Source organism: Ambystoma mexicanum, chromosome 2p (genome assembly GCF_040938575.1).
Source record: "Ambystoma mexicanum isolate Mex_15411 chromosome 2p, UKY_AmexF1_1, whole genome shotgun sequence".
Lineage (NCBI taxonomy): Eukaryota > Metazoa > Chordata > Amphibia > Caudata > Ambystomatidae > Ambystoma > Ambystoma mexicanum.
In genome coordinates, this window is record NC_090923.1 from 45555490 (window position 1) to 46708922 (window position 1153433).

A 1153433-nucleotide genomic window follows, 5' to 3' on the forward strand; every position below is an offset into this window, starting at 1 on the left:
GTGGGGTACAGATCTACCCCTGTGTGGATGAAGAGCCCCAGGCCATGGTCAGAGACACCAATATGGACAGCCTGGACTACAGCACCAAGAAGCCATGTTGCTGACGTTGATAGAAACACCACGACATAGCAGCGTTAGACATGAAGCACACATGCCATCGGCACCACGGGACATAAACACACACTCAAATACATGAAGAACACAAGCGTACCGTTCTACAGTTAGAGGACAGACACATATACATACTGTCATTGCTTTTACTATTTTTGCCATTAGCCAAATACAGCTACGCAGAATCGCAAGGCACAAGAGATACTGAGCAAAAGCTTGAAGATGCTTAAATGCAAATAACGCTATGGAACTGCAGGAGCACATATGGGACCTGACAGAGCCAAGTGTGACTAACCTTGTGAGAATATGGTTTAGCATGGCCACTGTAGAAACCGCGTTATAAGGTTTAGGAAAATTACAGCATGCCTCGGGCCTCTGAGCAAAAGATGAGCTGAGCTGATTCAGGCTGGACAGAGAGCAAGACGTGTTAGACAGGACCCGCAGCCAAGATCAAGAGATACAGATGACTTTCCGATCCCCAGACGACAAAGGGAACAGCTGCAGAAAATACTATTAAATCCTCATAATGCAGAGCAGCACAGGTCAAATTCGTAGTCTTTAAACACGTGACGGCCGAAACAGACACTGGGCAGTGATCGGTGGTGGGAAAGGAGAGCCTGTCTCAGGCAGACAGGCACACACTGCAACAAGTATGCAACAGGAGGCAACAAGTGTTGCGCCGAACGGGAGAATATTCTCTTATGGCAAACGTGGTGCACACAAGTTACAATACAGACACATAATCATTCTCATCACCTTTAAGAGGTACACAGTGGGCTGAGAACCTTATGGGTCCCAGGCCTTGGTACGTCAGCTCTAGTCAATCACAGTTTAGTACCCTAGGGGTGGGTTGCAATGGGCAATAACCCATGATAAGTCCATGACACTGCAATAATGTTATAGCTAGTGAACTATGGATGGAACAGGCCAGGAACCTGACATGCAAGGGCCAGTAGAATAACATCTATAGTGTCCAGTATAGGTTGTAGAGTGCTCAGTACCCAATCAACTGGCCCAATAGGTTTTCTGGAGAAGGGTCTCTGTTGTGATGAAGTGCTGATGCCATTTAAGGGTAAAACAGGCCTTTCAGTCGAGGAAGAAAGAGATGTGCATGGATAATTCTCTGTTCCTGTGCTGATCCCTGTTGGTGTTGTCTGTAATAAACTGCAGTTTGAACTTGCCATTGACTTAGTCCTCCTTGTATTCTCGGGCGGGGGTGGAGTTGGTCCCTCCAAGTCCGTGAACTTCCAGTATCCCTCTGACATACCTGGGAGTTCCTCCCAACACTACTTTCTTCAGTGCACCCCTTACTCTTCCCCAGTCTTCATCAAGGCACCCCTTGCCTCTTCTCCAGCCTTCTTCAGGGCACCCCTTGCCTTTTTTCCAGTCTTCCTCAGGGTGCCCCTTAACTCTTCTCTAGTCTTCTTCAGTGCACCCCTTACCTCTTCCCCAGTCTTCTTCAAGGTGCCCCTTGCCTCTTCTCTATCCAGTCTTATTCAGTGCATTCCTTGCCTCTTCTCTATCCACTCTTCTTCAGTGCACTCATTGACTCTTCGCTAACCAGTCTTCTTCAGTGCACTCCTTCCCTCTTATCTATCCAGTTTCCTGCAGTTCACCACTTACCTCTTCTCCAGTATTTTTCAGGGTACCCCTTGCCACTTCTCGAGTTTTCTTCAGTGCACCCCTTGCCTCCTCGCTAACCATTCTTCTTCAGTGCACTATTTGCCTCTTCTCTAGTCAGTCTTATTCAGAGCACTCCTTGCCTCTTCTTTATCCACTCTTCTTCAGTGCACACTGCTTGCCTCTTCACTATTCAGTCTTCTTCAGTGCACACCGTACCTCTTCTACAGTCTTCTTCAGTGCACCCCTTGCCTCTACTCTGTCCACTCTTCTTCAGTGCATTCCTTGCCTAGTCTCTATCTAGTCTTCTTCAGCACAATTGTTACCTCTTCTCCAGTCTTCTTCAGTGAACCCCTTGCCTCTTCCCTATCCACTCTTCTTTAGTGCACTCATTGCCTCCTCTCTATCCACTCTTCTTCAGTGCACTCCTTCCCTCTTCTCTTACCCCTTGATCAGTCTTCCTCAGTGAACTCCTTGCCTCTTCTCTATCCAGTCTTCTTCAGTCCACTCCTTCGATCTTCTCTAGCCAGTCTTCTTCAATGCACCTCTTACCTCTTCTCCAGTCTTCTTCAGTGCACCCCTTGCCTCTTCTCCATCCACTCTTCTTCAGCGCATTCCTTGCCTCTTCTCTATCCAGTCTTCTTCAGTGCACTCCTTCCCTCTTCTCTATCCAGTCTTCTTCAGTACACCACTTAGCTCTTTTCCAGTCTTCTTCAGTGCACCCCTTACCTCTTTTCCAGGCTTCTTCAGTGCATTCCTTGCCTCTTCTCTATCCACTCTTCTTCAGTGCACTCCTTGCCTCATCTCGATCCAGTCTTCTTCAGTGCACTCCTTTCATCTTCTCTATTCAGTCTTCTTCAGTACACCACTTACCTCTTCTCCGGTCTTCTCCGGTGCACCCCTTAACTCTCTCCAGTCTTCTTCAATGCACCCCTTGCCTTTTCTCTATCCACTCTTCTTCAGTGTCTTCCTTGCCACTTCTCTATCCGGGCTTCTTCAGTGCCCTCCTTCCCTCTTCTCTATCCAGTCTTCTTCTTCAGTGCACTCCTGGCCTCTTCTCTATCCAGTCCTATTTAGTGCACTCCTTCCTTCTTCTCTATCCAGTCTTCTTCAGTGCAGCCTTACCTCTTCTGCAGTCTTCCTCAGTGCACAACTTGGTTCATCGCTCATCTTCTTCAGTGCACCCCTTGCCTCTTCTCTATCCCATCTTCTTCAGTCCACACTACTTGCCTCTTCACTATCCAGTCTTCTTCAGTGCTCTCTTCGCCTCTTCTCTATCCACTCTTCTTCAGTACACACCTTGCCTCTTCTTTATCCAGTCTTCTTCAGTACACTCCTTGCCTCCTCTCTATCAGTCTTCTTCAGTGCACTCCTTCCCTATTCTATCTATCCAGTCTTCTTCAGAGCACTCCTTGACTCTTCTCTATCCAGTCTTCTTCAGTGCACTCCTTTCCTCTTCTCTATCCAGTCTTATTTAGTGAACTCCATGACTGTTCTCTATCCAGTCTACTTCAGTGCACTCCGTCCCTCTTCAGTATCCAGTCTTCTTCAGTGCACTCCTTCCCTCATCTATCTATCCAGTCTTCTTCAGTGCACTCCTTGACTCTTCTCTATCCAGTCTTATTCAGTGCACTCCTTCCCTCTTCTCTATCGAGTTTTTTTCAGTGCACTCCTTGTCTTTTCTCTATATGGTCTTCTTCCGTGCCCTCCTTCCTTCTTCTCTATCCAGTCTTCTTCAGTGCACCCTTACCTCTTCTCAAGTCTTCTTCAGTGCAACCCTGCTTCTTCTCCCGTCTTCTTCCGTGCACCCCTTGCCTCTTTTGTATCTACTCTTTTTCAGTGCACATTCCTTCCCTCTTTTCTATCCAGTCTTCTTCTCTATCCAGTCTTCTTCAGTGCACTCCTTGCCTCTTTTCGATCCAGTCTTCTTTAGTGCACTCCTTCCCTCTTCTCTATCCAGTCTTTTTCAGTGCTCCCCTTACCTCTTTTCTAGTTTTCTTTAGTGCACCCTCTGCCTCTTCTCTATCCACTCTTTGTCAATGCATTCCTTGCCCCTTATCTATCCACTCTTCTTCAATGCATTCTTTGCCCTTTCTCTATCCATTCTTCCTCAGTGCATTTCTATAAAGGCTAGCGGAACAGACAGGCAGGAAATTCTGCACCCAATAAAAGAAATAGTGTCAGAATCGGAGGATTTAAATTCTCGTCTCACCTGTTTGGTCTTTGTTGTCTTCTTCTTTGTAGGTGATTTCTCCTTCTTCTTTGTAATCTGTGTTTCGGGGAAAAAGGGGTGAGTCTCCCCTGATGCCACCCTGCTAGCTCAGGAGCCAAACAACTAGCACCAGAGCCTACTGCACAAGCCAAGGTAGCTCGCAAGGATGGTTCCAAGTGTTCTTTTGCAGGTACCAAATCCAGGGAAAAATAGTCAAGGAGTGATTCTACCATTTGGCAGCCAGGAAGGAACAGAACGGTAAGTTGTACTCGCAGAATCCGCTGAGATGAAGTGGACAACAGCCATGCAGCCAGGAGGGCGACTAAGTGGAGGAGCACAGTCCAAGAAACAGCACGCTGCAAGAGACAGCAGAGTTAGGAAGCACAGGACAGTAAGCGGCAACAGTCAGGAAGCACAGGTAAGGTGAGCGGCAACGGAACCCAAGGGAAGCAAAGCCAGGAGACACAAGGAGAGGCGGCTGCATGACCCGGGGGCAATGCAACCAGGAAGGAACGGAAGGATAGAACAAAAGGTAGCGCTGGGCACGGCTGACCTGAACCGAGCGTTGAGACACACCGACACATGGACTGAGCAGCGCTTATCTGATGATGCCGTAACAAAGCCCAAGTGTCTAGACGCAACCTTCTAGACGGCGGCGGCCATGTTGGAAGTAAAGATGGACAACGCAAAGCGACTTCGGACCTTCCAAGCAGTCCAAAAGGGACGGATACGTTGAATCTTGGCAAAAAGTCAAGGTAAATGGCAAAGGCCTGTTTTATTAACAATGCAGATGAAACAGGAACAACAAAAGCATGCAAGTCTCTAAGCTCTCCCAGCCATCTACAATGCAAAACAGTAGGTGATAAGACAAAAATACATCACACCAAACGTTATACTCTGATCCAGGTTACAAAAACCTACAAGGTCTGGGGATTGGTTAGGGGAGTTGTCTATATGGAGGATACATTGGGATTATTATTTTCATTGGTCAGGACTTTCAGATGGGCACACCTTGGACCAACTCTAAATTGATGCAAGTAAAAAAGACATCAGGCCTCATGACCGGTCGCACAGTAACCGTGCTGTTGCTACCGGCGGGTTGCCGCTGGACTAGTAAATATGTACTGGTGCCTGACTGCATGATTGCAACCCCGGCGGCCTGGAAAGTCAGGTGCCGGTAAAATGTAAGTCCCCATTACCACAGAGTCCCAAAGGATTCTATAGGAGTGGGGACAATGAAGCACTGGCACCGTTGCTAATAGAGCCGGTGCTTCCGTGACTGGTCGGCCTACCATGGCCGCTGTGCCCGACAGGGTCAGACCTGTTGAACATGGCAGCCCCGGTAGGCAAACCTGTAATATGCTAGTCCAGAAACAACGGTGCCGGTAAGCTTACTGGAGCCCTTGTTTCCAGACCACCAGGGTCATAATGAGGTCCATCATCTTGGTAATAGGTAATTGTCTAATGCAACAAGTACATGGCAGCATCATTTTAAGAGCTGTGATTGGTTGGCTTTTGTCTTGCCAACCTTGGACATTTGGCAGGTCATCCACACATGAGCAAAAATACTGGTGGGAGGAGTGATATCAAGGAACTGCTTCTTTTACTTGTATAAGATACCATCCCTGATTTCCTAGGCCACACGCCAGGGTATCTAGCGATCAGCCTTGTTTGGCACCTCTTCTTCTGGGAATCGATAGGGCATTGAGGCCGGTGCCTATATGTCTGGAAACCATAAATGGAAACAGTTCTTCAATCATAGGTCACGTGTGAGGAGACCGCATTTTAATTGATTCTGCTTGGCTTTTATTAGGATTTTAGATCTTTTTAATATGGGCGCCATTCTCTCTCTGGCCACTGGAGACTTGTTCAAGCTATTCTTCTTTCAGTATTAAGCTTCTAAATAATGGGTAGTTGGCAATGAAAGGCTGTGTATTTGTTTACCTTGGCTAAAAAGAATATGCTTAACGCATATAATATGCTTGAAATATTATGTTCTGTTTTCTTCAGAGCTATCCAACCTTCCCTTTTCGCAGCAACCTTAAAGCTACTGTCTGCCCAGCACAAGTCTGTATTTTAGTTAATTTCAGCAAGTTAATTCTTCCTGCAGCATCGAGGCTTCTTCGAGGCTTCTCATTAACTCTAATGTGGTTTCACTGTACACTTTCTCCAAAGTGGCCACTCGTTACTGTTGAATTTCTACGTTTAGCAAGCTTTATATGTACTACGATTATCATGCGTTTCAGGGTATATATTGATTATGTTTTGTTACTAGTGTCTTATGTTGCAGGTTGAATTTGTCATGTCTAAATACAAGTTTGACCTAGTGTCTGCATTTCTTCATTTCAAGTGCATCTTCATGTGTCATTTTAGCAGTGACGTCCTTTGCTCGTGTCATCTTCAGTTACAGCTGCCCATATCTTCTTGAGCTTACAGATTCATCTCTTCTTTGATTGTTCCAGAATAAGGTTGGTAGGGTTGTCTTAGTGAAAAGCAGAATACGGCATGCAGAGTTGTGGTTTGAACACAAACGACGTGGTACTGAGAATGGGAGGCGTTTGTGGTGCTTTCCCAAGTAGTGTTTGTAGTTGTGAAGACTGAGAAGAGACGTGGAAGGTGTTGGAACTAGAGGAAAGTATTGTTGACATGAGATGTGAAGATGTGAAGGAAGTATGGACGTAGGGTGTTTTGATGGTTTGTTAAGGTCTGGTAAGTATCGGCAGTCAAGAGCATGACATACCAAATTGGGAGACACTCCCCTTATGCATTTATGTAAGTCTTTGCCTTAGATATAAAAACATAAATACATAAGTACCACTCTTAGGGAGTTCGGGGCAAAGTAGGCAAAATGTTCATGCCCTGACCCCAAGGGGGCACCCTCTCAAAATCAATGCTGCAACACATGATGACATATTTACATGCTGCGTATAAAGGAAAGAAATTGAAAAAGCGATTAGCTACTCTAGAGTTATGGTAGATGTTTGGGGACGAGACAGAGGATTTGCCCTTGAGGGAGTGGATGCTTAATCAGCATGAAGGGAAGAACACAATGCCCTCACCTCCTCCTCCTCCCCTTAGCATCGATTCAGCAGACGAAGGGCAGGGATTTTACCCATTGGCAGAATTTAAAGCAGTAGCAGGATATACTAACCTTGAATATGCGCCCCCGCTTAGAGTAGTGAAGATGCAATAAATGGAGGTAAATGAAATAAACAAAAGCTATGGTCCATGCACCATGAGTTAATGAGCACTGCGAGCTGCAGCTGAAGTTAACAGAGGCTGAGGAAGACATCCAAAGACAGAAAGGCAGGTAGAGCAATAAGCAGGAGACAGCAGTTGCTTCGAACACGTGGGAGGGAGGACAGATATTGCTTAATTGGACAGAAGGAACATGGACGTTGCTAAGAACAGAGAAAGCAAAGTTAAGGAAAGACTGGAAAAGGAAAAAATCAGGATGAAAAGGCACAACAGAGAAGGAAGCAGGAGAAGGAAGAGAGAGAATGGGACAGAATAATTGAGGTAGAGAAGGAAAAAGAAAGGAAATGTGAAGCAGATAGAAAGAAAGGAAGCGAAAGGAGGAAAAGAAAAGAGAGCTAGAGGAAAGAGAAAAGGAGCGAGAGCAAAGAAAGGGAAAACGTGAGAAAACAAAAGGAAGAAAGGGAAAAGCAAAGAAAATCAAAGGAAAGGGAGGGAGAAAGAGAGAGGGTGTTAGAGCAAGAGATGGAACGGAGCCAAGAGAGATGGCAAAAAGACACTGGGAAGATTGTCAGGGAATGCATGCTTCGAGAGAAGGAGAAATGTGAGGAACCAGAGCAGCAGAGAGAAATGAGTTTAGAAAGACGTATTGAAGAAATAGATGACAGAATCAAAAACTGTACACTCCCAGGCAAAGATGAGGGAGTAGCAATATTAAGGAGGATTGGTAAATTGCACAGAAGTAGGAGGGACAGTGCTGTAGTTCGCAAGATAAAGAGGAGTGTAGTAGGGTCCCCACAAAGCAGAGAAGAGAGCCTATGGGAAAACAATGAAGGGATTGCACGGAATATCCCCTTAAAAGACTAGATTTTGAGGACAGAGAAGACGAAGGAAGTGATGAAAGTTGGGGAACGATGCTTTCAGACAAAGTCATATATTGTGTCAGGGGTTACCTGAGCCAGTGCAAAGACAATTGAAAAAGTAAGTGGGAATGGAAGCGAAACCATGGCCAGAAATCCATTTGACTATAGTACACCATTGCAGATTATTGCGAGAGGAAGTCAGAAAGAAACTTGAGGAAAGAAAGCTGGAGGGAGCAAAGTTAGTTCAGAAAAAGTTGTCGAAGTTTTCAGTGGAAGGAACTGTGTTGAGGAGTGAGGTTGTACAAGACAAACAGCATGCACAGCCATTGGCTGGCGGGCATTTTGCAGGAAGGGTAGAATACAACCATTGGCCATGAGGAAGAGGGGGGTGCCTAGAGGAAGAGGGGTTGGAGTTCAAACTCCACAAGGAGGAGGGTTTATTGGGGGACAGCCTAGATTAGGAGGACAACCTCAGTGTGGGACATGTGAAAGAATGGGGCACATCTCCCAGCATGCAGAAGCAGGGGTGGGATGCAACAGAATTGGCAAGATGCAAGAGGGAGATGACATACCCTCCATCATACAGTGCAGAGCAACCTGAATATTATGCCCAACATCACACATAGTATCGGACATGCGCTGTAAACAGGTGCAACAAGCATCATTGCATGAACAACATTCACGGATGTAAGCACAGCAAACCTCCATTCAGACACAGCAAGCACCGATTCAACCACAAGTACCAGTACAGCAGAATACAATGGCAACTTGGAACGCAAGTGAATGCTCACAGACTCCTACACCCAGAATAGGGAGTGTGACTGTGGTGGGAGGAAACCCTTTTACTGGGACAGGAATTAATTTATTCCCACAATAGGACAGCCACAGACTGACGTGATGTGTTCAATCCTATCCATTACACCAGACTCACAAGAGTAACCACAGGCTGGGGTGACCACAGGGGACAAGACATTGTCCTTCCTTGTAGATACAGGGGTGACTAGGTCCTGTGTTAGGGAAAGGAGTATCAAATGTCAGGCATTGCCATGAATGCACAGGGTTTTTCTGAGGCAACAAATTTGGTTCCTTTTACTGATGACGTGCCTATCACTATAGGAGATCATGACCTTTCCATGCCACTAGTATACTCTCTCAAGACACCAGTTAATATAATGGGAAGGGATATGATGAGCAAGCTTAATATGACCACATCTTTCACTGACCAGGGGATAGAGTGGTACACTCCAGGGATTCACTATGTAAACGCACAAGAATTTATCTCTGCATTTTCCGTCCAGAGAGCACAGCGGGGCGTGCCAATTAACACAGAAGTATTTCTTTAAGGGTTTCACCTTTTGCTAGCATAGCTTCCAGGGATAAAGGGTCAAATACTGTGACTACCTGCAGAATTTGTATTTAGATCAGACGTACCTCTGGCTGAGGAGGAAGGACAGGTGTTTTCAGTAGAACTAGAAGCAGTCCAAGTGAGAGAAGAGAGGATGATTATTCACTGGATTGGTGATGAAAGGGAAGCATGGCAAGCAGTGATGGCTCTTGACGAAGGACGCAGACTGATGATTTGACAGATGAGGAACTGTTTACAGACAATGTCTCTGATGATGAGGTAATGTTTTTCATAAGAAGGTCAGGATACCTTGTCTTGGTCCACAAATAGTTTTTTTTAATTTTTTTGTAGTTTTATATTGTGTGACCATTATCATAGCACATGTAGTGCTAGTAGCATGTGAGAAGAGCCAACACGTGTTTCACCCGAAATCTTTGTCAAGGCAGAGTAGGCAAATGGTGGAGGCCCTTGCATAAAGGGGTGGATGGCCACAGTATGGTCTGGAATTCTGGTCCTGTGTAGGGGAGGCTGGGTAGCCACTGGGGATCCGAGGCTGAGTAGAGAGGCTTCGCGGTGGCTGTTCTGACCTTCAAATCTAAGGAGCCCTATCCAGGATGCTAACGTAATCCAGCACCATTACCAACAAGGTTTGCCCACCCACTTGTGCATACTCTACCTTTAGGAATTTCAGAGCTTTTTCCCAAGCAATCCATGTACCAGGCTGCAGGATTCAAATAATCGCCCAACCAGATCAAACAATAGCGCAGGGGTCTGCCGTTTCTCCAAGCTCTCAACCCATCCTTTAAATGTTTTTCAGAAGCCTCACATATTGGGTTAAAATTGAGAACAGGGAAGTGCCATAGAGAATGACAATGATAACAAAAAAAAACATAATCTTTTCGAGAAGATTTGGCACAGGTACCAAGTATTTTGTAGAAAAGCAATTCATATGATGTTGCCCTACTGAAAGGAGTAGGTGCAGTTAAAATAAAACCAAAGCCACGGCCTATTTTGCACTGAGTAAAACAATATCCAATGTCAAAGGAAGCAGATGAAGGCATTTATGACACAATCTCTGCTCTAGTGCAACAGGGCATATTAGTGCCCTCAGTACCCCTTTGTAACACAGCGGTATACCCAGTAAAAAAAGCAGCAGTGGGGTTGTGGAGATGTATTGAGTAACTATGCTCCATAAACAATATTGTGGAAACAGAATTCCCATTGGTCCCGAACCCAGCCACAATATTGTGTTATGTTCCATCCACAGCCAAATATTTACAGTGACCAATCTAAAGAATGCTTTCTTTTCAATCCCCTTTCATGGAGAGTCACAAGTCTTGATGTCATTCTCATATAGAAATCAGAAGTGGAAACACACTTGTTTACCCCAAAGGAACTGTGAATCTTCATCAATATTCAACAGGTCCTTCAGAAGGGCTTCGGCAACGTACACCTCGACAGTGTAGTTGTCCAATACGTAGATGACATGGGGCCTCATTACGAGTATGGAGGTAGCCATGGTGCTATTAGCGCCATGGCTGCCCCAAACCGGGCTCCAATACCGGGTTCCTGCAATGAGGAATTACCGGGTCATTCCGACATTGGAGGACCCGGTAATTCCTCCTTGCAGGAACCCATCCCCATTCCCATTGAGCCCCCATAGGGCTCAATGGGAATGGGGAGGGAGGTAATAATGGGCACATTACGTATGGTCCGTTATTAGCTCCCTCTTCCCCTCGCGGGACCCGCAAAGGACGTCTGGTTTCACCAGACGTCTGTTCCGGGTTCGCAAAGGGAACCTCGTAATAGGTGCTCCCGTAATGAAGGGTGCCAGTCCCGTACTGGCACCCTTCATTACGGGAGCGCCACCCTTACAATGAGGCCCATGGTGTGCAGCGAAAACAAAGTGCAGAGCAGAAAAGACTCAATACAATTGATGACAGTCTTGGCCGAGAAGGGGTACAAAGAAGACAAAGAGAAATTACAATATTGGCAGGAAAAGGTATTGTACATAGGGCAGTTCATATCCAGAGGGAGGAAAAGTGACCCCTGAGAGGGCAGACGCAATCATAAAAACAGTCAAACCAAGAACATTGATGGAGATGCAACAATGACTGGGCCTTTGCAATTACTGCAGGTCATGGGTCTTTGATTACAATACAAGAGGTCAGACCACCTCTTAAAAGGACTCAAGATAGCTCAGAAATATCACTTTGACATAGACAGGACAGGTGAAATTACAGAAGTATTTGATGAATTTAAATAGGCAATATGCACAGCACTCGTTCTAGGTAATCCCGACTACAGTGCATAGTTTTTCCTATTCTCTCATTCAAATCCATTAAAAAAGCAGCAGATCTGACAGGAACGTAGTAATGTTTTCATTCAGAATGTATTTATTTATTTATTGGACATTTGTATGGCACCTATACACAAGTGCTTCCAGGTGCCACAAGACAAGGTGGGTATTTGGGGGGAACAAATTGTTTCTAAATCCACCACCATATAATCGGAGCAGCTCTCTGCAACGCTTAACCCTTTCACCCCTCCCTCTCGTCATACAGCTTAGAGAAGTGTGCCTCCCATATTTCAGCTTGCATAGTTGAATTTGAAGGGGACGTTGGAGCTCTGGTGTCCTCACAAGACTCCAAAATGAGCATGCATCTTTAGACATAATTGTTGCAAGCATGGCCTCAGTATCCACAATATTTAAATTGAAACGATAATCCTTTAGCCAATTCTTATAATTGAGCTTTAAGGCCTTGGTTTCTACTTTGGAGCTGATGGCATCCTTATTTACATGTCTTAATGCTTTCCGTAGGCAGCACTTCCTATCTGCAAGCCTTTTATCATATCTATGTCTGTGAGCACGCTTCCTTTTTGTAGATCGATGGGTCAGAGCTTCCAGAAACATACAAGTTCTCTAATATTTCTACATATCATAGACAATAGGGTTTAGAAGCCACTCCTTATCAGCTCCCTCAATTGGCAATGAGCGTTCATTAAAATGCATTGACAACCGCGGTTGCCATGTAAGAGCATTACTTCTTGGATGAACGTCTACAAGTACATTCACATTATCAGGAACAATTTCGACAACCTTCAAGTCCAAGGACAACGCAAACAAACAGTGGTCACGTGTGCTCATTGCAATCACCTCAAAGCTGGGGCAAAGCCAGCTTAAGTCATTTGAAATTAACAAATAGGACCTCATTAACAGTTGGGCTGTATCCCGGCTTTAATACAGCCCAACTGTAATAGCCCTAGCACCGACTGGTCCGGCGGTATTACCACCGGATCACGGTTTGGGTGTTAATGGTAAATCCCTATTTCCCGTTGGGTCCATTGGATTTAATGGGGCGTTTTCAGCGCTAATTATGCAGGCTAATATAGCCGGCGGTAATACAGCCGAAAACAGGGGATTTTCCCCTCCGAAGAAAGGCTTGGCGTAAAACGGCCCATTTAACGCCCAACTCGTGATAGGGCCAGGCCTTAAATGCAACGGTAATACCATTACCACCACATTTAAGGGCTACAGCCCAACTCATGATGAGGCCCTGTCTAATGCGGACTTCAAACCCCCATTTCGCAACGTAACATAGGGAGACTTGTTTCCCATGATGCTACCGTTTACCAAAGTTAAATCCCAATCCTTCATCTCCTCCCTTATAAGTTTACGTTTTCTTGTGCAAGAGATGAGTCTTTTGATCTATCAACCTCTAATAATGGGAGTCTAGACATTCATTGTTAAAATCACCAAGGATAACGGCACTGCATAAAGTTTCCCCCAAAGCTTCTGGTATTGGGTTGGATAAACTCTCTAAAAATTGCACTATATTTGTAGTTTTGGGATTCAAATATAAGATAAACACAAGGCATAAAACCTCTCCAGCATCCGTTCCATTATGCTTCTCTAATTTTACCCACTAAATATCTCCTCTATTGGTTTCTATATGGGTCTTTAATAGGCCCAACACTTTCTTGAGTGCACACAGTAACCCCCAAAGGGCGCCCACGTGGACCCTATAACACATTTACAGTGCAGATGGAAAAACCATCCACACACGCAAGACCTGTTAAGCAGGTCTCCTGTAGAGAAATAAAAGAATAAGACTGTAAAGTTTCAAAATGTTAAATAATCAACCAGCAGTGACCTGTAGGCTCTAATGACATCGCAGTCTTGTACTTGTTCTCCTGTATTAATAAGCGGTACAGGAATGTAAAAGGTAATGTGCTAACAGTGCCAGCACTTATAGAACACGATTAGTGAGCTCTGTCTCAACATATTTCCTATAAAGGAAAAGTGTATATTAAGTATTTTGGTGTGAAAAGAGGGCTGTCATCTGGCTGCATTACTCTTGACCCACAGGGATGAGAAACAATTGGGGCAAGACCCTCTTTTTTGTGAGGGGGCCTGACTCTTGAGGGTTAAACAGGAGTAGCAAAAGGAAGGTTAGAGTCAAAGGCTACCCTAGTCATGGGCGTGAAAGGGGAGGTCACCTAACTGTTGGCCATGGAGCTAGAGATTAGCTAAAAGGTCAAAGTCATGTCAGAAGCTGTTTCTGCCAGCTGTGCAAGAAGCGCATGCTACGCCACGTCTTACCTTACTTAGCATTCACCGAGGGGGCCATGGATATAATTTCTCTGATACTATCTAAACAAATATATACAAACAACCTCTCTCTCTTACTCCCATATTACCCAATGAAGAAACTTCAAAGAGTTAAAAATGCAGCGGCAAGTCTATTTCTCAGAATGAAGCACATATTATGCCAGTACCATACTCTCCACTGGCTACACATCAAAAAAAGAGTTAATTTCAAAACCGTGTGCGTCACCTATCGTTCATACCACAGAGGGGCCTTCCTCCTTCAGACCTAAGTTTCAACATTACACTCCTTCCAGAGCACTTAGGTCCAGCAATGCTGTAATAGTTCCCAACTTCAACAAGAAACAGTTTTTATCTGCCCTCAAAACTGTGGAACACCCTACCCAAACCTCTCAGCCTGAAAGTGAACCATCTGACGTTCAGGAAATAGCTAAAGACCTGGCTTTTCAACCAACCCAAAACTGTGCACCTAAAACTTGGACTAATTTATGACAAGCAATTTTCAAAACTCTTGGCACTACCATCCGTGGGAAACAAATCAGATTCATGGAACCCCTGCTATGTGACACTGGTCCACACCTTATTCTCAGTGAAATCTCCAACCAAGAGCCAGGAAGCAACAACACCTTCACTCCCCCAACATCATACCTTTCTGCCCGCTTCATCTCTCAAGTAACTACTCACTAATCAAATCTTGCATCCTTCCAACTCCCGCACTCCTGCAGACGACCACCAGGGCTTTCAGACCCTATCCATCTTCTACCAACAACAATGCTGTCAATTTTTGCACTTCACAATCCGAGGGCAGGCCCTGTGGCTAACCTGCGTAGTCAGTACCAATATAGAGATTTTCCGATCAGCGCACAGGTAACTGGTACATGCGACCTGCAATTATCAACACCAAAGATTTCTGCACCTGTGTCCCTGTTATTTGACTAACATATTCTGCCTTCCTTTCTTATAGGGCCATGTACAGCGATTCCAAAATGATTGGCAGACGGGCGCTATATATGAGCACTTTACATTACATCACTGGCTCTAGCGTTTTTACACTCAGTAGTTATTTTGCATGGAGAGAGAGAGAGAGAGAGAGAGAGAGAGAGAGAGAGAGAGAGAGAGAGAGAGAGAGAGAGAGAGAGAGAGAGAGACTGGAAGAACCAGGAGAGGGAAGATTCCTATATATGTAGTTCTTCAGAGATTCTCGTGGAACTGCATGCATAGGTTCGGTTCTGAAATAGTTCTTTCAGCATTTTATCTTTACATAATCGGTAAAGTTGGGTGATAGTAAACGCTGTTATATCCACTGCATTAAAGACAACCAAGAAATGTTCAACCTTCGTCCTGGCCGTGGGAGTTTGCAAAGGAAGATACTCCAGGGCATTTAATATTTAACCCTTGGTTTATGTTCAGGTGTGTATGGTGCAGGCACACCATGTAGTGGGTACATCACTACCCTCCAGGAGGCCTCTACCACAGATTTCACTCAACCATTGTTTATATTCTGCCACACGTGCCTTCTGGCTGACTAGGGTTCCTATCACGTGCCTTCTGGCTGACTAGGGTTCCTATCACGTGCCTTCTGGCTGACTAGGGTTCCTATCAGGTGCCTTCTGGCTGACTAGGGTTCCTATCACGTGCCTTCTGGCTGACTAGGGTTCCTATCAGGTGCCTTCTGGCTGACTAGGGTTCCTATCACGTGCCTTCTGGCTGACTAGGGTTCCTATCACGTGCCTTCCGGCTGACTAGGGTTCCTATCACGTGCCTTCCGGCTGACTAGGATTCCTATCACGTGCCTTCTGGCTGACTAGGGTTCCTATCACGTGCCTTCTGGCTGACTAGGGTTCCTATCAGGTGCCTTCTGGCTGACTAGGGTTCCTATCACGTGCCTTGTGGCTGATTAGGGTTCTGATTTTACAACTCTTTTTTATTAGTGGTAACAAAAAGGGCAACAGCACCATTGCACAGTTCATTTCACAGATACAACAGGACTGAATTGGTTCAATGCAGTTTAACAAAACAATATTATGGTGACAGGTCATCATCAGTAATCATATTTCACAGGTAAACTCTAAACGGGCCCCAAATGTCTTTGGGTCTGCACGTCGAAGGTTGGGTCAAAACAAACTGCTCCTCTGACTCATTGACATGTGTCAATTCTTGTAGGAATTGTTTCATGCTGGGTGGTAGAGCGCTTTTCCATTTCAATAAAATACATTTTTTGGCTACCGCACATGAAATGTTGAATAGTCTCCTGATTTTTTCAGAGTGCTTGTCTATGTCCCCAAACAGATATTTCTGGGGGGTCAAATCGGGGGGAACCTGAGTTATTTCTTCCAACATTCCTGCTACTGCCCTCCAGAACCCCCCAACCACCGGACAATCCCAGTACATTTGGAAGGAACCGGCCTGAGGAGCATTGCATTTAGGACAGGCATCCGAGGCATCCGGTGCGAAACTAGCGATCCTGGCTGGCGTGTAATGTTATCTATTCAGAATTTTAAATTGGATCAACCTCAGGCCAGAGTTAAGTGAGATCTTCTTAGTTCGTGAACAGTATCTGTCCCATTTCTTCTCTTCAATGGGAGCTTGTAAGTCTGTTTCCCACCGCTCCCTTATCTGATTCGCTGTGGGGGTGTGGGTCTGGACTTCAGTGTATAGCCTAGAGATTCCCAAGCCATTTTTAGCTGTCACTAGTTGTATACATGGATGTGGTGGAGGTTCGTTCGGGAAGAGAGGCCACCTTTTTTGAAATGCAGATCTCAAACGGTAATATTGCAGCATTTTCAGTGCCCTCAGCAACAGACCCAGGTCTGAAAAAATGCCATTGACAAACATGTCACCAAGCTTCATTTCACAGTTAGGGTCCCAGGATTCCTGTATGCTCGTGTCATATGTATGAGGAATTCCCAGAAAGTTCCACAGAGGTATCTCAGGGTAATAGGGGGCCTCAAGTCTAAGCCTTTTGTATATAGCTTCCCATGCCCTGACTGTGCAGCTAACTGGATTGTATTCACACTTGTCTCTATAGTGTGGATCAAAAATGACTGATTGTATGTTTGTCGGATGTGTAGTGTATTCTTCTGTCCATGCATGGGGTGTGCTGTACTCGTCATTGTACCAATATTTAGCAAATTGAGCCTGGGCCACATAATAGTAAAGCTCGAAATCATGGGCTGATATACCTCCCGAAGAATAGGGTTCTGTCATTTTTTCACAACTTATCCTCGCTGTCTTACCGTTCCAGAGAAATGTTACCACCATGGATCTGAGTTTGGCGAAGAAGGCTCTGCCAGGCCATATAAGGATGTTGACAAACAGATAAAGAAGTTTAGGTAGTATAACCATTTTAAGAATAGCGACTCGACCGGCTAAAGAGATCGGGAGTTGCCCCTACATCTGGAGCTTGGCCGTTAGAGTCTGCAGGGCGCTTTTTTGGTTATCTGAATATAATGTAAGCTTATTCCTGGAGACGAGAATTCCCAGGTATCTGATACGGTCTTCAGACCATTTGAGTCCATCTGTCAGTGTGGGGCACTGGGTGGCCGGTGTAAGCGGAAATATGTCCGATTTGGCCTTGTTTATCGTGTACCCAGAGTAATCTGCAAACTCCTGCATCTCTGCCATAATGGGTGTTATATTGAGTTCAGGTTCCTTGACATATAATAAAGTGTCATCCGCATAGAGCGATATTAGCTGGGTAGATCCCTTCATTTTGATCCCCCTAGCCGCATGTCTGAGACGGACCGCGGCTGCCATTGGCTCAATTGTTAATGCGAACAGTAAGGGTGAAAATGGGCAACCCTGTCTGGTTCCCCTCCCCAACAGGAACATCGTGGAAATGGCTCTATTGGTCAGGACACGAGCTCCAGGCTCTGTGTACAATAATTTCACATATCTTATGAAGTTGGGCCCAACCCAAACGCCTCCAGAACCACAAGTAGATAGACCCATGAGACAGAATCAAACGCTTTTTCAGCGTCAAGGGATATGGCCACTGCGCTCCTCGCAGGATGTATTTGTGCCATTATGCCAAAAAGTCTTCGGAGGTTCAGGGCCGTAGATCGTGCAGGGATAAACCGTTCTGATGAGGATGTACTAGGGTAGGGACTGCTGGCAGATGCCGATTCGCCAGGACCTTTGCAAATATTTTAGCATCTGTATTTATGAGTGACATGGGCCTGTAGGACAAAACGGCCTGTGGTGGTCGCCTAGGCTTATGGAGTACGGTTATAATAGCTTCTCTCATAGTTGGGGGTAATCTGCCGCACTCAAGTGCCTCCCCCCACACCTGCAGCAGTATCGGAACAAGCTCCTCGTGAAATTCTTTGTAGAATTCAGCTCCCAACCCGTCTGACCCTGGTGCCCTGCCCGAAGCCAATGCTTTGACCGCTTGTACAATCTCTTCTGCAGTCACCGGTTGATCTAGCGCTAGGCGTTCTTCATCGGGGAATTTAGGGAGGGAGAGAGCCTCAAGGTATATCTTAATTTCTGTGAGTGTTTTTTATCTTTATTTGAATATAATTCCTTGTAGAATTCCATAAACTACCCATTAATGTCTTCATCTCTGAGCAGTACCCTCCCCTGTACAGTGCGTATAATTGTGATCTGTGTGGTTTGTCTATCGTGCTTGAGTAAGTGCTTGAGTAAGTTGGAAAGTGTTCTGCCAGCCTTGTTACCCTCCCCGTATCTGCGCGGACGTATAGGGGCCACCACGTATCGGACCTCCCTTGTTGCAAGCTTATCAAATTCTTGATAGTGTATATTGGCTAATACTACTTTGTCTTGCTTGTTCGTGTATGTTTTCTCCAGAACATCTAGTTTGCTTTCGATAGTTGACAACTCGGTTCTCACAGCCTTCAGCATACCCATAGTTTTGGACATCAACACACCCCTTATCCAGACCTTGAAGGATTCCCACACCGTTGAGTATTTGTCAACTGATCCCACATTGTTGGATAGAAACTCTGTGATCTCAGCGTGGAGTGCTTCTACTGTTCCCGGGTCCCCCAACATTCCACCCGGCATCCTCCACCTCCTAGCAGGGCATGGGGCATTCCAGAACACTAGTTCCAACATCACTGGGGAATTATCTGACAATGTTCGAGGAAGGATTTCGCACTCCCCCACCACAGCCATCAAAGACATGGAAACAAACCAATAATCAATCCCAGACTCCGAGTCATGTACAGAGGAATAAAACGTATATCTCCTGCAATCAGGGTGAGTTTCACACCAGCAAAAGTTGTGACAAAACATGTCTCAAATTTAAAACTGCCCTACTTGGGGTTCTAACCACCTTCGAGGATCTATCAAGAACCTGGTCCAAGGCCAGATTGAAGTCTCCCCCCTCATAACACATTCGGAACATCAAGTGACATAATTATCTGGTAAACATCCATGTAAAACGCAGGGTCATCAATGTTAGGCCCGTACGTGTTGACCAGGAGTATTTGTCGAGTAGCCACCTCCCCCCAAACTATGACATATCTGCCCAGAGGATCAGCCTTGTGACCACCCACCCTGAACCCAAGACCTGGATGAATAAGGGTGATCATCCCCCTGGACTGGGATGAATAGTCAGTGTAAAACCTCAAGGGACCCCACCTGGGCAATACATGGGCGTTGTTCATTCCTACCGCATGGGTTTCTTGTAGCATCAGGATTTGGGGATTATGCCTGGAAACATAGTTGGAAATCTTCTTGACATTAACCTGATTATTTAATCCCCGCACATTCCACGTCAGGAGTTTAACCTTAAGCCCAGGTTCTGAAATGGAGCATTAGCCATTGTCAAACTCAACAGGTTTACAGTAATCATGCAACTCAATCGGTGCCAGCCTCGATGCCACCATAATTTTACTTTTCAACCAACAAGTCCCCTCCAACCACTTTACACATGAACATGGCTCCGTAGAGTGGCACCAACTCCCCAACAAGATGCCACCATAAGTCAATACAAGAGCTGAATTCACCAAACCCCTCACCCTGTGACACCCCCCCACCCTCATCATCACCCCCAACTTGACGATGTGTCCAACAAAACTCATGGAATATTCCGCGGGTGGCCATGTTGCTTCACATGGCCGCCGATCAGGTCCAACAACTCCACCAACTAAATTGCCTGGTACAGCTTGATCCGATACTTATCTTGAGTATAGCCTTAGAAAGGGTTGACAGTCAAGTGTTTCTTAGTCTGCAGGTCTGGGTCTGTTCTTTTGTGTCGGTCTGCCCCCTCTAGGAGGAAGGGGTATGGACGTTTCAATATATTGCGTGGCTTCGGCCGGAGACTCAAAGAAATGGGCCCTTCCCACGTGCTGAATCCTCATTTTTGCCGGGAAAATCAAAGCATTTGGGATCTGGCGTTCTCTTAGGAGCCTCTTGACTGGCTCGTAGGATCTTCTGCTTGCCTGCACCCCTGAGGAGAAATCTGGGTAAATGTGAATGCGACTTTCCTCATATTGGAGGGTGCCCGCCTCTCTTGCCTTACGTAGGATTGTATCTCTGTCCCTGTAATTGAAGAGTCGTGCGATTACAGTACGTGGTGGTGCGCCTGGTTTGGGTGATGGGGCCAATGTACGGTGTGCTCGTTCCACCAAAAAAATTTCAGAGAATGTCTGCGGTCCAAACAGGGTTTTAAGCAGTATCTCGAGTTGTTTCTCCATTAAGCCTTTGCCAAAAGATTCCGCTACGCCCACCACGCGGATATTGTTTCTCCTGGAGCGCGACTCTAAGTCCTCGCATTTGTTCTGTAGTTTCGCCATGTTTTCTTTGATTTGGGTGATGTCACGGCTATGATGTGAGATAGTGTCTTCATTAGTGCTTATCCGGCTTTCGGTTTCTGTTATACGCAAACTTTCTTTCTCCACACTAGCCTTTAAGAAGCGGATAGTGGACACTATGTCATCTAATTTCGTGTTGACTGACCGAAAACCATTCTGCACTATTGTGGTTAAGTTGTCTAAATTCTCACTAGACTCAGTAGTGGGGCCTCGTTAGCGGCAGTGTGGGCGTCAGCCGACGTAGCCAGACTCTGACTGCCCGTGTAAGCGTCCATTGGGCCTTTCTTCTGTTTCCCCGGAGTTTTGACACTTTTTCCTGACTTCTGTGGGTTGCCCATGATACTGTCGGAATTGTGTTCTGAAGCGGTGCAGTATATTGTTAGCCACGTGTACCACCAGGATTCGCCGGTCCAACAGGACGGCAGACAAAGTATATTGGCTCAGTGAGGATTATCGCCAGGTCTTCCCCCGGAAAATAATGTGTCCTTTTTCGGCCACTCATCCGCCGCCCAGCCGTGCCTCCTTAACACACGTTCTCATCACCGGGCCTCTTCACGGTCCTGAATCGCAGGCCCGCCACACGCCTCACCCAGGGTTGTAATGCAGGTTCCGAAAGAGGCTTTTTTGGAGTTCAGCGGCCGCGGGCCGCCACAAACCGGGGCCGGACTGGAACGCAAGTCGGTTCGTCTGACTGAACCACCCGTGCCACAGCCAAACCAGAGACTGCAGCGTGTTACCAGCAGGGCGTAGGGAGTTCAGGCTCCTCCCACCAGGGGCCTCGGTCCTTCAGCCGCTCAGCAGCACTCACGTGGATCTCCCTGGAGCTCGGCGCAGGATATATTCAGCCACGTGTGTCGGCCGCTCTGCCTGGGGCTGTATCTCTGGCGATCCTGGCCTCTGATTCACAGGAGTTCGACAGACCCACCACGGATGGCTGGGCTACCTTCCCAGAATGTATTCTGGAGCTTGGCGCAGGATATATTCAGCCGCGTGTGTCCGCCGCTCTGCCTGGGGCTGTATCTCTGGCGTTCCTGGCCTCTGATTCACAGGAGTTTGACTGACCCACCACGGATGGCTGGGCTACCTTCCCAGAACGTTTAGGATGTGCAGGCAATATTATAACGGATGATATGGTGCAGGATGTCTTAGTGGAGCGGGAGCTCTGGAATCAGGCAGCCATTTCCGTCGTGCGCAACAGCGTCCCCCCCGGGTTCTGACTTTAAACCACCACTTAAATCTCACCACTGTTTCCGGCTGACTAGGGTTCCTATCACGTGCCTTCCGGCTGACTAGGGTTCCTATCACATGCCTTCCGGCTGACTAGGGTTCCTATCACATGCCTTCCGGCTGACTAGGGTTCCTATCACGTGCCTTCCGGCTGACTAGGGTTCCTATCACGTGCCTTCCGGCTGACTAGGGTTCCTATCACGTGCCTTCCGGCTGACTAGGGTTCCTATCACCTGCCTTCCGGCTGACTAGGGTTCCTATCACGTGCCTTCCGGCTGACTAGGGTTCCTATCACGTGCCTTCCGGCTGACTAGGCTTCACGTGCCTTCCGGCTGACTAGGGTTCCTATTTTAGACCGCCACTCTTTATATTTTGCCACACTTTCATTTTTTCACAGAATATTCCAAAGGGAGGTTTGTCACTCTGAGTCTCCCCAATGCTGTATTTTGCTGACACTCGTGTGTTGCACCCCATGGAATGGGCTTGAGTCCCACGGGGGTCATTCCAGCTGAACTCATAGTCGCACATACTTGACATGAACACAATTTGACTATACCATACCCTATACATAAGTCACCCTCGGGCCGAGCGACACCACCCATAGAATACAGCTGAATCCCACTCAAGATTCGGTCCAGCTGGTCACGTAGCCTGACTCCTTTTGACTCGCTTGACAGTTTGGCACAGCACCCATTCCACACCTGTTAATACAGGCTGTTGTTAGGGACCTAGCCATTCCCTACCTACCTTTGATCAGGCTATAAATGCACACACACATCTTATCACTCCTCTCCTTACTTCTCAAATCAGACTACAGTCTTTCAAAGGGCGTTCATCCTCACAGTGCTTCGAGGCCATTGAAATGGCAATGGGTGCTATACAAATTCATAATAACATAACTGTGTAAACCAAATCACAATAAAAAAATGGTCATAACCTGATGTCACACTTCCAAGCAAAGATGGAATCCCTCAGTCCAAAACTTCATTTCCAGAATACTCCCACCAGGACCCAAAAAATGCAACACTCTAATTGGTTAGTCTTTCTGAGTTCCTGCCCTTCACTGTCTCCAAAACCAAAAAAAGTCTTGCTCCACAGAGATGTGCAATTGTAAAGTAGAACATCTCCTGACCTCCTCCGTGATCTGGTATGCGATCAGGATTCCCCCAGAGCCCTCAAGTACACCGCAAAGTTCCAGAGAGCAGCATCAGTCAATGCCCGGGGTCGCTGACAGTCTACTACCCGTTCAGGGTTGCAGTCACATGAATCGCTGCTGGGTAGCCCCCGGGCCATTGCTCTAAGGAGCCATGCCGCTCTTAGTTCTACTGCCCCCTGCAAGTGGTGCAGGTCCTAGCCCCTGAGACCATTCTGAAGCATGGGTAGGACCTTTGACCAGAACTTCTTCATTGTGATACAAATTCATGATCTCACCAAGGTGATTCTTTTCTCCTCTTAGGCTCCTCAAGTAGATCTTTCCCGGATCAAAGGTTATCCATATTGTAGCCGGATTTAGAGTTCATCGTTATGTAAAATCTGCCGGTTTTCTGCTGGCAGAAAATCCTTTCTATTAAGTTTGCATTAGACCGACTTATCACCAGTTTTCCACAACGCTTGCATTGTAGAAATAAGGTGAGAGTCTTGTGTGACACCTGTAATCGCCAGAAGGGCGGCAGCAGAGGGGCGTCTGTGTTTTAGACAGGAAAGCTGGCGGACAATCCGTCGGTCCCCATTAGAGTGCACAATGACCGGGGGATCTAATGGCAGGTTTCCACCGGTGGAAGGTCTTCACAGGCAGAAAAGCAGTGGACTTTACATTAAGCGGAACTCTAAATCGGCCCTGTTATTGAGCCGGTGCTAGTAGCAGCCCTATCCTGATATTTCTCCTGCAACGGCTGGGCCTGAGACAGAAACCCTATATAAAATCTGCCACATGCATCGCACCATCCTCCTGAGTCTTTCTGACCATATCCCACTTGGCCCTGAAAACGGGCCAGTGGTGGGGGTCCGTGAGTGAAAACATCGATTTCAGGGGTCTCTGCTTACCTCAAAAGGCATGCTATTAGTTTAGGGATTCCCAAAACTACCACTGCTATGTTTTCAGAAGCTCCCTTTGACCTCCTCTCGGGAGGATAGCTCAGGGGCAACGTGCTCACCTTGGAAGCAAGACGATGCGGAGCAGCACAGGTTCGATCCCCGGATCCGTGCTTAGAAACCTCCGGGTTTTAAGTGTGCTATAAATAACCAATCATCATGACCACCTCCACCCTGACCATACGAAGGGCAATGAAGTTCGCCCTGTTTTGTGACACGTGTGGTTCATGGACCACTGAGTTCCTCTTGGACCATCGTGCCGGCCTCCACACCGTCCATCCTGTTCACTTTTGCACTTGGCAGCCTTCACCCAGTAGCACGTGGGCATCACACATCTCTAAATTAATAAATAGACACCTGTCTTTGCTGATGTCCGAGGACACTCCACCTTCGGACTAGTTACTAATGTGGGCTTTACAAGCTGCCTAATGTCCTGAGCTCTCAATACCCACCCTCACTTTGCTTCGGGGCGTTAAATCCGACTTTGGGCGTTAACAGCTGTCGTTGCCTGGAGAAACGAACCATAGGACTATATTACCTACTCATGATCTGTATGTTTTGAATGTTAGTGTTTTAAACCTGTGGTCATGTCTGTTGCAAATGAATTTGTTGTATGCTGTGTCCATATTCTGTAAAGCGCTGTGATGTTTTTGAGTGCGGAAAAGCTTGCATTGTAGAAATAAGGGTAGAATCTGGTGTTAAACCAGTAACTGCCAGAAGGGCGGCAGCAGAGAGGCGTCTATGTTTTAGAGTGGTCTCCATGACAGAGGAACCTCATTCAGCTAGTATTCACGAGGCAGTAAGGAGACAAAGTGTGTGTCCAGGCAGGTCCAGGCCGAGACATGGGCAGTCTATGCCATTGCAAAGGGCGCCGCAGCCACGGGTGCCCCTCAGGCACCAGCCTCCATGTGCAGACGGAATAAAACGGGGCCCATTGGAAAAGGCTGAATCAAGACTAGGTGTCATCTAGGGGTGTCATCTAGGGGTGTCATCTAGGGGTGTCATCTAGGGGTGTCATCTGCGCCGCTTTAAAATAAAGCTCATTTCTCTTCCTCTCCCAGCGAGGCTGCACCGATACCTCCCAACCCCTGGGAACACCCAAGACAAATGCCCCCCCCCCCCCCGCCGCCTCACGAGACACTGCACAGGACGGCCTGACAGGGCCTCAGGAATAATTACAACTCTTTTTGTTTTGGAGGAGCTTTTAAAGTGGAAGCCAGTGTCATGGTATTTCACACCATTCTGCCATCTAGTGGTAAGAGCAACTGGGGTAATACCAGCCCGTTTCGGAATGCCCCTTCATAACAGAGAACTAACATTATCTTTAAAATGCCAACTCTAATGTAGTGCCTTGGAGTGAAACAGCAAGTAGTGTGATACATGCTTAATGGACAGTCTAAAATACAATGCATAGAATGGCAACGATAGTGCTGAAAACAGCAAAGGTATTCTCAAAGCACTTTAGAGGCATGTATTAGCATTGTATAGAAAAGTAGCTGCATAGCAAGAGAGATTTAGTAGTAGTGCAACAAACAGTGAGTAACATTCATTCATGTAAACATTAACCATCTAATATGGAAAAGCGCTAAGCAGCTTGATAGTTTGTTCATAGCATGCATACATGCATGTACATATGCTTACATATGTACATTTGAGCAAGCCAGTATATTAACCCCATATGCGTACATATAGCAAATAGCTATAATGAAATCGAATCCACTTCATTTTGTGTGTTAGTGCAATAAACAACATTTTGCTTAAGAGCTAAGACAAAACAACTCGTGACGTTGGTCCCTGAACTAGGGACATTTATGGTCTGTGGATAATTCAACTTGAAGCCTTAGAGATAACCCGGCAGGACGCTGACACTTGATAATTGGGGATTGAGCTAAGGGGAGGTACTGACCATATTGTTTGCCTACTCCATACATCATACAATTGAACAGGGAGGCACTTCTGAATTAGATTCCGAAGCAAGGGATTTGCCCACCAAGTTCCGGCATTTATGGTGCAGTGGATTTCCAAGTGAGGGACCATATATATATATATTTCTTACCCACACACCAGGGCGGGCAGGGGTGCTCTTGCGGATGCCCTACCAGGCGTGCAGGGGATGTGAGCTCTGAAGTTGCACCTTAAAAGCATTCTGGGCCTCATTAGACGGTAGGCGGTGGACCAAGGTGCTATTAGCACCTTGGTCCATGCCGGTAAAATACCGGCACCGCCTTGGAGGAAAGGGGAATTACCGCCCTATTCCAAGGTTGGCGGGGCAGTAATTCCCCCTTCCCCCATTGCCCTTCGCCATTCCCATTTTTGCCCCATAGGGCATAATGGGAATGGGGAAGGTGCTAATTACGGCACTGCAAATTGCGGTACCGTAATTAGTTCCCTGGTCCCTTTGCGGGTTGGTTTTTAACAGCTGCAAAAAGCAGGCGTTAAAGTTCCAACCCGCAAAGGGACCTCGTAGTAAGGCGGTAAGGGTTAACGGTCACCGGTACCATTACCGGTGACCGTTAACCCTTACCGCCTTCCGTGTAATGAGGCCCTATGTGATTTCCTCTAAGAGCAATGGGTTTAGGCTTGATGGAAAGTGTGCAATCTGATCTTTGCTCCTTTGATGCTGTGTTTGGTGCTCTGTATTGAATATTGTCATATATTTTGAGATGCAAATGATTGATTTATTGATTTAAGATTTTGGGTTAATTTGGAAAAGTAGACTAGTACCTTTACACAATATTGCTTTAGTGAATTAAGCATTGTGATTAGACTTCAGAAGTGTTGTGCCTTGCCTTAAAGAAATAAAGGAAGGTGAACACACAGGGATATGTGAATTAAGCGCCATGATGAGAGTTTTGTTGTTAATTGATTTTCATAAAGAAAAGTGACTTGCTACCTACCAAACAAATGTGCTTGAATCTTATGTTGAACCAGTGAGATGTACTGAGGGACAATGAAAATAACAAATGTGTTTGACCCGTGTGTTGAAATAGCGAGATGGACTGACGGATTATGAATGTAAATAAAACACTTATTTTATATACAACGCTGGCGGCACTTGACGCTGAGAAATAGTGGTACAGCGAAGAAGCTTATCAACAGCATTGCGTTAAGTACTGCATTTTACCTCTCTCCGAAGTCTTTCTGTTTTGTCAAATCTATCTATACCTATGTGTGCATTCAGGAAGTGGCACAAGAGTTTGAGTTTGAGTTTGAGTTTATTATTTATAGCGCGCGCCAGACCCGAGGGTAACCGGGCGCGTTGTTCAAGGATACTTTAAACTTTACAGGTTACATATGATTACAAATAGTGATTATACATAGTAGAAATTACATAATGCAGGCCAAGGTGTATACATGTAACATAATATAAACAGGAAATATGCAGTAGGGAGAAAGAGGATATATAATTATGTACATAGTCCATTACCATTGTTCTACAAACGTACTATCGGTCATTTTCTTTGATCCAATTGATACAGTTGGATCTGAAGAGAGCGTAGGATTGGGGGGATCTCAGGCCGGGTGGGAGGGAGTTCCAAAGCTGGGCAGCTTTGACCGGGAAGCTGTTTCCTCCGGCCGTATTTAGTTTGAATGGGGGTATCATTAACTGGTTAGAGTATGCTTCTCTGGTGGGTCTAGTGGAGATTTTTCTGTTGAATCTAGCGGCTAGGTATTTAGGTGCTAGATGGTTGATGCTTTTGAAGGTTAGAGAAGCTGTCTTAAGTTTGATTTTGTCCGCTGTGGAGAGCCAGTTAGATTGTCTTCTAGCTTCTGAGATATGCTCCCTTTTTGGAATTCCTAAGGCAGCCCTAAGGGCATTGTTTTGTAGTGTTTGAATCTTTTGCACCGTGTGTTTGTTGGCTCCTATATATAGAGCGTTACAATAGTCCAATTTCGACAGCACTAATGCTCGGGCAAGGGTTAGGCAGTTGGCAGTGGATAGGTATGGTTTTGCGGCTCTGATCAGCTTGCAGGTATATGCGGTGCTGGATGCCATTGCGCTCACCTGTTTGGTTAGGGAGAGGTGGGAATCAAGGTAGAACCCTAGTGTTTTTACCACTTTTGCCACCTTGATAGTGTTGCCGTCTATGACGAAGGATGAGTATTCTTCTTTTAGTCTTTTGATGTTTTGTGTGTTCCCCAGTATGATGAGTTCAGTTTTGTCATCATTCAGGCATAGCCCGTGGGTGGCCATCCATGCCTGAATGATGAGATAGATCTTGTTCACCAAGGCCAAATCTTGTTCATAATCCCCTGAGAGTGGTATGAGAATCTGAGTGTCATCCGCATAGTTAGTGTAGGTGACACCCAGATTATCTAGATCATCGAACAAGGGCTTCGTGAAGATATTGTACATAGTGGGGGAGACACAAGAACCTTGTGGGACTCCACATGTGATGGATACTGGGTCTGCAGCAGCAGAAGTAGAGAAGACTCTCATAGTTCTACCGGATAGGAAAGATTTGATCCATGCGATGGCATGCGTGGAGAAGTGGGCAGCTGTTTCTAGGTGGGTGCATAGCACATCATGATCCACTAGGTCGAAGGCTGCGGAGAGGTCCAGCAAGAGGAGTAAGGCCATCTTTCCGGAGTCTCTCAGCTCATCGACCTGAGTTTTAAGATCGATAAGTGCGGTTTCAGTTCCATGCTGAGGTCTAAAACCTGATTGTCTTGTGCCTAGAAGGTGGTGCAGCTCCAGGTGTTTTTGGATCTGCAGGTAGGCTACCCTGTCTAGGATTTTTAACAGGAACGGTACCGTTGTGATAGGCCTGTAGTTAGTCGGGATGGATGGGTCCAATGTTTGTTTTTTTAGAAGGGGGAGGACCCAAGATTGCTTGAGGTTATCTGGAATAGTGCCTGAAGTAAAGGAGGCATTAATAAGCTTAGAAATGAATGGTGAGAGGTCTCTGGCCATGTCTTTTATTAGTTGGGCTGGGCATAGGTCACCTCGGCAATTGGATGGCTTGAGTGAAAGTATTATCTTTTCGGTTTCAAGTATGGTTACTTTCGAGAAGTTAAATATATGGTTTAGTTTAGTGCTAGTTGGTGGTTTGCCTCTTAAGTTAGTTGAGGGTGGAATATTCTGTTTCTTTATCTCAATTTTTGTTTGGAGTGTGGCAATTTTGTCATTTAGTGCTTTTTGGATGTTCGAGCACCATATTTTATTTTTATCACAGTTATCCTGGACAGGAATAGGGTTTTCTAGTTCCTTTAGTATAAGGAATAGTTCCTTCGTACCAGATTTGGCCTGCAGTATTCTGTTGTTGAAGTTCTCTCTTTTTGCTTTCTTTATTTCATTTTTATAAATCTTGGAGGCATTGATGAGTGTAATTTTATTTGTCTCTGTTGGGACTAGTCGCCAAGCAGATTCACATTTACGTTTTTCAAGTCTTAGAGATTTGAGGTGAGGAGTAAACCAGGTGTTTAGGTGGGCTTTGGGCTTACTCTTTCTGAGTTTCAGTGGGGCAATAGTATCTAGAGCTGTAGCCATAGAAGAGTTGAATTCATTTACTAGTGATGAGGTGTCCGATGAGTCAGGTAGAGAGTTTAGTCTAGGGAGGATGAGTGGTAGCAGTTTTTCTGTAGTTATAAGTTTTTTGTTTCTGGTTGGCAGGGGGGGAGCCAGAGCAATTTCAGTAGGTATGGTCAAGTTAACATTTAGGAGGAAGGTTATCAGTGCATGATCTGTCCAAATTTGTGGTTTGATGTCGACAATCGTAGTATTGCAGTTATAGTCAGCAACCCAGTCAAGTATACGGCCTTTTTCATGTGTGGGTTGTAGGATTTTTTGGGAGAAGCCTAGTTCTGAGATGATATTAGTGACATTAGTTGCTTGCAGGTCTTTAGGGTCGTTGTAGCCTAGGTTTAGGTCTCCCAGAAGGATAACTTGGGATGAAGTTTTTAGGTTGTTTGAGAGGATCGTGGAGATGTCCTCCTCGAACGTGCCAATAGGGCCAGGTGGTCTGTAGATAAGGTGGATATTAATAGAATGAGAGGGAGATGCGAGGAGTTTAGCAGTTAATGATTCGCAGGAGTTAGTCGTTGAACTTGATTCAATTTTTAGGGTGAGATTATTTTTAGCAATAATGGCTAGGCCACCTCCTCGAGAGTTGACTCTATCTTCTCTAAGTATGGTGTAATTATGTGGTAGGGCAAGCATTATGGCAGGTCCTGCAGCTTGGTGCAGCCAAGTTTCTGTTATGGCGAGGATGTCATAGTCTCCTATTTGAATGAGATCAGCAATTTCGGTCGCGTGTGCTATTAGTGACCTGGCATTAATAAGGGCGCACTTCAGTTGGAGGTTCGACTTTGCTATGGCCTGGGTGGCATTGCTTTTCTTTTTAGGTAGGCTATTGTTAGCATTGGTCTGCTTATTTGGGCGGTTATTGCGATGGGGGTCAGTTTTTATAGGAGGAGTGTTTCGGAAGTTGGTGTTACTTCTGTTGCAAGAGGTGTTGAGTCTAGCTAGTGGTTCGTAAATTTTAGGTAATCTAGAGCGTAGTTTTGCGTTTCTACTTGCAGTGTCACAGGGGAGGTATGTTAGCAGTTGGTGGGTAATAAGTGAATGTGAAGGTTGATGGCTGGGCTCTAGTGGGGGAGTTAAGAGTCCTTCGTCCACGGGCGGTATGCCCTGTGGTGTGGGCCTCGGTTGCTGGTTTATTTTTGGCATTGTGGTCCAAAAGGCTGACAGGTAAATAAAAGTTAGTATCATTCTAACTTAGTTTTAGGCACGAACAGTTGGTTTGCGGGAGTCAGGTACCTCTAGGTTGGACAGCGCAATCCTATGTAGGCTAAGTGCAATCGGGGACAGGCTAAATGCAGTTATAGGCAAGCTAAATGCAATCAGGGACAGGCTAAATGCGATTATAGGCAGGCTAAATGCAGTTATAGGCAAGCTAAATGCAATCAGGGACAGGCTAAATGCAATCAGGGACAGGCTAAATGCGATTATAGGCAGGCTAAATGCAGTTATAGGCAAGCTAAATGCAATCAGGGACAGGCTAAATGCAATCAGGGACAGGCTAAATGCGATTATAGGCAGGCTAAATGCAGTTATAGGCAAGCTAAATGCAATCAGGGACAGGCTAAATGCAATCAGGGACAGGCTAAATGCAATCAGGGACAGGCTAAATGCAATCAGGGACAGGCTAAATGCAGTTATAAGCAGGCTAAATGCAATCAGGGACAGGCTAAATGCAATCAGGGACAGGCTAAATGCAATCAGGGACAGGCTAAATGCAATCAGGGACAGGCTAAATGCAGTTATAGGCAGGCTAAATGCAATCAGGGACAGGCTAAATGCAGTTATAGGCAGGCTAAATGCAATCAGGGACAGGCTAAATGCGATTATAGGCAGGCTAAATGCAGTTATAGGCAAGCTAAATGCAATCAGGGACAGGCTAAATGCAATCAGGGACAGGCTAAATGCAATCAGGGACAGGCTAAATGCAATCAGGGACAGGCTAAATGCAGTTATAAGCAGGCTAAATGCAATCAGGGACAGGCTAAATGCAATCAGGGACAGGCTAAATGCAATCAGGGACAGGCTAAATGCAATCAGGGACAGGCTAAATGCAGTTATAGGCAGGCTAAATGCAATCAGGGACAGGCTAAATGCAGTTATAGGCAGGCTAAATGCAATCAGGGACAGGCTAAATGCAGTTATAGGCAGGCTAAATGCAATCAGGGACAGGCTAAATGCAGTTATAGGCAGGCTAAATGCAATCAGGGACAGGCTAAATGCAGTTATCGGCAGGCTAAATGCAAGTCTGGGTGCAGGGTGGCTCTGGGCTAGTCAGGGCAATCATATGTAGTCCAAATACGATTATAGATCGGCAAGAGCAGTCAAAGGATAGGCTGTCAATAGGAGTAAATGTACCTTTGTGGAGAGAGCCATGGGGTCTGGCAGACGGCAGCCACGGCACCGAACAGGCACAAAACAGGTGTCGTGGAAGTATTGCAGAACGCATGAGGAAACTGTCAGGTCTGAAGAGGGTGCAAATTGTTGTGACAGTGTGGAGGGATGAGACCCAAGCCTTGAGGCCCACAAATTAAAAATGTAATAAGTGCAGCAAGAACACAAAATCAGCTCTGAACTGGTTGAGTGGGAGAGGTCCTCTGTGGTCAGTCCCGGGGTTGGAAGCTTCCTCTGTCACATTAGAAGAACGCTAGACCTTGATCCGAGCTGAGCTGAGAATGCTAGACCTTGCTCTGAGCTGAACTGAGAACGCTAGACCTTGATCCGAGCTGAGCTGAGAACGTTAGACCTTGCTCCGAGCTGAGCTGAGAACGCTAGACCTTGCTCTGAGCTGAGCTGAGAACGTTAGACCTTGTTCCGAGCTGAGCTGAGAACGCTAGACCTTGCTCTGAGCTGAGAACTCTAGACCTTGCTCCCAGCTGAGCTGAGAACGTTAGACCTTGCTCTGAGCTGAAAACGCTAGACCTTGCTCTGAGCTGAGCTGAGAACGTTAAACCTTGCTCCGAGCTGAGCTGAGAACGCTAGACCTTGCTCCGAGCTGAACTGAGAACGCTAGACCTTGCTCCGAGCTGAGCTGAGAACGCTAGACCTTGCTCTGAGCTGAGCTGAGAACGTTAGACCTTGTTCCGAGCTGAGCTGAGAATGCTAGACCTTGCTCTGAGCTGAGCTGAGAACTCTAGACCTTGCTCTGAGCTGAGCTGAGAACGCTAGACCTTGCTCCGAGCTGAACTGAGAACGCTAGACGTTGCTCCGAGCTGAGCTGAGAACGTTAGACCTTGCTCCAAGCTGAGCTGAGAACGCTAGACCTTGCTCTGAGCTGAGCTGAGAACACTAGACCTTGCTCCGAGCTGAGCTGAGAACGTTAGACCTTGCTCCAAGCTGAGCTGAGAACGCTAGACCTTGCTATGAACTGAGCTGAGAACGCTAGGCCTTGCTCCAAGCTGAGCTGAGAACGCTGGACCTTGCTCCGAGCTGAGCTGAGAACGCTAGACCTTGCTCCGAGCTGAACTGAGAGGAAAGGAAGGGTTCTTTGTAGCCGGGAGTGATCGCTTACCGACAGCGACACCAGTTAGATGTGACGGTTCATTTAAGTCACAATTGTTTTGTTCACAACGTACTTAACCTTCTAGTGATAGACTACAAAAGCAGCCATTGTTATTATGAACGCACGCACTAAGCACCAACTAGATGCCCACATGAGTCTTCTTTAAGATGTCACACAAAGCAAGTTTTAAACTATTTCCTTTATTTTCACATGTTTTTACTTGACATATGAAAAAGCGTTTTTGTTTTGTTGAAGGTCACATTTTCCTTGCATCATATATGTTACATCTCAGTGTCAAACAATTCTCCCATTATAGGCCTCATTACAAGGTGCCGGTTCCAGAAATAAAGTGCTGTTAATAACATGTACCAGCACTTTTCCGGACAGGCCAACTATACATTTTCTGGTATGCTGGGGGCTTTATCTCCAGCTAAGAGCCTGAGCTATATCCGCCACCCTGCTGGCAAAAAACTGCTGGTACTACCGGCCCGGTGATACCGGTGCCGGTTACACTGGTAAATCCCCCCATGGGGTACTCCATGAAATGGGGATTAACCGGTCTTTCCTTCTCCTGGAATCTGCCGGTAATTCCAGCAGAGAAAGTGACGGACACGGTAGTACAGTTTGCTGGTATCCCGCCGGTAATGCCGGCAAACATATAATCAGGGCCTTCTTGGTTATAATCTTTAAGTCTTCAAAGTGCAGTTACACATTCTACACGTCATATGTTTAGGTTTTCACGGAACTGCATTGTGGTATTTGTAGTTTTCTATTTAAGAGTGGATGAAAGAAGGGCTACAAAAGTACTCTTTTTGCTTGACACATTTCTATATGCATTTATATATTTGTTTGAGTGCTTTATTGTGATTTGTAAAATTGTGAAGGCTTCTTAACAAAATAGAGCATTGTTAAAACCCGGTGGGGCGAAGAAAGGAGGAGAGGGCAAGTCAGTCACGATGATTGCAATACGAAATAAAACACCATTAAAATAAAAGCAATCATGACATTTCTACCAAAACAACACTTTACTTCAAGCCGCAAAGCACAGGCACATTTTTATTTTGCTGCCTTCCCTGCGCAGTTGTTGTTTTCTAACCAAAGTTGCAAAAAGTACTTTTGGAAACAAACTGACTACCAACTAAAAAATATGTGTTCAAATGCCTGAGTTATGGAGTGTTCTCATACTCCGGCTTCGTCATATATCCAAAGTGTGCGCGCTTCCGTCAGAATCATTTTGTTACAGTCCATTTTCATTAAAGTGATGGTTCATGATGGCACCTCCATAACGGGCCATGGGTTCACCACTGAGAGAGCAAATCATGGAGACATGGTCTCCCTTCGCAATGTGCAGTTCCTCAGAACGCATGCACTCTCGGCCATACATGGTCAGGTCACGCGCAGTCGTCATGCAAGGCTGGGGTATTTTCTTCCTCAGCCTCGCATGGCCTATTAGGCCACCAGGCTGAGGAATGATGCATGCACTGGCGGCCATGCATGGTCAGGTTATGCAGAGTCGTCACGCAAGGCTGGGGTATTTTCTTCCTCAGCCTTGCGTGGCCTATTAGGCCACCAGGCTGAGGAATGACGCATGCACTGTCGGCCATGCATGGTCAGGTCACGCGCAGTCGTCATGCAAGGCTGGGGTATTTTCTTCCTCATCCTCGCATGGCCTATTAGGCCACCAGGCTGAGGAATGACGCATGCACTGTCTTCCATACATGGTCAGGTCACGCGCAGTCGTCATGCAAGGCTGGGGTATTTTCTTCCTCAGCCTCGCATGGCCTATTAGGCCACCAGGCTGAGGAATGACGCATGCACTGTCTTCCATACATGGTCAGGTCACGCGCAGTCGTCATGCAAGGCTGGGGTATTTTCTTCCTCAGCCTCGCATGGCCTATTCGGCCACCAGGCTGAGGAATGACGCATGCACTGTCGGCCATGCATGGTCAGGTCACGCGCAGTCGTCATACAAGGCTGGGGTATTTTCTTCCTCAGCCTTGCATGGCCTATTAGGCCACCAGGCTGAGGAATGACGCATGCACTGTCTTCCATACATGGTCAGGTCACGCGCAGTCGGCATGCAAGGCTGGGGTATTTTCTTCCTCAGCCTTGCATGGCCTATTAGGCCACCAGGCTGAGGAATGACGCATGCACTGTCTTCCATACATGGTCAGGTCACGCACAGTCGGCATGCAAGGCTGGGGTATTTTCTTCCTCAGCCTCGCATGGCCTATTAGGCCACCAGGCTGAGGAATGACGCATGCACTGGCGGCCATGCATGGTCAGGTCACGCGCAGTCGTCATACAAGGCTGGGGTATTTTCTTCCTCAGCCTCGCATGGCCTATTAGGCCACCAGGCTGAGGAATGACGCATGCACTGGCGGCCATGCATGGTCAGGTTATGCAGAGTCGTCATACAAGGCTGGGGTATTTTCTTCCTCAGCCTTGCGTGGCCTATTAGGCCACCAGGCTGAGGAATGACGCATGCACTGTCTTCCATACATGGTGAGGTCACGCGCAGTCGGCATGCAAGGCTGGGGTATTTTCTTCCTCAGCCTTGCATGGCCTATTAGGCCACCAGGCTGAGGAATGACGCATGCACTGTCTTCCATACATGGTCAGGTCACGCACAGTCGGCATGCAAGGCTGGGGTATTTTCTTCCTCAGCCTCGCATGGCCTATTAGGCCACCAGGCTGAGGAATGATGCATGCACTGGCGGCCATGCATGGTCAGGTTATGCAGAGTCGTCACGCAAGGCTGGGGTATTTTCTTCCTCAGCCTTGCGTGGCCTATTAGGCCACCAGGCTGAGGAATGACGCATGCACTGTCGGCCATGCATGGTCAGGTCACGCGCAGTCGTCATACAAGGCTGGGGTATTTTCTTCCTCAGCCTTGCGTGGCCTATTAGGCCACCAGGCTGAGGAATGACGCATGCACTGTCTTCTATACATGGTCAGGTCACGCGCAGTCGGCATGCAAGGCTGGGGTATTTTCTTCCTCAGCCTTGCATGGCCTATTAGGCCACCAGGCTGAGGAATGACGCATGCACTGTCTTCCATACATGGTCAGGTCACGCACAGTCGGCATGCAAGGCTGGGGTATTTTCTTCCTCAGCCTCGCATGGCCTATTAGGCCACCAGGCTGAGGAATGACGCATGCACTGGCGGCCATGCATGGTCAGGTCACGCGCAGTCGTCATACAAGGCTGGGGTATTTTCTTCCTCAGCCTCGCATGGCCTATTAGGCCACCAGGCTGAGGAATGACGCATGCACTGGCGGCCATGCATGGTCAGGTCACGCGCAGTCGTCATACAAGGCTGGGGTATTTTCTTCCTCAGCCACTGGGTTGAGGAAACGCACAGCCGTATATGAGTAGGGGTGCACCTATATCTCCCCACACAGACCTCGGCCTGGGGTATTAGTTGCCTGCACTCCAGCTCCATCATGCATGTACAGGAATGAGGAGGGTACTCATGCTTCCTAGCACCAATCTCCATGGTGCATGAGAGCCGGGGGGCCTGAAGCAGATGAGGAGGAGGCGTAAAGTTCTGAGCTGGTGAGAAATATTTTTGTATGCGTGTTTGCGAGGGTATGTATGTATGTGTGCGTGCATGCAAGGGGTTGTCTGTCGCGCGTCAGTGCACGTGTGAACGAGAACGCTGTGTGAATGTTGTGTATGGTGTGAATGAGAATGCAGTGTGAAGTTCCATGTGGATGTGTGTGAATGAGACAGAAGTTGAATGTGCACGTGACGTGACTGCGTGTGTGAATGGGTATGAATGTATGTGTGTGTGTGGGCCCTAGGAGAAAGGCTGGGGTGGTATTCAGGCAGCCAATGTGGACATTTCCTTACAGTGCCAAGGCATGTTTTACTGGCATTATATGTGCAAAGTTATCTTGAGGAATGGTCTTATGGATGGGATGGGATGGGGAGGGAGGACTAGATTGGAGCAGCCAGTGTGGGAATTTATTTACAGTGCCAAGGCATGTTTTACTGGCATTATATGTGCAAAGTTATCTTGAGGAATGGTCTTATGGATGGGATGGGATGGGTTGGGGAGGGAGGACTAGATTGGAGCAGCCAGTGTGGGAATTTATTTACAGTGTCATGGCATGTTTTACTGCCATTACATGGGCAAAGCTAACTTGATTAATGTTCAGAATACTGGCCTAGGCGATACGTGTTCTTATGTGGGCATACTGGCCTTCATTGGGGCAGCCAGAATGCCCATGTTCTTTACAGTGCCATGGAATGTGTACTGCCATTATGGACAAAGTCAACAGGAGTATGCTCTTAAGTGGGGATAGTGACATGTATTAGTAGAGGTAGCATGGACATGTTTACTTATATTATTATCACAAGCGCTATGGGCAAAGCAACCATGAGTATGTTCATATGTGGGAATGCTGGCATATACTGGAGCAGCCAGGAAGCATGGCCAAATATAGGCATGGCCAGCATGAAAATGATTTTTTACAATGTAAGCATGCTAGCATTTATGGTAGGCAAAGGCAGCAGGACAATGCATTAGGAAATGCTCTGGTGCACCGTCGGTGACTAGGCGTCTATTAGATCTTTTCACTGGTGCACCGTTGCAGACTAGGCGTCTATTAGATCTTTTCACTGGTGCACCGTTGCAGACTAGGCGTCTATTAGATCTTTTCACCAGTGCACTGTTGGTGACTAGGTGTCTATTAGATCTTTTAACTAGTGCACCGTTGGTGACTAGGCGTCTATTAGATCTTCTATTAGATCTTTTCACGGGTGCACCGTTGCTGACTAGGTGTCTATTAGATCTTTTCACCGGTGCACTGTTGGTGACTAGCCATCTATTGGATCTTTTCACTGGTGTACCATTGGTGACTAGGCGTCTATAAGATCTTTTCACTGGTGCACCGTTGGTGACTAGGAGTCTATTAGATCTTTTCACTGGTGCACCGTTTCAGACTAGGCGTCTATTAGATCTTTTCACCAGTGCACTGTTGGTGACTAGGTGTCTATTAGATCTTTTCACTAGTGCACCGTTGGTGACTAGGTGTCTATTAGATCTTCTATTCGATCTTTTCATTGGTGCACCATTGCTGACTAGGCGTCTATTAGATCTTTTCACCGGTGCACTGTTGGTGACTAGCCATCTGTTGGATCTTTTCACTGGTGTACCATTGGTGACTATGCGTCTATAAGATCTTTTCACCGGTGCACCGTCTTTTCACCGGTGCACCGTTGGTGACTAGGAGTCTATTAGATCTTTTCACCTGTGCACCGTTGGTGACCAGCCATCTATTAAATCTTTTCACTGGTGCACAATGTGTGACTAGGCATCTATTAGATTGTTTCACTGGTGCACGGTTCGTGACTAGGGCTCTATTAGATCTTCTATTAGATCTTTTCACTGGTGCACCATTGCTGACTAGGCGTCTATTAGATCTTTTCACCAGTGCACCGTTGGTGACAAGGCATCTATTGAATCTTTTCACCAGTGCACTGTTGGTGACTAGGCGTCTATTAGATCTTTTCACTGGTGCACCGTTGCTGACTAGGCGTCTATTAGATCTTTTCACCAGTGCACCGTTGGTGACAAGGCATCTATTAAATCTTTTCACCAGTGCACCGTTGCTGACTAGGCGTCTATTAGATCTTTTCACCAGTGCACCATTGGTGACTAGGCGTCTATTAAATCTTTTCACCAGTGCACTGTTGGTGACTAGGCGTCTATTAGATCTTTTCACCAGTGCACTGTTGGTGACTAGGCATCTATTAAATCTTTTCACCAGTGCACTGTTGGTGACTAGGCGTCTATTAGATCTTTTCATGTGATACTCTACAAAACCAATTCTAAACTGTGCAGCTTTTAATCCAATTTTTATCTGTAAGTGTGCTGTAAATTGCACAATTTTAAGCCATTATTTGAAGGATGTTCACGGGTGCGAGCGGTGGGGAGAAATCCCCGAACCCCGCTTGGTTGCTTCAGACTCCCTCACTATGTTCATTCACTCACACACACACTCATAGGAAATGTTTACAGCCCTCCATTCAAATTATTCACCAGCTGCCACTACTTGTTTATAAAATTCAAAGTCCCTAGAAGTGAATTAGTTCACAGTGTCCACTACTCACAGGAAGCCTAAAACATTTGTGTATAGGCGCGTTACAAATGCCATATCATATTGTATCATGATATTGCCACATACTAGACATCACAAACTTTATTTGGGTCCTGACTTACTTCTGGCAACTCTTTTCATGTAACTTCATGAATTTAAGGTTCCATCTGTGATGTCATTTTCAGTGATGTCACGGATGTCATTACATAATCAAATTACGGAGTAGGCACGGATCTTTTGCCTTCCAGGGACCCGCAAATCTTAGCTCCAACCCTGGGGCTACGGGAGGTAAAGACTGGACACGTTTAGTAAATGTGCGATTGAAGCATTCTCCGTCCATCGTGCACACCTCTGGATGAACAGGAAGGCTTTCTGGAAGAATAAGCTCTTAACGGCCCCGAGTGCAAAGAAAGAGACCTGGAATCAGATTACAGACACTTTGCACCGGTGCAGGTGCAATTTTGTGCACAGTATTAGCGTAAGGGCAAACGTTGCCCGATTGGAAAAATATTTGATCCATAGTAGAAAACCGTACACCATTACATGAGCAATTTTGCATGGTATTAGCACTAGGGCAAAGTTTTCCCTGGTGCAAAAAAGCATTGAAGGTATATGTATTTTGCATTAGCAACGTATTCCCCTAGTGCTGACACCATGCCAAATTGCTCTCGCCATGGTCCAAAGGGTTTCTAATGTGGGCTAAATGTTTTTTTTTATTTTTATATTTTATTTTCAGTATTTGTTTTTGGTTTACAAAACCTTTACAAATATGTTTTCACAGTTTTACATCCCAAGTTACACATAGCATCAACCGTAATACACAAGCCATCTTTGCAAAAAGTATACATATCCATGTAGAATTAGCTAGTAAGCAAGAATCCACAGATATGCAAAATCTGCGGTGTGCAAAATCTGCAATGTGTCAAATCTGCAATGTGCAAAATCTGCAATGTGCTAAATCAATCGTTGACATCAACATCAATGTCAACCATAGGGTACATTAATAGCAATGTGCAAAATAAGCAATATACATCTAATTCTTTAGCAACATCATCAATTACAACCACAAGGTACAATATTAGCAATGTGCAAAATAAGCAAGGTATGTTATCACAATATTCCTTAGCAGCTCTTTTTTATTTTTCTGTAATTGAGTTCACATATATAAATCAGTATACAGTCGACCCAGTATCACATGGTTATGACTTCAATTCATGTTCTAAAAACACTTATTAAAAACATAAAATCATATGCTACTTATACTAAAAGATAATATATTTAATCACAAGTTTCTAAAAGCTCAATTTCTTTTCCAATTACCTTCAGGAATGTAGCAATGTAAAGATAAGCACATTCCCTCAACCCAACATTAAGCGACTCCATAATGATTCAGTACAACCCTCAAAATTAATATTAACAAACTTCATTAAACATTTTGACCTAGCATCATATTCACATTTCAAAATCAAATGTTTTGGTGTCTGATTTTGCTCTTCACAATTGGGAAATCTGCAAGCCATTGATATAGGGCAGTGTTTTTTGTGGGAACCCCACATTCAGGCCCGTTCCAATGTGTACATTTGGTTTAATTTAAACCTCATAAAATACATATGTGCAATCTTACATGGAAAAATTGTCAAATAAGAACAGCAACCAACACGCTTTCTTGGAAATTTGGCATATTCATAGTAGGAACTGAATTTAGATAATTCACTAATGGTTTTAATCCAGTTTTGTTCAAACTGCTTTTTTTTTTTTTACATATCCAGGGCGTGCTATTAGGTCCCACCGATCTACTCCTAGTTCATCTAAGATTGTCTGCATCTTTCTATTATAGGTCACAAGCGAGCTGGAACTACACCCCTTGATCATTACATTAAGATCACAATACAGTGAGTTCTCAGCGGGGGAAAGAATTCTAGAATAATTAGATAGGTCTCTCCAGGCTTTTCGCCAGGATAGCAAGAGCCTGTTTTAATGCAGAATTTAGCATGCGCCCTTGTATCACATCTAACTGAGTATTCAAGTTAATAGTACAAATATCAATAGCATATAAAATTACAGGTTCCACCTTCAAAGACATAAAATCAAATTAGGGTATCACAGAGAATTTACAATATTTGGCATATATAAGTTTCCTCTGACTAGCTAACGGTCTAATCATTAAGTTGATGTATTCTATCTAAGATTTAATGGATGACACCTTACTCGGCCCGTAGGAGTGAGATTGAATAAAATGATACCGTCCGCAAAAGCAATCCAATTAATCCTTAGCGAACACCACCTTGCAGCAAACATGTTAGTCCCTTTCCAGATCTCATCCATATCACAGAGATAGATATTAAATAAAATTGCTGCAAAATTGCAGCCTTGTTTCAAACCCAAATAAGAATTGATAGGTTCAGTGACCGCTCCCCCTTTTGTAGTTCTTATTTTATAGGATGTATTGGAATGGAATTTCATAATCCAGTATATAAGATGGTCTGGAATTCTTAAGGACTCCATTTTATTCCATAATGTATTTCGTACAACCGTCTCAAAAGCAGAAGTCATGTCTATGGATGCTAGGTATATAGTGCTAAGTTTATTGTTTTTAGTACCAGCTAATAAGTGCGCCGTTATTGTAGCATTTAGAGTAGTTGACATCGATTTTCTAAATCCAACTTGATATTTTGAATACACTTGGTGTGTACCAAGAAATACTTCAAGATCAGCAATTATAAGAATGGAAACCTTTTTAGCAGCAACATCCCTAAGGTAAATAGGCCTATAGTTTTCTGGTTTCGCAGGATGACCTTTCTTAAAGATTGGAATGAGAATCAAGGTCAACCAATTATCAGGAAGAGCCCCTGATCTTAACATGTAATTGAATATGATTTTTAGAATTCCTGCCCAGAAATGACTGTCTGCTTTACAAACACATGAGGGAATGTGATCGGGGCCAGGAGTTCTAGAGTTTGACAGTTTATTTATCGCCCATTCAATGTCAGAAGTAGACCACTTGAATTGATTTGCAGCTGTTTTAGAAACACTATTTAACCAATGTGTGCAAATCTCGTAGGCAAATGATATTTTGAGCTAATAAATTCTCTCCAAGTTTCAGCCTGGATGGTACTTGCTGTAACAGGTATATTCCCTCTTTCACCTATTTTTGATAAAAGACCACATCATTTTTGTATTATGGCTGCATATGAATTTAATCATATCGCAGTTTTCCGTGCGTACACAGTTAAATGGATCCCGTTAACTTTAAATTTGTAACGCTGTATAATAAATTTTTTAAGATACAGCTTTTGTTGACACTTGTTCATTATATAACCTACGTATTTCTTTATTCCTCTGTCATTTCAACATTTTAATTTCATAGTTGAAGAAATGTTTCTCCACACACTCACCAGGTTTCTGAATTTTAACTAAGTAAACTAAGGCATTAACAACAGAAGATGAAATAATGTGATCCATATGTGGGGGAGTGAATGTCTTAGAAAATAATATAGCCTTTAGAGAATTAGTGTTGGCTAATTGTTTCAACAAGACACTTGCATAATTTTGGGTTCCATCTAAGGGAGCATGCGTCCAGTTTAGTCTCGAGCACGGTCAAAGATTCTTCTACTTTTAGGCTATTGTACGTTATCAATAAATATGTGTGAATTGGCACATGGTCACTGTATTCAATTGGATTTATAATGGCTGGCTCCATGAGAGATAACAAAGAACTGGATACACAAAAATAGTCAATGAAGGAGCTTGATGAACCACGTGTCCAAGTGAAGTCTATTGAATTTACAACATATTTGACAATTGACATATCCCAATCATTAAAATAAGAATTCCACAATTTACCTCTACTACATGGACCTTTTGTTACCTTATTACAGGGGTGCAAACTTTCAATATCACCAATATAACACAATGAGTTAAAATCACCCCCAATAATAGTTTCCATGTTTGAATAATTCATATATATATATTTTCAAAGCACATGTCCAAGTCATCCAATATGACAGAGATCATATATTGAGCGGGTTCCAATATAGCAATATCAGCAGTATAGATATATTAACACTGGAATTTAGAGTTAGAAGTACTGCTAATAGGTGATTAGAAGAGTGAACCTTCTTCAAAACATAATTCAATGAATTCTTAATTCCAATAGCAAGGCCTCCAAAGGGATGACCTTCGAGTCCTTTTTCAGCAAATGAACAGAAAGTACAGTAATCGGGAGGATCTAAATCATCTTGTTTCATAGTCTCTTGGATAAATAAAATATCCGGTAAGTGAATTGAACTAAAGGAGGACAACCAACACTCTTATAACCACAGGAATTCCATGAATGTAAAGCAAGTTTACAAATATTCTATGTGTTGCTAGAACCTAATTTGGAAGCAAAGATAGTTTTAAGCAATGGTTCAATCCATGACATCTCATTGTTATTTCTTCTATAGCAAGTAGTTGTGATATAAAATTATTTTCATCTTGAGAACCACAGGGGATGTTCACATCAGAGCATGATACAGCTTTTTCTTTCTTGGCTTCGTAATATAAGAACTCTGCAGCATTATTGACATTATTAAATGTATGTAATGTGAAACCCAATTTGAATACTTCTTGCCTGAATGACCATATAAGTTTTAATACTTGCTCAGAATATAAATGACAAGTCATTTGGTAGTTGTTGTGGGATGCAAGGGCTATTTTATCAAAATCATTGGTGGTGAGTATTCTCAATTGAGGTATTGAATATAGTAGACTTAATAGGTAGCTGTGATTAATTTGGGATTTCCCCACAATATCAGCTCTACCCTCCAAACCAATCATATTAATACTCTTTTCCTCAAGATTTGCTTCATGGTGTTTGTCAGTATTGGACATAATTTGCATATCAGATTTAATTTCAATTTGTTTGAGGGAGTGCTCCTCTTTATTCCCAACCATAGTATTAACCACACCAGCATCAGACGTCATTTCCAAATGACTACTGCCTGAGCTGTTAGACACTTGCACAATTTCACCACCTAGACCATCTTTTGGTGTAGAATGTAACAATTTGGAGACAGTTTCCAAAGTCAAATAGCCACATTTCATTACTTGTTCCAGATCTTCCAAATTATATTGTTTAAATGCAATATTATCATTACCAGTAGGAGGCATATGTACATTGCTCGTATACTGCAAGCTACGTTCCATATGTCTAGCATTATCCTCATTAGTACTAGCTTGCATAGCTGTACTTATTTCACAAAATGTACATGACCCCATACGAACAACCAAATTATTGGGTGGACTATTTATACGATTTTCCTCTATCATAGGCTAAGCACACATTTCAGAATAAAGTTCTTTTTGCTCAATTTGATTACTATCATTACCTAAATGAGATTGTAATGACTTAATATCAATCTCTCTAAAAGAGTCAGACATATTGAACGTGGTGGAAGTAGTGGTACATCTTCTACCATCGCTAGGAAAATAAGTTGCAAGCGTTCTTTGAGCTTTTGCATCTTCATTCAGTATAGTTGATTATTTTTTTCAGTGATTATGGCCTTACTTAGTCCCATACAATTATTCAAAGACACTTGTTTACACTTTGGCCTTTGTAGTTCTTCACCTACATGGGATTGTTTTTCCAAATTAACCACGCTAAGTTTACTGTTATTTACATTAGAGTTGAGATGTATTTGGCTCTCTTTGGATAATTGTTTCCGGTCGATATTATCCTCATCCACACTTGTACTAGTATGTGGTTCAACTGAATTCTCGTTTACTGTTTCAGGTGGAATGATTTTTTTTTGTTTTTTTCATTGGCAGATCGCCTCTTTTTTTCAGCACGCTTAATAGATTGTTGTTGTTGCTTATGACAATGCAGAGACAGAAATAATAGTTTATCTGCCCTTAATTCATCAGAGGAAATCATTTGGTATTCCATTTCGATAATATTAGTCAACGCCGTGGGACTTTTGGGTGACTCATCAACTGTAACATTAGAGTTGGTCGCGATTAGATTTTTGACAATATTAAATTCATTGCTAAGGTGTTGCACTGCCGCATTAGTTAGCCTTAACTCATTCATGAAATCACTGATAATACTGTTTGAGGTAGACTTAGTTAAATTATCATCACCACAATAGATTTCGTCAAAGTCATGATTACATTGGATGCCCTGCTCATGCTTGATTATAACCTTTGGTTCCTGAAGCACAGTAGAAGAATTCCTACATGATTCCTTTGCCACAATAAATCCTTCCAATTTACGCAGTTTAGTTTTAATTTCCATTATAGTATATTTAACGTCACGCAACGTCGTGACTCTTGTCAAGAAGGTCAAGGATCCTAATTATGACGGGGAAAGTGTCCGGGTCTTGATTGTCCGGAGTGGTCATGGGCAGAGGATTTGCATCACTATTGTGCGAGATGCTGTCACTACTCGCACCATACTAATTTTTAAATGCTTCATTATCAGGTGGTAAGGGCAAGATAGACCTAGAAGTGCCATCATCATACGCGATGTTCATACTGATCGATGTGGCTTCCATTTGTAGAGGACTAGGTTTATTGTTTTTCCGGGGTAACAACGGGGTCAGAAGACCTATTGATTGTCTGATTTTCTTATTTAAATCTACCATGTGCTTAAGTTGAAACTCACCATTTAGTGAAGAGTTTGAAGTACAACTAGAAATGGGTTTATTGATGTCCTGACTACCTAGATACTCAAGAGGAGGACTAGATGGAATACTTAGCGTGGCTTCCTTTTCACTCTGTGAAGGTAAACCATTGACATTACAAAGTAGATGAACATCACTATTTAGCTTCACAGTGTCGGATTTAGCACAATTGACCAACCCTTTAATTTGGTCTAAGTCCCCTTGTGTCCCGGAAAGTGGCATGGTTTGAGTTAAGGCATCCATGCCGTTGTCTTGATGAGAAGACACCAATAACAGCTCTTCTGTACCTGACAGGCCACCTCTGTCACCCTGTCCTGTAACGGCAATTGTATACTCTTTGACAATTCTGTTGACCACTGTGATTATATGTCATGCATGTAACGTTCGACTAAGATATGCGCCTGGTTGCCCTTGGGCCTGCTCTGCACTATATAAATAAAACAAATACAAATACAAGGTAGGTTGACTTCTTTGACAGCCGCATCATCAACATTGTACACTACATGCCGCGCACTGGGGGTAGAGGCTACATTAGGCGTAACGTCCATTGTTACTCCCTTCCCACTTCTTAAACCGCTGGCCATAACGTTAGGAACGAACTAGAGTTCTAGTAATAAATAATCATTCTAGTGGTTTAAAGAGACATCCAGGGAATAATGTACGTACCTTTTAGAAAATGAGTTCTCTGCCCACACCCCCACTCACCCAAACACCTCAACACCTACACTTGGTCACACTTGATGCGCGCCCAGATGCGCGTGCACAGGTGGTTATGTTGCTTTCTGGGAAGTTTGTGGGAGGGGCATTAAGTCACTAGAATCTAAGAGAAAAAAAAGAAAACACACTCAGTACGTATGAAAACGTTAATGATGGACGTAGGATTAGGAACGTGAGATTGGGCCAGCCCACATAACATTGACCGCCCACAGACCAGCCCACTTCTCAGAGCATGTCCACCAATAACCAATCCCTCGAACAGTGCCCAAGTGAGTTCATGCAATTACTTTGGCCAACGTAGTCCGTTGTGCAGCATTTCGCTGTGATGTAAATGAGAAATGTCCTCTTGTCCTTAAGAGTTTCAGTAATACCGAGGCGGCGTTCAGGGGGAAACAGATCCAGCGATGTAGCATGTCTCCTCGCCGCCTCAACACCTACACTTGGTCACACTTGACAGATCCAGCGATGTAGCATGTCTCCTCGCCGCCTCAACACCTACACTTGGTCACACTTGACAGATCCAGCGATGTAGCATGTCTCTTCGCCGCCTCAACACCTACACTTGGTCACACTTGACAGATCCAGCGATGTAGCATGTCTCCTCGCTGCCTCAACACCTACACTTGGTCACACTTGACAGATCCAGCGATGTAGCATGTCTCCTCGCCGCCTCAACACCTACACTTGGTCACACTTGACAGATCCAGCGATATAGCATGTCTCCTCGCCGCCTCAACACCTACACTTGGTCACACTTGACAGATCCAGCGATGTAGCATGTCTCCTCGCCGCCTCAACACCTACACTTGGTCACACTTGACAGATCCAGCGATGTAGCATGTCTCCTCGCCACCTCAACACCTACACTTGGTCACACTTGACAGATCCAGCGATGTAGCATGTCTCCTCGCCGCCTCAACACCTACACTTGGTCACACTTGATGAAAATGTTTTTTGCACGAGGCTAAATATGGTGCAGGAATACAGTTGCACCGGTGCAAGGTTTTTGTAATATGGCCTCCCCTTGCCCATGGCCACTAACCCTCTCCCCCAGTCCCTCAACCATGGTAAAGGGTTCAGTGGACTTGTGACCTTGAAAGATGCTCTCTTCTGGGGACGTGACCTTTCGCAAGCAGGGATGTGATTTAGGGGCTGCCAGGGGTCGCAACTGCGACCTTGAGGTCTCCCTTGCTACCCCTGTGGTCTCCCTTCCTAGGCCTAAACAAATTAAATACAAATGTAAGCTCCTGGGCTGTGGCCAGTGCATTTGTGGCTCTTTGCTTCTGGAGTGACCAGTTTTCTTGTTCAGGCCTCTTAAAAAAAAAAATACAAGGGTTCCTCAAGTCTAACACTTTCAGCAGTGACCCTAAATAAGAAAGAATAATGTGTCTTTCTGGAATTCAATACACAAATTTCTTGACTCATTAAAGGTTTATTTCAGGCACACTTCAGGGGATGAGTCACTGATTTAATCTGTTCTTAAACACCTCAACTCAGCCTTTCATCCTTTGGAGGTTGATAAATGAGTACCAGCACAGGTTGTGTGATATTGTATGTATATTTGTTCTATATAAAGCGCTTTAGCGTACGTGCTATATAATAACACATCATTATCATTTGGCCTTGGACGTCTGCTTGCATTCACAGTAATTTGGTGATATGGGACTATACGCACTTATATGAACGATACATATGGGGATCCATTCTTGTATGAAATGTGTGATGCCACTTCCTGTTTTGTCAAGTGGTGAAAGGTAATGTTCCATGCTTCCCGTGATATCACTTTGTGGTGGGGTCAAATGACATCACTTCCTGTGATGTCATCAGAGGTGAAGGGCCATGTGATATCACTTTCGCTACCCCTGGCATTTTGATGAAATGACGTCCCTGTTCACCGGGAGGATTTTGGTAACACCAACAGTCCCTAATCCATTCTTCTCCCCGTGAAATAGATCGCACACTTTTTAGAAAGCCATATTAGCAATCTAGGGCTGCAGCTTTAATAACAAGAGCAGTAAAAAGGTAGCTTTCATGACCATTTCATCGTTTCCCCCTCATCGCCCATAAAGTCTGGCATTACAGCCCCATAACTCTCCCGGGGTTCGTGGTTGCTGGCATAATACTGTGCAGCTTCACGGTCCCCAGCCCACTGAGACGGTCATAAACCGGAAATAAAAGAAGGATATATGGCAGCATGAGCAGGTGCCGGAGGTTCAGTGCCACTCACGGTCCCGAGCCTCGCTGAGACGGTCATAAACCGGAAGTAAAAGATGGATATATCGCAGCGTTAGCAGGGGCCGCTGCTTCGGCGCCTTGTACACAAGCAAACCGGTCTATATGGACACAGAGAGGCTGCCACCCAGAATGCGGCCTCCGATAGGCTGGCAGTGTTGGGTATCCACTCATGTCAATGAATTTCAAATACAGAATAACTGTTTTAACAAACCTACAATACCGAAAAATACTGAATTCTTTATTAAACATATTTATTGGATGGGGTAAGGGATTAAAATGGGCGGGGAGGAGTTTGGGGTGGGGTTGTAAGCATGGGGAAATGGGGAGCTTGGGGGGAATTTAGGTTCGTTAAAAAGGTTTTCATTATTTCCTTTTTCGTTAAGATCACATGGAACCCAGTGTTGCCTCTGAAGGCACCGACGGTCTAGTTTACAGCGAGAGCCACTGGCCTGAGTGGACATCCAGCGCGTTTCCCAATAGGCCAGTCCACCACTCATGATCATGATGATCCCACAGAGCTCTTGCGCCCCTTGGCCCAGTGGCTGCAGAGGTGGCACCTTCTTCATAGAAGATTGAAGTCAAGAGGCAGCTTGACCCTGGAATCCTTCTCAGTCCCAGGTTCTGGTGTCACCTCACCAACTTCACTCACGTATGTCGCTGCCATCTCTACTGTGCAGCTGGACTAACCTCGCTTCACCGTAAGCGCCGTCGACGACGTGTCCTCGTTGCCACCTCCAATGTTCTGGCGGCGGCTCCTGGCATGGCACGGGGACAGCCCCACTCAGTTGGTCTTGCGACGACTGCCTTTAAGTCTTCAGAAGGGTTGGTGGCTGCCTTGTAGAACTCAATAAACCCCAAATGTTCTCCTGTTCTCTCAATATGGCTGGTATTTTATTTTTAGTGGAGGTGCATAAATATTTCACCCAAATTAGTAAAGAGAGGGAGCTGAAGCCAAGCTTAGCCAGTTTGCAGGTCTTCTTGATGGGGTTCACCCCCAAGAAATGTTTTAACTAATGGGTTGAAATGATACTTTTACATTAAACATCTTTTTAGAAAATGTGTGTAAAAAGTCATGCAATTTATAATCATTGAGGAGGGAAACAAATGAAAAGACATCTAGAGATGCTCTCAATGTATGCTAGCACTGCCCTTGTAAAACACTTTAAGGATCCCTCTGCCCATAATTCATGCCCGCGTGGCCACTTCAAAGAACCTTGACAGTGCCTATACCCACAGTATATGCCATCATTGCCACTGTAAAAAACACTTTACAAGTCACAATTGTAAATATGATGAGTTGTCCAAAATGTATGCCAGGATTTCCACTACGAGAACACATTTTCATTCTGACAGTTCCCAATATATGGAAGTATTTTCACTGTAAACCATTCAAGAGGGCTCTGCCTAATAAATGTGAGTATTGCCACTATAAGAACACACTACAATGCTGGTGGTGGACAATATATGGCAACACTCTGCTGTATGAACATTTTCATGCTGGGTGCGCCAGGTGAAACATTTTTGATCCTGGATGTGCAGTGTGCCCACTTTTCCAAGCAGTCCACTGTGAAATCCATTTATGCTGCCTGTGTGACTCACTTCCACCAACGAAAACGTACGTCACACACACACAGACACACACAGACACACACACACAAACTCAGGCTCTCTCTCTACGTACATCTCCTCTCTCTCTCTCTCTCTCTCTCACACACACACACACACACACACACACACATAAACACAATCACACATTTGTGTAAGTCTCAAAAGCCTATTCCACACACGGACAAATAAATAAACACCTGCATTGCCTCCACGGCATGCATTTATTCATTTTGTATATTTATTTCTTATAACGCACCGCAGCAACAAGCATCAGGGCGCACATCAAGCAACTAACTGTGCGCATAATACAAATACACACTCAAGTACCTTTCCATACGGTGTAGGTGTCTCTTCTTGGCATGAAATGCAACGCGCCAAGGTGCGTGAGAGAAAGGTGGTATTGCTGAGGTTGATGGAGAGTCCAAGAGACTTAGAGAGAGGTCAAGGCAAGCAAATTGGTGCAACCAGCCCTAGTTTCAGGCAGGCAGAGGGCATTTAAAAAGGTTACGGCAGGGCAACCCGAGCCCCCTATCCTGCATTGCATGTTGTGAAATGTGTGGCTACTTCTGACATGTGCATGCTAACTTCAGAGCCAGTCTGAGTCTGAGGTGTCGGTAGGGCACTGCTTGCTTGCAGTAGATATTCTCTGCAAGGAAGCAGGGGGTGCACACCAAGACATTTGGTAGAGGCTGAAGGGCGGGGTGCCACCCACCCTACCCTCAGTCCCACCACTGTGTTTATGGTATGATGGCATTGGATAGAAAGTGCTGGTATGGGTCATGGGTCACTCGTCTTTCTATATACATATTCCTTTATGATATGACCCAGTGCCCCCCCAACCTTTTGTGGGGTTACTCATATGCCAGGCCTCTATGACAACATACACTGTCACTCTTTACCTTCTTGCCACGGCGATAGCACAGAAGGTTGCAGAGACCTGATGATTGAAAACCCCTAAAATGACTGGGGGGCAGGGGAACCCACTGCCTGGCTTGCATCACGCTGGGGGAGGTGCGCGGGGGGGGGGCTTGGTACCAGTGCTTGGAGGGTCTTGGTGAGGCGAGGGAAAAGTGTGTCACTCCCGCTGGGTCTGCGTCTCTTGGCAGGGATCAGTCATTTGATGCCACTAGATCACCTCACCAAGAAACGTAGATCCCTCTTAGAGCTTTCTTCCCCAGCAAGGGACCCAATGAAGTCCTCCTACACCTTTAAGAGTCTTAAGGAGGGCCAGGTTAAGGCAGTCCCCCTTTTAATGCTTTGAAAGGCCACACACCTGCAAACTTACCAAAAGCATGCAGACTACTTATTGAATATGAAAATGGTGCTAAAACACGAGCCAAGCAGCTCGCCCTGATACACTGTGTATACAGTTCAAATTCAAGATGGCCGCCAGGGTTGATACAGGTTTAGGCTGGTACCCGTTAGCATCAGTCTTGCCTAGAGGAAGCTAGACGTTACAGCGAATTCCAACCCTTGGTCCAGGCACAGGCCCAGACACTAAATCAATTAAAGCCCTACCCAGGAGAAAGGAGGATCTTCTGGAACAAAAATGAAATCCAAAAGGCCAAAAAGAAATACTTCGACAATCACCAAAGCCCCAACACCCAAAAAATCATAAAATGAGAAACCCCCCCGGCTGCAACAGTACACCGATACCCTTGCTGAAACTATGCAACAACCTTGCAGGCCACTTCAAAAACAAAATCGGCACCATCCAACAGATCCTAAAAGCAGACCAAGCAATCACAGCACGCAACCCACCCACTCATCTGAGGACCGTCCAAACAAACTCTATAGCTTCCCCCAAATATCAGCGGAGACATTCGTCAAACTGGTAAACAATAGCAACAAAGCAGGCTCCCCCATGTGCCCCTGCCCCCCAGACATACGCATATCAATCCTGTGCTTCTGTACCAGATAGAAGAGCATTTGCTAAAAATGACACCGGATGCCATGTGTGCAGGCTTTGCAATTCATGGTATCCCACATCTGGTGCTAATATTGCCCTTATATTTTGGCTCACGCTGTTTCTCATTAATAATGTCATTCCACAGGGTGTGTATTCTCTGCGATACTATAATAATAAGGTATTTTTAATCCTGCCTATTCTACATTTTGTATATTTTAACACTGGTTTTCAGCAATATATATATATATATATATATATATATATGATGGTCATTGACTGACATTTTAAACAATCTTGCAATATTTCTTAATTAGTTTCCCAGAAATGAAGCTGAAATACTTCACCTTTCAGCTTGTTTCATTACTGTTTGTTAATTAATCTGTGTGTTGAAAGATATCCCAAACCCATTTATTTTGCAAATTAAACTAAAAGCAAGCCTATAAACTGCTTAGGGCTTGCTTTTGTATCGCTGTAAAGCACTGGAGTAATTTTGTTAACTTGTGTCCTGTAGCCTATTAGCAATGGCCGGAAGCAGATCAAGATATATTATTAATTTGCACCGCGTCAGCTTGTGGTCGTAATGACTTCTTCAGCCACGAGTCTCCAGGCAGTGTCACCAGCCGGGACTAATTCAGGTCCCATGTGTGTCTAATCTCTTGTTTTACGTTACTCAAAAAGCGCAGCTTTTTAAATCCATTTTCTAAGGCCGACCGCCGTTTATGGCTATGCCGCTGTCGCTCATGAGGATCAGAGTGTGGTAGCCACCAATCTACCGGATTTCCGCATGAACAGCCGGGCGATACACATGAGCTCGATCACAAAAGACTCCCCTGGATCCATAGTGAGCCTGTGGGTGGTTTATAGTCTTTCCATTGAAAACTTTCCAACGAATGTGTTTGGGTGGAAACCTAACCATTGAAAATATTTGCATCAAATGCATTTTTAATTTTTATTTGGAGGGGTCCCCCACCTAACACCCCGTTTTTTACCCTTAAAAACCCATCCCAACGGAAATGAACCCTTTACCCCACACATATATGCATTCGATGCATATTTTTTCGATGGATAGGTTTCGATGGAAAAGGTTTCGTTGGAAACCTTTTTGATGGAAAGACTGAATACCCCTGTGGACATGTTCTTATATGTCTTCGTGAGAGACGCTTCCTGAGAAGGGCAGCCCTTACCCTAGTCTATGAATCACTGTCTTGTTTGACTCTACTGAGGAGCGCTAGTTGGGATGAAGGGGTTGGTGGTCCCGGAAGGTTTGATTAGGTGATCTGTGCCCCCTTTCCAACATGTGAGCTGGGGGGTTCAGGGAATTTGCCACAACATCATGATGCGCAGGCGTAGGTGGCTAAACATGTCCTGGCTTCCTGGGAAAGAAAGAAAGAAACCAGCTCACAGACTCTACCAATGTTTTTAGAGCAGTTGTGGTCTACAGTGCCTTCTCCTCTGTATGTTCTGCCTTAGCTGGCTAAGGGTTAAGTATGAACTTTCCTTGCAAACATAAAGGGAAGTGGCAGGACTATGTTCTTGTTGCTTCTTGAAGAGTCTGGCGGAAGACATTTGCAATAACACAGATGGCCGAAGATCTAACTATGATTGTAGATGCTAGATTCAAGCTAAACAACCTCACCATCAAAATCTACCGAGGTTTCGGGTGAGGAAGCCCTTAGAACAACCATTCCCAATTGATATTTAGATGTGATATTGAACTGCAGTGAAATCTTTGGGCTGAGTGAGATTTCCTTTTCCCCAAATACATTTGATAAAAGGAGATCTAGTCAGTCTGAGATACAGTTTGCAAGAAAATTGACATTTGGCTGACAACTTGCCCGTTGCCTTGCCACCTAGAGGAGGGTGTAAACCTGGAAACAGTGGAGCACCCACAACTGGGTTAAGTGGTTCCTGGACCCAACAAGGCACTTAAAAGGGCTAAACAGACAGAGCACTTAGCCAAAAACAGTTTTACAGAATTGACAAAAATCATCTGGAAACTGTGTTTCCATTTGCGCGGCGCTCTTCTCTGCCAAGGAGGAAGGTGCATGGGAAGATCTCTACTCTACTGATAGTCCCGACAATTCCGATTATTGCTGGAGGCAATCGTGAGAAATTGCAATGCTGCAGGGATTAGAAATAAGGACGATTTCAGAGAGGATTTATCACGAGAAAGTTGACGGGATCGACAGGGGCAGTGGATGGACAGAAGGCTGAAATATTCAAGTGGGCTTTTTTTGAACAGTTAAAACCCCTGAATAGAAAATACACACTTATTGATGACATCCTTGGAGAATTTGGCTATTGTTTAGCCAGGAATGGAAAATGCAAATGTATTCATCTTGGAAGACGGACGCAACTCCTGTTTACCAAGCCACCATAGACTTGAGCAATTGAAATTACTGGGTATGCCAGATAATCTTCTATCTATTCTTATCCACCTACACCGCCACTCTCGAGTCCAGATTAGGTTAAACATGGATGGTTTACTGTCCTGCCCAGTGGAAATCTTGAATGGTTTAAGACAGGTTTTTTTTTCCCCAACGCATTTTAATCTCTATGTCTCCGATGTGGGTAACTGTTTAGAGAAAAGCTCCTTTATCCCCCCAAAAATTGGTGCTATCGCTATAGCCTGGATAGCCTATAAGGATGACTACCTCCTAATAGATCAGTCTCCGAAAGGCCTACACCGTATGATTATGGCCTTTCATACGTACACAGCCGCAAACCATCTCACTATTAATTCAAGTAAAACCGTTATTGTGACTCTCTCAAACAAACAAGGAAAAAAAATCAGTAAGGAGAAATCGTGGTTTCTGAATAATGAAAAGCTGCAGGTTCAGTCAGCAATGATGTACTTGGGCTTCCCGGTTTTTAATAAAAACAATCAATATATGTATCGAGAGCATCTTCAGTTGAAAGGGTCACCCTTAATAGCACAATTGAAAAAAATAGACAATACATTTGGGAAATTCTCAATCAGTCCCCTGCTCTGTTACTTTAAGTTAAAAGTGACCCCGAAAATGGTTTATGGGGTGGAAATCTTTCCGGATGCTGCAACTGTCGAAATTTCAAAAATAGAGTCTAAAATGCCAAAGGCAACTATGTACTGGCTTCCTAAAACCATTCCTATTGGAGCTTTGCACTACGAGTTGGGACTGCTAACGTGGAACTTCTGGGTACTGTGGCGTAAGATATCCCTTTATAGAAGACAAATCCATGACTCTGGGGACAATCTATATAGAATTCTGGGACGAGGTCTTAATAGTGGTAAATCCGGACTTGACCATCTGTTAAAATTGGAGGTTCTATGCAACAAAACTTTGTGGAAGCTGGGTGTTGGTACCGAGACCCTGATTGATAACCGATTGCATGTTAAAAAATGATTACAATGTGCAGATTGGTCTAACGCCATTGCTAAGGTAGCTAATTCCAAGTTGTACTCTCATCTAGTCACCCACCAGAAGGCGGTCGGCGTCTCAGAACCATACCTGTTAAAATATCCGAGTCAGGCCATCCGTAATGAGATTATGAGATTTTGCTCTAATGTTTGTCCTACAGGTGAAATTTTAGAAATTCGGTCTGGAAATAGACAGAGAGAAGCAACTAAATTTGAGTTTTTTTGTAGGTTCTACCATCATCCGAAAGAAAAAGAAACATTATGCCATTTTTTGTTAGAGTGTAAGTCTTTAATGGCAGATCGAATCAAATATTTTGCCAAACTCTATTGAGTGGGGTCTCTCTTACAGGTTATGGTGGCAAATGTTGCACGGATCTGGGATATCATTAAAGATTGCAATTGTCCGATTTCTGAAAAATATCTGGATTATCTTGTAATGATGCGGATTCTGTGGATTAGTAATAACAATTTAATGCTTTTTTTTCCCCTGTTTTTAAACTCCTGTAACTACGGACATCTTTGATATTGAGGAAATTACCTCTTTTTCTGTATTATATCTGAAATGACCTCTTTTTCTGCATTATATCTGTTTGTGGTTTCATTGATTTTATGTTGGATTTCACTATCTCAAATTTTGTAAAGGTTTGTATTCAAACCAAAAACAATAACAAACAAATAAAAAAATAAAAATCTTTTTCTGCTGAAAGAAAATACAGTGGGGGAGTTTAACCTCGGAAGATTTCCTAAATAGCAAAAATGGACAGGCCAGTGATATCCCTGGCAAAGGGTAGCTGGGAAAGGACAGATGTCAGTTTTGAATCTGTTACCAGCCTAGCAAGGACATGGACCAAAGTACAGCATTGACCAATACATTTATATGGTTGAAAGCTTATTGAAACAAAAATGTGGTCTCGATGTTGGATAACTTTGGTGCTTTCAACCTTGTGATTGGAACCTGGATTTATTGGTCCAAGATTTGGTAACCCCGAATCGATGTTCCCAGTAAAGTGTAGTCGTCACAAGGTGGCGGACTTCCAATTTCATTTAAGTTGTCCCCAACTCAGATCCCTGAATCAACGTGTATCACTGATACATTGGCCACTGTGACCTGGCTTGTATTTATTTTAATGTATTGTTTGGTTACTTCTGGCCTTTTTTATTGAAACACCTTATTCATTTTCCAGGCTGAGCCCTCCAAAACTCCCTCCTCTCCTCAGGCTAGAAACAGGTTTCCTATCATTTCGATGAGTTCTAACGACCCACCCTATACGACGATAGTCCTTGGTGATGCTGAGCTCTAACAACCCACCCTATGCGACTAAATAGTTCTTGGTGATGCTGAGCTCGAATGACCCACCCTATAGGATGATAGTCCTTGGTGATGCTCAGCTCTAATGACCCACCATATAGGATGATAGTCCTTGCTGATGCTGAGCTCTAACGACCCACCCTATAGGACGATAGTTCTTGGTGATGCTGACCTCTAATGACCCACCCTATAGGACGATAGTCCATGGTGATGCTGAGCTCTAACGACCCACCATATATGACGATAGTCCTTGGTGATGCTGAGCTTTAACGACCCACCCTATAGGATAATAGTCCTTTGTGATGCTGAGCTCTAATGACCCACCCTATAGGATGATAGTCCTTGGTGATGATGAGCTCTAACCACCCACCCTATAGGATGATAGGTCTTGGTGATGCTGAGCTCTAACGACCCACCCTATAGGACGATGGTCCTTGGTGATGCTGAGCTCTAATGACCCACCCTATAGGATGATAGTCCTTGGTGATGCTGAGCTCTAACGACCCATCCTATAGGATGATAGTCCTTGGTGATGCTGAGCTCTAACAACCCACCCTATAGGATGATAGTTCTTGGTGATGCTGAGCTCTAACGACCCACCCTATAAGACGATAGTCCTTGGTGATGCTGAGCTCTAATGACCCACCCTGAGCTCTAAAGATAGTCCTTGGTGATTTTAATCCCGGGACATCCTGCAGTTCTTTGATGTAGTTGGCACACGACTAACCACGAGATCAGTTGAATAGCACCGGAACGACGATTTGAGAGGCCACCTTGTGTCATCTGCCTTTCTCCCTTGATCTCTGCCTGCTTATGGGTGTGTGATGACAGAGTCAGTGATGTCATGTGCAGAGTGAATAAGCAGAATAGTACCAACCGGCTTGGGAAGGTTACAACAGTTATCTAGGGGTGGAGTACTTAGCGCTTACTCCACAATGTATATACTTTCACAGTAACTGCCAGGGGGGGTGGCAACCTACCAGCCAATGAGGAGGCTCAGAATGGGGTCTTTACCACACCGGGAAAGACCCCGCCACGAGCCTCCTCAGAGCCTCAGGCCGCCTTCTTCCCTCGCCGGGAATGAAGATAAGTGCACTGCCTTGTCCCCTGCCCTTCCCCCATACCCTCATCCCTCTTATCTACATATCCTTTCCCCACCCTACCCCAACCCACTTACCTGCGATGCTCGGTCCCTCACTGGTGCCAGGAAAAGTACTGTTCCTGGCACATCTCCGCCGTGGTAATTGCCAGGGACGTCATTTCAGCAAAATGCCAGGGGTCGCGGAAGTGACATCACATGACCTTTGACCCCCGATGACATCACAGAAAGTGACGTCATTTGACCCCAACCCAAAGTGATATTGCAGGAGCGATGGAACACGACATTCACCCATTGACAAAACAGGAAGTGGCATCACACAGCATTGTACACTACAAAAAATATGGTCAACATATCACTATAATGTGATGTACATTTCATAGAATGGCTCGCCATATGTATCATAAAGATCAGTGTGTATAGGCCCATATTACCAAATTACTGTGAATGCAAGCAGACGTCCATGACCAAATGATAATGATGTGTTATTATATAGCACTTAGGCTTAAGCGATTTATATAGAAAAAATATACACCCAATATCACCCAACGAGTGCTGGTACTCATTTATCGGCTTCAGAAGGATGGAAGGCTGAGTTGAGGTGTTAAAGAACAGAGTAAATCAGTGACTCACCCCATGAAGTGTGCCTGAAATAACCCTTTAATGAGTCTAGCAATTATTGTATAGAATTCCAGAAAGACACATTATTTGGTATCCTAGTCTTTCTTATTTAGGGTCAGTGCTGAAAGTGTTAGACTTGTGGCCCTCCTGTTCTTATTTTTCTTCTTTTTTTTAAGAGTCCTGAACAAGAAAGCCAGCCACTCCAGAAGTAAAGAGCCACATGGTGCTGGCTGCAGCCCAGAAGCTTGCATTACAAAAGAAATACATTTATTTTAATTTTATTTTTTTTGGAGGTCGCAAGGGAGACCACAGAGGTCGCAAGGGAGGCCTCAGAGGTCACAGTTGCGACCTCTGCCGACCCCTAAATGACGTCCCTGGTAATTTCTACCATGGAAAGTGAGAAGTGTACTTCCTTATCCCTTATCCATGGTGGCCATGTTTTTTGCATTATTTTTCTTGATTTGAGAAACAGTTTACATGCCATTTCTCAACTCGAGAAAAATAAACTATTAGTTCCCCGGTACAACTTGCTGGGGTACATATTTATTTATTTATTTATTTATGTTTACATTTATAAAGCGTGCTAAGCCCTGAGGCATCAAGTCGATGTTACACAACCAGTTACTCACATGACAGTATAGGCATTAATTTACATTCTGTCTTAGAGGTTTTATTCCCGTTTCACATTACCCCCAAGATGGAGGAAGCACTTGGTAATCAATATTAGGTAAACATCAAAGTTTTTAGCGCTTTCTAGAAAATCCAATAAGACGGTTCGGCCTGCAAGGAAGACGGGAGGAGGTTCCAATGTTTCGAAGCAATGGCCGGGAAGCTGGTGCCTCCAGCCTTAGCACGTTTAAATTTGGGCTGGGTGATGCAGTGGGCATAAGCTGCCCTAGTCGGTCTGGAAGAGGATGCTTTTGTGGTTTTCTGGGATAAGTAAGAAGGGGCATCATCGGACAAGCATCTATGCGTGATGGAAAGAGTGCTAATGAGAATCGGCTCATGAATCTGGAGCCAGTGGGCTTTATTTTTTGCTGCAGTGATCTGTCCAGCTTCAGGGATATTCAGTGCAGCTCTAAGGGCGTTGTTCTGAATAACCTGCATTTTCCGAACGTTGATATCAGTAGTGGATATGAAAAGGACATTACAATAGTCAAGCCTACACCCTATAGTGAGCCGGGCTATTGTCAGGCAGCTATCAGAGGAGAGCAAAGGTCTGGAAGTGTTGATTAATTTAGCCGGGTAGGCGGAAGAGGGGGCCATGGCGCTCACTTGCTGTGAGAGCGATAGTGTTGCATCAAAATACACACCAAGCTTTGAGACTGGTGTTGGCATCCTGTCAATGTTAAAAGACAAGTATTGGGGGTCTAGCCTCTTGATTACAGATGATGGGCATAAACAGTGTCTGGCAATAAAACCCTTGGAGGGGTGCATTACCAGTCTGGTAATGTCCCAGGGCTTACATCAACACACTCGACTCACTCAGTCTTGTAACTGATGCCCTAGGGCATTACCAGACTGCTAATGCCCCCCGCCCCCTCCTCGGGTTCTATTGCTTAAATAAAATATCTTATCTGGACTCCTGCCTGCAGATTGTTCTTTCACTGGCGATGAGTTGTTGTTCAGGAGATGGACCCTGCAGGACGCATTGACCTCTGAAGAAGTCCCACCACTCATGGAAGCAGTAGCTGGCAAGGTGTGGCAGAAGAGAAAGAGCCAACGTGAAGAGGTTCTTGTCACTGCTGGGTTGTAGAGGCACCACATTGTCTGTGCATGAATCCCTGCATCAGCTGTGCAGTGAGTGTAATAGAAGGTTGCTGGTAACAAGCTCTAAATGTATGTTGCCCTGCTGGTACAGCACCTGATCACCTTTACCTGCCAGTATGAGTCAAACCCGAAGGTTTGGGAAGGGGAAATGTGGGAACTGTAAGCTGGGTCTTTTGTCCCATTAGTTACTTTGCAGGTCATCAAAGAGGCTTAGGAGGCGTGGGTGATTGGTTGATTGGAGGGGCATATAAGCTTCGTGATAGGTGTGGCCCAATTACTTTCTTAGTAGGGCCTATAAGAAGTGTGGAAGACACAAAGGACTTGACGGAGGATCTGGGGCACCGCATGTGCACATGAAGTTAGGAGAACCTTGGTGAGGGGGAGCCTGTTTAGCACCATAAGCTGCTTGTCACGGTGGTGGTCAATAGGGGGAGCACAGAGTGTAGACAACAGCACCACAGCACTTCATTCAGGACAAGATTTAGTGGCCGTATGATGATGTCACCCATGGAGTTCTCTATGAGAGCACCCCCAGAAATTGGGATGTGCGCCTAAGAGCTGTCTGGCTTCCTCCCAGCTCCATCTGCCCAAGGGAATAAAGAGATGGAACTTGGTCACCCAGAATTTTTAAGTGCGATTTCAGGGTTACTTCAAGGCAGGTCCTGATGAAAGCTCACGCTGATGCAGTAGGTGAGCTGACGGACATGGAGGTGGTGGCCCAAGGAGAGCTCACCAGACTGCTACCAGGGTGATCTTATCAGACGGAGCGGTGAACCTGAGTACTGGAACCTCATGATAAGACAGTGGAGAGTAGTACCAGATAAGGAGACATGTCTTCCGTGTCCATGAGATTGGTGCAGGGGCTGGTCAGAATGTGGGCAACAAAGGGTCAGAGACGGCTAGAGACAAGTCACTCACTGACACCAGGCTGGGAAGGTTCGTAGGCTGTGGCAATACTTTGCATTCAGAATAGTACAGTCTCAAAATGGCCTCCCAGAGTCCTACTCTCCTTAATTAGCTGTTTCATCAAGAACTGCTGGGATGAAATGATGGGCAGCGCTGGATGTCAATGACAGTCTTCCAGTGCTGTACTGTAAGCAGCACATAAGGAAGGAAGAAAGAAGTTCTCCTCTGCCTTCTCGACACTGTCAGTCTCACAAAGCATATGAAAGACCCAACACATGAGAAAGGTGACATCCTCATCCTATTTGTCAGTGCTCTGCCTTCCCTCCACTACAGCTCTGCTCTCCCGCTTGACTGGTCTGACCACCTGGCCGTGCCTTTCAACATCCTGCCCACCACTCCACTCAAGCACTACCAGCAGAAATCCATCAGTTAAACTTTCAGGTTCTTCAAGAACTTCCTGGTAGCACGATAGACTTTGCCAACCTCCACCTCACATTGGCTGAACACCCCCAACCGAACTGCGACTCTCTACTGGAATCACTCAATGCCTACTTCTCAGTGTCCATCAACCGATACATGCCTCTGAAACAATGCACTTGCAAACCGAAACTGTCAGCACCTTGGTACATGCAAGAACTCAACCTCAGAAAAAGAGTCATCAGGAACCAAGAGAAAGCCTGCTGCTGCTCCAGGACTGTATCTGACCTGACGCACCTCAAGGAACTCTGAGCAACCCGCCAACAACTCATCAACACAGCCAAGGCCTCCTACTATCAGAACACCATAGCAGAAGATGACAACAAAAGTCGAGCGCTCTTCAAAGCAGTCAAGAACTGCGTTAACCTACTAGCCGGTCCTGCCATACCACACTCTATTGAAAATTCCACCACCAACACCTTCTTCATCAATAAAATCAGCAAGATTCACCAGCACATAGTCACCAGCTCTACATCCACAGACCCACCTCATGTCCCTCCTCACAAAATCTCCACACCCTGGACAACATTAAAAACACTCTCGACAGAAGACCTGGTAGAAATCCTGACCACCCTCAAAGCCACATCGTATACAGATGACATCCTCCCAGCATCCATGCTCAAGACCCTCCCCACAGTGGCTCTCCTTCCCTACTTGCAGATCCTCAACAGCTCCCTAACTCAAGGCACCTTCCCATCAGCCCTAAAGAGAGGAGAAATCCTCCCTCTACTAAAGAAACCCACTCAGGGTCCTGACAACCAAGGTAACTATTGGCCCATCACCCATCTTCCCTTCTTAGGTAAGATCATCAAGAAAGTGGTAGCTGCGCAACTGCAGCACCACATCAACACCAACTATCTCCTCCAACCCTACCATTCCAGGTTCAAACCCAGATGCAGCACAGAGACGGCAACCATACCGGTGGTCGACAATGCCCTCAACATCCATGACGATGGCCACCCCTGCCTTCTGGTTCTACTCAACCTCTCTGCCACTTTTGACACAGTAGACCACAAGGCCCTCACGGAGAACCTACATCGGAGCATGGGGATGAGCAACCTTGTCCTATGCTGGTTCAAGTCCTACCTCGCCAACCGCCAGCAGTTTGTTCAGATGGACTCCTCTAGATCACCAATGCTACTCATCAGCTGTGGAGTCCCGCAGGGTTCTATCCTCTCCCCGGTCTTCTTAAATCTATACATGGAGCCACTGGGGGTCCTCCTAGCCACACACAGCATCTACATCCACCAATATGCCAATGACACACAGCTATACCTCAAGATCGACTCCATCAAGGACATCCATAGGCTCAAAACCTGCCTCTTGCTGGTCCAGTCTTGGATGTCCGGTGCATAATCCACCCCTCTATGACCAAATTCCTACTTCTCACACACAACACTGAACACTCAGATATTTAGACCTGGCTATCAACCATGAACCCTGAGGTTCCCCCGAGCTCACCTCTTGCACCAAGTCCCTCGGGGTCCACATCGACAAACACCTCTCCTTCAAGACACACATAGCTAATAAAATGCAGAAATGTGGGTATCAGCTCTCCCTCCTGCGGCAAGTCAAGTCCTTTCTAACTCTGGACAGCTTTAGATCCAGCGTTCAAACACTGGTCCTACCCCACCTGGCTGGAGCAATGCCCTCTCTGAAGGCCTCCTGTCGTCCTCCCTTGTCCCCCTGAGAAGTGTCCTACATGTGGCGTACGACTCACTAAGAATCTATGCAGATACAAGTCAATCACCCCGGCCCTCATCAACCTTCACTGGCTCCCATTGAGCGTACAAATCACCTTCAAGTCTTGCTGCATCATCTATAAGGAAGTTGCCCTCAAGTCACCCAGCTACCTTGCAGAGAAACTCAGCATTTCTTGTGGACAGCACACCACCAGGTGGCAGGACATGTGCAGACTTGAAATCCGCTGCTGCAAAAAGGAAAGGACCAGAAAACAAGCCTTCTTTGCTTATGCCCCAAGACTATGGAACCCCCTTCCCATCAGTATCAGACGCACCCCTACGCTCCTACAGTTCAGAAAAGAACTCCAGACCCACCTCTTCAAGGAGTCTCTCTTCCTCAACACCAAGGCCATAATGTCCCCCACTGTGCCACCTGACTTGCGAGACACTGTCTGCCCCTCTCCTCCACGCCATTCGGTACAGCTCTATCCCTTCTCTATGCCCCTCTGTATCCCAGTCCCAGCAGTATATCAGTTCTGCTGTTACCTCCGTAAAGCGCTCTGTTGTGTATCTGTATTGTTGTATACCTCTGAAAAAAGTGCTGCGTTGCTTCTCAAAGCCAAGACCTCGCTCAATAAATACAATAATAATAAATACAATAATAATAATAATAATAATAATAATAATAATAATAATAATAATAATAATAATAATAAATAAAGGCTAGCTGCGGCATTCATTGGAAACCCCAGTGGGTGGCTGTGGTAATAGTTCTGTGACCTCATTTTTAGTAATGTTCAGTAGGTTGCTACGGTTCCTGTGAGAACTGAGGTTTGCAAGTTAAAAATCAATATAATAGTTGCTAGCAAGCAGCGAGGGTATTGTCATAGTCTGGCACGTGTGGAATGTTGTTCTACTTCGTAGATCAACATTCCAGGTGTGTCAGTTGATTGGTTGCCGAGGCATGCCGCCTGTTTTTGTTTTGGGGTCCAGAATTAAATTGTGATAACTTCACCGTGTCCTGGATTTTATCACTGGCGACAAGGGTATTCTGGACCCCGCCCCATACGTGCAGGGGTCAGCGTCTCCCAGCGAATCCAGGCCCTGTTATCCACCTTTCATCCGCAGCCCCGTCGGCACATTGCTAGTGCCCGCTGTGGGAAGGCATTCATCTATCGGCTGGAATTGGAGTGGGTGGCGCTGCAATGCTTGTCTCGCTTACCGGCTGCACTGTCCAATAGTGTACAGGTATCTGGAGAAGTAGTCTTCCTACAATTGACAAGGATGAGTGGAAGGTGGAAAGCGAGAAGGATGTTGAGTTATGTCGGATTAAGGAGGGTCTGCTCAAGGGCTGGGATGCTGTCAGAGGTAGGGCAGAAGGGAAGGGTTATGGCCAGGTGTTGGATGAGCTAGCCGTTGGGCCATGGGGCATGTCGAGGGGCGAGAGATTAATCCCGCCTGTGAGTGTAAGGAGTAAATTGATGGCATTGGCACACAAGGGTCACTTAGGTCGCTCACTAACGAAGATGAGGTTGAGGGAGGAATACTGGTGGCATCTATGGATCGGGAGGTTGAAATTATGGTTAAGGACTGTGGCGCATGTGCACTTAGTGATAAGAGCAAGGTTGTGCATCCCCAGCCAATTTATCCAGTGGAGGGGCCCAGAGAAGTCTGGTCGAAGGTGGCTCTGGACATTATGGGTCTGTTTGAGTGTTTACAACCCGAGTGTAGATTTCTGCCGGTGTTAGTTGATTATACTTCCCGGTGGGTAGAAGTAGCAGCTTTTGGCAGAGTGACGACAGAGTGTGTCATTGCTTTTCTTAGGAAAATATTTGGCAGGGAGGGTGTGCCTGCCAGCATAGTGACAGACAATGGTGTTCAATTTGTTTCCAAACTAATGAGGGAATTTTCTGGGGCAGTTTGGTGTGGAGCAGCATCTCACTGCGCTGTACAACCCTAGCACCAATGGACTGGTAGAAAGGGTTAATGGTGTAATTAAGAGTGGCATCCAACTTGCCCTTGCTAATGGTCTGGACTGGGAAGATGTGGTTGCGGAATATTTGACTGCGTATCGTAGGACTCCATCTGTTGCTACAGGGAAGACACCTTTTGAGTTAATGTGAGGAAGGAAGGCGGGGGTCGATATTAAGGTCTATGGCATTGGACGGAGGCGGCCCATGTCACATTGATCTTAGTAGTGTGCAGCAGAGGGTGTTTACGTGTCAGGAAGCTGTAGGGATGAGTCAGAACAGTAAAAGGTAGTTACTCGTGAATGTGGGCAATGTGGTTCGGGTTAAGAATCCCAGGTTTGTGCCAAAGGGTAGGAGTGTATTCTTGCCCCCCCCTGAGAGTTGTGAAGTGTGGGGAGTGGCATGTACAATTGGAGGATGGTTCTAAAGGTGGAGTAAAAAACGCATTGTGGTGTTGGATGGTGGCAAAGATGGTGTGTTAATGGGTAATCATCTGGATTATGGCTTGGATGGTGCAGCTCTGGATTTTCATCCAGAGTTGCAGGGAGTTCACGAGAGTGCTCCTGTGGAGAATGTGGTGCAGTCAAGAGATGTGGTTTCCGCTGATCCTAGTGCAGAAGGGGGAGATGGCAATGGGTCGCTCAGTGATGTAGCACATGCTAGTAATGGATTGCTTAACTATGTAGTTCATTGTGGTTCAGGTCGTCCTGTTAGGAGGTGTGGTCCTCCTATCAGGTTTAGAGACTATGGGGGTCATTACGAGGTTGGAGGTAGCCATGGTGCTATTAGTGCCATGTCTACCCCCTTACTGCATACCAGGTCCGGGTTCCCTGAATGGGGAATTACCGGGCCATTCCAACCTTGGAGGACCTGGCATTTCCCCATTCAGGGAACCCATCCCCTTTCCCCTTCGAGCCCCCATAGGGTTCAATGGGAATGGGGACCATGCTAACAACAGGCCTGTTAATAATGGGGCCGTTGTATGCATGCTGGTCCTTTAGCGGCTCCCACTAAGGGAGCCTGGTAAAACCAGCCGTCCTTAACGGGACCCGCTAAAGAACCGGGTAATGCGGCGGTAAGGGGTTAACGGTGCTGTTAACCCCTTACCACCAACCTTGTAAATACCCCTTATGTGTGTTAATGTTATAATTATTCTGTTATTTTCCATCTTCTCATCAAGTTTAGATGGGACACATTACGAGTTTGGAGGCAGCCATGCCCTTTACAAGGGCATGGCTGCCTCCAAACTCGGGTCCGGGTTCCTTGAATGAGGAATTACCGGGCCATTCCAACCTTGGAGGACCCGGTAATTCCACATTCAAAAAACCCATCCCCATTCCCATTTGAGCCCCCATAAGGCTCAATGGGAATGGGGAGGGAGCTAATAACGGGCCCGTTATTAACAGGCCCGTTATTAGCTCCCTGTTCCCCTTGCGGGACCCGCAAAGGACGTCTGGTCTGACTAGACGTTCAGAGCGGGTCCCACGAGGGAACCTCGTAATAGGGCAGAATGGGTTTACCGACACCATTACCAGCACCGTTAAACCCATTGCGCCCACCTCGTAATGAGGCCCTGAGTGTGCTAATGTTATAATGCATTGTTTTATTTTCCTATCTCTATAATTTCAGTTGCTTTACAAAGTTATGGCATGTTTTTTTGGGGTGTTAAGGGGGAAAGATGTGTCTAGTCTGGCACGCGTGGAATGTTGTTCTACTTCGTAGATCAACATTCCAGGCGTGTCAGTTGATTGGTTGCCGAGGCCTGCCGGCTGCTTTTGTTTCAGAGTCCAGAATAAAATTGTAATAACTTCACTGTGACCTGGATTTTATCAGGTATTTATAGTGTATCAGTTGGGGTTCGACAATCACGGGGTGTTAAGCTTCCGTTTTTCATTATAAATCTTAATAGAGCACGTTTAGAAAGTGTGTTAGATTTTCACGTTCATTTTGAATGTAACTTCACCTATAAATCACCGTCGGCCCGGCGCTTTTCTCTTCATAGAGGACATGTGAGTGCAAAGGTTTTCAAGAAGTGAGCAAGGCCTTCCTCTATTTTGTTTCCTTTCTGGCAGCATTCGGGTAAGAGGGTGGTAAATTATCTATAATATATGGCAGCCTGCAATACCCATTTAGAAGTCTGTAAATAATGTTCTTATTACCGGCCTATTGTGACATCTCTCTGGACCAGCAATACAAAATGGGCAGTGCAACTGCTCTGTAATCAGTTATTACACTTAAGTTGTGATGTCAGAAGGCCCGCTGTCTGAGCCAGCACAGAACCGAATGCCAGCTGCCACTGCTGCCCTTGATTTAAGCCATGGCAGGATTTACACATTTCATTCATGTACAATCACCTCCTGTGACATTTACAGCCATTCACTGGTAAGGAGCTGTGTATCGTAGTATGTTTACAGTGTGCACTGCTGGAGTTTCACACATGGAAGCAGGATTTCGGCATGCTATTCCATATTTTATTTTTATAATTTCTTTATTTATACATTTTAACATAAAGCACAACTCATTCATAATAAAATACATTGAGCAATGCAAAGTCATCATGATAGCCTACATGACAATTATTTCTCTTAACAAGCCATAAATACATCACAGCAATATAAGAAGATGACAATTCATCACTAATAAACATCCCTAAATGAAAAAAGAAATTCATAGACACAAGTAGACAAAACACACCCCAAACACACACACCCACCAACCAAGCCTCTACCAAGTCCCCGCTCACAAACCAACCCAGAGGCACCCCCCAATGTTATAAATCGTTAATGAGCCCCCCTCATTTCCCAGTAAAAGACCTCTCAATTTTGTTTCAGAAGCATAAACTTCTCATAATTGGAGAAGACCTATAAGTCGGCCAACCAGTCCTCCACCCTCAGCTTTTTTCTCGTCTTCCATAGTCTTAAGACCTGCTTTGCCGCTGTTACAAAGGCTTATTTTGTTCCAACACTGAAATCTCTGGGAAATCCCATATCTCCCACTAGTCGATAGCAAAATAATCTGAGGAGGCGACCTAGGAAAGGTCATATTTAAAATCACATCCAATCTGTCCAACACTTCCCCCCAACAATCACTGACAATCGCACAACATGTGCAACAATGTAACCCTCTTCCTACCACAAAACCCCAACAAGAATCATTGTTCAACGAACTCAATCTGTATATCCGCACAGGGGTCCAATATCATCATCCTAATAGTCTCTGTTGGATGAGTCATACGTTCATTTTTGACCTAACACCCACTCTAAACATATAGTCCCACTCCCTGATAGAAATAGCCTGTTCCAACTCTCAGTTTCTCCCAGGATTTAACATATGAGGGGTTCATAGGTATCATTTTAAGGAAAGTGGAGAACATACGCGGTAGTGAGTCAAATGAACCACAAGTCGCCGGACTAGCTTTCATCGTGCATCCAGAATATCTCCTGAACTCTCTCTTTCCAAGGTGAAACTTATGACAAAGAAATGTAATAGACACTATTTGCCCCTCATTCAAGACATCACTTATCTTCAGTATTCCTCTTTCGAGCCAACTACACCAACATAAAGTTTTGTTCCCAATTTTGAGCACAGGGTTGTGCCATAACGAGCCATCATACTGTAGCCATAGATGTTGACCATTAACAATCAACCCCGAGGCAAGAACCATCCGAGTGCATCTATTGAAGACAATTTAGTACCAAAACTTGGTATTTTCCCCATGGAATACAGATTACCCAATACATACAGAGAGAACTTATCTCTCTCTATAGTCATCCAAAGTGGTGTTGATGCCTCCTCTTCCGGAAAGTAGTAAGCCAATATCTTAAGTAAGAAACATTTATGGTAATTATCAAGATCAGGGTATCCAAAACCACCCTCTCGATTACTAGGCACCAGTATGTACCCTGGATTCTTTTGTCTCTTCCCACTGCCCCACAGAAAATTCGGGAATATCCGATCAACCCTCTACAGTAACATTTTAGGACATTTCAATGGGAGAGACTGAATGACATAGAGCTCCTTCGGCAAGAGCGTCATCTTAATGGCGTCAACCTTAGTGTAAATATTCAGGGTCAACCTTCCCCACTTCCACACATCATTCAGCAATACCTCTATTGTTTAGTCACATTAAATTCAGCGATCTTCTTCAAATCACGTATTAGGTAGATCCCCAGACACTTAACACAGGAATCATCCCACTTACAATTCCACGATGCAACATCCCCCTGCGGGCAGGACACAGCAAACGGAAAAACCTCTGTCTTCTCCCAATTAATTATGTGACCCGATAGATGCCCCATCTCCTCAAACATATTTTTCAATAATACCCTACCCACATTTGGATTAGTCAGGATCACAGTCATATCATCTGCGAATGACAAAACCTTTATCTCTTTACCGCCTATTCGTAGACCACGGATACCCTGCTCCTGCCTAATATAAGCAAGTCATGGTTCCAAAGCCAGGTTGAAAAGAAAAAGCGACAGAGGACACCCTTGTCTTGTACCCCTTGTTGGCAGAAAAGAGTCTGAAAGCTCACCTTTCACTCAGATCCTCACAGTTACAGCGGAATGCAAGCAACAGACTATCCTCATAAAACCTGCGCTTAACCCTATCTTAAGTAATATATACTTAAGAAACTCCCAAATGACCCTATCAAAAGCCTTCTCAGCACCCATGCAAACCAATACAGTATCTGCAAGCTCACTTCCCCGAAAACCCAAAATATCCACACGCGTCCTGATATTGTCATAACCAAACCTTTGTCTCATAAACCCAACTTGTGATAGATCTACGAGATTCTCCATAAATCTAACCAGTGTATTAGTCAAAATTCTGCTAAAGTTTAACATCAACATTAAGCAGGGAAATCGGTCAATAATTGCCACATTTTCTGCCGCCCCCACCCAGCTTGGGAATCAGAGTAACTTCTGCCTTTCTCATGAAGGGGCATAAGACCCTATTTAGCAATGAGTAGTTATATAGCTCACACAACAATGGAGCCAACTGTACCCTCAAACACCTATAGAATTCCACCGGCAAACCGTCCATCCCTGGAGATTTACCAATATTAAGTTGATCTGCAGCCGCCAAGATGTCAGCAACATCAACCTCGGCATCTGAAGCATTCCTACCCTCTGCGGCCAAAGCCAGAAATTCAATGTTATCAAAAAACTAATTCAAGTCCAATATCGATGGAAAAACATCCTCAGTGTACAATGCTTCATAAAAGGACCTAAACATTCACATACTTCTGCTTTTTTCACTACTGTAATATCAGAGGTCGAAGTGTAGGAAAAGAAGTAGTGGAACTATCTTCCCTGCTGACCTAACCCCACTCCTCATAAACCCATCGCCATGCCCCGTCCCACGCTCAATACAATCCCCCAAACAAACATGCACCTGCTGTTTAGGGGAACTTTCTGTGCAGTGCACTGAAGGGCATGTTTCAACATCTTCCTACACTTTCATTTTAAATTGAAACCATTCCGGAATGGTTGGTTTTTAAAATAAAAGTATAGGAATGGTAAAAACGAATTAAAAAAAGTGGAGAAGCACCGCTCCCAATCGCTCCCGCCCACTTCGACCACTGTGTAATATCAAGCGTGTTCTCCATGCCCTGAACATAAGACCACACAGTCCTACCTTTCAGCTTATTAGCCAGCAGTCTGACACTCCTGTCACCATGCTCTTCTCTGCTTGTATAACAACTTTGCATTTCAAAGCATCGTTTACCCTATTCATTTCAATTTGTTCTCAATATCCCTGGTCGACTCAAACCTTTGTGGTAAGTGCCTAATGTGATTAATCAGTGATGATTCCTCCCAGAAACCTGGTCTGGGATCCTTCTTATGTGGTAATGGAAAGGCAGACGCCCCCTGATCCCGACCAAGGGGGTGTTGCACTGCAGAGGTATCACATTGGGGGGACAGAACAGGAAGACTGGGAAACCCCCTTTTTAATTTTCCCCATAATCCTACACTTTTGATGGCTGTTTGCCAAACAGCAGAAGTTAAAGGAAGTAACTTTGTTTTCAGGAACTACATGTCCCGTAATCTCACAAGTACTGGGACAAGGAAGAGGGCTGAAGAGGCATGCTGTAGCAATAGTCAGTCAATTATGCCTAACACCCGACACCTGATGGAACCTGGGAGGCATATAAGGTCCACTCAGGTGCAGGCAATCAGAAGGAGCTGGGACTGTGACTGGAGGGCTTGCTGTGGCAGAAGAAGCAGAAAGAAGAAGGCATGAAGCTGGAAAACCAAGCAGAAGTAGGAGAACCCATGGGTCTCAAGAGAGAGAGGGGCTCCTTAAATGAGGGGCTGAGCCGGGGACACCTTTAATGAGGAAGGGTCTGGGTCCCTGTGAAGCCAGAAGCAGTAGACGTTATGGCAGGGGTTGCTGAAGTTTTGTGACCTACAGAACAAGGATTACAGATTCTGATGAGTGAAACCTGACACTCTGATGCTTTGCCTGACCACTGCCGGCAACAGTATCCAGTTTCCTATGCACTTGTGTATAGTCAGAAGTTAGCTGAAGTTGTTCGTTGAAGATTTAATAAGGGAACAATGGAAAAGTAGTGCTTGCACGTCTTGGGTAATTCCTTTCACTCGCGTGAAGAGCAAACGCAAGTGAAAGGCCATTGTTAAACCCTTAAAGACTAAACCTTATGAAGCGGTTGCGTGTCTCTCATTATGAAGAGTAAATGTTGCAAAGGCCATTGCTGAATATTTAACATTGAGAAGACCATTGTTAAAACGTTTAACCTTTGAAAACGACATATACAAGTGGTTGTGTGTGTCTAATTGTGCTTTTGAAAGGAAGACTGAACATCTATCCTTTACTTTCATGCTGGCATCCATTTTTCTCATCTCGATGAGGCTTGGTGACTACATTCCCATCTGTGCTCTTGCTCTAAATTGTAAATAAGTCATTTTTTATTAATTGTGATCTCTTTGGGCATCCACTACACTGCGGCCTGTTTCCCTATCCTCTTCCTGTTTCCTCCTCCTTCCCCACCGCCCCAACCCTTACCGAGTCCCCTGATTGGGTGTGCTGCCTTGTGGAACACCATTGAGGGGTGTAGCTCGAGCCGGTGCTCGGGGCAGCTCTTTTCCCATCTGGATGAGGCTTAGTGAGTAAATTCCCATCTGTGCTCCTGCTCTAAATTGTAAAAGAAAGTCAAATCTGAGAGTATTTGCTTTTCTGTTTGAAAATTAGGCTTTTTCCCCTCTATCTAATAAAGTCAAATCTGCCTTTTTTTGTATTTGCTTTTGTGTTTGAAAATTAGGCTAATTCCTTTGATCGCGCTACCAAGAATCTCTCCCCTCTAGCCAGGAAACTTGCTACTAAGTGTGTTGCTTTTTGTGTTGTTTGCTGAAACCTCAGTTTTTCCCATGTCCTGGACCATTGATCTTTGATTGTTGCTCTGCTTTGTGTTGCAGTTCGGTCTCGTGCACTGAATTTTCTCCCTCTCTACCTCTCTCCACCCTCCTTCTCTCCGTGTCTACCCTCTGCGTTGCTTTCAATCCCCCCCATCTTCTCTAACTGCGACTCTATCACCTATCATATCTCTCTTTCGCAGTCTGGAAGGAAAAAGTTCAAGAAGGATCTCATGGTCTTCAACCCTGGCCTGCCCATGGCTGACACCTATGTCAATGCTTCTTCCTGGCAAACTGTAACTGACATCCTCTTTGTCATTCTATCTCTAGACATCTGGAACCCCATATGGTCTCAGTGTTCTCCCCGTTCTCTTCCTCTCCCATTAATGGTGGCACCCATTGGGAAGTACTCTTGGCATACTTCCTTTCCTCTAGGGCCATAATTAATGTCTAGCTGAATGGCACTGTCATGGTCCAGGTCTCTCAGCCCAACCTCCTCCTTCTTGATAAGTGATTCCATCCCTCATCAACATTCTCCATTCTCTTGCCACTCCTCCTTCTGCCTCCCGTCTGGCCCCTCTGCCACCACCGTCAGGTATACCACTTTCCAGTACCCTTCCTAGGAAGACCTTCCAAAGTGTAAACCAGCTTCACTTAGCTACCCTCAACTCTCGCTCTGCTGTCAAACACTCCTCTGACATCTCAACCTCAACATCCTCGCTCTCACCGAGACGTGGTTCATGGCCAGCTCTATCACAAATTTTTCCACTTTCCTCACAGGTGGCTACAAGATCCTCTCTATGCCCAGGCCTAACTGGTCCGGGGGCGGAGTGGCCCTGATCTTCCCTGAATGGGTCCCTGCCACTATCATACCCACTCAGGCCTACTCCTCCTTTGAATACCTCACCTGCAGGCTTGGTGTCTATACTATCCACTCGCTGACTCTGGCCACCATCTACAGGACCCCTGGCCCACTCCCTCTTCCTCTCAGAGTGATCTGACCTCTCCTCTTCTCTCCTGGGCTCCACCTCAAAGCTTATACTCCATTGAAACTTCAATATTCACCTTGACTACCCTGATGCATACTCTGGACTCTTCTGCAACATCTGTGACACTCTTTCCCACTCCATTCTTCCCTCCGGGCCAACACACTCAGCCGGACACACCTTGAATGGTCTCCTCTCTGTTGAAATCCCCATCTCCAACCCTCTCACTACTCCTCTCTCCTGGTTGGATCACACTCTCTTGTCCTCCAGCCTGGTCCTCCTGGGTCCCCTGACTAAGTCCCCGCCTGCACTACCAATCTCCTTCTCCGTCATTCCACCTATGAAGCAAGTGTCAGTTGTTGCTTTTGCCGCCACCTTCATTCCCCCCAACCCCTTCCTCTGACTCTCACTCTGACTCAGCCCTTACTCACCTTCAACTCTCTCTCTCCAAAACTCTTAACCTCCTTGGCCCTGTCTTGAGGATCCGCATGAAGCTTGCCTTCAAGTGCAACTCCTGGTATGACTCTGACCTGGCCTCTCTGAAATGCAGTTGCAGAGTTGCTGAGCGGAAGTGGCAGGCTTCGAGCACATCCTCTGATAAACTGGCCTGCCGCCTGCTCCAAAGGCAATACAGACTCGGCATCTGCTCGAAGAAGAGGGCCTATATCCAAGCCCACATCTATGGGCCCACTAACAACATGGCTGAACTTTTCAAAATATGCAAGGAATTCACCAATCCTACTGCAGTTTCATTTCTCCTCTGCCTTCCTTGTCCCACTGCACTGCACTGGCCTCTCACATCATCTCTAAAACTCAGGTCATCCTGTCCTCACTCTTCTCTACACTACTCCTTTCTCCATCATCCACTCGCAGACCTCACTTGACCTCCCTTTCATCCTACTCTCCTCTTTCTCTCCCATATCACCTGATGAGGTTACTAGACAAGTACACACAATGAAAGTCTAATTCAAACTGGTGCTCCCCTGCTCCTCTAGAACTATCAAGGACAACATTGTCTCCCTTGCTCCAGCCTTGGCTGATTCCTGCAATCACTCCTTTGCCACTGGATCCTTACCCTCACTCCTCAAGCACTCCCTTGTGCACCCTCTCCTCAATAAGCCTTCTGCCGACCCTTCCTCTCTGGCTAACTACAGCCCTATCTCCATTACGCCCTTCCAGGGTAAATTCTTGGTGAAGCTGGCCATCTCCAAGCTTATCCACCACATTGAATCTGTTGGTGGTCTCCATGACCACCAGTCTGGCTTCAGAGTTCACAGAGGCATGGAAACTGCACTCCTGAACACCTGTGAAGATTTGCTCTCTAATCTCAATTCCAACTCTCCTTCCATTCTCATCCTTCTTTTTATTTACTCTTCCTTTGAAACAGTCAATCATTCCACCATTATAAAGGGGCTCTGTGATACCCTTGGCATCACAGCCCTGGTGCTGGCCGGGTTGACCTCCTTCCTCTCTGACAGGCCTTCCCAGGTTCAACTGGGCCCTTTTCTCTCCTCCATCTCTCTCCTCCATCTCACTCTCCACCTGCGGTGTCCCTCAGGGCTCTATCCTCTCGTCCTGGATTTTCAACATCTACCTGGTCCCTCTTGCCCATTTGAGATCCATCTTCTCTCTTAAACGCCAGTGTTATGCTGATGACACACACCTCTCTTTCAAGCGTCCCTCCTTTGCCTCCTCATCATCCTCTGCAATTCCTGACAGCCTGTTTGCTATTCAGGCATGGTGCCCTGCTAGTGATCTCTGCCTTAATTGATCCTTCTCATCGGAACCCCTGCTCTCTGGTTCCCTCCCACACTCTGGCCACCTTCCATGGGCAACCCACCCGCCTGTGAGGCATAACACCTTGGTGTCATCTTCAACTCCTCCCTCTCCTTCTCTCCTCACATCATGGACCCCGCCAGGAAGGGCCACTTTCAGCTGCACCTCCTCAGGGGCATTCTCCCTTTCTTCGCCTTCCCCTAGAAACTCAATGGGCCTCATTGCAAGTCCGGCGGTAACCCTGACTTCCCTGTGCCACCGGGAGATTCCAAGTCCAGTGGCCCGGGAAGTAGGGCGCCGTAAAATGTAAGACCCCATTCCATGGAGTCCAACAGGACTATGGGAGTGGGGATTTGGAAGCACCGGCACCATGGCTGCTGCACCCGGCAGCGTCAGACCTGTTGGGCCCAGTGGCCATCGCAGGCCTACATGTAGTTAGCCGGTCTGGAAACAAGGGTGCCAGTGAGATTTCCGGCACCCTATATTCCAGACCGGCAAACTTATAATCAGGCCCAATGTCTCCAGAGTTCTGATCCTCTCCAGGCTGGACTACTGCAACAGCCTCTTCCTCAACCTGCCCACTTCCTTCCTTTCATCCCTTCAGAATAGGACTGAAAGACTTATCCTTGGCCCCAAGCCCAGGGACCACATCTCTCCAGCCCTAAAATCTCACCCCTGGCCCCCGGTTGCTGCGAGGATCAAGTTCAAGGCCCTCTGCATCATCCATAAGGTTTTCTGGGGCCTGGGATCCTGCTACATCCAACTCCACCTAAATACCTTCCTGCTAGAGCCCTTCGGGTCTTCTAGCTCCAACTCTCTGCAGATTATGCGCTTCTCCAAGCAGAGAGTGGGGGTAGATATCTCTCCTTCACAAGTGCATCCTTCTGGAATGGATTCCCTGCCCATCTCAGAGTTGAGCCGGATCTCCTTAAATTCTGGAAGCTTCTCAAGACCTTCCTTTTCTCTTCCTCCTTCCCTTTCCCCCTCCTTTTGCTAATACTGCGATCTGTGGCTTGACTGGCTGCCTGTTTCCTTCAGATCCTTACAGGGCACCAGGCCCTCCTTGCCCAGTTACCCCTCCCCCTCCACTTGGTCTCCTGTGAGGCCCCCACACCTGTACTTGCCTTTCCTGCCCTCCTCCCCCTGCACTAGCCTGGATGTGCCTGCCCTCCTTGAGCCCTTCCAGCCCCCTATCTCGCAATTAGCAAATGGAGCTTCCTTTCCCTGCACTCTCTGCTTCCCCTGGCCCTGTCCACCTGGCCAACCCTGGCACTTGCCTATCCCACGGGTCTTCCACCCTGATCAGCACTTTCCCCCCACCCCTCTCCACTGAACTTCTTGCTACCCACTTGCACGATCTGAATGTCACAAGGCCTAGCAGAACCGTTTTTGTTTTTGTTTTCCTTGCCCCCCTGAATTGTCTTGTTGCGCCAAGAAACACATTGTATATAGGCGCATTATAAACACCCAATAAATAAAATAAATATACAAGAAGTTAAGCAGTTATAAGTGTATCTATAATTGAAGAGAAGAGCATGCATTGCCCAATCCAAGAGTCTCCCCAAACTAAGAGTGAAAACCGGCTTTCTCAGAGCCAAAACACAATCTAACTATTTTTGTGAACCCAATAATAGTTCAACATGGCCTAAGATACAAGTGTGCAAGCATTACCTGAAGTCAAGAGAGTGGCACTAAGGCTTCTGGGTAATTACCTGGGCTAACAGTTGTTAGAGAGGTGCAGGCAAAGTTGGGTAAAGGAAACTGGCAGCTTGTAAAGATTATTTGAAGTTTACACATATTCAGAGGAAGAGTGCCTTGTCTACTGGAAGGTGTTGAAGTACTTGAAAGTGAATCTTCTCAAAACTGTCTTAAAGTAAAAATTACTGAAGCTGTAGTAGTCGTCCAAAGTACTGAAGCTGTAGTGGTATATCTGGTTATCAGTAGATGCAACATTTCAGTGCCGTAAACAAAGTGGAGTTCTATGAAGCAAAGGAGACCATTCTCATGGTCACCTGGAGTAGAGGTGAAGTTGTTGAAGTGGAAGCAGCAGCACTGTGAAGTCATCCTGACAAATATACCCATTGTAAATCCTAATCCTGTAACTAATGGCAAACTAACTGTTAACAAAAAACGATGTTTAACTGACAGTTGTAGAAGTTGCATTTCTTGTGAACTGTGGCAAGTCTTCTTAGATTACTAGAAGTGGTGACAAAACATTGTGGCTGGGATTAACGTAGGTGCTTTTCTGAGGAAGTGGAAAGTCTGTATTTCATGAAGGAGAAAAGATTTGGTATTGTTGGAACTTTGGTTAACAAAACTATACTGTGACATTTGAAATATCAAGAACTGATTTGAGACTGTCCTACCTACCAGGATGTCCTTGTTTGTTTCTTTGGTTGAACATTAGCAGAATTCACTTTGAATCCAGACGAAGGGAACCCACCCAGGTTATTGTAAGGTCATTAAGAAACTGTGAATGTTATTTATGTGTTTCCCTCTAGTTTTGTTTAGGCAGGGAAATCCTCAGCAGAGTAGGGACAGTGAGGCAGTTCACTTCATTTCTTGCTAAAATAAAATAGCATATTTTGATCAATCATCAAATAGTTGTTCGCCTCGCATTGCTGACCCCTCACACTAATCTCACCCTCCAAAAATGTCATTCTTCCAAACCCGACTTCCTAGAACGAGAAGTCCAATTAATAGCTCCCGTGTATCGTTGCTTTAGAGCGAACCCTGACCATTAAGATATCCGCTGAGCCCCAATTCTTCACAAAAGAGACCTCAATGAACTTTCTTAGTTTATCAGGAACCTCCTGATCCCTCAAAACCAAAGTTCCACCATTTCTACCTCTGCATTAAAGATACAGAGGCACACTGGAACCCTTGTGGGCTTGTTACCAGTGGATGTGTTTCCTTTATTTTATCTGAAATATTCATAGTATTGTTGGATAGGAAGTACTCCAGGAATGGAATATTTTGGCATACTTTGTGGGGATGACATTATTGCCATACATATCGACCTATTTTATATATCTCATAGCATTATTACCCTTAAGGGTTTTTATAGTTTTACCACCTACCTTTACCTCCTTCATAGGCTGCTCAGGAGCTCTGTGGTGTCTCCTGCAGTGGTTACGGTTGGACGGGTGCTTTTGAGCTTCAGTGCCTGAGTGGATGTGGCAGAGGATGCAACCGTATGTCTAAGTGTGATGGGCACCTACTTACAGAGATGGAAGCAGTGCACTCCTGAGATAGCCTCAAGAGCTCTGTGGTGACTCCTGCGGTGGTTACGGTTGGACGGGTGCTTTTGAGCTTCATGTCTGAGTGGGTGTGGCAGAGGATGCAGCTGCATGTCTAAGTGTGATGGGCACCTACTTACAGAGATGGAAGCAGTGCACTCCTGAGATAGCCTCAAGAGCTCTGTGGTGACATCTGTGGTGGTGACGGTTGGACGGGTGCTTTTGAGCTTCAGTGCCTGAGTGGATGTGGCAGAGGATGCAACCGTATGTCTAAGTGTGAGCGGCTCCTGCTTACAGAGATGTAAGCGGTACGCTCCTGAGATGGCATTGGGAGCTCTGTGGTGGTGACGGTTGCATGGGTGCTTTTGAGCTTCAGTGCCTGAGTGGATGTGGCAGAAGATGCTGTCGTATGTCTAAGTGTGATGGGCACCTACTTACAGAGATGGAAGCAGTGCACTCCTGAGATAGCCTCAGGAGCTCTGTGGTGTCTCATGCAGTGGTTACGGTTGGACGGGTGCTTTTGAGCTTCAGTGCCTGAGTGGGTGTGGTAGAGGATGCAGCTGCATGTCTTAGTGTGAGTGGCTCCTGCTTACAGAGATGTAAGCGGTACGCTCCTGAGATGGCATTGGGAGCTCTGTGGTGGTGACGGTTGCATGGGTGCTTTTGAGCTTCGGTGCCTGAGTGGATATGGCAGAAGATGCTGTCGTATGTCTAAGTGTGAGTGGCTCCTGTTTACAGAGATGGAAGCGGTGCGCTCCTGAGATGACCTCAAGAGCTCTGTGGTGACATCTGTGGTGGTGACGGTTGGACGGGTGCGTTTGAGCTTGCACTTGCTGTGGTGGAGCCTACGCTGGTGGTTTCAGTGTGCGTACAGAAAGTAGAAACGCTCCTTGAGCACGGGCCGTGCTCCAGCTGTTGAAGGGGTTGCGTCTGCCATGAACAGTGTGTCCCCGCCAGGTTCCTTGTTCTGTGTGTGGTGTTCAATGGGAAAGAAGGGAGATGTAAAGCACCTGGCTCTCTGCTCCGGTCTCTGCCTGCCTGTGGGCTCCTGACGTCAGATTTGTTGATGTCACATGAAGAGTACATGTCCCATTCTTATCTGCAGTGAAGTATTATTTACCACACGCATGTAGTAGCCGTGAAATGGGAGTCAAGCTAAGTCGTTTTTATTAAAGTATTTGCTACATGAGGTAAGAACATGAACCAAAGGTGTTCCACCCCCCTCACCCCTCCCCCCACCCCATGTAGCTGGTGTAACAGTCGCAGGTAGGTAACAAACTGCAATACACTCTGCACGTGACATCACCTGCTCATGCAGAGATAGGGGGAGAAAGACAGGTGCCACACACCTCAGTGCTTGTCTGGGGGCTGCCTTGAGTCCATCATCATGGCATCGAAGGTCCATCTGCCCATGACCCTTCCTCTGCCTCACTCCTCCCCCTCTTCACAAAGTGTTCCCAGCAGCTGCAAAGGTTTGAGCATTATATGGAAAGCAAATGTCCCCTCCAGGCCAATGGCACGTGCAGGCCGCCTCGCTCATTTAATGGAACGTGGGACGGAGCCATGAAGGGAGACTGCGGGATTCTGGGACCAGGAACTACTGCTTGCTACACAATGTGACCCATCAGGGGTCAAGCCCTAAAAAAAAGTGGGGGGGCTCATTAAAATACCAATTGAATGTGGCATCACCCGAAATTAGCATATGAAGGTGGCCTCTGAAAAAAGTGGGGAGACTCTGTCCACTCGCATGTAGCCTCGACTTGAGCCATGCGACCCATGGAGTGTGTATATAGGTTCTACCCCAGAATCTCTTCAGCCTCCCATCACCATCCAACCATTTCCCCAACCACCTAATCAGGGACGATTCCCACTTGTGACCCCTCCCAGATGTGTTACAGTAGCATTAAGTAAGGGTCCCCTACTGCAGAACATCAGAGGGGAGGGGGGGCGAGTGCCTGGACAGAGCTACAGCGCGCTGTAACATGTGTAGGAAGTGAGGAAAGACTGAGTGTGTGTGTGTGTGGCGAGCTTGTTGAATAATGTAGACTGGGTCGGGGATTTAAGAAAGGATCCTCCGCACGTGAAGCCACTCAGGGGATCCCAAAATAAAAATAAATAAAATCGGATCCCCAGAGCCAGAGCTGTGACAGAGACCAGGACATAAAGAAAGGGCTAGAGTAAGGGACCCTCACGCGCGGGCACGCGAATGTTCCTTTTCCTTTAGTATCAAAATGGAAATAAAGACAGTTGGAGCACGAGCGGAGCGCTGGCTGACAGTTGAACCCTTCAACAGGGTTAGAGGCGCTCCGCTCTGCACCCTGACACTGCCGCCGCCCGGGCCTTTATGCTGGCGCTCCCCTGAGTAGCTGAGCCACCTCCCATGTGGCTATCAAATCACCGCCGGCCTCGGGCACATTAAGAAGATGGTGTTCCCCACAGTAGAGGAGCGCCCAATGCCTTCAGCCCCACTGGGATAAGTTTAGGTGACGGTACCACCCCCTATTCAGGTGGCTCACCTGGACTCTCCAGGCTACACATAACAGATGTGGCCCAGGGCAAGAAGTGCTGCGGGGGTAACGCCACGTTGCCATCTGAGTGCTGGGCTGGAGCTGACATATGCAGCCCAGCCCATGTAAAGGCTTTGGGCACCTCACACACTGTTGCAGTTATCAGATGCCAGGATCATCATAAGAGAGTGTGACGTCAGAGAGGAACATCAAATAATGGCAAACCTTGGGACAGCCCTGGCCAGGCTGTCTTGCAAGTAAGGTTTATATATATATGTTTTTTTTATACAGTGCACCGTATTAACTTTGTACATATTTTTTAAAAGACTCTTATGTTTTGTATTTATTTAAATGACTCTTTTATATTGTTTTATTTAGTTATGCAGCTAGTAGGAGTAATTTAGGTTGTATATAGAGGGAGTCATTACGAGGTTGGAGGTAGCCATGGTGCTATTAGCGCCATGAATAGCCCCTTACCGCATACCGGGTCCGGGTTCCCTGAATGGGGAATTACCGGGCCATTCCAACCTTGGAGGACCCGGTATTTACCCATTCAGGGAACCCATTCCCATTCAAGCCCCCATAGAGCTCAATGGGAATGGGAAGGGAGCTAATAACGGGCCCGTTGTTAGCATGCTGGTCCTTTAGCGGCCCCCACTAAGGGGGCCTGGTAAAACCAGCCACCCTTAGCGGGACCCGCTAAAGGACCTCGTAATGCGGCGGTAAAGGGTTAACGGCACTGGCACCTTGACCAGCGCCATTAACCCCTTATAACCCCCAGTGTCTTGTGTTTGCCCCCTTTATGTACAAAACAACTCACAAAACCCTGCTGGTCTACTGAAAGAGATAACCTTGTGCTTTCTCCTTAGGGGTATTTGAGAATTCTTCCCTAACTTCCTGCCCTTTCCTTCCCTCATCATATCCCCATCGAGGCTCACCAGGGTGATCTCGAACCCAGGAGAGTGAGGTTTGGAGACAAGTTAGAGGCCTGTCAGGGGAAAAGTTAAGTTATAAACTATATATGCTGTGCCCGCCTACACCAGTCTCCCAAAAAGGTGTGTAACTCAGATCACCCCTCTACACATAGGTCAAGAGTTCAACCCCTATACTAGTTTAACCCCTGCATGTCCACCCAGGACAGCATCCTGCAAGTCACTCAGAGTCACAGAGATTGTACAGTGTCCCAACACACTTCTTTCACAATATTACTGTTGGCATGGGTCAAGGGCCCTCATTAGGACCCTGGCGGAGTGGGTTTCCGCCAGCGCTAATCGCGGCGGACCCGTCCGCCGTACTACGAGTTCCCTTAGCGCCATGGAGGTTTTCTCCGCCTGGTTTTACCGGGCGGAGAAAACCATGGCGCTAAGGGACCTCGTTGTTAATTACGCCGCCGTACTTTACGGCGGCGTAATTAACTCCTTCCCCACTCCCATTATACCCTATGGGGCAAGAATGGGAATGGGGAAGGGTAAAATGGGGATTGGGGATTTACCGCTCCGCCAAGGTCGGCATGGGGTGGTAAATCCGCCAACCCCCATGGCGCTATCGGCGGCTTTCCGCCATGCTCCGCGGTGCATTTAGCACCGCGGATTCCGCCAGGGTCGTAATGAGGGCCAAGGTCTTTGAGCCAGCTTTGGGTGTGACCTTGATCTTTGCTTGATATCCACCTTTGTTATGACCTTGATCTATGTCTTTGACATGGATGAGGTGACAGTCTCACAGTAACTAACTGTGCAATACTTGATGGGCCTCTTTGACCAATCATTTTCTTTGTGTGTATAGCTGGTGGGTAGCCCCCCCTCCCCACTCTCCGCCCTCAGGTACTTTCATGTATGAATCTCCTCCTATCTTGGTTTTGAAAGAATAAAGTGATTTCTGTAAGTGGGCTTGTGTCCTTGCAACTCCCCTACCTGTCTTCATTCTCGCTGCTTTAGGGATTTTGGGTGTGCCTCCGGCAGCCCTCTCACTTGAACTGGTCCTTTCAACCAGGCTTCTCCTGAACTCTGACTCCCGTTTTCAATCCTGGATTCTTGTTGACCAATTTGGCTTGGCCAACAATGGTTTTGCTCACCTAGTTCTCCTCTTTGTCTTTCCATCAGCACTTGGCTATGCTGGCTTGGCCATCACAGGTTCTACTCTCCTGGTTCTCCTCCTTGTCTTTCCATCAGCACTTGGCCTTGCTGGCTTGGCCATCATAGGTTCTACTCTCCTGGTTCTCCTCCTTGTTTTTCCATCAGCACTTGGCCTTGCTGGCTTGGCCATCATAGGTTCTACTCTCCTGGTCCTCCTCCTTGTCTTTCCATCAGCACTTCACTTTGCTGGCTTGGCCATCATAGGTTCTACTCTCCTGGTTCTCCTCCTTTTCTTTCCATCAGCACTTGGCTTTGCTGCATTGGCCAACGCAGGTTCTGCTCTTCCAGTTCTCCTTATCTTTCTCTCAGCACTTGGCCATGCTGACTTTGACATCACTGTTTCTGCTCTCGCTGACTTTTCAGAGGTTCTGCCCTCATGGGGCCACTCCTCGAATTTCTAACACCACTTGGCCTTACTAGCTTGGCCAACAGGGGTTCTGCTATTTTGATTATCCTCTATTTCTTTCCCTCACCACTGTGCTCACCATTTGATCCTTCTGGCTTGGTCACCAAACTCTCTACTCCCCTGGTCCTCCTATTTCTCTTCCTCTCACCATTTGATCCTTCTGGCTTGGTCAACACCGGTTTTGCTCCCCTGGTTCCCCTCCTTCTCGTTCTCTCACCATTTGATACTTCTGGGTTGGTCAACACGGGTTCTGTTCCCCTAGTTCCCCTCCTTCTCACCATTTGATACTTCTGGCTTGGTCAACACAGGTTCTGCTCCCCTGGTTCCCCTACTTCTGTTTCTCTCACCATTTGATCCTTCTGGCTTGGTCAACACAGGTTCTGCTCCCCTGGTTCCCCTACTTCTGTTTCTCTCACCATCTGATATTCTGGCTTGGTCAACACAGGTTCTGCTCCCATGGTTCTCCTCCTTCTCTTTCTCTCAGCATTTGATCCTTCGGCTTGGTCGACACAGACTCTGGTCCCCTGGTTCTCCTCCTTCTCTTTCTCTCAGCATTTGATCCTTCTGGATTGGTCAACACAGGTTCTGGTCCCCTGGTTTTTCTCCTTCTCTTTCTATCACCATTTGATCCTTCTGACTTGCTCAGCACAGTTTCCTCCGCCTTCATCTATTGGTGAAAAGCAGAAGACTGCATTACAGCGGGAAGAAGGAAAGAAACAGAGTACGCCTGACGTGGGTTAACAGGATTTGAGAAACGAACCTCAAAGCCTGAGTTACTGGGAGTAGGCATGTGGGTTGGCTGGCGGCCATGTTGAACTGGCCAGGTTGAAAGAAGGTGCACAATGCCCTTAAGTCCTCAGCCTGCGGAAAACTAATCACAGATGCAGAACCCATGGTATTGATCAAATGAGGAGCAGAAACACATTTTCCAATTAAATGATCATGCAGTCATTTTGTCTGAGGCAGTCGAGCCCCTCAGTGTACAAGAAGGCAAAAGTAATCCAGTGGGTAGCTATGACAGGGTTTTAGAGATTTAGTAGAAAGCTGCTTGGAGCCTAATGAGATCGACACCCCAGAAGCTGGCGGGGGCAGAAACTGCTACTTGATTGGCCCACTGGGGCCCAGATCCTGATGAGAGTTTGGCGACCCCTAGAGTTGCAGAATAAGAGACAGGGAATTCTATAAACTGGCTAGAAGCCCATCGAGAGCTCGTACACTGGCAGCTGCGGTTACAATTACTGCAGCCTGGAAAGGGCCAAGGTGCGAGGGGAGAGAACCCACCCCAAAGAGTTCCATAGCGCAAAAGTTGTATGTCACAGAGTATTGCGCTTATATAGGAAGCTCCAGGGCAAATGGTAGTTGGGTGCCTACGAACTTTTACTGGTGAGCGAGCATTATCTCTCGCTTTTCTGGAGTCCATGCTTGAGGTTCTGACACTCTCCCATGGGGGAATGGCTGCAAGTTTCCATCCACCGGAGCAAGTCCGTGCAAACCTAAGGTCTTGCCACATTGGGGAGTATTGGCATCTTAAGCACAGACTCCATGAAAGTGACAGATCAGCAGCAACCAAATACCACAGCCAAGAAAGAGGCATTTGGTTGCACTCTAAAAGTCTTAGAGGCTGTGAGTGAACTGATGGATGTGATTCAGGACATGGAACCCTAGAACCTTCTTGGATTGGAAATTGGACAATGGATCCATGACACTGGGTCTTTTGACAAGACCATTGGACCAGATTTGGTGATCCCACCATCATGACTATGATGAACGTAGTTTTTCATACATTATGTTTTAAATAGTATGACGCTCGCCAAATTCAGAATTTTGTTCATTATGACCCTGATCCTTGGTTTACAAGTAGGAGAGGAGTGTACCCAGGGTCAAAAGGGCAGGACTTTCACCTAGGAAATCCAGATCAGGAGCAACACATTTGACTTGGAAGCAAGACAAGGCGGCGCAAGACAGGTTTGAATCCCGATCCCGTTCTTAGAAACCTCTTGTTGGTATTAAGCGCATTATAAAACAACAATTATAATTATAATAACAGACACATACTTGGCCTGGTAATGCAGGAGATGTGTTTTGAAATGTACCTATTTCTTTTTTGTATGCGTTTGCTCTAGGAGGTTGCAGTTTGTGAGGTTTTCGCTAATGTTTTCTGAAGTTAACTGAATTTTCTAAGTCAACTTCAGTTCCAAAATATTTACTTTGGATCTTCTCTATTTCTTGGAGTTCTTTGGTTGTTCCATGTCAGATGTCAATTAAATTTTGGAGTTCTAGAGCAGGACGTTTTGCATAGTACAGTCTATTCACAAGATTTCGTATAGCGAAATGATGTATTGCTAGCGTTCCTCTCCATGTCACAGTCACCAGCGAGATAGGGAGTTAGTGGCAACACTGATCATTAGAACCACTTCTCAGTATTAAAAAGTGTTGATGCTCCAGTTCTCAACCTCAAACAATCTAAAAAACTGAAAGAACCAAACACATCGTGGAGTAATAGTTTACATAACACAGGTAGCACCTAGGGTGCAGTCTCTATTATCTTAGCAGTTTCAGAATAACAATCAGTAACATCGTTCTGATGAGAACTCCTCTTACGCCTTGCGTCAGCAGTAGCTAGTGCTATTTTTTTAATTGTTTTATTTATTGAACATTTGTATAGTCCCTATACAGCAGAAGGTGTTTCAAGGCACCACAAGTCAAAAAAGTAGGGGGATGGGTGAAGAGGAGAAAACAAACAATAATGGCCCTACTAGGCCTTGTGACATTCCGATCGTGCAAGTGCAGTAAGAAGTGCAGGGGGGGGACAGGGTGGAAGAGGGAGGGGGAAGATGGGGAAGTGCATGCAGGAGGGAACCGCAGGTGCTTGGCGAGAGCTAGTGGCAGCCCAGGAGGGCAAGTGCCAGGGGAACCAGGGGTAAGGGTGAACTAGTGCATGGAAGGGGGTACCAGACTTGGTGGCTGGTCAGGGAAGGGTGCCAGAGGGCAAGTGCTGGTTATAGGGGTACTGGAGTGGGCAGTCCTGACATGCCATTTATAAGGCTAGAGTAAACATATGCAGCATCTTGATATTCCATAATCAGTGTAGATGTCTTGTGTAGCTATGTCTTCCCACCTGATTCATCTAAAGAGGCTCCAAATTGTCTCCATTTCCAATTATTCATGGCTGGAATCATGTTGCCTTTTCAATTGCCCCACCACTGCAGTGAAAACCACATGATGTGTAAATCACCATTGTTGAAATCATCACTCTTTTCACATCATGAAATGCATCTTTGGTGCCCGTGTAGGGCAGCAGGGTTTGAGAATACAGGTGTGACAGTCATGGTGATCAGAAAGTCACATTGCATTTAGGCTGTTCAACTAAACTAAGGGACGTGCCTGAGTTCCTATTTTAATTGTCTTTCCGAAACTTTGATGTGTTTCTGCAAAGGGCTGCAGTCTAACAATTTGATGGTGTAGTTACGCATGTATGTAACCTAGCTGGGAAGCTACTAAGCACTAGGTATAGGAAATGTACCCAGGGGGTTACAAGCAGGGTGCAGGCTAAGCAGGGGACCTGGGATGGGTAAGGGGAGCATGGAGTGGGGAGTCAGGAGTGGTGGAAGTAGGATTGCGTGATCAGCAATTGGCAAGATGTTCTTTGAAGAGCAGGCCTTCAAAGCCACAATTAATGGTGTGCTTCACAAATGAGTCTGTATATGTGCATATTGAGGGAAATCCGGATTGCTATGTTTATCCACAACTAAAACAAGAACTCTATACCCCTTCCGGGATAGTGTACCTTGCATAGAATAATAGGGGTAAGGGTAATTACAGCCTGCTGTGATGAGCAAAAAGCTGATTAACAATTAAATGAACACTTATTTTATGTATATTTATTTATTTATTTTGTCAGTTGTATAGCGCACATAACTCATAGGCATCTAGGATTCATTATTGAATGCTAAATTATTAAAATCCATAGACAAGGAGTACACAACATGGGAACAATAATAAATCATCAATGGATGTAAAAAAGGTGACAATTTAAGCAAAAAGTCTAGTGCATATACAGTAGTAAGACAGATGGTACATAAGACATATATGAGTTATATTCTGGGTTGCCGTAATTTGGTCTTGTGCTATCATTACTTAAACACATTTATTGTCTAAGCTATTTGGCCTATGCATTAATCTCAACATGTGGCAACTGGCCGTAGCCATAAGCACTGGACAGTGGCCATGGTACGATTATGTTGTAGTGGGAACAGCACCAGGCTGCAGGCCAGGTCCAATGGCCATTGTGGTTAGGTTGGTGGAGTCTGGGCATGGCCAGGAGGAGCCTGGGGCATGCCAGCAGTTGGAGTCCGGGACATTGCCGCAGGTGGAGTCGGGGCATAGCTGCAGGTGGAGTCTGGGGCGTGGCCGGTATAATAAAGTGAGTACCAGTGATGTGGTTGGCAATGACGATTTATTTAAGCATTATCTGTAGAAGCGCGGTACCTCCTCCTTCTCCTTACTCCTACAGACTTCTGACCTATGAGATTCCAACATTCTCAAACACCTCCTTTCTTCACACATCTCCACATGAAGTGGTGAACACAACTCTTGCAAGAAAATTGACAAAGACACAAAGACTATCTACAAATATAATACCAATGGACAGGAGCTGTGTTTTTCTACTTGATAAACTATGTTAACCTTACAGTGATGCAAACAGGAAATAATTGATGAGATACACACACCTGATCACTAGTTACCAACAACCCTGTCTTTATTCCACACTTCGCCTCCTTCTATCCCAACAACCCTGTCTTTTTTCCACACTTAGCCTCCTTCTAGCCCTACTGCATTGCCTAAATCTTGGACTATTTTCCTTTTAGAGAATTTGGACTCGCCTTTTATTACCCTCCTGGTCAATTTATGTTTGACTTTGTTGCCAGCTGGAAACATTAGCTTCTTGCAGCTATGCCTTCTGTCATACCTCTCTTTCGCCACCAACCATCTTCCTGAACCTCTCCCTAATAGTTTCAATCTTTGGTGTTAATATTGTTGACTACCCCATCCATCCTGAAAACAAAGATGTGTTGTGTTTCCTACCTTCCAAAATTTCAAAAGGCGATACTCCTGTCATAGTATGAGGGGAGATCCTATACTGAAATACTTTCTGCATCAAATCTCTGACCCAATCTCCACCTGCCATGAGCAACATGCCTGTGCCATCCATGATGGTCCTGTTAAACCTCTCAACACGCCCTTTGGTTTTGGGATGATGCAACAAGGTTTTGTCCTGCTTGACACCATAATCACTCAAAAACCTCTGAAATTCTTTTGACGCCATTTGGGGATCATTGCCACTTGCATACTTGATCATTAACTGATCCCGTAAGTGTTCTACATGACAGTGCACAAACTCACACTTTAAGACGACAACTCTCAATGCTGACACAAATTCTTCTATCACCTCCCCCTCTTTAGTTCTCTCATGGACAAATGGTATCTCGCTAAAAACGTATTTTCCTTCACCTCAAAATTCTTGTCTAATATGGCTAAACTAATCTCAAATGCATTCCAAGTCCCTTTTTTAACACGCTCAATACCGGAGACCAGTCTCTAAGCGCGGGACCGGGATTCGAACCGGCTTTGCTCAGCATTCTATTGCTTCCAAGGCGTTGCCCCTGAGCCATTCTCCGGAAAAGGTTTGTCAGTTTCTAACACACCCTTTCTCTTTTTTGCCTCTCTATTTATTCTTCAATTTGTGTGTGTGTGTGTCCTTTGTATAATATAAATGACACTCTGAATTGGCGTGTTACTCCTACCCTTTATTTCATTTGTTTTCTGCCAGCACACTGATTCCCAGGGTGATAACCTGGGTATCACCGGTCAGGCCCTGGCTTGGCTGACTTCTTTCCTCTCTGACCGACCCTCTCAGGTCCAACTTGGGTCCTTCCTCTCTGCTATCTTTTTCTCTACCTCTGGTGTCCCTGAGGGGTTTAACCTCTTTCCCTGGCTGTTCAACCAATACCTGGCACTTCTCGCCCACCGCATCGCCGCTTTGTGCCCCAACTTTCAGTGTTATGCAGACGACACTCAACTCATTTTCAGGCTACCCTCTGCCTCCTTCTCCCTGTCTCTCATCACTGAATGACTGTCTGCTATACAGGAGTGGTGTGCCGCAAATGACCTCTGCCTTAACGCCAGTAAGACTGAGATTCTCCTCATCGGCACACACACTCCCTCCTTTCCTGTCTCTCTCTGGCCAGCCTCTCTCACCCCTCTTCCTCCTGCGAGGCTAAGAACCTCGGGGTCATCTTCGACTCCACAGTCTCCTTCTCTCCTCAGATCTCTGACATCTCTAAGAAGTCACACTACCAGCTGCACCTCCTCAGAGGTATTCTCCCTTTCCTCTCCTTCCCCCAGAAGCTCACTGTCTCCAGAGCTCTGGTTCTCTCTAGGCTGGACTACTGCAACAGCCTATTTCTAAATCGACCTGCCTCTACTCTCCGCCCTCTGCAACTCATCCAGAAGAGGACTTTCAGACTTGTCCTAGGCCTCAAGCCCAGGGATTGTATCTCACCAGGACTGAAATCACTGCACTGGCTCGAAGATTAAGTTCAAAACCCTCTGCATTGTACAAAAGGCCTTCTGGGGCCTGGGGCCTCAATACCTTCAACTCTCTCTTCCTAAATATCTTCCTTCTCGAGCCCTTCGCTCCTCCGCCTCCAACCCCCTCAGGGTCAATCGCTTCTCCAAGCAAAAAGTTGGTGGTAGATCTCTTTCCTCAGCTGGTTCCTCCCTCTGGAACAGCCTCCCTGCCACCCTGAAACTTGAGGAGAACCATCTCCGGTTCCGGGAAACACCTCAAAACCTTTCTCTTTGCTTCTGCTTTTTCTCTTCCTTTCCCCTACTGACCTCCTGACTGAAACTGTACTGGTTACCTGGCCACTCTCTGATCTCTGGCCCAGGTCACCTCCCCCGCCAGTCGCACACCTGCACTGCCGTCCTGAAAATACTGCACTTGGGGACTGTTTTCTGTATCCCTACAGTCCCACTACCAGCACTTGATACCTGATGCCTGTACTTACTCTTGCACTTGCCAGCGGCTGGCCTCACCTTTACTATTGTTATTTATTCGCTTATCCCATGTACTGCACTGTTCCCCTCCCCTTTTTGCGCACTTTCCCCCTTCCCCCTTCCCATGCACTTGCACGATCTGAATGTCACCTGGCCTAGTAGGATTGTTGTCTGTCTTCCCTCTGTTCCCCCTCCCTTGCCTCGTTGCGCCTTGAAATACTTGTGTATAGGCGCGTTATAAATGCCATATCATATCATCATATAGCCATCTAAAAATACATTAAGAAAGGCAATGGCTGCAGCATGGACCATAGAAATGCAGTAATCTTAATATGGTAGACTTGGCCAGTCCCATAATAAATCTAAGTCTATCAAAACCTTGCGTAATGTTAGTCTTGGAGGCAAACGCTCAGTATGTAAGAATTACTAGATACATGTGTGGTGTGGCGGGTCAGAAGATGGACATGTACTGTGATCTGCCTTTTCAGTATAGGTTTATTAAATTAAAAAGCAAAAGCTCCTACATTTCCCTCTACTAAGAGTGTTCCCTACCTAACCAAACTAACTAAGGTGCTCGTCAGTCATTACTGATAGTCCATTAATATCAGTCCTCTCTCCAAAATGTACTACACTCTGACCCTACCACTATTAGAGCAGCATAAGGCACGGGAGAATGACTCCCTTCTCCTGGGAGCTAGTTCTTCACCATGTCCTGTTTAGTATTGGGTCCTTAAGTAGTTCTTGGGGACTACTTTTATGATGTCCCACAGCTCTGTCACTGGATCTTGACAAGTTTCACATATCCTTTCTCTTTGACTATTCCTTTTCTCCTTTACGCATTTCTCTAGTCTTATTACTTGGTTCTTTATTCTTTTCTCTTATTTCAGACTTAAAGTCTTACATTTACAATGTCCGTCCTTTTTCTTGATTCAGTTCAATGGGAATACTCCTGCAAAATGTTCCACTCTCTTTACTTAGCCTTGATATTCTGTCTTAACTGGGATGAGTATGAGTGTTCAAATAATGATTATCACTCTCCTCATCTGGTTCTAATCTTTCATCTTGACTGGGACGAGTATGAGTGTTCAAATAATGATTATCACTCTCTTCATCTGGTCCTAATCTTTCATCTTGACTGGGACGAGTATGAGTGTTCAAATAATGATTATCACTCTCTTCATCTGGTCCTAATCTTTCATCTTGACTGGGACGAGTATGAGTGTTCAAATAATGGTTCTCGCTCTCTTCATCTGGTCCTAATCTTTCATCTTGACTGGAACGAGTATGAGTGTTCAAATAATGATTATCACTCTCTTCATCTGGTCCTAATCTTTCATCTTGACTGGAAGGAGTATGAGTGTTCAAATAATGGTTCTCGCACTCTTCATCTGGTCCTAATCTTTCATCTTGACTAGGATGAGTATGAGTGTTCAAATAATGGTTCTCGCTCTCTTTATATGGTCCTAATCTTTCATCTTGACTAGGATAAGTATGAGTATTCAAATAATGATTCTCGCTCTCTTCATCTGGTCCTAATCTTTCATCTTGACTAGGATGAGTATGAGTGTTCAAATAATGATTCTCGCTCTCTTCATCTGGTCCTAATCTTTCATCTTGACTGGGATGAGTATGAGTGTTCAAATATTGATTCTCGCTCTATTCATCTGGACCTAAACTTTCATCTTGACTGGGATGAGTATGAGTGTTCAAATAATGATTCTCGCTCTCTTCATCTGGTCCTAATATTTCATCTTTCCTAGGATGAGTATGAGTGTTCAAATAATGATTCTCACTCTCTTCGTTTGGACCTAAACGTTCATCTTGATTGGGATGAGTATGAGTGTTCAAATAATGATTCTCGCTCTCTTCATCTGGCCCTAATCGTTCATCTTGACTAGGATGAGTATGAGTGTTCAAATAATGATTCTCGCTTTCTTTATCTGGTCCTAATCTGTCAACTTTAGTAGGATGCGTATGAGTGTTCAAATAATGATTCTCGCTCTCTTCATCTGGTCCTAATCTTTCATCTTTACTAGGATGAGTATGAGTGTTCAAATAATGATTCTCGCTCTCTTCATTTGGTCCTAATCTTTCATCTTTACTAGGATGAGTATGAGTGTTCAAATAATGATTCTCGCTCTCTTCATCTGGTCCTAATCTTTCATCTTGACTGGGATGAGTATGAATGTTACAGTAATAATTCTCATTATTTTCATGTACTTTTGACACTTTATCTTTACTGGGATGAGTATGAGCATTCCAGTATTGCTCCTTATGCTCTTGACACACTCTCAGTATTGTATCTTGACTGGGACGAGAATGAGCATTCCAATAATAACTCTCTTTCTTCTCATGCACTTCCTATATCTTATGTGTACTGGCACACTTATGAATGTTCTAATCATTATCTTCGGTTCCCCTCTTGGATCTCGTGTTTTCCCCATTACCTGAGCTCTTCAGGGATATCATCGCTCTGTGGAACATCCTTGCCAGACCCTTCTAGTCAGCTGTCAAGTTGGTTCCTTGGTTTGTCTGTAGTTTCTCGTGCAGGCTCTCTGTCGTTTCGTCTCTCAGTTCGCTTCCCTCTCTCGCTCTGCGAAAGTGGTGTCGGCGTAGTTAATGGAACGACTAGTCCACCATGGCTTATTCGTGGTCAATCCGCCACTTGTTGCTCATTCCAGGTAGGTACGCCTTTGGTCCCTCTCAACACTTCTCTTCACCTGTTCATTGCCAGGCTTTCACTGTTGTACCTGGGCTTTATGTCTTCATTGGATGCTGCAAGTCCAATCTTCGGTCCTTTTCTCTTTGTGAGCAGATTTGAAACATGCAGGAGATGTCTCTGTGTAGGTCTCTGCCTCCTCCTCTTATTATGTTACAGTGGACTTCCTCCAGTTTAGCATTGAAGTCCTTCCTTTTTGTGACTCATGTTCATTATTCTTCCACTGGTTTTCTTCGTCTCAGTATGTGTCACGTTTTCCTTTAAATGGTACCATTATAGTGTTTGGATGTAAATAACAACTTCTAAGGGATTCTTCTTCCCTTTCTTCACAAGATGTTCTGGAAGGAGTTTTAGTGGGATGTGGTTTAGGGAGTTCGTCCCCAAAACAGGAGCTCTGGTCCGCACTGGGGGGAGTCTCTCAGATGAGGACCTGCTTCCCTCTACCCCTAGAGAGAGTAGTGCGTAGCAGGCTCACCTCCTTAGCCTCACAGGGAGAGGCTCCTTCCTGGGGAGAAGTGACAGAAACCTATGATTCGTCTCAGTGGATATAGAGAGTCTATTCAGAGCACCAATGCCTACAAATCTGATGTCCAGGCAGGTAACATCTGGTAAGGGGGAACCAAAGACCATAAGCATAGAATGAAATTTGAGTCTGTCATTATGCATACAAAATATACAAATTGTATTATTTGTTGGGACCTACTTATTGTTTGATGTTCATGCACCCTAAGCTCAGGCCAAACCCCAAGAAAACAAACTTAAGACCATTCCGAAAAGTTAAGGCCTACAAATATAGAACTTTCAAAGTATGTTTGTCATGTTTTAAATGCAGTAACTCCAGGTCAAATCCTCTGCATAAACTGCTCACTGTCACTAAACAAGAAGAGTGTACCAGGATGTGGGGTGTCATCAGTGATGTCGTTGATGATGACATTAGTGATGTCATCTTTAATGTCCTGTGTTTTAGACTGAGCAGTGCATGGCGGGAGCATGAGTTATAGTTGCATAACTTACCATAGCTGGCAAATTTCTTTGGTTTTTCAATTTTGTGCTGCAATCATGACGTCCCTTGTTCACTGAATTCCAAAGATTTTTATTAGAGAACCTTAACCATAATGTCCCTTTAACAAAGCTATTTACAGATATATGGCAATATAGCAATATTAATATTAATTTATATATACATGTATACATATATATATATATATATATATATATATATATACACACACACACACACACACACACACACACACAAACAAAACCGTTGTCAATATTATTGTGACATTAAGACATGTTGCTAACAGAAGGCTTTGTGGATATTTGTTTTCCCTAATCTTTTCTTACTGCTCCCCCAAATCCATTTCCAAGAGCTCTAACAATTGAAAAGTTCATCCATTAATAAATGAGGGCCAGTTACAGATATTCTGAAATGCTCACTGTACAAATTGACATATCACACGCCTTACTAGAAGGTCTGATGACCAATATTGAAAGTGCTTATTCTTTATTGCATAAATGTAGGAAACAGACTCAAAATGAACACAACCTAAGATAGGACACAGGGTAAATTGGGAAACAAATAACAAAGATTGGAATTAAGCTACAGAAATCGTACACGATAAGACGCCAAAATTACCATTGCTTGAACATTCACGATAAAGAAATGTGGACAATGAGAAAAACGAAGCGCCTGAGTGGACAGCATAGTTTCTGGAGGCGAACTAAACTCAGGGAGTGCTTCTGGAAAAAATGTGTACACTTCTCAGACACAAAACAATAATTTATTGTTACTGTTATCTTAATTTCCATTAACATTCGCAGGTAGCTGTGATTGTATGAAATTTCTTTTTTAATCCAGTACATACAAAACTACAAAGCAAATGGTTACTAGTGTGAGCTCGTAAAGATTATTTTTTTTATAAACGATGAGCTGTACATGCAATTTTCTTTTCAGAGCTGCGGTGGCTGCAAACATAGCACTTCTTCTAAAGCTGCAGAGTATTCTGATTTTGATTAAGGAACATACAGCGAAAAACTATGTTTAGGCTAAATTAGAAAAGAAAAACTTCAAACAGAATGTTATGATAAGTATAAGGCTGGTTGCTTCATAAATTTGATGTTGAAAGAAATATTAAAGGGGACAGGGTAGTAAGTCTTGCAAAAAAATCTGCACTCCGGTAAATATTGATAAATAGCAAAGTACAATATAGAAAGTACACAACAGCAATACAATATTACAAAATACAGTTTCATAAAAAATAGTTTTTATATTGGCAGTTAGGTTTGTTTTGTTTTTCGATTTTTGTAACGAAAACATGTATTTTTTCTATGAATATAGTTTAAACAAATTGTTTTTTGTAACTATGATTAACAAGCTTCCCAGTATGTTTGCAAAAGTTTAAAAAAGTGACAATCAAAATTTTATTAAACGCTTTGCTTACTAATATTGCCTTCTAATGATATCACAGGCAATTTTATCTCCTCCTGAAAGGTGATTTTGACACCCAACGCTGTGCCCAAGATTGAAAAGCTCAGTCGTTGAACACTATACTTTAAAAAACATTTTATATGTACAAAACTTGCCACATTTAACGAGGCAGGAATTTCTACCTCGATGGTAGTGTTATTTACACAGGGCCAAAACACAGATGATTCTACGTAGTCTCGTTGTGCACGCGCGCATTGGTGCTGGCCTCTATACGTCATGTCGAATGACGGTTGGCTCGACAACAAGAATTATGCAGAGCTTCACTTCAAAGACACATTTTGAACTCACACAGTAGTTACGGATAACAATGAATTGTACACTCTGGTTCCATCAGGCGATTTGGCGCCATGGGTTAACAGTTCCTGGATGGTCATCCAGTTGTCGAATATTTTTTTATTTCGTTTCTTCATCATTTTTTTGTGGCTGAGGTCAATAATGTTCACCTCCTTTCTCTCATCTGAGCTTTGCTGCTCTTTGAGACAGTCCAACCTACTCTGCATCATGAACTCCCGCCTCCGCTTCTGCTCAGAAGCCTTGCGCACATGCTGCTTACGTTCTTCTTTGCTCCAGTAGCGGCCCATCTTGAGCTCACTGATGGCGTCATCATCGGTGGTCATGCCGCTGCGCTCTTCCTTGATCTTAATGGCCCGCTCCCTTAGTAGCCTATCCCGGACGGGCCTCTTTGTGATGTAGCGCGTGCCATCGCTTCGAACCTTGACTTTCCATTCCATTTGTTGCTCGGCGTGGCTGGAGGCAGTGAGGTCTTTGCACATGCTGACCAGACTCATCTGGCTTTGTGCGTACTCAACGGCGGACTTCTGTTGGATCAGTTGCATGTAGCTCTGATAGTGCTGAGCATGAGCAGGGATGTGGGCATGCTTGTAGGGTGATGAGTGGCCAGAGGGCTTTTGTGAAGTGGCTTGATTTTTACCAGCCTCCCCGCTCGCCTTTTCTTTACCCTCAGTCTTGCTCCAATCACCATCCTTGGTAGGGGTGTGATTTCGTGCAGGACTTGACTCGCGGCTCTTTGTAACAGGCAGCAAGCTCTTCTGTGAAATGGCGAAGGCCGCCACACTCCCACCTGCCCCCTCATTACTTTGAAAGTTGATGCCATCTACTGTCCTGCGGAGGCAATTGTCTGGAGAAAGCTCTAGAGTGAGGGGTGTGCTCCGACAGCTTTCGCCAGTGTTGTAAGCACTCGAGCTATCCTTGTCCGATTTTTCAGGCAGCTCAGTAATGTCTGAAAGCTCATGGCGACGAACATCAATGCTTGTGTTGTAGTTTCGAAATCCGCTGTTGTGCAGCATCCAGGAATCTCTGTACTGCTCTTTCAGCTGTTGCATCTTATGTGCTCTTACAATATTAAGACATTCCATTTCTATGCTTTGTAGCTCTTCGTTTAACATCTCCAGCTCCCGGTCAACACTTTCCTGGTCATTTTTACTCATTTCCATGGCACTGCTTTGACTATACAGGCTACCTTGGCTGGCACACTTGACCTGACATTTCAGCTCCAACAGCTCTCGAAATCTCTCACACTCATCATCGGGTATCCCTAGAAAGTCAGCATCAGTGAAGTCGGCCGAGATGAAGGACTCATTGCTAAACTGCATGTCACCGCTCCCAAGAGTGTCCTGACTATACATGAGTTTCTTTTGGCTCTCCAGGGTGTTCAATGAGAGGTTGTGATCATCCGCTACATTCTCCTGCTCAGAACTTTCATCGTTCCTTGTGCTCTCATCCGTACGCCCCACTCCGCTGTCTTTCTCGTGCTGGTTGGATAAAGTAGTGGCTGTGTCTGTCGTTCCTCCATCTTCTTCCAGTTTCTTCTAAAAAGTAAAGAAAATATTGAAAAGTAGTAAGACAGAGCATCTTCAACATTGTTGATGTGCACGTATGATTATTAAAAATGATGTACCATATTATTTAATATATTGTTAAGGGACATATTTGGAGGATATTGCATTTAAGCAATAGAACCCAAGGAGGGGGGCATTACCAGTCATGTAATGCCCCTGGGGCGATAGTTAGAAGCCCAAGCAAATGCTTCAGAGTGTACCCGCAAGCTGACATAGTGGAGGAAAGTTACCAAGAAGGATGTAGTTTGTCGAGCTGTCGTAATGCAGCTATGAACAGAATGGATGAGTGTTAAAAAAAAGTCCAATGACAGCAAAGAAATGTCATAAAGAAGATGTAAGAACCTATGCTGAAAGGATATGAAAATACTTAAGAATGACATTCTAACTGAAACACTAAGAGAAACATGTACAGTAATTATGAACACAAAGAAGAATAAAGTTACTTCTTGATCAATAACTGTAAATACATGGAAAAGGTAGAAAGTACATATAGAAGCTTGCTTACGAGAGATATATTTTCAATGTTTTGGACGACCATCAGAAGAAGAGGGATGACGTCTTATGTCAATCAACCCAACTACCTCAAAATACAAGCCCAAGATATTAAAGTGAAACGAGGATGAAGCAGCTACTTTCCCTTGCCAGATAGAGGAGTACATTGGCTTGGAACCAAGGAGCCTATTTCGAGAGATGGAGGAAAAGCACAAAGGGAGTCTAACAAGCAGACCATGCACAGGACATATTTCCGAAAGATTAGGAGGAACAAGAACATTTACTGCTGCCAAATATTGAATAATTAAAAGGGCATTAAGTCAATATGGGATAGAGTGAGAAAGTCTCTAAAGGCCAAGAGGAGAAACTGAACCCAGCATAATTGAATCAAATGGTGTTTACTGCACTGCCGACATGGACAGATTCATGGTCTCATAACATGTGACAAAGAGCTCACAAACAAGGGTTTTCATTAAGTCTGAAGCTAAGATAATGGAGTGCCTAAACTCCCTCAAATGTTCCAAGACAGTGCAGACTGGCAAGATAAGCCTTCAAAAAGAAGACACTGGCATGAGGCCTACCGATGAGAGTAGGTAGACTAACTGGGAAAACAAGGGGAGAGCTGGCATATCTCCCAGCACCTGGGTTTGGTTTCTATGTACGTGCTGCTAGTGAGCCGAATGTCCAAGGTTGGATTTGGGTTGCTAATCAATCAGAAAAGCCTGCCATGCACTTTTACATACAATGTTGCAAAGTATTATTCCGCTACCATGTTCTCTGCTATGACGAGTGCCTTACACCACGTGATAGAAGTAACTCAGGATGTGTCTCACAGACAAGAAACCACCAATGAGGGATTAACATGCACACTATCTATACGTAGACATGTTCCCCTAATCCAATCCCACCCCTCGGTAGGATTTACAGTTTGCCACGTAGGATGACGTCATAGATGACGCATCTAGCATTATATTAACTGAGTATAATCAAGAAGACATTGTGATCCAGCATGAATCGATTTGATGAGTGTTTATTCGCCCGACTTTACTTCTTTGAGATCAAAGCAGTATTTTACCATCTCCTTTGAGTCTGTCTGGGTATTTGGTCTGATATATTCTATTGGTAATTCCATCTAGCACACAGACGCTTCAAGGTGCTAGAGCGCAAGCCTTTCAGTTCTCCTGCAAGTGAGGGCCGCATCTCCTTGGCAAGAACTGAGGAAGATCGTTCACAGCTAAAAGCAAGACAGAATCTCAGTACGGTCAAAAGCGCTTCGAAAGAAGGGTTCAGCTGAGATGAAACAAGGCTGAAACCTGGATGAGAGAAAAGCTGCTCCTATTTGGTGCAGACATCGGAACCTTAGAACACGTGTGTTAGATATGATCATTTGTCCTGTGGGCAGTCTGTTAAACTGAAATAGATAGGTGTTGATATGGGAATCTCACCATAAATTTGCAACCAAACGACCCGCTGAATTCTGAATAACCTAAGGGTTTCCCATAAGACACTCCAGTAATCCAGGATAACGTGAGTTGGCATAGCTGAGCTCCGACGGGCCCAAGGCAGAGGCTGCAGTACATTTTTCTGTACAGTAAGAAATGGAAAAATGTGTCTCAAGAAATGAAGTTGATTGAAACAAGACACCACCACCTGATTAATCTGAGGGACAAGTCTCACATGCCTGTCAAACCTAATGCCCATATATTTTACAATAGCCATTGGCATATGAGTACCCATTGAAGGCCTCCCAACACCACAATCTGTTTTTCGAATTGTGAGTCACATACTACATTTATATCAGAATTCTGTGATGCCATTTTAGAGCCCAGATCCGTAGCTAGCCTTTTCTCTCCACTCTTAAAAATGGACAAAGCAGTGGCTGGTAAGAAAGGCCAAAGAACTATACTAGAGGTAGCTCCTTTCAACCTTACAGGTGGCCACCTTGGGCTCAATAAGGCACCGAAGAGCCTGCTGAGCTGGATCTATTGGCCCTGCGTGCGCATAGAAAGCGAATATTTTTGTGCCTGCTGCCTTAAATGTCAGAAGACCCCACTGGATGATGTACCCATGGCAACAATGCAACCACTTCCACCGGATCTGCACGCACATAGTCAGACGACTGGAACAGTCAAGATCAGGCAAGAGATATATCCTTTTTGTGTTCGGCTGTGCGCCCGATATCCGGAAGCCTTCCCAAAGCAAAGAGAAGCAACTCCAGAGTGGTAATAGTAAGGATACTCAGTGCATTTGTTTGCCAGAGTAGGTTTTCCTGCTGAAATTCTGACAGACCAGGGAGCAGCTTCATGTCAAAGTTGTCAATGACTCCGAACAATCTATTGGGCGAGTGGCATGGACCTTATGTGTTTACCAAAGTGGGCTCTCCATGGGCATACAAGGTACAGCAGGTGGATTGCAGGAAAACCTTGCAGTTGTATCACATCAGCAAACTGAAAGCCTAGAGGGGAAAATAGCAATCCCCAGTTACTAGACCTATATGCTAACAACACCAGAAAGTAACCTCTGAAAACGGAAGTAGGGGGAGTGACCATTCCCATTGGGGTAACTGCATCTGAGTATCAAGAGTTGGCCCAGTGGGTTGGAAGTTATGCAGATGACTTCTCGTCCAAATTCAGAACAGTAGAAAGATTTGTCCACAAAATCCGTAAACGGCCAGGATGAGTGATTTGTTTAAAACCATACAAGGCTGCCAGGAGTCCAAAATCAAATAATAAAAGAAGTACTAAAGAAAATGCTTGATGTAATGGATATTGAAGAATCGCATTGTGAATGTTCCTCCCCAATTGAGGAACCAAAGCCAAAATGGCCTACCATGAATTTGCATATCTGGGTGACATTGTGGTGCAGGGCTCAAAGTGGGCAGAACATCTATGACACCTAACTCCGGTGTGCAACCAATTGCAGAAGGTAAACCCGCAAGTTGTCATCTCGCCAGGACTTCAGTTAAATACCAGTTTTTTCAAGTGGGTAGTGGTTGAGTGTTGCCCCAAGAAGTCAAAATCACAACTCTCCTGCAAGTCAAGAGACCCGTCATTAAAAAGGACCTATGAGCCTTGCTAGGCCTTGCCAGCTATTACCGCTTCATCCTTCACTTCCAGGAAATAGCCAGACCCCTCACCAACAAACTAAAAAGGGGATATAACAGAGCTGGAGGCCCTCACCATAAAAAACGCTGTATGCAGCTTGCGGTACTACCTCACGGGATGGACATTTTAATGAATCACTGATCATGCTCCGCTGGTTGGGATGGCCCAGAGTAAAGATACTAATACTGAGTCCTAAGATGTTTCCTGGCCCTACAGCCATTCTCATTCCCTGTAGAGCATCGGGCAAGGACAAAACAAGCCAATGTGGATTTTTATCGAGATATCCACAAGGAGATGGGGAAGAGGACGAAAACCTAGACGAATGAGTGGAGGTGTTTAAGAAAGTAATCTTGCCTTATCAAGAGGGGACCTCTCAGGCAGGGGTACAAGGCCTACCAGGGAGAGATACAGTGCTACACCTGAGGGTAATGGTGGCAGCAGAGTGGGCCATCATTCCTGTCGTCCCTTCATGCTAGCATGTTCACTTGCAGACCCCTATATCGAGCCTTGTCTCATGTATTAGATACTCGCCAATATCATTCTGTTTCCCTTAGAGTGCCTGCATCTGAGGTCCAGAACGCAGCCCCAGCAGAAAAGAAATCAGCACCATCATCTGGACAGGGTGTGTTAGTGAGAGAGGGAGAGAGAGAGAGAGAGAGAAAAGGATAAAGAGAGAGAGAGGGAAAGAGAGAGAGAGAGAGAGAGAGAGAGAGAGAGATATACAACCTCTGAAGAATGCTGAAGACACCAGCACTGTGCAACTGAGAAAGAGAGATGCCACGGTCCTGCGTAGTAGCCCTCAGGCCTTGGGGAGAGTGGAACCATACATAAGCATTCATGTAAATAAATACATATGTGATCCACCTGAGGGGGTCACGAAAGACCCATGGACCACCATTGAACTAAAAGATATTAAAACCCCCTCCCTTGATAACTTTACCGGTGGACCCCACCGAATGGGGGCCCAAAACATGAACTGAAACATTAGACTGCCTACACCGCACTCTTTGATGCATGGCAAACCCGTATGGAGAAAGTGGGCAAGGCTTAGCCCCCTTTTCACCATTGCCCCTCACACATACACGTCTCTGGTCAGAAAGACAGCGCCAGTGAAAAGTGACAAATCCTCGAAAGGAGAGGAGAACTCAAGCAGGGGATAGGGAAAAAGAAGTGTGTTTTTTTTGGGTGAGGTCAGAGGTGGAAACCACGAAGAGACCAGCAGGAGGAAGGTGGGAGTGGTGGCTTGTGGAGGAAATTGTTGTAGCAGGTGAGATGCTGACTGAAAGTGGGTATGAAGTATTAATAATAATTCTTTAATGTGATACAGGTTGAAAATTAATTCAAACTTTACACATATTACAAATGTGCACATATAAAATGAAATCATGAAATCATGAAATCAAGAATAAAACAATAAATCATCAGCATATATAAAAATAGTAATAAAAAAGAATTAAACATTTCCCTTTGGGATTCATGTGAAATATTTATTTTCTCATGATACTAAACAATTAGCAGCACAAATAATACATCATCATCTTAACCCGAAACCACTTAAGTCTTAAACAAAAAATAAATAAGAGGAATGAGTGATGCAAGGCCTCTTCCTAAACCAAATGATCTAATCTTTTCTTGCCTTCCCCTGTACTGAGAGAATTCAAATCAAAGTGCCAGGCTTGATTCAATTTGCTGCCAGACGTTAAACAAAGCAATGAGTAAGTGCATGTTGCGGGTGTTGGTACAATAGAGCCAAAAGGCAGTTTCACAAATGCTAAGAGGATCATGCACAAATTCACCCAAATAGTGCAAGATTATCTCCTTAAGAGTCTGACGTTGCGTTAGAAGGTGTCTGGCTGTCTCTAGACATTCTGGGGATTTACATAAACGGCATACACGTTCTTTAATTGGGATATTCTCCCTGGGACCCACATTACACATGGTTGGCAATTGTTCCAATCTGAACAGAATAATAAAACGCCTAAGCCTTCTAGTGGGACAGAGATGGAAATAGGGTTGAGGTTTCATGAAATCATACAATCTGTATTTCACAAAATGGAAGCTCTTAAGGCTGCTCAAATGAGAAAAGTTTTCCAACCAATCCCAGAGGTCCACTTTTTTCCGAGTGCATTTAGTATTTTCTTGGTAACAATTCCCCCTCTGTGAGTCCAGCCAATATCTATAAAGAATTTTGTCATGGCTTTCTGTAAAGGTGAGGTGGTGTGTTTTTTAATCACCTCCTGGTGGATCACAGTCAATAGGGGATTAGCAAAGCCGCCAATCATCTTAAGATATAACCCTGCTCTCCTTTTTAATACCATCGCTTTCAGGGATGGCAGGCCCAATTCGAGTCTAATCAGGGCCATCGGGACACCCGGTGATAACCCCAGAATACGTCGCCAGAGCATGCCCTCCATCACTTGTAGCCATGCCAGATCGAATGAGAGCAAAGACTCAAGGCCATAGATAATCATGGGGGCAAGCACTTGAGTGTATAAATGGCGAGTCCCCCAGAGAGTGAAACCACCCTGCTTACTAGTGAAGGAAGAAATGAATGCAGTGACTTGCGTTGCCCTATTAATGCGTCCCTGTCTACACAGAGGGTAATCGCCAAGGGGCTCTATTTTAACTCCTAAATAACGATATGATGGAGCATAAAGTATGTATTTATTGTGTACCATCAATTTCACTCGAGATGCTCTTTTCCTAGTAAATCTAAGCACCTGTGTCTTCTCTAGATTAATTGTCAGTCCATTTATCCTGGCCTAGTTCCATAGTGTAGATGCAGAACGCCTAAGTCCCCCTATGGTATTATCAAAAACAACCAGTTTATCCGCATATGCGAGTACAGCACAGAGAGCTTCACCGATTTTAGGAGGGCAGTTGTCAGCCTCTGCCTGCACTTCAGGGATATCGTACACATACAGGTTGTAAATGAGGGGTGCTGTAACACAGCCCTGCTTTACCCCCCTGTTCTGGGTCACCTTTCTCGTCATATTGCCTTCGTGATTTAGTCTAAGGCATACAGAAGTGTTTTGGTGTAGCAGCCTTAGGTAGTATAAGAGGCCTGACGGGCATCCCAATTTTTCGAGCTTGTTCCAAAGTCTAGCTCGAGGGATGGAATCAAAGGCAGCCTTGAAGTCTATATAAAGGGCATAGAGCGGGGGCTGCCCCTTACTAAGTGCCCGTGTTCGTAGGATATCCATGACCAAAAGATTATGCGAGGTGGAAAAATCCCGCCTGAAGCCACATTGGAATTTGCTGAGTATTTTATTCTTATCTACCCATTTCTGCATCTCACTAAGAAGTAACGATGCAACATGTTTGCCTGTAATATCCAACATGGATAAAAGCCTATAGTTGGAGGGGTCAGTCCGGCAACCCTTTTTAAAGACCGGAATCAGAATAGCTGTTTGCCATGTTCTAGGCATAATCCCCTGTGCTAAAATCTTATTGAACAGTAGGGAAAACAAGTCTGCCCAGAATACTGGGTGATTCTTGATCACTACATTAGCCAGCCCGTTAGGGCCGGGGGCTCTGGAAGACTTAAGGGCAATTATTTTATTCAAAATTGCCTCCACTGAAACGTCAAAAGGCGGATGTATAGGGGCCTTCTGTGCAAAACTATGAGCAGGTTCCTCTTCCCCTGAGTTACGGCCCAATAGGAATTGTACCCAAGCCTCCTCACCGATGGGGTTGACTAAGGAGCTTTTTTACCTTGTCTCTGTTCTCATTCAGGAGTAACCAAATACAACGAGAATTTCTAGAGCAGATTGTCTGTATGAGCCTTTGGTTTCTATTATTATAGATTGTTGGAGCAGGTGAGATGCTGACTGGAAGTGGTTGTGAAGTATTAGTATGAGCTTTGTATCACAAGTGAATAGAAAGGGTAGTGAGAGGTCTGAATATGAATTGAATAGTGCAGAGTGAAAGGAGGGTGTTTGAGGAGTGGAAGGAGGAGAGTGGTAGTGGCACGAAGAGAGTAGTAGTGGTGGGATAGTAGTAGTGTGCAAGAGGGCAGTAGTAGTGGAAGGAGGGGAGTAGTAGTGGGAGGAGGAGAGTAGCAATGTGGGAGAGGGGAGTAGTAGTGGGAGGAGGAGAGTAGTAGTGGGAGGAGGGGAGTAGTAGTGGGAGGAGGAGACTAGCAGTGTGGGAGAGGGGAGTAGTAGTGCGAGGAGGAGAGTAGCAGTGTGGGAGAGGGGAGTTGTGATGGGAGGAGGGGATTAGCAGAGGGAGGAGGGGAGTATTAGTGGGAGGAGGGGAGTAGTAGTGGGAGGAGGGGAGTAGCAGTGTGGGGGAGGGGAATAGTAGTGGGAGTAGGGGAGTAGTAGTGGGAGAAGGGGAGTAGTAGTGGGATGAGGGGAGTAGTAGTGGGAGGAGGGGAGTAGTAGTGGGAGGAGGGGAGTAGTAGTGGGAGGAGGAGAGTAGCAGTGTGTGGGAGGGGAATAGAAGTGGGAGGAGGGGAGTAGTAGTGGGAGGAGGAGAGTAGTAGTGGGAGGAGCGGAGTAGTAGTGGGAGGAGGAGAGTAGCAGTGTGGGAGAGGGGAGTAGTAGTGGAAGGAGGGGAGTAGTAGTGGGAGGAGGAGAGCAGCAATGTGGGAGAGGGGAGTAGTAGTGGAAGGAGGGGAGTAGTAGTGGAAGGAGGGGAGTAGCAATGTGGGAGAGGGGAGTAGAAGTGGGAGGAGGAGAGTAGTAGTGGGAGGAGGGGAGTAGTAGTGGGAGGAGGCAAGTAGCAGTGTGGGAGAGGGGAGTAGTAGTGGAAGGAGGGGAGAAGTAATGGGAGGAGGAGAGTAGCAATGTGGGAGAGGGGAGTAGTAGTGGAAGGAGGGGAGTAGTAGTGGGAGGAGGAGAGTAGCAATGTGGGAGAGGGGAGTAGTAGTGGAAGGAGGGGAGTAGTAGTGGGAGGAGGAGAGTAGCAGTGTGGGAGAGGGGAATTGTGGTGGGAGGAGGGGAGTAGTAGAGGGAGGAGGGGAGAAGTAGTGGTAGGAGGAGAGTAGTAGTGGGAGGAGGGGAGTAGTAGTGGGAGGAGGAGAGTAGTAGTGGGAGGAGGGGAGTAGTAGTGGGAGGAGGAGAGTAGCAGTGTGGGAGAGGGGAATTGTGGTGGGAGGAGGGGAGTAGTAGAGGGAGGAGGGGAGAAGTAGTGGTAGGAGGAGAGTAGTAGTGGGAGGAGGGGAGTAGTAGTGGGAGGATGAGAGTAGTAGTGGGAGGAGGGGAGTAGTAGTGGGAGGAGGAGAGTAGCAGTGTGAGAGGGGAGTAGTAGTGGGAGGAGGAGAGTAGCAGTGTGGGAGAGGAGAGTAGTAGTGGGAGGAGGAGAGTAGTAGTGGGAGGAGGGGAGTAGTAGTGGGAGGATGAGAGTAGCAGTGTGGGAGAGGGGAGTAGTATTGGGAGGAGGAGAGTAGTAGTGGGATGAGAGGAGTAGTAGTGTGGGGAGGGGAGTAGTAGTGGGAGGAGGAGAGTAGCAGTGTGGGAGAGGGGAGTAGTAGTGGGAGGAGGAGAGTAGCAGTGTGGGAGAGGGGAGTAGTAGTGGGAGGAGGAGAGTAGCAGTGTGAAAGAGGGGAGTAGTAGTGGGAGGAGGAGAGTAGTCGTGGAATGAGGTGAGTAGTAGTGGGAGGAGGAGAGTAGCAGTGTGGGAGAGGGGAGTAGTAGTGGGAGGAGGAGAGTAGTAGTGGGATGAGGGGAGTAGTAGTGGGAGGAGGAGAGTAGCAGTGTGGGAGAGGAGAGTAGTAGTGAGAGGAGGAGAGTAGTAGTGGGAAGAGGGGAGTAGTAGTGGGAGGAGGGGAGTAGCAGTGTGGGAGAGGGGGGTAGTAGTGGGAGGAGGAGAGTAGTAGTGGGAGGAGGAGAGTAGTAGTATGGAGAGAGGAAATTGAAGCGAATCCGAGGAGTGGGAGGAGAAGTAATACCAAAGGGAGGAGGAAAGATCAGGTAGAGTGAAATATTAACATGATATCCACTACCCAGTCGAGCAGTGACTAGGGAGTGGTCAGAGTAGACAGGAAGAGGCGAAAGTGGATGTTGAAGGATAGGCTGAGCCCACTAGATCACTAAGCATTGGCGAGAGTAGAGAGAGTTAGGAACTCCTAGAGGGAGCTAAGACCTCTGGCCTATAGGGGACCATTCATAGCATAAAACAGTGTTTAGACCCTAGGGGTCAACCGGGTTTATGGGCGTCTGGGTCAGGGAGGTGGGTTATAACAAGATGAGAGAAAGAGGGGCGGCTCTAGACCCCACAAAGAAAAAATACAATCCCTCAAACTGTCTCTAAGACTCAAAGTGATTTCTGTGCCATCTGTGACACTGGGGAAGAGGTGCATTGTGGGGTATGCAATCACTTTTCTCTTTCTTTCTCCCTTTCTCACTCCCTCTGTCTCTTTCCCTTCTAGTGCCATCTTGGTGGCTCTGTTCGCTCTATATCGGGCTCTATGTCATTCCATTGCCAGGGTTTTTTTCGCTGAGTTTTTTGCCGCCGATTATTTGCAGAAAAAACTCATCAAATGGGTTTTCTTTTTATTTGGGGAGTCCCCCAAACTCCACTTCCCAGTTTGTACTACCTTTTCCCCACCCTCTGCCCCTTATATCCGTTTTGAGAGTTGAGGGGATGTGTAGCATGAAGCCAGAGACTAAGTGAGATTTCTAGTTTCAGCAACAAGGAGGTCAGTCTATATGCAGACTTGAAGGGCTGGGCATTTACACATGTCCTTCATGTCATTCATATTTCATTCACCTCATTGCAAGTGTCTAGTAGATCCCAGTTATACATTCATCCTCCTAAATTCCTGTCCAATCAGATTCTCATTACCTTCTGAAGCATGCTTGCAGTAAATTGCATTGCCTGGTGGTGCTGTTCCTCCAGCATGTCCATGTGTAGGTCATCCAGAAATTCATTCCTGTCATCATCCATCCATCCTTCATCCAACTGTGGAAAGTAAAAGGACGGAAACAGGACATTGATGAAATGGGCATAAACTCTGGAGTCAACACAAAACCTAGTCTGACTGCAATTCTATGTGACCACACACACAGGTGCAAACTCAGTCTATGGTTATGACAAGCAGAGAAAGTTAAAGCTAATCTGTATTCGTATATTGTTATTTTTTAAATACCCTCTCAAGAAATATTTAATCTAAAAAAAGAAGCACAATACACCTTAATGTTATATGCCCGATTCTTAGAAATGTGTATGTAGCCAAATTCATGTAGGTGACCACTGCATTTCTTGGGGGCTGTGTGCTTACGATGCTTTACATGGGACCCTTCAATATGCTATAGTTAGGCGTGCAGGGACGTCATTTAACCAAAATGCCAGGGATAGCGGAAGTGACATGACACGATCCTTGACCCCAGACGACATCACAGGAAGTGATGTCATTTGACCCCACCCCAAAGTGATATCACGGGAAGCGATGGAACACGACCTTTCACCCTTTGACAAAACAGGAAGTGGCATCACATAGCATTGTACACTACGTAAAATATGGTTATGATATCACTATAATGTGATGTACATTTCATACAAGAATGGATCGCCATATGTATCGTTAAGAACAGTGTTTATAGCCCATATTACTAAATTACTGTGAATTCATGCAGACGTCCATGACCAAATGATTATGATGTGTTATTATATAGCACTTACGCTTAAGCACTTTATAAAGAAAAAATATACACCCCATATTTCCCAACCTGTGTTGGTACTCATTTATTGACCACAGAAGGATGAAAGGCTGAGTTTAGGTGTTTAAGAACAGTCTAAATTAGTGACTCACCCTCAAAGTGTGCCTGAAATAAACCTTTAATGAGTCTAGCAATTATTGTATAGAAATCCAGAAAGAAACATCATTTGGTATTCCTATTCTTTCTTATTTAGGGTCAGTGCTGAAAGTGTTAGCCTTGTGGCACTCATGCTCTAATTTTTCTTCTTTTTTTTAAGGGGCCTGAACAAGAAAGCCAGCCACTCCAGAAGTAAAGAGCCACACGGTGTTGGCCACAGCTCAGGACCTTGCATTACAAAAAACAAAAAAACCAAAAAAATCCCTTTTTTTTCGTTTTTCTTTTTTAGAGGTCACAAGGGAGACCACAGAGGTAGCAGTTGCGACCTCTGGCGACTCCCAAATTGTCAAACTAGAAATTATATCGTGCCTCCTATTGCTATGAATATATGTATATTGGCCTACGCCAAGCTGCTAACAAGCTGCTTATAAACTACATGTGAATAAACTCGCATTGCGAGGTCCTGACCTTAGAAACCATGTAAACTGTCATTTTGGGTCAAGCCGCCATTTTAGGTTTTCTTGCTCTATAAAGTCACCATGTGAGCTAAAATGGTAGCCTATGTTATTCAGAACAGAACTTGATTGTCATGACCTCTGTACAGCTAATGTATAACTTGGCTGCAGGCCACTTGTTAGGGTCATGAGCTGAGACCTTGTCCTTCTGCTGACCTGTGTGCAATGGATTACCTGTATCACCGAAACTGATCTATAATTGAATGAGAACACCTGCTTAACTATATTGTATAAATTAAGTCCTGCATTGTAATGTTAGGCCTAGAGCATACATTATTACCATTTCTTCTTGTTAATGTATAAACCTAAGATGAACTAGATTTGACCTGGCAAGGGACCCTAGAGCAGTAACTTATTTATGGAATGGTTAACCTGCAGAAAGGCTGGACAACAGGCTGGAGAAATGTATAAAAGCCTGACTGTTTCAATGAATATTTGCACTCACTGAGCACACCGAACCACGCCGGAGTTTGCTGTGTTGTACTGAGGGTCGATAGCTATCTGAATTTTGTTCTGTTCTTTTGTAACTGGATTCAGTATAAAATAAAGTACTTTGTATGTTCCTTTGTAACCTGTGTTTGGTGTGTTTCCTTTTTGGTTACCCTGCCTCATATTATTTCCTTATTTTCACAGTTGGCGCCCGGAATAGGGACCCTCAAGATTGATGCCGGATTATTGAAGGTTGACGCACGCTATCGGACCGGGATCGGACGGTGTGACATAACGGGCCCGACTGAACGAGACGCGACACCTCAACAGCGCTGCACGATCCGTTCCCTGGACGATAGCCGTGTGGTCTGAGACGGCATCTTGACGAGGGTCAATTTTTTGAGGAAGGCAGATTTGCCGAAATCACCATACACAAGGTAAAATTTGTTAGGTAAATCCTTTGTAAACCGATCGGTCCTCCTTAGGTTTGGTCAGGTGAGTCGTTACCCGACTCTTAATTCAACCCTGACAATTTGAATTTGGCACATTGTATCTGCAGACACAATTATTGACCAGGTAACACCGAGTATTTGAGAAATGCCTGGGAAATTGTCTAGCTGCTTTAGGGCATTATTCCGCAGCGATAGACAATCTTTGGAATTTAGCCGTCCGGCACCACAGGAGGGGTCACCGGCATGTACTATGTACTGTAAGCATGGCATTGGAAGTGTAGTATTTAATAGAATTTGGCACAGACAAACCAGACATGCCTCCGAACTTCAGTGGCCAGTCAATGGTAGTTTTGAGATCCCTCGTATTGAATATTTAGAGTCAGTCTTGTTAAAAAAAGAAGGCCAGACCTGCAGCATTTGATGTTTTGCAAAATTGGAAAAGAGAAGCGTTGCAGCAGCTTAAAAGTAGGGAAAAACATGTGCGCCGTCATAAAACAAATGCTGACAAGGCGTTGTTATATGATCAGGACAAACAGTCTGAGTCGGTTAGGAATATGGACAGGGCTTTCTCACTCGGTATTCAGAAAATCTATCCTTCTAAAGATCTTCATGTTTCGGATGAGTTTATCGACAAATTGTTAAATGAACGAAGGCCTGGTGCCTCTGCACCACCTCCGTATGTTCCTCTTCCTCCTGCTGTACCTCTTCCTGCTGTTATTCCTGCTCTTCCTGCTCAACCTGTTGTTCCTATTCCTCCGTTGTTGTTCCTCCACCTGCTCCTTTGCCTCTTCCCATTGCACCAGTAATAGTACCTCCATTGAATTTGCCTGCACCCTCACTCCCAAGTAGTTCTGTACCGCTTGTAGTTGATCAGGGTGCGGGGTCGAGGATTGTTACTCGTAATACTGTTCCTACAGAAAAGAAACAGGATTTGTTTGCATGGGCTAAGCATTGTATGGAGAGAGATGATCGAGCTAATGTTCTTGCCACACTTTCTAATATGGATAATTTTCCTGAGAAAAATGTTTTCATTGAAGGTTTAGGGATTCATTTATGTGTAATGTGGGGTAAATTAAATAATGCAGACCTACCACAAGGGTTGAGGGACCTGAATACTTTAGCGTTTTCAAGAGACACTGTGGAGAAGGTACATGAGCATGTTGAGAGGATATTTGAGTATAGAAAGGAGTTGGAAAGGTTACGGAATGAGGATGACGAAGAAGAAAGTATGTATGTACAGAACTGATTTCTTCCGTGTCGTAAATCGACATCTAAGGAGGCGCGAATTTGTACAAAAGATGCGATTAGATGGATTTCAGACATATCGATAACTCCAGTTGAGGTATATGACACATACAGTCAATACACGCTAGAAATGCAGAGGAAAGTGATACAGGTAATGGTAGAGTACCTGCAGGATGAATGTTTAAAGAGAAAGGTTAGTTGTCCCACAGAGTTATTGAGCATTTATAAGAGAGCTTTTTCACTTGACACTTCTTCAACTGCTTTAGCGCTCAACTTAGCTCTGTTGCTTAGTAAGCGTTCGGAGTTGCCTACATCTCAGTTGCCTATGAGAGAGGTTTCTCCGACATTTGTCCCAAAGGTTGAGATTCCTGCTAATGCTGCAGCAGGTACACCTGCTGTGGACATTCCTGCACATTATGTATCGCAGTTTGTTCACGTCCCGGTTTCACGACAGGAAGTGAATACTATTAGACAAACTATTCCTGACATTAGGAAAAATCCGACAGGGTTCTATAAAGAGATAGAGTCCCTTTTGCAGTCCTTAGTGTTTACCCTAGGCGACATTGATTTGCTATTCCCTGTACTCCTGCCTGTAGATTTGTGGAAACAAGTTAGAACTATAGACGATGTACCAGGGTTGGGAGATACATGGGCTAACATAGTTAGGCTTGATGGGGAAAGGCCAGCTGGTGAGAGACCACCTCAGGTGATACTAACTTTGCCTGACAGAATCATTGCAAAACTGAAAACTATAATCCCCGAAAAGAGAATTATTTGGGACAAGCTTACGGCCTGTGTCCAAGGAAAATCTGAGGGTGCTACCGAGTTCTTTAATCGGTTCGAACAGGTACAAGACTTAGGCACAGAGTCTGGGAAAAGATTATTTGTGGACAAATTTGTACGTGGATTGCTGCCTGACATCCAGTCACAAATTATGTCTTCTGAGAGCGCTTGGCAGGCGAAATCCCAATCAGAAGTACTGCACATGGCTCAGTACTACGAGAACCGTGTCCATAATGAAAAAGATAGAGTCGAGAAGAGAAAAGGTGATTTGAAGACTAAAGTATTGTTACAGCAAATTGTTAGAGGCCCCAGAGGGGGTAGTTCGCAGATTAGAGGTCAGTATGTTCCACAAGGGAATGTGCCCTTGGGTCCTGTGAATATTAACCAGTATGCCTATTGTCGCCAGGAGGGTCATTGGCGTGCACAATGCCCCGTCCTTCGACAGAGGTCGAATAACACATTTGGAAATATGGGTAGACGATCCAGAGGTCGCCCGGGTGTAGGGGGCCCTGGTAGAGGCCAGTTTTCGCAGGATCCCCAACAACCTTTTTCACAGGATAATCAGACTTCGAGTGTGGATACTAGAAACATATCTGATCATCCTTCTGCTGCATATCTATCTGAAGAGCTTCCTTTTGATGATATTTTGTTTCGTTAGGATTGCCCGAAGCAGGGTTTGGTACCTACACCTATTCCCGTTAATCAGAAAGGTCCCTACGTTGAAATGGTAGTGGGAAATAGGAAACATCAATTTTTGATAGACACTGGAGCACAGAAGTGCTCCATTGATCATTCACGGGTTCCAAATATTCCACTGTCAGGGCAAACCAATGTTTCTGTAGGGTTTTCTGGCACACCAGTTGTTTGTCCGGTTTCTTCACCGGTACCTATTTCTTTGGGTCCCTTTACGGACCACTGTCCATTTTTCTTGACTTCGAATTGTGGAGAGAATTTGCTAGGGTTGAATCTGTTGAAGGAATTAAATGCGGTAATTCATTGTTCTTCTGATGGAGTGCGTTTGACGATTTCACCACAGCAATGTTCTGTTTCGCAATTCTTGACTAGACCTTTGCCGCCAGAATTCAGTAATGTACCAGAGTGTTTGTGGGCAGTTGATGACAATGATGTCGGTGTTTTGCAGATTGAGCCTGTTAAAATAGTTTTGAAACATGGAATTAAGCTGCCCCGTATTCCACAGTATAAGATCTCAGTTGAAGGCGAGCGAGCTTTGAAGAGCATTGTTTCCGATTTTGTGCATCGTGGGGTGATTGAGGAGATTGCAGGAAGTTTGTGCAATAGTCCGATTTTACCCGTGTACAAAAAAGGTGATAATGCAATTCCATTTCGTTTTATAATTGATTTACGTGCCATTAATATGGTCGTCGCTCCGCAATTTCCAATTGTGCCTGATGTGCCGACAATATTAACCATGATTCCAGCTACAGCTACTCACTTCAGTGTTGTGGACCTAAAGAATGCTTTCTTCAGTATTCCTATACATGAGGATAGTAGATACTTGTTCGCGTTCACCTTAGGGGGACGCTCATTCACATTTACTCGTGCACCTCAAGGTTATACTGAGAGTCCTAGAATTTATAGTAGGGCTTTGAAAGAGCAGCTTGATACCCTTGGATTTCCCCCTACTTGTACGTTGCTTCAATATGTTGATGATTTGCTTTTAGCCGCTGACTCTGAGAGCTCTTGTAAAGAGGGCACTGTGTTGTTGCTCATCCATCTAGCTAAGCATGGTCACAAAGCTTCGCTCAAAAAGTTTCAATATTGTTGCCAGGAGGTTGCCTATTTAGGCTATCTCCTGTCAAAGGAGGGAAGAAGATTGACACCTGAAAGAATAAAACACATTTCTGGCATGTCTGTCCCAAATACACAAAAGGAAGTTAGAGCCTTGATAGGTTTGGCTTCTTACTGTAGGTTATGGATCCCAAACGTCTCACTAGTGATAAAACCGATGTTGGCCTTGACGAAGAAGGGTATTTCTTCGCCATTGCCATGGAATACGGAGCATCAACATTCATTCGAGTTGCTCAAGACTGCATTATGTTCGGCGCCAGTTTTGGGCACACCAAACTATGAGAAGGCCTTTGTGTTGTTTGTGCATGAATGTGATGGATGTGCTTTGGCTGTATTAACGCAGGGACATGGAGGGAAGAATAGGCCATGCGGTTACTACTCTTCCGCCCTTGATCCTGTTGCATGCGCTTTGCCAAGATGTTTGCGCGCTGTCGCTGCTGCTGCTGCGTCTGTAAAACAGAGTGAGGGAATGGTCCTAGGCCATGATTTAACCCTGATGGTGCCTCACTCTGTAGATATTCTATTGAACAAAACCCAAATGCAACACCTCACTTCCGCACGACTGACAAGATATGAATGAATCTTGTTTGCTCCCCACATTCAAATTAGGAGGTGTTGCGTTCTTAATCCGGCTGAACTCCTACCTTTCCCGCAAAATACTGTTTGCGGTGACGAAGAGTCACATGACTGCCTGTATACTACTGAACAAGATACAAAAGGCAGAGTTGATTTGAGGGACACTCCTTTGGATAACCCACAAGGGGAGCTGTTTTGTGATGGCTCCTGCTTCAAACTACTGGATGGTACATCCACAGCTGCTTATGCAGTCACTACATTGAGTACGGTTGTGGAGACCAAGAGAATTACGCATAACTCTGCGCAGGCCGCAGAGATTATAGCATTGACTCGAGCTTGTGAGCTTTCCGAAGGGCTAACAGTAAACATATATACTGATAGCCAGTATGTCTTTGGGGTGGCTCACAACTTTGGGAGAATTTGGTCAGAGAGAGGGTTTTTAACTTCGCATGGCACCAAGATCCAACATGGCTCCCTGATAGTACAATTGCTTTCAGCGCTTGCGCTCCCTAGTCAGTTAGCAATCATTAAGTGCGCAGCACATCGCAAGATTATAGATGATGTAGGGAAAGGGAATGCTTTCGCTGATCAAATAGCTAGACAAACTGCCTCTGATCTCTTCACGGAGATGTATGTTTCAAGGGAGACTGTAGATGCCTATGCAATGGATGAGGGTGTTGGGTCTGTACGGGATATCCAGGCCGATGCCACATTAGAAGAATCCAAGAGGTGGGCTGAGGGCTTGGGGAAACTCGATGATGATGGGTGTTGGGTGGACATGGTTGAAGGGAAATGGTTGCTTCCTAATGCCTATATAGTAATGATGGTTACCATGGCACACGGTCCCACACATGTGTGCGCTCAACAGATCACGAGAATGTTAGAGAAAGTCTGAGTAAATGATAAGATTTCAAAAATTGCCCAGCATTATGTCCAAAATTGCATGATTTGCCTACAACACAATGTGGGAAAGAGGAAAGCAACTCCGAGACGTAGCTTTGAGCTTCCTTCTGTCCCGTTTGAAGTGATTCACTTTGACTTTATTGAAATGGAGCGATGTAACAATCTAAAATATGTCCTTGTGGTCATTTGCACCTTTAGTAAGTGGGTCGAGGCTTTCCCTGTTAAAGACGCTACAGCCATGACCACTGCAAAGACCACGTTAAAGGAATTCTTCCCACGGTTCGGTTTGCCGAGAGTTATCTGGTCGGATAATGGTCCGCATTTTATCGCTGCTGTAATTCTACAGATATGTACGGCATTGCAAATTGACAAACGATTCCATTCGGCCAGACATGCTCAGAGCGCCGGATTAGTGGAAAGACACAATGGTATCATAAAAAACAAGCTCGCTAAGACATGTGCCGGCACCAAATTAAAATGGCCGGACGCCTTACCGATCGTGTTACTAGCCATGCGTACAACCCCTCAAACTAAGACTGGGCTCTCTCCATTTGAGGTGGTAATGGGGAGACCTGCTAATATTTGGGGTTTGCCTAAAAGCTGCGCATTGCGCGATGTAGAAAATGTACTTCTCTCCGACTACTGTAACCAGTTAACTAAAAACCTGTATTTCATTTATCACCAGGTGTTTTCAGCTTTACCTGTACGGTTCACGGGCCCAGGACACGATATACAGCCTTGGAAGTTGGGTCCTAGTGAAGGACTACGAAAGGTCTTCCTGTCTCGCTCCTCGTTGGAAGGGACCCTACCAGGTGCTGTTGGTCACTCGGACAGCAGTGCGGGTGGCTGGAAAGAAACACTGGATCCATGCGACGCATGTCAAGAAACTTCCTCACCCGACGCCACACGTTACAGAAGAAGCAGAACCCCTCGCTGATGCTACAGTCCCTGATCTTGGAGTAGCAAACAGCGCTGTGAGTGCGTCAGAGAATTTCTCTGAGCCCGTGGAGCTTGGGGAACAGTCCATTTCGTCTCCGCACTCTTTTGAAAAATCACTTCCGGAAAATACTGTTTCAAGCTCTGCGACTTCCGTCGCCTCCGATACGTCGCTTCCCTCAGGAAGTGACGACACCTTATTTTCGGACCAAACAATCTTGGGTACCACCAGGTACAACCTTTGACGAAGAAAATAGAACTACGGCACGGGTTTTTCCGTGCATTTGAGAAAGAGAAGTGATCGAAAGTTTTCCTTTGTATAAGAAAGTTTCTGTTGAACAAAAGGGAAAAAAAGGGATTCTGCTGGCTAGGGTTGGGAAGGACTAAGAAAACGCGCGACCGTAGCGTCGCCAGCAACGAACATTGGGGTCGTCGATTGAGGAACTACAATGCCTGCCACCTCCACTGCTGCTCCCCGCACTGGACTTGTGAATAAGGGGGTGACCAACTTGGACAATGAACAATGTGCCTGGGCCCCGAAAACGTACTGCTGTGTTTTGATAACGATAATTGTTATTTTTGCAATTACTGCTGTAGGACTTTGGTACTTTGAAGAAATCTATCCTCTAAAACCTTTACTACCGACCGAGATTGTACCGACTGCTTTGACTCCCTCTGTACACCTTCACACTCTGTCCCCTAGAGACTCCCAACATAGACAAAAGTATCATAATAACACTCTAATGATAGTAATGAATGCAACGCATGCCATTTTTAATAAGAGTAATTGTTGGATTTGCACTCATTTACCGCAACATGGGAACAAGGGACTGGGATGGTATATTCACCCTTTACCTTTGACAACTGCTTGTTATGCTTCACTTAGAGCACTGTTCTTTGGCCGATGGAACCATAGCATCTCGGGGAACTTTGATGGCACTAATTTGAATAGTTTTGAGAAACGTGTTCTGACTCCCCTGGAATGCTCGCTTTTCGCAAATAGGAGTAAGCTCAAAATTGCTTCTATTAGGCCTTCTGATAGACTGTCTCGTCCTTTCCAATCTTTGATTTCCTTTAAAATGGCTCTGATAGGCAATAAGGATGCCGTGCCTCCTTCTTATACTGTTAACCATAGCCCCGATTCAGTTTCTTTCTGCATACAGAGGAATGGCACCAAGTCAATGGGAGATTTTAAAGGTTGTGCCAACGTTGCAAATTTGACTGGGGAAGACAGACCTTTGTATGTAGGCGAACCAATATATTTTGTTTGCGTAATGTAGCATTTCCATGGTTGCCCAGGGATTGGCAGGGAACTTGTTATCTAGGAATCCTGTTACCTGGGGTGTTTATAGCAAGTACTGTAGAGGTTTCGAAGGCTCATCCACGGCGGGACGAGAATGGCGAAACTCCAGCACAGGTTTTAGGAGATGTAGCGAAATCATTCCTTCCATTCTTTGGGCAGATAGCGAATTCTGAGGATATCAGGAAACTAGCGAGAATACTGGAGAGAACCATTAACCGGACCACAGATATACTCTATAATATGACTTTAGAGCAGAAAGCGATCAGATTGGTAGTGCTTCAGAACCGGATGGCATTAGATGTCATTCTGGCTGAACGTGGTGGAGTATGTAAACTAGTGGGGTCCGCTTGCTGTGTTTTCGTACCGGATTCCTCCCCAACTATTTTTAAAGCAATACAGAATCTGCACATTCTTAGTTCAGAAGTGCATGTTCCCAAGGGAAATTGGGATCTTAGCGCTTGGTTCTGGGACTTCTTGCGGTCTTGGGGTTGGAAAGTGCTTTCAGTCTTGCTGATTATTTTGGGAATTCTACTATTTCTTTGTTGTTGTATCCAATGTCTACCAAGTATATGTTCAATGCTAGGGGGATGTTGCGCTCAGGCGATAGGTACAATAGGACATAAAGTGTATGCCCCGGATAAAACCTCTAAGGAGTATGTACTGAAAGAGATCTTAGTAAAAGATCTAATGGCGATAGATATTTCTGACAGCTATTCAGGGTGTATGGACGATGACACATGGAGTTATTTGCAGGGAGATCAGAAGTAGTTTAGCACTTGGCATAAGGCAAAAGGAGGGTTTGTCAAACTAGAAATTATATCGTGCCTCCTATTGCTATGAATATATGTATATTGGCCTACACCAAGCTGCTAACAAGCTGATTATAAACTACATGTGAATAAACTCGCATTGCAAGGTCCTGACCTTAGAAACCATGTAAACTGTCATTTTGGGTCAAGCCGCCATTTTAGGTTTTCTTGCTCTATAAAGTCACCATGTGAGCTAAAATGGTAGCCTATGTTATTCAGAACAGAACTTGATTGTCATGACCTCTGTACAGCTAATGTATAACTTGCCTGCAGGCCACTTGTTAGGATCATGAGCTGAGACCTTGTCCTTCTGCTGACCTGTGTGCAATGGATTACCTGTATCACCAAAACTGATCTATAATTGAATGAGAACACCTGCTTAACTATATTGTATAAATTAAGTCCCGCATTGTAATGTTAGGCCTAGAGCATACATTATTACCATTTCTTCTTGTTAATGTATACACCAAAGATGAACTAGATTTGACCTGGCAAGGGACCCTAGAGCAGTAACTTATTTATGGAATGGTTAACCTGCAGAAAGGCTCGACAACAGGCCGGAGAAATGTATAAAAGCCTGACTGTTTCAATGAATATTTGCACTCACTGAGCACACCGAACCACGCCGGAGTTCGCTGTGTTGTACTGAGGGTCGATGGCTATCTGAATTTTGTTCTGTTCTTTTGTAACTGGATTCAGTATAAAATAAAGTACTTTGTATGTTCCTTTGTAACCTGTGTTTGGTGTGTTTCCTTTTTGGTTACCCTGCCTCATATTATTTCCTTGTTTTCACAAAATGGCGTCTATGCAGGTGTGTGTGTTCCCAAGACACAAATGCACTATGTACTTGCAACCTCTACGTGGGCACCTGGCATGCAATTATACATAACAGACCTTAAATTGTCCGGCATCGGGAAATGTACACACAATACAAATGCATTTCTATCCCTGCAAAGGGGATAGAAATGCACGTGAAACAACAGTGGTTCAGGCAACTGCTGACTTGATTTTAACACCTTGCAGAGAAGGCCCTGTCATGGTCTGTCTATCCGCTGGTGGAGTGCGTTACTTTTACTTTCATGGAAACATGCATCATGTTCAGGGTGTGATGGGGGCATAAAATTGTCTCGGGCGCCAACAAAAAAAAGTGGTCCACAGTTGCAAATTGCAATTCATTCCTTTTGTGATGCTGTTTGAATAGTACCCAAAGGGGAGGTTTTTGATAAAATGTGATGCACATTGTACTTTTTAAAGAATATTTATTCAGCAACACTGGTCAAAACTATTAGCCGCATAGTGAGTAACTCATCAAACTGGCCCACATTGGCAACAAAACTGGCCCACCTGCCCCTTTCTGACTGTGCCTGTTAACACAGAGCTTCCTGTCGGGACGTCACGCTGCAGTGGAATATTGTGGGTAACTCCCATTTGCTACTGGTGGGGCTTGTGACAACACAACCAATGAAACGCTACGAGTAATTTCCTGGTTCACTACCTCATATTTCTGTAAATAATGGCAGCCAATTAAGTACTGTGCCGAGCTCTGGAAATGCAACGAAAACCCAAAACTATACAGGCAGTGAATTAAGTGTCGCCACTGAAAGCAACGGTCAGGGCCGGCCTTAAGGGCAGCAGCGCCCTGGGCGAATTGGCGCCACCCCCTCGCCCACAGCGCCCCCTGGTTAACAGGGGGCAGGGCGGAAGGGGGCGGGGCAAGGAGGGGCCTCTTTCTTTTTTTTTTTTAACCTCGCTTTGGCGAGGAGGTTAAATAGGGCGCGTTAGCACCCCATTGCCATTGAATGAGCCCGCCGCTGCTGGTTCATTCAATGGCAATGAGGCGCCTGCCACACCTTCTGCCACCACGCCAGCTCGGGGAGCCCTTGAAAGACTCCCCGGAGCTGGCGTGTTGTGGGGCTAATGGTGCCTTTTCTTGTGAAAAGTGCCCGCGGCAGAGGAGCGCATTTAAATGCACCCCCCTGCCGCGGGCACAATTTACAGTAAAAGGCCACCTGCTGCGCCTTCTCCCACAACGCCAGCTCGGCAGAGCCCTTTAAAGACTCCTCCGAGCTGGCGTGGTGGGGGCAAAAGGCACCCTGGGGGCGTGACGCCCCAGGCAGTCGCCCGGCTCGCCCCCCCGTAAGGCCGGCTCTGGCAACGGTTGATATTAGCATGAAGTCAACGCTCTCATGTGGACACCAGCCAGACCCATTGTGTGTTTACAGTCTTATCTGCAGGGGTGGAAATGGACATTGTTTTCTGTGGGATCCCTCCAGCGACCAGGGAAGGGTTGGTCCTCTTGCCACCGCTGTCGCGGGTGGGATGCAAGAGTACATGACATACATGTGAACAAGCGTCATCACTGCTTCTTCAAATCACTGCCGATAGCTGTGCCTCATGACCTGTCACTTCTCAGGCTCCCCCATGTGCACCTGCACGTAAACACACACACAGACACCTGTGCACGCATGCCTTTACACACACACACATATGTAGATTCCCTCACCATGCACCGTCAGACTCATTCATAGATACAAACTGTTCACGGTGTGCTCGAGGGTCACGTGTGTGTTGGCCACACTCCCAGAGGCAGCACTCCAAAAATGTGCATAATTTGCATAGCTCCGCCTACCTCGCTAAAAGGACAAAATGCGCCGTGAACCCACCAAATTGAGGGACAATTGTATTCGAATCAAGAAGAGTTCCCTTGTGTTTACCTTTTTATAATATTGTTTTGTAACATAGATAATAACTGCGTTTGCTCCAATAGAGGAGGCCCTTCCTTAGTTGCCTCTGATTTGTGCTTAGTTTGACAGACAAGCATTTCACCTAATTAGCATCACTGCATTGTACTTTTGAGTTAACCCTTGTTAGGCATTCAGAAGTTATGCGATTGCACTGAAGAGCCTTGTGATCTTGGGCAAAACACTTCTGAGAATGTGGGCTCACCAGTGATTTTCTTGGGAAAATTAAACATCAGTAATACATATATGCCGTGATGGGGCTCACACCTGTACCTGCAACTCACCCAATTGCATTTTTTCCAACCCAGCCCCACCAATAACTTGTGTGTCTGAACCCAAAGCACTTGAATCCTTTTTTTTCTCTGAATTGTGGCAGCAAGGCTATGCCCGTCTGGGCTGGGAAATCTGGTAACTTCAGGAGGTCAGAGTATGTCAAAGCTCTGTCACTGGCAGAAGCAGACCTCAGTAAAGGCATTGTACAGAGATGAACGGCTCGCTAAGCATGTAAATGGGTCATCTCTCTAGTAAGTGATGACCTTGTTCCACAGCCTGCCCTGCTCGCGGGTTTCCTGACTCCCTCGGGGCCTTGAGGTGTTGGTCTTGTATTGCGTTCCAAACTCGTGAGTGAGTCTCAGGTCAGATGACAGCTCTGCTCACACACTTGTGAACTTCCACATCTCTCACCCTTTCACATGCTCGCAGTCATTCGCACCTCTCACCCTCACACACACATGCAGTCACTCACACCCTCACACACACACACACACACACACATGCAGTCACTCCCACACACACACACACACACACACACACACACTCTTACACCTCAGACCCTATCAGACCCACTCGCAATCACTTGCACCTCTCACCCTCACACAGGCACTCACTTGCAGTCAATCGCACCCCTCAAACACACTCGTATACACTCACACCTCAGACCCTAACACACACACTCGCAGATACTTGCACCTGTCACTCTCACACACGCACGCACACAATTAAAGTCACTCACACCCTCACACACACACACACACTCTTACACCTCAGACCCTATCAGACACACTCGCAATCACTTGCACCTCTCACCCTCACACACGCACTCACTTGCAGTCAATCGCACCCCTCAAACACACTCGTATACACTCACACCTCAGACCCTGACACACACACTCGCAGACACTTGCACCTGTCACTCTCACACACGCACGCACACTTGCAAGCACTCGCACCTCTCACCCTTAGGCATACATAGATGCAGTCATGCGCAATTTCTCACGAACTGGCCTGTCAGCACAGTCCCTCTGCAACTACTTACATGAGGTGCTTGAACCAGGGCGCCATTCTGCGTCTGTGGGCCTAATTCACAGAGCGTTTTCCAATGGGGTTCTGCCATTATAAAAAGCTTCTGTGAATATGTTTACTGTACAAAGTGGGTGAAGGCGCAACTCAGAGGTGGTCATATCCCACCCCCTTTTGTGAATCGCTCGCAGCTTTTGTGCACAAGTGAAGGGATGATGTGCGAGCGGGAAAAACGTTTCGTGAAACAGGCCAACTGATTCTAAGAAACGCAATATTGCTGTGTGGGAGGGGCTTAGTGGGTGCGTTCAGTCTCAGTGCGTGGATCTGGGCTCTGCCACTGCAAGAACACTGCGGGTGCAGTGTTCACTGGCAGCTGGGACAAGGGATTTTGGATTTTTCCAGATCCGAGTAGGCAGAGACTTTTTCTTCCCGATTATGGTAAATCCGGCCGAATGCTTGCCGTGCTTAGCAGCAAATGATGTGCTCCTACATTCAAAGCAATTAAATATTGGTGCATTGTCTCAAACAATTAGAGATTAGCCTGATTAAATTACAATATAAACACATCCCCTTAAACCATATATATATATTCAATGAAAAAAACTTTGTTAAAGGGATGTTATGGTTACAAGTAAAATCGAAAAACCTCAGAAATTCTCCAGTTATGATAAGCTAAGCAACCACTGCCGCCAAAATGAGGTAAGTAGGAGGGTTGGTGGGTGACATTTTTTTTAAAGGACGGAGGGTGGGGTAGATGGGGTGGTGCCTGTAATATGGGATACATTACTCACCGTAATCGTATTTCTGATGCTTGTATCTGCTTAGATTCACATGCTGTGCATAGGCCGACATCTAGTGGAAGCTGCGGAGTATTACAGTTTGTTTTTCGAAAGTCGAAAATGGGCGTCGACACAGGCGTGCCAGTAATACTATCCCTAGTGTGACGTCCACTGTACCCAAGATCCCTCACGCGTGTAGGATCCTCAGATTGTATTTTTTCTGACATGAGGAAGCATGAGGAGTAGCGTGAGTACAGATAATCCAAGCAGATAGACAGAAAAGGTAAGACTACAAGCAATCATGCGCCTTCTCTCGGAGGGGAGGAAGGGTGGGTCGCATGTGAATCTAAGCAGATACAAGCATCAGAAATACGATTACGGTGAGTAATGTATCCCTTCTGAGGCTTGTGGAATCTGCTTAGATCACATGCTGTGCATAGATTAGCGAGCAGTACCAGAAGAAGGAGGTGGGATGTGAGAAGGGTCATGAGCAAACAGGTGTCTTAGAACCGCTTGTCCCACTTGTGTATCTGTCTTGGAATGAGTGTCAATGCAGTAATGCTGAGTAAAAGTGTGAATAGAGCTCCAAGTAGCCGCTTTGCAAATGGTGTCGAGGGGAACATTTGCAATGAAAGCCAGAGTGGCACCAATGCCTCTAGTAGAGTGGGCCCTTGGCGTAAAAGGCAGAGTCTTGTCAGAAAGAGAGTAACACAGCTGTATACAGTTGATAATCCACTTCGAGATAGCGCCCTTAGAGACGCGATCCCCCTCTCTGCCTGTAGCTACGGAGACAAACAGTTGATCTGTTTTCCTTAGCGGTCTGGTTTTATTTACATAGTATAGGACCGCCCTACGCACATCTAGGGTGTGTAGTTTCACCTCAGCCGAGCTTTGCGGGTTCTGGAAGAAAGCCGGAAGCTCGATGGACTGGTTTACATGGAACTTGGATATGAATTTAGGTGAGAACCTAGGGTGTGTGCGTAAAACCAGTTTGTCCTTGTGGATAGTAAAGAAAGGATCCTGCACTGACAGAGCCTGAATTTCACTGACCCTTCTTATGGAGGTAATGGCTACTAAGAAGGCCGTTTTATAAGTCAGGTGTTTGAGACTACTTTTATGCATGGGTTCGAATGGGGGTCCCATGAGCTTAGCTAGCACCACGTTGAGGTCCCATCCTGGCGGTGGGTTCGAAATAGGAGGGTGAAGTCTCTTTACTCCTTCCATGAAGGCTTTAACCACTGGTACTTTCCACCACGAGACCTTGTTATGGGATGTGGTGTAAGCCGAGAGGGCTGCCAGGTGTACTTTCAGCGAGTTAAAAACCAACCCTGCATCCAGCAGGTGGAGCATGTATGTCACAACGTTGGAAGGAGTGCAATCAACCGGGTTGATTTGTTTATTCTGGCACCAGATAACGAATCTTTTCCACTTATCAAAGTAACAGTGCCTTGTATTTGGTTTCCTGGACTCCTTTAGAATGTCCATACACCTCTGTGGTAATTTGAGATGTCCAAACTCTATGACTTCAGGAGCCATGCTGCTAGGTTCATAGAGTTGGGTTCCTGATGCACTGTTTGACCCTGTTGCTGGGACAGTAGGTTGTACCAGGCTGGGAGTCTGATGGGTTCGCACACCGCCATCCTGCGTAGGTGTGGAAACCATGGTTGTCTCGCCCACATGGGAGCAACTAGGATGAGCGTCATAGATTCCTTGTTCATCTTGTACACCACCTTCCTGATGAGAGGAGTTGGTGGAAAAGCGTACGCAAACATCCCTGACCAGTTCATCCACAGGGCATTCCCTTGGGAGTCCGGCTGGGGGAACCTGGATGCAAATCCTGGGCATTGTTTGTTTTCGCTTGTGGCGAATAGGTCTATAGTGGGGAAACCCCACTGAGAAAAGAGATCTTCTACTACGTCTCTGTGAAGGACCCATTCGTGTTCTTCCGGGAGGGAGTTTCTGCTTAGAGCATCCGCTAGGGAATTGAGCTCCCCTGGAACATGTTGCGATGACAGGAAGATGTTCCGTCTGAGTGCCCATATCCATATTTTCTGGGCAAGCTTGGACAGATTTGGCGAACGAGTCCCCCCTTGCTTGTTCAGATAGAACATGGCTGTCGTGCTGTCCGTCCTGATCTGCACCGACAAGTTCAGTAGATGGGGCTCGAACGCCCTTAGCGCTCGGAATACTGCCAGAAGCTCTAGCAGATTGATGTGGTTCTTGGCTACTGAGTGAGACCAGAGACCCTGAGCTGTGTGGTGGAGATGGTGAGCTCCCCACCCAGTCAGGCATGCATCTGTAGTCACCACGGCTTGTACTTCGGGATCGTAAAAGGGTTTCCCCTTTGCGAGATTCTCTCTTGTCCACCAGTGTAGGCTCTGTACGAGTGTTGGCGAAACGACCACTAGATCGTCCCAATGACCACTTGCCTGAGACCACTGTTTCGCCAACCATTCCTGCATGGGACGCATGCGCAGACGCGCGTGGGGGACCAGGTAAATGCATGACGCCATCATGCCCAGTAACCGCATAGCTTTGCGTACTGTTATCTGTTGACCTGACTGATAATGCGGAATTTGCAGAAGTATATTCCGAATTCTCTCTTCCGAAGGGAAGGTCAATCCTTTCTGAGTATCTAGGAAGCTCCTAGAAACTGTTTTGAGGTGCTTGGCACCAGACTTGACTTTTTCTCGTTGATGGAGAAGCCTAATTCGTGGAGGAGGTCGATAGTCCTCTGAATGTTTGACCTGCAAATTCCTGGGGTTTCCCCCGTTATGAGCCAGTCGTCCAGATAAGGGTACACCGGGATTGCTTCCCTGCGTAGGTGTGCAGCCGCCACCGCCAGTACCTTGGTGAATACCCTTGGTGCTGAAGCTATCCCGAAGGGCAGTACCTTGAATTGGTAGTGGCGACTGTCCACCTTGAAGCGCAAGTACTTTTTGTGCGCTGGGAGCATGGAAATATGAAAATAAGCATCTTTCATATCCAAGGTTGCCATGTAATCCCCCTTTTTTAGGAGGGGGATTACCTCTTGTAGCGTGGTCATACGGAATTTTTGGGGCTTGACATATTTGTTGGCAGGCCGTAAGTCCAATACTGGGCGCATTGTCAAATCTTTCTTTGGCACAAGGAAGTAAGTTGAATAGATACCCTTGTTTACCTGGTGTCCTGGGACGAGTTCTATCGCGTCCTTTTCTAGCAGAATGGCGATCTCCTCGAGAAGGATCCTTTGATGCTCTAGGGAGTGCACTCTTTGTCGTGGAGGATGATTCCGGGGACGCTGCAGTAGTTCTATACAATATCCTGCGGATACTGTTGACAGCACCCATCTGTCTGAGGTGATCCCTTCCCAAGCCTGGGTGAAGGTGGAAATGCGTCCCCCTACTGGGGTTGCGTGGCAAGGGACCCTGAACTGAGCGTCACTGTTTTGGTGGAGGCGTGCCCCCGCCCTTGTTGGGGCTGCCTCTGCCTCTTCCACGACCTCTCTTGTTACCCCTGCCGTAACTCTGGGTAGACTGCTGGTTGTTATTCCATTGTGTACCTTGTCCCTGGGCATAGTTGCCTCTTTGTGAATTTTGGCCGCGTGGGCGACGAAAATTATTGTTCCCCCTCTGGTTAGGGGGTTTGTTGGTAAGCTGGCCAAGGGATTTGAGAGTCTCATATTCATCTTTGGCATTTTTAAGTGCGTCTTCGACCGCTTTCCCAAACAATAGGTCGGGTTCCACTGGCTTGTCTATTAAAGAAGCCTGGGTTTCTGTCTTGAATCCCGACTGCCGTAACCACGCATGTCTCTTGATAACAGTACCTTCTGCTATCAATCTCCCTGCGTTGTCAGCGGCGTCGAAAGTTGCTTTTAAAATGCAACCAGACACGGCTCTCCCCTCTGCCGAGATCCGAGCCAGCTGGCCCTTTAACGGTTCTGGAGCAGAGGCAATGAGCGCCGCGACTTCTTCCCATTGATGGCAATTGTAACTAGCCAACAGGGTGGTGGAATTCGCAATCCTTGCTTGGTAGGCGGACGTTGAGGCTACCTTTCTGCCAAACCCGTAAAGTTTTTTGCTCTCCTTGTCGGGAGGAGCTTCTGATGAAGATAAGGGCGTGCCAGCCCTCTTTCTAGTGTTGGTCACCACTAGGGAATCTGGTTTAAGATGTCCCTTTATATACAGAGGGTCAGACTGGGCTGGCCGGAAAATCTTTTCAATTCTGGGGTTGACAGCTCTGGTGAGGTTAGGATTCACCAGGGAAGGATCTATTCTTCGTTGGATGGATTTGAGGATAGGGATGGTCTGAGCGACCGGTCTTCTCTCTTCTACAAACTCCTCCGCGAAGTCCCTTTCCTCCTGTACACCGTGGGTGTCGATGTGGAAGTGTTCCGCTGCTCGAGCGAGAACCTCGTTAAGGAGGGGCTGGTTATCAACTGGAGAGTCAGTAACTGGGGCTTCGCTTTGTACTGGGGAATCTACTCTGTAAATTTCCTGCTCATCTTCTCCCTCCTCCAGGTCCTCATCCTCTGCATAGTAATCTGTCCCGGTTTGTTCTTCCATAAATGCAAACTCCTGGTCCTCTTCAGGGAAAACTTGTCCCTGATAACTGGGGAGTGGAGTAGAATATGGAGTGGAGTAAGGCTGAACCTTGAAGGGTTCAGGTCTTTCGACCCGGGGCTCTTTACTTAGCGGGATAGGATCGGAGGAGTCTGAGGGTGTGGCCCCTTGAGGGTTATATGAAAGAAAGTGTTCTGGGTTCTTATCATAAAAATCAGCCAAGGAAGACATCCTAGACATAACCCTGTCTATGTCTTCACTGGACCATTCCCTGGAACAGGGTATTACTTTAGCAGGTGATTTATTTTCAAGGGTAGACTTGTGTTTGCTTGTCTGCTTAGGCTTTACAGGGGTGGAAGGCTGTGCTTTCCGCTGTTTCCCCCCTTCTCCGTGCGTGGAAAAATGTTTTCCCTGTCCCTTGGGGGCCCCAGAGACTTTCGACGCCTGGCGTCGAGGGTCTGGAGAGGTATCTGTGTGCTTCGGGCGTGGGGCCTCACTGATGTTAACCGCGGTCTCGGTATCTTGGAGCGCGGCCTGGGGGTGGAAGTTGTCTTCGTCTCCCGACGATCGAACTTCCGTTAGTGTGTGTAGCGAGGCACTCTTGGCAAGAGTGGATGATTGCCTTGCGTCGTGAGGCGATCTCGATCGAGAGCGCCCAGAGGACACCGAGTCGGACCGTTCTTTTTGTGCCTCTTTCCGGGAAGTCGACGTCGTCGAGGTCCGGTTGGTCTTAGTGTGTTTAGTGTGTGTTAGGTGTGTAGCGCTTGCGTCGCCGGGGGTCTTCCCCATAGCCGCCTTGCCGGACGACCTTCCGAGGTCGGGGACCTGCGCTCGTCGGCTGTCTTTCGACGCCGTAATGCCCTCGCCGTCCGAAAGTACGGCGTCGCTGCCATCGCTGAAGGCGCCCTCCGCTGCCATGGCCTCCTGCCTGGCGTGGTGGGCCCAACGCTTTGTCGAACGGTCCTTAAGTGTCTTAGGTTTAAACCTACTACACGCTCTGCAGTTCGCTTCGGGGTGATCCCTCGGCAAGCAGAGATTGCACGTGGCGTGCCTGTCGACCCAAGGGTATTTGCGATTGCACTTGGGGCAGAATTGAAAAGGGGTACCCTCCATACGCACCTTAAGGCAGCGGGCTGCTAAGTGTAGGAATATATATAAATGTAACTATATATCAAGAGTGAAGAGTATGTACCACCCCCCACTCTCCCTACTTGTAAGGGCCGAGGCCAGCGGCCTACTAGGCCCGGGCCGAGGCCAGCGGCCTACCGAGGCCCAGATCCGTCGTGCAGCAGTCGACGGTCGATGACTTCTCCAGCCGTCGTCGAGGTTGAGGGTCGACGTTGGGGTGGGGAAGGGAATGAATAAGAATTAAAATTATAATAACAGCAAAAGTATGGCTAAGGCCAGGGAACTCCGCAAGATGCTTCCGACCAGTATGGCGGAAAAAAACAATCTGAGGATCCTACACGCGTGAGGGATCTTGGGTACAGTGGACGTCACACTAGGGATAGTATTACTGGCACGCCTGTGTCGACGCCCATTTTCGACTTTCGAAAAACAAACTGTAATACTCCGCAGCTTCCACTAGATGTCGGCCTATGCACAGCATGTGATCTAAGCAGATTCCACAAGCCTCAGAAATAAATATATATATATATGTATTACATGCAGTGGCATCACTAGGAGGTAGCCTGGGAAGGCCCGTGCCCCCCCTCTGAAATCCTGGGCCCCCCTTGTGCCCTCCCTACCTAAAGCAAGCAGTGACCGTGTTCTCTGTTCGTGGTGTTATTTGTGACACTCACTTAGGCAAATGTCTGCAGATCACACGGCAAATACTCTCCTTTTGACTCAAAGCTAGCAGTGATCTTGGTATGCATTCTGGCATTGGTATGAACATGAGCACGAGCCGCTTCTCAGGTGTTCCTGCCCGGCTTCTGCACAGCGACCTCCATAGTGTGCAGGGCAGCTTGCAGCCCCTCCCTTCAGAATGTAGTGCACAAAACTGCTAATGATGGGCCATTAGTCACTTTGTGCCTGCATTCTGATGGGAGGGGAGGTACAGTGGGGTGTGGGTAGTTGGTGTGCACAAAAGCCTCTCTGCAGGAGTGCTTGTGACATCACACATTACCTTTCATAGGTGGCCCTCACACTTTTGTCTGTGGCCCCCTCTGTGCCCCTCCTAAATTTCATTCCTGGCGACGCCACTGATTACAGGGCCTGTAATGGTTATGGTTAAGTTGCTCAACTCATAGAAAGAACACTTTTTGGGTGGCTTATAACTTTGCCGACCCTGGACGAATCCTCACCAGACTTTGCAGAAGAAGTATGTGGCCCCATTAGAATGATTTTGTAAAGTTTAGTGTGGTTTCTTCCAGGGGGGGCAAAGTTGCCAGGGGGGGCCCAAAATGTGTGGAAATCCTCATAGACGCAATGGAAAACATTGTTTGCTCGTGCCTACAGACCAAACCGCTGGATAATCAAGAGTAGCTCTGCTAGCGCCCGATCTCCAGGTGTCATTCCCGGCTGATCGTCCTCAAACCTACCATTCAACATTACCAAGTTCCAGTCTTGGAGGAAGTCCATCCATAGCGTACCTTGCTTATTCGGTACTGATTGCCTCATTGCACTCATTGGAAATACATCATCTGATGTGGCGTTGGTGGACCAATCAATGCAGTTTGTTTTCAATCCACACCACCAATGATAACATCCTTTCCTGTGGAGTCATAATCCATCTTAGTTCTTTCCATCTCCTTTCCATCTGGAGGGTCGTGCACATCCACAAGCAATAGCCTTCCTATTTCCCCATCTGTTTGCTGTACAGCTGTGGCCAAAATGTTTTTATTACTCGCGATATCAATGTGCGTGGTCATTGAATGATTGCATGTTCCTACCACCAATCCCCCTCCCCCACTGGTGAGCTGATAAATGGGTGGGGTCCATGTAGAGCCATCCCACGTTTGTTTGGAAGTTTAGAGAAGGAACTAATCCTGCCAAAGTTGTGACTGTGCTCCACCAGAGCAGCACTTAGAAGATTGAACAGTGGGCGCTATCTATTTGGGAAATGAGATGGAGCCTTTGACGGAGAACCTCAATGCACCCCCAAGACTTTGGGGCATGCCATCTGATGCCAAGGTCTGTGCACGCACCTCTTCACACAGAGCTCTGCCAGCCTACCTAAATAAAGACAGCATGAGGTTTTGTGTCACGTGATCATTCATGAAAATGTGTATTCTCACTCCTAGCGCCTGTGTGTTGAAAACATGCAGAGGGAAATGACCTCTTCCACTCCAGACATTGCTCCCCCTTTATTGAGCACCATAACATTAGAAAGTGTTCGATGTCGGCCTGACTCCATGGCCTTACCAAACCATTACTTGATGACGTGTGGAGAGTACAGATGTCAAAGGTCAGAATGTTTAAAGAATGGGTAGACGTACCTATAGAAACAACTTCCGACATCATGTCACCCAATTGCAAAGTGTTCAAGTGATATCCTAGGTTCCATGTAATAATGTCCATGTAATAATGTCCATGTAATAATGTCCCTGCAAAAAAAGCGCAGTTTCTCCAGAGACATTATTCCATTGCACATGCGGTCGACTCTCCTGCAACCCCCAATTTTTTTCATTTTTACAAGGGGTGCAGGGGACATCCTCGCAACCTGTCCACATACATAATGTCACCATATATAATGTGGTCAATGACTTTTCCCGTCGACAATATGTATGGGGACACTTATTACCTGATACCGGATCTATCTTACAGTTTTATGAACTCCAGTAATTCATTTAACCTTGAATTTACCCCAAGACTTAATGATATAAAAACCTATGACAGTCACCTGTAGCTCAGGTCTTGCGACGAGCAGCGACACCGTCTTGCAATCTTCACTCGTCAGAAGCGCCACGGCCTCTTCCCGGTTCTGCACCTCGATGCCGTTAATCTGGAAAGGGAACCGTGCAGGGTGAGAAGCCGAGGGAGAAGAAGACATCAGAGAACACACAGCCTGCTGCTCCCACCAATCCAGTACATGCACATACCCTCAAGGCTGCCATTGGCTCATCAAAGATGCCAATCATAGCGTCACATGACCTTCATTCTGGCCACGTGGTAAAAATGCACCTTATTCCAAATACCCATACGATGCCGTGAGGTAGCCCACCAGAGGGTCATCTGGATACCCACCTGTGATGGCATCATGGCAAACGCATTCTATCCCTCGAGGGCAGGACCAGTTGCCAGTCCTTTCCAGGGTATGCCCCCTTCCCACATCCAGTAGAAGACCCAGAGAACTAAATGCGAGGCTCCTCAGGACTTGGCTCCCCAGAAAATACCCCCTCTTTCTCAGCGAATGCCTGCCCCCCGACAACCCAGCAAATGCAAGAGGAGCTGCACCTTATCAAGATACCCCCTAACTCTGATCACCTGAGGCATGGGGCTGTGGCAACCCAGTACCCTTCTGATGTGAGTCCAGTGGCTACCTCCCTCTATAGATCTCCCGACCTTGTATTTTAATTAGTGCTTCGAAGACCTCCAAGACATTTTCCACACTATAAAAAACCCTCACTGTGTAAATTGTGACAATATCATGTTCAGCAACACATAGAAAAGACTCAGGCTCATGGGCCAGACTATTAATATGGCCTAGTGGGACTCAACATAGAAACAGGCTCCAGGGGCCAGACTATAAATATGGCCAAGTGGGACTCAACATAGAAACAGGCTCCGTGGGCCAGACTAAAAATATGGCCAAGTGGGACTCAACATAGAAACAGGCTCCGGGTGCCAGACTATAAATATGGCCAAGTGGGACTCAACATAGAAACAGGCTCCGGGGGCCAGACTATAAATATGGCCAAGTGGGACTCAACATAGAAACAGGCTCCGGGGGCCAGACTATAAATATGGCCTAGTTAGTGGCAATCAACATAGAAACAGGCTCTAGGGGCCAGACTATATATATGGCCAAGTTGGACTCAACACAGAAACAGGCTCCAGGGGCCAGACTATAAATATGGCCAAGTGGGACTCAACATAGAAACAGGCTTCAAGGGCCAGACTATAAATATGGTCAAGTGGGACTCAACATAGAAACTGGCTCCAGGGGCCAGACTATAAATATGGTCAAGTGAGACTCAACATAGAAACAGGCTCCAGGAGCCTGACTATAAATATGGCCTAGTGGGGCTCAACGTAGAAACAGGCTCCAGGGGCCAGACTATAAATATGGCCAAGTGGGACTCAACATAGAAACAGGCTCAAGGGGACAGACTATAAATATGGCCAAGTGGGACTAAACATAGAAACAGGCTCTTGGGCCCAGACTATAAATATGGTCAAGTAGGGCTCAACATAGAAACAGGCTGCAGGGGGCCAGACTATAAATATGGCCAAGTGGCACTCAACATAGAAACAGGCTTCAAGGGCCAGACTATAAATATGGTCAAGTGGGACTCAACGTAGAAACAGGCTCCAGGAGCCTGACTATAAATATGGCCTAGTGGGACTCAACGTAGAAACAGGCTCCAGGGGCCAGACTATAAATATGGCCAAGTGGGACTCAACATAGAAACAGGCTCAAGGGGACAGACTATAAATATGGCCAAGTGGGACTAAACATAGAAACAGGCTCTTGGGGCCAGACTATAAATATGGTCAAGTAGGGCTCAACATAGAAACAGGCTGCAGGGGGCCAGACTATAAATATGGCCAAGTGGCACTCAACATAGAAACAGGCTCCAGGGGACAGACTATACATATGCCCAAGTGGCACTCAACATAGAAACAGGGTCCAGGGGACAGACTAAAAATATGGCCAAGTGGGACTCAACATAGAAACAGGTTCCAGGGGACAGACTATACATATGGCCAAGTGGGACGCAACATAGAAACAGGCTCCAGGGGCCAGACTACAAATATGGCCTAGTGGGACTCAACATAGAAACCGGCTCCAGAGGCCAAACTATAAATATTGGCCAAGTCGGACTCAACATAGAAACAGGCTGCAGGGGCCAGACTATAAATATGGCCTAGTGGGTAAAGTCTTAAAAATAACCAAACAACTCACCTGTATAATGCGGTCTCCTTCGCGGATGCGGCCGTCCTTGGCAGCGATGCTGTTTGGGTCGATCTATTAGAAGATAAAAAAAGATGCAAGGATGCTCATTACATGTGTTTAGTGTATATGATGGCGCATGAGGGCCCTGCGTGGGCCCCTTGACCACGCACATAGCCTTGGTAGGACCCTGTTCCCCTTGTTCCCCTGAGACAGTTGGAGTCATTCATTTGTCCGTAATCATTACAGCAGCTCGAAGCCCCTCCTCGTCCTTGTCTGGATGGCCCCAAAGCTGAGGGCCTTTACTTTTCGTAATGCCCTGTCTTGCTGGGAGAGCTCATTTAATCTTGCATTTGGGTTAATTACTTGCCTCGATGCAGGTGAGACCATAACCAAGCTCTCCAGAAGTGGACTGGCCTCCAGGGAATTCGCGAGCCAGTGTATTGAAGGGGTGAAAGGCCAGAGCATCAGTCAGCCACATGTCTGGGGACCTCTGACATTGGCTCGCCAACCCAACAAATGGGCGAGTGCAGCAGCCATCCCTACCAGCTCGCTAGTCTACGTTCCGCACCACTTCCCACTTCCTTTCCCATTCTGTGATATTGCAACTTGCCACGGGTGAATTCTGAGCGTCGACTAAGCAAGAGCTCTCAGACAGGTCGAGGCTGGATTTGTATAAACCCAAAAGATGACCCTAACAAGTTTACCGCTGGTAAACCCATCACAGGTCAACTTTCCATGTACTTCTGGCTTCAGCTTTTTTTTTTTGGTTTTACTAAAGCTGCCCCAGTTTGTGCCGTATTACCACAATATATAGAAGTGTAATTATGGGGTCTGTAGAACAGGTCATGTGATGATCAGAAATCACACAAATGCAGATCTGTTTCTTAGTATCACATGATTGTCAAGGAAATGTTTCTCAGTGCCTTCCGACCCGCCCTGATGAAAGCTGACTTTTTACAGGCAACCGAAACATGTTCAGACATAATGCGAAAATGCTGCCATGTAGGCAGTGACAACGATGATTGTTGTCCAGTCGTCAACTCTGGGAAAATAATCATGAGAGCAGATTGCATTTACTGTCACTTGTGACTTTCCTTCTGCTGCATGTAATGTCTGTATTATGATATACATTATTGCTAAGGTGCATGTGAAAGTTGACAAAAAATGGATTTCAAAATTGTTGCACATTTTTGATAGAAATAAGGAATGACTGTTACTCAAAAGAAGACTAGAACTGAAATCACATTTAGTCGAACTCTATGTGTAGGTTTTGCAATATGTTATAAAACAAATTACTATCTGAGAGAAGGCTATCATTCAAAGATAGACGGTCTGGTATGCTCCTATTGTACTCTTTCAAAATACCCCTGTGGCAATCGGGAAGGGGACTAAGAGTACCAATAAGGGTTCCTGGCTGCTTAGGATAAAACCAAAGAGCATTATTGGAACAAAAGAATATATTACGAGTCCAGCGGTAACCGTGCCGGTGCTACCGGTTGGTTGTTGCTGGACTTGTAAAATGTTACCGGCGCCTCACTTCCTGGTGCCACCGGTAGATTACAAGTCCGGCAGCTCGGAGAAATCAGGCGCCGGTAAAATACCAATTCCGATCGAGTTCGATAGGACTCTATGGGAGAGGGGACTTGGAAGCGCCAGCACTGTTATTAACAGTGCTGGCGCTTCTGTGAAGGGTCTGCCTACCGAGGCCGCTGTGCCTGGCAGGGTCAGACCTGTCGGACGCAGCGGCCACGGCAGCCAAACACGCAGTTTGTCAGTCTGGAAACAAGGCTGCTGGTGAGCTTACCGGCACCCTTATTTCCGGACCGGCAAACTTGTAATGAGGGTTGAATGTTAGAGTCACTGGGCGTAGCCCTCGTTTTATTTTTTACAACACTCATCCTAATATTGAATAACCATGAACCATGTATGGTTCTGTGAAGGGTCTGCCTACCGAGGCCGCTGTGCCTGGCAGGGTCAGACCTGTCGGACGCAGCGGCCACGGCAGCCAAACACGCAGTTTGTCAGTCTGGAAACAAGGCTGCTGGTGAGCTTACCGGCACCCTTATTTCCGGACCGGCAAACTTGTAATGAGGGTTGAATGTTAGAGTCACTGGGCGTAGCCCTCGTTTTATTTTTTACAACACTCATCCTAATATTGAATAACCATGAACCATGTATGTTCATTCAGACAGACTCGGGATTTGGATTTGGGGATAAAATGGCTGAAACATTGGTCACCCCTTTGGGAGGATTCTTGCTTCCGGAGACCCCTGCTCAGTTTAGGAACATCACAGAATGTTGGAATAGGGGTGCCTGGGTCTTGGGGTCATAATGTAAGTGCAGGTTACTGCTGTGTGCATACTTAGTCCCCAATGTGAAGACCGTTCTGAATAGGATATTATCAGTGCAAAAGCAACTTAATTCTTCATAATTGCCCCAGTTTGTTTGAAGGGATGTGGTGGTGTTGAAATGCTAAGGGGGGGGGGGGCCTGGTTAATGTGTGTTTTGACTCGATGGCATGGACACATTACCCACTCTGCAACAGGCACACAACACTGAATGCACAGAGAATTCCCTTTCAACCCTAACTTTAAAGCATTGATGAACACCATGCTGCCAATTATCATCAGATAATTGCATATATGTATATTATTTCTATAGATCTGTTTAGATTGTTATCTGTAATGATTTATATGTACCCTGTGCCTCACTTTGTAACTAAGCTTTTAAGTATTCATGTCTTCTGTTCTCTGTTGCGCGCGCCCGGCTACCTTTGGGTTTGGTGCGCCATAAAAATTAATAAACAAACAAACAAACAAACAAACAATTGACTACTGCCCAGGCTAGAGGTCCACCGCCAAAGTCATTTAACAAGAGTGGAAGTTAATTATGCTCAATGAACATGGTTGGTGGGAACAGCCACCCCCCCATCCCCATTGCTGCCTTCAGTGTAAAAAAAGCTACATTAAAAAAAGAAATTCCAGCTAATCTACCAGCTGTGTTGTTGATTTTGGTTTGCATGCAGTGAGTGATGTGCAACATCTTAAGGAGAACCTTGAAGTGAGCTCAACAAAGGAATCCAAGACTGTTAGAGGAAGCTTCTGGTTGGCTGGTGGAGCATTACTCCATCACATTACTCAGAGTGGCAGGCATCGGGCCTTAATCTGCAGTTAGAGCCCTCGTTCTAAGTATTCTGGTTGGTTACTCAGTGGGGTTGAAGCTTGTATGAGATTCATAGATAGAGGTACCTCGCTGATGTAGATGCCGGTGTCGTCCTCGTCATCCGTCCGGTAGCACACGGTGAGCCCCAGCTTCTCCTGGCTATTCAGCCGGTACAGGTCCACTTGCTGTAAACAGAATCAGAAAATAGACATCAGGAGTTTGTCTCAAGCACCAGCAACAGTTCCCTCAAGAGCTGCAAGAGAGGAGGTGACCAGGCATTAATACCAGGGCCATTAGTGATCCTGGGCCAATATCAAAACAGACATTTTATTGAGCCTGCGGAAGAGACATTGCCACCTCTACACACCCTGGCAGGCCGGTAAATGTTATATTAGCCAGAAAATAGATAGATGGCTATCATTCATAAGGCCGATCTCATATCTGGTGAAAAGTATTCATCAGGGGATGTCCTTTGCAATGTATTTATGTTGCTTCCAACACTTTGTGCTGTGGGTGACTGACACATAAAATACTCGTAGCAGTATAAAAAGCACTAACAAGGATAAAGAAAGGGTTTTGGAATTCCTAATGAATTGGAATTGTGGAAATAACTCTACATTTTGGAAGAAGTATCATGCATAACTAGCAGGTATTTCGTTGACTATAAATACGGCGGTCTGTGTGTTACACAGACGATCACTATGATGAAATCATGTTCTGTGTTATGGTGTTTATAAATGCAAAAACAGCATTAATAGTCAATCCAGTGATATGGCTTTTTTTCTTTTGTTCCTTTTTAGTGCCTTTTTTACTGCTAATAGTATTTTATGTGAGAATCACCCACAGCACAAAGTGTTGGAAACAACAAATAAATTGCAAAGGACATCCCCTGATGAATGTTCTACCAACTAGGTGCGATGAGCAGAAACATGTTGGGATCTTGAAATGAGGACACATGATTTGGATTGAGTTATCATTTTTGTAAAATTGTGTCTGAGGAATTGTTTAGTGTTGATCTATTGTCATTGATATGTGAATTTGGTGTATAGAGATATGCGGTGCTTTGTGTTATGTTGGGTGTCTAGGTTTTTACAGTTGTTATGTGTCATATTAACAAAATAAATAGATTTTGAATGATTGTGAGGTTTACTGGATCCATTTTTTCAGGACTTACAGTGGGAGAAGTGAGGGTGCTTTCACAAGATATGAGATAGAAGTTATGAATGAGGCCCTTCTATCTCTTTTCTTACTTACATAATTAGGTCTGCACCAGACCGAAGACTTAGGGCCTCATTACACAGACGGCGGTAAGGGTTAACGGTCACTGTTAATGGTAACGGTGACCGTTAACCCTTACCGCCGTACTACGAGGTCCCTTTGCGGGTTGGGGAAATTAACGCCTGCTTTTTTGCAGGCGTTAAAACCCAACCCGCAAAGGGACCAGGGAGCTAATTACGGTACCGCAAATTTGCGGTACCGTAATTAGCACCTTTCCCATTCCCATTATGCCCTATGGGGCAAAAATGGGAATGGGGAAGGGCAATGGTGGAAGGGGGAATTACCGCCCCACCATCCTTGGAGTAGGGCGGTAATTCCCCTTTCCGCCAAGGCGGTGCCGGTAATTTACCGGCGTGGACCAAGGTGCTAATAGCACCTTGGTCCACCGCCTACCGTTTAATGAGGCCCTTAGACTGACCTTGTGTGGGGTCAATGTGTGGAGCACTGGTACATCACCTATATTGGGTACAGGCCGGTAAATGTTAACACACCATTAAAAAATGTGATCTTAATTTTGACCTGCAGCGATGGAGAGCACTACAGTTTGTTTTTTTTTAGCAAAATGTATTAAGCCTTTTGTTCACAACTTTTGGGGACCCAGACAACAGGTATCCAGTGCAGCACACTTCCATGCCACTATACAGCCTGAAGAATTGTGTAGCAGTAAATCGACTGACAAACTGAAACATGTCTGCATGGTGGAATGCAGGCCCGCTTGCTCAGGTGCTGCATAGAGACATATCATTAAAAGGCTCCAAATGCACATTCAGCTGAAGAGGTCAGACACGTCTCACTGCTTCATTTATTTTAGAAGCCACCTTCAGCGTCATTTGGATGTGTGAAGAGGCAGGGAGTCTACCAGGGGTAACTCTGGAAGACTCGTAGCACTGGAGCACAGGCAGTGTGACATGCAACTGACCCTCTCCCAGCACTACCGGCCTTTCAGCGGAAACCTTCCGATGTATCGACAGGCCAGTCCAGCACTGGTCCGTGCCACTCTAGCAGTACCACCATGGGGGGGAAGGAGGGGCATGTACCCTGGCACCGATATGACACACATAAATGCTAGTAATGAATAAGTACCATAAAGTAATTTTTGATTGCGTCTAGGCCGATAATGCTTCCCCTACTGGCTACATTTATTTAACAACTAACATCAAAGATAAGCAAATTCTGTTCATTCATTTAAATCAACTACTTCCAGGAACACTCTTGGAAATTGCGGATGAAGTCAGGGATTTCCGCACTGAAAATCTTCTACATTTTGGATGAATATTGATCCTGTAATTTGCCAGGAAGCAGCATTTTCCAGCATTTTCCACACACAATCCTGCTAGGTCACAGGGCTCTGCAATCTGCGGCTCTCCAGATGCTGTGGACTACAACTCCCAAGATCCCCCCCACTATTCACTATGCTCAGTGGGACTGATGGCAGTGCCAGGACGATGGAGAACGCGCCCAGAGGGAGCAGGCCAGAGCCCTGGAGCAGCCTTTTCCGTGGAGCAGCCCATGTTATGCAGCCCTAGTGATGGAGCAGCCCTAGAGATGGAGCTGCCCTAGTGATGGAACAGCCCTAGAGATGGAACAGCCCTAGAGATGGAGCTGCCCTAGTGATGGAGCTGCCCTAGTGATGGAACAGCCCTAGAGATGGAGCAGCCCTAGTGATGGAGCAGCCCTAGTGATGGAGCAGCCCTAGTGATGGAGCTGCCCTAGTGATGGAACAGCCCTAGAGATGGAGCAGCCCTAGTGATGGAGCTGCCCTAGTGATGGAGCTGCCCTCGTGATGCAGCTGCCCTCGTGATGGAGCAACCGTAATGAGGGAGCAGCCCTAGTGACGGAGCAGCCCTAGTGATGGAGCTGCCCTAGTGATGGAGCAGCCCTAGTGATGGAACAGCCCTAGTGACGGGGCAGCCCTAGTTATGGAGCAGCCCTAGTGATGGAACAGCCCTAGTGATGGAGCTGCCCTCATGATGGAGCAGCCCTAGTGATGGAGCTGCCCTAGTGATGGAGCAGCCCTAGTTATGGAGCAGCCCTAGTGATGGAACAGCCCTAGTGATGGAGCTGCCCTCATGATGGAGCAGCCCTAGTGATGGAGCTGCCCTAGTGATGGAGCAGCCCTAGTTATGGAGCAGCCCTTGTGATGTTGCAGCCCTAGTGATGGAGCTGCCCTAGTGATGGAGCAGCCCTAGTTATGGAGCAGCCCTAGTGATGGAGCTGCCCTAGTGATGGAGCAGCCCTAGTTATGGAGCAGCCCTTGTGATGTTGCAGCCCTAGTGATGGAGCTGCCCTAGTTATGGAGCAGCCCTAGCTTCTATTGCAGTTTTTTAACATTTTAGTGATTGCACAACCAGTTGTACGCTGTATGGCTTTTAACCCATTTTTTAACAAAACGTGCTGCAAAATGCGCACTTTTAACCATTATTTTAAATATTATCTGGGGGGTGGGGGGAGCCCTGAACCCCGCTTGGTGCATTCGGGACCCCTACTAAGCTCGGCCTCATTAGCAGGACATATTTCCATGACGAGGACCCCGTGGGACACACCGTGGGGGGTGCAGATCCAGAATACTGCCAGAGAAGCACATCCCAGCGTAGACACGACCTTGCTGTTGGGTAATTACAGACCCGGACGTGACGTCACTCCTCGCGCTGTCAGCCACGCGGCTTCCCTTCCCCTCATCCATTCCCTGCCCACTTGAGACTGAAGCTCCCTCCGCGGGGCTGGCACCGGAGCAAAGCAACGGGGTCTGAATAATTCATGGGCTCTCCAACCTAACAGCTGGCGCCAGCGGCTGGCTCCCTTACAAGGTGTCAACATGTGCCATGTGTGTAATAACACAGTGCAAATGTCACTGCTGGGGGTTTGACGGCTTTGATCGATATTATCAGCTGGGGAGCAAAGTGGGGGGTCTTCCAGGCGAATAGATAACCCCTGGGACTGCTGTGCCCCGTGTGCTCTGTACAAACCCTGTGTATTAAATTTAAGAAATAACAGGTATTTGCAGACCAGCTGGGAGAGGCGAAGAGAACAGCACTGCACGGGGCCTGGCAACCTTCTATCAGGGGACCCCCTCCCCAGAATAAAGTAGGCAGACCTACAGGTTAGCTTTGGGGGGGTGGGGGGGCATAAGAGTCAGCCATGTGATTTAAAGCCAGACAGAGGGCGCGGGAGATTGGAGGAGGTGCAACAGCGGCACGAGACGCCGTCTCCACTGCCTGCTAGGTGGCACATACAGTGTGAGCGCAAAGACAGAGACAGAGACTAAGGACCTTGTTCTGGACAAGGCGATTCAGAGGTCTATCGGACTGGTCCCTTGTTCTAGCTGCCCCATGGAAGGACATTCAACTATATGAGGCAGGTGTTCAAATGTGTTCTTAAAAACTGGCTGAGGAGGAGCAGGTGAGCGACTTGGTAATGGGGTGGGGGTGGGGATTTCAGTATAGAGTATTGCAAAATCGACCCGGAGGCTCTTGGGTGTCCGAAAAGGGCCCTGGCCTGGCAGCGGGTCGGCAACGCAATAAAGAGGCAACACGTACCTCACCTGACGCCTGTTAGACCACGCCCCTCGCAGGAGCCCCAGCTCGATTTTGAAAAAGAGCCGTGGCCTAACAGGCAGCAGTCACGTCTGGTAAGTGTTGCTGACCCCCTGCCAGGCACCCCTTGCATCGCTCATCACCTTCTCACCCGGGGTGCCAGTATGATGATCCCTGCATGCATAATGCTAGGGGTGTCAGGTGGGTGGGAGGGGTCAGCGGCACAATGAAAGGAAGGCTTATTTTCTAAAAGCCTGAAGCTTTTGCATATACGCCTTGGTTTCTAGCTCGTTGGTGGGCTGGGGTTCGCATGGGCCTTGAGGAGCCCTGGTAGGTCTCAGGCACAATTTTCACAGCCTGCCGTGGCTCTGCCCTGGCTAGCCCCGGCCTACTTAAAGCCTCGGTCTAGAGTCAAATGCAAGGCCACAGGTTTACAATATACCAGTGAAGAGGGTCATAAACACGTCGCCGCAGGTGAGCAAGGAGATGACGGAGGCGGCTAATTCGGTTGTAGGCACTCGCCCAAAGAATGTCTTTTCCTAGACCGTCTTAATCGTTTTAATCACACGTGGGACGCCACAGATTAAGGGAACAGTGCTTCGTGTGTTGGCATCCCAGGTGGAGGCGGTACTTGAAGGTGGCAGAGCCATGTTGGAGGGTGTACAGGGTGTCAGATGTATATTGTGTTGAGGAGGGGCGTGCACGGTAGAGAGGCGGGTGCCATGTCTTCCGCGGGCTTCTCCTGGCAGCAGAGATCATGGATTCTTGAAGGGTTAGTTTGCTATCAAAGAAGGCACCGAGGATATTTCTGCATGAAGAAAATGCGTGCCTACCTTTGCCATGTCTTGGCACTATGAATAACAGGTGAGCTTCACTATTATCCAGCTTCACAGCGCTCGCTTCAATGCGCTTGAAAGAATGAATAGCTGAGTCCCTGCTGAGTCACGTGCAGGCGCAGGGTCTATCTGACCCATTTCGAGAGTGTACTTGTTTTCGTTCGTTCTGAACACTCTGCTGGTGTCACGCATGTGCGCCTGGGCTGCAAGTATGAAAGTGTTTTTTAAACTGCGAAATTGTTCCTTTTAATTTGCGCACTTTTACGTTGCCGAAAGCAACGCGAGCAGTCATTTCACGCCGTATTAAAGAAAGAAAAACGAAAGGCCTGAAGTTTGCAAGAAGAGATACAATAAATAATTAAAGCGCTGGTCTCTGACATGAGTGCTGCGTGCATTGCACAAGTTCCAAATGCGGGCTGGCTTAGCCTTCCAGTCTAGTGAGCTCCAGAACTCGGGTAAATATAAGAATGGGGTCATGACACCTTTTACTCCAGCGCTTATAAGCTGTCTCTGGAATGAGGGACTATAAGGACTCAACATTACTGAGATAGGAAGCAAGTCCTGTGGTCATATCGTATACCCCACAGGGGTCAATATGCATCGCCACATCTCATTAAATGACATCATGTTAGTGGCTGGAGGTCGTATACCCTTGAATAAACCTTAACATCCATCCAGTGCTACCGATCCCCCCAAGCCCGGGTTATAATTGAAAGGACAGCGTCCGATTATTGCTGCACTGAAGTTTCAAATGAAGCACGCTCATCGCAGCTCCCATGACGCACCGCAGCAAACACAGCCCGCCACATAATTAAGAAATCTGAGCCGCACGTCAAAAAGTGACGAATCACCAGGGAAATCAAAAAAGGAAATATTCCACGAAAACCAGTTTTGAGAAAAAAACTGCTTTTAATTACCTGAAAAGCGCCACTGAGCAGGTGTTCATTACTGCACCTTTGGTGGCAATTAACAGCCAGGTGGCCCCTGGGGGGTGGGCCGCTGCTGTGTCCAGACGGAGCTGGAGGACAGCCACAAACAGTGAGCATTGTGTATGTGTCTTGAAATAGCTGTCTGGGACATTCTCTCTCACCATAGGTATGGTATGGTTTATTTATATAGCGCCTATACACAGGCAAGTATTTCAAAGCACTCAAGTGGGAGTGTGGGTTATTCTGTATTTTGGAATACCACTGCCCCAGGGCTACTTGTAATGGGTTATTTATAACGCGCTTAATAACCAGAGGTATCCAAGCACGGACCCGGGGATCGAACCTGCGTTGCTCCGTGTCGTCTTGTTTCCAAGGAGAGTACGTTGCTCCTGAGCTACCCTCCCAAGACGAGCACATTGCTCTTGAGCTATCCTCCCTTGCACATTTTCCTGCTACGACAAGTAAACACAATACAGAAATGGGGTCATTGCGAGTTTGACAGAGCCAGGCTGTTTTAGGCCTTCTTGGCTATGTGTTTCTGGAAGGACATGCTGCTGTCAATGGTGAAACCTTAGGATTTTGCTGAGTATGAGAGTTGTGGATCAAAATACTTCTAGGCACACATCATTGAGCCATAGTTGGACGAGTTGTTGTTTAGCAAGGAGAGCGATGCAGATGAATTTGGTCTTGGAGGGGTTAAGTTTGGGGTAAGCAGTCGACATCCAGGATTGGATGAAGGGTTGGTAATCACGGAGGGGGGAGTGTTGTCCTGTGGGCTTTTTACTCTCATGTAATACTAAGTCCGCGTATTAGTGGATGGAGATATTGTGATCTTTGTGGAGTGTGCCCAGAAGCACTGTTTTAAGGTTGAAAAGGATTGGCGAGAGGATTGTGCCTCAGGGGTCTTCGTAGGAAAAATCGGAGTTGGAATGCAACATGCTCATCTGAACGAACTAGCGTCTGCCCGAGAGTTAGGGGGTGAATCAGTTGAGGACTGTGCCAGAGAATATGATTGTCTGTCAAGGAGGATGATGTTGTCGACCGTGTTGAATGCAGCCAAGAAGTCAAGGAGGACGAGGAAGCATGAGTGACACTTATCCATGATTTGGAGGGATTCATCCATCGCCTGGATGGAGGCTGCCTCGATCCTACATTTTTAGAGAAACCCCAACTGATAGTCATTTGGAAGTTGTCGTTTTTCAATTCTGGCAAGTAGTTGTCTAGCAACTTCTTTTTCCAAAATGTTGCCGATATACGGGACGTTCGTAATGGGCCAGTCGTTGTTCATGTCATTTGGGTCAAGGGTTGGTTTTTTCAAAAGAGGTCATATGAGACCAGTCTAAACGGTGTTCGGGAATGACCCTTTGTTGAGGGAGGTATTAATGTTGGCAGTTAGTGTGTTGAACGCCGGGCCTACGAAGTGTTTAATGATGTAGGGTGGGATGATGTCAGAGTACGAGCTAAGTTTGAGTGGGGTGAGTGTTTTTAGGAAGTCTGCAGGATATAGAGGAGAGAATCTGGTTTCGGGGGGCAGCCCACATGCTGGGGTGGGTTGGGGATAATGCAGTGGGAGGTTGGTTCGATGATGTGTGCGATTTTGTCAATAAAGAAGTTGTTGATTCCATTGCATTTTTGCTGAGTTGCTGCATCTCAGGTTCCGATGTGGGTTTTTTACAATGCTCTCCTACTTCGAAGAGGACTTTGCTCCTGTTAGCGGCTGCCGCAATGGCGGTGGACTAGTAAGCAGCTTTGGCCTCGATAATTAGAATCCCACGGTTGGCGTAAAGAGATCTGCGGTTGGTGACATCCCCAGGTTTACCGTTCTTACGCCACTGTTTCTCTAGGAATCTGATTGAGCGTTTGTTGGAGGCGAGCTCAGAGGTGAACCCCGGGGCAGATGACTTGGTCTCAGCGCGCCCTGTTTTTAGGGGGGCATGAGTGTCCACCAGTTTCCTTGCAGAGTTATTGAACAATTCTAGCAGGACTGAAGCATTCACTGTAGTGGGGAAGTCTGCAAAGTCCGCTTCTCGCTAACTGACTGGGAAGGTTTTGAATGAGGTGGGTACAGTACAACACTACTTTAATCAATCTTTTAATTCATCATATCTTCCCGTACTGTGTACACTATTAGCCCCGCACTGCGGAGTGAATTCATAGCAATATGCACTAAGCAAGCACAGGACACATGACTTTTCTTTAACAAAGCGCTCTGCGCAATGAGCGCTTATGAGAGAGGCACTTAATAAACTTGTGCCTGAGCAATGACGAATTCAGAGCATTTTGTGAAAAAGTGTATTAAAGATTCCTGCATCAGATTTTTGTACTCGATAAGTCTGTAATTTGAAAATGGTCCCAGTAGAGGAAGATTTCCGCAGAGGATTCAGGATATGTACCAAGCAATATACCTTGAACGTTGCCAGGCTACTATGCAATTCTATGCAAAAAGGACAAGCATACTCGTCCTTGGCACTTAAGGGGTTAAAGACAAGGAGAGGGGAAAGAAAGAGGACAAAACAACAATCTTGCTAGGCCTTGTGTTATTCAGATCACGCAAGTGCTAGGAAGAGGGAGGGGAGAAGTACCAGGGGTCGGGGGAGGGAGAAGTGCAGGTAACTCAGTAAGTGCAGCCAGCGGGTGGCTCATAAGTGCAGAGAGAAGGGACTGTAGGGTTGCAGATACAGACCCTTAGGTGCTAGTGGGCCCCAGAGGCAGTGCAAGGGCAACTGGACATGCAGGAGCCTGGGCCCGAGTTCAGAGGGTGACCAGGTGACCAGTGTGCGGAGGAGTCGGGTGCATCAATAGGGGGAGGAAGAGAGAAAGCGGAAGCGAAAAGGAAGATCTTGAGTTGCGTCCGGAACCGGAGGTGGTTCTGCTCAAGTTTGAGAGAAACAGGGAGGCTGTTCCAGAGGGAGGTCCCAGCCGAGCAAAAAGATCTGCCCCCCACTCTCTTCTTGGAGAAGCGTCTGACCCTCAGAGAGTTGGAGGTAGATGAGCAGAGTGCTCGAGAAAGAAGATGTTTAGGAAGAGAAAGTTGGATGTAGTGCAATCCCAGGCCCGCGAATGCCTTGTGGACGATGCAGAAGGTCTTGAATTTGATCCTTACAGCCACAGGGAGCCAGTGGAGTGATTTCAGAGCTGGAGAGATACAATCACTGGGCTTGAGGCCAATGAGGAGTCTTGCATTCCTGTTCTGGATAAGTTGTAAAGGTCGAAGAGTAGAGACAGGAAGATTTAGAAAAAGGATGTTGCAAAAGTCCAGCCTAGAGAGTACAAGAGCTCTGGAGACAGTGAGCTTCTGGAGACAGTGAGCTTCTGGAGACAGTGAGCTTCTGGAGACAGTGAGCTTCTGGAGACAGTGAGCTTCTGGGGGAAAGTGAGAGAAGGAAGAATACCGCTGAGGAGAAGCAACTGATATTGTGACCATTCAGTTTTCAACACAGAAGAGGGCAGGCTTCCACCTTGTCCCAACCAACACAACCCTACTGGACTCTTGCCTGAGATTGAGGGGTCTTTCTGCATTTATGTACAGTACAGTATACATGCAAGGGGCGTATAGCACTTGCCTGCCGCGACTTGTCCTGGTGGATCTGCCCCCCACTTGCACTTACACTGATGTGAAAGTCCCAAGACCTGTGAATGCTGTGTCCCACTTTTCTCTTGTCCCCCTCCTCCCTCTTTGTGCACCACAAAGCATTATCCTATGATGACTGGTCTATGTAGCAGTTGTGTGGAAGTGCTGCTCACCCTGCTGCTACGATGTACGAATTTCTGAAATCAGTCAGGAAGGAAGACTCGGGAGGTGCTCTGGGCAGAGGAGTTAGGAGAAGAAATTGATGATGTCTGTTGCCAGCACTGCTGTGAGAATACCCGATTGGTAAGTCTGGATTAGGGTCTTAGAGCATTGCAAACAAAACTGCTCTTTAGGTCCTACTGGACACCAGTCAGGTTGTTTAAGAGAGGACTCATGGACAATGAACTCTGTTTGGAAGTGCAAGGGTGCTAGAGGCTCCCTCAGTCATCTGATATGGTTTTGTCCTAATTCTGGGAGTACATCTGTGAGAGATTGGGTCTGGTCTGGTTTTGAGTTGTACGATTCCCTTCTCTGCCACCTTGCTGATTCTAGGGGACCTGTCAATGATTAATGATATCTCTTTTGGGCAGGCGACTTGGATACTCCGTGCCAGTATGATCGCTAAGAGGATGATACTGAGATCATGGAAGTCGAACTGCTCCTTTAACATTGATGAATGGGTGGATGAATTTTGACTGTTTCAACTTATAAGAAGGCAATTTACAAGAATCCGGATGATATTGACAAATTCTGGAACACTTGGAACAGGTTCATGGAGGTCTACGGTTGAATTTCATTTTATGTACACAATGTGATGTCTCTGTAGCTAGGAAATGTACTTTATGTTCAATATTTCGTTGATTTTGCATTGATGGTTCCTTTGGCCAACCATTTGCTTTCTGGTTCTCTTTTCTTTCTTGGTTTTTGTCTTTATTTCATTTACCCTTTTATTTCCTTTCTTGTCTATTTCTTTGATTTGCAGAATTGGTTTTTATATGCTCTGTTGATTGTTTGCTTAGATCGTGTAATTCTGTGCTCATTTATGTTGGCTGTATATTGTAGTCTTGGAATAAACATTTAAATTCAATAAATACATAAATAATACCCCACCTATCAGTATAATAGATTAATGACACAACATAAAAAAGGCAAAGGACAAGCTTCAGAGTCAACAATCAAAGGGAAGTCATTGAGCACAGTCCAGCTTTGGATAATGCCTTTGGCTTTGCTCACTGGCAACACGTGGGTGAATGCTAAGTTTAATGTAATGCCCAAGTTCTCCCACTCCAAAGTTTAAGACACTAAGAGCTCTTGAAATATACTGAGGGGAATATAAATCCATTGGGGGCGGCGCAGAGGCTGAGCATTCCAAAAGCCCCATTCTCATGGATCTGACCTACGCGATACCTACAGCCAGTGCTGGAAATGGACAGAATGCGCATGAGGAACTCCCCCCAACCCTCCCTGGCGGAGTTGAGGTGGAGGTTTGGGCGGATAGCTAGTGGTGTGGGCGGGCCTGGGGCCATGTTGTCAGTGTTGTGGGCGGGACTCGTGTCTACACGGAACGGTGCTCCGGCAAGCCAGTTTTTCCAGAGCACAGCTCCATCTTGTTCCATCCCAATTCCTCCCCTTCATACAGTACGTGATTCACGTCCCAACCCCGTCGTTTTGCTTGTATCTACCAGACTGTAAGTACAGGAAGGATACCATGGGAGGGTGCAACCTGTCTGCGCGTGACGCATCGCATCAGACCAGCGGAGAAAAAAATCGCTAATTACTAAACATTTTTTATATTGTTGCCCTCGAAAAATCTCCAGGCTGTAAATAGAATAGTTTTTGTCTGCACTTATTGTTATATTTGTTTGATAGTGCACATCATGTCCAGCATTATAATAATATAATTCTGTTTTTTCTAAACTAGTGGGTACCACGTCTAGAGTTTATTTCTGGGCTCTTAATTAGTGGGATCCATGTCCAACATGTATTTTCTTTTTTCTTTTATCTTAAAAAATTCCCATCATTTGTTTATGTTTTTGACTAAATATTGAGAATCATGCCCAGCATTTATTTCTGACACATGCCCAGCCATTGTTCATAAATTGCCGACCAATCATTTCTGTTTTTTTTAGTTCTGGCTATTAGGTGGCGCAAAAGCACCAACTATAAGCCAGACTATTGCATTGGAATAATACAGTTAGGAGTGAAGGGTATACGGGAGGGATACACAGCTTTTAGGTGTTGTTTGGTTAGTCGGCCACCCTTTGACTGCCCATGGCCATGCAAATCCCTGTGGCCATTCCCACCCAGTACCAACCACTTCTGGGTCAAAACACATCCTCAGAGGATCTCTTTTTTGGGGTTGCTTTATCAAGCAGTAACTTCAAATGCTGTGCTCAAAGTGCCTGCCGTTGTTATTTCAAAGCAGCGTTCTTGCCGTGATTGGAGCTGTAAATGTTCTACTGCTGCAATAAAAATGTCTTAACCAAGTGAGCCTTCAATCACTTGATTTCATAAACACAGTGCGTCTCCTTCACTGAAGTTTTGTAAAAACAAGCATTGGTAAAGCAAACAGTTTCAGCACGTGTATAGGCATTTGCCAGGCCCTGCTATTATATACCCAGGTACTCCAGCCAGTTTGCTGCTACCATTAATGGCCAGTTAGTACTGTTATGGGAGTGCTTGGCAATGGCCTCTCCCATGGCTACACAAAAGCATAATTTAAGCCTAAAGTTGATGCTGCTCATTGATATGTTCAAGAGCCACATTTTGTGCAGGCGTTTTGATTCTGGAATGTTCTCCTCTCCTCACCTGAAAACAATGACTATTGGGGACAGTAGCGTAGAGCAGTATGCAGCACTGAGTAATCTGCCAGTGAGAGGCCACATGGTCGCAAGTTGCGGAGCCATTATTTCCTATTGTTATTGCTAAGATTAACATTGCATTTGATTACGACATTCTACATGATGTTTTCTTAAACTGGTGTCAACCAGAAATAGATCTATTTGCAACACAGCTCAAATGCACAATGCCCAGACTACGTGCCCAGGCACACCCAAACAGTATCCAAGTGGAACGCTCTGTGGATGAACTGGTATTTGCTTACGCTTTTCCCCCCAACACCACTTCTCACCAAGAGCATCCACAAGATGCATGAGGTACGAGTCAATCTCATTCTGAAAGCACCAATGTGGGCTTGTCAACCTTGGTACTCACACCTGCTCACAATGCCCCTTTGATCAGTAGTGAAATTCCTGTGCTCATACAACATGCTGTCCGAACACCAGCAGAGAGTATATCGTCCGTGCCCTCAAACTGTGAACCTTCCAGCCTGGCTCCTGAGGTCCTAGAATTTGGTCATCTAAACTTACCACAAAGATGCATGGACATCCCCAAGGAGGCACGCAAACCTAATACGAGACATTGCTACTACAATAAGTGGAAACAGTTTGTTATCTATGCAAATCCGAGACATGTATCACGTAACACGCCACAAACAACACAGCCTGGTCTGTCGCTGGACTTTCGGGTTCACTGAGTACCAATCATCATATCTATGATGCACTCGTCGGTGCGATTGAACAGAAGTGGATGTAACTGCACTCTGAGAAGGTGTCACACAAAAAGCAAGTGCAGACTCAACAAGACACATGGACGACCATAGACCTGCAATCGCGTAGCCCAGTCAAGAGGTGGAATCGGGCATCTCAACACCGATGACATGACACCACCTAGCAGGAAAGGCACGCTCAAGATTGGTAATCAGACTAACTCCACACTAGACCGAGAATGTCTCTCAGATAACCAAGGCTCAGATCTCTAAAAATAGATCTGATTACCTTGGCAGGCACTGGATGTAAATTCAGGAACAGTGGTCTCCCACCAATCCACACTGAAACCAATATGCTAAATGTCTCCTCTACACTTCAAACAATAGAATGCTGGTATACCCCCAATCAATTCAGCGTAGCTGCGTACATACCTACCTACCTCCATGAACACCTCAACAGTCTTCAGAACGCAGCTATAACCCATATAAAAACGATCTAGCGGCATACATAAAATCACACACAAGCTCCAACACGGCCAGAACACAGACACCAAGGTCAATTGGCTTTGCTGCATACATTCTACTGATAGCACGCAACCACTGCACCATGCCAAGTATTAGAATGCAGCCGCACACCATGTAAACCGGACTGGCTGCACACATGAGTGCACCCAAGTATTGTTTACTGCCCTACTCGCTCCACTGTACTACGGTCCCTGAGGGCGTTAAACCCACAGTGCTTTGAGATCATGCCAATGGTATAAAAGGTGCTATATAAATGCCCCATAACATAACATAATATAACACACACACACAAACATTTGAAGAACCTTGTGGCCAAAAAATGCTGCTTTACATCAAAAATCGATAATTTCTCAAGGCATGTAGAAATACATTAAGTTCAAAGACTGCCAATCAATGTCAGCTACAGGGACCATCTATCCCAGTTTGACAGCACAAAAGAATCTTGCCCAACAAGATGCAGGTCAGGTAAGGAGGTTTGCTGGTGTGAACATGCAGAGGAACATGTTGAAAGTTGAGCTTCAAGGTCACTCAATGTTGTGTTTCGACTGCAGCAGCTGCAAGTTTAAGTTTGGTGCCTTGGCTGAAGTTGTTATTTTCAACCGAAACCTTTTTTAAACCTTCGAGAGATTTCTCACGAGCAAAACAGCCAATACATGCAACACAACATCTGAACACGATTCCAGGGGTTCGGGAAAGTGTTGAGATAAATCTGTACTGGTTGAAACAAATTTATCTCCAAATCACAAACTCTCAACATTTGAAGAAGAGTTTGAGATTCATATAACTGTTGAAAGGACTCTGTGCTGGATGAAGCAAACTAATTTCCAAATCTCCAAATCTGAAGAAAAGTGATAAGATTCACATAACTGTTGAAGGGAATCTGTACTGGATGAAGCAAACTCATCTAAAAATCTCCACATCTGAAGCACAGTAGGAAGAGTCACGTGACTGTTGAAAGAAATTTGTACTGGATGAAGCAAACTCATCTCCAAATCGCAAACTCTCGCCATATGAAGAAGAGTTTGGAGATTCACGTAACGTTTGCAAGGAATCTTTACGGGATGAAGGAAATTCATCTCCAAATCGCAAATTCTCAATATCTGAAGAAGAGTTTGACATATAACTGTTGCAAGGAACCTGTACTGGATGAAGCAAACTAATCTCGTGATCTCAAAATCTGAAGAAGAATGCAAAGAGTCACATAACTGGTGAAAGGAATCTGTACGGGATTAAGCAAACTAATCTCTAATGCCCCAAATCTCAACATCTGAAGAATAGTGCAGAGGTTTGCGTACCGGTTGAAAGAACTCTGTAAGAGATTAAGCAAACTAATCTCCAATGTTAGGGATCGCAACGTCTGAAGAAGAGTGCAGAGATTCACGTAACAGTTGAAATAAATCTGTACAGGATTAAGCAAACTAATCTCCAAAACTCAATAACTCAACATCTGAAGAAGAGTGCAGATATTCACATAATAGTTGAAATAAATCTGTACAGTATTAAGCAAACTAATCTCCAAAACTCAATAACTCGACATCTGAAGAAGAGTGCAGAGATTCACTTAATAGTTGAAATAAATCTGTACAGTATTAAGCAAACTAATCTCCAAAACTCAATAACTCGACATCTGAAGAAGAGTGCAGAGATTCACGTAACGGTTGAAAGAAATCTGTACGGGATTAAGCAAACTAATCTCCAATGCTCCAAATCACAACAACTTTATTTATTTAATGGATATTTTTAATGCACCTATAAAGCAAATGGTGTTTCAAGGTGCCACGAGACAAAAGGTTGGAGAGGGACAGGGGTGAAGAATAACAAAAACCAGTCCTACTAGCCCTTGTGTCATTTGATCATGGAAGTATAGTAACAAGAATTGCAGGGGTGGGAATGCGGGTGGAAGAGCCGGTCAGAGCGGACTGCGTTAATGCTAAAATGGGAAGGGAAGAGTAGAGAGCACGCAAATGCTCAGAGGGAGATGGAAGGGGGGACAAGGCCCCTGGGCTAGGCGAGTGCTATAGGGAGGCCAAGTGGACAAGTGACAGAGGAAAGCAGGGAGTGCAGGGAATCGGGGTCCACATTTTAAGTGCAAGGATGGGGCTGGATCGGGCTCAGTAGGGGTGTAGACCCCGCCAGACTCGTACAAGGGGACGGATCCCGGTAGGGCAAGTGCCGGTTTGGGGGGGCAGGACAGAATGAAGTGCTGGGGTAGACTGGGCGTGGAAGGCCAGGTGCTCTGTATGACTCAGAAGGAACCAGGCAGGCAGTCAAAATGCGGCAGAGGAGGGCATTAGCATGAGAGGGGGAGAGGGAAGGAAGACGAGAAAAGGAGGGTCTTGAGAAGCTTCTGGAATTTGAGGAGATCCGACTCAAGTCTGAGAGAGGCAGGGACATCATTCCAGAGGGAGGCCCCAGTGGAAGAGAGATCTACCCTACGCTCCACCGACAACCAATGAAGGGAATGCAGGACTGCAACACTACACTATCAGTAGTAGCCGGGCTGCCGCGATCTCAGTAGATTTCTGAAACATTCATCCAGCCCGGTCTCACGGATCCCAAACACACCTGATAAGAGAATGCATTTTAAGAATGACAATGGGCCGCCAGGCTGGAGCACATGGACTCTGGGAGACGGAGCAAAAATAGAACAGGTTTCGACGTGAGGAACTGCTGCGTCTGCTCTTTGTGGACTGGTCATGATGTGTTCCCGAAAGCTGAAGCACTGTTGCATCTCCGTATGTGTGGGATTTATAAAGTGCAAGCCCAGCTGGGAAGCGACTGAGTGCAGTACAAACAGGAGCCTGCCCAGGGGGTTACAAGCGGGTGCAGGGGCAGCACAGGAGCTGGGACGAGTAGGGAGGAATTATGGGGAAGGGGGAAATAGCGCTGAGTGGAGTGATCAGCAATTGGCTAAGTGTCCTTTGAAGGGGTATCCAGAGGGATCACCACAATAGGGTTTCGTGTCCTTCCTGAGTGCAGGATCGAGGGGGTTACGCTTCCTTTATCTCTGCAGTTATGAATCCCACTGACCACATTTCATTAATGGATGGCTACAATAACTTTCAGCAAGTCTACATACACTTACTGTATTTTCAAAGCACTCAAAACCTCCTACAACATTTCAGAAGGATGAAATGTTAAATTGGACTTGTTGGGATCTAAGCCTGTCGCTCAATTTTAACATAAACGTCTCGGCATCAGGTGCATGAAACCACTGAGATGCCTTGCCAGCTTGCACCATAACACACTGCATAACAAGTCAACTGCTTATTTAACATACCAACATTTACCATAGGTAACGTTCAGTTCAATGTTCAGTGTAAGTGGGTGCCGGTATCGCTCAGGGCACAGAGCAGTTCTCCCCCTGCTCTCTCCAGTAAACCCGCCCTGTCCCGAAGCTCTCCTTAGACTCAACATATGCGTGTGTTAGTTGATTTGTAAGGGCTAGGCCAGTTCATTGTTCTGTGGTTTAAATTTAAACACCTGTTAAGGGGAGGTTAGGTTCAGATGAACTTGCCAACGTTTCGATGGGACTTTACGATGGCGGCCTTGATACTCGGCAGACCATCAACCAGATGCCAGAGAGTTGGGTCCCACTGTCACATTAAAGACAGTAGCCACAGAAAAACACTTCATTGGGATGGCCATTTTGGATTTGGGCAGGTAAGTGTTTCAAAGGATTTTACTCCGTTTCCACCCTCGCGCAGCGGAGGTATGGCTATTGAGCTTGGAACGCTTCATAAATGACATAACTTGTCATATAACATAAAATGTTACATGACATGTACATCAAGTGGTGCCCTCTGAACCAAGCGGCAGGCATTTACAGGCAAGAGCAGGTGCTCCGTGAACTAACAAGGAAAATACACAGGCAGAGAAACCAAGGAAGGGCACATATTACTGGCTGGCTTTACTTTGAACCCACAATTCCAAAGCCATGGTATGAATGTAATATTAAAAGGGCCAATGAGACACAAAGCTTCCAACCTTTGCAAGACTGAGGATTCCTGCAACTTTTACTTAATAATCAAGGATTTGTTGGTAGAGTCTGTGCTCACCTCTAACTCCAGCTCATCCCTGTCAATGTCTGCCGGAAGCCCTTCCATGAAGTCCGCTGGGTCATAATATCCATGAGCCGAGGAATGCCTACAAAATGGGAAAAAGGCATTTTATAGATGACATTGTGAGTTATAATGCAGAAGAACCTTTTCTAAAGTCTTTTACTCTAAGCAAAGATTATAATGCAGTAGAAAAGTAGACCCTTCACCCCCACACAGAGGTGGACTGACACATGGGGAATGGACATATCACCCAATACGCTGATAAGTCCGAACGGCCAGTTACACCTGGAAAGATCTAGCCATATGCCAACCTCACAAGCCAAATGACATGATACACAATATGCCAACGGCATTTTACACTAGTCCTCCAAAATATCAACATATGGCAAGACATGTGTATGTCACAAGGAGTTGTAGCTCAATGGTGCGGCATAATGGGGGTCTAGGCACTCTGAGGGCACAATCACTATGATGGATCTTGTGTGGTTTACGAGGAATAGGGAGGTCTTGGATGTGTGTATTTTGCCCTCAAATGCATGCTGCCTTGAAATGTATTTACAAATGTGACTACTTATATGTACACCACCACAGTGCATTTATACACCACCACAGTGCATTTATACACCAACACAGTGCATTTACACCACCACAGTGCATTTATACACCAACACAGTGCATTTACACCAACACAGTGCATTTATACACCACCACAGTGCATTTACACCAACACAATGCATTTATACACCACCACAGTGCAGTTATACACCACCACAGTGCATTTATACCCCACCACAGTGCAGTTATACACCACCACAGTGCATTTATACACCACCACAGTGCAGTTATACACCACCACAGTGCAGTTATACACCACCACAGTGCATTTATACACCACCACAGTGCAGTTATACACCACCAAAGTGCATTTAGAGGGTTCATCCCAGTACCCAGTTAGCCTTCCGCTTTATCGATGCCATCTATACCTAATCTGCCCCTTGTTTTTTCTTTGTTACTGAAGTACTTTTTTAGGTTTTAATTGAGTTTTTCTCCTTTTCGGTTTGTTTTTTATTTGGATCTTTGATCATATGTGGATCATATGTGATCATTATTATTCATGATCATTTATGATCCGGCGTGCACATGGAGCACAGACATTTTCATCCTTTCCTCTTTTCCATTTTCCGACCCCACAACTTCTGCCCAGATAAAATTGATGACGTTCGACCTTGGCTGTATACTATGGTCTCCATAAGAGGGGTCAAAGCCAAGAGTATTTTATTTTTCACAGGGTCATGGACCTACATGAGCCATGGACCAAGCTGAGCTGCGCTCATGTGTAAAGATGACACGGCTAGCCACAGCCATGATGAGAGGGATGACGTGGGAAGAAATGCGATTGGCTGGCACACATGCAGGAGTCCAGAAGGCAGTTTGTGTTATGTCAGCCTCTGTCCAGCGCACAGGTAACCCTACTTACCGGCTCAACATCACCATTGAAGGCCGGCTTTAATGCCTGAGACAAGTGTGGTGGGAAGACCGGGTGGTCTGGAACACTTAGGTCAGCCGAGCCGAAACGTGCCTGTCCCATAAGATACTGTGAAGCGATGCCGGCTCGCTGTATATTACCCATGCCAAACCCTGCGGTTTCTGTGCTCGGTGGCCGCCATGTTTGAACAGGAATACTACGGTGGTTCTGCAGCTGAATAGAAATCACGCACGTGTAGAGCTCTGCCGCCTGTTTCCCTACTTGGATTATTTGGTGAAATACTGAACGATGCAACACAAGGAAGGCGTTTTTCCTGTTTCATTTTCCACATGCATTAAACGTGTCTTCTAGGCATCGGTACGAGTGAAATGTACCCGTGGCTCGGACGGCTTGCGGAACCGCTTACTTGCAGGAAACCGCTCTGCTGCTTTTCAGAAATCCCTTATAAAAACGTGCAGATGTGGATGGCCGCCCCCTCGGAAATGCATTTTGGAATCCCGCTGCTGCGTGGGCACCATGTGATTTTTAATAATGACTGCAGAAGGCAGTGATGCCGGTTGGAGCTCTGGCCCCTTCCTAGGCGAGAGCTGCGATGAGGATTGGCCTTCATCACTGTCCAAAACTAAAAGTTAGTGCTCAGTGCAGCGCTTGGTGAAACCTGCACCTAAAGAGTGGGGCGTGCGGTTTGTCCCAGGAACCTATTTTGCCTTTTACTCGGCTCCCTTTGAACAAGATCTGGCAAGTTTTCACCTTCCACCCCCAACTCTGGATATTGTGTAGATCAAATATGTAGGAAGCTTCAGCCCTCGTTTAGTTCCTTCCTACACAATTTATGCGGCAGTAAGTACATTCTTGAAAAGTTGCGCCGTATTCAACATGTGTTCACCTCAAGAGTGGACATGAATCGTATCCACAAGCGCCAGTGTTACTCCTGTAAGAGGGCCAGCTTAGATGGAGAATTCTACCCTATAAGGGCCCGTCCCACTTCCCATCGAGAGCAGCACGAGCAATCCTTCTGCTTCCCTTCCCATCAAGAGCGGCATAAGCGTTCCTTCCACTTCACTTCCCATCGAGAGCAGCACGAGCAATCCTTCTGCTTCCCTTCCCCTCGAGAGCAGCACGAGCAATCCTTCCACTTCAGTTCCCATCGAGAGCGGCACAAGCAATCCTTCCACTTCACTTCCCATCGAGAGCAGCACTAGCAATCCTTCCACTTAACTTCCCATCGAGAGCAGCACTAGCAATCCTTCCACTTAACTTCCCATCGAGAGCGGCACAAGCAATCCTTCCACTTCACTTCCCATCGAGAGCAGCACTAGCAATCCTTCCACTTAACTTCCCATCGAGAGCAGCACTAGCAATCCTTCCACTTAACTTCCCATCGAGAGCGGCACAAGCAATCCTTCCACTTCACTTCCCGTCGAGAGTGGCACGAGCATTCCTTCGACTTCACTTCCCATCGAGAGCGGCACAAGCAATCCTTCTGCTTCACCTCCCATTGAGAGCACCACATGCAATCCTTCCGCTTCACTTGCCATAGAGAGCGGCACAAGCAATCCTTCCGCTTCACTTCCCATCGAGAGCAGCACAAACAATCCTTCTGCTTCAGTTCCTATCGAGAGCAGCACTAGCAATCGTTCCTCTTCAGTTCCCATCGAGAGTGGCACAAGCAATTCTTAAGCTTATCTTCCCATCGAGCGTGGCAAGAGCAATTCTTCCATATCACTGCCCATCGAGAGCAGCACAAGCAATCATTCTGCTTCACTTCCCATCGAGAGCAGCACGAACAATCCTTCTGCTTCATTTCCCTTCGAGAGCAGCACTAGCAATCCTTCCACTTCACTTCCCATTGAGAGCGACACGAGCAATCCTTCTTCACTTCCCATTGAGAGCGACACGAGCAATCCTTCTTCACTTCCCATTGAGAGCAGCAAGAGCAATCCTTCCACTTCAATCCCATCAAGAGTGGCACAAGCATTCCTTCTGCTTCACTTCCCATCTAGAGCTGCACGAGCAATCCTTTCCGCTTCACTTCCCATCGAGAGTGGCACGAGCATTCCTTCTACTTCACTTCCCATCGAGAGCAGCACGAGCAATCCTTCTGCTTCACTTCCCATCGAGAGCGGCACAAGCAATCCTTCCGCTTCAATTGCCACTGAGAATGGCACAATCAATTCTTCTGCTTCACTTCCCATCGAGAGAGGCAAGAGCAATTCTCCCATTTCACTTCCCATCGCGAGCGGCACAAGCAATCCTTCCACTTAACTTCCCATCGAGAGCGGCACAAGCAATCCTTCCACTTAACTTCCCATCAAGAGCGGAACAAGCAATCCTTCCGCTTCAAGTCCCACTGAGAACGGCACAAGCAATTCTTCCTCTTAACTTCCCATCAAGAGTGGCATGAGCATTCCTTCCACTTTACTTCCCATCGAGAGTGGCACGAGAAATCTTTCCACTTCCCTTCCCATCAAGATCAGCACGAGCATTCCTTCTGCTTACCTTCCCATCGAGAGCAGCACTAGCAATCCTTCTGATTCACTTCCCATCGAGAGCGGCATGAGCAATCCTTCCACTTACCTTCCCATTGAGAACAGCACGAGCAATCCTTCCAATTCACTTCCCATCGAGAGCAGCACAAGCAATCCTTCTTATTCACTTCCCATCCAGAGCGGCATGAGCATTCCTTCCACTTTACTTCCCATCGAGAGTGGCACGAGAAATCCTTCTGCTTCGCTTTCCATCGAGAGCGGTACAAGCAATCCTTCTGCTTAACTTCCCATGGAGAGCAGCACTAGCAATCCTTCTAATTCACATCCCATCGAGAGTGGCACGAGCAATCCTTCCACTTCACTTCACTTTGAGAGCGTCATAAACATTCCTTCCACTTCCCTTCCCATTGAGAACGACACGAGTAATCCTTCTGCTTCACTTCCCATTGAGAGCACCACATGCAATCCTTCCGCTTCACTTGCCATCGAGAGCGGCACAAGCAATCCTTCCGCTTCACTTCCCATCGAGAGTGGCAAGAGCAATCCTTCCACTTAACTTCCCATCGAGAGCGGCACAAGCAATCCTTCCACTTCAATTCCCACTGAGAACGGCACAAGCAATTCTTCCGCTTCACTTCCCATCGAGAGTGGCAAGAGCAATTCTCCCATTTCACTTCCCATCGAGAGCGGCACAAGCAATCCTTCCACTTAACTTCCCATCAAGAGCGGCACAAGCAATCCTTCTGCGTCACTTCCCACTGAGAGCAGCACTAGCAATCCTTCTGATTCACTTCCCATTGAGAGCAGCACGAGCAATCCTTCCACTTCACTTCCCATCCAGAGCGGCATGAGCATTCCTTCCACTTTACTTCCCATCGAGAGTTGCAAGAGAAATCCTACTGCTTCGCTTTCCATCGAGAGCGGTACAAGCAATCCTTCTGCTTCACTTCCCATGGAGAGCAGCACTAGCAATCCTTCCACTTCACTTCCCATCGAGAGTGGCACGAGCAATCTTTCCACTTCACTTCCCATCGAGAGTCGCACGAGCATTCCTTCCACTTCACTTCCCATCGAGAGCGGCACAAGCAATCCTTCTGCTTCACCTCCCATTGAGAGCACCACATGCAATCCTTCCGCTTCACTTGCCATTGAGAGCGGCACAAGCAATCATTCTGCTTCACTTCCCATCGAGTGCAGCATAAGCAATCCTTCCGCTTCACTTCTCATCGAGAATGACAAAAACAATTCTTAAGCTTATCTTCCCATCGAGCTTGGCAAGAGCAATTCTTCCATATCACTGCCCATCGAGAGCAGCACAAGCAATCCTTCAGCTTCACTTCCCATCGAGAGCAGCACAAACAATCCTTCTGCTTCAGTTCCTATCGAGAGCAGCACTAGCAATCGTTCCTCTTCAGTTCCCATCGAGAGTGGCACAAGTAATTCTTATGTTTATCTTCCCATCGAGTGTGGCAAGAGCAATTCTTCCATATCACTTGCCATCGAGAGCAGCACAAGCAATCCTTCCGCTTCACTTCCCATCGAGAGCGGCAAAAGGAATCCTTCCACCTCACTTCCCATCGAGAGCTGCACAAGCAATCCTTCCACTTCACTTCCCATTGAGAGCGACACGAGCAATCCTTCTTCTCTTCCCATTGAGAGCAGCAAGAGCAATCCTTCCACTTCAATCCCATCAAGAGTGGCACAAGCAATCCTTCTGCTTCACCTCCCATCAAGAGCAGCACGAGCAATCCTTCTGCTTCACTTCCCATCGAGCGCAGCATGAGCAATCCTTCTGCTTCCCTTCCCATCGAGAGCAGCACTAGCAATCCTTCCGATTCATTTCCCATCGAGAGTGGCACGAGCATTCCTTCCACTTCACTTCCCATCGAGAGCAGCACGAGCAATCCTTCTGCTTCACTTCCCATCGAGAGCGGCAAAAACAATCCTTCTGCTTCACTTCTCTTCAAGAGCGGCGTAAACATTCCTTCCACTTCCCTTCCCATTGAGAGCAGCAAGAGCAATCCTTCCACTTCACTTCTCATTGAGAGCAGCAAGAGCAATCCTTCCGCTTCAATCCCATCGAGAGCAGGACGAGCAATCCTTCCGCTTCACTTCCCATCAAGAGCTGCACAAGCAATCCTTCCACTTCACTTCCCATCGAGAGCAGCACGAGCAATCCTTCCAGCTTGAGGAGAACCATCTCCGGTTCCGGAAGCACCTCAAAACCTTCCTCTTCGCCAAAACCCTCTGCATTGTCCACAAGGCCTTCTGGGGCCTGGGACCTAAATACCTCCAACTCTCTCTTCCTAAATATCTTCCTTCACGAGCCCTTCGCTCATCCGTCTCCAACTCCCTCATGGTCAGCCGCTTCTCGAAGCAACGAGCTGGGGGTAGATCTCTCTCCGCAGCTGGGGCCTCCCTCTGGAACAGCCTTCCTGCCTCCCTGAAACTTGAGGAGAACCATCTCCGGTTCCGGAAGCACCTCAAAACCTTCCTCTTCGCTTCTGCCTTCTCTCTCCCTCTCCCCTGCTAATCCTGCTTAACTCCCCACTGAATTCAGCACTAAACCTGCATCTGGGCCACTCTCAGCAACCTCGGTCCAGGGCCCAGCCACTCTCCACTTGCACTGCCTCCCCGGCTCCCCCTGCACTGTGGGACTGTCACTGTATCCCTACAGCCCCTTTCCCAGCACTTGCTCTGCACTTACCTCGCACTTGCCACCAGCTGGCCCTTTCTATTTATTATTTATTATTATTTTCTACGCTACTTACCTTGTACTGCACTTCCCCCCCACCTCCTCCCCCCTGCACTTCCTCCTTTCCCCTTACCTCTGCACTTGCGCGATCTGAATGACACCTGGCCTAGTAGGATCGTTTGTCTGTTTTCCCCTTGTTTCCCTCCCTCCCTGCCTCGTCGCGCCTTGAAACACTTGTGTATAGGCGCGTTACAAATACCATATCATATCATATCATATCATATCACTTAACTTCCCATCGAGAGTGGCACGAGAAATCCTTCCACTTCACTTCCCATTGAGAGCGACATGAGCAATCCTTCCACTTCACTTCCCATCAAGAGCTGCACAAGCAATCCTTCCACTTCACTTCCCATTGAGAGCGACATGAGCAATCCTTCCGCTTCACTTCCCATCGAGAGCTGCACGAGCAATCCTTTCTGCTTCACTTCCCATCGAGAGCAGCATGAGCAATCCTTCCGCTTCACTTCCCATCGAGAGCAGGACGAGCAATCCTTCCGCTTCACTTCCCATCGAGAGCGGCACGAGCAACCCTTCCGCTTCACTTCCCATCGAGAGCGGCACGAGCAACCCTTCCGCTTCACTTCCCATCGAGAGCGGCACGAGCAACCCTTCCGCTTCACTTCCCATCGAGAGCGGCACGAGCAACCCTTCCGCTTCACTTCCCATCGAGAGCGGCACGAGCAACCCTTCCGCTTCACTTCCCATCGAGAGCAGCACGAGCAACCCTTCCGCTTCAGTTCCCATCGAGAGCGGCACGAGCAACCCTTCCGCTTCACTTCCCATCGAGAGCGGGACCAGATACAACATGTCCCAGAAACCTTCCTGGGTGGGAGGCAGCCCGCTTCCGCTCCGAGGATTGGGCCGCTCCCTACCTGAGAGCGTGTGAAGCCCCCACGCCAAGGCCTGGAAGGAGCTAAAGGCTATCCCTCCGCAAGCGTTCAAATGGCCGTCTTCACCAAGAGCGCCACCTACACGTGTCCATTGGCTGCAACCAAAACATGTATGTAGCCTTGAACAATCACATAACCTTCCTTCGCAATATATTCCAACCGAAAGCACTTTCAATAGTGAAAAGGAAAAACGCTCGCCGTGAAGCAGCACAATGACCCCATATACCGGGGCGGTACATGCAGAAGGCGCATTGGTGCATTGGTGCAGTGTCGCTTCCGTGTACACAAGGTGGCACGGTTTCATGCAGGTCAGTCCCGCATCATGACTCCCCAGAGAAGTACATTGGGGCACAACACAGCACTAAAGTGCAAATTAGGGAAAAACTGGGGGCGGGGGGAATGGGGCTCGACTGCGCATTGAGGGCTAAAATGGGGCTACCGTCGGTACTGAGGGGCAACATGAAATAGAAGCCGAAAGTGAGGGGATAACTGCGGCAGAACTTGACACTGGGGAACAAAATTAGGGACAAATACCCTCAAGAGAAAATGGAGATGAATGGGGCACTGAGGGGCAGAACTGGGCACTGAGTAGCAGAACTCCATACTGTGGGTCAAATGGGGCAAAAGTCTGCACTGAATTGAGAGAGACTTTGGCACTGCCAGCAAAGAGGGCAGAGCTCGCCACTGAGAGGCAAATGGGGACAGACGTGTGACAGGCACAGCGACACAGGGCAAAAATGAGCAACAACAAGCGTCGAAATGTGTTTTACAGTGGCAATGCTGTCATATTGTTAAGTCAGGCTTCAATGGTTTTGCTGGCAACACAAATACTGAAATAGTGAGGGAGGGGTTGTGCTGGCCTGTACTGTTTAGAAAGACTCCAGCATTTTCTGTGAACACAGTCAGCCAGGGGTGTTGCTAGGTCTGGAAAAGATCCGGGGATACGCTACTTTTGGGACTGTCGGGACTGGGGGCTAGCTAGCCATTTTGGTTGTATCCCCTGAGCTTCTCTATGGGGCTACACGCAAAAGACCCAGGGTTTCAGCCCCCTCAGCCCCACCCTAGCAACGCCCCTGCAGCCAGCAGGAAGCTTTGTGGAGAAAGGCTCCTGGGTACTGTTAGGGACCTTGCATCCATCAGACTGTTTCATGCATTCTCCCACAGAAATGATTGCCAATCCATCAGCCATTATCTGAAATGTTAGTTGTAAAATGCACCCGTTCCAACCCATTGTTTTAAAAACAATCTAAGGTGAGACCCCCTGCAGAACCTCCTTTGTAGGTGCAGGTCACCAGCTGCCCATGCCAACACACCATCTAAACTGAAAAAAGGCTATTCATTAACCCCTTAACTGCCAGGCTATTATGCAAGTCGATGCAAAAAGGAGGAGCATGGTATCTAGACTATCCATCAAAATTAGATTCATCAAATTAATATCCAACACATTATATTAATTGAAAGCCATTTCCATCGAAATACATTTGTTGGATTCTGTTGGATTTCGATTAGGGATAGGGTTAGGGTTAGGGGGGTGCCCTTGGGGGTTGGGAGGGGTTGGGGGAAACCCCCCAAAAATAATAAACACTGAATCATTACATGAAGCTGGCCAGTGCCGAAATACTTTGAAGATTTCAGCACTTGACAGCTCCATGTGATGTTTTAACATGAAAAATAAAAGCATCAAAATGCTATCTTTTACATTTAAAAGTACATATCCATCGAAACTTGTCCATTCTTATATTTGATGGACAAGTTTCGATGGATAGGCACTTTTAAAGGTAAAAGATAGCCATTCGACACATTTACATTTGGTGCTTTTACTTCGATGGATTTCATTTTCAATGCATTTTTTTTTTCGTTGAAAAGACTATAACCCGACGAGCATACTCGTCCTTGACACTTACCTCACGACTCAGACTTGAGGTACAGGCATTCTAGCTCATCGCTCAACCACTCGAATAAAACAAACTTGTAGTGCAAAGTTTTACAGTAGAAATGGTCACCGTGCTTAATTTTTAAACAAATAAGTGCTGCGGCTCAAATATTTTCTAAGACGCCCATGAAACATTAGGATGGGCAGCTCCCCCACTCACTGTTGGCACCACCCACAGCAGCTCCCTATGCTGTTAACATATATGGTGTTAAAGCTGCAACTCCCACTGGCTTAGTGTGGTTGATGGGTCTACTCAATAGTGTAGATGTGTAATTTACAAATGCCAATCAACATACAAATAAAAGAGCATACTTGTGTTTTGACATGAGACAAATGTTTGTGTGGTCGTGTTTTGACATGAGACAAATGTTTGTGTGTCTTTAAACACAATCATTTACATTTTGCTCTGATTCTATAGGTGTTTATCATGTGACTGGCAGTCAAAATAATAAAGTTGCCAAAACACCACCTCATAATCCAACTGTGTCTGAGACAATAAGTGCCAGAGTTCTGAAATAAGTGCCAGGGCTGAGCCCTGGCACCTCCCCCCCCCCCACACTCCCAAATTAAGCACTGGAAATGGAAAACAAGGGTGTGATAACATGTGTGTGATAAGAAGGGCGTGATAACATGGCGCTCCTCAGTGATTCTGGAATCTAACAGTCTGCCCCTGGATCCAGGATTGATCATCAGTGGTCAGCACTCACTCTTCCGGAAGGAGGTAGGGATCCAACGTCGGCGGAAGCGGGGAACGGATCTTGCTTAGAGACATGATGTGCTCAAACGTGATGTCCGTCTGCGTCGCCATGTCCACCAGCTGCGAGTCCGGGGACGGGCTGAACATTTTGCTCCGCGGCGTGCGGCGCAGAACTTGCACCACAATGGGTTCTTTGGCAGTTTTGAAGGCCTCCACGGCTTGGTCATGCGTGGCTCTGGATAAGTCTTTGCCATTAACCTGTAGAAGGAGACAAAAACACGACGTTAACATCATGCCCACACTTACATAAAATACACACTACTAAGCATATTCTGAAATAACACTGACAGTCCCAATACAGCACAGTTTCATGTTACTACTTGACAGACCTTGCGCTAAATGATCCCAGGAGGGTGTGTTTTGTGTAGAGAGGTATGGGTAAGGTGTGTGACTTGCCATTGCCATTATCATGGTATGGCCAGTCAATGAGAGGGTAAATAACCAAACAACACTCACCAGCTGTGTGTTACACTTCACATCCCATCTCCCACCTCTCTGTACTCGAAAGCAATAGTTTTGGCTCAAAAATAGGGCTTAAGCACTGCTTAATAGCCAAAACTATAAACAGACGCACTGTTCGGCAAGGCCCCTCAACGCACAAAACTTTTAACGCCGTTGACGCATAGAAAGCATGGTTAATATACAATAAGACGCTGTGTGCGTTTTACATTTTGTGTCACATTTCCTCCGTAGTTTTCACATGGTATTGGTTCAGGGCGCTTCTGTCCAGGAAATCAAATGCACAGCAAGATCAGAAACAACCCTCCTATGCATTGTGCATCCACGTGTGCCTGTTTCAAGTATCTGCAAGGGAAGGCCCTCCATTTCTAGGCATTTCAAAGCACATCCTGTTTGTGAATTGGGATGCAGTTCTGAAAAGCATGAACACGCCCCCTTCCCTTTCACCATCTGATATGCAGACAGGCTGATGTCCTGTGGGAATCCGGCTAAACAGTTTCGGCTGAAATGAACAGGATATGCCCCCAGTGGTGGAAGTGTCTGGAAAGAAGTAGTGGAACTATGTTGCCCGGCTGGCCTGCCCCCACAGCCCACACTTGCCATAACCTGGGAGAAGAGGCCTGATAAGAGGTGATCTGGTCAGTCAGGCCATTCCGAAGGGCGGGTGGGCTGGGGCAGAGTCACACGTCTGGCACCGTGAGAACCGCAGAATATTCTTCGGTCTTCTTTGGAATAAATCTAAAAGTCTAAAGAATTCATGTACAAACTGTCCAGAGTAAATGACTTCTGGGACAAAAACATGGACGTGAATATTTAGTTGCGGGAGCCTGAGGCCTGACATTTTCTCCTTTAAATCTGAGACATAAACTGGAGGCAGGACAGTCACTCAGATTTGAAAAAGAGCCAATCCGGGCGCAGTGGCTGGAAGGGGCGAGGAATTGGGCAGCATCTAAAAGAGCCAATCCAGGCGCAGTGGCTGGAAGGGGCGGGAATTGGGCAGCATCTAAAAGAGCCAATCCAGGCGCAGTGGCTGGAAGAGGCGGGGAATTGGGCAGCATCTAAAAGAGCCAATCCGGGCGCAGTGGCTGGAAGGGGCGAGGATTTGGGCAGCATCTAAAAGAGCCAATCCAGGCGCAGTTGATGGAAGGGGGGGAACTGGGGGGCAGCGAAAGATCCACAGATAGTCCCAACTCCAATTTCTTGGGAAGGCTGTGGCTCTTTCCAGCCTTAAAAACGTTAAAACGGGGCTTCAACGAAACATGGATAAGTGGCTTAGCGCTTAGAGGCCGGGCTATACCCTTCCTCGTGGAGCAGCGGCACGCACCCAGTGGTGAAACGGGCTGGTGGAATGGCTTCCCACCCCACATCAAGAGGGGTTGTGCATGCCACCAGCTGCTTCCCTGAAGGCTGTGCGTGCATCAGCGGAAAGGAAGGGAGAGGCCTGTGCATGCTCCGGCCCTCCCTGTGGCCCTCATATATGCAGCATGGTCCCCTAAAAAGGGTACTGCAGATGCCGGAATCATCCACGCAGAAGGCATGGTACACCAGGGTGAGTAAGGGAGAGCGGTCTAGGGGGTGATGAGGGGAAAGCTGCGGCTGGATGGGGGTGAATCGCCTTCGCTTGGCGAGAAGACCTGAATGGGGTGCTTTCCCCCCTAGGAGCCAGTACTCTATGGCTGGGCCCTTATCAGAGCATTGTGCGCCGGCACCGGAGTTGTCTGGCACTAACCAATTAAATATATTAATTTATCTTTTATAACACACTTAATACCAGAGACCAGTCTCTAAACGCGGGACTGGGATTCGAACCTGTGTTGCTTCCAAGACATGGGGGGGGGCTTGGCGGGAAGATGTAACAATTACAAGGGAAACACTGTTTATGTAAAAGGCATAAGATAAAAGCGCTATGTAAGTAACAAGTTGATATTATTATGCAGGACCCTGCCACTAGAGGGCAGTGTTTCCCAGAGTACTTCAAGGAACGTTGCACTTATGAATTGCAGGTCAAATAGCTGCCAATACTGAAGCAAATTCAATTATTATTTAGAAATGCTGATGCCCCCTCGCCCGGCTGTAACCAGCCGCCTTTAAATACGATGAGCTCCAAGACAATAAGGGCCAAACTGGCCCCACTGAGCCAAGGCTTTTTAAAATGTTTGTTGTTAGAGTTTTTCATTAAAACAAAGAAAATATGGAAACAGTGATAACTAATTGAACATGTATCATAATTTTCAAGAAGTGACAAATCGTTGCCTGCAACACATGTGGCGTGCACCGAAAGACAATGACCTGCAATGCACCAGTGCATTAACAGCGTCATAACCTTGGAGACTAGCACATTGTTTTAAAGGTGAGATTCTCACATATACTGTTTGCATGAATAATACCTGGAACTGTACTTCCCTGCACGGGTGTATAGAAAACACCCTTCCTTGCCTTTTGAACAATATAGAAAACATCGTATTGCCGCCATTGGCCTAGATAAAAGAGCACCCCAACCCCCCCCCCCCCCCATGGCCAAGTAGAATTTAAACTTCCCACCCATGGGTCAGATACAGGCCTGGAACACATGGCTGGTTCCTCAATGCTGCCCTACACAGACACAGCCTAGGAGCTTTCCCCTCCCCCCCCCCCCCCAGGTCCCTTGCTGCTCGCCACACCTTCGCCTTCTGCACCTTGCCTGAGCGGAAGTAATACCAGCGCCCACCCAAACATGGTGAGTACACACTACACGCGGGGGCACGGGGGCCAGAGAAGAGAAACCAGCGTCAAGTTTCCAGGAAAAGAGAACAGATTCTGTTTGAGAATTGTTAGTGGCCTTGTGTGCGCCCACTATGGGTGGCTGTGCTGCGCGAGGCTCTGTTAGAAGACATGAGGGGTGGTGCGGTCATCAGTGGGAGAGGCCGAATGCCCACAGTCATCCTGGGGGACCCCAGTTTATGTCCACTGTGGCCATTGGCATAATGCATAAAGAGATGGGCGCCTGTAAAATGGAACGAGGGTCTCCTAGTCTTCACCCTACCCAAGGGGAAGCAAAGGACTTCGGCCAGGAATACGGAGGACACCCCTGTCCCACGCCACGGGCATTGCGGGAGTGGCCATTCTGCCCTGCCAGTGGCTTGATGGCTAGAAGCAGGATGTGGTGGGACTAAGCACGCCACCGCAATATTGCCTGTGCGCGACCTGTCACTCAGCCTCTGGCAATGCCTCTCTGTGACAGCCCACGCCCGGCCAGAACAGGTGTTTGCTGCACGCACGCACGTACGCACGCACACCAAGGCACATGTGAGAGAGAGAGTTCACCTGCGGTCCCTGTCACAGTGGACATGATGGAGTGCAAGAGTATTTCTGAACATACCTGCAGCATTTCAGGAGCAACCGTAAACTCCCCAGAGGGCATAAGAGCCGAGCTTCAGAATTCAACAACAGCAGCAGCGCAGCACACTGGTGCTCGCGTGAGTCAGAGCGGCAGAGCCGGGTGGCGTCTCAGGCAGGACGGGTGCACGATTGAGGGTGGTCGGGGTCTCCACATCTCACCCATGTACTAGCCGCTAACCGGAATCCCCACTCAGGACATAATAGCCCAAAGGGGGGCCCAGCGTCCCAATGGAACCCAAGAATGCTTGTGTTTTTAGTGATTTTTAACATATAGCGCTGTTTACAAGATATTCCAGTTTCAGAGCACTTGGAAACTGTGAATAGCCATAAACTAGGTACAAATACCCCAACATAGAAACCAAACTCAGATTAAACAGCACCAGGAAGGTAATTGAACCACAGCATGTGCCTTGAGGCTTGTGACTTCATAAGCACGAGGACTGCACATGTCCTCTCGCGAGAGTATAGGACACAGTTTGGGAGCCAGGAGAAAACTATTCAAGCTCCAGCGCAAACAGAGGGCAGGAATTAGGGAAATACACGGACCTATCGTGGATGCAGGACACAGGCGGACAGCCTCACAGGATGTATTCCTGCTCAAGCATGGATACAGACGACAGACTGGACGCCTCAAGGAAGGCACACATTACATAACATCGAATAGGTCGAGGACACACATTAGAAGCTGCCAGGTGTACACTGACATTAGAAGAGAGCCAGGGAAACACCCCGGCATATTATGGCGATGCAGGGAAACACCACGGCATATTATGGCAAAGCAGGGAAACACCCTGGCATATTATGGCGATGCAGGGAAACACCCCGGCATATTATGGCGAAGCAGGGAAACACCCCGGTATATTATGGCGATGCAGGAAACACCCCGGCATATTATGGCGATGCAGGGAAACACCCTGGCATATTATGGCGAAGCAGGGAAACACCCCGGTATATTATGGCGATGCAGGGAAACACCATGGCATATGTTGGAGATGCAGGGAAACACCCCATTATATTATGGCGATTCAGGGAAACACCCCGGCATATTATGACGATGCAGGGAAACACCCCGGTATATTATGGCGATGCAGGGAAACACCATGGCATATGTTGGAGATGCAGGGAAACACCCTGGCATATTATGGCGATTCAGGGAAATACCCCGGCATATTATGACGATGCAGGTGTGCGTTTGGTTCTCTTCATTGAAATGCATTTCGTGAGAGGCCTTCCGTTATTATGCTTTTACACAGCGCCTAATCACCACCATATTAGCTTTGCAGCGCCCAGGCTTGCTCGAGGATTGGTGCATTCTTCACCCACCTGAGCACCTGAAATGGACCAGTACCAATTTTTCTCTCTGGCAATGGCCTACCAATATAAAAAGGAACCAATGGGAAGGGTGCATTCACTCACCAAGTGAACCAATGGGTAGCGTGCATTCACTCACCAGGGCTTAGCCAGTTGGTAAGGCAGCTGAGAGGCTTGAGCTCCTGCTGCAGTGGAGTTTGCTCATGTCAGGGCACACATTTAAAGCCCACAGAGTCTGCTCAGAAGTTGATCTTTGCAAAGTGGGTAAAATAAATAGCATTGCGCTGGGAGAGGAGAGGGTCTGGTGATTATGGATAATATATCAATATGAGAGAATAATACTGTGACATCTCAGGAGACTAGGATCAAAAATGTAATACTGTACCACCCCAGCAGATTAGGATCAACAATGTAATACTGTGAAACCTCAGGAGACTAGGATCAGCAATGTAATACTGTGACACCTCAGGAGACTAGAATCAACAATGTAATACTGTGACACCTCAGGAGACTATAATCAGCAATGTAATACTGTGACACCTCAGGAGACTAGAATCAGCAATCTAATACTGTGCCATCTCAGCAGACTAGGATCAACAATGTAATGCTGTGCCACCTCAGCAGACTAGGATCAACAATGTAATACTGTGACACCTCAGAAGACTAGAATCAACAATGTAATACTGTGCCATCTCAGCAGACTAGGATCAACAATGTAATGCTGTGCCACCTCAGCAGACTAGGATCAACAATGTAATACTGTGACACCTCAGGAGACTAGAATCAACAATGTAATGCTGTGCCATCTCAGCCGACTAGAATCAACAATGTACTACTGTGCCATCTCAGCAGTCTAGGCTCAACAATGTAATGCTGTGCCATCTCAGCCGACTAGAATCAACAATGTAATACTGTGACACCTCAGGAGACTAGGATCAACAAAGTAATACTGTGCCATCTCAGCAGATTAGGATCAACAATGTAATACTGTGCCACCTCAGCAGACTAGGATCAACAATGTAATACTGTGACACCTCAGGAGACTAGAATCAACAATGTAATGCTGTGCCATCTCAGCAGACTAGGATCAACAATGTAATGCTGTGCCACCTCAGCAGACTAGGATCAACAATGTAATACTGTGACACCTCAGGAGACTAGAATCAACAATGTAATGCTGTGCCATCTCAGCCGACTAGAATCAACAATGTACTACTGTGCCATCTCAGCAGTCTAGGCTCAACAATGTAATGCTGTGCCATCTCAGCCGACTAGAATCAACAATGTAATACTGTGACACCTCAGGAGACTAGAATCAACAATGTAATGCTGTGCCATCTCAGCAGACTAGGATCAACAATGTAATGCGGTGACACCTCAGGAGACTAGAATCAACAAAGTAATGCTGTGCCATCTCAGCCGACTAGAATCAACAATGTAATACTGTGCCATCTCAGCAGATTAGGATCAACAATGTAATACTGTGCCATCTCAGCAGATTAGGATCAACAATGTAATACTTTGACACCTCAGGAGACTAGGATCAACAATGTAATACTTTGACATCTCAGGAGACTAGGATCAACAATGTAATACTGTGATACCTCAGGAGACTAGGATCAACAATGTAATACTGTGATAGCATTTCTGACTGGTCTTTCTGATTGGTTCCCCATGCTGTCTGTCATATATAACAGGTCAATGGCATTGGAGACTGGCCGAATGGAGGGAGTAAAGGTTGCATGGAAAGTAGTTTCTAAGTTCTTTAACTTGTTTACAACATGGCGGGTACTTCACGCAAGTCCGTTTCATCTCTGCAAGCAGTCGAGCCATTTGCGCGAGACCCCATGCAAAGTGTGGGAGGGGCCTACGCAATGAAGCAAACAGGGGCGGCAAATGTACATTCCCCATTACCCATGCAGAATGAGGAAGAACAAGGCGTTACGTGAGCGTGTCGGGGGACAACCTGCACGAGGAAATCGTGTGCCCAGCACTGCGCAAAACCAAGTTAATTCATGGATCTGACCGTGCAACGCCACATCGGGGAACTCAGCAAATAAAACGCAAATTGCGGAGTGCAGTTATTGGTTAAAGGGGACCCTATGTGGTGTTGTTGGGGTGCTGCCTTGGTTGCCGGGAGATGGCACGCAGTATTGCTGGAGTGAGTGACTTCACGCACGAGGAGTGCGTACAGGTTGTGTGTGGCTATATCTGCTTTGCGTGGGGGCGTGGCATGGGCGTACCAGCACTACTTGTACCTAGGATTACTTTGCAGATCAAATTCCATGAATACACGGATCACGCATACCATGCTTTTGCGTTCAGGTACACACAAAGTGGTATTACGTGCAGAGGACTGTACAGGGTCTATGCTCATTTTCTATAAATCGGTCCCAAAGACCATAATACTGTGACAGATAATGTAACAGACTAAGAACAACACTGTGCATTGTGATCATAATACAGCAAAGCACATAATACTATGACAAACAATGTAATGTATTATAATGCAAGTGTCTTGTAGAGTGTCTGTATGCCGTTATTGGTGGCCTTGCTGCGCTTAATGTAAACATCTAAAAATGATACAGCACTGTGAGCATAATACAGCAGACACAGAACATTGTAATGTGACATATAATAAAGCAGACTAATCGCATAATACTGTGCCATCTATTGATACCAAAACAGACCAAAAATGTAATAATATGCAATACCAGGAAAATGAAACAGTCCAGGACAACATATAACTGTGCTAGCTTTGGATATGGCAAAACTATGCCAAGTTAATACTATGCCTCGGGGATGATATTGTACACTGTGAGCATACTATATCAGACAAAAAACATAATACTGTGACGGACAATGTGACAGTCAAAGAGCACAAAGCGGTGTCATCTCAGGATACTAAGACAGACCAGAAATGTAATACTGTCCTATCTGAATATAATTATTCAGACTAGGACCATATTACAGTGCCAACATTTGCCATGGCGAAAGAATTCCAACATAATACTGTGTCATAGAGGTCCATATAGCATATAAAGAACAATTCTCTAGGAGCATTATATAGCAAGCAAATAGCATAATGCTGTGACAGACATTGTAACAGACTAAGAGCACAATGGTGCACGGTGAGCAGAATATACCGGTCAAATAACATAACACTGTGACAGTTACTGTATCAGACTAGGAAGGTAATACTGTGCCGCCTCGAGATAACTTATGGGGCTGAGATCCATTGTCTTTATTGACACACAACAGCCTGCATTCTGTGTGCTAAGGATTGTAAGAAGGGAGACAGTGAATTAAGTCATTCCAGACAGCAGACTCTGGGCCAGACCAAGGATACAATTAACTCAGCTAACTGCACTGATTACTTTTAAAGCACATGCTAAACTCTGGGGTCAAGTGATTATGTTGCTTCAGATTAGACAATAATCCTGCAAATAAATCCCATTAGGCCACTGCCTGCTGTGAACTAGAGCAGGAGGAATCTGCTGATTCCCTGGCGGAGTGATCTATAGCCATATCAGGGCGTTCCAGAGAGGCAGGAGATCGTGAGAGGCCAAGGGACCCAGTATGTGACCTGCGGTCGACTGGTCTATACGCATAACGGGGGCGTTCCAGAGAGGCAGGAGGCTGTAAGAGGCCAAAGGACCCAGTATGTGACATGCGGTCGACTAGTCTATACGCATAACGGGGGCGTTCCAGATAGGCAGGAGGCTGTGAGAGGCCAAAGGACCCAGTATGTGACATGGGGTCGACTGGTCTATACGCATAAAGGGGGCGTTCCAGAGAGGCAGGAGGCTGTGATAGGCCAAAGGACCCAGTATGTGACATGGGGTCGACTGGTCTATACGCATAACGGGGGCGTTCCAGAGAGGCAGGTGGCCGTAAGAGGCCAAGGGACCTAGTATGTGACATGGGGTAGACTGGTCTATATGCATATAAGGAGAGTTGTAGTGATGCAGGTGCCAGTGAGAGGCCAAGCGGCCCAGTATGTGACCAGGGGTCGACTGGTCTATACGCATAACGGGGGCGTTCCAGAGAGGCAGGAGGCTGTGAGAGGCCAAGGGGCCGAGTATGTGACCAGCGGTCGACTGGACTATATGCATATTGGGAGTGTTCCAGAGAGGCAGGAGGCCGTGAGAGGCCAAGGGGCCCAGTATGTGACCTGGGGTAGACTGGTCTATACGCATAACGGGGGCGTTCCAGAGAGGCAGGTGGCTGTGAGAGGCCAAGGGGCCGAGTATGTGACCAGGGGTGGACTGGACTATATGCATATTGGGAGTGTTCCAGAGAGGCAGGAGGCCGTGAGAGGCCAAGGGGCCCAGTATGTGACCTGGGGTAGACTGGTCTGCTTCGGATGTCAGCAGGGTTTCAGTCAAGCTGGGTCCTGTGAGTGGCCAGTAGTCCTGGTATGGAACCTGGGCTGAACTTTTCGGTTCCGCTATCAGCTTTCTTTGAGAGACAGGCCACGGCCCATGAGAAGCCATTATGTCTACAATGTGGCCGCAGCAGACTTTTCAAAATGAACAACTGCATTACACACCAGTGTCAAAGCGGGCGGTAAAAGGCAATGCTGCCGTCGCAGACGCTTTCTGGGTGTCCACTACTTGCCCCGCCCCTTCTAGACCACGCCCCCTCAGACACCGCCCCCAACTCCTCCCCACCATGGCTCTTGTGTTGTGGATCCCCCACCCAGAGGCGGATCTAACGGTCGCCAGGCAGACAAATGGCGACGGGCCCCTGTGCCAGGCCACGCCCCTTCCACACAGCACAGGGCCCTTTCTGTTGAGAAGTCACTCCAGTCCAGCTGATAATGAGCACCTGGACCCAAGCCTGCGAGGCACTCACCCACTTCCAGATGAGGGCCGCCATCTCCCTAGTGCAAATAAAAGCACTCTTATTGGAAAGACTTCTGGCGCAGCGGGAGACCCTGCTGAAGTGGCGGGTCCCCTGTGCCCCTCTCATGCCATCTCTGGATAACCAGCGGGCATGCTGCAATCCCATTGCACGTCCGCATTCCCCACCAGCCCACGTTACACAGGAGGCCTAAATGCCGGTGCAGGGCACAGGCGAAGGTCACACGCCGCACAGTTTCCGCAGAAGTGGCTAATCCAAATCTTGGCCTCAGTCCGTAGCAGTTGTTCCCATGGTTGGGACATCACTTTGTGTAATTGTATACAAGTAGTTGCATCACAGAGACACAAAAAAACAGCGAATGCGATGTTGTAAACACATGCCATACTGACACGTTAAAAAATACACTAAGACCCACACACAGCTCCTGGTAACTATAATGTGCATGTCGTGTGTGGCTTTTTGTTGTAAATTGGCCCCTACGGGTATACAGTGCAGTCCTCCTTTCGATTTCACCTCCCAACAATTTCACGGGGACAGTTGCATCTTTTTACTCTTGTTACAATTCAAATTCCAATGTCATTTAAACGAGATTCATTTAAAAAAAAAAAAAAAAATGTTAGTTTGGTGGGAATATTTCACCAGTCAAGCGCTGGCCTCTGACGTGGCTCCAGCCTGCACTGCAGGGCTGTCACCAGTGGCGTCGCCAGGAATCACATTTAGGAGGGGCACAGAGGGGGCCAAAGACAAAAGTAGGGGGAGAACATGGTCACTGCTCGTCTTAGGTAGGGGGGGCACATGGGGGGGTACAGGGTTTCACGGGGGGGGGCTGCCCCCCCCCCCGGCTCCCCCCTAGCGATGCCACTGGCTGTTATAGCCTTTCATCCTTCGGAGGTTGATACATAGGCCAAGTGTACCTGTCATTACAGTGTTATATATGAGAATCCATCTTTGTTATTAGCTGAAGGCGGGGCACGTATTTATCAACAGGCGGTGGTGGAAGCTGTTTATGTGGCTTTAAAAAGGCACACGCATCGACGGACGATCTTTGCATTGAAAGCGGTGCATTGTTGCCATGAAGAGGTAAATAGGGGTGATGCAGGGGAGTATCCAGCATTGCAAGAGTGGGGGGCCAGCCACTAAGAAAGTCCTGCTACTTTATCCCCCAAATGCAGGACGTGCAATTCCAGAAAGTCTCATTCGCGCCCCCAAACTGCCCACCCTTGCCCCAATCTACTATGACAGATGGCAATTTAACACACAAGAAAAAAACTGCAGATTCATTACAGATGCAGGAAACTCATATGTTAGATCTCTGTCGAAGCCCTCTGAGGCAAAGTACATGCAAACCTCCGAATCTGCATATGGATTGCGCCAACAGATGTGACTTCACAGAAACCCATTGCAAGGAGCATCATCAGACTGTGTTACTTGGAGGCACCACACAAGTGACTTTACAATAAGTTGCCATAAGTGAGCCAAGTGGCAAATAACTTTATTATAAATGGAGCAACTCTATAGTCATCAGGCTTCTTTTAATTAACAGCATGATATATTAACATAAGGTCTGAAGCGAATCAATTACAGAGCTGCAGATAAGACAGTGTGATTAAATGATTTGCCCAGGATCACACACTTTGGTTAAATGGTGAAACCGGGACGTGGACATTTTAAGCAACTGCACCTCTTCCCAGGTTTAGTTGATGTAGATATTTATTAGGATTTTGCTTTGCATTTCATGTGCTTACATAACATTAGGTTTTTATCAGGCTTGCGCAGTGTTGGGCTAGGGAAACCAGTTGAACTCCTCCTAAAGAAATATTCTGTCTTCAGCCAGGAGCTACTGGGCAACCTGGTCTTATTCCAGACCTACTATTTTGAAGTTCAAAAACATGTAAAAACTAGGAATGCATGCCCCACGAGCACAGTGCTAAACTATCTGCAGTTTATAGTCTCCTCTCCTCTGGAAGATGTCTTACCAGAGATATCCATGCTGTGCAGGATATTTTTGATCCTACCAATAGGCATGGCAAACGCAGAGAGGAGCAAGGCGTGTGAAAAACTACATGCGCTCTACCATGTCACAGATGCGTCTAAGTGACTTGACGCTTCTGGCAATTGAACAATATACTGTGTATAATTTAGATTTATCAAAACTGATAGAAGCACTTGCAAAGGCACGAAGAGGCAGCGTATTCCTCTCAAATGTGGGGACCTTTGGTTGGCTCTGACAATTCATTTACTTCTAGCATTCCACTTTATTTTTTTATTTACGCGTTGGCCATTATTTTATGAAGCTTAGCTGGCAATTGTGTATTTACTTCCCTTATTGCACAAGAATGTCTATAAAGGAATTGTTTTTTTTTTGGTTGCACAATACTGAATGTATTGTACTGCAAAATGTGTACTTATTAAAGACATATTTGCACAAGGATTTGGATTTTTGTGAAAAATGTCAGAGTTGTAAACAAACATTGGATCCAACTAGGCTTCTTAGAGCCGTTTTTCTAGGAAATTGTGTGCTCTTGAAAAGCTTAAAGTAATTCTCCTTCGCCCTTAGCCTTGAAACATGTTCATTTCCAATTCATTAGCTTCAGGGTTGATCCTCCAATATTACCACTGATAGCAAAGCCTGCTGGGGAGGCAGCCCAGCTGTCTCCAGTTAGTGAGACCCCTCGACACAGGTAACTGTAATAAAGACAACTTAATAAAAAATAGCTTTTATCCCTAAAGTTTGACCCCAATTAAACCTGTCCACCCAAAGCTCTGCCACCATGACCCACCCACCTAGGGCCCTGTGTCAGGTGCTGCCCACGGGGCTCTTGGCCTTAAATCTGCCACTGCTGCCCCACCACAATTTTTTCCATTTCCACCACTGCCTAGAGACGAAGATTTATGTTCAAGGATGTTTTTGCTGGCGACAGCGGCAGAGAATAATGTCGGCGCCCATTAAGCACAGACCATGATTTGGGGCAGGGCGCAGAGTGGAAATTGTGCTAAACGAGGCCCCCCAACTCCATGGAAGAGGGCTGCAAAATGGCAGGGGTGCTCCCAAACTCCCCAAGAGGTTAAGTGCATGGGCCGCACTCTATAGCAAGGTCAGAGCTTTAGTGATATATATAAATATATAAATCTTATTACCAATTTTGTTTTGTGATGGATGTCTGCTCTGCCGAATAATGAAAAGTACCGGCCACGGTCCGCGCAGGGGCCCGCCTGGCCCTCGGCGCTGGGGTTTTGGGTGGGGAGCAGGTGGCGGTATTTCATGGCTCTGATGAATGGAACCGGGTGTGACACCGCTCGAGCCCTCCTGAAGAGTAATGCGCGTGACCCGCGTGCCCAGACACTGTGCTTGGCCTGCGCGCACAATGAATGCTTCCTCTGGTCCTGGGACTTTCATCACAACCTTCACAGCCAATGAAACAAGCTTACACATGATGCAGACGCTGCCAACGTTAACAGCAGAAATCCCTAAATATATAAATTATACGAGTTCCCGTCTCAGAGCACAACGGCGTCCTTCCTCAGGGGCAATAATTTCACGAGGGGGTACCTGCCCTCCTGTTGCAAATACATTTAAAAGGATACTTTAGGAATCAGTTCTTTACACTTGTGTTCAGTCTGTTGTTTCTAAGAGCTCCCAATATTGGCAGTTAAGTCAACTGAGCCCCGCGAAACTACAGTCATTTGCCAAAGGTCACACAATGCGGTCAGTTGCTGATATTAAAACCCTGGTCTCCTGAGTGAAGAGCAGTCACTAGACCGTAGCTCCTTCCCCAGCTGCGTGCCTGTTTTAAAGAAGTACATGCAAAGCCAATAGACATAGTCATTGTGCAGGCATTGATTTGAGCCAAGATACCCATGGCTGAATGCTGCGCTTTGCACATACTGGTAGCATAACATGACTGTTTGCCAGCTATTAACATCATATGTCACGGTACCTGCATCATGTGACAGTTATTGTTATCCTATGTTACCTATTGCAAGCAAAATCCCATGTACTCAACCCCTTGTCAAATGTTGCCGGTCCAGTGCCAAAACACTCACACCGTTGCCAGGGATTGCCATCAAATGACCATGTACTCACACAATAGGCAAGGAATTGAAAAGCGGGAGTAGAAGGTTAAACAGAAAGTCTGTAGAGCTTCTGCGCGCTTCATCCCGTTATCCGTTGATGGCCCATCTTGCTCGCTGCATGCAGCCGGGAGCATGTACTCCACAGACACACTACTTTGCATCCCAAAGGATACACATAGCACGGAATGTGTTGGACTGCAGCGCCTGATCCGGGTGACCTCCTACTCTGTCTTTCAACCACAAGATAACAGTGATCACATCACCAATTAGCCAATTAGCCAAAACCTAAAAGCCCCCTCTTGCCTGCCGAAACAGTTAGAGCACCTTGTACACTTTTGTGACTGACCTGCCCATCTACACACCTAGAAGTTAGTACTCAAGGAGCACAATTTAAACCCTTGCAGTAAATAATATCTATCACTGCTCCAAATAGTGTTGTCCAGGAAATTGATCACATATACATACACGTTATTTATTTATTTTTACATTTGTATAGCGCTCTAAACCCTGCGGCATCAGGGCGCCTTTCGTGACCAGTTACATGCAGAAACAATAGAATATACTTGGCGTATCACAGAACAGAAATAACAAAATCAGGATCGTTGCAACATGGCACAAGTGTTTAGGCAAATAGAAAGGTTTTTAGAGCTTTGCACCCCTTAATGAACTTTTAACCTTCCCAGCCTCCACCGTGGCTCAGGCCTCACTTTGAAGTCTACCCTCTTTACCTCAGAGAGGATGGTATGACTGCCTGGCAGGGCAGAAGTAAATGTGGTGGCTACCACTCTCTCTGTTACAGCACATGGGAAAAAGGGGTAAGGGCCTCCGGAAACCCAGCTGCGTTACCTCATTGCAACCTCAGCGATCGCAGCGGGCCACATTGTGCTAGGTGGGGGCCGGGTGGGGCCCCGCAGAGGCTGACTCGTTATGTGAGTGACAGGGGTGACAGAACAAACAGTTCCACTGTGTTTTGTTGGAAAAAACACAATGCCGTGTGATGCAACTCTCCATACTGAAGACTTCGTTTCCTTAAATTTGCAATGAGGAGAGCATTTGGATCACCTGTCCAGGCTGTTGCATTTTTCTAAACTAAGATGGAACTGTTACTGGCAACTACGCCAATAAGTCATTAAAATAACTCTGAAGCTGCTTGCCCAGTCTACCACGGCACACTGCCAGACTCCACCAACCCCTTTCAGCACTGCTCTTGGATTCATGAAGTACAACTCTATGGTAGGGTAACCAGATTGTTTAAATAAAAAAAAAACGGTCGGGCTACCGACATAGAAGTAGGACTACAGTGTTGGTGGCCATAGACACAAAAGAAGGACTAAACACACACATAGGACTCCAATGAAACTGTAGTCCTACTTCTATGTCGGCTGTCTTTTTCGCACAAAGTACACGTGTATTGAAAGCTCACCTCTCTCATTGGAGGAGAGAAGCCATGGCGGAAGGGGGAGGGCGTGAAACGCAAGTGAAACAGAAGCATAACGAGCCATGCTCGGCCCGCTTTCGGGAATTTTTTGTTACCGTCAAAAACCGGGACAATAGCCAGCCATCCCCAAATCCCAGGACAGGGTTTCAAAACTTAAAAAGTTTAGGGACGCTGGGACTAAGGGGAAAATACCAGGATAGTCCCAGCAAAACCGGGACGTCTGGTCACCCTACCCTACAGGGAAGCAACAGAGAGCTGTACAAAGGGGACACGCCCAGGAAGTCACAGGTAGGGTGCAGGTTTATCAGAGGTAGCTGTGATGGGGTGGGGCATGTTTTCCAGAGGAGGAGGGTTATGGTTCGGTGGAATAATCAGTGATTGTCAAGTGAAGAGGTGGGTCTTCAGGTCCTTTCTTAAGTACAGGATGCAGAAAAGGTAGTGGCCTGGAACAAGATGGAGCTTATCTTGCTTGAGAGCCGTTCCGTGTAAACCTGAGGCCCAAACCCCAACAAGTTGAGGAAACTCTCTTCCACTGACAGCCACATGAGTCTGCAAGTTGTCGTTTGGTCACAAGGACAGCTCAAAATCAAAATGCCCCAAAGCTCTATATGTGCGTCATGTTTTGCACTCATTTTACTGTCTGGGTGATTATTCTGACAGAGGAAATTAGCACCACACCAAGTGTGCATTGCATGCGCAGAAGAAAGGCACATTTGAATTACTATCACACTGTACTCCAGTGACCATTGCATAGAAGGCCACAACGATCTATGTACAAAACTATGTTCAGCAGATTATAAGGTAAGGCCTTTCAGGATCAACTCAACAATAAGTCTCTCAGAGAGGGATCACTTCTGCCCATCTCATGGTCGGGGGAGCAGCTCCCCTCTGCGGAGAATCCTTCCCACATCTCATGGTCCTCGGCAACTTCCACTCCGTCACAACCATAGCTTTGCAACCGAAGACCAATGAAAGATCTGCGTACACCCAACCAGTGGTCATTGCCAGTGGTCATTGCAGTAGATAACCACACAGCTCGTCGGTTGGAAGTATGCGTATGGAGAACCCCAATCTGGACTCCGACTGAGCTGCATATCGGTAGCATCCAGGCTGCAGTCCGTCTGCATCATGCACGGTGGTGGAGCCCTCCTCTTCATGGTACTCGACCTCCCGGCAGCATTTGGCACCGTAAACCATGAAACACCAATCCTCGTCATGGCACACGCGTGGACCTTGGGGCAAGCATCGTGGAGGACTCTTTCCATTCCTGTAAGGCCGCGATTCAAGTCCAGAGATCACCGTCATCACCTGTGCCTGTGGAGACCTAAAGGGTGGCACGCGACCCACCATGCTATCACCCTGCACATGGGGCGTAGGGGAAACAAGCGGTCGGTGACCGGTCTTCAGACTGTTGTAGAGGCACTAACTCTATCCAAATCGGGTGTGACAAATGTGCCGCTTATATTTTGCTAAGTGCACACTTGCACACCGCAAAGTCTGAAAACACACACACACAAGTCAGAGTGCAGAAATTTAGCACTGGTGCAAGTGCACCATATTAGTGCAAAAAACATTGTGGCTATTTTCAAAAACATTTGCAGGGTGACAAGTGGCATTTTTCATGGTATAAGCACTAGGGAAAACATTTCCCTACGGCAATACATTTTACCCATTGTTCTCAGCCCTTTTCCTACGAGAACAGTTGAAAGTAGAATAGGTAACTACACAAAAGAGGCCCTGGGTGCAGAGGCCTGCCGGGAAATCTCCAGAGTTCCCCATAAACCAGCCCCCCCCCTGGACAAGGTGCAGAGACCTACCTGGACATCTCCATAGTCCCTATAGGCCAGTCCACCCCTGGCCAGGGTGCAGAGGCCTGCCGGGAAATCTCCAGAGTTCCCCATAGGCCAATCCACACCTGCCCAGGGTGCTGCCTGCTGGGAAATCTCCAGAGTCCCTATGGGCCAGTCCACCCCTGGCCAGGGTTCAGCTGCCTACCAGGAAATCTCCAGAGTTCCCTATAGGCCAGTCCGCCCCTGGCTAGGGTGTAGAGGCCTATCGGGAAATCTCCAGAGTTGCCCATAGGCCAGTCCACCCCTGGCCAGGGTGCAGAGGCCTGCCGGGAAATCTCCAGAGTTCCCTATAGGAGAGTACACTCCTGACCATGGTGCAGAGACTTACCAGGAAATCTCCAGAGTTCCCTATAGGCCAGTCCACCCCTGGCCAGATGCAGAGGCCTACCGGGAAATCTCCAGAGTCCCTATGGGCCAGTCCACCCCTGTCCATGGTACAGAGGCCTACCGGGAAATCTCCAGAGTACCCTATAGGCCAGTCCACCCATTGCCAGGGTGCAGAGACCTGCTGGGAAATCTCCAGAGTTCCCTATAGGCCAGTACACCCCTGGCCAGGGTGCAGAGACTTACCGGGAAATCTCCAGAGTTCCCCATAGGCCAGTCCACACCTACCCAGGGTGCAAAGGCCTGCTGGGAAATCTCCAGAGTCCCTATGGGCCAGTCCACCCCAGGCCAGGGTGCAGAGGCCTACCAGGAAATCTCCAGAGTTCCCCATGGTCCAGTCCACACCTGCCCAGGGTGCAGAGGCATGCCGGGAAATCTCCAGAGTTCCCCTTAGGCCATCTCAGCCCTGGCCTATGAAGTGAAAGGCCTAAAATGAAAATGGTTGAAGCCTCACTGCCTGGCCCACTGGTGCGGCTCCATATAGATAGACATAACCCTCCCACTTGCACGATGTCGAACTGCACCTACATCCACCACCAAAATATTGCACGTGCACGCCTAAATGCTGCTACCACCAATTCCTGCTGTGGTAGTCTTCAGTATTGCTCAGGGCTTCGCCACAGATCAGGACTTGGTTGGCACTCAGCTAAAGGTTTCAATAAATAAAGCACTATATTGCAATGGATTGTAGCGGCTAGACTAGAATGGGGTGGGCCTGATGAATGAAGGCGCTAGGCAGAGCAGCAGTTTTGCCATCACCCAGTGCATGTATTTTAACCCTTTAGCTTCCAAATCATAGCAGTATAGACTCAGCTTGTGGGAATCTGGACTCGTAGATCTGCTGCACCCCAAAGTGAGCATCACACATTGGTTTCTGTGGGTGCAGGTGCACAAACGAAGCCCAGAACTCAAGTCAGGGAAAGACGGGGGGTGGATAACTCAGAAGAGAATAGAACCACAAACAGGCTACACAGCAAACAACATCACAGACGAACACAAAGCACACAAAGCACTCCCAATGTAGACACAATGCGCATGTTTCTGGTTCTGCCTCATTCGGATTACAGGGCCCTTTTTCCTGCCTAGACATAGCGCTGCTTGGGCGACAGGGGACTTTCACGCTCTCTGGGGCTGAATGCGGATCTCTTGTTTGCAGAAAGCCAGGCCTGACATTTGTGGCTTGGGGGCACCCACACAAGGCTCTTTCATCGGAGGCCCTGTTTATGGTCTGGTGGACTCGTTACTGGGGAATTCTTGAGAAGGTTGCGTGGCGAGAGAGTAGGCGGGCGCATACGGGTGTTTCATAGAAAGTCGACCAGTCGAAGACCTTCTTCCAGGCGCCTCGGGCCTCTTTGGGATTCTGAGAGGTTTGGAGTCGAGGTTAAGTCTGTTTGTATCCTCGGCTAATCCCCCCTTTATACCCGGGGCAAGGACGTGCCACCTTTTTAGGCGAGAAAACGGCAGAATGGTCTAGTGTGGTGATGGTTTGTTCCCATGGCTGAGTGTCTGGCTTCAACAAGCGCCAAGACTACCGTGGAGGTTTCCCAGCGAGGACACACTGCCTCCATTTTTTGACATGTTCATTATGAGCGCAGATGGGCAAGTCTATCCCAAACCGATGAGTCTTTGTACAGGCCGGAGACTATGAAAAGCTGACAGGGCTGGGATGGAGTCAGTGACTTGTCTGGCTGGAGAATTCCATGTAGCGCTTTATTCACATATGGTAGTCGAATGACGAAAGGACAAAGACGCAAAACCAACAGAAAACACGAGAATAGGCAACGAACATGCCACTGGGCCATGAATGCTGCAAGCTCTGTCACATGCACACATGAGACCAACTCCTGCCAATGCTTACACCCACCCAGGACGATTAAGCTCTTAACATAACATCCAATATGGCGTTCTGGACAGGTAGTTGCCTGGGTAAAGGAATGGTAGAGACGCACCCATGCCAGGCTTGTGCAGGGCTTAAAGTGGGCCGGAGCTAGCTGGGCCTGAGCCCCGGCAGTCTCCCAAAACATTGATCGAGCTGGGGCTCTGCCGGGGGCTCACATTACCAGAGTCAGCCACACCATAAAATGTGCGCTGGATTTGAACCCGCACACTGCCGATGACTAGCCAGCGCCACGTTGCACTGGGCTATTGCTTCGGTGGCGGATTTTGTTTGATTCATTCATCCATGGACTGCTTGACACAGAAAGCCCGTAATGCAGCTTTATGTGTATACAGCAGAATGCTTGAAACAAAATGCATTGAGCAGCACCAATGAAAACAGCACAGTGCAATTCGACGCGGGCTTAGGGCTTGGGTGAACCCCAAGCGCAAGACAACAACAAAAAAGTAACCCGACAACTTTTCTTTTTTATTGTGGTGTGCTGGGGATACTTCATGCCACACCAATAATTTAGGCAAAACCCCCTCGTTGCAGCCAACCCCCTCTCAATTTATCACCCCACTTCAAGCACCTGGCTTGTGGCACAACAATGGCCAACTAGGTGGGTGGTGTGAATAGGCCTAAAAGAGGGAAGAGCTTAAACGGAGGGAGGGGCGTGGGGGTTCAAAAGAAGCAGGGCATTCGTTCTTTGTGTGTATTTATTAGGTATGATGTTTACACAGCCACTTCTCTCATTTTATTGACCTACAACGCCGAGTTGGTCATGCCCATTCTTGAATATCTGAACATTCTGTAATCTCTACAGCAGGAACATTGCTCGCTGAGCTATTATAGTTTCACGCCCTGCCTGCAGAATGCTGTGACACAGAAGGAGTCTAGACCGGAATGACGTGGAGAGGAAGGAGCAGCAAGGAGACGGTTGGAGAAAGAACAGAGGAAGCAGGGCTCCCAATCCTACATGTCCACACTTCCCTATATTCCCAAATAAACAATCATATTCAATGATTGTACTGATATGCTGCCGACACTATAAAGTAGCGGGTTTACCAGTGAGGCCGGTGACCACGGAGGCAGTTTGGCGAGCCCTGCATTTTTGGTGAGCTGTAGCCGAAGTTTATGGTAATTTGAAAGAGGGTCATCCACCCCACAAGGTGAGAGCAGCACAGTGATAAGAGGCTGCACAGCTGTTTTCGGCAAACATTTCCAAAACGAAATTGATTAAAGAAAAGGACCCATCAACGTGCAGGTCTTTCACATTACGGGCGGCCATTTTGTATGGACAGGCACCGCAGATTGGATCTACATTGTCCGTAGGGCCTCCTCCTAGTCCCAGTACATATATATTTAAACATGAAATGTTATTTTTTCTCCTTTTTATTCTTCCGTATTGGACATTCTATTGAGCACTGTTGCTAGTAATACTGGATCAAATTTAGAGTTGAACATTTTTTAGAGCAGTGCTATTACTTTATTGGGGGTAAACTCAGCACAGCTACCCAACGAGGTGCAGGAGACATGGCTATGCACAGTGTGCCCCCACCGGCAATGTTTCTGCCGGAAGTTGGTGAATCCATTTTACCGTAGAAAAGATGGCTTAACGCATTCAAACATGATGCCGATGTAGCGTGTGGCACAAATTATAGCATAGACAGAAAACAATCTTTATTTCTACATTGCCTGGGAACAGCAGGCCAGGATAAAGTTGAAAATCTGCCTGATATGACGGCTGATGAAAGTGGGGATATGAATGAATATGAAAAGTGTGGGAAGAAGATGAGCAAACACTATGAAAAAAACTAAGCACTTTTCTAGAATGAGACACATTTGGAAAAGGATACAAGAAGAGCGAGAAAGTGCAGGACAGTACATTACGGCTCTGCAGAAGCTAGCGAGGAGGTGCAGATCCAATCAACAGCTAGACGAAAGAATGAGGGGTCGATTAATTTTGGAATGCAGTAGCAGTAAAGTACAAGATACATTATAGGCAGAGGATGATCCACCGCTGGAGACTGTTCTTCGCATGGCTAAGGAGGTTGAACACAAAGAGAAATGTGTGAAGACTTTAGAATGCAGAGTGAAGGAAATTACATTGAAGTCTGTCTTGGATAGTACACCTCTACCATCCAGTTGGGAATCAATCATCAATCAACCTCAGGCCTTCGCCATCCCCTACACTGGTTAGCAGTGGAGGACCGCATAAAATTTAAGATGGGGTGTCTGATGTACAAATGCATGAATGGCCTGCACAAGCTATCTAAGGAATAAACTGAAATTGTATCATCCGGCTCAGGCACTAAGGTCAGAAGATGAACACCTGTTGATTATTCCAAGATCCAAATGTGTCTCCAGGGGAGACATTTGCTTTTCAGTTGCTGGACCAAGATTGTGGTACAGCCTTCTGTAGAATTTAAGAAGTGCTACCTCCCTTCTGAGTTTTAGTGCTGGCCTAAAGACTTATCTCTTCAAATAATGACCTTTTGTCCTCGTTCTTCTACATTCCAAAAGCACAAATGTTCACATCACTAAAACGTTCAACTGGTCTTTGTTCCATCTGCACCAGGATTCGATTTAGTTTATTATACTCGCGTTTACAAATGTTTCAAATTAATATACAATCAATGGCAATTGTAGGCAATCAGAGTGTGAGAAGGAGGTGGAACAGTGATAACAGGGAGTCCTGGTATAACAGTGAAAACAGAGATACAACAAATAGGGACAACAGGAGGGGCCTTGCCATGGAATTTCAATGAGAGCCAGGCAGAAAAAGGTTAAAGGGGGCAGGCTACTTCAAGAACATGCTACAGATGTGATAGCCCCTACCATTGGGCCAACAGTCCGATTTTCCACCCACTTAGATTAATGTGCAGAATTTGGAATGGAAGGGGCCATCTAGCTAGGTGCTCTAGAAACAAGAATACCTTCACAAACTGGATTGGAAATGAAAACCGTGATGAGGAAGGTGAGGAGTGAGATTCAGCTGTAGGGAGTGAGGAAGGGGATGTGGACCACGCAAAAACAGCCATTCATGATAGTGGTATAACCGTTGTAATGATGGTTGTTTCAGGAGCTAAATATACACTCATTCTGGAGGTGGAATGGAGAAGATTTTGATCTGAGTACTTAGATGAAGTGGACATCAATCCAAGAGCTTATGGTGGAGCATAAATTGACCTAATTGTCTGGTTCAAAGCATAATTGGGCTTCATAGGAAGATAGGCCATATATATGTGTCAATGAAAGGGGCATCTCCACTCATAAGATGAGCACACGAGACGTTGCTGAAAGTAAAACTGGATTGGAATGCGGTGGAGTCCGTGTTTATGGTTGAGACCTCAGAAAAGAGTTCCCAGAAAATACAAAGTGAAGTATTCAAAGATGAGATAGGTTATTTAAAGGGATTGATGCATCGCATAATGCGTAACTAGGGTTGCAAACCAGTAGCACAGAAACTGCACAGTATTCCATTGTCCATGAGGGATGAGTTGAAATTGGAGATGAGGAAACTGGAGGAACAGGGGATCATATAGAGTATTGATGCATCTGAATGGTGTCACTCCTAGTTGTGATAAGGAAGAGATCAGGAAAAGTTTGAATTTGTGTTGACCTAAGAGAACGCAACAACTGTGTGATCCCAGAAAGGCATCCTCTACTCACCTTTCAAGAATTGATTTCAACAATGGTTCCATGAAGGGATTTTCGACAATTGACCTTACGTCAGAATACCATCAAGTTAATTTACATAAGGAATCCAGCCATCTTAATACATTTAAAACTCCTAAAGGGTTGTTTCAATATCGCAGGTTGCCGTTTGGTCTTATATCGACACTTTCAGTGTTTTCAGAAAATTATGTACAGAATATTTGACGGAGAAGAGGTTGTTATCTTCTTCCAAGACAACGCTTTAGTGTATGCTTAGAACAAAGAGGAACATGATAGAAGACTGGAAAAAGGAGATTGTGCGATGTGGGCATGACTCTCATTGAGGGGAAGTGAAAAATCAACAACAAAGAAATTAAATATATCGGGCATGTGATATACAAGCCAAGGAGGGATCTGATTGATACAATAGAACATATGGTCACACCGAATTTCAAAGAGCAGGTCAACATTTTTTCAGGTATGGCAGAACACTATTCAAAGTTCATTTGCGGATTTGCTGATCACACTGTCACCTTGAGGGGAATGATGAAGATGAACAAGAAACTTGAGTGGGACAAAACCTGCAAGACCAAATTTCAATACAAAAATAGAGTGAGAGCAGCTGCGCCAGCTTTACAAAACTGCAAGAGGGGCAGCGGAACAGTGATTACAATGGATGCAAGTAATGTTGGATTGGGAGCAGTTTTAATGCAAATTGAAGAAGCAAAGGAACATGTGATAGTATTTGCATCACGATTGTTGAAGGGTCCAGAGAAGGCATATGCGACCATAGAGAAAGACGCTTTGGCTATCAGATGGCTGCAGACACATTCAGGAGCTTTGTCTGGGGGAACAGATTTGAGATGCACACTGATCATTAGCCGTTGGTTGAAGTATTTTCTACCAAGGGTCTGAACAAAGTATCAGGTAGAATAAGAAGATGGGTGTCCTGATCACAAGAATTCGATTTTACAGTCAAATACATTCCTGGATTAAAGAATTATGCAGTATATTATCTGTCTCGGATGACAACAAATGTAGAGACCAAGTGTGATGATGAAGAGCAGGGTGTAATTTGTGAAGTATCGGAACCATGAATTTCAAAGCAGGAATGGTGCTGGTGAAAGTTACTAAAATGAGTCACATCATCAAGGATTTAATGGAAGAAGGATTAAATAAAGATAAAGTACAAAGATTAGGAATTGGTGCTTTCTGGAACATATGAAATGAACTGTCTGTTCAAAATGGTGTTCTTATGAAGGGAGATAATCTGGTGCCACCAGAAGGAATACGGGAGAAGGTGATACATCTTGTACATGAAGACCATCAAGGAATAGTGAAGACTAAGCACAGAATAAGGAACAGCTGTTGGGGGCCAGTGTGTGGCACCCAAATTGAAGGGACAGTATCCTTTGCAGTAACTGTGACAAAGTGTGTGAGTGAGAAATGTCCAATGGCTCTCACGGACATACCGGGGAGGCCATGGGAGAAAATGGCGATTGATGTGATTGGACCTATATGGAGTGGTGGCTGTCAGACATATTGCATTGTAGTTATAGATGTGCTGACTAGATGGGCGGAATTGATAATGACTCTGCTTGTTACCACTGGAAGAGTGATTGAGATTTTGGAGGAGTTGTGTGGCCGTGAGGGTTATCTTGATGTAATTCCTACAGACAATGGTTCTCAGTTCAAGTTGAGGCAAATGGGAGAATACCTTAAGGGTGGGCCATTGTTCACACGATTAGTCCCATATATCATCTACAAACAAATGGAGTTGTCGAGAGATATAAATATAATAGAATCTTGGGACTGAAACTCTTCTGCACAAACCACTCCCTAATAGATGTCACCAGGATCAGTGATTTCCTCGTCGGAAAAAGTAGACTCCGAATCTCCACCCTCCCCTAGCTCCTCACCTTCGTCCTCCTTCCTGGAACCCTTCCTCTCCTTTCTTCTGGAACTCTCCTTTTTTTGTGGAGATAAGGACGACCACGGAAGGAAGCCACCGTGCCACCAGATGAGCTGACCAAGGGTCCCCCCCCGGGAGCATCAAGAGGGGAAAAAGCCCAAAGGCACAAAAAACCCCTGAGAGACCTCGGTGTCAACTGGAGAGGTGCGCAGGCGGGACACTCTTGAGGCAAATGCAGGACAAGGAGAATCAATCCAAGGAGAGATGGCGGTTAAGACCCTGGAGGGGTGAAGTCCAGAGAGGCAACTATGACCCAGTACACAGGGTAACAGGCAACCAGCAAGTAGAACGTGAAGACTAATACAATCCAATAGGTAGGCCGGGATCTGGTACACGTGTGAGCAGTAACAGAGAAAAGAAAACCCACGAGAAGCAGGAAGCAGATTCTAACGTGGGCGAAGGCAGAAAAAGGGGGAGGACAGGGAGAAAAAGTGGGAAGAGCGGGAAGGAAGCTAAGAAGAACGGGGAAAGAGAGAGAGGCAGATGGACTAGCACAAGAAAAGAAAACACGGAAGAAAATAGAAGGGGCAAGGAGAACGGAAAGGCAGAGCGCTCACACGAAAAGAAGGTAAGCGTAGAAGAAACAGAACAAAGCAGGGACAAGGGAAAAGGCACTGAAGCAGAGTCGGAGGGCTGGAAGGGAAACAAATAACACAGGGAGCGATAGCAACTAGCGGAGAAACCGGAAGCGTTGCGACGCATCCGCAACCCGGAAGAGGTGGAATAAATACTCCGGGCCGCGCCTACGTGCAAGAACTAGACCGGTGAATTGAAAGATAGTGACGGGCAGGCAGCCACGGCGCGACGGGAAGACGATAATCTCCCGCACCGCCAGCGGCTCCACAAGCGCCACCCGCCTCGTGGCATGACAATAGAATAGTTTATTGATCAGAAAGCAAATGCTGAATAAATTAGTGTGATGTTGCTGCATGGACCAAAGACAACATTCTCTAAGTCCCCTATGAAACTGCTGCAGGAAACAAGCCATCGTCCGAGTCTGTCCAATGCGCACATCACTCATAACCTCGGCTGGGAATGATTTAGCACATTTGACATAACTAGTGATACATCAATCTCAGTATTTAATACAATGTCATGGTATTCTCGGCCTTGCCAACACGTGTTTCGACCTTAAAGAACATAGGTCTTCATCAGGGCTAGGCTCACAATTAGTTGTGCACAAAATGAGTTGTGCACAACGTACACTGCAACTGATCTCCTCTTTCAAAGTAAGTATTGATAGTCTTCTCAGATAGGATCCTAATGCACAACCTCTTAACTGGAGCTCAATTTTAGAAAGTGTACGGCATTCCTAAGGCTGTTTTAATATTCCGATCCTCAGATTCCTATATATTGCTCCTAATAGCACAACACGAGCATCGTCTGCTAAGCGCTTAGTATACTACTGCAGTTTGGTATGAGGAGTGTGGGAGCAGGGGTGGAAGCAGGAGAGCCGCAGTGTGAGGCCCTGAGAGTCAGGCCACAGTGGGCAGTGCGGGGGCCGGATGGCAGCAGGATGGCAGTATTGTGAGGCCATCAGAGACAGGCCACTGGCAGTGTGGGAGCAGGGGTGGAAGTAGGAGTGCAGCAGTGTGAGGCCCTGATCGTCATGCCACAACTGCCAGTGTGGGGGCAGGGATGGAATAACCCAGTGGGGGTCCAGAGGGGGCGTGGTGATGGGGTGCACGAAAAAAAGTGCATTTGTGGAGTGGGATGCAGGTGGACCTCCTGACTTTTTAAATTGATTGGGTAACCCGAAAACATGACTGGTGTGGTGAGAATGCCAACCTTCAGGGTCATAAAGACAATATAAACGTAAAAGGCGATTTGTCATTCAGTAGCGCCAAAACGTAGAACAAAATTACTAAAAATAAATGTTATTCCAAAGTACATGATTGTAAATCACATACCAATAACGTGGGTATGGGCGTGCATCTTATCACGTTCTGCAGTAATGATATCCAAACATCAGGTGTGTCTCTGATCTTGACACTTGTTTAGACAGAGGTTCAGGCAATTAGATGGAAGTCCTGTTTTGGATTGTAGGGCCTCCTTTCAGTGCATAGTTAGAAGGTTGGACACTTCTAAATTGTATATCAAAATGTTTTTTGAGATGTTTTATATAGTTGTGATTATTTGTGTGTGATTTACAATTTCCTACTTTGGAATAACCTTTAACCTTTATTTTTAGTAATTTTGTTGAACGTTGTGGCACTACTGAATGTCAAATTAGCTTTTGCGTATATGTGGACCTCCTGACTGAAGGCGGGAAGGCCAAAAAAGCCTGCGGGGGGGCTGGCACATGCGGCTTCAATTGCTTGACGAAATCTCTGCTGACGTTCAAGTCCCAGTCATCTATGCTATGTAAGCGCAGCCTTCAGCCACCCACAACTAAGCCGGCCCTGCTCATGAGTTCCATGCCTCCTAAAGTGAGTGCATGTCTTTGGTAAATGCTGTTGTGTCCTGTTGGTGACCCGGCATCAGGTCTTAACCTGCAGAAGCGATTATAAAAGGCGTGGCTTTTTAGCCAATTTTTAACAAAGAGTGTGTTGCGAAGTGCAACACGTTTAATCCCTCTCCCGCCCTAGACACAGCATGTGTGTGTTCGGGTTTCCTGGCCTGCCCGTTAATGGGGGGCAAATGCCTTTAGAAATGCCGGAGTGAGCTTGCAAATTCGTTGCTTTCGATGGTGAGAGCTTTTGTTTCAATGCACACTTTCAGGCCCTTCTTTTGAGGACACATTTAAATCTACCTTTTATTTTGCCAGTGAGATGTTACAAGAAGACACCACAGCGCTGGCGTTTGTGTTATTAGTTCCTAAATGTCAAATGTTAAAGGTATTTGTACCGCGCACCGTCACCAACGGAGTTGGTCCCCAGGCGCTCTGGCGGATCTACAAACGAGAAGGCGGGGTGGGTTAGTAAGGTGAAGAGGGAGTAGGATAGTGAGAGGAGTGGTGTTCTGTTGGCAGCTTCAACTCGGTATACCCCTGGTGCTGACTTTTGGTGCGGGTATTGCATCGGTGCCAGTCCGCGTGTGCATTTGCTTTGGTTTATGTGTTGTTGCAGTGTTGTGAAGTGCGTGCGGCTTATTGTGCGAGAGATGGTTGTTGAGTGAGATGAGTATGTGAGTATGCAGAGTTTGAGCTTATATTGGTTAGTGGGTTACCTGACCTTTAGCATGCTAACATGCACAGTTCTGTCCAAGTGTGGCACTTGCTGACCCTCACAATCCTATCTAGATGCGACGCAGGCCAATGTTCACAATTCTAAGTGTGGCATATGCTAGTCTTTAGGTTTCACCTAGGTGCGGGCATGCTAACATTCAGGTTTCACCTAGTTGTGTAATGTTTTTATGTCTGAGGTGTCAGGGGGGGTGCTTGGCCCACAAACTCATGTTTCAGTTGATGCATAAGCACCAGAGCCCCCGAATACTCAAGCAATATGAAAGCACTCCATTCTTAAATGCTGCCTGGCACCAACATTCCAAGTGGCATTGTGAGCAGCGGGCCAGGGCCTGCAGGAAGCAGTTGGTGGTGGCCGCATGCATGTGAGTGCTCTCCCTCGACAGCTAATTATGTTATGTTAACTTAAAGGTATTTGTACCGCGCACCGTCACCAATGGAGTTGGTCCCAAGGTGCTCTGGCGGATCTGCAAACGAGAAGGTGGGGTGGGTTAGTGGGTGAAGAGGGAGTAGGATAGTGAGAGGAGTGGTGTCCTGTTGGCGGCTTCAATTAGGTAAAGATGTGTGTTGAGCTTTGAGGCGAGTATCGGATCGGAGTCAGGCCTTCTGTGCTGTTGGTGCGGCTTATGTGTTGTTTGTTGACAACACATAAGCCGCACCAACGGCTTATGTGTTGTCAGGTGTGGTGAGGTGTGGTGAAGTGTGTGGGTCTTGCTGTGTGAGAGGTGGTTGTGTAGGTTGCTGTATCAGTTAGGTATGCAGAGTTTGAGATTTTTATCTGGTTAGTGGGTTATATGTCTCGGAATTGACCTTCGCAGTTTGGCATTTGCCTATAGTTAAGTAGCCCGTGTGGTGGGGCAGGGGCCCAGGTCTCATAATACACTACGTTTCACCATGCAATGGACGAAGATGGAGGCTATCCTTGAGTTGAGAGTCTTGTAAAGCGGGGCAAAGGCCCCGGTTCCGCAATAAGTGGGTTTCCGCTTATGATTGGGCATAGACGGAGGCTACAGTAGGCTAACCTTCACATTCCTATCCAGCTGCGACGCAGGCCAGCATTCCCAACTCTATCCAGGTGCGGCACATGCCAATATCCACAAGTCTATCCAGCTGCGATGCAGGTCAGTGTTCCCAACTCTATCCAGGTGCGGCACATGCCAATATACACAAGCCTATCCAGATTTCATGTAGGCCAGCGTTCCGAACTCTATCCAGGTGCAGCCCATGCCAATATCCACAAGTCTATCCAGATGCGATGCAGGCTAGCTTTCACAACTCTATCCAGGTACGGCACATGCCAATATCCACAAGTCTATCTATCCAGATGCACGCAGGCCAGTGTTCCCAACTCTATCCAGGTGCAGCACGTGCCAATATACACAAGTCTACCCAGATGCGACGCAGGTCAGTGTTCCCAACTCTATCCAGGAGCGGCATATGCCAATATCCACAAGGCTATCCAGATTCCACGCAGGCCAGCGTTCCCAACTCAATCCAGGTGCGGCACATGCCAATATCCACAAGTCTATCCAAATGCGACGCAGGTCAGCGTTCCCAACTCTATCCAGGTGTGGCACATGCCAATATCCACAAGTGTACCCAGATGCCACGCAGGCCAGCATTCCCAACTCTATCCAGGTGTGGCACACACCAATATCCACAAGTCTATCCAGATGCCACGCAGGCCAGCATTACCAACTCTATCCAGGTGCGGCACACACCAATATCCACAAGTCTATCCAGATGTGACGCAGGCCGGCGTTCCCAACTCTATCCAGATGCGGCACGTGCCAATATCCACAAGTCTATCCAGATGCAACGCAAGCCGAAGTTCCCAACTCTATCCAGGTGCAGCTCATGCCAATATCCACAATTCTATCCAGATGCCACGCAGGCCAGCGTTCCGAAATCTATCCAGGTGCGGCACATGCCAATATCCACAAGTCTATCCACAAGTCTATCCAGATGCGACGCAGGCCAGCGTTCTCAACTCTATCCAGGTGCGGCATGTGCCAATAACCACAAGTCTATCCAGATGCCACGCAGACCAGTATTCCCAACTCTATCCAGGTGCGGCACATGCCAATATCCACAAGTCTATCCAGAAGCGACGCAGGTCAGCGTTCCCAACTCTATCCAGGTGCGGCACATGCCAATATCCACAAGTGTATCCAGATGCCACGCAGGCCAGCATTCCCAACTCTATCCAGGTGCGGCACACACCAATATCCACAAGTCTATCCAGATGCGACGCAGGTCAGCGTTCCCAACTCTATCCAGGTGCGGCACATGCCAATATCCACAAGTCTATCCAGCTGCATAACAGGCCAGCGTTCCCAACTCTATCCAGGTGCGGCAGATTCCAATATCCACAAGTCTATCCAGCTGCGACGCAGGTCAGTGTTCCCAACTCTATCCAGGTGCAGCACATGCCAATATACACAACCCTATCCAGATTTCACGTAGGTCCAGCGTTCTGAACTCTATCCAGATGCGGCCCATGCCAATATCCACAAGTCTATCCAGATGCGATGCAGGTTAGATTTCACAACTCTATCCAGGTACGGCACATGCCAATATCCACAAGTCTATCCAGATGCACGCAGGCCAGCGTTCCCAACTCTATCCAGGTGCGGCACATGCCAATATCCACAAGTCTATCCAGATGCGTCGCAAGCTAGTTTTCACAACTCTATCCAGGTATGGCACATGCCAATATCCACAAGTCTATCCAGATGCACGCAGGCCAGCGTTCCCAACTCTATCCAGGTGCAGCACATGCCAATATCCACAAGTCTATCCACAAGTCTATCCAGATGCGACGCAAGCTAGCTTTCACAACTCTATCCAGGTGCGGCACATGCCAATATCCACAAGTCTATCCAGATGCGTCGCAAGCTAGCTTTCACAACTCTATCCAGGTATGGCACATGCCAATATCCACAAGTCTATCCAGATGCACGCAGGCCAGCGTTCCCAACTCGATCCAGGTGCAGCACATGCCAATATCCACAAGTCTATCCAGATGCACGCAGGCCAGCGTTCCCAACTCTATCCAGGTGCGGCACATGCCAATATCCACAAGTCTATCCAGATGCGTCGCAAGCTAGCTTTCACAACTCTATCCAGATGCGGCACGTGCCAATATCCACCAGTCTATCCAGATGCAACGCAGGCCGGCGTTCCCAACTCTATCCAGGTGCGGCTCATGCCAATATCCACAAGTCTATCCAGATGCCACGCAGGCCTGCATTCCCAGCTCTATCCAGGTGCGGCACATGCCAATATCCACAAGTCTATCCACAAGTCTATCCAGATGCGACGCATGCCAGCGTACTCAACTCTATCCAGGTGCGGCATGTGCCAATAACCTCTTAACTCTGCCACAGGCCCATATGGCGCCCGCCACATCTGACATGTGATGGGGGACGCAGCCTGCACTCTGCCTTTGTTCCATATGTGATGAGCTGCCCTGAATGAGCACTCCCTGTGCGTCCCCCAGGGGGCGCCCTCCACCTGACGCACCCAATTAAGCAGAAGCAGTCTATCCAGATGCCACGCAGACCAGCGTTCCCAACTCTATCCAGGTGCGGCACATGCCAATATCCACAAGTCTATCCAGATGCCACGCTGGCCAGCATTCCCAACTCTATCCAGGTGCGGCACACACCAATATCCACAAGTCTATCCAGATGCCACGCAGGCCAGCATTCCCAACTCTATCCAGGTGCGGCACACACCAATATCCACAAGTCTATCCAGATGCCACGCAGGCCAGCGTTCCCAACTCTATCCAGGTGCGGCACATGCCAATATCCACAAGTCTATCCACAAGTCTATCCAGATGCGACGCAGGCCAGCGTTCCCAACTCTATCCAGGTGCGGCACATGCCAATATCCACAAGTCTATGCAGATGCGATACAGGCCAATGTGACATGCCAATTATGACATGTTGCCTTTCCTAATATATGTGTACAGGACGCCCCTACAGCAGGTGCCACACTCTGTCATTGTTCCGCGTGCCTTTCATCGCGCCAGCCATGTCTGACATGTGATGAAGACACGGCCTGCACTCTGCCACAGGCCCATATGGCGCCCGCCACATCTGACATGTGACGGGGGACGCAGCCTGCACTCTGCCACAGGCCCATATGGCGCCCGCCACCATCTGACATGTGACGGGGGACGCAGCCTGCACTCTGCCACAGGCCCATATGGCGCCCGCCACCATCTGACATGTGATGGGGGACGCAGCCTGCACTCTGCCTTTGTTCCATATGTGATGAGCTGCCCTGAATGAGCACTCCCTGTGCGTCCCCTAGGGGGCGCCCTCCACCTGACGCACCCAATTAAGCAGAAGCAGACAAACCATCAGAATAAGTCCTGTCTAGGGAAATATGGCATTCCTATGAATAAACACATCAATGGATGCAGAGGAAAGGGTTGCACCAGGCGATGGTGGGCAGGTGTATTGTGATGCACCAATTGAGCACAAAATAAGTGTTTGCCCCATGGTCACCTTGTGGTCTGCCACAGCCACCCCACACCCACACGCACGCACGCGCGCGACGAGGCAAGGAACACAGTCTGCCCTTTCGTCTTTGGCACGGTGGCAGAATGAACTAAAATGGGTGACGCGTGCAGCACGGGTTACAGAGCAGCAGGACACGGGCTCGGCCACCACCATCACCGATCACACGGCTACATCCACCGCCTTATCACAGAGCTACGCAATGCTTCATGAAGAACAGTCCCATTCCTACATAATCTCAAAAAAGCCACAATGCTTCCTCTATTGAAAGAATACAGAATGCTGATCGCTCTGGCCCCACGCATGTGTAGCCAAAACCACAGTGAGAACGCTCTCTTCTAGACATCATCGGACTGGGCCATAACATTAATTGTCCCTCATTACGAGGTTGGTGGTAGTCAAGGTGCTATTTGCGCCATGACTACCACCAATAATGGTACCGTGTCCGGATTGGAGAGATGGGGAGTTACCAGTCCAGTCCCACCTTGGTGGGACCGGTAAATCCCCATTCACCAAACCATTCCCCATTCCCATTTGAGCCCCCATAGGGCTCAGTGGGAATGGGGAAGGCGCTAATAACGGTACCGCAAATTGCGGTACCGTTATTGGCTCTGATTTCCCTTAAAGGGTCCCGTCCATAACGCCTGGTCAGACCAGGCGTTAAAGGAGGGACCCTCTAAGGGAACTCGTAGTAGGGCGGTAAGGGATTACCGGCAGCGGTCTCCTTACCAGTGCCCGGTATCCCATACCGCCCTACTCGTAATGAGGCGATTGTCTTGGGCACCAATAAAAAAGTGGCCCACCGTTGCAAATGGCAACTCATTCCTTTTGTGATAGAGGGTTAGAATAGTACCCACGGAGAGAGTGAAAGGCGCTTGGAGCACAAGGAGAGAGTGAAAGGCGCTTGGGGTATATGGGGCACAAGGAGAGAGTGAAAGGCGCTTAGGTCACAAGGAGAGAGTGAAATTGCACTTGGGGCACAAGAAGAGAGTGAAAAGTGCTTGGGGTAGATGGGGCACAAGGAGAGAGTGAAATGCGTTTGGGGCACAAGGAGAGAGTGATAGGCGCGTAGAGCACAAGGAGTGAGTGAAAGGCGCGTAGAGTACATAGGCCATGTAAATAGCTTGGGGTGTGGGGAGAGACAGTGAAAGGAGCTTAGGTCACATGGACAGAGAGTGTGAGAAGTTTGGTGCCAGAGACCAACAGTGCCTGGAGCTGAAGGCCAGTAGGAAGGCGCTTGGCCAGCATGACCAGAAAGTGGGAAGATCTCGCGTTATCTGACAGGCAAGGTGAGGAGCATGGGGTACACGGGCAGGCCATGAGGAACATGCACAGACTGTGCAACGTTCGTGTGCTACATGACAGGCACAGTGAGGCGCGTGGGACTCTTGTACATAGGTAGAGCGCAAGACGCTTGCTATGCCATGAAATTAAGTCTCCTTGTCCCAAAATTCCTGACCACCAAATCTGGTGTGCCTAGAGGCGATTGAGCTCAGTGTGTGTGCGCTATATGAACAGTTATCGTAGCCACTCTCCCTTCAAGCTGTACAGCGAGGTGACACCACCAGCCGGTTGTAGCATCGGGCGAAAATGAACAGAAATCACGAGTTGCACGAGCAGTGCGGTCATTCTAGAAGAACCAAGGACAGGCAGCGCCACGAGAGGAACACGTCCCATGCAGCGCTGGAGAGCGCATCACAGCTGCTCGAGACACGAGGACGACTTTACTTTCCACTTTCTGGTAACCCTCCGATTAGGGAAGTCCGGGAGGCCCAGACAGGCGCCAGCACCGTTTAACGGGCAGCTTCCCCCAGATTACGGGTCTTTTTATTTTTTGGGCGGAACTAATTCAGATTTGACACCCAGGCCTCTCGTGCCCCCTCCATCCCCATTTCTTTCGCAGAACAAAGCCTCTGGCGTGAGCACCTTGCTCACCCTTCACACGGGCGCTTTGATGCACGCGTGCTCGGCCCACTGCACTCACCCAGGTCAGGTTTCTGAGCTGTCACTCAGCCGCCATTAGCGCCCACCACAGTGCACGGTTCTTACTTAATCACGTCTTGCCTTTTAGAATTCTGGGATCAAAGGGACGCCCCAAATGAGTAGTCCCGCCCTTAAGTCACGCGAGGTATTCATGTGGGTTAAAAGGTATCAAGGCAGTTTCTAGCCAACTTGGTGCCGCGGGCGAAACACTTGATGCGCCCCCTTGACCGGCACATGACACTCCCAAGCTACAACTCTGTGTCACGTGACAAAACCCTCTTCAATATCAATAAATTGTTGCTAAACAAATGAAGCCGGTTTCATTACATTGTAATTCAAGTACTTTACAGAGGACATCTGATGTGAAAGCACAGCTGTTGCTGCCCAAGTAAATGGTTTTCCTGTCATCTGCTCTTGGGGAAGGCCTGGCCTGAATGCAATTTCAAACTGTCCGTACTTCCACACTGTGGTGTGACCAGCGTTCCAGGGTCTGGGGGCCACTGCCCACTGGCCCCGTGTTGCAGGTGTTCTGTTCGTTACACCTGACTTGCATTTCTCAAGGAGTGACGCTAGACCAACCATGTGAGTACTTTTCTGAGAGAAGTCTATCATTCCACGGTGGACAGTCTGGTACACTCCTATTGCACTCTTTCAAAATACCCTTCTCAGAGAGGGAAAGGGGACAAACAGCACCAATGAGGCTATTCAGACAGCATGCCATGGTGCTGCAGTATTTTTCTGACAGCACGCCACTGTGCTGTGGTGCTATTCTGACAGCACAACACTGTGCTGTGGTGCTATTCTGACAGCACGACACTGTGCTGCAATGTTATTCTGACAGTATGCCACTGTGCTGCAATGTTAGTCTGACAGTATGCCACTGTGCTACAGTGGTATTCTGACAGCATACCACTGTGCTGTGGTGCTATTCTGACAGCAGGCCACTGTGCTGTGATGCTATTCTGACAGCACGCCACTGTGTTGCAATGTTATTCTGACAGTATGCCACAGTGCTACAGTGGTATTCTGACAGCGTGCCACTGTGCTGTGGTGCTATTCTGATAGCACACCAATGTGCTGCAATATTTCTCTGACAGCACGCCGCTGAGCTGTGATGTTATTTTGACAGCACACCACTGTGCTGCAGTGATATTCGGACAGCATGCCACTGTGCTGTTGTGCTAATCTGACAGCATGCCACTGTGCTGTGGTGCTATTCTGACAGCACGACGCTGTGCTGCAATGTTATTCTGACAGTATGCCACTGTGCTGCAATGTTATTCTGACAGTATGCCACTGTGCTACAGTGGTATTCTGACAGCATACCACTGTGCTGTGGTGCTATTCTGACAGAAGGCCACTGTGCTGTGGTGCTATTCAGACAGCACGCCACTGTGTTGCAATGTTATTCTGACAGTATGCCACGGTGCTACAGTGGTATTCTGATAGCGTGCCACTGTGCTGTGGTGCTATTCTGACAGCACGCCAATGTGCTGCAGTATTTCTCTGATAGCACGCCGCTGAGCTGTGATGTTATTTTGACAGCACACCACTGTGCTGCAGTGGTATTCGGACAGCATGCCACTGTGCTGTTGTGCTAATCTGACAGCATGCCACTGTGCTGTGGTGCTATTCTGACAGCACGACACTGTGCTGCAATGTTATTCTGACAGTATGCCACTGTGCTGCAATGTTATTCTGACAGTATGCCACTGTGCTACAGTGGTATTCTGACAGCATACCACTGTGCTGTGGTGCTATTCTGACAGCAGGCCACTGCGCTGTGGTGCTATTCTGACAGCACGCCACTGTGTTGCAATGTTATTCTGACAGTATGCCACAGTGCTACAGTGGTATTCTGACAGCATGCCACTGTGCTGTGCTGCTATTCTGACTGCATGCCACTGTGCTGTGGTGCTGTTCTGACAGCGCGCCACTGTGCTGCAATGTTATTCTGACAGTATGCCACTGTGATACAGTGGTATTCTGACAGCATACCACTGTGCTGTGGTGCTATTCTGACAGCACACCACTGTGCTGCAGTGGTATTCAGACAGCATGCCACTGTGCTGTTGTGCTAATCTGACAGCATGCCCCTGTGCTGTGGTGCTATTCTGACAGCACGACACTGTGCTGCAATGTTATTCTGACAGTATGCCACTGTGCTACAGTGGTATTCTGATAGCATGGCACTGTCCTGTGGTGCTATTCTGACAGCACGCCACTGTGCTGCGATGTTATTCTGACAGTATGCCACTGTGCTACAGTGATATTCTGACAGCATACCACTGTGCTGTGGTGCTATTCTGACAGCACACCGCTGTGCTGTGGTGCTATTGTGACAGCACACCACTGTGTTGCATTGTTATTCTGACAGTATTCCACTGTGCTACAGTGGTATTCTGACAGCATGCCACTGTGCTGTGGCGCTATTCTGACAGCATGCCACTGTGCTGTGGTGCTGTTCTGACAGCACTCCACTGTGCTGCAATGTTATTCTGACAGTATGCACTGTGCTACAGTGGTATTCTGACAGCATACCACTGTGCTGTGGTGCTATTCTGACAGCACACCACTGTGCTGTGGTGCTATTTTGACAACACGCCACTGTGCTGCAGTATATCTCTGACAGCACGCCGCTGAGCTGTGATGTTATTTTGACAGCACTCTACTGAGCTGCAGTGGTATCTGACAGCATGCCACTGCGCTGTTGCGCTATTCTGACAGCATGCCACTGTGCTGCAGTATTTTTCTGTTAGCATGCCACTGTGCTGTGATGTTATTCTGACAGCATGCCACTGTGCTTGATGCTAGTCTGACAGTATGCCACTGTGCTGCAGCAGTATTCTGACAGTATGCCACTGTGCTGCAGTGGTATTCTGACAGCATGCCACTGTGCTGTGGTGCTATTCTGACAGAATGCCACTGTGCTGCAGTATTTTTCGGACAGCACGCCACGGTGCTGTGATGTTATTGTGACAGCATGCCACTGTGCTGTGGTGCTATTCTGACAGTATGCCACTGTGCTGCCCTGCTAGTCTGACAGCATGCCACTGTGCTGCATTAGTATGACGACAGCATGCCACTATGCTGTGGTGCTATTCTAACAGCATGCCACTGTGCTGTGGTGCTATTCTGACAGCATGCCACTGTGCTGCAGTGGTATTCTGACAGCATGCCACTGTGCTGTGGTGCTATTCTGACATCATGCCACTGTGCTGCAGTTTTTTTCTGACAGCACGCCACTGTGCTGTGATATTATTGTGACAGCATGCCACTGTGCTGTGGTGCTATTCTGACAGTATGCCACTGTGCTGCCGTGCTAGTCTGACAGCATGTCACTGTGCTGCTGTGCTAGTCTGACAGCATGCCACTGTGCTGTGGTGCTATTCTGACAGTATGCCACTGTGCTGCCGTGCTAGTCTGACAGCATGCCACTGTGCTGCATTAGTATGACGACAGCATGCCACTGTGCTGTGGTGCTATTCTGACAGCATGCCACTGTGTTGCAGTATTTTTCTGACAGCATGCCACTATGCTGTGATATTATTCTGAAAGCATGCCGCTGTGCTGCGGTGCTAGTCTGACAGTATGCCACTGTGCTGCAGTGGTATTCTGACAGCATGCTACTGTGCTGCGGTGCTAGTGTGACATGGCGGTTGGGTGCTGCCAAAGCTTGCCTTTCTGCTGTGTACTGGGTTTGACTGACTCGTATCGATGTGTGGGATATCTTGACTGCCCTACAGGGATGTTACGAGGGTTTTCTATAGGCTGGCATCTTTGAAAGGCCGGTAGTAGGTCTGAGGCCGAGTCAGTCCTCTCAGCCCCGCGCCACCCTTTCAGAGGCGCCGTCTGAGGAGAGAGTCCTTGCTTCTGCCGTGGGACAGTACACCCGGCCGCGGTGTGTGTTGCGGAGAGCGTGACAGGGGATGCAGACTCACTCCCCTGATAGAAATCTACCAAAGAATGCAAAATAGTGTGCGAGGCATCACGCACCCTGTGTGCACGCACTTGCAACTCCAAGTGGGAGGTATAACAACTCACCGTATTCAGGGGGGCAGGGGGTTTGGTGGGTCTGCTGGCTGAAATCTGGAGCCTACACAATCATTCAAGAGCCACTTTAAAGGGGGGGAGGGGTGTGTGTGTGTGTGTGTGCGCGTGCGCGTGCGCGTGCGTGTGTGTGTGTGAGAGAGAGAGAGAGAGAGAGAGAGCGAGCGAGAGCGAGAGAGAGAGAGAGAGGCGCCTCACATCCTCGGTGCACGCACAGGTAACCCGAGGGGGATGAAGTGTAGTTGGGGAGCAGGAGGGTCGTCTGATGAGGGGCCTGCAGTGGCAAAGGTGTGCTGCGTAATAGTAGGGGTGTGGTGAAAGTACAGTGGGATAACAGCACATCTGTGTGTGGTGGCTGATTGGATTCTGCCCCCCCCCCCCCACCCTCCTGCAGAAGCAATCAAACAGCAAAAGTTGGCGCAGAAGAGTTATGCAGCGGTCACTGTTTGAATGAGGGTCTCTCGCACTGGTCCCCAGGACAACCGCCAGCATTAGGTTTTCAGGGTAACCACTATGCAAATAAGACCCACTCACACCCACAGAATCCGAATGTGTTTTGCTCAGATATCCGGAATACATGGAGTGGATTTTGATCTCGAGGACTGGACTTGGCGACCGCACAATGCAACCCAGTGCTGAACGAGTGCTATGTATCACACATAGCACTCATGCACCCATGCGCGGATGACTTGCCACCAGCTGGCCCTTGTTATTTATCCTGTATGCTGTATGCTTATAACCCTGTACTGCACTTTCCCCTCTCCCTTCCCCCATGCACTTTTCCCTTCCCCTCTACCCCTGCACTTGCGCGATCTGAATGACACCTGGCCTAGTAGGATCGTTGTCTGTCTTCCCCTTGTTCCCCCCTCCCCTGCCTGGTCGCGCCTTGAAACACCTGTGTATAGGCGCGTTATAAATAAAATATATCATATCATATCATGACTGTCTACCACAGCCAGTTAGCGGCCTTGCAAGGAAGTCTGTGCTGGAATGGGGGCCTGGACCCCAACACTAACCGCCTCTCACGCAGCGTCCGGCACTCTGGATGCTTAGGCACCTCCGGCCCAGCCAGAATAGTCATGACGAGGGACCCCTGCGGACTCCCGATCTAGGTAACATTGAGATAAAATGGTTGCCTCCGACCCCCGCAGGTCGCCCCCCCCATGCTGGACCCTGGACTGGTGAGAGGCCCCTTCTGCAATCAGCAGCCACGACCTGGAAGTAGGGAGCATACCAAGGGGTTCGTGTTTTGCTAGTGACACCCCCCAGCGCTTCCCCGACCCTTGGCACTATTTCCCATTTCGGGAGCATAGCGTTCACTACGGAATTAAGCTAGCGCCTGGGCACTGGGCATCACCTCGTAGTCAGGATCTACCCCTCAGAACCAGGAGCTAGAACATGGCGTGCCGGAACTCGAACCTGTATGTGACATACAAAGGAACTCTGTATCCATCACATACAATGCATGATGCTTTACATGTCTTCTACATGTGTGTAATTCTTCTTTATGGACATTCCCAAACACAGAAGGTTAGGTCACATGGGTGTGTTTGTTTGGCATCAGTTGGCCTGAGGAGCTGAAAGCTTCTCCTGGGAGCTGTCAATGCCCAACTAACCAGGCTCCCCAGGGCTGGAAGCAGGAGTCACGCGGCCTTATGGGGGGCGCAGAGGACGGCCTTATGGGGGGAGCAGAGGTCGGCCTTATGGGAGGAGCAGAGGGCGGCCTTATGGGGGAGCAAGAGCCATGCGGCCTAATGGGGGGAGCAGAGGGAAGCCTAATGGGGGGAGCAGAGGACAGCCTAATGGGGGGGGGGCAGTGGCGGCCTTATGGGGGGAACAGAGGGCGGCCTAATGGGGGGGAGCAGAGGACGGCCTTATGGGGGGAGCAGAGGGTGGCCTTATGGGGGGAGCAAAGGGTGGCCTTATGGGGGGAGCAGAGGTCGGCCTTATGGGGCCGAGCAGAGGCGGCCTTATGGGGGGGGAGCAGAGGACGGCCTTATGGGGGGAGCAGAGGACGGCCTTATGGGGGGGTGCAGAGAGCGGCCTTATGGGAGGGGGCAGAGGGCGGCCTTATGGGGGGGTGCAGAGAGCGGCCTTATGGGAGGGGGCAGAGGGCGGCCTTATGGGGGGGCAGTGGCGGCCTTATGGGGGGAGCAGAGGACGGCCTTATGGGAGGGGGCAGAGGACGGCCTTATGGGGGGAGCAGAGGACGGCCTTATGGGGGGAGCAGAGGACGGCCTTATGGGGGAGCAGAGGACGGCCTTATGGGGGAGCAGAGGACGGCCTTATGGGAGGGGGCAGAGGTCGGCCTTATGGGGGGAGCAGAGGGTGGCCTTATGGGGGGAGCAGGAGCCATGCGGCATTATGGGGGGGGCAGTGGCGGCCTTATGGGGGGTGCAGAGGGCGGCCTAATGCGGGGGGGCAGAGGACGGCCTTATGGGGGAGTAGAGGACGGCCTTATGGGGGGAGCAGAGGGCGGCCTTATGGGGGGAGCAGAGGACGGCCTTATGGGGGGGTGCAGAGAGCGGCCTTATGGGAGGGGGCAGAGGGCGGCCTTATGGGGGGGTGCAGAGAGCGGCCTTATGGGAGGGGGCAGAGGGCGGCCTTATGGGGGGGCAGTGGCGGCCTTATGGGGGGAGCAGAGGACGGCCTTATGGGAGGGGGCAGAGGACGGCCTTATGGGGGGAGCAGAGGACGGCCTTATGGGGGGAGCAGAGGACGGCCTTATAGGGGAGCAGAGGACGGCCTTATGGGGGAGCAGAGGACGGCCTTATGGGAGGGGGCAGAGGTCGGCCTTATGGGGGGAGCAGAGGGTGGCCTTATGGGGGGAGCAGGAGCCATGCGGCATTATGGGGGGGCAGTGGCGGCCTTATGGGGGGTGCAGAGGGCGGCCTAATGCGGGGGGGCAGAGGACGGCCTTATGGGGGAGTAGAGGACGGCCTTATGGGGGGAGCAGAGGGCGGCCTTATGGGAGGGGGCAGAGGGCGGCCTTATGGGAGGAGCAGGGAACGGCCTTCAATGTGTCACTGTTTTCCTATTTTTTGCTGGGACTATTTGCTTTTTTTTAGGGAGCACAAGTGCCCGGTACGGCACTTACCCGGACGGTTGTGTGCTGTTCATACACCTGACTGAGATGTTTCCAGGGGTCAAGTCCTAACACTTAAAGTGGGGGGGACTCATTAACAAACTGAATGGGGTGTGACGTTGCCAGAAATTAGCATGTCAAGGTGAAATATGCACATTTCATTAAATTGGCTTTGCATAAGCACCCAAATTGCACAGGACGAATGGCATTTGCCTTTCATAAAATCAACACACACACAAAACCAAGAGAGGATATTTCCTTCTAACAGTGTTTTTGGAAACGTTAAAAGGTGAGCATGTTGTAAACTCAAAGAACCAATACCAATGCTTTCCCTGGGACTTGCAGCGCTGGGATGGGAGAGTTCACCTCTAGTTGTTTTTGTTATTTTTCATCAGGTTACATAGTGCAGTGGTGAAGTGTCTGGCCGGCAAACCTGCGGACCGAAATTCAAACAGGACATTCAAAGTTCTTCTGAAAAAAGTGGGTGGACTCCGTCCCCCAGCGTGTACCCTCGACTTGAGCCCTGGGACTCATGTTTCAGTCTGTCCTGCTCCACCAATTCCAAGTTCTGGTTACAAAGAGGGGAAATCAGAAAACACAAGAGGGGGTGAGATCATGACTGGGGGGTGGGGGTGGGAAGGGAGGCACTAGCCGAGAGAGAGACACAAAGAACGAGACACACATAGAAAGTGAGTCAAGTAAAGGACTAAGCACATAGAGATCAACACAAGGAGAGGTGACTAGAAGTGGCCCCCGGAGCGCAGACAGGGCCACTCGAGGGGTCCCCGCCGGGACTGAGGCCTGGTTAGATTGGTGGGATCTGCGACTGGTTTTTCCATGTAAAGCCCCGGCGAACGCAACGCTCAGAAGGATCCTGCAGAGAGGGATCAGGAGAGCGCACTTTCCACTGGGGAATCTACTTGATTCCATAGCCTTATATGGGGGGCCGGAGGGGTGACACCACCCCTCAGAGCCTCCAGAGGAGAATTAAGGGGTGTGTGCATCTCCAAAACCTTAGTGAACTCCAGATGAGCCTGGAAGGGGTGTTGGGGCACGTGTGGACTGAGAACCAAAAGAGGCCCTGGGAATAATGTTCAAAGAGCCCCCATATTACACATGTTCAGCAAGCCCAACCCTTTTCCTAAGGGAACATTTGGAAATACCATACAAAAGAGGACCAGGGCGCAGAGGCCTACCAGGAAATCTCCATAGTGCTGGGGTAGCAGCGTCAGCGCTTGCTCCTCAGGAGGCAGCCGAGCCACTGGCGAGAGAGTCACCCTATTACCATCCTGTAGAAGTAGGGGTACGTGGGCTACACAGCACTCAGCTAGAGCAGCGTCAGCGCTAGCTCCCCAGGAGGCAGCCTAGCCACTGGCGAGAGAGTCACCCTATTACCATCCTGTAGAAGTAGGGGTACGTGGGCTAGACAGCACTCAGCTAGAGCAGCGTCAGCGCTTGCTCCCCGGGAGGCAGCCTAGCCACTGGCGAGAGAGTCACCCTATTACCATCCTGTAGAAGTGGGGGTACGTGGGCTACACAGCACTCAGCTAGAGCAGCGTCAGCGCTTGCTTCCCAGGAGGCAGCCTAGCCACTGGCGAGAGAGTCACCCTATTACCATCCTGTAGAAGTAGGGGTACGTGGGCTACACAGCACTCAGCTAGAGCAGCGTCAGCGCTAGGTCCCCAGGAGGCAGCCTAGTCACTGGCGAGAGAGTCACCCTATTACCATCCTGTAGAAGTGGGGGTACGTGGGCTAGAGAGCACTGCAACTAGAGCAGCGTCAGCGCTTGCTCCCCAGGAGGCAGCCTAGCCACTGGCGAGAGAGTCACCCTATTACCATCCTGTAGAAGTGGGGGTATGTGGGCTAGAGAGCACTCAGCTAGAGCAGCGTCAGCGCTTGCTCCCCAGGAGGCAGCCTAGCCACTGGCGAGAGTGTCACCCTATTACCATCCTGTAGAAGTGGGGGTATGTGGGCTAAAGAGCACTCAGCTAGAGCAGCGTCAGCGCTTGCTCCCCAGGAGGCAGCCTAGCCAATGGCGAGAGAGTCACCCTATTACCATCCTGTAGAAGTGGGGGTACATGGGCTACACAGCACTCAGCTAGAGCAGCGTCAGCGCTTGCTCCCCAGGAGGCAGCCTAGCCACTGGCGAGAGAGTCACCCTATTACCATCCTGTAGAAGTAGGGGTACATGGGCTAGACAGCACTCAGCTAGAGCAGCGTCAGCGCTTGCTCCCCAGGAGGCAGCCTAGCCACTGGCGAGAGAGTCACCCTATTACCATCCTGTAGAAGTAGGGGTACGTGGGCTACACAGCACTCAGCTAGAGCAGCGTCAGCGCTAGGTCCCCAGGAGGCAGCCTAGTCACTGGCGAGAGAGTCACCCTATTACCATCCTGTAGAAGTGGGGGTACGTGGGCTAGAGAGCACTGCAGCTAGAGCAGCGTCAGCGCTTGCTCCCCAGGAGGCAGCCTAGCCACTGGCGAGAGAGTCACCCTATTACCATCCTGTAGAAGTGGGGGTACGTGGGCTAGAGAGCACTCAGCTAGAGCAGCGTCAGCGCTTGCTCCCCAGGAGGCAGCCTAGCCACTGGCGAGAGAGTCACCCTATTACCATCCTGTAGAAGTGGGGGTACATGGGCTACACAGCACTCAGCTAGAGCAGCGTCAGCGCTTGCTCCCCAGGAGGCAGCCTAGCCACTGGCGAGAGAGTCACCCTATTACCATCCTGTAGAAGTAGGGGTATGTGGGCTACACAGCACTCAGCTAGAGCAGCGTCAGCGCTAGATCCCCAGGAGGCAGCCTAGCCACTGGCGAGAGAGTCACCCTATTACCATCCTGTAGAAGTAGCGGTACGTGGGCTAGACAGCACTCAGCTAGAGCAGCGTCAGCGCTTGCTCCCCAGGAGGCAGCCTAGCCACTGGCGAGAGAGTCACCCTATTACCATCCTGTAGAAGTAGGGATACGTGGGCTAGACAGCACTCAGCTAGAGCAGCGTCAGCGCTTGATCCCCAGGAGGCAGCCTAGCCACTGGCGAGAGAGTCACCCTATTACCATCCTGTAGAAGTAGGGGTACGTGGCAACACAGCACTCAGCTAGAGCAGCGTCAGCGCTAGCTCCCCAGGAGGCAGCCTAGCCACTGGCGAGAGAGTCACCCTATTACCATCCTGTAGAAGTGGGGGTACGTGGGCTAGAGAGCACTGCAGCTAGAGCAGCATCAGCGCTTGCTCCCCAGGAGGCAGCCTAGCCACTGGCGAGAGAGTCACCCTATTACCATCCTGTAGAAGTGGGGGTACGTGGGCTAGAGAGCACTCAGCTAGAGCAGCGTCAGCGCTTGCTCCCCAGGAGGCAGCCTAGCCACTGGCGAGAGAGTCACCCTATTACCATCCTGTAGAAGTAGGGGTATGTGGGCTACACAGCACTCAGCTAGAGCAGCGTCAGCGCTTGCTCCCCAGGAGGCAGCCTAGCCACTGGCGAGAGAGTCACCCTATTACCATCCTGTAGAAGTGGGGGTACGTGGGCTAGAGAGCACTGCAGCTAGAGCAGCGTCAGCGCTTGCTCCCCAGGAGGCAGCCTAGCCACTGGCGAGAGTGTCACCCTATTACCATCCTGTAGAAGTGGGGGTATGTGGGCTAGAGAGCACTCAGCTAGAGCAGCGTCAGCGCTTGCTCCCCAGGAGGCAGCCTAGCCAATGGCGAGAGAGTCACCCTATTACCATCCTGTAGAAGTGGGGGTACATGGGCTACACAGCACTCAGCTAGAGCAGCGTCAGCGCTTGCTCCCCAGGAGGCAGCCTAGCCACTGGCGAGAGAGTCACCCTATTACCATCCTGTAGAAGTAGGGGTATGTGGGCTACACAGCACTCAGCTAGAGCAGCGTCAGCGCTAGATCCCCAGGAGGCAGCCTAGCCACTGGCGAGAGAGTCACCCTATTACCATCCTGTAGAAGTAGCGGTACGTGGGCTAGACAGCACTCAGCTAGAGCAGCGTCAGCGCTTGCTCCCCAGGAGGCAGCCTAGCCACTGGCGAGAGAGTCACCCTATTACCATCCTGTAGAAGTAGGGATACGTGGGCTAGACAGCACTCAGCTAGAGCAGCGTCAGCGCTTGATCCCCAGGAGGCAGCCTAGCCACTGGCGAGAGAGTCACCCTATTACCATCCTGTAGAAGTAGGGGTACGTGGCAACACAGCACTCAGCTAGAGCAGCGTCAGCGCTAGCTCCCCAGGAGGCAGCCTAGCCACTGGCGAGAGAGTCACCCTATTACCATCCTGTAGAAGTGGGGGTACGTGGGCTAGAGAGCACTCAGCTAGAGCAGCGTCAGCGCTTGCTCCCCAGGAGGCAGCCTAGCCACTGGCGAGAGTGTCACCCTATTACCATCCTGTAGAAGTGGGGGTACTTGGGCTAGAGAGCACTCAGCTAGAGCAGCGTCAGCGCTTGCTCCCCAGGAGGCAGCCTAGCCAATGGCGAGAGAGTCACCCTATTACCATCCTGTAGAAGTGGGGGTACATGGGCTACACAGCACTCAGCTAGAGCAGCGTCAGCGCTTGCTCCCCAGGAGGCAGCCTAGCCACTGGCGAGAGAGTCACCCTATTACCATCCTGTAGAAGTGGGGGTACGTGGGCTTTGAGAGCACTGCAGCTAGAGCAGCGTCAGCGCTTGCTCCCCAGGAGGCAGCCTAGCCACTGGCGAGAGAGTCACCCTATTACCATCCTGTAGAAGTAGGGGTACGTGGGCTACACAGCACTCAGCTAGAGCAGCGTCAGCGCTAGCTCCCCAGGAGGCAGCCTAGCCACTGGCGAGAGAGTCACCCTATTACCATCCTGTAGAAGTAGGGGTACATGGGCTAGACAGCACTCAGCTAGAGCAGCGTTAGCGCTTGCTCCCCAGGAGGCAGCCTAGCCACTGGCGAGAGAGTCACCCTATTACCATCCTGTAGAAGTAGGGGTACGTGGGCTAGACAGCACTCAGCTAGGGCAGCGTCAGCGCTTGCTCCCCAGGAGGCAGCCTAGCCACTGGCGAGAGAGTCACCCTATTACCATCCTGTAGAAGTAGGGGTACGTGGGCTACACAGCACTCAGCTAGAGCAGCGTCAGCGCTTGCTCCCCAGGAGGCACCCTAGCCACTGGCGAGAGAGTCACCCTATTACCATCCTGTAGAAGTAGGGGTACGTGGGCTACACAGCACTCAGCTAGAGCAGCATCAGCGCTAGCTCCCCAGGAGGCAGCCTAGCCACTGGCGAGAGGGTCACCCTATTACCATCCTGTAGAAGTGGGGGTACGTGGGCTAGAGAGCACTCAGCTAGAGCAGCGTCAGCGCTTGCTCCCCAGGAGGCAGCCTAGCCACTGGCGAGAGTGTCACCCTATTACCATCCTGTAGAAGTGGGGGTACGTGGGCTAGAGAGCACTCAGCTAGAGCAGCGTCAGCGCTTGCTCCCCAGGAGGCAGCCCAGCCAATGGCGAGAGAGTCACCCTATTACCATCCTGTAGAAGTGGGGGTACGTGGGCTACACAGCACTCAGCTAGAGCAGCGTCAGCGCTTGCTCCCCAGGAGGCAGCCTAGCCACTGGCGAGAGAGTCACCCTATTACCATCCTGTAGAAGTAGGGGTACGTGGGCTACACAGCACTCAGCTAGAGCAGCGTCAGCGCTTGCTCCCCAGGAGGCACCCTAGCCACTGGCGAGAGAGTCACCCTATTACCATCCTGTAGAAGTAGGGGTACGTGGGCTACACAGCACTCAGCTAGAGCAGCATCAGCGCTAGCTCCCCAGGAGGCAGCCTAGCCACTGGCGAGAGAGTCACCCTATTACCATCCTGTAGAAGTGGGGGTACGTGGGCTAGAGAGCACTCAGCTAGAGCAGCGTCAGCGCTTGCTCCCCAGGAGGCAGCCTAGCCACTGGCGAGAGTGTCACCCTATTACCATCCTGTAGAAGTGGGGGTACGTGGGCTAGAGAGCACTCAGCTAGAGCAGCGTCAGCGCAGCGTCAGCGCTTGCTCCCCAGGAGGCAGCCTAGCCAATGGCGAGAGAGTCACCCTATTACCATCCTGTAGAAGTGGGGGTACGTGGGCTACACAGCACTCAGCTAGAGCAGCGTCAGCGCTTGCTCCCCAGGAGGCATCCTAGCCACTGGCGAGAGAGTCACCCTATTACCATCCTGTAGAAGTGGGGGTACGTGGGCTAGAGAGCACTGCAGCTAGAGCAGCATCAGCGCTTGCTCCCCAGGAGGCAGCCTAGCCACTGGTGAGAGAGTCACCCTATTACCATCCTGTAGAAGTAGGGGTACGTGGGCTACACAGCACTCAGCTAGAGCAGCGTCAGCGCTTGCTCCCCAGGAGGCAGCCTAGCCACTGGCGAGAGAGTCACCCTATTACCATCCTGTAGAAGTGGGGGTACGTGGGCCAGAGAGCACTCAGCTAGAGCAGCGTCAGCGCTAGCTCCCATGCCTAGCCACTGGCGAGAGAGTCACCCTATTATCATCCTGTAGAAGTGGGGGTACATGGGCTAGAGAGCACTGCAGCTAGAGCAGCGTTAGCGCTTGCTCCCCAGGAGGCAGACTAGCCACTGGCGAGAGAGTCACCCTATTACCATCCTGTAGAAGTAGGGGTACGTGGGCTACACAGCACTCAGCTAGAGCAGCGTCAGCGCTTGCTCCCCAGGAGGCAGCCTAGCCACTGGCGAGAGAGTCACCCTATTACCATCCTGTAGAAGTGGGGGTACGTGGGCCAGAGAGCACTCAGCTAGAGCAGCGTCAGCGCTAGCTCCCATGCCTAGCCACTGGCGAGAGAGTCACCCTATTATCATCCTGTAGAAGTGGGGGTACATGGGATAGAGAGCACTGCAGCTAGAGCAGCGTTAGCGCTTGCTCCCCAGGAGGCAGCCTAGCCACTGGCGAGAGAGTGACCCTATTACCATCCTGTAGAAGTGGGGGTACGTAGGCCAGAGAGCACTCAGCTAGAGCAGCGTCAGCGCTAGCTCCCCAGGAGGCAGCCTAGCCACTGGCGAGAGAGTCACCCTATTATCATCCTGTAGAAGTGGGGGTACGTGGGCTAGAGAGCACTCAGCTAGAGCAGCGTCAGCGCTTGCTCCACAGGAGGCAGCCTAGCCACTGGCGAGAGAGTCACCCTATTACCATCCTGTAGAAGTGGGGGTACGTGGGCTAGAGAGCACTCAGCTAGAGCAGCGTCAGCCCTAGCTCCCCAGGAGGCAGCCTAGCCACTGGCGAAAGAGTCACCCTATTACCATCCTGTAGAAGTGGGGGTACGTGGGCTAGAGAGCACTCAGCTAGAGCAGCGTCAGCGCTTGCTCCCCAGGAGGCAGCCCAGCCACTGGCGAGAGAGTCACCCTATTACCATCCTGTAGAAGTAGGGGTACGTGGGCTACACAGCACTCAGCTAGAGCAGCGTCAGCGCTAGCTCCCCAGGAGGCAGCCTAGCCACTGGCGAGAGAGTCACCCTATCACCATCCTGTAGAAGTGGGGGTACGTGGGCTAGAGAGCACTCAGCTAGAGCAGCGTCAGCGCTTGCTCCCCAGGAGGCAGCCTAGCCACTGGCGAGAGTGTCACCCTATTACCATCCTGTAGAAGTGGGGGTACGTGGGCTAGACAGCACTCAGCTAGAGCAGCGTCAGCGCTTGCTCCCCAGGAGGCAGCCTAGCCAATGGCGAGAGAGTCACCCTATTACCATCCTGTAGAAGTGGGGGTACGTGGGCTACACAGCACTCAGCTAGAGCAGCGTCAGCGCTTGCTCCCCAGGAGGCAGCCTAGCCACTGGCGAGAGAGTCACCCTATTACCATCCTGTAGAAGTGGGGGTACGTGGGCTAGAGAGCACTGCAGCTAGAGCAGCATCAGCGCTTGCTCCCCAGGAGGCAGCCTAGCCACTGGCGAGAGAGTCACCCTATTACCATCCTGTAGAAGTAGGGGTACGTGGGCTACACAGCACTCAGCTAGAGCAGCGTCAGCGCTTGCTCCCCAGGAGGCAGCCTAGCCACTGGCGAGAGAGTCACCCTATTACCATCCTGTAGAAGTAGGGGTACGTGGGCTACACAGCACTCAGCTAGAGCAGCGTCAGCGCTTGCTCCCCAGGAGGCAGCCTAGCCACTGGCGAGAGAGTGACCCTATTACCATCCTGTAGAAGTGGGGGTACGTAGGCCAGAGAGCACTCAGCTAGAGCAGCGTCAGCGCTAGCTCCCCAGGAGGCAGCCTAGCCACTGGCGAGAGAGTCACCCTATTATCATCCTGTAGAAGTGGGGGTACGTGGGCTAGAGAGCACTCAGCTAGAGCAGCGTCAGCGCTTGCTCCACAGGAGGCAGCCTAGCCACTGGCGAGAGAGTCACCCTATTATCATCCTGTAGAAGTGGGGGTACGTGGGCTAGAGAGCACTCAGCTAGAGCAGCGTCAGCGCTTGCTCCCCAGGAGGCAGCCTAGCCACTGGCGAGAGAGTCACCCTATTACCATCCTGTAGAAGTGGGGGTACGTGGGCTAGAGAGCACTGCAGCTAGAGCAGCATCAGTGCTTGCTCCCCAGGAGGCAGCCTAGCCACTGGCGAGAGAGTCACCCTATTACCATCCTGTAGAAGTAGGGGTACGTGGGCTACACAGCACTCAGCTAGAGCAGCGTCAGCGCTTGCTCCCCAGGAGGCAGCCTAGCCACTGGCGAGAGAGTCACCCTATTACCATCCTGTAGAAGTGGGGGTACGTGGGCCAGAGAGCACTCAGCTAGAGCAGCGTCAGCGCTAGCTCCCATGCCTAGCCACTGGCGAGAGAGTCACCCTATTATCATCCTGTAGAAGTGGGGGTACATGGGCTAGAGAGCACTGCAGCTAGAGCAGCGTTAGCGCTTGCTCCCCAGGAGGCAGTCTAGCCACTGGCGAGAGAGTCACCCTATTACCATCCTGTAGAAGTAGGGGTACGTGGGCTACACAGCACTCAGCTAGAGCAGCGTCAGCGCTTGCTCCCCAGGAGGCAGCCTAGCCACTGGCGAGAGAGTGACCCTATTACCATCCTGTAGAAGTGGGGGTACGTAGGCCAGAGAGCACTCAGCTAGAGCAGCGTCAGCGCTAGCTCCCCAGGAGGCAGCCTAGCCACTGGCGAGAGAGTCACCCTATTATCATCCTGTAGAAGTGGGGGTACGTGGGCTAGAGAGCACTCAGCTAGAGCAGCGTCAGCGCTTGCTCCACAGGAGGCAGCCTAGCCACTGGCGAGAGAGTCACCCTATTACCATCCTGTAGAAGTGGGGGTACGTGGGCTAGAGAGCACTCAGCTAGAGCAGCGTCAGCGCTAGCTCCCCAAGAGGCAGCCTAGCCACTGGCGAAAGAGTCACCCTATTACCATCCTGTAGAAGTGGGGGTACGTGGGCTAGAGAGCACTCAGCTAGAGCAGCGTCAGCGCTTGCTCCCCAGGAGGCAGCCTAGCCACTGGCGAGAGTGTCACCCTATTACCATCCTGTAGAAGTGGGGGTACGTGGGCTAGACAGCACTCAGCTAGAGCAGCGTCAGCGCTTGCTCCCCAGGAGGCAGCCTAGCCAATGGCGAGAGAGTCACCCTATTACCATCCTGTAGAAGTGGGGGTACACGGGCTACACAGCACTCAGCTAGAGCAGCGTCAGCGCTTGCTCCCCAGGAGGCAGCCTAGCCACTGGCGAGAGAGTCACCCTATTACCATCCTGTAGAAGTGGGGGTACGTGGGCTAGAGAGCACTGCAGCTAGAGCAGCATCAGCGCTTGCTCCCCAGGAGGCAGCCTAGCCACTGGCGAGAGAGTCACCCTATTACCATCCTGTAGAAGTAGGGGTACGTGGGCTACACAGCACTCAGCTAGAGCAGCGTCAGCGCTTGCTCCCCAGGAGGCAGCCTAGCCACTGGCGAGAGAGTCACCCTATTACCATCCTGTAGAAGTGGGGGTACGTGGGCCAGAGAGCACTCAGCTAGAGCAGCGTCAGCGCTAGCTCCCCAGGAGGCAGCCTAGCCACTGGCGAGAGAGTCACCCTATTATCATCCTGTAGAAGTGGGGGTACATGGGCTAGAGAGCACTGCAGCTAGAGCAGCGTTAGCGCTTGCTCCCCAGGAGGCAGTCTAGCCACTGGCGAGAGAGTCACCCTATTACCATCCTGTAGAAGTAGGGGTACGTGGGCTACACAGCACTCAGCTAGAGCAGCATCAGCGCTTGCTCCCCAGGATGCAGCCTAGCCACTGGCGAGAGAGTCACCCTATTACCATCCTGTAGAAGTGGGGGTACGTGGGCTAGAGAGCACTCAGCTAGAGCAGCGTCAGCGCTAGCTCCCCAGGAGGCAGCCTAGCCACTGGCGAAAGAGTCACCCTATTACCATCCTGTAGAAGTGGGGGTACGTGGGCTAGAGAGCACTCAGCTAGAGCAGCGTCAGCGCTTGCTCCCCAGGAGGCAGCCCAGCCACTGGCGAGAGAGTCACCCTATTACCATCCTGTAGAAGTAGGGGTACGTGGGCTACACAGCACTCAGCTAGAGCAGCATCAGCGCTAGCTCCCCAGGAGGCAGCCTAGCCACTGGCGAGAGAGTCACCCTATCACCATCCTGTAGAAGTGGGGGTACGTGGGCTAGAGAGCACTCAGCTAGAGCAGCGTCAGCGCTTGCTCCCCAGGAGGCAGTCTAGCCACTGGCGAGAGAGTCACCCTATTACCAACCTATAGAAGTGGGGGTACGTGGGCTAGACAGCACTCAGCGAGAGCAGCGTCAGCGCTTACTCCCCAGGAGGCAGCCTAGCCACTGGCGAGAGAGTCACCCTATTACCATCCTGTAGAAGTGGGGGTACGTGGGCTAGAAAGCACTCAGCTAGAGCAGCGTCAGCGCTTGCTCCCCAGAAGGCAGCCTAGCCAAAGGTGAGAGAGTCACCCTATTACCATCCTGTAGAAGTGGGGGTACGTGGGCTACACAGGACTCAGCTAGAGCAGCGTCAGCACTTGCTCCCCAGGAGGCAGCCTAGCCACTGGCGAGAGAGTCACCCTATTACCATCCTGTAGAAGTGGGGGTACGTGGGCTAGAGCGCACTGCAGCTAGAGCAGCGTCAGCGCTTGCTCCCCAGGAGGGAGCCTAGCCACTGGCGAGAGAGTCACCCTATTACCATCCTGTAGAAGTAGGGGTACGTGAGCTACACCGCACTCAGCTAGAGCAGCGTCAGCGCTTGCTCCCCAGGAGGCAGCCTAGCCACTGGCGAGAGAGTCACCCTATTACCTTCCTGTAGAAGTGGGGGTATGCGGGCCAGAGAGCACTCAGCTAGAGCAGCATCAGCGCTAGCTCCCCAGGAGGCAGCCTAGCCACTGGTGAGAGAGTCTCCCTATTACCATCCTGTAGAAGTGGGGGTACGTGGGCTAGAGAGCACTCAGCTAGAGCAGCGTCAGCGCTAGCTCCCCAGGAGGCAGCCCAGCCACTGGCGAAAGAGTCACCCTATTACCATCCTGTAGAAGTGGCGGTGCGTGGGCTAGAGAGCACTGCAGCTAGAGGAGGGTCAGTGCTTGCTCCCCAGGAGGCAGCCTAGCCACTGGCGAGAGAGTCACCCTATTACCACCCTGTAGAAGTGGGGGTACGTGGGCTAGAGAGCACTCAGCTAGAGCAGCGTCAGCGCTTGCTCCCCAGGAGGCAGCCTAGCCACTGGCGAGAGAGTCACCCTATTACCATCCTGTAGAAGTGGGGGTGCGTGGGCTAGAGAGCACTCAGCTAGAGCAGCGTCAGCGCTTGCTCCTCAGGAGGCAGCCTAGCCACTGGCGAAAGAGTCACCCTATTACCATCCTGTAGAAGTGGGGGTACGTGGCCTAGAGAGCACTCAGCTAGAGCAGCGTAAGTGCTTGCTCCTCAGGAGCAGCCTAGCCAATGGTGAGAGAGTCACCCTATTACCATCCTGTAGAAGTGGGGGTACGTGGGCTACACAGCACTCAGCTAGAGCAGCGTCAGCGCTTGCTCCTCAGGAGGCAGCCTGGCCACTGGCGAGAGAGTCAACCTATTACCATCCTGTAGAAGTGGGGGTGCGTGGGCTAGAGAGCACTCAGCTAGAGCAGCGTCAGCGCTAGCTCCCCAGGAGGCAGCCTAGCCACTGGCGAGAGAGTCACCCTATTACCATCCTGTAGAAGTGGGGGTACGTGGGCTACACAGCACTCAGCTAGAGCAGCGTCAGCGCTTGCTCCCCAGGAGGCAGCCTAGCCACTGGCGAGAGAGTCACCCTATTACCATCCTGTAGAAGTGGCGTTGCGTGGGCTAGAGAGCACTGCAGCTAGAGCAGCGTCAGCGCTTGCTCCTCAGGAGGCAGCCTAGCCACTGGCGAGAGAGTCGCCCTATTACCATCCTGTAGAAGTGGGGGTACGTGGGCTACACAGCACTCAGCTAGAGCAGCGTCAGCGCTTGCTCCCCAGGAGGCAGCCTAGCCACTGGCGAGAGAGTCACCCTATTACCATCCTGTAGAAGTGGCAGTGTGTGGGCTAGAGAGCACTGCAGCTAGGGCAGCGTCAGCGCTTGCTCCTCAGGAGGCAGCCTAGCCACTGGCGAGAGAGTCGCCCTATTACCATCCTGTAGATGCGGGGGTACGTGGGCTACACAGCACTCAGCTAGAGCAGCGTCAGCGCTTGCTCCCCAGGAGGCAGCCTAGCCACTGGCGAGAGAGTCACCCTATTACCATCCTGTAGAAGTGGCGGTGCGTGGGCTAGAGAGCACTGCAGCTAGAGCAGCGTCAGCGCTTGCTCCCCAGGAGGCAGCTTAGCCACTGGCGAGAGAGTCGCCCTATTACCATCCTGTAGAAGTGGGGGTACGTGGGCTACACAGCACTCAGCTAGAGCAGCGTCAGCGCTTGCTCCCCAGGAGGCAGCCTAGCCACTGGCGAGAGAGTCACCCTATTACCATCCTGTAGAAGTGGCGGTGTGTGGGCTAGAGAGCACTCAGCTAGAGCAGCGTCAGCGCTTGCTCCCCAGGAGGCAGCCTAGCCACTGGCGAGAGAGTCACCCGATTACCATCCTGTAGAAGTGGGGGTGCGTGGGCTAGAGAGCACTCAGCTAGAGCAGCGTCAGCTCCAGCTCCCCAGGAGGCAGCCTAGCCACTGGCGAGAGAGTCACCCTATTACCATCCTGTAGAAGTGGGGGTACGTGGGCTAGAGAGCACTGCTGCTAGAGCAGCGTCAGCGCTTGCTCCCCAGGAGGCAGCCTAGCCACTGGCGAGAGAGTCACCCTATTACCATCCTGTAGAAGTAGGGGTACATGGGCTAGACAGCACTCAGCTAGAGCAGCGTCAGCGCTTGCTCCCCAGGAGGCAGCCTAGCCACTGGCGAGAGAGTCACCCTATTACCATCCTGTAGAAGTAGGGGTACGTGGGCTAGACAGCACTCAGCTAGGGCAGCGTCAGCGCTTGCTCCCCAGGAGGCAGCCTAGCCACTGGCGAGAGAGTCACCCTATTACCATCCTGTAGAAGTAGGGGTACGTGGGCTACACAGCACTCAGCTAGAGCAGCGTCAGCGCTTGCTCCCCAGGAGGCACCCTAGCCACTGGCGAGAGAGTCACCCTATTACCATCCTGTAGAAGTAGGGGTACGTGGGCTACACAGCACTCAGCTAGAGCAGCATCAGCGCTAGCTCCCCAGGAGGCAGCCTAGCCACTGGCGAGAGGGTCACCCTATTACCATCCTGTAGAAGTGGGGGTACGTGGGCTAGAGAGCACTCAGCTAGAGCAGCGTCAGCGCTTGCTCCCCAGGAGGCAGCCTAGCCACTGGCGAGAGTGTCACCCTATTACCATCCTGTAGAAGTGGGGGTACGTGGGCTAGAGAGCACTCAGCTAGAGCAGCGTCAGCGCTTGCTCCCCAGGAGGCAGCCTAGCCAATGGCGAGAGAGTCACCCTATTACCATCCTGTAGAAGTGGGGGTACGTGGGCTACACAGCACTCAGCTAGAGCAGCGTCAGCGCTTGCTCCCCAGGAGGCAGCCTAGCCACTGGCGAGAGAGTCACCCTATTACCATCCTGTAGAAGTAGGGGTACGTGGGCTACACAGCACTCAGCTAGAGCAGCGTCAGCGCTTGCTCCCCAGGAGGCACCCTAGCCACTGGCGAGAGAGTCACCCTATTACCATCCTGTAGAAGTAGGGGTACGTGGGCTACACAGCACTCAGCTAGAGCAGCATCAGCGCTAGCTCCCCAGGAGGCAGCCTAGCCACTGGCGAGAGAGTCACCCTATTACCATCCTGTAGAAGTGGGGGTACGTGGGCTAGAGAGCACTCAGCTAGAGCAGCGTCAGCGCTTGCTCCCCAGGAGGCAGCCTAGCCACTGGCGAGAGTGTCACCCTATTACCATCCTGTAGAAGTGGGGGTACGTGGGCTAGAGAGCACTCAGCTAGAGCAGCGTCAGCGCTTGCTCCCCAGGAGGCAGCCTAGCCAATGGCGAGAGAGTCACCCTATTACCATCCTGTAGAAGTGGGGGTACGTGGGCTACACAGCACTCAGCTAGAGCAGCGTCAGCGCTTGCTCCCCAGGAGGCATCCTAGCCACTGGCGAGAGAGTCACCCTATTACCATCCTGTAGAAGTGGGGGTACGTGGGCTAGAGAGCACTGCAGCTAGAGCAGCATCAGCGCTTGCTCCCCAGGAGGCAGCCTAGCCACTGGTGAGAGAGTCACCCTATTACCATCCTGTAGAAGTAGGGGTACGTGGGCTACACAGCACTCAGCTAGAGCAGCGTCAGCGCTTGCTCCCCAGGAGGCAGCCTAGCCACTGGCGAGAGAGTCACCCTATTACCATCCTGTAGAAGTGGGGGTACGTGGGCCAGAGAGCACTCAGCTAGAGCAGCGTCAGCGCTAGCTCCCATGCCTAGCCACTGGCGAGAGAGTCACCCTATTATCATCCTGTAGAAGTGGGGGTACATGGGCTAGAGAGCACTGCAGCTAGAGCAGCGTTAGCGCTTGCTCCCCAGGAGGCAGACTAGCCACTGGCGAGAGAGTCACCCTATTACCATCCTGTAGAAGTAGGGGTACGTGGGCTACACAGCACTCAGCTAGAGCAGCGTCAGCGCTTGCTCCCCAGGAGGCAGCCTAGCCACTGGCGAGAGAGTCACCCTATTACCATCCTGTAGAAGTGGGAGTACGTGGGCCAGAGAGCACTCAGCTAGAGCAGCGTCAGCGCTAGCTCCCATGCCTAGCCACTGGCGAGAGAGTCACCCTATTATCATCCTGTAGAAGTGGGGGTACATGGGCTAGAGAGCACTGCAGCTAGAGCAGCGTTAGCGCTTGCTCCCCAGGAGGCAGCCTAGCCACTGGCGAGAGAGTGACCCTATTACCATCCTGTAGAAGTGGGGGTACGTAGGCCAGAGAGCACTCAGCTAGAGCAGCGTCAGCGCTAGCTCCCCAGGAGGCAGCCTAGCCACTGGCGAGAGAGTCACCCTATTATCATCCTGTAGAAGTGGGGGTACGTGGGCTAGAGAGCACTCAGCTAGAGCAGCGTCAGCGCTTGCTCCACAGGAGGCAGCCTAGCCACTGGCGAGAGAGTCACCCTATTACCATCCTGTAGAAGTGGGGGTACGTGGGCTAGAGAGCACTCAGCTAGAGCAGCGTCAGCCCTAGCTCCCCAGGAGGCAGCCTAGCCACTGGCGAAAGAGTCACCCTATTACCATCCTGTAGAAGTGGGGGTACGTGGGCTAGAGAGCACTCAGCTAGAGCAGCGTCAGCGCTTGCTCCCCAGGAGGCAGCCCAGCCACTGGCGAGAGAGTCACCCTATTACCATCCTGTAGAAGTAGGGGTACGTGGGCTACACAGCACTCAGCTAGAGCAGCGTCAGCGCTAGCTCCCCAGGAGGCAGCCTAGCCACTGGCGAGAGAGTCACCCTATCACCATCCTGTAGAAGTGGGGGTACGTGGGCTAGAGAGCACTCAGCTAGAGCAGCGTCAGCGCTTGCTCCCCAGGAGGCAGCCTAGCCACTGGCGAGAGTGTCACCCTATTACCATCCTGTAGAAGTGGGGGTACGTGGGCTAGACAGCACTCAGCTAGAGCAGCGTCAGCGCTTGCTCCCCAGGAGGCAGCCTAGCCAATGGCGAGAGAGTCACCCTATTACCATCCTGTAGAAGTGGGGGTACGTGGGCTACACAGCACTCAGCTAGAGCAGCGTCAGCGCTTGCTCCCCAGGAGGCAGCCTAGCCACTGGCGAGAGAGTCACCCTATTACCATCCTGTAGAAGTGGGGGTACGTGGGCTAGAGAGCACTGCAGCTAGAGCAGCATCAGCGCTTGCTCCCCAGGAGGCAGCCTAGCCACTGGCGAGAGAGTCACCCTATTACCATCCTGTAGAAGTAGGGGTACGTGGGCTACACAGCACTCAGCTAGAGCAGCGTCAGCGCTTGCTCCCCAGGAGGCAGCCTAGCCACTGGCGAGAGAGTCACCCTATTACCATCCTGTAGAAGTAGGGGTACGTGGGCTACACAGCACTCAGCTAGAGCAGCGTCAGCGCTTGCTCCCCAGGAGGCAGCCTAGCCACTGGCGAGAGAGTGACCCTATTACCATCCTGTAGAAGTGGGGGTACGTAGGCCAGAGAGCACTCAGCTAGAGCAGCGTCAGCGCTAGCTCCCCAGGAGGCAGCCTAGCCACTGGCGAGAGAGTCACCCTATTATCATCCTGTAGAAGTGGGGGTACGTGGGCTAGAGAGCACTCAGCTAGAGCAGCGTCAGCGCTTGCTCCACAGGAGGCAGCCTAGCCACTGGCGAGAGAGTCACCCTATTATCATCCTGTAGAAGTGGGGGTACGTGGGCTAGAGAGCACTCAGCTAGAGCAGCGTCAGCGCTTGCTCCCCAGGAGGCAGCCTAGCCACTGGCGAGAGAGTCACCCTATTACCATCCTGTAGAAGTGGGGGTACGTGGGCTAGAGAGCACTGCAGCTAGAGCAGCATCAGTGCTTGCTCCCCAGGAGGCAGCCTAGCCACTGGCGAGAGAGTCACCCTATTACCATCCTGTAGAAGTAGGGGTACGTGGGCTACACAGCACTCAGCTAGAGCAGCGTCAGCGCTTGCTCCCCAGGAGGCAGCCTAGCCACTGGCGAGAGAGTCACCCTATTACCATCCTGTAGAAGTGGGGGTACGTGGGCCAGAGAGCACTCAGCTAGAGCAGCGTCAGCGCTAGCTCCCATGCCTAGCCACTGGCGAGAGAGTCACCCTATTATCATCCTGTAGAAGTGGGGGTACATGGGCTAGAGAGCACTGCAGCTAGAGCAGCGTTAGCGCTTGCTCCCCAGGAGGCAGTCTAGCCACTGGCGAGAGAGTCACCCTATTACCATCCTGTAGAAGTAGGGGTACGTGGGCTACACAGCACTCAGCTAGAGCAGCGTCAGCGCTTGCTCCCCAGGAGGCAGCCTAGCCACTGGCGAGAGAGTGACCCTATTACCATCCTGTAGAAGTGGGGGTACGTAGGCCAGAGAGCACTCAGCTAGAGCAGCGTCAGCGCTAGCTCCCCAGGAGGCAGCCTAGCCACTGGCGAGAGAGTCACCCTATTATCATCCTGTAGAAGTGGGGGTACGTGGGCTAGAGAGCACTCAGCTAGAGCAGCGTCAGCGCTTGCTCCACAGGAGGCAGCCTAGCCACTGGCGAGAGAGTCACCCTATTACCATCCTGTAGAAGTGGGGGTACGTGGGCTAGAGAGCACTCAGCTAGAGCAGCGTCAGCGCTAGCTCCCCAGGAGGCAGCCTAGCCACTGGCGAAAGAGTCACCCTATTACCATCCTGTAGAAGTGGGGGTACGTGGGCTAGAGAGCACTCAGCTAGAGCAGCGTCAGCGCTTGCTCCCCAGGAGGCAGCCTAGCCACTGGCGAGAGTGTCACCCTATTACCATCCTGTAGAAGTGGGGGTACGTGGGCTAGACAGCACTCAGCTAGAGCAGCGTCAGCGCTTGCTCCCCAGGAGGCAGCCTAGCCAATGGCGAGAGAGTCACCCTATTACCATCCTGTAGAAGTGGGGGTACACGGGCTACACAGCACTCAGCTAGAGCAGCGTCAGCGCTTGCTCCCCAGGAGGCAGCCTAGCCACTGGCGAGAGAGTCACCCTATTACCATCCTGTAGAAGTGGGGGTACGTGGGCTAGAGAGCACTGCAGCTAGAGCAGCATCAGCGCTTGCTCCCCAGGAGGCAGCCTAGCCACTGGCGAGAGAGTCACCCTATTACCATCCTGTAGAAGTAGGGGTACGTGGGCTACACAGCACTCAGCTAGAGCAGCGTCAGCGCTTGCTCCCCAGGAGGCAGCCTAGCCACTGGCGAGAGAGTCACCCTATTACCATCCTGTAGAAGTGGGGGTACGTGGGCCAGAGAGCACTCAGCTAGAGCAGCGTCAGCGCTAGCTCCCCAGGAGGCAGCCTAGCCACTGGCGAGAGAGTCACCCTATTATCATCCTGTAGAAGTGGGGGTACATGGGCTAGAGAGCACTGCAGCTAGAGCAGCGTTAGCGCTTGCTCTACAGGAGGCAGTCTAGCCACTGGCGAGAGAGTCACCCTATTACCATCCTGTAGAAGTAGGGGTACGTGGGCTACACAGCACTCAGCTAGAGCAGCGTCAGCGCTTGCTCCCCAGGATGCAGCCTAGCCACTGGCGAGAGAGTCACCCTATTACCATCCTGTAGAAGTGGGGGTACGTGGGCTAGAGAGCACTCAGCTAGAGCAGCGTCAGCGCTAGCTCCCCAGGAGGCAGCCTAGCCACTGGCGAAAGAGTCACCCTATTACCATCCTGTAGAAGTGGGGGTACGTGGGCTAGAGAGCACTCAGCTAGAGCAGCGTCAGCGCTTGCTCCCCAGGAGGCAGCCCAGCCACTGGCGAGAGAGTCACCCTATTACCATCCTGTAGAAGTAGGGGTACGTGGGCTACACAGCACTCAGCTAGAGCAGCATCAGCGCTAGCTCCCCAGGAGGCAGCCTAGCCACTGGCGAGAGAGTCACCCTATCACCATCCTGTAGAAGTGGGGGTACGTGGGCTAGAGAGCACTCAGCTAGAGCAGCGTCAGCGCTTGCTCCCCAGGAGGCAGTCTAGCCACTGGCGAGAGAGTCACCCTATTACCAACCTATAGAAGTGGGGGTACGTGGGCTAGACAGCACTCAGCGAGAGCAGCGTCAGCGCTTACTCCCCAGGAGGCAGCCTAGCCACTGGCGAGAGAGTCACCCTATTACCATCCTGTAGAAGTGGGGGTACGTGGGCTAGAAAGCACTCAGCTAGAGCAGCGTCAGCGCTTGCTCCCCAGAAGGCAGCCTAGCCAAAGGTGAGAGAGTCACCCTATTACCATCCTGTAGAAGTGGGGGTACGTGGGCTACACAGGACTCAGCTAGAGCAGCGTCAGCACTTGCTCCCCAGGAGGCAGCCTAGCCACTGGCGAGAGAGTCACCCTATTACCATCCTGTAGAAGTGGGGGTACGTGGGCTAGAGCGCACTGCAGCTAGAGCAGCGTCAGCGCTTGCTCCCCAGGAGGGAGCCTAGCCACTGGCGAGAGAGTCACCCTATTACCATCCTGTAGAAGTAGGGGTACGTGAGCTACACCGCACTCAGCTAGAGCAGCGTCAGCGCTTGCTCCCCAGGAGGCAGCCTAGCCACTGGCGAGAGAGTCACCCTATTACCTTCCTGTAGAAGTGGGGGTATGCGGGCCAGAGAGCACTCAGCTAGAGCAGCATCAGCGCTAGCTCCCCAGGAGGCAGCCTAGCCACTGGTGAGAGAGTCTCCCTATTACCATCCTGTAGAAGTGGGGGTACGTGGGCTAGAGAGCACTCAGCTAGAGCAGCGTCAGCGCTAGCTCCCCAGGAGGCAGCCCAGCCACTGGCGAAAGAGTCACCCTATTACCATCCTGTAGAAGTGGCGGTGCGTGGGCTAGAGAGCACTGCAGCTAGAGGAGGGTCAGTGCTTGCTCCCCAGGAGGCAGCCTAGCCACTGGCGAGAGAGTCACCCTATTACCATCCTGTAGAAGTGGGGGTACGTGGGCTAGAGAGCACTCAGCTAGAGCAGCGTCAGCGCTTGCTCCCCAGGAGGCAGCCTAGCCACTGGCGAGAGAGTCACCCTATTACCATCCTGTAGAAGTGGGGGTGCGTGGGCTAGAGAGCACTCAGCTAGAGCAGCGTCAGCGCTTGCTCCTCAGGAGGCAGCCTAGCCACTGGCGAAAGAGTCACCCTATTACCATCCTGTAGAAGTGGGGGTACGTGGCCTAGAGAGCACTCAGCTAGAGCAGCGTAAGTGCTTGCTCCTCAGGAGCAGCCTAGCCAATGGTGAGAGAGTCACCCTATTACCATCCTGTAGAAGTGGGGGTACGTGGGCTACACAGCACTCAGCTAGAGCAGCGTCAGCGCTTGCTCCTCAGGAGGCAGCCTGGCCACTGGCGAGAGAGTCAACCTATTACCATCCTGTAGAAGTGGGGGTGCGTGGGCTAGAGAGCACTCAGCTAGAGCAGCGTCAGCGCTAGCTCCCCAGGAGGCAGCCTAGCCACTGGCGAGAGAGTCACCCTATTACCATCCTGTAGAAGTGGGGGTACGTGGGCTACACAGCACTCAGCTAGAGCAGCGTCAGCGCTTGCTCCCCAGGAGGCAGCCTAGCCACTGGCGAGAGAGTCACCCTATTACCATCCTGTAGAAGTGGCGTTGCGTGGGCTAGAGAGCACTGCAGCTAGAGCAGCGTCAGCGCTTGCTCCTCAGGAGGCAGCCTAGCCACTGGCGAGAGAGTCGCCCTATTACCATCCTGTAGAAGTGGGGGTACGTGGGCTACACAGCACTCAGCTAGAGCAGCGTCAGCGCTTGCTCCCCAGGAGGCAGCCTAGCCACTGGCGAGAGAGTCACCCTATTACCATCCTGTAGAAGTGGCAGTGTGTGGGCTAGAGAGCACTGCAGCTAGAGCAGCGTCAGCGCTTGCTCCTCAGGAGGCAGCCTAGCCACTGGCGAGAGAGTCGCCCTATTACCATCCTGTAGATGCGGGGGTACGTGGGCTACACAGCACTCAGCTAGAGCAGCGTCAGCGCTTGCTCCCCAGGAGGCAGCCTAGCCACTGGCGAGAGAGTCACCCTATTACCATCCTGTAGAAGTGGCGGTGCGTGGGCTAGAGAGCACTGCAGCTAGAGCAGCGTCAGCGCTTGCTCCCCAGGAGGCAGCTTAGCCACTGGCGAGAGAGTCGCCCTATTACCATCCTGTAGAAGTGGGGGTACGTGGGCTACACAGCACTCAGCTAGAGCAGCGTCAGCGCTTGCTCCCCAGGAGGCAGCCTAGCCACTGGCGAGAGAGTCACCCTATTACCATCCTGTAGAAGTGGCGGTGTGTGGGCTAGAGAGCACTCAGCTAGAGCAGCGTCAGCGCTTGCTCCCCAGGAGGCAGCCTAGCCACTGGCGAGAGAGTCACCCGATTACCATCCTGTAGAAGTGGGGGTGCGTGGGCTAGAGAGCACTCAGCTAGAGCAGCGTCAGCTCCAGCTCCCCAGGAGGCAGCCTAGCCACTGGCGAGAGAGTCACCCTATTACCATCCTGTAGAAGTGGGGGTACGTGGGCTAGAGAGCACTGCTGCTAGAGCAGCGTCAGCGCTTGCTCCCCAGGAGGCAGCCTAGCCACTGGCGAGAGAGTCACCCTATTACCATCCTGTAGAAGTGGGGGTGCGTGGGCTAGAGAGCACTGAGCTAGAGCAGCGTCAGCGCTTGCTCCCCAGGAGGCAGCCTAGCCAATGGCGAGAGAGTCACCCTATTACCATCCTGTAGAAGTGGGGGTACATGGGCTACACAGCACTCAGCTAGAGCAGCATCAGCGCTTGCTCCCCAGGAGGCAGCCTAGCCACTGGCGAGAGAGTCACCCTATTACCATCCTGTAGAAGTGGCGGTGCGTGGGCTAGAGAGCACTGCAGTTAGAGCAGCGTCAGCGCTTGCTCCCCAGGAGGCAGCCTAGCCACTGGCGAGAGAGTCACCCTATTACCATCCTGTAGAAGTGGGGGTACGTGGGCTAGAGAGCACTCAGCTAGAGCAGCGTCAGCGCTAGCTCCCCAGGAGGCAGCCCAGCCACTGGCGAAAGAGTCACCCTATTACCATCCTGTAGAAGTGGCGGTGCGTGGGCTAGAGAGCACTCAGCTAGAGCAGCGTCAGTGCTTGCTCCTCAGGAGGCAGCCTAGCCAATGGCGAGAGTCACCCTATTACCATCCTGTAGAAGTGGGGGTACGTGGGCTACACAGCACTCGGCTAGAGCAGCGTCAGCGCTTGCTCCTCAGGAGGCAGCCTAGCCACTGGTGAGAGAGTCAACCTATTACCATCCTGTAGAAGTGGGGGTGCGTGGGCTAGAGAGCACTCCGCTAGAGCAGCGTCAGCGCTAGCTCCCCAGGAGGCAGCCTAGCCACTGGCGAGAGAGTCACCCTATTACCATCCTGTAGAAGTGGGGGTACGTGGGCTACACAGCACTCAGCTAGAGCAGCGTCAGCGCTTGCTCCCCAGGAGGCAGCCTAGCCACTGGCGAGAGAGTCACCCGATTACCATCCTTTAGAAGTGGGGGTGCGTGGGCTAGAGAGCACTCAGCTAGAGCAGCGTCAGCTCCAGCTCCCCAGGAGGCAGCCTAGCCACTGGCGAGAGAGTCACCCTATTACCATCCTGTAGAAGTGGGGGTACGTGGGCTAGAGAGCACTGCTGCTAGAGCAGCGTCAGCGCTTGCTCCCCAGGAGGCAGCCTAGCCACTGGCGAGAGAGTCACCCTATTACCATCCTGTAGAAGTGGGGGTGCGTGGGCTAGAGAGCACTCAGCTAGAGCAGCGTCAGCGCTTGCTCCCCAGGAGGCAGCCTAGCCAATGGCGAGAGAGTCACCCTATTACCATCCTGTAGAAGTGGGGGTACATGGGCTACACAGCACTCAGCTAGAGCAGCATCAGCGCTTGCTCCCCAGGAGGCAGCCTAGCCACTGGCGAGAGTGTCACCCTATTACCATCCTGTAGAAGTGGGGGTACGTGGGCTAGAGAGCACTCAGCTAGAGCAGCGTCAGCGCTTGCTCCCCAGGAGGCAGCCTAGCCACTGGCGAGAGAGTCACCCTATTACCATCCTGTAGAAGTGGGGGTACGTGGGCTAGAGAGCACTCAGCTAGAGCAGCGTCAGCGCTTGCTCCCCAGGAGGCAGCCTAGCCCTGGCGAGAGAGTCACCCTATTATCATCCTGTAGAAGTGGGGGTACGTGGGCTAGAGAGCACTCAGCTAGAGCAGCGTCAGCGCTTGCTCCCCAGGAGGCAGCCCAGCCACTGGCGAGAGAGTCACCCTATTACCATCCAGTAGAAGTGGGGGTACGTGGGCTACACAGCACTCAGCTAGAGCAGCGTCAGCGCTTGCTCCTCAGGAGGCAGCCTAGCCACTGGCGAGAGAGTCACCCTATCACCATCCTGTAGAAGTGGGGGTACGTGGGCTAGAGAGCACTCAGCTAGAGCAGCGTCAGCGCTTGCTCCCCAGGAGGCAGCCTAGCCACTGGCGAGAGAGTCACCCTATTACCATCCTGTAGAAGTGGGGGTACGTGGGCTAGAGAGCACTCAGCTAGAGCAGCGTCAGCGCTTGCTCCCCAGGAGGCAGCCTAGCCACTGGCGAGAGAGTCACCCTATTACCATCCTGTAGAAGTGGGGGTGCGTGGGCTAGAGAGCACTCAGCTAGAGCAGCGTCAGCGCTTGCTCCCCAGGAGGCAGCCTAGCCAATGGCGAGAGAGTCACCCTATTACCATCCTGTAGAAGTGGGGGTACATGGGCTACACAGCACTCAGCTAGAGCAGCATCAGCGCTTGCTCCCCAGGAGGCAGCCTAGCCACTGGCGAGAGAGTCACCCTATTACCATCCTGTAGAAGTGGCGGTGCGTGGGCTAGAGAGCACTCAGCTAGAGCAGCGTCAGCGCTAGCTCCCCAGGAGGCAGCCTAGCCACTGGCGAGAGAGTCACCCTATTACCATCCTGTAGAAGTGGCGGTGCGTGGGCTAGAGAGCACTCAGCTAGAGCAGCGTCAGCGCTAGCTCCCCAGGAGGCAGCCTAGCCACTGGCGAGAGAGTCACCCTATTACCATCCTGTAGAAGTGGGGGTACGTGGGCTAGAGAGCACTCAGCTAGAGCAGCGTCAGCGTTTGCTCCCCAGGAGGCAGCCTAGCCACTGGCGAGAGAGTCACCCTATTACCATCCTGTAGAAGTGGGGGTGCGTGGGCTAGAGAGCACTCAGCTAGAGCAGCGTCAGCGCTTGCTCCCCAGGAGGCAGCCTAGCCAATGGCGAGAGAGTCACCCTATTACCATCCTGTAGAAGTGGGGGTACATGGGCTACACAGCACTCAGCTAGAGCAGCATCAGCGCTTGCTCCCCAGGAGGCAGCCTAGCCACTGGCGAGAGAGTCACCCTATTACCATCCTGTAGAAGTAGGGGTACGTGGGCTACACAGCACTCAGCTAGAGCAGCGTCAGCGCTTGCTCCCCAGGAGGCAGCCTAGCCACTGGCGAGAGAGTCACCCTATTACCATCCTGTAGAAGTGGCGGTGCGTGGGCTAGAGAGCACTCAGCTAGAGCAGCGTCAGCGCTAGCTCCCCAGGAGGCAGCCTAGCCACTGGCGAGAGAGTCACCCTATTACCATCCTGTAGAAGTGGGGGTACGTGGGCTAGAGAGCACTCAGCTAGAGCAGCGTCAGCGCTAGCTCCCCAGGAGGCAGCCTAGCCACTGGCGAGAGAGTCACCCTATTACCATCCTGTAGAAGTGGGGGTACGTGGGCTAGAGAGCACTCAGCTAGAGCAGCGTCAGCGCTTGCTCCCCAGGAGGCAGCCTAGCCCTGGCGAGAGAGTCACCCTATTATCATCCTGTAGAAGTGGGGGTACGTGGGCTAGAGAGCACTCAGCTAGAGCAGCGTCAGCGCTTGCTCCCCAGGAGGCAGCCTAGCCAATGGCGAGAGAGTCACCCTATTACCATCCTGTAGAAGTGGCGGTGCGTGGGCTAGAGAGCACTCAGCTAGAGCAGCGTCAGCGCTTGCTCCCCAGGAGGCAGCCTAGCCACTGGCGAGAGAGTCACCCTATTACCATCCTGTAGAAGTAGGGGTACGTGGGCTAGAGAGCACTCAGCTAGAGCAGCGTCAGCGCTTGCTCCCCAGGAGGCAGCCTAGCCACTGGCGAGAGAGTCACCCTATCACCATCCTGTAGAAGTGGGGGTACGTGGGCTAGAGAGCACTCAGCTAGAGCAGGGTCAGTGCTTGCTCCCCAGGAGGCAGCCTAGCCCTGGCGAGAGAGTCACCCTATTACCATCCTGTAGAAGTAGGGGTACGTGGGCTAGACAGCACTCAGCTAGAGCAGGGTCAGCGCTTGCTCCCCAGGAGGCAGCCTAGCCACTGGCGAGAGAGTCACCCTATTACCATCCTGTAGAAGTGGGGGTACGTGGGCTAGAGAGCACTCAGCTAGAGCAGCGTCAGCGCTAGCTCCCCAGGAGGCAGCCCAGCCACTGGCGAGAGAGTCACCCTATTACCATCCAGTAGAAGTGGGGGTACGTGGCCTAGAGAGCACTCAGCTAGAGCAGCGTCAGCGCTTGCTTCCCAGGAGGCAGCCTAGCCACTGGCGAGAGAGTCACCCTATTACCATCCTGTAGAAGTAGGGGTACGTGGGCTAGACAGCACTCAGCTAGAGCAGCGTCAGCGCTTGCTCCTCAGGAGGCAGCCTAGCCACTGGCGAGAGAGTCACCCTATTACCATCCTGTAGAAGTGGGGGTACGTGGGCTAGAGAGCACTCAGCTAGAGCAGCGTCAGCGCTTGCTCCCCAGGAGGCAGCCTAGCCACTGGCGAGAGAGTCACCCTATTACCATCCTGTAGAAGTGGGGGTACGTGGGCTACCCAGCACTCAGCTAGAGCAGCGTCAGCGCTTGCTCCCCAGGAGGCAGCCTAGCCAATGGCGAGAGAGTCACCCTATTACCATCCTGTAGAAGTGGGGGTACGTGGGCTAGACAGCACTCAGCTAGAGCAGCGTCAGCGCTTGCTCCCCAGGAGGCAGCCTAGCCAATGGCGAGAGAGTCACCCTATTACCATCCTGTAGAAGTGGGGGTACGTGGGCTAGAGAGCACTCAGCTAGAGCAGCGTCAGCGCTTGCTCCCCAGGAGGCAGCCTAGCCACTGGCGAGAGAGTCACCCTATTACCATCCTGTAGAAGTAGGGGTACGTGGGCTACACAGCACTCAGCTAGAGCAGCGTCAGCGCTTGCTCCCCAGGAGGCAGCCTAGCCACTGGCGAGAGAGTCACCCTATTACCATCCTGTAGAAGTGGCGGTGTGTGGGCTAGAGAGCACTCAGCTAGAGCAGCGTCAGCGCTTGCTCCCCAGGAGGCAGCCTAGCCACTGGCGAGAGAGTCACCCGATTACCATCCTGTAGAAGTGGCGGTGTGTGGGCTAGAGAGCACTCAGCTAGAGCAGCGTCAGCGCTTGCTCCCCAGGAGGCAGCCTAGCCACTGGCGAGAGAGTCACCCGATTACCATCCTGTAGAAGTGGGGGTGCGTGGGCTAGAGAGCACTCAGCTAGAGCAGCGTCAGCTCCAGCTCCCCAGGAGGCAGCCTAGCCACTGGCGAGAGAGTCACCCTATTACCATCCTGTAGAAGTGGGGGTACGTGGGCTAGAGAGCACTGCTGCTAGAGCAGCGTCAGCGCTTGCTCCCCAGGAGGCAGCCTAGCCACTGGCGAGAGAGTCACCCTATTACCATCCTGTAGAAGTGGGGGTACGTGGGCTAGAGAGCACTCAGCTAGAGCAGCGTCAGCGCTTGCTTCCCAGGAGGCAGCCTAGCCACTGGCGAGAGAGTCACCCTATTACCATCCTGTAGAAGTGGGGGTACGTGGGCTAGAGAGCACTGCAGCTAGAGCAGCATCAGCGCTTGCTCCCCAGGAGGCAGCCTAGCCACTGGCGAGAGTGTCACCCTATTACCATCCTGTAGAAGTGGGGGTATGTGGGCTAAAGAGCACTCAGCTAGAGCAGCGTCAGCGCTAGCTCCCCAGGAGGCAGCCTAGCCACTGGCGAGAGAGTCACCCTATTACCATCCTGTAGAAGTAGGGGTACGTGGGCTACACAGCACTCAGCTAGAGCAGCGTCAGCGCTTGCTCCCCAGGAGGCAGCCTAGCCACTGGCGAGAGAGTCACCCTATTACCATCCTGTAGAAGTAGGGGTACGTGGCAACACAGCACTCAGCTAGAGCAGCGTCAGCGCTTGCTCCCCAGGAGGCAGTCTAGCCACTGGCGAGAGAGTCACCCTATTACCATCCAGTACGTGGGCTAGAGAGCACTGCAGCACTCTCCACCTCTTCAGCTTTCTCCGCCTTCACTCTCGCATTCCTTCTCGCCGTCAGTGCTTTGAAGCAGCACAAGGGCACTGCACAGCACTGTGTAAAAAAACAACACAACGAAGCCATTTCTTTTAACAATTCCAAGAGCAAGACATGATTAAATACTGCGGCCCTTTTGGGAGCAGAAGTGGGGATGAAATGTGGACCCAACTGTGCCAGGATTCAAACCCAGAACAAAATGAGTGGATTCCGGACAAGTCAAAGCACGATATCGCCCTTGTCTAGAGACATGCGCAGGCCGTGGAACTAATTTGGGGTTGTCCCGTGTATGTACAGGGGTGTCTTCTATGTCCACTTGGAAGTGGAACTGAGTGCTGTGTACATATGGTGCTATAGGAGAGCATTTTAATCCGCCCGGAAGTACCTCGGGTGTGGGAGGAGGTGGGGCGGGGGGAATTCATTGTACGTTTGAAATATTAAAGTCTACCCACTTCACTTTGAATGTGACGTTGTTGATTAGAGACAGACATCTATACAATCACAGACACATTTTGCCCTTGTCAGGACCAGACAATGTGATGTTGTTGACATGATGGAAGCCTGTTGACGTTTAAAGGTGGGTAACAGCAGACTCTGTGAGTGGTATGGGAAAGCCTCGCCTTTGTAGTGTGTATGGAATGGCTTCTATCCAAGGATTCGAAGAGGCCACGGAACCATCTACACCCAAAGCACAACATGTGATATGCACAGCACGCAGTGTGCTTCATGGTGTATTGCCATGGTGTGTTACCATTGAGGGGAGGTGGGGTTGCAATGGCGCGCTTCATTCTGCGCACAGCGCCGAGCGGGGCACGTGTGCCCGGCGCCTGAGCCGCTAATGAAGACCCGGCCTTCGGATTATCCGTGGATCAGGAAGGGATCAAGGCAGCACCTGGGGTGGCTGGTCCTCGCTGCGCTAATCCAGGCTGAATCGCTGTGTGTCGTGTCTGGAAGCGTCACGGCAGCTCACAGCGCTATCATAACTCCTGCTCCAGAAGGAAGCGGGCCGCCGGCTCCCGGGGAACCAGGCTGAAGGCTCTGAAAGAGCTGGTTAATCAGACGTGTGACTGACCGCACCCCAGCCCTCCTCCTGTTTCGCAGTTCAGAGTCATCTGGCAGCCGTGTAGCCGCAGCCACGGATGTCGGTACTTCCGAAGTGCTGACACCTGCAGCCAGCCCGTGTAACTGCAGAGCTTCGGCTACACAGCTGTCCGAGGTGTCGGCATGGTTGGAGCTAGTCGGGTTGGCCCTCAGAGGCACCCGACTTGGAAGCCCTTTCTGGAGACTGCCAGGGCTTGGCACTGGCTGACACCGGCCCACTTCAAGCCCTGTCTATCCCTACCTGCCTTTCCGAGACAACAGCCATATTCAATGTACAGGTAACATCAGGTACGGTCCAATCAGAAAGGCACTACACGTGCTTATGCAAACATACCTTTAGGGAGGCCAGAAGAAACAACTCACCAATTACACTCACTAAAAGCTGCACAGTGATATGACAAGTTACAGCAAGTGTTCCACGTCATCCATGTTACATATATTACCCCATGGGATAAATCCCGATTGGGTAAAAATACGGTATGGGAAAATACCGTAGGCGGTAATTAACAGCAAATAACCGCAAATTACAAACTTGAATCATGTTTATAAATATATGGCAATACTCCTAATAATGACCTCCACCCAAAAGGATGCCATCACTGCCAGCTGAAGGCTGTAAATTGCATGTGCAGCCAATCACCTCGAAGGATGCAGGCGTGGAAGCACACCACAGTCCAAAATGCGGTGTGTGGGGGAAATGGTCCTAAAGGTGGGGAGGAGACCGGAGGAAAAGAGGAGGGCTCCCACCATTCAGCGTGCCAGACCCGGCACACGCACCGACTAATGACCAACACAGCACCCTGCATTGGATGCACAGATCCACCACCACACCCACAGTTGTGTTGACCTAGGGTGTCACTGAAAGAAGCCTCAAGATTGGTCCTGCCACACCACCTCTCCTTAAGGAGGTCTTGGTGTCCACCTCTGCTTAAGGCGGTCTTGATGTCCACCTCTCCTTAAGGCGGTCTTGGTGACCACCTCTCCTTAAGGCGGTCTTGGTGTCCACCTCTCCTTAAGGCGGTCTTGGACAGCATTCTTCGCACTCTACACCCGTTATGTCTGTCCAAATAAAAGATATCAGAGCCTACGAAATACAGTTATTCATGCGACCCTTTGAGTTTCATTTGTTGAACGAGTGACGAGTGATAAAGGGTGCAAGCGAAAGCAGGATGAACGTTAAGTTACCTGTTAAGAAGAACGCATGGCGCCATTAAAGACGCATCAAGTTACGCATTGCAAGCCGCCCGCTGCGTCCATGATGTGACCGTGGCATGGCTTGTGCCCCAGTAAATGCATCACTCATTGGCAGGCCTGAAACCCAGACAGCATGGAAGGTTGGCGACACTGCGGGTGGAGGGTTACGGCCTGAGCTTAACGGAAGGGTACACACAAACAATGCGCGCATCACACACGCCGCCGCGCCAGGATCCATTGCGAGCCGCTTCCCCGCCATGAGCACTGCCCAAGAAATCAGGCTGCTGGCTGCTTGCAAAATTACTTTCATTAAGCAAACATCCAGTCATTACTCGCGCCTATGGGGCAGTCGTTGAATTGTTTTCTATAGTTTACAGCCATCAAAGGGAAGCGTTGAAGTTCGACAAAGCGTTTCCTGTTCACCTGAGGACATGTTTTGCGTTATTTCAGAAAGCTCACACGCACAGACGCCAATTTCTCCTGGTTCTACACACATCAACAGATGAACACACATTCTATCCTATCCCCTTCTCCCTCACTAAACAACCCTACCCACTTTTCTTACAGAGCCACGTGAGCGCCTGCAGACCATGAAAATGGCAGCGGTGGGCGGTATAAATCAACATAGCATAACATTGCATGTCCCCCGTTCCCTGACGTCCCCCCCCCTGTTACTGTACCCTTTACACGCTCTTTCTTCCAGCAGACCAAGGCTAAAATGTCCTGGGCGGGGACACAACAGGCCGCTTTATGGAGAAGGAGGAGCGATTTGAAACTACTGCAGTGGTGATTCAGCACAATACAAAAGCATATTCACATAACATACCATAACATATGAGATGTCACGTTTCTGCGTTTTTTTCATGTGCAATAATATCCTTCAACAGGTGTATAAGAAACCCCACAATTCTATACGTCATGGTTTCAAGACCAACAGCATAACTGTTGAACCCATATGCAGCAGACATAACTATGTTGTTTTGCGGGCTGGCGTCATGCCTCCCGGCCCTTGACCCCTGCCCCTTGAAAGATTTACCACAGCAATTTGGTCAAGTGTTGGCAATAAAAGGCCGTAGGATTTTATTGATGCAAATCATGGTTATTGGTAAATAAACAATATACGTAATCATAATGACTCATCCTTTTGGGCACCGGGTCCAGCGATGATGCCCTCTGGCCCGTGCTGCCTTTCTTGTCCCACGACTTGTTGTGGCCACCGTACGGTGTCCTGGGTTTCCTCGATCTTCTTCTCCTCTTTTTCTGTGGTGGGTGGGTTTTGAGGCAAAGAAAAGGGAAATGGGAAGACACTGAGTTAACCGTGAACTTCCCAGGTATTGTCTGAGTCCCCGTGCAGGGTCGACAAACAGTTTGTGCTTTAGGAGCTGCACACAGCTCATTATATAGGCCCCAAGAGGTCCTTATTCTTTGTACTGCATGGGGGGCTGAGCGCCAACCCCCACAGGTCAGCCTCTGCTGACTAAATGCCTAGGCATCCAGGGTCTCCAGGCTGCACTGCACCCATATATCCTCCTGGAAGGGTGAGGTATTTATTACCTCACCCCTCCTGCCTTTCATGTGCCAGACTCTGCAGCTGCCTCCCTTATCTAAAAGACAGAGAGGGGCACTGACCTTGGAGGAAGGCTGTGCCCCTCTCTAGGGCCATGCTGCCATGTAACAACAGTTACATGGCCTCGCCTTGGGCGGCCCTGCGGCATTGCCCATAACATGTGTACACTTTGGGGTAGGTAGTGCTGGTCATTGGGCCGGCTCTCGGCGGATCCGAGATCCTGCGCCAGATGTGTAGCGGGATCTCGGGATCCGTCCAGAGTCAGCCGTGCAAGCCCATGAACCGCGCTGGAATACTTAAAAAACAAAAAAAGCACTCGCAACGGCAGCATTGCCTTTTACCGCGGCTTTGGCACTGGTGTGTAATGCACGGTGCAAGCATTGTGCAATACACACCAGTGCCAAAACGCGTGCTTTTTTTAAAAAAAAGTATTCCAGTATTCCTGGATGTCCACAACGCCCCCTCTAGACCACGCGCCCTCGGAAACCGCCCACCACCCCAACTCCCCCACCCCGGCCATTGTGTTGTTGGATCCCCCACCACCATTTTTCCATTTCCACCACTGGTGGTACGGTGACGTAAAGAAGACATATGCCCTCAAATTGCACCCCACTGCCATGCCCATACATGGGCGTGGTCTACACTCTGTGGCATACAGCGTGCCTTCATGCATTACTTTTAACTTTCTCTAATATCCTCACGCCCCCTGCTGGAAAAACAACAGCTCACATCTGCTTTAGTTATTATTAAATTCACAAAACCTTCCTTTTATTTAGTTGTTTGTGCTTTTGGATCATAGAGGAGGACGTGCATGGGGGATGCTACGCGTTGCTTGATTCCATGAAAACGTGCGCACGTAATTTTACTGTAAGAAATGCTGTTGTCAAAACGTTCTCCCTGCCTCCCTAGTTATTTGAACGTGCAGGGCACAGATCAAAGTGTAATATGTAGTTTCCAGTCTTGTAGGCGACTCAGCCTTTCAACCTTCTGAGGTGGATGAAATAAGTGCCATGGAGTTCAGTAGTGATAACACACTCGACAACAATGCGGTTGAATTTTGGCAGACACAGCAGCCACGACCACGTTGTTCTACACGTGCAATGCAAAATGCAAAGGAAATGTCCTCTGGGAACGAGGGGAGGGGGTGAAGGGGTGAGAGGGTTCAGAATGAGGCAACCAGGGGGCGGTTGACGATCATCTCACGCTACACAGCAGGGCATCTAGAAAACACCTGCACCTGAGAGAGGGATTCAGAATCTATAGCAACTCAGACCTTGGCCTCTCGGCTGGGACTCTCAACAGGGGAGCCGATGCTGTGTGCACGAGAGGTGTGGTTAACATGCACACACCACGCACTCACAACGATCATCTGGGTCAATGTTAAACCGCAGGGCCCAAAATGAGAAATGCTGACTGGGAGAAAGCAACGTAGACTTCATTAGACCATCTTTGGGGAATTGTTAAAGGTTAGGGGGGGACATCAGATCACAGGGGTGTGTAGCACCTGACCAATCACTCTGCATGCGGAGGGTGCCCTCCAGACCCCACTTGATGAAAGTCCTCAAAGCGCTACATAACCGATGGCGTAGCAAGAGACATGGTACAGTTATGTTATGTTGCATAAGTTACATCTATGGTGCCTAGAGGGATAGTGGCGTGTCTAGCAAAACAAGGGTAGTGCTTAGAGTTACAGCATAGTGTCTAGAGTAAAATGATAGTGCATAGAGTAAAGTAAGCTTTCTAGAGCAATATTATAGTGTCTATCATTGTAGCATAATGCCTAGATTACAGTTACAGTGACTGGAGTCATATTATAGTGCTTGGAGTAAAGCTATAGTGCTAGGAATGATGACATGGTGTCTAGAGCAGTTATAGTGCCTAGAGACATTATTCAGTCTTTGAGTTATGCTGAGCGAGTTTGTTGTGTCTAGCAAAACAAGTATAGTGCTTAGAGTTACAGCATAGTGTCTAGAGTAAAATGATAGTGCCTAGAGCAAAGTAAGCTTTCTAGAGCAATATTATAGTGTCTGTCGTTGTAGCATAATGCCTAGAGTACAGTTACAGTGCCTGGAGTCATAGTATAGTGCTTGGAGTAAAGCTATAGTGCTAGGAATGATGACATGGTGACTAGAGCAGTTATAGTGCCTAGAGACATTATTCAGTCTTTGAGTTATGCTGAGCGAGTGTGTTGTGTCTAGCAAAACAAGTGTAGTGCTTAGAGTTACAGCATAGTGTCTAGAGTAAAATGATAGTGCCTAGAGTAAAGTAAACTTTCTAGAGCAATATTATAGTGTCTATCGTTGTAGCATAATGCCTAGAGTACAGTTACACTGCCTGGAGGCATAGTATAGTGCTTGGAGTAAAGCTATAGTGCTAGGAATGATGGCATGGTGTCTAGAGCAGTTATAGTGCCTAGAGACACTATTCAGTCTTTTAGTTATGCGGAGGTGCCTGAGCAAAAAGTATAGCTGGGTGTCAAGCGCCTACCTAAATCTCAGCCTGGCAAACTGGCAGACGGACAGGAAGCTGGGCGGATTCATACCTCAACTCTCTCCCAAAAGCCAGTCCAAGTCCAGAACTGGAAGTTTTCACAAGTTTCAATTCAAAACCTATTGGTAACTATCTGCATTTTATCCATTTTTCCACCGAAGGTGGTGCTGTATACTCCACCATTTTAAACCATTATGCAAGACATTTACTCGAGTGGCAGTGTGGGGGAGGGGTGGGGATGCCAGTAGGCCCCTCGCTCCCTGAGGTCGGGGCTCCCCCACTACATTCGCTCGCTCTGACATTTTTTTGTAGGAAATATTTTTGCCCCTCAATTAGAAAAAGTCACCAGGCAGCCCCCACGAAACAGCCGTCTCTTCCAGGCACCCGGCATCCGCGGTAGCACCCCCACAATCCCCGTGGGGCCCTCTCTCCGCCTCAGGTAGGCCAGGCAAAGAAGACCGTCTGCTGGAAGGCACCGTCAGCCTTGTTCGGCTGGCACCCCAAGAAGAACCCCCCAGAACATGTGTGTACCTCTGGAAATCGCACTCTACACACAGAATTGCTTCTGCATCTAGAGTTCCTGAAACTTCAGAGATGGCCTTCCACTACTGCCCCCCCCCCCCGGCCCCCGAGTCGCCCCGTCTTTAAGTAGCTGAACCCAACCCCTCCAGTTCCCACCTCTCTTCCCCTCCCGCTTCTGAACTTCATCCTTGCATAAAGCCCTCTTTGGGACGGGTTATTTAGGCTCCCCCCTCGGAATCACTCCCAGGAGAAACAGATATAAGGAAGTCTGGTGTGGGGGTGGGGGGGGCAGGGAGGGGAATGCACCTGCACCCAGACCAGTGCATGCAGACAGCTCTCTAGAGTGTCCGGCTAGGAGGGGTGCCTTCTGCGACCCCATATGCCTTATCCTCTACCCCCACGTATCCCTCCCCGCCCCCCCTTCGTCACATTTTAGCCCCTCCTTTCGCGGGGTGCTCCACGGCCCACACACCCGCTGCGACCATTTCTTCTAAAGCAGACACCCCGCTGCTTTCCATGAAATTGCCGCTTAAAACCGCCGAGGTACAGCGCTCTCTGCGAGACACGCACGTGACATCCCTCGCTCTAATACACAAAGAGAGGGAGCCCGCATGTCATCTCCCAGGATTATTACTGTAGCGCCTAGAAGTGGGATGAATCGAGCATCAGGCACTGGGTAAAACAAACGGATATTGCATGTTCTATTACTGTTATAATTGGGGTTGAGTTTGGTAATAAAATTTAGCGCCAAGACACTTGAGTTCGCAGCGCCTGTTATGCACGTGGTCAACATTCGGTATTCGTAGTTGAGGAAACTGTATTTGGCTACGGCATTTCCCCCATGTCCCCTCCCGCCCCCGATCTCTAGGGGTGGCAGCCCCCATTCAAGAGCTGCTTCTTCATAAGTGCACTCGTCTTTTCGCCTGGATAACACGGTGCCCCATCCCCCACACTACTTTGTTATTCCTAAAAATATCGGGGTTCGTCCGTTGCTTATGAATTCATCTATTCTGGAGTGTACCACTGCCCCTATTCTCGGTAGCCGGGGTCCGCACTGCTCGGAACTTTTCCCGGGGCCAGTTTCCACCTTTTGGAAAGTGCCCCGGCCCCCGAAACGTAGAGGAAGCTGTAACCCCACACCGGACAAGTTGCAGGTTCCCGCCCTTCTCGCAGACTGCTAAAGGGGGTCTCTAAAAGTCACAGCCTCTCACGACTGTGGACCTATGATAGACAGGCTGGCACGTAGCTCGGTCGGTCAGTGCACCTACAGCTATGCATGGGAAATGTGTACTGTCCAGTCTCAGGAACTGAGCTCAGCGGCCCCAGCTGCGGCAATGTGTGTTCTGAGGGCGAAGTGCCGGGATCCAGCCAGCAGCACAGGTTTCCCTCTCCCGTGACAGGAACGGTCAGTCGCGTGGCTCTGTGTAAATTATTTGGACCAATGGGCGAACGCCCGCGGGGCATCACTGGCGTGCACATCTCCGCCAGACGCGTAATAAGATATGGGGAAAACATTGGCCAAACTGTGTGATCCTGTGCACACAGCACATCAACCCGTGTCTCGGGTCCATTCCCCGTTAAAACGTGCAGGGCCTGGAAGAGATTCAACAATTCACCTGCTGAAACAGAGACACCGAGGCATTGGGATTGTGGCTCCACCCCCTTCGGTCACACCTGGACACACATCACAAATCAGAACGCATCAACGATGTGTGAACAGTGTGAGCGATGGCGTTGCAAGTGTTCTGGACACAGCACAGGAGCTCACAAACCGGCACAAACATTTAAAGCTCACAGGGGGGCACCACGTTCCTGGGGTTTGCATGCTGCAGTTTCTTAATGCACCTTGAATTTGGGTTCAAATAGATAATGACCTGCAGGGCGGGGTGATGAGAGACAGCGCTTCATAAGCTGAGCAATTACTCGAAGCACTGCTTCTGAACTTGTCGCTCTACAGCCTGGATGTTCGGACTGCGCTACCCTCGCCCGCACCTGTGTCCAGAGTGCGCATGATGCCATGCATAAGAATGCAGTGCCCACAGCCTTACCTGGCACACCTCGTACAACAGCTTATACCGCTCCTCTCGCTTCTGCAGGGTGCACAGGCGGCACCCCATCTTCAGGGGTTCTCCGCCGCTCGGGGGCAGAGGGCACGGCTCTCAGCCAGCAGGTATGCCAGCACATGCCCCTCCCAGAGCCAGGGCGAGCCCGCACAACCCAGAGTCGCCAATATCGTCCGACTGGGTCTTCTCGGGCGGTAGAGCAGGGTCTCTCTCTCCTGATGCCAGCCAATATCACGCGCTGGGCGTCTGTGCCAACATCACCCAGCTAACATCTGCCGATATCGCCCGTCACCCGCTGGGACGTCTCCCCTGGTACAGCTCGCCCAGGTACAGTGCGTCTTCCGTGCCCACATCTGTGGCTATCACTCACTGTGGCACCTCTGGTGATATGCCCCAGCTACAGTGCGTCCACTTTGCCCGCTGTGGGCATCACGCTTGTGGTGTCTCCGGTGATATCACCCAGCTACAGCAGGTCTTCCGTGCCGACACCTGTGGATATATCACTCGCTGAGACGTCTCGGGTGATGTCGCTGAATATGCGTTCTTTGTCGTATTGTCCTGCAAGGGTTTCCGTCGATAACACACGCTCTGTCTTCCTTGTTGATATATCCCTCGGGCTATCGCCGCTCGATATACTTCTCTCGATATCGCCCATTTAGGTCGTCTTAAGTCGATACCGCCCGCGGTATTTGCGCTGTCGGTGTTCAGCACTGTGTGGCAGCTAGTTCGTCTCAAGGCGATGCAGCCACGCGGGGGTCCTCGGCCGTCTCTTCTCTTCTCGCTGTCTCCAGCTCCTGACCGTCTCTGGAGCTCCTCCGCGAGCGCGACACTCCCCCTAGTGCCTCTGCCGAGCTCTGCCCCGCTCTAGTGCGCTCGCTATATACCAGGGCTCGCGCCTAGCAAGCAGCCCTGCCCTCATTGGATAGTCAGAGCCCGAGACGATAGGTACCAAGGCGATAATCCATAACAGCGGCACGTGCTCCAGGAGTGGGGGGTCTGGGGGCAGAATGAGACGCTGCCCCTATGCCCAGGGTATTAGTGAACTGGTGCGCCCCCCACACCGTCTCTCTGGGGGAGTATCTGTTGGTTGGGGGAGGGCCGGGGCTGTACAAGGGGCGCGACAGTCAAAAGCCGTAGCGTACTCAAATCTAGACGATGTATCCTACAAGGCAGTCACCGAAGGTTAAATGCAACGGGTCGTGTCTAAAATGCAAGATTAGCAGCGCCAAGTGAATCGTGTATTTTTGCTTTACTAAGTGGCGCTATGATTATACAGCTTGAGTCACAACAACGAAAGTGTGCATGGCTGGGTGAGACCTATCAAGTTATGTTCCATTAATAAGTTCACAGCCCGCTGAGCTATTTTAGCGCTTCCTTCACCAGTTCCCCGCCGACAGGTTCTCAGCGCTAGACAAGCTCATGCATTTATTGAACGCAAAGAGGAAATACAGTGATTCTCGGCGCCACCAGGTTGAGATTGTCAATTACAACAGAACCCACTCCTTCACAAGTCACGCAGACCTCCGATCAATGTCTGGGGGCTCCCGGTGTACAGTGGGGGCTGGGATGAAGTGCACACCAGCAAGAGTAACCGTCGCCCCTTCCCTGCAACACGCCATAATACCCCCTAGTCCATGGACCCCCGTATAACCACAATCCTGTGGTGAAATGTGGCGCTGTTAGAGGTGTTTAACTGCTCGCCATGTGAAACTCTCTCTGTTTAAGCAAGTAAGGTAGCTCAGTGGGTTAGCGAGAACTGGCCAAGGAAAACTGCACACAACTTGCAGGTCATCACACATTCGAACCCCAGCTTCGACGACTCAGCCTTTCATCTCCCATTAGTCGATAGAGCCAGCCCCATCCCCAGTACGTGTTATGGAGGCGCCTTGAAGTTACAAACCCGTGCCAGGAAGCTCTACATAACACAATAGTTGAGCGATGGCCGCCACCTCTTTTACATGTATTTCCCAGTCACCGCCTTGACAGGGAATGTCGGGTCTGCATGCACATTGCCAAGATTTTGTAGCAATGACCCCAATCTGTTAGTGTGGAACTTTTTAAAATAAATAAATACATAATAATGACTTGTTAAGTCATTTATCTTGTTATGTGTGTAATTCTGCGCTCATTTTCATGTTTAAATGTATTATACCTGTTTCTTTTTGATATACTATGTGTAAGCGCTTGCAAGTTAGAAGGGCGATGGGTTTAGAAAATGGCCCCGCGCATGGCCCCCGCGCTTAGCCCCCGCGCATGGCCCCGCGCATGGCCCCCGCGCTTAGCCTAGTAATCCAGCGCTACAAGCAAGGACCCTGACATTACTGTGACTACCTCTGCTCCCGCCGTCACTAACTCAACACCAGTTGACCTGCCATTCGAACATCTAAGTTGTCTGTTAACGCCAATGTTCCCCCGGCTGCCATGATAACGATTTTCACACTGACTCTGCCCCCCCACGTGTCCATATCTTCGGATACTGCCTCAAGTCCTGATCACACTTTTAATACTAGGCATTCTGACCACCCTGTTACCACGTGTCTTCTTAATCCTCGCTCCGCCTGCCTACATGACACCGACCTTTGTGACTTTATCTTCACACATAAACCGGACATGTGTGCAATTTCTGAAACATGGTTTCACGAAACCTACCAGATATCTGCCGACAATACTACGCCTGAAGGATATAACATGTACAGGCCCGGCTGTATTGGCCGCAGCGGAAGCGTGTGGATAAAAAAAAACACCTTGTCTCCCATTTGATCCCTACTCCATCTTTTGAAGGCTGTGAACACCTGTGCGTTAAACTCAAAGTGAATCATAAGTGGCCATCATTCTCTTATACCGACCTCCTCAGGCTCTACCTCTGTTTCAGGGCCAATTCCTTGCTCTTCTAAATGACCTCCCAATGCCAATTTCCCTGTTAATTGTGTTGGGCGATTTCAACCTATCGGCCAATGAACACTCAGTTAGCAAAGCTCTATCCTTACTCTCCGCTCTTGAAACCATTGGCTTCTCCCAACTCATAAAAACTAAAACCCATGAAAGTGGCCACACTCTTGATTGGATTCTGTCTCGCAACTTACCTTGTAGTCACTCTTACACCGAGATTCGTCCTTGAACTGATCATTCATTTCAAGGCCTCGTACCTGCAGCCCCACTTACACTTACCAGGAATCCGTGGATTGAGGTCAAACGTAGGAATCTCAGGAACAGTCTTCCAGTAGGATTTAGGACCCTTCTAGCAAAGAATCTTGACTCCATAGAAACACCTGCGACTGCTTCTGACCCAGCTGGCCACCTCTCCAACGCTATTAAGACTACTATGGATACTCAGGCTCCCGGAAGAATGAAGAAAATCAAAACTGAAACTATAAAAAAATCTTGGTTCTCTGACAACATTATTAATGCTAGGAAGATGAAACAAGCATTAGAACGGGAATGGAGGAAAAATCCTGAACATTTCACATTGGGAAAATATCTTTAAAAAGACGCTGAATTCTATAAGAACATCATTATTGAAGCAAAAGCTAAAACACTTTAATTCACAAATTAATAAAGCCAACTCATCCCCCAATAAATTTAAAATTCATAAGGAATTCGAGAATTACACCTCTCCCATCTCTTCCATCACGTAGGATTTCACCTGGTGGCAATTTATTCAAGGTGAGCTTATTGCTAAAACTACTAGCCACCAAGTGAATATTTCTAAGCAATTGAATCATCTTACCTCTAATGCTAAATATTTCACTATAAAATCTAACATCCCTGATGCCCCTGGTTCATCTGTTCCTACATTTGAATTGCAACACTGTACTGAAGGAGAAAGTCATGATATTATTATGAGCCTTAAATCAACCACCTGCTCTGGGGACTACTGTCCTACTGATATCCTGAAAGATTCCCTAACAGTGACCATCCCACGGATCACCAAGCTTATCAATTCATCCATCAGTGAAGGTATTGTGCCGACCTCACCGAAGAACGCTTGTATTACTCCGCTGCTCTAAAATACCTCTTTAGACCCTTCCATAGCCAAAAACGATTGCCCTATAACCTGTCTTCCATACCTATTAAACATTCTTGACAGAGTTGCTGATCTTCAACTTCAAAACTTTGCAAAAGGTAAGATACACTTTGGGGCACTCATCAGTTTGGCTTCAGGGCTTGGCACGGGACTGAGACAGCAATGTTGGACCTTAAATCCAACATCTCAAAGATCTTAGAGTGGAGCCATCCTGTCTTGCTTATGTTATTGGACCTCTCCGCGGCCTTTGATCTTATCGATCACAATCTCCTTCATGAAATGCTGCTTATTATTGCTTACTTCTCAGGTAAAAAAGCTGGCTGGATTTGTTCCTTTTTGAGCTCTAGAACCTGAAGAGTTGCTTTCAAGGAGGCCAAAGCCACTTCTATTCTTTCTATGTGTGGAGTACCTCAGGGCTCCAATATGCTAACTACACTGATGACACCCAGGTCATGAAGAAGATCAAGTAGTGGTCTGATATATACGTTAATTTATCAGGTACCTACGCCACCGATCGCAATAAGGTGAAACGCACTTACAATGAAATTCAAACTTGGATGGCCTATAATTCTTTAGCTTTCAACTCTGAGAAAATTGAGCTTCTCATTGTGGACACACCCCCACGGCCGACGAATATTGACCCCTGCTATTCCCATTATTCTATCTCGGTAATAGCATTCCAGTCAATAAATCAGTTAAAACTCTTGGGGTAATTTTGGACTCTGAACTATCCATGAAACAGCAGTTCTCTAGTGTGCGCTTATCTTGTGGATACATTACCAAGTTATAGAATCAAATCAAGCCATACCTATGCGTTAAAAATAGGTCTCTTCTGGCCACTGCACTAATTAACTTGCGGCTTGATTATTGTAACAGTCTGCTTATCAAAACTTCGCAATCTAAACTCTCCCGTCTGCAAACTACGCAAAATGGGGCCGTTAGGGTTATATACGGCCTGGCCAAGAATGATCATGTATCTACATACAGAAAAAAAGTTACACTGGCTTCCGGTTGGACAGAGAATTAGACACAAGATACTCTCCCCGACCTATAAATGTCAGAACACTGCCACTCCTCTCTACTTGGAGAGAAGAAATTCTTGTATTCAACCCATCAGAGTTCGATGCTCTAATAACTCTCTCTCTTTATAGTAGCCCCGCTTTCATCTGAAAAGGTTCGGAGGTACCTCTTTTGAGGTGTGTGCTCCTCAGGAATGGAATATCCTCCCTAATGTTTATAAACTATCCCCCTCGCTTCCGGTCTTCAAAAAGGCCATCAAAACACTAATTTTTAATTCTGCTGATTAACTTCTACTCTCTCTCACTCTGCTCATCTTGTCACTTGTGACCGATCCGTCCTCTTGTTTATTTGACGCTCTGCGGCCCATGGGCATGTAGCGCTTTGAAGAATTATAAATAAATAAATAAATAAATGTATTTGTGTCTATGGTTTAGTGAATACGATTTGCTATTAGCCATCTATTCACAATAATCACCACTGTATGGTCAGTCAATATAATTTATGAATTGGTACTCGATTCAATTACAAAGGCGAACTCATCCGGAGCAGTGGGTCCCAATACACTCAGTAATTACATTTTGAAAGTGACTCCTGGGCAATTGGCCAATATTTTGGTGATTATTTTCTCCCAATCGGTCTCCTCTGGTGTATCACCTACATCCTGGTAGACTTCCTATGTCCTTCACATTTATAAGAGAGGAGATCGCAGTGATCCGGTTAAGTACAGGCTCATTATGATCATGGACGCTGACGAGAAGATCTTGGCGTCCATTTATAAGAGAGGCGATCGCAGTGATCAGGTTAACTACAGGCTCATTATGATCATGGACGCTGACGAGAACATCTTGGCGTCCATTTATAAGAGAGGAGATCGCCGTGATCCGGTTAACTGCAGGCTCATTATGATCATGGACGCTGACGAGAAGATCTTGGCATCCATTTATAAGAGAGGAGATCGCAGTGATCCGGTTAACTGCAGGCTCATTATGATCATGGACGCTGACGAGAAGATCTTGGCATCCACTTTACTAGATTATCCTGAGGCACGGTCAGTGGAGACCGGTAGATTAAAGAAGCCTCAGGTAGGCTTGCGAAAACATCAAGGAACCTCAATGAGTGGCTTCATCGTCAGACTCCTGCAGGATCTGGCCTGGGGGACAACATATGACTACACGTGTGTGGCCTCCATTGAACTTTCTGCAGCATTTGATTAAGTAAATAGAAATGTATTATGGCACACATTGCCGAAAAGGGGGATTCCTGATTGTGTATTGGGGTTGCTTGTTTAAATGCACAATAACTCTAATATGCAGGTAATGTTGGTTAATCAAGGTGTCTTGTTCATAACAATATTTACTAACAAAGATTAAGGCAGGGGTGCATTTTGCTTCCCAGCCTTTTTAATCTGTATATGCCGGACATGGAGGAGGAGTTCTCTTCAGCTGCTTTTGCTTCCCTGAAGATATCAACATTTAAATATTTTTGGATGGCTTAGGCTGGTGACATTATGTTATATGATTGTACACAGCGTGGCCTCCAAAAATTGATTTCTGCATTTGCGCATTATGTCAAAAAAAAACCTGTCTTAACCGCCAAATCCTGTTAAAATGAAGATTTTGGAATTGACCTCTTTAGTAAGTCGGCGAGTAATTTCTGTTTAGAAACAATGATACATTCCATGTTACAGAGAGTCTTATTTGCTTGGGATTCCCAATTTTTAACAAACCATGTCAATTGCGAGCAATGGAATTTTAAAAGAACACGGCAGAATGTTTGGATCTCAGATGAAGGGAATAGACACAAATCCGGTAAATACTCAATGCAACCGTTGTTACTTCTTTATAATGGTAAAATGATGGCTAAACTGCTGTACGGTATTGCGGTTATGCAGTTCCATATGTGTGAGAGAGTAGAATATTTGTAGACTCTGATTTAGAGGAAAGCATTGAGCTTTCCCAATTGTGTTCCGATGGCCATTATTAGATACAAATTAGGTCTACAATCCCTTATGACCAGAGCGAAATGGAAATACTTATATTTGATGTTTACATATCCCCTTCTAGCCCCAGAGAATTCCCGGTACAGTGATATGGAGCAATTGATTGGGGACAGGAAGGGCCAAACACACTGTTACATTATGTAAGAGTGTGCACAGATGTCTAAGGAATTTGGGGTTTGCATTTGAATATTTACCGAGTAAACTAATGATGATTATAAGTGCCCTCTCCACTTATGACGCGAGACAGACAATTGAGAAGAGGCACGGTTATAGCTTGTTTTTGCATTTCCAATATGAGCTTAGAATGGTACTAGACCTTCATACTTGAATTTGTTTCCCCAACAAGAAAGGTAGAGGGGTTTTATGAGCTTTCGTCTTGATACATTGCCCGCACGGGAAGTGTTAGTAAGGAGAAACATCGTGTCCAACAATTTGGTTTCTGTCAGGTTTTGTAAAGATATAAACAACGTGAAAACACAAAAACATACAGTTATATTTTGCCCTGCTTTTCAATGTAAACGAATGTTAAATGTGAGATGTTTTCTATATAGATCTGATTTTATTGATTGTGAAGCTCTCTGGACCTATTCACTGAGTGCTCATGCAAACTCAGTGGTCATTTCGGTGTTGAACTTTATGAATTCCATCCAACTAAATTGCGATGGTTCTTGAAGTGTAACTCTCGTGAGCTGCTGCCATCTCTTATTGCAGATGTGTGAAAGTGTGTTTGTGTGTTTTTTCAGTGTACCATTTGTTATTTTAAATGGAAAATTGATTGTGAATTTCTGTTTTTTTTCCCCTGTTTATCCTTCTTAATATTGTATTGTTATGAAATCTGAAAGTGTTGGGAATTCTAATCTTGATGAAATATTGTACAGGTTTTGTTTAACCATATGCAATAAAAAAGAGGATTTCTTAAGTCATTTATCTTGATATATGTGTAATTCTGTGCGTATTTTCATGTTTAATATTTATTTATTTGCATCTATGTTTCAGTGAATACGCTTTGTTATTAGCCATCTAATCACAATAATCACCCATGTCCTCCAGACTCTACAGGGTGGTAACAGCTGTGAGGAGTGTCACTAACGAGGGCTCCGGGTCCGTTACCACCTGATATGATATGATATGATATATTTTATTTATAACGCGCCTATACCCAAGTGTTTCAAGGCGGGACGAGGCAAGGGAGGGGGAACAGTAGGGACAAGACAACGATCTTACTAGGCCAAGTGACATTGAGATCGCGCAAGTGCAGGGGAAAGGGAAGGGGAAAAGTGCCCGGGGAAAGGGAAGAACTCAGTAGACGGGTTTGCTAACCAGGGCATTGATTGAATTTTTTAATAAAAAAAAATAGGCCGTGGAAACCGTGCAACGTGACTGTGGAGTGAACAAAAAACAACACAGTGAATATGGCCGCAGTGGAAATGGAAGGCGGGTGTAGTGGCCACTACTTTCAGGGTGACGTCATCATTTTGTCATATGTGGAATGCTAGTAGTGCCTTCAGGAATAAGGTTCCACCTGAGTTTCAGCGGGAGAGTGAAGTGACTGGCCTGGGTGGGGTGAAGCCTACCCAATAAAGGGGACTTATCCAACGCACTCGTGTCATTGCGTCCTTGTAACGGACGGCATCGGGGCGTTCTCCAGCGCCATGCAAACACGAAAGGTGAGTATAGGGAAGAGGATGAGGGCAGAGGGAACAGAGGACAGGGCTGCAGGAGTAGGGAAGAGAAGATGGCCACTGGGTGTGGGCAGCACAGAGATGATGGAGAACACAGGCTTTGACCAAGAGATTCAGCTCAATTTCGCACCTTCCTGAGTGGTCTTCCCACCTGCACAGGGTACTGGTAGAGGATTGCATTATATCATAATACACTAGGGTCTCCACTATAGCTTTACAGCCCGTCCACATGCAGTCCAATGGGTGGTAACGGCCGGAAAGGTGACGTTAACAATTGAGCAAAGCAAGGGCATTAATGTGGGCCAAGGGCCATTGCGGCTTGATATAGCCCACAAGGGAACGCTATAGATCTATTCATAAACTGGGACCGGGTGCAGGAATTGTGGCAGCCTGAGGATACTAATGTGCAGAGGTGTGGGTGGTTCAGGAGGCGGCCAAAAATAGTTGGAGGTGTGGCAGCCATGTGTTACTGGCATGAGGGAGGAACTCGCAGATGCAAGTGGAAGGAGGCGGGCTGTTGGGCGAGTCTCGGGAGGTGAGAGGTGGGCACGGGAGCAGAATGTTGATGGTAGAAGATGGTGGCTGGAGCAGGAGCATGAGGACTGTTTGTGACGTGGCAGAAACTCCAAGCATTATCAGGTGTTCCAGATTAAAGTTTAGCCAATCAGCGACTATGTAACGGTGTGAAATGAAATTCCAAACAGCCATGTGAGGAAGTGAACTTCTTTACTAAGTTCCAGGTGACAAGGTTTATACAACAGGTAAGTCCAAGGGTAAGTAGGAAGATAAAGGAGAGACATCCGCCGCCTCCCCTCTCACAGTCTACTTCACTCCACATTCCACAGGCAGAACCTTCTACAGGCATTCTATCAAGCAAGCATCCAAGCAGGGCCAAGGCAGGTTAACACAAGCCATAACGAGTCTGCTAGGTCATTCCCCAGGGCACTACCATCCTTAAATTATTCAGTCTGAATGTTCGATTGTGTGATGCCACCAAGCATGTGGGGGCTACTACTCATCTCTCGCATGTGTGACGTCATAATGCACAGGCAGCCCCTGCACCCTTTTCTTTCTTCATTCAGTTCCCTGGCTCTTCTTGCCACTCAGTCTTCATCCCATTGATTGGCCCCCATGTCACATGGCACCAAACGTGTGAAGTGAGGTCTGAAGTGGGATTACAAAGTCTCCAGCATGACACTTAAATGTCTATTGCCTGTTCTTCACAACGCTGAGACGACCCTCGCTTCCTGGAGACCCCTTGCGTGCTCAGTGCTGGAGACACTAACATCTGTCTCGAGGCAGGGAAAGGTACTGGGAACACATTCCACTGGATAACTCTTCTCTTGGACTTGAGACACGCCCAAGAAAGGAGTCAACCAACTTGGCTCTGAATTAAGGCCCAGAGGAGAGATTGTAGCCCAGCCAGGTCTTAATTTGTGGGGAGTTTGCCGGAGCTGAGCCATGGCACTTATTTTTGAGCCCCGGCACTTATTGTCTCAGACGCACTTTAATTATGAAGTGCTGATAGTCAGTGCATCCATCAACCACAATGAGCTGCTGCGAGCTGTAGTGTAACACCTAATATGTCAACACTGTGGGGATCAGCTATGGGTGGTGGCAGCAGTGATGGGGACTGCCCACCCGCAGTGTCACAGGAGGGCTAGAAAGTATGTGGGCCCTGGCAATTATTATTTTTTTTCAAATTAAGCACTGATGCGCAGCTCTCCCAGACAGCACTATTGTTTTTGACGGTTGGTGTGGCGCGACAGCCTTCTGGGTCGGCAGCGGCACCACCGCCTGAAGTTGTCCGTCTCTCTTCTCTTAATACAGATATATTAGCACTTTTTCACTGCTCACGTCCATAAATCCAAGTGGTGCTGCGCCATGCCTCACCGCGCCGATACCACTTTAGTTTGGCTTCGAGGAGGTGGGAGACTCCATGATCAGTGATGGAGAGGTGGCAGGTGCAGTGCTGTAGCAGCATTGAGGGAAGGGTGGAGGGCGGTGCCCAACATGTCATAACTGGTGTGCCGGGACGGCAGGCAGGGTTAGCCAGTAACCCAGGTGGCGCATAGGCTCTTACCAAGGGACATGTCAAGACCCCAGGGCTTCAGAGTGTGTGCAGTTCAATGTCAGGTCGGCCCCTAGGGCCACACTAAATACGAGAGACTGTAAAGAAAACCTTTTTCCAGGCTGGGACTGTCCTATAGGGCGATGCTCGAAGTGCAGGACCAACACACTAGTGTGGGCAGTTATTTCCCATCAAAGTGAGCCAGTTTGTCGGCCAAAGCAGGCAAGTTTGTGTTACTTCACTGTTCAGCTAGTAGATTTAGATAGGCAATAGTGGGAGGAGGAGAGGCGGGCTGCACAGGGGTCCGCACATCGCGGTCTGCTTCCCGCCCACCTCTCGGCACGCTGCTATGATGCAGGTTGTGAGGCCTGAAAAGGCAGGGCACGCAGAGGGCGGGAAGGGCGGTTGCGGGCCGGCCTCCTTTTCGTGGCCTTGACGGGCTGGGGAGCCAGCGGCAGGAAAACTGTCATTTAACAGCAGCCTGAGGAGGGGGAAAGCACTGGCTTCTGCCTCCTCGGTGTACCCGCCTCCCGTCCAGCTCCCCCCCCACCCCCCTCCGCACCACAGCGCAGCCATCGGATTTCGTTTTAGGGACAGAGTACACCTGTCGGACCAGGGTACCGAACATTTGTGCAAGAACATTTTGGCTTTCACTCTCACTGCATGGGAGAGGGGAGTGCCCCAGACTGGGGGGTCTGGGTCCCTGTGGCAGGTAGTGGAGGACCATATGGAAAGTGATTTCCCCTTAGCGGGACCCTGGTGCCTGGGATAGGCCAGGGGTAAGGGCTGGCTGCCTCTCACTTGGGGGGTTTCGAGCTGGATGGGACTCCCAGGGGCGGGACCAAGAGGCAGTCAGTATAGGTGCGTAGTAAGGGGGCCTCCTGCTACCGCCCCCGCAGGGTCGAGGTCCTCACTAACATGCACCGCCCAAAGGGTGGAATGAAGGCACCTGTCATTAATGAACATATTTTGCTCGTGTTATTTTCGGATTGTAATGTTGACGGGTCACATTTAAAGGATCAATCTTGTATACTGTATGCAAATAAATGTGACTATATAACTCCAAAGAATTGTGTCAAGTGTTACCTCTGCCTTTGTGCGCTGCACCTGCTTAGGCCACAGCTGACTTTTTTGACAGACTTACACACTTATTCAAAAGTGAGGGAGGATATGTATGTAAGGAATCAAAACTTGCACAGGAACGACAGATGTGTGCTATTGTGTGACTTGAGAAGCAAAATAACAAAGCCACGTCTTTCATGGATGGCATATCATACGTAAAGAGGACATTGAGGGAGGATTTGTGGTGGCCCGACAGGGGCCACCACAAAAAGGACAACACTTCTGTCCAGAAAGAGTCTGGACAGAAGTGTTGAGTATGTGCTTGCTGTCAGGGGAGTTGCTAGGTCTGGAAAAGACCAGGGGCTATAGCCCCCTTAGCCCCCCCCCTAGCAACGCCCCTGCTTGCTGTGACAAAGTATCACAAAGTCGGCGCTGCCTTTGATACCTGTTCACTTCCTTGAGCGCCTGTTGCCTAAACTTCCCATGGACATTTCTAGGCCATCTGTTATTTTTACCGAAGAGGGCCCGAACATTCTGCCTGTCATTCCCCAGCATCCCAGAATGGATGTATGTGGCCTGTATGCCTAATGTCAGTGTTTGTTTTGGAAGGTTTTCCATCGACAATTTTATTTGATAATGGAGGTGAGCTTGTTGCTAATGAGACGTGTGAGTATCGTATAAAACATTCACACACCTCCCTTTATCACCCTCAGAGGAATAGTTTATGTGAACGGTTAAACAGAGTGATAACATGTCAAATGTTAAATTTGCTGTTACTGATATGTGGGCTTGGCCCTAAACCCTGCAGTGTGTGTCGAGTCCTACCATGTTACCTCACATTGCACTATGGGGGATGGTGGGGTCTTTGGATTGCATAGATGAAGATTAGCTTGTAAGGAGCTAGTTTTGGATGGCTTACAGTAGGGTCAGAGGTTTCGTTTATCATCATGTGACAAGTGAAGGCATTTGTGTGTAGGAGACAGCAGGCGATGAAAACTTACATCGACTCTCAACGTGGTTCAAGGGTGCCTAGTTAGGCTGTTGAAGTCAAGCTTCCACAAAAGTGGGGAAAGCCATGTCAAAATGTTATGAGCCAATTAGAATAAATAGCGTTAGAGGCTATAATGTGCGTTTGGCCTACAGATCTCGATGCATTGTACCAAAATCACTATTATTTTCCAGTCAATAATTGAATTTCTCTTTCCAGTTTTAATTGTGCTATTGTTAAGGGGGGACATATGTTGCATCATGTAAGTGTTTGTGGCGCCTGTCACAGCGCGCGCGCTGATCTTAGAATGTCGGCGATTGCAGGGATTGCCGGTGACGGTTGGTGTTCTGTAGCGGCATTCTGAGTCGGACAGTGCTGTGACCCGGAGTGGAGAATTGTCAGCACTTTTACATTCTGCCTTACCTCACGTACTCCACTTAAGCAATAAGACCCGAGCTGGGTTGGCATTACTGATTCAGGTAATGCCCGGGGCCCATAGTTAAAGTCCAGAGCGAAGCAAGGGCCTTAACGCAGGCTGCGGGATATTCCCCGAATCAGTAATGCCCTCATCACAGGGCTTATTGCTATTAGTATCCTGGCCCGTTAGACTATGTACTATTAGTGTTTTATTTTTCAGGTGCGAAAGGGCTTCTGCATTTCGCAAATGAAAACAAATCATTTAAAAAAAGTCCGCCATGAACGGGGTGAAGGGAATATACGTAGTTCCTTCTCCCTTTCCATGGGGCCATTTAAAAAGGAAAAAAATGAGTAAACAAAGAAGATGGCCGCCATGGAACAGCGAGCAGGGACTACACGTAGTTCCTTCTCCCTTTCCATGGTGGTCAGAACGCGACTGCGACCGGCCAATCAGTTCACTTGTTGCAAAGTGATTGTCCCTCGCCGGGGTACTAATTCTCAAGAGGGCTGCTGTACTTCAAGGTGATAGTACTGGCATTCTCATTAGGGCTGCTTTACTTGTAATGCAAGGGTACTGTCTTATATCGTGGGCTGCTATACTATCAACACGACAGTACCAGCACTTCACAGCAGAGCTGATACACTCTGTTGGGGCAGTCCTGGACCTTTTTGGGGGAGCTGGAGGGTTTGTTCTGCTCTACTATTAATAGGACAGGACCAGCACTTCACAGCAGAGCTGATACACTCTGTTGGGGCAGTCCTGGACCTTTTTGGGGGAGCTGGAGGGTTTGTTCTGCTCTACTATTAATAGGACAGGACCAGCACTTCACAGCAGAGCTGATACACTCTGTTGGGGCAGTCCTGGACCTTTTTGGGGGAGCTGGAGGGTTTGTTCTGCTCTACTATTAATAGGACAGGACCAGCACTTCACAGCAGAGCTGATACACTCTGATGGGGTAGTCCTGGAATAGTTTTTTGGGGGGGGTTGTGCTCTATTATTAATAGGACAGGACCAGCACTTCACAGCAGAGCTGATACACTCTGTTGGGGCAGTCCTGGACCTTTTTGGGGGAGCTGGAGGGTTTGTTCTGCTCTACTATTAATAGGACAGGACCAGCACTTCACAGCAGAGCTGATACACTCTGTTGGGGCAGTCCTGGACCTTTTTGGGGGAGCTGGAGGGTTTGTTCTGCTCTACTATTAATAGGACAGGACCAGCACTTCACAGCAAAGCTGATACACTCTGTTGGGGCAGTCCTGGACCTTTTTGGAGGAGCTGGAGGGTTTGTTCTGCTCTACTATTAATAGGACAGGACCAGCACTTCACAGCAGAGCTGATACACTCTGATGGGGTAGTCCTGGAATAGTTTTTTGGGGGGGGTTGTGCTCTATTATTAATAGGACAGGACCAGCACTTCACAGCAGAGCTGATACACTCTGTTGGGGCAGTCCTGGACCTTTTTGGGGGAGCTGGAGGGTTTGTTCTGCTCTACTATTAATAGGACAGGACCAGCACTTCACAGCAAAGCTGATACACTCTGTTGGGGCAGTCCTGGACCTTTTTGGGGGAGCTGGAGGGTTTGTTCTGCTCTACTATTAATAGGACAGGACCAGCACTTCACAGCAAAGCTGATATGCTGAGTACTGTCACACTATCGAGGGCTGCCATTCTTTTGATGGGGGAAGTACCAGTCCTTGACAGCACAGCAGTGGTACTTTTGATGGGGTAGTACTGACACTTATCGTGGGCTGCTGTTCTATCAGACGTCCCCAGCAGATCTGCTATACTTTTAATGGCACTGTACTGTTATTTTTAGAAGGCTGCTGGCCTTCTATTGAAACAGTATTTCTCTGCAGTGTTGCTATATCATTGACACTGCCACTTTTTGCAGGCTGCTATACTAGCAGGGGGAACCCCCAGACCAGCTGTTTTTAGTAAAGCTGCTATACTTTTAATGGGGTAATAACATCATGCTTCCGTGTAAGGACCCTTGCCCTTGCAGGTGACATGCTCGGTCAATTCAGGGCTGTCAAGTCCAATGTGTTCACTGCTGCGTGAAAAAGAGAAGCGCGCATTAACAGGACACCGCCTGACGCCCCGCACTGCATTGACAGTCCGCACCGTGACAGCCTGGCTGGGAGCCCCCGTGGCGAGAGTGACTCAGCAATTAGACGCTGCCACTCAAAATATTGAAACTGTCACTCACACAAGCCAGACCTGCCAATCAAACATTGTAAATGTACCAGCAGTTTTGCCGGCTTTCATACACGCGTCTCAGGGCGCTCAGGCGCTGGGCACTCTTGCTCAGACAGTGACATGGCCAGGGGTGTTGCTAGGTCTGTAAAAGATCAGGGGCTACGCTAATGTCGGAACTGTAGGGACTGGGGGCTAGCTACACTTTTGGTTGTAGTCCCTGAGATTCTATCCAGGGCTACAACCAAAAGACCAGGGGCTATAGCCCCCTTAGCCACCCCCTAGCAACGCCTCTGGACATGGCGCCGGGTTCGCATCAACGGGTCTATGCATAGTCATGCAGTGCCACTGTGAGCTGAACCACCTCTAAGCGCTGAGGGCACTTTGGGACGTGTAAGGACCAGTCCCGAGACTCCGCTCAGTCAGTGCTCAGCCTCTCTTATGAGACTGCCAAAAGAAATGGTAACTGGCTAGCAAACGCGATGGTGGTGCAGCGGTGGGTATAGCACTAGAATGCTGGTGGGGCATGGCACACAGCGGGTCACAGGAGGGCCGCGCCCACGATGGCAGCGCTTGCGGCAGCTGCTCCACCTTGCGCATTATTCAGGGGAGTAACTTTGTTGAGGGGGGGCCTGACATCTAAAGGAAAGGAGCCCCTGCCAAATGGGTGGGACAGAATGGTGCCACGAAAGTTGGGGGTGGGCACACACCCTTGTCCCCCTTAAAATGACGCCTGTGGCATTCACGCTGCGCACCCCACCATGAGAACGCGAACCCCAACGCTCCGTGTGGTACATTTTGAATGTATGCAAATGTTTCCTCATGAATATTAATCTGGGACATAACCAAATAGAAGGGGCTACTGCTCTCAAACATCACATGATCACATGATCAATGTGTCGCTATATAGGACATGGCATTTGGAAATGGGCTAATTTCACTTAGTATACTGGTTTTCAGCTTCGTCCGATGTGGATAGGACTATTTGCTATGTTTCGTTTGCACGCTTTTATACTGCGCCAAATCACCCTCCTAGGAGTTTCAGAGCACCTAGGAGTGTGCGTGGAGTGGCAGGCTGTGGCCTGCCAGGGGTCTGCTGCAGGGAGGGGAAGAGAGGAGGGTGCATGCTGCAATCACTGGGAGGAAGGGGTGCCTCAGGAGAGCAATGCTTCGTGATAGCGTGAGTGCGTGCCATAGGGGGACCATGGTTCTGGAAAAGGGAGGGGGAGGATATGCGCTGAATTCTTCTCATGATTGGGTTGTGTTTCCAAGGCAGATTTGAAGAATTAGAAATTAGGACACTATGTAATGTTGAACTTGTGGGGCTCCAATGGGTGCTCTGCCAAGCCTGGAATTTAGGTGGCTTATTTGTACGGGTACCTCTGTATGTTGTACGCCGGGTCAAACTCCAGAATACCGTAGTCAAGGCTAGATGTGAATATTGCTGGCACCAGAGGGTAAGGGAAAAAGGGAGAAACGGAGGGGGGGAAAAGGACAACACAACATGTAGCGTTTGGAGTGGCCAGAAGCAGGGACAGAACTTGGCAGGTTTGTTGGAATTCTGAAGTGCATGGCCCTGCCCACCTCTCCCCCCACAGAATGACTCTGGAAGAAAACACTAAGGGAGTTTTCTTCAAAGGATGACAGGACCAGCTACACTCTTCAGGTCCCTGCCGGGCACACTGGAGAGACAAAACCAAGCTTAGCCGCTTATCCTCAAAATAGTTTCAAATGAAACATCTTCCCTCCATGGCTACATTGGCTGCCGTTTACTTCGATAATAAACCGTCTGCTATATCAGCACTTAGAAGCAGGAGGAATCTGGCAAGAAGCACTATATAAAACATGTCACATCATCCTTTGACTGATTCAAATTCTTCTTAATTGGCCAGCATGCTCACACTTTTACCAATTACAATCAGGAAATGGCTATAGGCGCCCAAGGCAAGAATTTAACATGCATTAGCGTGCACGTGTGTGTGCCTTGAATGCTTTCTTTCTGTAAAGCGAGGTGTGCATTTACCAAGGAAATCAGAGGCGAGGAGAGTTTGGGAACTCGGCGGCTTTTCATTGCTTGGGAACACGCTCATGATTTGGGAGAACAGCTTAGAGGACTCCGACAAAAGCTGAGAAACACAGCCACTGAATAATGTGCACAGAATATAAAGCGCATCCGCCATGCACTGCGCCTATATATGTAGACTTCCAGGGCTCTAGGAAGCCCCTGGAAGCAGGCAGCACCCACTTGACCTCTCGTGACCTCTGGCTGTCTGAGGGCAGACATGTCACTCTCAGAGTAGTGACGTATTTCAGTGGCTCCAGTGTTTTGGGATTTTGATGAATAGGGAAGCAAACTCAATTGTGGACTTGCATGAACTTTTAACCTTCCTTAGAGGGGTAAGAGAATTGCTTAAGTAAGAGCTATGGGACGGAATCTAATTGCAACAGTTGCTGGCAAACCCGCATCGCCCCCTTAATCGCCCTAAACGCCAAACCTATCACTTTAGCGGCTCCAGTCGCAACACGTCGCTATCAATTCGCCGGCCAATGGTGATATGGCGATTTCCTAATGCACCAATAATTGAATCCTTGCCCTTCAGAGAGCAAATGATTGGGCCTGAAATAGGACGAGTAGAAGACCCCAGCTGCCTCGTCGATGAGGGCGCAATCATCTCCAGATGTCAGACAGCGATCGACGCTACAGCACATTTGGAGGAAAAGAAGATGGCATCCAACCTTCGCCACTAGTTGCCTTGCTCAACGAATGCGGCGAACATCTCCAGATGTCAGACAGCGATCAACGCTACAGCACAATTGGAGGAAAAGAAGATGGCGTCCAACCTTCGCCACCAGTTGCCTCGTTCGACGAGGGCGGCGATCATCTCCAGATGTCAGACAGCGATCAACGCTACAGCACAATTGGAGGAAAAGAAGATGGCGTCCAACCTTCGCCACTAGTTGCCTTGCTCAACGAGGGTGGCGATCATCTCCAGATGTCAGACAGCAATCGACGCTACAGCACAAATGGAGGCAAAGAAGATGGCATCCAACCTTCGCCACAAGTTGCCTTGCTCAACGAAGGCGGCGAACATCTCCAGATGTCAGGCAGCAATCGACGCTACAGCACAAATGGAGGAAAAGAAGATGGCGTCCAACCTTCGCCAAGTATACCTACACCCAAGTGGAGACGATTTTCAGGACCAGCGGTATCCACACTAATTCTGAAGACCAAACTGCGATGCATGTAGTTGGATCACGCTTGATCACAAGGATTAACATGTTTATACTCAAGACACAAACCTTTGGCAAATGATAATCGTAGCATTCTCATAGGCCATTAACTAAACGTCACTCAATAAAATAATCAGATCGTTCGTGCTTTGTGCACTTTGCACTGATTGTCATAGAGAGAAAATATCTCCATTGAGCCACTGGTCACAACAATGAAGAACAATGCAGACGACACCAGACCATTCGCCAGTTCGGCCTACATCCTGCACAGGAAGTGCGATAGATGCTGCTGGAAGCATGGCATTGAGGCTGCCCTACACATTGGCACTTCACCAGTTCCGCCGAGCTCCTGGACAGAAAGTGCGTTGGATGTTTCTGGAAGCATGGCATTGAGGCCGCCATACACACTGGCACTTCACCAGTTCCGCTGAGCTCCTGCACAGGAAGTGTGATGGATGCTGTTGGAGGCGTGGCATTGATATCACCATACACACTGGCACTTCACCTGTTCTGCCTAGCTTCTGGACAGGAAGTGTGATGGATGCTGCTGGAAGCCTGGCATTGAGGCCGCCGTACTCACAGGCACTTCACCAGTTCTGCCTAGCTCCTGGACAGGAAGTGTGATGGATGCTGCTGGAAGCATGGCATTGAGGCCACCATACACACTGGCACTTCACCAGTTCCGCCCAGCTCCTGCACAGGAAGTGCGATGGATGCTGTTGGAGGCGTGGCATTGATATCACCATACACACTGGCACTTCACCTGTTCTGCCTAGCTCCTGGACAGGAAGTGCGATGGATGCTGATGGAAGCATGGCATTGAGGCCACCCTACACACTGGCACTTCACCAGTTTCGTCTAGCTCCTGGACAGGAAGTGCGATGGATGCTGCTGGAAGCATGGCAAGGCCACCTGTACACACTGGCACTTCACCTGTTCTGCCTAGCTCCTGGACAGGAAGTGTGAAGGATGCTGCTAGAAGCATGGCATTGAGGCCACCATACACACTGGCACTTCACCAGTTCCGCCTAGCTCCTGGACAGGTAGTGTGATGGATGCTGCTGGAAGCATGGCATTGAGGCCGCCATACACACTGGCACATCACCAGTTCTGCCTAGGTCCTGGACAGGGAGTGTGATGGATGCTGCTGGACGCATGCCAAGGCCGCTGTACACACTGGCACTTCACCAGTTCTGCGTAGCTCCTGGACAGGAAGTACAATGGATGCTGCTGGAAACTTGCCAGTGTGGCCACCCTACATAGTGGCACTTCACCTGCTCTGCCTAGCTCCTGGACCGGAAGTGCAATGGATGCTGCTGGAAGCATGGCAATGAGGCCGCCGTACACTCAGGCACTTCACCAGTTCTGCCTAGCTCCTGGACAGGAAGTGCAATGGATGCTGCTGTAAGCCTGGCATTGAGGCCGCCGTACACAGTGGCACTTTACCTGTTCCGCCTAGCTCCTGGACAGGAAGTGTGATGGATGCTGCTGGAAGCATGCCAAGGCCACCTGTACACACTGGCACTTCACCTGTTCTGCCTAGCTCCTGGACAGGAAGTGCGATGGATGCTGCTAGAAGCATGGCATTGAGGCCGCCATACACACTGGCACTTCACCATTTCCGCCTAGCTCCTGGATAGGTAGTGTGATATATACTGCTGGAAGCATGCCAAGTACGCTGTACACACTGCCACTTCACTAGTTCCGCCTAACTCCTGGACAGGAAGTGCAATGGATGCTGCTGGAAGCATGGCACTGTGGACACCATACACACTGGCACTTCACCAGTTCTGCCTAGCTGCTGGACAGGGAGTGCGATGGATGCTGATGGAAACTTGCCAGTGAGGCTGCCGTACCCACTGGCACTTCACCTGTTCTGGCTAGCTACTGGACAGGAAGTTTGACAGATGCTGTTGGAATCATGGCATTGAGGCTGCCATACACACTGGCACTTCGCCTGTTCTGCCTAGCTCCTGGACAGGAAGTGCAATGGATGCTGATGGAAACATGCCAGTGAGGCCGCCGTACCCACTGGCACTTCACCTGTTCTGGTTAGCTACTGGACAGGAAGTGTGATAGATGCTGCTGGAAGCATGGCATTGAGACTGCCATACACACTGGCACTTCACCAGTTCTGCCTAGGTCCTGGACAGGAAGTGCGACGGATGCTGCTGGATGCATGCCAAGGCCGCTGTACACACTTGCACTTCACCAGTTCTGCGTAGCTCCTGGACCGGAAGTGCAATGGATGCTGCTGGGGAAGCATGGCATTGAGGCCACCATACACACTGGCGCTTCACCAGTTCCGCCCAGCTCCTGCGCAGGAAGTGCGATGGATGCTGTTGGAGGCGTGGCATTGATGTCGCCATACACACTATCACTTCACCTGTTCTGCCTAGCTCCTGGACAGGAAGTGTGATAGATGCTGCTGGAAGCCTGGCATTGAGGCCGCCGTACTCACAGGCACTTCACCAGTTCTGCCTAGCTCCTGGACAGGAAGTGTGATGGATGCTGCTGGAAGCATGGCATTGAGGCCACCATACACACTGGCACTTCACCAGTTCCGCCCAGCTCCTGCACAGGAAGTGCGATGGATGCTGTTGGAGGCGTGGCATTGATGTCGCCATACACACTGTCACTTCACCTGTTCTGCCTAGCTCCTGGACAGGAAGTGCGATGGATGCTGCTGGAAGCCTGGCATTGAGGCCGCCGTACTCACAGGCACTTCACCAGTTCTGCCTAGCTCCTGGACAGGAAGTGTGATGGATGCTGCTGGAAGCATGGCATTGAGGCCACCATACACACTGGCACTTCACCAGTTCCGCCCAGCTCCTGCACAGGAAGTGCGATGGATGCTGTTGGAGGCGTGGCATTGATGTCGCCATACACACTGTCACTTCACCTGTTCTGCCTAGCTCCTGGACAGGAAGTGCGATGGATGCTGCTGGAAGCCTGGCATTGAGGCCGCCGTACTCACAGGCACTTCACCAGTTCTGCCTAGCTCCTGGACAGGAAGTGTGATGGATGCTGCTGGAAGCATGGCATTGAGGCCACCATACACACTGGCACTTCACCAGTTCCGCCCAGCTCCTGCACAGGAAGTGCGATGGATGCTGTTGGAGGCGTGGCATTGATGTCGCCATACACACTGTCACTTCACCTGTTCTGCCTAGCTCCTGGACAGGTAGTGTGATGGATGCTGCTGGAAGCATGCCAAGTACGCTGTACACACTGCCACTTCACTAGTTCCGCCTAACTCCTGGACAGGAAGTGCGTTGGATGCTGCTGGAAGCTTGGCATTGAGGCCGCCATACACACAGGCACTTCACCAGTTCTGTCTAGCTCCTGTACAGGTAGTGTGATGGATTCTGCTGGAAGAATTCCAAGTACGCTGAACACACTGCCACTTCACTAGTTGTGCCTAGCTCCAGGACAGGGAGTGCGATGGATGCTGCTGGAAGCATGGCACTGTGGACACCATACACACATGCACTTCTCCAGTTCCGTCTAGCTCCTGGACAGGTAGTGTGATGGATTCTGCTGGAAGAATTCCAAGTACGCTGTACACACTGCCACTTCACTAGTTCTGCTTAACTCCTGGACAGGAAGTGCGATGGATGCTGCTGGAAGCATGGCACTGTGGACACCATACACACTGGCACTTCACCAGTTCTGCCTAGCTCCAGGACAGGGAGTGCGATGGATGCTGATGGAAACTTGCCAGTGAGGCCGCCGTACCCACTGGCACTTCACCTGTTCTGGCTAGCTTCTGGAAAGGAAGTCTGATAGATGCTGCTGGAATCATGGCATTGAGGCCGCCATACACACTGGCACTTCACCTGTCTGCCTAGTTCCTGGACTGCAAGTGCAATGGATGCTGATGGAAACATGCCAGTGAGGCCGCCGTGCACCCTGGCACTTCACTAGTTCTGCCTAGCTCCTGGACAGAAAGTGCATTGGATGCTGATGGAAACATGCCAGTGAGGCCGCCGTGTACCCTGGCACTTCACCAGTTCCCCCTGGCTCCTGGACAGGAGGTCATGGATGCTGCTGGAAACATGCCAGTGAGGCCGCTGTGCACAATGGCACTTCACCAGTTCCGCCTAGCTCCTGGACAGGAGGTCATGGATGCTGCTGGAAACATGCCAGTGAGGCCACCGTACACACTGGCACTTCACCAGTTCCCCATAGCTCCTGGACAGGAAGTGCGATGGATGCTGCTGGTATTGTGCCAATGAGCCTGCCGTGCACACTGCCACTTCTGCGTACTGGGATTACTTAAGAAATACAGGGTAATACAATGGTAAAAAGTGACTTTACAAGTATCCAGCAGAAAGGGAAAGACCCCCTGGACCCCATCATGACTGCTGGAGTAAGCTGGCAGATGATGGCATGGTTTTAGGCTGGTCATTTGGTCTGGAGTGACGGGAATAAGGACCGAAGTGACCTTCAGTCCATGTAGTAGCCCGGCCGCCAGTCACTCAAAGTATTATGGCCCTCATGGAAGGGGGCTACTGCACCTCCAGCCCACCACAACATGCACACAATGTCAAAATAGTAACGCCATGTTCTGGTCCACAGAAGGGGGGACAAGGTTGTTGCTTTTCTGCGATTGTCTGGATTGTGTATGTCTGCACACATTGCATGGGTAGGGCTTGCATAGACACACATACCACAAACTGAGCACGCGTGCAAGCATTTCTAATAGAGAATATGCGTACATATGCTCCACATAGAGAACATGCATGCACACGTGCCACAATGATAGCATACACACATAATATTCTATTAGTCGCATTGTATTTGTGTTATTATATTCTGTTACTGTGTCGCATTGTAGTGCTCCACTGTTGCTTGCCAGCTAAGTTCGCACACATAAAACCCAACACATATATACTTACACGCATGCATATTCCACAACGGGAGCATTTCGCTCCGCAAGCCAAACAGAACACACACATGCAAAAGATGCACAGAGAGCATGGACAAACATGCTCCACAAAGACACAAAGAGCACCCATATATGCACATTCCCCACAGAGAGCAGATACGGACATACCCTACAGAGGGCAGGTATGCACATTCCCCACAGAGCCCACATATGCACATCCCCTACAGAGAGCAGATATGCACATTCCCTAGAGAGGGCAGGTATGCACATTCCCCACAGAGCCCACATATGCACCTTCCCTACAGAGAGCAGATATGCACATTCCCTACAGAGGGCAGGTATGCACATTCCCTACAGAGAGCAGATATGCACCTTCCCTACAGAGAGCAGATATGCACATTCCCTACAGAGGGCAGGTATGGACATTCCCTACAGAGCCCACATATGCAAATTCCCTACAGAGAGCAGATATGCACATTCCCCACAGAGAGCAGATACGGACATACCCTACAGAGGGCAGATATGCGCAATCCCCACAGAGGGCAGATATTCACATTCCCCACCGAGAGCAGATATGCACATTCCCCACATAGAGCAGATATGCACATTCCCTTCTGAGATCAGATATTCACATTCCCCACCGAGAGCAGATATGCACATTCCCCACAGAGCCCACATATGCACATTCTCTATAGAGAGCAGATATGCGCAATCCCCACAGAGGGCAGATATTCACATTCCCCACCAAGAGCAGATATGCACATTCCCTACAGAGAGCAGGTATGCACATTCCCCACAGAGAGCAGATATGCACATTCCCTACAGAGAGCAGGTATGCACATTCCCCACAGAGAGCAGATATGCACCTTCCCTACAGAGGGCAGGTATGCACATTCCCCACCAAGAGAAGATATGCACATTCCCTTTGAGGGCAGGTATGCACATTCCCTACAGAGAGCAGATATGCACCTTCCCTACAGAGAGCGGATATGCACCTTCCCTACAGAGAGCAGATATTCACATTCCCTACAGAGGGCAGGTATGCACATTCCCCACAGAGCCCACATATGCACATTCTCTATAGAGAGCAGATATGTACCTTCCCTACAGAGAGCAGATATGCACATTCCCTACAGAGAGCAGATATGCACCTTCCCTACAGAGAGCAGATATGTACATTCCCTACAGAGAGCAGATATGCACCTTCCCTACAGAGAGCAGATATGCACCTTCCATACAGAGAGCAGATATGCACATTCCCTACAGAGAGCAGATATGCACATTCCCTACAGAGGGCAGGTATGCACATTCCCCACAGAGCCCACATATGCACATTCTCTATAGTGAGCAGATATGCACATTCCCTACAGAGAGCAGATTTGCAAATTCCCTACAGAGGGCAGGTATGCACATTCCCCACAGAGCCCACATATGCACATTCCCTACAGAGGGCAGGCATGCACATTCCCCACAGAGCCCACATATGCACAATCTCTATAGAGAGCAGATATGCACATTCCCTACAGAGAGCAGATATGGACATTCCCTACAGAAGGCAGGTATGCACATTCCCCACAGAGTCCACATATGCACATTCCCTACAGAGGGCAGGTATGCACATTCCCCACAGAGCCCACATATGCACATTCCCTACAGGGAGCAGGTATGCACATGCCCCATAGAGCCCACATATGCACCTTCCCTACAGAGAGCAGATATGCACATTCCCTACAGAGGACAGGTATGCACATTCCCCACAGAGCCCACTTATGCCCCTTCCCTACAGAGAGCAGATATGCACCTTCCCTACAGAGAGCAGATATGCACATTCCCTACAGAGAGCAGATATGCACCTTCCCTACAGAGGGCAGGTATGCACATTCCCCACAGAGTCCACATATGCACATTCCCTACATGGAGCAGGTATGCACATTCCCTACAGAGGGCAGGTATGCACATTCCCCATAGAGCCCACATATGCACAATATGCACATTCCCTACATGGAGCAGGTATGCACATTCCCTACAGAGGGCAGGTATGCACATTCCCCATAGAGCCCACATATGCACCTTCCCTACAGAGAGCAGATATGCACATTCTCTACAGAGGACAGGTATGCACATTCCCCACAGAGCCCACATATGCCCCTTCCCTACAGAGAGCAGATATGCACCTTCCCTACAGAGAACAGATATGCACATTCCCTACAGAGAGCAGATATGCACATTCCCTACAGAGAGCAGATATGCACCTTCCCTACAGAGGGCAGGTATGCACATTCCCCACAGAGCCCACATATGCACATTCTCTATAGAGAGCAGATATGCACTTTCCCTACAGAGAGCAGATAGGCACTTTCCCTACACAGAGCAGGTATGCACATTCCTCACCAAGAGCAGAAATTCACATTCCCCAGAGAGTCCATGTTGTACATTGTCCGCCAAGAGCATATATGCACAATCTCCATAGAGGGCAGTTATGCACATTACCGACAGAGAGCAGATGTGCACATTTACCACAGAGCCCATATATGCACATTCTCTATAGAGAGCATATATACACAATCTCCAAAGAGGGCAGATATGCACATTTCCCACAGAGACCAGATATGCACATATTTGCCACATAGTCCATGTCGCACATTCCCCGCCGTGAGCAGATATGCAAAATCCCCAAAGAGGGCAGATACGCACAATCCCCAAAGAGGGCGGTTATGCACATTACCCACCAAGAGCAGATATGAGCATTCCCCCAGAGTGCCCATATATGCACATTCCCCACAGAGAGCAGATACGCACATACCTTACAGAGGGCAGGTATGCACTTTCCCCACAGAGAGCAGATCTGCACGTTTACCACAGATCCCACATATGCACTTTCTCTATAGAGAGCAGATATGCACAATCCCCACAGAGGGAAGATATTCACATTACCCACCGAGAGCAGATATGCACATTCCCCACAGAGAGCAGATAGGCACTTTCCCTACAGAGAGCAGGTATGCACATTCCCCACCAAGAGCAGGTATGCACATTCCCCACCGAGAGCAGATATGCCCTTTCCCTACAGAGAGCAGGTATGCACATTCCCCACAGAGAGCAGATATGCACATTCCCCACAGAGAGCAGATGAGCACTTTCCCTACAGAGAGCAGGTATGCACATTCCCCACCAAGAGCAGATATGCACATTCCACACAGAGAGCAGATGGGCACTTTCCCTATTCCCTACAGAGGGCAGGTATGCACATTCCCCACAGAGAGCAGATGGGCACTTTCCCTACAGAGAGCAGATGGGCACTTTCCCTACAGAGGGCAGGTATGCGCATTCCCTACAGAGAGCAGATGGGCACTTTCCCTACAGAGGGCAGGTATGCACATTCCCCACAAAGAGCAGGTGGGCACTTTCCCCACAGAGGGCAGGTATGCACATTCCCTACAGAGAGCAGATGGGCACTTTCCCTACAGAGAGCAGATGGGCACTTTCCCTACAGAGGGCAGGTATGCACATTCCCCACAGAGAGCAGATATGCACCTTCCCTACAGAGGGCAGGTATGCACATTCCCTACAGAGAGCAGATGGGCACTTTCCCTACAGAGAGCAGATGGGCACTTTCCCCACAGAGGGCAGGTATGCACATTCCCCACCGAGAGCAGATGGGCACTTTCCCTACAGAGAGCAGATGGGCACTTTCCCCACAGAGGGCAGGTATGCACATTCCACACAGAGAGCAGACGGGCACTTTCCCTACAGAGGGCAGGTATGCACATTCCCCACAGAGAGCAGATATGCACCTTCCCTACAGAGGGCAGGTATGCACATTCCCCACCGAGAGCAGATATGCACTTTCCCTACAGAGAGCAGATGGGCACTTTCCCTACAGAGAGCAGATGGGCACTTTCCCCACAGAGGGCAGGTATGCACATTCCCCACAGAGAGCAGATGGGCACTTTCCCCACAGAGGGCAGGTATGCACATTCCCTACAGAGAGCAGATATGAACATTCCCCAAAAAGTCCATGTTGTACATTGTCCGTCGAGAGCATATGCACAATTTCCAAAGAGGGCAGATATGCATATTACCCACAGAGAGCATATATGGACATTTACCACTGAGTCCATGTCACACATTTTCTGCCGAGAGCAGATATGCACAATTCCCAAAGAGGGCAGATATGCACATAACCCAGAGAGAGCAGATATGTTCACTCACCACCGTGAGCACAGATATGCAGACATTATGAATTACTTCCGTTTGTTGCACGGATGCAGGCGTCTGATGTATGTCTTTTATTTCAGTTGTACGGGTTTCAATTATTTTTTAGGAAACAAATGCCTGTTTTGTTCCTCGGGTGCGTCACGGAAAGTGATCTTCTGAATAGCGGATAACGTGTATGCAGTGCCATGCATGATACAAGGGGGCAAGGGCTGGCACGGGGGCAATCTTCATGTGAAACCGACATGGAGTCGCAGGCTGTGAATGCAAGCTGTGGACCCGAGCGATGCTCCCACAGTCGCTCTGTTTGTATTGTGTGTGTTCTCCAGACAAGATAACACTTATCGAGCCGTGGCCTTCCCTGGTACGATGATGCTTCAGAGGGTCAGTGTCACACTTCTGAGTAATGCAGTGTATTACTTCGCCTGGAACACAATCTTTTCAAAGAAGATGAGCATCAGTTCTCAATAGTCTGGGGGCCAACACAAGGCTCTAGTACCCTTGGAATGCTTGGCAGGGCTACTGGCAGAATAATGCTTCATTTCGGAGGCGGCGCGGCGCGCGCGCGCACTCCAAAATCTAATAAGCTTTATTGCGACACGACTGGCATTTTAAGCGAAGAGCACAAGTTCAATGGGCCCAAGTCGGACATCATGATACCACAAAGTGCCTCGAGGTCTCTGCATTGTGGCATGAAAGTGCAGTGGCCTTTGATATCGGAAGCGCCAGCTGCGCCCCTGTTAAGGACTGGCGGGTAATGAAAAAAGAATGATATTTCATTAAATCCATGCTTTGTTGTATATGTATTACACTTTAATAGTGTTACTGGCACATTTAAAAGGGTTTCAGATCCCTTTGGGTGCAGGGACTGGATATGTAAAGGGATGTTTACAAAGGCAAGATCCATAATGCCAACAGCAACCACAAGTAGCGTCATCTTCATCCTCATCAAAAGAAACAGCCCCACTCTCTTGAGAAAGACACGTCTTGGCTTTGATGTCCTTTCCTCATGTGGAGCACTAACTTTCAAACCAATCAGATCACGACTGACTGCAGAGTCCCTCTGATAATGCATGCATCACCAGTCTCCACATTCTGGCAATATGTGGGCATAGCTTGTCTCCATAATAATAATAATAACACATTCTCCATTCTCCATGTCTGTAAATATCACCAAAGTCTTCATTGCCCAAGTAAGTCCTCGTCGTTACTCTGCACATTGCCCTGCTGTATAGAAATGCCCAGAATGCACAATGTCAGAAAGCCATTATTACCAGTTTCCTTCATGGCCAGTATGGAAGTATTGTTAGTAGCACATTGGTCAGCAAACAGTAATGACCACTTTGCACTAGACCTGTATGGATGGGTTAACCTGTTCGCACATTGAACCAGTATCCAGCCATCGCCAATATCTACATTGCCCCCATCAAGCAGATGAAAATAGTTTTCACATTGTCCCAAAATGTGGATATAGCCAGTCTCCACATTCTTCAAGTGTGTAAATATCACCAAACTCTACATTGCCCAAGTAAGTTCTCATCGTTACACTCGACATTGCCCGGCTGTATAGAAATGCCTGGTTTCCACAATTCCAGAAAGCCATTATTACCAGTTTCATCATGACCAGTATGGATGCATTGCTGGGAGCACATTGGCCAGTAAGCAGAAATGACCACTTTGCATTAGGCCTGTATGGATGGGTTAACCTGTTCGCACATTGAACCAGTATCCAGCCATCGCCAATATCTACATTGCCCCCATCAAGCAGATGAAAATAGTTTTCACATTGTCCCAAAATGTGGATATAGCCAGTCTCCACATTCTTCAAGTGTGTAAATATCACCAAACTCTACATTGCCCAAGTAAGTTCTCATCGTTACACTCGACATTGCCCGGCTGTATAGAAATGCCTGGTTTCCACAATTCCAGAAAGCCATTATTACCAGTTTCATCATGACCAGTATGGATGCATTGCTGGGAGCACATTGGCCAGTAAGCAGAAATGGCCACTTTGCACTAGGCCTGTGTAGATGCTCTTGCCTGTTCGCACCTTGAACCAGTATGCAGCCATTGCCAGTATCTGCATTGCCCCCAGGAAGCATAGTTTCCGTATTGTGGGACACCGCATATGCCGCCAGCCTCCACACAGCCCCGCAATGCTTCAACATGAAGAGCACTAAACGGAATCCTATTAGTAGCGGGGTGCCCTCCTCTGCTCGCTTAGTGCTCCCCATCTTTGGGGGGCAACGCTTTGATACGACGTTCCGAGGTAACATGTTGAGAACGCTGGCACGCCAGCTCCAGTGGTGATTGCCAACAGGGCCTCTGATCCGCTAATCCGCACACGTGTTGCCTTTGAATGCACGGGAACAGTCTGCGCCTTGGCGGGGATAGGAAGACGTGGTCGTTAATTAGGGCTCGCAATGAACAACTCTGGGTCACACTAACAAGTGGAACGGAAGGTAATGATGTGAAATGACATGTCAGGGTGGCATGGACTACAGGAGACAGGAGGTGCGACGCAGCCGAGGGACCCGCGCGACCTGCCATCGTCCAATTAACCAACGGGCCCTTTGAGCTCTGGAGTCCGCGGACCGTGGCTTGTTAATATTCAGGGCCGCGCTTTGAAAGGCCTGAACTCGTCCCAGTGCTTAGAGTTAAACATTGCAGTCCCCGAGGCCTCCCGGCAATGCAATGATATGGAAATCTGGACAGGCCACCATGGGCTCTGTAATCCCCCAGTCCGCTAAGGCCCCCCAAGGACCAGCACTGACTCCAGAATTACAATGCAAGAACCCCCAATGACATCCACCTGTAATGTGTGTATGGATGCCATGTGCCTGGGCAATGCCACAGAAAGGTACCAGTCGTGACATGCGCCGCAAAGAGTAAACACCAATTTTATTCATTGTCATTGGCACTTCTGTTGAACATAAACGGATAGAAATTGCACTTTGATTTCTTGGTTACATGAAAGCGCCTACTTCTTCCTCCTAGGTAGCAGAGTACCAATATGGGTAACTTTTTTATATAGCGCTTGTCGCCCCACTCTTTTGGTTTCAGCACTGTAATTAACATTTATCATCTGTCAACAGTTCCATGTTGCTCGTTTTTTGCGAACTTGGAAAAATTAAAGGTTTGTCCCTCGACCACAGCGCCATCTGTTGAAATGTTATGAATTAAACTTTTTAATATACACTCTGCAGCGACTTCAAAGTTCTCAAGGGGCAAACAGGGGCTCCCACCGGGCTGAGCGGCGCCACCACAGTGGTCGACGCCAACGGGCGCTGCAGATGCCATGACGACAGGCCTCTAGCAGGGCATTTGCCATCTCATACCTGCTGGATGTGTTTTCCTTCATTCAGTAGAATGCTGCACATGAATATTGTTACAGGCTGAATGTCTCGAGCAGTCTAGCAAATGAAACCAAAGCAATTGAACACATATGAAAGAGCAGCACAGTGCGATGTGACACTGGGTTGCACCGGGAGGGCTTGGGTTTGAATCCCAAGCAAGAACAATACATGTAAAAAAAAAATCCCAAAAATGTGGAAAGACACTTTTCTTTTATTGTCCTGTGATGGGGCACTTCCGGCCACGCCCATGATTTAGGTCACACCCCTTCATTACAGCCCTACCCATCCCCCTCGATTTCTCATCCCACTTAAAGCATTGGACACTCCACACCAGGCATTATTACCGTACACCGGGCGTTAATACCGTTCTACTGCCCAGACTGCAGTGTTATTCTATGCAACAAGGCCCTCCACACATGTATTCCCAGGATGCCTCGCTCACTACACGGGATGAAGCCAGCCCTACAGATGAAAGACTGAGGCCCTGCCCTCCACTTCCGCGTCTGAGATCATGCCCCAACCCCATAAAAAATAATACATTAGGGCTGCTTTGCGAGGCTCAAAAGTACAGCAAGCCGTTTCAAGGCACATTCGCGTGATGGGGGAGAAAGGATGGCGTTACAATGGACCAGTGCAGGTAAGGGGAGAACAGATGACCAAGGCTTGAAGGTTAAATAAGGCGCCACAATTCTGAGTTAACAACAGGAGGTTAGTGATACATAGGAAGATGTAGACGAACAGCTGCACCTGCTGAGAAGACCAGGCCAACAATGAGCCAAGTACTGGTCCTAACCAGTGACCCCCTCAGCCCCAGACACACACACAAATAGGCCTGTGCATCCCACCTGCTCATGACCCCACCCTGCATGTCGACAGCACCGCCTGCCTCCCAACCTCCCCTCTGCGATTACAGGCCCTACCTCCTAGAAGGAGACACCTCAGACACACATGTGTAGTCCACCTGGTAATGACTCCAACATGGAGCCCAGCTGCACTGCCCCCTCCAGGCCCTTGTGAAAGCCCTTATGCTACGGGGAAGCCGCGCAGCGCCAAAGTACCTTGCCACAGAATCTGACATTGTCCTCAACAGTCGCCACGCCGCACTTCACAGCTGTGACACGCTTATCCATGTGGACGCCGGGCAGACCCCGCTTCATTGGGAATTCACATGAAATCACGGCATTAAGACACAAAATCACCAACGTGGGCACCCCCAACCTATCGCTTCCTCAACACAGCCAAATGTAAGACCCTCCTCATCCACACAACGGGTTTAACGGCACAGTCCTGTCTCGGGGGTGAGAAGTTCCTCCGTCTCTCAACCTAATTGGGAGCGCCTTATTGGGCATTAATGAGTCTTCCTAGCGCCGGGAACCAAAGGTGAGTTGCTCGAGTGCGGGATTGCTCTGGTTGGAGTTGAGTGCAGGAGGGGGAGGCCTTGGGGTTCGTCCTGGTCCGAGGGGCGCGTCGATGTCCTGTAGATTGCAAGTTAGATTGTTATATGACTGAGTGCTCCGACTAGAAAAGTGATCCCTGCTTCCGGTGAGATGGCCACCTTCTGGTGAATGAATTCAGTGGAGACCCTGGTTGGCGAGACTCCGGCCTGGTCAACAGCTTGTCCTCATCGTAGGATAAGTTACCTGCCAGCACCTCCTATTTCATCCTAGCATTTGCCGGATACCAGCCAGGCGTGTGGCCAGGTCTGGAAAAGATCTGGGGCTACGCTAATGTCGGGACTGTCGGGACTCGGGGCTGGCTAGCCTTTTAGTTGTAGCCCCTGAGCGTCTATCTGGGGGTACATCGAAAAGACACATAGCCCTCTAAGCCCACCCTAACAATGCTACTACCAGCCCACCAAGTGCATCGAACAGAAACCGCCCAAAAAAAAAGCCACACAACATTTTAGAAGTCCAGAGGAACACCTCAACAAACTCTGAAACATCAGCGAGTCCTTCTATATGGAAACAATAATGCCCTTTTAACCGCATAGAAAAGAGTAACAGTGGCCCGCTAAATAGGTTCTCCAGTAGAACACACTGCCTCTTTTGAAGCGCGCTGGCGCAAACAGAATGTTTAACAAGCGGCATCAGATGGGGTCTTTCCTGCCTCTTTCACATGCCCTCAACTTGTTCCTTTGCATAATGTATAAGACAGCTGCCAAACATTAAAGTATTCCTGCCCTGCATCCGACATGTACACTCTGGTAAATGGCAGACGTATCGTATGTAGACATGGCATTTGAGAATAGTCAGAAAAGAAAAGGACCAAATATTTATAAAATACTGCCTACGATATTAAAATAAAATACATGACTTGGGTTGAAAAGCCAGAGAGAGCTTGTGTTTCAAATCTCCGTCACGAAAGGTCTGCCACAAAATGAACCCAGTAACTGGTAGATTAAAGAAAAAAAGACTTATTTATAGTTTAACAATCAATACACTAAAATTATGTACATTAAAGTAAATTGCAATATTGATAACATGATTTTTTGTATTTGTCATATACTCTAAAATAAACAACACAGTTTTGTTTTAACAAGGGCATTCGTATGAATACGGATTTAATTGTTTTACTGATGGATGTAGATTGTTGTGTTAGGTTTGAATAAACCAATACTCAATGAATTAAAACAAATAATAATTATGCTAGTAACAACATAGCCATTAAAGGCATCACATTACAAACGTGTACATAGATTTAAATCCGATGCACATGATTATATTAAACTAAATGTTTCTTCTTAGTTCATTATATACAATCATACGATTGACATACAAAATACTTCATTTAAATGTTTGTGCAGGGTTTCCAACAATCTGATTAATACCATAGTCAGGGATGTTTGCGTCCCTTAATCCTCACTCAATGCAATGTTTGGAGTATATACACTATTACTCAAATAGTAGTCTTCTGCATTCCAGTGTGGCTGGACAGTAGATGACAAGATGTGTAAGTGTTTCATATTGTGCGACATTCTTACATTTGATATAATTGCACCGTTTACCTAAGCGAAAAAGTGCGTTCTAAGTTGAACATTGTGCATGTGTGACTTTGACCTTCTCTGAAACACCTCACAGTTCTACTTTTTGTTCGTTAGCCTGTTTTCCATTTCTTCTTATAAGTGTCCAACAGCAGCAGGACAGGGTTCAGGCTGGGTCCTGAATGCCACATGTCCTCTAAAGGAATGCTTCATGTGTTTAGTGTATGAACACTTCCTGGAGTAGCCTTCTCCATTAATAGCCCCGGATGAGCACTGCGCAGGGCAGAGTTTAGTAGCTTCTGTGGTGGGGTCTCCATGGAATATGTGCTGTTCCTGGCAATAGGTTTGGCAAAAATCCCAGACTACACCACAATAATACAAAAATCAACAACACAAAGAATCGCATTAGTGCACCTTGCATTGCTTTGCCAAAGCTTGTTGTTTCAACTGCAAGCAAGGGTAGAACAGTGCGTATTTTGTGCTTTATAATAAAGTACACACGTTCTGCAGTTTTTGAGACATGACACTGATTTCCAACATGTTTATGATGCCAACCTAGTACTAAATATACAAGAGCTAACATACACAGTGTTGGCAGTTAAGGAAGAGGTCAGGCTAATATAACCTGTGGCGGGGTATTTCAGGCCAACAAGGCCAGTCTAAGCCAAGATCCAGATAAGATGATTAGGATAGGCAGGGGTCATGATATCATGGTCACTGTAGTCTTGGTAACCACAAAGAGGAGTTGTAGGGCGGTTCCCTCCTGTTTATGCCAATCGTTTGTAACACTCAAAACAACAGAAGGTAAAGTTATTGTAAGTTATTCCTATAGCTAGATCCCTAGCCAACAAATAAATCTCCCTATCTGTGAATAATCTCAGGCCATTAAGTAGGGTCCCTAGTTAGTGCTGTTGGGCCGACTACAAAAGGTGTCGAGATCTTCTCCCTGTACTCTCTAAAAACACTTTCCTGGTGTCTAGTATGTGCACACAGGTTGGAGGTCGATTCTTGAATTTTAATATGTCGCCCCCAATTTGTGTGTCTTATCGTTAAAAAACAACGAGTGCTAATCCCAGAATATCTGGTTGAATAGCCAGATAACAATGGGGAAAGAATTTTCGTTAAAAGCTGTGTGGAAAGTGAAGATATTAATTCTTCATAACTCCCAAAGGTTCAGATTTGGACCGCAAATTGTGTGGATAACAAATTAAGTTTCCTTGAAACAATCCCTTTGTTTTCCTTTAGAAAGGGAGTGTGGGTCTGGGTTATCCTCCAGGCCTATTGTCTGGTCAACCGGTTTCAGCGGGATTCTTGAGTTGCCGCTTTCTTCAGGACGAATACTTCCAGTTGAGGTATCCTAAACAGTGTCTTCACCACTGTTAGATGGTAGAGGGTGTCCAAGGTTTTGATAGGGTAATTACTTCCTAGTCCTGTATGGACAACAAAACAAGAAAAATTGGGGACTATAATCAGTCTCATGTACCAACAGTTTCTACTTTAAAAAGAGAGAATTCTAAGGTACTTCTATCAGTACCACCTCTATATGGGGAATCATACCTCTGTGTTGTAATTCAAGGGTAGCGGCTTGATTTTTCGGTGGTGTCCAATTTATAGCCAAGATGCTGGCAAGGTAGGTCTTATTTCGTCCTTTTTTTCGTCCTTGGATCAGGCTTACAGGGTCAGTCTAAGCGAAGATCAAGCGAAGATGATTAGGATAAGCCAGGGTCATGCTAACATGAACACTGTAGTTTGGGGTCAGTCTTACATGGCCAGTGTAAGCAGGGATCAAGATAAGATGATTAGGATAGGCAGGGGTCATGCTAACATTGCAGGTGTAAGCAGGGATCAAGATAAGATGATTAGGAAAGTTAGGGGTCATGATATCATGGTCACTGTAGTCTTGGGTTAGGCTTACAGGGTCAGTGTAAGCAGGGATCAAGATAAGATGATTAGGATAGGCAGGGTCATGCTAACATGAACACAGTAGGTTGGGTCAGGCTTACATGGCCAGTATAAGAAAAGATCAAGCGAAGATGATTAGGATAGTAAGGGGTCATGCTAACATGAACACTGTAAGTTGGGGTCAGGCTTACGGGCCCAGTATAAGCAAAGATCAAGCGAAGATGATTAGAATAGGCAGGGGTCATGCTAACATGAACACTGTAAGTTGGGGTCATGCTTACATGGCATTGTAAGCAGGGAACAAGATAAGATGATTAGGATAGGCAGGGGTCATGCTAACATGACCATTGCATGCAGAGGTCGGGCACCTGTTGTCAGCGTTAGCAGAGGTTTCAAAAGGCCAATTAAGACAGAGATCAGGCTCATATACCAATATAGGAGGAGTTCATGGCTACATGATCAGTGCAGGCAGACTTCAGAGTAACATGTCCAGTTTTGGCAGAGGTCAGAGTAACATGATCAGTGCAGGTAGAGGTCAGAGTAACATGGTCAGTGCAGGCATAGGTCAGAGTAACATGGTCAGTGCAGGCAGAGGTCAGAGTAACATGGTCAGTTTTGGCACAGGCAAGTCTAACATGGCTATTTAGATAGTGTGCAGGTAAGGATGGTGAGTGCAGGCAGGGGCCAGGATAACTGGACAAGTACAGGTCTATGTCAGGTGAATATGGTCACTGCAGCATGTGTGAGGCTGACATTACCAGTGTGGAGACACAGCTCAGGCTGATGTGGCCAGTATAAAAGCAGAGGTCAGGTTAGTATGGAGAGCGCCGGAAGTGGTCTGGGTAACATGTAGGCAGACGTTAGGCTACCATGGTCACTGCAGGCAGAAGAGAGTAAGTAACGTGACCGGTGAAAGGTAATGTGAAGATAACATGGCCAACAAAAGGAGAGGTCAGACTAACAAGCCAAGTGCAGACAGAGGCTTGGGAAGTATGACCAGTAAATAGATATGTCAGACCCACCTGGCCATCGCAGGCAGATGCCAGGCGGACTTCATCACTGTAGTCAGATAATAGGCTAACATGTCAGTGTAGACACAGGTGAAGCTAATTTACCCAGTTTTGCCAGAGGCCAGTCTAATATGACAGGTGAAGGGATATGACATGCTATGGAATCTCAGGCTAACATGAGCAGTGTAGACAGAGGTCGGCTAACAGGGCTGGTGCATGGAGAGTCCAGGCTAACACACCAGATGCTGTCAGGCGTCAGTTTAGCATGGCCTGCTAAAACAGAGGCCTGGCTAATATTTTCAGCGGAAGGGCAAGGCAAGGCTAACATGACGGGTGCAGGCAGAGTTCAGGATAACATAGCCAGTGGAGACAAAGGTCATATAACATGCTAGTATAGACAGCGGTCAAGTTAATATGACCAAAGCAGATATTAGACATGACTAAAGTTGCCAGAGCTCAGTCTGACATGGCTAGGGAAGACAGAGGTCAGGCTAAGGTGACTGGTGCAGGATAGTGGAGACTAGCATGGCCAGGGATGGCAGAGGAAAGTATAACCTGGAGAGTAAAGACAGCTGGCATGCAAATATTGGGAGTGTGGGCAGAGGTTAGGGTAATAAGACCAGTGAAGGGATAGCTCAGGCTGGCATGACCAGAGGTCAGGGTAGTATAACTGGTGTAGTCAGGGGTCAGGCAAAGTGGCAGTGGAGGCAGATGGCAGGCTAACATGGCCAGTATGAAGACATGGATCAGGCTAACATGTTGATATAGAGACGAGGGTGAGCCTAACATGTCCAGAATTGAGACAGATGCCAGGCTAACCTAATCAGAGCAGGCAGAGGTCCGGATAATATGCCAAACATGCTGTCCTCTCTAGGGGCTTTACCAATGCAACAGTAGATATTAATGTGTTTGGCCTTTACTGCATCTGCCTGCAAGGGTGGGTAGCCGCTGTTGAGGTTCGTCATTGGTGGCGCCATTACTGGATCTGCCTGCAAGGGTGGGTAGCCGCTGTTGAGGTTCGTCATTGGTGGCGCCATTACTGGATCTGCCTGCAAGGGTGGGTAGCCGCTGTTGAGGTTCGTCATTGGTGGCGCCATTACTGGATCTGCCTGCAATGGTGGGCAGCGGCTGTTGAGGTTCGTCATTGTTGGCGCCATTACTGGATCTGCCTGCAAGGGTGGGTAGCCGCTGTTGAGGTTCGTCATTGGTGGCGCCATTACTGGATCTGCCTGCAATGGTGGGCAGCGGCTGTTGAGGTTCGTCATTGGTGGCGCCATTACTGGATCTGCCTGCAAGGGTGGGTAGCCGCTGTTGAGGTTCGTCATTGGTGGCGCCATTACTGGATCTGCCTGCAATGCTGGGCAGCGGCTGTTGAGTTTCTTTCGTCATTGGTGGCGCCATTATTGGATAGCGTTTAACAGTGTCATTCTTTGTAATGGTCACCGGCCACTAATAGATTGTGCTGTTACTTGCTCTGGAAGGCACCAGAGGAGCTCTCCTGCAACACATACTCTAATGTAGCCCTGGGGGTCAAACCATCCTTCACTGTGAGGAGGCTGTTGAGGGCACTTGCACGGGGCATGTGGGGTGGGCCACTGGAGTGGATGCCCATAGTACCTCCGCTGCAGAGATATTGCATACCATCTGCCATGGGGGGAGGAGGGTTGGCATAAAGGGATGGCTATTGACCCAATTGTAGGGTTGTAGGAGGGGAAAGAAATGAACTTACGATGGTTCACCAGACTCGTCCCTTTTCCAATTCGATTGCAGTAGATTTAACTCGCTCCATAAACAGATTTATGTTTAGTTTGTGTATATTTTCCATGCACAAAGAACAGGTGAAGTATACTAGATTGCTATAAAAGCGGCATGTCTCCCATCAATTATACATTTGGCAATGCTGATTGTTGGTGGGAAGCCGAGCCATCACAAACCCGTCTGGGAGCTTCTTGACAGTGAATCAAAGTTTAGTTTGATATGGTAGATTTATCTGATATGGTGGACCCTCCTTTGCTCACCTCACCCCTGTTTACCGTAGCACTCTCAAGAAGGGGATCGTTATCTATACACCACAGGAACTCTTGCTGTTCTATATGTTCATTTAAGCCTTAGGGTGTTATTAAGCTTATTGTGTAGATCCATGTTAAGGGATATAGTTTGTTTGAATTCCAAAACTGTAGCTGTGTAGTGTTTGAGCATGTTGCTGTTCAACCTTGATATTCCTGGTGGAGTTCCATGTAAAATAATAATCCTCTGGAATGGTTAGCAGAGCGTCCAATGCTGGCAGGGTCTGACTCTTATGTAACACACGTAAAGACGCTAAGGTCGAGGTTAGCTTCCAAGTTGAGTGCACTTGCACATAAACTGCATGGCGGGAATGCAGCGCTATTTTGATTCACCACGTGCTAGCTTCAGTGCTACTAATTGTTCAGGTTACCTTCACATGCACCGGGGCTTTTTTTCAGGCGCTCACATGTTGCCTTTTTTACCGTACACATGTCTGAGTTTTCCCTCAGTATTTTTGTAAGCCCACTTGCACCTAATACAGTCATCCATGAGGTGGAGTAAGTAAAAACTGTGAATCAATACTTCTACGATAGCAGCGATAGCTAAATCCTCATTTATCCCACCCTCTTCAATAAGCAGCATGGCAACCCGTCGGTGACAAAAGAGCAGGCCTCTAGTTTGTTGGTTTATTGGCCAGCTAGTTATTGTCTATGCTGGCCACTGTGACCTCCTGCCTCAATCAGGTTGAATGTTAGAAAATGCTCTCCAATTAAATCCTAACAAAACAGAGGTCATTTTGTTAGGACCAAAACACAAGTTTATCGGATCAACAAAAACATGCCTCCCGCCGCTATTATTCAATGTGCTTATGTCTTTCGTTACTAAAGTACAACATTTGGTCTTTTATTGGTCACATGATTTGATCTTGGATTCCCAATAAACTCTTTAGCAAAATCCTCTTTTCTAATATTACTCCTATTGTTGACATATTTCACACTGGCTCCCAGGAAGAGCAAGGATTAAGTTTAAGCTTTGATGTCTTTTTTTTAAATGCGTGCATGGTCTGATACCCCCACCCCCAACCTGGAAAAGAAAATTATCCCTTTACTTCCGGCAACCAAAGTTTCCTAGGCTTTCATCTTTGCAAGGTCGATGAATTTAGTACCACGCAGTGGGTAATGATATCAACAGTTATTACAGCGCTTTGATGACCTCGGGCGAGCTAGCGCTATATGAAAACTGGTATTATTATTATTATTATTATACTATCCGGGAACTCTCAATAATCCAGGAATTTAACAATGGTGTAATGTTACTATGTAGCCAACACATAGTAATGCAATTGGCGCGTGACATCAAATAATTAACACGTTAAAAATGACACGTGACATTGTTGTTATTGTTATTGTTAGGCCAACTTATAAAGTGCGCGTCGCCCGAAGGCATCATGGCGCTGGAGAGGAGGAAGGAGCCCCCAAAAAACATAACCATCAACTAAGTCACCATCATAATTAGAACAGATGCGTTTTTAAAGCCTTCCTAAAGGCCAAATGGTTGAGAGTATTTTTCAATTCGGCGGGCAGCTTGTTTCACAGCTGTGGTGCTACGATGGAGAAGGAACATCCACCAACCCGTGCCCGGCGACATTGTGGAACTCAAAGCAGGCAAGCAGACTCGGATCTCAAAGAGCGCCTGGGGAGGTTGCGGGAACATTTAGTACAAACATATTCTTCCCCTGTCCATGCAAAGCGCAGCGCACAATGCAGAGTGCCTTGAATTCAATGCGCTGAGCCACCGATGACCAGTGCAGAGGATGCAAAACCGGAGAGATATGGGCACCATAAGGCCATCCAGTCGCCACCTGCTAAGTTCGGAAGGCGCTGCAGATGATGGATCACGCCTTTGGGTTGTGCAAGATAAAGAGAGTTACAATGGTCCAGCCGACTAGATGTCATTGCAGCTACAACCCATGGCCGCAAGGAAGGTGGTAAGAGATGGAGGACTTGTCTTGGGATTTTTAAGTGAAGAAACCCAGTCTGAAAGACGGATGATATCGGAGCCTCCATTGACAAGGTGGCGGCGGTCATGATAATTCCCAAATTCTTTACCTTCACCGTAGGGACAGGAAGAGAACCTAGAGAAGAGGGCCAAAAAGTTGAGATCCAGAGTGAAGGGTTGGGAGGAAAACCCACCACCAGCCCCTCTGTTTTGTCACCGTCAACTTTAGCCTTTTTTGGTCCATCGACTCTCCCATGGCAGTCAGGCACTGATGGAGGCACGACGACACCTCAGTCTGATCAAGATCAAGTCGGATCAGTATCTGGGTGTCGTCGGCATAAGAATAGCACCTGACGCCGAAGGAGCGGAAAAGGTACCCTAGGGCCCAGATGTAGATATTAGAGAGAATAGGTGACAAAGCCGAACCCTGCGGGACACGGCAAGTGAGACAGACAGACTTTGAAACAAAGGGGAGAGCAGAAGGGACTGATGACTGAGATCTATCTTTAAGAAAAGAAGAAAACCAGGCTAGAACTTGACCTGAGATACCGACTTGGGCCAGACGGGATAGCAGGGTGAGATGGTCAGCCATGTCAAAGGCCGCTGACAGATTTAATAATATCAGGGCTCCACACCCCCTGCATCAACCAGCCTGGCCATGTCGTCCTGCATCAACCAGCCTGGCCATGTCGTCCTGCATCAACCAGCCTGGTCATGTCGTCCTGCATCAACCAGCCTGGCCGTGTCGTCCTGGACAGAGTCCAGCACGCTCTCAGTCCCCCTGCCTGGATGAAAACCAGACTGGGCTGGGTCAAGACAGTTTGATTGTTCAAGAACAGCTGACAGAAGAGGGGAGAGCAGTGATTCCAAACGTTTCATAGACGCAGGGAGAAGAGAAATAGGCTGGAAATTAGAGGGTAGAGAAGGATCCAGCCTGAGTTTTTTTCAAGAGGGGAATTACCGTAGCAATCAAATAATTAACGCGTGTTGGCTGCATAGTAAGCCAACACAAAGTATTGCACTTGGCGCGCGCGACATCAAGTAACGCGTAATTGGCGCGTGACATCCAATAATTAACGTGTGTTGGCTGCATAGTAACATCACAATAATTATAGACAGTTGAAATAGTAACGGGACTTCACTTTGAGTGCTTTTTCTGGTTTATTTTAGTGTAGTGCTGCAAACGGTGTGTGAGAGCATCCGTCCTAAAGGGGGCAGCGTCAAGGCGTATTACGCCTTGCAGCGCCATGACATCATTATTCAGCATAATGGCGCAATATGCGCTGTCTTGGGGATTATTTAAACCGGAGGAGACAGTTTATAGCACGGAACAGGCTTAAATATCACAAACACACACACACACAGGGGAGGCCCCGCTCGCCTTCATTATCTGCCTCGTATCGGAGGCCTGCAGTGCGCTGTGCGATATCCCAGACTGCGTGACATGACAGTTCAGTTCAGGTCTGGCCCCAGCGGAGGGACATCACGCCTGAGACAGCCAGACTGAAGGCAGCCGCGTGACATCAAGGCGGAATAATGCATGCGACGCTTCGCAATAATGATCTCACGCGGGCCAATCACAGAGTAGTCTTTATCCGAGCGATATCGCCCCGCGGGAGAGACTAAAGCGCGTCTTTCATTTTCATTCTTTAAGAAAATACATATTTGTGTTCAGCACGCATTTAGGCTTTGATAGTCTAGGTAGTGAACGGTTGGTACACATGACCACCAGCGGTAAGTAGCAATTGCATTCCGTGGTACCCTACCACACACTGAAGCGGAAAACACTGTCCGGCTGCAAAATCCGCCCTGCCGCAATACCGCTGGAGGTGAAAATACCACAATGGTGGGCATTGCATGCCAAATTATGATCTTTTCTGAGCTGGTTTTAAAACAAGCGTCAGCACAGGGACGACGTTATGTGTAATCCCTAAACACTGAGGGGGCGAAGGAAGGCTGGTATGAGAAGTGGGGGTCATGTCTGCTCTCCAGAAATGTAAACATGTTCCAGCTGGAGCTACTTATCAGTAATTAATAACTCCACAATAAATGCAGTACACATTTTCGTTATGCTTACAGTATTTTTACCTTTTTGGTAATATTCCCAGAAGAGGACAGGGTACTGGCATTGCCAATCCCTGTTTTAACAGGGATTCAGCGCCAAAGACAGATACAAGGGCAAACACAATGCTTATAAAGCACTTCTTTAACATATATTTATTACACCAGGAACTGATTTACTGCTGACATTTAACTATTAACTTTCAGAAGACTACTTAGAAATAACATTTCCAACTCTTTAAAAGGTGCAGAGCGAACTCAGAGAGACTGCGGGAGAAGAAGGTGGGTGTGGTGGTGAGGGGCAGGTCAGAGAGGCTGCGGGAGAAGAAGGTGGGTTTGGTGGTGAGGGGCAGGCCAGAGAGACGGGGAGAAGAAGGTGGGTTAGGTGGAGAGGGGCAGGCCAGAGAGACTGGGGGAGACGGAGGTGGGTTAGGTGGTGAGGGGCAGGCCAGAGAGACTGTGGGAGAAGGAGGTGGGTAGGTGGTGAGGGGCAGGCCAGAGAGACTGAGGGAGAAGAAGGTGGGTTAGGTGGTGAGGGGCAGGTCAGAGAGACTGTGGGATAAGAAGGTGGGTTAGGTAGCGAGGGGCAGGCCAGAGAGACTGGGGGAGAAGGAGGTGGGTAGGTGGTGAGGGGCAGGTCAGAGAGACTGTGCGAGAAGAACGTGGGTTAGGTGGTGAGGGGCAGGTCAGAGAGACTGTGGGAGAAGAAGGTGGGTTAGGTGGTGAGGGGCAGGCCAGAGAGACTGCGGGAGAAAAAGGTGGGTTAGGTAGCGAGGGGCAGGCCAGAGAGACTGGGGGAGACGGAGGTGAGTTAGGTGGTGAGGGGCAGGCCAGAGAGACTGGGAGAGAAGGAGGTGGGTTAGGTGGTGATGGGCAGGCCAGAGAGACTGGGGGAGAAGGAGGTGGGTTAGGTGGTGAGGGGCAGGCAGAGAGACTGGGGGAGAAGGAGGTGGGTTAGGTGGAGGGGGCAGGTCAGAGAGACTGGGGGAGAAGGAGGTGGGTTAGGTGGAGAGGGGCAGGTCAGAGAGACGGGGAGAATACGGTGGGATAGGTGGTGAGGGGCAGGTCACAGAGACTGTGGGAGAAGAAGGTGGGTTAGGTGCTGAGGGGCAGGCCAGAGAGAATGTGGGAGAAGAAGGTGGGTTAGGTGGTGAGGGGCAGGTCAGAGAAACTGTGGGAGAAGAAGGTGGGTTAGGTGGTGAGGGGCAGGCCAGAGAAACTGTGGGAGAAGAAGGTGGGTTAGGTAGCGAGGGGCAGGTCAGAAAGACTGCGGCAGAAGAAGGTGGGTTAGGTGGTGAGGGGCAGGTCAGAGAGATGGGGAGAAGACGGTGGGTCAGGTGGTGAGGGGCAGGTCAGAGAGACTGGGGGAGAAGGAGGTGGGTAGGTGGTGAGGGGCAGGTCAGAGAGACTGTGGGAGAAGGAGGTGGGTTAGATGGTGAGAGGCAGGCCAGATAGACTGTGGGAGAAGAATGTGGGTAGGTGGTGGGGGTCAGTCAGAGAGACTGTGGGAGAAGAAGGTGGGTAGGTGGTGAGGAGCAGGTCAGAGAGACAGGGGAGAAGAACGTGGGTTAGGTAGTGAGGGGCAGGCCAGAGAGACTGGGGGAGAAGGCGGTTGTTTAGGTAGCGAGGGGCAGGTCAGAGAGACTGCGCGAGAAGAAGGTGGGTTAGGTGGTGAGGGGTAGGTCAGGGAGACAGGGAGAAGACGGTGGGTTAGGTGGTGAGGGGCAGGTCAGGGAGAGGGGAGAAGACGGTGGGTTAGGTGGTGAGGGGCAGGTCAGAGAGACTGCGGGAGAAGAAGGTGGGTTTGGTGGTGAGGGGCAGGTCAGAGAGACTGTGGGAGAAGAATGTGGGTAGGTGGTGAGGGGCAGGTTAGAGAGACTGTGGGAGAAGAAGGTGGGTTAGGTGGAGAGGGGCAGATCAGAGAGACTGCGGGAGAAGAAGGTGGGTTAGGTGGTGAGGGGCAGGCCAGAGAGACTGGGGAGAATGAGGTGAGTTAGGTGGTGAGGGGCAGGTCAGAGAGACTGTGGGAGAGGAATGTGGGTAGGTGGTGAGGGGCAGGTCAGAGAGACTGTGGGAGAAGAAGGTGGGTATGTGGAGAGAGGCAGGCCAGAGAGACTGGGGGTGAAGCAGGTGGGTAGGTGGAGAGGGGCAGGTCAGAGAGACTGTGGGAGAAGAAGGTGGGTTAGTTAGCGAGGGGCAGGTCAGAAAGACTGCGGGAGAAGAAGGTGGGTTAGGTAGTGAGGGGCAGGCCAGAGAGACGGGGAGAAGAAGGTGGGTAGGTGGTGAGGGGCAGGTCAGAGAGACTGCGGGAGAAGAAGGTGGGTTAGGTGGAGAGGGGCAGGTCAGAGAGACTGGGGGAGAAGGAGGTGGGTTAGGTGGAGATTGGCAGGTCAGAGAGACTGTGGGAGAAGGAGGTGGGTAGGTGGAGAGGGGCAGGTCAGAGAGACTGCGGGAGAAGAAGGTGGGTTAGGTGGAGAGGGGCAGGTCAGAGAGACTGCGGGAGAAGAAGGTGGATTAGGTGGAGAGGGTCAGGTCAGAGAGACTGCGGGAGAAGAAGGTGGGTTTGGTGGAGAGGGGCAGGTCAGAGAGACTGCAGGAGAAGAAGGTGGGTGTGGTGGTGAGGGGCAGGTCAGAGAGACTGCGGGAGAAGAAGGTGGGTTTGGTGTGAGGGGCAAGTCAGAGAGACTGCGGGAGAAGAAGGTGGGTTTAGTGGAGAGGGGCAGGTCAGACAGACTGCGGGAGAAGAAGGTGGGTTTGATGGAGAGGGGCAGGTCAGAGAGACTGTGGGAGAAGAAGGCGGGTTAGGTGGTGAGGGGCAGGTCAGAGGGACTGGGGGAGACGAAGGCGGATTTGGTGGAGAGGGGCAGGTCAGAGAGACTGCGGGAGAAGAAGGTGGGTTTGGTGGTGAGGGGCAGGTCAGAGAGACTGCGGGAGAAGAAGGTGGGTTTGGTGGTGAGGGGCAGGTCAGAGAGACTGCAGGAGAAGGAGGTGGGTTTGGTGGTGAGGGGCAGGTCAGAGAGACTGCGGGAGAAGAAGGTGGGTTAGGTGGTGAGGGGCAGGTCAGAGAGAATGTGGGAGAAGAAGGTGGGTAGGTGGTGAGGGGCAGGTCAGAGAGACTGCAGGAGAAGAAGGTGGGTAGGTGGTGAGGGGCAGGTCAGAGAGACTGCGGGAGAAGAAGGTGGGTTACGTGGAGAGGGGCAAGTCAGAGAGACTGCAGGAGAAGAAGGTGGGTTAGGTGGAGAGGGGCAGGTCAGAGAGACTGTGGGAGAAGAAGGTGGGTAGGTGGTGAGTGGCAGGTCAGAGAGACTGCGGGAGAAGAAGGTGGGTAGGTGGTGAGGGGCAGGTCAGAGAGACTGTGGGAGAAGGAGGTGGGTTAGGTGGAGAGGGGCAGGTCAGGGAGACTGCGGGAGAAGAAGGTGGGTTAGGTGGTGAGGGGCTGGTCAGAGAAACTGTGGGAGAAGAAGGTGGGTTAGGTGGTGAGAGGCAGGCCAGAGAGACTGGGGGAGAAGGAGGTGGGTAGGTGGTGAGGGGCAGGTCAGAGAGACTGCGGGAGAAGAAGGTGGGTTAGGTGGTGAGGGGTAGGTCAGAGAGACTGGGGGAGAAGGAGGTGGGTTAGGTGGTGAGGGGCAGGCCAGAGAATCTGCGGGAGAAGAAGGTGGGTTAGGTAGCGAGGGGCAGGTCAGAAAGACTGCGGCAGAAGAAGGTGGGTTAGGTGGTGAGGGGCAGGTCAGAGAGATGGGGAGAAGACGGTGGGTCAGGTGGTGAGGGGCAGGTCAGAGAGACTGGGGGAGAAGGAGGTGGGTAGGTGGTGAGGGGCAGGTCAGAGAGACTGTGGGAGAAGGAGGTGGGTTAGATGGTGAGGGGCAGGCCAGATAGACTGTGGGAGAAGAATGTGGGTAGGTGGTGGGGGGCAGTGAGAGAGACTGTGGGAGAAGAAGGTGGGTAGGTGGTGAGGAGCAGGTCAGAGAGACAGGGGAGAAGAACGTGGGTTAGGTAGTGAGGGGCAGGCCAGAGAGACTGGGGGAGAAGGCGGTTGTTTAGGTAGCGAGGGGCAGGTCAGAGAGACTGCGCGAGAAGAAGGTGGGTTAGGTGGTGAGGGGCAGGTCAGGGAGACGGGGAGAAGACGGTGGGTTAGGTGGTGAGGGGCAGGTCAGGGAGAGGGGAGAAGACGGTGGGTTAGGTGGTGAGGGGCAGGTCAGAGAGACTGCGGGAGAAGAAGGTGGGTTTGGTGGTGAGGGGCAGGTCAGAGAGACTGGGAGAAGAATGTGGGTAGGTGGTGAGGGGCAGGTTAGAGAGACTGTGGGAGAAGAAGGTGGGTTAGGTGGAGAGGGGCAGATCAGAGAGACTGTGGGAGAAGAAGGTGGGTTAGGTGGTGAGGGGCAGGCCAGAGAGACTGGGGGAGAATGAGGTGAGTTAGGTGGTGAGGGGCAGGTCAGAGAGACTGTGGGAGAGGAATGTGGGTAGGTGGTGAGGGGCAGGTCAGAGAGACTGTGGGAGAAGAAGGTGGGTATGTGGAGAGAGGCAGGCCAGAGAGACTGGGGGTGAAGCAGGTGGGTAGGTGGAGAGGGGCAGGTCAGAGAGACTGTGGGAGAAGAAGGTGGGTTAGTTAGCGAGGGGCAGGTCAGAAAGACTGCGGGAGAAGAAGGTGGGTTAGGTAGTGAGGGGCAGGCCAGAGAGACGGGGAGAAGAAGGTGGGTAGGTGGTGAGGGGCAGGTCAGAGAGACTGCGGGAGAAGAAGGTGGGTTAGGTGGAGAGGGGCAGGTCAGAGAGACTGGGGGAGAAGGAGGTGGGTTAGGTGGAGATTGGCAGGTCAGAGAGACTGTGGGAGAAGGAGGTGGGTAGGTGGAGAGGGGCAGGTCAGAGAGACTGCGGGAGAAGAAGGCGGGTTAGGTGGAGAGGGGCAGGTCAGAGAGACTGCGGGAGAAGAAGGTGGATTAGGTGGAGAGGGTCAGGTCAGAGAGACTGCGGGAGAAGAAGGTGGGTTTGGTGGAGAGGGGCAGGTCAGAGAGACTGCAGGAGAAGAAGGTGGGTGTGGTGGTGAGGGGCAGGTCAGAGAGACTGCGGGAGAAGAAGGTGGGTTTGGTGTGAGGGGCAAGTCAGAGAGACTGCGGGAGAAGAAGGTGGGTTTAGTGGAGAGGGGCAGGTCAGACAGACTGCGGGAGAAGAAGGTGGGTTTGATGGAGAGGGGCAGGTCAGAGAGACTGTGGGAGAAGAAGGCGGGTTAGGTGGTGAGGGGCAGGTCAGAGGGACTGGGGGAGACGAAGGCGGATTTGGTGGAGAGGGGCAGGTCAGAGAGACTGCGGGAGAAGAAGGTGGGTTTGGTGGTGAGGGGCAGGTCAGAGAGACTGCGGGAGAAGAAGGTGGGTTTGGTGGTGAGGGGCAGGTCAGAGAGACTGCAGGAGAAGGAGGTGGGTTTGGTGGTGAGGGGCAGGTCAGAGAGACTGCAGGAGACGAAGGTGGGTTAGGTGGTGAGGGGCAGGTCAGAGAGAATGTGGGAGAAGAAGGTGGGTAGGTGGTGAGGGGCAGGTCAGAGAGACTGCAGGAGAAGAAGGTGGGTAGGTGGTGAGGGGCAGGTCAGAGAGACTGCGGGAGAAGAAGGTGGGTTACGTGGAGAGGGGCAAGTCAGAGAGACTGCAGGAGAAGAAGGTGGGTTAGGTGGAGAGGGGCAGGTCAGAGAGACTGTGGGAGAAGAAGGTGGGTAGGTGGTGAGTGGCAGGTCAGAGAGACTGCGGGAGAAGAAGGTGGGTAGGTGGTGAGGGGCAGGTCAGAGAGACTGTGGGAGAAGGAGGTGGGTTAGGTGGAGAGGGGCAGGTCAGAGAGACTGCGGGAGAAGAAGGTGGGTTAGGTGGTGAGGGGCTGGTCAGAGAAACTGTGGGAGAAGGAGGTGGGTAGGTGGTGAGGGACAGGTCAGAGAGACTGCGGGAGAAGAAGGTGGGTTAGGTGGTGAGGGGTAGGTCAGAGAGACTGGGGGAGAAGGAGGTGGGTTAGGTGGTGAGGGGCAGGTCAAAGAGACTGTGGGAGAAGAAATGGGTTAGGTGGTGAGGGGCAGGTCAGAGAGACTGTGGGAGAAGAAGGTGGGTTAGGTGCTGAGGGGCAGGCCAGAGAGACTGCGGGAGAAGAAGGTGGGTTAGGTAGCGAGGGGCAGGTCAGAGAGACTGCGGGAGAAGAAGGTGGGTTAGGTGGTGAGGGGCAGGTCAGAGAGATGGGGAGAAGACGGTGGGTTAGGTGGTGAGGGGCAGGCCAGAGAGACTGCGGGAGAAGGAGGTGGGTTAGGTAGCGAGGGGCAGGTCAGAGAGACTGTGGGAGAAGGAGGTGGGTTAGATGGTGAGGGGCAGGCCAGATAGACTCTGGGAGAAGAATGTGGGTAGGTGGTGGGGGCAGGTCAGAGAGACTGTGGGAGAAGAAGGTGGGTAGGTGGTGAGGAGCAGGTCAGAGAGACTGTTGGAGAAGAATGTGGGTAGGTGGTGAGGGGCAGGTCAGAGAGACTGTGGGAGAAGAAGGTGGGTAGATGGAGAGAGGCAGGCCAGAGAGACTGGGGGAGAAGCAGGTCGGTAGGTGGAGAGGGGCAGGTCAGAGAGACTGTGGGAGAAGAAGGTGGGTTAGGTAGCGAGGGGCAGGTCAGAAAGACTGCGGGAGATGAAGGTGGGTTAGGTAGTGAGGGGCAGGCCAGAGAGACGGGGAGAAGAAGGTGGGTAGGTGGTGAGGGGCAGGTCAGAGAGAGTGCGGGAGAAGAAGGTGGGTTAGGTGGAGAGGGGCAGGTCAGAGAGACTGCAGGAGAAGAAGGTGGGTTAGGTGGAGAGGGGCAGGTCAGAGAGACTGTGGGAGAAGAAGGTGGGTAGGTGGTGAGGAGCAGGTCAGAGAGACAGGGGAGAAGAACGTGGGTTAGGTAGTGAAGGGCATGCCAGAGAGACTGGGGGAGAAGGCGGTTGTTTAGGTAGCGAGGGGCAGGTCAGAGAGACTGCGCGAGAAGAAGGTGGGTTAGGTGGTGAGGGGCAGGTCAGGGAGATGGGTAGAAGATGGTGGGTTTGGTGGTGAGGGGCAAGTCAGGGAGACGGGGAGAAGACGGTGGGTTAGGTGGTGAGGGGCAGGTCAGAGAGACTGCGGGAGAAGAAGGTGGGTTTGGTGGTGAGGGGCAGGTCAGAGAGACTGTGGGAGAAGAATGTGGGTAGGTGGTGAGGGACAGGTTAGAGAGACTGTGGGAGAAGAAGGTGGGTTAGGTGGAGAGGGGCAGGTCAGAGAGACTGCGGGAGAAGAAGGTGGGTTAGGTGGTGAGGGGCAGGCCAGAGAGACTGGGGGAGAATGAGGTGAGTTAGGTGGTGAGGGGCAGGTCAGAGACACTGTGGAAGAAGAATGTGGATAGGTGGTGAGGGGCAGGTCAGAGAGACTGTGGGAGAAGAAGGTGGGTAGGTGGAGAGAGGCAGGCAAGAGAGACTGGGGGAGAAGCAGGTGGGTAGGTGGAGAGGGGCAGGTCAGAGAGACTGTGGGAGAAGAAGGTGGGTTAGGTAGCAAGGGGCAGGTCAGAAAGACTGCGGGAGATGAAGGTGGGTTAGGTAGTGAGGGGCAGGACAGAGAGACGGGGAGAAGAAGGTGGTTAGGTGGTGAGGGGCAGGTCAGAGAGACTGCGGGAGAAGAAGGTGGGTAGGTGGTGAGGGGCAGGTCAGAGAGACTGCGGGAGAAGAAGGTGGGTTAGGTGGAGAGGGGCAGGTCAGAGAGACTGCAGGAGAAAAAGGTGGGTAGGTGGTGAGGGGCAGGTCAGAGAGACTGTGGGAGAAGGAGGTGGGTTAGGTGGAGAGGGGCAGGTCAGAGAGACTGCGGGAGAAGAAGGTGGGTTAGGTGGAGAGGGGCAGGTCAGAGAGACTGTGGGAGAAGAAGGTGGGTTGGGTGGTGAGGGGCAGATCAGAGAGACGGGGAGAAGACGGTGGGTTAGGTGGTGAGGGGCAGGTCATAGAGACGTGGAGAAGAAGGTGGGTAGGTGGTGAGAGGCAGGCCAGAGAGACTGTGGGAGAAGGAGGTGGGTAGGTAGTGAGGGGCAGGTCAGAGAGACTGTGGGAGAAGAAGGTGGGTTAGGTGGTGAGGGGTAGGTCAGAGAGACTGGGGGAGAAGGAGGTGGGTTAGGTGGTGAGGGGCAGGTCAGAGAGACTGTGGGAGAAGAAGGTGGGTTAGGTGGTGAGGGGCAGGTCAGAGAGACTGTGGGAGAAGAAGGTGGGTTAGGTGGTGAGGGGCAGGCCAGAGAGACCGCGGGAGAAGAAGGTGGGTTAGGTAGCGAAAGGCAGGTCAGAGAGACTGCGGGAGAAGAAGGTGGGTTAGGTGGTGAGGGGCAGGTCAGAGAGATGGGGAGAAGACGGTGGGTTAGGTGGTGAGGGGCAGGTCAGAGAGACTGGGGGAGAAGGAGGTGGGTAGGTGGTGAGGGGCAGGTCAGAGACACTGTGGGAGAAGGAGGTGGGTTAGATGGTGAGGGGCAGGCCAGATAGACTGTGGGAGAAGAATGTGGGTAGGTGGTGGGGGGCAGGTCAGAGAGACTGTGGGAGAAGAAGATGGGTAGGTGGTGAGGAGCAGGTCAGAGAGACAGGGGAGAAGAACGTGGGTTAGGTAGTGAGGGGCAGGCCAGAGAGACTGGGGGAGAAGGCGGTTGGTTAGGTAGCGAGGGGCAGGTCAGAGAGACTGCGTAAGAAGAAGGTGGGTTAGGTGGTGAGGGGCAGGTCAGGGAGACGGGGAGAAGACGGTGGGTTAGGTGGTGAGGGGCAGGTCAGGGAGACGGGGAGAAGACGGTCGGTTAGGTGGTGAGGGGCAGGTCAGAGAGACTGCAGGAGAAGAAGATGGGTTTGGTGGTGAGGGGCAGGTCAGAGAGACTGTCGGAGAAGAATGTGGGTAGGTGGTGAGGGGCAGGTTAGAGAGACTGTGGGAGAAGAAGATGGGTTAGGTGGAGAGGGGCAGGTCAGAGAGATTGCGGGAGAAGAAGGTGGGTTAGGTGGTGAGGGGCAGGCCAGAGAGACTGGGGGAGAATGAGGTAAGTTAGGTGGTGAGGGGCAGGTCAGAGAGACTGTGGGAGAAGAATGTGGGTAGGTGGTGAGCGGCAGGTCAGAGAGACTGTGGGAGAAGAAGGTGGGTAGGTGGAGAGAGGCAGGCCAGAGAGACTGGGGGAGAAGCAAGTTGGTAGGTGGAGAGGGGCAGGTCAGAGAGACTGTGGGAGAAGAAGGTGGGTTAGGTAGCGAGGGGCAGGTCAGAAAGACTGCGGGAGAAGAAGGTGGGTTAGGTAGTGAGGAGCAGGCCAGAGAGACGGGGAGAAGATGGTGGGTTAGGTGGTGAGGGGCAGGCTAGAGAGACTGCGGGAGAAGAAGGTGGGTTTGGTGGTGAGGGGCAGGTCAGAGAGACTGTGGGAGAAGAATGTGGGTAGGTGGTGAGGGGCAGGTTAGAGAGACTGTGGGAGAAGAAGGTGGATTAGGTGGAGAGGGGCAGGTAAGAGAGACTGCGGGAGAAGAAGGTGGGTTAGGTGGTGATGGCCAGACCAGAGAGACTGGGGGAGAATGAGGTGAGTTAGGTGGTGAGGGGCAGGTCAGAGAGACTGTGGGAGAAGAATGTGGGTAGGTGGTGAGGGGCAGGTCAGAGAGACTGTGGGAGAAGAAGGTGGGTAGATGGAGAGAGGCAGGCCAGAGAGACTGGGGGAGAAGCAGGTGGGTTAGGTAGCGAGGGGCAGGTCAGAAAGACTGCGGGAGATGAAGGTGGGTTAGGTTGTGAGGGGCAGGCCAGAGAGACGGGGAGAAGAAGGTGGGTAGGTGGTGAGGGGCAGGTCAGAGAGACTGCGGGAGAAGAAGGTGGGTTAGGTGGAGAGGGGCAGGTCAGATAGACTGCAGAGAAGAAGGTGGGTTAGGTGGAGAGGGGCAGGCCAGAGAGACTGGGGGAGAAGGTGGTTGTTTAGGTAGCGAGGGGCAGGTCAGAGAGACTGCGCGAGAAGAAGGTGGGTTAGGTGGTGAGGGGCAGGTCAGGGAGACGGGGAGAAGACGGTGGGTTAGGTGGTGAGGGGCAGGTCAGAGAGACTGTGGGAGAAGAAGGTGGGTTTGGTGGTGAGGGGCAGGTCAGAGAGACTGTGGCAGAAGAATGTGGGTAGGTGGTGAGGGGCACGTTAGAGAGACTGTGGGAGAAGAAGGTGGGTTAGGTGGAGAGGGGCAGGTCAGAGAGACTGCGGGAGAAGAAGGTGGGTTAGGTGGTGAGGGGTAGGCCAGAGAGACTGGGGGAGAATGAGGTGAGTTAGGTGGTGAGGGGCAGGTCAGAGACACTGTGGGAGAAGAATGTGGGTAGGTGGTGAGGTGCAGGTCAGAGAGACTGTGGGAGAAGAAGGTGGGTAGGTGGAGGGAGGGAGACCAGAGAGACTGGGGGAGAAGCAGGTGGGTAGGTGGAGAGGGGCAGGTCAGAGAGACTGTGGGAAAAGAAGGTGGGTTAGGTAGCAAGGGGCAGGTCAGAAAGACTGCGGGAGATGAAGGTGGGTTAGGTAGTGAGGGGCAGGACAGAGAGACGGGGAGAAGAAGGTGATTAGGTGGTGAGGGGCAGGTCAGAGAGACTGCGGGAGAAGAAGGTGAGTAGGTGGTGAGGGGCAGGTCAGAGAGACTGCGGGAGAAGAAGGTGGGTTAGGTGGAAAGGGGCAGGTCAGAGAGACTGCAGGAGAAAAAGGTGGGTAGGTGGTGAGGGGCAGGTCAGAGAGACTGTGGGAGAAGGAGATGGGTTAGGTGGAGAGGGGCAGGTCAGAGAGACTACGGGAGAAGAAGGTGGGTTAGGTGGAGAGGGGCAGGTCAGAAAGACTGTGGGTGAAGAAGGTGGGTTAGGTGGTGAGGGGCAGGTCAGAGAGACGGGGAGAAGACGGTGGGTTAGGTGGTGAGGGAAAGGTCATAGAGACGTGGAGAAGAAGGTGGGTAGGTGGTGGGAGGCAGGCCAGAGAGACTGGGGGAGAAGGAGGTGGGTAGGTGGTGAGGGGCAGGTCAGAGAGACTGTGGGAGAAGAAAGTGGGTTAGGTGGTGAGGGGTAGGTCAGAGAGACTGGGGGAGAAGGAGGTGGGTTAGGTGGTGGGGGGCAGGTCAGAGAGACTGTTGGAGAAGAAGGTGCGTTAGGTGGTGAGGGGCAGGTCAGAGAGACTGTGGGAGAAGAAGGTGGGTTAGGTGGTGAGGGGCAGGCCAGAGAGACCGTGGGAGAAGAAGGTGGGTTAGGTAGCGAGGGGCAGGTCAGAGAGACTGCGGGAGAAGAAGGTGGGTTAGGTGGTGAGGGGCAGGTCAGAGAGATGGGGAGAAGACGGTGGGTTAGGTGGTGAGGGGCAGGTCAGAGAGACTGGGGGAGAAGGAGGTGGGTAGGAGGTGAGGGGCAGGTCAGAGACACTGTGGGAGTAGGAGGTGGGTTAGATGGTGAGGGGCAGGCCAGATAGACTGTGGGAGAAGAATGTGGGTAGGTGGTGGGGGGCAGGTCAGAGAGACTGTGGGAGAAGAAGGTGGGTAGGTGGTGAGGAGCAGGTCAGAGAGACAGGGGAGAAGAACGTGGGTTAGTTAGTGAGGGGCAGGCCAGAGAGACTGGGGGAGAAGGCGGTTGGTTAGGTAGCGAGGGGCAGGTCAGAGAGACTGCGCGAGAAGAAGGTGGGTTAGGTGGTGAGGGGCAGGTCAGGGAGACGGGGAGAAGACGGTGGGTTAGGTGGTGAGGGGCAGGTCAGGGAGACGGGGAGAAGACGGTCGGTTAGGTGGTGAGGGGCAGGTCAGAGAGACTGCAGGAGAAGAAGATGGGTTTGGTGGTGAGGGGCAGGTCAGAGAGACTGTCGGAGAAGAATGTGGGTAGGTGGTGAGGGGCAGGTTAGAGAGACTGTGGGAGAAGAAGATGGGTTAGGTGGAGAGGGGCAGGTCAGAGAGACTGCGGGAGAAGAAGGTGGGTTAGGTGGTGAGGGGCAGGCCAGAGAGACTGGGGGAGAATGAGGTGAGTTAGGTGGTGAGGGGCAGGTCAGAGACACTGTGGAAGAAGAATGTGGATAGGTGGTGAGGGGCAGGTCAGAGAGACTGTGGGAGAAGAAGGTGGGTAGGTGGAGAGAGGCAGGCAAGAAAGACTGGGGGAGAAGCAGGTGGGTAGGTGGAGAGGGGCAGGTCAGAGAGACTGTGGGAGAAGAAGGTGGGTTAGGTAGCAAGGGGCAGGTCAGAAAGACTGCGGGAGATGAAGGTGGGTTAGGTAGTGAGGGGCAGGACAGAGAGACGGGGAGAAGAAGGTGGTTAGGTGGTGAGGGGCAGGTCAGAGAGACTGCGGGAGAAGAAGGTGGGTAGGTGGTGAGGGGCAGGTCAGAGAGACTGCGGGAGAAGAAGGTGGGTTAGGTGGAGAGGGGCAGGTCAGAGAGACTGCAGGAGAAAAAGGTGGGTAGGTGGTGAGGGGCAGGTCAGAGAGACTGTGGGAGAAGGAGGTGGGTTAGGTGGAGAGGGGCAGGTCAGAGAGACTGCGGGAGAAGAAGGTGGGTTAGGTGGAGAGGGGCAGGTCAGAGAGACTGTGGGAGAAGAAGGTGGGTTGGGTGGTGAGGGGCAGATCAGAGAGACGGGGAGAAGACGGTGGGTTAGGTGGTGAGGGGCAGGTCATAGAGACGTGGAGAAGAAGGTGGGTAGGTGGTGAGAGGCAGGCCAGAGAGACTGTGGGAGAAGGAGGTGGGTAGGTAGTGAGGGGCAGGTCAGAGAGACTGTGGGAGAAGAAGGTGGGTTAGGTGGTGAGGGGTAGGTCAGAGAGACTGGGGGAGAAGGAGGTGGGTTAGGTGGTGAGGGGCAGGTCAGAGAGACTGTGGGAGAAGAAGGTGGGTTAGGTGGTGAGGGGCAGGTCAGAGAGACTGTGGGAGAAGAAGGTGGGTTAGGTGGTGAGGGGCAGGCCAGAGAGACCGCGGGAGAAGAAGGTGGGTTAGGTAGCGAAAGGCAGGTCAGAGAGACTGCGGGAGAAGAAGGTGGGTTAGGTGGTGAGGGGCAGGTCAGAGAGATGGGGAGAAGACGGTGGGTTAGGTGGTGAGGGGCAGGTCAGAGAGACTGGGGGAGAAGGAGGTGGGTAGGTGGTGAGGGGCAGGTCAGAGACACTGTGGGAGAAGGAGGTGGGTTAGATGGTGAGGGGCAGGCCAGATAGACTGTGGGAGAAGAATGTGGGTAGGTGGTGGGGGGCAGGTCAGAGAGACTGTGGGAGAAGAAGATGGGTAGGTGGTGAGGAGCAGGTCAGAGAGACAGGGGAGAAGAACGTGGGTTAGGTAGTGAGGGGCAGGCCAGAGAGACTAGGGGAGAAGGCGGTTGGTTAGGTAGCGAGGGGCAGGTCAGAGAGACTGCGTAAGAAGAAGGTGGGTTAGGTGGTGAGGGGCAGGTCAGGGAGACGGGGAGAAGACGGTGGGTTAGGTGGTGAGGGGCAGGTCAGGGAGACGGGGAGAAGACGGTCGGTTAGGTGGTGAGGGGCAGGTCAGAGAGACTGCAGGAGAAGAATGTGGGTAGGTGGTGAGGGGCAGGTTAGAGAGACTGTGGGAGAAGAAGATGGGTTAGGTGGAGAGGGGCAGGTCAGAGAGATTGCGGGAGAAGAAGGTGGGTTAGGTGGTGAGGGGCAGGCCAGAGAGACTGGGGGAGAATGAGGTAAGTTAGGTGGTGAGGGGCAGGTCAGAGAGACTGTGGGAGAAGAATGTGGGTAGGTGGTGAGCGGCAGGTCAGAGAGACTGTGGGAGAAGAAGGTGGGTAGGTGGAGAGAGGCAGGCCAGAGAGACTGGGGGAGAAGCAAGTTGGTAGGTGGAGAGGGGCAGGTCAGAGAGACTGTGGGAGAAGAAGGTGGGTTAGGTAGCGAGGGGCAGGTCAGAAAGACTGCGGGAGAAGAAGGTGGGTTAGGTAGTGAGGAGCAGGCCAGAGAGACGGGGAGAAGATGGTGGGTTAGGTGGTGAGGGGCAGGCTAGAGAGACTGCGGGAGAAGAAGGTGGGTTTGGTGGTGAGGGGCAGGTCAGAGAGACTGTGGGAGAAGAATGTGGGTAGGTGGTGAGGGGCAGGTTAGAGAGACTGTGGGAGAAGAAGGTGGATTAGGTGGAGAGGGGCAGGTAAGAGAGACTGCGGGAGAAGAAGGTGGGTTAGGTGGTGATGGCCAGACCAGAGAGACTGGGGGAGAATGAGGTGAGTTAGGTGGTGAGGGGCAGGTCAGAGAGACTGTGGGAGAAGAATGTGGGTAGGTGGTGAGGGGCAGGTCAGAGAGACTGTGGGAGAAGAAGGTGGGTAGATGGAGAGAGGCAGGCCAGAGAGACTGGGGGAGAAGCAGGTGGGTTAGGTAGCGAGGGGCAGGTCAGAAAGACTGCGGGAGATGAAGGTGGGTTAGGTTGTGAGGGGCAGGCCAGAGAGACGGGGAGAAGAAGGTGGGTAGGTGGTGAGGGGCAGGTCAGAGAGACTGCGGGAGAAGAAGGTGGGTTAGGTGGAGAGGGGCAGGTCAGATAGACTGCAGAGAAGAAGGTGGGTTAGGTGGAGAGGGGCAGGCCAGAGAGACTGGGGGAGAAGGTGGTTGTTTAGGTAGCGAGGGGCAGGTCAGAGAGACTGCGCGAGAAGAAGGTGGGTTAGGTGGTGAGGGGCAGGTCAGGGAGACGGGGAGAAGACGGTGGGTTAGGTGGTGAGGGGCAGGTCAGAGAGACTGTGGGAGAAGAAGGTGGGTTTGGTGGTGAGGGGCAGGTCAGAGAGACTGTGGCAGAAGAATGTGGGTAGGTGGTGAGGGGCACGTTAGAGAGACTGTGGGAGAAGAAGGTGAGTTAGGTGGAGAGGGGCAGGTCAGAGAGACTGCGGGAGAAGAAGGTGGGTTAGGTGGTGAGGGGTAGGCCAGAGAGACTGGGGGAGAATGAGGTGAGTTAGGTGGTGAGGGGCAGGTCAGAGACACTGTGGGAGAAGAATGTGGGTAGGTGGTGAGGTGCAGGTCAGAGAGACTGTGGGAGAAGAAGGTGGGTTAGGTAGCAAGGGGCAGGTCAGAAAGACTGCGGGAGATGAAGGTGGGTTAGGTAGTGAGGGGCAGGACAGAGAGACGGGGAGAAGAAGGTGATTAGGTGGTGAGGGGCAGGTCAGAGAGACTGCGGGAGAAGAAGGTGGGTAGGTGGTGAGGGGCAGGTCAGAGAGACTGCGGGAGAAGAAGGTGGGTTAGGTGGAAAGGGGCAGGTCAGAGAGACTGCAGGAGAAAAAGGTGGGTAGGTGGTGAGGGGCAGGTCAGAGAGACTGTGGGAGAAGGAGATGGGTTAGGTGGAGAGGGGCAGGTCAGAGAGACTGCGGGAGAAGAAGGTGGGTTAGGTGGAGAGGGGCAGGTCAGAAAGACTGTGGGTGAAGAAGGTGGGTTAGGTGGTGAGGGGCAGGTCAGAGAGACGGGGAGAAGACGGTGGGTTAGGTGGTGAGGGAAAGGTCATAGAGACGTGGAGAAGAAGGTGGGTAGGTGGTGGGAGGCAGGCCAGAGAGACTGGGGGAGAAGGAGGTGGGTAGGTGGTGAGGGGCAGGTCAGAGAGACTGTGGGAGAAGAAAGTGGGTTAGGTGGTGAGGGGTAGGTCAGAGAGACTGGGGGAGAAGGAGGTGGGTTAGGTGGTGGGGGGCAGGTCAGAGAGACTGTTGGAGAAGAAGGTGGGTTAGGTGGTGAGGGGCAGGTCAGAGAGACTGTGGGAGAAGAAGGTGGGTTAGGTGGTGAGGGGCAGGCCAGAGAGACCGTGGGAGAAGAAGGTGGGTTAGGTAGCGAGGGGCAGGTCAGAGAGACTGCGGGAGAAGAAGGTGGGTTAGGTGGTGAGGGGCAGGTCAGAGAGATGGGGAGAAGACGGTGGGTTAGGTGGTGAGGGGCAGGTCAGAGAGACTGGGGGAGAAGGAGGTGGGTAGGAGGTGAGGGGCAGGTCAGAGACACTGTGGGAGTAGGAGGTGGGTTAGATGGTGAGGGGCAGGCCAGATAGACTGTGGGAGAAGAATGTGGGTAGGTGGTGGGGGGCAGGTCAGAGAGACTGTGGGAGAAGAAGGTGGGTAGGTGGTGAGGAGCAGGTCAGAGAGACAGGGGAGAAGAACGTGGGTTAGGTAGTGAGGGGCAGGCCAGAGAGACTGGGGGAGAAGGCGGTTGGTTAGGTAGCGAGGGGCAGGTCAGAGAGACTGCGCGAGAAGAAGGTGGGTTAGGTGGTGAGGGGCAGGTCAGGGAGACGGGGAGAAGACGGTGGGTTAGGTGGTGAGGGGCAGGTCAGGGAGACGGGGAGAAGACGGTCGGTTAGGTGGTGAGGGGCAGGTCAGAGAGACTGCAGGAGAAGAAGATGGGTTTGGTGGTGAGGGGCAGGTCAGAGAGACTGTCGGAGAAGAACGTGGGTAGGTGGTGAGGGGCAGGTTAGAGAGACTGTGGGAGAAGAAGATGGGTTAGGTGGAGAGGGGCAGGTCAGAGAGACTGCGGGAGAAGAAGGTGGGTTAGGTGGTGAGGGGCAGGCCAGAGAGACTGGGGGAGAATGAGGTGAGTTAGGTGGTAAGGGGCAGGTCAGAGAGACTGTGGGAGAAGAATGTGGGTAGGTGGTGAGGGGCAGGTCAGAGAGACTGTGGGAGAAGAAGGTGGGTAGGTGGAGAGAGGCAGGCCAGAGAGACTGGGGGAGAAGCAGGTGGGTAGGTGGAGAGGGGCAGGTCAGAGAGACTGTGGGAGAAGAAGGTGGGTTAGGTAGCGAGGGGCAGGTCAGAAAGACTGCGGGAGAAGAAGGTGGGTTAGGTAGTGAGGGGCAGGCCAGAGAGACGGGGAGAAGATGGTGGGTTAGGTGGTGAGGGGCAGGCCAGAGAGACTGCGGGAGAAGGAGGTGGGTTAGGTAGCGAGGAGCAGGTCACAGAGACTGCGGGAGAAGAAGGTGGGTTAGGTAGTGAGGGGCAGGCCAGAGAGACTGAGGGAGAAGGAGGTGGGTTAGGTGGTGAGGGGCAGGCCAGAGAGACTGTGGGAGAAGAAGGTGGGTAGGTGGTGAGGGGCAGGTCAGAGAGACTGTGGGAGAAGAAGGTGGGTTAGGTAGTGAGGGGCAGGCCAGAGAGACTGGGGGAGAAGGAGGTGGGTAGGTGGTGAGGGGCATGTCAGAGAGACGGGGACAAGACGGTGGGTTAGGTGGTGAGGGGCAGGTCAGAGAGACTGTGGGAGAAGAAGGTGGGTTAGGTGGTGAGGGGCAGGCCAGAGAGACTGGGGGAGAATGGGGTGAGTTAGGTGGTGAGGGGCAGGTCAGAAAGACTGTGGGAGAAGAATGTGGGTAGGTGGTGAGGGGCACGTCAGAGAGAATGTGGGAGAAGAAGGTGGGTTTGTTGGTGAGGGGCAGGTCAGAGAGAATGTGGGAGAAGAAGGTGGTTAGGTAGTGAGGGGCAGGCCAGAGAGCCTGGGGGAGAAGAAGGTGGGTTAGGTGGTGAGGGGCAGGCCAGAGAGACTGTGGGAGAAGAAGGTGGGTAGGTGGTGAAGGGCAGGTCAGAGAGACTGTGGGAGACAAAGGTGGGTTAGATAGTGAGGGGCAGGCCAGAGAGACTGTGGGAGAAGAAGGTGGGTTAGGAAGCGTCGGGCAGGTCAGAGAGACTGTGCGAGAAGAAGGTGAGTTAGGTAGTGAGAGGCAGGCCAGAGAGACTGTGGGAGATTGAAGGTGGGTTAGATGGTGAGGGGCAGGCCAGATAGACTGTGGGAGAAGAATGTGGGTAGGTGGTGGGGGGCAGGTCAGAGAGACTGTGGGAGAAGAAGGTGGGTAGGTGGTGAGGAGCAGGTCAGAGAGACAGGGGAGAAGAACGTGGGTTAGGTAGTGAGGGGCAGGCCAGAGAGACTGGGGGAGAAGTAGGTGGGTTAGGTAGCGAGGGGTAGGCCAGAGAGACTGGGGGAGAAGGAGGTGGGTAGGTGGTGAGGGGCAGGTCAGAGAGACTGTGCGAGAAGAACGTGGGTTAGCTGGTGAGGGGCAGGCCAGAGAGACTGGGGGAGAAGGAGGTGGGTTAGGTAGCGAGGGGCAGGTCAGAGAGACTGGGGGAGAAGGAGGTGGGTAGGTGGTGAGGGGCAGGTCAGAGAGACTGTGGGAGAAGAAGGTGGGTTAGGTGGTGAGAGGCAGGTCAGAGAGACTGTAGGAGAAGAAGGTGGGTTTGGTGGAGAGGGGCAGGCCAGAGAGACAGGGAGAAGACGGTGGGTTAGGTGGTGAGGGGCAGGTTAGAGAGACTCGACGAGAAGGAGGTGGGTTTGGTGGTGAGGGGCAGGTCAGAGAGAATGTGGGAGAAGAAGGTGGTTAGGTAGTGAGGGGCAGGCCAGAGAGACTGGGGGAGAAGAAGGTGGGTTAGGTGGTGAGGGGCAGGCCAGAGAGACTGTGGGAGAAGAAGGTGGGTAGGTGGTGAGGGGCAGGCCAGAGAGACTGGGTGAGAAGGAGGTGGGTTAGGTGGTGAGGGGCAGGCCAGAGAGACTGGGGGAGAAGGAGGTGGGTTAGGTGGTGAGGGGCAGGTCAGAGAGACTGCGGGAGAAGAAGGTGGGTTAGGTAGCGAGGGCTAGGCTAGAGAGACTGGGGGAGAAGGAGGTGGGTTAGGTAGCGAGGGGTAGGCCAGAGAGACTGGGGGAGAAGGAGGTGGGTATGTGGTGAGGGGCAGGTCAGAGAGACTGTGCGAGAAGAACGTGGGTTAGGTGGTGAGGGGCAGGCCAGAGAGACTGGGGGAGAAGGAGGTGGGTTAGGTAGCGAGGGGCAGGTCAGAGAGACTGGGGGAGAAGGAGGTGGGTAGGTGGTGAGGGGCAGGTCAGAGAGACTGTGGGAGAAGAAGGTGGGTTAGGTGGTGAGAGGCAGGTCAGAGAGACTGTAGGAGAAGAAGGTGGGTTTGGTGGAGAGGAGCAGGCCAGAGAGACAGGGAGTAGACGGTGGGTTAGGTGGTGAGGGGCAGGTTAGAGAGACTCGAGGAGAAGGAGGTGGGTTAGGTGGAGAGGGGCAGGTCAGAGTGACTGCGGGAGAAGAGGGTGGGTAGGTGGTGAGGAGCAGGTCAGAGAGACAGGGGAGAAGAACATGGGTTAGGTAGTGAGGGGCAGGCCAGAGAGACTGGGGGAGAAGGCGGTTGGTTAGGTAGCGAGGGGCAGGTCAGAGAGACTGCACGAGAAGGAGGTGGGTTAGATGGTGAGGGGCAGGTCAGGGAGATGGGGAGAAATTTGTGGGTTAGGTGGTGAGGGGCAGGTCAGGGAGGCGGGGAGAAGACGGTGGGTTAGGTGGTGAGGGGCAGGTCAGAGAGACTGCTGGAGAAGAAAATGGGTTTGGTGGTGAGGGGCAGGTCAGAGAGACTGTGGGAGAAGAAGATGGGTTAGGTGGAGATGGGCAGGTCAGAGAGACTGCAGGAGAAGAAGGTGGGTTAGGTGGTGAGGGGCAGGCCAGAGAGACTGGGGGAGAATGAGGTGAGTTAGGTGGTGAGGGGCAGGTCAGAGAGACTGTGGGAGAAGAATGTGGGTAGGTGGTGAGGGGCAGGTCAGAGAGACTGTGGGAGAAGAAGGTGGGTAGGTGGAGAGAGGCAGGCCAGAGAGACTGGGGGAGAAGCAGGCGGGTAGGTGGAGAGGGGCAGGTCAGAGAGACGGTGGGAGAAGAAGGTGGGTTAGGTAGCGAGGGGCAGGTCAGAAAGACTGCGGGAGAAGAGGGTGGGTTAGGTAGTGAGGGGCAGGCCAGAGAGACGGGGAGAAGACGGTGGGTTAGGTGGTGAGGGGCAGGCCAGAGAGACTGGGGGAGAAGGAGGTGGGTTAGGTAGCGAGGAGCAGGTCACAGAGACTGCGTGAGAAGAAGGTGGGTTAGGTAGTGAGGGGCAGGCCAGAGAGACTGGGGGAGAAGGAGGTGGGTTAGGTGGTGAGGGGCAGGCCAGAGAGACTGCGGGAGAAGAAGGTGGGTAGGTGGTGAGGGGCACGTCAGAGAGACTGTGGGAGAAGAAGGTGGGTTAGGTAGTGAGGGGCAGGCCAGAGAGACTCGGGGAGAAGGAGGTGGGTAGGTGGTGAGGGGCGTGTCAGAGAGACGGGGACAAGACGGTGGGTTAGGTGGTGAGGGGCAGGTCAGAGAGACTGTGGGAGAAGAAGGTGCGTTAGGTGGTGAGGGGCAGGCCAGAGAGACTGGGGGAGAATGAGGTGAGTTAGGTGGTGACGGGCAGGTCAGAAAGACTGTGGGAGAAGAATGTGGGTAGGTGGTGAGGGGCAGGTCAGAGAGACTGTGGGAGAAGAAGGTGGGTTTGGTGGTGAGGGGCAGGTCAGAGAGAATGTAGGAGAAGAAGGTGGGTTAGGTAGTGAGGGGCAGGCCACAGAGACTGGGGGAGAAGAAGTTGGGTTAGGTGGTGAGGGGCAGGCCAGAGAGACTGTGGGAGAAGAAGGTGGGTAGGTGGTGAGGGGCAGGTCAGAGAGACTGTGGGAGACGAAGGTGGGTTAGGTAGTGAGGGGAAGGCCAGAGAGACTGTGGGAGAAGAAGGTGGGTTAGGTAGTGAGGGCAGGTCAGAGAGACTGTGGGAGAAGAAGGTGGGTTAGGTAGTGAGAGGCAGGCCAGAGAGACTGTGGGAGAAGAAGGTGGGTTAGGTAGTGAGGGGCAGGCCAGAAAAACTGCTGGAGAAGAAGGTGGGTTAGGTAGCGAGGACGAGGGTTATCTGGCAACCATAAGGACAGGATTCCTCATAGCATGCAGGGGCGGTGGAGGGGGGCGGTGATGCCCAGGGTTATCTGGCAAGCAGAAGGGCCGGATTCCACCTAGCATGACAGGGGTGAGGACCAGGATTATCTGGCAGGCATAAGGACAAGATTACACATAGCACTCAGGGGGGTGAGGACGAGGGTTATCTGGCAACCATAAGGACAGGATTTCTCATAGCATGCAGGGGCGGTGGAGGGGGGGGGGGTGATGCCCAGGGTTATCTGGCAGGTATAAGGACAAGATTACACATAGCATGTAGGGGGGTGAGGATCAGTTGTATCTGGCAAGCATAAGGGCTGGATTCCCCATAATTTACGGGGGTGAGGATCAGGGTAAACTGACTAGCATGAGGGCAGGATTCCCCATAACATGCCAGGGGGCGAGGAACAGGGTGATCACGCAGACACAGGGGCAGGCGTGTCCATACCATCCAGAGCAGTGCGGCGAGGACCAGGGCAATTTGGCAGCGATCCGGCAGCATTTCCAATATTATTCGCGGTGCGAGGCAGTTTGGAAAACCGCATAAACTAGGTGAATGAGGAATAAGGAAATACCGGACACAACCCACGTTCTTAAGTTTTAGAGTACAGCTTAGGAGAAATGGTAGAGTACAGCTTAGGAGAAATGGTAGAGTACAGCTTAGGAGAAATGGTAGAGTACAGCTTAGGAGAAATGGTAGAGTACAGCTAAGGAGAAATGGCGAATGAGGAGGGACACAAAGCTGGAAGGTGTTGTTTGACTATTTGCCCAACCACTGACTGCCCATGGCCATTCCCCCCCAGTTCCTGCCCCTGCCCGCCCCCAAACACCTCATCACGGGAACTCTTTTAGCTTGCTTTGCTCAGACCCTACCATCAAACTTCCCTCTTGAAGTGCGTGGGAATGTTTATTGAAAACAGACTCGTGAGAGTTCATGATTTAATTGGCGCAATAGATGTGCTACTGGTATCATAAAAATGTCTTAATCGTGTCTGCCTTCAGCCACTCCATTTATAAGCACTCTGCTTGCCCTCCACTGAAGGCCTGTTCAAAACAAGCATTGGAAAAGCCAACAGTTTTGACTTGTGCATACGTTTTAGGCATTTGCGAGGTACTGCTATTAAATACCCAGGTATCTGCACGATGTTCCACCTGCTACCATCAATGGCCAGTTAATACCAATGTGGCAATGCCTGGCATGTGTCTTTCCCATGCCTACACAAAAGCCCTAACTGCTGGCATTGCCAATGCTTGTTTTCATTTGGAAGGTTGGGGAAGGGATGTCGGCTTGGGCCATGTGATGGCGTCCTAGAGCCGATACCCCCTCCCTGTCCCCCCCCCCCACCTCTTTCTGGCAGTCAGTCATCTTTAGTGCTCCCAACAGTGCACGCAGGAACCTTCATCACACCGCCATTCTCCGAGGCCTCACTAGTAAATGTGATCACGTGAGCTTGGAATGAGCCGCCCGTTCTCTGTCGGATCTTTGATCTTTTTTGTAAATGGGTGTCTGCTTCGAAGCTCCTTTTAATGAATATTAATAGCTGCTACGGCGGAGGGTTGGGGGGGGGGGCGGGCACTCACAGGTGCATTTGTCAAGCGGATGATTCTTAAAGAGGGAGCCGTTGCACCTGGGCTTTACTTATGTCGCCGCTGGCCTGACATAGCCATGGCAAATAAGCAGGGGGGCGTCGCCTAATACTCGCGACCCCCTAATATGACACATCCCTAACGCATTATTTGCCTTTACTTACGAGTTATTGCGCCAGTGCTGTAATATGACCAAAATCACAGTGTTCGCAGCAGTGAAATCCCATGCACTTTGACCCCGATGGCGTCACAAGAAGGGAGACCACGGGACCCGAGGGTTGCACCGACACGCGGCCTCTTGCACAGTTTAAAACACTACTGCGGTCGCGAGCGTTGGATAACAGACAAAAGGAACCATGCGCTAAAACTGGAGGGAACAAAGCACGTGGTAAACTTCAGCAGCCAAACTGCTTAAAATGCAGACGTCTTAAAGAAGCAAGATATGGGTACAAAAGCCAACACTACATGCAACCCCAGTATTTCACATCATTACTGGGCAAAATATACCTCATCAAATAAAATACACGATCCTGAAAAAAGAGCGAGCATGCATCGATATATTAACTCAAACCATAACAAAGGCAATTTATAATCTGTAAATGTTCCCAGAAATACGTGGGTCCTCCCTTTCGTATTAAAGTTGCACACTCTCTGCATCCGTCCTTGAATGCAACATCCCAGGGCGGGGATTTAAGCCGCTGGCATCACGTTCACGACGCCTTTGTTTACACCGCACCTGTAATGGCGGCATTATTGAAGCCTTGTTTGAGGGTAAAGTGGCCGAGATGTACAATGGTTTAATGAGGGTTTTTACATGTTCAAGCTGCTATGGCGCCGCGCGGCGTTTCATTTGGCCTCGCTTTCTGCCTTCATCTCTCAGGCCGCGGAAAAGGCCGTTTGGAGCTGCCTTGGAAACGCCGAGGTCTGGGCATACATTACAAGGCGCCTCACAGCGGGACCCGGGGTAATTGGCGCTTCTATTTTGCCTCCTAGAGAATAATTTGGCAACGAAAAATTGATGTTCACATGAATTTGAGGAACGGGTCATCGTTTACCCCATTCTAAGAAAATGACAGCGCAGAAGTAAATTGGAGAGGAGACAGATAAATTGGCAATTACGAATCCAGAAGTGGTGTAGGGAGGGTGGGGGTGGAGGGGGAAATGTAATACATCGCCCCTATTTCCTTCTATATTAGGCCTCAGTTTCATGTTCAGGGACTTCAAGTTTTCAGTTCACAAAAGTGGAAAGCATTGAGTTTAAGGACTGGCCATTCCCCCTCGTTGAGGCAATGAGTCAAAGGACATGTCTTTTCCCCTCATTGATGCATTTAGTATAAGAAAAGAGCATTGCCCCTCATCAATGTATTGAGTCGGATAATTACGGGCCTTTACCCCTCTTCAATGCACTCATTATAATGAAAGACCATTCCCCCTCATTGAGGCAATGAGTCAAATGACAGGTCATTGCCCCTCATTGATGCATTGAGTATAAGAAGAGCCCACTGCCCCTCATCACTGCACTGAGCGGGATATGGACAGGTTTTTGCCCCTCATCAATGCACTCAGTATACGGACACGCCATTCCTGGTCAATGATGAAAGGAACCGAAGGACAGGTCATTTCCCCCCATCAATGCATTCAGTCGAAGGACAAGCCTTTCCCCCTCATTGATGCAATGAGTTGAACGACGGGTCATTTCCCCTCATCGATGCATTGAGTATAAGAAAAGACCATTCACCTTCATCAATGTTTTGAGTATAAGGAGAGACCATTGTCCTTCATCGATGTTTTTAGTATAATAACCAACCCTTTCCCCTCATTAATGCGCTGACTATTAGGACAGGCCATTCCACCTCATTGATGCAATGAGCCGAAGCACAGGTGCTTTCCCTATCAATATTTTGAGTTAAAAAGAGACCATTGTCCCTCACTAATATAATAAGTATAAGAGATTATCATTGAGCCTCGTCGATGTAAGAAGTATTAGAACCGACGATCGCCCCTCATCAATGCCCTGAGGATAAGGACAGGGCTTTGCACCTCATCAATGTGTTGAGCCGAAGGACAGGCCTTTGCCCCTCATCAATGTATTGAGCCGAAGGACAGGCCATTGTCCCTCATCGATGCACTGAGTATAAGAAGAGGTAATTCCCCCTCATCAATGCACTCAGTATAAGGACATGCCACTGTCTCTCATCAATGTATTGAGTCGAAGGACAGGCCATTGTCCCTCATCGATGCATTGACTAGAAGAAGAACCCATTGCTCCTCATTGCTGCACTGCGTGGGATAAGGACAGGCCATTGTCCCTCATCAATGTATTGAGTCGAACAACAGGCACTGAGTATAAAGGAATGACATTGCTGCGCATCAATTCTTTGCCTTTGTAAGACATGTCAGATCACACTCATTGCGCACCACCGTCCATTACTGTGGCAAAGCAGAAGACTCACAACACACGTCCAAACAGGTTCTCAGACCATGGTCCCACCCTCCAATGATGGCTATGGTCGAATGGCACCAGGGTCAAGGCAGTCGTTTGCCGATGTGGCCCCTACCAAGGACTTGAGGTTTGAAACACCTGGTGATTGCAAAGCTGCCGCCCGGTGGTCCCGCTGTTGGTGCTATCAAGCTCTGGATAGGCCTGACATTAGACCTACAACAAAAACAGGACCTCCAGAAATCGGGGTACTGAATATGCAGCTTTCTGAAGAACCTGTCCATGCACCCGAGACTTCCACCAAGAAGACGTGGCAGAAGCATCGAAGAGTGGCCTGAGTGCCATCGGGCAGTGACAATTTGTGGTATGCCGTAGCAGCATGCGCGAGCCGTCGGTGCATCAGTCAATTCATTAAGGTGATCAGTGGATCCGTTCATAACTTGCGCCGCTTCTCCTCAGAATCCAAAGACACATCATACACGAGGGATCCCATTATTTCCGTAGAATAATTATTTATGCTAGGAAGTGAAGCCTGGGTAGAGAGGGAGTGGAACCCAGAATCCCAATCTGCTAGGATCGGCAGGGCATGAGTGGCACCGTTCCTCTTCCACCCTCCGGTTATTTCGGACCTGGCTCCACCAATCCCGTTAAGGTGACGACAGGGAAGCGGGGCAGAGTTTCACAGAAAGAAACCTCAACCACCAACACATTGGCGTTTCTGGTTTCAGACTGCAGGCGTCAGGTCAGGTGGCACTGCGCGTACAGAGCAGCGAGTTGGAAGGACCTTTAACTATTGGGGGTGAGACAGAGAGCCTTGCTCTCAATGGGGTGCCCCCCTAGCAGTCAGTGTGATGCTATTAATGCCAGGGAGATCTGGTCTCAACTCTTGACACCCAAGCTGGGGGTGGCAGCCTGGCTTTGGACCCGCTGCAGCAGAGCTGTGTCTGGTCACCCCACAGAGGACCAGTGGAGGACGGCCACAACAGGATCCCCCTCGGCCCCTCCCTATCTCATCCCTGCAACCCGCAAGTGCCACAGGGGGTCCTTGCTAGCATAACTTATCCCGGCAGTTCTTCTGAAACTTCAGACTGGTGGCAGTGCAATTAGAATTAACGCAAATATTGCGCAGGTGAAAAGACTGCGTTCTGTCCAAACAAGTGTTTAAAGAGAGCAAAGAGTCGTCGGTATTGGCTGGTAGTCTGCGGGCTATACAGGCTGTTAAAGCCTGGAAATCCAAGTTAAGCTGACGACGAGAGGGTGGTTAACGACAGCACAGGGTCTAAACTGCCCGTGCAGCTGGTAGCTGCCGGTTACAAGGCTGTAAGGAGCTGGGGCGAGTACTTACCCCTCCGTGCTTTAAATAGAAGAAAAGCAGTCCAGGTAGGTACTCAAAAAAGTGACGAAGCCAGACATTCCGACACTGCGCTTTTGACTCCGGCCGCTTCGGCGCTACATCTTGGGCACAGGTCCCTTTTAGGCACGCCTTGTTAATTGGAAGCAATACCCAGTGAGATTAAATTATGTGCCAAGGAGCCACACTTTGATAAAGCAGTGTATCTGAGATCCTTTCACAAAAAATGTCAGTTTGTTGTTATGCATTGTGTCAAAAAAGTTTGAAGGTCTATGTTAAATGAGACTTTCTGTTTTTGCGTATCAAACCAGCAGCTATCAGAGCTGTAAACTAAGCTTGAGAAGGGGAATTTTATTATCACTCGCTGCCAGGTGGGTAACTGGAGCTGTGCGCGAGATCTCAGTCGAAAACGTTCCATTTATTGCGTATTCATTTATTTAATTGTTCATTTATAACACGCTTTATACCAGCGAGTGGTTTCTAAGCACAGGATCAGGATTTAAACCTGTGTTGTGCCGCACTGTCTTGCGTCCGAGACAAACGCGTTGCCCCTGAGCGATGTTTCCTCCATCACAACTCCAATGATTTAAACATTTAGATATTAGGATAGGCGCTGGTAATAACAAAGAAACATCTTTAAAACGTAATCTCCCAGTCTTTGCAAATCAATCCCTCCTCCATCAAGTAACAGGTGAAAGAAACCCAGTTAGCGTAACAGTGTTCCGCGTCTGGTGTGCTAAGAGCCCACTAGCTGCAGGATTGTGCTTCCTTTTGTTCTGCAGGGTGGGCCCCGAAGGAGACATTACGGGCCCTGCGGGTGGTGGGGAGAGGAGGAGGGAGAGGGCACTGCTCTCCCCAGAGATGGTTGCAGAATCTTAGTTCTGTAAGTTGCGATAAAGTGAAATGAAAATCTTTCATTTGCACCTCGCAGCATAGTCGAGTACCGGTACTCTTGTTCAGGCGTTGAGAAGTGCAGGTACTGAGGGCCGGGTAGGACCGGCCCACTTAGCACTGTTAGCACGAAGATGTCTATGAACGGTTCTATGTCACTAACCCGCCCGCTGAAGGCTGCACCGAAAAAAGACCTTCGGTGCGGCCTTCAATGGGCAGATTTCTGCCTGAAACTGTGGTTTTCACCCCCCCCCCGAGCCCTCCTCCCCTCCCACCACAACATGATCTATAGGGGGGGTCTAACACTCCAAAATCATGTAAAATAATTCCCCAACATGCTCCCTCACCCCCCACTCTTGAGCACAGCATCCCACAGAAATCCTGCATTCCACCCCCCTTAACCCGATTGAGATCGCCCCATCCCCTGCTCACTCTCCCACACACCTCGTGACCCCCCACACCTACTTGTCCGAAGCCCACTCTCCTTGGAGGTGACTTCCTGGTTCTGCCTGATGTGTCACACATTACAGGGGCTGGCTTTGGTGGCGCTCTCTGTAATTGGGTCTTTTTGACCTCACACTCTTTGAACACACTCAAAGAAGGAACAATGAAGAAATCCATTAGACATGGCGATCTCAGACACACAAAGGGACCTTCTTCAAAGAGCACAAGGCCCCTTTCTATGTCCATCGTTGGGGTGGCGACTAGCAGAGAAAAGGATGAGCTAAGCCATAACGCCACTGAGGAAGGGCTGTGCAGAGAACAGGTAAGTAGCAACCCAGGTTCGATCCCCGGGTCCGCGCTTAGATACCAGTGAGTATTAAGTGCGTTATAAATAACCCATTACAATAGAAGCGATCCGCCGTCAGGTTGTGTGGACCTGCAGTTACTGAACTCATTCTAAACAATATGATTGGACAAGACACGCCTCCCACCGCTAATATGCACGACATTATTAAACGTGTACTTTTTAACCTTGCGTTATTTGCACTTTGTGCTGTTTTAGAGTGCAGAGATCTACAAGAAAACATCTTTCACATCATATAATGATAAACATGAGGTGCCCATGAAAGAGGTCGCGTGAAGGAGTACCACTAGTGCCAACAAATCCACTCTCACGCGACCCGGGAGCGGGGGAGGGGGTGGTAGGGCCTGCAGGATACGGCTGTGATTCTGCGTCCAGGCCCCAGCTCTTCATTTGGCTGGTAGGTTTGGAGGTTCATTTTGGCTCTTCTCAAAGACTGACCGAGCCCCAAATAAGATGTTGCGATGCTATTTTTCTCTCAATACATTACACACGCGTTACTCAGTTCGGTGGCCTGGCTGGCTTCCACAGGGCGATCGGTGTTGACCCCAATATTGAAGTTTGTATTATGCTGGATTCTTTTTCTCACGTGACACCGTTTTTCTCTTGTCTGTCTAATTGGCCTCAGGTGCAATGGGTTATGGGGCATCTCCGTCGCTTTCTTAGCTAGCTCCGAATTCCACTCCTGTATGCCACCTCACCGGGGCCAGCCAATCTTTGCCAGTGGGTTTTCAAGGCTGTGATAGCCTCTTTCAGCTGACTGCTAGCAATATCCCTGATGCTCCCCCACATTTATAGTGGAGGATGTGCCCACAGCCTCCTGCCTCATCAGTGCCCATGCAGGTTAGGCTGTTGCTGCTGGGCAGCTACTAAGTGGCAGCTTCATGGGCAAGATGATGTTATGCACTGACCGCATGATGGAATCACCTGTCAACATAGGTTGGAAGTAAATCTACAGATCAATCGGGACCAAATTCCAGCAGAAGTGGCTCGAGAGGCTTAGGTCACTGCGATGGGATGGCAGATAGAGGAATGGATATGTTGAGGGATGAGGGGATGAAAAATGAAGAGATGGACAACCAGAAGGACAGATAGACATGCACGAGGGTGGATGGATAGACAGACGGCTGATGAAGTAAATGTCCCAGAGAAGGATCTGCCCCCTATCTCATCTTTGCCCTTTGTCTCAGTGAAGAACACTGACATGACTGCTGTGTCGGAGCATTGGAGCCTCTGGAAAGAGACTCTCATATCGGAGCTGAATAATTGTAACACCTCTGAGGACTTCGACGCGTGGCTCGTGTCTTTAGATATTTCCGCAGAAAAATATCATGCGTTTTTCTTCTTCAAAAACGCGCGTGCAGCCAATGTTCCATCTACAGCTGTGTCGTCCAATATTCAAGTGTCCTGCTCCTCTCAAACTGATCGGCTGTTAGCAGATAATACTCTGTCCATGAGTATGTGGCCACGGTTAAAGTAACCAGCTCTACTCAGACAGATCCTCTTTATTAAGAAGTCAGTAATTCTGCTCACCCGACGAGGGCTCCATGTACTGGTGTCGGGGTTGACCTGTCTCTCCTTCCTAAAGATGCATGATCCTCCATTTCTCCTTTAGTGAATAAATCACCACAGAATCCGAGCATAGTTCTGCCGGAACCCTCCATTGCACCTGTGCCAGCATGTTTCGCTGGATATCAGGAGTTGCAGAAGCCAAAATGGACAAACCTAAGGTCTGCGCGCCTTAGGAAATCTAATATGCCATCTCTGGAGAATGAATAAATTGGCTACGTGCAAGGACGGGGCCTGGCGTAGTGTGTTCTTCTGATTTGAAACTCTTGCGCAGAATTGACTTGGCCAACTAGTGTTCCCAAGGGAATAGTGGCTGTATTTTGGTGGGATGTGGTGCTGGTACCCATGTATTTAAAACATTGTAAATATTTGCCTATGGGCTCTACGAATCTTTTGTTTTTCTACCTTTTAGCAGTAATTTGATGTGCCTTGTTCTAATGGTCTCTTAATTTCTACTTTTTATGATTTGTAATGTGCTATTTTAAATCCCTCCCCAAATGTCTTTTAATTTACATATCCCCCTGAGGTTCTTCTTTCTGGTTTGTTCCTATGTATTTATTGTGTTATTTATTCTCTTATGTTGTTTGTACGTTTTTGTTTTTGTGTAGCGCTCTGAGGCCTATGGGTTAGTAGCACTTTATAAGAATAAAATCAAAATTAAATCAAATCATAGGATAGAGAGATAGATTGAAAAATGGATAGTTAGATCGGGAGATAGACAGACGGACATGAAGGCAGACAGACACACAGATAGCCGCAAAAAATCAGGACAGCCAGTAATAGGTTAAGCCCACCTGATCCCTATTTCTTGACATGCCCGGTGTGCCCCCCACCCCTTACTTCAGGTTTACCGCTGTGGGGTCACCCGTTCCCTCCTGAGAACACATCTTGGCATGTCCAGAAGGGGCAGGGCAATGAGCACATGAAGGAGAGCCAATAAACAGATACCAAACCAGTGGCAGATTTTAGCAAAGGGCACAGGTGGCAAAATTGACAGAGGGCCCTGAGTAGGCAGCACCTAGGGTGGGAGGAGTAATTGCCATCACAAGGACAACATCAATGGACCTTAGGGGCTGTTGTTTCATCTATTGTTATGTTGTTCTATGTTAGGTTATGTTGGACACAGTGCACCGCTACCACCTGAGGGCAGTCTCCAGGCGCCCCCATGGCTCTGCAAGAGAAGAGCGTGGGTGTGTTACTGAGGACAGGATGATAGGATAGGATCAGAACCAGGAGGAACTGGCGTCTGGGTGCCTTGTCTTGCGTGTGGGAGTTGGTTCGATTTGTGAAGCCCCGCTCATTCTAACCATATGGTTAGGACTCCCTGCCTCGGATTTGTGCTAGTGGCTGTGTCTGGTGTATGGGTCACATGAGGTTAGAGTGGGGTGGCGGTCGTGCACACTGGCTAGTTCTGTCCATAAGGGGTCCAGAGTCACGGATGACTGTTAGGTGTTTTATTGTATTGTGTTTGTCTGCATGTGTGTAGTGCGTATGTATTGTAAGCTGTTAACAACACTAATCACCTCCCTTTGTACATGGTCTGCTTGCTGAGCTAGTTGAAAGGATGAGATATCAGTGGGAGGCGAGCAATGGCTACACATGAGCTGGAAATGCACACAATGCGCAAATGCGCAACGCCAATCGCATCCGGGGGAAATGCCAAAGGGGGCCAGAAACATACCGGAAAGATGGAAAGGCCAAGTGAGTGGCTTCATTGCGACCTAAGCCAGGGGGCGATGCTGCAGAAAAGGTCAGAGTCTACAGGGGGAAGGGGCTGACTCATCCTCTTATCCTTAAGAGATGACATGTATGTACATATAGAGACTCACACACCGCCAAGCTAACTAGGAAGCGCTGAAGCGCAGTAGGGCAGGTGGACACAGTAACAGGACACAGTAAAAGTTAAGTTTGAAGAATATAGGTTCATGAACGGGGTACACACATAATAGAAGCACCTAATATTTAATTCTACTGGCGTTAACAGTTGCTTTCTTGTGTTAGGGTTCTTTTACATCACTAGGATCTGTGCTACACCTGGAGCCCATGAAAACGCTTGCATGTGCATGGACCGCAGGCCCTCTGATGCATCTGGAAGAGAGTGGGTGGGCTTGGAAAGTTTGGAGGGCAAAGCAAGATTGCAGTGCGTTGTGTTGAGATTGTGGATCGGAAGCGCCATGACACTGGTATGCTTGTTTGCTTTCTAGGTGTGACGTGTAGGAATTGTGACAAGATGGGAGGCCGTGTGCTTATAATGTGTGCATGTGCGGGTCAGGGGCGCAGCACGTTGGTTGTAGTTAGAGGTGTACGTCCGCAATGTTCAAAGTTAGGGAAGAGAGTTTTTATTTTTTGTGTTTTATTATTAAAAGTCCCGTGGGAGTGGCTGGTTTGCGTATGTGCGGAGTAAGGCAGAGAGCCATTGAGGGTTAGTTAAAATGTGGGGAGTGTTCTTGGGGTTTCAGTATTGCTTTCAAATGTGGTCTTGCTGTTGGTTGTGTTTTCGTGAGAGGTGTTTGGCTTTTGTGGTTGTTTGTTTATTTAGCATTTGTAGAGTGCGCCGAACCCGTAGGTAAGTTGTGTGATTATTTCCTGCGTTGAGGTTCAGCTATAATGGGAGACAGGGAAGGTGTCCTCTTGCGGTTACATGTGAGGGGTCTCGCCTCACGCCGCCAGAACCTGCTGCAACCACATTGAATGGGCTGAGCCAAGACGTAAGCATCTTACAGCTTCTCGTTTATGAATGCAGCTTGTTGTTGCTTCCCTCAGACTCTCTGGTTCATGGAATTATTTGCGTGTATAACGGCGATTGGCGTTTGACAAATGGGGGTTTGTGGGCAGAATGGCGCACAGACCCCAATTTTACATGCAACGAATTCCATTAATCAGGGGTCTGGGGTTTCGCTTCATATGTATAAATATTTTTTAAACGAAGCGTGCAAAAATAAACACACCCAAGTATGTTGCGGGAACATCGCCACAGTGCAGATTTTCACAAGAATTAGGATGTTAGAAAACACATCGATTAAACAGAACCGACGCTTTATACGGCTATGGACAAAAAATAGGACCCCCAGGGACTGATTTAATTAGATGTGGCGGTTCAGCTAAAGTGTGAGATCTGGGCGTTTTAAAGCAGCACTAAAGCTGCGTGTGACAGCCGATATTAAACGCTCCCCGACCCATTACAAGCAATGCCATAAACGGCCTATTAAGTGCAGCGCGGAGGCACACACCGCACAGCGGCGGCGTTATCCGTCTTTCTTCTGAAATTCTGTATTGATTCAGGCCCCATTACCGCGCAAAGAACAGCTTTAAACAATACAGTAACAACAGGCACCCCACGCACGTCATTTGGGACACCGCACAGCAGGGCGTAAGGGGCTCGTTTCACGCAGAAACAGGGTGAAAGGTCACATTATGCTGTGACCTTTGCTTCATTTTTGAGAGACAATATGCCAACATCTCAGCTTAAAGGCTATATATATATATATATATATATTTATTTACATATATATATACACACATATACCCACACACACGATATATATTGTTTTCCTTGGACAGTTCACAGAGGGAACCAAAAAACAATAAACAGTTTCCCACTGTAATTTTTGATCTCGTCAATGAAATCCCACCAAATTTGGCAGGACATTTTTTGGGCCACATGCAAACATCCCCGCCGAATTGTGTGAAGGTCCATGGACAAAAACAAGGTTGAACAAGCATTGGCAATGCCAACAGTTTGGGCTTTTGTGTAGGCATGAGAAAGTCACTTGTCAGGCACGGCCGTAGTGGTATTAACTGGCCATTGATGAAGCAGGAGCACAAGGGTGCGAGTACCTGGGCATCTAATATCAGTGCCTGGAAAGTACTCTCGGAAGACTGCGTTGAAAACCACTGGCAGGCACTTCAAAGACAACGTTTGATGGTAGGGCTTGAATGAAGTGAACGCAAAGAGTTCTCGTGAGGAGGTGTTCTGGGCAGGAGTGGCAGTTACTGGGAAGGAAAGGCCATCGGGATTAACATGGCCCTGGGAAGTCATGGGGTGGGTACATAACCACACAATACCTACAGGCTGTGTGTCCCTTCTCATATGTAATTGTTTCGGCTATTAGCCCAAACTAAAAATAGGTGTTTTAATGCTTTGGTAGTTCTATAGACCACAAAAAAACATGTCAGGATCTTGAAATCGTACACATTGTGTTTTTTTATGGTTTTCAGTGCACATACAGTGCCTCCTGATTCTCCACGTGTTTTTCATTGGGAAAGTCCCATTGAAAAGTGCATTGTGAATCGGGCCTGCCGAAAGGTTTCAAAAATAAAATCAGCCAACCTCTAGATATGAACCTTTTAAAACCCCCAAAAGGTATCTATAATTCTGATGTGCAAAGTAGGTCATCCTTTTGTGCACGTTGGTAGAAGCTCATAGCACGAGCACAAGGAAAACACACAGAGCATACATGTGACCACAATAGGCACAGAGAACTACAGACAACATGGACAGATCCTGCCTGAGTAAAATGGCATAATACAAGTGAGCACAATTAGTACCGACAACACACATGGCATAACACACAGACAATGTTAGTGGAATGACAATGTATACAGATCCCAAGTAAAAGCACAAACACACATAATACTCAATATGCACATACATGTGGAATGCATGTAACCACGGAAGAGGCACTTGGAAAACAGTCCTAATGTATAGATAATAAGCACAGAACAAACACACAGAAACACACAGACGTAACACGCAACATGCACATACATGTGGAATGTGTGTAATCATGGATGAGACACTTGGAAAACAGTCCTAGTGTATAGGGAATAAGCACACACAAACACATACATGTAACACACAATATGAACCTACATGTGGAATGCGTGTGACCATGGAAGAGACACTTGGAAAACAGTCCTAATGTATAGATAACAAGCACAGAAGAAACACACAGAAACACACACACACGTAACACGCAATATGCGCATACATGTGGAATGTGTGTAACCATGGATGAGAGACTTGGAAAACAGTCCTAATGTACAGACAATAAGCACGGAACAAGCACACACAATTACACACATGTAACAAACAATATGCACATACAAGTGTAATGCATGTAGCCATGGACGAGCCACTTGGAATACAGTCCTAATGTACAGAGAATAAGCTTGGAACAAGCACACTCTATTTCTCTGGAACACACAAATACACAGTATGTTAATTTCCCTTCCCTCTCTCTTCTCTCTCTCTCTCTCTCTCTCTGTGCACTTGCATGTTCTTAATGCTCACAAGGCCTAGTAGGACCTCCCCTTTCCTGTTTATCTTTGTTCCCATGTTCCCTCCCCTTTGCCCTGTGGCTGCTTTGAAACACAATGTCTTGATGTATAAGCACATTACAAATGCACAGTAAATAAATAAATAAAAAGGCTCAGGAAAATTAACGAATCAACCTCCTGGAAACAAGGTCCATCACACTACCCCACAGCCTATCACTACTTCACAATCACACTACCCCACAGCCTATCACTACTTCACAACACTCTGCTTAAACACCACACCATAGACACTGCTATTCCCTAGATAGGGGCCTGATCACTGGGGTTCACCAGCTCGTGTCGCTGTTGATGTTGTTAGTGCCTTGATGCCTCCTCTGAGGAGACGAATACCACTTTACAAATCCTCTACCATACCAAGCCAAATATTAGGAAGCTTAGACCAAAGTGATAGTTAATGTGAGTCTTGTAATGATGTTTATTGTTCTATGCAATAATTTCCCAGCTTGAATTCGTAATCGTTTCCTCACTGTGGGAAGATGAAAGGCTGAGACACCATGATCCACGCCTGCGACTCCACACCTCTCACAGCTCCTAGAGATGGTGCAGTGAAGAGCAGCGCTATCCGAAGCTCTGCGTGGGGTGTCACTGAAGACGCAGCATCAGCCGCGGATGCTTGCAGTCTTTGAGGTTTCCTGGTGGGGGCACTGTTTAGAGCATGAAGTCACAGCTTGCACATCATTCTGCTGCCAGTCGATGCTGTATGAAACATCAGGGCTCTGCAACCTTCGGCTCTCCGGGCGTCTTGAACTACAACTCCCATCAGCCCTAGCCAGAATAGTCAATGGTGAGAGATCATGGGCGTTCCAGTCCAAACCATCTGGAGAGCGGCAAGTTGCAGCGCAGATCCCTTCTAGAGGTCGTAGGAGCAGCAAGGCTCCATATAAGATTACGCCAAAAGTAGGCCTTAAACCAACACCATCCTCACACTGAGGTGGCTTTGCCTACCTGCATCCCACTGAAAGTGCTCGTGCAGGATCCAACCCGGGAAGTGGAGCAGGTGCACAACGAGGAGACAAGATGGAGCTAAATAAAGTGCATGCACTTTACCATTCTGCATGCACTTGATGACAGAATTTAAACACAGTATTAATTCTAAAAGTTAATAGAAGGCCACCCGAACCTTTAAAAGGATGTGGTGAGGGAAAAGACAATGCTTTGAATTAACGTTTTGCTCGTCTTCACCTCTCCGTGGCTCTTAGACTGGTGCTGTTCTACGGCACTCTCTTATAGTGATTGAAGTTATACTGCAGTGATATATTCGTTGTCAATTAATACCCTGCCCGGGTGCACCAGCCAATCAGATTGCTCAAAATGCGTGACGCATCTGCTGATACAAGACCACGTTCCGAGTTACCTGATGGCTGATCTCTTCCTTGCGCCTCCCAATCACCACCTGCTCTAGGAAAATAAATAAATAACCTACGTACATGCATGTTATTCCTAGTCCCTCGTTCCGAGCTGGCCTTTTGCCATTGACATAGAAAAGGGACTTTTCTTTTTTATTTGTAAAGAGGATAAGTTGTGTTCCTATTTTTTTATCTTTTATTATTTGGTTCAATTGATTTACAATTTTTATCAAGAAAAAAAAACAATCCCTTGTTGTTCTCTTATTAATTAATAGGCACGGAATTCCGATCAGTCTCGTCCTAATGTCCTCATCACCCGTCCTACCTTTGGTTTCCCACTTCATTGTTGATTATTTCCTTGGCTCGCTTCCTGCTATTGAGGTAGAGTGTTTTCTCAAGTTCTGTTCACACTCTCAATGCATAGTCCTCAGAGCACAGAGAGTTTTCACAAATTAATGACCCCATCAGCACCCCAGATGCTTTTTCCGGGTGCTATCGGCAATAACACTTGATGGCAGGCTCTCTGGCCATTAATAATACCACAACCCCCATGTATGGCCCTTGCTTCACTTGAATACATTCACACATGTCTGCGCGTGTGTTTAGTATACCGGCCTTTCTTTAAACAGGGGCCAGAATATCTGCAGGATACATTCTCCCCCTATTTCCCCGACAGATCTTTGCGATCAGGCGATGCCAAGCTAGTGGCTGTCTCAAGGATACGTAGGGCTCAAGTAGGTGGGCGGGCGTTCTCTTATGCAACCAGTAGACTCTGGAATGAGCCACCTGCTGGCCTTAGAGCCGTAGCAAAGCATCTTGAATTCAGGAACGCTCTGAAAACATGGTTGTTCTCGGGTCCCTGTTATGGCCCTTACGTCTCTGTGGTCCTCGCGCCAAGATGCCTTCGGGTGATAGTGCACGTAAAAAATTGCCTTAACATAACATAACACGTCGTTACTGCCCCGTACATCCTGCTGCCCCGAGCCTTACCGCCCAAATGTGGAGGGATTCAGACGCATGCTTTTTTGGGGTTCAGAATTTCAGGGATCTGCACAAAGGTAAGCATCCCCATGGTTTCAGACGGTCTTACAAGTTTCAAATAACTTAATCAACACAGTTCAGAGCAATACTGCAGAGACGCCGACGGTCAGCTGTATATTATTACATGACAGAAGACGTAATAACTCTAGGTTATCCATTTACTCTCCGGAAGATGAGCAATTTGATTACAGGCCAGTAGGTTTCGGTTGCAGGTAACAGAAAAGATCCATTAACCGAGGTTCAAGGAAAAGAGCTGCCTGGCAGTGGCCATGTCTGAGGGTGCCAGCAATCTTGGGAAGAGAGCTGCTTGGCAGTGGCCATGGCCGAGAGTGCCAGCAAGCTTGGCAAGAGAGTTCTTGGCAGTGGCCATGACTGAGAGTGCCAGCAATCTTGTGAAGAGAGCTGCCTGGCAGTGGCCATGGCCGAGAGTGCCAGCAAGCTTGGGAAGAGAGTTCTTGGAATTGGTCATGACTGAGAGTGCCAGCAATCTTGGGAAGAGAGCTGCCTGGCAGTGGACATGACTGAGAGTGCCAGCCATCTTGGGAAGAGAGTGCCAGCAATCTTGGGAAGAGAGCTGCCTGGCAGTGGCCATGACGGAGAGTACCAGCAATCTTGGGAAGAGAGCTGCCTGACGTTGGCCATGACTGAGAGCGCCAGCAATCTTGGGAAGAGAGCTCCTGGCAGTAGCCATGACTGAGAGTGCCAGCAATCTTGGGAAGAGAGCTGCCTGGCAGTGGCCATGGCCGAGAGTGCCAGCAAGCTTGGGAAGAGAGCTGCCTGGCAGTGGTCATCACTGAGATTGGCAGAAATATTGGCAAGTGAGCTGCCTGGCAGTGGCCATGAGTGAGAGTGCCAGCAATCTTGGGAAGAGAGCTCCTGGCAGTAGCCATGACTGAGAGTGCCAGCAATCTTGGGAAGAGAGCTGCCTGGCAGTGGCCATGACTGAGAGTGCCAGCAATCTTGGGAAGAGAGCTGCCTGGCAGTGGCCATGGCCGAGTGTGCCAGCAAGCTTGGGAAGAGAGCTGCCTGGCAGTGGTCATCACTGAGATTGGTAGAAATATTGGCAAGTGAGCTGCCTGGCAGTGGCCATGAGTGAGAGTGCCAGCAATCTTGGGAAGAGAATTGCCTGGCAGTGGCCATGACTGAGAGTGCCAGCAGTCTTGGAAAGAGAGCTGCCTGGCAGTGGCCATGACTGAGAGTGCCAGCAATCTTGGAAAGAGAGCTGCCTGGCAGTGGACATGACGGAGAGCGCCAGCAATCTTGGGAAGAGAGCTCCTGGCAGTAGCCATGACTGAGAGTGGCAGCAATCTTGGGACGAGAGCTCCTGGCAGTGACCATGGCTGAGAGTGCCAGCTATCTTGGGAAGATAGTTCCTGGCAGTGGCCATGACTGAGAGTGCCATGACTGAGAGTGCCAGCAAACTTGGGAAGAGAGTTTCTGGCAGTGGCCATGACTGAGAGCGGCAGCAATCTTGGGAAGAGAGCTCCTGGCAGTGGCCATGACTGAGAGTGCCAGCAATCTTGGGAAGATAGCTGCCTAGCAGTGGACAGGACTGAGAGTGCCAGCAATCTTGGGAAGAGAGCTGTCTGGCAGTGGCCATGAATGGGAGTGCCAGAAATCTTGGGAAGAAAGTTCCTGGCAGTGGCCATGACTGAGAGTGCCATGACTGAGAGTGCCAGCAATCTTGGGAAGAGAGTTCCTGGCAGTGGCCATGACTGAGAGTGTTCCTGGCAGTGGTCATGATTGAGAGTGCCAGCAATCTTGGGAAGAGAGCTACCTGGCAGTGGCCATGACTGAGAGTGCCAGCAATCTTGGGAAGAGAGCTGCCTGGCAGTGGCCATGACTGAGAGTGCCATGACTGAGAGTGCCAGCAATCTTGGGAAGAGAGTTTCTGGCAGTGGCCATGACTGAGAGTGTTTCTGGCAGTGGCCATGACTGAGAGTGCCCGCAATCTTGGGAAGAGAGCTGCCTGGCACTGGCCATGGCTGAGAGTGCCAGCAATCTTGGGAAGAGAGCTGTCTGGCAGTGGTCATCACTGAGAGTGGCAGAAATATTGGCAAGTGAGCTGCCTGGCAGTGGCCATGAGTAAGAGTGCAAGCAATCTTGGGAAGAGACTTGCCTGGCAGTGGCCACGACTGAGAGTGCCAGCAGTCTTGGAAAAAGAGCTGCCTGGCAGTGGCCATGACTGAGAGCGCCAGCAATCTTGGGAAGAGAGCTCCTGGCAATGGCCATGACTGAGAGCGCCAGCAATCTTGGGAAGAGAGCTCCTGGCAGTGGCCATGGCTGAGAGTGCTAGCAATCTTGGGAAGAGAGCTCCTGGCAGTAGCCATGACTGAGAGTGCCAGCAATCTTGGGAAGAGAGTTCCTGGCAGTGGCCATGACTGAGAGCGCCAGAAATCTTGGGAAGTGAGCTGCCTGGCATTGGCCATGACTAAGAGTGCCATGACTGAGAGTGCCAGCAACCTTGGGAAGAGAGTTCCTGGCAGTGGCCATGACTGAGAGTGTTCCTGGCAGTGGCCATGACTGAGAGTGCCAGCAATCTTGGGAAGAGAGCTGCCTGGCAGTGGCCTTGACTGAGAGTGCCAGCAATCTTGGGAAGAGAGTTGCCTGGCAGTGGCTATGACTGCGGGTGCCAACAATCTGGGAAAGAGAGCTTCCTGGCAGTGGACATGACGGAGAGCGCCAGCAATCTTGGGTAGAAAGCTCCTGGCAGTAGCCATGACTGAGAGTGCCAGCAATCTTGGGAAGAGAGTTGCCTGGCAGTGGCTATGACTGCGGGTGCCAGCAATCTGGGAAAGAGAGCTTCCTGGCAGTGGACATGATGGAGAGCGCCAGCAATCTTGGGAAGAAAGCTCCTGGCAGTAGCTATGACTGAGAGTGGCAGAAATATTGGCAAGTGACCTGCCTGGCAGTGGCCATGAGTGAGAGTGCCAGCAATCTTGGAAAGAGAATTGCCTGGCAGTGGCCATGACTGAGAGTGCCAGCAGTCTTGGAAAGAGAGCTGCCTGGCAGTGGCCATGACAGAGAGTGCCAGCAATCTTGGAAAGAGAGCTGCCTGGCAGTGGACATGACGGAGAGCGCAAGCAACCTTGGGAAGAGAGCTCCTTGCAGTAGCCATGACTGAGAGTGCCAGCAATCTTGGGAAGTGAGCTCCTGGCAGTGGCCATGGCTGAGAGTGCCACCAATCCTGGGAAGATAGTTCCTGGCAGTGGCCATGACTGAGAGTGCCATGACTAAGAGTGCCAGAAAACTTGGGAAGAGAGTTTCTGTCAGTGGCCATGACTGAGAGCGGCAGCAATCTTGGGAAGAGAGCTCCTGGCAGTGGCCATGACTGAGAGTGCAGCAATCGTGGGAAGATAGCTGCCTAGCAGTGAACAGGACTGAGAGTGCCAGCAATCTTGGGAAGAGAGCTGTCTGGCAGTGGCCATGACTGGGAGTGCCAGAAATCTTGGGAAGAAAGTTCCTGGCAGTGGCCATGACTGAGAGTGCCATGACTGAGAGTGCCAGCAATCTTGGGAAGAGAGTTCCTGGCAGTGGCCATGACTGAGAGTGTTCCTGGCAGTGGTCATGACTGAGAGTGCCAGTAATCTTGGGAAGAGAGCTACCTGGCAGTGGCCATGACTGAGAGTGCCATGACTGAGAGTGCCAGCAATCTTGGGAAGAGAGTTTCTGGCAGTGGCCATGACTGAAGTGTTCCTGGCAGTGGCCATGACTGAGAGTGCCCGCAATCTTGGGAAGAGAGCTGCCTGGCAGTGGCCATGACTGAGAGTGCCAGCAATCTTGGGAAGAGAGCTGCCTGGCAGTGGCCATGACTGAGAGTGCCAGCAATCTTGGGAAGAGCTGCCTGGCAGTGGTCATCACTGAGAGTGGCAGAAATATTGGCAAGTGCGCTGCCTGGCAGTGGCCATGAGTGAGAGTGCAAGCAATCTTGGGAAGAGAGTTGCCTGGCAGTGGCCATGACTGAGAGTGCCAGCAGTCTTGGAAAGAGAGCTGCCTGGCAGTGGCCATGACTGAGAGCGCCAGCAATCTTGGCAATAGAGCTCCTGGCAGTGGCCATGACTGAGAGCGCCAGCAATCTTGGGAAGAGAGCTCCTGGCAGTGGCCATGGCTGAGAGTGCCAGCAATCATGGGAAGAAGAGAGCTCCTCGCAGTGGCCATGACTGAGAGTGCCAGCAATCTTGGGAAGAGAGTTCCTGGCAGTGGCCATGACTGAGAGTGCCAGAAATCTTGGGAAGAGAGCTGCCTGGCATTGGCCATGACTAAGAGTGCCATGACTGAGAGTGCCAGCAAACTTGGGAAGAGAGCTCCTGGCAGTAGCCATGACTGAGAGTGTTCCTGGCAGTGGCCATGACTGAGAGTGCCAGCAATCTTGGGAAGAGAGCTGCCTGGCAGTGACCATGACTGAGAGTGCCAGCAATCTTGAGAAGAGAGTTGCCTGGCAGTGGCTATGACTGCGGGTGCCAGCAATCTTCGGAAGAGAGCTGCCTGGCAGTGGCCATAACTGAGAGTGCCAGGAAGCTTGGGAAGAGAGCTGCCTGTCAGTGGCCATGACTGTGAGTGCCAGCAATTTTGGGAAGAGAGCTGCCTGGCAGTGGCCATGACTAAGAGTGCCAGCAATTTTGGGAAGAGAGCTGCCTGGCAGTGGCCATGACTGAGAGCGCCAGCAATCTTGGGAAGAGAGTTGCCTGGCAGTGGCCATGACTGAGAGCGCCAGAAATCTTGGGAAGAGAGCATCCTGGCAGTGGCCATGACTGAGAGCACCAGCAATCTTGGGAAGAGAGCTGCCTGGCGATGGCCATGACTGAGAGTGCCAGCAATTTTGGGAAGAGAGCTGCCTGGCAGTGGCCATGACTGAGAGCGCCAGCAATCTTGGGAAGAGAGCATCCTGGCAGTGGCCATGACTGAGAGCACCAGCAATCTTGGCAAGAGAGCTGCCTGGCAGTGGCCATGACTGAGAGTGCGTGCGATCTTGGCAAGAGAGCTGCCTGGCAGCGGCCATGGCTGAGAGCGCTAGCAAGCTTGGGAAGAGAGCTGCCTGGCAGTGGCCATGACCGAGAGTGCCAGTAATCTCGGGAAGAGAGCTGCCTGGCAGTGGCCATGACCGAGAGTGGCAACAATCTAGGGAATAGAACTTCCCGGCAGTGGGCATGACGGAGAGTGCCAGCAATCGTGGGAATAGAGGGGCCTGACAGTGGCCATGACAGAGACTGCCAGCAAATTTGGGAAGAGAGTTCCTTGCAGTGGCCATGACTGAGAGCGCCAGAAATCTTGGAAGAGAGCTGCCTTGCAGTGGCCATGACTAAGAGTGCCATGACTGAGAGTGCCAGCAATCTTGGGAAGAGAGCTCCTGGCAGTGGCCATGACTGAGAGTGCCAGCAAATTTGGGAAGAGAGTTCCTGGCAGTGGCCATGACTGAGAGCGCCAGAAATCTTGGGAAGAGAGCTGCCTGGCAGTGGCCATGACTAAGAGTGCCATGACTGAGAGTGCCAGCAATCTTGGGAAGAGAGTTGCCTTGCAGTGGCTATGACTGCGGGTGCCAGCAATCTTCGGAAGAGAGCTGCGTGGCAGTGGCCATGACTGAGAGTGCCAGGAAGCTTGGGAAGAGAGCTGCCTGTCAGTGGCCATGACTGTGAGTGCCAGCAATCATGGGAAGAGAGCTGCCTGGCAGTGGCCATGACTGAGAGTGCTAGCAATCTTGGGAAGAGAGCTCCTGGCAGTGGTCATGACTGAGAGTGCCAGCAATCTTGAGAAGAGAGCTGCCTGGCAGTGGCCGTGACTGAGAGCGCCAGCAATCTTGGGAAGAGAGTTGCCTGGCAGTGGCCATGACTGACAGCGCCAGAAATCTTGGGAAGAGAGCATCCTGGCAGTGGCCATGACTGAGAGCACCAGCAATCTTGGGAAGAGAGCTGCCTGGCGTTGGCCATGACTGAGTGCGCCAGCAATCTTGGCAAGAGAGCTGCCTGGCAGTGGCCATGACTGAGAGTGCCAGCGATCTTGGCAAGAGAGCTGCCTGGCAGTGGCCATGGCTGAGAGCGCTAGCAAGCTTGGGAAGAGAGCTGCCTGGCAGTGGCCATGACCGAGAGTGCCAGCAATCTCGGGAAGAGAGCTGCCTGGCAGTGGCCATGACCGAGAGTGGCAACAATCTAGGGAATAGAGCTGCCTGGCAGTGGGCATGACGGAGAGTTCCAGCAATCTTGGGAAGAGAGTTGCCTGGCAGTGGCTATGATTGCGGGTGCCAGCAATCTTCGGAAGAGAGCTGCCTGTCAGTGGCCATGACTGTGAGTGCTAGCAATCTGGGGAAGAGAGCTGCCTGGCAGTGGCCATGACTGAGAGTGCCAGCAATCTTGGGAAGAGAGCTCCTGGCAGTGGCCATGACTGAGAGTGCCAGCAATCTTGGGAAGAGAGCTGCCTGGCAGTGACCATGACTGAGAGTGCCAGGAAGCTTGGGACGAGAGCTGCCTGTCAGTGGCCATGACTGTGAGTGCCAGCAACCTTGGGAAGAGAGCTCCTGGCAGTGGCCATGACTGAGAGCGCCAGCAATCTTGGGAAGAGAGTTGCCTGGCAGTGGCCATGACCGAGAGTGCCAGCAATCTTGGAAACAGAGGTGCATGGCAGTGTCCAGGACCGAGAGTGCCAGCAATCTTGGTAACAGAGGTGCATGGCAGTGCCCAGGACTGCGAGTGCCAACAAGCTTTGGGAACACAGAGATTCCTGGCAGTGCACAGGAGCGGAAGTGCCAGCAATCGTGTGGCTATGCCATGCGCAACATGCAAGTGGACTTGGTCGTGTCTGAGTTTATTCCCAGTGTATGGACTACATCAGTAGCGTTTGTCTTCTTTCCGGAACCCCTCCTCTTTAGTATATATGGTATTTATTAACTTTTTTTAACCAAGGGATTCTGGGCAGTGCCATTTTTTTCTGGTGTTATATGTAGAGCTGCTGACACCTGGACTACAGTTTCATGGCGCTATGTAACCCATGTTAACTATCAATGAATGTCTCAACGAAGACTGCTCCATTGCGGCGATTAAACATTACCATCACAGTGAGAGGCCAGTGGGGATAAACACAGTTAGAATGTAACCACACAACCACAGGTAATATTATACTTACTCATTGACAAAACCTAGCACCTCATATTGTGTATGCGTGCACTTGTACACACTGCCCACGCTACCCACAGAGCGTGTGTGTTTACACACTACAGAAGCATGAACCTGTTCTTTTTCTGAATGGAAATGTTATGATGAAGTGGTTTTACACTCTAATTGGATAACAGCTTATTATTTGTCCACTAATATCTGTTAGTTCCAGTTTAGATTGCCTAGTACACAAAATGGCGGCCTCCTGCGTGAAATAACAACCTCATAACCAGACGCGCGTTACTGATGGTTTAATATAGCCTGGGCCGCAGATTCGATTGCGTCCGCCCGCAGCGGAACCTTGGCCTGGGAGCCTTTGAGCAATTACTATAAACCGCACAGTCACAGCTTCGAAACTGCTGCCATTTGATTGCGGAAGAGCTGCGGCTCGGCCACAAAAACTGACAGGCGGGCCCGCAATTATCATTTATCAACTGCGCATGGACCCGGGGCTACGTATTCCATCAAGCGTCCATTGATTTAAGGCGCAGGTGGGTTTTAATAAAATGGCGCTCGGTCACGCCGGAATCAAGTGCTGTGTGTAAGTGACGCATAGATGCAGAATCATGTTGGTTAAGGGCGTGAATCGTCTTTAAAAGGACTTGGTAATTACAATGGTGGATGCAAAGACGCTCTGCCCGGCCTGGCCCAGTATGGGCCCCGTCAGCTGCCGAAAAGATGCTATGATTGGAAATGAACAGTGAGAGGCCTGATGAAGGCAATTTTTCAAGGTTTTATGACTGAGGCGCCCCATCTCCTATATATCAGATTTTATTGTATTTTTGTATTAGGGTATCCTTGGACTGCTTTATCTCGGGACTGCTGCACTTCATAAGTACATACTACTAAGGCCTGACAGCCCATACTATGTTTGCCAACAGATATTCACGAATATGGATGTGGTGGACGAAACAGCGCCGACTGATATTCACTGCCACATGTTTGCAAAGATGCCCCAAGCTCAGGGTTGCACAATCCAAAATATTCTTGTGTATTAATGGGACTGAAGTCATGCCATGGTGTTTAGGAGGCAAATCAGGGACAACTGGGGCAATGGATTTATTTATTTATTTTACATTTATTTCAGCGCTCCAAACCCTGAGGCTAAAGCCTGGATAGATAATGTTGGTGCCCGCCGCAATCTTAGGATGGCATTGGTGACTGCCATTCTTAGCAGCGGCATGCCAGCCTGCAAGGACCCCTACTCCATATTACCTCATGATCAGCCAAAGGTTTAGGGAGCAGGGCATTGGCAAGGCCACAATGTGGGGTGGGAGGAGAGTGGGGTACTGCAGGGCAAGACATCAAAATTGAGGTTGGGGGTGTAGGGTGGGGGCTGGAAGGGGCTCCATCTACTGTGCCCTCTTGGGTCTGATTCAGAAAGCATTTTGCAATGGGATTGTGCCATTATAAAACCTTTTGCAGATCAGGCCCTTTGCCATTTAATGCAGTCCATCTCTCCAAGACAGAGTGACACACAGCAGAGGGATCTCTTTCAGCACACAGTGGGCGCTGCCACACACCTTGTAAAATGTGGGGGAGGGCTGTGCTGGGTCCCAATAGCCCGGCCCCATCTATTTTGTTTATATGGGGACAGGGCAGCCCAGAAGCTGCTTGTATTTAAAAAAGCAATTTGTCAGAGGCTAAGTGCCCGGGGCGCAGAATGGCGGCTCACTTCCAGCCATTTTAAGCAGACCTGTGGGACCTGCCCATTGGCCAGCAGCCGAAACCCCTTCTGTAGCCCCGAATAGCGCAGCCCCTTTTAATTGACTGACCTCAAGAGGCAAAAGCACTTTAAGCCGCCATGCCCTCGGTCTGAAGCGCCTAATGACCTCCCCCTGCCCCTAAGCGCATATGGACGAGACAATGCGGGCTCTACTTGGGGAGCAGAGAAGCCGATAACTCGATTATCGTGGCACCCCGGCAGCATTTATCGAAGCCCCGGGCCCGGAGCGTGCACGCTCACCCCCAGCCCCCAGTGGGCCGGCACTGGGGGACGGGGAGTAATCGCGTTAGCAGCGATTACATACGCATCGGGTCCTCCTGCCATTATTAAACCTTCCGTCTTCATTAGAGAGGAAGAAGAGTCAAAACACGACGAGCCGAGATGCGACCAGTCTGCGCGCCGAGAATTCCAAATATGACACGCAGCGCACATACATGTCAACATATATGCACACAGACCTATATATCAGGGGCATAACTTCACGATGCAAGATACTAGACACCCAGCCTTAAAAACAGCCAGAGCTACATTGGCACGATAGCCCTGATTCATGGTATTAATTGCATGGTGCAGAGTGCCTTTTCACTGGTGCAAAGTGACGTTGCACTGCCTACAAACACCCTGATTCATGAAACAGTGCAAAGTGTCTTTTTGCCCTGCAAAGTTCACTTTGCACAGCAAAAAGACACTTTGCACTGTTCTTTGCACGGCAAAAAGACACGTTGCACTGTTCCTTGAATCGGGGTGTTTGTTGGCAGTGCAGAGTGACTTTGCACCGTGCAAATAAGCCCGATATCACTAGCCAATGGCTCGCTAGGAGTGCCAAGGTTGAACCCTGAATATGGCTTTTTATGTGTATATATATATATGAAAATACCCTGTGCATATATTTATATGTGCATGGAAATAGCTTGCTATATAGTGAGACACACACACGCTCACATATACCAACACACACACACACAAACACACATCTGGAGATTCGACGGTAGATGTATGATGCCGCCCCCAACACAATCGCCAGATCTGTCTGTGTTTGGTCCAGGTGGAAGGACATGGTTTCTTGCTTCATAAATGTTTCTTCATGTTTCTTCATTGTGTCAAAATTGTCAACTTTTAATGGTGCCCGATTCCAGTTTATAAACCTATTCAATGTATGGTGCGGCTTAAACGTACCCGACGCACACAAACTCTCGAATGCACTCAGTTGCACCTTTATAGCTAAAGAGGTTCCATAAAGGTTTGTCCTGGTGCTATTACGGAATGGTGTTAGCACTAGGGCAAACTTTCCCTAGTGAAAAAATGCATTGAAAGCCTATGTTTTTTTGCACTAGGGCAATTTTTGCCCTTGTGTTAATATCGTGCAACTTTGCTGTGATCGGGCCCCTGGAGGCCCGAGGGAGCATATAGACCCCTGCTTTAGACCTCAGCCTATACAGTATGTTCACTATCGTCTTCTTCAGGCTCGACACACTTGACCACATGCCCCCATTACAGTAAATATTTCAGATATGTCTGCTGTACGATACAAAGCGCTATCTTTTTGAGGTTAGATTCATCAACTTTTGACTCTCCATGGATAAGAGCTACATTCCAGGCACTGGAGGTGTGGTCGCAGAGCTAAGTTTGCTGACATAGAAATCTGGAAAGCCAGGTTCTGATCCCAGCTTCGACACGTGACCAAAAGAGTGTGTGATTCTGGGTAAACCACTTTAACTCCCATGGATTACAATAAAGTGTTAGTAACGCGTTCCGTGTGCAGTTCCTGGAGGTAAACGAGCAAAGAGAGGTGGTTAACGAGGGCACCGGGAGGTTGACCCCCAGCATAGCCGGTGGAACGTGTTACTAACGCTAATAGCACCCCGAGTCACCAAAGCGGTAACCAAGGTTTCTAAAAAAAAAAAGAGTTTTCATTCATTGAACCGGACGCCGCATGCATCCCAGTCAATAAATTAAGATACTTTTCCAAGATGGCCACCATAGTTGTGGAAGGCGGAGCTCCATACAGGGCCCCTCTTCCATTTCCATGGCAGTGGTAAAAGTGAAATGAAGGGAAGCGGTTGCGCTGCAACAACAAAATGGCGATTCGTGGCAAAGGGAAAGTGGGCTGAGATGGTAGGTTTCAGCCTGCAATCCGTGGAAACCTGATTGGATGTACCCCCCACCCTGGGTACTAATTGTCAATATGTAATGTGTGCTACCGCGTCAACAAATACAGCTGAACATATGTTTAATTACCTGCAATCATTGTAAGTGCAAGGAAACAGTCAAACCCATACAATTACCCGCTAAATAAAATACATCATTTGCTTACAGTTTGGAGAGGGGGTAAAGTCTTACGTACTTGCATCAGACCCAAAACAATTCTCAAATGCATCACCTCTCAGCAAATGGAGAGAGCTGTGCAGCACACAGGACCAGGAAGTCATTATTCACTAAAGGTTAAGATAGTGTGGTATTAGCACTCCATGGCCTGAGCATGAACACCACCACTTTTTAGTTTAAGCGTAATTTGTCTCGGGGGGATAGCTCAGCAGCAACGTGCTCGCCTTGGAAGCAAAATGACACGAAGCAACATGGGTTCGATTCCCGGGTCCGTGATTAGAAACCTCTGGTTATTAAGCGCGTTATAAATAACGCATCAGATCATTTGTAAGTGATCCTGTGGCCCTGCCACTGGGTGGCGGTGGAGTGTAGGAATATCAAACGCGCAGGAGGTGCATGAACAAAGACAGGCGTGCACCAGAAGAAAAATGGCGGCAATCTGGGCAATAACGCCGCCCAATGACACAGCGAGTGAACTGGCACATACAGATTGCACGCGCTCTGCGACTGCTCATCCGTACTACGCCACAAGCAAGAGTTTATCCGAGAGACCTTTGGCTGCCGTTCTGTAAATGGTCCTATTTATTTCGTTCCTGGCTACTAATGTATTTGTTGATCTGTACTACAAAACCCCAAGGCCGCGTTTCCAATTTAGTGGCTGTTTCTACCCAGAGGGCGGCTGCACCAACCCATTACAGAAGCCAACGTCTCCAGAATGAGTGTGGGTGTGACACCCCCAGCCCCTTTCATTTGAAATATATGTTGAACACACATTTAACAGGATTGCTTTGTAGGTACAGAATAATCATGCATTGTATAGGCCTGCGGTTACCTCATTGGCATAAAGCGCTAATACACACATTGAAAAACACATTAAGAAAATGCCCTCTCGGTTGCTTCCCATGCCAACATAGGACACGTTTGGCTGCAAGCATGGGCATGGCAGTGAAAAGCTGGCAATTCTGATTTTACAGGTCATTTTAAAAGGCTGCTGAGATTACATTTCACGAATTCAATCATTGGCTTGTTTTAATTACGCTTTTTTACAAGGAAAATGAATTTCGAAATACGACGGTTAAGGCTGATTTATAATGGCAGCAGCAAATGTCAAAGACAATCACTTAAAAATGTAAAAACCAGGCAGTGGAGGTTTAAAATATTTATAACACTTTTAAAAACGAGAGTTACCCTCTTCTGTTATATCCTGACACTGCCTGCTGTACCAATGGGCACGGTAATGTGCTCTGCCAAAGGGACACTGTACCATGCCTTGCGCCAAAGAACCCTGGGCCTGATTCATGTAATTTTTTGCGCGGTTCAAAGTGACTTTGCATTGCTGACACAAACCCAGATTCATGGAACTGCGCAAAGTGTACTTTTGCTGTGCAAACTCTGTGAAAAGTCATTATGTACTGTAAAAGTTACTTTTTACTGATTGTGCACGGACTTTGCAAAACAAAAGCACCCTTTGCGCAGTTCCATGAATCTGGGATTGTGTCGGCAGTGCAAAGTCACTTTAAACCGTTCGAAAAATTCCATGAATCGTGCCCTTTATATCGTGCATGCTGTGCCAAAGAGAGTGGAACTTTGCGCTATGCCAAAGCATGCTGTCATGCATGCTGTGCCAAAGGGTACTCTTATGCGCTATGCCAATGTGCACTGTACTGGGTGCAGTGCCGAAGGCATGAGGTCTGGTGCTTGTGCCAGAGGCCAACGTGTTAGGTGCTGTGCTGGACTGAACTATTCGGCGTGCAGTGCCAACGGGCTGCCTCGACTGTAGGGCCATTGTTGGAACTGCAGTGCTGCTTCAGGAGGCCATTTTGCCACCGTTGCTCCTATTTGGCACACTACTGCTGTTATTCTCTTACTGCCGCCTCGGTTTGCTATAGTTGACGCATGCGCCAAAGAGGTCAAAGGTAGACGCAAAGCAGGAACAACTTTAGAAAGCATTTGATCATATTAAAACCGGACGGGCAGAGCTTTACCGAGCCAGATAATTCCCCCAGACCAGTTAAAAGCCTGAGCGAAGCAAGAGCTTCAATGTTAGCCCCAGGTGTATTAACTGCCCTAGTAATGACCCCACCACTAATTGTTTGTTTTTCCAAGTTGAGAAACAGCGTGTTTGCTATATCTCATCTTGAAAAAACTACAAAACAAGATGGCCACCATAGATCAGGTAGAATGAAACTACAGATAGTCCTTTCTCCTTTTCCAGAGTGTCCGTTTCCGCGTCTGGGATGTGCCAACAAGGGAAAAGGGAGTGCCAGGTAAGTGGGGCAGAGGTGGGGGGCAGTTAAATATGTTGAACAGGGCTGGGAGGTGAGGGGGCAGGGACGTGGGCGAACCCAAGGGCCCACTTACCTCGGTACTGAAGGGAATAGATGGTGGCCTCCAGCCCTGAGGAGGCTTGGAGCAGGGGTTTTACAATGTGGTAAAACCTCCGTTCTGATCCTCCTGATTGGCTGGGATTGGCTGGGAGGCCGCCAACCCTCAAACCCCCCCGCCCCCGCGCTCTGTACTAATTATTAATAACACAATGTGGCATTTTTGTTAGCACAAAGTACCACAGAGGACAACACCATGAACCTTGATCCTGAGACCACCTCAAAAAGTGTGCAGGTGGGCAATCGGTGTGCCCTTCCACACCGCCATGAGAGGTTCTGGGTAACAGAGGGTGAAGATTGAAGATTGAAGGTTGTGATTATCCAAATGTCCCCCTTTCTTGCTCCTGCATGCCCAGTGATTCAATGCTTGTTGCCCCCCCCCAGGACAACTTCAGCTGCCACCCCGAGGCAGGACCCTCCCGCAGGAGCACATTTAATTGTGCAGCAGGAGACACATTCCAAAATGAATTCATTTGTCTGTGTCTGGAATCACCTGAACCAACAACATCCTGAAGATGCCACAGGTCCCCTTGCCCCTGTGTGGTGTAGTGTTTGTTGTGGTACTGTGCAGCGCTAGGCGTCTCAATTGTGTTAATAGTGTTGAGAGTGCTATGCTGCCCTTCGTAAGGCAGGTGCCATTATTAGTATAATTATGGCATTTATGGAGTGCAGACCTAGTTCAGAGAAGCAACGGAGCGCTTTACAGAGGTAACAACAGAACAGATATACAGCTGAAAGGTAGGATGCAGAGGGGCACTGAGGAGGGGTGCAGCTGTACAGGGTGGCGGGACCTGGTGGCCAGGGGTGTTGCTAGGTTTGGAAAAGATCTGGGGCTACGCTAATGTTGGGACTCGGGGCTAGCTAGCCTTTTGATTGTAGCCCCTGAGCTTCTATCCAGGGTTAGAACCGAAAGACCCGCAGCAATAACCCCTCAGCCGCCCCTGCCAGCAAAGCCTCTGCTAGCGAGTCAGGTGGCGTGGGGGCGACGCAATGGCCTACGTGATGAGGAGCATTGTGTTGGTTGTTCCGCGGCCATCACTGTTGGGAATTCCATTTCAGGCATGGTTTGGCCTAATTGGACTATATCAGTGAGGTGCGGCTTGTGACTCCAGGCCCGGCAGGCTAAGGACCCACATATGGGCATACCCGTCAAACTCGTTGTGGATTTATGCAAAACTGACGAGTGATAGATGAACGTTTTTTAATCAATCTTAGCCCCTGGTATTGCTCTGGGCAACCCTCTAAACCATCTTCTTTTCAGCCTGTCAAGCCATTAGGAAAGGGGGTGCACCATATGCAAATCATGTCCTGTCCCACAGCAACAACCGGTAGTAATATACCCCATAAAAAGGATTGTCAAAGGACAGTAGTGATTCTCGCAGAAACTTACCACAGTCTGTTCACTGAGCTCGACTCATAAACAAGTAATTTACACCTGTTCTAGTTGTGAACTAGCCTGAGCAACTTGTGCTGACTCCGCCTTGAGCGAAACAAAACACACCCCCCCTACAATACTGGGAGCCTATGGTACAGGACAGCCTTTCAAGACCTCCTCCGAGCTGGCGTGGTGGGAGAAGGCGCGGCAGGCACCATACTGAAATTAAATGTGCCCGGCTCTTGGCAGCGGAGCGCATTTAATAACTGCTCTCACATTGGCACCTATTGAAAAATGTGGCACCCTTTAACCCGCATAACATGGGGGGCGCAGGGGAGGTTGGTGCCAAATATTAGTTTAGCTGCCCGGGGCGCTGCTGCCGGGGCGCAGGGGAGGGTGGTGCCAAATATTAGTTTAGCTGCCCGGGGCGCTGCTGCCGCTAAGGCCAGCCCTGAGGACAGCCACTTTATTATGACATGGCTACTGGCCCTTTAACACAGGTTCATGCTATGGAAATAGAAGTTACGAACCTTGTGAGCCCTGGCTCATGGTGTTCCATGATCATGACGGTGAAGTCAGACATTACCCAAGTAGAGTCTGTTTCACTCGCCACTACCATGACGCGGCGACCATGAACGGCGGATCCCGCTGGCTCCGCTCAAGGAGTGCGCCAAGCCCACTTCAATTCACATGCGCGTTTCTGCCCGTTTCAAAATGGCAGAACAATCAATTACAGTAGATAAATTACACCTGAGCAGCGGAGGCCTGTGAAGACCAACCAGTCCCTGAGTGAAAACACTAATTACAGCCAGCTGCAAGTCCTCACTGCAGGCCTGGCCCTGAGGCAGAGGACAACCACTGTAACATCCCTCACTGGGAAAAGAGCGGTGTGGGAGTGCGGAGGGGAACAGCAGCACATGGAAGAGCGGAGGAATCTTAAGGGCAGGAGAAGAGGAAAGTCAAGTGGGAGTCGCATAAAGAGATGGAGGAGCAAGATGATTCGTGGGAGGCAGAGGAGTACGTGGTGCAGCAGGAGTAGGTGGTGCAGGAGTAGTGGGGTGGTGCAGGAAGAGTTTGTGGTGCAGCAGGAGTAGGTGGTGCAGGAGTAGTTGGGTGGTGCAGGAAGAGTTTGTGGTGCAGCAGGAGTAGGTGGTGCAGGAGTAGTTGGGTGGTGCAGGAAGAGTTTGTGGTGCAGCAGGAGTAGGTGGTGCAGGAGTAGTTGGGTGGTGCAGGAAGAGTTTGTGGTGCAGCAGGAGTAGGTGGTGCAAGAGTAGTTGGGTGGTGCAGGAAGAGTTTGTGGTGCAGCAGGAGTAGGTGGTGCAGGAGTAGTTGGGTGGTGCAGGAAGAGTTTGTGGTGCAGCAGGAGTAGGTGGTGCAGGAGTAGTTGGGTGGTGCAGGAAGAGTTTGTGGTGCAGCAGGAGTAGGTGGTGCAGGAGTAGTTGGGTGGTGCAGGAAGAGTTTGTGGTGCAGCAGGAGTAGGTGGTGCAGGAGTAGTTGGGTGGTGCAGGAAGAGTGTGTGGTGCAGCAGGAGTAGGTGGTGCAGGAGTAGTTGGGTGGTGCAGGAAGAGTTTGTGGTGCAGCAGGAGTAGGTGGTGCAGGAGTAGTTGGGTGGTGCAGGAAGAGTGTGTGGTGCAGCAGGAGTAGGTGGTGCAGGAGTAGTTGGGTGGTGCAGGAAGAGTTTGTGGTGCAGCAGGAGTAGGTGGTGCAGGAGTAGTTGGGTGGTGCAGGAAGAGTTTGTGGTGCAGCAGGAGTAGGTGGTGCAGGAGTAGTTGGGTGGTGCAGGAAGAGTTTGTGGTGCAGCAGGAGTAGGTGGTGCAGGAGTAGTTGGGCGGTGCAGGAAGAGTTTGTGGTGCAGCAGGAGTAGGTGGTGCAGGAGTAGTTGGGCGGTGCAGGAAGAGTTTGTGGTGCAGCAGGAGTAGGCGGTGCTGGAGTAGTTTGGCGTTGCAGAAAGAGTTTGTGGTGCAGCAGGAGTAGGCGGTGCAGGAGTAGTTGGGCGGTGCAGGAAGAGTTTGTGGTGCAGCAGGAGTAGGCGGTGCAGGAGTAGTTGGGCGGTGCAGGAAGAGTTTGTGGTGCAGCAGGAGTAGGCGGTGCAGGAGTAGTTGGGCGGTGCAGGAAGAGTTTGTGGTGCAGCAGGAGTAGGTGGTGCAGGAGTAGTTGGGCGGTGCAGGAAGAGTTTGTGGTGCAGCAGGAGTAGGTGGTGCAGGAGTAGTTGGGCGGTGCAGGAAGAGTTTGTGGTGCAGCAGGAGTAGGTGGTGCAGGATTAGTTGGGTGGTGCAGGAAGAGTTTGTGGTGCAGCAGGAGTAGGTGGTGCAGGAGTAGTTGGGCGGTGCAGGAAGAGTTTGTGGTGCAGCAGGAGTAGGTGGTGCAGGAGTAGTTGGGCGGTGCAGGAAGAGTTTGTGGTGCAGCAGGAGTAGGTGGTGCAGGAGTAGTTGGGCGGTGCAGGAAGAGTTTGTGGTGCAGCAGGAGTAGGTGGTGCAGGAGTAGTTGGGCGGTGCAGGAAGAGTTTGTGGTGCAGCAGGAGTAGGTGGTGCAGGAGTAGTTGGGCGGTGCAGGAAGAGTTTGTGGTGCAGCAGGAGTAGGTGGTGCAGGAGTAGTTGGGCGGTGCAGGAAGAGTTTGTGGTGCAGCAGGAGTAGGTGGTGCAGGAGTAGTTGGGCGGTGCAGGAAGAGTTTGTGGTGCAGCAGGAGTAGGTGGTGCAGGAGTAGTTGGGCGGTGCAGGAAGAGTTTGTGGTGCAGCAGGAGTAGGTGGTGCAGGAGTAGTTGGGCGGTGCAGGAAGATTTTGCGGTGCTGCAGGAGTCGGTGGTGCAGGAGAAGTTGGGCGGTGCAGGAAGAGTTTGCGGTGCAGCAGGAGTCGGTGGTGCAGGAGTTGTTGGGCGGTGCAGGAAGAGTTTGCGGTGCAGCAGGAGTAGGTGGTGCAGGAGTAGTTGGGCGGTGCAGGAAGAGTTTGCGGTGCAGCAGGAGTAGGTGGTGCAGGAGTAGTTGGGCGGTGCAGGAAGAGTTTACGGTGCAGCAGGAGTAGGTGGTGCAGGAGTAGTTGGGTGGTGCAGGAAGAGTTTGCGGTGCAGCAGGAGTAGGTGGTGCAGGAGTAGTTGAGTGGTGCAGGAAGAGTTTGCGGTGCAGCAGGAGTAGGTGGTGCAGGAGTAGTTGGGTGGTGCAGGAAGAGTGTGCGGTGAAGCAGGAGTAGGTGGTGCAGGAGTAGTTGGGTGGTGCAGGAAGAGTTTGCGGTGCAGCAGGAGTAGGTGGTGCAGGAGTAGTTGGGTGGTGCAGGAAGAGTTTGCGGTGCAGCAGGAGTAGGTGGTGCAGGAGTAGTTGGGTGGTGCAGGAAGAGTTTGCGGTGCAGCAGGAGTAGGTGGTGCAGGAGTCGTTGGGTGGTGCAGGAAGAGTTTGCGGTGCAGCAGGAGTAGGTGGTGCAGGAGTCGTTGGGTGGTGCAGGAAGAGTTTGCGGTGCAGCAGGAGTAGGTGGTGCAGGAGTCGTTGGGTGGTGCAGGAAGAGTGTGTGGTGCAGCAGGAGTAGGTGGTGCAGGAGTAGTTGGGTGGTGCAGGAAGAGTTTGTGGTGCAGCAGGAGTAGGTGGTGCAGGACTAGTTGGGAAACACGAGGACCTGGAAGTGCAAGAGGTGTTGGAGAAACAGGACAAGTTTAGAAAACAAGAGAGTGAAGGAGGTAAAAGGTGAAGCGGGAGTTCGGAGGCAGAAGTGAGGTAGTGACGGGAGGGTGGATCAGGGCACACCTGGAGGAGAGCCAGTCAGAGAGGGAGGCAGGAGGAGAGGAGTTACAGAAACTGAGAGAGGAGGATGGTGGGAATTTCCTTACAGGCATACATGGAGTTCCAGGTGAAGAAAGCACATGCCTACTGGGAGGAGGAACAAGCACGTGGGAGGGTGGGAGGATGTCGAGGAGGATAGACAGCGGCTACCTCAATGGCACAAGATGAGGTCTGGTGCCAGGCCCATAGGTACGAAAGAGTGTCCGCCTGGAAAACAGTGGAGTCCCTTAAAATATGCTGACATTACACTTTGCTTGACTCGCCAACATGCAATGCCACTGACTCGTGAACGCAGAACGCCGACTTGTGTATAAATGCCCTCAACGTTAAAGACTTTAACGACATAAACCCATCACTCATGAGGCCTTTGTTGGATTGGGAAGTGGAAGAGGCCAAGTTCCAGGTTCAGGTCTACAGCTGGGAGGTGCTTCATGGCCGCAGTGGACATGGCATGGAGGCGGCCGCTGTGGGCACAGCATGGAGACGGTCAGACTCAGAGTAGGCACAGCATGGAGGTGGCCACAATGGGCATGGCATGGAGGTGGGCGGAGTGGACATGGCGTGGAAGCGGCCGCTGTGGGCACGGCATGGAGGTGGCCGGAGTGGTCACAGCAAGGAGATGGCCAGTGGGCACAGCATGGAGGCGGCTGCAATGGGTATAGCGCGGAGGCGGCCGCAGTGGGCACAGCATGGAGGCGGCCGCTGTGGGCACGGCATCGAGGCAGTCAGACTCTGAGTGGGCACAGCATGGAAGTGACCACAGTGGGCACAGCATGGAGGTGGTCAGACTCAGATTGAGAACAGCATGGAGGTGGCCGCAGTGGGCACGGCATGGAAGCGGCCGCTGTGAGCATGGCATGGAGACGGCCGGAGTGGTCACACCATGGAGGCTGCAAGTGGGCACAGCATGGAGGCGGCCACAGTGTGCATGGCATGGAAGCGGCCGCTGTGAGCACGGCATGGAGGCGGTCGGAGTGGCCAAAGCATGGAGGCCGCCAGTGGGCACAGCATGGAGGCGGCCGCAATGTGCATGGCATGGAAGCGGCTGCTGTGGGCACGGCATGGAGGCGGCCGGAGTGGTCACAGCATGGAGGCGGCTAGTGGGCCCAGCATGGAGGCAGCCGCAATGTGCATGGTATGGAGTCGGCCGCTGTGGGCACGGCATGGAGGCGGTCGGAGTGGTCACAGCATGGAGGCGGCTAGTGGGCCCAGCATGGAGGCAGCCGCAATGCGCATGGCATGGAGGTGGCCGCAGTGGTCACAGCAAGGAGATGGCCAGTGGGCACAGCATGGAGGCGGCTGCAATGGGTATAGCACGGAGGCGGCCGCAGTGGGCCCAGCATGGAGGCGGCCGCTGTGGGCACGGCATCGAGGCAGTCAGACTCTGAGTGGGCACAGCATGGAAGTGACCACAGTGGGCACAGCATGGAGGCGGTCGGACTCAGATTGAGAACAGCATGGAGGTGACCGCAGTGGGCATGGCATGGAGGTGGGTGGAGTGGGCACGGCATGGAGGCGGCCAGAGTGGGCACAGCATGGAGGCGGCTGCAATGGGTATAGCATGGAGGCGGCCGCAGTGGGCACAGCATGGAGGCGGTCGCTGTGGGCACGGCATCGAGGCAGTCAGACTCTGAGTGGGCACAGCATGGAGGTGGCCGCAGTGGGCACAGCATGGAAGCGGCCGCTGTGAGCATGGCATGGAGACGGCGGAGTGGTCACACCATGGACGCTGCCAGTGGGCACAGCATGGAGGCTGCCAGTGGGCACAGCATGGAGGCGGCCGCAATGTGCATGGCATGGAAGTGGCCGCTGTGGGCACGGCATGGAGGCGGCCGGAGTGGTCACAGCATGGAGGCGGCTAGTGGGCCCAGAATGGAGGCGGCCGCAATGTGCATGGCATGGAAGCGGCCGCAATGCGCATGGCATGGAAGCGGAAGCTCTGATAGAGTACAGAGGTGTGTAGGAAGACTGGCTGTGGATCCAGGAAGGGGCCCAAAGTTCCTATATAGATGCTGAGGAGAACAGGGGGCAGTATGGAAGTCTCGGGCCATGCGTTGCACTGGAGTTAGGACTCCGCTATAGGGGAGGGGGATACATCGGGAGAAGATTATCAAGACTGCCCTTAGCAGGGGCGTGCTGTGCCTCCCATGGGACAAAGAAGATTAAGGCAACACGTGTGTTTATGCTGCAGCACAATAGAGAACAGGGCTCGACAACCCGTGGTAATCCCAGTGTTTTGGACTACGCCCCCCACAATCCATCACCATTGACTATGCTGGCTAGAGCTGAAGTGGTGTCATTCAAAACATCTGGAAAGGCAAATGTTGCAGACCCCTGATCTAGAAGGACCTTGTCGGTTGTGGTGCATCTGTGAGCCGGGCTAGCGGCGGCTGTGCTCTAGGAGCTTCCGAGGCCGGACTGATGGAGCGGTCAAGGCTGCCCCCCCCCCCGAGTGGTATGATACGGCGTGAGTGATGTGCTTTCCCTTTGCATCGTACGAGAGGGGCAGGTTATTAATTAGCTTGGAATTTCAGGGATGGTTTGGGGAGGGGATTCTGTTTTCAGGAATTTCAGGGATGGTTTGGGGAGGGGATTCTGTTTTCAGAAATTTCAGGGATTGTTTGGGGAGGGAATTCTGTTTTGTGGAATGTCAGGGATTGTTTGAGGAGGGGATTCTGTTTTCGGGAATTTCAGGCATGGTTTGGGGAGGGAATTCTGTTTTCTGGAATTTCAGGTATTGTTTCGGGAGGGGATTCTGTTTTCAGGAATTTCAGGGATTGTTTGGGGAAGGGATTCTGTTTTCAAGAGTTTCAGGGATTGTTTGCTGAGGGGATTCTATTTTCAGGAATTTCATGGATTGTTTGGGGAGGGGATTCTGTTTTCTGGAATTTCAGGTATTGTTTGGGGAGGGGATTCTGTTTTCTGGAATTTCAGGGATTGTTTGGGGAGGGAATTCTGTTTTCTGGAATGTCAGGGATTATTTGAGGAGGGGATTCTGTTTTCGGGAATTTGAGGCATGGTTTTGGGAGGGAATTCTGTTTTCTGGAATTTCAGGTATTGTTTCGGGAGAGGATTCTGTTTTTAGGAATTTCAGGCATGGTTTGGGGAGGGAATTCTGTTTTCTGGAATTTCAGGTATTGTTTCGGGAGGGGATTCTGTTTTCAGGAATGTCAGGGATTGTTTGAGGAGGGGATTCTGTTTTTGGGAATTTCAGGTGTGGTTTGGGGAGGGAATTCTGTTTTCTGGAATTTCAGGTATTGTTTCGGGAGGGTATTCTGTTTTCAGGAATTTCAGGGATTGTTTGGCGAAGGGATTCTGTTTTCAAGAGTTTCAGGGATTGTTTGTTGAGGGGATTCTATTTCCACGAATTTCATGGATTGTTTGTGGAGGGGATTCTGTTTTCTGGAATTTCAGGTATTGTTTGGGGAGGGGATTCTGTTTTCTGGAATTTCAGGTATTGTTTGGGGAGGGGATTCTGTTTTTAGGAATTTCAGGGATTGTTTGGGGAGGGGATTCTGTTTTCAGGAGTTTCAGGGATGGCTTGGGGAGGGTATTCTGTTTTCTGGAGGACCAGAACCTGAGGTCATTTGTTGATAGAGGAGAAAGTCGGGCAGTGAGACACTATCCCTGGGGAGGGAGTCTACTTTACTGTGAGTGGAAGGCATGGGCTTCAGAATAATTTCTGGACTTGAGGGTCGTCAGTGCGTCTGCCAGCTCTTAAGTTCGGGTAATGGCCTGGGGTATAGTTGAAGGTGGTTTAGCATTAGATTTTGGAATGGGAATTGAGGCTCGTTGATGGAGTGTTCTAGAGGGTGGTTTCCATGGCACGCCTGGGTTGGCTAGCTTGTGTTACCTGTGGTAGGTTGAGAGGGTAAATGGACTTCTGGCGAGAGGCACAGCCACACACAGTGTAAGCAGCAGGAACCAGGCCCAATAAAGGTCCTGTGCAAAGAGCCGTGCCGAGTGCTGTGCGAGTCAAACACCAATGGCTAGTGTAAGAAGCCCTGTAGGGCTCTTTTCTGTGGACACCTGGACGCGCGTGGCCCTTTCCATCATTGGGTCTGACATCCCATGCATTTTCTCTGGAAATTAAGACCACGGTTGAGGCTCAAACATTTCTACCACCGTGCGCCCGACCTTCAGCAAGACGTTTGTCAACATGCCAGGGAGAGCTGCTATTGGCCACTGGCTCTACGGCCGACCAGTGAGGCTCCAGGAGGGACCTTTGACTGTCCCCCAAGTGTGCCCAGCACACACACGCACGAAGGCGAGCGACCAGCTAGTGCTGCTGATGACGATGGAGCAATTTAAGGATGACTGATGCATTCTTGACATGCGTCAAACCTGTGCTTATTCATAAACTGGAAACACACACATCAGACCGCAACTCAGTGTTCCGTGAGCGTGTTTTAGTGGCCGTTTAAAAATGTTTAAACTCAATCGTAAATGGTTGCCCAAAGCAATCTCCACTTGCCCAGATATACAAGTCACTCATACGTCAAAGCTGCCCCCATAGTTCTGTGGCGCTATCTGTGACTGTTGTCATCCTCTCTCTGGCAAGAATGTATTTATTTATTTATTTACTGGTATCGTATTAGGCGCTTATACAACTAGCAAAACTGTCTCAAAGCTCCCACAGGGTGACAGAGTGGGGAAAGAGGAACGTAGACAATGGGGTGTCATTACAAGTCTGCCGGTCCGGAAACAACGGTACCAGTAATCTTGCCAGTACCGTTGTTTCCTAACCGGTAAACTACGAGTTCTGCGAGTGGGTGCCTTTCAGCCCGCCAGGGCTGACCCGGTGGGTGGAACGGCTCCCGCTCGCAGACCTCGACGGATGCACCGACACCATTCATGAATGGTACCGTAGCCTCCGTCCCCCCCTTTCCCATTGAGTCCAATGGGACTCAATTGGGAAAGGGGAGTAATATATTCCGGCACCCGGCAAAGGGGAAATACCGGGACCACCGGGGCTATAATGTCCCAGTAAGACCTCATTGCCGGGTGCCGTTAAAAAAATGACTCTGGCGGCTGCCGTGCTGGTGTTAACCGGCATGGCTACTGCCAGAGCCATAATCAGTCCCAATTGATCACAGCAAGGATAGATGCATTGTATTAATAGTACAAACAATTATTGAGAATAGAGGGAAGGGGAGACAAACCTACTATGCCTTGTGAGTGTTCAGAAAGTACAATGTGCCTGTTGTTACATGTGATCATTTCTACACCCCTACGCCCCTCCACCCCTTGCCCATCCGCTTAGTCTAGCTCGCGTGTTGAATGTGTGGTTTTGGTTCAAAATGGCAGCTGCAGATAAACACTAGACGGACCGCAGATAGCCAACCTTTAAAAATCAATATTTAAATCTTATCTCTTGGGAAGATATATTTATTCAGTTCATAGAATGTGCTTAAGTTGCCAGATGGTACTTTAAAGCACTTTACTGGGACAGAACATTATGGCAAACAAATGAAATGTTATTTTGCAAAGTAGAGAAATTCACAATAGGCAAACAAAACACTGCCAACGAACACTGAGTGCAATGGAAAAATACGGGAGACGAAAATCACAACTAAGACGAGATTTAAGAGAATTAAAATATTACAGAGGTGGTCTGGGTTGTTGGTTTAAAAACACGGTTTTACTAATTGCAAACACACTGCCAGTGACATGCCAAGTGAAATAACATTTCTTGTGTGTTCCAAGTGTGGAATATGGGATGTTGTTTGAGACAATCAACGAGAAACAGAAACGTAACAACACATCAGACAGGGGCGTCATTTCACCAAAATGCCAGGGGTAGCGGAAGTGACATCACAGGACCTTTGACCTGTGATGACATCACAGGAAGTTATGTCATTTGACCCCACCCCGAAGTGACATCACAGGAAGCGATGGAACACGATCTTTCATCCCACACAAAACAGTAAGAGGCATCACATAGCATTCTTTCTGAGTACACTACAAAAAATATGGTTACAATATCACTGTACAGTTATATACATTTCATACAAGAATGGATCACCATATGTATTGTTAATATCAGTGTGTATATTTATTTATTTGTATTTGTATTGATAAAGCGCACTTGCAGCCCAGGGGCATAGAGTCGCCTATAGACCCATATTACCAAATCACTTTGAATGCATGCAGACGTCCAAAGCCAAACGATAATGATGTGTTATTATGTATCACTTACGCTTAAGCGCTTCATATAAATACAATATCACCCAACCTCAGCAGAATGAAAGGCTGAGTTTAACTTGCTGGTAGTCGAACCTGCAAGCTGCAGATAAGACACACATTGCAGCAGCCAGTGCTCAACCCACAGAGCTATCTGACTGGCTATAGCCATCAGAAAACCAGCCACTCCAGAAACAAAGAGCCACATGGTGCTGGCCACAGCCCAAGAGCCTCAATCTATTTAAAAAAAAGAAGACAAAAGAAGTGTTTTATTTTTCCATTTGTGTTAGGGGTAGCAAGGAATACCAGAGGGGTAGCAAGGGAGTGACGTCCATGACATTAGCCTGAACATCAATTTCCAGACCTACTACTAGGATGTAATCCCAAGCGACGTACATGGCCTCGCTTCCTCTGTTGGCCTTATTCTGTGTTTTGATTCATGTTCGTATTTCGTAAATGTCTGTTTTATTCATATGTGTTGTCTGCTTACTTTAGTCATTGCTTGTATTGTTCAAAAAGGCCTGGGAGCCCCTCTACCGAGAACGAACATGGCCAAATAACCTGTTCTATGGGAAGGTGCCCTCTCGGGAGGGTCTACCACCACGTTTGCGCATCAGCGTTTGTCCCGCCCACAAGGGCAGTCCATCATCGAAATGCCAGGCAATTCTCCTCTGGACAAGAGCACCATCAGCAACCCCAGACAAGTGTTTCGGCTTTGTTGGGTCTCCTCCGTGCGGGGAGGCTGAGCCTCTCTAAGCACAGTCAGCTAGGGGTCCACATCTGGATCACCCTGTGTAATTTAGGGTAAACCCAAAGTTTCTAAAAATGGTCTAAGAGCCCCTCTACCGAGAACCAACACGGCCAAATAACCTGTTCTATAGGAAGGTGCCCACTCGGGAGGGTCTACAACCACGTTTGCTCATCAGCATTTGTCCCGCCCACAAGGGCAGTCCATCATCGAAATGGCATGCAATTCTCCTCTGAACAAGAGCACCATCAGCAACCCCAGACACGTGTTTCGGCTTTGTTGGGTCTCCTCCGTGAGGGGAGGCTGAGCCTCTCTAAGCGCAGTCAGCTAAGGGTCCACATCTGGATCACCCCAGGTAACTTAGGGTAAACCCAGAGTTCCTAAAAGAGGTCTGGGAGCCCCTCTACAGAGAACGAACATGGCCACATGGCCAAATAACCTGTTCTATGGGAAGGTGCCCACTCGGGAGGGTCTACCACCACGTTTGCGCATCAGCGTTTGTCCCGCCCACAAGGGCAGTCCATCATCAAAATGGCATGCAATTCTCCTCTGAACAAGAGCACCATCAGCAACCCCAGACACGTGTTTCGGCTTTGTTGGGTCTCCTCCGTGAGGGGAGGCTGAGCCTCTCTAAGCACAGTCAGCTAAGGGTCCACATCTGGATCACCCTGGGTAATTTAGGGTAAACCCAGAGTTCCTAAAAAAAAGGTCTGGGAGCCCCTCTACAGAGAACGAACACAGCAAAATAACCTGTTTTATGTGAAGGTGCCCGCTCGGGAGGGTCATTATTTGTATTGTTGTGTTGTTTTTTGTTAGCACCCTGATGCCTACAGACTAGCCTCGGCGCTATAGAAACAATAAACTAAACTAAACTCTACCCACTGTTGAATGTGGTTGCAGGACCCAGAGAGAAGCAAGCTGCCACTGACAAGGCCATGGCGGCGTGGAAATATCGAAGGTTCAAGTTGAGCAAACGAAGACTAGCAAGTAATGGAATAATAATAATGTTATATTATTGATAACACATTGAAATAATAATATTGGCACCACAGGAAATGTATGAGGGATAAACAGTTACAGGCCAAAGCGTGCTCACTATATCTCCTTTCAGGTGCTGGCTCGTCCGTGGGCTACACAATGTAACCCGATAGCAAAGAAACTTATTTTGGACTTCAATTCCCATGATACCTAGCCAGCACAGTCAATGAAAAAGGATCACAAGAGTTGTAGTACAGACTATTTCGTGGGCCACATAATGATTAACTATGGCCTAAAGGATGCCTCTAGCAGCCGACCTCATCCTCCAACCTCATCCGGCTGACCACTGATATATCGACAGTATGTGGCCAGACCCCTCCTCCCCCCACGCCCCTTCACAAGCTCCCTGACGTTGCCGCAAGGAGTCATGTGCTACTACTGCAGGGGTCACAATTAAAATAACATAAGCGACATGTTGATGAGTTTTCCAAAAGGAGATTCTTACTTGGGTGTCCTATCACCAAATTACCAGTATGCAATGTATTCGGATGCACGGAAACGAGGTAGAGAGAGGACTGGTGATCACGAGCCGGCCAATCAGGAACCCTTCATTAGACATCCTATTCTCCGTCCACTTAATCAGGATCCCAACCAGTGCAGTGGCAGAGGGAGTCTTTCATGAGGGTAGGGTTAACCATCACCCACCGTGACGTGAATTGTACTCACCTGTCCTGCCGATCCTTCTGGACCTCTGTCGATGGCCTTCGTCGATGTGAATAATTCTGTCGTGCCAGCCCAGTCCGAGGAGGTTGCCCAAACCCCGTCTGCTGCTTATCTGCCATGTTTTGCCTGATGTCGTCGGTCATCTCCTTCTCGGAAAATGTAGCTTTGTTTTTTTTTAACTAAAAGGCACTTTCATCGCTCCCCTCATCAACGCATTTATAGAAGTCTCAGCGCAAAAGACATCTAGCATAAATCTCTAGAACCTGTACACCCTCTTAAGCTTTATATAAGTACCTAGCACCAATTCATCAGGTGCCGCCTGCTGCGATGAAACCGCTCGGACAGAAAATGGCCGCCTACAGCAGCCTCTGGTGATTGGTCACTCACACAACGCCTTTCTACCCACCTGAAAAAGACACCCCACAATTGCAGAACTTGCCATACCGGGGCAACCCAGATTACAGAAACTTTGCACCACTGCAAGTGCACATTTGTACCATATTATCACTAGCAAATTTTGCCCACGGGGAACAAATTGCGGCCACATTCAAAAACCTTTGCACCGTGACGAGTGCACTTTTGCATGGTATAAGCACTGCCCTAGTGAATTTTTGCACCAGGGCAAAGTTGGACCCAGTGCTAATATGGAATGGTAATAGCAATTTGTTTTGCTGACTGTACCAAACCAGGTGGCACCCAGTCTACAGGGATAATCACATCTGGACTCACAATAAAAGTGCCGCTCACCTCTGGGATCAGAAACTCACACTCATCATGTAGAAGAAAAGCTCCCTCCCCTCCCCCATGTCCTCTGAGCAGGTAATAATAATTATCATAATAATGACTTGGGGGGGGGCAAGACAATGCTACGCAGCACATGTGTGATACCTGGTCCCGCGTGTAGAGGCTGGACGCCAGCATTATTAATAATATTGCATGTATTGCGCGAGAAGCAACAGAGCGCTTTACAGAGGTAACAACAGAACAGATATACAGCTGGGAGTAGGATACAGAGGGGCACAGCTGGACAGAGTGGCGTGGAGAAGAGGGGCGGACAGTGTCTCGCAAGTCAGGTGGCGCAGGGGGCGATGTGATGTCGTAGGTGTTGAGGATGAGAGATTCCTTGAAAGGGTGGGACTTGAGTTCTTTTCTGAATTCCAGGAGCGTGGGGGCGAGTATGATGCTAACGGGGAGGAGGTTCCATAGTCTTGGGGTGTAGGCCGAGAAGGCTTGTTTTCTGGTCCTTTCCTTTTTGCAGCGACGGATTTCAAGCATGAAGCATGATATACAATAGTACTTTTAAATAAATAATAATAATAATAATAATTGTTCTAACAGCTTGAGACTTTGCACCGTTCAATAGGGGTGTACATAGCAAGTGTTACCATTTCTACACTTTCTTGGCAGTTATCAACTTCAAATAAAAAGCCAAGAGGCCAAGGTACTATCTCACTAGTAAAATATGCAAATCCTCCTCTTCACCCACAGGGGCTGCTTGGGTAACCAACCGACAGACGCTGCTTTATCACTGTAATCTAGATAAGGTGATGAATTCCTCCTGGCAGAGGGTCCAGTGCCAAGAAACACATCGTGAACTAGCGATGCGCTGTCTGCAGCCACTGTCTGTTTAATGTGTATCAGAAAAACCGACATTCCCTGGCCTTTGCCCGCCCACACAGACCCCCTGCGGCTCCATCAGGCAGGATTTCAGCCCCAGGGCAAAGGGGCAGCCAGCAGCCCTGAGCTTGGACGGGGCACCAAGGGACAGTCACGTTTTAACGAAGATCTATTGGGGGTGGCAGCCGGTCACTGGGGTCGGGGGTAGGGGTAGGATGAAACAATATCCACATTATGGAAAATATGCTGGGGTAAAACAATGTTTCCCATGAAAAACCCCCATCTCAAAGCCAGACGGCACCCCAAGATCTGAACCGAAGGTCAGATTGAAACATGGAAAAAGACTAGGGTGACCAGATTTCCAAAACGTAAAAAAGGGACGACCAACAACATAAAAGAGGGACTACCCCATCGCAGCCCACCAATTACTGCCCCTCTCCCAACACGCACCCACAACCACCCCCACTCATATTTCCAGCCCTTCTCCTTTCTATAAACTGTATATGATCTCATTTGTACAGTTTTGTCTGTACATCTTGGCATGTTAATTAAAAACAGGCGTTTGCTCTAATTGATATAACATGGCTTGCTGTACACTGATTTCCAGGCCAGTCTCTCTGGCAGAGTCAGTAAGTGTTGGGACTTGTTACCTGAAAGGTTGGGGGTTTGAGCCAATCCTCCAACTTCAAAATTCTGAAAGTGTTTAAAAAAATGATTACGATTTTAATTACCGTAGCCACCAAACCATGCAAACCCCGGACAGAGGTTTCTAAAATGAAAAAACTCCCGGGACAGAGGGTGATTTCCCGGAGAGAGTAACGGGTAAACCTGGACGTCTGGTCACCCTAAAAAAGACAGACAAATGCAGTGCTCCAAGTTGCGCATCCTTTAACCATGTTTCATATAGCTCAGACCCTAGCTCCGAGAAGCATCTGAGCGCTTTGCCGCGGGATCATTCGCTGTAGTAGGAGACACTCGCAGATACAGAGCCCGGATTATGGAAATCAAGTTAAGAACGGAGGGGGAGGGTGGACGGCCTTACGAAGTACAGCACAATGCACCCTTGGGGTCCGATTCATGGACATATTTGCGTGGAAAATCGGGGATTTGCATGCCAATTTGCATGCAAATCCCTGTTCGGCGATTCATTGGACCGTATGCGCAGGACTTGCGAGGATTCTGTGCAGGCCCCGCACGTCTGTGCGAGTGGACGAGAGCCTTGAGCGAGACACCACGCAGAGCGTGGGTGAGGCCTGTGCAGAGGCCGGAGTAGGGGGCGTAACTCGGAAAAACGAGGAAGAACAGAGGAAAAAGTGGGCATTATGAGGGATGGGCCGCAGGCACTGCATAGAAAGCACACAACAAAGCATATTCAACCGCACAATGTCCTTGCAAAAACGCAAATCCCTCCATTTCTCTGCCAACCGAAGGCGGGCTTAAGTATATTGCGCATAGTAATCGCAGCGCGGAGGTGGGTTTGCATGTCGGATTTAGGGGTTCATGTATGCAGCCGGGGACGAAAATAAGATTTACGGGTGCACGTACACAGTGTAGTGGGGTGCAGGAACAGTTTACGAGGGTTCGCCTGCAGATTTTCAGAGTTTTACTCAAGTGACAATACATCGTACGCATGTTGTCGGGTTGCCGGTAACAGTTATGGGGAACCCCGCACAGGATCCTCGAGATGCAGGACTGCTTGTGGTGGACCCCACACACTGTTTCAAAGGTTTGTGTATTCGCACCCGGTGGAGCATGCAAAGGTAGCTGTTCTGGCTGTTTTTGCTTTGCGTGTAGGCGTGTCTGTGGCGTTCCAGCTGCGACTTGCATATACGGTTACTTTGTGCAGAATATTCCATGAATACGTGGGGCACACATTTATTATTCTGCGCGCAGGCTTGTGCAGTGTTGTTCGCTGCCTGTGGTCTTTGCAGGATTTCTGCGCACATTTCCATAATTCGGGCCCTTGGTCTTTGCATGTTTACATTATACATGCATGTACAATGAGGCACGAAGAGACAAAGTGATTCGTCCAGAATCACACCATTTTGTTCAAGAGACAAGGCTAGGATGACATTTGAAACCCAGGTTTCTAGGTGCTCTAGTAGAACTAAAAAGTTATGCATCAAAAAGCACAAAAAATGCACCAATAATCACAGAAACATTTTTGATGCTCTTGAGAGTAAATAAAGCTGAAGGGTCACCTAATACAAAATACTTCCAGATAGAAGGTGCCTGTGCACCGCAGGGGTATGTCTGCAAGTGTTATATCAAAGTAATACTCAACTGTGCCCGCAGTATCATTTTCCAACCCAGCACATTGTCTCTCGCTCTCTGTCTCTCGCTGCACTCCGTTTCTCTCTGTGTCTCTCTCTGGTGGAAAGTACTGTGCTAGAGTACAGTTGCTGTACTCTGGTTCTCTTTTTGTCTCTCTCTGTGGGCATGCTCCCTGTCTCTCACTGCACCCTGCTTCTCTCTCTGTCTGTCTCTGTGGGCACGCTCACTGACTCTCGCTGCACTATGTTTCTCTATGTCTCTCTCTGTGGGCAGGCTCCCTGTCTCTCACTGCACCCTGCTTCTCTCTCTGTCTCTCTGTCTCGCTCTGTGGGCCCGCTCTCTATCACTCGGCACAATCCTTTTCACTCTCTCTGTGGGCACGCTCACTGTCTCTTGCTGCACTCTGTTTCTCTCTGTCTCTCTTTGTGGGGAGGCTCCCTGTCGCTCACTGCACTCATTCTGTCTCTATCTCTGTCTTTTTCTGTGGGCACAGTCCCTGTCTTTTGCTGCGCTCTGTTTCTCTCCTGTCATTCGCCACACTCTATTTCTCACTCTGTCTCCCTCTGTGAGCATGCTCCCTGTCTCTCCCTGCACCCTGCTTCTCTCTCTGTCTGTCTCTGTGGGCATGCTCTCTATTTCTCACTGCACTCTATTTATCTCTCTGTGGGCACGCTCCCTCTCTCTCATTGCGCTCTGTCACTCTCTCTGTGCCTCTATATCTGGGCACACTCCCTGTCTCTCACTGCAATCTGTTTCTCTCGCTGTCTCTCTCTCTCTGTGGGCACACTTTCTGTCTCTCACTGCACTCTGCTTCTCTCTCTGTCTCGCTTTCTCTGTGGGCACATTATCTGTCTCTCACTGCACTCTGTTTCTCTCTCTCTCTTTCTCTCTCTCTAGATACGCTGCCTGGTCTTGCTACATTTGTTTTCTCTCTCTCTCTGTGGGCCTGCACCAAGTCTATCGCTGCACTCAGTTTCTCTCTCTCTAGGCAGGCTCCCTGTCTCTTGCTCCACTCTGTTTCTCTCTCTGTCTCTCTCTCTCTGTGGGCATGCACCCTGTCTCTCGCTGCACTCTGTTTCTCTCTCTGTGGGCATGCACCCTGTCTCTCGCTGCACTCTGTCTCCCTTTCTCTCTGGGCACGCTCCCTGTCTCTCGCTGCACTCTTTTTTTCTCTCTGTCTCTCTCTGTGGGCTTGCTCTCTGTCTATCGCTACACTCTGCTTCTCGCTCTCTGTCTGTATCTGTGGGCGCATTCTGTGTTTCTCACTGCAGTTTGGTTCTCTCTCTGTGGGCATGCTGCCTGTCTTTCGCTGCACTAAGTTTCTCTCTCTCTCTGTGGGCACACTCCATGTCTCTCATTGCAATGTTTCTCTCTCTGTGAGCACACTCACTGTCTCTCGCTGCACTCAGTCTCTCTCTCTCTCTCTCTCTCTCTCTCTCTCTCTCTCTGTGGGCAGACTCCCTGTCTCTCACTGCATTCTGTTTCTCTCTCTGTGGGCATTTGCCCTGTCTATATCTGCACTCAGTTTATCTCTCTGTGGGCAGGCTCCCTGTCTCTTGCTCCACTCTGTTTCTCTCTCTGTCTCTCTCTCTCTGTGGGCATGCACCCTGTCTCTCGCTGCACTCTGTTTCTCTCTCTGTGGGCCTGCGTCAAGTCTATCGCTGCACTCAGTTTCTCTCTCTCTGGGCAGGCTCCCTGTCTCTTGCTCCACTCTGTTTCACTCTCTGTCTCTCTCTCTGTGGGCATGCACCCTGTCTCTCACTGCACTCTGTTTCTCTCTCTGTGGGCCTGCACCAAGTCTATCGCTGCACTCAGTTTCTCTCTCTCTGGGCCTGCACCAAGTCTATCGCTGCACTCAGTTTCTCTCTCTCTGGGCATGTGCCCTGTCTCTCGCTGCACTCTGTTTCTCTCTCTGTGGGCATGCGCCCTGTCTCTTGCTGCACTCTGTTTCTCTCTGTGTGGACAGGCTGCCTGTCTCTTGCTCCACTCTGTTTCTCTCTCTGTCTCTCTCTTTCTGTGGGCATGCACCCTGTCTCTCACTGCACTCTGTCTCTATCTCTGTGGGCATGCACCCTGTCTCTCACTGCACTCTGTCTCTATCTCTGTGGGCATGCGCCCTGTTTATCGCTGCACTCATTTTCTCTCTCTGTAGCCAGGCTCCCTGTCTCTCGCTCCACTCTGTTTCTCTCGTTGTCTCTCTCTGTGGGCATGCGCCCTGTCTCTCACTGCACTCGGTTTCTCTCTCTTTGTGGGCATGCACCCTGTCTCTCGCTGCACTCTGTTTCTCTCTCTTTGTGGGCATGCACCCTGTCTCTCGCTGCACTCTGTTTCTCTCTCTTTGTGGGCATGCGCCCTGTCTTTCAGTGCACTCAGTTTCTCTCTCTCTGTGGGCAGGCTCCCTGACTCTTGCTCCACTTTGTTTCTCCCTCTGTCTCTCTCTCTCTCTGTGGGCATGCACCCTGTCTCTTGCTGCACTCTGTTTCTCTCTCTGTGGGAAGGCGCCCGTCTCTCGCTGCACTCTGTGTTTCTCTCTCTGTGGGCATGCGCCCTGTCTCTCGCTGCACTCAGTTTCTCTCTCTGTGGGCATGTGCCTGTCTCTCGCTGCACTCGGTTTCTCTCTCTGTGGGCATGCACCCAGTCTCTCGCTGCACTCAGTTTATCTCTCTTTGTGGGCATGCACCATGTCTCTCATTGCACTTGGTTTCTCTCTCTGTGGGCATGCACCCTGTCTCTCGCTGAACTCTGTTTCTCTCTCTGTGGGCATGTGCCCTGTCTCTCGCTGCACTATGTTGCTCTCTCTGTGGGCATGCGCCCTGTCTCTCGATGCACTCTGTTTTTCTGTCTGTGGGCATGCGCCCTGTCTCTCACTGTACTCTGTTTCTCTCTCTGTGGGCATGCACCCAGTCTCTCGCTGCACTCAGTTTATCTCTCTTTGTGGGCATGCACCATGTCTCTCATTGCATTCGGTTTCTCTCTCTGTGGGCATGCACCCTGTCTCTCGCTGAACTCTGTTTCTCTCTCTGTGGGCAGTGCCCTGTCTCTAGCTGCACTCTGTTGCTCTCTCTGTGGGCATGCGCCCTGTCTCTCGATGCACTCTGTTTTTCTCTCTGTGGGCATGCGCCCTGACTCTCACTGTACTCTGTTTCTAATTGCACTCGGTTTCTCTCTCTGTGGGCATGCGTCCAGTCTCTCGCTGCACTCTGTTTCTCTCTTTTGGGCATGCACCCTGTCTCTCACTGCACTCTGTTGCTCTCTCTGTGGGCATGCACCCTTTCTCTCGCTGCACTCGATTTCTCTCTCTTTGTGGGCATGCACCCTGTCTCTCGCTGCACTCTGTTTCTCTCTCTGGTGCATGCGCCCTGTCTCTCACTGCACTCTGTCTCTCTCTCTGGTGCATGCGCCCTGTCTCTCACTGTACTCTGTTTTTCTCTCATGTGGGCATGCGCCCAGTCTCTCGTTGCACTCTGTTTCTCTCTCTGGGGCATGCGCCCTGTCTCTCACTGCACTCTGTTGCTCTCTCTGTGGGCATGCGCCCTTTCTCTCGCTGCACTCGGTTTCTCTCTCTGGTGCATGCACCCTGTCTCTCACTGCACTCTGTCTCTCTCTCTGGTGCATGCGCCCTGTCTCTCACTGTACTCTGTTTTTCTCTCATGTGGACATGCGCCCAGTCTCTCGTTGCACTCTGTTTCTCTCTCTGGGGCATGCGCCCTGTCTCTCACTGCACTCTGTTGCTCTCTCTGTGGGCATGCGCCCTTTCTCTCGCTGCACTCTGTTTCTCTCTCTGGTGCATGCGCCCTGTCTCTCACTGCACTCTGTCTCTCTCTCTGGTGCATGCGCCCTGTCTCTCACTGCACTCTGTTTTTCTCTCATGTGGGCATGCGCCCAGTCTCTCGTTGCACTCTGTTTCTCTCTCTGGGGCATGCGCCCTGTCTCTCACTGCACTCTGTTGCTCTCTCTGTGGGCATGCGCCCTTTCTCTCGCTGCACTCGGTTTCTCTCTCGTTGTGGGCATGCGCCCTGTCTTGCTGCACTCGTTTTCTCTCTCTGTGGGCATGCACCCTGTCTCTCGCTGCACTCTGTTTCTCTCCCTGTGGGCATGCGCCCTGTCTCTCGCTGCACTCTGTTGCTCTCTCTGTGGGCATGCGCCCTGTCTCTCGATGCACTCTGTTTTTCTCTCTGTGGGCATGCACCATGTCTCTTCCTGTACTCTGTTTCTCTCTCTGTGGGCATGCGCCCTGTCTCTCACTGTACTCTGTTTCTCTCTCTGTGGGCATGCGCCCTGTCTCTCGCTGCACTCGGTTTCTCTCTCTGTGGGCATGCACCCTGTCTCTCGCTGTACTGTTTCTCTCTCTGTGGATGTGTGCCCTGTCTCGCGCTGCACTCTCTGTCTCTCTTTGTGGGCATGGTATACTGTGTTATGTGTGTGTTTTTGCTGACAGCAGCATGACCAGAGAAAACACACATATGTTGAAGGAGAGGGTATGATTTGGTTTTTATGGTTGAAGTAAAATGAGAGTAAAAACTTCCAAGACACTAGGAATGTATGACCCAACTCATCCTGGACTTAACATGTGACAGGTATGATACATGCCTACTGTCTTAATGTTCTTAAAATTCATTTAGTGTGTGCAATCTGCAGCTGTTGGATACCCTCAGTACAACATATTTCCCAAATGCTGTTTTAAAGATAAGTTACAACAAATATACAATGTGTTCAAAGACAGGCTGGGACAACACAAACGCAGTCTAACAGTAGTGGCAAGTTCAAGGTACATACTCAAATACTTGCCTCACAATACATGTGTACAGGTGATCTGATGTCAAACACTTTACACGTGTGCGTAATTCACGTGTTTCTGCAGCAGGGTACGCGTGGAACCCGCTAGGGTCATACTCAGGGCTCTCGAGTGAAACCCTGCAACAGAGGCTTGTCCTCATTTTACTGTGGTGGAAATTCCAGAAAAACTATTACAAATAGTTTTTACTGGATCAGTCTGGTGGGTGTTTATTCATCTTCGGCAGTACAATGGAGGCACACAACGTTGATTGCAATTGCTGTCTACAACTGGTTTGCTTGAGTGACATGTCCATGCAGCTAGTAGTGTGTCCCATTAAAGTGAAAACATTTGGTTTCCTCCTTCCAAAAACCCAAACGAGAATTCTCACATCTTCTGTTAGTGCAGCTGCACTACTGTGGGGAAAGTGCAGAAATTATTACAACCTGTCACAGCCTTGCTTATGGCAAAGGGGAAATGGACAAATACCCCCAATGATGGCTCCTGCCTGCTTTGCATAAAAACAAAGAACATTGTGGGCACATAAGAAGGACCACAGATCTGCCTGGCATAAAAGTCATTCCTGTGCTTATCAACCTCCAATGGATGAAAGGGCCTATCTGGTGACACATTGACATCCGCAGCGAGTGCTGACCCCTGTGGGCCTTCTTGCCAGTTAATGGACCCTAGTTAAATCGCTTAGGCCGCAAGCAAAGTGGGCTCCGGACAATGAACGGTGTAGAGAATATCCCATCTCTCATCCAGAAGAAACGCATAAATGTGAAATATGTCTGTTTTATGCAAGGACACTGAGCTATTATATAGGACAGCCATAAAGGAAAATAAAAGACCCTATTATTACAAATGTATTCAGGAAAATGTTTATGATCCAAGAAATAAGTTGAAAAGAGATTCAGGGCAGGCCTGTGTGTCTGCTTCTTACTGACCCAGAGCGGCTGCAGGGTGGCGCTGGTGATTTACAGCTCTTAGATGCGAATATTGTGCTATAAACGATATCATATTCCGTGGCGGCGGTAAACTCTGCGCGCCGCCATTTGCAGCCATTGGAGGAAATAACTCTTACGGACGCACGCTCACCCCTGAACAAAATGCCGCGTTGCGCGTCCCTGAGCCGCGCCGGAAGGCAATAATAATTGGGCCTAGATAGTGGAAGGCGGAGAAGCGTGATCATACCGACTTACCTGGCATGGCTGATGGGTGCGATGGGTCCACCTTTTCGCCATCACCGAAAGGTCGACGCATCTGGAGAATTTGTTATCGTCCTATCCTATCGTCTTGAGAGTCTCTAGCGCCAGGATACCCGTTGGTCGCAGTGCGCTTTACAGATTCCATAACATAACATATCTTCATCGTGGAAGTGGTTCCACTTGCCATCTCCACATTTCTCCCTAATGTCCATATGTTGCCTGTAGTCCAGGATATTGACGCTTTGAAGTCAGATTCAATAAGACATTCTCCAAAAGGTGCTGGAAGGACTCGCGAAAGACGCGGGACGCGGGGATCTATCGTAACGTCACCAGCGCCAGACTGTTGCATACTGGCAACAACCTTCTGGGGAGACCACTGCCGCTAGGTTGCGGGGTCGACTTCTAAAGATAAAAGTGGGGGGCACTCATTAACATACACAATGAGGTGTGACGTTGCCAGAAATTAGCATATCAAGCTGAAATATGCACATTTCATTCAATTGGTTTTGCATAACTATACCAATTGCAAAGGACAAAAGTGCATTTGCCTTTCAAAAAATCACAAAGAAAAGAGGATATGTTGAAAGATGTGCACGTTTTAAACTCCAAGAATCAATGGCAATGTTTTCCTTGAAGAGTCAGTCAGGAAATGTGACATTTCACCTTTATCCGTGTGTCATTTTTCGCCTTGTTATGTGGGCAGTGGTGAAGTACCCGACCTGCTAACCTGGCAACCGGTTCAAATCCCATGTTTGTGGTGAATCCCATGGTCGTGTTTAAATTGCAATAAGTTACTTGTTTTACACAGATTACGGGGCGGGGGCAGTGTCCACCCACTGTAAAAAGTGGGTGGACGCCGTGCACGCGCGTGTCCGCTCGATGCCTGTATAGGTGTCGCCTCGTTCACGGTAGGCTGATTGAGAATTTGGGAATGCGGTGCCCTTCCTGTCACAGGTCACAGCAGTGGCTTCTTTAGTCCAGATGCAGAGTTTTAGGCCGTGGAGGTCGGTCTCCCCTCTTCACAAGCTTCTGCTCGCTCCTTTCACCTTCGGAAACACTGACTTTCTTCACAGGACGCCCTCCTGGTCCTCTCCTTCTGGGTGGCGATTTATAGAGTTTGGGTTCAGAATCCTGACTCTGCATAGGCCGGTGAGACACCAGACCTGGAGATGCGAGTCCAGTCGATGCATGTTGCCTGTGAGATGATGGTTTCTGCAGTCTGGGGCCAGGGGTATTTCTACTGACCACTCGGACTCTTAAGGCCCAATTTATGGAACAATTTTCGCAGAAAATAGGAAACTTGTGCGCCAAACTGCATGCGTAATCCCGTTTGTCGATCCATGGAATAGAATGCACAGGCTTTTCCTTGGACTTGTGTCGATTTCGCAGCAGCCCCTGTGAGCAGCCGAGTGCCCTGCGTGAGACACTATGCAGGGCATGGGCGTGGCTTGTGCCTATGGCGGGAAAGGGAGCGCAGCACTGTAAATGGGGAAGAACGTGAAAAAGTGGCAGTTACGAGGGACGACCCACTGGCAGTCCATTACATGGCCACTATTGTGCAGAACAATACGTATTCAGGAACCCATCGCGCATCCTCCCAGCAGGGAAATGGCCACGCAAAGCCCCCATACTATCCGCCACCCGAAGGCAGGCATACAGACACTTGGCCATAGGAATCACTGTGCAGAGGGAAGATTGGTGTCAGATTTAGGGGTGCATGCACGCAGTCGGGGTTCCAATCTAACTTAGGGGTGGTCGTACGCAGTGTAGCGGGGTGCAGGCATCGTTTACAGGTGTTCACACGCACATTTTCTGAGATTTAACTGAGTTACAATAAATTCTACGCATGTTGTCGGGGTGCCAGTAACAGTTATGGGGGACCCCACGCTGTGTGAGGACGTGTTGGGGGCGTTCTGGTCGCGACTTGTGTATCTGGTTACTGTGCGAATACAAACCATGAACACGTGGAGCGCGCAGAAAATCGTCTGCGCACAGGTTCACGCAGCGACATTGTCAGCGCACGGGCGTCGCAGGATTTCTGCATACTTTTCCATGAATTGGGCCTTAGCCTTCAGGGCATTACTTCAGTCAGGGAGCATTTTCGGGTGCAGAATAAGCACTGGTTAACATTTAAGGGTTACATCTAGTTTTATTGCTCCGAACACTCTCCTGGTCCTGGATTTCTTTTTTCTGCTGCCATTTGTGGTTTTCAATTATTGCCTGCACTATATATATCGTGCAAATTCATATCCATTTCTATCTGTGTTGTCAGGGGTCTGCAACCTGCGGCTTGCCAGATGATGTGGACTACAAGTCCCTTGTTCCCTCACTATTCACTCCGCTGGCTAGGGCTGATGGGTGTTGTAGTCAAAAAAATCTAGGCAGGCAAAGGTTGCTGACCCCGGACCTAAATGTAGGTACGACTGCTAAAGCGTTCCGTTGCTTCAAGGAGCTAGGTCCCTGCTCAATAAATATCCTAATACTAATAATCAAAATAATAATAATAAAAGATACACATATTACACCATTTTCAGTTAGTTCATGGAAGTGTCTCTCAGTCACAAAAAGGAAACCATTGTGGCCACAGACCCCCTGCAAGGCATTAAGTGCGCTAACACATTGGAAAGGGAAAGGTGAGCAAATAGTGTTCATTGCGGCTCCAAACTACACTCCCACCCCCAAGGATAAGGCACCCGTTTTTATAAAAAAATATATATATATATCCACAGGACTTTCCCAAAAATGGACCCACGGAATAATTTGGTACCTTTGGCGAATTGTGGCAGAACATCTTTACCACCACAGCACACCAGAGCACACACGAGCACACACGAGCATACTCTGTGAATTTGATTTGAGAAACCTCAGCCCAGCAGTGGTATGAACCTTTTTGGGGGTATCGCAGAGATTCCCCCCCCCCGCCCCTCGAACTGTACACTCCCTGGGATCACCCGTGTTCCTCACGCCCATGCGCACCGTTAGATGCCAACTCTACACTGTGCATCCTTTGGTGTATCACGCCGACATGCACACGTGTATGAGAACGTTTCCCTGTGTCCCAGGGCTGGACCCATCACGCCTGGGACACTTTGCAACCAAGGCCAGGCACGCGAAGGCCTCAATTTAAGAATGCACCTCTCCTGCCTCCTGAACTCATGACATTCAAGGCCTTATAAAGCCCGCGGATTGGATGTGAAACGCACGCGCGCCTTCTAGCTCTCCCTTATCTTTTGAAGGTGCGACGTTGCAATCAGCCGCTTTCAATAGTGATGTGATCTCCTCCCAGACCTTCAAAAGCGTGCATTCCGATAAGGACGTTGCGTGCATGCACGGGGGAGGGGCGCTGGGATTACTGCAGCTGGCCTCTCCCGAAAAATCTGGGACCCAGCTGGACATGATGTCAAAATGTAATTTTGTAAAGCCCTGTAGTGCTTTAAAAGGAAATAAATTCGCTAATGTCATAGGTCACCGATGTTTGTTTCTATTTTTTTGTCCGTCTGCCGCTGTCCTTTGCGTCGCTAAACGTATAGATCTGACCTGTTTACATTTCCATAACAGGGAGAGGCTATAATGGAGAACGCAATGGCCTCAGAGGCTTTAAAATGAGGGGTGTCGGGGGCGGGGGGGGGGGGGAGGATATCCATATCTGAGGAACATCGGCATGAACGGATGCGTGCACTGCTACCACTGTGTGCATTTACAGAATGACAGTGGCACTAATAATAATGATTGCACGCTCCCAAATAGTGCTGAATGCCAGATACCTCCTGTATCTAAGCGCTGGAATAAAAGATTTGATCAATGTTGCGCCGGGAGGACAGCTCCGGAACACCGCGATGGGTTTGGAAGCAAGGAAAGTTGGAGAGGCACGGGTTCAAGTCCCGGTCCTGCTCTTAGAGACGAGGTACCACCACCTGGTTGCCTCTAGGCCAGGGGTGGACTGGGAAACAAAAGAGGCCCTGCAAATAATGTTCAAAGTGGCCCCATATTAAACATTTTCAGTAAGCCCGACCCTTCTGTGAGAAAATGCGAGAATAATACACACAAGAGGCCCAGGGTGCTGAGGCCAACAGGGAAATCTCTAGAGGTCCCTATAGACCAGTCCAGCCCTGCCCAGGGTGCAGAGTCCTACCGGGAAATCTACAGAGTTCCCTATAGGCCAGTCCAGCCCTGCCTAGGGCACTGAGGCATACAGTGAAATCTCTAGAGGTCCCTATAGAGCAGTCCAGCCCTGCCCAGGGTGCAGAGTCCTACCGGGAAATCTACAGAGTTCCCTATAGGCCAGTCCAGCCCTGCCTAGGTTGCAGAGTCCTACCGGGAAATCTACAGAGGTCCCTATAGGCCAGTCCAGCCCTGCCCAGGGTGCAGAGTCCTACCGGGAAATCTATAGAGTTCCCTATAGGCCAGTCCAGCCCTGCCTATGGCGCTGAGGCATACAGTGAAATCTCCAGAGTTCCCTATAGGCCAGTCCAGCCCTAGTCTAGGCAGACTGATGGGCTCTTACGATAGGTGGGAGCCATGTCCCAGGCTTTAAGCAGCGAAGGACATGTGATATGTCGCTGCGTGATCACTTATAGACGGTGCGTACATCATGAGGCGACCTGCTGCAGAGTATGGACTTCCCATCTCGTCATACGTCCTCCCCCGCTCCCACCTTCACCCAGGGGGCGAGGGTCCCCTGGAGCAGCCGGAGTAATGTACTATACAAGCCTGGGCTTGGCAATCGCCACCTGGACGGGGCAACACCTCCTTCCTAAGAGGCTGGCATTTCACGCTCACCTGCCCATTGCTGGCCACCATTAATCCGACGAGACATCCAAGCCGGTGATTTGGGGAAACCGCTCTCCTCTTTCCATTTTTAATCAGGGCTGCAACGGCCCCGTTTTCCAGTAATCAAGGATGCGCCCTCGAGTCCCGTAGGCGCCCACCCAGGTGCACGGCGAGGAGACAGAGTGTTCCAAAGAGGTGCTTTAATTGGCAGCCGCTGGAGAAAGCTTTGCAAACCTTCTCTAATTAAAGGCATTGCCACGCCACTGTGAAAAGGAGTGCAGCCAAGGATGGGAAATTGGGTTATTCTCCTCAATCGGACGCCCTTTTCATGGGCAAGCAACGTGCAACACCGGGTCCATCACTCCCTCCCCTCCCCCTCCACGCCCCACGCCCACTTCCCAGTTCTGGATTCAGTTTAGTAGTGGACCTGGAAATGAGTAGCGAAATATAGCGTTATGTTACTTGGACAGCTCAGTGTGTTGCAGAGCCTGCTGCCAGGCCACCTGTGTATCCTGCAGGCAGACCCCACGTCCAAACAAGTGCAACTCAGCCTATCATCCTGTCATCGTTGATAAAAGGAGGAGCGTTGAGCTCAGTAATGCTAGTCCCTATTACCTGAGCGCCACGAGGATACACCGTTCCTGGGCCTTATCGTGACTATGTCTAGGGAGGCACAGCAGTGGGAAAGAATGCTCGTGCTTTACAGTCAGTTGTTCTCGTTGGTGGTGCAGAACTCTGCGGGCCCGTGCAAGGCTTGCTAGGGCTCCACAGGGGGAAGGGGAGGACCACGCCACACCCGCCTGCAGTGGAGAGTGGCAGGAGTGAGTTCATGGGACCTGTGGCCAGCTTGCTTGTCCACGCATGATGCCTGGTCGTGGGGTGTGGGATATTAGGCACGAGGGGGCGCAATAGGGTGGCAGGAAGTATTAACCCATGCTGGCGGCTTTCACTCAAGCTATGCAAGGCAAGGGCTATTTGTTAATCTCTCTACTTTCATGGTATCGTAGCCTTCCAACCCATTACCCACCATGGCCGTCTACGCCACAGGCCTGTTACACCCCTGGGCAACGCCATGTCCCCAGGGGCACCTTTACACTGAGCTTACAGATCTTGGTGCCCCAAGGGGCATTCACCTGCCTTGCCCATCCTGTTTAGGTGGTCCAGTGGTGCTTGGACTGGTCACTGGAGCGTGTGGGGAAGAACAGGGATGTCAAGTTGCACTGGTGTCTCGGGGAGCAATCACAGAGCACTACTAGTGTCAAAAGCACTGCTGATGCCCAACTGTGGACAGCATAGCATGGGCACAGGCCGTGCCAGTGCCCCCCTTCCTCTCTACAGAAGGCCACGTATAGGAGCCCAGGCTGCCCAAAGCGCTGCATGCACACCTCGGAGCACTATAAATGACCCGGCCTGGAGATGGAGTGAGAATTGCACCAGTTACTCCAGGAGGAGGAGAGTGACCTGCTGAGTCTTGGGTCCAGCCATCATGGTCCTTGACATCTGCCATCATTCATGGAATTATAGCGCTTTATTCCTGCTTCCTAAAAGGCTTTGCAGTGCCGTCTCTTTCTAACCTGGGTGAGAACTGGCAGCGCCCATCAATATTTATGGACGCTGGGTATTTGGAACCCCTGATTTGCCATAACTCCCTTCACCTTCTCCTTAAATGCCTTCTATAGCATGGCTGCGCTGGGGGTGGGTTTCTTGAAAGGGGGCGGGGACTACAGAGTGGGGCATCTTACCTTTGTGCAGGGCGAGGCGTGGGTTTCTGCATGAAGCGCTATGATGTTATCATATTCACTCATTCATACATGAATCCTCAAGACCAATGAAGCAAAGAGGGGGACGGGGGAGAGAGCTAAATATCAGTTATTTGCAAAGTTGCTTTATATGACATTGCATTTTGAGTAATTGAGTAAGGTTTTATAAACCAATTCACAAATAAAATTGTAGTTACTTCTGGAAGAGTATTCATCCGAGCAAGGTATTCCCTAAGTTATTGAATTCCTGGAACACTAGTCCACATTTAATTTTGGTTCATTATTACTCATGGGCATAGTATTAGTAACAGTGCAGCATTACTGCTGGGCCTTCTGGTACAGTACTGTTCAGAGCACGATATTACTAACAGTGCAGCATTCCAATTGGTCTCTCTGTTGCAGTATTAAATACTAGCACAGAATTTCTCATGCCTTTCAATTCCTGGAATGGAATTAATTCTTTTATTTTGGGCCTGTATGGATCATAGCACAGTATTACCAACAGAATTGCATTTCTTGAAGAGATGGCATTACTTAATCCTAGTCCAGTATTCCTCCTAGCACAGTATGACTAATAGGGCTGCATTCTTGTTGGGCCTTCTGGTACACTATTCTTCCTAGCACAGTATTTCTAATAGCACTACATTTTCTGAATAAATGGCATTGTGTAATAAGGATCCAGTTATTCCTTCAAGCACAATATTTCTAATAGCACTTAATTTCTGGAATAGATGACATAATTTAATCCTGGACACGTTTCTTGAACAGTATTACTAACAGTGCAGCATTCCTGTTGTCCATTACTTCTAGTACAATATTCCTCCTAAAACAGTATTTTTTAATGCAACTGAATTCCTAGAATGGAAGTCATTAACTGGCCCTGGTTCAGTATTCCTCTTAACACAGTATTACTAATATTACTGCATTTCTGGCGTTACTGACATTACTCAAGGCTAGTTCAGTAGTCCTCCTAGCGTAATACTACTAACAGTGCAGCACTCTATGTGTTTCCTCTAGTACAGTTTTTCTCCTAAAACAGTTTTATTTATGCTGCCTAATTCCCATAGTGGTAGGTAGTAATTAATCCTGATCCAGTATTCCTCATAGCTCAGTTTTACTAACAGTACAACTTTCCTGCTAATCCACCCAGTAAAATATTCTTCCTAGCACAGTATTTCTGCTGCCCCTGAAATCCTGGGAAGGAATACATTATGTATTCCTGGTCCATTGTTTTTCCTTTTACTAACAGCACTGCCTTGCTGTAATGGAAGGCATTAATTTAGCCTGGTCCAGTATTTCCCCTATCACAGTATTACTAAGAGTTCAGCATTCCTGTTGAGCCTTCCAGCACACAATGTTTCTAATGGTACTGCTTTTCTAGAACAGATAGCATTAGTTTGTCATAATTCAGTTGTTCGCCTTAGCACAGTATTTCTAATGGCACTGCATTTATGGAACGGATAGCATCATTTAATCCTGGTTATATTTTTCTGCTTAGCACAGTATTTCTAATGGCACTGCATTTCTAGAACGGATAGCATCATTTAATCCTGGTTCTGTTTTTCTGTTTAGCAAAGTATTTCTAATGGCAGTGTATTAGTCCTGGTTCCGTATTTCTGTTTAGTACAGTATTTCTAATGGCACTGCATTTCTAGAACAGATAGCATTATTGAATCATGGTTCAGTTTGTCTGCTAAGCACAGTAATTCTAATGGCACTGCATTTCTGGAACAGATTGCATCATTTAATCCTGGTTCTGTTTTTCTGTTTAGCACAGTATTTCTAATGGCAGTGTATTAGTCCTGGTTCCGTTTTTCTGTTTAGCACAATATTTCTAATGGCACTGCATTTCTAGAACAGATAGCATTATTGAATCATGGTTCGGTTTGTCTGCTAAGCACCGTAATTCTAATGGCACTGCATTTCTGGAACAGATTGCATCATTTAATCCTGGTTCTGTTTTTCTGTTTAGCACAGTATTTCTAATGGCAGTGTATATCTGGAATGGATAGCATAATTTAATCCTAGTTCCGTTTTTCTGTTTAGCACAGTATTTCTAATGGCAAAGCATTTCTGGAAGGGATAGCATTATTTAATCCTAGTTGTGTTTTTCTGCTTAGCACAGTATTTCTAATAGCATTGCATTTTTGGAACAGCTAGCATCTTTTAATCCTGGTTCTGTTTTTCGTTTTAGCACAGTATTATTTCTGGAACAGATATCATCATTTAAATCTGGTTCAGTTTTTCATTTTGGCACAGTAATTCTAATGGCACTGCATTTCTGGAACAGATTGCATCATTTAATCCTGGTTCTGTTTTTCTGTTTAGCACAGTGTTAGTTCTGTAATGGATAGCATCATTTAATCCAGGTTCAGCTTTTCACATCAGCACAGTATTTCTAATGGCACCGCATCTCTGGAATGGATGGCATCATTACAACCTGGTTCAGTTTTTCATTTTAGCACAGTATTTCTAATGACCTGCATTTCTGGAATCTGGAATGGATTGCATCATTTATTCTGAGTTGTGTTTTTCTGCTTAGCATAGTATTTCTATTCGCACTGCATTTTTGGAAAGGCTAGCATCTTTTAATCCGGGTTCTGTTTTTCTGCTTAGCACAGTATTCTTTCTGGAAGGGAGAGAATTATTTAATCCTGTTTCAGTTTTACATTTTAGCACAGTATTTCTAATGGCACTAAATTTCTGGAGTGATAGCATAATTTAATCCTGGTTCGGTTGTTCTGCTTAGCACAGTATTTCTAATGGCACTGCATTTCTGGAACGGATAGCATCATTTATTCATGGTTCAATTATTCCTTCTGGCAATGTATTTATAACAGCACAGTAGTTCTAACAGTTTGTTACTTCTTGCAATTGTGGTTTTGCTGGACAGCAGCCACAGCACAGTATTAACTGTTTTTTTTATCTTTTTCCAGGCAGTTTTTCGTGGACTGCTAACGTGACATGGAGACAATCGACATTTGTCCAGTGGCGAGAGCTCTCGCTTGAAGTGATCTGCATGCGACATCTGTGTCCACCGGAGTTCATAGGTTCAAACGATGGCCGGATCAATACCGCCTTTTACTGTTTTTTTGATGGAAAATCGATTTTAATTGTGTTAAACTCATATTAAAACTATGAAAGGTACCGGTTGCCTGCATATCATATAATAACATCCCTCGCTGGGTGCGCTCGATGGGTCACAGCAAACATCTGAGGTTGCAGTACGTAAATCATACATTCAGCACAAGTGCAACAACTGCGACACTAAATCACCCCGCTCTTAGTGCTATTACAGATGAGGACCTCAAGGCGCTACTGTTACAGCCAATGCTAAGGTTCCGTGTCCTACACATGAAGGACAAACGGGATCTCTCCACCCAAAGGAGCCAACCACCAGGAGCGGACAGGCAACAAAAAAAGGTCCTGGAAATCATTTTCAAAGTGGACCCATATAACACATTTTCTGCAAGCCACAACCCTTTCCTAGGAGAAAAAGTGGAAGTAAAGTAGGTCACCACACAAAAGAGGCCCAGGGTGCAGAGGCCCACCGGAAAATCTCCAGAGCTCCCTGTAGGCCAGTCGGCACTACCCAGGATGCAGAGGCCAAGCAGGCAATCTCCAGAGTTCCCTGTAGGCCAGTCCACACCTGCCCAGGGTGCCAAGGCATAGCAGAAAATCTCCAGAGTTCCCTGTAGGCCAGTCCACACCTGGCCATGGTGCTGAGGCCTAGCGGGAAATCTCCAGAGATTCCTGTAGGTTAGTCCACCCCTGCCCAGGGTGCAGAGGCCTAGCAGGAAATCTCCAGAGTTTTCCTGTAGGCCAGTCCACACCTGCCGAGGGTGCAGAGGCCTAGCGGGAAACCACTAGAGTTTCCGGTAGGGTAATCCACCGCCGCCCAGAGTGCAGAGGCATAGCAGGAAATCTCCAGAGTTCCCTGTAGGCCAGTCCACACCTGCCGAGGGTGCAGAAGCCTAGCGGGAAATATCCAGAGTTACCTGTAGGCCAGTCCACACCTGCCCAGGATGCCAAGGCATAGCAGAAAATCTCCAGAGTTCCCTGTAGGCCAGTCCACACCTGCCAAAGGTACAGAGGCCAAGCGGGAAACAACTAGAGTTTCCTGTAGGCCAGTCCACACTTGCCAAGGGTGCCGAGGCACAGCGAGAAATGTCCAGGGTTCCCTGCAAGCCAGTCCTCCCCTGCCGAGGGTGCAGAGGCCTAGCAGGAAATCTCCAGAGTTCCCTGTAGGCCAGTCCACACATGCCGAGGGTGCAGAGGCCTAATGGGAAACCACTAGAGTTTCCAGTAGGCCAGTCCACACCTGCCAAGGGTGCCGAGGCATAGCGGGAAATGTCCAGAGTTGCCTGCAAGCCAGTCCTCCCCTGCCGAGGGTGCAGAGGCCTAGTGGGAAACCACTAGAGTTCCCAGTAGGCCAGTCCACACCTGCCAAGGGTGCCGAGGCATAGCGGGAAATGTCCAGAGTTGCCTGCAGGCCAGTCCTCTACCAACCACATGATGCTGCATACAGCTGAGGAGGTTAAGATATTGAAGATGGGTAGCCAGCCTATCACTGCAGATGTGCTAGACTTCAAATCCCATTAGCCCGCACTAGCATAGTCTGTGGTGAGGGAGGATATTGTAGGCGAAAGCATCTGGATAGTGACGGGTTGGCCATCCCTGATATAGGATAGGAGACACCAGGGGACGTGGTTATATTTCGTGGTCCCCAACCCATACATGGGTGCATTAAGGCGGGACGATGGACCAAGGAGCCTTCGTAGGGGACTGGAAAAATGGTAGGTCATTGGAATAGAGCGGGGCAGTTTGCCAGTTCATTTTGGGATGGCTCGCCCAACTTCCAGCCTTTTAAGTGAGCTCCTGAGGACTCATCTTAGTCTCTCTTCAAATACTCCACAGTGGGGGTCGGGGGGGGGGGCACCGGGTGGCATAAATCCAGCTTTGCAGCTCTGTCGTACGTCGCCTCACCCACTGTAAAACGGCACCCCCACAGCAGGGGGCTGCATCTTTTTTCTCGGGTCACATCTGTTGATAAAGGGGTGTAGGGGGACTAGGAGGAGTGGGGAGGTTGAAGGTAGAAAAACACGAGAAAGTCTTCTTCCCTACCTGCAAAGTCACAGGAATTCACTTCTTTTAAAGCCTCGTTAACTCCATATGAAGAAATCACTACCTGCGATGAACACACCTCCAACATTCTTCTGAGAAAATGCCTCGTTTATAAAGAGTAGCAAACAAAATGGCCCACCTTTAATTACTCACAGGGCACACGCCAAGTATTGAACAGATTGGCAGCAGTGGCCCCCAACATCAGACCTAGGCGCCCACTCTGGGCTCCTGGCTGGGGAGCAGTTCAAAGCCACGCAGGCACTGCTGGGTCTCCGCAAATTCCTCAGACAATGCGACCCAGGTCCGCACACTAGGAGCGTGGGAGGAACACTGCAGCAAGGAGGCAGCTCAAAGCACGATGTGCAGCTTCAAGGAGCTTAGTTGATGTTAAAGTCCCTGCTGATCATTTCAGGTAGATAGATAGCTAGGGAGATGGACAGGGAGATAGCTAAGGAGATAGATAGTGATGGATAGATGGATAGATAGATAGGTAGATAGATAGATAGATAGATAGATAGATAGATAGATAGGGAGATAGGGGGATGGATAGATAGATAGATAGATAGATAGATAGATAGATAGATAGATAGATAGATAGATAGATAGATGATAGATAGATAGATAGAGAGATAGGGGGATAGATAGATAGATAGATAGATAGATAGATAGGGAGATAGATAGATAGATAGATAGATAGATAGGGAGATAGATATACAGATAGGGAGAAACATAGAAAGATAGGGAGACATATAGATGGATGGTGAGAGAGATAGGGAGATAGATGGATGGATGCGTGGATGGGTAGAGATAGCTTGATAGGGAGATAGATAGTGAGATAGAGATAGATAGAGATGGAGCTAGATGGGTAGATAGAGAGATGGATAGGGAAATAGAGATAGCTAGATAGATGGTGATAGATAGATAGATAGATAGATAGATAGATAGATAGATAGATAGATACATAGGAATGTAGACAGATAGATAGAGATAGGGAGGTAGAGAGTCATATAGATCGGGAGATAGATAGAGAGATAGATAGGGAGATAGACAGACACATAGACCGAGAGCTAGAGAGATAGAGGTATAGATAGGGAGATGGATAGAGAGATAGATAGGGAGATGGATAGATAGATAAATAGTATGGAGATAGATCGAAACAAAGAGAGATAAAGAGATATATGGATAGAGTGGGAGAGAGAAAGAGAGAGGTGGGGAGAAAGAGAGACAGGGGAGAGAGAGAAACAGAGAGAGAGAGGGGAGATAGATAGATAGGGAGAGACATAGATGGGCAGAGAGATAGAGAGATGAAGAGATTGATAGGGAGATAGATGGATTGATGGATAGAAATAGCAAGATAGGGAGATTGATAGGAAGATAGAAAGGGATATATATATATATATATATATATATATATATATATATATATATATATATATATATATATATATATATATATATATAGAGAGAGAGAGAGAGGGAGAGACATAGATAAGCAGTGAGATAGAGAGATAGGACGATCGATAGGGTTAGATGGCTGGGCACCACCCGGCCGTTCATTGTTGGGCTTTGACTCGCATGGATGCATTTTCCTCGCTCGTCTACACACCCTCCCCCTGCGCTAAAAATGCAACACCAACACGTGTGACATTTGCCAAAAGGTGGTCTAAAGTCGCAGTTTAGGGGGTGCAAGGGACTCCACACACTTGTAATGCCAGGAGCAAATGTTTGCAGCACGTGTGCAGTCTGAATAACACAATTCTGAAGGGGAGCCTCGCGCTTTATGGCCCTCTGGCGCCGCTTGCCGGCGACTCCTACTAACTACACTGTTCAAAGCTTCCAGTATAAATCATATGTACACACATCTTTAATAATCGCTAATCCCCGAGTAAAGGTCGCGCCGGGGAACACTGCAGCTTTATGTGCCCAGGGATTACCAATGGAAGTGCACACAAAGCAGGCACATGTACAATGAACAGGCAGAAATAAATATACCATGCACAGCCAGAAGAGAGCGGGCACATGCACACAGAGACATCTGTCCCACACATGCAAGGAGAACGGTGTAACATGCACACAAACATCTGTCACAAGCCTGCACTGAGAAAAGGTGTCACGTGGACACACACATCTGTCAAAAACCTGCAAGGGGAAAAGGTGTCATATGCACACATCTGTCCAAAGCCTGCAATGGGAAAAGCTGTGACATGTACACAAACATCTGTCCAAACGCTGCAAGACTGAGCATAAGTCCAACATCCGGACCAAAAACTTGAGATCACCTGTGGCAACGCACTTTGTGGAAGCGAGTCATTCTATTTCCCAATTGAAGTGTATGATTTTAGAACAAGTCAAACTGGGTCCGAGAGGGGAGATGTACAAAAGAGACTACTCCAGAGGGAGATTAGTTGGATTGACCTTTTGGATTGCCTCAGCCCAAGGGGCATGAATTGTGAATTTGATCCAATGTGTTTTCTCTAATGCATTCCATGTTGATCCAGTGTTTGTGCTTTTAATAGTGTTTTTAACTGAGTAATGCCTAGTTAACAGTTTGTTGAGATATCATACATCTGGACAAGAATGCACACTACTATGAATTTTCATCTAAGCAACAATAAGTATGCAGGGCTTTCATTTTGACCCCTACACATACAACTCAATGTTTTGATTCTGGCTGTGGTCCTGCAGATTGTGAACTGGTCGGTACCAGGAGTTTCATTGAATAACTCTGTAACATGATGGGCCTGTGGTATGGCGATGTAATATGAGTCTTCAGCAACTGTATCACTCATTCAAGAATGTGACGGCCTAACCGCAGGGTGACCAGTTGAATCCTCTAGCAGATTTGAATACTGATTGCTACAAAGTATACCACTCAAGGTGCAATGGAGAGTATAGTTTTACGAAAATAACCATCCTGATTATTGTTGACAACCAGTTGACAACTTGTTTGACAGTCTATGAGGGTACGATGCAGGCGGGTGCCTGAGCATCGACCCACCTGTGAAGACTGTCACTCTTCTGTAATCAAGCGGGGGTAGGGGCACTAAGCAGTCTTTGACTGCGATATTGCCCCTCCCCCGCCACTCTTAATCCAGGTATACCTCCTCTCCGAGTTATTTTACTAGACCCGGCGTACCTGACCAAATTGACTCATTATACTGGATGGTGTTATTAGTTATTAAGCCAGTCTCACTGGCACACTGATCTGGGAAGGGATGTGGATAAACTACACGAGAATGGCAACGTGGCGCATGCTCTGTGCGCGTCCCTAGCAACAGTAGCTATCGCACGCACGCGCAACACCGCGTCTGCCCTCAGTATATGCCTTAGGTGTTTAGTTGCTACACACAGTGTGTGGTTGGACCAACGTGTTTGTTTGAGAATAGACAACCTAGTCGAGCCTTATTAAAGGATCTAATATAGACATGATTGTTTTACATATTACGATCTCGCCCATGATACGATGTCCCATACGAAGAGGGCGCCCCGCGCGGGGACCGGCGTACGCGGCTGCTCCCATGGCAACCTACTTTGCTTGGGAGAGCAGTGCAGCACGTCCTTGTGACGGGCGGCTTTGTTCGGCGTCCCGTGGGCAATTCCTTTCCAAGTAAGTTTCAAGTAAATGCAGGCGATTACTGATCACGATCGTTGAATTATGCAATTAGCACTGTTCCGAGAATAGGGGCCAACAGCCCACTCTGAAGCTTACGTTGATTACAGCCTATCTGGCTTGAGAGCATACGATCTAATATCACCCCCCTTTCCTTTTTCTCCAAACCTCCAGTTGCGCATTGTCGGAGCCACAGCCCGATAGAGCCATTGCACCCCGCGAGACATTTGGGTCTTTTGACCGGGTGAGTCATGATGAATTATATTAACATCACTCTAGAGTTTGACTCTGCACCCTTGATCTAATACTTACAAACTGTTTTGCTATGTCACTTACATCATACAGGTGGCCATGAATTATCTCTGCTTACCAAGGAAAGCAGGTCAGTTTATCTCCATTTTGGAGAGTTACCTATCGAGTTCCTCCAAACTTTATATAAATCTAATGAGTGTATCCATATACTTTGTAGGAAACCCTATCGAATTTTGTTGAAACTAAAACACGTCCTGCCCTGAAGATGGATTTCCAATAATCCGAAACCCGTTGGCACTGATTACTCAATAGGAGTGTCTTTAGAAAAACTTCTGAGCAGAGTGAATGCAAAGGATCAGAAGCAGTGAAATACAAATTTGACAACTGTCATGTGTGTGAATTACTCTATCATGTTATACTGAGATGAAGTGCACTTTGCTTGTATACTTTACCACACACGGTTTGTTTTAGAGCATTCTTTTAGCTCAATTGAAATGCTCTCCTTGGTTTTTGAATTACAAGCTGACTTGTATGAACTAAATCTGTGATTTAAATTAGTTCTTTTACACACATCTAAGGTATTGGTGTGGTGTAAATTAAATCTGTTTATCAAATCTGCTGGCGATATGATGTAATAACAATCGGGTCTGCCTTACACCTGTTTGTTCTCAGCCGGATTCATTCTTGGTTGGAGACTCACAGCAATATGGGGCCGAATGTACCCGGTTGACTACTTGAACATTAGATCAAGCCAATCACACCATTCTGAAGACTGGTGAAAACTGAGCCTTGTTGAACAAATATTCCCGCGAGGGAGTCTTTAGTCTCTGCAAGGCAGAATTACTACTTGGGACTAGTTCCCGCGAGGAGTGCAGCAAAGGGTTACCGGCCGGCAACGGTCGGTGCATGTCTTGTTCTTCAGTATTTTGAACCTCGAGTGGCCTCGAGCTTCTCCCTGCTGCACCTGAAATATTATATACTTGAATGACAAAGAGTTCCTAAGACCCTTTGGCAAATGTACCTATAGTAAACTCTAACTATTGTTGGTAGTGCCTCCCAACCAATTCTCTTTTCTTGACAATGTGTCACGTGCACACACACACATCTGCTCAAACTCTGCGAGGGGACAATGTGTCACGTGAACACACACGCACACATCTGTCCAAAGCCTGCAAGGGGAAAATGTGTCACGTGCACACACACAACTGTCCAAAGCCTGCAAGGGGAAAAGGTGTGACATGTACACAGACAACTGTCCAACGCCTGCAAGGGGAAATGTGTCATGTGTACACAAACATCTGTCAAAAGCACGCAAGGGGAACAGGTGTCACGTGTATACAAACATCTGCCCAAAGCCCGCAAGGGGAATAGGTGTCACGTACATACACACATCTGTCCGATGCCTGCAAGGGGAAAAGGCGTCACGTGCATGCACGCATCTGTCCAATGCCTGCAAGGGAGAAAAGGTGTCACATGCACACACACACATCTGTCCACAGTCTGCAAGTGGGAAAGGTGTCACGTGTACACAAACATCTGTCAAAAGCGTGCAAGGGTAAACGGTGTTGCATGTACACAGACATCTGTCAGAAGCCTGCAAGGAGAAAAGGTGTCGCATGTACGCAAACATCTGTCAGAAGCCTGCAAGGGGGAAAAGGTGTCACGTGCACACACATCTGTCAGAAGCCTGCAAGGAGAAAGGGTGTCACAAGCACACACACATCTGTCCAATGCCTGCAAGGGGGTAAAGGTGTCACTTGCACACACACATCTGTCCAAAGTCTGCAAGGGGGAAAGGTGTCACGTGTACACAAACATCTGTCAAAAGAGTGCAAGGGGAAAGGGTGTTGCATGTACACACACATCTGTCAGGAGCCTGCAAGGAGAAAATGTGTCACGTGTACACAAACATCTGTCAAAAGCGTGCAAGGGAAAAAGGTGTCACGTGCGCACACACACACATCTGTCCACAGTCTGCAAGGGGAAAGGGTGTCGCATGTACACACACATCTGTGAAGCATGTAAGGAGAAACGCCGTCGCATCTAGTCGGATACATCTTGCAAGCACGCTCCTCATACATGCACGAAGACATGCGTGTGCAAAGAAGACGGACATAAAACAGTATAAACTCATGTAATTGGCGGATGGAACATTTTCAGGAAATGGCAAAGACACGAACATCTGCGGAACCCAAAACCCAGAACATGTTTCCAAGCAACCATCGAAGTGCGACAGACGAGCACAAGAGGAGAACGCCTGGACATGGGCACACGTGAAAGGGAAGTGGCCAACACGTGGCGGTGGCACGGTCCCGCGAGTGGATGGAGTGAACCGTGCAGTGAACACCTGGACACTGTCTGCAGGCCCGGCCCTCGCTCGTGTCCTCTCCTTGCCTTACTACCCCTCCCCCCACCGGGGCTGTGGCCCGCTTCACCCGGGACTTCTCAGGACTGCTCCCGTGGGCTGTCTGCCACGCACCCCGGAGCCCCCATACTTCCTGCGTCATGATCTGAACGCCCACTTCTCCCGGGCGCTGCTTCCCGCATTCGCCACCCTCTCACACCACGCAGCGCCTTGCATTTTACAGATGGACCACATCGTGGCGCTTGAGACATGGTGGGGGTCGCGGCGCCTCGATTTTATTAGTAGTAGGCTTATAATGAGGATAACACCGCTAAAGGTCGCCTCATCAGCGCCCCGGCCCCCAGGGACAGCCGGCCCCAGTAAAAGGGGATTATTCCGTAATTTAAAAAACTGCCAGGGTTTACAGTCCTAATAAAGCTTAGGCGGGCGAATCCCAGGTGAGGGTGAGGGGAGGGGGGGGGGCGGCTTCTGCGGATCCGCCCGGACTCCCCCGGACCCGGCCTTTATTGCTTCATTAAAAAACAAAATGTCTGCCATTAATCTGTGTTTAATGATGCATTGTGAGGGCGCTTCGTGCAGTGCGTGGGTCTGTGTGGGGGAGGGGGGGGGGGGTTCCCAATGGGCAAACAGTTTGGGAGATCTTAATGTTTTTCTTAATTTCAATATATGTTCAATATAATAATATCATTGGATATTATAACTCAGAATGAAAATGAAGCAGTGAAAACAACTCATTTTAGAATGAGAGCAATGTACACATAAACAATACAGACTTTTCTAATTACTTTAGGAAGTAAAAATAACAATATTCAGTTACATGCGACCCAAAAATTACTATTTCTTTAAATATGTGTATTAAAAAAAAATCTTTATCGACTGACAAGTTGGTGGCACCTATAGTGTGCCCGTGCCTATTTCCAGCAATAAATGAGTTCTCACAATGAAGTTTGCCCGAGACCCACAAGCACTTTCGCCACTCCCCAGGCCTTGGTTCAAAACACGCTGGTTGGAACAACCGTTTTTCTGAAGTCCCACTGAGGGCTTCACAAAACCATACATCTGAGACAGTGCAAAACATCCCTCTTAGTATAAGGCTGGGTATTACTACCACCTGAGTATTTGGTTACGTAAACAGAGCAGCCAGGCTTATGTGAGAAGGGAGAGAGGGCTGTAGGACAGGACAAAGAACCAGTAGAATACACATGCTTCAAAAGAAACACCTAGCAGTATTATAAAGGTTTAAGGTTTATTATAAATACAAGTAGGCCAAGGTAAATCTTGGGGTGGTAAGCAATTTGTCATGGAATCATAAACACAGTGTAAATGCTCACGGTACACAGACCAAAGCATAGACCTTGTTTAGAATACCTGACAGAAATTCTACATAAGTCAGACCCAATTATACACATGTAGAGAATAGAAAACACCCATTGAGGGAAGTAAAACCACAAGTTACCTTTAGATTACTTTCAGTAATTCAAGGGTAGTAGACCCTGTCCGTTATATCGTGACACTCAGTTGTAGAAATCACTTAATAACCCAACCCTGTTAAAAGTATACTTTTATGAATAGTGGAACACACACTCTAAGGTAAGAACGTTTGGAGCTGTTCATATTGCAGGTGGATAGTTACCATCACAACTCATACACCATTAAAAGGCTTTCAACACTTGATACCGTTCAAGGCAAAGGCCGACTTTATAAGTCCTTCCCTAATCTTGAAGCATGAGTCTTCTCCGTGGCAGAAGAGGGGCCCTTGTGGCCTAGGGGCCAGTCTTTAGGAAATGCACAGAATGCTAAACAGCCAGAGTTCCTGAGGAAGGCTCCTCAAGCAAGTAAGTACTTTACTTCAGAGTTGCAGAAAGGCTCTATGGACTTCAGAGAAGACACCCTAGAGGGATTAAAGCATTATGTCTGGGTAAACTGGATGAGGGGAACTCCCAATCGCACAAATCACCCCCAAAGCTTCACAGGAAACAGCAAGGCTTAAGGTGAGTACTACCCCAGCCAACACAGCACCGGAGCAGAGAAGAGGAGTTTACAGATGGACGTCTTAAGGAGATGGCTGCACAGGACTCAGACCTTGGATTCCTGGTCGTGGTGACTGAAGACAGGGCACTTGGAGAGAATTTGTAGCGGGGATTGATGGCGAAGACTCCAGGCCAGAGTTTCTTTGAGACTTGCTCTGACTGGCTCAGTGGTTTTGGGGCCCTTTTTCAGGAGACAAGAGAAGACTGAATATCGGTGGTCGGATTCTCGTTACTAATCGGGTCCAGCACTCTGATGAGGGTACTACAAGGACTCAAATTAAGTCTACGGCGGTCCAGCAGAATGCCACCAAAGTTTCAGGGAGATTCGAAATTCAGAAGACTGTGCACTGTGCAATGGCCCGAGGTTCCAGGGTATTGGGGTATTGCAGCCCGCAAGGTCACAGCACATTGTGGGATGGCTCAAAATGCAGGTCTTCTTCAGTCTAGAGAATCTCACCAGGCTCTAGGGCAGGGTCATCATTTTCGGGACCCTCAGGTTGCTTGGAAGGAGGAGTAACAGCAGGCTCTGGTTACCCATCAGGCTCTCTGGTCGCTGCAAATCGTCTCAGCCGCGTTTTCTCCATCTTCCTCTTTGGATTTGGTTCCAGTGGTCGACTACCTCTTCAGCTCCCAATATCAGAACTTTATACAGCAATCCAGCCAATCAACAGACGTGCAATATTCCAACATGAGGGGGTGGCAGGCCTATCAGGAAAGTCAACCTCCCAGTTGAAACTGGTTCCAAGCAGGCAGGCTGGAAGACAAAGGGTAGCAGAATTTTAGACTCTTCCTTCGCTTCCTGCCTTCTCAGACACTCTGGAGTCTGGGCATGCTTGCCCAAAGTCTCCAGCTGAAGACAGCACTTGCACAAAGGAATCTCCTGCTCTGGGGATTATGGGAAGGACTAAGGAAGGACAAGCAAATACAAAATGGCAAAGGAAAAAGACAAAGGCCATTTTGGAAAAATGGGCACCAGGGGTGCCATACCGCAGCTGTGGAAACAGCCTGCGAGTAATTTGCACCAAATTGGTAAAAGAAGGTTCACTGCCACCAGTATTTAGGTTAAACTTGTCACTGTAACATAAATGTTACAGAAACAGTGAGAAAGGAGATACACTGTATCTCCCCATCACTCCATATAAGGTGGGGTGTGCTGGTCTCACAAAATAAAATGTAGAGAGGATAAAAATATCCTTTCTACCCTTGGGAACAGTCTATAGAAAATAAAAAAGGGAAGCCCAAAGAGCAACCCAGCAACACTGCACAGAAAGTGCTGCGTGCTGCAATAATAACATGTAGATGCCGAAAAGTTATCAAAAAGGACAAAATCAAAAATACACTATGGAGAATCAAATAAATGACACCCATAAAAAGAGTAAAAGAAAGGGTGAGTAGGGAAAAATGTACCCACTCACTAGGGAACCAGGACAAAGAATCCATACATTCAGCAAAAGGTTCTGGGGGTCTCACAAGTGAGGGAGATCAAGCACTGACATAAACATCTTACCTAACACTGGCCTTTGTCAGAAATGTATTTTTTGGGTCCATTTCATTATTTATTTTATGAAATTTGAAAGCTGGGTTTCTGACGTGTCTGGGCGCCTGCAGACGCAGAACGCATGCAGGGCCGGCCTTTCCGAGATGGACTTTAATGTGGCCCACGTAGGTGTGTAAACAACACCATGACACCTGAACTGAGGAAATCCTTTTGACGCTTTCCTTTCCATCCGAACTGCTCAGCCTGTTTATCAAGCTTTATTTTCAAAGCCAGCAATCCTGCCAGCGACGCCAGGCTTGACCTTTCCGTTGACTGCTCCCAGTGGTGTCGCCAAGGGACTCATGGGGCCAGATTAAATAAAATGTGCACCGGTGCAAGTGAAAGGTTGCACAGTATTAACACTAGGCAAAGTTTGCCCTATTTTTAATAAGACTGGCACACATTAGAAATCCATTGCACCATGGCACGTGCAGTTTAGCATGTTAAAAGCACCAGGGCAAACATTGCTGTTGCCGGAAAAAGATGTAGAAAATTGACATCAATGTTATATATATGACTGTACTTCATACACTTCTGCATAAATCATTACTGGATTAATTTAACTCGAAACCGGTACTAGGGAGCAGTCATTCATTAATACATGCATAAATCACCCCCTCCCTGCAAAAGGTCAGAAACACTTTAAAAATTAAAACTCAGAGACTGGAAAATGTCTCTAACTACCAGGCTGCTCATCCCCAGGTAGCACTCCAGATGCTATGAGCTATGTCTCCCATGAGCCCTCACCATTGACTATGCTATTTAGGGATGATGGGAGTTGTAGTCCAAAACATCTGGAGATCCAAAGGTTGGTGGCCTCGGACCAACTTAGCAGTAAGGCAATGGTTAGGGATGGTGGGAGTTGTAGTACAAAATATCTGGGGAGTCACAGGTTGCAGACCTCGGCTTTAGTAACCAATTGGGCAGTAAGGTGAGGTCATGAGGTTCAAGGTATGACCACAAATCACTGTAAACAGCTACTAATAGCACAGAGTCCTGAATAAAGCTATATTAGGGAAATAATGAGGATACTAATTTCATTTCAAATCATTGCAAAGAGCTAACATGCTTAAACGTAACAAATGACACTGTGGCCACATTAGCACAGTATTCCGCTGGCACACAAGCACATGATACGGCTCCATTGATTTACTTGCTGCAGGCACATTTCTCATACAACTGCTAGTTGTTTAGAATCAAGACTGGAAAATACAATGCACTCCATACAGAAATAGTGCATGATTGACTTGTACATAAATGACTTCATGCATCAATCACGTCTCAGAGTTAACAAAAATTAGCAACACTGTTTGAAGTCTCTTTCAGCAAATCAATCCTGCTTGCTGAAAGGTACACACTTTACAGTACGCCAACGCTTCCTTCAGGGCGCGCTGCCCGCCAGTCAAACATTGAAGCAGGGCAGAGCGTCTCTCTCTTCCCGGTCGATCGATGAACAAAATGCAAATCTCTTTCAGATCGTAACACTGGGAATTATCACGTTTGAACAAACACTTGACATCCTCAGTTTGATGAGGTCCTTTGCACTGACGTTCTGAGTGGTCGTCGTAACCGGGAAGTAGTTTGCGTGGAATTTACGTGCACTCTTGCGTCCTCATTTGAACACTGGCCTCCGAGTAAAGCAGTGCGCGCCGTATTCCAGTATTTCTTGAAACCATGTTGGGTTCAGTGTGAATATATTGCTAGACCAGAACCAAAGAAGACATCGGGTTTAGGGAGCTTGCACTGTTCCGTAAAGTCATGTTATTGGGTATTATATAGTGCAACGCTGTCATGTTCATGGCCTCATGGAACTTTAGGACCTGTACAAGAATGGGTTGTGTTTGGTTAGTAGGTGCAGAAGGAGCAGTGTCAGATTGCTCTGCGGCTGTGTTGGTTTCTGGAGATCAGAAGGAAATTGGGCTGTATGTGTGAGCAAGCGTCTCGTGGTCCTCTGCACATGGCACATTGGAACACTGTCTGGGTGAACATGCATGTTGGCAGGTAAGTTATAGTGCGGGCATATCTAAAAATGACATGAGGAGGTCTGGGATCCTCTCTAGCAAGAATAAACAAGGCCGAATAACCTCTTCTATGGGAAGGTGCCCACTCAGAACGGTCGGCAACCACCTTTCAGCTCACTGTACCTTTCAGAGAAATATCCATTTGCACACCAGTCTGGTCCCACCCACTTGAGCAGTCCAGCACATAAATGCTAGGCAATTCTACTCCGAAGAAGAGTACCAACAGCAACTCCAGACACGTGTTTCGGCCTAGTCGGACCTCATCAGTGAGGTGGAGCTGTGCCTAGCTAAGCACAGTGGGCAAGGGGCCCACGTCTGGATTACCCTGGGTAACAGGGTGAAATCCCAAGTTCCTAAATTAAGTCCTTGCTCACTGTGCTTTATAGAGGTTCAGTTTCACCTCACAGAGGAGGCCCGAGTAGGCCAAAACACGTGTCTGGGGTTGCTGGTGGTGCACTTGCTAAGAGGAGAATTGCCTAGTATTTAGGTCCTGGACTGCCCTTGTGCGTCGGACAAGACTGATATTCTAATAGATATTTCTTCTCTGTGATGGGTGCAGTGAGCTAAAACGTATTTGTAGATGCTCCAGAGTGGTGGAAATTCTGTAGAACAGGGTATGTGACCCATGCTCGTTCTCAGTAGAGGGGCTCCCACACTCTTGTTTAATATCTAAAAAATTAGTTACAGCTTACTGCTAGTTTTGCTACTGTGAGAAACCAAAGGGTGTCTCACCTGCTGGTCCCCGGGGATCTCTCTCTCAGGTGGCGAGGGCACGGCTATCTCCTTTGGATCCCGCCCATGGGGGCTGTGGCAGTGCGCGATATTCACCTGGTTGAGGGGTCTTCAGGAAGTGGGGGTTAGGCAGCTGATGGCGAAACGTGGTATTCCCCCTTTCCCGTACCCATGATCCCTCCTAGTTCATAGGATTCTCTGATGTCCCAACCCCCCCTTTCCACTCAAATACTGGGCAGAGGAAGAGGGCGACTGAGGGTAACAATGCTAACTCTTACACATGGCATTGGACATGTCCCGCTAATTGGGTCAGGCAAATTCAGGCACTTGACTCTAAGTGCATACATCTGATAGCAATTAGCTCTCCTCACACCGATAAAAGAAGGAACATCGAAACACACCCTGAGCAAGGTGGAACACAAGCAAAGGGTGGAGAACACCAGGAGTTCTGTGCAGGAGGTTGTTGCCACCAAAAGGCATCAAAAGGAATGTGGAAAGGTCAAATCCCAAACAAGAAGGATGCATTGAGTTTCAAGGACGCCAGAGACCCTCCAGGGTGAACAGCAGAGTTGGGGCACCAAGCCTGTGGTACTAACCTTAACTCGTAAAATGGAAGATAGTAAAGACAAGAAAGAAACACACACAGCCAGTGAGTTGGCAACAAACTTGAGAGACCAGTGTATGCTAAAGAAAGATTGAAGTGGCAACATTATATGGCACAATTGAAGGCTGCACACATGTGGCTGAGACGCGAAAAAAGGCAGACCTACGAATGAACCTTAAAGTAACGATAGGTGTAAAGTCAGCGATACTGAGTAACAGAGTGGTCCGGCGAAAGGAAGTAGCCCACTCGAAAGTCTCTGTGAAAGGTAAAAGGTTTGTAGTGATAAAGTGAATTAACTGTAAACGCGAGGTGATTGAAATTAACCCTGAGAGACAGGGAAAGTAAAAGGTGAACATTGAACTTTGGTGAATAATACAGCGTACTCCCTAGACCATGAAGCACTGGGGCAAATAACATAGGAGTGTGATTTGAAAGCTGGAGAGTCGAAGTGGTCCTGCAGAGGTTTGTAGAAAAAAGCCAGGCACATTCTAACGTTTTTGACATCAGGAAACGGTCCGAGCCTGACTGAGGGAGACCGGAAGTGTAATAAGTTAGGGGAAGGGAACCCCTAAAGGATATGAATTATGCTTGGGGAAGGGAACCCCTGCAAGTGTTGTGAACTTGTGCTGTGAAAGGTCTGAGCCCGACTGAGGGGGAACGACATGAAGCTGTGCTTTAAGAGGGCTGAGCCCGACAGAGGGGGACCGGCATGAACTTTTGCTTTAAGAGATCTGAGCCCGACAGAGGGGGACCGCTGTGAACCTTTTGGTGAACTGTGTTTCGGATATCAGAAAGTAAGACTTTAACGTGGAAGGCCAGACAGGCCTCGATCTACATTTTGAAATGCCTTTGTGTTAAGAGCCTGAGCTAGAGTGTGTCATCTTCCCTACAGGGACCTCCTTACTCCGTGCTGTCCAAAGTGGCCAGGAGAGCTGACTCAGCCACATTTATTCTTTATATTTGAGCACTGACTTTCCTTTGCATACATATTCTACTTTACACACTTTCTGTAAAAGATATAGGGCAGGGATTTGGTTTTTGTCTAGGTTATTTTGATTGGATGGACTCAACTAGGACAGTTTTGTTTATTATTTGCTGGTCGGGAATACTCCCATCCTAGCTTTGGGGCAAAGGCCAACCCCACTGAAACTTCAATAAAGGTTTTACACATTGTTCCTTTTGTGTCAGTGTCATACTTGTGATACCATGCCTCCCTTGCACTACTAATGAGGTCCAACAATAGATTGAGGATGACTCAAGCTATTCTGTGGAGCTGTGCATGGATGCAACGTGTGAGACGCCTCCTTTCAGTCCCAGAACTCAAAGAACAGGGACAAGTGGCTTCAAAACCCAGAGTGAGCTAATCCCTCATAAAGGGCATGGAGATGTGATATATGTGGAAAACAGGGGTCACCAGGCCCATCCAGATGGCTACGGTGCTGTCTGTACTGCTCAGACATTTTATATGGCCTTAAGCTTTACTCTTAATTTTTGCTACTGTACTTCTGTGTTCTGAACACACCCTTTATTTTTTTTGTCTTTTTCATTCGCCATTGCTTCATCTGAACAAAATTACACAATTTCATGATAAATTGTGTGTTTTCTAATTTTACTTCTGAGCTGCCATCTTCCCGGGCTCATAGCGTGCCCTCGAGTTCTAGAGGACACGCCCACTTACAAGTACTGTCACTGGGGTATCTGGTCTTTCCATCTAAAACCATACCATCGAATACCACACTGTCGAACATTATTCATTGAATTGCCTTTCCATCGAAAAGCATCTTCATTGAATAATGTTCAATGGTTAATTTCAATAGATCGGGTTAGTGTTAGGGTTAGGGGTTAGGGTTGGGGCTAGGGTTAGATTAAGGGTTGGGTTAGTGTTAGGGTTGGGGCTAGGGCTAGGGTTAGGGTTGGGGCTAGGGTTAGGTTGAGGGTTGGATTAAGGATTAGATTACGGTTAGGATTAGGGTTGGGGCTAGGGTTAGATTAAGGGTTAGATTAGGGTTTGGGTTTGGGTTAGGGGTTAGGGTTGGGGTTAAGGGTTAGGGTTAAGGGGATTATGGGTGGAACCCCCCCCCCACAATATATATTTTTAAAAAATGTTACAAGGAGCTGGCCAGTGCCGAAATGTCAGCACTGGACAGCTCCATGTAACGCTTTAATGTAGAAAATGAATGCTATCTTTTACATTTACGATGTAAACGTTTTGATGGATATGTACTTTTACGACGCAATGTATATAAACTGTCACTGGTGCTGTGACATTCACATTTATTAATTATGAGGACTAGTGTGTCCCTCCTCCCATTCCCCACAAGTTACTAATTGTTTACATTCTTGATGGTCTCGTCATAGGACTTGTTTTTTTAAAGCTGGCCCTGTTTCCCTTTCCTGTCTTCAACTGGGCCCGAATATTAGTAACCGTCCCCAGAACTGGACACAATATTCCAACATGGCTGCTGTAGCGGTCTTAATACTCCAGCTGTGTTCTCCAGAGGGGCCCTGCAACTGGACACAATATCCAAAAGGGGCCTCAAAAGCTGAAACCACAGTCCACATGAGGCCTCGAGCAATGGGCACCAAAGATGTGGCCTTCAGAACTGGGCACAATACTCCAAACCGGGCGTCCAGAACCTGACACAACTCCACCGAAGGGGTTCTCCAGAAAAAGACACTCTGCTCCAGAAGTTGCCAGTATGACTGTACACAGTAATTCAAATGTGACCTCCAGAACCTGACATACTGCCCATGTGGGCGCCTCCTGAAATGTAAAACCGTATTCTTGATGTCACCTCTAGAAAGTGACAGAGATGAGACCTGCAGCTCTGGATGCGTGACATCCCGCAGGGGTGTGTGCAGCGGCAATGCCACCTACCCGTTTCTTAAGGGCCTCCATCTCCAACATCGATTGGACTCCCGCCGTCTCATTCTTCAACTGGTAGTTTACTTGTCGCCACACAGTTCTTTTATGGATTAATACCCATCACTGCCTTACAGGCAGGACCCAATTATACCAGACAAGCACTTAAGAGTATGCAGAGGCTTGCTTCTTCCCGCCAATAAAAGAAAAACAGAGAGAAAAAACCTGGCTACACGTTGAGAAGACGTAGAGGCTGCACCACCATGTGACACATGACTTTAGGTGCGCATACCATGAATGTGAGCCGCCACACTGTGCATGTGTGCCCCACCAAAATCCCACGACGAAATAGGGGGGTCTCACACTTGGTTCCCGGTGCCATCTAATTAGGGTGTCCTCACTCAGCACCATTGTATGCTGACATCAGGTGGCGTCACCCATGTTCACACACAACCATCATACGCTGGCATCAGGTGGCCACACCCATGTTCACACACCACCATCATACGCTGACATCAGGGTGACCTCACCCATGTTCACACACCACCATCATACGCTGACATCAGGGTGACCTCACCCATGTTCACACACAACCATCATACGCTGACATCAGGGTGGCCTCACCCATGTTCACACACCATCATAGGCTGACATCAGGTGGCCTCACCCATGTTCACACACAACCATCATACGCTGGCATCAGGGTGACCTCACCCATGTTCACACACCACCATCATACGCTGACATCAGGGTGACCTCACCCATGTTCACACACTACCATCATACGCTGACATCAGGGTGGCCTCACACATGTTCACACACCACCATAATAGGCTGACATCAGGGTGGGCTCACCCATGTTCACACACCATCATACGCTGGCATCAGGTGGCCACACCCATGTTCACACACAACCATCATACGCTGGCATCAGGTGGCCACACCCATGTTCACACACCACCATCATACGCTGACATCAGGGTGGCCTCACCCATGTTCACACACTACCATCATACGCTGACATCAGGGTGGCCTCACCCATGTTCACACACCACCATAATAGGCTGACATCAGGGTGGGCTCAGCCATGTTCACACACCATCATACGCTGGCATCAGGTGGCCACACCCATGTTCACACACCACCATCATACGCTGACATCAGGGTGACCTCACCCATGTTCACACACTACCATCATACGCTGACATCAGGGTGGTCTCATTCATGTTCACACACAACCATCATACGCTGGCATCAGGATGGCCTCACCCATGCTCACACACCACCATCATACGCTAACATCAGGATGGCCTCACCCATGTTCACACACCACCATCATACGCTGACATCAGGGTGACCTCACCCATGTTCACACACCACCATCATACGCTAACATCAGGGTGACCTTACCCATGTTCACACACCACCATCATACGCTGGCATCAGGGTGGCCTCACCCATGTTCACACACCACCATCATATGCTGACATCAGGGTGACCTCACCCATGTTCAAACACCACCATCATACGCTGGTATCAGGGTGGCCTCACCCATGTTCACACACCACCATCATAGGCTGGCATCAGGGTGGCCTCACCCATGTTCACACACCACCATCATAGGGTGACATCAGGGTGGCATCACCCATGTTCATACACCACCATCATACGCTGGCATCAGGGTGACCTCACCCATGTTCACACACTACCATCATATGCTGGCATCAGGGTGGCCTCACCCATGTTCACACACCACTATCATACTGTGACATCAGGGTGGCCTCACCCATGTTCACACACCACCATCATACTCTGACATCAGGGTGGGCTCACCCATGTTCACACACCACCATCATACGTTGGCATCAGGCTGGGCTCACCCATGTTCACACACAACCATCATACGCTGGCATCAGGGTGGCCTCACACATGTTCACACACCACCATCATACGCTGGCATCAGCGTGCCCTCACTCATGTTCACACACGACCATCATACACTGGCATCAGGGATGCCTCACCCATGTTCACACACCACCATCATAGGCTGACATCAGGGTGGGCTCACCCATGTTCACACACCACCATCATACGCTGACATCAGGGTGGGATCACCTATGTTCACACACCACCATCATATGCTGGCATCAGGGTGGCCTCACCCATGTTCAAACACAACCATCATACGCTGGCATCAGGATGGCCTCACCCATGTTCACACACCACCATCATACGCTAACATCAGGGTGACCTCACCCATGTTCACACACCACCATCATACGCTGGCATCAGGGTGGCCTCACCCATGTTCACACACCACCATCATACGCTGACATCAGGGTGACCTCACCCATGTTCAAACACCACCATCATACGCTGGTATCAGGGTGGCCTCACCCATGTTCACACAGCACCATCATACGCTGGCATCAGGGTGGCCTCACCCATGTTCACACACCACCATCATAGGGTGACATCAGGGTGGCATCACCCATGTTCATACGCTGGCATCAGGGTGACCTCACCCATGTTCACACACTACCATCATACGCTGGCATCAGGGTGGCCTCACCCATGTTCACACACCACCATCATACTCTGACATCAGGGTGGGCTCACCCATGTTCACACACCACCATCATATGTTGGCATCAGGGTGGGCTCACCCATGTTCACACACAACCATCATACGCTGGCATCAGGGTGGCCTCACCCATGTTCACACACCACCATCATAGGCTGACATCAGGGTGGGCTCACCCATGTTCACACACCACCATCATACGCTGACATCAGGGTGGGATCACCTATGTTCACACACCACCATCATACGCTGGCATCAGGGTTGCCTCACCCATGTTCACACGCCACCATCATACGCTGGCATCAGGGTGGCTTCACCCATGTTCACACACCACCATCATACGCTGGCATCAGGGTCGTCTCACCATGTTCACACACCACCATCATACAGTGGCATCAGTGTGGCCTCACCCATGTTCACACACCACCATCATATGGTGACATCAGGGTGGGCTCACCCATGTTCACACACCACCATCATACACTGGCATCAGGGTGGCCTCACCCATGTTCACACACCACCATAATGCACTGGCATCAGGGTGGGCTCACCCATGTTCACACACCGAAATCATAAGCTGACATCAGGGTGGGCTCACCCATGTTCACACACTGAAATCATACGCTGGCATCAGGGTGGCCTCACCCATGTTCACACACCACCATCATACGCTGGCATCAGGGTGGCCTCACCCATGTTCACACACCACCATCATACGCTGGGATCAGGGTGGCCTCACCCATGTTCACACACCACCATCATACGCTGGCATCAGGGTGGCCTCACCCATGTTCACACACCACCATCATAGGGTGACATCAGGGTGGCATCACCCATGTTCATACACCACCATCATACGCTGGCATCAGGGTGACCTCACCCATGTTCACACACTACCATCATATGCTGGCATCAGGGTGGCCTCACCCATGTTCACACACCACCATCATAGGGTGACATCAGGGTGGCATCACCCATGTTCATACACCACCATCATACGCTGGCATCAGGGTGACCTCACCCATGTTCACACACTACCATCATATGCTGGCATCAGGGTGGCCTCACCCATGTTCACACACCACTATCATACTCTGACATCAGGGTGGCCTCACCCATGTTCACACACCACCATCATACTCTGACATCAGGGTGGGCTCACCCATGTTCACACACCACCATCATACGTTGGCATCAGGGTGGGCTCACCCATGTTCACACACAACCATCATACGCTGGCATCAGGGTGGCCTCACCCATGTTCACACACCACCATCATACGCTGGCATCAGCGTGCCCTCACTCATGTTCACACACGACCATCATACACTGGCATCAGGGATGCCTCACCCATGTTCACACACCACCATCATAGGCTGACATCAGGGTGGGCTCACCCATGTTCACACACCACCATCATACGCTGACATCAGGGTGGGATCACCTATGTTCACACACCACCATCATATGCTGGCATCAGGGTGGCCTCACCCATGTTCACACACCACCATCATACGCTGGCATCAGGGTGGCCTCACCCATGTTCACACACCACCATAATACGCTGGCATCAGGGTGGCCTCACCCATGTTCACACACCTGTTCACACACCACCATCATACACTGGCATCAGGGTTGCCTCACCCATGTTCACACACCACCATCATACGCTGACATCAGGGTGGGCTCACCCATGTTCACACACCACCATCATAGGCTGACATCAGGGTGGCCTCACCCATGTTCACACACCACCATCATACGCTGACATCAGGGTGGGCTCACCCATGTTCACACACCACCATCATACGCTGACATCATGGTGGGCACACCCATCTTCACAAACCACCATCATACGCTGGCATCAGGGTGTCCTCACCCATGTTCACACACCACCATCATACGCTGACATCAGGGTGGCCTCACCCATGTTCACACATCACCATAATCCGCTGGCATCAGGGTGGCCTCACCCATATTCACATACCACTATCATACGCTGACATCAGGGTGGGAGCACCCATCTTCACACACCACCATCATACGCTGACATCAGGGTGGCCTCACCCATGTTCACACACCGCCATCATAGGCTGGCATCAGGGTGGCCTCGCCCATGTTCACACACCACCATCATACGCTGACATCAGGGTGGGCTCACCCATGTTTACACACCACCATCATAAGCTGTCATCAGGGTGGCCTCACCCATGTTCACACACCACCATCATACGCTGGCATCAGGGTGGCCTCACCCATGTTCACACACCACCATCATACGCTGGCATCAGGGTGGCCTCACCCATGTTCACACACCACCATAATACGCTGGCATCAGGGTGGCCTCACCCATGTTCACACACCTGTTCACACACCACCATCATACACTGGCATCAGGGTTGCCTCACCCATGTTCACACACCACCATCATACGCTGACATCAGGGTGGGCTCACCCATGTTCACACACCACCATCATAGACTGACATCAGGGTGGCCTCACCCATGTTCACACACCACCATCATACGCTGACATCAGGGTGGGCTCACCCATGTTCACACACCACCATCATACGCTGGAATAAGGGTGGCTTCACCCATGTTCACACACCACCATCATACGCTGGCATCAGGGTGGGTGCACCCATCTTCACAAACCACCATCATACGCTGGCATCATGGTGGTCTCACCCATGTTCACACAGCGCCATCATACGCTGACATCAGGGTGGCCTCACCCATGTTCACACACCACTATCATACGCTGACATCAGGGTGGGCGCACCCATCTTCACACACCACCATCATACGCTGACATCAGGGTGGGCTCACCCATGTTCACACACCACCATCATACGCTGGCATAAGGGTGGCCTCATCCATGTTCACACACCACCATCATACGCTGACATCAGGGTGGGTGCACCCATCTTCACAAACCACCATCATACGCTGGCATCAGGGTGGCCTCACCCATGTTCACACATCACCATAATACGCTGGCATCAGGGGTCGTTTCACCCATGTTCACAGACCACCATCATACGCTGGCATCAGGGTGGCCTCACCCATGTTCACACACCACCATCGTACGCTGACATCAGGGTGGGCTCACCCATGTTTACACACCACCATCATAAGCTGTCATCAGGGTGGCCTCACCCATGTTCACACACCACCATCATACGCTGACATCAGGGTGGCCTCACCCATGTTCACACACCACCATCATACGCTGGCATCAGGGTGGCCTCACCCATGTTCACACAGCTTCACACACCACCATCATACGCTGGCATCAGGGTGGCCTCACCCATGTTCACACACCACCATCATATGCTGGCATCAGGTTGGCCTCACCCATGTTCACACACCACCATCATACGCTGGCATCAGGGTGTCCTCACCCATGTTCACACACCACCATCATACGCTGGCATCAGGGTGGCCTCACCCATGTTCACACACCACCATAATAGGCTGACATCAGGGTGGGCTCACCCATGTTCACACACCACCATCATAGGCTGAAATCAGGGTTGCCTCACCCATGTTCACACACCACCATCATACGCTGGCATCAGGGTGGCCTCACCCATGTTCACACACCACCATCATACGCTGGCATCAGGGTGTCCTCACCCATGTTCACACACCACCATCATACGCTGGCATCAGGGTGGCCTCACCCATGTTCACACACCACCATAATAGGCTGACATCAGGGTGGGCTCACCCATGTTCACACACCACCATCATAGGCTGACATCAGGGTTGCCTCACCCATGTTCACACACCACCATCATACGCTGGCATCAGGGTTGCCTCACCCATGTTCACACACCACCATCATACGCTGGCATCAGGGTTGCCTCACCCATGTTCACACACCACCATCATACGCTGGCATCAGGGTGGCCTCACCCTTGTTCACACACCACCATCATACGCTGGCATCAGGGTGGCTTCACCCATGTTCACACACCACCATAATAGGCTGACATCAGGGTGGGAGCACCCATGTTTACACACCACCATCATAAGCTGTCATCAGGGTGGCCTCACCCATGTTCACACACCACCATCATACGCTGACATCAGGGTGTCCTCACCCATGTTCACACACCACCATCATAGGCTGACATCAGGGTTGCCTCACCCATGTTCACACACCACCATCATACGCTGGCATCAGGGTTGCCTCACCCATGTTTACACACCACCATCATACGCTGGCATCAGGGTGGCCTCACCCTTGTTAAATGCATGTTTAAATTTGTAGTTTTAAATGATTTCTGAGATATTAGAATAAACTTTATGAGGGTGACTTTTAAATGCTACCGACTAATGAACAGGAACTAAATCCTAGCAAAATGCTTACTCATCAAATAGTTCATAAAAATAGATAGGTGCAGGGTCAGCAAACACAGGCCTGGGACAGAAAGAGGGTGACGGAAAGGCAGCACCAGACGTCACCTGTCAACACAGTGACCTGCGAAGCCAAATGCTCTTCTCCCTTCCCAGAACACTACCAGGGAGCGTTCCCCCGCAAGGTCATTCACTTAAAGCAAGCTTGAAGAATTGCACCCGGTCTGCATCGTGTCAGGAGGGAACAGGGAGACCCCTGAATCTGCGGTGGAGTGCATAACAGTCTGTGAAGGGGTGTCACGCACTCACGGGAAAGTGCTGCAACAGAAATGCACCTGCAAAAGCAGTCTTCACATTTGCAAAAGTTGAAGTCATGTCACTGAGTATTCTTGTATAGATTTCCATTGGGAACCACTGTCCTTGTTTGGCGTAATGCAACTATTGTCCAAGCGATGGCAGCATAAGCTCGGGGTTTCGTTTTCAGGCTCATACATCACTTGAAACGTAAAAGCACGGACTCAAACAGAAACGTGATACTTGAAAAAAAAAAACAGAAGTCATATTTCACCAGTTTTTCTTAATCTTTCATGTGCCTCTCAGCACAAGTCTTGCTGCTAGCTATCGGGAGGGGCCTGACACAAGGGCCAGGTAATCCAGAGAGGGTTTAAAGGAACGTGTGGCGCGTGTTATTAATATTCTGTAATGCCCGGGACATCTGCGATGACACATACATTCCGAAATTACAGATGTCTGACCCACAACAGCCGGAGTTCCAACAACATCCCCCGCCCCCCCCCTCCAATTCGCACTCTGTAATGTATCGTTTCGCACAGCACGGTATCAAAGTGGACGTGATGTCAGAACTTTTCTTTTATGATATTTTTTTGTCTATTTTTAAAATGGTTCAAATCTAAAACTAACAACATTGACCTATCTGGATTGAGTGTCTGCGTTTCAGCAGTCCTCCACTGCCCTCTGCTGTACACTAGGGGAAATGCTCTCCTGTATTAAGCGAATCTAACATGTTTGCAGCTGGACTCATGCCGGGACACTGCGCCCCTGCTGTACAGCTGAGTGAGATGGACGTGCCATCTGTGCTCGCCCCCGCCACGTGGAGCATGCACTCACAGCATTCCATGCTTCCTGCATGCATTTGCCCTGTGCATCTTTTCACGCAGAGGTTACTCACACCATGGCATTCCTGGTGCAGCGCTTTACCATACACGATCACAGGCGGCAAACTGGTGGTTGTGCCAGTGATCTGCCAACAAGGAGGCATGAAAAGATGTTCCAACGTAAGATCATCGCCATGTTCTAAATAAAGCCCCACTTTGGGGCTCATGCCAAGCGCAGGGCGTTTGCAAGACCCGCTGAACCGCGCCATTTAAGTTTCTTGTCACCACATTGAATCTATAAACGCACTTAATGTTGTCACTCGACTGTGTCCGTTATGGTGCTATTGGATATTATATGAGAAAGCGTCTAATATACTACCTTATGAATTGGGAAAAAATGAACCAATCTCCATTCACTTTGAGGCGAGCGCACGTGGAGCTGGACGAGCCATGCAGGGCAATTACAAGTGCAAAGGAGGTTGGAGTAACTCCATTTTATTTTACCTTGATTAGTGAGTAAAGATTTGTGCTGGCGTTGCTACTTCGTGTTTCTTTTTGCATACCTTGAAATTGTATGTGCTTACTGGGCACACCAGATTTGAATGTACAAATCCGCCCCCCCCCCCTCCAATAACTACTTCAACACTCACCTTGTCCCACTCACTCGTAGCTCACGCATTCCTGCTGCTGGTTCCATGTCACACCTGACATCCTGAGAAAGTCCTGGAATTTCACTTTGCATTCTGGGAGTTTTAAGCCCTCAGGGTGTCGTGAAGGACACTGGGCCACTCGGTAGCTATTCTTCTGTATGTACCGTTCTGTTGCAATTTATAATACTTTTTGAGGAGGCAGTAGAGTTATGTTATGTTATGTTATATGGCATGTGTATAGCGCCTAATGACATTGGTGTGGCCTCAAAGCACGGTGGGTGCATGCCCCGGGGGGACCGAAGTCTGTAGGATGAGAATTGAAGAGGATTTTAGAATACACGTGTGCATTTGAGCCAGCACAAAGGTAGGGAGGGGCGGCTAAGTCCCTGTTAACGACCCAAGGAGGGCGGGTGCTGTGATAGGCTGCCAGGAGGGTAGCGATCCATGGAGATCTGGCATGTGGGCGGGTGCTGTGATAGGCAGCCAGGAGGGTAGCGATCCATGGAGATCTGGCATGTGGGCGGGAGCTGTGAAAGACTGTTAGGAGAGTAGGCGAGTCAAGGAGACTGATTATGTGCCCAGCTGGATCGAGTTTTTTTCTCGGGACTCAGCTGCATTCTAACAGCAGAGGTGATGTGCGTTATCAAGTCGAGTAGTGTATTGTTGCAGACGCATGCATGTGTCCTGTACACATCACCTGCTGATGTTTGTCACACAGCAACGGAGGTATCGGAATACGAAAGAAAAGAAGCATGGTATGGAATGCAGACCAGATAAAATAACCACGGAAAGAAATGGAAAGTGTGTGGGATGCGGCAGAGTGCAGGTCGCTAGAGAGCAGAAAAAGAATACATTTGAAACAATTCTATTATGATATGAAAAGTAATTTATAATGCACCTGTACACAAGTGTTTCTATTGATCACTACATTATCTTGAAACGATCCTGAGTTTCGGATCGTTACTCAAAGAAAGGCATATGTTCTCTGACACTATGTGTTACCAAAAAAGTACAAACGGTAAGCTACAAATGAATCCTAAACCAGCAATGAAAGAAAGACTACCTTGGCTGATGGGACTCGGGCCTGTCCCGGGCGTGAGCCGTCAGGAGAGCCTAAGTCCCACATGAGTTCGATAGGCTCAGAATCTCACGTTTCAGATGCCCATGACTACTGAGTGAATGTTTAAATGCAATATTGATCTTATTAGTTAATAATGTTTCTAATCTGTCAGATCAGAGTACAATACATTACTTTCCCAATGAGAATACGTCATCGTTTCACTCTTAATTATAGGCCGAGCCCTGCACTGAGCAATATTGAATAACGTTGTGCGTACAAATATGCCATTGCAATGAAATGGGAGAAAAAGGGGCAAAATGAAATACATTCAATCATTTTGTCATTCGTATAGCGCCTTTCACCATAATTATAGTTCCAACTCGCTGTTGGTGGAACACCCTGGGAGGGACCAGAGTCCACATTTGGGTGAATTGAGAGGTACTATTATGCGTGTGTGCATTTCAGCCATTACAGTAATGTGAGGGTGGCCAAGACCCTGCTAGTCAGCCATGTCTGAATGGAGTGTGTATGGGCGCAGCAGAGGTAAGCGATGAACTAAACAGGGGTGGGTTGTGTTTGGGGAGATAGAGAATTATGTGAGAAGCTACAATTCGAATTTTGTTGTTTAATGTAGCTTCTTTCTTATGGCAGAGGTGTTGCGCAGCAGTCTTTGTGTCATATGTGAATGCCAGGTGTGTGGAATGAGCCCGTGACTTCCACTAAGTTACGAAGGTGTGGAGTGCGAGAGGAGAAACGGGTTTGCTATAAAAACAACCATGTCTATTTCCTGGGATCATCTATGTGCAATGAACTGAGCTACGTTTCACAGGCGATCTAAGTGTTATATGAATACATAATACCCTCCGAGAGGATCTCAGAGTGGTAAAATGCCATCCCTAGTACCTTCTAGTGAGAGCAAGGCCCGCATTCAGGTGTTCTTACGGCGGCATGGCCTACCCTCATGTGCTTTAGAGTTGCATACAGCGCCTACTACGAAGGGGGATCCAATGTGCCCGATTGTCCTCCTCACAGGCAAGCTAAGTGTTATATGAATACATAATACCCTCTGAGAGGACCTCAGAGTGGTAAAATGCCATCCCTAGTACCTTCTAGTGAGAGCAAGGCCCGCAGTCAGGTGTTCTTACGGCGGCATGGCCTACCCTCATGTGCTTTAGAGTTGCATACAGCGCCTACTACGAAGGGGGATCCAATGTGCCCGATTGTCCTCCTCACAGAAGATCGGAGTGTTTCCCCAAGGGGCATTTAAGTGCGATGCATTGCGCACCCTCCCAGCCCTTATGAGTGCAATACCCGGCCCACTGTCAGGATTCTTATCATGTGCAAAGTTACTGAAATACATTTTTGAGTCCTATGTATGGGATGTGGTGCCCCAGGTGGGGTGTTAGGTGGCAGAGTACAGAGGATGAAGGGGAGATGAGGCAGGTAGCTGAGAGGGACATTTGGGAGGGAGTGTGCGGGGGGGGTGTGACTGCTGGATGAAGCTAATGTGCGAGTGGGGGTGGAGCGGGAAAAGGCCGTTCAGGAAGTGGGTGGGAACAGCCAGGGTTGGAGGTCTTTCCTAAAGGCCAGGTGATCCTCTACGAGACGACGTGCGAGGGGGAGGGAGTTCCAGAAGGTGGAGGCAAGGATGGAGAAGCAGGTACCTCCTAGTCTGGAGAACTTGAAAGTGGGGATTGATAGGAGGTGTGCAGAGTCTGATCTGAGCATTCGGGTGGGGTGGCAGTGTGAGAGTTTGCTTTGGAGGAATTCAGGGCCTTTCGTGATAATGCCACGGTGGGTATGAAGGAGGCCCATTGGCTGATGGGCAACCAGTGGAGTACCCTGAGTGCGGGGCAGATGTGTTCTGTGGGGGAGGAGCCATGCTGTAGAGTTTTGGATCCAATGGAGCATTCAGAGTTGATATGAATGTGAATTTAAACTAAATGGTAAAGAAGTCAAATTAGTGTGAAGGATGCAAATCGGTATCAAATTAGAAAAAAAAGCTATGTGTTAATAACAAGTATAAAAGTGCATGAAATGTGCATCAAATAAAACGTAAAATTAAAAGCATATTTAAAAAATAGCATGACATAATATCAGGCTAGAACAAAAACAGCATGGTGTAAAAGTGCCCTCCGGTGAGTATGAAGCGAGTAGGACATGATTATAAACGATTAGAAAATGAAAGGGTAGGAAAGCGGCGGTGCGTGCTCTAAAACAATGCAACTGCGAGAAACAAAATGACTATGCAAAGAAATCAGCACAAAATGAAATGTTTATGTGAGTACATTAGTAAAAAGGAAACAGCATGCAGTAGAATTGGTATAAAGTGCTGATACATATATAAAATGTGTATTAAATAAAGTATTTATACATTGAAAGTAGTATGAAATGAAATGTGTACTTAAAATGATGAAAGGACTAATGACTAGGAGGACTCTGTTGACCGTTACCATGACGATGTCAGTACCTCTCCCCGGTCTCTCTTTGCCCTATTCATGCTTCTTCCACTGACTCTGCTTTCTCTGACTTTCACTAGGCACTTATGACTCTATTTGACTAACACCTACGAGGCCGGTGCAAACACCTACCCTACTCCTAGACTACACAAACTCCCTCGCTGCCCTCACCTCTGTACTGGACCCTGACAAATCCTCTGACTTCACAAACCCTATCTCTTCCCTTTGCAACCGCCCCACAAGCTTTCATCAATGCTCCAATCTTTGCTCACACATCCCGAGCCAATATCTACCACCGACTCCATTTCTGCAAATGGCTTTGCTTACTACCTTTCCGCAAAAATCCCCAAAAATCATAGCACTCTCACAGCTCTCTCTCTCTCCCTTCAAGGCCCTCCTTCTGGCCACCACCTCTCCCCCTACCGCTTGTAATCTGGACTACTTCTCTGCCTCCTCTACTACTGAATTAGCAACCATCCTTCACAGTGCCAACCCATCTTGTGCTCCCATCTACCCTTTTTGATGCCCAAATGCCTGAAGACTTAGGGCCCGATTCATGGAATTATTTGCACAGTTCAAAGTGACTTTGCACTGCTGAGAAATGACTTTGCACTGCTGAGAAGTGACCTTTGCACTGCTGAGAAGTGACTTTGCACTGCTGAGAAATGACTTTGCACTGCTGGGAAGTGACTTTTGCACTGCTGAGAAATGACTTTGCACTGCTGAGAAGTGACTTTGCACTGCTGAGAAGTGACTTTTGCACTGCTGAGAAAAGACTTTGCACTGCTGAGAAATGACTTTGCACTGCTGAGAAGTGACTTTTGCACTGCTGAGAAGTGACCTTGCACTGCTGAGAAGTGACCTTGCACTGCTGAGAAGTGACTTTGCACTGCTGAGAAGTGACTTTGCACTGCTGAGAAATGACTTTGCACTGCTGGGAAGTGACTTTTGCACTGCTGAGAAATGACTTTGCACTGCTGAGAAGTGACTTTGCACTGCTGAGAAGTGACTTTTGCACTGCTGAGAAAAGACTTTGCACTGCTGAGAAATGACTTTGCACTGCTGAGAAGTGACTTTTGCACTGCTGAGAAGTGACCTTGCACTGCTGAGAAGTGACCTTGCACTGCTGAGAAGTGACTTTGCACTGCTGAGAAATGACTTTGCACTGCTGAGAAGTGACTTTTGCACTGCTGAGAAGTGACCTTGCACTGCTGAGAAATGACTTTGCACTGCTGAGAAGTGACTTTGCACTGCTGAGAAATGACTTTGCACTGCTGACACAACTGTGCAAAGTGTATTTTTGCAGTGCAAAGTCAAGTTCATTTTGAACTGCAAAAATTATTTTGCAATGCAAAAATACACTTTGCACCATTCCATGAATCAGGGTCTGTGTCAGCACTGCAAAGTCACTTTGAACCATGCATGACATTCCACGAATCGGGCCCTTAGTCTTAATCACTTGCCTTGCTTCTCTGAGCTCTCCACTGGACTCTTCCCTTCCTCCTTAAAATCTTCACAGTCTCTGAGCATCATCCATGTAACACTCAGGAAGCCATGACCGTGGTGCACAGGTCCCTGTCTCTCTCTCTCTCTCGCTCTCTCTCTCACACACACGCACGCACGCACGCACACACACACACACACACGCACGCACATGGCCACACTTCCCTGCAGTGCAAATGCACACATAGACACTTAACTGTATCCAGCGTGATAAGTCCGAGCTGGCTGAGTTTATCGGTCTAAGCGCTGCGCCCCAGGTGTACACTATGGGCCAGTGAGACAGCCAGAACCACTGCACAAGAACTCCTAGGCACTCCATCAGACAGCACACACAGGACACTCCTCCTAGCGCTGCGGACTAATACGCCCCTTGCCTTTAGCTCCCAGAACCAGCAGGGAGCTGCCACATGAGCCTTGCTGGCCTACGTAGTACCTTGACATACACCCGCCTTCCTGGGCACGGACAGAGCCCCCCCCCCCAGGCACTCCAACCCCACGTAAGCACCTCTAACAAAGAAGTAGAAATAGAGCCTGGACTTCACTCCCAATGAACGCAGCGCTGGGGAATGCCTGAACAATACCGTAAACATGGACGCCACTTAGGCTTTTTTAATGTTGCTTTAATGGCTGCATATAGCATATGGGACCAGGTGGGGGCGCTGCTGAGAAGAAGTAGCGTGCTCCCAAAGATATCCAAGCATTTATGTTTCATAGTTTCTGCCAAAAAAGGGTGGCGCTCGCCTTTCTGCTGCTGGCGGGGCTCAGTTCACTCGCCAGGAGCTGACTCAGCACTTCTAGCGCCAGGCAGGAAGCAGCTGGCGCTCTTTGCGGAGGCCTCGCTGCGCCATGGACTGTCCATCTGGGCGGCAAATAATGGGGTCCTGTTCAGGCAGAGGGTGCCTCCAGAATCCAAACCCGAGGCCGCAATGCCAGTTTGCCTACCCTCAGACACTCGCGCGTTCAGAAGGACTCCCTGGGCACACATTCTGCCTGGGCATGGGTGATGCTGACAGGTGGCACTACCCAGGCTGCAATGCAATCAACTTCCCAACTAAAGTGGTGATATGAGTTTGGATTATGCGCTGGGGGCCAGGAAGCCCCCACCTACACAATCTGCGCCCACCACAGTGTGTACGTTAAGCTCCTGCCCTCTACTCCAAGCTGAGTCCAGCATGGCAGGAGAGGGTGTAGGGGCCTACTGGAAAATCTCCAGAGTACCCTTTAGGCCAGTCCACCACTGGCCAGGGTGCAGAGGCCTACCGTAAAATGTCCAGAGTTCCCTATAGGCCAGTCCACCACTAGCCAGGGTGCCGAGGCCCACTGGGAAATCTCCACAGTTCCCTATAGGCCAGTCCACCACTGGCCAGGGAGCAGAGGCCTGCCAGAAAATGTCCAGAGTACCCTATAGGCCAGTCCACTACTGGCCATGGTGCAGAGGCCTACTGGAAAATCTCCATAGTTCCCTATAGGCCAGTCAACCACTGGCCCGGGTGCAGGGGCCTACCGGAAAATGTCCAGAGTTCCCTAAAGGCCAGTCCACCACTGGCCATGGTGCAGAGACATACTGGCAAATCTCCACAGTTCCCTATAGGCCAGTCCACCACTGGCCAAGGTGCAGAGGCCTACCGTAAAATGTCCAGAGTTCCCTATAGGCCAGTCCACCACTAGCCAGGGTGCCGAGGCCCACTGGGAAATCTCCAGAGTTCCCTATAGGCCAGTCCACCACTGGCCATGGTGCAGAGGCCCACTGGGAAATCTCCAGAGTTCCCTATAGGCCAGTCCACCACTGGTCATGGTGCAGAGGCCTACTGGAAAATCTCCAGAGTTCCCTACAGGCCAGTCCACCACTGGCCAGGGTGCAGAGGCCTACCGTAAAATGTCCACAGTTCCCTATAGGCCAGTCCACCACTAGCCAGGGTGCCAAGGCCCACTGGGAAATCTCCAGAGTTCCCTATAGGCCAGTCCACCACTGGCCAGGGTGCAGGGGCCTACCGGAAAATGTCCAGAGTTCCCAATAGGCCAGTCCACCACTGGCCATGGTGCAGAGGCCTACTGGAAAATCTCAAGAGTTCCCTATAGGCCAGTCCACTACTGGCCAGGGTGCAGAGGCCTACCATAAAATGTCCAGAGTTCCCTATAGGCCAGTCCACCACTGGCCAGGGTGCAGAAGCCCACTGGGAAATCTCCAGAGTTCGCTATAGGCCAGTCCACCACTGGCCAGGGTGCAGAGGCCTACCTGGAAATTGCTAGAGTTCCCTACAGGCCAGTCCACCCCTAGCCAGGGTGCAGAGTCCTACCAGGAAATCTCTAGAGTTCCCTACAGGCCAGTCCACCCCTGGCCAGGGTGCTGAGTCCTACCAGGAAATCTCTAGAGTTCCCTATAGGCCAGTCCATCACTGGCCAGGGTGCAGAGGCCTACCTGGAAATTGCGAGAGTTTCCTATAGGCCAATCCACTCCTGGCCAGGGTGCAGAGTCCTACCGGGAAATCTCAAGAGTTCCCTACAGGCCAGTCCACCCCTGGCCAGGGTGCAGGGGCCTACCGGAAAATGTCAGAGTTCCCTATAGGCCAGACCACCACTGGCCAGGGTGCCGAGGCCCACTGGGAAATCTCCAGAGTTCCCTACAGGCCAGTCCACCCCTGGCCAGGGTGCAGAGTCCTACCAGGAAATCTCTAGAGTTCCCTAAAGGCCAGTCCATCCCTGGCCAGGGTGCAGAGTCCTACCAGGAAATCTCTAGAGTTCCCTATAGGTCAGTCCACCAATGGCCAGGGTGCAGAGGCCTACCTGGAAATTGCTAGAGTTTCCTATAGGCCAGTCCACTCCTGGCCAGGGTGCAGAGTCCTACTGGGAAATCTCAAGAGTTCCCTACAGGCCAGTCCACCCCTGGCCAGGGTGCAGAGTCCAAACGGGAAATATCCAGAGTTCCCTGTAGGCCAGTACACCCCTGAGGAGAGGGGGTGTGTGGGAAGGCGTCCATGCAAAACGATCTCCTTGTCATGGTAACCTGGGTCCCTCAATATGTGATTAGAAAAGGGAGCAAGACCAGGCCAGCCATCTATTTGGAGACCCTGAACCCCATTGCAGGAAGACCTCCACAGTCTGGGCACCGACCCCGGCGCAAAGTGTCCATAGCACCACATGACAGTGATTGCCAGTAGCTTTGTGGCGCTGGCAATACCAGATGGCACTACCGCCCTAACTAAATGGCACTCATCTGTACCAAATGTATGCAGGTCGCACACAGACTGCAGAAGAGATGAGTATATTTCTAGGTGGCCCCAAGGGACGGACTCACTTAGCTGGTAACATATGGGATTTTCTTCTTCTAATGCACAACAGTAACGCATTTGCAAAATTAAAATGTCAATCGGCTCCAGAGACCAATGCTGTGGTCAAAGCACTAGCAACACTCCTCACCTTACATGCGTTCTCATAAACCCACTAGAAGTGCCAAGGACGAGTATGCCCGTCCTTTTTGCATAGACTTACATATTAGCCTGGCACTTAAGATAGTCTGAAAACAGACTCTCAAAGCACGTTGTGTAAATCTTGGTGTTTCCCGCGCGCGCCACACTGTATTCCTGCATGCAGAGTGCAGAGCACGAGAGCACAATATGATGTGAGTCTAAAAGGCACCGTTCATTATCTCACACCCGCCACAGTAACACCTGCGAGCTCGTCTATGAATAGCTGGTATGATAGCTCAGCGTGTTGAGCGCTCGCTGTTGAGATCTGTGTGTTATCTGTGAGTCACAGGTTTGAATCCCGACAGGGCCAAACTCAACTTAAGTTGGGTGATAATTGTAGGTCCCTTTCCTATGTGAAGCACTACATGCATAACACAATATTATAAAAGATCTTACAACTTCAAGATTCACGCGAACCCCATAAGACCCTCATTTATTTATTTATAACCCATCTATAGCACATGAAAGCCGAAGGTAACAGAGCGTTGCACAGTAAAACCTTTAGATACAGGAAACACACAATAAACAGCATCACCGCACCGGCACACACCGGATTCATACACCAAGAAAAAAGTAAGGACAAGTTCACTCCTTGCAATTAAGAAAAAATGAATTGCACAAGGAAAGCAAACTGTTTATGGAATGGGGACAGATGTTTCAGAACCCTCTGGAATGCCAGCAGAGTAGGGAGAGGGGCAGAGCCTTCCAGGCATGCGGTCAAGCGAGCGAAAAAGCAGCCATATCTAAAGTACCGTGTGGTCCCTGAAAGGTGTCAGTGCGCCCATGAACCTGTGCACTCACACAGCTGCAAGGTGAGCTGGGGGACCCCGAGCCGTGGCCCTGTGCTTGATGCAGCGCTGCAGAGCCCTGGTAAATCTGTCACTGCGCTACCCCACCCGTGGCTCCCCTCTAACCATGTACTGCCCCCTCTTATTGCAGAGCGCCACACCGGCTAGGCGTGCGCTGCACACACAGGGCCCGATTCACAAAGTGACTTTCACGGGTTCCAAGAAACGCCCTGATTCATGGAACAGTGCAGAGTGTCTTTTTGCCCTGCAGTGTTCCACGAATCAGCGCGTTGGTTGGCAGTGCAGAGTCACTTTACACCTGTGAAAAGTGACTTTGCACTGAGCAAATAATTCCATGAACCGGGGTCACAGGCTGGCGGCAGACAGGGGAACGGGTCTCTGCCGCGAATTATCTGCTGGCAATATTGTGCTTTTCGCTTTCCTTTGCAGAAAACAACATGGCAAAATCTTTGCTCTTCACATCTCATAAATCCAGATTACATGTGCTTTAATGTAAAATACTTTTCTTTACATCGGTGCCCTTGCACCTTTATGCATTTACTTCCTTTTCCTTCCTAAAACATGTCCCATCCCTGCTTTTTTCTACTATACCCCCATGTTTTGTCTATAGCCAGTTTACATTATTTTCCATCTCTTTTGCTCGTTCCCTGAAAATGAGCAAAATGGATGCGATGGTGACTTCACAAGTTTGGGGAACCCGCGCCTCGGCGGCTATGTTTCGCTGTACTCCTTCCACGTTGTTCATCTATTTTGATTGTTCCCTAAAAACCGAGCAAATCCGATGTCAATGCACTAACGCAAGTCCACCGACGTAATGCATCAGTGAGGCTCTGTGCATGAGGTCAGTGTGCCTGAAAGCTGACGTTCTAGGCGCACGCAGTGTGTCTGAACGTTCTAGCTCTGGGCATGGCGGTGCCGTCTGCTGCCCACACATGAGTCTCTTGGGGGGCAAGGGAAAACCTAGGGCTCAGGGAGCCAGTGAGATGCCGAGTGAGCCACTCTCCCCTCACAGTTCTCCACCTACTCCCTGGAAAGAGGAGGGGCCGGGGGGTGGGCATTAGCCAAGCCAGTGCTACTCCTGTTATCAGCCTCAGAATGAAAACGTGCTGAAACGAACAGGGGCACCCATCAACCGAGGAGCCTTACAAATGATATACAAATAAACGCACCTGTGCGCATAAGTGAAGGATTGCAAATGCAGAGCGTCGTGTTCTCCACTTTACGATCATAAGTGGAACCCCACCAAAGTCACAAAAGTCACCAAAGTCACAACCTACACATCAGCCATTAGAGGCCACGTCATGCTGTGCACCAGGCAGAAATGCACCACGCCCCCATGTCTGTCTAGCTGTCGATTCTGCAGCCCATATTTGGGGTGACAGTGCAAAACAAAACACTTCCCTAAGAGGTACCTTCACGCCTGCCGCGAAGAAGGTGCTGGAGAGACCGGCTCGCGCCAGCAGACCGCCAGCCCTCCATCCCGGTGCAGATGCAAGTCAGTGCAAATCGGAGTGTGTGGTGCATGCCTGAAACTCAGATATGCAGAGGGGTGATGGGGGGGGGGGCTGCACAGCACTGCACTCAAAGTCCCCACCCGCCACCGCCTTTCTTGCAGCAATGAGTTGCCCTTTGAATTTCAGGGGTCTACTGCAGCATGTTGAGACAACTGGTGATGCTGGGGGCATTGGTGAGTTGGTCTATCTCTCCCATGCACCCTGTGAGTGGTGCATGGGGATGCTGGCTGAATTGGTGAGTTGATCTGTCTCTCCCATGCACCCTGTGAGTGGTGCATGGCGATGCTGGCAACATTGGTGAGTTGCTCTATCTCATGTGAAGTGTGAGTGCTGCATGGCGATGCTGGCTGCATTGGTGAGTTGGTCTATCTCATGCACACTGTGAGTGGTGCATGGCGATGCTGGCTGCATTGGTGAGTTGCTCTATCTCGTGCACACTGTGAGTGGTGCATGGCGATGCTGGCTGCATTGGTGAGTTGGTCTATCTCGTGCACACTGTGAGTGGTGCATGGCGATGCTGGCTGCATTGGTGAGTTTCTCTGTCTCGTGCACACTGTGAATGGTGCATGGCGATGCTGGCTGCATTGGTGAGTGGCTCTATCTCATGCACCCTATGAGTGGTGCATGGCGATGCTGGCTGGATTGGTGAGTGGCTCTATCTCATGCACCCTATGAGTTGTGCATGGTGATGCTGTCTGCATTGGGTCTATCTCATGCACCCTGTGAGTGCTGCATAGGGATGCCAGCTGCATTGATGAGTTGGTCTATCTCATGCAGACTGTGAGTGCTGCATGGTGATGCTGGCTGCATTGGGTCTATCTCATGCACCCTGTGAGTGCTGCATAGAGATGCTGGCTGCATTGATGAGTTGGTCTGTCTCATGCACCCTGTGAGTGCTGCGTGGGGATGCTGGCTGCATTGGTGAGTTGGTCTATCTCGTGCACACTGTGAGTGGTGCATGGCGATGCTGGCTGCATTGGTGAGTTTCTCTGTCTCGTGCACACTGTAAATGGTGCATGGCGATGCTGGCTGCATTGGTGAGTTGGTCTATCTCGTGCACACTGTGAGTGGTGCATGGCGATGCTGGCTGCATTGGTGAGTTTCTCTGTCTCATGCACACTGTGAATGGTGCATGGCGATGCTGGCTGCATTGGTGAGTGGCTCTATCTCATGCACACTGTGAGTGGTGCATGGTGATGCTGGCTGCATTGATGAGTTGGTCTATCTCATTCACACTGTGAGTTGTGCATGGTGATGCTGTCTGCATTGGGTCAATCTCATGCACCCTGTGAGTGCTGCATAGGGATGCCAGCTGCATTGATGAGTTGGTCTATCTCATGCAGACTGTGAGTGCTGCATGGTGATGCTGGCTGCATTGGGTCTATCTCATGCACCCTGTGAGTGCTGCATAGAGATGCTGGCTGCATTGATGAGTTGGTCTGTCTCATGCACCCTGTGAGTGCTGCGTGGGGATGCTGGCTGCATTGGTGTGTTTGTCTATCTCATGCAGATTGTGAGTGGTGCATTGTGATGCTGGCTGCATTGGTGAGTTGGTCTATCTCTCCCATGCACCCTATGAGTGCTGCATGGTGATGCTGGCTGCATTGGTGAGTTGGTCTATCTCATGCACACTGTGATTGCTGCATAGGGATGCTGGCTGCATTGGTGCCTTGGTCGATCCCATGCACACTGTGAGTGGTGGTTGGTGATGTTGTCTGAATTGGTGAGTTGGTGTATCGATCTCATGTGCACTGTGAGTGCTGCATGGGGACGCTGGCTGCATTGGTGAGTTGGTCTATCTCATGCACACTGTGAGTGCTGCATGGTGATGCTGGCTGCATTGGTGAGTTGCTCTATCTCATGCACACTCTGAGTGGTGCATGGTACTGCTGACTGCATTGGTTAGTTGCTCTATCTCATGTGAACTGTGAGTGGTGCATTGTGATGCTGGGGGCATTTGTGAGTTGGTCTATCAATCTCATTTGCACTGTTTTTGCTGCATGGGGATGCTGGCTGCATTGGTGAGTTGGTCTATCTTATGCACACTGTGAGTGGTGCATGGTGATGCTGGCTGCATTGGTGAGTTGGTCTATCTTATGCACACTGCGGGTGGTGCATGGTGATGCTGCCTGCATTGATGAGTTGGTCTATCTCATGCACCCTGTGAGTGCTGCATGGGGATGCTGGCTGCATTGGTGCATTGGTCTATCTCATTCACACTTTGAGTGGTGCATTGTAATGCTGGCTGCATTGGTGAGTTGCTCTATCTCATGTGAACTGTGAGTGATGCATGGGGATGCTGGCTGCATTGGTGTGTTGGTCTATCTCATGCACAATGTGAGTGATGCATGGTGATGCTGGAGGCATTGGTGAGGTGGTCTATCGATCTCATGTGCACTGTTTGTGCTGCATGGTGATGTTGGCTGCATTGGTGAGTTGGTCTATCTCTCTCATTCACACTGTGAGTGGTGCATGGTAATGCTGGCTGCATTGGAGAGTTGGTCTATCTCATGCACCCTGTGAGTGATGCATGGGGATGCTGGCTGCATTGGTGCATTGGTCTATCTCATGCACAATGTGAGTGATGCACAGTGATGCTGGAGGCATTGGTGAGTTGGTCTATCTCTCTCATTCACACTGTGAGTGGTGCATGGTAATGCTGGCTGCTTTGGTGAGTTGGTGTATCGATCTCATGCACAATGTGAGTGGGAAATGGTAATGCTGGCTGCATTGTTGAGTTGCTCTATCTCATGCACCCTGTGAGTGCTGCATGGTGGTGCTGGCTGCATTGGTGAGTTGCTCTATCTCATGTGAACTGTGAGAGGTGCATGGTGATGTTGTCTGCATTGGTGAGTTGGTGTATAGATCTCATGTGCACTGTGAGGGGTGCATGGTGATGCTGGCTGCATTGGTGCATTGATCTATCTCATGCACACTGTGAGTGGTGCATGGTGATGCTGGCTGCATTGATGAGTTGGTCTATCTCATGTGAACTGTGAGTGATGCATGGGGATGCTGGGGGCATATGTGAGTTGGTCTATCGATCTCACTTGAACTGTTTCTGCTGCATGGTGATGCTGGCTGCATTGGTGAGTTGGTCTATCTTATGCACACTGTGAGTGGTGCATGGGGATGCTGGCTGCATTGGTGCGTTTGTCTATCTCATGCACAATGTGAGTGATGCATGGTGATGCTGGAGGCATTGGTGAGTTGGTCTTTCTCTCTCATTCACACTGTGAGTGGTGCATGGTAATGCTGGCTGCTTTGGTGAGTTGGTGTATCGATCTCATGCACAATGTGAGTGGTGAATGGTACTGCTGGCTCCATTGGTGTGTTGCTCTATCTCATGCACCCTGTGAGTGCTGCATGGTGGTGCTGGCTGCATTGGTGAGTTGCTCAATCTCGTGTGAACTGTGAGTGGTGCATGGTGATGTTGTCTGCATTGGTGAGTTGGTGTATCAATCTCATGTGCACTGTGAGGGGTGCATGGTGATGCTGGCTGTATTGGTGCGTTGATCTATCTCATGCACAATGTGAGTGGTGCATGGCGATGCTGGCTGCATTGGTGAGTTGGTCTATCTTATGCACACTGTGAGTGGTGCATGGTGATGCTGCCTGCATTGACGAGTTGGTCTAGCTCATGCACCCTGTGAGTGCTGCATGGGGATGTTGGCTGCATTGGTGCATTGGTCTATCTCATTCACACTGTGAGTGGTGCATGGTAATGCTGGCCGCATTGGTGAATTGCTCTATCTCATGCACCCTGTGAGTGCTGCATGGTGGTGCTGGCTGCATTGGTGAGTTGGTCTATCTCATGCACCCTGTGAGTGATGCATGGGGATGATGGCTGCATTGGTGCATTGGTCTATCTCATGCACAATGTGAGTGATGCATGGTGATGCTGGAGGCATTGGTGAGTTGGTCTATCTCTCTCATTCACAATGTGAGTGGTGCACGGTAATGCTGGCTGCTTTGGTGAGTTGGTGTATCGATCTCATGCACAATGTGAGCAGTGAATTGTAATGCTGGCTGCATTGGTGAGTTGCTCTATCTCATGCACCCTGTGAGTGCTGCATGGTGGTGCTGGCTGCATTGGTGAGTTGCTCTATCTCATGTGAACTGTGAGTGGTGCATGGTGATGTTGTCTGCATTGGTGAGTTGGTGTATCGAGCTCCTGTGCACTGTGAGGGGTGCATGGTGATGCTGGCTGCATTGGTGCATTGATCTATCTCATGCACACTGTGAGTGGTGCATGGTGATGCTGGCTGCATTGATGAGTTGGTCTATCTCATGCACACTGTGAGTGGTGCATGGTGATGCTGGCTGCATTGATGAGGTGGTCTATCTTATGCACACTGTGAGTGTTGCATGGGATGCTGGCTGCATTGGTGTGTTGGTCTATTTCATGTGCACTGTGAGTGCTGCATAGGGATGATGGCTGCATTGGTGAGTTGGTCTATCTCGTGTGCACTGTGAGTGCTGCATAGGGATGATGGCTGCATTGATGAGTTGGTCTCTCTATCTCATGTGCAGAGAAAGGAGATATCGCCCCTCCAGGGTGAAGGTGGACATGCTGTGTGCAGAGGCGGGGGACATCACTCCCCCGGGGTGAAGCTGGGCATGCTGTGTACACAGATGGTGGAAATGCCCTCTCCAGGGTTAAGTAACAAACAAGTAATAGAATATCCACGCGCCAGTCGAGCCAGGGTGAAGTGGAGCCCTAAAAATAGGCTCAGGGATTACCGCTGTTTCACTTACACTCTGCAGTGTTGCAACACTCTTGCCCTTGACGTGGGCGGTAATGCACAGGGAACTGTACTAAGGACTAACATGCATCATGGTTTAGCATGAAAACCTAAACCTATCATTGTGCTGTGTGTGCTACATCCTATTTCGATTGATTTGTTTGGCCGAGAGATGGAACAGAATGGAATTGCCATTACCCCCACCCCATCCTCTCCACCAAACAAATCTGCATGCCTTTACCACAGTGTGGTGTTTTCATGCATGCTGGCACCAGCACTTTGAATCCTTAGGGATTCTGCTTGCTTTCGGCACCAGCTAAAAGCAGGTATATACCTATGGAATCCATTGTAAGCACTGCCTACCATGCGTATATGGCATACTGCCTGCCGTGAGTATATGCCACACTGCCTGCCATGAGTATATGGCACGCTACCTGCCATGAGTATATGGCACGCTACCTGCCGTGTGTATATGGCACGCTGCTTGCCGTGCATACATGCCATACTGTTTGCCATTCATATATGCCACACTACCTGCCATGCGTACATGCCACACCGCCTGCAATAAGTATATGGCACGCTACCTGGCATGTGTATATGGCACGATACCTGCCATGCGTATATGCCACACTGCCTGCCATGAGTATATGGCACGATGTCTGCCATGAGTATATGCCACACTGCCTGCAATAAGTATATGGCACGCTACCTGGCATGTGTATATGGCACACTGCCTGCCGTGTGTATATGCCACACTGCCTGCTGTGAGTATATGGCACGCTGCCTGCCATGAGTATATGGCACCCTACCTGCCATGAGTATAATGCATGCTGCCTGCCATGAGTATATGGCACGATGTCTGCCATGAGTATATGGCACGATGCCTGCCATGTGTATATGCCACACTGCCTGCAATAAGTATATGGCACGCTACCTGGCATGTGTATATGGCACGATACCTGCCATGCGTACATGCCACACCGCCTGCCATGAGTATATGGCATGATACCTACCATGAGTATATGGCACGCTGCTTGCCGTGCATACATGCCATACTGTTTGCCATTCGTATATGCCACACTACCTGCCATGCGTACATGCCACACCGCCTGCAATAAGTATATGGCACACTACCTGGCATGTGTATATGGCACGATACCTGCCATGCGTATATGCCACACTGCCTGCCATGAGTATATGGCACGATGTCTGCCATGAGTATATGCCACACTGCCTGCAATAAGTATATGGCACGCTACCTGGCATGTGTATATGGCACACTGCCTGCCGTGTGTATATGCCACACTGCCTGCTGTGAGTATATGGCACGCTGCCTGCCATGAGTATATGGCACCCTACCTGCCATGAGTATAATGCATGCTGCCTGCCATGAGTATATGGCACGATGTCTGCCATGAGTATATGGCACGATGCCTGCCATGTGTATATGCCACACTGCCTGCCATGAGTATATGGCACGATGTCTGCCATGCGTATGGTGGTTCCAACAAACATAGGGATTCACCATTTTTCTAATGTTAATGTTAAAGGACATTTGTACCATCGCACTATCACCTCCGTAGTGGTCCCCTGGCGCTGTGGCAGCTCTGAAAAGGGGAGGAGAGGGGATGGGTTAGTGGGAATAAATTGGAAAAGTGCAAGAGAGCAGTGATGTGCTGTTGGCAGCCTCAGCCCAGTGGGTCCGTTGGCTGGGCTTGGGGTGTTTTATGGTCCGTAGTCGTTGTGTGCTGTTGTGCAAGTCTATGTGTTGTTTGTTTTGTTGTTGCGTTGTTGTGAAGTTTGTGCGGATTGCTGCATTTTAGGCTTGTGGTTGTGTTTGGTTAGAGTTTGAGAGGTGTATGCAGAGGGATGGAATTGTTAGTTGGTTGGTTAGTTGGCATTGCTGTCCTTGCAATTATGGGATTCCATCTGGGTGCGATACATGCTGACATTCACATTTCTATCTGAATGCGATGCAAGCTAAAGTCGCGAACTCCATACGAATGTGGCACATTCTAACCACATTATTGTATCTAGATGCGGCAGAAGCCAGAGTTCAGAATCATGAGTGTGGCGCATGCTAACAGTCACATTTCTATCTAGATGTGGCGGAAGCCAGAGTTCAGAATCCTGAGTGTGGCGCATGTTAACAGTCACATTTCTATCTAGATGCGGCGGAAGCCAGAGTTCAGAATCCTGAGTGTGGCGCATGCTAACAGTCACATTTTTACCTAGATGCGGCGGAAGCCAGAGTTCAGAATCCTGAGTGTGGCGCATGCTAACAGTCACATTTCTATCTAGATGCGGCGGAAGCCAGAGTTCAGAATCCTGAGTGTGGCGCATGCTAACAGTCACATTTCTATCTAGATGCGGCGGAAGCCAGAGTTCAGAATCCTGAGTGTGGCGCATGCTAACAGCCACATTTCTATCTAGATGCGGCGGAAGCCAGAGTTCAGAATCCTGAGTGTGGCGCATGCTAACAGCCACATTTCTATCTAGATGCGGCGGAAGCCAGAGTTCAGAATCCTGAGTGTGGCGCATGCTAACAGTCACATTTCTATCTAGATGCGGCGGAAGCCAGAGTTCAGAATCCTGAGTGTGGCGCATGCTAACAGTCACATTTCTATCTAGATGCGGCGGAAGCCAGAGTTCAGAATCCTGAGTGTGGCGCATGCTAACAGTCACATTTCTATCTAGATGCGGCGGAAGCCAGAGTTCAGAATCCTGAGTGTGGCGCATGCTAACAGTCACATTTCTATCTAGATGCGGCGGAAGCCAGAGTTCAGAATCCTGAGTGTGGCGCATGCTAACAGTCACATTTGTATCTAGATGCGGCGGAAGCCAGAGTTCAGAATTCTGAGTGTGGTGCATGTTAAGAATCACATTTCTATCTAGATACGGTGCAAGCTAAAGTTCCAGAGAGTGAGAAAAAAAAAACAAATAATGACAGCAACCAAGAGCAGTGCAGGAGAAAGCTATTTTCTATGATAAATGTCTTGGGAATGAGCACGGATCGCTTCCAGGATGTTTTCCAATCAGTGGCACCTGCAGCCTCGTGCCACCAGGAGGCGCTCTGCCTCTGTTGCTAAAGAGATGCTTTGACGAGAAAGAAATATCACCTTCATACATTTTTTGTTATTTATGTAGCGCCTAACGCAGGAAAGCTGCTTCAAGGTGCGTTCAGAACAGGGGAACAGGGTGAGGTGGAAGAATGAGGGGGGCGGGGCAATTAAATATCCATGCGCAGGAAAGCTATCTCCATCACCTGTCAGTTGAGCAAACCGCAAAGAAGAAAACATTTATTAAAATAAAAGGTTAAATCAAATGTATGTTTACACTGCTAAACATCCACTCTTATTTCAAGTTGCAAAAGGAGAGAGCGGGATCGCCTAATCTGCCTGAAAAGTGGTCGCGAGCTCGGCTGCAGCGGAGCAGGGCTACACACGGGCGGCCAGTGCAGAGGTCAAGAAAGCCCAGAGGGGCGGGGCCCAGAAGAGGTTTCCCTCAGGGGTGTAAACAGGCTGAGAGTGTCACAGAGACATGGCGCCGGGGTGTGCCTGATTCCGAGAGATTTGCACTAAAGCCCCGGACAACTCACATTAGCCCCTGTTACTTAACACCCGATTCACAGAGCCTAAAACTGGAGGAGATCTGGAGGTGGGCATCCTTCAGAGGTACTTATTGAAGCCAGAGTCACGAAGCTCTCAGAGAGGCAGCAAGCAACCCCTGCTTTGCTCGAGAGGTAGCTCAGTCGTGAAGCTCTAAGAGATGCTGCAGGCAGCCCCAGCTTTGCTCGAGAGGTACCTGAGTCACAAAGCTCTCAGAGATGCTGCAGGCAGCCCTAGCGTTGCTCGAGTGGTACCTGAGTCACGAAGGACTCAGAGATGCTGCAGGCAGCCCCAGCGTTGCTCGAGTGGTACCTGAGTCACGAAGGACTCAGAGATGCAGCAGCCAGCCCCAGCGTTGCTCGAGTGGTACCTGAGTCACGAAGCTCTCAGAGATGCTGCAGGCAGCCCCAGCTTTGCTCGAGAGGTAGCTGAGTCACAAAGCTCTAAGAGATGCTGCAGGCAGCCCCAGCTTTGCTCGAGTGGTACCTAAATCACGAAGCTCTAAGAGATGCTGCAGGCAGCCCCAGCTTTGCTCGAGAGGTACCTGAGTCATGAAGCTCTCAGAGATGCTGGGGGCAGCTCCGGCTTTGCTGGAGTGGTACCTGAGTCATGACGGTCTCAGAGATGCAGCAGGCAGCCCCAGCTTTGCTCGAGTGGTACCTAAGTTACAAAGGTCTCAGAGATGCTGCAAACAGCCCCTGCTTTGCTCGAGAGGTAGGTGAGTCACGAAGGTCTCAGAGATGCTCGAGTGTTACCTGAGTTACGAACGTCACGGATATGCTGCAGACAGCCCCAGATTTCCTTGAGTGTTTCCTTAGTCACAAAGGTCTCAGAGATGCTGCAGACAGCCCCAGCTTTCCTCGTGTATTTCCTGAGTCACAGAGGTCTCAGAGATGCTGCAGGCAGCCCCAGTGTTGCTCGTGTGGTACCCGAGTCACAGAGGTCTCAGAAATGCTTCAGGCAGCCCCAGCTTTCCTCAAGTGTTTCCTGAGTCACGACGGTCTCAGAGATGCTGCAGACAGCCCCTGTTTTGCTCGAGTGGTACCTGAGTCACAGAGCTCTCAGAGATTCTGCAGGCAGCCCCAGCTTTGCCCGAGTGGTACCTGAGTCACGGAGGTCTCAGAGATGCTGCACGCAGCCCCAGCTTTGCTCGAGTGTTAACGGAGTCATGAAGGTCTCAGAGATGATGCAGGCAGCCCCAGCTTTGCTCGAGTGGTACCTGAGTCACGGAGGTCTCAGAGATGCTTCAGGCACCCCCAGCTTTGCTCGTGTGGTACCCGAGTCACGGAGGTCTCAGAGATGCTTCAGGCATCCCCAGCTTTCCTCAAGTGTTTCCTGAGTCACGACGGTCTCAGAGATGCTGCAGACAGCCCCTGTTTTGCTCGAGTGGTACCTGAGTCACAGAGGTCTCAGAGATGCTGCAGACAGCCCCAGCTTTCCTCGAATGATACCTGAGTCACAGAGGTCTCAGAGATGCTGCAAGCAGCCCCAGCTTTGCTCGAGTGGTACCTGAGTCACGGAGGTCTCAGAGATGCTGCAGGCAGCCCCAGCTTTCCTCAAGAGGTACCTGAGTCACGGAGGTCTCCGAGATGCTGCAGGCATCCACAGCTTTGCTCAAGTGGTACCTGAGTCACGGAGGTCTCAGAGAAAATGCAGGCAGCCCCAGCTTTGCTCGAGTGGTACCCGAGACACAGAGGTCTCAGAGATGCTGCAGGCAGCCCCAGCTTTGCTCAAGTGTTAATTGAGTCATGAAGTTCTCAGAGATGCTGCAAGCAGCCCCAGCTTTGCTCGAGTGGTACCTGAGTCATGAAGCTCTCAGAGATGCTGCAGGCAACCCTAGCTTTGCTCGCGGGGTACCTGAGTCACAGAGATCTCAGAGATGCTGCAGGCAGCCCCAGCTTTGCTCGAGTGTTAACTGAGTCATGAAGCTCTCAGAGATGCTGCAGGCAGCCCAAGCTTTGCTCAAGTGGTAACTGAGTCACGGAGGTCTCAGAGATGCTGCAGGCAGCCCGAGCTTTGCTCAAGTGGTACCTGAGTCACGGAGCTCTCAGACATGCTGCAGGCAGCCCTAGCTTTGCTCGAGTGGTACCTGAGTCACGGAGGTCTCAGAGATGCTGCAGGCAGCCCAAGCTTTGCTCCAGTTGTACCCGAGTCACGAAGGTCTCAGAGTAGCTGCTGTTCATGGCCTGCAAGAATGTCATTGTATTTTCCATTGTTCCCTCCCTTGCCTTGAAGCGCTTTGAAACACATTGTGTATAGGCGCTATATAAATAAACTATCCCATCCATCCCTTAAACAGCAGGTGTGTTTGTTTGGGGGTTTGGATTGCGCATCGGAGTGGCACGATGATGAGATGTGTGGGGAGCGCGACAGGCCCACAGGGAGTGAAAGTTCCACGACTTCTTGTCGTACACTTCACTTCTACCACTGCTTAAATTCACAGCGGTGGGGCTTGCGGTTAAGATGCCGAGCTTGGGACCAAGCTTCCACGTTCTAACCCGACCATATGAAACGGGCTGCAGCTGTGTGATCTTGAGCAAGTCACTGTACGTTCCCGTGCACCCTTCCCTTATCTGTCAAAGTGGTCTGCACTTAGAAACCGGCTTATCTCACCACCAGGCGCTTTATGAAAATAATAAAAAGTGGGCTTTTAATAATAGTGAGGGGCTGAGGCTGCTGTGGATTGCAGGCCTGATAGGGGGCGTGCCAGCAGTGTGACACGGCACAGGAGAAAAGGTCACCGCCTCGCCCTCTTGGATGTCAGGGCTGCCCTCATGGGTCAGTGGCGCTGGCGCGTGCCCTGTGATCTCTGCTGCTGTCGCCCCTGTGACAGCTGAGGAGGCCTTCATTAGGGGCTCCAGTGGACAAGGGCGAGGCCAAGGCCCGCTCTGTTTGATGTCCTGGATGTGCCGAGGAGGAGGGTCGTGGGGGAGGTTAATGGTTGAGAGACAGGGTCTTGTCATCCCCATCGGGACAATGTTCCTAATTAAGAGAAGCGATAAGTTTGGCTCCCTGTTAGCCCCCGCAGTGGGCCTTAATAAAGATAACTGCACGGACAGGAGTCCTTCTTACTCTGTGTTGCACAGGGGTCCTTACTCTGTGTTGCACAGGGGTCCTTACTCTGTGTTGCACAGGGGTCCTTACTCTGTGTTGCACAGGGGTCCTTACCCTGTGTTGCACAGGGGTCCTTACTCTGTATTGCACATGAGTCCTTCTTACTCTGTGTTGCACAGGGGTCCTTCTTACTCTGTGTTGCACAGGGGTCCTTACTCTGTGTTGCACAGGGGTCCTTACTCTGTGTTGCACAGGAGTCCTTCTTACTCTGTGTTGCACAGGGGTCCTTACTCTGTGTTGCACAGGAGTCCTTCTTACTCTGTGTTGCACAGGGGTCCTTCTTACTCTGTGTTGCACAGGGGTCCTTACTCTGTGTTGCACAGGGGTCCTTACTCTGTGTTGCACAGGAGTCCTTCTTACTCTGTGTTGCACAGGGGTCCTTCTTACTCTGTGTTGCACAGGGGTCCTTACTCTGTGTTGCACAGGGGTCCTTACTCTGTGTTGCACAGGGGTCCTTCTTACTCTGTGTTGCACAGGGGTCCTTACTCTGTGTTGCACAGGGGTCCTTACTCTGTGTTGCACAGGAGTCCTTCTTACTCTGTGTTGCACAGGAGTCCTTACTCTGTGTTGCACAGGGGTCCTTCTTACTCTGTGTAGCACAGTGGTCCTTACTCTGTGTTGCACAGGGGTCCTTACTCTGTGTTGCACAGGAGTCCTTCTTACTCTGTGTTGCACAGGAATCCTTCTTACTCTGTGTTGCACAGGGGTCCTTACTCTGTGTTGCGAGGCTCTGTGCTCACTTGTGACGCTGTTTTGCACTTACCCTTTGAGTTTATAGATCTGCTTATTTACCCCCGACGTCTGAGTCTAGAGGGGATAGTTGGGAGGGGGGAGGCTATACGCAAATTTCAAATTTCAGAAAACTGATCACAATTCTCTTTCCGTTTTTAGGTAGTCCATCGCCTTTCGCTCCGCTGTCTTATAGAACGTTCAGGTAATCTCTACAGTCCGGAGAAATCACCCTCCATCCCGGGGTCCTGGGAGTTTTTTTCATTTTAGAAAACCCGTCCCGGGTTTGCATGGTTACGTGGCTATCGCTTTTTGCCGAGACCCGATTTCGAAAATCCCCAAATTCGCTCCTCCAATGAAAGGAGTGTGCCTGTGAGACCCCACCCCTGCAACAAGCCAGCGACATAGAAGTAGGACAACCGTTTATCTGTATTTACGTTAGTCCTACTTCTATGTCTATGGCCTTTTTTTAAATCTGGTCACCCTAATCAAAGGCCTCAAAGGCAGTACTTACCGCGCCAGCACCAGCCACCTCTGGCACTCCCTGTCCCCCTACCCCCAAGGAAGGTGCTCATTCTGCTGTGCCCTTTTATCCCCTGGTTGAATGCTATGCTCCGGAGTAATATACCCACCTAACTTGCCCCTTTAATAATCAGACATCCTCAATCAAATCAGCAGTGGCGGAACCTCTCCCACTCTGAGCTGCATATTTCATAGAGGGAAACTTTCTAGACTGGCATCCCATGGACCCAACCGGCCTTTCAGTTGCCATTCAAAGCCCAGCGTGAGTGAATGGTGGTCGCCACAGAAAAGGCCACTCAAATATTTATGTTAAGCGGGTTACATGAACGCCAGAACACTTCAGTATTCAAGTCGCTCAAAACATGAATGAAACCATTGTTCCTAAAGAGTTAGCCATAAATTCCTAGTTTTGACCACAAAACGTGCCGGAAACCACCAATGGTTGGGAATTGTTCAGAATGTGTATGGTGGCCACTCACAGCTTCTTCTCATTCAAAGCCAGGGACCGGGTCCATGTTGCAGACACTTCCCTCTCCCCCACAGCCCCCTATTCATGACACCAGCAGACCCTGCTAAACAAGGACCGTACTATCACACCCACATCCGCTCCCCGGATATAAAATGCAAGTAATGGGTACTCCTGCGCAGCACCGCCCAAAAGGTAGAACAGGACAGCGACCAAGCCTAGGAAATAATTGAGACATACCACCATTCACACCACGGCCAGAACCCCCCAAGACACCCCTGGCCCAAACATTCCCTACCTCTTGCTCTTGAAATCTATGCATTACCGTGGTCCATTATGAATAATCTCAGAACTCCATAGCATTATACAAAAACTTCACGGAAATCACATTGTAAACTAACACTTTGAGCACATGATGTTCATATAAACAATACGCAGTTTTTCCTTGCTATCACGCCACAGTGCAGTTCGTTCTGCCTCCTCGCCAGCCAGTCGGCCAGTATTTCTGCAGCTGTAGGCATTTGTACCACTATCTCCTTCGTTATAAGTAGAACGGTGTGATCTGTCTCAATTTTGAGTTTTCAAGACATTCTAAAAATGCAGTGCTCCATTAACTGGCACTCTTGCTTGCCGGTAACGATACAACTCTTTAACGCACAGACGGCAAATGCTGCATGTCTTGTTTCGGGAAAACGTGCAAGACTTTGATTCCCAATTAAATCAGTCAAAGGCCTTTCAGGGATCCGGACCAACAAACACTGGCATCAGGTACCAATTATGAAGCACATCTACTATACTAGTTTGTCTGAACTGTGTGATCTTGGGCAAAGGATTCTACCTCTGTGAGCTCATTATACTGAGCGGCCAAAACTGGAAGCATTTTAAATAGTACTAAACGCTCTATTAAATGTGGGCATTTCTACAATGCACACCATTTAGACAGCGATCAGCTGAAACGATACATGAATGTACAGTAGGTCCATTCTGAAACATGTATGTGTGTCCAGGCAGCCATCATGTAGTGTGTGTCTATTGTATCGTTTGACACTAGGCAACCGTCCTGGAGGGAACGGAGGAGCAACACAGACTCATTCTTCACACTATCAAAATGTGTGACTAGTTACACTTAGTGTGACACTGTTGGTAATACGATGCAGAGAAAAGCCTGGCCATGGATGGAGTTACCATAATGATGCTGACGAGACATACTGGACGGGGGCTGTTACCTTGATGATGCAGATGAGATTAAGCAGGCTAGGGGTGATTTCAAGATGATGATGATATGACTGGGGCTAGGAAAAGGATGTTGCTTTGCTTGCCCCACTAAGATTAGTGCTACACCGACGATGAGGAGATGAGGAGATCTTTCTGGCAATGGCTCAGTTACGATGATGGTGATCAAGAGATACAACGTAGCAGATAGTGCGGGTGTTACAATGATGATGATGAGATGGTGACGCAGCCATGACTTGGTGTGGGTCATGCTGATGACGATAACGCGCTGACGATTGGTGCCACACTGACGATGATGAAGAGATGTCTTCCCACGGCGGGTGGACGACCTTTGCTCATGCTGTGCCTGATGGGTATTCATGCAATGATGATGTTAAAGAGAAGCCCGGCTGTGATTGGCGTTATACTGATGGTAATGCTTACCAACATGTGATGTTGCACGAGTTCATGGTTAACATGTGTGTGCATGCTAACCATTCACTAATTACATGGCAATGAAACTGCATCATGAGCCGCAGAACCAGCCCCAGTGATGGCTCATAAGGTCTTCTGGACTCACCCTACCTGACACTGTAAACCTTTCCAGGGCCTCTGGAGTGTAAACTTGTTATAAAGCTCAGTCCAGGCAGCTTTAGGTTGTTTGATAAGTTTACTTCAGTTCTTATGTTACGATTACAGTTACAGAATTCAGACTTAAGAACTAAGGAGATAGAAAGACCAAGACCAAGACAGGACAGACCAGACACCGGCACCCATCACCCAGGGAGGGAAGGCTCAACTGACCTAGCGTAGAACTCTCATCATAGCATTCCCTCACTCATGCATCAACATTCCACAGGCACTCTGGTGACATCATAAATCACATGACAAACCACATCAGACTAACCAAGCACATCACAACAAAACTCTATTCAACTGTGACTCGAAGCATGAGAATGTACACCATACAATCTGCTGACCTCAGCAGGAATTGGATACAGAGCAACACGCTCAATCGGGACACGTATGTACAGAGGCCTCTTGTGGTTTTTACTTTACTATCTAAAAAAGGGACCACTCTGTCTAACTTTTATTATGAATAGCTGTAAACAAGATTATATAATGTACCAAGTGTGAAAAGGTGCTGAGAACTCATTCAAAAGAATATTACCGTAAACAAGTAACAAAGGCAGCACCATTGGGCCACGTCGACTCCTGGAGATGGTAACATCCTTGGGCCGGAAAATGAATTGCTTAGAAATGATGAACATATTTTGCCAATGATAGCTTTCCGTAGCTTAGACCATTTCTGGGTATCTTCAAATGCCAAAGCCCCCCTCGTTATTAACGTAGGCCCCTCTGATATGTTGCTAATCAGTGTGGAGAAAGCGACAGATGCAGAACACAGTTGCAGCTCGCACAAACGAAGTGCCCCAAATAGCATTTTCTGGTGTAGTTCTTTCCTTAGCCCTTCAATGTCCTTGGTATAGGGCTCATTTTAAACAAGGACCTACATCCGTGTTTGGATGGGTCACTGGTGCCTCCTCTAATCTAACAACATAATAAAAGGCCAGATGTGTGTTTGTCTGACGCAGTATCTTCACTTATTGTCACCACTAGGGGGAGCTGTTGCCTCAGTATATATGGAGACATCATCAATTCACATAGCTTCACCAGCTGTCACCGCTAGAGGGAGCTGTAGGCTTAGTATACACAGTGGTCCTACTGTGTTAATGAAAACCTGCACGTTGGCCCCTGTACACTAGTTATGGATAATGCAGTATTAGATCAATGTAGAAAATGCAGATAAAGGAATCTTTTTTTCGACAAGCACTCCAGCCGATAGCGCAGGGCTGTTAAACGACGGATCAAGATTGCTTGACACCTTCCTCGTGGAAAGACACCGCATGGTGACACCAAAAACCTGTCCCACACACCCAAACACAGCAAAAAGTGGAGACCCTGTGGGGGTCTGATATACGTGTTTCCGTTCTATGAGCCCCTGAGGCCAGGGCCAGGGAGAACAGAGTTATGTCTAACAGGCATGAACAAACAAGGCCAAAATGTGTTTTCTTGCCTACAAAAAGGAACACGATAAGGTGTAAAGACCCCCCACAGGCCAACAGAGATCAATCAACATGAGCAGGAACTGGGCAGCACCTCTTTTCCTTTTTGCCATTTGTAGTTCCACTGCTTTTCAGAAGACGATTCACAGATCAATAGGTTTTATTTTTGAAGAGAAAGTATAGCTTTTGATGTTACCGGGCAGGATCTTTAAACTAATAACTTGAACTGCACTACTCATGAGCTGGTAGGAATCAATAACCTGCAGGACCATGCTATGTTCTTCTGTATGGCAGGTGTGGGGGCGGAGGGGGGGGGGGGCACACAGAGAACTTGCTCTGTTCTAGTGACACCCCTTTGAAGTTTTGCTGCCCAAGCGGAGAAGCGTATATATTCATAGCCTAATCAATCCACTTTGCTCATAAAAGCCCAGGCAGAATCTTGACAGCTAAAACAAATCGCTACACTATTTGATGTATGTATCATTTCGGTATTAATCAGTGTCCCCTTTCCACTCTTTCCTTCCTGAAATGAGATACAAGTATTGTTCATAGAAACACAACTCCTCCTGCATCCCAACTGGATTACTCTTCATATCTCCAGCATTCTCGATCCAAGCTTGTACAGAGTGAGGAGGGCGCAGCTGATGACATAAGTATGCTAAATTAAAAACAGAAGGACTTTACACCCACCGCTTGAATTTAGTGTATTGGAAATCGCGGTGGTCTTTGTGCTGCTAATTTCCTTTAATACTGAAATGGTCAAGTCAAATGTGTGGATCTGTTGAATAACAGTATGAAAGGTCATATCCGGGTTCTCAAAGAAAGAACAAACAAAATGGCGGCCCACCTAAAAATGGCCGCCTAGACCTAAATGTATGCCTTCCACAGACCTTTTCCAGAATTTTTTAGAATTTTCAGGAGGAAACTATTCCAAATCCCTCTGTCACATCTAGACTTACATTTGTTCTGAGTGTAAGGAAGATAATAAGACCCACCCCTGAAGTGGCCCTTTTTCTATTTTTAGAATTGTATTTTGATTGGGCAGCATGGTGTATCAACCCGCCCACTGTGCCGTCTACCTGCCCCCCCTTAGAAGTGTTGCTCTAACCTCCCGCTACTCCGGCCAGGGTCACCGGTCCCTTTATTTTCCGCTGTTATACTCCTGCTGCCTCTGCCAGCTGACATGACTGATCAGGGTACAAACAAAACTAAAATGTACCGGTGCCAGTAGAGTAAGTGCCATGGTCGGTGCTTGTTTTTTTTCCTTCTATACAAAGCTCCTCTTCGCAGTCTTGCAGCTTCTTAGCACTGTTAATAACAGGCTAGCTCTATCCAACTCCTGTCTTTGCTTGAAACACTGCCTTAACCATAATGTTGTCAGGATTTGGGTCTATTTGACCTAAAACATTTGATCTAATCACATTTGATCGAATTTATTTGACCTTTTGTCGGTTGAAAATGCAGGGGGAGACCCCTGCAACCTCCCCACTTCACTTCAGCTTAACTATACCCTTACCCACCGCCATCTATATATATTTAATTAAATTTGACAGAAGAAAAGGTCAGAAAATGTAATCAAATGTTTTAGGCCAAATGTTTTTTGGTTGATTATGCAAATACCGTTGTCAGATGCTATTCGATTTGTTGTACTGAATTTTTAGGTCAGCGGAAGCTACACGGCGTTGAGAAAAGCTTTCATTGGGGTAGATTAATGCTTGTCCATGTAAATCTCTGGTGCCTTGTCCAGGGTGGAGTGTCTGACACTAAAGCAATGACTGCCACCTCCACACCCACACACCACCACTCTGTCTCATTCATTTTACAGCGGAGGCTCCAAAAATGCAGGTGTTCCCTCGGCTCCATAGGTTGCAGGTGTGGGTGTCTCTGGTGTGTGCTCCCACCCCTCCACCCAAACACACAGCACAATGGTGGTGTCCATGAGGTGAATCCCACCCCGCCCACATACGCCGCAGGCGGAATCGCACGTCTTTCGAAGAAGCACACAGGGCCACCACCGCTGCTCACTCCGCAGACCTACCCATCCCCCGCTGCAAATAATCATGTGGTGTTGGGGAGGGAGCACCTGAAAAGCCTGGGCACCCCAGGGTGGTCTTCGGGCAGCTGATACATGATGGCAGGGGACACTGGGTGTGGGCTTGGGGAGAGAGCACCTGAAAAGTTAGACACACCTCTAGGAACCCCAGGGTGGTCTTTGGGCAGCTGATACATGATGGCAGTGGGCACTGGGCGTGGGCTCGGGTAGGGAGCACCTGAAAAGTTAGACACACACCTGGGCACCCCAGGGTGGTCTTTGGGCAGCTGGTACATGATGGCAGTGGGCACAGGGTGTGGGCTTGGGGTGGGAGCACCTGAAAAGTTAGACACACACCTGGGCACCCCAGGGTGGTCTTTGGGCAGGTGACATGATGGCAGGGGGCACTGGGTAGCATGCCAGGCTAGGAAAGGGAGAGTGGGAGTGTGCGCAGTGTCTGCTATGCCCCCACCAGCTATGATATTATACACCAGGGACCTCTCCCCCCCTTTGCCGTCACTGCTGACAGTGGTAGGCGAGGAAGATGGAGGTTACATTCATTCCACGGGGGGTGGGGGTTGTGGAGCGGCAGGGGGTACGCTTTCTTATGTTTTGAGCGTTTGCTCATGTGGCAGCGTCCTCCCCTAAATGAAAAAGACATCTTATGGCAGCAGACGCAGGCACACACAATGCCATGCGTTTGGCACCTGCCCATAACAGGTGTCATGTGTGTGTGGGCTTTGGATGCCTATACAGATGTGTGGAGGCCCAGCCCTGAGCGGCTGCAGGCGGAGGCCGGACTGGCAATCCTTGCCACCTGACTTCACGTGGGTTCATCCGCCTTCTGCGGCTTGTTGGCGGGATGTGGGCAATTGGGCGGCCTTAAATAAGGGCACTGGCCCATTGTTCACAGCCCATCAAGGCGCAAATGAACCCTGAAATGACCAGAGACAAAACAGAGCCGTCAGGTGCTTAGCAATGTGTCGATTAGATCAGGACTGGGAACCTTCCCAAAATGCAGGGCTGCGAGCAAAGGCCTGGCACACTGGCGCGGCCCAGTGAAGAGTCGGGGCAGAAGCTCCCTGGCGAGACAGCTCAGCGGGTGGCGTGTCCAGTGCAGAGCACACAGCTCGACAGCTCAGCGGGTGGCGTGTCCAGTGCAGAGCACACAGCTCGAATGCACCCATAGGCGGCACCTCATTCAACGCCCATCCCGTGGTTTCCAAACAAGTGGGCGTGATATCTTTTCAGCTGTAGTAAAGTCTCTTTACTTTTAACCTTAGAAAAGCCGTATTTTTTCAAAAAGGATTTCATTAGAGTGACATTATTTTTTTCCCTTTAAGCATGCACACGCTCCAGCTGGGGTAGTGCAGACAAATGTGTTCCCTGGAACATTTAATCTACACGCCCATAGGCCAATTCAATCCGAAATTATAGAATCACTTAACCTCTTAACTGCCAGGCTATCATGTAAGTCTATGCAAAAAGGACGAGCATACTCGTCCTTGGGACTGGGCTGGATAGAAAACATTCTACATGCCATACGAGGTGCAGGTAAATACTGGACAATTTGAATATGGTACATGGTGAGCCTTCTCGCGGACACCCATCCAGCAGGTTGTATAGGTTCTTTACTCTAGCGGGGAGGAGCCTCACTACTTAGCCACCTGCCTGACTTGCAGTGTCTTTTAGATCTCTTTGTTGGCTCCGAATAAACATCTACCACTTCGCATTTTTACTGCGGAAGACGGCTTGAGGTGCCCAAGGCACAGGTCAGAGGAGGCCTTGCAATGGACAGGGCCACAGCCATGTCCAGCCACTATAAGTGCCACCCCAGAGAGGGTCCTGCTTCCCAGGTGGGAGCTTCAAGAGTTGCTAAAGCCCTGGGGCCTTCTCTACAAATCAGAGCCTTTAACCGCTGGACTGTGGTTTAAAAACCCAGGCTGGGATGTGGGCGGCGCAATTAATGCGGATGCCACAAGGACGTTACCTGCCATAGCTGCCTCTGTACACTGCCTTTGGCCTTAAACCTTGCACAACTTATATTTGTATTTTAAACATTGAAGCCCAGCAGATGGCGGAAGATGCTACGTGCTTTATCAATTAGCTTTCTGATGAATAATCAACTGATCAGTTGAGGGTCAGAGGCCCTCCGAAGGATGAGTCCTTAGAGAGCTGCCATTCCCACTGCATAACAGCAACTGTTGGGTTCCCAAGAGGGATGGAGACAGCCTCAACATTTTGAGGTGGCTTGAGGATCATTTCAGATGCCATTTTGGACTGGGGTCATGAGCGACCACCAAACACCCAATTCCCGTCCAAGTGCCTACTTGTACACGGTCAGTTGAGCCTTTGCTTTGGGCAGCCTGGCCTCTGTGTCCCTCGGCACATAAGGGGCCTCTCTGCTGGGAGCTGCTTCGAGAAACAAGCGATGGATTCGGCTCAGTGTTGGTCAGTTACTTGTGCTGGGAATTATATGGTGCACCTAGAAGTGAGTATAGCTCCCACCACAGCAGGCAAACCTGTATCAGTATTTTACCAGGAACTAGATGTGTGGCATGCAAGCATGCGTGTGTGTGTGCATCACACACGCACGCACACATGCACACTACATTGAAAGATACACAAACACACAAATTCATTGGCACATGCAGGCACACACTGTCTTTTCTCTCATCCCATCCCTTCCTCCATTATACCTTTCTTTGCCGTTGCATTCATCATCACCACCCTCTATTTTGAGGATAAGAGATACTATTCATCGGGAGGTGTGAGCCCTCAAAAAGCTAACCAGAGTAATAAGGTATTTGCCTTCAACATGGGGGTGCAAGGGACACGTTGATGTGGGCAGGGCCGGCTTCTGTCATCTACCACTGAAGGTTTCATGCTGCTGCCTGTGATTGGTTGTCCAACTCCAGTCCTTGAGGGCCAGAATCGTGATGAGCTGTCAGGATATCCTCATTACCACTCATGAGAGAAAATGTGCATACATTCAGAATCATGATATGCAACTTTAACTCATGAATATTAATATGGGGTATCCTGAAAATCCGGCATGGATCCATCCCTCGAGGCCCGGAGATGGACAACCCTGGTTTAGATACTGTCTGCTCTCACTGGTAAGAGATTCTGCAAGACATTTGACAGGCTACCCCTTCAGCACCCCTTTACCACCTGCACCCTCCTTGTTCCCCAGGCTGAGTAGCATTGCAGAGTGCTGTTTTCTGCCTGCAACTTACTCAATTTGGAAGGGGGCTTCAGCCCTTCTCCGAGTCAGTCATGTGACTGTGGTAGTACAGCGCCTTTTCCAAGGCGGCCAAGTTATGTGTATTTAACTGTAATGTCACAAATTCAGCCCCACCAGTGCTGGACATTGACATTATTTATTGTGGGATCGAGGGCAAGATTAATCCCACCCACATTCACACCTTTTAAACTGAATTAGTTAATTAACCTTTTATAACACGCTTAATAACAGAGGCCAGGCTATAAGTGCAGCGCAGGATTCGAACCTGTGTTGCTCAGCCATGTATTTCTTCCAAAACAAACACATTGCCATGAGCTACCCTGTCATTCCATCTTAAAAATCTATTTTTAACATTTTTCCTGTAGCGTACAACCCTATTGAGTGATTTCACAGGCATAGCGAACAGACGTTAACGTGGTCTTGTGGGTAAGTGTCTCACCGCTACTTATAATGACCTGGGTTTGAACCCCGGCTTCAGCACTGTTTATGACACATTAGGAACCAGCGAGAGACAATCAGATTGTTTTAAACGATCGCATTGGCCCAGTGGCTAACGTTGCCGAACTCAGCATCTTGCAGTGTTCCTTCGCTTTCTTCCTCAGGCCACCATGGAAAGGGAGAATGATGTGTAGTCCCTTCGCCCCGATCTATGGCAGCCATGTGTTTTTTTTTCTTTTCATATCTTTTAAATGGTCGCCAAGGAAAGGGACAGGGGACTATGTGTAGTTCCTTCTCCCGTTCAATGGTAGCCATTTTGTTTGTTTACCTTTTTTCCTTTACTTATCAATGTCCACCATGGAAAGGAGGAAGAGACTATGTGTAGTCCCTCCTCCTCGATCCTTGGTGGCCATTTTACTTTGCTTTTTTAGTCGAGTTGAGAAACAGTCGCAACGCTGTGTCGCAACTCAAGAAAAATTACTTTTAGTACCATGTATGCAGTGTTCAATGACATCTGGGACACCAGATTGTCTGACACCAAGGAAGTCAATTTTTTGCCAGATCCCAGATCCAGAATATCCAGCCCAATTCTGGCACAGAGAAGCGTGGCCAAGTGCATGAGTTTTTAGGGCGTGGCACGAAAGAAGCCTGAGGCTTTGCCGCAGCCGTACCTGGGGTAGTGTTTCCATTTTGGCTGGCAACGTTGAAAAGGGTTAAAAGTGTTTTACAACAGCTTTAGGTGTAAGGCCTGCACCGGGAACAATAGCAAGAGAAACTAAACTTTTGCATGTTGTATTCCTTTACGGGACGCAGTAAAATGCCCAGATCTGCCAGGTGGCAAGATCATGAGTTCACTTCTCACCTCTAACAGGGACTAAGCCTGCCCTTTTCAAGTTTGACGCCTGTGGCAGGACTGACTCAGCCTTTCAACCCTTTGAAGCTGACAACTTGAATCCCATTAACCGGGGGACTAACGCCATTTTACTGTAGCGCTTAGAAGCAGCATGAATAATGCTGAAGTAATATACAATGACACAAGTTATTATGATATGAGAAAAGTTTAAATCCTACGGGGCTTGTAAATGCAAGGGGCGGGGGCATTGAAATACCTCAGCGTAAATTATTTTACTTAATATTTACGCTACACCCATCACCACTGTAGTGGTCTTACAGCACCTAAGCCTTGGCCAAGAGGTAGCTTATTGTGACCCGGCTAGAACTGGGCGAGCCTGTGTCACAACTTGGGCTCTGGCCTGACCCACCCCTCGGGTCAGTGGTTGCCCATCGCAGGGACCAGCCACGAGCCCCTTCAGCTGCCCGCGCAGGTAAAAAAATAAAATACAAAAAACACGCGCCTGAAGTGCCGACCGCACCCCAGGAGCGTGCTTGCCTGTCTTCCTGTCTCAGCAGCCTGCCTGACTTCCAGTCCTGCCCCAGGCACTCATTTATTGGCTGGCTGGGATAGAAACAGGAAGTCACGTGGCCGGGACAGAAAGTCAGGCAAGTGCGCTGCTGTTGCACAGCGGCACATTTTACGGTAAGTTCTCCCCCTTTTACCACACCTGCCATCATGCTCCTTCCCAGCCAATCCCCCTTTAGCCAAGAGTGGTCTGGATGTGCTGGTGCATGTAAAGGGCCTTTACCCGCTCCAGGACATCCAGACTCCCCCAACCTCGCCCTGACTGCCACCAGTCCCTTTAATCACAAAATGATCAGTGCAACCCCCTCTCTCCCTGCCCCATCTGATGGCTTTACCCGGCGCCAGTCCCCTCACCATACCTGCCTAACCTCCGGAATTTTTCCGGAGACTCCGGAATTTTAAGCATTTCTCCGGGTCTCCGGAAAAATCCCTTGAATCTCAGGAATTTTGCGATTTTTTCCGGGTCCCGTCATATTCTCCACCTGATTGGCTGCCGCCGGCAGCCAATCAGGTGGAGAATATGACGGGACCCGGAAACGGCGCGAAATGTTCGTACCCACTGCCTGCAACACTATAATAATAGTGCTTCCAATCTATGTCATTGGATTGTAAGCAGTATTATTACGGTGGCGGTGCCACGTTCATTTTACTTACCATAGCACTGAAAATCATTCATTCAATCCATGTCATTCGATAGAAAGCAGCATTATTTCTGCTGCCGCGCCGCATTCATTTTGCTTACTATAGCATTGAATGAATGAATGATTTTCAGTGCTGTGGTAAGCAAAATGAACGTGGCAACGCCGCCATAATAATAGTGCTTTCCATCCAATGACATGGATTGAAAGCACTATTATTGTAGCCTTCATTTTGCTTACTATAGCATTGAAAATAATTCATTCAATGCTATAGTAAGCAAACTGAAGGCGCCGCTGCCGCAATAATAGCGCTTTCAATCCAATGACATGGATTGAAAGCACCATTATTTCGGCGGCTTTGCTTACTATAACATTGAATGAATTATTTTCAATGCTATAGTAAGCAAAATGAAGGCTACAACAATCGGGTTTACCTTTTTGAAAGGTGGGCGGGGCGTGTGGGCGGAGTCTTGTGTGGATGTGGGCGGGGCTTAAATCTCAGGAATTTTGATTTTCAAATGTAGGCAGGTATGCCCCTCACTGCTTTTCTCGGCCCCCAGTCCCATCATACTGTTTTTCTCGGCCACATCTCCTCACAACCCTTTTCTCGGCGTCAAACCCTGTTTGCTTGGTCTCCTAAAGCCCCTTGCACCACTTTTTTTGGCCCTTAGCCCCTGTGTACCCCTTTGCTTGGCCCTTAGCCCCTGTGTACCCCTTTGCTGGGCCCCTAGCCCCCTCGCACCCCTTTGCTTGGCCCTTAGCCCCTGTGTACCCCTTTGCTTGGCCCCAAGCCTGATTGAACCCCTTTGCTTCGCCTATAGCCTGCTCACACCCCTTTGCTTGGCCCCAAGCCCGCTTACACCCTTTTGCTTGGCCCTTAGCCCACTCTCACCACTTTGCCTGCCACCTAGCCCCCTCGCACCCCTTTGCTTGGCACCTAGCCCCTTCGCACCCCTTTGTTTAGCCCCTAGCCCCCTACTACCCATTTGCTTTGCCTTAGCCCCCTTAGACCTGATTGTTTTGCCCCCAGGCCAAGTGCACTCCTTTTCTCAGCCCCCTTGCACCTCTTTTCTCAGACCCTAGCCCCTTCACGCCTCTTTTCTCAGGCCCCAAGCCCCTAGCACACCTTTCTCGAGCCCCTAGTCCCCTGACATCCCTTTTCTTGGCCCTTAGCCTTCTTGAACTCCTTTTCTCACACACCAGCCCCCTCATACCACTTTTCTCAGCCACAGCCCTCTCGCACACCTCCTCTTAGCACCTAGTCTCTTACACCCCTTTTCTGGACGCCTAGCCCCCCCCACACCTTTTCTGGTCCACCAGTCCCTTTGCACCTCTTTTCCCGGCCCCCAGCACCCTTGAACCTCTTTTCTCAGGACTCAGCCCACTTGCACCTATTTTCTCTGCCCTCCGCCTCCTTGTGCCTCTCTTCTTGGCCCACGTGCACCAGTTTTCTGGGCGCCCTAGTTCCCCTGTACTCCTTTTCTCAGCCCTGAGTCCCTTCAAACCCCTTTTCTGTAACCCCAGCTTCTTTTCTAGACACAGTACTCTCCTATTTTGCGCGTCATTTCCCTGGCTCGGCTCCCGTTTGGCCCTGAGAGCCAGGCCAGAAGAGCCCCTGGCTCGGCCCGAGCCCAGATATCCTTGGCTACCCCAGCTCTAGTCGCGGCCAGCTATGTTTAAATTGTTACACACCTGGCGCGTGACTACCCTCCACCCCAGCCCCAATGGCCTCTGCTGGGAGCTCAGCTCAGCAGGCTTCAAGCCTTGCTGCGAATGCCACAAATTAGGCGGCTCCAAAGAGCCCCAACTCCGGGCTAGTGGCGTCAGTGACCCCTGAAAGCCGGATTACGGCCTCGCCGGGCACTTATTGCCAAGCACTTGCCTCGGATACAGACAGACGTCAGGTGCGCCCCCTCGGGTCACACAATCTCTTTATTAAATGGCAGCATGAAAGAGCCCTCGCTCCTCGCCGCCGGCTTTGAAGTGGGCCCCGTTTATCCCCCCAAGAAGGGGCATTGCTGAGGACAATACCCCCCAGTGGGAGACACTCCACGGCGGGACGGGCGCGCTCTAATTTCATTAATTAAGAGTCTAACATGAAAGTTGCAGGGTTCTGACAGTTCACCGTGGGGTGGGGGGTGAGATAAAGGCGGGATAATCCTGCCCATTTGGGAAACGGCCAGTTTGTATTATAAGGCCACAACATAAAATAAAAAAATAATGAAGTTGCCCCTTTCTGGACTCACCTGGAAAGCGCGCTCATTGGGACATGGTCATTAACCGAGCCCGCTCCTCGTCCCCAAATAAAACACAGAGAGCATTAAAGTCCCCCTTTTTACAGGGGGTGAAAACTCATCCCCTGGGCCCAAACTCTGAAGGTCAAACTATTTATTACCCAACTATATCGTGAGCTGCGCGTTGCAGCGTTTACAACCAGCACGGGTTTATTGTCGAGAGAGAGTTGTGGTCTCCCTAGATTACAAGTAGGCCAAGAGAATTATGGTCATTTTAGATTACTAAATGGAAATGGACCCATCGCTGCTGCCCCGTGGGAGGGCTAACTTTAGTTGTTTAGTCAGTTGCGCTAGGCAACGAAGTTTTTATAAAGCGCCAATTCAACGTCACAATGGTTTCAACACGCTGAAGCTGTCTGGAAGTTTCCATAATACGGCCCGCGCCTGGGGCATCCAGACTGTAGTGAAGAGGAAAGGAACAGGGAAGGAGGGGAGCACCGTGAATTCGCGTGCAGATAAAAATAAACGTAGGGGGTTCAAACGGAGGCGGGCAAGCTCAGGGGAGAAAGGGCACATTGGGTGCAAAGTAGATCGTAGATGGGGGGCTGCAAGCATCAGAAGCTGCCAAAAGTAGCAACTTTAAATTTAGGAAACCTGGAATCCAATACCAGCTTCTCTGTATACTTGACAAAATCGTGTGATCCTGGGTGATGTATGCTTACCAAGGGCACATTGGTGGCAATGGGAAAGATCAAAGCCACTAGAAGGAAGTCCAAAGTCTTCATGGCAAGGGCGAGTGCTTCTCCAGGCCGCAGAGCTTCATGGGTAGTGGCAGACCCAGTTTTGCCACCAGTTATGGGGAGCAACAGTTGCGACCTTGGATGTCTCTGATCTCTGGGACCACTGTCCACAAATCTCGCTTCCACAAAAGGCGAATCCATTTGATAGGAAGGCTCCATACTTTCAACTGATCAAATCATCTCTTAGCATCTACCGACCCTTGAAGTAGAAGAAGGCGTATGCATCAAACCCTGACCCCAGCTGTTGCACTGATTGGCCTTGTGTAGGGCTGGGTCTCACTGCATTCAGTAAAATAAAAAATAAAAACGGAATGACCTTCGCCTGGGTCTGCAGCCAGCACCCTGCCTCCAAGGGGTTCAGCTTTAACCTGTTACTGTTCATCAGCCCCTGAAGGGCTTGAACTGCTCTGATTACACAATTCCCATGTGCTCCAGAAAGCTTTGGCATATGCCCCCAGCTACAAAATGCATTCAAGTATGCTTTGGTGCTTGCCCGCAACCTACAAACTGCACGGGAGCCTAACCCTGCAATCCACATATGCCGGAGACTCCTTCACTTATAAATGCATGTGTGCCTTAGAATGCTTAGGCATTCTCCATCTACAAAGTGCATGTGTGCATACACTGCTTTTGCGGTCTCCAGTCACCGGTAAAAATCATGCTTGAGCAAGACTGCTTAGGCACTCTCCAGCTACAAAATGCATGTGTTCATTTCACTGCTTAGGCGTTCTCCAGCTACAAAATGCATGTGTTCATTTCACTGCTTAGGCGTTCTCCAGCTACAAAATGCATGTGTTCATTTCACTGCTTAGGCGTTCTCCATCTACAAAGTTCATGTGTGCATAACACTTCTTGGGTGTTCTCCATCTACAAAATGCATGTGTTCATTTCACTGCTTAGGCGTTCTCCAGCTACAAAATGCATGTGTGCATACACTGCTTTTGCGGTCTCCAGTCACCGGTAAAAATCATGCTTGAGCAAGACTGCTTAGGCATTCTCCATCTACAAAATGCATGTGTTCATATCACTGCTTAGGCGTTCTCCAGCTACAAAATGCATGTGTTCATATCACTGCTCGGGTGTTCTCCATCTACAAAGTGCATGTGTTCACATCACTGCTCGGGTGTTCACCATCTACAAAGTGCATGTGTGCATAACAGTGCTTAGGCGTTCTCCATCTACAAACTTCATGTGTGCCTAAGACTGCTTCGGTGTACTTCTTCACATATAAATCCATGAACACACTGCTTTTCCATACTCTTGTGGTCTACAAAAAACATGTGTGCCTGCATATCTGCTTTGGCATACTCCTGCGTCTCCAAAATTCACATGTACCACACAACATTTGCGCTCTCCCCATCTGCAAAAAGCACATGGGGTTGCCACTGCTTGGTCATATCCTGGTTGTGTGCACTGCCACCCCACCTCCCCACCACCCACAAATCATTTGCCCTTAAAACTCCACCCAATATTCTAGCCAACCTCCCTATCTCTGCCTAGGCTAGTTTATGAATGTAATAGTACTCTAACCTGCACTCCATCTAAACCGTACCTCCCAAGGCCCTAAGTACACACATTGTACTTATTATTTTATGTATTCATATTTGTAGAGTGCACAGCGGCCCGTGGGCATCGTGGCACTTGTTACAGAGAGTGAGCAAACTTAGAAGCATTTTACACTTATTGCATTTTTAGTACAGAATACAATATACGTTATCAGAGGCTGTGGGAGATACGCGGTGTAAGTGTGGGTAACAGCAACAGTGAAGGGGGTAAGTGTTTGTTGAAGAGGGAGGTTTTGAGGTTTTTCCAGAAGGCATGCAGGGAGGTTTCAGCTCTAAGGGTGGTGGGTGCGAGTTCCAGAGTTTCGGGGCTATGTATGGGAAACCAATCCCGCCTGCTTTGTCCCTGTTGATGTGGGGTGTGGAGTTGATTGGTGTAGCCGGTTCTTGTAGGACGCGAGGAGGGGGTTCTGGTTATAGTTTCTGATAGATACACCGGTGCCGTGAAGTTGAGGCATTTGTGAGTGATAGTGAGGATTTTAAAGGTGATGTGGTCTTTGACCGGGAGCCAGTGCACTGGCTGTCTGGCTTGGGAGATATGGTCCCTTCTGGGGATGCTCAGTGCTGCTCTTAGGGCATTGTTTTGTGTTGTTTGAAGTCTGTTTAAGTTTTTTTTTTATAGAAGTGCCAGCTCGGAGAGCATTGCAATAGCCTAGCTTGGCACCTATAGTCATTATGGCTATTGAGAGACAATTAGGTTTGGTGAGGTAGGGTTTTATGGCATTGATGAGCTTAGTGCTCTAAGCAGATGCCGAGGCAATAGACCTGACTTGCCTGTTCATTGATAAGGTTGCATCAATGTAAACACCTAGTGTCTTTACAGACGAGGAGACGGGGATGATGGAGTTGTCAATGTTAAAGTTGGAGTAGAGGCAGTCTAGTTTAGCTAGGGTGGCTTTTTGGCCGAGAATGAGGATCCATGTCTTATTCCCATTTAGGCATAGGCCGTTAGCCGCCATGCAGGCTTGGATCGTGGTGTAGATTTGGAGAAGCGCCTTAGCGTCTTGGTTGCAAGAGCCAGAAAGTGGTAGAAGTACTTGGGTATTGTCAGCATAATTAGTATATGCTATACCCAGTGCATCAAGCATGTTGAAGAGGGGCTTCGTAAATAGATTGTACAAGGTCGGGGCTGTGCATGAGCCCTGAGGAACTCCACAGTGGATAGTGGTGGGGGCTGCATTCGCTATGTTAGAGAATACCTTCATCACTCTACCCTCAAGGAAGGAGTTAATCCAGGAGGCTGCTTGTTTGACAAATTGGGATGCTTGTGTAAGGTGTGTGGTAAGGGTCTTCTGCGTAACACATTCAGTTACCTACCACAAAGAAACCCTCCTTGCATGTTCTAAAGGCAACCACTGAGTGTCGTGACTACTTTCACTTTCTATCAGTGTTGAGAAAAATCTAAGCGCAATGCTCCTTCAAAACAAGCCGAAAACAACTGAACTATGTTCTGCTCCTTCGCATGTGGTGTTTGCCGGGATTAGGAAGGTCCTTTCTCATGGACACATTCCTATTGGCTGAAGGTTTCAAAGCAGCTGCTGTCAATCATAACAGCTGCTCAATCAGGCTTTGAAAGAAAAGTGGGACGAGCGACTTAAAAAAATGATAAGCAACATTGGTAAAATCAAGGCCCATCGTGCTTAGAATATACCCACATGCGGTAAGAAATATTAAAAGTGATATTGAGGAAAAACAAGCCCAATGTCACTCTTAACTCACCGGCCTTTGCATGGAAGCATGATCAAACCCGGACTTCCACTCCCAGTGGTGAGCACTCTAGTGTGAGTGTGGCTTTGCTATGTCAGTGCTGCCGTTGAAGCCCTGACTTCCAGGGTGCCTACTGGGGAGGGTTCCTTTGACCCGGGGAGGATGTTGTTGCTCTTCATGCACAAGGATACAAAAAGCAGCATCCAGGCCAGTGGTGCCACAAGCTGTTCTGGAACCACCGAGGCAAGGCGGCTAATGCACATCTCCTGTCCTACCTGTGGCATGATCACCAATCTGCAGCCAGCATGATATGGCTGCGTACTTGTGATACGCTAGTAGCCACCATGCCACAACCTGGCAAGGCGTATCTTTACAGTTTAACCTGCCACCAAGCTGGCAAGCTAACACAATTATTATCATTTGAATCAGAGGTGCAGACAATTAAAATGCACCCCCTGTCTGCTGCAGCTTTCTGTTTCAGCAGCTGTCAGGAATGCACGGGGTATGGTACACCCAAGGCCTGTGAATGCATTATCGTTTTGGCACAGAGCATTTATGAAAGAAGGGATTGATTAGTAGATGTTCATGTAAGAGACAAAGTTACCTGCATCATTTTATGCAATACAAATTTTAAAAAAAAGCAAAGGCCTTTGCACCCTCACACCCTGTTACCGCAGAAGGGAAACATCTTCGCAAGTTTTGGGTTCTGCATAGAATTAATTCCCAGCACTGCTTGTACACAACGTTATTTGGCACTGTGAGAGTCCAGGGGAAGGAGGAAAACTGTATTTTTTATCTACGTTGTTTTATTTGACTCACAAAATGATATAATATCATTATATTTCTTGACTACACTAGTCCGTTCAGTAGCTGCTGGCCAACTTAAAAAATGATAAGCAACACAGCGCCTAGATACCTACGTGTTATGTGCGCAGTAAATAAATGCAAACAACCCAAGAGAAGAGTCTCCTGTGGTCCCAAAAGCTCTTACATGAAGCCATTGTTCTATTGTGTCAGTCAAAAGGCATCCCTGCCCAGTAAGCGGAGCAAGACTTGAAGTGCGGGTAAAAGAGCCACATGAGGGGGAGGGGTGGGCTTCATTGGAATTCATGTGGCTACGCGCCCCTAATCTTTCCCATAATGACTGTTCAAGCATCTCTAGGACCCCAGTGGCCGATAATGCCCGCACAAAGCCCAGACTGTTAATAAACTTGTTCCCCTCGAGTTCCACGAGTGCGCGCACTTAAAGGCGCTCAGCTATGCGTCTTGTTTCTGCCGCACTTCAAAGGCGCTATCAGGTAGCCGGGATCGTCCAGTGCGTGGGATGAAAGCCGGAGCCGCCCTGTTTGGGGGATTAGCTCCCAGCCGCCTTTAACGGGCCACTCATGTGTGCCTGGGTGCCCAACCGAGGGCCAGCCAAGCATGAACCCAGCAGCCAAGCTGGCAGCTGGCCTGTGGGCAAACCGTAAGCATTCCTCTGGGAGCCGTAGCGGGGGCTTTTAACGCTGGGAGGGGCGAACTCTGACCTTGACCTGCGTGACCCTGAATATGAGCCAGAGGAATTGCTGGAGGCTCATTAGGCATGCGCAGTCCGGTGTCCTTGGCCTTCTGCTGCTCTAAAGTGACAGGCTGGAGTAGCCTGCTGCATGGAGTATACAGGCCACAAGTACTCGAGGTGTGAGACCTGTCAGTGCTGCCCAGATAGCAGGGGTTGAAATTGGGATCTGTGGATATCAGGCATCCCCTAGGCAGGAGCTAGACCATAGCATGATATAATATGATTTGATAGGTTATTTATAACACGCTTAATACCTATAGGTTTTTAAGCGTGGACCCGGGGATCGAACCTGCATTGCTCCGTGTCGTCCAAGGAGAGCACGTTGCCCCTGAGCTATCCCCCGAGACAAATCTAACATGATCACAAGATGCGAACTCGAACTTTTTGTAAGTTGAATATCCAACAATATGAACTAAAATAAATGTCCCTTAGATGGGTTACTTGTTAAAGCAATAGAACCCAAGGAGGTCTGGCAGTGCCCCCTCCGAAGGTTCCACTGCTATTGTCTCAGGAGGATAGCTCAGAGGCAACGTGCTCGCCTTGGAAGCAAGATGACACAGAGCAACACAGGTTTGATCCCCGGGCCCGTGCTTAGAAACCTCTGGGTATTAAGCGTGTTATAAATAACCATTCATAACATATCATATTAGTACCCCCGCACGTTGCACCACAGTACTAATAGCAATTTGTCTTGACGTGCGAAATGGCGTGAAAGACGTTTCACAACTCTGGGAGCAAAAGCAAAAATAATGACCGCCGTGGATCAGACAGAAGGGACTACATGTAGTCCCTAATGCCTTTCCATGGCAACCATTAAAAAATGCTTAAAAAAGGTAAACAAAGAAAATGGCCACCAGGGAACGGGGAGAAGGGACGACATCTAGTCCCTTCTCCTGTTCCAGGGTAGCTAATCGCGCGACAAAGCAGCGCAGGTAAGTGGGCTAGGGAGGGGAGTGGATATGTGGAAAAGGGGGGTGGGGAAGGGGCAGTGGACATGGGGAGCGCCCTTTCCTTCGTACACAGCGAGGGAAGATGGCGGACTCCCGCTCTGTGTAGCCTCGGAGCGGGGTCTTTCCTGTTTAGTAAGTACCCGGTTCCGAGCCTCCTCATTTGTTGCGAGGCCGCCCCACCCACCTCGCCAGGCAATAATCACCTTTAAACATTCTCCTAAACCCACAAAGTTACTATCACATTGCTATGTTGGCACCACTTGCCTGAGGAGTCAAATGTAGCTCCTGGAAGATGCTGGTTTCATGCTAACCGGCTTCCCCGCCTATAACCAGCAGCTAAATAGTTCCCAGCTACTGGCAATGTTGAACCCTGAGATAGTATGCTAGGGAAAGTGAATACGCAGAGAGGGGGCTGTTTCTTTAAGTGACAGTGACTATTGTTTGTCTACCGAGATAGTTTGGTAGGGCTGGGGCAGTGGCAGTAACATGTAAGGGAGAGACTGCCTGTGACAAGCCAAAGGTTACATCAGTAAATGCAGGATTTGAAAAGCTTTGGAAAGTTATTGGCATGGGGGGTGGGGGGACAGCCGCCACATGCCCTGGGGAGTGGCGGGGGCAGGGTCCTCAGATTTAAAAAATAAATTGTTTCTTTTTGAAGTCACTCTAACTTCATAAAAACATTATATCTGTTATGGTTCGGTCCCGTTATGGAATCCATTTCTTTATATATATATAGGCAGAGTGACTTCAACAAGAAGCAATTTACTTTTGAAGTCATAGCGCACCCCCATACGCCCCACCCCATGACATCAAGGTCTCAAGCTCCTCTGCGATGATGGAAACAAGCATACTTGAGGCAGGAAACTGGAGGCCTCGTTCCTCGGACAAACATATACAAAAATGGCAAGAAAATCTATGTTGTGTAAATGTGTGTGTGTGTGTGCATGTAAGATTGTGTGTATGTATATAATGTAATGTGTATGAAGGAGTGAGTGCTTAATGTATGGTGGCTGTGTGTGTGTGTGTGAGTGTGTGTGTGAGTGAGTGAGTGAGTGAGTGAGTGAGTGAGTGAGTGAGTGAGTGAGTGTTTGATGTGTGCATGTGTGTGTGCTTGTGTTTAATGCCTGGATTACTTACTGGTAATCTTAATTACTCCTAGCCCTACTCTTCCCCGTCCCAGTACTGGTGTATAAGGCACCTTGCCTCGTACTCAAGTACAGGGATGAGGGAGAAGGATGTAGAAGTAATGCCTGGCTTAGTGACTTGTAATCTTCATTACTCCTAGCCCCACTCTTCCTCATCCAAGCGCTTGCTTATGAGGCAACACGCCACATAAGTAAGTACTGGGACAAGGATGAAGGATGTGAAGGTAATTCTGGGCAGAGGAGTTGATTTTAGGGTTTGGTGTAGGGGTGGGAGGGAGTGGAGATGTGTGGGGGGTTGGGTAGGGCAGGGGTTTGTGCTAAATCTTTTAGGGTGCCTCCATGTCCAGGCCAAGCAGGCATGATATGTGTTATTAGTGACTAGACTGGCATTTTGGGGCAGCCAGCCTAGTCCTTTTTAACTGTGGCTTGACGTTGTTTTACTGAGCATCTTTATATATAAAGTGGAATGTATGTGTGTGTGTTTGTGTGTCTGGCTATACAAATCCACACCATTGAACCCACATCTACCAAATTTTGCATGGATTCATTTTTTGTCTGGGGCAAGATCGTAGTCTATGTTTGGATGCAAAAATCTTATATACAAAAATGTTTTGGGTTGTGTATGTTTTGTCTGGCTATATAAATCCTCACCGTTGAACCCGCTGCTACCACCTTTTGCATGGTTTCCTCATTTGTCTGGGGCAAGATTGTAGTCTATGTTTGGATACAAAAGATTCACTCTGTAGACACCCTCATTTCCTGATGCTCACCCCAATCCCACTGCAGTAGGTACTAGAAGGAGGCAACATTTGGAAAAGTGTCTGAAACAAAATGCTCGATGTGTTGGTTATTCCTTTGAAATGTATTACTACTGTATACAGTTCGAAAGTGTTTATTAAAGCATTTATAAAGGGAATAAAAAATAACGTATCTCACCACTCCAAATATGGGAAATGGAAAGGTTCCAGTTTAATTAAGTTCATTCACGAGAAGAGAGCCCAATTAATCAGTCTTTTTTGGACACTTTCTCAAATGTGCTGAAGCCATTGAGCGACTGAAACATGCCGCACAAAAAAACAAACATCACCTGGAAAAGCTCCATCTGATGCAAAGCGAAAATCAATATCAAGAGCTTCTGAAACAAAACAAACAGCAGCATGGCTTGCCGACCAGAGGACAAGAGCAAACTGAAGCAGTGACATCCTCCAGAGCACATGAGACACCGGAGCAAATTGAAGCAAGACTTGCTAACATGAGGACAAGAGCAACATCCTCCAGGGCACATGAGACGCCAGAGCAAACTGAAGCAAGACTTGCCGACATGAGGACAAGAGCAACATCCTCCAGGGCACATGAGACACCAGAGCAAACTGAAGCAAGACTTGCCGACATGCGGACAAGGGCAACATCCTCCAGGGCACATGAGACACCAGAGCAAACTGAAGCAAGACTTGCCGACATGCGGACAAGGGCAACATCCTCCAGGGCACATGAGACACCAGAGCAAACTGAAGCAAGACTTGCCGACATGAGGACAAGAGCAACATCCTCCAGGGCACATGAGACACCAGAGCAAACTGAAGTAAGACTTGCTGACATGAGTACAAGAGCAACATCCTCCAGGGCACATGAGACACCAGAGCAAACTGAAGCAAGACTTGCTGACATGAGGACAACAGCAACATCCTCCAGTTCACATGAGACACCAGAGCAAACTGAAGCAGTGACATCCTCCAGGGCACGTGAGACACCAGAGAAAAGTGAAGCAATGACATCCTGCAGGGCACATGAGACACACAAGCAAACTGAAGCAAGACTTGCCAACAAGAGGACAAGAGCAACATCCTCCAGGGCACATGAGACGCCAGAGCAACTGAAGCAAGACCTGCTGACATGAGGACAAGAGAAACATCCTCCAGGGCACATGAGACGCCAGACCAACTGAAGCAAGACCTGCTGACATGAGGACAAGAGAAACATCCTCCAGGGCACATGAGACGCCAGAGCAAACTGAAGCAAGACTTGCCAACAAGAGGACAAGAGCAACATCCTCCAGGGCACATGAGACGCCAGAGCAACTGAAGCAAGACCTGCTGACATGAGGACAAGAGAAACATCCTGCAGGGCACACGAGAAACCACTCGATCAGGACATGGGCAACACCTGGTACCCCAGCAAGTCTATGATAATCACACAGTCCTGCTAAGTATAATTACCTGGCTAGACTGGCATTTGGGTGCAGCCAGTCTAGGTATGTCTTAATGTGGCATAGCATGTTTTACTGTAATATGTTTACTACATGTCTCGATTGGTCTACATTGTGCACCAGTTGGATATGTTTTCATTGTGGCAAGGCGTTTTGAATACCAAAGCATTTAAATAATTAAAGGATTAATGTTCCTCTTCACTGATGGTGAAATGCGTGTATTGGATTTTTGGATTGGTGGTACCCTACAAAACAATTAAAAAGGCTCTGGCATTTTAGATCATTTTCTCAGAAAGTGTGCTGTGTAATGCATTAAAACACATATGTATATCTCAGTTGTCTTGGCAGGGGTGGGCAGGGGGTAACAGGTTACTAGAATACACCCCTTTATCTCCTGCAGGTTTATCTGTGAGCATTGCTGTTTTCTGATATAGGGGCATGGTTGAGGGGATCGGTCATGGATGCTCTCCAGCCTATAGGAATGTTGTGGTGTTTTGGTTGCTGGGAGAGGGTCGGGCTATGGCTGGCTACAGGGAAATAAAGCAATACAGGAAGGACTGACCCAACTCTCTAATGTACCCTTTTTTGTATTCAAAGTGTAAGTGTTTTTGTTGCCCAAAGCGGGCCAGTTGGATGAGTCTATGCGCTAGTTTTAACTAATATTATTAACCAACTATGCACCAAATGTTACCACATTCTCCCCTCTTGGACAACCACACATTAGTATGTGTGGTTGTGGGCCACTTTTCCATTGGTTTCAGAGCCAATAGAAGGTCCCAGTCTGCCCATGGGGAGGCTCATCACATAGGGGGTGTGGGGTGGGGGAGTGGCTGTTAGTTCCCCAACTTTCTTATTTAAAAAGGCAGAGACACCAGAAACCTTTTTCCACCAACCTCGGCAGCAATTTTATGCAAAACCATATGTGGAAACATGCCTAATAAGGTGACAGCTCTAAAAGGGCGGAGTGTCTGCGGCAAAGACAGGGTCACCTGATGTAGCCCCCAGTACCATGAGGCGTGGCTTTGCCAGACTGTGCAGCTACCCTATTTTGACTTTGCATATCTGTACACATGCAGTAACCCCACCTACCATGAGACGTGCCGCTGCCAGATCCTGCTCTTAAGAACCACCGGCGTGTCGTAACCCTTCTGGGTGTTTTGCACTTGTATAATGACACTTCCCACTTCCGGTAACAAGCACCTAGAGGCCTGAGGGTTTTGTGTGCTGCTATAAATGTAAAATAAAACAAGGGTCCCACAGGCCCATGTCTACTGGCCTTACACAGTCAATGGACTTTTGGGGCCTCACTTACTGCCCCTGCAGCTCGACTTTATGCCCTGGTAGGGACCGTGTACGTGGGCACACCCTCATGCCTGCAAGCGTGCCCGCACCCACAGCACCGTTAAATGCAAGGGGCAGGCTGCCCAGGACTGCAGCACCTGGGAAGGGTATTATTTTCGTGCCAAGCTTGGGGACGGGAAGAGCTCTTGGTAATCATATATTGTTCGGGGGCTCTTGTTACACAGCGCAGATGCAATGCAGGTAGACGCGGGCTTCGTGGAAGCACCCTGACAAAACGCAGGAGGCTCAACGTCTTAAAAACAGATTGTGTTAGCTAGCAGGAATGCTCACAGCCTCATAGTATTACACCCTGCTGCTCACTCCCAGCAAGCCAGGCGTGCACACAAACCCGAGGGCTTACTGCTCATTTGGGGAACAATATGAAGACAAGTGCAGGCTTACCGCCAGCCACTGTCCCCAATGAACCCTTCCACATTTCCAGAAGTAGGTTTTAATCCTATCAGGGTAACATCAAAGGCGTCGAGACCCACCAGAGTCGCCAACCATGGATTAACCGGAATACGGCCAATACTCGCAGCAGTGCTTCCACTTCAATTTGTGTCGACACAACACTAAATGCTTCTGGCAGAGGTTACTGCACAGTAGTGTACACAGTGATACCCTTGGGTTTGGGCGTGTAACAAATGCAATAAATAAATAAACTAAATTAAAACCGCGGGGGGAGTTCGCGAACACTGGGAACGGTTGCTGTATTTATTTTATAACATTTAATGTGAATTAGCTCATGACCTCTGTTTTACCAAATTAGATATCGGTAAATTCTTCTATTCGTCCATGTTAGGTGTGACCGCACTTGTCGATGGGCGGCCATCTTCTGCTTTCAGGACTCCAGAATCAGAACTGTGGCCGTTCCTCGAGTACTCCGGCCAACGTCATGGCGCACAGGGCCTCATTTTGTTCGATGACAGTGGATCCGGCTTCTCTGGTCTGCTCTGACATATCTGGGGCCCGTGGGCATGTGGCGTGTTATAAAAATTAAAATAAATAAATCTGCATTTTAATAATTTACCACCTGCCGCTGATAATGGCATGGCAATCCGGTGTCATTATCGGCCCCAAAGTGAAAACTGCACTGTGATCAGCACTGTGTGTACGTGATTAATGATGACCGCCATGTGCCAACATTGCGGCAGTAGTGGATCCCAATGGATTCCGCTTCCCTTTTTCTGGTGCAGAAAGCAGGTGGATTTCATATTAATCCTGCCTCCTCCACCAGCTTCAAAATCGGAGGCGGGCCAAGAAGCGTTAGATCCCTGTATAGAGTGGGCAAATGCGTGGGCGGGATACTCGGCTACATGCCACGCCCTGTCTAGAGAACACTCACCGAAACAGCCGCAGGTGGTAAAATCTTGCCTCATATCTCTTACCTTAATCCCAGCCATTTCATGGGTCCATCAAAGTACAGTTCTATGAGTGTTAATGTTCCAATGTAGGCAATTTAGTCACTGATTAACCCTCGATGACCGCACTTGGCAAGAGCCCGGCAGTGCGGTGGAGTTGTGCCACCCTCTCACTCAGAGGTTTAGGACTGGTGCAGGGGCCTGCAGACTGAAATCACGGACTCTTCAGCCTCCAGAGTTTACATGCCCACGTACCCGAGCATGGCCTGGCATCGCACACAAGGCAGTGCATTCGTGTCTGCCTGACTCTGCCCCCACCCCTTTCTGTTTTTTGCTTCTGATACACACATAAGCCCTTTTTTGTTTGGGCTATTAGGGGACTCTAAAAGTGCCACCTATAAGCCACAGTTATTGCATTGGAGTACAGATAAGGAGAAATGGCATATGAGGAGGGACACACAGCTTGTAGGGGCTATTTGTTTATTTGTCCACCCATTTGATGCCCATGGCCATGCTAATCCCTGTGGCCATTGTCACCAAGTTTCTGCCAGGATGTCGGCAAACAGACATACCATTACCGGCACCTGATATCCCAGAATTTCCAGGATATTACAGGCACCGGCAATGGTAGGTAAATCCCCATTCCATGTAGTTCATAGGACCCCATGATGGGATTGCCGGTATTACCGACACCCATAGAAAGGCAGATGTACACGTCATCTCTAGAGCCCGCCCCCTCACCTCCGTCATACTGGAAGAACAGTATGAGAGCATTATATGTGACACCGGGTATAGTTCCAATACCGCATGGAAGGTATGAAAGACATTATGCACTCAGACAACCGTATCGAATGTACGCTTACACTGATGTGGCGGAAGGATGTCTGCATACACCATTGAACATAGAAGAGCTATAAGTGACATCAGACCAGAGCAAAGTGACGTCATGAAGACAGGATAGTAGGATGCCCTGAAACGATATGTGAATACTGAAGAAAGAATGAGGATTTAACTGAAGTAACAAGAGAAACATCTACGCAGAGATGAAGAAGATAAGTGAGAAGAGAAGTAGCAAAAGTACATACGCAGAAATGCGAGGTAGATGAGACATATAGAAGTTTGCTGCAGGTGAAAATATAACGCAGGCAAAGCGGCCATGATGGAAAGATGGACGTCGGTTTCGTATAACAGTGTGCTAAGAAGCTTTGAAGGAAGAGATCAGAACTGCAGGTCCGACAGAGGCTGGAAAACAACTTTGTGCGGTTAACAAAGAACATTTGTTTGGTCTGGGATCAATGATGCCACATCAAGAGGCAACTGTAAGGCACAAGGGGAGTCAAAGACGATAAGCTGCATACGCACCACATATTTCTCGTAGATTAAGTGAAGGAGAAAACATTTTCAAGAGCCAGGTATTGGACAATAAAGTATGCGGAAAGCATATGTAAGACGGAGCAACCTAGTCTCCAGAGGCCAAAAGGCGTAATAGCACACAACTTAATTGAATTAAATAGCACTAAATAAAAGGTTGAAATGGACAAAATCAGGTCTTCTCTCATGTACTGCAAGACTCGAAAACAAAGCCTATTGATTAAGCTTCAATTGAAGATAGCGATGTGCCTACACTCCCTTCATAGTCCCAAATAAGAGAACAGTCAGGAAGGTCAACTACAGAGAAGAAGCCTTGGATCAGGGCCTAACTGATGAGAGTTGGTAAGCTAATTGAACAAAGTGGGCAGTGGCCTGATGTTGTTCCCTGCACCTGGGTTTCGTTTTGCCCACATGCTGCTAACGAGCTGAATGTCCAAGGTTGGGAGAGAATGCCAACAAATCATTAGAGCCTGTGAAGCAGTGTGCCATACATTGTTGCAGAGGCCAATCGGTTTCTGTTGTTCTGCTATTAATCAGTATTATACATAGTAAGAGGTAGTTCAAGACATGCCTACCTGATAAGGAACAGCCAGTTATGTTTCTAACCCGTAAACAATTTTATGTTCCCTTAACCAATCCCTCCTTTCGATAGGTTTTGACTGTCTGACACGTAGGAGGACGTCATAGCTGACATACATCGAGGTGTTGTATAATCAAATATATAGCTGAGAGTGTGTGAGATGCAATCCGTTTATTCGCCAGGTTTCCCTACTTTATTGAGCTGATAATAAAGTAGTACTTTGCCATATTCTTTTAGTCTGTCCCGTTATTTGGGCCTGAGATCATTTATTGGTAATTCCATCTGTCACTTGGAATGCTCCAGGTGCTACTGCACACACCGCTAACACCGGTGCCCGTGTTACCGGCTTTTTATTGCCAGTGGGGGCCTGATTTACAAGCAACTTTAGGCTGGAGGTAAATCAGTCGCCCCCCCACCCGCAAACCTGTAGTTTGGAGGTGCGGGAAAAAAGTGGCAGTAACGGAATTACTGCCACTTTTGCCACCACATTTCCTGCACCACCAAACTTATAATGTACCCCAATGGCTTAATTGGAGCTGTAAATGTGCTTGTGGTATAATAAATGTCTTAACCTTGTCTGCCTTCATTCACTCGATTAATAAGCACCATGCGGGCCCTTCACTAAAGCCCTGTTTAAAAGAAGCATTGGCAAAGCCAACAGTTTTGGCTTATGCATAATTATTAGGCATTTGCTAGTCACTGCTATTAGATGCCCAGGTACTCGCACCATTTTGCACCTGCTACCACCAATTGCCAGTTAATACCACTACATCAGTACCTGGCAAGTGCCTCTCTGATACCTACACAAAAGCCCAAACTGTTGGCATGGCCAGTGCTTCTTTCGGAATATATTTATCTGCCTGCAAACGTACATTTATTTTCATATGAGCTTTGAGACCGCCCAGCATCGCCTACCTGTAATGACTGGCAGCAAAGGCTGCAACGACACTTCCTGCGCAGAAAGGACAAATGAAAAGCAGGACGGCCTCCCATGTAGACTGCACTTACCTTGACAATTGAAAAGGGGCGTGCACCCAGTTTTGCACCCTTTCCAACTATTCCGTAACTTTGCGCAGGAAGTATTAAATGTTGTGGAGGAAGTGTTTGTTGGGTTCATGCCCAAGGTCAACAGGTTAACTTTATATTTGCAGAAGCTTTGCAGAACCGCCTGAAGATATGCCTGGGCACGTGGGGGCCCATTTCAACATGATGTTTCGGGGCCCACTGCCTACAGCTTGGACAAACAATCTGAGGCACCGTGGGAACAGAGGAAAGCAGTGAGATGTTAAAATGCGCTGATAATACCGGGGCAGGCAGACACTGGGGAGCTGAAACACTAAATGTTCACTGAAAAGCAATTGAGCAGCTTGCTGATGAAGAGAGCTTATACAGAGGAAACTAGACTAAAAAGGCAAGGAGACGGGAAGCAGTTTGCTGGATACCGCAAGAGGCTGAATTAACCAGCAAGGGCAGCTTGTAAAGTGTCCTGATTTAAAGAAGATGTTGCTGTGTCATAACAATGTCAACACGGGAGCAGCTTCTCTGAGGCTCAAGATCACTTTCCACCAACAAAAACTTGAAAGGCCCTGACACCATCCCTAGAGGTTTGTCACCCTGAATGTATGTTGCCAACGTGTTCTTCCTGTTCGGCAGGCTCCAAAGAGACAAGACTCACAGTTTAAGAAGGTCCTGTCCCGCCCTGCAGCAGAAGAACGCTTTTAAGGCAGAAAGTCCAGGTTGTAGGGTTACATGATGGATAGTAAGGGATGGGAGCTACGCGTTAAAAAAACACGGGCCATCTAATGTTAGAAGCAAGCTCAGTGCTGATCTTGTACATAAACCGCAGCACAAATAAAAGACTCAGATGGTGCTTAAAAATGAGCTGTTATAAAAGCCTAAGTCAATGGTACTCATTTTACAAAGGACATCAGGGCTGAAATTCAAGTATGCAGGTTATGCAAATCCTTCCCCTCCACGTGCGTACCTCGTCTCCACCCGCACACTTCCCTCAGCCACTCTAGGTCTACATGGAGTGCCTCCACTTCATCCCCTGCCACTGTATACCTCCTCCTAACAACTGGCTACTGATTCGGTCTTATTTGTAAGAGGGCTTTGTTTCTTCTGAGTGCAAAACTTCAAATTGCACTGTCACCCATTCCCCCTGCGGCATCCCTCACAACTCGAGAAGATGGCCCCTGTACAAACAAACTAAACAAGAAAATAGATGACGTGCTTAAAATACTACTTATTTTAGACCATTTCCTTGGTTTGTACCAGATTTGGGAGCCCTGTCCTGAAGAAGGCAGCAAATGTTTATTTGCCGAAACGCAGCTACTCTGTGTCGACCCAGAGAAAATGTTTTTTGCAACTTTTAATCACTTTGTGTTTTCCACCTTCAGAACTATGTACATACAAAGCTGTCTGAAGTATATTATGCTGCAGCACTATCCCCCTGGAATATTGTCTGCGTGTAAACCGGGTGTTGAACTCTTTCAAAACATGATGTGACATTATGCACTGTGATGATTGAGACTGATGCTCAAAATTCAATATTCTTGATTAGATCAAGACACCAATAATGCACCTAACAATCTCAATTGTTTTGAAAGAGATGACATCATGTATTGAATTAGTTTCATATGAAGACATTGCTAAATAGATGCTGAATGACCACTGGTACAAACAGGCCTTCTGTGTACTATCCACTTCACCCGCAAGTTTCCCCCAGCCACTCTAGGTCTACATGGACTCCCTCCGCTTCACCCGCAAGCTTCCCCCAGCAACTCTAGGGGTACATGGAGTCCGTCCGCTTCACCCGCAAGCTTCCCCCAGCCACTCTAGGTCTACATGGATTCCCTCCGCTTCATCCGCAAGCTTCCCCCAGCCACTCTAGGTCTACATGGACTCCCTCCGCTTCACCCGCAAGCTTCCCCCAGCCACTCTAGGTCTACATGGAGTCCGTCCGCTTCACCCGAAAGCGTCTCCCAGCCACTCTAGGTCTACATGGAGTCCCTCTGATTCACCCGCAAGCTTCCCCCAGCACTCTAGGTCTACATGGAGTCCCTCCGCTTCACCCGAAAGCTTCTCCCAGCCACTCTAGGTCTACATGGAGTCCCTCTGATTCACCCGCAAGCTTCCCCCAGCACTCTAGGTCTACATGGAGTCCCTCCGCTTCATCTGCAAGCTTCTCCCAGCCACTCTAGGTCTACATGGAGTCCCTCAGCTTCACCCGCAATTTTCCCACAGCCACTCTAGGTCTACATGGAGTTCCTCCGCTTCATCTGCAAGCTTCTCCCAGCCACTCTAGGTCTACATGGAGTCTCTCCGCTTCACACACAAGCTTCCCCCAGCCACTCTAGGTCTACATGGAGTCCCTCCGCTTCATCCGCAAGTTTCCCCCAGCTACTCTAGGTCTACATGGAGCCCCTCTGCTTCACCCGCAAGCTTCCTCCAGCCACTCTTGGTCTACATGGATCCGTCCGCTTCACCCGAAACCTTCTCCCAGCCACTCTAGGTCTACATGGAGGCCCTCAGCTTCACCCGCAAGTTTCCCACAGCCACTCTAGGTCTACATGGTGTCCCTCCACTTCACCCGCAAGCTTCCCCCAGTACTCTAGGTCTATATGGAGTCCGTCCACTTCACCCGAAAGCGTCTCCCAGCCACTCTAGGTCTACATGGAGTCCCTCTGATTCACCCGCAAGCTTCCCCCAGCACTCTAGGTCTACATGGAGTCCCTCCGCTTCACCCAAAAGCTTCTCCCAGCCACTCTAGGTCTACATGGAGTCCCTCTGATTCACCCGCAAGCTGCCCCCAGCACTCTAGGTCTACATGGAGTCCCTCCGCTTCATCTGCAAGCTTCTCCCAGCCACTCTAGGTCTACATGGAGTCCCTCAGCTTCACCAGCAATTTTCCCACAGCCACTCTAGGTCTACATGGAGTCCCTCCGCTTCATCCGCAAGTTTCCCCCAGCTACTCTAGGTCTACATGGAGCCCCTCTGCTTCACCTGCAAGCTTCCCCCAGCCACTCTTGGTCTACATGGATCCGTCCGCTTCACCCGAAACCTTCTCCCAGCCACTCTAGGTCTGCATGGTGTCCCTCCACTTCACCCGCAAGCTTCCCCCAGCCACTCTAGGTCTACATGGAGTCTCTCCGCTTCATCCGCAAGCTTCCCCCAACCACTCTAGGTCTACATGGAGTCCGTCTGCTTTACCCGCAAGCTTCCCCCAGCCACTATAGGTCTACATGGAGTCCCTCCGCTTCACCCGCAAGCTTCCCTCAGCCACTCTAGGTCAACATGCAGTCTCTCCGCTTCACATGCAAGCTTCCCCCTGCCACTCTAGGTCTACATGGAGTCCCTCCGCTTCATCCGCAAGCTTCCCTCAGCCACTCTAGGTCTACATGGAGTCCCTCCGCTTCACACACAAGCTTCCTCCAGCCACTCTAGGTCTACATGGAGTCCCTCTGCTTCACCAGCAAGCTTCCCCCAGCCACTCTAGGTCTACATGGAGTCCGTCCGCTTCACCCGAAAGCTTCTCTCAGCCACTCTAGGTCTACATGGATCCCTCAGCTTCACCCGCAAGTTTCCCACAGCCACTCTAGGTCTACATGGTGTGCCTCCACTTCACCCGCAAGCTTCCCCCAGCCACTCTAGGTCTACATGGAGTCCGTCTGCTTCACCCGCAAGCTTCCCACAGCCACTATAGGTCTACATGGAGTCCCTCCGCTTCACCGGCAAGCTTCCCTCAGCCACTCTAGGTCAACATGGAGTCTCCCTGCTTCACACACAAGCTTCCCCCAGCCACTCTAGGCCTACATCGAGTCCCTCCGCTTCAACCGCAAGCTTCCCTCAGCCACTCTAGGCCTACATGGAGTCCCTCCGCTTCACCCGCAAGCTTCCCCCAGCCACTCTAGGTCTACATGGAGTCCCTCCGCTTCACCCGCAAGCTTCCCCCAGCCACTCTAGGTCTACATGGAGTCTCTCCGCTTCATCCGCAAGCTTCCCCCAGCCACTCTAGGTCTACATGGAGCCCCTCCGCTTCATCCGCAAGCTTTCCCCAGCCAATCTAGGTCTACATGGAGTTCATCCACGTCACCCGCAAGCTTCCCCCAGCCACGCTAGGTCTTCATGGAGTCTCTCCGCTTCATCCGCAAGCTTCCCCCAGCCACTATAGGTCTACATGGACTCTCTCCGCTTCACACGCAAGCTTCCCCCAGCCACTCTAGGACTACATGGAGTCCCTCTGCTTCATCCGTAAGCTTCCCCCAGCCACACTAGGTCTACATGGAGTTCATCCACGTCACCCGCAAGCTTCCCCCAGCCACTCTAGGTCTACATGGAGTCCCTCCGCTTCACCCGCAAGCTTCTCCCAGCCACTATAGGTCTTCATGGAATTCCTCCACTTCACCCGCAAGCTTTCCTCAGCCACTGTAGGTTTCCATGGAGTCCCTCCACTTCACCCGCAAGCTTCCCCCAGCCACTCTAGATCTACATGGAGGGCCTCCACTTCACCCGTAAGCTCTGCTAAACCACTCCAGGTCTACGTGGAGTCCCTCCGCTTCACCCGCAAGCTTCCCTCAGCCACTCTAGGTCAACATGGAGTCTCTCCGCTTCACACGCAAGCTTCCCTCTGCCACTCTAGGTCTACATGGAGTCCCTCCGCTTCATCCGCAAGCTTCCCTCAGCCACTCTAGGTCTACATGGAGTCTCTCCGCTTCATCCGCAAGCTTCCCCCAGCCACTCTAGGTCTACATGGAGTCCCTCTGCTTCACCCGCAAGCTTCCCCCAGCCACTCTAGGTCTACTTGGAGTCCCTCAGCTTCACCCGCAAGTTTCCCACAGCCACTCTAGGTCTACATGGAGTCCGTCCGCTTCACCCGAAAGCTTCTCCCAGCCACTCTAGGTCTACTTGGAGTCCCTCAGCTTCACCCGCAAGTTTCCACAGCCACTCTAGGTCTACATGGTGTGCCTCCCCATCACCCGCAAGCTTCCCCCAGCCACTCTAGGTCTACATGGAGTCCCTCTGCTTCATCTGCAAGCTTCCCCCAGCCACTCTAGGTCTACATGGAGCCCCTCCGCTTCATCCGCGAGCTTTCCCCATCCACTCTAGGTCTACATGGAGTCCCTCCACTTCACTCACAAGCTTCCCCCAGCCACGCTAGGTCCACATGAAGTCTCTCCGCTTCATCCGCAAGCTTCCCCCAGCCACTCTATGTCTTCATGGACTCTCTCCGCTTCACACACAAGCTTCCCCCAGCCACTCTAGGTCTACAAGGAGTCCCTCTGCTTCACCCGCAAGCTTCCCCCAGCCACTCTAGGTCTACATGGAGTCCCTCCGCTTCACCCGCAAGCTTCCCTAAGCCACTATAGGTCTTCATGGAATTCCTCCACTTCACCCGCAAGCTTCCCCCAGCCACTGTAGGTTTACATGGAGTCCCTCCACTTCACCCGCAAGCTTCCCCCAGCCACTCTAGATCTACATGGAGGGCCTCCACTTCACCCGTAAGCTCTGCTAAACCACTCCAAGTCTACATGAAGTCCCTCGACTTCACTCGCAACCTTCCTTAAGACACTCAAGGTCTACATGGAGTCCCTTTCCCTCTCATGAAAGGATTCCTCAACCATTCTAGTTCTTCATAAAGTCCCTCCCCTGCACCTGATAGCTTCCCTCAGTCACTTTATGTCTACATGGAGTCGCTCCACTTGACCCCGTAAGCTTCCCTCAGCCACTGTAGGTCTACATGGAGCCCCTCCGCTTCATCCGCAAGCTTCCCCCCACCACTCTAGGTCTACATCATGTCCCTCACCTCCACCCGCTGGATTCCTTCAGCCACTCTGAGTCTACATGGAGGCCCTCCCTCCACTTGACCCACAAGCTTCCTCAGCCGCTCAAGGTCCATAATGACTTCCTCATTTCTACCCGCAAGATTGGCTCAAACGCTCAAGGTCTACATGGAGTGCCTCTACTCCACCCTCAAGGTTTCCTCACCAAACTACTTGTACATTAAGTCCTTCCCCTCACCCGCGAGCTTCATTCACCAACTCAAGGTCTGCACTAAGTGCTTCTCCACGGATACGCTTGTGCAGCTGCGATACTTCTTCCCACACCAAGATAAATTGCTATTGTGATTCACCTGGGATATCTAAGCCAATCAGAACACACCATATTAATAAAAAAAACTATAATATTTACAGAACGGATTTTAGTTATGCCTTCCTGTAATTAATACAAAGACACTGGTGGGAAGGACTTCACACACATTGAAATATATGACTTTAGGATTGGTTCTTTAAGAGTATTTTGATATCACCTACAAACCTTGTTGTCCTATATGAAAATCCCACACCAGGAGGGGGATTGAAACATGTAGCACACTTTCATCCATGTGTAAGGAATTGTTTTATATGATAGGTATGCCCTCTTTTGCATAGTGTTTCTGCACAAGTGTGGTGTCTATTTACATTGGATTCTGGTAAGTGTTTGTAGGTAAATCTTTCAACATTTGTTGTATAAGGTGACTGCATTTTTCAGACTGTGAGATGTTCTTTAGACTTTGGAAGAGAGAGTTCATTTCCTCTGTATATATGGGGCAACACACACATTATGACCACCGTGGCAAGGTGGGTCTTGGTTGGCCAGTTGCTCTGGTGGATTCAACGCATTGCCCATGACGTCTAAAGCCACAGTTTTGATCATGGCGGCCACAGCCAATCGTTCTGTCTATATATGTTTTATAGGCTGGTATATGATCACGGTGTGTAACCAGAAGGTCGCAGGTTCGAATCTAAGCAGGGTCTCTTCGAGCCTGCACCCTTTCCAGCTAGAGGAAATAAAGGGGCGCTGAGGATTTGGGTGGTGAAGGGTGGTGCCTGGCATCAGTTGGTTATCGTTTCAGAAGCCAAATGGAGGGGGTATCGGGGTCTTGGTTCCAAGTCCCAGCTCTGAAGCTCTCTCTGTCTAAACTGGCTACCAAAATTCCTTCCCCAAATATTCTAGGAGGGGTATAGTTATATAATATATTTTCATGGCGACCTTATTACCTGATACAGTCTAAACAAAGTCCTACAACGACTGCCAACCCTCTAGGAACTGCTGAGCCCTCTCGCATCAAATGTGAAACAAATGTTACTTGTCCGAGAGGCCAAGAAACCTCATGGGACTGGGAGAATAGCTCAGGTGCAAATCCCCGGTCGGCCCTTATAAATCTCTGGATATTAAGCACCTTATAAATAACCAATTATAATTACCGGGTAGCAATTACAAAGTTACTTCACCACAGCACTTCTTTGATACTGCAAACCTCTGCAAGTTTGCTTCAAGTGCAACGCCTGTCAGTTTCTTGTGTGTCCTCAGCCTTCTTGCAACCCAAGCTTCACAGTAACCCTTTCTGGTCTTCAAGAAGACGTATATGCATTGAACCCTCAACTGGGGACTCTAACATGACTGGAGTGGTTTGAGCTCTGCTATACATTGGACATGTTGCGTACCCATGACGCGGCACTAGAGTCATTAACCAGTTCCCGAGGGCCATAACCAAGACCAAGGGCAAGGAAGATTTCACATGGCTGCGTTTGCTCTGCTCATCCTGTAAAATCTGGCAGGAGCCGACTGAGAATTTCTCTAAATGTATTTAGACCTAAAGTTATCTGGTTCTGAAGGCTTTTTACTACACGAGCACGATATTATGGCATATCACTAGGGTGACCAGATAAAAATAAAAATAAAACCCGGACAGGCCATAGACATAAAAGTAGGACTACCGTAAATACTGTAGTTCTACTTCCATGTCGCTGGCTTTTTGCGGGAAGGGGGGTGCGAGCAGGGTGTGTGCTCACAGGTACACTCCTCTCATTCGTGGAGAGCGCCGGGGAGGGGGAAGAGGGGGGAAATGGGGGCGTGAAAAGAATTTCATGCCCCCATTCACGCAGGAAGATTTCGGGATTTAGAAATCGGGTCCCGGCAAAAACCAGGACGGGGTTTTTAAAATTGAAAAACTTCCATGACCCCGGGACGCAGGGCAATTTCCCCGGATTGTCCCGGGAAAACCAGGACGTTTGGTCTCTCTACATATCACAAAGCTGTAGAAATTAATAAAGGAAGATTTTAACATATAACCAGAAAGCTGCGCTTAAGATCGAAGTAAATCTAAGCCCATTGAGAATATACAATAGTACAAAATCATCAAGATACAAGGGCACAAAATCAGACTATATTATATAAGTAGGAGCACCCGCGCAGGGGACCTAAAGCATCAAGAAAGGGGGGATCGTCTAGGAAGAGTCCAACTCAGCCAGGAAATGGCCCCGCACTCGTTCCCTTTCGACACAACACCCCTTAGCAATCCTTTATAGAGAGGGTTCTATGTACTCCGCCCAAACAGAAGACATTTCCGGTGGAGGCCAGAGCGCGCACCGCGGCACAATGCATCATGGGGCCGAAAACTTCAGATGCCGAGCAAAGTCACCTTAGTAGGGGCGTCGTGGGGGGCAGTTGCCCCACCCCACACATTACTTTTACAAACAATAGCTGAGGGGGGATAACTCAGGGGCAACGCGTTTGTCTTGGAAGCTAGACAACGCAGCGCAACACAGGTTTGAATCCCGTGCTTAGAAAACAATCTCTGGTATTAAGCGCGTTGCAAAAAACAATTTAAATTACAATATGCTTCCTTCCCGCCAAAGACCTCATGGAAGACAGGTCAGCGTGAACGCTGTCGTGTCCGGGAGGGGAAAATCTGCCCTTGTGTCACGCACCTATTGTATGCAAGAAGTGTGTGTTTTCCCATAGGTTTAGGCTTCAACCCCAGCATCAACACTGCAACGTCTCCTACGACACAACTCTCGGGTGAGTGAGGATGCTAGTGCTCTTTGCCTTCTAGAAAGATCCGGCGCTGCGCAGGGCAGTCACGGTGAAGGGTGCCGCCTTTTATTGGGTTAATCTTGAGAAACTAAATGTAGTCTAGAGGCTTAGTAGAGGATCCTGGAACCTGAAGTCCAGGATCTCGACCCTGGATTTGCTATTTCACGCAAACTTTGTGGGAATGGCGGCAAATACTTTGAAACTGTGAATATGTGTCGTGTGTAATGAAAAATACACATATGCAGTGTGGTGGATGCCACCCCCCCACGCCCCCATCATGCCCTGCCTCATGTTATTTGTTCTTAACCGGCACCCCATGCTTATGTACAGCGCCTCTTGTTCAAATTGTGTTTAAAGCGCTCCAGCGCTCTTAGTGCGCTTGCCGGGAGAGCATTGTTGAGCGGCTCAGTGGCGGATCAATTGGGTAGGGGACGTTTTAATGCCAAGCCGTCGTGATGACGACCTTATGGGCGCCGGCACTTGGCACCGGCAATCCAACGATCAGTAGTCACTGGGTGAGGAAGGGGGCCAGGACGTATAAGAGGGCGTGAACTTGGCCAATTTTAAATGTCAGACACCATGTACTTTCAAAAGGCACCTCCTTTTCAAATGCCCCTGCCAACAGCAAAGGCTCTCTCTCATGCGCTGCAGCGCACCTTACATCTAGGCCTTTACTAAGCCATAGAACGAAAAAATAAAATACTGAAATCAAGCGCAGCCCATCGCTACGATACAATAACAGACCATTTTATCTACAAGAAAACGCAATATTTAACTTTTCAAATACTGCCATAAGAATAATCAAGCATGAGTCGGGGTGTAGCTATGACTCCTCCTGGGATGAGAACCACAGCACCTGTCGGACAGGTTGCATCTGCTCCACTGACTGACCAGGCGCAAGGCATTACATCTACAAGGGTGACGTAGAGGTACGCAATGTAGCAGCTACGTTTGTAATTTAAACCAGCTCAGCGGGGATTGTTGGGGTACTTGATTTTGAATTTCTACCGGCCCATCACAATCAGTGTGGCCACCCAGTCACCCCACCCAGACAGAGATACAGGAGGGCTGCGCAGCGAGCAAGGCTCCAGGACCACCTCGCGAGCCGGCACTCCTTGCCCATGCGCCCGGAGCAAGTGTTGCGGAAGTGGCGGGAAGTCTCTGTGCCGCCTCCCAGCGGCATGCGCTGGCCCACCACAATAGCCACACCGAGAAACCTCTGCTTCTCAACCTGTCTGGCTTGCAATGGTGCTTTTACTGTGGGAGAGGAGGAGGAGGAGCAGGAGAAAAATACAGGGTTTGTGGGACGCGCTGCGCACCCACACAGCAGAAAAGGCGGCCTGATGTCAGCAGTGGTGCACAAACTGCTGAAGTGCTGCCAGCAGGCTAGGCCCATTGGCTAGAAGCCTCCTCACAATAATACACCTCACCCATACTCTATAGAGTTTCCTGAACTATTTTATAAACTGACTCCTTCCCAAGAAAGGAATCCCTGCCAGGAACCGGTTCACAATGGTGATATTATCTGACAGAAGTTAGAACCTACGGTATGTAATGATTGGGGGTGAGGTGAGGCCATTACCCTCATCTCCGGACCCTTTGACACTGTCTCTGACAGGAAGTGCCCTCAGCCTCACTGTGAAACAGAGCAAAATTCTCAAAACAAGGTCTTGGAAGGCTCCAGTTGAGGGTTCTAGCACCCACCTTCTGGCACTCCCTTGCATCTCCACCATGAAGAGAACTACAGGAGCTTCTGACAATGCCTCAAGACTCCGAGTTTCTTGCAGCCACCACCAGATGGCTCGCACGTGTAACGAGAAAGCCAAATAAATAAATAATCTTGCTCAAGTGTCATGGGACTGCAGGCCAAATACAGTGGTTAAGCGACAAGGTCAACTTTGAATGCATCTGGTCACTGTGGATTTGCATATTGGCGCTTTGCACGCAGCGACCAGTGCTCATTTTGCATATCTATGCAAATATACCACAAAAGCCATGAATGACCACCCCTCACCCCTCCTCCCCCCTTTAGAGGTGAAACATGAGTGGCTTTGATTGTAACCAAGGCTGGACATTGTCAGGCATTCCAGTTATAGGCATTCCAGCCCCCAAATGTCTATGATCGTTCATCATTGCGCCTGCTGGCTAGGGCTCATGGGAGTTGTGGTCCAAAACATCTGGAGAGCAGCAGGCTGCGTACCACTGGTGTAAACTAAGCACGTTCAGCTATTTTGCTACACTGAGGGAATTGTGGGACCAAAACTGCAATTCGTTTTTTTCCGGCACTCTTCAACTGCAGTGCACACATTTGCATGTGCAGCTGTTGGTCTACATGTTGAGGTCCGAGTCAGTGGTGATCCCTCTTTTATTATCAAACCCAAAATGCCCGTGTGACTCAGATTAAACAATATGCCTGTGAGACTGTCCAGGAAAGCTGACCCCACGCCATGTCACAGGTGTTTAACATGTAGGACCTATTTTTCATTCTGCTGACACTTGCAATCCCTTGATAAATAGATCATATTGTGAACCAGCGGCCAGCTGCTTTCTGAGCGGGGAAGCGATACCCCGGGGAGGGTCAGCATCAACTTTCAACTGAAAAGTCAGGACACAAGGCCTTGATAAATCGCCGAAGTGGCGCACCTAGATTAAGCATGGCGTCTCTACTTACCCTGGGATTTGCCGCGCTTCCAAAAGGTTAATAAATGTAGGCCCCGGTAATCATGCAGCCCGAGACCAACTCTTGCGGCAGCTCCGCTTTTCTTCCGCAGAAGGAAAATGAGGAATTCCGCAGCACTTTTCTCAGAAAGTAGCTATCGTGTTATCAAGAACTGTGGGTGAGTTAATCATGGACACATTACTGTAGAAGTAGTCTCTGCGGGAGACTCAAACCACCTTTGCAGTTCAGCCATGGGGAGCAGGTACCTGCTTTAATTTTCTATCCCCCTTATCTTCCTTGCAGTGGTATAGAGCAGATTAATGACAAGTTATACCTACTTCATATACATGTCGCCCTAGAGCAGGGGCCCCTGGGTCCTGCTGCAAGGGCATATATGGCCCTGGGGAAAAGAGGGCGGGTCTTACCCCTCAGTCCACACCTTGTCCATGCCAATGCCCACTTGAAATTTCTACCACTGTGCGGCCCATCAAATTGTTTAAATACGCAACAGTTTTCGCAGCAGGTTGGGATAATGTATTGTCTGCCAAGGTTCCAGCCGGGCTCCATCTTGTAGTAGAGAATGAAACAGTCATGCATGAATGGAGCCGACTGGCCAAGCCGAAACGTCTTATAAGGGTGAGGGGAGCGGGGTAGCTCCATAGGGGGAAAAGTAGGGTTGGGCGGCGTGATCAGCGAGTTCAAGATGTTCTTTGAAGAGTAGGGTCTTCAGGCCCTCCCTGAAGCGTAAGATGGAGAGGCCTGTCTGATCTGCATCAGTAAGTTATTCCCGCCTGTTTATGGTTTTTTCCCTCTCACAGTTTTGTTTCCAGCCTGGCCAACATTCAGCCAAATAGAGTGTTTTCTTTTGTTGCGATTGATATGCAGGTGATGCAGGCACTCCTGAGCCTGATGCAGCCACTCCTGAGCCTGGTGCACGCACCCCTGATGCAGCCACTCCTGAGCCTGGTGCACGCACCCCTGATGCAGACACTCCTGAGCCTGATGCAGCCACTCCTGAGCCTGGTGCACGCACCCCTGATGCAGGCACTCCTGAGCCTGATGCAGCCACTCCTGAGCCTGGTGCACGCACCCCTGATGCAGGCACTCCTGAGCCTGATGCAGCCTGATGCAGGCACTCCTGATGCAGGCACTCCCGATCCTGATGCACACACTCCTGATGCAGGCACTCCTGAGCCTGATGCTGCCACTCCTGCGCCTGGTGCATGCACCCCTGATGCAGGCACTCCTGAGCCTGATGCACACACTCCTGATGCAGGCACTCCTGAGCCTGATGCAGCCACTCCTGAGCCTGGTACACGCACCCCTGATGCAGGCACTCCTGAGCCTGATGCAGGCACTCCTGATGCAAGCACTCCTGAGCCTGGTGCAGGCACTCCTGAGCCTGATGCAGGCACTCCCGAGCCTGCTGCAGGCACTCCCGAGCCTGATGCACACACTCCTGATGCAGGCACTCTTGAGCCTGGTGCAGGGATTCCAGAGCCTGATGCAGGCACTCCTGAACCTGATGCTGGCACTCCCGAGCCTGCTGCAGGCACTCCTGATGCAGGCACTCCCGAGCCTGATGCACACACTCCTTATGCAGGCACCCCTGAGCCTGGTGCATGCATTCCTGAGCCTGATGCAGGCACTCCTGAGCCTGGTGCAGGCACTCCTGAGCTGATGTAGGCACCCCTGAGGCGGATGCAGGTACTCCTGAGATGCAGGCCCTCCTTACCCTGATGCAGGCACTCCTGATGCAGGCATTCCCGAGCCTGGTGCACACACTCTTGATGCAGGCACTCCTGAGCCTGATGCAGGTACCCCTGAGCCTGATGCAGGCTCTCCCGAGCCTGATGCACAAACTCCTGATGCAGGCACTCCTGAGCCTGGTGCAGGCACCGCTGATACAGGCACTCCTGAGCCTGATGCAGGCACTCCTTAGCCTGACACACACACTCCTGATGCAGGCATTCCTGAGCCTGGTGCAGGCACCCCTGATACAGGCACTCCTGAGCCTGATGCAGGTACCATGAGCCTGATGCAGGCTCTCCCGAGCCTGATGCACAAACTCCTGATGCAGGCACTCCTGAGCCTGGTGCAGGCACTTCTGATACAGGCACTCCTGAGCCTGATGCAGGCACTCCTTAGCCTGACACACACACTCCTGATGCAGGCATTCCTGAGCCTGGTGCAGGCACTCCTGATACAGGCACTCCTGAGCCTGATGCAGGCACTCCTTAGCCTGATGCAGACACTGCTGGTGCAGGCACTCCTGAGCCTGATGCAAGCACTCCTGAGATACAGGCACTCCTTACCCTGATGCTGGCACTCCTGATGCAGGTACTCCTGAGCCTGATGCAGGCACTCCTGCGTCTGATGCAGGCACTCCTGGTGTAGGCACTCCTGATGCAGGCACTCCTGAGCCTGGTGCAGGCACTCCTGATACAGGCACTCCTGAGCCTGATGCAGACACTCCTGATGCAGGCACTCCTGAGATACAGGCACTCCTTACCCTGATGCAGGCACTCCTGATTCAGGCACTCCTGAGCCTGATGCAGGCACTCCTTAGCCTGATGCAGACACTCCTGAGCCTGGTGCACGGACCCCTGATGCAAGGAATCAAGCCGATCCATTGGTTCTGCCGTTTCATCACCACCTGGGAAGACTTGCACCGCTATGTTAAGGAATTCTGGGATGTATACACCTTTGCATGGTCTCCAGGTGTGGTTGGCGAGAGAGTCCTATTGGAGGATTCGTGTAGAGTTGCTCCAATCGAGGACTAGGACCACTCTCTCCTCTAATAAGAAAGAGTTATTACGTGTTTTGCTTCCGAGGCAAGGTGCATCGAAAGGCTACGAATTAAGCCGGCACCAGGAAATGGCGGCTCTTGTGCTTTTCGCTGGAGAATGTGGTAAATAAGGATTGTTTGAAAAAACCAAGTGATCCTGTAAATTGGTGTCGACCGTCATAGAGGATACGGACCACATGTTATGCAGATGTGCTGGAGGGGTGCGCTCTCCTGTCTTAGTTGCAAAACCGATGTAGGAAAGTTTAGTTTAGTTTCTTTATTTGTACAGCGCACCAAACCCTCAGGTAACTGGACGCTTGAAGCTTCTATAATAGTTACAGACAATGTAGAGAAAAGCAGTATGGGAAAAACAGCAGGAAATAAATAAGTGCTGGTCGACCGTGGTTACATAAGGGTCGAGAGGTGAGAGAGACAGTTACAATACCAAGTAGTTAATGAAAGTAAGGAGTGCAAACCATCCAGGAGCTGCCCTGGCACTGTCGGGTGAATTAGAAGTTCCTTGGCAGATGGATGGGCCTAGTTAATAGGGTTCAGCAGCCCTGGCAATACATTTCAATTGTTACCTTGAACTTCTATGAGTTTGACGGTCCTGCTGTTCATTATTTTAATTTTCTGGGGTGTTTATTAAGCACAGACTTATCTTCGGGCAGCAACGGAGCACTTTACAAGTCGTAAGAGGGAAGTACACAGTGAGGGAAGCAGAGATTCAAAGGAGGAGACCACAATTTGACACGTAACTCTGCTCCTGAAAGGAAGGGCATGAGCCTGCCGGAAGAGGGGACAGAGACGGCCATACCACCATGAGGTGACCCCGCACAATTCATTGAAAAGACTGAATGTCATTGGCTGGCCTTCGAAGATGGGTAGAGGTGGGCATCCACATCAACGAGGAATGGCCTACGGTCTTAGTTGGGCTTCTAGACAACAATGCACTTGACTGTCGGTTGTATGTTTTTATCGGGGTGCTGGCAGCGGGACCGAGAATGTATCTAAACGTACGGCATACCATTGTTTTCATGTGGTAAAGAACTTTGTGGTCATTTACTGCATGGAAATGGCTGTATTCCCGCTATCCGGCATCTCAACTGCTTGCTCTGCTTATGATTGCTTTTTATTTTTTCTCTGTGTTGTTTTTTATGATGCTTGTTTTTAGGTTGCGCACTTAGGCGGCGTGCTGCGCTTCATACGACTCCGAAAAAAAATATATATAGTTGTGGTTAGGGGATTAAAGTGGGGTGGGGGGTTGAGGTCGGGGTGCTAGTGAAGGGGAAAGGGTTACTTGGGGGGAAACCCCCATTACAAAATAGAAGTAACAATTGGAAGGGATATCCACGAGGTAAATTACCCTGTACCCTGAATAAACACATTCAAACCGACTGTTCTTTCAGTTGGTTTGCTCTGAAGTTAAGCCTTTCTAAAAGCAGGGGTTTCCGGTTTGCAGGGCAGTCCTCGCTCTGCCCGACTCTTTGGGCAGAATGCCAGCCTGCGAGATCATGGTGTGTGTATGGCAGTGCCCGCTCCTGCACTGGTGCGGACTACTCGGGCAACAACAGTAAGTTACTGCGAGGCCTGGCGCATAATGAGTGCCGAAGGCGAGGACAGGCACTCCAATGGCCTTTTTGATGCTCTCTATACATTGCAGGAGGCTCGGAAGAATGTCCGGCCAGGCTTCCTTAGTGAGTGAGTACCTCTTGCCTCATGCAGTTTCTTTCCATACATCAAGTATAGTTTATTAAACACCCCCACGGAGCCTCCCTGTGGCGTAACGCGTAATGTAGACGCGCAGCCGCTCTCATCTCACTGCACCGTCCTGCACAAAGGCTAGGGGGTGCCGGGAAGTCCTGCTTCTCGGTTTCACCCCTTTTCTGCCACATAGACAGTCTGGAGTCTGTGCAGATGTGTTCCAGCTGCCACACAGGCAGATGCTAATTGAAAAGCAACGGGAAACAGTGGCTTATAATTGCATTCTACTACACACAGACACACGCTGGCAGCAAGCGGCCCGCAAACTGCCGTATAGACTACACACAGCCACAAGCTGGCAGCAAGCAGCCCGCAACCAGACGTATAGACTACACACAGGCGCACGCTGGCAGCAAGCAGCCCGCAAACAGCCATATACACTACACACAGGCACACGCTGGCAGCAAGCAGCCCGCAAACTGCCGTATAGACTACACACAGCCACACGCTGGCAGCAAGCAGCCCGCAACCAGACGTATAGACTACACACAGGCGCACGCTGGCAGCAAGCAGCCCGCAAACAGCCGTATACACTACACACAGGCGCACGCTGGCAGCACGCGGCCCGCAAACAGCCGTATACACTACACACAGCCACACGCTGGCAGCAAGCAGCCCGCAAACAGTCATATAGACTACACACAGCCACACGCTGGCAGCAAGTGGCCCGCAACCAGCCGTATAGACTACACACAGCCACACGCTGGCAGCAAGCAGCCTGCAACTAGCCGTATACACTACACACAGCCACACGCTGGCAGCAAGCGGCCCGCAACCAGCTGTATACACTACACACAGCCACACGCTGGCAGCAAGCAGCCCGCAAACAGTCGTATAGACTACACACAGCCACACGCTGGCAGCAAGCAGCCCGCAACCAGCCGTATAGACTACACACAGCCACACGCTGGCAGCAAGCAGCCTGCAACTAGCCGTATACACTACACACAGCCACACGCTGGCAGCAAGCGGCCCACAACCAGCTGTATACACTACATGGCGCACAATGGCTGTAAGCAGCAGCACAACCTGTGCACACCAGCTGCAAGCGCATAGCAACCGGCTTTGCACACTGCACATAGGCAGACACAAACTGCAAGCACCCCGCAGCCAGCCGTATACACTACACAGAGCCACATGCTGGCAGCAAGCAGCTCGCAACCAGAGTATACACTACACAGACGAACACGCTGGCAGCAAGCGGCCCGCAAACAGCCGTACACACTACACACAGGCGCACACTGGCAGCAAGCGGCCCGCAAACAGCCGTATACACTACACACAGGCGCACGCTGGCAGCAAGCGGCCTGCAAACAGCCGTATACCCTAAACACGGGCACACGCTGGCAGCAAGCGGCCCGCAACCAGCCGTATACACTACACACAGCCACATGCTGGCTGCAAGCGGCCCGCAACCAGCATATACACTACACACAGGAACACGCTGGCTGCAAGCGGCCCGCAACCGGCCGTATACACTGCACACAGGCACACGCTGGCAGCAAGCGGCCCGCAACTGGCTGTATACACTACACACAGGCACACGCTGGCTGCAAGCGGCCTGCAACCGGCCATATACACTACACACAGGCACACGCTGGCAGCAAGCGGGCCGCAACTGGCTGTATACACTACACACAGGCACACGCTGGCTGCAAGCAGCCCGCAACCGACCATATACACTACACACAGGTACACGCTGGCTGCAAGCAGCCCGCAACCGGCCGTATACAATACACACAGCCACATGCTGGCAGCAAGCGGCCTGCAACCAGCGTATACACTACACACAGGAACACGCTGGCTGCAAGCAGCCCATAACCGGCCGTATACACTACACACAGGCACACGCTGGCAGCAAGTGGCCCGCAACTGGCTGTATACACTACACACAGGCACACGCTGGCTGCAAGCGGCCCACAACCGGCCGTATACACTAAACACCAGCACACGCTGGCAGCAAGCGGCCCACAACCGGCCGTATACACTACACACAGGAACTCGCTGGCTGCAAGCGGCCCTCGACCGGCTGTATACACTACACAGGAACACGCTGGCTGCAAGCGGCCCGCAACCGGCCGTATACCCTACACCAGGGGTCTCCAACCTTTACGTTAGCTAGAGCTACTTGTAGTGGAGGCCAACAGTGGAGAGCTACTAGCGGGCGATATCGGGGTGGAGATATTTATAAACCTTGGAATTTTTACCAATATTTTTTTGGCTCGATTATTTCCTCTCTATGAACAGATGGAATAACATATGCCTTCACGAATATATTAAGAACTTCAAAAACCTCTTTGTTGCATTATTTATTTATTAGTAGCTGTCTCAAAAAGACAGATATTTGTTGGACTACCACACAACTATCCTGTAATTTCTGTGCCCCTTCCTTTGCGTTTTATGCAGGCTTTCTACATGCTAGGCACACTATTGTTTTCCAAATGTGCATTTCACACTTACATAAAAAAAAGAAAAGTAATTTCCAAATTGAAAAATGTTGGTTGCATTCACAAGTTTTCTTTGAAATGTTTTTTTTTGTCAGACACCACACATACTCTGTTATTTGCCAGTAAGATAGCTCAGCAGGTTGAGCGCTCGCTGCTGTGATCTGAGCATGATCTGCAGGTCGCAGGTTAAAATCCCAGCAAGGCCAACTCAGCCTTTCATCCTTCTGAGGTCGATACATGAGTACCAATTTCAGTTGGGTGATATTGCATGTAAATATGTGCTCTGTAAAGCGCTTTGGATTAAGGCGCTATATAAATAACACAACATTATCATTATTTGTGTGCCCCTCTGTGTTTTAGCACAGGTTATATTTATAAAGATGTTATATGCTTGTCAAACTGGATAATCACAAATAAATGCTTCTGTTATGCTGACAGCAGTTTTTAGAAAATTAAACTGTGGGTTCATGGGTGCCAACTTTTGATTTTCACAGGGGCAGAAATATCCCCACCTCAGCCCTGAATATAAGCAAGCAACCAGCCCAACCCATACCCTGGCCAAACACATTGCATAGCACTTTTTTTTATAATGCATTGAAAAAAGTCATACGATTAACAACCTGTAGTTTTGAATATATAACATCTCAGCATCGGTCTTGCAACCTGCTGAACTACCCTGGTAGGCTTCTACTGCACAGCGTGTCTATGGATTGATTAATGTACTAAAAGTGGGTGTACTTGTGTCATGGAAGTGATTTAAAGTGGAAATGTACGGTGTGGAATTTGGAAAGAAACCAGCTGAAAGAAACTGCACCATTTTTTAAATATTATTTTGAACATTTCCAGGCGCACGGCAGTGCTACTGTGATATTTTCATTGCGTGGTCACAAGGATCCTGATCCTGCCCCAGCCCCTCCAACATCTCTGGCAAACAAGAGCAGCTTGCTTAACTACAGGCGGCCTGCAGAAGCATAACATGATACTGACATTTGTCAGTGGATTCATAAGCACTTCCAAGTGGCACAGTAGCCAAGCTCTCTGCCTGCAATTGGTCTGACCAGAGTTTGGATCCTGAACACGGAACATGGGTGCAAAAAGCACCATTAAATAATATAACTTAGGATAAATGTTTATTTTTCGGTATCTTCAGCGCGGGCGACTGAAAAGGCTCAGGCGAGCTACTAGTCGCCCGCGATCTACTGTTTGGCGACCTCTGCCCTACATGCCCTACACACAGGCACCCGTTGGCAGCAAGCGGCCCTCAAACAGCCGTTTACACTACACACAGGTGCACACTGGCATCAAGTAGCCCGCAACCAGCCGTATACACTGCACACAGGCACACGCTGGCAGCAAGCAGCCCACAACCAGCCGTAAACCTTACAGCAGCACAACCTGTGCACACGCGCTGCAAGCGCATAGCAACCGGCCTTGCACACTGCACATAGGCACACACCAGCTGCAAGCGCAAAGCAACCAGCCTTATACACTGCTCATAGGTACACACCAGCTGCAAGAAAATAGCAACCGGCCTTACACACTGTACATAGGCACACCCCAGCTGGAAGCGCATGCAACCAGCCTTATACACTGCTCATAGGCACACACCAGCTGCAAGCGGATAGCAACCGGCCTTACACACTGTACATAGGCACACACCAGCTGGAAGCGCATGCAACCAGCCTTATACACTGCTCATAGGCACACACCAGCTGCAAGCGGATAGCAACCGGCCTTACACACTGTACATAGGCACACACCAGCTGGAAGTGCATGCAAAGAGCCTTGCACACTGCACATAGGCACACACCAGCTGCAAGCGCATAGCAACCGGCCTTACACACTGTACATAGGCACACACCAGCTGGAAGCGCATGCAAAGAGCCTTGCACACTGCACATAGGCACACACCAGCTGCAAGCGCATAGCAACCGGCCTTACACACTGCACATAGGCACACACCAGCTGGAAGCGCATGCAACCAGCCTTATACACTGCTCATAGGCTCAAACCTGCTGTCTTATACTGCATTACTAAGTGATGTACACCACTAAGGGACGTACATGAGCCCGTTATATGCTGCACATGGACACACACATGGTGCAAGCATCACTGCAACTGGCATTTTCCAGTATTCATCATGTACAGCACTAATGGAAGTTTACACTAGACAAGAGCAGTGCACAGTGGCAAGCCATTTGCAAAACTGAAGTTGGTTGCCTGGTAGGTTCATAAAGGCCTTGCTTTAGCAATCTCTTCAGACTGTCTGCCCTTGCACGTTCTGAATGCGCACAAGGCCTAGTAGGACCGCATCTCTCTTTCATTGTTATATTTGCCTTTCACTCCCATAGACCTTTCCTGTTGCCCTGTGGACACTTTCAAACACAATTTACTTGATGTATAAGCACCTTACAAATGCAAAATAAATACAAATAAATAAACCACAGAAGGGGACAGACCAGATGCATCACACGATTGGCACCACCTCTCCATGGCTCTGCATCAGGTTATGGAGAAAGCACATAGGCACTGTGTACATGGCACACGGCACACACTAGGAAGGGCTTCACTGTGTCAGTTCAAAGTACTATGCAACCGGTCTCTAGAACAGGTTGTCAATGCAGAGAAGCCTGTTGTTCCCCCCACCCCCGCCACCAATCCTACACTTCAGGTAAGACATTGTATAATGATTTGCATTGTCTAATGCTTGCATTGTCTAATGTTCTGCATTGTCTGTTGCTCTGCACTGTCTGGTGCTCTGCAATGTCTGATGCTGTGCATTGACTGGTGCTCTGCACTGTCTAATGCTCTGCATTGTCTGGTGCTTTACAATGTCTGGTGCTCTGCAATGTCTGATACTCTGCATTATCTGGTGCTCTGCATGGTCTAGTGCTCTACAATGTCTGATGCTCTGCATTGACTGGTGCTCTGCACTGTCTAATGCTCTGCACTGTCTAGTGTTCTGCATTGTCTGGTCTTCTGCATTGGCTGATGCTCTGCACTGTCTAATGCTCTGTATTTTCTGGTGCTCTGCATTGTCTGGTGCTCTGCATTTTCTGGAGCTCTGCATTGTCTAATGCTGTGCATTGTCTGGTGCTCTGCATTGTCTGATGCCCTGCACTGTCTAATGTTCTGCATTGTCTGGTGCTCTGTATTGTCTGATGCTCTGCACTGTCTGGTGCTCTGCATTGTCTAATGTTCTGAATTGTCTGGTGCTTTGCATATTCTGGTGCTCTGCAGTGTCTGATGCTCTGTATTGTCTGGTGCTCTGCACTGTCTGACGCCCTGCACTGTCTAATGCTCTGCATTGTCTGGTGTTCTGCATTGTCTGATGCTCTGCACTGTCTAATGCTCTGTATTGTCTGGTGCTCTGCATATTCTGGTGTTATGCATTGTCTGATGCTCTGCATTGTCTGGTGCTCTGCACTGTCTAATGCTCTGCATTTTCTGATGCTCTGCAGTGTCTAATGTTCTGCATTGTCTGTTGCTCTACACTGTCTAATGCTCTGGATTGTCTGGTGCTCTGCATTATCTGGTGCTCTGCATTGTCTGATGCTCTTCACTGTCTAATGCTCTGCATTATCTGGTGCTCTGCATTGTCTATTGCCCTGAATTGTCTAATGCTCAGCATTGGCTGTTGCTCTGCACTGTCTGATGCTCTGCATTATCTGGTGCTCTGGTTTGTCTGATGATCTGCATTGTCTGGTGCTCTGCACTTTCTGATGCTCTGCATTGCCTGGTGCTCTGCATTGTCTGGTGCTCTGCACTGTCTGGAGCTCTGCATTGTCTGATGCTCTGCACTGTCTGGTGCTCTTCATTGTCTGATGCCCTGCACTGTCTAATGTTCTGCATTGTCTGGTGCTCTGCATTGTCTGATGCTCTGCACTGTCTGGTGCTCTGCATTGTCTAATGTTCTGCATTGTCTGATGCTCTGCTTTGTCTGGTGCTCTGCACTGTCTGGTGCTCTGCATTGTCTGACGCTCTGCATTGTCTGGTGCTCTGCACAGTCTAATGCTCTGCATTGTCTGGTGATCTACATTATCTGGTGCTCTGCATTGTCTGGTGCTCTGCCCTTTCTGATGCTCTGCATTGCCTGGTGCTCTGCATTGTCTGATGCTCTGCATTGTCTGATGCCCTGCACTGTCTAATGTTCTGCATTGCCTGGTGCTCTGCATTGTCTGGTCCCATGCAATGTCTGGTGCTCTGCATTGTCTGATGCTCTGCATTGTCTGGTGCTCTGCATTGTCTGGTGCTCTGAAAAGTCTGATGCTCTGCATTGTCTGGTGCTATGCACTGTCCGATGCCCTGCACTTTCTGATGCACTGCATTGCCTGGTGCTCTGCACTTTCTGATGCTCTGTATTGCCTGGTGCTCTGCATTGTCTGATGCTCTGCACTGTCTAATGTTCTGCATTGTCTGATGCTCTGCATTGTCTGATGCCCTGCACTGTCTAATGTTCTGCATTGTCTGATGCCCTGCACTGTCTGATGCTCTGCATTGTCTAGTGTTCTGCGTTGTCTGGTGCTCTGCATTGTATGGTGCTCTGTATTGTCTGATGCTCTGCATTGTCTAATGCTCTGCATTGTCTGGTGCTGTGCATTGTCTGGTGCTCTGCAATGCTAGAGGACCCAATGTCTTGATTATTTCTGGTTTCAAGGACGTTGGCCTCTATGGGTATCCGTAGGAGAAAGTCAGGCATGGCAGTGGGCAGGGTGGGGTTACGATGATGTCAGTGAACAGTTCAGTGCAAGCTGCATACTTGGTACCACAGAGAACATCTGGCTACCAGCAGCCATGGGATGCCAGCAGCGTGAGTTCACCACCAGTTAAGGGGCTGTCTCGGACGGGATACCTCTGCCCCTTTCCAATCGGTTTGTAGGGGTTTAGGCCGCCAGTAATTGGAAGGATGGCTCGAGTTCTCCCACTTTTGATTCGCTTTCAAAAACCAAAATGACAGTGCAGCCGTAATCCGCTGTTTTATTTTTCCGGTGCCATACCACAGAGGGCCCCTCTGTGTCAGGTTACTGGAAGAAAGAGCTATTTCTGTGCAAGGCTTGCCACAGCTCGCCCCTTACATCAGTGCACTGTGGCTCCCAGCACAAAAAGCCCACGGCTCCCTACCGTGCCAAGAGAAACACGACCGCCCTGGCAGCCCCACCGGCCAGCTGCTGGCCTGGCACCGCAGCTCAGGTGCCCCCTAAACGCCTCATGGTGGGCGGCATGGCTGTTGGTGCTGGCTCCAAACCCTTCACAATCACAGGCTTTGTTTAATAAGTGGCACAGCCCTCTGCAGCCCTGTGCTAAGCGGACTGTCTGTGCCAGCACTTGCAGGGTAGACACTGCCCACAGAGTCAAGACTTTCTAAGCATGTGCAAGAACTTATCAAAACCACTCACTCTATGCACTGCTATAGGCTCCTCTCCCTGTGCATCCATCCTGTGCTGCCCCCACCTTCCCCCCTCTGCACCTGAATTTTTATTTCAATACCTCTGTTTTCCCATCAACCCCCACGGCTCCTCATGGCATCTTAGTTCTTCACCATCCACCCCTTGTCTTCTCTCCTGTCTTTAAACCCATAAATTGGCATTACTTTATTCAGGACACCCAATTTTATTCCCATCCCTCTTGCTGTGCCCCCACTCGAGCACTTCCCATGCGTGGTTACATGTCTACCCGTGTAGCGACCTCTCTACACATTCTCTCGCCCCATCTTCACTATCATTCCTGATCAGCGGGGCCACTCCTCCAACTCTCCCATCTTAATTTCCATTTCCCTGTTTGCCCCTCCTACCTCTACTTCCATGCCGCCCCCACCACTCGTCCCCTCCATTTCCAACGCCCCCCACCCCAATGTGTGTTTTCCAAGTTGGGGCTAATTCTGCTCCATTCATGGCATGAAAGAACCCGGGCGCATGGGATCTGCGGGGAACCAGGGCACTGGCGGAAAAGCAACTGGGCAGAACCACCACGCATGATGGGTGACCCCGGATGGACCTAAGCGTGATGCCACTTGGCAGCTTATGAAAGATGTCTTCTGCTCACTGTTCTGTAACCTTGCCATCTTGAATTCACCAGCCAAGGAGAGCCTTGGCAGGTCCTCCATGCCCTCCCGCTCACTGCGCTTCCATCTCAGTTACACGCCTCACATTGGCATACTCCACTGTGCTGGAGTGGTTGGTGAGAGGGGCGGTGCACAGCCAAAGAGTTTCTATAACATTTGCCCACATGCCACATTTGCAGAGACTGGGTTTCCGAGGGTTGTCGAGTCTGGTTTTGGCACTGTATGGCACTTTCTTTGCATTCCACAACCCCCCATCACTCTTCTTGTGTAGGGGTCATCCCTGTAATCCATGTCTGTTGGCCGCTCACCCCCTATGGATGCCGAATCCTTCTCGTTTGTGGGGGACCCTGAGGCGGTAACCCGTATTGATGCAGTACTACGCCGCTGACCCGTACGATAGAGCGCACGATACTGAAGACAGGAACCCATTTGAAGGGGATTTGGAACAACTTTTCCGTCTTGATGAAGGCTGCCACAACTAGAGCATGTTTTAGCCGACACAAATAAGAACAAATAAAACAAATCGATAAGAAAAGCCAACTATGCATTAAGGACTAAGAATCTCCTGAAAAACACCTCAAAACTCTGCAAACATTATATAAGCCTGTCCTACCCAATTATAACAGGATGTAGGAAGCAAGCTTGGAATTTTAAAGGGCCACAACCTTTACAAAAAAAATGTCTGAGGGTCTGGTCAAACTCCCGCCACGGGACTTGTGACCCTGCTGCAGGCCTTCAACTCCACCTTGAGACACAAAGTGGGGTGCAACCCTTAAAAGATCCCCCAGCAACCCCCCCGGAAAAGCCGCACCGTCCTGAGCGGGCCATTATATTTCTATCGCATTACTCATTTAGCCCTGCATCCTTTCTTCATGGGTATTAATCCACGGACAACACACCTCGTGGGTCGGTATTGATGCAGGGGCTTTGGTAGGCATGGCGGCTACCAGCTTCATATAAAGGGATTCACAGTGTTAGCCATATCGCCTGCGCGCCAACAAAACAAAAAACAATGAAATGGAATGAAAATACGGTTCTATGTCGCTTTACTGACAGTAGTAGTTTTTCGATGGATTTTTTAACCAAAAAAAACATCGAAAAAACTCATCCCCTATTTTTATTTTGTTTATTTGTGGAGATCCCCTCAGACCCTCCATTTCGCTATGTTACTAAACCCACCAGTACCCCTCTCCAAGCCCCTTCTACCACTTATTCGCCCAATATATATTTTGATACGTTTTCTCAATAGATTTTCTTCAGTAAAAAAAACAGCAAAAAAACTACTGTCAGCAAAATGACAATGTACTGAAAATAAATGCTAAGGTAAAGACTGGTTGAAGCTTATTGTTACAATGTAAGTATCCTTCCAACGTCCTGAGTTTGCCATTTCATAATTTTAGTTTTTTTCTTCTATTGGGGGCAGGAGCCCAGACCCATATGCATGGTTCTTCAAATTCCTGAATCTCTTGAGTTAAACTCAACGTTTCCTCCAAATGCACTTCCAGGCCTACTTTGCTTACAACACCTGTACCAAAATGAATAGTGAATGATATGTAGCTTCTATGTATACCCTGCTTAAAAAAACAATTATTTTGTATTATATGTAATTTACTGTCTTCTCACCAATACCATGTAACCATGCAGCTTTTCCCTGTAACTAAGCTCATCACAAGTAACAGCGCGGCAATGCCAAGGGCTGCCTGTGCGCTATACAAATGCATACATGAATAAATAAACTCTGGCTTTCCCGTTTCACCTCAAAATATACACATGGCATGTTGAACCAGTGAATACTGCTGCTACTGTATACGGTGCGAGTCTGAGGGTGGCACGAGTCCGGGCGTGGCACGAGTCCGAGGGTGGCACGAGTCTGGGCGTGACACGAGTCTGAGTGTGGACTGAGTCCGGGCGTGGCACGAGTCCGGGCGTGGCACGAGTCCGGGCGTGGCACGAGTCTGGGCGTGACACGAGTCTGAGTGTGGACTGAGTCTCTGAGAATTCTCACTAGCCTCACAGAGCCACTAGCCCAAGGCTTTGCAACCTGCTCGCCCCGAAACGTTTTGGACTACGACACCCATGATCCCTCACCATTGGCTACTGTCCAGGTCTGATGGCAGCTGTAGTCCACCTGGAGAGACAAAGGTTGCAGGTCTCTGAATTCGCCTGTTGGGAATGGCCCCACTGTCCGGATGGTTCTGTTTGCCTTCAAGTGCAGGATGCCGTGAATTGCGCCTGCGCCGGCCTCCCGGTGGGAGGAGCCTGACCCGCGCCATTAGTTGCCCCAACACTTCTTGCACCACCTATGCATGCACCCCAAAAGTGTCAAGAAGGCAAAGAAGAGGGCTGAGGATAAATAGCCCACTGTGCATTTTTGTTCTCCTCTAAACTATTTTAAAAGCATGGCCAGCATCTGGGGATCTTCACATGTCATTAAAACATGCTAAGTGATCCTCTGGGATTGCACGCGCCGCCAGCAAAAGGCTGCTGTGCCCCAGGCTCGCCGGGGTGTGGCTTTGCACGTGCAGGACTGCACTTTCTCCGGACAGCACGCTGGGGTTACGTCACGTGCCAATAATGTCCGGGCTATTTATTCCTGGGTTGCACCATGTGGAGGGGGGTGCACTCAGGGATTGGCTGCAGGGCCTTGGCGCGGATTCTGTTTGGGGGGGGGGGGAGTGTGCCAAGGTAATCAGAGTCCTGGGGGGCAGGCGGTGGCGTCGGTTTCAGGAGTCTAGATTCTAGCAAGGAACTGCTGCACAGGGATGTTGCTAGGTCTGGAAAAGATCCGGGGCTATGCTAATGGCAGGACTATCGGGACTCAGTGACAGCTCGCCTTTTGGGTGTAGCCCCTAAGCTTCTATCCAGGGCTACAAACAAAAGACCTGGGGCTATAGCCCCCACAACCCCTCCAAGGATGCCTCTGCTGCTGCAACCGAAATGGACAGAAGGGGAGGAGGGCGATGAAGAGAAAGGGATGAAAGATGCTATAAAGAAAATATGGTCATGATACAGAAAGAACATTTCTAAATCCTGTTGCCATATCAGAAGCAGGGCCCAAAGTCTTTCCATTACTAGGTGATGAAGTATGAGACCAACCCTTAGGGCTTATCTAAGGCCCTACTGAAAACGGGATAAAGTTCTTTCATCGATGGGTGAAATTTCGATAGTTTTTTTGCAATGTATTTTTTTAACGAAAAAATTAATTGCAATCTTTAGGGGGTTACAAAAGTATATATATATGGGGTGGGGGGGTCGGGAATAGGTAAAAACATAATAGGGAATGTGGGGCTTGGGGATGAACCCTCCAAAACTAAAAAAAGAAATCAATTTTGATTCGTTTTTTCGTAAATAAAATATTCTGAAAAAAACTCATTGAAATTTCACCCATCGATGAAATAACATAGAACCCAGAAAACAATACATGATGTACTAGAGAACAGAACTAAGAAAACACCATCTTTAATGTGTAAGTAATTTCTAATCGTAATTGATATTCACGTGCGTGAGACGCTTTTGGGCAACACTGCCGGGCAGCCCCAAGTGAGGCCAGGTAACTCCTGCCCCATGGCAGCAAGTTTAGGAGAGGGGCAGCAGCCCTCCCCCAAGACACAGCTACCCTCTCCCCCCCAGCACTCAGGGAGACATGTAGTCCCGGGCTACAAAGCCGAGGAAGGGCGAGGCGTGAAGGAACACCTCACCCTTCCCCAATAAGTAAATGGGCACTAAGCACCCATTGGAAGCAGGAGCAGCCAGGCAGGGGAACTACAAAGGGATGCCCCCACCAAGGGCCCATTACAGTTGGCTCCATGCCGGCATGGGGGCTGGCTCACAACCCCTACAGATTCACAAACAAGGACTCAGGGGCATCCCTGGGTCCTATATAATGAGCTGCCCTCAGCCCATAAGAACACAAACTCTTTGTGGACCCTGCACGAGGACCCAAACACTAGGGAGTTGGCTGTGTACTCAGCGTCTTCCTCTCTCTTTTTTCTTTTCCACAATCCCTCCCACCCTAGAAAAAGGGAGAAGAACAACAGAAAGGAACACAGGATACTGTACGGTGGCCACAGCAAGTCTTGGGACAAAGAAGGCGGCCCAGGCTAGAGGGGATAACCTCAGGACCCGATGCCCAAAAGTACAATATGTTATGATGTGCGATTATAGTTTATGTTTCATGACCATATCTGTAACAATAACAACATACGCCTTTTATTGCCAACACTTGACCAAATGTTGTGGTGCAATATTTCATGGGGAGGGAGTGGGACTCCAAGACAAAAACGCCCTCACCCCAACACAACAAACGATAGGGCGCCTGTATATGGGTCCAGCAGTTACTCCTGCACTGTCCTGCATACAAAGACACCCGGGACATTTATTTCCATAGATTTGATGGGACTAAGGAAGTCTTTGCAAGTAAAACAGGACAAGACCAGCTTTGCAACATCCTCCGACCACCACCAGAATTGGCAGCCAGAACAGGAAGATGTGTCTCTGCCCGGAACCAAAGGGGACACATGCCTAAGACAATTCTGTGACAGGCATAAACAAACAAGTCTCTGCGCTATAGTTTCCTGTGTGCTTAATGCACTGTCGTCTCATTAATCCCTTTGCAGGGGTTATTTCGTTGGTGGGTGTAGAGGAGAGGGCGGATAGACAACAAAGGTTGTCCATCTTTTTCTCAACACGCAACACAGAAACGTATATGGACTAGAAAACCCTAGAAACAAACATGATAACTACAGACCAAATGTAATTCTTTATGCATCTTATGTATTTTCATTAATACCGTAGCTGAGTTTGGTTTCTAATGAGTTTGGTTTCTGAGCGCAGATCCAGGATTCAAACCCCTGTTGCTCTGTGTGCTCTTGCTTCCAAGACCAGTGTGTTGCCCCTGTGCCATCCTCCATTCACATAATAATAATGGCCTAACATATCATGCCAATAAAGCACCTTATATTGTATCGTATCGCAGAGGAAAAATTATTGGAGGACAGGGATAAAAGAATAGGCCAGATGTACAGAAAATGGGATGGGGTATACAAAAGAGTGCAGCGATGAGGTGGATAGCCAGAAGGAGTAAAAAGGAACGACAATGATGGCAAGAGAAGAACCGAAAATAGGGATAAGACAAACAAACAAGAGGAGGAGGAGGAAGGAAAGAGGATAGTGTCACATCCAGCATCATGCAGCTGGCAGAGGCTAGTAGGAGAGGTTATAGAACCTTAGCTAGGTCATCAATGGGAAGGTATGAGAAGAGGCAGTGCTAGGTCATCAGCAGGAAGGGTCTAAAAGCAGCAGTGCTACGTCATTACTGACAAGGGTGTGGAAGCAGCAGTGCTAGGTCATCAGCAGGAAGATTCTAGAAGCAGCAATGCTAGGTCATCAATGGGAAGGGTGTAGAAGCAGCAGTGCTAGGTCATCAGCAGAAAGGATCTAAAAGCAGCAGTGCTAAGTCATCAATTGTAAGGGTGTAGAAGCAGCAGTGCTAGGACATCAGCAGGAAGAGTCTAAAATCAGCAGTGCTACATCATCAAGAGAAGAGTGTAGAAGCAGCAGGGCTAGGTCATCAGCAGGAAGGGTCTAAAATCTGCAGTTCTATGTCAACAATGAGAAGGGTATAGAAGCAACAGTGCCAAGTCATCAGTAGGAAGGGTCTAAAAGCAGCAGGGCTAAGTCATCAATGGGAAGAGTCTAGAAACAGAAGTGCTAGGTCATCAATGAAAGAGGTCTAGAAGTAGCAATGTAGGTCATCAATGGGAGTGTCAAACTAGAAATGATATCATGCCTCCTATTGCTATGAATATATGTATATTGGCCTACGCCAAGCTGCTAACAAGCTGCTTATAAACTACATGCGAATAAACTCGCATTGCAAGGTCCTGACCTTAGAATCTATGTAAACTGTCATTTTGGGTCAAGCCGCCATTTTAGGTTTTCTTGCTCTATAAAGTCACCATGTGAGCTAAAATGGTAGCCTATGTTATTCAGAACAGAACTCGATTGTCATGACCTCTGTACAGCTAATGTATAACTTGCCTGCAGGCCACTTGTTAGGGTCATGAGCTGAGACCTTGTCCTTCTGCTGACCTGTGAGCAATGGATTACCTGTATCACCGAAACTGATCTATAATTGAATGAGAACACCTGCTTAACTATATTGTATAAATTAAGTCCCGCATTGTAATGTTAGGCCTAGAGCATACATTATTACCATTTCTTCTTGTTAATGTATAAACCTAAGATGAACTAGATTTGACCTGGCAAGGGACCCTAGAGCAGTAACTTATTTATGGAATGGTTAACCTGCAGAAAGGCTGGACAACAGGCTGGAGAAATGTATAAAAGCCTGACTGTTTCAATGAATATTTGCACTCACTGAGCACACCGAACCACACCGGAGTTCGCTGTGTTGTACTGAGGGTCGATAGCTACCTGAATTTTGTTCTGTTCTTTTGTAACTGGATTCAGTATAAAATAAAGTACTTTGTATGTTCCTTTGTAACCTGTGTTTGGTGTGTTTCCTTTTTGGTTACCCTGCCTCATATTATTTCCTTGTTTTCACAGTTGGCGCCCGGAATAATGACCCTCAAGATTGATGCCGGATTATTGAAGGTTGACGCACGCTATCGGACCGGGATCGGACGGTGTGACATAACGGGCCCGACTGAACGAGACGCGACACCTCAACAGCGCTGCACGACCCGTTCCCTGGACGATAGCCATGTGGTCTGAGACGGCATCTTGACGAGGGTCAATTTTTTGAGGCGGGCAGATTTGCCGAAATCACCATACACAAGGTAAAATTCGTTAGGTAAGTCCTTTGTAAACCGATCGGTCCTCCTTAGGTTTGGTCAGGTGAGTCGTTACCTGACTCTTAATTCAACCCTGACAATTTGAATTTGGTGCATTGTACCTGCAGACACAATTATTGACCAGGTAACACCGAGTATTTGAGAAATGCCTGGGAAATTGTCTTGCTGCTTTAGGGCATTATTCCGCAGCGATAGACAATCTTTGGAATTTAGCCATCCGGTACCGCAGGAGGGGTCGCCGGCATGTACTATGTACTGTAAGCATGGCATTGGAAGTGTAGTATTTAATAAAATTTGGCACAGACAAACCAGACATGCCTCTGAACTTCAGTGGCCAGTCAATGCTAGTTTTGAGATCCCTCGTATTGAATATTTAGAGTCAGTCTTGTTAAAAAAGAAGGCCAGACCTGCAGCATTTGATGTTTTGCAAAATTGGAAAAGAGAAGCGTTGCAGCAGCTTAAAAGTAGGGAAAAACATGTGCGCCGTCATAAAACAAATGCTGAAAAGGCGTTGTTATATGATCAGGACAAACAGTCTGAGTCGGTTAGGAATATGGACAGGGCTTTCTCACTCGGTATTCAGAAAATCTATCCTTCTAAAGATCTTCATGTTTCTGATGAGTTTATCGACAAATTGTTAAATGAACGAAGGCCTGGTGCCTCTGCACCACCTCCGTATGTTCCTCTTCCTCCTGCTGTACCTCTTCCTGCTGTTATTCCTGCTCTTCCTGCTCAACCTGTTGTTCCTATTCCTCCGGTTGTTGTTCCTCCACCTGCTCTCTGCCTCTTCCCATTGCACCAGTAATAGTACCTCCATTGAATTTGCCTGCACCCTCACTCCCAAGTAGTTCTGTACCGCTTGTAGTTGATCAGGGTGCGGGGTCGAGGATTGTTACTCGTAATACTGTTCCTACAGAAAAGAAACAGGATTTGTTTGCATGGGCTAAGCATTGTATGGAGAGAGATGATCAAGCTAATGTTCTTGCCACACTTTCTAATATGGATAATTTTCCTGAGAAAAATGTTTTCATTGAAGGTTTAGGGATTCATTTATGTGTAATGTGGGGTAAATTAAATAATGCAGACCTCCCACAAGGGTTGAGGGACTTGAATACTTTAGCGTTTTCAATAGACACTGTGGAGAAGGTTCATGAGCATGTTGAGAGGATATTTGAGTATAGAAAGGAGTTGGAAAGGTTACGGAATGAGGATGACGAAGAAGAAAGTATGTATGTACAGAAACGATTTCTTCCGTGTCGTAAATCGACATCTGAGGAGGCGCGAATTTGTACAAAAGATGCGATTAGATGGATTTCAGACATATCGATAACTCCAGTTGAGGTATATGACACATACAGTCAATATACGCTAGAAATGCAGAGGCAAGTGATACAGGTAATGGTAGAGTACAGGATGAATGTTTAAAGAGAAAGGTTAGTTGTCCCACAGAGTTAATGAGCATTTATAAGAGAGCTTTTTCACTTGACACTTCTTAAACTGCTTTAGCGCTCGACTTAGCTCTGTTGCTTAGTAAGCGTTCGGAGTTGCCTACATCTCAGTTGCCTATGAGAGAGGTTCTTCCGACATTTGTCGCAAAGGTTGAGATTCCTGCTAATGCTGCAGCAGGTACACCTGCTGTGGACATTCCTGCACATTATGTATCGCAGTTTGTTCACGTCCCGTTTTCACGACAGGAAGTGAATACTATTAGACAAACTATTGCTGACATTAGGAAAAATACGACAGGGTTCTATAAAGAGATAGAGTCTGTTTTGCAGTCCTCAGTGTTTACCCTAGGCGACATTGATTTGTTATTCCCTGTACTCCTGCCTGTAGATTTGTGGAAACAAGTTAGAATTATAGACGATGTACCAGGGTTGGGAGATACATGGGCTAACATAGTTAGGCTTGATGGGGAAAGGCCAGCTGGTGAGAGACCACCTCAGGTGATACTAACTTTGCCTGACAGAATCATTGCAAAACTTAAAACTATAATCCCCGAAAAGAGAATTATATGGGACAAGCTTACGGCCTGTGTCCAAGGAAAATCTGAGGGTGCTACTGAGTTCTTTAATCGGTTCGAACAGGTATTCTCGGATTTCAGTGGACAAGACTTAGGCACAGAGTCTGGGAAAAGATTATTTGTGGACAAATTTGTACGTGGATTGCTGCCTGACATCCAGTCACAAATTATGTCTTCTGAGAGCGCTTGGCAGGCGAAATCCCAATCAGAAGTACTGCACATGGCTCAGTACTACGAGAACCATGTCAATAATGAAAAAGATAGAGTCGAGAATTGAAAAGGTGATTTGAAGACTAAAGTATTGTTACAGCAAATTGTTGGAGGACCCAGAGGGGGTAGTTCGCAGATTAGAGGTCAGTATGTTCCACAAGGGAATGTGCCCTTGGGTCCTGTGAATATTAACCAGTGTGCCTATTGTCGCCAGGAGGGTCATTGGTGTGCACAATGCCCCGTCCTTCGACAGAGGTCGAATAACACATTTGGAAATATGGGTAGACGATCCAGAGGTCGCCCGGGTGTAGGGGGCCCTGGTAGAGGCCAGTTTTCGCAGGATCCCCAACAACCTTTTTCACAGGATAATCAGACTTCGAGTGTGGATACTAGAAACATATTTGATCATCCTTCTGCTGCATATCTATCTGAAGAGCTTCCTTTTGATGATATTTTGTTTCGTTAGGATTGCCCAAAGCAGGGTTTGGAACCTACACCTATTCCCGTTAATTAGAAAGGTCCCTACGTTGAAATGGTAGTGGGAAATAGGAAACATCAATTTTTGATAGACACTGGAGCACAGAAGTGCTCCATTGATCATTCTCGGGTTCCAAACATTCCACTGTCAGGGCAAACCAATGTTTCTGCAGGGTTTTCTGGTACACCAGTTGTTTGTCCGGTTTCTTCACCGGTACCTATTTCTTTGGGTTCCTTTACGGACCACTGTCCATTTCTCTTGACTTCGAATTGTGGAGAGAATTTGCTGGGGTTGAATCTGTTGAAGGAATTAAATGCGGTAATTCATTGTTCTTCTGATGGAGTGCGTTTGACGATTTCACCACAGCAATGTTCTGTTTCGCAATTCTTGACTAGACCTTTGCCGCCAGAATTCAGTAATGTACCAGAGTGTTTGTGGCCAGTTGATGACAATGATGTAAGTGTTTTGAGTTTTGAAACATGGAATTAAGCTGCCCCGTATTCCACAGTATAAGATCTCAGTTGAAGGCGAGAGAGCTTTGAAGAGCATTGTTTCCGATTTTGTGCATCGTGGGGTGATTGAGGAGATTGCAGGAAGTTTGTGCAATAGTCCGATTTTACCCGTGTACAAAAAAGGTGATAATGCAATTCCATTTCGTTTTATAATTGATTTACGTGCCATTAATAAAGTCGTCGCTTCGCAATTTCCAATTGTGCCTGATGTGACGACAATATTAACCATGATTCCAGCTACGGCTACTCACTTCAGTGTTGTGGACCTAAAGAATGCTTTCTTCAGTATTCCTATACATGAGGATAGTAGATACTTGTTTGCGTTCACCTTAGGGGGACGCTCATTCACATTTACTCGTGCACCTCAAGGTTATACTGAGAGTCCTAGTATTTATAGTAGGGCTTTGAAAGAGCAGCTTGATACCATTGGATTGCCCCCTACTTGTATGTTGCTTCAATATGTTGATGATTTGCTTTTAGCCGCTGACTCTGAGAGCTCTTGTAAAGAGGGCACTGTGTTGTTGCTCATCCATCTAGCTAAGCATGGTCACAAAGCTTTGCTCAAAAAGTTTCAATATTGTTGCCAGGAGGTCGCCTATTTAGGCTATCTCCTGTCAAAGGAGGGAAGAAGATTGACACCTAAAAGAATAAAACACATCTCTGGCATGTCTGTCCCAAATACACAAAAGGAGGTTAGAGCCTTGATAGGTATGGCTTCTTACTGTAGGTTATGGATCCCAAACTTCTCACTAGTGATAAAAATGATGTTGGCCTTGACGAAGAAGGGTATTTCATTGCCATTGCCATGGAATACGGAGCATCAACATTCATTCGAGTTGCTCAGGACTGCATTATGTTCGGCGCCAGTTTTTGGCACACCGAACTATGAGAAGGCCTTTGTGTTGTTTGTGCATGAATGTGATGGATGTGCTTTGGCTGTATTAACGTAGGAACATGGAGGGAAGAATAGGCCATGCGGTTACTACTCTTCCGTCCTTGATCCTGTTGCATGCGCTTTGCCAAGATGTTTGCGCACTGTTGCTGCTGCTGCTGCGTCTGTAAAACAGAGTGAGGGAATGGTCCTAGGCCATGATTTAACCCTGATGGTGCCTCACTCTGTAGATATTCTATTGAACAAAACCCAAACGCAACACCTCACTTCCGCACGACTGACAAGATATGAATCAATCTTGTTTGCTCCCCACATTCAAATTAGGAGGTGCTGCGTTCTTAATCCGGCTGAACTCCTACCTTTCCCGCAAAATACTGTTTGCGGTGACGAAGAGTCACATGACTGCCTGTATACTACTGAACAAGATACAAAAGGCAGAGTTGATTTGAGGGATACTCCTTTGGATAACCCACAAGGGGAGCTGTTTTGTGATGGCTCCTGCTTCAAACTACTGGATGGTACATCCACAGCTGCTTATGCAGTCACTACATTGAGTACGGTGTGGAGACCAAGAGAATTACGCATAACTCCGCGCAGGCCGCAGAGATTATAGCATTGACTCGAGCTTGTGAGCTTTCCGAAAGGGCTAACAGTGAACATATATACTGATAGCCAGTATGCCTTTGGGGTGGCTCACAACTTTGGGAGACTTTGGTCAGAGAGAGGGTTTTTAACTTCACATGGCACCAAGGTCCAACATGGCTCCATGATAGTACAATTGCTTTCAGCGCTTGCGCTCCCTAATCAGTTTGCAATCATTAAGTGCGCAGCACATCGCAAGATTATAGATGATGTAGGGAAAGGGAATGCTTTCGCTGATCAAACAGCTAGACAAACTGCCACTGATCTCTTCACGGAGATGTATGTTTCAAGGGAGACTGTAGATGCCTATGCAATGGATGAGGGTGTTGGGTCTGTACGGGATATCCAATCCGATGCCACATTAGAAGAATCCAAGAGGTAGCTTTGGGCCTCCTTCTGTCCCGTTTGAAGTGATTCACTTTGACTTTATTGAAATGGAGCGATGTAACAATATAAAATATGTCCTTGTGGTCATTTGCACCTTTAGTAAGTGGGTCGAGGCTTTCCCTGTTAAAGACGCTACAGCCATGACCACTGCAAAGACCATGTTAAAGGAATTCTTCCTACGGTTCGGTTTGCCGAGAGTTATCTGGTCGGATAATGGTCCGCATTTTATCGCTGCTGTAATTCTACAGATATGTACGCCATTGCAAATTGACAAACGATTCCATTCGGCCAGACATGCTCAGAGCGCCGTATTAGTGGAAAGACACAATGGTATCATAAAAAAAAAGCTCGCTAAGACGTGTGCTGGCACCAAACTAAAATGGCCGGACGCCTTACCGTTCGTGTTACTAGCCATGCGTACAACCCCTCAAACTAAGACTGGGCTCTCTCCATTTGAGGTGGTAATGGGGAGACCTGCCAATATCTGGGGTCTTCCGAAGCCTAGGGCATTGAGGAATGTAGAAAATGTATTGCTTTCAGACTATTGTAGCCAGTTGACTAACACCTGTATTTCATTTATCACCAGGTACGAGACGCTTTACCCGCGCGATACGAGGGCCCAGGCCACAGTATACAAACTGGAAGTTGGGTTTTGGTCAAATCCTTTGACCGATCTTCCTGCCTTGCACCTCGATGGCGGTGCCCGTTCCAGCTCCTGCTGGTCACCCAAACAGCGGTGCGTGTCACAGGCCGGAAGCATTGGATCCACGTGACGCATGTCAACAAACTTCCTCACCCAGTGCCACACTTTACAGAAGAAACAGAACCCCTCGCTAACGCTGCAACCAATGATCCCAAAGCAGTGAGAAGCACTGAGAGTGCGTCGGAGAATCTTTCTGAGCCCGTGAGGCTTGGGGAAGCTGCCATTTTGTCTCCGCACTCTCTGAAAATTTTGCTCCCAGAATTTGCTGTTCCAACTTCACTTGCCTCTGATACGTTGCTTCCAACGGGAAGTGACGACATCTTGTTCTCGGATCAAACAATACCAGGCACAACAAGATACAACTTCCGGCCACGAAGATAGACATACGGCACAGTTTTGCTGTGCATCTGATAGACATACGGCACGGTTTGGCTGTGCATTCAAGGAAGGAAAGGATCATCAAGGGCTTCCTTTTGCCCAAAAAGTTGAGGAAGGGGATTCTGTTGGCTATGGGTTGTGGAAGGACTAAGAAGCCGCGCGACCGTAGTGTCGCCAGCAACGAACATTGGGGTCGTCAATTGAAAATCTACAATGCCTGCTACCGCCACCGCTGCTGCTCGTATTGGACTTATAAATAAGGGGGTGACCAACTCGGACAATGAACAATGTGCCTGGGCCCCGAAAACGTATTGCTGTGTTTTTATGATAATATTTGGTTTTATAATAGTCACTGTCTTAGGCCTTTGGTATTTCGAAGAAACTCATCCTTTAGAGTCTTTGCTGCAGACTGAAATTGTACCCACTGTTCCTACAGCTTTTGTACATTTGCATACTCTGTCACCTAGGGACTCACAGCATAGACAGAAGTATCACAATAATACCTTGTTGCTTATAATGAATGCTACCCATGCAATCTTTAACAAAACCAATTGTTGGATCTGCTCGCATTTACCGCAACATGGGGATAAGGGGCTAGGTTGGTATATTCACCCTTTACCTTTGACAACTGCTTGTTATGCTTCACTTAGAGCACTGTTCTTTGGCCGATGGAACGATAGCATCTCGGGGAACTTTGATGGCACTAATTTGAATAGTTTTGAGAAACGTGTTCTGACTCCCCTGGGATGCTCGCTTTTCGCAAATAGGAGTAAGCTCAATATTGCTTCTATTAGGCCTTCTGATAGACTGTCTCGTCCTTTCCAATCTTTGATTTCCTTTAAAATGGCTCTGATAGGCAATAAGGATGCCGTGCCTCCTTCTTATACTGTTAACCATAGCCCCGATTCAGTTTCTTTCTGCATACAGAGGAATGGCACCCGGTCAATGGGAGATTTTAAAGGTTGTGCCAACGTTGCAAATTTGACTGGGGAAGACAGACCTTTGTATGTAGGCTAACCTATATATTTTGTTTGCGGTAATGTAGCATTTCCATGGTTGCCCAGGGATTGGCAGGGAACTTGTTTCTAGGAATCCTGTTACCTGGGGTGTTTATAGCAAGTACTGTAGAGGTTTCGAAGGCTCGTCCACGGCGGGACGAGAATGGCGACACTCCAGCACAGGTTTTAGGAGATATAGCAAAATCATTCCTTCCATTCTTTGGGAAGATAGCGAATTCCGAGGATATCAGGAAACTAGTGAGAGTACTGGAGAGAACCATCAACCGGACCACAGATATACTCTATAATATGACTTTAGAGCAGAAAGCGATCAGATTGGTAGCGCTTCAGAACCGGATGGCATTAGATGTCATTCTGGCTGAACGTGGTGGAGTATGTAAACTAGTGGGGTCCGCTTGTTTTCTTACCGGATTCCTCCCCAACTATTTTTAAGGCAATACAGAATGTGCACATTCTTAGTTCAGAAGTGCATGTTCCCGAGGGAAATTGGGATCTTAGCGCTTGGTTCTGGGACTTCTTGCGGTCTTGGGGTTGGAAAGTGGTTTCAATCTTGCTGATTATTTTGGGAATTCTGCTATTTCTTTGTTGTTGTACCCAATGTCTGCCAAGTATATGTTCAATGCTAGGGGGATGTTGCGTTCAGGCGATAGGTACAATAGGACATAAAGTGCATGCCCCGGATAAAACCTCTAAGGAGTATGTACTGAAAGAGATCTTAGTAAAAGATCTAATGGAGATAGATATTTCTGACAGCTATTCAGGGTGTATGGACGATGACACATGGAGTTATTTGCAGGGAGATCAGAAGTAGTTTAGCACTTGGCATAGGCCAAAAGGAGGGTTTGTCAAACTAGAAATTATATCGTGCCTCCTATTGCTATGAATATATGTATATTGGCCTACGCCAAGCTGCTAACAAGCTGCTTATAAACTACATGTGAATAAACTCGCATTGCAAGGTCTCGTCCTTAGAAACCATGTAAACTGTCATTTTGGGTCAAGCCGCCATTTTAGGTTTTCTTGCTCTATAAAGTCACCATGTGAGCTAAAATGGTAGCCTATGTTATTCAGAACAGAACTTGATTGTCATGACCTCTGTACAGCTAATGTATAACTTGCCCGCAGGCCACTTGTTAGGGTCATGAGCTGAGACCTTGTCCTTCTGCTGACCTGTGTGCAATGGATTACCTGTATCACCAAAACTGATCTATAATTGAATGAGAACACCTGCTTAACTATACTGTATAAATTAAGTCCCGCATTGTAATGTTAGGCCTAGAGCATACATTATTACCATTTCTTCTTGTTAATGTATAAACCTAAGATGAACTAGATTTGACCTGGCAAGGGACCCTAGAGCAGTAACTTATTTATGGAATGGTTAACCTGAATAAAGGCTGGACAACAGGCTGGAGAAAAGTATAAAAGCCTGACTGTTTCAATGAATATTTGCACTCACTGAGCACACCGAACCACGCCGGAGTTCGCTGTGTTGTACTGAGGGTCGATAGCTATCTGAATTTTGTTCTGTTCTTTTGTAACTGGATTCAGTATAAAATAAAGTACTTTGTATGTTCCTTTGTAACCTGTGTTTGGTGTATTTCCTTTTTGGTTAACCTGCCTCATATTATTTCCTTGTTTTCACAGGAGGTATCTAGAAGCAGCAGTGTTATGTTATCAATGGGAGGGGTCTAGAAGCAGCAGTGCTAGGTCATCGATGTTGAGATTCTAGGAGCACCAGAGCTAGGTCATCACTGGGAATGGTCTAAAAGCAGCAGTGCTAGGTCATGAATGGGAGGGGTCTAGAAGCAGCAGTGCTAGGTAATCAATGGGAAGAGTCTAGAAGCAGCAGTGCTAAGTCATCAATGGGAGGGGTCTAGAAGCACCAGTGCTAGGTCATCGATGTGGAGATTCTAGGAGCACCAGAGCTAGGTCATCACTGGGAATGGTCTAAAAGCAGCAGTGCTAGGTCATCAATGGGAATGGTCTAAAAGCAGCAGTGCTAGGTCATCAATGGGAGGGGTCTAGAAGCAGTAGTGCTAGGTCATCAATGGGAAGAGTCTAGAAGCAGCAGTGCTAGGTCATCAATGGGAGGGGTCTAGAAGCAGCAGTGCTAGGTCATCAATGGGAGGGGTCTAGAAGCAGCAGGTTCAGGTGAGTTCATCGGAGTGAAGGAGGAACCATTGATGTGTGACCTGTTTGTGTGAACTCCATGTGCACATCTGTATCGAAACCCGTGTCTACTACTGCTTTGCATTAATAAACAGACTTCATTTGAAGGCTGCCTGCGATTCATCTTTGCATTTAGCCAACAGAAGATGAAAGGGTTAACGAGGCGTAGGTTTAAGAAATGAGGACTGGAATAGAAGGAAGCCTGGAAGAAAGAAAGGGGAGGAGGAATACATAAGAGGGGAATGGGCTAGAAGGGAGCGTAGAATGAGGAAAGTAGGGCTGGATAATGGAGAGCCGGGATAAAGAAATGAAGGAAGGTTTAAAAGAAAGGGGACTGAGATAAGGAAAGACTAAATAGACAAAGAAAGGGGGGGCGGAAATAACAAAGCGAGGGATGGACTAGAAGGGACTTGGGATGAGGAAAGTAGAGCAGGATAGAGGACAACAAGGATACAGGAGGAGGGCACGAGGAAATTAGATGGGGTAGAAGAGAGCATGTGATAACTAAAGGTGAACCGGGATAAAGAAAGAAGGATGCATATAAATATGAATGGATGGGGGAGAAGGAAGTCTGGGACAAAGAAAAGAGGACAATTCTAAGGGAGGACCAGGATTAAGGAATGAGGGGAGGAGTAAAGAAAGGAGAAGATTCATACAGAAAATAGGACAGGGATAAAGAAAGGAGGAACATGGAAGAGGGAAGACTGGGGCGGAATAAAATAAATGAGAACATGGATACAGAAAGGAGGATGGGGCTAAAGAAAAGGAGACAGCGATAAAGAAACGTGGACATGAGTAAAGGAAGGGGCAAAGATGTGGTACAGGGGCAGAGATAAAGAAAGAGGATCAAGGATCCATATGAGCGGATCGGGGTGAGGGAAAACTGGGACATAGAAAGTAGGGCAGGAGTAAAGAAATGAGAATGAACATGTACACAGAAAGGAGGAAAGGGATAAAGAAAAGAAGACAGAGATAAATAAATATCAACAAGGATAAAGAGAGGGGACAGGGATATGGAACATGGGTCAGAGCCAAAGAAAGGGAATCATGATACAGAAAGACGACAGACATATAGAAAAGGGTAACAATGATAAAGACAAGGGGAAAGAGAAAAAGAAAAGAGGACAGATATATTGAAAGGAGAACGTGCATACAGAAAGGAGGACAGGGATAAAGAAAAGAAGACAGAGATAAATGAATGGGAACATGCATAAAGAAAGGGAATCATGAATAAATAAGAGAGGACTGGGAGAGAAGGAAGATTGGGATGAAAAGGGGGAACATAATAAAGGAGGACAGACATAAGTAAAGTATGAAGGAACAGGGACAAAGAAAGGTTTTATTGAGAAAAGGGTTTCCAAGAAAGGGTGATGTACTGTGATCTTACACCTGGGTGTGTGCAAGTAACAATAGACCTGCCACCGGCTACTCTACAGAGGACTTGGCTTAGGCCCCAGCCCCACATGAGCCAACTCTGGACTTTTAATGCACTCTGTCCACTGACACAGTTAATGTAGCCTATGGACTGATGGGGCAGAGTGTGTTTCCCACCCTGGCCTTTGCAGTGGGTTTGTGTCAGAGGAGGGTTGGCCAATTGCAGGGGGTGGAGGCAGTGGGCCACGATCACTTCTGGTGATTGAGGGGTATTCATTGGGTAGCTTAGGTTTCCGCTCCCCATTATTTAGCTGAGTTTAAGTGTGCGCAGACATAGAGATGATACGGGGTCATGAGTTTTGTTTTCTGATTAGCTGTCACCGGCGTTGATTATTCTACACTCGCACATAGGTGTAACGCAGCACACCAAGTATCATTAATAGCACAGACAGAAGGAAAATCCTTCTACTCCAGGCAAATAAAGCTCTGGGGGGGGCACTAGATAGCCACTTAAGCATCTATAAGCAGGGTGCATGCTTTACTCCAAAATCGCTAAATGGTGGCACTTTACAGAGCATCGGACAGTTGTGTGTCTGTCTTTGCACCCACAAATCTTTTGCGTCAGCGCGGACACTTATTAAATCCATTGACCAATCCCTAAGGGGCACCTGCGCCACCTGCACTTCTCAAAAGCAACAGCGCAGCTCATCATCTCAGCAGAAGGTACCAGAGGGCTTGACACATTACTTTTGCGGCGCACAGATCTGGAGGAAGCGCACACCTCGGCGGGATTGACAAGGCAGTGATGTTCAAAGTAACGCACCCAGCCAGTGCATCTGGCGTGGCACCAACTCGTGGCACTATTTTAGTTTTTATTTGTCCACTAAATAATGGCATCTGCGTAAGCGTAATAGCATTCAAGGCACTCTGCATAATCCATAATGCTTTCTGGGGCCTGAGCCCTCTCTATCTGCAACGTCCTCTTCCTAAATACATTCCCGAGCCCTCCGCTCGTGTTCCTCCAACTCTCTGCGGGTGAGCTGCTTCTCCAAGCAGAGACTTGGGAGGAGATCCCTTTCCACTGCAGGTGCCTCCCTCTGGAACAGCCTCCCTGCCTCTCTCTCCATCTTGAACCAGATCTCCTTAAGTCTCGGAAATCCTGCAAGATCTTCCTCTTCTCCCCCTCCTTCTCTCTCCCTATCCCCTGCTAACTACCTCTTTCTGCGCTCTCGCTCTCTCCCCTCTACTTCTTCGACAAAGATCAAAGCAATTCAATAAAAAATAAACCGGGAGAGGAAAGAAAACATGATTTCGAAGACTATTTACAGCATTGATTTTATTTGACAGGAGCCCAGGACTGTGAGTTGAGGTCAGTGCGCCAGTCTGTGCATCCATTGGGCTTGGTCCTTGGCCACCAACACAATCAACATTATTCAGAACGAAAGAAAATGCTTATCCATTCTAAATAGCTGAGTAAATCTACAGCCACATCTGTTGGCATTAATGATTAAAAAATGTCCAGAGGTTCGGCTCCTTTTAGAAAACAAGTATTCACAGTCACCCTGAGAACCGGACCCAAAGTAGCACATTCTCAGCACGGAGGCATAAGACTAAATGGGACTGCACCCTGAACTTCACTCTTGCCCCCCCAGGGTGAACCCAGCAAAGAGCCGGGAAGGGCGGGGGATTTTCCGGCCCCTTCTCACACTCACTCCGCCCTCTCCCCCCTTCCCAAAAAGACAGCAATCCCTTGTGGGCCTGCCGTCCAGGTCGGCCTGGAGGGCTGGAGGCGAGAGCGCGAGGTCCCGCAGCCTTAAAAGGAAGTGAAACGCGACGGGTAGTCTCTGTTTTAATAAGTAGCGATGCCTCGCCTGAAAGCCCGGAGTCATTTGATTACAAGTGAGTAATTGTGTTGCGAGCTCCAGCAGAAGCCCGCGGAGCCCAGGCGCGGAGCCCAGGCGCGGGGCCTGTGGTGTAGTCTGTGCCAGCGGACCTACAGGCGCACACGTGGGGGTAGCTGGAGGGAGGGGGGACAGGGAGAGGCACTGGTGTAAACAGCGTGCTCTGCATCACTTCATAAAACCCCTGTGCACTGCAGGCGAACGTTCGCAGCGGGCCTGCACGTGCTGCTCTTGGAAGGGGCAGTGTGGCTCCCTCCCAGGACATGTTCTAGCGGTGACCCTGCACCGCGGGGGCTGCGGGGCCCCTGTTACGCCAGTGTTCACAGAGGGCCTGGCAAGTGCTTCTCTTGGAAGGGGCACTGTGGCGCCCTCCAGGACATGTTCTAGCAGTGTCCACCGGGGGCTGTGGGGCCCCTGTTACGCAGGTGTTCACAGAGGGCCTGCACGTGCTTCTCTTGGAAGGGGCAGTGTGGCCCCCTCCCAGCGGTGACCCCGCACAGCGGGGGCTGCGGGGCCCCTGTTACAGAGGGCCTGTAAGTGCTTCTCTTGGAAGGGGCAGTGTGGCCCACTCCCAGGACATGTTCTAGCGGTGACCCCGCACCGCGGGGGCTGCGGGGCCCCTGTTACGCCAGTGTTCACAGAGGGCCTGGCAAGTGCTTCTCTTGGAAGGGGCAGTGTGGCGCCCTCCAGGACATGTTCTAGCAGTGACCCCTCACCGCGGGGGCTGCGGGGCCCCTGTTACACCAGTGTTCACAGAGGGCCTGCACGTGCTTCTCTTGGAAGGGGCAGTGGGGCCCCCTCCCAGGACATGTTCTAGCGGTGACCCAGCACCGCGGGGGCTGCGGGGCCCCTGTTACGCCAGTGTTCACAGAGGGCCTGCAAGTGCTTCTCTTGGAAGGGGCAGTGTGGCACCCTCACAGGACATGTTTTAGCGGTGTCCACCGCGGGGGCTGTGGGGCCCCTGTTACGCCAGTGTTCACAGAGGGCCTGCAAGTGCTTCTCTTGGAAGGGGCAGTGTGGCCCACTCCCAGGACATGCTCTAGCGGTGACCCCGCACCGCAGGGGCTGCGGGGCCCCTGTTACGCCAGTGTTCACAGAGGGCCTGCAAGTGCTTCTCTTGGAAGGGGCAGTGTGGCCCACTCCGAGGATATGTTCTAGCGTGTCCACCGCGGGGGCTGCGGGGCCCCTGTTACGCCAGTGTTCACAGAGGGCCTGCAAGTGCTTCTCTTGGAAGGGGCAGTGTGGCACCCTCCCAGGACATGTTCTAGCGGTGTCCACCGCGGGGGCTGTGGGGCCCCTGTTACGCCAGTGTTCACAGAGGGCCTGCAAGTGCTTCTCTTGGAAGGGGCTGTGTGGCCCACTCCCAGGACATGTTCTAGCGGTGACCCCGCACCGCGGGGGCTGCTGGGCCCCTGTTATGCCAGTGTTCGCAGAGGGCCTGCAAGTGCTTCTCTTGGAAGGGGCAGTGTGGCGCCCTCCCAGGACATGTTCTAGCGGTGACCGCGCACCGCGGAGGCTGCGGGGCCCCGGTTACGCCAGTGTTCGCAGAGGGCCTGCACATGCTTCTCTTGGAAGGGGCAGTGTGGCCCCCTCCGAGGACATGTTCTAGCGGTGACCCCGCACCGCAGGGGCTGCGGGGCCCCTGTTACGCCAGTGTTCGCAGAGGGCCTGCAAGTGCTTCTCTTGGAAGGGGCAGTGTGGCGCCCTCCAGGACATGTTCTAGCGGTGACCCCGCACCGCAGGGGCTGCGGGGCCCCTGTTACGCCAGTGTTCGCAGATGGACTGCAAGTGCTTTTCTTGGAAGGGGCAGTGTGGCACCCTCCCAGGACATGTTCTAGCGGTGACCCCGCACCGCAGGGGCTGCGGGGCCCCTGTTACGCCAGTGTTCACAGAGGGCCTGGCAAGTGCTTCTCTTGGAAGGGGCAGTGTGGCCCCCTCCCAGGACATGTTCTAGCGGTGATCCGCACCGCAGAGGCTGCGGGGTCCCTGTTACGCCAGTGTTCGCAGAGGGCCTGCACATGCTTCTCTTGGAAGGGGCAGTGTGGCACCCTCCCAGGACATGTTCTAGCGGTGACCCCGCACCGCAGGGGTTGCGGGGCCCCTGTTACGCCAGTGTTCGCAGAGGGCCTGCACGTGCTTCTCTTGGAAGGGGCAGTGTGGCCCACTCCCAGGACATGTTCTAGCGGTGACCCCGCACCGCAGGGGCTGTGGGGCCCCTGTTACGCCAGTGTTCGCAGAGGGCCTGCACGTGCTTCTCTTGGAAGGGGCAGTGTGGCGCCCTCCAGGACATGTTCTAGCAGTGTCCACCGGGGGCTGTGGGGCCCCTGTTACGCAGGTGTTCACAGGGGGCCTGCACGTGCTTCTCTTGGAAGGGGCAGTGTGGCCCCCTCCCAGGACATGTTCTAGTGGTGACCCCGCACAGCGGGGGCTGCGGGGCCCCTGTTACGCCAGTGTTCACAGAGGGCCTGGCAAGTGCTTCTCTTGGAAGGGGCAGTGTGGCCCCCTCCCAGGACATGTTCTAGCGGTGATCCGCACCGCAGAGGCTGCGGGGTCCCTGTTACGCCAGTGTTCGCAGAGGGCCTGCACATGCTTCTCTTGGAAGGGGCAGTGTGGCACCCTCCCAGGACATGTTCTAGCGGTGACCCCGCACCGCAGGGGTTGCGGGGCCCCTGTTACGCCAGTGTTCGCAGAGGGCCTGCACGTGCTTCTCTTGGAAGGGGCAGTGTGGTTTCTGTGATGCGGTGTGAGTTGAATAAGATGCTTCTTCCGCTTCTGATCCTTTATGCTCTTACAACTTAACACCCGAAGGAGGGTGCCCAGATCTACAGGAGTGTAAATCCGCAGTTCTGTGTCCAGCTCCGGGGTGCACACCTGGAGTACTGTGTCTAGCTCTGGGGTGTTCACCCGGAGTACTGTGTCCAGCTCCGGGTGCACACCCGGAGTACTGTGTCCAGCTCTGGGGTGCACACCTGGAGTACTGTGTCCATCTCTGGGGTGCACACCTGGAGTACTGATTCCAGCTCTGGGGTGCATCTCTGGAGTACTGTGTCCAGCTCTGGGGTGCTCACCTGAAGTACTGTGTCCAGCTCCGGGGTGCATATCTGGGGTACTGTGGCCAGCTCCGGGGTGCACACCTAGAGTACTGTGTCCAGCTCCGGGGTGCACATCTGCAGTACTGTGTCCAGTTCTGGGGTGCTCACCTGGAGTACTGTGTCCAGCTCTGGGGTGCTCACCTGGAGTACTGTGTCCAGCTCCGGGGTGCACACCCGGAGTACTGTGTCCATCTCCGGGGTGCTCACCTGGAGTACTGTGTCCAGCTCCGGGGTGAACATCTGGAGTACTGTGTCCAGCTCCGGGGTGCACATCTGGAGTAGTGTGTCCTGCTCCGGGGTGCACATCTGGAGTACTGTGTCCAGCTTCGTGGTGCACACCTGGAGTACTGTGTCCAGCTCTCGGGTGCACACCTGGAGTACTGTGTCCAGCTCCACGGTGCACATCTGGAGAACTGTGTCCAGCTCCGGGGTGCACATCTGGAGAACTGTGTCCAGCTCCGGGGTGCACACCTGGAGTACTGTGTCCAGCTCTGGGGTGAACATCTGGAGTACTCTGTCCACCTCCGAGAGCACACCTAGAGCACTGTATCCGGCTCAGGAGTGCACATCTGAGTATTGTGTCCATCTTTGTGGTGCACATCTGGAGTATTGTGTCTAGCTTCAGGGTGCACACCTGGAGTACTGTGTCCAGCTCCACAGTGAACATCTGGAGTACTGTGTCCAGTCCTGGGGTGCTCACCTGGAGTATTGTGTCCAGCTCTAGGGCACACACCTGGAGTACTGTATCCAGCTCCAGGGTACACAGCTGGACTACTGTGTCCAGCTCTGGGGTGCATATCTGGAGCACTGTGTCCACCTTCGTGGTGCACACCTAGAGTACTGTGTCCAGCTCTGGGGTGCACACCTGGAGTAATGTGTCCAGCTCCATGGTGCACATCTGGAGTACTGTGTCCAGCTCCAGTGTGCGTACCTGGAGAACTGTGTCCAGCTCCGGGTGCACACTTGGAGTACTGTGTCCAGCTCTGGGGTGCACATCTGGAGTACTGTGTCCAGCTCTGGGGTGCACACCTGGAGTACTGTGTCCAGCTCCATGGTGCACATCTGGAGTACTGTGTCCAGCTCCAGTGTGCACATCTGGAGAATTGTGTCCAGCTCCGGGGTGCACACCTGGAGAACTGTGTCCAGCTCCGGGGTGCACACCTGGAGTACTATGTCCAGCTCTGGGGTGCATATCTGGAGTACTCTGTTCACCTCCGAGAGCACACCCAGAGCACTGTAGCCGGCTCAGGAGTGTACATCTGAGTATTGTGTCCATCTTTGTGGTGCACATCTGGAGTATTGTGTCTAGCTTCAGGGTGCACACCTGGAGTACTGTGTCCAGCTCCACAGTGAACATCTGGATTACTGTGCTCAATCCTGGCGTGCGCACCTGGAGTACTGTGTCCAGCTCTAGGGCACACACCTGGAGTACTGTATCCAGCTCCAGGGTGCACAACTGGACTACTGTGCCGAGCTCCGAGGTGCATATCTGGAGCACTGTGTCCACCTTCGTGGTGCACACCTAGAGTACTGTGTCCAGCTCTGGGGTGCACACCTGGAGTAATGTGTCCAGCTCCACGGTGCACATCTGGAGTACTGTGTCCAGCTCCAGTGTGCGTACCTGGAGAACTGTGTCCAGCTCCGGGTGCACACTTGGAGTACTGTGTCCAGCTCTGGGGTGCACATCTGGAGTACTGTGTCCAGCTCTGGGGTGCACACCTGGAGTACTGTGTCCAGCTCCATGGTGCACATCTGGAGTACTGTGTCCAGCTCCAGTGTGCACATCTGGAGAATTGTGTCCAGCTCCGGGGTGCACACCTGGAGAACTGTGTCCAGCTCCGGGGTGCACACCTGGAGTACTATGTCCAGCTCTGGGGTGCATATCTGGAGTACTCTGTCCACCTCCGAGAGCACACCCAGAGCACTGTAGCCGGCTCAGGAGTGTACATCTGAGTATTGTGTCCATCTTTGTGGTGCACATCTGGAGTATTGTGTCTAGCTTCAGGGTGCACACCTGGAGTACTGTGTCCAGCTCCACAGTGAACATCTGGATTACTGTGCTCAATCCTGGCGTGCGCACCTGGAGTACTGTGTCCAGCTCTAGGGCACACACCTGGAGTACTGTATCCAGCTCCAGGGTGCACAACTGGACTACTGTGCCGAGCTCCGAGGTGCACATCTGGAGTACTGTGTCCACCTCTGGTGTGCACGCCTAGAATACTGTGTCCAGCTCTGGGGTGCAAACCTGGAGTACTGTATCCATCTTCAGGTGCACTACTGCTGAACTGTGTCCAATTCCGGGAGCACATCTGGATTACTGTATCCGGTTCAGGAGTGCACATCCACAGCACTGTGTCCAGCTCCGGGGAGCACACTGCAGTACTGTGTTCAGCTCTGGGGAGCACATCTGGAGTACTGTGTCCATCTCCAGGGTGAACATCTGCAGAACTATGTCCATTTCCCGGAAGCACATCTAGAGTACAGTGTCCAGATCCGGGGAGCACATAATAATAATAATAATAATAATAATAATAATAATAATAATAATAATAATGTATTATTATCATATTACCCCACATACATCAGGAGTACTGTGTCCATCTCCGGGGAGCACATATACACGACTATGTCCAGCTCCAGGAGCACATCTGGAGTACTGTGTCCATCTCTGAGGAGCACATATGCAGGACTGTGTCCAGCTCCGGGAGCACATCAGGAGTACTGTGTCCATCTCCGGGGAGCACATATACACGACTATGTCCAGGAGCACATCTGGAGTACTGTGTCCATCTCTGAGGAGCACATATGCAGGACTGTGTCCAGCTCCGGGAGCACATCGGGAGTACTGTGTCCAGCTCCCGGGAGCACATCCACAGTACTGTGTCCGGGAGCATATGTGCAGAATTATGTTGAGATCAGTGGAGTACACCTGGAATACTGTGTCTGTAAAACTATGCCCAGCACCTGGGTGCACATCCGGAGTACTGTGTTTAGTTCTGGGGTATACATGTGAAGTAGTGTGTCGAGCTCCACGGTGCACCTCTGGAGTTCTGTGTACAGCTGTGGGGGCACATGTACAGGGCTATGCCCAGCTTGTGGGTGCACGGCTGGAGTACTGTTTCCAGCTCTGCAGTGCACATCTGGAGTACTGTGGCCAGTTCAGGGGGGCACATCTGTAAGACTATGTCCGGCTCTGGGGTTCACATCAGGAGTACTGTGTCCAGCACTGGGGTGCACATCTGCAGGACTATGTCCAGCTGGAGGGTTCACATCTGGAGCACTGTGCCAAGCTCTGGGGTTTACATCTGGAGTACTGTGTATTGTTCTGGGGTATACATGTGAAGTACTGTGCCAAGCTCCAGAGTGCGCATCTGGAATTCTGTGTTCAGCTTTGGGGGGAACATCTGCAGGACTATTCCTGGCTTGTGGGCGCATGTCTGGAGTACTGTGTCCAGCTCTGGAGTGCACATCTGGAGTATTGTGTCCTGTTCAGGGGGGAACATCTGCAAGACTATGTCTGGCTCAGGAGTTCACATCTGGAGTACTGTGTCCAGTTCAGGGGGGCACATCTGCAGAACTATGTCTGGCTTTGGGGTTCACATGAGGAGTGCTGTGTCCAGTTCTGGGGTGCACATCTAGCTTAGTGTGTTCATTTCTGGAGGCCATATCTGGGAAGTGTTTCAACTTCTAGACTCCACTTCTAGACTCTACATCTAGATTAGTGTGTTCATTTCTGTAGGTCACATCTGGAAACATGTCTCGACTTCTATACTCCACTTCCAGACTCCACATCTATATTAGTGTGTTCATTTCTGGAGGCCATATCTGGAACGGTGTCTCGACTGCTAGGCTCCGCTTCTAGAATTCACATCTAGATTAGTGTGTTTAGTTCTGGAGTCCACAGCGTGCCTCAACTTCTAGACTCTGCTTCTAGATTAGTGTGTTCATTTCTGGAGGCCACATCTGGAAATATGTCTCCACTTCTAGACTCCACATCTAGCTTAGTGTGCTCATTTCTTGAGGCCACAGCTGGGAAAGTGTCTCAACTTCCAGACTCCACTTCTAGACTCCACATCTAGATTAGTGTGTTCATTTCTGGAGGCCACATCTGGAAACGAGTCTCAACTTCTAGACTCCACTTCCAGACTCCACCTCTAGATTAGTGTGGTCAGATGTGTTGACCTCATCTGGTATACTGTCCCATCTTGCGAGGGTACATTTGCAGTATTGCCAAATTCCTGCACCCATGATCCACCGCTGAGGAAAAGCCTAATCCTACTGTTCCTCTATCGTCTCTCCTCCCACTCCACAGCATATGATAGGATATGAAGTGTCATTTATAACGCGCCTGTACACAGGTTTTTCTAGGTGCGACAAGACAAGGAGGGGGAAACCAAGGGAGGACAAAATGATGATCAGAACACATAGGTGCGGTGAAGAGGGAAGGGGAGAAGTGCCAGAGGGGAGGGGAAGAGGGGAGTGCAGTTAACTCACAAGTGCAGAGAGCGGATGACTCATAAGTGCAGAGAGAAGGGACTGTAGGGTTGTAGATACAGACCCTTAAGTGCTGGGGAGCCCGTAGGCAGTGCGAGGGCAACTGGACATGCAGGAGCCTGCGCCCAAGTTCAGAGGGTAACCAGGTATTGAGTTCACGGAGCAGTCAAGTGCATCAGCAGGGGAGAGGAAGAGAGAAAGAAAAGGCAAAAAGGAAGGTCTTGAATTGCTTCTGGAACCAGAGGTGGCACTGCTCAAGTTGGAGAGAGACAGGGAGGCAGTTCCAGAGAGAGGCCCCAGCTGAGGAGATAGATCTGCCCCCAACTCTCTGCTTGGAGAAGCATCTGACCCTCAGAGAGTTGGAGGTGGATGAGCGGAGAGCTCGAGAAGGAAGATGTTTTGAAGCAAATGTTGGAGGTAGAGCAGTCCCAGGCCCCAGAAAGCCTTGTGGATGATGCAGAGGGTCTTGAACTTGATCCTTGCAGCCATGAGGAGCTAGTAAAGAGCTTTCAGAGCTGGAGAGATGCGATCCCTGGGCTTGAGGCCAAGGACAAGTCTTGCAGTTCTCTTCTCGATAAGTTATAAAGGTTGAAGAGTAGAGGTAGGATGCTTTAGAACTAGGCTGTTGCAATAGTCCAGCCTAGAGAGGACCAGAGCTCAGAAGACAGTGAGATTCTGGGGGAAAGTGCGAAAAGGAAGAATACCTCTGAGGAGGTGCAGCTGATGTCAGAGATGTGAGGAAAGAGCAGGAAAAGGGCCCAGAGTGGGCGACCAGAGAGAGAGAGGAAAGGAGGGAGCGGGTGTCCCAATGAGGAGGATCTCAGTCTTACTGGCATTAAAGCAGAGATCATTGGTGGCACACCATTCCTGAATTTTCGGCCAGAGAGTCTGGTATGCGAGGAGAAGCAGAGGTGGCTGAGGGGAGCCTGAAAGAAAGCTGAGGGTCATCTGCATAACATTGAAAAGTGGAGCAGAAAGTAGCGATGCGGTGGGCAAGAGGTGTCAGGTAGTGGTTGATGAGCTAGGGATATAGGTTAGACCCCTGGGGAACACCACAAGTAGAGATAGAGATAGAAGAGAGGAAACACCCCAGTTGGACCTGAGAGGGTCGGTCAGTGAGAAAGGAGGTCAACCAGGCCAGGGCCTGATCAGTAATACCAAGGAAGTCGCGCAGCGATTGAGCCGCATGGCATGGTGGAGTGTGTCAAAAGCAGAGGATATATTGAGGAAAATGAGGACAGAAGGGAGATTAGAATCAAGATTGGAGAGCAAGTCTTCACAGGTGTTCAGGGGAGCAGTTTCCTTGCTTCTGGCAGCTCTGAAGCCAGACTGGTGGTCATGGAAGTAACCAACACATTAAGTATGTAGATTAAGCTTGGAGATGGCCAGCTTTTCCAAGAGTTTGCCCAGTAAAGGAATGATGGAGATCAGGCGATAGCTGGAGAAGAAGGATCGGCCAAGGGCTTCTTTAGAAAGGGGTGCACAAGAGAGTGCTTAAGGGAGAGAGGAAAGTTCCAGTGGCAATATAGTTATTACAGAAATCGGCCAAGGCTGGAGCAAGGGTGTCGATGTGGTCCTTGATTGTTCTGGATCAGCAGGGGAGAAGCTGCTTTGATGAGACTTTCATAGATCAGACTTGTCTAGAAACATCGTCTGAGGTGAACAGGGGAAAGGCGAAGAAAGGAGGAGGAGGAGGGATGGCTGCAGGCAGGCCAAGGGTGGAAGAGGAGGAGGAGGTAGAGGAAGAGAGGGTGGATAGGATGTCCTGTATTTTAGTAGTAAAATGAGAGGCCAAGGCCGTGCAGAGGGCCTGGGAGGGAACAGGAGTGGTAGAGACTGCAGGAGGATTGGCCAGCTCCTTGCAGATCTTGAAAAGTTTGGCCCAGTTGTTAGATGCCACAGAGATGCAGGCTTGGATGTAGGCTCTCTTCTTAGAGAGGACAGTGAGTCTGTACTGCCTTTTGAGAAGGCGGCAGGCCAGTTTGTCAGAAGGTGTGCCAGATGCCCTCCACTTCCTCTCTGCCACCCTACACTTGCATTTAGGGGCGGCGAGGTCGGAAATGGAAAAAGATTGGTGGGGGATCTCAAAATGGCCGGGGTGGAGGTGGAGTTTGGAGGAGGGGCAGAGTTCCGAGGAGGCAGAGTTTAGAGGGCGAGGAGCAGGTAGTTGGCTTCCGATCAAAGTAAATGTTCAACATAATAGTTTTAAAATGGTGCAATTTCTTTCATGCTGCTTCTTTTTCAAAATCTGCAGTGCACATCAATTCCACTTTAAACCACTTCCATGGCAGTGGTACCCCCAGCATGCACATGACCACAATAAGGGAAAAATGCACTAACTTCACGCAAAAGCAAAGCATATATATATAGATCAGTATAAATAGCCTTTTCCATCAGACTATGTTAAGTTTCAATTCCACTACCGTAACTGGGTGAAATTCAGAATACTTTCACTTAAAAAAACCTTACCGTCACATTTACACCACTGGTAAAATCAAAATTGCTGGAGGGGACATAATCAAGGGAATTCATCTGCAGGACATAAAATGCACCCTCTGTTTGCTGAAAGAATGACGCGCACAGAGCAGATGATCTCCGAGCCGATGATCTCTGAGCCGATCCCCACCTTTGCAGACTCAGTAATCCTTAGGTCCCAGATGTAAACAGCTCTTACAGTTGGTTGTACGCATGTTCCACCACAGAGTGAAGGAACTCCTCCCCACATACGTATCCATAGGGAACAGTGCGTAAATGGGAGGCGGTGTAGTGCGTGTGCAGGGCGGGTGGGTGACAGGGAGGTTGACGAGGCTTCTCGATTGCAGAGTTCTAGTTCCTATATCAGCAGTGCTGGAAATGGAAAACAATGTACTGGAGGAACCCTCTCCTCCTTAGAGGGGTGGGGCTGTCGGGGGGAAGGACCAAGGCTGAGGGGTTTGGCCCCAGGTCAGGTCACTTAACACAGTATCTCTTCATAGAACCAAGACCTGCCGATTTGCATGAAATCAAAGAGCAGTATGGGAAAATAAGAATGCCCACAATTTTAAATTTAAAACATGTCTTGTAATTCAGCAAGAAACCCCCTTGAGAGTATAATGGAAGATGGACTCTGCTGTTTTCATTGGTCAAAATACACACCCTAACAAAAAAAGGTCTGTACATTGCAAGACATATATAGTAGTATGGACAGCTGCAATACAGTTTGTGCGCCCTTGGGTGTTTCTGTTTCAGTTTTGTCAAGAACTAGGTTTAGAACACAGCTGGGAGTTAATACAAACTTTGCCAGAGTGCCGTTCTGGACCATTTCCTACTCTGTATTGGGGAGTGCTTGATTGGACAGTGAGAATGTTTTACAGGGTCCTCTAGCCAGGCGGACCGGGTGTCATCCAGCCAGCTCAGTCTTCAGGATGTTTGCAAAACGAAATACAATTATGCGATGCAGGCTGCAAATCCACATCATTTACTGGCACCTGCATCTGAATAATAAGGCACGTGGCTGTACATGCTGACGTGTAGCCCCTGGAGCAGCAGCATCAGCTGGGCTCCTCAGCAACAGTCACTGCTTATTACATCTAGAATATGTATATCATATCCGGGTAGACCAGTGAGTGGGCTCCCCCACAGTGCAGTCTGTGGGGAAGCAGAGGATGGGATAAGGGCGGGGCACCTGTGTTGGGATTGGTCACTTGTTGGGCATGCTGATGCTCGGATTGGTGAAAGCTTGTAGTGGGTGTAGAGCCCTCAATAGTTAGGACTTAGATCCTGAAATGGTATTTGAAAAGGACTGTTGTCCTGTAAGAAATGTGACCTCCGGTTTAGCCCAAATTGGTCATCATGAATTACTTATTCTTGTCTTCTCTCCTCAGGTCTCCTCGCCACTTCCTGTCGATTATGAGCACAGCTTGAGTCACGTGACACCCCTCTAGTTGCGCTTATTTTACTATCCGTGCTCTTTTGATGGACAGCCCTTCTCTTGTCACGCACCCTCCTTCTGGAACTCAACCCCGTATCAGCTCGGAATGCCCCCACATTTCTCCAGTTTTGCACATCTCTCAAAACGTGGCTTTTTGAACAACTCCTGTCCGAGGACTAATCCCAGAGCGCAAATCATCGTACTGCACTACTGTTAAATATGCTGCTGCTCTCGTGCTCGGTGTGCACTTTAAACAATCAAATAAAATACAAATATAAAAAGTCCCACTTGATTGCATTGTGAACTAACTTTGCTCGGTTAACGCTGTGCAAGAGTATCCCCGCTTACCCAACGCTGAGCAAGAGTATCCCCACTTACCCAACGCTGTGCAAGAGTATCCCCGCTTACCCAACGCTGAGCAAGAGTATCCCCGCTTACCCAACGCTGTGCAAGAGTATCCCTGCTTACCCAATGCTCAGCAAGAGTATCCCCGCTTACCCAACGCTGAACAAGAGTATCCCCGCTTACCCAACGCTGAGCAAGAGTATCCCCCCTTACCCTACGCTGAGCAAGAGTATCCCCACTTACCCAACGCTGTGCAAGAGTATCCCGCTTACCCAACGCTGAGCAAGAGTATCCCCGCTTACCCAACGCTGAGCAAGAGTATCCCCGCTTACCCAACGCTGAGCAAGAGTATCCCCACTTACCCAACGCTGTGCAAGAGTATCCCCACTTACCCAATGCTGAGCAAGAGTATCCCCACTTACCCAACGCTGTGCAAGAGTATCCCCGCTTACCCTACGCTGAGCAAGAGTATCCCCACTTACCCAACGCTGAGCAAGAGTATCCCCGCTTACCCAACGCTGTGCAAGAGTATCCCCGCTTACCCAACGCTGAGCAAGTGTATCCCCGCTTACCCAACGCTGAGCAAGAGTATCCCCGCTTACCCAACGCTGAGCAAGAGTATCCCCACTTACCCAACGCTGAGCAAGAGCATCCCCGCTTACCCAACGCTGAGCAAGAGTATCCCCACTTACCCAACGCTGAGCAAGAGTATCCCCGCTTACCCAACGCTGAGCAAGAGTATCCCCGCTTACCCAACGCTGTGCAAGAGTATCCCCGCTTACCCAACGCTGTGCAAGAGTATCCCCGCTTACCCTACGCTGAGTAAGAGTATCCCCACTTACCCAACGCTGTGCAAGAGTATCCCCGCTTACCCAACGCTCAGCAAGAGTATCCCCACTTACCCAACGCTGAGCAAGAGTATCCCGCTTACCCAATGCTGAGCAAGAGTTTCCCCGCTTACCCAACGCTGTGCAAGAGTATCCCTGCTTACCCGCATCAGCAAAGGTGGTAAAGGTGGGAACACCACTAGCCGGTCATGGATGGAAATTAAGATTGGATAAGCCAGAGTTACAAGCAGCTCCTGGGTATCCAACATTAACCAGTGACCAGGAGCGGTTACGAGAAGCTAGAACATAGCGTTACGCAAATGGTTGCGAGGAGCTAGTACATAGCGTCACGCAAATCTATCTTCCACATAAGATGCACAAATATAAACATGTCCATTATTGATGAACTCTTACGCTTTAAATGTCCTATATATGTGTCCTAATGTGCATTTATAAATTGTCGTGTATGCACAGAGTTAAATTCACATAGGTGTACTTGTTCGTCCTCAGTTGGCCTGGGGAGCTAAAAGTAGCTCCTGGTGGCTGTTGGTGTCAAGCTAACCATGCTCCTCTAGGCTACAAGCCCGAGATAAATAGCTCCCAGTTCCCCTCAATTACGAACCCTGCCGGTTCAAATCATTCTTTGGACTATATATACTCAAACTTTCATTGGAACCTCGCTCCGGCCCTTGCTGATTTTTTGCAACCACTTATTTGCCTCAAGACCCTTCCCCTCCCCTCTGAAGCATTCCATAGTGCACAATCTTCTCAAGAAACCCACAGCTGATCCTTCCTCTCCAGCTAACTATCGCCCAATTTCCATTACTCCCTTTCTAGGCAAACTCCTTTAAAAGCTGTCCATCTCCCAGCTTAACCTTCATTCCGATTCTGTTGGCTGTCTCCATACCACCAGTCTGGCTTCAGAGCTGCCAGAAGCACGGAAACTGCTCTCCTGAACATCCGTGAAGATCTGCTCTCCAACTTTCATTCTAACATTCCCTCTGTCCTCATACTCCTTGATCTCTGTTATGCCCTCGACACGGTCAACCATACCACCCTGCTCGACCGTCTCTGTGATAACCTGGGGTATCACTGATCAGGCTCTGGTCTGGCTGACCTCTTTCATCTCTGATTGACCTTCCCAGGTCATCTATCTCTCTCTGTACCTGTGGTGTTCCCCAGGGGTCTAACCTCTCGCCCTGGCTTTTCAACCAATACATGGCAACTCTCACCCACTGCATTGCCATTTTCTGCTCAAATTTCCAGTGCTACGCTGACGACACTCAACTCATTTTCAGGCTGCCTTCTGCCACCTCCTCTCCTTCACCTCTCCCATCACTGATTGCCTAACTGCCATTCAAGATTGGTGTGCCGCCAACGATCTCTGTCTGAATGCCAGCAAGACGGAGATCCTCCTCATCGGCACACCTTCACCATCCTTTCCCCTCACTTTCTGGCCGGCCTCCCTTGGCCCTCCTCCTACTCCTACCTGCGAGGCTAAGAACCTTGGCGTCATCTTTGACTCCACACTTTCCTTCTCGGCCCATATCTCTGATGTCTCTAAAAAATCTAAATTCCTACTGCGCCTCCTCAGAGGTACTCTTCCTTTCCTCTCATTCCCACAGAAGCTCACTGTCTCCCAAGCTCTGGTTCTCTCTAAGTTGGACTATTGCAACAGCCTCTTTCTAAACCTACCTGCCTCTGCTCTCTGCCGTCTGCAACTCATCCAGAAATGGACTGCAAGACTTGTCCTTGGCCTCAAGCCCTGGGATCGTATCTCTCCAGCTCTGAAATCTCTCCATTGGCTCCCAGTGGATGCAAGGATTAAATTCAAAATCCTCTGCATTGTCCACAAGGCTTTCTGGGGCCTGGGTCCAAAATACCTTCATCTATCCCTCCGCAAATATTTCCCCTCTCGAGCTCTTCACTCCTCTACCTCCAACTCACTGAGGGTCAGTCGTTTTTCAAAGAAACAAGCTGGGGGTAGATCTCTGTCTTCGGTTGGGGCCTCCCTCTGGAATAGCCTCCCTGCCACTCTAAAACATGAGAACCATCTCCGGTTCCGGAAGCACCTCAAGACCTTCCTCTTTTCTTCTTCCTTCGCTCTCCCTCTCCCCTGCTGATCTGCTCTCTCTTGGCACTGAGCACCTGGCCACCCTCGGTCCCCTGGTGCCAGGTACCTGCTCACCCTGCCACCCTCCTGCACTGCCTCCTGGCCACCCCTTGCTCTGGGTTCTGTAGCTGTACCCATACAGCCCCCCCTCTTTCTTCCTGCACTTATCTGACCTACCCTGTCGGCTGCCTTAAACTCAGCACTTGCCACTTGCTGGCCGCACTCCCCCTTTTGTTGCTTTTATTATTTACTAATGTATTATTTATTCTGTTCTGTTGCACTTTCCCCCGCTCCCCCACTCTTCCATGCACTTGCGCGTTCTCATTGTCACTGGCCCTAGTAAGATTGTTGTTTTGTTCTCCCCTGTTCCCCTCCCTTCCCTTGTCGCGCTCTGAAACACTTGTGTACGAGCGCGATGGAAATAAAATATCAATTCAATTCAACCTACCAAACTTGAGAACAACTGCCCGCCCACTTCTAGAGCCTGGCTCATGCAGTGAATTCTGGAACTAGCTGGGTTGGCCTCACTGGCACAGTAAATCTCAATGACAATTTCACAGCATCGCGATTAGTTATTCAGCAAGGAATTGCTTAATATGGAGTCAGCCAGTTTCCTACTTGCACCCGTGCCCTGTCAATGTGCCCTGAGTCGAGAGCACAGAGGGGTGGGCTCGCCCCATCACCCCTGTCCTGATGCGTCTGTTCTCCATGACCTTGGCACACCACTGCTCACCAGCTGGACCATGCCTCGGGCCTTGGAGAGGAGGTTCTTGGGAGTTGTTGAAAGGAGCGGCGAATGTCAGCAACTTCCGTTGTTCCCAAACGCAAGGAACCGCTGCACGGCGCAATTCCAGAATGATTTCAATGCAGTTTCACGCTTCGGAGAGTGGGGGATCCCAAGCGAACCACAGCTTACTCAGCAAATTCGCAAAGGATCAGGGCAGACAAGTTCAACCACACTGGGGGCGAAAGCAGCCACTTTCAGAGGCATCTCTGGGAACATGGCTGCCCCTTTCAGGCCAGTGTGAAAGAAGACACCCCCGCAGCCTGTGTAGCCGTGTGTGGTGGCGTGGAGGGACGCAAACCCTTGCAGCATGCGGGCAGGAATTGTGGTGGGTGCTTCTCCTTACACAATAGCCCGTGCCAGCCCTCTCAGCTGCTATCATTTAAAAACAGCTGGACCAGTCTGACAATGAATTGGCAGAGTCCCAAAAGAACACGCGCGTGATCCCTGACTGCGGAATTCCCCAAACATGTGCCAGGCACAACAGCGAAGACGGCATCCTCACCAAACCACTCTTCAAATAAAAAGAATAATGCATAACGTTATTTCATAAAGAATGACAACAGTACAGCCTTGAAGCCGTGATAACACAGAAGTCCTTACTGACGAACTCAACCCACACGGGGCATCGCAGGTTGCACGTTATCACACAGGTTATCACACAGGCCTTCAAAGGATGGGAACGTGAGCCCGCCTGGATTTCAACCCATAGCATATGCGGGCTTGCGCAGCAGGAACATTAACCCACCGAGAGATCTCTGCGGTTATACATATGGAAGAGGTCCTGAACAAGTACATTAAAAAACAGTTACTTTTTACTTTCGTCATTTAAAATATCTTTTGCTTTTAAAAAGTGTTATTTATAACCCTTCTGTGTGAATGCTTCATTCTCAGCGCAGGTGTACATAGTCATATAAACAGAGTTAGTGCTCGGCCTGTGATTGGGCTGCAGCCCAATGAGCCCGCCCTCGTGTTTGTGGTCACTGCAATTTATTGGAAATGTTTCCCATCTCCAGACATTGAGCTGTTCTTATTTGGCTCAAATCTCAAAGGCGCACCTGCTCTTTCCAATCACACCGGGTCACGCCTCTCAACTCGCACGCTTTGGGTGGGTCTATCCCACTAAGGGGCCAGTTTACTCTAATGCAAGACTTGTTTGGGGCCATAGACTTCAATGGGCTCTAAACCTCCAACAAGAAAATGATCGATTCACATTCAGGGATGGCGTTAGGACCTTTCAACTTTCTCAGCTGAAATGGGCCTCGACACTCAGTGAGGTGGCTCCCCAGCAACTGCCCCCATGTTGCCGGCCAGCAGTCTTACAACAGGGCAATACATTACTTTTTATATTACTTTTGTTCTGGGGCTTTAAATGTTCGCTTTGCGGCGCACGATTTACACGTTGTGTTTGCTGAAGCCTTTCAGGCCGTCTCTTCCCTCGAGTTATACAAGAGTTTTATCACCTTGTTGCCTTTTAACACTGGTTCCTCCATAACAACCACTTGCTGACAAAGAAGGATGTATTGCTTTTCAGTGTGCATTTAGCATTTCAAGGAAGTTGATGGAAGGGGAGGTCAGATATGAACAGCACAGAGTGAATACCGGACAAACCCTCCCAGGACAGAGGTGCAGAAATGCCCCCACACCCCACCTAGGGAGATTACACAAACCCAGCGCCTTACTTCGAGACAGAAATGCCAACTAACCAATCCACTAACAATTTCCCCCTCTGCTTACACCTCTCAAATTCCCAACCAAACACAACCACAAACCTACAGCACAATCAAACCGCACAAACTTCACTACATTGCAACAACAAAACAAAAACACACATAGACTCGCACAACAGTACATGACAACTACCGGACGCAAGCACCCCAGGCCCAACCAACGGACCCACCGGGCTGAGGCCACCCACAGCACATCACTACTGTCTTGCACTTGTCCAGCTTCCTCCCACTAACTCAACCTCCCCTCCTCTTTTAGAACCGCCAGAGCGCCAGGGGACCACTCCGGTGGTGATAGTGTATGGTACAATTGTCCTTTAACATTAACATTTCAGCTCCCTGCCCATCTCGTGATAATCGGCACCTATTAAGCCCCCGGCTATATTTCCTTGTCTGCATTATAATGTATGCACCCAACGGGTGCCTCAGACTTTTTTCCACTCTTAGCCAGGGGGGTTGAACTGGGTGCCCGCACACCTTCAGGTGGGCCTGGATCTATTTTATCACCCACTCTGGCAACTCAATAGGTTGAGAATTATGCTGGGTCCTGTTTTAATGAATATGTTTGGGAGACCAAGCTGTTGGCCTCCACTTACGTGCACCGGGACCCACTTATCACGATCACAGGGCCAGATGCGTTGGTCTAGAGTTAGTCCAGCCTTAGAACTATCAATTTAACCAGCAGTCATTTTCTCAGTGATAACCGAACAACTGCGTAATAGCTGATAAGAAATCTTTTCTTAAGACCCTTTAATAAGACAGACAGTTAAGTAGCCTTCCCATAATGGCATATGCCACATTTAGATATAATTGTGAATATTAGCCTGCGTCACATCTTGATATGACTATGAATGTTAGCCATTGCCACACCTAGACAGGATTGTGAATGTTAGCCATTGCCATATTTTGATAGAATTGTGAATACCGCAACCTCCAAACGCTTAAATAAAATCCGGAACAGTGGGCTAGTAAGAATAAAACCTCCACTCCAGACACTCACCTCTCCCATTAGGATGCTCACTCTCTACACCAACACACAACAGAATGCAGCTACACCTCCCGATCAATTTCAGCCTAGCGGCTCACATTCGAACTCAACATCCTGCTAAAGCGCAGCTATACCCATGAAAAACCGGTCTTACGGCACACATAAGCATCCTACACAGGCCTAACACAGCCAGAATCCAGTCTCAGAGCCCAACCTCCAGAATGCTCCCCCTCCCTTGCCTTGTCGTGTTTCCGTTACACATTTAACTGATCTCAATGATATAATATGATATGATAGGTTTTTATCACACGCTTAATACTCAGAAGTTTCTAAGCATGGACCCAGGGTTTGTACCTGTATTGCTCCGTGTCGTCTTGCTTCCAATGCAAGCATGTTGCCCCTGAGCTATCCTCCCACACTGAATGTTAGGTTGCAGCTACCATCAGCCAATCACATCAGCTGCACACACATTGAGTGCACCCAAGCACCCTATGATAACCTCCTCACTCGACTGACCTAGACTGCTGTCCCCAAGGGTGTTCAACCACAAGCGCTTTGAGGTCATACCAATGATATATAGAGCACTATATAAATGCCAAATAACCTAACATAACATAATGACCATCAGCTCCCTAGATTCTGAGCTGCCACAGAAACGGCTGCACACAGGCCGCACTGTTGACTGGTCAACAAAACAGCGGCGAAGCCTGATATGCTGGGTCCTGCACCGGCCTGTCTCCCCGAAGAAAACATGGACGACTGGTGAGGAAAAAAGCCTAACCAATAGAAAAATGAAAACATTACTTAAAGTAGGCTCCAGATAACCTAGATGACGCTGACCAGTGGCACAAAGACTATTACGCGTTAGCCCACTCCCCCGATACCTTGGAATTGTGATTGGTTATTTATAACACGCTAAATACCCATAGGTTTCTAAGCACAGACGCAGGTATCGAACCTGTGTTGCTCTGCGTCGTCATGCTTCCAAGGCAAGCACATTGCCCCTGAGCTATGTTGGGGTATCTTGACTTGCCCTGCCTGACCTAGAGAGCCATGGCAGGACAGGACTAAGATATAGATAGTGGCCACGGCTGCACAGTTACTTTTGTAAAACATGTCATTGGCAGCACCTGCATTCTGCATACATGTTAAGGCAATGCAAATCATGATGGGGGGTTAGTACTTGCATGGCAGGGGAGCGATTGGTGGGGTAAGGGGGACAGCAGACCGCTCAGGAGAGAGTTAACTGCCTGTAACATTGAAGCTGCACAAGGAGAGTCTCATTAGAATGCGTAAAGAAGTTAGATGCCCGCCACACAAGTACGTTTGTCTGTCCCCCACAGTCTCTGATGTTAGAGACTCTCCCAACATTTGAAGGGTCACCCCCCCTCCCCCGGAATCTCCCCCTCCATGAAATGGCAGTCTTGGTGCACCCCTGACGCCGAGATGGTGCCCGCAGAACACCCGGACCAACATGTGCGCCTGGCAGAGTGCCAGGAAGATGCACGCCTCCGACGCGTCTCGAGAGAGAAAGGCCGCCTTCTGACATCCACTTCACGGTGTCGACAGTCTCACAAAAGATGCGACTGTCAAAACTTGCCAGCGGGCGGGAGCCGGCATCAGCAACTCTGGGCTGTTGTGATAGTTGTTATGGCAACAAAATCCGGCGTTAAAGCGTCCTTAACTTGTTGGGTAAACAGAGGCGGTAATCCGGGATAACCCGCTCTGCCCCTGGAACTCTGGAGAAGACAGAGGGGGCGTGACTGTTGTATGTGGAAGGAGGAACCCTCAGTACAATACAGCAGTCTAACGGGCCCCAAATAAAACCATAGGCCGATGCAAGCCTTGACCCCCCCCCCCCCGCCCTCGCCCCCCAGTGCTCTATGGGGCGCGCGCCGCTGCTGGGGGTCTGTGGTGTTTGGTAAGCGTTCTTCTTTACTGGGCGTGCAAAGCCTAATTGGAACCATGTTCCCGACCCTACAGAGAGGTCGTAATCCTTGCATTATGGCCATTACGCAAATTTGCACTAAATAAAAAAAAATGAGCAGTGTTTGAAAGTCGACTATTAAAGTTAATACTAATTCGCATTTAACACTTTGTGGTTGGTAACGAGGACCAACTTTGAAATGGAGAGGGGCGGGATATCCGCGGACCACGTCGCTGCGGGTTCAGGTGCCCGCCCCCTCTCTTGCCTGCACGAGCCCCTACAGTGGGTGTATGAGCGTGTCATCCAGGAAAGAGCAACACTAACTTCCTGTCGCAGTGACACTGGCCCCTATTCTAAGAGTAGAGACTGAGGAATGGAGGTGACCTTTCATCCAGGAAAGAGTACTGACTTCCTGTCGCAGTGACCCTGGCCACTATTCTAAGAGGAGAGACTGAGGAATGGAGATGACCTTCTATCCAGGAGAGAGCGACACTAACTTCCTGTCGCAGAGACCCTGGCCACTATTCTAAGAGAAGAGACTGAGGAATGGAGGTGACCTTCCATCCAGGAAAGAGCGACACTGACTTCCTGTCGCAGTGACCTTAGTCACTATTCTAAGAGGAGAGACTGAGGAATGGAGGTGATCTTCCATCCAGGAAAGAGCACTGACTTCCTGTCGCAGTGACCCTGGCCACTATTCTAAGAGGAGAAACTGAGGAATGGAGGTGACCTTCCATCCAGGAAAGAGAGACACTGACTTCCTGTCGCAGTGACCCTGGCCACTATTCTAAGAGTAGAGACTGAGGAATGGAGCTGACCTTCCATCCATGAGAGAGCGACACTAACTTCCTGTCGCAGTGACCTTAGTCATTATTCTAAGAGGAGAGACTGAGGAATGGAGGTGACCTTCCATCCAGGAAAGAGCAACACTGACTTCCTGTCGCAGTGACCTTAGTCACTATTCTAAGACCAGAGACTGAGGAATGGAGGTGACCTTCCATCCAGGAGAGAGCGACACTAACTTCCTGTCGCAGTGACTTTAGCCACTATTCTAAGAGGAGAGACTGAGGAATGGAGGTGACCTTCCATCCAGAAAGGGGCGACACTGACTTCCTGTCACAGTGACCTCGGCCACTATTCTAAAAGTAGAGACTGAGGAATGGAGGTTACCTTCCATCCAGGGGAGAGTGACACTGACTTCCTGTCGCAGTGACCCTGGCCACTATTCTAAGAGTAGAGACTGAGGAATGGAGGTGACCTTCCATCAAGGGGAGAGCGACACGGACTTCCTGTCGCAGAGACCCTGGCCACTATTCTAAGAGTAGAGACTGAGGAATGGAGGTGACCTTCCATCCAGGAAAGAACGACACTGACTTCCTGTCGCAGTGACCCTGGCCACTATTCTACGAGTAGAGACTGAGGAATGGAGGTGACCTTCTATCAACGAAAGAGCGACCCTGATTTCCTGTCGCAGTGACCTTAGTCACTATTCTAAGAGTAGAGATTGAGGAACGGAGGTGACCTTCCATCCAGGAAAGAGCAACACTGACTTCCTGTCGCAGTGACCTTGCCACTATTCTAAGAGTAGAGACTGAGGAATGGAAGTGACCCTCCATCCAGGAAAGAGCGACACTGACTTCCTGTCGCAGTGACCTTAGCCACTATTCTAAGAGTAGAGACTGAGGAATGGAGCTGACCTTCCATCCAGGTGAGAGCAACACTGACTTCATGTCGCAGTGACCTTGGCGACTATTCTTAGAGGAGAGACTGAGGAATGGAGGTTCCTCCATTTGTGAGTCTAGGTGAGTGAGCAGAGAAGGCGGCATTAGTGAGTCAGGTAGATGAGCAAGGTGTGTGAAATTAGGGACATCAGTGAGTCTAGGTGAATGAGCAGAGAAGGTGGCATTAGTGAGACTATGAAACCACCCTACCTGAGACTCAGTAATCTGCTCCTCACAGTTCCTGCCCTGGTTGCTTGTAGGTCCCTTGCTGCCAAATCGCCGCCCTCCCCTGTTCTTAGCACCCTGTTCCCTTGGTTCTCTGCTTACCTCCCTGTGTTCTTCCTCCGATGATTATAAAGCACCCTGTGGCTTCTCGAAGCAAGGTCCCCGCTCAATAAATACCATAATAATCATATTATCAATAGGCTTAGTAATGAACGGATTGAAGACACTTGTTCAAAGTATTCAAAGAAGGTGTACTTAAAGATGGAGTATTAGTACTGAGTGAGTGGCGCGGAAGCAGAGAGTGGAGAGGGAGTTGGCATTAGTGAACTACAATGGTGACAGTGGTGTCAGTCAACCAGGAACAGGTGAGTAGAGTTAAAGGTGTGAAAGGGGTGTCATTAGTGAGTCCGATATATGAGCATGGTTTGTGACATTGGGGACATAAGTGAGTCAGGATAGGTGAGCAGAGACAGTGGCATTAGTGAGTCAGGTAGATGAGCAAGGTGTGTGACATTGGGGACATTAGTGAGTAAGGACAGGTGAGCAGAGACAGTGACATTAGTGAGTCAGGTAGATGAGCAAGGTGTGTGACATTGGGGACATTAGTGAGTCAGGCTAGGTGAGCAGAGACAGTGACATTAGTGAGTCAGGTAGATGAGCAAGGTGTGTGACATTGGGGACATTAGTGAGTCTAGGTTGGTGAGCAGGGTGGGTGGCATTAGTAAGTCAGGTAGATGAGCAAGGTGTGTGACATTGGGGACATTAGTTAGTCTAGTTGGGTGAGCAGAGAGGGTGGCATTAGTGAGTCATGTAGATGAGCAAGGTGTGTGACATTGGGGAAATTAGTGAGTCTAGGTGGGTGAGCAGAGTGGGTGACATTAGTGAGTCAGGTAGATGAGCAAGGTGTGTGACTTTGGGGATATTAGTGATTCTAGGTGGTTGAGCCGAGTGGGTGGCATTAGTAAGTCAAATAGGTAAGCCGGGTGTGAGTTAGGAAGATGAGCAAGGTGTGTGACATTTGGGACATTAGTGAGTCGGGTAGATGAGCAAGGATTGTGACATTGGGGACATTAGTGAGTCTAGGTGGGTGAGCAGAGAAGGTGGCATTAGTGAGTCATATAGATAAGCCGGGTGTGAGTTAGGAAGATGAGCACGGTGTGTGACATTGGGGACATTAGTGAGTCAGGTAGATGAGCAAGGATTGTGACATTGGGGACATTTGTGAGTCTAGGTGAGTGAGCAGAGAAGGCGGCATTAGTGAGTCAGGTGGATGAGCAAGGTGTGTGAAATTAGGGACATCAGTGAGTCTAGGTGAATGAGCAGAGAAGGTGGCATTAGTGAGTCATGTAGATGAGCAAGGTGTGTGAAATTAGGGACATCAGTGAGTCTAGGTGAGTGAGCAGGGAATGTGGCATTAGTGAGTCGTGTAGATGAGCAAGGTGTGTGACATTGGGACATCAGTGAGTCTAGGTGGGTGAGCAGAGAATGTGGCATTAGTGAGTCGTGTAGATGAGCAAGGTGTGTGACATTGGGGACATTAGTGAATCTAGGTGAGTGAGCAGAGAAGGTGGCATTAGTGAGTCATGTAGATGAGCAAGGTGTGTGAAATTAGGGACATCAGTGAGTCTAGGTGAGTGAGCAGAGAATGTGACATTAGTGAGTCATGTAGATGAGCAAGGTGTGTGAAATTGGGACATTAGTGAGTCTAGGTGGGTGAGCAGAGAATGTGGCATTAGTGAGTCGTGTAGATGAGCAAGGTGTGTGACATTGGGGACATTAGTGAGTCTAGGTGGGTGAGCAGAGAAGGTGGCATTAGTGAGTCATGTAGATGAGCAAGGTTGGGTGATATTAGTAAGTCAGATACTTTCCTTTCAGTTTGGCATGAGCTCATGGTGCACATACATGGGGCAATAAGCAGACCCCAGACAGACAATTCATTTTTTCATACATGATGATGAATTCTAATCTTAGTGTCATTTTCTGGTCATGGTGTTTTTTTCCTCCTTACTATGGCTTTGATGTCCTGGGTGTTAGTCTTAGCAGTCCACGGAGGTTGCGCGAATTATGGTTGCTTAGCTTACCTATTACTGGCTAATTTCTGAGGTTGTTCGGTTTTACTTGTAACCATAACGTCCCTGTAAACGAAGTATTTTCACTGAACTCCATAGGTTTTTGTTAGTGTAACTTAACCATAACGTCCCTTTAACAATGTTTTTTCACTGAATATATGAATACATACGAGTACAGTACTTACCTGGGATTTGTATGCTTAGTTTCTTTAGAAAGACCTAATAAATCATTATTTTTTTGATAAGCTTGCTAACCTAAATGACTTGTGCTGTTCTATGTGAACTTCTTGTAGCCCGAAACCACTCTCACAGACTGCTCCTCCACCTACATTGGCTGGATTTTGGCTATCCTTGCAGTGTCTTCCCTGATTACCAAAAATAGGGGGGGCCTCCTTAAATCCTTCCCACAGAGGCTGATTGCAGAAATCCATCTTAAGAGCGACCTTGAATGAGAGGCTGTGTAGGGGACTGGACATATACCACGTACTCTCTATAGGTAATCTGCCTTCCTTGTAATGTGAGCGTTCTTCATTCCTAACTCACGATGCTCTTTGGGCGCAGCATGGCAGCACGAGCGAAAGGCAGAGTGCACCAGAGTGCAGAGCTACGCATTAAAACAGACACAGGACGCGTGCCTCTGAGAGGGGGGGCATGCTTCCATGCAATGGCACTGTGCCAAGATGAAATCCACGGCCATGCATGCATGTATGTCGACAGTTAAGAGGCCCTCTTCAAAACCTGCCCAGACTGCACAGGTAATCTACACCTTGTGCTGGCACCCTATCCCCTGCAATCTAGGATTGGCCTCAGCCCATCCTGCCTGATATTACCTCACAGAGGCCGAGCACACACCCATCACCGCAGACGGGAAAGCTCCAAAGTGCATTCGAGGCACTAAGGCCCCCTTTCATATTGGTCAAGTGTAAAGACCGGCGCTAAAATGGGGTCACTTCCGGTTAAAGTGCAAGGAACGAGTGCAGCAATGCCCACTGGGTCTGAGCGCGTTGACTATTTGTGATGACAGCACATACTGTCGGAATAGTGTTACATATCACACTGCAGCGCATTCAAAGGGGCCCCCAGAAGAGGCTGCCCTCCTGGAGACGGGATGTGAAAGCCCTTTACTGGGCATGGTCATTTAAAGCCCTTACTCGGGTGGCATTCAAACTGTTTACACTTAGCTCCCCATGAGTAAAAATATGATTTCTGCCCCCCTCCACAAGCCATTACTGCTTATATTTTCTATTAAATGCTTATATCTATATATATAAAAGTCAAACGTGGTTTGTGGTGTGAAGCGTTGTTCCTTATACAATTCCACACCGTTCCACCAATCTGCACCAAATTTTGATCATTACCTGTTAGTACCCTCCAGACAATACTGGCTACATGACATTTGGACACCCACCCCTTGCCATGGATTTCAGCAAAAGTCAAAATTGGTTTGTGTGTTTGTAGTTTAGCGTGGCATTGTTCCTTATACAATTCAACACTGTTTCACCAATCTGCACCATATGTTGCATAGATACATGTTAGGACCCTCTGGTCAGTATTGGCTACATGACATTTGAACTCCGCCCCTTACCCTGGATTTCAGCAAAAGAAAAAAAAAATGTGTGGGTTTCTGGCCTGCTGACAGAGCCGTAAACCATGTTCACCGGGAAGGAAAATAACGGTATGAGAGGCGAATGAACCTGGTAGGCGAAGGTGAAGGCAGGTAGCATTCCAGAAGTTTCCACATTTTTGGGGCATTAGGTGAAATTACATCTCCAGAGGATTTTTGCGAGATAATGCCTGCCGACGTAGCCGTAAACCACGTTCAACGGTAAGGGAAACAAAAAATGTTGTTTCTAAACAAGCTTTACAATGCCGTAAACCATGTTCATCGGGAAGGGAAACAAAATTTTTCGCCGCATCAGGTAAAAATACTTTTCCAGAGGATTTTTGCAGCCTGCCGACGAAGCCATTTACCTTGTTCATTGGGAAGGGACAGAACATTTTTTGTTTCTCAATCGGTCCTAAAACGAGGAACAGAGGACCTTGAAAACACGTTTTAAGGCCCAAGGATGCACAATTTCCGAGATATTTGCACCGCAACGAACTGCACCATGCAAGGATAAGGCGCAACAGCGACCTACAGGATCATTCATTTTCAACAATTACTGAGAGTGTTCTCATGTCTGTGTATGGAACCCGTGCAAGTTTGCTAGTATTCTATTAAAAGCAGTCACAGCAATCCCTTTTTTAAGAGCCTCGTATCCCACTGTGCAAATCATTAGGGCACTCTTAGCGGGACCAGCTCCACCATTTAAATGTCACTACCTTAATCTGTTTTGTTATTGGGTTCTACAGGACACTGTCTACCATTTCTATAGCCTCTTCGAGACTAGAGAGGTCAAGGGGATGTGCCGGTTGGGGTGGGACTCAAGCAGACAAGGAGAGTGAGACAGCTGTCACATCACTGTGGATGTGTGCACTTCGAAGACACCACACCCTGTGCGTGGGCAAGGGCACTGTATCCAGTGGGACAGGGTCTGGGCATAACCAGGTGTTAATATGTTTGGCATCAAGTGTGAGTTTGTGTAGACACTCAGGCAAATTCTTGCAAGTGCCACGTGCTTTGGTTTTTCATCAAGTGTGTTTGGCAAGGAGTGTTTCATTTTGCCATGTATCGGAATGTGGTGCTGGCTAGGTTTGATGATGGAACGTTAGTTGGTGGTTAGTATTGGCTTTAATGAGGTAATGCCATGGGATGTTGCCAATGGTTGACTTCTATGTATCTGGTACACTGGAACATAATGATATATTTGAACAATGGTAAGAATTTGTCACGTTTATGCTTAGCAAATGGGGATTCATTCAACATTGCCTGTGTGATGACACAGCCATTCAGCAGAATATAGGGGACTCCCTCCCCAGCACCTGCCAGCATGGCTATGCTGGGGTTGCAATGTAGAGTATGGTTGGCTGTGCTATTTGCAAGCACATGGCGTGTGCCTGACTGCTTTGCACGCCCCTGGTAATGCTAAGAGGTACTGTTGTTGGAATATCTGTGAGGAGTCAGGGGGGAGTCGGCCCGGCCAATAGCCTGCAGAATGCACGCCATTAGTGCCTTGGAAAAGTGTGACGAGACATCATTTGATATTTATTTATTTCATTTGTATAGCGTGCAAGACCCGGAGGTATCAAGGTGCTGGTTACATGCAGGAAAAGGGCGTAAAGCATCAAGACAGACACATAGGAAATTTCTTTTTAGTAAGAAGAACAGTCCCAGTCGGCCTCCTGTAAGAATAGAAGTGTCTTACGTTTTTAGCAGAAGACCCAGTATGACTGCTCTGATCTTAGGTGATGGGGTAGGGCATTCCAGCTTTTGGAAGCACTCACTGTGAAGCTTAGCTCTCCAGACCTCTTTAATCTGAATCTTGGCCTGACCAGACAGTGTGAGTTGATGGTGTGCGTAGGTCTGGCAGTCTGTGTTTTGGTAAACCTTTATGCTAGGTATTTTGGAGAAGTTTCCCCAATGTATTTGTGAGTAATGGCGAGGGTTTTGAAAGTGATGCGCTCACGAATTGGGAGCCAGACAGTGTAACAATAGATAATACAGCCAAACAAGGCACATCTGGGTGTAAGAAGGCATAGGAAGGCATGAGAGGGCATAAGGGGCATGAAAAGGTGCAAGCAAGATACTATCCCAAGAGGATGTGAAGGCCCTTATGCTTTAGAAGCACCCATCAGCGAGATTTACCTCTGAAACACAGTCTTTCCTACTGTCATTCCCAATAATTTGTTTACAAAAGCTTGTATTCTTGGCATCCTCTTTGATAGCGACCTACGACTGCAAGATGTCATCGCTACCACTGCTCCTGCTGCTCATTTTAAGCTCTGTAACATTTGGGAAATGTATCCTTTTCTTACTAATCACTCCCCAAAAACTCGAATCTGCATTCTTGTGCTGAGCAAACTGGACTCCTGCTCAAGCCTCCTCTTTACCTTCCTCTCGACAAAGTCCTCCCCTCTGCTACCCGCACTCTCTACAACCTACCCAGACCCTCCCCCACTTCTATATACTGACAACAGGCTGGTTGGCTCTCCATGCACAACTGCTCTCTTTACAAGTGCCTTCTCGTAGGCTTCAAAGCTATCAAGGGTCTTGCTCCTCAGTACCTGTCTGATTGCACCTCAGTTTACTCACCATCTCGTTCCCTCCGATCCTCCTCTGCACTCACCCACACCATTCAATACCTCCTTCTACCTCCTCTCGCTCCCACACTCCCACACTCCACCTGGAAATTCCTTCCGTGAAAAAGTTTAAATATTTAAAACAGCATTTATTTGATAACAGGATTGCTAACGATCGCTGGTTTGTCTCGGTTTTTGTTTAGAGTCTCAGGTTTCTTTTGTGTTTACTGGTGTATTGTATGTTGTGTTGCCTTATTGTTATGTTGTTTGTGTGATAGCCCACTGAAGCTGTTGTTTGGAAATTGCTTTGTCTAATACATTTTTGTACAACTGCTACTAAACAGCCTGGAGGAGGCGGTGTGCACCACGCAAGAAACATACACAATCCCCTTTTAGCTTAATTAATTTCTGAAACATGCTTAGGAAATGTGCCCCACCTACAGTCAGGCTTCCCAGGCCTTGGCAGCCAAAGACAGACAGCTCTCAAAAATGCTCGGCCATCAAAGACATGCTTTAACTCTGGGAATACTTCAGGAATGTCCCATATTCTAGGTCACTGGGTTGTGAAGTGTTCAAAAAGAGTCCCGCACGGTGGTCAGAGTGCACACAAAAAAGGTTGTGTACCTGTGTTCCCATATGCCACTCCCCTGCCCCCCTCCGACCCATACCCACCCTCACGCTCCCCCATACAAACTCCATATGGACCCTGCCTTTCCTCAACTCCCCTCAATATCAACACTAATAGAAACACAGTGAAAGAAAATGACCGCCACAGCCAGGGTACCCCACAGCACGCAGCTTTATGCCCCCTCGCTGCTTTCCCATCATCCGCCATTGGCACCGCCAGGGACATGCATTACCTGCACTCTCGGTGGTTGCGGTGGAGCACCACGGAGAAGCGGCATGACAAGACCCATGACACTTTAGTTCCAAAATAAAGCTTAGCCCATATTCTGCACATTATTCTGAGCATTTACTGAGGAAATTCCAACTCCCCAGAAGGGGTTTCACGACCATCTTCCGCTGCACGTGGCCATGAGTGTGTGCTGCCCACAAGGTCCTTCTGAGTGTAACGTGGCTTCGAAATGTGCTGCCATGGTTGACATTTAATGATTGCATATATGTTCTGCTTTTTGTTTTTTGGGAAATGTGTGAATTCTGATAACGGATCTACAGAAAGGCCCAAACAATAGCAAGGCCCTGATTGCATTTATTTATTTCATTTGTAGAGCGCGCACAAATCCGCAGGCATCAGGGCGCTGTTACCAGTCGCATGGGCCCAAGGTTGGGCATAGGCACATGGGCAGGTACATTGCTTCAGGCGTGGCAAGACAGAGACAGATACGCATAGGGGCAGATGCCCTATATAGACATGGCAGCACATGTGCAAGGCATCCTTCAGACACACAGCATTCCTGGTCCACAGAGGTGAGTTGGCCAGAGTTAGGCAAACAACCAGGTTTTCAGGCTTTTGTGGAAGACCCAGTAGGATTCTTGCACTCTGAGGGCAGGTGGAAGTGAGTTTACATAAAATGTCCAATTAATTACAAATTCCGGGCAATCGCCAGCAATTTGCCCCTGGCCGTTTCCCCCATCACCAGTTTCTTTTTTTTTTGCAGAGCATCTAATGCTGACAGTTTTCGTGATTAAGGTGCCCATGATTTCTGCAGATAAGAGAGTATGGACCCATAGAGATTTCTTAAACCATCTGGCCAGGATCACACCGTTTGCTCAAGTAGGCTTGCTGGAACTTGGACACAGAAATCCAGATTTCGCAAGAATAAAAATGTTAGCCACGAGTTCACATCACTGCTCCAAGACAGTATGCCAGAGTTATTACCATGTGACTTAAATGTAGCGCGACTGGTGCGATAAAGTCACTCTACCCAATCTTGCTGCCCTCTCTGTGGGGCAAAGTTGGGTACAGATTAAACGGAGGCTTCCCAGGCTGTGTAACCTATCCAAGGGATACCCTAAAAGTATGAATGCTTATGTGAGGCCAGGGGACCGACCACTCCTCAACCACCAGTAAGGATAGGAGGAACCTACCTTGGAGATTAAGTGAGCAGACATAGAAGGCAGACGGTCCTTCGGGACAGTGGCCATCGTGTATCCCTGCTCACTCCCTGCTTGCTTTACGTAACTGCCAGGCTATTATGCAGGTCTATGCAAAAAGGACCAGCATATTCGCACTATTCCTTGGCACTTAAGGTGTTAATGTAAGCACTTTCACTTCATGGTTTGTTATCGCCATCCGCATGCAAACACATACATACCTGTGGAAAATAAATAAATAAAATAAAACAAGCACCTACAAATCAGTATTTCCCTCTCAAGATTCAGAGGACCTAGGAGGTGTCTGTAATTCTGAAAGTCTAAATATAAAAATACAATGTGGTGTGTTTGTTCACGGAAAAGAAGCGTCATGTGGGTTACGCAGGGGGTGTGGGCTCCCCAAACAAAAAATAAAAAACATCCAACGGGACTTAGGAACGAGTAAAAACGTATGCAAATGTGTGTCACTCTGTTATGATGATATGATAGGTTATTTATAATGCACTTAATAGCTGGAGGTTTCTAGGCGCAGACCCGGGGACCGAACCTGTTTTTCCCCGTGTCGTCTTGCTTCCAAGGCTAGCACGTTGCCCCTGAGCTATCCTCCCGACTTATGTGCCATTTCTCCAACAGCCTTATTTCAGAGGCAGCGGTCCGAGCTATCTATATGTAAACCCGGAGGGTTGCATAGGGGCCAGCCACTATATCTGAAAGCTCGGAAGATCTGGGGAAGTGTCAACGAACTACGTTTTCTGTCCGGGGAAGCCATTTTTTTATTTTTAAACTGTATTTTTTTTCCAGCCGCATCTCGCAGCCAGAAAAAAAAAATACATTAGTACCCTGGTCTAATGATCTGGGATACCAATGGCAATATGCCCCTTGACTGCGGGCCATTACGCATAAGGTAACGCCCCCGGGACCTTCGTTAAGGCCCTCACTATGCTTGGGCCTGTAACTATGCGGTAATGGCCCAGAGTCGAGGGGCCTATTGCTGAAGTACTGTGGGGTTCTATAGATTTTTCAGGTTTACATTCTGGAACTTATAGTTTACCATTCAAGATGTGAACATTAAAGCCCCAATGATAGACTTTTGGCTTAAAACGTTGCTGTAAGGATTTACATGTTGTTTTGTGGCTTTACTATGCAATTTGTGTGTTTTGTAAGAAAACACTACAAGACAGTATTAGTCTAGGCCTTGAAATCCAAACTTAAATATTGTACCAAGTAAAGCTGGCAAGGTATGTGGTCAAATTTTCAGAGTGAGTTAAAACCCCTGCTTCATTTTTTAGCCAAAGGGTGTGATGCTGGTCATTATTTTTTTCCCACCCTGATTGAACTGCAAATATTTTATCACACACTTTATAAAAACGACACCATTACAAAGGGACAGATTTAATGCACAGGAAGACAATAGTGTACACCTGTGTTCCTCTATTAGTGCATCCCAAGCGTCCCCCAGAATTTCACAATTGGTGCACCGGCCTTCCCTCAGTCCTATATCACTTGCATTGGCACGAAAATAGTCAGATTCATAGAATATTTGCACAGTGCAAAGTGACTTTGCACTGCTGAAAAGTGACTTTGCACTGCTGACACAAACCCTGATTCGTGGAACTGTGCTAGTGCAATCAGTGCAAGTGGTCATTTTTGCAGTATAACATGACTTTGCACTGCAAAAATACACTTTGCACCGTTCCATGAATCAGGGTGTTTGTTGGCAGTGCAGAGCCACTTTACAGCAGTGAAAAGTCACCGTAAAGCGTGCAAAAATTCCATGATTCGGGCCATATATTTAGCAGCCAGTCAGTGGTCCACTAACTGTGGCAGAACTGTGATTTTCTCTCCTGTTGCTGCCAGTCAGCGAGGTTGCCTGGGCCATGCAGAGTGCTGTGCCACAGGAGAATGAGTGAAACTCCTTGGTATGGCCTGTTATGCCACTGTAGTGCATCTTTTATAGCGCACCTGCTGCCATTTTCTCACTTTCTAGGAGCTTTAGGATCTGCAAGCAGTGAAGTCAGAGACTAGTGCAGTAGCAGGCGACAAGAGGAAGATTGCTTTGTTACAATGCTGATGTGTGCACATCCAGAGATGCGGCTTTATTCGGTGTAGATATTTTGTGGGCTGTCCTGTGCAATAGTTCACGTGCATTCCGGGTTAATAAGATACCTGTTTGAGTGCTTGTCTGTGGGTTTTCCAGGAGTGACGCTTAAGGAGTGTGGGGAGTTGTGTTGGTTTATCTGTGGTGGGTTAGTTTGGTGTTCAGGGACATTTAGTGCACATATGTGCATCCAGATGGTGTGTGTTCCATTTGTAACCTGTATTTTTTCAGTGCACAGGTTGTGCACTGTGCTGTATTTTCAGGTAGGGTGATGGGCAGAGTGATTTTGAAGCATCTGCTGTTACTATATCTTTCTCTAATGAATGGCAAGCTTGATGGCGACCAAGCAAGATTGGGAATTTGAGACTTTAAAGTGCACTTCCAACAGAACCAGCCCAACGGAAATGGAGGCCTTTTGATTCAGTTTGTTTTTGACAGCGACTCACTAGGGAGTCATGGAGCAGACAAGGAATGGGCCAGGTTGGTCCCCATGGCCAATCGGACTCCCTACCGGCTCATCCCTCCCACCCAAAACACATCCTCCTGAGATGTCTTTCAGGCAGCTCTATCAAGCAGTAACATCAAACAACAAATCTACTGCCATTAATGTATTATTCCAGCCATTGTCTAGTCTGCCCACAGTACAACACGATACATTGAACATTGCAAGCCAAAGATCAAGCCTCAAACTGCCCTGCCCTGCCCCCCACTCCCTCAAACTCCTAGCGCTCCCGCCGCCCCCTATGGCTCCCGTCTGTCCAGTCACCCCACTCCCTCTTTTTTGGATGCAGCCATTGTACCACCAGTTCCTTTTTTTCTCTTTCACCACTGCTAGACGTCAGGTGTTGCGGACACCGCCTCAGCTCTGCTGGCCTGGCAGATGTACACACGGGTCAGGGAACCTCCCCAGTTCTCTCTTGGTCACCCCAGCACTGCTGGTCTGGCAGATGTACACAGGGTCAGGGAACCTCTCCAGTTCTCTCTTAGTCACCCCAGCTCTGCTGGCCTGGCAGATGTACACAGGGTCCGGGAACCTCCCCAGTTCTCTCCTGGTCACCCCAGCTCTGCTGGCCTGGCAGATGTACACACTAGTGAATCACCCCAGTTCCCTCTTGGTCACCCCAGCTCTGCTGGCCTGGCAAATGTACACAGGGTCAGGGAACCTCCCCAGTTCTCTCTTGGTCACCCCAGCTCTGCTGGCCTGGCAGATGTACACACGGGTCAGGGAACCTCCCCAGTTCTCTCTTGGCCACCCCAGCTCTGCTGGCCTGGCAGACGTACACAGGGTCAGGAGACCTCCCCAGTTCTCTCCTGGTCACCCCAGCTCTGCTGGCCTGGCAGACGGACACAGGGTCAGGGAACCTCCCCAGTTCTCTCTTGGTCACCCCAGCTCCGCTGGCCTGGCAGATATACACAGGGCCAGGGAACTTCCCCAGTTCTCTCTTGGTCACCCCAGCTCCGCTGGCCTAGCAGATGTACACACGGGTCAGGGAACCTCCCAGTTCTCTCCTGGTCACCCCAGCTCTGCTGACCTGGCAGATGGACACAGGGTCAGGGAACCTCCCCAGTTCTCTTTTGGTCACCCCAGCTCCGCTGGCCTGGCAGATGTACACAGGGCCAGGGAACTTCCACAGTTCTCTCTTGGTCACCCCAGCTCCGCTGGCCTGGCAGATGTACACAGGGCCAGGGAACCTCCCAGTTCTCCCTTGGTAACCCCAGCTCCGCTGGCCTGGCAGACGTACACAGGGTCAGGGGACCTCCCCAGTTCTCTCCTGGTCACCCCAGCTCTGCTGGCCTGGCAGACGGACACAGGGTCAGGGAACCTCCCCAGTTCTCTCCTGGTCACCCCAGCTCTGCTGGCCTGGCAGACGGACACAGGGTCAGGGAACCTCCCCAGTTCTCTCCTGGTCACCCCAGCTCCGCTGGCCTGGCAAATGTACACAGGGCCAGGGAACTTCCCCAGTTCTCTCTTGGTCACCCCAGCTCCGCTGGCCTGGCAGATGTACACAGGGCCAGGGAACCTCCCAGTTCTCCCTTGGTCACCCCAGCTCCGCTGGCCTGGCAGATGTACAGAGGGTCAGGGAACCTCCCCAGTTCTCTCTTGGTCACCCCAGTTCCGCTGGCCTGGCAGATGTACACAGGGTAGGGGAATCACGCCAGTTCTCTCTTGGTCACCCCAGCTCTGCTGGCCTGGCAGATGTAGACACGGGTCAGGGATCCTCCCCAGTTCTCTCCTGGACACCCCAGCTCCGCTGGCCTGGCAGATGGAACCTCCCCAGTTCTCTCTTGGTCACCCCAGCTCCGCTGGCCTGGCAGATGGAACCTCCCCAGTTCTCTCTTCGCCCCTCCAGCTCTGCGGGCGTACAGATAAATGCGCCTTGAATCCCGCAGTGAGAGGCCTGCTCACTCTCTCGGCGCTTATCAGAATGACCTCGAGGATCTCTGGTTGAAATCACTGCCAGGTGATCGTACACAGCGTGTGGGGCAGCTCCTGGTGAGCAGAATGAGTGCATTACACTCTCCATCACAGCGCAGCCCATGCTGCATGCCTGCTCTGCCTCTCAGGGAGCCTGTCTCTGGAGACATCTGTCTCGTTTTATCTCCAGCTCTCTTGCAGGGCCTTTCTCTTCTCTCCGACAGGCCATACATCTCCGCAGCTGGCTGGCCAGTCTGCGTGGTGCCTGTCCCATGCACATGGCTGCTCTGCTGTGTCTGGTGTCATGTTGGAAAGCTGCATTTCTGCCTCTGGGAGGCGCTGTCTGTGGGCCAGCTTGAGTTAAGAAGCGTCAGTAGGTCTGACCAGAATCCCAATATGATCTCTGCTTGCATAAACCCGTCTTACCAGAGCACACGCATGTATCAAACGACTACCGTTCCCACAATGCATTTGCAAGAAATCAAGGAAGTCCAGCAACCTAATTCAGAACCCCTACCTGATCTCTATTTTCATGCATGCAGGTTTCTAGAAGAATTAATGCAATTTTAAAAGGACTTCAATTCCCACAATGCAGCAACTAAAGAAGCCAACAACCATGGAAACTACTGTGCCTCGAAGTCTAAGCACTGGCGCCTCGCCTCCAAGCCGTGGCATAGATTGGAAATAATCATCGTGTTAACCTCAAGCAGCTGTAACTTGTTGCAGAATTCCAGCACCCCCTCCCTCCCCCGCCCCGCCTTGTGCCATCTGCCTTGTGCCCTGCCAGTGTTTGTGCCCGGCTGCCTTGCTCTATTGCTCATTGTAATACAGCATTCCTTGCAGCCAACCACTTCCCTTTCTACTGTGCTCCTGTAGACCTCCTGCCTCCACTCCTTGTGCTGTGTCCCTGCTTTAACCTTCCACCTCTGCACGTTGTGTTGTTTTCTGCAGTCTCCCGCCTCCACTCCTTGTGCTGATCTCCTGCTGTAACCTCCCACCTCTGCACTTTGTGTTATGTTCTGCAGTGCCCTTCCTCCACTCCTTGTGCTGTGTCCCTGCTGTAACCTTCCACCTCTGCACTTTGTGTTGTGTTCTGCAGTGCCCTTCCTCCACTCCTTGTGCTGTGTCCCTGCTGTAACCTTCCACCTCTGCACTTTGTGTTGTGTTATGCAGTCTCCCGCCTCCACTCCTTGTGCTGATCTCCTGCTGTAACCTTCCACCTCTGCACTTTGTGCTGTGTTCCGCAGTCTCATGCCTCCCCGCCTTGTGCTGTGCCCCTGCTGTAACCTCCCACCTCTGCACTTTGTGTTGTGTTCTGCAGTGCCCTTACTCCACTCCTTGTGCTGTGTCCCTGCTGTAACCTTCCACCTCTGCACTTTGTGTTGTGTTCTGCAGTGCCCTTCCTCCACTCCTTGTGCTGTGTCCCTGCTGTAACCTTCCACCTCTGCACTTTGTGTTGTGTTCTGCAGTCTCCCGCCTCCACTCCTTGTGCTGATCTCCTGCTGTAACCTCCCACCTCTGCACTTTGTGTTGTGTTCTGCAGTGCCCTTCCTCCACGCCTTGTGCTGTGTCCCTGCTGTAACCTTCCACCTCTGCACTTTGTGTTGTGTTCCGCAGTCTCATGCCTCCACGCCGTGTGCTGAGCTCCACCTCTGCACTTTGTGTTGTGTTCTGCAGTCTCCCGCCTCCACTCCTTGTGCTGATCTCCTGCTGTAACCTTCCACCTCTGCACTTTGTGTTGTGTTCTGCAGTGCCCTTCCTCCACTCCTTGTGCTGATCTCCTGCTGTAACCTCCCACCTCTGCACTTTGTGTTGTGTTCCGCAGTCTCATGCCTCCACGCCGTGTGCTGAGCTCCACCTCTGGACTTTGTGTTGTGTTCTGCAGTGCCGTTCCCTCACTCCTTGTGCCGTGTACTTGCAGTGCCCTTCCTCCACTCCTTGTGCTGATCTCCTGCTGTAACCTCCTACCTCTGCACTTTGTGTTGTGTTCTGCAGTGCCCTTCCTCCACTCCTTGTGCTGTGTCCCTGCTGTAACCTTCCACCTCTGCACTTTGTGTTGTGTTCTGCAGTCTCCCGCCTCCACTCCTTGTGCTGATCTCCTGCTGTAACCTTCCACCTCTGCACTTTGTGCTGTGTTCCGCAGTCTCATGCCTCCCCGCCTTGTGCTGTGCCCCTGCTGTAACCTCCCACCTCTGCACTTTGTGTTGTGTTCTGCAGTGCCCTTACTCCACTCCTTGTGCTGTGTCCCTGCTGTAACCTTCCACCTCTGCACTTTGTGTTGTGTTCTGCAGTGCCCTTCCTCCACTCCTTGTGCTGTGTCCCTGCTGTAACCTTCCACCTCTGCACTTTGTGTTGTGTTCTGCAGTCTCCCGCCTCCACTCCTTGTGCTGATCTCCTGCTGTAACCTCCCACCTCTGCACTTTGTGTTGTGTTCTGCAGTGCCCTTCCTCCACGCCTTGTGCTGTGTCCCTGCTGTAACCTTCCACCTCTGCACTTTGTGTTGTGTTCCGCAGTCTCATGCCTCCACGCCGTGTGCTGAGCTCCACCTCTGCACTTTGTGTTGTGTTCTGCAGTCTCCCGCCTCCACTCCTTGTGCTGATCTCCTGCTGTAACCTTCCACCTCTGCACTTTGTGTTGTGTTCTGCAGTGCCCTTCCTCCACTCCTTGTGCTGATCTCCTGCTGTAACCTCCCACCTCTGCACTTTGTGTTGTGTTCCGCAGTCTCATGCCTCCACGCCGTGTGCTGAGCTCCACCTCTGGACTTTGTGTTGTGTTCTGCAGTGCCGTTCCCTCACTCCTTGTGCCGTGTACTTGCAGTGCCCTTCCTCCACTCCTTGTGCTGATCTCCTGCTGTAACCTCCTACCTCTGCACTTTGTGTTGTGTTCTGCAGTGCCCTTCCTCCACTCCTTGTGCTGTGCCCCTGCTGTAACCTCCCACCTCTGCACTTTGTGTTGTGTTCTGCAGTGCCCTTCCTCCACTCCTTGTGCTGTGTCCCTGCTGTAACCTTCCACCTCTGCACTTTGTGTTGTGTTCTGCAGTGCCCTTCCTCCACTCCTTGTGCTGTGTCCTGCTGTAACCTTCCACCTCTGCACTTTGTGTTGTGTTCTGCAGTCTCCCGCCTCCACTCCTTGTGCTGATCTCCTGCTGTAACCTCCCACCTCTGCACTTTGTGTTGTGATCTGCAGTGCCCTTCCTCCACGCCTTGTGCTGTGTCCCTGCTGTAACCTTCCACCTCTGCACTTTGTGTTGTGTTCTGCAGTGCCCTTCCTCCACTCCTTGTGCTGTGTCCCTGCTGTAACCTTCCACCTCTGCACTCTGTGTTGTGTTCTGCAGTCTCCCGCCTCCACTCCTTGTGCTGATCTCCTGCTGTAACCTCCCACCTCTGCACTTTGTGTTGTGTTCTGCAGTGCCCTTCCTCCACGCCTTGTGCTGTGTCCCTGCTGTAACCTTCCACCTCTGCACTTTGTGTTGTGTTCTGCAGTGCCCTTCCTCCACGCCTTGTGCTGTGTCCCTGCTGTAACCTTCCACCTCTGCACTTTGTGTTGTGTTCCGCAGTCTCATGCCTCCACGCCGTGTGCTGAGCTCCACCTCTGGACTTTGTGTTGTGTTCTGCAGTGCCGTTCCCTCACTCCTTGTGCCGTGTACTTGCAGTGCCTCTTCCTCCACTCCTTGTGCTGTGTCCCTGCTGTAACCTTCCACCTCTGCACTTTGTGTTGTGTTCTGCAGTGCCCTTCCTCCACTCCTTGTGCTGATCTCCTGCTGTAACCTTCCACCTCTGCACTTTGTGTTGTGTTCTGCAGTGCCCTTCCTCCACTCCTTGTGCTGTGTCCCTGCTGTAACCTTCCACCTCTGCACTTTGTGTTGTGTTCTGCAGTCTCCCGCCTCCACTCCTTGTGCTGATCTCCTGCTGTAACCTCCCACCTCTGCACTTTGTGTTGTGTTCTGCAGTGCCCTTCCTCCACGCCTTGTGCTGTGTCCCTGCTGTAACCTTCCACCTCTGCACTTTGTGTTGTGTTCCGCAGTCTCATGCCTCCACGCCGTGTGCTGAGCTCCACCTCTGCACTTTGTGTTGTGTTCTGCAGTCTCCCGCCTCCACTCCTTGTGCTGATCTCCTGCTGTAACCTTCTACCTCTGCACTTTGTGTTGTGTTCTGCAGTGCCCTTCCTCCACTCCTTGTGCTGATCTCCTGCTGTAACCTCCCACCTCTGCACTTTGTGTTGTGTTCCGCAGTCTCATGCCTCCACGCCGTGTGCTGAGCTCCACCTCTGGACTTTGTGTTGTGTTCTGCAGTGCCGTTCCCTCACTCCTTGTGCCGTGTACTTGCAGTGCCCTTCCTCCACTCCTTGTGCTGATCTCCTGCTGTAACCTCCTACCTCTGCACTTTGTGTTGTGTTCTGCAGTGCCCTTCCTCCACTCCTTGTGCTGTGCCCCTGCTGTAACCTCCCACCTCTGCACTTTGTGTTGTGTTCTGCAGTGCCCTTCCTCCACTCCTTGTGCTGTGTCCCTGCTGTAACCTTCCACCTCTGCACTTTGTGTTGTGTTCTGCAGTGCCCTTCCTCCACTCCTTGTGCTGTGTCCTGCTGTAACCTTCCACCTCTGCACTTTGTGTTGTGTTCTGCAGTCTCCCGCCTCCACTCCTTGTGCTGATCTCCTGCTGTAACCTCCCACCTCTGCACTTTGTGTTGTGATCTGCAGTGCCCTTCCTCCACGCCTTGTGCTGTGTCCCTGCTGTAACCTTCCACCTCTGCACTTTGTGTTGTGTTCTGCAGTGCCCTTCCTCCACTCCTTGTGCTGTGTCCCTGCTGTAACCTTCCACCTCTGCACTCTGTGTTGTGTTCTGCAGTCTCCCGCCTCCACTCCTTGTGCTGATCTCCTGCTGTAACCTCCCACCTCTGCACTTTGTGTTGTGTTCTGCAGTGCCCTTCCTCCACGCCTTGTGCTGTGTCCCTGCTGTAACCTTCCACCTCTGCACTTTGTGTTGTGTTCTGCAGTGCCCTTCCTCCACGCCTTGTGCTGTGTCCCTGCTGTAACCTTCCACCTCTGCACTTTGTGTTGTGTTCCGCAGTCTCATGCCTCCACGCCGTGTGCTGATCTCCACCTCTGGACTTTGTGTTGTGTTCTGCAGTGCCGTTCCCTCACTCCTTGTGCCGTGTACTTGCAGTGCCTCTTCCTCCACTCCTTGTGCTGTGTCCCTGCTGTAACCTTCCACCTCTGCACTTTGTGTTGTGTTCTGCAGTGCCCTTCCTCCACTCCTTGTGCTGATCTCCTGCTGTAACCTCCCACCTCTGCACTTTGTGTTGTGTTCTGCAGTGCCCTTCCTCCACGCCTTGTGCTGTGCCCCTGCTGTAACCTCCCACCTCTGCACTTTGTGTTGTGTTCCGCAGTCTCCCGCCTCCACTCCTTGTGCTGTGTCCCTGCTGTAACCTCCCACCTCTGCACTTTGTGTTGTGTTCTGCAGTGCCCTTCCTCCACTCCTTGTGCTGTGTCCCTGCTGTAACCTTCCACCTCTGCACTTTGTGTTGTGTTCCGCAGTCTCATGCCTCCACGCCGTGTGCTGAGCTCCACCTCTGGACTTTGTGTTGTGTTCTGCAGTGCCGTGCCCTCACTCCTTGTGCTGTGTCCCTGCTGTAACCTTCCACCTCTGCACTTTGTGTTGTGTTCTGCAGTCTCCCGCCTCCACTCCTTGTGCTGATCTCCTGCTGTAACCTCCCACCTCTGCACTTTGTGTTGTGTTCTGCAGTGCCCTTCCTCCACGCCTTGTGCTGTGTCCCTGCTGTAACCTCCCACCTCTGCACTTTGTGTTGTGTTCTGCAGTGCCCTTCCTCCACGCCTTGTGCTGTGTCCCTGCTGTAACCTCCCACCTCTGCACTTTGTGTTGTGTTCTGCAGTGCCCTTCCTCCACGCCTTGTGCTGTGTCCCTGCTGTAACCTCCCACCTCTGCACTTTGTGTTATGTTCTGCAGTGCCCTTCCTCCACGCCTTGTGCTGTGTCCCTGCTGTAACCTTCCACCTCTGCACTTTGTGTTGTGTTCCGCAGTCTCATGCCTCCACGCCGTGTGCTGAGCTCCACCTCTGGACTTTGTGTTGTGTTCTGCAGTGCCGTTCCCTCACTCCTTGTGCTGTGTCCCTGCTGTAACCTCCCACCTCTGCACTTTGTGTTGTGTTCCGCAGTCTCATGCCTCCCCGCCTTGTGCTGTGCCCCTGCTGTAACCTCCCACCTCTGCACTTTGTGTTGTGTTCTGCAGTGCCCTTACTCCACTCCTTGTGCTGTGTCCCTGCTGTAACCTTCCACCTCTGCACTTTGTGTTGTGTTCTGCAGTGCCCTTCCTCCACTCATTGTGCTGTGTCCCTGCTGTATCCTTCCACCTCTGCACTTTGTGTTGTGTTCTGCAGTGCCCTTCCTCCACTCCTTGTGCTGTGTCCCTGCTGTAACCTTCCACCTCTGCACTTTGTGTTGTGTTCTGCAGTGCCCTTCCTCCACTCATTGTGCTGTGTCCCTGCTGTATCCTTCCACCTCTGGACTTTGTGTTGTGTTCTGCAGTGCCGTTCCCTCACTCCTTGTGCTGTGTCCCTGCTGTAACCTCCCACCTCTGCACTTTGTGTTGTGTTCCGCAGTCTCATGCCTCCCCGCCTTGTGCTGTGCCCCTGCTGTAACCTCCCACCTCTGCAATTTGTGTTGTGTTCTGCAGTGCCCTTACTCCACTCCTTGTGCTGTGTCCCTGCTGTAACCTTCCACCTCTGCACTTTGTGTTGTGTTCTGCAGTGCCCTTCCTCCACTCATTGTGCTGTGTCCCTGCTGTATCCTTCCACCTCTGCACTTTGTGTTGTGTTCTGCAGTGCCCTTCCTCCACTCCTTGTGCTGTGTCCCTGCTGTAACCTTCCACCTCTGCACTTTGTGTTGTGTTCTGCAGTCTCCCGCCTCCACTCCTTGTGCTGATCTCCTGCTGTAACCTCCCACCTCTGCACTTTGTGTTGTGTTCTGCAGTGCCCTTCCTCCACGCCTTGTGCTGTGTCCCTGCTGTAACCTTCCACCTCTGCACTTTGTGTTGTGTTCCGCAGTCTCATGCCTCCACGCCGTGTGCTGAGCTCCACCTCTGCACTTTGTGTTGTGTTCTGCAGTCTCCCGCCTCCACTCCTTGTGCTGATCTCCTGCTGTAACCTTCCACCTCTGCACTTTGTGTTGTGTTCTGCAGTGCCCTTCCTCCACTCCTTGTGCTGATCTCCTGCTGTAACCTCCCACCTCTGCACTTTGTGTTGTGTTCCGCAGTCTCATGCCTCCACGCCGTGTGCTGAGCTCCACCTCTGGACTTTGTGTTGTGTTCTGCAGTGCCGTGCCCTCACTCCTTGTGCCGTGTACTTGCAGTGCTCTTCCTCCACTCCTTGTGCTGAGCTCCTGCAGTCTCCAGCCTTGCTTGCTGTTCTGTCTCTGCAGTCTCAAGCCCCTGCTCCTTGTGCTGCATCCTTGCAGTAATGAGTCCTGCTTCCTGCACTGTGCCCCAGCAGTCTCCACGCCATGCTCCGTGTGCTGTGAACCTGCATTATCCAGCACCAGTTCAACGTGCTACGTCCCTGCACAATCCTGCCTCTGCTCCATGCGTCGTGTCCCGCCCCTTACTCCCTATCTAGTTCCTTATGCAGTGTCCCTGCAATCTCCTGCTTCGTCCTTGCGCTGTGCCCCTGTAATATCCAACCCTGACTTCATATACTGTGTCCGTGCAGACTCCAGCCCCTACTCCTTATGCTGTGTCCCTGCGGACTCCAGCCCCTGCTCTTTATATCGTGTCCCTGAAGTCACCAGCCCACGCTCCTTATGCTGTGGCCCTACAGACTCCAGCCTCTGCTCCTTTTGCTGTGTCCCTGAAATCTACAGCTTTGTCCTTGTGCTGTGCCCCTGTACTCTCTAGACCCAGCTCACATTGCTGTGTTCCCTACAGGCTTCGACCCCTCTCTGGCTGCTGTGTCCCTGCAGCCTCCAGCCCCTGAGCCATGTGCTGTGCCCCTGTTATCTCCAGACCTGGCTCGCTATGCAGTGTGGCTACAGACCCCATCGCCTCTCTGTCTGCTGTGTCCCTGCAGCCTCCAGCCCCTGAGCCATGTGCTGTGCCCCTGTTATCTCCAGACCTGGCTCGCTATGCAGTGTCGCTACAGACCCCATCGCCTCTCTGGCTGCTGTGTCCCTGCAGCCTCCAGCCCCTGAGCCATGTGCTGTGCCCCTGCTGCTCCAGCCCTGGCTCGCTATGCAGTGTCGCTACAGACCCCATCGCCTCTCTGGCTGCTGTGTCCCTGCAGCCTCCAGCCCCTGAGCCATGTGCTGTGCCCCTGTTATCTCCAGACCTGGCTCGCTATGCTGTCTCGCTACAGACCCCATCCCCTCTCTGGCTGCTGTGTCCCTGCAGCCTCCAGCCCCTGACCCATGTGCTGTGCCCCTGCTGCTCCTGCCCTGGCTCGCTTTGCTGTGTCGCTACAGACCCCATCCCCTCTCTGGCTGCTGTTTCCCTGCAGCCTCCAGCCCCTGACCCATGTGCTGTGCCCCTGCTGCTCCAGCCCTGGCTCTCTTTGCTGTGTCGCTACAGACCCCATCCCCTCTCTGGCTGCTGTTTCCCTGCAGCCTCCAGCCCCTGACCCATGTGCTGTGCCCCTGTTATCTCCAGACCTGGCTCGCTATGCAGTGTCGCTACAGACCCCATCGCCTCTCTGGCTGCTGTGTCCCTGCAGCCTCCAGCCCCTGAGCCATGTGCTGTGCCCCTGCTGCTCCAGCCCTGGCTCGCTATGCAGTGTCGCTACAGACCCCATCGCCTCTCTGTCTGCTGTGTCCCTGCAGCCTCCAGCCCCTGAGCCATGTGCTGTGCCCCTGTTATCTCCAGACCTGGCTCGCTATGCAGTGTCGCTACAGACCCCATCGCCTCTCTGTCTGCTGTTTCCCTGCAGCCTCCAGCCCCTGAGCCATGTGCTGTGCCCCTGCTGCTCCAGCCCTGGCTCGCTTTGCTGTGTCGCTACAGACCCCATCGCCTCTCTGGCTGCTGTTTCCCTGCAGCCTCCAGCCCCTGACCCATGTGCTGTGCCCCTGCTGCTCCAGCCCTGGCTCGCTATGCAGTGTCGCTACAGACCCCATCCCCTCTCTGGCTGCTGTTTCCCTGCAGCCTCCAGCCCCTGACCCATGTGCTGTGCCCCTGCTGCTCCAGCCCTGGCTCGCTTTGCTGTGTCGCTACAGACCCCATCCCCTCTCTGGCTGCTGTTTCCCTGCAGCCTCCAGCCCCTGAGCCATGTGCTGTGCCCCTGCTGCTCCAGACCTGGCTCGCTATGCAGTGTCGCTACAGACCCCATCGCCTCTCTGGCTGCTGTGTCCCTGCAGCCTCCAGCCCCTGAGCCATGTGCTGTGCCCCTGCTGCTCCAGCCCTGGCTCGCTATGCAGTGTCGCTACAGACCCCATCGCCTCTCTGTCTGCTGTGTCCCTGCAGCCTCCAGCCCCTGAGCCATGTGATGTGCCCCTGTTATCTCCAGACCTGGCTCGCTATGCAGTGTCGCTACAGACCCCATCGCCTCTCTGTCTGCTGTTTCCCTGCAGCCTCCAGCCCCTGAGCCATGTGCTGTGCCCCTGTACTCTCTAGACCCAGCTCACATTGCTGTGTTCCCTACAGGCTTCGACCCCTCTCTGGCTGCTGTTTCCCTGCAGCCTCCAACCCCTGAGCCATGTGCTGTGCCCCTGTTATCTCCAGCCCTGGCTCGCTATGCAGTGTCGCTACAGACCCCATCCCCTCTCTGGCTGCTGTGTCCCTGCAGCCTCCAGCCCCTGAGCCATGTGCTGTGCCCCTGCTGCTCCAGCCCTGGCTCGCTTTGCTGTGTCGCTACAGACCCCATCCCCTCTCTGGCTGCTGTGTCCCTGCAGCCTCCAGCCCCTGACCCATGTGCTGTGTCTCTGGAGTATTAAGCAGCTGCACCATATGCTCTGTCCTTTGCACTGCAAAAATACACGTTGCACTGTTCCATGAATCAGGGTGTCTGTTCGTAGTGCGAAGTCAATTTGCACTGTGCAAATAATTCTATGAATCAGGACCCTAGTGTCCTGTTAAGGCCTCACCTGTGCATCTGTGTAATCATTTGCAAGGATGTTGGCTCCAGGAGGACATCTCTGGCCCTGCCTTTGTCCCGTCTTACCTCTAGATCATTGTGCACGTGATGTAACAATGTGTTGCTTGCTCTTTCCCCCAAATGTAGACATTGTATATTCTAGTTGGACCCACACAGTTTGTCTTATGAACACGTGTATTCCTTTTTTCACTCTAGGGACCAGACACAGAAGCCACTGCTGTTGCACCTTTGCAGGGTGAATATTTGTTAGAGAAACCTGCCACACACTTATCCTTTTTTTTTCGTCGGTAGTCTCAAGTCCACTCCCCAGTCGGTTCCCAGATCGGTTGTCTAGGACATGGGTCCATCCCTACTTGTTCACTGCCTCTGTCTGCCTTTTTCTCCTGTCACCTTGCTCCTTTTCACCACACCTATTCCTCTTCCCTACTGTATGTAATGTAATGTAATTGCCATTTGTATAACGCCTTTCACCATTGGTATGGTCCCAACGTGCTGTAGGATGCACGTCCTCGGGGTGGCCAAGTCCTTGCTAGACACCCATTTCAAGCTAGCATGTGGAGGGATGCTGAGAGGTAGTCTGGAGAGTATGAGAGAGCAGGAGAGAGAGCTATATGTACAGCTAGACCACATTATCTCATGGGGACAGCCACATTCTTATGGCAGAGGTGCTGTGCAATGTCTTTTAGAGTGGTGCGTGTAGTGTATGGGTGCTGAGAGGTTGTCTGGAGAGTATGAGAGAGAACTATGTGTGCAGCTAGACCACATTGTATCATGGGGGATAGCCACATTCTTATGGCAGAGGTGTTGTGCAATGTCTTTTAGAGTGGTGTGTGTAGTGTATGGGCAGTGACTGGTTGTCTGGAGAGTATGAGAGAGAACTATGAGTGCAGCTAGACCACACTGTATCGTGGGGGATAGCCGCATTCTTATGGCAGAGGTGTTGTGCAATGTCTTTTAGAGTGGTGCATGTAGTGTATGGGCAGTGAGTGGTTGTCTGGAGAGTATGAGAGAGAACTATGTGTGCAGCTAGACCACATTATATCATGGGGATAGCTGCATTCTTATGGCAGAGGTGTTGTGCAATGTCTTTTAGAGTGGTGCGTGTAGTGTATGGGCAGTGAGTGGTTGTATGGAGAGTATGAGAGAGCAGGAGAGAGAACTATGTGTGCAGCTAGACCACATTGTATCGTGGGGGATAGCCACATTCTTATGGCAGAGGTGTTGTGCAATGTCTTTTAGAGTGGTGTGTGTAGTGTATGGGCAGTGAGTGGTTGTCTGGAGAGTATGAGAGAGAACTATGTGTGCAGCTAGATCACATTATATCATGGGGATAGCTGCATTCTTATGGCAGAGGTGTTGTGCAATGTCTTTTAGAGTGGTGCGTGTAGTGTATGGGCAGTGAGTGGTTGTCTGGAGAGTATGAGAGAGAACTATGTGTGCAGCTAGACCACATTGTATCGTGGGGAATAGCCACATTCTTATGGCAGAGGTGTTGTGCAATGTCTTTTAGAGTGGTGTGTGTAGTGTATGGGCAGTGAGTGGTTGTCTGGAGAGTATGAGAGAGAACTATGTGTGCATCTAGACCACATTCTATTGTGGGGGATAGCCACATTCTTATGGCAGAGGTGTTGTGCAATGTCTTTTCGAGTTGTGCATGTAGTGTATGGGTGCTGAGAGGTTGCCTGGAGAGTATGAGAGAGCAGGAGAGAGAACTATGAGTGCAGCTAGACCACATTGTATTGTGGGGGATAGCCACATTCTTATGGCAGAGGTGTTGTGCAATGTCTTTTCGAGTGGTGCGTGTAGTGTATGGGTGCTGAGAGGTTGCCTGGAGAGTATGAGAGAGCAGGAGAGAGAACTATGAGTGCAGCTAGACCACATTGTATCATGGGGGATAGCCACATTCTTATGGCAGAGGTGTTGTGCAATGTGTTTTAGAGTGGTGCATGTAGTGTATGGGTGCGGAGAGGTTGCCTGGAGAGTTTGCCAGAGCAGGAGAAACCTCCCCATCTGCATCAGCTCCACACATTCTAAGTATAGCTTGCTGGCTCGCCTTCTGACACATCCTCAGCTGTTTGTGGTGTCTTCACACATTCCAACGATGGTTCTATGTTTTTTATTACTTTAATTTGTCTTCCTATATAACTTAAACTTGGCCAACAAAATTAGTACATAGGTGGTAAAATAATTCAGCTTTTGAGGCCCCCTTCCTCTAATAAGAAGGAATTGGTGTAGTTGTAAAACCACAAAGTAAGCAGACATCACACACTTTCTGTTTATCACACTCTGTTTATTCAATAAATTGCCACACTTATGTCAAGGTTGTCGGCTGACAATTTACTTGATATGAGTAACTATGTGAACTAAGTTACATGGCTGCCTCATACCCTGATAAGATCTGTTGACCCTTCAAATCCATGTTCCCAATTCAAGAAGGTACAAAGTAACCTTCATTTGTGAGACAAAATAATACCAGAGCTATTTTTTTAAAAAGGTACAAAGTTTATGAAGTTATTTATACAATGAATAAATTATACACACGTCTACATCATGGCAAAAAAGAATGACTGCAGGCTGCACTCTTGGCAACGCACATCCACTCAAGACACAGCAGGAATCCTTACAAAAAAATCTAATCATATACTAGATAATAAAAGGCCAGATGCATGTCTGTCCGAAGCCATGTTATCACCGCTAGAGGGAGCTATTGCCTTACTTACTCATACAACAATAAAACTTCAAGTTAATCTTCCAAGTAAACAAAAATGTGTATTTGAACAATGATAACATTCACTTGGCTGCAGAAAATGACAAAGACAGGGATACCACTTTAACAGCAATATTCAAGTTGCATACACTAAGAAAATACATACATTAAAATAAAACATATAAATAGAAATTCATTTGATTAAGCACTATTTCTCTAACAAAATAAATTACTTTTTTTTTCAATGTACTAATGTATTATGTCATTATTAATTGTAATATGTCTTGGTATGTATTATTATAACAATGATATTCTTCATGTACCTTTTAAACTTTATTTGACTTCAATATACGTTTTTTATGATCTCATGTGTACTTCGAATCATGCTGCACATGAATTGTATTACTCTGATATCCTTCTGCATTATATATTTGTGTCCAAAACCTGTATGTGAATTCCAAGACAATGATAAGCACATACAACGCTTGGCTGTATGTACTATGTTGAACTTTCAATGATTTCTATGAGATTTTGTTTGAGGTTACTACTCCTCCACTAAAAGGAGCAAATCCTTTACAATTTCTTTTTTGATTAACATAAAATACGCTCAAATATACCACATAATATATTTACACTCTGAAAATGTCTTCCTTTACGCACATTAGCCTGTGTACACAGGCCTTTCCATTAGTCTTTAACATAAAGCGTGGAAAGTAATATGTACGATGACGCTCTATGAGACAAAGAGTATGATATTTCTTTCACAAATGTTTCGATGTAATAAGTTAAATAGCTTTTGTCAGGACAAATGGTTACTTGTGGCAAGATCTATCGGCTTTGTATCTCCATATTCTCCTCTTATTACTTAGGAAATCCTTAGAAACCAATGCAGCAGGTAGACAGGAAATGAGTTGTGTGTGCAGAATGAAGCTACCAACTCGCTACTTCTGAACTACTGTACTTCTTGCCATTCATTCAGTGGAAAGTAGTTTAATTGTCGAAGAGAAGTTAACGGGATCAGACATAATTGTGGATATAGTGACTGATATTCTTACTGTGACGCTGGTAGATATGAATGATATCTACGTGGTCGCCAGAATCTTTGTGAGATATCTCACGTATTTGAAATTAAGGAAATGGCAGCTCTATCGATAAGCAGCATATCGAGTTAAATGGAGTTCCCCTATGGCAGAGAAGGTGGTACCAAAATGAGTAACCTTGTACTAGGCCCTCACTACAGGTTTCCTAGTTCCCGTTCATTGCTATTGGTTTCCTAGTCCTAAGCATTTGCTATATCTCTCCTAGTTTTAGCATCTTTGAGATATTGCTCAAGTTCCTGAAACTGAGCAAATGGCAGGTCATTCAATAACGAGTATATCAAGTTCAGTGAAGGTACTCTTTGGCCGATAAGATGGAGCCAACATGAGCAACCTAGTTCTAAGTACTTGCTACAGGTGTCTTATTCGTAGGCCTGGTTATAGGGTCCCAGTAAAATGGAGTAGTTGAAGGAAAAATTGCCCTTTGCTTGTGGGTGGGGGTCATATGTCAATGTACTGCCCTTATGATGCTGACAAGGTGGGTCAGCCAAGGTGCCAAATCGTTGGATATTAGGTGGCAATGCCATCAGCATGTTACAGCAATGGAAGGCGGGTCTGATATCAGTGTGAAGCTACTCAGCGCACTGTCAAAAGCAAACATTCATAGCAGAAATGCTATCTTTTATGGCATTTGGATAGCGCCTACTGCCATATGACCTCAACGCGCTGTAGAAATGAACGCCTTTCAGAGGACCGTGACCGAGATGCCAGATGTGAAGGAATGATTCTAAATGCCTGTCTGCATTTTTAGCCAGCAGGAAGGTAGGTGGGAGTGGCAGAGGGGCGGGGGCTAGGTCGCTGATGGCAGCCCATGGCAATCAGGTGAGCGGCTGGGCAGGTAAGGGCCTACCTTGGGGGCTCACCTTTCCACTTGAAGTAAAACATAGTGCTCTTCGTACACTCCAGGCCTGGCCTATCCTTAGGGTTACTCATGTGCAGATGTTAAGAGTAGGCAAGGACACCATGCCCAGCACGAGCACATGTGCCCTTCCTCCTGCATAACCGCAGTCACGAGTCTTACTTAGTCTCCAGCTCCGACTTTACTCCTCCCTATGATTACTTTGAGGTGCCTGGCAAATACATGTCAATAGCCGATAAGGACAGGCCGCCTCGTCTATTCTGCCGCTTCCCAGCCTGCTAGGACACTATTTAAAAACCAGCTCGGTCTTTGATCTTGAACAGTGACGCCCCGTTCTTATCCAATAACCTAATGTCCCTTGTAAATCCACTTCTGGCTTTCTACACAGAGCACTTTCCTTGATATTCTTCAGAGAGAGACACCGCATTCTCTGTTCTTTATGAAGGAGGAGGCGTTTGCCTGAATAAGGAGGACTGTGCGACCGCCTGGTATGAAAGCCAGAGCCTCCCACTCTGACACTGTTTACAGAGCGGGGTCTACAGCCTGCGTCCCCGGGCTACTGCACTGTTTATTTATGAGCCCTTCAGAAGCGGACCTGTTTCGATGGCAGCCTCCTGGGAGCGATGGGAGGTCTGGCAGAGGAGTCCGTCTCTCGCCTGCGGACTGCAGTCTTATATTCAGGGCTTTAAGTGGGCCGTAGCTAGACAGGGCCGAGGCCCGGCGGGCTCAGGAATCTCGTTCCGAGGCGAGATCCTTATAGGGCTAAACTCCCCTGGCTACCCCTCCGCTACAGGACAAGGCTTTTTTTTCTAAAGCCTGAAGCTCTCGCTCATGTGCAAGAGTTTCAGGCTTCAGAAAAATATGCCTATTAGCCATAATGGTGGCGCCGCGCCTGCGAGGCATCCCTTCAAGCAAGAGATGCCCGTGGGCCGGCGCCACTAGTATGGAGAGAAACGTGAGCCAGCTGGATGCAGAGGCCTTGTTTTCTAAATCCCAAAGGTCTCACCCATTCGCCGGAGTGTCAGTATTTTGGAAAAAAGCCTGCGCTTCCAGTGGCCTCACCCGTTCAGCCTTAATGCTGGTGCTAAATAAATGCAGAGATCAGCACCCACGCCCCCAGGGGGGAGAGGGTGCTGATCTCTAAAAAAGGCTGCTTGGCAGGGTTGTCTGCAACCCATTGAGCCGGGGCTCGTCAAGGGGGCGTTGCCTAAGGGACCAACAGGCGACCCCGCCCTGCCGTTAGGCCACACCTCCTTGATGAGCCCTTGCTCATTTTCCAGTGCCACTCAAGGCCCTGCTTACATATATATATATATATAAAACTCTCTGTCTATGGAGGTCATTGCATTGAAGGCTGGGCAGGTGATAACATTCTCTGAGGCTTTCTGCATAGATGGCACATGCGCAGTGCGAGCAAGAGAACAGTGTCTGCACACCTGCAGGTGTTTCCTCCCTGCAAATAGAAATATACAACAGGCGGGATCTAATGTAAGGGTGCCCGCTCCTCCCCCACACAGCTGCTTCTCAACGGAAGACAGTTTGTAGGGCGCACAGAAATTGGGTTCCAGTTCTCCTGCCTCTAGGTTCTCCAGTCTTTGCAGGTAGAGGACCTGTAGACAGTAACTCCTTTGCTCCCGGATTAGAGAATATGGCATTCGCCCACACTCCCTAAATGCACATGGCATGCATAGCTTGTCATGACACCGCGCGAACATGATGTCAAGGAGAGAGTCCACAGAAATAAAATGCCACTAAGGAGAGGTCACTGGAGTAAGCCTTGGCTTGACCAGGTGGCTGAAGGCTGTGTAGCCCACTTTGCAATTATAACTTTTGCTGATAAGACCCTCCCCTTGTATCGCCGAGCAGAGTAGTAACGCTTGTTCGTAGATTAGAGTGCTCCCAGGGCAAACCAAGGGTGGTGTACCCGTGCATGGCGCGTCTCATGAGTATGCCCGATGCTGCCGTACTGGGGTGCATGGCCGGCCTTAGCTTTGGCTGCCCCCCCGGACGAAACAAAATGGGCGCCACATCCCGCGAAGGCGTGGCCAGTGTCAGCACCGGAGCTTTTCACTTAAATAGGGTGGTGCCAGCCCCTGGCTTGGGAGGATTTAAGCCTCCAACTTTGAGGAGATTGCAGGCAGAAGGCAACACTCTGCCTTGATGTCTGGGTGCCAAGGCCAAGGCTCCGATGGGCAAGGGGTGCTACCAAGATCCTGTCAGATTAATCACCGGGGGAGAGGAGACGACTTACATTTAAACATTCATTAAATGTGGGAGAAGCAGCAAACCTCGAGTGGCAGAGGACAAAAGCCCGCCCCGGCAATATCAATACCCTATGATGACGAGCTTTCAAAACTGTCATCCAGCCACTCCCGTACCGCCCCAAAAAATGTGTGCTCTTCAAGGTTCCCTCATGCTGGCATAACAGCGGCGCCCTTTGTAAAACAAAAGCTTGGGGTGCCAGAGCAGGAAGCTTTCCTGTGCCAAGGACTAGAGCTGACCCATTAAACTCCCAGATCCGTTCCGAAGCCCAGCATAAAACTGAATGCAGAAACAGCCAAAGCCTCACATCCGGTTAAACAGAGGCCCAAACTGGTCTATGTGTCTTGCAATGTGCAGCCTTTTTTTAGTTAGGGTGACTATTGTGACCAATGAAAACAGGAGAGCCCAACTTCCATTGCTCGCTCAAAAGGATTTCTTGCTGGATCATATACTTGTTTAAAAATTAATATTGTGGGCCTTCTTAACAAGAAGGCCCAGAACTTAAAAGTTGAAATTTGAATTTTGAGTGAGTAACAGTAGCAGTAATGACTTTGTATATTCTGTCCGAAACTGCGCGACTTGCCTGTCTTTATATGTCAGTGAGGGACAGCGTATCCAGGCAGCAGTCACAAAACATAGTGAACACTGCTCTTGCGAAATAGCTCAGTGAGTTCAGCGCTCTTGACAATAAGTTGAAGAGCATTGGTTCGAATTCTGCTACTGAATCTGAACCATCTCATGTTTTATCCCTTGAGCCCTTGATCGTCGTCTCCCATGAGCCTGCGCGGCAGCAGCGTCCTTTCAAAAGCTGCTTCTCCTTTGCTTAAGATGGGCACTGCAGCCGCCGAGCACGGTGGAGTTCTTTATTTTGCATATGGTGCCCGGATGCTTTTTAAAGGCTCTCCCATGCTGGCATGGCAAAGGTTATGGTGCCCAAGTAAGTTATATTCATTTGGCATGCTGGTTAACCACCCAGGTCGCCATGCCTAAAGCCGGCCCTGCTGGTGGTTCAAGGGGGGGGAAGAGATGGCATGTGTATGCTGGTGAGTGAAAGGTTCAGTGAGCCTCTCTTGAGTTCCTGTGTTTCTTGACATCCCCACTTACCTGGAACTGCAAAGATAGTCCACCTTTCTATTCAAATTCCGCTCTGGATGATATTTACACAATAATGCCACGTTTCGAGGGCAAAGCGAAACCCTTCAGTGCAGACTGCCCCTCAGAGCATGACCTAATCGCTATTAGCACTTATTGCTCAGTAAGGCTCTTTTCTGCGGGAAAATTGTGCTGCACTGAGCGTAAGACTGATGTTTTCCACACAAAAATACTACTTCCAAGATGGCCACCATGGAAGAGATTGTCATGGCTCCAGCCAGACCCCTGCTTCATTGGCAGAGTTCTGGCTGCTGCAAGCGGCTGCGGGGGTGCAGACAAGGTACAGAGGTAAGTGGAAGACCTGTGGGGGGATGTCTGGAGTGGGAGCCAAAGACCACGAGTAAAGAGAGGAGGTGAAGAAATGACAGCCCGGGCAAAGAGGAAGCAGCAAATAGGGTGAAATGTGGGCTATAAGATAAGCTGGCATGATGTAGAGTGTCACACCATACCATAACAGAGGATAGATACTTGCTGTGCTTTACCAAGACCATCTTCCTCTCAAACATTAGTGCTGCCACACGGATGACCTCAAGATTCATCAAGTGTCCCTCTTACCTTAGTGCCCCTCTTACACTCCAATGCTAGAGTGATCGGGGGAGTCGTCAAGTTTCTAAGTTGCATCCCGGTTCTAGTTGACCTCCCCGGGCTTCCAATGCCAGACATGATTGGAATTTAGACGTGATGTCTCATATCCACAGACCTATTTGCTGTTCTCTCCACTGTTAACTGTATTATAAGCACTTACTCTGCCTGTGCAGACTATTATCATTTTGGAATTTCAATAGCTCTGAGCGACTGTTGTTTTCCTCTTGTTCCCACCCTTCTTGAGTGCTTTGAAACACTTGCCTTTGTATAGATGCTTTACAAATAAACATTACCATGCCATACCAATTAGCTGCAACCATCCAACCTTACTCAGACATAAGGTTAGACTTTCTGGGAGTCAAGAGTCCTAGTGCCATACGGAATCCCCACTATTCAACCCCTACAGATAAAGAAGGACAAAACTTGGTCTACGACACTCTATTCCCACGCTGCGGTCCCATTGGTAGGTCCATCGTTCTTTCTACACCTGTACACATCATAGCCTTGACCTTCAGCATGTCCTAAAAACCCTACTAGTCAGGTGATGCCTGGGACCACACTATTCTCACCCCACATCACTCCCCTACTCCCTCTGGTGCCTCACCCCTGTCAGACACCCTCTTTTATTTTAACTTCTTATGTGTCTATTTGTTTTGACCCATGAATGATTGTTCATACTAGATTTTTAAGGCTTTTAAAACTTGTTTCTATTAATGTGAAGCTCTCAGCTGCTTGTTTGGTCTGTTTCACCCCATACAAAGTACTTCTTTTAAATAGCAGACCAATGGCTTGTTTGCTAGAGTAGAGTACATAACAAAAAAAAACTTTAAAGAGAAGAAGGTCCTGTTGAAGTCAACTTGACCTATTGTGGAATGGTAATGGGTGCTTAAATCAGTAGCCACATATTGTGTCTCCAGCCAATAGGTATACACTGACCCACAAGTGGCTGCTTTGCATGACAGTGACATATACTTCTGTAGGTGCAGTTTTACCTGCAGGCATTGGAGCATTGTAGAGTCCTGACCCAAGATGGCCGATATGCTGATGCGAGGCACTCACTGCCTACACCTCACTTAATATCTCCGTTAGTTCCTTCTGCCACCACAACCCAAAGACTGTAAACAGTGGTTAGACTGAGCCACCATCTACTACTTCCTGGCTCAATTTATCAAACTGATGATACTTTGGGATCGGGTTTATGCAAACGCTGCTCTTGAGTATCGTTGAATTGCAAAGAAAACAGGAAGCGACATAGACTGAATAACATGAAAATCAGAAACTCAAGGGCGAATCCTGGATACTCTCTAAGAGGTATGTTACCACCTTAATAAAGAGTCTTCGGACAGCGTGTGATCAAACGTGTTCTCTAAAAAGATGTTTAAATCGTGGAAATGAACCCCATTTTGCAAAACATTTGCAAATAACAATGACAGTTTGAAATCAGAGCTTTTTCCCGTGCATCTCCATTTTGACTTGCCGTTTTAGCATCTTATTTTTCCTCTGACACAACTCATGAAACATGTTTTAAAAAAAAGAAATACGTAACAACCTAGGCAGCTTTCACAAGAAGAAGTAACTTGTATCCTTAGGGAACACAGATGAAGACAAGAGGGGTCTGAACAGATTTTTTAAATCATAGTGAGACTTAAGTTACCAAACCAAAGAAAATATCAAATAAGAATGCAATTTGATGTATTGTCGATAAGTAGTGCATAGCACGACTTCTGCCATTAGGGCAGCCTCTAACCGCTATGAAGGCAGCAAAACAGTAGACAATAATGTAGAGATAAAAAGCCAGCTTCAACAAAGCCATTTCCAGTGTGCCTGTCCAATCACAGGTTAAATACCCCCAAACCCCCACCATACCCATAATATTTTACTCAATGACATAATGCTTTGATAAATTCGAGGGGGGGCTAGGGAAAGGAATCCACGCATAAATAAATAAATACGGTTCTTTTATCTTGCTTCATACTGGAGTCCCAGCCTCTAAGCGCAGGACCGGGTTTTGAACCCGTGCTGCTCCGCGTTGTCTTGCTTCCAAAACAAGCGCATGCCCTTTAGCTATCCTCCCGGCCCAAAGAACTTGAAATATCATTAGTTAGTAATTTCAGCATTCCCAAACAGATCAGTTTTATTCAGTAGAGTTATAAAAGGGAACGTTTTTATGGGGTACACAATACATAGGGCAAAGCACCCTGACATGTCATATAAAACAGTAATGTTTCCACTCATCGCCGCATAAGGCGCGCGACAGTGGGAATAAAGAGCCTGGCCGTCTCCCTCGGTGTCCACTTACAGCGGAATTTAATAAAGAAATGAATGCAGTCTGGGGATACCACGCTTTTTATGCAATCTAAACATGTCCAGATTCCAGAAAAGGAATGCAGTCCATTTTATTGCACATTGTGTACCGGCTCCTATTACTCGTCGCCGGTTCAGGCAGCCGCGCGCCCGGGCGCGATGGCGTCCTGGCTTATAAGTCGCTCGGATCAAAACGAACGCAGACCGGACAACAAGGTGCTGTGCAAAGCACCATTAACAACATAATTCAGCATTTGGTAGATGTTTGGTGTCAATTATGCGTTTTGGCTAGTTTACGGGTATAGTGTGTAGAGTGAAAGAGGGAGAGAAAGACAGAAAGCAAAAGAAAGAGAAAGACATGGCATTGCAGATGCAGAAAAAGTCCCCAGGTGTACTAAGGTTGGAAACATTTGCATCCAGCGCCGCCTTTCGTTTTGGTTATTAACACCAATAAGTCTGACTCCTACGTTTAGCTTTAATGTCACTGTTTCTTATTAGATCAGAGGTGGCCTTTTAGGGTCACCAATTCATTTTTGCTCACAGGTTGCGCGTTTGTGCCCCCTTTAGTATTGGCTCCTGTGGGGTACTTTGGCGCCCCATAAAGGGAGCTAAGGATATAGTTATTGACGTATGTGATGTTGCCTTCTGCGGCCAGTCTACACTAAAGAGCACCCGAAACAGCGAGTTGGATGGGAATTGGAGGGTGCAGGTGTGCTGCGCCCCTCTCCCGTGGTGGAGCTCCATCGACCATGCCACCTGTCTCCTCGCGATCTTTCTGCCTGGCACCGTGGATGAATCCTTCACGGCAAAAGAAGGTCTTCCCTCTAGCAATGCTAGTGGCTTTGCCAATGCTTGTTTGAGATGAATTACTTCCTCACTGCTACCTTTGAGTCGTGATATTTGACGTTTAGAGACCTCACACAGTTATTTCGACAGAAGAGTATCTCCGGAAGGCGGTTGGAGTGCTGCTTCGACCACGTGATAATGGATACTTTTTGAATGTTAAGGGGCGCGTAGGTTTCTTTGGCGCGCATGCAGATGTTTCACTAGACTTCCTGTGATGAGGCAAGGCTTTCTGATATGGTAGAGTCAATCCTGCTCGTTTCACCCAACCCTGACATCAAAGGTTTCAGGACGACCCGCGCAAGTCCTAAAAGGAGAGTCCCTGTGTTTCCTACCCCGACCGCAAAAAAGCGTCCCATGAATAGTCACGGATCATTGGACCAAAGGTTCAGTGACCGGTGGAAATGTGGGAGTCACTTTTGGGTGTACAAAACAAGCCACTCCCGCCATCCTTCCATGCACTCCCTCCAACTGCACCTTGTGACTTCCCTTTCTCCCATAGCACCCACAAAAGCAGGGGAGGAATTAGGCCAGAACAGGACTGATCTATGCTCCAGCAACAACTGTCTTCCCGGTGTGCCGTGCCGTGCCATCCCACCTCAAATGAAGGAAGCTCTCTGCCCTGATTGCGATGAGGGACTCTTTTTCACAAACTGCATCTGAAAGTCGTCCTTTGCTCAAGAGGCCAAACTTAAACTAGGAAACGGGCTCATGCTACTGTCAGGGTGACAGTCCTGACAGAGGAAATGAGCACCATACCAGGTGTGCATCGCATGCGCAGAAGGAATGAACGGTTGAATTAATGGCACAGACATGTTTGATAGATTGGCGGACATGCTTACGTTCCCAAAATGCCCTTTGTTTATATGCAAAGCAGCTAACAGCCTATATTCAGGGCACACACATCCTTCCACATGTAGCTCCGCTCCCCCAGTCCCACCCACAACATTGACAATCTGGCCCAGTCCTGCCCACCCAACTGACAATCCGCCCCCAAATTCCAGCCTCCACACGCACGAAAGGGATGAAAGGGGTTTTCCGGTAAGTCGAGTCCTTTTCCAGCTCTGCATAAGAGTGTAATAACGTTTTATCTACGTCAAGTGCTCGAAATGGGATAAAAAGCTCCCCCTAACCAACAGTGGGAGGAGGGTGTCAGGGCACAGTAGGGTGCTGGGGTGCCATATATAGCCCTCTGGAGGACGGCAGAAGTAAACCCTCCCCCAGAGAGTCCTAAATAATGACCCCTGGGGAACCTGTACAGTAGTCATGACTACACGGCAGTGGATTCGTTCTACGCTCAACAAATTGACCGGGACATGCAAGTCTGCATCCAGCACCTTTCTGTTATTTGATACTTTGTGGGTGCTGGCTACCCACACCTTTACAAGGCAATTGGTGCCGAATTTATCCATTTAGTGGATATTTCCAAAAATATGGGGCTCTTCCCCCCTATGATGATTTGACAATAAGACACAATGCACATCTGGTTGTGTACTCTAGAAATGAAATTTCATCCTGATGAAGGCTGCATACTTGTGACACCGCAGTGGGTGAAGAGACAGCCGAAACACACCATGTCGACCTTTATATAAACACCGACCACCAGCACTGTTTAAGCTGGTGCAGGTTGTATACAACAAAGCGGGAAAATGCCAGTGTCTGGATGTTGGGTCTAAAACAGACACGTGTTGTCATCATTGTTCAAAATATCACATGAAGGCCAATGAATGTGTATAAATGAATTGTTTTTCAGAGAGATGTCATGGAAGTTTCCTCGTGACACAGTCTGTGAGATTTGTTGGTGAAAGCCATGGAAGGCGACACTGAAACACAGCTCTGCCCTCAAACACAAAACAAAGCGATGAAACTGCATTTGCAGTTTATGGAACAGGGACCCTCTCAAACTGATCTGCCCCCGTTTCTGAACCCTAAAGGGTTAAACAAACACAGAATTCGTGTAATTTTGTTTGCTTGGCCTGCCGCAGAACTCCGTGTAAGGCGGTTACCCCACTGTAACGTGGACACAGCGCTATGAGGGTCGGCTCCTCGGCGCTCTGTCAGAGGTCCCTGGCTGTGCTGAGTGATGCCTCTTGAGTGATGTAGCGGTGTGTGCTGCCCGGGACACAGCGCCCATTCAGCGGCCTGTACATTCCTCGTGTCCAGGCAGCGTGAGTCACGAGATAACATCCCCACAGAAGCCCATTTGGGGTATACCAAATGTGCTCTTAATTAAAGGTAATATGGCAACCCCCCCTACCCTTCAGAAAATGGAACAAGCGATGATTCTTAAAGGCGAGCAGGTACTGCATATTCTCAGGCCGGGCCTTGTGGCTGTCATAGTGCCCACCATCCATTCGTGCAACCAGAAGCCAGCGATTTCTGCCTGCAGAAGACAGCTGCACCTGGGGACATCTGGGAGATTTCATGACAAGACGACAAGTCTGAAAAGCCTGTAGTGCTGGGTCGGGGGCAGTCTCATGACCATGGTGCCGATATTCTGTACTAGTCTAGTGCCATCGTCTCCCAGACTCCGTGAGAGACCGGTATTGCCCCCATACGAGGGAACTATAGCTATCAGTAGCCCGGCACGTTGTAGCAGGGTAACTAATTGTTTATTTTTCTCAAGTTGAGAAACGGCGTGTGAACCGTTTTCTCAACTTGAGAAAAACGACAAAAAAATAGGGGAGAAGGGAAGTACATGGAGTCCCTTCTCCCTTTTTATGGCAGCCATTGCCGGATCGGTGCTGCCCCGGGAACACTAGTACCAGTGCAGGTAAGGGGTTGGCGCTGGTTAGGGGAGACAAGATGTAGAAAAGGGAGGTTGGGAATGGGGCGCAGGGAGAGGTCGCACTTACCGTCAATCTGTCGAGATAAGATGGCGGCCTAGCTTCGAGAAGCAGCAGAGTTCTTGCACAGGTATACAACAGTACAGGTGTATAAAGGACACATGGCTTAGTTGTCCTTGCTGGGATTGGCAATTGAGACCAGCAGGCTGGCACCACGTGAGAGTCAATCCTCAACACAGGAGGTATTCACCCTGGTATTTCACCTGAACAAGACAGAACACAAGAACCCCTACCCCCTTAAAACCACCCCACCCCCAGAGCTCTTCTTGAGAGCACTACTAAAATCCCGTCTATAAACGTTTCCAGTGCATGCTGAACAGAAGCCTTCATCAGCCAGAATGAATTCTGGTGTGCAATACATGAGGGTCAGTCTAGGAGAGTCCAAGGACCAAAGTACTAGAACATTCTTAACCACCTCTGGAAGCAGAGCCAAGGGAACCGGCCACAAGGAGACTCCTCCTGAAAACTCAACCTCACACATGAGAGTGGGGACTGGCACCAAGGGACGTGGGGACGGTACCCTGACCATGGGGACTGGCAGCCTGGGAGGTGGGGACTGACACACAGGAGAGTGGGGACTGCCACCCTGAAGGTGGGGACTGACACCCTGGTAGGTGTGGACGGGTATGCATGAGAGTAGGGACTGCGACATGGGGACTGGTGCCCTGGGACGTACCAAACAAAGAACACCTACCGTGTTCCCCATCAATATGCGTCACACCACAACACACATGTATGTAGGACATTCATCATGGCCAAGTAAGAACGCCAAGATCCATGAGATAATATATCATGTTATAGTACATTCGCAGCCCGGAAAGTCAGATTGAACAATCACAATCTTTCTTTACTGGGCGTGATCGTGCATTCTCCGCCTGCACCATTGCAAATAAGCAAAAGCCAACAAAATGGCTGCTGCTATTAAAATAGAAAATGGACAATGTACATTTTCAGCTGACAGTGGCCATTTTGGAACCTGTTGTTCATGACCACCTCCATACGAAAAGGGGCCTAATCCCTTTTCTATTTTAATGGTGGTGGGCCTTTTTGTTTAACATTTTTTTTTTCTCTGACAGGAGATCTGCTGGCGCTGAGCTTATGTCCCATTGGAAGAAATCCTGGGATGCAAATAGCTTTCACTGCCCGGCTGAGGGCATCATGGTGTTTAGCAGCATGAGTTGGGCCCCTCGCTTTGCTCGGGCCTAACAAAGCTTGGGCTGGTGGTCAGTTAAACGCCATGTTCGCCCCCAGCCGGGCCCTGAAAGCTACATTGTTGTGTTTTGCTCCTGCGCCAAATCACCAGCCTAGGCTTGTCTGTGGAGTGGCAGACTTTGGCCCATGCGAGGGGGATCCAGACCATAGCCTTCTGGAGGAAAGAAGATGAGTGGCAAAGCAGGAAGAGACCTCCACATGAAATGATTTTGGCTCCGCATCACATCCCGTACTGACTCTAGCAGCCTTGGAGTGATATCACCGGACCCGGGGGAGGTAACTCACATTGCGGACAGACTCTGTTCTAAATGGACTCAGTGGGTCCAATCTCATGGATTCAGTTCAGGAAGGAGCTCAAGACCCTCCTCTTCAAGGAATGGCTCCTGCATAACACCTAGGTCCATACACCCTCCACTCCCCCCCACACTAAGAACGGGTGATCTGCTCCACAATGTTTCCTCCACTGGTTGTTTGTTTCTCTTCTTCACTCATTGGGTTCTTCCAGCTATGATTGTAAAGCGCTTTGTTGCTTTCCCAAGCTAAGTCCACGCTCAACACATGCCCTGATAATAATGGACTCAATGTAAAATTCCAGCGGCAGCAAACCTCATTGGGGCCTTTCGCTATTTAACCCTTCATACAATGGAGAATGGAGAAAATTGAGAGTGGCATCAAGAAAGGTGCATGTGTGTTAGGTTCCATGTAATAATGTCCCCGCAAAAATATCGCCATGCAAAAACATCCCCGAAAAATGCCCGTTTTTTGTGGGGACATTATTACATGGAACATGCGGGGGACAGGGGACACCCCCGCAACCCCCGCTGCCCCTGTCCCCATATATATGGTCACCCAAATAATATCGCCACGACTTTTTCCCGGCGATATTATTTACGGCGAGCATATATATGGGGATAATATTACCTGATGCCGTGTGTTACCCCACTAAATAAATAAAAGGGTGATGTGACCACCAGCGTTTTTGCAAACAACCTTCTAGAGCTTGCATCCTGACATAGGATCATCTTCCATCATGGACTCCACCCTCCATGGACCTAAATCACGTGACACAGAGGTGAGAGGTCTACTGGGCCGGAAATTGACATTATTAACTGTGGGACCCACCAGCTGTGGGTGGGGGGAGGGTGAATGTGATGGGGAGGATGTTGGGAACTCAGGGGATTTTTCTCAGCAGCCTCCCACCCCCATAAATAAATATTTACATTTCAGGAGATTAATTCATACATTATTAAAGGAGGAGCGTTTCCTTTAATGCTGCAAGCAAATGAGAACGGCTGTACTTCACTATTTTCTGCAGAGTAAAATGCTGACAGGAATATTCACAAATATTCCATTCAGATGTTCCAGTAGTCTAATGGCTAAGTCACATGACGCGAGTTCTAATCCTGGGTCTGGCAACAAAAGCAGATCATTTAAATAGGTTTTCCCGGTTCCGAGACCAGGGGAGACATTTTTTGCCAGATCTTGGAAAATTGGTTCCAATGACCAGCGCTAGAGAGCGATCTCTCTCCTACCCACATTAATTATAACTACCCGGGACTGATACAGAAGACTGATACCATTGGACACGGGGTCTACTGACTGACTGACTCATCTACCCTCAGTGGTAGGTACTATGGTACAGTTGGATGTGTGTGGGGCCTGCCCCTTGTCCTGGAATGAATTACAGGGCCTGCGGTAGCGGGCATGTAGTTATGGTTAAGATACTCAACCCATAGGAATAGCAGTGTTATATATATGTTTATATAACTATACACCCGCTGGGCTAATACCAAGGAGCGCAGGGTTGAGGGACCTATCTCATAAACAAAATGGTTATAATGGCCCTGAGATACCCTGAGACACACACGTCCTGGATGGACTTCATCCAACCTGCACCAATACCCTGAGACACACACGTCCTAGGTGGCCTTCATCCACCCTAGACTAATACCCTGAGACACACACGTCCTAGGTGGCCTTCATCCACCCTAGACTAATACCCTGAGACACACACGTCCTGGATGGCCTTCATGCACCCTGCAGTGATACCGAGACCACACGTCCTGGGTGGCATTCATGCACCCTGCATTGATACCCTGAGAGGCACACGTCCTGGATGGACTTCACCCACGTGGCACTGATACCCTTGTCAAATTAGAAATTACATCGTGCCTCCTATTGCTATGAATATATGTATATTGGCCTACGCCAAGCTGCTAACAAGCTGCTTATAAACTACATGTGAATAAACTCGCATTGCAAGGTCCTGACCTTAGAAACCATGTAAACTGTCATTTTGGGTCAAGCCGCCATTTTAGGTTTTCTTGCTCTATAAAGTCACCATGTGAGCTAAAATGCTAGCCTATGTTATTCAGAACAGAACTTGATTGTCATGACCTCTGTACAGCTAATGTATAACTTGCATGCAGGCCACTTGTTAGGGTCATGAGCTGAGACCTTGTCCTTCTGCTGACCTGTGTGCAATGGATTACCTGTATCACCTAAACTGATCTATAATTGAATAAGAACACCTGCTTAACTGCATTGTAATGTTAGGCCTAGAGCATACATTATTAGCATTTCTTCTTGTTAATGTATAAACCTAAGATGAACTAGATTTGACCTGGCAAGGGACCCTAGAGCAGTAACTTATTTATGGAATGGTTAACCTGCAGAAAGGCTGGACAACAGGCTGGAGAAAGCCTAACTGTTTCAATGAATATTTGCACTCACTGAGCACACCGAACCACGCCGGAGTTCGCTGTGTTGTACTGAGGGTCGATAGCTATCTGAATTTTGTTCTGTTCTTTTGTAACTGGATTCAGTATAAAATAAAGTGCTTTGTATGTTCCTTTGTAACCTGTGTTTGGTGTGTTTCCTTTTTGGTTACCCTGCCTCATATTATTTCCTTGTTTTCACAGTTGGCGCCCGGAATAGGGACCCTCAAGATTGATGCCGGATTATTGAAGGTTGACACACGCTATCGGACCGGGATCGGACGGTGTGACATAACTACCCGACTGAACGAGACGCGACACCTCAACAGCGCTGCACGATCCGTTCCCTGGACGATAGCCGGGTGGTCTGAGACGGCATCTTGACGAGGGTCATTTTTTTGAGGCGGGCAGATTTGCCGAAATCACCATACACAAGATAAAATTCGTTAGGTAAGTCCTTTGTAAACCGATCGGTCCTCCTTAGGTTTGGTCAGGTGAGTCGTTACCCGACTCTTAATTCAACCCTGACAATTTGAATTTGGCGCATTGTATCTGCAGACACAATTATTGACCAGGTAACACCGAGTATTTGAGAAATGCCTGGGAAATTGTCTAGCTGCTTTAGGGCATTATTCTGCAGCGATAGACAATCTTTGGAATTTAGCCGTCCGGCACCACAGAAGGGGTCACCGGCATGTACTATGTACTATAAGCATGGCATTGGAAGTGTAGTATTTAATAAAATTTGGCACAGACAAACCAGACATGCCTCCGAACTTCAGTGGCCAGTCAATGGTAGTTTTGCGATCCCTCGTATTGAATATTTAGAGTCAGTCTTGTTAAAAAAGAAGGCCAGAACTGCAGCATTTAATGTTTTGCAAAATTGGAAAAGAGAAGCGTTGCAACAGCTTAAAGGTAGGGAAAAACATGTCCGCCGTCATAAAACAAATGCTGAAAAGGCGTTGTTATATGTTCAGGACAAACAGTCTGAGTCGGTTAGGAATATGGACAGGGCTTTCTCACTCGGTATTCAGAAAATCTATCCTTCTAAAGATATTCATGTTTCTGATGAGTTTATCGACAAATTGTTAAATGAACGAAGGCCTGGTGCCTCTGCACCACCTCCGTATGCTGCTCTTCCTCCTGCTGTACCTCTTCCTGCTGTTATTCCTGCTCTTCCTGCTCAACCTGTTGTTCCTATTCCTCCGGTTGTTATTCCTCCACCTGCTCCTCTGCCTCTTCCCATTGCACCAGTAATAGTACCTCCATTGAATTTACCTGCACCCTCACTCCCAAGTAGTTCTGTACCGCTTGTAGTTGATCAGGGTGCGGTGTCGAGGATTGTTACTCGTAATACTGTTCCTACAGAAAAGAATCAGGATTTGTTTGCATTGGCTAAGCATTGTATGGAGAGAGATGATCGAGCTAATGTTCTTGCCACACTTTCTAATATGGATAATCTTCCTGAGAAAAATGTTTTCATTGAAGGTTTAGGGATTCATTTATGTGTAATGTGGGGTAAATTAAATAATGCAGACCTCCCACAAGGGTTGAGGGACTTGAATACTTTAGCGTTTTCAAGAGACACTGTGGAGAAGGTACATGAGCATGTTGAGAGGATATTTGAGTATAGAAAGGAGTTGGAAAGGTTACGGAATGAGGATGACGAAGAAGAAGTATGTATGTACAGAAACGATTCCTTCCGTGTCGTAAATCGACATCTCAGGAGGCGCGGATTTGTACAAAAGATGCGATTAGATGGATTTCCGTTAATCAGAAAGGTCCCTACGTTGAGATGGTAGTGGGAAATAGGAAACATCAATTTTTGATAGACACTGGAGCACAGAAGTGCTCCATTGATCATTCTCGGGTTCCAAGCATTCCACTGTCAGGGCAAACCAATGTTTCTGTAGGGTTTTCTGGCACACCAGTTGTTTGTCCGGTTTCTTCACCGGTATCTATTTCTTTGGGTCCCTTTACGGACCACTGTCCATTTCTCTTGACTTCGAATTGTGGAAAGAATTTGCTGGGGTTGAATCTGTTGAAGGAATTAAATGCGGTAATTCATTGTTCTTCTGATGGAGTGCGTTTGACGATTTCACCACAGCAATGTTCTGTTTCGTAATTCTTGACTAGACCTTTGCCGCCAGAATTCAGTAATGTACCAGAGTGTTTGTGGGCAGTTGATGACAATGATGTCGGTGTTTTGCAGATTGAGCCTGTTAAAATAGTTTTGAAACATGGAATTAAGCTGCCCCGTATTCCACAGTATAAGATCTCAGTTGAAGGCGAGCGAGCTTTGAAGAGCATTGTTTCCGATTTTGTGCATCGTGGGGTGATTGAGGAGATTGCAGGAAGTTTGTGCAATAGTCCGATTTTACCCGTGTACAAAAAAGGCGATAATGCAATTCCATTTCGTTTTATAATTGATTTACGTGCCATTAATAAAGTCGTCGCTCCGCAATTTCCAATTGTGCCTGATGTGACGACAATATTAACCATGATTCCAGCTACAGCTACTCACTTCAGTGTAGTGGACCTAAAGACTGCTTTCTTCAGTATTCCTATACATGAGGATAGTAGATACTTGTTCGCGTTCACCTTAGGGGGACGCTCATTCACATTTACTCGTGCACTTCAAGGTTATACTGAGAGTCCTAGTATTTATAGTAGGGCTTTGAAAGAGCAGATTGATACCCTTGGATTGCCCCCTACTTGTACGTTGCTTCAATATGTTGATGATTTGCTTTTAGCCGCTGACTCTGGGAGCTCTTGTAAAGAGGGCACTGTGTTGTTGCTCATCAATCTAGCTAAGCATGGTCACAAAGCTTCGCTTAAAAAGTTTCAATATTGTTGCCAGGAGGTCGCCTATTTAGGCTATCTCCTGTCAAAGGAGGGAAGAAGATTGACACCTGAAAGAATAAAACACATTTCTGGCATGTCTGTCCCAAATACACAAAAGGAAGTTAGAGCCTTGATAGGTATGGCTTCTTACTGTAGGTTATGGATCCCAAACTTCTCACTAGTGATAAAACCGATGTTGGCCTTGACGAAGAAGGGTATTTCTTCGCCATTGCCATGGAATACGGAGCATCAACATTCATTCGAGTTGCTCAAGACTGCATTATGTTCGGCGCCAGTTTTGGGCACACCAAACTATGAGAAGGCCTTTGTGCTGTTTGTGCATGAATGTGATGGATGTGCTTTGTCTGTATTAACGCAGGAACATGGAGGGAAGAAAAGGCCATGTGGTTACTACTCTTCCGCCCTTGATCCTGTTGCATGCGCTTTGCCAAGATGTTTGCGCGCTGTCGCTGCTGCGTCTGTAAAACATAGTGAGGGAATGGTCCTAGGCCATGATTTAACCCTGATGGTGCCTCACTCTGTAGATATTCTATTGAACAAAACCCAAACGCAACACCTCACTTCCGCACGACTGACAAGATATGAATTAATCTTGTTTGCTCCCCACATTCAAATTAGGAGGTGCTGCGTTCTTAATCCGGCTGAACTCCTACCTTTCCCGCAAAATACTGTTTGCGGTGACGAAGAGTCACATGACTGCCTGTATACTACTGAACAAGATACAAAAGGCAGAGTTGATTTGAGGGACACTCCTTTGGATAACCCACAAGGGGAGCTGTTTTGTGATGGCTCCTGCTTCAAACTACTGGATGGTACATCCACAGCTGCTTATGCAGTCACTACATTGAGTACGGTTGTGGAGACCAAGAAAATTACGCATAACTCTGCGCAGGCCGCAGAGATTATAGCATTGACTCGAGCTTGTGAGCTTTCCAAAGGGCTAACAGTAAACATATATACTGATAGTCAGTATGCCTTTGGGGTGACTCACAACTTTGGGAGACTTTGGTCAGAGAGAGGGTTTTTAACTTCGCATGGCACCAAGATCCAACATGGCTCCCTGATAGTACAATTGCTTTCAGCGCTTGTGCTCCCTAGTCAGTTAGCAATCATTAAGTGCGCAGCACATCGCAAGATTATAGATGATGTAGGGAAAGGGAATGCTTTCGCTGATAAAATAGCTAGACAAACTGCCTCTGATCTCTTCACGGAGATGTATGTTTCAAGGGAGACTGTAGATGCCTATGCAGTGGATGAGGGTGTTGGGTCTGTACGGGATATCCAAGCCGATGCCACATTAGAAGAATCCAAGAGGTGGGCTGAGGGCTTGGGGAAACTCGATGATGATGGATGTTGGGTGGATATGGTTGAAGGGAAATGGTTGCTTCCTAATGCCTACATAGTAATGATGGTTACCATGGCACACGGTCCCACACATGTGTGCGCTCAAAAGATCACGAGAATGTTAGAGAAAGTCTGGGTAAATGATAAGATTTCAAAAATTGCCCAGCATTATGTCCAAAATTGCATGATTTGCCTACAACACAATGTGGGAAAGGGGACAGCAACTCCAAGAGGTAGCTTTGGGCCTCCTTCTGTCCCGTTTGAAGTGATTCACTTTGACTTTATTGAAATGGAGCGATGTAACAATCTAAAATATGTCCTTGTGGTCATTTGCGCCTTTAGTAAGTGGGTCGAGGCTTTCCCTGTTAAAGACGCTACAGCCATGACCACTGCAAAGACCATGTTAACGGAATTCTTCCCACGGTTCGGTTTGTCGGGAGTTATCTGGTCGGATAATGGTCCGCATTTTATCGCTGTTGTAATTCTACAAATATGTACGGCAATGCAAATTGACAAATGATTCCATTCGGCCAGACATGCTCAGAGCGCCGGATTAGTGGAAAGACACAATGGTATCATAAAAAACAAGCTCGCTAAGACGTGTGCCGGCACCAAACTAAAATGGCCGGACGCCTTACCGATCGTGTTACTAGCCATGCGTACAACCCCTCAAACTAAAACTGGGCTCTCTCCATATGAGGTGGTAATGGGGAGACCTGCCAATATCTGGGGTCTTCCGAAGCCTAGGGCATTGAGGAATGTAGAAAATGTATTGCTTTCAGACTATTGTAGCCAGTTGACTAAAAACCTGTATTTCATTTATCACCAGGTACGAGATGCTTTACCCGCGCGATACGAGGGCCCAGGCCACAGTATACAACCTGGAAGTTGGGTTTTGGTCAAATCCTTTGACCGATCTTCCTGCCTTGCACCTCGGTGGCGGGGCCCGTTCCAGGTCCTGCTGGTCACCCAAACAGCGGTGCGTGTCGCAGGCCGGAAGCATTGGATCCACGCGACGCATGTCAAGAAACTTCCTCACCCAGTGCCACACGTTACAGAAGAAACAGAACCCCTCGCTAACGCTGCAACCAATAATCCCAAAGCAGTGAGTAGCACTGAGAGTGCGTCAGAGAATCTTTCTGAGCCCGTGAGGCTTGGGGAAGCTGCCATTTTGTCTCCGCACTCTCCGAAAATCTTGCTCCCGGAAATTGCTGTTCCAACTTCACTTGCCTCTGATACGTTGCTTCCAACGGGAAGTGACGACATCTTGTTCTCGGATCAAACAATACTAGGCACAGCAAGATACAACTTCCGGCCACGAAGATAGACATACGGCACGGTTTTGCTGTGCATCTGATAGACATACGGCACGGTTCGGCTGTGCATTCAAGGAAGGAAAGGATCATCAAGGGCTTGCTTTTGCCCAAAAAGTTGAGGAAGGGGATTCTGTTGGCTAGGGGTTGTGGAAGGACTAAGAAGCTGCGCGACCGTAGTGTCGCCAGCAACGAACATTGGGGTCGTCAATTGAAAATCTACAATGCCTGCTACCGCCACCGCTGCTGCTCGTATTGGACTTATAAATGAGGGGGTGACCAACTCGGACAATGAACAATGTGCCTGGGCCCTGAAAACGTATTGCTGTGTTTTTATGATAATATTTGGTTTTATAATAGTCACTGTCTTAGGCCTTTGGTATTTCGAAGAAACTCATCCTTTAGAGTCTTTGCTGCCGACTGAAATTGTACCCACTGTTCCTACAGCTTTTGTACATTTGCATACTCTGTCACCTAGGGACTCACAGCATAGACAGAAGTATCACAATAATACCTTGTTGCTTATAATGAATGCAACACATTCCATTTTTAATAAGACTAATTGTTGGGTCTGCTCACATTTACCGCAACATGGGGATAAGGGGCTAGGTTGGTATATTCACCCTTTACCTTTGACAACTGCTTGTTATGCTTCACTTAGAGCACTGTTCTTTGGCCAATGGAACGATAGCATCTCGGGGAACTTTGATGGCACTAATTTGAATAGTTTTGAGAAACGTGTTCTGACTCCCCTGGGATGCTCGCTTTTTGCAAATAGGAGTAAGCTCAATATTGCTTCTATTAGGCCTTCTGATAGACTGTCTCGTCCTTTCCAATCTTTGATTTCCTTTAAAATGGCTCCGATAGGCAATAAGGATGCCGTGCCTCCTTCTTATACTGTTAACCATAGCCCCGATTCAGTTTCTTTCTGCATCCAGAGGAATGGCACCCGGTCAATGGGAGATTTTAAAGGTTGTGCCAACGTTGCAAATTTGACTGGGGAAGACAGACCTTTGTATGTAGGTGAACCTATCTATTTTGTTTGCGGTAATGTAGCATTTCCATGGTTGCCCAGGGATTGGCAGGGAACTTGTTATCTAGGGATCCTGTTACCTGGGGTGTTTATAGCAAGTACTGTAGAGGTTTTGAAGGCTTGTCCACGGCGGGACGAGAATGGCAACACTCCAGCACAGGTTTTAGGAGATGTAGCGAAATCATTCCTTCCATTCTTTGGGCAGATAGCGAATTCCGAGGATATCAGGAAACTAGCGAGAGTACTGGAGAGAACCATCAACCGGACCACAGATATACTCTATAATATGACTTTAGAGCAGAAAGCGATCAGATTGGTAGCTCTTCAGAACCGGATGGCATTAGATGTCATTCTGGCGGAACGTGGTGAAGTATGTAAACTAGTGGGGTCCGCTTGCTGTGTTTTCGTACCGGATTCCTCCCCAACTATTTTTAAGGCTATACAGAATCTGCACATTCTTAGTTCAGAAGTGCATGTTCCCGAGGGAAATTGGGATCTTAGCGCTTGGTTCTGGGACTTCTTGCGGTCTTGGGGTTGGAAAGTGCTTTCAGTCTTGCTGATTATTTTGGGAATTCTGCTATTTCTTTGTTGTTGTATCAAATGTCTACCAAGTATATGTTCAATGCTAGGGGGATGTTGCGCTCAGGCGATAGGTACAGTAGGACATAAAGTGTATGCCCCGGATAAAACCTCTAAAGAGTATGTACTGAAAGAGATCTTAGTAAAAGATCTAATGGCGATAGATATTTCTGACAGCTATTCAGGGTGTATGGACGATGACACATGGAGTTATTTGCAGGGAGATCAGAAGTAGTTTAGCACTTGGCATAGGCCAAAAGGAGGGTTTGTCAAACTAGAAATTATATCGTGCCTCCTATTGCTATGAATATATGTATATTGGCCTACGCCAAGCTGCTAACAAGCTGCTTATAAACTACATGTGAATAAACTCGCATTGCAAGGTCCTGACCTTAGAAACCATGTAAACTGTCATTTTGGGTCAAGCCGCCATTTTAGGTTTTCTTGCTCTATAAAGTCACCATGTGAGCTAAAATGGTAGCCTATGTTATTCAGAACAGAACTTGATTGTCATGACCTCTGTACAGCTAATGTATAACTTGCCTGCAGGCCACTTGTTAGGGTCATGAGCTGAGACCTTGTCCTTCTGCTGACCTGTGTGCAATGGATTACCTGTATCACCGAAACTGATCTATAATTGAATGAGAACACCTGCTTAACTACATTGTATAAACTAAGTCCTGCATTGTAATGTTAGGCCTAGAGGATACATTATTACCATTTCTTCTTGTTAATGTATAAACCTAAGATGAATTAGATTTGACCTGGCAAGGGACCCTAGAGCAGTAACTTTTTTATGGAATGGTTAACCTGCAGAAAGGCTGGACAACAGGCTGGAGAAATGTATAAAAGCCTGACTGTTTCAATTAATATTTGCACTCACTGAGCACACCGAACCACGCCGGAGTTTGCTGTGTTGTACTGAGGGTCGATAGCTATCTGAATTTTGTTCTGTTCTTTTGTAACTGGATTCAGTATAAAATAAAGTGCTTTGTATGTTCCTTTGTAACCTGTGTTTGGTGTGTTCTCTTTTTGGTTACCCTGCCTCATATTATTTTCTTGTTTTCACACCCTGAGACACACACACACTGGATGGACTTCATCCACCCTGCACTGATACCCTGAGACACACACTTCCTGGGTGGCCTTCAGGCACACTGCACTGACACCCTGAGACACACACGTCCTGGATGGCCTTCATCCACCCTGCACTGATACCCTGAGATACACACGTCCTGGATGGCCTCATCCACCCTACACTGATACCCTGAGACACCTACGTCCTGAATGGCCTTCAAGCACCCTGAAGTGATACCGAGACCACACGTCCTGGGTGGCATTCATGCACCCTGCATTGATACCCTGAGAGGCACACGTCCTGGATGGACTTCATCCAACCTGCACCAATACCCTGAGACACACACGTCCTGGATGGACTTCATCCAAACTGCACTGATACCCTGAGACACACACGTCCTGGGTGGCCTTCATCCCCCCTCGCCTGATACCCTGAGACACACATGTCCTGGATGGACTTCATCCAACCTGCACCGATACCCTGAGACACACACGTGCTGGGTGGCCTTCATCCCCCCTCGCCTGATACCCTGAGACACACACGTCCTGGGTGGCCTTCATCCCCCCTCGCCTGATACCCTGAGACACACACGTCCTGGATGGACTTCATCCAACCTGCACCAATACCCTGAGACACACACGTCCTGGGTGGCCTTCATCCCCCCTCGCCTGATACCCTAAAACACACACGTCCTGGGTGGCCTTCATCCCCCCCTCGCCTGATACCCTGAGACACACACGTCCTGGATGGACTTCATCCAACCTGCACCGATACCCTGAGACACACACGTCCTGGGTGGCCTTCATGCACCCTGCAGTGATACCGAGACCACGCGTCCTGGGTGGCATTCATCCACCCTGCACTGATACCCTAAGACCACAGTCCTGGGTGGCCTTCATCCACCCTAGACTGATACCCTGAGACACACACGTCCTGGATGGCCTTCATGCACCCTGCAGTGATACCGAGACCACACGTCCTGGGTGGCATTCATGCACTCTGCATTGATACCCTGAGAGGCACACATCCTGGATGGACTTCACCCACCCTGCACTGATACCCTGAGACACACACACACTGGATGGACTTCATCCACCCTGCACTGATACCCTGAGACACACACGTCCTGGGTGGCCTTCAGGCACACTGCACTGACACCCTGAGACATACACGTCCTGGGTGGCCTTCATGCACCCTGCACTGATACCCTGAGACACACACGTCCTGGATGGACTTCATGTACCCTGCAGTGATACCGAGACCACACGTCCTGGATGGACTTCATCCAACCTGCACCGATACCCTGAGACACACACGTCCTGGATGGACTTCATCCACCCTGCACTGATACCCTGAGACACACACGTCCCGGGTGGCCTTCAGGCACACTGCACTGACACCCTGAGACATACACGTCCTGGATGGCCTTCATGCACCCTGCACTGATACCCTGAGACACACACGTCCTGAATGGCCTTCATGCACCCTGCAGTGATACCGAGACCACACGTCCTGGGTGGCATTCATGCACCCTGCACTGATACCCGGAGACACACACACACTGGATGGACTTCATCCACCCTGCACTGATACCCTGAGACACACACGTCCTGGGTGGCCTTCAGGCACACTGCACTGATACCCTGAGACACACACGTCCTGGATGGCCTTCATCCACCCTGCACTGATACCCTGAGACACACACGTCCTGAATGGCCTTCATGCACCCTGCAGTGATACCGAGACCACACGTCCTGGGTGGCATTCATGCACCCTGCACTGATACCCTGAGACACACACACACTGGATGGACTTCATCCACCCTGCACTGATACCCTGAGACACACACGTCCTGGGTGGCCTTCAGGCACACTGCACTGACACCCTGAGACATACACGTCCTGGGTGGCCTTCATGCACCCTGCACTGATACCCTGAGACACACACTTCCTGGATGGACTTCGTCCGCCCTGCACTGATACCCTGAGACCACACGTCCTGGGTGGCCTTCACCCACCCTGCACTGATACCCTGAGACACACACGTCCTGGATGGCCTTCATCCACCCTAGACTGATACCCTGAGACACACACGTCCTGAATGGCCTTCATGCACCCTGCAGTGATACCGAGACCACACGTCCTGGATAGACTTCGCCGGCCCTGCACTGATACCCTGAGACACACACGTCCTGGATAGACTTTGTCCGCCCTGCACTGATACCCTGAGACACACACGTCCTGAATGGCCTTCATGCACCCTGCAGTGATACCCTGAGACACACACGTCCTGGGTGGCATTCATGCGCCCTGCACTGATACCCTGAGACACACACGTCCTGGGTGGCCTTCATGCACCCTGCACTGATACCCTGAGACACACACGTCCTGGGTGGCCTTCATGCACCCTGCACTGATACCCTGAGACACACACGTCCTGGGTGGCCTTCATGCACCCTGCACTTATTCCCCGAGGAACACACGTCCTGCACTGATATCATGGGACAAAGGAATGTGGGAATGGCTGGAAGGACTTTAATGTCCCTGAACTGACATACAAACCAAGAACCCCAAAAAAGGGGGCCCCCAACCTCACAACCTGACCAGAGGCTACAAGTCCTGGTCCTGTGGGCTGCAGCCTTCTATGCGACCACCTGTATCACCCACTCATTTATTGGCACATGTTAATTTAAATACATATAGTCAGATAATGACTTTGTACACAATAAATACATAGATATCATCCAAAAACATACTAGGAATCCTCATAAAGCCACAGAAATCACTCAGTCATTACAAAATAATCACCTTCCAAATAGAAAACAGTATCATCAGTGAAAAAGAAAAAGAAAATACGTACATCCCGCGCAAACGAAAAGCTGTGATTTTGACCTATTTAGGAAGTAAGACCATTTAAACTCTTCAATAAATATTCAATTTAACTTCATAAAATCTTTACCAGCCTTAAAACGTTCCCATAGTTCTTGTGTAGAAATCCCACTGACATCTGAAAATCTGGTTTTGTTTGTTTGTTTTTTTGTTCCTCATACAATTCCACACGGTTTCACCAATCTGCACCAGATTGTGCACCGCTACCCGTTAGGACCCTCCGGGTGTCACTGCCTACATTGCATGTGGACACCCTACCCCATATCCCAGATTTCAGCCCCTGGACACCTGGAAGCGGCGAAACATCAAGATGGTCGTAGGAGGACCAGAAAGAGCTCATTTAAAACATCTGGACGCGAGGAACAGAAGTTCAAGGTCCCTTGATAACCACATTTCAAGGCCCTAGGACACACCGTTTTTTCAATATTTCCACCGCAACACGCAAAATATCAATGTGGTCATAGAACAACCGGAAAAGCTCATTTTAACCGTCTCGATGCCGGGAACAATACTGGGACCTTAAAAACAACGTTTCAAGGCTCTCGGACGCCCTGTTTCCGACATATCAACACCGCAATGCACCACAACATACTGCACCGCTACAGGTGGGGAGAGCGCACAAAAGGTCCCATTATGCTGCCGCATGCCAATTCTCCCTTTCCCTCCACGTCTGCTCCGTGATTGTCAACAATTGATGCGAGTATTATCATCTCTGTCTGCAGAACCTGTGCGAAGTACGGGCACGTTTTGCTGGTCATTCCTATATTTGATTAGATATAGTTCTCTAGGAGCCTTCAAACTATCACAATCCACTAGAAGTTGCTTAATGGTTCCTAGTCCTCACTCTCCATATATTTCTCCTTAACAATAGATTTTAAGGTTTTCTTTATCAGATTTTTTTTATACCTAGTTATCGTACATTGTGCATTTTGTAATCCAATGATAGGTGTCTAGTGCTGATAGGTCACCCGTACTCACCCGTATAGACAAAGGGTGTATCGGCCACTTACGCTCCATAACAAATGGCAAATACTTCCAAAAAATTAAAACAGTGAGCAAAAATACTCCACACAAAAAATAGGAAACAGACACGTAGAATCTTGCGCCCAGCTTTCACCCACACAGCTCCATGGATGCACCAGTAGGCAGGTAGTACCACAGGAAGAAACTACTATTATAAGTGCCTGATCAGAAGAAGTAAACATGTATCTTTTAATGTGCATGAGTAACTAGGTGCAAAGAAATAAATGTTACAAAAACATTTCTGTTTTTCAGTTAAAACATATGCTTACTTGCTTATAAAATACTCTCATTGGGAATTGGACTCACATTTTTTACTCTATAAAAAATCATTTTACTCCCAACTTTCAAAAATAGGGAGTGAAATACTTCCACTTCCAGATCTTATCGGGAACACTGTATGTACCCATTCCATGCAGATATTGGCAAATGAGTAGTCATTCTGCCCTGCCCCCTGCAGGATACGTAGGACTTCCAGTGCCACAAAGAGAGACTGCTCTATCCAGGGCTCTAGGCTCACACTTTCAGTACTGTGAAGGTCCAGGAAGTACTGAGCCTGTGTGGGGGAAGTGGACAGACCGTCACAGTACTTAGAGTGTGGATTTACACTGGAGTACTGAGCCTGTGTGGGGGAAGTGGACAGACCTTTTGAGCCCTCAGTACTCCAGTGTAAATCCACACTCTCAGTACTGTGAAGGTCTGTCCACTTCCCCCACACAGGCTCAGTACTCCAGTGTAAATCCACACTCTCAGTACTGTACAGGGGCAAAAGTTATAAGACAGAGTAAATAGTGGCATTATAGATGCTGGTAAGGTCAGGCATCTTCCGTGCCCTCTGCTGATTGGATATTCCCTTTATCCACGGCAAACATACATGTCTGAAACATACATGCTAGCATGGCCCACGCCACTCGGGCGGTGGTAGTCTAGCCTTGCTTTTCCTTTGGCTTTCTGGGACCTGCAGTACTGCATTTCCCCATTATAAATCCAGAACTACAAATCACAGAATGCATAGAAAACCACCTAAGGCTATCATCTCCTAAATGGAGTGGGGAATGCTGGCTTGTATGTCGATCTTGGCGGGGTGCACTGTGGCACACACTTGCCCTAATGGATGCCATTTATAAAGCAAGCTAGGTGTGTTCTTAGTACCCGCTTGAATGCTTCTCGTTGGCCTTCCCTTCCCTTGGACTAATGAAACGCTGAATAAGCCTTGCTGGGGTTGATGCTCAAGATGCCCCCTCTCCCGAACTCTACAACAGGCATGCAACACGCTGTGCTATTTTTAAGCACAGAGACCATATCCAACGGATTACAAAGAATGGAGTCTATAGTAGCCACGTGACAGGGCAGTGCCCATCCTAGCAGACGGCCGCGTGAACACACAACATGCACACTACACGTTACCACATAAACGGGCATCTAGTGATGTATACTGTATACCAGCTGTGCCATGGCCCCCGGTCCCACCGCAACATTGGCGGGACACATTATCCCGCCGCAGCCGCTGCCACGACGGGAGATGCGCCCGCCATTAAGTCAGTCAAGGTGACAGAAGTGCCAGACAGCCAAGATGATGCTGTGGCTGGCTGCCACTTCTGCCAGTCACTGTAAATTCCTCTGGTGACCCCTCCTGCGAGTAGTCACCAGAGGAAGTTACTGTGCCTTTGTTTCCCCAGGTCGCCAAGGCGTTGTTAACCCTCAGCGGAGCTGGGGACTCTGTGACATATTTCGAGGTTTTATAAAGCTTTGCCGACGGACAAAGACGCCTCGGGCTTTGTCCGTCAGGAAATCTTTATAAAAGATGGATTGAATTGTGCACTTTTCAAGCCATCTTTGATAAACATAGAAATGTTTTTAAAAGTTGGTTTGAAAAGTACGCAAACCATAAGGTATGCACACAAATATATACATGTTATATATGTGTGTGCGTACCTTAATATGGTTTGTGTACTATGCAAGCCATCTTTTATAAACATAGAAATATGTTATATATTTCTATGTTTATAAAAGATGGCTTGCATAGTACACAAACCATATTAAGGTATGCACATAAATATATAACATTTATATATATTTGTGTGCATAGCTTTCGGTTTGCGTACTTTTTTAGGCCACACCCATCCCACAAGCCACGCCCCCAAATGAGGGCCCCCTCTTCGATATCGTACCCCACTTAAAGCCCTGCTGTATACCAACACTATTTTTAATAACAGTGCCAGCCAGGGAGCTGTGCTCCAGTGGGTGCTGTTGGTTGGAGGGGGCACCAGCAGACACGTCTTGTAAGACCACTTTGTAAGATTGTGTGGGAAAATCGCGTGCACACTTATATTTGATCATTGCGAGCGCTTAGAATCGGCTCATTCTCAGTATTGCGCAAGAGCTTAATTTTAGGGTTAGGGGTAAAGGTGTTCGTGGAACACCATTTTGTCCTCGTCATTTGGCAGCGCCTGTTAGGAAAGATTTCGTAATTGTAGGTAATTTTCCTTCCATGTGGCAACCCCTAAACGTTTTGCTGTTGTTTTTCACCTAGATCTCGACTTTGCCAGAGAAGTGCAGCCTTCTGCCGCACTCCTCTGGGCTTTTGATCCTTTCTTACGGGGAAACTGACATGCCCTTAAGACAGTCAGTACCGGGAAACGCTGTTTTCCGTAGTTTCTTTTATCATGTTGCGGCTTTCGTGCAACATGACACAAGAGGGCACTGTAAGCTAAGTTACAGCTCTCTTGGGTCTCTAGCCTTCTACAGGCCCTAGATACTCGTTTAGGATTGTAAATGATCGGTGCAAGTGATTCACGGACGGGAATGGTGGCAGCTCCTTTTGGCGTTCTAAGCGCGTTTCTCGCGCTTAACCCAAAAAGGTGGCCTGGCTCCCAAAATGGCCAGACCACGAGGCTCCTTTGTCCTGTCCGCTGACCGTCTTGCTCCCTTCACCTTCCCCAGGTCGAGCCGACCCGGGCCCTCCTTATTTGGGCATGTACTTTCCCGTGAAACACAGATGCTTTCGCGGGCTTCTACATGTCTTGTGTGTGCCTCCAGGATGTGGGCTGGGATGTCTGGTCCCAATACACATCCTGGGTGCCAGAGGGTCTAGGGTGGTGTGAATGCCTGGGACCACCGTGGTCCGTGATTGGTCCACGAATGGTGTGAGAATGGTGTGAGTGTTGATGAGCGGATCTCCCATTGGGTCCCCTCCGTTTTGGCGCGAAGGGAACCGTGGATAAGAGGGGGCTGGAAACACCACTACCATGTCGATCTCATGAGTTCTCACGAACGAAGGAATACAGGAGCCAAGTATCCTGCAACCAAGAGGCTGGACCGAGGACTGCTACTCTGCACTGCTGTCGCCTTGTGAAACCCTTTTCACCTTTGATCGAACCAGAAGGCCTGTACTGGTACTTCGACCCTTGGAATAGCGGGAACAGCTATTCTCGGCATCTTCACCATCTCCTGCCAGTAAGCTTTCGGAAGCGTCTCTGGGCCATCCAGCTGACTGACCAGCTTACACGGGAGTCTTGCTCTGTAACCTCCGCCAGGTTGTGTAGTATTTCGAGTCCTTGTCACTCTCACACGCTTCGTACACTTGGCGTTCCCAGATCTGAAGTGAGTAGTGTACATTTGGCTCAGATACACACGGCCGCTACGTTGCCCTGCTTTGGTAACAAACTGTGCGGGTTTCTTCGATTGGGACGTCTTTACTCAACCCGACGACGGGACGTTCCCTGCTCTTCTAAACCTGCCAGCGACTGAAACGGACGCGGAGAAGCCTGGGTCTGCTTGCATCGGGTACCGGTGAGTAGCATAGCTAGGAACTGGTCGCCCTCCTGCAGGAGCCCATAGCTTTTCCCCGCTGTCTCAAAACAGCGCCCTTTTCCGTACTCGCGCTCTGCTTCTGCCCACAGTAGAGGCTGCGCTTGAGTCGCGGAACTTGTTCTTCTTCATTTGTGCACTAAACTGAACTGCCTGACTTCCCTCGAAGAGACTCCCCTTTTGCCCGTTGGCACCAGCGTGTGCAGGTACTTTTGAGCACAAGGCTTCACTCTTCGTAGGGCTCGGACTTCCTTTTAGTTAGGTGCCTCTGAAGGCGGACTGGGTCTAAGCATTATTTCGCACTGCCTGTTTTCCTTCCCTTTTAGGTGGACTACACATTTCGTGCATATAACGCGTGAGACTTGTATTTGTATATATATTGTGTTGATATGGTATGTGTTGGTTTACTATCGTTATATTGTGATTTTCTCGCTACGGTCATTGTTTTAAAGGCCTTGGAATAAATGTGTATATATTTTTAATGTAACACCTGTTTGGAGTAGGTTGTAAGTGTCCTTGCTTTGTGTGCTCATTGCGGGCTTTCAGTCACCCTCACCCCTCTTGAGACCTAGTCTTGACCGCCGCGATCGCTACCTTGATTGGTCTGGCTCGTCCAGAGGTTACCCTGTTCCAAGTAATTAGGTTGGCCTTCTGAACTTCTGCGCCACCAGGACAGAGTTCAGAAATCCGTCTTAACAAATTGGTGTACAGCGGTGGGATACGACTGAAGGTATCCAGTGTTGCGCACAAACTAAGGCATTTCAGGTTATTCCAACTAGGACACGTAGTGAATTGTTGTAGTATAACTTTAAAAAGGCCATAGTCCTATCTAACAGTATGGAAACAAATACCTTGTTAACTTTAAATGCTTCCAAATCAGAAACATTGAAAAAGATGTGTGCGGAGAGAGGTGTTTCCTCTCAAGGCACGAAATTGGAAATGATCCAAAGAATCGTGGCGTGGCAAGAAGCGCAGCTTGACGCTATAACTTCTGAGGACATTGCGGAAGGAGGTGGGGCTGCTCTCACTGGTAGAACCGACGGTTCTGCCGCTGCACTGATCCACCGCGACCACGAGGACAGGGAGGATGAGATGTCTAATGTTTCCTCTGCCAGTGCTGATGGGGAGGCTATGCTTGAATTCAAGAAGCAAGAGCTGCGGTTTAGGCAGCAGGAGCTTGAATTCAGCATAGCCAAACTAAAAATCGAACAGGCAGAAAAACAAAAAGACAGGGATCACCAGTTGGAACTGGCCAAGCTTCAGGTTGCAAATGGGTCCAAGGGTCCTGGACATGGGTCTGGGACCTCCTCTCATCCACGGTTTCCGATCGATCTGCTCAGTGTGTATGAAGAAAGGAATGACATTATGGACTGGCTGAATGCGTTTGAGTATGCATGCGAAGTTCAACAAGTTGACAATGCTGATAAGATTGCCTGGTTACTCAGCAGACTGCCCCATTCTGGCTGTAGTGCCATTATGGAAATGTCGAAGGCTGAGCGAGCTGATTTCGCAATGTTAAAGCAAACTCTCATTTTAAAGTTTGGGAAGACTCTGGCCCAATATTTGAAACGTTTCAGAGAGTATAAGAAAAAGGAAGGTATCTTATGTCACTGAATCCTTGAAAAACTTAACTGGCTGGGTCGAAGGTTATAAGGTTTCTACCTTCGAAGGCATGATAAATCTTGTCATGCTGGAACACATTTTTGCATCTTCTTCCCCGGAGCTTAAGCAGCATTTGGCCGATTCGAAGGAGATAGATCCTAAGAAGCTGGCCATTGCAGCCGACTTATGGGTGTCACATCGAGTGTCCCATAAGGACAAAACTCATCCTGGTAAGCAGGAGGAAGGGAAAAAGTCCAAAGATAAGGAGGGTGGAGAATCTGATAAATCTTCTTCTCATAAGGGCCACAAAGAGAAAAATAAGGGTAAGACACAAGAGAACTCACAGGGTAGTGGAGGTCAGCCTCCGAAACAGAACTCTGGTTACAATAAGCCTCCCTATGTAAACAGACCCAATGGATCTTGTTTTGCTTGTGGAGCAACTGACCACGTGAAGGGGGATCCCCGGTGTAAGGTTAGACCTTTGGGGGTCCACTCCGCTAATCTGGCCTTCTCCTCCTACGAGGAAGAAGAGATTACAGGAACATCCTTCTCCTCAGACTCATTTCCCAGCGGGATAGAGGCTGAGGTAGTTTTAGTTTCCCTGGGTTCCTGGGAGCCTAAAGTCGCAGAGGCTTATGCTAGGATTCCAGATAATACCAAGCACTACTTTAAAGACAGTGTGCTGATCAATGGAGTAGATACTCCAGCACTTAGGGATAGTGGGTGCAGTCGCACGGTAGTGGATTCTACCTTGGTAGACTCAGAGGAAGTTGCCAGAGCTACTCTGATGCCCACTAAGTTGGCTGACGGCCCACTCCGTATGTTCCCAGTAATACCTGTAAATCTTACTTTAAATGGTACAGCAGTCAGGATTCCAGTGAGCATTCAGAGAAATGTCCCGGGAAAGGTCTTGTTCGGTAATGATCTCAGAGCTTTAGGGCTCGTAGGAGACACTGCCGAAAGACCTTACACACGGTCTCAAGCACGGGCAGCATTGGCCAAGACCAATACGCCGCCCCAGCCGAAGGGGAAACCCAAGGCGAAAGGAGCCGACAAGTCAAGACGAGGGAAAGAGAATATTCCCCCGAGCTCGCCTACTACTGCGGTGGAGGAAGTTGGTCAATCACCCGGGCCTGACGAGGAGGTGGCGATGCCTGAAGTATTTGACCCCAACGATCATCCTGAACTAAAAGACTTGTTAGTTGAAGGAGGTCCTGATAGGGATGAATTCAGTAAAGGCCAACGTGAGTGCCCATCTCTGGAAGGCCTAAGGAGACAGGCCTGCTCCCAGCTTGAGGGTGAATCTCCTGGGACGCATAGGATTTATTGGGAAGGTGGACTCCTGTATAGTGAGCCCACAGAGTCTACAGAAGGAGACCATAGGAGGTTGGTGGTTCCCCTTGCTGTTAGGCCCTTCCTCCTGCAGTTGGCGCATTAAGTTCCCCTTGCTGGTCACCTTGGTATGAAAAGGACCAAGCAAAGGTTATCCATGCACTTCTACTGGCCCAAGATGGGGGTGCAAGTAGAAAGTTACTGCAGGAGTTGTGCCTCCTGCCAGTTATCTGGTAAGGTTGGCAGGACAATCCAAGCTCCGTTGGTACCGCTCCCAGTTGTGGGGGTATCATTTGAAAGGGTAGGGATCGACATCGTTGGTCCCCTTGACCCGCAAACATCCTCGGGCAATAGGTTTATCCTGGTGCTGGTCGACCATGCAACCAGATATCCTGAGGCCATCCCATTGAAACCTGTAACTGCCAAGTCAGTTGCAAAAGCTTTACTTGGCATATTTACTAGGGTTGGCTTCCCTAAAGAAGTTGTGTCGGATCGTGGCAGCAACTTTATGTCGAAGTATATGCAGGCTATGTGGAAAGAATGTGGGGTCACCTACAAGTTCTCTTCTGCATACCACCCCCAGACCAATGGTCTGGTGGAACGTTTCAACAGAACATTAAAAAGCATGATTGGGGCTCTGGAGGAACCTCAGAGAAGAAAATGGGATCTTCTTTTACCATGCTTACTGTTTGCCTACCGAGAGGTACCACAGGAGGGTGTTGGCTTCAGCCCCTTCGAACTTCTGTTCGGTCATCCCGTACGGGGACCCTTAGCCATCGTCAAAGACGGATGGGAGATGCCCACTCCCCTTGTTACTACCAACATAGTTGATTATGTGCTAGGGCTCAGAAAACGGATGGTACTTCTGATGGGCTTGGCTAGTGATAAATTGAAGGCAGGACCAGCGCTGGTGAAACATTGGTACGACCAGGAAGCTTCCCTCATCAACTTTACACCTAGTCAGCAAGTCCTGATCATGAATCCCATAAGGCCTCGAGCTTTACAGGACAAATGGTCAGGCCCTTACACAGTGGTGGAGCCCCTGGGTGAGGTTAACTATTTAGTGGACCTTGGAAGGCCTGGACAGGCTCCAAAAGTGTTTCACGTGAATAGGCTGAAGGCTTTCGTCCCAAGAGTCGAAAACGCAGCACTGCTACTGGCTTCAGATGTTGAGGAAGAGGAGTCTGAACCTCTCCCCGACCTGTTCCAAAGCGGTCCTTCAGATAGCTCCTTTGAGGGTGTCCGAGTGGCCCCTCACCTGACTTCTGATCAGCAGGCTGAGGTGAAAAGTTTGCTTAGGCAGTTTTCCCCCCTGTTTTCACAGTCGCCTGGTTTGACACCTTGGTGCAAACATAACATAGACACAGGAGACAGTGTACATACCAAAAGTAGGGGATACAGGATGTCAGACAAAGTACGGTCTTATATTAAGACCGAGGTCAACAAGATGTTAGACCTTGGGGTGATTGAACCCTCTAGTAGTCCTTGGTCCAGCCCTGTGGTTTTGGTTCCAAAGGCAGGCACTTCTGAATTGAGGTTCTGCGTGGATTACAGGGCTCTGAATGCTGTCACCAAGACAGATGCACACCCCTTGCCTCGAACAGATGAGCTGGTGGATACTTTGGGTGCCTCCAAGTACCTCAGCATGTTTGACCTCACTGCTGGCTATTGGCAAATAGCTTTAGCAGAACATGCCAAGGAGAAGACAGCATTTTCTACTCCAGACGGCCTTTACCAATTCCGGGTAATGCCGTTCGGGTTGAAGAATACACCTGCCACTTTCCAGAGGCTTGTGAATCATGTTTTGAATGGGTTGGACGAATTCTGTCTTGCATATCTGGACGATATAGCAGTTTTCAGTGCCACCTGGGAAGACCATGTGAAACACCTCGGGATTGTGCTCCAGGCTCTTCAGAAAGCACACCTGACCATAAAGGCTAGTAAATGCCAGATTGGACAAGGCTCAGTGGTTTACCTTGGACATGAAGTAGGTGGAGGGAGGATACAGCCTCTACCCAGTAAAGTACAAGCAGTACAAGACTGGCCTACCCCCACTACGCAAACCCAAGTGAGAGCCTTCTTAGGACTCACGGGGTATTACCGCAATTTTGTGGCAAACTATGGCACCATAGCTACCCCTCTGACTGCCCTCACAACTCCGAAGAAACCCAAGAAGGTAACTTGGACCGACGAGTGCGAGAAGGCCTTCAATGGCTTAAAAGACCCCTTGTGCCAGGCCCCTGTCCTCAGGGCCCCTGATTATCAAAGACCTTTTATCGTGCAGACGGACGCCTCTGACACTGGGATAGGAGCTGTACTATCACAAGTAGATGAGAAGGGTAAGGAACACCATATTGGTTTTACTAGCCGCCAGCTTAAGGACAGAGAGCTCAGATGGTCCACAGTAGAGAAATAATTTTTCTCTGTTGTGTGGGCCCTAAGGAAGCTGAGGCCCTACCTCTATGGGACCCACTTCACTGTGCAAACTGACCATAAGCCCTTAAAGTGGCTAATGAACATGAAGGGGGAGAATCCAAAGTTGCTTAGGTGGTCCATAAGTCTACAAGGCTTCGACTTCACTATTGAGCATAGGCCAGGTGTCCAACATAGCAATGCTGATGGGTTGTCCAGAATGTTTAATCGACCTGAACAAGAGACTCATCCAGGGGTGGATTAGTTCCCCCTGTCCATAGTCTGGGAGGGGCGAGTGTTAGGAAAGATTTCGTAATTGTAGGTAATTTTCCTTCCATGCGGCAACCCATAAACTTTTTGCTGTTGTTTTTAACCTTGTTCTCGACTTTGCCAGAGAAGTGCAGCCTTCTGCCGCACTCCTCTGGGCTTTCGCTCCTTTCTTACAGGGAAACTGACATGCCCTTAAGACAGTCAGTACCGGGAAACGCTGTTTTCCGTAGTTTCTTTTATCATGTTGCGGCTTTCGTGCAACATGACACAAGAGGGCCCTGTAAGCTAAGTTACAGATCTCTTGGGTCTCTAGCCTTCTACAGGCCCTAGATACTCGTTTAGGATTGTAACTGATTGGTGCAAGTGATTCACGGACGGGAATGGTGGCAGCGATCGTTTCTTGTGTTTTGAGCTCCTTTTGGCGTTCTAAGCGCGTTTCTCGCGCTTAACCCAAAATGGTGGCCTGGCTCCCAAAATGGCCAGACCACGAGGCTCCTTTGTCCTGTCCGCTGACCGTCTTGCTCCCTTCACCTTCCCCAGGTCGAGCCGACCCGGGGCCTTCCTTATTTGGGCATGTACTTTCCCGCGAAACACGGATGCTTTCGCGGGCTTCTATATGTCTTGTGTGTGCCTCCAGGATGTGGGCTGGGATGTCTGGCCCCAATACACATCTTGAGTGCCAGAGAGTCTAGGGTGGTGTGAATGCCTGGGACCACCGTGGTCCGTGATTGGTCCACGAATGGTGTGAGTGTTGATGAGCGGATCTCCCATTGGGTCCCCTCCGTTTTGGCGCGAAGGGAACCGTGGATAAGAGGGGGCTGGAAACACCACTACCATGTCGATCTCCTGAGTTCTCACGAACGAAGGAATACAGGAGCAAAGTATCCTGCAACCAAGAGGCTGGACCGAGGAATCGCTGGTGACCCGCTGAAGGACTACTCCTCTGCACTGCTGTCGCCTTGTGAAACCCTTTTCACCTTTGATCGATACCAGAAGGCCTGTACTGGTACTTCGACCCTTGGAATAGCGGGAACAGCTATTCTCGGCATCTTCACCATCTCCTGCCCTTTAAGCCTTCGGAAGCGTCTCTGGGCCATCCAGCTGACTGACCAGCTTACACGGGAGTCTTGCTCTGTAACCGCCGCCAGGTTGTGTAGTATTTCGAGTCCTTGTCACTCTCACACGCTTCGTACACTTGGCGTTCCCAGGTCTGAAGTGAGTAGTGTACATTTGGCTCAGATACACACGGCCGCTCCGTTGCCCTGCTGTGGTAACAAACTGTGCGGGTTTCTTCGATTGGGACGTCTTTACTCAACCCGACGACGAGACGTTCCCTGCTCTTCTGAACCTGCCAGCGACTGAAACGGACGCGGAGAAGCCTGGGTCTGCTTGCATCGGGGACCGGTGAGTAGCATAGCTAGGAACTGGTCGCCCTCCTGCAGGAGCCCATAGCTTTTCCCCACTGTGTCAAAACAGCGCCCTTTTCCGTACTCGCGCTCTGCTTCTGCCCACAGTAGAGGCTGCGCTTAAGTCGCGGAACTTGTTCTTCTTCATTTGTGCACTAAACTGAGCTGCCCGACTTCCCTCGAAGAGACTCCCCTTTTGCCCGTTGGCACCAGCGTGTGCAGGTGCTTTTGAGCACAAGGCTCCACTCTTCGTAGGGCTCGGACTTCCTTTTAGTTAGGTGCCTCTGAAGGCGGACTGGGTCTAAGCATTATTTCGCACTGCCTGTTTTCCTTCCCTTTTAGGTGGACTACACATTTCATGCATCTAACGCTTGAGACTTGTTGTATTTGTATATATATTGTGTTGATATGGTATGTGTTGGTTTACTATCGTTATATTGTGATTTTCTCGCTATGGTCATTGTTTAAAGGCCTTGGAATAAATGTGTATATATTTTTAATATAACACCTGTTTGGAGTAGTTTGTAAGTGTCCTTGCTTTGTGTGCTCATTGCGGGCTTTCAGTCACCCTCACCCCTCTTGAGACCTAGTCTTGACCACCGCGATCGCTACCTTGATTGGTCTGGCTCGTCCAGAGGTTACCATGTTCCAAGTAATTAGGTTGGCCTTCTGAACTTCTGCGCCACCAGGACAGAGTTCAGAAATCCGTCTTAACAGCGCCCCCTTCCTGTTAGATGCCTTGTCCCCCCCAATGTTGTCAGCAAAGTTATGGCACTGGTATTGCGCTTAATATGATGACCGTGGCACTCACATTTCACTGCACAAGACTTCGGTGCTGTTGCTCTCGTCTAAAAATGGTAGGTTTTGGAAACTTTCGAGGCTTTTTTTAAAATATTCTAACACTGCTGATTGAGGCCACTGCCATACGTCAACCGTGAGAGATTGCCAGGGATTGCCAGGGTGGGTGAACACAAAAAACACAAAGTCAGTTCCGTGGCTGGCAGCTCTAATGAAAAGATTCGTTAATTCCAGGGCGTGTGGCTGATGGCTAAACTGGGTCGTGTGCGCGCATGTGGCTGTATGAACTCTAACGAGCCGTCGCTTATGAGCGAGTGATGAGAGAGTACATCGCCCTGGATAAGCGGGCCTGTCTCCTGCCCGCCCTCTCAGGGGCTGTGTGATAGTGGGGCTGCCTGGCCGCCCCTCCTTGCCTCCCCCCATCAAGGTGCCTTTCAGATGCTTTGCATGACAGAACTCTGACCTCACCACATCCCGGCAGGCGCGAGCGACTGCTTGCTTGGGATGGGGCGATCCTTGCAATCCCCCACTGGCCTCCCATCGACCTAAGGATCCACAAGATCTAGTGGTAAAGGGACTGGGTCATCTGATCAACAGTATCCCCACACTACTACCTACCTTCCAGCAACCTCAGATCCACATCAGCCAGAGGTCAACGTATTGAACACTCGAATATAATCCGTGCTTTAAGTCGCCTTCAAGCTTGAAAAAAGAGGGGGGGAAAGAGCACACACTCTAGTTCCCAGCTTTGCATACCTGCTGCAGTTCAGTTGCTCTTCATGTCTCTAACAATCTTCACTGAGGCAGTCTTTTCAGGAGTTACTGATTAGTCTCAATTTTAGTCCCAGTGAATTCTGGTAGCTGTAGTCAATTCTGGTAACCAAGAACCAACTCCCCTCCAATAGCACAATATTTTTCCCATGGTTGGGGGAGGTGGGAAAACCATCAATGTGGCTCTCCTAGGTAGGGCATGGTGACCCCGGTGCTGCTGCCTCTGGAGCCCGGGACTCTCGAACGAATATGTAGAAAAAAGAGGGGGTGAGGCGTTCACTCTAGTTCCCAGCTTTGTATACCTGCTGCAGTTCAGTTGCTCTTCTCCTCCAAGCGCTTTCATGTCTCTAACAATCTTCACTGAGGCAGTCTTTTCAGGTGTTACTGATTAGTCTCAATTTTAGTCTCAGTGAATTCTGGTAGCTGTAGTCAATTCTGGTAACCAAGAACCAACTCCCCTCCAATAGCACAATATTTTTCCCATGGTGGGGGGAGGTGGGAAATCCATCAATGTGGCTCTCCTAGGTAAGGCATGGTGAACCCGGTGCCGCTGCCTCTGGGGCCCGGGACTCTCGAACGAATTTGTAGAAAAAAGAGGGGGTGAGGCATGCACTCTAGCAATCTTCACTGAGGCAGTCTTTTCAGGTGTTACTTATTAGTCTCAATTTTTGTCTCTGGGAATTCTGGTAGCTGTAGTCAATTCTGGTATTGGTAACCAGGAACCAACTCCCCTCCAATAGCACAATTATTTTCACATGGTAGGGGGAGGGGGAAAATACAAGGCACCGGGGTCACCATGCCCTACCCAGGTACCTAGGAGAGCCACATTGATGGATAGAAGAGCAAATGAACTGCAGCAGGTATACAAAGCTGGGAACTCGAGTGTGCGCCTCACCCCCTCTTTCTTCTACATATTGGCCTTCAAGCTTGAGTTGGGGTTGTCATGGGGCGTGGCCTGGCAGGGAGTCAGTACCGCAATTAAGAGGCAACAGTTACCTTACCTGAATACTGGCTGTTAGGCCGTGCCCCCATAAAAGCCGGCTTGATTTTGCAAAAGTGCCGGGGCCGGGGCCTAACAGCCTGCAGTCAGATACGGTAATTGTTGCCTCTTGATTGCGGCACTGACCCCCTGCCAGGCCCTCTTTTCACTAGAGATGCAGGGATCATCACCCTCTCATCAGGCTTTTTTTTGCAAAGTCTGAAGTTCTCGCTTTTGCAAAGCCTGAGATTCGTGCGCGCACTCGGAAGGATAGCTCAGGGGGAACGTGCTCACCTTGGAAGCAAGACAAAATGGAGCAACACAGGTTTGATACCCGGGCCCGCGCTGAGTAAAAAACTATGGGTATTATGCGCGTTATAAATAACCTATCATATCAAATGAGAATGGCTGTACTTCACTATTTTCTGCAAGGGAAAATGCTGACAGGAATATTAACAAATATTCCAAACAGACGTTCCAGTAGTCTAGTTGCTAAGTCACATGACGTGAATTAGAATCCTGGTTCTGGCAACAAAAGCATATCATTTACATTAATGGACACACACAAAAACTTCAGGCTGTAGTGTTGCAACCCCCCACCAGACCCTCCTTTTATATGTAGGGATCATCACCCCTGCATCTCTAATGAAAGGTGTGTCTGGAAAGGGTCGGCGTGGTGACACCATGAAAAGGGAAGGCTTTTTTTTCTAAAGCCTTAAGCTCTGATTTGCACACAGGAGCTTCAGGCTTTAAAAAAAAACCTTGGATTCTAAGAGCCTGGTGGGCTGGTATTAGCAGGTGACTTTTGGGAGCCGAGCAGGGCCCTGTCTCAGGCACAATTTCCTGAGCCTGCCGTGCTCAGCCCTGGCTACCTCCGGCCCACTTAAAGCACTGAATATAATCAAAAAGAGGAAACAAACTGCTGTCAAGGGCTCAGCAGCTTGGAACCACCTTTCAGAGGCTCCCAAAGATGAGCAGAACCATCGAAAGAAGTCAGAAAACTGCTCAGCCCTGAATGTCATGTCACTGGGATTTGCACCGCTGCACTTTGCATGGAGTCCAGGCGCCCTGCCGGATCTGAAAGAGAAGGGGCAGGTGAGGGTAGTGGGGAGATAAGGGGAGATGCACGATAGCTTTGCAGGGGCAGTTGTCTCCATGTGGGAGCCTCGTGTGTTGGAGGTGCTGTATGCATTGGCCAGGATGGTTGTATGTGAGCTCGCTGTACAGGTATGGAGTTCAGCTGTTTGATGTCTGTAGGGAAGGTGGCATTGTGTGCTTGGGCGTGAGGGAGATAGCGAAAGTGTTGGGGCAAAGAAACAATGTATACCATTAGCAAGAACCTAGGATGCCAAGGGGCAACATACAGCAGGGCAAACAGTCCATACAGTAAATAGGCAATAATGCACAGGCAGTTCCCCTCCCCCTCTCTGAGAACCAAAACTCTCTTCCACTGCAACCAAGGATTTTCATCGACGTTTGGAGACACAGGACTAGGAAAGCAGTGAAGGCCCTTCCCCACAAGGCGCTGATGGAGCTGGGAATTGGAGCAAATGCGTCCCCTGTTCCTTTCATTCATTAAAACATGCCAGCTATATTTATACCATTGCAAGACCGCTATTCTTTCTCGACTCTTTGTATGTTATTATTAATCCCACCAGGGCACTTTGCAATCGCACAGATATACATATTATTTAAAAAATAACACTGGCAGCCACTCATATGAAATGCATTAAAAAACAAAAGCACACGTTTTAATTGTTTTTTCTTCTAATGGTCGCCATGTTGATAGTGTGTTCTTCCAGGGATCTCTTCGGATTGATCTTTGTACTTGACTGTAATTTTATTTGCCGGAAAAAACCCATAAAGGGGATTATTTAAAAAAAAAAAGAAAAGCAGATTGTAGAGTTCTCCCCAGTGACGTACACAGATTGCACGAGCGAGTGTTCACACTTGAAGGCCATTTTCTTATGGGGTGAGTCAGCGGGGTTCAGAGATCTGTGCGAGTGGCAATCGCGGGTTCGAACCCTGAGAGTGGAGGAGAAATGGTCACAGCTGTAATCACAGTAATTAGAAGCAGGAAGTGTCCAGCAGGGGGCGCTATGTGGAGCTGTGATATTACTGTTTAGTATCAGGAACCTCGTGTGGGGAGATGCTAAAGGGTTTGCTTGCAGGCTACTGACTATTCTGCTCTTATATGTTTATGTATCATTTGAACACGACTTCATAGCATGGGGGACGCGCACGGATCAACCAACACCTGACCACCCCTAAGCCAAAGACATACTCACATCACACTGTGTGGTGGCAGGTCTGGTGCACCCCTGCTTCCCCTCATCACTGGAGAAACCAGTCCTGAAGGAAACCCCCACGGGCAAAGCGTCCCTAACATTAATGGCAGACTACAGTGCCAAGAAGCCATGGAAACCGTGAGCACTGTTCTTTACATGAACTACTTAACAGAACGTCTCACTCACAGAGCTCAGAGTGTGCACAGTGCACGGCGCCTGGAGCCCTCTTTTGACGCAGTGCCGGCTTCCACGTGGTGCTGATTTGCAAGTGCTGCTGATTTGCCTGCAGTGCTGATTTGCACACGGTGCCGGCTTGCATGCGGTGCTGATTTGCACAAAGTGCCGGCGTGCAAGTGGTGCTGATTTGCCTCACGGTGCCGGCTTACATGAAGTGCTGATTTGCAACAGTGCTGGCTTGCATGCGGTGCTGATTTGCACACAGTACTGGCTTACATGCGGTGTTGATTTGCAGACAGTGCTGGTTTGCAAGTGGTGCTGATTTGCACACGGTGCCGGCTTACAAACAGTGCTGATTTGCAACAGTGCTGGCTTGCATGCAGTGCTGATTTGCACACAGTGCTGGCTTGCTTGTGGTGCTGATTTGCACACAGTGCTGGTTTGCACGCAGTGCCAGCTTGCATGTAGTGCTAATTTGCACACAGTGCCAGCTTTGACACAGTGCCGGCTTGCATGCAGTGCTGATTTGCACATAGTGCTGGCTTGCATGCGGTACGGATTTGCACACAGTGCTGGCTTGCATGCAGTGCTGATTTGCACACAGTGCTGGCTTGCTTGTGGTGCTGATTTGCACACAGTGCTGGTTTGCATGCAATGCCAGCTTGCATGGAGTGCTAATTTGCACACAGTGCCAGCTGTGATGCGGTACCGGCTTGCATGCAGTGCTGATTTGCACATAGTGCTGGCTTGCATGCGGTGCGGATTTGCCCACAGTGCTGGCAGTGCAACTATATCTATCTGTATTGCACGTCCGTTTCACATCAACTAACATTTCCCCTCTCGCCCCGTCCCTTCCCTAACCCAATGTCACTTCCTTCGGTCCTGGTCCAAACATGGGCTGTCCCCTCACAACGATGAGGGTGGGCTACCTGCCCATAGTTTAGTTTAGTTTAGTTTATTATTTGTATGGTGCGCCATACCCTGGAGTATCAGGGCGCAAGCAGACAAGGATATGCTCAGCTTAGTTACAGGTACATAAAAATCAGATGACGGTACAGAGATACGCTGAGCTTGGTTACAGATATGCTTGGCTAATTGCAAGTACAAGGAAAAGGCAGGTAGAAGTTCAGACTTGAAATTGGCCTTAATGTATAGGATTTCTCAAGCATTGCCCTGGATGGACAAATGGAGAACGTTCCCCACCCACTGAGTACTGACACTCATTCCTAGTGAGGTCACTCCATGCTTCATAAGAAGGTCAGCTCAGTCTTGCTCTGGCAGTCTGACTCCCGCAAATTGCAGAGTGCTTTTCGTTAAGGCTGACAGCATCTGGATTTAAAACCCAGAGGGTAGCTCAGAACTTTAAATGAAGTTTGGCCATTAAAGAGAGACAATTCATGTTCTCTTCCCTTTCCATCATTGAGGCTTTGAGCTCGGATTTCATTGGATAAGTACATATTTCTAACACTCCTTGAAATGTGGAAAACCGAATGCCTTTGTAATAGCACTCTGTGGCATAACACAAAATGTGCCCCCCCCTGTAGTAGCAGCAAGCACTGCTGAAAGCCCCCCCTTGCTGGGCACAGGTAGCATGGGGCCTCCCACCCCGCAGGGGCTGTTCTACCCCGTAGAATTCACGTGTCACTCACTATACCTTCAGGGTTCATAGACCACTCATTATAGCCAGTAGAATTCACGGGGCCCTCAATATACCCAGAAGAATTCACGGCCCACTCGCTATGCCTTCAGAATTCACAGGCCACTCATTATAGCCAGTAGAATTCACATCCCACTCATTATGCCATCAGGATTCACAGACCACTCATTATAACCAGTAGACTTCATATGCCACTCACTATGCCTTCAGGATTTACAGGCCACTCATTATAACCAGTAGACTTCATATGCCACTCACTATGCCATCAGGATTCACAGGCCACTCATTATAACCATTAGGCTTCATATGCCGCTCACTATGCCTTCAGGATTCCTAGACTACTCATTATAGCCAGTAGAATTCACGGGGCCCTCAATATATCCAGAAGAATTCACGGGCCACTCATTATAGCCAGTAGAATTCGGAACCCACTCACTATGCCATCAGGATTCACAGGCCACTCATTATAACCAGTAGACTTCATATGCCCCTCACTATGCCTTCAGGATTCCTAGACCACTCATTATAGCCAGTAGAATTCATGGGGCCCTCAATATATCCAGAAGAATTCACAGGCCACTCATTATAGCCAGTAGAATTCGCATCCCACTCACTTTGCCTTCAGGATTCACAGGCCACTCATTTTCTGTGGGGTGCATTTAAGGCCCTAAAATAAAAATCCCTGTCACCTGAAAAACAACATTTAACATTGCCACCAAAAATGGCTGTGCTTTGCTTTCCTTGGCACATGTGTCGCAATCATTTGAACAATGTAACCCAAAGAATGGCTATACATTTGCGTCTATCCCATTGAATGACACAAGTTCTAAACATTTCACCAAGGATGGCCCTGCGCAATTGCTTTTATTCTGGGTTGAATGACCAAAAGTTAAATATTTCACCAAAAACGGCTCGGCGTTTGCTTCTCTTTCATCTGAATAACAAGAAGTTACGCACTGCATTGAAGAATAGCCCTGTGTTTGCTTTATTCCATCTGAATGCCAAAATGTTATGCACTACATTAAAAAAAAATGGCCTTGTCTTACTGTTAATTCACATGAGGGGCAAGGATTTCGACATTGAAACCCGTCACAGCTTTTGTTTTCCCTTTTATGTGAAAAGCAGCGCTCTAAACATTGCAAAGGAAAAACGGCTTGGTTTTTACTTTTTATCCCATGTCAAATCAAAAGAACCTTGTGCAGGGGGCCTACCCCTCTGTGTCCATGGACCAACAGTAAATGCAAACCCACTCAAAAGGACAAAATAAAAGACTACCATGAGCTACACAACCGCATTTCAAACATTAGATGAAATACGGCTTGCACACGTTTGAAGGAAAATAAGAAAAATTACTTTTAAAAGCCACTGTGAAAAGGATAGCCTTGCTCGCACAAAAATGTCAGTGAAATATGTTGTGAATGGGGGGAGTTAGGTAAGCAATGTTCATTATGTGTGTCCCCAAAGACTTCAGTCACCTTGGAAATGGCTCAGAATACCACTAAAACCAGTTTTTGGGCTCAGGCACAAAACTCAATTGAAAGCCTTGACCACTGGAAGTCGCACCAATAAGTGAACCATTCCGCAATGACATGTGATGTGGCTGAGGGCGTTATAATTTTCTGCTCTGCATTACTGGAAGGCAGTACTAGCAGGGAGGACAAAGAAAGCAAGTGTGGCTAGAGCTTGACCAAGAAGTACGAGTTCCTCCTGCACCCACTACCAAGGACAAATTGACAAACTTCAAAGGGTGTAATAAAAGTCTTTTGTTGCAAGCTGAGCCAAGGGGAGGCATTTGGCTGTGGGGGATGAATCACCACCCTCCCATATGTGACAGATCCTCCAAATTGACATTAAAGGATTGATTCATTTTAAGCATTTTTTCCAGCACTCAGAATGAGAAATAATTTTGTTTTATGCTATTTTTCCATGTGATTTCCAGGGGGTTCTGAAGAGACTAAGTGCATGTTTCTAGGACTTTGTGGACTGAAATGGCCAGTAAAGACTTGTTTCGGGCTGATTTAAAAATTGGACAAATATGAAAATTGGTGGAAAGATGGAAAATGAGATTATGAACATGCTTAATCATTTGCAGAGTTATAACTGTTATGCATTTCATGAAAAGGACAAGAATGTGCCAAAGGAGTTGGCACGGAGTTGGCGATCGGCTTGTCTAATTCCCTCTGACCCGCTGAAAAAGCATATCTATTTCTTATGCCGGTGGCTATTATAAGTTTGAAGTTATGAAACATAACTCAGTTTTGCTCAAAAGTGGACCTGGGAACAAAGAACTATAATAAATGACAAACAGACAGATGATGCACTCTCCCCTTGAACCAATAAGGCCAGGAGGGCGGAGGGAGGAATGGTGAGCTGTCCTATCCCAGGGTAGGAGTAATTCTAGAATACTCCTCCTAGATTGTAAAGTGAATGATGTCTTTGGGCTATGTAAGGGGGGACTGTACTAGACATAGGGACACACAGACAAGCATCCTGGGAGACAGGAGAAGGAGGACGGAGAGGAGGCAGCTGATACCATACCAAGGAGAGGGCAGAGGGCAGACCCCTTGCATAGCTGTCCAGAGGGTCCTGAGATCCAGATGGCTTTCCAGAATCCCAAACCAAGGCTTACTTTGTAAGTAGCAAATAACCCTAGCCCAAATTGCATAAGCATTTCCTGTTGTAACATTGAAAACCTAATTGAAATTCCCATTGAAAGTCCCAAATTGCCATTATAATTCATTCACCTTCCCATAGCAGAATTTGTATTAGCCTGTGTATGTTAGCGTATTCCCTGTGACAAATCTCTCAGTTGTCTGTATAAATCCTTAACATTATTTTGAAGTAAATCAATTAATTCCACATTGAAATTCACAGTACAAGTTGGTTAAAATTCGAAATTAACCCCCTTTTGTCTAGTGTCTTTCTTTCATAACTATAGTCATTAAAGTATAGCCTCAACAGAATTTGTCTCTGTGTAACTGAAAACCAAATTTACCTGTGTATTGTGTGCATTAGCCCACAAACTCCTAATTTGCTCTGTCCTATTGAAAACCCCAAACCGTAGTCCCATTGAGAGCAATCCCCTTTGCCTAGAATCCTGTCTGTTATGTGCCTCTGTCCTTGTCCTTGAAAACCGATGTCTGATTTTGAAAGCTAAGCCCCTTTCCTTAGCTACCTGTCATTGTAAATCCTGTCTAAAATGAATTTCCATTTCCCATTTGTATTTTTCCCTTTTGCATTTGCTTTTTCCCCAAAATCAATTTCCTGACCTCATTTCCACATTGTTCTGTGTACTGAGTAGTAAGCTTCCCCATCTCCTTTCAAGTTTAGCCACGCAAAATTCCTTTTATTCTGTCCCTTAGCAGTTGTAAGTGGCCGTGCGAGTAATAAGCAAAATCCGATTCTGCCGTTTTGCTCAGAAAACAGGTTTTCATTTTCTTCTGTGACTTCCCATCTTGGAGTGGCGGGCTTTATTTCAAATCTGATTTTCTCCCTCCTTGCCACTGCCTTCCAGTCAAAGGAATTAAGTTAGCTGATGTTTGGGGGCGAATTTGCAATGCTTAACCTTGGTGCTATCACTTGCTTTAAAACTGTTTTTTTTTTCCTTTTTTGCAATTAAAGATCCAAGTAAACTGTGATAGAATTTCTGAAGCAATTGTTCTGTAGGAATCATTGCACTTGTGTTGCCACAACATTATAAAATGGCTGTTGTAAAATTGTTTGATTTTTCTTTTTCATTAAACCATACATTAATAAAGATCTTATTGATACAAACTGGCCTGATTCCTAGTATTTGTATTTGTATTTGTTTTATATGTATTGTGCACCGGCCCAGGGGCATCTAGGCGTATTTCTTACATGTTTACAGGTTAAGTTACAAGGTTGAGAATCACAAGTTACAAGTCTTAGGGTGTAATTACATGGTAGAAGCAAGGTAGTGGATGTAAATGCAGAACATATATTACAGTACTATCCCGCTATACAAGTCTACTCAATGTAGGCAATATCGTGAGTTGGTATTTACATTCAAGCCAAGTTGGTTGCTAGGTCTTGCTCAGTGAGCCAAGTCTTGGCTCTATTCTTAAATAATGAGTAACAGGCCTCAGTTCTGAGAAAATGTGGGAGTGTATTCCACAGTTTAGATGTAAGAACTGGGAAGCTCGACCCTCCTGCATTTTGTCATTTTAATCTGGGAATAACAAGTGAGTGAACTTGTGCAGATTTCAGTGGTCTGGTAGCTGTGGGTGCAGTGAGGCAATTTGCCAGGTAATCCGGTGCTTGTTTGGTTAGACACTTGTGTGTAAGAGTGAGGGTTTTGTGTGAGATTCTGAGTGACACCGGGAGCCAGTGGAGGTTCTGTCTGGTGTCGGATATGTGCATTTTTCTAGGGATATTGAGGTCTGCTCTGATAGCATTGTTCTGAGTTACTTGGAGCTTGTTGATGTTAGTCGTTTTGCTAGTCCCCAAGTACAGGACATTACAGTAGTCAATTTTGGACATCACAAGGGCTCTTTCCAAGGTGATGCAGTTAGTGGTGGTGATGAACGGTCTGCAGGCTGTTACAAGTTTACACGTGTAAACTGATGCTGAGACTACCAAATTAATTTGTTTTGTCAGGGAGAGGGTGGAGTCGAGGTGGAAAACAAGAGTTTTGCTATTGTTTGCCACCTTAATGGGAATCCCGTCGATGACAAAGACTTTGAAGGCAATGTCCAGTTTATTAAGTCAGAAAGGAGAGCCAAGGATAAGTAACTCAGACTTATCATCATTTAAACATAAACCATGATGTCCCATCCATGCTTGGATGACTGAGTAGATCTCATTGAGCACCTTTAAGTCAGATGTGTAAACACCAGTGATTGGAATGAGTATCTGGGTGTCGCCCATGTAATTAGTGTAGGTGACACCCAGATAGTCGAGAATATTAAATAGAGGTTTGGTGAACACATTGTATGAAGTGGGGGATACACACAACCCTTGTGGGACCCCACAAGTGACAGGGGAGGGATCAGAAGAGGCAGATGGAGAGAAGACACGCATAGTTCTGTATGCAAGGAAAGATTTGATCCAAGCAGTGGCCTCATCCGAAAAGTGGGCAGAGGTTTTTAGATGATGGCAGAGTATTTGATGATCGACCAGGTCGAACGCTGCCGAGAGCTCAAGTACTAATAGTAGAGCTATTTATCTTGCCTTTGTCTTTAATATCCTGAAATTGTGTAGTTAGGTCAATGAGGACTGTCTCAGTGACATGTTTCGGGCGGAGACCTGATTGACGGAGGCAGAGGAGTCTGTTAGACTCAAGGTATTCTTGAATTTGTAAATAGGCTGCTCGGTCTAGGATTTTCAGGAGGAAGGGCACTGTAGTAATCGGTCTGTAATTGGATGGGTTGCTGGGGTCTAAGCTGGATTTTATGATGGGTGGGATGACCCAAGCATCCGTGAGGATATCTGGGACTGTACCTGATTCAAATGATGCATTGATGAAGGTGGTGATGAAGGGGGCTAAGTCATGGGCTGATGATAGGAGCTGGGCAGGAGTCGCCTTGGCAGTTTGAAGGGTTCCGTTTTTTAATGATGTTTTCCACCTCCCAGATAGATAAAGGTGCAAAGTTAAAGGGTTTGCATGGGTTCCTGGGAGCCAGGTGGCTGGGATTAGGTACTGTAGAAAGGGGATTTGTTAGTAAGCTGCTTTTTTTGTTATTGATTTTAATCTACAAGGTAGTTATTTTGTCCATAAGTGCTTTTTGTATACTGGTACACCAAGCAGCATTGGTGATGCACGTGTCTGTAGGGGCTATGGGAGATTCAAGCTCTTTAAGGATCTTAAAGAGCTCTTTTGTGTTTGATTCTGCCTGAAGAATCTGTTTATTGTAGGCATCCTTTTTTGCTGAGAGAATTGCTTCCTTGTAGTTCACTGAGTCGGGGATCCAACTTGTTTGCATCAGTTGGATGGCTTTTCCAATGTGACTCTCCCTTTCTTTTAGTTTTGTGTAGGTCTCTCAACCGCGGTGTGAACCATGAGTTGAGGTGCGCTCACTGTTTACGTTTGTGCAGTTTTAACGGTGCTATGGACTTTAGAGCTTTTTGTATAGTTTGGTTGTAAGTATCTACCAGGACCGTCGGGTCTGAGCAAGATACTGAGGCTTTGTTGAGAAGGGGGAGGATGAGCCGTAACAGACTCTCCTTAGTAATATCCGTCTTGTTACGAGTATGAATGGCGGGCGCAATACTAGGTTTAAGATTTAGGGGGGATGCTTTGACTGAGAAGGTTATCTTGTGATGATCGGTCAAAATGCAAGGAGTGACCGATAACAAGTTGATGCTGCAATTAAAACCAGCAAGCCAATCAAGGCTTCTCCCTTTGACATGTGTAGGCTCATGGATATGATGATTGAAACCTAAGTCGGTCAAAGAAGAGGCAAGGTCCTGGGCCATTGTGTTATTAGGGTCTTGGAATCCAAGATTAAGGTCACCAAGTAGTATCATTTTTGAATTGGGCTTAGTATTAACAGTGAGAAGGGCGGAGATATCGTCAGTGAAGGAGGAGATGGGTCCGGGTGGTCCCTATATGAGGTGCAATGTGGCAGTTTGGGTAGGCGATAGGGCTAGCTTCACCGATAGTAGCTCGGATAGTAGTCCATTGTGACATGGGGTGTTTGTGAAGGTTGGGTGCGAAACGGGTTGGACGTCTACTCAAATAAAAGAACCAGTGGTTTATCAAAAATAAAAAGCGCTTTATTGTGTGCCGCATTCATTGACGGGGAAGAAGTTCTGGGCTGGAGTTTGCCGTGTTATAAACTGTGATAATACCCATTAGAATTCACATCCCACTCACTATGCCTTCAGTATTCACGGGCCACGCGGTATGCCCAGAATAATTATTTTGCCACTCACTATCTCTTCAGAACTAACAGGATACTCATTATACCCACGCGAATTAATGCGCTACTCACTATGCCTTTCGGGTCCATTGGCCATTCAATTTACCCAGTAGAAGCAATGTGTCCCTCAATATGCAATCAGGATTCACTGGCCACTCATCATGCACAGTAGAAATAATGTTCCACTCACTATACCTTCTGGAGACAAAGGCCTCTCAAAGTTTCCCGTAGAATTCACGTGCTACTCACTAAGCCATCAGGAATCATGGGCAGCTCAATAGACTTAATAAAATTCACAAGCCACTCACTATACATTCAGGATTCAAGAACCACTCATAATACTCAGTAGAATTCATGGGCTACTCACTATGCCTTCAGGATTCATTGGCCACTCATTATACCCAGAAGGGTTCACGTGCCCCTCACTATGCCTGCAGGAGTCATTGGCCACTCATTATACCCAGTAGATGTCAAGTGCCACTCACTATGGCTGCAGGAGTCATTGACCAGTCATTATACCCAGTAGATATCACGTGCCACTCATTATGCCTGAAGGATTAATTGGCCACTCATTATCCCCAGCAGATGTCACGTGCCACTCACTATGCCTGCAGGATTCCTTGTCCAATCATTACACCCAGTAGATGTCACGTGCCACTCACTATGCCTGCAGGAGTCATGGGCCACTCAATTTACCCAGAAGAACTCGTGTACCTGTACGTTGCTATGACATCATTAAATCGGTGCATATGGGAAGCAGGCTATTTGCACCACTGAGCAAAGGCTGCACAAGTGTTTTCTAATAGAAAAAATGCTCATCAGAAGGTCTGTGCCGTTGCCCACGCGCATGAAATCATATAAAACTGTTCCCTGTCCCTCCGGATAGGGTCCTGAAGAAGACTTGGAGGGCTGGAAACCTGCAGGCCACCTTCCTCCCTTCCCCACTCTCACAGTGTAGTGTGATTGCTGCATGGCTTGCATGCAGGGGTTATGGAGGAGTCGCTGCCCATGGGGGCTGGCTGCAGAGCAATACAGGGTCCCCCATACAGTGAGGTCATCCCTCACGGGGGACCATGTGAATCCATTCCTACAATTTAACCAGCGCTATGAAGTGGCTACAAAGGGACATGCTGGCGCTTAAGAAAGCAAATACACGTCCCAAATAACAGATAGCCTCCATTCTGCACCCGCGCAGCCAACTCACGCCAGCCATGCAAAAATCTAGAGGTTCTAAATGCATGCCCCAAATAACAGAGAACCTTCATTCTTTACCCACGCAGCCAACTCAAGCCAGCCATGCAAAAATCTAGAGGATCTAAATGCATGCCCCAAATAAAAGAGAGCCTCCATTCTGCACCCGCGCTGTCAACTCACGCCAGCCATGCAAACATCTAGAGGTTCTAAATGCATGCCCCAAATAACAGAGAGCCTTCATTCTGCACCCGCACAGCCAACTCAAGCCAGCCATGCAAACATCTAGAGGTTCTAAATGCATGCCCCAAATAACAGAGAGCCTCCATTCTGCCCCCGCACAGCCAACTCAAGCCAGCCATGCAACCATCTAGAGGTTCTAAATGCATGCCCCAAATAACAGAGAGCCTCCATTCTGCACCCGCGCAGCCAACTAAAGCCAGCCATGCAAACATCTAGAGGTTCTAAATGCATGCTCCAAATAACAGAGCCTCCATTCTGCACCCACGCAGCCAACTCAAGCCAGCCATGCAACCATCTAGAGGTTCTAAATGCATGCCCCAAATAACAGAGAGCCTCCATTCCGCACCCCTGCAGCCAACTCATGCCAGCCATGCAAAAATCTAGAGGTTCTAAATGCATGCTCCAAATAACAGAGCCTCCATTCTTTACCCGCGCAGCCAACTCAAGCCAGCCATGCAACCATCTAGAGCTTCTAAATACATGCCCCAAATAACAGAGCGCCTCCATTCTGCACCCGCGCAGCAAACTCAAGCCAGCCATGCAACCATCTAGAGGTTCTAAATACATGCCCCAAATAACAGAGCGCCTCTATTCTGCACCCGCGCAGCCAACTCAAGCCAGCCATGCAAACATCTAGAGGTTCTAAATGCATGCTCCAAATAACAGAGCCTCCATTCTGCACCACCGCAGCAAACTCAAGCCAGCCATGCAAACATCTAGAGGTTCTAAATGCATGCTCCAAATAACAGAGCCTCCATTCTGCACCCGCGCAGCCAACTCAAGTCAGCCATGCAAACATCTAGAGGTTCTAAATGCATGCTCCAAATAACAGAGCCTCCATTCTGCACCACCGCAGCAAACTCAAGCCAGCCATGCAAACATCTAGAGGTTCTAAATGCATGCTCCAAATAACAGAGAGCCTCCATTCTGCACCCGCGCAGCCAACTCAAGCCAGCCATGCAAACATTGGTTCTAAATTGCACAAAGCCCCGAAAGGCACCCACTAAGCGGTGCACCACGTGTTGCATCAGTCGCCTCATTAGGAGTTTTGTGGTATTTCGGCGGTAATAGCCCCAAATGGTAGTATTGCTGTACCACTTGGTCTGGCGGTATTGGAAGCTGCGGTATTACCACAGGATTAGAAATGGCGGTAGCCGGTTTTAGTCCACATTAATTGGAGCCATAGAACTCCATGGGGATTTTGGCCATTTTCCCACCGCAATAATACCGCCGATGTCACCGGCTTTGGGTGGTAAAGCAGCACAATTACCTCCAGCCTTTTCTGCTGTCTTTATTGTCTCATGTCATTTGGTGTCCCCTCTCTTAACCCCTCCCTCATTTCTTTCATCATTTTACGCAGAAGTCCGCAGAGTTTCCTCCAGTGCAGGGGGTGGCTGCCTGTTAATTGCTCCAGTGAGTGCACATGAGAAAGTTTCCCTCCGTTGATTTATCACGCTCACAGGCACATCTGATATACTTGTCTGGCCCCTGGGTGGGGGGGATGGGGAGGTGGGTGGCTGCGCGCCAGGCAGGATCCACCGTGAATCACTTTCTGGACTGCATGTGGTGCAGGCCAGGAATGCCCTGGCAGGCGACCAGGTCTGTTTTGGGGATTCTCAGAGACCGTCCCCGCAGCACAGTCATAATTACTAACAGGTGATGTGGCCAATGGGATTCTATCAGCATCAGGGGGCATTAATCAGTGACAGTGGCCTGGTTAGGTGGGTGGGTGCAACGTCACTCACGCCTTCTGTGCAACCAAAGCACACCAGACCTGGGTCCCATAATATGTACAGGGCTTACTGGCGCGTGTGCATGTTGCATGTGTGTGGAGCACAGGACTGTGCAGTATGCCATTGTGAAGTCACAACACACTCCACACCTTATTATTCATGTAATTTAATTTAAAGACATGTTTGGCTACTGTTGAAGTAATCTTAAACGTATTAAAACAATGGTCATATGTGAACTTGCATTTCAATCATGGTGAAAATAAACGAGGGGGGGTGTTATACAGAGTGAGTCACCTCTAGTAGGTTTCGCCCTCAGGTGTCCACATGACTTGATTGCCTTTGCATTGCTCACAGAAAGATACATGAACTTTACCAGATCACCCCTGGATCCAGAGCTCAAGGCAGCACCTCATTATCTTGCAAGGGTAAAACTCTTCCTTGCCACCCTTCCTGATTAATTAATTAACGCACTCAATACCGGAGACCAGTCTCTAAGCGCGGAAACGAGTGCGTGGTCTTGCTTCCAAGAAGTCCGCGTTGCCCCTGAGCTATCCTCCTGACCTCCGCGTACATTATAGATTCCTATATATAACATTGACTGAGGATGCCTTAGTCTTGGGGACTGGGCGTGTCCAGAGATCTATGTGGCCTCCTCTCCTCTCCTCAAGCTCGGCTTCCATTGTGCCCTTTTCAGACACCAACCATGCGATAAATGTCACAGCCATTTTATCCTCGCATCCAAACTTGGAAGTTGTCTGAATGACTATATATGGGTTATGTTCACAAACACTTGAATGAGCGGGTGAGTGCTGTGAAAAATTAAATGAGGCCCAAGCCCAGTGTGCTTGATGTGCTTAATGATTCAAACATTTAATCCTTTCTTCACTTTCCCCCAGAAGCTTAATGTCTCCAGAGCTCTCGTATACTCTCCAGGCTGGACTAGTGTAATAGCCTCTTCCTTCGCCTTCTCTCCGCCCTCTGCAGCTAATCCAGACTAGGACTGCGTGTCCTATCCTTGGCCTCAAGCCCAGGGACTACATCTCTCCAGCCCTAAAATCTCTCCATTGGCTGCCGGTTGCTGCAAGGATCAAATTTAAAACCCTCTGCATCATCCCTAAGGCTGTCTGGGGCCAGGAAACACACTATCTGCAACTCGCTCTCATTCCGTGACCCTCCGATCCTCTGGCTCCAACTCTCTTTTATAATCTATGCATCCGTTTCTTCAGTGAGCGCCAAGGCATTGTTTAATTTTGCATGCTGGCCACTGATTTATGCTGAACTCACACATTTGCTACAGCATGCAGAAAGACTAAAACATATCAAGGAAGATAGTAACAAAAGCATGTATAAACCAACCATACCGCTTGGGTCTATGATATAATATGATAAGTCATTTATAACGCGCTTGTACACAAGTGTTTCTAGGCGCGACAAGACAAGGAAGGGTAGACAGGGGGGGGACAAACACCGATCTTACTATGCTGTGTGTCATTCAGATCGTCCAAGTGCGAGGGGGAGGGAAGAGAAGAAGTGCAATGGGGCGTGGGCAGCAATGGGAAGCCGCGTAAGGGCTGCCAGGGTGGTGGCTCAAGTAAGTGCAGGGAGGCAGGGTACAGTAGGGTTGCAGATACAGTCCCTAAGTGGGTAGGAGGCGCCAGAGGCAGTGCAAAGGGATACTGGTCTGGCAGGAGCCTGGTGTCTGTGAGGTTCAGTGGGTGGCAAGGTAACCAGTTATAACAGCAGACAGGAGCATCAGCAGGGGAGGGAGAGAGAGAAAACGGAAGCTCGGTCCCGTACAAGGTCTGTCTGAAACCAGGCAACCACTGCGGGGTCTATATGCGCCCCACTCACCTTCCACCATATGCAGAATGCACCCTGAACAGCCATGAAAATGTACATCTTCAAATACCAGCCGGTCCCTACCTGGGGATGCCTCTGTTGCTGCCGCTCTCATTTTATTTTATCCAAGAAAAACTCAGCGTTTGTGTTTATTCTCTGGTCCCCTCTAGATAACGAGATAACGTGCACCCGACAAAAACTGACTCTCACTGAAAGAGTGCAAGAGAAGATAGTGTGTGTGAGTGAGAGAGAGAGAGAGGGATAGAGGTATAGAGCGTGAGACAAGAAGTGAGGCAGAAAGAGACAAAGAAAGAGTGAGAGAAAGAAGAGAGCGAGAGAAAAATGGACTATATGGTTTGCTACGTGCATCTCTGATAGGTGAAACCACAAAAACAATGAATTATGTAACAAACGAGTGCAGTTTACTAAATGTCAGGCAATGTTGAAATAACTATAAAACAGTGGCAAATGTCTCTTTGGCACTACATGCCGAAGGCCACTCCATGACTCTCCTCTTAGGCACTACATGTTGAATGCCACGCCATGCCTCCCCTATTCGGCACTACATGCCGAATGCCACGCCATGCCTCCCCTATTCGGCACTACATGCCGAATGCCACTCCATGCCTCTCCTCTTCGGCACTACATGCCGAGTGCCACGTCACGCCTCCCCAATTCGACACTACATGCCGAATGCCACTCCATGCCTGTCCTCTTCAGCACTACATGCCGAATGCCACTCCATGCTTCTCCTCTTCGGCACTACATGTCGAATGCCACTCCATGCATCTCCTCTTCAGCACTACATGCAGAATGCCACTCCATGCCTCTCCTCTTCGGCACTACATGTCGAATGCCACTACATGCATCTCCTCCTCAGCACTACATGCCGAATGCCACTCCATGACTGTCCTCTTCGGCACTACATGTTGAATGCCACGCCATGCCTCCCCTATTCGGCACTACATGCCGAATGCCACTCCATGCCTCTCCTCTTCGGCACTACATGCCGAATGCCACTCTACGCCTTTCCTCTACAGCAGTATATACCGGTGACATGGAAGGCCCGGAGATGGACCACCCTAAGCCAAAAAGCCATACTTTAGGAGTTGGGTGTAGGGGTGATAATGAATCGCCACCAATGCCCCCACCACCCTTAGAAACCTCTCTGGGGACACCCGTCCCAAGCAGAATACCTTTTCTCCCATGGAGTGGCCAGGACGGTAATGAAGACGTTTGCCTTACAAATCCCAAATAGCTAGTCCACCAGAGCAGACTCGCTTTTGTTAGTTTCCCGAAAGGTGCCAAAATGCAGGTGATATTGACGGCTCTAACGGTGCGTCCAACTCTGCGGTGGAAAACCGTTGATTAGCCGGAGAAGCAACTTCCCGGTTAGGGCATTGTCGACTAATGTTTTGGGGCGACAGCGGGCATTTGAGGGCAATTTGACATGTGAGGCTCCAACACTCTTCAAGATATACTCTTGGTCCCCAAGTCTCCATTTAATTGACGACATTATGGGCGTGCAGTGATATCATAGATCCGTCCTTAGCATAACTCGTGACGAATGACCAGCGCCAAAGACATATTTTTATTAAGTCGATGGGACAACGAGACAGAAGGCCTCTCACTGAGAGCATAGGTTATGCCAAGCGGCACTGATATCTGACTGAGCAACTAAGGGACTGAGTGCATACACGAGTTAGTGAGCAAGAGAGTGAGAAAAAGCAACCTGTACCTAAGAGACCACCCTGGTCACATGTCACCAAATCAAAATTCTTACAAGTCTCATGTAACAGCGCCCCAATGCCTCTGGGCTGTAAGTGCGCTATACAAATGCAAGCAAATAAATAAATAAACATTGTGAAGAACACACACATCAGACATGAAGGGTGCTTCGCGCCGGCCATTCTTTCCAAATACAGGGAGAAGGAAGAGGCTATGACACGTTTGTCACGAAAAATAGCCAAAACTCCCCAGTGACTCAATAGGATTTCTAGATCCATTCTTTAAAGTGTCCCCAAAACATACAGGGAGACAGAGCAAAGGGTTAGTTGGAGGGAAATGCATTGGAGGCCAAAGGGTGGTAACCCACCAACACATGCAAAAGGAAGGTAAGTCAACAAAATGGAACTTTCTAGAAACAAAATTGTAAAAACCTGAATTTGTGAAAAACACATAGAGCCCCAAAGGGTGAGCGTCCCTGTTGCAGGCTTGACACACCAGAATCCGTTAGACCTTTGAGTATTTGTGAGGCCTTGCGGCGGCTTCAGGATGTCCTCCGTATTTGCTTTGAACTGCGCTGCAAAGGCGACACCATGACAACAAACCTATAGGCCAGACAGAGAGAACCATGTAGCCCAGGAAAGATTTAATTAAATCCCCCTGTAAGATTTACACCCCACTTTTAGAGATCCAGGCCTCTTCCGCTGACCTTCCCGAGTGATAAATGAACCGTGGGGGGAGGGCGGGGGGACAGGATGCTCCGAATTTCTCTTCGCACATTTTGCTAAACAGATGAAACAATGATTGGTCGTTTGTTGCAGCTGCTTGGGCTGTCGTCATGGGATGGCACAAAGCGCCTATAAGTTTCAGCCGCCGCTATTAATACCGATCCGTCCAGATGGGCTGGCCCCTGCCAACAGGTGTCAAAGTGGCCCGGGCTCTCAAACCTCAAAGAATTCGAGGGGAGGCTGAAAAGGGGCTGGTGCTACCCAGGAATGGCGCTGATAGACGGCGCCCTTGACGTACCCTAAAAATAAGGCCTGGATTCCCTGGAGGGGGACAGGGGATATCCCGGCGCGCGCTTCTGCGTGGCTGAAGTCTGGTGTAATTAGGCCGGGTGGTGACTGCCGTGTAAGTTCAGCGCTGGGAATCCAAAGCATTCAAGGGAAGCGATCCTGCAAATGCATGTCTGCTGGAGTGGGCACTAATCGCGTGCCTGTCCTCCCTTGAAATGGGCCCCCTGGAAATCTAAACTAATAAAGATCAGTTCCACCGGGGAAACGGCCTCAGCTGCTTCAAGCAGAGCGCTGCAGTGTCGAGGAGCACAGCAAATAAGCAACACTGCATCAAAATATTGCAGCCTGATAATGGGGAATAATGTATTCTACCCTTAGCGCCATCTATCACTCCATTATTAGTGGATCTATCGCTCCATTGGCTTATCCTTCTCTGCACTTGTGTCTTTCATGCTGAGTACTTAAGAAGGTAGCTGCAGAGCGGGCACTACAGGAAATGTGGGACCGCATTGTGGTGTCACATGCCCGTTAGTTCCGGGTCACGTGACACAAAAAAATAAAGGAATCACCGGAACTGGCGTTGGCGCGCCAGCCTGGGTTTATGCACCCCAACAGAGTGGTCGTGTCTCCTTTGCCCAGCGCACTGCGCGCCATCGCTGGCCCATCAAAGCCCATCTCTGGATGTCGGGTATGCATGCTGAACAGCATACCGACATCACACACATCACTGGACACCAAGTCTTCTTCTTCTTAATTACTGAATGCGTGGGCGGACCCACGCAGGCGCTTCCCCATCCAATAGGATGATGTGCACCAACCCACCAATCAACACATAGCCCACATAAACTCACAACTCCTCCCACCGCCCCGTCTGCCTCACAAAATCCAACAACACACTGCTCCTCATCCTGCCTCTCATGGACACCAAGTCACCAACTCCCTGCGGAGGGATTCTGGGGAGCTTGATGAACCGGAAGTACAAGCCATGCTTCCTCTCCGGCTCAGCAATCCTGTGGGCCTCTCCCACACTCTTCCTCTCTCATGTTCGGCGGCGCTAAAGTATTCACTTCAGCCACAGGGCTTTGCATACATGAATAGTGCATTATAGTGGAGTTTTTCGTATTTATAGGTACATTAAACCATCACCCTCAAAGCAACACATGATTTGCATAGCAACCCTTCCATATACTACGCTGGTGGTGATTGTTAATGTCTAACTACACCAGTGGTCTTCAAACTGGGGAGCTGGCTTCAGTAGTGGGGCCCGAAGGATGTCCAAGGGGGCCCCACACTCTTAAAAAAATGATTAAGGTGACTGTTGTTAATATATTTAAAAAAGTGTAAGGTGACTGTTTTTAATAGAAAATATAAGCTGTAGAAAATGTGCTTATCTTTGAAAGAGCATGTGGCCTCCCCGGACATCCTTTTCCCCCCTTAGGGGGCCCCAGAAACAAAATGTTTACTCAAGGGAGGGCTTGGTATGAAACATTTTGAATACTACTGTACCACACTCTCTGCACCCCAAACTCCTGGCTCCCTTCCTAGCTCCATGCCTCTGATGGTGTCTCCTCAATTCTATGCCCCTGCCTCATGCCACCGGCCCCGGCTGCCTAGATCAGGGTCTCCAGTATCCAGCTCTCCAGAAGTTTTGGACTACGACACCCATGATTCCTCAGCATTGACTACTTTGAGCGTCGCTGATGGGAGCTGTAGTCAAAAACATCAGCCCAAAAGTACATCAGTTTCAAAAGGATCTACTGAAGAAATACACGTCCATTTTGGGTAGCGTGTAATATACCACCCCCGACAGAAGACCAATTCTCTTCTCCCCTTGCTTTAAAGTGCCAGGGTATAATGGAAGTCTATGCAAAAAGGATGAGCATACTCACCCTTGGCACTTAAGGGGTTAACCACTGGACCATCGCAGTCATGAAACTCAAGAGCTCTCTGTGTCCCTATGCTATCTGGAACATAAACCATCTGAGCTACCTCTCCATGGAATGGCCCATCACTTGACTGTGTCCAGGTGTTCACATCGACATCCTACGCTTCGGGACCCTCAAGGCTTTCCTAAAACAAGCGCTTGGCGCCCACTCTATCAGGTTTTAAGGATATATGACCTCTGAGTTGTTTTACATACTTGCCACATTATGCGCGAGCACAACCAGCTCATGTAGGCGGAGGACTGGGTCAACCTACATCCCGACTCTAAGCACTTAGAATTTATACTCAAACACAGAAGCACTAGACCAAATCTCACCCAATAATAGTTTTGGAAAAAAAAAAGAGTCTGTTCCAATGGGCACTAGAATAGAGCATTATGGATTCAAAAGGAACGTTTTCATAGTAGCAAAACGTTCTGCAGCTTTCCACACATCTGTATGTCAGTACTAAGGGGCGTGTGCTCCAGCATCCTGTGGCTGGAAAAGTTGACATAACTTACGACTGATTCACAAATCAATTTACTCGCGATTTAAAGAACACCTTACGCCTGAAGGACAGGTATATGTTTGGAATAAGGTTAGGCATGTGTGTCCAGTGCTTTAAGTGGGCAGGAGCTAGCCGCCCCCTCCCCCATACTAGCCCAATATACACCGAACCCCAGCAGGAATCCCATTTAGCCAAAGATCCGAGCATATTTAAAGGGCTGCTTGCAGGTTTTGTGCTTCAGATTAGGAAAAGGGAAAGATGTCTCTCCTTTTTTGCTTAACGAGATGAGCCCAGCAGGCAGCCATTTCATTCAAGGGAGCCATTTACTCCTGTATGTACTTGTAACCTGTGAAGCTTTCTATAATGCGCCCAGATACCATGCGCTATATAAATAAACAAAACAAGCAAACAAACAAAGAGCAGCGTGGTTAAAGGGCTGGAGGTGTCACACTTCAGATTAGGAAAAAAGGACAGATGTCTCTCCTTTTTTGTAATCAGAAGCACAGACATCTGCAGCCAGCCATTTAACCATGCACAGCTCTTTTGATAAATTGGCTGTCTGATGGTGGTTAGCCCTTCTCATTTAGGAACAAAAGGGGAGGGTGGGCACCCCGGCTCTCCTTCTGTTCCTTAGTGAGAGGAGCTAACACCCTACAGGCAGCCCTTTCACTCAAGGATTTGTTGCATCTCAGTCTTAAAACTCTAGCCCTTCCTAAGATAGTGGTAGGCAGACTGCAAAGACTATAGAATGCAGCTTCTAGATTGCTGCTGAAGTCCGGATGGAGAGAGCACATCCATCCAGCTCTGCAAGCTCTTCACTGGCTGCCGGGGGAGAAACAGATAGAGTTTAAGACACTTTGTATTGTGCATTGAGCCCTGTATAGCCGAACACTTGATTTCATAAGTGCCAAACTTTGCTGAAATTTCCCCGGGAGATGTCTGCTTTCTGACAACCTACAGTGTGTGCCACTATTTAGATGGCAAAAATAGGGGGGTGAGGAGGGCATTTGTTTTCGGTACAAGCAGATCAGCTGCGTAATTTGCTTCTGGTGGGTCTCGGTGGGAAGGAAAATCATCTAGATTTCTGACATAAATTGAAGAGGTTTCTGTTTCCACCCTGTACAGGAAGTCCTAGGAGGGATCCAGGGTTGCGGTTTTTGACTTCAGTGTCCTGGTTTAGGTCACTCTCTACCCACTGTTTCAGCGCCATGATATCTCTTGGTGAGGTGAATATATGTGCTTAAGTGCCATACCATACAATACCATACCATACCAATGAGCTCAATGGTTAAAGGGCTGTATAAGGACATCAGCGACCCCCGCAGGCAGCCCTTTGACCACGTGGCCCCTTGAATGAAATGGCTGCCTATTGGGTGTTAGCTCTTCCCTTTAAGAAACAAAAGAAGAGCTGAGGCGCACTGGTATCATATAGGGGTGGACTGGGAAGCAAAAGAGGCCCTGGAAATAAGTTTCAAAGTGTCAAAGTGACCCCATGCTACACATTTTCAGCAAGCCCAACCCTTTCCCTATGGGAACATTTGAAAATACCACACAAAAGAGGCCCAGGGTGCAGAGGCCTACTGGGAAATCTCCAGAGTTCCCTACGGGCCAGTCCACCCCTGGTGTTATACCACTGGAGTTTCTGGCTTCTCCTTTTGTTTCTTGATCAAAGGCTCCAACCCCCTTTCTCCGCACCCCCCCGCCTGCCACCCAAAGGCAGCCTGCAAACTGGCCTCGGAGACCGTGATGTGGAACAAAATGGAGGAGCTGGGTACCCCAAGGGTATAATACCAGTGCGCCCAGCACTCCTGCTTGGCTACCAGGCCACCAGACCCCGATAGGCGAGGGGGGGGGGCTCTAATTAGGGTCAGGATGGGTGGGACCCAGCCACCCGTACTTAGGCACCGCCCCCTAACTAAAGCCTCGCCCTTGATTCTGTGACCCACTTAAAGCACTGTGTGTGTGTCTGTCTGTGACCTATGCGGACGCTAAGTACTAGCAGAGAAGCATAACCAGGCCCGCCATGTGCTGAATTCCCCAAAAGTCCTGTCGATTCATGCACATTCCCTAATGAACGACCTTTGCTTAGACTCACATACAACTAAAAACTGCGCTGTTTAAATGCACGTGCGCAGAAAACGTGGAAAAGTGCACGGATTACTGTCATGATGGCAGCAAGTGTGTGCAAAGTACCACAACTCATGATAAACCTATTTGAAACAAACAGAAAAAGAGCTAAAAAATATTTTTTGGGTCAAATTCTACATATTTACCAGGCACAAGGCGCTATGGATGTATTGAAGTCCAGACTATACACGCACAGTCTATTTTTAATAAACTGGTTTGAAGCTAGGGTGACCAGATTTAAAAAGTAAAAAACCAGGACAGGCCAACAAACATAAAAGTAGGACTTACTCTTGAAAAGTCGCTGTCAAGGCACTACACTTCAGTAGCGTTTGGAGGAGAAGGGGGTTTCGGTGTTACTGTTCAAAGAAAAATATTATAATTAATTTAACTGACACTATATTAATTCATAAAATGCAGCATTTCCTCTTTGCGAGCTGTGGCTGCCAGCTATGAAGACCTACTACAAAAAACCGAGACCACTGCAGTTTCCAATGGGAACATAATCCTGAGAAAGGGGGACAGGGGGAAAAGGGGACAGTGCACCAAATACCGGGACAGTCCGGGCCAAACCGGAACATCTGGGCACCCTATTTGAAGCGGAAGTTCGGACAGGCTTTGGTCTGATTTGACATGACTTGTGCCGATCGTGAGTTAGTCCTTTTTTTATGACTCGTCCGCTTGCGCGTCTATTCCAAGCAGCCATTTACGGATGGGAAAGCCTGTTCTCATTACTTGTCGACCATTTTGCCTCACGTTCCTGCACTGAGTCTGCCTCCTAAAGCTGCTTCTGAATAAACATAGAAAGCTCTTGGCCAGAAGTCGCCAGGCTTTTCTTATGAATCCCTAACACTGTTTGCCCAAAGCACAGGCATTCTTTTTTCTTTCTGTGACGCCTAAGCCATGTTTGCACAGAGCTGTTCAGCACACGCTGTAAAAGCCACACACGTAGATATGCACTGGGCTGCATAAGGCCTAGTAAATGTCGAAGGGCTCAGTGCCCTAAGCACAGGACCTCAGCATCTCCGGAGGCCTGTGAGCTACCGGAAGTAAGGACATGAGCAGGCTTCACCTCACTGAGAATCTTAGCATCTCCGGAGGCCTGTGAGCTACCGGAAGTAAGGGCATGAGTAGGCTTGACCTCACTGAGAAACTCAGCATCTCCGGAGGACTGCGAGCCACCAGAAGTAAGGACATGAGCAGGCATGACCTCACTGAGGAACTCAGCATCTCAGGAGGCCTCCGAGCCACCAGAAGTAAGGGCATGAGCAGGCTTGACCTCACTGAGAAACTCAGCATCTCTGGAGGACTGGGAGCCACCGGAAGTAAGGACTTGAGCAGGCATGACCTCACTGAGAAACTCAACATCTCCAGAGGCCTGCAAGCCACCAGAAGTAAGGGCATGAGCAGGCTTGATCTCACTGAGAAACTCAGCATCTCTGGAGGCCTGCGATCCACCAGAAGTAAGGTCATGAGCAGGATTGACATCACTGAGAATCTTAGCATCTCCGGAGGCCTGTGAGCTACCGGAAGTAAGGACATGAGCAGGCTTGACCTCACTGAGAAACTCAGCATCTCCAGAGGACTGCGAGCCACCAGAAGTAAGGACATGAGCAGGCATGACCTCACTGAGGAACTCAGCATCTCCGGAGGCCTGCGAGCCACCAGAAGTAAGGGCATGAGCAGGCTTGAGCTCACTGAGAATCTTAGCATCTCCGGAGGCCTGTGAGCCACCAGAAGTAAGGACATGAGCAGGCTTGAATTCCTCCACCGGAACAAGAAGGAAATAACCAGAAGAAAGGCCCTCTCTGTCTATGCCTCCAGATTCTGGAACCTCCTCCCTGTCAACATCAGACTCGCCCCTTCGCTTCTACTGTTCAGAAAGGTGCTCAAGACCCTCCTCTTTCGGGAACAGGGCTCAAGTCGAGGGTACACACGCGGGTGGATGGAGTCCACCCACTTTTTTCAGAGGGTGGACTCATTCCCCCCCCAGCAAAAATGAGAAACAAGGGGTGTCTTCTTTGGGCTCGAACCATATTCACAGGGAGGACACTTCACCACGGCACTATATAACTTGATGAAAATGAACATACAACTAATGGTGATATGTCCCATTTCGGTACTGCATGTTCCAAGGAAAACATTGGTATTGGTTCTTGGAGTTTAAAACATGCACACCTCTCTTGGTTTTGTGTGTATGTTGATTTTATGAAAGGCAAATGCCATTTGTTCCATGCAATTTGGGTGGTTTTTCAGAGCCAATTCAATTAATTGTGCATATTTCACCTTGATATGCTCATTTCTGGCGACATCACATCCAATTGCGTTTGTTAATGAGTCCCCCAACTTCTTTTTTTAGGACTTGACCCCTGTTCAGGAATGGCTCCTCCCTAACAGCTAGGTCTGCACACCCTACACTCCCCACCCTACGAGTCTGGCTGATCTGTTCCCCACTATTTTCTCTCCTGGTTGCTTGTAGATCCCTTGCTGACAAATGGCCCACCTTCCCCCGTCGCTGTTACCTTCCCGCTCCTAGTTCTCTCGTTCAAACATGGTTGAATCCCTGTTATTTACCGCCAACTGAATAACAAAAAGGTGAAAATAATACAAAATACACCACATTTCTCTTTTCGGTGGGGAAAGTGGGAAAGTTCATTAAAAGACACCTTTTGACATGATTAGTTTTGGCTCTTCAGTAGTGTTTTAGCTTCATCTAGAGAGGCAATATTAATGCTATGGCTTGTGTGAAGAGAGGGGTGGCTTTTACAGCAGTGTCCCTAGGCTTTATCTACGCTACTAGTGCTGGATTTGGGCCGGACTTTCCCTAATCTGGGAAAACATGTCTCTTCCAATCCAGAAAAATCCATTGGTAGCCGTCAATTGGTTCAGTGGTTCAGTGTTTTAGGACTTTAAACAGTGCCAAAGGCAAGATTTGAACCCAGGTCATTAGGACCGGGGCAAGACACTTAGACACAGGAGAGCTTGAATGTCTTATCAGAAGATCAATTGTTAGGATTGTACTCTGCAGGAAGGACCTATTTAGACACATCTTTTTAGGTTTAAAAGGTGTGCACCTTTTACACTTTGCCAGCAACATTATAGGAGACATTGCTCTCTCTGGGATATTTTCAAGGTGCCCCTGATTAATCTTATGAGAGACACATGTTCATGGGGAAGGGAACAGTCCTCCCAAACTCTTCCCGTCGTTGGTGGGATCCCAGATTAAATAATATCCATTTTCATATCTGACGCCCACTCCACTTCCATGCCACGGGCCCAGCTCTCCATCTCCTCCCCCTGCCTGCTCATGGCAGGGCAAGCTGCTTAGCCCAAAGGTGACTGACTCAAAAGTGACTGGCTCTAAAGATAACGCTTATTAACCACCTTTTTCTCTATGGACCGGGCCCTAAAGTCTAAGAGTGAAATTCCCCCCACTCACATTTTTGTCAATCTCCAGGCCCAGTACGATAGTCGCTTGTCTGTCTCATCTCCTACCTCCCCCTCCCTGCATCCCCTCCTTATCATTGTCAAAAGCTCTTGCAGTATCTGAAATGTCGTCAGGCCTAGTACGATAGTTATGTTCACATTCTTAATGTCTCAAGGCCTTGTAAGGATGTCAGTGTATTTTACCTTGGTCCCTCCCTTGCCTTGAAGCTCTTTGAACACATGTGTGTAGGCGCTATACAAATTAACAATCAATATCATCTGCCCACCCCCTCAATCAATCACAAGCAACACATTTAAATAAGCACGATGTGCTTACAGTCTGCCCTCCACACCAACATGTGGTCTAGGGTATTAACGATAATATACACACAGGGTGGGCAGACATTTAGCCCAGTTACAAACACGTGCCTTTGGCAGGCTGTTTTACCAACCTCAAGATATATGCCAGGATCAGGCTAATCATTCTCATTTCAGACATATGCCAGTGACAAGCCGCTTAGTCCAGCATTCAGATATATGCCACTGACAGGCTGCTTAGCCCAACTACAGATATATGCCACTGACAAGCCCCTTAGTCCAGCATACAGATATATGCCACTGACAGGCTTCTTAGCCCAACTACAGATATATGCCACTGACAAGCCCCTTAGGACAGCAAACAGATATATGCCACCGACAGGCTGCTTAGCCTAACTGCAGATATATGCCACCGACAGGTTGCTTAGCCTAACTACAGATATATGCCACTGACAAGCCCCTTAGGACAGCATACAGATATATGCCACTGACAGGCTGCTTAGCCCAACTACAGATATATGCCACTGACAAGCCCCTTAGTCCAGCATGCAGATATATGCCACTGACAGGCTTCTTAGCCCAACTGCAGATCTATGCCACCGACAGGTTGCTTAGCCTAACTACAGATATATGCCACTGACAAGCCCCTTAGGACAGCATACAGATATATGCCACCGACAGGCTGCTTAGCCCAACTACAGATATATGCCACTGACAAGCCCCTTAGGACAGCATACAGATATATGCCACCAACAGGCTGCTTAGCCTAACTACAGATATATGCCACCGACAGGTTGCTTAGCCTAACTACAGATATATGCCACCGACAGGCTGCTTAACTGAACTACAGATATATGCCACTGACAGGCTGCTTAGCCCAACTACAGATATATGCCACTGACAAGCCCCGTAGTCCAGTATACAGATATATGCCACCGACAGGCTGCTTAGCCCAACTACAGATATATGCCACTGACAAGCCCCGTAGTCCAGTATACAGATATATGCCACCGACAGGCTGCTTAGCCCAACTACAGATATATGCCACTGACAAGCCCCTTAGGTCAGCATACAGATATATGCCACCGGCAGGCTGCTTAGCCTAACTACAGATATATGCCACCGACAGGTTGCTTAGCCTAACTACAGATATATGCCACTGAAAGGCTGCTTAGTCCAGCAGAGAGATATATGCCACCGACAGGCTGCTTAACTGAACTACAGATATATGCCACTGACAGGCTGCTTAGCCCAACTACAGATATATGCCACTGACAGGTTGCTTAGCCTAACTACAGATATATGCCACTGACAGGCTGCTTGATCCAGGATAGAGATATATGCCACCGACAGGCTGCCTAACTGAACTACAGATATATGCCACTGACAGGCTGCTTAGCCCAACTACAGATATATGCCACTGACAAGCCCCGTAGTCCAGTATACAGATATATGTCACCGACAGGCTGCTTAGCCCAACTACAGATATATGCCACTGACAAGCCCCGTAGTCCAGTATACAGATATATGCCACCGACAGGCTGCTTAGCCCAACTACAGATATATGCCACTGACAAGCCCCTTAGGTCAGCATACAGATATATGCCACCGGCAGGCTGCTTAGCCTAACTACAGATATATGCCACGGACAGGTTGCTTAGCCTAACTACAGATATATGCCACTGAAAGGCTTCTTAGTCCAGCAGAGAGATATATGCCACCGACAGGCTGCTTAACTGAACTACAGATATATGCCACTGACAGGCTTCTTAGCCCAACTACAGATATATGCCACTGACAGGCTGCTTAGCCCAACTACAGATATATGCCACCAACAGGCTGCTTAGCCAACTACAGATATATGCCACTGACAGGCTGCTTAGCCCAAATAAAGATATATGCCACTGACAAGCTGCTTAGTCCAGCTACAGATATATATGCCACTGACAGGCTGCTTAGCCTCTCTATAGCCATAGGCACAGAACAAGCTGCTAAATCCAGTGATAGATATATGCCACTGACAAGCTGCTTAGCTCAGCTACAGATACATGCCACGAACAGGCCGCTTAGCCCAGCTACATATGCATACCACTGACAGGCTGATTAGCACAGATACATGCCACTAACAGACCGCTTAGCCCAGCTACACATACATACAACTGACAGGCTGCTTAGTCCAGCTATGGATATATGCCACTGGTAGGCAGTTTAGACTAGCTACAGACACTTGCCAGCCATTGGCTGCTTAGCCCAGATACATGCCACTGACAGGCTGCTTAGCACAGGTACATATACATGCCACTGACAGGCTGCTTAGCCGAGCTTCAGAAACATGCCACTGACAGGCTGATTAGCCTAGCTTCAGAAACATGCCACTGACAGGCTGCTTAGCAGAGCTTCAGAAACATGCCACTGACAGGCTGATTAGCCGAGCTTCAGAAACATGCCAATGACAGGCTGATTATCACAGATTCATGCCATTAACAGGACTGGCCGCTTAGCCTAGCTACATATACATGCCACTGACAGGTTTCTTAGCACAGATACATGCCACTGACAGGCTGTTTAGACCAGCTATAAATAGATGCCACTGGTAGGCAGTTTAGACTAGCTACAGGCACTTGCCAGCCATTGGCTGCTTAGCCCAGATACATGCCACTGACAGGCTGCTTAGCACCGATATATGCCACTAACAGGCCGCTTAGCCCAGCTACAGAAACATGCCACTGACAGGATGCTTAGCACAGCTATGAAAATATATGCCACTGGTAGGCAGTTTAGACTAGCTACAGACACTTGCCAGCCATTGGCTGCTTAGCCCAGATACATGCCATTGACAGGTTCCTTAGTGCAGATACCGACATATCCCACAGCAAGGTGCCCTCCCAGCTACAGAAACATGCCACAGCCAGGAAGCTTAGCCCAGCCGATTTGGGAAAGAGGAGGAGGCCTGTGCATATGTATGCGTTCCATTCAGCAAACCCAAAACGGTTGCCTTTGTTGGCCCAAAACTCGCTCCTGGTGTTAATGGTTGCCTGGTTCACCAGCATACACGCGCACTGCCTATCTTGCACTGCCTATCTTGCACTGCCTATCTTGCACTGCCTATCTTGTACTGCCTATCTTGCACTGCCTATCTTGTACGACTAGGACACAGTCTGCTGTAACAATGGACACCCATTTCGGTCTCAAGCTCTGTTTTTTCTTTCATGCAGACCTGTCAGAATCCTGCCATGTATTTTTCCTTCCCACTCTTATGCTAAAAGGGAGCTCTATTCAACTACAAACCCTAATTTGAACCCGCCCATATGTTTATTAACCCCCCACTCCAGCCCTCCTCCCACTCCAAGACGCCCGAGCCAGGTTTTTGCGATGGCCCCCTGAATATGTATCAGAGCAATGTACATATACAGGCATGTCAATGGACATTATTTAAAGATCTTGCCGGTACTTCTGCAAACCAGACAGGATTGTACCGTTCCCTGGCTGCCCACTGGCTGCCCAAACACTGGCCTAGGTTTGCCCTGCTTTCGTCCCGCCACCCCCTCTGACCCGCGTGCTGTACCTGATCTGCCCCAATGCAGTGGTAATCAGCTGCCGGGCAATCAAGACACCCAAACACTCCCCCAAGACCCTGCGAACCCTGTTACCAGCCTTGTATGTTCCTGTTCTTTAAAAGAAATGCGTGGGTCTTTGGGGTTCAGAGGGCAGCCTCTCCTGCCTCGTGAAAGGGGGGGTCCCTGTCCTTGCTTTCGTTAAGATGTCGCAACTGATAAGAAAGGAAAGGCTGAGCTGCACATGTAGACGAGTTGCGTTACCTTTCACCCCACCAACCCCCCGCCCCCTCCCCCTCCTAAACACCCTCACTCTGACATCTCCCGATGTTCGTGCTGGGATTGGCTGACTTCACACTCTTGCTCAACGGGTCTTCCACTCCAGAATGAGGTCACGTGTTCATAACACGCTTGTTTTGGCAAGGCCCGCAACAGGAGGGTGCATTCTGTGGTGCACGGGCGAGTAAGCACACAAAACCGGCTTTTCAATACAACACAATCTCCATTCCATGTGAGGCCTCGTTGTGTTCTTAACAAGCAATCGAACAGACAAAGGGCCCCCTCACGAAGCCGAAGAGACACCACACGTGGCCGCGTGGCGTTGCAGCGCATGAGGAAACTGTGGGGCAACGCTCTGTCCCAAGCACACACGATGCACAACAGGATGTTGAGGACAGAGAAGGGGCGGGCCTTATGGGGACAGCTTAGTAGCATGCCTGCGGGGGCAAAAGATGGAAAGACACACAGCTCAAGGAATTAAATAAATACATACATTTCCATCTCAACGTTTGGTCAATGATATGCAAGATTACGATTATTTTAAAAAGAAAAGAAAACATGATGACGTGGCCTAGTGCCTTAGTGGCTACACTGTGAACTTGGGGAAAACATGAGATTTGAGTTTTAATCCTCATTTGGCTCAGCTGTGTGATCTAGGACAAATAACCAAACTTTCAGCACCGTCCATTCTTTCTCTTAAAAATGCACTCTGTGGTGATTGGCCAGCTGACTGTCCGGCAAGGACAGCCACCCTGCTGGGCGAGTGACAGCTAGGCTGGAATGAATCAGAGAGAACTGAATAAAAGGCAAGTCTTTTGGCTTGGAAGGCAGAGTCGACCACTGGAAGAAGGAACTGAAGAAGAGCTTGAAGAGGACGCCTACTGCAACTCCTGGACCGTTTGCCAGTGAAGCCCTGCTGCTGTGCTGAAACTCCAAATTCGTATCGACAGAGAAGCCACTGCAAGGACGACTTCTCCCCTAGAGTTGGTGGGACCAATCAACTCCAAAGTAAGCCACCTGGACATCCATTTCGGAGCTGGTTGAATTTCCACAGAGTTGCTGCTGGAAACCGTATAGCCATGGAGAGGAACACCAGTTTGTGTGCGTTGCTTTTAAGGTGGCCAAGAGCTTTGGCAAGATCCTCTGGACTACCAGTAAGCAGGACTGGCTGAACCTGAGCCCCTTCAACAGTGCGGGACCCCAGAAGGAAGGAAAGTCCATCTCAACAGCCAGGAACCACAGTGGTGCTATTTGCAGTAGACGCAAGGAGCTGAAACACTGAACAGCCACTGAATTTGAAGTTTTCCAGTTGCAAGTTTTGACCGTCCCAGTGCAGTGCAGGAGTCCCCCGACATCCTCTGTCTTGTCCCCATGACTGAGGCCCAGGAACATTGAGATCTGCAGAGCTGCACAGGAACAGGAATCTCATCAGCTGCATCTTTTCTTCATTTTAAATGGTACTGTAAAGTCTAAGAGAACTTGCATCTTGCTGTAGAGTTGCTGCACCTTCTACTACTCACAAGAATAACAGCTTGTGGCCCTGCATTGATTCATCTTTTTCTTCAAAGACTTCTGAAACATTGTGCAAAGACTTTTCTTACTTATCTGCAAAGAAGTGATTCAGCCTAAGGACTTTGGCCCCTAGACTTTGGCTTAGCCTGTTCCACTGAATGACTCTTATTGGGGGATCTGAAAGTATTTGCCTGCTTAAGAATAGTTGTGGTCTCTTGTATGTACTAATAACCTTTCCCTTTGACTTGCTCTTAAATAATTCTGAATGCCAAGAGTAATACATTAATGTCCAGAGAACCCTAGCTATTGAGGTCACCTGTGGGTGTAGGCCCTGCTGTATGCCATCCCAAAGGGTTATTTACTGATTTGGAAATTAAGAGAGTATATAGTTTTGAAGTATATTTGTGTGGTGTTTTCCTGTGCTCCCTTCTGAAGAAGGCTTACATTAACTGACTGGAATAAATTACTAATTGTTTTATCAAGAAACCCTGTGTGTAAGTGTTTGCTTGACTACTTATCACTGTGAACCTCTGGGTAACTCCCCTACAGCTCACATCCACCCCGCTTGAGATAAGCCTGACTACTCGTCCACACTACCAACCTGTGTAGTACAGACTTATACCAAAGGTTGGGTTGCTATTGCCAGGAGGTCAGGGTTGTTGTAGGGCACCCAAAGGATACGGCATACAATTTTGCCTAACACAAGTTCTTGCGGAATCCTTGGTTTCACTTAATTGTGGTATTTTGGGGCCTCAACACACGTGTTCGCATCCACATTGGTAAGTGGGTCAGTGTACCACCCACACACCTGCCACATTCACTCACATAATGAATGGGTCCCCTGATAAAAGGAGGTGCAGTTTTCAGTTCTCAGGCGCACTCCCACACAAGACCATGTGGTCGGCGAATGTTGACGATAAATATCTCCTCTGTACTGGCACCAATGGGGCCGTTAGGACCCCCATTTTAACACGTACATAAATTACACATCTCACAGGACCAAGCTTTTCAAGCGTTCTTCCAACTTCAAAGTGAGATGAAAATTCGTGCACAGAATGTGCACATCATGTGGGCCATAAATCTTAAGTAGTGACTGTAAAAACCATTCCACGGCCTAGGCACCCAATGCATTCAAAATCCTTATAGATGCCCATGTTATGTTATGCAGCATTTGTATAGTGCTTAAGTGGCAGTGGTGTGGCCTTGAAGCGCCAAGGCATTCTGGGACAGTGCTGCATAACACAGTCAAGGAAAGCAATGCCTCATATGGAAAGCATCATTGACAACGCATAATCAACATTCGGATTACCAATAATGCATTGCGTGCCTTGATGGGGCGTGGGTGTGTGTATTGCCTGTATGCAGGTCACGTTGATTCGATGGGGGAGGAGCTGGGGCAAGGCGCATGTGTCTCGGAGAGATGTGTTTTGAGCGTGGGCCAGAATAGAAGGCTTTCATAGCTGATACTTGGTGCATTCCGAAGATGGGGCTGTTTCCAGAGAAGGGCCTGGGGGTTTTGGGACTTTCAAGGTTTTGTACCCACTTAATTCCTAGCGATGATGCTCCCCCGCCCCTCAATATTCCCCGGTTTCTGCCAAGTGTTTGGGCCACTGATGGTGAACTGTTTAGTGACAGCGGCGGCCATTTTGAAGATCACTTAGGAGGCACGTGGGCCGCAAAGCATTGTTTTTCTGGTGCATTGAAAAAAGTGAAGCATCTAAGGCTGGGATGGCATTTTGGCATGCCTTAAGAGTTCATGCATGTGTGCGATGGGTTATGACATGATGTGGCATTTATCATATGCTCGTACACAAGTGTTTCTAGGTGCTACAAGACAATGAGGGGAAAATAAGGAAGGACAAAATAGCGTTCTTACTAGACCATGTGTCATTCAGATTGCGTAAGTGCAGGCAAGAGGGAAGGGGAGAAGGGCCAGGGGGAGTGGAAGAGGGAAGTGCAGGTAACTTAGTAAGTGCTGCCGGAGGGTGGCTCATAAGTGCAGAGAAAAGGGACTGTAGGGCTGCAGATACAGACCCTTAAGTGCTGGGGAGCCCGGAGGCAGTGCAAGGGCAACTGGACATGCAGGAGCCTGTGCCCGAGTTCAGAGGGTGACCAGGTGACCAGTGAGCGGAGCAGTCAAGTGCATCAGCAGGGGAGAGAGAAGGGAAAAAGCGGAAGCGAAAAGGAAGGTCTTGAGTTGCTCCTGGAACTGGAGGTGGTTCTGCTCACGTGTGAGAGAGGCAGGGAGGCTGCTCCAGAGGGAGGCCCCGGCCGAGCAGACAGATCAGGGTTGAGCTCTTTTCCTGTCGAGTCGGTGCACACTGCAGACTTACGAAAGTTCATAATACACATGGGGAGGAGTAGCTGTGGGCGGAATGGACCGTTCCTGCTCGGGGGCCCCACACTCTCTAGACCTTCTCTCCATTCATCCAAGGCCCCACAGTGAGTGTTGTGACCCTACTGTTCTGCGGACGTGGCCAGGAAAGTTATGATTAATTGATCTTTTAGGGATTATTTTACGAGTTGTACATATTTGCTAAATTTCAGTGTTGGCCTTTTTGGGGTGGGGGAGGGTTGGGCACTAATTTAATGAAAACCGCCTCCATCCTGTGTCAGAGCAGAGAGGTAATCATCTCAATAGGGTGCTGATATTAAATGCACCCCGCAGCGGGCGCATTTAATAACAATAGGGCGCCAGCCACGCCTTCTCCCTTTACGCCAGCTCGGACGGGCCCTTGGAAAACTCCCCCAAGCTGGCATGGCGGAGTTCAAATGGCGCCCCAGGAAGACCAGTTCTGCTTATTTCCTTTTCTCACCTCACCTGATGTGTGGGAGTCATGCATAGACCAAACCTGACCGCAGAATTCGGACTTGTGTGATCCGCATCTCCACCTCATATAGCGCCTACCGCTGAGCCATGCCATAAAAATCATCACCTTGAACCAGGGTGACTTCACGCTTTTCCCGGGACTGTCTGGGGAGTGGGACCTCTGTCCCCCTGTCCGGAAAGATATTTTTTTGTTTTAAAAACGCCATCCTGGTTTTGGGGAAAGGAAGAGTGACAGTCTTGTTTTTTTTTTATCACTAACATTCATGAACTAAATAAACATTATTGGATGTTAACAATCTTGTCATTTTTGGATGTGCTCGGACCCCCAAACTTCTCATCATTGTACACATATAACATTACAATAGATAATTAAATTCGCGTGCTTTTATCAACAAAGCCACACAATTGTTATGCAGATACTGTGGGAATGGGTGGTGGGGGCCGGGGGATCGACTATAGGGAGAGGCAGAGGGGGGAGTGGGCTAGTCCTTCTTTTATGTTGTTGGCCGTCTGGATATGCTGGCGCCCCTCCCTTGAAGGCCGCAGGGAGACTGTGTATCCAGCTAAGAGAGAGGCTTTGCGGGCGTCACGGGGCACCTCCTTATCGCCTCGGTGATCTCTGGCAGGCGAGGCGGCCGGGCCACCCTCCCCGTGGACTCGTGCCGCTGGCATTCTATCCATAGAGGAGCGCGCCCAGCTGGGACCTGCCCCTCAGGATTCTCAGTGCCTGGCCTCTTCCTTCGCCCCTTTTTGTCTGATGCCAACTCCCACTGTGGGCGTGCGGTGCAGCCGGTAGGTGCATACCGCGGCCGAGCCTGAGCACCGTCTAAAAGGGCCTTTTCACGGAGCTGGACAAAGGGGGCACTTTCCCGGGTCGGAGCAGGAAATCTATAAACACGCAGAACGCGCCTGGCTGTTTATTTTTTCGAGGCTGGGACGAAACACAGGGTTTCTTGTGCTCGCTCCAACGATTTATCAAAAAAGGCAACTTACGCCTTAAAATAATACTTGTAAAATTGGCAGGAATGCGCGGCCGTCTGGTGAAATGAGAGCAGCAGCGTCCCAGCAAATGGCACCCCTGCGCGCTGTGGAGGGGCAGAACCCGTGCAAGGGGCATGCTGCTTCTATTATATTGCAAGCCCTGCTGCTAGCGTGCTGCAGGGCACGGAAACTGTCGGTAACAGAACAAGCGCCTCATATAGCGCAAGGTGAGTCTTCTAAGCACTTGGCCTAGTGCTCTTAACTGGCTTTACAGCATGGAGACTTTCAGTAACAGAACAAACACCTCATATAGCGCAAGGCGAGTCTTCTGGGCACTTGGCCTAGTGCTCTTAACTGTCTGCACAGGCATTACTCTGCAAAAGTGGCATGTTGTGGGACACTGCTTGCAATGAACCCCATATTCTCGGGTACCGCTAGGAGCAGGATATGTGGCATGGACGTGCCCAGAGCCACCAACCTGTCTGCTTAGAGGTCAGAATGTCTGTCTCAGCACCTAATGCCGACCGAGCTCTGTGCTACTGTGCCTCAGCCTCTCCACACTCTCTCTCTGCCCTAACCACTTCCAAGATGTCTGCTCGGGTCAACACACACTCTCCAGACTGCCCATGTGTTCAAAGTGCCTCAAGATGTCTGCTTAGGGTCCACAGCCTCTCTGCTCAGGTGCCACAACCTCTCCAAACTGTCCATGTGTTCAACGCGCCTCAAGATGTCTGCGTAGGGGCCACAGCCTCTCTGCTCAGGTGCCATAACCTCTCCAAACTGTCCATGTGTTCAAAGCGCCTCAAGATGTCTGCTCAGGTGCCACAGCCTCTCTGCTCAGGTGCCACAACCTCTCCAAACTGTCCATGTGTTCAAAGCGCCTCAAGATGTCTGCTCAGGTGCCACAGCCTCTCTGCTCAGGTGCCACAACCTCTCCAAACTGTCCATGTGTTCAAAGCGCCTCAAGGTGTCTGCTCAGGTGCCACAGCCTCTCTGCTCAGGTGCCACAACCTCTCCAAACTGTCCATGTGTTCAAAGCGCCTCAAGGTGTCTGCTCAGGTGCCACAGCCTCTCTACTCAGGTGCCACAACCTCTCCAAACTGTCCATGTGTTCAAAGCGCCTCAAGATGTCTGCTCAGCTGCCATAGCCTCTCTACTCAGGTGCCACAACCTCTCCAAACTGTCCATGTGTTCAAAGCGCCTCCAGATGTCTGCTCAGGTGCCACAGCCTCTCTACTCAGGTGCCACAACCTCTCCAAACTGTCCATGTGTTCAAAGCGCCTCAAGATGTCTGCTCAGGTGCCACAGCCTCTCTACTCAGGTGCCACAACCTCTCCAAACTGTCCATGTGTTCAACTCGCCTCAAGATGTCTGCGTAGGGGCCACAGCCTCTCTGCTCAGGTGCCATAACCTCTCCAAACTGTCCATGTGTTCAAAGCGCCTCAAGATGTCTGCTCAGGTGCCACAGCCTCTCTGCTCAGGTGCCACAACCTCTCCAAACTGTCCATGTGTTCAAAGCGCCTCAAGATGTCTGCTCAGGTGCCACAGCCTCTCTGCTCAGGTGCCACAACCTCTCCAAACTGTCCATGTGTTCAAAGCGCCTCAAGATGTCTGCTCAGGTGCCACAGCCTCTCTGCTCAGGTGCCACAACCTCTCCAAACTGTCCATGTGTTCAAAGCGCCTCAAGGTGTCTGCTCAGGTGCCACAGCCTCTCTACTCAGGTGCCACAACCTCTCCAAACTGTCCATGTGTTCAAAGCGCCTCAAGATGTCTGCTCAGCTGCCACAGCCTCTCTACTCAGGTGCCACAACCTCTCCAAACTGTCCATGTGTTCAAAGCGCCTCCAGATGTCTGCTCAGGTGCCACAGCCTCTCTACTCAGGTGCCACAACCTCTCCAAACTGTCCATGTGTTCAAAGCGCCTCAAGATGTCTGCTCAGGTGCCACAGCCTCTCTACTCAGGTGCCACAACCTCTCCAAACTGTCCATGTGTTCAAAGCGCCTCAAGAAGTCTGCTCAGGGGCCACAGACTCTCTGCTCCAGTGACAAAACCTCTCTAGACTATCCATGTGTTCAAAGCGCCTCAAGATTTCTGCTCAGGTGCCACAGCCTCTCTGCTCAGTTGGCAAAACCTCTTTCAGACTGCCCATGTGTTCAACACATCTCAAGAAGTCTGCTCAGGTGGCACAACCTCTCCAGACTGTCTGTTCATCAAAAGCCCCCAACAATGTTTCCTCGAGTGCAAAAACCTCCCCAGGCAGCCCTTTTATCAAAAGCCCCTTACGATGTCTGCCTAGGTGCCACAACCTCTCCAGTCTGTCCATGTGCCCAAAGCTCTCTAAGATGTCTGGTCCTGCGCTACAAGCTTCCTGGACTGCCTGTTCATGTGCCCAAAACCCACAATCTCTCTACACAGATGCCACATTCCCCACATGAGGCATGGGTTGAGGCGGCTATTCGGGAGACTCGACTGGTTTCAACTTTGCATCCTGGGACTTGTAGTCCTGGTTTTATAATGGGCAAATCCAGGACGACAAGTACTAGAATGCAAACTTAAAACCAGGACATGGACTAGTCACTCTCGAAGGGAACGCGCTGTGTGCCTCCGTGAGCCAGGGCACTGGTCTGTGGTCCCAGCGCCCAGGATCCTCCTGTTTTCATTATATACCCTGCACTTCTTCGGGGAGTAAGGTAAGGGGCAGTCCTTGGCCCTCCAGACCGCACAGTGCACACCATCACTGCCGGGGTTTGCTCATTCTGGGCCACCACGGCACGTATTCTGTGACAATGGCGCCATTCTCATGAAATACAAGACTTCATCGTTTGGCCAATAAGAGCGTTAATGTCAAATATATTTGAGGCAAGTCCTAAAAAAAAGTGGGGGGACTCATTAACATACACAATGGGATATGATGACACTAGAAATTAGCATATCAAGGTGACCTATGCACATTTCATTAAATTGGCTTTGCATAACCATACAATTTACAACGGACCAATGGGCACTTGCCTTGCATAAAGTGACCATTCACAGAAAACCAAGGGGTGATATTGTCTTCTAGTGAGGTGTGATAATGTTATGCACAGGTGTATGTTTGAAAACCGTAAGAATCACTTTTTCCCTGGAGAGTGCAGTCCCGAAATGTGACAGGGGGCCTACAGTGGTTTCTTATTTCTCACCAGGTTACATGATGTAGTTGGTGAAGTCCCCCACCTGTGAACCAGGCTACCACGGTTCGAATCCCCAGGTTGCATTTAAAATCTTAATTTCAAAAAAGACAGTCAAGGTGTCTTAATTTACGCAATGCCTCGAAAATGCCCTGGAGGACGGGGTCCACCCTCTGAAAAGAGGCAAAGGGATCTACTGCGCCTTCTGTACAGGCCATGGAGTCGGCACTTCGCCATGGAATCGGCACTTCGCTCTACGTGCCATTGCTAAACACATGGCATATGAACTCAGGCCTTGGGCCTTATACTCACAGGTCATGCGCCAAGGTGCTGCCTCACAGGGGCTGAGAGGATCGGCCTGGGGAATTGGGACTAACACCGTCTACGGCACTCGTAATTCGGTGGCTATTCCACTGGACCGAGTGCCGGTAGCGATAATTGAATTTGCCGGTATCCTGTCATATTTACCGCCAGGAAACCGGAAACTTGTAATAATCCTCATTTATTTAATTTATGTAACGCCCAAAGCCGGGGGTATCACAGCGATTGTACAGAGAATGTAAAATCGAGCGGGAACGGGTAAGCATTTTATGGGGTAGCGGTATATTAGTCACATTTGTTGAACAACCAAGTTTTGACCCGTTTTCTGACCCATGACTTTTCACCTCAATTTTGGCAAGTCTGCACTGCATTGATGAATTTAATGTCAGCCATGTCAAAAGGTGATTTTTTGGTGGGACGCCACTCAACACATAAGGTGTGCAGACGGATGCATGGGGTCAAGCCACGTATTCATTCATCCGCAGACGGATCAAATCTTCATCTGACGCCCTCAACTGGGCAACCTCTGGCTGACTGCAGGGCAGAGGGATCCCTTTCAGCTCCTTGAGGTTTATACATGTCAGCGGGGCGCTATACCAATCCCAGGTAACGTAACGTAACATATTGAGACAGATGTAGGGCCTGATTCATGCAACCTTTTGCATGATGCAAAGTGACTTTTCACTGGTGCAATGTGACTTTGCACTGCCAACAAACACCCTGATTCATGGAACTGTGCAAAGTGTCATTTGGCCGTGCAAAGTGACTTTGCACTGCTCCATGAATCAGGGTGGAGCAGTGCAAAGAGTATTTTTGCAGTGCAGAGTGACTTTGCACAGGCAAAAAGACACTGTGCATTGTTCCATGAATCCGGGTGTTTGCTGGCAGTGCAAAGTCACTTTTCACAAGTGAAAAGTCACTTTGCACCGAGCAAAATATTCCATGAATCGGGTCCTTAGAAAGACTTGCCATGGAGCAAATGTGGAGCAGCCCGAAGCATCTCAGAGGGGCATTGGCGCAAAGCTGTGAAGTGCACCCGATTTACACCATGTGTAGGCTTTGTGAGATATGAGGAAGCCGGGCAGATCTTAGATGCTCAGGGCAGCTCCTGATTGGCTGCAGTGCAAATCTTTGTGAATCTGGCCCATTGTGAACTAGGCGTGCTTACTATCCCTGTGCCCGTGCATACATAGCACGATGGTGCATGATGGGGCCGGCCTGAAATGCACCTTTCCTTAATTCTATCTTCTGTCGTGATCTGACCATATGCCGCCTGGCGATGTGTCAACTCACAAACTGCGTGAAGTGCAAAGTGCACTGAGCAACTGGTGCTGCGTGTGCCCTCGTGTGGCAAAGCATGCCACATTTCTAGTGGCAGCAGTGCTATTTAAAAACAATTCCTCTTCTTAAAATGGAGTTTTAAAAAGGCCTTGAGATGATGATCTAATCGTGCTGAACCAATCACCAACCCCAAAGACGAAATATTCCACCAATCACGCATGCTGTGATTATAGCGTGCTTACATCTGTATTGGTATATGAGAGGCTCAAAGTAATTACAGTGGATTTTTAACAACAAACCACATTGAAAGTTAAGATTTTTTTGAAGTTATATAAAGAACTTGTCTTTTACAGTCATGGCTTCTTGGGGGACCCCTTTAATGCTTCTGCCATGACGGTGGTGCCAGTGCACAAGAACGTGGTCATGAGTGGAGTGGCATATGGGCACTGACATATGAATTCATCTAAGCGGGTGTAGACCGCGTCCTCCTCTTGAAGAAGACTTGACATGCTAGGAGAGTGAAAAGGCACAGTGCATGTGTCATATCACAGACAGGCGCGTTCTGGACGCTCTTTCCCCTAAGTGGGAGATGTCGTTCGCCTCCAAATGTTTCGGCTTCTTTCAAGTCTGAACTGACGGACTTCAGCAGGTGCTGTGGGCCAACCTCGGCAGAGCAACATCCTTGGACTGTTACAAACATTCCCTCACCGTGGCTTTGAGAAAGACGCCTGACACACACAATTATTACCACTGAAACACCAACCACAACAATCATACCCATGAACACCAGCTCCCCTTTTTGTGGTCATGTGATATTTTATTCCAAGGCAATGGATTTCTTACACTATTCACACTTACACGAAATAGCCTTTGAAACTGTACAGTGAACGCCGGCAATACTTTCTTCAGGTTCTCCCGTTAGGACATTGGCAGCAACAGTGAAGATTTCTAACAACAGGTGGTGCAGTGAGACCACCACTCATTCCATCGGGGGGGGGGGAGGGGGGGTGTTCCTTAAACTTGGTAGTTTTTTTTTCGGCCAGCAAGTTAGATCATGAAAAGTGTGTAGTGCAAACAAAGTGAATTTGTGGAATTGACCCATCCTGAAAACCCCAAGTCCTGCACACAGTGGCCTCTATAAACTCCCTGTCAAGAGATGCATGTGGCGCGGGGCAGCTGCAGCGTGTGGGAGCGTGCAGATACACGAGAGCATGTCAGCCAGTGCAGCCGCCTCCTGTGCCGCCAATGAGCTTAACTTATGCCACAAGAGTTCTCTTTTCTGCAGAGAAAACTATTTATCTCTCTATCTGTCTCGCTAGCTCCATGTGCGTCTGGCGATCTACTGCTTCTGTCTGTGTGTCTGTTTATCTGGCTGTCCCTGCGTCTATATGTGTAGACACTTCCCCTCTTTCTGGTTATCTTTCTATCCATCGACCTGCCCATTTGTCTATCTGTTTCCGTGTATTTCTCCATCCATCCATCTCTCCATTATCTCTCCCTCCATCCATCTCTCCATTATCTCTCCATCCATCCATCTCTCCATTATCTCTCCATCTCTCAGTGTTTCCCTCTGCCTGTGTCTATCCGCCCATCTGTCCATCTATCTATCTGACTGTGCACCTGTCTGTCTATATGCCTATCTATCCTTCTATCTGTCCATCTGTCTGCCTATCCGCCTGTCTGTCCATCTGTCTATCTGACTATCTATACACCTCTCTGTCTATCCGTCTACCTTGCTGTCCATCTATCGCTCCATCTATGTCTCTGTCTGTCTCTCCGTCTGTCTCTCCATCTGTCTTTCTGTCTGTCTGTCTATCTGTCTATCTAACAATCTGTCTAATCTATACATCTATTTATATGTCTATCTGTCCATCTGACCATCCGTCCGTCCGTCCGTCCATCCATCCATCAATCTCTCCATCCATCAATCTCTTATCTATCTATCTATCTATCTATCTATCTATCTATCTATCTATCTATCTATCTATCTATCTATCTATCTATCTATCTATCCATCCATCCGTCCGTCCATCCATCCATCGCTCTATTTGTGCCTTTCTATCTATGTATCCATGTTTGTCTGTCTCTCTGTCTTTCCATCTATTGGTCAATTTTTTGATCCCCATTATTGCACCACGAGGGCAGACAGACAGCACCCCGGACAGAACGCCAAGCGAGCTCTGAGGGGGGCTAGAGAAACTGCTCTTCAGAACAAGGCAACAAGAAACAGGCTGGGGCCTATTCCAGGGAGCTTAGGGAAACAGACTACAAGAAACAGGCTGCAGTATCTCCCAGGGAGATTTAGGGAAACAGGCTGCAAGAAACAGGCTGAGGCGATTCCAGGATGATTTAGGGAAACAGGCTGAGGCGATTCCAGGGAGATTTAAGGAAACAGGCTTCAAGGAACATGCTGAGGCGATTCCAGGGAGATTTAGGGAAACAGGCAGCAAGAAACACGCTGAGGCTATTCCAGGGAGATTTAGGGAAACACGCAGCAAGAAACACGCTGAGGCGATTCCAGGGAAATTTAGGGATTTAGGGAAACAGGATCCAAGAAACACGGCGAGGCGATTCCAGGGAGATTTAGGGAAACAGGCAGTAAGAAACACGCTGAGACGATTCCAGGGAGATTTAGGGAAGCAGGCTGCAAGAAACAGGTTGAGCCGATTCCAGGGAGATTTAGGTAAACAGGCTTCAAGAGACACGCTGCGGCGCTTCCAGGGAGATTTAGGGAAACAGGCTTCAAGAAACACGCTGAGGCGATTCCAGGGAGATTTAGGGACACAGGCTGCAAGAAACAGGCCGAGGCGATTCCAGGGAGATTTGGGGAAACAGGCTGTAAGAAACAGGCTGAGGCAATTCCAGAGAGATTTAGGGAAACAGGCAGCAAGAAACACGCTGAGGCGATTCCAGGGAGATTTGGGGAAACAGGCTGCAAGAAACAGGCTGAGGCGATTCCAGGGAGATTTGGGGAAACAGGCTGCAAGAAACAGGCTGAGGCGATTCCAGGGAGATTTGGGGAAACAGGCTGTAAGAAACAGGCTGAGGCAATTCCAGGGAGATGTAGGGAAACAGGCAGCAAGAAACACGCTGAGGCGATTCCAGGGAGATTTGGGGAAACAGGCTGCAAGAAACAAGCTGAGGCGATTCCTGAGAGATTTGGGGAAACAGGCAGCAAGAAACATGCTGAGGCGATTCCAGGAAGATTTGGGGAAACAGGCAGCAAGAAACATGCTGAGGCGATTCCAGGAAGATTTGGGGAAACAGGCTGCAAGAAACAGGCTGAGGCGATTCCATGGAGATTTGGGGAAACAAGCTGCAAGAAACAGGCTGAGGCGATTCCAGGGAGATTTAGGGAAACAGGCTGCAAGAAACAGGCTGAGGCGATTCCATGGAGATTTGAGGAAACAAGCTGCAAGAAACAGGCTGAGGCGATTCCAGGGAGATTTAGGGAAACAGGCTGCAAGAAACAGGCTGAGGCGATTCCATGGAGATTTGAGGAAACAAGCTGCAAGAAACAGGCTGAGGCGATTCCAGGGAGATTTAGGGAAACAGGATGCAAGAAAAATATAAGAGAGTTAGGGAAGAATCACACCAAAGGACTTCATTGCCGGGGCCATACAAGAATACTACATGACCATATAGTAGGCTGCAGAACCAAATAAGGCGCAGCAAGCACGTGCATCCAGGGTTCTGATGATAGTTGGAGTGAAGTTTGCGACACTGCGTAGATTCTAAACCCATTATGTGTGTGGGTATTGTATTTGCATTCCTATAGCGCTTTATGACAAAGCGCTGCACACACTAAATGGGTATGTGCTTTGCTCGGGTTCCTAATGAAGGAAACAAGGCAACAAGGAGTTACTTTGGTTGCACAAGCCGATTAGGGTACAGAATTGCAGTATGCGGTCATTCGGCCAGACCAACACAACATTCTTTTTTATTTTTATTATTTTACTGACATATATTCAGGGAATACCTGAAATGTTATCAAAGTTTAAGTTTCAGTTCAAACGTCCCGCTGTCAGGCTTCCTACAGATCTACCTAAACCTCTGCGCTGGTCGGAGCTCGCCCAGTTTTCTCAGCAATTCCGGGTCCGTGGGAGCCTCTAAATGGCAGTAAAAAGGGTGGAGGCTGCCTCGTTGATCTGTCGGAATGCCAGTTTGATTAAGTTTGCCATGGCCACCGTCCACCTGGTGGTTTCTCCGGATATCCGTCTATTCCATAGGTCATCTTCTTGAAACATTCACGGATTCGAGATCAGAGGTAAAAGGCAGGTAGATCTGTTTTGTTTGGTGTTGAGGCAGCTTACGACCAGATGTTTTAGTGTTTCCACCACTTCCGTTTTTTTGCATAGCTGACAACCCTGATTGCCTGCAACACCTCGGATTGTTAGAATTTCTTGTGTTAGGAGTACATTTAGTCTTGCTTTCATAAACAGGATTCTTTTCCTTTTATCTGGGAATTTGTCAGCATAGTTCAGTGGCTTTTTCACTTTGTTAAACGTTGGCGGAAGGTGGATTAAAAGTTTGTTTTCTACTGCTTTCCGTATCGTGCTGATCCAATCCATATCTTCGATTTTCTGTTTGATTCTGCCCGGGTTTTCTTTTAGATTTGATTCTGTGCACACTATTTTGGACAACCTTTCTTTTCTGATTTTGACCCACTTATTGAGTGCTTTAGATTTACCATTTTCCAGTTCTTCTTTGATGATGGTGTAGGCGGGTAACGAGTCGGCCAGGATTATTTTTCTATAAAGTCTCATGGCACTTTGGTCAACTATCGAGGCTAGAGAAACTAAACCCAGTTCTCTTCGAATGGCCGCCATTGAAGTCGACTTCGGTAGGCCGAGGACGGCTTCCAGACCAGACCTTCCAACTTGTTCCATACCGTCTGGGGGATGAAGAGAGAGGCCTCCATTCCCAACGCAAGCGCTGGTACTACTTTTGTCTTGTAGAAGTTGATTGTGGGCCTTAGTGAGAATTTACCGAACATTCATTGCAACCAGCATACATACACAGTTATTTGGAATCACTCTACCATAGACTTGATTAATGGCAATTCTGAATATATAGTTTGTATACTGTATGCCATGTGCCGCGCAACCTTATATATGTGTACATGGGTGTCACACATTGCATGTAAGATAAGATTGCATGTACACTTGAGAGTGACTGCAAATAGGACCAGGGTTACCCAATGGCGATGCTTTTGAACTATCCCAAAACATTGAGGCCAGTGGCCTCTAGCATGTTGGAACTCACACATGTAAACACATGGAAGCGTAGGGGCAGCCACAGAGAACTGCTCCCTAGACAACCCGGGGCGCGCTTGAAAGACCACCAGTCCAATGTGACTGAATTACACAGCAGGGCGTTATTTATTTCAGACTTATGTGTTCCCTTTCTCTTTGAATAGTTTTAAAACTCTTCAAACTAATAGAAATTCAGAAAATCCACTCTTAGTCCGGACATTCATTAAAAGTACCTTGTTGGCTATTTAGCTTCTGAAGTAGAACTTCAAAACATGGCATTGTTTGCCATGGCAACAACAAAATAAGGCTCCACTCTTTCCATCTTTGAATAATTTGTAATGAATTTCAAAAGTATATTTTAAACCACTTTAAAGTTAACATATTATGTATTCGGATGAATCATTGCCCACATGCTACAAGGTGTGTGTAGTAAACCTGCTTGCATAGTGTGTAGTAAACCTGCTTGCATGGTGTGTAGTAAACCTGCTTGCATGGTGTGTAGTTAACCTGCTTGCGTGGTGTGTAGAAAACCTGCTTGCATGGTGTGTAGTAAACATGCTGGCATAGTGTGTAGTAAACCTGCTTGCATTGTGTGTAGTAAACCTGATTGCATGGTGTGTAGTAAACCTGCTTGCATGGTGTGTAGTAAACCTGCTTGCATCGTGTGTAGTAAGTCTGCTTGCATGGTGTGTAGTAAAACTGCTTGCATGGTGTGTAGTAAACATGCTTGAATGGTGTGTAGTAAGCCTGCTTGCATAGGGTGTAGTAAACATGCTTGGACGATGTGTAGTAAACCTGCTTGCATGGTGTGTAGTAAACCTGCTTGCACAGTGTGTAGTGTGTAGTAAACCTGCTTGCATGGTGTGTAGTAAACCTGTGTGCATGGTGTGTAGTAAACCTGCTTGCATCATATGTAGTAAACCTGCTTGCATCATATGTAGTAAACCTGCTTGCATGGTGTGTAGTAAACCTGCTTGCATCGTGTGTAGTAGGCCTGCTTGCATGGTGTGTAGTAAAACTGCTTGCATGGTGTGTAGTAAACATGCTTGCATGGTGTGTAGTAAGCCTGCTTGCATAGGGTGTAGTAAACATGCTTGGACGATGTGTAGTAAACCTGCTTGCCTGGTGTGTAGTAAACCTACTTGCACAGTGTGTAGTGTGTAGTAAACCTGCTTGCATAGTGTGTAGTAAACCTGCTTGCATGGTGTGTAGTAAACCTGTGTGCATAGTGTATAGTAAACCTGCTTGCATAGTGTATTGTAAACCTGCTTGCATAGTGTGTAGTAAACCTGCTTGCATGGTGTGTAGTAAACCTGCGTGCATAGTGTATTGTAAACCTGCTTGCATAGTGTGTAGTAAACCTGTGTACATAGTGTATGGTAAACCTGCTTGCATAGTGTATTGTAAACCTGCTTGCATAGTGTGTGGTAATCCTGCTTGCATAGTGTGTAGAAAACCTGCGTGCATAGTGTGTAGTAAACCTGCGTGCATAGTGTGTAGTAAACCTGCGTGCATGCACCTTCTCTCTATGTGAAGACACCCTTTGAGATGAATGCTCACTTTCTCTGCCAGCCTTTCACACTCAAGGATCAGGGGGAGTAAGGGGGAGACGGGCTGACTCAGTAAATGGATTATTTATAAATCCTTTTGCAGACTAAGTAGGGCTGTTATAAACCCTTCACTGCTACCTTGGGTAAGAGCGGGAGCGGTGTCTAAACCGGTCATTGTGATTGGTTATTTATAACGCGCTTAATACCATTGCAGAATGCACACACACTTAGTGGCCATCCCGGGTATTGCAGCAATGCTGTGTTGCTACTTGCTGCATGCACACTCCAATAGGAATATGCCAGATTGCCCTGTATATTTGCACACATGCGATGAAGGCATCGAGCCTCACCCCAACCATACCAGGGGGATGTTCGGCACTGTACGTAACGGAACACCAGTTCCTGTTAACCCTTGTGAGCCCGACGCACACTTACCATCAATGCGCTGCTTGGCTGCGGTGCAAATTGCAGGATGGAACCTGCATAATTTCCCCACTGCTGCACACGCCGCCTTTGCCAAGAACACCCTGGACTTCATTCACAAAAAGGTTCTCTTTTATTCTATAGCTGGAGGAATAAAATTGGCCCAGGACCCTCTGTCTGTACACGCTGTTCCTCGCTCCGAGGAGAGCACGGTGGACCGTTGCCTGCAGTAAATGGAGTTTATTTTGTGCAGGGCTCTGAACATTACTTTAAGGCTCCAGACTTATCTAATTTTACAAGAACAGGCAAATATTAGACGCCTTCAGAAATGCAAACCTATTACCTGAGAAGCAGCCAGAAGGATTTCTCCCGGGTCGCGGTAAACCTGATCCTATGCGGAACAGCCAACATGCGTTCCGCGTAGGCCTCGGTTGCGAATAACTTGGAAACATATCACACAGCGCTGCCAAATCAAGCTCGCCATGCTTCGTGGAAAAGCACCAGATTTCAAGGCCAATTACCACCGCCGTGGAGTAGGCAATAGCCGGGAGGGTTGGGGCCTATAAAGCAGTGGTCGAAGTGAGCGGGAACGGTCTGGAGCAGAGTTCTACTACTTTTATTTGTTACTGTTAATAGTAACACTACTTTTTGCAACCATTTTCACCATTCCACAACTGTTCTTTGTGAAGTTAAAGCACCCTTCTCCACTTTACCACCTGATATCAGTTACAGCCAAACTGAAATCTGTTTCAACTTAGTTGGCTGTCAAGCAGCATGGCTGCACCCCTTGAAAAATGATATGCGCATTGTTGCCTTGCTGCCTACTTTGCCGCCCCCACACCCTCCCCTCCATCGGGGCACAGTTACACTCATTTTCTGGTACAGCTTTATCACTGGTATCCCCTCCCCCCCGTGTCCTGGTGATCCCAACACATCTATAGGTGACTCAGGAGCGAACAATAAACCCCTTCCAGGTCTACCCTCAGTACTTTTTCTAGTGACAGTAACATGACAGTAACAGTTACAGGCGCTAGTGTTACTCCACTTTTAGTTTTGGCTATTAGGTGGTGCCTTTGCGCCACTTGTAACTCTAAACGATTGCACTGAGGGAAAGATATTGAAACATGGGATAGGATGATGGATGCACAGCCTGCGGGTGTTGCTTGGTATTTACCTATCCATCGATCACTAATGGCCATTTGAATCCCTATGGCCAGTCCCACCCACTACCTATCCTTCACATCCCAAAGCACCCCCTCCTGGGATCTCCTTGAGCTGTGCTAGCTTTAGCGTGCAGGAATATCAAAGCTTCAGCTGTACAGTCCCCCCCCCCCAGTGCTGTTTGTAAGCAGCCGCCTGAGGTTTAATGACTTGAATGCAGCTGTAAACAAGCTCATAGTGTCATTAACATGCCTTAACGAAGTTTACCTTCAGCCTCTTGATTCATCAGTAATGTGTGTGTCCATGCATCTGTTCCTTGCACTGAAGAACTAGCCTTGGAAAAGCCCACAGTTTGGGCTTCTTTATAGACATTAGATAGGCATGTGTAAGGCACTGCCATCATTTGCTCAGGCTCTCACATAATTGGACAGCTGTTGCCAGCTTATATCCTTGAAGCATTGTTTGATTGCTGTGTTTAGCACTGCGGGGAAGTCTAAATATTTAATAACATGAAATAATATATGCGCCAGGCAAAAGACAAACAGCAGACAACCATGCACTCTCTCCTGCCCTTCACGGCACCTGACTCACTTGACACCGTCTTCCCTCTCTTCCCGCCACGCTGTACAGGTGTACCCCCATCTCTATCGTACCCCGTTGCATATCTGATCTATTGTTACCTCTGAACAGCGCTCCGTTTTGCATCTGTACTGTTGTATAGCTCAATAGAGCGCTCTGTTGTCTATCTGTATTGTTGTATACCTGCGTGAAGGTTGTAAAGCGCACAGTTATGCATCTGTCCTGTTGTAAAGCACTCCGTTCTGTATCTGTGTTGTTTTATACCTCTGTAAGGCGCTCCACTGTGTATCTGTAGTGTATCTGTACTGTTGTACACCTCTGTAAAGCTCTCTTTCGTGTATCTGTATTGTTGAATACCTCTGTAAAGGTTGTAAAGCGCTCATTATGCATCTGTATTGTTGTAAGGCACTCCATTATGCATCTGTATTGCTGTATATGTCTGTAAAGTGCTCCATTGTGCATCTGCACTGTCGTATACCTCTGTAAAGCACTCTGTTGTGTAGCTGTATTGCTGTATACCTCTGTAAAGGTTGTAAAGCGCTCCATTATGCATCTGTAGTGTAGTAAAGTGCTCTGTTATGCATCTGTATTGTTGCATACCTCTGTAAAGTGCTCTGTTGTGTATCTGTAGTGTTGTATACCTCTGTAAAGTTCTCCGTTATGCATATGTACTGCTGTATACCTCTGTAAAGCGCTCTGTTAGGCATTTGTAATGTTGTACACATCTGTAAAGCATTCTGTTATGCATCTGTACTGTTGTATACCTCCATAAAACGCTCTGTTGTGTATCTGTAGTGTATCTGTATTGTTGCATACCTCTGTAAAGTGCTCCGTTGTGTATCTGTAGTGTTGTATACCTCTGTAAAGTTCTCCGTTATGCATATGTACTGCTGTATACCTCTGTAAAGCACTCTTTTGTGTATCTGTAGTGTTGTATACTACTGTCAAGCACTCTGTTATGCATCTGTAATGTTGTATACCTCCGTAAAGCGCTCAGTTATGTATTTGTACAGTTGTATACTTCTGTAAAGTGCTCCGTTTTGCATCCGTACTGTTGTATATCTCTGTGAAGCACTCTGTTATGCATCTGTAATGTTGTATACCTCTGTAAAGCACTCTGTTATGCTGCATCTGTAATGTTGTATACTTCTGTAAAGCACTCCGTTATGCATCTGTAATGTTGTATACCTCTGTAAAGTGCTCCATTATGCATCTGTAATGTTGTGCACCTCCGTAAAGTGCTCTGTTATGCATTTGTAATATTGTATACCTCTCTAAAGCGCTATGTTTTGCATCTGTACTGTTGCATACCTCTGTAAAGCGCTCCTTGATGCATCTGTAATGTTCTATACCCTGTAAAGCACTCTGTTATGAATTTGTACTATTGTATACCTCTGTTAAGCGATTCGTTTTGCATCTGTACTGTTGTATACCTCTGTAAAGCACTCTGTTATGCATCCGTAATGTTGTATACCTCTGTAAAGCGCTGTTATGCATCTGTAATATTGTATACCTCTGTAAAGTGCTCTCTTGTGCATCTGTACTGTTGTATACCTCTGTAAAGCACTCTGTTATGCATCTGTATTGTTGTTTACCTTTGTAAAGCGCTCCATTATGCATCTGTATTTCTGTATACCTCTGTAAATCACTCTGTTATACATCTGTAATGTTGTTTACTTCTGTAAAGCGCTCCGTTGTGCATCCGTATAGTTGTATACCCCTGGAAAATCCTCTGTTATGCATCTGTATTGCTGTTGTATACCTCTTTAAAGTGCTCCGTTATGTATCTGTACTGTTGCTTACCTCTGTAAAGCGCTCCGTTGTGTTTCTGCACTGTGTGTAGCTCTGTAAAGCGCTCTGTTGCTTCTCGAAGCTAGGTCTGCGCTCAATAAATACAATAATAAATAATAAATAATAATAGCAGGTAACATGAGAATCAATGTGCAAGAGGGTCTTTCCTGGTACCCTGGCTTGTCTGCTTTATAGGTGGGACGGTTGGGGGTCTGGACACCATCAAGGGAGGGTGGGCTGCAATATGAAGTTCCCTGTGTCTGCTGTACGGGCACCCTGCCTTGCTCTGCTGGTTTCCATTTGGGGTTTAACTGGTGTTGATATCAGAGACCCACACTGGCATCCGAGAAACACCTTCATAAGCACACACACGCCCCACAACTGCGAAACGAATCTCTGTGCAGCACTGCGCTTCCTGCTGCAATGGGGTCCAGGGGGTGAAGCGGGGGTGTACTTAATGAATGGCCTTGACCAGCTCTTCAGCAGCCCAAAGGAGGACTTCGCAGCACTCGAAAGCAACATTGTAATCACGTAGCGCATTACAGCAGCATAAATAAATATATAAACACACTGTCCTGCCGTCGGATCCGTGTAGAACTAAGGGTGTGTTTGCCATCAGTCCAGACGAAAGCTGAGATTAGTGCGCCCACACACAGGACGTGAATGCTGCACTATTGTGTTGATGTGGTTACGCTGGGCCAGGGGTAGAGGCAGCCTTGAAAGCTGGCAGTGAGTTGAGGCATAAACCCCACTGCAGAGTGATGCCTTCTACGCTTAAGTGGGGGGCCTTAAGCCAAGCTCTGCGCTGGAGCCGCCCATGCGATGGGCAAACAGCAGGGGACTGCAAACACTGCTGCCGAGCACTCGGCGCATGCGCACACACAGAGGCAGCCACGAAGGAGCTCCCTGTGCGTGGCCTTTCTGTCACGTGACCCAGTACTACTTCGAATTGATGCGTTCGCCTAGCAGACTTTAAAAATGGATTACTAGACAAAACATAACTGCAGGGTGTTTTTGGTAGATTTTAATTCATATGTCATGTGTGTGTTTATTAAACCAGAGTGTGTTTCAATAATTTGAACAAGGCATTTTTGTATTAAATGGTTAAAGCATTCCCGAGTGCTAGACTGGCTCCACACAAAGCTGGGCTTGATAAGGGAAACTAATGTGTGTGTGTGAGAGAGTCACACTACAGCCAGCAGGCTTTAGGTAAAACAGGAACAGATGTCGATTGCGACACCTCGTAAATCTGGAGGCAAAAGATTAGGAGTGGCCGGGCAGCTGGGCAGGGGTGGACTCTGAAACCCTTCCAGGACGGTTCTCCTAAACTCAACCCCCCCCCACCCCCTCTACCATGTGGGTCCAGAGGTGCAGAGCAGGGAGCAGGTTCCTACTGAATGTGATGTCACGCGGCTGCAAGGCTCGTGTTCTCTACATGTCATCTTTCCACGGCACGGCCGCGTTCTGCTTGGTGGTGGGTGGGGGGAGGGGGGGATTCTTGTAAACATTTTACGCTAATGGAAGCTGTTCCACGTTTAACTCCCTGGGATCAGACGCAATTAGCGCGCCTATTCTGCAGCCTTTTACGAGCACAGTAAACCTCTTGTTTGGGAACTGCCATCGGCAGCGGGCATCTCCTTTTTAACCTTCACTGCCTGTGGGGGCGTTCTTTCGGTTTTCGCCCCTGCAGGAGTGTTTGCGGAGTGTGGTGCGGTGGCTGCCATCCGCAAAAGCTGTTGGGACGACAGTGGAGATGAGTAAAGGATGGTAGCATTCTCGCATCACGACAGTGGAGATGAGGAAAGGATGGTAGCATTCTTGGGTCACGACAGTGGCGACCAGGATAGTATGGCAGCATTCTCGGGTCACGACAGTGGAGATGAGGATAGGATGGCAGCATTCTCGGGTCACGACAGTGGAGATGAGGAAAGGATGGTAGCATTCTCAGGTCACGACAGTGGCGACCAGGATATGGCAGCATTCTCGGGTCACGACAGTGGAGATGAGGATAGGATGGCAGCATTCTCGGGTCACGACAGTGGAGATGAGGAAAGGATGGTAGCATTCTCGGGTCACGACAGTGGCTACCAGGATAGGATGGCAGCATTCTCGGGTCACGACAGTGGAGATGAGGAAAGTATGGTAGCATTCTCGGGTCACAACAGTGGAGATGAGGATAGGATGGCAGCATTCTCAGATCCCGACAGTGGAGTTTAGGAAAGGATGGTCGCATTCTTGGGTCACGACAGTGGAGATGAGGAAAGGATGGTAGCATTCTCGGATCACGACAGTGGAGATGAGGAAAGGATGGCAGCATTCTCGGGTCACGACAGTGGAGATGAGGAAAGGATGGTAGCATTCTCGGGTCACAACAGTGGAGATGAGGATAGGATGGCAGCATTCTCAGATCCCGACAGTGGAGTTTAGGAAAGGATGGTCGCATTCTTGGGTCACGACAGTGGAGATGAAGAAAGGATGGTAGCATTCTCGGATCACGACAGTGGAGATGAGGAAAGGATGGCAGCATTCTCGGGTCACGACAGTGGAGATGAGGATAGGATGGCAGCATTCTCAGATCCCGACAGTGGAGTTTAGGAAAGGATGGTCGCATTCTTGGGTCACGACAGTGGAGATGAGGAAAGGATGATAGCATTCTCAGATCACGACAGTGGAGATGAGGAAAGGATGGCAGCATTCTCGGGTCACGACAGTGGAGATGAGGAAAGGATGGTAGCATTCTCGGGTCACAACAGTGGAGATGAGGATAGGATGGCAGCATTCTCAGATCCCGACAGTGGAGTTTAGGAAAGGATGGTCGCATTCTTGGGTCACGACAGTGGAGATGAGGAAAGGATGGTAGCATTCTCGGATCACGACAGTGGAGATGAGGAAAGGATGGCAGCATTCTCGGGTCACGACAGTGGAGATGAGGAAAGGATGGTAGCATTCTCGGGTCACGACAGTGGCGACGAGGATAGTATGGCAGCATTCTCGGGCCACGACAGTGGCGACGAGGATAGGGTGGCAGTATTATCAGGCCACAACGGTGGCGACAAGGATAGGGTGGCAGCATTATCAGGCCACGACAGTGATGACGAGGATAGGATGGCAGCATTCTCGGGCCACAACAGTGGCGAATAGGATAGGGTGGCAGCATTATCAGGCCACAACAGTGGCGACGAGGATAGGATGGCAGCATTCTCGGGCCACGTCAGTGGCAATGAGGAAAGGATGGCAGCATTCTCAGGCCAGGACAGTGGCGACAAGGATAGGATGGCAGCATTCTCGGGCCATGACAATTGTGACGAGGATAGGATGGCAGCATTCTCGGGCCACGATAGTGGCGACCAGGATAGGGTGTTAGCATTATCAGACCACAACATTGGCGACGAGGATAGGTTGGCACCATTATCAGGCCACAACAGTGGCGATGAGGATAGGATTTCGGCGCCTGGATGCCTACGGGCTTTGGCGCGGTATAAACACAATAACATAACATAACATAGGATGGCAGCAATCTTGGGCCATGACAGTGGCGACGAGGAAAATATGGCAACATTCTCGGGCCACGACAGGGGCGACTAGGATAGGATGGCAGCATTCTCAGGCCATGACAGTTGTGACAAGGACAGGATGGCAGCATTCTCTGGCCACGGCAGTGGCGACGAGGATAGGGTGACAGCATTATCAGGCCACAACAGTGGCAACGAGGATAGGGTGGCACCATTATCAGGCCACGACAGTGGCAACAAGGATAGGATGGCAGCATTCTTGGGCCACGACAGTTGCACCGAGGAAAGGATGGCAGCATTCTCAGGCCACATCCGGGGCGATGAGGATAGGATGGCAGCATTCTCGGGCCACGACAGTAGCAACGAGGATAGGATAGCAGCATTCCCGGGTCATGACGGTGGCAACGAGCTAAGGATGGCAGGAAAGGTGGCTTTCCCAGGCCACTAGAGTGGTGGCGAGGAAAGGATGGTAGCTTTCCCGCACCATTTTATTTTAAAATGTTTTTATTGGCATTTGTCATTTGTCAACATTTACATAATAAACAATTGGCTAATGATAATTAACATTAAAAGAGGGGAGGGAGAAGTGGAAAAACAAACAGTGAACAAACTAAAAATCATCTTCGTTGCCAGCTAGATGTACTGGGGCTCAAGGCCCGGTCTGTTTGGTCTGATGGACTTCGGAAGTTCCCGGGTGATGAATTGGCTGTGGGTGCCGGGTCTGACAGTTCTTTAATTGGTGTTGGAATCTGTCCTTAGTCTGTTGGTGTTCAGGTGGGTAGTGGTAGCTCAGGGAGGCTTGTCGTCCGACGGGTGGAACACATCCCGTATTAGAGCTTTCCAGTCCTCGTAGGTTTTGCTTACTTCTCCTCCCGCTCTGTCTGCTCCTTCTCCCCATACTCTTGTTTCGGCCCCTGACCAGCGCTCCGGTTCTTTGTGCCGTCGAATTGTGGGCCCCTGGGAGATTTTCACGCCATAGGTATAGATCTCGTCGCCAGCACGCATACCATGTGCATAAGTTTCACTATGTGTCGTAGCTTGCTTATTCTTGGGTATGCTCCCAGGAGGCATTCTTTCAGGGACCATTCATATCGTGTCACCCCTGCTCTTCTGCAGGTCTGTTCTATTCTGGACCAGAAGTTTTGGATCTTCGGGCATCCCCAGAACATATGTATCATCCCAGCTTTATTTGCGTTTCCCGCACCATGGCAGTGGCAACGAGGAAAGGATGTCAGCATTCTCGGGCCACGACACTGGTGACGAGGATAGGAAGGCAGCATTACCAAGCCGCAATAGTGGCAACGAGGAAAGGATGGCAGCATTATCGGGCCACGACAGTGGCAATGAGGATAGGATGGCATCATTACTGGGCCACGACACTGGTGACGAGGATAGGAAGGCAGCATTATTGGGCCATGACAGTGGCAACGAGGTAAGGATGGCAGCATTACCAAGCCGCAATAGTGGCAATGAGGAAAGGATGGCAGCATTATCGGGCCACGACAGTGGCAATGAGGAAAGGATGGCAGAATACTGGGGCCACGACAGTGGCGACGAGGATAGGATGGCAGCATTAACGGGCCACGACGGTGGGGACGAGGATAGGATGGCAGCTTTCTCTGGCCACGACAGTGGAGATGAGGAAAGGATGGCAGTATTACCAAGACACAACAGTGGCGACGAGGATAGGATGGCAGCATTCTCAGGCCACAACAGTGGGAATGTGGAAAGGATGGTAGTATTACCAAGACACGACAGTGGCGACGAGGATAGGATGGCAGCATTCTCGGGCCACAACAGTGGCAATGAGGAAAGGATGGCAGTATTACCAAGACACGACAGTCCCAACGAGGATAGGATGGCAACATTCTCGGGTCATGGTGGTGGCAATGAGGATAGGATGGCAGCATTCTCGGGCCACAAAGTGGCAATGAGGAAAGGATGGCAGCATTACCAAGACACGACAGTGGCAACGAGGATAGGCAGCATTCTCGGGCCACAACAGTGGCAATGAGGAAAAGATGGCAGCATTACCAAGACACAACAGTGGCAAGGAGGATAGGATGGCAGCATTACCAAGACACGACAGTGGCGATGAGGATAGGATGGCAGCATTCTCGGGCCACGACAGTAGCAATGAGGAAAGTATGGCAGCATTACCAAGACACGACAGTGGCGATGAGGATAGGATGGCAGCATTCTCGGGCCATGACAGTGGCAATGAGGAAAGGATGGCAGCATTACCAAGACACGACAGTGGCGATGAGGATAGGATGGCAGCATTACCAAGACACGACAGTGGCGATGAGGATAGGATGGCAGCATTCTCGGGCCACGACAGTGGCAATGAGGAAAGTATGGCAGCATTACCAAGACACGACAGTGGCGATGAGGATAGGATGGCAGCATTCTCTGGCCATGACAGTGGCGACGAGGATAGGATGCCAGCATTCTTGGGTCACGACAGTGGAGATGAGGATAGGATGGCAGCATTCTCGGGTCACGACAGTGGAGATGAGGATAGGATGGCAGCATTCTCGGATCACGACAGTGGAGATGAGGAAAGGATGGTAGCATTCTCGGGTCACGATAGTGGCGACGATGAAAGGATGGTAGCTTTCCCGGGACACGACAGTGGCAGCAAAGAAAGGGGGGCAGCTTTCACAGGCCACGACAGAGCACCCACTTGCAGCCATGCATTCTGTAAATCTCCAGACCGGCTGATCCCGAAATCCAGGGGTTTCCCAACTAGTTGTACCACAGCTGATCAGACGCGGACGTTATCTGCCACGAATCTACCTGCCTCTTTTAGGCGTCACCCTGTTGGCATCACTCTCAAACTGCACACAGGCTTCTGAGTGATGACATACATAATATGACCCAGTACTCCAGCATCAGGTGCCTATTAACTCCGCGGTGCAGACTTTATCCATTATTTCCTAGTTCACACGAGCTGGTGCATATCAACATATTTACATGTGTAGATCAAAGTCCCTATACAGTGGGTGTTCTGCTGCATGACCCGGCAAAACTATATCATTACTACATTAAGAAAGTGCTGTTCCGACTATGGGTGCATTGCGCTCTGACCTGGACCATTAAGTCATAACATAGGACTGGATTCTGATTGGATGCAGAAAGCACGTTTCCTTTCTTGGGCATCGGCCGCTGGCCCTCATAGGTGGGGCCAGGAAAAGGCCATCCGAAAAGCCATGGCGCTGGCACAGCACGCCCAGAATGAAAACTGGGGCGCGCCCAACATAGCATCACTCCCTCGCGTACGTTTAGAGTTTCGGGGGGATTCGGTCAGGTTTGGCTGTCATTCGATGATGAGCTTCATGGGGGCCACACTCATGGCCGTGCTGCTGCTCATTGGTGCCTCCCCTCCCACTGTTTCCCATCTATTTCCCATCTACATGTTACATCTAAATCGCTGCGTTGGGAAGCAGGCTGGTTGCTGCCTCTGTGATGGGAACGTGTTGGCTCATTGTTGGAGCTGCGATGGGGGTGTGCCTGGATGAACTGAGAATAGTGAATGCTGGTTGGAACTTCAATAGCCTCCTGGCTTTAAGCCACAGCCGTTTCCTGTATCGCTGGGGGCGAGGGGAGAATCCACAGCTGTACATCACCTTACTAGCTAGCTGCATATCACCTTACTAGCTATCTGTATATCACCTTACTAGCTATCTGTATATCACCTTACTAGCTGTCTGTAGATCACCTTACTAGCTAGCTGTTTATCACCTCACTAGCTATCTGTATATCACCTTTCTAACTGTCTGTAGATCACCTTAGTAGCTAGCTGTATATCACCTTATTAGCTGCCCGTAGATCACCTTAGTAGCTAGCTGCACATCACCTTACTAGCTATCTGTATATCACCTTACTAACTGGCTGTTTATCTACTTAATAGCTGGCTGTATATCACCATACTAGCTAGCTGTACATCGCTGTACTAGCTATCTGTATATCACCTTACTAGCTGTCTGTAGATCACCTTAGTAGCTAGCTGTTTATCACCTTATTAGCTGCCCGTAGATCACCTTAGTAGCTAGCTGCACATCACCTTACTAGCTATCTGTATATCACCTTACTAACTGGCTGTTTATCTACTTAGTAGCTGGCTGTATATCACCATACTAGCTAGCTGTACATTGCTGTACTAGCTAGCTGTATATCACCTTACTAGCTAGCTGTATATCACCTTACTAGCTAGCTGTAGATCACCTTGCTAGCTGTATATCACCTTACTAGCTAGCTGTATATCACCTTACTAGCTGGCTGTATATCACCTTACTAGCTGGCAGTATAACACCTTACTAGCTAGCTGTACATTGCTGTACTAGCTAGCTGTATATCAACTTACTAGCTAGCTGTATTTCACCTTATTAGATAGCTGCATAGCACCTTACTAGCTAGCTGTAGATCACCTTACTATCTGGCTATATATCAGCTTACTAGCTAGTTGTATAACACCTTACTAGCTGGCTGTATACCACCTTATTAGATAGCAGTATATCACCCACCTTACTAGCTATATGTATATCACCTTACTAGCTATCTGTATATCACCTTATTAGCTAGCTAGCTGTATATCACCTTACTAGCTAGCTGTATATCACCTTATTAGTTAGCTAGCTGTATATCACCTTACTAGCTATCTGTAAATCACTGTACTAGCTAGTACTAGCTAGCTGTATATCACCTTAATAGCTAGCTGGAGATCACCGTATTACTAGCTAGCTGTAGATCACCTTGTTAGCTGTATATCACCCTACTAGCTAGCTGTATATCACCTTACTAGCTGGCTGTATATCACCTTACTAGCTGGCAGTATACCACCTTACTAGCTAGCTGTACATCGCTGTATTAGCTAGCTGTATATCAACTTACTAGCTAGCTGTATATCACCTTATTAGCTAGCTGCATATCACCTTACTAGCTAGCTGTAGATCACCTTACTAGCTAGCTGTATATCACCTTACTAGCTAGCTGTTTATCACCTTACTAGCTGGCAGTATATCACCTTCCATTTAGCTATATATCAGCTTACTAGCTAGCTGTATAACACCTTACTAGCTGGCTGTATATCACCTTATTAGCTAGCTGTATATCACCTTACTAGCTAGCTGTAGATCACCTTATTACTAGCTAGCTGTAGATCACCTTTCTAGCTGTATATCATCTTACCAGCTAGCTGTATATCACCTTACTAGCTGGCTGCATTTCACCTTACTAGCTGGCAGCATACCACCTTACTAGCTAGCTGTACATCGCTGTACTAGCTAGCTGTATATCAACTTACTAGCTAGCTGTATATCTCCTTATTAGCTAGCTGCATATCACCTTACTAGCTAGCTGTTTATCACCTTACTAGCTGGCAGTATATCACCTTACTATCTAGCTATATATCAGCTTACTAGCTGGCTGTATATCACCTTACTAGATAGCTGTATATCACCTTACTAGCTAGCTGTATGTCACCTTATTAGCTAGCTAGCTGTATATCACCTTACTAGCTAGCTGTATATCACTGTACTAGCTAGTTGTATATCACCTTACTAGTTAGCTGTATACATGTCATCGAGTATTTGTTTGCATAGGTCAAGGTGTAGTTAGTGTTCCTACCACAGTATTACCACTCGAGTTCCCTTTCCCAGTGGGGCGGTTTCTACGCCATCTAGGATGTTTTTTGCAGTTTGTTGTTCTATTGGCCACATAAATCATTTTGCGTCCCAAGGCTCGTCTTACGTTTCCGTTGTGGTCCTAGGCATTTGGCTGTGGTTTTGGGATTATAGTAGTGTCCGATAGTGAGTTCTGGTGATAATGTCCTTTGGCCCCCTGGCTCGTCTTGTTTTGGATAAGCCGGGTGGCTTCCATTCTGGACTTGATGGTTGAGGGGCACCAGTTGAGGGTACCTGGGAGTGTTGATAGATGTTGCTGAGTGGTTGTGAAAGAGCTGGTTTTCGCTAGGCGTGGGTGGTGGGTGTGCGCGATTAGTTGGCTGTCGGCTAAGTAGTGGTCGCTTGTACATACTTCATGTTGTGTTGTTGCGATAGTTCATTTCACCCATTTTTGACAAGAATAAGGCAACATCTGGCAGCGAGTAGCACTCAATACGTCAAACAGCTTATGTTTCACGCCTTAGTCACATATGGTGGACTAGCGTGGACAATAGATGTTGTCCACCACCCTAATAGTGTGGTCGTCCTCCTTCTCTGCTTGTATTCGTTGGTGGTCCCATCTCCACTTCTTTTACCCTCAGGAGCATGTGTGAGTTTAGCGTGTAGGAATCTCCCATAATGCTTCAGGACATGCGCAGCAGATGAGAAGCCGACACGAAGCTTGACACCCTAGGCATCCCTAGGGTGTGGCAAAGAGGGACAATTGGCCCCACCTCTTGATGCCCCACCCCCTCTCTGGCAAATACCACTTTAAGGAGCCTTCAAGGTGCTCCTTTAACCAGCATGCAATCATGCGTTTACAATCCTTAGCCTGCTATTTCTTCTGGCCTAATGCAGACACGTCAGGTAAGGATGGGCCACGATCCGCAACAGAAACAAAGGAGGTTCAGTGCAGCACAGAAGAGGTACAGAAAATGCAAGCTACGTGTGCACCTACTCCTTGCCTTCTCTCTACCCCCACTGTCTTCACCCACCTCTATCGTCTTTCAATATTTGTCAAAGTTCCTTTATTGCATGCTGCTAACCAATGTCCACCCAAGAAGTCATGTTTCCTTCCACACTGGACCTCAGTGTTCCCTGAGAGTGAGTCAAGCCTAAAATGTGCGAGCCCACCCTTCATTGTTTATCAGGAGCCGCTGTAGCGGTCGCAGTGCAGGGGTAGTGTGAGTAGATTTGTTCAAACCAGGGATGACCTGCTGCGTGATTTCAGACTAATCAATCAAAGGCGAAACCCCGCCATTACTGCCGCGCTGGGTTGGGCGGGCACGGGCCGGCCAGGGAAGAAGAAGCGGTAGGGTGGTTTTCACAGTCTCGGCCCATGGTGGGTGGGCATGACGGCGCCAATCTTGGGGCTCATATACAGCCACTGCAGGAGCAGGAGAGCATACGTTTCTGTCTCGGGCTGCCTGACTGCCATCCCTGTGCCTGTGCCATCGCCTGGAGCCCTCGCCTGTTTTTTGAGTCCTGTTTTTCCATCCCACCCACCTTGCTTAATGGAAGAGGGGGCGTGGGGTGGTCATGTGGGGGAGGATCATGGGGACCCTGATATCCCTTTCCGGGGGAATCCGGAGCCGTAATGGGGCATAGTGACTGGAGGCTCCCGGCGGGAACAGGGGCCGGCAGGACTGGGGGCTGATGGCCCGGTAAGAAAGGGGGACTGCCTCCCGGGGATGCCTCCCGTGTAGGGCATGGTGGGGAGGGGACAGGGCCTCAACATGATGCCACGCCCCGGTGCAGGCGGAGTGCATTGGTTCCCCTCGACCACTGGCCGGTAGGAAGTGGTGTTTATGGATAATATGTATTATATATAAGGTCACATTTTTGTGCATTTATGGTTTGCTGTGAGATTAAAAATGTGACCAGTTTGGCATCCAAAAGAGATACGCGTCTCGTGTGTTCACTCTTCGCCTAGGCATACCCCCTTGGTCGGCCCACTGTTTGAAACCTGATGTCACACGTTCGTGTCGGCTCGGCCCGGCATCCTTCACAAGTTTATTGATTGAGTTCCTTCAAGAGCCTAATTCGCTTTCCTACCAATCAACCTGTGGCACTCAAGGCACTGGCGACATCGCACAGATGACGGTTGCCTACCCTTCAGAAAATCCATTGAATCCTGGTTATTCACTAGACCGCAACAGATAAAGTACCATGACTCCGTCTACAGGCTGGATCGGGCAGAATGTTCAACCTCTATCCAGCTGTAGTTTGAGCCTGTGAGACCCACCTGAACTATGCAGGTAACCAGCATAGAGAGCACGCACTGCAACTCCCAATGGATGGTCCACTTAGACTTTAACAACACAGTAGGCATCACAATTCTGGACACAAAGACTGATCAGACCACCACCCTCACAAACAGGATGAAATAGAGACTGACCCACTCAAATCAGCCTCACTGACAGGTGCGTAACACTTAAATCAAGAACATCTTGGTGATCTGAACCCGGGTCTCTCCAAACTTTTTCTCTATCACACATAAAACAGGGACAGCACCCCATAAACATCATAAAATAGAACCCAGAACAGTAACATCGCCTCATCAAGATGGATAACAACACAGCTTGAATTCAACTAATTCAGTAGGTTCTTAAAATTCTAATAGGACTCCTAAGGAGCCCCAGAAAACCTCCCATTTCATCAACCTTTCAATCTACTCGCACCTTCAAACTACAAGCCTCCGGCACCATCTCAACCACAGGAACCCTGGGAGCCGCTCTGAGCTAAGCACACTGCTTTCTTCCTCACCTGCTCTATCACATTCTGTGCTCGGCCTGAGGCACTCCCAGTGTCCCAGGGCTGCCAACCTCGTAGACCTTGAGTTTTTCCTTCTAGATGGAGCACACGCTCAAGTGTCCATGCTACAGACTACACGGAACCACATGGACTCGGGCCTCTGGTGCCACGTCCGGCCCGCACTCATCATTGCCACGTGTTAGCACCTGTCCCCCTCCCGTATAACCACACCCTCTTTTGTTTTTTTTGGCAAAACCACATACCACAAGGACACCATGAGAGATGCGCAATTATGCAAGTCTAATGTACCTCATATTACATTGCATTGTGTTGTAAGGTGTAAGTGTGGCCGGGGTGGTGGGGGGGGGGCATTCAGGGTGCTGTCCGCTGCTGGACTTGAAGGTGCCGGATGAAAGGGAAGGCGAGGGGTGATTGCAGAGTGCTGATTTATTTTGTTGTGCAATGTTTATGTGTTTCCAGGTTAGAGCACACATGATGATTAACTGGGTGAAGGCCTTTTGGCAGATGTTGAACATGCATTCGCTTTTCGGGGTGCACATTAACCTGGTGGAATATATTGTCTTAAACCTTCTCTAAATGTGCGTAATGTCACTTTTGCTAACCTTCCTAGGGACATTTATGTTTACTCACTCCTGTTTGGCCTGTTGACACTTATTTGATGTAGCACCACCCCACCCCCTTGTTTTTTGTGTGTCCCCTGCCCCCCTCTGCCCCCCCAGCATTGATTTCTAGAGATGCCCCTGTTGACTGCCCCCTAAAACCGCAGCCGTTTGGCTGTTCTTGGAAGGCGCCCCCATCTCCGCGCCGAGCGCACAGTTTCCATTATTCTGTATTTCCATGGACTAATGAGAGAGGCTGATAGGATCACCAACCCCCCTGCCCCCCTCCCCCCAGCTCTTCCCCTATGTGGTGCTTAAGATTCGCCAGTCTGTCCGGGCCGCCTCTTCATCATACAAGGGTGGGGGGTTTCCGAATAAACGCACAGCATTTTACTTTGCACACTGCCCTCACCTAAACCCAAAGACAATTTGTTCCTATCGTCGATCTGTTTGGGGGGGCACGGGGGGGGGCTGGAAGGGGATGGAAAGAAGGGCTTGTGAGCCGAGAACCGACGAGGACACCGAGGAGAACCATAAGTAAGTGGGGTGGGGGGGGCTATGCCGTCTACAGGCGCCAAGCCCGTCTGATATGTGCATTAAACCTAAAAAATGCACGCCTCCTTTTCGTCTGTAGCTTTAGAAGTCTGTGTCCCCACAGCCCTCTCGGGGGCCGGGGCCCATCCCAGCTGCTCGTTTCCTGCCTGCACGGGGCACACAGGCGCTGCCTGGTCTCCAGCTCTACCCTCACCCCAGGCAGTCCCTGTGCATCTGTGTGTGTGGGAGGGGGGGTCCAAGGCCCTGTTGATTGCATGTGGAGATCCGCTGTCGGGGAGTTTGGGGCATTCAAGACCTTTTCCAAGCTGCCGCGCATGCGCATCGCATTCCCCACGGCTGCCACAGAGCGACCTTTAATGCTACGGTGGCTGGCCCGGTGCTAACGGTACCCTTTTGTGCATCACGTGTTATTTTTTTTAACTGTCACTGGCTCTGTGATGTCTACGCCGGAGGGTTGGCTGGACAGAGTCGCCGGACAGTGGTGCTCGTGGCTTTAACTATCAGCATTTGGGCGACCTGCCTCCAAACGCGACCTCATTTTGCATTTAACCTCCTGACAACGTGGCCTCTAAAACCCCAGAAATGGGCACGATATTCCAGATGCGGCCCGAGATTTGGGCACTCCAGATGTGAATTCCGCAGCCCAACACCACACTCCAGAGGGGGTCCCGTGAAGTAGACGTGATGCGCCAGATGTGGTATTTCAAGGCGGAACATCAGCAAAAAACTACAGACCAGGCCTCAAGAGAGAATATGGAAGCACAGTACTTATGCAGTCTTCAGAACAGAATAGAATCCTACAGATGTGGCCTCCGGGGCAGAAGGTGCACAACCTACTACTGATGGGGCCTCTAGAACCAGCCTCAATACTCCAGATGCAGTCTCCAGAACTAGGCACAATACCCCAGATGTGGCCTCAAGATCACAACATGAAGGGTGTGGCCTCCGGCATAGAATAGAATCCTTCAGATGTGGCCTCCAGGGCAGAACGTGCACAACATATTACTGATGTGGCCTCTAGAACCAGCCACAATACTCCTGATGTGGCCTCCAGAACCAGGCACAATACCCCAGATGTGGCTACCCCAGATGTGGCCTCAAGATCCCAACATGAAGGATGTGGCCTCTGGAGTAAATAGAATAGAATCTTTCAGATGTGGCCTCCAATGAAGAACTTGCACAACCTACTACTGATGTGGCCTCTAGAACCAGCCACAATATTCCTGATGTGGCCTCCAGAACCAGGCACAATACCCCAGATGTGGCTACCCCAGATGTGGCCTCAAGATCACAACATGAAGGATGCAGCCATCAGAATAGAATAGAATCCTTCAGATGTGGCCTCCAGGGCAGAACGTGAACAACATATTACTGATGTGGCCTCTAGAACCAGCCACAATACTCCTGATGTGGCCTCCAGAACCAGGCACAATACCCCAGATGTGGCTACCCCAGATGTGGCCTCAAGATCACAACATGAAGGATGCAGCCACGAGAACAGAATAGAATCTTTCAGATGTGGCCTCCAGTGAAGAACTTGCACAACCTACTACTGATGGGGCCTCTAGAACCAGCCTCAATACTCCAGATGCAGTCTCCAGAACTAGGCACAATACCCCAGATGTGGCCTCAAGATCACAACATGAAGGGTGTGGCCTCCGGCATAGAATAGAATCTTTCAGATGTGGCCTCCAGGGCAGAACGTGCACAACATATTACTGATGTGGCCTCTAGAACCAGCCACAATACTCCTGATGTGGCCTCCAGAACCAGGCACAATACCCCAGATGTGGCTACCCCAGATGTGGCCTCAAGATCACAACATGAAGGATGCAGCCACGAGAATAGAATAGAATCTTTCAGATGTGGCCTCCAATGAAGAACTTGCACAACCTACTACTGATGTGCTTCTAGAACCAGCCTCAATACTCCAGATGTAGCCTCCAGAACTAGGCACAGTATCCCAGATGTATCCTCAAGATCACAACATAAAGGACGCAGCCTCCGGAAGAGAGTAGAATCTTTCAGATGTGGCCTCCAGTGAAGAACTTGCACAACCTACTACTGATGTGGCCTCCAGAACCAGGCACAATACCCCAGATGTGGCTACCCCAGATGTGGCCTCAAGATCACAACATGAAGGATGCAGCCACGAGAAGAGAATAGAATCTTTCAGATGTGGCCTCCAGTGAAGAACTTGCACAACCTAATACTTATGTGGCCTCTAGAACCAAGCACACTTCTCCAGATGTGGCCTCCAGAACCAGGCACAATACCCCAGATGTGGCCTCAAGACGACAACATGAAGGATGTGACCTCCGGAATAGAATAGAATCTTTCAGATGTGGCCTCCAGTGAAGAACTTGCACAACCTACTACTGATGTGGCCTCTATAACCAGCCTCAATACTCCAGATGTAGCCTCCAGAACTAGACACAATAGCCCAAATGTGGCCTCAAGATCACAACATGAAGGATGTGGCCTCTGGAATAGAATAGAATAGAATCTTTCATATGTGGACTACAGGGCAGAACTTGCACAACCTACTACTGATCTGGTCTCTAGAACCAGCTTCAATACTCCAGATGTAGCCTCCAGAACTAGGCACAATACCCCAGATGTGGCCTCCAGACCACAACATGAAGGATGCGGCCTCCGAAATAGAAAATAATCTTTCAGATGTGGCCTCCACTGAAGAACTTGCACAACATACTACTGATGTGGCCTCCAGAACCAGGGACAGTGCCCCAGATGTGGCCTCCAGAAGTAGGCCAAAGTACTCCAGATGTTGCCTCAAGATTACAACATGAAGGGTTGCGGCCTCCAGGACAGAATACAATCGTTCAGGTGTGGCCTCTAGGACAGACCTTGCACAACATACTAGTGATGTGGCCTAGAGAAAGGGGAAACGTGTAGCAGCACCCCGATATCATGTTCTGCTCTACACAGTTTGCAATAGACCTGCTGCAATTAACCTGCACCCGAAGGAGATGGGACACCGTGTGATGGACCTGCTTCAGAGACCCCAATCAGGTTGCCAACTCAAGTTATTGCAAGGTCACATGATGCTTGAGATTCAAAAGACCCAAGTGTCTGAGCGCAACTGAGTGTAACTACCAGCAGATGGGCCGTGCCTCCGTCATGGGGGATTTGAAGACTCTTTTGTTAATGTTAAAGGATATTTATACCGTGCACTACCACCACCGCCCTGTCAGCAAGTACAACAGTTTTCTTACTTCTCTGTTGAGGCGCTTCATGCACTCAGCTCCCCTATCTGGCTGATGTGGAAAGTGCAGTTAAGGCGGCTAGACAATTCTGGGTGATGGGGAGGGTGGACATGGGTAGTGGTGCTGAAGGTGTCTCCTAGTTTCCGTGTTGTGTTGTTTTCAGGTGTGGTACTTTTGGAGCGCATCCCAAGTGGAGGTGCTTCAAGATTGGTCTCTGGTGCGTTGGTTTCCGTAGGGTTGGGCGCCTAGCAGGGGCAGCCGACCTTTCACTGATGTGTGCCTGACCACCGCTGGGCCGTTGTTTTTATATAGCTGGTGGAGCGCAGGGTGTGATTGGACCATGTGACACTGTGCTGCATTTGGAACAATTGGTTTGGAGGGAAAGTTGGTCCAACTAGATTTCAAAAACAGAGCACAGTACACAGTGGCATTTTCAGAATTGTGCACGGCTGCTCCATTATGTGCTCGAGAGGGCTGCAGGGTATATTGTCTGGTGTGCATTTCCCACCTAAGCAATAATCCCCCATTCCACGGGCTGGAACGAATGGTCCCGGGCCCGATTTAATAAGCCTGAGTGTAGCGAAGGCCTTTAACGATCGTCTCTGATAATGTTACCACCGGATTCAGCCAGTGGGATGGGTGATTTTTACTATTAGCACGCCAGCTTGTCTGTCCGGTTACCCGGTATGCTGATAGTCATGTCTTTTCTATGAACGAACGGGACACCTCGGGGCATAGTTCACAAAGAAAAAGAAACAAAGTTCCACGATTTCTAGGTGGGGCTAGGGAATGTCTCCCCAGTTCTTCTTATCTGTAATTTTGTTAACAACTCTTGTACTTCTCTCTAAGGGCCTCTTCCGCTGTCTACTTTCTCAAATGTCTTTAACTTGCCCAAACTGAAATGATGAGGAGGCTCCCTGAGTCCTCCTTGTCTCTTTAGTACCACACGCTTGTGGGACTGGCCAGGGAATTGCCTCACAATGTGCTTTACTACTTTCTCTTCTTCTTCTACATCTTTTACTACTTTTCAAATCACAGTCTCAAACTTTCCTGGCCCTCCTGGAGATACTCTTATTTCTGTTACCTTCTCTCGTGGACTGCTTCATTGGTTTCGCCATGGGTTCTTCCACCTTCTACTTCTACTCTGCTTCTCTTCGACGGCCCACTTGTCTTCGTGAGAAGGTACTGTTTCCGATCTCCTCCCAATGTCTCTACTTCAAGTGCACCGGCTCCCAGCCGACTCGCAAGAAGCAGTGCAAGCGTCCCGCTGCTCGTCTCTGCTACACTGAAGAGCTGCCTCACTGCACTCTCACGAAGCCCAGTTTCCACCTCACAGGCTTCTCAATGGCATCCTCGTCACTTGCCGCGTTCTCCTTCCAGATTCAAAACCGAACAAAGTCCTTCATTCCATTTTGGTTTAAATTGAGGGCACTGCCCCAGCGTAATGTCAGTTCAATTGACAACAGCTGATGGAGCACTCTTCCTACTTGATTATAAGTTCTTCTTTGTCCCTGTAGTCATTACTGCAATGTAGAGGAGCAGATGGACATGACCTTCCTAGCTCCCATCCCATCACCTCCATCATATTGGAATAGCACAAGAAGAGCCCTATGTGGGACACCAGGCATTGCCCAATACGGCATCAAGTGTATGAGAGACGATATGCACTCAGACAACCTTATCAAATCTGCCCTTGCACTGAAAGGGCGGAAGGATGTCTGCACACACCATTGGACATCGAATGAATTGTAAATGAATAAGTGAAATTGGACGAGGGCAGAGTCACGTCATGAAGGAAAGACACAAAGACGAACTGAAACGACATGCAAATACTTAAAGAAGGAAGATGTAACGGACATGATAAGAGAAACATTTAATCGAAGATGAAGAAATCATATGCGCCAAAGAAATAAGTGAGGAGAGATGAAGTGAATGTACATGCGCAGAAACTCAAGGTAGTTGAGACATATAGACGCTTGCTGCAGAAGAAAACATAACGTGGCTAAAGCTACAAGATGGATGTCGTACTCATGTTGAAATCAATCAACTACCTCAGAGACAGACTAGGGCTGCAGAGTCAGGAGATGCTGGAAAAACAGCTTTGTGTGAGGAATAAAGAGGAGTCGATTGGCCTGGGATCAAGGATGCCCCATCAAGGAATAACTGCAAGGCACAAAGGGAGTCAAGAGCTTAAGCCGCGTACGTAAGACATATTTCTCTTAGATTAAACAAAGAAGAAAACATTTGCAAGTATTGGACAATCAAGGAAGTGAAAAGCATATGTGAGGTAGAGCAACCAAGTCTCCAGAGACCAAGAGGAGTAATGATACCCAGCTTGATTAAATCAAATAGCAACAAATGAAAGGTTGAAACTGACAAAATTGTGGTCTCCTTCCAAAGTGACTCTGAAATTGAAAACAAGGGCTATTCGTTAAGCTCTAGAGGAAGATAAGGGTGTACCTACACTCCCTTGAAAGTCCCAGAACAGAGAACAGGCTGCAAGTCCAACTATAAATAAGGAAACTTGGCTTTCGGTCTGGCCGATGAGAGATAATGGACTAATTGGGTAAGTCGGTAGTAGTCTGACATTGATCTCTGCACCTGAGTTTCATTTTGCTTACATGCTGCTAACGAGCCGAAAGTACAAGGTTGGGAAAGAATGCCAACCAATTAGAGGGTCTATGTACCAACATGCTATACAATGTTGCAAAGGCCAACCCTCTGTTGGTATTCTGCTATAATCTATAGAATACACATTTAGAGGTGGCTCAAGATGTGCCTACCAAATAAGGGCCATCCAGTGATATTGCTAATCCTTCTATGATCCTTAGGAATTGGTTAAGGGAACATATATATTTATATATGTTCCCTTAACCAATCCCTCCTTCAATAGGTTTTAAAGTTTCCCACATAGGATAACGTCATAGCTGACGTACATTAAGGTAAAAAACCTTTGTATTGTCAAGTTAGAGTGTGTATGTGTGGATTACAGTTAGTTGTTCGCCAGATTGCCCTACTTTATTTGAGCTGACAATAAAGTAGCACTTTGCCATATTCTTTGAGCCTGTCCGGTTATTTGGGTCTGAGATCATTATTGGTAATTCCATCGAGCACACGAGATGATACAAGGTGCTGGAGCACAGCGAGATTGGTGGCAATAAGGATGTGAGAAATCAAGTGTCCCCAGACCTCCATCACTAGGCATGTGGCCCATCTCATTGGATGGTCTAAAGCATGTGCCGACAAGTGTCCCCAGTCTTCAAGACCTCCATCACTAGGCATGTGGCCCATCTCATTGGATGGTCTAAAGCATGTGCCGACAAGTGTCCCCAGTCTTCAAGACATCCATCACTAGACATGTGGCCCATCGCATTGGATGGTCTAAAGCATGTGCCGACAAGTGTCCCCAGACTTCCAGACATCCATCACTAGGCATGTAGGCCATCTCATTGGACGGTCTAAAGCATGTGCCGACAAGTGTCCCCAGACTTCCAGACCTCCATCACTAGGCATGTAGGCCATCTCATTGGACGGTCTAAAGCATGTGCTGACAAGTGTCCCCAGACTTCCAGACCTCCATCACTAGGCATGTGGGCCATCTCATTGGACGGTCTAAAGCATGTGCCGACAAGTTTCCCCAGACTTCCAGACCTCCATCACTAGGCATGTGGGCCATCTCATTAGACGGTCTAAAGCATGTGCCGACAAGTGTCCCCAGACTTCAAGACATCCATCACTAGGCATGTAGGCCATCTCATTGGACGGTCTAAAGCATGTGCCGACAAGTGTCCCCAGACTTCCAGACCTCCATCACTAGGCATGTAGGCCATCTCATTGGACAGTTTAAAGCATGTGCCGACAAGTGTCCCCAGACTTCCAGACCTCCATCACTAGGCATGTAGGCCATCTCATTGGACAGTTTAAAGCATGTGCCGACAAGTGTCCCCAGACTTCCAGACCTCCATCACTAGGCATGTGGAGCATCTCATTGGACGGTCTAAAGCATGTGCCGACAAGTGTCCCCAGACTTCCAGACCTCCATCACTAGGCATGTAGGCCATCTCATTGGACGGTCTAAACTAAAGCATGTGCCGACAAGTGTCCCCAGACTTCCAGACCTCCATCACCCGGCGTCTAGACCAGCTGATGGTAGAATTAAACCTCTGTGCCAATAGGCCTCTTAAAACTTGCATACTACCACCAACCCGCACGTTGACCAGGCCATTGCAGAATTGATGGTGCAAATTAACAAGTCTGCCCATGCTTTCAGGCCTCCCTCACTTGGCATGTAGACTCCCTTATGGAATAATTGAAGGTGTGCACCAACCGCTGTCCCAAATCCCGAGACAGACTCATGGCAGAATTAAGGGTTCTCCCCAAAAGCCTCAGAGCTTTTCAGCCAAACCTCTCATTCTCACAAAATATGCATGGAAAGTGCCAAGCATTAGACTCGAAATCTATGGAAAAATGTAAAATGATGTCTGTGATTTGGAATATGCAGCACAGCATTATTGCGGTCTACTGGCATAATTTGATTTTTGACATTGCTGAGAAACAGAGAATTTTTTTCGCAGCTCAGCTCCTCGCGGTATGCTGCATGCAGCGCCACGAGAACCTGTGTAGATACAGGGTCCGATTGGCCCCTCTGTCTCTCGGCCCGTGGCCGGACCGAAATCAGAGTTGGGGCCGGTTTCTGGCCATGCCTGGGCCAGTTTGAAAAAAAATATTTTTGACAAAAAAGAATTGTGAAAAAATAAATGTATCCCTTGGTCTCAAACTCTTTTATCTGGCTTTTCACTTTTTCATTCAAACCGTTTAATATCCTCAATGTAAATGTACTAATCCTGTTTGATATCATCGCATGACAATTACAACAAGTTCCACACACAAGAGCTCCCTGCAAATGTGCAATTATTCTCTGTGTACTCTGTTAAGAAAAAGTAGTTTTTGCCAATTTTTCTGCATTTGCGCTCTCTATTCTTGTAAATATTGACATGTCCCACTATTGTACTGTGCGTATATGTAATGAGTATATGTAACGCGTGTATGGAATGCGTTGGGGTGATCTTAAGTGGTGTAGGCACGCCGTTCCACTGCATTTTCTCCATTCATCTGGTTAGCCCTCCTAGCCCTGGCACATATTTGCAAGCTGAAAATCTCACTGTTCTAAAAGATCCCACTCCTCAACCACTCCGTCTACATTCACAAAGGTACAGTCCACTTTCTAAAGCCCTGAGTCGGGCAGATTTGGGGGATCTAAAAGAAGAATGGAAAATCTGCCAAGTGACTCAGAGATAGCAGAGGAAAAGGTTCACTCACAGAAAGAAAAGCTTCTAGGCCATGGTGTTTGGTCCAGCAACCCCATAAATAAGATGCTTGCATCATTCACATTGTGCTGCAGCATGCAAAGTTGAGGGGCTGGGGCCGGGGCTGTCACTGTGCCGCCACTCCAGGGGGCACGGCGCCCCCTGGAGTGCCTGTGCTGTTGTATTAGTGTTAAACGAGCAATTTTAGAGTAGAATAGGCATCCATTTCGAACTATATATTTTGCCTTTCGCAAGTTGCAGTAATAGCATGTTTTTTTTTCTGCCACTGTCTCTGTTACGATCATCACAAGACTTTCCATCTCGGTGTCCTCGGTCACTTGACAAAATCCTTGTGCCGAAAAGCTTCTATACAGTGTAGAAATATTTGACCATAGCACATCAAGTTGCCATTGACTTCATTGTGCCACAATGAATGCTTTGTTGTAATGTGTCTATCTTTCCCATCTCCCTAGCATGCTGTTCAGGATGTTTGTTTGCAAATATGAGGTAACGAGTGCTCAGACTATGGGATGTCCTGTGAATGCTCTGCTTTCCCTATTTTGCCAACCCCTGAAGCCTGAAAGTAGATGAATGCAGGCTTGACATGCGGCCAACTTTTCACCAGACCTGCAAATGAACTTAACTGGTCTGTTGTTAAAACTCAGTTACCAGTTTAATGATATCCACTACAGAATAATTGTCAGTTTACTATAGGCGATATGATAGCTCAGTGGGTTGTGCGCTCTCTGCAGCGATCTGTGTGTGATCTGCATGTTCGAATCCCAGCAAGGCCATCTCAGCCTTTTATCCTTCTTAGGTCGATAAATGAGTACCATCACAGGTTGGATGATATTGTATGCATATTTGTTCTTTAAAAAAGAGCTTAAGCGTAAGGGCTATCCAATAACATATTATCATTTGGCCTTGGATGTCTGCTTGGATTCACAGTAATTTGACAATATGGATCTATACACACAAATATTAGTGATACATATGGTGATGCATTCCTGTATGATATGTATATCACATTAGTGAAATCATAACCATATTTTTCGTAGTGCACTTAGGATCAATGCTATTTGATGCCACTTCCTGTTTTGTCAAGGGGTGAAAAGTCGTGTTTCATTGCTTCCCAGGGTGTCACTTTGGGGTGGGGTCAAATGACATCACTTCCGGAGATGTCATCAGAGGTCAAGGGTCATGAGGCGAGGGGTGGGCCACTTTTTTGAGGCGAGGGGTGGGCCACTTTTTTTGGGTGCCCGGGCCGATTTCTTGTCCCAGTCCAGCCCTGTGTAGATAGGCCTTAATGGTGGGTGTGCCTGTCCCACTGGCGGTGTCTGTGTTCGCTGGGTACAGTCTGGAGTCTTTTGCAGGCCCTGCCATGCATCAGAAAGGATGGGTTGTTTAGAATCCGGGTAGAAGACGGGAGTTGAACCCCTGTTCAGGCTGTGCCACGTGTGCACAATGCTGGTGCTGCAAGCAGAGCTGAGACCACACAACCCTTCACACTTCCTAATGCAGGCACACATCGAAGTTGGGGGTGGGGGTGCGGCATTCACACAGTCTGCGGAAACATGTTAAAGTATTTAATTAAGTATTTAATTAATTATGAGCAGCACAGACTGAAAACAGGCTGTCCTCCAACTGCACACCTTGGATGGGTGGGCTTTTAATCTCTTTAATTACCGTTTAGTCCTTTAATGGGCCTGTAGCGAAGGGTCGACCATCAGAGGATCAGGCAAGGGTTCCAGTGGCCAGAAAAGCACACGTGATTTCTGGATCACACGAAGACCCAACAAACACAAAACTCCAGAGGAGGCGCTCACTCCCATACTTCAGACCCCTCGCCCCACCTTGCGACCCTGTGATGCTGCGAGAGCTCGCTCCTGGGTGCGGCCAGGGCCCACATTTGCTGCCTCCAACCCAAGGCCTAAAGATGACCATCAGAGGGCCAAAAAAGCATTCCATTGGCCAAATATATGCGTGGATCCTTATCTTCGGCCAATCCCCAGGCGTCCCTTTGCCTGGTGTCCTCAGTTCTCCTTTGCATGCTGGTTGGCAGGCTGAGCAAAGCCTCAAAGCTCAGTCTACCATGCCCAGGTGCTGTGCTCAGTGGCCTGCTGGGAATTCTGCCCGTCAATGGCATGGCCCATCTCGGGCATGGCAAGAAGGTTGGTGAGAACCGGTCAGGCAGTCAGGACCAGAGCCCGAGAAGTAACATCCTAAACCAGCACGCCCCAAACATCCAGTCAACCTGAGCAACCTACCTCGAAAGGATAGCTCAGGGGCAACGTGCACGCCTTGTAAGCAAGACAACGCGCAGCACCACATGTTCGATCCCTGGGTCGGCAAAGCTCCCACTATAAGCGCACACAGACCGAAACCCCACTGCTGTAATTGTGAGGGCTGCCAGCAGGAGTGCTCACGCAACATAACACTGTTGCCGCAATACTGGGAGCTACCACCGGGAGTGCAAACACAACCCAAACTAATGCAGCAGCAAATGCTATCACCAGGGCTGCTCGCGCACGTAACACTGCTGTAGTAATACTCTGAGGCATTAGTTGAAGAGCGTCCTCTTCAACGCAAAGCAATTAAAAGCGAACATTACTCGCAATTGCCAGCTGAGCATCATAGGAAAGTGACATGCGCTTGTCCTGTATACATAGCAGTCTGGGATCATGATAGACAAGCATTGGCAACACCAACAGTTTAGGCTTTGTGTAGGCATGCGAAGGGCACTTGCCAGGAACTGCCGTAGTGGTATTAACTGGCTATTGATGGTAGCAGGTGCAGAATAGTGTGAGTACCTGGGCATCTAACAGTAGTGCCTGGCAAATCATTGGTACTTATACACTAGTCAAAACGTCTGGCTTTGCCGGTGCTTGTTTTTAAAGGGACTTCAGTTAAGGACACGGATAGTGCTTATAAATAAATCGAGTGGCTGAAGGCAGACCTAGCTTCGATAATTTTATTACACCCGTAGCTCGTTTACAGCTCCAATTGAGTCATTAACTCTCAGAAAACTGCTTTGAAAAAAACATGGCAGGAAATTTGAGTGAAATGATTGATGGTAAGGCTTGAATATAGTGAGCTCAAAGAGTTTCCAGGAGGTTGTGTTTTGGGTGGGGAGGGGTGGGAACTGGGTGGAAAAAAACATAGAGATTAGCATAGCTATGGGCAGTCAATGGGTGGGCAGATAACCAAACCACACCTACAAGCTGTGTGCCCCTTCTCATATGCCAATTCATCCTATCTGTACTCTAATGCAATAGTTGCGGCTTCTAGGTGCCGCTAAACCTAATAGCCCAGACTAAAAATGGGTGGTCGTGGCAGCAGCACTCTAAGTCTGAGGCAGCACTTCTGTGACGCAGCTTCATTCGGTGCTAAAAGATGGCGGCACAGCGAAATTAGAGCAGGAAAGAAACAAGAGCACCGTCCTATATCTATGCAATGTTCTGATTGGCCATTGGGGAGAACGGAATCTCGACGTCAAGTGCGTAAAGCGATATGAACCGCGAGACAGAGTGGTTAAGGGAACGGAAAGAAGGCAGAACAAAGATGGCCTCCAATTGTGTTCCCAGAAGAGCGTTCAGACTCAATGCCGTTGCATGGCCCGAGTTTAGGGACTAAGGCACAAGGCAGCCATTGTCCTGCTTTCTTTGGTTCTCGATATGTTCACTTCCTTAGTGGACTCCGAAGAAACGTTGCTTCCTTGTAGACAGGGCCTACTGTTGTCAGATTGGTTGACAGCTCGAATCGGCAAAGAATACAATGCGCCACCACAAAGCGCGCCAAAAAAAGGCCCGCTTGGCCTCAGACTTAAGTCACTGCAGAATGCGTAAATAAAAGCTTTCTAAGAGTACACAGGAGGGGGACATTTTTAAGCTTCGAGGACCTCAAAACTCCAACAAACTGTAGCCGTCCCCACGCTGGGCACTTTTATTAGAATTTGAGGGGGATGAAAACACAGCTGGCGGGCGAAACCAAGAGGCTGGCAGCCCGCCTAAAAAAAGCTGAAGCATGAAATATGATTACACTCGCAGAACTAAATGCGTATTTAGAGGGCGCCGTTTCGAACGAACACTGCACAAGAGAGGCAGGAATTATCATAATCAGCCAAGTCCCCAAACTACACTCCTTTATTGAAGGTCATTCTCAGCGTGTCACCACACTTGACAAGGCAGCATCCAAATGTCGCAGGACTACCAACTGGCAAGCCCTGACCAGTCAAGTAGCATCTCTTGGCGCCCAATGAGAGGCTGCATTTTTTATTATCAACACAGAAATTGGGCAAGGCACCTTGACTCTAATTCCGGGCAACTCACCAAACAAACCTTCATAAGGGAAGTGGTAATCCTCACCCCGCATTCAGATCAACTGGCGTAAAATTAGGAACATGGGAAGAGGACGGGGACAGTTCCTCTCACCCCCTGTCTAGATTCTAGTACCCCGAGTGGGCGCTGTTGTACTGCCCATCTAGAAATCCTCAATCTGCGGGACGTGTAGTCTCACCATTTACTCAACCTCACTTGACCACCGATAAGCTTCTAATCCCCCATCCCATATTAAAAAACGCGTGGGTCTCTGAGCGATACCTTTGGCAAACTTCACAACTTCAGTGTCCGATAGTCTGCTTTCCCGAGCCTTCAAAGCGAATCTCTAAAATCTGAAGGCCAACTCAATCAACAAGGCAGAGAATAATGTGTTACCTAAATCAAGTAGGGTTGCAAAGAATTAAATGCCATCTCTACATCTCCCATTATTTAATAGCCAACTCACCATTTCCAGCTTTCTAGATCTCTTAACAATGAGTCGGCCATTTTGAGTGTCCAACCGGTAATTGAACTCTATAGCCGCTCCCTCTGCAAAGAATATACAACGCTTCCACAATAATACTATCCATAAAACAATGCTGCTTTACCAGTGTCCCATGAATCTACAGAATAACACGTAATTCAGGAAGACAAGCCTAGGTCTGGCAGGTGGAAGATTTAGCGCTCCTCTGGCTGACATATAGGAGACATGTTGCCTGAGGCACTCAAGATGTCTGCCGTTCTTGTGTTGCGGTGCAGGGCTCTCTCTATCGCCAGTCAAGCGCAGGTCCCCCCGGCTAACATGGCCTGATTCCTGAACACTGACTCATGGGTGAGAAAGGAGTGATGACGGAGGCCTGACTGAGCTGTCACTTGTCCTGCCGCGCTCTTCCTTTCAACACTTTCTCCCCTTTCATCGGCTGCAGAAGTGGGACCACTATCTGTTACCCGATGAGGAACAAATTGCTTCCATACAGGGAGCGGGGCCTGTTCTTGACTTCCATGAGGGGGGCCAGCAGCGGAACACATGAATTCTCCCCCGAGGCAGAGTCAGCCTCCCACTTGCACCCTTTCTACACAGGCAAAGTCAGCTTTTGACGACAATACTTCTGGAAAACGCGTTTCAGCTTGAATGTTCCGGAAGGGGTGCCCTCTCCGGAATATTCTTTTTAAATCTCTTGTATGGGGTTTCCCTATCCCACTCGCCTGTCACTTTGAAATGGATGGCAACCTTTTCAGCTTTCTTCCTTTTCACTCTATCCCATAGCCGGCCACCCCTCATCTTGAAAGACTGTGGTACGGGCCGGCATGACGTCACAGTACCCATTGTTTGTTTGTTTGTTTTATTATTTATAATGCGCGCCAGACACGGGGGTATCAGGGCGCAAAAGGCAACAAGGATATTTTCAGCTTCGGTTACAGTGCTGTACAAGAGTGTACAGTGGGTAAAATGGTGACATATGGTTAGATATGTACAGGCATAGATATGTCAAAGTTATATACAGTCACCATGACTAAGTTCTGTCCAATTAGATTCAGAGCACGCACACACGCACGCACGTGCGTGCACACACACACACACTTGCTTTGTAGTGCCTAAAGCCAGAGATGCTCAACACAGCGGCAATCGACAGATTGAACCCCAACACTCTCCTACAGTGTCTCCCACTTTATAGTGCTAACCGTCCCCCCGCCGTTCCCGCAGTTCACATTGGTGCCTGTCTTGCCTCTACGGCTGAGTTCATTTGTAGGGTGCGTTATATATAGTAATATTTTATTGATCTTAATTTGAATAACTCATGACCGTGGGTGGTTGCCCAAACAGCAAATGTCATAGGCATGGGGCATCTGGGAGTGACACAATTGCCATAAAACATATAATATTGCCTATTGTGAATGGCCAGGAGGCAAAATGGCTCTTTGGCTGAAGGACCATACATTCTTGCCCCAGCCCACCCCATGGCACCCAGAGGCTTAATTAGTAGGGGCATATTTGAGACCCCCAACCACCTGCAAGGTATCCCTACTCAGAGATCAAAAGCGTCGCTTGGGTATACCTGGGCAAGGCTCTGTGCCACAACAATTGGTCCAGGGCGCAAACTAAGATATCAGCGAAACACTGTGTTACTCTAATAGCACATATACAAATACTAGACCGATTAATCTGCAATGTATTTATTTCTGTGGCGTAATACAACCTTGTATGTGCTCACCATCTATTCTATAGTATGGTTCTGCCATGGTATGGTACTGCTATGGTATGGTACTTGCATGTTTTGGTTCTGCTATTCTATTTTTCTGTTATGGTATGGTACTGCTATGGTATGGTACTGCTATGGTATGGTACTTGCATGTTTTGGTTCTGCTATGCTATTTTTCTGCTATGGTATGGTACTGCTATGGTATGGTACTTGCATGTTTTGGTTCTGCTATGCTATCTTTCTGCTATGGTATGGTACTGCTATGGTATGGTACTGCTATGGTATGGTAATTGCATGTTTTGGTTCTGCTATTCTATTTTTCTGTTATGGTATGGTACTGCTATGGTATGGTACTGCTATGGTATGGTACTGTTATGGTATTTGCATGTTATGGTTCTGCTATGCTATCTTTCTGCTATGGTATGGTACTGCTATGGTATGGTACTGGTGTGGTATGGTACTGCTATGGTATGGTCCTGTTATGGTATTTGCATGTTATGGTTCTGCTATGCTTTCTGCTATGGTATGGTACTGCTATGGTATGGTACTGTTATGGTATGGTACTTGCATGTTATGGTTCTGCTGTGCTATCTTTCTGCTATGGTATGGTACTGCTATGGTATGGTACTGGTGTGGTATGGTACTGCTATGGTATGGATCGGCTGTGATGTGGTACTGCTATACCTGCAAGGAGATCACATACATCCGTATGTTCATGTCTCAATTTGTTGGAGTCTTGGGGTTTGCTCGGTCTCTGGGTCTCTCTATGCCACAGGAGACGAGATGCATCAGAGAACAGCAGACGGGGGAGAGGAGGGGCATCAGAGAATAGCAAACAGGGAAGAGGAGGGGCACCAGATAACATAAAACAGGAAAGAGGAGGGGCATCAGAGAATAGCAAACAGGGAAGAGGAGGGGCACCAGAAATAAAACAGGAAAGAGGAGGGGCATCAGAGAACAACAAACAGAAAGAGGAGGGGCATCAGAGAACAGCAAACATGGAAGAGGAGGGGCATCAGAGAACAGCAAACAGGAAAGAGGAGGGGCACCAGAGAACATAAAACAAGACAGAGGAGGGGCACCAGAGAATGGCAAACAGAGAAGAGGAGGGGCATCAGAGAACATGAAAACAGGAAAGAAGAAGGGCATCAGAGAATAGCAAACAGAGAAGAGGAGGGGCACCAGAAATAAAACAGGAAAGAGGAGGGGCATCAGAGAATAGCAAACAGGGAAGAGGAGGGGCATCAGAGAACATAAAACAAGAAAGAGGAGAAGCATAAGAGAACAGCAAACACGAAAGAGGAGGGGCATCAGAGAACAACAAGCACGAAAGAGGAGGGGCATCAGAGAACAACAAACACGAAAGAGGAGGAGCATCAGAGAACATCAAATGGGGAAGAGGAGGGGCACCAGAGAAGATAAAACAAGACAGAGGAGGGGCGCCAGAGAACGGCAAACAGAGAAGAGGAGGACATCAGAGAACATAAAAACAGGAAAGAGGAGGGGCGCCAGAGAACGGCAAACAGAGAAGAGGAGGGCATCAGAGAACATAAAAACAGGAAAGAGGAGGGGCACCAGAGGACGACAAACAGGGTAGAGGAGGGGCATCAGAGAACATGAAACAGGGGAGATGCAGGGAATCATAGAACAACAAAAAGGGAAGAGGTGGGGCACCAGAGAACAGCAAACAGGGGAGAAGAAGGGCATCAGAGAACAACAGACAGTGGAGAGGAGGGGCACCAGAGAACATCAAACAGGGAAGAGGAGGGGCATCAGAGAACAACAAACAGGGGAGATGCAGGGAATCATAGAACAACAAAAAGGGAAGAGGCGGGGCATCAGAGAACAGCAAACAGTGGAGAAGAGGGGCATCAGAGAACAACAAACAGGGAAGAGGAGGGGCATCAGAGAACAACAAACAGGGAAGATGCAGGGAATCATAGAACAACAAAAAGGGAAGAGGCGGGGCATCAGAGAACAGCAAACAGGGCAGAGGAGGGGCATCAGAGAACATCAAACATGGGGATGGATGGCATCAGAGAACAGCAAACAGGGAAGAGGAGGGGCACCAGAGAACATAAAACAGGAAAGAGGAGGGGCATCAGAGAACAGCAAACAGGGACGAGGAGGGGAATCAGAGAACAACAAACAGGAGAGAGCGGGCCATTAGAGAACAACAAACAGGGGAGAGGAGAGGTATCAGAGAATAGCAAATAGAGGAAAGGAGGGCATTAGCGAACAACAAACAGGGAAGAGGAGGGTTAACAGAAACCAGCAAACAGTGAAGAGGAGGGGCATCAGAGAACATAAAAAAGGAAAGAGGAGGTTAAAAGAAACCAGCAAACAGTGAAGAGGAGGGGCATCAGAGAACAACAAACAGGGAAGAGGAGGGGCATCAGAGAACAACAAACAAGGAAGAGGAGGGGCATCAGAGAACAACAAACAGGGGAGGGGAAAGGGATTAGAGAACAACAAATAGCGGATGGGGTGTGCATCAGATAACACCAAACAGGGGAACTTAAAAGCGCTTGCTCCAACAGGGAAAAGAGGAAGTTCTCTCAGGGAAATAAAGAGCGTTCTCTTAACACTGCATAGAGGATGCGGGGCGTAGCAGGCACTTTTTATTCCGAGGTCTCAAAGCGCGAGGTGCAATGGGACCAATCCTGACAGACACGTTGCTCAGCACACGCAGTCACTGCTTGAGAACAGCCCAGGCTAAAATGGCCGCCCCTGGACAGCTTGAGGCCCAGAACCCTCGAAGCATGAGTTCATTCAGGTGGCTTTGCTGGTGTTTTCCCAGGCTCGACCTTGCAAGGACGTGCAAGGGTCCTCATAGGCTTGTTTCTAGGGTGCTACTGTTCGGGTCGGACTGGGCCATACAATGTGAATGTTAGCACATGCCACACCTAGATGGAACTTGGATGTTAGCATGTGCCACACTTAGAAATGAGAACATTATCCTGCCCCATATCTAGATAATTATTGTGAAGGTTAGCGAGTGCCACACTTAGACGGAATTATGTAGATCAGCAAGTGCTACACTTAGACAGATCTGTGAATGTTAGCATGTTAAATATCAAATAACCCACTAACCAATATAAGCTCAAACTCTCTGCATACTTATCTCACTCAAAAAACTCACACAACCATCTCACGCACAACAAGCTGCACGCACTTCACCACACCGCAACAACACATAAGCCGCACCAACAGCACACGCGGACTGACACCGATCCAATACTCGCACCAAAGCTCAGCACACGGTGTCTACTGAGTTGAAACTGCCAACAGAACACCACTCCTCTCGCTATCCTACTCTCTCTTCACCTTACTAACCCACCCCACCTTCTCGCTTACAGAGGCGTCAGAGCGCCTCGGGGACCAATTCCGTTGGTGACGGTGCGCTATAAAGTACCTTTAACATAACATAACAATTTTCTCGGGCACCAATGAAAAAGTTGCAAATGGCTATTCATTCCTTTTGTGACACTGTTTGAATAGTACCCAAGGGTGAGTTTTCCTGATACAATGTGATGCAAATTGTGCATTTTATAGAATATTTACTCAGCAACACTTGGCAGAGCAATTAGGTAACTCACCGGACTGGCCCACATTGACCAAAAAAGTGGCCCACTTTTACCCAAAAACTGCCCCATAACAGCATTTTGTGTAGTTGGTTCAGCCATGGGCCTATTGCCCTATAGGCCAGTCTGTGCCCGTATCTGTGTGAATTGATCTCCTGTAGGCCAGTCCAAGCCTGTATCTGTGTGAATAGATCTCATATAGGCCAGTCCGAGCATGTATCGCTGTGAATAGATCTCCTATAGGCCAGTCCGAGCCTGCATCTGTGTGAATAATGATATTGATGTGTTATTTATATATAATTGGTACTCATTTATCATTTATCACCTCTGATGGATGAAAGGCTGAGTTGGCATTGCCGGGATTCGAATCTGCAACCTGCAGATCACGCTCAGATCGCAGCAGCGAACGCTCAACCCGCTGAGCTATCTTACTGGCTGAATAGATCTCCTATAGGACAGTCCGAGCCTGCATCTGTGTAAATAGATCTCCGTGTGTGCTATACACAGATCTCTGTTCAGTTCCTGGAATGAAGAGACCATGAACTCAGGCCCAGGCCAGAGAGTGAGTAGTGCCCTGGCTGGTGTTTGCGGAAGGCTTCCCAAAACCCGCGGCTACACGCGTGCTTCGAGCCCAGCAATCAGAGAGAGGATTCGCGAAAACAGCACAATGAGGGCGAGGCAACGCCTCTTACTACCATTGACTCTACTTGGAAAGTGTCTGGAGACAAGGTCGTACAGAAGGGCAGTCTGTCTCCACGAATTGCACTCATTGCGAAAATGAAGATAAGACGCAAGGCCAAGGTGGCGAGATTGCCATCAGATTGTGAGTCCACAGATAAAGCTGTTTGTCAACTGCAATCGCATCGCTGCTGCACTGTCGCCAAGGCTCCCAAATACTCATGGACGTGAAGCGCCAGAAGCGGATGAACATGTACATGTGTATTAGGCGTGTACACAGGTGTACGAGGAAGGGTGCGTCTGCTTGAACTCATCCCCACTCGGCAGCAAGCTGTTGTACCCACTAGGTGGGGGCACACGGCACAGCCAATCGGGAGGCTGCGTTGGGTATGAAAGCCAGTGATTAAAATTTCATCAAAAGCATTGGATAATGCAATGGTACCACACAGACCTGGGCACATCTGCTCAGCGACTAACAATGGCGCTGCCCTCCTTGCATTTGAACATCTGAGTTTTGCAGCGATGAGTAGCGGGGATGGCCCGAGGTCCTCAACTAAGCAATCACTGAAAAATACGGTTGCGAGCGCGTCGTGCCAAAGACCAGGCTGTAATCGTACCTTATTATCTGAAATGTTTCAAGACCAGCCAAACAGCATTGCGCCTTCGCCTATATCCAAGGAAGCCATCTCAATGGTTGGCACCGTCGCGCGAGAACCGTTTAGTGGGGAATTTCCACTGAAGGCCCGCGCCCTCGCCAAGTCTCACTCATGCTCACATGGCCTCCTCTGGACCTTGCCTCAAGCTTGCGCGGTTCCCCGGCGGGGTACATGGTGCACCTCCCTTAATCTGTAGTAAATGGACGGGTAGTGTTCAAGGTCATGGTGAGGTCACTGCATGTTCATTTAATTAGAAGTTTCCTGAGTGGTAAACATGTCGTCTCGTTGGCAGGTTTTAGTTGGCATGGCATAAGGCATGATTTTGCACACGCATTTGGGTGGTCTCACGTGGGTTTCGATACTGGGAGAAGGCGCTTCGAAGGTCATAATGGTGGCGGAGATGCGCAACGTGGAATTGGACACACATCATGTGGTGCCCTGTGGCGAGTGGCCACCTGGGTTCCGTAACTTCAGTAGGGATCCGATTGCGGTATTCCAGCCGCCAAACAATAGTGGGAAGCTTCTAGTGTTTTACTGAAGAGTCGGTAGCTTGGTGTTGACCTCAGAGAACGGTCAAAGCTGACCAGAGCAAAAAGGCCTAGTGACGGTGTCCTCCGGGGGCTCCTATCTTGCTTCTTGTGCCTTAAGACGGTGTAACTGGTAGCCGAGGAACAGCTGGAGTTTAGACTGAAAGGGAGAGAATGATTTCTTTTGGTAGTCGCAGACTCTGATCAATTACTTCAATTTTCTTAGGTGGTGGATCACTTCTCACCGGATCACTATTTGCTTCCGTGGCACCCACTGTTTACCCGTAGCGAGCCCATGGTTAAGGCTATCAACACAAACGGCTCTTCATCCTCTGTAAAGTAATGTTTTTCCACTCTCACCACCAATTTTTGAGATTGACAAGAATATATATTTTTTTGTTTTTTGTTGTTTTATTGGTTTTTTACAAACCTTTAACAAACCATTCACAATATTTAAACAGAGTTGATCCAAATTGAATAAATATCCTTTAAACGGGGGGAAGAACAACACTAATACTTTAAATTATGTTTGAATCAAAGTCGTCCAAAGCCTGACTTCTGTGTTACTGGCTAAAGGCAACGTAGTGGCCCTCGCATGGATCAGGCTGCCCTATGAAAGCACCCGAAGCAAGCAAATCCCAGCCAGGAGCCCGCAAACAAACCAAGAGGGGACCTAGGGCCTGTTACTGTTCACAACATTAAAGCCTCAATGGGGTCCCATACATAAATGCCATGTAGCCAGCCGATTAAACATGTATGTGTCAGTGCAGCCATGAATCAGGTCAAGTGTTTATAAGCTAACATGGGAGTCAATTGCACGTCTCATAGAACACAAAATGCCAGAAATTAGACACCTCGTGAATCTGGGAATTATGACACAAAAGAAATAAGTGAGGCAAATATCAGGTTGTGAAACAGTTCATAGCAAAACGCGAACATGGTGTGAGTTCAGTGCGAGGAGGGTAAGTAGCTGGAAGAGAAAGGAAAAACGACGACCCCCCAGCAATGAAAGCCTGGGTTTAGCGGCGACAGTGACAGAACGAGAAGGCTAATTACTGCACTGTAGGAGTTAGTGTCATGTATGTGTTTGTCAAAATACCAGCTGAGCCATAAAATAGAACAGAGGATTAGCAGTTACTTTGCAACATATCTGGCTGCGCGGCATGAAGACTGTCACATAGCATAGAATTGTGCGTGCGGGTGAGAGTGCCGGTATGCCTGTATTTGTGTTTGTCGGCAAGTCTGCATACATGTATGTGTATCTGTACATATCAACATGGAATCTGAGCCATGCAAGATGCTAAAGGACTGCTCATTGAGTTCATTCTGGCATGCTTGTCTTAGAATGGAAACTGTGAAAAGACTGTAATGGCAGTAGGGTGAGGTTTTTAAGAGAGCCCCCTGATGTGTGGTCATGGAATGAAACCTCATGAGAAGACACTGGAAATATAAGTTATTACAGTTAAAACACAATAATATTTAAGTTGGTGGGACAAAAATTAACCAGGTAAAACATAACACTAATATGTGGGTAAGTGATAGAAATTAAAGAAAGACTTAGCAGAATTCATATCTATGTAAGAGGACATTGAACGAAAAGGAAAAAAGACTCTCTAAGCTATAGTGTATACTTAATACTTCCAAAGTCTATCAAAATATGGTGTGTGGAATCATTGACAATTCTAGAAGAAATACTTGATAAAATATGTAACTAACTAAAGAGTTCATATTAGATGCCCTAAACCCCTGAGAGCTGATGTTCCGAATGTAAGCTTTCGCTGCCAGCTTGGCGCTTGCCAATCCTTTAATCTGCCAGTAAGTGCCATGCGGCTGCCTCTTGTGGGTGCAGAGGCGTGTGCAATAGGCGTGTAGTCAATGTCTGGGGCGGTTCCGGGCCTCTGAGCTCACGCGCTGTCCTTGTGGCACTTGAGTGGTTCAGGATTGTGTCTTTGACTGGCTAGACTGTGCCCCCGAGTGCAGAGCGACATGCACCTTATATATGCCCGGTGGCAGGTGAAAGAGGTGTAAATGTATAATGTGGTGGCTGCCCACTAAAAAGGCCATGACTTCTCTGCACCCACAAAACATGCTTTGCAGAGCCTACTCTTAAAGACATTTACATAGAGTCTGTGGGCAGGATGGCTCTGTTTTTTTCTTGCATTATGAAAGCAGAAGCACATTTGGTTATCAGAAGACGCTCTTCTATACGTGATCACGTGTGTATGTTGTGCTGTTGTGGCTAGTGATCTTCAACTGGAGTACAAGAGGGAATCCTAGCAGCGGCCACACTGAATGAAGGTGCATAGCGCATATCACGGAACAACCCGTCTCGAAGCGCTCTGGCGCTCTTGTTGCAGTGTAAACGACTTGCCCTCATTTCACTTTGTTTTAGAAAATATAATTAAGGAAACATTTTTTTTTAAATGGTGTGCTTATAGATCAACCTTCAGAGCCAATCTGTGCTTCATGTCACTGAACGTACAGATTTGGGTGTCCGCGGAATGCCAAATATTTTGCCCGCCTAATGTGTAAATCACGGCCTTTGTTGCCAGAGTCAAAGCCCGGAGAACTTTGCAAAGCTGCTTACCACTTTTGATCAGATTTGCAATTGAACTTTTGCGCCTTATATCATGAAAGACTTTCTAAAACCAACCATGATTGGCTCCGACTGGCTCATGCCACCCGCCTGATCCCACGTATTGACCCAAGAAATTCAGGTAGGACATTCAGATGCCCACCAGTGCAGATGCCATGGCCACCTAATGCCTTCCAGAGATCGGTGCAGCCATGTTCGCACAATTTCCTGCCTTCAAAATTGCATCCACCAAATTGAAAAGTAATCAAGTTGCCCTTGCAAATTGGGTTAGTGTACATCACGCTAGCACGCAGGCCCAGGGGCCTTTAAAGCCATTCTCCTGGAAGCGGCTTCCTGATGGAGCCATCCCAAATATTCGGCTATAATTACCAGTGTCAGTCTGCATCCTGTGCATGACAGACCCACAGCTGTCATCTGGGCCCTTCACATTAGCCCCCTGTTACTAACCCTCATTCGTCGCATTCCTTGTATGTGGAATGCGGCACGGGGCAGGCATAACAGTCCTTTCTGATGGGCTGCACTCAACTTCATCTGGTCCTTTATTTTAACTAATTGCTGCCAGATGTCAGGCCGCTCTTGGTGGACCCCACAGGAAGTTTGTGTTTAGACGAAACCCAATTTGTGCCAGAGAGATACGTTCTAACATTATATATTCAGAAAACCGATCACATGGCCTGCTTTTAAGCCAATAGAAGGAAAGCGCTCAAGACCCTCCTCTTCAAGGAATGACTCCTCCCTAACGCCTCTCCACACACTCTCCACTCCCCACCCTACCCGAGACTGGGTGATCTTCTCCCCACTGTTTCTTCTCTTGGTTGCTTGTAGATCCCTTGCTGCCAAACTGCTCACCCTCTCCCTAACACTGATGTTAGCTCCAGGCTCCCTTGTATCTGCCACCCTCGCAGCGTCCGTCCTCTTATGATTGTAAAGTGCTTTACTGCTTCCCAAAGCTAGGTCTGTGCTGAATAAATATCACAATAATAATAAAATGAAGGCTCTAAATGAACCCTGAGGCGCGTCAGTTTTATGACTTTTGTATTTCCGATCCAAAAATACAAGAAAAGGAATAAGCTTGCACTAGTGCGGCAGGTGGGTTTTCCGGCCTTCTAGAGGGATTGCTCGAAAGACCGGATTTTGAACAAGTCAAAGGTGAAAAAGCAGGCTACTGGCCCCAAAATGGCGACACACCGCCACAAACCCAAAGTCGCAACTGTTTGCTGAAAAGGATACTGAAAAGGTAGACATCGTAATCAGAGACACCACAAACGTAACAGAGGATAATGCCAAGGTCGTCCTTTTAGGCGCTGTGTTGAAATCCATGTGGCAGGGGGGATCCCCATGTCCAGCATTGAGTGCACTGCCCCTGAGACTCCCTCCCAGACACGGTGCATCATGTGATTAGTTAGGGATGAGGCACGCGTCTCTTTACTTCCGCGTGTGCTGAATTACCGCTCTATTAGCGGCAGGCCAAATAATGCCCTGCTGCAAACATTCTTTGAAAGAATATGTTTTGGCACTAGTGCTAATACTGTGCAAAATTGCGCCTGCACTAGTGCAGACTTTCTCTGACAGGACCACAAACTTTGGCTGCGTTCAGGTCATTCACGATTCTGCACAAAAAGCTGTAGACTGGAAGCCAAGGTCATCACCAGGCAGCTGCCCTGGCTTCCATATATGGCATTCCACCTTGGGAGGTTCCATTACGAGAATGCTTGGGGGGTCCATCGGCCTGTACATTTCCAACTCGTCTGCCTTCTGGAAGATACCATTGTCCTTATTAAATGGTATTTATGTTATGCATTCATTTATTGATTGGTGTAGCTTGGGTTTCATATAACACAAAGAGGATACACAGACAGGGCAGAATAATAAGGATATCATTGGAATAATAGTTTATTAAGGGGTACACTTGGAATTACAGTAAGATCACCCTGCCCCCCAGCCTTTGGTCACCAATGAGCCAAGGTGTTATGTGAGTGGGACAGCTGAATAGGAGTACAAACCAATCAAAACACCCATTCATTTTGTCTGAGATATGGGTTTAGGTAATAGGGTTTCTCAAACCACCCCAGCCCACGCCAAAAAATAGAAAGAATAGAGACTACAGCTCAACACAGACAGGGAAATTCATTCTCCATGAGTTTTTCCGCTCCATGCAGGGAAACTGACAGCGTCTCCACCCACTCCAGGCAGGGAAATTGACAGCGCGTCCATCTGCTCCACGCCGGGGAAACTGACAGCGTCTCCACCCGGTACATGCAGAGAAACTGACAGCATCTCCACCTGCTCCATGTCGGGAAACTAATAGCATCTCCACCTGCTCCTTGCAGGTAAACTAATAGCTTCTCCACCTGCTCCTTGCAGGGAAACTAATAGCTTCTCCACCTGCTCCATGCAGGGAAACTGACAGTATCTCCACCCGGTTCATGCATGGAAACTGATAGAGTTTCCACCCACTCCATGCAGGCAAACTGACAGCATCTCCACCGGCTCCATTCAGGGAAACTAATAGCATCTCCACTTGCTCCTTGCAGGGAAACTAATAGAGTCTCCACCCGCTCCATGCAGGGAAACTGACAGTATCTCCACCCGGTTTATGCATGGAAACTGACAGCGTCTCCACCTGCTCCATTTCGGGAAACTAATAGCGTCTCCACCCGCTCCCGCTCCATGCAGTGGAACTGACACCGTCACCACTCGCTCCATGCAGGGGAACTGACAGTGTCACCACCCGCTCCATGCCGGGGATCTGACAGCGTCTCCACCCGCTCCATGCCGGGGAACTGACAGCGTCTCCACCCGCTCCATGCCGGGGAACTGACAGCGTCTCCACCCGCTCCATGCAGGGAAACTGACAACGTCTCCACCCGGTTCATGCATGGAAACTGATAGCATCTTCTGCCAATCCATGTATGGGAACTGACAGCGTCCCCACCCGCTCCATGCCGGGGAACTGACAGCGTCTCCACCCGGTTCATGCACGGAAACTGATAGCGTCTTCTGCCAATCCATGCATGGGAACTGACAGCGTTTCCACCTGCTCCATTCAGGGAAACTAATAGCGTCTCCACCCGCTCCATGCAGGGAAACTGACACCGTCATCACCCGCTCCATGCAGGGGAACTGACAGCATCACCACCTGCTTCATGCAGGGGATTTGACAGCATCACCACCCGCTCCATGCAGGGGAACTGTCAGTGTCTCCACCCGCTCCATGCCAGGAAACTAATAGCGTCTCCACCCGCTCCATGCAGTGGAATTGACACCGTCACCACCCGCTCCATGCAGTGGAACTGACACCGTCACCACCCGTTCTATACAGGGGAACTGACACCGTCACCACCCGCTCCATGCCAGGAAACTAATAGCGTCTCCACCCGTTCCATGCAGTGGAACTGACACCGTCACCACCCGCTCCATGCAGTGGAACCTGAATTCGATGCTGGCAGAGAGGCTTGAAACTCTATGTATTGTCATCAGGTTTTTACAACAGCGAAAATCAGGGTTGAGCCAAAGGGATTAATGGTCATGAAGGCCGCCATGTTTGTTAATGGCGACTCGCCATTAACGATCCCTAGCATGCACACGATAGCGATCAAAGCATCTATTCAGGCCCGAGTGGTAAAAGGCGGGGTAATCTGGGAACCCTCCAGCTTCCAGCGCGCTATAGCGCTCCGGGTGGAACAGAATCAGAATCCATCATCGTGACTGCAGTTGCGTAGAGGGCAGGCTCTGCGAAAAGTAAAGGCCCGTCTCAAATGACGCTGTTAGCCTAAAGATGGCTCTCGCCATGAACCACCAGTGTGCGAGACAAAATAAACTGCTTTGCCCAAATCAGACTCCAGAGGACGTTGCGAGCAGCGGGAAGAGAAAGCTGCAGTCCTTTGTGTTGTGTTGTGTCCTGCTGTGTAACTTTTATATATTTACTTTATTTATAACATTAGTGTAACGCCCAAACCCAAGGGTGTCCCGCGTTTGTTTTTCGCAATTAGTATTGCGTGCATCGGCCGATGGTGCGGGGGTTTGCTGCAGATTTTGGTTACGGTTAGAGAATGGCTGCACAGTGGTCAAGAGAGGGTCCTGCGGGGCAAAAGGGCACTTTTCCACGTGCTCATAGGACTCAGGTGCCCGCCTGCCACGCCCTCGACTCTCACAGTAAGGGTGCCCCCCCAGTGGCCGACACCCACTCCCTGTCTCGAGGCCCAGGCCTTCTTAACCCTTGTGTTTGCCTTGCAGGACTTCACATCCTTGCCTGTCTCCAGGAGCGCAGAGGGCCAGACATGGGCCTGTTTTCTTTGCCTCCATGGAAAGGGTCTGACTGCCTCTTCGCTCCCACAATATTGTTACAATTTTCCCGATAAGGATCTTGGGAGCTGTTTGCCTCAGAGGGAAATGGCACCATATCAAGGGCAGGCGGACTGGGACCAGGCCACCGATTGAGAAAGGGCAGCACCACAGGGACAGCTCTGATGTAAATGCACATCTGGTTTTGTAAACAGGAAGTTCAAATGGCACAGATTTCAAGAACAGCAGCCTCATGGTGTTGAGAGGAAGGGGACATGATGGGGGTGGGGGGGGTGCAGGGGGGGCCTTGAGCACTGTATGTAGGCATGTACACATATGCAGGTGGGAGGCCTTGCAATTCATCTGTCCTGTTTCACAAACTACATTAGCTCACGGTTAATAGTTCACGTGAAATTTCCCAGACAAGAGGCATATTCTGACCGGATCCGGAGGCCAGTTCCCCCAGCACTGGACTGGGAGACTGTAAACCCTTCTGCCATGCACCCTGTCTCTGGGACAAGTTGCCAATGCAGACAAGACTGGCCTCCTCCATCCTACACTCCAGGAAGAACCTGAAGACACCAGTCTTCAAAGACCATACCGCCAATCACTGTTCTCTCCACTCAAGCCGTGCCCCCCCCCCCTGCGCTCCCACCGCCTTCCCTGCTCCCCCTACACATCCCAGCTTCTCTGCTACTCCTGTACCCTGCTTGTAACCCTCTGGGCATGTCCGCTTTGCTTCCCAGTGGGGTTGCGCTTCATAAATCCCATGCAATATTATAGCTAACCACCCATCTCACTAGTTCTAGGTAGCAATTCAGTTACTATTTAAAGGGCAATTGTTTAGGAAGTTTGCATATTATTATAATAGCTGTTCGAGGAGTGATATTTGAGTAGCTATGAGTTCTAAATGTCATGTCATGTCATGCGTTTGGGATTTATGCCATGCAGTGCAGACATTTGCAAGGTCCTCACACGCTGGACATTTAAAGACCCCCAAACAGACCAGCTGTGTCCATCTCCGTCTCTGTAGTATGGCACCCACACAACAGAATACCCTCCATCAAGGCGCTGCAAGCATCATGTGCTCAGGCGTGTTTAACTATTATTCCCATCACCCCTGGTCAGCTTAGTCAATGGTGAGGAATCATGGGAATTGTAGTCTCGAATATCTGGAGAGCTGCTGGCTGCAGACCCCTGATCTAGATGTACTCACACCACACTCATGCATGGCACAAAGCTCCAGCGGCAATGCAGATGTGATGGTGATGCTCCTCAAAAAAAGCCCCCAAAGCAAGCAAGCACGGGTGAAGCCTTGAATGCATACTCTTTCTCTAAATACCAGCAATGCCTAGAAGATCACCAGACATGCCTTGAGTGCTGTCCAGCAATCGCTGCAGCATTAAGGCACGTGCGATTTGTAACTGGTTATTTTTAAAGCACTTAATACCCAAAGGTTTCTAAGCGCAGACCCAGGGATCAAACCTGTGTTGCTCTGCAGAGAGAAGCCACCCAGCTGATTCCAAGGCGAGCGGGTTGCCTCTGAGCTATCCTCCCAACAGGTTACTTCTTGACAGCACTGACTGAAAATGTATGCTAGCCAGTACATTTGTGGAGAGATTTGATGAGGTGCGGCTTAATACTTTTGATAATTGTCATAAAAAAATCAGACAATGTCAATTAATACACCAATAAGAACAGGGGTGGACTGTGAGCCAAAAGAGGCCCTGGAAATCATTTTCAAAGGTGCCCCCATATTACACATTTTCAGCAAACCAACCCTTTTCCTATGAGAAGATGTGGAAATAAAATAGGGAACCACACAAAAGCACCCCCCACCCCCTCCGGTGGAGAGGCCTACCAGAAAATCCCCAGAGTTCCCTATAGACCAGTCCACCCCTAGCCAGGGTGCAGGGGCCTACCAGAAAATCCCCAGGGTTCCCTACAGGCCAGTCCACCCCTGGCCAGGGTGTAGAGGCCTACTGGAAAATTCCCAGGGTTCCCTACAGGCCAGTCCACCCCTGGCCAGGGTGCAGGGGCCTACTGGAAAATCCCCAGGGTTCCCTACAGGCCAGTCCACCCCTGGCCAGGGTGCAGGGGCCTACTGGAAAATGTCCAGGGTTCCCTACAGGCCAGTCCACCCCTGGCCAGGGTGTATAGGCCTACTGGAAAATGTCCAGGGTCCCTTATAGGCCAGTCCACCACAGGATGAGAACTATGGATGGGTACTCCCCTTACTTCGTATGCACCCGGGGAGAGTAGAGATGAAAAATACCAGGTGGTGGCCACGAGAACAATTATTCCAACATTCTCTGAATAAATTGAATAGCTACTGGTGCTTAGGAGGAGCCTTTGAGTTGTCAAGGCAGGGGAAGCAATCCAATCAAAAGTGCGTATGCATAATAAAAAGGAACCTTAAAACACAATATGTATTTATTTATTTATTTGTTTATACCGCGCCGTAGCCCGCAGGCATCAGGGCGCACACAAGCACAGAGGACAACAGAGAGGCACAGGACAAGGAACAGGAAAAGAGAGATCAGTCGGGGTCTTCTCGGGAAAGAGGAGGATTTTCAGTGTTTTCTTGAATGTACGGATCGCAGGAATGTCGGGGGACCATTCCAAATTTTAGAGGAGCAGTTATCAAATGATGTACCCAGCCCTTTTGATTTCTTAAACGGCGTGCAAAATCACTGTGGTGTAAACCACTTAATTACCACACATGAATAGCACATTTGATGACATGTAGAAATATTGAACATTCACAGCTAGCACATTTCTCAATCGACCATAGACACACCAACGCTTAATACCACCTGTGAAACTTGACATATAATGTCGAAAGAAGTGTGCAAGGCTGCATGAGTGCACAAACATCACTAGAAATCGAACAATGTGCAGAAATCATGCGACGGATGTGCAAATTCGCATCAATGTGCAGTTATGCAAATGTTACACACAGTATAAGAGAGAACTATGCAACTTCACACATATGCACACACATTTTTGTGACAATAATCAGAGAGCATGGAGCATCTCTCAGGAAAAACAGTGAAACAATGCTGACAAAGATTGGCAGACATATGTGCATGACGCATAATACAAGAATGTGCAAATGTGCATACATGCACAGAACATCACTATGGATGTAGAGCCATCACTCTGAACTGTGGTACACTTAGTACTTTGAGAGAAAGATGTAATGAGGTGAGGCTTACTAATTTGGATAATTAAAACAAAAAAAATCATCAAACAATGTGAATTAAAATACCAAGGCAATTCCTGGTGAGCGCAGAGGCCGCCAGGAGGCTCAGTCGCGCTTTCCTGGACTTGCTCGTCATTAAAAGCTGGTGAAACAGTCTAGGTTCCTTCTGGGCCAGTCCACCCAAAATTAGCAAATCCCAGAATGTGAACCGGAAGCACAGCGTGACCCCTTCCTTCACTTCCTCCATGCCACTAGACGTTGCTTGGCAACAGGAGTGCGCCTGGCTGAAGAGCGCGAGCTGCACGAGGGTATTTTGAGAGCTCTGGTGCTGTGCTCTCAAAATGATCATTTCAGATTTAATTTCCTGGCAGAAGAGCTTCATTGGGAGGTGGGAACTGCTTCTGGGGCAGGATGGTTTTCAGGCTCAGCTGAAACTCCAGGCCCAATCAGCTTCCTCCTTCGACTTTATGCACAGGAGGGGTTAGGGGCATACGATGAGTGGGGTCACCGTCCTACAATTAGGAAAACCTGCCTGCATATGGCACATGTAAACAGCAAAGAGGCCATGATCTGCTGGAGACTGAGGGATTCAAATGCAAAAGGGCTGGAGACAAAATGGTAAATAGGTTTTTGGGGGCAGGAGAAATGTAGTTGCTGCAGTTCTAAATCTCTCCGGCTGATATCGCACCACCTGCTCACTCATGTATAATGAATTGGAAGAAAGACTTCAGTGCAACCCGAGTAAAGGACTTATGTTGAAAGTCGGAATCTGCGTTCTGCAAAGAAGACGTGTTTGCTAAAAACAAGCAGCAAGCAGTGGTCTTCCGGGCTTCAGCATTGAGTTTGGAAAACAAGAACCCCACCTTGAACTTCATTAATTCCTAGGAATATTCAGTGCCCCTCTCCAATGCAGGGCAAAACATGTCTATGATAATTGAGCATTTTTGGAGGGGGTTGTCTTTGGGCAGCAAATACACATTTTTTTGTGATAGCCTTTAGTTTGTGAGACTGATACTTCCTCGGGTAATAGGAGCACACCTGCAACCCAGCTCGGTGTCTTCTCTCTGCAGCAAAATCCTAGTTAAAGCAATGGAGTGAGGGGGCGGGGGTTGAGTTATTGGCCTCTGTACAGGAGAACACAAATGGCAAAACATTTGGGATTAGAAACCCCAACTTAAGGAAAGCAAATCTTTATTTGTCAGTCACAAGTCCCCACTAAGGTGTAATGGCACATTTCACCTGAAACAACAGAAAGGCCCTGGCGACGGATCTCAGGGCGTGCTACCCTATCAAAGGACTTTAGATGGCACTGTTCTGGGGAGTAACCAATTGACTACCAAAGCCAGCTAGAGTCTCTGACAGGTCGGCAGGGCTGGGCAGGAGGCCTCGAAGGAGGGCACAGACAGCTGGAAAATTAACCCCGAATAGTCAGTAAAAATGAAAAGCCAACTTTGCGAAAATACCTTTAACTGCCAGGCTATTATGCAAGTCTATGCAAAAGGACGAGCATACTCGTCCTTGGCACTTAAGGGGAGGCTATGTGGGAAAGTGAGACCTCCCTCTTCCTCTCAAGTGTCATTGGGAGTTGCACTGCATCACTGCCACATGCAGAGATGTTCCAGGCGGGACTGGCCTGTGGGATACGTAGTTAGGAGTAGCCATTAGAGAGCAAGGACCGGCCGGGCCTCCAGTCCCTGGATTTTGGGTGAGTTTGGAACTCCAGTCGGGGGAGTTTATGCTGTTGCTGGTGGTCGAGGAAGGGTGGATAAATGTACTGTATGCAACCGTTCACCGGAAATATGGACACGTCATATTTTAAGCGTGCTTCTTTTTCAATGTGTGGAGGCGTTCCAGAAATATCACCTAATGGGGTTTACGAAAGTAAACATTTAATGCTGGGGTATAGTAAATACTCCTGCCATGAAGGTAGGCAAGGGGGCCAGAAACGGAGGACCACTTAGGTCAAATAAGATTGCTAATGGCCCTGAGATGCACTATCCCTCTGCAACAAGTCTTCTTACTTCACTGACCACTTTGACTCTTATCACACTCTTATCACCCTCGGCTCCCACTTCGTGCTACCACAGAATCCTGGATGTCCCCTCAGGACTCTGCTACAGCTCCATACAGTGACTCTGCCACCTTCTCCCACTCTCCTCAACCTTTTAGGAAGTGGGCTTATCAATAATGCCCTCAACACTGTCCCCACTAGACCCCTCTATCATCAACTCGTCCTCTTTTCAAAATTCTACTACCCAACCTTTCCTTCCTACTCCTCTCAATGTTCTGGCGCTCTTTTGACCCCCCGGTCCTCTCCGCTCCTTCTTCCCAGATCTGACCTTCTTCCTTGAGTCCCTTCCTACCGACATTGTCATGCTGGGGGATTTTAACCCCCAACTCCCCCCAAGCCCTCTGCATCCATCTGTCTTCAACTTAAATCCCTCCTACCGGACCACTCCCTCCATGACCAGCCTAGCCACTCCGCTGGGAACTCTCTTGACCTGGTCTTTCTCTCTAATTCACTCCTCTCCTTTATATGGGTCCCCTCTCCTCCTGATCACTCCATTGTTCACGTTAAGATCTCGGTCCCTCCACCTTCTACTCATCCAACCTCTTCCAAAAGAACAAACCCATGCAGGGCTCTCTTGCCCATTACCTTGATTATGCCAGGGCCTTTCTCTTGTCTCTTCCCCCTATCCATTCCTCTTCCATTGCCCTTGACTACCATGCTCGCACATTCACACCTTCCTGTCCTCAGCCTTGAATCACCTATGAAATTCTGACCCTTAAACATTCAGGTACTGTCCACTCAGTGCCCATGGACCCAACAGGTGCCTAGGTAACACCCAGTGCCATTAACACACTGTTGACTCAACATCTACAGGCCCCCAGAGTGCAAGGGGCAACATCCTATTTCATTCATGCACTGTACACGTCACGCTGAGGGCCCTCAGTGAGCATGACATGCACAGTTGCACGGGGGCAGCACGCAGTAGCATTCTTTCACTGTGCACTCTTCACCCACAGACCCTCTGTGTTCATGGTGCAAACCCGACAGTATATTATATGGGCCCTCACTCCGAACCTGCAGAGCCCCTGGGTGCATGGGACGCCACCCAACATCCTTTGCATGTCTGAGTATTCAGAGAGTACACATGCTCTGGATGGATGTGCCATAATCCAGTATCATTGAGGCTGGCAGGTATTCACATAGTGTCTTCAGTTACTCTGGCGGCTGGAGGCAGCCCCCAGCCCCATTGATGCACTGCTCACTCAGTGCCTGTTGCAGGTCCTGGCTGCATGGGACAGTACCCAGGCCAGTCACGCCTCTGCACCATCAGTGCCTGTTGCAGGTCCTAGCTGCATGGGACAGCACCCAGGCCAGTCACGCCTCTGCCCCATCAGTGCCCGCTGGAGGGTACTGGCTGCATAGGACAGCACCCAGGCCGGTAACACCTCTGCACCATCAGTGCCCGCTGGAGAGTCCTGGCTGCATAGGACAGCACCCAGGCCGGTCACACCTCTGCACCATCAGTGCCCGCTGGAGAGTCCTGGCTGCATAGGACAGCACCCAGGCCGGTCACGCCTCTGCCCCATCAGTGCCTGCTGAGGTTTCCCTCTGCTTGTGGCAGCAACCAGAGCCACTGATGCCCTGTCCACTTAGCACCTGAAAATCCTGCCGGTCAACAATGCACGAGCGAGCATCATCCAGGTGTCCATTGAGCTCCAGCAAGGATCATTTAATCACCTGTCGACTAAGCTTCCCATGAGGCCTTGTTGGGTAGGGCAACTGCAAGGAGTAAAGAGTGCAAGCTTGAGCCATCTTGCAGGTGTGATACCCATGATCCTCCGCTGTAGAGCCATAGAACTCTCTAGAATGATTATCCAACTCAGCTTCCGGATCCTGGTGAGTGCCAAGCTTGGTGTCCACCCAAAAGGTGATTCCTCTCTGCAGGAAACTCCTGAAATCCGAAATCTAGCAAGTGTGCTCCGCAGGACATCGGAACACCGGCCTCTATACTCTGGCCACGCCCAGCTGTAAGAGAAGCAGCGCTATTGGTAGAGACTTCAGGACAGTGCCTCCTAATACCCAATTCATGCCTACAGACATATGCTGCCACTATATGATTCTCAGAAAGCTTTCCACCACTAGAGCTTCCAGGATGATATAGGATACCCCAGTACAGCTCTAGAACCCCACACTAATATCCAGACCAATACGAGTAATAAACAGGTCTGCACGCAGAGCTCAGGGTGCTTCTGGTTTGCACCCATCAACACCACATTAAGGCTATCTTGCATTTTCCCTCTCTCCCCTCTAACCTAAGCCATCGCCTTCTGTGTCAGATCGGCCAAGGCACCTGGAGAACATGTATGGGATACATGCCATTAACATACCATCACCCGTGGTACACGGACGCACATCGCGGTGAAGCCAAATTTAAGGTGTCAATCACTGTTGTCCATAGTGCACCTGAGGGAACGTGCAGTTGATGTGCGTCTGATCCTATCCAGCTGGAGCGTGTCCCGGAATCACCATTTGCTAAAGGCACTCCATGATACAGAATGCATGCATTTGTTTGTTTGTTTATTTGATATAGCGGTAAAAAAAAAAAACCGCAGGTAGCCGGGCACAAACATTACAAGGATACTTGAGAACTTAGTTACAATGGAAAACAGAATAGGCAGTGAGACAGTTCAGCAACGTTACAGTCAGAATATGCTTATAAAATTAATGCCAAGTGTCAGGAACATAGAGTGCTAGGGAACAATCAGCCACCGTTTTGTAGTCCCGGATGGATCCAGTGAGATTCCTAGATACTAGCAGTAGTAGAACGGAAGTCCCTGTGGGGGGTCGAGTTTAACAAAAGGCATAGTCAAGGGGTGACACTCAGGACGAGTGGTTCTAGTGAGAGAGGGTGGTTACGTTAGATGTCATTCGATCGTATCCATGAAAGAACCTTGCGCCTGAAGCTTAGATACGGTTGGTCCTTTCTAATTTCTAACAGGAGTTTATTCCATGTTTGGGCTGCTATGACTGGAAAACTAGCGCGGCCAGCTGTGCTCTTTTTGTATCTAGGCACCATCAGGTTATAAGCGTTGGTCATTCTAGTGGGGCGGTTTGAGATTCTTTTGTTAATTCTATTTGCTAGGTAGGGAGGAGCTATAGTGTTGAGGCATTTGGATGTGAGCGAAAGGATTTTGAGGGTTATTCTGTCTTTAATTTTTAGCCAGTGGATATTCCTTCTGGAGGTAGAGACATGGGCTCTGTTATGAATGTTTAAGGCTACTCTAAGCATTATTTTGGAGTGTTTGGAGTTTGTTGAGGATATACTTGTTAGATCCCGCATATAGGGCATTGCAATAGTCCAATCTGGATAGGATGAGTGCATTAGCTAGGGTAATACAGCTGGTCTCCGTTAGGAATGGCCTGCGTGCTCGATCAGTTTACAAGTATAGGCTGTGGAGGAGGCAAGGGAATTCATTTGTTTCTTGAGAGTGAGTGCTGATTCCAGATAGACCCCAAGGGTTTTGACTGCAGGCATCACTTTGATGACATTATTGTCGATGTTAAACGAGGCATAGTTCGGGTCAAGTTTATTAATCGCTGTCTCTGTGCTGAGGATCAGAATCTCGGTTTTGTTGTCATTCAGGCAGAGGCCGTGAGATGCCATCCATGCCTGAATGAGGAGATATATCTTGTTTACCAAGGCTGAGTCTTCCAGGAAGTTGCCCGAAAGGGGGATGAGGATCTGAGTGTCATCTGCATAGTTAGTGTAGATGACGCCCAGTCTGTCCAACTTGTCAAACAAAGGTTTGTTAAAGATGTTCATAGTGGGAGACACACTGATCCCTAGGGGACACCGCAGGAGACTTGGATGGGATCGGCAGCTGCTAGGGGGGAAGAACACTCTCATTGTCCGGTTAGCAAGGAAGGATTGTACCCAGGTTATGGCATCACTTGAAAAGTGGGCAGCGGAGCCAAGGTGATTGCATAATACTGCATGATCTACCAGGTCAAAGGCTGCCGAGAGGTCAAGGAGGAGAAGCATAGCTGATTTTCCATTATCCTTCAACTCGTCAATTTGAGTTTTAAGGTCAATCAGGGCTGTTTCAGTGCCGTGAAGGGGACGGAAGCCGGATTGTCGTGAGCCTAGAAGGTTGTTAGTTTCAACAAGATTGTCCAGAATTTGCAAGTAGGCTACCCTGTCGATAATTTTGAGTAGGAATGGGACAGTGGTGATGGGTCTGTAGTTAGCCGGGATGGCGGGGTCGAGGGTTTGTTTTTTTAGCAAAGGTAGGACCCAAGACTGTTTAAGGTTGTTGGGCACTAGGTTAGTCTTAAAGGAGGCATTAATCAGTTTGGAGATGAAGGGAGCTAGGTCTCTCGCAGCATCTTTTATGATTTGGGCGGGGCAGTTATCTCCTTTGCAATTGGAAGGCTTTAGAGAGAGTATGATTTTTTCTGTCTCTAGTATAGTTATTTGTTTGAAGCTGAAAAGGTGAGGAGTGTTATTAGACCGGTTTTGGGTGGGCTGTACCAAAGGAGTAGGCTCCACTGGCAATAGCAATGCAGCTTTTTTTGTTGCAATTTTAGTTTGAAGAGAGCAAATTTTTCCTGCAAGGGCATTTTGAACACTAGTGCACCAGAGATTATTTTTGGGGGTATTATCAGTTTGCGGAATGGGTGATTCCATTTCCCGGAGGATGGAGAATAATTCCTTAGTGTCAGATTTGGCTTTAGCTATTCTGTCATTGTAAGTATTCTTTTTAGTGTTAATAATTTCCTTTTTGTACTGTTTGGCATGGGTAGCTAGCTTAATTTTGTTCTCCTCAGTAGGCGAGTGTCGCCAGATTGTTTGCAATTTTCTTTTTTGAGTTCTATTGTCTTTCAGTTGAGGTGTGAACCAGTTATTCAAATGTAAAAGTTGTTTGCCTTTACGGTCTTTGGTGGGGGGGGGGCAGATCTAGTGCCTTGGTCATAGTGCTATTATAAGTTTACACAAGTAAGGTCGGGTCTGTGATATTGTCTATATTGTTATATTGTTATATTATTGCATTAATACATATATGTCCAGGTACAGATGAAGGTTTCTTATACATATTGGGCCCGATTCATGGAATTTTTTCATGGTTCAAAAGTGACTTTGCACTGCTGAAAAGTGACTTTGCACTGTCGACACAAACCCTGAATCATGAAATTGTGCAAAGTGTATTTGTGCAGTGCAAGTGGTCTTTTTTGCAGTGCAAAATGACTTTGCACTTACTTTCTACTGCAAAAATACACTTTGCACAGTTACATGAATCAGGGTTTGTGTCGACGGAGCAAATTCACTTTTCAGCAGTGCAAAGTCACTTTGAACCGTGCAAAAATTCAATGAATTGGGTCCTAAGACTTGAACACAGGCCTCTGATACCAGGGTGAACAGGCACACACACACTCATTCACACACACCCACACACACTAGGAATCACACACACACTAGGAATCACTCACACACACCTACACAGACTAGGAATCACACACTCTAAATGCATCTGACTTTCTCTCTCCAAAATCTGTCAACGTTTCCTCATTTTGCAGGTGAAAGGCACTGATGTGTGTTCAGCAGTGTGCATGCACGGCACGCAGCTCATTGGAGCTAAGTGCATGTAGTAACTTTGCATATATTAACGGTATCAGGTAATAAAACCGCGGCAAAAATGTCGCTGGTAAACACAATCAATTTTGCTGTGGTTTGACCCGGTAAAGGTGTACCCCATTATACCATTTAAGGGGAGCAGGGGTTGCGGGGGGTGTCATAATGAGTCTGGGGGGTTGCAGGGTGTCCCGCGCAACCTTTACATGATTGTGGCACAAAAATCACAGCATTTTTGCTGCAATAGTTTGTATTCACGGCCATTTTTGCCACGATTTTAAGACATGAAAACATATTAACTAGCTAAAGATTTTGCTAATGTGTTACTCCCAGTTTACTCGTTAATCAGACTCGTAAATTCAAGCTAACCAGGCTTGTGTTTTTTCAGTAACATTTAAACCAACTGCTCAGGCAACACGTGACACTAGTTGTTTCTGGCAAAGCGCTCTTTCAAAGGAAAGCGCTCGCACCACACGCTGGGAAAGCTGAGCTAAAGAGCCGAGGCCCAGCCGCCCACAGCTGTGCGTTGCTCATCTGCAAGGCCTACGCCAATGGGACCGTGGGCCTCGGAGGAACTGGCAACTCCACCAGAACAGAGCCACTCGCCAAACACCCACGAGCGCGGCCTCGCCCCAGATGAGGCGATGAAGACATCCCCAGTGCAGAGAGGCTGGCCAGCCCAGCCCCTGATCTCGAGCAGCTCCCCACTAATGCTCACCACTTGGCCAATGTCTGCCCCAATAAAGGAAGAGGTGAACACACACTTTGCAGCGAATCACGTGGCATCTGTGCGCCTATTCCCGCGTGCGTGCGTGCGTGCGTGCGTGCGTTTAAAAGCGAAATGACATCACAGCACACACCAATCACTCTGCTGTTCATTGTGTCTCGCGGAAACAATGGGTCTGCATCACAAGCGGCGCGTGGCCCCCCAAGGAACATGTTCAAGAGTCTGCCAACACATCTGGAGATGGGAAGGGCGGGTGTGGTTCACACAGGCTCAGTCCGCAAAATAAATGCAGGCGCCGAGAAGAGGCCAACAAGGAAACGGCTCCTTTAAGCCACGCTCAGAACGATGCCTGCCGACACTTCCGCTGTGTGCAATAAAAGGGGTTCAACCCATTCACAACTAGTTTCCAAGGTCAGAGTGTACAGTTTCCCACTTTTGAAGGTGCTGTGGCTGGGGTGCAGTCTCATGGACCCGGCTATTAACACGGCAGAGAATTCAACGTGTCCCTTAAACCTGCACAGGCACACGTGTGTATTTCTCGCTTAGTTTGAGTAGGGCTGCCCACATATATGCACAGGCACATCTGCTCGGGCATAGAAGTAAAACAAAACAAAATCAACCACAGGACTAAAAGAGAAACACATTTGGAAAAGAAAAACTCCCTCCAGCTGTGCTACTATTCGTTGGATACTGAAGATTCATGGTTCTAATCACCAATAGAAGCCTCCCTTTTCCTATGTGCTCCTCCCAACGTCCAGATCTCTAGCCAATCAGCAATCTCGGAATGGGGGGCTCTAACCACAAGCAAGGACTGCACTCGAAGCCTCCCTTTGTGATGCGTAGATACTGTGCACCGGTCAAGGAGACACAGACAAGCTCTGTCACAGGAAGCCCCCGGGCAGCCCCCCCCTTTTCCACTGCCCTGTGTTTGAACCTTACAATCAGGCTCTATTTTGCTAGAGGACCTGGAAGCGTGCAGGCATCTAGGAACACTCATGTGGGTGGCGGTCACCTGCCACAAAACAGAGTGCTCTGGTGCAGGCCATAACACTTCAATAAGGACCTCTGTCAACAGACTATCTGACACAGAGGAGCTGACTCATGAATTTCCGGGGGGGGGGGGGGGGGGGGTGCGGGGGGGCAAATACAGGAAGTGACATCACTGGCAGGTACATGACCGCAAATTTGCATGTAGTCGCCAACATGGTGCAACGGAGCTACTTAAGTGAGACCGTTTCGTGTGAACAGCCCTCACCGCCGGCATCAGCTGACTTGCTCTCCACGTCCAACTGTCATGAGTGTTGTCTCATGTTGACTGCCTTTTCTCGTGAATTTTTTGATCTGTCTTGTAACATGTGTATAGCGGTTAAGTAACTTGTAACTTGTGTATAGCGCTTAAGTGTAAGCACTTTATTAATCCGAATGAATAAATACATGTCAGACCTCCTGAAGCGATATGTTGGCGAGATGCCGAGAATTTTGGTTAGATTAGAATATTTTAGAAAACATCGCTGAGATTACTCTTTTCAAAGCATTACGTGTGCACATTTCCATTTTTGCAATTACACCCAAATAAAGCGCCACCGCAGAGGTTAGGTGCCTTAGCAGGCTGTTGACAAATTAGATGAGGAGGGCCACCTCCCACACAGTTTAACGTCTCTCTCCTGTATTTGCAAGTAAAGGTCGGGGGGGGGGGGGGGGGAGGTGACCTCGAGGGAAAATGTGAGATTTAATTGACGGGCCGGGGCCACTGGAAGGCAGGTCTTTCAGAGGCCCCGTCGTGCCAGGGAAATCTCGCCACCTCCCTATTGGCAAGTGACATGGGATGAACATAGCGCACATCCAGCCAGCATGCAACAAAGCGCTTTTTACCCGGCAGGAGAGAAGTGATGCAGTATCGATGGAAAGGGCCATCGATACTGCACCACTTCACTCCGGTCAAGGTGGGGAGGGGTCAGCCCCGACTTGATTTTGCCGGGGAGGGGTGCCTGGGCCCCGGAGCCCCCCCCCCCCCGTACTCGGCGCCCCTGATCTGACATGGTTATGCAATAACGCCCCTACATCAATGACATCCAACATGGCTTTAAAGCGCAACTGACCCTTGAAAATGTATTTGACTTAATAAAGACCTCATGCAAACCAATAAAATGGAGTCGGAAAACAAAGCGTTCATCTTGAACGGGGTCAACATTTGTAGAGGCAAATCACAGCCAAGTACCCTCCATATGACATGCTGCATTGCTGGCTCCTGTGCACACCGCCACACCTCAAGTGGCACACTTTGAGTCTCTCCAAAGTGGCATGTTAAAGAGGCAGAAAGCAGCCACTCGTGAGTCACTCCGCAGAGACGTGCAGGTGCCTGGATGCAGGGAGACCAGCCCTAAGCACAGACATGCAGGCGGCAATTTCTATAAATAGAAGAGCTGGCCCTTACATTTAGCAACATAAACTCAAAAAGGGGAGAACAGTTATTTGGGGGCGAAGGGCGTTCAACATTGAACATGTTTCTGAAAGGGTGATGGTCTCCCTTAAGGATGAGCACTTTTCTAATGGGTGTGAAATAATCGATTTCCCCGTCAATATGACCACATTGTGATCACACAATACAATGGCCCTCATTACGACCCTGGCGGAGAACCATGGTGCAATTTGCACCATGGTCCATGGCGCAAAGCTGCCAACTCCGCCATGGGGGTTGGCGGACTTACCGCCCCATTCCGACCTTGGCGGGGCGGTAAGTCCCCAATCCCCATTTACACTTCCCCATTCCCATTTTTGCCCCCTAGGGTATAATGGGAGTGGGGAAGGCGTTAATTACGCCACCGTAAATTACGGTGGCGTAATTAACAACAAGTCCCGTAGCGCCATGGATTTTTCCGGCTGCAAAAAGCAGCCGTAAAAATCGCCATGGCGCTACGGGAACTCGTAGTCTGGCGGAAAGGTACGCCATGCATTACGCCGGCGTAAACCCCTTTCCGCCAGGGTCGTAATGAGGGCCAATGTATCAAAGACCAGATTAATACATTTGATTGAGTAGCTGTGTAAGGCTGAGGTCCTCGCACGCCATTGCACCCATTCTGTAAAATTAAATGATTTCAATAATTTATGGAGAGTTGTTCAGATCACCAAACACAATGAAAACAATACAGATCTTAAAAATTAAATTATATGCAATTTAGAAGGTCAAAACCACAACATGAACATTTTCTATCCGAAATGGTGCGCATTAAAACACTGTTAGGAGAGCATTTGGAAAGAACACACATTGACTCATTTGTCGGCTCCCCAGAGCAAAAAACACAGTAAATTGGCCTCTCCTGTTGCTAAGCGTGTTAACGCCTCTCGATGCAGCACAACTGTGGTTAGACTCACAGCGAATAATTGCACGTTTTCACTGAAAGCTGAGGTCTTATTGCAACCCTAGACTTTCAGGTGTTTTGGACTACAACTTGCAATAGCTACAACCAGAACAGGCAATGTTGAATGCTCCTGGGAGTTGTAGTCCCAAACATCTGGACAACCACATGTTGCTGACCCATGAAGTAGAAGGAGGGAACCCATTTTGATATCTCTTAGAATGAGGGCACCCATTTTGAGATCTTTTAGAACGATGGATCCCATTTTGAGATCTTTCAGAATGAAGGATCCCATTTTGAGATCTTTTAGAATGAGGGATCCCATTTTTAGATTTTTCAGAAAGAGGGATCCCATTTTGAGATCTTTTAGAAAGGGGGAACCCATTTGACATCATATAGAAGTAGGATGCCATTTCAGTGTCTTCTTTCCTCCACCCTCCAGTCCGCCCCATGCAGTCCCTGCCAGAAACCACAGCTTGGCACTTGAGATGGCGGGCACATACCTCGATGATCCGGTCGTGGATCTGCAGTCCCCCTTCCTTGGCGGCAGGCCCGCTGTCGACTATTTTGGACACAAAAATCCCTTCGCTTGACAGACCGTCTTGGTTCTCCTACGGGAGGGAAACAGGAGACTCATTAGAAGGGGTTTGCCATAAGATGCTCTCATTTGCCTTTGAGTTCTAATTGTTCAAGGACTGGTCCACTAACTGAAAGAGAGGCTGTGCCCCCCAAAGAAATGTTAAAGTGCCAAGTCCCTGAGACGGGATTAAATATGCAAAGGTGCCCTTGGTTTCACCGCAACATGGATTAGAGCCCGCCAACAGTTGCCACCACAGGACAAAGCGAAGCAACGGGGAGGAGAAAAAGTCAAGTTTATATAAAGCAATTTCATCGCCATGTTAACATTAGTCCCGCCGCCGAGAGGCAATCATATATGTGTTGTGTGTATATGTCCTGCGGGCACAAACTTGCAACAACTTCCCATCTTCACTGGCATATTGCGCCTGACTCATTGTACAAAGATTTACATGATCCGGGGCCAGAAGTCTGAAGTTACAGCACACTGTGTCGCTAACGCCGAACAGATGCTCACGTCCGCCCGTCCACTAGGCAAGCGGCTTACAAACACAAAACTCGTTCCAGAACTCCGCTCTTAATCACAAAGGAGTGAATGGGTTCTGTCTTCTTTCTACTGAGCAGTTTCTTAAACGTGGTAAATTTGCTCATAGCAAATTGATTGTTGCATTTTTGTCATTTCTTTCTTAACGCCTATACACCTCTTGTACGTATTGAAAACTCACATCAAAGTTAGAGCTCACTTTATGAGAACTTTTATACATGAAGGAGGCATATAGTACATGAGCAGAATGAATGCACATTTTATTTAAAAACTGGATACATACATGTGAGAGATGTACATTTCATACATGTGAGAGATGTACATTTCGTACATGTGGGAGATGTACATTTTGTACATGTGAGAGATGTACATTTCGTACATGTATACTAATATACGTCTGAAATCTCAAAGTCAGGACTGACTCTGATATCACCACCGGGAGAAATAAATTACACACATGTACAAATCGTAAAGCTCTTATATCCCTCCTCTAGATATACAAACTCACATTACAGTCAAATCTGACTTGAATGTCAATTTGATAAATACAGGATGCGTATAGGACAAGGTCACTTCATACCAAAAACTCATGCGCTACTTAAATGCCATACATTCACATGCCACACACTTGTACCAAACACTACCACAACACACTCTTACCACAAATGCACTTACGACACCTACAAATATAACACACACATTCACGCTACACATTCGTACACCACACACTCTTGAGACACACAATCTTGCGACACACACTCTTATGACACACACACACTTACAACACACACACTATGAAGCACACACTTATACCACTGACTCATAATCAATGAAGATATTGTATACAAACTGTACACATATGTGTAGGAGAAATACATTTCTCATATGTACACTAATATCCATATGAAAACTCACATCAAAGTCAGAACTGTCTTTGAAGTCATTTTTCATATGTATTTTAAACATATAGGACCTGCAAATTGCATGGATGTACAAAATGTAAACATTTTATACACCTCCTAAACTATACAATCTCCAAAGTGAAACCCCACTCTGAATTGAGTTTTTATATATGTAGCAGGGGTATATAAAATGTACATTTCATATGACTTCAAACCAAAAACTCATACACTACTTATACGCCATACTCACCTGCCAGACACGTTCACACCAAACACTGTGACGAATTGAGGGAATTTGTCTCTTCGCCCCAAGGTGGAGGCCCCCCTGTGAGGCTAGGGAGGCAACCCCACCCTGCAATACCCTCCTGAGGCGTAGAGGCAAGTGGCACCTCACTGGGAGAGACTCCCTCAAGTGGTGCATACAATGGCCTACATGGGATGTGTTACAATACAAGACCCAGTGAAGTACCAAGCCTATGACAAAAAAACTATAATACCAGATCATGTGAAATACCAAGACTGGGACGAAGAAATTATAATACCAGACCCTGCGAAGTACCAAGACTAGGATAAAGAAACTATAATACCAGACCCTGTGAAATACCAAGACTGGGACGAAGAAACTATAATACCAGACCCTGCATAGTACCAAGACTAGGACGAAGAAACTATAATAGCAGACCCTGTGAAATACCAAGACTGGTACGAAGAAACTATAATACCAGACCCTGTGAAGTACCAAGACTAGGACAAAGAAACTATAATACCAGACTCTCCGAAGTGCCAAGACTCGGACAAAAAACCTATAATACCAGACCCTGTGTAACTGGAACACCGGACCCTGTGAAATACCAAGACTCGGACTAAGAGACTACAATACCAGACACTGTGAAATACCAAGAATGAGACGAAGAAACTACTAATAGATACTGTTATCTGATGAAAAAGGTGATGTCACTTTAAAACAGGATGCCCAATCAACTGAGACGATGGCATGGATAAAATGTGTGTTCTGAGAGAGACGAACGAGAAGGAGAAAGAGAGGACTATGTATGTGAGCTGGTGGAAGGCCCCAAGTTGCGTAGACCTTGACAGTGAAAGAGAGAGAGAACCACATATGTCAGGTGAGGAAGGCCCCAAGGTATGTAAACCTTGACGGAGAAGGGAATCAGAAAGGCCACAAGGTTCAAACTTGCGTTCCTTTTCAGTACGCCAGTAAGTCACAGCTTACCCAAAGCACGAGAGAACAGAAATGCAGGAGCCCAGTAGAAGGTGGTGGTGTGACCACAGATGGGAACCCGTGGTGGCCCGAGGGTCCAGGCAACATTGCGGATACCACCGGCACGTTAAGGCTGCAAGGTGTACGGGCACAGCACAGCGGACAGTGACACCGTGAACAGACTAGAAATCGCAAGGATGGTGACTCCGGAGAAGAAAAGGCATTGGTGGTCCATGAACCGAAAAAGGGTCCCCCAGGAAGAAAACTCCCAAAGACTTTCTCCTACTGGAACAAAGCTAACAGGGAGAACGGGAGGACCGGGAGGACGAAAGGGAAACATTATATCGCACAGTTAACTCATCCCAGCATAAAATCTGAAACAGGCTTAAACTTGAAACAAAGTACAAGTGTTTTGACATTACAGAAAGAACTGTTAAGCACCCAAATAATGAGTGAACAGAAGGATGGATAAAAATACCTGGGAACAAGGGGAAAGTAACAGGGCATCCTGTACCAAACCAATATAAATTTGAAGAGGCAACAAGATCAGGAAAAGATCTTAGAGAAAACAGGCAATTAAAGCACATTTTAAATAACGCCCAACAAAACTCAGTAAAAGTGTATGCTGAGAACCATAGACAAGAAAGGAGAACTAATAAGAGACCCCAAGAGAAATACCCATAGGGAAGAGAAACCCCAATTATCCAATTGAGGAACTGAAGGGTTTGATCCAAGAGGTCACAAGAGTCTATTTGCAGATAACATACTCAAGAGACAGGTAGTAGAAGTACCATCAGGAGAAGGGGGTCATTCTGCAGACCTAGGTTAGTTTTCATAGTTGTTGAGTCAGAAAAGGGTAGTTTTGGACAGTGGACCTATTTCTACTGAACATTTCATGACTGACTGACGAGCACCATAGTTATTAACATAGACAGGGATCACATGTGATGGGGAACGACCGGCATGATACTTTTCTTTAATAAAATATTAGACAACATGTCCTCAGTGAGTCTGTGTCCTTCTTCTGACTCGCCACAGCACTCATAAGCTTACACCACGCACTCTTATGGCACACGCACTTACAACACACACACTTAGCACACAATTATGGCACCCGGTCATATATATAAGGAAGGGCTGGAAGACATGTGCTAAATGGATTGACATCTTGTACCCCAACTGGACATGTATGTGTATGAAATGTACATTACGTAAATGTACACTACCATACACATACATATTACATCAACGTCAGGACTAACATTGAGGTGAATGGTCATATGCATATAAGATGTAAACAAGAACCAGACTGCATACATGAACACCATTTAATCCATACAACACATATGCTCATATGGCAAATACTCATACAGCATACATGTGTACTCACTATATTCATACACTGTACACCACACTCCACATAAAACAACACTGGAATTACATATTAAAAAAACCTTTTTTAAATACGAGTTAAGGGTAATCTAATAAAAAGTAAAGGCTATAAATTGTGGGAATAACAACATTTAGGTGCAAACACTCACTGTAAACCACTACATATTCAACCATGAAACTCAAAGTGTAAACGCTCACCACATTGCACTAGAAATCCAACCTTAACACTCACTGTAAATATAAGGCCGGTTAAATCAATACCATAGTTTAAGGGTGTGTTATGCCTCCCTTAGACCCAGTGCCCATTCAGTGGCCAAGCTGGTAAAGGATTCCCCCAAAAGATGTTCAATTGCTATAAAGGGTTTTTATCTAATTAGAGGTGGATTCCAAACTCACTTAAAGGCGCTGATCAGATGGGGGACATGGACAGCTCCGGGCAGCTAAACCAAGTAAGCACTGGCCTAAGGGTTTTATGTCATGTTTTCGAAAAGATTTGATCGAATTCGAGTTCAGTGAATTCTTTTTGTTGTAGTCGATGTTTCCACAAATATATTATACACAAGTAGAGCTCCCACACATCCCCCATAACCCCACTACATGATCTATTCATCTAAACCCACACCCCACATATATTTGCAGCATAATTCGTTACAATGCACTAGATGAAATCAAATTCGACTAAATCTGCTGCGCACTTTGCACTTTTGTAATTAGTCTGCACTCCATGGTGCACTCGCCATTTCCTGCCATTGCTTGCCTTTATTTCTGCTGCAACCCTGCTCCATGATATAAGGCCCCATAGTGTATGTTCACCGCTGACGTGTCCTGTAGCCTGCTTGCACTTCCAATGTCTGCCCTAAAATTAGGATTTATCCCATCCAGCTTGTGTACACCTGTGCTGTGTTTTATATTTAGCCTACTTGAAACCACCAGACTGACACTCGCAGCCCTGCGCTGTGCTTTGTATTACAGGAAACCACCGGATTGACACTTGCAGCCCTGCGCTGTGCTTTGTATTACAGGAAACCACCGGATTGACACTTGCAGCCCTGCGCTGTGCTTTGTATTTAGTCTACCTGAAACCACCAGATTGACACTTGCAGCCCTGCGCTGTGCTTTGTATTTAGCCTACCTAAAACCACCGGTCTGACACTTGCAGCCCTGCGCTGTGCGTTGTATTACAGTAAACCACCGGACTGACACTTGCAGCCCTGCGCTGTGCGTTGTATTACAGTAAACCACCGGACTGACACTTGCAGCCCTGCGCTGTGCTTTGTATTACAGGAAACCACCGGATTGACACTTGCAGGCCTGCGCTGTGCTTTGTATTTAGTCTACCTGAAACCACCAGATTGACACTTGCAGCCCTGCGCTGTGCTTTGTATTACAGGAAACCACCGGATTGACACTTGCAGCCCTGCGCTGTGCTTTGTATTTAGTCTACCTGAAACCACCAGATTGACACTTGCAGCCCTGCGCTGTGCTTTGTATTTAGCCTACTCTGAAACCACCGGATTAACACTTGCAACCCTGCTCTGTGCTTTGTATTTAGCCTACTTGAATCCACCGGACTGAAACTTGCAGCCCTGTGCTGTGCCTTGTATTACAGGAAACCTCCGGACTGACACTTACAGCCCTGCGCTGTGCTTTGTATTACAGGAAACCACCGGATTGACACTTGCAGCCCAGCGCTGTGCCTTGTATTACAGGAAACCACCGGACTGACACTTGCAGCCCTGCGCTGTGCTTTGTATTTAGTCTACCTGAAACCACCAGATTGACACTTGCAGCCCTGCGCTGTGCATTGTATTACAGGAAACCACCGGACTGACACTTGCAGCCCTGCGCTATGCCTTGTATTACAGGAAACCACCGGACTAACACTTGCAGCCCTGTGCTGTGCTTTGTATTACAGGAAACCACCAGATTGACACTTGCAGCCCTGCACTGTGCTTTGTATTACAGGAAACCACCGGATTGACACTTGGAGCCCTGCGCTGTTCTTTGTATTTAGTCTACCTGAAACCACCAGATTGACTCTTGAAGCCCTACGCTGTGCTTTGTATTACAGGAAACCACCGGATTGACACTTGGAGCCCTGCGCTGTTCTTTGTATTTAGTCTACCTGAAACCACCAGATTGACACTTGCAGCCCTGCGCTGTGCTTTGTATTTAGCCTACTCTGAAACCACCGGATTAACACTTGCAACCCTGCTCTGTGCTTTGTATTTAGCCTACTTGAATCCACCGGACTGAAACTTGCAGCCCTGTGCTGTGCCTTGTATTACAGGAAACCTCCGGACTGACACTTACAGCCCTGCGCTGTGCTTTGTATTACAGGAAACCACCGGATTGACACTTGCAGCCCAGCGCTGTGCCTTGTATTACAGGAAACCACCGGACTGACACTTGCAGCCCTGCGCTGTGCTTTGTATTTAGTCTACCTGAAACCACCAGATTGACACTTGCAGCCCTGCGCTGTGCATTGTATTACAGGAAACCACCGGACTGACACTTGCAGCCCTGCGCTATGCCTTGTATTACAGGAAACCACCGGACTAACACTTGCAGCCCTGTGCTGTGCTTTGTATTACAGGAAACCACCAGATTGACACTTGCAGCCCTGCACTGTGCTTTGTATTACAGGAAACCACCGGATTGACACTTGGAGCCCTGCGCTGTTCTTTGTATTTAGTCTACCTGAAACCACCAGATTGACTCTTGAAGCCCTACGCTGTGCTTTGTATTACAGGAAACCACCGGAATGACACTTGCAGCCCTGCGCTGTGCTTTGTATTTAGCCTACCTGAAACCACCGGATTGACACTTGCAGCCCTGCGCTGTGCTTTGTATTTTGCCTACCTGAAACCACCGGATAGACACTTGCAGCCCTGCGCTGTGATTTGTATTTAGCCTACTTGAAACCACCAGACTGACACTTGCAGCCCTGCGCTGTGATTTGTATTTAGCCTAACTGAAACCACCGGACTGACACTTGCAGCCCTGCACTGTGCCTTGTATTACAGGAAACCACCGGATTGACACTTGCAGCCCTGCGCTGTGCTTTGTATTTAGTCTACCTGAAACCACCAGATTGACACTTGCAGCCCTGTGCTGTGCTTTGTATTTAGTCAACCTGAAACCACCAGATTGACACTTGCAGCCCTGCGCTGTGCTTTGTATTGCAGGAAACCACCGGAATGACACTTGCAGTCTTGCGCTCTGCTTTGTATTATAGGAAACCACCAGACTGACACTTGCATCCCTGCGCTGTGCTTTGTATTTAGCCTACCTGAAACCACCGGATTGACACTTGCAGCCCTGTGCTGTGCTTTGTATTTAGCCCACCTGAAACCACCGGATTGATACTTGCAGCCCTGCGCTGGGCTTTGTAATACATGAAACCACCGGATTGACACTTGCAGCCCTGCGCTGTGCTTTGTATTTAGCCTACCTGAAACTACCGGATTGACACTTGCAGCCCTGCGTTGTGCTTTGTATTACATGAAACCAATGGATTGACACTTGTAGCCCTGAGCTGTGCTTTGTATTTAGCCTACTTGAAACCACCAGATTGACACTTGCAGCCCTGCGCTGTGCTTTGTATTTAGCCTACTTGAAACCACCAGATTGACACTTGCAGCCCTGCACTGTGCTTTATATTTAGCCTACTTGAAACCACCAGATTGACACTTGCACCCTGCACTGTGCTTTATATTTAGCCTACCTGAAACCACCGATTGACACTCGCAACCCTGCGCTGTGCTTTGTATTGCATGAAACCACAGGATTGACACTTGCAGCCCTGCGCTGTGCTTTATATTTAGTCTACCTGAAACCACCGGATTGACACTTTTAGCCCCACTAGGCACCTGCAATATTACCTCTCCTGCACGCACACCTGAAGTTGCCCCCCACAACATGAGGTGTGACTTTGCCAGTTTGGTGCACCCACACCTTTCCTGCTATTTTAAAAAGATGTATGAGTTGTATTGCACTCCATAATGTGTCTACTCGCACTTTCTACAACTAGCGCTGTGATACCTCAGGATTTGGGCGCTGCTATAAATGCAATAAAAAAGTAAGGTCCAAGGATAGGATTCATTTTGGAGAATCGCCTCTCACTGACTCATCATATTAACATAATCCACTTTCCATACCAAGGTTGATTACGTGGCTTATTCTGCCTGATTTAAGGCCGGCATAATAGTGTCTAGAACGTCTAGAAACCTTCATATTCCCTCAAAGCTTTGCCATGACCGACCCCCACTAATCGGCTACCGACTCATCCCACCTCTCAAAGGAAACACCTGCTAAGACTAGCTCCCTGGTTGAGATAGACTCTAAGTGCTCTCAATTATGGGACGGTGGTATCAATTTATAAAAACAATCGCTACATAGATTTAACCATAGGGATAATTCAGTTTCCAAAGTCTAAACCCCAGGTCTACAATGCTCCTTCAACTAAAAAAAAGGTGTGCACTTTTTTGGGAGACAGGCTACATGACTACTTTTGGAGTCGTTTTTCATAGGAATATTATTGGCTGAAACCTGCATCAGGGTCATAAAGAGCGTTGCTCCACACTACAGAACTCAAAGGTGGTGGGAGGCCATCTTGCATTTACCAAGATAATCACATTGCCACGATTATTCCGGTGCCAAGTTATTTTTTTTTCTGTAGAAGATAACAGATCAGGCACGACTTAGATCTCTGCACTCAAACCCTTTACCTCAACTCTTTACATTGTTAATTAGAATAATCTGGGGTTTCCTATTTAAGCAATAATCCCCGAGCAGGGGAACCAATGGCGTCTGCATTTCCTTTGTAGGCCTGGGGCCTTTCCAAACGACCAATCACGGGTTGCTTTCGTGCTATCCTATCTGAGTGGCAGTGCTGCAGACTAGTCTGTACCCTTTGTCAGTTGGGGGATTACCGCTTTAGGTAATGCCCCGGGGCCCATAGTTACAGCAGGCAATGGGGCATTATCTGAAGTGGTAATGCCCCCCTGCAAGGGGCTTATTGCTATTAGTACTCTGACCCGTAAGACCGTAGTACTAATAGCCTTTTTTTCAGTTGTGATACGCCGTTTAACCCGAGGGTCCTTAAATTCTGTAACACGTCAAGCATAGATGGGGATACAATATAACTCTTACTCCAGTTGATAAAACAGACCAAGGAAGTTAGCAAAAAGGCTCATCTGGCTGTTTTATTATCAATTGTCTAAAACAGGGAGTTTCAATGGACGTCGCACAGCATATCTCTCGAATCATTTCATAAAAAATCATACTTTTATAACAAATACCCATCATACAAGACATGATACTATGTAGCAAACAAAAAAAAACTATGAGGGGTTGTGCTTGGCTTAAGGGGAACATCTAAGTAAACGTTCTATATAGGAACGGGTTGTGATTGGATCTCTACAGTCAGGTGGACAACCTATGCCCACACATAGCGCAAGTCATCTTCATCAGTTATTAGATACACAGTGTATTATTGGCTCTCAAACTAGAAGGCCCTCTGTTATATTGTCCTCTGCAATTGGTTGGCACGCTCGTACCCTTCTGGAACATTCGGCTCACTAGCAGCACGTAAGTTGGTACGCCAGGTGTCAGTGGGTGGACTTGACCATGACTCCCCACCCAATTAGCCCAACATCTCTCATTGCTCATGCCGTCTATTATTCATATTGTCTTTGAACTTGGCCTGAGAATACACGGGAGTGTGAGCACGTGCGTATCTCAAGTCTGGTACTGAATGCCCAATATCTATTTCCATCCATACCCCACGTGACAGGAGACCGTATTTCAGCCTGTTTTGCAGCATTTATTTGTCTTGAATTACTAGACTTGGCGTTCATGGTGTTCTTTCCTTGCACCTTAACAATGGTTGATTCAGCTTCTCATGTTCATTGTTCTTCAAGGATAGATAACCAGTTCTTGGCCGCTCCATCCTTTGACAACAGGCCAGAGAGCCTTCTCGTTCTTTCCATGATCTTCAGCTGTTTTCGTGCTGCAACACAGCTTTTCGATCCTTCTTCTCCATGGGTGTCATGATCCCTGTCCCTAGCCCACTAGGCAAAACACTGAAGCCAGGCCACGATCCCCCACATGGACCTTAAAGGCCTCCCCATCTCATCTGAGACCCACTTGGAGTCAGACCTGGCACCTGTGGTGCCAGGCTCATACATGACTCAGAGGACAAACTTGGAACTGGACTTGGTAATGCACTTTGGGCAATATGGATGCCCCCACATAACTCAGTTCCCCAAACTGAGCTATGCGGTCTAGCTTTTTGGGTGTGGTATGACCTAGGGATACCTGGGATACCTAGAGGCTATATAAACCATGCCCTGGCAGAGAAACACGCTTTGCGTTACTCTGCGCCTGCAGCGTGACACTCACCGCATTTGGATCGGTCTCCTGAAGACCTTCGCCTTTCCTACGCATCCCGTGTACTTGAAAGAACAAGAACAACATTAACACAACACTTACCTTGAGGAGAATCCTGCTTCCATCCATCGTTCCTCCGGTTCTGTGGACAGCATCTCGGCTGCGCCATCTCCATTTCGGAGCGCTGCATCCTGCGGAGAAAAGAACGAAGGGAAGAGACATTAGTAAGCATTGTCATATCCCGATTCCACTAAAACAGCAAGAAAAGTCACACGCTTACCTGGACTCAAGCCGCTCATGGTAACTTCAGCCCCAGGGCACGCCATCGACCAACAAAGGGAAAAGACAACACAGGTTAGCACATAAAGGACAAGAAGGCGTCACACATTGCGCTTTACTCACTACACCATATTCTCTCAGCCGGCAGCCATACTGTGTCTGCAAGGGACATAGAGAGACATAGATCAGCACAAGAAAACGCGAACAGCGCCGCGCATCGTGCTTTCACTCACCGCTTAGTGCTCGGCTCCCCTAAGCAGCATGACACCGTCAACGACCCCCTCCAACACCTAAAGGGAGAAAGAGGAGACTTTATTAGGGGCAAGAAACAAGAAAAGGACAGTTCACCAAAATCAACAAACCTACCTTGTCGGGCTGGAGTTACAGCAAGCCCAGACTCATTGGGCCCGCACCAGTGAAGCAACTAGGTCCCGCAGCGCCCACATCAAACGACGCAACCCTGCACCGAGGAGCAGGACGGAGAGCGCACGATACAAGAAAACAAGGCCCAGTCCCCAGTCAAACAGATTCCAGGGAAGGGTTCGAGATTGTGAGTGGTCCAATCAGGCTGAGTGGCGTCCCCGTGGATATCAGGTGAGCGTTACAGTGGGTCTGTGCTTACTAAAATTGTGACACTGCATGCACAGCTTCTATATAATGGAGGCACCACCGGCAGTCTATTCACTACGTATAGCTCGCCTTTAAGATTACTTAGTCTACTTTAGTTGCTGCATCTATACAGTTGTAAAACAGCCTGCTTTTCCTGCAGTGCTCTTCGGGTGCTGTTACTATTGGTGGCTTTTGGATGAAATGGGGTGATGGGGAAAAAAGGGAAGCAGAGTGAGTGTCTGGGAGGGACGGTGGAAAACTGCTTCCAATTACCCCCTAGTCCTAGATCCTGTCACTGCCACTCACAGTGGGGCTGCACTCATTGGCCAATTCAATGGCAATATCCGACCAGGTTTTTAGGGTACACACAATCCATATTATGATCCCATTATACATATTATGGACGACCCTGCCTTTATTCTAAATTACTGCCCTGAATAAAATCCCCATCTACTGGCCTACATGTACTTGGGCGACAGGGGATGCACAAAAAACATGCATTCCTTGGACATGCCGGGTACACGGGTAGATCCAGGAAAGGAACGTCTTATAGGCCTTCAACTCACTAACCAATGACACTGGTTGAATTTATGCTGAAATGTGTCAGAAAAATAAACCCAGTAGAGCTGCCCCTCCAGCCCCCCAGGAACAACACAGAAGCTGACACAATAATAAGGGCAATCTGGCCGAAGCAAGAGTTACATGTTCCTGAGATGAAGGGACCATGGTAAGAGGACCACCCCGCACAGTGGTTACAATGCTCCTGAGAAGAAGCAGGAGGCTGGCCCTCGTGCAGCGGGCGGCACGTGGATGTGGCGCAACAGGTAGAATTAGGGATGGGAGCCCCTTACAGTGCGCGGCTCAAATGCTGGTTCGAACCTTTGAAGAAAAGGTTTCAATTGGCTCAAGTCACTGAAGGCTCCATGGTGATGGTTCGCAAGATGAATCGGGACAAGGCAGTAAATGTCTGAGTCAGCTCGAATTGGTATGACCAAAGAGATCACTATCGCGCAAACTGGGGTTAACATCTTTTAAAATCCATGTAGAAATTGAGAAAGGGTAGGGGAGAGTCTCAAAACGTTGTTTGGCACAAGTGCTGGGATGCGCTTGCCCTAGGGTGACCAGATTAAAAAAAAAAAAAACTTGACAGGCCATAGACATATTCATAGGACTAAAGTAAATATAAATACAAATGTAGTCCTACTTCTATGTTGCTGGCCTGTTGCGGAGGGGGGGGTTAGGGGTTGTGCTCACAGGTACACTCTTCTCATTGTAGGAGAGCCCGGGGAGCGGAAGTGGGAGGAAATGGGGCGTGAAAAGCATTTCACACCCCCATTCATGCAAGAACAGTCACACCAGGACCCGATTTCGGGATTTCGAAATCGGGTCCGGGTAAAAACCGGGACCGTAGCCACCAAACCATGCAAACACCGGACGAGGTTTCTAAGATGAAAAAACTCACGGGACCCCGGGACAGAGGGTGAATTCCCCAGACTGTCCTGGGAAAACCGGGACGTCTGATCACCCTGGACTTGCCCATCTCAACACGTGTGCCCAAAAAATCTAGCCCCTAGTCTTAAAGGGTGTCCGATTTCCGAAGCACATTAACTCCCTTTGCACATTTCAAACAGTGCACATTACATTGCATCTTGAATCCCCAAATGGAATGGTCTTTGAAATTTGCAGAACATATTCAAATTCCCAGGTGACAACATGTACACAAGGGGGCCTGGCCAGTGCATCAGTGGTGCTGCCGCATAGCCCCCCTCAAACAGGTCCGCTTTGTGGATAAGGTGATCTTTTTTTGACACACATGATAAAATGTGCCTGATTCAAAAACTTTTTTGCCTGTTCTCAAAGGGTGTCCATTCACCGATGGACACGCTCAGATGCCACTTTTCACACCCTTTGTGCATTTGTGAAAATAAGGGGGCTTTTCTGTATATTTCAAAGCGTATCTGTAATCCGTAATCGGAACACTAGTGTAATTGCGTAGAAAATAGTCACTTTAACCTGCTCCTATTTCTAATACACGCAAAGGGTGCACAATGCATGGACCGCTGCTGTCCCACTTGTATTTCTATCCCTGCAACAGAGATAGAAATGACGTTGTTTTCAAATACACAATGGCACTCCCAGGACCTGTGTTCTAGGAGCCTGTCATACATTATTTTAAGGAGGGTTGTTACAAAAATAATGCATGTGAGTGAGCTGGCCACCAGATGATTTGCGCTGCCACCCAACCCCCCTAAAATGTGCAGGTCACCTATGTGGATAAGGTGATCCGGGCGCTTCTAAAATGAATTGAAATGTTAAAAGCCTTTATGCTTTGTACACTTGCATCTCTTTTTATGGTCCTATTGTATAATTCCCTTAGCCGGCAGATGTACTGCATTCTACGATACTGGTTCAGTATCTTAGAATTAAATATTACCAAAGAGCTGCATTTGAGCCGCATCGGACCATCAAAGGCTGGTATCTATATCTATATCCGTCAGACCATCAAATACTCATATCTATTTGATGGTCTGACTGCATGAAATGCTCATATCTATACCCGTCAGACCATCAAATGCTCCTATCTACACCACCAGTCAGACCATCAAATGCCGGTATCGATACCCATCAGACCATCAACTGCCGGTATCTATACCCATCAGACCATTAAATGCTCATATCTATACCCGTCAGAACATCAAATGCTCATATCTATATCAGCTCCTTGAATTCTGGTTCAAAGGCTTCGAACCGTTTCAATCCTCGACTAAGTTTTTAATCTTTTGAGCAGAGTCGATTCCCCATGATTTAAATAGGCTTGCTCTTTTAAGAGCCAGTTTTCCTGTCCCTAGTTACAATGCCCCCATTAGCAATCTGCCAGATGATGAAGTAGCACCTCATAGTTGATTGGCCGATGTGATGAAGCCAGAGAATTCCAGCGGGGGGAGAGCAGGGCTATCTATGGCGCATGATGATCGAAAAGGAAGGTTCTGATTGGGATGCGTTTGGTGTTATGTATCGCTTACATTCGAGCCTTGGATTTCCAGAGTGATGACCCCAACACAGAGAAGCAGATGGCACCTCTACTCAGGCAGCAGGGTGGAGGGCCCTGAAGGAATAGCCTTGATGAATTGTCTATTGGGAACTCCAAGCTATGTATACTTTTGAAGGTATGACCTTGATTCACGCCCCCACCGGTAGCCAGCGTAGGCCCCTCAGTTGAGTGGAGCCCAAAAGTAATGTGTTAGTTGACAGATCAGTCAGCCTGCCCCTTTTCAAGACATTGAATTGGCTGGATGGGGGCACATACAGGAAGTTGCCAATCTGGGTTTTGGATGTTTTCTGGTGTATGTGAGAATATTATTTCCAGCTGGTGCCATTTGTTGGCGCGTGGAGGGGAACCCAATGGCTCTTTGTGGACCTGTAGATCACGCCGTTTCATGGCGGAAGAGGGCTTTTACATATTATCGCGAGGTTGGTGAGCTTGCTCGGTAATGTCCAACTGGTCGAGCTTGGTAAGCGCTAAGCACAGTCTCTTGAAACCCATATTTTGTTTGGAGCCTTAAGTTGACTATATAATTTATAAGGACACCAGGAATACTTATCTCTGCTCCTCTTGTATTGTAAATCGTCCAAAAAAGGAGACAAAATAAGAAAACCACATCTCTGCTGGTGGTTTAATGGCCGATACCATTGAATGAGTTTTATCTTGTGGTAAGTCGGGGTAACATCTTCAAGGATCCATGGCTCCAATCCTCAGCAAGTAGGAGATCACCCTCCACAGGTACACCAATGAGACCCATCTACATCTTTGATTAGAGATTGGCGGGAGCTGCTACTTGGCTGCAGGTTGCCTTCTACCGACCCTTTGCTGGATGCACGCCACATGACTCTCTTGGTGTGCTTTATAATGCAGAGGTTTTTCGACCTCGCTTTGTAGATTTTTCCTGCCCTCTCTAACTCATGCCCTCCCTCTGAAGTCCAGTCCACAAAACCGAAACCCCTGGTCTTCCACATTCGTGAAAACTACCAATGCAGACTTTTCATTTTAGCCAGTCGGTCAATCTATCAATTTATTTGGATAAAACAATCCATCAAATTAGCACATTATATGTTAAAAAAAATAATCACAACAATTAATAGCAATGATAAAATGAGCGTTTGATCAAAAGCAGAACAAATGCAAATATAAAACGAATAGGTACTAAAACCAGATGGATACAATCAATGTACCATTACAGCTGCCTTTCTTAAATAAGTCAACAGAGTCCAAGCCACATAAGGAGAATCGGCTAGAAGGGGAAGCAATAAAGTGGGGCGACATTGTCTAAAATTAAAGTGCTTGAGCACAGGCAGGGTAGTTGCAGATCTAATGGCCTTATGTGCTGAACAAAAGAACAGCACATGCATAAGATCCTCCACGGCATCTCCGCACTAAGGACAGACCGCAAATGCTGGCTACAATGAAATCCGTTCTCACCTTCGCTGATACGTGTGGTGGTCATATCCAGCCTTGGCAACTTCAACGAGATGGGTTCCCGCAATCCATAGCAACACGTCCAAAGGAAATGCAGCGACACTAAGTTGCTGCCTCGTCTTTTGGCATAAAGCAATCAGACCTCATCGCCCCAACATGAAGACAGGCCAGTCATTGAAGCAGTGCCTTCATATGCACTGGCTCAGGTGTTGCTAGGTCTGGAAAAGATCTGGGGCTGTGCTAATGTTGGGGCTGACGGGACTCGGGGCTAGCTAGCCTTTTGGGTGTAGCCCCTGAGCTTCTATCCAGGGTTAAAACCAAAAGACCCAGTGCTATAGCCCCCTCAGCCCCCTCTGAATGGCTGACTAAAGGGAGCTCTGATTGGCGAAGACCAGATCTCTTGGCATTCCTCGCGCCTGGGAGTCCATTTCACCCACTTTCCTTCGGGCATCTCTCCTTGCCCTAATCCGGGGGTAACACTCAAGGAACCCTCCCTCCACGGTCCCCAAGACTCTACTCAGTCGCGCCTAATATTGTGTTACCTCTGCTCCCCTTCCCAGTCTGTTTGCTCCCACTCTGACCCATTTGCCCCTTTTCTCCTCGCCTACCCTGCCGTTTCAAGCCCCACTTAGCACCGCTGCCCAAGCATGTCCATCGCAGCGCCCCCTTTTGGTTCGTTTCCCCCTTTGGCCCGTTTTCCCAGCGTGCCCGTTCACATGCACAAGGAAGGCATGTGGAAGGTAACAGAGTATTCACCCATGACACAAGCCACACGGCTCCATGTTATGTGTTCAGAAAAGTTCTATAAGAGCGTGCCCTTTGTAGGGGTCGTCTGCAGGGGCCCCTAGGAAAGGGCCCATAGGAAAGCTCTCCAAGGGACCCAGAATGAGTTTGAAGCTGGGCCAGCGAGTGAACGGGCTGTCTTAGCAGAGCGCATCGCACATCAGCAGTCCCCCCCCCCCCTCCCTCGAGGCACACTAACTATCGGAAATGCTCGGCAATTAAACACGAAAACAAACTCCCCAGTCCTCCTCGCCACATGTTGGCCTCCAGTCCGCAGACTTGACGTTTTTTCCGTGCGCAATGGAACAATTTTATTAGTGTCTTCTTTTACAATGGCACAACATCACTGAGCCCATCAAAGCAAGATTAGGGCGCATAATGTGGCCTGTTTATTGCCTAATTATAATTAAAGTCAAGCTGGTCTGCCAACGCTACGCGCATGCGTTTGACACACGTTATTGCTGCACATGGCAATGATAGTACGGCCTACACCAACACCGTGCAATGATATGAGCGCCTTAAAGATGATATCATATTTGTGTGCGCTTTATATGTGCCTTTCCGGCATGCGCGCTGGCACGCCTTGGGCCCTTTTTTTTCAGAATATTCATTTCTATGTGCCCGTGGTTGCCTTTTAAGGGAAACACTGAAAACCACCACGACTGGAACTAACTCACACAAAAATGGAATTGTGAGGTCTTCAAATATGCAAGGGAATCCCTGCCCCCTGTGCCAAATGCTGGCATGTACTGGCACCGCCAGCCTTCTCTTCAAGGAGTCTCTCCTCCTCAACACCTAGGCCATCAAGTTGCACTAGACGGTGCCTGCCCCTCTCCTCCCTGCCATCCTGTACAGCTGTACCCCTCCTCTGTGCCCACCTGTATGCCAATCCCTGCTGTACATCTGTCCTGTTGTTACCTCTGTAAAGTGCTCCATTATACATCTGTACTGTAGTATACCTCTGTAAAGTGCTCTTTTGTGCATCTCTACTGTTGTATACCTCTGTAAAGTGCTCTGTTCTGTATCTATATTATTGTATACCTTTGTAAAGCACTTCGTTAAGCATCTGTACTGTTGTATACCTCTGTAAAGTGCTCTGTTCTGTATCTATATTGTTGTATAGCTCTTTAACACACTCTGTTATGCATCTGTACTGCTGTACACCTCTGTAAAGTGCTCCATTATGCATCTGTACTGTTGTATACCTCTGTAATGTGCACTGTTATGCATCTGTACTGCTGTATACCTCTATACCTCTGTAAAGGACTCCATTATGCATTTGGACTATTGTATACCTCTGTAAATCACTCCATTGTGCATTTGTACTGTTTTATACCTCTGTAAAGCGCTCCATTATTCATCTGTACTGTTGTGTATCTACATTGTTGTATACCTTTGTAAAGCGCTCTTTTGTGTATCTATATTGTTGTATGCCTCTGTAAATCACTCTGTTGTGTATCTATATTGTTGTATACCTCTGTAAAGCGCTCTGTTATTCATCTGTACTGTAGTATACCTCTGTAAAGCACTCTGTTGTGTATCTATATTGTTGTATACCTCTGTAAAGCACTCTGTTATTCATCTGTACTGTTGTATACCTCTGTAAAGCGCTCTGTTATTCATCTGTACTTTTGTGTACCTCTGTAAAGCGCTGCGTTATGCATCTGTACTGTTGTATACCTCTGTAAAGTGCTCCGTTATGCATCGGTACTGTTGTATACCTCTGTAAAGCGCTCCGTTATTCATCTGTACTGTTGTATACCTCTGTAAAGCGCTTTGTTATGCATCTGTACTGTTGTATACCTCTGTAAAGCGATCCGTTATGCATCTGTACTGTTGTGTACTTCTGTAAAGCGCTCCGTTATGCATGTGTACTGTTGTATACCTCTGTAAAGCGCTCCGTTATGCATCGGTACTCTTGTGTACCTCTGTAAAGCTCTCCGTTAGTCATCTGTACTGTTGTATACCTCTGTAAAGCGCTCCGTTATGCATCTGTACTGTTGTATACCTCTGTAAAGCACTCTGTTATGCATTGGTACTGTTGTATACCTCTGTAAAGCGCTCTGTTATTCATCTGTACTGTTGTATACCTCTGTAAAGCACTTCGTTATGCATCTGTACTGTTGTATACCTCTGTAAAGCACTTTGTTATTCATCAGTACTGTTGTATACCTCTGTAAAGCGCTCTGTTATTCATCTGTACTGTTGTATACCTCTGTAAAGTGCTCTGTTATGTATCTGTACTGTGTTATTCATCTGTACTGTTGTATACCTCTGTAAAGCGCTCTGTTATGCATCTGTACTGTTGTATACCTCTGTAAAGCACTCCGTTATGCATCTGTACTGTTGTATACCTCTGTAAAGCGCTCTGTTATGCATCGGTACTGTTGTATACCTCTGTAAAGCGCTCTGTTATTCATCTGTACTGTTGTATACCTCTGTAAAGCGCTCCGTTATGCATCTGTACTGTTGTATACCTCTGTAAAGCGCTCCGTTATGCATCGGTACTGTTGTGTACCTCTGTAAAGCTCTCCGTTATTCATCTGTACTGTTGTATACCTCTGTAAAGCGCTCCGTTATGCAGCTGTACTGTTGTATACCTCTGTAAAGCGCTCTGTTATGCATCTGTACTGTTGTATGCCTCTGTAAAGCGTTCTGTTATGCATCTGTACTGTTGCATACCTCTGTAAAACGCTCTGTTGCTTCCCAAAGCTAGGTCTGTGCTCAATAAATATGATCGTAATAATAATAAGCAGAGTTGGTTTCCTATAGGAGCAAGTCCACTGGGAGGGCACTACAGCGCCGAGCACCCACAGGCATGGTGGCAGCTCTGATCCTGCATTTGAGTTTCAGTCGATGGAGCCTGTAAGGTCGCTGTCATGCAAGTGTGTCTGAGACAAAAAGGTACAAGACCTGCATCGTATTCTACTGTACCCCGGATTCATAACGCTTCGCCCCAATATGAGATGAACACAGGATTGGGAGATTACATTGTATACAAGCTTTGGCCAAGTCTCCAGATCTCTGCACACTTCACACGCTCAAGCAATTTTGTGTTTATATTAATTTGGACTACAACTATCCTCATCCTTGACCACTCACTCTGCTGATTAGAGCTGTTGGGATTTGTAGTTCAAAACATCTGGAGGGCTACAAATAGAATAGCCATGCTCCAAAGAGCGTGTTTGCACAAGTGTTTCAAGGCGCGACGAGGCAAAGGAGGGGCAACAGAGGGAAGACAGAGACAGTGATCTTACTGGGCCAGGTGTGAATCAGATCACGCAAGTGCATGGGAAAGGGGAAGGGACAGTGCAGTACATGGGATGAATAGAATAAATAAAACAATAAATAAAAAGTGCGGCCAGCTGGTGGCAAGTGGAAAGGTAAGTGCAGACATCAGGTGTCAAGTTCTGGTAGGGGACTGTAGGGATACAGAAAAACAGTCCCCGAGTGCGGGGGTTGCCAGGGAGGCAGTGCAGGTGTGCAAGCTAACAATACTAACAGCGATATAACGCACACTGCTATTGAACCAGGCTCTAAGTGCTCAAGTAGGAAGTGTATAATGTCCAGTTCATTGGTGCTCGTTCATTGTCCTCAAAAGAAAAATGAAGCTTGGCGCTGCTGGTTCTCTAGTGTGGATATCAGCCAATTCGGCTCTTCTCTGGGCCAAAACCTAAACTCCAATCAGAATTCCAGCATGCCTGTCTTTCTAACGTCTGACATATAAGTATTATTTGACGAACACATCATATTTTATTACAAGACGCACCGAACTCTAGTCTTATCTCTGTCCAGCTGTAGGCATCCATTTGGACGTGGGTGAAGTCAATGAGTTTCCTGAAGGCCAACGTCCCACACTACTCATCGGGGAATGCTACCCAGAACATGGATCCATCACACATGTTACTTCTCCCGCTATGCAACAGGTCACACCAAGTCCATAACGTCCTCTGACGTTCTACACATTGAAAGTGCCTAGAAGCCTACCCCGATAGACCACCTTCATGTGAATCCCCAATCATGGGACTGACGAACTGTAACTCAACTTCCAGCCTTCTTTCTCTGGTGCTTAAACAAAGGGATGCTCCAGACAGCTTCGGATTATGAGAGCTTCACAACCTAGTTCTCAGCCACAAAGAAAGGCAGAGAAGGAGCAAAATACATGCCCCTGGGCTCCGATCAGCAGAGGGTTAAGTGCAGAGCCATCTGACAGAAGTGCCAATACCATGGGTTGGCCATGTACAGCCAGAACCAGAGAAGGCGAAGAAGGGAAAAGCAAGATCCACCAAGAGCCATCCCCGATTGGCCACTTGGTCTCCAAGAGCCATCCCTGATTTGCCACTTGGCCTCCAAGAGCCATCCCTGATTGGCCACTTGGCCTCCAAGTTCCATCCCTGATTGGCCACTTGGCCTCCAAGTTCCATCCCTGATTGGCCACTTGGCCTCCAGGTTCCATCCCTGATTGGCCACTAGGCCTCCATGAGCCATCCCTGATTGGCCACTTGGCCTCCAAGTTCCATCCCTGATTAGCCACTTGGCCTCCAGGTTCCATCCCTGATTGGCCACTTGGCCTCCAAGATATAATATGATATGATATGGCATTTATAATGCGCCTATACACAAGTGCTCAATCCCTGATTGGCCACTTGGCCTCCAAGAGCCATCCCTGATTGGCCACTTGGCCTCCAAGTTCCATCCCTGATTGGCCACTTGGCCACCAAGTTCCATCCCTGATTGGCCACTTGGCCTCCAAGTTCCATCCCTGATTGGCCACTTGGCCTCCAAGTTCCATCCCTGATTGGCCACTTGGCCTCCATGAGCCATCCCTGATTGGCCACTTGGCCTCCAATAGCCATACCTGATTGGCCACTTGGTGAGAGATGATGAAAAGGTTGCTGTTAGGAGCTGCAGCACAACGATAGCAACAGCGAGTAGACTGGCAGATCTTGGTAATGTTTGCTCCCCTGTATTGGAGAAGTGCACCCCTGAATGCACCCATCCTTACTGTGTACGAAGAATTAGCTGATCTTTCTTTGACAAAAGCCTGAAAAATCTGATCAGGCAAAATGTCCACCCCATCTCATTCCCTTGATGCTTCATGCAAATGGCGACCTCACTCTCCTCACTTCCAATTTCAATCTTCAATCTATAATGTAAGCTTGCCCGTCCCCCGCCGCCCCCGGTGGCATTTATCTGAACTGGATCAGGACGTTTGGTGGCTGCCGCAGGCACAAAGACTTATTGTCAATGAGGTTGCCGAATGGGAGAGGTGTCCCGCTGCCAGGACAATGAGGGTACCGAGCAGGAGCACACAGCAAGCAGGTCTCCATCTCCTGCCCCGTACTGGGGCACTACAGCGGCCTGGAGCTGTGCAGGACACATTCACCAGCGTTGCCGTGTGCCATGATATGATATATGATCGGTTATTTATAACGCGCTTAATACCCAGAGGTTTCTAAGTGCTGACCCGGGGATCGCACCCGTCTTGCTTCCAAGGCGAGCGCGTTGCCCCTGAGCTATCCTCCCGAGACTGCTCTGCCAACAGTCCTGAAAGAAGTCAGATCATTTCTTTATGGCGTCAGATGCACTCCGCTCCAGAAAGAAATGATCTGACTCCTTAATGGAGTCGGAGTGAATGTGTGCAGAGTCAGACTTTAGAAAGTAACATTCTAGTTGCAGCACGCGTGCCTCCCTTCAGCGAGAACATTAATCTATGTCAGACTCCGGCCCCACTACACATCACAGGAAACCAGGAAGCCCTCCCTGCTCCCCTGGCTGCGTTGTGGCTGAGCATGGGAGTCTGGATGCTGCCATGGAGGCAGGAGTCAGATATGCACAGGAGGCGGGAAGCTGCAGTGGAGGTGAGTTCTTCTTCCTGGCAAAAATGAGGCACTGGATCAGGTAAGACTTTTTTATTTTATGTGTGTGTATGGGTATGTATTTGTTCTGTGTTGTGTGCTCATGATGTATGTGTAGTGAGTGTGTGTGTGTGTGTGTGTGTGTGTGTATGTGTAGTGAGTGAATGTGTGTGAGTGAGAGTGTGTGTGTGTGTGTGTGTGTGTGCTGGTGCTGGGCCATCCAGCAGAGGATCGGGCTTTGGCGGGTGGGGGAGGTGTGCCATAATGGCACTGCCACTTTTTAATAGACATCTATCCATGATAAACCAAGCATTGTATGGGGAAGCCAGTCTAACCTTTTCTTACTATGGCATGACATTTCTTTCTGCCCATCTATGATAAACTAAGTATGTTATGTGTTTTTACTTGACTAGACTAGCATACCAGGGCAGCCGGTCTAGTAATTTCTTACAGTGGCATGATGTTTTTTTTCTGGACATCTATGATAAACCAAGTGTGTGTATTTGGCTAGACTGGCATTTTGGGGCAGCCAGGGTAGCTTTTTCTCACTGTGACATGACTTTTTATCTGGGCATCCATGTTATGTTTATGTTTTAATTGTAGCCGCGCTCCTAGCGCGTTGTTTGGGCCTGCTCCTGCTCCCCCTCCCACTTCCTGGTTCTTCCTCTCCCTCCCCGCCTCCCTGCCCGCCCACCCCCCCCTCTGATTGGCTGTTGCCTGCCTCCCCTCTGGCCTACTCGACGGCCGTTCCCCCGCTCGCTTCTTTTCTCCAGCTGAGCACGGAGAGCGGTCGCCGGTGGCCTGAGGGGTACTGCAGGCCTTGGAAGCCCTGCCTGGGCCTCCGTGAGTTGTGTAAATTTTATTTTTTGTTTTAATTGTAGCCGCGCTCCTAGCGCGTTGTTTGGGCCTGCTCCTGCTCCCCCTCCCACTTCCTGGTTCTTCCTCTCCCTCCCCGCCTCCCTGCCCGCCCACCCCCCCCCTCTGATTGGCTGTTGCCTGCCTCCTCTCTGGCCTACTCGACGGCCGTTCCCCCGCTCGCTTCTTTTCTCCAGCTGAGCGCGGAGAGCGGTCGCCGGTGGCCTGAGGGGTACTGCAGGCCTTGGAAGCCCTGCCTGGGCCTCCGTGAGTTGTGTAAATTTTATTTTTTTGTTTTAATTGTAGCCGCGCTCCTGGCCTGTTGTTTGGGCCTGCTCCTGCTCCCCCTCCCACTTCCTGGTTCTTCCTCTCCCTCCCCGCCTCCCTGCCCGCCCACCCCCCCTCTGATTGGCTGTTGCCTGCCTCCCCTCTGGCCTACTCGACGGCCGTTCCCCCGCTCGCTTCTTTTCTCCAGCTGAGCGCGGAGAGCGGTCGCCGGTGGCCTGAGGGGTACTGCAGGCCTTGGAAGCCCTGCCTGGGCCTCCGTGAGTTGTGTAAATTTTATTTTTTGTTTTAATTGTAGCCGCGCTCCTAGCGCGTTGTTTGGGCCTGCTCCTGCTCCCCTCCCACTTCCTGGTTCTTCCTCTCCCTCCCCGCCTCCCTGCCCGCCCACCCCCCCCTCTGATTGGCTGTTGCCTGCCTCCCCTCTGGCCTACTCGACGGCCGTTCCCCCGCTCGCTTCTTTTCTCCAGCTGAGCGCGGAGAGCGGTCGCCGGTGGCCTGAGGGGTACTGCAGGCCTTGGAAGCCCTGCCTGGGCCTCCGTGAGTTGTGTAAATTTTATTTTTTGTTTTAATTGTAGCCGCGCTCCTAGCGCGTTGTTTGGGCCTGCTCCTGCTCCCCCTCCCACTTCCTGGTTCTTCCTCTCCCTCCCCGCCTCCCTGCCCGCCCACACCCCCCCCCCTTCCTCTCCCTCTGCCTATAACCTCCCCCCTCCTGGGCAGCCCTCTGCCCGGCAGCCCCCGCGGCTAAGGGCCCCAGGCCAAGGGCGACTCCTATAGTGCGGCTCCCTGTGTGTCTGCAGGTGTCCGCAGGGAACGCCAGTCGCCAGTTCCACCTGTTCCTGCTCCCCGGCCCTCCCCTCCACTCCTGGTTACATCCGCACACGGGGCCTTGCCTCACCGTACACACAGTTGAGGTGAACTATGGTGCTATTTCTCCCCTCGCAGGATTCTCAAACCTAGGTGGCCCGGTACCTAATACGCTTTACTGTTTGCTCTGAACTGTGGCATACTAGGGTGCTTTTTTCTCCCCTCGCAGGATTCTCAAACCTAGGTGGCCCGGTACCTAATACGCTTTACTGTTTGCTCTGAACTGTGGCATACTAGGGTGCTTTTTTCTCCCCTCGCAGGATTCTCAAATTTAGGTGGCCCGGTACCTAATACGCTTTACTGTTTGCTCTGAACTGTGGCATACTAGGGTGCTTTTTTCTCCCCTCGCAGGATTCTCAAATTTAGGTGGCCCGGTACCTAATACGCTTTACTGTTTGTTTGCTCTAATTGTGGTAACGTGTGCTTGCCGCTAACTTCCTGTCTGCGTGCTCTCGTTTCGTCTGTCTCCCCCCCCTCCCTCCTACTCCATGGTGCTCTCTGTCTCACCTATCTTCTCTAACTGCTTCTCCATCGACTATCCTGCTCTCCTCACTAAATCTGGTAGGAAAAAGTTTAAAAAGGACATCCTGGTCTCCAACCCAGGCCTCCCTATCGCTGACACCTACACTAATGCCTGCTCTAAGGAAACTCTCACTGACATCCTCTTTTTCGTGCCTTCGCCCAACCTATGGACCCTTCATATGGTCTCTGCTCTCTCCTTTCTCCTCCTCTCCCATTAATGGTGGCACCCGTTGGGATGTCCTATTGGCCCCCTTCCGCTCCTCTAAGGCCATCATTAATGTCTACGCTAATGGGACCATCTTGGTCCAAGGCCCCCAGGCCAACCTTCACCTCTTCGATAGACGCTTCCCACACCTCATCAACTTCCTCCCCCCTCCTGCTGTCCCCCCTCCTCTATCCTTGGCTACCTTGCCTCTACCCTCCCTCCCTGCCCCCTCTCGTGCTCCTTCTTCACCTCCTTCCTCAATACCTCCGCAGGGCGTACCTCTGATCTGTACCCCTCCCCGGAAGTTCTTCAAGGATGGCAGCCTTCTCCACATTGCCACTCTAAACACTCGCTCTGCCATCAAGCACTCCTCCGATATCTGTCACCTTCTTGAGGAACTGGACCTCGACGTCCTCTGTCTTACTGAGACTTGGTTCACAGCCTGCTCTGCCACCAGCTTTGACACACTCCTACCTGACGGTTACAAGATCCTCTCCATGCCCAGGCCTAACCGTGCAGGGGGTGGTGTTGCCCTATCTTCCCTGAGTGGATTCCTGCCACTGTCACTCCCACTCAGACCTACTCCTCTTTTGAATGTCTTGTCTGCCGACTCTCTCTCTCTCCTAGCCATTCCCTTACGGTGGCTACTATCTATCGGCCACCTGGTCAAATTTCCTCCTTCCTCTCTGAGTGGGCTGACCTCTCCTCCTCACTCCTGTCCTCAACCACTCAACTCCTCCTTCTTGGCGACTTCAACATCCACCTTGATGCCTCCAGTCTCTTTCGTGACCTCTGCGACTCTCTCTCACTCTCCATTCTCCCGTCTGGGCCTACTCACTCTGCTGGGCACACTCTTGATGCTCTGATCTCTTCTGACCTTCCCCTCTCTGTCCCTCTCTCCACTCCTCTCTCCTGGAGCGATCACTTTCTCCTATCCTCCCACCTCACCCTCCCTACCCCTCAGGCAAAGCCACCCTCTTCACTGCCACCCACCTTCTCGGTCATCCGACCCATGAAGCGTGTGTCAGTTGAGGCTTTTGCTGCTACCTTCTCTCCCCCCCTGCCCCTTCGGCTGACTCCCACCCTGACACAGCCCTCTCCATGCTCCACTCTGCTATATCTGCTACTCTTGATATCCTTGCCCCCGTCATGAGAATCCGCCTGAAGCCCAAAGCCAAATGTAACTCCTGGTATGACTCGGATCTCGTCACCCTAAAACGCAAGTGCAGGGTTGCTGAGAGGAAATGGCGTGCTTCATGTTCATCCTCTGACAAACTGGCCTGCCGCCTGCTTCAAAGGCAGTACCGGCTCTCCGTTCTCACCAAGAAGAGAGCCCTTATCCAAGCCCGCATCTCTGCGGCATCAAACAACTCCGCCGAACTCTTTAAAATCTGCAAGGAGCTGGCCAACCCTGTTGCAGTCTCTACCTCTCCTGTCCCCTCCCAGGCCCTCTGCACTGCACTGGCCTCTCACTTCATCTCTAAAACTCAGGACATCCTGTCCTCGCTCTCCTCCTCTCACCTCCCTCCCCCCCTACCCGGCTCTTCCTCTGGCCCTTCTGCGGTCAACCCTCCTCCCTCTTTCTCTGCCTTTCCACCCTTCTCTGCTGACGAGGTTTCCAGACAAGTCCGATCAATGAAAGTCTCGTCTAAACAGGTTCACCCCTGTTCCTCCAAAACTATCAAGGACCACATCGACTCCCTGGCTCCTGCCCTGGCTGACTTTTGCAACCACTCCTTCGCCTCTGGAGTCTTCCCTTCCCCCCTCAAGCACTCCCTTGTGCACCCTCTTCTCAAGAAACCCTCTTCCGACCCCTCCTGCCCGGCTAACTATCGCCCTATCTCCATCACTCCCTTCCTGGGCAAGCTCCTGGAGAAACTGGCCATCTCCCAGCTTAACCTCCATGCTGAATCTGTTGGTAGTCTTCATGACCATCAATCTGGCTTCAGAGCTGCCAGAAGCACGGAAACTGCTCTTCTGAACATCCGTGAAGACCTGCTCTTGAACCTCGATTCCAACACTCCGTGTGTTCTCATTCTGCTCAATCTCTCCTCTGCCTTTGACACTGTCAACCATGCCATCCTGCTCAACCGTCTCCGGGAAAACCTGGGTATCACTGGTCAGGCTCTGGCGTGGCTGACCTCTTTCCTTTCAAATCGACCCTCCCAGGTCCAACTGGGGTCCTTCCTCTCCGACATCTTTTTCTCCACCTGTGGTGTCCCCCAGGGATCTAATCTCTCTCCCTGGCTGTTCAACCAGTATCTGGCTCTCCTTGCCCACCGCATCGCCGCTCTCTGCCCTAATTTCCAGTGCTATGCGGACGATACCCAGCTCATTTTCAGGCTACCCTCAGCCTCCCCCTCTCCTTCCCTCATCTCTGACTGTCTGTCTGCTATCCAAGAATGGTGTGCCGCCAATGACCTCTGCCTTAATGCCAGTAAGACTGAGATTCTACTCATCGGTACTCCCACTCCCTCCTTCCCTGCAGCTCTCTGGCCTGCCTCCCTTGGCCCCCTCCCTGCTCCTACCTGCAAGGCAAAAAACCTTGGGGTCATCTTCGACTCCACACTCTCCTTCTCTCCTCATATTTCTGACGTCGCCAAGAGGTCACACTACCAGCTGCACCTCCTCAGAGGTATTCTTCCCTTCCTCTCCTTCCCCCAGAAGCTCACTGTCTCCCGAGCCCTGGTTCTCTCGAAGCTGGATTACTGTAACAGCCTCTATCTTAATCTGCCTGCCTCCACTCTCCGCCCTCTGCAACTCATCCAGAACAGAACTGCGAGACTTGTCCTTGGCCTCAAGCCCAGGGACCGTATCTCTCCAGGACTGAAATCTCTACACTGGCTCCCAGTGGCTGCGAGGATAAAGTTCAAAACCCTCTGCATTGTCCACAAGGCCTTCTGGGGCCTGGGTCCTAAATACCTTCAACTCTCTCTTCCCAAATATCTTCCTCCCCGAGCCCTTCGCTCATCCGCCTCCAACTCCCTCATGGTCAGCCGCTTCTCGAAGCAACGAGCTGGGGGTAGATCTCTCTCCGCGGCAGGGGCCTCCCTCTGGAACAGCCTTCCTGCCTCCCTGAAACTTGACGAGAACCACCTCCGGTTCCGGAAGCACCTCAAAACCTTCCTCTTTGCTTCTGCTTTCTCTCTCCCTCTCCCCTGCTGAACAGCTAATTAAATTCTTCACTAAACTGCACTGATCCTGCAACTTGACCACTCTAAACTGCCTTCGGTCCTCTGCACTACGGGACTGTCTCTGTATCCCTACAGCCCCCCCTTCCCCAGCACTTGCTCTGCACTTACCTTGCACTTGCCACTAGCTGGCCCTTTTTTATTTATTACTTACGCCACTTACCTTTACTGCACTTCCCCCCCTCCCCTTCCCCTTGCACTTTTCCCCCCTCCCCCACCCCTGCACTTGCGCGATCTGAATGACACCTGGCCTAGTAGGATCGTTTGTTTTGTCTCCCCTTGTTCCTCCCCTCCCTGCCTCGTCGCGCCTTGAAACACCTGTGTATAGGCGCGTTACAAATACCATATCATATCATATCATATCAAACCAAGCATGGTATGAGTTATTATTTGCCTAGTCTGGCATTTGGGGGCTACCAAGCTGCACATTCACAGCAGTCATGTGCAGAATCAAAATGGAGAGGGCAAAAGGCACCTTGACAACAGCCTTGCAATTACCCTTAGGAAACAGTACTTTTGTTATCAACTCCTTTCTTAGGTATATGTTTAGGGGGTCATCACGGGTTGGGCGCAGTGGAAAAATGCAGTAGGTAATGCTATTACTGCCGCGTTACCGCTCCGCCAAATCCAGAGGTTGGGCAGAAAGTGTGAGGCTTACCTCCTGCTTCTTGCAGGAGGTCCAACCCTCCCTTTTCCACTCATTTGCAGCACCCAGAATTCCCCCAAGCCCCTGCAACGCGGGATCCGGCTCTAATAGTGCCGGACCAAGTTGCAGTAATGCAATTGGAGCCGGCAGTATCCCAGCAGAATTACCGCCGGGATACCGCCAGACTTGTGATAGAGCACAAGTCACTTGCCAATGATGGGACATTTCTAAATGAAGGCCCCCACCTCCTTCCATTAGTGAAAAATAAAATAAGACTCTTTTTAAACACGCATGTATATCCTTGAATTCTGCTAACTCTACATGCAAGAAAAGGGTTTGATTTTATGTGTAAAGTCCACTGTTCTTTTATTATATATCTCAAAGTGCTATGAGTCCAGTTGTGCAAAATAGAACCTTTTTAGACATGAATTATTTGAATTTTGGGACCAGTAGTTTTCCATTCAGGATGTGCAAATAAAACCACATTTTGAGTCTTTCGGCTTGCCATGTTCTTGTAAGGATTTACAGGTTGCTGAACTGTTTGTAATGTAAGGTGTCTGGCTCAGAACAAATAAAAACGTTATGTTTAAAAGAGTTTCTTTGCATGTGTGTGTATACATATGTGCTTGCATGCTGGTGACTGGGGCAAAGGTGCAGTTGTCTTTGACTTGCCTCTAACAGCATGGAAGATGGCCCATGTGTTGCTCGGGCAGACTTTTGGGGGAAACATGCAGCAATGCATGTGCTTTGCAGGGGCAATTCTGGCATGTATTGTGGAGAGCAGCGACATTACTTTCTTTGAACACAAAGTGCATGAAATAGGGGCAGACTGAGATCTGATGAGCAGCTTCTAGTTGAGAGTTAGGCAATGCTGGCATATATTTATGCGAGAGGCATCCATTTATTTTCTTTGGGGACAGTCAACATCAACACCTGTGACAAAGTGTTTTATGTGTGCCATGGAGAGCAGGCGGAACATTCTATATCGCTGTCCAATTTTTCAGAAATGTTTGTTGTGAAATGTAGGATTTCAACTCCTTTTTGAAAAAAAGTGTATAACAGGAAGCACTGGACAAATCCTTACTGGATTAGTTGAGGTGTACTTGCTCCGTCAAATTCAGGGCACACATCTACACCCCTCCATTTCACAAGGTCACCAGCGGCAGCTCCTAGATGGTAGTGGCATTGTCGAATGGGGCATGGACGCCCATTAAGATAGTTCTGCAAACTTTCACACATTGGGAGAACCCGAATTCCTACACCAAAAGAAAGATCAGGTCTTTATTCGTGGTTCACGCCCACACTCATGCTACGCAGGATACTCCACTGGTTGAGACCCATCAAGTATTAGAAGGAATACAGCATCAGTGATGGAACCAGTGGCTTCACTGATGCTGCTTCCTTCTAAGGCGTACAGGACCGGGCATTCAACTCAATCTCGAAAAGCCGAAAGCCCAGGTTGCCAGGAAGCACAGGGAGCGCAGCGCGGCAGACAGTAAGCTGACCATCCATGCAGCAACATTTGTACTGATGTATTTGTAGGGATGTCAATTTCTCTCAGATGAAATGACTTACAATAACACATGTACAGATGGTGGGGGCATGGCCGGCATCTATGACTATGTGCACCACGCAGAGGCAGGAAGAGGAACAGGTCACTGAGGCGAAACGGTATTAGCATAATTGACCTAAAAAACATTTGACCTAAAACATTTGAGCGAATCGTTTTTGACCCACATGTATGGGGGTGGGTGAAGGTGTAGATTATGTTGATGGGAAGTGGGGTGAGTTTCAGGGGTCTCCCCCACATTTTAGACCAAAAAAAAGTAAAATAAATTTGATCAAATGTTTTAGGTCAAATAGACCCAAACCGCCGAAACAGGTAAGGAGGATGGGGGAGAACAGTGGGGCGGTGGTCGTGGGTGGGGTAAAAAGGAGGCCCTATGGTGGAGAAGTGTAGGTATATGGCTGCTCTAGGGGGAGAGGTGAGTCTGGGGGTCAGATCCCCCCTGCAGTGATGCAGTGGGAGGGTTATGGGAGCCACAACCCCTCATGAAGGCTAAAAGAAGCGGGGTGTAAACAAAATGGCTTAGAGCAATTTGAAGAAGAGAGGACGTTGGTGGAAGGGACTCAGCAAGTCAGAGTTGGCGGCCCACATTAAGCGTTGTTGCTTCAGCACATAAACATAGATCCCGTTGGACTACATCTCAAGGCCTGGATTGAGCCATATGCACACACACCCTTCTTCCTAGGGGCTTCTGGTATAGACGAGTCACCAATCCCAAGCTGTTTGGACTATAGAATGCTACTGACGCTGATAACCCCAACGATTTGGTGATAGATAGCAACACGTCATGCCAATTGCCCGAATGGTAAGGGTATACACCGCTACTTGTGATACCAATTGCCCCGATAGTTTAGGTATAAGCCGATATATATAAAATGCTGATCCCTCCTATGGTTTGGCTACATTTGATGCCAATAGATCAGAAGACGTGATGTCAATTGCCTGAAAGGTTTGGCTAAATAACACTTCATGTGATGCCAAATGCCCCGACGGTTTGGCAATGGATGCTACATGAAAGGCCGATTGCTCCTATGGTTTGACTATAGAACGCTACCCGTGATGCAATTTGCCCACATGTTTGATGTGAAACACTTGGAAAACGAAGACCACCAGTTGGCAATCACAGAAGGCAATGTTTTCCAATCCCCACTAGCCAATATAAATTATTACGTATTAATCAATATACATGATTACGTCAGGTGTCCCATTATTGGTTGTAAGGGTCCTTACTGGCTAATGAAGCACTGGAAATGAACGAGGGTCCCTTGAAACACCATAGCATGGGCGGAGCAAGACCTGCAGCGACCATGTTGGTGGCACGCTCCAAAATGGCGGCTTATCACACACCAAAGTTTTCCCAATTTTAGGGCACTCCTAGTTTCCCGTCATCAGAAGCGATGCAAGCCAACCAATGCCTGGTTTGCATGGAACGAATCATTTTGTGATAGCAGTTAGGGTGTTAGTAAGATACCTAAACCTCAGAACGATAAGACTGCGCAGTGCTCGGATGGTTGCCTCACAGCACTATTTATCTACCGCAGACTGCGAATCTGCACTGCCACAGCACTGGTTCACAAAGGAATGCCTGTCACCTGGATCAGGGAAAAAATGAATCCGTCCATGTCCTCTTGGCCCCCTTCCGCTCCTCTAAGGCCATCATTAATGTCTACGCTAATGGGACCGTCTTGGTCCAAGGCCCTCAGGCCAACCTCCACCTCTTTGATAGACGCTTCCCGCGCCTCATCAACTTCCTTTCCTCTCCTGCTGTCCCCTCTTCCCTGTCCTCGGCTACCTTGCCTCCACCCTCTAACCCTGCCCTCTCTCTGGCTCCTTCTTCTTCACCTCCACAGGGCGTACCTCTGATCTGTACCCCTCCCCTGAAGTCCTTCAAGGATGGCAACCTTCTCCACATTGCCACTCTTAACTCTCGCTCTGCCATCAAACATTCCTCTGATATCTGTCACCTTCTTGAGGAACTGGACCTTGACATCCTCGGTCTCACTGAGACATGGTTCACTGCCAGCTCTGTCACCAGCTTTGACACACTCCTACCTGACGGTTACAAGATCCTCTCCTTGCCCAGGCCCAACCGTGCAGGGGGGGTGTGGCCCTTATCTTCCCTGAGTGGATTCCTGCCACTGTCATTCCTACGCAGACCTACTCCTCCTTTGAATGCCTTGTCTGCCGACTCTCTCTCTCTCTCCTAGCCATTCCCTTACCGTGGCTACTATCTATCGGCCACCTGGTCAAATTTCCGCCTTCCTCTCTGAGTGGGCTGACCTCTCCTCCTCACTCCTGTCCTCAACCACTCAACTCCTCTTTCTTGGAGACTTCAATATCCACCTGGATGCCTCCTGTCCTCCCTCTGGACTCTTTCACGACCTCTGCGACTCTCTCTCACTCTCTATTCTCCCTTCTGGGCCTACCCATTCTGCAGGGCACACACTCGATGCTCTGATCTCTTCTGACCTTCCCCTCTCTGCCCCTCTCTCCACTCCTCTCTCCTGGAGTGATCACTTTCTCCTATCCTCCCACCTCACCCTCCCTACCCAACAGGCAAAGCCACCCTCATCACGGCCACCCACCTTCGCGGTCATCCGACCCATGAAGCGCGTGTCAGTCGAGGCTTTCGCTACCACCTTCTCGCCCTCTCCCCCCCCTTCGGCTGACTCCCACCCTGACACAGCCCTCTCCATGCTCCACTCTGCTATATCTGCTACTCTTGATATCCTTGCCCCTGTCATGAGGATCCGCCTGAAGCCCAAAGCCAAATGTAACTCCTGGTTTGACTCAGATCTTGTCACCCTTAAACGCAAGTGCAGGGTAGCAGAGAGGAAATGGCGTGCCTCATGTTCATCCTCTGACAAACTGGCCTGCCGCCTGCTCCAAAGGCAATACCGGCTCTCCGTTCTCACTAAGAAGGGAGCCCATATCCAAGCCCGCATCTCTGCGGCATCTAACAATTCGGCCGAACTCTTTAAAATCTGCAAGGAGCTGGCCAACCCTGCCGCAGTCTCCACCTCTCCTGTCCCCTCCCAGGCCCTCTGTACGGCACTGACCTCTCACTTCATTAAAAAAACTCAGGACATCCTGTCCTCACTCTCCTCCTCTCACCTCCCCCCTCTATTCCCTGCTCCCCCTCTGGCCCTTCTGCAGCCTACCCTCCTCCCTCCTTCTCTGCCTTTCCCCTTTTTTCTGCTGACGAGGTATCGAGACAAGTCCGATCTATGAAAGTCTTGTCAAAACAGGTCCACCCCTGTTCCTCCAAAACTATCAAGGACCACATCGACTCCCTGGCCCCTGCCCTGGCTGACTTCCTCAATCACTCCTTCGCCTCTGGAGTCTTCCCATCCCCCCTCAAGCACTCCCTTGTGCACCCCCGTCTTAAGAAACCCTCTTCCGACCCCTCCTGCCCAGCTAACTATCGCCCAATCGCTATCACTCCCTTCCTGGGCAAGCGCCTGGAGAAACTGGCCATCTCCCAGCTTAATCTCCATGCTGAATCTGTTGGTAGTCTTCATGACCATCAGTCTGGATTCAGAGCTGCCAGAAGCACAGAAACTGCTCTCCTGAACATCCGTGAGGAACTGCTCTATGACCTTGACTCTAACACCCCTTGTGTCCTCATTTTGCTCGACCTCTCTTCTGCCTTTGACACTGTCAACCACACCATCCTGCTCAACCGTCTCCGTGATAACCTGGGTATCACTGGTCAGGCTCTGGAGTGGCTGACCTCCTTCCCCTCCAATCGACCCTCCCAGGTCCAACTGGGTTCCTTCCTCTCTGACATCTTTTTCTCTACCTGTGGTGTCCCCCAGGGATCTAACCTCTCCCCCTGGTTGTTCAACCAGTATCTGGCACTTCTTGCTCACCGCATCGCCGCTCTCTGTCCCAACTTTCAGTGCTACGCGGATGATACCCAGCTCATTTTCAGGGTACCCTCGGCCTCCTCTTCCCCTTCCCTCATCTCTGACTGTCTCTCTGCTATCCAGGAATGGTGTGCCGCCAACGACCTCTGCCTTAATGCTAGTAAGACTGAGATTCTACTTATCGGCACACCCACTCCCTCCTTCCCTGCAGCTCTCTGGCCGGCCTCCCTGGGCCCTCTTCCTGCGCCTACCTGCAATGCAAAAAACCTTGGGGTCATCCTCGACTCCACACTCTCTTTCTCTCCTCACATATCTGACGTCTCCAAGAAGCCACACTCCAGCTACACCTCCTCAGTGGTATCCTTCCTTTCCTCTCCTTCCCCCATAAGCTCACTGTCTCCTGAGCTCTGGTTCTCTCTAGGCTGGACTACTGTAACAGCCTCTATCTAAATCTTCCTGCCTCTACTCTCCACCCTTTGCAACTCATCCGGAACAGGACTGCAAGACTTGTCCTTGGCCTCAAGCCCAGGGACCGTATCTCTCCAGGACTGAAATCACTACACTGGCTCCCAGTGGCTGCGAGGATAAAGTTCAAAACCCTCTGCATTGTCCATAAGGCCTTCTGGGGCCTTGGGCCAAAATACCTGCAACTCTCTCTTCCTGAATATCTTCCTTCTCGAGCCCTTCACTCATCCACCTCCAACTACCTCAGGGTCAGCCGCTTCTCCAAGCAACCAGCTCGGGGTAGATCTCTCTCCACAGCAGGGGCCTCCCTCTGGAACAGCCTTCCTGCCTCCCTGAAACTTGAGGAGAACCATCTCCGGTTCCGGAAGCACCTCAAAACCTTCCTCTTTGCCTCCGCTTTCTCTCCCTCTCTCCCCTGCTAAAATCACTGAACCTGCACTGAATCTGCTACTGGGCCACTCACCGCTCTCGGTCCTTGGCCCAGTCACTCTTCCCTGCACTGCCTCCCTGCACTACGGGACTGTCTCTTTATCCTACAGCCCCTTCTCCCGGAACTTACCTTGCACTTGCCACCACCTGGCCCTATTATTTATCTTGTATTCTACTAACCATGTACTGCACCTTTCCCCCCTCTCCCCTTCCCCTTGCACTTTTCCCAGTCCCCTTACCCTTGCACTTGCGCGATCTGAATGACACCTGGCCTAGTAGGATCGTTGTCTGTCTCCCCTTGCCCCCCCCGCCTCGTCACGCCTTGAAACACTTGTGTATAGGCGCGTTACAAATTCCATATCATATCATATCATACAGAGAGCCTAAAATATGCCACAGCTGAGTCCCAGGTGTAAACTCCAGAGGTGGTCAGGGGGTTCAACCCAGTCTCTGCTGCAGCTGTTTATTTCAAGTTAAGAATCCTTGTGAACTGGAGGTGGCAGCGGCGGCATGTACTTCCCATTTCAGCCAGTGCCCGGTTTCAAAGATGGCCACCGGACGTTAAGAAGGCCCTGTGTCTCCCTTCGCAGCATCACATGTTTTCAGACAGCTCTCTTCCAGAAAGCGTGGTTCCTCTGCATGCCTACTGTTGTCATGGAGGTTGCCACCCACACCATCTGTGCACTCTGGAAGCAGCTTTGCTTTACCATAGCTAGTCCCCATGGCCATATCTGTGAACTCAGATGGGAAGTGGGGAATTTCAGCATCATTTCTAAATTTTCAACTGGCTGCAGATCATGAGAAATGACCTCATATTAAATCATTCCATGTGCTGTGGCATCTCTTATGTATTTTCCCCATGACTGTTCCATTTACTCCCCTCCATAACCTGGTCAGAATGTCCCTCAAACTCGTCCTCATTGCAAGTAGCTCACTGATCTGATTATTTATCTATTGTAGGTGAGGAAACACGGTTTACGCTTTGCCGTTGATGTTGCTTAAATAGGTGCTCGATATATTGAATATGATGAAAATGAAGTTGGCAAGACGTAGTTTGAATCTTTAGTTATTTGTTTAATCTGTGTTGTAGAGTTTTGGAACACAGGAATCCACTCGTGAGAAATGAAAGTTGTGACCTCTGTCCTGATGAAGGCCGTGGAAGTGAGAGAACTCTACTAACTCGGGAGGCCGAACCAGATCTGTGTCAACATATTCTGAAAACAGCGGTGCACGTGTGCATACACTGCATAACAAGCCAAGATATTAGGCATATAAGACCGAGCTAACCACTTGTGCAGTAGGAAGGATTATAGTTATGGACAAACAGCCGTAAGAAAATGTACAATGAGGAACACGTAATGTCTAGCACTTTACTCCTGTGTCTGTGTTAATGTCAATATTTATTCCATTCATTGTCTTGTGAAATGTTTTTTTAAAGATTTGTTTGAAATACAAATCGAATGAAATAAAAGTAGAACTTTGCACTGATGTCAGGTGGTGCTAGGTCTTTCCAAAATCACCCTGATCAATCTGTTGTTTTTTTCTCTATTGTACATTCTTTTGTGATCAAAAGAGCATTGATCCTCCTCTATATAAATAAGTATAAACAAATTAAAAATCTCTCACGCACATGGCGCATGCGTAAAGTTTATATTTGATGTGTGGTCATACATGATTGGCTATGCCAGGGGGGCCTCTAAGAGCAAGGACAAAAAGCAGGAAAAACCCAGCTAACTCGAGGGCCCAATGCCTGGCTCTTCCCATATGGTATCAGCTGTTGCCAGAGGCGTGCAAGTGTGTGTGCCTGTGGGAATGCCACAGCAATGCACATACACACCTAGGATTATGAAAAGGCATAACTCTGCATTGCATGTACCAAACTGGGCACTTTAGGTCAACGTACACTGCATGCACCCAAGGTGTGTTACTTTCTCTGGGCTGCCACACCGCCTCCTGTACTCATTTATTGTCTGCCTCTACTAAACTTCCTTGCCGGCAATATTCATGAAATCTGGCGGCTCACCTGGCGTTGATTCCGGTCATGTGTGGCGGCACAAAGAGGATGGTGGCGGGGATTCAGTGAATTGACTGAGGGAGCTTCACAGAACAATCAGTGGTCGAAGTGTACGAAAAGAAGTAGTGCAACTATGTGCCCTGCAGCCCTGCCCCCGCTCCCCACTTCCAGTGCATCACCACACCCCCTCCCATTCACAATACAAACCCCCAAACACATGCACCTGCTGTTTAAGGGAATGTTCAGAGCAGTGCACTGAAGTGCAAGTTTCAACTTCTTCCTACACTTTTATTTTAAAACTAAACCCTTCTGGAAGGGTGTCTTTTTAGAAGATCCACACTTTTCCTGGAACTAACCCTAAAATAGATAGGGTTAGTTCAACTCCATATCCATCCACACTGCATTCAAGCCTTTACTTCAGGCTTTCATGAAAGATGACAGCCATCAGAGACAGGGTATTGCAGCACTGATCAATAATAATAGCAATTTAATAAAAAAGCAACTAGCTGTAGCCGTCAAATCATATACTAGGTGCGGCTCTCTCTCTCTCTCTCTCTCTCTTTCTCTCTCTCTCTCTCTCTCTCTCAATCTCTCTCTCACACTGGGCTGACTGTCTCTCGGTCTTTCTCTGTCTGCCTATGCCTCTCTCTCACTGGACTCTCTATATCCCTGTCTCTCTCTGTCCCTCTCTATCTCTCTATCTGTCTCTCTGCCTCTGTAACTGGGCTCTCTAACCCTCTGTCTCTCTCCATCCGTCTATGCCTGTCACCCTCTATGTCTCTGGGCTCTCTCTCTCTCTCTCTCTTTCTGTCTTCCTATGGCTGTGTATCTCTCTCTCTCTCTGTCTCTCAATGGGCTCTCTAGCTCTCTCTCTGTCCATGCCTCTCGTTCTCTCTCCGGGCACTCTATCTATATCTGTCTTTCTCTCTCTGTCTGTCTATGCCTCTCTCTCGCTCTCTCTCACTGGGCTCTCCATCTCTATGTCTCTCTCTGTCGGCCCACGCCGCCCCCTCTCTCTCTCTTTCTCTCTCTCTCTCTCTCTCGCTCTCTCACTGGGCTCTCTATCACTCTGTATCTCCCTGTCTGCCTATCTCTCGCTCTCTCTCTCTCTCTCTCTCTCTTTCTTTATTTCTCTCTCTCGCTGGGCTCTCCATCTCTCAGTCTCTCTCTCTCTCACTGGACTCTCCATCTCTCCCTCTCTCTCTCTGCCTCTCTCTCTCTCTCTCTCTCTCTCTCTCTGTCTGTCTATGCCTCTCTCTCGCTCTCTCTCGCTGGGCTCTCCATCTCTCTGTATCTCCCTGTCTGCCTATGCCTCTCTCTCTCTCTCTCTCTCTCTCTCTCTCTCTCTCTCTCTCTCTCTTTTTCTTTATTTCTCTCTTTCGCTGGGCTCTCCATCTCTCTGTCTCTCCCTCTCTCACTGGACTCTCCATCTCTCCCTCTCTGCCTCTCTCTCTCTGCCTCTCTCTCTCTCTCTCTCTCTGTCTGTCTGTCTATGCCTCTCTCTCGCACTCTCTTGCTGGGCTCTCCATCTCTCTGTCTCTCTCTGTCTGCCCACGCCCCCCTCTCTCTCTCGCTCTCTCACTGGGCTCTCTATCACTCTGTATCTCTCTGTCTGCCCATGCATCTCTCTCTTTTTGTACTCGCAGTCTCACTACATCTCTCTGTGTATATTGCGTTGTCAGGGTGGGGGGGGTGTCCTAAAGCCACCTTAGAGTGCTGCTACAGCTAAATGAGAGCAGCAGAGCCTTCGGCGTCCCTCAGTGACTGGCCTGATAGTGGGAGACATACATGTCATTTTCTGTGTCCTGTGGGAATGTCCCCACTACACTGAGGGAATGTTGTGCAAACCAGGGAAGCAGATAGGCTCAGTCGTAGTTGCTGGGGTTCCAACACACTAAGTAACAGACCAATGAACCAGACTGCAGGGATGATGTTAATCATTAGTATTTGGGTAACACATGTGCAGGTTCAGTGCCCACCACACAAAATTAAACACTGCAGTTGCTCACAGGAAAAGCAAGTTAATGGTTTGGATCTGAGTGTGACCTTTTCCAAGAAGAAAGGGTATTTTGAAAGACACAATAGTGTGTCTTCTCAGCAAAAAGGGTCTATTAAGAAAGGAAACTAATTAATTATGCTAACATTGTAAACTAGCTCTTTTTAAAATGTTACAATGGTCATTTCTAAGTATTGCTTTCAGTATATATTAAAGTCATACTTTCTTACTGAGCAAAAAACACATGACAAAAACCACCTACATTAACCATGTACATTATTTTCTGCTAGAAGTCTACCATCCCAAGGTGGACAGTCGGTACACTCCTGTTGGCAAAGGGGAAGGGACACATAGTAGAAATATATCTGTAATAAAAGCGGTGTATGCTTAAGTCCATGATGCACACAAGGCTTAGTGCGCATTTCGCTATATATACATATATATTTCTAGGACAGTAATCATAACTTATATAGCACACACACCATACACCTGTGTGCTCATGATGAATACAAAACTGTAACATACCTAGCACACTTGGCCTCTCTGCTGACACTAAAGAAAATGGTGCAAGGGGTTGAGTGAGAAGAGTATGCAGCTCAGATGCCTGCCTCTCTGGGAGGATGAATACGGACTAGAGGACTGGCTCCTCTTTAATGCCTAGAGCCTCCCCCCACCCACTTATTCCCCACCTAACCTGAGACTCAGCGATCTGCTCCTCCCCTGTTTCCTCCCCTGGTTGCCCGTAGATCCCTTGCTGCCAAATAACCCGCTCTGCTCTCCCCCGTTGCTGAGACTCAGCGATCTGCTCCTCCCCTGTTTCCTCCCCTCCCTGGTTGCTTGTAGGTCCCTTGAGGCCAAATTACCCGCTCCACTCTCCCCCGGTGTTAGTTCACAGCTCCCTTGCCGCCTGCTTCCCTCCCCTTGTGCTTCCCCCTATGACTGTAAAGCGCTCCGTTGCTTCCCAAAGATAGGTCCACGCTTAATCAAAGCCCTAATAATAATAATAATAATAATAATAATAGTATAGGAATAACAATAATAACAGAGAGCACCCAGTGGAGAGTCACACAGGTAGTGCAAGACCGTAGATACAAATATAATACTGCGCACTCTAAACAAGAGGATTGGAGACATGAGGGGGAGACTAAAATACCACAGGGGCATGGATAGGGCACTGGAGGGGCATGGAGACATGAGGGGGAGACTAAAATACCACAGGGGTATGGATATGGCACTGTAGGGGCATGGAGACATGAGAGGGACATTACAATACTGCACGCGCTTGAATAGGCCCTTTAGAGTGGCATGGGGACATGAGAGGGACACTATAATACCGCAGGGGCATGGATAGAGCACTGGAGGGGCATGGAGACATGAGGGCGAGACTAAAATACCACAGGGGTATGGCTATGGCACTGTAGGGGCATGGAGACATGAGAGGGACATTACAATACTGCACGCGCTTGAATAGGCCCCTAGAGTGGCATGGGGACATGAGAGGGACACTATAAAACCGCAGGGGCATGGATAGGGCACTTGAGGGGCATGGAGACATGAGGGGGAGACTAAAATACCACAGGGGCATGGATAGGGCACTGGAGGGGCATGGAAACATGAGAGGGCCATTACAACAGTGCACGCGCTTGAATAGGGCCCTAGCGGGGAATGGCGACATGAGAGCGGTATAAATACAGTACTGGCGGGAGAACAGAGACTGAGAAAGACATATAAACATCTCAGCAGTATAAATACAGTACTGGGGGAGAGCAGAGACTGAGAAAGACATATAAACATCTCAGCTGTATAAATACAGTACTGGGGGGAGAGCAGAGACTGAGAAAGACATATACACACTGTATAGGTAAATACAGTACTGGCAGGAGGACAGAGACTGAGAAAGAAATTCAAACATCTCAGCAGTATCAAAACAGTACTGGAGGGAGAGCAGAGAGACTGAGAAAGACATATAAACATTGTATAGGTATAAATACAGTACTGGCGGGAGAGCAGAGACTGAGAAAGATATATAAACATCTCATCAGTATCAATACAGTACTGGCGGGAGAGCAGAGACTGAGAAAGATATATAAACATCTCATCAGTATCAATACAGTACTGGAGGGAGAGCAGAGACTGAGAAAGACATATAAACATCTCAGCAGTATCAATACAGTACTGATGGGAGAGCAGAGACAGATATATAAACATCTCAGCAGTTTAAATACAGTATTGGAGGGAGAGCAGAGACTGAGAAAGACATACAAACATCTCAGCAGTATCAATACAGTACTGGCGGAGAGCAGAGATTGAGAAAGACATAAGCATCTTATAGGTACAAATATAGTACTGGAGGGAGAGCAGAGACTGAGAAAGACATATAAACATCTCACCAGTATCAACAAAGTAGTGGAGGGAGATCAGAGATTGAGAAAGACATATACACATCTTATAGGTATAACTACAGTACTGGAGGGAGTGCAGACACTGATAAAGGCATATACACATTGTATAGGTATAAATACAGTACTGGAGGGAGAGCAGAGACTGAGAAAGACATATACACATCTCAGCTGTATATATACAGTACTGGAGGGAGATCAGAGATTGAGAAAGACATATACACATCTTATAGGTATAACTACAGTACTGGAGGGAGTGCAGACACTGATAAAGGCATATACACATTGTATAGGTATAAATACAGTACTGGAGGAAGAGCAGAGACTGAGAAGGACATATAAACATCTCATCAGTATCAATACAGTACTGGAGGAAGAGCAGACAGGCAAACACATTTAAACACCTCAGAGTTATACACACTGAAGACTGGAGCAAGGAGAGGGAGAAGCATTTAATGACCTTGTGGGTATTCCTACAGTACTGGATAGTGAAGTGATGCTGAAAGAAACATTACACCATCTCAGCTGTATCATTAGAGCACTGGAGGGAGAGGCTGTGGGAAACATTTAAACACCCCATCGGCATACTTGCACAGACTGACAGAGCCATTACATGTCTCACGAGCATTAATACAGAACTGGAGTTGGGAGACCAAGACCAACAGAAAGATGTAAACCTCTCCGGTGCGTCCATACTCTGCAGGGTGAGTGGCGTCCGAGAGAAACCTTGAAATACCTCACTGGTGTGAACACAGCAGGGGGTGAGTATTTCCAGCCGAGGCACAGTATGGAGCAAGGGCCACCTTGTGCAATTTGTCGGAGGTGCTCGTGGAAGCACAAAATGATACCAGGAGGACCTTTGTCACAGTAAAGGGTGATAAATGCATGAAGCCGCCTGCAACATGTGTGGTGTGACTTTGGGCCTTAATGTGACCATTGCAGAATCCCTGCGGTAATTCCGCCGGGATACCGCCAATGCAAATAGCGTCACCACTACTCTGTCTGGCGCAATTAGCAACGGATCCCAAGTAGTGGTAAGGCTGTTACTCCCCATTTTCTGAAGAGTCCATAGGACTCTACGGGGCAGCAATGGCACTATTACCGCCAGCGCTATTACTGGCGGCGGTAATAGCACCACAAATGGGCAGAAAGTGGCAGATGTACCTCCAGTTCAGAGCTGGGGTAAAATCTGCTACTTTCTGCCCAAACTTGGGGTCATGCAGTGGGAATATCGTTGCCGCTGCATTTCTACTGCTCCAGCCAACCCCTGATGAGGCCCTTTACCAACAATACACCTGTATAAAGGCAGGTCCAGGCTCCAATTCCGAGGGTTGAGTGAGTGACACCATCGAGAAAGCATCGAGTAGAATAGCTTCAGAGAACACTGTGTGGTCACAGACTTGAAGCACTGCAAAAGGGATTCAGACATTCACCCTTTCCAGATGTATGGATTGACTGCCATTCCGCTGGGTACTAACAGCCCCTAATTTCTCAGTGCTTAGAAGCTAGAGGATCACGCATTAATGTGTGGGCAAAAGCAGAGCGTCAAGCTTGAGGCAACTGTGAGGGAGCGCTTAGAGGTGAACAGGTTGGATTGAGTCTGTCTTTCTGTTGGGAAGGAAATGCACCTATCCCACCCCCCTAGGCGCTTTAGGGTGAAGTGAATCCCATGAAGACACCTGTGATATGCCTGAGGGGTGCTAAGAGACCCTACACAGACATAATATTACGCAAACTGTAGATGTTTAGACTTAGTGCGCGCATATAAACAGACACCATTTCGTAGGTATAGCAGAAACCTTGGGCCTGCATGGCAGCGGGCTAGACACAGGCCTCAAACCTGATGAAGAAACCTGAATGTGGCCAAGCGCTGACGAGAGAAACCTGTGCTGTTAATTTCTACCCAAACCCTCCTTTGTTCTACAACTGTTGCCAATACGTTTTATCCCAAGAAAGAATGTGTCCTGCGAGGCCATGAGACAGTGCTAGGCGCCTCGGTGCACATGTTATCACAACCAGGCCAAAGCAAACCTCTGACCCCTACCCAGCCAACTACGGGTTATAGCCCCTATAACTGTCTGAGTCCCAAGACCCCTGAATTCCAAGATACCAGCTGACCCCAGACCACAACCATAAACCATAAAATATCTAAAAGAATGGTCCCCCTATCGCTACCTTACAATGGCATAATTTGTAGTGCGGGGTGCAGGGAGGGATGCATTATAGTTTAAAAGCGAAGGATGGAAGCCTAGGACGCAGGACGATCCAGCTGGGATGAGTGAAAGGTGTGCGGGTTACAGTGACCTCCATCTTCACCTTGTACCAGTCCATGATCATGTCAGGTACCCTGTGTAGTAGTAGAGTAGCATTTTCTTTTATAACAACACATTTTAATTGTATTCCCAACCTTGGTTCCCTGGAGACCATGAGCCCAGATGACCCCACGTGATGGAAGATGGACGGGCAGGGCTGGGGCCAATGGCTTGGCACCCCCTATGGAGTCGGCTGACCATACATAGGGTTGCACCAACTGGCACCAACTGGCAGCGTGGGTTTTTATTGTATACTGATGACGCTGTGCCCCCTTTTTTAAGCTGTTGCTTTTCTTTGCTGGCACACCTATTTTCTGTATAATTAAAACGTGTTATCCTGGCAAGAATCTCTTTGCCTTTTTTCGCTAGCGGGTTGTATTTTTTCTGGTGTGAGCGTTTAGGGGCATGCCTTCATTTGTAACTGCGGAAACAGCGATTTAGAGCAAACACCCACATTCATTAAATGAATAAAAAAAGAACCGTGCCCGTAAAACGTGCTGAGCGTTCACCTCGTACTAGTTAAGCCTGAAAGTAAGACTTTATTCCATTGCTTCAACAGAGTCTTCACTCAGGAGCAGCTCAACCAGAACAATGGCGGCTTTCAAAGAAAGGCTGCGCCGGCGCGATGCAGCGACGTAATTATATGTTGCTTGGCTGCAATATTCTATAGCATCAATGTCTGTCAGCAGTGTTTATCTTTATCAATTTAAGAGCTATTTGAATTGAAATCTCAGTTTAACTCTGTCGTCGCTGGAAGCTTGCTAATAGCAGAACAGGACTCCAGCTCCCCAGAACTGGGAAACGTGGGAGGAGAAGAGACCTTTCAAGGCTTGTGGCCTAAAAATGTCAGTTTCCCAGTTCTGAAATTTCTTGTGGGTGTGTCTTAGGTATGTGTCCCCGGGGATAGCTCACAAGTCAAGCGCTGCTCTCTGACATGTCCCTACACATTCCAATTCCACGCCATACATCTGCGCTCAGTCGGATAAATTAAACAACACAAAAAAGAATACTTGTTATTTCTGCCCTTAGAAGCTGGAGTAATCTGGGAGAGATACTCTATCAGAAAATGAACTATTACTAAATAGCATGCTCCAAAACAATACAATTAGAAGCATGTTGGGACCAGCACAGCGGGGGCAGAAGGAGCAGAAAGTTGTTTAAAGTGTACACACTTGTTTTGAAAGCATTCCACACCTGAAGAACTGTGCTTAGCTACCTCTTTCTTACATGAACAAAGCACTCTTTTCCACTGAGACAGCCTTTTTCAGATAACTCTATTTGCAAGTAGACCACAGTCTAGGCTACAGAACTCCTGCCCATCCTTTGCGTTGGTTCTACTTGTCCAGCAGTCTGTTTTTTGGGCATGAGTGTAAACGCACTTTTTCAAAAATGGCGACCGTGTGGATAGTTGCAGTTTTCAAATGAAGGCACAACATAAGATGTATTGATTGGCTTTTCCCTATAAACAATCCCCCGACGCTTTGCACGCAGCTATCACTACAGTTTCTGCATGAAGTAGGTCCCACCCCTGCTTTCCTTCCCTCTTACCTCGCCCTTGCTCGGGTGCTTCTTCCCAGCAGACTACGGTCTGGTGCACCGGGACAGGGGCCCAATGTGCCCCAGACAAGTATGTAGTGCTTTGAAAATATGACCGTGCTGAGTGGGCAGAGTGGCGTAACGTAACATAACAGACATATGTAACATGAAATACACTTGAGAGGACGTAGGGCAAGAGTCGGATTGACGCTGTGCATGTAACTGCCTTTATTACTGAGATCCTCTCCCTGCTAAACTAGTAACCCTTGGCTTCTCACCGCCCTAAGAAAGGTAGTAGAGCTAGTCAAGCAATCTATTACAAAAAATACAAGTTAACTGATTTAATTAAATAAGATCCAACATTATTTCAATATCAATGCTGGCTGCTGCCGGCACCCTGTCATTTACATGCAATTCTCCTGGGAACCCTGACTTCACTACTCCATTGCCTTTTGGAGGGGTTTTCCACTGTCTGGGTTTATCCATCATTGGCGACACATGAGGGTCCCTTTGGGCTCTGGTGATTTCCATCACCAGGGAGTACAGTGGCTTCTGACAGGAGTCGACTACCTGTGTACCGCTCGTCGCACTCAAAGAAGCAGGTACGGCAGATATCTGACGTATGTATATGTATAATTGGTTATTTATAAAGTTCTTATTAACGACGAGGTTTCTAAGCGCGGAGCCGGGGATCGAACTTCCGTGTTGTCTTGTTTCCAAGACGAGCGCATTGCCACTGAGCTATACTACCCGTGCCCGATGAGTACTTTCATTGCCTGACCAGTGACCTGGCACATAGAAAGTTTGTCCAGTAGGTAATCGCATGGTGTAGATTAAACATTCTACAGATAATACACAATAACGTGATATAATTGTGAAGTTAGTAACACAGAGTAGTTGCAAAAGTACATAGGTATGCAGTTAGTATAGTTATGACTATATGTTTAAATGGTATAGTACATGGTGTCTACATAGTTACATGGGACTGTTGCATAGCTGTATAGATGCATATAGTTAGTATAAACATACAATCATACGGTCTGTGGACACTGTGTCTGTGGCTCAGTGGACTCACCCACTACAGGGGCCTGTATTTGACCTCATGGTCACAGGTTCGAATCCCAGCAGGTTGACTCAGCCCTTTATCTTTGAGTACCATTAAGGTGGGTAACAATAAACATCTCTTATCTGCGAATAGCGCCAAGATGTCCCTCTGGAGGTGAACGTGGGCTCTACAAATACACCTGTTATGTCATTTACACATTTAACTAGTTCATATAGTCAGTAATAAGTAAATATCAAATAGTAAAATGTAAGTGTTACATTGACTAATTCCTTGTTACGCCATATACTTATAGGTCCATATAATTCCATTTCATAGTTCTATAGGTGTATATCAATACATTGATTAGTTTCAATTCTGCATAGTATATAGCTCGTTCAATTAATAGTATGATTACATGCATAACTGCATAGGGTAGTTGAAATAGTATTTGGTAACTACATATCATGGTTGCTTGTACATAAACGATAATATATTAGTATATGTTACACCGTTATGTAGGTTAGTGTAAGTAAGAGGTTAGGTAGACTGTTGAATAATGACATTGACTATTATTGCCATCAGGGTATTTATTGAGCGGATACCAAGCTTTGGGAAGCAACAGAGCGCTTTACAATCACAGGGGGAAGAACCCCGTGAGGGAAGCAGAGGAAAAAAAGGAGCGGGAAGCTAACAAGTGAGGGTGGGCAACTGACAGCGAGGTATCCATGGGCGTAATTGTAGGGGGGGACAGGGGTGTTTGTCCCCCCAACCTTCATGGCACACCATTTTGTCCCCATTCATTTGGCTGGGATCCTTGTGTTCATATGTCATGTCACCCCCACCATTTTCAGCAAAGTTACTCCACTGGAGGTATCTACAAGCAACCAGGGGGGAGACATTGGGGAGCACATCACAGAGCCTCAGGTAGGGTGGGGGGTGGAAGGTGTGTGGACCAAGGTGTTAAGGAGGAGCCACTCCTTGAAGTGGAAGGTCTTGAGCGCTTTCCTGAACTGTATAAGTGATGGGGCAAATCTGATGTTGACAGGGAGGAGGTTCCAGAGTCTTGAGGAGTAGACAGATAAGGCCTGTCTTCCGGTTCTTTCCTTCCTGTGTAATTCAAGTCTGCTCATGTCCTTCTGGTGGATCGCAGGCCTTCGGAGATGCAGCGTTTCTCAGTGAGGCTAAGCCTGTTCATGTCCTTACTTCTGGTGCATCGCAGGCCTCTGGAGATGCTGAGTTTCTCAGTGAGGTCAGGCCTGCTCATGTCCTTACTTCTGGTGATTTGCAGGCCTCCGAGATTCTGAGTTTCTCAGTGAGGTGAAGCCTGCTCATGTCCTTACTTCTGGTGCATCGCAGGCCTCTGGAGATGCTGAGTTTCTCAGTGAGGCTAAGCCTGTTCATGTCCTTACTTCTGGTGCATCGCAGGCCTCTGGAGATGCTGAGTTTCTCAGTGAGGTCAGGCCTGCTCATGTCCTTACTTCTGGTGATTTGCAGGCCTCCGAGATTCTGAGTTTCTCAGTGAGGTGAAGCCTGCTCATGTCCTTACTTCTGGTGCATCGCAGGCCTCTGGAGATGCTGAGTTTCTCAGTGAGCTCAAGCCTGCTCATGTCCTTACCTCTGGTGCATCGCAGGCCTGTGGAGATGCTGAGTTTCTCAGTGAGGTAAAGCCTGCTCATGTTCTTACTTCTGGTGCATCACAAGCCTCTGGAGATGCTGAGTTTCTCAGTGAGGTCAAGCCTGCTCATGTCCTTACTTCTGGTGCATCGCAGGCCTCCAGAGGTGCAAAGTTTCTCAGTGAGGTCAAGTTTGCACATGTCCTTACTTCTGGTGGATCGCTAGACTCCGGAGATGCTGCGTTTCTCAGTGAGGTCAAGTCCGCACATGTCCTTACTTCTGGTGGGTCGCAGGCTTTCTGTAACGCTCACCTGACTCCTACGGGGGCGCTGGCCTGGTTCGCGCTGCTGTGACCTCGTCTAAGGTGATGCGCAGGGTTCGGAAGACGGACTGGACCGGGCCCCAGATCTGGCTTGTCTGACTCGCAGAAATATCCTTCTGTAGGTGAGAATAGGGGGTTAACTGTCTGCGGGGTAATGCAATCGGTCTCCCACTTACCCCTCTCACCCTCCTCAAAACCCTTCTGTGCTTCCCCGTAGCGTCTCACCTGAGGGTCTGGAAGGACGAGCTCTCCATCCTGCTTCTGATGCAGGGGCGCGTTGGTATCCAGTTACGTCACTGGATTTTCGGATGGGTGAGAACAAAACTTGCTTGGCTTCCAGGTAAGTTTTTCTATAAGTGGTTCCCCTTGTGTCCATGCATTAATGTTCTAATGCTAGTGTCTTTTTCCCCATAGGGGCCGGGGTACAGAATGCCAGGGAACAGGCACCGAACCGAGGTGAGCGGTGAAATCCTTGTGGAAATCAGGTAAGTCTTTAATGAGTGTTTTGGTAATGTCTTTTCATTCACTCATTAACGCTGATGTCTCTTTTTCCCCTTAGGGGCCGTGGTCCGAAAATGCCTGGATGCGGCGCGGACCCGAAATGAAAAGGGAATGAATCAACAGGTAAGTCTTGACATGGAGTTTTAGCTTCCCTTTTCCCTTCTTTCTCTGGCCTTTGTTCTTGTCTTTTTCTCCCTAGGCGCGGGGGCGCGACTGCGAATCAGGATGGTCGCTGCTGAACATGGAGGCGCCCTGTAAAGGTGAGTAGAATGCGGCGCTGCAGCGATCGATGCGATGTGCTTTTAAAGTTAAATGTCTTCCTTTTCAGGATTGTCGGCGAAATGTCTCTGGGATGCAGATTTAGCAGGTGAGGCCTTTTCCTTCTTATGTTCTCTTGATCCCTTCCTTTGCAGGTGATTCAGGATGCTGGCAGGTGTGGCAGAAGTCAAGATGCAGGAGCAGACACAGTGAGCGTCCAGCTGCTAGATGCAGAACAACGCGAAGCACGTGTGGCTGATCGGGTGTGGTTTAAATAGCCTTGGAAGAAGTTCCTAGAATGTGTCCTTCCTCCAATCAGGTATGTTTCCTTCCCCGACCACGCCCGGGTGGTAAATGAGTCCCACAGGTAAAGTAGTTCCTTTCAGGCCTCAAGGAGGCCGGGGTTCTGCAGCATGGTCTGCATCAGGTAAGTGCACCCAAACACTTTCATAATGAGCCTGGCGCCTATGGCGCCAGCACTGACGTTTTCTATGAGCCTGGCGCCATAGGCGCCAGGACGCTGTCCAAAGGGCCCCTATAAGGGGTTGCTGGGACCTTCCCCGGGGACTTGATGACTGCTTTCGGGGACTCAGGGCCTGAGCCGGCTCCCCGGGAGCGGGCATCGCGACAGCACTCCCTCCCAAGGCCCCTCCCAAGGTTGTTCCCTCCGGGGGTTTTGATTTGTTTGGGAAGAGTCGGTGGAATTTCCTGACTAATCGAGGTGCATGCACATGGTCACTGGGTTCCCACGACCTCTCCTGAAGTCCGTACCCCTTCCAATCAATTAGGTAGAAAAGCTTTGACCTAAACATTTTTGAATCTAAAATGTTCTTAACTTCGAATTCGGGTTCCCCATCTATTTGAATAGGTTCTGGAGGTTTGAGTAGTCGGGTTCCGGGTACCACTGGTTTCAGAAGTGACACATGAAAAACAGGGTGAATTCGCATATTAACTGGTAAATCAAGTTTAACCGCTACTGGGTTAATTATTGCCGTAATAGAATAAGGTCCCAGATATTTTGGGTTAAATGTTCGAGGCCCTTTGAGTGGTAAATGTCTGGTAGCTAACCACACTTGATCCCCAATCTGATACGGAGGTGCTTCACTCCGATGTAGGTCAGCATTCTCCTTGTATTTTCTCTTGGCTTGTTGTAAATGCGTGGCTGCCTCTTTGAAGGCTCGGGTAATGGTAGAATGCAGATGTTCTACTGCGGGCACTCCGAGGTTCTGAGGTGAGTCGAGGTTTGAGGTTCGAGGGTGATGTCCAAACAAGGTATAAAAAGGACTATGGCCAGTTCCAGAGTGTACGGAATTATTATATGCGTATTCGGCTATCCAAAGAATGTCTTTCCAGTTGCTTTCAAATTGCTCTAACATACACTGTAAGTACTGCCCAAGGGTCTCATTTGTCCTCTCGGTCTGACCATCGGTCTGAGGGTGGTGACTGGTCGATAATCTTACGTCGATTTGTGCCATTTGACAACATTTGCGCCAGAAGTGGGAAATGAATTGGCTTCCCCGGTCAGAGATTAGTATAGATGGGAATCCATGTAGCCGAACAATATTTTCGAGGAATTCTTTGGCTAGGACAGAAGCTGAAGGTAAACCTTTCAAAGGAATGAAGTGGGCCATTTTGGAAAACAAATCCACAATTACCAGAATGGTATTGTATCCCGAACAAGGAGGCAAGTCCGTAATAAAATCCATTGATTGGGTGTGCCAGGGTGCTGGCGGTATGTCTAGAGTTTGAAGGAGACCGGCTGGTCTTTTCTTTTGACCTTTATTTTGGGCGCAAACACCACAGGACATCACAAAAGATTTAACATCTTTTCGCCAAGAGGGCCACCAGAATTGTCGTTTCACCTTTTCCATTGTCTTGGCAATACCGGGGTGTCGCTCTATTAATGTATCATGATAACCTGAAATAACTAGTTCATGTAAATCCTTGTGCGGCAGGAATAAGCGTCCTTGGTGATAAGGTAAACCATTATCTATGGTAAAGTCTGATCCCTTTTGTATCCAATCCTGTAGGACTGTAGGGTCCAGGAGTTGTTCCACTCTGACTTGAATGTCTTCAAGCGTCTGTAACGAAGTCATGCCTAGAATTCTCTGTTCGGGAATTATTGGTACTGGTTCTGAGTTTGTATCAGATTCTCCCATTCCAATTCGGGATAAGGCGTCTGCTTTGCCGTTCTTGCAGCCAGGTCGATAGGTAATCACGAAATCAAATTCAGCAAAAAACAAAGCCCATCGGAGCTGCCGTGATGACTGAGCCTTAGCGGTTTTCAAATACTGTAATTTCCGGTGATCAGTGATCACCGTGATAGTATGTCGAGCGCCAAGCAGGTAATGCCGCCAGGCTTTAAAAGCGGACTTTATGGCTAACAGTTCTTTGTCAGTGATTGCGTAATTAATCTCTGGTGCCGAGAATTTTCTGGACCAAAATGCTACGGGATGCAGTTGGTTGGTTTCAGGATCTCTTTGAGACAGAACTGCTCCCATGGCTAGGCTGGATGCGTCAGTTTCGACGACATACGGGAGATCTGGACGTGGGTGTTTCAATATAGGTGCGGAGGTAAACTTAGCTTTTAAATCCTGGAAGGCCTGCTCGGCTTCTTCAGACAATTCAAAGCGTTTATTTTTCCTCAAGAGTGCAGTAATGGGTTGTACTATGCGTGAAAATTCCGTGATAAACCTGCGATAGAAATTGGCAAAGCCGAGCATGCTTTGAACCCCATTTTACAGAGCTAGGTGATGGCCATTTGAGGATGGCATCCACTTTTCTTGAGTCCATTTGGACTCCTTTGGGTGTCAGGATGAAACCGAGAAACTCAACTTCCGTGGTACGGAAAACACATTTCTCCAGTTTAGCAAATAGTTTGTGTTGGCGCAGTTTTTCCAGAACTGCCCTAACGTGTTTTCTGTGATCAGATTCCGAAGAGGAGTACACTAGAATGTCATCGATATAGACGACAACACAAACATCGATGAGTTCCCGAAGGACATAATTCATGAAGAATTGGAAGGCAGCAGGCGCATTGCACAACCCGAAAGGCATTACCTGGTATTCGAATAATCCATATTTTGTACGGAAAGCTGTTTTCCATTCGTCGCCTTCTTTTACTCGCACCAGATGATATGCCCCCCAGAGATCTAACTTGGTGTATATGCAAGCGTCCTTCACCTGGTCAAGGAGTTCAGGAATCAGAGGCAGAGGATAACGGTTTTTAACCGTTATCTGGTTCAATGCGCGGTAATCGATACAAGTTCTGAGGTTGCCTTCTTTTTTAGGCACGAAGAACAAAGCCGAGGATGCCGGGGACTTTGACGGGCGAATAAAACCATTGGCGAGGTATTGATCCAAATATTGTCTCAAATGCAGGTTCTCAGGTTCGGTAAGGGCATAAATCCTGCTACAAGGGGGTTGTGCACCAGGCACCAGATCGATTTGGCAATCGTACGATCGGTGAGGAGGTAACGTGTTGGCCTGTTCCTTTTGGAAGATGTCCTGAAAGTCCTGGTATTCCGGAGGTAATTGCATGGAGGCAGAGGTTACAGATGCTAGATTAATCTTCAGGTTTTCTGGGTAGCAGGTTTGTGCACAATCCGGGAAGGTTATTCTCTTAGCTCGCCAATCAATTCGAGGATTATGTGTCTCTAACCAAGGAATTCCAAGAATAACCTGAAACTGTGGAGCCTTGATTACATCAAACACAACTGCCTCCCGATGGCCGTCAGGACCAATAATAGTCACCTCAGTAGTGGAATGTGTTACCGGTCCAGAGGCAATTTCAGTTCCATCGACTGTGGTGATGACATCTTTGCTGGTTTTAGGACGGAGAGGGAGGTTAATCCTAGAGACCAATTCACGATCCACATAGTTTCCAATAGCCCCACTATCGATGTATGCCTTTATTGCATGGAACCGCTTAGGCTTTTCTGGATCTACGAGAACCATTGGCACAATGAAATGCGAGGTCTGAGAGTTAGTTTTCAAGCTCGGCAAGCGGACCCTTACGCTTGTCGGGCTGAGTCGTTTCCCGAAACAGAGTCTTCATGGTTTTTATCAGCGACTCCTACGCTTTTCGGGGCGGTTTTGCCGGGCAATCTCGTAGAAAGTGTCCAGAGTTCCCACAATAAAGACATAATTTTAACTGCCGCCTCCTTTCACGTTCCTTTTGAGTTAAGGGTTCTTTAACCCCTCCAATTTGCATAGGCTCAGAGACATCAACTCCCTTGGGGTTAGCGTGGGTCTTGACCAACACCCGGGTCTCAAACCTGGACTGATCTGTTTTTCTGTTTTGAAGTCTGTGATCCAATTGGACCACTAAGTCTATATATTCTGTGCATTCTTGGGGCGGATTTACTACTTGGGCCAAGACATCTTTAAATTCTCCGCGTAGACCTCGATAAAATAACGAGACTCTTTTATCCTCTGGCCATCCCGTTTCCACAATTAGTCTATTAAAGGTTGCAATATAGGATAGGAGGTCCTGATTGCCCTGTTGCAGGGATAGAAGTTCGTCATCCAGAGCCTGCCCCTGAGAGTGTCGAGCAAATAACCTTTCCATGCTTGCTTGAAATCCTTGAAAATCACGGAGAATCGGGTCATCTTGAGTAACCAGTGGAACTGACCAATCGGCAGTGCAGCCGCTGAGATATGACAATACAAAGGCTACTTTGGTCTGATCATTAGGGAAGGCCCCAGGTCTGCATAGGAAGTGCAAACAACACTGATTCATGAATACGGCGAATCGTTTGGGGTCCCCAGCAAAGCGTTCAGGTGGGGCCAGTGGCATGATTCCAGGTAGATTAATCTGCACAGGGTTACTGGGAACCACAGGAGCGGGGTTCCCTCTGGAACAGGGTAGAGGAGATTGTCCAGCTTGACCTTGCAAAAGCTGTCTGGCCAGGTCATCAGTTCTGTCCTTTGATAATATTAATTCCCTCTTGAGGGCATTAGTCTCTTGACGAGCGGCATGTACTTCGGCCCGTAATTCCCCCAGTAATCGGGCCAACTGATCAGTCTCAGAAGTTTCCATAGCGCCTGGGTGGGAATTTGTAGGAAGGCTTCGCGTTCTGTAACGCTCACCTGAGTCCCACGGGGGCGCTGGCCTGGTTTGCGCTGCTGTGACCTCGTCTAAGGTGATGCGCAGGGTTCGGAAGACGGACTGGACCGGGCCCCAGATCTGGCTTGTCTGACTCGCAGAAGTATCCTTCTGTAGGTGAGAATAGGGGGTCAACTGTCTGCGGTGTAATGCAATCGGCCTCCCACTTACCCCTCTCATCCTCCTCAAAACCCTTCTGTGCTTCCCCGTAGCGTCTCACCTTAGGGTCTGGAAGGACGAGCTCTCCATCCTGCTTCTGATGCAGGAGCGCGTTGGTATCCAGTTACATCACTGGATTTTCGGATGGGTGAGAACCAAATTTGCTTGGCTTCCAGGTAAGTTTTTCTATAAGTGGTTCCCCTTGTGTCCATGCATTAATGTTCTAATGCTAGTGTCTTTTTCTCCATAGGGGGCAGGATACAGAATGCCGGGGAACAGGCACCGACCCGAGGTGAGCGGTGAAATCCTTGTGGAAATCAGGTAAGTTTTTAATGAGTGTTTTGGTAATGTCTTTTCATTCACTCATTAACGCTGATGTCTTTTCCCCCTTAGGGGCCGGGGTCCGAAAATGCCTGGATGCGGCGCGGACCCGAAATGAAAAGGGAATGACCCAACAGGTAAGTCTTGACATGGAGTTTTAGCTTCCCTTTTCCCTTCTTTCTCTCACCTTTGTTCTTGTCTTTTTCTCCCTAGGCGCGGGGGCGCGACTGCGAATCAGGATGGTCGCTGCTGAACATGGAGGCGCCCTGTAAAGGTGAGTAGAATGCGGCGCTGCAGCGATCGATGCAATATGCTTTTAAAATTAAATGTCTTCCTTTTCAGGATTGTCAGCGAAATATCTCTGGGATGCATATTTAGCAGGTGAGGCCTTTTCCTTCTTCTGTTCTCTTGATCCCTTCCTTTGCAGGTGATTCAGGATGCTGGCATGTGTGGCAGAAGTCAAGATGCAGGAGCAGACACGGTGAGCGTCCAGCTGCTAGATGCAGAACAACGCGAAGCACGTGTGGCTGATCGGGTGTGGTTTAAATAGCCTTGGAAGAATTTCCTAGAATGTGTCCTTCCTCAAATCAGGTATGTATCCTTCCCCGACCATGCCCGGGTGGTAAATGAGTCCCACAGGTAAAGTAGTTCCTTTCAGACCTCAAGGAGGCTGGGGTTCTGCAGCATGGTCTGCATCAGGTAAGTGGGTTGCTGAGACCTTCCCTGGGGACTTGATGTCCGCTTTCGGGGACGCAGGGCCTGAGCCGGCTCCCCGGGAGCGGGCATCGTGACACTTTCAGAGATGCTGCGTTTCTCAGTGAGGTCATGTTTGCTCATGTCCTTACTTCTGGTGCATCGCAGGCCTCTGGAGATGCTGAGTTTCTCAGTGAGGTCAAGCCTGCTCGTGTCCTTACTTCTGGTGCATCGCAGGCCTCTGGAGATGCTGAGTTTCTCAGTGAGGTCAAGCCTGCTCGTGTCCTTACTTCTGGTGCATTGCAGGCCTCTGGAGATGCTGAGTTTCTCACTGAGGTCAAGCCTGCTCATGTCCTTACTTCTGGTGCATTGAAGGCCTCTGGAGATGCTGAGTTTCTCAGTGAGGTCAAGTCTGCTCGTGTCCTTACTTCTGGTGGCTTGCAGGCCTCCAGAGATGCTGAGTTTCTCAGTGAGGTCAAGCCTGCTCATGTCCTTTCTTCTGGTGGCTGACAAGCCTCCGGAGATGCCGAGTCTCTCAGTGAGGTCAAGCCTGCTCATGACCTTACTTCTGGTGCCTCGCAGGCCTCCGGAGATGCTGATTTTCTCACTGAGGTCAAACCTGCTCATGTCCTTACTTCTGGTGGGTCGCGGGCCTCCAGAGAAGGTGAGTTTCTCAGTGAGGTCAAGCCTGCTCATGTCCTTACTTCTGGTGGCTTGCAGGCCTCCGGAGATGCTGAGTTTCTCAGTGAGGTCAAGCCTGCTCATGTCCTTACTTCTGGTGGGTCGCGGGCCTCCAGAGATGGTGAGTTTCTCAGTGAGGTCAAGCCTGCTCATGTCCTTACTTCTGGCGCATTGCAGGCCTCTGGAGATGCTGAGTTTCTGAGTGAGGTCAAGTCCGCACATGTCCTTACTTCTGGTGGATCGCAGGCTTTCAGAGATGCTGGGTTTCTCAGTGAGGTCAAGTTTGCTCATGTCCTTACTTCTGGTGGATCGCAGGCCTTCGGAGATGCTGAGTTTCTCAGTGAGGCCAAGCCTCCTCATGTCCTTACTTCTGGTACATCGCAGGCCTCTGGAGATGCTGAGTTTCTCAGTGAGGTGAAGCCTGCCTGTGTCCTTACTTCTGGTGCATTGCAGGCCTCTGGAGATGCTGAGTTTCTCAGTGAGGTCAAGTCTGCTCGTGTCCTTTCTTCTGGTGGCTGACAGGCCTCCGGAGATGCCGAGTCTCTCAGTGAGGTCAAGCCTGCTCATGACCTTACTTCTGGTGCCTCGCAGGCCTCCGGAGATGCTGATTTTCTCACTGAGGTCAAACCTGCTCATGTCCTTACTTCTGGTGTGTCGCGGGCCTCCAGAGATGGTGAGTTTCTCAGTGAGGTCAAGCCTGCTCATGTCCTTACTTCTGGTGGCTTGCAGGCCTCCGGAGATGCTGAGTTTCTCAGTGAGGTCAAGCCTGTGGATGTCCTTTCTTCTGGTGCATCACAGGCCTCTGGAGATGCTGATTTTCTCACTGAGGTCAAACCTGCTCATGTCCTTACTTCTGGTGCATCGCAGGCCTCTGGAGATGCTGAGTTTCTCAATGAGGTCAAGCCTGCTCATGTCCTTACTTCTGGCGCATTGCAGGCCTCTGGAGATGCTGAGTTTCTCAGTGAGGTCGAGTCTGTTTGTGTCCTTACTTCTGGTGGCTCGCAGGCCTCCGGAGGTGCTGAGTTTCTCAGTGAGGTCAAGCCTGCTCATGTAATTACTTCTGGTGCATCGCAGGCCTCTGGAGATGCTGAGTTTCTCAATGAGGTCAAGCCTGCTCATGTCCTTACTTCTGGTGCATCGCAGGCCTCTGGAGATGCTGAGTTTCTCAGTGAGGTCAAGTCTGTTTGTGTCCTTACTTCTGGTGGCTCGCAGGCCTCCGGAGATGCTGAGTTTCTCAGTGAGGTCAAGCCTGCTCATTTCCTTACTTCTGGTGGCTTGCAAGCCTCTGAGATTCTGAATTTCTCAGTGAGGTGAAGCCTGCACATGTCCTTACCTCTGGTGCATCGCTGGCCTCTGGAGATGCTGAGTTTCTCAGTGAGGTCAAGCCTGCTCATGTTCTTACTTCTGGTGGCTCGCAGGCCTCCGGAGATGCTGAGTTTCTCAGTGAGGTCAAGCCTGCTCATTTCCTTACTTCTGGTGGCTTGCAAGCCTCTGAGATTCTGAATTTCTCAGTGAGGTGAAGCCTGCCTGTGTCCTTACTTCTGGTGCATCGCAGGCCTCCAGAGATGCAAAGTTTCTCAGTGAGGTCAAGTCTGCACATGTCCTTACTTCTGGTGGATCACAGGGTTTCAGAGATGCTGGGTTTCTCAGTGAGGTCAAGTTTGCTCATGTCCTTACTTCTGGTGGATCGCAGGCCTTCAGAGATGCTGAGTTTCTCAGTGAGGCCAAGCCTACTCATGTCCTTACTTCTGGTGCATCGCAGGCCTCTGGAGATGCTGAGTTTCTCAGTGAGGGCAAGCCTGCTTGTGTCCTTACTTCTGGTGCATTGCAGGCCTCTGGAGATGCTGAGTTTCTCAGTGAGGGCAAGCCTGCTTGTGTCCTTACTTCTGGTGCATTGCAGGCCTCTGGAGATGCTGAGTTTCTCAGTGAGGTATAGCCTGCTCATGTCCTTACTTCTGGTGGCTCGCAGGTCTCCCGAGATGCTGAGTTTCTCAGTGAGGTCAAGCCTGCTCATGTCCTTACTTCTGGTGGCTGACAGGCCTCCGGAGATGCTGAGTTTCTCAGTGAGGTCAAGCCTGCTCATGACCTTACTTCTGGTGGCTCGCAGTACTCCGGAGAAGCTGAGTTTCTCAGTGAGGTCAAACCTGCTCATGACCTTACTTCTGGTGGCTCGCAGGCCTCTGGAGATGCTGAGTTTCTCAGTGAGGTCAAGCCTGCTCATGTCCTTACTTCCGGTTCCTTGCAGGCCTCCAGAGATGCTGAGTTTCTCAGTGAGGTCAAGCCTGCTCATGACCCTACTTCTGGTGGCTCGCAGGCCTCGGGAGATGCTGAGTTTCTCAGTGAGGTCAAGCCTGTACATGTCCTTACTTCTGGTGCATCACAGGCTTCTGGAGATGCTGATTTTCTCAGTGAGGCCAAGCCTGCTCATGTCCTTACTTCTGGTGCATCGCAGGCCTCTGGAGATGCTGAGTTTCTCAGTGAGGTCAAGCCTGTGCATGTCCTTACTTCTGGTGCATCGCAGGCCTCGGGAGAGGCTGAGTTTCTCAGTGAGGTCAAGCCTGTGCATGTCCTTACCTCTGGTGCATCACAGGCCTCTGAAGATGCTGAGTTTCTCAGTGAGGTCAAGCCTGCTCATGTCCTTACTTCTGGTGGCTTGCAGGACTTCGGAGATGCTGAGTTTCTCAGTGAGGCCAAGCCTGCTCGTGTCCTTACTTCTGGTGGCTTGCAGGCCTCCAGAGATGCTGAGTTTCTCAGTGAGGTCAAGCCTGTGCATGTCCTTACTTCTGGTGCATCACAAGCCTCTGGAGATGCTGAGTTTCTCAGTGAGGCCAAGCCTGCTCATGTCCTTACTTCTGGTGGCTTGCAGGCCTTCAGAGATGCTGAGTTTCTCAGTGAGGCCAAGCCTGCTCATGTCCTTACTTCTGGTGCATCGCAGGCCTCTGGAGATGCTGAGTTTCTCAGTGAGGTCAATCCTGCTTGTGTACTTACTTCTGGTGCATCGCAGGCCTCTGGAGATGCTGAGTTTCTCAGTGAGGTCTAGCCTGCTCGTGTACTTACTTCTGGTGCATCGCAGGCCTCTGGAGATGCTGAGTTTCTCAGTGAGGTCAAGCCTGCTCATGACCCTACTTCTGGTGGCTCGCAGGCCTCGGGAGATGCTGAGTTTCTCAGTGAGGTCAAGCCTGTACATGTCCTTACTTCTGGAGCATCACAGGCTTCTGGAGATGCTGAGTTTCTCAGTGAGGTGAAGTCTGCACATGTCCTTACTTCTGGTGGATCGCAGGCCTCCGGAGATGCTGGGTTTCTCAGTGAGGTCAAGTCTGCTCATGTCCTTACTTCTGGTGGATCGCTGGACTCTGGAGATGCTGAGTTTCTGAGTGAGGTCAAGTCCGCACATGTCCTTACTTCTGGTGGATCGCAGGCTTTCAGAGATGCTGGGTTTCTCAGTGAGGTCAAGTTTGCTCATGTCCTTACTTCTGGTGGATCGCAGGCCTTCGGAGATGCAAAGTTTCTCAGTGAGGTCAAGTCTGCACATGTCCTTACTTCTGGTGGATCGCTGGACTCTGGAGATGCTGAGTTTCTGAGTGAGGTCAAGTCCGCACATGTCCTTACTTCTGGTGGATCGCAGGCTTTCAGAGATGCTGGGTTTCTCAGTGAGGTCAAGTTTGCTCATGTCCTTACTTCTGGTGGATCGCAGGCCTTCGGAGATGCTGAGTTTCTCAGTGAGGCCAAGCCTCCTCATGTCCTTACTTCTGGTACATCGCAGGCCTCTGGAGATGCTGAGTTTCTCAGTGAGGTGAAGCCTGCCTGTGTCCTTACTTCTGGTGCATTGCAGGCCTCTGGAGATGCTGAGTTTCTCAGTGAGGTCAAGTCTGCTCGTGTCCTTTCTTCTGGTGGCTGACAGGCCTCCGGAGATGCCGAGTCTCTCAGTGAGGTCAAGCCTGCTCATGACCTTACTTCTGGTGCCTCGCAGGCCTCCGGAGATGCTGATTTTCTCACTGAGGTCAAACCTGCTCATGTCCTTACTTCTGGTGTGTCGCGGGCCTCCAGAGATGGTGAGTTTCTCAGTGAGGTCAAGCCTGCTCATGTCCTTACTTCTGGTGGCTTGCAGGCCTCCGGAGATGCTGAGTTTCTCAGTGAGGTCAAGCCTGCTCATGTCCTTACTTCTGGTGGGTCGCGGGCCTCCAGAGATGGTGAGTTTCTCAGTGAGGTCAAGCCTGCTCATGTCCTTACTTCTGGCGCATTGCAGGCCTCTGGAGATGCTGAGTTTCTCAGTGAGGTCGAGTCTGTTTGTGTCCTTACTTCTGGTGGCTCGCAGGCCTCCGGAGGTGCTGAGTTTCTCAGTGAGGTCAAGCCTGCTCATGTCCTTACTTCTGGTGGCTTGCAGGCCTCCGAGATTCTGAGTTTCTCAGTGAGGTCAAACCTGCTCATGTCCTTTCTTCTGGTGGATCGCAGGCCTCTGGAGATGCTGAGTTTCTCAATGAGGTCAAGCCTGCTCATGTCCTTACTTCTGGTGCATCGCAGGCCTCTGGAGATGCTGAGTTTCTCAGTGAGGTCAAGTCTGTTTGTGTCCTTACTTCTGGTGGCTCGCAGGCCTCCGGAGATGCTGAGTTTCTCAGTGAGGTCAAGCCTGCTCATTTCCTTACTTCTGGTGGCTTGCAAGCCTCTGAGATTCTGAATTTCTCAGTGAGGTGAAGCCTGCACATGTCCTTACCTCTGGTGCATCGCTGGCCTCTGGAGATGCTGAGTTTCTCAGTGAGGTCAAGCCTGCTCATGTTCTTACTTCTGGTGCATCGCAGGCCTCCAGAGATGCAAAGTTTCTCAGTGAGGTCAAGTCTGCACATGTCCTTACTTCTGGTGGATCGCAGGCCTCCGGAGATGCTGGGTTTCTCAGTGAGGTCAAGTCCGGACATGTCCTTACTTCTGGTGGATCACAGGCCTTCAGAGATGCTGAGTTTCTCAGTGAGGCCAAGCCTACTCATGTCCTTACTTCTGGTGCATCGCAGGCCTCTGGAGATGCTGAGTTTCTCAGTGAGGGCAAGCCTGCTTGTGTCCTTACTTCTGGTGCATTGCAGGCCTCTGGAGATGCTGAGTTTCTCAGTGAGGGCAAGCCTGCTTGTGTCCTTACTTCTGGTGCATTGCAGGCCTCTGGAGATGCTGAGTTTCTCAGTGAGGTATAGCCTGCTCATGTCCTTACTTCTGGTGGCTCGCAGGTCTCCCGAGATGCTGAGTTTCTCAGTGAGGTCAAGCCTGCTCATGTCCTTACTTCTGGTGGCTGACAGGCCTCCGGAGATGCTGAGTTTCTCAGTGAGGTCAAGCCTGCTCATGACCTTACTTCTGGTGGCTCGCAGGACTCCGGAGAAGCTGAGTTTCTCAGTGAGGTCAAACCTGCTCATGACCTTACTTCCGGTTCCTTGCAGGCCTCCAGAGATGCTGAGTTTCTCAGTGAGGTCAAGCCTGCTCATGACCCTACTTCTGGTGGCTCGCAGGCCTCGGGAGATGCTGAGTTTCTCAGTGAGGTCAAGCCTGTACATGTCCTTACATCTGGTGCATCACAGGCTTCTGGAGATGCTGATTTTCTCAGTGAGGCCAAGCCTGCTCATGTCCTTACTTCTGGTGCATCGCAGGCCTCTGGAGATGCTGAGTTTCTCAGTGAGGTCAAGCCTGTGCATGTCCTTACTTCTGGTGCATCGCAGGCCTCGGGAGAGGCTGAGTTTCTCAGTGAGGTCAAGCCTGTGCATGTCCTTACCTCTGGTGCATCACAGGCCTCTGGAGATGCTGAGTTTCTCAGTGAGGTCAAGCCTGCTCATGTCCTTACTTCTGGTGGCTTGCAGGACTTCGGAGATGCTGAGTTTCTCGGTGAGGCCAAGCCTGCTCGTGTCCTTACTTCTGGTGGCTTGCAGGCCTCCAGAGATGCTGAGTTTCTCAGTGAGGTCAAGCCTGTGCATGTCCTTACTTCTGGTGCATCACAAGCCTCTGGAGATGCTGAGTTTCTCAGTGAGGCCAAGCCTGCTCATGTCCTTACTTCTGGTGGCTTGCAGGCCTTCGGAGATGCTGAGTTTCTCAGTGAGGCCAAGCCTGCTCATGTCCTTACTTCTGGTGCATCGCAGGCCTCTGGAGATGCTGAGTTTCTCAGTGAGGTCTAGCCTGCTCGTGTACTTACTTCTGGTGCATCGCAGGCCTCTGGAGATGCTGAGTTTCTCAGTGAGGTCAAGCCTGCTCATGACCCTACTTCTGGTGGCTCGCAGGCCTCGGGAGATGCTGAGTTTCTCAGTGAGGTCAAGCCTGTACATGTCCTTACTTCTGGAGCATCACAGGCTTCTTGAGATGCTGATTTTCTCAGTGAGGCCAAGCCTGCTCATGTCCTTACTTCTGGTGCATCGCAGGCCTCTGGAGATGCTGAGTTTCTCAGTGAGGTCAAGCCTGTGCATGTCCTTACTTCTGGTGCATCGCAGGCCTCGGGAGAGGCTGAGTTTCTCAGTGAGGTCAAGCCTGTGCATGTCCTTACCTCTGGTGCATCACAGGCCTCTGGAGATGCTGAGTTTCTCAGTGAGGTCAAGCCTGCTCATGTCCTTACTTCTGGTGGCTTGCAGGACTTCGGAGATGCTGAGTTTCTCAGTGAGGTCAAGCCTGTGCATGTCCTTACTTCTGGTGCATCACAAGCCTCTGGAGATGCTGAGTTTCTCAGTGAGGTCAAGCCTGCTCATGTCCTTACTTCTGGTGGCTTGCAGGCCTCCAGAGATGCTGAGTTTCTCAGTGAGGTCAAGCCTGTGCATGTCCTTACTTCTGGTGCATCACAAGCCTCTGGAGATGCTGAGTTTCTCAGTGAGGTCAAGCCTGCTCATGTTCTTACTTCTGGTGGCTTGCAGGCCTTCGGAGATGCTGAGTTTCTCAGTGAGGCCAAGCCTGCTCATGTCCTTACTTCTGGTGCATCGCAGGCCTCTGGAGATGCTGAGTTTCTCAGTGAGGTCAAGCCTGCTCGTGTACTTACTTCTGGTGCATCGCAGGCCTCTGGAGATGCTGAGTTTCTCAGTGAGGTCTAGCCTGCTCGTGTACTTACTTCTGGTGCATCGCAGGCCTCTGGAGATGCTGAGTTTCTCAGTGAGGTCAAGTCTGCTCGTGTCCTTACTTCTGGTGGCTCGCAGGCCTCCGGAGATGCTGAGTTTCTCAGTGAGGTCAAGCCTGCTCATGTCCTTACGTCTGGTGGCTCGCAGGCCTCTGGAGATGCTGAGTTTCTCAGTGAGGTCAAGTCTGCTCATGTCCTTACTTCCGGTAGCTCGCAGGCCTCCAGAGATGCCGAGTTTCTCAGTGAGGTCAAGCCTGCTCATGACCTTACTTCTGTTGGCTCGCAGGCCTCCGGAGAAGCTGAGTTTCTCAGTGAGGTCAAGCCTGCTCATGTCCTTACTCTGGTGCCTTGCAGGCCTCCGGAGATGTTGATTTTCTCAGTGAGGTCAAGCCTGCTCATGACCTTACTTCTGGTGGCTCGCAGGCCCCGGGAGATGCTGAGTTTCTCAGTTAGGTCAAGCCTGCTCATGCCCTTACTTCTGGTGGCTCACAGACTTCCGTGGATGCTGAGTTTCTCAGTGAGGTAGCTTGGTGATTTAACTCATGATATAGTAATTACTTGGAATGCTTTTATGCTGCACAGGGTAGTTACTGTCATCTATTTCTGGTGCCTTTAAATCAGTACGCTATTATTGTTGTCTGCCCTTTGGGGGCTCGGTAACTGGGATCGAGGCAACGTCCTGACCCCTTACACCATGAGCATGTAGGCAGGAGAGGTTGAGGGGGTGTTGCACACCAGGCAGTAAGGAATGCCTGTCGATTTGTCCCGCCTGGGCTCCCTTCAATTAAAGCGACACATTAAGTGAGAAGTGGCAGCAAAGAGGAAAAGGGAGGCAAAGCAGCTCCTATCGCTGATGAGAAACGTCTCGGGGGTGGGGGTGGGGTGGGGGCACTGAGGGGAGAGGGAGTGAGATGTGCAAAGGAAACGATTTACTGGAGCTGACAGGGCTGGTGACTGAGTAACAGAGAACGCCTGTAGGGGGCTAGCAATGATTACACATCTCAAGCCTGCGCCCCTCCCATGAAATGACAGCGCTCCCTAATGCGGGGGGATTAGAGCTGTCACTTACCCACTCACTCCACACTCCTGCACACCATAAGACACACCAGGGCAGACGAACAAATGACGGACATGACTCGGAAATCTATTTCAACAGGTATCACTGATTAGGTGTCACGCGACATGCACCCCTGCTTCCTGGGTGTCAACAGTGACACACTGCAGCCTGCAAATCGACCAAAGGGTCAGTGGGGCTTTCATGAGGTTGTGAGGTTGGCAGTCCTGCCAGTAACAAGCCTCCCCCCCCCCCCTGACACTCAGACAACCGTGCCTTGTGTGTGCTTTTTTTAAGTGCACAGCTGGACAGTGTTAGCTGCCAAGGTTGTCTGTTCTCTGGCCCGAGAAATGCTCATTCAGACTGGGGCACAACTGTTCTGTGGTGCAAATCATTTGATGCCCTAGCGTGTCTCCTAATTTGCACCAAAAATGGTTTTGAGAATGTGGCCCATAGTGTATTTACAGAACTATATTTTAAAGGCATGTGTTGCGCGGTGTGCCTGCATGCGTGCATGCATGCATGTGTCATTGCATCCAGGAATGCAAGCCTAGCTATGTATAAATGCATCGATGCATTTTATCTATTGCAAGATCCGGAACACACCATTGGCATATCATTGGGGTTTCACAGTCTTCTAAGCTGTAGGAAGTTATTGCTCATTCATACAATTTTGTAGTTTTGTAAAGCACCCCACGTAGATGGCAGCCGCTTCGGAGCGCTTAGTCTTATGGGGGGTGGCATCCTACCTGCAAAGCGGGGCCTGTTACATTCGGGAACTTGGGTGATGCCTCTTTCATGGTGTGTAGTGCAGAGCAGAATGTGGATGGCTTGAAGGCTATGAATTCATCTTAGCCATTGGCAGCTGCTGTGGGTAACCCTCCAGACGATTGATACCCAGGGGCCTGAAACATATCCGGGGTGCTCGTGGTCTCGTGCAGAAGAGATGTGGCCGGGCAGTTTGAGTGAACCGCTCCTTTTGGGGTGGGACCAAGCCTGATTTGCATATGGTCTTTCCCCTTTCTGTGATGGCATAGGCTAAAAATAGGCACTGTGGAGAGAGGCGCCCAAAGCAATGCCAGTGTTAATAATTAAGTAAAACCTTCCAGCCATGTTGCTTTTTTCACGGTCTGCGTGGACATACATGTTGTCAGCCGGGTCCGCTGGTGCTCAGGTGGTGGTGAGGCCACTTTGCAGACTTCAGGGCGCTATAGCTTGCATGTGGGCCTGCGCCGGGAGCCAATGCACAGCTTTGTGACTTGTGTTTGCATTCCCTTGGTCTCAGTGCAGCTAATTAGCCTCACCGCAGAGCTCCGAGGCCTTATAAAGATCCGCGTGGGAGGTGAGTGCGCCGCCAACTTCAGGAGAGTGGGCAACTCTTCCTGCCTTTGTCTGGGATGAGGGAAGTATCCTTCCAGGTGCCCTTATTTGGAAATAACATTGTCAATTCCATTTTTAAGTGGGAGAGTTTCATTTTAAAAGACTCCGAGAAGTCTAGCTGATTGGCTGTGGGCGAAGCTGCTTCCTGAGATGGGAAGGAAGGAAGGGGGTGCATGCGCTCGCTTAATATTTTATTTATTTATTCCTATACAGGAGGAACAATGCTCTTTTGATCAGAAAGGAACGTAAAATAGATAAGAAATCAGATTTGACAGGAAGCAGTGACTTCTTGCAATGGGGTGAGTTTGAGGGACATTCTGACCAGGTTGTGGAGGGTGTAAATGGAACAGTCACTGGAGACAATACATAAGTGGACATACATAGATTGAGGGCAATTAACATTGGACATTTTTAAGTGCAGGTAGGCAGTGCGGCGAGCTGTGCTCGGGATGTGACCATGATGGGTGAAGTGCTAAATTGGAGGCAGAGGAAGTGATGGACAGAGGCAGGTTAGAGGCGAGGGGAAACATGTTAGCCAGCAGGCAGCTGAGAGGCAGGTTAAGAGGATAACTCAGAGGCGAGGAGGTAGGCGTTTAGTTTGGTTTGGCCTGTTTCTCAGATGTCTGGGGGAAGAAAATTCCATGCAAGTGGAGCATGAAGAGAGAAAGAGCAGAAGTGACAGGAAGCACAGGGAGGGCGAAGAGCCACAAGGGTAGTTGAGGATGCAGAGATTACGAGAAGTCTTGTAGAGTTGGATAGAGGATAGATACAGTGGTGCCTTGCCGTGGATAGATTTGTGAAGCAAGAGAAGACATTTAAATCTGGTCCTGTTATGCATCGTTGGCCATCCGGCTTGGTGACGGTACGATGATGTGAGAGAGACCTGATAGCAAAGTTAATGATCTTGTCGAGAGGACAGAAGGCACAGGATGCTGGCGTATTAGTCCACTTTAAAGAATTCAAGAGTGGTCAGGAGATGCTTGGCATAGTCAAAAGCAAGGACGTGCTTGATTTTCCAAATATTTAGGAGGTTGAGGCGAGCTGCTGTTCCAGTTTTAGAGATGAAAATAGAGGTGCTGTCAAAGTGTAGTATTCCCTGCTGGCCTGCCCTCGTCCTGCACAAACCCTATTGCCACAGCCCCTCCCACACACAATCCAAACTCCCAAACAAACACACCTGATGTTTAAGGGAATGTTCAGTGCAGTGCCTGGAGTGCAAGTTTGAACTTCTTCCTGCACTTTTATTTTAATTCTAAACCATTCCGGATTCTTTTTAAAATACAAATATAGGAACAGTAAAACGTTTCTTTTTTAAAATAGATGAGCGCCACTCCTGCCCACTTTGACCACTGAAGTAGAGAAGGCGTGAGAAGGGTCATAGGTGATGCTGAGGTTTAGAGTAGGGCATAGTGTGAGTTGGGAACTGGACATGCAGGGGAAGAGATGAGAGAGAGCTTTTGGAAGGGAAGAAGAGCACCTCTGTTTTGGTAGAGTTTAACATCAGAGAGTGCAAAGCCATCCCATGTTTTAATGGCAGAGAGGCAGTTTGAAATGTTGATAGACACATCAGAAGAGATTTCAGGATGTGGGTGTAACTGCATATGTGTGAATGTATACATCTATGTGTCTGTGCATAGATATGGGCAACATGCATGCGTGCTTCTGTCTGAATAGGTATTTCTGTGTTTGTGTGTACCCTATGTATGCAGAAAGATGAATTTCCTTCCATGCAGTAAGCTTACTACCCCCCACCCCGTAGTGAACTTGATGCCGCTACATGCTATAACCTGGCTCCCCCTCTGGGCAGTATGTGGGATCCCCATCTAGGTTGGAAGATGCAATCAGTAAGCTTCTGCCCCCATGTTGTAAGATAACTTCCCCTCTATGCAGTCGGCTATGTCCTCAAGCATGTAGTATGATATAAACCCCATGTATGCGAAAGGCATGTTATGCCTCTATGTGGTAAACCTGCTGCCCATCCATGCAGTCATTTAAACCCCACGATGCATGGTAAGTTGGATTGTCCAAGCAGATTGCCAACAAAGTAATTTCTCACCTCTGACATGGGGCTGCCTGCACTTTGCCCATTTTAATTTCAGCAGGGCCAGCTCAGCTCTTCACACATACATGGTTGACACATTGAGTACATCAACATGGGAGAATAATAGTGGTTATTTTAACGCACTAAGAACAGGGTGTAATGCAACTGGGTTTGCTATATGAAAACTTGTATTATAATTAATTAATGGTAGTTGTTACCCCTCTCCATGTATTACCGAGTCCCTCTCTTAACCGTAAGATAGACCCCGATCAACGCTGTAAGCAGTAACAATTTCATCAGCTTTACCTCTCCCTTCACCCTCTTTCTGAACAGAAAACACTCCATTCTGATGAGGGCGCATAAACTGGCGTTTGTGGACTTTGCTACCCGGTAGAATTGTTCCCAGGTGGTAATGAGTGGTATTCAACCTACTGCAGTTATTACCAAAGACCGCTGCTCATAATCAAAAACCTGCTCAGATGCTTCTGTTGGTACACATGGAGCAAGACCTTGGTCTCCACATGGAGCAGCATCCCACCTACACATGGAGCAAGACCTTGGTCTACACATGGAGCAAGACCTTGGTCTACACATGGAGCAGCACCCCGGCTACACATGGAGCAAGACCCTGGTCTACACATGGGGCAAGACCTTGGTCTCCACATGGAGCAAGACCCTGGTCTCCACGTGGAGCAGCACCCCAGCTACACATGGAGCAAGACCTTGGTCTACACATGGAGCAGGATCCCACCTACACGTGGAGCAATACCTTGGTCTACACATGGAGCAAGACCCTGGTCTCCACATGGAGCAGCACCCCAGCTACACATGGAGCAAGACCTTATTCTACACATGGAGCAGCACCCCGGCTACACATGGAGCAAGACCTTGGTCTACACATGGAGCAAGACCCTGGTCTCCACATGGAGCAGCACCCCAGCTACACATGGAGCAAGACCTTGGCCTACACATGGAGCAGCACCCCGGCTACACATGGAGCAAGACTTTGGTCTACACATGGAGCAAGACCTTGGTCTCCACATGGAGCAGCACCCCAGCTAAACATGGAGCAAGACCTTGGTCTACACATGGAGCAGCATCCCGGCTACACATGGAGCAAGACCTTGGTCTACACATGGAGCAAGACCTTGGTCTCCACATGGAGCAAGACCCTGGTCTCCACATGGAGCAGCAGCCCAGCTATACATGGAGCAATAACTTGGTCTACACATGGAACAGCACCATGGATACACATGGAGCAAGACCGTGGTCTACTCATGGAGCAGCACCCTAGCTACACATGGAGCAAGACCTTGGTCTACACATGGAGCAGCACCCCGGCTACACATGGAGCAAGACCTTGGTCTACTCATGGAGCAAGACCTTGGTCTCCACATTGAGCAGCACCCCAGCTACACATGGAGCAAGAACTTGGTCTACACATGGAGCAGCACCCCGGCTACACATGGAGCAAGACATTGGTCTACACATGGAGCAAGACCTTGGTCTACACATGGAGCAGCACCCCGGCTACACATGGAGCAAGACCTTGGTCTACACATGGAGCAAGACCTTGGTCTCCACATGGAGCAGCACCCCAGCTACACATGGAGCAAGACCGTGGTCTACTCATGGAGCAGCACCCCAGCTACACATGGAGCAAGACCTTGGTCGACACATGGAGCAAGACCTTGGTCTACACATGGAGCAAGACCTTGGTCTACACATGGGCAGCACCCCAGCTACACACGGAGCAAGACCTTGGTCTACACATGGAGCAAGACCTTGGTCTACACATAGAGCAAGACCTTGGTCTACACATGGGCAGCACCCCAGCTAGACATGGAGCAAGACCTGGGTCTACACATGGAACAGCACCCTGGCTACACATGGAGCAGCACCCCGGCTACACATGGAGCAAGACCTTGGTCTACACATGGAGCAGCACCCCAGCTACACATGGAGTAAGACCTTGGTCTACACATGGTGCAGCACACTGGCTACACATGGAGGAACACTTTGGTCTACACATGGAGTGGCACCCCGGCTACACATGGAGCAGGACCCCAGACCACACATGCAGTAAGACTCCGGCCTGCACATGGGGCAGGACCCCTGGACGAATGCTGGGCTCCGAGAGCGCTCTAATATTTCTTGAGGGTGGGGAGATACTTTCACAATCAAGAGGAATATGACAGGCCATTGTATGATCTATAATGAGGCCAGCAGCCACAGATCAAAGGACACAGCAGCATGGATGCCTAGCAAAGGGTCTCTTCTGTTCTCTAGCACATGAGTCCACTGCGCATACCGACCACATGCAGTGGCACTCCTGGCACAGCCTCGGTGTAATTATGCAACAGAAGGAAGCTGGGGACCTTCACCGGATTTCAGCATGGTTACATCACATATGAATAGTGGGTAGGGGTGTTGCTAGGTCTGCAAAAGATCCGGGGCTATGCTAATGTCAGGTCTGCCATGACTTGGGGCTAGCTAGCCTTTCGGTTGTAGCCCCTGAGCTTCTATCCGGGGCTACAACCAAAATACCCAGGGCTATAACCCCTCAGATACCCTCTAGGAACGCCTCTGATAGTGGGCCCTGCCACCAGCCTTCCAATGTAAACCCTACTGCTGGTCTCACAACAGCAGACAAGTCTAAAAGGTTTCAACCTAGAAGCTGCAGCCTGACCACGGGAGGTCACCGCCAACTGATAGCCTGGCATTCATAGAGAAGAGCCTTATGGAGCAGGTCCTGAGGTCCCATCCCCACGCAGTCTGACCACCTGAGGCTCAACGCCAACTGATGGCCTGGCATTCACAGAGAAGAGCCTTATGGAGCAGGTCCTGAGGTCCCATCCCCACGCAGCATGACCACCTGAGGGTCACAGCCAACTGATAGCCTGGCATTCACAGAGAAGAGCCTTATGGAGCAGCTCCTGAAGTCCCATCGCCACACACCTGCAGAACGGGAACCCATCTGAAAGGCGCTAACCTTGACGGTCAAGTGAAGCCCACATCACAGTCAGTGCACTATTTCTAAGCATCTTCTAATATGATACTAGGGCTGTAGTATGTGTAATCAGTGGTCAGGCATCATCCCAGCCAGCATAGTCAGTGGTCAGCCATCATCCCAGCCAACATTATCAGTGGTCAGGCATCATCCCAGCGAGCGTTATCAGTGGTGAGGCATCGTCCCTGCCAGCATAATCGGTGGTGAGGCATTGTCCCAGCCAGCATAATCGGTGGTGAGGCATCGTCCCAGCCAGCATAATCGGTGGTGAGGCATCGTCCCAGCCAGCATAATCAGTGGTCAGCCATCATCCCAGCCAACATTATCAGTGGTCAGGCATCATCCCAGCGAGCGTTATCAGTGGTGAGGCATCGTCCCTGCCAGCATAATCGGTGGTGAGGCATCGTCCCAGCCAGCATAATCGGTGGTGAGGCATCGTCCCAGCCAGCATAATCGGTGGTGAGGCATCGTCCCAGCCAGCATAATCAGTGGTGAGGCATCGTCCCAGCCAGCATAATCGGTGGTGAGGCATCGTCCCAGCCAGCATAGTCAGTGGTCAGCCATCATCCCAGCCAACATTATCAGTGGTCAGGCATCATCCCAGCGAGCGTTATCAGTGGTGAGGCATCGTCCCTGCCAGCATAATCGGTGGTGAGGCATCGTCCCAGCCAGCATAATCGGTGGTGAGGCATCGTCCCAGCCAGCATAATCGGTGGTGAGGCATCGTCCCAGCCAGCATAATCAGTGGTCAGCCATCATCCCAGCCAACATTATCAGTGGTCAGGCATCATCCCAGCGAGCGTTATCAGTGGTGAGGCATCGTCCCTGCCAGCATAATCGGTGGTGAGGCATCGTCCCAGCCAGCATAATCGGTGGTGAGGCATCGTCCCAGCCAGCATAATCGGTGGTGAGGCATCGTCCCAGCCAGCATAATCAGTGGTGAGGCATCGTCCCAGCCAGCATAATCGGTGGTGAGGCATCGTCCCAGCCAGCATAGTCAGTGGTCAGCCATCATCCCAGCCAACATTATCAGTGGTCAGGCATCATCCCAGCGAGCGTTATCAGTGGTGAGGCATCGTCCCTGCCAGCATAATCGGTGGTGAGGCATCGTCCCAGCCAGCATAATCGGTGGTGAGGCATCGTCCCAGCCAGCATAATCGGTGGTGAGGCATCGTCCCAGCCAGCATAATCAGTGGTGAGGCATCGTCCCAGCCAGCATAATCAGTGGTGCAGCATCATGGGACTTCAAAGCCAACATATCTGTGGAGGGTGACTTGTCGTCTACCATGAGAGCGGATCGCACAAACCCAGCGTCCATGCAAGCCAGGATGTCTTCATTTCTTATGTGGTGGAACGTGGCATTAGAAAGTGGCTGTGTGTAGAGCAAATGTAGGTTCTGTGACGAGTGATCCAAGGAGGTGGCAAGAAGAGCCAGGAAGTGGGACGTGTTCTGAAATGAAGACTCAGGATTGCAGGCCTGCCCCCCCCACCCCTCCGATTCTGCGTCTTCAGTACCTTAACCACACCCAGCCACCTGGAAAACTGAAAAGCACTCCCCGGACGGACCATGTAAATGGAGCGCATTGAAGACAGCGCATGAGCTTTACAAGCAACTTCTCTGTGTTCAATAATGCCCTTTAGATGCGTCAATAAAAGCTGCTATTGTGGAAGTGAGATCGTTCCCGCGGGGTTAGTGAGCAACAAGAAATAACAACAGAGCTGGACATTTCCAGTATTCAACAACACCACCCCTAATGCAAGAGTAACACTGACCCCTACTGCAAGAGTAACATTGACCCCCAATGCAAGAGTAACATTGACCCCTACGGCAAGAGTAACATTGACCCCCAATGCAAGAGCAACATTGACCCCTACTGCAAGAGTAACATTGACCCCCAAGAGTAACATTGACCCCCAATGCAAGAGTAACATTGACCCCCAATGCAAGAGTAACATTGACCCCTAATGCAAGAGTAACATTGACCCCTACCACAAGTGTAACATTGACCCCTAATGCAAAAGCAACATTAACTCCTACAGCAGAGTAACACTGACTCCTACCGCAAGAGTAACATTGACTCCTACCACAAGAGTAACATTGACCCCTACCGCAAGAGTAACATTGACCCCTACCACAAAGTAATATTAACTCCGACCGCAAGAGTAACATTGACCCATAATGCCAGAGTAACATTGACCTCTATCGTAGAGTAACATTGACCCCCTACCACAAGAGTAACATTGAACCCTAATGCAAAAGTAACATTGATCCATATCAAAGAATAACATTGACTCTTACTGTAAGAGTAACATTGACCCCTACCACAAGAGTAACATTGATCTCTATTGCAGAGTAACATTGACCCCTACCACAGAGTAACATTGACTCAGACCGCAAGAGGAACATTGACTCAGACCGCAAGAGTAACATTGACTCAGACCGCAAGAGTAACATTGACTCAGACGGCAAGAGTAACATTGACTCAGACGGCAAGAGTAACATTGACTCAGACCGCAAGAGTAACATTGCTGGTTCCCCTGTATCACAGTGTGGCACTCTATAAATAATAAATAATATTAATAATAATTTACCCGTACCAATGGCCTGCAAATAGTCGCAAATTAGCATATTTACCCAAAGATCTGCCCTAATGCACACCGCGAAGGCTGAGGGACACGTGGTTACCTAGCGGGATCCAAGGATTCATGTAAACTCCTAGAGTGATCAGCTTTTTTGCTTAGTTTGCAGATGTTTGCAGATGCCATTAATAATAACATTTCCATGATGATGGGCTATTCTGTACCCAGGCACACCTTTGCTGTTCCCAACAAACGGATGCAAATGCGTTAAAAGTGGTGCATTTGCAAATCTGAAGCTTCAGCGCCACCCGGATCTTAACGAATGGTGACCAGCAGCCAATAAGTGATCAGGAACACTGCCTATGCGCAGTTACCAGGAAGGAACAATCTGAGGGCACAAGATGGCCGCCGCAAGGGAAATGGCCTCCCCGACGCTTTAAGGGATCAGCGAGAAGGCAAAGGGACAAAGAGGTGCAGAGAAATGGGAGAAAGTCTCACTTATTGATAGTAAACCACAGGTGTGGCCTTTAAGAAGTCAATGGGGACAGCCTGTCAAGAGCACGCCAGGCAAGACACAGTCCCTCGTAGAGCAGCCCTCATAACTTCATACACATTTCTTCACGCACACTCCAAAAGAAGCTCACACCAGAGTAATAGTTCACGTACCGCACATGGCCGGCCCCCAACAATATTAAATCCAAGGGACCCCGATTCGCGGTGCAGCACAAGCGCCAGGGATCTGGTCTCTTCTCCCTGAAATACAGAAGTAGAAGGGAAAACATGGGTTCAAAGAGAAGAGGTCAGCACAACAAGAATAGAGAGTGGATGACGTATTCAAGGAACGATTAGATGAAATGGCAGGTCTTTGTGAGATAACGAAAGAGTTAAACACGGTATCAAACGCTACCATCAAAGTAACAGTACATCAAAGTAACAGTACAACTTATACTTAACGTTAATATGCTTTTAGACTGCACCACATCACCACCATAGTAGTATCAGAGAGGCTCAGTGTGACCGTGGCCCCTCCAGGGAGGTTCTTGGACCATGACGTTACTGAACAAGTGATAGGAGATATGGGGTCCCCCCTGCCTCTCACTCGTGTGATGCCTGCCCCTCTCCTGCAACCATCCTGTTCCCTTCACCTTATGTTCTTTCACTGTCTATGCCACCCTAGCACATGGTCTGTATGTTTTGGACTACAAATCCCATTAGCTCACGCCAGCAGAGTCAGTTGTGAAGGATCATAGTAGTTGTAGTTCAAAACATCCGGCATGCCACATGAGGAGTAAACATACATGTTTTCCATCTTAATCATTAGCTCAGTGCCCACCAATCACCTCACGGACTCTGCAGCACAGACACCAACTTGATGGCAGGTAGGCTATTCGCCCCCGCAGTTCCCCACCTGAGACCCAGATCCAGGCTGTGGCATTATCCCACCATTAATGCCCTATATAGCGCAAATGGGATTCATTTACTAAATTCAGTGCCGGGTTAAACGCTATGGAAGCCCCTAGAAGTCAAACGCTCGGTGCTCAATATTATTTTGATCTGTTGTTGAGGGGCCCCTAAAAGGAGTGGGTCCAATAGGCCGGTGCCTACTTTGCCTCTTTAGTAATCCGGGACTGACTACATTTGATGCATTTTCTAAAGGCTTCTAAAGGCTTAGTGGAATACGTTGCGCTGGGTTCTCCGGAAATGATTGCGTTTACGCTCCATTACTTTCTTTCCACGCCAACATGGCAAAAGACTGCCGTATACATTTTCCTCTACTATTTGCTTTGCGTACGGGCTCATGTCCAATTCTATCCATCAACTTTAACATTAAGGTGAGGGATTAGTGCGGCATGGAAAGGGTGTCACACTTGCGATACTTTCTTGTGAGGTAGGTGTTGGTCTAAAGGCAACCCACTGCTTACCTGTAGGAGTTACATTTGTTTGTGTATGCTTGCCTTTTGACTGTGAGCGCGATTCAAAGTCTGGATGCTGTTTGGAACCTATGATAAGGTCAGTTGGGGAACGACCTGTTACAACACCACCTACACAGAACACCTAGTTGCAGTAGGAAGGTCAGCATTGGATATTTGCACTAATGCCTACATGTTTGATTGATTGCAGGGGTTATTCATACAGTCCTGCCCTGAAGAAGGCGGTTTTTGAAAGTACATGTTCTGCCGAAACGTCCCAGGAAGAAGATCTGCTAATCTTCTCAGTCTTTAGAGGAGTTAGGAATACCTCTTTCAATGTAGATATATTGGATGGGGGAGGTAGCCACATGCGAATAGGACAAAGACCCAGGACATTTGCATATAGATCAGGAAGATGCATGCTTCTAAAAGTAACTACGATGTCAGCTCCTCAGACGCTTCCTTAGTCAAACTCTAGAGACAAGTATTTCAGAAGGAGCTCAATATTGAAGGTTCTGTTTGAACACTGATATTAAGTATTGATTATGTGAGGCATATGTGTTGTTTGTATATGGATTTCTTCGTTTTTTCATATGCTTTCCATTTCTACTTTCTGTTACAATTGCAAAGACACTGTTGCACTTTAAGCACAAGCACTTTTAGATATCTGCATTGAATACTGTGTACATGGAATATGCGCAGTACGTATATGACTCCGTTATAGATCGGAGGTCCAGTGTTGATTTCGATTTTATAAGACACAGGTGGCCACATTGATGAATACTAATAAAAATAAAATTGCAATATAATCAGAAAACTATGTGTTTTAGTAATGCACCTAAAGAGCATGGGTTTCATTACGAGGTTGGAGGTAGCCTTGCCGGTAAAGCGGGCAAGGCTACCGCCAAACCGGCAAAGAAATCTGGCACCTGGGAATGGGCAATTAAACCCTACTCTGCTATTGACCAAGGTATTACTCGTTTCTAGGGGCACTCAACACAGTCTTCTCTTTAGGAAATCCCTCACAAATGAAGCCGGACATTCTGAGTGTCTCTCTAGGACATGCTATCAGATGTCTCCATGTCAATAGCTACACTACAGTTCCGAACTCTGCTTTTGCCTCAGTTCTACTTCAGTCCATATTATTATATTCTAGTGATCCCAAACTACAACTCCCAGAATGCAATTGCTGTATGAAAGAAAGTTTAAGACATCTGGTAGACTTAACTCTAGGAAGCGACCACCATGCCATCTTATCACCAAAGTGACATGGGTAGTGAAAGCGACACTTTGACCTGATGCCAATTTCTATGGAAGGGTTGGTTCAACGCAGCATGGTAACCAGCTATATTCATTTCAATCCAAGTGGAAAAAATGAACATTTAGACAATCTGGGAAGGCTACAGGCGTAGATAGATGGTCACCATTAAAAGATGACGATCCAGAATGGCTAAACGCCGTGGTTGCCAAGGCAACACCATAAACGTCGAAAAGACAGCCAAGCTGGGACTTAAGCCACCAACATTGGAATGAGCAGGGCCGCTCTTATGCCCCTGCGCTCTCAACACAGGCTAGGGCAAAAAAAGGGAAAAAACCGAAACCCTCCACCTCTGCAGCTTTCGGTTTCTCCATGCAAGTGAAATGTTATGAACATGTACATGATAAAAACGTTAATTCAAAAGGGAGTTTTTTGCACGAGCTTTGCGTGAACTCGATTTTTAAGGATTTTGGGCCTACGCTATGTCCTTACTTGGAATTTATACGTACTACAAACACATGCGACGCCTGGATTCGCCAGACCCAAGGTCTTCTCCATGGAAGCTTTTCATAATACACATCAACACGCACGGCTCAGGACACGGCTACCATGCGTGTCCACAGTCACGTGCCACCACCCAATAATCCCATTGGCTCGGACGTGCACAAGGGTATAGCGCCGGCGTGCACAAATACCCGCTGACAGTCGCCTGGTTAACCCAAGACATGTCAGGAAAGCATGACATGTCAGGAAAGCATGAACTGTACACTAACTCATTCAATGGAGTATGGACACATACACAGGTGTGTAACACGCATGGCAGTGTGGGACAGCAATTGGGTCAATGCCTAAAACACGCAGATGACTCACTAACTGAACTGGATACGGTGTGTGGCAACACACACGAGCTCACATATCCTGCAACCCGTGTGGCTATATGAACAATATACACAATTCACCTGGTAAACATGCCAGCACATGTATGGAGTACACATCTTCTAGCTTCTTGGAAGATTGGGATTCCAGTGCTACCAACGCGCAGGTGAACCCCCCGCTAAGCATTACCCAAGCCAGCAAACCGTTCACTAAGCCCGACCCAGTCATGTAGAGAGCACACACCATAGCCTGACCCAGGCATGCAGAGAGCACACACCATACCCCGACCCAGGCATGTAGAGAGCACACAACACAGCCTGACCCTGGCATGTAAGAGAGCACACAACATACCCCAACCCAGGCATGTAGAGAGCACACAACACAGCCTGACCCTGGCATGTAGAGAGCACACACCATAGCCTGACCCAGGTATGTAGAGAGCACAACACACAGCCTGACCCTGGCATGTAGAGAGCACAACACACAGCCTGACCCTGGCATGTAGAGAGCACACAACATAACCCGACCTAGGCATGTAGGGAGCACACAACACAGCCTGACCCTGGCATGTAAGAGAGCACAAAACATACCCCGGCCCAGGCATGTAGAGAGCACACAACATACCCCAACCCAGGCATGTAGAGAGCACACAACACAGCCTGACCCTGGCATGTAGAGAGCACACACCATAGCCTGACCCAGGTATGTAGAGAGCACAACACACAGCCTGACCCTGGCACGTAGAGAGCACAACACACAGCCTGACCCTGGCATGTAGAGAGCACACAACATACCCCGTCCCAGGCATGTAGAGAGCACACAACACAGCCTGACCCTAGCATGTAGAGAGCAAACAACATAGCCTGACCGAGGCATGTAGAGAGCACACAACATATCCTGACCCAGGCATGTAGAGAACACACAACACAGCCTGACCCTGGCATGTAGAGAGCGCACAACATAGCCCGACCCAGGCATCTAGAGAGCACACAACACAGCCTGACCCTAGCATGTAGAGAGCACACACCATAGCCTGACCCAGGCATGTAGAGAGTGCACAACATATCCTGACTCAGGCATGTAGAGAGCACACAACACAGCCTGACCCTGGCATGTAGAGAGCACATAAAATAGCCCAACCCAGGCATGTAGAGAGCACACAACACAGCCTGACCCTGGCACATAGAGAGCACACAACATAGCCTGACCTAGACATGTAGAGAGCACACAACATATCCTGACCCAGGCATGTAGAGAACACACAGCAAAGCCTGATCCTGGCATGTAGAGAGCGCACAGCATAGCCCGACCCAGGCATGTAGAGAGCACACAAGACAGCCTGACCCTAGCATGTAGAGAGCACACAACATAGCCTGACCCAGGCATGTGGAGAGCACACAACATATCCTGACCCAGGCATGTAGAAAGCACACAACACAGCCTGATCCTGGCATGTAGAGAGCACACAACATAGCCTGACCCAGGCATATAGAGAGCACACAACATATCCTGACCCTGGCATGTAGAGAGCGCACAACATAGCCTGACCCAGGCATGTAGAGAGTGCACGACATATCCTGACTCAGGCATGTAGAGAGCACACAACACAGCCTGACCCTGGCATGTAGAGAGCACATAACATAGCCCGACCGAGGCATGTAGAGAACACACAACATTTCAATTAGATAATGCTTCATGTTCTGGTTTGAAAATGTCAAGAAAATGCTAAAAGCTGTTTATCACTTGTGCTTAGCAAGAAATCACCTAATAAGCCATTATGATGTAAGAATTTAAAACACATTGTATAAAATGTTTACTAAATGCTAAAGAATACACAGGGCCTGATTTACAAAAGATGTTTACAATGGCGCATTCCCATTGAAAAACACCTTTAAAATCACGCCCACAGTCACTGAAAATGTTCTAAGCAGCTTACTCAATACTTAAAAGAATATATGAGCTGCTTGTAGGAAAGACGTTCTTAGCCTGCTTGGTACCTGGTATTTAAACTTTCCGCTGCTTGACAAGGGCTTGACAAATGTTGATCAGGTATTACGTTTGGTCGAGGGGCCTTTTTGTTTGGAGTTTTTTTTTAAATGAGGCTCTCTCCATGTTATATTATTTTTACTACCTACCTTAACCTACGCCAAAAAGAAGCACAGCGATGAAATGCAGTGCTTATCCCTCCAGCGCCAAGAGGCCACTTGCTCTGTAAGAGGCTCTACAAACCCGAAACATAACATTTGCCCTCCGATGTGGGCCACTTATATTTAATAAAATAAAAGGTACATCTATATTATGCTGGAATATTGCTGGGTTGCAAAACATGCACCCTGTCGTGATCTGCTGACTTTGAAAACATGTGTATTGAAGGTTAAAACAATGAGTCTGTCCGAGCAGTGAAGGACGATGGAGGGCGTGCCAGTGCGGAGCACTTTATATCTCATTTAAATTCCAAGGTCACCAGTCTCTGGGCAGGGTGCAATGATGCACAGGCCCTCTTCCTGGTCACCCAGTCCAGCATGCTACTGGTTAATGTGTATATCAGGGCATGGCTTAGAGAAGGGTATTGATACATAGATATGATAGGTTATTTATAACGCAATTAATACCCAGAGGTTTCTAAGCACGGCCCAGGGATCGGACCTGTGGTGCTCCGTGTCGTCTTGCTTCCAAGGCGAGCATGTTGCCTCTGAGCTATCCTCCCTAGACTGGAAGAAGTACCCCACAAAGGTAGATATTTAAACGTTATTGTGGGTCACTTTAGTCGTCAATTTAATCCATTAAAGGAATTAGAAGGTTTTCCTGACGATGAAGCGCCAAGAAGTCCATAAGCTCTTGCCTGCTTGCCTTTGAAACTGTGCAAGTGTTCCTAGAAGCTGGCTTTAGGGCCTGCAACGGAGGAGTGACCCGGGATACCTTGGCAGGGGACAGAAGCAGAGATCATTGACTACCCTCCAGAAAATGGGAATGAATTGTCCTGCACTGAGATTTTGGCCCTGAAAGACATTATGCTCAGAATGAAACTGGACGCGTGTCTTAAACAATCACAGCTGAGCTCAATTCTTTCTGGGGTAAAGTTGGCGTCCCTAGAAAGAGCAAAGATTCTGCCAGAAATCTATAAAGTCGCTCTTCCAATCTTGGAGACATCTTTTGAGAGTAGTGATAAGGGCCCGCCAATGGCCTGGGAACCCTATGAGAATCTGTCAAATCTCACTGCTTTCGAAGCCAAGTCGGTAGTTACCAATGGATAGCGAAAATAGCTGGTTCGATACTAAGCGTGGAGCGGTCAAAGGGGAACAGTGCGGGGAAGGAGCGAATCAGTGTGCCAATGTAATTATTCCCTCTGCATGTTAACATCGGACTGGTGTTAAAAGGCATGTCCTTGCAGAAAGCAGATGGCGAGATTTAAACATAGCTCCACCCGCGAGGACCCCAAATATGTTTGGCCAATTGTTACTCCTAGCTCCGCGGACATTGGCTCGCCATTTTGATTCTCCATCGCTGAGACTGAACAGTCCTCACATTTCAGCCAATTGGATCAAGAGGAAGGGGGGACATTTCAGTGGGACTGGACTCTTCCTGCTAGAGTCGGGTCATGACTGAGAAGTCTGCCCAAACCTTCAATTCTACATTTAGGGAGTCACCGCGGCAACAGCCACCCAGACATCTTTTAAGGAAGCGCTTAACATCTGGGCCACTTTACTGACCAATAGAAACCAATAGAAACTTTCAGAAAAATGCCGATCAGCAGAAATAGTGCCACTTTACAAAAAAGTAGGGAGGGGTAAGCCAGGAAATGACTGCTCCTTTTCCTCCTTTTCCTTATTGGATTGTGCTGGGTAAATCCAATAGGAAAACTATTGTCCCAACTGGAAGATTGGATGGGGGAGGACTGTGTGATTAGCTACTGGCAGGCTGGCTTCCTAAAAGGAGTGAGCCTCATATAGTGGGCATTCAGGCTCCGACCAATACTACAGAGACATGTTTTACTGAAGTGAGAATGCCTGGAGCTGTTTTACACATGTTGAGATGGCATCTGATGGTTTCCCAAGGATGGAATTAGGTAAATCTTTGTCCACCTGTGGGCGGGGAGGATAGCTCAAAGACATGTTTATTTTAGAAGGAAGACAACACAGAGCAGCACAGGTTCAAATCCGGGTCTTTGATTAGAAACCGGTCTACGCGTGTTGCAGGTCTAGGAACCATCGCATGACTTGAGGGTTAGAGTCCTTTTGTTGGCTTATCCATACTAATGGAGAATGATCTGTGATGAGTATGAACTTCCTTCCTAGGCGATAGTATCTTAGATGGGTGATGGCCCATTTGATGGCCAGGGCCTCTAATTCTAATACAGAGTTGTTTTTTTCAAGTGGGAAGAGTTTTTTGACTAGTGAATAGGATAGGATGTTATAAGCCATCACACACTAGTGACAAAACTGCTCCTAACCCTGTAAGGGAGGCATCAGTTTGTAACAAACTCTTTCGAAAAATCTACTACCTGGAGGATCGGGTTCTGGCACAAGTTTGTTTTAAGGTGTTGTAACATAAATCGTCCACGTCAGTCCAATGAATCTTCTGGGGTTCGGCGTTCTTTAATTTGTCTATCATCCTAGCTGTTCTGGCCGAGAACTTAGGGATAAACTTACGGTAATAACCGATTAATCCTAGGAATGCTCTGAGGTCTCTCTTGGTCTTAGGCGTGGGGGAACTGTTTTGTCCAACTCCTGAGGTAAGAAGTACTCCGCACACGTACTTAACTTGGGTAAGGATTCTATTTTAACAGTACAAGCCAAGTCTTATCCAGCAGCGACCCACATCTGCCTGCCCACAACTACTGTCACTTCATGGACCCTGGAACCCCTGCGCTGAGGGCAGGCAGGTTCCAGGTTCCATGATGACACTTGTCACCAGCAGTTCAATAGCATAACCATATAAACAGGCGTGAATAACATGAGCATTTATAAATACATAACTAATAACAGACCCACTTACGAACGGGTAGTAGTGTACGGCATTGTTGAACAGTAGAAGGGTTTAGGGTGTATTCCTAACAGGTATCTAGGGCGGCTTTCACTTTTTCTCGTTGAGGCTAGTCACTGCCATTCCCTACAAAGAAGCCGAGGTATTTCACAGCTGATTGAGCCAGCTTATATTTGGATGGATTGGCAGTTGAGCCGGCTTATCTGAGGGCTCTCATAATAGTAAAGAGATAGAAAACATGGTCTTCCCAAGTCTTACTATAAATGACTATGTCGTCAATATAAACCCCCCAGAAATCGGAGTAGGACTGTAATATCCTGTCCATAAGCCATTGGAAAGTGACGCGGGTCCTGTGTCAGCCAAAAGGGAGGACATTGAACTGCAATAGTCCCAGGGGCATCAAGAAAGTTGTCTTTTCCTTATCATGTCCATGTACTGGGACCTGCCAGTACGCGTTGGTTAAGCCTAGGGTTGATAGGAAGGTGGCATCAAAGTCGAAGATGGCGTTGATCTGTCGGTAGTCTACGCAAAATCTCCAGGAATTATCAGGTTTTGTGACCAACACAATAGGGGAGAACAATGGGCTTGAAGAGAGTTTGATAATGTTTGCCCTTAGCATTTTGTTCACTTCCTCCACCACTGTCTACGGGCTTCTGGGAGTCTATATGGTTTCAAATGGACCGCCTATCGCTTTGGAGTTCTGATATAATGATAAGTGCCATGCACTCTCTCTGGTTCCTCACAGAATACATCAGGGAATGTTGTGACTAAATATTTTAAGTCTTCATGTTGTTGACTAGATAGCACTTAGAGAATTAATTCAAAAATGATCTATTTCCTTTCTTAGGATCTTTTTAAGTGTTTTGTTAAATCTTTCTACCAATCTGTCCAAACCTGGAAAAATATGGCAATAGATGTTTTAAAATTAGTTGGGCTGTGTTGTTCCACCTAGGGAACGCCTCTGGGGGAATCGGGCTGCCTAATCAATGATTACAAGGACATATTTGTTACCCAGTCTAGAGGTTCCCTTGGTCAAAAGATATCCAGCCCCAATTTGGGAGAAAGGGAATTTTATTATTTGGCATAGAGGGGCAGGCAAGGGAATTTGGCTACTGGTTTTCTGATATATTTCACATGTCTGAATTTAGTTATTTATATCAGCATGAATAACCAGGCCAGTAAAACTTCACACTGATATGCACCTGGGTCTTAGATTGTGCTATGTTTCCCTCTTTCAAATGGGAATGTGCAATCTCTAGCACAATCTTCCGATGGGTTTTGGGGATTACTAACCGAGTTTTACTTAGGCCTTCTATCGAGGTTTAGTTTCTATATAGTAATCCTTGCCTTAGGAAGAAAAAGGGACTTCCCTTCTAATCCTTCCCCTTCAGGAATCACCTGGAAGAAAGCATCCACAAGTGCTGGATCATTTTGCTGGGCAAGGTTAGATCGGGAAGGATGGTAGGTTCTTCTTCCCTCTTTGCCTCTTTGGTAGATGGTTCATCATCTTACCCAAAGCCTAAGGTACCTCTCTCAGTTTCATCTGGTTCAAACTTTATAGAAAGGGGAAACAGAGCCCTTTCAAGAATTCCCTGTGCAATTTCGCCCCCACAGTGTACTTCAAATGGAGTTTCGCCATGGTTCTGTAGGAGAACCTTTGTATCTCCCCGGAAGTCGGGACTTATAACACCCTCTGGGACATCCAGACCGAGCTTCCAGGCCAGGCCAGATTTGTAAGCCAATCTTGTGTAACACCCAGGAGGAGCTATTAAGACTATGTCTGTGGGAATCATTCCTCTTTTCCCTGGAGGGATAGTAGCTTCTCTGCTGCTACAGATATCAAAGCCTATGGATTCATTTGTGGCAATAGATGGATCTGAGGCTCTATGACTAAGCTTCTGGAATGTTAGGGTTCCCCATTTTGTCTCAATTGAGTTGCATCCCACTGCTGACACCATATGTATGGAAGGCATTGTATCAAACAGTAAGACAGACACAAGTTATCACAATTCAAGGGTGTTTATTGAACTTCAATTGGTTTTATGCAATGCCTATCTAATCCTAAATCTAAAAATGGGAGCAAGCTATGACCATCAAATGATAATAACGCAGTCCTATTCGAGTCGGTCAAAATAAAAGGGCATTTTCTAATAAACCTATTGCCAATCCTTAATTCTAAATACAAAAAGTGTGGGAAGCAATGTTATGCAAAAGAAAAGTGTTCAAGAAATATCTCAGGGTATTCAAGCCGTTGCCTTCCCTTCCCCATGTTTTCCGCACAGGACAAGGCAGAACATTAGAGCTTAGCACACTCTCTGGCTTCTCTAGCACAAGGATGCAGTTCAAAACCTCAACATCAGGGCCTTCTGTGCCAAAGTATCTATGCCATTCAAAGTCTCTTATTTCAGAGGGCCTGATGCAACACAACAAACATTAGAGTTCCTTTCTTCTTAGGATTTCACACATACAACTTCTCCAGTGATTTAGCCCTCTGCCGGGCTCTACTTTATCAAAATCAAAGACTTTGGACTGTGAGCAGGATTTTGCTTGAGCCATCACAGGACCACTTTGATTCACAATTACTCGTTCTTTTCCTGATATAACTTTTCCTCACTTTCACTTTTGCCACTTTTCAGCTGGATACCTTACAGAGACCTTTGATTGAGACCTTTGATTGAGACCTTTGATTGAGACCTTCGATTGAGCACGCACGTGGTGCAGGACAACTCTGTCATAGGTATTGTATCTTTCTTTAAAAGTTCAATCACTCATCAGCAGTTTAACTTTACTTGCATCTCTTATCACACGTGTTTTAATAATGTTTGTTCCAGCACTCGCCATAAAATGTTGCTGCCTGCAACCTTGGCTTCAACACAGACAGTCTCATATCAGACTCCCTAACTCACCGGCTGTCTTGATTTCACTGACATTGCTTTGATCTCGGAGCCAAGTGCGGTACCATGGGGGCTCCTGCTTCTTCCCGCCTTGACTATTGATGCGGGAGGACCCGGGTATCTCCCACACACAATGCAGGATTCTTCAGCCTGCTTTCCTGGTCTTATGCTTTCTATTCTTGAGGTCTTTGGAAAGTAACGGTTCCTTGTCGAAAAGATGAAGGTAACTTCCCTACTTGTGATCCCCTTCTGTTTTGCCGTCTTTCTTCTCTCATTCAGTTGCTGTCTCGAAACTGCTTTTTCCTCCCGTGCTTTGCCTCGCTCAGAGTGTGCTCTTGTGCTCCACCTTTTATCCGTTTATGGAAGCTTATGGGTAGAGTTCCAAAATGTCCTACCTGGTAGGATGGGGTAAAGGTGTTACAGGGAAGGGATACCAGGTCTCACCATCCGGTGTCCCACTCCCACTTCCTGAAGACCCCTCACCCAGGTGATCCTCTTGCACTGGTCCACCACCTGGAACTGGATCCAAAAGCGATGGCTGTGTCCTGGCCACCTGGATGACATATCCCCGGGGGCTAGTGGTTGTGTGGAAATCGATATAATATTATGACCCCAATCGCATCGTTTAAATGTATGTTGGCCTACGCCAAGCTGTCTAAAGGATACTATGTACATAGGTTCCGCGGCAAGGTCTTGACCTTAATGTATCGTGTAAGCCGCCATCTTGGATCTAGCCGCCATTTTAGGTACTCTTGCAGTGTGGAAGTCACCCTGAATCACAAAATGGAGGCCGAATGACATTTCGAGTAAGACTTCGGCCATGGTGACCTCCGCACACGTGAATGAATAATATGTCCGCAGGCTACTTGTTAGGGTCATGAACTAAGACCCTGTCCTCTGTTTAACCTATGTGTAAATATGTAACCGTCTCAGCGGAACTGATCTAATGTATGGAAATTGTGTGTTCGACCTGGCTACGAACCCTAGCCATGGTTCCAGAAATGGTTAACTTGTAAGAGGGCTGGCCAATGCAGTACTAAATGTATAAAAACCCAAGCATCCCGATGATCGGTCTCTCCCACTTTCAGTGCGAACCTAACGTTGAAGGTTCGTGTGTTAGTCAGAGAGCCGAATAGCTATTTGCATGTCAATTGACTTTGGTAACTTTGTAACTTTGAAATAAAGGGCTTTGTATGTCCTTTGTAACCTGTGTTGGTGTGTTTCCTTTTGGGCTTCCCGGCCTCATGTCAATTTCTCTGTTTCCACAGTTGGCGCCCGAATAGGGACCCTCAAGATTGATGCCGGATCATTGAAGGTTGACGCAGACTATCGAATCGGGATCGGACGGTGTGATTCTGCGGGCCCGACCGATCGAGACGCGATACCTCGGCAGCGCTGCACGATCCGATCCTTGGGCGATAGTCGTGCGGTCTGACACGGCATCTTGACGAGGGTCCAATTCCGAGGCGGGCAGATTTGCCGAAACCACCGAACGCAGGTAAAATTTGTTAGTTGAAGTCCTTTGTAAACCGTACGGTCCTCCTTAGGTTTGGTCAGGTGCAGTCGTGACCCGGCTCTTAATTTAACCCTGACAATTTGAATTTGGCGTATTGTATCTGCAGACACAATTATTGGACCAGGTAACACCAATTTTTTGAGAAATGCCTGGGAAATTGTCTAGCTGCTTGAGGGTTCTGTTCCGCAGCGATCGACAATCTTTGGAATTTAGCCGTCCGGCACCACAGGAGGGGTCGCCGGCGTGTACTATGTACTGTAAGTATGGCATTGGTAGTATTGTATTTAATGACATTTGGCACAGACAGACCAGAAATGCCTCCGAATTTCAGTGGCCAATCAATGGTAGCTTTGAGATCCCCCGTATTGAATACTTAGAGTCGATCTTGCTTAAAAAGAAGGCTAGGCCAGCAGCCTTTGATGTGTTACAAAATTGGAAAAAGGAAGCATTACAGCAGCTTAAAAGTAGGGATAAACATGCACGACGTCATAAAACGAATGCCGAAAAGGCATTGTTGTATGACAAGGAAAAACGATTAGATGAAACCCAGAAGATGGATAGAGCTTTCTCGCTCGGGGTCCAGAAAATTTACCCCTCTAAAGATTTCCATGTTTCCGAGGAGTTTATTGAGAAAATATTAAACGAACGGAGGCCTGATTCTTCAGCGCCACCTCCTTATGCTCCCGTTGTGGGCACCTTGCCCGTTCCTGCTATTGCTCCTATCGTTATTCCTACTCCTCCTGCGCAGCCTACTGGTTCTTTGGTTGTCGCTCCTCTGTCTATTTCGTCTATTACATTACCTCTTTCCCCTGCACCCTTGTTAGGTTCACCTACACCTCCGATTCTGGGGAGTCCCGTGTTCACTAAATCAGATCCCGGTGCAGGGTCGAAAATTGTGACTCGTAGTACTGTTCCTGCGGGCAGGAAACAGGAACTATTTGCTTGGGCTAAACATTGTATGGAAAAAGGTGATCAAACTGATGTACTTTCAACATTATCTAATTTGCACGATTTTCCCGAGAAAAACGTTTTTATTGAAGGACTGGGGATTCATTTAGGTGTAATGTGGGGTAGATTGCAGACTTCGGATCTCCCACAAGGGGTGAGAGATCTGAATGCCTTGGCACTTTCGAGGGATACAGAGCAGAAAGTATATGGACATGTTGACAGATTGTTTGAGTTTAGGAGGGATTTTGAAAGGTGTTAGACGATCCTCTGCACACCAGTTCGCTACACATCAGAACACTGCTCACATATCTCCACCATCCCCTCCCACGGTTCCAGGCTCAGGTGATTCGGTTAACCCAAAGAACCAGAAACCCCGTACCAGCTTTGGTGTACGGGCTCGATTGCAGCCCTTTCTGCATTGGCAATTGCCTTGGAGAGCGTATGGCAGAAAGGGCGGTGTCACGTCACCACGTCGGTCACGTGATCCAGAGTCACGTGTCCTTGTTGGACGTCACATGATCCAGAGACGTCACATGACTCCCAGACACACAGTATAAAGGTCTGAGAGACAGAACACTCATTGCTTCTCAGCTGGCTTCAGACCCTGTTTGGCGTTACTACTTGCTCCTTGCTATCTTGATCACGGAACTCTACCTCGGACTCCCTCGGACACCCCTTTTGTACCTTTGCTTGGAACTGTTGACCTGTTGCCGGATTTTGGACTTCACCTCGACTTGCCTTTGGATCATCCCTGGTTACCTTGCTGAACTTCTACGCCCTTTCCCTTCTTGGGATTCAAGTCAAGCCCTCTCTCCTACAGGTGGCTAGCCCTTCATCCACGCTAACCTGCGGTTCTACCATTCCAGGGACCGCCGCATCAACTGAGCCTCGAGCCTCTCTACTAGGTTACCTGGGTTACCCTTACACCAGATAGGTAAGACATTTTAGATCCTTTTGTTTATCTGACTGTGTTGTGATTGCCTGGTACTTAACCCCGTTCCTTCTCGACAGCAGCATCGGTGTTCCAGAGGCTCCGTGGATCTGGGAAGACATCTCCCACCTGTGGCCTCAAAGGTCGCACAGCGGGTTTCTATTAAGTTCCCCTGTGCGTCACTTGGGGACAGAGGACTCATCGGTCTACACGACACTCAAGTCAGAACAAAAGGTTACAAAACGAGGATGATGAGGACGACAGGATGTATGCACAGAAACGGTTCCTTTCGTGCCGAAGTTCAGCACCTGAGGAAGTACGAATTTGTACCAAAGACGCGATTCGATGGATCTCGGATGCATCGATACCGCCAGATGAGGTGTATGACACATATAGTCAATACACGGTAGAGATGCAAAGGAAGGTAATCCAAGTGATGGTACAGCACTTACAGGAGGAATGTATAAGGAAGAAGGTTGGTTGCCCCATAGAGTTATTGGGTATTTGTAAAAGAGCTTTTTCGCCCGACACTTCTACAGCTGCTTTATCGCTCGATTTGGCCCTATTGCTCAGTAAGCGGTCGGAGGTCCCTATATCTCAGTTGCCTATGAGAGAGGTCCCTCCGACCTTTGTCCCAAAAGTAGAAATCCCCGCCAACGCGGCGACTGGTGCTGCCGCGGTGGATATCCCTGCACATTACGTATCACAGTTTGTTCACGTCCCGTTCTCTCGACAGGAAGTGAACACGATTAGACAATCAGTCCCTGATATCGGGAAGAACCCGACAGGGTTTTACAAAGAAATAGAATCCGTTTTGCAGTCTTCTGTGTTCACCTTAAGTGACATGGATTTATTGTTTCCAGTGCTTTTACCTGTTGATGTATGGAAACAGGTACGAACAATAGATGATGTGCCGGGGTTAGGGGATACATGGGTAAACTTAACTAGAATAGATGGGGAACGACCAGCTGGTGAGAAACCACCCCAGGTAATACTCACTTTACCTGATAGAATAGTTGCCAAATTAAAAACTATAATCCCAGAAAAAAGGATTATTTGGGACAAGCTTACGGCCTGCGTCCAAGGGAAAACTGAAGGTACTACTGAATTCTTTAATAGATTCGAACAGGTGTTCTCTGACTTCAGTGGACAGGATTTAGGTACAGAGTCGGGGAAGAGGTTGTTTGTGGACAAATTTGTGCGTGGATTGTTGCCCGACATCCAGTCACAAATTATGTCCTCAGAGAGCGCTTGGCAGGCAAAATCTCAGTCAGAGGTCTTGCATATGGCTCAGTATTACGAGAATCGGGTTAATAACGAAAAAGAGAAAATCGAAAAAAGAAGGGGTGACCTAAAGACTAAGGTATTGTTGCAACAAATTGTCAGAAACCCCAGAGGAGGTACGACACAGACTAGAGGTCAGTACATTCCAAGAGGAAATACTCCTCCAAATTCTATAAATATTAATCAGTGTGCTTATTGCCGCCAGGAAGGTCACTGGCGAGCACAGTGCCCTGCCCTTCGTCAGAGGTCAGGAGGCACATTTGGAGGTATGGGTAGGCGACCAAGGGGCCGCCCCGGAGCAGGAGGCCCTGATAGGGGTCAGCTTCTACAAGATCCCCAGCAACCTTTTTCACAGGAAAATCAGACTCCGAGTATGGACTCGAGAAATATATTTGATCACCCTTCCGCCGCCTATCTTTCTGAGGAACTTCCCTTTGATGAAGTTCTGCCTTACTAGGATTGCCCGAAGCAGCGTTTGGAACCTTTACCTATTCCCGTTATTCAGAAGGGCCCCTATGTTGAATTATTGGTGGGGAATAGGAAACATCAGTTCTTGATCGACACTGGAGCACAAAAGTGCTCCATCGACCATTCGAGGGTTCCAAACATCCCACTGTCAGGGCAAACAAACGTCTCTATAGGGTTCTCTGGCATACCAACTGTTTGTCCGGTTTCTGCGCCGATATCCGTTTCTTTGGGTCCTTTTACAGACCAGTGCCCTTTTCTTCTTACTTCAAACTGTGGAGAAAATTTGCTGGGGTTGAATTTGTTGAAGAAACTGAATGCAGTGATTCATTGTTCCCCTGACGGAATAAGATTAACAGTTTCACCACAGCAACCCTTTAACTCCCAATACTTGACCCGACCTCTACCTCCCGAATTTGACATTGTCCCAGAATGTTTGTGGGCAATAGACGATAATGATGTCGGGATATTGCACATCGATCCTGTTAAGATAATATTGAAACATGGGGTTAAGCTACCGCGCATTCCGCAATATAAAATTTCAATTGAAGGAGAGCGCGCTCTGAAATGCATTGTCTCCGATTTTGTACATCGTGGAGTGATCGAAGAGATTACAGGTAGCTTATGTAATAGCCCGATCTTGCCAGTATATAAGAAAGGCGACAATGCAATTCCGTACCGGTTTATAATAGATCTTCGTGCTATTAACCGGGTGGTAGCCCCACAATTTCCAATCGTGCCTGATGTAACAACGATCTTAACAATGATCCCTGCTACGGCTACACACTTTAGTGTCGTAGATTTAAAAAACGCCTTCTTTAGTATTCCGATACATGAGGAGAGCAGGTATTTGTTTGCGTTCACCTTGGGGGGACGCTCGTTTACATTCACAAGGGCACCTCAAGGGTATACTGAAAGTCCTAGTATCTATAGTAGAGCCTTAAAAGAGCAGCTCGACACCGTTGAATTACCACCTACTTGCACGCTGCTTCAATATGTAGACGATTTGCTCCTGGCTGCAGACTCTGAGAAAGCTTGTAAAGAAGGCACTATATTGTTGCTTGTTCATTTAGCTGAAAATGGTCACAAAGCTTCACTTAAGAAATTTCAATATTGTTGTCAGGAGGTTTCCTATCTAGGCTACCTCCTGTCAAAGGTGGGGAGAAGATTGACACCTGAACGAATAAAACACATTTCTGGCATGTCTGTCCCAAAAACACAGAAGGAAGTCAGAGCCCTGATAGGGATGGCGTCCTACTGTAGACTGTGGATCCCGAACTTTGCCCTAGTGGTAAAACCGATGTTGGCTTTGACGAAGAAGGGCATTTCTCTGCCATTGCCATGGGAATCGGAACATCAACGATCATTTGAGCTTCTCAAAGCCGCGCTGTGTTCAGCACCGGTTCTGGGTACACCAAATTACGATAAGGCCTTTGTGTTGTTTGTGCATGAATGTAATGGATGTGCTTTGTCTGTGTTAACACAGGAACATGGAGGGAAGAATAGGCCGTGCGGCTATTATTCCTCCGCCCTCGATCCTGTTGCATGCGCTTTGCCGCGATGTCTGCGCGCTGTTGCTGCTGCCGCTGCGTCTGTAAAACAGAGTGAGGGGATGGTCCTAGGCCACGATTTAATTTTGATGGTACCTCACTCTGTCGATATTCTATTGAATAAAACTCAAACACAACACCTTACTTCTGCCCGGTTGACCAGGTACGAATTAGTTCTATTTGCTCCTCATATCCAAATTAAAAGGTGTTGTGTTCTCAATCCGGCTGAACTTTTGCCTCTCCCGCAAACTACTGCTTGCGGCGATGACGGATCACATGACTGCCTGTATGCCACCGAACAAGAAACAAAGGGCAGAATAGACCTCTCAGATACTCCTTTGGAGAATGCGGAAGGGCAGCTGTTTTGTGATGGCTCCTGTTTTAAACTTCCGAATGGCACGTCTACAGCTGCTTATGCAGTTACTACCTTGAACAAGATCGTAGAAACTAAAAGGATTCCGCATAACTCCGCGCAGGCCGCAGAGATTATAGCGTTGACCCGCGCTTGTGAGCTCTCCCAAGGGCATAGAGTTAACATTTATACGGATAGTCAGTACGCCTTTGGGGTGGCTCACAATTTCGGAAAACTGTGGTCGGAAAGAGGGTTTCTGACCTCACACGGGACCAAGATTCAGCATGGTCCCTTAATAGTACAACTACTTTTAGCGCTCTCACTCCCTGAACAATTAGCAATCATGAAATGTGCAGCACATCGCAAGGTCATAGACAATGTGGGAAGAGGAAATGCTTCTGCAGATTTGATAGCTAGACAAACAGCTACAGACCTTAGCACAGACATGTACACCTCGGGGGAAGTGAGAGATGGTTGTATAATAGATGAAGGCATTGGGTCTGTGCGAGATATTCAGACTGATGCCTCTGTTGAAGAATCTAGGAAATGGGCTGAAGGCATGGGGAAATTGGATGACGAAGGGTGTTGGGTGGACGCATCTGACGGGAAATGGTTGCTTCCTGATTCTTATGTATTAGCAATGGTCACGATGGCACACGGTCCAACACATGTGTGTGCCCAGCAAATTGCGAAGATATTACAGCAGGTTTGGGTGAATGATAAAATTTTGGAAACTGCAAAAAGACTCGTCCAGAACTGCATGATTTGCCTGCAGCATAATGTGGGTAAAGGGACAGTGACTCCAAGGGGAAGTTTCGGGCCCCCCTCTGTCCCCTTTGAAACCATTCACCTTGATTTTATTGAAATGGAGCGATGTAATAACTTGAAATATGTTCTTGTTATCATTTGTGCTTTTAGCAAATGGGTCGAGGCTTTCCCCGTCAAAGATGCTACCGCCATGACCACCGCAAAGATCTTGGTAAAGACTATTTTCCTCGATTTGGGCTCCCGAGGATAATTTGGTCGGACAACGGCCCCCACTTCATCGCAGCCGTAATGTTGCAAATATGTGTTGCCTTAGGGATAGAGAAACGTTTTCATTCAGCTAGGCACCCTCAAAGTGCGGGGTTGGTAGAAAGACACAATGGTATTTTGAAAAACAAACTTGCAAAAACATGTGCCGACACTAAATTAAAATGGCCAGATGCTTTACCTATTGTGTTGTTAGCTATGCGCACCACACCCCAGACTAGAACTGGGCTCTCTCCATTCGAGGTAGTAATGGGAAGGCCTGCTAATATTTGGGGTCTCCCTAAACCTAAAGCCCTGAGGGATGTGGAGAATGTATTGCTCATAGACTATTGTAATCAATTGACTAAAAATCTGTATTTCATTTACCACCAGGTGAATGCTGCCTTACCTGTACGGTTTACGGGCCCAGGACACGATATATTGCCCGGCAGCTGGGTCCTGGTGAAGGCCTACGAAAGGTCTTCCTGTCTCGCGCCTCGCTGGCGGGGACCCTACCAGTTTTATTGGTCACCAGGACGGCAGTGCGGGTGGCAGGAAAGAAAACTGGATACATGCAACACATATCAAGAAGATCCCTCACCCGACGCCACACGTTACAGAAGAAACAGAACCCCTCGCTGGTGCTACACTCTCTGATCTCGGAGTAGCAGGCAGCGTTGTGAGTGCGCCGGAGAAGTTCTCTGAGCCTGAGGAGCTCGGGGAGCCGTCCATTTTGTCTCCGCACTCCCTTGATCAATCACTTCCGGAAAACCTTGTTTCGAGCTCTGCGACTTCCGTCGCTACTGATACGACGCTCCCCTCAGGGAGCGACGATACTTTGCTTTTGGATTCAACAAACTTGGGTACCATCCGGTACAACCTTCGACCACGCAAATAAAATCACTGCACGAGTATCGTGCATCTGGAAGAAAAAGGAGTGATTGAAATACTATCGTCTTCCCTTTTTTTGGAACAAAGAAAAGGGGGGGTTCTGTTGGCCAGGGTTGGGAAGGACTAAGAAGTCGCGCGGCCGAAGTGCCGCCAGCAACGAACATTGGGGCCGTCGATCGGGATAACCATGATGCCTGCCGCCTTCACCGCTGCTCCTCGTATTGAACTATTAGATAAGGAGGTGACCAATTCGAACAATGGACAATGTGCCTGGGCCCCGAAAACGTACTGTTGTGTTCTCGTTTTGATTATTGTTAGTTTTGCAACTGCTGCCGTGGGACTTTGGTACTTTGAAGAAATTTATCCTTTGAAGCCTCTGTTACCGACCAAAATTGTACCAACTGTTTTGACTCCCTCTGTACACCTTCACACTCTGTCCCCTAGGGACTCTCGGCATAGACAGAAATATTATAATAACACTTTGATGATAGTGATGAATGCTACGCATGCTATTTTTAATAGGAGTAATTGTTGGGTCTGCACTCACTTACCACAACATGGGAACAAGGGACTGGGATGGTATATACATCCCTTACCTCTAACAACCTCTTGCTATGCCTCTCTTAGAGCACTCTTTTTTGGCCGATGGAATGATAGCATCTCAGGGAACTTCGATGGGACTAATTTGAATGAATTTGAAAAACGTGAATTGACTCCCCTGGGATGCTCGCTTTTCGCAAATAGGAGTAGACCTAATATCGCTTCTATTAGGCCGTCTGATAAACTTTCTTTTCCTTTTCAAAATCTAGTTTCTTTCAAGATGGCTCCGATAGGCAATAAGGATGCCATGCCTCCTTCTTATTCTGTAAATCACAGTCCTGATTCTGTCCCTTTCTGTGTACAAAGAAACGGCACTAGGCCAATGGGAGATTTCGAGCCTTGTATAAATATTGTAAATTTGACTGGGGAAAATAGGCCTTTGTATGTAGGGGGACCGGTTTATTTTGTGTGTGGTAGTTTAGCTTTTCCCTGGTTGCCCAAGGATTGGCAGGGGACTTGTTATTTAGGGATATTGTTGCCAGGTGTATTTATAGCCAGTACCTTAGAGATATCTAAGGCTCGCCCGCGACGGGATAATGATGGAGATACCCCTGGACAAGTGTTCTGGGATATAGCCAAATCAGTAGTTCCCTTCTGGGGACAAATAGCAAATTCAGAAAACATCAGGGGATTAGCGAGGGTGTTGGAGAAAACAATCAACCGGACCACGGACATACTTTACAATATGACCTTAGAGCAAAAGGCGATAAGATTGGTAGCACTTCAAAATCGAATGGCATTAGATGTCATTTTAGCTGAACGAGGTGGAGTATGTAAATTAGTGGGGTCCGCTTGCTGTGTTTTCGTACCAGATTCTTCACCAACAATATTCAAAGCAATTCAGAATTTACACACTCTTAGTTCTGAAGTCCATATCCCTGTAGGAGACTGGAGCCTTAGTACTTGGTTTTGGGATTCTCTACGATCTTGGGGGTGGAAGGTGCTTTCTGTTATTTTAGGTATTTTTGGGACTCTGTTATTCCTTTGCTGCTGTTTTCAATGCCTCCCGAGTATATGCGGAATGATAGGGGGATGTTGTGCCCAAGTTATGAGCGCAATAGGGCGTAGAATATATACCCCGAAGACAGCATCTAAAGAATTCATGTTGCAAGAAGTTCTTATGAACAACTTTATGGCTATTGACATTTCAGACAATGATGCGGAACCTATGGATGCTAATGCCCTCAAGTATTTTCAAAAGTATTAGGAAATAATGTTTTAGCACTTGGCATAGGCCAAAAGGAGGGTCTGTGGAAATCGATATAATATTATGACCCCAATCGCATCGTTTAAATGTATGTTGGCCTACGCCAAGCTGTCTAAAGGATACTATGTACATAGGTTCCGCGGCAAGGTCTTGACCTTAATGTATCGTGTAAGCCGCCATCTTGGATCTAGCCGCCATTTTAGGTACTCTTGCAGTGTGGAAGTCACCCTGAATCACAAAATGGAGGCCGAATGACATTTCGAGTAAGACTTCGGCCATGGTGACCTCCGCACACGTGAATGAATAATATGTCCGCAGGCTACTTGTTAGGGTCATGAACTAAGACCCTGTCCTCTGTTTAACCTATGTGTAAATATGTAACCGTATCAGCGGAACTGATCTAATGTATGGAAATTGTGTGTTCGACCTGGCTACGAACCCTAGCCATGGTTCCAGAAATGGTTAACTTGTAAGAGGGCTGGCCAATGCAGTACTAAATGTATAAAAACCCAAGCATCCCGATGATCGGTCTCTCCCACTTTCAGTGCGAACCTAACGTTGAAGGTTCGTGTGTTAGTCAGAGAGCCGAATAGCTATTCGCATGTCAATTGACTTTGGTAACTTTGTAACTTTGAAATAAAGCGCTTTGTATGTCCTTTGTAACCTGTGTTGGTGTGTTTCCTTTTGGGCTTCCCGGCCTCATGTCAATTTCTCTGTTTCCACAGTTGAGACCCCTTCTGGTATCTCACAGCTGTTTGCTCTTGTGTAGCAGTGAAACTGAGGCTACTCTTTGAGTAGATATGATTGTGGGCTGTTTGCTCTTGTGTAGCATTGGATCTGGGGGTGCTCTGGAGTATATATGCCCGTGGACTCTTTGCTCTTGTGTAGCAGTGGAGCTGGGGGTGCTCTGGAGTAGATATGCCTGTGGGCTGTTTGCTCTTGTATAGCAGTGGATCTGAGGGTGCTCCTGGAGTAGATATGCTTGTGGGCTGTTTGCTCTTGTGTAGCAGTGGATCTGAGGGTGCTCTGGAGTAGATATGCCTGTGGGCTGTTTGCTCTTGTGTAGCAGTGGAACGGAAGGTGCTCCTGGAGTAGATATGCTTGAGGGCTGTTTGCTCTTGTGTAGCAGTGGATCTGAGGGTGCTCTGGAGTAGATATGCCTGTGGGCTGTTTGCTCTTGTGTAGCAGTGGAGCTGTGGGTGCTCCTGGGGTAGATATGTTTGTGGGCTGTTTGCTCTTGTGTAGCAGTGGAACTTAGGGTTCACATGGAGTAGATATGTTTGTGGGTTGTTTGCTCTTGTGTAGCAGTGGAGCTGGGGGTGCTCGTGGAGTAGATATGTTTGTGGGCTGTTTGCTCTTGTGTAGCAGTGGATCTGAGGGTGCTCCTGGAGTAGATATGCTTGTGGGCTGTTTGCTCTTGTGTAGCAGTGGAGCTGGGGGTGCTTGTGGAGTAGATATGCCTGTGGGGTGTTTGTGTTTGGGTAGCTGTGGAGTTGGGGGTGCTCTGGAGTAGATATGCTTGTTGGCTCTTGTGTAGCTGTGGAGTTGGGATGCTTGTGGAATAGATATGCTTGGGGGCTGTTTGCTCTTGTGTAGCAGTGGAGCTGGGGGTGCTCTGGAATAGATATGCTTGTGGGCTGTTTGCTCTTGTGTAGCAGTGGATCTGGGGGTGCTCTGGAGTAGATATGCCCGTGGGCTGTTTGTTCTTGTGTAGCAGTGGAGCTGGGGGTGCTCTGGAGTAGATATGCCTGTGGGCTGTTTGCTCTTGTGTAGCAGTGGATCTGGGGGTGCTCTGGAGTAGATATGCCCGTGGGCTGTTTGCTCTTGTGTAGCAGTGGAGCTGGGGGTGCTCTGGAGTAGATATGCCTGTGGGCTGTTTGCTCTTGTGTAGCAGTGGATCTGAGGGTGCTCCTGGAGTAGATATGCTTGTGGGCTGTTTGCTCTTGTGTAGCAGTGGATCTGAGGGTGCTCTGGAGTAGATATGCCTGTGGGCTGTTTGCTCTTGTGTAGCAGTGGAACGGAAGGTGCTCCTGGAGTAGCTATGTGTTTGGGCTGTTTGCTCTTGTGGAACAGTGTAACTGAGGGTTCTCCAGGAGTAAACATGTCTGTGAGCTGTTTTTTCTTGTGTAGCAGTTGATCTGAGGTGGCCCCCGGAGTAGATATGCCTGTGGGCTGTTTGCTCTTCTGTAGCAGTGGAGCTGGGGGTGCTCTGGAGTAGATATGCCTGTGGGCTGTTTGCTCTTGTGTAGGAGTGGATCTGGGGGTGCTCTGGAGTAGATATGCCCGTGGGCTGTTTGCTCTTGTGTAGCAGTGGATCTGGGGGTGCTCTGGAGTAGATAGGCCTGTGGGCTGTTTGCTCTTGTGTAGCAGTGAGGCTGGGGGTGCTCTGGAGTAGATATGCCCGTGGGCTGTTTGCTCTTGTGTAGGAGTGGATCTGAGGGTGCTCTGGAGTAGATATGCCCGTGGGCTGTTTGCTCCTGTGTAGCAGTGGATCTGGGGGTGCTCTGGAGTAGATATGCCCGCGGGCTGTTTGCTCCTGTGTAGCCGTGGATCTGGGGGTGCTCTGGAGTAGATATGCCCGCGGGCTGTTTGCTCTTGTGTAGCAGTGGATCTGAGGGTGCTCTGGAGTAGATATGCCCGCGGGCTGTTTGCTCTTGTGTAGCAGTGGATCTGAGGGCGCTACGGAGTAGATATGCCCGCGGGCTGTTTGCTCTTGTGTAGCAGTGGATCTGGGGGTGCTCTGGAGTAGAAATGCCCGCGGGCTGTTTGCTCTTGTGTAGCAGTGGATCTGGGGGTGCTCTGGAGTGAATATGCCTGCGGGCTGTTTGCTCTTGTGTAGCAGTGGATCTGGGGGTGCTCTGGAGTAGATATGCCTGCGGGCTGTTTGCTCTTGTGTAGCAGTGGATCTGAGGGTGCTCTGGAGTAGATATGCCTGCGGGCTGTTTGCTCTTGTGTAGCAGTGGAGCTGGGGGTGCTCTGGAGTAGATATGCCTGCGGGAAGTTTGCTCTTGTGTAGCAGTGGATCTAGGGGTGCTCTGGAGTAGATATGCCTGCGGGCTGTTTGTTCTTGTGTAGCAGTGGATCTGAGGGTGCTCTGGAGTAGATGTGCCTGCGGGCTGTTTGCTCTTGTGTAGCAGTGGAGCTGGGGGTGCTCTGGAGTAGATACGCCTGTGGGCTGTTTGCTCTTGTGTAGCAGTGGATCTGAGAGTGCTCTGGAGTAGATGTGCTTGTGGGCTGTTTGCTCTTGTGTAGCAGTGGATCTGGGGGTGCTCTGGAGTAGATTTGCCTGCGGGCTGTTTGCTCTTGTGTAGCAGTGGATCTGAGGGTGCTCTGGACTAGATGTGCCTGTGGGAAGTTTGCTCTTGTGTAGCAGTGGATCTAGGGGTGCTCTGGAGTAGATGTGCCCGTGGGCTGTTTGCTCTTGTGTAGCAGTGGATCTGGGGGTGCTCTGGAGTAGATGTGCCCGTGGGCTGTTTGCTCTTGTGTAGCAGTGGAGCTGGGGGTGCTCTGGAGTAGATATGCCCGTGGGCTGTTTGCTCTTGTGTAGCAGTGGAGCTGGGGGTGCTCTGGAGTAGACATGCCCGTGGGCTGTTTGCTCTTGTGTAGCAGTGGATCTGAGGGTGCTCTGGAGTAGACATGCCCGTGGGCTGTTTGCTCTTGTGTAGCAGTGGAACGGAAGGTGCTCCTGGAGTAGCTATGTGTTTGGGCTGTTTGCTCTTGTGTAACAGTGTAACTGAGGGTTCTCCTGGAGTAAACATGTCTGTGAGCTGTTTTTTCTTGTGTAGCAGTTGGTCTGAGGTGGCCCCCGGAGTAGATATGCCTGTGGGCTGTTTGCTCTTCTGTAGCAGTGGAGCTGGGGGTGCTCTGGAGTAGATATGCCCGTGGGCTGTTTGCTCTTGTGTAGGAGTGGATCTGGGGGTGCTCTGGAGTAGATATGCCCGTGGGCTGTTTGCTCTTGTGTAGCAGTGGATCTGAGGGTGCTCTGGAGTAGATATGCCCGCGGGCTGTTTGCTCTTGTGTAGCAGTGTAGCTGGTGGTGCTCTGGAGTAGATATGGCTGCGGGCTGTTTGCTCTTGTGTAGCAGTGGATCTGGGGGTGCTCTGGAGTAGATATGCCTGCGGGCTGTTTGCTCTTGTGTAGCAGTGGAGTTGGGGGTGCTCTGGAGTAGATATGCCTGCGGGCTGTTTGCTCTTGTGTAGCAGTGGATCTGAGGGTGCTCTGGAGTAGATATGCCTGCAGGCTGTTTGCTCTTGTGTAGCAGTGGATCTGAGGGTGCTCTGGAGTAGATATGCCTGCGGGCTGTTTGCTCTTGGGTAGCAGTGTAGCTGGTGGTGCTCTGGAGTAGATATGGCTGCGGGCTGTTTGCTCTTGTGTAGCAGTGGATCTGGGGGTGCTCTGGAGTAGATATGCCTGCGGGCTGTTTGCTCTTGTGTAGCAGTGGATCTGGGGGTGCTCTGGAGCAGATATGCCTGTGGGCTGTTTGCTCTTGGGTAGCTGTGGAGCAGGGGGTGCTCTGGAGTAGATATGCCTGTGGGCTGTTTGCTCTTGTGTAGCAGTGGATCTGAGGGTGCTCTGGAGTAGATATGCCTGTGGGCTGCTTGCTCTTGTGTAGCTGTGGAACTGAGGGTTCACGTGGAGTAGATATGATTGTGGGTTGTTTGCTCTTGTGTAGCAGTGGAGCTGGGGGTGCTTGTGGAGTAGATATGCCTGTGGGCTGTTTGTGCATGGTTAGCTGTGGAGTTGTGGGTGCTCTGGAGTAGATATGCTTGTGGGCTGTTTGCTCTTGTGTAACAGTGGAGCTGGGGGTGCTTGTGGAGTAGATGTGCCTGTGGGCTGTTTGCTCTTGTGTAGCAGTGGATCTGAGGGTGCTCCTGGAGTAGATATGCCTGTGGGCTGTTTGCTCTTGTGTAGCAGTGGAGTGGGGGTGCTCTGGAGTAGATATGCCTGTGGGCTGTTTGCTCTTGTGTAGCAGTGGAGTTGGGGGTGCTCTGGAGTAGATATGCTTGTGGGCTGTTTGCTCTTGTGTAGCAGTGGATCTGAGGGTGCTCTGGAGTAGATATGCCTGTGGGCTGTTTGCTCTTGTGTAGCTGTGGAACTGAGGGTTCACGTGAGTAGATATGATTGTGGGTTGTTTGCTCTTGTGTAGCAGTGGAGCTGGGGGTGCTCTGGAGTAGATATGCCTGCGGGCTGTTTGCTCTTGTGTAGCAGTGGATCTGAGGGTGCTCTGGAGTAGATATGCCTGTAGGCTGTTTGCTCTTGTGTAGCAGTGGATCTGAGGGTGCTCTGGAGTAGATATGCCTGCTGGCTGTTTGCTCTTGGGTAGCAGTGTAGCTGGTGGTGCTCTGGAGTAGATATGGCTGCGGGCTGTTTGCTCTTGTGTAGCAGTGGATCTGGGGGTGCTCTGGAGTAGATATGCCCTTGGGCTGTTTGCTCTTGTGTAGCAGTGGATCTGGGGGTGCTCTGGAGCAGATATGCCTGTGGGCTGTTTGCTCTTGGGTAGCTGTGGAGCAGGGGGTGCTCTGGAGTAGATATGCCTGTGGGCTGTTTGCTCTTGTGTAGCAGTGGATCTGAGGGTGCTCTGGAGTAGATATGCCTGTGGGCTGCTTGCTCTTGTGTAGCTGTGGAACTGAGGGTTAACGTGGAGTAGATATGATTGTGGGTTGTTTGCTCTTGTGTAGCAGTGGAGCTGGGGGTGCTTGTGGAGTAGATATGCCTGTGGGCTGTTTGTGCATGGTTAGCTGTGGAGTTGCGGGTGCTCTGGAGTAGATATGCTTGTGGGCTGTTTGCTCTTGTGTAACAGTGGAGCTGGGGGTGCTTGTGGAGTAGATGTGCCTGTGGGCTGTTTGCTCTTGTGTAGCAGTGGATCTGAGGGTGCTCCTGGAGTAGATATGCCTGTGGGCTGTTTGCTCTTGTGTAGCAGTGGAGTTGGGGGTGCTCTGGAGTAGAAATGCCTGTGGGCTGTTTGCTCTTGTGTAGCAGTGGAGTTGGGGGTGCTCTGGAGTAGATATGCTTGTGGGCTGTTTGCTCTTGTGTAGCAGTGGATCTGAGGGTGCTCTGGAGTAGATATGCCTGTGGGCTGTTTGCTCTTGTGTAGCTGTGGAACTGAGGGTTCACGTGAGTAGATATGATTGTGGGTTGTTTGCTCTTGTGTAGCAGTGGAGCTGGGGGTCCTTGTGGAGTAGATATGCCTGTGGGCTGTTTGTGCTTGGTTAGCTGTGGAGTTGCGGGTGCTCTGGAGTAGATATGCTTGTGGGCTGTTTGCTCTTGTGTAACCGTGGAGCTGGGGGTGCTTGTGGAGTAGATATGCCTGTGGGCTGTTTGCTCTTGTGTAGCAGTGGATCTGAGGGTGCTCCTGGAGTAGATATGCCTGTGGGCTGTTTGCTCTTGTTTAGCAGTGGAGTTGGGGGTGCTCTGGAGTAGATATGCCTGTGGGCTGTTTGCTCTTGTGTAGCAGTGGAGTTGGGGGTGCTCTGGAGTAGATATGCCTGTGGGCTGTTTGCTCTTGTGTAGCAGTGGAGTTGGGGGTGCTCTGGAGTAGATATGCCTGTGGGCTGTTTGCTCTTGTGTAGCAGTGGAGTTGGGGGTGCTCTGGAGTAGATATGCTTGTGGGCTGTTTGCTCTTGTGTAGCAGTGGATCTGAGGGTGCTCCTGGAGTAGATATGCTTGTGGGCTGTTTGCTCTTGTGTAGCAGTGGATCTGAGGGTGCTCTGGAGTAGATATGCCTGTGGGCTGTTTGCTCTTGTGTAGCTGTGGAACTGAGGGTTCACGTGGAGTAGATATGCTTGTGGGCTGTTTGCTCTTGTGTAACAGTGGAGCTGGGGGTGCTTGTGGAGTAGATATGCCTGTTGGCTGTTTGCTCTTGTGTAGCAGTGGATCTGAGGGTGCTCCTGGAGTAGATATGCCTGTGGGCTGTTTGCTCTTGTTTAGCAGTGGAGTTGGGGGTGCTCTGGAGTAGATATGCCTGTGGGCTGTTTGCTCTTGTGTAGCAGTGGAGTTGGGGGTGCTCTGGAGTAGATATGCCTGTGGGCTGTTTGCTCTTGTGTAGCAGTGGAGTTGGGGGTGCTCTGGAGTAGATATGCCTGTGGGCTGTTTGCTCTTGTGTAGCAGTGGAGTTGGGGGTGCTCTGGAGTAGATATGCTTGTGGGCTGTTTGCTCTTGTGTAGCAGTGGATCTGAGGGTGCTCCTGGAGTAGATATGCTTGTGGGCTGTTTGCTCTTGTGTAGCAGTGGATCTGAGGGTGCTCTGGAGTAGATATGCCTGTGGGCTGTTTGCTCTTGTGTAGCTGTGGAACTGAGGGTTCACGTGGAGTAGATATGCTTGTGGGCTGTTTGCTCTTGTGTAACAGTGGAGCTGGGGGTGCTTGTGGAGTAGATATGCCTGTTGGCTGTTTGCTCTTGTGTAGCAGTGGATCTGAGGGTGCTCCTGGAGTAGATATGCCTGTGGGCTGTTTGCTCTTGTGTAGCAGTGGAGTTGGGGGTGCTCTGGAGTAGATATGCCTGTGGGCTGTTTGCTCTTGAGTAGCAGTGGAGTTGGGGGTGCTCTGGAGTAGATATGCTTGTGGGCTGTTTGCTCTTGTGTAGCAGTGGATCTGAGGGTGATCCTGGCGTAGCTATGTTTGCAGACTGTTTGCTCTTACTTGTGTACAGTGGACTTTGGGTCCAGGCCTGTGAAGAAGGTGCTATTAAACCAGCCATGCCTCGAGCTCACTGTCACATGATGCATTGGGTTGGCAAGCCTCTTGCCCCATACGATGTTCAGATATATCTAACCACATGCTAAAGCAAATGCACTGCCATTAAAAGAGGGTTCTGTTGTGAATGTATTTGAAAAGAAAAGCACTCGCAGATATTGCAAGCATTGGTGAAACTGAGCAGCGACGTGGAGCAGCTGTTCGGGGTTTTATAGTATTGTTGTAATCTCAATAAAAAAAGGCAGATCTCCATCCCAAACGCGCGAGGACCCCACACTCCCCGTGTGCGCCTGTCCCCTCCCCAGTTGATTATGACCACAGATGTCCACGTGATTGTCACAAGGGGGCGCTGGTTCCCATCCAAGACGGCTGATGACGCATGATCATAGAAAGACTTTGCTGGGGAGGGCGGGGGCGAATGAAGGGGGAGGGGACCCCGGGCCTGGAGGCTCTGGCAATCGTCAGTGTGGAACTAGACCGCCACCCACATTGAGTCACAGCAGCACTACAGTAGAGAACACTAAACCAAAAAAACACTCCTTTCAATTGAGCTCTGATGCTTGGGCGCGCGCAACGCCCCCCCCCCCCCTTACAGTACTTGCAAGCAGAGCGTCTAGCTCTGGGAAATGAGGGGAGACCTTTACTGCACGCATTGGAACTTAGCTGGGAATCACTGTAGAGCGCGCAGAAACAGTATTATCCACGATAGTGGAACGCAATGTAATTGTCGCATGACGTTGTTACATCGACAGGCATTTTTTCGTGGAGTTTTTTGCCGAAAAATTTCGAATGAAAAAACTCATCGAAATATATCGGGGTGGGTAAGCGAATACAAGGGGTGATCGGTTGGGAACTGCGACTACATAATAGGGAATCGAGGTTTGGGGGCGGGGTACGCCCCAAATAAAACGAATAATCTCGCTGAGTTTTTTCTTGCAAAAATATTGGACAAAAAACTCTGCGATAAAGAACAGGGCGATCTGAAAACATAGAACCGTAATTGTCATTTGTTTAGCGACTTTCACTCTTGGTAAGGGGGTCGCTTGTGCTCGAGGGGATAGTTATCCTTTTAGTCAGGCCTTTCCCTAGATCCAAGCACGTGCACACAGCCTTCCAAATGTCTCATGCACGCTGTCACTCTCCTCTCCCCCATCTAGGCTTCCATTTTCTTCCAGCTCAGTTTCTGCGTCTTCGACCCAGCAGAAAAGGGGCAGTGATTACAATCACAAGTAGATGAAGCCGAACAGCAGGGACCTAGGACAGACTAACCCCAGGGTCGAATGAAACGAAAACATTGGGCTCTGATGTTACAATTAGCATAGGGATTCTATTCTATTCTATTCTAATACATTTTTATAAAGCGCCAACTCACCTGCAGGCCTCAGAGCGCTAATGGGGGTCATGAATTATATTAAAAAAAGATTCAGTGAACACCAGGTGGCAACTCTACCGGTCTGCTCAAATACTCCACAACCCCATAAAGAATAAATAAGACAGCCAGAACTTTCAGGACTGTCAAGTCATGAATAGTAGCTCCCAGACTAGGATACTGAGCGAGGCCTAAGCACCGGTCTCTTAGTTACCATATCGATATCTATCAAAGAATGACCCTGTCCTCCTTGCCATCCTAGAGTGAGATGAGAAGACTGCCCACGCCTTCCACTGAGCTTCGGAGCTTTCTTGACAATGCCAACTCAACCAGCGGGCCCTCCCGGTGTGCTGCACTTCTGAGCCCATCTGTGCTAGCCAGCATACTAAGTGGTGAGGGGTCATGGGAGTTGTAGTGCAAAACATCTGGCAGGCCACATGAGGAGTAGCCACCCGGTTCAAGGTGTGGACAATACGTGTGTATATGTAAGTGAATAATCTTGCGGTGCTATAAGAGACTCATATCAGCCGCCACAGATCGCGCGTGCGATCGCTGGGTACTGCATTGCTAATGATATAATGACGGGCATGCTTAGCACCAGGGCAAAGGCGGGCCGGTGACGAATGGGTGATGGATTAAAAGGGGTCTCAGAATTCAGCTATCTGGGTACGAAGCCTGATTCAAGAGGGGCTCCGGCAAGACCCTATAATAAGCTGCAGAACCAGGCAACAGGGAAATGAGTGCTACACGAGTCTGTAGCACGCGACTGACTAATAAGTTGAGTCCCCCATAACATAACTGTATTAGGGCAAAATGGAAAGGCAAACTCTTATGTAATATGGGACGCTACAGGCTAGTTTGATTAGAATAATCGAGAGGGATTTATATTGAAGTGGTTCCTGGTCTGGATCTAGGTTTGCCCTAAAGATGGGTACTTGTTCTAAGGGTCCCTGGGTACTTCCCTCCTCTCGCTTCTCCCCAGCGCCGAGATGCCTTCATTGGTCTCGTTTGCGCTTTATTAAGCCTTAGTGGAATGCAATATAACACGAGGGGGAAGTCCTCGGCTGCATCATGAGTGAGGCCAGCGCAGAGAAGCATGAGAGCCTTATCACTGAAAGGGTCGGTCTGGATAGCTCCAAGATAAACAAAGATGCCGGGGACCTGCAGGGAACGAACCCGTGGCCCTTGGCTACAAGTTGGAAGGTATCTGGGCTTCAACGGGTGACCAAAGTGTCCAAAATGAGCTAGGGAAATAACCAAGGCCACGTGAAGCCACTGGCATCCATAGCTTTTCCAGGAGAATTGGGGCAGGAGGGCCTTATTCCAGGATACTTGCATGACCTGCCCCAGCATCAGGCGCAGAGAAGATTTCCTCCTTCACCGCACCCATCGACAAGCGAGTTCTACATGGGTCGCTAGCAGGGGCTTGGCCACCCTACCCACTTGGCACTGGCTAAAAAGCACACACGCAATCTAGATTCCTCTGGCCAACCTCTCATACCTCAGACCTCGCTCCTTCAAGGGTTGTTCACTTAACAGCGCTTTGAGGCCATACCAATGACACTAGGCGCTATACAAATGCCACATTACATTACATTACATATCCCATGAGCTAAAAAGCTTGAGAGAGCCAGCTCAAAGCGATCCCAGGAGGATATGTTTTGAGTGGGGAGGAGCAGGTAGTGAGTGGGTGGGAATGGCCATAGGGATTAGCATGTACATGAGCAGCCAATGGGTGGATAAACAACCCAACAAAATATGCAGGTGGCGTGTCACGCCCCACTGCCCCGCCTGTGATCTCTCTACTAGATGTACTCCAATGCAATAATTTTCCCTAATAGTGGGCTGTAATCCCCCGATTTGCTAATAGGAAACACAGCTACGGTTCTACAATCCATTTACTTCCTAAATACCTTTTAGAGTTTTCAATTAATAATTCAGTTTTTAATATAAAAAAGTCCTAACTCAGACATGTAACTTTTTAGGAAACAGGCCTAACCAACATTGTAATACAATAATATCATCGTATTTTTACACAGTGCTTCATGTCGGATTCACACCCTTCAAAGAGCTGTAATAATTACCAACATTAATGGTACTCAATTTATCGACGTCACATGGTCAAAGGGAAATGTCGGCTTTGCTGGTATTCGTACTTTTGAATCGTAGGATATCCCAATGGCTGAGGCGAGCACTTAACTTGCTGAGTTATTATCCCAGACTCTTAAAGAAAATATGTAAGTGTTTAATGTAGAAATACCAAAAATGTTAAACTGCAAAATAACTTGTATAACCTTTGAACTTAGATCATTATTAAGTCATGAACCACATAACATTTTAATAAAAAATCCTTCTCAAAAGCCTCTAAGTGATAAAATGCTGAGAAAGTTTAATTAAAAAGATGGGGCTGGCCTGGCAGGCAGCAGAGGCCACGTCTTGTGAAGCAGAGAATTAATGCAATTGTCACTGCTATTACAAGCACCAATGGAATGGAGGAATGGAGGAAAAAAATATGACCAAGGTAAGAAAACTCAGTTCCAGAGACAAATCCGATTATACAAAAAGGAAATTCAAAAGGCAAAGAAAAGACCCTATGACGACGGAATCACCAAAGCAACGAACACACAAAAAGAAATGTTCAACATCATAAACAAAATGAGGAACCCACTAGGTTGCGACAACACTCCAATACCATCACATAAACTATGCAACAACCTAGCAGACCATTTCAAAAATAAAATCAACAATATACGACAAAACAGACCAAACAATCCTAACACACAACCAATCGGATCCAACAAGGAGCCAAAGCACAAACTCCAAAACGTCCCACACATATCAAGGAAGACATTCGTCAAGCAAGAAAGCAGGCTCACCCATGGATCCGTTCCCCCCTGACATCTACAAATCAATCCTCACACAAGGACCGCTATCAGAATATTATAGAAATCTCTTGAATCTGTTGCTCGTGACAGAGACCGTACCACAATCCTTAAAATCAACGTATATTAAACCACTTCTAAAGACCACTAGTGGTGATGTAGAAGACTTCTCCAACTACAGACCTATTTCAAACCACACCTACCCACCAAAACCCCTAGAAACCTATGTATACAAACGACCCCAAGAGCACGAAGAAAATCACCCACTGCTGGACTAAGCACAAGTTGGATTCAGACCTGCAAGAGGAGCAGAAACGGCACTCCTATCCATCTGGGGTGACCTAAAGACAAACGCTGATTCCAACACAACCTCAACTCTAATTTGACTCGACCTCTCAGCAGCATTCGACACAGTAAGTCATGACACCCTCATCAAGAGATTAGAAGAGATAGGTCTAACCGATTTAGCACTATTCTGGACAAAATCATTCCTAGCAAACAGAACAGAAACTGTCTGGATAAGGCCCTTCAAAGCCACTCCACGAGTGAACGACTGCGGAGTTCCACAAGGATCCTGGCTATCACCACTGTACTTCCAAGTCTACCAGACTGTGCTAATCAAGATCTTCAAAATATGCAATCTTACACACTACAACGAGGCAGACGACACTCAAATCATCTACAAAATCGAAGATGCACAAGAAGAACTCTCAACTCTAGGAGAATGTCTCAAAGAAATCTATGAGTGGATGAACACCAACAACCTAAAAATCAACCCAGTAAAAACAGAAATCATGATTATATCAAATAATCTAGAGAACAACACCTACATACCATGGCTGATAGAATTGGGAAACGCTCCCACACAATCAAACGTAGTAAAAAAACTCAGAGTCCTAATGGAGAACGCACTCACATTGGAATCACAAGTAAACGCAATAATTAATAAATGCGTCTTCCTCCTTCACTCAACAAAAAGAATCCTACCATTCCTGTCCTTCACCCACAAAACACTGACAATCGTCACCCTCATTATGTTAAGAATCGACTACGCCAACAGCCTCTAACTTGGAATGCCGGAACACCTACTGAAGAAACTACAATGCATCCAAAACACTGCGGCCAGACTCCTCTCAAACTATCCAGAAGAGATCACATCACACCGGTGCTAAAAATGTTACATTGCCTTCCAATCAGACAACGCTTCACGTTCAAAACCATGTGTATAACACACAGCCCAATCAGCGGGCAGGGAGCAGAATTCCTACAAAAGAAAATAACCATCTACCAGCCAACAAGACTCCTTATATCGAACAATGAAATTTGCTTGGAACCAAAGCCATACGCCAGGAAAAAAACTTGGGGGTTCCTCTTTCTCTCACCTGGCGGCTAAAACCTGGAACAACCCCCTAAAAGAAATAAGAAACACCAAAGACCACATAAAACTCAGAACACTACTAAAACCTTGCCCTTTAACACCTCAGAACCAGATGCAAACAACTGAAATAATAAAAACCATAAATACAAAAAGAACCAGTTGACAGAACCCATGTCACCACAACTAACACCTAGAACCGACAGAAAGGAGAACACCCACAAGAACAGGAGATACAATGCAGGACAGAACCGACCACCAGCAACAACCCAATCAGGACAGAACAACAGCCAACAAGGCTGACACAAATAGGCACAACTACTGACCTTACCCACGACCAAGCACCCCCCCTGACAGAAATGACCATATGAACCATGTGTAATCCCAATCCAAAGCAATCATGCGTCCACAATATTCGATTTCTACCTCATGCTCACAAAACAACCACCCTCCATCCAACCCAACTTTATACGCTAACCCTTTGGCCAAATGAGATTAGCCTTTAATCACTTCTAGACAGGATTGTGAATGTTGGCTTGTGCCACATCTGGATATAGTTGTGAATATTGGCGTGCGACACTTCTGGACAGGATTGTGGATGTTGGCAAGTGCCACATCTGGATATAGCTGTTAAATGTTGGTTTGTGTTACATCTTGACAGGATGGTGGATGTTAGCCAGTGCCACATCTGGATGTAGTGGTGAGTAATGGCTTGCGTCGTTTCTGGACAGGACTGTGAATGTTAGCCAATGCCACATTTGGATATGTTTCTGAGTGTTGGCTTGCATCGTTTCTGGAAAGGTCTGTGAATGTTAGCCAGTGCCACATTGGGATATAATGGTGAATACTGGCTTGCATCACATCAGGACAGGATTGTGAATGTTGGCCTGTGCTGCACTTTAGATAGAAATGTGGAGATATTCACGTTCCACATCCAGAAGCAATTTGGAGTTTAGCATATACTGTATCTAGATAGCGAGGCCACTAACCAGCGCAATAACAATCTCACCCTTCTGCATACACCTCTTAAACTCTAATCAAACACAACCACACCCCTAAAGCACAGAAAACCGCACAAACTTCACTACACCGCAACAACTGAACAAATCAGAAACCACACATAGCTCCGCACAACGGAACACAATGGCTACCAACCGGAAAGCATCCCAAGCTCAGCGAACGGTAGTAACCGAACGTTGGTAAACGAACTGAAACCGCCAACAGCACATCACTACTCTCTTGCACTTTCCCACTCCGCCCTAGTAACTCATCCCCACCCCCTTTCCATTTCTGATCCGCCAGAGCACCAGGGGACCACTCCGCTGGTGATAGTGCACGGTACAAATATCCTTTAACATTAACATTAGCATGAAAAATGTTGCTCAATACATATTATTATGTTGTTAATGAACACATGTATGTATATATGTATATTTTGTTATTGCGTACATGGTTTAACAAGAGAAACCGTACACATATAAAACAAAATAAATCAAGTTTTTTTTTCAATTGTACTTCATCAGCTGTGGCTGGTTTACACCATAGCTTGGTAGCACAACATTACGGTTATATGTGATTTTACCGACCACAATTACAGAGTGTTACATTTCATCACGGATAAAACACTGATTTGAAAAAAACAATTATTTAGGGGGGGTCCCCCCGAAACCCCCTTTTTTACCTTATAACGCCACCCCCATCCCGACCCATATTAATCCCATTAACCACCCTAGCCGTTATTGATTTCATTAATGTTTGCTGTGTTTTTCGGTATTATAGTGCACTCTGTAATGTTTTAGATATATTGACTGGAAACCCAACATTACCAGTTCCCATTATGGCCCCTTTGTGGGTAGGTGCCAGTGTACATTGTGGTCAGTTATCATTTGTCAGACCCTGCCTTCATCAGCCATCCTGATGGCCACTGGCGGGCAGGTGTGGGTGAGGCCATCCACATCCTTCCCTGCGGCCCTTCTTGTTGGCATGCACACTTACTAGTCTTAGCGCTGGGTTTATGAGTCTGAGGGCCAGAAAGAAATGGTAGCTTTCACACTGGTGCACTGTGATTATTTTTTACAGGTGGAAGCACATGCACAACGAACCGCATAGCATAACAAGACCATACACACCCTGGTGTTAGAAGCCGCCTCACTACCAACCCTCCGATTCCTGTCCTCACCCCAGGTCTGCGACAGTGCAGCTTGCGGTGCCGGCCACTGCTTTGCTCGTTGTTGCCCCAGAGCTGGGCTGGATCTGGCAGAATCACGTTTCTAAGGGGGAGCTGAGGGGGCTACAGCCCCGGGCCTTCTGGTCGGAGCCCCGGATAGATGGTCAGGGGCTACAATCAAAAGGCTAGCTAGCCCCGAGTCCCGACAGTCCCGACATTAGCCTAGCCCCGGATCTTTCCCAGACCTAGCAACAGCCCTGGCAGAATGGCAAATATTCATAGTCTTAGGGGTGGGCTTCACTCCAGGGTTCACGAGGGAATTCACCATATAGAATCACCCAACACTGAAGAGGACGCACGTGGGGAGCAACCGATGCCTGACACCAGGCCTGAGGCGAATGCAGACTGTTGCCGAGAGACTCACGGAACACTCAGGGAGACCACTGATAGCCAATCAACCGTTAGGGCAAGTATTATCATCTCAGCAGACATTACACTCGAGCACAGCCGTTCCTTTCATTGTGCCAGGTGCTCCAGGAACACAACGGGCATCGTTCTGCTGATATCACACCCCAGAGTGTAGACCTTCCCAGACCCCCCTCCTCCCCCGCCCCAGCAGTACATTCACAATGTGCACGGACACAATGCATCCCGTTTTGGCAATCCAACAATATTTACAATTTGATATACCCTGGCTCTGGCGGATAGCTCAGGGACAACTTGCTCACCTTGGGAGCAAGACGACACGGAGCAACACGGGTTCGAACCCAGGTCCGCGCTTAGAAACCTCTGTTTAATAAGCGCTTTATAAATAATCTATCACATCATGGCCAGTGTCTAAAAGGTACTTTCTTAGTTTTTTCCTCATAAGATTTTTTAAAGTATTTCTGCCAATTTATTTCAAGAAGCCTAGGAAAAACCCTATGCTAGTTCGGGATGCTTGTAGGGCAGACTTACAGTACTTTGTGAGATTTCTTGCTGGATACCACATATTCTATCCATTATGACCCCAATTGAATTCTTAAAAGCTGCCCAGAAACAGGTGTGTATAGGCGCGTTATAAATGACGTATCATATAATATCAATGCCTTCCTAATACAATCCTGCTTTTCTCTTGTATGGTTTTGATTAAGAAGCCAGCAGGCCTCTGCTATAAGTCCTTTTAAAGCCTTCAAGTTAGAGAGCTGGTCAGATAGCTCAGTGAGTGAGTAGTGTGTGCAGTGATGTCTCCACCAAAAGATCATACGTTTGAATCTCGGTAGGGAAGACCGCGCCTTAATGCCCACGGGTTTAGTGCTCTTAATACATGTAAACATAAATAAATTAATATTCTGCGCAGAACAAAACAGCTAGTACCAATACATTAGTTACAAGCAACAATTACTGGTCAAAGCTCTAAACAATGGCGGAAATTACTTCCAGGAGCGGTACGTAAAAACATGTGGTTGCACCCCAGCTCTACCACGAAACATCAGGGCAGTGGTGTCGAGGTGCGCAAGTCAACTTGCCCAACGTCATTTCGGTCACCTACTCCAGTTTAGTTTGGGCTGTTAGGTGGCTCTTGCGCCACCGATAAGCCCTAACTACTGCATTAGAGTCACTTATAGGGAGACATGGCGTGTGAGGGACACACAGATTGTAGGTGTTGTTTCGTTATGGGCCCACCCATTGACTGGCCATTTTTTAGTTTATGTATTTATTTCATGTGTTAAGCGCCCAGACCCAGAGGCATCACGGCGCTACTACCAAGTACAAGCACATGAAAGATCACGGTGAAAGCCATCGTAGCATGCTAATTCCTATAGCCGTTCCCACCCAGTTCCTGGCACTTCTCGCCCTAAACACCTACTCATGGGAACTCTTTGAGCTTATTTTATTCACGCCATACCATTAAACCTTGCACTCATGTGCCTACCAGTGTTTTTCAAAAGCAGTGCTCTGAGAGTTAGTGACTTAATTGGAGCTGAAATCCTGCTACTGATGTAATAAAAATGTCTAAAGTAGGTCTGCCTCCTGCCACTGGATGTATACGCACTATGCCTGTTCTTCACTGTAGTCCTGTTAAAAGCACGCACTGGCAAAGCCAGCAGTTTTGGCTTGTGTATAAGTATCAGGCATTTGCCAGGCACTGCTATTAGATGCCCAGGTACTCGCACCATTTTACACCTTCTACCATCTATGGCCAGTTAATACCACTATGGCAGTGCATGCGAAGTGCCATTCCCCTGCCTACACAAAAGCCCACACTGTTGGCATTGCCAATGCTTGTTTTTATTTTTGCTTTCTGAGCCTTGTAGCCCCAAATTCATAATAAGAAAAGCAAAACTACAAGTCCCCACTCTGGGAAAGCCCCTTCTCGCGAGGGTTGGATTATTTATGGGTTTGCAATCTGCAGCAAAGTAGGCTGGCGAGATCGAAACACAGTTCTGGGACCTCCCGTGGCCCATGTCCCCCCCAAAGAGCGGAGGAGTTTCTTGACGTTATTGTATTAATGGCCCAGCCCCTTGAGTGCCAAGCACGAATATGCTCCTCCTTTTTCCATAGACTTGCATAATAGCCTGGTAGTTGTTTCTTGACGTTATTTTATTAATGGCCCAGCCCCATGAGTGCCAAGCACGAATATGCTCCTCCTTTTTGCATAGACTTGCATAATAGCCTGGTAGTTGTTTCTTGACGTTATTTTATTAATGGCCCAGCCCCATGAGTGCCAAGCACGAATATGCTCCTCCTTTTTGCATAGACTTGCATAATGGCCTGGTAGTTGCTTCTTGACGTTATTTTATTAATGACCCAGCCCCTTGAGTGCCAGGGACGAGTATTTTTGCATAGACTTTCATCATAGCCTAGTAGTTATTACGAGAGCCTGAACTTTTTCCTTGCAACATGTTCACTAATGGTGAATACTGGGACTTTGAACAGATGTTACCCCCATATTCTGCGTTTATGAAGTAATAAACAGCGGCTTGTTCACAGAGGAGGGGCACAATAAGCCGTGCGTGGAAGCCACTAAAAGCAGCTGTAGGGGTGGATTCTCAGTGCTTTTTCACATTGATAAATGAGCATTCTATTGTGTCCAGGCAGATTTCCTGCCAAGCACATCATGGCCATTCCAACATTGGAACAACCTCATTTCTTCTCTTTCCAACTTCATACTGTCTCGGGAGGATAGCTCAGGGGCAATATGCTCGCTTTGGAAGCAAGATGACGCAGAGCAACACAGGTTCGATGCCCGGGTCCGCGATTAGGAACTCAGGGTACTAAACGTGTTGTAAATAACCAGTCATATCACACGGGATGGTGTTTCAGCTGTTCTTAAATGTGGGTCTACTTTTGGGGGTTCAGAGAAGAAGGCGCATCATATGGAGGTAGTTTCTCTAAGTATGTTTTCATTTGGTTTAACTTTTGAAATGAAAAGACTTTTTGCTAATTTTGAATAGAAAACGGGGAGTACTCCTTGCAGCCCCCCACTACCCTAACCACACACACACCGATACCGCATAACCCCGAATGAGCCACTACATTTTTCAGCCCAAAATCGAGCAGACAAAAATCAAACTAAAACAGTACAACCAAAAATAATTTGATCAATTTTATTTATATATGTTATTTGTTTATTTCATTTGTTGACAGCGCCCAGACCCGGAGGTATCACAGCGCTGGTACATTAGTGAGAAAAACCGAGAAACAAGGCACCGGGGAAAGGAGGAGCCTTAGACGTATGTGTTGAAGAGTAGGGTTTTGAATCGTTTACTGAAAGTGAGGTGAGAGAGTTCATCTTGGATGCGGGGTGTTCCGCAGAGTGGGGGCTCAGACTCTCCTGGTGAAACGCGGTGTAGCTAGGGCTAGTGCGGCAAAGGAGCGTAAGAAACATTGTCCCGAATGGACCCACTACCCATCAGGATAGCCAGTGGGCATATCCACAACATTGCACCCCTAATGTCGTTTCCACTGGAACATTCTTGAAATGACGCACCGGGCCATAGCGCGTCAGCAGGGCTAGTAGATAATCAAACGCCCTGAGGGGTTCCGTGTACCATGGCAACTGTGGACTAGCGGAAGTGAGAATAAAGAAAGGATTCAAAAGTGATCCAACCAGTCGAACTACCATGGAGTTATATCCGTCATCAGCTGAGATAATCCAATCAAGCGTTGGCAATCAATGGTTTCGCCAGCGGCTTGTCTTACTTAGTTGAATTAGGCGCTGCTCCTTAAAGCAATTATCACGAACCTCTGTATCTGCAACACTGCAGACCTTGCAACGCGACTCTAAGATCTCCTCAATATAAGCCATCTTGTGGGTAACCCTGGGGAAAATTGTGAGACGGCAGAAAAAGAGGCAGTACCCCTGGCGACATGACACAAGACAAGACACCCAAAGGGCCAGAGGTATGAATCATAGACAAGGCTATATGAAGAGAACAAGAAATGCATGTCACCTTTGAATAATTTAACTATAAATTTGGATATTTTCTCAAAGAGAAAAAACTATTGGTCTGAATAAAAAAAATAAAAAAGCTGTGAAGAAGGTTGAAAAAGCTACAGCTCTCTGGATACTTCACATGCAAAACACTTGGAAATACCTTACATTCACACAGTAACGCTTCCACCAGTTACAACAGTCCTATCCTTCCAGAAAATAGTTATTCTGAAACTTGCCAATTGACCATCTCCTACCCTCACTGTGATGTCCACTGACAGCTCAGCTACACTTGAGCAGAGTGTCAAAAAGTCTCCTACGGGTCCAGAATAGGGCAGGATACACAACCAGCGACAACTCCTGACATGGCCAAGGACACACCACATCTCAAGCGTACCCATCACAATGCAGGGCATTGCTATCCCGGTCGGTAGGTTCGTGCACGGGGCCGTATGCCATATAGATGCAACTTATATTCACAGGGTCGTGTACTGCCTGAGTTATCAATCATGCAGTTGCGGACCTGGATACCAATACAACCCACAACTGTTTAACACTGGATATGCGGGCAGCCCACAACGCGCAACACTTACACAACATCAGATGAACGATTTACTAATTGTACATAACGCTGACAGGTGTTAGCCAAATTCCAATTAAAAAACAGGTCAATAATAAGTCAATAATACATTGACCAAATGAGTGTTTTTCTGGAAAGAAGTTCAGAACTGAGCCGCCCAATTGATTTTTCTGCAGACCACATGACCTGTACCCTAGAGTGCCTTCAACAGTTGCCGACAATACAAGGCAGTGTGACTTTAAGACATTTTGCTGGACCCTCAGATCCGTGTGTGTGTCTATGGGCCACATCACATTCCCACAGGGTTTCCATCCTACCAACTGGGCATGTGCCCATGGAAAGCCTTTTGCAAGCAGTTAGAAGGCCGCCTTTGTGAAACTTGGACATTAAAGAGGTCGCTCCTTTTGCCCCCAAGATGTGTGTCTCTGCCGCTGCCCCTGGGTCTAGAACCGAGCATGTGAACCTCAGAAATGCCCCGGAGACCCATTGCTTCCTGGGTAGACGTGGCTCCTAATCCCTCCCCTGCCTTTTCCCCTCTTATCCTTCTTCCTGCCTAGCACTACAGCTCTGTCACGCGACATACAGAGGAGTAGACTGCTCCATAGGGAACTCCAGGGATTTCCCGGTAGTCCTCTGCACCCTGGCCAGGGGTGGACTGGCCCACAGGGGACTCTATAGATTTCCCAGCAGGCCTCTGCACACTGGCCAGGGGTGGACTGGCCCACAGGGAGCTCTGGAGATTTCCTGGTAGGCCTTTGCCCCCTAGCCAGGGGTAGACTGGATTATAGGGGACTCTGGAGATTTCCCAGCAGGCCTCTGCACCCTGGCTAGGGGTGGACTGGTCCACAGGGGACTCTAGAGATTTCCCGGCAGGCCTCTGCCCCCTGGCCAGGGGTGGACTGGCCTATAGGGGACTCTGGAGATTTCCCAGTAGGCCTCTGCACCCTGGCCAGGGGTGGACTGGCCTATAGGGGACTCTAGAGATTTCTCGGCAGGCCTCTGCACCCTGGCTAGAGGTGGACTGGCCTATAGGGGACTCTGGAGATTTCCCAGTAGGCCTCTGCACCCTGACCAGGGGTGGACTGGCCTATAGGGGACTCTGGAGATTTCCCGGTAGGCCTCTGCACCATGGCCCTCTTTTGAGTAGTAACCTATTTTATTTCCAAATGTTCTCATAGGAAAAGGGTTGAGCTTGCTGAAAATGTGTAACATCAAGCCACCTTGAAAATTATTTCCTGGGCCTCTTTTGGTCCCAGCCCTCCCCTGGACACACAGTTATACAGCAGTCGTAGATGAACAAAGTGTAATGTCTTAAGTGGGTGTGTCTTATTCTGATCATCAAGGCGGCAGGTCCCCGCTCCACCAGATTCCACCATTTCACCTGCTGCAATAAAAAAAAAACATCCACCAACATAAAAAAGCCTGGAGTCTTCAAACATGAAAAGGGACAACTTTGTCTGCTACCCCCGGAAGTCAGCCTCCAGATGCTGAACTCAATGTGATGTTTTATAAAAATGGACATTTGCACTTAACCTTGAAAGGGTTCTGTTCATACATTGGATCAAAGCACCGCCTCAGTTTCAGGGTCGCGGGGGGGTGTGGGGGGGGGCAAGTGGGGGGTGGGGTGGTGACACCATCATAAACAATGTACAAAGCGAGGCTGAAAACTATTGCGAGAGCAACAGTTACATACCAAGGAGGGTACCAGGAGCCACCCCGCGGGATTAGGCATTGGCATGTTTACATGTGTGGCTGGTAATTGCTAGTAGTCAGGGTGGTGAAGAGGAAGGGGTTAATGAAAGGCAGAATCCAGAAGATGAGCTTAGAGGGCGCCCTCCTCACTGCCAATGGGAGATTGTGCCAACGTTTGGCATGACCTCCGTGTCTCTCTATATATAACCTGAAGAATCGTAGCAATGGAGCGCCATCTTGAACTCAAGGCAGACATGTGACTTTCTGTCAGCCAATCAACGTCTCCTGCATGATGGGTGAAGTGAAATATTAGATTGGGGTGGCCAAGATTGGTCAAAGAAAGTCAGACACTTCTCCCACAGCCAAATGCCCACGGTAGGGCACGTCCCAGCTGCCATGATGTATAAACATAACAGGACAAATGCTTCTTGAACCATCACTTTCAAGCCACATGTTGGCCACGTGACCTCCCTATAGTCAATCAGCGCCTTCGAAACAGTGGGCGACTAGAGCAAGGGCTGAACGGCCAGGGGAGGAGCCCAGAAGCTTCCAGAGCAAACAGAAGAATGGGGGCTGCACAATTAGTTGGGAGCAGACCCTGTTGGCAGGTGTTAGAATCCCCCAAATAACCAATCAGCAGACAGGAAGATACTCGAATGCTTGGACCGCTAGTGACCACCCCCCTGACAACTGCCATCTGTAGGGATGTTGGACGGGTAATGTGGGGTGGGGATCCGGCAGAGTGTGGCAAGGGGTTCATTCATTCATCTGATAAACCTATGAGAGTAGGAGGAGTAGCAAGTCTAGTCCAGGCAGTACTTTGTCAGTAATAATCGCCAATTTATACAAATACAAAAATGTATTAGTGTTTTGGTTTGGATTTAAATCTTTTCACTATAAAAAAGATAAAAAAGAACACATGTATAACTCTACTACATATATTTAAAAAGGAATAAAAGAAATGACATTAATAAAGAAAAATAAATTCCAAACTGATATTTCGGGACGATAGCTCAGGGGCAACATGCTCGCCTTGGAAACAAGTCCACATGGAGCAACACAAGTTCAATCCCCAGGTCGGCGCTTAGAAACCTCTGGGTATTAAGCACGTTATAAATAACCTATCATATCATATCAATTAAAACACGTCTCATTACAGTAAAACACTAAGATCATCCAGTATAGATGGAACACTTTCCTTGTCGCCTACTTGGTTTAAAGTCTTAGAGGAAAAATAAAGTGGCGGTACTTTAGGTGGGTAGTTGATTCACAGAACAAAACTAGAGGCTTAATGGTCTCCTTTGGTGTGGCATTCTTACGCAATCTAGACGTTCTGTTTCTTTATCGCTAGCCGGGCCCCAGGATTTCCAAGGTAGTCAATAGGTTCAATTTCAATCTTATATATATTGCTCCTGCTGTAGCGCAAGGAAATGCATCCAGCCACGCCCACATTCGCATCAGAAAGACGGCGCCGAACGAACGAGGAGACTGCTTCAAGTTTTTCTCTGCTAAAACCCCTCTGCGCTCGATAGACCGTGCAGCAAGAAGCACGAAGATAGGAACAGCCACTGGCTTCAGGGATTCCCGTTTTATGCCGAATCTCGCACGTTGCAAATCCGTACATACTCAAACGAGAATTCTCCGTCTTGAGAATAATCTCTCGCTCCCTACATTCGGTTCTGGTGGACCATTAGCCCACAGTGAGGACCCCTATGCTCTGTACCTTCTTGCCCTTTGAGCCAATTAGGTGATTTGGCGGTTGGACCCCCTGGACCATCAAATGGATGGTGTCAAGTGGATTCAACAAAGTGGTGGTTTTTTGTGGATGTATATTCCATTGAAATACTAAAGTGGCACATTGATTTCACGCCATAATGTACATTTCTGTGTAGATAGAACTGAAATATTAGAGACCCAATTAATTTGTTGGTCCTTGTGTTTTATCTTAAATAGCGCCTTGTTGCGCTACACAGTGCACTATCTGTAGACATTGACGCGACAGTTCCCTGTCGAATTTCCCTTGACTTGGTTTACACCCCTCCCCCCTTTTTTTGGTGTGATTGACGGAAAGAAACATGTTGGATGATTGTATGTTGAGAAGGGTGTGTGTGTAATATGCTGAATGATAGAATGTTATATTGTTTGAGTAAACCCTGTTCACTTTGCCAACATTTATTGCGTATTTTGCACTTGCACTAAGACACTTTGAGTACAAAATACCTCAAACTTTGGAGGACAGTTACCTTGCTCTGCCCCTCACACCCTAGACTAACTGTTTGTCGTTTTTTCTATGTTGTTGCACTGATGTTCTTTTTCTAATTTTATCATTGTTGATTGTGTTTGCATGTATTTTTATGATTGACTTCTCTTTTATCAATAAAAAAATATTTATTTATTCTAGAAACTGTCTGATAATTTAATGAAATAGGGTAGTTTTGTCTACAGTCACGTTGTTGATCCAATGGTCACCTGAGTGGAATACAAACAAGAAGCCTGTTTGACCCCGTTGTAAAGTACTAAAGGTTGTTGACCTTCATGAGGGTGGTCGATGACGGGTTTCCTTTCCCTTCTACCTCCTTTCGTGTTTTTGGTAGCGCAAGGAAACAAAGATATATATTTGAAGAAACCTCTTCCTCGAGAAACAACCAGACTCCTTGTATGGGAAATAACAGTGAAGCGGCAATCTACATCACAGAGTTGTCTCTTTACAAACTCTGGGGTTTCCCATAAATTGCTTTCTTCCAGAGATAGAGTCTCCAGTATAGATTTCATACCTTTCTCAAAACCATATAGAGATGGAATGCGCTTTTCATTTAACCCAAGATCTAGGGAATCGATGGGGAATTAGAGTGTGGATCTAATATCTTGTAATAAAGGTGCAATTTAGACCATGAAACTGGCTGCTAAAGAAATCAACCCAAACTTGTGTCGAATTACACAATTTGGGACCAAAGGGGAAAACCTAATCCCTTCTTCCAAACTGCGCCCTCAATGAAGTTAAAAAATAGTACATGATCGTAAAAGGAACATCCAAGACAATAAATTAAAATTCGCACCACTTTGGCCAAGTAGTATTCTCATAGCGGGAGCAAAGAAAAGCTGCACATCGACAGGCGCAGTTTCTTAAACTGGCCAATTAAGGATTAAGATTTCACTCTCCGATGATCTCCAACTGTACCCCTGAGCTGACTATATGTTAGATTGAAACAGAAGAACATCATGGAATGGGTACAGGAAAAGCGTGGATTACCCCCTCCCCATCACTTTAGACTTCCATTTTTTGGTAAAGATGACAATTCTCGACTTGTTAGCGTTGACTATGAGGCTGTTGTCTTCAGCATAGCGTGCAAAAGCTGTTCGTTTCCATTGTAAACCAACTGGGGTCAAGTCAAAGAATAGGCCATCATCAGCAAAGGCCAACCAATGTATTGTCCATGAGCCAAGTCTGAATGGATGGGAATTTATGGATTTGCATAGGATCTCAATGTCCGCTAGATACATGTTGAACAGGAGATGGGCTAGAAGACAGCCCTGTCTTAAACCCAAGGAGATAGGAATAGATCTGGATAATGCGCAATCGTTAGAGACCCTAATATTAACACATGAGTTATGATGTAGTATTGAGATCCATTTTACCAATGGAGGAGGAATCCTCTTTTTTATCAGTGTGTGCCATAGCTTGGGTCTATTTACTCTGCTGAAGGTAGTGTTGAGGTCTAATTAAGCTGATAGGCCCTCCACCAAGCCACTGAGGTCAAAATGTGGGCAAAAACAGTACCATTCAAGGTGGTAACAACACGTTTTCGAAAGCCAATTTGGCTGGGGACTAATATATTAAGTTTATATTACGTTTATTCACCCAAAGCTCCCAATTTTCTGAGGACAATGACAGCAAAGATTTTACTGCCCATAGCTAAAAGGGCAATAGATCTATAGTTGGATGGATTGGACCTAGCGCCCTTTGTTTTGAATATAGGGATTAAATAGGTCATACTCCACAAAGGAGGTAGCACCCCTGTCTTCAAAATCTCTCGAAAGGGGTGGGCAAGAATGGAGGCCCAACGTACAGGCTCATGCTTGAATGTCAATGGGGCCATGTTATCAGGTCCAGGAGCCATGGACTCTTTAAGTTTCTTTATGAACAGAGCAATGACCGCAGGATCTATATAGGTCCATGAAATGGCCTCCGATATATCAACTGGTAGGTCAGGCAACCCTATCGTACCAGAATACCTAAAGATGGAAGCATAATGGCCTACCCAATTTACCCCATTAATTATAGATAGTCCCTCTACCATTGCCTTCTCCGCATGCTTGCTTGTAAGTTTCCAAAATTGTGGCACTTCTTGTTTCAACAGAAGGTACACTGCAGATCGGCTCTCCTTAATGCGCAATTGAAATGTTAGGTTTTTTGCAAGGTTTCAATATCTCTGCTTGACTTTCCTGTTTTCAGCATCAGTTTGTTCTTCGGATTAATTTGATATTGTTAAATATTTCAGCATTCAATGAAACATTTTCAAAAACGATAGGCATTTTTTCCATTGGGAAAAAAAGTGAACCTGTTTGTCATGTGGGCCAATATGCAAATAATATGCAGGTGGCTTTGTGGGGTGGAGAGAGTCACTGGAAAAAAGACTCATATCAGAACTACAAAAAGCCGCAGATTCATAAACAGAAGCCCTGCACGTGTTCCCCGTTTTCATTAACTGCACGTGTTCCCCATTTTCATTAACAGCAAATAAACATCCTATGCACAATTATTTGACATTCACCGCCTTGCCTGGAAAGGCAGATTATTTAGGCAGGATAAGCTCTTCCAGATACATATGTGACCTACCATAGAAATAGAAAAAATACTATGTCAAGCGCATGCATTGAAGAAAAAAAAATGCCCCACTGCCAAAGATGTATTGTTTGTTTCTATTTCTAATGCAGGCCATTGGGGCGGTGAACTGTCGACAGGTTCCAGAATTCGAGTACGAACCATTGAGAAGTTCCAAGTGATATGCCAATATTTATGGGTTTCTCGATTTTCCCGGGTGAGCGGAGGGCGACCCGCTAATATTCACAGGTCACCTTTGGGTGACTGTACCCAGAATATATTGTTAACAAAAGCATTAGAAACAGTTATTGCATCAGATCTATTTTCCTTTGAATTATTAATATGAACTCTAGTAATTATGATAATATTAATAACGGCTTAGTGCACATGACAAAAAGCATCTAAATGTGTTGATAGATGCTTGACCAGCCGGGGCCAGATTATTTAAAAGATGTCTTTGAAAAAAGTGGAGCAAATGAAATTAGTTTCATTACCAATTTGGCTCATTTTATAATAGGGCATGGAGAAAAGAGACTGTGCACCAATCCGAATTAGCTAAAAAAAATAAGAATCAGACAAAAATGAATCAGATCATACTTTTCACTATATTGGTTGTGTAACATAACATGAAATGCAGTAAATACATTTTTAAATGTTACAAAGCAAACATAGCACAAAAAATAGAATGATTCATTTCCGTTGTAATGCAAATGTGTTTAGATAATATGGATTGGCAAAACGCCGGTAAGCCTGGTGGTGATTGGCTGGACACCGACCAATCCCCACGAGGCTCACAGAGCTCACCAGGGCCTCCGGCTGCCATACTTCCTCTCCGCCTAACCTCTCTAGCATACAAACACTCTGCTTGTCTCTCATCCCAGTCAGCATCCACCCAATGCTTGGGTCTAGTCCCAAAGCATTGCGCAAAGCCAATTCCCTTGCTACCAGCCACCTGCGTTCACAGCATTGCCTAGGTACCATGAAGTTAGCCAAGCTCTGCTCCCTGAAGTCCATCTAGAGTACAACACTCTCCCCATCCTGGGAGTGTAAAGAATCTGTTATATCTCCGCCTGCACCCACTCACACCCCTCCTGCCCAAACCCTCCACCCTCTCACCACCATATCTTAATCCACACGAGCCACACTGGAAAAAGGTCTACAACTCAATGGAGCGCTGATTAATGCCCATTCCCTTTGTGCTCAGGCCACCAACATCCATGACCTTATAGAGGAAGACCATCTTGACTTCATGGCAGTCACTGAAACCTGGCTGCACAGTGCATCAGGACCCCCCCTCGCACTTGCCACACCACCAAACTACTCCATCCTCAGATCTGACAGAATAGACAAAGCAGGAGGTGGTGTTGCCCTCATTGGCAAAACCTCTCTTGCCTTTAGGGAAATCCCTACTCCCACACAGCCATGCTACGAATTACTTTTGTCTAAGCATCTGATCAACCTGCAAACCACTATCAACACCCTTATCATCCACCACCAACCCAACATGCAGAATTGTGTTGGGCATTTTGGTCATCACCCATTGAATGGAAGTGCTGAGGTTGGAATTCAACATCTGGCATAGCCTAGCGACAAAGAGCGGGAGGGAAAGAAAAAAAGCTTGTGGGCAGCTGCTGGACAGGGGGCACAGAGTCTGGCTGAACTGCACACTGAGTCCGAGTGGGTTGCACAGAAATCGTGGGGAGCCAGTCACACAAATCTACCTTATTAAATAGCATCAAATAAGAAATCACGACAGAAATGCACCCCATTAAAACTACAAAAGGGTGTGCTCAGGAGCCTCTTGAGGTCCTATAATTTGGGGACCGCAAGACCTCATTTTAAAATGAACTCAGCCAGAGCTGCTGCAACAAAAAGGCAATTCTAGGGAATCCCCTTAGGCGCCACCTGCCACATTCTCCCGAAAAACGTCAATTCTGGCCCGTCTGCAAGGGGGGGTATGAAGAAGGCTTGTTGCCTGAAGGATTGTATGGCCAGAGGGGCCTTTACTCTGCAGCGATCATGATGGCACTATGGCAGGGTGCACTACTGGCAGCTTCTAAAGCGATCCAGATGCAGTACTGACGGCTTCTAAAGTGATCCATGTACAGTACTGGCGGCTTCTAAAGTGATCTGGGTGCAGTACTGGCAGCTCCTAAAGGGATCCAGGTGCAGCACTGGCCGCTTCTAAAGTGATCCAGGTGCAGTACTGGCAGCTTCTAAAGAGATCCAGCTGCAGTACTGGCGGCTTCTAAAGTGATCTGGGTGCAGTACTGGCAGCTCCTAAAGTGATCCAGGTGCAGCACTGGCCGCTTCTAAAGTGATCCAGGTGCAGTACTGGCAGCTTCTAAAGAGATCCAGCTGCAGTACTGGCGGCTTCTAAAGTGATCCAGGTGCAGCACTGGCCGCTTCTAAAGTGATCCAGGTGAAGTACTGGCAGCTTCTAAAGAGATCCAGCTGCAGTACTGGCGGCTTCTAAAGTGATGCAGGTGCAGTACTGGCAGCTTCTAAAGTGATGCAGGTGCAGTACTGGCAGCTTCTAAAGCGATCCATGTGCAGTACTGGCAGCTTCTAAAGTGATGCAGGTGCAGTATTGGCGGCTTCTAAAGTGATGCAGGTGCAGTACTGGCAGCTTCTAAAGTGATGCAGGTGCAGTACTGGCAGCTTCTAAAGCGATCCATGTGCAATACTGGTGCCTTAGAAACGGATGCAGGTGCAGTACTCGCAGATACTAAACTGACCCTTTGTGCAGTACTGGCGGCTTCTGAATATGAAGCCAGAGGCAGAAATTCTCATCAGTCTGGGCATTTCTCTTTAGTATTATTTCATTGAAATCTTCGGTCAAATTTGGTTGGTGGGTGGGACAATCATTTTTTGTTTAAAACAAAATGTTTGTCGTAGGTATTAGAAAAAGTCAATATGTCTGTGCAACTCAAAGAGTGCCATGGCACACCACTAACAACCACAGGTGGCCCTGCTCACAGACAATACACTTCCGGGACTTGTACAGCTTTCCATTGGCTAAATCCACCATTGGAAAGCTAATACGGGAGCGTCTTCTGAAAGATATCCAATCTGCTCCTGGCCTTATACTGCTCCCCCAATCACCAAAGACGCACCGCGTTTGGTCCCGCCTACTCCTGGATTGACTGACCCCTAGCGCTGTCCACGTGCCCTCTATGTCTCGCCAGTCATTTCCCCTTTCCTGTATGCCTTCATCACATCCCACATCATCTTTACCAAGCTCAATATGTCAGTTGATTGTTCTCTGTAAAGCACATTGTTTCCTTAAAAACTAGACAGACGCAATCGACATACTTGCATAATATGAAATATTGAAATACAGTACCTGAAAAAAAAAATTAAATAGTGACTACAATCGACCTTGCCCCTTGGGGGCTTGGCCAAACATGTGCAGGCTTCTTGGCACTATGAAACAGCTGGCGTCTGCCTGATTCCCTTCCGCTTGTTCCGAAATATTGCAGAAAGGAGCAACCAACACATTCCCCTTTTTTCTGCTGACGAGGTGTCCAGACAAGTCCGATCTATGAAAGTCTTGTCTAAACAGGTTCAGCCCTGTTCCTCCAAAACTATCAAGGACCACATCGACTCCCTGGCTCCGGCCCTGGCTGACTTTTGCAACCACTCCTTCGCCTCTGGAGTCTTCCCATCCCCCCTTAAGCACTCCCTTGTGCTCCCTCTTCTTAAGAAACCCTCTTCCGACCCCGCCTGCCCGGCTAACTATCGCCCAATCTCCATCACTCCCTTCCTGGGCAAGCTCCTGGAGAAACTGGCCATCTCCCAGCTTAACCTCCATGCTGAATTTGTTGGAAGTCTTCATGACCATCAATCTGGCTTCAGAGCCGCCAGAAGCACGGAAACTGCTCTCCTGAACATCCGTGAGGATCTGCTCTTGAATCTCGACTCCAACACTCTGTGTGTTCTCATCCTGCTCAATCTCTCTTCTGCCTTTGACACTGTCAACCATGCCATCCTGCTCAACCGTCTCCGTGATAACCTGGGTATGACTGGTCAGGCTCTGGCGTGGCTGACCTCTTTCCTCTCCAATCGACCCTCCCAGGTCCATCTGGGGTCTTTCCTCTCTGACATCTTTTTCTCCACCTGTGGTGTCCCCCAGGGATCTAATCTTTCCCCCTGGCTGTTCAACCAGTATCTGGCACTCCTTGCCCACTGAATCGCCGCTCTCTGCCCCAACTTTCAGTGCTATGCGGCCGATACCCAGCTCATTTTCAGGCTACCCTCGGCCTCCTCCTCTCCTTCCCTCATCTCTGACTGTCTGTCTGCTATCCAGGAATGGTGTGCCGCCAATGACCTCTGCCTTAATGCCAGTAAGATTGAGATTCTAATCATCGGCACTCCAACCCCCTCCTTCCCTGCAGCTCTCTGGCCGGCCTCTCTTGGCCCTCTTCCTGCTCCTACCTGAAAGGCAAAAAACCTTGGGTTTATCTTCGACTCCACACTCTCCTTCTCTCCTCATATATCTGACGCCTCATATATCTGACGTCTCTAAGAAGTCACACTACCAACTGCACCTCCTCAGAGGTATTCTTCCCTTCCTCTCCTTCCCCCAGAAGCTCACTGTCTCCCGAGCCCTGGTTCTCTCAAAGCTGGACTACTGTAACAGCCTCTATCTTAATCTGCCTGCCTCCACTCTCCGCCCTCTGCAACTCATCCAGAACAGAACTGCGAGACTTGTCCTTGGCCTCAAGTACAGGGACCGTATCTCTCCAGGACTGAAATCTCTACACTGGCTCCCAGTGGCTGCGAGGATAAAGTTCAAAACTCTCTGCATTCTCCACAAGGCCCTCTGGGGCCTGGGGCCTAAATACCTTCAACTCTCTCTTCCTAAATATCTTCCTTCCCGAGCCCTCCGCTCATCTGTCTCCAACTCCCTCAGGGTCAGCCACTTCTCGAAGCTACGAGCTGGGGGTAGATCTCTCTCCGCGGCAGGGGCCTCCCTCTGGAACAGCCTTCCTGCCTCCCTGAAACTTGAGGAGAACCATCTCCGGTTCCGGAAGCACCTCAAAACCTTCCTCTTTGCTTCTGCTTTCTCTCTCCCTCTCCCCTGCTAATTCTTCGCTGAAACTGCACTGAATCTGTAACTGGGCCACTCTCACCGACCCCGGTCCTGGGCCCAGCCACTCTCCACTTGCACTGCCTCCCTGGAAACCCCTGCACTGCAGGACTGTCTCTGTATCCCTACAGCCCCCCCCTTCCCAGCACTTCTTTTTACCTTGTACTGCACTTCCCCCCCCTCCCCTTCCCAGCACTTGTTCTGCATCTACCTTGCAGTTGCCACCAGCTGGCCTTATTTATTATTTTTTACGCTACTTACCTTGTACTGCACTTCCCCCCCTCCCCTTCCCCTTGCACTTTTCCCTTCCCCCCACCCCTGCACTTGCGCGATCTGAATGACACCTGGCCTATTAGGATCGTTGTCTGTCTTCCCCTTGTTCCCCCCTCCCTGCCTCGTCGCGCCTTGAAACACTTGCGTATAGGCACGTTACAAATGCCATATCATATCATATCATACGGAGAGGATGGTGGAGTTATCTGCGATGATAGCAAACGACACATACTGAGAGGATGGTGGAGTTACCTGCGATGATAGCAGACGACACATACAGAGAGGATGGTGGAGTTACGTGCGATGATAGCAACCGACACATACGGGGAGGACGGTGGAGTTATCTACGATGATATCAACCGACACATACGGAGAGGATGATGGAGTTATCTGCGATGATAGCAAACAACATATATGGAGAGGACGGTGGAGTTACCTACGATGATATCAACCGACACATACGGAGAGGATGGTGGAGTTACCTGCGATGATAGCAAACAATACATACGGAGAGGATGGTGGAGTTACCTGCAATGATAGCAGGCGACACATATGGAGAGGATGGTGGAGTTACCTGCGATGATAGCAATCGACACATACGGAGGACGGTGGTGTTACCTGCGATGGCAGCAACTGACACATACGGAGAGGACGGTGGAGTTACCTACGATGATAGCAAATGACATATATGGAGAGGACGGTGGAGTTACCTGCGATGATAGCAAATGACACATATGGAGAGGACGGTGGAGTTACCTGCGATGATAGCAGATGACACATACAGAGAGGATGGTGGAGTTACCTGCGATGATAGCAACCGACACATACGGAGAGGTCGGTTGTGTTACCTGCGATGGCAGCAACTAACACATACGAAGAGAACGGTGGAGTTACCTACGATGATAGCAACCGACACATACAGAGAGGACAGTGGAGTTACCTACGATGATAGCAACCGACACATATGGAGAGGACGGTGGAGTTACCTACGATGATAGCAACTGACACATACGGAGAGGTCGGTGGAGTTACCTGCGATGATAGCAACAGACACATACGGAGAGGACAGTGGAGTTACCTGCAATGATAGCAACCGACACATACTGAGAGGACAGTGGAGTTACCTACGATGATAGCAACTGACACATACGGAGAGGACAGTAGAGTTAACTGCGATGACAGCAACCGACACATGCGGAGAGGATGGTGGAGTTACCTGCGATGATAGCAACCGACACATACGGAGAGGAGGGTGGAGTTACCTGCGATGGCAGCAACTGACACATACGGAGAGGACGGTGGAGTTACCTGCGATGATAGCAACCAACACATACGGAGAGGATGGTGGAGTTACCTGCGATGATAGCAACCGACAAATACGGAGAGGACGGTGGAGTTACCTGCGATGGCAGCAACTGACACATATGGAGAGGACGGTGGAGTTACCTGTGATGATAGCAACCGACACATACGGAGAGGACGGTGGAGTTACATGCAATGATAGCAAACGACATATATTTAGCCTTCGGATAAAATGACAATTTGCACTAAAGTCAAAATGATGAATTCTGAATATAACCCACATTTCCGTCAATGTGATATAAGGATTTGTGGAAAGACATTGCAGAATGAACCTACATGAACGCAGGCTCTGAAAACAAGACAGGCATTCAGATAATCACATTTAATATACCTAACAAAATGAAGAAAATGACAATGCAATATCAAATGCATAAAGAAGTTATTACCAATCAAAGAATTGAAGACACGAGGGGGCCTTAATGACCGGTTTGGCCATATGTCTATGCTACAATGGATAACTAATGTCAGAAGAGTGAAAGAAGAGTTTGTAGGTTGGATATATTGTAAACCGTGTATCACAACGTCCTGGCCTCCCCCCAAGCTTACCCTGGCCAGTCTCAATACTCTACACCCAGCCATAACCTTGGGCTTTGAACACACTGTCTGTGGAAGGTTGCAAAGCCTAAAGCAACATCCTAAAAGATGCATTCGCAAAAGCAGCCAAAATAATAACTGGAGATACAAACCAAGAAGTAAACACGAGTTGGAAAAATAGCAAATCTATATTTACAATGAATGGCAATGGGGGAAATACCAAACATATTAAAGCTGTATAAAGGACTTCAATAAATACAATTCAGAAATCAATTGAAATGGAGATTCCAGCAAATATAAAACATAACAGCAACACACATATAAAACAATTCATAATGTATTACCATTAGAAAGCTGAGAATCGTTATATCAAGAGGGTAACCCCCACATCAGTACCAGGCCCTTACCGGCCCTCACTAGCCACACATCATCACCAGTCCCTCACTGGTCCTCACTAGCCCCATATCATCTACAGTCCCTCACTGGCCCTCACTAGCCCCACATCATCGCAAGTCCCTCACTGGCCCTCACTAGCCCCATATCATCTACAGTCCCTCAATGACCCTCACTAGCCCCACATCATCGCCAGTCCCTCACTGGCCCTCACTAGCCCCATATCATCAACAGTCCCTCATTGGCCCTTACTAGCGCCGCATCATCAAAAGGCCCTCACTCACCTTCACTGGCCCCTCATCATCGCCAGTCCCTCACTGGCCCTCACTAGCCCCACATCAACGACAGTCCCTCACTGACCTTCACTAGCCCCACATCATTGTCAGTCCCTCACTGGCCCTCACTAGCCCCACATCATCGACAGTCCCTCAATGGCCCTCACTAGCACCACAGCATCGCCAGTCCCTCACTGGCCCCCACTAGCCCCACATCATCACCAGTCCCTCACAGGCCCTCACTAGCCCTACATTATCACCAATCCCTCAATGAGCTTCACTAGCATACATCATCGCCAGTCCCTCACTACCCTTACTAGCCCCACATCATTGCCAGTCCCTCACTGGCCCTCACTAGCCCCACATCATTGCCAGTCCCTCACTGGCCCTCACTAGCCCCACATCATCACCAGTCCCTCACTGGCCCTCACTAGCCCCACATCATCGGCAGGCCCTCACTGGCTCCACATCATCACCAGTGACTCACTAGCCACACATCATCGCCAGTCCCTCACTGGCCCTCACTAGCCACACATCATCATCAATCCCTCACTGGCCCTCACTAGCCACACATCACCACCAGTCCCTCACTGGCCCTCACTAGCCACACATCATCACCAGTCGCTCACTGGCACTCACTAGCCCCACATCATCGCCAGTCCCTCACTGGCCCTCACTAGCCCCTCATCATCCCCAGTGACTCACTGGCCCTCACTAGCCCCACATCATCACCAGTCCCTCACTGGCCCTCACTAGCCCCATATCATCGACAGTCTCTCAATTACCCTCACTAGCCCCACATCATCTCCAGTCCCTCACCGGCTCTTACTAGCCCCATATCATCGCCAGTCCCTCAATGACCCTCACTAGCCCCACATCATCACCAGTCCCTCACTGGCCCTCACTAGCCCCACATCATCTCCAGTGACTCACTGACCCTCACTAGCCCCACATCATCTCCAGTCCCTCACTGACCATCACTAGCCCCACATCATTGCCAGTCTTCCCTCAGTGGCCCTCACTAGCCACATATCATCGCCAGGCCCTCACTGGCCCTCACTAGCCACACATCATCACCAGTCCCTCACTGGCCCTCACTAGCCCCACATCATCGACAGTCCCTCACTGACATTCACTAGCACCACATCATCGTCAGTCCCTCACTGGCCCTCACTAGCCCCACATCAACAGTCCCTCAATGACCCTCACTAGCACCACAGCATCGCCAGTCCCTCCCTGGCTCTCACTAGCCCCACATCATCACCAGTCCCTCACAGGCCCTCACTAGCCCCACATTATCACCAGTCCCTCACTGAGCTTCATTAGCCATACATCATCACCAGTCCCTCACTACCCTTACTAGCCCCACATCATCGCCAATCCCTCACTGGCCCTCACAAGCCCCACATCATTGCCAGTCCCTCACTGGCCCTTACTAGCCCCACATCATCGCCAGTCCCTCACTGGCACTTAGTAGCCCCACGTCATCACCAGTCCCTCACTGACCTTCACTAGCACCACATCATCACCAGTCCCTCACAAGCCCTCACTAGCCCCACATTATCACCAGTCCCTCACTGAGCTTCATTAGCCATACATCATCACCAGTCCCTCACTACCCTTACTAGCCCCACATCATCGCCAGTCCCTCACTGGCCCTCACTAGCACCACATCATCGCCAGTCCCTCACTGGCCCTCACTAGCCCCACATCATCGCCAGTCCCTCACTGGCCCTCACTAGCCCCACATCATCGCCAGTCCCTCACTGGCCCTCACTAGCACCACATCTTCACCAGTCCCTCACTGGTCCTCACTAGCCACACATCATCGCCAGTCCCTCACTGGCCCTCACTAGCACCACATCTTCACCAGTCCCTCACTGACCTTCACTAGCCACACATCATCGCCAGTCCCTCACTGGCCCTTAGCAGCCCCACCTCATCACTAGGCCCGCACTGTTCCTGTCCCACTGTCCTCACATACTCGCATTTCAGAGGACATCAGCTGCACGTAAGCGCTGCTTTCATGTGCCTCCCTTTTCACTGCAAAAGTAATTTGTAACTAATGCTTGCATAATAATATTCCTTTAAAATGGCAATTAATCTGGAAATGAAAATGCGTTTCTTTAAATAACGGCCGTAAATGATGACCTAGTGTTGCTTATCTTTCTATCAGAACCTATATTTGCACATCTTCGCATTCACCCTGAGTTACCGTGAGTTGCTGTGCGTTATTGCACTGCACAGACCTATCAGACTCGAACATTGGAGGGTAGGGTCAGAGAATGATGTAAATAATTCATGTTGTAACGTTCTCCGAATGCCTGATAAAAAATCCCTCAAAATTCAATAAACACTCTATTTCACACACGTGCAGCGGGATGATCTGGTTTGCAACACTGGTAAATAATGTTTAATGTATTTAACTGCAAATAAAACTACAGTAGTGGGAGTCTAATCATTGGGGTCTGGAAAATAGTGTCTAGTTCAAGAGGCTACATCTTGAGAAGGCTAAGGACACATTAAGAGGCGATCGGGAGTGTAGCAAGTCTGGGGCTGTGATGTGGCGTGGAGATAGGAAGACACAAGACTATATGGAGATCAGGAGTGTACCAAGTCTGGGGCTGTGACGTGGAGTGAAAAGAGGAAGACACACGACTGTATGGCGATCCGGAGTGTACCAAGTCTGGGGCTGTGACGTGGCGTGAAAAGAGGAAGACACACGACTGTATGGCGATCAGGAGTGTACCAAGTCTGGGGCTGTGATGTGGCGTGGGGAGAGGAAGACACAAGACTATATGGAGATCAGGAGTGTACCAAGTCTGGGGCTATGACGTGGCGTGAAAAGAGGAAGACACAAGACTATATGGAGATCAGGAGTGTACCAAGTCTGGGGCTGTGACGTGGCGTGAAAAGAGGAAGACACAATACTATATGGAGATCAGGAGTGTACCAAGTCTGGGGCTGTGACGTGGCGTGAAAAGAGGAAGACACAATACTATATGGAGATCAGGAGTGTACCAAGTCTGAGGCTGTGTAGTGGCGTGGAGGGAGGAAGACACAAGACTATATGGAGATCAGGTCTGGGGCTGTGATGTGGCATGGAGAGAGGAAGACACAAGACTATATGGAGATCAGGAGTGTACCAAGTCTGGGGCTGTGATGTGGTGTGAAAAGAGGAAGACACACAAATGTATGGCGTTCAGGAGAGTACCAAGTCTGGGGCTGTGATGTGGCGTGGAGAGAGGAAGACACAAGACTATATGGAGATCAGGAGAGTACCAAGTCTGGGGCTGTGATGTGGCGTGGAGAGAGGAAGACACAAGACTATATGGAGATCAGGAGTGTACCATGTCTGGGGCTGTGATGTGGCGTGAAAAGAGGAAGACACACGACTGTATGGCGATCAGGAATGTACCAAGTCTGGGGCTGTGACGTGGCGTGAAAAGAGGAAGACACAAGACTATATGGAGATCAGGAGTGTACCAAGTCTGAGGCTGTTTAGTGGCGTGGAGAGAGGAAGACACAAGACTATATGGAGATCAGGAGTGTACCAAGTCTGGGGCTGTGACGTGGCGTGGAGAGAGGAAGACAAAAGACTATATGGAGATCAGGAGTGTACCAAGCCTGGGGCTGTGACGTGGCGTGAAAAGAGGAAGACACAAGACTATATGGAGATCAGGAGTGTACCAAGTCTGGGGCTGTGATGTGGCGTGGAGAGAGGAAGACACAAGACTATATGGAGATCAGGAGTGTACCAAGTCTGGGGCTGTGACGTGGCATGAAAAGAGGAAGACACAGGACTGTATGGCGATCAGGAGTGTACCAAGTCTGGGGCTGTGATGTGGCATGGAGAGAGGAAGACACAAGACTATATGGAGATCAGGAGTGTACCAAGTCTGGGGCTGTGATGTGGCGTGAAAAGAGGAAGACACACAAATGTATGGCGATCAGGAGAGTACCAAGTCTGGGGCTGTGATGTGCCGTGGAGAGAGGAAGACACAAGACTATATGGAGATCAGGAGTGTACCAAGTCTGGGGCTGTGATGTGGCGTGGAGAGAGGAAGACACAAGACTATATGGAGATCAGGAGTGTACCAAGTCTGAGGCTGTGATGTGGCGTGGAGAGAGGAGGACACAAGACTATATGGAGATCAGGAGTGTACCAAGTCTGAGGCTGTAATGTGGCGCGGAGAGAGGAAGATACAAGACTATATGGAGATCAGGAGTGTACCAAGTCTGAGGCTTTGATGTGGTGTGGAGAGAGGAAGACACAAGACTGTATGGCTGGGGAGAGAGGGAGGGCAACACTGTATATTTATTTATTTACTGGTTATTTGTAATGCGCCTACACACAAATGTTAGTGTAGCGTGGAAGAGACGGGGAAGTAGGTCTTACATCTGTATAGGGTACAAGACAAAGAGAGGAAGGACTTAAATCTACATAGTGTGAAAGCAAGAGAGAGAAAGAAAAACAAGAGAGAAACAGAGTGTGAAAAAGGGAGAAAGGACTTTCATCTGGTAGTGTGTAAGAGAGAGCGAGGAAGGACTTAAATTTGTGTAGGGTGAAAGAGAATGGAAGGATTTACTAATAAGGATACTTAAGTGAGAACACAAATAATCCAAGGGTATCACTCCATCAAGCTACGAAAACAGATCCTGCGTTAGCCAGGTATATCATTGACAAGCAGAAGTCAGGCATTGACAGGCGGAAGTCAGGCATTGACAGCAGCAAATATAGAGCAGATTCCATGTTACCAGACCAGAATAAAGGGGACTGTGAGGAACTCATGTAACAACAAGTAAGACACACAAGTGATTACAGTTCAAGGGTGTTTATTGAACAATGAATGCTGTATGCAGGTTGGAAAAACACCTAATCTAGACCTAAATCTAAGATGGGAGCAAGCGTCAACCATCAGATGAATATAAGGTAGCCTGAGTGGTGTTGTGTCAAAATAAAAGGGCCTATACTAAGAAACCTATTGCAAAACCTCACAACTAATACAAAAATGAGTGTGGGATAGTTCTCAAGAAAAGAAAGATGTGTTCTCACATAATATGTAAGGGTGCAGTAGCCTGGGTCTCCCTTCCACACGTTTTAGACACAGGGTAAGATGGTAGCTTGAAGCACAGTACAGTCTTTCCTAGCACAAGATGATAGTTCTGCTTTTAATCCTCGAGCTTTCAGTTATCAGGGCCTTCAATGGCCAAGTCTCGTTTCACTTGAAAGTCTCTTTCCTTCGGGGACTTGACTTCTTCAAACAACAAAACAAAAGTTCCATTATCCAATGTTCTCTTGATGATGGGTTCACCCCTGGTTCCCCCCTGTTCTGGGCGTTGACCCTTCTAAATCGTATTCCAAAATATATCACAGTTGCATTATCAATGTACTTTGGGTGACAGCATCACCCCTGGATCTCCTTCGGTCGGGCTCGGACCCCTCTTGCCTGATTTCTTTTCCTTTGGTTTCTCAATATTTTCTCTCACTGTGGGATTCACTTCCCTTTCTCTCACACTGTTGGTAGATCAAAAGATTTCAGTTGTACAGGGATTTTGCTTGACCCTCTGTATGACCACTTTGACCTATTTTGCTGGCCCTCCTATGGTCTTCTGGTATCTGTAGTTTCTCTCATATGTGGCACGTCCATAGTATCTTGAGTTAGCACCCACGTGGTGCCAGTTTCCCTCTGCGCTGGTCTCCCCCTCACACTTTTACAGTTCAATCAAAGTTATTCAGCATTGTTTCAAAACTTTACTTTGCGATTTTCCCTCAACACAGCCCGGTTCTAATCAGTTCTCCCCTCGACTCACCAGCTGTGATGAACAGCTCAGATGTTAGCATATCTGTAGTCAAGGCCGGTACTATGGGTGCAGGAGCTTCCCTCGCTCACCCTACCGGCATAGGGTTGCCCCGTGTACCATTGACATCTTCTGCAGGACACGTGTGCTATTTTTAGCGTTCTTAGTGTCTCTTCCTCGAAGGTTCTGTGGGTCTGGGAGAAAAGGGCAAGGTCACTTCTCTCCTCGCCACCCTCTCGATTCCTGACGCCTTTCTCCTCTTGAACTGCCGCGTGTTAGTCGTCTTGTCGTGCTGTCTGCCGTGCTTGCCTTGCTCGTACTGTCCTCTCTGACTCCACCTTTTATCCCTGTGGGGAAGGGAAAGGGCCTTCAGGTGTGTGTGATTCTGATCAATTGCCTGACTTTGCCTGACCCTTGTATTGGGACATGTCAGGTAAACAGCTCTGGTGTAAGTCTGTTGTCCTTTGTGTTCTGCGAAAGTGTTAGAGTTAGAAAAGGGGTGGCAGTGGTTTGGAATGTCCTCCGTGAGAGGGTGGGGAAAAGGAATAAAAGGAAGGGGGATACTGTGTCTCACTCATTGGTGTCCCACTCCCAGAGGACCGCCCATCCTGGTGATCCTCCCTCCCTGGTCCACCCCCAGGAACTGGGTTCAATAGCGATGGGCTAGGCCTGGTCACATGAATGACAGATCCCCGGGGACTAGCTAGGGAGACACCTTCAGGTTTCTCACAGGACACACTGGTAGGGTGGAGAGCAATTGTAGCTCTACATGAGGTAAACTTTGCTTTTAGGGTGTATCTGAAAAGGTGACCAGCCTTCTGGAAAGATACAAAGGCCTATTCCATGCCGACTAAAGGCAGCCCCAATTCGACAAACACAAAGATAACACCATTCACACCGGTCTCCAATTGTGATAGTAGCTAAACCAAAGCAGCATGGATCTGTGTGCATGAGTATAGACATCCAACTATCAAACAAGGCAATCAAGCGTGAGAGACTTTTAACGCTACTATCGAAGATGTAGTCGTGGATCTCCAAGGGGATTCATTTTTCTCAAAATTGGGCATGGACAAAGGGTATCATTTGGAGGTCTTGCACACAGAATCCAGACACATGACAACTTTCGAAACCCACAATGGCTTATACAGATATAAGAGACTCAGGTTCGCAATATCGTCCACTGCTGAAGTCTTTCAGCATACTATCAGCAGTGTGTCAGCAATGTTATTTGAGGCCTTACGTAAACATAAGGAGAAAAACTCTGTGTGGGTGTGGATCCCTCAGGAAGACAAGGCTTAAGAATACGTTCTCCTCCACTCCGACCATGGTATTTTTGGATCCAGTTAGACACTCAGTAAGTATAATGGATGGAAGTCCTTTTGGGATGGAACTGTGCTCACATCATTGAATACTCTGTTTGTGCCGATTGCATATGCAAGCCGAACACTGCTGGATACTGAACAAAGATACTCCCCAAATACAGCGAGAGGCCCCCACAGTTCCATGGGGATGACACCATTATCATATTTATCTGTATGGCAAACCCTTATCCGTAATCAGACATCATAAACCACTAATTCCTATAATGTCAAGAGCAGCTCTCCATTCTCCGGCAAGGATGGAGTGAAGGTTGCTGCAGTTACAAGAACATAACATTGCGCTCATGTACAGGCCCAGGTGTGACAACCGCAAAGACTACTGGTCTCGTCAATTCAACAACATATTGATGGATAGGAAATGGGGAATGACTTAACTAGGGACTTGACTCCCTTCGAGACAGTGATAGAATCCACCGCAGATAGGATGGTAACTTCCCACTTGGGGTACAGACAGAGATTTAAAGCGCACTGCGACAACCTGGTGGCGGAGAGATATCGGAAGAGACTTGGAGGAGAATCTTTCTAGTAACCTATTTACATCCACCATCGAACACAACTTTAAGATTTTACATTGCTGGCATCGGGACCAAGTTAAACTCTCTAGGATGTTCCAGGGTTCATGCCCTTTGTGTCGGAGGGTATGGGGGTCAAACTGGCTTCCGATTTCATGTGTGGTGGCATTGCCCAAAAATCCAGATTTACTGGGGAGAAGCTCTGAGCTTGATTAAGGAACTTACGGGAGAAGATCAGGCTATGGACCCACTACACTTGTTGTTAGGAATACCACCTATGAGTAGTGATGAATTTAGACTCCCAAGGATATGTGGGGCAATGCTATGGGCAGAAAGAATAGCGTTAGCCCAGAAATGGGAATCCCTAAATATTCCAAGGAGGGTGGAGTGGGAGCATACGCTTTGGTACATGTATATAATGGAAAAATGTATGGCCATTGCAAACGACCATATGGGGTCGTCTCACGAAGGATGGGGTCCATTGATTAGAAGGTGGTAACTTGACACACTGGGCTGCGACTAAAGGGTAGGTATGCAGGGAAACTAGGAGACTGAACCACTGGGGGGTGGGCAGATGTGATGAGTGTGAGAGAAGGGCGGCTAGGTCATCTAAATGTAAATGAAAGTAAGATTGAGCAAGATTCCATCCCACTTTGTTGAAACAGTGTAAGGGAGGGTTGAGGCCCCCTAATCGCAACACAGACTCCGGGCTGAGAAGGCAAATGTAGTTCAGACTTGATGGTGACCTACTCATTGGATTGCCAACCCATTGTAATTCCAGAGGTTATCACTCTGTGATCAATGTGTTGATTTTTTGGGATTTCATCTTGATTTCTCTTGATTTCTTTTATTGTTTATGTAACTTTGGGGGATGGGGCGAGGGCTTGTCGGGAGATGCTAATGTATAGGAGCAGGTGGATACATCATCCCTAGCCCCTGCCCCCTCACCTCCATCACATTGGAAGAGCAGAGAAGAGCCCTACGTGGGACACCAGGTATCATCCCACTACCGCATCGAGTGTATGAGAGACGGAATGCACTCAGACAACTGTAGCAAATGTGCCTCCGCACGGAAGGGGTGGAAGGGTGTCTGCACAGACCACTGGACATCATGGGGCTATAAGTGAAATTGGACAAGGGCAGAGTGACGTCATGAAGGAAAGTCACAAATCCGTGCTGAAACGATAGGCAAATACTTAAAGGATAAAGATGTAACTGAAGCAACAAGAGAAACGTGTAATCAAAAATGAAGAAATCATATATGCGCTAAAGAAATAAGTGAGTAGAGATGAAGTGAATGTATCAATGCAGAAGAAAACATAACGTGGCTAAGGCGGCCATGAGGAAAAGATGGCCAATCTAGCTACCTCAGAGACAGACCAGGACTGCAGAGCCAGGAGATGCTGGAAAACCCGCCATGTGTGAGGCACACAGAGGAGTCTATTGTCCTGGGATCAAGGATGCCACATTAAGGAATAATTGCAAGGCACAAAGATAGTCAAGAGGATTAGTCATGAATTTAAGACATATTTCTTTTCGATTAAGCGAAGAAGAAAACAAAGATGCGAAAATCTTCTGTGAGGCCAAGAGGAGTAATGACACCCAGTTTAATTAAATAAAATAGCAGTAAAGAGGAGGTTGAAATGGATAAAATTGTGGTCTCCTCACACGTGAATAATAAGTAGAAAACAAGGCTATTCATTAAGCTCCAGACGAAGATAATGGTGTACCTACACTCCCTTAAAAGTCCCAGAACAGAGAACAGGCTGCAAGTCCAACTATAAAGAAGAGGTCTTGGCTTGGGGCCTGATTGATGACAGATGATAGACTAATTGGGCAAGTGGGTAGTAATCTGATGTTGTTCTCTGCACCTGAGTTTCATTTTTCTTACATGTTGCTAACAACCCAAAAGTCCAAGGTTGGGAGAGAATGGCAGCCAATCAGAGGGTCTATGTAGCAACATGCTATACAGTATTGCACAGGCCAACCTACTGCTGTTATTCTGCTATAATCTGTATTATATGTATTTAGAGGTGGTCCAAGGAGTGCCTATTAGATAAGGGGCATCCAGTGATATTACTGATACTAATATTACATATAGGTACATATGTTCCCTTAACAAATCCCTCCCTTCAATAGGTTTTACAGCTTGCCACGTAGGATGATGTCATGAATGGCATGCATCAAGCTACAAAAGCTTTGTATAGTCAAGTTTGAGTGGGAGTGTGTGAACTATTGCTTGCTGTTGCCAGATTGCCCTACTCTTTTCTGAGCTGATAATAAAGTAGTACTTTGCCATATTCTTTGAGTCTGTCCGGTTATTTGGGTCTGAGATCATTATTGGTAATTCCATCTAGCACATGAGATGCTTCAAGGTGCTAGAGCAGACCATTGTAGGCTCTTATTGCGATTGTACATTATTTGTTTATTGAACACTTCAATAAAAACTAAAGTTTTAGGAAAAGACACAGCAGATGCAACACACCTCCTCTCCTGGCTGAACCAGCATTGACAGGGCAGATCCAACACACCTCCTCTCCTTACTGAACCAACATTGACAGGGCAGATGCAACACACCTCCTCTCCTTACTTAACCACCATTGACAGGGCAGATGCAACACACCTCCTCTCCTGGCTGAACCAGCATTGACAGGGCAGATGCAACACACCTCCTCCCCTTCCTGAACCAACATTGACAGGGCAGATGCAACACACCTCCTCCCCTTCCTGAACCAACATTGACAGGGCAGATGCAACACACCTCCTCCCCTTCCTGAGCCAACATTGACAGGGCAGATGCAACACACCTCCTCCCCTTCCTGAACCAACATTGACAGGGCAGATGCAACACACCTCCTCCCCTTCCTGAGCCAACATTGACAGGGCAGATGCAACACACCTCCTCCCCTTCCTGAGCCAACATTGACAGGGCAGATGCAACACACCTCCTCCCCTTCCTGAGCCAACATTGACAGGGCAGATGCAACACACCTCCTCCCCTTCCTGAGCCAACATTGACAGGGCAGATGCAACACACCTCCTCCCCTTCCTGAGCCAACATTGACAGGGCAGACGCATCACACTTCCTCCCCTTCCTGAGCCAACATTGACAGGGCAGACGCAACACACCTCCTCCCCTTCCTGAACCAACATTGACAGGGCAGACGCAACACACCTCCTCCCCTTCCTGAACCAACATTGACAGGGCAGACGCATCACACTTCCTCCCCTTCCTGAGCCAACATTGACAGGGCAGACGCAACACACCTCCTCCCCTTCCTGAACCAACATTGACAGGGCAGACGCATCACACTTCCTCCCCTTACTGAACCAACATTGACAGGGCAGATGCAACACACCTCCCTCCTTACTTAACCACCATTGACAGATGCAACCCATGTCTTCTCCTTACTCTACCAATAGTGACACGGCAGATACAACACACCTCCTCTTCTTACTGAACCAACATTGAAACAGCAGGTACCACACTGTATTGTTCCTGTATTTATAGGTAACTTGCAACTCATGAAGCATGCTATGGTCCGGGAAGGTAGCTCTGGGGTCCAGGTGCTTGTCCAGGACAGCATTGAGCAGCATGGGATGGATGTGTGGGGTATTATATTCCAGGTTTGCAACCCACGACAGCTGGAAGATGCAGCCAGAGTGGTGGGTACCAGGGTGTTCTTGTTCCTGTCTATGCCGGTTATGTAACATAAGAAGATATTTAATTAAGCAACTTACCTGGAAGACTTACTGGAGTGTCAGCTAACCTATTTCGTAACACACACTGTTGATGATATACTAGTGGTGGAACGGCACCGGACGGCCAATGCCAAGGATAAAATCCGCCGGCGCAAGGTCCGCACGGACCTTTCACGAATGGGAATTTAGTACAAATCAAGAATCAATGACACACTGGAAAACTGCGTTTACTGTTCAAGCCACAACTGTGGCAAGGGACTGAAGTGAATAGCTGACTGATGACAGCTACTCATAATTCTCAGATAATTACTAGGAACTCAAGTTTCTTCAAGCGCATTGAGTCTGCATGTTGCCCGCTTGGGAATTGGGCTGACCATTGGAATCCACTGAGGAACATTGTCAGGAAGATATAGACCCACCCTGTCGGAGGGGCTGCAGATTCAGCAGTATCGGGTCAAGTATATGTCCTCCCCAGGCGAGTCCCTCCTCCAATGTCCAGGTAACTGATCGGTGTCCAACGAGGGAGATAAGGAAGCTACCTAACAGGTTAGAGGCTTATGTTATGTACTGACCATTGCAACAAATGGAGCAATCAGCCGGTGGCCTGGAAGGCAATAATATATACACTTTTGCATCGATTGTGATAGTTTGTTTATGATAAAGGAGCGATGTTGCATTGTCAGGCCACGTGACCGCGCATTAGCGTTACACACGCTGACGAATAACCCATTATTGCGTGAGTGAAATAAAAATGGCGTCAGAACATTTTTGCACAAAAGAGCAGTCAGAAACAATGGCAGGGTACCGTTTCCCTCATTGAGAATGTGTTCACGGACGACGGCCTTGAACGCTGATACTCTGTATACCAAAGATGGCAATGATCAGGGGCACCGACTCCTGGCTTTCCCGGGTGAATGCTGGTGTAGATGAGCGGATGTACACATCCACTTGAGATCCTACCCCCCTACTTCCCCTGTATTGGAGACATGAGACTGTGCCCTGTCTAACACCAAGCTATTGCCCAGCTATTAAACCAATGTTGAAGCCAGTATTTGGAAGACGGTATCCATTAAGACAACCATATCGAATGTACCCTCGAGTTGATGACAGCCTGCAGGTGGAGCTCCCTGAAGGAATATGAGAAAGAGCTAAGAAAAGGGACTGATGACATCATAAGAAAGCGCCCACACAGTCCTGCAATACTGAATGAAGACAACGTATGAATTCTAGAGGAGAAATGAAGAAGTGAAGACTCAAGTGAACCTTGAAAGTGTAAGAGAAGAAGATTACACGCTCAAAAGTGCTGCAGAAATCAAGTATAATGAATGTACAGACGCTGAAACACAAGATAGATCAAGTCATTGTATAGGCGAGCTACAAGTAGTGAATAGAATGCAGGCGGAGCCGCCATTGTCCAGAAACTGCACATTGGTATCATGACATAAGTAAGCCAAAGGACCATGGCGAGAAAATGAAAAGCTGTGTCGCAGTAGAATTGCAGGTTGTTGGAGCTGCGTTGGGAGGCTGTCTGGCCTGAAGTCAAGAACAGAGAAGTCGAGGGCAGATACCGCAGCTGCAGAGGAACATGTGTGTGGAGGATGAATCCTCTCAAGTTAAGCTGCAGAAAGAACACAGAAGATGCCACGTCTGGGTGGCAGGGCAGCTTCGTGTCCTATCTACTTGCACCTGGGTCTTGGCTTACATGCTGCTAATTGAACCAAATGTTCCAGACATGGCACAAGCATACCAAACCAATTGTATTAGTCCGTATAACAAAGGACCTTATAGCTTAAGAAACCAATGAAACCCTGTGTAACTGATTTTCCTTAAATGACACGTATAAAGAGGTCGACGTAAGTTATCCACCTGATGTCGGACAGCCAATAAAAAAGATAGCTCCTATATGATTGCATATAAAGATATGTCCATTAACCAATCCCAACCATTGATAGGTGTTTTACTATTGCCACGTAGCGTGACATCATTCTGACGCACAAAGAAGGTATATACTTGCATTTCATGTGGATATCGTGGAGCAAATGAGCGTACGTCCGTTGATGTTTGTCGTAACCTCCTTGTTTTAGATAATTGTTAATAAAACACCAACATGCCATCTTCTTGAGTTTGTCTGGTTATTTGGACTCATAATTATTCTGGTGTAATCCCAGCCAGTAACAGATACACGTTTCTATGCTTTTAAGACCTAACGTTCCCTCTGACTGGTCTTCTCTGCTTTCTATGCCCCAATTCCTCATTGAGCGGTACCTCTTCTTCACGACAGCCCCCCATTACGCCCTCTGTGAGCGCTAAAAGCATAAGGGGCCCTGAGCGAAGACTTCTTGGCACCTAATAGCCGCATTACCTCTTTCCTCACTAGTGCTAGAGCTTAAATAGCGTGGCAGGGCATGTCTTAATTATGTACCTAGTGGACGAGAGCAGGCACTTATCTTAACACATAGGCATCAAAGCACTAGTAAAGAGGGACGATTTTGAAGAATAACATGTTTAGGAAAAACACAACAGGTCAGCTATAAAAATATGAAACGGTAAAATAAGCTTACAAGTTACAACCAATGCATTCCCCTGTGCACTTTACTGCTTACAAGCTACACGTGGCTTCTACTGGATCCCGTTCATGTCATGTGGGCTTTTGGACCATTACAGAGCTGCCATGTAGATAAAAACTGAGTGGCTTGCAGTTGCCGCAGGAAACTAGAAATTGTGGCATCTCTAGTTTCTGGGTTTTTTCAAGCATCAGAATTCTATTTTCTTCTAAGACATATATTGTGCAACATCTAAAAACTCATATGACCCAACTGGATCCAGTAGAATACGCCCATGGCCGAACCAAAAACGCAAAATTCTGGTGTGGGCCCATTTCTTTTTTGGTCAAAGTGGGCCTCTTGTTTGCCCAATGTGGGCCAGTTTGATGAGTTACTTCACTATGCGGCTAATTGTTTTGACCAGTGTTGCTGAATAACTATTCTTTAAATTGAACAATTTGCACCACATTTCATTAAAAAAAAAACTCCTCTTGGGTACAATTCAAACTGTCTGTCACAAAAGGAATTAATTGCCATTTGCAACTGTGGGACACTTTTTCATTGGTGCCCGGGACAATTTTGTGCTCCAGTCACAACAAGTTTGTTGTGCAACTAAATATGAGCAATTGATGGTTTATGCAACGCTGTGCATCTGTCAACGTTGTCATAGGCGGTTTACAAAATTGGAAAATATAATTAAAAAAGTAGAATCATAAAATAAAAGTCATTAAGCCTGGAACTGGTGAAAGCAGGTGCAGAATCCGGCTGTTGTCCTTGGCTCAGGGCACACTACCGAGGTTTGGGATGTCCCCACTCGCCCAAGTCTTGTTCTCAAAAAGCGCCAAAACACAAGAAGTGGGCGGCAGAGGCTGAACGCACAAGGCCTTCCTCCCCCCTCAAGGACAAGTGAGAGCTGGCACTAAAGAAAACAAGTCACGCTCCTCAAATACAGCCCTCGCTCAGCCAACACGGCCTGCACTGAAATAACAGGGGAGGGCCTCCAAGAGCGGCCGAAAAGCAAAGCTGGGTCAAAGGTCAGGCCATGTGCCCGGGAGTCAGGCGCAGCTGTGAATGTCAAAGTGCGCACACACCTCCCAACCCCCCTGTCACAAATAACTTCCTTCCCTGGGCACCGGGAGCTTCACTCCAATGATTGAAGGAGTAGGGCGCCTAGCTCCGGCAAAGGGCAAACAGTTACCCTGCAGCCAAAATGACCCCCTGTGGTGGTGCTCGCTCCGGCAGATGCCCACTGTTGTGGCCTAAATAGATGACAGGACGCTGTAGGGTTTCTAACAGTCTTTATTGACTGACAACAGGGAGAAAAGGCTCTAAGGTGGCCTGGTGATTCTGGGCGCTTACTCACAGTTCATTGCCATCAAGTCCTGTGCCTTCCCAGTTGATTCACTGTGGAAAGGTTGTTCTCACCGGTGGCACGCCGTAAACTTCTAGGGCCCCCATGAAGCCTCCAGTGGCTGTGGTGTTACGCCCTAGAAGCTGTGGTGTGAGTTCTGTCACTCACTTCTCCTCGTCATGTAAATCAGGAGCAGCGCTCCTCTGTGACCGCTTCAGCTGGCCCAGCGCCAACTCTGAAGCGGGAACGTTTTCCCGCGGAGCGTGGGCTCGCAAGATCCCGTCTCGCGAGATCTCGCGAGAACACGCTCCCGCGATCATGTGATGTCCCCACACACTTCCTTTGCTGTGAAAAAGGATGGGTGGTCACTCCATGATGAAGTCCGCATATTTCCTGGGTTTCCTTCTCTCTCTCTGGGGCCTGCCAGGATCGGGGTATGGAGCTGGATCGATGAAGTGTCTTTGGGAGGGTGCTGGTGATTCAGGTTCTCTTTGTCCAGCTCTTTGCTGTGATTCCCTGGGTGTTGTTGGGGAAATGGGGCTTGCGAAGTCGTTGTGATGGTGCGGCTCTATGGTATCTCTACTCGGGAGGTGATGGTTCTCGTATGACTCTTGGCAGACTTCATCTCCTCCAGTGTCTCCTTGCGAGTGTACAGTGTCTTCTTTCCTGCGGTACATGGCTACCCTTTCTAGATTCCATCTCCTGCCATCGCTGGTGCAGATGTGGTTTGCCCCTCTCTCCATGACTTCTATGGGACTGCTGTATCTGGACCCAGTGGAGGTGTCCTTGTGGGGAAGTCGTATCTTCACCAGATCCCCTTTGTTGACTTGTGTGTGTCGAGCGGCTCGGCGCAAATCCCCCTGTCCTTTCATTGCTTCTTTGTTGCGCTGCATGCGGCACGTTATGTCATCCATGTCAACGTCTTCGTCGGCCCTCACTTGCTGGAGCCATGGTGGTACCAGAGAGGATGCTGCCCTTCTCCCCCTCAGCAGATGGAAAGGTGAAACACCTGTGACGGCGTTGGGGGTGAGACGGTGGGCCGCTGCGGCTTCTTTGACTGTCTTGTATGGGTCCAGGCCCGAGGCGTGAGCCAGTTGTAGCGCCCCCTTGATGAAGCGGTTTGCCCGCTCGACTAGGCCATTTGCCTGTGGGTGGTATAGACTTGCTTTTCGCTGTTTGATGTTGTTGAGCTTGAGAAATTTTTCCATTTCTCTGGAGACTAGCTGGACTCCGTTGTCCGTGACGAGTTCTTCGGGTAGGCCCTCCCGCTGGAATATGGCGGTGAGTGTTTCAATGACTGTTCCTGTGGTGATGTCTGGGGTGAAGTCAGCTTCCACCCATTTGGAAAAATAGTCGACCATGACTATCCCGTACCTGTGCTCTGGGGGCATGTTGTCTAGCGGCCCTATGAAATCCAACCCCAGTTTTCGCTTGTGTGTTTTTCCAGCCCGCAATGTGTTGTATCTCATATGTGTACTCTTGGAGCTTTGCGGCGATCCTGGCCAGTCTGGGGGTGGCCGTCTTGGTGCCGCCCGGGCTCAACATGTGGATTAGGAGTGTGTGATCGGTGATCAACTTGAATCTTGTCCCCCATACGTATGATCTGAAATAGTCGACGGCCCAGGCGCATGCCAACATCTCTTTCTCTACCGTAGAGTAATTCTTCTCGAATGAGGATAGTGCCTTGGATGCAAACGCCACAATGTTCTCAGTGTCGCCCTTCTTCTGGGTCAAGGTGGCCCCTAGGCCGTATGCGCTGACGTCAGTGGTTATGTAGGTGTCCCATTCAGGGTTGTATGGTTTAAGACACGGCGCGTGTAGAATCCTTTTCTTGATTTCGCCGAAAGCCTCATCCTGTTCTGGGCCCCAAGAGTACGCTGCCCCCTTCTTCAGGAGCTCCCTCATGGGAGACGTGGTCTCAGAGAACCTGGGGACGAATTTGGCATAGTACTCGGCTAGGCCCAAGAATGAGCGTAGTTCCTCTTTGGACATCGGCGCCGGTGCTTCTGTAATGGCCTCCATGAGGTTCTTCTTGGGGCTTATCCCATCCTCGTCGCCAGTTATGTTGTGGCCTAAATAGATGACAGGACGCTGTAGGGTTTCTAACAGTCTTTATTGACTGACAACAGGGAGAAAGGCTCTAAGGTGGCCTGGTGTTTCTGGGCGCTTACTCACAGTTCATTGCCATCAAGTCCTGTGCCTTCCCAGTTGATTCACTGTGGAAAGGTTGTGCTCACAGGTGGCACGCTGTAGACTTCTAGGGCCCCCATGAAGCCTCCTGTGGCTGTGGTGTTACGCCCTAGAAGCTGTGGTGTGAGTTCTGTCACTCACGGCCTTTTATCCTGTAATCAGGAGCAGCGCTCCTGTGTGACCGCTTCAGCTGGCCGAGCGCCAACTCTGAAGCGGGAACGTTTTCCCGCGGAGCGTGGGCTCGCGAGATCCCATCTCGTGAGATCTCGCGAGAACACGCTCCCGCGATCATGTGATGTCCCCACACCCACCATGCCAAGGCTTGAAATAAAGCTGGCACGCGGGCAGAAGACCAGGAAACGGGCCTTCTCCTGCTATTCTCCAGCACACCGGAATACCACCCTGGTAGCGATCAGGACCGCCCCCAATGCCCGTGCAGTTTATAACAGAACATAAGACCCTGCTTTTTGGGGCATTCCCAGGAGTTATTTAGGATCCACTGTTCCTGGATACCAGTGCGCTGAGATCGTCTTGTACATTTACCGATTTTGTTCTCTTCGTACGTTAGCCCGTGCTACGTTTATGCTATATAAAACTCAAATGCAGCGGGCGAGAATATACATTCCGGGGTGTGGCCATTTCTTTTTAAATGTGGGTAGGCAACTCCTCCTCCCCACTCACAGTTCTAACCAAAGCTCTTCCCCACCCATCCTCCCAATTTACCTGTGAAACCAGAGCTTTGAGCTGCGGTCCCCGTGCTCCTTCCGATCCCGTCCGCCACCATAGAAATGGAAAAGGGACTTAGTCCATTTGAGTCTATATCGGCGGATGTCTTTTTTTCATTTTTTTCTTCCCTCAGGAGATTGGCCGCGCAAGCAGCGCAAATCTCCCGAGGGGAAAAAGATACCTTCACACCCGGATTAACCCTGGGGCTCTAGTAGGCGGGCCGGTATCGGCCATTTCTGCCCCCCTGCCGGGTCGTGAAAGCCTTATTAGATCAGTAACATTGCTAAAACTAGCGGTGAAAATACGGTCCGACGCTAGCTGTTGTGGTGTCCCTTCGGACCATTACCCTTTTTCCATACCAGGTCACATGTCAGAAAGCACATAAGAGCTTTGCCCACACCAAACAACTGCCCCTTGGTTCTATAAAGGCAAAACATGAGTAGTCCCCGGGATGTCCACTGACCCGGAAGTCCCCCTTGATAATGGGCTGGGAGCGCCTCTCAAAAGGCTATGGAACAATGTCCATGGTGACATTTGAAAATATGTGATTTTCCGCCCTGTAGTGGATTATTTACCTCATGTTTCAGGCAGGCTGTAACATTTTCACTGATGATAGTATTGGCTAATCACGATCACACCTCCAGCTCAACGAAGGTCAACGCCCCAAGCAGTCAAAAACACGTCTGTCATTGTTAACAGTCTCTGAGTGGTCCCTTCATTACGCTGAGAATGCTGGGATTCCAATGGCACCCTGCCCCACTGTCTGCTCGAGCCATGATTCTAGGGCGAAACTCTTCCGGAGGGAAGGGCTCTTGGTGAAAGGGTGGGTGGTCTTGCAATGTGCAGGGGGCGTTCTATAATTAACTGGTGGCACGGCCAGCTGCAGTCAGGGAATGTGGGTGAGGGCGCCCGTCCATTGTATGGGAAAAGTTCGCCTGACTCTCTAACTAATGGCGCCTGGGTCCCACCGCTGCTGCCGCCGTGCCTCCACACTCGCTTTGTTGTACAGGGCGTCCTTTAACTTACATTTAATTTGCAAGTTCATTAGTGTATGGGAACAAACTCTCTGTCCCGAGACAGCAGCTGTTTGGGCGAGGGAAGAGATCGGGTATCAGGAGCGGGGACGTAACTGTTTCCAGGCCGGACCAAGTGTCACGGCGAATGCTGGGGGCTCTGGGCACTAGGCCACAGGGGCGGCAGTGCCACTGTGCCACGGGTGACGTGTGTTGCCATGTTCTGAAACCTTAGACGCGAGGAGTTCCCCTGCACAGACACTTCCAAGGCCCTGGACTACGTGCGACCTTTGGTTAATCAGTGAGATGGAAGCACATTTATACATGTTGTCTCTTATGCCATAACCAGTAATCTTCATTACTCCTAGTCGTTACCTTCCTCGTCACAGTTCTTATACATAACAAGAGAAGGCAGGGGAAGGCCAGGCTACTATCTACCATTAGCACCCTGTGTGGCACCATAAACCAATGAAAATGTTCGAAGTGGGGGCTGTGTTAACTAAGGAAAGCCCCCATGCTGAGCATTATCATTTGTTTAGGCCACTTTCCTTCCCCGCACCCCTTCCCTCACTTAGCACCCGTGTAGGGGTACTAATGGAGACTAATGGAGACTTTGTTTCTCCAAAAAGTAAAAAAGAAGAAAACGTACCTTTGTTGCGCGGCTTGCTGTCACCAAAGTCCGTTTTCATGTTGATGACGTTACAGTCATCAACATGGAAAACAGACTTCGCTCAAAGCAGCATTGTACGGCGCCGGGCTGCACAACAAAGGAGTGTTTATTTTCTTCAAAAACCATTAGTACCCATCTAGGGAATTACACGGGTGCTAATGGCGATATACCCCTCGGCGGCTGTCGGTAAAGGAACCACTGCCCTCGTTGAGGGACCGTCCCTGCGGTTCGGCCCTTAAATTGTGCAGCGGGCATACCTGCCTAACCTCCTGGTTTTACCCGGAGACTCTGGGATTTAACGCTATTATCCGGGCCTCCACCCCATCGAGCACACCCTCACCCTCACTCCAGGGATGTCATTTGGGGGTCACCAGGGGTCTCCCTTGCGACCTCTTAAATTATTATTATTTTTTTTTAAATAAGAAATTATTATAAATGTCTTTTTTTTGCAATGCAATGCAAGCTCCGGGGCTGTGGGCTGCACCATGTGGCTCTTTACTTCTGGGGTGGCTGGATTTCTTGTTCAGGCCCCTTAAAAAAGAAGACAAATAAGAACAGGAGGGCCACAAGTCTCACACTTTCAGCACTGACCCTAAATAAGAAAGAATAGTAATGCCAAAAATGTGTCTTTCTGGAATTCTATACAGTAATTGCTAGACTAATTAAAGGTTTATTTCAGGCACACTTCAGGGGGTGAGTCACTGATTTAGTCTGTTCTTAAATGCCTCAACTCAGCCTTTCATCCTTCTGAGGTCGATAAATGAGTACCAACACAGGTTGGTTGATATTGGGTGTATATTTTTTCTATGTAAAGCGCTTAAGCGTAAGTGCTATATAATAACACATCATTATCATTTGGTCATGGGCGCCTGCTTGCATTCACAGTAATTTGGTAATATGGGCCTAGACACACTGATCTTAACGATACATATGACGATCCATTCTTGTATGCAATGTACATCATTTATAGTGATATCGTAACACTATTTTTCGTAGTGTGCAATGCTATGTGATGCCACTTCCTGTTTTGTCAACGGGTGAAAGGTCGTGTTCCATCGCTTCCCGCGATATCACTTCGGGGTGGGGTCAAATGACACCACTTCCTGTGATGTCATCCCGGGGTCAAGGGTCGTGTGATGTCACTTCCAGTACCCCTGGCATTTTGGTGATATGACGTCCCTGCCTCACTCCCCTCATACCAGCCCCATAACTGTACTATCAGGACTGAAAAAAACACAGTGAACAAAATGCATTTTAAAACGACCATCATTACTATTAATCATTGTCTCCCGTAGCATGCAGCTTTATGCTCCCCCCTTTCTACTCGCCCACCAGTCACGCCTCTTAAGTGCCATGCCTAGGATAATAGCAATCCCCCCACCATTTACCTGCACTCACAGACGTACCTGCAGCAATTTCACGTTAATCGTGCTTAATTGCAGAAGACAAAGGTGGCTCGGAAATGAGCCCAGAAGGTTGTTCAAATACACAACAAAACATCAGTACCTGCGAGGTAGCTCAGAAACATGTGAGACCACAGAGGTCTCAAGAGGACCCGGGTTCAAATCCCTATTAGTGGGAAAGGAAAGCAACAAAAAAAGGCGTCCTACCCTGCGATCTAGGAATGGTGCTTTGAGTTGCAAAAAGTAAATAACGGTGTTGGATTTTCCTGAAGTGTAAAGAAACGTCATACCCTTTTGTTCCCGCTCACTTCGACCTCTGGGTAGACGGGTAGATTGGTTGGGCCTGCCAGACACCATATAAGGTTATATGGGCAGACTGGATGGGTCATGGGTTCTTATCAGGAGGTATATGGGCAACCTGGAGGGGCCTGCCAATCCCCATCTGTAGGCATATGGGGATTCTGGATGGGTCATAGGTTCTTATCTGGAGGTACATCGGCAGATTGGATGGGCCTATCAATCCCCATCTGCAGGTATATGGGCAGACTGGATGGGTCATGAGGTTCTTATTTGGAGGTACATTGGCAGATTGGATGGGCCTGCCAATCCCCATCTGCAGGTATATGGGCAGACTGGATGGGTCATGAGGTTCTTATCTGGAGGTACATTGGCAGATTGGATGGGCCTGCCAATCCCCATCTGCAAGTATATGGACAGACTTGATGGGTAATGGGGTTCTTATCTGGAAGTATATTGGAAGATTGGATGGGCCTGCTAATCCCCATCTACAGGTATATGGGCAGATTGGATGGATGTGAGGTGCCCTCCCTGCAGGTATATGGGAAGTCTCGATGGGTCTAGGCTCCCCTCCCTGAAGACATATGGGTAGAGTCAATAGATCTCGGCCACCCCTTCCTGCAGGTATATGGGCAGACTAGATGGGTCTATGGCACCCTCCCTGCTGGTATATGGACAGAGTCAGTTGGCCCAGGATACCCTCCCTGCAGCTATATGGACAGACTCAGTGGGCCCAGGGCACCCTCCCTGCTGGTATATGGACAGACTCAGTGGGCCCAGGGCACCCTCCCTGCAGGTATATGGGCAGACTCAGTGGGTCCAGGGCACCCTCCCTGCAGGCATATGGGCAGACTCGATGAGTCCAGAGATCAACCTGGTCAGCAGGATAAGATCACTTCTGTGAACCTCTGACTTGGATTTACACCAGGCCAAAATCAAGAATAGAGCAGAGAGGCCTGGAGCACAGGTTTCAATCAGACCTGGTGGACAAGAAACCGAAAGGCATTGCATATAATTAATAAATGCCGATATGAGTGTAGGCAGACTCACACTCGAAGAATTTTCTCAGGAATGATACGTTGTAGGAAATCCATTTGAATATCATCTTAAAGCTTATCCCACAGCCCAGGAGTTGATTTAATTCTCATAAATATGTTTACCTTTGGAACTCAAGCTACCACCTAAAATGTATTTCTAGGTCCCCAGAAATGATGGTGGATCTAAAACTTGGGGAAACGTTAGCTTAGGGTATCACATGAATGGGGGTAAAAGTTAGTGATAATGACTTTTTTTTGTGTGTAAACTGCGAAAAATAGTGGTGTGCACCTGCAACCTCCTGCCGAGACGGGAGATAGTTCAGCAAGTTCGGCATGATTAGAGGAGTTTTAATATATATTAATTTGTGTTCATTTGAAAATAAAAGTTTTTGCCACTTAAGGCTTCTCAAGTGCAAAACGGACATGTGAAAAAAATGTGATTGCTAACGGGTGTATTCATCCCTCCCATCATTTCAACTTCATAACTCTGGGAGCCTATCCACAAAGAGAGAGGCTGGGCCTTGGGGATGGACGGACCGTAGAGGTCCATTCCAAACTCAAGGCTAATCCGCTAAAACCTCCTCATTTTAATATTTTGGAGGTGTGGTAAAAGGTGTTGCACGATGGGAGAGAGGGGAGAGCTGCCTAAAGTCAGCTGGGTGGAACTATTGAAATCTTGGAGGAGATGTAACATTGCCTGGGAGAGAGCCTGGCCGTACCTGGGTTGGGGATGCTAAGGGGACTGCTGAAGGAAACCAGGAAACAGAGACAGATGTTGGGATCTTTGCAAGAAGAGCCAAATAGAGGATCCATAAACGCTGATGTCTTTCCTGATGACCAACCCCATGGATATTCAATGAAAATAGCTTGTCCAACAGAACCAAGAGTGTGGGGATCTGTCTGATGTCATACTTTCCCCCTAATTAGTGGTGGGGGTTGCAGAAATAGACCCTTAGCATATTTTGATTAATAATGTAATACATTCCCTTATAGCCAAATAACACAGGCTGATTTTGGTAAAGTTCGAAATTAACAAAACCTCTCCCAGTGTGAATATACGACCACTCCCATAAAAAAGGGATGTGAAGAGAAGCCCAAACCGTGGTACATTCAATTTGAGAAAGGCAAAATACTGATGCTCATTAATAGCGCTGGCCGTTCGAGAGCTCCAGGACCTGATGGGCTATCAAACTACATCTTCAAAACTGCTCCTGAAAACTGGTCAGAATTTTGTTAAATTCTATTTTCTCATGCAATGAAGAAAGCCCAAGTCCCACCTTCATGGAAATGCACGGTACTAGTTCCTATATTTAAGAAGGGTGAGCAGGCAAACCTAAAAAACTATTGCCTAATCACCCTCTGGACCTACAAGGAAAACATTTTGCCTCATTCATTCTAAAGCGGCTGAACAAATGGACATTAGACTCTGGAACCCTGGACGTCTGTCAAACCAGGTTCGTCAACGGCGTAGGCTGTAATCTGGACCCTTTTCTCCTTAACATCTTGAAATTAAGATGTATAAAAAACAGAAAATGTCTGTTCCTCGCCTTCATAGACTTACAACAAGCCTTTGACAGTGTCGACCGAGATTGCCTATGGAGAAAAATGACCATCTGGCACTGTCCATCGGACTTGCTCTCCGCAATCATTTCTCTGCATGAAAAAACACCCGTTCCAATATGTATCAATGCAGCAGGATTACGGACAAAAAAGATTAAGGCATCTAGAGGACTAAGGCAGGGCTGTCCATTGGCATCGCCCCTGTTCAGTCATTTCATTTCTGACTTGAAAGACACTAAATCTGCCATCAGCATGGCCACCTAAAATAAATGGTAAACGCCTCGGCTGGATGGTCTATGCTGACGATCTAGTAATTCTAGACCAGACCCCAATAGGGCTACAGCGAAGCCTTGCATGCTTACAAGGCTATGTCGAACAAAACAACCTAAGAATCAAAGTCGACATATCAGAAATCTTAATTTAACGAAATCTGCCTGGCAGAAGACCAACAAAAGCAAATCTAAAAGTGGCTCTTGAGTAAAGAACTAGTTTGAGCGGTAAGTGCAATTAAATATTTAGGACTCTGCGTCAATGCAAGCATGGATGACGCCCCACGAATAATAGATCTCAAATGGAAAACTAACAACCTTTGAGCACAAGGGAAAATCCTACACAAAGAACATGGGACATTCTCGTTAATTTGTGTTATTACATTTTACAAACAAAAAGCACTCCCATTCTAACATACGCCACTAAGACCACATTATCTACCTCGTGGGAATGGTTGGACTTGTTAGAAGGGTCCTTTTGGAAAAAGATCTTGGGTCTTCCCAATTGCCTACTCACAGCTGCCACAAGGTTCGAACTAGGTCTATTTTCGTTGTACACCCGAGTAGTCTGGAACTCATTGGCTCTGTTCCGGAAAATAATCATGGATGACAGTCCTACACAGTTCCACATCTTGAAGGAAAGCAAGAAAACAAACCACAGATGGGACCATGCAATTATAGTCAACAAGCTGCAAAGAGGTGTTCGCAAACATCAAGGCAAATTAATGGTCCCTGGAGAATAACCCAGAGGAGGTAAACAAAAAATAAAATGGTGCCATGACTGGGAAGAAACGAATAAAGGGCAACCAGATATAACATCAATTCTCGTATAAAAAAAAATAGGTTTTTAAATACTGTTCCAAAGTATCTTATAAAAATCCCAAGTGTGCACCACAGGAACTTGCTTCTCAGACTAAGGCTTAACATCATTCCAAAAAAGGAATTATTTTCGCAAGACATGGCGCAGAAACACATGATGCTTGCTGAAGATTCTGCAAGGACCAAGAAGAGTCCTTACAACATGTGATGCTCTTTTGTCGTAGCTTAAGATCAGAAAGACCGAATCCCAAGAAACCACCATCTCTCTGCAGAGGAATGGTGGCAACGCTGTCATGGAGGACACGACTTTAAGTTGATCTTTGCTGCAACTAACCTTTTTAAAGATATACTGCAAACAGAGTCAATTTCTCTAAACACATTTATATATGTATATTGTCATTTAAAGCAAGTGGGTGCTCCTAATGTCATTCCCAACCGCAAAACTCCCTAAAGGGAAGGGGTATCTTTTTCTAGAAATGAAGTTCCTAACTGTCCCTATTACCTGTTCTTTCAGCAGAGAGGGGCTCAATGTAAGGGACTGTCTGGTTATTGGCGCAGGGGCCGAAAGGTGTCTTGCTAAATGAAATCTACATTTTCTCAAGGAATGCCAATTCTCATGGTCCGCTAATGTACCAAGGTACTGTCTAATTGTATTTACAGGATTTTTGTGGGTGTTAAAAGTGTTGAAATATTAATTTGACCATTATTCTATTTACTGGAGATTAAACAGCAGACATCCACAGGTAGTATAATCTTTTGTTACTGTTTATTCCCAAAAAGGTGAATTCCTTGAGGCTCATCACGAGTTGGGAGGTATCCCGGTGGTAATATCGGAGGGATTTCGCCCAACGCTAATAGCGCTACTGCAACTCAGTCCGGTTCAATTTGCGGAGGATCACGCGTTGGGGGGGATGGTAAATCCCCATTTCCTGACCCAAAAAGCTGGTGTTCTTGCTAACATATGGCAGCCCCTGTGCTGCAGTCTGTGCACCCCATATTCCCCACAATGGAGTGGTTCTTTTGCTAAGATAAGGTAGCCCCTGTGCTGCAGTCTGTGCTCCCCATATTCCCCACAATGCAGTGATCCTCTTGCTAATATAAGGCAGACCCTGTGCTGCAGCCTGATCACCCCATATTCCCCACAATGCAGTGGTTCTCCTGCTAATATAAGGCAGCCCCTGTACTGCAGTCTGTGCACTCCATATTCCCCACAATGCAGTGGTTCTCCTGCTAATATAAGGCAGCCCCTGTACTGCAGTCTGTGCACTCCATATTCCCCACAATGCAGTGGTCCTCTTGCTAATATAAGGCAGACCCTGCGCTGCAGTCTGATCACCCCATGTTCCCCACAATGCAGTGGTTCTCCTGCTAATATAAGGCAGCCCCTGTACTGCAGTCTGTTCACTCCATATTCCCCACAATGCAGTGGTCCTCTTGCTAATATAAGGCAGCCCCTGTGCTGCAGTCTGCTCACCCCATGTTCCCCACAATGCAGTGGTTCTCCTGCTAATATAAGGCAGCCCCTGTACTGCAGTCTGTGCACCCCAAATCCCCCACAATGCAGTGGTGCTCTTGCTAAGATAAAAGTAGAACGAAATAAGTTCCTAAATGAAGGAACTTCCGTCCCCTGCACACTTTCACAAGCTCAATAGGTGAGCTAAACAGTTAAGGTTTGCTTATAAGCATACTCAAGGTATGTAGTCTTTTTTGTTCAAACCAACAGATTATGGTCATAGATAGTAAACATCAAAACTTGATTTTGGATAATAATTCTTCTTTAGAAAACAATTTTTCTTCAAGTGTAGTTTTTATTTTGCAAGGGGCCAAACGCGTTTCGAGAAAAACATCTCTTCTTCAGGGGCATATTCAATTGTTCAGTTAATCACATCGAAATAAAGATTACAGAAAAACATATAATTACTTATAATATGGTGGTGTGTCCAAATAATTTACATTTCCTGAAGTAAAGATAATACCATCTCATTGGTTACAGAGTTTTAAAATACCTCAGTGTCTTAAATACATATATTGGATTAATTTCCTAAACAAATAAACAATTAAACCTCAATTGACACCCCTATCTAGCGGGCGTTATGATCATTACTTGTGTTCTTGGATTTAGTCAAAGGTTGGGGGTACTGCATAGCGTTTACTGGTATATTGAACCAAATTAAGTGTATACATACTCATTGTTCATTGCTCTAGATTGTACATTGTAGTGAGAGTCCTCATTTAGATGTTTGCCATATAACATACGATAACACATCTATGTATAGAGACGGGTTTCATTGTGTTAAAAAAGGTGAGAGGAGGTTATCACATTTTACCCTTTGTGTAGGTTAGTTAGAACCCAGAAGGTGGTTAAATGAAGGTATGGGATCATCTGGAAGGCAGGTAGAATAGGCAGAATGCCTCGTGTGTCCGTGGCTGTCAACTCGGCCACTAGTGATCTAAGAGAATCACGAATAATAATTTTAGCGTATGTGGAAGTGTAACTAGTCGCCTAGAGTAAAAAGGGCATAATTAGAGGGTAAACAGGTCTATAATGGATTCACGCTTACCTCTAGAGGATGAGGAAAGTGGAAGAAGATCCTGTAGCTGCCGTATCCGTGTGTGGATATGGCTCACAAAAAACGCCGGCTAAATAGCGGCGCTGCGTTGTGACGTCATTACGTTTTAACGTGACCTGACGTCACTCATGTAAACAAGGTGACGCCATGCGTGCGTGCGTCAGTGCGGGAGTAGTTGAATAAGTTAATATTGGATTTCAAAAGGGTAAATGATGGAGCTTACCTCATTGTACATATGGACCTGAGTGCCAATTCTGGTCTTCAGGTAACGTGAGAAACTTTTTTTAGTAAAAATTACATTGTAATGTGGTTCCTCTATCGCAGTTCATGAAAAAAGCAAAACAGTGTGTCCACCCGGTATTGGGGGGAAGGAAATGTGTTTGAGAGGTCTCATAGAGCACTGGGTATTGAATGAAAATATGGAATCTTGGATCTTAGAGGATGTATGGGTAGATCTATAGAGTATATTTACTAGTAAAGTAATGGAAGTAGTGTGAGGGAAATTAATGTGTATCTGCCTACTAATGTTTCAGTGTAAGTATGTTTAGGGCTTAGACACACCAAATATCTTCATGAAACAGGTACTCTTCATAATGTATATAGGGGATATCCAATATTTTAAGAGTATTCGCCCATTAGAATAATTTAGTAGACCAATCATACAACGAGCATAACATTTTTAGTTCACAATATAGTTGGTGACCTTTTACTCTTGTTTTCTGTCTCTTAATGATGAGACATACAGTCTACTGTGTCCAAGGCAAAGACCAATCGTTACATCCTATCACATCAAACATATATTATGTCTTATCAAATGGAGGAAAAACAATTTTTAGTTAACATACTAAAAGAAATCCATCATTCTTGTTTTTTTAGCTTTTCAATTATAAGGGTTACCGTCAGATCCACAACCTAATTGTTATGCTCTATCTAGTAGTCTGGTTATTTCTAATGATCTGTTTGAACATAGTAACAAGTACTGGTTTTGTTTAGGTACTATATTGATTTTTTCCCTGGTGGGGTATCTAGAGAAATGGTCCCAAGTAAACGTCTTTGTTTAGACCCAATGGGGTCATAGCATCCAATTTGTGTATCCAATACAACTCTCTTTGGGCCAATCTTTTGGCTATGTCTCCTCCTCTGGATGCAGTTCGGATAGCTTCAAGAACCACCATTCGTATTTGGGAGGTGTTGTGTCCATTTTCTTTCAAGTGTCTTGCCACTGGGGATTTGATGTTTCCTGTTCTTATTTTGGACTTATGCTGAGTCCATCTTTCCCGCACCTTGCGTATTGTTTTACCAACATAGTATTTCCCACATGGACATTTCGGTGCTTAAATTACATTTTTGCTTTCGCAGGTTGCAAAGTCTTTCAGCATTATTTTCTTACCGCTGTTGGGATGTCTTATATGATCTCCTTTGATCAGATGTGGGCAATGTTGGCAATTGAGACAGGCATAAGTGTTTCCTCAGTGTTGTTTGTGTGGATTTTTTCATTCTTTCTGCCCTGATAAGGCTATCTTTGACATTTTTGCCCCTCTCATAGGCTAACATCGGTGGATCTGGAAATAATCTGTTCAGGTTTGGATCCGATTTTTTGTGATCCCAGTTTTTGTTGATAATTTTTTTCACCTGATAGCTTTGGCTTGAATATTTCAGGGTATGAATGAGTCTTGTTGTATCACTCCTGGGTTTCTCCTGTAGTAGGTTTTCTCTAGTCATTGTACCTGTCCGTAATATGGCTTTGTCAATGATTGCAGCCCCTGTGCTGCAGTCTGTGCACCCCATATTCCCCACAATGCAGTGGTTCTCTTGCTAAGATAAGGCAGCCCCTGTGCTGCAGTCTGTGCACCCCAAATTCCCCACAAAGCAGTGGTTCTCTTGCTGAGATAAGGCAGCCCCTGTGCTGCAGTCTGTGCACCCCAAATTCCCCACAAAGCAGTGGTTCTCTTGCTGAGATAAGGCAGCCCCTGTGCTGCAGTCTGTGCACCCCAAATTCCCCACAAAGCAGTGGTTCTCTTGCTGAGATAAGGCAGCCCCTGTGCTGCAGTCTGTGCACCCCATATTCCCCACAATGCAGTGGTTCTCTTGCTAATATAAGGCAGCCCCTGTGCTGCAGTTTGCGCACCCCGTGATTCCCAGAAAACTGCACTGCTCTTTATAAGGTAGGCTGTGTGCTGCAGGCGATACCCCCTTTTCCCCCCTTCAAACCCCAGCACTGCTCTTTATAAGGCATGGTCTGTATGGAAACCTTTACATCCAACATCCCACTCTGCACTGCACTTGTCTTTACAAAGCAGGCCCTTTACTGCAGTATGTGCTCCCTCACCGCCCCCACCCCCCAATCAAAAAACGAGTCTTTATAAATCAAGCGCTATACTGATGCCTGTGAACTGCACGTCCCCCAGTGCACTGCACTGGTCTTCATACAGCAGGCCTGAGCTGCACCGCCTGCTCCCCGGGAGCCACACAATTACCCCCAGCCCCCACTGCACTGCTTTTTACAAGATAGGCCCCCGCCTGTGCGCAGGTGTGTGCTTCCCACATCCCCGCAGCACAGCTCTTTGTAAGCCCTGGCCCTGTCTGTGCTGAAGGTTATGCATCCCAAAACCTGCATAAGGCAGACACCCACTGCACATCCTCCACAGTACCGCATTACTGTTTGGAAGACAGAGCCTGTCTGTGCTGCAATGTGTGCTTCCCATATCACACAGTGCTGTCCTTTGTAACGCAGGACCGGCTGCGCTGTGGCTTGTGCTACTCACATTCTCCACTGCACTGTTTCAGGCCCCATCTGTGCTGTAGCAGGAGCTCCCACATCCTCTACAGCACTGCTCTTTATAAGTCAGCCCCTACCTGTGTTGCACGGTGTGCTTCCCAACCCCACAGCACTGCTCTTTATGAAGCAGACTGTAGTCTGTGCTGCAGTGTGCTCTTCCTACAACCCCCAACGCATCGTTAACGGGTTATTGTCTGTGCTGCAGCTTTTGCTTTGCACAGCTCCACAAAGTACCGCTCATGATCAGGCAGGTCACGTCTGTGCTGCATCATATGGTTCCCACCTCTCCCACAGCCCCACAGCACTCATAATGCAGGCCCCTGTCTGTGCTGCAGGGTGTGCTTCCCACCTCTCCCACAGCCCCACAGCACTCATAATGCAGGCCCCGTCTATGCTGCAGCTGTGCTTCCCACATACCCACAGCACTGATACAGCAGGCCCCGTCTATGCTGCAGCTGTGCTTCCCACATCCCCACAGCACTGACCCAGCAGGCCCCGTTTATGCTGCAGCTGTGCTTCCCACATCCCCACAGCACTGACCCAGCAGGCCCCGTCTATGCTGCAGCTGTGCTTCCCACATCCCCACAGCACTGACCAAGCAGCCCCGTCTATGCTGCAGCTGTGCTTCCCACATCCCCACAGCACTGACCCAGCAGGCCCCGTCTATGCTGCAGCGTGTGCTCCCCACATCCCCCACAGCAATGACCAAGCAGGCCCCGTCTATGCTGCAGCTGTGCTTCCCACATCCCCACAGCATTGACAAAGCAGGCCCCGTCTATACTGCAGCTGTGCTTCCCACATACCCACAGCACTGATACAGCAGGCCCCGTCTATGCTGCAGCTGTGCTTCCCACATCTCCACAGCCCCACAGCACTCATAATGCAGGCCCCGTCTATGCTGCAGCTGTGCTTCCCACATACCCACAGCACTGATACAGCAGGCCCCGTCTATGCTGCAGCTGTGCTTCCCACATCCCCACAGCATTGACAAAGCAGGCCCCGTCTATACTGCAGCTGTGCTTCCCACATACCCACAGCACTGATACAGCAGGCCCCGTCTATGCTGCAGCTGTGCTTCCCACATCTCCACAGCCCCACAGCACTCATAATGCAGGCCCCGTCTATGCTGCAGCTGTGCTTCCCACATACCCACAGCACTGATACAGCAGGCCCCGTCTATGCTGCAGCTGTGCTTCCCACATCCCCACAGCATTGACAAAGCAGGCCCCGTCTATACTGCAGCTGTGCTTCCCACATACCCACAGCACTGATACAGCAGGCCCCGTCTATGCTGCAGCTGTGCTTCCCACATCTCCACAGCCCCACAGCACTCATAATGCAGGCCCCGTCTATGCTGCAGCTGTGCTTCCCACATACCCACAGCACTGATACAGCAGGCCCCGTCTATGCTGCAGCTGTGCTTCCCACATCCCCACAGCATTGACAAAGCAGGCCCCGTCTATACTGCAGCTGTGCTTCCCACATACCCACAGCACTGATACAGCAGGCCCCGTCTATGCTGCAGCTGTGCTTCCCACATCTCCACAGCCCCACAGCACTCATAATGCAGGCCCCGTCTATGCTGCAGCTGTGCTTCCCACATACCCACAGCACTGATACAGCAGGCCCCGTCTATGCTGCAGCTGTGCTTCCCACATCCCCACAGCATTGACAAAGCAGGCCCCGTCTATACTGCAGCTCTGCTTCCCACATACCCACAGCACTGATACAGCAGGCCCCGTCTATGCTGCAGCTGTGCTTCCCACATCTCCACAGCCCCACAGCACTCATAATGCAGGCCCCGTCTATGCTGCAGCTGTGCTTCCCACATACCCACAGCACTGATACAGCAGGCCCCGTCTATGCTGCAGCTGTGCTTCCCACATCCCCACAGCATTGACAAAGCAGGCCCTGTCTATACTGCAGCTGTGCTTCCCACATACCCACAGCACTGATACAGCAGGCCCCGTCTATGCTGCAGCTGTGCTTCCCACATCTCCACAGCCCCACAGCACTCATAATGCAGGCCCCGTCTATGCTGCAGCTGTGCTTCCCACATACCCACAGCACTGATACAGCAGGCCCCGTCTATGCTGCAGCTGTGCTTCCCACATCCCCACAGCATTGACAAAGCAGGCCCCGTCTATACTGCAGCTGTGCTTCCCACATACCCACAGCACTGATACAGCAGGCCCCGTCTATGCTGCAGCTGTGCTTCCCACATCTCCACAGCCCCACAGCACTCATAATGCAGGCCCCGTCTATACTGCAGGGTGTGCCGCCCACATCCCCACAGCACTCATAATGCAGGCCCCGTCTATGCTGCAGCTGTGCTTCCCACATACCCACAGCCCTGATGAGATAGGCCCCGTCTATGCTGCAGCTGTGCTTCCCACATACCCACAGCACTGATACAGCAAGACCCATCTATGGTGCAGCGTGTGCTTCCCACATACCCACAGCACTATTAAAGCAGGCCCCGTCTATGCTGCAGCTGTGCTTCCCACATCTTCCACAGCCCTGATGAGGTAGGCCCTGCCTGTGCTGCAGCCTGTGCCTCCCACCACAGCACAGTTCTTTATATTAAGGTATGGCCCGTCTCCGGAGACGAGACCTTCAGCCGAGCACTGTAGCTGGAAATATTTGCCCTTGGCCTGGGCCTCCAGCTGGGGACGTCGCTGACAGATACATTTGCAGGCGAGTGAGAAAAGAGGGGTTAAACAAGTGGGAACACACTGAGCTCTCTACCAGTATGCCAGCAGCAGGAAAACATACCACCCAGAGAACTTACCACACAGTCAACAAACCAACCACAAGGTCCACAACAAAATGTCACCCACCAAAAGAACGAATCGTCCGCCACCAGGGCAGCCATGGATTAACCTAACCCCAATGAAAGGACGGACTATTCCACCCCATGCAAGCGCGCAGATAAGTAACCCGACCCAAAGAACTGACCCCCTCACCACCACACTCACCATCAGCAGGAAAATGTACCCCACTAAAAGGATGACCACTCGGCCAGCAGGTCACCCACAGAACACACCAATATGCCACCAGGCCATCAGCAGCAAGGAGTAACCCCACACACGGAACTGAATACTCCAACACCAGACCAGCAGCTGGAAAAAGTAACCCCACCCACAGAACTGCTCTGCCACCAGGCAGTCACGGGAAAAGGTACCGGGGGCTAAGGAACTAACCGCACAGCTAACAGGAAAGCACCAAGAACAACATGGATCCTACCCAAAGAGGTGACTGCTCCAGGCCAGCAGCAGAAAATGCAACTCCATCCAAATACCTGACCGCTCCGCCGACAGGGCAACCACTAGAAAGCTTAACCCCAGCCAAAGCACGGGCATCTCAGGGACATAGCCCTGTCCAAATAACGGATCATACAGCTAACAGGCCAATAACAACAACACATGTATCTCCACTCCAATAATGACCACTTCACTATCAGACCAGCAGCAGGAAAACGCAAACCCTACCAGAACACTGACAGCTCAGCCAACATGTAATCCCACATAGAGTACCGAGTAGCACTGGCACATCCAACAGTACAGTATAACCACGTCCACAGAACTGGCTATTCCACCAACATAACCCATTCCAAAAACCGGCACCATCCCAAAAAACTGCAGACACAGCCAAGAGCCGGAAATTACAATGAAGCCCGAAGAACTGACCACGCATCTAACAGGCCAGCAGTAGAAACAATACATAACCTCACCCACAGAAGTGACCGCTCAGCAACCAAACCAGCAGCAGGGAAATATGAACCCACCCACAGACGAGCACCAGGGAAATGTAATCACACCCAAAGGACTGACTACTCAGCCAAGAGGCAAGCAGCAGAAACCCGTAAACCCGCCCAAAGAACCGTCCACTGTGCCACAAAGCCATTGGCATGAAACAACCCCAATGCCAAAGAACTGACCACTCAACCACCAGGACACCAGCAGAAACATGTAACCCCCTCCCAGAGAACTGACCACTCAACCACCAGGACACCGGCAGAAACATGTAACCCCCGCCCAGAGAACTGACCACTCAACCACCAGGACACCTGCAGCAACAGCTGGCTTCCTGTTGCCCAAAGAGTCTCCCTCAAAGCGCTCGCCTTGACACATAAATGTCTGACTAATCAGGCACCCAGCTACCTGGCTAGCCGATTCACCCGTCACACTTCCATTCGCCCGCGGAGAGTTGCCCAGACACACAGTCTATCTGTACCTAGGTTTAAATTACAGAAAGCAGGTGGGGCCAGCTTCCCAGTTCTAGCCGCCAAACTGTGGAACTCTCTGACCAACCCTCTCCGAGTGGAACCTTCATTCCGCGCCTTTATGAGCAAGGCTAAAATATGGCTGTCCACCCAAGCCTTTCCTACACGCACAACAGACCCTAATTAGTAGGGTTGTATGTACACCTCGGCCTGATAGTTCTCTAGTTGTCAAGTTCCATGACTGTAAATACACTGTAATTTAGCTGTAATTATTCTGTCTGATTAACTGTAACTTTTTTCACTGCACTGTATTATGCTCCTGATTATTTGTTGCTTCTATGCTTTATACGTTCAATGCTCACCCTTTACTCCATTGTAACTTAAACTTGTTGTCATCATGCATAACATGTAATTGCTACTAAGATATACATCCAGAGGCCCCCGGGCCAGGCGCGTTATAGGAATAAACAAAATACAAATACAAACATGTAACCCCCACCTAGAGAACTGACTACTGTGCCACCAAGACTCCTGCAGAAACATGTAACCCCCATTTAAAGAACTTCCCCCTCAGTCACCTGAGGAATCTTATAGTAACATGCAACCTGTATCTAAAGAACTGACCGCTCAGACACTCGGTCACCCCCATAAACATGTTATTCATATCTAAAGAACTGACCACTCAGCCACCGGGACACCCCCAGAAACATGTACCCCATCTATAGGACTGACCACTCAGTCACCAGGCCCCATGCAGAAACATGTAACCCCCATCTAAAGTCCTGGCAACTCAGCCACCAGGATACCAGCAGCAACATCCAACCCCAATCTAAAGATCTGACTACTCAGCCACCAGGACACCCGTAGAAACATGTATCCCCCATCTAAAGAACTGACCACTAGGCCACTAATAAACTTGCACAAACATGTAACTCCATCTAATAAACTGACCACTGAGCGACCAGGACACCTGTAGAAATATGTAACCCCCATCTAAAGAACTGACCAGTGAGCCACCAGTACATCTGCAGAAACATGTAACCCCCATCTAAATAACTGAATAACTGACCACTCAGCCATCAGGCCACCTGCAGAAACATGTAACCCTCAATTAAAGAACTGAGACCACTCACCCAGCCGGACACCGGCAGAAATATGTAAACCCCATCTAAAGAACAATCCACTTAGCCACCAGCATACCTGCAGAAACAAGTAACCACCATCTAAAGAACTGCCCACTCAGCCACCAGCATACCTGCAGAAACAAGTAACCACCATCTAAAGAACTACCCACTCAGCCACCAAGAAACCTATAGAAACATGCAACCCCATCTAATGAACTGACCACTCAGCCACCAGGACACCTGCATAAACAGGTTATCCCTATCTGAAGAACTAAGCACTCAGCCACCAGGGCACCCCCTGAAAAATGTACCCCCCATCTAAAGGACTTACCACTCAGCCACTGCAGATACATGTAACCCCTATTTTAAGAGCTGACCACTCAGCCACCAGCCCACCTGCAGAAACATGTAAACTCATCTAAAGAACTGACCACTCAGCCACCAGGATATGCGCAGAAACATGTAACCCTCATCTAAAGAACTGAGACCACTCAGCCAGAGGACACCTGCAGAAACATGTAACCCCCATATAAAGAACTATCTACTCAGCCACCAGGACATCTGCAGAAACATTTAACCACCATCTAAAGAAATGACCACTCGGCCACAAGTATGCTTGCAGAAACATTTAACCCCCATCTAAAGAATGGCCAACTCAACAATCAGTCCACCTGCAGAAAAATGCAACCCTCATCTAAATAACTGGGCCCACTCAGCCAGCAGGACACATGCAGAAACTTGTAACCCCATCTAATAAACTTACCACTCAGCCACTAGGACACCTTCAGAAACATGTAACCTGCATCTAAAGAACTGACCACACAGAACTGACCACTCAGCGACCAGGCCACCTGTAGAAATATGTAACCCCCATCTAAAGAACTGACCAGTGAGCAACCAGTATATCTGCAGACACATGTAACCCCCATCTAAATAACTGACCATTCAGCCATCAGGCCACCTGCAGAAACATGTAACCTTCAATTAAAGAACTGAGACCACTCACCCAGCCGGACACCGGCAGAAACATGTAACCCCATCTAAAGAACAATCCACTCAGTCACCAGCATACCTGCAGAAACAAGTAACCACCATCTAAAGAACTGACCACTCAGCCACCAGCATACCTGCAGAAACAAGAAACCACCATCTAAAGAACTACCCACTCAGCCACCAAGAAACCTATAGAAACATGCAATACCCATCTAATGAACTGACCACTCAGCCACCAGGACACCTGCATAAACAGGTTGTCCCTATCTGAAGAACTAACCACTCAACCACCAGGACACCCCCTGAAATATCTACCCCCCATCTAAAGGATTTACCACTCAGCCACCAAGCCCCCTGCAGAAATATGTAACCCCCATCTAAAGGACTGAACATTCAGCCACCAGGACACCCGCACAAACATGTAACCCCCATCTGAAGAACTGACCCCTGAGCCACCAGGAAACCTGCAGAAACATGCAACCCCATCTAAAGAACTTACCACGCAGCCACCAGAAAACCTGCAGAAACATGTAACCAACATCTAAAGAACTGTCCACTCAGCCACCAAGACGCCTGGAGAAATATGCTACTCCCATCTAAAGAACTTCCCACTCAGCCACCAGAAAACCTGCAGAAATATGTAACCCCCATCTAATTAACTGAGGACACCTGCAGATACATGTAACCCCTATCTTAAGAGCTGACCACTCAGCCACCAGCCCACCTGCAGAAACATGTACACTCATCTAAAGAACTGACCACTCAGCCACCAGGATATGGGCAGAAACATGTAACCCTCATCTAAAGAACTGAGGCCACTCAGCCAGAGGACACCTGCAGAAACATGTAACCCCCATATAAAGAACTATCTACTCAGCCACCAGGACATCTGCAGAAACATTTAACCCCCATCTAAAGAACGGACCACTCAACAATCAGTCCACCTGCAGAAAAATGCAACCCTCATCTAAATAACTGGGACCACTCAGCCAGCAGGACACGTGCAGCAACTTGTACCCCATTTAATAAACTTACCACTCAGCCACCAGGACACCTTCAGAAACATGTAATCTGCATCTAAAGAAGTGACCACTCAGAACTGACCACTCAGCGACCAGGCCACCTGTAGAAATATGTAAACCCCATCTAAAGAACTGAACAGTGAGCCAATAGTACATCTGCAGAAACATGTAACCCCCATCTAAATAACTGACCACTCAGCCATCAGGCCACCTGCAGAAACATGTAACCCTCAATTAAAGAACTGAGACCACACACCCAGCCGGACACCGGCAGAAACATGTAACCCCCATCTAAAGAACAATCCACTCAGCCACCAGCATACCTGCAGAAACAAGTAACCACCATCTAAAGAACAATCCACTCAGCCACCAGCATACCTGCAGAAACAAGTAACCACAATCTAAAGAACTGACCACTCAGACACCAGCATACCTGCAGAAACAAGTAACCACCATCTAATGAACTACCCACTCAGACAGCAAAAAACCTATAGAAACATGCAACACCCGTCTAATGAACTGACCACTCAGCCACCAGGACACCTGCATAAACAGGTTGTCCCTATCTGAAGAACTAACCACTCAACCACCAGGACACACCCTGAAATATCTACCCCCCCATTTAAAGGATTTCCCACTCAGCCACCAAGTCCCCTGCAGAAATATGTAACCCCCATCTAAAGGACTGAACATTCAGCCATCATGATACCTGCCGAAACGTGTAACCCCAATCTAAAGGACTGACCACCCAGCCACCAGGAAACCTGCAGAAACATGTAACCCCATCTAAAGAACTAACCACTCAGCCACCATGACACCTGAAGAAATATGTAACCAACATCTAAAGAACTGACCACTCAGCCACCAGCCCACCTGCAGAAACATGTAACCAACATCTAAAGAACTGACCACTCAGCCACCAGCCCACCTGCAGAAACATGTACACTCATCTAAAGAACGGACCACTCAACAATCAGTCCACCTGCAGAAACATGCAAACCTCATCTAAATAACTGGGACCACTCAGCCAGCAGGACACGTGCAGAAACTTGTAACCCCATCTAAAGAACTATCCACTCAGCCACCAGGTCACCAGCAGAAACATGTAACCACTATCTAAAGAACTGGCCATTCAGCCAACAGGACACCTGCAGAACATATTTATTTATTTATTTATTTATTTGTTTATTTATTTATTTATTACCTTTATATAGCACACGTAACCCTGAAGCATCTGGGCGCTTGTGCTTAAGAATATGGTTACACACAAAAACAAATGGCATTGAGCATAAGGAAGTTGGTTACAACCACTTTCTTTCAACTTAGTCACGTCTTATACATGGGAGTTGGTTACAACCAGTTACATTCAAGCTTGCTCATACTTTTGTGCTTAAGGAATTGTTACATCCAGTTACTTTCGGGCTTAGGCAAATGCAGAATGCGAGTGCAACAAGTTACATGCAGAATTGTGAACGTCTTGCTCCCACATCAGGTGTTCGTGTAGTGACCGTTGCATAGTGAGGTGGTCTCTAGGACCCTTTGGGTTGCCTCGTCTGATGGGGCTGGCAGCGGATGTAATCGCCATTTAAAGAACTGACCAATCAGCCACCAGGACACCCGCAGAGACATGTAACCCCATTCTAAAGAACTGACCAATCAGCCACCAGGACACCAGCAGAAACATGTAACCCCCATTCTAAAGAACTGACCACTCAGCCACCAGGACACCTGCAGAAACATGTAACCCCCATTCTAAAGAACTGGGCACTCAGCCACCAGACCAGCAGCAGAAACATGTAACCCCCATCTAAAGAACTAATCACTCAGCGACCAGGACACCTGCAGAAACGTATGACTCCCATCTAAAGAACCGACGACTCACCTACCAAAGAGCCCAGCAAAAAAGTCCATGAAACAAGCATTGCCCATCAGAGCAAGAGCTCTCTGTGAAATGGTTAATAACACACATGGATTGCTTGCCCATAAGCTCCAGGGCCCAGGAAAGAAGGCCCATGAAACTAGCCATCTACCCACCAGACTCAGAGCACAGCACACACGTGCTCATAATGACTGTTCCCCAACCCACCCGAAATGCAGCAGGTACTGGCAATGCTATTCTAACCGACAGCTGTTTGCATCCTGGCCATGTCCGTGCCACACTTACATGCCAACGGCGATAGGCTTGGAAAACCAGGCGTTAAAGGGCCCCACGTGACATAGGAAGGTAGGAAGAATGCCCCACGCCTTTGGTGAATGTCAGAAGGGAGGGGAGGTGCCACCCGCTGCGGGGAGGGCGGGAGGCGTGCGCCACGTGGAGTCCTTACTTCTGGGTAATTTATCAGAGGTTAGGTTTCAAGGCTTCCTCCAGGCGCGAAATAAAACCATCTGTTGCTCCGTAAACAAGGAGAACTCTGGGAGAGCAGGGCCCTACTAACATAAAAAACATTGCTGCAAAAAGAAAAATGCACTCAACACCTCGCCTAATGTGCTAAGTAGGTGGAGTACTCAACATTAACTGGGGTTTACTTGTACCCAATCTAACCCCTCGTTGGGACCATATTCATGCATGGTTCATATGTAAAATAACCACATTCACCACAACACAGACCAGGGACCTACGACAAGCGCTCATAGGGTCTTGGGGCTCAGCAGGGGTCCAAGCGGGTGGGAACTAAAGAGTACTGTGTTCTCTACTCTTGGGGCAATCCTCCATCGCTGTGACAACATGACTTCTACTCTGCCGGGAATAAGGATCAGTAGTGGCTAAACCGCCTGCTCTCCCCAACACTTCTACAAACCAACAGTTATTCCAATCGCATAGGCTAAACAGGCAAAGCCAAGCTACACCTGCAAACCGCCTGATCCCCCAACACTTCTACACACCAACAGTGATTCCAATCGCACAGGCTAAACACGCAAAGCCAAGCTACACCTGCAAACCGCCTGCTCCCCCAACACTTCTACAAAGCAACAGTGATTCCAATTGTACAGGATAAACAGGCACAGCCAAGCTACACCTGCAAACCGCCTGCTCCCCCCAACACTTCTACAAACCAAAAGTGGTTCCAATCGTACAGGCAAAGCCAAGCTACTCCTGCTTAGCCTGTGGGGTAGTGGGGCCGAAGGAAAGCTATACTCTCAAATGGGGTGAATGTGAGCCAGTAGCAACCCAGACAGCAATAGTAGTACAACAATTCCATCCCCAACCAAGGTTCTATTCAAATATATACTTTAATTACCAAGTCAATTGCAGACCTATCAAAAACCCTACAAAGACTTCCCGAGTCACACCATAGCAAGGCCGCTCACCGCGGTCAGTCGTTTGCCTTCTGCAATTAAGCAGGATTAAACTGAGATTGCAGCAGGCAACGCTGTGTGTGCAGGTAATGGTTGGAACGAGGTAGCTCTTTATACAGGACTCTGCAGGAGGTGGGTACAGGACTATGCAGGGGGTGGATACAGGACCCTGCAGGGGCGGATACAGGACTCTGCAGGGGGTGAATACAGGACCCTGCAGGGAGCGGATACAGGACACTGCAGGGGATAGATACAGGACCCTGCAGGGGCTGATGCAGGACCGTGCAGGGAGCGTATACAGGTCTCTGCAGGGGGTGGATACAGGACTCTGCAGGGGGGCAGATACAGGGCTCTGCAGGGGCGGTTACAGGACTCTGCAGAGTGCAGGACCCTGCATGGGTCATATACAGGACGCTGCTGGACTCTCAAAACAGGACTCTGTGGGGGGCAGATAAAGGGCCCTGCAGGGGGCGGATGCAGGACCCTGCAGGGGTGTATTCAGGACTCTTCAGGCGGTGGATACAGAACTCTGCAGGGGGAGGATACACGAATCTGAAGGGTGTGGTTGCAGGTCTCTGCTGGGGTGGATACAGGACCCTGCATAGTGTGAATAGAGTACTCTTCAGAGGGCGGATACATGAATCTGCAGGGGGTAGATACAGGACTCTGCAGGGGCGGATACAGGACTCTGCAGGGGGAGGATACAGGACTCTGCAGGGGTGGATACAGGAATCTGCAGGGGGTGGATACAGGACTCTGCAGGGCGCGGATACAGGGCCCTGCAGGGCTGTATTCAGGACTCTTCAGGAGGTGGATACAGAACTCTGCAGGGGGAGGATACACGAATCTGCAGGGTTTGGAGGCAGGTCTCTGCTGGGTGGATACAGGACCCTGCAGGGGTGAAAACAGGACTCTGCAGGGGGCGGATACAGGAATCTGCAGGAGGTGGATAGAGGACTCTGCAGGGGCGGATACAGTACTCTGCAGGGGAAGGATACAGGACTCAGCAGGAGTGGATACAGGAATCTGCAGAGGTGGATACATGACTTTTCAGGGGGCAGATACAGGACTCTGCAGAGGGTGGATACAGGACTCTGCACAGGGGTCAGCAAGGCCCATCAAGATCCAAGGCTCACCCAGCTTCATGGAGGCTTGAGAGGCAGCAATACTTAGGACCCCAGCCTCCATCAGGTCCTAAGGGGTCATGAGGGCCAGTGATTACAATTGTGGGAGTGGTTTCACAAGGGGTTCAAACCCCTCCAACTTCCCAAGGGGAGACATTAACGCAGTGCGCTGCATGGGGCTGTGAGGGAGTGCCAAGTCGAGAGAAGGGGTACCACAGGCTTTGTGGAGGTCACGAGGAGCGGTAGCATGCTGGTGGCCCAGGATGGCCATCGCCTCAATGGACACAGGCGGACAGCTGGACAGTGGACATTAGTGGATGTCCCTTCTGTGGAGGTTGTGATGGGCTGTCTGTTCCATGGGGCTGAGGTCATAAAAATCGGTCACTCCTCGGGGGTCATGAGTGGCCACCGGCTCAACACGTGCGACGTGCAGAAAAGGGTTCTTTACAGTTCAATCATGTCATCGCATCCACTTCACGATGGAGAACATTCTGGAATGTTCCTTACTAAGGCCTTATGTGTTTTTCTAGGATAAGGCAATGCAATGTTTGCATTTGGAGCTAGAAAGCACACACCTCACTGGTAAGTGAGAAAATGGGGTGTCACAAGGTCTGGTAAAGATCTGGGGCTACACTAATGTCAGGACTGGCAGGACTCGGGGCTAGCTAGCCTTTTGGTTGTAGACTCTGAGCTTCTATCCGGCGGCTACAACCAAAAGACCCGGGGCTATAGCACCCAGGCACCCTATAGCGACGCCTCTGTGTGAAAGTGCCATTTCTGCTTTTAAACTACAGACTGTAGGTGTTGCACTGAGATTCTGACATCCAGAGTCCAATGCCGGTGATGGCCTTCAGAAGGCGGACCACGAGTCCTGCTCCTTAAACCAATAGCTTTCACTTGTGTACAGGCGCGTTATAAATGCCATATCATATCACTAAAGACGTCCTCAACTGTGCATCCCCTGCTCTGATCAACCTTCTCGGGCGCTACAAGGCTGAACAGACTATGGCCCCGCCTCTTTCAACTTGGCGCTCGCGCACTACCCCATGCACCATGCCGGCATGCGACAGCAAGGCGCGCAGCGTGCTGGCGTGTGACATCAAAGCACGCAGCTTGCAGGTGTGCGACACCAAGGAGCGCAGCCTGCTGGTGTACAACACCAATGCGCGCAGCATGCTGGCGTGCGAGACCAAGGCGTGCAGCATCCTGCGACACCAAGGCACGCAGCCTGCTGGCGTGCAACACCAAGGCGTGCAGCATGCTGGCGTGCAACACCATGGCACGCAGCCTGCTGTCGTGTGACACCAAGGCGCGCAGCATGCTGGTGTGCAACACCAAGGCGCACAGCATTCTGCCGTGCAACACCAAGACACGCAGTCTGCCGGCGCGCGACACCAGGGCCCGCAGCATGCTGGCATGCGACACCAAGGCGTGCAGCCTGCTGGTGTGGGACACCTAGGCGCGCAGCCTGCCGGCGTGCGACACCAAGGCCCGCAGCATGCTGGCGTGCGACACCAAGGCGTGCAGCCTGCTGGTGTGGGACACCAAGGCGCGCAGTATGCTGGGGTATGACACCAAGGCGTGCAGCCTGCTGGTGTGGGACACCAAGGCTCACAGCGTGCTGGCGTACGACACCTAGGCACGCAGCCTGCTGGCGTGCGACACTGAGGCCCGCAGCATGCTGGCGTGCGACACCAAGGCGCGCAGCATGCTGGTGTGCAACACCAAGGCGCACAGCATTCTGGCGTGCAACACCAAGACACGCAGCCTGCCGGCGCGCGACACCAGGGCCCGCAGCATGCTGGCGTGCGACACCAAGGCGTGCAGCCTGCTGGTGTGGGACACCAAGGCGTGCAGTATGCTGGCGTGTGACACCAAGGCGTGCAGCCTGCTGGTGTGTGACACCAAGGCGCACAGCGTGCTGGCGTACGACACCTAGGCACGCAGCCTGCTGGCGTGCGACACCGAGGCCCGCAGCATGCTGGCGTGCGACACCAAGGCGTGCAGCCTGCTGGTGTGGGACACCAAGGCGCACAGCGGGCTGGCGTACGACACCAAGGCACGCAGCTGGCGTGGGCCACCAAGGCAGTCGGGCTCATGGAGTAGAGTAAAAATGGTGTGTGAAATGCATTGCGAAAAAAGTGTTTAATTTCTACTCTGCTGTTCCCTTAGTCTGTCTCGCCACCATAAACATACGCAAGCATGTTCCTCCCCATAAAACATGAGATTACAAAGGAATACGTTTTACACGCTGCCTGTCATGTGTCCTCAGTCAGCACTGCTTTCCCATCTACGATTGCACATCGGAGTGCAACTCCCTACATGTGCACAGAAGGGACCTTGTTAATCCTAAGTGCACGTTCAATGTGTGCACAGAATGAAAGAATGAAGGCACCGTCCAACCTTCAGAATGTGAGGGGCGGTGCAGGGGCCATTCTTTTGACAGGCAGCCTTGGGAATAGGGGCTGGGCATCCAAACGCCCACGGCTTTCCAGTGAACACACCCGTGGCACTGGACTTACAGTTAATGGAAAGCAGGCGCAAGTCAAGAGGAGAGATGCTGGGGAGCGCGAGGGGGTGATGGTTTATATAGCAATGACCTCATTTCTGTGAATTAATTTCCCTAACTCTCAGGAAAAACATTTCAACACGATGGGGAGTCCAACATGTGCACAGATGTAGTAGGCAAGGCCACCGTGCATCGCCTGCATAGTGAGGGAGAAAGTTGTGGCGCAGATTCACCAAACTGCACGCACGTTACTGTCGTCTTCCGACGTGCTCTCCTGACGAGCAAAGTAACCGTAACCACAGAGGGGCCGAACTTGCCAAAATGCTTGCCATGTAAATACACATGCATGCCCTCGCGAAGTCATGCAATGAAAAACAGAGTAGGGCCTTCTTGTGTCAGACAGTAGTGTGCTGTGTTACACATGACTGTCCTGGCTGAGTCATGCAATGTAAAGCAGCGTAGGACCTTATTTATTTATTTATTTATTTATTCACATTTGTTGAGCGAGCAACAGCCCAGAGTCATCGTGGCGCTGGTTACAGACATTTTACTTAGTTACAGACGAGATAAAACAATTGCAATCATATATACAGGCTGGTAGCAGGCACACAAGGGGTAAAATGAAGAGGAGGGTTTTGAGTTTTTTGAGGAAAGTGAAAAGGGAGTTTTCTGTTCTGATGTCAGTGAGGAGTGTGTTCCAGAGATTGGTGTCTATGTCTGGGAAACCTAGTCCTCGCGCTTTGGGTCTGTTGATGTCGGGGGTGTACAGAAGATTGGTATACTGTGTTCTGGTAGGTCTGGAGTGAGTGGGTTTGGATAACGTTTGTGCCAGATATGCCGGGGCTGTGCGTGAAAGGTGAGGGTGAGGGTTTTGAAGCTGATGCGTTCGTTGACAGGGAGCCAGTGGGTGCCTGTCTAGCCTGGGTGATGTGTTCTCTTTTGGGAAGGCTTAATGCTGCTCTGAGCACATTGTTCTGAGTGATTTGCAGTCTGTTTAGATTGTGTTTGGAGGTGCCTGCTAGGAGGGCATTGCAATAATCCAGTTTGGCTCCAATAGTGGCTCTGGCAATGGAGAGTCAGTTGGGCTTGGATAAGTATGGTTTGACTGCATTTATAAGTTTAGTAGTGTGTGCTGAGGCGGAGGTGATGGCGCTGACCTGTCTGGACATGGATAGTGTGGAGTCCAAGTATACGCCTGGGGTCTTTACAGATGTAGAAACAGGGATGATGGTGTTGTCAATAGTGAAGTTGGCGTACAATTTGTCTAGCTTGGCTATAGTAGTTCTTCGGCCTAAAATGATGATTTCGGTCTTATATCCAATTAGGCAGAGGCTGTTGGCTGCCATCCAGGCCTGGATGGTGGTGTATATTGAGTGTAGTGCTTGGGAACCTTTAGTGTAAGAGCCAGAGAGAGGTAAGAGTACTTGGGTATCATCAGCGTAGTTGGTATACGGGATACCCAAGACGTCAAGCTTGTCGAAGAGGGGCTTTGTAAACAGTTTGTAAAGAGTGGGTGCCGTGCACGGGCCCTGTGGGACTCCACAGTGAATGGTGGGGGGGGCAGCATGGGCTATGTCTGAGAATACTTTTATAGCCCTGCCCTCGAGGAAGGATGTAATCCACTGTTCAGCTTCTTTGGAGAAGTTGGCTGAGTGAGTAGGGTGTGATGTGAGTGTATTGTGATCTACAAGATCGAAGGTAACTGAGAGGTCTAGGAGTACATGAGGGCAGGCTTGCCTTTATCCATGATATGCGTGATTTGGTTTTTTAAGTCTACCACTGCTGTTTCCGTGCCATGACCTTTGCAAAATCCAGATTGTCTAGATCCAAGAATTTAATGGGTTTCAATGAAATGTTGGATTTGGCAATGGGCAGCTTTATCCAGGATCTTAAGGAGGAAAGGCACTGTGGTTATGGGTCGGTAGTTGTTGGGCTGTGTAGGGTCGAGGGTGATTTTTTTTAGAAGTGGACCTACCCATGCTTCTTTTAGGCTAGCAGGGATGATGGCGGTTCTGAAAGATACGTTAAGGAATGCTGTTATAAGTGGGACAAGGAGGTCTGCGCAGTCCTTTGTCAGTTTGGGTGGACAGATGTCTCCTTTACACATACAGGGTTTTAGGTTTTTGAGGATGTTAGTGACTTCTAGTACTGAAATGTCTCTAAATGTGAAAAGTGGTTTGGAATTGATTGGTGGTGGAGAGGGCTCCGGTTGTTTAAGCCTATAGGAGTGGGCTAGGGCTTTGTGGTGACCCTTAATTTTGCTTTGAAGGAGCTCTAATTTATTTAGCATGGCTGCTTGAATGCCTAAGCACCAGGCTTCGTCTTTAGAAATCTCATCTGGTGTATTAGGGGGAGATATGACTTTGTTGAAAATGGCAAAGATATCTTTAGTTTGCGATTTGGCATTAGTGGTGCGGCCATTGAAGGAATTGGCTTTGGCGTTGCTGATGGCATCTTTGTATAGTCGGGAGATTTGGTTAAAGCAATTTTTTGTGTCCTCGCTAGGGTGTGCTAGCCAGTTCTTTTTAGCCTCCTTTTTACGGGAGCGTAAGGACTGAAGTTCATTATTGAACCATGAGTTATTGTGTAGAGATTTTTTGCCTGTTTTGGGTTCAAGAGGAGCTATGGCATTAATGGCTTTGGAAAGAGCATCTTTGTAGGTGTCAGATAAGGCGTTTGGGTCGTTAGAGAAAGGTGGGGCTAATGCCGGGATGTTGAGGAGTGATCGAAGGCTGTCCTCTTTGATTTTTTTGGAGCTTCTTGCTAGTGTTGGTGGGGCAGGGGTGAGGAATTTGGTGTTAGAGGAGGTAGGTATGGTGAACTCGATGCAATTGTGATCGGTCCAGGCTAGCGGTGAGTTGGCGATGGTGGAGGTGAGGCAGTTATGGTCAGTGACCCAGTCGAGGGTGTGGCTTTGGTGTGTGTTGGGCCAGAGACCTTCTGTGTAAAACCTAGTTTGTTAAGTTACTTAGTGAGGGAGGTGGCAGCTTTATCTTTAGGGTCTTTAGACCCTAGGTTAAGGTCTCTGAGAAGTAGGATTTTAGTGGAGCCTTTGATGTTGTTGCTTAGTAGAGGCAGGAGGTGGCCTTTGAAGTCCAGTGGGAGGCCTGGAGGACGATATAGTACATGGATGTTGATTATGCTGTTGGGGGACAGAGTAAGCTTAGCAGATAGCATATCTGACTTGCTGTCCCAGGGGTGAGGGATGGGTCTGATGGTGAGGGTTTCTCTGGAGATGAGAGCAACCCCCCTCCTACGCGTGCTGGTCTGTCTTGCCTAACGATAGTATAGCCTGGTGGGAGTGCCATAGAAATGGATGGACCTGATGCTTCATGAAGCCAGGTTTCCGTGATAGGTCAAGGTTAAGGCTGTCTAGGAGATCATGAATTTCTAGGGCATGCGCTGTGAGTGAGCGGACATTCAAGAGGGCACATTCGAGGAGAAGTGTGAGTGTAATACTGGGCTTGGGGCTAGCACGGAGGCTAGCTGTTTCTGCGATGGTGGGGGGAGTGGGTCCACAGGGTGTCGGTAGTGATGGCATGCCTTGCCACAGGTTACCTGGTGAGAAGCTGTGCTGTGTCATGTTATGTGCTGGAGAACAGCAGTGCTGTGATAGGGCATGCCTTGCCACAGGTTATCTGATGAGGAGCTTTGCTGTGACATGCTAGGTCTTGTCATTGGTTACCTGGTGAGAAGCAGCACTGTGCTATGTAGATCTTGCCATGAGTTATCTGATGAGAAGTGGTGCTGTGCCATGTTATGACTTGTCATTGGTTACCTGGTGAGAATCAGTGCTGCGTCATGGTATGTGTTGGTGAGCAGCAGTGTTATGCCAAATTATGTCTTGTCATTTGTTATCTGGTGAGGAGCTCTGCTGTGACATGTCATGTCTTGTCATGGATTATCTGAGGAGAAGCAGTGCTGTGCCGTGTAATGTCTTGTTATGGGTTATCTGAGGACAAGCAGTGCTGTGCCGTGTAATGTTTTGTCATGGGTTATCTGAGGAGAAGCAGTGCTGTTCCATGTAATGTCTTGTCCTGGGTTATCTGAGTAGAAGCAGTGCTGTGGCGTGCCATGTCTTGTTATGGGTTATCTGTGTAGAAGCAGTGCTGTGCCATGTCATGTCTTGTCCTGGGTTATCTGAGTAGAAGCAGTGCTGTGCCGTGCCATGTCTTGTTATGGGTTATCTGAGGAGAAGCAGTGCTGTGCCATGTCATGTTCTAGTTATGGGCTCTCTGAGTAGAAGCTGTGCTGTGCCGTGCCATGTCTTGTTATGGGTGATCTGAGTGGAAGCAGTGCTGTGCCATGTCATGTCTTGTCCTGGGTTATCTGAGTAGAAGCAGTGCTGTGCCGTGCCATGTCTTGTTATGGGTTATCTGTGGAGAAGCAGTGCTGTGCCGTGTAATGTTTTGTCATGGGTTATCTGAGGAGAAGCAGTGCTGTTCCATGTAATGTCTTGTCCTGGGTTATCTGAGTAGAAGCAGTGCTGTGGCGTGCCATGTCTTGTTATGGGTTATCTGTGTAGAAGCAGTGCTGTGCCATGTGATGTCTTGTCCTGGGTTATCTGAGTAGAAGCAGTGCTGTGCGGTGCCATGTCTTGTTATGGGTTATCTGAGGAGAAGCAGTGCTGTGCCGTGTAATGTCTTGTCCTGGGTTATCTGAGTAGAAGCAGTGCTGTGCCATGTCATGTCTTGTTATGGGTTATCTGAGTAGAAGCAGTGCTGTGCCGTGTAATGTCTTGTGCTGGGTTATCTGAGGAGAAGCAGTGCTGTGCCATGTCATGCCTTGTTATGGGTTATCTGAATAGAAGCTGTGCAGCGCCTAGTCATGTCTTGTCGCGGGTTATCTGAGTAGAAGCAGTGCTGTGCCATGTAATGTCTTGTCATGGGTTATCTGAGTACAAGCAGTGCTGTGCCATGTCATGTCTTGTTATGGGTTATCTGAGTAGAAGCAGTGCTGTGCCATGTTATGTCTTGTTATGGGCTCTCTGAGTAGAAGCAGTGCTGTGCCATGTTATGTCTTGTTATGGGCTCTCTGAGTAGAAGCAGTGCTGTGCCATGTCAGGTCTTGTTATGGGCTATCTGAGGAGAAGCAGTGCTGTGCCGTGTAATGTCTTGTCCTGGGTTATCTGAGTAGAAGCAGTGCTGTGCCATGTTATGTCTTGTCCTGGGTTATCTGAGTAGAAGCAGTGCTGTGCCATATCATGTCTTGTCATGGGTTATCTGGGTAGAAGCAGTGCTGTGCCATGTTATGTCTTGTCCTGGGTTATCTGAGGAGAAGGAGTGCTGTGCCATGTCATGTCTTGTCATGGGTTATCTAAGGAGAAGCACTGCTGTGCCATGTCATGTCTTGTTAGGGATATCGGAGTAGAAACAGTGCTCTGCCATGTCATGTCTTGTCATGGGTTATATGAGGAGAAGCAGTGCTGTGCGTTGTCATGTATTGTCCTGGGTCTGTTGGTAAGAAGCAGTGCTGTGTCATGTCACGTCTTGTTATGGGTTATCTGAGTAGAAGCAGTGCAGCACCATTTAATGTTTTGTCCGGGGTTATCTGAAAAAAAGCAGTGCTGCGCCATGTCATGTGTTGTTCTGGGTTATCTGAGGAGAAGCAGTGCTGTGACATGTTTATTTGTTTGTTTGTTTGTTTTATTACTTGTATTGCGCACCAGACCCAGGGGTAACCGGGCGCATTTTATATGACAATTTACATCTTAGTTACAAAAACACATGGCAAAAAAAGAAACAAGAAATATACACAAAATATACAAAAAGGCAAGAATATTGATACACGTATTTACAGTCCTACTCAGACAGGCAGTAACTGCTAGGAAGTAGGTGTGTGCAAAAATGCAAAAGGTGGATGGACGTGCGGGATAGGTCCAAGCATGTCATGTCTTGTCATGGGTTATCTGAATAGAAGCCGTGCAGCACCTAGTCATGTCTTGTCATGGGTTAACTGAGGAGAAGCAGTGCTGTGCTAGGTTATGTCTTGTACTGGGTTATTTGGTAAGAAGCAGTGCTGCGCCATGTCATGTCTTGTCCTGGGTTAGTTGGTAAAAAGCAGTGCTGTGCATTGTCATGCCATCTCATGCTTTTTTTGGCGCAAATCTCTGCTGTGCCAAGTCATGTCTTGTCATAGGTTATCTGAGTAGAAGCAGTGCTGTGCCGTGTAATGTCTTGTCCTGGGTTATCTGAGGAGAAGCAGTGCTGTGCCATGTTATGCCTTGTCATGGTTTATCTGAGGAGAAGCAGTGCTGTGCCGTGTAATGTCTTGTCCGGGGTTATCTGAGTCGAAGCAGTGCTGTGCCATGTAATGTCTTGTGCTGGGTTATCTGAGGAGAAGCAGTGCTGTGCCATGTCATGTCTTGTTATGGGTTATCTGAATAGAAGCTGTGCAGCGCATAGTCATCTCTTGTCACGGTTATATGAGGAAAAGCAGTTCTGTGTCGTGTAATGTCTTGTCATGGGTTATCTGAGGAGAAGCAGTGCTGTGCCATGTCATGTCTTGTTAGGGTTATCTGAGGAGAAGCAGTGATGTACCATGTCATTTCTTGTTAGGGTTATCTGAGTAGAAGCAGTGCCGCGCCATATCATGTCCTATCATGGGTTAACTGGTGAGCCGCAGTGCTGTACCTTTTCATGTCTTGTCCTGGGTTCATTGGTAAGAAGCAGTGCTGTTCATTGTAATATCTTGTCCTGTGTCATCTGAGGAGAAGCAGTGCTGTGCCATGTCATGTCTTGTTATGGGTTATCTGAGGAGAAGCAGTGCTGTGCCATGTCATGTCTTGTTATGGGTTATCTGAATAGAAGCTGTGAAGCGCATAGTCATCTCTTGTCACGGGTTATATGAGGAAAAGCAGTTCTGTGTCGTGTAATGTCTTGTCATGGGTTATCTGAGGAGAAGCAGTGCTGTGCCATGTCATGTCTTGTTAGGGTTATCTGAGGAGAAGCAGTGCTGTGCCATGTCATGTCTTGTTAGGGTTATCTGAGTAGAAGCAGTGCCGCGCCATATCATGTCCTATCATGGGTTAACTGGTGAGCCGCAGTGCTGTACCTTTTCATGTCTTGTCCTGGGTTCATTGGTAAGAAGCAGTGCTGTGCATTGTAATGTCTTGTCATGTGTCATCTGAGGAGAAGCAGTGCTGTGCCATGTCATGTCTTGTTATGGGTTATCTGAGTAGAAGCAGTGCTGTGCCATGTCATGTCTTGTTAGGGATATCGGAGTAGAAGGAGTGCTGTGCCATGCCATGTCTTGTTATGGATATCGGAGTAGAAGGAGTGCTGTGCCATGTCATGTCTTGTTATCGTTTATCTGAGGATAAGCGGTGCTGTGCCATGTCATGCCTTGTTATGGGTTATATGAATAGAAGCCGTGCAACGCCTATTCATGTCTTGTCATGGGTTATCTGAGTAGAAGCAGTACTGTGCCATGTCATGTCTTGTTATGGGCTATCTGAGGAGTAGCAGTGTTGTGCCATGTCATGTCTTGTTAGGGATATCGGAGTAGAAGCAGTGCTCTGCCACGTCATGTCTTGTCATGGGTTATCTGAAAAAAAGCAGTGCTGTGCCATGTCATGTCTTGTTATGGGTTATCTGAGTAGAAGCAGTGCTGTGCTATATTATGTCTTGTACTGGGTTATTTGGTAAGAAGCAGTGCTGCGCCATGTCATGTCTTGTCCTGGGTTAGTTGGTAAGAAGCAGTGCTGTGCCATGTCATGCCATCTCATGTTTTTTTTGGCCCAAATCTCTGTTGTGCCAAGTCATGTCTTGTCATAGGTTATCTGAGTAGAAGCAATGATGTGCCATGTCATGTCTTGTCCTGGGTTAGTTGGTAAGAAGCAGTGCTGCGCCATGTCATGTCTTGTTATGGTTTATCTGAGGAGAAGTTGTACTGTGCCGTGTAATGTCTTGTCCGGGGTTATCTGAGGAGAAGCAGTGCTGTGCCATGTCATGTCTTGTTATGGGTTATCTGAGTAGAAGCAGTGCTGTGCCGTGTAATGTCTTGTCATGGGTTATCTGAGTAGAAGCAGTGCTGTGGCATGTCATGCCTTGTTATGGGTTATCTGTGTAGAAGCAGTGCTGTGCCATGTCATGTCTTGTTATGGGTTATCTGAGGAGAAGCAGTGCTGTGCCGTGTAATGTCTTGTCCTGGGTTATCTGAGGAGAAGCAGGTCTGTGCCGTGTAATGTCTTGTCCTGGGTTATCTGAGTAGAAGCAGTGTTGTGCCATTTCATGTCTTGTTAGGGTTATCTGAGTAGAAGCAGTGCTGTGCCATATCATGTCCTATCATGGGTTAACTGGTGAGCCGCAGTGCGGTGCCTTGTCATGTCTTATCCTGGGTTCATTGGTAAGAAGCAGTGCTGTGCCATGTAATGTCTTATCCTGGGTTATCTGAGGAGAAGCAGTGCTGTGCCGTGTAATGTCTTGCCCTGGGTTATCCGAGTAGAAGCAGTGTTGTGCCATGTCATGTCTTGTTAGGGTTATATGAGTAGAAGCAGTACTGCGCCATATCATGTCCTATCATGGGTTAACTGGTGAGCCGCAGTGCGGTGCCTTGTCATGTCTTGTCCTGGGTTCATTGGTAAGAAGCAGTGCTGTGCCATATAATGTCTTGTCCTGGGTTATCTGAGTAGAAGCAGTGCTGTGCCGTGTCATGTCTTGTAGGGTTATCTGAGTAGAAGCAGTGCTGCGCCATATCATGTCCTATCATGGGTTAACTGGTGAGCCGCAGTACAGTGCCTTGTCATGTCTTGTCCTGGTTTCATTGGTAAGAAGCAGTGCTGTGCCATGTCATGTTTTGTTATGGGCTCTCTGAGTAGAAGCAGTGCTGTGCCATGTCATGTCTTGTCCTAGGTTATGTAATTAGAAGCAGTGCTGTGCCATGTCATGTTTTATCATGAGTTATATGAGGAGAAGCAGTGCTGTGCCATGCAATGTCTTGTCATAGGTTATCTGAGGAGAAGCAGTGCTGTGCCATGTCATGTCTTGTTATGGGCTCTCTGAGTAGAAGCAGTGCTGTGCCATGTCATGTCTTGTCCTGGGTTATCTGAGTAGTAGCAGTGCTGTGCCATGTCATGTCTTATCATGGGTTATATGAGGAGAAGCAGTGCTGTGCTATGCAATGTCTTGTCATGGGTTATCTGAGGAGAAGCAGTGCTGTGTCATGTAATGTCTTGTTAGGGTTATCTAAGTAGAAGCAGTGCTGACCCATATCATGTTTTGTCATGGGTTAACTGGTGAGCCGCAGTGCTGTGTCTTATCATGTCTTGTCCTGGGTTAGTTGGTAAGAAGCAGTGCTGTGCCGTGTAATGTCTTGTCCTGGGTTATCTGAAGAGAAGCAGTCCTGCGCCAAGTCATGTCTTCTCATGGGTTATCTGAGTAGAAGCAGTGCTGTGCCATGTCATGTCATGTTATGGGTTATCTGAGGAGAAGCAGTGCTGTGCCGTATAATGTCTTGTCCTGGGTTATCTGAAGAGAAGCAGTGCTGCGCCAAGTCAAGTCTTGCATGGGTTATCTGACTAGAAGCGGTGCTGTGCTGTGCCATGTCATGTCTTGTCATGGGTTATCTGAGGAGAACCAGTGCTGTGCCGTGTAATGTCTTGTCCTGGGTTATCTGAAGATAAGCAGTGCTGCGCCAAGTCATGTCTTGTCATGGGTTATCTGAGTAGAAGCAGTGCTGTGCCATGTCATGTCTTGTCCTGGGTTATCTGACGAGAAGCCGTGCTGTGCCATGTAATGTCTTGTCATGGGTTATCTGAGGAGAAGCAGTGTTGCGCCATGTCATGTCTTGTCATGGGTTATTTGAGTAGAAGCAGTGCTGTGCCATGTCATGTCTTGTTATGGGTTATCTGAGGAGAAGATGTGTTGTGCCATGTAATGTCTTGTCCTGGGTTATCTGAAGAGAAGCAGTGCTCTGCCATCTCATGTCTTGTCATGGATTATTTGGTAAGAAGCAGTGCTGTGCCTTGTCATGTCTTGTCCTGGGTTATCTGAGTAGAAGCAGTGCTGCGCCATGTCATGCCATCTCATAGGTGTTTGGCGAGAATCTCTGCTGTGCCTAGTCATGTCTTGCCATGGGCTACGTGGTGAGAAGCAACACTGTGCCATGTCATGTATGAATTAGTAAATTGGATTCAGTTGCCTGCCATTGTATGTAACTGATGATTTATGAACCAGGGTCCAATGAGGTCGAGGCTGTGCCATCTTCTGCCACCGAATTAGCTAAGAAAGATGAAGGCCTATGTGTTGTCATATATGATTTATAAGCCACCCTTCGATTCAGTGACATGTTATTTATTACATGTCACATGTAATTATACTAGACTGGTGTATAATTGAGTCTTATGGGTGGGACCTTCTGTCTGTTTCACCAGCTCTCGTCCTCAAGGGGTGCTGGTGGTTGAAACCTCACATACGTGGAGGGCGGGGGCCAAGGCCGCTGTTGCAGCATATATGTTCATATATGTCAGAAGCCTTTTTCGGAGGCACAATGACCACTGAGGTCTGGTCTGGGTGTTTCATAGGCGGCTGTGTTGTATGCATGTCATGTGCTTTCAAGTTGTAGTCAAGGGTGCTGGGCATGACATCTTTCCGTGCCAGGGTGGTGTGAAGGTGCGGTGCCAGTGTGGGGGGGGGGCGGCAGCTTGGTAGGTTGGTGAGGAGATGCAGCGAGGTGCTGCCCCGGAACCCTGCACTGGTGCGCAATAAACGACACTGAATACGTCAATTGCAGAATAGGGAACAGTCGTCAATTTCAAACTGTTCTAATGATCAATAGTGCAACACATGGATAGCGTGTACCCGACTACCCGTTACCACAGCATGTCAGTGCTGTCTTGCCACTGTGCTCGGGTGGGGTGCGGCGTGTGGTTGGCTATGTCAGTTGCTAATGCAAGGGGGTGTAGGCTGCAAGCTGGCACCATTCCATGAATGGCCGAGCGGCATTTCGGCTGCAGTATTTTGATTCATTATCCAGGATTTTCTGAGGTCAAGTCATGCCTCGCTCCCAGGAAGTCAGGTTTCTAATGGAATACATTGGCACACATGAACATGTCATGTTAGTTCATGTCATGTCATGTCCGATTCATTATAGCAGAGCCCTCAACTGTAGACAGTTTCCCTAAAGCATGGGGAATACCCATGTGCCCCTGCTTGCGTGGCTACCAATAGAATACAGCTGAGTCCCACGAAAAATTAAACCAGCTCTCACATATCACTGACATAGCAGTCATCCATGCGCGTGAACACTGTGCGCTGCATGCTTTCAAATGTTTCACCAGTGCAAATCACTCAATTCCAATTACTGTTGACACGCATTGTATTTACAGACTACGGCATTCATCCATTGCAGCGCTTCAAATCCATTACAATGGCAGAAGGCGCACTAGGGACGACGATAACTGGGCACTGAGGAGCACAGAATGCCGGCCCATGGTATAGTATGTCTTATAGCCATGCCAGGTGTGGTGTGCCATGCCGGGGGCTGCTTACCTTGCAGGGCGAGGCCAGGTTGCGGGTCAGCGAGTCGAGGCGCTGGCTGTACTCGGTAAACCTCTTCTGGTAGCGCAGCGCCGTCATCTGCAGCTCGTTCTGCAGGGCGCAGAGGCGCGACAGCAGCGACTGCTCCCGCTTGCCCGCACGCAGCGCCTGCCTCTTCAGCTGGCCCTCCAGCCCCAGCACGCGGGCCTGCAGGGCGGCGCTGTGCGTCTGCAGGGCCGCGGTGCAGCGGTGGGCGCCCAGCCTGCGCTCGTGGTGGGTCAGCTCCAGGCCGCAGCCCTGCTGGCACCGCCCGGCCGGCCGCTGCTCGCAGGCGTCCCGCATGTGGGCCTCCACGTCCCGCAGGCTCAGCACCTGCCCGCATCCCGCGTGGCGGCACGCGGCCGGGGCATAGTCGCAGGCCTCCAGGTGCTCGGCCAGGTTCTGCAGCTTGACTATGTGCCCGCACCCGCGTGCCCGATGCTCGCACTTGATGTCCAGCTTCTGGATGAGGCTCTTGAGGGGCAGGACATGGTTCAGCTCCTTGGCAGAGAGGCGCTGGCACTTTACGGGGCAACTGCCTTGCTGCACCACCCAGGGCAGGACGCAGCCCGCGCAGAAGACGTGGCCGCATGGGGTAGTCAGGGGGTCCTCCAAGACCCGGTTGCACAGGTTGCACTTGAGATCAGGGTCCACCTCCCCGCTGAAGCGCTCCAACTCAAAGCCCATGGTGGGCGGCGCGCGGGTCGGTGGCACTCACTGCTCCTGCAGTGGGCAGAGCCAGGGCCAGCAGCTTACACCATTCTTGCCAAGCTCATCCAGGGGGGGGGCTGCAGCTGCCCGCGGGATAGCGCTGCGAACCAGAAGTGGCGCTCCGTCCTCAGACAGCCTCTAGCTTCTCCTTGAATAGCGCTGCGAATTGCTGCCCCGATAGCGCCTCACCATGCTCCTTCTCCACAAACTGTTGCCATTGCACCGCCAGTCGATAGAGCTGTCGCTTTGATGGGAGCTAAGACTGCAGTCTGGGATGTCTCCTCTAGTGCCCCCTAAAGCTGCTGAACATCTAGCGCCAAGAGCTATTCCTGAGATAGCGACTGCTCATCCAATGGTGCCAAGAGCTGCTTCATTGCTAGCGCCTGGACATGCCCCTACACTCAGGCATGCAATAGCTCCTGGAAGTGCTCCCCTGCTAGCGCCTAGATCTGCTCCTCCTATAGCTCCTGGGAGTGATCCCCTGCTAGCGCCTAGAACAGTTCGTCTGATAACTCCTGGACGTGCCCCCCTACTAGCGCCTAGAACTGCTCGTCCGATAGCTGCTGGAAGCGCTCCCCTGCTTGCTGCTGGAAGGCTGTTCCCACTTGTAGTGCCTGTGAGCTGCATGGATTGAGTCGCTGTCCTTCTGTGCGTCGCAGCACTCCCTGGTCTGTGTGCGGCAGGGATAGTGCTGTTACAGCTCTTGTGAGCAGCGGCACGGCGCTGTCCCTCTCGCAGCGCTTGTGAGCAGCGGGGCCGGAGCTGCCCCTTCCTTCGTCTGTGAGCAGCAGGGCCGGAGCTGCCCCTCCCGTGAGCAGCAGGGCAGCCCCTTCCTTCGTCTGTGAGCAGCGGGGCCGGGGCTGCTCCTCTCCCAGTGCCTGTGAGCCCGAGACTGTGGCTCTGGCGAGCGCCTTGCACTTCCCAGGACACACTCTGGAGGGATCGGGTACCGCATTCTCGGTAGAGCAGGCTCACTCGCTTTCTGCTGAGCACTTCTCGAGCACATGGGCCATCCTTCTCTGAGCCCTGTGAAGGGAAGGAAGGGAGTGTTGCATAGCACCTTTAATGCACACTGAAATGCCTCTAGGCGCTCTGAGGGTCTGCGATAGAGGGCTTAGAGCGAGGGCCTGCCTTCACCAACACACACTTTCAATCCCCCACCCCCTCCGATCTGCAGCGTGCACATGGCGTGCATAGACAAGAACATTGGGATTTCATGAGCGCTACAATGGTTTTTTAAAACAAAACAAGCACTTTTGTGAAGTGCCTAGAAGTAGTCCCAGGAGCATTTAAGACACCTATTCCGACCGACACACGCTGTGCAGAAACCTTAGGGACCGTTGGTGGGAGAAGCAGCAGCGCGATGCACGCAGGCATGAGACTGCCTCACTGTACACCACAGGTATACCTCCCTCACATACATCAGGCGGACAGCCTCACTATGCACCACAGGTATACCTCCCTCACATACATCAGGCGGACAGCCTCACTATGCACCACAGGTATACCTCCCTCACATACATCAGGCGGACTGCCTCACTGTGCACCACAGGTATACCTCCCTCACATACATCAGGCGGACTGCCTCACTGTGCATCACATGTATACCTCCCTCACATACATCAGGCAGACTGCCTCACTGTGCACCACAGGTATACCCCCCTAACATACATCAGGCGGACTGCCTCACTGTGCATCACATGTATACCTCCCTCACATACATCAGGCTGACTGCCTCACTGTGCAGCACAGATACATCTCCCTCACATACATCAGGCTGACTGCCTCACTGTGCGCCACAGGTATTCCACCATCCCATGCATCAGGCTGACTGCCTCACTCTGCACCACAGGTATACCTCCCTCACATACATCAGGCGGACTGCCTCACTGTGCACCACAGGTATACCTCCCTCACATACATCAGGCGGACTGCCTCACTGTGCACCACAGGTATACCTCCCTAACATACATCAGGCGGACTGCCCCACTGTGCACCACAGGTATACCTCCGTAACATACATCAGGCGGATGGCCTCACTGTGCACCACAGGTATACCTCCCTCACATACATCAGGCGGACTGCCTCACTGTGCACCACAGATATACCTCCCTCACATACATCAGGCGGACTGCCTCACTGTGCACCACAGGTATACCTCCCTAACATACATCAGGCGGACGGCCCCACTGTGCACCACAGATATACCTCCCTCACATACATCAGGTGGATTGCCTCACTGTGCACCACAGGTATACCTCCCTCACATACATCAGGCGGACTGCCTCACTGTGCACCACATGTATACCTCCCTCACATACATCAGGCGGACTGCCTCACTGTGCACCACAGGTATACCTCCCTCACATACATCAGGCAGACTGCCTCACTGTGTACCACAGGTATACCTCGCTAACATACATCAGGCGGACTGCCCCACTGTGCTTCACAGGTACACCTCCCTCACATACATCAGGTGGACTGCCTCACTGTGCACCACAGGTATACCTCCCTAACATACATCAGGCAGATTGCCTCACTCTGCACCACAGGTATACCTCCCTCACATATATCAGGCGGACTGCCTCACTGTGCACCACAGGGATACCTCCCTCACATACATCAGGCGGACTGCCTCACTGTGCACCACAGGTATACCTCCCTCACATACATCAGGCTGACTGCCTCACTGTGCACCACAGATATTCCACCATCCCATGCATCAGGGTGACTGGCTCACTGTGCACCACAGATAATCCACCATCCCATGCATCAGGCTGACTACCTCACTGTGCGCCACAGGTACACCTCCCTGGCATACATTGTGCCTCACTGTGCACCACAGATATAACCCCCACCCATACATCAGACACACTGCCTCACTGTGCACCACAGATATACCTCCCTCACATATATCAGGCAGACTGCCTCAATGTGCACCACAGATATTCCACCATCCCATGCATCAGGCTGACTGCCTCACTGTGCACCACAGGTATACCTCCCTCACATACATCAGGCAGACTGCCTCATTGTGCACCACAGGTATACCTCCCTCACATACATCAGGCAGACTGCCTCATTGTGCACCACAGATACACCTCCCTCACATACATCAGGCGGACTGCCTCACTGTGCACCACAGATATAACCCCCTCCCATACATCAGGCAGACTGCTTCACTGTTTACCACAGATATACCTCTCTTACATACACCAGGCAGTCCGCCTCACTGCGCACAACAGATATACCTCCCCTGCATACATCAGGCTCACTGCCTCACTGTGCACCACAGATACACTTCACTCGCATACATCACAGCAGACTGCCTCACTGTGCACCACAGATATAACCCCCTCCCATACATCAGGCAGACTGCCTCACTGTGTACCACAGATACACTTCACTCACATACATCACAGCAGACTGCCTCACTGCGCCACAGATATACCTCCCTCGAATACTTCAGGCTGACTGCCTCACTGTGTACCACAGATACACCTCCCTCTCATACATCAGGCGGACAGCCTCACTGTGCACCACAGCTATACCTCCCTCACATACATCAGGCACACTGCCTCCTTGTGCACCACAGGTACACCTCCCTCTCATACATCAGGCACACTGCCTCCTTGTGCACCACAGGTACACCTCCCTCTCATACATCAGGCACACTGCCTCCTTGTGCACCACAGGTACACCTCCCCCACATACATCAGGCAGACTGCCCCACTGTGTACAACAGATATACCTCACTCACATTGTAACTGTTTTATAACACGGCACACTCCAGCAAGGGACTCCTTCCACTGACCATTAATGTGGCACACAATAAAAATGTTTTTTATCTTTAATCAACCAGGGGTTCTTTATTTGAGTAAGCCCCCAACCTCCACAAACACCCCGTGTCGCAATGAACGCGGAAACCAGCCAGGTGTGTAACAATATCATATTTTTTAATGTTATGGTCAAATGAAAAAACAAGCAAAATCAAACAATTGGGCAGCAACTACTGATGTTGTGGCCATCAAATGCAAAAATCCCTACGGTACAATTAATTCAAACTCCTAACATAATATACAGCAACCTTTAATAGCAAGCAAAAATACATTGTTTAAAAGCAACAGATGGTATTCAGGTTAAGCAGTCCCCCTGCAACACTCTCCCCCAAACCTCTGCTAACTAAATTCTTTCTGGATGGAAGGCAGTGGCAAGGAGTCAGTAAGAAGAGGCAAACATCAGATTTAGGATTCAGCCCACCACCCCAAGATGGGAGGCCAGAAAAGAAAATGAAAATCTTATTTATGAGCAAAATGGAATCATAGCATTTCACTGGTTTATCGCGCAGCAGCTTACACCTACGGCGGGATAGCTGGGACAGAAATTCGTGTTGCTATACTCGAGTTGTAAGAAAGCTTACAGACTATGAAGCAGGGCACCAATTCAACATGAACACAAGGTAAGTCAAGTCGATCTTGGAAAAAGAAAAAAAAATGCAAAGGAAAACACACGCGGCGGAATGAAAATTCGTTTCTACACAGGACTTGGGATGACAGGCAGCTATGGAAAGTGCTTGGCTGTCACAATTGAAAATTGGTTTTCAGGACAAGGAACAGAGGCACATAAAAGATGGGATTCTAATCGAAAGGGGTTACTCTTAATGGGACTATAGTTTGGGTTTTTCTGTGGGACAGAGGCAAATCGGAATTTGTAGAAAGGCACACAATACACAGGCAAATTTGGTTTTGTTAGACAAAGGCTAGTTTTGTTGAGACTATATTTTAATGGCTATAATTATTAAAGAAAGGCACGTGACATGAGGCAGTTCATTTTGAATGTCAACCAACTCACCATGAATCTCATTATAGTGGAATTCATTGATTTACTTGCAAATAATGCTAAGGATTTATACAGACCTTTGAAAGATTTATGGAAAGGGATGCACTACCATACACAGGCTAATGCAGATTTGTCTATGGAAAGGTGAACGGATTACACTGGCAATTTGAGACTTTAATGGGATTTCAATGGGATGCAAGGGTCAAAAGAGCGGGATACGTAGTTTGGAGAACTGGGGTTATGTGCTATTTACAATGTAAGCTTGAGTTTGGGATTCTGGAAAGTCAGCAAGGTCTCTGGACAGCTAGGACATGGGATATGGTCACTCTGGATGGCTGGGGAAAGGGATCTAGTCACAGGGACAGCTGGGCCTAGGGATCTGGTCACTGGATTCTCCTGGATGGGATGCTGGACAGCTAGGCAAGGTCAGGTCACTGCTCTCTCTAGGATGGGATCAGCTGCAGCGGTGTAGTCAGGATTGTCTAAAAAGTGGGGCCTGAAGCTAATGTAGTTGGACCCACCGCAGTGACATTAACATCTGTAAATGTCCACACACCTCTGCTGAGTGGGCATTTGCAGATTTTTGGTTGGCCTTTCCTGCGCAGGCCCTACCCTGTCTACGCCTCTGATCAGCTGCCTCCTCTCCTTTCTCCCCTGATCTGGATAAATGGATGGATATGCCTGGATGGATGTATCTGGCTTCCTGGATCTTGAATAGATTTTGATTCTTCAGTGAGTGTGTCAGTCTTGAGAGTTGAGAATCCCTTGTGTTTCTCTGTCTCCCCCTTATATATCCAAAATGACATAATCGAATTTACCATCTGGAGGTACTCTGGAATTATTCCTACCCTGTAATAGGACAGCCTACCAACCCTCTCCCCTCCCACTGGGCTGATTGGTTCAGGGGAAATGACATAATTTATGCAGTTGCATTTATGGTCTCTCTTTGTCTCTCCAGTCTACTTTTTACCAAAATGAGTTATAGATCAAAACTTCAAACTTATACTAGCCACCGCCATAAGAAGTAGATATGCAGATTCAATAGGTTGCAGGGAATTGGACAATCCGATCGCCGACTCTGGGCGAGGTCGCATCACCCTTTGGCACATTTTTGCCATTTTTATGAAATACATAATATTTAAAATTCTACCAATGACTACACATATTCGCAATAACAATCCGCATCTTCTCACCTAGTTTCATATTCGTCCCATTTATAATTCACCCCAAAATGCCTCTTTCATGACCATTTCAGTTAACCAAGTGTTAGAAACATGTACTGGGTCTATTTACTTTTGCCTACAAATCACATGGAAAACTGGGATACTACAAAATGATAACTTATTCAGGGTGATGGGAAAAATGTCTTAAAGTACAGGAGTTCTTTAAGGTAAATGGGGTAGATTTGTCAAATGTCTTGGCGGTGCTGCAGACCCCCACAGCAAACTGTCCCTGCCAGTCTCAGTTTACAACAAAGGACTTTTATGATGCCCTTTGAAGTTTGAGAGTTCCTCCTTCAGAGTCGGTGCAGGGGGAAATCACACCTCTTGGTCATGCACCAGCCCTATTGGCTTCCATTGTTTCTTCTCCCAGGGCTACCTGCTAGTCTACCAGGGCAGTGAATCCTCACACTCTCATACTTTTCATATGTCATTGTGGGCCAGTTCAATTATAGATATGACTTATTTCAGTGGGAGGCAGGGCCGGCCATTGAATTCAGTGCCTGGGCCAAAAACCCAGTTTGACCGGTTTCTGAGTCTGTTCTACATAACCAAGTCCTTTGGGGACAAATATAATGTGCATTATATAACCCAAACCCCCACCCACATATTCAATCACATTTCTGTGCACGCACACGCTGTCATTTGACATTTAACTGTTAAACAGCATTTTCTTTATTTTCAAAAGAGCAGATTCACACTTCATTCTTCATTCTTTAGACTGGCTGTCGCTGCAGGACCATTTTGCCTGGCCGATGCATGACCAAAATGTTGACACTAGTTGTGAAGAGGGGAGCCGTGAAGACAATTCAATTAAGGGAGCCTGAAACTCCAATTTCATACACGTAACCCACTTCGAAGAGACTGATAAAGAAAAAGCTCTGGTTACAGGCTGACCCAGTGAGACCATATAGCCCTTAGGCAGGAGAATTGCTATTTGTCCCACATGAAGATTTGTAATTGATTTAAAAGGACTATTATAACTTAGGCCTTTTTTCCAGCAGCTATAAGGTGGATTTTCTACATTTGTGTACCATTTTCTAGGTACTTTCCAGGCAATTTTGGAGATATAAAATTCATCCACCTGCGACTCAGTAAACAGTAATGGCCATCTAAGATGTGTTTCTGACTGATCTGAAAATGTTCCAAATATGAGAGTTGGTGAATGGGTGGGGTGTAAAATTAGGAACATGGTTAATTTATTCCATATTCATAACTGTTATGCTTTTCACAGAAATGGCAGAAAATTGGCACATGGCCATGCAAAATGGTGCGGACCTGGCTGTCATCTTATTTAATTCCCCATGATTAGCGGAATCAGAAATAATGTATATTATGGCAGTTATTAGTAAAATTATGAAGTTTTGCCACATAATTAGTTTTTGCCAAAAAATAGACATGAGAACAAATGGGGCTTGTGAATTAAGCTGCTGTATGTCTACTCCAGACTCTTAAACACATCCGTAGAAAGGGGCTGGAGTGGGGAGGAAAGCAAATGGCAACTTTCCAATCCTATTTCGTGTGACCTCTTGTAGAGGATTCCCCCAAGATTGTAAAATTGGTTGTGTCATTGCTGCTATATAAGGGGGACTGTACTGGGAGGAAAAGGGAGAGCTGCTTAAATTTACCATCAAAAGAGTGCTGATGCATCTTACAATCTGACAGCTGCAAGGAAACACCAGAGGAGAATGCTGACAGTGCATCTGGGTGGAGCTGTCTATTGCTAGGAAGGCCTAAATGCTGACTGAGTCCTATGTTGGAGAGCGGGAGGCCATCATTGTGAGTCATTGTGAGGGAAGTTACCAGACCCCTGCCATAGCTTTCCAGAGGGTCCTGACATGCAGTTGGCTGAGCTGAACTTTAAACAGAGGCTATCTATGTAAGTTGAACCGAGCCCTGGGAAACCCAAAGGTGTGGAATCTGCTTGCTTTAAAACCTTTCCCTTTATAGGCGGTGGAGGGAGGCAAAATGGTGTAGATCCTTAGCCTATTTAACTTAAGAGATTAATTTAATTTATTGCCCATTTGGTGGAACACTACATGTTGATTTTTGTTAAAATTCAAAATTAACACAACTCACTTCCCAGTGTGCACTGGAAAACTAAAGCCTATAATTTAATTTGGTAATCATTTTGTCCCATTGACCCCAACTTCTCTAAGGAAGAGGGGTGTCTTTGTCCTTAAACTACTCCAATCTTTTTGTCCAACTTTCACCTAACACAGGCCTTTCAGTGGAGGGGGGTCTGAAATCCCAAAGTCCCCAAATCAATTCAATTTTTCTGTCTGACTTCCCCAATACAGACACATTTAGGGTGGGGTGTAATCATAATTGCGATATGTATTTGTGCCAATCTTGAAATCTTACTGTTTGCCTTTTAAACCCACAGGAAAATCAAAATTGCGCAACACTACATCTATAAATGTGTTCACTGACCAGAGCCAATTATTTATTGAAGTGACATTTTTTAGAATGTAAAGAATTGTGATTTGTGTTCTTTTCAACCCACTTTTGTGATTTATTAATTCATAGAGAAGTTTATTGTGCTGTGCTATAGATAAAGTGGTGTTAGATGTTTTTGTGCAAATTTCTATCACTTTTAATTACGATAAATACTAATATATTTCCTGTACACCGGCTTGGTTCTTGGCTCATTGTTAGCTCATGGGGAACAGGGGGATCCAAGGGGCATGATATGTGTCTGAAGAATTTGTTAAAGTTTGTTGCATGACACCTGAGTGTGGAGGGAAGGAACTCCGTGTGTTGAGAGTGGTCTCTCAATAAAATGTTACAAATTGGGGGATTGTGGCCAGGATTTAGCTGCCTATTCCTGACCCATGACAAGTACATTGTGACTGGCTATTCATTTTGATGCAATTGCATTAAGGTGGAGGGAATGTCATCTTTATTTGTTAAAGTGCCGCAAGGACTTGACCCCTGATTTCCAGGGAGGTGAATGGGTGAAAAAGTATGATTGAGTAAGAATTTATTTGTGTGAGGAAATCAAGCAGGAACAAGGTGATTTTTGCCCCTGCATAAGGAAAGTTTTACTAAGGTGCAAAAAGCCATAGTGAAAATGACTGCTGCACAAATTGGTGAAACCAGGGAGCATCCCCTAGCTAAATTATTTCTTAAATGAGAATGGGTTGAGGGTGATTCTGGAAACTGGCAAATCAAAATTGTGTGACCCTTTCAAGCAGCATGTCCTTATATTAATATTGAGCAGCCACAACATTGGGACATTCCTTTTCTGACAGCTGCAAAACTATAAAGATATTAAACTTGGAGACGCCAACTTGGTTGACCATTGTCTGCAACTTCCTTTATACAGAATTGTGTGGGGTGATACCTCAGTAAGCAATGGTATTTGGCTTGAAGGTGGAGTATTGCGCAAAGCACTAGAGACATTTTACATGACCAAGAATGCTTGTGAAGAACAGATACAAATGGCATAGCTGACTGCATAGTTATATTTTCATTTGTTTTTAGTGGAAGAGCGTTGGCAAAATAGTGAGGCTACTATGAAGAATCAGGCTGGAGACCTGTCACAGTCCCAGGATCGGGTCCAACAACTCAAAAATGAGCTGTAAACACAACAGAAAGCCAGTTCAGAGAGAGATAGAGTTCCTTCCTTCATGTGCTGGTACCAAATGTTGTTACCTAGTTGTTCTGTGCTATCCAGGTAATTGTTCAGTTCATTGTCGTCTTCATCCATGCTTCTCTTGATTGTTAAGGTTTTCATGTAGTTTGCTATTACTACATCTCTGAATGCATCCGTGTGGCTCTTTCTTGTTGTGGGGTTCTCAGGTATCCTGTCCATGGTGCAGGTCTCTTCATCTGCACCATTTGAGTGGACAAGAGTCTGGCAGCTCTTTCCTGGTCCTCATGCATCTTTTCTCTGCTGCGTGCAAGTGCCCATGCCAACCAGCCTAACACTGGTCCGGTATATGGCTGTATTGTGGAACTGGTACTTGTCCCTTGTGTTGGAACATATATGCTGGGTAATGCAGTCTCTGTGGTTTTATTTTTCAGTTCCTCTTGCAGTTTCCTCGCTCTGGCTATGTGCGGGAATAGTAAGTCTACTAACATCTGTGTCCTTGTGGAGAGGTTTTCTGATGCCGCTTCTGTTTTCTTAAGGATTTCTGATATGACTACTTCTGTTGGTCTTTCTCTTAATTCTTCTTGTTTTCTTCCACTATCCTCTGTGAAGGTTTTTATGGCAGGGAGTCTCATCTTCTCTGCTATTTTCGTTTGTGATTCTGCAGTCATTGACACTAGGCCTGTTTCGTGTGCATTCAGTGTGTGTGTGTGCATGTAGTTGTCAGTGTTATTTCTTCATTCATTTCATGCCGACCCGGTCTCCGGCTTTCCTGTTCATTCGTTACCATAAGTGTGTGTATATCACTATTAATCACGTTCATTTCAAGTTCATTTACTCTACCATCATATTTTCTAAGGACTTGAATGACTAAATAGGGTCTGGGTGCTTTTGTGGCTTTCATGCATGTATCGTCAGGTGGGTGCACCTAAATTGGAACGCTTTGTGCACCAATAAAGAATGCAGTTATGATTGTTAATGACAGTAAAATAATGATAAATACAATGCATAAGTACATTATGGTTCGATATGTTAGGTGACAACATTTCCTTCCAGAGAAGCGGGGGTGCCTCTCTGCTTGTGGGAGGACCAGGTTGCTGCTCTCGGCCCCCATCTCGATCATTCGCCAAATGTCAATATTGTCTTTCAAATACTGCGTTTGCGAGTGTTAGATGGTTCACAAGTGTCCCCCCTCTTGCGGGCGACGGATTGTCTCTTATTTCAAGATACAGTTCCTCTGTTAATCAATGGGAAACACAGATTATATAACACTTCAGGGAGCCCTTTTACTGTGCATGTTCAAAGTAGGTCAGCTCCCAGTCCACCCCCCGAATCTGCTTCAGTCCTGAGGACATGTTGGAGACTGGTCAGTGTGAAGAAATAGGGAAAAAATAACAACAAATATAACAAATGGAGTTCTTGACTCTGCTCCCTCAATCTGCCCCTCGGCGGAAAGATTCCTTAAAATCTCCTCAGATAATCTCTCTAATAATTGGAAAGTTCCACTTGGAGTATGATTCCATGCAGGAGCATTCCTATCTGTGCGACATTTGCTTGATCTCTGATGAAGGTGAGGACGTCAACCTCGATAGGTCTCCCCACCAGCTCTGGAAAAGTCAGTGACTAGGCGAAAGAGGACATTGTGTGCCAATCTGCTGTCTTCTGGAGATAGGGACATCTGTCCTGTCTTGCTGGGTTCAGGATTATATGTTTTTTCCTTGATGTAAACAATGTCTGCACTGTCCGGTCATGTGGAGTGCGACCAAAATGATTATCTTATTCGAGAGATGGCTCAAATGTTCTGTATTTGCTGGATCTCAAAGAAATATGAGTGTGTCTGTTGTTCTCCCAATGAGAGTTGGACAATCTTCGATTATGCAAAAGAACAGTGTGTTGATGAGCTCATCTATTTCTGCCTGTGTTGGGATCATTTGATTCTTCCTTACTGTACTCAGGGAGTATAATAAATTGTTCGGCAATGACAGTAAGCAGTTGTCTTATTATTTTTTAGTTTTCAGGATCTTGGAGAAAGTCTGTGACACTGGTGAGCCTCCCTACCAGTGACGGGTATGATCTTAGCACTGGGTTGAAATAGGTGACCACGTCCTTTGTGATGTCTCTACTGTGGGACACCATGAGTGATTTCGAATAAGGTCTCGGTGCTGAATGAATTGGGATACTGTATTTGTTTTCTAATTTAAATGTCCTCGGTCAAAATTTGGCACAGTCTTTTTCTCATCAAGACTTCAACGTGCCTCAGTCCAAAGTTCAAAGTCAACAGACTATGTTGTGGTTTACACGTGAAATTTTCTTCTTCACCCTGCAACTTGGATGAACAGAGTGTCCGTTTTTATGTCCTTATCACCTTTTTTGCTTAGAGGAATGTCCAGAATGAAGCCACAACTTTTGCACAAAAGTTCTTTGTCTTTGTCTAGCTGGTCATGCGTCCTTCTTCCTGGTCATGGATCTCGTCTACACGTGCTGTTGTTCTTCCCCGTTGCTCATCAATTCCTCTCATCGGGGTGCAGGTATGGGGCCTTCTCTGATGTAGGGTTTGATATCACTGAGAAAATTCCCGCTCTCCTGCCCTGTAGCTTCACAAAGGACGGAGTGCAGTCCTCTATGATAAAAGGAAAGTTGAATCTTGGCTCATCCCACCTTTTACTTGTAGGGATTCTCACCAAGACGGCATCCCCAGGGAAGACGAGGGGGACACGTAGACCTTGAACTGAGTCTGATGTAGCGTCTCCTTCGGTGTTCTGTGCTGTGCTGCACCCTTTTCGTCGTGCTGCAGCTGGTCTGAAATTACAGTAAGGCAAGATGTCATACAGTTCAGGTAGTTTTGCATTTCAGATCCCAAAACCTTTCTTGTTGACTGGGTATCACACCTAGCCCTATCTCAGGGCGTTAGGGGAGTTCTCATTCTTCTTCCTGTGGCTATCTCGTGTGGTGTAAGATGATGGTCAGAGCCTGGTTGGTTCCGAAGAGCATACAGTGCCAGTGGAAGGCAGTGCAACCATCCCTTCTTTAGAGTAAGCTTCAACTTGGCTATACTTACATTTAACAAGCCATTGAGATTCTCACAAAATCCCATTACCTTGTGGATGATACGCCGACGAGAACTTGTGCTTTATACCAAGCAACAAGGTAATCTGCTCAAATATTGAATTAACAAAGTGAGGGCCATTATCTGATCTCATAACTTCGCACACCCCCGACCTGGGGGTGTGCTTCCCTCACTAAAAATGTGGCCGCACAGGTAGAGTCTGGGTGTGTACATGGACCTGCCTCTATCCATCTAGAGAATGGACACACCACAACAATTAAGTATCTGTACCCGTTGCATACTTGAATCATGTCGACGTAATCGATATGCAAGTGCTGAAAAGGGCCATTTGGCCTGGGGATGACTCCTCTCATAACCTTCAATGTGTGCCCAGCGGTGAATTGCTGGCAGATTATGCAATTCACCATAAAGAATGCAACATGCGCAGCTAAATTCGGTATGAACCAGTCTTCCACGAGTGTTGCTGCAAGATTCTCCTTTGTCATATGCACCGGGTAATGTAACTGCTCCAGGGCTATTTTTAATAGGGCTACAAACATTACTGGTTTACCAGTGCTGTCTTGTCACCACAGGTTGTCAGAGGGGTTTAAAGAACACCCTCAAAGTTTCCACAGGTTGTTCTCTTCCTGCGGTGCCTCCCCTTGGAGTTCCATTAACTGTGTTTGCCCCAAATTTTTGTAACCCTCAGGTGCAGTTTGTGTAAGCATCATTAGTCCATTGGCATGGATAGCTTCCATTGCCATAACCGCCTCACTTTTTGATGCCATACGCTTGGCTTCTGTGTCTGCTGCTTGATTTCCGCGTGACATAAAATCTGTCCCTTTGGGGTGGGTGGTGCATTTCACGACCGCCATGCAGACTTAGAGCTGTAGTGCTTTATCACAGAAACGCCTTTGTATCTTTTCCCGTCGTTTTGATCGATTCTCGAAGACCCGTGAATGAATACGATCTCTCCTCCTGCCAAGGCATTTTCTTTCACCCTGGAGATTTCATCATAGAATTCTTCATAAATTGCGCAGTCATGCATCGGCTCTCCCTCAGTGACTGGCTCTGCGACGCACATAGTTGGGTTTACTGTCTTACCATCAGACAATTTAATCAAGGGGTTTGATATGATCACTTCATAAGCAGAAGCTCTCTGAGATGTCAATGTGCCCTTAGGTTTCTCTAGAATGGCAAATAATGACTGTTTGACGTACAACGTCGTGGAGCATGCCATTACAATGGTTGTAGCCTTCTCTATGGCGAACGGAGTGGCAGCTAAACTTTGTTCGCATGGGAAGTGGCCTCTCATTACTGGGTCCATATTCCCACTGTAGTATGCCAGGGGCTTGTAACCCAAGGAGGTTCTTTGAGCGAGCACTGCCGTCATGACGCTGCCATTTGTGAGTGAAAACAGGTAAAATTCCTCTGTATAATTGGAAATTCCGAGAACTGGCGCTGTACAAATCGCTCTCTTGAGTTCAGCAAACCCTTTCTCCATGGCCTCAGTCCATTCAATCTTTTCTTTCATCACTTGGGCCTTCTTTAGGGCCTGAAGTAAAGGCTTAGTATAAGAGCTGTAATCAAAAACCTATGCCCTAACGTAGTTGCACAGGCCTAGAAAGCTCTGCATTTGCTTTATCGTGTGTGGCTTAGCCGTGTTCAATATGGCGTCAGCCCTTTCTGGGGTCACTTTCTTTCCTTCATGTGGGATCAGCTGGCCTATGTACAGCACTTCCTTTTGACAATACTGTAACTTTTCCTTGTCAACCTTATATCCTTTCTCAGCCAGTATAGTCAGTAGCTGAACAGAATCGTCCTGCATTGCTCTTCTGTGGTGCTGAAAATTAGGATGTCATCCACGCATTGTAAGATGATACTTTTGAGGGCAATATTGCTCAAATCCATCTGCAGGACTCTGTTGAAAATAGACGGAGACTCACAGTACCCCTGTGGCAGCCTCATGCTTTTCAGGTGCATTTTTCTGAACTTGAATGATGTCAGATCTTGTGAGTCACAGTGCAACAGGATTGAGAAAAGGCATTTTTCAAGTCAATGGGCCTCATTACGACCCAGGCGGTAAGTTACCGCCTGGGCCGTCACTTTACCACCATGGCGTAAACTACGTTTACGCCATGGTGGTTGGCGGACTTACCGCCCCATTCCGACCTTGGCGGGGCGGTAAGTCCCCAATCCCCATTTACCCTTCCCCATTCCCATTTTTGCCCCATAGGGCATAATGGGAGTGGGGAAGGCGTTAATTACGCCACCGTAAATTACGGTGGCGTAATTAACTCCATGGTCCCTTAGCGCCATGGATTTTAACACCCGCTAAAAGCGGGTGTTAAAACCTCCATGGCGCTAAGGGACCTCGTAATTGGCGGTAAGGGGTCGGCGCAGCTAACGCTGGCGTAAACCCCTTACCGCCAGGGTCGTAATGAGGCCCAATCACTGTGAAATACTTTGCCTCAACGGGTATATTACAAAGAATTGTAGCCGGGTTAGGGACTAAAGGGAACTCGGCCTGAACAATATCATTTATTGGGCCTAAATCTTGAATTAAACGCCAAGACCCTCCTTTTGATTTTTTGACAGGATACACTGACGTATTACATGGTGACTCTGACGTCACTAAGATGCCCTTGTCCATTATGGCAGAAATTGTCTTAAAAATCCCTTCATCTGCCTCCCTGGACATGGGATATTGTCGGGCTCTTGGTAGAATTGCTCCTGGTTTCAGTTTAATCCTTACTTCTCCAACCCACTTCAAGAGACCCAAGTCATAGGGTCCGATAGTCCACACTGAGACAAGCACTTTAGCTATATCGTCATCAAAATATTCAGTGCCAACATCATTCTCTGTTGTACTTCTCTTTTAATCATCTTTACCAAGCAGGTGAGACTTACCTCTACCATTGTCTCTCCCATTTCTGCTTGTTCTTCAAACAGATCATCATTGGTGACGTCAGTCACTCGATATCCTTCTTCGATGGCGATAATCGTTCACCATTCTCTGCCTTCATCATCGTAACGTCAACCAAAAGCACTTTCCCTCGCATTGCAGCTGTGTGTATCATCAAGGGAAAAACGTGTCCCTCCTCCTCATGCATCGGTATTCTTGGTCTGAATAGGAACTCATCAGGGACTCTCAGGGTTTTGTCTGCAAGGCCTGGCAATCCCGCCATAAGCACACGCATGCCATGTGCGAAAACATCCGGCTCTAATGGTATGGCCCTCATGGCTATGTGTCCTGAGTATGCTCTAATCATTTCACATACATTTAAGTTGTGCATTCCTGGAGTGGCGCATACTATGCCCTCCTCCGTGAACAAAATTGTCATGTTCAACTTTGTCATTAAGTCTCGACCCAAAATGTTTACTGGGGTCTGACGTGAATATAATAAAGGTACATTCATTTTGCACTCTCCTGTGGAGACTGGGAGTGCGTTTGTAAAGGGAACTCGACTGTGAGCTCCTGTAAAATTCTGAGTATCTATGGCCTCGCCGGACAAGGAAAACTTGCCTTCACGTTTGCACGAGCGTGTCGCACCCATGTCAACTAGGAAGGAATATTCTTTACCCCCTATAACGACATCCACCCTAGGTTCCCTATGAGGGTCTGGTGTCACTGATAGGATAGAGCACATCAGGTTTCCCAGTGAGCTGTCCTAGTTGATATACAAGTTTGGCCCACTGTGCACTTGTGGATTTTTCCCATTCCCAATGTTACTTCCCCTTCCAGGGTTCATGGTCTGTGATAGCTGTAGCGGTGCCTGTTGGGATTGTCTTTGTGGGAAATTCCACATGTTCTGAGGTTGCACGCCTTGTTGTGAGCCTGGCACTTGTTGTACCATGTGATTCTGTGCAACACCCTGTTGTAAAACTGCAGGTGGATTCGCCATGCCTGCTCCCATTCCTTGGCCATTCTGCATCATGCCTTGACTTCTGCATGTGCGTGCCAAATGCCCTGTCATTCCACACAGCCAACATACTGGCGGCGGTCGGATTATTTGCCCATTTGACATATCAGGGTTTTCATTTTGCATGTTTTGGAAGCCTCCTTGGTTATTTTGGAAACCTCCCTGATTGCTCTGCCATCCTCTTCCCCTAAATCCTCTTCCCTCTGGGTAAAACCCTACGTTACCCTGATTATTTTGTTGTGGACTAGCCACCTGCTGCATGCTTGATTCAGCTGCGCTAGTTAGCATGGCTCCTTCAAGAGAATACTTTGATAGTTTCTTCTGTAGGCGTCACACCCCCCTCTGTGCATACATTAAGTATCCAATCTGATGGCGGCTCTTCCTCCTTTATCTGTTCGTACATTTTCCACAACTCGAGAACAGCGAGGCATTTTTCTAACTTCTTGCCTGTATATGAGGCATGCAAATATGTCGTCATATTTTGTAAGACGGCTTTAGATAAAGACCCATTTTGTGGCCATGGCATAAACATCTTGTGGGTGGTACCTTTAACCCACTCGGTACTGTATTTCTTTAGCTTGGGTGCGTGTTTTGGCAATTGTTTGCATAAGTGTGCTAATGGAGTTATGTCTTCTATGCTTAAATCTGTCCCCGTTCCTCTTATATAACATTTGTCAATGCTTTCGTGTGGTTTAAACAGCTTCTAACAATATGAGCGAGCACCAAATATCGCAAGCTCCAACCCAAATTTTCCACAAAAATGTTATACTACCAATTTGCTCAAAAAACTTCAATTCATGTGCCTTTCTGTCTCAGCAATCAAATCGCATGAACATTTTAAATCAGTTTTCTCAAAAATGTTCAATGCATATGTGTGACGTCACAACAGAGAAACATGTAAGACAGACACTTAACAGACTAGATGGAGTGTAAACTTACCCCTTTCACGACGTCTTTAAACGTTGTGGTAGCCTAGTCGTACCCCATTATGTGGGACTCTGGGTACATGTTTCTTCTAGCCGCTATATTAAAGCGCAGGAATAAGGCGAATCCTCTCACTTCTCGGGTGTCTGCCCCGGTAACCTCTCTCTTTCGTGTGTCTACCCAGGTAACCTCTAATTTATCTTTTATTGCTCTAGAGTCATTATCCCCTTATATATATATACAGTCTTCTCTACTTCTAACTATATTTTGTTTTCCCTCCTCCCTCAGTTACCTTTTCCCTTTACTTGTTCTAAGGCATGCACTATTTGCCAAAGCACTCCATTTTTTGCTTCACTCACCATTCGCATGGTTCGTCTCTGGAACCTTGGGATCACCGCCTTTGTTACCGCCTCCTTCAGCTTTTCACTCGCTCAGCTGCCCGTAGGAATGGGAAGGGAAGTGTGGGAAAATGGGTCCCTTCAGGCCCATTCTGCAGACTCTTGCTTATGCTACCATTGTCTACGGGGAGCTTCACGTTCTACTCAGCCGAATGGCAAAGGACTTGTGATATTGCCGAAGACCTAGAGTTACTTATGTCAACGGTCAATAGGTGTCTCACTTTAGTCAAATAATCGATAGTCGATAACCATCAAATCTCTGCTACCAAGTGTACTGGGGAGACCCCCGGCTGGCCCATAGAGTCGGGGTTTGCTCCATACTACTTTAAGACAAGATAGCTGCACCTTGAGATGGATGTGGGTGCATGTTTTCTTACTCCAACACCAATCAATAAGGACAACTCAATGGTTTGGCAAAGGGGAATCAGTTTAATGACAAGTACAACAAACGGGGAAACATGGAAATCAACACTGATGCGATAGTCCGTCTGGCTTCAACTCCCTCGAACTTCATACAAACAGTAACATTTGTACCTAAAACTCGTCATCATTGACGTGTAACGCTCAAAAGTTAACATACAATTCTTTTGGTTAGGAAAAGAAAACTTTACTATAGGTACTATATCTGTATATGGTAACGGAGTAAGAGGATTGGATAAACACTATCGGGTGGGCGTCTAAGCCCTTCCTTGTAACATTACTCTAGTAGACGTCACTATGAGTACAACGTCTCATTGGTTCTACTATCTATAGAACCCTAGATTATTTGGTCCATTGTGATTGGGTTTGCTTCAACCCCATGCACAAATCTCCACTTTACTTAGCAGCACGCAGAATGGTCAGCCAGGTGCAGGGTGCCCTAAGATTCCCCCTGCCTTCCCTCAATCCATCATTACTTTAGTGGCTATGTGTCAATTAGTTGGCTGTGGCCGGCCTCAAAACTTTATTTTCTTGTCAGAAAAAGTTATGATATCTCTGCCTGGGTGAAAGGCAGGCATAGGTGTGAACCCGTGCTTCTTCTTGCTCAGATGGTCACGTGCTGCTCACACCGTGAATCTGCCTAGTTTCCTTCAATTTGTGCAATTTCTGCCTAGTTTCCTTCAATTTGTGCATTTAATTCTTATTCGGCTTGCCACCTGCCTACGCCTCCTTATCTCGGCCTTCCTGAGATAAGCTATTCTGTTCTTAAGTTTAGATTCCGCGAAGCTACTCTTTGCTCCTTCTATTGGTACGACCTTGGCTCCCCAGGCACGAGTTGCTCTTGCTGAGTTTCGATTCAGCCATCTCTTCCCGTTTTAGCTGGAATACGAATCCTGTCCTGTTTGACCTCTAGTAACCTGAGTTAATTCTGCTTTTTGTGTAAAGTGGACTTGCACTTATATAACATGCTTTGTTTTGAGGTAGATTGTGTATAATGGCGCTTGCCGCTCTATTCTTCTACTTAGCATAGCAAGCCACACTGTTTTCTTAGCTTTCTTGCGGTTATAAGCATATGTACAGGCGTTAACTGGTTGAATATCTTCATCCTGCTTACAGCTTAAGTTCCTTTGTCTTTCATCAACGTTCTCTTATATCTTTATTTATGGCATTTGGTCTCTTTGTGTCATCCTTGGGTCATCATATCTTCTATGGGTGCGTTAGTCCTGGCCCTCGTGACGTCACCATTCGTCTTCCATTAAGGACTTTTTAGTTTCTTCCCGGACAGTACTTTTGCAATCTTCATTTCGTTTCATTTGCTGGTAGGGTTTTCTCAATTGGTACCTTAATGTCCATGGTTGTCTGGTTATTGGTACTTCAATAGGTATTGTTCTTCTGATAGGTACTGGGCAGAGCCCCACTGCGGCTCTCTGCTGGTTTATTTGCTCCTCATATGTCACGTATTTTGGTGTGAGCGTTCCTGGTACTTAAAAATGGGCGACTGGAGTGCAGGCTTTATTTGGAACATCCTCTACACCGGTTCCATAACCCGCCTTCAAGAACAATTGAATGGTCAGACTATTCATAATAGAGAGTTGTTAGATGACATTATGGCCTCAAACAACACATTAGGGAATTGGAAAGGGAAAATAATCAGTTCATCATTAAAGAGATGGACTCACAAAAAGAGTTTGATGAAATGCACCAAGGCATAAGTACTCTGAAACAACAGAGGATGCAACTGATTCAGGAAAAAGACCTCTTAGAACAGGATAACAGCGTCCTATTACCGAGGATAAATCAGTGGGAAATGGAGGCAGAAAAGGAGCAGTCAAGTTCTCAGGAACTGACCAGAATAAGTGAAGAAAGGAATGAGCTAGAAAGGCATGTGAGACAAATAGAAGCTGAACTATCAGAGGCAGCGAATTGTAGGGATGAAGAAGAGAAAGAGATTAGTCTCCTGAAGGAAAAGCGTCTTGAATATATGCACAGCTTAAAAGGCTCACAGAGGGAAAATGAATCACTTTAGCAGGAGGTGCCGCAAACAAAAGATCGGTTGGTAGCTGTGAGTAGGGTGCATGCGATTAATCAGGCCTTAGTGTCAAAATTAAAAAGCCAGATTTCTGAATATCAGCAGGAAACAAGGACAGAGAGACGCAGGAGTGAGAGCCTCACAAATGAAATTGAGAATTACAAGTCGGCTGTGAGGCGCCCTGACCAATCAGGATATGGGACAAGGCCCACAGATCAAGGAGAGATTCCCATCCCATTAGGGGACTCATGCCCGTCATTTACAACCTCCCAGGTACAAATGGGAACCGACCTCATGTATTCCACCGACAAAAGACAGGGGAACATGAAGCAATTGGACTTACCCAGGTTTAGCCACATTGATCCAGAAGGCTGTTCTTGTCTGATAAGGATGAATATTCAAAAGTCAGACGCTCAGCCTAGGAAGGGCATTTTAAAAACCTCTGAATATTCATGGGAAGGGGGAATTCCCCAGACTCCTTGGTAGGAGGGATGAGGAAGCTGGGCTCTATCCTGGGCCGCGAAGGAAATCCAGAGAGAGTGACACTGAGAGTTCACTTGGGTCCAGGTGAGAGGAGTCCGGACTTTGTGGTTCTGGGAGATATTCCCACTCTCATAAAGTGCCTAGAGGACAGGGAGGGGAGTACAGGTAGCAGCTCTGAGGCAGAAGGTGAATGGACTCTGGTGCATAAAAAGAAAAATACAGGGAAACAGAGCAAGGGTTTTGTCAAAGACCCAATCAGACAGATCAAGGCCATAAAGAGCTTCCTGACCCCATAACACAAGAATGCCAAGTATTCAGTATGAGAGGACCTGGAGCTTTATGAGCAGATGATGACATCATTCCAGATCAGGAATTATATGAATTGTATATCATTTGCTAAATGGACGTTCTCACCTGAGTACTCCAGTTTCTTTGCAATATTGGAGGACCAGGATCATTATAAATGGTCCACCTATAAGGTTGGCCATATTGAAACATTTTCCCACCCATAGGAACCCACCAGAGGCCCGCAAGGCTACATATAATTTACAATGTGGGGAGGATCAGGTGCCTAGGGAGTTTGTGTAGGAGTTAAAACATTTTCTCAGACTTCCCGACGGATGAACACCAATAGTAGGGAGTTCATAACTACATATTTCCATGCTCCCCCTAAATACATAATGACTCAGTTGGTGTGTCACTTTCATGAGCATAGGACCCTGGATTGGGTGATTGAACAGGCCACCAGGATCTATGAGGTCCAAAAGTCTGCTGACAGTAAAAATACCACCAAAACCCCCAAACATCAAACACCCCCGCTGCTGCGAAGGTGGCTAAGGTAAACATGACACCTCCATTGGATCTAGAGTCGGCAGCCTAAATGGAACCCTGCTGCCAACAAGCAAAATGGAAGGCCCAATCGAATGGTAGTCAGGCAGGGTCCCAGAACAATGATCCCTCTGACTATGCCACCTATATAAGTCCTTGGTACAAGGATACTAAACCAATCCTAGGGTATGTATACACTCCCCCGTCCAAAGGTGGGAACTAATCAGGTAAGTACTGCCCCAGGAAACATCCCTCCAAACTTCCCTCAGGAATGAAGTATAAATGTTCAGATCTCCCAATCTGAACATTTTCACCAGATATTCTCTGAACCAGAACTTCCAAAACAATCCTCCTCTCTCTCCCCGGTTCAAAGCCAATAGATCCCTGAACCTGGGAGAAGGGAGATTCAGGATGGAAAATTATGGAGGAAACTTCCAGACCCAATCTACTCCGGGAGACTGGACAGTTACCCTTTTAAGGAGCAGGAGAGATATGATTTTAGACCTCCCTACCACCCAGACAAGGTCTTGCTGGAGCAACAGGTGCAGCAACTGACTTATGATCTGGGGTGCATGCTGAGGGCTCAGTCCAACTCTCAACCTAACCCTGCTTCCCAGAATTCCCCAAAACCCAAGTCTGATGCCCCAGGGGGGAAATGATGGGGGAAACCTCAGACAAACCACAGTTAGCGGGGGAGGGGAGATGCCATGCCCTAGAGAAAGCTTCCTTTCTCACCCAAACAGAACACCTAAAACATCACAGCCTGAAAGAGTCTCTTCTACCCCAAGAATGTTAGAACCCAAAGAGCAGGGGTAAGTAGGAGAGGCCAAAGAACCCACTTTGTGGAGGAACTACAGATTATCCCCTTTGAAAGAGTTATCCCCTTTGAAAGAGAAGAATCCCGGGAGGATTCAGGTAAGTAGACATGCTCTTTCAAAAATGGGGGTATCGCTCCCAAAGAAAAATGGGTCCGAAAAGACCCTGAGTGGGACAGGGTAATTATGGAGACCGACTCAGAACCAGTAACTATTCAACCCCAAAAATGTGAGCCAGACAGAATTGAAATGGAGGGGGGTCTTTTCTCCTAGCAGGTGCTGAGAACTGTTATCAGGTAACAGGGGACAGCCAAGGAGCCGGGGAAAAGGAGGATTCCCAACAACTCTGGGACCGTACGGGGATGTGGGCTGAACTCATGCTCTCCTCTAAGGCTTTTTCGCTGATCTTTTATACACATAATGCCCTTACTGCTCTGTCCCCACTGGGAATAGGGTGGCTTTATGGGTTCGTTATTATGGCCCCCAATGAGACACAGAAGCAGAAACTAATCCTGCTGACGCCCATCTTCTGAAAGGCATACTTATCAACGTCAGATCCACGGTGGCCCGTCAGGAGGATATCTTCTCCGTCCTTGAAGAGTTTTCACGCAGACATTCTGTGCATGACAGAAACCTGATTTGCGGCTGCTTCGACCCTGACATAATTCAAATGATTCCTCCCCAGTACAATATTTTGCATCATGATCCCTCCGCCCCAAAGACTGGAGGTGGTGGTGCCATCCTATTTAAGTACTCAATTAGCTGCTCCATTGTTCCACTGTCTCATAACTATGCATGTGAAACCTTGCTGATTAGACTTCAACCATCCCCTACCAGCTTGGTTCATATTTTAATATCATACCGCCCTCCTAGCTACTTATCGAATCAATTTCTTGACTTTTCCCAGCTAGTTGCTGACCTTTCACTGCTACACTGCAATTTAGTGATCTTAAGTGATTTTAATATTCACCCCAACGATCCTGGCGATTCACAAGCCAGGAATTTCGCCTCTGCGTTACGTGATTGTACTTTTCTTCTCAGAAATCACAGGCCCGCTCATAGAGGAGGGGATCAGATTGATCTGCTGTGTTCTGATTTCGATGGCCTCTCTCTGTATCCCCCTGCCCCTGTGGCTTGGTCAGATCACTTTCTTGTGCTTTTTTCTCTTCCTGTCTCTTGTCCTAAAATCTTAAAGATCCTTGTAGCGCGCTGATTGATGCCATCCAACGTACAGCTGACAAACTTGCTGCCCTTGCACAATCTTTTTATCGAGCCCTGCCGTCCGCCCCATGGTACTCTCCCTTACTTAAACTTCTAAAGCAGCACTGTCGCAGAGCAGCACAAAGTTGGCTCTCTAATCCCGACTCTGCCACCCTGTCCGGTTTTGTACAGGCCAGACCTGCTTATCACACTTCTATAAAAAACAGCTAAGATTGACTTTTATGCCAATCACATCCTCACTGCCTCCTGCTCTTCACGTGAACTGTTTCGTGTGACTAGATAATCCCCAGCAACTCTTCTTTCTCAGGCTCACTGCGATCATATTGCTCTCTTCTTTTGTACTAAGATCCTTAAAATCTGACAAATGATTAATGTAGTGAGGAAAACACGCCCGCTGCATCCCAACTACTGCACAACACTCCGCAGGGTGAGATTTCGACTCTGCCCCACAGTATGCTTTTGCCACGCTTTTAATCTCTCTGGACACCTTGTAATGTACAACGACAGAACTGCTCACAAAATAAATACCATATGGTTGCACTATCTCTTTGTAGCTAGCCGGTAACCGTACTACGCCACGCTGCGCATAGCTAGTACTTACACGCATCACGATTAATCTGTAAATGCCTCTGGCACACTGCAATGTATTACTGCTGAACTGCTCCTAATGGAATACGTCATAACCTGCATTATAATGAGTGTGTAATCGCTCCTGGCTTACCGCGATATACTACTGCTGACCTTTTCCCAATTAGTGATTTCTAGATAGTGACTTTGTACCAAGGCCAACTCGCAATTCCAAGGCAGACCCTACCACATATCCACCAACCTCCATGTCTGCTGCATTGATCAATATCCTTATCTATGCACGCCTCTGCCTGACATTATCTTACTTTCAGGCCCCTCATGACGTTAACCTTCCCCTACCCCTTCCAGGCCTTCAGATCCTGTCTGATCACATCCAACTACTACCACTCAACATACAATTGACTCACAACCCACCTATATCCCTATGCAAGCACATCCTGGAACCCTTGACCTCCCCCACCAGATAATCTACACTACACAGCCTCCCTCGCCCCCTTGCACTCAGAAACTCCCACCTCGCAGTCAGAACTTACCTCTTGTGAGACACTGCGGGCACCCATGCCCCCACCACCCAAACCAGAAACCACTTACCGCACAGAGCTCATCTTCTCTCGACCCACTATCCCAGCATCCCCACCCACAACACACCCAACTATACAATTCTGGGAGCCCTCATCAACGCCAGATCCCTTCCTGCCCACGCACTTTATATGGCAGAGATAATCACTTCACATAATCTAGATTTCCTAGCTATGATGGAATCCTGGCTCAATGTTACTTAACTTCTTTAAGGAAGAGGGATGTCTTTTTTTCTTAAATCAGTCAAATTTGTTGTCCTATTTTCCCCTAACAATTTTCATAGGAGAGGGGTTTGAAATCCAAAATTCCCCAAATCACACAACTTTTATGACCGACTTCCCCTACACAGACCAAAGGGAGGGGGGCTGAAACAAAGCCCTCTAAATCACCCTCTCTTTATTTTAAACCAATTGTGCGGGTGTAATCATAATTGCCATATGTATTTGTATCAATCTTGAAATCCTACTGCTAGCCTTTTAAACTGCAGGAAAATAAAAACTGCACATCTATAAATCTGTTCACTGACCAGCGCAAATTGTGTATTGAAGTGAAATTTGCAGAAAGTAAAGAATTGTGATTGGTGTTCTTTTCAACTCACGTTTGTGATGTACTTATGTAGAGAGAAGTTTATTGTGTTGAGCCAAGGATAAAGTGGTGTTTGACGTTTTCATGCAAATTTCTATTACTTTTAATTTAAATAAAAACTAATATATTTCCTGTACACTGGCCTTTTTATTGGCTCATTGTAGGCTCAGGGGGGGGGAGGATCCAAGGGGCATGACATGTGTCGGAGGAATTTGTTAAAGGTTGTTGCTTAACACCTTGAGTGGGGAGGGAAGGAACTCCCTGTGTTGAGAATGGTCTGTCAATAAACCGTTACAGACACGTCCACCTAAAGTTTGAAATAAAAAATAAAAAAAGACCATGCTTTGCCAGTTCCTGATCACAAAGTGAAGGGAACGGGCACTGCAGGGACAGGACAAGTCAGTGGTACACAGCAAAGTCTGCCAAAGCAGGCTAAGTATGGGGGTGGGTAGGAGTGGGTTATCTATGCATTACGAGGAAAACGCATTTTTGGGCAAATCCGGTACGATCATTTTAGTCGCAATTTTTTTGATATTGGTTAAACAACCCAAATCCTCACTGTGTACCACAAATACACCTCCCTCGCATACATCAGGCAGACTGCCTCACTGTGTACCACAGATACACCTCCCTCGCATACATCAGGCAGACTGCCTCACTGTGTACCACAGATACACCTCCCTCGCATACATCAGGCAGACTGCCTCACTGTGTACCACAGATACACCTCCCTCGCATACATCAGGCAGACTGCCTCACTGTGTACCACAGATACACCTCCCTCGCATACATCATGACTGCCATTATACATCCGCCTAACTGACTCACTGTGTACCACAGATATACCTCCCGCACATATATCAGGCAGACTGCTTCACTGTGCACCACAGATATTCCACCATCCCATACATCAGGCTGACTGCCTCACTGTGCGCCACAGATATACCTCCCTATTATACATCAGCCTAACTGCTTCACTGTGTACCACAGATATACCTCCCTTGCATACATCACAGCAGACTGCCTCACTGTACACCAGAGATATACCCTCCTTCCCATACATCAGTTTGACTGCCTCACTGTGCACCACAGATATACCTCCCTTGCATACATCACAGCAGAATGCCTCACTGTGTACCACAGATATGCCTCTCTCACATACATCAGGCTGACTGTCTCATGTGTACCACATGTACACCTTCCTTGCATACATCAGACAGACTGTCTCACTGTGTACCACAGATATACCTCCCTTACAAACATGAGGCAGACTTTCCCACTGCGTACCACAGATATATCCCCCTCGCATACAGGAGACAAACTGTTTCACTGTGCACCAGAGATATACCTGCCGTACAAACATGAGGCACGTGTCTCACTGTATACCACAAATATACCTCCCTCACAAACATGAGGCAAACTGTCTCAATGTGTACCACAGATATACCTCCCTCACAAACATGAGACAGACGGTCTCACTGTGCACCACAGATATACCTGCAACACAAACATGAGGCACTCTGTCTCACTGTGTACCACAGATACACCTCCCTCACAAACATGAGGCAGACTGTCTCACTGTGTACCAGAGATATACCTCCTTCACAAACATGAGGCAGACTGTCTCACTGTGTTCCATAAATATATCTCCCTCGCACACATCAGGCAGCCTGCCTCACTGTTTACCACATATATACCTCCCTCCCATACATCAGGCAGACAGCCTCACTGTTTCATAAGGCTATCAAAGAAGAACTTCGTACCAACTTCCTTATGGATAAAAAAAGGAAAATCCAAGATAATCTTTGCAAGAACAACAGGCAATACAAGACTTAGCGAAAAATGAAAATATCATTACAAAAAGGGCAGACAAAGGTGGTAAGGTGGTACTCATGAATAGGATGGATTACGTTGCAGAGGCTTTAAAACAGCTTGATGATCCAAGCTGTTATGACAAACTGAATCATAATCCATTACTGGAATTAACCACCGCCTGGTATGAAATGAGTAGAAATTGGCTAAACAAAGGCCTGTTAACACAAGAAGAAATTGACTACATGAATATATGGTACTCTATCACAGCAACAATCTATTTTCTGCCTAAACTTCATAAACAATTCAATCAATTTCCTCCCTGTCGTCCCATCATCAATGGTCTAGGTTCACTCTCCAAAAGAATATCCCAGTACATAGACATCCATCTTCAACCTCTGACAATGTAATTGACTTTGTTTATTCGAGACACAAAACACATAATTCAACAACTGGACTCCATACCATGGCAAGAAAATGTCAGCTTTGTAATGCTAGACGGGCCTCATTATGAGTTTAGAGGCAGCCATGCCCTTAGTTAGGGCATGGCTGCCTCCAAACTCGGGTCGGGGTCCATGGTCCCTGAATGGGGAAATAATGGGCCATTACGATCTTGGAGGGCTGGGTATTTCCCCATTCAGGGAACCCGGACCCGGACCATCCCCATTCCCATTTGAGCCCCCATAAGGCTCAATTGGAATGGGTAGCATGCTAACAACAGGCCCGTTAATGATGGGCCCATTGTTAGCATGTTGGCCCCCTCGTGGGAACCGCTAAGGACATCTGGTAAATAGGGCGGTGTGGGTTTAACGGCACCGGCAGCTCTACCGGCGCCGTTAAACCCATACCACCAGGGTCGTAATGAGGCCCGTTATCTCACTATATACCAGTATCAAACATGATCAAGGTTTAAACTCCACAGATTTCTTCCTTAAGACTCGGTCAATTTCCTATAAAAAAACAAAACAATATGATTCTACAAATGTTAAACTTTGCCCTCAGCAATAATATCTTTTGCTTTGAAAAATCAATCTATAAACAAATCCAAGGAACAGCAATTTGATGATATCATTATGATATGGGAAGGAGACATATTGGAACTAACACAATCTGTGGAACATCTTAATAACAATGAATATTATTTGAGATTCACAATGACCCAAAGTAAAGAGAAAATTCAATTTCTAGATTTAGAATTGTACACGTACCACAATAAAATCCTCACAAGTCTTTTTACAAAACCTACAGCGGTCAACATTATTCTACATGCGAGCAGAAACCACCCGAAACACGTGATTGCGAATAGCCCGCATGGAGAAACTGCAGTACACAGTCATCTTATGAGACTAACATTGAACATACAATATGAAAATTAAAAGAAAGAGGCTACAAACACAGCAAGTTGAGAGAATCAATCACAAAAGCTGAATCCATTACCAGAGATTTTATTGTTTAAAGACAAACTTTAAAATACACACCTGATGCAAACTACTAAATTTATCAGCACCTACAGCTCAGATGCATCTTTTTTTACGAAGAATTCTCAACAAATACTGGAGAATCCAGAAACTAGATGACAATATCAGGAAACATATAGATGAAAAACCACAACTTTGTTATAGAAAAGCACCAGCGCTAAACAACATGATAAGTCCAAGCCATTTGAAACCTCTGGAAACGAAAGACCTTAGAAGTCTATTGAACCTAAAACCCTTATACGTCACATGCATATGCGGAAATTGCAAACTTTGTCTGGAAATTGCGAATGGAAAAAAATTCATCACTTTGCCAAACGGAAAAAAGAAGACAATATTGCAGCAAATCAACTGCAATAGCAAACATGTAATATATGTGATTAGAAGCATCTGTATGAATATATTATATTGGGAGTACCATAAGATGCTTACAAACCAGAGTCTTTGAACATCTCCGGGCAATAAAAAATAAAGGTGAACTCTATCCCTTTGCAACGCATTGCAAAGCAGAACATCCAAATTTAAAAACTGAACAGCTAATGATTTATGGACTTGAACAAATCATTGATTTACCAAGAGGCAGTAATAAAGAATTAGCATTAAGACAAAGAGAAGCAAAGTGGATATGCCTGATGGATACCTGTGGCTCTGAAAGTGGATATGCCAGATGGATACCTGTGACTCTGGTCTGAACTGTGATAACAGGTTTTTCAATTGGCTATGATGAAACTTAATTATATCCTATCTGTGGTCATACACAAAGGTTCCTTAATTTAAGATATGGTTATCTACCCATGAAATATACTGTACATCTTGATAAAGCTAACTATTGTATTCTATCATCAGATATACACAAAGGCTTTGCAACTCAAGGAATGGTTATCTCTCCATTAAGTGTTTTTCTAAATCATATTTATGTCTGTAACGAAAAATGGGTTTTCGATAACGACTGTGTTAATTACTGTACCGCTATTGTCAATATAATATCAAGATGCCGAGGTTACAACCTGATCAGGTTGAAAATTATTTTTTCCAAATTTATGCTTCAATTATCTATACTTTGCACTATTTGTTGTGAATACAAAACCTAGCTCATTAAAAACTGTTGATAGTGCTGATCTGCTCAAAATACTTGAGTGCATGCTTGCAATACCTAAAGGTTAACATCCAAAATGGCCACCACGCATTAAAACGTGATGACATCATGGCGCACGCACTAATCGTGCACAATGACATCTTCGCAGCGTTTTCTGGCTACATATAAACCCGCAATTTCTGTTGAGCCTTAGAGTTATCATACCTAAAAGGTATCATCCAAAATGGCCACGGCGCGTCAAAAGTTATGACATCATCGTGCACATATTGAATGAGTGTGATGACATCATTGCGGCGTATTCCGGCTAAATAAAAGCCAGCAAATTCTGTTAAACCTTGTGCATTGGATTGGCTGCACAAGGAAGGAGAACAATTGGATCTCTCCTTTTTAATTCTATGATCTCAGGTAAGCGCTGCTCTGCATCCCTTCCAGCATTAATCTTTACTTCTTGTAAACTTAGAAAGCTTGTTTTTCCACCATGGAAAAACATTGATTAGTTGTTGCTATATTTTCTCTGATTCAGGCCAGCTATTGAAAAGACTGGACACTGAAAACATTTGTTATTCAAAATATTACCAGGAAGAAATAATTTAAACACCTAAAAACCTAGCCAGAATAATGTCAAGCAAATGGTGAGTAGCCTTCCTCTTATAAAAATACAATTCCTGAATAATGACCTACCAGCCTAAAATTCTAATATCAATTTATTAATTTAAAATAAAACTTTCATAAAAGTGGCAACAGTGCACAGGACACAAATTTGACATTAGAAAGTAACTGTATTCAAGAAATATTATGTTGAAATATTGGTTTTAATGACACTAAGGGGCCGATTCATGGAACAAACGTGCGCCGAAAATCTTCGCGCAAGCAGGCACAAGCGGAAAAAAACAGGCGCACGCGCGTGCGATTCATGGAAGTCCCTGCGCGTGTTCACCTCGGGATGTGCGCCAAACCCATGCATGGCGCACAAGTCACTGCAACATCCCAAAAGGCGTGCGCGCCGCGCACAGTGAAAGTGCACAACCTCGGCGCATACACCAGAAAGTGGGCGGGACACGGGGCGTAATGCGCGGAATGGGGAACAACGCGCGAAAATAAGGGCGTAACTGGGGATGTACTGCAGGGAAGCAGACGGAACGCCCACACGCACTCGAACCACACGTATTCATGGAATCGAATAGGGCAAAGCCACGCACAGCCAAAGACACGCACAAGCTGAAACACGCCCGCCACACGAAGGCAGGCGGTAGAGTCCCAGCGCATCACAAAAGTGGCAACATACAGCAATTGGGCCTGTGCGAGCGGGGCACGTGTATTGCGGGGGTGCGCGGGAAGCAACACACGCGATCGAGCGGGGTACGTGTATTTCGGGGGCGCGCGGGAAGTTACACACGCGATTGAGCGGGGTACGTGTATTTCGGGGGTGCACAGGAAGTTACACACGTGATTGAGCGGGGTACGTGTATTTTGGGGGTGCGCGGGAAGTTAAATACGCGATTGAGCGGGGTACGTTTATTTCGTGGGTGCGCGGGAAGTTACACACGCGATTGAGCGGGGTACATGTATTTCGGGGGTGCGCGGGAAGTTACACATGCGATTGAGCGGGGTACGTGTATTTCGGGGGTGCATGGGAAGTTAAATACGCGATTGAGCGGGGTACGTGTATTTCGGGGGTGCGCGGGAAGTTACACACCGATTGAGTGAGGTACGTGTATTTCGGGGGTGCGCGGGAAGTTACACACGCGATTGAGCGGGGTACGTGTATTTCGGGGGTGCACGGGAAGTTAGACACGCGATTGAGCGGGGTACGTGTATTTCGGGAGTGCGCGGGAAGTTACACACGCAATTGAGTGGGGTACGTGTATTTCGGGGGTGCGCGGGAAGTTACACACGCGATTGAGCGGGGTACGTGTATTTCGGGGGTGCGCGGGAAGTCACACACGCGATCTCATCAGGGTACGTGTATTTCGGGGTGCGGGGTAAGTATCCCACGCAACATCAGCAGGTTACGTGTATTCCAGGGGTGCGCGGGAAGTTCCACACGCAATTCCATCAGGGTACGTGTATTACAGGGGTGCGCGGGAAGTTCCACACGCAATCTCATCAGGGTACGTGTATTACAGGGGTGCGCGGGGAGCAGCACACGTGAATTGCACGTGTGGGTCCTCCCAGGTGTTCCCTCTACACCCTCCACGGCCCCTGCAGGTGGCTCACACCACAGGCGCCTACCCAGCACATGTCCTGCAGGCACCCCATCCACCATGGCCATGCCCACCAGCCAACCCACATGTCAACTTGCACAACTGCCCACCAACGCATGTCCCCCTGCACCCCGAGCCACCAGGGGTACCCTCCACCAGGCCCCCACCCATGTCTCCCACCACCCCCACCCCCCAGCAGTGCAGGGGCTCCCACCACCAGGCCCCCACCCATGTCTCCCAGCACCCCCACCCTCCAGTCACCAGGGGCAGCCTCCACCAGGCCCCTACCCATGTCTCCCAGCACCCCCACCCCCCAGTCACCAGGGGCATCCTCCACCAGGCCCCCACCCATGTCTCCCAGCACCCCCACCCCCAGCCACCAGTGGCACCCACCACCAGGCCCCCACCCATGTCTCCCAGCACCCCCACCCCCCAGCCACCAGGGGCAGCCTCCACCAGGCCCCCACCCATGTCTCCCACCACCCCCACCCCCCAGCAGTGCAGGGGCAGCCTCCACCAGGCCCCCACCCATGTCTCCCACCACCCCCACCCCCCAGCCACCAGGGGCAGCCTCCACCAGGCCCCCACCCATGTCTCCCACCACCCCCACCGCCCAGCAGTGCAGGGGCAGCCTCCACCAGGCCCCCACCCATGTCTCCCAGCACCCCCACCCCCCAGCCACCAGGGGCAGCCTCCACCAGGCCCCCACCCATATCTCCCACCAGCCCCACCCCCCAGCCACCAGGGGAAGCCTCCACCAGGCCCCCACCCATGTCTCCCACCACCCCCACCCCCCAGCAGTGCAGGAGCAGCCTCCACCAGGCCCCCACCCATGTCTCCCAGCACCCCCACCCCCCAGCCACCAGGAGCACCCACCACCAGGCCTCCACCCATGTCTCCCACCACCCCCACCCCCCAGCAGTGCAGGGGCAGCCTCCACCAGGCCCCCACCCATGTCTCCCAGCACCCCCACCCACCAGCCACCAGGGGCAGCCTCCACCAGGCCCCCACCCATGTCTCCCAGCACCCCCACCCCCCACCCCCCAGGGGAAGCCTCCACCAGAGCCCCCACCCATTTCTCCCAGCACCCCCACCCCCAGCCACCAGGGGCAGCCTCCACCAGGCCCCCACCCATGTCTCCCACCACCCCCACCCCCCAGCAGTGCAGGGGCAGCCTCCACCAGGCCCCCAACCATGTCTCCCAGCACCCCCACCCCCCTGCCACCAGGGGCAGCCTCCACCAGGCCCCCACCCATGTCTCCCACCCCCCCACCCCCCAGCAGTGCAGGGGCACCCACCACCAGGCCCCCACCCATGTCTCACAGCACCCCCACCCCCCAGGGGCACCCACCACCAGGCCCCCACCCATGTCTCCCAGCACCCCCACCCCCCAGCCACCAGGGGCAGCCTCCACCAGGACCCCACCCATGTCTCCCACCACCCCCACCCCCAGCAGTGCAGGGGCAGCCTCCACCAGGCACCCACCCATGTCTCCCAGCACCCCCACCCCCCATCCCCCAGGGGCAGCCTCCACCAGGTCCCCACCCATGTCTCCCACCACCCCCACCCCCCAGCCACCAGGGGCAGCCTCCACCAGGCCCCCACCCATGTCTCCCACCACCCCCACCCCCCAGCACTGTGGGGCACCCACCACCAGGCCCCCACCCATGTCTCCCAGCAGCCCCACCCCCAGCCACCAAGGGCAGCCTCCACCAGGCCCCCACCCATGTCTCCCACCACCCCCACCCCCCAGCAGTGCAGGGGCAGCCTCCACCAGGCCCCCACCCATGTCTCCCAGCAACCCCACCCCCCAGCCACCAGGGGCAGCCTCCACCAGGCCCCCACCCATGTCTCCCACCACCCACACCCCCCCAGCCACCAGGGGAAGCCTCCACTAGGCCCCCACCCATGTCTCCCATCACCCCCACCCCCCAGCAGTGCAGGAGCAGCCTCCACCAGGCCCCCACCCATGTCTCCTAGCACCCTCACCCCCCAGCCACCTGGGGCACCCACCACCAGGCCCCCACCCATGTCTCCCACCACCCCCACCCCCCAGCAGTGCAGGGGCAGCCTCCACCAGGCCCCCACCCATGTCTCACAGCACCCCCACCCCCCAGCCACCAGGGGCAGCCTCCACCAGGCCCCCACCCATGTCTCCCACCCCCCACCCCCCAGCAGTGCAGGGGCACCCACCACCTGGCCCCCACCCATGTCTCCCAGCACCCCCACCCCCCAGCCACCAGGGGCACCCACCACCAGGCCCCCACCAATGTCTCCCAGCACCCCCAACCCCCAGCCACCAGGGGCAGCCTCCACCAGGCCCCCACCCATGTCTCCCACCACCCCCACCCCCCAGCAGTGCAGGGGCAGCCTCCACCAGGCCCCCACCCATGTCTCCCAGCACCCCCACCCCCCACCCCCCAGGGGCAGCCTCCACCAGGCCCCCACCCATGTCTCCCACCACCCCCACCCCCCAGCACTGTGGGGCACCCACCACCAGGCCCCCACCCATGTCTCCCAGCACCCCCACCCCCCTGCCACCAGGGGCCGCCTCCACCAGGCCCCCACCCATGTCTCCCACCACCCCCACCCCCCAGCAGTGCAGGGGCAGCCTCCACCAGGCCCCCACCCATGTCTCCCAGGACCCCCACCCCCCAGCCACCAGGGGCAGCCTCCACCAGGCCCCCACCCATGTCTCCCACCACCCCCACCCCCCAGCCACCAGGGGATGCCTCCACCAGGCCCCCACCCATGTCTCCCACCACCCCCACCCCCCAGCAGTGCAGGAGCAGCCTCCACCAGGCCCCCACCCATGTTTCCCAGCACCCCCACCCCCCAGCCACCTGGGGCTCCCACCACCAGGCCCCCACCCATGTCTCCCACCCCCCAGCAGTGCAGGGGCAGCCTCCACCAGGCCCCCACCCATGTCTCCCAGCACCCCTACCCCCCAGCCACCAGGGGCAGCCTCCACCAGGCCCCCACCCATGTCTACCACCACCCCCACCCCCCAGCAGTGCAGGGGCAGCCTCCACCAGGCCCCCACCTATGTCTCCCAGCACCCCCACCCCCCACCCCCCAGGGGCAGCCTCCACCAGGCCCCCACCCATGTCTTCCAGCACCCCCACCCCCCAGCCACCAGGGGCAGCCTCCACCAGGCCCCTACCCATGTCTCCCACCACCCCCACCCCCCAGCAGTGCAGGGGCAGCCTCCACCCGGCCCCCACCCATGTCTCCCAGCACCCCCACCCCCAGCCACCAGGGGCAGCCTCCACCAGGCCCCCACCCATGTCTCCCACCCCCCCACCCCCAAGCAGTGCAGGGGCACCCACCACCAGGCCCCCACCCATGTCTCCCACCACCCCCACCCCCAGCCACCAGGGGCACCCACCACCAGGCCCCCACCCATGTCTCCCAGCACCCCCAACCCCCAGCCACCAGGGGCAGCCTCCACCAGGCCCCCACCCATGTCTCCCACCACCCCCACCCCCCAGCAGTGCAGGGGCAGCCTCCACCAGGCCCCCACCTATGTCTCCCAGCACCCCCACCCCCCACCCCCCAGGGGCAGCCTCCACCAGGCCCCCACCCATGTCTTCCACCACCCCCACCCCCCAGCCACCAGGGGCAGCCTCCACGAGGCCCCCACCCATGTCTCCCACCACCCCCACCCCCCAGTCACCAGGGGCAGCCTCCACCAGGCCCCCACCCATGTCTCCCACCCCCCACCCCCAGCACTGTGGGGCACCCACCACCAGGCCCCCACCCATGTCTCCCAGCACCCCCAGCCACCAGGGGCAGCCTCCACCAGGCCCCCACCCATGTCTCCCACCACCCCCACCCCCCAGCAGTGCAGGGCAGCCTCCACCAGGCCCCCACCCATGTCTCCCAGCACCCCATCCCCCAGCCACCAGGGGCAGCCTCCACCAGGGCCCACCCATGTCTCCCACCACCCCCACCCCCAGCCACCAGGGGAAGCCTCCACCAGGCCCCCACCCATGTCTCCCACCACCCCCACCCCCCAGCAGTGCAGGAGCAGCCTCCACCAGGCCCCCACCCATGTCTCTCAGCACCTCCACTCTCCAGCCACCAGGGGCACCCACCACCAGGCCCCCACCCATGTCTCCCACCACCCCCACCCCCCAGCAGTGCAGGGGCAGCCTCCACCAGGCTCCCACCCATGTCTCCCAGCACCCCCACCCCCCAGCCACCAGGGGCAGCCTCCACCAGGCCCCCACCCATGTCTCCCACCACCCCCACCCCCCAGCCACCAGGGGCAGCCTCCACCAGGCCCCCACCCATGTCTCCCAGCACCCCCACCCCCCAGCCACAAGGGGCAGCCTCCACCAGGCCCCCACCCATGTCTCCCACCACCCCCACCCCCCAGCAGTGCAGGGGCAGCCTCCACCAGGCCCCCACCCATGTCTCCCAGCACCCCCACCCCCCACCCCCCAGGGGCAGCCTCCACCAGGCCCCCACCCATGTCTCCCAGCACCCCCACCCCCCAGCCACCAGGGGCAGCCTCCACCAGGCCCCCACCCATGTCTCCCACCACCCCCACCCCCCAGCAGTGCAGGGGCAGCCTCCACCAGGCCCCCACCCATGTCTCTCAGCACCTCCACTCTCCAGCCACCAGGGGCACCCACCACCAGGCCCCCACCCATGTCTCCCACCACCCCCACCCCCCAGCAGTGCAGGGGCAGCCTCCACCAGGCCCCCACCCATGTCTCCCAGCACCCCCACCCCCCATCCACCAGGGGCAGCCTCCACCAGGCCCCCACCCATGTCTCCCACCACCCCCACCCCCCAGCCACCAGGGGCAGCCTCCACCAGGCCCCCACCCATGTCTCCCAGCACCCCTACCCCCCAGCCACCAGGGGCAGCCTCCACCAGGCCCCCACCCATGTCTCCCACCACCCCCACCCCCCAGCAGTGCAGGGGCAGCCTCCACCAGGCCCCCACCCATGTCTCCCAGCACCCCCACCCTCCACCCCCCAGGGGCAGCCTCCACCAGGCCCCCACCCATGTCTCCCAGCACCCCCACCCCCCAGCCACCAGGGGCAGCCTCCACCAGGCCCCCACCCATGTCTCCCACCACCCCCACCCCCCAGCAGTGCAGGTGCAGCCTCCACCAGGCCCCCACCCATGTCTCCCAGCACCCCCACCCCCAGCCACCAGGGGCAGCCTCCACCAGGCCCCCACCCATGTCTCCCACCGCCCCACCCCCAAGCAGTGCAGGGGCACCCACCACCAGGCCCCCACCCATGTCTCCCACCACCCCCACCCCCCAGCCACCAGGGGCACCCACCACCAGGCCCCCACCCATGTCTCCCAGCACCCCCAACCCCCAGCCACCAGGGGCAGCCTCCACCAGGCCCCCACCCATGTCTCCCACCACCCCCACCCCCCAGCAGTGCAGGGGCAGCCTCCAGCAGGCCCCCACCCATGTCTCCCAGCACCCCCACCCCCCACCCCCCAGGGGCAGCCTCCACCAGGCCCCCACCCATGTCTTCCACCACCCCCACCCCCCAGCCACCAGGGGCAGCCTCCACGAGGCCCCCACCCATGTCTCCCACCTCCCCCACCCCCCAGTCACCAGGGGCAGCCTCCACCAGGCCCCCACCCATGTCTCCCACCCCCCACCCCCAGCACTGTGGGGCACCCACCACCAGGCCCCCACCCATGTCTCCCAGCACCCCCAGCCACCAGGGGCCGCCGCCACCAGGCCCCCACCCATGTCTCCCACCACCCCCACCCCCCAGCAGTGCAGGGGCAGCCTCCACCAGGCCCCCACCCATGTCTCCCAGCACCCCCACCCCCAGCCACCAGGGGCAGCCTCCACCAGGGCCCACCCATGTCTCCCACCACCCCCACCCCCAGCCACCAGGGGAAGCCTCCACCAGGCCCCCACCCATGTCTCCCACCACCCCCACCCCCCAGCACTGTGGGGCACCCACCACCAGGCCCCCACCCATGTCTCCCAGCACCCCCACCCCCCTGCCACCAGGGGCCGCCTCCACCAGGCCCCCACCCATGTCTCCCACCACCCCCACCCCCCAGCAGTGCAGGGGCAGCCTCCACCAGGCCCCCACCCATGTCTCCCAGGACCCCCACCCCCCAGCCACCAGGGGCAGCCTCCACCAGGCCCCCACCCATGTCTCCCACCACCCCCACCCCCCAGCCACCAGGGGATGCCTCCACCAGGCCCCCACCCATGTCTCCCACCACCCCCACCCCCCAGCAGTGCAGGAGCAGCCTCCACCAGGCCCCCACCCATGTTTCCCAGCACCCCCACCCCCCAGCCACCTGGGGCTCCCACCACCAGGCCCCCACCCATGTCTCCCACCCCCCAGCAGTGCAGGGGCAGCCTCCACCAGGCCCCCACCCATGTCTCCCAGCACCCCTACCCCCCAGCCACCAGGGGCAGCCTCCACCAGGCCCCCACCCATGTCTACCACCACCCCCACCCCCCAGCAGTGCAGGGGCAGCCTCCACCAGGCCCCCACCTATGTCTCCCAGCACCCCCACCCCCCACCCCCCAGGGGCAGCCTCCACCAGGCCCCCACCCATGTCTTCCAGCACCCCCACCCCCCAGCCACCAGGGGCAGCCTCCACCAGGCCCCCACCCATGTCTCCCACCACCCCCACCCCCCAGCAGTGCAGGGGCAGCCTCCACCCGGCCCCCACCCATGTCTCCCAGCACCCCCACCCCCAGCCACCAGGGGCAGCCTCCACCAGGCCCCCACCCATGTCTCCCACCCCCCCACCCCCAAGCAGTGCAGGGGCACCCACCACCAGGCCCCCACCCATGTCTCCCACCACCCCCACCCCCAGCCACCAGGGGCACCCACCACCAGGCCCCCACCCATGTCTCCCAGCACCCCCAACCCCCAGCCACCAGGGGCAGCCTCCACCAGGCCCCCACCCATGTCTCCCACCACCCCCACCCCCCAGCAGTGCAGGGGCAGCCTCCACCAGGCCCCCACCTATGTCTCCCAGCACCCCCACCCCCCACCCCCCAGGGGCAGCCTCCACCAGGCCCCCACCCATGTCTTCCACCACCCCCACCCCCCAGCCACCAGGGGCAGCCTCCACGAGGCCCCCACCCATGTCTCCCACCACCCCCACCCCCCAGTCACCAGGGGCAGCCTCCACCAGGCCCCCACCCATGTCTCCCACCCCCCACCCCCAGCACTGTGGGGCACCCACCACCAGGCCCCCACCCATGTCTCCCAGCACCCCCAGCCACCAGGGGCAGCCTCCACCAGGCCCCCACCCATGTCTCCCACCACCCCCACCCCCCAGCAGTGCAGGGCAGCCTCCACCAGGCCCCCACCCATGTCTCCCAGCACCCCATCCCCCAGCCACCAGGGGCAGCCTCCACCAGGGCCCACCCATGTCTCCCACCACCCCCACCCCCAGCCACCAGGGGAAGCCTCCACCAGGCCCCCACCCATGTCTCCCACCACCCCCACCCCCCAGCAGTGCAGGAGCAGCCTCCACCAGGCCCCCACCCATGTCTCTCAGCACCTCCACTCTCCAGCCACCAGGGGCACCCACCACCAGGCCCCCACCCATGTCTCCCACCACCCCCACCCCCCAGCAGTGCAGGGGCAGCCTCCACCAGGCCCCCACCCATGTCTCCCAGCACCCCCACCCCCCAGCCACCAGGGGCAGCCTCCACCAGGCCCCCACCCATGTCTCCCACCACCCCCACCCCCCAGCCACCAGGGGCAGCCTCCACCAGGCCCCCACCCATGTCTCCCAGCACCCCCACCCCCCAGCCACAAGGGGCAGCCTCCACCAGGCCCCCACCCATGTCTCCCACCACCCCCACCCCCCAGCAGTGCAGGGGCAGCCTCCACCAGGCCCCCACCCATGTCTCCCAGCACCCCCACCCCCCACCCCCCAGGGGCAGCCTCCACCAGGCCCCCACCCATGTCTCCCAGCACCCCCACCCCCCAGCCACCAGGGGCAGCCTCCACCAGGCCCCCACCCATGTCTCCCACCACCCCCACCCCCCAGCAGTGCAGGGGCAGCCTCCACCAGGCCCCCACCCATGTCTCTCAGCACCTCCACTCTCCAGCCACCAGGGGCACCCACCACCAGGCCCCCACCCATGTCTCCCACCACCCCCACCCCCCAGCAGTGCAGGGGCAGCCTCCACCAGGCCCCCACCCATGTCTCCCAGCACCCCCACCCCCCATCCACCAGGGGCAGCCTCCACCAGGCCCCCACCCATGTCTCCCACCACCCCCACCCCCCAGCCACCAGGGGCAGCCTCCACCAGGCCCCCACCCATGTCTCCCAGCACCCCTACCCCCCAGCCACCAGGGGCAGCCTCCACCAGGCCCCCACCCATGTCTCCCACCACCCCCACCCCCCAGCAGTGCAGGGCAGCCTCCACCAGGCCCCCACCCATGTCTCCCAGCACCCCCACCCTCCACCCCCCAGGGGCAGCCTCCACCAGGCCCCCACCCATGTCTCCCAGCACCCCCACCCCCCAGCCACCAGGGGCAGCCTCCACCAGGCCCCCACCCATGTCTCCCACCACCCCCACCCCCCAGCAGTGCAGGTGCAGCCTCCACCAGGCCCCCACCCATGTCTCCCAGCACCCCCACCCCCAGCCACCAGGGGCAGCCTCCACCAGGCCCCCATCCATGTCTCCCACCGCCCCACCCCCAAGCAGTGCAGGGGCACCCACCACCAGGCCCCCACCCATGTCTCCCACCACCCCCACCCCCCAGCCACCAGGGGCACCCACCACCAGGCCCCCACCCATGTCTCCCAGCACCCCCAACCCCCAGCCACCAGGGGCAGCCTCCACCAGGCCCCCACCCATGTCTCCCACCACCCCCACCCCCCAGCAGTGCAGGGGCAGCCTCCAGCAGGCCCCCACCCATGTCTCCCAGCACCCCCACCCCCCACCCCCCAGGGGCAGCCTCCACCAGGCCCCCACCCATGTCTTCCACCACCCCCACCCCCCAGCCACCAGGGGCAGCCTCCACGAGGCCCCCACCCATGTCTCCCACCTCCCCCACCCCCCAGTCACCAGGGGCAGCCTCCACCAGGCCCCCACCCATGTCTCCCACCCCCCACCCCCAGCACTGTGGGGCACCCACCACCAGGCCCCCACCCATGTCTCCCAGCACCCCCAGCCACCAGGGGCAGCCGCCACCAGGCCCCCACCCATGTCTCCCACCACCCCCACCCCCCAGCAGTGCAGGGGCAGCCTCCACCAGGCCCCCACCCATGTCTCCCAGCACCCCCACCCCCAGCCACCAGGGGCAGCCTCCACCAGGGCCCACCCATGTCTCCCACCACCCCCACCCCCAGCCACCAGGGGAAGCCTCCACCAGGCCCCACCCATGTCTCCCACCACCCCCACACCCCCAGCAGTGCAGGAGCAGCCTCCACCAGGCCCCCACCCATGTCTCTCAGCACCTCCACTCTCCAGCCACTATGGGCACCCACCACCAGGCCCCCACCCATGTCTCCCACCACCCCCACCCCCCAGCAGTGCAGGGGCAGCCTCCACCAGGCCCCCACCCATGTCTCCCAGCACCCCCACCCCCCAGCCACCAGGGGCAGCCTCCACCAGGCCCCCACCCATGTCTCCCACCACCCCCACCCCCCAGCCACCAGGGGCAGCCTCCACCAGGCCCCCACCCATGTCTCCCAGCACCCCCACCCCCCAGCCACAAGGGGCAGCCTCCACCAGGCCCCCACCCATGTCTCCCACCACCCCCACCCCCCAGCAGTGCAGGGGCAGCCTCCACCAGGCCCCACCCATGTCTCCCAGCACCCCCCACCCCCCAGGGGCAGCCTCCACCAGGCCCCCACCCATGTCTCCCACCACCCCCACCCCCCAGCCACCAGGGGCAGCCTCCACCAGGCCCCCACCCATGTCTCCCAGCACCCCCAACCCCCAGCAGTGCAGAGGCACCCTCCACCAGGCCCCCACTCATGTCTCCCACCACCCCCACCCCCCAGCAGTGCAGGGGCACCCACCACCAGGGCCCCCACCCATGTCTCCCAGCACCCCCACCCCCCAGCCACCAGGGGCAGCCTCCACCAGGCTCCCACCCATGTTTTCCAGCACCCCCACCCCCCAGTCACCAGGGGCAGCCTCCACCAGGCCCCCACCCATGTCTCCCAGCACCCCCACCCCCCAGCCACCAGGGGCAGCCTCCACCAGGCCCCCACCCATGTCTCCCAGCACCCCCACCCCCAGCCACCAGGGGCAGCCTCCACAAGGGCCCACCCATGTCTACCACCACCGCACCCCCAGCCACCAGGGAAGCCTCCACCAGGCCCCCACCCATTTACCCGCCACCCCCACCCCCAGCAGTGCAGGAGCAGCCTCCACCAGGCCCCCACCCATGTCTCTCAGCACCTCCACTCTCCAGCCACTAGGGGCACCCACCACCAGGCCCCCACCCATGTCTCCCACCACCCCCACCCCCCAGCAGTGCAGGGGCAGCCTCCACCAGGCCCCCACCCATGTCTCCCAGCACCCCCACCCCCCAGCCACCAGGTGCAGCCTCCACCAGGCCCCCACCCATGTCTCCCACCACCCCCCACCCCCCAGCCACCAGGGGCAGCCCTCCAGGCCCCCACCCATGTCTCCCAGCACCCCCACCCCCCAGCCACAAGGGGCAGCCTCCACCAGGCCCCCACCCATGTCTCCCACCACCCCCACCCCCAGCAGTGCAGGGGCAGCCTCCACCAGGCCCCCACCCATGTCTCCCAGCACCCCCACCCCCCACCCCCCAGGGGCAGCCTCCACCAGGCCCCCACCCATGTCTCCCACCACCCCCACCCCCCAGCCACCAGGGGCAGCCTCCACCAGGCCCCCACCCATGTCTCCCAGCACCCCCAACCCCCAGCAGTGCAGAGGCACCCTCCACCAGGCCCCCACTCATGTCTCCCACCACCCCCACCCCCCAGCAGTGCAGGGCACCCACCACCAGGGCCCCCACCCATGTCTCCCAGCACCCCCACCCCCCAGCCACCAGGGGCAGCCTCCACCAGGCTCCCACCCATGTTTTCCAGCACCCCCACCCCCCAGTCACCAGGGGCAGCCTCCACCAGGCCCCCACCCATGTCTCCCAGCACCCCCCACCCCCCAGCCACCAGGGGCAGCCTCCACCAGGCCCCAACCATGTCTCCCACCACCCCCACCCTCCAGCACTGTGGGGCACCTGCCAGCAGGCCCCCACCCATGTCCAACTCATGTTCCCCTCCACCCCCACCCCCCAGCACTGTGGGGCACCTGCCAGCAGGCCCCCACCCATGTCCAACTCATGTTCCCCACCACCCCCACCCCCCAGCCACCAGGGGCAGCCTCCATCAGGCCCCACCCATGTCTCCCAGCACCCACACCCCCCAGCCACCAGGGGCAGCCTCCACCAGGCCCCCACCCATGTCTCCCACCACCCCCACCCCCCAGCAGTGCAGGGTAGCCTCCACCAGGCCCCCAACCATGTCTCCCACCACCCCCACCCCCCAGCACTGTGGGGCACCTGCCAGCAGGCCCCCACCCATGGTCCAACTCATGTCCCCAGCACCCCCACCCACCAGCACTGTGGGGAACCTGCCAGCAGGCCCCCACCCATGTCCAACTCATGTTCCCCACCACCCCCACCCCCCAGCACTGTGGGGCACCCGCCAGCAGGCCCCACCCATGTCAACTCATTTTCCCCACCACCCTACCCCCCAGCACTGTGGGGCACCTGCCAGCAGGCCCCCCCCCATGTCTCCCACCACCCCCACCCCCCAGCACTGTGGGGCACCTGCCAGGAGGCCCCCACCCATGTCCAACTCATGTTCCCCCCACCACCCCCACCCCCAGCACTGTGGGGCCCCTCCCAGCAGGCCCCCACCCATGTCTCCCACCACCCCCCAGCACTGTGGGCACCTGCAGCAGGCCCCCACCCATGTCTCCCACCACCCCCCACCCCCCAGCACTGTGGGGCACCTGCCAGCAGGCCCCCACCCATGTCTCCCACCACCCCCACCCCCCAGCACTGTGGGCCACCTGCCAGCAGGCCCCCACCCATGTCTCCCACCACCCCCACCCCCCAGCACTGTGGGGCACCTGCCAGGAGGCCCCCACCCATGTCCAACTCATGTTCCCCACCACCCCCCACCCCCCAGCACTGCGGGGCCCCTCCCAGCAGGGCCCCACCCATGTCTCCCACCACCCCCACCCCCCAGCACTGTGGGGCACCTGCCAGCAGGCCCCACCCATGTCTCCCACCACCCCCACCCCCCAGCACTGTGGGGCACCTGCCAGCAGGCCCCCACCCATGTCTCCCACCACCCCCACCCAGCACTGTGGGGCACCTGCCAGCAGGCCCCCACCCATGTGCAACTCATGTTCCCCAGCCAACATGTCATCACCAATCTAGATCCCTGGTCCCTATGGTCAGCCTCCAAATGCAAAACACCCACCCGAGTATTGCATCCAACCCACTCATAATTTGCAATTACATCACAGAACACCAATTGCAAGTTCCGAAACAAACACATTTCCCTCACATACACCCAATGGGTGTCAGTGAATCTCAAAAGCCATATCATTGCATGAAACCAATGAGATACCACACATTGAAGTTCACCAAAAAAAATATGTATTAAAGGAAACATAAATAGAATAAAAAATGAAGAAACAGAAATGTGAATGTACAAAAATTAAAAGAAGCATGTCCGTGAAAAAAAGCAAAACCAAAAATAAAATTCCAAAGTATGGGTGTCCAAAGTCAATGTCCACAAAACAAAATCCAATGGGAAATAAAAAAGAAAGCCATTGCTCCATGGTTAAAATGTGAAAAAAAAATACAATCCAACAGTGAACTATGTACATGGGAACAAGCCAGGGTCCATTATCCCAACAAAAGAAAGGAAACCTATCTAACTACACTAACTAATAAAACAAACTATATACAAAAATGTGGCCAATGTCCGAAAGGTCCAAATAAAATCAAAACAAAAATGAAACCTAACACTACCTACATAACTATGTACAAGGGCAGCGGGCTAGTTTCACGGCTCACTTGTGGATGTCCCGGGCCAGGGCATCATCGAACTCCTCCTCAATGTCCTGGAGGCGGTCCTCCTCCATGGCCCCGAGGGTCCGCAGGGCCGTCGACGTGTCCACCTCCAAACCCCTGCGGATTGCCTCGAGGCACTCGGCCCGCCTCAAGGCCCTCCGCATGGAGTTCTCCGCCCTGACCATTGTGAGCCGTGCCTATTTCGCCCGTTGCCGCTCCGCATCTATGGCGGGGCCCAACCGCTGCCACACGGAAGACACTCTCTGTCCTGGGTCCTCCTGCCCTCCGGCCGATGCCTGCCCCTCCGATGTTGAAGGCCCCGAGCCTTCATGGCTCCCACCACGTTTGCTGCTGCTGCTGTGCCTCTGCCCGTGCACTGCTCCTGCTGCCTGCACATCCTCCGCCGGCTGGGGTGCAGTCGTAGATGTGGCCACCCCTGCTGGACGTCCGACTCCCGACTGTGGCAGGGATGCCTCCTCCACCAGCCTGGCCGCACCGTCAGAGGCAGCTCCACAGGGCACCCAGGTGACTGATGGGTGGGAAGATGGCACGGAGGACGACTGGCGCGTAGGGGGTTCAGTTGAGGAGGGGGGTCGTAGCAAGCCCCATCAGACGGAGGAATCCGGCCTGGGTGACCTGTCCCAGCAGGCTGACGTGGTCAACGAGCCATTCGAGATGACGTGCAGTCTCCTCATGAAAAGACTGCAGGTCACCTCGCATAGCCAGTTGACGCAACGCCACACCAGCCAGGACAGGCTCAACCCGGACCCGGATAGCCACGTCCGCAGGCAGAGGAAGGCCAGTTGACGTGAGCTCATCCCCTGCCTGAAAACGGGTCTGGATGTAGGCATCCCTGCTGGTGCAAGATGATGCAGGGACAGGATCAGGGACAGGATTGCACACAGGCACCTCCGCGGCGGCCTGTGCTGCCTCCTGTCCCCTGGTCCTGCACTGCACCACTAGCACCAGTGGGATCCCCACCTCCAGACCGCGTCTCTGGTGCTTGCACGGCCTCCTCCTCCACCAAACCCCCCACCAACCTGGATGACTCTGTGCCATCTACCCCTGTTGGGCCCTGGTGGGGTCCCAGCTGCCCCTTCTGCTGCCGAGGAGTCCAACTCCAACCTCCGCCTCTTGGACCTCGCCCCGGCAGCTGCGGCCTGGGATGCGGCACCGGACTCCTCACTCCCCGACGAGATCACAACATGGGAGGGGAGCCAGGCCTTGCGTCTCCGGCTGGCGGTGGGATCCCCGCCGCTGTGCTCCACACCACCTTCTCCGCCCTCTTCATCAGTTGACGCTGCAGACAGGGAGAAACAAAACACAGGCATCAGGGCACTGTACAATGGACACATACACACATGACAGTTGTACATGAGTGGCATTGGCAAACCTCAGACACTGTCATCACAATCCCCAACACACATGTCATTACAACTCGCACACATGAGCCATACCACAGCCATATCGCAACTGCCAGCACCATCCATACACATACAACAGCATGAGCAGCCAAAGGTGAGCCAGACATCACATGCAACACAGGAAGTGCACCACACATGTACACACACAACCACACTTGCATGCATGTGTACACCTCTGCCAAGTGTCGCAGTGTTCAGACGGGCATCCATGTCACATCTGCCAATCAGGCTTCCCCATACCGCTGTCACATGCATCCATGTTGCATCACTGTTGCACCCTTGTCAAATACACACACATGCACATGTACATAGTGCTGATACATGCAGCAGAAAACAACATACATGCGTGACATCACGGACATGTCTACTTACATACACATTCATCCAAACATGTGTGCCCACACAACTGCATTTGGCATGCAAGCCTACACACACAAGCACCATCCATGTCTCACACATTCCAGCCCTTGCATGTGTTAGCCCCACGGCCCTATACACCCCCACCCATACTCGACCCCATACAAACAGATGTGCAACCTGCACACTACTGAATAATCACCACACGCACTGCTCACAATCAGGATGCATGTACACTCACCGCTCGACTCCAGACGGGTCTGCCTCTCAAGGACCTGGACGTTGAGCGCTGGGGATATGCGTTCCAGGACCCTCATCTGTTCTTCCGACAAGTGGCCCCGGCGCCCCTTGGCATCCGCTGCCTTCAAGAGGCGCCGGGCCTTGTTCAGGGTCCTGGACCTGAAGTCCTCCCAGCGCTTCTTGACATGTTGGAAGTCGCGGACTGCCACCCCCTCCGCGTTGATGGCAGTCACGATGTCAGTCCAGATCCGAGTCCATCCTTCCTTGTCGGCGCGGGAACTTCCGAAGAGGGCATCATACTGCCCCAGGACTTGCTCCACCAGGACACCAACTTCGGTGGCACTGAAGCTGGTGCCCCTCTGCCTCTCTGGCCGGGGGTTGTCAGTGGTCTCAGATGGTGTTTGCCCCGACATGACAACCCCAGAGGCAGGAGTGGGTGGGCAACTGGGTCCTGGGGCTGGGCTGTGGAGCGATGGAATCCCAGTCGGGAGTCTTCGGTTCCAGCAGGGGTGGCCACAGCAACAGCACCCCTGGTTGATGTGCAGGCAGCAAATGGCAGGGCACGTGGGCAGCAGGCAGTCAGGCAGCAGCAGATGGCAGGTGGGAGCGTGCTCAGGGCTCTGGGGGGCAGTAGTTCGGCCTTCTGGGCACGAGCGTGGTCTTCCGTGTGCTTACGCGTGGCCAGCTTGATACGGAGTGATTTGGCACGTGAAAAATCTGCACGTCCCTAAAGGCCCTTAGCGCGTAAGCGCGTCTGCACGCATACGCATTTTCATTCGACAGAAGGCCCCTCAAGCGCAAGCGCCCCTGTGACGTGACGCGTACAGACGTGCATGGCCATTTCAGCGTGCGAAAAAATGCACGTCGCGTGTAATACGAGGAAAGGGCCCATGCGCGTAAGCGCGCGTGGAAAACTGCATGTCCGCGTGTAATACGAGGAAAGGCCCTTAGCGCGTATGCACGGCAGCACGCATATGCGATTTCATTGGACCAAAGGCCCTTAGCGCGTGAGCGCATCTGTGACGTGACGCGCGCGGGTGTTTCCCTCATTGCCCGTGATGACAGAACACACGTGGATTTCCACCAATCGCGTGTGAAAGTTCCCGGCACCCCGGAACACTTGTACCCAGGCTAATCTCATGTGGAACTTCCCACGCACCCCGAAAGACACATACCCAGGCCAATCGCGTGTACGCTCACTCCCCTCCGATCACACGCGATGACACTCGGACCTACAGTCTTACCACGTATCCGAATACGGGAAACCCGCGCACGGCAAAAGACGTGCACAGGCGTCAACGCGTCCGCCCACACGAAGGCAGGCAGAGGCGTCCCCGCGCACAGCATAAAAGTGCGCGCAAACAACAAACGCGTATATACAGCTACGATGAATGCCCCATTTGTCACTGCACTGATTGTGGGACACCGCAGGAGGAGGAGAATAGCCAGGGCATGCATTTTCGCACCACGGACAAGCCTTTTTGGGATGCCTGACGACCAGGTCTACGGCAGGTATAGGTTTCCACCCCATATCATCCTAGACCTGGTCAGGGAGTGGGAAGATGACCTCACATCCCCCACCCTTTGCTCCCAAGCATTGAGCCCTTTGGAGAAGCTGCTCAATGTCCTGCATTTTTTGGCCACTGGGTCATTTCAGCGGACCACTGCCATAGTGGGGGGGGTCTCACAGGCCACACAGTCACACTGCCTACACCAGGTACTGGCAATAATGACATCGCGCCCCTCAGTCCGCAGGCACATATACATGCCCAGAACACCCGCAGAAAGGCAGGCCGTTGTCCTGGATTTTTTCAGGGTGGCACACTTCCCCAAAGTGCTCGGTGCCATAGATTGCACCCATGTGGCCCTACGTCCACCTAGGGCCATTGAGCACATCTACCGAAACCGCAAGCACTGGCATTCCATCAATGTACAGGTGGTATGTGATGCAAAGGGAATCATCACCTCTGTCTATGCAAACTACCCTGGCTCCACCCATGACAGTTTCATATACAGAATGTCCGCCCTGAGCCGGGCCCTGGAAGCTGGGCAGCATGGCGACACATGGCTCCTAGGTCAGTACAAATGCCCTTGCACATGCATGCAAGTCACACACAGACAAATATCCAAACCCTAATAATCTCAACTATTATCACCTCCCCAGGGGACAGTGCCTATCCTCTGAGCAACCACATGATGACGCCAATCCGGAACCCCACCACACCACCCCAGGTAAGATACAACGCCGCCCATATTGCAACCAGGGGCATAGTGGAGCGCACATTCAGAGTGCTCAAGTCACATTTCCGCTCCCTTGACCGCTCTGGTGGGCAACTACTCTATGCACCACCAGTAGTGTGCAGGATCATTGTGGCAGCATGTGTCCTGCACAATGTTGCAACACGGCAGGGCGTCCCGGTGGACATGGTGGTACCCCCACATCCACAACCACAGGCACAGGTGCTGCCCATGGGAGGGGACAGGGCACGTGGCGAGGAAGCCCGGACCCAGCTTGTGGCCACATTTTTCACCTAAACTCCCACCCCTGCGGAGTGCACACAGGCCTGGCACATACCAGGTGACAATCGATGATGACAAAGAGACAGTCAACTGTCACAACCCTACCACCCTGAGATAGTTGCCATGGAAGTGCCACATCGTCTGCATCCCTAGCTACTTAAACACAAGCTATCCTGTGTAACCAAAAGGCACACATATGACATATGACATGATATGGGCCATACACAAGTATTCCAAGGCGCAATGAGCCAGGGATGGGGGAACAAGGGAACACAGAGAACGGTACTACTAGGCCAGGTGTCATTGAGATCGTGCAAGTGCAGGGATAGGGGGAAGGGAAAAGTGCAAGGGGAAGGGTGGGGGGGAGTCCAGTACAGGGGAAGTAGTCCAAAAAAATAATACATAGGTCGCCTGGTGGCAACTGCAAAGGTAAGTGCAGACAAGTGCTGGGAAGCGAGGGCTGTAGGGATAGAGAGACAGTACTGCAGTGCAGGGGTTGCCAGGGAGGCAGTGCAAGTGGAGTGTGGCTGGGCCAGGGACCGAGGTCGGTGAGAGTGGCCCAGTTGCAGCTCCTGTGCAGTTCCAGTGAAGAATTCTGCAAGGGAGAGGCAGAGAGTAAGCAGAAGCAAAGAGGAAGGTCTTGAGGTGCTTCCAGAACTGGAGATGGTTCCCCTCAAGTTCAAGTCAGGCAGGAAGTCTGTTCCAGGGGGAGGGCCCTGCTGCGGAGAGAAATCTACCCCCAGCTAGTTGCTCTGAGAAGCAGATAACCCGGACATGCAAGGTGTGCATCACACACACCTGCAAAACAGGCCATGGCCATCACTGTCATGTCACTCAAACCCTCCCAAACATCAACATGACATGGCAAGCAATACCCATACACCAACGCAGTAACGATAAGGTACACATTGTCATGTCCTAAATGTACAGTGGCATCGGACAATGATGCCTGACCCGGAATCAGATGAAATGACAGACCAACAAAATCTCCCACCCAAAATAAGTCATTTCCAAATGCATTACAACAGTCGTAGACGTAACATCACAATGAATGCCTGTCTACATGCACATTATGCATTGCAAAATCAACACTGCAGCTCATGTGTGCAGTGTCCTATTCCTGCATCACACTGCTCAGTGCACAGCACAGTGAACAGCCACTGTGTGTGATGCACACCCTGAACATCACATCTAAGTGACAGACCACATCAAACCTCAAATTAGGCATGTACTGGATCCATAATCGGTCACAGAACATGTGCTGCTGGGACACAGTGGGCACCAGAAGGCAAACAGTGTACACGTGGATATGCAAGGGTGGGAGTACATGTAGTGCATCCGAGTGCAAGTGTGTGGTTCTGCAAGGACATGCACTCCACATATGCATGTGCACTCAAGTGACCATCAGTGTTCCCTACACATCACATGTGAACATCCACCATGTGTACACCCCAGCATGTCAAACCACAACTATCCCCTTGCACCTGAAAGGAAAACACAACACATGAACAGGCATTGATCAGCAGAACACAACATGTACATAGGATACCACCATTACTATGTCAGAGTTCCCATCACACTGTAGGGCAAGGCAACTATCAACAACGACCCCCCCCCCCTCCCTCACAAATGACCATGACCCACTGAACAACTGCACCTGGGTCATGGAGCCTCCAAACCTCAATTCCACCTGGCCACAGGATCGCCTTTACCCTTTGTCACCATCTCCCACCTTGTGTGTAAAAAGATGCCTGAACCCTCAGAATCCACACTCATTTCCAAAATCACAAAATCCAAGGCATAAAAACAAACCCGAACACCCTCCAGTAGATGACTTGACGTAGCAGTACCTCACAAAGGCCAAGTACTACCACAATGATGCAACAACCAAGGTAGCACAGCAAAACAATGTCACGACAGGATGTGAGACATGTGTGGTAAATGACATAGGATGATGCACCATGAATGGATGTGTACTGTCACAGGTCCCCTGTACAGGCGCGGGAGTGTCACGAAACAACCACCCCCACCATGTCCCGGGTGCCTGCAAGGTCAAACTCACACAGGCCCCTGAAACCCTGGTGGGGAATGAGGTTCAGGGATATGCAGTCGGGACAGGTGTTGACACACTGGATGACTGGAATGAGTGGCAGGAGAGGGGAGGAGGAATGACACATGAAACTAGAGAATGCACGAAAATGTACAACCTGCATGAACACATACACAATCCAAACAAACTTGGACATCATTGTCATGGCCTTCTGTAGTCCAGGCTCAGGAGTGGTACGAACCAACCACCCCCTCTCGGGTTTTGGCGCCTGCAAGTTCGGGGCTTACACAGGCATCCGCAACCCCAGTGGGGAAAGAGGGTCAGGGAACGTTGCTTGGATAGGCACAGGAAGCAGGAACACCGGGTAGAGGGTACAGGTTTCAAAATCACGGGTGATTAGGGAGAAAAAACATACCAAATTGAACCACACATACATCCATGCATCAGTACACTCCCCAGCAAGCCTATGCAGAGCAGTTCGAAAGAAAAACAACAAGACACTTAGCTCTGGTTTTGAGTGCTGGCCTTCTGCCTGCGCACTCTCAGGTCCGGTTACAGGAGCACTGCAATGCTGCAAAGAGAGCCACAGTCAACAACCTGTACGTGCCAATTACACAAAAACACAACACCAAACATGCCCCATAGCAACAAACTACTCTACAAACAGACAATCTGTGCTCGATGCTTCGTACCCATATATAACATCACCCCTGTGACGGGTCATACACAGTCAATGGTCAATGCAGTAAGTCAGCCGCTGGTGGGTGCGTGGCAAATGGAACACCAATGTGTCACAATTCACACAACATGCAATGTTCCCTGGGTAAGCAGACAGACCCATATAGCAAGCCATGACTACAGAGCAAGTTGCGTACCACCATGACCGAAACAAAGTTGGCAGTGCATTTATCATGAAGTACGTGGAAAAGACATGCACTGCACCCGAGTATGTCCCTTGCTGTATGTCCCTGTGAGCTGCCCCTTTCCATGTCTCGGAAGGCTACATGGTTGATACAAGTGCCTCAATGGACCTTGGTGTACCGGAGGGTATGTGCCACTGCCCCTGCATGTGTCCCAGACAACCCTACTATCAACAGCCATCAGTCCACAAACACATCTGAGCTGCATTGTGTGCTTCAACACCAATATTCGTCTAAGCTCACCCTCAGTGCTGTGACTAAGCCTGCATGTGCAACTCGCCTGGTGCAAGCTTTGCTGTGAAGTGGCCCCCCTGTGATGCTCACCTTGCCTGGAGTTCCTTGGAACATGTCAGCAGTTCTAGGTTGTGGGTCTGCAATCACTGTGCCTCTGCTTGTGCACACATGTGCATGTGGGCACCAACAAACGGGTCCAGACTTCTGTCGTCCAATGGGCCATGTCTGCTGGCAAAGGTGCTCTGGAGGCTCATCCCCCTGCAGAAAGGGCATGAAACACATGATTAATGCTTCAAAGTCATCTGTGTGTGTCTCATCAGGCATCTCATTACTTGACCATGTCAGAGAGTCACATCACAAATCACACCATCAGTCCGTCTTTCACCTCCAAAGTGTGGAACACTATCTACAGCATGAATTGCAACAAGCACGTGTACAGGAAAGATATGAAACATACTACACAATGCATAGCAATCAATGTCCACATTAATCATGACACACCCCATCTAGCAAAAGCTGAACAGTGGACAATGACACCTAAATCATCCCCACTAGGGGTGTCAACACAAGTCACAGAGCACCAGACATGCCACAGATATGACAGTCCAAAGCCCTTGTGTAATATTCTGTAACACCGAACCATCCTTGCGAGACAATGGATAAGGGAGGCAGGAGTGGCATATGTGAGTCAAGGACCCCAAGCAGCAAACACATACACAAGACAACCATGAAGGGCCCAGCTGGAACAGACAGTGGATGCCTTCAAAAGCCACAAAGCACCGCACCGTCACATGAAAGCACAATAGACTAGCAATTTTAAACTAACTCAACTATTAACTAATTACACTAACTATGGAAAACCTACATTACCTATTTCAACTAACTATCAAACAGAAACTTAACTAACTAAACTAAAAGAAAAATCAAAAATGGCCACATACGACCCAGGGGGGAGGGGAGGTACCCAGGAGGGGAGAGGTACAGGGTGCTGCTCAACATCCACATGCGATGATGCTGAGCCAAAAAAAAAATCCTCCATGGGCTCAACGCCTGCACAGCACAACCTATGTGGAAGATAGATGGTCATCCGAGTCTGGCTCATCCTGTAAAGGAGGACGTGGCACAGTAGCCTGGCCACGCCTAGCCGCAGCTTGCCCCTCGTCGGCAGCAAGTCTGCCGGACGGGTGAGCCTGGTTCTGTGTGGCGATGTGACATAGGTCTGCATGCAGAACCTCACGTGATACACGTGCTTCCTCTTGCAAGGTAGCACGTGTAACACGGAGTTCCTCCTGCAAGGCCTGGCTGGACAACCTCTGCACCTCCCGGCAAGCCTGTAGCTCAGCCGAGATGGTATGCTCAAGCTGTGCAAACCTCTCCTCTGCCTGCTGCCTCTGGGACATCATAAGGACACCCAGAGTGGATCTGAGGGAAGCATACTCCTCCCTCAGGGCATCCATGTGCGCCTCTGCGTGAGCAGCAATTGCTTGACGCAGAGACGACATTTCAGCCTGGCGTGCCCTGTCTGAGGCCGCCATGCCCAGCCTGAGCGAGCGGGCTGTGGACCGTGCCACCTGCTGCTGGAGAAGCACCTGCCTAGCAGGGGGGAGCACAGATCGGGCCACACGCTCCATGCTCTCAGCGATGTTCTCCATTGCTGCCCCCTGCCGTTCGGAATTGGCAGTCATGTCTTGCTCCCACTCAGTATACAGCGGTTGCGCGCGGCGACCGCGTTGCCGGGCTTGACCCCTGCGGGACCCAAGGACCGGGGGTCCTTGCTGTGTTGGCACCGCCTGCGGCTGCACGACTACATGCCCCCGTTGACGTGATGTCCCAGGCACATCAGTGACTGGTGTGGAGGGTGAACCTGCGTCCCGATCCACCACGGGCGGAGGAACCAAGACTGTCTGATCCCTCAGTGCAGGTGTCGCAGACAGAGGAGTGTCCACATCAGAATCACTCACCCCTGACACATGGACTTGATGCTCATCCAACTCAACATGGACGTCAGAGTCGTCATCAAGGCTGGACTCATAGGCAGCCAGAGACAAGATGGACTGCAGCACTTGGGGGTTTTCGTGGCCTACCACCCCACGACCCCCACTAGTGCCGGGTTGATGTGGTGTTACCAACCCTGTGTCTGTCATGACAACACCATCCTCCGCCTCCATTGCGTCATCACCTGAAAAATAGAGAGAAAAAGGTCACTACACATGTCAGAAGCACACGACACACACACACACCGACAGCAAAGGCATCCGGCAGACATGTGACACACAACATATGACCTGGCATGCATGCTGGGTCTACTTTGAATAGCTTCTGTGATCAGACCTGTTGAAAGGTGGCAGTTTCCATGGAAGTGGGTCTATGCAGTGCAGAAAATGTGTACGCCACTCACTACCTACATGTACAAGCACTCCATGGTGTGTGCCAGGAAATGTGAAGGCAGTGCAATGTCAAATTCAGACATCACGTGCATTGTGCATTCAATGTGTACCATGTCTAGAAGCCAAGCACCCCTCCACCCCAGTACCAAAGCAGGGATGCCTGGCATGGTATCAAAAGGCTGACCATACACCTGTGTATTGACAGGCAGTGTTGACTGGCATCAACAGCTTACTGTGATTCAAATTACAACACTGCAAATGATGCTGGGACAGTGGGCAGGACATATGATGAAAACTCCGGAGGCCGCCCACGTGTGAAGAAGACACAAGAGTTGGACAGAGTCATTGGCCATTGAACAGGCTGAGGCCTGTGAGCCACACAGATTGTCAGGGCCTAAACATGTGTGCAACGCAGGACTGAGCCACAGTTGACATGGGGAGGCCGATGAAATGGCAGGCAATGTATGTAACCAAGGATTCATATTACAGTGATCATCCAGTCAAGGACACATAGGGGCATGCGTGCAATGCACATGGAGCATGAATGGGCACTCATGTCCCTGCGGGACATCTGACCCATGCAGTGTACAAGTGAGATACCCTGCGTCGAGTACTAAGGCTGTACCACACGGCATATGTCTGGCAGTTTCTACGCTGGAAGTTAGCATCTACACAGGACACATGAACAAGAAACTACACATTGGCAAGATTGAAGCAGACCAGTGCAAAGGTGGAACTGGAGTGGAACTGGAGTGCAGAGTGGCGGAGGAGGGGCAAGGGAGCATGCCCACATGGAGTCCCGCATGCAGGCAGAGGAGACATGCATGACGGTAGCATTGCATTACTTACACATCAGAACCATGTACACGTCACATGTAGCAGCAATCATGCACAACACATCCCACAAGTGAAACACACACGTCCTCAACAAACACGCATCAACACTCACTGGACTGGGCATCAAAGTCCAGCATCTCTCCCACTCCTTCGACCAATTCAGGTGGTATGAACTCCGCAACAAGAGCCTCTGGTGCAGGCCCACCGCCAGTCACCAGAGTCAAGTTGTAATTTGAGGCACGCTTGGCCTTAGTGCTGCGCTTGATGTCATTCCAACGCTTTTTGCACTCCTGCGCCGTGCGCACCTCATGGCCGAATGAACTGACATGTTCCACAACATGCTTCCAGTGGGTGTCACGTTGGGCAGCCGTAGTCTGACTATTGGCACCCACTAGCATGTCACGGCTGTGGCCCCGCACATAGTCCACGAGGAAGTCCAGTTCCTGCTTACAGAAAGGCTTCTTCCTCGACGTGCAGGAGGTCGTGGCTGTGTGTGGGGTCCCAGCCTGTGCTGCAGGTGCAACATTCCTCCTCTTGGACTGTGGCGCAGACCCTGGCTGGCTAATGCCACCCTGACCAGTATGGCCAGTGGGTTCGGTGGATTGAGCCAAGGGAGTGGCAGGTGGAGGGATGACCAAAGGCCTGACTTGTGTCAGTGGCAGCTGGGTGCCCACTAATGGACCCTGCGCAGCAACATCAGCTGTGGCAGGGTCATTGACCGCAATGGTCCTGGTTGGCAGACTCACAACCGGGGTGCTGTTGGGTGCATCTGCCCCTGCACTTGCCAACACGCGGCTGTTCGGGCAGCAGATGACATGACTGCCCCAGGGACACGTGCCTTGGTCTGAGCAGCCCGGCGTGCCCCTATGGTTTCCCCCCTGGCCTGTTGGAGATCTACCAAGGGCTCTTCAAGTGCCAACGCAGCCTGCGCTAGCAGACCCTGAGCCTGGGTGGCGGTGTCCACAGCTGCACCTGCAGCTACCACTACCCTTGGGCCCGTGGCAGTCGATGGAACGGACTGCCGGGTCATACGGGTGCCAGTGCCAGATGCAGGAGCTGCATCCCCCGGAACCACAGGGGGTGGTGGCATGGCTGCACCGTCACATGGCACAACATTGTGCTCAAGTGGCGCACCCCTGCCTCTTCCACCTCTGTGGCTGCCCTGGACACCCTGGAGTCCCCCTACTCCCTGGTCACCACGGCCACGTCCCCGACCACGCCCGCCACGAGGAGTACGCCCAGCTGAGGCGCCCCTCACCTTTGGTGGCCTCCCAACCATGGCACAGATGTAGTAGTGCTGGCACAGATGGAGTGGTGCCAATGGGAGGTGTACACCACAATTGACCTGGGAAATTGGGGTGAAGGGGGTGGGAAGCAAGATGTTAACAGCCCCCCTGCACCTGCAAGGCTGTATGTGACCCCGGTGATGTGAAAGAGAGAGATACGTCCTTGATAGCTGTGATGTTGTGATGGCGCGCGAAACAACAGGAAGCAGCAACACACGTCGGTCTCCACGAAAGGCATGTACAGCGAACAGCTGGGCCCGCTCACCTTTAACCCGTGCTGAGGGAAACGCACGCACGCGTCACGTCACTTACGCGCATGGGCCCTTTCCTCGTATTACACGCGGACTTGCAGTTTTCCACAAGCGCTTACGCGCATGGGCCCTTTCCTCGTATTGCACGCGGGCGTGCAGTTTCCCACGCGCGCTGAAATGGCCATGCACGTCTGTACGCGTCACGTCACAGGGGCGCTTGCGCTTGAGGGGCCTTCTGTCCAATGAAAATGCGTATGCGTGCAGACGCGCTTACGCGCTAAGGGCCTTTCCTCGAATCACACGCTGACGTGCAGATTTTTCACGTGCCAAATCACTCCGTATCAAGCTGGCCACGCGTAAGCACACGGAAGACCACGCTCCTGCCCAGAAGGCCGAACTACTGCCCCCCAGAGCCTCGAGCACGCTCCCACCTGCCATCTGCTGCTGCCTGACTGCCTGCTGCCCACGTGCCTTGCAATTTGCTGCCTGCACATCAGCCAGGGGTGCTGTTGCTGTGACCACCCCTGCTGGAACCGAAGACTCCCGACTGGGATTCCATCGCTCCACAGCCCAGCCCCAGGACCCAGTTGCCCACCCACTCCTGCCTCTGGTGTTGTCATGTCGGGGCAAACACCATCTGAGACCACTGACAACCCCCGGCCAGAGAGGCAGAGGGGCACCAGCTTCAGTGCCACCGAAGTTGGTGTCCTAGTGGAGCAAGTCCTGGGGCAGTATGATGCCCTCTTTGGAAGTTCCCGCGCCGACAAGGAAGGACGGACTCGGATCTGGACTAACATTGTGACTGCCATCAACGCGGAGGGGGTGGCAGTCCGCGACTTCCAACATGTCAAGAAGCGCTGGGAGGACTTCAGGTCCAGGACCCTGAACAAGGCCCGGCGCCTCTTGAAGGCAGCCGATGCCAAGGGGCGCCGGGGCCACTTGTCGGAAGAACAGATGAGGGTCCTGGAACGCATATCCCCAGCGCTCCACGTCCAGGTCCTTGAGAGGCAGACCCGTCTGGAGTCGAGCGTGAGTGTACATGCATCCTGATTGTGAGCAGTGTGTGTGGTGATTATTCAGTAGTGTGCAGGTTGCACATCTGTTTGTATGGGGTCGAGTATGGGTGGGGGTGTATAGGGCCGTGGGGCTAACACATGCGAGGGTTGGAATGTGTGAGACATGGATGGTGCTTGTGTGTGTAGGCTTGCATGCCAAATGCAGTTGTGTGGGCACACATGTTTGGATGAATGTGTATGTAAGTAGACATGTCCGTGATGTCACGCATGTATATTGTTTTCGGCTGCATGTATCAGCACTGTGTACATGTGCATATGTGTGTATTTGACAAGGGTGCAACAGTGATGCAACATGGATGCATGTGACAGCGGTATGTGGAAGCCTGATTGGCAGATGTGACATGGATGCCCGTCTGAACACTGCGACACTTGGCAGAGGTGTACACATGCATGCAAGTGTGGTGGTGTGTGTACATGTGTGGTGCACTTCCTGTGTTGCATGTGATGTCTGGCTCACCTTTGGCTGCTCATGCTGTTGTATGTGTATGGATGGTGCTGGCAGTTGCGATATGGCTGTGGTATGGCTCATGTGTGCGAGTTGTAATGACATGTGTGTTGGGGATTGTGATGACATGTCTGAGGTTTGCCAATGCCACTCATGTACAACTGTCATGTGTGTATGTGTCCATTGTACAGTGCCCTGATGCCTGTGTTTTGTTTCTCCCTGTCTGCAGCGTCAACTGATGAAGAGGGCGGAGAAGGTGCTGTTGAGCACAGCGGCGGGGATCCCACCGCCAGCCGGAGACGCAAGGCCCGGCTCCCCTCCCATGTTGTGATCTCGTCGGGGAGTGAGGAGTCCGGTGCCGCATCCCAGGCTGCAGCTGCCGGGAGGAGGTCCAAGAGGCGGAGGTTGGAGTTGGACTCCTCGGCAGCAGAAGGGGCAGCTGGGACCCCACAGGGCCCAACAGGGGAAGATGGCACGGAGTCATCCAGGTTGGTGGGGGGTTTGGTGGAGGAGGAGGCGTGCAAGCACCAGAGACGCGGTCTGGAGGTGGGGATCCAACTGGTGCTAGTGGTGCAGTGCAGGACCAGGGTCAGGAGGCAGCACAGGTCGCCGCAGAGGTGCCTGTGTGCAATCCTGTCCCTGATCCTGTCCCTGCATCATCTTGCACCAGCAGGGATGCCTACATCCAGACCCGTTTTCAGGCAGGGGATGAGCTCACGTCAACTGGCCTTCCTCTGTCTGCGGACGTGGCTATCCGGGTCCGGGTTGAGCCTGTCCTGGCTGGTGTGGCGTTGCGTCAATGGGCCATGCGAAGTGACCTGCAGTCTTTTCATGAGGAGACTGCACGTCATCTCGAATGGCTCGTTGACCACGTCAGCCTGCTGGGACAGGTCACCCAGGCCGGATTACTCCGTCTGATGGGGATTGCTATGACCCCCTCCTCAACTGGACCCCGTACGCGCCAGTTGTCCTCCGTGCCATCTTCCCACCCATCAGTCACCTGGGTGCCCTGTGGAGCTGCCTCTGACGGTGCGGCCAGGCTGGTGGAGGAGGCATCCCTGCCACAGTCGGGAGTCGGACGTCCAGCAGGGGTGGCCACATCTACGACTGCACCCCAGCCGGCGGAGGATGTGCAGGCAGCAGGAGGCAGTGCACGGGCAGAGGCACAGCAGCAGCAGCAACGTGGTGGGAGCCATGAAGGCTCGGGGCCTTCAACATCGGAGGGGCAGGCAACGGCCGGAGGGCAGGAGGACCCAGGACAGAGAGTGTTTTCCGTGTGGCAGCGGTTGGGCCATGCCATAGATGCGGAGCGGCAGTGGGCGGAAGAGGCACGGCTCACAATGGTCAGGGCGGAGAACTCCATGCGGAGGGCCCTGAGGCGGGCAGAGTGCCTCGAGGCAATACGCAGGGGTTTGGAGGTGGACACGTCGACGGCCCTGCGGACCCTCGGGACCATGGAGGAGGACCGCCTCCGGGACATTGAGGAGGAGTTCGATGATGCCCTGGCCCGGGACATCCACAAGTGAGCCGTGAAACTAGCCCGCTGCCCTTGTACATAGTTTCTAGGTAGTGTTAGGTTTCATTTTGGTTTTTATTTTATTTGGACCTTTCGGACATTGGCCACATTTTTGTATATAGTTTGTTTTATTAGTTAGTGTAGTTAGATAGGTTTCCTTTATTTTGTTGGGATAATGGACCCTGGCTTGTTCCCATGTACATAGTTCACTGTTGGATTGTATTTTTTTTTCACATTTTAACCATGGAGCAATGGCTTTCGTTTTTTATTTCCCACTGGATTTTGTTTTGTGGACATTGACTTTGGACAACATTACTTTGGAATTTTATTTTTGGTTTTGCTTTTTTTAACGGACATGCTTCTTTTAATTTTTGTACATTCACATTTCTGTTTCTTCATTTTTGATTCTATTTATGTTTCCTTTAATACATATTTTTTTGGTGAACTTCAATGTGTGGTATCTCATTGGTTTCATGCATTTCATGATATGTGTTTTGAGATTCACTGACACCCATTGGGTGTATGTGAGGGAAATGTGTTTGTTTCGGAACTTGCAATTGGTGTTCTGTGATGTAATTGCAAATTATGAGTGGGTGGATGCAATACTCGGGTGGGTGTTTTGCATTTGGAGGCTGACCATAGGGACCAGGGATCTAGATTGTGATGACATGTTGGCTGGGGAACATGAGTTGCACATGGGTGGGGGCCTGCTGGCAGGTGCCCCACAGTGCTGGGGGGTGGGGGTGGTGGAAGACATGGGTGGGGGCCTGGTGGAGGGTGCCCCTGCACTGCTGGGGGGGTGGGGGTGGTGGGAGACATGGGTGGGGGCCTGGTGGCGGCTGCCCCTGGTGGCTGGGGGGGTGGGGGTGGTGGGAGACATGGGTGGGGGCCTGGTGGTGGGTGCCCCTGCACTGCTGGGGTGTGGGGGGGGTGGGAGACATGGGTGGGGGCCTGGTGGAGGCTGCCCCTGGTGGCTGGGGGGTGGGGGTGGTGGGGAACATGAGTTGGACATGGGTGGGGGCCTGCTGGCAGGTGCCCCACAGTGCTGGGGGGTGGGGGTGGTGGGAGACATGGGTGGGGGCCTGGTGGCGGCTGCCCCTGGTGGCTGGGGGGGTGGGAGTGGTGGGAGACATGGGTGGGGGCCTGGTGGCGGCTGCCCCTGGTGGCTGGGGGGGTGGGGGTGGTGGGAGACATGGGTGGGGGCCTGGTGGTGGGTGCCCCTGCACTGCTGGGGTGTGGGGGGGGGTGGGAGACATGGGTGGGGGCCTGGTGGAGGCTGCCCCTGGTGGCTGGGGGGTGGGGGTGGTGGGGAACGTGAGTTGGACATGGGTGGGGGCCTGCTGGCAGGTGCCCCACAGTGCTGGGGGGTGGGGGTGGTGGGAGACATGGGTGGGGGCCTGGTGGCGGCTGCCCCTGGTGGCTGGGGGGTGGGGGTGGTGGGAGACATGGGTGGGGGCCTGGTGGTGGGTGCCCCTGCACTGCTGGGGGGAGGGGGGTGGGAGACATGGGTGGGGGCCTGGTGGAGGCTGCCCCTGGTGGCTGGGGGGTGGGGGTGGTGGGGAACATGAGTTGGACATGGGTGGGGGCCTGCTGGCAGGTGCCCCACAGTGCTGGGGGGTGGGGGTGGTGGAAGACATGGGTGGGGGCCTGGTGGAGGCTGCCCCTGGTGGCTGGGGGGTGGGGGTGCTGGGAGACATGGGTGGGGGCCTGGTGGAGGCTGCCCCTGCACTGCTGGGGGGTTGGGGTGCTGGGAGACATGGGTGGGGGCCTGGTGGTGGGTGCCCCACAGTGCTGGGGGGTGGGGGTGGTGGTATTCATGGGTGGGGGCCTGGTGGAGGCTGCCCCTGGTGGCTGGGGGGTGGGGGTGCTGGGTGACATGGGTGGGGGCCTGGTGGAGGCTACCCCTGCACTGCTGGGGGGGTGGGGGTGGAGGGATACATGGGTGGGGGCCTGGTGGAGGCTGCCCCTCGTGGCTGGGGGGTGGGGGTGGTGGGAGACATGGGTGGGGGCCTGGTGGAGGGTGCCTCTGCACTGCTGGGGGGTGGGGGTGGTGGGAGACATGGGTGGGGGCCTGGTGGAGGCTGCCCCTGGTGGGTGGGGGTGGTGGGAGACATGGGTGGGGGCCTGCTGGCAGGTGCCCCACAGTGCTGGGGGGTGGGGGTGGTGGGGAACATGACTTGGACATGGGTGGGGGCCTGCTGGCAGGTGCCCCACAGTGCTGGGGGGTGGGGGTGGTGGGGAACATGAGTTGGACATGGGTGAGGGCCTGCTGGCAGGTGCCCCACAGTGCTGGTGGGTGGGGGTGCTGGGGAACATGAGTTGGACATGGGTGGGGGCCTGCTGGCAGGTGCCCCACAGTGCTGGGGGGTGGGGGTGGTGGGAGACATGGGTGGGGGCCTGGTGGAGGCTGCCCCTGGTGGCTGGGGGGTGGGGGTGCTGGGAGACATGGGTGGGGGCCTGGTGGAGGCTGCCCCTGCACTGCTGGGGGGGGTGGGGCTGGTGGGAGACATGGGTGGGGGCCTGTTGGAGGCTGCCCCTGGTGGCTAGGGTGTGGGGGTGGTGGGAGCCATGGGTGGGGGCCTGGTGGTGGGTGCCCCTGCACTGCTGGGGGGTGGGGGGTGGGAGACATGGGTGGGAGCCTGGTTGAGGCTGCCCCTGGTGGCTGGGAGGTGGGGGTGGTGGGGAACATGAGTTGGACATGGGTGGGGGCCTGCTGGCAGGTGCCCCACAGTGCTGGGGGGTGGGGGTGGTGGGAGACATGGGTGGGGGCCTGGTGGAGGCTGCCCCTGGTGGCTGGGGGTGCTGGGAGACATGGGTGGGGGCCTGGTGGAGGCTGCCCCTGCACTGCTGGGGGGTGGGGGTGCTGGGAGACATGGGTGGGGGCCTGGTGGTGGGTGACCCACAGTGCTGGGGGGTGGGGGTGGTGGGAGACATGGGTGGGGGCCTGGTGGAGGCTGCCCCTGGTGGCTGGGGGGTGGGGGTGCTGGGAGACATGGGTGGGGGCCTGGTGGAGGCTGCCCCTGGTGGCTGGGGGTGCTGGGAGACATGGGTGGGGGCCTGGTGGAGGCTGTCCCTGGTGGCTGGGGGGTGGGGGTGCTGGGAGACATGGGTGGGGGCCTGGTGGAGGCTGCCCCTGCACTGCTGGGGGGTGGGGGTGCTGGGAGACATGGGTGGGGGCCTGGTGGTGGGTGCCCCACAGTGCTGGGGGGGTGGGGGTGGTGGAGGACATGGGTGGGGCCTGGTGGAGGCTGCCCCTGGTGGCTGGGGGGTGGGGGTGCTGGGAGACATGGGTGGGGGCCTGGTGGAGGGTGCCCCTGGTGGCTGGGGGTGCAGGGGGACATGCGTTGGTGGGCAGTAGTGCAAGTTGACATGTGGGTTGGCTGGGGTCATGGCCATGGTGGATGTTGTGCCTGCAGGACATGTGCAGGGTTGGCCCCTGTGGTGTGAGCCACCTGCAGGGGCCGTGGAATGCGCGTACCCTGCTCGCACGGGCCCATTCGCGTGTGGAACTTCCCGCGCACCCCTGTAATACACGTACCCTGATGGAATCGCGTGTGGAACTTCCCGCGCACCCCTGGAATACACGTACCCTGCTGATGTCGCGTGTGAAACTTCCCCCGCACCACGAAATACACGTACCCTGATGAGATCGCGTGTGGAACTTCCCGCACACCCCTGAAATACACGTGCCCTTCTGATGTCACGTGTGAAACTTCCCCCGCACCCCAAAATACACGTACCATGATGAAATCGCGTGTGGAATTTCCTGCGCACCCCTGAAATACACGTACCCTGCTGAAATCGCGTGTGGCACTTCCCGCTCACCCCTGAGATACGCGTACCCCCAATCGCGTGTGGAAATTCCCACGCACCCCTGAAATACATGCACCCTGCTGAAATCGCGTGTGTCACTTCCCGCGCACCCCTGAGATACGCGTACCCTGCTCGCACGGGCCCAATCGCGTGTGGAAGTTCCCACACACCCCTGAAATACACGTACCCTGCTGAAATCGCGTGTGGCACTTCCCGCGCACCCCTGAGATACGCGTACCCTGTGGAAATCGCGTGTGGAACTTCCCGCGCACCCCTGAAATACGCGTCCCTGCTCGCACGGGGCCAATCGCGTGAGGTACTTCCCGCGCACCCTAGTGATACACGTAGCCCGCTTGCCGTGCTGGTACAGGGTTGGCGCAGCGCTTTGCGCTGGATTGGGTATATTGATGGCTTTTCCCTGAGCGAGAGGCGTTCTTGGGGGCGTAACTGGCGCTGCTGCAGGGTCGCTGCGCCACTGTGCGCCACGGCTGGTTTTGGTGGCTGGAATCCATGAATACGCTGTGCGCGGAAATGGATTTTAGCGCACGCGGCTGGCGCAGGGATTCGCACGCGCACACTGTGCGCCAGCCGCGTGCGCCACTTGTGCACTGAATTCTATGAATTACCCCCTAAATGCTCCACTTTTTTTCTCTTTAAATAGATTTTTTTCTTGAGCTGGTTTATTTAAGCCTGTTCAATTTATGTTATCAGACTCAAAGAATATGGATCAAAACTGCTTTATTATCAGTTCAATAAAGTAGGGAGCCCTGGTGAATATACACATTACAGCTCACACACTCTCATCGCATTTCCAGTACATAAAAGGCTTTATAAAATGTATCAGGTGGAGGGATTGGTTTAGGGAACATATATACCTATATTCTATATAAGTGTTAGTAACATCATTGGCTGCCCCATATTTGGTAGGCACGCCTTAAACACCCTCCAACTAAGTAAAATACAGATAATAGTATGTTACCAGCAGCGGCTAGGCTTCTGCAACAATGTATGGTCTGTCATTGCATAGGCCCTCATGATTGGTTGGGATTCTCTTCCAACCTTGGACACCTGGCTAGTTAGCAGCATGTAAGCAATGAAAACCAGGTGCAGGAGAACAACGGCAAACAACTGCACAACTGCCTTACTAAGCCAATTACCGTACCATCTCTCATCTGTTAGGACGTAAGCCATGGCTTCGTGTTTGTAGTTGACCTTGCTGGCTGTTCTCTTCTTCAGAACTTTCAAGGGATTGAAGGTACATTGCTATATTCGTCTTGAGTCTTATGAAAAGGCTTTGTTTTCTGGTCTTACACCACGTGTGAGACTATGATTTTGTCCATTCTGTCCTTTAATGCTATTTAATTCAATTGTGCTGGGTGTCATCACTCCTCTTGGCCTCTGGAGACTTGGTTGCTCCATCATGCATGCAGTTTCTGCATCTTTAATTTTTCAATACTTGGCAATCATAGTAATTCGCTCCTTTACTTAATCTAAGAGAAATATTTCTTACATACATGGCTTATCCTCTTCGACTCCCTTTGTTCCTTGTAGTTTCTTCTTGCTATGGCATCCTTGATTTTGAGCCAAGCAAACTCCCTTTGTTCTTGCCCAAAGCGGTATTCCAGCTCCTGTCAGCTCTGCAGCCTTGCTCTCTCTCCTCGAGATGTCTTGCTTTCTATTAAAAAAATGCCAACGTGCATTTTCGTAACATGGCTGCTTTACTCACGTTATATTTCCTACTTTAGTAGGCTTCTATGTTGTCTTATCTACCTTGCTTTTCTGCATATATACATCTACTACATCTCTTGTCACTTATCATTCTACGTGCATATGGTTTTGTTCATATTCGCATATTTGTGTACTTTGTTGCTTCAATTACATCCTTCATTGTTCAGACATCCATTCATTAGTTGCAGTGCGTCTGTGTATCTTCTCTCTTTGTGACGTCACTTCTCTTCTGTTCACCTTTACTGATAGTTCTTCTATGTCCAGTGGTGTCTGCAAACTCATGTCTACCACCTCAGTTCGATGGTACATTTGGTACGGTTGTCTGTGCGCATAACGTCTTACATACCTTCAATGTGGTATTGGTATGATACCAGGTGTCATGAAGAGTGTTCTATTGTTATTTTTACAGTATCACAGAGGTGAGGGTGTGGGCTCTATACATTAAGTGTACATCTCTCTCTCTACACTGTGTACCATGTGGAGGCCCTCATAAATATATAAGACTGGCTGTCTGACTGTGTAACACTGCCCGCTTCCCTTACAGACATCAGGCAAGTGTCTGTACCTCATCGTAACATATCTGGCAGGCTGCCTCCCTGTGCCCCACGTCTGTACCTCATCTTAACACATCTGGCAGATTGGCTCAACTTTCACTACGTCTGTACCTCATATTAACACATCTGGCAGGCTGGCTCCCTGTGCACCAAAGCAGTTCTTTTCTTACAGACATCAGGCAGTTTAACAGGAAAGAAGTGATCCGCTGAACGGTAAGTAGGGGTAAAGGGATAGCGTGTTAAGGGGTTGCGGGTACAGTGATCTTTATGATCACTGCGTGCCACCATTTTTGGATTCAACATTTTCGTCATCGAAACTTTAGGCCGCACAGTGATCAAATAGATCCGGTTTGATATTCTGCAGTGTTTGGCTGAAATACAATAACAAGGACCTTTTAAGGTAATACTCAATACAGGCTGAATTGTCTCTTAGCTTGCTCGTTGCTCATGGCACCATCACCGATGTGCCATATCTCTCTTTAGAGGAGAAGCTGCATGCCCCTGCAGGAAATCCCACCAACCTACCTGTATGTTGGAATCATGAGATTGTACCTTGCTTGACACTAGTAGTTGTGACCATAACAGGGCAAATATTCAAAAGAAGGTACCCACTGCGAAAACCCTATCAAATGTATCCCCAAAGAGATGAAATTCTGAGGGTGGAACTTCCATAAGAAATATGAAAATGAGAGAAAGAGGAGCTGATGACATCACAAGAGATGAACCTGATGCACAGAGAACAATGGCTGAAGAGAATGCATGGACCTAATCGATACTGATGACGATGTAAAGAATCGAGTTAACTTTCATATGCGAAAAGAAGATTACATGTGTGTGACGCACTGCAGAAAATACAAGCCATTCAATAACTTTACAGATGCTGTAACGCAAGTAGACTAAGTAACTGTAGAAGCTGGCTATACGTAGTGAATAGACTGCAGGCAGAGCAGCCATTGTATAGAAACTGGACGTTGGTGTCATGCATTTAGTAAGCCCGGACCCATCGAAAAGAAGGGCTGAGAACTGTGTTGCAGCAAAAATTAGCTGAGATTGTGGATACGAATGGTGAGGCTGTTGGTCCTGGTATCAAAGTCAAGGCAGCCAAGGCTGGTTATCTATTCTTGAAGGCAACGAATGTGAGAAGCTGATTCATCCCTTGTAACAAAGAAAGAACACCAGGTCTACCAAGTTTTATTTATTTAAGACATTTTAATGCTGCAAAATGGTCCAAATCATGGTCTGTCACTTGGGCCAAGGATGGAAATAGAGTTGGGCATGGAGTTATAGAACAAGCGATAGCGCATGCTTGCACTCCCTCATATTCTCACAGACAAGAATACACTGCAAGGCCAAGTTCAAAGACTATCTTCATGGGAGGCTTGGGTGATGAGAGACGTTGGGCTAATTGGGTGGGGAGGTAAAGTCAAGTCCACCACCTGGCAACTGGGTATGAGCTTACGTGCTGCTAAGTAAACTGAATGGTCCAGACATGGCAAGTACGTACCAACCAATTGTAGAGCGCCATATAATGAAGGGCCTTATAGTTTGCGAGCCAGTGATATAACGTGTGCTTAATCGTGTTGAAGATGAAACATTTTAGAGGTGGGCATAAGTTGTCCACTTGACAGTAGATGTCCAATCATAATCCCCCCCCTTGTAAAAAATGTTTTAGATGTTCCCCTTAAACCTATCACAACTCTTTGTAGGTTTTTCGCATTAACCACGTAGTATGATGTCACATATGATGATTTTTTGTATATAAATGTGTTTTTATGTGAAATAATCAATGAAGCTCGAGCAAATGTCCGTTGTTGTCTTTTGTAACTTCCTGTTTTAGAAAATTAATATTAAAACAGTAAACGTTGCCATCTTCCTGAGTTGGTTTGATTATTTGGTGCCAGAGTTATTCTCCATCCCATCCATTGCATGCACATTACCCAAAGGGCTCTAAGCTCACGTGGGAGAACTGCGGACGGTTAAAAGATCCAAATTAGATTTTTTTCAGAGTTTCGGACGATCGGGCATCGTCCGCCATTAGCCGGAGAGGTTGCTGGGATTCCTGTGGAGAGCGGCCGAACAGAAATAAACTTGCAAGAAGAACCTAGACGTCCCCCCTTTGACGAAACCCCTGCCCGGTTGAAATGGTTGATTGTAGGAGAAGTTGATACCGGAGGCCTCGAGTCGATTAGCAAACAAATGGTGAGTAGACTAAAGGGAATGGCAAATTTAGGGGATGGGGTTGTGATAATTTTTGAATAACAGGAAATATTGTGTGAAGAAGAATAGCGCCTAGAGTTCTAACTCAATGGAGATCAGAAGGAGACGTCTCAAATCCTAACAGGGATAGAGCAGACGTATATAACGCATGAACAAGTTAATGTAAGGTGATGTCTCCAAACCTGTAGAGGGTATTAAAGTAAAGACGAGGGAAAGAAAAAAAGAGTGATCACAGTGTTTGTTAATGTGTAAATTCCACTAGTATGCATGTTGTTTGATGAGTAGAAATATCGAAGAGCAATAACAGGTGCGAAGTCATTGAGAAAAAGGTGTGGATTCTACAGTGACAACCCTAGTGGAGTGGTTGGTACCAATCCAGAGGTAGAGATAACTCATTGAGAAATGAGAGCCTTGAGCGCCACTTGATGGTGCACACTCATATTTGTTGTTTTAAAAGAGTTGAAAAAGAGGTGATTTACGCAAAAGTATATATGGTCTTTTATAAGTCTGGTATGTATTGACAGTCAATCAAGACTTGTCATTAAGGGACACACTCCTCTGATTTACCTATGCAAGACACTGCCAAAACACATTCCCAAGCTCAAACAGTATAGAGCGGAGTGGGTGAAAGGCATAGCAGATAATATTTTCATGCCGTGGCCACAAGGGGGATCGTTGTCAGAAGCGGTATTGCAACACATGACCACATACTTGCATGCTGCGTACACAGGGATGAAATTAGAGAACAGATTAGCAATTCCAGAGCTTTGGAAAATGTACCAGGAAGAGAGGGAAGATCTACCACCTGAGGCTTGGATGCTTAGTCGGCCCCCCTTCCCCTGCCTGAAGAAAAAGGCACTAGCATGGAAGAAATAGGGTTGTATCCTCTAAAGGAGTTGAAACCGGTGACAGGGTATACTAACCCGATATCCGAATCTTCCGCTTATTGCATTGATGATAGTCCAGAGGAGAATAAGAGAAAAGAAGATATCTGTAAGATCCTACAGGACAAAGAAGAAAAGAGTGAGTGATCAAATATATTGACAGAAATAGAAAGAGAGATTAAAAGATGGAAAGGAGAGAAGGATAAAGCTGCTGAGGTAGCGCTCGTACAGAATGAATGGATAGGAGGACATATATTACTTACAATCGATGGGAAAAGGATTGAGGAAGTTAGGCAAAGGAAAGATAAGGATGAACAAGAAAAAAAAGGCAAAGCATGAGAGAAAGGAATAAAAGAATATGAGCAGAAAATGAAGAACGGGGAGTGAAGAGAACAGACGTATCAATAGGACCAAGGGAGAAATGAACATGCGGAAGTATGATAATAGACAGAGAGCGATAGAAGATAGAGATAGAGATAGAGATAGAGATAGAGATAGAGATAGAGATAGAGATAGAGATAGAAGAGAAAGGAAGAGAGAAGAGAAGGAAGCACAACAATGAAGGGACGAAAGAATAGAGAGGCAAAGGGAAGAAGAGGAAATAAGGGAAGGAATGAGGAGAGAGGAACAAAGGCAAGAGGAAGAATGGTTTAGAAGAGATCAGTCTCATTGTTAAGGAACCAGTAGGGCAAAGCTCAGCAATAAAATGGGATAGAACAGAAGAGTTTTTTTCCGATAAAGGAAGCAACACCAGGGGAATCTAGAGAAGTATTGGAAGAAGAAAACTTTGAGGCAGGAAGTATCATGGAAAAGATCGATAAGTTCTATAAAGAATTAAAGGAAGATAGCAACTATGGAAGCCGAGGGAAGGGAGATCAATTCATAGCATTTCAATCATGAAGCGAAGAAGAAATTCTGTTCAGTCACGGACACAGAGCACTATCCTTAAGCAGGCTGAAACTAGATAAAGGTGAAGGGGAGGATCGTCAAACAATTTGGGGATAAGATATGTCAGATGTAGAAAGACAGTCCATCCTCGAGGTAGGAGGAGGCATGTGTGCCCCCGAAGGAAGCTTGCAATTAAATAAAGAAGTAAGAAGTAATTTGTCTCGGGAGGATAGCTCAGTGGCAACGCACTCACCTTGAAAACAATCACCAGGTCCGCGCTTAGAATCCTCTGGGTATTACGCATGTTATAAATAACCAATTAAAATTACAATTACAAGATAGTCTGATATGGAACAACCTAAGGATAGGACACCAGATCCCATAGCATATCCAGAGCGTCCCCGATCGTATAGTGAGAAGGGAGAATCGCCACCATATGTCAGCAGATTAAGGTCACTACCGGCTAGGAGGCGGGAAGGGAAGATCGTCCATGCCATGGATGGACTGACGATGGGAACTGACTGTGGGTTGGGGTTTACACAGTTTCCCTTATTGGACAAAGGGGGGCAAGACCACAGTATATTCCAATGCCATAGATGGATACGGATAATTTAAGGTGTAATCTCCTAAATTTGACTTCGGGTGCTGGGAAATGGATATGTAAATTAGAAAAAATGACAGGAGGGAATACACTCGCCATAGGGGACATTAAGGGTCTCCTGGCAGCTATTCCTGGAGAGACAGCTGATGACATATGGAGGAGAGCAGGGTATTCAAGTGTAACAGCACAAAACACAGCGCATGACGGAGCACTGTTTGACAATTCTAGAGCAGATGTGTGGAGGGCTCTCAGGGTTCAGTATCCAAACACATCAGATATGGGTGCAATTATGACACATAAGATGCAGGAAGATGAAGACCCTATTTCTTACATTCAGGACATTCAAGAGAAATGGCAACTTGAAACTTGAGAGCCGTGGGAAAAAATGGTGGCATTATTTTACCACATTTTATGTCAGGGGTTGCCTGAGCCAGTGCATAGACAGATAAAGAAACAAGTGGGGATGGAAGCGAAACCGTGGCCTGAGATACAGTTGACAATAGTGTATCACTGTTGGTTGTTACAAGAGAAAAATAGGAAGAAAGATGAGACTAGGAAAATCAAGGAAGTCAAGTTTTTTCTGAAAGAAATGTCAACTTGTTCCATAGAAGGGGCGGTATTGACAAGTGGAGGAGGATTGGGAATGCAGGAAGAAACTAGTACATTGCAGGCGAATAACCAGAGCCTGATGGACAAAGGTGGATATGAGTTTGTGGCACGAGGCCGAGGTATGGTCTATAGAGGAAGAGGAGGTGGATTCCAAAATAATCAAGGTGAGTTTCAGAATACACAGAAAGAGAATCAGAGTACACAGGGAGGATTTAACCAAGGGGGACTTGTTAAATGGACACCCCCATTATGTTGGACTTGCGGGATGACAGGGCACATTGCACGCAAATGTGGGAGCCAAGGGAATGTACGTAAGGCCAATTTACAAGAGGGGGGACAGCTTATCTTCCACCATATAGCACACAAACTAGGGAAGGGTTTGCCAAATATTACGCAGTGTATCAAACACAAGTGCTGTGAGTGCTGAAGGTACAGCAGCAAGAGCGAGTGCAAATAAATCGGCCACAAGTGCAGTCACAACAGGCTCCTATGCAGATACAACATTATGGAAACACAGGACAAGTGGTGACACCCAGAAAAGGAGGTGTCACTGTCATAGAAGGAAATACTTTCACAGGGGCAGGGATGAGCCTGTACCCACAATAGGACAGCTCACAGCTTGATGTGTTCAGTACTATCTGTTACACCTGACTCCCAAGAGGAACCAAGGGTCGATGTGACGATAGGAGGCAAATCTTTTTCTTTCCAAGTAGACACTGGGGCTACTCGTTCATGTATACAAGAGGGAAAATATCCAATGTCAGAGATTGCTATGAATGCTCAACTGTTCTCTGGAGCTACGAGTAGAATTCCTTTTACTGATGAATTACCAGCCACTGTAGGAGAATGTGACATGGCTATTCCTTTTTTATATTCACGACAGAACCCGGTTAACATTTCTGGAAGAGATTTGATGACAAAACTCAACATGAGGATTTAATTTACTGATCAAGGTATAGTGTGTTACACACCAGGAATACACTATTTAAATGTGGGCAAATGTATACTGGCATTCACAGGACAAGTGGCTCTGTGAGGCATTCCAGTAGATCCAGAGGGTTTTCTATATGGGGTGAGCATTCTAATGACATGGCTACCTGGCTTAGTGGGAAAGATTGTGAGAATACCTGACAAGTTTTTGTTCAGACCACTAATACCTAAGGACGAAGAGGAAGGACAGACTATCCCTATAGAATTGGAAGCAGCTATAGTACGAAGGGAAATGGTAATACTCAAAGGAGTAGATGATGAGGGTAGACCATGGGGACAGTAATAGCTCTCAAAGAAGGGTATAGATTTACTGACATAACTGATGACAATATGTTTAAAGAATACCACACAGATGACAAAGTGGTGTTCTTTATGAGCATTACATACTGGAAAAAAATAGAGAAAAGTTAAGTCCCACAGCGAATGGCGATAATGCGGCACTGTCCAGCATATTTTAAGGAAGACTTGGAGAAGATGCTGAGTGTCCTTTGGACCACAGGCCCTTATGATGTAGGTTTTGTAAAGGGAATAAGGGAAGTTAAAATAATGCTGAAGCCATGAGCGTTTTTTTCCTAGCGCAAGACAGTACCCTATGTCGCGAGACGTTGATGAGGGTATATTTCAGACCATTAAAGCACTGATAAAACAAGGAATTCTGGTAACATCGGAATCATCATTTAAGACTGCGGTGTATCCTAAAGGTGGCTCATGGAGATTTATTCACAATGTGAGACAGATTAACCGGATCGTAGAGGCAGAGATTCCTTTAGTTCCTAATCCGGCAACGATACTGTGCAGTATCCCAGTGGAAGCTTGATATTTCACAGTGATTTGAAAAATGCGTTTTTCTCGATCCCGTTGCATAAAGACTCACAAGACTTGACTTCCTTCACATTCCACCAAACTCAACTGAAACATACTCATTTTCCCCAGGGGTACTGTGAGTTGCCATCAATCTTTAACAGAATCCTACAAAGGGATTTAGGCAATATTGATCTTAAGAGTGTGATGAGACACTATGTGGATGTCATTTTAATTATTAGCACCATGGATGATGAGTGCAGACGGACAAGGCTATATACAGTTGATGGCTATTCTAGCAGACAAGGGATATAAGGTAGACAAGGATACGTTACAATACTGCCAACAAGAGGTGTTATACATAGGGCAACTGATTTCACATGAAGGAAAGAAAGTGACACCTGAAAGAGCTGAGGCGATTATGAAAACCTCAAAGCCAAATACAGTGAAACAGATGCAACAGTTTTTGGGATATGCAACTATGTCAGAGCCTGTGTGTTTGACTACAGTTCATAAACAAGGCCCCTTTTGCAAGCTTTAAAGAAAGCACAAGTGGACAAAGTAAAAATAGAATGGACTGAAGAAATGGAGGAAGGGTTTGAGGAGCTGAAAAGGCTATCTGCACGGCCCCTGTTTTGGGAATTCCTAATTATGCATTGTATCTGTTTTCGCACACAAATGGGACAGTCATGACAGCAGTGCTTACATAGAGAGCCACAATGGGGTACAGGCCTCTAGCATATTACAGTGGGATTTTAGACCCACAAATGAGGAGACACTTTCCTTGCGAACAGTCATTGGAGCAGGCTCTATTTGCTATTTTAGAGAAACCCAAAGAGCTTCATCTAATGAGGTAATGATTTTGAATCCTATGATTAAAATTGTAAGATGTAGTGTCATTCTCTGCCATTCCCACCATGCTACCCTGCTATCAAGAAATCTAAAGAATTTCTGGAAATAATTCCTGAAATAATACAGGAGCACACCACCATTGCTGATTTCCATGAATGTTTGTGAACGTTGCTCATTTTCACCCGATCCGCACTGTAACTTAGCTGTGCATTCTACAGAATATGCAAACAATCTCGCAAGGGTTTTCCTGTAAAAATCTCAATCCATACACAGCCTGTGTCATCACTGCAGGACTCCTGTTGATGTTGCTCCTCCTGACCCTATAAAGTGATGCCATGGTGCATGGGTGTGGGGCATTATTAAGCGGCATTGCCCACACCAGCTAACAATATGTGCTTGTATGACCCCATAAAGCCCACTTGAGGGATGAAGGCACATAAGAGGCTGTATTGTCAGCTGCCATGGGCAGTACCACTATTAGCACCAGCCCAGATTCTAAGAAGCCATGTTGGCGGCCCACCGCCTTTCTATCATCTCCCCCGCCCCCGGCGGCACAGCCTCCAAATCAGGGTAATTGTGCATGGACTTCACTGTTCCTAGGCAGCAGAAGCAGTGTAGTGTGGAGGTGGCCTACTGTGGGGAAATGGCAAAGGGCAGTGGCGACAAGGGAGACAGGAGCAGTGGTCAAAGACGTGACCTAGGCATAAGTAGGTCCTGGGTGAGGGGTGTGGGGCGGGACAGAGAAGCCGGTGAGGGAGAGATGAAGGAAGGGAGCGTCAGGGTGCATGTTGTAAACCTGACAGGTGTCAAGATACTTGACTACCTGTTTAATATTGCCCAGAAGCCATGGATCCTGGTTGGTTGTCCAGATCCCAGCGTTCGATCGAGGATGACAATATTCCTTAGCATTTTCCAGAAAGGAAAGCTAAAATGGCATGATATGTTATTCTGTGGTCGATTTATATATCAACGCCTCCTGGTATAGCCATGTGGGGTGACTGAGGTGAGTATTCCTTGCAGAGCGACTTGTGGCACCTGGAGGAGGCCTACATCTCCCACCTGCTTTGGTAAGCTCATATCTGTACATGTATGGCATTACTGACAAGTGATGTCAGGCAAGGGTATTTGGAGCCTGTAGACCATTCCATGATCTAACCTATGCAAGTGTCAGGGTAATGGTCTCTGGGGTCGGTGGGGCGGGCCTGTACCTTGGAGCTCTCCCCATGTAAAGCCATGGTTTCTTGAGGTTGTGCGTGAGCATCTCTTTGATTACTGCTTGATACTGTCTAGAGACATTAGTGATACATTGGCTTGTATTTGTGTTTTTGAATTTATCCCATTTTTGTACAGCAGTTTTACCAAAGCTCTTTAAAAAAGTTAAAAGGTACTATACAAAGGAATTCAGTTATTTTAGAGAGCGAAAGCAAATAGTGTTTTACGCTGAGGTGAAAGAGAGAAACAGAAGAGAGAGTTATGAATGAAAGAGGAAATCTGTTCCAACGTCTTGGCGCAAAACGTAAGAAGGAGAGGAAACGAGATTGGGCACAGGGAGAATGAGAAATTGATAGAAAAAACTGTGATTGTGCTCTTAGAAAGTAAGGAGGAGAATAGAAAGAGACAATGGAGGACAGATAGGTGGGTAAACCATTAAGAGATTTGAAAAGAATACATAGAAAATAAAATAACAAATGGGATCCCAAGGACAACCAATGGAGCAAGCATGAGGTAATTGAATTGCACAGAGGAATAACAAGATAAAATGTATAAAGTAGTTGCGGGTAGAGTGGAAAGAGCTGATAGGCTGGCAGGCCAAGAAGAGGGAGGAACAATAGACACATCTATAGAAAAACAGGAGAAGAAATCAGAAGCTTAGTAGCCTGGAAAGAGAGGTAAGGCTGAGCTTTCTGAATATTAAAAAGTTGATAAAGACAGGTACGAGCAGTAGCTTTAATATGAAGTAAAAACATCTAAAATAACACCAAGATTCCGATCAGAGTGTGAAAATGAGAGAGAAGATGAAGGAAAGAAAATAGAAGCAGGAGATTAGGGGAGGACTAGACAATGAGGGACACCGAAGAACCTCAGTTTCAGATGGATTAAGATGGAGATTTATAGAATTCCAGGATTGGATAATAAGTTAACAGTCAGAGAGAGAAGAAAGACATTAAAATAGAAAGAATAGAATCAATGAGAGTAGAAAGCAAAAGATAAATATATGAGTCATCCATATAGAAGTGTTGAGAGAAACTTGATGAAGCAACAATGGAAGAAAGTGGAATGGATTAGAGAGTAAATAGAAGAAGGCCAAGGACAGAACCATGAGGTGCACCATACTGTCGAGGACACGTTGGAGAGCTGTATTGGCCCAAGAAACAGAATGGGCATGGTTAGAAAGATGCTAGAGAAACCAACCAAGAACAGAATTGTGAAAACCCAGGTAACAAAGAGTAGAAAGAAGAATCAATGGATCCACATTATCGCGAGAAGAAGATTTAGAAGAGCAAGAATACAGGAATGCTATATGTAATATATATCAGTTGATTCTGCTGAAATAGTTGAAAATTCCCCAAGCAGAAGAAGAAAATGAGTGAGGGATAAAAGGATCCAGTGAAATTTACAACAATGCAAAGTGAGTGAAGTACATTTAGGCACTAAGGGAGAAGAAAGGAACAGAAATGATAAGAGGAGGAAGTAATCAGAGGCATGCAGAAACCATCAAGACAATCGAAAGCACCAGAACTATCTGATCGGATGTCAAGTTATAAGGACATGCGGTTAGGATGCATGTGCTGTGATAGCCTATGATTGACGGTCAGATCAGGCGTGTTAGTTCACTGTAGTCTGCACTACTCAATTTCCTGCCTGTATGGGCTGAACAAAAGGATCATGTGGGATTTCTGATTGTTGCTCTGATATTGATGTTGCTGATGGATGAGATTCATTGTCTTGTTGATGTTGATATTGATGATGCTGATGAGATTGATAGTCTGTTGATGGTGATATTGATGATGCTGATGTGATTGATAGTCTTGTTGATGGTGATATCGATGATGATGAGATTGATAGTCTGTTGATGGTGATATCGATGATGCTGATGAGATTGATAGTCTGTTGATGGTGATATTGATGATGCTGATGAGATTGATAGTCTGTTGATGGTGATATTGATGATGCTGATGAGATTGATAGTCTTGTTGATGGTGATATCGATGATGCTGATGAGATTGATAGTCTTGCTGATGTTGATATCGATGATGCTGATGAGATTGATAGTCTTGCTGATGTTGATATCGATGATAATGATGAGATTGATAGTCTTGTTGATGGTGATATCGATGATGATGTGATTGATAGTCTTGTTGATGTTGATATCGATGATGCTGATGAGATTGATAGTCTTGTTGATGTTGACATTGATGATGATGATGCATTGCCCACTGGACGGCTTTGAATGGTCGACGTTTGTGTGGTATGAGTTAGTTGTGGGCATTGGGAAACTGTTGGCCATCTGCAAGATTGTCTGTTGTACCATTATGTGTCTGGATGTTTCAGCATCAGTGTGGGTATCTTGGATCAATGTAGGGGTGTCCAGGCTTGGTCACATCGGCTTTAGTAGTGGGTGCAATGTGTGTAGGGGCGTACCTAAAACAAGGTGTCCCTACACTCAGCCTTTCCTGGCTGGTTTTGTGTGTCACCATCGCATGGCTCACCTGGCTGCGTCTGAGTGTCCCTTCCAATATTCCCCTGGTTAGATTGCTGTTTATGCCAACCACCCTTGGATTGTTTTGTGGTTCTCTTATACTCCCAACCTCCCCCAGATTTGCGGGAGACATTTTTCTTAGTGAATTGCATTCACCTCTAGTTTGGGTACACCCCTTCCTATGAGGGTGCTGACTGGAAACACTTAGTAACGTGTCCTAGCCAAAGAAAACACACATGTATGCCAATTGTGTTGGTTGTGTTCCTGGTCCAACAACTAGAAAGCTTGAGGTTGTTTTCTTGACAGGCTCTCCAAATAACTTTGTTTTGTTTTTGTTATCCAAAAGAATGCTATTCCACCTCTTAAAATTGTTTCACTGGAGTAATATAGCAGTGTTTCTGGAGTACACGTTGGTTTCTAGAAAGACCTGCAATTGCCTTGTGATGTAACCTGCAAAGAGGGGCGTTCCGGAACCGGGTTCACAGGCGTCTCTGTAGGCTTGTGTCCTGTTCTGAGTGACTTTCCGGATTTCACTCATCTCTTTGTTAATGTATTCTTTTTTCACTTTTTTTGTGTTGTGTTGGTCGGGTGACTTTATTTTTATATTTTTAATTGTGGTTCAGTTTGTTTAATATTTTCAGTGTCCCCTCTGATACTGCTCCGTGTCCAGCCCCTGCCCACTTTAAGGCTTCTCATCCTACCCGTCACAGTTTCCACAACATATTTTGGGGATCCTAGTTTTGCATGAATTGGAGCAAGTATCAGAATGACACTGGTATTCCGTATCTCCCCATTATTAATGCTTCTTCACCAGCATCACTTTTTAATCAGTTTCTTTGCTCTATTTTTGTAAGTTCATGCAATAGTCTTATGTGACTGAGAAGTCATGGTGGACCACACCGGTGGAGGTGGCCGGGTTGTAGTCATTTGCATATCCACATCCTGCACAGGGGTATTATAGGAGCTTTGCTGTGAACTTACAGGAGGGTGAACAATTCTATAACCCGTGCATCTGTCCATTTTGCACCGATAACATTGTACATGCCCATTCTTTGTCCCCCACCTAATGTGCAGAATGAGACTTGTCTTCTTTTTTTGGCATAAAAAAGCTGCAGATTTATTTTCACATCATAAAAAACACAGTACACATTAGTGAAAATAGTTCTGAAGATGCGGCGACTGCTCCGTGTCCAACAACCTGCTTCCCCCTTTCTTCCCCCAAAGTCCTCCGTAGGCACAACTCTCCCAACCCTTCGTGTCTGTGCCTTGCCTGCCCTTGCAGGTGTTCTTGGGTGGGGAGTGCACTGTTTATTTGGGGGAAGCTGAGCCCTTATTGTTACCACCAAACGCCCCTGCCGCTTAGGCTTCCAAGAGGGGCTGGTCCGTAAAGAGCAAAGACCCTCCTGGCATTCTCCTGGCTCATTCGGAGTCTGTCTCTTGTGCTTGGTCGCCCAAACACCGCCACATCGCCTCGCCGTCCTGCGACGTCGATGGACAGGCCTTGCCCAACCTCTGTTCCTCTTGTCGGGTGGGTGGAAAACGAAATCCTTCCTTTGTCTCCCAGCGGGCGTCCTTTGGCAGGGGCTGGAAACTGCCTGCAGCAGGGCAGCTGCCCGTTATATGGGACATCCCCCTCCCCTTCGCTTTGTTCGTCCTTTGAGTGCTTTTGCCTGAATTGCCGCGCTTTGGAGGCCACCCTCCCCCTTACCCAGGAGGTGAGGAGGAGGACCCCGTACAGGTTATTGGGGTGCCTCCTCCATTTCCTTCGTCCTTCCGTCGTCACTTTTAAAATGGCGGCAGCTGGGAAGAAAATAGCACTGACATTCCTCTGTTTACCTCCCCTTCATGTAGGGTGAACATATTTAAAAAATAAAAAAACAGGACACAGCATCCACATAAAGGTAGGACTTCAATTTGAAAGGGACTTTCTTGCATAGCTGTCAGTAGTGGGATAATGAGGGGGGAGGGGAAGGGGGTTTGGGTCCAGTAACTCCCCTGGATATGAACTTTAAAGATTTAGTTGTGACTGTAAGCATGCTGAAAACAAAGCAACTTTTGCTCTGATTACTATTTTAGCTCTTGCTAATGAAGCCCTTATGTACGCAGTCTCTGCTGCAGGATCAGTCAATGGGCGTTGCTGCTAACCAAAAGGTTGGGAGTTCGAGGCTATCTCTGGACAGCTTAAAGATTAATGGACTTTTACAGTCACACCTGTGATTCTGCCAATGGTCACCATGCCTTTTCACAAAAGCGGGGCAGGTGGTTTTTAATTAAAAAGGGGGACTGATGCCCTAATTCCGGGACAGTCCCGACAAAACCGCGGCGTCTGGTCACCCTACTGTGGCAATGGAACTCTGCTGGTGTCGTAATGTGATGTGGTTTGAAACATGCCCCATTAACGTTGCAAATAATTTGCATAGCATGGTGGCTTGACATACGAGAGTATGTCATATGTGTTGGTCATATGTGTAGGTGTGAATGTAAAGATGATGGTATGTGAGCAGGCAATGCCAGGCACAGGGGGTCAGAAGAAGTTGGCAGTGGTAGAAATAAAATGACAGAGAGGGGTGGAAACTACCTTCCGCCGCCCCTCCCATGGTGGGAAGGCAAGGAGTGGCGTCCACTAAGGAGAAGAGCAGCGGTGCACTAAGGGGAGGAGCGGCGGTGCACTAAGGGGAGGAGCGGCAGTGCACTAAGGGCAGGAGCGGCGGTGCAGAAGACAGTAAATGTGCAGTCAGCATTATAAAGGCGCAGTATTAGTACGTTTCTGTTTTTTTCCACTGAGGAGACTGCCTCTAGGCATGGGGGTCAACTTTTGAATTTTGCTGAAGCGAGGGAGTGGTACCCATCCCCAGGTCAAAACAACACATTTTACAGCACATTTAGGAATTGGAGAAAAAAGGCAAAGATTTATCGGTCCTTCTAAACATATAACATCTCAGCAACAGTCATGTAACCTGCTCAGCTGTATTAGCAGCATTCTGCTTTCAAGGTCCCTACTTCGTCCCTGTCCCCCACCACCCAATCAAGGCCGAGGTGATGAGGAGGCTCCACTCCCACTTTCAAGTGATCAGCTCTTGCTAATGTTGCAAGATGCTTTGTAACACGTCACCAAGCCTGGGCCTAGTAGTCAGAAGACCCCCCCCCCCTCACCCAGTGGGCTGCAGAATCGCTGTGGGAGCAAAATGACCCACCTGTTCCAGTAGAATGGGGGCAACTGCCCTTTCTGCCTCCATGCACTGGGGGCCTATGTCCCCAGAATTACCGCTTGAGGCTGCTCCGTGGTTGCTCAGTTGCTATTGGGAAGGAATGCACAGTTCTAAGCACTGCAAATGAACATTCGGGGAGACCGTCCCCCAAACTCGAGTTATATTTAATGATGATAATGTGTTATATTTATATAGCTCCTTAATTCAAAGCGCTTTACAGAGCACATATTTGCATACAATATCACCCAACCCAAAATTGGTGCTCATTTATCGACCTCGGAAGGATGAAAGGCTGAGTTGGCCTTGCCGGGATTCGAACCTGCGACCTGCAGATCACGCTCAGATCTCAGCAGCGAGCGCTCAACCCGCTGTGCTATCTTACCGGCTACTGCGCCCACTACACATTACACAGTGGCAGTCTCCTGCATGGCATTGGTAAAAGTTAAACTTATTTTGTTTTGTATTCAGCATTCTTGTAAATAGAATACGTTTTTATAAGTGCTTGTGACGTGGGGCACTCTGGGGAGCAATGGGCAGCCCATCAAAGCTAACAGAATTCCATGGGTCACCAAACGTTTGGATTAGTGACCCATGCAATTCCTTGGCTTACATTTGGGAGAGGTTGATCACTACCACTCGATCCTTCAAGCGTTTCTCCCTGAATAGCACACGTAGCCACACGTAGACACAGTTTCCTGGACGGATATTTCATGGAAGGATTTTGTTTCTGTAAAAAGAAGAGAGTTAGAGGTTAGGGTGCAAAGGGTTAAAGGTAAGTAGTGAAGGGTTACGGGGAAAGCGAGAGGCGTTTAGAGGTACTTGTGTACCGGTTAGTGCTAAGGGATCTTGGAAGGGTAAATGGGATAAGCACAAGGGTTACATACTATGGCATTGGATGTGCGGGGACAGGGGTTTGTAAACCACAATAAAACAAAAATAGGACGGTGAGAACAAATCCTTGGGGAAAACACAGAGAAAAATACATTATGTAAAAATATAGAAAGTCAAGGAATGAACACGAGAAAGTATACTTGGGGAAAAAGCACTCGAAGATGTTTTTTAGAAGACTCTCTACTCTGTAATCAGGGGTGTTGCTAGGTCTGGAAAAGATCTGGGGCCACGCTAATGTTGGGAGTGTCAGGTTTTGGGACTAGCTAGCCTTTTGGTTGTAGCCCCTGAGCTTTTATCTGGGGCTACAACTAAAAGACCCGGGTCTATAGCCCCCTCAGTTCCCCCCAACAACAGTTTTGCTCCCATGTTTACTCCTTTCTCACCATGAAAAATTCAGCTTGCCGTGTGCTGACCTCGCCCCAGGATCTACTTAGCTCTGGTGATTTGATGGCAATATTTTGCACTACATCACTAGTTCAGCTGTGGTGATTTGATGGCAATGATTTGCGCTAGGTCACTAGTGCAGCTCTGATGATTTGATGGCAATATTTTGCGCTACATCACTAGTGCAGCTCTGGTGATTTGATGGCAATATTTTGCGCTACATCACTAGTGCAGCTCTGGTAATTTGATGGCAATATGTTGCGCTAGATCACTAATGCGGCTGTGGTGATTTGATGGCAATATTGTGCGCTACATCACTAGTGCAGTTCTGGTGATTTGATGCAATAATTTGGCTAGGTCACTAGTGCAGCTCTGATGATTTGATGGCAATATTTTTTCACTAGATTACTAGTGCCGCTCTGGTGATTTGATGGCAATATTCTGTGCTAGTTCACTAGTGCAGTTCTGGTGATTTGATGGCAATAATTTGTGCTAGGTGACTAGTGCAACTCTGATGATTTGATGGCAATATTTTGCACTAGATTACTAGTGCAGCTGTGGTGATTTGATGGTAATATTTTGCGCTAGATCACTTGTGCAGCTCTGGTGATTTGATGGCAATATTTTGGGCTAGATTACTAGTGCAGCTGTGGTGATTTGATGGTAATATTTTGCGCTAGATCACTAGTGCAGCTCTGGTGATTTGATGGCAATATTTTGCACTAGATTACTAGTGCAGCTGTGGTGATTTGATGGTAATATTTTGCGCTAGATCACTAATGCGGCTGTGGTGATTTGATGGCAATATTGTGCACTACATCACTAGTGCAGTTCTGGTGATTTGATGCAATAATTTGGCTAGGTCACTAGTGCAGCTCTGATGATTTGATGGCAATATTTTTTCACTAGATTACTAGTGCCGCTCTGGTGATTTGATGGCAATATTTTGCACTAGATTACTAGTGCAGCTGTGGTGATTTGATGGTAATATTTTGCGCTAGATCACTAGTGCAGCTCTGGTGATTTGATGGCAATATTTTGCACTAGATTACTAGTGCAGCTGTGGTGATTTGATGGTAATATTTTGCGCTAGATCACTAGTGCAGCTCTGGTGATTTGATGGCAATATTTTGCACTAGATTACTAGTGCAGCTGTGGTGATTTGATGGTAATATTTTGCGCTAGATCACTAGTGCAGCTCTGGTGATTTGATGGCAATGTTTTGGGCTAGATCATTTTCCGCTAGGGACCTGTCTTGCTTGTTTCTATCCTCCTGATCGTTTCTAGTGACTTGACTTTTTCCTCTGTTCTCTTGTGGGTTCTCTGTGGTTTCACCACCACAATGTTTATAGTGGACTGTTTTCACTGTTGCCATATAATCATGTTCTTCTTTCTTCTAAAGAGGGGGCAGGATGACCTCCCATACTGCTTTTCCCACCCTGACTAACCCATTGCCCCTTGTCTCACAATGCACACATTTTGCAGGCAAAGCTACTACAGACCCTGTTGAGTCCTGAGCCTGTGGCTTATAGATGTGGAAAAGGTAGGGGCGATTTGTCGCTATAATCTCTGCTGGCCAACATAAACCCACCGCTTCTCCAACGTGCACTTTAGAACTTTTGGCAAGAGATGGGGAAGTGGTAGAAGGGGAGCTGTCAAAAGAGGAATACAGCATTACCCAGAAAGAAGAAAAGGAGGAGGGTGTTGCCAGAGGACCTAGGTCAGTCATACTTCAAAGCAGCCTCACCAGACAGAGATCTGTGCACACAGCAAGGTTTATTCTCAGCCGGCAGGACACCATCACACCAGCCACAGTTGTTCAGTCGGAAATGCATTGATTTTAAACTTAAAAATGAAGTAGTCGACAATGGTTTTGCAACATTCTCAAAATGTTTACAAAAAGACTAAAAACTTAGAGAACATTGAATATCACTTGCAGTGTTTACCTCTGACATCACTAACTGGGTATTCAAGTCATTATGGTGCAAGAGTTAACAGTTATTGTGAAAACTCACACCAGTTGCACGGAAGACGCCCCTCAACCACCCTGTACCTAAATCTACAAACTATTAAGAGAAAAACGGACTCCTGGCCTACAAGAACAATTTGCCTGGATCGGCAAGGAAGTTAACATATGGCAAGATTCTCTAATAACTGTATGTCTGTAAGAATGCAAAATGCTGCAGAGTGCAGCTCAGGCCGAGCAACATTGCTTAATGTGGAAAGAAACAACCTCCAAATTCCAAACGTCAATAATAAACGATACCAGAAAGGCAATAATGGAAATTGAACAATATTCGAGATTGAAATCTGACATTCCATTATCCCCTTTGCACATCTCTTAGGGGTGTTGCTAATTTGTCCAATGTTTAGATGTCAGGAAGATCTATACATCTGGAAATCAAAGAGGTGACACATTTGACAACCAATTGATGTGTTTACAGTACGTGGGGCACAAGACAAGGGTGACACCAGGTATGTCTTCTACGTACCCGGAGCAGCTAGTATCAAGCCACTGGCTTAGCGGGGGCCACCGCAGTGTGGAGTTCCCACTGCCACATGTCCTGGGAGAGGGGCAGGGGGGCACTTGGACTTCAAAAAGAAATAGTTTGTTTTTGAAGTCACTCTGACTTTATGAGGAAATTATTTCCGAACAATGTGTTCATAAAGGAGTGACTTCAAAAAGTTTCTCCATGTCATGGAGTGGGAGGAGCCCTATGACTTCAAAAAGAAAGTCATTCTGCGAAATTATTTCTTCATAAAGGCAGAGTACTTCGAAAAGAGACCATGGGCTTCATTACAAGTATGGTGGTAAGGCAACAACGGCGTCAGTATCGCTACCGGCAACGTTGCGACTGTACCGCCATACTAGGAGTTGTGCTTGCGTATGCCCTTTTAGCCACTAGGTCTGACCTGGTGGCTGTACCGGCACCTGTGAGCAGAACATGATGGTAGCACCGGTACCGTTATTAATGGTACCAGTGCTATCACCCTCCCCATTCCCGTTGAGCCCTATCAGGCTCAAATGGGAATGGGGATGTACTGGGTTCAGCACCCGCGAAAGGGCAATTACCGGGTTCGGCGGGGCCGGAATAGCCCAGTAATCGTCCATTTGCAGGTGCCGGACCCGGCTGCGAGTTTGGAGGTAGCCTTGCCAGTAAAACCGGCAAGCTCCAACTTCGTAATGAGGCCCTGGCGCGCGCGCGTGCGTGTGCGTGTGCGTGTGCGTGTGTGTGTGAGTGTGTGTGTGTGTGTAAATGTATTGATGGCTGGATGTGTGTGAGTGTATGGTGAATGGTGTGTGTGATTTTGTTTGCCTGGATTACCTATTAGTAATCTTCTTTACTCCTAGCCCTACTCTTCCTCTTCCCAGTACACTTTGCCACAAGCACTGGGATGAGATAGAGGGGAATGGTTTTAGTTACCTGTAATCTTCAGTGCTCCTAGTCCCACTCTTCCTTGACTCAGTACTTACCTAAGAGGCAAGGTAAGCACTGAGACAAGAAAGAGGGACATGGAGGTAATTCTGGGCGTGGTAGTCTAGGTCAGCCCATAGTGTGACGCAACCAATGAAATGTTACCGAGCTGGGGTGGAGAGTCCCTCAGCATGGCTCTCAGGCAAGGAGCCCTCAGCATCGATCGCAGAGAAGGCCCGTAGCATGGCTCGCAGGCGGGACCTAGATTCTGTGCTACGCCACTGCATCAAAGAAGGAGTGCACCTAAAGGGACTCCTGTCTGGCACGTTATGCATCTGGTTTGGCCTATTTGCTCTTGGCGTCGTCCAGCATTCAAAGGGAACGGGGAGGAAGATCATAGAATACAATAAAAGCATGTGTGAAAATGTTAGAATTGTAAACCAACAAATAAATGTTAATAAAGTGCTATAGGACACAGACTACAGGAAACAAAGAAGTTCAAAGAAAATTCATTGAAACATTTAACCAACGTTCAATGTGTTTATTTGGGTTAGAAATCAAACCCATCATTTGGCATTATTTGAGACGATACACTTTAAAGAACTAGGGCTTTTGAATTTTATAACTAGGTAGGGTGACAATTATTACATTATGATAAATGTCAGCAGTCACCCCTTGGGGTATATGGAATATGCAGACTTTTATCAACAAAGGACTGTAGCAAGAAAATGAAAACACACCTTATACTTTTAAATTAAGATGGGAAATCACCAATTAATACTACATTTATGACATCAGGCTCTTCTGCACTGATATGGAGTGATACACCTGTGGGATTAATATTAGGTCATATAAACAGACCCAAGAAACCAGGGGTAGTAACACATCTACTAAGAATGAAAGCCTTCATAAGTCTAGAGCAGGTGTACTCCGAGACCCCCGGCCGGCCCATAGAGCCAAGATTTGCTCAGAAGCACTTTAAGGCAAGATAGCTGCACCCGTGAGATGGATGGGGGTGCAGATTTAATACTCCAACACCAATCAATAAGGAAAACTCAATAGTTTGGCAAAGGAAGTCCGTTAAATGACAAGAACAAAAAATGGGGCGTTATGGATATCAGCAGTAATGCGATCGTCCCTCTCACTTCAACTCCAACAAACTTCATACAAGTTGTAACATTTATACTCAAAAGTCATCATCATTGACGTGTAACACTCAAAAGTTAACATGCAATTCTATTGGTTAGGAAAAGGTAACTTTACTATAGGTACTATATCTGTATATGGTAACAGAATGAGGGGATTGGGTAAATACTGTCAGGTGGGCGTCTAAGCCCTTCCTTCAAAAATGACTACTGTAGACATCATTAAAAGTACAACGTCTCATTAACTATAGGACACTAGATTATTTGGTCCATTGTGATTGGGTTGGCACCAACCCCATGCATACTTTCTCCTTTGCTTAGCAGCACGCAGAATGGTCGGCCAGGTGCGGGGTGCCCCTTAGTTACCGGCCTTCCTACGATTATGGTTACAATCAATCATTACTTTAATAGCCATGTGTCAATCATTTCACTGTGGTTGGCCTCGAGACTGCATCTTCTGTCTGGAAAAGTTCTGATATCTCTGCCTGGTCACGTGCCAAGCATAGGTGTGAGCCCTCGCTTCTTCTTGCTTGGCTGGTCACGTGATTCTGACACAGTGAATTTGTCTCTTTTCTCTCAATTTGTGTATTTGATTTTCATTTCACTCACCACCTGCCTTCGCCTTCTTATCTCAACCATTCAGAGGCAGGATATTCTGTTCTTAGTTTCAATTAGATATAGCTACTGTTCGCCTCTTCTGTTGGTATGACCTTGTCTTTCCTGGCACGAGTTGCCGCTGCTGACTTTCGTTTCAGCCGTCTCTTCTCGTTTGCTAAATATGAATCTTTTCTCGTTTGGCCTTTAGTACCTGGGTTGATTCTGCTTCTTGTGCAAAGTGGAAATATACTTATAATACTGTGTTTCGTTTGAGGTAGATTATGTATAATGGCGCTTGCCACACTACCCTTCTACTTAGCATAGCAAGCCGCACTGTTTTCTTAGCTTTCTTGCGGTTCCAAGCATATTTACAGGTGTACACTGGTCGAATATCTTTGTGTCATTCTCGGGTCATCATTTCTTCTATCTGTGAGTCTGTCCATGCCCTCATGACGTCACCATTCGTCTTCCATTAAGATCTTTTTGGGTTCTTCCGGGACTGTATTTAGGCAATCTTCATTTCGTTTAATTTGCTGGTAGGGTTTTCTTCATTCATACCTTACGGTCCATGGCTTTCTGGGTATCGGTACTTCAATAGGTGCTGTTCTTCTAATAGGTACTGGGCAGAGCCCTACTGCAGCTCTCTGCTGGTTTATTTGCTCATCATACGTCACATATTTCGGTGTGAACGTTCCTGGTACTTCAAAATGGGAGACTGGAGTGCAGGTTTTATTTGGGACCTCCTCTACACTCCCCCCTCTGGGCGATTCATCGACCACTTTCACCTTCCGTCTTTGGATTCATCTTACTTGGTACTTCTGTATTCATCTTCCCTTCATCGCCTGGGTACATTCCTTCTATATCTTCTGGATCTATACATGATGGTCTAAAGAAGTGTCTCTTTGGAGTCCATATTTTTATTACTCCTTTCAGGCTTCCTGCTGTCCTTACATGTTCATCTTTATTCCATGTCATCAATTGACATTGTCCATTTGGGCAGCAGTAAACCCATCTTCCCACATTATTTCAATGTTTCCTGGGATAGAGAAACTTTGTTCCTTCTGGTGTGTGAATGCTGGCCTTCACAAAGTCTCTTATTTCTTTATCAGTCAGGTCTTTGGGCATCCATCCTGGCTAGACATCAATCATGATCTTCAGCCCTATGGCCTTCTTTGCAGTTTTCTGGCACTGGGACATTATCATCTTAATAACACAAAATCCTAGCAATATCACCACTAGCAGGGCTCCCAAGAACTTGAATGCATCTGTCATCCAGTATGGGACCCATGAGAATAGTGCTCCAAACCAGCTGTCTTCAACAACTTCGTCTGTCTCGTCAATCATCTGATTCTGTAGTTTTGTCAGCATACCTATGGCTTCTGTTAGAGTTCAATTTTCCTCATCGTGAGAAGGTATAAATGTGCAACATGATTCTCCAATTTTTGCACAAACTCCTCCATCCATAGCTGTGATCATGTCAAGGACATATCTGTTCTGGAGAGTCATCAGTCGGATGGCTCTCAACTCTTCCTTGATTGCATTGAATCCTTTTATTGTCGTGTTGATGGTCTGCAGTAACTCCTATCTGGTTATCTGCAACCATTTAGTATTTGCTCCAACTTGGAATCTTGGCATGAGGATTGTCGCAAGCACTGATGAGGTGAGGCTAAACAGTCTGTGTTCATATGGGATTGCATGAAAGGCTTCTTCATATTTGGCAGAGAAGTAATTTTCCCTTTTCATTCGGGTAATCAGTTCCACAGATCTCTTGTTCCTCAGGTGAGCATCTGCCTTCGGGAAACTGTCAATATTCAAGTCGCCTTTCAGGATCACCAAAGCTGGAACATGGACATTCACTATTGTGCATATACCGCCCCAGTTTTTCGGCAGTCTGATGTATGCTTTGGATCCACATGCCCAATAGTGATCCATAATTACTGCAGTTCCGTGCTCCATGCCTGGGGCATCAAAGATACGTCCACAATTCTGATTCTCTCCCATCTTTCTTGTGCCATTGTTCCTGAAACACAATTTTGAACTTTCCAGTGGTACTATTTGCAAGGGTCCTCCTCTGTCTTCGACCCATGTCAGTAGTTTTGCAAGTGCTGGCCTCAATGGTTGGCATAGCCTTTGTAAATTTTCAATTGCTTCTTTGCAGGCTCCGAGGACCATCCATTCCCTGCAAATCACTACTCCTTTTTCCCATCCATCTGGTGAAAGCACTGTTCCCCAAATCTGCATTTGGCCTCTGTTCTTCCAACTTCGAGCCTCTTCTGGAGTTTTTCCTTGACATTTAGCTTCTGATTCGCTTCTCTTCTGATTTCTGTTCCTTTAACTGCAGGCTTCTCGTATCTGATCACGTGATTTCTAGTTTGGGCTCTATTTCTTGTCTTAATGTCTTGAACATAATCATCTTCATCGGGATAGGCTGTTTCAGTTGCCCATATTAGGGAGGCACCACTACCCATTAACTGGACTCTGGTCTTGCACATGGCTACATGTGAAAGAGAGTTTGCTGTCTGGACATCAATTTCTACAGCTACGAAGATCTTGGACTTCCCCGTGCTGTACGGTAGGAATGCACAAACAAAGAATTCACCTTCTGAACTTCGTCTCCCAACTTCTTTCATGTGCTGGTACCAAATGTCGTTTCCCAAATGTGCTGTGCTGTCCAAGTAATCGTTTAGTTTGTTGTCGTCTCCATGCATGCTTCTCTTGATTCTTAAGGTTTTCATGTAGTTTGCTATAACTACATCCCTGAATGCATCTGTATGGATCCTTCTTGCTGGAGGATTCGCATGTATCCCGGTCCATGGTGCAGGCCTCCTCATCTGTGTCATTTGAGTAGACAAAAGTCTGGCAGTTCTTTCCTTGTCCTCATATATCTTTTTCTTTTTGGTTAGGAATGTCCATATTCATTCTGGCATATGGCTGTACCGTGGGACTTGCACTTATCCCTTTCACTGGAACATATATGTTTGTCAATGCTGTCTCTGTGGTTTTATACTTCAGCTCCTCTTGTTTCTTCAGGAATTCAGCTTCTTCCATTTCTCTTTTCACTTCGTCTATTGTGGAGTTTCTCATAGTAGGCAGTCTCTTCTCCTCTAATGCTTTGGATTGTGGTTCTGCAGTCATTGACGCTAGGCCTGTTGCGTGTGCATTCCGTGTTTGCATGATTGTGGTTGTCAGTAACCTTTTTTCATTCACTCTTTGCCGACCCTGTCTCTGGCTTTTCCTTTTGTTTGTTACTACAAGTGTGTGTGTGTCCTTGCTAATCACATCCATCTCAAGTTCATTCATTCCACCATCAGATCTTCTAGGGGCTGGAATGACTATGTAAGGTCTGGGTACTTTCGTAGGTTTCATGCGCACATCATAAGGTGGGTGCACTGGAATAGGAAAGCTTTGTGCACCAATTAAAAATGCAGTTCTGATCGTCAACGATAATAAAACAATGATGAATATAATACACACATACAATATGCCCCTGTATGTCAGACGGCAGCATTTAATTCCAGAGAAATATGGACGTCTTTCCTCCTGCGGGAGGACGAGGTTGCTGCTCTGGACTCCCATCTCGATAATGTGCCAAAATGTTAACTTTTAATTATGCTTCTTTAAACAATATTGTCTTTCGGATTCTGTGTTACGACTTGCAGGTATTCCGCAATTGTCCCCCCTCTTGTGAATAATGTATTGTCTATTATCTCGGGATACAGTTCTTTTACTAGGCTATGAGAAGTGTCAAACCAAGCAATAATTCAGAAACTCTCTTTACTGTGCATGTTCAAAGTATGTCAGCTCCCTAAGAGCAGCCGTTAAAATCAGAAAGGCGTTAAGGGTTAACGACGGCGTTAACCATTAACGCCTGGGTCGTAATGAGGCCCTTTGTCAATTGAAAATAAGAAAGGAAATCTCTGGCAATGTTCTCTTGATCTGTCCCTCGGTGGAAAGTTTAAAATCTTCTCAAATAGTTCTGCTGATGGTTGGAGAGTTCCACTTGCATCACTATTCCATGCAAGAGCATGCCCATCTGTGTAGCATTAGCTGGCTGGGTTTCTGATGAGTGTGAGGACGTCAACATCTATAGGTCTTCCCACTAGCTCTGGAAAGTCTGTGATTAACCAGAGGAAAATGTTGCTGGTCTATCTACTGTTTTCTGGTGACAGCGACATTTGTCCTGCTCTGCTGATGTTCAGGACTGTATGCTTTCACTTCAATGTAAACAATGTCTGCACATTCCGTTTGCGTGGAGTGTGCTCAGACGTTCTGTATTCACTGGATCTTGAAGAAATGTGAGTACATCTGTTGTTCCTCCGACAAGATTTGGACAGTCTGTGATTAGGCAAAAGAACAATGCATTGCTAAGCTCATTTACTTCCTTCTTTGCTTGGGACATTTGGCTTTTCCTCAGTGTATTCAGGAAGTTGAATTGTTCGGCAATTACAGTAAGCAATCTTATTATTGTCTTTTTGTTTTCAGGATCTTGAAGAAAGTCAGTGACACTGGTGAGCCTTCCCACCAATGACGGGTACGATCTTAGCACTAGATTGAAGTATGTCACCACATCTCTGATGACGTCGCTACTGTGGGACACCATAAGTGATTCTGAACAAAGTCTTGGTGTGGAATTAAACTGGATACTGTATTTTCTTCCAATTTATGTATCCTCGATCAAAATTTGGCATGTTATTTTCTCGTCACAGTTTTAGTGTGCCTCAATCCATAGTTGAAATTCAACAGACTATGTTGTAGTTTATGAATGCAATTATCTTCTTCACCCTGCAACTAGGATGAACAGAGTGTCCAGTTTATCTGTCCTTCTCCTCCTTTTTGCTCAGAGGAATGTCCAAAGTGAAACCATAACTGTCTCACAAAAATTCCTTTGTCTTTACTTTGCTGTTGCTCATGCGTCCTTTTTCCTCATCATGGATCTCGTCTGCACGTGCTGTGGTTCTTCCCCATCGCTCGTAGTCTCCTCGCGCTGGGGTGCAGGCTGGGGGCCTTCTCTGATGTAGGGTTTGATATTGCCCAGAAAAATACAAGCTCTCCTGCATTGTAGTTTTACTGCGGAAGGAATGCAGTCTTCCACTGTAAAGGGACCATTAAACCTTGGCACGTCCCACCTTTTTCTCGTATGGTTCTTCACCAGGACGGTATCTTAAGGGAAAACAGATGGTACAAAAAGTCTTTGAGCTGTGCCTGTAGTAGTATCTCCTTCTGTGTTCCGTGCTGCCCTGCACCCTTTTCGTCATCGCTGCAGCTGGTCTGAAATTACAGTAAGGCAAGATGTCATGTAATTCAGATAATTTTGCATTTCAGACCCTAAGATTTCTCCTGTTGCCTGGGCATCACATCTAACTCTATCTCGGGGTGTCAGGGTAGTACGCATTCTTCTTCCCGTGGCTATCTCGTGTGGCGTAAGATGATGGTCGGAAACGGATTGGTTCCGGAGTGCATACAGTGCCAGAGGAAGGCAGTGCAACCATCCCTTCCTTAAAGTAAGCTTCAACTTGGCTATCCTTTCCTTTAATAAGCCATTGAGCTTCTCACAGATCGTGTTACCGTGCAGATGATATGCCGACGAGAACTTGTGCTTTATACCAAGCAGCAAGCTGATCTGTTCGAAAATCTCATTTACAAAGTGAGCCCCATTACCTGATCTCATAACTTAGCATACCCCCCACCTGGGGAATACATCTCTCACTAAACATTTGGCCGCACAGGTAGAGTCTTGGTGTGTACATGGACCTGCCTCTATCCATCTAGAGAATGGACACACCACAACAATTAAATATCTGTACCCATTACATACTTGAATCATGTTGACGTAATCGACATGCAAGTGCTGGAAAGACCTATTTGGTCTAGGGGATGACTCCTCTCATTACTTTTAATGTGTGCCTAGCTGTGAATAGTTGGCAGATTACACAGTTCACTGTAAAAAATGCAACGTGCTCGGTTAAGTTCAGTATGAACCAGTCTTCTGAGAGCGTTGACGCTAGATTCTCTTTTGTCATGTGTGCCGGATAATGTAGCTGTTCCAGTGCTAATTTTAACAGGGCTGTAGGCATCACCGGTTTACCCGTGCTGTCTTGTCACCACAAACTGTCAGAGGGGTTTAAAGAACACCCTCGCTGTTTCCATAGATTTTTCTCTTCCTGTGGTGCCTCCCCTTGGAGTTCCATCAACTGTGTTTGCCCTAGATTGTTATAGCTTTCAGGTGTAGTCCGTGCAACCATCATTCTCTCATTGGTATGGGTGACTTTCACTTCCATGATCGTTTCTGCTGCTTGATTTCCATGTGAGATAAAATCTGTCCCTTTCGTGTGGGCGGCACATTTCACGACCGTTATGCCCACCGGGAGGTGTAGTGCCTTAATGAGCCTGTCCAATAAGGCTGCGTGCTGCACTGGCGAGCCGTCTGCTCGGAGATAGCCCCTCCTTTTCCAGCACACTAGACCTGCGTGCACTGTTGACGTCACATAGACGGAGTCACTGTACACCATTACTTCCTGGTCTGCGTGATTCTCAATGGCGAGTATCAATGCCAATAATTCTGCATCTTGCAGTGAATAATGAGATGGTATTCGTGCACTAAGGAGAACTCGAAATTCTCCATTTGCAGTGTGTTTCATTACAGCGACCCCTGTATATCTTTGCCCATCAATGTGATTGATTCTTGAAGACCTGTCAATAAAGACACTTTCTCCTTCTGCCAAAGCATTTTCTTTTACCCTGGGAATTTCATCATAGAATTCTTCATAGTTCGCAGAGTCATGTATTGGTTCTCCTTCAGTGACTGGCTCTGCTATAAACATAGCTGGGTTCACTATCTTAAATAGGACTACCTTAATCGATGGATTCGATATGATTACTTTATAAGCAGAAGCTCTTTGCGATGTCAGTGTGCCCTTTGGTTTCTATAGAATAGCAACTAGCGAGTGCTCGACGTACAACGTCATTGAGCATCCCATTACAATGGTAGCAGCTTTTTCAATGGCGAACGCTGCAGCAGACAAACTTTGTTCGCACAGGAAATGGCCTTTCATCACCGGGTCCAAATTCCCACTGTAACATGCCAGGGGCTTGTATCCCAATGTGGTTCTCTGTGTGAGCACTGCCATCATTACGCTGCCATTCGTGTGTGAAAATAGGTAAAATTCCTCTGCATAATTAGGAATCCCTAAAACTGGTCCCGTGCAGATAGCTTTTTTGAGTTCAGCAAATCCTTCCTGCATGGTCTCAGACCATTCAATTTTTTCTTTCGTCACTTGGGCCTTCTTTAAGGCCTGAAGCAAAGGCTTGGTTTAGAAGCTATAGTCGAAGACCCATGCCCTGACATAGTTGCACAGGCCTAAAAAGCTCTGTATCTGTTTTATCGTGTGTGGCTTAGCCGTGTTCAGTATGGCTTCAGCTCTTTCTGGGGTCACTCTTTTTCCCTCATGCGAGATCAGCTAGCCTATGTACAGCACTTCTTGTTGACAATATTGTAGCTTCTCCTTGTCAACCTTATATACTTTCTCAGCTAGTATAGTCAATAGCTGAACAGAATCATGCCTGCATTCCTCCTCTTTCGTGCTGCAAATTAAGATGTCATCCACACATTGCAGTACAACACTTTCCAATGCACTATTGCTTAGGTCCATCTGCAGGACTCTGTTAAAAATAGAAGGAGACTCACAGTACCCCTGTGATAGCCTCGTGCTTTTCAGACACATTTGTCTGAATGTGAATGACGTCAGATCTTGTAAGTCACGGTTCAATGGGATTGAGAAAAATGCATTTTTCAAGTCAATCACTGTGAAATATGTTGCCTCACCAGGTATATTACATAGGATTGTAGCCGGGTTAGGGACTAAAGGGAACTCGGCCTCAATAATATCATTTATTGGGCGCAAATCCTGGATAAGCCTTCAAGACCCTCCCTTTGATTTCTTGATTGGATAAACACAGTATTGCATGACGACTCGGACGTCACTAAGATGCCTTGCTCCATTATAGCCAAAATTGTCTTAAAAATCCCTTCATCTGCCTCTGGACATGGGATATTGTCATGCTTTGGGTAAAATTGCTCCTGGTTTCAGTTTAATTTTCACCTCTCCAACCCCTTTCAATAGGCCTACGTCATAGGGTCCTGTGGTCCACACTGAGACAGGCACCTGGGCCATGTCATCATCAAAATTTTCAGGACGGTTTTGTGCAAACATCATTCTCTGAGGCACTTCTCTTTTGATCATTCTCACCCAAATGGTGAGACTCACCTCCACTATTGTCTCTTCCATATCTGCTTGTTCTTCAAACAGATCATCATCAGTGATGTCAGTCAATCGGTACCCTTCTTCAATGGCTATTACTGCGCACCATGGTCGGCCTTCGTCGTCATAACTATCTATCGAGGCCATATTCCCTCGTACTGCAGCTCTGTGTATCACCAAGGGAAATACTTGTCCCTTTTCCTCGTGCATCGGTATACTTGGCCTAAATAGAAACTCATCTGGGGTTCTCATGATTTTGTCCGCAAGGCCTGGCAGCCCTGCCATTAGTATGCGCATTCCATACGCAAATATTTCTGGTTCTAATGGTATAGCCCTCATAGCTGTGTGTCCTGCGTATGCTCTAATAATTTCGCATACGTTTGAATATTGCATTCCTGGAGTTGAATATACTATGTCATCCTCCGTGAACGGGATTGTCGTATTTAACTTTGTATAACGCTCACCTGATATCCACGGAGACGCCAATCAGCCTGTTTGGACCACTCATGATCTTGAACCCTTCCCTGGAATCTGTTCGACTGGGGACTTGGCCTGAAATACAGGATTTCCAGATTTAAACTTTATTGTCTCTGGTTGCTTGACCCCCACTTCCCTTGAGGACCAAACCTTCCCCTATGTCCTCTCCTCACCTTGTTTTCTTGTGTCATGTGCTCTCCGTCCTGCTCTTCGATGCAGGGGTGCGTCAGTTGATGTGGGCTATGCGCAACCTAGTTGCTTCACTGGTGCGGGCCCAATGCGTCTGGGCTTGTTGTAACTCCAGCCCAACAATGTAGGTTTGTTGATTCATGGTGAGCTGTCCTTTTCTTGTCTCTTGCCCCCTAATAATGTCTTCTCTTCTCCCTTAGGTGTTGGAGGGGGTCGGTGATGGCTTAGGGAATCCGATCACTAAGCAGTGAGTGAAAGCGCTATGCGCGGCGCTGTTTGCTTTTTCTTGTGCTGACCTATGTCTCTCTTTGTCCCTTGCAGGCGCTGCAATGTCCCAGTATGGCTGCCGGCTGAGAGATAAGGTGCGGTGAGTAAAGCGCAATGTGCAGCGCTTTCTTGTCCTTTATCTGCTAACCTGTGTTGTTTTTTCCCTTTGTAGGTCGATGGCGTGCTCCGGAGCTGAAGTTACCATGAGCTGCTTGAGTCCAGGTAAGCGTTTGACTCTTCTTGATGTTTTAGGGGAATCGGGATACGAGAATGCTTACTAATGTCTTTTCCCTTCATTCTTTTCTTCCCTGGGTGCGGCGTTCCGAGATGGAGATGACACCGCCAAAATGCTGTCCACAGGACCGGAGGAGCGATGGATGGAAGCAGGATTCTGCTCAAGGTAAGTGTGATGTTAATGCTGTTCTTGTTCTTTCAGGTACACAGGATGCGGAGGAAAGGCGAAGGCCTTCAGGAGACCGATCCAAACACAGCGAGTGTCACGCTGCAGGCGCAGAGTAACGCAAAGCGTGTTTCTCTGTCTGGGTGTGGTTTATATAGCCTCCAGGTATCCCAGGTATCCCTAGGTCGAACCACACCCAAAAAGCTAGACCAAATAGCTCAGTTCATGGGACTGAGTGTGGGGCATCCATATTGCCCAAAGTGCATTACCAAGTCCAGTGGCAAGTCTGTCCTCTGAGTCATGTATGAGCCTGACGCCACAGGCACCAGGTCTGACTCCAAGTCAGTCTGAGATGAGATGTGGAGGCCTTTAAGGTCCATGTGGGGGATCGTGGAGTTCGCTGTGTTGTACTGAGGGTCGATAGCTATCTGAATTTTGTTCTGTTCTTTTGTAACTGGATTCAGTATAAAATAAAGTACTTTGTATGTTCCTTTGTAACCTCTATTTGGTGTGTTTCCTTTTTGGTTACCCTGCCTCATATTATTTCCTTGTTTTCCCACCACTTCCCTTGAGGACCAAACCTTCCCCTATGTCCTCTCCTCACCTTGTTTTCTTGTGTCATGTGCTCTCCGTCTTGCTCTTCGGTGCAGGGGTGCGTCGGTTGATGTGGGCGCTGCGCGACCTAGTTGCTTCACTGGTGCGGGCCCAATGCGTCTGGGCTTGTTGTAACTCCAGCCAGACAAGGTAGGTTTGTTGATTCTTGGTGAACTGTCCTTTTCTTGTCTCTTGCCCCCTAATAATGTCTTCTCTTCTCCCTTAAGTGTTGGAAGGGGTCGATGATGGTGTTGTGCTGCTTAGGGAATCCGAGCACTAAGCGGAGAGTGAAAGCGCAATGCGCGGCGCTGTTCGCTTTTTCTTGTGCTGACCTATGTCTCTCTTTGTTCCTTGCAGGCGCTGCAATGTCCCAGTATGGCTGCTGGCTGAGAGATAAGGTGCAGTGAGTAAAGCGCAAGGTGCGGCACCTTCTTGTCCTTTATGTGCTAACCTGTGTTGTTTTTTCCCTTTGTAGGTCGATGGCGTGCTCCGGAGCTGAAGTTACAATGAGCGGTTCGAGTCCAGGTAAGCGTTTGACTCTTCTTGCTGTTTTAGGGGAATCAGGATACGAGAATGCTTACTAATGATGTCTTTTCCCTTCGTTCTTTTCTTCCCGGGGTGCAGCGTTCTGAGATGGAGATGACACCGCCGAAATGCTGTCCAAAGGACCGGAGGAGCGATGGATGGAAGCAGGATTCTCCTCAAGGTAAGTGTGATGTTAATATTGTTTTTGTTCTTTCAGGTACACGGGATGCGGAGGAAAGTTGAAGGCCTTCAGGAGACCGATCCGAACACGGTGAGTGTCACGCTGCAAGCGCAGAGAAACGTAAAGCATGTTTCTCTGCCCGGGCTTGGTTTATATAGCCTCGAGGTATCCCAGGTATCCCTAGGTCGAACCACACTCAAAAAGCTAGACCGCATAGCTCAGTTCATGGAACTGATTTATGTGGTGGCCTCCATATTGCCCAAAGTGCATTACCAAGTCCAGTGCCAAGTCTGTCCTCTGAGTCATGTATGAGCCTGGCACCACAGGTACCAGGTCTGACTCCAAGTGGGTCTCAGATGAGATGTGGAGGCCTTTAAGGTCCATGTGGGGGATCGTGGAGTTCGCTGTGTTGTACTGAGGGTCGATAGCTATCTGAATTTTGTTCTGTTCTTTTGTAACTGGATTCAGTATAAAATAAAGTACTTTGTATGTTCCTTTGTAACCTCTATTTGGTGTGTTTCCTTTTTGGTTACCCTGCCTCATATTATTTCCTTGTTTTCCCACCACTTCCCTTGAGGACCAAACCTTCCCCTATGTCCTCTCCTCACCTTGTTTTCTTGTGTCATGTGCTCTCCGTCTTGCTCTTCGGTGCAGGGGTGCGTCGGTTGATGTGGGCGCTGCGCGACCTAGTTGCTTCACTGGTGCGGGCCCAATGCGTCTGGGCTTGTTGTAACTCCAGCCAGACAAGGTAGGTTTGTTGATTCTTGGTGAACTGTCCTTTTCTTGTCTCTTGCCCCCTAATAATGTCTTCTCTTCTCCCTTAAGTGTTGGAAGGGGTCGATGATGGTGTTGTGCTGCTTAGGGAATCCGAGCACTAAGCGGAGAGTGAAAGCGCAATGCGCGGCGCTGTTCGCTTTTTCTTGTGCTGACCTATGTCTCTCTTTGTTCCTTGCAGGCGCTGCAATGTCCCAGTATGGCTGCTGGCTGAGAGATAAGGTGCAGTGAGTAAAGCGCAAGGTGCGGCACCTTCTTGTCCTTTATGTGCTAACCTGTATTGTTTTTTCCCTTTGTAGGTCGATGGCGTGCTCCGGAGCTGAAGTTACAATGAGCGGTTCGAGTCCAGGTAAGCGTTTGACTCTTCTTGCTGTTTTAGGGGAATCAGGATACGAGAATGCTTACTAATGATGTCTTTTCCCTTCGTTCTTTTCTTCCCGGGGTGCAGCGTTCTGAGATGGAGATGACACCGCCGAAATGCTGTCCAAAGGACCGGAGGAGCGATGGATGGAAGCAGGATTCTCCTCAAGGTAAGTGTGATGTTAATATTGTTTTTGTTCTTTCAGGTACACGGGATGCGGAGGAAAGTTGAAGGCCTTCAGGAGACCGATCCGAACACGGTGAGTGTCACGCTGCAAGCGCAGAGAAACGCAAAGCATGTTTCTCTGCCCGGGCTTGGTTTATATAGCCTCGAGGTATCCCAGGTATCCCTAGGTCGAACCACACTCAAAAAGCTAGACCGCATAGCTCAGTTCATGGAACTGATTTATGTGGTGGCCTCCATATTGCCCAAAGTGCATTACCAAGTCCAGTGCCAAGTCTGTCCTCTGAGTCATGTATGAGCCTGGCACCACAGGTACCAGGTCTGACTCCAAGTGGGTCTCAGATGAGATGGAGAGGCCTTTAAGGTCCATGTGGAGGATTGTGGCCTGGCTCCAGTGTTTTGCCTAAGAAATTCGACCTTCCAGGATTTTGCGGCATGAAATGGCAAATTTTGCGGCATGAAATGGCAAATTTTGCGGCACAAACCTTTATTTATTGCGGCATTTTTACGGGACATTTTGTATTAACTGGAGGGTGTAAGATTGCCACATTGCAGGAAATAGGCAGAGTGCAAGGCTACAGGGTATCATTATTATGTATCTTTTGTATTAATTTAATAGGAAGAGTCCCAGATGTCTCTGGCTTGGCAGAACAGTGTTTGATTTGGCTACATTTCTGGTTTAATGTTCAAGCCTATTTAATAGTATTTCAAAAAAGGTAGCAGGCACTCCTCTCCAGAAAGAACATGGCATGATTACCTGTTCTGAGATGAGAGTTTGCAGCACATGCTTTTTGCTCACTGTACCTTTCACAGATGGGAAATGTCCATTTGCATATCAGTCTTTGTCCCGCCCAGATGGGCAGTCCAGCACCGAAACGCTATGGCAATTCCTCTCTGAACAAGAGTACCAAAAGCAACCCCATACACGTGTTATCATGCCATGTTCTTTCTGGAGAGGAGCGCCTGCTACCTTCTTTGAACTATTTAATAATATTAACTAAATTGATCATTATAAATTGTAATGCTGAAAATATTCCCCTTCTATGTTCTCCAATCCCCCAAACACCCACACACCTCTCTCACCAACACACATCTCACCAACTCTCCATCCCAACTTACATTCCTTAACCTCTCACTCTGTCATACAAATACGCACGTGCTATGTCACACTGTCAAGTCACAATTTGCACTGCCCAGCCCCTGCCACACTCCAAATCATACTCTCAACTCACACCTTACACTCTACAATTCCTCCCGCAATATACAGTTTCATTCTTTTGTGCTGCTTCTGCATCTTGCATCCTTTCTCCCATTCTATCGCACTCTTCCCTCATACTTTTTCCCAATCTGCAGCTCACTGCCTCTTTCTGGCCAACCGCTTCCTCTCTGCTTTCTGGCACACTGACCACACGCTCCCTCTACTTTCTGTACCTCTGCTCGCTCTTAGATTTCTGGCCCACTGCATCACTGCTTCCTCTGCTCTCTTGTGCTGCGCTTCCTCCTCTGACCCACTGCTCTCCCTTTGCTTTCTTGCCTATCACTTCACATCTCACCCATCACTCTCCCTCTTTCATAGTGTAACCATTTTTTTATTTTTTTTAAAATGTAGATTTTGACCCAGTTCCTCAAATAGTGGGGCATTTAAAAAAAGAACGGAGGATATGCTATTTTTAGACAACCCATTTTTGGAAATGAGCAGGTCACCTTATTCTCAAAGGTGACCGGCGCATTTCCACAGGCTTGAGCTGTAGCGCAAATTGTGCGCTGGCCAGCTGCCTTGAATGGTGTTCTGGGTTGTTTGACCGAAGTGTAATTATTTGCGGCAGAATTGACCGTAGTCAATTTCGCTGCGAATTGATTTGCACTTTAGCCAAACAACCCAAAATGTACCTTTCACCACCACCCCATCCCCTCCCCTACATAACTCTTGGTCGCTGCCACTTCCCCTGCAACCCTGCGGTGCCAGAACCGTCCCTCTAACGTGGGTCAGATCCGACTCCGCAGGGTCCCTTTTTTGTTATTTTTTGTTATTTTCTTTTTTTTTTGTCCCCGGCTCCAATTTTGAGGAAAAAGGGGAAAACACTTATGCAACCACCCTAGACCAAAAATGCAGAACATGGGGAGCGGGTGACACCCACGCAACACATGTTCAGTATTTATAAAAATTGATCGAATAGTACTGGACGAAATAGGTCAAATTGTAACATTCGATAGATTTTTGTCATCAAAATGGGCAGTACTTTGAATAGAATCGCTCTCCCGGCAGTGTTCTGCAAGCTCCTAGCGCCTTTCACAGGGACAGGCCCTCCAGGTGCCTGCCGCTGTAAAATGCGACCCAAAAAATGCATTTTTATCCTGTTTGAGGAACAGAAATGCAAGCAGCACAGCAGCGGTTCATACCTTAAAAGAAATGCATGACAGGGTCAGGAAAGACCCTGCCATGCAGTGGTAGCCCCACAACCCGTGCGCGTAGGGTTGCCTACAATTTCTGCACATTTAAAAGTGCATCTTGCTTGGAAATGAGGGATGCGCTTTTAAATTGACAAAAACGGCACTTTATTTGATCAAGGAGGTGAAAAAGGCCATCTGAATGGGCGCGCATATAGAATGTGCCCATTCATGTGTCCCTTGTGAATTGGGCTGCACGTTTTTGGTGCGCAAGTGATGAGATGTGTTAGCGCATTTCATTACTTGTGTAAAAAAAAGTTGAGAACCTGTCACCCTGAGTATTATTTTTTTTAAAACAGTAATTTTTGCAGATTACTTAAAAAAAAAGTAAACATTTTTTTTTTTTTTTAAGATGCAATTTTTGCACAAAACGGCCGTTTTTGCGTCATTTTGCACAAAACGGCCGTTTTCGCGGCATTTTGCGGGATCGCAAAATCGCTATAAGCTGGAGGGTCTGAAGAATGCTAGGGACAGGGATCATGACAGCACTCCCCCCTAAGGCCCCTCTCATGGTGGTTCTCCTGTTTGGCCCTGGTTTGGTTGGATGTTTTTGATGGAACCTTTTGAGCAAATGGGGTGCATGGATATACTCATAAGGTTCCCATGTACTGTCTTGCGTGCCATACCCTTTACAGTCCACTAGATAGTATAGTTTAGATCTGACATACTTTGAGTCCAGAATGTCCTTGACCTCAAATTCGGGTTTGCCATTGATCACTACTGGTTTCGGTGGTGTTTTAACACGGGTTCCAGGTTAAACAGGTTTCAGGAGAGATACGTGGAACACAGGATGAATTTGAATGTTGGATAGTAAGGCTAGTTTGACTGCTACTGGATTTATCACAGAGGTGATGGCAAAAGGACGTATGTATCATGGGCGGAACGTCCGGGTTCCTTTTATGGGCACATGTTTAGATGCCAACCAGACTTCGTCTCCAACCTGGTAATTGGGGGCCTTTGCTCAACGCTTGTCAGCAAATTTCTTTTGACGGTTCTTAGCTTGGAGTAAATGTTCGACTGCCCTTTTAAAGGTTTGAGAAATGGTTGTGGGCAAGGTTTTAATTGCTGGCATTTCCAAGGTAGTATGGGCATCTAGTTCGGAAGTGCGTGGATGCCTGCCATATATGGTATAAAAGGGAGTCTGCCCAGTACTGGTGTGAGAGAATTATTATAGGCATATTCAGCTATCCATAACTAGTCCGTCCAACTTCCTTCTGCTTGATGTATCATACAGCGTAGGTACTGCTCGAGTGTTTGGTTTGTTCTCTCAGTTTGAACATCCTTTTTGGGGATGGTGACTGGTGGATAATCGGATGTCGATTTGGGCCATAGAACAACACTTCCTCCAGAAGTTGGACACGAATTGAGTACCTCGATCTGAGACCAGTACCGAAGGAAACCCAAGGAGCCGTACGATGCGTTCGAGAAACACTCTTGCCAAAGTGAATGCGTTTGGGAGACCCTTAAGAGGAATGAAGTGTGCCATTTTTGAAAATAGGTCCACAACCACTAGAATGGTGTGAAATCCTTGACTGGGTGGTAAATCGGTAATAAAGTCGAGGGATAGTGTATGCCAGGGCGCTGGTGGAATTTCCAATGGTTGAAGGAGTCCAGCTGGTTTTTGCTTTGATGATTTATTTTGTGCACACATACCGCATGATAGGATGAATTGGATAATGTCCTTACGCCACGTGGGCCACCAGTAACTTTGTTTTACCTTGGTAATTCCAGGATGGCCCTCGATTAAGGAGTCGCGATAACCGGACATGACTTGTTCTTGTGGTTCCTTATTCGGCAGGAATAAACGGTTCCTGAAATAGAGTAGTTGTTTTTTTTTTATTGTGTGATGTTCTCCTTGTTTACTCCAGTCTTGTAATTGCTTGGGACTCATCAAGCTTCATATTTCTTCATGTAACTCACTCTGAGTTATGGCTGCTGTAATTCCCAGGAGTTTGTCACTTGGAATGATGGCTATTGGTTCGGGGGTCTTGCATACCTGTTCATCAATACCCATACGGGAAAGACTCCCGGTCGAAACGTGATCACGTAATCATATTCAGCGAAGAAAAGGGCCCAGCGTAGTTGCCGTGAAGATTGAGCCTTGCTGTTTTTAGGTAATGTAGATTTGGATGATCAGTTATTACGGTGATTGTGTGTCTGGCACCTAGGAGATAATGTCGCCAGGCCTTAAAGGCTGACTCGATGGCTAGGAGTTCTTTCTCTGTGATAGTGTAATTGAGCTCGGGTGGTGTGAGTTTACATGACCAGAAGGCGACAGGGTGTAATTGACTCGTTTCTGGGTCCTTTTGTGAGAGAACAGCTCCCATTGCCATACTTGAGGCGTCCGTCACCACCACGTACGGGAGGTCTGGCCGAGGATGACATAGAATCGGGGCAGAGTGAACCTCACCTTGAATAACCAGAAGGCTTTTTCTGCTTCTTCTGTCCATTGGAACTTCTTATTGCATTTTCTTAGCAATGATGTGATTGGATGCACTATTTGTGAAAGCCCTGGGATGAATCAGCGTTAGAAGTTTGCGAAACCCAACATGCTCTGGACTCCCTTGAATGAATTTGGTGATGGCCAATTTAGAATCGCATCTACCTTGTGTACATCCAAACAAATTTCTTTTGGGGTGCGGATGAAACCAAGAAACTCCACTTCAGAGACATGAAATGAGCATTTTTCGAGTTTGGCACAGAGCTGATGTTGGCAGAGTTTTGCCAGAACAGATCGAACATGCTTGACGTGGTCTTGTTTTGAGGCGGAATATACCAGGATGTCGTCAATATAAACTAGGGCACAGACGTCGATTAATTCCCTTAAAACATTGTTCATGAAGTATTGAAATGCAGCAGGAGCGTTGCAAAGGCCAAACAGCATTACCTGATATTCGTACAGGCCATATGTGTTACTAAAGGCAGTTTTCCATTCGTCACCCTTTTTCACTCGAACGAGATGGTACGCTCCTCTAAGGTCTAACTTTGTGTAGATCTGGGCGTCTTTAACCTGATCTAGTAGTTCTGGAATGAGTGGTAGAGGGTAGCACATTTTCACTGTGATTTGGTTTAATGCATGATAGTCGATGCAAGTCCTCAAATCCCCTTCATTCTTCAGCACGAAGAATAGAGGAGAGGCTGCTGGCGACTTCAAGGGGCGGGTGAATCCGTTTGCCAGGTATTGATCTAAGTAGGACTGTAGATGCTGGTTTTCTGGTTCTGTGAGTGCGTAGATTCACCCACAAGGGATCTATGCGACGGGTATCAGGTCAATCTGGCAATCGTATGGTCTGTGCGGTGGTAAGGTATTAGCTTGTTCCTTTTGAAATACATCTTGAAAGTCCTGGTATTCACTTGGTAGGGTACCGGTTACCCCCAGAGTTGTTGCCGCTGTTCCATGAGAAGGGGTTCCAGTATCAGTTCACTGTTTCCCTTGATGGTAACAAGTATGAGCACAACTTTCGGAAAAGGCCAACTCTTTTGCACGCCAATCTATTCGAGGATTGTGAGCTACCAACCACAGCATTCCTATAATCAACCGGAACTGAGGCGCCTTGATGAGGTCAAAAGAGATAGATTCCCGGTGTCCATCCTGGCACAGAAGGGTTAACACTGCGGTGCATTGGGGTACTGGACCAGAAGCTATTTCCATACCATCAACAGTGGTGACAGTGTCAGTTGTTGACTTAGGGCATAAAGGAAGCCCAATCTTTGCTGCAAAATCTTGTTCCATATAGTTCCCAACTGCTCCACTGTCTATGTACGCTTTTATGGCATGCATTTGAGATGGTTGTTGGTAGTTGAACAAGATCACAGACAATGCAAAATGGGATGTCTGTAGTTCACTTTCTTCGCTCGCAAGTGGACCCCTACACTTGCTGGGCTTGGTAGTTTTCCGATTCTTTGTTGGTATCTTCTTTGTCCGTGGCCCCTATGGTTCTCCTTGGTGGTTTCACTGGACACTCTTTAAGGAAATGGCCTGACTTTCCACAGTACAAACATAACTGCTGCTGCCTTCTCTTGTCCCTTTTAGCCTTAGTCAAGTGGGCCCTGACCCCTCCGATCTGCATTGGTTCCCCAGAACTTTCTGTTGTTCATGAAACATTGTCCTTTGTTCGTACATACATAGGGGGAGTGTCCAGTCTGATTGGATCTGCTCTTCGGTCTTGCAACCTATGATCTAATTGAACAACAAGGTTAATGAACTCTGCACAGTCTTTCGGGGGGTCCACCACTTGAGCAAGAACATCTTTTAGCTCCCCCCATAGACCCCGATGAAATAACGTGGTTCTCTTCTCCTCCGGCCATGCTGCTTCGACCACGTGCCTATTGAAGGTTGCTATCTATGTTAATAGGTCTTGGTTTCCTTGACGAAGGGACAAAAGTTTGTTGTCTAGTGCCTGTCCATGGGTACGATGAGCGAAGAGTTTCTACATCTCCTGCTGGAAACCCCTGAAGTCATGTTTCAAAGGATCATCCTGACTGACAAAGGGTACAGACCAGTCTGCAGCACTGCCGCTCAGATAGGTTAGCGCAAAAGCAACCCGTGATTGGTCATTTGGAAAGGCCCCAGGCCTACAAAGGCCCCAGGCCTACAAAGGAAATTCAGACGGCATTGGTTCATAAATGTTGCATACTTCTTGGGATCTCCCGTGAATCGTTCAGGTGGGGCCAAAGGAACTTCCCCAGGCAGGGTTATCTGTACAGGGTTGGCTGATGGTGCTGGCATTGATGACACGTTACCGGGCAACGGTGCATGTCCCGCCTGTGACTGGAGAAGTTGCCTGCTTAAGTCTTCAGTGCGTTCTTTAGCGACTATCAACTCTCTCCTCAGGGTATTGGTCTCCTGCCTGGCTGCATGTACTTCAGCATGTAACTTGCCCAGCATTTAAGCTAACTGGTCGGTTTCTGACGTTTCCATGGCGTCCAGGTGGATTATGGTATGAGGCTTTGCATTCTGTAACGCTCACCTGATATCCACGGGGACGCCACTCAGCCTGTTTGGACCACTCACGATCTCAAACCTTTCCCCGGAATCTGTTCGACTGAAGACTGAGCCTGAAATACAGGATTTCCAGATTTTAACATTATTGTTTCTGTTTGCTTGACCCCCACTGTCAAACTAGAAATTATATCGTGCCTCCTATTGCTATGAGTATATGTATATTTGCCTACGCCAAGCTGCTAACAAGCTGCTTATAAACTACACTCGCATTGCAAGGTCCTGACCTTAGAAACCATGTAAACTGTCATTTTGGGTCAAGCCGCCATTTTAGGTTTTCTTGCTCTATAAAGTCACCATGTGAGCTAAAATGGTAGCCTATGTTATTCAGAACAGAACTCGATTGTCATGACCTCTGTACAGCCAATGTATAACTTGCCTGCAGGCCACTTGTTAGGGTCATGAGCTGAGACCTTGTCCTTCTGCTGACCTGTGTGCAATGGATTACCTGTATCACCGAAACTGATCTATAATTGAATGAGAACACCTGCTTAACTACATTGTATAAACTAAGTCCTGCATTGTAATGTTAGGCCTAGAGCATACATTATTACCATTTCTTCTTGTTAATGTATAAACCTAAGATGAACTAGATTTGACCTGGCAAGGGACCCGAGAGCAGTAACTTATTTATGGAATGGTTAACCCAAAGGAGGGCTGAACAGCAGGCTTGAAATGTATAAAAGCCTGACTGTTTCAATGAATATTTGCACTCACTGAGCACACCGAACCACGCCGGAGTTCGCTGTGTTGTACTGAGGGTCGATAGCTATCTGAATTTTGTTCTGTTCTTTTGTAACTGGATTTAGTATAAAATAAAGTACTTTGTATGTTCCTTTGTAACCTGTGTTTGGTGTGTTTCCTTTTTGGTTACCCTGCCTCATATTATTTCCTTGTTTTCACAGTTGGCGCCCGGAATAGGGACCCTCAAGATTGATGCCGGATTATTGAAGGTTGACGCACGCTATCGGACCGGGATCGGACGGTGTGACATAACGGGCCCGACTGAACAAGACGCGACACCTCAACAGCGCTGCACGATCCGTTCCCTGGACGATAGCCGTGTGGTCTGAGACGGCATCTTGACGAGGGTCAATTTTTTGAGGCGGGCATATTTGCCGAAATCACCATACACAAGGTAAAATTTGTTAGGTAAGTCCTTTGTAAACCGATCGGTCCTCCTTAGGTTTGGTCAGGTGAGTCGTTACCCGACTCTTAATTTAACCCTGACAATTTGAATTTGGCGCATTGTATCTGCAGACACAATTATTGACCAGGTAACACCGAGTATTTGACAAATGCCTGGGAAATTGTCTAGCTGCTTTAGGGCATTATTCCGCAGCGATAGACAATCTTTGGAATTTAGCCGTCCGGCACCACAGGAGGGGTCACCGGCATGTACTATGTACTGTAAGCATGGCATTGGAAGTGTAGTATTTAATAAAATTTGGCACAGACAAACCAGACATGCCTCCGAACTTCAGTGGCCAGTCAATGGTAGTTTTGAGATCCCTCATATTGAATATTTAGAGTCAGTCTTGTTAAAAAAGAAGGCCAGACCTGCAGCATTAGATGTTTTTGCAAAATTGGAAAAGAGAAGCGTTGCAGCAGCTTAAAAGTAGGGAAAACCATGTGCGCCTTCATAAAACAAATGCTGAAAAGGCGTTGTTATATGATCAGGACAAACAGTCTGAGTCGGTTAGGAATATGGACAGGGCTTTCTCACTCGGTATTCAGAAAATCTATCCTTCTAAAGATCTTCATGTTTCTGATGAGTTTATCGACAAATTGTTAAATGAACGAAGGCCTGGTGCCTCTGCACCACCTCCGTATGTTCCTCTTCCTCCTGCTGTACCTCTTCCTGCTGTTATTCCTGCTCTTCCTGCTCAACCTGTTGTTCCTATTCCTCCGGTTGTTGTTCCTCCACCTGCTCCTCTGCCTCTTCCCATTGCACCAGTAATAGTACCTCCATTGAATTTGCCTGCACCCTCACTCCCAAGTAGTTCTGCACCGCTTGTAGTTGATCAGGGTGCGCGGTCGAGGATTGTTACTCGTAATACTGTTCCTACAGAAAAGAAATAGGATTTGTTTGCATGGGCTAAGCATTGTATGGAGAGAGATGATCGAGCTAATGTTCTTGCCACACTTTCTAATATGGATAATTATCCTGAGAAAAATGTTTCCATTGAAGGTTTAGGGATTCATTTATGTGTAATGTGGGGTAAATTAAATAATGCAGACCTCCCACAAGGGTTGAGGGACCTGAATACTTTAGCGTTTTCAAGAGACACTGTGGAGAAGGTACATGAGCATGTTGAGAGGATATTTGAGTATAGAAAGGAGTTGGAAAGGTTACGGAATGAGGATGACGAAGAAGAAAGTATGTATGTACAGAAACGATTTCTTCCGTGTCGTAAATCGACATCTGAGGAGGCGCGAATTTGTACAAAAGATGCGATTAGATGGATTTCAGACATATCGATAACTCCAGTTGAGGTATATGACACATACAGTCAATATACGCTAGAAATGCAGAGGAAAGTGATACAGGTAATGGTAGAATATCTGCAGGATGAATGTTTAAAGAGAAAGGTTAGATGTCCCACAGAGTTATTGAGCATTTATAAGAGAGCTTTTTCACTTGACACTTCTTCAACTGCTTTAGCGCTCGACTTAGCTCTGTTGCTTAGTAAGCGTTCGGAGTTGCCTACATCTCAGTTGCCTATGAGAGAGGTTCCTCCGACATTTGTCCCAAAGGTTGAGACTCCTGCTAATGCTGCAGCAGGTACACCTGCTGTGGACATTCCTGCACATTATGTATCGCAGTTTGTTCACGTCCCGTTTTCACGACAGGAAGTGAATACTATTAGACAAACTATTCCTGACATTAGGAAAAATCTGACAGGGTCCTATAAAGAGATAGAGTCCGTTTTGCAGTCCTCAGTGTTTACCTAGGCGACATTGATTTGCTATTCCCTGTACTCCTGCCTGTAGATTTGTGGAAACAAGTTAGAACTATAGACGATGTACCAGGGTTGGGAGATACATGGGCTAACATAGTTAGGCTTGATGGTGAAAGGCCAGCTGGTGAGAGACCACCTCAGGTGATACTAACTTTGCCTGACAGAAACATTGCAAAACTGAAAACTATAATCCCCGAAAAGAGAATTATTTGGGACAAGCTTACGGCCTGTGTCCAAGGAAAATCTGAGGGTGCTACCGAGTTCTTTAATCGGTTCGAACAGGTATTCTCGGATTTCAGTGGACAAGACTTAGGCACAGAGTCTGGGAAAAGATTATTTGTGGAAAAATTTGTACATGGATTGCTGCCTGACATCCAGTCACAAATTATGTCTTCTGAGAGCGCTTGGCAGGCGAAATCCCAATCAGAAGTACTGCACATGGCTCAGTACTACGAGAACCGTGTCAATAATGAAAAAGATAGAGTCGAGAAGAGAAAAGGTGATTTGAAGACTAAAGTATTGTTACAGCAAATTGTTAGAGGCCCCAGAGGGGGTAGTTCGCAGATTAGAGGTCAGTATGTTCCACAAGGGAATGTGCCCTTGGGTCCTGTGAATATCAACCAGTGTGCCTATTGTCGCCAGGAGGGTCATTGGCGTGCACAATGCCCCGTCCTTCGACAGAGGTCGAATAACACATTTGGAAATATGGGTAGACGATCCAGAGGTCGCCCGGGTGTAGGGGGCCCTGGTAGAGGCCAGCTTTCGCAGGATCCCCAACAACCTTTTTCACAGGATAATCAGACTTCGAGTGTGGATACTAGAAACATATTTGATCATCCTTCTGCTGCATATCTATCCGAAGAGCTTCCTTTTGATGATATTTTGTTTCGTTAGGATTGCCCAAAGCAGGGTTTGGAACCTACACCTATTCCCGTTAATCAGAAAGGTCCCTACGTTGAAATGGTAGTGGGAAATAGGAAACATCCATTTTTGATAGACACTGGAGCACAGAAGTGCTCCATTGATCATTCTCGGGTTCCAAACATTCCACTGTCAGGGCAAACCAATGTTTCTGTAGGGTTTTCTGGCACACCAGTTGTTTGTCCGGTTTCTTCACCAGTACCTAATTCTTTGGGTCCCTTTACGGACCACTGTCCATTTCTCTTGACTTCGAATTGTGGAGAGAATTTGTTGGGGTTGAAACTGTTGAAGGAATTAAATGCGGTAATTCATTGTTCTTCTGATGGAGTGCGTTTGACGATTTCACCACAGCAATGTTCTGTTTCGCAATTCTTGACTAGACCTTTGCCGCCAGAATTCAGTAATGTACCAGAGTGTTTGTGGGCAGTTGATGACAATGATGTCGGTGTTTTGCAGATTGAGCCTGTTAAAATAATTTTGAAACAGGGAATTAAGCTGCCTCGTATTCCACAGTATAAGATCTCAGTTGAAGGCAAGCGAGCTTTGAAGAGCATTGTTTCCGATTTTTGTGCATCGTGGGGTGATTGAGGAGATTGCAGGGAGTTTGTGCAATAGTCCGATTTTACCCGTGTACAAAAAAGGTGATAATGCAATTCCATTTCGTTTTATAATTGATTTACGTGCCATTAATAAAGTCGTCGCTCCGCAATTTCCAATTGTGCCTGATGTGACGACAATATTAACCATGATTCCAGCTACTGCTACTCACTTCAGTGTTGTGGACCTAAAGAATGCTTTCTTCAGTATTCCTATACATGAGCATAGTAGATACTTGTTCGCGTTCACCTTAGGGGGACGCTCATTCACATTTACTCGTGCACCTCAAGGTTATACTGAGAGTCCTAGTATTTATAGTAGGGCTTTGAAAGAGCAGCTTGATACCCTTGAATTGCCCCCTACTTGTACGTTGCTTCAATATGTTGATGATTTGCTTTTAGCCGCTGACTCTGAGAGCTCTTGTAAAGAGGGCACTGTGTTGTTGCTCATCCATTTAGCTAAGCATGGTCACAAAGCTTCGCTCAAAAAGTTTCAATATTGTTGCCATGAGGTCGCCTATTTAGGCTATCACCTGTCAAAGGAGGGAAGAAGATTGACACCTGAAAGAATAAAACACATTTCTGGCATGTCTGTCCCAAATACACAAAAGGAAGTTAGAGCCTTGATAGGTATGGCTTCTTACTGTAGGTTATGGATCCCAAACTTCTCACTAGTGATAAAACCGATGTTGGCCTTGACGAAGAAGGGTATTTCTTCGCCATTGCCATGGAATACGGAGCATCAACATTCATTCGAGTTGCTCAAGACTGCATTATGTTCGGTGCCAGTTTTGGGCACACCGAACTATGAGAAGGCCTTTGTGTTGTTTGTTCATGAATGTGATGGATGTGCTTTGGCTGTATTAACGCAGGAACATGGAGGGAAGAATAGGCCATGCGGTTACTACTCTTCCGCCCTTGAACCTGTTGCATGCGCTTTGCCAAGATGTTTGCGTGCTGTCGCTGCTGCCGCTGCGTCTGTAAAACAGAGTGAGGGAATGGTCCTAGGCCATGATTTAACCCTGATGGTGCCTCACTCTGCAGATATTCTATTGAACAAAACCCAAATGCAACACCTCACTTCCGCACGACTGACAAGATATGAATTAATCTTGTTTGCTCCCCACATTCAAATTAGGAGGTGCTACATTCTTAATCCGGCTGAACTCCTACCTTTCCCGCAAAATACTGTTTGCGGTGACGAAGAGTCACATGACTGCCTGTATACTACTGAACAAGATACAAAAGGCAGAGTTGATTTGAGGGACACTTCTTTGGATAACCCACAAGGGGAGCTGTTTTGTGATGGCTCCTGCTTCAAACTACTGGATGGTACATCCACAGCTGCTTATGCAGTCACTACATTGAGTACGGTTGTGGAGACCAAGAGAATTACGCATAACTCTGCGCAGGCCGCAGAGATTATAGCATTGACTCGAGCTTGTGAGCTTTCCGAAGGGCTAACAGTAAACATATATAATGATAGCCAGTATGCCTTTGGGGTGGCTCACAACTTTGGGAGACTTTGGTCAGAGAGAGGGTTTTTAACTTCGCATGGCACCAAGATCCAACATGGCTCCCTGATAGTACAATTGCTTTCAGTGCTTGCGCTCCCTAGTCAGTTAGCAATCATTAAGTGCGCAGCACATCGCAAGATTATAGATGATGTAGGGAAAGGGAATGCTTTCGCTGATCAAATAGCTAGACAAACTGCCTCTGATCTCTTCACCGAGATGTATGTTTCAAGGGAGACTGTAGATGCCTATGCAATGGATGAGGGTGTTTGGTCTGTATGGGATATCCAAGCCGATGACACATTAGAAGAATCCAAGAGGTGGGCTGAGGGCTTGGGGAAACTCGATGATGATAGGTGTTGGGTGGACATGGTTGAAGGGAAATGGTTGCTTCCTAATGCCTATATAGTAATGATGGTTACCATGGCACACGGTCCCACACATGTGTGTGCTCAACAGATCACGAGAATGTTAGAGAAAGTCTGGGTAAATGATAAGATTTCAAAAATTGCCCAGAATTATGTCCAAAATTGCATGATTTGCCTACAACACAATGTGGGAAAGGGGACAGCAACTCCAAGAGGTAGCTTTGGGCCTCCTTCTGTCCCGTTTGAAGTGATTCACTTTGACTTTATTGAAATGGAGCGATGCAACAATCTAAAATATGTCCTTGTGGTCATTTGCGCCTTTAGTAAGTGGGTCGAGGCTTTCCCTGTTAAAGACGCTACAGCCATGACCACTGCAAAGACCATGTTAAAGGAATTCTTCCCACGGTTCGGTTTGCCGAGAGTTATCTGGTCGGATAATGGTCCGCATTTTATCGCTGCTGTAATTCTACAGATATGTACAGCATTGCAAATTAACAAACGATTCCATTCGGCCAGACATGCTCAAATCGCCGGATTAGTGGAATGACACAATGGTATCATAAAAAACAAGCTTGCTAAGACGTGTGCCGGCACCAAACTAAAATGGCCGGACGCCTTACCGATTGTGTTACTTTCAATGCGGACAACCCCTCAAACTAAGACTGGGCTCTCTCCCTTTGAGGTGGTAATGGGGAGACCTGCTAATATTTGGGGTTTGCCTAAAAGCCGCGCATTGCGCGATGTAGAAAATGTACTTCTCTCAGACTATTATAACCAATTGACTAAAAACCTGTTTTCAATTTATCACCAGGTGCGAGAGGCATTGCCGGTGAGGTACGAGGGCCCCGGTCACAGTCTACGACCAGGGTATTGGATCCTCGTTAAATCCTTCGATAGAGCGTCTTGCCTCGCACCACGTTGGAGGGGCCGCTACCAGGTGCTCCTGGTCACTAAGACTGCAGTGCGGGTAGGAGGACGTTGCCACTGGATCCACGGCAGCCACACCAAACGGATCCCACACCCAGTGCCATACGATACAGAAGATGCAGAACCCCTTTCCGACATTGAAACCAACGTACCCGAAATGGCAGACGGTGGAGAGAGAGTATCGGAGGCCGTTCCGGAAGTTGTAAGGCCCGACAAAATGGCCATCTTGCCTCCTTGCTCTCCCACTGCATCGTTTGTGGATCATCCATCTTCTGATCCAACTTCCGTTCACTCGCCACCTCCTGTGGGAAGTGACGACATCCTGTCTGCTGATTCTTTTGCACCGGAAACTGTGAAGTATAATCTCCGCCCAAGGAGATAGGTTTGCAATACGGCTCTTGCTACAATTATTGTACAAACGTACAATTGAAAGAATTTGAGGGCTTGCCTTTTTTTGGCCCAATTGCATAAAGGGTTCTGCTGGTTAAGGGTTGTGGGAAAAGACATTAAGAAGACGCGCGACCGGAGTCGGCAGCAAACAAACAATTGGTGTTTCTCGATTGAAGACGACAATGCCCGCATCCGCTACCGTTCGTACTGAACTTTTGGACAAAAATGTGACTAGGAGAGACAATGAGCAGATATGTATGGGGGCCCCGAAAACGTTTTGTTGTCTACTGGTGATAATCACGGGACTTTTAGTAACTGTTGGTTGTGGGTTTTGGTATTTGGAGAGAATATACCCTTTGAATGATTTCCTACCTGTTGAAAATATAACTGTTGTTCCCACTCCTTCTGTGCAACTACATACCTTGTCACCTAGAGATCTTTTGCATAGATGGAATTATCAAAATAACACTCTACTTCTAATTATGAATGCTACCCATGCAATCTTTAACAGAACCAATTGTTGGATCTGCTCGCATTTACCGCAACATGGGGACAAGGGGCTAGGTTGGTTTATTCACCCTTTACCTTTGACAACTGCTTGTTATGCTTCACTTAGAGTACTGTTCTTTGGCCGATGGAACGATACCATCTCGGGGAACTTTGATGGCACTAATTTGAATAGTTTTGAGAAACGTGTTCTGACTCCCCTGGGATGCTCGCTTTTCGCAAATAGGAGTAAGCTCAATATTGCTTCTATTAGGCCTTCTGATAGACTGTCTCGTCCTTTCCAATCTTTGATTTCCTTTAAAATGGCTCCGATAGGCAATAAGGATGACCATAGCCCTGATTCAGTTTCTTTCTGCATACAGAGGAATGGCACCCGGTCAATGGGAGATTTTAAAGGTTGTGCCAACGTTGCAAATTTGACTGGGGAAGACAGACCTTTGTATGTAGGCGAACCTATCTATTTTGTTTGCGGTAATGTAGCATTTCCATGGTTGCCCAGGGATTGGCAGGGAACTTGTTATCTAGGAATCCTGTTACCTGGGGTGTTTATAGCAAGTACTGTAGAGGTTCGAAGGCTCGTCCACGGTGGGACGAGAATGGCGACACTCCAGCACAGGTTTTAGGAGATGTAGCAAAATCATTCCTTCCATTCTTTGGGCAGATAGCGAATTCCGAGGATATCAGGAAACTAGCGAGAGTACTGGAGAGAACCATCAACCGGACCACAGATATACTCTATAATATGACTTTAGAGCAGAAAGCGATCAGATAGGTAGCGCTTCAGAACCGGATGGCATTCGATGTCATTCTGGCTGAACGTGGTGGAGTATGTAAACTAGTGGGGTCCGCTTGCTGTGTTTTCGTACCGGATTCCTCCCCAACTATTTTTAAGGCTATACAAAATCTGCACATTCTTAGTTCAGAAGTGCATGTTCCCGAGGGAAATTAGGATCTTAGCGCTTGGTTCTGGGACTTCTTGCGGTCTTGGGGTTGGAAAGTGCTTTCAGTCTTGCTGATTATTTTGGGAATTCTGCTATTTCTTTGTTGTTGTATCCAATGTCTACCAAGTATATGTTCAATGCTAGGGGGATGTTGCGCTCAGGCGATAGGTACAATAGGACATAAAGTGTATGCCCCGGATAAAACCTCTAAGGAGTATGTACTGAAAGAGATCTTAATAAAAGATCTAATGGCGATAGATATTTCTGACAGCTATTCAGGGTGTATGGACGATGACACATGGAGTTATTTGCAGGGAGATCAGAAGTAGTTTAGCACTTGGCATAGGCCAAAAGGAGGGTTTGTCAAACTAGAAATTATATCGTGCCTCCTATTGCTATGAATATATGTATATTGGCCTACGCCAAGCTGCTAACAAGCTGCTTATAAACTACATGTGAATAAACTCGCATTGCAAGGTCCTGACCTTAGAAACCATGTAAACTGTCATTTTGGGTCAAGCCGCCATTTTAGGTTTTCTTGCTCTATAAAGTCACCATGTGAGCTAAAATGGTAGCCTATGTTATTCAGAACAGAACTCGATTGTCATGACCTCTGTACAGCCAATGTATAACTTGCCTGCAGGCCACTTGTTAGGGTCATGAGCTGAGACCTTGTCCTTCTGCTGACCTGTGTGCAATGGATTACCTGTATCCCCGAAACTGATCTATAATTGAATGAGAACACCTGCTTAACTACATTGTATAAACTAAGTCCTGCATTGTAATGTTAGGCCTAGAGCATACATTATTACCATTTCTTCTTGTTAATGTATAAACCTAAGATGAACTAGATTTGACCTGGCAAGGGACCATAGAGCAGTAACTTATTTATGGAATGGTTAACCCAAAGGAGGGCTGAACAGCAGGCTTGAAATGTATAAAAGCCTGACTGTTTCAATGAATATTTGCACTCACTGAGCACACCGAACCACACCGGAGTTCGCTGTGTTGTACTGAGGGTCGATAGCTATCTGAATTTTGTTCTGTTCTTTTGTAACTGGATTCAGTATAAAATAAAGTACTTTGTATGTTCCTTTGTAACCTCTATTTGGTGTGTTTCCTTTTTGGTTACCCTGCCTCATATTATTTCCTTGTTTTCCCACCACTTCCCTTGAGGACCAAACCTTCCCCTATGTCCTCTCCTCACCTTGTTTTCTTGTGTCATGTGCTCTCCGTCTTGCTCTTCGGTGCAGGGGTGCGTCGGTTGATGTGGGCGCTGCGCGACCTAGTTGCTTCACTGGTGCGGGCCCAATGCGTCTGGGCTTGTTGTAACTCCAGCCAGACAAGGTAGGTTTGTTGATTCTTGGTGAACTGTCCTTTTCTTGTCTCTTGCCCCCTAATAATGTCTTCTCTTCTCCCTTAAGTGTTGGAAGGGGTCGATGATGGTGTTGTGCTGCTTAGGGAATCCGAGCACTAAGCGGAGAGTGAAAGCGCAATGCGCGGCGCTGTTCGCTTTTTCTTGTGCTGACCTATGTCTCTCTTTGTTCCTTGCAGGCGCTGCAATGTCCCAGTATGGCTGCTGGCTGAGAGATAAGGTGCAGTGAGTAAAGCGCAAGGTGCGGCACCTTCTTGTCCTTTATGTGCTAACCTGTGTTGTTTTTTCCCTTTGTAGGTCGATGGCGTGCTCCGGAGCTGAAGTTACAATGAGCGGTTCGAGTCCAGGTAAGCGTTTGACTCTTCTTGCTGTTTTAGGGGAATCAGGATACGAGAATGCTTACTAATGATGTCTTTTCCCTTCATTCTTTTCTTCCCTGGGTGCGGCGTTCCGAGATGGAGATGACACCGCCAAAATGCTGTCCACAGGACCGGAGGAGCGATGGATGGAAGCAGGATTCTGCTCAAGGTAAGTGTGATGTTAATGCTGTTCTTGTTCTTTCAGGTACACAGGATGCGGAGAAAAGGCGAAGGCCTTCAGGAGACCGATCCAAACACAGCGAGTGTCACGCTGCAGGCGCAGAGTAACGCAAAGCGTGTTTCTCTGTCTGGGTGGGGTGGTTTATATAGCCTCCAGGTATCCCAGGTATCCCTAGGTCGAACCACACCCAAAAAGCTAGACCAAATAGCTCAGTTCATGGGACTGAGTGTGGGGCATCCATATTGCCCAAAGTGCATTACCAAGTCCAGTGGCAAGTCTGTCCTCTGAGTCATGTATGAGCCTGACGCCACAGGCACCAGGTCTGACTCCAAGTCAGTCTGAGATGAGATGTGGAGGCCTTTAAGGTCCATGTGGGGGATCGTGGCCTGGCTCCAGTGTTTTGCCTAAGAGGGCTAGTGACAGGGATCATGACACTTTGTCATTAAATCTCGACCCAGAATGTCTACTGGGGTCTGTCGTGAATATAATAAAGGCACATTCATCTCACATTGTCCTATAGAGACTGGAAGTGCATTTGTGAAGGGAACACGACTTGTAGCTCCTGTGAAACTCTGAGTATTTATGGCATCGCCGGACAAGAAAAACTTGACTTCACGTATACACGAACGTGTTGCACCCGTGTCAACTAAGAAGGAATATTCTTTATCTCCTATAGCGACATCCACCCTAGGTACCTGGTGAGGGTCTGGTGTCACTGATAGGATAGAACACATCAGGGCTCCCAGACATATATAGTTTGGGCCCACCGTTTGCTGATGGATTTCCCCCAATGCCAGTGTTACTTCCCATTCCAGCGTTCATGGTCTGCCCTGTGCTCATCGTTTGCGACAAATGCATCAATGACTGTTGGGACTGTCCTTGTGGAAAACTCATCCTATTCTGAGGTTGCAAACCTTGTTGCACTCCTAGCGCTTTTTTGTTGCACCGTGTGATTTTGTGCAACACCCTGCTGTAAAAATTCAGGTGGACTCGCCGTACCTGTTCCTTGCCCATTCTGCAACAGGCCTTGGTTTCTGCATGTGCGTCCCAAATGCCCTGTCATCCCACATAACCAACATATTGGCGGTGGTCGGATCAATTGCCCATTGGACATATCTTGATTGCCATTTTGCATGTTTTGGAAACCTCCTTGATTATTCTGAAAACCTCCCTGATTACTCTGCCATCCTCTTCCTCTAAATCCTCTTCCCCTTGGGTAAAACCCAGTATTGCCCTGATTATTTTGCTATGGGTTAGTCATCTGTTGAATGCTTGTTTCAGATGTGCTAGTTATCATCGCTCCCTCAAGAGCATATTTTGACAATTTCTTTTGCACCAATTTCGCTTCCTCGCCCTTACGTGCAGCTTCCTTTTTACGATTCTTTTCTTGAAGTAGTCTGCAATAGTGTGCAATGGTCAGCTGTATTTCTGACCAAGGTTTAGACTCAATTTCTACCAATTTCTTGAGCTGTTTCTGCACCGGCTCTGGCAGCCGTTGGCACAATATATGGTAGAACACAGTTATAGATTTCCCCCTAAGATTCACGAGTCTCGAGTACCCATGCGTCTTGAAAATTCTGTATGTAAATCAATGGATCCTCAGACTCCTTCACTTTTTTATGTGTCATTATGGCTTCCATATCAGAAGTGTCTGGGTAAAGCACTCGTAATGCCTCCCATACTGCGGCTCTGCAATTGTTAATTGGAGCTCCGTCATGCTCTGTATTAATTGTTGTCACACCAGGGTTACCTGACCGTGTCTACACATCGTCTGCTTTCTCACCAACTATGGCGATTAGGAGACTCATGATATCCCCAATAGCTAACGTGTTCCCTCCTGTCATTTTTTTTCTAACTTGTGTATCCATTTTCCAGCTCCAGATGTCAGCATTGGAAGCTTGTTTTTCAAATTTTCTCGGTCCATGTTTGGCCAAGGAATATATTGTGGTCTTGCTCCCCGTTTCTTGAATAACGGAAATTGGGATGTATAGCTCTCTCTCTCTCTCTCTTCTCTCATTGTTCTCATGTGTATTGGGGATGTATAGCTCTCTCTATCTCTTCTCTCATTGTTCTCATGTCTATTGCAGGAGTAATATTCCTGCATCGCCGCCTGCTTGGCAATGTCCTAAGCCTGCTCACATAGAGCGGAGGAGACACCCCCCTCTTACCGTGAGATACTTCTTCATGTCGGTCTGGCTGTGTGGCTAATTCTGATGCCCTCGGCGCAGACTAACTAGTGTCTGACCATCTTATCCCTTTTCCCCTTGGAAATCGTCTCTCGCACCTTCTCTCTTCCTCCTTTTCCTCATGCTCCTCTTTTTCTGTATCAGACATGGTCTGTCCCCAACTCATGCAACTTCTTGCGTCTTCTTTGTTCCTATTTATTTCTAATTTATCCAGGGATAGTTCTCTATTTCCACTACTTCGGGAGACATCCTCAGTGTCGTAAAGCTGAGTGCTCTCTAGGCACTCGTCTTCTCCCCCCTTTGGGGTGTTTGTTCTAGCCCCATTTAATTTTATATTCAATCAATCATTTCTCCGATGTTTCTAGTGTCGAAGTCATCTTCAATATTCGCCCGAGACGTGCCTGGTACTGAATCATACTCAGGAAAGAATTTTTCGATGTCTTCCCAATCTACTACTGGCTCAGGTTTTTTAATTTCTCTCTCCAGATATTCAAGATGGCGTGCTCTCTGTCTTCGCTTACGTTCTACATCGTCATCAAATTCTCTATGCTTCCTCGCCTCTTCTATGACCCTATCTTCTTCCTTTTTCTTTTAGTTTCTACGTTCATCTGCCCTTTGGATTTCCTCATCCCTTTGTCTCTTTATTCTCTTCTCTCGTATTCTTTGCTCTTCCTCTAACTTTTGCTGCTTCTGTCTATCTTGAAAATTGGCTGCTCTTTGTTTGTGATCAAGCTATCTTTCTTGCTCTTCACGATATAGCTGTTCTCGTCTTTGCTTATCTTTTTTCCTTGTTTTTTCGTCTCTCAATTCTTTATCTTTCTCCTTTCTCTGTACATCATCTAGCCTCTCCTTTTGTTTTGCATCATCAATGCCCTTGCCATCGAGTTTCAATAAAATGTACCCTTCCATCCATTCGTCTTTTGCAAATGCTATCCCATCAGTTCTATCTTCACTTTCTTTCCATCTTTTACCTTCTCTCTCCTTGTCGAGAGATGCACTTGTCTGTGTCGGGTCCCTTCTTTCGTCATCGCGTTTCTCCTTGTCCCTTGGGACTGTGGAGGTGATATCCTTATCTTTATCTTTACCTTGATTTTCGTCACTACTTTGCGTAGGTGATTCATATGCTGGGTTGCTGTACCCTGTAGCTGCTTTAAGTTCTCTCAGCGGGTACAACCCCTCGTCTTTATTTTCTTCAGTCTTTGTTTCGGATGGGGCGGTAGGCGTCTCACCCGCATCTGTGCATACCTTAAGTATCCAATCTATTGGCGGCTCCTCTCCCTTCTCTTGTTCATACATCTTCCAAAGCTCTAGAACAGCTAGGTGTTTATCTAATTTTTGCCTATTTATGTGGCGTGCAAATATGTCGTCATGTGTTGCAAAACTGCTTTAGATAAGGACCCTCCCTGTGGCCATGGCATAAACATTTTGTGGGCGGTTCCTTTAACCCACTCTGTACTGTATTTGTTCAGTTTAGGTGCATGTTTCGGCAACTGTTTGCACAGGTGTGCTAAGTAAGTTATGTCCTCCATGTTCAAATCTGCTCCCTTTTCCCTTATGTAACCCTTGACAAAGCTTCATGTAACTTAAACAATTCCAACAATATGAGCGAGCACCAATCACTGCAAGCTCTAATCCGATTTTTTCACAAAACATTATCTCTTCTATTTTACTCAAAAAACATCAATTCGTATACTATAATACCTCAGTTATTCAATCGCGTAAAATTTAAGTCAGTTTTCTAAGGAACATTTTTGACTTATAACTTCACAACAAACAACATGTAAGACAGACGTTTAACAGACTAGACGAACACCAGCTGGTCACATGTAACCCTGCCCCTAAAATTACCCCGATAAGGAGTTTAAACATATCCCTTTTGCGGCGCCTTTAATCACTGTGGTAGTCTATTCGTTCCCCTTTATTTGGGACTCTGGATACACGTTTCTTCTAGCCGCTATATTAGCGTAGGAATAAGGCGAATCCTCTCACTTCTCAGGTATCCTCCCAGGTAACCTCTCTCTTCTCGGGTGTCCTCCCGGTAACCTCTCTCTTCTCGGGTGTCCTCCCCGGTATCTTTCCTCCATTTACTTAATTATTCTCGAGTCATTATTTCCTTCCCCCTATATACATATATATACATTATTCTCTACTTCTAGCTATATTTTGCTTTCCCGCCCCCCTCCCTTACCTTTTCCCTTTACTTGGTCTAAAGCATGTACTTTTGCCAAAACACTTAGGGCCTCATTCCGAGTTGGGCGGTAAGGGTTAACGGTCACCGGTAAGTAGACCGGTGCTGTTAAACCCTTACTGCCCAATTCCGAGGTCCCTTAGCGGGACCTGCAAAGGCCATGCGGTCTGACCACACGTCCTTTGCAGGTCCCGCTAAGGGACCAGGGCGCTAATAACGGGCCCGTAATTTACATGGCCGTAATTAGCGCCTTCCCCATTCCCATTGAACCCTATTGGGGCTCAAATGGGAATGGGGAATGGTTGATTGAATGGGGATTTACCGGGTCCGCACAGGTCGGAATGTCCCGGTAATTCCCCAATCACCCAGACCGGACACGGACCCAGGTTTGAAGGCAGCCGTGGCGCAAATAGCGCCATGGCTACCTCCAAACTGGGAATGAGGCACTTAGTCTTTTTCACTCACTGTGCGCATGTTTCCTCTCTGGACCCTCGGGATCACTGCCTTCGTCACCGCCTTCTTCGGCTTTTCTCCCGCTCAGCTACCCATAGGAATGGGAAGGGGTTAGGTGGGTAACCAGAGTTCCTTCAGACCTCGTTCTGCAGATTTTTAATCTTTAATCTACCACTGTCTACGGGGAGCTTCACGGTCTACTCAGCTGAATAGCAAAAGACTTGTGATATTTCTGAGGACCTAGAGTTACTTCATGTCGACAGTCAATGGGTGTCTTATTCTAATCGATAATCGATAACCATCAATCTCTGCTACCAAGTGTACTCCGAGACCCCCGGGCGGCCCATAGAGCAAAGGTTTGCTCAGAAGCACTTTAAGACAAGATAGCTGCACCCGTGAGATGGATGGGGGTGCAGATTGAATACTCCAACATCAATCAATATGGACAACTCAATGGTTTGGCAAAGGGAGTCAGTTTAATGACAAGTACAAAAAACGGGGAGTTATGGATATCAGCAGTGATGGGATCATCCTTCTCGCTTCAACTCCAACGAACTTCATACAAGTTGTAACATTTATACTCAAAAGTCATCATCATTGACGTGTAACACTCAAAAGTTAACATGCAATTCTATTGGTTAGGAAAAGGTAACTTTACTATAGGTACTATATCTTTATATGGTAACGGAGTGAGGGTATTGGGTAAATACTGTCAGGTGGGCGTCTAAGCCCTTCCTTCAAAAATGACTACTGTAGACGTCACTAAAAGTATGACGTCTCAATGGTTCTACTAACTATAGGAACCTTAGATTATTTAGTCCATTGTGATTGGGTTGGCACCAACCCCATGCATACTTTTCCATTTTGCTTATCAACCCGCAGAATGGTCGGCCAGGTGTGGGGTGCCCCTTAGTTACCCGGCCACCCTACGATTATGGCTACAATCAATCATCACTTTAGTAGCCATGTGTCAATTATTTCACTGTGGTTGGCCTTGAGACTGCATCTTCTGTCTGGAAACGTTCTGATATCTCTGCCTGGTCAGGTGCCAAGCGTAGGTGTGAGCCCTCGCTTCTTCTTGCTCGGCTGGTCACGTGATTCTGACACCGTAAATTTTTCTCTTTTCTCTCAATTTGTGTATTTGATTTGCGTTTCACCCACCACCTGCCTTCGCCTTCTTATCTCAAACCTTCAGAGGCAGGATATTCTGTTCTTAGTTTCAATTAGATGTAGCTACTGTTCGCCTCTTCTATTGGTGTTACCTTGGCCCTCCTGGCACGAGTTGCCTCTGCTGAGTTTCGTTTCAGCCGTCTCTTCTTGTTTTGCTAAATATGAATCTTTTCTCGTTTGGCCTTTAGTACCTGGGTTGATTCTACTTCTTGTGCAAAGTGGAAATATATTATAATACTGTGTTTCATTTGAGGTAGATTATGTATAATGGCGCTTGCCGCGCTACTCTTCTACTTAGCCCGCACTGTTTCCTTAGCTTTCTTGCGGTTCCAAGCATATTTACAGGTGCACACTGGTCGAATATCTTCATCTTGCTTAAAGTTTAAACTTCTTCCATTTTTACATCATTCTTTTATCTTAAGTTCATGATATCCTTATTAATGGAGTTTCGTCTCTTTGCGTCATTCTCGGGTCGTCATTTCTTCTATCTGTGTGTCTGTCGGGCCCCTCGTGACGTCACCATTCGTCTTCCATTAAGACCTTTTTGGTTTCTTCCGGGACTGTACTTAGGCAATCTTCATTTCGTTTCATTTGCTGGTAGGGTTTTGTTAAAGGATACCTTTCTGTCCATGGTTTTCTATGTATCGGTACTTCAATAGGTGCTGTTCTTCTAATAGGTACTGGGCAGAGCCCTACTGCCGTTCTCTGCTGGTTTATTTGCTCATCATACGTCACATATTTCAGTGTGAACGTTCCTGGTACTTCAAAATGGGTGACTGGAGTGCAGGTTTTATTTGGGACCTCCTCTACACAGGCCAACTGCGTAATGAAATATGTTGTATTCAAGTGTGTTCTAACTAAAAACATTGACATAAGCTACTGAGTTAGAGGTGTTAATGCTCACTCTAGTTTCACTTAATTTTTCTACTTTGTTGCTGAAGAAATGTGCGTCTTTAAACAAAATGAATAACTAGAAATACCCAGCAACATCTGTCAAGAAGGGACAGCAAGAAGGTATTGGAATATAGTGTCAACATTATTTTAAAGGTTGTATAGAAACAAATGCAATACTCATATTCCAACTGTATTTAACCAGGAAAATAATTTATTTGGCAAATAGGTGCGTTCATGATAATTGTTATAGATCGTTTCGATTATATGTGATCTTACCGATGACAAAAACAGTGGTACAAAACAGAGTGGACAAAAGATCGAAAAACAGAATTCTTTTTTGTTTTGTTTTTATTTGGTGGGTCCCCCACCAAAAACTCCTTTTTTCACCCGTTTAAACCCACCCCAACCACATCCCGACCCATTTTAACCCCTTACCCCACTACCCTTTATATATTAATTTAAACTTGTCTGTGTTTTTCTGTGTTATTGTCCACTCTGTTATGCACCACGCGGTTTTGTTTCCGATAAAATGACTGGATACCATTGATTCATACCTTCTAGAACATAATATGTCATACAATTAAAAAGATTATTGTTAAGGAGGCAAACCCAACCGCACCTCGTCTCTTCTTTGGGTCTAGAGGTGGACGTCATCGTAAGCATCTGGCTGGTCACATTCATGGCTACGATATCATGAAGACCCCAAATCATGCTTAAATGAACTAAGCAGGAACGTCCAACACGGGATGACCGGTGAACGACACTCTGCTAGCTTTCCATGCCCAGACAAATGACCTGGGATGCTCAAGGTGGACGGTGGTCACAGGTGTGAGGAAATCTCACAGAGCAGTTACCTGAACAGGGGACAGCCGGACAGGTGACCACAAGGCAACAAGTATATTGTATGAGAAGAGTTTATTGAAATTATTATTTTTTAGGAGTACTTCTTTTAAAAAACATTTTGAATTATATTTCTATTAACTTTACAATAATATGCCATTATATATAACCTCTTGTGGAATTAACCTTGGGTTATCTTCTCTGTGAACTGAAGAGTCTAGCGATGTAAGCCAATGCTCTCGCCTACTCTTGTGTAGGAGCACAATACAAATAAAATATCATATCATGCTCCTGACCCCTTCGACCTTCGAACTTACTTAACCCATAAAAAACATTCACGATGTATTGTAATGTATTTTGACATTTTTATAGCACCATTTCCAAATGGTTTGACCGTAAAGCATTGTAGGTGAACGCCCTCGACGGACCGAAGTCCAGGTATGGGAGATTCGTCAGAGGAGTTTAGGATGTGTATGTGTATTTTAGCCAATACGAAGGTAGGTAGGGGTGGCCAAGTCCCTGCAAGCTACCCATGTCGAGCTGGCACGTGAATGGTTGCAGAGAGGTAGTCTGGAGAGTGTGCCTCAGCAGGAGAATCACAATGTGTCCAGATAGTGCCGAATGTCTGTCATGGGGATATCGGCATTCTTATGGCAGAGGTGTAGTGCGATGGGTGTTAAAGTAGTGTATGATAGCAGATGCATGCGGGCGGGTGGCCATGCCTTCGGCTGTCTTCCATAAGCATGGAGTGTGATACGTACTCGTAAGTCCTGGCCGGTTCCTTGGTTTGGTGGGTGTGGCGTGGATTCTGTCCTGTGGTCTGCTTGAGTTTATTCTCTACAGCGCTCAGTACATTTCATGGCTGGTTCTTTGCTGCCCCGGCCTGCCTGAGACAAAGGGCCTCATTACGACCCAGGCGGTAAGTTACCGCCTGGGCCGTGACTTTACCACCATGGTGTAAACTACGTTTACACCATGGTGGTTGGCGGACTTACCGCCCCATTCCGACCTTGGCGGGGCGGTAAGTCCCCAATCCCCATTTACCCTTCCCCATTCCCATTTTTGCCCCATAGGGCATAATGGGAGTGGGGAAGGCGTTAATTACGCCACCGTAAATTACGGTGGCGTAATTAACTCCATGGTCCCTTAGCGCCATGGATTTTAACACCCGCTAAAATCGGGTGTTAAAACCTCCATGGCGCTAGGGGAACTCGGAATTGGCGGTAAGGGGTCGGCGCAGCTAACGCTGGCGTTAACCCCTTACCGCCAGGGTCGTAATGAGGCCCAAAGTGTGGCATGGGTTTGTCAGGATGTGGGAGGGAAAGTCAACTCTTGAGGGCCCTCTGGAAGGCAAGGTGATCCTCGATGCGGCAGATGCTAAGGGAAATTGTGTTCCAGATGGTTTAAAATATTCTCGCAATCCCTTAATGCGGCAACACTGAGCATAACATTTAGAAGCGGGGCTAGAAGGAGGACACATCGGACATGTGGAACCTCAGGTATACACCGCTCCTTGGTTTTCAATGGACAGTCAGATGGAAGGTCCTATTGATAGTGACCGCAAAGTTAAAAGAGACCAGAGTGCAAGAAGAGAAAGCGAAGAGCAAGTCGCTGAAGATCCATATGAGTAGCGATGCTACCATTCAGTTCGGTACAGACATAGCACATTTTCAAATTACTTGACACTTCATAGTTACCGCTCTTTTGGTTTAGGTGTCAAGCAGAGCTGGCCAGCAGCATTTGAGACAAAGGAAAAGGGTTTGAAATATTGACCTCCATGCTGAAATTAGGAGCTATCCCAAGAATTGTGTCTGATTCTGGCTTTCACCGAGTAGGTTTGTAGAGGCATGTACTACAGTAGAGTAAACCAGTTTGATAAGCCACGATGGCGGAGTAGGGGGTGGCCACTGGTGCGTATTCAAGATGCGCAGCAGTGGCGTCGCATGAAGGCATATTCATCACACCAGGCTGGTGGTTGGACATGATCTCAGGGGGACGCCTCATACCTGACAGCCAAGGGCCCTCTTCTGGGGGTCAGGGCTCGAATGACTGCTGTAGACCTTTCCTTGGCTAGTCTGCTCAGAGTGATAACCACGATGGCAGACACCTGCTTTGTCTGGAGTCATCGGTCCAAGGACCCACTCAGCCTTTCAGCCAGTCAGGGTTGTTGAAACAAGCACAACCATTGTGTCATGGTTAGGGTGACAGCTGGGGCAGGTTGTAAGGTCTGGAGCACATGAGGGAAACACTCACAGGTGATAGTAAAATGCACAGAATGCAGCACTTGGTTGAACAAAGATACCCACGTGGGTGTGGGTCTGGGGTTATTCCCCCCCCCCTCGGAATGACATGGGTTTATTGATTATACTTGCAATGGGGGGACTTAAATGGCCATTTACCAAAAACGATCATTTTTGATTTTGACTTTAGCTTCTGACAACTAAACATGAAGACCTTGGAAACGTTTATGGCGAGCATGAGCATTTCAATTAAACCAACATGGCTTTGATGTGCGTCAGGCTGTCACGGCAACCTGCGTGCATTCGATTGCCACACATGTATCGGGCACCGCAAAGCCATTTGCAGGAGCAGATTCCCGCGGCTTAATCAGCCAAAACACGTCCCCTTCTAGAACATTCTGAGCTTCTTCCAGCTGCACGCAGGTATTCTGTGTTCCGGGCTGAGCCCGTGGTGGCTTCTGGACTCGAGGCTAAAGGGCTGCTCTCTGTACCCCGGCACCCCTCTCTGACGTTCTCACGCAGAGTTGTCACAACATGTGCGCTGGGGCGCAATGGTCGTGCGCCGCCACTACAGACACCGCGGTAGCGATCCCTGCAGAGCCCGGCCGAAGAAATCCGAGTGCCCCCGGCATTTGGTGAGAGGAGAAAGTTTCAGAAGTGCAGCGGGAGGGGCGCGGGTGGGTGCCGGGAGCCTGGGCAGAGGGGGCTGAAATCAGACCCGCCGCGGGGGGCTCAGGCATGCAAGGGGCCGGCCTGCTGCAGCTGCAATGCAAGAAATGACGTCTTTAAAGTGTGCATCGGAGGGGGCTGGCAGCCACAGTGCCCCCCAGGAACCCCCTAACATTCTTCCTCGCTGCTGCACAACGGCACCGGTTCAAAGGGACTGTAAATGCAAGTCTGGCGTCATGTCCCCCGCCCCCCACCCCACATCCCACCTTTCATGGAATTTCTCTGTTCTGTGGCGATGTCGGTCTGGAATTACCCAGTGCCATGGAGGCTGGAAGCACTCGTGTGTGGCTCAGTCTCCCTTTCTACGTTTCTGTACTTTCCAAAAAACAACTATACAGCCTGTTGTCAACACTAGTACTGTTTGCATCTCCCTTCACCCCCCCCTCAGTCCCCGCACCATTGTTTCTGTAAACTGCCCTCAGCAGGACCCTGCACAGCACAGCACACCACCCTATCTGTGCAGCACCACAGTCCCAAATGCTGCTGTACCAGGAATCTTATGAAAAGTGCTGAGCGGGTGGCATAGCGCTCACATCCATGTTTCGCCACTTCAAAGCGGTGTCAGGTCTCAGGGATGCAGGATTGAGGGAGCGGCTCTGGGAAGCCACGTGTTTTTCTAGATTCCAGGGATGGGGTGAAACAGGCCAGTTTTCAGAGTTCTTCCAAACTTTGGGATGTCCTGTTGCAGGCAGCGGTGGGTGGGGCTTGCTAGAGTGTAGAGCGCATTGGAAATTAAGTTTATCTTTGTGACAACATGATTACTGCGGTGCAGTAGTATAGGGGTTAATAGTGACAAAGCGCCTACTCAGCCCCACGCTACTACTAAACGCGCAACGATCCCAATAACAAAGGTAAAAATAGGCACCCCATGATTCGCATAAAGGCTGGGGGCAGCTTATACTCTTCAGAAGAAGATTTGAGCTTGTAAAAGTTGCACCCCAATTAGCATGAGTACAGTGAATCCAAAAGAAAGTATATAAAAAGCTCCATTAAAAATAGGAACTTTAATCAAAATGAAAATGCACACAACTTATTAAAAACACTGACCACCGTCACACTCTCCCTGCTATTATACACTAGCCCTGCCATGACTTGAGCACTGTTCACCAAGCTAACAATAAGACATCCAAAATCTGTGGCTGTATAATTGTGTGACCTCAGCAGCCACCATGTCATAACTATCCATGCTTTCTTTTTTTACAGTTTAACCTGCCATCCGTCTGACTAGGATACACAATTATTATGTTTTAAATCAGAGGTGCAGGTGTTCAAAAAGAAACCTCGGCCTGTTGGAACTTTGCGTTTCATCAGCTGCCACAAATGCATGCAAGCTTTTAACCTGCTATGCCGCCATTGCCAGGAGACAGTCACAGCACAGGCACACAAATACCCTATGGTGCATTATGAAAGACCTCCTTTCAAAGACCGGAGGCCCCACATAATTTTATGAATTAAAATAAAAAAGGTAAGGCTTTCACACCGCGCCAATGGCATTCTGTCACAAACTTCCCCTAAAATGCTGTTATTTTGCTCAAAGAATAGCTGGCAGGTTTTGAGGGGGGGAATTTAGGCATCTGGTCGACAGGTAGCGCCTAGCGCTCTGGGGAGAAACACCGGAGTGGATCCATGCAAGCCTTTGTTCACAGATTTGGGAAAGGTACACACAATGCATAATTCATAATGGAAAACTGATTCATTGTGTCATCGATTTTCCAAGTCTGTTTCACTCTATGGAGTTCCATAGAGCTTTCATTTTAGATACAAACTCCATAGAAAGTTGTGGCAACTATGTTGCTGTGCTACACTTAAACCAGCAGTGTGTGCCATCTGCGGCTCTAGAGATGTTTGGACTGCAACTCCCATCATCCCTCACAGTTCAGTAGGCCTTTTAGAGCTGATGGGAGTTGTAGTCCAAAACATAAAAATCTGCCTTAACATGGGTACTAGCTTATCACTTTTGGTGTGACTTTTCTTGGCTCAAGGTGGTCAGTCTTTGGGGCCTTATGCATTGCTTCAGTGTCAGTTCGTTCACCAGTGTTGTAGGAGAGCAGGGTCCCATGCCATATCTAGTTAGGCTTTAACATGCTTTCATGACTTTATTTTTGTTAATGTATGGGATTTATATAGCAGAAACCTACCAATCAAGAGGCTGGGAGCTGTACTAACAGCCATTGGGAAACCCGATAGCTGTGGCTTTTGCAGTTCATTGCATTTTGCATTTATAGGCACCCATTTCAGTCATCTCCATAAACATTGGGCCCAGCTTGAAGAACATGTAAGCTGAAGTGCCAGCCACCATGTACCTATTAACACATGGAGATTGTTATTGACCTCCTATCGGCCAATCAGAATGCTTAGAGTGCAGTCAATAAGTACTGGTATTGACTGCATTCTGAACATTCTGTCTGAAGGGGTCCTTATCGCCTAGGGTATTGTTCAGGTTTTAATTTTTGTGTAGTCTTCTATTGTACTATTTCTATCCTAACGAACAGCACACTCTCCAATGAGATGAAGAGAAAGAGATTTGCATATCTGACTCCTTCAACATGTCACTGAGGAGGCAAGGCCTGAAGGACGAGTTTGCTGAGATACGCGGTAATACCAGAGACACTCCACGATGGTGATGTGGTGAGAATCCGGTATGGCCTGAATGAGAACTCATGGAGCTAATTTTGTGGGGATGGGTATCAGCCAGGGGTGGGTGGTGGTTACAGGTCTACTTAGCCTGTTCTGGAATGATTACATGAGTTCTGGTTGGCCAGCAAGTAGGCGTGATCTGGGCGGGAAGCCAGGACGTTCCACTACTGCAAGATGCAGACAGGTCTGTGCTACTCACTAGCACAGCACTTGAAATGCACACACGACTGGGCACTTTTTGTAATTACTGCATTCACAAGAATCTGGTAATTAGCAAAAGCAAAACAAGAGCCGTGGGGAGGAGCCCTGCTTCATTCTTAATGCTTTAACAAGTTTTCCGTTCTCAGATTGCTTCCTATCTCGATCTCCAATCCTTACTTCCTCCACACTAATCTGCTTTCCATCCTACCAATTCCGCTGAGATGACCCATCTTAGTGTCTCAAATTCCTTTCTAACTGCTTGAAACTCAGCAGTTGCCTCTATTCGAATTCTCCTATATCGTTCTGCCACTTTGGACACAGTGGACCACCCTACACGCCTTCGCACCCTCTCCTCCCTGGATCTCTCTGGTGCTGTTCACCACTAGTTCCAATCATATCTCACTCATTGCTCTTTTTCCGTCCCTTTGGTTGGTGAGCATTCTACCACTTTCCCTGTATTGCAAGGTATTCTACAGGAGTCGTCAACGGTCCTCTTCCTTTTTTTCTATCTCCCTCTCTTCTCTCCTCTATTGCCTCCTCATTTGACCTATACTCTCACCTCTACACCGATGAGTCCCATATCCATGTCCATTTTTATTCTTTCCTCACAGCCTTCCCAGTACTTTCTCTGTCTGCCTCTTATCCATCTTGGATGCATTCTCATGTCTTACATCTCAACGCTTCAGAAATTGAGATTCTTTTCTTCCCTCTGTCTAGTATTCACCCTCGCTCCCTCATGTTCTCGGGAGGATAGCTCAGGGGCAACGTGCTCGTCTTGGAAGCAAGACGACATGGAGCAGCACAGGTAGGGTCCGCGCTTAGAAACCTTTGAGTGTTAAGTGCATTACAAATAACCAATTATAAAATTATAAATGATAAAATTCCATCTGCTTCTCCATATAATCTCTAGCCAATCATTCCTTGCCTCTGCTCACTTTAATTCCTCCCTCTCATTTGCTACACATTTCTTTAACATAGCTCGTCCCTGTTGTTTTCAAAACTTGAATACTCATCCCACGCCCTCCGCTCAGTCTTTATCTCTTCCATCCATAAAATATGCAGGCTGTCTGCCCACACCTCCATATTTCCCTCTATTCCCTTTCTTGGCTTTCCTTTGAAAACCGCCTCCTCTTCCATTTTATTTGCATTGCTTTTAAATGCATCCATGCACTTGCCCGTCCTCGCTTCACTAATCACCCTATCAATCCCTTTCCAATGACTTTTGCTCACAAGTTCAGTGTCTAGTTGCTCTACCCAAACACCCTTGTTCCTCATGTCATTTCTGGTCTTTTGCTTTTCTGGCACCCAGGCATTGGAACTATTTAAGTCTTGATATTAGATCCTCTTCTACACTTTCACAATGTGTTCACCAAAATGTGGGTAGCTTATAGGCAATTTCATGAGAAAATCTGTTCAATTCATATAAATAAGGAGAAAAAAGAAGGGACCTCGAAAATACATGTATTCATTTTGCTTAGTCCTGTATATTTTGATCCATTTAATATTATTTTACTAGTGTATATTTGTCCAATTGAGATCTTTGAATCCTTTCCATGTGACCATTTATTGTATCAATTGTTGAACTTTCTTAAGCCTCATTTACAGACTCATTTATTTAGTTTCTTTATCACGCCATCATTGTTAAAGTGAATTGAAAGTTATTTGTATATCCAGTTGGGATCTTTAAATATTATCAGTATCACACTGTTTATGCCAGTTGTTGTTTCTTCTACATCTCTTTTTACAGAATCCCATCTATTTCTTCTGTATCAAGTTTGACAAGATTCCAGTCTTAAATCTCTTTGTTACTCGATCCTCATCAGTTTTGACAAGAATCCAATCTTGAATTCCCTTGTTAATAATTCTCAAACTTCTTTGTTAATAGAGCCTCATCAGTTTTAACACGATTAACAAGATTTCAATCTTGAATTTCTTAGTTGCTAGTTACCCAACACATGTTTTGCCATTTTAATGGCTCATAAGGAGGATTGTTGAGTTGTATTTATTTTAGGCCCATGAAAAAATATGTGCACCTAAAGTAATGTATTGATATCATTGATTATCAGAACCACGATTGGCCAAAGCGGATTAATGATATTCTGAGTTATTCGAATAAACTATCATGGCAGCCAACCTTGAATTAATACAAGATTTGTTTTCAAATTGGTTCCGTAATATGAATCATTCAATATAGTTCAAATGTGGTAGGTTCTGTAACAAACAAAAAATAGTAAAATAAAAACAGGAATTAAAAATATTATATCAGAAACTGGAGAGACAACCAATTTTTAGAGTGTTTACAATTCTTGTAGCTTCTATTAATTGTAAATACATTGTGAATCATTTTTCTAAATGTCCCTTTCGTGGGGAGAGAAAAAAAAAACGGAATAATCATTTATGAAGTCATTGCGTAATGTGGAGCGCAATTATGTCATAGACATGACAACCATTTTTATCAATATTGTTGTGAACACAAACTAGATTATCCCATTCTGGGAATTTAAAGTTATACATATTATGAATATTTTGAATGGATGGATTGGCTAATAAAAGTGTTGTATAATTATGGGATGGTCCATTGGTAAGAATTCCTAGTGTCTAATCAGTTGACCAGTCAGTCACTCAATGGATGTGTTGATCAATGTAGTTTACTGTACCAAAAGATTTGCCAATGATATGTTCCTCATATTATTTATTTATAGTAAACAACATTTAATTTCCCCCGTGACACATTTTTTACATTAGAAATTAGAAATTCTTGATCCACAGCTGGTAGTGGTTAGGTCCTACTTGTATCTGGCATGTTTCAGACCTTCAGTTCCCCAGTTTCATAGTATTGAATTGTTTCAGTACCCTACATTATTCTTCAGGTCATAGCATTAAACAAATATACACAATCCTGAATCTTTGTTTAATACAATATTGCAGCAATCATTGCCTCTATCTGACCTGGTGTTAGTTCTTTATTACCATCTTTGATGAATCCAAGTAGTTTGTCCTTTCTCCTCAAGTCGGAGCTACCCCTTTTAGGATCAGAGAGGTGACTATGCTATGAATTACACTCCTTAGGGGACATGGCAACTGGGCTCTCACTAGGGGTGAATCCCCCCTTAGAGAACAAGGAGTTGCTAAACAAGGATAGAGTGACACATTCCTTTGATATAGAAGCCTCATCGCCGCATTGTTTATGGGTTTTATGTTATGTTATGTTAGGGAATTTTATAAAGCGCACATTACACCCAAAGGTAACTTGGCGCTATGTATACCAGATATACGTGATCACTAAGCATTTTTTACTGCGCATCTCAAAATATTAATTTTATTTTTATGTTACCCCATTTCACTACATATATATGTGAAGAGAGAACCGCCTGCACCTTGTCACCTTTACCCCTCACATTTATTATTAACTTGTCCCATTCCCCCAAAGATATATGCAGTGAAATGGGGCTTTAAAATTGTGACATTTTGGGATGGGCATTAATGGGGTGATACCAATATACCCAGGAAAGATGAAACAGAACAGATGCATTTTTAACGATCGACAGAATTGAAAATGATCCTCAATCACACAAATTGAGCAGGGCCATGGACGCCCAGACTGAACTGATGATACTGTGCGACCAGAAGAAAAAATGTGTTGGAGAACGCAAAGTATGGGAAGGAAGATGAGGACAGAATGTGGTCTGAAGATAATCTGCCCCAATCGATAGAAGGCCCGATGAACCAAACAAAGAGGCTTAAACGGAAACCGGCTCTGAACAGGAAGCCAATGAAGTTGACATAGAAGAGGTATAACATGATCGTGATAAGATGAATGAATAATAACTCTAGCTGCCTGGTTCTGAAGAATCTGAAATATGCAGGGTCGTGCAAGATCGAGAGATTTGCAGTAGTCTAAAAACTGACTGAAAATCAGTGAAGCGACCACAGGAGCCAGCATGGAATCTAATAAAAAGGGAGGAACCTTGCGAAGCACTTTTGGTGTGAAGTGGCCAGATTGACAGATGACATTGACCTGGGGTTCCACAGACATGTATGCAGAGCTCTTAAAGCCATGGTCTTTGACTAAAGAAACAGGCTTAGGAAGGGGACCTAACAAAGGCGGCCAGAAAGACGAAGACTTATATGATGTGGCTGAAGAGGTGCCCACTACAAGCACCTCTGTCTTATGCCCATTAAGCTTGAGCCAATTATTGCTCATCCATCTGCCAACAGATCCCAGGCACATCCTAAGCTGAGACACCACGTCCTGCTGACTGAGATCTATTCTGACCATGATCTGAGTGTCATCAGTATAGGAAGAGCATTGGAAGCTGTCTAACTGTATTCGCTTGGCAAGCGGTTGAACATAAACATTAAACAAAAACAGGGAAAGAGCAGAGCCTTGAGGGACACGACAGGTCAGTGGGCTTGCAGATGAGCGATAGGGATGGCCCTGGGAGGTGAGCCATATTATGTGACTAAGGGCCCTTTAATTGGGGATGGCCTGGCTGCTGACCAAACTGGTCCATTATCTCACTATATAGAGGAAGACCAAAGTCAGCAGGAAGGTACCTGAAGGAGAGGAACAGGATGCACATTTGCCACAACGCTGGGTTGAGCAAACGTGGAGGCAGGACCATGTCCGGTACTTGGTGGACAGTGAAATCCTGGAGCCCACAGAATGCTGGCAGGACGCCCAACGATCCAAGGTCTCCAGCGGAGGAGACCTGCCAGGAGAAACCTGACACAGCTGCGCACCCGAGCCAAGATGTGGACACGACAAACCACCACAAAAGAGGAGACGAACATGAGAGTGCAGGTCCGCAAGTACTGGCGTCACCACCTACTCTTCCGAATGATGCTGCCAACACATGTTTATGCGGCTAGCAACAAGAAAGGGGAGTCGGGCGGTTGAACTCCAAGGAGGACATGAAGGGGTTAAAGACACTGCCACACGCATATGGCCATCGAGGCTATGCAGCCCAGGAGAGTCTGAATGAGTCAGAAGCCCTAAGGGAGTTCATAACACTACTGCACAGATATGGCCAAAGAGGTCAAGCAGCCCAGGGGAACCTGAACCAGTCAGAAGCCTTAAAGGGATTAGAGATCCTCCAACACACACATATGGCCGACGAGGCCAAGCAGCCCAAGGGAGACTGAGTGAACCAGAAGCCCTGAAGGGGACAGAGACATTGCAATTCAAATAGGACCAACAAGGCCAACCAACCCAGGAGAGGCTGTGGTCCAGGATCCCTGGAACGGGTGAAACCAAAATAATAGGTATGTGACAAGAAAGGGCCAGCCACCCACAAGGGGCTGAGCAGAACCAGAACTTTGAAGAGAATAATGATGGAATACCGGAAAGGATTTTGGAGTTGCGACCTTTTGGGAATTCTGCTGAAGAGATTTGAAGTTAAACAATAACGGAGTGTCAAGACAATCCAGAGGTTGTTTGATTTTCCTTGGAACAATGTGCAAGATCGATTAAGTGGGACAGGAGTCCTTCTTACTGAAATACCCGAGAAACAGAGACTTTTCCTTTTAAGCCATCATCCGAGACTGAAACCAGAAATGGGCAAAGGAACTGGAACTCTGAAAAGATTGAGGGTCAAGGACCAGCCAAGCCAAGGCAAGAGGGGAGCAGAACACTTCTGCAGGCTGATTTATGTTTTCTTACTGTTAGTGGTCGGGCAGGCTATAGGATAGAGTAGGTCTCAGGTAGAGGACGATTGCTATTTTAAGACAGCCTGACAAGCACCTTCTGTTATTTTCTTAGCATAGGGAACCAACACAATTAGCATTAGGGCAAGGATAGGAATGTATTTTTCTTTAATAATGAAAGGTCAAACCCTAACATGTCTCTGTGTCCGTCTCCGATGTCTGGATTACAACACACCGCTCGGTGATAGCTTGATTTCCATCATTCCTGTACATTTGATTTCTTCAATCAATGGATGTTCATGGTCTTCCAGCCAAGGCATTGCTAAAGGATACATTTTGTCTTGCTTTTTAAGGCTCTGATGTGCTCCTGAATTCTTGATTGTAATTTCTGATTGGTACTTCATATACGCCCTTTGTTGTATATTAATTTGATATCATAACCACAAATGTTATACTGCACTTGATGAAGCCTTTGATAGTAGGCCTTTTACCATCATGTATATTTATTTCTCTATGTTTGTCCATCATGTATTTGCAAGTTACACTGGAGCTAGATTTGTAGTTGTCATTAATAGGTTTAAGTCAACTTATGCCCAAGTTAATACTTTCCACTTCAGAGTCTGGTTTGAGAAAACTTATTGTAGGTGCATTCCAATAGACAATTGTTTGGTTTTCCATAAGATATCAAGTTTTGTGAGGTTTGTGATTTAATAAATCTCACTTGTTTAGGTTGTATGATTTCCTCCCTTTTGCTCAGGTTTAAATAGTTCTTGTCACTGTTTTTCTTGAGCCTTTGTATAAGATGTATTGATAGTATTGATAGTATATTCTCTTACTTTAAATTATTTCATAGTTATGGCTGCATGTCTGTTGAGAAGTTTGTTTCTCTGTAATTCCTTTGGATTCTTAGCAGCTCCCCATAGGAGTATTATTAGTTACCTGTTTAGGATTGTTCTGTTAGCATGTAGGAAAGTATTACCTGCTGTAGGTTTGATGAACTATATTGTGTGAATTCTGCTGTCTCTCACATACAATTCTAAGTTCAAAAAGTCAATTATTTCTGTACTTTTACTCATTGTCAATTTGATGTTGTACTCATTATTGTTGAGATACTTTATATAATCTTTCAATGTGTTACAGTCACCATTCCAAATAACCAGAATGTCATCAATATATCTGCCCCAATAGATAATTTTGTTGTTAGAAGTAAAGGCAGGAATTGACCAAGCATGTTCATTTTCATAATGTCCTATGAAAAGATTTGCAGAAAGTGGAGCATATTGTGATCCCATTGTTAAACGGGAAATTATATCGTGCCTCCTATTGCAATTAATATATGTATATTGGCCTACGCCGGAAGTTTTTCAAGGGTGGCAACCTTCTCCACATTGCCACTCTAAACTCCCGCTCTGCCATCAAGCACTCCTCTGATATCTGTCGCCTTCTTGAGGAACTGGACCTCGACATCCTCGGTCTCACTGAGACTTGGTTCACTGCCAGCTCTGCCACCAGCTTCGACACACTCCTACCTGACGGCTACAAGATCCTCTCCGTGCCCAGGCCCAACCGTTCAGGGGGTGGTGTTGCCCTTATCTTCCCTGAGTGGATTCCTGCCACTGTCACTCCTACGCAGACCTACTCCTCTTTTGAATGTCTTGTCTGCCGACTTTCTCTCTCTCCTAGCCATTCCCTTACCGTGGCTACTATCTATCGGCCACCTGGTCAAATTTCCTCCTTCCTCTCTGAGTGGGCTGATCTCTCCTCATCACTCCTGTCCTCAACCACCCAACTCCTCTTTCTCGGCGACTTCAACATCCACCTTGATGCCTCCTGTCCCCCCACTGGTCTCTTTCGCGAACTCTGCAACTCTCTCTCACTCTCTATTCTCCCTTCTGGTCCTACTCACTCTGCAGGGCACACTCTTGATGCTCTGATCTCTTCTGACCTTCCCCTCTCCCTCCCTCTCTCCACTCCTCTCTCCTGGAGTGACCACTTTCTTCTATCCTCCCACCTCTCCCTCCCTACCCCACAGGCAAAGCCACCCTCTTCACTGCCACCCACCTTCTCGGTCATCCGACCCATGAAGCGGGTGTCAGTTGAGGCTTTCGCTGCCACCTTCTCGCCCCCTCCTCCCCCCTCGGCTGACTCCCACCCCGACACAGCCCTCTCCATGCTCTATTCCTCTATATCTGATACTCTCGACATCCTTGCCCCCGTCATGAGAATCCGCCTGAAGCCCAAAGCCAAATGTAATTCCTGGTACGACTCGGATCTCGTCACCCTAAAACGCAAGTGCAGGGTGGCAGAGAGGAAATGGCGTGCTTCATGTTCATCCTCTGACAAACTGGCCTGCCGCCTGCTCCAAAGGCAATATCGGCTCTCCGTTCTCACTAAGAAGAGAGCCCTTATCCAAGCCCGCATCTCTGAGGCATCAAACAACTCGGCCGAACTCTTTAAAATCTGCAAGGAGCTGGCCAACCCTGCTGCAGTCTCTACCTCTCCTGTCCCCTCACAGGCCCTCTGCACTGCACTGGCCTCGCACTTCATCTCAAAAACTCAGGACATCCTGTCCTCACTCTCCTCCCCTCTCCTCCCTCCCTCTCTTCCTGGCTCTTCCTCTTGCTCTCTTGTAGCCGCCCCTCCGCCCTCCTTCTCTTCATTTCCACCTTTTTCTGCTGACGAGGTTTCCAGACAAGTCCGATCTATGAAAGCCTCGTCTAAACAGGTTCACCCCTGTTCCTCCAAAACCATCAAGGACCACATCGTCTCCCTGGCTCCTGCCCTGGCTGACTTTTGCAACCACTCATTCGCCTCTGGAGTCTTCCCATCCCCCCTCAAGCACTCCCTTGTGCACCCCCTCCTCAAGAAACCCTCTTCCGACCCCTCCTGCCCGGCCAACTATCGCCCAATCTCCATTACTCCCTTCCTGGGCAAGCTCCTGGAGAAACTGGCCATCTCCCAGCTTAACCTCCATGCTGAATCTGTTGGTAATCTTCATGACCATCAATCCGGCTTCAGAGCGGCCAGAAGCACGGAAACTGCTCTCCTGAACATCCGTGAGGACCTGCTCCTGAACCTCGATTCCAACACTCCCTGTGTTCTCATTCTGCTCGATCTCTCCTCTGCCTTTGACACTGTCAACCATGCCATCCTGCTCAACCGTCTCCGTGATAACCTGGGTATCACTGGTCAGGCTCTGGCATGGCTGACCTCTTTCCTCTCTGGTCGACCCTCCCAGGTCCAAATGGGCTCCTTCCTCTCTGACATCTTTTTCTCCACCTGTGGTGTCCCCCAGGGATCCAACCTCTCTCCCTGGCTTTTCAACCAGTATCTGGCACTCCTTGCCCACCGCATCGCCGCCCTCTGCCCCCACTTCCAGTGCTATGCGGACGATACCCAGCTCATTTTCAGGCTACCCTCGGCCTCCTCCTCTCCTTCCCTCATCTCCGACTGTCTGTCTGCTATCCAGGAATGGTGTGCCGCCAATGACCTCTGCCTTAACGCCAGTAAGACTGAGATTCTACTCATCGGCGCACCCACTCCCTCCTTCCCTGCAGCTCTCTGGCCGGCCTCCCTTGGCCCCCTTCCTGCCCCTACATGCAAGGCTAAAAACCTCGGGGTCATCTTCGACTCCACACTCTCCTTCTCTCCTCATATATCTGATGTCTCTAAGAAATCACACTACCAGCTGCACCTCCTCAGAGGTATTCTTCCCTTCCTCTCCTTCCCCCAGAAGCTCACTGTCTCCCGAGCCCTGGTTCTCTCAAGGCTGGACTACTGTAACAGCCTCTATCTTAATCTCCCTGCCTCCACTCTCCGCCCTCTGCAACTTATCCAGAACAGAACTGCGAGACTTGTCCTTGGCCTCAAGCCCAGGGACCGTATCTCTCCAGGACTGAAATCTCTTCACTGGCTCCCAGTGGCTGCGAGGATTAAGTTCAAAACCCTCTGCATTGTCCACAAGGCCTTCTGGGGCTTGGGGCCTAAATACCTTCAACTCTCTCTTCCTAAATATCTCCCTTCACGAGCCCTTCGCTCATCCATCTCTAACTCCCTCATGGTCAGCCGCTTCTCGAAGCAACGTGCTGGGGGTAGATCTCTCTCCGCAGCAGGGGCCTCCCTCTGGAACAGCCTGCCTGCCTCCCTGAAACTTGAGGAGAACCATCTCCGGTTCCGGAAGCACCTCAAAACCTTCCTCTTCGCTTCTGCCTTCTCTCTCCCTCTCCCCTGCTAAACCTGCTTAACTCCCCACTGAATTCTGCACTTAACCTGCATCTGGGCCACTCTCAGCGACCTCGGTCCAGGGCCCAGCCACTCTCCACTTGCACTGACCCCCTGGCTCCCCCTGCATTGTGGGACTGTCACTGTATCCCTACAGCCCCCTGCCCAGCACTTGCTCTGCACTTACCTCGCACTTGCCACCAGCTGGCCCTTTTTATTTATCATTTATTATTTCATTACGCCACTTACCTTGTACTGCACTTCTCCCCCCACCTCCTCCCCCTGCACTTTCTCCTTTTTCCCCTTACCTCTGCACTTGCGCGATCTGAATGACACCTGGCCTAGTAGGATCGCTTGTCCGTCTTCCCCTTGTTTCCCTCCCTCCCTGCCTCGTCGCGCCTTGAAACACTTGTGTATAGGCGCGTTACAAATACCATATCATATCATATCATATCATACGCCAAGCTGCTTGTAAACCACTTGCGAAGAAATCCGAGTTGCAGGGTCCTGACCTTAGAATCACTGTAAGCCGCCATTTTAGGTCAATCCGCCATTTTAGGTTCTCTCTGTAAAGTCACCCTGTGAGTTAAAATGGTGGACGATGTCATTCCGAAATACAACATGGCCGTCTTGACCTCTGTGTGCATTTAATATGTAACTTGCCTGCAGGCCACTTGTTGGGGTCGGGAACTGAGACCTTGTCTTTCGCTGACCTGTGTGTAAGGGATTACTTGTGCCAATGAAACTAATCCGCGAGCATATGTTAAGAACTATGTATCCAAATACTGAACTGAGAAAACTTGTTTAACTACATTGTATTTATGTTTGAGAAGACCTTTATGAGAAATCCTAAAATACACTGATACCGTGTAGACTTTTTGGCGAATGCATGAAAGGCAAACCCTACGCATATAGATGTGTGAACTCGGCATGAACCCTAGATCAGTAATGTATTAGAGGAATATTAACCCACAGTAGGGTTGGACATCATGTTCGCAAACATATATAAAGTGGGACTATTCTAATGTACAGCCCCACTCGCTGAGCATACCGAACCACTCTGGAGTTCGCTGTGTTGTACTGAGGGCCGATAGCTATCTGTTACTTTGTCCTTTGAAACTGTTCAGTATAAAATAAAAGATCTTTGTATGTTCCTTTGTAACCCATGTTCGGTGTATTTCCTTTTGGGGTACTCAGCCTCGATATTTTAACTTTGTTTTCACACCATAGCTGTGCCGTGGGCGTGTATGAAGATTAAAGAATTTAACTAAAGATCGCATAGTTTAGGGTAAAACCTAGCCTTTCAAACAACATTTGTTTATGACAGAGAGCAAAATCCATCCTGATTAAAGGAAATGCTTAACAATAGTGGCATCTTTACTGTGTTCAAGGCTGGTATAAAGTGAAGTGACATCACGTGTCCCTAATCTGTAGTCTTCATGCTAAATAATGCCTTCCAATTGTTGTATAACATATTTAGTATCTTTTATAAATGGTGATAAAAATTAAGATAAGGGATTGAGATAGATATCTATATATTCTGATGTGGGTTCGCCAATACCATTTATTATCGGATGACATTTCAGTAATTGTTGACATTCCTTGTGCAATTTCGGGATGCAGTAGATAGTGGACATAACGGGATGTCTCAATAACATGTAGAAGTTGATGGCATTATAGTAATTATGAAGCGAAGTGACTACATAGGAGCAACAAAATGACAACCTGGAGATACAGTTATGAATTGATACAAATTTACCCTATACAAGAAATTACACCAATCTGGATTGAAGAATTTAAATAATTGAATGATCAAAGCCTATTGCATGATAACGAGTACTTATGGACACAGCGACAATAGACTAGAAGAGAAGAGAACTCTAACTACTCAAGAGGCTAAAATTGTATGACCTTCTCTAACAGCAAGTATGATACTGTTGGTTTTTCACAGGTAACATTTAAATTGCACTTTTTAGTTTCTGTACACCAGTTTCTGTACACCAAATAACCATAAGTACCATATACATCCAAAAGATGTTTCAAACCTGTTGTAAAGATCTGTGCCTCAGCATCAGAAGAACATTTAGCCCTACATATATTTAGCGAATATCCTCTAACAGTTTTTAAAAACATAGACAGAAGCAATTCAACAGTTAAGTCATTCAATCATTATTCTGTCAGGGCCAGGAGGATAGTTCAGGGGCAACACATTTGTCTTAGAAGCAAGACAACACAGAGCAACACAGGTTCAAATCCGGGTCCCATGCTTAGACACTGGTCTCCGTTAATGGGAGTGTTAGAAAGGATTAATTAATTAATCTAATAACAACAGTGCCGTAATCCCATTTTTGAAATCACATGAGTTTTCAAAAGAACTGATGGAAGAAGCAGAGTCTCTTGATCCGATTACTCTGATCATGAATAGCCTTTAGATATTCACACACATGTAAATAACCCTCCTAAGAGGCCAATACTTTCATTATGTAGAAGAATTTCTGAAAACATTTCTCAGTTTAGAGATAATTTCATTCAATCCCTTTAATTTTGGAGGAACACCACAATAGAGACACTAAGGATTTCATTGCCAAGTTTATTTATAGGAAGGATATAACCATGATACAGGTATAGCTGGGCGTTGTACTAATATTCCAACACATGAAAGGTTTGAAGCAGTGTGAGTAATCTCTCTTGCATCTCAGGTGATGGGTGCACACATTGAAAGTGCTATTTTCATTTCACTTTTGTATACAGTTTTGAAATATAATTATTTTAGGTTCAATAACATCTTTTGCTGCCAAATAAGCATTTCTTCTAAGGGTGAAACATTTGCCCTACATTTTAAAAATATACTTTTTAAATGATTTAAAAGAGGAAGAATGTATGTCATATGCATGAATCCCTGTTAACTCTATAAACTACGATATGATTAAAGCAGTTGTTACCAAAGGTTTCAACTCGCTCACCTTGACAAGTCGAATAATCCAATATGGAAGAGGCAAATGCAGCTGTGAAGGTTCCCCTGAGGCAATCCTGCCCCCCGACCTAGAAATGGAATAACCAGGGGTGAGGACAGGACCGCCAGGGAAACCCTCTAATGGGAAGAAAACCCTGGTTGAATCTGGAGTCTCGAGGACCAGGCGGGTGTGGAAGCGAAGAGGTTCCTGAGGTGTGGTAGAAAACGGATGCCCCCTGGGAGGCTTCTTCTGGATGCACGAAAGGAAAACAAGAAGAGGGTCAGAATGGAAATGAGAGTTGCATGTTTAGCAAAGGGCGGAAGGAGGATCCTCTCACCGTTAATAGAGTCTAGCTGGGCTTAGACGTGACGAGACGGGTACTCGAAAAGGTTTGCAGGTAAGCAACAGGAGCTCTATAAGAACAGACAGGGAAGTGCTCTTATCGGAACAAAGAAAGGGGAGCTCAAAGGAGACAGGGCTTACCCTAGCGGGTTTCTGGGAGGAAACGAAAGCCGGAGAGACTTCTCTCGAAACGGCTGGGTAATGTTGAATTAGCTGGGCTGGTCTGCACTCAAAGGGAACAGGGGCTGAATAGAGCAACTGTAGAAAATGACTGAGAGATACAGAATTAGAAGAGTAAGAAAGGGTTAGCATGAAATATTCAGCAAAGTAGGCAAGGGATACAATAACAAACTCACGGAGCGTCAATAGCAGAAGCGATGCGATGCTCCGTAGGCTTCGAGTCCGGAAATAGGGTCACGTGAGCGGTCTGCGGTGTCTCGCAGAGATGTGGGAAGACTGGACTGTTGCTGTCCGCTCGAAGATCTCTATGGGTGTCCATTTTGGAACTGCTTCTCCAAAGGATACCACCCAAGTGGGTACGTGTACCGCACAAGCGGGTACACGACCATAGTGACCATCTACGGCCATGTGTAACAATCCCATTGGCTTAGATTCATTATGATGTATTCTTGATGTGGAATGGCATAGAACACACATCACGCCATTTATTTTTAATTCTCTTAATTCCATTCATCTGACCCTGGAATTTACATGTCACTTTGGCCCCAAAGCTATAGACCCTTTAGATATGTGATTTGACTTGGAAGATGGTAAACCATATTTTAGCATTTATAAACCAATGGACACAATCCTTTGTATGTTACATCACAACACCATGCGTCTACAAAACATGGCTCACCATAATCACAATTTCTATGGGTTCACAGAATCCTTTCGAATGACGCAACGCTGAAAGATACCATTCAACACAAGACCGCTATCTTGTCAAAGAAGTGTCATTCTATTACATCTTAACCTCAGCAAATAATCGGATAACGCATGACCAAATATTGCACTAAAAGAGAAAAGAAAAGTGATTGAGTGGACTGAGGACTTACTCGTGGTCACCAAGCAGGACAAACATGGAATACCATCTGTTGATATTTACAGTAATTAAAGAATTACCACCAGTGCTTTAAAACAGAGATCGAAGATTGGTGGCAGGCCGGGAGGATAGCTCAGGGGCAACACACTCACCTTGGAAGCAAGACGAAGCGGAGCTACATGGGTTCGATCCCTGGGTCCGTGCTTAGAAACCTCTGGGTATTAGGTGCATTATAAATAACCAATTTTAATTTTAAGACCCATGCTTGTAGATTCGCCAGCAGGGAGAGGTCATAAAAAGTGGTCAATAAACCACAAGCAGGAATAGTCCTATCGTTCTGATGCTATTCTTAAAAAATGTTCAACATGTGCGCCCGCATGTGACGCGTAACAAGAACTAAATAATAATAAGGATAAGAAGAACAATTATTACTTGTTTCTCCCAAGAACAGAGCCAGAAAGATGTGCTCTAGGAACATCCAGCTATGGGCCTGGTGTGTAGGCTCCACATATCTCCACATGCCACCCCATATCTGGTGGCACGCACTCCTCAACCAGCAAATCGACCAACCGGCTGAAATCATAACTCACCCACAAACGGAGGACCTGCAAACGAACAAACAGAGGACCTGCAAACGATCCTTCGCTTGTCACACACCCACCCAGTGAAAGTCGATCCCACAATCGGTTCAGAATGCCCCACAATTCTCTAATTTCACAAATCTCTCAAAAAGTGTTTTTCTCAACACCTCACCAAGGAATAAGCCTATTAGACATAGTGACTGACAAACAGATGGTAAGTCACAATACTGCGCTACTGTTAAAATATACCAGCCCATGTGCTGGCTTCCCACACACTGTACAGCGCCCCATTGCTCTTGAGCTAGGTCTGCACTGTAAGCATGAAAATGAAATAATACAAATGCAAAAATTTACAAATCGCTTGATTTGTTTGTTAAAATGTCCATGTGATTAAGTTTATGTTGCACAAACTTTCAGACTGAAAGAGTGTTCAATAGAACACTTGCAAAAATTACAACAAAGTCTTCTGTTGCCCAACATTTGGCAAAAATGTGTCACAAAGTAGGAAAGTGAAACCTTTTAGTTCTGACACATCTTGTGCCAGACTTGTCATAGATGTGTTTATTCCAGATTGTGTGAGCTATATTGGATTTTTCTTTTCGGAGTTAATACTCTTTCAGCATGGCTGATTATATGCCATTTAATGTAATTTACCATGACATTATTTTCTTTATTTTCATTAGTCAGGCATTCAGCATCAGACATAATTTAGTTAAGTATATCTTCTCTTTCAATTGTTGAAATGTCTTCTGTTACTTGGGGTTCAGAGGAAAGTACCCACCAGTGTTTGTGAGCGAGTCTGATGTGAATTATTGATTACACCCAAAGGGTATGCTGTGTGTATTGCATCTTACTTGACTGCAGTGTAAATGTGGGGGGGGGGTGTATCAAATCAATACGAATTTTCAATTCGTTTTAAGAAATTGACTCTTCGAAACATGAACCTCAGATCTAACACCAACTAAAAAAAGAAATCTGTGTAAACGGTACATTAATCTGCAAATGTATTTAAACATTGAGAGTAAACTCCTGTCATTTAGTTATGTTTGCACGCGGATACGAAGCGCTTGCAATCCTAATTTTGGTGACTGTTGTTTAAGTGTATTTCCTCAGGTGTGTTTGGGGCAAAGTCCACCAAAGGACAGACAATTCTCCTCTCTGCAAGGGTACCAATAGCATTCGGAGTCACAACCCTCTCTTATATTTTCCAGACGAGCAGGAGGTTGAGCCGGAGTGTTATTGTATTGGAGGTTATAAACTCCTAGAGTTAAAAATCACTGTCAAAGACCGGGGGTGACTTGGAGGAAGGGGAGAGGCGTTTAGGTAGTAATGTTAATGGAGAGGTCAGAGAAGATTGGGGGGTTGTGTCCCGCAGAAATATCTCTTCTGTTTTGTAAATCTATCTCATGAGACAGCAGGTGGTGTGTGCAAGTGCTTCTTCCTTGGGTGAATGAGTGGAAGTTCAATAGTTTGTTGGTTGTCCGCGAAAAGATGGTAGCAGAAGCCAAAGGAAGTGATTAGTTTACCAAGGTGAGGAGGTCTAGAGTGGAAAGAAGAGAGGACACCGGATGGACCTTTGGGGTCAACCAACATGGAATCACTGGCTAGAAGAGATGCTGGTGTTCCAGGAGATATGGAAGGAGTGGCCAACCCACTTTGATGAAACCCAAGCAAGGATAATGTTTTTCAAAGCAAAGTGGACGAGGGTGGTCAACAGCGTCAAAGGGGGCAAAATAATCCAAGAGGAGGAGAAGATAAGAAGACCACGTTGGTCAAGGTTCATTTGAATCTCAACCTCGTGAAGAGCTTGCAGTGGAGGGGCAGAAGGGATGCCGATTCGGTAGTTGGGTGGAGGTTTGGGTGTGGCAGTTGTTTTTTTTTTTTTAAAGATGGGTACAAAGGTAGACGACTTGAAGTGACCTGGGAAGTTCACAGATATGAACGGGAAGAGAGAGGAAGGTTAGATTAACTTAACTGTGTTGAGTGCAAAAGTCTCTACGGAAGTTCAGGATGAATAAAGAATGAAGTTCAGTCCAGCGAAGGTGACAGCGGTGACGGTCGATCACAGTAGAGGGTGCCTGAAGGAGGTGCCGGATAGAAGCAGGAGAGGAGGGCTCGAAGATCATTATTTTAATGTCATGCCTAGTGAGACATTGGCTGCTTTTGTTCATCTGCTAATCTAGGAAATACAATTAGGAAAATGATTTTACTTGGAAGGGGACGGGGTCTTGTGCTCAAGATGGGTACTGATTTGGAGGTTCTCAGAATAACATTGGATTTCAGGGGCAAAGAGTTAAAGTGAGGAATGAGAGGTTGTACATTGAAAAGGCAAGTGATATGGCAGAGCCTTGGGGAACCCCTCAGTCTGCTGAGATCTGGGGGAGGGCTTGGGGGGCTTGGCCCTGTGTCACTTGGCAGGCTCTGTCTTAGAGAAAGGAAGCAAAGCACTTGAGTGCAGGGCAGGTAATTGTCTTTTAGTGTTTGGGGCAGTGGAAGGAGATCTCGTGGTCGACCCTCTCGTGGGCAGCAGAGAGCTCGCATCACTGACATGGGATTTCTAAAGATAAAGTTAGGACAAGCTCGGCCTGACACAAGCTGGCAAGAAAAGAAAAAAGCAGGTCTGGATCCCGGGACAGATCTCAAAACATTGCGATGTGCACCCTGACGTGCACCAATGAAAGCTGCACGGAATGCACAGCCTACCCCCTGCATCTGTGATTCGTAGGGGCGCACACATTGAGGGGCTGCACTTAACTCTATTTGTGCATTTCGTCAAATAAGGGGGCATTTCTGTGCCTCCCAAACTCACAAACAGGATTCTCTTTAAAATGACCAGAAAACAAATAGGAGACCCTTTGGGGCATTTTTTTTTTAAGTGGGTCTCCTACTCGCAATACTACACCCCAAACAGGGCCACACAGGCTTTTTTTTGTTTCAGAAGGGCCCATTGTGTGTGCTGGGAGGCTGTTTCAAGTTTCTGCCCCTGACACTAGTGTATGCAAAGTGGCTGGCCAGCAGACCATTGGCCCCGCCCCTCTCGTGCTGGTCATCTTGACAAATAAGGTCACCTGTACATTTCCCAAAGTCGCACAAGTAAGAAAACCCGGTTTTATTTGCATGCCTTTTTGAAAATGCGGTCTGTTTAATTACACTTCTTCGCGTGACCCCCTCCTCTTTCAGTGGGAAATGGGAAATGGCTGACAGTATAGCAACACTTGTAGCGATTCGCATGAAACACACACACAGCCGTAATTAGAATTTATTAATTCTAGACACTGCTTAGCCCCCCACGGAGCGCTTCAGAAAGAGAGGTGCAGTTCTGCAGCCTTGGGGGGTACGGGGGGTGGGAGGAGGGGGCAGCTCTCCTCATTACTTCTGACATGTACCCACAGGCTGCGATGAATGGGAGTCTTTTCAACCAGTGAGAATTCAAAAATGCAACTCATTTCCACGCTAATTTACGACTATTTAACCTCCCTTAGCTGGGTTGCTGTGCGCAGCCAGGGGGTGGCAGATAAACAAGCCCGCTTCGGGAGGGTGGGGGGCACTCGTAAATCAGAGCTTGTAAAGTCATAAAGGAGCCGACAGGAAAACACTGTGGGGCTTAAACACATGAGTGTAAATCACCCTGTGTGCCCCCACCACTCGCACAGCCCCTCCAGGTCACTGGGCCTGGTCCTGTTTACACTGCTCTCATGTGTGTCTCTTCCTTAAGTGCTAAGGACCAGTATGCTCGTTCTTTTTGCACAGATCTGCACAAAGTTTACAAGTTAACGTGTTAACTTTCTTAAAACAAGCTCAGTGGGTTGGGAGCCTGTTGCCAAGAACTGCGTGTAACTTGCATGTCAAATGAGGGCTGAGCGCCCTGTCTTCATTTTACCGTCCATTGCCTTTAGCATTAGTATGGGAGATAGAACATCATTGCAAGTACTTAGACACTATTCACTTTGGAGTGTGCACTGCACACTAAATGGTTAATATATTGTAAGAGGTCGTTTTTAGAGAGTGAGTGGTTAGAGGCTAAGACTGAGCCAGACATTACATTTGGACTGGTGCTAAATTGCGAAAATACATTTTGCACCAGTTTGCTGCTCATATAATATGGGAAGAGGCTAATGCGCACTGTTTTACACACGTTTGCCCTGTGGCAAAAAAGGAGACTGTTCTTTTTTTTTTCTTACTATGGTATACAACGTAAAACGAAATGTGTTGGCTACATTTCTATGTTTTTATAAATAATGCATTAAAAATGCAGTCTGCATCTTTCTTCCCCATGCGAAAACATTTTTAGATAATACGAATTCAGACAAACCCTGTTTTCTCCAGTCCCTGTCAAACACCACATTTGGTGCTCAATACATTTGCATCATTTTTTCTCATCAGAGACATATTTTGTTAGCCTGGCCCGTGGAACCCAGATCCAGCTAATGCCATGGCCGCAAACATTATGGCCCCAGGAGGCTGTGAGTCACGGGCCGGTGGTGGCAGAGAACAAAACATTTCCAAGGATAAGTCACGGTGTGGTGGGGGGTCTCTGCTCTCTAGGAGGTTGCGCTCCGGCAATGGGCGTGCTTGAACATACAGTGCTCCAGAAAGAGAAAAGGGACTGTGAGCATCGGGGTTGAACCGCAACGTCAACTTGTATTTACTTGAAGAACAGGGATGTCGATTTTGATGAGAACTGGCTTTCGATGACACATTGACAGATGTTGGAACTATCCTAAGTGTGTATTTATATCACGTTGGTAATATACAGGCATCAAATGCAGAGGCGTTGCTACAGGGGGGGAGGGCTATAGCCCCGGGTCTTTTGGTTGTAGCCCCGGATAGAAGCTCAGAGGTGACAACCAAAAGGCTGGCTAACTCCGAGTCCCGGCAATACCGACATTAGCCTAGCCCCAAATCTTTTCCAGACCTAGCAACACCCCTGAACAACTGGAGTAGTGCCTTCAAGGGGGCTTGTCATCTGAAGCACCAAACATTGCCATTATATGGGCATTCCAGGCTTCTATATTGTCTGTGGTCTCTCGAGATCCCCACTGTAGCGCTCTATACCATGCTGCAGTCTCAGCCGCAGTCCACCTCCGCAGGTCTTCCTGCCACACAGAGAGCAATCGGCTAGTTTTCGGCTTCCAGGACATGGCTATGCTGCGCTAAGGTAATATACCGACCAGGTCTATTTATTTAAACACATGCACTGCCTTACTTGGCACATGCCTAAGCAACATTAATCCGAAATCCATTTCAATCTAACAACCCCAGGCTTCTCCAGCACCTGGTCAATCAATACCCCAAACCGTTCTGTGGTGTTGCCGCATCACATGCATGAGGTCTGCCTCATCAGAGCTGCACCATGGACACGCATGTGATCGCTACTTAGCAAATGTCATCAGCCTATGCTGTTTCCTATATGTCCTATGTAGGACATTTAGCTGCAGCAATCTGTGTCTGGCCTTCCTAGAGACCCGCTTTACATACACCATAGCGTGTTCCATTCTTGGTCTGTAAGAGACCTATGTAAATCAGTTTCCCATAGCGTGTTTCATTCTTCCTCTCACACCGTGGTAGGTAGATCTCTTTCTTCGGCTGGTGCCTCCCTCTGGAACAGCCTCCCTCAAAATTGAGGAGAACCATCTCCAGTTCTGGAAACACCTCAAAACCTTTCTCTTTGCTTCTGCTTTTTCTCCTCCTCTCCTCTGCTGACCTCATGGCTGTAACCTGAACTGCATTGGCTACCTGGACACCCTCTGTATGATTTTTCCACACTGACACAAAAACAGCTTTGCAGTTTAAATGTGAAAATGTACCACTGCAAACAGAAAAATGCCAGGGAAAAGACATGGTGCGTGTTGACAAAAAGTAATGTATAGTATGTTTCACATGCAAAATACCAACAGACATTTGAAAGGAAAAGCCACTTTGTTTTCATGAAAAAGTATCTCTAGGTCAGAGGCAACCCCTTTTGCTGGCTGTTGGACACATGTCACAAGGAACTTCAACACTGGAAGGCTGGCATCCTAGTGTTTACAACTGCAATAAAATGTGGCTTGCTCTGGAAGGCATAGAAAGCCAAGTGTTCTTTAGAATGGCTGTCACTGCAAGACCATTTCGCCTGGCTGATGCATGGCCACAATGTAGACAGTAAGTGTGAGGAGGGGAGCTGTGAAGACAATTCAATTAAGGGAGCCTGAAACTCCAACTTCAAACTGGTAACCCACTTCAAAGAGACTAATAAAGAAAAAACTCTGACTGCATGCTGACCCAGTGAGACCAAATGGCCGGAAGGCAAGAGAATTGCATTTGTCCCATATGAAGATTCACTATTAATCTAAAAGGACTATTATTGTGTAGGCCTTTTTCACAGCAAAACTTAAGGTATATTTTCTTCATTTATGTACCATTTATTAGGTAATCTCTATGTGATTATGAAATGGGAGATAGAACAGGGGCAATGCGCTGGTCTTGGAAGCAAGACCACGCAGAGCAACATCGGTTTGTATGCCGGATCTACACTTAGAAACCGATCTCAGGTACTGTATTAGGCACATTATAAAAAACCAATGAAATAAAAGAAATATAAAATTCATCCACCTGTGACTCAGGGAACTGTAATGGCCATCTAAGATGTGTTTATGGATGATCTGAAAGTGCTCCAAATGTGAGAGTTGGTGAATGGGTGTAGGGTAAAATTAGGAATATGGATAATAAATTACATATTTATAACTGTTATGTTTTATATGGAAACAGCAGAAAATTGTCACACGGCCGTGCAACATGGTGCAGACCTGGTTGTTGTCTTATTTAATCTCCCATGAATAGCTGAATCAGAAAATATGTATATTATGGCAGTTATTTGTAAAAGTATGAAGTTTTGCCACTTAACTCGCTTTTGCCAAAAAGTTCACATGAGAAGAAATGGGGCTTGTAAATTAGGCTACCATATGTCTGCTCCAGGCTTGTAAACCAATGCGTAGAGAGGGTCTGGGGTGGGGAGGAGAGAGAAGGGTAACTGTCAAATCCTAGTTTCGAGAACACTGGCGCGGTACTCACCCCAAGATTGTAAAATTGGTAGTGTTATCAATGCTATATGACGGGGGTTGCACAAGGAGGAAGAGACAGAGCTGCTGAAATTTACCATTGAAAGAGTGCTGCTGCAACTTACAATCTGACAGCTGCAAGGAAACGCCACAGGTGATTGCGGAGAGTTCATCTGAATGGAGCTGTTTTTCTAGGATGGCCTAAATGCTGACTGGGACCTAGGGTGGAGAGCAGGAGGCCATCTTTGAGAATGGAGGGCCTTTTCCTTCCAGAGGGTCCTGAAATGCAGCTGGCTGTCCTGAACTGTAAACATAGATGAGTATGTAAATAGAACTGAGCCCTGGGAAACTCAAAGCTGGGGAGTCTTGCCTTATATCTTTTCCCTTTATAGTTGGTGGGTGGGGCGGGAGAAGGATTGTGTAGATCCTTAGCCTATTTAACTAAAAAGATTAATTTAATGTATTCCCCATTTGGTAGAACACTACAAGGTGGTTTTTATTAAAATTCAAAATGAACAATGTTCACTTCTCAGTGAGCGCTGAAAACTATTGCCTGTGATTTAATTGGGTAATCCTTTTTGTCCTGTTGACCCCGACTTCTTTAAGGAAGAGCAGTGTCTTTGTTTTTAAATCAGTTCAATCTTGTTGTCCAACTTTCCCCTAACACAGGCATTTCAGTGGAGGGGGGTCTGACATCCAAAATTTCCCAAATCATTCCAATTATTCTGTCCGACGTTCCCAACATATACCAAAGTAGGGGGGTCTGAAAAACAAACCGTTAATCACCCAGTGTTTATTTTAAACCAAAGCTGTGGGTGTAATCATAACTGCCATACGTATTTGTACCAATCTTGAAACCCTACTGATAGCTTTTTAAGCGCACAGGAAAATCGAAATTGCACATTATAAATATGTTCACTGACCAGCATTCATTATTTCTTGAAGTAAAATTTGTAGAAAGTAAACACTTGTGATTTGTATTCTTTTCAATTCACTTTTATGATTTACTTTTGTTGAGAGAAGTTCAGTGTTGTGCCACAGATACAGTGGTTTTTTAAATTTTTGGTGCAAATTTCTATCACTTTTATTTTAAATAATTACAAATATACTTCCTGTACACTGGCCTGGTTCTTGGCTCATTGTTAGCTCGGGGGTCCAAGGGTCATGATATGTGTCTGAAGCAGGGCTGAATAAAAGGATCTGTTAAAATGTTTGTTGCATCAAACTTTTAGTGGGGAGGGAAGGAACTCCCTGTGCTGACGGTGGCTTCTCAATAAACCATTATAGCATCCAGGTCCATAGCGCCCTGATATTCGATACAGCATGCAAGGCCCAAGTCCCTCATACAGCTGTAGGGTAACATCAGTCGCAGTAAGTCCATTGGGGCGCCCGGTACACTCACCCCACTCGGTACCAGCTGTCAAAGGCCCTGGCAGGCGTCCCCTGCCTCCTGCAGAGCCACCCCTCATCCGCTCAGCTCCCCATTTGGCCCCCGCTCCGAGCGACCAGTGCATACTCTACCTTGCCGGGGAGACCCAATCCATCGCCCCAAAGTTTTCATCAGCAGGTGTTCAGCACAGCAGTGTGCATCAAAGACCCCCGATAGTACCCAGCCGCTCCTCACACTACCATCTCCTAGCGCGGGCGTTGAGTGCCTGGCATCCCCAGGGGAGACCAATCCTCTGCAAAGTGGTGCCCAGGCAGCACAGCACTCTCCAGTGCCCAACCGGGAAAGAGAACAGCGTCCCTCCTCATCATCACCGGTCACCGCCCCATATTGGATCGAGAATGGAGTGCCGGATCCATCCAAAATCTGCTAGATCTCAACTTCCCAGGGCTGCGAAGCTGGTCCTCGAGGTGCCCACACGTTCCTGTCTTGACTCGGTGATTTGAAAAATTGGAGAATTCTGTTGTGTTCCACATACGGACCACCTTTAGACACAGTCGCCATATAAGGAACCCAACTCAATGTCAGGGTGCTAGAGATAATATTTAAATTTAAGGACACACCCTCTTTGGAGGTCACTGAATATATGTACTTTAATTGTCAGAGTGGTTCAGATTTGATGGAAACATTGTGGACACACAGTGTAACACCTTGCACTGATGACGGACTGAGGTCCAAAATGCCTTGGCAGTGAATACGCTTTCTGTGTCTGTTATCTCTGGATTTAAAGCATGAATTAAAAAAAAGTCGTGCCACGACCATGATATTCACTCGGATTTGTGTACAGTAATTGTGTCTACAGATAATTAATGTGAGCCTTGGTTATGAGCACGCAGTGCTCTGATACCTTCTCAGGCATTGGTTTTGTGAGTTAAGTAGCCCAGAGTGCTTTGGGCCTTTTTCTCATGTGCTCGTCTAAGACATGAAGAGATCAGTATAATTTGTTTGAACTATTTTTTTCAAGCAACTGTGTTGCCCACCTTTCCTGATTTCTATACATACACGATGAAGGCATACTTACATGCTCCTGTCATGCGTACTGGCTCAGGACACACATGCTCATTGCATACTTGCAGGCAGATGACATAGGTGATCATGGCATACTTACATGCTCCTGTCATGCGTACTGGCTCAGGACACACATGCTCATTGCATACTTACAGGCAGATGACATAGGTGATCATGGCATACTTATATGTTCCTGACACAATGACCTTGCTCATGACATACATTCTCATGCCATGCTTGTGTGCTCAGGGCATACTTACATACTCATGACATACATTCTCATGCCATGCTTGTGTGCTCAGGGCATACTTATATGGGTGCCCAGCGATAATATGGCAGGAAATAATAACGATGAACGTACAAATATGAACACAGATTGCTAGAATTAATAGAGTGGGTAAAAAATACTGACCAGAAGAAAGATTATCAAAATAAAGGCAAGAAAGTGTAATGGTAGGAGTGATATTTAGGTGTAAAAAATCAAAACAGATATAGGTTAAAATTGGGATAAAGGGGAGGAAGACAATGAGGAGTAGGAGAGGTAAGGGATTGTGGGGGAGGCACCCCTCAAAAGAAGGTATTTTTTAAATACGCAATGTAAAAGGTATATTTTTTTCTTGCAATATTTATTGCACTTTGTAATTGTACGTCACTGTTATTTCAGCAATAAAAACACAGTGAACCACTTATCTGCCAACGGCACACTTACATGTGTGGATACATGCTCATGGCATACATTCTAATTCCATGTGTATGTGCCCATGGCACACTTATATGCATTGTGATGCATGCTCATGCCATACTTTGAGGAACCCATGGTATCAAAATTACAGAAACAACACAGTAATGCAAGTTTTAAAATCTTTATTGTTTTCTTTTTAATGGGGTTGGAGACTTCGCACCCGGCTCTATCACTAAACTGGGAGCAATGCGGACAATTAAAGAAAAGTAAACAGTACTAGTAAAAATAAAGAGGTATCTAATACCCCTATTGCCTGCCCTACCTTAGCTTATATAACTAGTAAGAGGAAATATGAATGTTCATCGAAAATCAAAGTGTATCAAAATAAGCCAAGATGGCTGTATGTTTCTCAGTAATGCCCTTCCACTATGGATAAGCTACTGGGCCAGAGAACAACTGGAAGGAGGATGGCAGCCCTTCCACTGTGGATAAGCCACTGGGCCAGAGAACAACTGCATGGCGGATGGGAGCCCTTCCCCTGTGGATAAGCCACTGGGCCAGAGAACAACTGCATGGAGGATGGGAGCCCTTCCCCTGTGGATAAGCCACTGGGCCAGAGAACAACTGCATGGCGGATGGGAGCCCTTCCCCTGTGGATAAGCCACTGGGCCAGAGAACAACTGCATGGAGGATGGGAGCCCTTCCCCTGTGGATAAGCCACTGGGCCAGAGAACAACTGCATGGAGGATGGGAGCCCTTCCCCTGTGGATAAGCCACTGGGCCAGAGAACAACTGCATGGAGGATGGGAGCCCTTCCACTGTGGATAAGCCACTGGGCCAGAGAACAACTGCATGGAGGATGGCAGCCCTTCCCCTATGGATAAACCACTGGGCCAGAGAACAACTGCATGGAGGATTGGAGCCCTTCCACTATGGATAAGCTACTGGGCCAGAGAACAACTGCAAGGAGGATGGCAGCCCTTCCCCTATGGATAAACCACGGGGCCAGAGAACAACTGCATGGAGGATGGGAGCCCTTCCCCTATGGATAAGCCACTGGGCCAGAGAACAACTGCATGGAGGATGGGAGCCCTTCCACTGTGGATAAGCCACTGGGCCAGAGAACAACTGCATGGAGGATGGGAGCCCTTCCCCTATGGATAAGCCACTGGGCCAGAGAACAACTGCATGGAGGATGGGAGCCCTTCCCCTGTGGATAAGCCACTGGGCCAGAGAACAACTGCATGGAGGATGGGAGCCCTTCCCCTGTGGATAAGCCACTGGGCCAGAGAACAACTGCATGGAGGATGGGAGCCCTTCCCCTGTGGATAAGCCACTGGGCCAGAGAACAACTGCATGGAGGATGGGAACCCTTCCACTGTGGATAAGCCACTGGGCCAGAGAACAACTGCATGGAGGATGGCAGCCCTTCCCCTATGGATAAACCACTGGGCCAGAGAACAACTGCATGGAGGATTGGAGCCCTTCCACTATGGATAAGCCACTGGGCCAGAGAACAACTGCAAGGAGGATGGCAGCCCTTCCCCTATGGATAAACCACGGGGCCAGAGAACAACTGCAAGGAGGATGGCAGCCCTTCCCCTATGGATAAGCCACTGGGCCAGAGAACAACTGCATGGAGGATGGGAGCCCTTCCCCTATGGATAAGCCACTGGGCCAGAGAACAACTGCATGGAGGATGGGAGCCCTTCCACTATGGATAAGCCACTGGGCCAGAGAACAACTGCATGGAGGATGGGAGCCCTTCCCCTATGGATAAGCCACTGGGCCAGAGAACAACTGCATGGAGGATGGGAGCCCTTCCACTATGGATAAGCCACTGGGCCAGAGAACAACTGCATGGAGGATGGCAGCCCTTCCCCTATGGATAAGCCACTGGGCCAGAGAACAACTGCAAGGAGGATGGCAGCCCTTCCCCTATGGATAAACCACTGGGCCAGAGAACAACTGCATGGAGGATGGGAGCCCTTCCTCTATGGATAAGCCACTGGGCCAGAGAACAGATGGGAGCCCTTCCCCTATGGATAAGCCACTGGGCCAGAGAACAACTGCAAGAAGGATGGCTGGTACAGCTCGGCTACTTTGGTATCCTTCCAAGCAGCTAGGGGACAATTCGTACAATTCACTTCCCAGGGCAACTCTCCTGGGTCTAGGGTCAAAATGTCACAATAGGCTTCTCTTGTCTCTTTCAGTATTTACTCAATACAGTTCTGCTCTCGGTATCTAAAATGTTGTCCCCTCCGGTTCCCTTCACCCAAGCTCGGACTTTCTTTATGTAGAATTCATAAATGTCACATAGGCTGAACTGCTTCACTTCGTTCGGACTTGAGCCTGTTAGTTTCAATAGACACAGTTCATGACAGGCTTCCCTCTGTCGGGTTCGAGCCAGTCACCCTCACATACATTAATCACTACCAACTTCCCTCTGTCAGGCGCAGGCCTGCCACCATGTGTAATTCACTTCAGGTTTACCTTGATGACTTTCGATACTGCACAAGCGGGCGCACAGCTCTACATGACCACTTCGAATCGGGTTGTACAAGATTCACATAGGTTTCTCTCACAGGCCCCTTAGATTTCTGGCTATGGAAACACTACGCCCTTGTAATGCTTTCACAGCGCACAGTTTGCAAGTTTACAGAAACCTTTTTCAAAAGCAGTATCAGAACATTTTGTCACCTTATTGCACTACATGTCACACAATGCACCTCTTTTCTCGGTCCGTTTTGGTTCTCCTGGCACACTCTCCTTCCTGGATAACCACCCAGCCTAGGGGCACTTCCGTGGTGGAGCCCTCTCAGCCCTTCGGGATCAATCCCTGGTTTGTAGGTTTCTCCAATGCAGATTTCAGTCTCTTGGCTCTGTATCTAGCGCTTTGCTCTCCTGACGCTGCACGCTCCCGAGTGTCTCTTGCCTTATTTCTCCTTCTCACCGGGCAGCATAGGACTGAGCAGCGGTTCCCTTTGGATATGCAGGATTGGGGTAGGGTCTTCGCTACCTGCCCCTCACACCCCTTTTGGGTTGGCTCTGGACCCAATGGATTGAGCCCTGCAGTTTTCAGGCTGTGCGGTTCCGGCTCTGTGGAGCTATAGCGCTTAATGAATAGTGGCCCAGTGTTTTTGCACACCACTCTCCTTAGTCCACCAGCTCCCACTTCCTTCTGTTCCTGGGTCTTCTGTCTGAGCAGTAACTGCAACTTGCTCCCGCCGAGTGCCTAGGATTTAGGTAGAAATTCTCTGCCAGTCTCTGCCTTGCAGCCTCCCTCCTGGCTACCTAAGAGCAACTGCCCTTTTCCCCTGAACAGCCTCCCTTCATACACCTGTGTAGTGTTAAGGGTTTGCATGTGTTTTGTCAAGGTTGGGCCTGCCTGACCTTGCCTGTCCTTATTATTGGGACAATATGGAGAATGTCCATAGGAATTAATGGACTGTTGATTCCCATGGCCTTTCTTCGTAACTCCCGGTTGCTTCCTCTTCTTCTCAGTACATGTCGGAAATGGGGAAGAGAGAGATGGATTTGAGATGAAAATATCCACTGGGTGTTTGTTTACATCCCACTTGGTATTCTAATGGAAGAATCGGATTATCGGATTTATAGTGTTGCAGAGAGGCACAATCTGTATTGGGGTTTAGGGATAGTCTTGGGTTCCTCTGTTGTTTTCTCCATCTTTTCCGTAAAGGAAAGTACTGGGGAAGGATGGGACTTTGGTGGCAATATCCCATAAAGACTGATGGGATATCCGGTGGGGGTGTATCGGAAAAAGGGGATATCGCGTCTTGCCCAAAGGTGCTCTTCCCGCAGTCCCCAAGGATCCCCTGCCCAGGAGATCCTCCCTCACTCGTCTGCCCCCAGGGTTCGGATCCAAGCATGATGTCCCTCCCCAGGACACCTGAGCAAAGGATCCTGGGGGATTTACAGAGAGAACACCCACAGGTTTCTCACAATACTTACATGTTCATTCATTTACATACTGTGCCATAGTTACATGCTAATATCATACTTACATGCTTATGTCAAACTTATATGTTCAGGGCATGCTTGCATGCTCATTTCATACTTACATGCTGAAGACATACATGCTAATGGGATACACACATTCTCAAGCCATAATGATATACTCTGACATACATGCTCATGCCATGCTTATATGATCATGGCATATTTAAATGCCCATGGCACTCTTACATGCATGGGGATACACACACATGCCATACTTGTATGCTCATGCAATATTTACATGCTGTGCTATACTTACATGCTTATGTCACACTTATATGTGCATGGCTTACTTGCATGCTCATTACATACTTACATGTTGATGATATATGTGCTAATGGAATACTCATACACCTATGCCATAGTTATATACTCATGACATACATGCTCATGCCATGCTTATATGGTCATGGCATACTTACATGCCCATCACATGCATACATGCTTGGAGATACATGTTCATGGTGTACTTACATGTTCACAGCACACTTACTTTTTCATGGCACACTTACATGCTTATGCCATACTTACATGCTCCTGACATACATGCTCATGCAATATTTGAATGTTGTGCTATACTTACAAGCTCATGGTATACATGCTCATGTCATACGTACATGCTTATGGCACACTTACATGCTTATCTCATGCTTACATGTTCATGGCATATTTACATGCTAATGACATACATGCTCATGGCATACATGCTTGCTCGTTTTTATTAGATTACACAATGGCACAGATTCATGAAGATGCACCAGGCTTTTCAGATAAAATATGTTCTGCAGAATTGCATAATTTAACAGCAAATTATTTGAATTCCCTTTACAGGAGTTTTCCTTGTATTTTTAGTTGGCCTTTTTTCAGCGTTTTTACCAGGGTTTTTATTGGGGGGGGGGGGACCATAATGAATTCCCCCCATTTAGGCAGGAGTGCAGCCCGACACAAGACTTTCGCAACCCCATAAATGTGCTTTATTTTCAGTCAAAATAAATAGTCATGCAGCCTTTAAGTGCTAGGGGTGAGTAGGAATCATTCTAGACTCCGCCCACTGCCACAGTTACTCCCGCCTGTCTGATGTGATTCCAACATTCCAACATTCGCACCTGGGAAAGACAGATTATCCAATCAGAACCTGCCTTTCCTGGGCGCACCAGCGGGCGCACCCGCGGCATGAAATATAAAAGGGACTGGATCCCTTTTCAAATGGCGGCAGCCATTTTGTTCATTTATTTTATGGTCGGCATCATCCGAAAAGGGAGTCCCTTTTCCATTGTACAGGCAACTGACATTTTTTTACCTTTTTATTCCTTCCATCAGGAGATGGGCTCACACACTCCGCACTGAGCTCACCTCCCACCGAAAAAAAGAGAACAAAAACATTTGCATCCCGTTTACACCATCGGGTGCAAATGGCTTTCAACCCCACGGCGGGGATGCAGACGTGGCTGGTAATGACTCACAGCCTGAGCGAGGCCATTGCTTCGTGCATGGCTACCATGGCTCAGGGAGGCGGTTCGTTACCGGCCATTTCCAACCCCCGCCCAAAGGGTGAAAGCCATAATAAAAACTGGGAAATAAAGAATGAAAAAAATGAGTCGTGGGAGAATGAGGACCCACAATGCCATTCTCTAGCTTCCCTTATATAGAATGGAGGTGTTAACCTATCTCTTGTGGGTCTTACCTCCACCCACTATAAAAGCAGGCTCAACAATGGGATAGGCCGTTAAAGGTGTATTGAGAGTATGATCATTTTTAGTTAATCTATAGGTAACCTTTGACCCTTTCTGTTTGTGCTCCCCTTTTGTAGTGGCTTGGCAGATGAAGACCAATGGTTTGGAGGGTTGCCAAGAGCAATGCCAGAGGTTAAGATTAATTCTAAACCTTCCAGCCATCACCTCTTTTGTGCTGCGGTAGTCACCCCGAGTGGGACGGTTATGCACAGACGTGGGTCCTGTGGCTGCTGGACCTAAAGACCCAAGCTACTCCTCACTGATGAGTCCCAATGAGGCTGAAACATGTTTGGGGATGCTTGTGTCTCGTGCAGAAGGGATTGACCAAGCAGTTGGCCAGAGTGCCCTTTTGGGGTGGGACCAAGCCTTATTTGCATATGGTCTTTCCCCTTTTGTAATCGCTTGGCAGGCGAACAACGATGGTCGGAGGGTTGCCCAGAGCACTGCCAGAGGTTCAGATTAATTCTAAACCTTCCAGCCATCATCTCTTTGTTGTGCTGCATTCACCTCTCTAATAAAAAGAAAATAACTTTGTACGAGGGCTTGAGAGCATACGTCGAGGGTTCTTTATTGATATCCTTTTCATGAACATACATACATGTGCTTTAGGTGTTTCCAAGGGGTATCTATGTATATTGCAGTATATTGTATGACAGTATAGGGGCATGTTTAATAAGGAATGGGTTGATAGGTGGTTTAACAGTAGTCCCTCTATAAATGTAATGACATTAGTGAATTTGTCCTGTGTTGATGAGTGAGGGTGGCGTGCCCCCTGCTGGGATTTATTGTCCACTCTCTCTTAGATGCGCAGTGGAGTGAGGGTGGCGCGCCCACTGCTGGGATTTATTGTCCACTCTCTCTTAGATGCGCAGTGGAGTGAGGGTGGCGCGCCCCCTGCTGGGATTTATTGTCCACTCTCTCTTAGATGCGCAGTGGAGTGAGGGTGGCGCGCCCACTGCTGGGATTTATTGTCCACTCTCTCTTAGATGCGCAGTGGAGTGAGGGTGGCGCGCCCACTGCTGGGATTCATTGTCCACTCTCTCTTTGATGCGCAGTGGAGTGAGGGTGGCGCGCCCACTGCTGGGATTTATTGTCCACTCTCTCTTAGATGCGCAGTGGAGTGAGGGTGGCGCGCACACTGCTGGGATTCATTGTCCACTCTCTCTTTGATGCGCTGGGACAGGTATCTACTTTTCTCTATCTCTATTCCAACCACATACGCTACTGGGGCGGAGGCGGTCTAGCACACTCCCATTAGACTGACGGAAAGTCTATCAATGTAGAGGTGATAAACATCACGTCAGAGGGACGCTAATCACAACTCTAACCCAGCACCTAAAAGCAGTAATTGACCCTCTGTGTTAGTGGAGGAAGATGGACAGTAATCACAACTCTAACCCAGCCGCAAACCGAATGCTGCCCTCTCTGTGGCATTGAATGCAGAAAAACGCTAAACAAAATCCTTACCAAACCACAAATACATTGCTGGGCCCAGTGTTGCAGTGAAGGTAGAGGGACGCTAATCACAATCCCAAATCAACCCCAGAAACAGTGCTGGGCTTTGTGTGTACTGAATGAAGAGAGACGCTAATCACAACCTTTATCCAACCACAAACTGAGTGCTGGGGTCCGGTTGTTAGTGAGGGCAGACAGACGGTAATCACAATCCTAACCCAACCCCAAACACATGGGCTCTATGTGGTAGCAAAAGAAGAGGGACGCTCTGTGTGGTGGTAAAGCCACTGGGACACCAAATTCAGCGCATGCCAAACGCAATGCTGAGTTCTCTTTTGTACTGAATGCAGAGGGACGCTAATCAGAACCCTTACCCAACCCTCAACACAGTGCCCAATCCTGTCAATGTGTCAGTGAAGGCCGTGGGTCACTAATATCAAATTTAGCCAAACCCCAAAGGCAGAGACACGCTAATCACAGCACTAATCCAACCTTGAACACAATGCTGGGCTCTGTGTAGTAGTAAAGGCAGAGAACCCTATCCCTAACCCCAATCCCCATCAGCGTAGATGGGTTCCGGTGTGACCCGCAGGCGCCGTGAGCCCTCCTCCCCAGCATATGCAACACACGCAACACAGTGTTCTCTGTCCGGGCTCAACGGTTGCACTAGCGGCCCGAGGACCACCATGTTTATTGCATCACTCCGCCGCATGTGCCCTTAAAGTACAAGCACCACACTCCTCCTTTTTCAAATACAATAGGATCGGGCCGTCCTCAGCTGTGTCCCCTCGACCCAGGGGACTCGGCGGATGGGATAGGCCACCACCCTCGTCTGGTACTTCGTCACAGTCTCGTGGCAGGTTTGCCTACAGCCTGGTCTCCCAAGAAACAGGTATTTTGGGTGACAGTGGCAGTTCCATCCCATGCAGTCACCATAGAGCCACACACAGCTACCGCATCCATGGGACTAGGCTCATAAGTCAGTGACAGCTTGCCTTGGGGATGCCGATTGCTCACCAACACTTCATCACCGGGGATCAGCTGATGGGGTCGGAGTCCTCTTCTGATGTTCTCTCCTTCTGTCCTCAACCTCCTTTCTCGCTCCACCTGAGCGTTGTCGATCACTGCTGGTGCTCACTCCCGCACTTCAAGTATTAACCCTGTCGGACACTGTTGAAACATGGCTTCCGCCGGTGCCACTCCAGACGACCCATGAGGGGTGGCCCTGTACTCCCTCAGAAACTGGTATAGCACCCATTGTAGGCATTTCCTCTGTCCACGAGCAACCCTTGAAAACTTTGTTGAGGGTACTCATGAACCGCTTGGCCTCACCATTGGCACAGGGTCAGACAGGTGTGATCTTTCTGTGGTGTATGCCATACTCTTCCATCAACTGAGCGAAGCTGTCCCCTTGAAATGGCAGTCCATCATCGGAGCACAGGGTCTGAGGCTACCCATGCATGGCAATGATCTTCTCCAGGGCAATTGCCTCCTTGTCAAATGACACTGACTCAATGAACTCGACCTCAGTGTACCGTGACCACTCATCCACCACCACCAAGTAGTGAGTGTCTCTGCCGGTGTACCCAAAGTCTGCATGCTCACCTACTTCTTCCTCGGGGCATCGCTTCAACGAGGGGCTCTCTCTGTGCCAGGGCAGCTGCCTGACACCACATAAAGGCTTATACAAACTGTTCCACCTGTTTCTTAAGGTCAGGCCACCACACTTTCTGGCATAACCTCGCTTTTGTCTTCGCCGTCCCTTGATGGCCCTGGTGCACCAGTTCAATGACTTGCGGGATTTTACACATCAGCGCCACAATGCGGTCTCCCCCGGAGTAAGAGCTCTGACTCAACAAACGTTAGCTCATCCTTCACCCTCCACAACTGTTCCAGCACCAGCTGCGCTTCTTGGGTTCTTTGTACCATGGTGTCCACCACTGACATCCATGCCCCCTGCTGAAGGGCCGCCTTCAGTATCAGGAAGCACTCATGCTCTGCTGCCGCCTTTTTGAGCTCTTAGAGTGGCACTGAGTTCAGGGTTGCCAATTCAACAAGCAGCAGCACATGCTCGTCGGCCTCCTCACCACTGATATCATTGCATTATTCCACCCCGTCTCTTGGGTGCCATGACAGATAATCCACTGCATTGTTGTTACCTGCCCGATACACCAGGGAGACCCCATACTCCAGGAACACTAACATCCGCAGTTCAATGCGGGCTGGGCGCTTTGTTGACGAACTGGCCATAATCGGCAGCAGAGGTTTGTGGTCAGTCACCACCTTCACTGGCCGGACAAGCACGTAGAGTCGAAAGTGCTGACACCCCCACAGGACCACCAGAGCCTCCCGCTCAATCTGTGAATAGAACTGCTCTGTCTCAGACAGTGCCCTGCTCAACTAGGCGATCAGTCTGATCTCTCCTTGTGAGTCTGTCTGGGTAAGGAGCCAAATGGTCTGGTGTCCACCACCACCTTCGTTGACAATGACGGATTGAAGAACAACATGGTCTCTTCTGCTGTTAGCATCCCTTTCACATCCTTAAACACAGCTTCTTCTAGCGGGCCCGACTGCCATGTCGCATCCTTCCAAGTGAGGCTTCTCAGGGGCTTCGACCTGGAGGCCAGGTTCTGGATGAAACATCCACAGTATGTGACCAGCCCCAGAAAGTTTTGGACTTCAGTTACATTCTCCGGGGCCTTGCCTCCACGATGTCCTTGGCTGTCCGTGGGTCGGGTGAAGACGAACCCAAAGAATTTGATTGTTCTCTTCAGGAATTTGCTCAAGCGTCTTTACCAACCGTTCCATATGTTCAGCCTCCATCATTGCAAACACAAGAATATCATTGTTGATATTGAGAACACCATCTAGATCTGCCAGGGTCCCTCGGTTGATGTTCTGGAGCACTTCCGCCACTGATGACACACCAAAGCTTAGGTGTTTATACCGGTAAAGTCCCCGGTGTATGGTAAAGTCTGGGTGTAACACCACCTGATGATAGCCAACACGCATGTCGAGTTTCGAAAAGAACCGAGCCCCTTGCAGTTCTGCGATGATGTCGTCAATTGTGGGCGTGTGGTGTATCTCTCGCTTTATGGCCTTGTTCAGGAGCCTCATATCTAGACCGATTCTCACCGAATCGGGCTTATTCGGCTTACGCGCAATGACTATAGGCGACACCCATGGGGTAGGTCCATCCACCTTCTCTATAATGTCCAGCAACACTGGATTATCCAATTCCTTCTCCGCCCGGTCCCTCAGATGGATTGGGACTCTGCAGTGCTTGAGTGCAAATGGCTGTATGGACTCATGGATATGAAACCTCACGGGTTCGCCAGCCATGCGGCCTAGCCCCTTAAACAGCTGGCTGTACTTCATTATAAGTCCCTGCATGTCCCCCACGTACACCGCATATGCAAAGCCCAATGCTACAGCCACTGCATAAGTCAGGAGAGTGTTGCTGCTAAGGCACGCCACGTAGAACTGAGCTTTGATGGATGTTCCTTCATGCTCGTCCCTCGCCGCAAAGGATCCAGCCGATGTGATGGGCTGCTCACGGCCAAATGTGGGTGGCACTACCATGGCATCGTAATGTACTCTTGCCATCACGTTCACTGATGCCCCCATGTCCACCAGCACAGCTAACGTTGACTCATTTACCTTTACCAGACACCGCAGTTGCCTTCTGGGTGTGGCACGCAGCGCACTGACGCTGGAGATGTAGAAGATATTTTCTTCATCGTCCTCTTCCTCCACCTCCTGAGTCAGGCCATCTTTCCCTTGGTCCACCTGAGAGACATTGTGCGGGCGCTGTTGTCGAAAAAACCCTGCCTGTACCGACCCCACTCTGCACCACGACTGGTACCGGTGCCCTGCACATAGGGGCATAGTGTTCAAGTGTCCTACAGCGTCCACACGCCTTCCCTTGTGCAGGGCCTTCTGCCAGGTGCGGGAGATCATTACCGCACTTGAGGCATGATTTCAGAGGCCTGCCCCCTCTGTCATGCTGGCTACCATTCGGTCATCGGGCACCTCTCCCTCCTTGACCTCGGCCCACGGCACACACCTCCTCCGTCTTCCCTGACCAAATGGCCACATCCATTTTCAACACCCTGACTTCAGACACCTCATGGGACTGGCCCAGCTCCAGTATGCGGGGCAACGTGAGTCCAGGTTCCCGCAGCACCCGACTTCTCAGCTTGCCAGACGCACAGTCCTGAATGAGTCCTGAATGAGCTAGTTTCTGATGATGGTCTGTGTGTTCTCCCACACGAACGTGTCTAGAGTCTCATCATCTTTCTGTTTGGTGCTACACATGATAAAACGTTCAAAGTCTGTGTTGGCCTATTGCATGAAATGTTTGCGCAAAGCGTTCTTGGCTGCTGCGTATGGTGCATCCACTGGCTGCAAAGATTGACATATCTTGTGCATTGCCGGGCCTTCCGAGTACAAGAGCATGGCCACTTTACTACCATCATCAGTCTCACCCGTGGCCTGGAAATACATGTCCAGACGGTCTATCCAGGTTCTCCATCCTCGGGCTTACTGTAATGGTTTACCTGTACATTAGTGTCCAGCCAACCAGGAATGTCCAAAAATTAACATGGGAGGTGCATGAGCACTCTTTCTCCACCAAGTGCAGGCAAATGATGGCCGCCCGCTTTGATCTTGTCTACTCCGCGCAATGGAAATCATGAGAAACAAACACCCTCAAGAAATGTCACCGCCTCAGCCCAGCGGGTTCACGTGTCAGAACGACCACGCGATCTCTTCGACAATGTAGATGGTTGCCGGTGTGCCCCGCCGGCAGCGTGAGCCCCCCAGCACATGGAACACATGCGGCACGCTGTTCTCTATCCGGGCTCCATGGTCGCACTGGTTACCCGAGGAATGCCTGTTTATTATGCACACGCGGCAGTGTTGCGTCACTCCCCCACATGTGTCCTTAAAGGTACAGGCCCCACAATTAGTACCCTTAACCCTCATTATGGCTACACACCCTGAGGGCTAAAATGAAATGAACCATTGAGTATTATCCCACCCTAACATAAACCGATCTCTAACTGAAACCTTAAGCCTATCGCTGATCTCAGTTGTGCATGCATTCCACCCTGCACACTGACCTGTACTTCGGAAACAGCCTGAACAGGAATATCCGTGCCCCTCATGGGCACTTTCCTCCACCAAAAGCTCCTATTAGGACATGGGAACTGCAGAGCTGCCAAGCTTTACAGGTCCATGTGGAATCTTTGAGCCAGTCCTGTTGTTTTTCCCTGCACTGCATGCTGGGACTTGTAGGCCTAACCTTACAATGGGAACACATAAACTGCAAGGCTCAGAATGTAATTGGTACCAAAAAGCAGTATTGCTCGAGATGTCAGGTATGGAACTGGGAAACTTGTTAGGGAGGGAATTGGCTAAGATTGCATTAGGCAGCTGCATACGCAAAGAGAGTAAATGTGGATTTCCGCCGCATTTACCGACTCTCCAAAGCCTGAAGTATGCAAGCCTCTGTCGCAAGGCGCTGTAGGAGGCGCTACATAATGACCACTTTCCATTATAATGAATTATTATATTTAACATATGCACGTACTTTTCTTCAGTGCAAAGAGTGAGCCAAAATGACATGTTATTTACTATTTTACTGACTACCGTTGCTGGGGATGGGTGGTGTGCCCCCGCTGTGCTGAAATGCACACATTTGAGGGGCAGCCGAATAAAAGAACCCTTTGTGCGCTGGAGCAAGTCCTTTACAAGGGCTGGATTTTCGTGTCGGGACAAAGGTTTCTGTTTAACGTGGACTTTAGTTACAGACACGTTCTTCTGACAGACACAACAAGAGCAGCGCTTTCTCAAACATGGCCCAGAGGCCCCAGAATCCTTCCCAGGGCTCATGGCAGCGGGGAAGGTCAGGAGCAGGGCGAAGAGCGGAGCCCGACCTGTCTTTCACTCAGCAGAAACCACGCCTCATACAATATAACAGTGCGCATTTACAGAGCGCCCACCAAAAACCGAAACCGTATCTTGGCACTTTACTACTTGGTGCCAGTACTACACAGGTCATGGAAGCTCAGTTTATTAACCCCGGGAGAATGCAAGACTGAACTGGCTCCCTTTACGTTCACATCATTCCGGTCACCTGTGCCATGGAAGGCAGACAAAGATCCCTGTTGCAGGCCCTCAACTCACTGAGCTATCTTGCTGGCTATTAAAAACGCTCCTTTTCTCTTCTGCTTTTGTAAGCAGGCATCAGGAACCTCTTTCGTCATTTGATTCTATGCCAAGACTGGAGGCGAGAATTATACTTCAACTTCTTATTTATTCCTGTCTCCAGCAGTTTCAACAAAATTCACGTTTTCACTATTCCAACAAATGTGTTCTTTTTTTTTATTTTGAAAACTACATTTCCCTTCACATCTAGTCCTTTCTGTGGTCCTTTCTGTGTTCCTGTCACTTGCTCATAGCCCCTCCTGTTCCATCCTTTCTCCTCTTCTTTTCCTGCTCTTCAAGCAGATAAGTACTACATTTTTTAACGACCTGAGCGCAATAATACTAGTACATTGCACGTGATTACATCCAAATCTAACACACGCGTTAGGCATGAGTGGAGTCATGCTAGAACACTAAGCACTCTGGGCATCAGCGCAAACGTTGTTATTTTTAATAAGGAAGCTTAATAGGAAGACACATGGAAATGGTGCTATTCCGTGTCACACTCTCAACAAACACTATGCGCCAAGGCATCCACCCCTCAAGCAAACACTATGCTCCAAGACACCCACCCCTCAAGTAAACACTATGCCCCATGGCCCCCACCCCTCAAGCAAATACTATGCCCCAAGACACCCATCCCTCAAGCAACCACTTTGCCCCAAGACACCCATCCATCAAGCAAACACTATGCCCCAAGACACCCACCCCTCAAGCAAACACTATGCCCCAAGACACCCTCCCCTCAAGCAAACACTATGCCCCATGGCACCTACTCCCCAGCCAAACACTATGCCCCATGGCCCCCACCTCCCAACCAAACACTATGCCCCATGCCACCAAGCATGCACCATGCATACATACTCATGCAGACACCAACCCCCCCACCCCTGCATACAAACTAACAAGTATACACCATGCACCCATACAGACCCAAACCCCAACCCCCCAACTCAGCACACAAACTCACAAGCATACACCATGCACCCATACAGACCCGAACCCCCAACCCCCAACTCAGCACACAATCCCACAAGCATACACCATGCACCCATACAGACCCAAACCCCCCACTCCCAACTCAGCACCCAAACCCACAAGCATACACCATGCACCCATACAGACCCGAACCCCCCACCCCCAACTCAGCGCACAAACCCACAAGCATACACCATGCACACATACAGACCCCCACCCCTCAACTCAGCATACAAACTCACAAGTATACACCATGCACCCATACAGACCCAAACCCCCCACTCCCAACTCAGCACCCAAACCCACAAGCATACACCATGCACCCATACAGACCCGAACCCCCCACCCCCAACTCAGCACACAAACCCACAAGCATACACCATGCACCCATACAGACCCGAACCCCCACCCCCAACTCAGCACACAAACCCACAAGCATACACCATGCACCCATACAGACCCAAACCCCCCACTCCCAACTCAGCACCCAAACCCACAAGGCACCCATACAGACCGAAACCCCCCACCCCCAACTCAGCACACAAACCCACAAGCATACACCATGCACCCATAAAGACCCGAACCCCCCCACCCCCAACTCAGCACACAAACTCACGAGCATACGCCATGCACCCATACAGACCCAAACCCCCCACCCCCAACTCAGCACACAAACCCACAAGCATACGCCGTGCAGCCATACAGACCCGAACCCCCCACCCCCAACTCAGCACAAAAACTCACAAGCATACGGCATGCACCCATACAGACCCGAACCCCCCACCCCCAACTCAGCACACAAACCCACAAGCATACACCATGCACCCATACAGACCCGAACCCCCCAGCCCCAACTCAGCACACAAACCCACAAGCATACACTATGCACCCATACAGACCCGAACCCCCCATCCCCAACTGAGCACACAAACTCACAAGAATACACCATGCACCCATACAGACCCAAACCCCCAACCCCAACTCACAAGCATACACCAATACACCCTTACAGACCCGAACCCCAACTCAGCACACAAACTCACAAGCATACACCATGCACCCATACAGACCCGAACCCCCACCCACAACTCAGCACACAAACTCACAAGCATACACCATGCACCCATACAAACTCAAGCCCCCAACTCAGCACACAAACCCACAAGGATACACCATGCATCCATACAGACCTGAACCCCCCACCTCCCAACTCACCAAACAAACTCACAAGCATGCACACATACAGACCCGGACCCCCCATTCCTGCATCTCAACATACACCGACCGTGCACACAACAACAACAAACATTCAGGCAGACCCGACCCCCCCAACCCCCAGCATCTCAACATGCACTGCACTTGCACGCAAACACATTCAGGCTGACCGAAAACTCACCCCACCCCCGCATTTCAACATAAACGGAACTTGCACACAAAAACAAACATTCAGGCAGACCCGACACACACCCCCCTCCGCATCTCAACACACACAGCACTTGCACACAAACACATTCAGGCAGTCCCGACACCCCCCCTACGCATCTCAACACACACTGCACTTGCACAGAAACACATTCAGGCCGCCCCGACACACACCCCCCCACCGCATCTCAACACACACTCCACTTGCACACAAACACATTCAAGCAGACCCGACACACCCCCCACCCGCATCTCAACATACACTGCAGACATACAAATACAAACACCCATACACACCCGACCCCCGCCCTACCCCCGCATCTCAACATACTTACAAAAACAACGTGGGCGTGACAAGGCTGAAATGCCTTCCGGCATCAAGCTTTACTGGCCACGCCAGCGGTAGTGCTGGCACTCCATTGGTGCAGCACACACGCACTACGTGACTCGTAGGAGCTGAGTGGTTCGTGTGCACTGAACCGATGAGGGCCATTGTTTTGTCTGTCCCGAAGACAACAAAGACTTTCCTAATGGAGGGTGGCCGATGCTGCTTGCGGCTGCCCTTCATTAGGAAAGTATTTGTTGCTGGCGGGCCGCGCAAAATGGCATGGCGGGCCGCAACTGGCCAACGGGCCGTATGTTGTGCACCCATGGCCTAGAGAGAGCAACGGCCCCCACCCTTGGTGGGTGGAGCCGCAGATCTCAGTGCCCGCTACGGAGCACGAATGAAATCACTTGGGAATGGGCAATTGCATTGGCAGTGAGGGAGAGCTCGAGCAGCCCCCACCCTTGAGAGGGAGGAGTTCCACCCCTAATGCTCAGCGCCGAGCAAACTACCAGATCGAACAAGAGGCTGATGAATAACGGTCTCCCTAGTGACATTAATTACATAAAGAACAATTAAACACACACCAGAGCGCAATTTACAACTCCCACAAGGCAGGGAGAGGTTGCATTTGCATGGCGAGTGGCTGAGAGCGCTCGGCTATATAACAGCAGGAATAGCTGCACGGAGGCTCGCATTGCAAGCACAGGGGTCATAAATACAGAGCCAGAGAGGTGCAAGCCACTGAATTTCTACTACAATGTAGTAGTGGACGTGCCACAAGACCTGAACTCAGGTAAAAAGGCACAAGCACCCACTGAAGCAATATCAGGATTTGAGTGGAGCGAGGAAGAACCGGCAGAAGACCTGGCCCACAGCTTCAGGGAAGTGCTAGGTAACTCACTGGTAGTAGAAGCAATGGCACAAGGGGTGAGACTCCTCCAAGAAAGGCTGGCTGAAATTGAGACCTTCCTAAACCAGAAACGCAAAAGCACCGGAAAAGAGGATAGCACGTCCACAAAGGCCATGCCATGACAGAGGGCCGACAGGGTTGTAATGAGACACGGAAAAGAAAAATCCCTTCTGACCGCCTGGGTCAACCTTATGGGGTGAGTAAGGAGTAAGGAGGCCCCAGAGGCTACGGATGCCTTTAGGAAGCTTAAAGAAGCATTCATGCGCAAGTCAAGCTTCACGACCCCCGACTCAGGGGAAGAAAATATGGGAAACGAAGGGCTGGACTCAAAAGAGGAGTCCCCAGAAACCCCACGCTTTTCTCAAGGAGAAGAAGACAGAGCGGAGGAGAGCGACTTACAACCCCCCTGCAAAGAAAAAGCTGAGGAAAGAGAACAACATAGAAGATGAGATACCTGATATGTTCGAACCAGAGGATATTAAGAACCCCAAGTCTTTGGACTGGCAACCATCACCACGAGTGATGAAATATATGACTCAGAGGTTGCGCAAGGTGCTCGAAAAAGAAACAAGACAGCGCATGTGGACAGAGTGCCTGAGACCAGAATTGCCTGGTAACGTAGCAAAGGCCCCGGAACTAGATACAAAGATGCTAGCCTTTGTATTCAAGGCATCCAGAGACCCCCGGAAAGGGATAGATAGATCCTGGTGGAGCTGCCAGGAGAAGGTACTCAACCTCGCAGAACCTCTCGTAAAGATCGTGGACCTGGCAAAAGGGTCCAGGGATACAGCAGAAGAAGTAGAACCAGACATGTTGGCTAACTTGGCGCAGAGAGCGGTATGCCTATTGGGCAACGCAAACTGCACAATTTCCTCAGGGCGCAGAAGGGGGCTCCTGCTAAAGATTAATTCAAAACTCGGAGACCTAGCCTCGTACAAAGCAGGAAAAGCAGCTTAGGGTCTCCTATTTGGCTAAAACTTCGGTAAAGAGATGGGAAGTTTTGTAGGAACATACACCTCTCTGGAGAATGCCCAGGCATCCATCCAGAACATTTTCCCGAGCAGCCTTTTCACCGGGACCGGTCGCTATCGAGGCCGAGTGACCGGTCACTACCAAGGCACGAGAAGGCCTCAACTACTGGGACAATTAGCAGCAGGATACCTTCTTCCCCACGAGAGGTTCATTCCTGAGAGTATGAAGAGGAAGGGAATAGGGAAGAGGACAGAACTTCCCCACAGGTGAGGCATAATGCATACCCTCCAGTAGGGGGGAGAATGCGGCATTCTGGCAAAACTGGCGCACGCTTTCCAGCGTCGCTTGGGAGATACAAGAAATCCAGAGGGCTGCAGCTAAAATTTATACAAGAACCCCCCCAGAGCCACATTCCCACTCCGATTCATACAGAGAGGATAAGCCTACACAGTAAACTCCAGCGCCTAACACGGAAGAGAGCTATCGAGCGATGTACCACGACACCGCAATTTATAAGCAATATGTTTCTGGTACACAGGAACGAGAAAGTAAGCCCTGTAATACACTTAAGGAAGCTGAACAGCTGGGTGATATACCACCAGTTCAAGATGGAGGGGATCCACCAGCGGTGAGACACACTAAGACAGGGGGACTGGCTCATGAGAATAGATTTAAAAGACACATACCTCATGATACCCGTGCAGGAACAGTTCCGTCCCTTCCTAGCATTCATCTGAATGAACGATATTGGCAATTCACAACAATGCCTTTTGGACTGGCATCAGCACCATCGGCCGTCACGAAACACATGAGACCGATAGCAGCAGCGATCAGGGAGAAGGGGATTTGCATGAATCTATATCTGGACGATATTCTGTTGATGGCACACAGCAGGGAGACGCTGCAAGCTCAGATGTGATGGGTGAAGGAACTCCTCTCGTCTTTAGGCTTTTTAGTGAACGTAGAAAAATCTGACACAATCCCGATGAGGAGAATAAACTTTCTTGCTTTTGTGATAGTCACCAAGTCAGCTACACTGGAGCTACCAGCCAGGAAAGTAAGAGACATCAAGAGGAAGATCACGAACTGCGTAGACAAGTGCATAGTATCTCTGCAAACGATAGCGAGGATAGTAGGGCTACTAGCAACATTGATTCCAGCGATATTCGAAGAGATTAAAGATAAAGTACCTACAGCAATGGCTGAAATATCAACAGGCAGTACCCCTAATGCAGAACAGAACTAGTATGGTGGCTGCAGAATATGAACGCCTGGAATGGGAAGGCCATATTCGGAGACCGTTCCAACCTCATAATAGAATCAGACACCAACACAGCAGGCTGGGGGCAGATGCGGGGAGCTGGAAACAGGAGGGATATGGAGCTCGGGGGAACTCCATTTACACATAAACTGCCTAGAGCTGCTAGCGGGATCCTTCGCGATCAAAGCCTTCCCGAAGGACAAGGTGAACTCATGTATCCTGCTGAAGATGGACAACATTTCAGCGGTCAGGTACATCAACTACTTACAAAACCAGGCTCCTAGCAGAACTAGCCAAGGACTTTTGGCACTACAGCCTCCAATCGGGGACCTCAGTGACAGCAGAGTATCTTCCGGGAACACACAACATAGTGGCACACTGGAATTCCAGACATTTGTCATATTCCAGCGAGATGAAACTAGATGTAGGAGTATTTCATTGAACAGAGCAATTGTGGGGGCCTTTCAACACAAACCTATTTGCATCCAGGTTCAACGTGCAGAAGAGCAGAAGGAGCAGACGCTTTCCTCCAAGACTGGATGGGGAACCTGCACTATGCCTTCCTCCCGTTAATAATGATGAGCATAGTGCTCGCAAAAGATCCCAGGAAGTAGCGAGGCTGATCGTAGTGGCTTCGCTAAGGATGTCACAATGTGGTTCCCGACGCTGATGGAACTATTGACGGACCACCCAAGAATACTACCAGCAGGGGAATGCCTTGCTAGGTCGTTTCATCCTCTGAGAGTGAGGGACTCTCCCACTAATGGCATGGAGATGCTGGGCCCTCCCGGCCATTTCGGCGCAAAGCTGCTCGACTCATCACCGAATCATGGGCCCTGTCTACACGACGGAGCTACAATGCAGCTTGGGGGAGATGGTCACAGTGGTGTAAGAGGAGACATTTTCATCCCGCTTCTGCCCCTATAGTGGTGGTCCTAAATTTCCTGGCAGATCTACTCCAGGACAGGGGAGTCAAGGAGTATACAGATCCGCCATCTCAGCGGGACATTTGCCTATTGATAGAATTCCCATAGGGGAGAACGCAGCACTACTAAGGCTCATCAAGGGAATCCGGTCCAGGAGACCTCCAGAACCAAAGTACATAAACTTATGGGATGTGGCGATAGTACTAAGACTCCTCGCCAGTTGGCTGGTGAACAGGTATCTGTCCCTGAAGCAGCTGTCAGGGAAGTTTGCCATGCTACTATGCTTAGTATCATGCAGACGAGTAGAAGACATTAAAGCACTAAATATAAATAGAATGGTGTATGGACCCGAGGGAGTTACCTTCACCTCAGCCAGGAGGACAAAGACCTGCACCTCTTCGATATCTGACCCCTACTTACATGAGCATCCCAAATGGTGCGTCACAGCATGCAATAGGGAATACGAAAGTAGGACAGCAGAGATGCGAGCAGAAGAACAACGCAATTACTAATAGCGCGTAGGAAACCGCATTAGGCAGTCGCGACAGCTTCCATAGCCAGACGTGTCCGCAAAGTGATGCTGTAGAGTTGGTGCCAAGGAACCCCACCCAAAGCTCCTCCCCCATGCTGCCTATATGTTGGGCGCCAGGGTGTGAGATACTTGCAGTACCGGTGAAAATACTGATACCGAAAAGGATCTTGGAAGTAAGATTCCCATTGAGGAAGCCATGCAGGCATTCATGACAATATGATGGCCATATGAATGAAATCCCAGAAGAAGTGTGAAAACTGAGCAAAAGAGAAGCCTGGTGACATCATACAGAGCAGCTCTGACACACTCAGAAGAAGAGGCCGAAGAATATCGATATTCTGTCGAAACAAAGGAGGAGCTGTTAAAGATGAGCAACAATTCGGGCTCAAGATGAAGATGATGATGCTATAGAAATAATGAAAAAGATATCAAGTCATTTTACAAATGTACAGATGTGGTTACACAAGTAGACACAGCATTCTTAAAGGCTGGCTATTTAGTGAATAGATTGCGGCGATGTGCCAATGTATATACATCGGAATGTATGGACTATGGCTGATTCCACAATGCATTTTAGCAGAGCTGATCCAGCAAGAAGTCAAGGCCACCGTGAACCTGAATGTTCCTGCAGTAGTTATGGAACGTGTGAAAAGAACAAACTCCTGTCTTGGATGAGGAGTGAGAACATTGAATACGTCAGAGGTTCATCATTTAATAGTGTTTTAAAATACTGAAAGACTGTGAAACATGGTCTGCAGTCCTGTGGATTGATGAAAATAGATAATGAGTTGAGCTGTATGAAAACCAAGGGACAGAGTATGCCTATACGCCATCTTATTCTCAGGCTCAGACAACTTTCCAAGGCCAGTGTTCAAAGGGCTAATTGACTGGCAGGCTGTAAGAGTGATGATTGACAATGGGCTAATTGGTGGGAAGCTATGGTTATGACCAGCCCACCAGCACCTGGGTGTTAGCATACATGCTGCTTGCGTAGGTGTAATATTACAGAGGAGTATGAGGGTGCCAACCAATAATAGAGGGAGACGTAGTATAGAGCCCTATAGTTTGTGTAACAAATGGGACGTTGTGTATTTAATGACGTTCGTAGTGACCTGCACTAGAGGACAGCTTGGTTGCCCCACCTGATGATAGAGACCCAATCACCCAACAAGTATGGCACATATACCTAGAGGTTCCCTATAATCCTATCACATCCCCAAGTAGGTTTTTGTAGTTTGCAACGTAGATTGACGTCAATGATGACAAATTTTTTGAAAATAAGCTATGTTTTTTATGAAATGCATTGAGTGAGTCGATCGAGCGAGTTTGTTGATGTTCGTTGAACTTCCTGTTTTAGATAATTGATATTAAAGCAGACCCACTTTGCCAAAGTATTGTTACCTCGTCTTAAAGGGCTTCTGTAGGCACACAAGTTCACATGGTAGCAGAGAGATGATGGTTAAAAATTAATCGACGTAGTAAGCTTTGGGGTCCCGGAAATATCAGATGTCCTCCACCATTTAGCAAGAGGAACATGAAACTTCCTGTATATAGCAGCCATTAGTTAATAAATCTAGCAAGTATAGGTGAGACAGGTCCGTCGTTTTCAAGCGGAATCCCCTCCAGACTTCCACAGGAAGCTGAGTGGACTGAAGGCTGAAAAGGCTGGTTGAGGAGGAGACGAGCCCGAGGGTCGGAAGACGAAAAAGCAAATGGTGAGTATGCTGAGTGAGGTGGCAAACTGAATGAGCATTGAGTGGGGAAGAGTAACGGAGGGTTGGTTGGGGTATTTTATTTTTGGTTTAAGACGAAGAGCGTCATGGTTAAGACGAAGAGAGTCTTAGTTAAAGTTAAATAGACGAGGAGAGATCTATATAATAAGCCCAGAATCCTACGTCAAGGACGTTTAGAAGGAACTTGTCCTAGAGTCCAAGTGGACGTACCTAGGCTACCATCAAGGATCGTTAAGAGGACAGTTCATACTCCAATCAGAGTCTTTATTAGGGGCAGGAATAAGTCACGAGGAGTGTTCACAGAGATTTATGTTGGCCGGCCAGTCTGTCAGTTTGTCTGTATGTTTATATATTGTATATGATGTATGTGGTGAAGAAATTAAATATTGAGAAAAAAAGAAGAAATAGACTACGGTAGAGAATATTGAGAGTTGAACTATAATTATTTATTTATTAGTTGACAAATGATGATCATTGAATAGGTAGATTGAAGTAAAATGTGATATAGAGGCTTGGAGCTGTGACGATTGGTGCACACTCATATTGTATTATTTTACTGGGAAGCATTAATTTGTGTAAAATAACGGTAAGTAGTGACAGTCGATTGTGACTAAGTCATGATGGAGGTTATTACTCTGCTTATACACTTGTGCAGACAGTTGCCAAAACACACACCCAAGCTCAAGCAGCACAGTGCAGAATGGCTTAAGGGCACGGCAGATAAAATGTTCATGCCATGGCCACAAGGGGATCACTGTCTAAAGCAGTTTTGCAACACATGACGGCATACGTGCATGCAGCATACATAGGGTAAAAGTTAGAAAAAGGTTAGCTAGCTTAGAGCTTTAGAAGATGTTACCAGGAGGAATTGGAAGACCTGCCTCCTGAAGACTGATGCTTAACCAGTGTAAAGAGGGGGGTGTTGAGCCTTCTGCTCCCTCTACTGCATCTGAAGTAAATGGAGATAGTCTGAAGGATGAAGGATTATATCGTTTAAGAGAGTTTAAGGCAGCGACAGGGTATAGCAACACAAAATATAAGTCACCTGCATGTAGCAGCGAAGATGGTCCAGAAAAGACTCCAGAAAGAGATGTGATCCTTAAAGTCCCACGGGACCAGGAGAGAAGTGATTGACCAGGTATGTCTCTAGATATAGATAGATAAATAAACAGATGGAAAGGACAGAAAGACAAAGCTGATGAGGTAGCGTTCATACAGAACGAATTAATGTGAGGTCAGATATTGCTCAAACTTGATGGAAAGAGCATTGAGGAGGTAAGGCAATAGGAAGATCAGGACAAACAAGATAACAATGATAAGAGAGAGAGAAACGATTGAAAGAAGACGAGGCCAAAAGAAAGAGTAGACACATATGGGAACAACTGTATCAAGATGAACAGTTAAGAATAGAGGAAAGAGTAGAGGATCAAAGAAAATATGATAACAGGCAAAGAGCAATCAAAGAATGAGATAAGCTAGAAAATAAAAGAGAAGAAGATGAGGAACAGAAATAAAGAGATAAAATAATGCAAAGACGCAGAGATGAAGAAGTGCATAGGGCAAATGAGAAAAGAGAGGTGAAAAGACAAGAAGAGGAACGAGTCATGAAGAAAGCAAAGAAACTAAGAGTTTGACGAGCAGATGGAACGAAAGAGAAGGCAAAAGGCACACGACATTGATCACATCTAGAAAGAATGGATGGAACCGAATCCAGTAGAAGCATGGTTCGACATAGAATTCTTCCCAACACAACAACCAATGCCAGGGCCATCTAGAGCAGATCTAGAGGATAATGTTGATATTAGAAGCATTGGAGATACAATCGATAAGGTTTATCATGAAATAAGGCCCAAAAGTGAATAATAAAATAAAGGAAAAAATGATGATTTGAAAGTACTCAGATACGAGGCAAAGAGGGAGGTATGTTTAGCCTTGAGCACAGAGCCTTGTCTTTGGATAAACTAATGTTAAACAGAGATGAGAAAGAGGGAAGCCACACTAGTTGGGGACAAGATATGTCAGAAGAAGACAGAGAAACCTTCCATGGGGAGGAGGAAGCTAGTGCACGTGGTCCTGAAGGGTCTTCTCCGACAGACAGGGAAGCTAGATGGTCAGATCTGGACCTTCCTAAATCGAAGACACCAGAGCCCCTGGCGCAACGAGATTGACCTAGAGGTCATTCCCGTAGTGTGAAGGGAGCTCACCAACTTATGTGAGCAGGCTAAGGTCACTACCGGGAAGAGGACGGTGTGGTACTATTGTCCCTGCTATCGATAGGCAGACGATGGGAGACAAGTGCGATTTTGGGATCTCAAAGTTTCCGTTGTTAGATAAAGGAGAAGTCAGACCACAGTATATACCATGGCCCCAAGTGGATAAGGATAATCTAAGGTGTAAACTCCTGAGTTAAACACTGGGTGCCGGAAAATGGATCTATTAATTACAGAAAATGACAGGAGGCAATATGCTAGTTATGGGGGACATTAAGGGTCTTCTAGCAGCTATACTTGGGGAGAGAGCTGATGACATTTGGTCGAGAGCAGGATACGCATGCGTCACTGCCCAAAACACAGCTCATGATGGAGCGCCGTTTAATAATTGTAGAGCGGCAGTCTGAAAGCGCTTTGAGTACAAGATCCTGATACGTCGGATATGGGTGCTATAATGGCACGTAAAATGCAGGAAGGGGAGAATCCGCTTTTTTACATTCAGAATTTTGAAGAGCAGTGGTCTTTGGAATCGCACAAGCCGTGGGGGAAATCTATACAGGTGTACTATCATATATTATGTCAAGGGCTGCCAGGCAAGGTGCAGAGACAGCTGAAGACACTGGTAGGTATGGAAGCAAAGAAAGCTGGGAAGAGGTGGGCACCACTGTCTGAATTCAAATTATCTCCATAAAAAATTGCTTATGATCATTAGTACTTTATGTTCTGATTTTTCCCTGGAGCCGTCAGAAAAATGATGGTCCCGTGACACAAGGACCAAAAAATTCAACAAACAAAAAATGAGGTGTAAGCAACTCATCAGATCTGATGCTTCTCAGTAGGCTCCAAAGGGAGCAGAAAATGTTTGTTGCCCATTTGTTTATAAAGTTAGTTTCAATTTCCTTTTTCTTAATCAAAAGTATGCTTCTTTCTTTGTTATTGCACACTGCACAAAATAGAGTGAAGCTTGTAAAAAGTACAGGAAATGTGTAATGCACATTCCTGTAACTATATTACTTGAAGTGGTGAGAATTGTACATAAGCCAATGCATTTCGGTGTATTTACACCATCTTCAGGGCCATGCAATCTACCATAGTCATGAAGGCGGAAAAACATATATTTTACAAAACGAAAGAGAACGTTACATAAGCATCAAGATACATTACGAACCAAATAATGTACATACCAATAGAGTTTGTAAATTATGTCCCCAGGGATGTGTAGTGGAATAGAACAGGAAATATCAATACATGTATGTATCTAAATAGCGCTCTAATGCGTCAATCAAAAACAATATTTTTTCAATGTTTATACATGACAGATAAATTGTACCTCTGTCTGTAATGTATTTGTTGTCAATCGCCACGTGTAAATCATATTTGCTTAATGCCGGCACTCGTCCTGCATTCAGGTTGAAAGCGCTACCTATGTTTAAAACAGCCATCAGTACTCATTCTGTTTGGGACATCAGCATTCTAACTCGCAGCAATGTACTTAAAAGTCTTACCTTCCAGGTCGCAAACGTTTCCTGTAAGCGAAATCGCTTTGTATTTAAAGCATTGCCATGGTGACAGTGCGAGGCGTGGCACTCCGGCGGTAAAGCCGGAGTACGTACGCCTCGCATCCCATCTCCCCATAGAAATGGGAGGGCAGGATTATCACCACAGCCACACATGGGTCTATGCTGATCCATGTTGCCATGATTGCGTTAAGAATACAGAAAACAGAACTGGTCAAACATGGCCTTAGATCCGCCCATGGTATGCTAATGTGAAAATGGTGTAGTGTAGTGTTTACCGTTTATATCGAGCAAAATAATTAATTTTGTGATGCCGTGGCGGTCATGCGTGGAAGCGTGTATCGCCATAACCCTCTGAGGGGCTGTCATTGTATAATTACAGGCTGGTTTTGAAAATGGGTATTCATGATGGAAATACATAGTGCCATCAGTATTCTACGCAGAGTTATGAATATGTTGTTACATACTAGTGTACAAATGAGAATACACATGATGGAAGCATACATATCATAGCAACATCCAGTCTTTTCTGGATGTTTTCATGTGGGTCTCTTTTCTTCACAACTTCCAAAATCATGAATCTGATTTGTGCCAGGTTGTGTTTTTTCTCATGCCAATGTCTGGCAACCGCTGAATTATCACTGTGGTTGCGAATACACAACCTATGCTCGTTCCATCTGGTTTTGGCAGCCCTTTGGGATTGTACTATATAATAGAGGCCACATGGACATTTAATTGCATATATGATGCTCTGTGATTCACAAGTTGTGTAACTTTGCAATTTGATTTGTTCACCTGTGTGCGGATGATTCACAGTCTCTCCTTTCTGGATATATCTGCAATTGCTTCAATTCAGGCATGGGTAAGTCCCAATTCTATCTGTGATCTTCTTTTTCTGTGGTGGTCTTGTATTCACAAGTTTATCTTTAAGATTCTGGCTTCGTTGATATGCGAAAGTGGGATAATCTTTGAAAAGGGGCTTAACTCTCTAGTCACATGTAACCATCCTCCAGTTCTTTTTCATTATCTCTTTTATTCTGTTGCTTTGTTTCAAGCAGTGGAGGAATGTCGATTTTCTCTTTTGGCTTTAGGAGATCTTCTCTTTTTTGAGTATCTACTCGTGCTTCTGCTGTTTTTATTTTTCTGTCCAGTATCCCCAACCTAGCAACTACTTTCCCATTTCCTCCACTTCTCTTTTGTAATCCTCTGTGTCGCTGACAAATCTTTTCACCCGTAACATTTGACTGTACGGTAGATTTCTGATGAGGCTCGGTTGATATAAACTTAATTTGTGGAGTAGATTATTGCGATCTGTTCTTATATGTTCGTAGTATACTCTGTTTCTGCAGCAGTGATTTTGACATCAAGAAAGTGTATTGTCTTCTGTGAGTATTCATATGTGAATTGTATCCTTGGGTCTATTCCATTAAGGTATACAGAAAATTTGAACTATTTAGTTTCAGTACTTGTCCAAATTCCGAAGATGTCATCTATTTATCTTATCCAAATTGGCAGATCTTTTTTCCATATTGGATGATCTAGAACGTGATCCGTTTCAAATTTATGCATGAAGGCATTCGCATACGATGGAGCCACGGTTGCCCCCATTGCGGTGCCTGCTACTTGTAGGTAGTAATGTTCTTTAAAATGAAAATAGGAGTTTTCTCCTATGGATTCTAGTAGTGCCAAGATGAATTCTTTTTGGGCAGGTATCTCTCCTTGATTCTCACAGTATCCATTCCACCGCTTCTCTTCCCAAATTGTGGGGAATTGATATATATAAACTTTTTACATCTATTGTGAACAAAATGTGGTTGACATCAAATTGTATTCTGCTCAGATATTGAAGGAAATAGGTTGAGTCTTTTATGTACGTGCATGTTTTTTGGATCAAAGGCTGAAGGAAGAAGTCTATATATTTTCCCAATGGTTCGAGGAGGCTGTTGATACCAGCCACTATTGGTCTTCCTGGGGGTTTACATAGATCTTTATGCACTTTCGGTAACATGTAGAAATGAGGTATCTGAGGGTGGTTATTTGTTAGGAATTTCCTTGTGTTATGATTGAACCATTCTAGCACTTCTGCTTTTTCTTAGAGTTCTTCAAGATTAGTTATTATCTGGCTTGTGGGGTCTAGGTCCAGTCTCACATATGTGTTTGCATCTCTAATTTAGCTTTCGCATTCACCCTCATAGTCGACTGTGTTCATTAACACTAATCCTCCACCTTTGTGAGCATATCTTATGGTCACTGATTCGTTGCTGTATAGATTTTTGATTAGTTGGAGTTCATGAGGTCGCATATTCCACTATCCTGTGTGCTTGAATTTGATATTTTCAAGATCTCTTGTGACCTGTTTCTGAAAAATGTCCACTAAAGGAACTGTAATTGGTGGAATAATGTTACTCTTGCTCCAGAACTCTTTAAAACCAGAATCATCTGTTTCATCTGTGGAGTCATTTTCTAATTCACTAACGAACACCTTTAGTTTCATTTTTCGTACTAATTTGTACAGTTCTATTTTGGTATCAAACAGATTATGGTTGTATGTTGGTATGAAACGTAATCCTTTTTGTAGAGTTTGTTTCTCTCCTTCTGTCAACACTCTTGATGAAAGATTTATTACTAGGTTTTCTTCTGTTGTAATCTTGTTTTTGGTCCTTTTCTTGGATTTTCTCTTCCCCCTCCTTGTTCTCCTCTGCCTCTCTCTAAAAAAGGTTATCTTCTTGTATAAGGGGTACCTGTTGTCTCTGTTCTTGAAGTGCTAGGAGTATTCTCTCGTTCCTGATTTCCTGGTTCTCTCTCTGTTTTGTTCCTGAACTTGATGTTTCACTGGTATTATCTTGCTTAGGTTTTCTCACTGGTGGTCCATACTTATCCATCCAGCTGTAAACTTCATCATTAAGATAATGTAGGTATGTATCTCGTTTGAACTTTCTGATTTTCTTTGATTCTTGGTCAGTTTTGTATACAGCCAACTTTGTATTAATATCTTCCAAAATTGCATCAACTTCTTCTCTGTCCAAGGTTGCTACTAGTTCTTTTTCTATTTCTTTTATTTCAATGTTCAGATCTTTAATGTTATTTTCAAGCTCTTGAATTGTAAAAAGGATTAAATCTAAAGAACACTTGTTCAGAATTGTGATTTGTTGTGGGTCCCCTTTGGCAGTGATCATGGAGCCTTTCTGTCAGATTATGATGAGGGGGTCTTCATTGAATGTGGCCATGTGTTTGCTTGTCTGGAGCTGCTTGACCATCCCTACTTCCCATACTTCCAGCTAACAGTCCTTGGCTCTCCTTCTGCCATCTGCATAGTTTTTCATATTTTCTTTTGCTTGTGTGTCTCTTTCACCCGTGTAGTTGTCGCCTTACTCTTGGTGATGTGGCAAACGCGTGCAGATGTTTCTTCTGAACAGTACTTAGGCATGCCATTTCCCAGTGGAACTGTAGGGGGTGTTTCTGATAGTCTGCAACATTTGATGCAGCATTTGTTCATAGGGTTGTCTCGTTAGATGCGCAATTTGGAGAGCTATTTTCAGATTGCCCATGAAAAGTTCGACCATCCCATTGGCCTGAGGCTATAGGGTTGTTATCTTCCTATGTTGGAACCCCATGTATTCGCCGAATATCATGAAGTCCTGGCTCGTAAATGGGGGCCCATTGTCTGTCTTGACCTGTGGTGGGATGCCATATGCAGTAAAGATCTGGTCAAACACAGGGATAACATGATGGACTGCTGTGGAGGATGCTATTTGGGCCTCAGAGATTCGTGAGTATATCATCATTTGTCATAATGGCCAGTACATATTTCACACCCTCAATGGGATGAAAATATCAGCCGCTTCTAGCTCCCAGATGCCTTTTGGGAGTTCCGACATAACCAAAGATTTGGGGTGTTTGTTGGGTGTGATGAGATAACATGTGGGGCATGCTTGCAGTAGTACCTCAACCATGGAGTCAAGTTTCGGGAACCACACTTTTTGCCTCAGGATCCTCTTTGTGGAGACAATCCCTCAGTGACCCTCATGGGCAATGTCCAGAATCTGTTTCCTTAATCAGTCCGGTATAACTATCTTGTTTCCTTCTAGAAGTAGGTTCTCTTCACTAATTCCTCTTTTACTATGAGCATGCTCTCTACATCTCTCTGTAAACTTTCCTCTTCCAGTCAACCTCTTTCCTTTGCTCTTTTCCACCTGCCCAACCTTACTCCTTCAATTACTACCTGACATTCCAGGTCTGGGTCCATTTCCCTGGTGAGATGTGTGGGGTCGATACCTTGTGGGATGGCTTGTTGTATCAAATTCCTTATGTATCTGTCTGCTACTGAGGGTTCCAGTGCGTCTACGGTCCTCAGATGTCTTGATAAGAAGTCTGCTGGGTTTTCATCCTTGCCTGGCTTGTGAATAATGTCAAACTCATAGGGCCTCATTCTGAGTTTGGAGGTAACCACGCCGCTATTTGCGGCATGGCTGCCTCCAAACTCATTCCGATTCCGCCCTGGTGAATTGAGTAATTACCGGTCCATTCCAAGGTTGGATGGACCGGTAATTCCCTATTCACCAGGGCCCTTCCACATTCCCATTTGAGCCCCCATAGGGCTCAATGGGAATGGGGAAGGCGCTAATTTTGGTACCGTAAATTACGGTACCGTTATTAGCATCAAAGTCCCTTTACGTGTCCCGTCCTTAACGCCTGCTAAAAGCAGGCGTTAAGGAAGGACCTGCAAAGGGAACTCGTAGAAGGGCGGTAAGGGTTTAACCGCACCAGTCTCGTTACCAGTGACTGTTAACCCTTACCGCCCTCCTCGGAATGAGGCCCATAGTCTTGAAGTCGCATACCCCACCTGGCGATGCCAGGTGGAATATTTGCTTGTGGATTCCCATACAAGAATAATAGAGCCTGGTGGTCCATGCTGATCGTGAATGGCTTCCGGTAGAGAAATACATTCAAATGCTTGCAGGCCAACACTACTGCCAGGCTCTCTTCCTCTGCCTGGGAGAAGGCCTGCTCCATTTTTGACAAGCTTCTGCTGGCATACGACACAATGTGTCTTTCAGCTGAGTTGTCCGTGTCCTTTTGAGCCAATATCTCACCCAACCCCACAGGGCTTGCGTCCACCATTATGATTCTATGTCTGCATCAAAATATGCCATATTTTCTGCTTGCGTAATGCGTCTTTTGATGTCAATGAACATCTGTTGGTATTCTGTTGTCCACTGGAATGGTGTGTGTCCTTAATATACCGAGTGCAGTAACTTGCAAGCCCTAAAAATGACCTGGGCTCCGAGACATTGGACAGTGATGGGGTTTCGTTTAGTGCTGTCACTTTACCTGGGTCGGGATCATGCATTTTCTGAGAATATGTGTCAGAGGAAACTGAGTGTACCTTTCCTGAACTCACATTTGACTTTGTTTAAGGTGGGATTGGTTGCTTCAAGCGTCATGCAAACCCTGGATAGTTTTTCGTCATGCTTCTACACATCTGTGCCAAAAACCAAAATGTCATCACTGTAATTTATACAGTTAGGTATGTGCTTTATAACGTTGTGGATCTCAGCCTGGAATATTTTGGCGGCGGATGACACAAATAAGCTTGGCCTCTTGTATCGGTAGAGTCCCAGATGAGTTATGAAAGTTGTGATGTACCAGCTCTCCGGGCTGAGGACCAGTTGGTGGTATCCCTTTTGCAAGTCAAGTCTCTAAAATACTTTTGCACCGTTCAGTAGACGGATCATGTCAGTGATGCATGGAGCTATGTTGGGCCTCCTCATATCCATGAAAATGTGAATGGCGTCCATACCTCTTTTTGGCACGGGCACAATAGAGGATACCCACGTTGTGGGCCCCACCGCTGGCTCGATAATGTCTTGCTCTAGTAACTTATGGACTTCTTTCTCCACTTGGCGTTGCATATTTCTAGGGATGCCTCTTTAGTGCTGTGCCACCGGAGGTATGTCTTTGTCAATACGTAGTTTAATTTGTCTATTTCGCAATTTTCTTGAACAGGTTGGGACATAGATGTCTGATTGTGTCTACAGTGTTCACGTATTTATGGACCATTCATTTGTATAATACTTAAATAAGACCCATGTCCACGAACGTCTTGAAGCTTAGAATGCGCCCGCATTCGGTTGTGGTAGAAAGGAAGTGAATGGGAATTGTCTTTTCTTGTGTTCTGTACTGGCAATTTGCCTCAATTTGACCGAGGCTTTTTAGAGGTGTCTTGGTTCCATAGATGAATATGTCCACACTTGGTCATAATCGGGGCATCTTTGCTAGTGTCCTGTATCTTGTTTCACTGATAACATTTACAGTGCCACTGGTGTCTGTAAGGAATTCAGTCAGGTTTTCAATTAGATTCATTAGCAGAGTGGAACTATGTTCTGTTGCTGTTTGGTTCCTTAGCGCATAAAGGTATCCTTTTTTTCTTTGCTCTCCTTCTGAGGAGCTTGGCTCGGTCGCCGATGGGGATTGCTCGACCAGGTATCGCACGTGGCGTCTGGTGCGTCTTCCTTGTCGTGACGAGGCGACTGGATGTCTCCTACGCTCCTTTCTTTCTCTTCTTAGCCCTGCTTGCGTCACCCTCCTTCCCTTTGCTTGCCATGTACCTTAGCTGAAATTTGCACTGCATGCCTGCGCTGCCTGCGCTGTCGTTGCGCTACTTCTCATCATGGATACTCCCTGTACCTTTTCTTTTACCCCTTTCCTTGCTATGCGACACACTGTTTGAAGTGTCTTTCTTCACCACAGGCAAAGCATCGCTGCCCAATTGCCAGGCATATACCTTCATGAGGGTATTCGTATCCGCATTTGTAGCAGAAATTTTCATTCTGATTGTTGGATTCTCTCTGTAGCCAGTGGATCGCCTCTGAAGTGTTTGCCTCAGTGCCTTTCGGGTTATTGAATTTTGTACTTGTGCGTCTATGGCTATTTTTGCCCTTACCAGCTTTAGAATTTCCAACAGAGACCTCGATTTCTGTAATAGTTTCTGCCAAAATGCCTGAGTTTCGCATCTCGCTATCATTTGGGACCTCAGAGCCTCTGTGTTTGGTAACACAGTGCTTCATTTTGGTGCGCAGCCTCAAGACGAACGGAACACGTGCCTTTCATAATCCACGTTTGTGTGTGGGGGGAAATAAGCAGCCAACGCCTCTTTCAGATCTTGGATGGTATCAATTGAGTTAGAGGGCAACTTGTCGATGATATCCCTCGTGGCAGGGCCGACTGTCAACTTCAGTAAACATTGTTGCCTTGCGTTTTCCACAGGCCCTATGGCCCGTATATACAAGTCCAAATCACAAATGCACCTCGCCCATCTTGGCCCCATGTTACTGGTGTCCGAAATGTCAAATGCCCCAGCAACGGGACCGCCAGCGACTATAAGGACCCTGTGTCTGAGTGGTTATAAGGAGAGTAGGTGGAATGTCGGGGTACGACATGACTGTCTCGTGTTGAGTTGCCTTTTCTTCCTCACCACCTGACCAGCGACCTCCGGGGATCCTCACCCGACACTTCTCCACTGGGCCACCTCAACAGTCTGTAAATGAGAGGTGTTTCCTCACTCTTTCTTCTGGATCAACACAGTGTAGGCACGAGCAATGCCTAAACCCAGCATGTGGGTTGACACGGCCCCCTCCAGGAGGCACGAGCACCGGTCTCTGCTGGCACTCCACATTCACTGCTGTGGCACCGGTTGACATCCCATCATGCTCAGCAATGAGGAGCAGCTGTAGTGATGGCTCCGAGACGGCGGGCGTGCTTCTCGTCCCTCTGGGCTTATCTCGGCTGGCCCTTTTCATACGTCCGAGAGAACGTGTGAGTAGTTTCCCTTCGTTCCCAGTGTTGCATATCCCTCATAGCGTTGCATATCCCTCCCCAGGGCACAGATGGGGGGACAGGCCAAATGCTGAGCAGCAACCGTCAAAATGGCGTGGATACGGAGACCTTCAGTAATGCATCTTTATTCCCCAGCGTTACACTCTCGACTGTCTTTCCTTCCCTTGCGTCACTTCCCTCCCGGGTCCCGCCCCCCTTCCTGAACTACTAGTCCTGCACGGCACAACATGATATCCATATGAAAGATTTAATGTAAACCCTGACATACGTAGAATAACTAACACAAGTCTCTCTTCTCAGCGCTGCAATAATTGCTCTTGTTTTCCCATTTCACTGCTGCTCAATCTATCGCCCGGGGAAGATGGACGAGCAAGCTGTCATTAGGTCCTGTGAGTACAGAAGCAAGTTTCATTAGGTCCTGTGAGTACAGGAGCAAGCTTTCGTTAGGTCCTGTGAGTACAGAAGCAAGTTTCATTAGGTCCTGTGAGTACAGGAGCAAGCTTTCGTTAGGTCCTGTGAGTACAGCAGCAAGCTGTCATTAGGTCCTGTGAGTACAGGAACAAGCGGTCATTAGGTCCTGTTTGTACAGGCGCAAGCTTTAATTAGGTCCTGTGAGAACAGGAGCAAGCTGTCATTAGGTCCTGTGAGTACAGGAGCAAGCTTTCATTAGGTGAGAACAGGAGCAAGTTATCATTAGGTCCTGTGAGTACAGGAGCAAGCTTTCGTTAGGTCCTGTGAGTACAGAAGCAAGTTTCATTAGGTCCTGTGAGTACAGCAGCAAGCTGTCATTAGGTCCTGTGAGTACAGCAGCAAGCTTTCGTTAGGTCCTGTGAGTACAGCAGCAAGCTGTCATTAGGCCCTGTGAGTACAGGAACAAGCGGCCATTAGGTCCTGTGTGTACAGGAGCAAGCTTTAATTAGGTCCTGTGAGAACAGGAGCAAGCTGTCATTAGGTCCTGTGAGTACAGGAGCAAGCTTTCATTAGGTGAGAACAGGAGCAAGTTGTCATTAGGTCCTGTGAGTACAGGAGCAAGCTTTCGTTAGGTCCTGTGAGTACAGAAGCAAGTTTCATTAGGTCCTGTGAGTACAGCAGCAAGCTGTCATTAGGTCCTGTGAGTACAGCAGCAAGCTTTCGTTAGGTCCTGTGAGTACAGCAGCAAGCTGTCATTAGGTCCTGTGAGTACAGGAACAAGCGGTCATTAGGTCCTGTGTGTACAGGAGCAAGCTTTAATTAGGTCCTGTGAGAACAGGAGCAAGCTGTCATTAGGTCCTGTGAGTACAGGAGCAAGCTTTCATTAGGTGAGAACAGGAGCAAGTTGTCATTAGGTCCTGTGAGTACAGGAGCAAGCTTTCGTTAGGTCCTGTGAGTACAGAAGCAAGTTTCATTAGGTCCTGTGAGTACAGCAGCAAGCTGTCATTAGGTCCTGTGAGTACAGCAGCAAGCTTTCGTTAGGTCCTGTGAGTACAGCAGCAAGCTGTCATTAGGTCCTGTGAGTACAGGAACAAGCGGTCATTAGGTCCTGTGTGTACAGGAGCAAGCTTTAATTAGGTCCTGTGAGAACAAGAGCAAGCTGTCATTAGGTCCTGTGAGTACAGGAGCAAGCTTTCATTAGGTGAGAACAGGAGCAAGTTGTCATTAGGTCCTGTGAGTACAGGAGCAAGCTTTCATTAGGTGAGAACAGGAGCAAGCTGTCATTAGGTCCTGTGAGTACAGGAGCATGCTTTCATTAGGTCCTTTGAGTACAGGAGCAAGCTGTCATTAGGTCCTGTGTGTACAGGAGCAAGCTTTAATTAGGTCCTGTGAGAACAGGAGCAAGCTGTCATTAGGTCCTGTGAGTACAGGAGCAACCTTTCATTAGATCCTGTGAGAACAGGAGCAAGCTGTCAGTAGGTCCTGTGAGTACAGGAGCACACTAACATTACGTCCGGTGAGTATAGGAGCAAGCTGCCATTAGGTGCTGTGAGTACAGGAGCAAGCTTTCGTGAGGTCCTGTGAGTACAGGAGCAAGCTTCCATTAGGTCCTGTGAGTACAGGAGCAAGCTTTCATTAGGTCCTGTGCATACAGGAGCAAGCTTTCATTAGGTCCTGTGAGAACAGGAGCAAGCTGTCATTAGGTCCTGTGAGTACAGGAGCAAATTGTCATTAGGTCCTGTGAGTACAGGACCTAATGACAATTTGCTTTCAATTAGGTCGTGTGAGTACAGGATCAATCTTTCAGTAGGTCCTGTGAGTACAGGAGCAAGCTTTCATTAGGTCCTGTGAGTACAGGAGCAAGCTTTTGTTAGGTCCTGTGAGTACAGGAGCAGGCTTTTGTTAGGTCCTGTGTGTACAGGAGCAAGCTGTCATTAGGTCCTGTGAGTACAGGAGGAAGCTTTCATTAGATCCTGTGAGAACAGGAGCAAATTGTCATTAGGTCCTGTGAGTACAGGAGCAAGCTTTCGTTAGGTCCTGTGAGTACAGAAGCAAGTTTCATTAGGTCCTGTGAGTACAGCAGCAAGCTGTCATTAGGTCCTGTGAGTACAGCAGCAAGCTTTCGTTAGGTCCTGTGAGTACAGCAGCAAGCTGTCATTAGGTCCTGTGAGTACAGGAACAAGCGGTCATTAGGTCCTGTGTGTACAGGAGCAAGCTTTAATTAGGTCCTGTGAGAACAGGAGCAAGCTGTCATTAGGTCCTGTGAGTACAGGAGCAAGCTTTCATTAGGTGAGAACAGGAGCAAGTTGTCACTAGGTCCTGTGAGTACAGGAGCAAGCTTTCGTTAGGTCCTGTGAGTACAGAAGCAAGTTTCATTAGGTCCTGTGAGTACAGCAGCAAGCTGTCATTAGGTCCTGTGAGTACAGCAGCAAGCTTTCGTTAGGTCCTGTGAGTACAGCAGCAAGCTGTCATTAGGTCCTGTGAGTACAGGAACAAGCGGTCATTAGGTCCTGTGTGTACAGGAGCAAGCTTTAATTAGGTCCTGTGAGAACAGGAGCAAGCTGTCATTAGGTCCTGTGAGTACAGGAGCAAGCTTTCATTAGGTGAGAACACGAGCAAGTTGTCATTAGGTCCTGTGAGTACAGGAGCAAGCTTTCATTAGGTGAGAACAGGAGCAAGCTGTCATTAGGTCCTGTGAGTACAGGAGCATGCTTTCATTAGGTCCTTTGAGTACAGGAACAAGCTGTCATTAGGTCCTGTGTGTACAGGAGCAAGCTTTAATTAGGTCCTGTGAGAACAGGAGCAAGCTGTCATTAGGTCCTGTGAGTACAGGAGCAACCTTTCATTAGATCCTGTGAGAATAGGAGCAAGCTGTCAGTAGGTCCTGTGAGTACAGGAGCACACTAACATTACGTCCGGTGAGTATAGGAGCAAGCTGCCATTAGGTGCTGTGAGTACAGGAGCAAGCTTTCGTGAGGTCCTGTGAGTACAGGAGCAAGCTTCCATTAGGTCCTGTGAGTACAGGAGCAAGCTTTCATTAGGTCCTGTGCATACAGGAGCAAGCTTTCATTAGGTCCTGTGAGAACAGGAGCAAGCTGTCATTAGGTCCTGTGAGTACAGGAGCAAATTGTCATTAGGTCCTGTGAGTACAGGACCTAATGACAATTTGCTTTCAATTAGGTCGTGTGAGTACAGGATCAATCTTTCAGTAGGTCCTGTGAGTACAGGAGCAAGCTTTCATTAGGTCCTGTGAGTACAGGAGCAAGCTTTTGTTAGGTCCTGTGAGTACAGGAGCAGGCTTTTGTTAGGTCCTGTGTGTACAGGAGCAAGCTGTCATTAGGTCCTGTGAGTACAGGAGGAAGCTTTCATTAGATCCTGTGAGAACAAGAGCAAGCTGTCATTAGGTCCTGTGAGTACAGGAGCACGCTTTCATTACGTCCGGTGAGTATAGGAGCAAGCTGTCATTAGGTGTTGTGAGTACAGGAGCAAGCTTTCGTGAAGTGCTGTGAGTACAGGAGCAAGCTTTCATTAGGTCCTATGAGTACAGGAGCAAGCTTTCATTAGGTCCTGTGAGTACAGGAGCAAGCTGTCATTAGGTCCTGTGCGTACAGGAGCAAGCTTTCATTAGGTCCTGTGAGAACAGGAGCAAGCTGTCATTAGGTCATGTGAGTACAGGAGCAAATTGTCATTAGGTCCTGTGAGTACAGGACCTAATGACAATTTGCTTTCAATTAGGTCCTGTGAGTACAGGATCAAGCTTTCAGTAGGTCCCGTGAGTACAGGAGCAAGCTTTCATTAGGTCCTGTGAGTACAGGAGCAGGCTTTTGTTAGGTCCTGTGAGTACAGGAGCAAGCTATCATTAGGCCCTGTGAGTACAGGAGCAAATTGTCATTAGGTCCTGTGAGTACAGGAGCAAGCTTTCAGTAGGTCATGTGAGTACAGGAGCAAGCTGTCATTAGGTCCTGTGAGTACAGGAGAAAGCTTTCAGTAGGTCATGTGAGTACAGGAGCAAGCTGTCATTAGGTCCTGTGAGTACAGGAGCAAGCTTTCAGTAGGTCATGTGAGTACAGGAGCAAGCTGTCATTAGGTCCTGTGAGTACAGGAGAAAGCTTTCAGTAGGTCATGTGAGTACAGGAGCAGGCTTTTGTTAGGTCCTGTGAGTACAGGAGCAAGCTATCATTAGGCCCTGTGAGTACAGGAGCAAATTGTCATTAGGTCCTGTGAGTACAGGAGAAAGCTTTCAGTAGGTCATGTGAGTACAGGAGCAAGCTGTCATTAGGTCCTGTGAGTACAGGAGAAAGCTTTCATTAGGTCCTGTGAGTACAAGAGAAAGCTTTTGTTAGGTCCTGTGAGTACAGGAGCAAGCTTTCGTTAGGTCCAGTGAGTACAGGAGCAAGCTTTCGTTAGGTCCAGTGTGTACAGGAGCAGGCTTTTGTTAGGTCCAGTGTGTACAGGAGCAAGCTTTCGTTAGTTCCTGTGAGTACAGGAGCAAGCTGTCATTAGGTCCTGTGAGTACAGGAGCAAGCTTTCAGTAGGTCCTGTGAGTACAGGAGCAAGCTGTCATTAGGTCCTGTGAGTACAGGAGAAAGCTTTCAGTAGGTCATGTGAGTACAGGAGCAGGCTTTTGTTAGGTCCTGTGAGTACAGGAGCAAGCTATCATTAGGCCCTGTGAGTACAGGAGCAAATTGTCATTAGGTCCTGTGAGTACAGGAGAAAGCTTTCAGTAGGTCATGTGAGTACAGGAGCAAGCTGTCATTAGGTCCTGTGAGTACAGGAGAAAGCTTTCATTAGGTCCTGTGAGTACAAGAGAAAGCTTTTGTTAGGTCCTGTGAGTACAGGAGCAAGCTTTCGTTAGGTCCAGTGAGTACAGGAGCAAGCTTTCGTTAGGTCCAGTGAGTACAGGAGCAAGCTTTCGTTAGGTCCAGTGTGTACAGGAGCAAGCTTTCGTTAGTTCCTGTGAGTACAGGAGCAGGCTTTTGTTAGGTCCTGTGAGTACATGAGCTAGCTTTTATTTGGGCCAGTGATTCCAGGATGCAAACACTTCTCTTGCGAGTGCTGGACTTGCGGATGTGTCTGGTGATGTGTCTGGCATGGGACCATAGGAACATGTCCTTGTCTTGCTCAGACGTGAAATAAACCTGCGGGAGCTGCAGTATTCACCTAGGTTGAGAGGCAGTGGTTCTCACCATGCAGTAAAGCAAGGTGTAGATCCCCCTCCATCAACATCTTGTGGACCTTGGGTGTGAATTACAGGAGTTGTAACGGTTCCTCCCACCATCATCTCTATTTTACTAGAGTTTACGAGCTGGTAAGATAGCTCAGCGGGTTGAGTACTCGCTGCTGCGATCTGTGTGTGATCTGCAGGTCGCAGGTTCGAATCCCGACAAGGCCAAATCAGCCTTTCAACCTTCAAAGGTCAATAAATAAGCACCAACTCCTGTTGGGGGATATTGTATCTATACAGGTTCTATGTAAAGTGCTCATACGCAAGTACTATACAAATACACGTTATTCTTAGCATGTACAGGTTTATTTATTTTATTGTTCATTTATAATGCACTTAATAATTCCAGCGAGTGGATTCTAAGCGCCTCTGAGCAATCCTCCCTCCATGTTAGACGTCAACTATGGCCAACGTCTGCTATGGCTAACGTCAACTATATCCAGCGTGAGAGTATTAAATGGCAGTGTTTTTCCACCCGGATCCTTGGCTAACCTCATCAGCAGGTTCACAGAAGCTAGGGGAGTTAAGGAGATATGTACCCTCACCCCCAGGATGCAGGGTATCTTCTCTACTTGATGTTTCTGAGTGGGTGTAGCAGTGTGGGGCAGGGGGACTCTGGAGATTAACCTTTCCACCTGTGGCCCCAGAGTCTCTGTGCAATCAGCCCCAACAGCTTTCATAATGCGCGCCAACCCAAACCATCTGCACATTGCCAATGAGTGTACCTACACGCTTTATTTAATTGTTTTTTTTATTTTTTATAACACGCCTAATACCATACCTGAGTTTAGTTTCTCAGCGCAGATCCGGGGTTTGAACCTCTGTTGCTCTGCATGGTCTTGATTCCAAGACCACCGTATTTCCACTATGCTGTCCTCCGTTCACTTACCTGCATGATGGGGCTGGGGGGTGTTTTAGGATGGGGCGACTTGTAGTTATTGAAGTATCTGGCACTGCTTGCCCACCGCATCGCCGCTCTCTGCCCCAACTTTCAGTGCTATGCGGACGATACCCAGCTCATTTTCAGGCTACCCTCAGCCTCCCCCTCTCCTTCCCTCATCTCTGACTGTCTGTCTGCTATCCAGGAATGGTGTGCCGCCAATGACCTCTGCCTTAATGCCAGTAAGACTGAGATTCTACTCATCGGCACACCCACTCCCTCCTTCCCTGCAGCTCTCTGGCCAGCCTCTCTTGGCCCTCTTCCTGCTCCTACCTGCAAGGCAAAAAACCTCGGGGTCATCTTCGACTCCACACTCTCCTTCTCTCCTCATATATCTGACGTCTCTAAGAAGTCACACTACCAGCTGCACCTCCTCAGAGGTATTCTTCCCTTCCTCTCCTTCCCCCAGAAGCTCACTGTCTCCCGAGCCCTGGTTCTCTCGAAGCTGGACTGCTGTAACAGCCTCTATCTTAATCTGCCTGCTTCCACTCTCCGCCCTCTGCAACTTATCCAGAACAGAACTGCAAGACTTGTCCTTGGCCTCAAGCCCAGGGACCGTATCTCTCCAGGATTGAAATCTCTACACTGGCTCCCAGTGGCTGCGAGGATTAAGTTCAAAACCCTCTGCATTGTCCACAAGGCCTTCTGGGGCCTGGGGCCTAAATACCTTCAACTCTCTCTTCCTAAATATCTTCCTTTCCGAGCCCTTCGCTCATCCGTCTCCAACTCCCTCAGGGTTAGCTGCTTCTCGAAGCAATGAGCTGGGGGTAGATTTCTCTCCGCGGCAGGGGCCTCCCTCTGGAACAGCCTTCCTGCCTCCCTGAAACTTGAGGAGAACCATCTCCTGTTCCGGAAGCACCTCAAAACCTTCCTCTTTGCCTCTTCTTTCTCTCTCCCTCTCCCCTGCTAAATCCTTCACTGAAACTGCACTGAATCTGCAACTGGGCCACTCTCACCGACCTCGGTCCTGGGCCCAGCCACTCTCCACTTGCACTGCCTCCCTGGCAACCTCTGCACTGCAGTCTGTCTCTGTATCCCTACAGCCCCCCCTATCCAGCACTTGTCTGCACTTACTTTGCACTTGCCACCAGCTGGCCCTATTTATTTATTTATTTTATTCTACTTACTTGTACTGCACTTCCCCCTCCCCTTTCCCCTTGCACTTTTCCCTCCCCCTACCCCTGCACTTGCGCAATCTGAATGACACCTGGCCTAGTAGGATCGTTGTCTGTCTTCCCCTTGTTTGCCCCCTCCCTGCCTCGTCGCGCCTTGAAACACTTGTGTATAGGCGCGTTACAAATGCCATATCATATCATATCATAAGGTTTGCAAATTGACATGCCCACCATTTGCCTGTAAATTGCTCTAGTCACTACCCACAGGCGAGAGCCTCTCTCCAGTGCAACACATGCTGATAAGATGTGTTCTGCATGGATGAGCATCCGGATCATGGCATAGGGAGAAGGCAGCAGGCTAGGCCGCTACCAGGACATAGGTCTCCAAAACTGCTCCAGACCGGGGCAAGCAAGACAGGCTGTAACCGGGGCATAGGTCTCCAAAAACTGCTCCAGACCGGGGCAAGCAAGACAGGCTGTAACTGGGGCATAGGTCTCCAAATACTGCTCCAGACCGGGGCAAGCAAGACAGGCTGTAACCGGGGCGTAGGTCTCCAAAAACAGCTCCAGACCGGGGCAAGCAAGACAGGCTGTAACCGGGGTGTAGGTCTCCAAAACTGCTCCAGACCGGGGCAAGCAAGACAGGCTGTAACCGGGGCATAGGTCTCCAAAACTGCTCCAGACCGGGGCAAGCAAGACAGGCTGTAACCGGGGCATAGGTCTCCAAATACTGCTCCAGACCGGGGCAAGCAAGACAGGCTGTAACCGGGGCGTAGGTCTCCAAAAACAGCTCCAGACCGGGGCAAGCAAGACAGGCTGTAACCGGGGTGTAGGTCTCCAAAACTGCTCCAGACCGGGGCAAGCAAGACAGGCTGTAACCGGGGCATAGGTCTCCAAAACTGCTCCAGACCGGGGCAAGCAAGACAGGCTGTAACCGGGTCGTAGGTCTCCAAAAACTGCTCCAGATCCAGGCCACGGCCACGGCTCCCTCTGGCCATGGCTTACCCAACACAATTTTTCTACTGTACCTGAACTGGTTCAGAAGACTCACGTTAGTTGAAAATTGAAAATTGCCGGGAATCAGTGAGATCCATAACCTGTGAAAGCCATGCATTTATTTAGGGGAAGGAGGATGTTGTATTCTAGCTTTACCTGCACCCTGCTTACTATCCATGGAATGCTTTGAGTGACTGACGTGGAATGCTGAGTGAGAGAATGTTATGTTATGAGTGGGTTCTGTGAATGTCTGTTGAGAAGAAGGGGTGACTGAGGGAGAATGCCGGTGGATGTTCTGTTCCTATGTATTTACCTTATGTACCCTGTACCCTATACCCGGAGCTGGAACACAGTAAAGATGTTGCCTGTTCCCACACTGGTGTCAGTGTCATCTGTGGCCAGGGTCCTAATTTTACAGAGAACTCATCCACTGCCCATGTAGGAGACCGCAAGCCACGCACCCGAAAGCTGAAGATTTCCAAATGTGCATATATGTTATGTTATGTTGATTTATACCACGCAGCGCACCAATACCACCCAAGGGCCGTCTACAGGTGCTCTATGGTTCACGTTACTGACATTACCCATGTAGAGTGAGTGTTGTGACAAATGAAATGTGCACAAAGGGATGAGTGATTATGTGTTCAGAAGAGTTCATTCTTATGTTCCCATAACCTTTTTGGGCTTCATACAAAGCAGACAGGTGAACCCTAATTGGTGCTATTTGTTTCTTGGTATGTTATGTTAAAGGTATTTATATAGTGTACCGTAAGCCATTTAATTGAGAATGAGGGGGATTTACTCACTGTTGAATTATTTATATGCCGAATGAGAGAGCAAGGCACTATGAGACCACTACAGCGGTGATTTGAAACAGTATTACAGATTTGTGACATAACACAAACCATAACCTAACCTAACATAAACTGAGCTAAACAGAGATTTATTTACAATATGCAGATTTGATGCAAACAAGACCACTTGAGACTATGCTGAGTGACCCACACCACATGTTTTCTGGAGCAGCCACCCTCCTGCTCTGCTGACCGGCACCCACTCGTCACAGCGCCACACCGTTTTTCATCCCACTGAATGCACTGTGAGGATAATACTGAAAGCATCAGTGTTATCTTTATTGAACACATACTATGTTAGTAGAACATGTAAATATTTGCTTGAAGTTGCACTTGCAGATTGCACAGCATGCATACACACCATCTGGTTGGAATATCCCAACCCTTGGGTCATTTTGATGGCATTGGGGTTTTATCGCCTGAATGTACACTGTGTGCGCCGGTGGTTTGTTTGTGTCATAGGCGGCTGTCATTGATCTCCCGCTTCGTCATGTGGTTGTCTGTGTTCTGTGTCTTCTGCATGCACTTATTGTGCTCCACGTGTTTTCATGTGGTACAGGTGGCCTACATTGATCTCTGTCCCTCCTTCATGTGATTGGTTGTGTTCTGTGTCTTCTGCATGCACATACTGTGCTCCACGTGTTTGCATGTGCCACAGTTGGCTGTGAATGATCTCTCTCTCTCCTTTATGTGATTGTCTGTGCTCTGTGTCTTCTGCATGCACACTTCATGCCCTGGGTGTTTCTACGTGCCACAGGTGGCTTCTCAGTGATTTCTAGCTCCGCTCCATGTGCTTGTCTGAGCTCCATTTCTCCTGCATGCACGTAACATGCTCCTGCCTGGTGCCTGAGATTCGATCTGGGTTTAAAATCATTGGGCTCTATGGCTGAGTGGAAGCTAATGTCACTATATCGGCAGATTATTACTGCATACCAGAATACGCTCTATGGTGATGTTAGATTCCTGCTTGATTCCTCGAGATCTAGGCTCCTATCTAATTTGGAAGTAGGGGCTAAGGAGACGCTGGTTAGACCAGACGCAGATATCCAGACGATAATTACCAACCATCAGAGCATTAAAAAAAAAATGGAACTTGCTGACTGGATTGAGACAATCAGAAAATTAAGGAACTCCGTTCCTATAAACTCCTTCAAGACTATTGACAAAAAACTGGGGTTTCTCCCAAGGTATTTGGTCAAATTCCCAGACAGCCAGGTAAGGAAGAACTCTTAGAATCAGGCTTAATATAGAACACACAGGGGAAATTCTGGCCATATGAAACCAAATGATTGATGCTCAGAAATTGCATAGCGTTTGCGAGTGTCCGTCAAAACAAAGGTTAAAGCATCTCCTGATGGACTGTGAAGGAACTTGGAATGTGAGGTGGGCATTATACAGAAGGTTTGTGGCCCGGGACGAGGGGCTGCTTTCGGACTTTCTCTGGAGCAGAATCCTCTCTGGGCATGAGCCAGTTCTTACATTCACCACTCTGCAGGTTCTGGAGAAATGTAACATCGTTCTCTGATATTTGCTCCTCCAATAATGGACCAAAGGACAATAGCTCTGAGTGAAAGAGACATTATGGAAATATTATTGTCAAACTTTTTTATGGTCAAATGATGAAATCTATTTAACTGAACCTTACTTTGGTCGGCAAAGTCCAAGTAAAAGAATGTCAGTGACCATTTGATTGTTAGATTGTAGTATAGATTAATGGGTTTAAAATTTTGTGACATTTAGGGAAACTGTTTTATTTTTCTTAAATGAATATGTTTGGTCTTTTCGTAAAGGTTTTGTACCATATACAAATAAAAAAATCTGCGTCCAAAGAATGCAGACTATGCGCGACCCCAGAAGAACCGGAAAATCTGAGGCATCTATTACTGCATTGCAAAACACAAAACCTAGAAAGAATTGCCTATCTCTCGCCTCTTGGGATGCCCTCGTCAGTTCTTGAAGAGGATGTTTGGTGGGACAGACTATTGGCTGGTGAAAATTCCAAATGGACCAACACAACGGCAAAACATCTGACCATTGCCCTTGGTAAAATAAATGGACATGAAAACTAAAGTACGGCCGGGTGCTAAAAACAAGAAACCTTTACTTCCACTATCATGAAGAAACTGTAATGTTCTAATCATCCTTGTAAAAATCACAAGCTGATTATACACAATTTAAAAAAAAAAAGAATATGCTCCATGTGGTGGTTTGGGTTTGTTGCATGTTCTTTCACTGTTCCAATACTCCTGTATGCACACACTATACTCCAGGTATTTGAATGACCTTCAGTGGCTGTCTTTGATCTTCAGGTCTGCTGCATGTTCTTTCAGTGTTCTATGTCTCCTGTATGCATACACTATACTCCAGGTATTTGAATGATCTTCAGTGGCTGTCTGTGATCTTTGGGTCTACTGCATGTTCTTTCAGTGTTCCATGTCTCCTGTATGCACACACTATTCTCTGGTTATTTGAATGATCTTCAGTGGTTGTCCGTGATCTTTGGGTCTGCCATACGTTCTTTTAGTGTTCGTGTTTTGTCCTTGTGCCATTCCAGTTATATGGGACTCCAAGTGAGTTACTTCTTTAAAGCCCCATGCACTTTATATTAAGGAGCACAATTTAAAATGGAATGTATTTTGGAACACAATTACAATTGAATGTATGTTGGTGCTACTTTAATGTGCAGTTGCATTTATAAAATGAAGGACTATTTCAAATATAAATAGTGGCTTAAGCCAGTCAAACGTCATCTTGGATCATAGTGTCATTGCAAAATACGATTACCAAGGGTAATTCACTGCATTAATGCAGCTGGGGGAGGGAGCACATAGATTAGGTTTTGTCACAACATAAAAGCATGCTGAGGGAATTCATCCAATTCAATAAGAATTGTGTGTAGTGCAAACCCCTCCAGTACTTTATCTTTGGATGCACAGACATATACATGTGTAATGTGAAAGGGAAGGGGAGGTATTAGAAATTGTGCATGTTGCTGGAGACATTTACTACCGCAGCCTAAAAACACATGCAGGCTAAAAATCAAACAAAAAGACATTGAAGCGGTGCAGGCATACATATAGAAAGATGTGCATGCCAACAGATTGAACATAGTACACACACACGTGAATTATAAGATGCATACTTAGCTGTATTCAAAGTCACACACATACATATATAGACTGCAAGTAACACACTCATGTTTATAGGCCCACTGACCAGGAGTTTGCGGAACTCATGGGTGGCATTGTGTGAGTGCTTGGGTTTCAAGGCATTGAAAGATCTGAGTGCTTCCATTTGGCTGAATCCAAGTATTACACTTGAGTGTAAAATTTAGTTCTGGCATGATTGGTACCTGGCTGGGTGTGGTGGATTGGCGATCTGTTCAATGGCTTGAATTGGATGACGGCTAGGGAGATACAGCTGACGTTTGACATTCCTACTTTTCGCCTGGCGAATTATCGGAGATCAGGAGGGCGGTGGGGGTGGTGGATATGGAAAAGAAAATCAATACAAACATGCTGGGTTGGGAGCCTGGAGTGAGTGGATGTGGCCTGGTTAGTTATGTTTATAGGCTGGTTGTGTCGAACTATCAGGCTAATGAGACTTTAAGATTGGATTGGAATCGGAGAATTGGAGAAGATATTACGGAGGATGATTGGACGTGTATTTGTGAGAATGTGAAGCTGTGTTCTTTGAGTCTTGCAGACAGGTTGCGTCAAATAAAGATCTTGAATAGGACATACTGGACGCCTGAGAGAATGACGAAGATGGGTATGTGTGACAGTTCTGAATGTTGTGCATGCTCACATGAGGTGGGCACCTTTGAGCATATGTTGTGGGAGTGCTCAAGGGTGAGAGGTCTGTGATTTGAATTTGACCAGATCTGTGAAAGGATTCTTGAAGAGAAGGTTCATATGGACTTTAAGACCATAGTACTGGGTAGTGGGGATTTGTTGGATGACCTGACTACTTCTCAGAAGAAATGGATCTTTCGTGGGGCAATGGTGGGGAAGAAGCTCATTTTGAGACGTTGGAAAACGTCTACCCCCGTTACTATTGAGGAATGGATCTCAGAGATGCACTCTCTAGCAGATATGGAGAGAGTGCTGTATCGGAGAGAAAAGAAGGATGCGTTATTTAATAAGATCTGGGGCAAATTTCTGTTACTGTATTAGATTTGTTTTATTGCTTGTATTGTGACTCCTGAGGGAGAGGGGGGTGTTAATGTTGATTTGCTGTGATTGCATGATATTTGTATTTTGTTTGTGTTTTTGTTCATATGTTGTTATGATGTGATCTTTTTTTTAAAAATAAATATTTCAACAAAAAAAAACACACTCATGTTTAACGAACATGCTCATGCATGTTTAGAGAAAGCAGCACCCACATATTATGAGAACACAGTATGCATGTGGGTCCAGAAAAGAATAAACTGATCTCTGAGAGTATGTTTTCAAATTCAAATACACAGGAGACAAATGTAATCTGACCATCATCTATGGTTAAGTGGCTTACACATAGCCTATACATGGCCTATAGATTCAGTTCCTCACACATACACAGGGCAGTTCATGTGATTGATAGTACATGTATTCTAAATGTTAATTCTTCAAATACCTTTCTCTGATACTATACTTGTCTTGATAATGGAGAAAATGAAATGTTCTGAACACTCTTTCCGCGTCTTAAACTGCTATTATAGAGTTCAAATATGTTGTTTGGACTGAAGGAAAAGTAGAATAGAAATGTAAAGTTTCCCGTTGTATCTAAGTCGGTACCAAAATAAAACACTCTCCCTAAAGTGTAGATGCAACACACCTTCCTGCGCTGCTAGTACAAGCAAATTGAGAAAGAGTGCTTATGTGTGGAAGTGGACCTCTTATATGTTTATTCATACATTAAATTCATAGGTATAATACAAAAATGTCACCCTCATTTGTGCGCCCCCACAGTCACTGCGACATTGGAGGCGCACAAAATGAGGGTGACATTTACTGCGCCCAAGCAGAGCGGGTGCTGTGGGGGTGTCCACAACTCTTCCTGGGTGCAGTGATGGGGGTCAGGGGTTGCGGGGGTGTCCCCCGCTTACCATTCCGGAAAGTGGGGGACACGTAAAAAAAAAAGTTAAAAAAAAGCACCCTGCAGCGTCAGCTCCAAACCATGTTAGTGGGAAGAGCTGACACCGCAGGGATAACAGAGTGCGGGCGGCACACGCAGAAGTGTGCCACCCTAAAGGTAAGTGGAGCGTGGGGTTCGGGGGAAGGTAATGCAGGCCTGGGGAAGGGGGCACAGTGATCCATATGATCACAGCGCCGCGCCCTAACTGCCGTCGGCATTTTCAGCGTTGCAGTTGCTGGCGGCGCAGTGATCACATAGATCCAATACATACATCAACATCAAAATTCTACTGAAAGTACTAAAACATATAATTTCTAAAAACATCTACACAAATGACAAGCAAATACAATCATTAAAAATCCAAGCGGTAGCTAAAACCATAAAATGGCAAGTACAACAAGAAAATGTTCCTGTACTAATGTAAACCTCAAATAGTAAACATATTCACTCTAAGGCCCTGATTAATGGAATTATTTGCCTATAAAATGGGGAGTTGCATGCCATTCTGCCCACAAATACTTGTTTGATGAAAATGGCAAGCAAATCGCTGTTTTACACGTAAATAATTCCATGAATCAGGGCCTAAATGTGCAAATATAATAATGAAGTGTTAGATCTCCAAATGATCTGGTGCTACCTCATATACACAACATGTTTCATTCCTTCACATCAGATAAATATATGGAACTTCATCAGGGGCTTACAGTGCTTTCAGTTATCTGTGGTGGTGTAACTGACAAACGTGTGTGCTCGTCAGATTTCAACAGCTCTACGCTGCTGGGATCCTTACAATCTATTACCCTTGTATGGGTCCGTGATATTCACCTGCGCCCAGATTGGGTTTTACACTCTTTGCCCAAACATTTCTTATTTCCAATCAGTAATCCTGATTCTGTTTCCTGCTTGGCTTCAACTGGCCCTTTATATCATCCCTGCACTATGGAGCTGTGGTCATTAATCTGTTAGTCCGTTCCATGTGCTTGTCTGTACATTTCTTCTGCATGCAAACAGTCTGTTCCAGGTGCTTGTCTGTCCATTTCATCTGCATGCAAACAGTCTGTTCCAGGTGTTTGTGTGTGCTTCAGGTGGCTGTCAAACATCTTCAGCTCCACTGCACGTGCTTGTCTGTGTTCTCTCTATGGCCCCAGTGTACGCATTGGCAGTGCTGCTGTTTTCTCGTATCATTTCATGTGTGTGCTTCTGATGTCTTCCTCTGCTTCAAGTCCATGCCTGTGCTTCTTGCATCTGTCTGTATTGTAGGTGCCTGCATGCATTGTATGTCTCTGTCCATAATCCATCTATCTCTCAGCATTCCAGATAGCGGCCTGTACTCCTCTTGTCTGTTTGTGATCCAGCTGTCATTGTGTGCACCCATTCACTGTTTGTGCCCAAAGTGCCTATCTCTGTCCATGCAGTGACTTTCTGTGTTCCAGATGTTTGTGTTTGCTCTCTGTACCTGTCCAAGCTCCAGGTGTCTCTTTGGCCTGTGCTGCTCAATTGCTGGGTGCTGCACCGGGTGACATGAGAGTTGTTGGGCGCTGTGTCACTGGGAATGGCAATGTTTTGTCTTTGAAACCATGAATTCAAACACAGGGGGTGGGTCACTTGAAAAGATGCTGCCCAAATGCAAACTAGAATGGATGTGTGGGCTGGGATTGCATGCACAGAGTTTAAATGAAGTGTTAGACTGGACAGCTTTGCTGAATAGAATGTCTGAGATGAACAGCCTGGAAGTGGGGATGATGATCATCCTGGGGAGGTGGATAAAAAGCTAGCGGGTGGGCAGAGGTCAAGGGGTGATAAAATACCTGACAATGGAAACATACCGATGCTTTCATGGACTATAATGCTGGACTCTAGGACATCCTAGAGAAGACGAGGTTTAGTACTAGGCAAATGTAAATATAAACAGTTGTGTATACCTTGCTGGTATTTCTTTTGTGGCCTCACCTATGCTGACAAAATCTCTTTCTGATGAAATTCTAAGGAATACTCTTAGAGCCAACTGTAACATTAGTAAGTTATGAGAATTCTTATGTAAACATATGAAATATATGTGTCTAAACTCAAAATAGTCTATGTGATTTTAGAGAAATAAACACTATACCTATGTTAATGTTAAAAGACATTTGTACCGCGCACTATCACCACCGGAGTGGTCCCCTGGCGTTCTGGCGGCTCTGAAAGAGGAGGGGAGGTTGAGTTAGTGGGAGGCAGCAGGAAAAGTGCAAGAGAGCAGTGATGTGCTGTTGGTGGCCTCAGCCCGGTGAGTCCGTTGGCTGGCCCTGGGGTGTATGCGGCCGGTAGTCATCGTGTACTGTTGTGCAAGACTATGTGTGATATTGTTTTGTTGTTGCGATGTAGTGAAGTTTGTGCGGTTTGTTGTGCTGTAGGTTTTGGTTGTGTTTGGTTTGGAGTTTGAGAGGTGTATGCAGAAAGGGAAATGGTTAGTTGGGTTGGTTAGTTTGCGTCTCTATCCTGAGTTGAGGCGCTCGGCTTGCATAGTCTCCTCTGATGCGGCTCTGTCCTGATCTGGGTCCAACTGGCATATAAGGTTCCTTACTCCTCTGGCCCCCACCTCTAACATGCTCTCTCATAGCTCCCCTTATCCTCCCTTCATACTCCTGCGGCCAGTGCACCTGCCAATGTCAACTTCTCAGGTAGTGTGGTGCCAATATCTCGACAATTCCACATCACTGTGGTGCCTGGCGGTAACTAAGGGGCGGGCGAAAGTGTTGGTACTCAGTTTCTGTGCGTGCCACCTGTGTTCCAGTCTATCCGGTGTCACCCGTCCAGGTGCCGTGGGGGTTGCCCTCTTGGGTCGGGGATGTCCGTGTCCTTTCTGGTTTTGTCATCCTTTTTCCGGTTTTTGGTTTCCAGAGCCAGGTTTTTAGTGATTCCCTGAATTTTAGGTGATCTTCAGTGTTTCTTATTTCTTTTGGGATGTTGTTCCAGGTTTTTGCGGCTAAGTGGTAGAAGGAGGTGCCTCCAAGTTTTTTCTTAAGGTATGGTTTGAGTTCCAAGCGGATTTCATTGCTTGATCGGAGGGGTCTCGTTGGTTTGTAGACTGTTACATTCTTTTGTAGGAATTCTGGTCCTTAACCGCTGATTGCCCTGTGTGTTATGCACATTGTTTTGAAGGGGATGCAGTGTTTTACTGGGAGCCAGTGTAGTGTAGGGCAGGAGTGATGTGGTCTGGATATGGAAAAATGATGGCCAAATGTATGTTTTAAATATAAGTTAGTGCGATGAGTCCAGTATTGTAGATCTGAAAACATTGTGTGACTGAATTTAGGACTATTTGCTTTTCCCCTTTATCCTTATCACACTGTCCCACATCAGCGGCGGCCGCACCGAACCCAAAGCTTTGTAGTCTATCAGATCTTGGGCTCTTCCCTGTGGATTACACACTCCCAAGCTTTCGGGCAAACTCATAGAAAGAATATTGCACACAGGAGGCGGTACTTCCAACCTGCACCCATCAACACCTGTCACACTCACCTGTGTCTCTGCAGGAATGATGGAACACCCCATGTGACCAAGAGTACACACTTCACTTATTCCAACTTGGAGGAGGTGCCTGTCAAACAAAGAGATACACACTAAGATCTGGGTTAGCTTGACCCCTGGGGCTCCCTCCCTCTTCCCTAGGAATGTGCTGAGATGTTTCCCAAAAGGCTCACCTTGGTTCTTAGTTAGGTGCGCGCTCCATCCTGCTCCCCGCAGGGGCGCGGTTCTATTGGGAGGAATTCGTAGTCCTACTCACGTAGGTGTGATGGCCAATGCCTGTTTTGCCAATGTTCAGATGTCCTGCTGTTCTGACTTCACAGCGAGTTTTGTAATGTTCTAATGCCAGTTACTTCACTAGCTGGGAGTTTCCAAACAGACTTTGCTAAGTGCGCCTCGCAAGTGAAGTAGCACCGAGATTTCGGAATTGCTCTGGTTATGGTACTGTTCTCATTTGTCTTTCAGATGCTGAAAGCGTAGAAATACCAAAGGTACCTTGGGTAAGTATGCGCAGCGAAATGAACCTTGAAGGCCCGGTGAGTATGCGCTGCGTTGCTGAATTACAGGTCCGGGGAATGTGCGCGGCGTTACTGGTTTATGCACACCGAGTAATATTCTTCCTTTCTTTTGCAGGAGTAGACTGATGGGCGCCCAAGCTACGAGCCAGGATGCAAGAGCAGCGGGGAGAACCTCGATGGTCCAGTGAGTATGCGCGGCGTTGCTGATTTATGCTTACCGAGTAATGTTCTTCCTTTCTTTTGCAGATGCAGGTGTAACCCCATGTCCGAACGAAGATTGCTGCTCGACGAATGCACGGTGGAAGATCTGGAGCAGGTAAGCAGTAGCTGAAGCACACGGACGGATCAGGAGCACGGTGAGAGTGTTGCTGATGCAGCTAACAGAAAGCAACACGAAGCACTGGAGGAATCTAGGGCGTGGCTTATGTAGCCAGCCACACCCAAACACTAGAGAGCACATGAATTCCCATACACTTACTTTTTGGCAACAGGAAGTGGTAACAATGAACAGGAAGTGACTAAAAATAACAGGAAGTAACTATGCTCAGCTAACTAAAGGAAGTTATCTATTAGTGGTGTGTGTGCGTGTACAATCCCAGCCTGATTCTACCCCACTGTGGGTGTTTGTGTGTCTATGCCAGGCCTGCCAAGCATTCACCCAGTTTGCCCTAACTGTATGCCTGGTACTCATGATAGTCTTCCCCCTCAAAACCCCTCCCAATGTTGTGAGTGCGGGTTTTGGCTTGTTAGGGTTGTCCCGATGGAACTTTCGCACCAATCGGGGAGCATGTACATGTGTGCTGGGTTCCCACAATCATTCCTGTGGTCCGTACCCCTTCCAGTCAACTAGGTAATATAGGGTCTTCGGTACAAATTTAGAGTCCAATATGTTTTAACTTCATACTCAGGCAGGTGCCTCTTCACCAACTTGTATAGGTGTGGGAGAAGTGGAGGTACGGGTTCCTGGGTGTACTGGTTTTAATAGCAACACATGAAATACCGGATGTATGCGCATGTGTTGAGGAATCGCTAGTTTCATGGCTGATGGATTTATCACAGCCTCAATAGTATATGGGCCAATATACCTAGGCTGAAACTTCTTGGGACCCTTTAAAGCTATGTGCTTGGATGCCAGCTGAACCGGGTCTCCCACTGGGTCTGGGGCTTTCCGTCAGTGACGGTCAGCGGTTTTCGTTTGTGTTTCTTTCGCTAGCTGTAAATTCTTGCTGGCCTCTTTTGCTATCTTTATGATGCTGGCGTGTAGGTTCTTTACCACAGGCATTTCAATGTTCTCAGGCAGGTCGTAAATGGACGTCGTGGGGTTTCGGCCATAAACAGTAAAGAAGGCATTGCTTGAGTTGACGAGTGTGTTGAATTATTGTAGGTCTTCTCGGCCATCCATAATACTTCCGTCCAGCTCTGGCTTGTTTGATGTAACAGACAGCGTAGGTACTGTTCCATGGTCTGGTTTGTGCGCTCGGTTGGACCATCTGTTTGGGGATGGTGACTAGTGGACAGACGGATCTCCAGTCCTGCCAGGGCGCAACACTTCTTCCAAAAATGCGGCACAAATTGGCTGCCTCTGTCAGAGATGATTATGGTAGGGAACCTGTGCAACTTAACGACACGGTCTAGGAAAATCTGCGCAATGATCAGAGCTGAAGGAGTCCCTTTCAAAGCTATGAAATGGGCCATTTTGGAAAAGAGGTCTACTACTACAAGGATGGTATTATAACCAGAGCTGGGAGGTAAGTCAGTGACAAAGTCTATTGATATTGTGTGCCAAGGTGCTGGCGGAACGATGATTGGCTGAAGGAGGCCTGCCGGTTTCTGTCTGGACATCTTGTATTGTGCACAAACTTCACAGGTGTAAATGAAGGTAGCAATATATTCTCGCTAAGTTGGCCACCAATAAGATTTGTTTACTTTCCTCATGGTTTTGGCTATACCAGGATGGGCTTCTTACGGTGAGTCGTGGTAGTTGGATATAACTGCTTGCTGCAGATCCTTTGTAGGGACGAAAAGACGTTTTCGGTAATATGGTAGTTTGTCCTAAGTGGTGAATTGCTCTCCCTTCTTGACCCAAGCCTGTAGGTCCTTTTCAGACATATCTTTTTTGATAGTTTCTTACGGTGCTTCTAGCGAAGAAGGGCCGATGCAGAAACCCAAACTTTTGTGTCTAGGTATGATGTCCACCGGATTAGGAGCACTATAAGCTTCCTCTCCTGTGCCAATGCGGGGTAGCGCATCCGCTTTTCTGTTATTTACCCCAGGGTGATAAGTGATTATAAAGTCAAATTCCATTAAGGATAAGGTCCAATGGAGTTGTCTTGATGACTGAGCTTTTGTGGAGGGTAGGTATTGCAAATTCCGGTGATCTGTTATTATTGTTATTGTATGTTTTGCTCCAAGCAAGTAATGTCGCCATTCACTTAGGGCATTCTTGATTGCCAGAAGTTCCTTTTCGGAAACCGCATAGTTTAGCTCTGCCGGGGAAAACTTTCTTGACCAGAAGGCGATGGGATGAAGGCATCCGGTTTTGGGGTTTTGCTGCGACACTATGGCTCCCATGGCGATGCTTGAGACATCGGTTTCCACTATGTACGGTAAGTCAGGTTGTGGATGTTGTAGTATTGGAGCCGAGGTGAACTTTTCCTTGAGAGCTCAAAAGGCCCCTTCCGCCGATGGTGTCCATTCAAGTTTCCGATGTTTACGCAGCAAGGACGTTATTGGGTGCACTAAATGTGAGAATCCTGGTATAAAACATCGGTAAAAATTTGCAAAACCTAAGAAGCTCTTGTCATGATGCCTACCCCGGAGTACCAGGCCAGGCCTAGCACCCCCGGGAGCAGGCATCACGCCCCCGGGTAAAAGCCCAGCGGCCCTTTATAGGGGCTCTTTGGACTCTGTCCTGGTGCCGTTGGCACCAGGCTCATGTTGGACATCAGTCCTGGCGCCATAGGTGCCAGGCTCATAAGGGGAAGTGTTTGGTGCACTTACCTGAAGCAGACCATGCTGCACACTCACCTGATGCAGACCATGCTGCATGAAGAACCAAGCCAAATGAGGCTTAGGAGGGACTATTTTTCTGAGGGAACTATTTTGTTACTTGGGTGGGGCTGTGAGAGAATACTCACCTGGAACTTCTTCCAAGGCTATTTAAGCCATGCCCGGACAGCCACACGTGCTTCGCGTTGTTCTACATCCCAGCAGCTGAACGCTCACCGTGTCAGCTCCTGTACCTGGACTCCAGCCACGCCCGCCTCGAACCTGGAACACCTGTAAGGAAAGAAGAGAAGAGAAAGGTGAAAACCAAGAACTTATTCAACCTTCTTACCTGCATCCGGAATCTTCACGCCAGCATTCCTGAAGGAGGACTTCTATTTAAAAGCACCGCGTTGCTCGCTGCAGCGCCGCGCTTCACTCACCTGTTCCCGAGACGCCGCCCGGCTCCATCGCGGTTCTCAGCACCAGTCACCACATCTCTGCACCTAGGGGAGAGAAGAAGAGACAAAAGGTGAGCAAGGGAACACAAGAGGCCGACTTTTCAGCCATATTACTTACCGGCTTTTCTTGGTGAACCATTCCACATCTCGGGTCGGCGCTGCATCTTTTGGCAGGTACCGCACCCTGGCCCCTATGGGGAAAGGACAAAAGACATTACTGGGGAATTATAAAGACATTTAGAGGGGTCGCCCTCATCACTAACTCACCTGATTTTACCACCGGCAATTTAACCCCTCAACGCATCGCCTTGGTTCTGCACCTGAAATAAAGGACAGATCACAGGTTAGGAGAAACAACATAAAAGGAGGCTCACACTTGAACTTTAGCATCTTCATACTTACGGTGTATCGCTCAGAAAAGTCAAGTGGATTTGCCAGCGCCATTCTGAAAACCAGTGAAGTAACTGGACGAACGTGCGCCCCTGCACCAGAAGCAGGATGGAGAGTTCATCCTTCCAAACCATAAGGTGAGCTTAAACCGGGGGGTTTTGGAGGAAGTCAGAGGAGAACGAAGGGGGAAATGGGGGAGCAAGCACACTATTCAGCAGACAGTTAATCCCCTTTCTCATCTGCAGAAGGATATTCCTACGGGCCAGACAAGCAAGATTTGGGGGTCCTGTTCAATCGGTGGTCCGAATTCTGTGCATCACGCTTGAAGAGGCCACAGCAACCCAGACCAGACCAGTGCCTCCGTGGGAGCCAGGTGAGTGTTACAGAATGCGAAGCCTTCCTACAAATTCCCACCCAGGCGCTATGGAAACTTCTGAGACTGACCAGTTGGCCCAACTACTGGGGGAATTACGGGCCGAAGTACACGCCGCTCGTCAAGAGACTAATGCTCTCAGGAGGGAAGTGATTGTATCAAAGGAAAGGACTGATGACCTGGCTAGACAGCTTTTGCAAGGTCAAGCTGGACAAACTCCTTTACCCGGTTCCGGAGGGAAACCCGCTCCTGTGCTTTCCAGTAACCCGGTGCAGATTAATCTACCAGGAAACATGCCGCTGGCCCCACCCGAACGCTTTGCTGGGGACCCCAAACGATTCGCCGTATTCATGAATCAGTGTTGTTTGCATTTCCTGTGCAGACTTGGGGCCTTCCCTAATGACCAGACCAAGGTAGCCTTTGTATTGTCATATCTCAGTGGCAGTGCTGCCGATTGGTCAGTTCCACTGGTAACTCAAGATGACCCGATTCTTCGCGATTTTCAAGGATTTCAAGCAAGCATGGAAAGGTTATTTGCTCGTCACTCCCAGGGGCAGGCTCTAGATGACGAACTTCTATCTCTGCGACAGGGCAATCAAGACCTCCTTTCCTACATTGCAACCTTTAATAGACTAATTGTGGAAACTGGGTGGCCAGAGGATAAAAGAATCACGTTATTTTATCGAGGTCTACGCAGAGAACTTAAAGATGTCCTGGCCCAAGTTGTAAATCCGCCCCAAGAATGCTCAGAATATATAGACTTAGTGGTCCAATTAGATCACAGACTGCAAAACAGAAAAGCAGATCGGTCCAAGTTTGAGACTCGGGTGTTAGTCAAGACCCACGTTAACCTCAAGGGGGCTGAAGCCTCTGAGCCAATGCAAATCGGAGGAGTTAAAGGACCTTTAACTCAAAAGGAACGTGAAAGAAGACGGCAGTTGCACTTATGTCTTTATTGTGGATCCTCTGGACACTTTCTACGAGATTGCCCGGCAAGGCCACACAAGAAGGTGGTAGGAGCCGCTGAAAAAATCCATGAAACCTCTGTATCGGGAAACGACCCCGCCCGACAAGCGTAGGGGTCCGCTTGCCGAGCTTGAAAACGAACTCTCAGACCTCGCATTTCATTGTGCCAATGGTCCTCGTAGATCCGGAACAGCCTAAGCGGTTGCATGCAATAAAGGCATACATCGATAGTGGGGCTATAGGAAACTACGTGGATCGTGAATTGGTCTGCCGGATTAACCTCCCTCTGCGTCCTAAAACCAGAAAAGATATCATCACCACAGTTGATGGAACCGAAATTGCCTCGGGACCGGTAACACATTCCACAGCTGAGGTGACACTTGTAGGTCCGGACGGCCATCGGGAGGCAGTTGTGTTTGATGTAATCAAGGCTCCACAGTTTCAGGTTATTCTCGGAATCCCTTGGTTAGAGACACATAATCCTCGAATTGATTGGCGAGCGAAGATAATAACCTTTCAGGAGTGTGCACGAACCTGCTACCCAGAAAATCTGAAGATCAGTCTAGCATCAGTAACCTCTGTCTCCATGCAACTACCTCCGGAATACCAAGACTTTCAGGACGTCTTCCAAAAGGAACAGGCCAACACGTTACCTCCTCACAGATCGTACGATTGCCAAATCGATCTGGTGCCCGGTGCTCAACCCCCTTGTAGCAGGATTTATGCCCTTACTGAGCCAGAGAATCTGCATTTGAGACAATATTTAGATCAATACCTAGCCAATGGTTTCATTCGCCCGTCAAAGTCTCCGGCATCCTCGGCTTTGTTCTTTGTGCCAAAAAAAGAAGGCGACCTTAGAACTTGTATCGATTACCGCGCATTGAACCAGATAACTGTTAAAAACCGTTACCCTCTGCCTTTGATCCCTGAACTCCTTGACCAGGTGAAGGACGCTTGCATATACACCAAGTTAGATCTCCGGGGGGCTTATCATCTGGTACGAGTAAAAGAAGGCGACGAATGGAAAACGGTCTTCCGTACAAAATATGGACTATTCGAATACCAGGTGATGCCTTTCGGGTTGTGCAATGCGCCTGCTGCCTTCCAATTCTTCATGAACGATGTCCTTCGGGAACTCATCGATGTCTGTGTTGTCAAGTATATCGATGACATTCTGGTGTACTCCTCTTCGGAATCAGATCACAGAAAACATGTCAGGGCCGTCCTTGAGAAATTGCGCCAGCACAAACTGTTTGCAAAGCTGGAGAAATGCGTTTTCCATACCACCGAGGTTGAGTTTCTTGGATTCATCCTGACACCTAAAGGGGTCCGAATGGACTCACGGAAAGTGGATGCCATCCTCAAATGGCCATCACCTAGTTCGGTGAAAGGTGTCCAAAGCATGCTTGGTTTTGCCAATTTTTATCACAGGTTTATCCCGGAATATTCATGGGTGGTGCAACCCATCACTGCACTCTTGCGGAAGAATAAACGTTTTGAATGGACCGAGGAAGCTGAACAGGCCTTTCAGTAATTAAAAGCTAAATTTACGTCCGCACCTATTTTGAAACACCCGCGTCCTAATCTCCCATATATAGTCGAAACCAACGCATCCAGCTTAGCCATGGGAGCTGTCCTGTCCCAGAGAGACCCCGAAACCAACTAACTGCACCCCATAGCATTTTGGTCCAGAAAGTTCTCGCTGCCGGAGATAAACTATGCAATCACCGATAAGGAATTATTAGCCATTAAGTCCGCCTTTAAGGCTTGGCGGCATTATCTTCTTGGCGCCAGGCATACCATCATTGTGATCACTGATCACCGAAATTTACAATATTTAAAAACTGCCAAGGCTCAGTCTTCACGACAGCTCCGATGGGCTTTATTCTTTGCTGAGTTCGATTTTGTAATCACTTACCGTCCCGGCTGTAAGAATGGCAAAGCGGACACGCTATCTCGAATTGGAATGGGAGAAATGGACACAAACTCAGAACCTGTGCCGATAATTCCCGAACAAAGAATCTTGGAGATAACCACTTTACAAACCCTTGAAGACATTCAAGCACGGGTAAAACTATTCCTGGACTCTTCAGCCTTGCAGGATTGGATCAAAAGGGGGTCTGACTTTTCAATCAACGATGGCTTACCGTACTTCCGAGGACGTTTATTTTTGCCAGAAAAGGAATTGCAAGCACTGGTTATTTCCTGTCATCACGATACTCTGATGGAAGGACATCCTGGCATTGCCAAAACAGAGGAAAAAATTAAACGACAATTATGGTGGCCGTCCTGGCGAAAGTATATTAAATCTTTTGTGATGTCCTGTGGAGTTTGCGCCCAAAACAAAGGTCAAAAATCAAAACCCGCCGGTCTTCTTCAGCCCTTAGACATTCCACCAGCACCTTGGCACACCTTGTCACTAGATTCTATCACGGGCCTGCCCTCTTGTAATGTATACAATACTATTCTGGTTGTGGTGGATTTATTTTCCAAGATGGCCCATTTTATTCCGTTGAAAGGTTTACCTTCAGCTTTTGTTCTTGCCAAGGAATTCCTCGAAAATATCATCCGTCTGCATGGATTCCCATCCATACTAATCTCCGATCGGGGAAGCCATTTTATTTCTCATTTTTGGAAAAAATGTTGTCAACTGGCACAAATTGACGTAAGACTTTCAACCAGCCACCACCCACAGACCGATGGTCAGACGGAGAGAACGAACCAGACCCTTGAACAATATCTACGATGTATGTTGCACCAATCGGAGGGTAATTGGAAGGATATTTTATGGGTGGCTGAATATGCATACAATAACTCGATACACTCTGGAACTGGTCAGAGCCCCTTTTATACCCTATATGGACATCACCCTCGTACTTCAGACCTGGACTCACCTTTGAGCCTCGAAATGCCCGCAGTGGACCATTTGCATTCTACGATTACTCAAGCCTTCAAGGATGCTACTGCACACTTACAACATGCGAAAGGGAAATACAAAAAGAATGCGGATCTGCATCGAAAGGAGGCGCCTCCATACCCAATAGGGGATCAAGTATGGTTGGCTTCCAAACACTTATCGCTCAAGGGACCTCAGACTTTTAATCCAAGGTATTTAGGCCCTTACTCGATCAAAGCTATAATTAACCCAGTGGCAGTCAAGCTAGATCTACCAGCTAACATGCGGATTCACCCCGTTTTTCATGTGTCGCTTTTGAAACCAGTGCAACCAGGAACCAGATTAAAAAAGCCACCAGAACCAATCCAGATAGATGGGGAGCCTGAATTCGAGGTGAAGAACATTTTGGACTCTAAGATCTCAAAATCAAAACTTTCTACCTAATTGATTTGAAGGGGTACGGGCCTCAGGAAAGATCTTGGGAACCCAGCGACCACGTACATGCACCTCGGCTAGTAAAAAGATTCCATCAGAATTTCCCGAACAAACCGAAACCTCCTGAGGGAACGACCTTGGGAGGGGCCTTGGGGGGGAGTGCTGTCATGATGCCTACCCCCGGAGTACCAGGCCAGGCCCAGCACCCCCATGAGCAGGCATCACGCCCCCGGGTAAAAGCCCAGCGGCCCTTTATAGGGGCTCTTTGGTCTCTGTCCTGGCGCCGTTGGCGCCAGGCTCATGTTGGACATCAGTCCTGGCGCCATAGGTGCCAGGCTCATAAGGGGAAGTGTTTGGTGCACTTACCTGAAGCAGACCATGCTGCACACTCACCTGATGCAGACCATGCTGCATGAAGAACCAAGCCAAATGAGGCTTAGGAGGGACTATTTTTCTGAGGGAACTATTTTGTTACTTGGGTGGGGCTGTGGAAGAATACTCACCTGGAACTTCTTCCAAGGCTATTTAAGCCACGCCCGGACAGCCACACGTGCTCCGCGTTGTTCTGCATCCCAGAAGCTGAACGCTCACCGTGTCAGCTCCTGCACCTGGACTCCAGCCACGCCCGCCTCGAACCTGGAACACCTGTAAGGAAAGAAAAGAAGAGAAAGGTGAAAACCAAGAACTTATTCAACCTTCTTACCTGCATCCGGAATCTTCACGCCAGCATTCCTGAAGGAGGACTTCCATTTAAAAGCACTGCGTTGCTCGCTGCAGCGCCGCGCTTCACTCACCTGTTCCCGAGACGTCGCCCGGCTCCATCGCGGCTCTCAGCACCAGTCGCCACATCTCTGCACCTAGGGGAGAGAAGAAGAGACAAAAGGTGAGCAAGGGAACACAAGAGGAAGGCCGAATTTTCAGCCATATTACTTACCGGCTTTTCTTGGTGAACCATTCCACATCTCGGTCGGCGCTGCATCTTTGGCAGGTAAAGCACCCCGGCCCCTATGGGGAAAGGACAAAAGACATTACTGGGGAATTATAAAGACATTTAGAGGGGTCGCCCTCATCACTAACTCACCTGATTTTACCACCGGCAATTTAACCCCTCAACGCATCGCCTTGGTTCTGCACCTGAAATAAAGGACAGATCACAGGTTAGGAGAAACAACATAAAAGGAGGCTCACACTTGAACTTTAGCATCTTCATACTTACGGTGTATCGCTCAGAAAAGTCAAGTGGATTTGCCAGCGCCATTCTGAAAACCAGTGAAGTAACTGGACGAACGCGCGCCCCTGCACCAGAAGCAGGATGGAGAGTTCATCCTTCCAAACCATAAGGTGAGCTTAAACCGGGGGGTTTTGGAGGAAGTCAGAGGAGAACGAAGGGGGAAAGGGGGGAGCAAGCACACTATTCAGCAGATAGTTAATCCCCTTTCTCATCTGCAGGAGGACATTCCTACGGGCCAGACAAGCAAGATTTGGGGGTCCTGTTCAATCGGTGGTCCGAATTCTGCGCATCATGCTTGAAGAGGCCACAAGCCAGGTGAGCGTTACAGCTCTGCAACCTTTTTACAGACGTGGATGAGGACCAAATGAGGATTGTCTCCACTTTCCGATTGTCCATCTTGATCCCCTGTGGTGTCAATATGTACCCCAGGAACTCTACCTGGTGACATGGAATGAACACTTTCAGAGTTTTGCATACAGGTGGTTTTCACATAGTTTGCGTATTACGGCCCGTACATGGGTCCCATGTTCTTGGTGAGTGGTTGAATAAATCAAGATGTCATAGATATAAACGTCTGCACAGACGTCAAGGAGTTCCAGTAACACATTGTTCATAAAATGCTGGAACGCAGCCGGGATGTTGCAAAGCCCAAACGGCATGACCTGGTATTCGTACAGACCGTAACGGGTACGGAATGCCGTCTTCCACTCGTCCCCTTTTTTCATGCGCACTAGGTGGTAGGCGCCACGTATGTCTAGTTTCGTGAACATTTTTGCTTGTTTTACCTGGTCTATGAGTACTGGTATCAGATGTAATGGGTACTCAGGGCTTCATTACGAGGCTGGCGCTCCCGTAATGAAGGGTGCCGGTACGGGACCGGCAACCTTCATTACGGGACGCCCTGTTACGAGGTTCCCTTTGCGTGATGGGACCAGGGAGCTAATAACGCCCTGTTATTAGCTCTATTAGCCCTATAGGGACTCAATGGGAATGGGGATGGGTTTTTCCAATGAGGACTTACCGGGTCCTCCATGGTTGGAATAGCCGGTAAGTCCTCATTGGAGGAACCCGGTACCGGAACCCGGTATGGAGGCAGCCATGCCCTTATTAAGAGCATGGCTGCCTCCATACTCGTAATGAGGCCCTTATTCTTTATTGTGACTTGATTTAGGGCCTGATAATCGATGCATGTTCTTAAGTCTCCCTCTTTCTAGGATACGAAGAAAAGTGGGGAGAAGGTTGGCGACTTAGATGGTCTAATAAAACCTTTGCCAGGTACTCGTCCAAATAAGTCTGTAAATGAGTGTTTTCCTCTTCGGTTAACGCGTATATGGGACTGCAAGGTACTTGCACCACTGGTAACAGGTCAATCTGACAATCATAAGCTCAATGCAGTGGTAGCACATTAGCCTGCTCCTTAGCGAACACATCCTGGAATTCTTGGTATTCCACCGGTAAGGTCCCCACCAAACCTAACACGGATACCTTTTCTTGTGAGGCTGATAGCGGGCTACTCTGGGCTCTTTCGTTGTCATAGCAAGCGACACATTCTGTGGAGAAAATTATGGTTCTCGCCTGCCAATTGATTTTTGTGTTGTGCATCTCCAACCACGGTATTCCGAGAATCAATTGGAATTGAGGTGCTGTGATGGTATCAGGTAATATTTTCGCAAGCAAAAATATCGCCGAACATATGGTCGTCGGGAACGGCCATAGGTGTTATTTTTGGTGGCAAAAATATTAGGTGTGGGGGTTGCGGGGATGTCCCCCGCACATAAAAAATGATGCGGGGGTTGCGGGGGTGTCCCCCGCAGGGTCCATGTGTTATTTTCGCCACAAAAATATGGCAATATTTTTGCATCGCGATATTTTTGGTTTATGCTCACCAAGTAATGTTCTTCCTTTCTTTTCCAGGAGGAGACTGATGGGCGCTCAAGCTACGAGCCAGGATGCAAGCGCAGTGGGGAGAACCTCGATGGTCCGGAGTATGCGCAGAGTTGCTGATTTGTGCTCACCGAGTAATGTTCTTCATTTCTTTTGCAGATGCCGATGCAGGTGTAACCCCGTGTCCGGATGAAGATTGCTGCTCGACGAGTGCGTGGTGGAAGATCCGGAGCAGATAAGCAGTAGCTGAAGCACACGGACGGATCAGGAGCACGGTGAGAGTGTTGCTGATGCAGCTAACAGAAAGCAACACAAAGCACTGGAGGAATCTGGGGCGTGGCTTATATAGCTAGCCACGCCCAAACACTAGAGAGCACATGAATTCCCATACACTTCCCTTTTGGCAACAGGAAGTGGTAACAATGAACAGCAAGTGACTAACAATAACAGGAAGTAACTATGCTCAGCTAACTAAAGGAAGTTATCTATTAGGGGGGTGTGTGCATGTACAATCCCAGCCTGATTCTACCCCACTGTGGGTGTTTGTGTGTCTATGCCACGCCTGCCAAGCTTTCACCCCGTTTGCCCTAACTGTATGCCTGATACTCATGACAACACCACAGTTTTCGCTTCTGCCTGTCCCACTGCCCCACTAATGTCCTCTCCTTTTTTCTTACAGTGCCACGCACTGCAAGACCAACATTAGTGGCATAAGGGTGTGATAGACCATTTCGGCTACATTATTTAAAACGTCCATTTACATTATTAGCTAACAGTACAGCAGCAAAATGTATGTGTTTAATAGGACACATGGCACAATGGTATGAACACGTTTACCGGTCAACATGGCACTTAGGAATTTATATAAAATGTACAACCCATTGAGAGCTATTCAAAAGGTTTTTATTTGGAACACAAGCTTAATATAAAAAAATGTAAAACATTGTAATTGTTTACTTATAATGCGCTTAATGCCCAGAGGTTTCTAAGTGCTGACCCGGGGATCGACTTGTGTTTCTACGCGTCGTCTTGCTATCAAGGCAAGCACGTTGCCCCTGAGCTATCCTCCCAAGATGTTATTTCGGCCATTCTAAAATGGCAACCACTATACAGTTCTGTAAACCTAAAGTTAGGAAACAAAACTCATAATGATGGCTGTAGAATGCATTAGGATACTGGCCAAATAACAATGTTACTTAACAATAAGAGGCTCATTCTCGGCACATGTTTTGGCCTATGTAATTAGATGCAAAGAAAGGTGAGTCCTATCTGGAAAGGCCTACTTCAACTTGTTGGAGAGGAACCAGGGTCCTCGCGCACCCCTAAGCACATTAGAATTAGGCAAGACTTATTTTAAGCGCTACAATGGATTAGGGGGAAGCAGGGTACTGGGAAGGTTCTCTTATGCAAATATAATCACATACACAGACATGGGCAGGTACTGAAGAACGACATGGCAGGCATTGAAAAAGGGCAGTTATTGTTTAAATAAAAAGCACAAGTAATTATTAGTTGGATAGATTTGTAATGCCAGACCCTATGCATTTGTGAAATCTTAGTGCAATAGATGCAAACTCCCCCTTGTTCCCGTGTGCTGGAGAGCTGGAGAGACCCCCGGCTGGCCCATAGAGTCGGGGTTTGCTCTGCAGTACTTTAAGACGAGATAGCTGCACCTTGAGATGGATGGTGGTGCAGGTCTTCTTACTCCAACACCAATCAATAAGAACAACTCAATGGTTTGGTAAAGGGGAGTCCGTTTAATGACAAGTACAAAAAACAGGGAAACATTGAAATCAACAGTGATGCAATAGCCTGTCTCGCTTCAACTCCCAGGAACTTCATACAAACAGTAATATTTATACCCAAAACTCGTCTTTATTGACGTGTAATACTCAAAAGGTAACATGCAATTCTATTGGTTGGGAAAAGGTAACTTTACTATAGGTACTATATCTGTATATGGTAACTGAGTGAGGGGATTGGATAAACACTATCAGGTGGACGTCTATGCCCTTCCTTCTAACATTAATCTTGTAGATGTCACTAAGAGTACGACGTCTCATTGGTTCTACTATTTATAGGACCCTAGATTATTTGGTCCATTGTGATTGGGTTGGCTTCAACCCCATGCATAAATCTCCACGTTACTTAGCAGCATGCAGAATGGTCAGCCAGGTGCAGGATGCCCCAAGATTCACCCGGCCTCCCTTCCATCAATCATTACTTTAGTGGTTATGTGGCAATTAGTTGGCTGTGGTCGGCCTCGAAACTGTATCTTCTTGTCAGAAAAAGTTATGATATATCTGTCTGGGTGACAGCCAGGCATAGGTGTGAACCCGTGCCTCTTCTTGCTCGGATGGTCACGTGCTGCTCACACCGTGAATCTGCCTAGTTTTTCTTCTATTTGCGCATTTAATTCTTGTTCGGCGTGCCACCTGCCTGGGCCTCCTCATCTCGGCCTTGCTGAGATAGGCTGTTCTGTTCTTAAATTTCAATTGCGCGAAGCTACTGTTCGCTCCTTCTATTGGTATGACCTTGGCTCCCCAGGCACGAGTTGCTCTCGCTGAGTTTCGATTCAGCCATCTCTTCTCGTTTTAGCTGAAATTTGAATCCTGTCCTGTTTGACCTCTAGTAATCTGAGTTAATTCTGAGTTAAGTCTGCTTTTGTGTAAAGTGGACTTGCACTTGTATAGTGTGCTTCGTTGAGGTAGATATGTATAGGTGACGCTTGCCGCGGTCTATCTTCTACAAAGCATAGCAAGCTACACTGTTTTCTTAGCTTCTTGCGGTTCCAATAATATGTACAGGCGTTAGCTGGTTGAATATCTTCATCCTGTTTATGGATTAATTTCTTTATTTTTCAACATCGTCTCTCCTTGTAAATTCACAATATCCTCATTCATGGAGTTTCGTCTCTGTGTGTCATCCTTTGGTTGCCTTTTCTTTCATCTTGTGACATCACCATTCGTCTTCAATTAAGGCCTTTTGAGTTTCTTACGGGACAGTGTTTAAGCAATCTTCAATTTGTTTCATTTGCTGGTAGGGTTTTCTCAATGGATACCTTACTGTCCATGGTTGTCTGGTTATTGGTACTTGAATAGGTATTATTCTTCTGATAGGCACTGGGCAGAGCCCTATTGTGGCTCTCTGCTGGTTTATTTGCTCATCATACGTCACATATCTCAGTGTGAACGTTTCTGGTACTTCAAAATGGGCTGTTGGAGTGCAGGCCTCACTCAGGACCTCCTCTACACCCGGAAAGAATGAAGCCTGTGCTAAAATTGGACTACAGGCTCTACGGTGAAGTGACTCAACCGTTGTCCACTGTCTGTCAAGAGCCCATGCAGGCTAAAATGGGATTTTAAATGCTCGGTGCACAAAATGCAGAAATGGGACATATCATGAGTATTAAGTGTGGGGGGATCCTACAGGCCTCAAATAGCAGAGTAGAATGAGTGGAATATGGATAGAATGAATGGAAATTAGTTATACAAATGTTTAGGTTTTTCAGGGCTAGCCCTCAAGGTTTGTTAAAGTGGGCAGCGCTTCAGTGTGTTTATATGTAAGGTACCAAAATGTAGAGCAGCATGTTCTGACAGAAACCGCTGACGATGAAGAAAGGAAGACTTTGGAGCATCCCTTGTATGGAAGAAGGGTGGATTGGGATGAAGCCATGGCCTGTATCCAGTGACCTATATGAAGAAGGATGAGGCAAGGCTACCTCACCCTTTCGCACTAAGTGGATGTTGACAGAACTATATCTAGTGTAACATAATTAGATCACACTAGTATCACACACATGCAGTTAAAACAAAATGTATTCTAAAATGTTTACAAGGTTATAACATAAATGCAAGGACAATACAAAAACAGAAGGCATCTGCATGTGGCTGATCACTTGATTCAAAGTGTATGCATAATGCTAGATGAGTATAGACATTTCATGTGCTATAAACAAATAAATAGCACATATCTTGATTGATATATGACACATTTCAGATTAAGCAGGATCAAGGGCCTACACATACTTGCAAGGTACTGTTTAACTGACCGCCTTTCCATCATCTCCTGGCTTCTTAGTGCCTTGGAAACAGCTCTATGAGCATTTAGACAAATTGAACCTATTTTTGTCAACCGAAGCAACATTTTCTCTGCGAACATGCAATCACTTTGCCTGCTCAGCATGAAGAAGAGGAGAATTCTGGGTCAAAATTCTTACATTTCATACCCTGGAAATAACATTAATTTATTTATTTATGTATTGTGCAATTGTAAGGCGCTTTTGCATCAAGTAAATTGTGTTTCAAAGCTCCCATGGACATGGACCGTCGTCCAATCTGAGGATTGCCTAGAAATCACATTTCTAATAATGTTTCTTGCCCTCCTCCTAACCACAAGAACCACAAAAAAGGTGGCAAACACGTATTTAATGGAAAATGCCCTGGCCACAGTTTTATCTATGTATCGAGCAGCCAAAATGCGACCAGTGGACAATTATGGGACTCCAATATACCCCCAAATAATAATACAAAGTCAGATTACAGCAACACCTGTTTTTTTCAGTCCAGCATACCATAAAAACCTGCTACCACTCCCCACCCTTCCTTGGGCCTTCTCTAGGCTCCAAACGTCCTGCCACGGGTGTGGACTGGTAGGAGCGCCGACCCAAGTGCATTTCTAATGATGGGAAGCTATGGGGCTGCAACCGTGGCACAACCTGCCCCTGCCCTGCCCGGTAATGCCTCCAAAGTGGCGAGGAGGCAAACCTCCTCCATTTTCCAGCCTTTTTGGGGCATACCTTGTCTGTATGATGGATTGTGCGGCCACCATCCTGCGATGACATAACAGGCGGGTAGTCTTTCTTTGGTGCAACAGGCCATATTCCTTATATTCACCAATCTAGCCAGTTTATGCCATCTCTAGGCTGGCCCAATGTTTGTGTCCTTGTAGCAACCTTTTTTCACGGTTTCAACCGCTCTTTGTGCCAAATAAGCTGTGCTTGCCTGTACCCCGCACCCCCTCACCAACCTTCGCCCACAACCGGAGTTTGCACGTTACGCCTTTGCACCTATTTGGTCCATCAATCCCAGTCCTCCTCCATGTTATTTTCTGGCCCCCTAAGGAAGCTTGCAGTGGTTATGCTATTTTATTATCTTAACAATAAGCTGATGGTTATGTTTCTGGGCTGTAAGACATGAGGCCGCTATCATTCCTCGAGGCATGTTTGCGACATTGCCGAGGCAATGTTTTGCAGTGGCCTTTGTTAGACGTTGGTCCAAAGTAAACACCATCTCCTAACCTAGCATTAACCATCGTGTTACCTCCAGAACTCACAATAAAGGTGGAACATTGGATAGGTTAGCAGACCTCAACTGCTCTACAACCATCCTCCATAATGTTCCTACCGCATGGTCGGACCATCACTTCATCTCCTTTACCATCCAAGTGAATGCACCGACCATCCCCACCTCCCACAACGCCCTACACGTCCTCACCAGGAATAAGCATAACCTAACGCTTCAAAACCTACGACCTCAGATCCAGAACGTCCTCGACCCAACCATTTTAAGGACCTAAATACAACTAAGCTAGCGGACCTCTATAACAACACTCTTGAGGCCGCTGTGAACAACATCACCCCCATCAAACTAACCAAAGCCATACCAACTGCCCACCTCAACAAATGGTTTATGCCTGATCTCAAAATCATTCGAAAAGCCAAAAAAAGCAGTAGAAACCATGTGGAGAAAATCATCCAACCCAACCAACAAGCCCCTCTTCACCGCAGCAGCCGCATCATACACATCTGCCATCCTTAGTGCAAAAAAGGAAACCTATGACAACCAAATACACAACGCCAAAACCAAGACTAAAGAGCTCTTCAGTAGTCTCCGGGAGCTAGAGTCACCAGCACCTCCTTCGGAAACCTGCACCAAAGATGCAGTCTGATGTGCTAACATTCAGAAAGCCCTTGCAGATAAAATTGCTCTACTCCAATCCAAAATTGAGCAAAAAAAGAGCAGCCTGGCCAAGAACTCCATCCCCACCACTACCCTCCCTCCATTTAAGATCCCAGATTGCCCACCTTTCTCCTCACCGGTCTCGGATAAAGAAGTGGAAAAAATCATCAAGTCCAACACGGTACCCAACAACCTCAAGGAAGCCTGGGTCATGCCCCCCTTAAAAAAAAATACCTAGATCCTAACATTCCCACAAACTATAAGCCCATCACAACCGTCCCATACATCCTAAAGATCTTAGACAGAGTAGCCTAGCTCCAGATCCAGAAACACCTGGAGGTTCACAACTTACTAGGCCTTAGACAATCTGGCTTCAGGCCCAGACATGGAACGGAAACAGCCCTCCTGGATCTCAAAATCCAAATATATGAGGCTAAGGACAACGGTAGGCTTGCCATGCTCCGGCTGTTAGACCTTTCGGCGGCTTTTGATCTTGTCGACCATCAAATCCTCACTGATCACCTGTCTATAGCAGCTGCCTTCTCCAGCAACGCCTCTACCTGGATACAATCTTTCCTGTCCAACCGCACCACCAGGGTCTTTGAACCCTCTGCCGCAGCGGACCCGATTCCCATCCATTGCGGCGTACCACACTGCTCGTGCATTTCTCCAACGCTTTACAACATCTTCACCACGCCTCTCTTTGACTGTCTTGACAACCTTGGTGTCACATACACCAACTATGCTGATGACACCCAGTTCTCATCACCATCTCGGGGAGCTATGAAGATGATTGTAAAAGAATCAACAAGATATACCTGGAAACCCAGGCGTGGATGGCAGATCACTGCCTATGCCTCAACAACGAAAAAACTGAGCTCTTGATAGTCGGCTCCCAAACCCGCCTGAACAAACTAGACACCCGCTATGTCTCCATCAGCATCGATGGAAACCCAATCAAAGTGGCCAAAGAGATCAAAACATTGGGATTTTACTTAGACTCCACACTGTCCGTCAAGAAGCAAGCGCACTCAACTGTGTCTTCTATGGCCTACACTAACAAACTAATTAACGCCTGCAAGCAATTCCTTTCGCACAGTAGTTGCATCACACTAGCTGGGGCTCTAGTGTTATCCAAGATCGACCACTGCAACACTCTCTACATCGGCACTTCCGACGGGAACCTCAACAAACTCCAGGTCCTTCAAAATAATGCCCCTTAAGAGCAGCTCTAAGTATATCAAGATCCATGCACCTAACTAGTTTCAGGCAGGATGCCCACTGGCTCCCGGTATGGGACAGAATCGCCCTCACACGCTTGTCATCACCCACAAGTGTCTATCAAACACCGTCCCCAAATACCTAGCTGATAAATTCAACATACGCCAGCCCACCAGACCAACTAGGACCATCTACTCGCATTGTCTAGCCGTGCCAAGATTCGTACTGAAAATAGCAGGGGGAGAAAGCTTCCCAGTTCTAGCTGCAAACAGTGGAATGACCTTCCCCTCAGTCTCAGGACGGAACCCGCATTCTGGACCTTCAGATCTAAAGTTAAAAGCTGGCTCTTCAGGATGCTCCTCCTCTGCCCAGTCCCCGGCCCAGCCAGACTGACTCTACCGCACCTAATGTAGCTTCCCCGCCTTACACTGCATCTTGTTGCAACCCGCCTCGGCCACTTTCTGTAACCCTTGGTCAGCCTGCACTTATCTCTGTTGTTGTATTCTGTCTATGTATATCTCTGCATCCATAATCACCTGTTTTTCCCGTAAAATTACCTGTATTAACTGTGGATCATTGTGTTCATAATTCTGTAACCTCTGTATAAGCTTTAAGCGCCAAGTTACCTGAGGTTTCGGTGCACGATACAAATAAAGAAACTAAACTAAACTAAAGTGCCCCCACTCACCTGTCACTCAAACCTCTCGGTCTGGTTTTCGCTTTGACTACATGCTCAGTGCTGTACCTTACCCGACAAGCTTCTTACAGGTCGGTTCTCGGCTGCTCAGCCACAGTTAACTAAGCTGATTGGCTCAGCTCTCAGAATAATGTTGGCTGCTCCGCCACAGAGCACTAAGCTGATTGGCTCAGCTCTCAGATTCATGGTGGCTGTTCAGCCACAGTGCACTGAGGTATTGGCTCAGCTCTCAGAATCACTTTGGCTGCTAAGCCACAGTGCACTGAGCTGATTGGCTCAGCTCTCAGGATCATGTTGGCTGCTCAGCCACAGTGCACTGAGCAGATTGGCTCAGCTTTCAGAATCACGTCGGCTGCTCAGCCACAGTGCACTGAGCTGATTAGCTCAGCTCTCAGAATCACTTTGGCTGCTCACCCACAGTGCACTGAGATGATTGGCTCAGCTCTCAGAATCACGTCGGCTGCTCAGCCACAGTGCAATGAGTTGATTGGCTCAGTTCTCAGAATCACATTGGCTGCTCAGCCACAGTGCGCTAAGCTGATTGGTTCAGCTATCAGAATCACCTTGGCTGCTCAGCCACAGTGCACTGAGCTGATTGGCTCAGCTCTCAGAATCATGTCGGCTGCTCAGCCACAGAACACTGAGCTGATTGGCTCAGCTCTCAGAATCATGTTGGATGCTCAGCCACAGTGCACTGAGCTGATTGGCTAAGCTCTCAGAATCACGTAGGCTGCTCAGCCACAGTGCACTAAACTGACTGGCTTAGGCTAGCTCTCAGAATCATGTCGGCTGCTTAGCCACAGTGCACTAAGCTGATTGGCTCAGCTATAAGAATCACCTTGACTGCTCAGCCATAGTGCACTGAGCTGATTGGCTCAGCTTTCAGAATCATGTTGGCTGCTCAGCCACAGTGCACTGAGCTGATTGGCTAAGCTCTCAGAATCACCTCGGCAGCTCAGCCACAGTGCACTGAGCGGATTGACTCAGCTCTCAGAATCATGTCGGCTGCTCAGCCACAGAACACTGAGCTGATTGGCCCAGCTCTCAGAATCATGCCGGCTGCTCAGCCACGGTGCACTGAGCTGATTGGCTAAGCTCTCAGAATCACCTCGGCAGCTCAGCCATAGTGCACTGAGCTGATTGGCCCAGCTTTCAGAATCATGTTGGCTGCTCAGCCACAGTGCACTGAGCTGATTGGCTAAGCTCTCAGAATCACCTCGGCAGCTCAGCCACAGTGCACTGAGCGGATTGACTCAGCTCTCAGAATCATGTCGGCTGCTCAGCCACAGAACACTGAGCTGATTGGCCCAGCTCTCAGAATCATGTCGGCTGCTCAGCCACAGTGAACTAAGCTGATTGGCTCAGCTATAAGAATCACCTTGACTGCTCAGCCATAGTGCACTGAGCTGATTGGCTCAGCTTTCAGAATCATGTTGGCTGCTCAGCCACAGTGCACTGAGCTGATTGGCTAAGCTCTCAGAATCACCTCGGCAGCTCAGCCACAGTGCACTGAGCGGATTGACTCAGCTCTCAGAATCATGTCGGCTGCTCAGACACAGAACTCTGAGCTGATTGGCTCAGCTCTCAGAATCATGTCGGCTGCTCAGCCACAGTGCACTAAGCTGATTGGCTCAGCTATAAGAATCACATTGACTGCTCAGCCATAGTGCATTGAGCTGATTGGCCCAGCTTTCAGAATCATGTTGGCTGCTCAGCCACAGTGCACTGAGCTGATTGGCTAAGCTCTCAGAATCACCTCGGCAGCTCAGCCACAGTGCACTGAGCGGATTGACTCAGCTCTCAGAATCATGTCGGCTGCTCAGCCACAGAACACTGAGCTGATTGGCCCAGCTCTCAGAATCATGTCGGCTGCTCAGCCACAGTGCACTAAGCTGATTGGCTCAGCTATAAGAATCACCTTGACTGCTCAGCCATAGTGCACTGAGCTGATTGGCCCAGCTTTCAGAATCATGTTGGCTGCTCAGCCACAGTGCACTAAGCTGACTGGCCTAGGCTAGCTCTCAGAATCATGTCAGCTGCTCAGCCACAGAACACTGAGCTGATTGGCCCAGCTCTCAGAATCATGTCGGCTGCTCAGCCACAGTGCACTAAGCTGATTGGCTCAGCTCTCAGATTCATGACGGCTGTTCAGCCACAGTGCACTGAGGTATTGGCTCAGCTCTCAGAATCACTTCGGCTGCTAAGCCACAGTGCACTGAGCTGGTTGGCTCAGCTCTCAGAATAACCTCGGCAGCTCAGCCACAGTGCACTGAGCAGATTGACTCAGCTCTCAGAATCATGTCGGCTGCTCAGCCACAGTGCACTAAGCTGACTGGGTCAGGCTAGCTCTCAGAATCACTTTGGCTGCTCACCCACAGTGCACTGAGATGATTGGCTCAGCTCTCAGAATCACGTCGGCTGCTCAGCCACAGTGCAATGAGTTGATTGGCTCAGTTCTCAGAATCACATTGGCTGCTCAGCCACAGTGCGCTAAGCTGATTGGTTCAGCTATCAGAATCACCTTGGCTGCTCAGCCACAGTGCACTGAGCTGATTGGCTCAGCTCTCAGAATCATGTCGGCTGCTCAGCCACAGAACACTGAGCTGATTGGCTCAGCTCTCAGAATCATGTTGGATGCTCAGCCACAGTGCACTGAGCTGATTGGCTAAGCTCTCAGAATCACGTAGGCTGCTCAGCCACAGTGCACTAAACTGACTGGCTTAGGCTAGCTCTCAGAATCATGTCGGCTGCTTAGCCACAGTGCACTAAGCTGATTGGCTCAGCTATAAGAATCACCTTGACTGCTCAGCCATAGTGCACTGAGCTGATTGGCTCAGCTTTCAGAATCATGTTGGCTGCTCAGCCACAGTGCACTGAGCTGATTGGCTAAGCTCTCAGAATCACCTCGGCAGCTCAGCCACAGTGCACTGAGCGGATTGACTCAGCTCTCAGAATCATGTCGGCTGCTCAGCCACAGAACACTGAGCTGATTGGCCCAGCTCTCAGAATCATGCCGGCTGCTCAGCCACGGTGCACTGAGCTGATTGGCTAAGCTCTCAGAATCACCTCGGCAGCTCAGCCATAGTGCACTGAGCTGATTGGCCCAGCTTTCAGAATCATGTTGGCTGCTCAGCCACAGTGCACTGAGCTGATTGGCTAAGCTCTCAGAATCACCTCGGCAGCTCAGCCACAGTGCACTGAGCGGATTGACTCAGCTCTCAGAATCATGTCGGCTGCTCAGCCACAGAACACTGAGCTGATTGGCCCAGCTCTCAGAATCATGTCGGCTGCTCAGCCACAGTGAACTAAGCTGATTGGCTCAGCTATAAGAATCACCTTGACTGCTCAGCCATAGTGCACTGAGCTGATTGGCTCAGCTTTCAGAATCATGTTGGCTGCTCAGCCACAGTGCACTGAGCTGATTGGCTAAGCTCTCAGAATCACCTCGGCAGCTCAGCCACAGTGCACTGAGCGGATTGACTCAGCTCTCAGAATCATGTCGGCTGCTCAGACACAGAACTCTGAGCTGATTGGCTCAGCTCTCAGAATCATGTCGGCTGCTCAGCCACAGTGCACTAAGCTGATTGGCTCAGCTATAAGAATCACATTGACTGCTCAGCCATAGTGCATTGAGCTGATTGGCCCAGCTTTCAGAATCATGTTGGCTGCTCAGCCACAGTGCACTGAGCTGATTGGCTAAGCTCTCAGAATCACCTCGGCAGCTCAGCCACAGTGCACTGAGCGGATTGACTCAGCTCTCAGAATCATGTCGGCTGCTCAGCCACAGAACACTGAGCTGATTGGCCCAGCTCTCAGAATCATGTCGGCTGCTCAGCCACAGTGCACTAAGCTGATTGGCTCAGCTATAAGAATCACCTTGACTGCTCAGCCATAGTGCACTGAGCTGATTGGCCCAGCTTTCAGAATCATGTTGGCTGCTCAGCCACAGTGCACTAAGCTGACTGGCCTAGGCTAGCTCTCAGAATCATGTCAGCTGCTCAGCCACAGAACACTGAGCTGATTGGCCCAGCTCTCAGAATCATGTCGGCTGCTCAGCCACAGTGCACTAAGCTGATTGGCTCAGCTCTCAGATTCATGACGGCTGTTCAGCCACAGTGCACTGAGGTATTGGCTCAGCTCTCAGAATCACTTCGGCTGCTAAGCCACAGTGCACTGAGCTGGTTGGCTCAGCTCTCAGAATAACCTCGGCAGCTCAGCCACAGTGCACTGAGCAGATTGACTCAGCTCTCAGAATCATGTCGGCTGCTCAGCCACAGTGCACTAAGCTGACTGGGTCAGGCTAGCTCTCAGAATCATGTCAGCTGCTCAGCCACAGAACACTGAGCTGATTGTCCCAGCTCTCAGAATCATGTCGGCTGCGCAGCCACAGTGCACTGAGCTGATTGGCTAAACTCTCAGAATCACCTCGGCTGCTCAGCCACAGTGCACTGAGCTGATTGGCCCAGCTCTCAGAATCATGTCGGCTGTTCAGCCACAGTGCACTGAGGCTCTGAGCTGATTGGCTAAGCTCTCAGATTCACGTCGGCTGCTCAGCCACAGTGCAATGAGCTAATTGGCTCAGCTCTCAGAATCATGTTAGCTGCTCAGCCACAGTGCACTGAGCTGAGTGGCTTAGCTCTCAGAATCATGTCGGCTGCTCACCCACAGTGCACTGAGCTGATTGGCTCAGCTCTCAGAATCACATTGGCTGCTCAGCCACAGAACACTGAGCGGATTGACTCAGCTCTCAGAATCATGTCAGCTGCTCAGCCACAGAACACTGAGCTGATTGGCCCAGCTCTCAGAATCATGTCGGCTGCTCAGCCACAGTGCACTAAGCTGATTGGCTCAGCTATAAGAATCACCTTGACTGCTCAGCCATAGTGTATTGAGCTGATTGGCCCAGCTTTCAGAATCATGTTGGCTGCTCAGCCACAGTGCACTGAGCTGATTGGCTAAGCTCTCAGAATCACCTCGGCAGCTCAGCAACAGTGCACTGAGCGGATTGACTCAGCTCTCAGAATCATGTCGCCTGCTCAGCCACAGTGCACTGAGCTGATTGGCTCAGCTCTCAGAATCATGTCGGCTGCTCAGCCACAGTGCACTAAGCTGCTTGGCCCAGCTCTCAGAATCATGTCGGCTGCTCAGCCACAGTGCACTAAGCTGATTGGCTCAGCTCTCAGAATCATGTTAGCTGCTCAGCCACAGTGCACTGAGCTGATTGGCTCAGCTCTCAGAATCATGTCGGCTGCTCACCCACAGTCCACTGAGCTGATTGGCTCAGCTCTCAGAATCACATTGGCTGCTCAGCCACAGTGCACTGAGCTGCTTGGCCCAGCTCTCAGAATCATGTCGGCTGCTCAGCCACAGTGCACTAAGCTGATTGGCTCAGCTCTCAGAATCATGTTAGCTGCTCAGCCACAGTGCACTGAGCTGATTGGCTCAGCTCTCAGAATCATGTCGGCTGCTCACCCACAGTCCACTGAGCTGATTGGCTCAGCTCTCAGAATCACATTGGCTGCTCAGCCACAGTGCACTGAGCTGATTGGCTCAGCTCTCAGAATCATGTCGGCTGCTCTGCCACAGTGTATTGAGCTGACTGGCTCAGGCTAGCTCTCAGAATCAGAACGGATTGCGTACACTTCCTTGTGAGATCGGAGCTAAAACATCTACTTCGTGTTGTGCGTTATGTGTTCGGCCAAATACACAGGAGTAGCATTGACAGATGTTCATGAAATAACTAACACATACCAGAGTGTTTGCTTTAGGGGTGTGGTGTACAGTAGGGATTGTATTGAGTGGACACTTGGAAAAGCGATAGCATTTTCAGTGTCTCCTGATTAATAAAAAGCAGTGCAAACAGGCAGCAGAAGGGCACATCTGCCTTGTGCCGGTGCAGCCGTGCTGGGACAGTTTGCAAGAATGCAAGGCAGCTGTGCGCCAGAAGCAGAGCCCTGGTGAACAGACTGTGAAGGGAGCACGTACTCCAGATGTGCAGCATTGCCGGTCTGCTGGGGGACTAGTCAGCATGGGCAATGAAGAAGCAGGGAAAGCAGAGGTAGGGAGGGTGGTCGTCTGTTGAGTGTAGATTCACAGAAGGCATGCAGAAGGCTTCAAGGCACTCGCTTCTTCCCTTGATGAGAGGAAAGCTCAACGCATGGCAGTATCCAAGACTGAGCCACAAGGTGTTGCAGGCGCGGGTGATGAAGTTAGCACGGGTTCCAAGAGGCTGATAGCACATCCCATCACCAATTACAGCAGTGGTCTTCAAACTTTTTTGGCCGGGGCCCCCCTGAGCAAAATTTGGGCAGGTCGGGACCCCCCAGAAATGCCAAATGGACAGTGTATATTGCGCGCCGTCACCTGCTCCCATCAAAGTCGCTGGGCTCCCTCATCCCACTCCTACCCAGTCGCTGGTCTCTCCCCACCCCATCACACATCCTGGGCTCTCCCCACTCTGCTCCCACCACTATCCCATGGTTCCCGCCCATCGTGCTCCCACCATAGTCCCTGGGTTCCCCCCATCCCGTTCCCAACACAGTCTGAGGGCCAGTGGCAGCTGGTGATTTTTTTAAGTGGAGGGGCACAACTATTTCCCCCAAAAATGCCATAGCGACCGAGCATAGTGAGGGAGCCCGAACCAATAAAGGGAGGTTCGGGGGTGGGGGGTTCCCCCTGTGAATTTATGTTAAATAATGGGTTGAAATGTTGCATTGTAGAGCATACTTTTAACAAAAAAATGTGTAAATAACCAATCAGTTTGCAAATGGTGCTGGGGGGCCCAGAGGGCAGGCATGACATTTCTTTACTGGACATCCAGTAAAAAGATACCATCCCTGTCTCCTGGGCCCCACTGGGCCTAACACAATCTACATGATTATGCCTGTATGCAAGGCGCTGCACATTCATACAGCAATCACTCTATCATTCACACGAGCATCCATCACCATACATTCACTCATAACATAAGCATACACGCATCCATACACATGTTTAAATAAAAACAATGAACATAAACGTACCTTCTGCATTGGCCTGCGTGTGGGTGCTGAAACGCCCTGCTCCACGCTGCTCTGTCCGTATGTGCGAGGAGGCGCAGGGGCTCCCCCTCGGACATACAGACATGCAGTGCCCCAGCCAGCATTTCCAATGAGCTATGCAATGCTGGCGAAGCAAAACACCCCAGCACTTGCATGGCTCAGTGAGCATGTGCGGCTGGGGAACTAAACTGAACTGTCAAAGGGAAACAGTGTTTCCCTTTGACAGTTCAGCCAGCCCAGGAGCACTCCCTCAGCTGGAAAAAGCAGCTGAGGGAGTGCTCACTGTTTCACTGGGCTGGCTCCTTAGCTCCTCCATAATGGGTGAGGGGCCACTGGGTGGGCGTCCCCTCGCCATTATGGATGAGCCGCCAGGCTCCTACTGGCCTATAGGGCAATGCCTGTACCAAAAATGTAAAATGCTAGTGTGGGCCAGTCAAAATGGGCCACCATTTTGGCCAATGTGAACCAGGTTTATGAGTTACTTTACTATGCAGTTAGTAATTTTGACCATTGTTGCTGAATATATCACAATTTACTTTGGTACTATTGAAACAGTGGGCCTCATTACAACCCTGGCGGTAGCTGTGCCGGTAAAACGGGCACGGCTGCCGCCGGAGTTGTATCCGGGTCCGCCACCCGCGAATGGGCAATTACCGGGTCATGCCGAGTTAGGCAGACCTGATAATTGCCCTTTCGCGGGTGCCGGTACCGGTAGATCCCCATTCCGATTTGAGCCCCATATGGCTCAATGGGTATGGGGAGCTCAGATGCACCGGCACCATTTAGAACGGTGCCGGTGCATCCAACATGCTGTGCTCGCGGGTGCCACACGGCCTGCCAGATCAGACCTGGCGGGCTGTCAGGCACCCGCAAGCACAACTCGTACTATGACGGTACGGTAGCAACGGTGCCGGTAGCTTACTGGCACCCTTGTTACCGTACCGCCATAGTTGTAATGAGGCCCAGTCTGTGACTAAAGGAATGAATATCCATTTACAACTGCGGGCCACTTTTTCATTGTTGCCTGAGACAGTTTCATGTTTCAACCCGACCATGTGAGCCACCCCTGCCCATTTCTTCAAATCTAAAAAAAAATATATATATATATATTTTTTAATATTTCTTGCTGAGCTCTCAGGGCCCCCCAGGGATGCACCCACGGACCCCTGGGGGGTCGCGACCCACATCTGAATTACAGGCAGGTGGACATTTAGGGCCTGATTCATGGAATTGTTTGCACGCTTCAAATCGACTTTCACTGGCGAAAAGTGGCTTTGCACTGCAGACACAAACCCTGATTCATGGAATTGTGCAAAGTTTCTTTTTGCACTGCAAAAATACTCTTTGCACCGCCTCACCCTGATTCATTTAGAAGTGTAAAGGGTATTTTTGCAGTGCAAATTGCTTTTCACAGCAAAAAGACACTTTGCACTGTTCCATGAATCGGGGTGTTTATTGGCAGTGCAAAGTCACGTTGCACCAGTGAAAAGTCACTTTGCACCGTGTAAAATATTTCATAAATCAGGCCCTAACTTCTTTGACTGAGCACCAGGTGGGAATGAGATGTATTCTGGGGAAATGGAGCTAACACAGTGGTTTACTCAGGGGTCAGCGTGTCATAGCTATACACATATATATCTTTGTTAGATTCAGAGTTCTCCATTAACAAAACCACAAAACAAAAAACTGGAATACAATAGATAAAACCACACAAAAGGACATTAAAGATTACACACGATGGAGAGCAACAGCCCACTTTACTTTAAAAGAGCTCTCGATACAAATACACATGCCGATTGATGGAATTATCGGCGCAGAAAATTGGGTACTTGCGCGCTCAATGGCACGCAACCCCCCTTCATCTATTCATGGAATTGAATCCTCCGTACTTTTCTTGGACTTGCGTGGAGTTTGTGCTGGCTTGGCACGTCTGTGCGAGCCCTCAAGAGCCTCAAGAGCGCGAGACTCCAAGCCGAGAGTCGATGTGGCTAATGCAGAGGTCTGCGCAGGGGGCAGAACACCAAAAATGGGGAAGAACTTGTGAAAAAGTCGGCGTTCCGAGGGATAGCCTGCAGGCAGCCCCTCGCACACGCCCACAATTGCGCAGCATGAGACGTATTGATGGATCCGATCACCCAACGTCTCGGCTGGGAAATGGTCATGCAATTACTTCAACCGATCTGCCATCCAAAGGCAGAAGTAAGTACACTTGCATGTAGGATTGTCAGCAGTCAGATGGGCTTGCATGTCACATTTCAGGGTGTGTGTACTCAATCTGGGTTCCGATGTAACTTGGGGTGCACGAAAGCTGTGTAGCGGGGTGCAGGAACGTTTTACGTGGGTTTGCATGCAGAATTCCAGAGTTATTGCAGAGTTACGATCATATATACGCACGTTATCTGTTTGCCGGATACAGTTACGGGGACGTCGTTCAGGGTACCTGAGTCACAGGCCTCCTTACGGGACACTCCACACACTGTTTGAAGGGTGTTTGTATTCATGCCAGGAGGGCACGCAAAGGTAGCTGTCCTGGCTGTTGAGGCTTTTCGCGTGGGCGTGTTGGTGCGCGACTTGCGAAAACGGTTACTCTGCGCTGTCAATTCCATGAATATGCACAGCGTGCATTTTTCTTCGAAAAACCCTAATATGCTTCCTAAAAATGGGTTTAGAAATTCCCTGTGTAATTCAGAATAGCATGTGCAAAGCAGTAGGAAATGGCTGTCTTCCTCAAACGTGGGTCTTTTAAAGGAAGTAAGTTCAGTCTGGACATTAGTACCAAGCTCCTGCATTCTGCTGATATAATGGAACATATTTCAGCACCATGCGGTGTCGTGAGATCCAGAAAATGCAAGCGATCTAAAACAATGCCCTTCGAGCCGCCCTTGACATTCTGAGATGCAAGCACATCTCAGCAGCCAGAATAGCTGCACATTGGCTTCCAATTCAAGAACGCACAGCCTTCAAAACACTATCCCTCACAAGTGCCTGTCTAACACGGACCACGCCCATGTTACAGAAAGTCTCTAAGGCCCAAGCTCTGAGACCAACAAAATCACGATACGCTCACCATCTCATCACCCGCGATTCTGATGAACCAGAAACGGCGGAGCCAGCTTCCCTGTCATTGCAGCAAAATGATGGAATGAACTGCCACCAGCGCTAAGAGCTGAACAATCTTATTGGGACTTCAGCAACCAGCTGAATACCTGGTTCTTCACACAAGGACCCATCTAAACCTTGCCCTGACCACCTGCAAACCTATAAATCCCGTCTGTCCTCTTTCTGCTCACACCATGTCCAGCCTTGTGACTTTTCTGTAACTAGCGCTGCTATAAATGTATTGAATCGTCTTCAAAGGGAAGCAGTTAGAGTATCGCCAGATCTCACACCCGTATAGCAACAGCGTGCAAAGCTTGGCCTTAGAAACGCGCAGGCATCTGTCAAGCATCCGTCCACCATATATATGGTAAAGTCTTGGCAGCCCCTCCAACCTTGCTGCAGCCTTCATGGACGTCGCCTTTACTTGCCTTGACCAGTATTTATTTATTTGTAAAGCACAGCTAACCCTCGGGTAACTGGGCTCATGAGCTTGATTCATGGTTACAAGAGTGAACAAACAGACATACAGGTAGAATACAAGAGCCGATTTAGGGTTACAGGTAGGTGGCTTAGGGTTACAGGTAGGCGATTTAGGGTTACAGGTAGGCGGTTTAGGATTACAGGTAGGCGGTTTAGCGTTACAGGTAGGCGGCTTAGGGTTACAGGTAGGCGATTTAGGGTTACAGGTAGGCGGTTTAGGATTACAGGTAGGCGGCTTAGGGTTACAGGGAGGCGATTTAGGGTTACAGGTAGGCGGTTTAGGGTTACAGGTAGGCGGCTTAGGGTTACAGGTAGGCGATTTAGGGTTACAGGTAGGCGGTTTAGGATTACAGGTAGGCGGTTTAGGGTTACAGGTAGGCGATTTAGGGTTACAGGTAGGCGGTTTAGGCTTACAGGTAGGCGATTTAGGGTTACAGGTAGGCGGTTTAGGATTACAGGTAGGCGATTTAGGGTTACAGGTAGGCGGTTTAGGATTACAGGTAGGCGGCTTAGGGTCACAGGTAGGCGATTTAGGGTTACAGGTAGGCGGTTTAGGATTACAGGTAGGCGGCTTAGGGTTACAGGTAGGCGGCTTAGGGATACAGGTAGGCAGCTTAGGGTTACAGGTAGGCGATTTAGGGTTACAGGTAGGCGGTTTAGGGTTACAGGTAGGTGATTTAGGGTTACAGGTAGGCGATTTAGGGTTACAGGTAGGTGGTTTAGGGTTACAGGTAGGCGGTTTAGCGTTACAGGTAGGCGGCTTAGGGTTACAGGTAGGCGATTTAGGGTTACAGGTAGGCGGTTTAGGATTACAGGTAGGCGGCTTAGGGTTACAGGGAGGCGATTTAGGGTTACAGGTAGGCGGTTTAGGGTTACAGGTAGGCGGCTTAGGGTTACAGGCAGGCGATTTAGGGTTACAGGTAGGCGGTTTAGGATTACAGGTAGGCGGTTTAGGGTTACAGGTAGGCGATTTAGGGTTACAGGTAGGCGGTTTAGGCTTACAGGTAGGCGATTTAGGGTTACAGGTAGGCGGTTTAGGATTACAGGTAGGCGATTTAGGGTTACAGGTAGGCGGTTTAGGATTACAGGTAGGCGGCTTAGGGTCACAGGTAGGCGATTTAGGGTTACAGGTAGGCGGTTTAGGATTACAGGTAGGCGGCTTAGGGTTACAGGTAGGCGGCTTAGGGATACAGGTAGGCAGCTTAGGGTTACAGGTAGGCGATTTAGGGTTACAGGTAGGCGGTTTAGGGTTACAGGTAGGTGATTTAGGGTTACAGGTAGGCGATTTAGGGTTACAGGTAGGCGGTTTAGGGTTACAGGTAGGCGATTTAGGGTTACAGGTAGGCGATTTAGAGTTACAGGTACGCGGCTTAGGGTTACAGGTAGGCGATTTAGGGTTACAGGTAGGCAGTTTAGGATTACAGGTAGGTGGCTTAGGGTTACAGGAAGGCAGTTTAGGGTTACAGGTAGGCGATTTAGGGTTACAGGTAGGCAGCTTAGGGTTACAGGTAGGCGGTTTAGGGTTACAGGTAGGCAGCTTAGGTTTACGGTTAGGCGATTTAGGGTTACAGGTAGGCGGTTTAGGGTTACAGGTAGGCGGTTTAGGGTTACAGGTAGGCGGCTTAGGATTACAGGTAGGCGGTTTAGGGTTACAGGTAGGCGATTTAGGGTTACAGGTAGGTGGCTTAGAGTTACAGGTAGGCGGCTTAGGGTTACAGGTAGGCGATTTAGGGTTACAGGTAGGTGGCTTAGGGTTACAGGTTTAGGATTACAGGTAGGCAGTTAAGGTTACAGGTAGGCGATTTAGGGTTACAGGTAGGTGGCTTAGGGTTACAGGTAGGTCGATTTAGGGTTACAGGTAGGTGGCTTAGGGTTACAGGTAGGTGATTTAGGGGTACAGGTAGGTGGTTTAGGGTTACAGGTAGGCAGTTTAGGGTCACAGGTAGGTGGCTTAGGGTTACAGGTAGGCGATTTAGGGTTACAGGTAGGCGGTTTAGGATTACAGGTAGGCGGTCATTACGAGCATGAAGACGAATAGGGATGATTACCCCTGCATTGGGTAAATGAAAAATAGGGTCCAGTTATGGGATGGGGTTCTCACAGTTACCCTTGCTAGAGAAGGTGGGGGACAAGACTGACTGCAATATTTTCCATGGCTTCAGATGATAAGGATTACTTAAAATGCAAGTTACCTAGTTTGACTTCTGGAGGTGGCAAGTGGATATGCAAATTTGAGAAAATGACAGGGGGAAATACTTTGGGCATAGGGAAAATAAAAGGTCTGTTGGCAGCTATTCTTGGAGAAGGGCTGATGACATTTGGAGATGAGCCGGATATGCGGGTGTGACAGCACAAAACACAGCGCATGATGGAGTGCTATTTAATGATTGTATGGTGGATGTTTGGAGGGCACTCTGGGTCGAGTATCCTGATACATCAGATATGGGTGCAGGGTGCAATTATGACATTTAAAAGGAAAGAGGAGGAATACCCTGTTGCGTATATTCAGGATATTCAAGTGAAATGGCACCTTGAGACATGTGAGCCTTGGGAAAAAACTGTGGCATTATTCTATCATATTTTGAGTCAGGGATTGCCAAAACAAGTATAGAGACAAATGAAAAAACCAAGCAGGAATGGAAACAAAGCCATGGCCTGAGATACAGTTGACTATTGTGCATCATTGCTAATTATTTCAAGAGAAGAATAGAAAGAAAGATGAGAACAGAAAGATTGAGGGAGCCAAGTTAATTCAGAAGAAACTGTCAAAGGTTGCTATAAAAGGGCAGTGTTGAGAAGTGGAGAAGGAGTGGGAATCCACAGAATAATGGGTGCATCACAGGTGAATAATGTACACCCAGTGGATCAAAGTGGGTATGGTTTTTGGGCACAAGGAAGGGGTTACAGAGGCTTCAGAGGAAGAGGCAATGGACTTCAGAAGACCTATGTTGGATTTCAAAATACCCAGAGTGGAAGTCAGATTGTTCAGGGAGGATATAATGGTGGGTTTGCCAGAGGAGCACCCCCAGTGTGTTGCAATTGTGGGATAACAGGGCATATTGCGCATTTATGTAGAAGTCGATGAAAGACGCAACAGAATGTACAAGTTCAAGAGGGTGGACAGGACATCCACCGCCATACAGCACTCAAACAGAAGAGGGCCAGGATCATGCACCCTATCAGACAAAGGCACCGCAAGCACGGCAGGCATAGCAGCAGGAGTGAGTGCAAAGGTACCCACCGCAGGAGCAATCGCAACAAGCACCTATGCAGACACAACAGAATGCAAATACAGAACAAATAGTAACACCTAGTATAGGGGGTGTCACTTTGGTAGGAGGGAACACTTTTACGGGGACAGGGATGAATTTGTTCCCTCAATAGGACAGCTCACATGGTGACTTGATGTGTTCAATACTATCTGTACCACCAGACCCCAAAGAGGAACCAAGGGTCGAAGTGATGATATGAGGCAAATCTTTTTCTTTTCTTGTAGACACTGGGGCGACCCACTCTTGTATAAGGGAGGGAAAATACCCAATGCCAGGTATTGCCTTGAATTCTCAAGGAATAGTGTGATCCACTCCAGGAATACACTATTAAAATGTAGGAGAGTTTATACTGCCATTTACTGCACATTTTTATCTGAGATATATTATAAAGCGTTTCTATGTCAAAGAGCATAGCTTAGTGAGAAAGGTTTGAGGTGCATTAGGCCTGACAGTCCAGCACCGAAATGCCAGGCAAACCTCCTTTGAACAAGCGCAACAAAAGCAACCCCAGACATGTGTTTCAGCCTTGTTTTACTCATCAGTGAGGCGGAGCTGTGCGTCTCTGAACACAGTGAGCAAAGGGCCCATGTCTGAGTACCCCCAGGCAACTTAGGGGGTCCAAACCCAAGTTCCTTGCAAAAATACAAAAAAGGTAGCAGGCACCCCTTTCTAGAAAGAACGTGGCATGATAACCTGTTCTGTGTTTTTTTCCCACTTTGAGAGCCCGCAGCCATCACCTTTTTCATACTTTTTATAATGATCTCTGCACTGGTAGTATTGGTCAGTTGATCTTTGGAAACACCTATTTTGGCTAAATAATTCAGTGCTGTGCTACGCAGTTTCACCAAGAAAGCATTGTTGTTATCTTTATCATAACCCTGCCCAATCAATCTCGTCAGATCGTTATGGAACTCATACTCTATCTTTAACCTTAAATAAAGCAGTGTCCTCTGGACCGACCATAATACTGCTAGTGACATGAGGCCATATTCCATTTGTGGAGCTTCTAGCAGGATTGACTGGGGCAGGTGAATAATTGACTGCAATAATCGTCCCGCAATTATCCTGAGCCACTGTATGTGCCTTTCCTCCAAAATGGATCAACCCTACAGTAGACTCGGGATGACACTGGCTTTGTATATTTCCATCAATGCTGCAATATTATAGCCCTCTTTCTTGATTAGATATTGCTTGATTGCGCTCCATTTTTTCCATGTCTTTGCGAGAATAATCTCCCCATAATAGGTGTTAGTCGGAGCAGCAGTAATGGGGAAACCCAGATTAAAATATTCCCATGTCATCTGCAATGGAGTGCCTTATTTGCGCCAGGCAAATCGTTGGCTCCCTTTCCTTTTCTTGACATCTCCAAGGCACGTGACTTTGGAGATGTTTAGCAACATGGAATTGGCCTGAGCGTAGGGGGACAAAGCAGCAATGGATCGTTGGAGTCCAACAGGAGTCCTGTCCAGACGTATGAAGCATAGTATCGTCTGTGTATGACAGCCACCCCACTGGTCTACCATCTATTTTTGGAGGGAAGTTTCTTATATTCTCAAAATAAGTTGCCAGATCAGTCGTAAATAAATTATAGAGCATCAGAGCCAGAACGCCACCTTGTTTTAAGCCCCAGTGTGTTTGGCTATAATGTGTAAATTCCCCAGATGAGTTCAATTGTACGATAACAGCTGTATTTGTGTAGAGGAATTTGATGAAATACAATCGAAGTTGAAGGCCTTGCTGAAGTCCACAAAACAGTAGTATAACCTATTCTCCCGCACAGTGCCAGTTATCAGATATTGCATTGCACACAAATTGTTAAGAGTGGAATGTCCCTTTCTGAAGCCTGTCTGGAAGGCGGAGATCAAGTTATCTTCCTGTGCCCAGAGAGTCAGCTTGCTAAACAATGTGGACGCAAACATTTTTCACGATGCACCCATCATTGCCAGCAGTCTATAGTTTGCTGGGTCCAGTCTGTCTCCTCCCTTAAAGACCGGGATTTATATTGATTTTGACCCGCTTTCAGGGTTGGTGCTGGTTCTTTCAATGAACCTGAAGGTGCAATGTAGTGCCTTTTCCTAAGCCTGAGGGTTTGATTTAGAAAGTGTGTTTGGGATTCCATCTGGGCCAGGGCCATAAGTAGATGTTGAATTATTAATCATTGTAAGTAGGTCATCAAAATCAAAGCCCAATGTTGATTGATTACAATAAAACCAGGGCTCAATAGTTTTCGTAGTGTTAGCATCGTGATCAAAGTACAAAATAGTCAACAAAAGTGCCCCAGGACGTCTCACCAATCAGGTTTATTTCTCTTAAAGTCGGGGGAGCCACGAATTCATTATATCAAGCCCAACATTTCTGGTCATTTGATTTGAGCTGCCCAGCCAGATAGGGCCAATTTGCATTATCGTTTGAATGCTTGCGCTGCTGAAGCCAATTTTATGGCGCGTCTCCACATCAGAGAACAATTTTTGCTTTTCTTGATTTGAAGTATTGGGGCCTTGTCTTATTTCCATCCTTATGCGCCGCTGTGCCTGCTTATGGTGATGTATCACCCTATCAAACAGTGGGCCCCATTGTTCCTCCTTTTTATTATAAAGGGCCAGTGCCATATTATTTGGAAGGAAGGTGTCCATGGACCAACCATCTTCATTCATCCTGGACTCAAAGGTTGATTGATTATGAATAAGGTGGTCAATTGCCATCCTCATGTTGGTTCCTGTCCATCTTATTCAAGATCACCGACCCTTAACTTTGATCTGGGCGTTTCATCTTATAAGCCTTCTCGGAGTATCATTAGTCGACATCGAGCTCAATAGTGCACGATCGCTGACTTTTTTAATAATGATAGTGATTGGGGAACATCCCTTTAACATGAGGGGTCCATACAGACATAGTCAATGTGTGAGATATACCGACAGTTAGACCAATTTCTGGATGAAGATGTTATAGTTCATTGTGCCTTATAAATTGGCGTCAGTTACGTTCTCTAGTCCCCTGGTCCTTCCCTCCCAGGTGTAGGTCTTTCGTATTGAGATCCCCTGCCAATAATATATGGCCACCAGGGAGTTCCTCACGCCATCTATAAATAATGCGATTCAGTGTTTGTTGGATATCATTAATCTGGGATCCAGTAGGTGGATCATACATTTTTAATATTAGCACTCAGCTTTTTGACTTTCGAGAACACTTGAAAGTCAGCAGCCAGTGTTTAGGGAGAATTGATGGGGCTGGCATAAGACGGAAGCTGAACTGTTGTTCTTGCCCCAATAGCCATACCGCCCAGCCAGGCGTTCTCCTCAGGCCTAACACAGCCACAATCGGTCTGGATAAATCCTGCCAGAACAAACACATACTCTTGATCCCTCAACCACCACATCTACCGCTAAGAAGCAGCTATTACACGAATGCCACACCAGCTGCACACATATCCGGTGCTCACACGCACCTTTGACTCTCTCTACTCTCTCTACTGACTTGAACTTCGGTTCCCAAGGGCGTTCAACTTACCAGCGCCTTGAGACCATACCAATGGCACATAAGGCGCTAAGTATCAATGGAGGTGCTCATGCCAGTGAGGCCCATCATTCCCAGTAACCCCATTATGGTGGGTGCGATTGAGGAACGGGCTAAACTCTGTAGGGTTTAATTCCTCCACAAAAATGAATTTGCTTAGACCCATGATGTTTTGTTTCGTAATGTTAGACTCAATGCATCTATTTACGGGAGCATTGTGTTTTTCTGCGGTAGGTGGTTGGCTCATTTTCTTTTTCAACACCACCGCTGTATGGCTCGCTTTGGCCTCTGGGGCCTGCACCACCGAGTTCTCACAGTCAGTTTGGTCCAGCGTGCCATATGCCCCTTTCATTTCTATGATAGGTTGTTCTTTGCGAGAGTCAGATGCGGAAAGGGTTGCTACAGGTTGCAGCCAGGGACCTATGGGGCCCTGTAAATGTACTTGGTGGTGGTGAGACCCATCCAACAGAGTGTTGGAGAATCTCCGCTTTGCTTTTAGTGCCATTGCCTTTGTTGTTATAGGTTTTATGCCGACTCTGGCAATTTCCCCCGCCTGCCCACTCCATCATTGACGGCCATTTTTTTCCACTTGCCTTTGTTCAAGTGAGCACTTGTGATACGTTTAAAGGACAGTCCGAAGGTGGAAGCGACTGCCAGTGGAGCCGAGGGAATGTGTATCTCTTCATAGTCCCACTCAAAGTCTACCTTCAATGATTTGTTCCCGCAAGTCCTTAGCTCCTTTTCTCCGCCCTCCTGATGGTTTCTTTTTATTTACCCCAAACATGTTGGATTTCTAGCTTTGCAAGAATGTGTCTATATAACAGCCGCCATTATACCCTGTGGTTTTGGCCTCGGATTGTTCCTGCACAAGTGTGGCCAAGAGGGCACTCATAATATCCTACTTGCTTATAATTAACTCTGTGTTGGTGAAAGTGGCGTCCAGTTGGCAAGTGGAGACCTATGGGGTGATGACGAGTACTCAGTATCAGTTTCAATCGAATACGTACAAATGAGAAACTAACTTATCAGATCCTGGGTGGCTGATAATTTGGTATTAGAAATATTTTCCTCAGGTCTACTCTGCAGAAGAGTATCACCACCTCCTAATGAATCTCTAAGCCATATAACCATATTTAATAGCGAGATATTGTTCTACATAGTTAAAGAGGACTGCGCAGGGCATACTTTTAAATCGCAGGAAGCTTCTTTTCTTATCGGGCGATAAGGAATTGATATTTAATAAATGCTGCAGCAAGTTGTGCTCTCACCTAATCACCAAGGCACAGGCCACCAGGCCCCCAGACACGAGAAACACGGCCTCACTCATGCGGCGCGTACTGCCGCACAGTTGTCCAAGCATTAATGCTGATGCGGGGAGCCGAAGGTTGCAGCAGTAGATTGCTGAGCCACGGATTCAGGGAGCACAATCGAGCACCAGATCACCTTCCCCAGGGAAAGAGCATGCAGTGACTAACGCTGGGTGGGTTGGGAGCTGTCTGTGTATTCGAAGCAGCACACCAGACACTCTGCCTCACTCCTGCTACCTGGGTGTTTGTCTGTTTCATGTGTAGTTTGGCCGGTTATTTGATCATGCTTGTTGTATCCGTAAGGGGGAGGTCCAGTGCCTGGGTTGTGTGGGAGGAAGGATAGCTCAGGGGCAACACGTTAGTCTTGTAAGCAAGGCAAAGCAGTGCAACACATGTTTGAATCCCATCCCGTGCTTAGAAACCACTTGTTAGTATTAAGCATGTTATAAATGAAGAATTAAACTTAGTCTTAAAAGTTAAACTTGTTCTATGAGGGTGTTTGTTGAGTGCATGCATGCGTGGGTAGTTATGGTTGTGCTCACAGGCCATTTGAAATATGACTCATCTCCGCAATTCTATCTAAATGTGACACATGGCTGATCACAAATGTGACACATGGGTAATCTTCCCGAGTCTGTCTAAATGTGACATGTGGGGAATCTTCCCGAGTCTGTCTAAATGTGACATGTGGGGAATCTTCCCGAGTCTGTCTAAATGTGACATGTGGGGAATCTTCACAGAACTGTCTAAATGTGACACATGGGTAATCTTCACAGGACTGTCTAAATGTGACACATGGCTAATCTTCACAGAACTGTCTAAGTGTGACATGTGGCTAATCTTTACAGAACTGTCTAAGTGTGACATGTGGCTAATCTTCACAGAACTGTCTAAATGTGACATGTGGCTAATCGTCACAGAACTGTCTAAGTGTGACATGTGGCTAATCTTCACATAACTGTTTAAATGTGACGCATGGCTAATCTTCACAGAACTGTCTAAGTGTGACATGTGGCTAATCTTCAAAGAACTGTCTATGTGTGACATGTGGCCAATCTTCATAGAACTGTCTAAGTGTGACATGTGGCCAATCTTCACAGAACTGTCTAAGTGTGACATGTGTGACTAATCTTCACAGAACTGTCTAAATGTGATGCGTGGCTAATCTTCACAGAACTGTCTAAATGTGACGCATGGCTAATCATCACAACTCTATGTAAATGTGGCGCATGGCTAATCTTCCCAAGTCTATCTAAATGTGACATGTGGCTAATCATCACAGCTCTATGTAAATGTGATGCATGGCTAATCTTCCCAAGTCTGTCTAAATGTGACATGTGGCTAATCATCACAGCTCTATGTAAATGTGACGCATGGCTAATCTTCCCAAGTCTGTCTAAATGTGACATGTGGCTAATCATCACAGCTCTATGTAAATGTGACTCATGGCTAATCTTCCCAAGTCTGTCTAAATGTGACATGTGGCTAATCTTCACAATTGTATCTAATGTGACGCACGGCTAATCTTCACAATGCTATCTAAATGGCTGATCACAAATGTGACACATGGGTAATCTTCCCAAGTCTGTCTAAATGTGACATGTGGCTAATCTTCACATAACTGTTTAAATGTGACACGTGGCTAATCTTCACAGAACTGTCTAAGTGTGACATGTCGCTAATCTTCAAAGAACTGTCTATGTGTGACATGTGGCCAATCTTCATAGAACTGTCTAAGTGTGACATGTGGCCAATCTTCACAGAACTGTCTAAGTGTGACATGTCGCTAATCTTCACAGAACTGTCTAAATGTGACATTTGTGACTAATCTTCACAGAACTGTCTAAATGTGATGCGTGACTAATCTTCACAGAACTGTCTAAATGTGATACGTGGCTAATCTTCACATAACTGTCTAAGTGTGACATGTCGCTAATCTTCAAAGAACTGTCTATGTGTGACATGTGGCCAATCTTCATAGAACTGTCTAAGTGTGACATGTGGCCAATCTTCACAGAACTGTCTAAGTGTGACATGTGGCTAATCTTCAAAGAACTGTCTATGTGTGACATGTGGCCAATCTTCATAGAACTGTCTAAGTGTGACATGTCGCTAATCTTCACAGAACTGTCTAAGTGTGACATGTGTGACTAATCTTCACAGAACTGTCTAAATGTGATACGTGGCTAATCTTCACATAACTGTCTAAATGTGAGGCATGACTAATAACGAACAGTTTGGAATAAAGGGAGCTTCAGCCCTCCTAGAAAAATAAACCAAATGAAATCCCTCCTACCACTTTAGCTGGAATATAGAAGAATTGACATTGTCGTAGAGTGCTCATCAGTGCTTAGAGGTAGAATGAAGGTGCTATGAAACCCAGATCGATGAACTAGACCAGGCCCTTTAGTTTAAAAGTGTAGTTACACGCACATGACCTGTGCAAAGTGGATCTTTGAGCTTTGTCTTGAACACCAGGTTTTTCTGAAGAGGGGAAGTTGCTGGCATTTGAAAGGTTGTTTTTTTAAAGAGCAATCACTGATTTAGTGTGTGTTTATTTGTGCGTGGCGTGGCGAGTTGAGGGATTTGGACCAAGGCTCGTGTACACAGGCAAGATCTGATTAGGTTTTGGCAGCAGCTGCGAGTGAGTCTGATGTCGGGGTCAGTTCTCTGGCTCCATTTCCAGAAAATTATAGGGTCTGAGCGCAAGCGCCGAGCGAATAAGTACTGCACAGCTCATGTGTCTTGAGCTATTGGCAAAGCCCTGGAGGGGAACATATCAAATGGCCGAGCGCTTGAAGGGCTGCCAAGGCGCCTCGAAGCACTCTTTCCTGGCAGCAACATCTACATGAAAGGTGTGCGTCAGCTAGAAAAAAACACACTTACACAATGGGGAAAATATCTGTTTACCATGTTTTGTCACTTCATGCGTGTTACCATAAAACCTGCAAGTTTAAGTACCACGCCTTCACCAAGGCGGCAACTGCACTCAGTGCAGCAGCAAACACAGTGGAACCCAACAAACGCAGTCATGATTGTGAGTTATGTCAATGTCATGGAGACGGCTGGGCCATCGATTTGTTTTGGGCTGCCTGGAAACAGCATGCTGACATTACCCCTACAGTGTGTACATGTTTTAGGTGGAATGGGAAGTGGAACTGGTGGTACCCCCAGTCCATACACCCCCCACCCTCTTACAAAATGACTTGCAATGTTCAGGTGGAGAACAGCCTTATGGCTCTGCAACTGTCCTTGTTGCAGTTTCCCAGACGTCACCTTGATAGAAGCTGCAGTGATTGGCCTGATCATGACCTTTCACCTTTCTTTTTCCCATGTGTGTACTTAGGCTTACTTTCTGCCATTTGATGGTTATCTAACTCCAGGCCTGGGTTGCACCCATACGGATTTTCAGGAGACCCCTCATTAATATTCATAAGATAAATTTGCCTACGATGATTCTAAATGTGTGCACGTGTTTCCTCATGAATATTAATGAGGGCTATTCTGAAAACCCATCAGCATTCCGGCGCTCGAGGCCCATATTTGGACAAAAATTGGTCGGGGTTATACAGTGGCCAGGAGGGGCCAAGTGAGGCATGCTGCCCTCAGCCCCGCAGGAATGTAGAAGGGTAAGTAGTACCATGCCGGTGAGTGGGTGCATGGGTGCAAGCTATTCCACATGCATTCACACCCTGTACTGCTCTCAAGTAACATTGGATTGTGCTGTAATAGTCACATGGGCTCCCATTCCCACGGACAGCTGGAACAGGCTTACTCACATGGGAATTTGGCAAGTCAGGGGTTTCAGCAAGTGTTGTGCATCTCCCGGGCATTTACATGTGTTCTTGGGTTCAGTGTATGTGGGCCATTTAACAGAATGGCCATCGCTTTCTGCCCATCTGCTGCAACAGGCCCATGTCTTGCACACTTGTATGTGACCCGCATGGAGCATTTATATGTGCATGATGTGTTGTCCAGCATTTTGAGCTTTTGCTGATCTGTGTGCTCACCTGGAACTGCTGTCCTGTGACTCATGGAAAAGCCAGACATTCCACGGCAGGCGTTGGGGAAGGTGTGTGCCCACACACCAAGCACATGCGAATCCCTGCGAGTTGATATACATGTTGGCATGTGCAGATGCAGTTTTCCACAGTGGGCGCATTGCAGTGGTGACTGCAGCAGCAGAGGTTGTAAACCAGTGTGTGCTTTGCTGATCACCACATTTCTGGCATATTTGTGTGACAACAAACATTGCTCTATGAGGTACCAGACATGGTTTTGGGTCAATGAGTGTGGACATGTGTGCTCATGCGCGTGATGTACCGATGCACAGACCTCACAATACTGCACTACTGTTAAAAGATGCCAGCCACCCATACTCTGTACAGCGCTCCGCTGCTCTTGAGCTAGGTCTGTGCTTTAAACAAAATAAATAAATGAATGAATAAATAAATGAATGAATAAATAAATAAATAATAACATATTGACATCATCCTCCCATGTCTACATGTGAAGCAGTGGTACGTGGACATAGGCATGTGCATGTTTGTAAGCAGGGACATGATTTGGGGTTGCATGCCCTGTTAAAGTCACATATAATTAATCGTAGTCATAGGAGAGGGGGATAGGTTGGGGGCCATTGGCCATATCTGGGAGGACTGGAAGTCGCTGGCCACTCACACACTTCACTTAAGAGGTTTTTGATAACCATGTCCCATTCATGGGGAGAGCTACTCTTCAGCCCCATTTTCAACTTCTCAAATTCCCTCCAGGTCCCTGACATCAATGTACGGTGGCAGCGGTGAGGCACCCCCTGTGGCCAAGCACCCCCAAGGGTTTTATGGGAGCTGCTTCCGGACACGCCTCTTCAGATCTTGCCGATGCTAGTTATGTTCACTGCAACGTTTACAGTTTGCAGGGCTTTGCGTGATCTTCAACCGTGTGGGCGCTATGAGGTGCACAGCCTCCTTCAGAACTCCCTCAACCGAGGCGTTGATCACCTGATCATTGTCCCAGGTGAAGCATTGCTGTGGTGTGGTCCGGCCATGTGCTCAATGTCGTGGGGTAGAGAAGGAAGCTCACTGGTCAGGGAAGACTATTATGAGGATGGCCTTTTAAGGCCTGTCCCCATAACAATAACCAATGGATCTGACGAAGGTAAAGAAATGGACGAAAGAGAGTTTTTGACAAAATGAGCTGAAGATACATGTTATGTTATTCCATGAAGTCAACAGCCAGAAACTACCATTCTACTCTCTCTCAGGACACTTCCTCCACCAGCAATGCTTGTGAAGATCACTAACAACCAAATGCTCACGCTAAGGACTATGGCCCCTGTGTTGAGTCACTGAGACAAGGAAATCCCACCGCCTTCATTAAAGAAACATCTTGTATATTGGTCTCCCAAGATAGCACACAATTACACTTAGTTCTAAGGGATCATCCAGAATGGAGCTGAGACTAGAAAGAACTCACCATGCACTGACTTCTACTCAAGGATGCTCAGAGAAGTCCATGAAGCCGCCTGCTCTCCTGGGCCCCTATGTTCATCATGCAGTGACTTCTACTCAAGGATGCTCAGAGAAGTCCATGAAGCCGCCTGCTCTCCTGGGCCGCTGTGCTCATCATGCACTGACGTCTACTCATGGATGCTCAGAGAAGTCCATGAAGCCGCCTGCTCTCCTGGGCCGCTGTGCTCACCATGCACTGACGTCTACTTTAGGATGCTCAGAGAAGTCCATGAAGCCGCCTGCTCTCCTGGGCCGCTGTGCTCATCATTCACTGACATCTACTTTAGGATGCTCAGAGAAGTCCATGAAGCCGCCTGCTCTCCTGGGCCGCTGTGCTCATCACGCACTGACGTCTACTTTAGGATGCTCAGAGAAGTCCATGGAGCCGCCTGCTCTCCTGGGCCACTATGCTCATCACGCACTGACGTCTACTTTAGGATGCTCAGAGAAGTCCATGAAGCCGCCTGCTCTCCTGGGCCGCTGTGCTCACCATGCACTGACTTCTACTCAAGGATGCTCAGAGAAGTCCATGAAGCCGCCTGCTCTCCTGGGCCCCTATGTTCATCATGCAGTGACTTCTACTCAAGGATGCTCAGAGAAGTCCATGAAGCCGCCTGCTCTCCTGGGCCACTATGCTCATCACGCACTGACGTCTACTCATGGATGCTCAGAGAAGTCCATGAAGCCGCCTGCTCTCCTGGGCCGCTGTGCTCATCATGCACTGACGTCTACTCATGGATGCTCAGAGAAGTCCATGAAGCCGCCTGCTCTCCTGGGCCGCTGTGCTCACCATGCACTGGCGTCTACTTTAGGATGCTCACAGAAGTCCATGAAGCCGCCTGCTCTCCTGGGCCGCTATGCTCATCATGCACTGAGGTCTACTTTAGGATGCTCAGAGAAGTCCATGAAGCCGCCTGCTCTCCTGGGCCGCAATGCTCATCACGCACTGACGTCTACTTTAGGATGCTCAGAGAAATCCATGAAGCCGCCTGCTCTCCTGGGCCACTATGCTCATCATGCACTGACGTCTACTCATGGATGCTCAGAGAAGTCCATGAAGCCGCCTGCTCTCCTGGCCGCTGTGCTCATCACGCACTGACGTCTACTTTAGGATGCTCAGAGAAGTCCATGAAGCCGCCTTCTCTCCTGGGCCACTATACTTGATGAAGACATTCCCAACCACACATCCAAACACACCCTGATGCTTACTGGCTGCGAAGTCCACTATATCTGCCGATCATAACATCCATACGGAGCGGAAAGTCGTGCTGGAGCACTTAAAGCAGGACTCTGCAGATAGGAGACTCCAAAGCCCACCTGAAGGTGCATAGCAACCAGCCTATGGAAGGACAAAGCACTGTGAGATCGAATTAAACAAATATATATATATATATTTTGCCAAAAACATTTGTTAAAGAGACGTTATAGTTACTTTGCATTAATAAAAACCTATCCATAGTATGGTTACAAGTGAAATCGAAAACCCCCAGAAATGTGCCAGTTATGGTAAGCTAAGCAACCATAACTCGCGCCACCACCCTGCACTGCTAAAACTAACACCCATGACATGAAAGATGACATCACATATTTATGTAATTGATGACATCACTGATGACATCACATGTCCGGCCCCTTCTTTTTTGTTCACTAACACGTCTAGGCCAGGTGGTTTTCTTCACTGACAGTCAGAAGCTGAAAATTCAAAAGATACTGGGCCTCATTACACGGAAGGCGGTAAGGGTTAACGGTCACCAGTAATGGTACCGGTGACCGTTAACCCTTACCGCCTTACTACGAGGTCCCTTTGCGTGTTGGTACTTTAACGCCTGCTTTTTAGCGGGCGTTAAAAATCAACCCGCAAAGGGACCAGGGTGCTAATTACGGTACCGCAATTTGCGGTACCGTAATTAGCCCCTTCCCCATTCCCATTATGCCCTATGGGGCAAAAATGGGAATGGGGAAGGGCAATGGGGGAAGGGGGAATTACTGCCCCACCAACCTTGGAATAAGGCGGTAATTCCCCTTTCCTCCAACGCTGTGCCGGTGTTTTACCGCCTACCGTGTAATGAGGCCCACTGTATTTGCAGACCTTACCCTTCTCATATGTTCTTAATGTACTTTCTTTAGGGTTCAGCCGCATCTTGTGATGCATATACATAGGGGAAGAAGCAGGCCTGCAACACAGCTATCGCTTCTGTACATCAAGATAACCATTTAGGTTATGAAAAGTTTCTGATGCTACAGCTTCTCTTTGGGTTACTTATATTACCTCTATATGTCACAGACATGTATGCATTGTGGTCTCTTTATGTTTTGTTTGTAGTAGTACAAGTGTGTAGTAAGTGATACATTATTAGCTAGTTATTACATGTTGCACAGTATGCAAAAGTCTGATACGGATGCATTCACCATTTCACTATTGAACAGTGCAACATTAAAAATATTACACCTCTATGGCGTACGCTGCAGCCAATGCCTATGTTCCTGTATGAGTAGGTTGCTGTACTAGAAAGACAACTGCAATGGAATGTTGTTTATAGCAGTACATTGCTTATTGAAGTACGTAGTTCATGATACGTCTCCCGATCACCCCTGACACTTTTTTACCAACATGATACTCACAATCTCTTGTAAGTATTTTTCATGAAAAGTAACTGCACATGTGTTGTCATCAGTGATGTCATCAATGACATTTGTGATGTCATCTTTGATGTCCTGGGTGTCAGTCTTACCAGTGCACAGTGGTGGCGCGAGTTATGGTTGCTTAGCTTACCATCACTGTGAATTTCTGGGGGTTTTCGATTTTACTCGTAACTATAATATGGATGGGTTTTTATTAATGCAACGTAACTATAATGTCCCTTTAAAAAAGTGTTTGCACTGAATTTGATAGGTTTTTATTAGCGCAACTGAACCATAATATCCCTTTAACAAAGTTTTTTCACTGAATTTAATAGGTTTTTATTAGCGCAACTTAACCATAACGTCCCTTTAAAAAAGTTTTTTTCGCTGAATTTCATAGGTTTTTACCAGGATACCCTTAATTTGTGCAGATGTACCATACAACATACTGAACCCCCTGGCCCAATGCTGGAACCCTCTGAACCCCCTGGACCGTGCAACTGTTTGCGGACCTCGGGTCGCATCCACCCTACCCAAAAGCTCAGGGGTTGTCTTACATTATTGATGCATGCAGCAAAGAAAGTGAACATGTTTAAAGAGCAACACATACGTGAATTATAAGGAAAAATGAAGTAGGTCTACAAACTCTGTACTTATAAATTCAGCAGTGCATTTGCATAGGGTATGCAACATAATGGAATGCACCAAGGAGAAAAATAACCTGTGTTACCTCTGTGCTGCTTTACATACAAACTGAGAAGCAACTGTCAGTGGGAAACTTGCAAAGTAGTGACAGCAGAATGGTACTAGAAAGTAGTAAATACACGATATGTCTTCCTATAACTGTGCAGATTGTTCTGTGTACATGACTTGTAAAATATTTTCTTTTTTTAAATAGAAATGGCAAACACCCTGGAGTGGCTGGGGGAGAATTTCCCTCTTGATGAAATGAGTGAAGCTAGGAACTCCAATGGTACACAATGCAGTTTGAAAAGTAAGAGAATTAATACACATTGTTTCACATGTAGCTGAAACATGTTTTTTTGTTTAACAGTACATACAGGAAATGAAAGGAATCTGCCGGACGCACTAGCTACTACACAACTGCATGAGCACATAGAAACCCAAACTGACAATGCGGCCAATGAACTAGTGAGCCTGGGGGCAAAAATGGACCAATTGAGTGACATTTTTGCAGATTTAAAACTACTTGTTCAAAGGCATTTAATGGAAAATATAAAGTAGCACTGCCTCACTTGCACCTGTACCCCCTCCCCCTGCCCCTGCCTACCACCCCAACAAATTCCCTGTAAGCGAATATGTTATGATGAGACCTCAATCCCTTCCTCCCCAAATGACCAGCCTGAACAAAACCCCAATTCCCCTGTATATGTTTCCATTTCCGCTACCCCTTCCCTTTCCTAATTGTGTGTATTTGTGTATGTAAATAAAGTTCTATGTGCATACTGTTGCTGTGTGTATGTGTGTTTTCTTTTTTAAAAGCCCCAGTAGAAGTCCACAAAGCGCACCACTGTCCAGCCTGTCTGGAATCAAAATGGAGGTTTCCTACGGACACCCCGCCTATCCGGGCTGTCCGGAATCAAAATGGCGGTGTTGGTAGGACTTCCCGCCTGTCCGGACATGTCCGCAAAGTTGTGATGTACCTCTAATTAGTTCAGGGAGCCCACCGCTGTCCTGTGGACACCTGGGCGGAGGCGCCTCACTTTCCCCATGTCCTACGGACATCATGTTTGTCCGGCATGTCTGAAAAAGTTGTGGCATACTTTTTATTAGTTTAGGGAGCCCACCCCTGTCCGGCAGATACCTGGGCACATGCACATCACACACCCTGGGTCCTGCGAACAATGTGCCTGTCGCGCATGTCCGCAAAGCAGTGACATACTTTAATAAGTTCAGGGAGCCCACCCACCTGGGCACATGTGCATCACACCCCATGGGTCCTACGAACACCACGCCTGTACGGAACTGTCCGCCGCATTTGTGTTGCACTTTTAATTAGTTAGGGGAGCCCAACTGTAAACACCAGAGGGGGGGTGTCCGTACTCCTGCTCTCTATATTGTAGAGGAGAGGCACAGAGGAACCCAGCCAAGATTCTCTATTATTGGTAACGTATTCGAGCAATCAAGGCCTAGCTTCTCAGGAGGTGATGCAGGCTGGTTCTTAAGTACAGTGTAGTCCCCAAGCACCCACAAAGGAATGTCCACACTGTATTAGTTAAAACACAATCTTTATATAAATAAGGTTCAAGTTTATATACACAATCCCAATAATAATCTTTGTGCTCCGACAATTCTAAAATGGTAAATATATACAGTTCTAGGTGGTACCACTATTACTCTGATTCGTTTAAAATGCATCAACTGTACTCAGTTCAAGTAGCATACGAATCAACACAGCAAAACGATATCAACCATAGACTTAGGAGGAAGACAAGTTGGTTAGACAATTGGCAGAATGCTGAGCCCTTACCATCAGGCACAGTATGAGTTCTGTTCTGTATGAGGATCCCCCCACCTGGGCAACCTGTAAATGAAGATGCACTACCAGCCCAGTCCATATATTGTCTATTAAAGTCTTATCTTCTTCTAAAGTTCTGCAATCCAAATGTACTTTGTGTTGTAGAGTTCTTCGTCTTTGAATCGACTGGCCCTTCTTGAGTGCACTCCCTTTCAGGCAGGAGCCACAGGTCATCGAACTTCCGAGATGAAGAAAGGGTGAACGTTGTCGCTGAGGCAGCAGTTTCGGTCCTTGCGGTGCTCGTAGACAAGTGATCGAAAACATCCTGCAACAGGGGAGGCGTGCGGTGCACCTCAACAATGATGGTTCATTGCCGCAAAGAGCCAATGAAGAACTTTGGCCAGCAAGGGCGTCGAGTCGTTGGCGTCTGGCGTCGACAGACGGGATGTGACCATGGCTGGCTTCAGTTGCTTCATCAGCATCTCTGAGGTCTTCGAATGTGGGAAACCCACCAGCGGATTCTCGTCGGCGGCCTTGACTTTCTCCGGCAGGATGAAATCGGTCGACGAGGATGAATAAGGGAGTCCTTGGATCAAATGTTCTTAGGCATAGAGAGCACTGCGGCTCCGATCGGTGACGTCAGTAGTCGATGGTGGAAGGCTGTCCGGTGCTTCTCTTCGTTCTCCTCAACAGTTCCCTTTTCCAGTCGGCAGTCTTTCGAGGGTCTGACTTACAGGGAGCTTCAGCAAAGGTTAGCAGTGCATGATGGTCCCTCGTATCTCGGGGTGCGGTCTCCTTGCCAGGTCCTCTCTTGGGTCAGTTCTTGAAGGCACAGCAGCTTTCAGATTACAAGGAAGGGAACAGCGGTTCACCTTCTTCTTTTGGCTTGGCTTCGAGAGTAAGCATCAAGTATCAACTTCAGCTTCTGAACAATTTCTAGTAGTGAGAGTCCCCCAGATATACTGTTGATCTCCCATTCATTCTGCTGGGTCACACTCAGGCAACCAATCACTCAGAAGGGCATTCAGGCAGTCAGGCAACCAATCAGTTGCACAGTGCATTCAGGCCATTCTTCTCCATCCAGACACTCACAACACAGAATGTGGATTGATATGATATGATATGGCATTTATAATGCGCCTATGCACAAATGTATCAAGACGCGACGAGGCAAGGGAGGGGGAGCAAATGGAGGACAGACAACGATCCTACTAGGCCAGGTGTCATTCAGATCATGGGATGGGGGAAGGGGAAAAAGTGCGGGGGGGGAGGGGAGCGGACAGTGCAGTACATGGGAATAGAATAATAACAATAAGTATAGTAATGTCCAGCGGTGGCAAGTGCAAGTTAAGTGCAGACATCAGGTGTTAAGTGCTGGTAGTGGGACTGTAGGTATACAGAAACAGTCTCAGACTGCGTGGGTTGCCAGGTAGGCAGTGTGGGTGTATGCGACTGGCAGGGGAGGGACCTGGGCCCAACATCAGAGGGTGGCCAGGTAACCAGTGCAGTTACTGTTTCAACCAGGAGGTCAGCAGTGGAGAGGAGGAGAGAAAGCAGAAGCAAAGAGAAAGGTTTTGAGGTGCTTCCCGAACCGGAGCTGGTTCTCCTCAAGTTTCAGGGATGCAGGGAGGCTGTTCCAGCCGAACAAAGAGATCTACCACCAACTCGTTGCTTGAAAAAGCGACTGACCCTGAGGGAGTTGGAGGCGGATGAGCGAAGAGCTTGAGAAGGAAGATATTTAGGAAGACAGAGTTGAAGGTATTTAGGCCCCAGGCCCCAGAAGGCCTTGTGGACAATGCAAAGGGTTTTGAACTTAATCCTCGCAGCCACTGGGAGCTAGTGCAGAGATTTCATTCCTGGAGAGATCCGATCCCTGGGCTTGAGGCCAAGGATAAGTCTTGCAGTCCTGTTTTTGATGAGTTGCACAGGGCAGAGAGTAGAGGCAGGCAGATTTAGAAAGAGGCTGTTGCAGTAGTCCAGCCTAGAGAAAACCAGAGCTATGGAGACAGTGGGCTTCTGGGGGAAGGAGAGGAAAGGAAGAATACCTCTGAGGAGGTGGAGTTGGTAGCGTGACTTCTTAGAGACGTCAGAGATGTGTGGAGAGAAGGAGAGTGTGGAGTCAAAGATGACCCCAAGGTTTTTAGCCTTGCAGATTGGAGCAGGAGGAGGGCTAAGAGAGGCCAGCCAGAGACTGACAGGAAAGGAGGGAGCGGGTTTGCCGACGGGGAGAATCTCCATCTTACTGGCATTAAGGCAGAGGTCATTGTCAACACACCACTCCTGGATAGCAGACAGTCAGTCAGTGATGAGGGAAGGAGAAGAGGAGGCTGAGGGTAGCCTGAAAATGAGCTGAGTGTCGTCCACATAGCACTGAAAGTTGGGGCAGAGAGCGGCAATGCGGTGGGCAAGAAGTGCCAGGTAGAGGTTGAAAAGCCAGGAAGAGAGGTTAGACCCCTGGGGGACACCACAGGTAGAGAAAAAGGTAGCAGAAAGGAAAGACCCAAGTTGGACCTGGGAGGGATGGTCAGAGAGGAAAGAGGTCAGCCAAGTCAGGGCCTGACCAGTGATACCCAAGTTATCATGGAGACCTTTGAGCAGGATTGCGTGGTTGACCGTGTCAAAGGCAGAGGAGAGATCAAGCAAGAAGAGGACACAGGGGGTGTTAGAATCAAGGTTGGATTCGGACAAGCACTTTGCCATTCAGCACTATACACTGCATTCATACCAGTTTCGGGCAGGGCTGTCTCAGTCATTGTGTCCAACACCAGATACTAGACACCAGTAACACAAAATGCGTATTCGTCACACACTCCATTCACCCAGGTCCCACCTCACGGGCGTACCCACAACATACAGTCATTGGGAAGGCTCCAGCCAGTCTGGCCTGGACATCCCCACAACACCATATATGGAACTTCCACCCAACGGCCATTCAGGGTGAAGGGACAGAGTCAGGGCTTCCCGGGACTTCAGGAAAAGTAAGGAAACAGGCGATAGAAAGCAAGAGGCCACAGGGGCCATCTTGTTTACTATCAGGAATCCACTGATTCCAATGACAGGGCCTGGGCATCCCAAAATGGAGGATACTCAGGGCACCTGTCAATTCAGCACGGAGCTGCCACAAGCCCGTACCCTGTTCTGTGGGTCACACAGGTGCCCAAAAACATACACTAGGAGAACAGGGTTGTACTCCCACTCATGGGTGCCATAAGGGTATCCCAAGGGCCTGTTCACCAAACCAAATACAGGAAGAGCTGCACTGCCAAGAGTCCCACATGAACTCCTGTGTAGAAAACAAGTCAGAACACATGATAAAAAGCAAGGATATGGAGGCCCTGTCCCTCCAATGCATTTCCAGCATCACACCAAACTTGTCCGTAGGACACCTAGGCACATGCGCACAACGGATCCCACACAATAGGTGACAGACAGCCGTCCCATTCGTGAACGTTCGTGACATCACCATGTGACTGCACCAACGCTGAGCATCGGCCCTTATTTGCAAACACTGTCCGGGCACCCAGATACCAAGAAAGTGCTTCTTTGAGCAATCCAAGGTGTTTTACTGTGAAACTTCACCCTTGCAGAGGTCCCAGACAATGGCTCTGGCCACATAGAGACTTTTTGGAACTTTTTGAGCACAGCTTGGGGTTCAAAGTGTCCGTGAAGCATGTGAATGTCCGCAAAGCACTCCCCAGCACCCCTATAAAAGGCCACACCCCAGTGCTGCTCCTCATTCTGTTTTTTGATTTCCAGGACAGAGCACTTGGCTGTCATTGGCATTGGTATTGCTGGGTTGCTGCTCAGCGCACTAGGCTGTAATGGGCATTGCTGTTGCTATCCAGGCCAGATTTGGATGGACTCACAAACGCCTGCTTTCCCTGCATACAGACAGGTTGGACGGAGATGGCCGGGCCCAAACTCAGTCAAGATTAAGAATGTGAGTGGGCGTCATGAGTGGAAGGGACTGTGAGTGTTGGCCAGTCCCAGATCTGGATGGAGATGCAGAGATGCTCGCACGCCCCACCTGGAGAGAATATGAAAGTTTAGCGCCTCCCTCCCAGACAGCAATGCCAATTAATCAATCCACTAACTATTTCACACCTCTGCATACACCTCTCAAACTCTAACCAAACATAACCACAAGCCTGTAACACAACAATCTGCACAAACTTCACTACACTGCAGCAACAAAACAAACCACACATAGAATCGCACAACAGCACACAACGACTACCTACCGAAAAACACCTCAAGCCCAGCCAACTGAGTTAGCCTGGTTGAGGCCGCCAACAGCACATCACTTCTCTCTTGCACTTTTCCACTTATTCCCAGTAACTCACCACCCCTTCCCTTTTTTCAGAGCTGCCAGAGCGCCAGGGGAACACTCTGCTGGTGATAGTACGTGGTACAAATATCCTTTAACATTAACAACATTAACATTAACGTTGCTAGATTTCCTGGTCAAAGCAGTTGGCTTTGGCTTGCATTGCAATGATTGCCATTGCTGGTGCTGGATTGCTGTTCAGAGCACTTGGCTGTGATTTCCATTAGTATTGCTGGATTTGCTGCTACTGGAGATTATGGCATCCATGCTTGCTGCGTGTGCTGGATCTTCAGCACCACCCTCACCACAACCACCACCAAAATCTCCTGTAGAGCCTGGGGAGGGGAACAGGCATGATGATGCAGAGGGGGAACAAGAAGATGAAGAGGATGAGGTAGTGGAAGTCCCCGCTACCAGCTGCAGATGTGAGTCTGGGTGTGGAGGCTTTTTTACCATCATTGGGGGGTAGCCACAGCTAAAGCAGCCAAGGTTTGCTGCAATGACTGGTACTCAGTCACGGCAAACCAGGGCTGTACAGTTATGGCACCACCTCCATGTGGCGACACCTGAGTTCCAACAACAAAGCTGCAGTTGAGAGGGTTGTCCCCTTAGTACAGGGTAGTAGGTTTAGTTCCACTGAAACATCCTCAACATCTGCTCCTGTCACCACAAGGGACACTCCTGTGGGGCAGTGGTTCCCTGGCTCAGCCTTTCAGGCCATACATACTGCCTTAGATCCTTACCTTTCAACGGTCACTGTATTGTGCGTGTACTGCGACGCAGTACACTGCAGGGGTGAGCATTTCTGGAGTGGTTTCGAGGATGCGGTCCAGGACCAAAGGAAAGTGCCCCCTACCTTGATGAGGCACACCCAACATCTTCCTCTCTCCACCTGCCCCTTTTTATCCCTTTGGTTGGTGACCCTTCCCTACACCCCCTTCCCTTCCTTGTGTGTCTCATAAAAAAAACAGCCAAAAATATATAAAACAAGAAAACACAACAAAAAAACATCTCTTTTCAGAGCCACCTTTCACAGTTTAAAAATAGAAGTGCCAATGAGGCAGGCGCCTGTGCAGTCCACGAAATCCGCAGACAGCGCAGTAGTTGCTGACTTCCAAAGCATGCAGGAGGTGGCAGCATGAAAACCATTGCATTCTTTTCCGGGAGAAAGTGGTGGCTCTGAAAAGATCCTTTTTGTTTTTTTGTTTGTTTTTGGAAGGTTTGAAGTGGGCAACACCTACTGCAAAAATGTTTCCTATAGTTGCAAACAGGGCAGCAAAGCATTTTGGATATCTCGCAAAAGAAAACTAATTGCCAGCTTCTGTAAGATGGACTCCATCTCTGCGAAAAATATTGGTGCTACGAAATGTAATGTTTTCATTGTGAAAGGAGGACATACCAACATCTCTCAAAAATGCGCAAACAGCCTTGTTGACATTGCGCCTCGCTTTCTCCATTTGCAGACCAAATGAAGAAGAGCGCAGCCACATCTGTCTCTGGCCAATGAGAGAAAAAATTACTCGGGAGTTTGGAAACATGTCCATGATTTTCCCAAGTGCCTCCTTCATCGCAAACTGCAGTGAGATTCCAGTAACATGCCTAAACTGTTCCCTCTACAATGAACAATAATAATGGCTAGATGATGCTGCATCACCAAAGTGGCACAAAGGGGAACCAAATCCAGACACTTCATGTCACTCACTCCATACCAGTGCACATTCATATGAGGGAATCCAAGATGTGCAGCCACTACACAGTGCTCTACATACACCTGCAACCAATGTATCCAAATGTCCCCCAAAATCCAGATTCTCTGCCTCCTGAAACCCATAGCCATAGCCAGAGCCATCTGCACTCCTCTCAGCAAACAGAGCCTCTGCCCTACTCTCTGCTTGCTCACCACACCCAGGGAATCTTATTGACCAATCCCCTGGCCTCCACATTCCCATTTGCATGCCTGCCATCCTGAAAAGTCCCAGATGCAGCATGCACGTTCTGTGAACTACGCGTTGTCCGTGGATAAATCGGTCAAAGAAAGGGGATGGGGAGAGAAGTGTAACCCAGGGTAGGAGAATTCCTCTATTGTGGTGGCTCTGAAAAGAGCCTTTTTTTAGGTGCTACTGTACAAATACCTTTTGTTTTCTATTTTTGGGGGCGGGTTCTCTTCTTTTCCTCCTTACTGCCTTACCTCTGCAAAGCATCCCTTAGATTGCGTAAAAAATGAGCATTTCCAAGAATGGACAATGAACGCTGTCTGGGATAAAACAGTGCACACTAAGGGAGTCAGTGTTGTCATTGGAGTTAACAGACATCTCAGCACGTCGCAAAAGTACACCCATGCCTCTATTATTGAGGCTTAGCACATATATAGAGAGGACATAGGCTACCTCTCCCTTTCACACCTGCAGCTATGTGTGATGCACCACACTGTAACAGACTACAAAGTTGGTCTGTATGTTGATAGCAGATTATTGACTCATTAGTATAAAATATAACAATTTATTTATCATCAAAACCCAAAGGGTTGGACCACCTATACGTTCCATATTATAACTCATATAGGACTTATATACGTTGGTCCAAAACAGACGGTATAGTGAGGCTAGTATGCAGTGATTTAGTGTGTTGTTTTACTTTAAATACACTTTTAAAGTCGACACTGTTGGTGTTTCCAGCATGAGTAATATCTTTATAACAGTTACAGAGCTATGATGTCAGTTGCTTCTCTCATGCTTTCCTCAGGACTGGTGGGTAGAGGATTTGGTGTTGCATTCATATCCAAACCACTCTGGGTCTGATTAGAAAAATAACAATAAAAAGATGATATTGACACTTCATGTATCTGCCTGGTTTTCTACATTTAGACTCTTGTGTTTAGGTGCTGTACATACCTGCACAATTGGGCTATTTTCTTTCTCAAGGTGTCATTAATACAACACTGGCTTGGGTGTTACAGGTTCCTGATCACAGTATAAACAAGAAAAAAGGAGGAGTTGCCTTTTCCTTTAGCTGCACACTTGTATACTAGATATCCTAGTATGCTTTTTTCTATAGCCTTCCTTTAGAAATGGTGGGGCTTATTCATTCTGGAGAGATGCTGTTTTTTCTGGCATCATCTGTGTTTCTCAGTGAAGGAAAACAGTGAAACACTAAATAAACTATGGTCTGGCCATGGGTGTGTGACCTGTCCTTTTATAGATACATACATACCCCTGTACCTGTAAAAGGATTCCCTCTTACTACTGTGACACCCCTATTCTAGGTGTCAATAATTGCCCTGTGTTTGTGTTCTGCTGTATCTGCATGGGGGCGTGCTGCAACTGCCCTTGCAGTGGGTTGAATGGTGCTTGCTGTAATTGCTGTGGTTGCTGTACCTGTTGTCCTTGTGGTGATTTTGCATGATACACTGTCTGGTCTTGGGCAAATCCATACCTAGCCTGTGAGCTATATGCTGGAGGATAAGCTGTCCCCCCTCTTGAGTATTGACCATTTCGTATATACCCTTGGCTCTCACATATGCACGCAATGTGTCCTGTCATTCCACACGTTCAACATATAGAAGGGTTTTGTCTAATTAGCCCTCCCTGGTTAAATCCTCCTTGCACATTCTGATTCTCATTTTGCAATTCTGAAATCCACCTTGAGTGTTTTGAAATCCACCCCTTCCTCAGTAACCCATGCCTTTACCTCGTGGTATAAACCCACTTCTTCCTTGATTCATTGGGTGCTGATTATTCGCCAGCAATGTGTCTACTGCTTGCTGTACTTCCAGCCTTCTCCGCTTGTTAATACCGCTCCTTCTATGGCATATTTTGACAATTGTTTCTGGACTAACTTAGCTCCCTCAATTTTTCTAGCATCATCTTTCTTTTTATTCTTCTCTCGTAACAGTCAACAGTGCTGCACTATAGTCAACTGTATTCAAGGCCATGCTTTTCCTTCCGTCCCCACTAACTTCTTAAGTTGCCTTTGTACTGGCTCAGGCAATCCTTGATACAGAATGTGGTAAAATACTGCCACTGTTTTACTCCATGGCTTCCGTGTTTCAAGAGACCAGCGCTCTTGAATGTCTTGAATTTAAGCAAGCAGATCTTCATCTTCTTTCATTTTTTGTGTCATAATCACACCCATATCTGATACATCAGGATATTGTACGCTAAGGGCTCTCCACACATCTGCCCTACAGTTATTAAATGGTGTTCCATCATGCGCCATGTTTTGTGCTGTGCCACTCAAATAACCTGCTCTCGTCAAATATCATGTGCTCTTTCCCCAAGAATAGCTGCTAGGAGACCCTTGATATCACCTATTGCCAAGGTATTGCCTCCCGTCATTTTCTCTAACTCATAAATCCATTTTCCTGCACCTGCCGTTAAATTGGGATGTTTGCATCTTAAATTATCCTTGTCCATCTGTGGCCATGGAATATACTGTGATCTGGTCCCTCCCTTTTCCAATAAGGGAAATTGCGTAAATCCTATTCTGCAATCCGCTTCCATCGTTTGCCCATCCATGGTAGGAACAATGGTTCCTGATCTCCATCTTCCTGGCAATGACCTCAGCCTGCTCACATATGGCGGTGACTCTCCATTCTCACTAAATCAACATCCTCTAGGATGCTCTGGATATGTTACAGGATCTGGCGTCCTATCCTTAGGTTGTTCTAGATCAGACCATCTTGCTCCCTTGTTTGTCTGCAGAGCAGACATCCCTTGAGACTGCTTTCCACTTCCTCCCTATTCCCCACCGAAGGTTTCTCTCTCTTTGTCTGACATATCTAGCCCCCTGGCTCCTCTCTTCCGCCCTTATCTAACGTCAGCCTCTCTAAGGACAAAGCTCTATGCTCGAGACTGAATGGGTCTCTTTCTTCGTTTCATGATTGGAAGACCAGGGATTGATCTCCCTTCTCTCGGCTTCCCAATTTGCTACCTTCTCTTAAATCCTGATAGACTTTCTCGATCCTCTCTCCGATGCTCCTTATATCGAAATCCTCATCTAATGTAACTTTAGATGGCCCTGATGTTGCTCCCTGTAACGGGAGGAACTCTTGTATGTCACTCCATTGTATCACTGGACTTGGCTCCATTAATTAATTCTGAATGCAATCAATCTCGCGTTCTCGTTGTTTCCTTTTTCGTTCTAATTCTTCATCTACTTCTCTCTGCTTCCTTGCTTCCCATCTAACTCTTTCTTCTTCCTTTCTTATTTCTTCTCGCCTTTCCCCGCTCTTCTTTCTTCCTCTACTTTTTGTCTCTGTATCCTCTTATCTCTTAATTTCTGAAATGGAAATCTGAGGTGAGGGCAACAGCACCAGAAGCCATTGACTATAGGCTAAAGATAAACAGCAGCGGTAAAGCAGGAGTATCACCGATTTCTAGCATGTTGGGAGAGACAACCACCGGATTAAACCAGGCTCACAAATCAATGTTGGGTGATGACAATCAAAGGTGATTCATTCATTGGCTTGTAAGTCAAGGAAACACAGCAGGCTGCCTCAAACCGAGACCCACCCACCTGACCTGACCCGCCCTCCAGACACATTTGGTCTCTTAGTACGTTTGGCAGTGCGGGAACAATGGCGCTAAAAGTAATGGTAATTCTACTACTGCTACTTTTCCCGCACTGCCAAATTGCAAGTTTGCTCTTGGGGGTTGGCTGATTTACCTTCAGCAAAGAGCTGGAGGTAAATTGGGCCCTGTGACAAATCAGGGAGAAAAGCTGCAGATCAAGCCAATTAAGTAATGGTGCAGTCAGCCAGGAAGGCTGGGAGGACTGTGAGGATTGTGATGTCACGCAGGTCATGATGTCACTATGGGAGGGTCTCCCTGGGAAAGACATGGCTTTGGTCCTATGAGAGAGGAAGGATTTCCTAGGAGGTGCTTTTCTTGAATATACTGTTTTTTTTTCTTTTTCCGTGGATCATGTTGTTATTATTTGTTTTTTTGTCCGGCAGGTACAGAGAGAAATGAGGAGGAAGAAGATTCTCAGGAAGAATCTACCAAGTATGAGTGGCCGTATTAGAGAAAGAGACTAATACCAGAAGTTAAAGCACTCCTTTTGAGCACGTTTATATTTTAAGAGAAGTTCGCCTGATGCGGAGCGGCTTTGTCGGAGCGTGTCGCTAAACCCCGACAAAGCGAAAGTCAGCTGTGTACGCTACAAGCCATGCGTACAAAGAGCTGAGCGGTGATTGCTCCCTCACTCCGGCCCCCACCCTTGGAAGGGCGGAGCCGGGCCATGTGACAGCTGACGCAGAGTCCTTGTAATGAAGACAGCAAGCCGGCCATCACCTGTCCACTGTCATCGGGGCACAGTTAAAGAAGGGCCAAAGTCTCCAGAGACAGTCGGTCTCGTGGAGACTGGGAAGCGAAGCTAAATACCGAGGAGGAGTGTGGAATCTCTGCGGCCGCTTCCAGCGAAACAAAGCACGAAGCAAGGAGGTGAGGAGGGGAAGGCTCCAACATGTGAGGAGTGCAGGAGAAGACGTAAAATGCTTCGCTTACCAAGGGGATATGATGAACTGACTAGGAAGGCCGAAGAGGACATTAAAAGCACTGGTTATTGAATAATAGCGCATTAAGATTTGGGAAAGGAGAGAGAGAGAGCCAGTTGGAAATGACCACATCTGCCTTTTGAATGGAATGGATGACTGTTTCCTTGAGTGGAGTCCTTCCCATGAGTTGGTCCCTGGACTTTACATTCTGAAACATCGGCCAGTTAAGTCTCCCTAAACATAAGCTGAAACCCTCATTTATCAAAAGACTGCCTATGAGAAAGGAGGGTCGAGCGGTCTGCCTACAGAAAGACACAGTTTGTTAGCCTTATAAGTTAATAAATTATAGTGATTTCAACACAATCTGTTTCCAGAGTGTTCTTTCCCGTCCTCACCCTTACAGGCCCCCACTGGTAAGATTACCCCAGTGGAGTCCACCTACCGGTTACGATAGCTCCGTTTTTCAGTATTATCGGTGGGATACTGGCAAACCTATAATGAAGCCCATTATTTTTATCATATGTCACCTGACCAGGGAAGATTCAAGACAATATTTGTTCTCATTATAAGTTTGTCAGTATCCCGATGGTAATTACCGGGATATTACAGGTGCTGGCAAAAGCAGTAAATTCCCATTCCATAGCACTCCGTGGTGGGAATTGCTGGTATTACCAATACCGGTGCCAGTAACAATGGCTGTTTTTTGCCAGTGGGTCTGATTTACCTCCAGCTCTTGGCTAGTGGTAAATCAGTCAACCCCCACCGGCAAACTAATATTTTGGAGGTGCAGGAGAAGTGGTGGAAACGGAATCACAGCCACTTTTGCCACCACTTTTCCTGCACCACCAAACTCATAATGAATTACTACCAGGCCTTCCGGCACACGTATCCAGCCTCCTGCCATAACAACTGACCCATTCATGAGATTCTCATTAATGTTCATAAAGGGATGTGACAAATGATGACCTACTTCCGGTGAGACGTGACCTGACATGGGGAGGATAGCGCTTGCCATGGGATCTCTTCCGGCCCTGCTTCATCAGCAAAGGGGCGACGGCCCCCTGCCTCCATGATGACATCCCTTTGCAATCAGTCTGCTAGACAGAGACACTAGTAGCATAAAGGCGGCACAGCAGAGAAACTAGTAGCAGAAATAAAGGCAGCACGGCAGAGAAACTAGTCGCTAAAAGGCGGCACGGCAGAGAAACTAGTCGCATAATGGCGGCACGGCAGAGAAACTAGTAACATAAAGGCGGCACGGCAGAGAAACTAGTAAAATAAAGGCAGCATGGCAGAGAAACTAGTAGCATAAAGGCGGCACGGCAGAGAAACTAGTAACATAAAGGCGGCACGGCAAAGAAACTAGTAACATAAAGGCGGCACGGCAGAGAAACTAGTAACATAAAGGCGGCACGGCAGAGAAACTAGTAAAATAAAGGCGGCATGGCAGAGAAACTAGTAGCATAAAGGCGGCACGGCAGAGAAACTAGTAACATAAAGTCGACATGGCAGAGAAACTAGTAGCATAAAGGCGGCACGGCAGAGAAACTAGTAACATAAAGGCGGCACGGCAGAGAAACGAGTAAAATGAAGGCGGCACGGCAGAGAAACTAGTAGCATAAAGGCAGCACGGCAGAGAAACTAGTAGCATAAAGGCGGCACGGCAGAGAAACTAGTAACATAAAGTCGGCATGGCAGAGAAACTAGTAGCATAAAGGCGGCACGGCAGAGAAACTAGTAACATTAAGTCGACATGGCAGAGAAACTAGTAGCATAAAGGCGGCATGGCAGAGAAACTAGTAGCATAAAGGGGGCACGGCAGAGAAACTAGTAACATAAAGTCGACATGGCAGAGAAACTAGTAGCATAAAGGCGGCACGGCAGAGAAACTAGTAACATAAAGGCGGCACGGCAGAGAAACGAGTAAAATGAAGGCGGCACGGCAGAGAAACTAGTAGCATAAAGGCAGCACGGCAGAGAAACTAGTAGCATAAAGGCGGCACGGCAGAGAAACTAGTAACATAAAGTCGGCATGGCAGAGAAACTAGTAGCATAAAGGCGGCACGGCAGAGAAACTAGTAACATAAAGGCGGCACAGCAGAGAAACTAGTAGCAGAAATAAAGGCAGCACGGCAGAGAAACTAGTCGCTAAAAGGCGGCACGGCAGAGAAACTAGTCGCATAATGGCGGCACGGCAGAGAAACTAGTAACATAAAGGCAGCATGGCAGAGAAACTAGTAGCATAAAGGCGGCACGGCAGAGAAACTAGTAACATAAAGGCGGCACGGCAAAGAAACTAGTAACATAAAGGCGGCACGGCAGAGAAACTAGTAACATAAAGGCGGCACGGCAGAGAAACTAGTAAAATAAAGGCGGCATGGCAGAGAAACTAGTAGCATAAAGGCGGCACGGCAGAGAAACTAGTAACATAAAGTCGACATGGCAGAGAAACTAGTAGCATAAAGGCGGCACGGCAGAGAAACTAGTAACATAAAGGCGGCACGGCAGAGAAACGAGTAAAATGAAGGCGGCACGGCAGAGAAACTAGTAGCATAAAGGCAGCACGGCAGAGAAACTAGTAGCATAAAGGCGGCACGGCAGAGAAACTAGTAACATAAAGTCGGCATGGCAGAGAAACTAGTAGCATAAAGGCGGCACGGCAGAGAAACTAGTAACATTAAGTCGACATGGCAGAGAAACTAGTAGCATAAAGGCGGCATGGCAGAGAAACTAGTAGCATAAAGGGGGCACGGCAGAGAAACTAGTAACATAAAGTCGACATGGCAGAGAAACTAGTAGCATAAAGGCGGCACGGCAGAGAAACTAGTAACATAAAGGCGGCACGGCAGAGAAACGAGTAAAATGAAGGCGGCACGGCAGAGAAACTAGTAGCATAAAGGCAGCACGGCAGAGAAACTAGTAGCATTAAGGCGGCACGGCAGAGAAACTAGTAACATAAAGTCGGCATGGCAGAGAAACTAGTAGCATAAAGGCGGCACGGCAGAGAAACTAGTAACATAAAGTCGACATGGCAGAGAAACTAGTAGCATAAAGGCGGCATGGCAGAGAAACTAGTAGCATAAAGGCGGCACGGCAGAGGAGCTAGTAGCATGAAGGCGGCACGGCAGAGAAACTAGTAACATAAAGGCGGCACGGCAGAGAAACTAGTAACATAAAGGCGGCATGGCAGAGAAACTAGTAGCATAAAGGCGGCACGGCAGAGAAACTAGTAGCATAAAGGCGGCAGGGCAGAGAAACTAGTAACATAAAGGCGGCACGGCAGAGGAGCTAGTAGCATAAATGTAGCACAGCATCATAAAGCAGGGCAGACCTTGGCCTTGGTTCATTAGGTTCATAAAGTCCTGCTATTGAGGAATCCCCCCATCATCCTTACAGCCAACCACAAAAAAGCAATAAACTAAATGATTGTTAATACCAATGTTTGACCTTTATAGGACTGTATGGGTATTTGAGGGATTAACTGCGGTATTAATTCTATCTGTGGTAAATCCACAGTTTCTTGACCATAGAGTTGAGGATTTACCTCCAGATACATGCTGGAAGTAAATCCTTCACTTTACCCCCAAAACAGAAATTGGGGGTGCTGTCAAACTGCTGACAGTTCTGCGTCCACCAAAGGATG

The 1153433-nt window shown here is 48.6% G+C and overlaps 1 protein-coding gene across 3 annotated transcripts; it reads right to left on the reverse strand.

Annotated features, from left to right (window-relative positions):
• Positions 1 to 95236: 95236 nt before the first annotated feature.
• On the reverse strand, positions 95237 to 881230 carry PDZRN3 (PDZ domain containing ring finger 3). Of its 3 annotated transcripts, XM_069643214.1 has the most exons (10): positions 879536 to 881230; positions 766198 to 766284; positions 692022 to 692129; positions 166342 to 166589; positions 156076 to 156163; positions 137885 to 137983; positions 134646 to 134708; positions 132420 to 132521; positions 108485 to 108601; positions 95237 to 98066 (listed from the first exon to the last, which is right to left on the reverse strand). In XM_069643214.1, the coding sequence occupies exons 1-10, from the start codon at positions 880247 to 880249 to the stop codon at positions 96522 to 96524; spliced, it is 3171 nt and encodes a 1056-aa protein (XP_069499315.1). In that variant the 5' UTR covers positions 880250 to 881230; the 3' UTR covers positions 95237 to 96521. The 3 variants fall into 3 exon arrangements, with proteins under 3 accessions (XP_069499315.1, XP_069499316.1, XP_069499317.1); XM_069643215.1 differs by lacking the exon at positions 766198 to 766284; XM_069643216.1 differs by lacking the exons at positions 692022 to 692129; positions 766198 to 766284; positions 879536 to 881230 and adding an exon at positions 244613 to 245495.
• Positions 881231 to 1153433: the final 272203 nt, after the last annotated feature.

Excerpts from the sequence above, each read along its gene's own strand:
- PDZRN3 (XM_069643214.1), bottom strand. The coding sequence starts at position 880,249 with ATGGGCTTTGAGTTGGAGCGCTTCAGCGGGGAGGTGGACCCTGATCTC. Across the intron at positions 156,164-166,341 it reads CCCTACCTCCTTCCGGAAGA|GCATTCCTCGGCTCATGGAT; the intron begins GTGAGTGCTGAC and ends CCCATTTTGTAG. Across the intron at positions 98,067-108,484 it reads CTGCAAGCATGCTTCAGAAG|AAGAAACTGGAAGAAGATGG; the intron begins GTAATGAGAATC and ends TTTACTTTTTAG.